The sequence below is a fragment of the Bos indicus genome, chromosome 5 (genome assembly GCF_029378745.1).
Source record: "Bos indicus isolate NIAB-ARS_2022 breed Sahiwal x Tharparkar chromosome 5, NIAB-ARS_B.indTharparkar_mat_pri_1.0, whole genome shotgun sequence".
NCBI lineage: Eukaryota > Metazoa > Chordata > Mammalia > Artiodactyla > Bovidae > Bos > Bos indicus.
In genome coordinates, this window is record NC_091764.1 from 67,214,838 (window position 1) to 68,368,270 (window position 1,153,433).

Consider the following 1,153,433-nt stretch of genomic DNA (forward strand, 5'->3'; position numbering starts at 1 on the left):
TGCCTTCCTGCCAAGAAACATTAAAGATCCCAAGGAAGCTAAGGAATGACAGGGGGTCCATGCTCAGTCACTTCAGTTGTGTCCAACTTTCTGCCACGCTATGCGCTGTAGTCCGCCAAGCTCCTCTGTCCATGGGATTCTCCAGGCAAGAATACTGGAGTGGGTTGCCATGCCGTCCTCCAGGGGATCTTCCCAACCCAGAGACCAAACCCATGTCTCTTAAGTCTCCTACATTGAAAGGCGGGTTCTTTACCACTATTGCCACTTGGGAAGCCCAACAGGGGGCCTAGGGCCTCTTAAGTGTCTGTCCCTAAGCCTATCATCTTGATTTGGCCTCCTCAATAACAGCTCAGAAAAAACATGTTGAAACAGATTTCTTGACTCACACCCTTATTCAAGCCCATCTCCCATCTTTGTTCTCTCCCCTATTCCCACACTATGATCACAGTCTCCAAGTTCTCCAGCCCTACATCCTCTCCTCTTGGTTCCTCCCTTTCTCTCATCACCTCCCTTGCATGCTCCCATCCATCAAGTCCCATCATTGTTTCTCTAAAGTAGATCCCAAATCCATCCATTCTCTTCATTTCCATTAATGCCATCTTCATCCAGACACCATTATTTCTTATCTGGATTATTACAACAGCCTCCTAACAGTTTCCTAACCAGTCACCTCACTCCCTATTCCTTCCATTCTTCTCGCTGTACTCCACAGAGCAGCAGTAATGACCTTCTAAACACATAAATTCAATCAAAGAGCTCCCTCACTTAAACTCCTTCAATAGCTCCCTATTTTTTCTAGGACAAAATACAGTCTTCTCCTATGCCTGACACAGCTCTCCATGATCTGGCTAAACTTTCTATGTCATCTCACATATGCTTCTCCCACTTAGAGTACTCCAACCACAACACTTTCTTTCAGAGACTCAGGACCCTTCAAGCTCTTCTCTGCCTTAGGATCTCTGCACACATGCTTCTTTTTGCTTGACCTTCCGTCTGCTCCTTCACTTGCTTTACAGGTTAGATCTTCTCCGAGTATCTTCACTTGGCCACCCTATCCAAAGAATATTTCTCCCATTATAATTTTTTATTTTATTGCCTTATGTTTTCATTTTTTTAAAGCTATCTCCCTAAATTATTGGAAAAGAAACTACAAAGAGAAGAGCAGAAGAAAAGAAAAAGCCAAAAAGAGAAGCAAAAACAACAATTTAAAAAACCTTCAAAAAGAAAAATGAAGGAAAAGCAAGAAATTGGAAGGAAATAAGAATAAAATTTTTAACCTTCCTGGAGAAAAAAAAAAGCTCATAAAATTTTTAAATAAATGCAAAGGTTGTATGTGCCGCAAGTGAACATTGTAACCACTTTTTCCCCTAAGTCTTAGGTAATGGTTTCTAACTTTTCTGCCTTCAAAATCCTATAAGTCGATTTTCCTTGAATTCTGGTGACTACAAAATTCTCTAATTTGGAAACTTATCAAAATGAAGCCTAAGCATTTGAAAAAGTCATTATGAGCCACTAGAAGAGTCTAATGCTTCTTTTGTCATTGTAAGTTTGCACAGCGAGCATCCAAGACAAATTTTAAAATAAAACGACCCTCTCTTAGGACCACGGGTACATGAGGCATCATTTCCTCACAATAGCCTGGCCCTCTCGCCTCCTTTTCTCCTCTGCAATGCCTCTTTGTAAATCCCAGGTGTTTGTGGGCATAAAGCCCATCTGAAGGGAGTTTATTGTGAAGAGTTCTTTCTTTGCCACTTGTTCTAAACCTGTTAAGAGAGTGCTACATGCCTTAGACCAAATCTCCATAAAAATCAAGAAACAAGAAGTTTTCTGTACTCCTGCCCGACAGCCACACTATGACATTGTTTCGACAGCTCTGTGACCCTGTATTGTCCCAACTTTATTCACTAGTCTCTTTTTCTTTTTCTCCCTCCCTCCCTTTTTTTAAGCCTTTATTGGCATTTTTTTATCTACTGTAAAATGAAAAGGAGGAGGTTGGTTTTTTGTTGTTGTTTTCTTTCAGCACCCTATGTGGCAGCTAGAAAAAGCTATCTGCAGTTACTGTAGTAATGGTTTCAAGAAACACCTGCAAATCAAAGAAAGACACCAGAACAGGGTCTTCAGATTTTTTTCTTCTTCTTCCCTCAGAGTTCCTTCTTGGCCATTATAGAGTAGGCTCGGGAATGAATTTATGTGACAGCTATGAAGTTAGTATTAAAATTGTGAATAGTGCCTAGCAGTTTTCATGCACTTACTATGAGATCGCCTCAATTTGCCACACAGCGGTGAATAGGGTGAGGAGGGCGGGGTGTCAAATGAATGGGAGGAGGAGGGACTGTGAATGGGGAAGGTTTCCCTGGAGGGAGCAGCACGGTAGTTACAAGAGAAGAGTGATTTATTTTTGAAATTTCAGATAGAAAAGCCAAGAGAATCTGCCTAAACATCCTGAAGCACGAGGGTGAAGGATGTGAGATAAATGATAGGTTTGTACACATTTAGAAAGTGTCGACGCCAACTCTAGAATCAGGGACCGGGCGCGGGGTGGGGATAGGGGGTGCGATGCTAAATCCATTCCTCTGGTCTTCCAAAATTGAATATTAAATGCCAGCAGGGAGCAGATGTGGGTAGGGGCTGCAGAATGGGGGTAAGGGCCACGGAAGGAGGGGGTTAAGCGTTTAGTTCAATGGAAATTAACCACTTGGGGAGAATTAGAAGAGAGCTGGAGCGGACTGGGCGGGGGAGCGTGTCTATTCTGGCTAAGGGATTTGGGGAGGGCATTCAGAAAAATGAGGTGAGCCAGCCTGCAAAAGCAGGGTGGGGCGTGCCCTCCGCCGGCCTCATGGCCCCGCCCCCGCAGCACCCGCAGCTCCCCCACCCCCCGCATTAGCATGCGGGCCGCAGCGGGCCGGCCGGGCGGGGGAGGGCAGCAGTGGGATCGCCGCGCGGGGCTCATTGTGGGCCGCGCTCGCCTCCGCGGGGGACCATCTGCTCGCTGTCAATGCATCACCTGCTCGTCTGGGCCGTCGCCGGGGCAACGGGGGGCGGGGGATTAAGGAGCGTGTGCTTCTCGTCCCCGCCGCGGCGGCGGCGGCGGCGGAGGGGGCGAGAGCTGGGCGCTCCTCTGCTTCCCGCAGCCCTGGGACAGGTCTGCCCGGCGGAGGGGCCCGGCGATCACCGTGGCGAGCGCGGGCGCTCGCCGCTGCCCCTCGGGCTTTGCAAAGGCACCCGAGCCGCCTCCACTCGAGGAGGTGGCGGGAATCTCGAGGTGGGGCAGAGAGCAGACTCACCCAGAGGGCGAGAACTGCGACTCTCGCGTCTACCTGGAGCTGCGTGGGCCAGGTCCGGGGGCGGGAAATGGGGGACGGTGGGTGCCGCCCTCCGCCTCTTCCAGGGAGCTGGCCCGCTCAGCCCGTCCCTGCGGGCGCAGCGCAGTTCAGAGCCCTGCAATCTCTGGGCAGCCACAATGGGGTCAGTGTCACGGGTAGAACTTCCTGGGCTCCGGCCTACCATCCAAGTCACAGATAACTTCCCCACCTCTCCTCTGACATTCTAGTCTGCGGATCATCGCCAAGACTGGAGGAGCCTTGGAGATCAGAATATGAGTGATACCTGCTCCTTGGGCTTACCTGAATGGGCTGCTTTTCCATGGAGGGGATAATTCTAGAGATAAAAACCCCAAGAAGTCCTGAAATCCCTCTTCCACCCACTCCTATTCCTTGCACTCAGCATAATTTTTGAAGACAGGAGAAGCTTAGTGAGTGATGCAGCCGACAGCAGGGGGCAGAGCTAGGCTGCAGATGAGAACAGGGCCACTGGGATTATATTTGATCCAAGTCATGCTCTCTGGTTTAGAAACTACCACGAAAATCTATGCTGTGTCCTTGCCCATCTCCACACCACCCCGCAACTGGTCAAGGACACCAGCTGCACCAACAGAGGTCAGTGATCAACAAGGAACAGTTAACTGCCCCACCTAAACCTAATACGGCCCACAAAGAGCCAAGGAGTTGTTCAGCTTTAATCACAACTCATATCTGTTTTTCGTTTTTCTTTCTGTGCTGGCCAACTGCTTTCATTCCTTTGCAGAATAACAGAAGCAGTAGAAAGTTGAGATTCACTGAGCCCCAAGCTGGATGCCCCCATTCCCTCCCAGATCACCATCTAAAACAATTTCAGCCAGGTAAAATCCCAGCATGTTTCTAAAGCTTTCTGAGTCAAGAATACCCCAAATCTTTCTAGAATAGATCTCATTCCAGAAGCTGGCAACCCTTGAGGGACCAACAGTCTTTGTTGGACTAACTTAGTAACTCAAACCCACTTTCTGCAGTTCTGCTTTCTGAAGAAACAGAATTTGTCTTCTTTTCAAGTCAACCCTTTGTATTGAAGAAATCGTTACATTGTCTACTAATCTTCTCAAATTTTCCCCAGTCTTTTGCTACATTTTTCTTTTCTTTAATAAAATCAATATTTTAAGTTATGCTAAATCAGATTTGTGATATTGACCTTCTATAACTTCTCCAACTAAAATCTCATATTCATCAAATAAATTTCTCCCACACTCTTATGATTTCCAGATATAAACACCATGAATTAGGTTGATTTTGTGATTAAAATTTCAAAATTTACTGTTACATTTATTTGTTGTTCCTATCATTTAATGTAAGAGAAAAAAGTCAACCATAAAAATATCTATGTGCTTTTCATGAGATGAAGGAAAAAGAAAAACAAGTGTGTAATGTAGAAACTTGCTTAAAAGATTTTTAAAAATCTACCCATCCAAAATTGCTTTTTTAACTTTCCAGAATTAAAGGTAAGAGTTCTTAGAAGGCATGCTCTTTGATTCAAAAGGTACTTCTGAATAGACAAAATCATGGCATCATTCCCACTATAGAAAAAATAATTGAAACCAAAAGATAAGTACCCCAAGATTGTTACAGACTGTGGCTGGGGATGTTCAGGGCACCTTCAACCCCACCAACCACCCAGCAGAGCAGCTTTCCCCCTCCAAAAGCACCTCAAAATGCTCTTAATCTGCTCTATTCCCACTTCAACAGCTGCTGGCTTCAAGACAGAGATGAGAACCCTTCACCAGTTCAACAAATAATCATTGAACACCTGCCATGTGTAAGGCAAACTAGACAAAGACCCCTCGCTCATGGTACTCACTATTCAACAGGGGTACGTAGATATTTTTTAATATTTATTTATTTTTGGCTGCATCAGGTCTTAGTTGCAGTATGTGGGACCTTTCACTGTGTTGCTCAGGCTTTTTTCTAGTTGCGGCTCGTGGGCTCTAGAGTACAGGCCCAGTAGCTGTGGCACACGGGGTCAGTTGCCCCACAACATGTGGAAGCTTCCTGGAGCAGGGATCAAACCTGTGTTGCCCACTGGACCACCAGGGAAGTCCTAAATTGATTTTTTTAACTCTTTATTCTTTTACCCAACAAATATTTCTTGAGCACCTAATTGACAATTTAGATAGAGGAAAATATACCCACAGGTAAGATATCTCTCTCAAAAGAAAAACACACACACAAAAAAACAGAGCATAATGTAATTAATCAGAAAATATTATCAGTAGAACAAAGTGTCATGGAAGTATAGAGACAGCATCAGATGATTTTTGTCTAGATACAGCCGCACAGATGTCATAAACTAGACCATGAAGAGTTAGTAGGCATTCCCCAGCACCCAGATCAGGACCTGGCACATAGCAAATGCTCTAAAATAGTTGTTAAATGAACGATATATTCTCTAAGTAAGGAATAAATTCCAGAGGAAGAAATCACAGCCTGAGCAAAGGCTTCAAGACATATTGTTTAAGGAATGAATGAACAATTCACTGTGAGCAAAACAAGGGAGAAGAAAGAGAAAGATGGACCAGTGGTGTGGAGGCATGTGGAGAAGAGACATGAATATCCTGCCAAGAATGTGGACTTTGTCTCGAAGACCAATAGTTTTTCGAGAGCAGAACACTTGTTTTAAGCAGAATCTTGCAAGAAACTCAAATACAATGAAATTGACCAAAATACAGCTGCCCTAGCTCAAAGAGGAATAGGATCTAACATCCTGCTTCCTGTCCACAACCTTGCCCACTAGGCACTGCTGGGGAACCCTACTATTTCCCCTTGAAATACTTTAAAAAAAAAAAAAAAAAAGTGCCCTGGGGAGTGGGCTATCACTGAACAGCATTAAGCATGAGAGTGTGAGTCTGGATGAAAAGGAGTCTAGGAAAGCATTTAGGTTGCTATTGAAATTGTCAAAGCACAAAATAATGAGGACATGTTAGATAGGTGCCACTGGTAGTGAAATGGATGACAAAGAGATTTCAAAGATGAAATCCTTAATATGAATGGTCTTTCTGCTTCAGGGAAAATAATTTCGCCTCTGGTACATTCTGAATTTTGGATATTTTTCAATAGTAATATGTAACAAACTGTGCATCATAACTATTACTATGCCCAACACATTCCCACACTTGCAGAAGTTTTGGAAAAAATATAAATTCCTTAGTACTAGCTGCTTCAGATGTGGCCCATATGTCAGAATATAGATTTTTGAGTCTTAAGATAAGCAAATGGAAGATTTATAAATATAACCAAAAGGAGGGTAGAGATGAGAGATATCTAATGCTCCTTTAACTTATTAATCAGGAGAAGCAATTATTGAGCAACAATCAAAGTTATGGTGCATAGTGACACTTCCCTGCACCCCCACAAATGTAAGCATTCAAGTGGTTTTCTTAAAAGTCACATGAAATTCGTCACTGATTACTTAAATTTAGCTACAACTGCACATTAAAAATTCCTCATGGGTAGAAAGCTTGCAATTTAAAGAATCCACAGCACTCTTGAACTGGGTAGGAACAAAGATATATACTCACACAAATAAGCTAAAGGAAAAGACACAGCAAAGGGGAGCTGAGAAGCTGAGGAAATTCACATGATGAAGATAGCTGGCATTTAGCCAAAACTGAAAACTATAAATATTAATCAGATGAGAATCAGTGTCACTTTACTGCAAGAATGTTCTGTAATTAAAAGGGTGGATATTGTGTTGTGCATGTTAGCACAATTGCCACCCATAACATTGGATGCCAGCAGCTCCTGAGTGCTAGAACACAGATCTCTAAGGATGTCACCTAGCAGAGGATTTACTACATAAGCATCAGACATTTACGTCAAATTCAAATAACACTCTAAAATAAAGGGAGAAGAAATACCAGAGTTTCAAAATTATGCTTCTGTCTTGAAAAGGCAAGAAAAGTAATACTCACTGGATGCCTGTTAAATGCCAGGCATCTTCTAGATGCTTTCCATACATCATGTCACTTAATCCTTTTAATTCAAGCTTGTAGACAAGGTGTCATCATAACCACATTTCAAAGATACAACAGTTCCTAAGTTGGCTTTGCAATCCAGGATATGGCTGCAGGTGAGTGTCTGAAGTGGAGCTAAAGTGAAGTATCCCTGACACTGACAAGTTTACAATCATAAGATTAGAATGCTGGATCATCCACATGAGCACTGAGTCTCCCAGGAAACTGATGACCTTAGAGTCGATGAGAAGGGTGGGAAGGAGGCACCAAAGCTCTCATTTGGGAAAATGAACAGTAACTCTACTAAGTTTCAGTGGTCAGGCAAAGGATGTTTGGGCAACCTACCAGGTATGTCAAAGGAGAGGGGATTGTTAATGGTTGAAAGAGCCAGTAGGGGCACAAAAGAATATTGTTCCCTTCTTTCTTCTGTGTCTGATCAAAGATAAGTGAGGATGAACAGCTTCTGCCCCAGGGGGGTGCAAAGGAAGTCATCCTGTCAAAGGAAAACAAGTTTTAGTTAGGTCAGAAGTGGAGGGACCTTTGAATGAAGAGGCCAGGAATGCAAAGGGGTTCCGATTAGGTCACTGTGTTGTCTCTTCCTTGCCTACAATCTAAATCCACATCCTTCAGGGTTATCTCAACCCTCCATGATATGATCTTGTCCCATTGTGCCCTTACTAGTGTTTAACAACCAGCTCTCTGGGAGGATAAAGTCCTGATTTGTTGCCAATTTCCATGATGTAAATACTCCAACCAAACATGACTGACTTCCAGCTTCCAACGTGCCATTAGTGAGAGCAGAGTTGGGGGAAGATATGCACAAGCAGCTTTTGAGGAGTCAGTGCAAGTTGACTCACAAACACCACTGCCCTTACTCTTTCATGTTTTCCTGTCTCTTTTTCCCACCCTGTATTCTTGTTCAAAGATGAGGCTGCTCACTTGTGCAAGCTCTACATTGCACACCGTGGTAGTGCCATGTTCATCACAGTCCTCACTGGTATGTCTGTGTAATATGACAGTTACCCTTCAGATGGTGAGAAATATAGAGAAAGATGCCTTCCTTAATTTGCACAAAGGGCATCATTTGGTTTTCATGCTACTCAAAGACCACATACTGCAAGTCATAAGCCAAATCCAGCCCACAGACATGCTGGGTTTAAAAATGCTTGCTTCTTTTATTTTTTAACTACCTTGCTAACATTTAAAAATAGAGAAACAAACCCCCAAATGTCTAAGTTCTCTTGAAAAAATCAGAGCAGGCTGTATTATTAACATATGGAAAGTTCTGACATCTAAAGCAAGATTGTCATTCAAAAGATATCAATATCCTTCAGTCATCCTGAATACTTACCATTTTTACCTCAATAGTCCATTGGAATCTATGTCATCTGGACTCTCCCCTGCAGCTCCTCTTTTACCTTCACTCAGTTTCTAGAATAGTCTTTCCACCTTGGCACCTTGCACCTGCCATTCTTTCTGAAACTCTCCACTCTCCACCCTCTTCACTTGCCCGATTCCTACTCATCCTTCCATTCCAATTTAGACATAATTCCTACCATCAGCTCTCACCAAGACTTCCTAACAGCTTCCAACCTCCTTGTATCCAGGCCATGGGCCACAGAGCACTTGGAGTGACCTTTTTAAAATGTAAATCATAGCACAGTGCAATTACAATGAAACACAGACTCCTTAAAATGACCTTTAAATAACTGTGAGATTCGGACCTCTCTCCATTCTTTGTCACACTGTCTCCCTTTCTCCTTCACAAGCACACTGCACTTGTGCTCTGGCTGCCCGCTCTGCCTGGAATTCTCTTTCCTAAGTCTTCACAGACCCCATATCTTCATATCATTCAGGTCTCAGAGCCAATCACCTGCATGTTCTCAGAGAGGCTTCTCAGTCATCTATATAAATGAGCAGCCCTCTTCCCTACCAGCCTCCCTCCCTTCCTACCATCGCATCCCTTTGTTGCATTTTTCAGATATCCCCCAGCACCTCCAGATCACAGCTCCTGGTGGTGGATTTGTTGATCTGCACTTCTATTAAGCTGCTGTGAATGGTTCTGATTCACCAACTTGGGATGCCCGGGCTATAGTGGAGGTGATGGAATTCCAGTTGAGCTATTTCAAATCCTGAAAGATGATGCTCTGAAAGTGCTGCACTCAATATGCCAGCAAATTGGGAAAACTCAGCAGTGGCCACAGGACTGGAAAAAGTCAGTTTTCATTCCAATCCCAAAGAAAGGCAGTGCCAAAGAATGCTCAAACTACTGCACAATTGCACTCATCTCACATGCTAGTAAAGTAATGCTCAAAATTCTCCAAGCCAGGCTTCAGCAATACGTGAACTGCGAACTTCCAGATGTTCAAGCTGGTTTTAGAAAAGGCAGAGGAACCAGAGATCAAATTGAAAACATCCGCTGGATCATGGAAAAAGCACGAGAGTTCCAGAAAAGCATCTATTTCTGCTTTATTGACTATGCCAAAGCCTTTGACTGTGTGGATCACAATAAACTGTGGAAAATTCTGAGAGATGGGAATACCAGACCACCTGACCTGCCTCTTGAGAAACCTATATGCAGGTCAGGAAGCAACAGTTACAACGGACATGGCACAACACACTGGTTCCAAATAGGAAAAGGAGTACATCAAGGCTGTATATTGTCACCCTGCTTATTTAACTTATATGCAGAGTACATCATGAGAAACTCTGGGCTGGAAGAAGCACAGGCTGGAATCAAGATTGCCAGGAGAAATATCAATAACCTCAGATATGCAGATGACACCACCCTTATGGCAGAAAGTGAAGAGGAACTAAAAAGCCTCTTAATGAAAGTGAAAGTGGAGAGTGAAAAAGTTGGCTTGAAGCTCAACATTCAGAAAACGAAGATCATGGCATTTGGTCCCATCACTTCATGGGAAATAGATAGGGAAACAGTAGAAACAGTGTCAGACTTTATTTTTTTGGGCTCCCAAATCACTGCAGATGGTGATTGCAGCCATGAAATTCAAAGAGGCTTACTCCTTGGAAGGAAAGTTATAACCAACCTAGATAGCATATTCAAAAGCAGAGATATTACTTTGCCAACAAAGGTCTGTCTAGTCAAGGCTATGGTTTTTCCAGTAGTCATGTATGGATGTGAGAGTTGGATCGTGAAGAAAGCTGAGGGCCAAAGAATTGATGCTTTTGAACTGTGGTGTTGGAGAAGACTGTTGAGAGTCCCTTGGACTGCAAGGAGATCCAAACAGTCCATTCTAAAGGAGATCAGTCCTGGGTATTCTTTGGAAGGAATGATGCTAAAGCTGAAACTCCAGTACTTTGGCCACCTCATGTGAAGAGTTGACTCATTGGAAAAGACTCTAATGCTGGGAGGGATTGAGGGCAGGAGGAGAAGGGGACGACAGAGGATGAGATGGCTGGATGGCATCACTGATTCGATGGACATGAATTTGAGTGAACTCTGGGAGTTGGTGATGGACAGGGAGGCCTGGCGTGCTGCAATTCATGGGGTTGCAAAGAGATGGACACAACTGAGCTACTGAACTGAACTGGCCAAAAAGTTATGGAAAAACCTGAACTAACTTTTTGACCAACTCAATATAATAGGTGAGAAAAAAAAAAAGTAGCAAGCATGTTGAGGATTGCTGTGGCTCATTGTTAGTGATTTGTTCCTTCTGAGTTTTTGTAGTTCAGTACCACAGTGATGGTATGATACCACAAACCCAGCATGCTTTTATTATCATCAGTTCCCTGTCGTTTATTAGTGATTTCTAATGCTTCCATCATCAAAATTCTACAGAACTGCTAGAAACAAAACCACAAATTCCTCCAGTCCCCATGAAGAACAGTTATGATCATACTAGTGAATGGATGGAGTGTAGGATGGACACCCAGAGGTGAACTCAGCAAGTTAATAGGATGAAACAAGCACAGACACATGTTCAGAAGAAAGCCACAGAATCTACGGGTGCTCAAGAATTGATGGGAAAGTGTCTAATGTCACGAAGAATTGTTAGATTAAAATCTTACTTAATGGTGATGAAAATACAAAGCCTAAAGGTAAAGAAAGAAATGGAAAGTGCCCATGTGATTAGCACATGTGAATACATCTTGTGAGTAGAGGGACTGTTTTGCTGCCAGGGTGAACATGAGAGTCACAGAAAAATTATTTCCCAGCAGCTTTGCAAGCTTTTGAGTTTCTCTTAGCAAAATTGATGCCATTTGGTATGTCATTTCCATGACAAGCTTCCATATTAAATACTTAAATAGGAAAAAAAAGTCCCAAGTCAAATCTGAAAGCCTACATCCAATCACCGGAAATGCAATTCAGTCAGTATAAGACTGACAGTATTGAAGTTGTCCACCCTCCTGCTAAGAAGAAATATCACTCTTCTCTGAAATTTCCCTCATTTCCCAATTTGATAGAATCTCTCCTAGGACTATACATATATATATATATATATATATATATATATATATATATATATATATACACACACACACATACACATACATATATATTTATATGCAATATTTTAGTTAATCCTCACAAGAACCCTTTGAGGTAGCTACAATATTTTCCCCATTTTATAGATGAAGTCAACTGAGACTTAAGGATGTTAAGTAATTTACTCAAGTCCATACAGCCAAAAGGTGATTAGGATGCTATTTACATTCAGCCCATCTGATGCCAGAATGAAATAATTTGTAAAGCACTCAGTTCAGCAATCGAATGCTTAGAGTGATCTTTTCAACACTAGGGTTTCCTCATGCCCCTCCCCATCTGCACCATTTGGTAGGTATTAATCCTACACTCCCTTATGCTCCAAATTATGCAATGTTTATTGCTGAAGAATTGGGAAGGATACAAGAGTAAGTCTATAAAGTATCTCACTCCTTCTGAAGTTAATCACCACCCAACTAAGAAGCTCAAGGAAGAACCATTTTGCCAGAACATTTCCAAATCTGCCATTTTCAAAGGAAAAAAAAATAAATAAATCTCAGCCCCTGAGCCAAGACTGAACACCTGTAGACAGACTTGAACATGCAGTTTAAACAATAACCAAAAAAGCATCCTTGTACAAAATACAGATGAGACTGTCAAAGGAAAGAAAATGGTAAATCACAGTGAGTTTCCAAGCCTGAACCAACTTAGCATCACTTATGAGCAGAGCAGGTACTGGATATTATACCCGGGGACCCTGACTCTAACCAACGTTCATTTTTATTCTGAATTCCTGTTTTGAGCAGTACAACCCGGCAAGCTTTCAGAGGTCACACCCACAGGTGGTATATAATAAATCCTAACAGACACTTTCTCTTTTCTTCCCTAAACACATAATAACAATTTCCACATCCTGTTTCAGCTTAGACCTTTAGACTTTCTGAACCCAGGGAGTTCTGACATGGAGATATAATTTTCTTTAAATCCCTCTGAAGCAATCCTTTCATCTGTGATAAAATTACAGTATCACACTCCCTCCCTCCTTTGTGAGATAGACTCAAAAGAAGCTGGGTCATAAGTATTCGAGGACAGAAAACTTTGATGTGAAATCAATAATCATATATTTGCCTCTTTTCTAATGACTGCAATTTGGGTTTTGGCCCATCTTTAATCCTTGTTGCACTTCTGCATACTGCACTTCTCCTCTGTATCCTAGACCTGCACATCAGGGCCAGCCCCCTCTTCTCCCAACACTTCCCAAGCAGCTAGGAAGTGACAGACATCACCTGGCCACTTTGGAGAGATGTCAAGGTACCCTTCCATGAGGCTGGGTGACAAAATTTTCCATCCTGACTCTCAAGAGGCTCCCAGGTGAGAGTTCCAATTTTTAAAGCCCCCAAAGAAGAAATGGCAGAGAGGCAGAGAGGCCTTTGAAAAGAGAATTTCATTCACCAAAGATGTGAGTCTCATTATGACCTTCAGTTGGAGCCCAGTGATGTTTAGAAAGTTGAAGAAGTAAAAGATAACCAAAACAAATATTTTATATGTTTAGTATATATTTAGTAGAATTATATTTTATATAATTTATATCAATAATAGTATGCGTGCATGCTAAGTCACTTCAGTCATGTCTGACTCTGTGACTCTATGGACCATAGCCCGCCAGGCTCCTCTGTTCTTGGAATTCTTCAGGCAAGAATACTAGAGTGAGTTGCCATGACCTCCTCCAGGGGATTTTCCCCACCCAGGGATCACACCCATGTATCTTATGTCACCTGCATTGGCAGGCAGGTTCTTTACCACTAGCACCACCTGGGAAGCCCTAATAGTATACATTTATATAACCACATTATATAATGTGTATAATAAAATTATAGAATACATGTATGTATATATAGCATATGTATATATACATACATATATATATATATTTTTTTTAAGTTGCTCAGTCACGTCTGACTCTTTGTGACCCTATAGACTATACAATCCATGGAATTCTCCAGGCCAAAATACTCGAGTGGGTAGCCTTTCCCTTCTCCAGGGGATCTTCCCAACCCAGGGATCAAACCGAGGTCTCCTGCACTGCAGACAGGTTCTTTACCAGCTGAGCCACCAGGGAAGCCCAAGAATACTGGAGTGGGTAGCCTATCCCTTCTCCAGCAGATCTTCCCAACCTAAGAATCGAACCAGGGTCTCCTGTATTGCCTGCAGACTTTTTACCGGCTAAGCCACCAGGGAAGCACACATGCATTATAGACATGCATGTATATACACACATATACATACATTCATATATGAGATGTAACAAAGATTATCACTATAAAAACACCCTTTAATCCTCACTTGGGGGTGTAAGGCATTTCAAGCTGGTTCACTCCATCACTCAACTCTCCTTTCTCTTATTCCTCCTAACTTTGCTCTCACACTTTCTAGAGACATACATATACTCACTTACTCAAAAGAGCCACTGACGTGTTCGTGCATCTTCAAAAAGTTTGTACAGCTAAAACCAGGGCAAGTAGACATGTGTCCCTTGGTCATTAAGTTGGCCAATAATGTAACATCCTTGATGAAGTCAGTAATGGATTGATGCCTTTCTAACAGCTATTCCTTAAATATTCAAATTTTTACATTTCTTTACAGTAGTATAAGTCTTGAAATATAAAAGTATACTTTTAAAATTTACATATTTAAAGCCCTAGCTTCACTGTTAGGAAATGGAAGCTAGCTATATACTCTTGCCTTAAATGTGCTTTAATCTACTCTGCAAACCAGAAGTCCAGGAGGCAAACTGACCAGTCTCCTGAGAGCAGTTTGAGAAGTGAGTGCAAAGATTTGCACCTGCTCCTTGGGAATCTTGGTCCTTTCCCAAGAAGATGAGCCATATTTTCTTTCCCATCATGATGGTTCTGAACTGGAAGTACATATTTTCTCCCTCACATCACATTTTCAGTAATATTTTGGTTCCTTTCATGGAATTTATAGCAAAGAGCCCAAGTGGCCTGCCCTCCAGTGAGACTTTGGGAAACTTTCGGGACTGTTGCTGGGGATGGGGAGGACGCTGGCCTTGACTGTGGACACACACCTAAAACACCTACTGCTTTCTGCCCAGCATCCGTTCCAGTTTCTTCAGGCAAGAGTCTGCTAACAGTCCTTTAGGAAAATGCTCACCCCCAACTTTCAATTCATCTGTCCAATGGGGCATGTGTCCCAAAAATGGCATAGTAACCAATTCGGAGGTCAGGATGTTTGCATGAACCCTCAGGAAAGGGGAACTTTTTCTAGGAGGTTTGGCAAACTGGTAGAAGGGAAACCTGGAGTTCCATTTGGCCATTTCCTGCCACCATGTGAAAAGAAAGATGAGACCACAGGGAGGGAGCAGAGATTCCAGAAAGAAAAGGATTTCTGAGGCCATGACTTCATAACTGATCTAGCCATGCGTAAGGCCAGTTATGACCCAGAATATCAATTACACAAACAAATACCTTCCCTTCTTTGCTTAAACCCATCTGAGTTAGGTGTTTTTGGTCCCTTGCAACTAAAGACGTCCTGAATAAAAGCAGGCTGTATAATCAGACTTTTCCTCCATAACCAAAAAAAAAAATTATTTTAAGATTTTATCCTCAGATTAGGAGGTGAGGTCTTTCTCTGAGGATGGATAACAGTCCATCTCTGGATCTGGATCTCTAAATTTGCAAGAAAATTAAAACAGAACCAAAACCCACTTGAACTAAATGCATCAACAGAAAGAGCTTTCAGTCCTTTAACAAGCATTTATTAAGCACTAAATGCTTGCTGGATAAGTCACTGTGCCCAACATTGGGACAGCCTCTGAAAGAGAGGTAGCATTGCTCTCCTGTTGCTCACAGTCCCCAGAGGAAGCCAGAATATGAGTAAGTACTATGCCACGTGACGACAGGTGTTTTGGAGAAAAATAAAGCTGGATGGGGATTGTGGGGGGGATAGGGAATGGTAGGGAATGGGGGATGGGTTGATAGGAGAGGCCTCTCATCTGAGCAGAAACCTGGAGACGTTGTGGGAGGGACACACACAGCTCTCCGTGGTGGTGGGCAGAGTGGGGTGGGGGGCAGGAGGTGGGGGGGTGGGGAGGGGGGAAGGGAAAATGGTTCAGGTCAGAGGGTGGAGTACCAGGGAAAACTCAAAGGTGGGAATGTGCTGGGCTGTACCCATGATCAGCCAGGAGACTGATGTGGTTGAGACAGGTAAGGAGGGATCCAAAGGAAGTAAAGTCAGAGTTAGGAGAGAGGCCAGATCCTGGGATCCCCCAAGGCATTGGAAAGACTATACTTTGACTCTGACTCAGATGGGAACCACTAGAGGGTTTTGAGAAGAGAAGAGATATGACCTGACATCACAAAAAGAATCAAATAGTTTCGCTTTAGAAAGTGAGTAAGGGGATGGGCAGGGCGGGGTAAGACAGGGGCTGAGAGAGAAGTCTCTAGGTAATCCCACTAAAGCTTTTAGACAGAAATAGTATAAAAACCTCCAAATCCAAGTAGTTTGTTGGTATGATACTGTAAAGGGAAGAAATGAAGACTACTGAAAATGATTCACAATTATACCGGCCGGTGAAAGAGTTCAAAACCATAGTGCAGAAATAATTATTTCAGTCTCTCACAGTTCCAGACCAGTGGCTCTCAATCAGGGGAACATTTGACAATATCTGAAGACCTCTGGGGTTGTCATGATTTGCAGCAGGCAAGGCGGAGAGAGAGTGCTCCTGGAAGCTTGCGGATAGAAGCCAGGGAGGCTGCTGAACATCTATAAGGCCCAGCACAGGCCCCCACTGACAAAGAACTATCCAGCCCCAGATGTCAATAGAGCTGAGGATGAAAAACCCGAGTCTGGAGGATGTAAAGACTCATTGTTCTTAGTTTTTGTGTTAGTGATTCTTAAACTGGCAATAAATATGAAATCAGAGAAGCACAAAATGGATTTGATTATTTTCCTCCTTGGGTAAATCATTTGAAAGGCAAAGATTATAGCTGCTATTTTACATTTAAGAACAACTTATTAAAAAAAAAATGAACAGTGGCCTATGTTCTCAAATAGACCATTGGGGGTAAAAGTGACATAAGAGTATTCCTAGATTTGCAATGGAAGAAAACTTAATTTTTTTAATATGAAAATGTCATTCCAGAGAAACAAAAGTACCTGGCACAGATTTTGCTTTGGGGAGGAAAATGCCTTTGAAAACCCAACTAGTTGCATAATTAAGTGATAATGAATGCAGAGCTGTACTTTGTATTCCATTCCAGCACATTGGAGTTGAATCTGAGCTTGAAAAGCTAAATCCCTCAGTGTTCTGGCCCCTCATCAGTGAAGTGCAAATCAAGGCCTTTAACTGCTACAGAAGGGGTGGCTCCAAAAAAAAGTGTGAACTACAAATATGATGTTTTCAAACTGCCTGCTTTCTAATGATATGCTAACTGTATGTAATAAAAAGAGATGCTTCATTGGAACAAGAAAGCGAACTATCATATGTGATGTTTTATGTACAATGGAGCAATAATCTACTTAAAATAAAAGAAAGGCTCTTAAATTCCATTTTATATGGTGAGCAGAAACACTTTCTGGATTTTTAACTCACTGATGGTTGTACCTAGAGAAAGACTAAATAATATTTTATATTTGTGCTCTAGCCAGCATTATGTATCAGAAAGATGTGTGAGAGTACATATGCGTGTTGGAAGGAGCTTTCTCCTAGGTTATAGAAATGCAACATTGTACAGTTAGTCCTTGGAAACTAGTTTTAAACTAAACTGGAGAAACATTAACCTTAATAGAGGCTCTGCAAACAAGAAATTCATGACTTGATGAACTAGTTAATATGTTCTCATCATAATTAAAGAACATAATATAGCAACCTGTGGCTAGGCAATCATTCAAAGGAGCCCATATCATTTGATTTTTTTTTTTTTTTTAAAGAACTAACCATTTAAATTTCCTTATTTTTGGCTGTGCTTCGAGGCATGCGGGATCTTCCCCAAACAGAGACAGAACCCATGCTCCCTTCAGTGGAAGCGGAGTCTTAACCACCAGACTGCCAGGGAGGTCCTGATACTGAGGTTTAAAAATGAACAAGCATAAAGTTAGGACTTCCCTGGCAGTCCAATGATTAAGAATTTGCCTACCAATACAGGGGACATCGGTTCAGTCCCTGGTTGGGGACTATCCCACATACCTTGGAGCAATTAAGCCTGTGCACCACAGCTATTGAGCCATGCTCTAGAGCCTATGAGCCGCAACTAGTGAGCCAGCAGGCTGCAAATCCTGAAACCCTCACACCTGGAGCCCAGGCTCCACAAGAGAAAGCCTGCACAGCAATGAAGACCCAGTACAGCCAAAAATAAATAAATTTTTTTTTTTAATATGATACAGGTGGAAGAGATGGAAATTTGTTTTTGCTTCTATTCAAATTACTATTTTCTCAAATAAGGGATAAAACAAAAATTCCACATACAAAGAATTTAGGAGGTAAGCCTGCTGCTGCTGCTAAGTCACTTCAGTCGTGTCCAACTCTGTGTGACCCCATAGACGGCAGCCCACCAGGCTCCCCTGTCCTGGGATTCTCCAGGCAAGAACACTAGAGTGGGTTACCATTTCCTTCTCCAATGCATAAAAGTGAGAAGTGAAAGGGAAGTCACTCAGTCATGTCTGACTCTTCACGACCCCATGGACTGCAGCCCACCAGGCTCCCCCATCCCTGGGATTCTCCAGGCAGGAACACTGGAGCAGGTTGCCATTTCCTTCTCTGGTGCATGAAAGTGAAAAGTGAAAGGGAAGTCGCTCAGTCGTGTCCGACTCTTTATGACCCCATGGACTGCAGCCCAGGCTCCTCTGTCCGTGGGATTTTCCAGGCAAGAGTACTGCAGTAGGGTGCCATTGCCTTCTCCGGGAGGTAAGCCTAATAGGGAGCAAAACACATAATCTAATGTATGTTCAAGTTCGAGTACCATTTTTATAAATAGGTAGAGTTAAACATCTGACAAAAAAACAAGGCTCTACAATAAAGGAGTAAACAAATGACAGAAGCTGTGAGAAAACACACATCCATTTAATACAACTAGTATCTACTAGATTTAACAGAGAGCACAGATTCTTGCTTAGCTTTGACCCCAGGCACATGCCGTGGTGCAACAGCCCCGGAAGGAACCGACCAGTTACAGATCTGCTAAAGGGACTGCCAGGAAAGACCAGGACAGTGATCATACCAGGCTGTCCGATCAGCCTGTTCCCTATACAGTGGTAACACAATAATGGAAGGAAGAAGTTTGGGCAAACCAGATTGGTGACACAGTAAGACAGACCCTATATATATGTGTGTGTGTCCCTTTTATAAATATACATCCATCCAACTCTTTTTTGCTTAAGAACTCTCTGGGTGAGACAAGGAAGTAGCTGCTTCTGCTGGATCCGGTCAAACCAGTATAATTAATTAATCATGCATATCCATATTGCCCTGCCTTTACTGCAAGCTGACATTCCTGTACCAACACAACTGTGGACTGGGAAGCTTGCAATCTGCAGCAAGAGATTTGGATAGAAGTAGTCAAGGTCATGGGCTTCCCTGGTAGCTCAGATGGTAAAGAATACGCCTGCAATGCTGGAGACCTGGGTTTGGTCACTGGGTTGGTAAGATCCCCTGGAGGAGGGCATGTCAACCCACTCCAGTATTCATGCCTGGAGAATCCCCATAGACAGAGGTGCCTGGCAGGCTATAGCCCATGGGGTCACAAAGAGTCAGACAGGACTGAGCAATCTAAGCACAACACAGTCAAGGTCATAGCACAGAGAGTGGGATGTGAAGGAGGCCTTTGGGATGTCTTTGCTGATGCCAAACAGGAAATGGCATCAGCCTGCTTGAAGTTCAAGAGTGATGTGATCTACTTGATGGATGACCCACAAATTAAACAGACCATTTCAGATAAGTGGTTAGAGGGTTCAATGAGCTAAAACTTCTTTTCTGGTATTTTTAGATTTGAAGATACCCCTAAGATAGGCCAGTGTCACAAGAGAGGCTGGACTCTGGGAACTGTATTACTTGAGCTGTGCTTTGAACTATCAAATTTTTAATGGTAATGTCTTTTCTCACAAAGTGGATCTCTGTTACCCCTAGAATTTAGCTTTTAAAGACAGTCTTTAGCACGATCCTGCTCAGGAGGAAGAACTAAGAGCCACAGAGGACATAGTTGGGATTTGAAAGAAAATTCATTGAAGCATCATTTTAAATAGTTTCTTCTGAAAGAAGGTGTAAAATAATGGTATGGCTATGGATTTTACCTCCATTTTTTTTTTCCTTCTTTGTCACCATAAATCAGAAAAAAAAATTAAGCAATATTGCAAAGGCAATAGAAATATTTTAATGCCTCTGAAGGCCCAGCAGAAATGAAAACACTTCTGTCTAGATAGAAAGGTTAAAGAAATTTTGACTTTTGAGAGAGATGCACAGATGTTTTTTTGAACTCTAAGCAATAAATTGGCTCACAGGCTTGCTTCAGTGTGACATACTTGTCAGAGTCCCTGATGACAAATAACAGAATCTACCTTGGCTGGTTTAAGCAGAGAGGGATTTATTAAAAGTTATGTAAAGTAGCCACCCCACAGGATTCTCTAGAGAAATATTACTGCCAACTCTGCTCAGCATCCTCTCTTGGGACCCAGTACCACAAGCTCCCACTGTTGCCCCAGATGAAGAGTGTATCATTGCTCCACCACACCCAAAAGCCTGACTCACCCCCACGTGTGGCCAGCTCCTCTCACTCCCGTCTTCTAAATCAGATCTCATGTGGGTGGTCCCATCTGACAGAACCTGTCCACACACAGGCACCCCAGGTGTCAGAGAGTCCAGGGACCCGGGCTTGCAAGGTGAGAAATCATCAAAAAGTAGAGAGAATATTCAAAGTCATTCATTCAACAAATGACAGCCACAAGTGAAAAAAGTCCAATATGAATCCCAATCTACCTTTTTCATTCATATTTCTTCTCCCTAAACCCCACATTCTGGGCAGCCTGATCTCGTTATTATTTCCCATACGTCCTACTTCCCAGTTCTGGAATATGAGGCTTATTTAAGAAAACACAATGATGAGGCAAAAAAATCTGGATTTGAACCCAAGTCTATTCTCACAACCCAGGTTTTCCTCTCAGTCATGTGCCAAGAGTAAATTTAAAGTCTACTTTTCACATTGTTCCCAAATACCAAGTTCTCTGTATTAGCTACTTAGTACCAGATACAAAGCTGACAGCAATTTCATTCATTTCAACTGTTACGTTTTTAATGCTTGCAATTGAGTCTTAGATCAGCCACCTAGAAATTATGTAATGTTTGGGCAAATTACTTAACCCTCTGAATCTGTCTCCTCATCCACAAAGTGGAAATAATGAGAGTTTCTCACACAGTTGATGCAACGACATCTTTGGAAACAGGGCACAAGCTTAGACTAGAATAGAGACAATGAATATCAGGGCCACACATCAAGGAAACAAAAACCAGCCTTATGCTTTAAGGGAGTAAGTAGGTGCATGTCTGTATGATTACAAAGGTCCCAGGAAGCCCTTCCAGCCCTCATCCAGGCCCCCTATACACACACACACACACACACACATACACGCACGCGCGTGCTACCTGCTCATTGATGACTATAAAGTCAGGGAGCTGCCAGGGTACAACTATAAGAAATGGGGTTGACAAGATCATGGATTTGAATAACCTACTTTGAGACAGAAGTGAGGGTTATGAGGTCCCATTCTGAGAGCAGTGGTACAGGAAGAGAAGGGCAGAAGGCACAGGACACTGCACAGGCTTCTGGTGGCAGGAGATGGGCACCACAGAGGGCCACCTGGCAGTGGAAAGGCGTGATGTGGCCACTGAAGTGACCCGGACAGCCTTCAAAGGGGCAAATGACAAGCTCTGCTTGACTAACCTGGGGAGTGAGTGGTGCGTATAAACAACCCACAAGACCCAGGGTAGGGATCACAAAAGACCGGAAAACCATGATGTCCAGTTCACCTGACGACGGAAACAAACTACCCACAACTCCTGGGCAAGGCAGCTTGGAAACAAGCCTCATTGTCAAGAGGATGAAGGCAGGAACTGGCATCTAGCAGGCTCTTGTGGCTGGATAAGCACACCCCTCTCACTCCCAGAGAGGAAAATAACCCCAGCTCTGAAATATGTTAGTCTGAAGAACTATCTGTGTTTAGCAAGATTATTTCCTACATCTATCTTGGCTCAGTATCAATGTTGCTATTGTTGTTCAGTCACTGAGTCACGTCCAACTCTTTTGTGACCCCATGGACTGCAGCATGCTAGGCTTCCCTGTCCTTTACTGTCTCCCAGAGTTTGCTCAAACTCATGTCCATTGAGTCACCGAGGCTATCTAACCATCTCATTCTCTTCCACCCCATTCTCCTTTTGCTTTCAATCCTTCCCAGCATCGGGGTCTTTTCCAGTGAGTCGGCTCTTTGCATCAAGTGGCCAAAGTATTGGAGCTTCACCTTCAGCATCAATCCTTCCAATGAATATTCAAGGTTGATTTCTTTTAGGATTGACTGGTTTGAGCACCTTGCTGCCCAAGGCACTCTCAAGAGTCTTCTCTAGCACCACAGTTTGAAGGCATCAATTCTTCAGTGCTCAGCCTTCTTTATGGTCCAGTTCTCACGTCTGTACATGACTATTGGAAAAACCATAGCTTTGACTATATGGACCTTTGTCAGCAAAGTGATGTCTCAGCTTTTTAATATGCTGTCTAGATTTGTCAAAATGTGTATAGGACTTGCCTAAGGCCACAGAGATAATAACTGCTGAATCTAAGATAAAAATCCAGGTCTATAAGACCTTATTGTTACCGTCACTCACTCATTCATCCACTCAAGGGACAGGCATGTTTGGGTCCATGGCATGTGCTATAAACTTTGGGTAAACATAGTTGTTATTCAACTCCTGTGTGCATGCGTGCTAAGTTGCTTCAGTCATGTCCAACTCTTTGTGACCCTCTGGACCATAACCTGCCAGGCTCCTCTGTCCATGGGATTCTCCAGGCCAAGAATATTGGAGTGGCTTACCATGCCCTCCTCCAGGGGATCTTCCTGACCCAGGGATCGAACCTGAGTCTCTTAAACAGCTCCTGCATTGGCAGGCTGGTTCTTTATCACAAGCTCCACCTGGGAAGCCTATTCAACCCCTGCTCCTCCAAAAATGTTCCTTCTGCCAATTTAATTCAATTATTATTTTTACTCAGCTTAAGTAAGACTGAAAGGATAACAGAATCTGATCTTCCCTTTAGCCTTATTTTCACAAACCCTAAGACCCACTCTGCCCCTCCTTTTTCAAGGATTTCTTGTTCTTGTATTATCTGTTTGTTCTCTGGCCTTTAGCTCACTTACAAAGGAAGATGAAAGAGGAAATAAGCCCAGTGATTTGAGTCTCTCCCACCACCCCCACTCCTTCCTTCTGTCTAGGAGGAGAGCTTGGGACTATAGGGAGGAACCAAAAAGTGGTCTAGAACACTCTCCCTCGGGTCCAGCCATGCTTCCTTGGGGCACAGAGTGGGGGCAAGAGAGATATGCCCAGTCACATTTCCCAATGTGCCCAAATGAGGGAGACACGCTTCCCTTGCCCCTCCCCCAGGCATGCTCCCTCATTCACACCAAGAGACAGCTAACCCTGGACACATGCTCCCTTTAAAACGCTACCCATTAACAAACCTAGCACACCCAGACGGTCATCAACTTTGCCACTTATCAGAATGACTGTCAGCCCAGTTACACAGTGAGGCCAGACCAAATCAACTTTGATTTATTTGAACCATATAACTCGCTAAGTACATTTATTTGTCACAATGGCTCTGATCACTCCCTGACAGGGTGTCTCATGGCTGCTCAGGGGCAAAACGAACAGAACAGGCCAGATCCATCAATAGACAGGACATGGGTGAGCTAAGTGCCAAGAGACCCACAACACACCTCCAGGAAATGTTCTCAGAGACACCTATGTTGTCACTGTGACTGGAGAAGCTCAGCATTGCAGTACCTGCATCTGGTTTTGATCAGCGTTGCCTCCTCCGGTGTCCAAGAAAGGCTAAAGACAAAGCACACCTAGCCCAGCTGCCAAATTTACTACTGGACCTATTAGATGGGGCTATTGTCACCCTGTTTATTTAACTTATATGCAGAGTACATCATGAGAAACGCTGGACTGGAGGAAGCACAAGCTGGAATCAAGATTGCCGGGAGAAATATCAATAAGTTCAGATATGCAAATGACACCACCCTTATGGCAGAAAGTGAAGAACTAAAGAGCCTCTTGATGAAAATGAAAGAGGACAGTGGAAAAGTTGGCTTAAAGCTCAACATTCAGAAAACTAAGATCATGGCATCTGGTCCCATCACTTCATGGCAAATAAATGGGGAAACAGTGGAAACAGTGTCAGACTTTATTTTTCTGGGCTCCAAAATCACTGCAGATGGTGATTGCAGCCATGAAATTAAAAGACGCTTACTCCTTGGATGGAAAGTTATGACCAACCTAGATAACATATTGAAAAGCAGAGACATTACTTTGTCAACAAAGGTCTGTCTAGTCAAGGCTATGGTTTTTCCAGTGGTCATGTATGAATGTGAGAGTTGGACTGTGAAGAAAGCTGAGCACCGAAGAATTGATGCTTTTGAACTGTGGTGTTGGACTCTTGAGAGTCCCTTGGACTGCACAGAGATCCAACCAGTCCATCCTAAAGGAGATCAGTCCTGGGTGTTCATTGGAAGGACTGATGTTGAAGCTGAAACTCCAATATTTTGGCCACCTGATGAGAAGAGCTGACTCATTTGAAAAGACCCTGATGCTGGGAAAGATTGAGGGCAAGAGGAGAAGGGGACGACAGAGGATGAGATGGTTGGATGGCATCACCAACTCAATGGACATGGGTTTGGGTGGACTCTGGGAGTTGGTGGTGGACAGGGAGGCTTGGCATGCTGCAGTTCATGGGGTTGCAAAGAGTCGGACATGACTGAGCAACTGAACTGAACTGAACTTGAGTCTTAAAGGAGCCATGTGGGAAATGTTCTTTGACTCAGCAATTCAGCTCCTCTAGGAATTTACCTTAGGGCTTTCCTAGTGGCTCAGACAATAAAGAATCCGCAGGAATTTGTCTTAATGCACGCAAACATTTCACTACAAAATGTGACCATGATGATGATGATGATGATGGAGAAAACAGGAGATCAGTCTTGGCACTGGTCTATACATTTCTTGTATATTAACTCAGTTTATCTTCATAACAGCCCCACCAGGTAAGTGCTGTTATTGTTACCACTTTACAAATGAGGAAACTGAAACATCAGTTAATTAATTTCTCAATATTAAACAGCCAGTAACAAGCAGAGCTGAACATGGGGCCCTGGCAGTCTAACTTCAGAGACTGCTCTCTTAACTAGCTATGCTATTTGCAAGAAGCCTAGTGTGTTTTATTTTTCAATCATGCAGAACTTTCCAATTTACATCTTTTAGTCCTCAAAAAAGAATGATAAAGAATCCATAATAGTATTCTTAGCTAAAGCTTCAATACTCTGGCCATCTGATGCAAAGAGCCAATTCATTGGAAAAGACCCCAGTGCTGGGAAAGACTGAAGGCAAAAGGAGAAAAGGGTGGCAGAGGTTGAGATGGTCAGACAGCATCATTGACTCAATAGACACGAATTTGAGCAAACTCTGGAAGATGAAGGACAGGAGAGTCCGGTGTGCTGCAGTCCATGGGGTTGCAAAGAGTCAGGCACAACTTAGTGACTGAACGACAACAGAACAACAATAAAATAGAATTACCAAGATACCTTTGCATATCTGAGGTTATTGATATTTCTCCCAGCAATCTTGATTCCAACAGATGACACCACCCTTATGGCAGAAAGTGAAGAGGAACTAAAAAGCCTCTTGATGAAAGTGAAAGAGGAGACTGAAAAAGTTGGCTTGAAGCTCAACATTCAGAAAACGAAGATCATGGCATCTGGTCCCATCACTTCATGGCAAATAAATGGGGAAACAGTGGAAACAGTGTCAGACTTTATTTTTGGGGGCTCCAAAATCACTGCAGATGGTGATTGCAGCCATGAAATTAAAAGACACTTACTCCTTGGAAGGAAAGTTATGACCAACCTAGATAGCATATTGAAAAGCAGAGACATTACTTTGCCAACAAAGGTCCATCTAGTCAAGGCTATGGTTTTCCCAGTGGTTATGTATGGATATGAGAGTCGGACTGAGCGCTGAAGAATTGATGCTTTTGAACTGTGGTGTTGGAGAAGACTGTTGAGAGTCCCTTGGACTGCAAGGAGATCCAACCGGTCCATTCTAAAGGAGATCAGCCCTGGGATTTCTTTGGAAGGACTGATGCTAAAGCTGAAACTCCAGTACTTTGGCCACCTCAAGTGAAGGGTTGACTCATTGGAAAAGACTCTGATGCTGGGAGGAATTGAGGGCAGGAGGAGAAGGGGATGACAGAGGATGAGATGGCTGGATGGCATCATCAACTTGGTGGATGTGAGTTTGAGTGAACTCCAGGAGTTGGTGATGGACAGGGAGGCCTGGCGTGCTGCAATTCATGGGGTCGCAAATAATAGGACACGACTGAGCGACTGAACTGAACTGAAGATACCTTTGAAAAGAAATAATACAACCCTCAGGCAAAATAAGACACAGTTTACTTTTTTAGGTATATTTAAGCTACCTGGCTTCCTGGCTTGAAACAGTCACCTTGCTGTATTCTCACATGGTGGAAGGTGAGGTCATCTCTGTCATGTCTCTTCTTCTAAGGGCACTAATTCCATTCTTAAGGCCTCCGCCTTCATGACATTACCTCCTAAAGGCCCCATCTCCAATTTCTATTGCATAGGGTTTAGGTCTTCAATTAAATGAATGTTAGGGGGACACAATATTTAGTCCGTAGCAGCACCAAGATTCACTGAAGTTAACAAATGTGTTCAAAATCACACAACCAATGACTAGCAGAGACAAAATTCAAATGTTGTGAACCCAAAACTAAATGTTCTTTCAACCATTTATGTTTCTAAAGGATTATGAGAGCTTGCACCTTAAAAAAAAAAAACACCACTGCAAGCTAAATTTAATATTTCATCCTATGGTTTTATGAAAATCAAAAAATGCCCAACCTCCAAGTACCTGAGAGCTTCCATGAAGGATAGGACTTAAAAAATAGAGATGATTGATGTCCTTAACCTTTATTTCATCTCAAACATTCCCAATAAAATGTAGCTCAAGGTCCCAACCTTTGCATCCTCTTATTTCCCTCTTCTCTTTACCATGACGGGTGGCCACAAATATTATGTTTTAGTGAATCCTCTATGATTTCTTTTGATAAACAAAGGTTTATCAAAACCTTTGTTTCTGAGGTGGATTTCCTCAGAATGTGATATATGCAATGCTAGATTTTGTTGACCTATTTGTGGAAATGTTGTGATGGCTTTCCTGGTTAATGAACTATTTCAACTGTGCCTGAGCAAACCCTCCGTTCTCAGGAAAGTCATTGCCAGGTGAACACCCAATTCTGAACAATGCCACCTCATAAACGAGCTACACTGAGTTAGCACAAAACCCCACAGGTCTGGGCTGGCAGCAGGAGATAGTCAGGGATGGGGAGTTTGAGGACATGAGCTCTACAGACTGTTCTCTGGAGTGTACTGGAGGGTAGGAGTCCCGCTCTTCAGAACACTGGCAGCTGGAATAAATGCATTGTCACTGATTAGCTCAACCTGCAATTTGCAGAAATCTGATTCCTTTTACTACATTTGGCTATTTCAGTGTTGCGGCATTACCAGCCCTCCACCTGGGCATGGAACTCCCATTGATTTTAAACTTCTGCTTCCCCCCACTTTCCGCTGCCCTGAAAAGCTACTTCCAAAAATTTCCTTCACAAAAGGATCACCTTCTGTCCTCATTCTTCTTTAGCTAGCATTACAGCTCTGACATCATCAAAACTCTCCCCAGAGACCCAGAGAACGGGTCTTAGAAACACATTTGTACAATCACCCTGTCTTGGTTTTGCTTCAGTCAATTAGCTCCGGGCACAGGTTATTAAAAAGTGTATTAGCAGAGTGTTCAGGGTAGTATGAGTACAGAGATAATGTAGAAGCTAAAAAGAAATAATGCGCATGAAATTACAAAACAGAAATAGACTCACAGACTTAGAGAACCGAACTTACAGTTGAGGGGTGAGGATGGCGGAAGGAAGGGATAGTTAGGGAGTTTGGGGTGGGCATGTACACACTACTGAACTTAAAACAGATAACCAACAGCGTCCTACGGTATAGCACAGGGACTTGGACCGGAAGGGGAGTTGAGAGGAGAATGGATACATATATATGTATGGCTGAGTCCCTTTGAGTCCCCTGAAACTATCATAATATTGTTAACTGTCTGTATTCCAATACAAGATATAAAGGTTTTAAAAAATACAAATATACGGCGAAAAGAAAAAGTGTATTAACGACCTGACTCTAGGCTTGCAAAGTACAAAGGAGGTTGCCTCTGACACAGCTAGTGGAGGAGACACTGAACATTATAAAGCCCGGGGTGGGAACCTTTCCATGTCCTCCTTTTCAGGGCTTCGGAAGGTAAACCGTGCCAGGCAATCCAAGTCACCAGGAACTGTGTGTGGAGTTTTCCTGGAGGCCCTTCTCTTCTGGAATCCAAGCTGTCAGCAGCACATGGGGCCGGCTGACTTATGGAGAGCGGGGGGCCTGGGCTTTGGTATTCTGCGGAGGCGGCGGCGCGTGCTGGGGGCCCCCGGGCGGGCGCGCTGGCGACGCCGGGCTCTGCCAGGCTTTGCGCTCCCTGCAGCCTGGCCCTGCCTCCCAGCAGGGGCGACCCGGGCTCCGAAAAAGGTTAACTAGCACAAACAGCCATCATTTGTGCCGAGTGGGAAAGCCCCATGTGTTGCCTCGGCTTCTCTTTATGCGGCGTGAGGGGTGGCTTTTCTCTGTCGTTCAGTCGGTTGGCACGAGGTGGGTGCCCAGCAGGCTTCCGCTTGGGGACGGGAAGGGCCGGGCTCCAGGCGAGTGCGCGGGAGGCAGAGAAAGGCGGCCATCGGCGGCCCTCCCGGCTTCAAACCAGGGGAGGCGAGGGCTGGGGGGAGAAGGGGGGTCGGCAGGGAAGTCGGGGTTGGGGGGGGGCGGTGGGGTCCGGCGCCGAATAGCGCTCCAGTGTGCGCTGAATAAAGGCGGTCACCTCGACCTAATCGGTTCAAACGCTCTGTTTTCAGACCCCATCTGCTTATCTCCAGCGAAGTTTGGGGGACAGCGCCGTCCTATTGTGGGCCCATCATTTTGCAAATCTATTCCCGTCAGGGTTCTCATTATCGCAGATGTCAGCGGAGGAATCCGAGCTGTCGGGGGACCGCCGACCATGAAAAGGAGGGGCCCCGCGGCCGGCAAGGCAAACAAAACAGCCGCCCCCCACCCCCCCCCGCAAACGTAAACAGGCCTGAGTGTCACAATATTTTCCCACATCGCCCGACCATTCCAGGGAACTTATTTCGAAAAGGAAAAGAAAAGGGGGGAGAAAACAGTATCAATAAAGAGGCGCAGTCCGCCGAGTTCATTTCCTCCAAATGGAAGGATGTGTATAACCTCTTCCTAAAACCATCCCTCTCTCGGCAACACAAGTTGATCAGATGTTTATTTCCCATCAGAGAGTTTCTCCTTGACATGAAAAACGGTGCAGTGGCCAACGTTTAGTCTGGGCAGCAATTAATGAAGTTGAATTCTTTTGGTTTTCCTTTTTTAAAAAAATAAACCCTGCCTCACCCCACCTCATGCAGTGGTCAACATGAGACCTAACATTTTGCACACTGTAGGAGTGAGTGAGTGAGCGATAGTTGCTCAGTCTCCTTGCCACCCCATGGATTGTAGCCCTCCAGGCTCCTCTGTTCGTGGAATTCTCCAGGCAAGGCTACTGGAGTGGGTTGCCATTTCCTTCTCTGCACATTGTAGGAAGGAGAGCGCAACTGCTTGCCATGCCCTCCCTCATAGCAGCAGGACATGAACAGTCTAGGGCTACTCATCTTGGGAGGAGTTGGTCTAAACAGGGTTTTCTGCTGTCAAAGGGAAGCAGAATTGGGTTTTGGAACCAGAAATATGGAAGGATCTGGATTTCAGTGGGCTTCCCAGGTGGCACTGGTGACAAAGAACCCACCTTCCCATGCAGGAGACGTAAAAGATGCGAGTTCCATCTCTGGGTCAGGAAGATCCCCTGGAGGAGGGCATGGCAACTCTGGAGAATCCCATGGACGCAGGAACCTGGTGGGCTACAGCACATAGGGTCACAAAGAGCCCAACACAACTGAAGCAACTGAGCACGCACACACACATGATTTCAGTGGTTTGAGTGGCAAGTTCTTATCACTATATTTTAAGTAAAAGAGTATTAACCAGGGAACTACTAAAAATTAGCATTCATCAAAACATATTAATTCCTGGACCCTGAGAGGCTCCCCTGAATTCCCACCCAGTATCAAAGTCCATGGCTTCCCTGGTAGCTCAGTTGGTAAAGAATCTGCCTGCAATGCAGGAGACCCCAAACGATTCCTGAGTTGGGAAGATCTGCTGGAGAAGGGATAGGCTACCCAGTCCAGTATTCTTGGGCTTCCCTGGTGGCTCAGATGGTAAAGAATCCGCCTGCAATGTGGGAGACCTGGGTTTGATCCCTGGGTTGGGAAGATCCCCTGGAGAAGGGAAAGGCTACCCACTCCAGTATTCTGGCCTGGAGAATTCCATGGACTGCATAGTCCATGGGGTTGCAAAGAGCCAGACAGGACTGAGCAACTTTCACTTCACATTAAAGCCCATCAGTGATTCTGTTTGAAGGCTAAAGCCCTCGCAGGACCTTCAAAGGAAAGTCAGTCACACCAGTTCTTTGTTGGAAAGAAGACAACTTCATAAAAGTGTGTGGTGGTTCCTTAAAAGTTTTATTTTACCCAAAACTTTAAAATCTGCATTAGGAAGGATTGAGGGATTATAGTTTTGACATAACTTGGGTTCTGATGTTTGGTGGGTTAAGACCAAATGATGAAGACAGACTCCAGTGTTATGGTCTAACTCTGAAATGCTACTCAAATGTTCCATAAGCATATCTATAAACAAGAATTCTTTATGAGCTTAGCATGTTCTAGGCTTCACAGAAACTAATTTAAACTGTCATGACAACTCTCCAAGGCTGCCAGGCAAATATTCGTACTCCCATTTTACAGCTGAGGAAACTGAGGCCCTCACAGAGCTATGGTTTAAACCTGTGTCTGTCCTCCACACCATCTGCATCACAGAATATCAAACAGCCACAAAAAAAGAAACAAATAAGTAAGAGATGATTATTTACCAAAAATAATAAGGACCTACTGTGCGGCACAGGGAACTCTACTCAGTACTGTGTAGAGGTCACATCAAACCACGCTTGCCCCACAGGCAAGGTGAAGCGTGGATCACAGGGACAACGGGGAATTGTGTGTCTGCTGGCAGGACTGGAACCGATGCCAATCACACAAAGACCCAGCCTTCAGTTCAGCCCTTGACAGGATGCGATTCCTTTCAGGCTGACTCGGCCAACAGAGCAGGCTCCTGAATATTTTCTGGCTGCGTTTCCTAACACTAACGATGTAAATGAATATTTAGCCTCGGATATTAACTCGGAGTAACAATGCTGGTTATGTCCTCTAAGTCAGTAATCACTGAGCTTGTTGAATACTGTGGTGATTTGTCATGGCTGAAAGCAGCAAATTCGTTTTGGGGAACTTGAATTTTCTCAAATTGTCCCTTCAGATTCCAGCCAGGAGTTCACTCTGACAGTGTAAAGTTTTAATATTTGGCAGAGCCCAGCTAATCTCAAGTTCGCTAGCTCAATGATTTCAGTGGCTGCTGTCTTTATTGTTCCACTGTGCTTTTTTGGTCCTCACAGGTCTTAGGTGAGAAATATCCTCTTCCTGGTCCCCATTTTCTATGAAAATGTCCTCTGGATGACCTCAGGGTCTAGGTAAAACTATGATGCCAGGCATGTCTGGGGACCCAAGGCATGTCCTGTACTCAGAATATTAATGTTTCTGAAGCTACTTTTTGAAAACCACATTTTCTGAGATGTTTACAGCACACAGTTGAGATGAAAATATGTGAAAGTATTAAATAACATTTTTATAGGGCAAAAAGTTTCACAGATAAGCAATTTGATCTTATTCAAGTACACAACACTTGTCAAGCTACAATTTTCAAGTCATAGGATCAGAAAACGATCCAGTGAAAAACATGGTATGTGTTAACTTTCTACCACCCTCCTCCATAAATGAAAACTCTCCCACCTTGGCACTTTGTGGGCAAAGATGTTTTGTGTGGATTCATGCCAAGGTCTGAACACTAGCCTAGCACTTGCAAATAACGTGGTCAGGGTGAGTCTTAATTTCTCTAAGCCTCAGTTTCCTTGTCAGCTAAATGGGGCTAATATAGGACCTACTTCATAGTGTCACTGTGCCAATGAAATATATTAAATGCTTAGCTCCATGCCTGGTCGCATGTTTGGGCATATAGTGAGCACTCAATAAATTTACTTCTTTAATGCAATCAACAAAATATATTAAGGATCTATTATCTCCAAAAATACCCCCATGGAGCTTACATTTCAGTAGATGTTACTGTTTTATAAAATTCCTTGAGGATTGTTTAAAGATTCTTCTTGTACCAGAAATACCTGCTAGTTACCAGCCTAGAGGGTTTTCCTTGTGGCAAGGCTGGTAAAGAATCTGCCTGCAATGTGGAAGACCTGGGTTCAATCCTTGGGTTGGAAAGATCCCCTGGAGAAAGGAAAGGCTACCCACTCCAGTATTCTGGCCTGGAGAATTCCATGGAATTCCATAGTCCATGAGGTCGCACAGAGTCGGACATGACTGAGCGACTTTCACTTCACTCACCAGCCTAGAAATAGCATTAGATTTCAAATAAATATCACAGCAATTTTCCTGAGGCTCTGTACACTCAAGTTACATGCTCTGGAAGAGGGGAAAGGAGAAGAATGTAGGGGCACCTCATAATCATATCCTCCTGTTCCTGCAATTACATTCCCAAATAGTTGACCAAGCATGATCCAGAGAAGCTATGACCCTTTCAGAGAATCCCAGCACTGCTTCCCAGATACTGCTCTAGCCTTAGATAAGAAGAGCTAGACATAGAGCACCATTCCCAACCCTGTGTTACACATAGAACTGAGGGCATTCATTCATTCCACAAATATTTACTCCATTTACCATGCACTAGTCACTGTCCTGGGCTTCCCAGGTGGCTTATTGGTAAAGAACCTACCTGCCAACGCAGGAGACGCAAGAGACTCCTGTTAGATCCCTAGGTCAGGAAGATCCCCTGAAGTGGGAAATGGCAACCTGCCCCAGTATTTGTGCCTGAAATATTCCATGGACAGAGGAGCTTGGTGGACTATAGTCCATAGGATTGTCAAGAGTTGGACATGACAGAGCAACTACATACACACACTCAGTCACTATCCTAGGGATAAAGCAATGAAAAGAGATTGTACCCTGCCCTCAAGCAACTTACAGTACAGTTAGAGAAAATATCAAATGAACAAGCACTTACAATAAACTGTAATAAGTGGTATGAGACAAATTTTCCATGGTCTCTCAAATTTCTGCCTGACTTGTGAGCAGAAACATTTACTGCATTTTTGGTGAGATGAAATTTGCATGGATATTTGCAGAGCAAACAGTATTGGAAAACAGAAATAGTATTTTCCTTCAGAGAAAGAGCAAGTATTTTTACTGTCCAGTAAAATAAAAATAAAGCCTCTCCCTGGGATGAATTTTGGGCAGGTTTTCTTGCAACCCATTAGAAAAGTTTCAGGCTCTCTAAATCCAGGATCCCGCCCCTGTAACACAACCCACTGAGGGCAAGTGTCACCCAGCCCCCATTACCTCACCCTGTAGAAACCCAACTCAGAGAGCCAGTACAAGAAAATGATGCTACTCTGGCAACCGCTCCTGCTGTGAGTAATAAGCCTTCCTTTGTCTTTGACTCAGGAGTCTGTGTCCTCTGCCAAAAGCTAGGAGACTGGGGGAAGCTAACATTTATTAACATTTTCAAGTCGCCTTCCCAAAGGAAGGGATTGAGGAGCCAAGTCCTGAAGGCTGGATAGAGTTCACTTATCGAAGGGGAAGGAAAGTTGCTTCAGGTGGAAAGAATGGCATATTCCATTTTCCTGAAAGCTAGAAATGACTTTCCTGATCTTTGCTCACCCCACACTCAGCTCTTCCAACAGCTTTGAGAGTCTCCAAGTCCTTATAATATACCCTTCACTGTTTGAGATACCTAGAGTGGTTTCTGTTTTCCTGGTCCAAACCTTACTGATACAAAGAGCTTGGAGAAGCAAGAAAGGACAGGATCATTTGTGGGAAGAGGACAGGGAGGCAGGGGAGATAAGGATAGCATTCAGAGTGTGAGTAAAGGAGTGGGCCTTAAAGAGATCGGAATTATCTTAATTATCTCAGAAGAGAAAGTAACAAGGATGAGTATGAATAAACCCGAGAAAAAAGAAGGGTGGGACATCCAAAGAGTCATTTCTCTCTCAGGAGCAATAGTATTAATTGCTACCATGTATTGCTCCCCTAATCTACATGAAATAATGATCTAAGGACTTTAAATCTATTTGCTCATTTAGTGTTCACCATGATGCAATAAGTATAATTATTATACTTCCATATTACACAGAAGGGAACTAAGATACAGAGATTGACTGCAGAGCCAGAATTTTAACTTGGAAAGTCCATCTCCAGATATACATATATAGACACAGATATAGATACAGACATAGGTATTCAGCTGCACTGAATTTGGTTTAATATTTACTTATTTATTTGACTGTGCTGGGTCTTAGCTGCAGCATGTGGGAACTTCCATCTTAATTGTGGCATGTGAGATCTGGTTTCCTGACCAAGGATCAAACCTGGGCCCCTTGCATCAGGAACACAGAGTCTTGGCCACTGGACCATCAGGGAAATTCCCTAAATTTTACTTAAATGATCTTTCCTTTTTGTTTATTACTTTAATAAGGAAAAATCACCTATCTACCCAGAATCCAAGACATGAACTTGAATACTAGCAAGTTACATTTACCTGAGTGCATCCTCAATGCTGTTCCCATACCTCTCCCCATCTGAAATGGTTGTATTGAATCTTGTCTTCACAAAAGCTTTACTTTTTAAAATACAGTCTTAAGATATATGTGTGTATTCCTAAAATTGTAGGATTAAATTTTCTTAATTTTAATTAAAAGTTGACATGCTAAACATGTCTGAAACAGTATTTCACCTTATATTTTATTGAACATGAGACAATATACATTCTTTTCACTTTTCAACTCTTTCATAGTTTTGTCCCCTTGATCTATCCATCACTGAGAAAGATGTACTAAAATCTCCCTAGAGATTTGTCAGTTTTTCCTTGTAGCTAGTTTTGGTTTCATGTATTTTAAGGGTGTGGTTGCTAGGCAAATTAGAATTTTTGTATTCTTCTCATAAATTGAACCTTTTCTCATTGCATAGCAACCTTCATTATTTCTCATGTTGTTCTTTACTGTAAAGTCTAAAGTCATTAATATTGCTACACCAGCTTTATTGTGACTAACATTTGCCAGCTATATCATTTTCTATACCTTTCAAATTTTTGTATGTAATGTTTTAAATTTCTCACTTTTTAAATGGCACATGGCTATATATATATTTTTAAACCCAGTCTGACAATCTTTGTCTTTTAATTGGAATAGTTACAATTTAATTTTTTGCAATAACAAATACATCTGGAATTACTTCTACCTACTTATTTCTTATTATATATTATATATAATAAAAAATTATGTATATTATATACATATGAAAAAGTGAAAGTCCCTCAGTCATATCTGACTCTTTGCGACCCCAGGCTCCTCTGTCCATGGGATTTACCAGGCAAGAATACTGGAATGGGTTGCCATTTCCTTCTCCAGGGGATCTTCCTGAGCCAGGGAATGACCCCTGGTCTCCTACATTGCAGGCAGATTCTGAATTAGGGAAGCCCATTAGGTACATATACATATACATATGTATTTGTGTGTGTGTGTGTGTGTGTGTGTGTGTGTGTGTGTGTGTGTGTGGCTGCACTGGGTCTTAGTTGCATCTCTCAGGATCTTAGATCTTTGTTGCAGCATTCGGCATCTTTAGTTGCAGCATGTGAAATCTTTAGCTGTGATATGCAAATTCTTAGTTGTGGCATGCGGGATCTAGTTCCCTGACCAGGGATCAAACCCAGAACCCCTGCAATGGGGGCAGAGAGTCTTAGCCACTGGACCACCAGGGAAGTCCCTCTACCAATTTATTTTGTACTTTATACTTGTCTCATGTGTTTTTCTTTTTTGTGATCTTCTTTCAGGGGCTTACCAGGTGGCTCAGCAGTAAAGAATCCACCTGCAAAGCAGGAGCCACAGGAGATGCAGGTTTGATCACTGGGTCAGGAAAATCCCCTGGAAAAAGGAATGGCAACCCACTCCAGTACTCTTGCCTGGAAAATTCCAAAGATAGGAGCCTACGGGGCTACAGTCCATGGGGTTGGGAAGAGTCAGACAGGACTGAAGTGACTTAGCATGCACACACCTTCTTTTGGATTGATTTTTCCCCCATTCCACTGTCTCTTCTAATGATTTAGAATTTATAATCACTAATTCTATTGTTCTAGATTTCCACATAAATCATAAAGTCCAAAATTAATTATATCTTTATCATCTTCCCATGAAATACAAGCCTTAAAACACTTCAATCCAATCAGTCACTTCCAATTTGCACACTATTGTTATTCTGTGTATTTAATTGTCTTGGCTTATCACCATCAATATTTTATAAAATCGATCTTTGTTTTAGACTTATATATAGATTCACAGCTTTTTAAGTAGTCATTCCTCCTTGCATCTAAGAACCTTCTATATGAGAAACCTTTGTTATTCTTCAAGTGCATCTTTTCAGAGTTCTCAGTAGTTACAAAGAAGCTGTTAATATCAAACATTCTCAGTTTTTATTCTTTCTGAAAATGTCTTTATTTCACTTTCACTGTTAGATATTTCGCTAGGTAATACTAGGTTGACAGGTATTTTCTCTGTACATTCACAAAAGTCTAATTTTTTTCTGGCTTTCATAGTTGCTGTTCAGAAGTCAGTTCTATTCAATTGCCATTCTTTTATAGATAGTCTATTTTTCTCATAGACAATAGCTTTGAAATTATTATCTTTCTTTGGAGATTTTAAAGTTTGATTGTAAAGTTTCCGAGTGTGTATTTCTTATTATTTGTCCTGATTGGGATGGATTCGTTTCTTAAATATGAAGATTGATGCTTTTCATTGGTTCTGAAAAATCCTTTGCTATTATCTCTTCAAATACCCTCTCTCCTTTACGTACCTCTTCTCTTCTTCTGAGACCCCAAATATTAGACCATCTCACACTATCCTTATGTCTCCTCTTTTAAGTATCTTTCATCTTTTTATTTCTTTGTGCTTTGTACTGGATACTTCCTTCAGGTCTAGCTTCCAGTTCATCAATCCTTTTTCTCACTCTGTCTAATCTACTATTAAAATCCATCCACTGATTATTTTTCTTCTAGTACCAGGTTTCAAGGCCGACCATTTTCCTTGCTGTTCTCTACTTGGGGGCTGGCAGCTGTATTTTTAGCTTACCCTTCATACTCAGCCTGTATGGACTTGTGGGATTCCAGCTATACTGGGGACCTCCCTTATGCTTCCCATTACTTTCTCCCATCTGTAAGAGACCATTACAATCAAAACCCAGCTTCACTGGGGTTTCTTCAAACGTCCTCAAAATGAAAGTATCTTTAGTACTTTGTTTATCTCTTGAGATTCATTTCCTCCTAACAGCTCACTGATGCATTTTAGGTTTTTTAAAATTTTATTCGGCATTTGAGGATTTCACTGGGAGGATAAGTAGAGTATCTTTTCTACTATTCTTCCAGAAATAGAAGATTGGTTTGTTTTCAAGTGGGAATCAGAACAGACACCAAATCTAACACACATTCCACTTTTATTACGAACAATTCAAACAGATGTTGGATACACACGCTATATGAAGAACAAGTTGTAAGCAAGTGTATACAGCATAACACAATTTTTGTAAAGACAAATATTTTTAAAATATTTAAATATATATGTATTTGTATATGTGTATGAGCATAGAGAAAGATTTAAAGAGCTACATACAAACTGTTTTGATTACTTCAGAATGGCTAACACTTGGTGTGAGAAAATAAGGGCAAAATATTATAAAAAGAGGGAAAATATACAAGTTGTTAAAACGTATATATTCTTCCAAATATGTCTAAATCTATAGACAAGGACTGAAAGGTAACATGGACAAAAGCATCGATGGTTAAGTGCTATCTTGCCCAACTATAAAGGGGTTGACCAGATGGTCTTGCACATATCCTTTAAATTGCCACTGAGATAAGGGGTAGTCTTGAATTACAATGGACCCACAGCAATCAGGGGCTTCCCTGGTAGCTCAGTTGGTAAAGAATCCACCTGCAATGCAGGAGACCTCAGTTCTATTCCTGGGTCAGGAAGATCCACGGAGAAGGGATAGGCTACCCACTCCAGTATTATTGGACTTCTCTGGTGGCTCAGCTGGTACAGAATCTGCCTGGAGTGTGGGGGGATGTGGGTTGGGAAGATCCCTTGGAGAAGGGAAAGGTTACCCACTCCAGTATTCTGGTCTGGAGAATTCCATGGTCTGTATAGTCCATGGGGTCACAAAGAGTTGGACATGACTGAGCAACTTTCACTTTGACAGCAATCAAACCAGTCAGTACTAAGAGAAATCAACCCTGAATATTCACTGGAAGGACTGATGCTGAAGCGGAAGCTATAATACCTTGGCCACCTGATGTGAAAGGGGCCAACTCACTGGAAAAGACCCTGATGCTGGGAAAGATTGAGGGCAGGAGAAGGGGGTAACAGAGGATGAGATCGTTGGATGGCATCACCGACTCAATGGACATGAGTGTGAGCAAACTTCAGGAGATAGTGAAGGACAGGGAAGCCTGGCATGCTGCAGTCCATGGGGTTGCAAAGGGTTAGACATTACTTAGCAACTGAACAACAACACGGTAATCTTTTCTCTTTCCCAGTTCCATTTCTGAAACACTTCCTCTGCCTTATCTATACTTGCATTTCAAACCATCACCTCAACCTGCATGTGACCTCAGAATTATTTTGTCTGTTTACAATTTTTCCTTCATTCTTAACCCAAAGCTCAATATTGTTGAATTTCATTAAGACTTCTCCATCTGGATAGGGTGACTCTATAAAAATAGGAACAACTAGTATTTCTTGAGCACTTACTGTCTATCAGGCACTAAATAGGTGCTTGCTCTGCATTACTTTATATTTGTCTTTAAAACAACCCTGTGAGGAGAGGTGCAAAGGCTGAGAGAAAGCATCTGAGGGAAATCTGATTAGAAAGTCAGATCAGAAAGTCATTCTGATGGAACTTCCCTGGTGATCCAGTGGTTAAGAATCTGCCTGCCAATGCAGAGAACACGTGTTGGATCCCTGGTCCAGGAAGATCCCACATACTGCCTGGAAACTAAAGCCCATGCACCACAATTACTGAGCCTGTGGTCTAGAGCCCATGCTCCACAACAAGAGCATGGCCCCTGCTCACAACTGGAGAAAGCAACAGGCAGCAATGAAGACCCAGCACAGCCAAAAGTAAAAAGAAAGAAGGAAGAAAGAAAGTCACCCTGAGGAGAAGATGATGATGCCAAGCCCTAAAGAATGGGTAGGGGCTAAACTGGTGATTCAATCCAAGAAATTGGATCTAGGAAACTCAGCATATAATGACTCAGTATTAACCTTCTAATTGACTGGCAAAGGAAACTATTTAGATTTTTTTAAGACCCAATTACAATTTTGCCCCTAAAGAGGAACCAGTGTTTGGAGTCCCAGTGAGCTTGAGGCTTTAACAGAAAGGTCCTGTCATGACTCCCTAAGAGAATGATAAGATGAATTCTATTTTTTAATTATCACTATTTTCCTCATTACTTTTAGGGTTTTTTGTGATTTTGTTGTTTAGATGATGAGTTGAAGAAAATAAACACTTAGGAGAAACAGTATTTCCTGGGGATCTTAAGGGATGTGAGATAATACGAGAAAAAAGAAACTGATGGTGAGGTGGTACAAATGTGAGGTGTTTTGGAGGATGTCATTATAAGATAAATGAAGACTGTTTAAGTGTGACGCTACTATGCTTAATAACTTGTCATCTTTCTGTGCTGTCCAATATGAGGTCAAAAGATACATAGAGCTATTTAAACTAAATAAAATGAAAAATTAAATTCCTCAATCTCACTAGCCATGTTTCAAGTGCTCAGTAGATATTTGTGGCTAGCAGATAATGATTGGAGAGCTCAGATATAGAATATTTCCATTGTTGTAGAAAGTTCTGTTTGAACTGAGAGCAACATCTTGAAAGGGAATAGCCCTCCCTAGTGTCCTACTGAACATTTACAGATACAATTTTTAGTGAAGTTTGCGATGATCTAAAGTTAAATGTCTTACATGGAAATTCTATCAACTTTAGTCAACAGTTATTTATTCTACCAACCCCAGTCTTCTAGATGCAAGACACTGAACCATCCATGGGAGGGGGAAGAGGGAGTTGGATAAAAAAACAAATTAGACATGACCACTGCCTTCAAGAAGTTTATTACCTAGAAAGGAATAAAGATATGCGACCTGCTTCAGGGGCTAGAAGAACCCAGGAAACTTTTCCTTAGGCACAATTTCTTCCAAGACTGAAGCTGTCCAAAGTACCCCAATCCAAATTCTCCAATGTTAGTTTCAGGAATGTTTTTGGGACTCTGGGGACAATGGAATGAGATGTGCACACTGTGACAACAGAGGTCTCCAACAGAGAGTCCTAGACAGGGCTCCTTTTAAAGCTGTCTCCCTCACCCATTTTCAAGATAAAAAGGAGCATGTTCAGACAGCATCACATGGCCCAGTGTGGTTCACTGTTGTGTGATATTAAATGTTCAGATTCCTCCAAAGAGAGAATGTAGATCAGTTCAGTTCAGTCGCTCAGTCGTGTCTGACTCTTTGCGACCCCACGGAGTGCAGCACACCAGGCCTCCCTGTCCATCACCAACTCCTGGAGCCTACTCAAACTCATGTCCATCGAGTCAGTGATGCCATCTACCATCTCATCCTCTGTTGTCCCCTTCTCCTCCTGTCATCAATCTTTCCCAGCATCAGAGTCTTTTCCAATGAGTTGGTTCTTCGAAATCGGCTTGTCTTATTTCCTCATTTGTAAAATGAACAAGTTGAGACTATAAGACCATCCCCTGCAGCTTCCCAAAGATTATGTTCAAATAACTTATATTTACTTTTATCTGAAAACATGAGGAAGCCAGTTTCACTTACCTGGATTGACCAAGGCGCCTACCTGCGGGCTGCATCAGAGAGTCTGTGGTCACATAAGGTATGTGAGGAATCGTTAGGGAGCAGCAAGATCTCCACAGCGTGGAGGCTCTGCCACTCTGCCTTGAACTCATGGTGACACATGATAGCTGGAGACGCAGTGAGTAGATGGTATGTTATACTAATTAAATCATCAGTTTTTCCAAGATAACGGTTAAAAAAATTCTACAAAAGAATAAATGCAGACTAAAGATAATGCAAATAGCACAGCTATAGATGGGTTAGACTGCATGAAATTGCCAATGTTTGCTCAGCTTTTATATAAGAAAAATAACAATTTGACGTGGTTCAAGCTAATGCTTGCAAACAACAAGGAAATGACACTGTCCCTGGGGCAGCCGATCAGCCACGTCACCAGGCAAGACAATGACCATCTCATGAGACTTTACAGAAAGTGAGCTCAAAGAAGGTGAAATTATCAAGATCATTAGAAATATGGACAGTATACCCACTAGCCTTAACTATCAACTTCCCTATAAATATATACTCTGCCTTACAATATTAGCTAACAATAGAATGAAGATATTAAAGTGGCTTATTGACTTCATCTTTGCGTTATTTTTAAGTCCTCTTCAGTGGTTTATTTTCTAATGTACATAATATGTTACTACCGCAATGCTGATTGGACTATACAATCAAAACCTGTGTAGCTGACTCCTTGACGGCCAACCATGGGGCCTCAGCAGGACCTCTGAGGACGATGGTTTATGTTCTGCTGCCATCTTGTGGTGAGTAAACTGGGAGCACACTATTGGGAAGAGTGGGGAGGACTGGTTTGGACCAGTGAACTCCAAACTTCTAGGGATCCTAGTGCCCAAAGGAAAGAATCTGAGTTCTCCTGCATGTCACTGTCACAACATCTGGAAAATTTCACAGCTCAAACCAGTCTCTTTTGGGGGTCTACAACCTTAGCAGGTAACCTTACCTCTTTAGACCCCTCTTTCCTTACCTGTAAAATGTTGACTATTTTCTAACTCTAGATGAACCGCACAGACACCTCCAGTTCTAAAATGGCTATATTAATAGTGTCATTTTTTTATTTTACTAGCTTCCAAATTCTTTATTATTTTCTTATTCCTTATGCCATAAAGAGCTATGAAATCTCAGAGTTGGTGCCCCCTTCTCTGCTTCTGTCATACTGTGCACACATCTGTATCTTACAGCACTTATTGGGGGTTTGGAGGGTTTTGGTGGTGGTGGTTGGGTTTGGTTCAATTTTACTTCTTATTCTGGTGTAACTTTTAGATTCACAGGAAGTGGGGGCAGTGTACAAGGAGTTCCTGTGCATCCTTCTCAACCTGCATCAATGGTAACATCTTACACACCTATAGTACACAACTACTGTACAGAAGCAAAACCAGGAAACTGACTTGAGTGCAATCCAGAGGCTATTCAGATTTCACCAGTTTTATGTGCACTGAAGTTTGTGTCTGTGTATGAGCTGTTCGTGTGTGTGTGTGTGTGTGTGTGTCTGCTCAATTGTGTCCAACTCTTTGTGACCCCATGGACTGTAGCCTGCCAGGCTCCTCTGTCCATGGGATTTCCCAGGCAAGAATACTGGAGTGGGTTGCGATTTCCTCCTCCGAGGGATCTTCCCAACCCAGGGAATGAACTCGAGTCTCCAGCACTGCAGGCGGATTCTTTACCACTGAGCCACCAGGGACGTTCAGAGCCCAGGGTAGCAGCTGTTGAAGTATGCAGATTTATTCAGTCCTGTGGGGTCATGATTATAATCCCTGATGGCCTCTGGACCAGGAGATCTGGGGAGTTCTCTTGGAGGACAATTGCAAAAATCAAAGCTCCTGATGAGGGTATCAGCTGCTTTCTGAGGAGTCTTTTTGAGCTGTAGCAAGGCAAAGGGGGGTACACAAAGATGGCACTTCCCTATTTATATTCTCTAGGAGCACCTCCTTAGCCCTAGTTCAGTTCAGTTCAGTCACTCAGTCGTGTCCAACTCTTTGCAACCCCATGAACCGCAGCACACCAGGCCTCCCTGTCCATCACCAACTCCTGGAGTTTACCCAAACTCATGTCCATTGAGTCAGTTATGCCATCCAACCATTTCATCCTCCGTTGTCCCCTTCTCTTCCTGCCTTCAATCTTTCCCAACATCAGGGTCTTTTCAAATGAGTCAGCTCTTCGCATGAGGTGGCCAAAATATTAGAGTTTCAGCTTCAACATCAGTCCTTCCAATGAACACCCAGGACTTATTTCCTCTAGGATGGACTGGTTGGATCTCTTTGAAGTCCAAGGGACTCTCAAGAGTCTTCTCCAACACCACAGTTCAAAAGCATCAATTCTTCAGCACTCAGCTTTCTTTATAGTCCAACTCTCACATCCATACATGACTACTGGAAAAACCATAGCCTGGACTAGCCGGACCTTTGTTGGCAAAGTAATGTCTCTGCTTTTGAATATGCTGTCTAGGTTGGTCATAACTTTCCTTCCAAGGAGTAAGCGTCTTTTAATTTCATGGCTGCAGTCACCATCTGGAGTGATTTTGGAGCCCAGAAAAATAAAGTCAGCCACTGTTTCCACTGTTTCCCCATCTATTTGGCATGAAGTGATGGAACCGGAAGTCATGATCTTAGTTTTCTGAATGTTGAGCTTTAAGCCAACTTTTTCACTCTCCTCGTTCACTTTCATCAAAAGGCTCTTTAGTTCTTCTTCACTTTCTGTCATAAAGGTGGTATCATCTGCATATCTGAGGTTATTGATATTTATCCTGGCAATCTTGATTCCAGCTTGTGCTTCTTCCAGCCCAGTGTTTCTCAAGATGTACTCTGCATATAAGTGTGTGGAAAACATGAAGCCTGTCCCTCAAGGTGACCTTCCATGCTAAGTAAACAGGCCTTTTTCATAAAAAGACTGTGAAGCTCTCTTGCTTCACAAAGACATCAGGAAATAACTGCATGCACCCAGGAGTTTCAGCAATGCAGCAGAAGAGTGCCTTGTATGTACATGCATCGGTTTTAACACCAGCCCCAGCCAGGGAGTGGGCGAATGCTACAACCGACAGAACTTTCTGCTTTAGCAAGGCAGCGATAATTCTGTGACTGCTCACTCCTTTTGGAGCTTTCCCACCTGAGCTAGGACATTAGATGGGACTCACATCGATGTCCACCAATGCCTTTATCTCCAGGGACCAGTTCTTCTATCCCCTGCCCATCAAGCCAATGCTTTTAGCTTTGGAAATAACTCTCCTTTGCATACAATCTCTGCACTTTTCAAACTTCTGCTGTCTTATGGCATCTCAGGGTGACTGAGACTGCAGGCAACCCTTGTAAGAGGGCACTTTGGGGTGTTTGGATATCAGCCCCACTGGTTTCCTATGCCAGATGCTTTGGGGGCTCATCCTTCTGGTATAGATTCTAGGGGACATGGGTGCCTGATGTGGGATGCCAACTCTTCAGTCATCCAGGAGAAGCACCCATCTGGTGAGATCCCTCCCTACTGTGTGAATCACACCAAGGGTGGGGTTTTGGCAAGAGCGTCTTTCTGCCTCTCCTACCCCTCTCAGGGTGGTCCTTTTAGCCTTCGTCGTGAAGGAGATGTTCACTAGTTCTCAGGTTCTTTTCGGAGGGAACTGATTGACAGGTAGCTGTATATTTGTTGTGCTTATAGGAGTAGGTTAAGTTCGGACTCTTCCTATGCCACCATCTGCATTCAACTGCCCTCCCTCTAACTTTTGGTCTTTATCTGTAAATTAGGGTATTTAAACCTTCCCTTTATTCTTTGCTGTCATGAACATTACAAGCCCAAACCTGTGAATGTAACCATGAATATGACCTTGTTTGGACCAAGAGTCTTTGCAGATATTAAAGGTCTTAGGACAAAATCATCTTTGACTATCCAAATGGGCCCTCAATCCAATGCCAAGTGTTGTTCTAAGAGGAACATGGAGGAGAGACGGAGGGATAAGAGGAGATAGCCAGCTGAAGATGGGGCAGAGAGTGGAGTTATGCAGCCACAAGCAGAGGAATGCCTGGAAATAAGGAAGAAATCTGCCCTCTAGCCTTCTTAGGGAACATGGCCTCCAGAGCTACAAGGAGATAAGTCTGTTCAGTGTTAAGTCACCCAGCTGGTGATCACCTCTTATGACAGTCCTAGGAGACAAATACAGCAGCCAAGAGCAAAATAAACAATATTCAGTTCCCAGAAAACACTTGAGTTCATCCAGAGTCATGCAAGAAGGAATAGAAAATGATAGGAAGAAAGACTGAGCATAGTGAAAGACACAAAGTTTAGAAATCAAAGAAAATATGTCGAAATTTTTTAACTCAAAAAAGTTCGTTTAAGTTTTTTAACTGAAAACAAAACAAAACCAAAAGTGTCTATGCTTGCACCTTCAATTGTTTATAAAATATTTCAGTTGTTGTTGTTGTTGTTTAGTCACTCTGACGTGTCCACCTCTTTGTAACCCCATGGACTGCAGCATGCCAGGCTTCCCTGTCCTTCACCATCTCCCGGAGCTTGCTCAAACTCATGTCCATTGAGTTGGTGATGCCATCCAATCATCTCATCTTCTGTTGCCCCCTTCTCCTCCTGTCTTCAATCTTTCCCAGCATCAGGGTCTTTTCCAGTGATTTGCCTCTACATATCAGGTGGCCAAAGTATTGGAGCTTCAGCTTCAGTAACAGTCCTACCAATGAATATTCAGGGTTGGTTTCCTTTAGGATAGATTGGTTTGATCTCCCTGCAGTCCAAGGGATTCTCAAGAGTCTTCTCCAGCACCACAGTTTGAAAGCATCAGTCTTTCATTCAGCCTTTCATTCAGCCTTCTTTGTTTTCACTGTGTGTTAAAAGTTGTAGGCCCCACCACATGGGCCTTCCATTACAATTTGGCCCAACTGCCAACATCTGCACCATTTTGCCTAAGAGTTTCCTCTGGTCACCAGAGCCTGCTCTGCCTGGGACACATGGCAAGGTGGAGTCCTGAAGGTCCCAGGAAAAACCCTCAAGCAGTGTATAACTAGAGCGGAGGTATACACATCCCCGTGCCCCACATCTCTGCTGGGACTCTCTGACCACTGAGTTGCCAGGAGGACTAAGCCCCAAATGCCTAGAGGACTACCCTGCTCCCCTTCCTGTCTTATTTCCCTACTCCCCTACCAGTGTCTCCTGGGATCCCCTCCCAAATAAACCACTTCCCCTTGGATCCTTTTCTGTGGGTCTATTCTTGAGGAGCCCAAACTAAGGCAGATTGCAAACACACTGAGCTGGAAGCAGTTCAGAACCGAACGCATAACATGAAAACTTTGTCTTCTTCAAGAATTTATTTGAACTGCCTACCTGTTTTATTTTAATGTTAGAAAAGTATCCAAATGTTAAACTGGCCTTGCTTGACATCAACATCTACCAAGGAGATACACAGAGCTGTAGAACTCCTCTTTTTCTCAACCTTATATCCACCTTCCATCGAGAGGTGAGTTCTAAACCCCAAATACATCTCATGTCAGTCCATGACATGAGATGTCATGAGATGAACATGACTCTGTTCCCACTGGACATCTAAATGCTTGTGTAACATAAGTCATTACCTTCAAGGAAAAAGAGGTTGGAGGAGATGAAAGGAGACAAGGCCTTGGTAAGGTGAGGTTCTGATGCCCAAGAGCTGAGTGACATTGGACACATGCAAAGCAGACTTCATGTTTAAGCCTGTGCACATAATTACTGGTGCAAGGATATATACTTAGCTTTCATTAGATTCTTAGAGCAATGTGTGACCCCAAAATGGTGAAGAACAGCCAGTATCTGTGTGCATGGTCAGTTACAGTACAAGGAATGGTTACGTACAGGTTCTGGAGTGTGACTGGTTTGGAATCCAGTTCAGCTGTTCCTAGTTCTTTCCTGAAGTCTGTGGCTCAGTCTTTTCATCTTTAAAATGAGGGTGAAAGAATACAGACCTCATGGAGTCACTGTGAGGACACAAGAAGATAATGCCTATAAAGCAGAGAGTATATGGTGCTTCTCAATGAATGTTAGCCACTGTAACTGTTCCACAAGTCATCCAACAGGGAGATCCATGGGGTCAGTCAGAGGTTCCCAACCTTTTTGGCACCAGGAACTGGTTTTGTGGAAGATTATTTTTCCATAGACAGGATGGTTTCAGGATGATTCAAGAGCATTACATTTATATAATGAAATAATGACACAACTCACCATAATGGAGAATCGGTGGGAGCCCTGAGCTTGTTTTCCTGCAACTAGATGGTCCCATCTGGGGGGTGATAGGAGACAGTGACCCTCAAAGTGTGTTTCACTCCTGCGAGAATTTAATGCTGCCGCTGACCTGACGGGAGGCAGAGCTCAGGTGGTAATGCGAGCAATGGAGAACAGCTATAAATACAGATCAAGCTTCGCTGGCTTGCCCATTGCTCACCTCCTGCTGTGTGGCCCAGTTCCTAACAGGGGTTGGAGACCCTTGATGTGAGTCATCCTTCTCCCTCACCCACAGCATTCAATTAATAACTATGACGATTTTCAACCCGAAGCTTTTCAACTCATTCAGCTCATTTTCACTCAAATTTCATTTCTCTAATCAAGGTGCTAGCTTGTCTTCCAGAAGATCCCCATGCTTAATCATCCTTGAATCCTCCCTCCACTGGAGTGATCAGTAGGCACTAAAATCCTAACATGACTTAAAACTCTAAGACCTTGGCCTCGACAGGGCTCTTCACACCATGCTCCAAGGGGCCTCTGGAGTGCCTGGGAGGAGATGAGGACCCTGCTGCTCTTGTTTGAGCCAAAGCCAGCCAAGTGGGTAGATTCTGTGCACTGGGCCTCCTCCTAGTGTGAAGAAGGGGCTGTGCTTCTTCAAACAAAACACACAAGCATGCACACACACAAACTAGACAAGTAACCACACCCACTCTCTTTTGAAAAATGAATACAAATGGTAAAGAATCTGCCAGCCAACACAGGAGACACAAGAAATGCAAGTTTGATTCCTGGGGTCAGGAAGATCCCCTGGAAGAGGAAACGGCATTCCACTTAGGTATTCTTGCCAGAAAATTCCACGGGCAGAGGAGCCTGGCAGACTACAGTCCATGAAGTCACAAAGAGCCGGACACAACCGAGTACACACACACAAGGTCCTGGATGCTATTGTAACACGGCCTCTGGCTGCATCTTTGCCTTCTCTGTTTCCATGTCACTCACCTCTGCCTATATCATTGAGCTACATGATCCAGGAGAGTATTTTTCAAATTTTCTGGTCCACTCTCATAGTTTTTTAAAGTATTGAGCCTCAGTACTTGTTTTCTTACTGAAACAAACAACCACAAATTTAGTGCCTTAAAAACAACACAAATGCCTTTTTTCTCCAGTAAGAGGCCTGAAGTGACCTCTAAAAATAGTTCACTATTCACTTGACTCAGAAAACCCCACAAAATCATGTAAATCAAGAGGTTCAAATCTTTGTGTACACTTTAAGAACACTCGTGAAACTGCCCAGGCCATTGAGGGTATGCACATCTGAAATGCCACCAAGTATCTGAAGGATGTCAGTTTTAAGAAGCAATGCATGTCTTTCTGTCATTACAATGCTGGAGCTGGTAGCCCCAAACAGTGGGGCTGGACTCAGGGCCAGTGGCCCCAAGAGTGCTGAATTTTTACTGCTTCTGCTCAAAAATACAGACAGTAATGCTGAACTTAAGGGCTTAGATGTAGATTCTCTGGTCATTGAGCCCATCCTGGTGAACGGGGCCCCAAACATGTGACACTGGATTACAGAGCTCATGATCAGATCAACCTGTTCATGAGTTCTCTCTGCCCCACTGAGATGATCCCTACTGAAAAAGAACAGATTGTGCCTAAACCAGAAGAGGAGGTTGCACAGAACAAAAAGATATCCAAAAAAAAAAAAAAAAAAGGATATTCCAGAAGAAAGTGAAGAAACAAAAGCTTATGGCCAGGGAGTAAATGCCACAAAAAATAAATGCAAATAAAAGTTAAAAAAAAAAATCACAAATGTATTATCGTACAATTCTGGCAGCCAGAAGTCCAAATGGATCAGCAGGGCTGCATTCCTACTGGAGACTCTAAAGCAAGTAATTTTGATACGTTCTAATGCACAACATCCTCAAGTCAGGCTCTGCAGAAACAATTTATTATACTTTTGTAAAAGTCCCGTTTCGTGGAGCTAGAAGTACTTAATTTCCATCTTCACCTTTTCAACTTATCCAGGTGTCTCTTGGCCATTAATACCCAACTGCTGGTGCCAGAGTGTCTGTTTTAAGAAGGGCTGCTGTCTTTTCTCCCCTTTTTCACTCTAGCTGTCAGATTCACCAAAACCTCAGAACTGTCGCTAATGTCACTTGGTTTTCTGGCAGTTGGAATCTGGAAATGGCCCCTATTTGTCAAGAATTTCCTGTGTCAAACCTGGCATTTGTCAGCTTGTCCCATGCCTTATCAGCTTCAGTCTTCACAATAACACTTTGCCAGAGGAACAGCCATTATCCTCATTGGACTCGTGAAAGGGGACATTCAGAGAAGCCACGTGACTTCCCAGCTCACATGGTGAGAACACAGGGTTCGCTGATCTAGAGATCACCCCCCACCACCCAGCTGACTGTCTCCACCAGCGTGATAGTCTCTCCCTATGGGGCTCCAACATGACTTCACGATTTCAGAAAGTTCTTGTCCAGGAAGATGAAGATCTTAATAACTCTGATCCAGGAACTTTCTGTGGCCAAATTACAGACTACTCAGCTAGCCCACCTTGTGGTAAAAGGGACCTTTCTCAGTACTCTCAGCCAGGGTCATCAAACCACTGCTTACTCTCCAAGGCTCACTTCTAAACCCCACTCTCCATGTGCAGCAATTCCACACTTTTGTATCTCTGAGTGTACCTTTAGAGATACCCTAAGGTATCTGACCCCTTTGCCATCAGTCCCTTGCTTTGAAAGATCCATGTTAACCAGAACCCTAAAACAGTCAATCTCCTGCCTGTGACACACCACTCCCCCTTCTATGATGGTCCTAAGACTGGCAATGCAGCCGTCCCCCTACGGCAGCAAGCAATGCATTTGGATCTGCTTAATCAATGGGTTACTCTGACTGACTCTTCTAAGACTCAGCCGTCAGTCCCTGGTTTCTCATATAGCTTGTGTGTGTTCCCAGTGTGTATCCACATTCTCTTCAGGTCCCTCAAGCAAGTAAACCTTCACAGGTACCCTTGCCCAACAAAGCAGTGAATCACTGACAGCATATCTCTGGGAACACTGCTTCATGGTCAGCCTGGTTCTCCTCCAGCCTCCAGAATGTATATATATCCTGGACTCCTCCCAGATATTCTCTGGTCCCCTTGTCAGTTTCCATTGTATGCTACAACCAATCAGAGTCCATGCAACAAAAGATCTAGAATTGCCCTGCAGGTCACAGTTGCACTAAGAATACATCTAGCATTTAAAGGCTAGGACAGAAATGAAATTCCCTGGGTCCACATATCAGTATGTTTTCAAGGCATAACTAATAACCACCTCATTGTTATAAGTGTGTGTGCTCAGCCACTCAGTCATGTCCAACTCTTTGCAACCCCATGGACTGTAACCTTCCAGGCTCCTCCAACCATGGAATTTCCCAGGCAAGAATACTGGAATGGGTTGCCATTTCCTTCTGCAGGGGATCTTCCCAACCCAAGGACTGAACTCAAGTCTCTTGCCTCTCTGGCATTGGGAGGCTGATTCCTTACCACTGTGCCATTTGGGAAGCCCCCATTGTCATATGACAGTAGGCATTTACTTTTCACCCTTTTGAGCTCAGCTGGGGTTTGGCCTGGGAGCTCTCCTATCTTGTTTCAGTTCAATCACACATCCAGGGGTTGTCTGACTGTCAGATGATCTAGATTCGTTTCTGCTAAGGTTACCAGGGTGACTGAGCTCTGTGCCCCCTGACTCTCATCTTCTAGCAGGCTAGCCCTTGAATGTTCTTGTGGTGATGCCAGAGGATCAGGAGATCACATCCTAGTGCTCAAGGCAGTTTCAGGCCTCTGCTTACATCGCATCTGCTAACATCCCATTGGCCAAAGCCTGTGCTCAGGTCAGGCAGCAGGTGCACTACAGAGCTCCATGGCAACAGGCACTGATGTAAGGAGAGGCAAAGAGCAGGGACCAGATGAAGGGTTCTCCTTCAGACCACGAAGGAGACTGTACACAACACATGCTGTGTACAGCTCCCCATAAAATAAGTCTGTCTCCTACACAGTGATTTGATATTTGCATCTGGGCTTCTCAGATGGTGCTACTGGTAAAGAACCTGCCTGCTAATGCAGGAGACATAAGAGACGTGGGTTCAGTCCCTGGGTTGGGAAGATCCCCTGCAGAAGGGCATGGCAACCTACTCCAGTATTCTTGCCTGGAGAATCTCATGGACTGAGGAGCCTGGCAGGCTACAATCCACAGGGTCACAAATAGTCAAGACATGACTGAAGCAACTTAGCATGCACGCATACACTGTGAAGCGATCACCATGGTAAGTCTAGTAACCATCTGTTCACATGCAAAGTTATTACAATAGTACTGACCATGTTCCTTATGCTGTAAGTTAGATCCCTGTGGTTTATTTATTTTACAACTGGAGATTTGTGCCTCTTAATCCTCTTCACCTATTTTACCCAACTGCCTACCCACCTCCCCCTGGCAACCACCCACTGGTTCTCTGTGTCTGAGTCTATTTTTGTTTTGTTTTTTTAGATCCCATGTATAAGTAAGATCATATGGTATCTGTCTTTCTCTGTCTGACATATTTCACTTAGCATGATGTGAAAGGATGAAACTTTCCCAAACCATATACAAAAATAAACTCAAAATGGATTAAAAATATAAATGTACAACCTAAAACCATAAAACTCTTAGAAGAAATAGGCAGTATGCTCTTTGATATCAGTTTAAGTAATATTTTTAATCTGTCTCCTCAGGCAAAGCAAACAAAAGCAAAAATAAACATATAGGACTACATCAAACTAAAAGCCTTTTGCACAGTGAAGGAAAGCAGCCACAAATTGAAAAGGCCACCTACTGAATAGGAGACAATATTTGCAAACAGCATATCTTACAGGGAGTTAATATCCAAAATATAAAAAGAATTCATATAACTCAACATCAAAAAAAATCCAACTGAAAAGTGGGCAGGGGACCTGAATAGACATTTTTCCAAAGAAGACATACTGATAGCCAGCAAACACAGGAAAAGATGCTCAACATCACTAATCACTGTTGCTATTCAGTTGCTAAATTATGTCCGATTCTTTGCAACCCCATGGACTGTAGCCCACTAGTTTCCTCTGTTCATGGGCATTTTTCAGACAGGAATATTGGAGTGAGTGGCCATTTCCTTCTCCAGGGAACCTTCCCAGATCAGAGATCGAACCTATGTCTCCTGCATTGCATCCTCTTAGTAAGGATGTGGAGAAAGGGGAACCTTTGTGCAATGGTGGTGGGAACGTAAATCGAAGCAGCCACTAAAGGAAACAGAATGGAGGTTCCTCAAAAAGCTAAAGCTAGAAGTACCATATGATCCAGCAGTCCTGCTCTTTTGGGTTTTACCAGAAGGAAAAGAATACTAATTTGAAAAGATATTTGTACCCTAATGTTTATTGCAGCACTGTTTACAATAGCCAAAATATAGAGGCAACCTAAGTATTCACCCACACATGATTGGATAAAGAAGTTGTGGTACACATATAATGGAATATTATTCAGCTATTGAAAAGAATGAAATCTTGCCATTTGCAACAATATGTATGAACCTAGAGGGCGTTATGCTTAATGAAATGTCAGACAGAGAAACACAAATACCACGTGATCTCACTTACATGTAGAATTTTAAATTTAGGTGTCCTGTATTTTTTTAATTTAATTTTTATTTTACACTATAATCAATTTACAGTATTGTACTAGCTCAGTTCAGTAGCTCAGTCATGTCTGACTCTTTGCAACCCCATGGACTGTAGCACGCCGGGCTTCCCTGTCCATCACCAACTCCTGGAGCTTGTTCAAACTCACATCCATCGAGTTGGTGATGCATGCAACCATCTCATCCTCTGTCATCCCCTTCTCCTCCTGCCTTCAATCTTTCCCAGCATCAGGGTCTTTTCCAATGAGTCAGTTCTTTGCATCAGGTAGCCAAAGTATTGGAGCTTCAGCTTCAGCATCAGTCCTTCCAGGGAATACTCAGAACTGATTTCCTTTAGGATTGACTTGTTTAGGCAGCCTGTATTTTTATTTGCTAAATCTGACTACTGTATCCAGAGGAAAAATGAAAATACTCTTAATAAGAGGAGAATGCACACTGGTCATATGTGAGGTCACACATGGACAACGCCTAGACTGTCACCTGGTATTTTGTAAGATCTCAACCAATATTTAAATAAATTACATAAACATATGTATATAATTTGGGGCTTCCCAGGTGGTACTAGTGGTAAAGAATCCACCTGCCTATGCGAGAGATGTAAGAGACGTTGAGTTCAATCTCTGGGTCAGGAAGATCCCCTGGAGGGAAGCATGGCAACCCACTCCAGTATTCTTGCCTGGAGAATCACATGGACAGAGGAGCCTGGTAGGCTGCAGACCATGGGGTCGCTAAGAGTTGGACACGACTCAGTGACTTCACTTTCACTTTTCACTTTCATGCACTAGAGAAGGAAATGGCAACCTACTCCAGTGTTCTTGCCTGGACAATCCCAGGGACAGGGGAGCCTGGTGGGCTGCAGTCTCTGGGGTCGCACAGAGTCGTACACAACTGAAGTGACTTGGCAGCAGCAGCAGCAACAGCACGCTGGGCCAGCCACACACATACACACACAAGAAACAGATCCATTTCCAAGAAAAACTGGTTTTAGTTCTGCCTCACATTCTTACTTCAGTCCTGAGACTTAAGGCCATTATCAATCCACAGATCTTGCTAGGGATAGGAAGATACACTTTTTTTCCCTCTCTCATTATGATTACTCTATAACAATACCTAAAACAACAAAGAATTTTTCCCAGATTATCTCCATGCAGCCATACTATTTTCGAACCAGAAGGGAACTTCAAGTCATTCCTGTCAACCCCATCATTTAACAGATAAATATATCAGGACCCAAACAGGTGAAGAGACTAATCAAAGGTTATTTACATAGTTATTTGGAACAGAACTGAATCTAAAACTCAGACTTTCTCAACCCTGGTCATTGTAATTCCCACTATTTCTGTGGTCACCTTTGCCACTGCATCCAGCAAGGTCTTCTGGGGCCAACACTGTAGCACTTTAAACTGAGTTGAGAGAGAAATTCTCATCCCACATAACACCAACTGTGTGCTCTGCCAGAAAGAGGCCAGATATTCCCAAAGCTATGTGCCCCTTAGAAGCCAGGGAGTACCTCCAAACACATGCATGACCCAGTGCGGCCTTAACTTGCAAAACCCAGGAGAATGTGAGCTCTCAAATTCTCACTCAGCATCCATTGCTTACTTCGGCAGGCCTCCTGGGGCTGGCCTGCCCGGCTCCTGTTCAAATACAGCTTCCTTTTGTTGACAGCAATTGCGCCAGCTGAGCGACTCTTTTGAGTCACAAAACAAAAAGACACCCAAAGAGGCAGCTTTCAAGATCTAATCTATGGCTAAGACCACCCCTCCCTGGGCTAGCGGAGTGGCTGTCAGCTGTCGGCACAGGCCCGCATTCCAGGGTGGAGCGGCAGCCTGTGCCCTCTGCCCAGAGCCACCCCGCTCGGCCTGATAAAGGCCTGGCTCCGTCCCCCAGGCGACATTCCACCACAGAGCAGCTGCACTTAGGTTTTAATGCGTCCTATTGTCCTCTTGATTTAATGAGGCCTCTTGGGCACTGGGTTTGTAAATGACAGTCATCGTAATGCCAAGGCCACGGAGACACAAACCATCTTGTGTTTGCCATCTCGGAAGCTCGCACCGCAAAAGGAAAATGTTTTTCATTTACAAACAAAATGCAATCATAAAAAAATCCACCAGTCTGGAATTTATTACTCCTCTGGAATTTATTATTATTAATTCTCCTCTGGTCCAGCAAGTCATTATAGCAAAGTGGAGAAGAGCATAAGTTTTGGAGACACAAGTCCCACTCCACACCTGCTAGATGGCACACGTTGTCCCACTACTTGGAACTCTAATTTTCTTGGCTATGCATATGTGGGTGCTCAGTCATGTCCAACTCTTTTGTGACTCCATGGACTGTAGCCCGCCAGGCTCCTCTGTCCATGAGATTTCCTGGGCAAGAATACTGGAGTGGGCTGCCATTTCCTTCTCTAGAGAATCTTCCCAACCCAGGGATCAAACCTAGGTCTCCTGCATCTCCTGCATTCAGGCAGATTCTTTACCACTGAGCCATCGAGGAATCTCACCTCCTCAACTGGTTGCTGGGCGACTGAGTGAGGTCACACATGGACAACGCTTAGACTGCCACCTGGTATTTTGTAAGATCTCAATCAATATTTAAATAAATTGCATAAACATATGTATATAATTTGGGGCTTGCCAGGTGGTGCTAGTGGTAAAGAATCCACCTGCTGATGTGGGAGATGTAAGAGACATTGAGTTCAATCCCTGGGTCAGGAAGATCCCCTGGAGGGAAGCACGGCAACCCACTCCAGTATTCTTACCTGGAGAATCACATGGACAGAGGAGCCTGGCGGGCTACAGTCCATGGGGTCTTCAAGAGTTGGAGATGACTGAAGCAACTTAGCAAGCATGGCATATATATACAATTTATCTTACTAAAATACATGTGATACTACAAAATAATGGCTGAAAATAAGTGTGTGTGTGTGAATATATCATTATTAAGTAACCTCTTTACCAGGTCTTAATCCCTTTCTCTTAGGGCTTCCCAGGTACTGCAGTGGTAAAGAATGTGCCTGCCAATGCAGAAGACACAGGTTTGATCCCTGGGTCAGAAAGATCCCCTGGAGAAGGAAATAGCAACCCACTCCAATATTCTTGCCTGGAAAATTCCATGGACAGGGGAGCCTGGCAGGCTACAGTCCATAGGGTTACAAAAAGTCAGGCATGACTGAGCATGTATGCAGGGGTCAAAAAAACTAGGACCACGAGGCAAACTCTGGCCACTGCCTGTTTTGGTAAAGTTTTACTGAAACACAACCCTACTCATTAGTTTATATATTGTCTATGGCTACTTTTGCAGAACAATGACAGAGATGACTAGCTGCCAAAGAGAGCTTATGACCAACAAAGCCTGAAATACTCTCTGGTCCCTTACAGAGAAAATTTGCTGTCCCATGGGCTAGAAATAAACAGGCCTAGAACAGCCTTCGGCACATAGTAGGCCATAAGTAAATACTTGTCGAAAAAAAATGAATGAACTGAATAAATGAAAGCAGGAAGTGGCTGATTTACTGCTGGTCCTGACCTATTGAGGGCTTCATGAAGTCACGACCACTTCATACTGATGTGTCAGCTCTCTTATTGTCCTGGGGAATTGTTGGAGCCATTGTTGGACATGAATAGGGCATAAATATCACTTGTAAATCAGACACAACGGCACTGGGTCCCTGCCAGTAGGCTCCAAGTGTTCCATCCTCTATTCAAGCAGAAGGAGAGAGGGAGCTGGAAATAGCGGAAAATACACTGAACTTTAGATAATATAGATAAGAGAGAGCAAAGGGGGCAGACTCTAAAATGTGCATTTTGTCTCTAGTTGTAGCAAAGGAAAAGGATGTAGCCCAATCCTAAGTCTGCAAAATTCTGCAGAGAGCAGTAAGAAAAGGAGACCTCCACATCAGAGGTCGATGAACACTGCAATTCTGAAAACAAAAACAAGATAAACACTTGTGTTTAGATTTGGCTAAGGCTTGGGTTGGACTAAATTATTTGGATACAATTGTCTGCTAAAACTTGTATCAAAATGCCTAGCTGAGGGACCTAATCAAACTTACAAGCTTTTGTACAGCAAACTATAAACAAAATAAAAAGACAACCTACAGACTGGGAGAAAATATTTGCAGGTGATTTGCCTGTTCAGTTTAGTTCAGTCACTCGGTCGTGTCTGACTCTTTTAAACCCTATGGACTGCAGCACACCAGGCTTCCTTGTCCATCTCTAACTCCTGGAGCTTGCTCAAACTCATGTCCATTGAGTCGGTGATGCCATCCAACCATCTCATCTTCTGCCATCCCCTTCTCCTCCTGCTTTCAATCTTTCCCAGCACCAGGGACTTTTCAAATGAGTCAGTTCTTTGCATCAGGTGGCCAAACTATTGGGAGTTTCAGCTTCAGCATCAGTCCTTCCAATGAATATTCAGGACTGATTTCCTTTAGGATGGACTGGTTGGATCTCCCTGCAGTCCAAGGGACTCTCAAGAGTCTTCTCCAACACCACAGTTCAAAAGCATCAATTCTTCGGCACTCAACTTTCTTTATGGTCCAACTCTGTACATGACTGGTGGAAAAACCATAGCTTTTGACTAGATGGCCCTTGGTTGGTAAAGTAATGTCTCTGTATTTTAATATGCTATCTAGATTGCTCATGGCTTTTCTTCCAAGGAGCAAGTGTCTTTTAATTTCATGGCTGCAGTCACCATCTGTAGTGATTTTGGAGCCCAAGAAAATAAAGTCTGTCATTGTTTCCATTATTTCCCCATCTATTTGCCATGAAGTGATGGAACTGGATGCCATGATCTTTGTTTTTTTGAATGCTGAGTTTTATGCCAGCTTTTTCACTCTCCTCTTTCACTTTCATCAAGAGGCTCTTTAGTTCCTCTTCACTTTTTGCCATAAGGGTGGGGTCATCTGCATATCTGAGGTTACTGATATTTCTCCCAGCAATCTTGATTCCCACTTGCTCACCCTATCTTTTAAAAAATATTTATTTATTTATTTACTTTTGGCTGCACTGGGTCCTTGTTGCTACTCCAGGGCTTTCTCTAGCTGAGGCTATTCTCTGGTTGCAGTGTGTGGGCGTCTCACTGCGGTAGCGTCTCTTGCTGGGCACAGGCTCTAGGCATGCAAGCTCAATATAGTTGTGACACATGGACTTAGTTTCTCTGTGGCATGTGAAATCTTCCAGGACCAGGGATCAAACACATGTCCCCTGCATTGGCAGATGGATTCTTAACCACTGGACCACCAGGGAAGTCCCCTCTCCTACTATCTCATTTGGCATGGGTTGTGGGGAAAAATTCTTTTACTACCCAAACAGGTCCACTAGCTCACCCTGTATGCAATGGATTTCTTGAACCCTCCAGGTGTCATATATTAGCAACTAGTGATAAGCACAAGCCAAAATTATCAAAGACGCAAAGCTATATATTTCCCTTCTATTGTGACTGAAAACCCTCCTTTGGAAGGTGGCAGGAGGGGACCCAAGTACAAAATCTAAGATGTCACTTTCACTTTATTAAAGTGAGTTGCTCAGTGAACCAGAGGCAACTTGTTTACTCAACCCGTCAAGGCCCCATGAACCTTATCTTACATGAAATCTAGCATCTCTTTATGGAAGATTCCACCCTACTCGGTACCGCCAATCCACAAAGCCCAGGGAACTGCACAGTCAGAAAGCAGGGTTCACATGCCTCCCACACCCAGGCTGGGAGAAAATTGAAATCTCAGGGCCTGTCATTGCTCCTTTTCACCACACGGGGTCACTGTTAAAGATAGATGCTGCAGGTCCTCGTGGCCTTGGCGCGCAGGTCCTGGTCCCTGTGCCAGTTGTCCTGAACTGACTCTGGAGGGACGGCCATCCTGAGTCCCATGTCAAGTGCAACAAGGGGGCCTGTGGAGCCCCCAAGGTGACTACTTTTAGGGATCAGCTCTTTCAGTTCACAGGCCATGCTGCCTTCCAGAGCATTAGCCAACCCCAGGCTCCCAGAATCAGGATTCCTTCTAGCACCCTCCTCAAGGACAGAGCCTTCTGCCACCTTTCCCTCTACAACTATACCATTTTTTTCAAATGGGTCACATCATGCCTCCCTTCTGAGGAGACCATCCTCAGTGGCTCCCAGACATCATGTGTTTAGAAGGGAAACTGCCCACAGTGATTCCAGGGGCACTTCTCTCATGACAGAAAAGAGCACACAACACATTTGAAACCAGGCGGCGCATCCCACACTAGGACCAAGTCGGTCTCATGCTAGTTCCTCTTGGGAGGAAGGGAAGCAAGAAGCAAAGGAACTTGAGACCAGTGTCGTTCACCTCTGCCCGGCACCCCACCGGGATTCTGTGGTCTCTCACTTCAAGAGAGGGAGAAGGCAGTGGCAGCCCACTCCAGTACTCTTGCCTGGAAAATCCTATGGACGGAGGAGCCTGGTAGGCTGCAGTCCATGGGGTCTCGAAGAGTCGGACACGACTGAGCGCCTTCACTTTCACTTTTCACTTTCCTGCATTGGAGAAGGAAATGGTAACCCACTCCAGTGTTCTTGCCTGGAGAATCCCAGGGACGGGGGAGCCTGGTGGGCTGCCGTCTATGGGGTCGGACAGAGTCGGACACGACTGAAGTGACTTAGCAGCAGCAGCACTTCAAGAGATTGCTCACCCTGCATCTGCTGATACAACTCCTTCCATTATTTTTATTAAATCCACAGGACACAGAAAATATAACATGGTGTCTATTTTTGCTGAAATCCCACTGACTGTCCTTTTGGGACTATTTGGATCATTTATGAACCATCAAGGGGTGGCTCATATGCCTTTAGAGCAGGACCATAAAGGACCACAAAAGGGGCCATGGCTCAAGGACACGAGAGTTTTTCTTTTTATGGCCAAGCATTAAGGCTTCTAGGATCTTAGTTCCCTGAACAGGGATGAGCCCACATCCCTTGCAGTGGAAGCCTGGAGTCCTAACCATTGGACCACCAGGGAATTCCTGACGTGAGACATTTTTTTAAGGTTTTGTTTTTCACCTAATGTGCATCCCAGGGCAGGTAGTAATTTTTTATTATAATTTTTTTCAATAACTTCAATGCATACAAAATTTAGGTAACCAACAAAATATACACTTTATTATAACAAATGCTGGCAGGAGGTATATTTTCAAAGAATAGGAATAATAAAACAGATCTTTGTTTCTTCAACTATCTGAGGTTTCTTTTCTGTTTTCCTTTCTCCACCTTCTTCTGCTGCTCTGTCTTCCTCCCTCACTGTCTCACACATTTTATCCTCTTTACCCTTTTCTTTTTTTGTTCCCTGGATTATTGGTCATATTTAAATGAAGTGTTTTAATCAATTATTTATTGAATAAAATATTATATTCCTGTTCTTTAAGAAACAGCCTTAGTGAAATTTTTTACATCCGAGACACAAACATACCAAATTACGAAAATGTAAGAGCCAAAACTATAAAAAGCTTTCTAAAAAACATCATAGAGGAAAAGTTTCATGACACTGATTTAGCAATGATTTGTTGACCATGACACAAAAACAGAGCCAACAAAAGAGAAAAAAATGGACAAATGGGACTTCATCAAAATTAAAAATGGCTTGTGCATCAAGGGATCCTACCAACAAAGTGAAAAGGCTGCTCATGGAATTGGGCGAAAATATTTATAAATTACATATATGATAAGGGATTAATATCCAGAATATATAAAAAGCTACAACTCAACGACAAGAAACAAACAACCTGATTTAAGAGGACTTGGATAGACATTTCTCTAAAGAAGATACACAAATATCCCATAAACATATGAAGAGATGTTCAACATCATGCTTCATTAGGGATATGCAAGTCAAAACCTCAGTGGGATATCACTTCATTAGGATAGTTTCTAAGGAAAAAATTCAAAATAACAAGTGTTGGCAAGGATGTAGAGAAATTGAAACACTTGTGCACTGCTCATGGGAATATAAAATGGTACAGCCGCTGTGGGAAGCAATATAGTAGCTCCTTGAAAAATTAAAGAGAACTACCACATGGTCAGCTGCTGGAAGGGGTCATGGAGAGAATATTGACCACCGATTGTCCCCGGAACTGGATGCTGGCATCAGAAGCTCCTCACCCCTGCCCCTGTCCACTTGCTTTCCCCAACATTCCACCTGCTTTCCCCAACCTAGAAGCTGCCCCAAGGACACAGCCTTGAGATAGCAACGTGTTGCTGAGAACTTCTGCATGTGCAAGTGAATGAACGTTAAGGCATCTGTATAAATTTTTAAGACTCCAGGCATGGAGATGTGCTCATCTTCCCGCCCCCGGGACAAGCAACATAAGAAAACTCCTTTGGTTATTAAAACTGCCACTTATCAATCTGGCACCATCCACCTCTTTCTTGGGTCTCTCCTTGCTTTCTGTGGGACCAGTTTTAGATTTTACCCCAAAAGGTCCTGAGGTTATGAACCGACACCAGCAATTCCACTCTTGGGAACATGGGAGGATTTCTGGACCTGGAGGACAGGAAGTGGAAACTCTCAGGCGTGCACCCTGGGAAGAATGAAACCTACCAACTGAAACCTACTGAGACTGATTTCCTATAAATGCCTGATTACAGAAGACAGAGACTTATCTCCTGACCAATAAATACCTGCCAAAAATCTTTCCCCTTCCTCAAGTCAGTGAACTCGCTGCTTGGATTCTGTTGGACACCCTGCTGTTTGTATTCCTTGCCCATGGATACAACCCACCCCAGACCCTCAATGACTTACCTGTGACTTGTACAGCGTGCATTTGGGGAGTTGCAATTACTCTGCTATTCCTGAAAAAAAAACTTAATTTCTGCTCTTTTGAGCTTGCCTCAGTAGACTTCTTTATCTGAGTTCACAGATACAGATCCAAAGGAATTGAAAGCAGGGACTCATTGGAGATTTGTACAACCGTGTTTGTAGTGACATTATTCACAGTAGCCAACAGGCAGAATCAACCCAAGCAAGGGCCCATCAAAAGATGAATGGGTAAACAGAACGTGGCTGTATACACAATGTAATATCATTCAACCTTGAAGGAAATTCTGACACATGCTTAGACATGGATGAACCTTGAAGACATTCTGCCAAGTGAAATAAGCCAGACATGAAAGGACAAATACTGTTATTTCCACTTGTATTCAGCACCTAGAATAGTCAATTCATAGACAGATAACAGAATGGTAGTTGCCTGGGGCTGGGGTGAGGGGGGAAGTGGGGAGTTAGTATTTAATTGGTATAGAATTTTCGTTTGGGATGATGAAAAAGTTCTGGAGATAAATAATGGTTATGTCTATACAACAATGTGAACACTTAATGCCATTGAACTGTACACTGAAGAATAGCTAACATGGTAAATTATATGCTGTGTATTAATATATTAACTGCAATAAGGAAATGAACTTCCTTTTAACAAATTATGAACCCTCAAGTTGTATTTTTCTTAGGTTACTTAGGTCCTCAACTAGAGAAAGCGAGAGAAAGGGAAAATGAAAAAAGAAAAACTTTCTGATGCAGATCTCCAAAAAGACTCAGCAAAGCTAGAACAAAAAAAAAAGTCAAAACCAGAACAGACTCAACTTGAGGAGCCCAAGAATCCTAATAGTTATGTGGCTTGTCCAAGATTGAAAGAAAGTGAAAGTCACTCAGTCATGTCCGACTCTTTGTGACCCCAAGGACTATATAGTCCATGGAATTCTCCAGGCCAGAATACTGAAGTGGGTAGTCTTTCCCTTCTCCAGGGGATCTTCCCAACCCAGGGATCAAACCCAGGTCTCCCATGTTGCAGGCAGATTCTTTATCAGCTGAGCCACAGAGAAACCCTTTATACAGCTCGTAAATGGAGAGCTAAAATGTAAAAGCTGGAGAATGTACAACCATTTGGTGATTTTTCACAGCTTAGAGTAAGAAGTTGGGAAAATTTTTATCTTAAATGGTTTGGGGGTCTTGTCTGAGAGTCTGTGATGGCGCCACATCGTGTTTGATCTCCGACAAAGGTATTGACTGCAGCAAAGTGCCACGGGGCAAGACGCCCTGGAGAATTGCACAGGCCACCCAAGCCCTCTGTAGACTCCTCCTCTCAAGGGCCAACACTGGGCTGGGGCTCCTGTAGGGAATGCGGGGGGTGGGAATGTGAAAGATGGGTGGAGTTAGGGCATAAGTCATGGGTTTATAGGTGTCACATTGTTACTTAGGATAGACAATGTGGAGTTGTTTTTATGTATGTATACTAGACTCTTTTCAGAGCCTAGATAAAACTTATCTCCCTTCCATCTGGATTACAAACATTTAAAAAACAAACATTTAACATTTCAAAGCTTCCTGCAGACGTCTCAAGGCCAGAAGTAATTGTCACTTCAGTATCTATACATCCCAGCAGTACCAGGTAGTGAATTAATTAGGATGATATAAATAGCAATGGTTTTTCAAAATTGAAAGTAATTATGAACATCATCCAACTTTCCCTCTTTGTTGGAACATTCCCATGAGCATATAAAAATGCAGTTATTTCTCTCATCTTCCAAAAATCCTTCCTTGACTCATTTCCACGCTTACCAGTTACTACATTATTTTTTGCTCCTCATTTGGTGGAGAATCCAGTTTTTTTAAAAAATTAATCTTCTCCATTGCTAATTCCTCTCATCTCATTCTTTCTTAAACCTACTCCATTCAGCCATTCTTCCCTACCTCTCCACTGAAATTGTTCTGGTCTAGTTCACCAAAAACCTCCGTATTGCTAAGTCCAGAAGCATAGCCTCAGTCCTTTCCATCTCACATTGTCACGGACACAAGGTGAGCATTCGCTCCTGCCTCACCTGCTTCTCCTGCACCCGTTAACGTCCGTGTGCCTGGGGCTCAGTGATCTACTGCTTACCTGCTCTCACTCCTTTACTGATATACCCTAACCCAAGGCTTTAAATACAATCTACAGTGCTGGTGATTCTCAAATATCTATGTAACTCCACCCTCATTTACTCAACTATCCCTTTCTCCATTTGCATATCAAATAGCCATCTCAAATGTATCATGTCCAAAACTAAATTTTTAAATGCCTGCATGCCTCCTAAGTCCCTTCAGTCATGTCCAACTCTTTGCAGTGCTATGGACCATAGCCTGCCAGGCTTCTCTGTTCATGGGATTCTCCAGACAAGAATACTGGAGTGGGTTGCCATTCCCTCCTCCAGGGGATCTTCCCAACCCAGGGATCGAACCCACATCTCTCAAATATCCTGCTGGCAGGCAGGTTCTTTACCACTAGTACCAACTGGGAAGCCTGAATTCCTCAATATCCCCTACAAAATCCTGCTTTACTCATATCTTCCTATTCCAATGGGTAGCAATCTTATTCTTTCAATTACTCAGGTCAAAAGCATCGAAGTCATCCTAGACTCTTCTCTTGCTTACCTTCCTCCCACACAAACTATTAATAAATTCTGTTCATCCTCCTTGTGAAATAGGTCAAGAGTCTGACTCCTTCTCACCACTTCCATACTCCACTATGGTTAAAGCCACCATCATCTCTTGCCTGGTTTGTTGCAATACCTGTTGAACGCCTTCCCACTTGCTTCTCCAAAATCTATTCTCAGCACAGCAGCTGGAACAATAGTTTCCTGACAAAGCCACATCTTTCCTCTACTCAGAACCCTCCAACACTTTCCAGAATCTTCACTGAGACTTTTACCTTCCATCTCCCATCACCATGTCCACCTATGGACCATTTCTCCTGCTGTTCCCTGTATCTGCAATGCTACTCTTGACTATCCACTCAGCAAATCCCCTCAGCAACCCTGAGTCTTTCTCATATTTCACCTTTTCAGTGAGGATTACCCTGAAAGGCATTACTCAAGATGTCTTTTCCAGCTCTCTAAAAACTCCTTACTCTGCCCAGCTGTCTCTATCTTTAAAATTCTTAGTAATTTTTAAGAAAGTGTCCTGCATTTCCATTTTGCACTAGACCCTACAAGTTATGTATCCAGCCTTCCTTAAAGAGCTCTACTTGCCTCTGTCCTTTTGATTTGTAAAACACAGAAAATAATAGTACTTTTCTAAAAGAGATTTTGAGAGGACTAGGTTAAGAACCAGGCACATTAATACTTATAAATTCATTCAACAACAATTTAATTTACTATTTGTCTACTATGTATCAGGCACTGTTCTAGGCACTGGGGAAATGCCTAGGGTAAACTGCTTTCAGGGAGCTTTCATTCCAGTGAGGGAAAGAGAACCAGTAACAAATAAGATACTATCACATGGGATAAGTACTAGGGGAGAACCAAAGTGGACTGGTGTAACACAGTGTCTAGATGACCATCCTGCTTAGGTGATCAGGGGCAGCTTCCCTCTGAAGTGACATTCCAATGAGAACTGATGCACAGGGCGGGAAGGGGAGGGTGGGACAAACTGAGAGAATAGCACTGACATATACACACTCAGTTCATTTCAGTTCAGTTCAGTCGCTTAGTCGTGTCCGACTCTTTGCAACTCCATGAATCACAGCATGCCAGGCCTCCCTGTCCATCACCAACTCCCGGAGTTCACTCACGTCCATCAAGTCAGTGATGCCATCCAGCCATCTCATCCTCTGTCGTCCCCTTCTCCTCCTGCCACCAATCACACTACCAGATGTAAAATAGAGATCTAGTGGGAACATGTCATGTAGCCCAGTAGTTTCAGCTTAGGGCTCCGTGATAACCTTGAGGGGTGATGACAAGAAAAAGTCAACTGTGCAAAAATCAGAGAGAAGCAAGTCCAGGCAGAGGAACAGCATTTGAAAATGCCAAAGATGGGAACAAACTTAAGGTGTGGACGACACAGAATAAAGCAGGAGGGGTGCAGCAGAGTGCATTAGAGAGTGCTTCAGGACGAGGCCACAGAGAAGTGGAGGTGGTTGTTTACTTGCTAAGTCATGTCCAACTCTTGTGACCCCATGGACTGCAGCCTGCCAGGCTCCTCCGCCCATAGGATTCTCTAGGCAGGAACACTGGAGTGGGGTGCCATTTCCTTCTCCAGGGGATCTTCCTGACCTAGGAATTGAACCCAGGTCTCCTGCATTGCAGGCATATTCTTTACCAACTGAGCTACAAGGGAAGCCACAGAGAAGATCAGAGACCAAAAGCCACAGCAATAAGTTGGGGCTTGGTTGAAAATGTGATGGCAAGTCATTCAAGAGTTTTAAGCTGGGAAAACTTGGTCTTACATGCTTAAAAGGTCATTCTGACTGCTGTTTGAAAAGTGAATTAGGGGGCAAAGGGGATGGAGAAAGGTCAAGTAGGGTGTTACAATGGTACTATGATAATGTAGGCAAAAGATGATTGCAGCATGAATCAAGGTGAGAGAGGTGAGGATGAAAAGAAGTGTTCAGATTTATGCTAGAAGTCTACTTATTGAAAAGGAATGAAAAGTGACAGTCACTCAGTCGTGTCTGACTCTTTGCAACCCCATGGACTGTAGCCTCCCAGGCTCTTCTGTCCATGGAATTCTCCAAGCAAGAATACTGGAGTGAGTTGACATTTCCTTCTCCAGGGGATCTTCCTGACCCAGGGATCGAATCCAGATCTTCTGTATTGCAGGCAGATTCTTTACCATCTGAGCCACTAGGGAAGATAGGATCAATAGGAATGGCTGGTGCTACCAGTAGAGAGGAAAAGAAGAGAAAGAAAAATAACTGTTGAACAATTAGGAGGATAAATGCTCATGATGATCAAGTAAATATCAAAAATTATTATGTAAATACCAAACAATTAACACCAGCTACTAACTAACGAATGCAAAATTCCAAAGAATAGCAAGGAGAGAAAAGAAAACCTTCTTCAGTGATCAATGCAAAGAAATACAGGAAAAAAATAGAATGGGAAAGACTAGAGATCTCTTCAAGAAAATTAGAGATACCAAGGGAACATTTCATGCAAAGATGGGCTCGATAAAGGAAAGAAATGGCATGGACCTAACAGAAGCAGAAGATATTAAGAAGAGGTGGCAAGAATACACAGAAGAACTATACAGAAAAGATCTTCATGACCCATATAACCATGATGGTATGATCACTCACCTAGAGCCAGACACCCTGGAATGCAAAGTCAAGTGAGCCTTAGGAAGTATCACTATGAACGAAGCTAGTGGAGGTGATGGAATTCCAGTTGAGCTATTTCAAATCCTAAAAGATGATGCTATGAAAGTGCTGCACTCACTATACCAGCAAATTTGGAAAACACAGCAGTGGCCACAAGACTGGAAAATGTCAGTTTTCACTCCAATCCCAAAGAAAGGCAATGCCAAAGAATGCTCAAACTACTGCACTATTGCACTCATCTGGAAACTCCCATGGATGGAGGAGCCTGGTAGGCTGCAGTCCATGGGGTCGCTAAGGGTCCAACATGACTGAGCGACTTCACTTTCACTTTCACTTTCCTGCATTGGAGAAGGAAGTGGCAACCCACTCCAGTGTTCTTGCCTGGAGAATCCCAGGGACGGGGGAGCCTGGTGGGCTGCCGTCTATGGGGTCGCACAGAGTTGGACACGACTGAAGCGACTTAGCAGCAGCAGCAGCACACGCTAGTAAAGTAATACTCAAAATTCTCCAAGTCAGGCTTCAATAGTACGTGAACCGTGACATTCCAGATGTTCAAGCTGGATTTAGAAAAGACAGAGGAACCAGAGGGCACATTGCCAACATCCATTGGATCATAGAAAAAACAGAGAGTTCCAGAAAAACATCTACTTCTGCTTTATTGATTATGCCAAAGCCTTTGACTGTGTGGATCACAATAAACTGTGGAAAATTCTGAAACAGATGGGAATACCAGGCCACCTGACCTGCCTCCTGAGAAATCTGTATGCAGGTCAAGAAGCGATAGTTAGAACTGGACATGGAACAGACTGGTTCCAAATAGGAAAAGGAGTATGTCAAGGCTGTATATTGTACTCTGCTTATTTAACTTATATGCAGAGTATGTCATGAGAAACGCTGGGCTGAATGAAGCACAAGCTGCAACCAGGATTGCCGAGGGAAATATCAATAACCTCAGATATGCAGATGACACCACTCTTATGGCAGAAAGCGAAGAAGAACTAAAGAGCCTCTTGATGAAAGTGAAAGAGGAGAGTGAAAAAGTTGGCTTAAAGCTCAACATTCAGAAAACTAAGATCACGGCATCCAGTCCCATTACTTCATGGCAAATAGATGGGGAAACTATGGAAACAGTGAGAAACTTTATTTTTGGGGGGTCTAAAATCACTGCAGATGGTGACTGCAGCCATGAAATTAAAAGATGCTTGTTCTTTGGAAGAAAAGCTATGACCAACTTAGCATATTAAAAAGCAGAGACATTACTTTGCCAACAAAGGTCCATCTAGTCAAGGCTATGGTTTTTCCAGTGGTCATGTATGGATGTGAGAGTTGGACTGTAAAGAAAGCTGAGGGCTGAAGAAGTGATGCTTTTGAACTGTGGTGTTGGAGAAGACTCTTGAGAGTCCCTTGGACTACAAGGAGATACAACCAGTTAATCCTAAAGGAAATCAGTCCTGAATATTCATTGGAAGGACTGATGCTTAAACTGAAACTCTAATACTTTGGCTACCTGATGTGAAGAACTGACTCACTGGAAAAGACCCTGATGCTGGGAAAGACTGAAGGCAGGAGGAGAAGGGGACGACAGAGGATGAGATGGTTGGATGGCATCACTGACTCGGTGGGCATGAGTTTGAGTGAACTTCAGGAGTTGGTGATGGACAGGGAGGCCTGGCGTGCTGCAGTCCATGGGGTCACAAAGAGTTGGACTTGACTGAGTGACTGCACTGACTGACTGACTAATTGATTAATAATGAATGCTAGGGATTGCCCTGGCAGTCCAGGGGTTAGCATTTCACCTTCCAATACAAGGGGTGGTTTGATCCTTGGTCGGGGAACTAAAATCCTCCATAAAAAAAAACATAAAAATCATAACATAAAACAGAAGAAATGTTGCAGCAAATTCAATAAAGGTTTAAATTGTCCACATCAAAAAAATCTTTTTAAAAAATAATGAATTCTAACTAAGAATTAGGATATTATCTTGAAATAACATCCCAATCAGAAACATGCCCTGAGGATGGAGAACAACATCCAGTTAAGATTGGTTGATGGAATGAATGAAGTGGGGGGAGTGAGATGGTGACAGGGAGGGAAGGGGGAAGCCAAAGAGAAACTCTGCCTACTTTACAATTTTGCCTAAAGCAGGACCTGCTGACTGGCCTCCACAGAAAGGAAAAACAAAATCACAAAAAAAGAAAGTTTGCTGCCTGGAAAGATTTGCCCTAACAAAGGAAAAGGAAAGGGCCAAGAGGACAGGGAGACACGTGTTTGGACACATCCCCTGCTTGGGAAAGCTGACTCCTGCAAGGGCCAGGATCTGATGAGTGTGCAGGAAACCCTTTTGCCCTGTCAGTTCCTCATAACAACTGCATGCATTTATTTACTCTCTTAAAGCACAACGCAGAGGAACCGGGAGGGGTGTTCAGGGCCAGGTGAAGGCATGGACATTTATCCATCTGTACATTCAGCACTTCCCTTCTGTTAGGAAGCATAAAGGAGAGGCGATGCCATGACCCCAGTGGACGTGCTACCTGGAGACACAGCACTTCAACTCAAACTGACAGTCACTTGAGCCCTTGTATCTTATACTCCCAATAACCTTCCTGTAAATTCAGCCCCTGAGAAATGACAATGGACTCGGAGGGTGCCTCTCTGTGAAGATTAAGTTTTACTGTTTTTGCATCATGAATAGTGCTACATGGGTACATGTGGGGTGCACCCTGTGAAGTTTATTTTTGACCTAAAAGTATTTTGTATGGTTCAGCCTGATATTTTCCTCTGCAGGCTGATGAAATCGCTTAGGCAAAATACCACCATGACAATAAATCCTAGGTTAACTATATCCCCACCACCCTCTTCTCAAAATCCTGGAATGTTTGTTTCCTTTGAGACAGTCATTTTGAGGGATTTAAGCCAATTCAGACTACTTGGGAGGGAAAGTAATTTACCTATAGTCCTCTAGGATGCACCCAGAATTCAAGTCAATCACCAAACGTGTTCAGGCTTAAAGAAATTTGGAGGGAGAGAAATCTTAGGGTGAGAAATGTGAAAAGAAATTTTTACTTTATTATTACATTAAATTATTATCAAATTATTATATTACACAAAGAAGTTTTATTTATTTATTACAATATGCTGTAAATGTGGAGAAGCAGATTATATATCACCTCATTCAACCCTCTTCTTTTATTATCAAAGTTGAAGGGCTTGCTCAAGGTCAGGGTCAGTAGTTTGGGGCATCACTGGAGCCAGACCCTTGTATGTATTGAACTAACTCTCTTTTCTGAACCTATATTCATCATAGATGGAAAAAGCCTAGGACTTGTGGATGAAAACCACTTTGTAAGAAATAGAAAAAATGTTTAACAAAAGTTACAAGAATTTCATTTCCCAGGAATCAGAATAATAATCCAACAGGAAAACATGTGGAAAAAACTCAACAAGCAACAGGGAAATTTTAGAGTGATTAATTTAGACGTATGCTATGGCAGAACTGAGTGGTGTCAAGTGCAGAAAGAACTGATTTGAGGCTCAGAGAATTAAAAGGAAAAAGAAAAGTATGTTTCAATAATGTTTTTGGGGTGATGGTGGTGTTTTTATTGAATTATCTAACCAGTTTCTGTAGCTGAGAAATGTTCACTTCTGAGAGTTCTGTCAGTCATGTATTGAGTGCTTACTGTCTATCAAACACCCTTCCAGATATTTGAGATCTACCAGTTAAATAAACAGACAAAAATCTCTGCCCTAAATGAGCATATATTCTAATTGGGGGGAGCAAGGAAAAAAATATCAGGATAAGAAGCAGCAGGAATACTGGGGTGGGAGCTTTCAGTAGAATAGTCTGCACAGGTCTCTTGGAGAAGGTAGATTTGAACAAAAGCTAGAAGGAAATGAATCAAATGACTCTTAGGAGAAGGTTGTTTCCAGGCTAGACAAGTCATGAAGGGAGAGGTATGCTTGGCAAGTGTCTGCTCCACCATATGCTGTGTAGAGCTGGTGTGGTACATGGCCCTGGAACATGGCTAAGTCTTTTTATATAAAACAGGAAGCCTCAGTCCATCCAATTTGCCATGCCATGTTATGCCATGGACAACAAGACCAGTAGATCACGCAGTGGACCACTGGGAATTGGTATACTTCAGTTCTGGGGCAAGTATGTCTATGGTTGTATGAATCTCAATCATATTCCTTATATTTGTTCTTCAGGACTTCTGGTGGTCATGACCTTGTCTCATATGACAACAGACAGACAAGTTTAGCATTTGAATGAGTGAATTAGATGAACCATGATAATCCATTCATTAGCTGGTTTATCATAACAGGTAAATGCCTCCGTTTTCACATCTACCAAATCAAGATATTACCTTTTTCCCAGTCTATTTCCCAATAAAATTTAAGCAAGATAATATGTGCAAAAATATGGTTAAAGTTATAATGCGCAATGCAAGGTGACTTACCCACTTCTGTGTCCTGAGAGCCCAGAATGGTGTCTGGCATTCCACAAATGTCTGTGGTACAAAAGCAAGACTAAGTAAAATTTACAGTGTGGTGGCAACAGAAAAAGCATCCTGTTAGACTCAACATATGTCTATACAATCAAAGTTATTTGGAATTATTTGGAACAATGACATATATAAACCAGGCCAAATAAAATATTATTTAGGCTTTTACTTGAAGACCCTTTAAAGAGGTTATTCAAAACATGATATGATAAATTGGAAGGTAATCCAAAACAGAGGGTATATATGTATATGTGTAGCTGATTCACTTTGCTGTACTGTAGAATAGACTCTAAGCTAGCACTAAGTCACTTCAGTTGTGTCTGACTCTTTGAGACCCTACAGACTGTTGCCCTCCAGGCTCCTCTGTCCATGGGATTCTCCAGGCAAGAAAACTGGAGTGGGTTGCCATTTCCTTTTCCAAAGGATAGTCCCAATCCAGAGATTGAACTCTCATCTCTTGTTTCCTGCATTAGCTGACAGGTTCTTTACCACTAGTGCCACCTGGGAAGCCCAGAATAGACTCCAATAAAAATTAATTTAAAAAACAAAATCAAAAAAAAGAAATTTCCGTTGCTTATATAAAAAATATGATATGAAATTCAGTTCAGTTCAGTTTAGTCGCTCAGTCGTGTCTGACTCTTTGCAATTCCATGAATCACAGCACGCCAGGCCTCCCTGTCCATCACCAACTCCTGGAGTTCACTCAGACTCACGTCCATTGAGTCAGTGATGCCATCCAGCCATTTCATCTTCTGTCGTCCCCTTCTCCTCCTGCCCCCAATCCCTCCCAGCATCAGAGTCTTTTCCAATGAGTCAACTCTTCGAATGAAGTGGCCAAAGTACTGGATATGAAATTATAGGATACTTTAAGTTTAGCTTGTTAAGTCCTTTGATTTAGAAAAGTATAAGATATTTTTTACCCAAAGCAGGGAAGAGAGAAGGGCAAAGAAAAAAGAATTCAATATTGCTCTGCAGATGGATATAAGAAAAAACTTTTAAAAACAGAAAGAAAGTGGGTTTCTTTTTAGTAATTTCTATATCTGGAATATAAATAGCTGTTGAATTGTTTCAATGTTACCATAAGATAAAGCTGAAACATTACTTTGACAACAAAGTTCCCTCTAGTCAAAGCTATGGTTTTTCCAGTAGTCATGTATGGATGTGAGAGTTGGACTATAAAGAAAGCTGAGCACTGAATTCAATGCTTTTGAACTGTGGTGTTGGAGAAGATTCTTGAGAGTCCTTGGACAGCAAGGAGATCCAGCCAGTCCATCCTAAAGGAAATCAGTCTTGAATATTCATTGGAAGGACTGATGCTGAAGCTGAAACTCCAATACTTTGGCCACCTGATGCAAAGAACTGACTCATTTGCAAAGACCCTGATGCTGGGAAAGATTGAAGGTAGGAGTAGAAGGGAACAACAGAGGATAAGATGGTTGGATGGCATCACTGACTCAATGGACATGAATTTGAGTAAACTCCAGGAGTTAGTGATGAACAGGGAGGCCTAGCGTGTAGCAGTCCATGGGGTTGCAGAGTTGGACACAACTGAGCGACTGAAATGAACTGAATAAGATGTGAAGGAGAGAAGAAAAGATTTTATGCTCCGGCCAAGATATTTCAGATGCCAAGAATTCTACCCAATGAGTACACAGGAAGAATATCCAGGATAATCATCAGCAAGCTATTTCTATTTTAAAAAATGAATTCCACTGAAAATGCCTGCTCGGCATAAAATCCTCAAGCTATGGCACAAGCTAGTTCTTTCTTCTCCTGGGAGACTACATTTAATACTGCTTAAAATTACAAACTGCGATTTTGAAAGTCTGTTTTGTTCGTTCTGTTTGTTCCACCTTGGCCAAAATTTAAATTCATCAGTGTTCATGTTAGGCTTGGAAGGGTCTGAGTAGGGATGAGCGGCGTTTCCGGAGAGTTCTCCCTGATTTTGAAATCGTGGGTTAAACCCATTTCACCTGTCATCTGCCTTCACTAATCAAGATCGTTTTCATTGTTGTTACAAAACTCACAAGTCCTCCAAGGAGCTTATGTCTAGAGAGTAAGATATCTGCCAGATTGTTTTCCAGCAACTTGAAGTCATGGGCAGCTGCTGCTGCTGCTAAGTCGCTTCAGTCGTGTCCAACTCTGTGCGACCCCATAGACAGCAGCCCACCAGGCTTCCCCGTCCCTGGCATTCTCCAGGCAAGAACACTGGAGTGGGTTGCCATTTCCTTCTCCAATGCATGAAAGTGAAAAGTGAAAGTGAAGACGCTCAGTCGTATCCAACTCTTAGCCACCCCATGGACTGCAGCCTACCAGGCTCCTCTGTCCATGGGATCCTCCAGGCAAGAGTACTGGAGCATCCAGTTCTAATTGAGCTGGTTAAGACCAGTTTGGAGAAGGCAATGGCACCCCACTCCAGTACTTTTGCCTGAAGAATCCCATGGACGGAGGAGCCTGGTGGGCTGCAGTCCATGGGGTCGCTAGAGTTGGACACGACTGAGCAACTTCACTTTCACTTTTCACTTTCATGCATTGGAGAAGGAAATGGCAACCCACTCCAGTGTTCTTGCCTGGAGAATCCCAGAGACGGGAAGCCTGGTGGGCTGACGTCTATGGGTCGCACAGAGTTGGACACGACTGAAGCGACTTAGCAGCAGCAGCAGCAAGACCAGTTTGGACCACCCATCAGCCAACTGGGCATGCGCGGGTCTGCCTATGACCTTTTGAACTTGCAGATAGCAGTAACCTAGGAGCCTGGTGGGCTGCAGTCCATGGGGTCGCTAAGAGTCGGACACGACTGAGCGATTTCACTTTCACTTTTCACTTTCATGCATTGGAGAAGGAAATGGCAACCCACTCCAGTGTTCTTGCCTGGAGAATCCCAGGGACGGGGGAGCCTTATGGGCTGCCGTCTATGGGGTCGCCCAGAGTCGGACACAACTGAAGCGATTTAGCAGCAGCAGCAGCAGTTACACCTGACCTGAATGTCGATTACCACACCTTCCAATCACCTCTCCCCGTGCTCTCTATGCCTTGGACCGCCCTACTTCGTTATTCATTATCCCATAAATAACCCTGGCCTGTTGCCTTTGGGAATGCAGATTTGGGATTTCTTCTCCAGTTTCCTCCTTCGCCACCCTTTTGAATAAACCCTCCTGTTTGCTGAAAAACCTCAGCACCAGCGTTTTGGCTAACAAACATGATTCAGTACCAGTTTCTCATGCTGAAAGGTTTCAGGGATGTAGTCTTGTTTCCCGTTTCTACATTTTTATTTCCCAAAGCACCATTTTCATTTGGAAAAATTCTAGGAGTTCTTGGAGATATTGAAGCTAAGTAAAGCAACTTTTTCCGTTTTCTAGATAGCTGCTCAAGAGAGACCAACAGGTAGCCACCGTTCTGAGTTCTTTTTCTTCCTCAGTCTAGCAAAAACTGCAGAGAGAATGAAAAATAAATCTTGACCAGAAAACTCACCTTACATCTCAATTTCTGGCCTTTTTTATTCCCCTGCAAAGCAAAAGATACAGTTGATTTCCCAATAAATGATTAGGTTTTTTCTGCTTCGAAAGCATCAGCTCTAACTCTGTTGGCCGCTTCACGAAAGTCCAGAAGCACCTTGTTCAAGATTCAAGATCCAAAGCAGGACCTGTGGATGATGGCTCAGCATCTACCTGGGGCTTCGCACTGCCTTCATTCGTCTCCCTCTCCATCAGTCATAGTCTTGTGACCTTGGACAAGTGAGTTAACCTCTGTCTGCCTCAGTCTCATCTGCAAAAGGGGGATGTGCATGTGTGTTAAGTCACTTCCATTGTGTCCGACTCTTTGTGACCCCATGAACTGTAGCCCACCAGGCTCCTCTGGCCATGGGAGTCTCCAGGCAAGAATATTGGAATGGGTTGCCATGCCCTTGTCCAGGGGGTTTTCCTGATCGAGGGATCAAACCTGCATTGACAGGGGGATTCTTTACCACTAGCACCACCTGGGAAGCCCAAGTGAGTTAAAAATTGAGTGCCTGGCATGTGTAAAAGTTTTTGTGTGTGTTTGTGATGGTCATGGTGAGGATGATGATTCTCCCTTCTTGGAAGGCTGCTCAAAGCACATGTGAAACATTTTATTAGTTGAAGTGGTGGTGGTTTAGTCACTAGTGTTAGCCACCAGGGAAGTTAGTTCTTAGACAGTAGGGAGTCTGCCTGCAATGTGGGAGACCCAGGTTCTATCCCTGGGTGGGGAAGATCCCCTGGAGAAGGAAATGGCAACCCACTCCAGTATTCTTGCCTGAAAGTCCCATGGACAGAGGAGCCTGGCAGGCTACAGTCCATGGGGTCGCAAAGAGTCGGACATGACTGAGCGACTTCACTCACTCATTCACAAGACTCCTACTGCCTTGACCCGTAGTCACTCAGTCATGTCCAACTCTTTCCAGCCCCATGGACTGGAGCCCACCAGGCTCCTCTGTCCATGGAATTCTCCAGACAAGAATACTGGAGTGGGCTGCCATGCCCTTCTCCAGGGGATCATCCCGACTCAGGAATCGAATCCAGGTCTCCCTCATTGCAGGCAGATTTTTTTATCATTTGAACTACCCAGGAAGCCATTAGCCACTAAGTCACGTCCAACTCTTTGTGACCCCATCGACTATAGTCTGCCAGGCTCCTCTGTCCATGGGAGTCTTCAGGCAAGAAAACTGGAGTGGGTTGCCATTCCCTTCTCCTGGGGATCTTCCCCACCCAGGGATTGAACCCAAGACTGTTGCAGTGCAGGCAGATTCTTTATCTCTGAGCTACCAGAGAAACCTGGTCAAAGTGACCAGGGACTAAAATCTCAATAACTGGCGTGATGTAGAGAAAGGAGCACTAACAATTCAGAATCCTACAGCCATAGGGGATACTTCACAGTGTAACCCAGGAAGTGTCCCCGCCCCTCTGTTGCCTTTTCCAATATGGAACAGTCTCCAGATTCCAATCAGGAAATTAACCCTCTCTCTCACAAGGAAATGATCACCCCTCATGTTGTCACCATTGAGGGCAGATCACAGGGAGCGGGGTAGGGGTGGGGGTGCTGGTAAGGAGGTGAGTGCCAGTCGAGGCGGACATGAGGAGGAAGCAGGAGAGAACAGAAGAAAGCCATTCCCAGGCCTTAAAGAGCTGCCAACATCACAGTAGCGGATACTGGAGGGAACAAACTGCCTGTGAAGTACTGTTGATTAAAAATCCTTGTCTGAAAACAACTGTGATGGCTAGAGACAATTTATAACAATCAGCAAAAAGGAACAGGGTCCACTATAATGAAAATGACATCCCACCCCATGAGGCACACAGAGGTCAGCAGAACTGGGTCAACTCAAGACAGAGGAAATTCAGAGCCGCCTCGCAGCTCTGCTGGGCTAAGGGTAGAGACGTGTGTAGAAGACATCTATGACATCAGCTGATTTTAATAATACAGTAATATTAAAAATGGCTGAGCACCTCACCTAAGGGTAGAGATTTGTGTAGCAGTCATCTATGACATCAGCAGATTTTAATAATACAATAATACTAAGAATGGTTGAACACGGCACCATTTTAACCACTTGTTCATTGCATGTGTATTGCAGAAGCAGTGGTAGAGATTTGAAATAACTTGAAGAACCTTTTTTCACAGCAATCAAATGAACCTAACAGAAATAAAATTAATAAACCTATTCAACTGCTAAACAAAGCCAGGTATTTAGAAATGTTTCTGATGCAATTAATAAAGTATGTGAACAGGTCCTGGACTGCGGAATCCCCATGGCCACTGGCAAGCTAATTTCTAAACCCTAATGTTGAAGTATTTAAAGATAGCATATTCAACCTGCTAAAGTCTAGGATAGTATCTCCCTTAAAAAAAAAATGTAATAGAATGTAGACCTGGAGGTGTGAAGGTTAGTGTGCAAAGAGAGAAAACTCTCTTGATCTAAAACTTTTAGAAAATACTGCTTTCAGCAAAGTGAAACTCTTTGGTTTTATTACTTTATGTTTTACTGAAAGATTTCTCAGAAACTTGAAGGAGCTAATGAGCATGTTCAATCCATAAGAAAGGTACAGCAGAGGCAGGGTGTTCCAAATTATCTAATAGAATTCTTCTCCATTACCCCCTGAAGCATCTTCCACAACCATTTGCTGCTGCTGCTGCTGTCGCTTCAGTAGTGTCTGACTCTGTGTGACCCCATGGACGGCAGCCTAGCAGGCTCCCCCATCCCTGGGATTCTCCAGGCAAGAACACTGGAGTGGGTTGCCATTTCCTTCCCCAGTGCATGAAAGTGAAAAGTGAAAGGGAAGTTGCTCAGTCATGTCCGACTCTTTGCGACGCCATGGGCTGCAGCCTACCAGGCTCCTCCATCCATGGGATTTTCCAGACGAGAGTACTGGAGTGGGGTGACATCGCCTTCTTCATCCACAACCATTCAGGAAATGCAAATATGGGTTCATTCCCCCTCCCCCACACACACACACAGAAATCCAACCCATTCCTAGGCACAGACACTAATCCATGTTCTTCAGAGAGAAAAGAATCAGAAAAAAATACTTTCAACTTCTTCCCCTCAAGGATTAGTTAAGGTAACATAGCTCTGTTAACAGGTTAGTCTCAATTTCATTGACTTTACACAATAAGAGTCGATTGTTAAGCAGCTGTCGCCCATGCAAGTGGAATCATCTACAAAGCTTTGTAGATTCTAAGTGAGGTTGAAATACACTGAACCAAAGGATTGTGAGGACTTCCTCATCTGGTGTCTTCTCATTCAGACCTCTGGGTTAGCCTCTGAAGGGCTTATCTGTACCAGAAGTTTCTTGGATTACTGATCAATATAATGTAATGTTGTTTCAAACATCCAGAGGGAAAGATTTTGTACAGTTAGGATTATTTAACCAAAACTAGTCTTTAACTGTGAGTCTCCCAATTAACTCAGTGTCATGAGATATACCCTAAGCCTGTTTTGGTAATTGTTGTTTTTCAGTCACTCAGTCATGTCCAGCTCTTAACGACCCCATGGACTGCAGCATTCCAGGCTTCCCTGTCCTTCATTAACACCCAGAGTTTGCTCAAACTCATATCCACTGAGTCAGTGATACTATCCAGCCATCTCATTCACTGTCGCCCCTTTCTCCTCCTGCCCTCAATCCCTCCCAGGATTAAGGTCTTTCCCAATGAGTCAACTTTCCTGTCAGGTGGCCAAAGTATTGGGGCTTCAGCTTCAGTCCTTCCAATGAATATTCAGGGTTGATTTCCTTTAGGATTGACTAGTTTGATCTCCTTGCTGTCCAGGGGACTCTCAAGAGTTGATTAGCCCAGACTTTATCCTTTGTGGTGCTAGGTCTGACATTTTTCCATCATGTCAATGAGACTGGAGCACCACCTGCTATTTATGTGTTAAGTATATTTTTAGGAAATAGAGGATAGTGGTTAATAGTACTAGCTCTGGAGTCACCCAGTTTGAAAACTAGATCCTCACCTATTTGCTGTGTGACCTTGGAAAAGTTGTTGCCTAACCTCTCTGCCTCAGTTACCTCATCTGTAAAATGGGGAGAACAATTCTATTTCACCAAGAATTGTGAGGATTAAATGGGTTAATCCATGGAGAAGTCTAGCAGAGTGAGTAGTACATAGTAAGTCTTCAACAAATGTTGGCTATAGTTGTTTTTCTTATTTTCAAATACAGATCTCTGCTCTATGCTGCTGGAGTTACAAAAGTTAAAGGCTAGGCCTGCTCCTCAAGAAATTAATAATTGGTCATCAGAGACAGACATACAGTGAATTGTGGATGGAGGTGACTGGGCTTTCGTAGAATGATGTGCAAAATGCTGGGAGGGCCTCCAAGATGAATATTAGAGGAGCAGGACAGAAGCCTTCCTGGAAGAGGTGACATTAGACTTGGGCCTTGAAGCATAAGATGAGACCTGTAGACTCAGTTATTTGCTGCTAAAGTGACTTGGAAGAGGACAAAGGATGAGTCAAAAACTCAACCAATGGCATCTTAAAAGAGACATTTCTTTGTGATAGAGTTTTCCACCACCATCACCTAAGTCAAGGACTAGCCTTCTGCCACATCCCCTCCACACCTGGAACTGTGCCCATTTATGGGTACCCCCATATATACTGCCTGATGACAAGCTCGGAACTTTGCATTCAGAGACAGAGGCTTGCAGTTTTCCATGGTGTGGTTGTGTTCATGTTGGCAGGGCCTGAGGTCAGCAGGAGGCAGGACCAGAGGAGGATGGGCAGAGCAGTGGGAGGCAGGAGCTTTTTCTTGGGAGTTTCACAAGGCACAAAAATTCCGGATCATGTCTCTGCCTCGGCCCCTTCAGGATATCCTGTCATTGAGCCAGGACATGTATACAGTTGAGAGTGGCCGATTTCACCACGACCCCTAGATTGGCCATTTTTCCTGTCTAGAGGCAGCTCTCGCATATCATCTGTTACAATCCAGGAAAAAAAGGAGAGGAAAAGATTTAAAAGCAAACACTGAAATGAGAAAGAATTCTCTGGGCGTTCATCAAGCTAAATTTAAGTAGCTACACAGTCCTGACAGGTGCCTGACGCGGAGAAGCAGCGAATATTTCCTCACCATGCTACAAAATGTAATACTTTTCTTTCTTGGATTGGTGGTACAAAATCTCTGCTTCCTGTCTGAAACTGCAGAACAGGTAAGATGAAACTTATGTTTTTTAAAAGTTTGTTTACCTTCACAGTTGTGTTTGAAACCTTTTCCTTTCCTATGTGGTCATGAGTAAAGCGTACTCTCTGGGCTTCACAAAATAAAAAGCTTATGGTGAATAGGATGCTAACAAGGATCCATCTGTCTGAAGGGGTACTAACCCAGTTGGTTCTATTCTGTGCTAAAATGCGATCACTGGGATCTCTGATTTTAGTCCTAACATTCCTCTCTCCATTGTGGATTTTGCTGTCTTTTCTGTTTGTTTTAATGAATCCCTCCCATTACATCATTCTGAATGTTGAAAATAACAATGACTGTAGAGAGATGAGTAGAGAGGAGCTCTGGGGAATTCCAGGTCAGGTCATAACTGATTGAGAAACACAAGGTCACCAAAATGCCGGGAATCCATCCATCTACCTACCATGAGTTGTAGTCAAAGGACCCAGGGTAGTGGAATCAATGGCCTGATGAAGGACACCAGCACGCCTGCCTGTCCAGCAGATTCACGTGAGTTGTCATCATACAGCAGGTTCAGAACCAGCTCTGCCGCAAGTCTAGGCTAGAGGAGGGTATGTGAGGGACCTCCCTGGCAGTCCAGAAGTTAGCACTCAGGGGCCATTGGTTTGATCTCTGGTCAGGAAACTTAAGATAACATAAGCTGTGCAGCCAAAAAAAATAGGAGTGTATATGAGAGATGATCTAAGTGACATTTAAAATGCATTTCACAAGTTAGGATTTCTGCTTTATGACTAATAAAACTTATAAGCATGACTCTGCATCTGTGCCAGGCAATTTCTTTACATATATATATATATATATATAGATAAAGATATAGATATACACATACATACAGTCTTTTTTCATATTCTTTTCCATGATGGTTTATCACAGGATATTGAGCATATCCTGTGCCATGCAATAAGACATTGTAGTTTATCCATTCTCTGTATACTAGTTTACATCTGCTGATCCAAAATTCCCAATACACCCCTCCCATATCCCCCCCACCCCCTTATCAACTACAATTCTGTTCTCTATGTCTGTGAGTCTGTTTTGTGACAGGCAATTTTTTATTTTATTTTATTGAAGTATAACTGATTTACCATGATGTGTTAATTTCTTCTGTACAGCAAAATGACTCAGCTATACATATCTATTTTTTTCATATTTTTTCATTATGGTTTGTCATGGGATGTTGTATAGTTCACTGTGTTATACAGTGGGGCCTTGTTGTGTACCATCCCACAGATAATAGTTTGCCCCTGCTAATCCCAACATCCCCATTGTTCCTCCCCGTGCCAGGCAAACTTTATCAATACCAATTTTACTCCAGTTGACTATACTCTGATAACGTTTTTCACTAAAATGTTGGAAGACAGCATATGGGTTAAGTGCTCCAGCTCTGAGATTAGATAGGGGCAAGATTGAACAGGGGCTTTCTTGTTGAATCAAGATTGAACTAACAGCTATTTGAGGACCAGTGACTGGACTTCTGTAGTGATTCAGACGGTAAAGAATCTGCTTGCAATGCAGGAGACCTGGGTTCAATCCCTGAGTCAGGAAGATCCCCTGGAGAAGGGCATGGCAACCAACTCCAGTTTTCTTTCCTGGAGAATTTCATGGACAGAGGAACCTGGTGGACTACAGTCCATGAGGTCACAAAGAGTGACTGAGTGACTCACACTTTCACTCCTTTTTCACTCTCTATGCTCCATGGCTTACTAACTGTTGAACTCTGAGTGTGTTACTTAGTCCCTCTAAGCTTCAGTTTCTCCCATGACATTGCTCCACAAACAATAGTAGCTGAGTTTACTCTTCAGATGGGACCATGTGAGAGAAATAATGAGCCTTTCCACATGAAAAGAATCATTTGAAGGTCAAGGGATTTCTTGAAAAGACAGTATTAATTCTGGCTTGCTAAGATAGAAAAGACAAAGTAATGTCACCTCATATACTTATCTAAATGGTAAACCCTAATGTAAAGAAAATCCTGTTTAAAAAATGTAGATGCGCCCTAACCATTAAAGGGAAAGAATTCAAGCCATATCTAAAAGTGGCTTTTATTTGTCCACAAAGAACATTCCAGTGCTATTTTGGTTCATAATGATCACCAAATGAAACCTTCCAGTAAAAACAGATGTTTGTTTTCCATATGACACTATAGTGTGTAGGGAAGAGCAATGGCTGATCAAGGAATCAAAATCACTGACAGTGACCTTGGCTGAGTCACTGAACCTCCCCTACCTCAGTTTTCCCCCTGCTAAAGTGAGGATAATGATACTTCCTCTACTTACCTCTACAGTGGTCGAGATCAAATAAGATGATGTCTTTGGAAGCTTGCATGACCATAAATTTCCCTGTAAATGTAAGCTTTCTTCTTATGCAGCCCTTACATATTTCAGTGAATTTAGAAATAGCTAGGATGTTCCCACCACCCCTAACCTAGTGCCAGACCCAAGGGATGACAAAGAAATAGGAGAAAGTGGTCCTCTCCTGCAAGGGTCTTTCTAATGGAGAGACCACAAAACATTCTTCACTGACCAGCCATAGGGAGAGGAGGAGTTGAGAGAAGAAAGATGAGTGTGGTTTTGTGGACATGGTGACACAGGGTATTAAAGGAGACAAAGTTTGGGTCACCAAGGGAAGAGGAAAGAACACTCTGATCAGTACAGGCAACAGGCCAAACACAGAGGTAAGAAAAGAGAGCAGCAGGACTCCCCTGGTGGTCCAGTGGTTAAGACTGCGTTTGTGTGCAGGTGTGCCTGCTCAGTCATGCCTAACTTTCTGCGACCCCATGGACTGTAGCCTGCCAGGCTTCTCTGTCCATGGAATTTTCCAGGCAAGATCACTAGAGTGGGTTGCCATGCCCTCCTCCAGGGGATCTTCCTGATCTAGGGACTGAACGCATGTCTCCTGTATTGTCAGGTGTATTCTTTACCACTGAACTGTGCTACCTGGGAAGCCTCCAGTGCAGGAGGCATGGGTTCAGACCCTGATCAGAGAACTAATATCATTGAATGCTGTATGATGTGGCCAAAAAAAAACAGAGAAGCATCACAGGAACTGACGTTTATGGTCTGTGACATTCCAGATACTGGGCCAGGTGATTTGCACGTGTTATACCACTCAGTCTCAATAACCTGTAGAGTGGTTATCAATATCCCCCCTTTACAGATGATGGCAAAGAATAAGGAATTCCTTTGAGACTATATACTTAGCAAGATACAGAGCTTGATTCCAATCTTAGGTCTTTTGAGTCCCAAGTTCAGTCTTTTTTCATTGTACAAAACTGCTGCTTAAGTTTGATGGGAAGATGAAGGAAACTTGAGAAAGAGGGGGAAATCCATGGAAGATCAGTACCAGAATCATGGATGAGGGACCCTGAAGACAAGGCCAAAGTGTGTCTGCATCATTCACTTTAGCAGTGAATTCTCTGCCACCTGCTGTTGCCAAATTTTTCCACAGTCATTCATTCAATCAACAAATCATTACTAAACTCTACTGTGTACTAGACACTGGTCCACGTGTTCAGAGTACAGCAGAGGACAGTATAGAAAATCATCACCACGCTCGTGGAGCCCACTTCCTAGCTGGATCGTAATGAGATTGTAAACGTCTTTGGAGCAGGAACTGTATGCTTCATTTAGCACCTGTACCACATTATGCCTATGGAATCGATGCTGAAAGAATATTCTTGAGACCTGTTGATCAATGAACAATTAACCTTGAAGAACCCGTTTACAATTTCCCATTTGAAAAGTGTACCCTGTGGTATACTTTCAGTTTCCCGTTTGAATATATGTTAACAGTGACATTGCCCTATTTTGCCAGACTCCAGACTTGGGATCCGTGATGGCAAAGGCATGGTACCAGCAGCAGCTTCCCATGGCAGACACTGATCCCTGTTGATCCCAACACTCCTTTCAGATGGAAAGACTGGCCAGTCATCACCTGTCAACCTCATTGCCATTCCTGTCACTTCGTTTACATGAAGCTAATGGAGGAGATTGGCCAATCCAGGCTCTGCTAGTGGGATTTGATTTTTTTTTCTTTTTTGTTTTCACAGGGAAAAAGATGTGATAAGAAGTCTCTCCTTACAATTAGAACTGAGTGCCAGTCCTGCTCAGTCAACTTTGGAATGAAGTGCCCAGATGGTTACACCAAGATTACCAATGGCACTCCGGGGATCCGAGATTGCAGGTACTCATCATGAGATACTGTATACGTGTGCTGGAGTCTTGGAAATTAAGGGATTGTGAATCCAAATGGAAACTTCCCGACTTAAAACTACAAAGCATTTCCATGATTTTTTCTTGTTCTAAGGTTGCATTGAGCCCAAACTTCAGCAACTTTGAGTTGTGAGTTGTGAGTCTAAAAATTATATTACGATTCACATTTTCATACAAAATTGACTACATTGTGTTGCACAGAAATATTCTCTCATCTTGCCCTTCTTTATTTTGAACATCTGGGGTTTGTTTCCTCTGGAAAGAGTTCTAGTCAGAGCATGTTAAAAGCCTTGGGTCTTCCTTTGAAACTAATACAACATTGTAAAGCAACTATACTCCAGTAAAAATTAATTTTTAAAAATACAATTTTAAAAGGCTTTGGGTCTGATAGTCATCTTACTAACCAGCTTTGCACCCTGATACTATAGAACCCAGAGAAGGGAGACAGATTTGTTGCATTTTAGGTGAGTGTTGCATTCTTGAAGACCTCTTTTTGACCTTAAAACTCTCATAATTCAAATTTAATCCTTACAAAGGATGACAAGCATTTCTGCCCACCAGCTCATGAATGCAGCCAGGCAGCTCAAATGCAAACACAAGTTTTAATTTACTCAGTCTCCTAATTTAAAAATTAAACTATTCAATGAGTTTGCTTTTAATTCAGGGGTGAGGGACTGGAAAATTTTTGTATAAAATGAAACAATTAACTCTGTTATATTACACTATTTTAAATTCACGTTTGCTTAATGCAGCTGTGCATCATTACATGCTAAGTCACTTTAGTCATGTCCGACTCTCTGTGAGCCCATGGACTGTAGCCCACCAGGCTCCTCTGTCCATGCAATTCTCCAGGCAAGAATACTGGAGTGGGTTGTCATGCCCTCCTTTGGGGATCTTCCCAACTCAGCGATCAAACCCAAATCTCTAAAGTCTTTTGCATTGGCAGGCGGGCTCCTTACCACTAGTGCCACCTGGGAAGCCCTAATGCAGTTAACGGTACTATATTCTAAAACCCCAAGTCATCATTTTTAATAGAAGTTTCCCAGCATTAACTGGCCTGGTATTAGCAAGGATGTGCAGCAGTTGACCACTCAGTTACTAAAGTGGGCACACATTTGCAACCAGATTCTCTGAGAAAGTACATCAGAAAGATTTGGGGCTCAAAGTTAAAATTATAGGGGGACTTAGAATATTCTTTATACTGTACTCTTCACGACCAAAGTGGGCACTGGGTTATGTGTCCCCGCCCCCACTTCTTCCCCTTCCCACAAACACAAAGAATATGATTATTGCACTCACGCTGTCTATTTTAGAACTGGGGACTTTGACATGTCACTCATTTATGCTGAAACAAATCCAAGGCTGGTTTTTTTAATATAAAATTTTAATTGAAATATAGCTGATCTACAGTGTTAATTTCATGTAGACAGCAAAGTGATTCAGTTATATACATGTATTCTTTTTCTTTATAGTTTATGACAAGATACCGAATATAGTTCCCTGTGCTATACAGTAGGTCCTTATTGTTGATCTCTTGTATATATAATAGTGCATATCTGTTAATCCCTCCTAATTTACTCCCCCCCCCCCACTTTTCCCTTTGGTAACCATTAGTTTGTTTTCTATGCCATGCCTGGTTCTTGAGGGGACATTTCATTTTCTTTTGTGCTCTCCATTTCCCCTTCTTTGTGAAGAAATGTCCATGCCAGTATGTTCAGCCTTTCAAAGAAATAATCAACTCTATCTCCAACTTGAGTGCCCACAAAGCCAGTAGCTCTGCAGTTAGTCAGCAATGTTCCAGGAACTGGTTTAGGGATACAACCTTGAACTCAGCATCACACTATTCTTAATGGCCCAATGAAAAGAAATGACAGGAAGAATGCTCTAGATACACTGCAGTCATGTCCTGGAATAAGCCATCCATGCAAAGATCTCTGTAAATAGACAAATTTAACCTCTGTAGTATATCTGTTCCTCAGCTGGTACAAAAACTGTTCTAAGGAACTCATGATTCTCTCTCAAGGAAACCATGGCAAATATTGCTCCCTACCACAATGGCACCCCACTCCAGTACTCTTGCCTGGAAAATCCCATGGACGGAGGAGCCTGGTAGGCTGCAGTCCATGGGGTTGCTGAGGGTCGGGCACGACTGAGCGACTTTCCTTTCACTTTCACTTTTCACCTTAGAATACCTCTCACAGAAATTTTCCATCTATAGCATCTACAAAAAATTTACAAGTCCTAAATGATCAGTTTATTTTGAAACCACAGATACTGTGCATCACATAACGCTTGAACTTTCCCTTCTTTTACTGGCTGCCAGCACAGTCGGAGACAAGTCTGACTAGTCTACATCTAACATATGCCTAGAACCTAATATTATTTCTTTCATCAATTAACTTTATTTCTAACAGTTTAGATATTTCACCCTTATTTCATCCTTCCCTGATTTTTTTCATCCAGCTCTTACATTAAAGATGAATCACGATTAAGCTTTATTTTACCTAGGAAGCAAAATGTGTTCAATCTACATATTTTAAAATATAGGCAAGTGTAAAGACCTGAATAAAAACCTATGGCAATCTCACTGCCCAGAGTTCACTGAGTTGCTGTAATCATGGGTGAACACTCACTGTTTCCCTTCAAGGTACACCTTTGAGGTCAGAGCATACTCCCTCTCTCTCCCCGGATGCCGCCATATCTGTAGGAAGGACTATCTCCAGCCTCAGTGCTGCCCAGGCCATTGGGGCCCAGACTGCATGGGTAAGTGGCCTGCCATGTTTCTTTGATATTTGCTTCTCAATGTCTCATTGTACAGGATATCAAGAGGAAGGAAGCCTGATAAAAGAGACTGTTAGCATCTTTTTCTAGAAGTTCCTTTTCCATCCATATGTGGAAAACCTTTTCAGCCCTGTCAGCTTTTATATTGATATCTGCTTTTCTCTCTTTAGGGATCTCTCTTTAAGACAATTCCTTTACAAGCCAGAAAAGGGGGCAACTGAAAGGATATTCATTTTTATAAAAGACTTTACTAGCCATAGAAATGGAGAAGGAAATGGCAACCCACTCCAGTACTCTTGCCTGGAGAATCCCAGGGATGGAGGAGCCTGGTGGGCTGCCGTCTACAGGGTCGCACAGAGTCGGACACAACTGAAGCGACTTAGTGGCAGCAGCCATAGAAAGGGAGTAAGAATGCCGGACTAGTATGATCTCAATACAATTTTCTTTAAGAAGACATTTGATTACAGTATCTCAAAGACTGTAGTTATTGTTTAGCAACCAAAATAATAATTAACTCTTCTGAAAAACTTGTCTTAGGATGCAATAGCAAACTCTGTAATGACCAGGTTCCACTGTAAGAAAAATCACTGGCCAAACCTGAGTCAGTGGTATGGTTTGAACTCCTGTGGTCCAACATAACATTTCTCAGCTGAAACTGAACTTCTTTTATAGTACGATTTTTTTTATTTATTTAATTTTTTTTAACTTTTTTTAATTTTATTTTATTTTTAAACTTTACATAATTGTATTAGTTTTGCCAAATATCAAAATGAATCCATCACAGGTATACATGTGTTCCCCATCCTGAACCCTCCTCCCTCCTCCCTCCTCATACCCTCCCTCTGGGTCGTCCCAGTGCACTAGCCCCAAGCATCCAGTATCGTGCATCGAACCTGGACTGGCATCTCGTGAAACTGAACTTCTATCTTGATTAAAGATGTTGACCCTCAAGCAGTGACTAAGTCCCTGATAACAACATGCTAATTACATGAGATCCCTTTTGGAGAGGGAAGGATAGTAAAAATCAGGCATTTTTATTCATGAATTTACCATTCATTTTCCATCTTCTAAAATGTAATGAAAACATCATAAGGATCTACTTAAAGGGAGAGATTAGTTCTCTTTTGCTTTGTGTTTTCTCATTAAAATAACATGAGCAAATTGTACATAGCTTGTAAAATTTAGAAAGATATAAAGAAAGAGGAAAAAGTAGTGACTTGTATTCTATCACACATAGAAAACTATAAATACTTTGGCTTATTTCCTTGTTCCTTTTTCTCCCCATATTGCTTGTAAATAGTTGAGCCCATATTATATGCATAACATTGCCTGTTTTTTTTAACTAGTGATTAAATGAACAATAATTTCAATTTACTCAATACTGCTGACATTAGGTACTAGAGAAGTACTCGGCCTATATAATCTGATTTAATTCTTAAAACAAATCTTTAAGTTATACTTTCTTATCCCCATCCTTCCTATGAGAAATACAATTTAAAGATTGTCTCTTGCCTCTCTCTTTGGAGTCAGTAAATAAAGCACATTCAAGTTCAGGGCTGCCTGTCACCAAAGTCTGCTCTCTTTCTACTCTGTCCCACTGCCTGGAGCAGAATTTGTCTTAAAAGAATAAAAAAGGACTTCCCAGTATATTTCTAATTTCTCTTTTTTTCTACAAGTATTTTTTATTTGTTCCCATGGTTTTATTAATTGTAATTGTTGTACAATATTATATAAGTTACAGGTATACAATACAGTGATTCACAATTTTTTAAGTTTACACTCCACTTATAAAATACTGTCTATATTCCCTGTGTTGTACAGCATATTCTTGTAGCTTATTTCGCACCAAATGGTTTGTACCTCTTCATCTCCTACCTCAATATTTGCCCTTTTTCCTTCCTTCTCTCCCACAGGTAACTACTACTTCATTCTCTATATCTGTGAGGTTGCTTATACTGACTAGTTTGTTATAATTTTAGACCCCGAATATAAGAAACATACGGTATTTGTCTTTCTCTGACTTATTTCACTTAGCATAATACCCTCCAAGTTCATCCGTGTTGTTGCTAATGGCAAAATTTAATTCTTTTTTTATGACTGAGTCATATTCCATTATATATACCATACCTTCTTTATCCATTCATCGGTTGATGGAATCTTGGGTTGCTTTAATATATTATCTTGGCAATTGTAAATAATGCTGATATGAATATTGGGGTGCGTATCTCTTTCAAATATATACCCAGGAATGGAATTGTTGGATCATATGGTAGTTCCCCGGTGGCTCAGGCAGTAAAGAATCTACTTTCAATGTGGGAGACCCGAGTTTGATCCCTGGGTCGGGAAGATCCCCTGGAGAAGGAAATGACAACCCACTCCAGTATTCTTGCCTGGAGAATCCCATGGACGGAGGAGCCTGGCAGGTTACAGTCCATGGAGTTGCAAAGAGTCAGACACTACCGAGCTACTTCACTATGGTAGTTTTGATTTTAGTTTTTTGAGGAACCTCCAAAATGTTTTCCACAGTGGCTATACCAATTTACATTCCCACCAATAGTGTACAAAGGTTGCCTTTTCTCCACATCCTTCCAACATTTGTTGGCTGTGTTCTTTTTGATGATAACCATAGTGCCAGGTGTGAGGTGACATGTCATTGTGGTTTTGATGTGCATTTTCCTGATAATTAGTGGTGTTGAGCATTCTAATTTTTCTTCTGTTTGGTAGGTCCCTTCAGCCCTCCCAGTCAATTTCTGGATCATGCTCCTTACCCTGGGAAGCTCATGGTTTGGGGTTTAGGGTACCCTGGCCCTTCTCTGTTAACCATTCTGCTCTGTTTCACCTTAACATGTTGGCACTTTGTGTTCTAAGAGTTGGTCACATCAGAATGAAGCAATTAACCCAGACATCCAGATGTCGTGAACTTTCTTTTAAGCACCAGATAGGGTCATGGTCACATCCGGTTCACAGAATCATCCTCATAAAATTGAATTTTGTATTTGCTTTTCTGTTTCTAATCCACAGAAACTAATGTGATCTTAAGTTAATTAGACACACAGTAGACAAGAAAAGGCTTTGTCTCAGATGCAGTAGTGAAAGTGAGCATATCCAGTCTAGTGAATAACAGACCACAGCCCAGAGAGCAAAAGAACCCAGGGCCCGCTACCAGAAGTTTGAGGTTTGAACCTATTCCCCTCATCACTAATTTGGGCAAATGATTTGCTGCTTCTCCAACAGTCTCCTTAGCTATCAAATGAGGGTAGAGAGTCCTACCTTACAAAACTCTAGGAGGGATTTTAAAACATCAATATAGACAAAACTACTTAATAGAGTTCCCTGGTGGCTTAGACGGTAAAGTGTCTGCCTACAATGCAGGAGACCTGGGTTCAATCCCTGGGTTGGGAAGATCTCCTGGAGAAGGAAACGGCAACCCACTCCAGTACTCTTGCCTGGAAAAGCCTACGGACAGAGGAGCCTGGTAGGCTACAGTCCATGGGGTCACAAAGAGTCGGACACGACTGAGTGACTTCACTTTTCTTTCATGACACAAAGAAAGCTTTGTGTAAACATTTTATGTATGAATAAATGAGAGAATCAGAGTCAAACAGACCTCTGATCATGAAAGGCAGATAAAATGACTCCCTTTCTCTGAGCTCCTTTGAAACAATGAGGCATTCATAAAACAGTCAACAGGATTCAAAATCTCTGGTGGGTTTCATGCATCACACTGGCTATACCGAAATTGTGGCAATACTTGCACCTACAATAGAAGGAGTCACAGATTTCCTTGAATGTTCAGGCCTTTCCTTGTGATAGGTCTCAAGGCCGGAGAAGCAAAATGTGGAAACCAAGGTCAGGACATTTTTCTGCTGTTGTCTCGTTGGGGCAGAAGGGCACTCCCGTTTATCTTCATCTTCCAAACATACCAAACATCTCAAAAGGCTTCCTTCCTTTGACTCAGGAAAGAGATAAATGCTCTACTTGGCTGTGTATTTCACCTCTCCCATTTTGCAGTGATGACAAGTGAGATCTTGATTATTGCTTTACATTGCTGAAAGGATAAGGCCATTTCAGAGCCACTGACATATGTCCATCCTTCTTTTTGAGGAAGTGCAAGCCCTGGAACAGGCTTCTTTCCAAGGCAAGGGAGGAATCCACTTCCTTCTCAATGCGTCTGACAAAGACATTCACAGTCAACACCTCTGGGTTACTTTTAAAATTATTTTCATAGTGCCTTATTCAAAATTAGATAATTCGATAATAAACTCTGAAAACTTAGAAAACACAGAAAAGCACAAAGAAAAAACTGGCTCATTTTCTAAAATTAGGAATAAGGCAGGAATTCTCCCCTGGGGGAAAAAAATATGTCATCCTGATGTCAGGAAGATGTTTCTACTCAGGTTTACCTTGCTTTTCCCTCATTAAAACTTGTACAGCCTTATCAAAACTGTGTATGGGAGTTTCTTCCCATAAGCACAAAAACATTTTTAACCTTGAAACTTAATCACATTTGAACAACCAATATTCTATTTCAGAGGAAATGGATGTTTCAATTTGAACATCCCAGTTCTTTTTTATCCTACTATGAACTTTAGCAGATTTGTTCAAAATCTCAAGAGCGTCAGAAAAACAATGTGGGTGCAGGGTTACACAGAAACTCAATTGTTTCAATCTGATTATTTCATCTAGAAATGGCCTTGATGCTTTGTGAAGTCAATGTCATCAAATTAGGCACATTTATTTTTTTGCCTCGTGTCACTGCATCTTCAGACTTCTTATCCTTTCCTCTTGTATGTTTCCTGCCATTCACTGCCTGGGTTGCAAATAATGGACTACGTGGATTAGAAAGCACTCTGTGAGGCATGTCCTTCTTGGCTGTGAGTGACAAATTCACACTGAGTTCACACAAGGAAGCTAGTTTCATATCAGTTTCCCAGGCAGACAAATCCAGCTAGAGCTGTCAGTGGAATATTCACCATTTTTACGAAGCAGGACATAGCCTCTGTCTAGCACTGTGCAGCAGGCTTTGAAACAAAGACAGTGACACAAGTGGCCACCTCTGGAGTTCCTTGAGAGATAAAGGGAGGTCCCTGGTCTCTTGCTGGCCAGGAAGTTCATTATCTGCCTTTGAAAGAACAGAACGTCTGATGATTTGCTGACACCTTGTCGGGGTAAGCCTCCTGCATGAGCAAAGTCACGATGTGAGACCCTCAGAGCAGTGCTGACCAAAGGGAAATGTGATAATGACCGAAAATAGCTTTATCAGCTGCCTGAGCTCTCCCGCAGGTTTCAGAAACATGCCTTGAGAACAAATTCTAGAAGAGCTTTTTCAAGGGTGGTTGCTGAGAATGTCAAGTCTCACCAACTTTTTTTCCCTAATGAGGGCCTGTTGTTGTTGGTTCAGTTGCTCAGTCGTGTCCCTCTTTGCAACCCCGTGGATTGCAGCACGCCAGGCTGCCCTGTCCTTCACCATCTCTGGAGCTTGCTGAAACTCACGTCCATTAAGTTGGTGATGCCATCCAACCATCTCGTCCTTTGTCATCCCCTTCTCCTTCTGCCCTCAATCCCTCCCAGCATCAGAGTCTTTTCCAATGAGTCAACTCTTTACATGAAGTGGCCAAAGTATTGGAGTTTCAGCTTTAGCATCAGTCCTTCCAATGAACACCCAGGACTGATCTCTTTTAGAATGGACTGGTTGGATCTCCTTGCAGTCCAAGGGACTCTCAAGAGTCTTCTCCAACACCACAGAAGGGGCCTGAGGTGATAGAAAATGACTTGATAAGCAGAAAAGAAATGTACACTTTTAAAATTTTGATTTTTAAAACCAAACAAGTTGTTTTCACAAATTGTTAAAACATTCGACATAGGACAACAGATGAGGATTCTCCATACTCTCACACTCCTGCTAGCTTTTTTCCAGAGTTCCTTCCAGGGTTGGCCAACTTATAAAATTCAAGCATTTCTTGAGCCCTTGCTGTATGCTGCTCATAGTCTTCTACATGATAAACCCAGTCTCTACCCACAAGGAGCTCACAGATTGAGAGACAGGGATGCAAAAATAGATGAGGGAAAACAGACACACCTGAGAGTCCAGGTGAGAACCCTGGTCCTTTGGGGCTTTTGAGGCCTTTTGCAGCTTGCCCAAGGAGAGCCAGCTAGTAACTGCAGAACAGAACAGGAAACAAGGGCCATCTTCTGCAGAGCCCCAGCCACAACCCATTCCTGTCTCCTTACCCAAATACCTGGTTGTGTTGCCAAGTCAACCACTGGGAAAGCAGCCTGTCCCCCATGAGCCTCCTCCTGGAAAACTTGCTTCCACTGTTAGCTGGGAGCCTGTCACCTGCCTGGAGCTGATTCCTTGATACCAGAGTCCCCCCTAGTTCCAACCTGGCACTAAGAGGCAGTGTGGCTTTACAAATGTTATAATCACTGAAGTTAAATTGCCTTTACCACATTCTCCTTCTGGGACTTTGCTAGTTACTTACCCTCCCTGCCCAGTTGCCAGATTTCTCAAATAACACTAGAGGATACCCAGTTAAGTCAGTTGCAGATAAACAGCAAATAGGCATACAGTATTTGGGACATGCTTATTCTAAAAAATTATTCATTGTTTATCTGCAATTGAAATTTAACTGGCATCCTATATTTTATCTGGTAAATGAATCCTTTGGTCTCAGTTTTCTCATCTGTAAAATGGAGATGGTAGTGGTAATATGCATGGGTGCTAAGTTGCTTCAGTCGTGTCCGACTTTTTGCGACCCTATGGACTATAGCCCGCCAGGCTTCTCTGTCCATGAGATTATCCAGGCAAGATTACTGGAATGGGTTGCCATTCCCTTCTCCAGGGGATCTTTCAGACTCAGGGATTGAACTCTCACGTCTCCTGCATTGGTAGGCTGGTTCTTTACCACTAGTGCCACCTAGGAAGCCCTGGTGGTATTATGCCTACCTCCAAGGCGGTGCTGAGGACTAAGGGAACTGGTACACATAAAGAACCTAGGATGTGCCTGGCGGATAGTAAGCATTCAGAATATGCTACTTACCAATTCTGTTTCTGTGGTTCTCAGATCACTGGCTGGCCTCTTTAGTTCAGGAGGTGTGTCTTGGTTTAGTTTTATATTCTAAGCTACTGATCTTGTATACTCCGGCTTGGTGTTAAGGACTCAAAATCTTGAGTTGGGCCTGATTGCAATGGCAACTCCAACACTTACCAGACCTGTGATCTTGGGCAAGTTACTTACCTCTCTGAGCCTCAGTTTTGTTATCTGTAACCTGGAAAGGAAGATAAGGATGAGAGTTTCCTGTACAGTTGTTTTGAGAATGAAACCACACATGCAAACTGCTTAGCAATAATATGTATTCAACAAGTTCTCTCCATCTATTGTTGAGCTGATAACTACCTCCCCACTTAGGACATTTCTGTGCATCTCATTTTTTATACGGCTTGTGATCCCTTGGGTTTATTATTTTCCTTCCCACCAGTGTCTGCCTTTCTGTGGACCCCCTGGGTCACCCTGATGCCTCAGGTCAAAGCAAAGGCCTGCCCTTCAGAAATGTGGGGACAGTAGTGGGTTGGCCTGCTGAAGTTGCTTTAACAGAATACCATAACAACAGACATTTATTTCTCATAGTTCTAGGGGCTGGGAAGTCCAAGTTCATCATGCCAGCAGTTTTTGGTTCCCAGGGAGGGTCTTCTTGCTGGCTTGCAGATAGCTGCCTTCTCTCTGTGGCCTCACATGGCAGAGAGAAAGCTCTGGTCCCTCTTTCTCTTATAAGGGCTCTAGACTCATCATGGGGTTCCCACCCTCATGATCTCATTTAAACTTGATGTCCCAAAGCCTCCCCTCCTAGCGTCATCAGGTTGGAGGTCAGGGTATTAGCATATGAACTGGGGAGCACAGATATCCAGTCCATAACAGTAAGCAATCACTTTGCCCTTTAGCCTGGTGGGTCACAAGCCCCCAGCTGAGATGGCTGGCCAGAATGAGGAACATGCTACAGAGAAAGCCTCATGTCCCCTGAAGAACATGTGATGCTTAGGCTCAGGAAGACTCCTGGAGACAGCCAATTCCAGCCAGCAGGCGACCCACCCTTAGCCCTGCCATAGGCAGACACTCAGTGGACACCGCATGGATCAGGCTGCTCATTTCAGAGAAGGAGTCATCAGGGCACCTCTTGAGAAATCAGCCTGAAGCACCGAGGTTGCCTTATCAGCCCCTCCCTGCACACAGGCCCTTTTCTGTCCTCACTAAATCTTCACTTTCTGGTGAGGACATGGAGGAAACGTTACCAGCTTTGAAGATAATTGAGGGCACTTAGTGAAGGTTTAACTGATTCATTAAATGAATGACTTATAAAATATTTAAGCCATTTAAAGTAATTATAAGCAATTCATTCAGAGAAGCACAATCACCTCCTGAACATGGATAGTTTTACAACTACACTGGAGTATTCAAATGAAAAAATTTAAAGGTTGAAGGTAGGAAATTGTTTACCATGTGTTTAAAAACAGCCGTTTCTGACTCTAGTGTCTTAATTTGTTTTCCTTTCCAGTGAGTATAAACTATGGAAGTAGACACCCCTGAGGTCTACATGGAAGTAAAGTGTGTTTATGGGGACATTGACTACTTTTTCCAAACCTGTCATTGAAGAACATGATCTGCTAATGGATTTTTCATTTATGCTTAAGTCATAATTTACATACAGTAAAATTCTCCTTTTTTGATGTAAAGTTATACACACTTTGATGAACCTAAACAGTTATGTAACAAGGACCACAATCATGATAGAGAACAGCTAGGTCACTCCCCAAAATACTCTTTGTAGTCAAGTTCTCCCTCAACCCCCAACCCCTGGCAAATACTGATCTGTTTTCTGTGCCCGTCACGGTGCCTTTGCGATTCCTATGACTGGAATCATACAGTATGTACCTTTGTGAGTCTGGTTTCTCTCACTTAGCACATGCATTTGAGATTCATCCATGTTACAAGATCAGCAGTTCATTCTTTCCTAATGTTTCATAGTCCACCATCATCTACCCAGTTCATCTATTCACCAGCTGAAAGACATTTGGGTTTCCAATTTGGTGCAACTAAGGATAAAGCTGCTATGAACATTCACATACAGGTTTTAATGTAAATATTAGTTTTCATTTCACTTGAGAGTAAATACTTAGAAGTGGGAGTCCTGGATTGTATATTGAATGTATTTTAACTTTATAAGAACTGCCGAACTCTTCCAAAGTGCCTGCATCATTTTTTCATTCCCACCGACCACATGTGAAAGTTCAAATTGTTTGGTATCCTTGATAGCACTTGGTATAATCAGATTTTTTTTCTTAATCTCAGCCAGTCTGATCAGAGGCATTTTATTGCAGCTTGTTTTAATTTCTGTGGTTCATGTGCTTATTTGTTATTAATGTATCATTCAGGTTGTTTTCTTACTACTGAGTTCTTAGGGTCCTTTAACTATTTGAGATAATGTCTTTTATTTGGTATATGACTTATAAATGTTTTCTCAAAGTCTGTGGGTTGTCTTTTCATTCTCCAAACAGTACCTTTTGAGGAGCAAAAGTTCTTAATTTTGGTGATGTCAAATATTTCAATTTTTCTTTCATAAAAATTGCTTTTTGTATCACATCTAGAAATCTTTGCCTAACCTAATATCACAGAGATTTTCTTCTATATTTCCTCCTAGAAGCTTTGTAGTTTTAGGCATTACTTTTAGGTCTATCATCCATTACAAGTTAACTCTAGCATGTGACTCGTGGTCTGAATCAAAGTTCATTTATTTTTATACAAATATCTGATAATTCCAGCATCATTGCCTTTGGGCCCTTGTATAAAATAAATTAATCATCAATATGTGGATCTATTTCTGGACTCTATTCTGCTCCATTGATCTATGTGTTTATGCCTTTACCTTACCACACTATCATGATTACTGTAGCTTTATAGTAAGTCTTAAAATTAAGTAGTGTAAATCTTCAAAATTTGGTCATTTTCAAAATTAACCTGGTTACTCTAGTTCTTTTACTTTTCCATATAAAGAATCAGTTTATCAATTTCTACCCAAAAAATCCTTCTAGGATTTTAAATAAAATTGCAGTGACTCTATAAATCAGTATCAGTTCAGTTCAGTTCAGTCGCTCAGTCGTGTCCGACTCTTTGCGACCCCATGAATCGCAGCATGCCAGGCCTCCCTGTCCATCACTAACTCCCGGAGTTCACCCAGACTCACGTCCAGTGAGTCAGTGATGCCATCCAGCCATCTCATCCTCTGTCGTCCCCTTCTCCTCCTGCCCCCAATCCCGCCCAGCATCAGAGTCTTTTCCAATGAGTCAACTCTTCGCATGAGGTGGCCAAAGTACTGGAGTTTCAGCTTTAGCATCATTCCTTCCAAAGAAATCCCAGGGCTGATCTCCTTCAGAATGGACTGGTTGGATCTCCTTGCAGTCCAAGGGACTCTCAGGAGTCTTCTCAAACACCACAGTTCAAAAGCATCAATTCTTCAGCGCTCAGCCTTCTTCACAGTCCAACTCTCACATCCATACATGACCACAGGAAAAACCATAACCTTGACTAGACAAACCTTTATTGGCAAAGTAATGTCTCTGCTTTTGAATATGCTATCTAGGTTGGTCATAACTTTCCTTCCAAGGAGTAAGCATCTTTTAATTTCATGGCTGCAGTCACCATCTGCAGTGATTTTGGAGTCCAAAAATATAAAATCTGACACTGTTTCCACTGTTTCCCCATCTATTTCCCATGAAGTGATGGGACCAGATGCCATGATCTTCATTTTCTGAATGTTGAGCTTTAAGCCAACTTTTTCACTCTCCACTTTCACTTTCATCAGGAGGCTTTTGAGTTCCTCTTCACTTTCTGCCATAAGGGTGGTGTCATCTGCATATCTGAGGTTATTGATATTTCTCCCAGCAATCTTGATTCCAGTTTGTGTTTCTTCCAGTCCAGCATTTCTCATGATGTACTCTGCATATAAGTTAAATAAGCAGGGTGACAATATACAGCCTTGACGTACTCCTTTTCCTATTTGGAACCAGTCTGTTGTTCCATGTCCAGTTCTAACTGTTGCTTCTTGACCTGCATACAAATTTCTCAAGAGGCAGGTCAAGTGGTCTGGTATTCCCATCTCTTTCAGAATTTTCCACAGTTTATTGTGATCCACACAGTCAAAGGCTTTGGCATAGTCAATAAAGCAGAAATAGATGTTTTTAGGGACAACCTAAAATATTGACTCTTTTAATCCATAACCACAGTGTATCTGGGATTTTTAAATTATTTTTGTCAGTGTTTTATAGATTTCATCTTACAGATTTTGCACAATTCTTGTTGTATTCACACCTGAGTTTTGCCTTTGGTGTTAAGTTTACTTATATACTTTTATTTCAGTTATCAGCAGTTTCATGTTAGTTTATAGAAATGTAATTGATTTTTGTTTATGTGTCCTGTGTCCTGAGAACTTATAAATTCATGTATTAGTTCTAATGAATTTTTGGAGATTGTTTTGAATTTTCTATGTGGAAAATCTTATTGTCTGAGAATCAAGAAAATTTTCATTTCTTTTCCAATCTGTATCCATTTTGAGTCTTTTTTTCTTACCTTACTGCACTGACCATGTTATGTTCTTTATACCATTGGATTCAGTGGGCATAATATTGTTTAGAATTTTTTAATGTTCAATATTTGTTCTAGATTTTAAAGAATTTACATCTATGGGGGGCTTCCCTGGTGGCTCAGACGGTAAAAGCATCTGCCTACAATGCGGGAGACCTGGGTTCGATCCCTGGGTTGGGAAGATCCCTCAGAGAAGGAAATGGCAACCCACTCCAGTATTCTTGCCTGGAAAATCCCACGGACGGAGGAGCCTGGCAGGCTACAATCCATGGGGTCGCAAAGAGTTGGACATGACTGAGTGACTTCACTTCACTTCATTAGGGACGTTGGTCTGTAGTTTTCTTGTGATGTATTTGTCAGGTTTGGGAATCAGAGTAATGATGCTCTTTGTATAGAATGAACTGGGAAGTGTTCTTTCTTCTTCAACTTTTTAGAAGAGTTTTTTTATAATTGATAAGATTTCTTCCTTAAGTGTGAGGTAATATTCACCTAGAATCCATCAGCTTGGAGTTTTCCTTGTGGGGAGGATTTTAACTTCCAATTAAACTTCTTAAATAGATACAAGGATATTCAGTTTATCTATTTTCACTTAAATGATCTCTGGTGTGTGTGTGTGTGTGTGTGTGTGTGTGTGTGTGTGTTAGTCACTCAGTCGTGTCCGACTCTTTGCAACCCCATGGACTGTAGCCCGCCAGGCTCCTCTGTGCACAGGACTTCCCAAGCAAGAATATTGGAGTGGGTGGCCATTTCCTTCTCCAGGGATTGAACTCAGGTCTCCCAAATTGTAGGAAGATTCTTTACCACCTGAGCCCCCAGGGAAGATCTTTGGTAGTTTGGAACAATGAATTTATTCACCTCATCTACATTGTCAAGTTTTTTGGCATAAAGTCATTCCTAGTATCTGCTTCAGATCAGATCAGATCAAATCAGTCGCTCAATTGTGTCTGACTCTTTGCGACCCCATGAATCGCAGCACACCAGGCCTCCCTATCCATCACCAACTCCTGGAGTTCACTCAGACTCACACCTATTGAGTCAGTGATGCCATCCAGCCATCTCATCCTCTGTCATCCCCTTCTCCTCCTGCCCCCAATCCCGCCCAGCATCAGAGTCTTTTCCAATGAGTCAACTCTTCGCATGAGGTGGCCAAAGTACTGGAGTTTCAGCTTCAGCATCATTCCTTCCAAAGAAATCCCAGGGCTGATCTCCTTCAGAATGGACTGGTTGGATCTCCTTGCAGTCCAAGGGACTCTCAAGAGTCTTCTCCAACACCACAGTTCAAAAGCATCAATTCTTCAGCGCTCAGCCTTCTTCACAGTCCAACTCTCACATCCATACATGACCACAGGAAAAACCATAGCCTTGACTAGACGAACCTTTGTTGGCAAAGTAATGTCTCTGCTTTTGAATATGCTATCTAGGTTGGTCATAACTTTCCTTCCAAGGAGTAAGCTCTGCTTATTATCCTTTTAATGTCTCTAAGATTTGTGGCAATGTCTCCTCTCTCATTCCTGCTATAATCTGATGAAAAATAATTTCTAAATGAAGGCATTAGACTGAGATCATCCTAAAGTTACAGAGTATACCTTTTGATCTTGTGTCCCCAGTGTTAATTGAAATCTAGAATATAGGCTCCATGTGGGCAGGACGCCTGGCCTTCCACCAGCTGCCCAGGGCTGCACTTTCCTCTGAAGCAAGTCTTGGTCCACTTAAATGTCCAGACACTCACTCCTCGCTAAGCTTGTTCACAGCAGACCCTGGCTGAAGCACTATGGACCCTGCCTGGTGCCCTGCCCATACACAACATAACCATCCCCATGCAAAGACCCACTGACTCATCACCTCCCAGCAGCCTAAGAAGCATAAAACCCCTGGGGTTGTAACAGGGATGAGTTAATTAGTTGATTGTAAAGTCAACAGCAAATGTTCAAGAAAGGGCAGAAGGTCTGACAGGTCCTAGTACAGTCCCTGACTACATTGTGATTCCTTCCTCTCCCCTAAGTAACCTTAGATGATGCCTGCACGGTCTTCAATTATTTCTTATCCCTGGCACCTAGCAGATGCTTCATGCATCTTTGCAGAATGCTTGCGTGCAGTTTCAAATGAATATATCTGCTCTTTGATTCCCCAGAGTGCCCGGGAGGAGCAAGGTCCCCCTGCAGTGGCCGGGGCCGTTGTGCTGAAGGCATGGAAGGAAATGGAAGCTGCTTATGCCAGGTAAGTTCAAAACAGTATTCTCCTCCTTCCTGACTCTGCTGTCTCCTTACCTGTTGTCCCTCTGTAAACACACACTGGGTGAAGACTCTAAGAAGCAGCGATGTTAGTGGGGGTGAGTGGGGGAAGTGTATGCATGTTACAGGCTGGGGGACCTTAGAGCAAGTCAGTTAACTGCTCAGCCTTAAGTGAATCCATCTGTAAAATGAATTTAATAATAATACTGAAGCAATTATACTTGTTGAAAAACTGAGATGAGAACAATGCAGGGCTCTAGAAATTGTGTCATTGTTACCCTTCAAAGTCACCACTATTGGCAGACTAGTCTTTGAAGCTGTACTCAGACCCATGGTGAGCGCTTGGTCTGCCAATTGAGGAATTTCTTTGCTATCCCATGAAAGGGACTTTTTGCAAGCTTCAAGCCTTACACTATGGGAATACAAAGAAACCCTCTGAAAAGAATTGAGCTCAACTGTCTTTAGAATTGCAAAACTGAGAATGTATTCATTTCACCCTTGGGTGGATTTAGGATGTGGCCATCAGTGCTGATTCTCTAGTTATACCTTTGAAGCAACTTTCTTCAGAAGAGCTCCAGATTCTTAGCTCCAGACTGATTCAAGGAATGAATGTACAAATTATAACACAAAAAAAGAGCAAAGAAGAAAGAGAGTTTCAGGACAGGCACAGAGGGAAGATCCATTTGAGAAATGAATGCTGACCGGAGAGTCAGAAATCTATGGTCTTCGTGGGTAACACAGATTGCTTGGGTCTAACACCCTCCCCCCTGGTGTCCTGCAGGAAGAATTCAGTGGAACAGCCTGTGAAATCTGCGCTGCTGACAACGTATTTGGGCCCAACTGTTCAGCAGGTATGTCTCACTTTGGTGTCATCAAATGCATTTGTGAAGGTCCAAAGTCGGACATGGTTTATACACCTCAACACCCCGGAAATAAAGTTCCTTGTGGGGGAATGCAGAACAATTCTCCAAACCAAGGCTGCACAGACAAGACAACAAGTTGACAACAAATCTTTTAAAAGGCAGTCTGAAAGGACAGACACTATGTCTGTGGTCGGCACTTGCAGGCAGCCACTCACCAAGAATGCTTCCTGACAAACTTGGGGGTATAGGATTACCTCGCTCTAGGCTCCAGGATCCAACATCCACCAGTTGTTTTCCTGCCCAGCTACTCCCTGAGGTCTTTCTAGACTGTGGTCTCAGCACTGACCTTCTCCCCAGGGGCCTCTATATCCACCACAGGTCCCAACACATTCTAACCTATCCCTTCCTTTCGGGAGTTCACAAACACCTGAGGTCATCAGAGGTTGTTGGTCCCATTTTGCAGATTATGGATTTGTCCCCAACATGGGTTTATCCACTCTCTCATTGTTGGTTCTCCCCAAAGCTGACCCATTCTGCAAACGTTCTCATGTAAGTAGCATATTTGAGAGGGGACCCAGGGAAACACTAAGAAAGTGACATAGAGGAAATAAAGGGTGTGCTGTCAAGCCAGAGACCAGCGTGGATGACTAGAGCTTAATCCCCTGGGGAACTCTGGAGTCTGCAAAGAACACTCACCTTGGAGTTACCTCACATGAGAGGAGAGGGAGCCTTGGGGTAGTGGGCAGAATAATGGAACCCCACTTCCTCGCCACCAAAATGTCCACATTCTAATACCATGGACCTGGGAATCTGTTGCCTTCCATGGCAAGGGGAAATTAAGGTAGCAGATGACAGAGGATGAGATGGATGGATGGCATCACCGACTCGATGAACATGAGTATAAGCAAGCTCCAGGAGTTGGTGATGGACAGGGAAGCCTGGCATGCTGCAGTCCATGGGGTTGCAAAGAGTCAGACACGACTGAGCGACTGAACTGAACTGGAATTACAGTTGCTAATCATCTGACTTTACCATGAAGAGATTATCCAGGATTATCCTGGTGGACTCAATGTTATCACAAAGGTCCTTAAATGTGGAGGAGGGAGACAGAGACAGAAGATATAGATATGTACCTTCTGATGTGTGAAAGACTCCAGATGTGATGAGATATAAGAGTGGCAAGATGGGAGAAAGGCTCCATCTTGCTGGCTTTGAAGGTGGAGGGGGCCACGAGCCAGGCAGTGTGGGCAGCATCTCAAAGCTGAAAAAGGCAGGGAAAGAATACTCCCCTCCAGAAAGGAGTGGAACCAGCAACACCTTGATCGATCTTAGTACAACTGCTTTGGGTTTCTGACCTCCCAAACTGTAAGACAGTAAATGTGTGTGGTTTAAGACACTAGGTTTGTGGCAATTTGTTACAACAGCAACAGGAAGCTAACACATGTAGTCATTAGGGCAGAGTCATTCATTTCCCGGCACTTCCAGCCCCCGGTGAAGCAGCCGGTGGAAGAGCCATCCCAGAAAGTGTCCACAGGCTACTGCTGCTGGAGGGGAGCTGAACACATGGACTTTGTGAGGTCTGAGATTGGGAGGCATTGTAGGCATGGTAGGGACAGTGTCTGCCAGAGCCTTAGTCTCCCTTAAAAGGATAGGTCAGGTCACCTTTCTCCAACACCACTTTGGTTTGGCTTTTATGGAAAAATCATATTTGCTAGGTACTGCATTGATTTAAATATTTTTGGCAAAAAAAATACAGACATCCCACCCCTGTAAGTTTGTGCACTCTATAGCAAGTTTCCTTTGTAATAATGAAGCTATTATCTCCCTCTAATCCATGGGGTCCATGGAGGCCGATGCTGTCTTTATCTGCTTCTGTCCTGACCCAGAAGCATGGGTGTTGGGAGGCATGGTGTCGAGGTGATTAGCTTTAGACTCAGACTGGGTTTCAGTCCCAGGGCTGCTGCAAATTGTGGAAACCTTAAGTTTACTGAGCATGCTTTCTGCATCTTCTTCTGTAAAAATAGAAACAACATTGCCTCCTTTAGAATTATCATGAGGATCTAACGAGATAATCGGTGCACAAGTGTTAGCAATTATTATGACTATGATTAATACCTACTCTTTCCTAGTGTTCCCTCCCAATCTTATGTTTTTCTTAACCCATTACTTTATAAAATAGTATTTCATAAGAGTGTTAGCAAAACCAAATTTAAACCAGATGTTAGCATTCTGAGTGTTTCTTTAACATTATATTGGATTGGCCAAAATTCCTGAATGACCTTTTTGGCCAAACTAATACATTAAAAGACAGTAAAATGTAATCAACCAATTGTTTACCAAGAACATGATAAACAAATTGTCCCTTCTTTGCCACAATACAGTTTAAATCACATATTTTAAATAAATACTGAAATGGGAAGAAAGAAGCCCACACTGCTTACTTAGCAAGAAAGCCAAGTAATTGTTTGTGGATAAAAATTTAGAAAGATGAGCTCATGTCACTTCCAGGAAACTGGTGTTGGTTGCTAATGAGCATAGACATACATGGAAATTCCAAACATTTTTTAATTAAAAAAGTGGCCTCTCTTTACACCTCTTTGTGCCATGGGGAAAGGGCAAGTGAAAGGGAGCAAGGTGGTTTGTTGAAAATCCAAATTTTTGAGCCAGAAAATTGGAAACCTAAACTGAGATTCGGGAGATAAGACTCCCAGTTCTTAGTTCCAACAGAACTTTGTAAGATGATGGAATGTCCTGATCTTCATTATCCAACATGGTAGCTGCAAGGCATGTATGCATGCTAAGTTGCTTCAGTTGTGTCCAACTCTTTGCAACCCCTTGGACTGTAACCCAACAGGCTCCTCTGTCCATGGGATTCTCCAGGCAAGAATACTTGAGTGGGTTGCTGTGCCCTCCTCCAAGGGATCTTCCTGACCCAGGGATTGAACCTGACTCTCTTATATATCCTGCACTGGCAGGCAGGTTCCTTACCTCTAGCCCCACTTGGGAAGCCCCTTAGCTCATGTTACTCAATTTAAACTTAAATAGCTTCAAGTGGAGGAGAAGGCAATGGCACCCCACTCCAGTACTCTTGCCTGGAAAATCCCATGGACAGAGGAGCCTGGTAGGCTGCAGTCCATGGGGTCGCTAAGAGTCGGACACGAGTGAGCGACTTCAGTTTCATTAGAGAAGGAAATGGCAACCCACTCCAGTGTTCTTGCCTGGAGAATCTCAGAGACAGGAGAGCCAGGTGGGCTGCCGTCTATGGGGTCACACAGAGTCGGACACAACTGAAGCAACTTAGCAGTAGCAGCAGCCTCAAGGGGCTAGTGGCTCCCATATTGGATAGTGTAGCTCTAGACCATAATGGCCAAGGGAGCAGGCTTCAAGTCACGCAGGCCTGAGTTTGAAACTAAGCCCAGTTGCTATGGGATTTGAGGCAAGCTATTGAACCTCTCTATGCCCTCCTCATCTATAAAACAGGAATAATAATACCTGCCTCATGGGATTAACTTGTAGAAAAGCTCTTAGCAGCATGTCATGAGCACTTGGTGAAAGCAAGTATTGGTATTAAGTGAGGACAAGAGCAGTTCTACAGTAAGGAGAGCATTCATTCACCTGTGACTGCAGGATGGCTCAGTGATGCTGACCATTTCCCATTGGCAAGAACTGGGGGAACCTGCGAACCTTTTTAGCCAAGCATCCACTGGGTGCCAGTGTTGTTCCACCCACTGAGGCACTGGCCATTGGCGGTGGCGATTCTGCCTGTAAGTAGGACAGCTATGAGTTGCAGTTTTATTTTTAACACTGACTTTAACCTGCTGCCGGAGCATTCTCATACCTGATTCTTGATGTGCTCAGAGGTAATTTCAAGCTGCATTTATCAAGGGTATTCATCTCAACCACCAAGGCCCTCACCTGCTCAGTGCCTCACCCCAGGTTAAGGCAGAATACAAAGCCCCCTCTCTCTCACATGATCCCAGATCTGTCCCACAGTCATGCCTTGTTAATAATAGCTGAATGCCTGCTGGGCACCAGGCAGTGCACAAAACTTGACACACAGAATCTCTTTGGAACAGCTCTGCAAGCTGGGTTCCTTGAGTTATGAATGAAGAAGCAGCGAGGTTGCTCAAGGTCCTGCAGCTACTTTAGGAATAGAGGCAGGGTTTGACCCCAGGTGTCTTACTCCAGAACCTGGGCACCCAACCACTGCACCATTCAGCCCCTGGCACACATCCACCTTGCGTTAGACCCCTTACAGGCGATGGGCATCCAAAGAGGGGGAAGAATAGCTCCCCACCCCCAAGGATCTGGAAATGTGGGTGATGCTTCTGAGCCAGTGCGCACCACACATGCAGGATGCTACAGGAACACAAGAGGGCAGCCTACTCTGCCGAGGGGCGTGGCACAGGGGGCTTTGTGCCCTGTCCCTCTGACCCCAATGGTCACGGCTTTGGCTGTTTAGGGTCCCATACCCCAAGGTTCACATGTCTCTACAGATTTACTGTAGCTGGTTTCACAAATGCCCAGGGCTCTTTCAGTGACATTTGGGAATCCCTCTGCCACTCATATCTCCTTCCCAAGGACACTTTCTGGGCAGTGACTGGCAGCAATGGGTGTCAGAAGCTCCTGAAAGCTACTGTGCCAGGTCAGTTAATCCAGTATAGAGATCGTGCCAGAGGCCAGGACACGGGGTGCCTGAAAGGGAAGCTTAGGGAGGAGGACAGGCCTTTGTAGCTAGCACTGAGGTTGAGAGCAGGGGCTGAGTCACATTCGACTCCCCTCTCCTGCCCTTGCACCCCATCCACTGGGTACATGACAACGTTTAGCACGTGCGGCATCACTGTATCTTTTAGAGTCTGGTCGTGCCACTGCACTGTGAGCAGCTTGAATCCAGATGTTGTGAATGACTTATTTGCATACCCAGTGCCTAACCCAGTGCCTGCCACTCAGTTGGAACTGGGTAGATATTTTTTTAATTGAACTAATTTACATCTTTGCTACCAAGTCCATAGAACACTCCCACGTCAACCCAGTTATCTCCACGACCAATTCGACTTCCCTCTGGAACTCTGTTCAGAAGGCTACAGCCAGAGGTTGACATCAAAGTGCTTTGCTAATATGGAAACCATGATAAATTGATTTTTGAAGGGAAGATGATAATTGCAAATCCATTTAATTCTTCAATCATTTGAATAAGTTCTGGAGCTAATTGTCTCCCATTTTGTATATGTAGCATGGGGTTAATTGTCATGTTTCCCTGGGTGCTGTGAGCGTCAGATGAGATCATGCCTGTAAAGCATGTGACAAAGTGCCTGAAGGAGAGGGAGGGCTTGATAAAGGGTCAGGCAGGGCCAGTGCTAGGCCAAGGTGAAGAGGAACATGTCTTAGGTGCAAAATTTAAGGAGGCATCAAAAACTCAGTAATTGAGAGAAATCGTTTTTTAAGATTAGGGTGGCTGTGACAAACTGTGGCACACCGGGTGATTTAAAGACATGAATGTATTGTCTCAGTTCTGGAAGCGAAAAGCTCACAATCTGCATGTAAGCAGGGCCAGGCTCCTTTGGAAGCCTCTAGGAGAGAGTCCTTCCTGTCTCTTCCAGCTTCTGGAAGCCCCAGGCACTTCTGGGTTTGTGGGCACATCACTGCAGTCAGCGCCGCGGTCTTCACTCGATCATCTTCTTGCTGTCTGTGTTCTTGCCTCCTCTTATAAATCATATTGGACTGAAGCCACTCCACTCCAGCAGGACCTCATCTTAGCTACTTATATCTACAGTAATAACTCTACTTCTAAATAAGGTCTCGTTCTGAGGTCCTCGGAGTTAGGACTTTGGAGGGGATGAAATTCAACCCATGACAATGATATTTTTAAATTATCAAGCAAAGCATCAAAATGTTAAAAAAAGAGAGAGAGAGAGAGAGAGAAGCAGGATTCCACTCTGCATTTGAAATCCCCTGCTTCGCTGTCCTCACCCTAACCCAGCAGGATGCTGTCTTTATTCAAACTGAGCTGTGCAGTTGTCAGTATTGTTATAAGGTGCTCTAAAAGATGTTGTAGGGAAGCAGAAGGCAAGGGAAAGCCTTCCGTGGGATTCTAATGGAATAGAAGAGAAAAATAGACAAAGAGAAACAGAGCCCCCGACAGCTGTAGGCCAGTTGCTAGCCTAGTTGTTCCCAGCCAGGCCGTGGTGTGGCTCTGCTGAGCATATGCAGTGTCACAGAGTGTCACCATCCATGATGCCTCTGTCTGTGCTGGAACAAGACAAAAACTAGGCCACCAACTTGTCATGCCTGAATAGAGAAATAAACAGCGACAGAGGGCAACCCAACCGCCATCCCTCCTGGTTAACACAAGTGGCTACTGCTACTTCTCCAGGACCGCCGCACCCCACCCCCACCCCAGCACTGCCGATTTGAACCACTGCTGTGTTCCTGGTGATATTTGGCGGGCACCACAAAATGAATAGTTGCAGCAGAATGTGATAGTGAACAAGGTACAAAGAAAGTATTGCTGGAGCCCAGAGAGACACAGGTTCTGTCCTGACACCTCTGAGATGGCACCACAGAGGAGAGGGGCTCTAGCTGGCCTGGAAGATGAGGATTTCAACTGCATGCAGAAGGGAGCACAGTGGAGGCCAAAGCATGGAGTTGTGAAGTACAGCGTGCGTGTCCTGCCACCTCCGCTGGGCACGATCTTTCCCAGGACAGCTCCACCCCCATCTCTCCCTGGACAGCCTTCCCATTTCTTCCTGGCCAGCCGTCATAGCCATTGACTCATTGCTTGTTGTGTTCAGTCAGTAAGTCTTGTCTGACTCTTTGGAACCCCATAGACTATAGCATGCCAGGCTCCTCTGTCCTCCACTGTCTCTAGGAATTTACTCAAATTCGTGTCCATTGAGTCAGTGATGCTTTCTAACCATCTCATCCTCAGTCTCCCCCTTCTCCTCCTGCCCTCAATCTTTCCCAGCAACAGGGTCTTTTCCAATGAATCGGCTCTTCACATCAGGTGGCCAAAGTACTGGAGCCTCAATATCAGTCCTTCCAATGAATATTCAGTGTTGATTTCCTTTAGGATTGACTAGTTTGATCTCCTTGCAGTCCAAGGGACTCTCAAGAGTCTTCTTGAGTACCACAGTTCGAAAGGATCAATTCTTTGACACTCAGTCTTCTTTATGGATCAATTTTCACACCTGTACTTGACTATTGTTATGTCGTATGACTTGTATGTCATATCTTATGTCATAGCATTGATCACGCCATGTTGTGATGGGCTGCTTTCTCCTGCCTTCCAATTGTGAGCTCTTTGTGGGCAGGGACTTCGGGTCCTCAGTCCCGAGCACAGCACCCTATGCATCCATGTTCAATACCTGTTTTGAAGAAGGTGAGCTAGTGAGTCTTCCCATGCACTTAAATACTAGGATGTATAAAATGAAATGGTGAAAGATGAACATGAAAATTGTTAAAGATTGGAGTCGGCTTGGAGAGGACCTTGTTTTCCAAACAGGAATTTAGATTTCATTAGGTTAGCAACTGGGAGTCATTGAGATATTTGGGGGAAGATCACCTTGATGCCATTACTGATCAAATGAAATGGAAAACATGCAGAGGTGAGAAGTCAGACAAGAAGTCCAGGTAAAATGCTACTGCAATAGTCTGGGCAAAATAGGATAGAACCTGCAAGAGGCTGGTTCCCATGGAGATTGAAGCTCAGAGGATTAAGGGGGATATGTAACAAAGAATGCAAAGAATGTGAAGGTTTATTAGATATTTGGAATACTTAAAGCTTAATTCATCTGGCTTTTCTGGCATGATTAGGATTTAAGCTGGTGTGTTCTTAATAATGTTTCACTTGAGCTAATGTTAAATTGACTTATGTGTACTAAACACATGCATTGTAGTCAGGATAGTGGTCCCCTCAGAGATACCCGTGTTCTAAGTCCTGAAACTTGAGAATATGGTAGGCTACAGGCAGAGGGAAATTGAGATCGCTAAATAGGTGATTTAAAATGGGAGAAGTTGCCTGGATTATCCAGGTGGGCCCAATGTGGTCACAAAGGTCCTTGTAAGTGGAAGAGGAAGGCAGAAGAGAGAGGACCAGTAGAGACGGCAATTTGAGAAGGATTTGGCCTCATGTCACTAACTTTGAAGATGGAGAAAGGGGCCAGGAGCCCAGGAATGCTGGCAACCTCTAGAGGCTGGAAAGGCAAGGGAGCAGATTGTCCTCTAGAGTCTCTAGAAGAAATACAGCCCAATGAATAACTTGATTTTAGTCCAGGGAGACATAGTTCAGACTTCTGACCTTTGTTGTTCAGTCGCTAAGTCATGTCCAACTCTTTGCAACCCCATGGACAATAGCATGCCAGGCCCCTCTGTCCTCCACGATCTCCTGGAGTTTGCTCAGATTCATGTCCATTGAGTCAGAGATGCTATCTAACCATCTCTTCCTCTGCCTCCCCTGTCTCCTTTTGCCTTCGATCTTTCCCAGTGTCAGGGTCTTTTCCAATGAGTTACCTCTTTGCACCAGGTGACCAAAGTATTGGAGCTTCAGCATCAGTCCTTCCAGTAAATATTCAGGGTTGATTTTCTTTAAGATTAACTGGTTTGATCTTGTAGTCCAAGGGACTCTCCAGAGTCTTCTCTGGCACCGCAATTTGAAAGCATTAGCCCAAGGAGACATACTTCAGACTTAAAACATACAGAACTATAAAATAACAAATGTGTGTTGTTTTAAGCCACTGACTTTGTGGAAATTTGTTACAGCAGCAAAAGGAAACCCATACAATACACTTCACAGGGGGCTGGGCAGAGGATGCTGGTGACTCAGTCAGACAGTAAATCTTTCTACAAATGAACCACAAGCTGAGTGCTAAAGAGATGAATATTTATTTCAAATGTGCTTCATTTCTCATTCCTTTAAAAAAAAAAAAAAAAACTTTATTTGGCTCCGTCAGGTCTTTGTTGCAGCATGCAGCTTCTTCATTGCTGAGCATGGGCTTCTCTCTAGTTGTGCCGGGGCTCAGTAGTTGCAGCACGTGGACTTAGATACCCAGCAGCACATGGGATCTTAGTTCCCTGACCAGGGATTGAACCTACATCCCCTGCATTGGAAGGCAGATTCTTAACCACTGGACAACTGGGAAGTCCCTCATTTCTCATTCCTGAAGGGATCTGTCGCAGGGCTGAAAAGTCATCTGTTTCAAGCTAGTCAATGTGGCTTAGTTTTTCTCTAGCCTTTCAAATTTCTTCTTTATATTTGCATTGCCCTCATCATTTGGGGAGTAGATTTCCTGTAGATTCCTCCTGCCAACAGCAATTGAGTCAGTAGCAATTCTCTTTTAAATGTGACAGGTGTGTATATAAGACATTATATTGAGGTATCGGGAGATGAAGTAACTAACTTGAAAGCAAGGAATAGCACTCCAGTACCTGTGATATGCCACCTGTGCTTTATATACATGTCCTCATTAAACTCTATAGAAATCCCATGAAGTGGGCATCATTTTCTACATGTTATAGAGGCTCGGCAGTAAAGAATCCTCCTGTCAATGCAGAAGACTTGCAGGAGATGCGGGTTCAATCCCTGGGTTGGAAAGATCCCCTGGAGCAGGAAATGGCAACCCACTCCAATATTCTTGCTTGGGAAATCCCAAGAACAGAGGAGCCAGGCAGACTGCAGTCCATGGACTTGCAAAAAGAGTCAGACACGACTGAGCAGTCACACACACATAGACAAATATAGTAAGTCCCCTTCAGGCAAGTTGTGAACTTTCAAAGATGTGAACATGCATCTGGTTCCAGTAAGAAACCAGAAACCGTGCCATGAAATTGCAGCTTGCCCTCCATCTCCTATTGCTGACAATCCTTCAGCTCTACTATTTCCCACCTACTCTCCCTCCTCCAGTCAGTAATTCTTCTTCCCTCTTCACTCAAAGCCAGCCCTTGTATGCCATCTGCTGTACTATACTATTGTACTTTTCAAGGTAGTGTACTGTAAGATTTTAAAAGCTTTCTTTATTTTTGTTTTGTATTTATTATTAGTGTGAAAATTATGATAAACCTATTATAGTACAGTATTATATAGCCTATTGTGTTAGTTGGGTACCTAGACTAACTTGGTTGGACTTACGAACAAATTGGACTAACGAACGTGTGCTCAGAAAGGAACTCATTTGTATGTAGGGGACTTACTGTAAACTGAAGCTAATAAAAAGAAGCCAAGAGTCAAGCCCAGGTCTCTAGGGCTTCACACCCATGGTTTTCCCCACTTCATCAAGCAGAATCTCAGTCTACACCATCTGAAAACAGTACCCTTCCAGAATCTCTGGAGGAAGTCTATATCAGGTAACGAGAAGTCCCCATTTTCTGTCCACAGTGTGCAGCTGTGTGCATGGAGTATGCAACAGTGGAATACACGGTGATGGGACCTGTGAGTGCTACTCTGGGTACACTGGCCGCAACTGTGATGAGCGTAAGTATCACTAGTTTCCTTTATTCCACTGGGCTTCCCTGGTGGCTCAGATGATAAAGAATCTACCCTCAATGCAGGAGACCTGGGTTTGATCCCTGGGTCAGGAAGATCCCCAGGAGAAGAGAATGGCTACCAATTCCAGTATTCTTGCCTAGAGAATCCCATGGAGAGAGGAGCCTGGTGGGCTATAATCCATGGGGTCGCAAAGAGTAGGACATCACTGAGTGACTAACAGTTAATATATCACACAAATCAAATACACAGATGTATGCATTTTACTTGTGTGTTCATGTACTGGGGCCCTAGGTGGGTGATGTGCATCAAATGTTTTGCTGGAATATCGTCAAAAATTTTAAAAGAAAGGACAAAAAGAGAGGAAGGGAGAGGGGGAGAGGTGGGGGAGGAAGAAGAGGGGAGAGATAGTATGGAAGATGGGAAGTCCCAGAAGGTTTGGGAACAACACAGTGACATGGCTGCAGCCATGTTTTAGGAAGGCCCAAGCTGGTGGCAGTGTGAAGATGGGATGGAGAGGAAGACGCTGGGGCCATTTCAGCCAGTTAGGTCCCTTGTAAGGGAGATGAGGCGTGTTCTCACTTATAGGTCTCAAAGACAGAGCGCATCAGCAGGAAATGGAGGCTCACCAAGGTTAAATGATTCACCAAAGTTCACAAAATAATGAAGGGCTGGGTGGTACTCAAGTCACTGAAATTCTCTACACAATTGATCCCCTTGGGCTCAAGCAAGAGATAGAGGTCACAGGGTGATTGCAACAAGGGAAGTTTAATGTAAAGAATTAGTAATAGGAGAGTGGCTATAAATACACAGATTAAACCACAGGGCTGATGGGGCATAACAGAGAAGGTGACAGCCATCCCCAAGACTGGGTTCAAATCCTGTTGGAGAAGGTATGGTGGCAGCCCGCTTGGTAGGGGAGAAGTTTGCTGGTTTGCTAAACCAGCATGGGAGTGCAGTCACCCGGCAGGCAGGCGACAGCTGCCAGGGCACCGACGGGCTAAGGCTGAAGGGCACGGAAACATCATGGACACTGTGACCTGAGAATTTGGGGATGCTCTGGCTTAACACGGCAGAGATTTATTTCTTACTCAGGTAGCAGTCCGATGTGTGTGTTCCTGGCTGATACCAGCTCCCACCACATGGTGTTTAGGGATCCAGAGCTTTCCACTGTGTGTGTCTGTCAGTCTATAGAACCTCAGAATGCTCTGCACTGAGCCACAGAAGGAGGGATAGAGTGTAGAGAAAAAGCTGCTTATAAAGTCTAGAATGGTACATAGGATGGCCAATATTCCATCAATGTAAGCAAGTCGTATAATCCCACATGGATGCAAAGGAGGAGGGGATTGAAATGTGACTCTGAAAAGGCAGCCCCTTCCCAGCAACAATTTGACTTTATGGAAGAGGTGAGGGGATATTCTGTATGAATTTTTTAAATTTTAATCTTAATTGAAGGATAATTGCTTTACAATATTGTGTTGGTTTCTGCTGCACATCAGCATGCATCAGCCATAGGTATACATATTTTCCGTCCCTCCTGAGCCTCCCTCCCACCTCCCACCCCATCCCACCCCTCTAGGTTGTCACAGAGCACAGGTTTGAGCTCCCTGCATCATACAGCAAATTCCCAATGGCTATCTATCTATTTTACATATGGTAATATGTCTGTTTCCATGCTGCTTTCTCCATGAGTTCCACCATCTCCTTCCCCACATGTCCACAGGTCAGTTCTCTATGACTGCGTCCCCATTGCTGCCCTGCAAATAGGTTCATCAGCACCATCTTTCTAGATTCCATATATATGCATTAATATATCATATTTGTTTTCCTCTTTCTTACTTCACTCTGTATAATAGGCTCTAGATTCATCCATCTCATTAGAACTGACTCAGATGCATTCCTTTTGATGGCTGAGTAATATCCCATTATACATATGTACCACAGCTTCTTTATCCATTCATCTGTTGATGGATATCTAGGTTGCTTCCATGTCCTAGCTATTATAAATTAGAATACTTCCTAACACCATACACAAAGATAAACTCAAAATGGAAAAGACCTAAATGTAAGATACTCTCTCTGAATTTTTGATTCAGCCAGCCAGTATTGGGAGACAAATGTGTACCTCACATTTGTGCACATCTTGAGAGTCATTACTTTGCCAACAAAGGTCCAGGATGTGAGAGTTGGACTATAAAGTTGAGCGCCAAAGAATTGATGCTTTTGAACCGTGGTATTGGAGAAGATTCTCTTGAGAGTCTCTTGGACTGCAAGGAGATCCAACCAGTCCGTCCTAAAGGAAATCAGTCCTGAATATTCATTGGAAAGACTGATGCTGCCGCTGAAGCGCCAATACTTTGGCCACTTGATGCAAAGAAGTGACTCATTGGAAAAGACCCTGATGCTGGGAAAGATTGAAGGCGGGGGGAGAAGGGGACAACAGAGGATGAGATGGTTGTTTGGCATCACTGGCTCAATGGACATGAGTTTGAATAAACTCTGGGAGCTGGTGATGGACAGGGAGGCCTGGCATGCTGCAGTCCATGGGGTTGCAAAGAGTCAGACATGACTGAGCAACTGAACTGAGAGTCATACACTGACTACCCTTTGTTCCAACATCTTTCTGAGGATGTCTGCATAGCGACCAGCCTTGGAAGATATAAGACCTCCCTTGGGAGCAAATACACGCACACTTACTGCCTGTTAATGGATTGCCTCTCAGCTCCAAATTCACCCTTCTTGCCTGCTCTGTGAATATAAAGTAGGCTTTGAAATATTTCTCATTTGCCTGCCAGCAAGATGTGAAACCTCACCAATAGAGGGCGCTAAAGGGACACCAAAGGAGGAAGGGTTTTCTTGTCTTGTTTCTGGCTTAGCACGCTCACCAGGTTCCTGAAGAACACAATTTTGCTCCACTGCTCAGCCCTGCACAGTTTCTCCAGCACTAGCTTCCTGCGGGGATTAGGATGCTCCAGTATTTGATATCTGCATGCCTTGTCTGGTGATTGACTCAGGCAGCAGCAGCATCAACCAGGAGTCCTGGACAGTGAGGCTGGTGCCCCAGTTCAGGAGTAGGCGTGCTGTTCTGCACACCCTCCCCTCAGCCGCATCCACACCAGGGGCCCCGCAGGACTGGCCACCTGGAGAACTGACCACCCACCTTCATGCCACACAGCTGGCTCCTGAAGCCACCCCGCCCCACTCACACACAGGAGTGCACCATGCTTCTGAGAGCATGGGCTTCTCAGCTCCTACTTCCAGTAACGTCCTGAGGTGAGCAGCCTGCCCAGGCGCCAGGGGAGCCCTAAGGCTTAGCACCTCCCCGTGGATGATCTTCCCTGGAGCCCCAGAGGGATGGAGTCCAATAAGTCTCACCATCGGACACCTCAGCAACCTCTCCACCATAGAAGTGACCAAGATCCTTTCCTTTCCAGTGACATCTGTGTCTCAGCTCTGGAGGGAGGAGGACTTGCTCTGATCTTAACCCAAGAGGAGTGATGGCTCTTTTTCTCCCTTCTTTCCAATTCTTTTTAACTCTCAGGGGCCATTTTAATCTGTTCATGAATCTTTATACTAAAACTTTCCCTGTTTAAATAATTGTGTGATTTCTATCTCTTACCCAGGCCCTAACTAAAACATTGCCTATTATTTAAGATAAACGAACAAAACTGCATTTCACTTCCCTAAGTCAGGGCATGTCTTCTGTAATGACACCTGTTCAGGTCTCAGTCTGGCCCTCTTTGCATTGCCTGGTGGGAACTGGGGCTTGGAAGAACTGGTTCAAAAATGCTGACCCTCTGGCTACTGTGGGTGATGTGAGTGATAAACTGTCCTTTATCTCTGACCCCGGCATGTCATATCTTCTAGCAGCATCCGTGTTACTGTGTCAGTCCCAATTGTTTGCTTTGCAAGCTGGCTCCTTATGTCAGATTCTTTATCATTTTTAAAAAGCCATCTAAGCACCATCTGTTGATATATTATAAAATACTATGCAGTCATTAGAGATCAAAGTACATCCTTAAATACGTCCATGCTGCTGCTGCTGCTAAGTTGCTTCAGTCGTGTCCAACTCTGTGCGACCCCACAGAGGGCAGCCCACCAGGCTCCTCCATCCCTGGGATTCTCCAGGCAAGAACACTGGAGTGGGTTGCCATTTCCTTCTCCAATGCATGAAAGTGAAAACTGAAAGTGAAGTTGCTCAGTTGTGTCCGACTCTTAGCGACCCCATGGACTGTAGCCCACCAGGCTCCTCTGTCCATGGGATTTTCCAGGCAAGAGTACTGGAGTGGGGTACCATTGCCTTCTCCAAAATACCTCCATAATGTTAAATTAAAAATTAAGTTCTTAAATATTTTAACAGGATTCCATTTTGTTTAAAAAATGTCTTATATGTAAATGTATTATGTTGGGTTTTGCCATTGATTATTTTGAGAGTGGGATAGGAGAATGAAACTAAAAAGACAGCTAATTTTTGCCTTACAAATCCTGTATTTTTTTAATTATTACAAGGAATCTGTGGTCACTTTTGTAATAATAGGAAATATTGTATTTGTTGAGTTGTTTTTTTAAGAACTGGTTGTACTACTAATGCAATTACCTCAACAATCTTCCTTTCCAGCCATCCCGGAATGTGCAGCCTTGCTCTGCCCAGAAAATTCCAGATGCTCACCTTCCAGCAAAGATGAAATCAAACTAGAATGCAAATGCCTTCCCAATTACAAAGGCGATGGCAAACACTGCGAGCGTGAGTAGAACCTCCATCCTGCAGGTTTATTCATTAAGATGGTTAGATTCCTCATCAGAAAAATGCCTCACAGCCTTCTTAATATTAACACAATGAACACTTCTATTTTTCTCGGTGCAGTTGAATGATATATATTAAAAATTCTAGGCAAAATGCTCATCATGTGGTAGCTCTTCAATAAATGATCATTTCTCCTGTTATCAAAGTGTATCTATAGATTTTTAGGGCTTCCCTAGTGGCTCAGACAGTAAATAATCTGCCTGCAATGCAGGATACCCAGGTTTGATCCCTTAAATATATATGTTTTTGCTTTATATTACCTGAATCAGTGTTAGGATAGGATGTACTTTGTTTGCTTCTTCCTTTCTCCCTTCTTTCCATGCTCTTTCACTTCATGAGAGGTTATAATCAGTTCTGAACATGCTATTGGAACCAGGCCATCTGTGTATACATCCCAGATCTGCCTGTTAACTGACAACATGACCTTGGACGAATTCTTGAATCTGCCTGTGCCTCCATTTTCCTGTCTATGAAATGGGCATAATAGTGGTAACTACCCTAGAGGATTGTAAGGCTTAATTGAGTTCATATATGTCAAATGCTTAGAAAAGGGCCAGTACATATTACAAATTCTATAAATGTTAGTGCTTTCTTTCATGCCACTTTATATTTAAATCCACACATAGCATGGCATAATAATACATCATCACAGTACTGGTAGTTATCTGAGGTCACTCAGTCGTGTCCAGCTCTTTGCGACCCCGTGGACTATAGCCTACCAGGAGGCTCTGAGGAGCCTCTCAGTCCATGGAATTTTCCAGGCAAGAGTACTGGAGTGGGTTGCCATTTCCTTCTCCATCATTCCTGCAAGGCATATATAAATCAATTTGGTAGGTGGAGGTGATCCAGAAGGTAAGATGAAATGTTTTTTACTCTCTCTTGAAACTGTTAGGTTGCCTGTGCAGCTTCCCTGGTGGCTCAGACGGTAGAGAGTCCACCTGCAATGCGGGAGACCTGGATTCGATCCCTGGGTTGGGAAGATACCCTGGAGAAGGGAATGGCTACACACTCCTGTATTCTTGCCTGGAGAATATAATGGACAGAGGAGCCTGGTGGGCTACAGAGTCCATGGTGTCGCAAAGAATCGGACACAACTGAGCGCCTTTCACTTTTCACTTGGTTGATTTCCCCTCTCCCTCCCTCACAGTTGATTTCCCCTCTCCCTCCCTGCATGTGGTAACCACCTTATTTGGTCATTGCTTCTCCAGCCATCAATCCGTGTTCACAAAATATCTGCCACCCTCATGCTCGGTGCACCTACCTGGGACCAAATCAGCACAGGTGCACGTGTCAAGAAGGCTACCGTGGGGATGGCCAGGTGTGCCTCCCGGTGGACCCCTGCCAGGTTAACTTCGGAAACTGCCCAACAGAGTCCACGGTATGCAGATACAGCGGGCCTGGACAGGTGAGCTAAGGGTGTCTGGAACTGACGCGAACAGGAGGAGGACCACCCACCAAAGGCCAAACTGTGCAGGGGTGTAATTTGTCATCTATGCTCTCCCACTTCTCCCTTTCCATGCTCAGGTTGGGCTTCCTCCCCAGCCAGACCCCCACATGCTTGGGGTCAACCTCAGTGAGCCCTAATCTACCCTCTGAACTTGCCTTTGCGCAGCTATCTAGTCGAAACTTCACTGTCTCTTCTATCCCCGTCCCGTTTGATGACTGACAAAATACATACATATGACTCAAATTTGACTAAGAAATTCATTGTTAACTGTTAAGTGAATATGTAATTGACTTTCGCCCACAATCCTCCATTCTCTCTAATGTCTTTTCAAAGTGATAGAGGACTCTAAGGACCAAAAAACTGTCCCCCCAAAAAAGATAAACGCTGATAAAATGTTAGGCAGCATGGACAGATTTGTAGGGAGCAATGAAGATGCCCTGCAGTAAGCCATATGTGTTTCTCTAAATCACATCATGACCTTGCCACGTAAAATTCAGCCTGGTCAGGAGACCTTTGCTGCAGAATCCTGATAAGAGATACCTTTCCCCAATATCTCATTTACCCACCAAATAGTGGGTGCCTACTGCAGCCATGTGATCTTCCCTGGTGGCTCAGTGGGTAAAGCGTCTGCCTGCAATGCGGGAGACCTGGGTTCGATCCCTGAGTCAGAAAGATCCCCTGGAGAAGGAAATGGCAACCCACTCCAGTACTCTTGCCTGGAAAATCCCATGGACAGCGGAGCCTGGCAGGCTACAGTCCATGGGGTCGCAAAGAGTCGGACACAACTGAGCGACTTCACTTCACTTACTGCAGCCATAATTGCACGTGAAGTGCCCAGTGGAGGAAATCCATCCATACAGGAGACTACAGCTGCCTGAGGGAAAGGAAAGGCTTCAGTGCCTGACCAAAACCAGCCACAGGTCCCCAGCAGTCTCATCTGCATGCCCTGGGGATGCTCCTAGAGTGCCCTGCAAAGAATCCACCGGATCTCATCTCTAAGAAGAAGAATACATCTCACAACATTTCTGCTATCGATTTCTGAGGCGGGTTGGCAAGAAATTCAAAGGGCTGAATTCCCATCTTCTAAATGAGATCCCTCGTGGGAAAAGTCATGTTACATTGTGAATCAAGGCCCCGTACCTAGGGAGTGAGATTAAAAATATATCTCGTCCCTTAAAAAAAAAAAAGTCCCCAGGCTTATTTTCAAGTCTTAGAAACATCGTTCACACAGAAACATTGTTCACATTCATTTTTCCAGAGCAAGTCATTCCTCAACCTGGGCATGATTAACACTTTGAACCTGAGACCTCTTTGTTGTAAGGAGTGTCCTGTACATTGCAGGATGGTTAGCGGCATCCCTGGCCTCTCATGACACTGGCCCCTTCTCCTGTTGTTACAATCGAAAATGTCTCCAAGCATTACCAAGGTCCCTTGGGTTGAGACTCCCAGTTGAAAACCACTATTTTAGAGAAATAATACATCTGAATGTCGATCTCCACCATCTAAATCTAAAAGCAGGAAATATGGCACCAGGGAGGCCCAGGGTTAGCAAACCAGGAAACTGAAAGGTGAATTACAAAGTGTATGAATTCCCAAATGGATGAGAAAACATGATTTCCAATTTTAGATACAATGATGAATTTTAATTTCAGCCCATGCTCTAGACCTACCCCAAGTCAGCTTGCATGCCAGGATAAAGACAGGAATTTAAGAATGTCAGCCTAAGTGACTAATGAAAACCATTCTGTTCTCTTCCCATCTGCTGAAGGCTTACTGCGAGTGTAAGCAACATTACCGCAACTTTGTCCCTGGAGTGGGATGCAGTATGACCGATGTGTGTGAATCTAACAACCCCTGCCACACGCATGCAGACTGCACCACCATCGCACCAGGCCAAACCAAGTAAGTCTTTTCAGTTCCACCACGGTGTTTCCAAGACGGGGAGGTGGTGGCCAGTCAATGCCAAAATGTCCTTGAAGGGCAGGAAGTGTGTCTTATTCGGCCTTGCATCCACCCCCACCCCCACATAGCACAATGCAAGGAGCATAGTAGAGGCTCAGTACGTCTTTGTATAATCAATGAATTGTTCAATAATGATTTCCTTGATAGTGATCTTGACACCCTGAAATATTGACCTGATCTTAAAACATGGTGTAAAGTGGTCAGAGCATGGGAGAATGAAGCCATTGCCACTGGGAAAATGAATGTCCATTGCAATGACAGGAGTGTGACCTCTAATGCACATGTCATCTATGAAACAGTGCTTGGCAGTGGTGCAAAACAAGGGGAAAGTGAAAACTGGGGAATGTGAACATATAAAAGTGGTGCTTTCTGGACTCCAGGTTTCAAAAGAAGGGGTTTACCTTGAGTAAAAAATATTTGCATGAAAATTCCTGAGACAGGCACAGTTTCCCTGGTGGGAAGATGGTACTTGGAATTTAAAGACCTGGGTTGAAGTCTCCACATTGGTATCTGTCAGATTCATGACCTTGGGAACATGATGTAGTCTTTCTAGCTTCAGTTCTTCCATCTATAAAATGAACGGTGATGTCTGCTTCATACAGTTGTCGTGAAGATTCATGACAGAATGTTCTGGAAACTCCTCTTCAGCTGTGTTATGTTTTATCAGTGGGTGAACTAAGGCTAGAACCCAAGTCTTTTTGTCTCCGAGGCAGAGGCTTGCATCTCAAGGCTACTCTTGGTTCTCATTGTCACCACCATCTGCAAAAAGCCCATTCTGCTGTAGTGAGCTCAGAGCCACGGTAGACATAGAACAGTTTCTGTGCTTCCTCTAACATACCTTTTATATATGGGTCTTGAATGGGTGGATTTTTCCCAGGTTTGATGGTCACTGTGTTCTTTCTGGGCAAGTAAATGGATCTGTACACTCTGTGCAAAGAGAAAGAGCGTGGGTATCAGAACCCCTGGGTTCAAACCCAGCTCTGCCACCTCCCTTAACCTTTCTGACTTGTTTCTTCTGTCACAAAAGGGGAAAACTTTAGCCTCCAAGCAGGGCTGGGATGAGGATTAAATAAGATTGCATTCATCCATCTGTGAGAGGAACCTGGCACACAGAAAGCACTCCATACACACCACGCACACACAAACCCCTCCCAGACGTACACACAGGCACACACACATCCGCAGAGCACGTCCTGTGCTGAAACCCAGGTTCTGACAGTGATCACAGCACTGGCCAGCTTACATATTTTGTACTATCTTCTGAGAAAACTTGAGAACACTTTAAACATTTTATTTCTTCTGCATTTGAGAAGATAAAATAGAAAAATGAAACTGGAACATCAGAATAATAGAAGTTGCATTAAAACTTGTGTCTAGAATGTCAGTGGAACTAATCATCAATGTTAGGGGTCTGTGTGTCACTAAAAAGTCTCCTTGACTACCACCCTCAAAAGAAAACTATCCTCAGCTGGGAAGTTGTTTTTGTCATTGTTTAGTCACTGAGTCATGTCTGACCCTTTTGCAACCCCATGGACAGTAACTTACCAGGCTCCTCCGTCTGTGGGATTTCCCAGGCAAGAATACTGGAGTGGGTTGCCATTTTCTTCTCCAGGGGATCTTCCCAACCCAGGGATTGAACCCACATCTCCTGCATGGCAGGTGGATTCTTTAGCCACCAGGGAGCCTCAACAGGGACGAAGCCTAGGTTAAAGGCTGGCTGAGTGACATTGATAAAATATGGGGCCATCAGTAATTTAGTTCACCCAGAAGAGGGATTTATTTGGTCTATGCCTTCTCGATGTGGTAATCAGTCTATGCAGAATATTCTGAATCATGCTGCATTGGTCATAGAAGATGAGCCATGCATTGTCTCTTCTGTCAATAGCCCTAATGTTGTTAGTAAACCCATTTCACAGATGAGCAAACTGGGGCCCAAAGATGTTAAGTAATCTTTCTCATGTCGTCATCAATTATTTGTTTTCAGGCTTATTTCCAGCAACATGATGCTAAAAGAGCAAGATATCTGTTGTTATTGTCTTTATAGCCTTCTCGCCTAGCACAGTTTCTAGATTTCAGTAGGTACTTCAGAAATAACTGGCTCATCAATGAGGCACTGTCCCAGATGCTGGAATACAAGGAGAAGAAATAAGGTGGGATCCAGATTCTAGGAGCACTGCCAGCTAGCAAAGGGGGAAACACCTGACGGGTCCATTCTAGTAGGAACAGTTGTGGTAGGGGTACCAACAGGATGCTTCTGTGGGGAAAGTGCTGAGAGGTCAGGTAAGGCTGCCCTGAGCAGGTCACACCTGGGCTATGAGAATGGTCCTGGCAGGACACCCACCTGAGAAGAACAGAACAGTCTAGAAAAAAAGGCAAATTGTTGCTAGAATTTTGCATGAACAGCAGGAAGGAGACATAAGCAAGATTCCCCTCTTTGAAGTCTTCCATGCCTGCTAAGCACTTAAACTATATCCCATAGATCAGAAGTCTCCAACCTGTCTGGCACCAGGGACCAGTTTCATGGAAGACAACTTCTCCATGCACAGGGGTGGTTTCAGGATGATTCAAGCACACTGCATTTATTGTGCACTTTATTTCTATTATTATGACATCAACTCCACCTCAGATCATCAGGCATTTAGATTCTGGAGGTTGGGGACCCCTGCTGTAGACAAAAGGAGCCCCTGAGAGAATTAAGCACAGAGATGCCAGATTGCCATCTAGGACAGACCACCCAGGGCTTGTGTGGAAGACTGACTTAATGGGAGGGAAACTCAGGTCAGAAAGACCAATTAGGGAGTCATTGCAGCAATCCAAGCAAGGGATTTGTTCAGAAACATTTTTTCAGCAAACATTGAAGATATATATCTTTGTGCCATGGGACTGATTTAGAAACATAACTGGATTAGCAAGAACAATTTCTTTGAAATTGTTCTACATATGAGTCATACCTGTGGTATGCTTGCTCACCCTTGCATCTCTCCTCTCTGAATTGTTCTTCCCCATCTCCTGTTTCTCACTTATCGCCAAGATCCTGGTGAATGTCACCTTCCTAAGCACCTTGCCAATTTCAGCCAGCCGCCAGCCAGTCTTTGCTAGGGAGCAGTGGTTTGCTAAAGCTAGGGCTTATTGAGTCCTGAGAGCCGATGATTAAATTCTCAGGAACTTGCTGGCTGGTTAGTGTCATGGTAGTTTGAGATTGGCCGAGGCGGGAGTGTGAACCATGGAAATTGTCAAAGGCTGCAAATCAGAGCTATTTTTTCCCCTGGAGATTTGGGTGTTTAACATCTACCAGGACACCACTGCTAGTACATCTTTAATTCCATTTCTCTTTTGCGAACCTAAACTATTATATAAAATTCTGTGACTTTCCTTGTTTATGTATTTCTGTTTATTTTACAATTATTCATTAAATACCTACTATGGACCAAGGCTTGCACTGGATCTTGGGTTTATAAGAATGAATGAATACACACATTGCCCTTGTCCTCACTTTTTTCTCAAATCAGAAGGGGAAGTAGATCTTAATCAAATAACCACTCAGATGAGGATAAAATTACAACTGGAACTGGTGCTGCAGAAAAGAGCCACTTGGTGCCACGAGCTACATGGCACACTAAGGGGGATATGGCACACCAAGTGTGGGGGGGATGGAAAATCAAGGAAGGTTCCCCTAGGAAGGGATGGTTGAGCAGAGATCTCAGAAAGGAAGAGGAGGGGAAGAAGCTTTCAAATAGGTCCACACCTCTGACTCTGTACTTGAGGCCAGCTTCAGCTTATTCTAATTCTGTGCTTCTGCAGTAGGGACTGAGACCCTACATTTGTAGCAAGTCCTAATGGTTCTGATGTACATGGGCTTTTGGTCATGTTGTTATTCAGTTGCTAAGTCATGTCTGACTCTTTGCAACCCCCTGGGACTGCAGCATGCCAGGCCTCTCTGGTCCCCACTATCTCCCTGAGTTTGCTCTTGCTCATGCTTAGAAAAAATATTGAAAACAAAGAGTATACAAAGAAATCTAGTGTAGCCGGCCAGGCTCCTCTGTCCATGGAATTCTCCAGGCAAGACTATTAGAGGGGGTTGCCATTCCCTTCTCCAGGGGATCTCCCCAACCCAGAGATCAAACCCAAGTCTCCTGCATTGCAGGCAGATTCTTTACCATCTGAGCCACCAGGGAAGCAATGTTTACATATACGCACATAATGTATTAAGTATCCATTTCTTGTGGGCTGCTGTGTGTTAACCAGAACATTAGGAAGGCTCAACTGTGTTCATCCCACTCTTCTGGCCTTGTCTCTATCCCACTCTGAGCATCATCTTCCCCTTCTGCACAGTGAGAGGTTTGAACTGTATGATCTCAACATCCAATGACTTTGGGACCCTGAAAATATGTTTTCACGCTCTCTGTAGATGCACTTGTCGGAAAGGTTACATAGGCGATGGCTCAACCTGTTACGGAAACATCATGGAGCGACTCAGAGAATTAAACACCGAACCCAGAGGAAAATGGCAAGGAAGGCTGACCTCTTTCATCTCGCTCCTGGGTATGCACGCATGGGTGCACATTTCCACAGAAAAGGCAGCCTTCTGGTGGGCAAGGATATCTGAGACACACAATCACTCAGAAAGGGGTGTGCAGGATAGGCAAGCCTCTTATCTAGCAGGATCAGCCCTTTCTAGGAAGGGCAAGTGGAAGGAAATGGACAGACAGATGTCCCAAGGAGACAGGAGTTAGTGCCAAGAGATCCAGTAGTGCAGCAGCTGAGGCAAAGGTCCTGGGGTCACCACTGGGTAATAGGTCTGCAACAGCAGTGAGACAGGCAGCTACAGACGTCAGGATGGATACCATCCTCTTTCCCTTGACCTTATGGGTCCTCCAGATGGGAAACAACGTTGACAGGTAATACTGGCAGGCGGTATTCATGCTCTTTAGTGGAGGTGCTGTTTGAATGTGGGGCATAGTCTTGATGGCACGTGACCGACCGTCTCACTCATCGCTGGGTGTTTAGCATCCTTTCCCACCCGAACCACTAACAATCTAGAGTGACGCATTTTCCAACAGCCCCTGGACAAGGTGAAAGCCAAAAACACCCTCCTGCATGTCCAAAGGCCCCCAAGAGGTCATTACCCCTCCCTCACATATGAAATAGAGCCGATTACAGCATTAGACAAGATTTTCAACAAGACACAAATTTTGCTGATCAACAGAAAATGGGCTTGAGCAATCAAACAAATCTTTAACATATCAGTCTCTAGAACTGACCAGTCAGCAAGCACGATTTCCCAGAAAGAGCACAGACAGGGAAGAAAGTGTTCTGCATGGATCGGTGCTGTGTTCTCAAGGCAGATAACATGCATCCTACACAAACAGCTTGCTCTTTGCAAGACACCCCATGGGCAGTCTGGCATCACTGGTGGGCCTCTGGGATCTCTCTCCTTCCTCTCTGTGCTTTTAGAATATCAGTGAGAGCAGACAAAGGGGGCAGTGTCCTTTGCAGGCTGTATAGACCCTCAGGCATTTTTCTGGACAAAGCCCAGTCACCCTTCACCTGCCTGGCCTACAAGGTGCTAGGACACGTGGTCTCGTGTGTGAGAGCACAGAGCCCAGCCTGCTGTCCCAGCTCCCCAGGAACATGGAAACAAGACCAGCTATGAAACTGGTAGAGCCCAGTACAAATGAAAAGACAGGGGTTCTTTGTTCAAAAAGTATTGAGCATGTCACAATGGCAGCCGCAAAGCGTTAAACCAAGCATGAGGCTCTTCTGAGCTCTTCCATCTCCTGGATGAAACAAGAGCTACATCTTTACTCACTAAGATGGTAACAGCTTGAAAAGTCAGGCATAGGGGCAGAAGGTGGCCAATGATTTTTGTCACATGACCCTCACAGAGCTTCTCATCCCAGGGTATCTTTGAGCCAAGACTGTGGTTGCAGGGAAAATCACACAGTTGTGAGGAACATTTCACATTCTTAGCATCTCACTTCCTCTAGGGCCTGCATAATACCAGTTAGAACAGAGAAACTCAGGAGTCAGAAGGTCTAAGTGGACCACAAGGGTCATTGCCTGATTTTACTCCTCATGTGCCACTGACCCATTTGCTGTTTTCTTTCTTTGTGTATTTCGACTCCTAAGATAAAGCCTATGCCTGGCCACTGAGTAACCTGGGACCATTTACTGTGCTGTTGCCGACAGACAAGGGATTAAAAGGATTCAGTGTAAGTATTTAAAATAACTTTATTTTATAAATAGGAGCTAAGGCAAAAAAAAAAAAAAAAACCTTAGTAGACAGTATCCTCTTTATCTAAAGTGGGAAACCTCCATTAAAATTAAATCTACTGATGACAAGGATGGCAATTTCTTTTGTAAACTTTTTGTAAAATATGACACCTTTAGGGATTGTATACCGATTAGGAGTGCACAGCTCAATGAACCGTCACATGTATCTAGCAAGACCATTTGCAGCTCCCTACAAGACCCCCCAGTGCCCTCTTCCAATCATTACCCCTCAAGGGTAATCCCTAAGGGTTCTCAGCTGCTGTCACATGCTAAATAAGATTTGCTTTATGCAAAACTGCTCACTCACCACAGGAGGAATTAAACTTACGTACCAGCTAGGTATTTGTTTCTTTAAAATCACCATAAATGGCAACAAGGATAGAGGAAACTAGAAGAGAAGTGTAGTCTTCAATGGGAGCAGCCGCTATCTCAGATAATGCCCACCAGTGGGAATGAAACCCACAGTACCCGGTGGAGGTGCCCCATTGTGGTAGTATCAGCGCCATAGTTAGATACGGTTTAGTGTAGATAGTGAACATACTGATTCATATGGAATTGGTTTACCTTAATCCAAGATATTTTGTGATTGTAATGTGTGCTGAATTAAATCAACACCCAGAGAGTTTCAGACTCTCTCCTCCTAATATGCCACCGCCATTCATCTGCCCAAGATGAATATGTCATTAATCTCTGAAGATGCACTCACATCTCCCCTGTGGGGTAGGAGAGCTAGTGGATGTTGAAGGTGCCTGCGCTAGACACTTTGCATGTGATCGCCTGTTTAATATAGAGATTGAATTTACACAGGATTAAGAAAGGTCTCTGTTGAATGATTGTTGATTATATAATATTGACAAAGTGTCCATTTGGTCCAGTGGATTTAAAAATTCTTAATTTTTCTATTCAAAATCTGTATTTGTCCACTCTACCTGTTTTTTTACACAACTTCATATTTCATTCCCAACTGATTCCTGGGCTCAAGATGACTGATTCCTTGACTCTTGCCACCCACCTTGGTCCTTCTGGCCCCAACGCTCCCCACTGGTTCCCTGCTAGAGCAGGTCCCAGAGTTTGAGAGCGTACCATGTATCAGCTCCCACTCTCCAAATTTCTGCCCCCTTTACGACCTGGCCCAGGGGAGTTTAACTCTGGGACAGTCGTCTGTACCTGAAAGAGCCCAGACTCAAGTTGTACACTCACTTTGATGTTCTTGATGATGAACGAGTCATAGCCTGAGTCCCAAACCTCATTTTTCTCCTCCAAACCTCCATAGAGATGGAAGAAATAGGCTTTCTTTTCTCAGGTAAATGAATTTTTGCTGGATAACAAAGCTGCTCAGTACTTTGTGAAACTCCATATAATTGCTGGGCAGATGAGCACTGAGCAAATGAACAACACAGACACCTTCTATACTTTGACGGGGAAGTCGGGAGAGATCTTCAGTGAAGATAAGGTAAGGGGCTCTCTGATCTTCACTCTCCGAACCAAAGCGTCCACTGAGTCGATGGCCACAGCGGGCGCTCTCTTGGTGTCCAGGGTCATGAAAGGTTATGAAGAACTTCTTTCCTTGTTCCTCATTTGTCACAGTACTTCCCTACCTAGGACAAAAACAAAGAGCCAACACTGGAAAGGGTCAGGTGCAGGCGATGCACTGTTAACAGAAATGGGATTGTAAAGTGATTTTGCCCTGGTCTGAATTAGTTTTCAAGGCAACCATCATTCAACTGCCAGCAGGAAGGAGAAAACTGACAGTAAACCCATTTCCTAGAAGCATCAGCACAAAGCCAGATCAGCACTCATCTTAGAAAAGGAAATGGATTGTTTGTTTTAGGTGGCCAAGTATCCACCCTCTCCAACTCAACACTCCATCTCTCCTAATGCCGTTAATTCTCTTTTGTTTGTTTTAAAATAATTTTTTGTGACTTTACTGAGCTGAAGGGCACATGGTCAATCAACAGACAGTGGTGGCAGGGGATGGGGTTGGGGGGTGGTTATGACCTATCTGGTTGCATTTCACCAAATATCAATAGTTGATAGATCAGTGAGCACTTAGTACATGCAAGATACTGGGGTAAATCTCTATTTGTGATATTTAAGGCTCACAACAATCCCATGAACATTTTTCCAGTGGGAAAACTGAAAGGTCACACAATAAGGGCCAAAGGCACGATTCAAACTCAGGTCTGCCTGATCCCAAAACGTGAATCATTGTAACTTTTTTTTTTTGGCTGCCCTGGGTTTTTGTTGCAGTGTGTGGGATCTTTGTCACTATACACAGAGTTTCTGTCATTGTGATGTGCCGGTTTAGTTGCCCTGCAACGTATGGGATCTTAGTTCCCCAACCAGAGATCAAACTTGCACCCTTTGCATTAGACGGCTGATTCTTAACCACTGGATCCCCAGGGAAGTCCCCCAAAGCCTGAACCCTTAACCAGTATGTTGTACTGTGTGTATAAGGATGCATGGATGGGTGGGTGGGTGGATGGGTGGGTGGGTGGATGGATGGATAGATGAGTGGATGTATGGATGCAGATGTGGTTTCCTTTCTCACAAGGACATGTATTCATTCATTTACCTATTCATTCAGCACATATTTTTTATTGTGTGCCTCTTCTGTCTGAAACACTAAAGTAGGTAAGTAATGAGTTTACAATAAATTGAAGAGTTTGGGGTCCCTTTGTAGCTTGCCGTCTTTTGGGGGGAGACTATACAGTAATTCCTTATTCCCATTTAGCAATCATTGATAGTCAGAAGTGACTTCATATGTTATCTCATTTGAGCTCAAGGAAAGACCTGTGAATTCAATGGGGCAGAAACCATCATCCACGTTTTAGGTTAGGGAACTTATCCAAGATCATACAGCCAATAAATGACAGAACCCAAGGATTTAAGACTTCTTCTAATCCAGTGCTCGATTTTCAAGGACACACATTAATTTAGTTTTATTTTTCCTTGGTGTTTTAGGACAATCAGCTAAAGCTTAAACTCTATGGAGGCAAAAAGATGGTAAAAATTATACAAGGGAATATACTTGCTTCCAACGGGCTCTTGCATATCCTCGACAGAGCCATGGACAAGGTGGTGCCCACATTTGAGAGCAATACTGAGGTGAGAACTTCAGGTAAAAGTAATGTCAAGTCAAATCCATCTTCCCTTGTTCCTCAGAGAGTCATGTTCATGAAGAAATGCAAGCCAGCACCATGGGCTTGTATTTCTGTTTTTAGTAGAATTCTGACACCTCTGTGGAGAAAGAGAAAGGCATCGCCTGAAGTGACTTAGCAGCAGCAGGTGTAGGAAAGAGGTTGATTTTGTGATCTTTTTCATAGACACACCTGATAACTCAGACCAATTGTCACATAAATTTATCCCTTGTGCATTATGGAGGAAGGCATATCCTCCCTGTGATAAAATTCATTCCCTCTAATCTATTTGATGATGGCCAAAGACTATCTTGGGGCTTCCCAGGTGGCTCTAGTGGCAAAGAACCCGCCTGCCAAACGCAGGAGACATAAGAGATGCAGGTTTGATCCCTGAGTTGGGAAGGTCCTCTGGAGGAGGGCGTGGCAACCCACTCCAGTATTCTTGCCTGGAGAATCCCATGGACAGAGGAGCCTGGCGGGCTACAGTCCACAGCGCTGCAAAGAGTCAGACATGACTGAAGTGACTTAGCATGCAAAGACTTTCAGAACATGCAGATCTGAACTACTGTTGAAATAAACACAGGAAGCACATGTATAATGTGTTGTGGTTAGCCAGATCCTTTTATAGATGTCCACTTTCCTCTTTATTTACCCTTAGCTTTCCATCAGAAAAGTGAAAGTGTTAGTCACTCAGTCGTGTCCAACTCTTTTACCTCATGGACTGTGGTCCACCAAGCTCCTCTGTCCATGCAATTCTCCAGGCAAGAATACTGGACTGGATTGCCATTACCTTCTCTAGGGGATCTTCCTGACCCAGGGATCAAACCCAGGTCTCCTGCATTGCAGGCAGATTCAGATGATTCTGAGCCACTGGGGAAGCCCATAGATGTCCACACTTCCATGAAATCCTGTCATCAGTCTTTTCATGTTAAAGCAGCTGTTTCCTAAACCACCTCCCTTTTTTGTACTGAACTTTAAGCAAAATGTCTCTTTTTAGCAAACCATAATGACCATGCTACAACCAAGATACAGCAAGTTCAGATCTTTGTTAGAGGTATGTACTTTTCATGAACTCCTAGAAAGTTTTTTATGTCTAGTCCTTGGTACAATAAAATTAGCAGGGGGTATCAATTATAAATACTTTCTGGGGAATTCATGTATCTATCTGAGATAGGTTACAGATACAAATTTTCATTTCTTAAACACAGAAAACCAGTGTGGGACATGCCTTAAATGAAGATGGGGTTGGTGGACCATACACTGTCTTTGTTCCAAGTGATGAAGCATTGAATAACATGAAGGATGGCACTCTTGATTATCTCCTTTCTTCAGAGGTATTGTATCCTGTGTACTCTAATGGTGTCATGACAGCATCACTGCTTCAGTCTGTACCTATACAGGCTTTTTCTAAATTAAGGACAACAAATAAGTAGCACATGTACCACTTACATTTCTGCAACCAAGGCAGACATCATTAATCAATCACAGTGCTCTGGAACTAAGCCTAGATGTGGCTACAATCTCCCCAGTGGAGTTCCATGTCACTATAAGACATGTGTCTTTTCTCTTCTAAGACTTCTCAATAGCAAAATCATAAATTTTAAGTTCCCTACAACTCTAAAACCATCTAAAAATGAAGCCTGGCAGGGCATTCTGTGTCAAGTCTAGGTTAAATGTAAAAATAATGTTATTTTTAGGGGCTCCCAACTCTTTCTATGGCTTTCAGTTCTCTCCACAATAACCCTCTCCTTATACATCATAAACCTTCAACTCTCGCATGTCCTCCTCAAGAAAGGAGATTTGTTTTACTCTTTCAGTCTAAGGTAAAAATAATGGACACCATTTAAAGTGTTTCCTCTTTCAGGAATAACAGCCTTAAATGGAAAAGAAAAGTGAAAGTTGCTCAGTCGTGTCCGACTCTTTGCAACCCCATGGACTGTACAGTCCATGGAATTCTCCAGGCCAGAATACTGGAGTGGGTAGCCTTCTCCAGGGGATCTTCCCAACCCAGGGATCAAATCCAGGTGTCCCACATTGCAGGCAGATTCTTTACCAGCTGAGCCACAAGGGAAGCCCAAGAATCCTGGAGTGGGTATCCTATCCCTTCTCCAGTGGATCTTCCTGACCCAGGAATTGAACCGGGATCTGCTGCATTGCAAGCGAATTCTTAACAACTGAGCTATCAGGGAAGCCCAACTGAAAAGAAGGTTAGCTAATTATGGAATTTTTTATTAGAATGACAATTAGTGAAATTATAAGAAAGGCCACAAGCTTTTCCCCAGTGCCCTGAGGTCCTGCCACCATCTTGGAAATGGGGCAAAACTACTTGTGACCTCGCATAGATCGGTGTTGATTACACAGAGGGTCTGAGTCTCTTAGAGTAGTGATCCTCAAACTTCAGTGTGCTTAAGAATTACCCAGGGAGGGCTTCTCTGGTGGCTTAGTGATAAATAATCCTGCCAGTGAGGGAGACAAAGTTCAACCCTGATCCAGGAAGATCCCACATGCCACAGAGCAACTAAGCCCCTGTGTCACAACTGTTAAGCCTGTGCTCTAGAGCCAGGGAGCCACAACAAGAGAAGCTACTGCAGCGAGAAGCCTGCACACCACAACTAGGGAGTAGCCCCCACTTGCCCCAAGAAATGCCTGTGCAGCGACAAAGATCCAGCACAGCTAAAAATAAGTAAATAGTTTTTTTTTTAATAAGAGAATTACCCAGGGAACGTGTTAAATAGGTAGATTACAGAAAATTCTGATTTCATGGCATTGGAAATAGACATTTTGGTAAGCACCAGCTTTCTAACTCCGATATCAAGTCACACTGCTTTTGGCACTTGAAGCTTGTTGCCTGAATGATGCAGAGGGTCACATGGACACATCCCTTTCTGGAATACTTTCAGGTGTCTACGAGGATATCCCGATCCAGAATGCCTGCATGCTTAGTCACTTCAGTCATATCTGACTCTTTGCAACCCTATGGACTGTAGTCTCCCAGACCCCCCTGTCCATTGGATTCTCCAGGCAAGAATACTGGAGTGGATTACCATTTCTTCCTCCAGGGATCTTTCCAACCCAGGGATAGAACCCGTGTCTCTGCCTCCTGCATTGGCAGGCCAGTTCTTGACCACTAGTGCCACCTGAGAAGCCCTGCATCCAGAATACTTAGCATTAAAAAAAAAAAAAATAGGTATCAAGGAAATAAGTCAGAAGGTAATCTCTTATGTTACAAGCAGATGTTAAACATATTTAGAGATTTGTTACAGGTTTTCATTGAAAAAGTCATATTTCCCAGTGCCTTTAAAATAGGATGCTATTTTAAAAATATGATTCACACTCAGGTTTCCTGAAACCTAGCTATTATAGGAAAGCTCTTAGTCTTCTCTTTAGAACTCATACTCATATTTAATTTTAAAAGCCAAAGAAGTAATAATTTCTCCCCTGGGAATCTATTAAAATTCTGAGATTATATGGTTTTTCTTTGATACAGATACTTTTTAATAAGAATAAAGGAGTTCTCAGAAACCAAATCAGGTGAACTTAAAATTAAAACCTTTTAGCTAGAATAGAAAAAGTCACCCTTGCTGCTTTTCTGTCAAGCACTTTTGTTCGAGAAGCTTCTCTCTTTCTGTAACTCCTTCCAGCAGTGACTGGGGCTGCCTCACTCAGGCTCTTGAGAATAGAATGTAACTCTTCCCATCTCCTAGACAAACCTAGACAACATATTAAAAAGCAAAGACATCACTTTGCCGACAAAGGTCTGTGTAGTCAAAGCTTTGGTTTTCCAGTAGTCATGTACCAGTCTGAGAGTTGGACCATAAAGAAGGTTGAGCATCAAAGAATTGATGCTCTCGAACTGTGGTACTGGAGAAGACTCTTCAGAGCCCCTTGGACAGCATGGAGATCAAACCAGTCCATCCTAAAGGAAATCAGTCCTGAATATTCATTGGAAGGACTGATGCTGAAGCTGAAGCTCCACTACTTTGGCCACCTGAGTCAGAGGGCTGACTCATTGGAAAAGACCCTGATGCTGGGCAAGATTGAGGGCAGTAGGAGAAGGGGGTGACAGGGTGAGATGACTGGATGGTATCACTGACTCAATGGACATGAGTTTGAGCAAGCTCCGGGAGATGGTGAAGGACAGGGTGGCCTGGTGTGCTGCAGTCAGACACGACTTAGCGACTGAGCAACAACAACAACTTCCCAGCTCCACTCAGTGAAATCACATCAGTAGCTTGAACTCAGTCCCTGGTAGGAATATTGACACCATGGAAACTGGCCAGTACTATAAATCAGGGCTTATTTTTTCCTTATAGAATGGATTTAACAGCACAGCACTGCTCCTGGCTCTCAATCTCATTTCTCTCAAAGGCAATATCTTACTTCTCACAAAGAACATATAACTTCAAGTCTCTCAATCCTGAGTCTCAAATTGTTTTTCCACTTCCAGTTTCTAGGTGAGGAATAGAATCATCTTTTCTACCGCTTTCTCTGGTCCAGAGCCAATGTGGGTCAAGATTCCTCAACCTATAGGAAGCTCCCTCTTTCTCCACGAATCTTAATGACATCCTTCAGTTTTAACTTCAGAGAGGAGCCTCAGCTAGAGACAATAAGCTCCCCATCAGTTAGGCCAATGAAATGAAAGGTAGACTGGTTTCATTAGAAGGATGTTTTCCAGTTCTCCTTTGGAAATGCCTTGTTTCCTTCCCAGTTATCTTTCTGCTTCTCCTTGAAGCAAAATTTCAGTCCTGAACTATCTGATCCCTGCAGAGACCATAGCTACTGATCACAAGCCCCAGCGTATGACTTCATCACTGAACTAGATAGAAATAAAAGCAAAGGGAGCAAGAGACCAGCCCCTGCCAATTCACAAAGACCTTGTGAGCAAAATGGGACAAAAAGAGGTGAATTTACAGAGTTCAAAGTCGTAGTCACTATTTGGTAGAAAAACTCTCCCTTTCTGTCTCTGGCACCAAACAACTCAGTTTTGTGGTTTGTTTGTTTTCACCTAAAACAGCAAGTAGGAAGTGAATGTCCACATAAAGGAAAGAATGCATTGCACCAACAAGCTCTCCAACAGCATCACCTGTAAGCGAATCCTGTGGATCTAAGCCATCTGGACTAAACTCTGGCTGGATAATGGCCCCCAGCCAGATAAGTGGCAGGTTCAGACAATAGTGGAGTGATGCTGATCAACTCTTTGTCCCTTTCATTCTCCAGTTGCCTATAGAATGGGTCCAATGCTAATTAAGTCTTGAGGCTTTAGAAGTGGATAATCCAGCTGATAAAGTCTTTCCTATAAAATAGAGGGCTGGAAGGGGTCCAAACCAACCCTGTTATTTTGCAGTCTAGAGGTGTGAGATGCTTGCTCAGGGTCACACAGAAGAAGAACCAGGACTAAACTCAGATTCCCAAGGCCCAGCTCAGTGACCTTCTCAGGACCTCTTCCCTCCTCCCTTTAATAACTTGCTGGCACAGATGTTTATGCAGGTCCTGCTGTGCTGACTGGGGACGCAGTGATTAATAAGCCAGACAGACCCAGTTCCTGCCCTCTGGGAGTTTGAAGTCTACTTTGGTCTGGTATTTTCAAGGGTCCCCACTTTTCCCCATCCTTTCTGCCACTGAGCATTCAAGCTTGTATTGGCATTGCTTCTGCCTGCAAGTCCTCACTGCTAGGTTCCATAAAGTAGTTGTCAGGGAAAGTTAAGATGCAGAAGCTAAGTGATTTGCTCAAGGTCTTATGGTAACAGAACCAGGGTTACAGAAACCGTCACTTCCAGGGCTGGCCAGCTGGTGGTCAATTTCAACATTCTTACCAGTCACCCTGCCCTGTGCTTAATGCTGTTGACCTATAGATATGGTGGCCTTCCAAGTGTTCACACCAGGACAATTTTGAGAGTGAATGGGGCTGCCAGGATGATTGCTGTAAACCAGGGTTGTTCTAGACAAACGAGGATATGTGGTCCCTCTGCTTACAGGTAATTCCCCTGACATAGGGGCCAAGGGGAAGTGCAGAGAAGAATCTGGGTGAATGGAACTTGGGTTCAGCAGGGCTTTCTTTCTGCCTGGGACCTCACACTGTTGAAACATGTCCCTAGCAGGTCAGCCTCTTGGAGGTTATTATGATCTCAATTTGTGATCCTTTACCTTTCTAAGACACAGTAGCTATGTCTGTGCCACTGAAGTAGCAGAATTCAGGGCTTCGAAGCTTGTAACCCCTGGGTCTGACTCAGCTGGGAGATTACAGTCATGCTGTAGTCGACTGCCACTGCCTTCTTCCCCCAGAGAGTGGCCCCTGTGTGCCTTAATTCTGTCCACTGTCTCCAGGGCACCCCTCTAGGGACTGCTCATCCTGCTTAGAGTCCCAAGACTCTTTCTATTTCCTGAAGCATGAGAAACCTTGGAAAGGGCCTTGAAGGTGAGATGAACATGTTCCATAAGAACACAGAAGAAAGAGTCCTGGTCACACATTCCTAACAGGACTGTATGTTCCTAAATAAACAGTACATGGCCTGATGAGCCCACAGTTATTTATGGAGTGAGTGAAACAGAATCACAAACTGAGGCTGTCTTAGAAAATCTAGAAGGTAGCCTTAGACATTGAGAGAGGTGATGGAGCAGAGTAACTGGGACCTTGAGTTACTTCTCAGGCTTATAGTCTAAGTTATAAATAGCTTTGCAACCTTGGACGTGGCTTTAAAACTCAGTCTTATCACACATAAAATGAGTCAGTAGCATCCCCACCTCACAAGGCTGTTGGGAGGACTAAATGAGAGGTGCACATAATATTATGGGAACAGCCCCTGCCTGTCACAAAGTAAAAATGTTAGTTATTTGGGGAATGGGTTTTTCTCACCCTGGATTTCCCAAGAAAGATTATGGGTCATTTATTTTTATTAACCAAGTGACCAGAGTCACTTGAGAAATTTTACACAAGAGAGGGAAATCTGTGTTTTCCTCAATGACTTAAAGAAGTATTTTGATTCCTTTGCAGGGATCTCGGAAGCTTCTGGAACTCATCAGATACCACATTGTCCCATTTACTCAGGTTGGCCCTCCTTTCCTGCCCTATTTTTCCCCCCGTTTTCAAGATATCTGGTCTTAAATTTCAATATTTTAGTGCTAGAGAATGTGGGACAATTATTTATTATCTTAGCTCTGAGTGCATGCTTATGTGAATAATGAACCTGTCATCTAAGAACTCTTCCAAACCCATTGCAGAAAGCTCCCATTACTTATTTCATAAACTTTCAAGTTATTTTTTCCAGTGAAGACTCTGGGTACTGCTCTCAGTATCTCTATTGTTTTCTTGTTCTTGCAGCTGGAAGTGGCCACACTCATTTCAACCCCTCACATCAGGAGCATGGCCAACCAGATCATAAGATTTAACACGACCAACAACGTAAGTGAAAACTCTGTCTCTGGTGTCATTGCTCACATGTGTTTTTTCCTCTGCTTATGGCTGTCCATCGGGTTATCCTACCTCAACACTAATTCACAGGCTTCGGCTCTTTGTGATTGCTTCATTCATTCATTATGGCTTTCCGCAAATATCTGCTGAGCAACTCCAAGTGTGTGAGTCTAAACTAGAAACCAAGGATAAAGATGTGGAAAAGATAGGCCTACATTCCAGCAAGGAAAACAACCCTTAAGCAACTAATTAGTGACCAGTTAGTTATTTAGCTACAATTATAACAGGGCTCCCATGAGGAAGTTAAGAGGGCTCTGGAGCAGCAGAAGCAGCAACAGGAGTAGACAGCAGATCCGGGGTTCTAGAAGTCCTCAGTCAGGAGATGATGCTTCAAAGGATGAGTAGGAGCAAGTTCCAGGCAGAAGGCAAAGCAGGTGCAAAGGTCCTGAGGTGGGAGGGAACATGACTTATGTAAGAACCTCAAAGAAGGCAGTGTTATTCAGCTAACTTCTCAGGGTTGTAATATTAGCAGAAATCTGGCAGCAGAGAGATTATGTCTCCTGTTGGTTCACTATGGATGGTGATGGTGATGCCCCTTCAACCTTTCAACAAGTTTCTGTTGGGTGCCAAGAATGTGCCATGCCCTCAAGTTTGGAACAAACAGATAAAAGTCCCTGGTTGCATGGGACTTTCATTCTAGTAAATAAGATGATAGATCATAAGCAAATTAAATATATCGTATATCAGAGTAGTAAGTGTTAAGGTAAAAAAAAAAAAAAACAGCAAAGCAAAGATGGGAAATAGAAAGTGGGAATGGGGCTGACATTTTAGATACAGTGTCTAAGAAATCCTCATGGACAAGAAAACATGTGAGGAAAGACCTGATGGAAATGAAGGAATAGGCACTGTGAGTACCTGGGGGAAGAGTATTCCAGAGAGAGGAAACAGAGAATGCAAAAGTGCAAAGCAAGGAGCGTGCCGGCCTGATCAAGGAACAGCAAGGTCCTCGGGGCCAGAACAGAGGGACAGGAGGAGTGAGGTCGGAGGAGGTCCAGGCGGTAAGAGGGAGAAGAAGAGGTGGTCAGGTCACACGTGGCCTAAAAACTCAGGGCAAGGATGAAGGCTCTTAGTTTAAAAGAGATAAAAAGCCACTAGAGGATTTTGAGCTGTGGAATGATGTGATCGGACATACATCCGGGGAGACTATTTAGGAGGGAATGTAATAACTCAGAGAAGAGGGGCAGTGACGAGCGGGGAGACAGGGAAAGGGGCAAAATTAGAGGTACACATTACTGGGCAAAAGACAGGCTTAAGGATGTATTACACAACCTGGGGAGCGGAGTCATTATTTTCTAATAACTGTAAGTAGAAAATAACCTGTAGAATTTGTGTCAAAGTGTTTTAGTTAAATAGAAGGAATAATGGTAACTGAGAGCAGAGTGGTAGCTGAGACCTGCTAAGGAGTGGTTGAATTCCGAAGGTGTTTTGAAGGAGACCAGCAGAATTTGCTGAGGGATCCAATGAGGGATGAGGAAAGAGGAAGCCAGAGATGTTTCCTGAGCTTCTGACTGGAGCCACCAGAAGGATGGTGTTGCCATTAGTATCACCCAGTGAGATTTGGAAGGAAAGTAGAGATCAGAATTCTTTGCCAATTTGTTCATTTTCTGCTCCCTCGCCTACAACATAAGCAGGAACTTGTCTGAGTTTGTTCACTGATATCTCCTGAGACCCCAAAGTAGAGTCGCTCCAATGTATCTGAACAAATGGATCTCCATTTCACCATGGGGGTAAAACAGTTTGCCCAAGGTCTCATAGCAAATATATCATAGAACTCAAACAGTTATACCTCCTCCCCAGTCCAAGGACCATTTCTGCAAGGACATCCTTGCTTAGAATCAGTTGAGAATTCATTCAACAGATTCATCTCTCCCTGTCAGCCAAGCCCTTCTAACCACAGTCCTCCCCTCAGCAGAAAGTTAAGTGAAGTTGAAGGCTCTTTCAGGAAGCTGCCACCATTCAGATCTGCCTGGGGGCTACCAGCGCTCCTCAGGCAGAAAGATGAAAGATGGTGTTGTTTCTCTCCAGGGACAGATTCTGGCAAATGGTGTGGCACTGGAAGAAATGGAGGTCGCTGCCAAAAACGGCCGGATTTACACGCTGACTGGAGTCCTCATACCTCCCTCCATCATCCCAATCCTGCCCCATCGATGTGATGAAACAAAGAGGGAGATGAGACTGGTAAGGAAACTAGGGAACTCAATAAGGGAACCCTAAGGAGCCCTCACAGAGCAGACCATTCCGTCCTCCTGATTCTGAGGGAACTGACAGGGAGAGTCTCACACAGGAGCCTTGTTCTAAAGGATTTTCTGTCTTCATGAAGAGGCAGCGGGACCTGAGGTCCTATTTCATTGAACACAAACCAAAATTCCTGGGGGAATTTCCACACTAACCGTTGCTACCCTGGTATATTCATTTTCTAAAGCTGCCACAACAAGTTACCACAAAACAAGTGACTCAAAGTAACCAAAATTTATTCTCTAAACAGTTCTGGAAGCCCGAAGTCCAAAATCAGGGTTTCCTATTTCCATTGCAACTTTTTGGCTCAGCTGGTTTTAATCAGAACAACTAAATTTCAACAAGCTTTTGAACAACCTGGACCAGAGCCACCCCACAACAAGGCGGGGAGTCACAGCTGCCCTTGTCTTCCACAGACTTCCTTCCCTGAACTTGAACAACAGCTGCTCAGGGTGGGAGAGCTCTAAACAAGTCTAACTGTTGACTCCCATCAAGTCTTTCCTGCAAATTGTTCAAGAGCTTATTCTCCATTTCCCCCCAAAAAAGAATCAAGATGTGGGCTTGAGCCACAACCCAAAGAATTTTAGTTAAATAAGAAGAGCTTCCCCATAGCTGCCTTAGAATGAAGTCTTCTTTTACTGTTTTATCTGGATTTAAATCAAACCAATGTGCTCTGGTTTAGGGTTGTTCTGATTAGATCTATTAAAAGTAGCAGTGAATTCTCTAGAAAGTATTGAGGGCTAGTAAACAGTAGGCATAGCTAGTCCCTTCTAGAAATCTGTTTTCAGAACCCATAGCTGCCTTTGGGCATGTATACTTAGATTTAGAGGTTTAATTAATAACTCTCTATACCAGTTAAGATCCCTGCCAGATACAGAATTTATCCCAGTGGTTCAAATGAAGAGACTTTAATTAAGAATCTGTGACAGAGGGGTGGGCAGGGCTGAGGAAACAAGCAAGTGATGCTGGGCCATCCAAGGAGAAGCAGTGGCAGGAAACCAATACAACAGAGGATCAAGGGTGGGTAGGAGCGGGAATCACCTGCGGCCACTGGGAGCAGGGCAAAGGGAAGAAGAGGTGTCCACCAGGAGCTGGAGGGATGGCACTCGAGCAGAGAGGGAGCAAGAAAGAGATACCTTGACCCTGTCTTCCTCCTACCCACCGATATCCTGCTGGCCCCTCACCCAGACCAACTGGAAACTGGTGAGGAAGCCCAAGGTTGACCTGCTGAAGCAAAGAACCCAGTAGCGAAAGTCAGAGGGACTTGAGTGTGTAGTCAATGCTAATGCTTTGTCCTTGGGACAGGTGGGCAACTGCAGTGTCCCCTCAGGGACAGGGGCCTCCCTACATGGCTGAGGGTTGACCAGAAGCCTGAGGCCTGCAGACAGTCTGAACCTGAAAGAGGATGAGGAAGGGGCTCGTCTAAGCAGACCTAGTTACTTCTCCCAAACCTCTCTGGAGTTGACATCACTCGTTCTCTCTAGGGAGGAGGCAGTAGGGGCAAGGAGAGGGGCCAAGAGTGGGATGCTAGTGGGACCACCTTTCTAAGGGGCATAAGGAGACATAAGGCCAGATGCAGTGGCCTGCTGCTGCTTCTTATAGGGACCCCTGCACTGACCCCTGTCCTTCCTTCCAGGGCACATGTGTGAGCTGTTCCCTGGTTTACCGGAGCAAATGTCCGGCCGACTCCGAGCCCACAGTGAGTGTGACAGCTTCAGAGAAGCACACATCACCCCAGCAACCCCACGGGTGTGATTTCTCATCCTTCCCACCTTCCCTCTTAAAAGATAATCATTCCAACTAGGATTGGTTCTTAGCCTGCTCTGTCTGGGGGTACGGTAGAAAGATAGCTCACAGATCTGTGTTTGAGTTCTTGCTCACTTATCCAAGGTAAGTTGCTTCACATTTTTACTCTAATTTTCTTATCTTTGAGTAGTAATAATAGCAACATCCACAGCAGAAGCAGGATTAGCATAGATAAAAACCCAAGTGCAATGCCTGGATCAAATAGCCACTCAGTAAACATTCCCTCTCTAATCTTCCTCTTAAATAAAATCCATTGTTTGTTTAAGAGAGACAAAACTTTACCTCCACCCTCTTGAGGTCTGCAAGACCCTGGCTGGGCCTGCAAATTAAGTTGACATAAGATAAATTAACAGGAGAAAAGCACAATTTTTTTTTTACACATACATCAGTTGAGTGACTCAGTTGTGTCCAACTCTTTGTGACCCCATGGACTGCAGCACGCCAGGCCTCCCTGTCCAACACCAACTCCTAGAGCTTGCTCAAACTTATGTCCATTGAGTCCGTAGTGCCATCCAACCATCTCATCCTCTGTCATCCCCTTCTCCTCCTGCCCTCAATCTTTCCCAGCATCAGGGTCTTTTCAAATGAGTCAGTTCTTCACATTAGGTGGCCAAAGTATTGGAGTTTCAGCTTCAGCATCAGTCCTTCCAATGAATATTCCAGACTAATCTCCTTTAGGATGGACTGGTTGGATCTCCTTGCAGTCCAAGGGACTCTTGAGTCTTCTCCAACACCACAGTTCAAAAGCATCAATTCCTCAGCACTCAGCTTTCTTTATAGTCCAACTCTCACATCCATACATGACCACTGGAAAAACCATAGCTTTGACTAAATGGTCCTTTGTCGGCAAAGTAATGTCTCTGCTTTTTAACATGCTGTCTATGTTGGTCATAACTTTTCTTCCAAGGAGCAAATGTCTTTTAATATCATGGCTGCAGTCACCATCTACAGTGATTTTGGAGCCCAAAAAATAAAATCTGTCACTGTTTCCACTGTTTCCCTGTCTATTTGCCATGAAGTGATAGGACCAGGTGCCATATCTTCGTTTTCTGAATGTTGAGTTTTAAGCCAACTTTTTCACTCTTCTCTTTCAGTTTCATTAAGAGGCTCTTTAGTTCTTCTTCGCTTTCTGCCATACGGGTAGTGTCATCTGTGTATCTGAGGTTATTGATATTTCTCCTGGCAATCTTGATTCCAGCTTGTGCTCCATCTAGCCCAGCATTTCGCATGTACATAGGAGTTTCCATTGGAGAAGGAAATGACAACCCACTCCAGTATTCTTGCCTAGGAAATGCCATGGACAGAGTCTGAGCCTGGTGGGCTACAGTCCATGGAGTCGCAAAGAGTTGGACATGACTTAGCAACTGAACACAGGAGCTTCCATAGGAGAATGAAGACCCAGAGAAATAGCAAAACCCAAGTGTTTATAGAGTAGGTTGAACAAAGATAGGTAACTGTGGAAAAGTAACTAAAATGTGAAATATATTTCACAATATATACCTATATCAAGTCATTATCACTATGTTATATGTCTTAAACTTGTGTACAAGTTTTTTGTATCTGCTATTTTCAAGTGCCTTTAGCTCAAAATAATCCATATGGCACATTTGGAGGGGGCATGTTCTGCTACACTTCATTGGTGTCTGCTCTTCCCAGGCATCTTTCTGGAGAGAAATAAATGAAATATCAAGAAAATGACACTAGAACCATCAAAACCTTGTGATGCTTCATTGAATTCCACACCTTGTCTACTGAGGAATATAGAGTGGGTTAAGGAGCATAAGGGCTTACCTGGCAGCTAAGTGGTAAAGAATCTGCGTGCAATGCAGGAGTCCCAGGTTTGATTCCTGTCAGGAGGATCTCCTGGAGAAGGAAATGGCAACCCAGTCCAGTATTCTTGCTTGGGAAATCCCATGGATGGGGAGACTGGTGAACTACAGCCCACGGGGTTCTAAAGACACAACCTAGCAACTAAAACAACAACTATAGCTACACCAGGGGGCATAATGATGAATAAGATATTATTTCGTTTTTGTCCTGAGAAGTTCTAATCTAAAAAGGAAAACAGACCATGGTACAACGATCCATAATTCATAGGCCAGGTAAGTACTCTACTGGTTGTTAAAGCAACAAATTTGAAGATAAAATTGATGACAGAAATTCCTGCCTCTAAGTTTGTCCTAAGAAAGACCTTCCCAACTAGAGAGTTCATCCCACACTAGAATAGATGGCTAAAGAGAGTGATGAGTTTACACAATCCTACTGTGGAGCACTTCATAAAGAAACAAACACACACACACTAAAATAGGCGTAAGTGTTCAGATATTTGCTCCGTGAAGCCGGCGCCCCTGCGTCCTGCAGGATGCTGTCAACCAGTGGTTGTGGAGAGGGAGGGGGGAAGAGGAGACTGTGGTGACTGGCATCCCAGTGATTGCTATGTGCCAGACACTGTTCTAAATGCTCTGTGCAGCAAGCCTGCAAGAGAGGCACCTTATCATACCAGTGTATAACCTGAGAACTAAGGCGAGGAGACTTAACAGCCCTCGCACAAGGTCACACAGCTGATGGGCACAGACCATGAGTCTACATTGCCTCTGCCCAAGGAAAGAGAAGCAGGAGAGGAAAGGAAGAAATGAAATGCATGGGTCAGAGCCCAGAGAGCCCCAAACTGCCCCTCCCAGGCTCCTGTGGTCTGTATTTGGCTAAGTATCCTGACAGCCAAAGAGAGAGTTGAGTACTTCTTCCTCAGTGACCTCAGAATTCCTCCAGACATCTAAGATTTTAGGATTTTACTGACTGTGGAAGTTTTCATTGCTCTCTTCCTGTGTAAGAGACTAAGATGAGGAGTACCTCGATACTAGTTTTTATCTAACATAAAATTTGAGCCACGGATTAAATGCTCAGGATTAAAGTTGAGATCAGCACTTTTGCCCCATTTCACAGATTAGGCAGCTTGAGGCCCAGGAGGCAGTATGACTTGCCTCTGAGATCCTAAAGTTAGTAGGTGGTAAGACCCATTCTCTCGACTTACCACTTACCAGTAGTGTTTCCTAGAAAGAAGATTTAACCAGTCCAGACCTCAGTTGCCTCATCTATTAAGAAAAGGGATGAGAAATAGCCACACAGTTAAATAATGATGATCTCCTATGGGCAGTGTGTCTGGCCCTAGGAGGTTCTCAATAAATGGTAGTTCTCAGTCATTCTGAGTGGGTATCAGAGGTTAGAGAATGGTAGGAAATCTGCCCCTATAATCCACAGACTGCACTGTTTTGTTTGGTAGATCTTTGTACAAACTAGGATGGAAATCTCTAATAGCTCCAGAATTTCTGAATAGGAGGTTTTGTGTGTGTGCGCTAAGCTGCTTCAGTCATGTCTGACTCTTTGCAACCCTGTGGATGGTAGCCCTTCAGGCTCCTTTGTCCAGGAGGAGGTTAGAGCTGGTTATTAATTGGAAGGAGGGCTAAACCACACCCACGATGCACAGGAACATGTTCCCAGATCGATCAGCAATGTCTGCCAGGACACAAGAGGGGACAAAAGGTACCTATGCCCCAGGTCACCATGCAAACCCTGGCCTGTATTCTCCCAACAAGGAAACAGAGGCCTAACAGGTGACTGAGTTCTGCCTGGACCCGTGTGAGCTGTGTACTTTAGTGCTCTATGCTGGCATCGATGGTAAACTGGAGGAAATACATCATCTAGTCTATAGAGAAGCCAAGTGATGTCCAGATGACCTCAAAATGCAGACTGCAATGCTTTTTCTTCTTGACTTTCTTCCAGACACTCTTTGTTCACAAGTGTATCTACACCGGCCGAATCAGGAGCCCGAAGAATGGATGTGCCAGATACTGTAATGCCACCGTGAAGGTGAGGCGTGTGTGTGTGGCCGAGGACCTCATCCAGGCCACCAAGGCCCATACAGAAGCCAGCAGGCTGGGCAGTTCTTAGGCCCCAGGGTCTGTGAATCAGAGGTTGCCAGTGGGAGCTTGACCACATTTTCCTGCAAAGGAAGCTTTGAGCAGAGTTCCCTGCATCTTTGCATCCATCCCATGGTTCCTATGGCTCTTAATACAGAGCCCACACCCCTGACACTCCCCTGCCTGGTGCACACTCAGCAGTGCCCCTGGCGTGGCTCTCACCTCATTCCCACCTCAGCACGTGTGCCTTTGCTAGTTCCTCCCTCAGAATGCTTCTCCAGGTTTTCTCGGGGCTGACTCATCTCTCAAGTCTCCATTCCGCCATTGCTTCCTCTGTCACCGCCCAATCCACATGGCCCCCCAGTGTCCCCATACCTCTGTCCCCAGCCACCACTTGATAACAGCACTTCATTTTCCCAGCACATACCACTCTCTCAAATCTTTTTTTTAATTTATTATTTGTGTCTTCCCTGACTAGCTGGAACACAGGCTCCATGAGCACAAGCCCGTGTCTCTCTTGCTCGTACGGTGCCAGAGCCGGGCAGGCAGCCAGGGGCAGCCCTCAGGAGGTTCACGGTGAACTGATGGCTGAGCACAAGCCACGCTGTCATCCACCCGAGAAAAAGGCATTCTCCTGGGGAGGGGAGGAGGCCGATACTGTTTGTGATTGTAATCGAAATGAAAATGAATAAAATGAATTTCCTTTGAGAAACTGGCACTCTGCTTTGGATTCAAAAAGGCAACATGCATTTTGTTTTTCAGATTCCAAAATGCTGCAAAGGCTTCTACGGGCCAGACTGCAACCAGTGCCCAGGAGGCTTCTCGAATCCGTGCTCCGGGAACGGGCAGGTGATGAGGGCTGAGGCTTACTTTTTCACAAAGGCTGAGGTTGACCTGTGTTGTTGTTGTTCAGTTGTTCATCGGACTCTTTTCAACGCCATGGACTGAAGCACGCCAGGCTTCCCTGTCCTTCGCTATCTCCCAGAGTTTGCTCAAACTCATGTCCATTGAGTCTGTGATGCCAACCAACCATCACATCCTCTGTCGTCCCCTTCTGCTCCTGCCCTCAATCTTTGCCAGCATCAGGGTCTTTTCTAATGAGTCAGCTCTTTGCATCAGGTGGCCAAAGTATTGGAGCTTCAGCTTCACTATCAATCCTTCCAGTAAATATTCAGGATTGATTTCCTTTAGGATTAACAGGTTTCACCTCCCTGCAGTCCAAGGGACTCTCAAGAGTCTTCTCCAAAACCACAGTCCAAAAACATCAATTCTTTGGCACTCAGCTTTCTTTATGGTCCAACTCTCACATCCATACATGACTACTGGAAACACCATAGCTTTGACTAGACAGACCTTTGCCAGCAAAGTAATGTTTCTGACCTGTGTTAAGTCAAAAAAAAGAATTCTTAAAACCATTAAACCAAGAAATGATTCAATGCCAGTCACGGTTCCCAGGGAACAAAAGAAACAGATGAGTTGCTAAAAGAACAGAAGATGTCTGCAGGAGAAGGAATCTTTCCTGGGGGAGTGGCAGGGGGCAGGGTGTCCGGCAAGGTCCCTTCTGGCCCGCTTTCCTTCTGCTGAGGGCATGACCTTGAACAACTCAGCAAGGCTTTATGGACCCCACTTTCCTCCTGTGGGAGATAGAATTGTTGGCCTGTATTGATGTTCCAAGATTTTTTAGGATCAAAATTTTGTTATTCTTTAAAAAAAAAAAGAAAAACTGCTCAGTGAATGCTTTTTTAGCCCATCTAAAAACCTGGCTTAATGAAGTGTAAGAGCCAGAACCTGACTCATCTAGCATGGAGGCCAGGGCTGAACAAACAAAGGTAAAGAGGCTGTGGTTCGTTTGGGGAAATTATGAATCTGCACATATAAGAAATCCATGTCAAAAATATGCCTCTTTCAAGGGGAAGGAAAAACTGCCTGAACACCAAGGGGGACACCACACAGGCGAGGGTAATAGGGCGAAGCTGCTACAAATTAACCTCTGTAGCTGGGAGATCTGTTTGGGGCCACAAGCCCTATTGTGATGCATGTCAATCAATACAAATCTAACCTTGAAATTGCTGGAGAGCTAGGGGGCAAAACTCGCACACTGAAGGGACAAACTGCCATTTGGAGTCACATAGCTGAGCACGTGAGAATCTGCAGAGAAAGGCTGGCCTTCATTCTGAAGGTTGGAGGTTTATCAGTCTGACCCTTAAGCATTGTGTAGAGGTTCCAGCTGTGACTGGCCCCCCTCAAATGACTTCCTGTAAAGTTCTGAATCCTGGCTTGGGATTCCTATATGTCACTGTCTTAGCTTTGTACCTAATACCCACGGCTCCACTTTCCACAAGGGTTCCCAGAGAGTCATTTCAAGCAGAACTGAATCTGAGTCAAAGAAGCAGGTCAGGAAACAAGCATCCGGGACTCCTGGCCAGGGGCAGGGGGTGGGAGGTGTGTTGTCCTGACGGCCAGGGGCCCTGTCTTTGTTCCCAGTGCACCGACGGCCTTGATGGCAACGGGACGTGTGTTTGCCAGGATGGCTTCCGAGGCACCCAGTGCCAGTTCTGTTCAGACCCCAGTAAATACGGACCTCGGTGTGACACAAGTAAGTGTCGTTTCCAGAGCTGCCTTCTGCTCCTTAGCCAGGGTCCCCATGGCTCTGTGGTGCAATCCTGGTGTTGGGTGCCCCTTGGCTTGGTGGGTGCCCCTATCACAGGGCAGTTCTTAAGCCCTTGGGTCCCAAATGCTAGCATGTGCCAGGTTGCTGAGCCCCCTCACAGAGCTCTGAGATAGAAGGCCTGAGTGGTACCCTGGGGATTTGCATCTCTTAACAAGTGCCCTGGGATGTCAGCACCACTGACCCAAGAGCACCTTTAAAAACCAGTCATGTAGGGTTTCCCATGTACCTGAACTGATCATGGACTTCGTAGCAGCACACAGCCTCCCCACCTTTCAAGCAGTCGTCTTCCGTCAGCTCCTCCCTTTGCTAAATGTGTGGCCTTGGGTTAGTTAGGCCTCCGTTTCCTCATCTATAAAATGAAAGTCATATCGGTAACTACCTCATAAGGCTAGTACAAGTTATAAATGGAAAACACTTGCCCGAGAACAATGCCTGGCACCTAGTATGCACTACCAATATTATTATCTGTTATTGTTATTCTTATCTATTATTGTTATTCTTATCTATTATTGTTATTCTTATCATCTATTATTGTTGGCACTGTTGCCGTTATGCTAAGTTCAGTGACATAAATGTCAGGAAACTCAGAGAACATGTAGAAAGTTCTACAGTACTAGGTATTGAAAAATATACAGCTATATAATCTTAGAAAATACATTGTTCTTAAAAATAATACAATGTGAATATATAAGTATATAAATAAAAATATACATCTCTGTGTATCTAAGCTAAGATTAGAACTCGCTGGGGAGAAAAAAATGGCTTCCTTGGTGGCTCAGTCGGTAAAGAATCTGCCAGCAATGCAGGAGACCTGGGTTTGATCCCTGAGTCAGGAAGATCCCCTGGAGAAGGAAATGGCAACCCACTCCAGTAACCTTGCCTGGAAAACCCCATGGACAGAGAAGCCTGGCAGGCTATAGTCCATGGTTCAGAAGAGTCGGACACAACTTAGTGACTACACCACCACCACCACCAAGCTGAGATCAGAACTTGATGGGGAAAAAAAATGAATAGTTCAGAGCTTGCTGTGGAATCAGACCAACATGAAGTTAAAGCTCCATTCTGAAACTTACTGGCTCTGTGACCTTAAAGGAATTCCCTGGTAGTCCAGTGCTTAGGACTCCGTGCTTTCACTGCTAAGGGCATAGGTTCTATCCCTGGTCAGAGAATTAAGTTCCCATCAGCCACGTGGCACAGTAAAAAAAAAAAATCTGAGACCTTAGAAAGAGTCTCTCACTGAAGCTCAGTTTCCCCATTTATAAAACGGAGACAATACTGTACCCACTTCGTAGGTGGCTGATTAAGTTGGATCATAATTGAGGACTATAGCCCAGAGCACGTACCTAGCAAGTAATCAGTGAATGAAGCCGTTCTTACTACTATCACTGCTAACTCCACTCATCTGTTACAGAACACACAGCCCCTCTCCTCTCTTACTGTATCTGATTTTCACAGCTACCTCTCAAGAGGGATGGGACACCAGAGCCCAGCAGAGTCAGGGCTGCCGATCCTAGTCCAATGCTCTTTTTGCCAAATAAGGTTTCTGAGGGGAAAGAAAATAGGGGCTTATTCCAAAGCCTGTTGATAGAGGCATTTTTATGAGGCTAGCAGGCAGGATGCTAAGGCTGGGAAAAGACTGGTAGGCTTCCTGCTCCAAAGCCTCTCGTCCAGGTTTGTGACTGTCCACCACCTCACACTGGGGAGCTTCCTCTTCTTTCTGGGGTCTTGTTCCTTGCTAACTAAGCCCTGACTTTCATAAAAGTTTATGGAAAGTCTTTTTTGTTTTAAATCTCTTCCAGCCCCCACTCACTATGTTTCTTTTTCCTGGATGCTGGCTCCAAGCCCCCACACTAATTCCTCTCCCCGCAGTCCCTTCTGGGGCAAAACCACAGATTCCTTCATTTCTGATCATATTCAAACCCCCAAATCCTTGCCACCTGCCTTTGAGAATCTCTAGAGTGTGAGCCTGACTCTGATAATTGCTGCTTTTGCAGCAATTTTTAAATATTTGTAATCAAAAGCAAAATCAGCAGCTAAGATGATAACAGGCAGGCGGAAATGCCAGTCGATTTACTGATCTACTGTTAGTGACTCATGGTCACTAACTGGAATGGAAGTTGAAGGTCTGAGTTCAAGTCCCTGTATGGGAAAGTACCAGCAAGTTAGGCAAATTAGACCATCACCTCTCTGGGCTCAGTTTCCTCATTTTGAACATGGGAATGGTAAGAGTACCTACCTCTTGAAGCTGGTGACTATGAATGAGAGTGGTTTGGTTGCTAAGTCATGTCTTTGTGACCTCATGAACTGTAGCCCGCCAGGCTTCTCTGTCCATGGGATTTCCCAGGCAAGAATACTGGAGTAGGTTGCCATTTCCTTCTCCAGGAGATCTTCCTGACCCAGGGATCAAACCCAGGTCTCCTGCATTGCAGGCAGATTCTTTTACTGCCTGAGCCACCAGGGAAACACCGTAATTGAGAGGGTACAGGTTAAAGACTGGCCCAATGCCTAGAACAAGGTCAGTGAAATACTGGCCATGAGTGGCACTGGTCTGCTATGATAGAGAGTGGAGAACAATACATAAGCCGCACATCAGAGGCTGTGCTGGCAGGAGATATCACTTCTGTTTACTCCAGAACATCTTCAAGAGAAGGCAGAAAATGTCAGACTAAACTCTCCAACAGGAAGTAGGTGAAAATTGAGTTCCTTGGCCTCTTTCGTTCATCACACTCCCCCTCCCACTGCACCGCACACGCAGACATACACAGCAGTACCGAGGTCGAGCTCTTCTCTCTGAAAGCTGTCCTGGCACAGGGACAAAGATGCTCCCAGAGTCTTCCCAGGCTCAGCCACCAGTTCTGTCCTGACAGGAGTGAGGAGATGGGGGTTGAAGATGGGGGACTTCCTCTGTGGCCCATGTGCCCACTGCTAAGCTTGTCCCCATGCCCTGAATGGCCCTTTTCCTTCTCCCTCAGCATGTCCGTGCATTTTCGGAACGTGTGATAACAGGATTGACAGCGACGGCGCCTGCCTTCCTGGGAGCTGCAGGAACGGCTCTGCAGGGAGATTCTGCCACAAGCAGACCTCAGCCTGTGGGCCCTACGTGCAGTTCTGTCACATCCATGCCACCTGTGAATACAGTGATGGAACGGCAAGGTAGGCGCAAGGCAGGCGTGCCACCCTGTTACCTGCAGACAGACCCAACCCATGTCTAACTTCTCCATAAACAAAGGCCTATTCTCTCCAGCTGCCAGCATGGCTTTAGTGGAGAAAAGCTCAGACTGAGATGGGTTCAAACTGTAGCACTTCCTACTTTCGAAACTTAACCAGCTGTGTGACCTTGGGCAGTTACTTAACCTCTCTGAGCCTCACTTTCCTCATCAGTACAATAAGGGTGATGTTGCATACCTGGCAGGGCAGTTGTGGAGGTTAGATCAACTGAATGCCCAAGCACCCAGCACCAGGGCTAGTACATCATAGGTCTTCAGTCATGGAAACTGCAATAATTACCATCACTCAAGTAAAAGAAATGAAGATTTACCCACCAACTTTCCAACCCTTTAAAATCTCTTTTACTTCCTAAGATCATTAATAATAACTCCCATATTAAAGACATCTTACAGGAAAACTGGGTCTTTGGATCACCAGTTGATGTCTTAATGTTGTCTAAACTATCGCACAATTGCACTCATCTCACATGCTAGTAAAGTAATCCTCAAAATTCTCCAGGCCAGGCTTCAACAATACGGGAACCGTGAACTTCCTGATGTTCAAGCTGGTTTTAGAAAAGGCAGAGGAACCAGAGATCAAATTGCCAACATCCGCTGAATCATCAAAAAAGCAAGAGAGTTCCAGAAAAACATCTATTTCTGCTTTATGGACTATGCCAAAGCCTTTGACTGTGTGGATCACAATAAACTGTGGAAAATTCTTCAAGAGATGGGAATACCAGACCACCTGACCTGCCTCTTGAGAAACCTGTATGCAGGTCAGGAAGCAACAGTCAGAACTGGACATGGAACAACAGACTGGTTCCAAATAGGAAAAGGAGTACGTCAAGGCTGTATATTATCACCCTGCTTATTTAACTTATATGCAGAGTACATCATGAGAAATGCTGGACTGGAAGAAACAAGCTGGAATCAAGATTGCCAGAAGAAATATCAATAACCTCAGATATGCAGATGACACCACCCTTATGGCAGAAAGTGAAGAGGGACTAAAAAGCCTCTTGATGAAAGTGAAAGTGGAGAGTGAAAAAGTTGGCTTAAAGCTCAACATTCAGAAAATGAAGATCATGGCATCCGGTCCCATCACTTCATGGCAAATAGATGGGGAAACAGTGGAAACAGTGTCAGACTTTATTTTTTGGGGCTCCAAAATCACTACAGATGGTGACTGCAGCCATGAAATTAAAAGACACTTCCTCCTTGGAAGGAAAGTTATGACCAACCTAGATAGCATATTGAAAAGAAGAGACATTACTTTGCCAACAAAGGTCCATCTAGTCAAGGTTATGGTTTTTCCTGTGGTCATGTATGGATGTGAGAGTTGGACTGTGAAGAAGGCTGAGCACCGAAGAATTGATGCTTTTGAACTGTGGTGTTGGAGAAGACTCTTGAGAGTCCCTTGGACTGCAAGGAGATCCAACCAGTCCATTCTGAAGGAGATCAGCCCTGGGATTTCTTTGGAGGGAGTGATGCTGAAACAAACTCCAGTACTTTGGCCACCTCATGCGAAGAGTTGACTCATTGGAAAAGACTCTGATGCTGGGAGGGATTGGGGGCAGGAGGAGAAGGGGACGACGGAGGATGAGATGGCTGGATGGCATCACCGACTTGATGGACATGAGTCTGAGTGAACTCCAGGAGTTGGTGATGGACAGGGAGGCCTGGCGTGCTGCGATTCATGGGGTCGCGAAGAGTCAGACACGACTGAGCAACTGAACTGAACTGAACTGAACATATGCAATGGGCTGGGGGGAGGAAAGTCAGAGAAAATTTTCCTCTCTGGGAATATATGGTTCAAAAGCAGCACCTACACAAAAAAATTTCCTGGAAAATGCAGACCTGAGGAATTCTTGGCCTCATTTTTGCAGCACTTTTCTTAATTTGGGCTTCCCCTGTGGCTCAGCTGGTAAAGAATCTGCCTGCAGTGCAGGAGACATGGGTTCAGTCCCTGGGTTGGGAAGATCCCCTGGAGAAGGAAAAGGCTACCCACTCCAGTATTCTGGCCTGGAGAATTCCATGGACTGTATAGTCCATCACGTCACAGAATCAGACACTGAGCGACTTTCACTTTTCTTAATTTGGAGTTGCCTAGTTAAGTGCATCCATCCCTGTTTATGGCCAACCTCCCCCACCAGTCTGCAGGCGGCATGGGGAGAGACTGGCTTTGCTCCTCCATGGTGGTACAACAGAAATGCATCTCCCTAAGGGCTTATATGGACTTCCCTGTGGCTCAGACAGTAAAGCATCTGCCTGCAATTCGGAACACCTGGGTTCAATCTCTGGTTGGAAAGATCCCCTGGAGAAGAGAATGGCCACCCACTCCAGTATTCTTGCCTGGAGAATCCCATGGACAGAGGAGCCTGGCAGGCTATGGTCCATAGGGTCGCAAAGAGTCGGACACTACGGAGCAACTAACATTTTCACGTTCACACATAGCTTTATAAAGATGTTAAACTCATTTTCCAGATAAGGAAACAGGCTCCCAAAGGTTAAGGGACTCACCCAGGGTCCCACAACCACTGAAAGGTGGGGCCTGGATTCCCGGCCAGCCGTGTCTGACTACAGAGCCAGGAGTGGCCATGACCACTATGCCATTTGCTCCCCTCATAAGGGCAAAGCGTCAGAGTGCTGAGCCATGAACCCGTCCACCTCTAGCTAGCTGGTCTTTTGGGGAGTGGGGTGGGGATAGTTGCTACTTATATTTCTGGGGCTGACTGTGTGCTCACTCTTCTTTGCAGCTGTGTTTGCAAACCAGGATACGAAGGAGATGGAAGCTTCTGTGTGGAGATGGACCCTTGTTCAGGATCAATCCCAGGGGGCTGCAGCCGCTATGTGAGTGTTGCCCTTTATCTCCAGGCTGCCGGGTGTTTTAGGAAATCCTGAAGGAAGGCCTTCCAAAGGCAGTGTTGAATGACTTCCTGGCATGAGGCATATTTGCTTGAACCCTGCATTTTAAAGATGGTGCCAGGTGCTTTCTGTGACCCTCCACTTCTGAAATCCATGTGTGCTTGGGGTCCAGGACTCTCGGGCTCCTAAAAATACAAACAGAATCAGATAGTTTAGATCATTAGTCATAAACTTGTGATTCAGACGTTACAACTTACAAGTGACTTTCATGTAACATGATCTCATTTGCTTCTCTCACCAACCCAATGAAACAGATGTTGTTTATTGCCATTTTACTGATCAGGAAACTGAGGCTCAGGGACATCAAGTGACTTGCCTTAAGACCTATTGGTGTCAGCGGTGTACCCCAAACTGACCATCACTTTCATTAATAACTCTGGAATATCACCACCACCACCTAGCCAAGGTCACCTCCATTCCTTCCCTACAGTTTAATAACTGCTGTCCCTGCTGCTTCTCTATAGCCACAGCCAGAGTGGATCAGATCCTGTTTCCCCTGCATGCTGAAACCCCTTCGGGAACTTGCCCTGGCTCTGATGGTGAAATCAGGTGCAAGTGCCTTGCCCAACTCCAGACTCCCTTTGGACAAGCCTCACCCACTCAGCCTCATCTGCACAGCTCTCCTTGCACTTCTCACTCTGTCCTTCAGCCTCCTGGTGTGGTCATCCTGAAAGGCCTGGAACTCGTACAGATAGGAGCTTGGGTTAAAACATCCTATATACCTGGGTTTATGCCCCTTTATGGCTGTGTGACCTTGGGCAAGTCACTTAGCTCCTCTGAGCCTCAGTTCCCTTATCTGTAAATAGAGATAATCACAGTACCTTTCTCAAGATGAAGGCTTACACCTGCAAAACATTCAGAACCATCCCTGACTCAATAAATGGCAGTGATGTTAGCAACGCTGGCCATTAGCTGGCCAACAACAAGGCAATTTGTTCTTTAAATCATCTTAGCTTTTCCGTCGATCTCAATGCAAGTGTGTATTTTAATCATTTCCTTTGTACTCCATGCAAATATATACCTCTTCAGGGGACCTCTGAAAATCTTTCTTTTGCACTTAACGATCATGTGGCTGGCCTGGGGTTTCAAAGGCTTTGTTGCTGCTTTTCCTCTTGTAGGCAGAATGCATCAGAACTGGCAGGGGGACCCACACCTGCGTATGCCGTGAGGGATGGACCGGGGATGGAAGAGATTGCTCAGAGATCAACCCTTGCTTGCTGCCCAGTGCTGGCGGCTGCCACCACAATGCGACCTGCTTGTATGTAGGCCCCGGGCAGGTAGGCGTGATTAGGTGGAGGGCAAAGCGGAAACACGATTCCTGCAGTGGATTTTCTTTTTTTCTCTAAACACAGAAGTACTCTGGCTAGAACTTACTGCAGCTCTTTAATCATTTGTAACAGTGGGAAGGAGTTAATTGTCACAGCAAACCTATGACTAGGCAGTTATTTTCTTTTACCTTTTGATCCCATTCACCCACACCCCACCTCTGGCAGCCACCAATCTGTTCTCCATATCTGTGAGCTTGGTTTTGTTTGATTTTTAGATTCCACATATACGTGAGATCATATGTTGTTTGTCTTTTTCTCACCTGTTTCACTTAGCATAGTGTCCTCAAGGTCCATCCATGATGTTACAAATGGCAAGATTTCACTCTTTCTTTGGCCGAATAGTATTCTAATGTATACATACACCACATATTCTTTATCCATTCATCTGTTGATGGTCAGTTTGGTTGCTTCCATGTCTTGGCTATTGTAAATAAAGCTGCAATGAACATGGGGGTGCATATATCCTATCAAGTTAGTGTTTTTGTATTTTTCAGATAAATATCCAGAAGTGGAATTGCTGGAACATATGGTAGTTCTGTTTTTAACTTTTTTGAAGAAACTCCATACTATTTTCCACAGTGACTGCACCAATTTGCATTCATACCAATAGTGCACAAGAATTCCTTTTCTTCACATCCTCGCCAACACTTTATTATTTCTTGTCTTTTTGATGATAGCCTTTCTTGCAGATATGAGATGAGATACCTCACTGTGGTTTGATTTGCATTCCTCTGATTATCAGTGATGTCGAGCATCTTTTCACATACTTATTGGTTATCTGTATGTCATGTTTGGCAAAATGTCCATTCAGATCATTTACCCATTTTTTTAAATTTGGTTGGTTTTTCAGGGGTTTTTTTTTTTTTTTTTTTTTTTTTGGCTGTTGAGTTATATGAGTTCTTCATATATTTTAGATATTAACCCCTTTAACAGATTATGATTTGTAACTATTTTCTCCCATCCCATAAGTTTCCTTTTCATTTTATTGTTGCTTTTCTTTGCTATACAGAAGCTTTTTCATTTGATGTAATCCCACTTACTTTTTTTCGCTTTTGCTACCATACAGGTACTATTACATAAAAAAGAAGACTGAGGCATGGAGAAGTTACATACTTTGCTCATGTTACACAGAAACCAAATTGTGGTGTGAAATTCACACCCAGACAGTCTGACTCCGGAACTTCCCTCTTGGTCTTCCCTTGATCTCACTCTGTATTTCTCCATAACACTCTACAGTTTGTTGATCACTTTCACTTAGCCTCATTTAAGGGACACTGAGGCAGAATGAGCTACTTCTTAGAAATTAATTTCGCTCCAAGTGAGGTGATGACAGTGTATCATGACTGTAGCCATGAAGAAGTCCTAATCATAAAAGAACTCACTGCATTCTTATCTCTTGCCAACCATTTGGCCAACAATTCCATTCATTTTGGACTCACCAGAGTTGCCACATTGCACTTGAGGAAGAAAAACAATTTCTTGGTATCAGTATTAGTTTGCTAAGACTGCCGTCACAAAATATCACTAACTGGACGTCATAGAGCAACAACACTGTATTGTCTGACAGTGTGGGAGGCTCGAGGTCCAAGATCGTGGTGTCAGCAGGTTTGGTTCCCTTTAAGGGCCGTGATGATGAATCTGTTCCATGCCTCTTGGTGTCCTTGGCTTACACATGCATCACCCTGATCTCTGCCTTCATGTTCACATGACCTTCTCCCTCTGTGCCTGCCTATGTACAAATCTCCCCTTTCTGTAATGACACCAATCATGCTGGATTAGGGACCCACCTTACTCCAGTGTGACCTCATCTTAACTAATTCATATTAACAATCCTTTTTCCAATAAGGTTACATTCTGAGTTGCTGGGAGTCAGAACTTCTACATAAGAGTGAGGAGGTCTGGAGAGGGACACAATCCAACCTGTATAGTATCTGTTCCCTTCTGTCTATCATCCTTTCTACAAACAAATATGAAAAACTTCTAATGGGGGTGATGGAGGAAGAGAAAGGACTTTTTAGGGTGTTACGTAAGAAATAAAATAGGCTGATTCTAGGATTGCCCTCAGTAATGTTACTAGTTGCCTTGAAATCTTGTAGATATTCCAACTAGGCAAAAGTCCTAATTACCATGAATGTTCATTTTAAAAGACAGACCATGTTGGGGTCAATATATTAGTCTTGGGGGTGCAGGAAGGTGCTACCCCAAGAAGATTAAACACTCTTGTTGATAAGGTCTTGCCCTAACTTGTAAAGTTGTATAGATGAGCATATATTTACATATATAAATGAGCATATATTTACATATAAGATACCCAATTTACCTTATAAAGCATATACAGCAAATAATACTTAAACCCTTAAAGATGAAAATTCATAAATAGAGGTTCTGTTCATTTCTTCTCACAACTTAGTGGGTCATCTTGTATCACCTCTAAATGTAACCACTCTCTAGACCAGCCCCTCAGTAAACCTCCTCCAATCAAAAGCTCCTGCTTTCCCACCTCCGTTCTTTTTTCTCTAACATGTGACCTCAGTTTGCATGGACTCCCCACTCCTCCCACCCTCTCTTAAGGTCCATCCACACCACACTTCCCAGAAGAATCTTCCCAGCTCATCCCCCCTCCTCTGAACAGCTCTGGTCTTCATCACAGAAGCATCTCATGTGCCACTTCATCCATAAAACTTACAGCATCTCTTGTTTTCCAGTGTTTGTTAAAGATCGGATTCTTCTTACTTACTTGGTATGCTTTGTCCTCCTCGCTTCAGAGAAAGCAGCTTCAAGGTTCATTGCTGGTTCCATAATGGTCACTCAGTACCTCTGTTGAAATGATTACTTCTTTTTAAGTTGAGTTTTTTAACTTCAAAATAATGTTGGAAGACATTTGGGAATAAAAGTGAAGAGAAAAATTAACACCATTCACAGTGTACCCGCAGTCACCATTTGTGTGCTGATGTATTTTTTCCTTCTGGTCTTTTTAATGCAGAGGTTTTTACTTTCCTCTCCATTGTTGCAATCCATTACATTTTTGTTTGGTTCCTGTTCTGTACTTAGCACACACATTTCCCCATTTTGTCATACAAGCCATCACTATCATATTTAATAACTGCGTGATCGGGGCCGCTGCTTCCTTGTAGTTTGTATGCTACACAAAGTATCCAGCCTATGGGGCAAGCCGGGGCTGAAACCCAGCCTGCACCCTGCTCGCCAAGGTGTGGACCCTGGTGTGGACCCAAACCTTCCCAGAAGAAGGGGGGCATTTTTTTTTTTGCATGATGAAACTGCCTGCCTGCTGAGCCACTTGCCATGTGTTGTTCACGTAGAGATGGTACCTTCCTTACTCAGATCTGCCTGCTCAGAGGGGATGACTGTTCAAAATTACACAGTGTGCCTTATAGACCAGCAGTGGCCTTGTGTGTGGATTTCCACTAAGTGGATGCCTCATAACTTACTTCATCTTTCCCTCTTAGCTGAAGGGGCCAATTTTTTCAGTGGAATGTTCTTTAGGGTCTCTCTGAGATAAATCTCCATATGGTCCCTCTAGGGTAAGGAATTCAAAAAAGAAGTAACAACCAGCAAGAACCTACTGTATAGCACAGGGAGCACTGCTCAATGTTATGTGGCAGCCTGGATGGGAAGGGAGCTTGGGGAAGAATGGATACATTTGTCCCTATGGCTGAGTCCCTTTGTTGTCTACCTGAAACTATCACAGCATTGTTAATCAGCTCTGCTGCTGCTGCAGCGGCACTTCAGTCGTGTCCGACTCTGTGCGACCCCATAGACAGCAGCCCACCAGGCTCCGCCGTCCCTTGGATTCTCCAGACAAGAACACTGGAGTGGGTTTCCATTTCCTTCTCCAATGCATGAAAGTGAAAAGTGAAAGTGAAGTCGCTCAGTCGTGTCCTACTCTTAGCGACCCCATGGACTGCAGCCTACCAGGTTTCTCCATCCATGGGATTTTCCAGGCAAGAGTACTGGAGTGGGTTGCCATTGCCTACTCCAATACAAAATTAAAAGTTTTAAAACCTTTTTAAAGGTCTTTTAAAAAGGAAAGTAACAAGGAGCTTTAGACTGGGAAATGTAACATAGAATGCGGAGACCAATAGCTCTGGAGTCAGAGAGTAACAAAGACATTACTGGTGTTCTCTAAAAGGGCCAAACAGCTATGGTTTCCATACTTCATTTCTTGGTGCTGTGAGAGGGCAAGGTATGAAAGTCTGTTGTTTTCAATAGTCTCTTTTACTTTGCTCTTTGAATTACAGAATGAGTGTGAGTGCAAAAAAGGATTTCAAGGCAATGGGATTGACTGTGAACCAATAACATCATGCTTAGAACAAACTGAGAAATGTCATCCACTGGTGAGTTACTTGATTTTTCTCATTAGTACTTTAAAACAATTACTTGAGAAAGAAAGAAGTTTGGATTATTTTTTACCTGGGCCCAGTAATGAACAAAATCTCTCTTACTCCCAAAGGGAGTCCCTAAGTAGAATGTGAGTAATTATTGCAAATTTCTCTCCATTCCAAAGCATGGAAGAATCAACACACAATTGCCAGAAAAGATTCCCAGATAAATCTGAATTTCAAATAAATGACAATCCTTCAGGACAAGCATGACCCAAATATTATATCAGTTCAGTTCAGTTCAGTTGCTCAGTCGTGTCCAACTCTTTGCAACCCCATGAATCGCAGCACGCCAGGCCTCCCTGTCCATCACCATCTCCCGGAGTTCACTCAAACTCACGTCCATCGAGTCAGTGATGCCATCCAGCCATCTCATCCTCTGTTGTCCCCATTTCCTCCTGCCCCTAATCCCTCCCAGCATCAGAGTCTTTTCCAATGAGTCAACTCTTCACATGAGGTGGCCAAAGTATTGGAGTTTCAGCTTTAGCATCATTCCTTCCAAAGAAATCCCAGGGCTGATCTCCTTTAGAATGGACTGGTTGGATCTCCTTGCAGTCCAAGGGACTCTCAACAGTCTTCTCCGACACCACAGTTCAAAAGCATCAATTCTTCGGTGCTCAGCTTTCTTCACAGTCCAACTCTCACATCCATACATGACCACTAGAAAAACTATAGCTTTGACTAAACGGACCTTTGTTGGCAAAGTAATGTCTCTACTTTTCAATATGCTATCTAGGTTGGTCATAACTTTTCTTCCAAGGAGTAAGCGTCTTTTAATTTCATGGCTGCAATCACCATCTGCAGTGATTTTGGAGCCCAAAAAGATAAAGTCTGACACTGTTTCCACTGTTTGCTCATCTAAACAAAAAATTATTCATGACTTATCTAAAATTCATTCTTGGTATTTTTATTTGCTAAATCTGGCAATTCTAAATCAACAGAATAGTTGAAAGGGTAACTAGATTCTCATTTTGAATGTCATAACAGAGTTTAACCCAAATTACTGGTGAAAATGCCCATTCAAGGGTAGGTTGAGCCTTGTGTCTAAATTAGGGAAAAGCAGGCACAGATGTTAGAGCTGGTCATGGTCATGTTTTTAAGAGAACATCACTAAGCACCCAGCATCAAAACCGATGAAAACACTTAATCACAATGCTTTGGGTTGCAAATAACAGAATCCACAAAAATCAACTTAAGTGAAAAAGGAATTTGTTGGACACATGCCCCAAGGGTAGCTCCATAGGCAGGAATTACAAAACTTCCCAAGGGCTTAGAATCAGGATCAAGGCAGCTTTTTCCATCAATCCTCTGAGACCATACAATTTCTCATTTTGCTATTCTCTGTGCCTTTACTTTCTCTGTATCTGTCTCTGTCTCGTTCTCTCAAATTTAAGTGCAGTTTTTTGCATCTTGGAATATCTGACTCCCCATTCTTAGAGGGACATCTACCAGTGATGCCCACTAACTCAACAGCATCCCATGTCCTAATTCTTACTCATAGGAGAAAGGATCTGACCAGGGTCTGGACCAGAAAGGTTCCAGCCCAGCTGGGTCCAGGTGTCCACATATGAGCCAGTCAGTGCTTGCCAGGGAGTAGGATGACATGAGCAGGACTACCAGACCCAGCCCTAGTATATGTGGGGAGGTGGGTGATTTTCAAAGACGAAAAAATGGGAGATGTCCCTACAGTATCTGTTACCCAAGAGTCAAAAGAGCACTTCACAAAGCTGAAGAAACTCCAACAGTCTTAATTTAAGGCTGACTAAGCCCTGATATTCCAAACATGATAGGTTATTGGAACTTCCACTTCATTCCAAGCTGTGGAAGAATGAGCATAGGGTTGCCCGATAAAGTGCAGGACACCTAGTTAAATTTGAATTTCAGATACACAGTGAATTCTTTTCCAGCACAAGCATGCCCCCAAATCGTATATGGGACATACGTATACAAAAGCCTCTTTGTTTGTCTGAAATTCACATTAACCATGTGTCCTGATTTCTGCTCACTAAATCTTGACAGGGATGAAAAGAATCTAATTGTGATTCCATAAGAGCTATACCAAACCTGCAGGAAGGGCTGAGGGCCTGTGGGTTACTTCTAGTAATCTTTCAGTCCTGAATTTCACTGTAGACAGAGCCCAAGTATTCACAGGTACATCTCAGATCCAATGCTTTACTTAGGAAAGCAGACCACTTCTCTCATCTCCTTTGTATCAGGCAACCTGTCAGCTTACTTCCTCCGGCATCTGGAGTTGTGTTTGCCAAGAGGGCTATGAAGGAGACGGCCTTCTGTGCTATGGAAATGCTGCAGTGGTAAGTCCTCTGAGAGCAACTTCAGGACAGAATCATAAAGACAAAAATCTTCCAGTTTAAAAGAAAAAGACAAACACTCTTGGCTAGGATGCCTTTAAAGTTCTCTACCAATCACGTGCTCCAGGAGATTCTGTCTGAAACAAGCAACTTCTCACAAATGGCATATGTGCTCTATGGGTCACAAATTTTCTACAAATTGGAGGGAGGGAACTTTTATTTGGCACCTTCTGTGTACCAAAGCAGTCTTGTCTTCTCTTTCTTGCCATTCTGCCTCTTTCCAGTCCCAGACTTCCCAAACGAGCAAATAACTGGCACCTGCTGAGTTCCTGGGCAATCCTGTCCAGGTTGTAGGCCTTCTATAGGTATCCAGAGCACGCTGTGCTTACCCTTATCTAGGGTATGTGTGTGTGCACCTGTATGCACCTTCTGTGTACCAGCATCTTACTAAATCCTTAACAGGCAGCCACACTTCATTTAAACCTCATCACAACCCTCTGGGCTTACGCTGTTATTATGCCCATTTTATTGATGAGGAAACTGAGAGCCTAAGCAAACTTTCCTCAGCTCACTCAGCTGTCTATGTGCAGAGCCCAGCTCTTAACCATCAGCACAATCTGTCAATATAGGACACACCCCACTGGACTATCACCTCTGGAGGGCAGGTCTTTGTCATGTTTCCTACTTCATTCCTACTGTTCATAAAGATCTTTTGCAATGAGAAAGTAAGTTGGTGAATTTTCTCCTCACTCACTTTTTGCTCAGCTCACTGGCGTTTAGTTCCTGCGCCTCCTCTCAATAGGAACCACTGGTCTCACAGTGCCAGGGCTGCGCCTACCCTAACATGCTCTTTGATGGCTGCAGCATCTGACCATGGCCGCCCTGCTGTCAGGGTCCTTCCCACCCTTCACTGCACCTGTTTCTCCTCTTCATCCCATTAGGCCCATCTCCCAACACCCATACCATGGAGCTTAAACCCAACATTTTCTCTGCACTGTCCATGGCCACATTTTCTAAAATTTTAGAACCCTAAAATTCTGCTCTCACAATGCTTTTCTCCTCCCTGGGAAAACAAGATCAAGTCCAAGTCCTCCGCCTGGCACTGCGAGGACCTCACAGGGCCTCAACTCAGTTTCCTTCCAACCATTTTACCTGAGCTGTCACCTTCCCAGCTCAACACCAGCTCTGTTCCCCTCCCCCACAGACCCTGCCTTGGGTCTTTCTCCCCTGTGTTCAGTTCCAGCTCGCACCCTCCTCTCCCTGAAGGGATTACTCGAGCACCTCAGTTCTTGTATCACTTACTAAACTGGTTTACTTTTTAACCAGGGTTTACCAACTTACTCAATAACCTCAACTACTTTCAAAAAGTAGTTAAGACATCTCTGAGATATATTGTCTTTTGGTAAATTTGCACATGCTGCTGCTGCTGCTGCTAAGTCACTTCAGTCATGCCTGACTCTGTGTGACCCCATAGACGGCAGCCCACCAGGCTCCCCCATCCCTGGGATTCTCCAGGCAAGAACACTGGAGTGGGTTGCCATTTCCTTCTCCAGTGGGTGAAAGTGAAAAGTGAAAGTGAAGTCGCTCAGTCGTGTCTGACTCTTTGCGACCCCATGGACTGCAGCCTACCAGGCTCCTCAGTCCATGGGATTTTCCAGGCAAGAGTACTGGAGTGGGTTACCAAATTGTTATTGCCATTTTCATGGTGTTCAATAGTTTTTAAAATGTTTTCACATACATTAATGCATGTAATGTTCATAATCCCAGGAGCAAGCTGTCATTATAATCATTATTCAGGTGATGCTCTTGCATTCTCAGAGAGGTTAAGCCCAAGATCATACAGCTGGTAAATGGCAGACCCGGGAACTGAACCCAGCCTTTTTAAACTCTAAGTCCAGAGCTTTCCTTACTCTATCACACCTTCAAATGTCACTAATCTACTAGCCTTCTGGGTTATCTTTTCAAATCTTAAAATCCCCAAAACAGCTATAAGTTGCATAAGGTCAGGGGCCAGCTTTTCTCTTTCATATCTTACGGCCTCCCTCACTCCAACCTGGTGCCAATTGTGATGGTTCAGTATATATGTTCATTAACAAACCCCATGGTGGATAAGGAGAAGGCAATGGCACCCCACTCCAGTACTCTTGCCTGGCAAATCCCATGGATGGAGGAGCCTGGTAGGCTGCAGTCCATGGGGTCTCGAAGAGTCAGACAAGACTGAGCGACTTCACTTTCCCTTTTCACTTTCATGCATTGGAGAAGGAAATGGCAACCCACTCCAGCATTCTTGCCTGGAGAATCCCAGGGACGACGGAGCCTGGTGGGCTGCCATCTATGGGGTCGCACAGAGTCAGACACAACTGAAGCGACTTAGCAGCAGCAGCAGCATGGTGGATTAGTTAGAAATAACAGTGGCTAAAACTTACTGTGTCCTACATGCCAGCCTCTATTCTAAGCACTTTAAAAACATTAACCTTTCCAACTGCCACATCAACCCTAACAGTCAGAGCTTTTATCATCCCTATTTTACAGCTGGGAACATTGAGGCCCAGAGAGATGAAGTAGCTTGCCTAAGGCAGCAGCCCCCAGCCTTTTTGGCTCCAGGGACCAGTTTCGTGGAAGACAGGTTTTCCACAAATTGGGGATGGAGGGATGGTTTCAGGATGATTCAAGCATGTTACACTTATTGTGCACTTTATTTCTATTATTATTATTCAGCTCCACCTCAGAGAATCGGGCATTAGATCTCAGAGGTTAGGGACCCCTGACCTAAGGAACTATGAAAGGGCCAAACCAGAAAGAAAACCCAGGTGGTTTGGTTCCATGTCCCAAGGCCCTGCTCAATGCTGGCTCTGAAAGCGGGCAGTTTACTGAGCCCTGTGACCCTTCTGAGGGACTGGGTGGCCATGTCCTTACAACCAAAATAGATTTGGACAAACTTGAGGTTGTTGTCTCATTTGAATTTTCTGGAAATACTCCTTTACCTTGAATATAGAAGATAATTTGAGCCAATAAGCATGAAAGAAACTGCATGGCTCTGGCAACATGGGGATTCATCCAGCCTGGGCATCATTCATGTCGACATGGGCAAGGCTGGCAAGGATGATGCCCAGAGCTGCCCAGATGTGCCTCTCACTGATCCTCCTCTGTGTTCTCTCTCCTCTCTCCTCCCTCTCTTGCACGAAATGAATAAGGAATTGTCCTTTCTCTCCGCTGCAGCTGTATTTAACCAGTGGATAAATGTGAGTACCTTTGTTGAAAATAGGATTGGAAATATATATAATTTTAGAGATACGGACCGCATGTAATAGAAGACTGAAAATGGTGGGGGAGGGAAGGCAGTCATCTAGAGCAGTGGTTCTCAGCCCTGAGTCCACTTTAGAACCATGTGGAACACACGTCTTTCAATAGCCATGCCTAGGCTCCCACCCCCAGATGCTCTGATCTGATTGGCAGAGGTTTGACCTGGGCATCCGTGTATACCAGGAACCTCACAGGTGATTCTAGCATGCAACCAGGGCTCAGTACTTCTAGTCTAGGATAAGCTGGGGTGATCGACTTTTCAACCAACCTGAATATATATGTATGGCTTCATTCTTCATTGAAAAAAAAGGTCTTTTTATAAACTCAATATACTTCATCATTAGTAATTTGCCAAGTTAGATTTGGCATTTATAGCTACAATCCTAGCACACTTCATGTGGGTTTTGCCCTCAGCCCAACATGTCCTGAGGAACTGTCCCCTCTCCCTTGGAAAGTTCTAAAACCAAGAATCTGATCTCCAGCATCCCCAATTGTCTGAATCTCTGTCATCTTTGCCCAAGTGGCCCAAGATGGCAGGCTCAGCAGCCATTGTGACAAGTGTTTAGTCCCGTTTAAGAAGACAGGTGCCAAGACACGCAGTGTGTGGTCAGCGGCCACTGAAGGACAGCTTCCTGTTGCTTCCACGTGGGGTCTCTCCTACTCCCATCACGTGGGAGAGGAGGGCCCTACAGCAGGTGCTGATTTCCATAGGACCCACCCACATGCGTGAGTTTGCCCATGGTGTGCTGTATCCCGCTCATCCCAGCTTGCAAGAGCACAGCTTTCCCAGCCCCTCTTTCAATGCTGTCGTGATGGCAGCTGGAAATCAGCCGTGATGGGAGAAGTTACACCACAGAAATCAGCAAGCATTGCAAACCAGGGCTTTTGTTTGTTTTTTCTGGAGAGCCAGTTGTTAAACATAAGCCCGTCAAAGCTTCTACCCAGAACTTTTAATACTTCTAGGCAAATAGATAAAGTTTGATTTCAGGCCTCCAGTCTCTCTCTCTTGCTGAAACTGTTTCTGGAGTCTTCCTACCATCCTTATTCCAAAGGCATCCAAGGATTCTCAGGGTCTCTGCACACATGTGTGCACATACACACACACACATGATCCTGTCAAGACTGTTCTCTGCCTCTTCGTTTAAACTAAAGGGTAAATGACAGATAATGATTTGAAGTGTGACCTGATTAGGAAGATATACCTTTTGTCAAGGCTCACACATTTAAATAAAAGTAATGAGTCTCAGAAGGAATGTGGAGGCATCAGTCAGTAGGTGGGATGGATTTGGGAATGGAATCCCTAGGACCTTCCCAGTATCTCTGAAATGATATCACATGGGATATTGGATTTCTGCCAAGGATTAAGTCAGCCCCGTTTGTCCTCTGACATGAGTCAGGCCACTTTCTTTTCCTTCTGGGATTCAGAATGCTTCCCTACAACACCTGTTGTCGACCACCTCAAATCTTACTGTCCTTGTGCCCTCCCGACAAGCCATTGCGGACATGGACCAAGAAGAGAAAGCCTTTTGGTTGACCAAGAGCAACATCCCTGTCCTCATAAAGTACGTATTATGTATTTTGTTCTTCACGATGTCTTACTAGCATCAGTGTGAATGAAGTGCAGTGGAGGTGGGCCCCATGGGCCTTGAGGTCCATGCAACTGAACATGTTCTAGGGCTGCCGCTGCCCCGCTCTTTCCCCCAGGATGGAAGTAGTCAACATGACTGACAGCCAACTCTGCTAACTGCTTTTACATACAACCTAGTTAATCCTATCTGTGAAATAGACATTATAATTATTCCCATTTTACAGATGTGGAAACCAAGGCACAGAGTGATTAAATAACTGACCCCAGAGGCCATGGCCAATAGTTTCAAGAGGAGATTTTGAATCTGGTAGTCTGGCTCCAGAACCTACCCTCTTAACTACTCCCGACACCACTGTCTCAAGCATCAATATCTCATTACAGCCCTTATGGACTATTGTTATAGGTACCATACACTACTGGGCACATACGGAGTGGCCGATCTGCAGGCCCTGTCACCTTCTGACATGCTGGCAACATCTTTGCAGGGCAACTTCCTTCAGCTGGTGAAGGCAGATGGGGTAAGAGAGCACCGTATTGGGTCTGTTCAATGGAAACTTGTGACATATGTTCATATCATACTTTGAAGTTTTTATGTTATGGAAATTTCCAAACATGAGCAAAAATAGATGGAGAATAAACCTCCATGGTTGGCATCACCCAGCTTCAACAACTATCAACATATATTGATACACACACTCACAGAGTTACTGTATAGCAGGGCTCCTATAAGATGAGGCTCTCTCCCCACTGGTTGGCCACAGGTCTTCTATTAGACCACAGACTGATCCAGAAAGACAAATATTTCACTTCTTCTGGGTGAAGGCAGTGGAGTTTCACAACTTGGATTTTTATGTGTGGCTAAGAACTTGTTATTGGTAACCTACTTATTGAGTCATTAGAGATCACTACAATATTATACTAAGTTAGGGTCAGTCAGTCAGTCTGCAGATGTTTACTGAACACCTACTGTATGTCAGGAACTGATCAGAGGGCTGGAGACAGGATAGTGCACAGGAAGAGGGGAGCCCTATAGATGCTCACCTTCTGGCATTTTCTATAGCATTTCAAGGACTTGGATTCGGTTTTCTGTAAGGAGGTCTGGCTGCCCTGCTGAATGCAGCCGTGATTTAAAGCTCTTTCTATGAACTGCACAAAATGAGGATAGATGGTCTACTGGGAAGTGAGAACTACCCCATCAGTGGATTGTGGGCCACGGTCAGAATGCTCTAGAATTGCAGCTCTAAAGCATTTCTGCCTTCCTACCCATCAGCAGTGGTGCTGTGAAAAGGTTCTATCTATTTAGGTATTACATAAACGTATGTGCTTCATCAGAATAGTCCTTTTAGAAAGCAGGAAAGAGTTACATAGGGCCGCATGGTCTCTACATTTTGTTACAATAATTCTAGAACCTTACTTGCATATATCAGTCAATGGGTGGTTTTCCACTAGTGTTTTAAATCATTGACTCTCTGAGCAAGCATTAACTGAACACTCACCTTGGGAAGGTTCGTCCCAGGGTTGTAGCTTCAGAAGTAAATCAATTAAGACCTGTGAATTAGAGGCGGTAACTATCAAAGACACAATCATAATGAATTCTTTCTTATGTCTGATATAAATGTCCCCCTGTAACCAAGAGAGAGGTGCAAGGTGGCCAGTGTTATTTGCTTCAGGACCTCTGCTGATGTGCCTAGGATGAGACAAGTCCCCTCAGGATCCAGGGTTCCCAGGAAGAATTTCAAAGTGCAGTGGTGGGAGAAGAGGAGAGGAACCCCAAGACAGCAGAGGCCAGTTGTGTCATACTTGGTTGGTGGCTGCATGAGCCTGCATTTAGGCTTGCTCACCTCCATTCCCCATGCATTTCATATTCCTGTAAAGTTGGTAACTGTCTGCATTATTTTGCTAAGGCTGCTGTAACCAAGAACCACAGACTAGGTGGCTTAGACAACAGAAATTGTTGTCTCAAAGTTCTGCAGGCTGGAAGTCCAAGGTCAAGGTGTGGACAGGGTTGGTTCTGTCTGAGGACTGGGAGGTCAGGCTCTCTCCTTGGCTTGCAGATGGCAGTCCTCGTGTTCACATGGTGTTCTGCCTACATAGTTCCTATGTCCAAATTTCCTCTTCTTATAAGGACACTGGTCATATTGGATTAGGGTCCACCCTATGACCTCAATGGATATGAATTTGAGCAAACTCCGGGAGATAGTGAGGGCCAGGGGAGCCTGGCATGCTACAGTCCGTGGGGTCGCAAAGAGTCAGACATGACTAAGTGACCGAGCAATGACAACGACCTCATGTTAACTCAGTTACCTGGTATAAAGACTTTGTCTCCAAATAAGGTCACATTCTGAGGCACTGGGGGTTAGGACTCCAATATGTGAATTTGGGGGACACAATTCAACCCACCATGCTATCTACAGTGCTTTTCCAACTGCAGGGTCTGTTTAGTGAGCCTCAGCCAGCACTTTTTTAATGAAATAGAATGGAGTAGAATCAATCAGATGCCTCCCACATGGTAGAGGAAATTATTATTTCATTTCAGTTGTGTGTGTGAGAGAGAGAGATCAAATGGCTCACAGTTTTAAGATATTTCTAACTGTACGTCATGGTCCAAAAGTGAGAAGGTCACTACTGTTCAAAATGTGGAAACCCTAGAAATCACTCAGTCCCCGGGTGTACTCTATAGGGACTCACCTTCTCACTGTGGTGCATTTACAGAACATCACAATCGAAGGAGCATCCGTCATTGACGGCGACAATGCAGCCACAAATGGAGTGATACACATCATCAACAAGGTACAGAATCGCTCCCTCCTGCACATCTGGCCTCTCCTCCTTGTGTTATTTATCCTCCTACACAGTATCGTTTGTGGGGTGGGGGGGGAGTACTTAGCCTTAATATAAAAGTAACCTGCTTCATTATTTTTATTTTAAAACCGTTTAGAGGCTCTACTCATTCAGTAAGACTCAGTTATTCTTTACTTATGCCTGTATCCTGCAGTGGGTTCATATAAAGTGTAGTCGTGTATATCTCTTATTTATGAGACCATCTTACAAGGCGCCCAAGAACCTTAGTATTAGGAAGTCCATAACCCACACGGGACTTAATCAAGAACTGGAAGAAAGGCAGCTATGTATGTGTCACTGGTCCTCTCCTGTCTGCGTTATTGTGCCCAAGAAAAAAAAAAGGAAAATGGTAGAAAAGATATTGTGGAATTTTTATTTTCTCTTCAAATGCAATTCAACAGTATTCAAGGCATGACATAGAAAAAAATTAAATGGAAAATGAGTTTTTAGACTATCCTATAATTTTTAGTTACTATGTTAAGAACTTCATTTAAATTTAAAGTTAGAATTTAGGGTATATTGGAAAATTTTGAAAAGTAGAAGATTAGAAAAGACAATTAACTAATTGCATTTTAACTAAAATTACTCTCATTTGACACTTATATACTCCCTTTTTTTATTTCAAGTTACAGAATATGTTAACAGTTTCTGTTCAGGAAAGGGAGACTTCTTATAAGACTTCTGAGTGCAATATTTTGCAAAGACCTTGCAAGTCTCTTGTATTAACAAGAGGCATAAAGAAATACATTTTATGAGCAAGTGGTAGGTCACTTGCAGAGAACCATGCTGAGTTTATGGCTTCATTTATCAGAAAGCAACATTACCAAGAGTGCTTTTTTTCTCCAATCCTGGCTTTTCAAAGTACACTTTTTTTAAAAAAATCATGAAATTACCTCTTCTTATCATTTATATTTTTATTTCTGATGAACACAACCCCATCAGTAAAATGGCACCCCAACCCATCTCCTATACTGAGTGTTATTATCATGGGACCAATTCAAAGTCCCACCTCCTCCATGAAAGCCTTCCCTGATCTCTACAACCCACATCACCGAGATTAACATAGTGGCAAGCACGTAAGTCCTAGAATCATACAGGATCTGGGTTCAGGCATTCAGCTAACTCTATAACCTTGGGCAAGTTACCCAACCTCTCTGAGCTTCATTTTCCCTCCCTTTGAGGATTGAGCGACACCGTCTCTCTCAATGTGTGCTGCCTAGTGAGGCCACAGTAAATCTCAGTTTTATTCCCTTTTCCTTCCCCTGAAATCCTGTGGGATTTCTGATATGGAACCCATCTGACATAAGTGCACCCCTGTCTGATGGCCTTTATGAACTAGGTCACGCGCACCGTTCTTGTGTGACGGCTCGTCCTGAGGGGCGGAGCTGCGTCTTCTCTCTGTCCTGCATCAGCATTACCACCTCACCTGACATGCAGTAAAATCGGAATGATTGACAGCCCGTTAGGTGCCAGGCATCATGCCAAGTATCATGCATCCCGTTTGGTTTTTACAACAACCCTAAGAAAGTATGTACCATTCTCCTCACTTGCCAAATGGGACACATGAGGCTCCTATGGCTAAGCAACTGGGTTGAAGAAGAAATTTGTGTGAACACAAAGGTTCATGGATGTGTGTCAACTGATTCAAGTTTGCTACTTAGCCTCTGGGTTGCACTGGCTCCTCGAGGAGCGCCTTTTCTATCTATCCATTGGATTCTGTGGTCCCTCTTGTCAGGGCCACCACAAACAGCTATGCAGGCTGTTCCCTGCCTAGAGGGGCCTGGTCTACAGGTGGAATGGGGCTGAAATCCAACCCACTTCATGCCCCAAGCTATACACTCCTGTTTAGTCTTGCAAACTATCAGAGAATGCCTTGTTTCAACTTGAAGTGGCCTCAGGATCACATGGGGTTCCCTGGCGGTTCAGTGGTAAAGAATCCACCTGCCAATGCAGGAGATGTGAATTTAATCCCTGGGTCAGGAGGTCCTCTGAAGGAGGAAATGGCAACTCACTTCAGTACTCTTGCCTGGGAAATCCCATGGACAGAGGAGCCTGGTGGGCTATAGTCCTTGGTGTCACAAGAACAGACACTACTTAACAACTAAACAACAACATTATAATTACATACTGTTGTGACATGAACCAGTATATTGGAGAGCAGGAAGCCCTACCAACACAAGTTAACAGAATTTTGGGACTTTCTTTCCCAGGTTCTGATTCCCCAGAGAGGTCTAACTGGCTCCTTACCAAACCTGCTCACCCGACTGGACCAGATGCCTGACTATTCCAGCTTCCGGGGCTACATCATTGCAAGTACCACATCCTCTGCATGACCCTCTGCTCAGGTTACCTGGGAACAGAAGTCCCTCACGTGCTCCTGTCTCTCTCCATCACAGCAATATAACCTGGCGACTGCGATCGAGGCTGCTGATGCTTACACGGTGTTTGCTCCAAACAATGATGCCATCGAGAGTTACATCCGAGAGAAGAAGGTCACAACTCTGGTAGGTATTAGCAGTAATAACCCAGGAAATTATTTTCCAGAAATTCAAGCACTTAAAGTTTTCAGTCGATCTATCATGTACCATGTCACTCTTTCATCAAAACTGCCTTGTGAGTATCCACTTATTTAACAGAAACTCAAGCAGAGACTCTGGAGAAGGAAATGGTAACCCACTCCAGTATTCTTGCCTGGAGAATCCCATGGATGGAGAAGCCTGGTAGGCTACAGTCCACGGGGTCACAAAGAGTCGGACACGACTGAGTGACTTCACTTTCACTTTCACTTTCAAGCAGAGACTCTCATACCCAAACCTCCCCCAGGCCAGAGCTGCTCATGTATTTCATCCGTACCCCTGGAAGCACACACTCAGGCTCATAGACACAAAGATGCAGTCTCCCCAGGAATCTGGAAGCATCTTCATTGCCACCCCTCCTCCCCTCCCTGGCTTCTCCCCTGTCCCGCACAGTGAGCTGTCAGCACAAGGGACCTAGAGGGAATGGACTGTCTCCATCTTCCTCCTAGTCGCCCCATCTCTGTCTGCCCTGATTCCTAACATCTGGAGATAAACAGTCAAAACTTTTTCAAAGGACTTTGTGAAATAATACTGGGTTGGCCAAAAGGTTCATTTGTGTTTTTCTGTGACATCTTATGGAAAAACTCAAACGAACTTTTGGGCCAACCCAATGAAAAGCTCCAATCCCTTCACTCTCTGGCTCAAAACCCTTAGGTGGCTCTCCATTTCCTCAGTGACTAAGTCCAGACTGTCTCCCCAGGTACTTACAGCCTCCACAAACTGGTCACAATTACCTTCTATTCAGTGCTGGTAGCAGACTTTCCATTTAGAAGGATCCCAGGGGTGTCCCACCCCCAGCCCCATAGCAAGGGAACAAGTTTAAAGTTGTAATTGCACAGCAAGTGTGCTGTTTTCACTTCTAACTTAATATGGGGTAAGGGATGCTAAGGAGACAGGGCTGGTACTTGAAGTCCCGCTAAGCCGCTGTTGGTCCACTGCTCTCTCCCTACCCATTCTCTGCAGACACCATGTGGTCTAACCAGAGTGATGTCATATAGACCTAAAGATGGAAAACGTGTGTTTGCTCCTGTCTACACACACACACACACACACACACACACAGGAACCCTCCAGGCTCTTCTGTCCATGGGATTTTCCAGGCAAGAATACTGGAGTGGGTTGCCATTTCCTCCTCCAGGGGATTGTCCCCACCCAAGGATTGAACTGGGTCTTCTACACTGCAGGCAGATTCTTTACCAACTGAGCCACCAGGGAAGCCCCCACCACACACACACACCACCACCTCATTCAGGAGGGCTGCCCTTCCTCCTTCCTTGCCTCCTGAATCCTCTCCATCCATCAAGTCCAGTCTCACCTTCCTCGGGAAAGCTGGTTCTAGCCCCTTCAGTTCAGTTCAGTCGCTCAGTCATGTCTGACTCTTTGCAACCCTGTGGACTGCAGCATGCCAGGCTTCCCTGTCCATCACCAACTCCTGGAGCTTGCTCAAACTCATGTCCATCGAGTTGGTAATGCCATCCAACCATCTCATCCTCTGTCGTCCCCTTCTCCTCCCACCTTCAATCGTTCCCAGTATCAGAGGCTTTTCAAATGAGTCAATTCTTTGCATCAGGTGGCCAAAGTATTGGAGTTTCAGCTTTAGCATCAGTCCTTCCAATGAATATTCAGGACTGATTTCCTTTAGGATTGACTGGTTGGATCTCCTTGCTGTCCAAGGGACTCTCAAGAGTCTTCTCCAACACCACAGTTCAAGAGCATCAATTCTTCAGTGCTCAGCTTTCCTTATAATTCAACTCTCATATCCATCCGTGCTGCTGCTGCTGCTGCTGCTGCTGCGTCACTTCAGTTGTATCCGACTCTGTGCGACCCCATAGACAGCAGCCAACCAGGCTTCCTGTCCCTGGGATTCTCCAGGCAAGAACACTGGAGTGGGTTGCCATTTCCTTCTCCAATGCATGAAAGTGAAAAGTGAAAGTGAAGTCGCTTAGTCGTGTCCAACTCCAGCGACCCCATGAACTGCAGCCTACCAGGCTCCTCCGTCCATGGGATTTTCCAGGCAAAAGTACTGGAGTGGGGTGCCATTGCCTTCTCCGATCCATACATGACTACTGTAAAAACCATAGCTTTGACTAGATGGACCTTTGTTGGCAAAGTAATGTCTCTGCTTTTTAATATGTTGTCTAGGTTGGCCACAACTTTTCTTCCAAGGAGCAAGTGTCTTTTAATTTCATGGCTGCAGTCACCATCTGCAGTGATTTTAGAGCCCCCCAAAATAAATTCTGTCACTGTTTCCATTGTTTCCCCACCTATTTGCCATAAAATGATGGGACCAGATGCCAAGATCTTCATTTTTTGAATGTTGGGTTTTAAGCCAGCTTTTCCACTCTCCTCTTTCATTTTCATCAAGAGGCTCTTCAGTTCCTCTTCACTTTCTACCATAAGGGTGGTATTATCTGCATGTCTGAGATTATTGACATTTCTCCCGGCTATCTTGATTCCAGCTTGTGCTTCATTCAGCCTGGTATATAAGTTAACTAAGCAGGGTGACAATATACAGCCTTGACGTACTCCTTTCCCAATTTAGAACCAGTCTGCTGTTCCATGTCCAGTTCTAACTGTTGCTTCTTGACCTGCATACAGATTTCTCAGGAGGCAGGTCAGGTAGTCTGGTATTCCCTTCTCTTGAAGAGTTTTCCATAGTTTGTTGTGATATACACAAAAGCTTTGGCATAATCAATAAAGCAAAAATAGATGTTTTTCTGGAACTCTCTTGCTTTTTTGATGATCCAATGGATGTTGGCAATTTGATTTCTGGTTCCTCTGCCTTTTCTAAATCCAGCTTGAACATCTGGAAGTTCATGGTTTACATACTGTTGAAGCCTGACTTGGAGAATTCTGAGCATTACTTTTGCTAGCATGTGAGATGAGTGCAATTGTGCGGTAGTTTGAACATTCTTTGGCATTGCCTTTCTTTAGGATTGGAATAAAAACTGACCTTTTCCAGTCCTGTGGCCATTGCTGAGTTTTCCAAATTTGCTGGCATATTGAGTGCAGCACTTCAACAGCATCATCTTTTAGGATTTGAAATAGCTTAAGTGGAATTCCATCACCTCCACTAGCTTTGTTCTTAGTGATGCTTCCTAAGGCCCACTTGACTTTGCATTCCAGGATGTCTGGCTCTAGTTGAGTGATCACACCATCATGATTATCTGGGTCATGAAGATCTTTTCGGTATAGTTCTTCTGTGTATTCTTGCCACCTCTTCTTAGTATCTTCTGCTTCTGTTAGGTCTATACGATTTGTGTCCTTTATTGAGCCCATCTTTGCATGAAATGTTCCCTTGGTATCTCTAATTATCTTGAAGAGATCTCTAGTCTTTCCTATTCTATTGTTTTCCTCTGTTTCTTTGCATTAATCACTGAGGAAGGCTTTCTTATCCTCTTTGCTATTCTTTGGAGCTCTGCATTCAAATGGGTATATCTTTCCTTTTCTCCTATGCCTTTCACTTCTTTTCTCAGCTATTTGTAAGGCCTTCTTAGACAGCCATTTTGCCTTTTTGCATTTCTTTTTCTTGGGGATGGTCTTGATCACTGCCTCCTGTACAATGTCATGAACCTCTGTCCATAGTTCTTCAGGCACTCTATCAGATCTAATCCCTTGAATCTATTTGTCACTTCCACTGTATAATTTTAAGGGATTTGGTTTAGGTCATACCTGAATGGTCTAGTGGTTTTCCCTACTTTCTTCAATTTAAGTCTGAATTTGGCAATAAAGAGTTCATGATCTAAGCCATAGTCAGTTCCCAGTCTTGTTTTTGCTGACTGTATAGAGCTTCTCCATCTTTGGCTGCAAAGAATATAGTCAATCTGATTTTGGTATTGACTCTCTGGTGATGTCCATGTGTAGAGTCTTCTCTTGTGTTGTTGGAAGAGGGTATTTGCTATGATCACTTCGTTCTCTTAGCAAAACTCTATTAGCCTTTTCCCTGCTTCATTCTGTACTCCAAGGCCAAATTTGCCTGTTACTCCAGGTATCTCTTGACTTTCTACTTTTGCATTCCAGTCCCCTATGATGAAAAGGACATCTTTTTTGGGTGTTAGTTCTAGAAGGTCTTGTAGATCTTCATAGAACCATTCAACTTCAGCTTCTTCAGCATTACTGGTTGGGGCATAGTCTTGAATTACTGTGATATTGAATTGTTTGCCTTTGAAACAAACAGAGATCACTCTGTCATTTTTGAGATTGCACCCAAGTACTGTATTTCGGACTCTTTTGTTGACTATGAGGCCCTTAACTGGCCCCTTAGCTGCAGATAATCTCTTCTGCCTCTGAGTTCAGACCATCTGTACACCCCATAGCACTTCTACACCTCATATAAGGAAATGTCTTTGCAGGTGAGTAGGTCTTAGTTCTCCAATTAGATGAAAACTCTGGGCATTAGATTTTTGTAACTGGAATGTTGAGCGAGCAGCACTCCTGGAACAGAAGTGGAAATCATCTTTTCTTTGTCTCCCCACTCCTCCCCCATCCCTTTGAACATGTGTAGCAGAGAACATTCATTAACTGCCCTGGGATAAAACCTCAGGCAATCTCGCAGAAAGGCTTATCACTTTCAGCCACAAACACAATCTCAATTAAGTAAAAATTAAAAAAAAATTTTTTTTTAACCAGCCCCTTGTAGTTATCAACATTTTGAATTGGATTTAAAATTAAATCTTCTTTCCTCGCTTGTCCCATGCTGGTACTTTGTCCCAATAGGACATTAGAGGAGGGGGCTTGGTCCTTGCACCAATCAGAGTCTATCAGAGTGTGGGGAGGGGGATAGATTGGGAGTTTGAGATTGACATGTATTCACAAGTCTATTTAAAGTGCCCTTCCATGAAAAAGATATTAGTATAGAAAGGTAAAAATTATTACTAAAAAAAAAAAAAAATTAGGGTCCATCAGGAGACAGAAACCATACCAGAAAAAATTTAATATTATGAATTGTTTATTGGGTATAAAGCTATATAAATATAATTGAAAGGTAAAATAGAGATAGCATAGAAGCATCTATAACCCCAAAGGCTGGGAGAAGAAAAGAAAGAGGTCAGGACAACTAAAACTTAGAAACATGGAGGGGCCCAGAGAAGCAGTGACTCAGACCTGTGAGGGGCAGGGCCCATTCGTCTAGTGGCTCTGATGTTGGAGGAGGGTCCCTGGGGGCCCTTGGAGAAGGCATTGCCAGGCTGGTGCTGGCGTCTTGAAGAAGAGGGGAACATGATAAAACCACTCTGGGAGTCACAGGTCTCTGCCATTCAGATTCAGCTGCCACTGCAAGCGTGATGAGATGCAGCTGGGATGATGCCCAGTGAGTAGCCCAGTGAGTGCCCAGGGACTGGTGGACCTGTGGGCTGACTTTCCCTTCTGTGTGTCATCCAGGAGGAAGACATACTCAGGTATCACGTGGTCTTAGAGGAGAAGCTGCTGAAGAATGACCTGCACAATGGCATGCACCGGGAGACCATGCTGGGCTTCTCCTACCTCCTCGGCTTCTTCCTCCATGATGACCAGGTGCGATCCTTCCTCTGAAAACACAATGGGCGTCCTAGCTCTGCCATCCGCCATCACTTTCGCATTGGATAATCTTCATGACCACTTCCTCAGCCTTATCCACAGCAGACAGCTGTCTGTGTTCCACCACAAAGTAATGACTGGGCCAGACTGGGAAGCTCCTCCTTGTCCACCCCATCACCAGCCCTCAGACCATCAGTGTGGTCTGACTGGTCTGGGGATTGAATCCCAACAGTCACAGGGCCCTTCAGTTCTGCTTCCTAATAACAGACAGTCCCCAAGCCACCTCCAAGATGGCAGGGAACCTGGCAGCCAAACGTAACCCCCCAAAGTGGCATGGCCCCAGGGTGTAAGGAGCCACCTGACATGTGAAGGAAGGATCCAGCAGCCACATGAATGAACAATATTACCATTGCTTGTTCATACAGACTGCAGACCTAGGGCCAACTGCCCCCACCCCAGTATCCCAGTATTAATCTCACACAACCTCTAAGCACTTAAAGTGTTTAGAATTTGTAAAAAGAATTGAGACTAAATACATATTTTAAACATTTCAGTATGCAATTCTATGTACCTATGTCAAATAACCAGTGAAACAATCAATTGGAAAATTCAATAAGAAATTCACTATGTGACTCTGGTATAAATTCTCACAAGAAAAGGTAATAAAAACTAATGATTATTTAGGAGAAACTAAGCATTATATTAAAATGATGAAAATTTAATCCCAAATTTTTAAGCGGTAATATTGTTCCCTGTAAAAAAGTGAATTTTTTTTAAAAAGCACAATTTTAGAATCAATATTCTCAGTGTTATCATCACTGAAGCCCAAGTGAATTTTGTGTACAGTTGCTTTTTTTCTTAACATGCTCAGGTTTTGGGTTGTTTTTTTTTTAAGTCTTTCTGGTTTTTCATTACTTAGAGAATAATCGAACGCCAAATATTTCCCTCTGACTCCTATAAATAATCTTACCTATTGTGTAATAATTTTGAGGAGATCCTTTTAAATACATTTCCTTTTTTTTTTTCCAGGTAAGGCAATTTTTGTTGATAAGGACCTTATATGTTTGTTTTTATCTTTGTTATCGTTTATTTCTTCATGTAGAAATGAATATTCTGGTTAGTTGAATCAGTTTTGATTCTGTCATGTTTATTTTCCATGTGTTTGAAAAGTCTTTGATCTAGAGCTTTTTTTTTTTGTCTTTTACAATAGAGACTTTATCTTAAATAGTTCTATCTTACAATAGAGGTTTTGCTTTTATTGATAACTCATTCACTCTCAGGACAACAGAGATGTGGGAAAATGCTGTCTAAATGAAGAGATTTGTGTTCAGATCAAAATTCTAATGTAGCTTGTAATTCTTCAAGTATATCTCATAATAAAAATGGTTCAGATTTTTTTATGCCAAATCAACAGTATTACAACATCAGAAGTTCTGACATTTTGATATTTTAAATCAGCTCAGCCTCTTGGAATTCTGCAGATTTGTTTTGTGATCACCCTTTGACTCCACAAGTGAGGCCCCTGCTGCTTCTCCAAACCTCCACAGGCCCTGGACCACTTCTGTGCACCTCAGTCATGATTCTGCCCAACATCCCACGGAAATTCACTTGAGTCCAAGTAAATCATCAGGGACTTTAACAGTCGGTGGAAGTTCAAGTTTAAACACTTAATAGCGTCACTTCACTCTTGATGCATTGGGGAGTTTGGGAGATGGTAATCATTTTTAAATGCTCATTAGATATGAAGTTGACATCTGTTTAGTACAACAAAGAATTCCCTCTTCTCCCAACCTCAGCCCTGCTACAGCTATACACACACACAAGTATGACCCCTCAGGTTTTCAAACAGCCATTTGTTTTCAGTTATATTAATTATACTCAGGAATGAATTAATGGCTTTACTTATTTTGCACTAAACAATCATTAAGATATCCTCCGATTTAAAAAAATCAAAACCAAACAAGTTATAACTCAAAGTTGAATTTAAGTTAGAAATTTAGTTCCCATGTCTTACACACTTACTGACACACTAGGCAAAGACGGTACAAACAAAGACAGTACAAACGTCCTGCGGACACCAGAGAAGCCCCAAGGAAAACATGATACGGTTAATGCAGACCTCTGAGCAGTCGCCACACCCTAGAAAGTGGTCTATCTGGTAGAACACATTTTTGCAAACTCTAAAACACTCAAATACTATTTTTATTCTCGTGTAACGGTAATTTAGTCTTACTGAGGGGTGCTTGCAAGGTAACCAGGAAGCAGAGATATGCTAAAAGGGTGCTAAGTTTCATTCTCTATGTCTTGGCTGTGGAAGGCATCTACACCTCTGAGGCCACCAATAACTAGCACAGCTGAGCACATCCTTGGAGACATATTATCAATGGCACTAACATAGTGATCGTGATTCAGAATTTTTTGAACAGTGAAAACCGACCATTTGGATGATGGAGAGAAAACTTAGAGATTATCAGGAACAACCTCTTCTTTTTACAAAGGAGGAAATTGAGGTTCAAAGAGGAAAAGCAACTGGCCCAAGGTCACACAGATAGAAGGCACCAGGTGCAGAACTGTCACTCAGACTCCCCTCTCCTAGGGCAGAGCTGTCTCCTGTACAATGTGCTGTACCTGCCAGGTGAATATTGCAGAATCTCCTAGGCTAGCGTCGTGTTGACATCCTCCAATCCCTATCGTCCTTATTTCCCTTAAAACCACTGTAGTAAAAATTGATAGTTAACCTTCCTGTTCACAGCTCTATGTAAATGAGGCTCCGATAAACTACACCAATGTAGCCACTGACAAGGGAGTGATCCATGGCTTGGGGAAAGTGCTGGAAATTCAGAAGAATAGATGTGACATTAACGACACTACTATCGTACGAGTAAGTTCTATCCAAGACCAATGATGTAACTAAAGAGTGTTGGCTTATTTTTTATAATTTTGAAAGCCTGGGACTCATCTATCAGAGTATCTCAATTCAGTTCAAAAAACCACTAAAGGAACATCTCTAAGAGCATACTTGGTTGTGGGTCTACAGAAATAAATAAGACATGACCCTTGCCCTCAATGGGCTCACAGTCTAGTGCCTTGTGTGCCTTGGAAAGGCTGCCTGAAGGGTTGTGTTGAGCAGGATTTCAAAGCCATGGTCTTCCTCAAGAGGAAAATGTGTCATGCCCAGCATAGGCATAGGGAAGGAGCCCTGTACACCCATGGGCAGGGTTGGGCCCACCATCATCTACCAGGAGAGAAAATATGGAAATGGATCATTTCAGTATAATATAGGACAAGTAACTGAGACTTTTTACTCCATGAGATGGTATAGGTTCTCTCAGTAATAATGATAACTGTTAACATCTGTTGGGCACTTTTTATGTGCTAGGCACTGCTCCAAACATTTTACATGTATTAACTCATGGAATCCTCACAACACCCTACAGAGTAAGCACTATCACTCTGCCCATTTTGCAGATGGGGAAAATGAGCCATAGAGAGATTAAGTGACACCCCCAGGTTCACAGAGCTACCAAGTGGCAAAGAAGGAGTTCAAGTCCAGGCAGTCTGGCCCCAGAGCGAGAGCTGTGAATGACCAAGCTATACCATCCATAGGTGCCAAGTTAAGAACTAGTCACATTGGCCTCCTCCTGTTTTGCAACAGGCTGATACTTTTAAAATGTCTGTTATTCTTCACCTGCGAATCTTTGTCTCATGACAGTGGGTATTATCTCCATGCTGACCTCTCAGTTGGACAGTGTGCCCCTAGGGCTGGGGGCACTGTGGGTGATGCATTCTTTAATCTCACAGTCTGGCCCAATTCACTCAATAGCGGGTTTTCAATAAATGAGAGTTGGTGTTAAAGGAATTAGGATTTAATTGAGTTAAGACTCGCACATGTTACAAAATTACATGCATCTGAAATGTATAGTGGAGAAAGTGATGCTCCAGTGTCCATGACCCGAAGTAGCTGAAGCCAGATGAGCTTCTGATTTGCATTTCTATAGCCTGAAATCTTCAGCCTCAAGTCTGGAAAATATTTGCAGCCTTGTTTTGATTAAAAGTAATAACCATGAAATACTCACTTTGCCTCTGTGTTTTACCAAGGGAAAGTGTGGCAAGTGTCCCCAGCCGCCCATCTGCCCATTTGGAACTAAACCGCTAGTAAGTATTTCTTTGATATCTTCTTTGATAAAACTGTTTCTGGATCACAGGAAGGTCTGAATTAGAAAGTGAGTCTCCAGCACACCTCATTTCACTGCCCTCCTTCCTTCACTGGGTTTTAATTTAATCTCACCTTCTTAATCTTGTATGCATCTTTCTAAAGTCTTGAATCCACTGTTTGGAACCAAAGCAAATTTGAACCAAATTTTTATTAATAAATAAATAGAAACAGGAGCTCATCTCAATCAGCGCCCAATGGAAGAAGGGATTTTTCAGTTTCTACATCTTTCATATCCCAGTAGCTGGTTGAGGACAGGAGCAGGAAATCTTATCAGAGGAAGTGGACTTCACAGAAACACTGTTTCAAGCCTTGAGGAGTCCCACCTTCCTGATTCCCTTTATGGTTGAAGTTATAACTAACTTTCGCAAAGAAACACATGACAGACTTGGGGGGCGATACACATATCTCTGAATGAATGACCTATGTTTCTTATACCTGTTTACAGGAAAAAAGTGCTTCAGAGGATCCAACAATTACAAAGGATCAACACACACGCACCTTCCATGGCACAATAGCAATTTATGACAATAACAATGCTGACTCTTTTACTTGAGTTTGCATTTACTCTTGTATAAGTCTTTGTAAACAGCTTTAATCCTGCCTCAGACCAGGCAACCATCAACCAATAAATAAAAAGAAACTAAGTCTCAGTTCAATGTGGAGGGTTGGGAAGATGCTTTTATCTGAGATACTCTATGATTCTTCCTAACTTTAACTAATCTTCTAAAGAAAAGTTCTCTTTATGGAGTATCACTTTAAGGGATAATTATCTGCATTTTGCCACCTAGTATTCTGGCAGCCAACATTTCAATGTTGCATTTTCTTTTTTATGAAGCAGCTCCAAGAAGCCAACCCCCTCCCTTTCCAGAACATTTCAATTAGAGAGACAGCAATGTATCACCCACCCCCTTGCTTTCAGAGATTGGAAAGCTTTGTCCTAACTGAAAAGCTAATATTAATATAATTGCTGTTATTTCATAGGGCCAAGAGATGAGGAGATGTCTCTATACCATTTATTTCATGGGCAGGCGATCCCCGTTCTTAGGGTGCCAGCCAAAGTGTGTGAAAACCGTCATTGTGAGTATAACAATTTAATAAACCTTCTAACAATGGCAGTAATATTGAGAAACATGATCATATGCTATACTTTTCAAAGTGCTTTTGCATGGATTCCTTCTGCCATCTTGCCTTCCTTCTCATTATTTTTAAATATTTATTTATTTAGCTGCATCAGGTCTTAGTTGCAGCATATGAGACCTTCACTGCATCATGTAGGATCTTTCGTTGTGGCACATGGGCTCTCTAGTTCTGGTGCATGAGCTGAGTTGCCCCATGATATGTGGGATCTTAGTTCCCTGACCAGGGCTGAAACCCACATGCCCTGCATTACAAGGCGGATTCTTAACCAGTGGACCTCCAGGGAAGTCCCCTCATTATCTCCATTACAGTGGTCACTCAAAATAGCCAGAGTAGCACTAAAACTCAGGATAGCCCTACAAGTCAGTACATTGGTGACAGCTGCAATTTTCAGTCTCATGATGAAGAAACAGAGGGACCAGGAGGCTAAGAGGATCTTCCTGTTCTCACAAGAAAGGGAAAGAGACAGGAAATGGGCAACTCCCTAAAGCAAGAACAGGGGCGCCTGGTCATTTAGAAAAGTGGAACCCCAGGGCTAGGGACCTCTCGGCTGTGGCTTTGGAATCTGCAGGAAAATTCTCTATAACATCCTGTCCCGCTCCTTTCACAGAAGACACAGCCTCTGCCAATCCTAGAGGCAAGTGATTCAGCTGTTAAGTTGTGGAGCATGCAGCTGCAGGAGATGTTGTGTTTTAGTGCACTCAAGAATAAAAGCAGGCCCAAGCAAGCAGATAATCCTGCAGGGCTTCCCGGAAATAAGAGTCATTATAGAACATCAGAGGTCTCACCTGCCTCCCAACCTTCAGTACCAGATGAAATAACACAACACACAGAGGCCAGGTTTGGGGATGGCCAGGGCCCCTCCCAGGTGGCTCAGTGGTAAAGAATCCGCCTGCAATGCAGGAGACATGGGTTCCATCCCTGGGTCGGGAAGATCCCCTGCAGAAGGAAATGGCAACCCGCTCCAGTATTCTTGCCTGGGAAATCCCATGGACAGAGGAGTCTGGCAGACTACAGTCTATGGAGTCGCAAAGAGTCGGAGACCACTTAGCGACTAAACAACAACAGGGCCCATTTGGCATCACCTACATGACTCTTTCTTCCTGCTGCCCCTCCTCCCTTCTCACTTTTCTTCACCCTCTCTTCCTGCTTGCCTTTTTCCTTCAGGTCCTTCCTAGCTCTTCAGCAGAAGCTTCCATGCTGGTGCTGGCACCCGTGGAAATTGCATGCCCCCTGCCCCGTTCTTGGGGGATGCTGTCCCCGTCCCTTATAACCATTCCACATGTTTAAGGCTACGGGCACGCATCCAGTCCCGCCTGCAAGATGTCCACACTGTGGCTGGACACGTCCAAAGGACAGCGGTATGGCCCTGTCCCCACCCAGCCTGGCCCTTCTGTTTCAGACAAGAGAATGCTGCGCGGGCTACTTTGGCCCCCAGTGCCAGCCTTGCCCAGGGAAACCTGAGAACGTCTGCTTCGGAAATGGGATCTGCTTGGACGGAGTCAATGGCACAGGCGTGTGTGAGTGTGGGCGGGGCTTCAGCGGGACGGCCTGTGAGACCTGCGCTGAGGGCAAGTACGGCATCCACTGCGACCAAGGTGCGTACCCCACCACCCCCAGCGGGCTCCCCAAACCAACCGGAAGTGCAGGAGGAAAGAGTCTAAATACGTGCTCCCTAACCAGCTGGTGTCCAGGGCAGGCTGGAATCCACACCCCACCACCTCGCCCCCGCCGCCATTATCATGTAAATTACAAGAACTTCCGTGTTGTGTAATTTGCACTGGCAGCAACTCCAAACATTTTCTGTACTGACTAACCTGCATCTACCAGCCCACTCCAGTCTGCTCATTGACATTGTCCAACCCACCCATGTTTCTGTATTAGTCTGTGGGCCCTGGTCTCTGTGGTTACACTCAGTTTTGGACATTGTGTGATTGTTTGAAAATCAACTCTGTGCACATTATCTCATTTAATCCACACGGAAACCATATATACTGGAGTGTTCATGCCCCCTTTTTACAAATGAAGACTTAAGGCAAAGAGGTTGAATGACTTCCCCCAACGTCACACCTGGTGAGATTTGAATGCACACCCTGCTGCCCTCCAAAGCCTTGTTCTTGAATCAGGCCCTTTATGTGATGGTCACTCTATTGATCCACACAGCCAGCCACATGCTTTATGTTGTTTTTACGAAAATTGTGATCTGTTTTAGCTAAGTCACCTGCAGTCTCTCACCCTGACTTTCTTGTGGCCAGGGGCACACACTTATGAGGGGGCTGACAGGAAAGAAGGGATTTTCTAATCCATGATGGGAAAACAAAGCATTTTTTCTACCTTCTATTGAGAGTCATGCGTGTGACCTGGCTATCACTGTTTTCTCATCAGCCAGCCCAAGCCAGACAAAATCAATATATAATTGAATCATTATAATTGGGCTGTATAATATGTAATTGGCATTACTGTGCTGATTTTTTCTGTGTTATATGGGAGAATTATATACTTGCATTTATGCAGGATTTCCTAACCTAGGATCCACAGATGATCCTCACAGGGCCCAGCAAACCCCCAAGGCTGAATGCTTTTTTCTGAGAAAGGCATCCTTAGCTTTCTTCCAGTTCCTAAAGACACTCACCACACTGCTGCATAACAAAGGAATCTGCATTTCTGTGTAGTCAATGAAGGCAGTGCCTCACCAGGTTTATAGGATCCTAGCAGACTTCTCTCTGAAACCTACTCCTAGGGAATAAACATGGTTCCATCCCAAGGGATCCCACATAACCTTGGCTCCTCTGATAACCTGAGCCAAGGAAGCTCTCACACTGCTTGGGTCACTGCCCCGCAGTGCTACACAGTCCCCAAAGGGTGGTCTTTGTTGAAGCACAACCTGTTTCACCATTTAGCACACTCCTATGCCCCCTGCCCTTCCTGGGAATCCAATCCCTTCCCGCACCCACCCATTAGTGACACTAATTATCTGGAAGTGGACTGGAGAATTCAAATGCAGAAGTGAACCTTTGTAGTAAATCAAAAGTGAGTTATTGAACACAGGTCAAAAACCTGACAATGCATGGCTGTGTTTCCACTTAGTGTGTATTTGTGTCCATGGGAGATGCAATCAAGGACTCTTGGGTGATGGTTCCTGCGACTGTGACGTGGGCTGGCGAGGAGTGAAATGTGACAGTGGTAAGAGCCAACCTTCTGGTACTTGTGATCTGTTCTCTATTTTTTCCTCCTAAAACGGAAATGGCATCTTCATTTCTTTCTTTGGCAATAATTCCTACTGGCAGCAAAAATAGTTTGTAAAATAAAAGCATTAAAAAGAAAATAAAAATTATTCATACTCCCAAGGCAGGGAGAAAACTATCATTAGTATTTCATATTGGCCTTCCAGCCTTTTTCTAGGTATAGACATGTGTATGGGGCCATGCTCTGCACACAGTTTTGTGAGTCTCTCACTTCACATAATATATATGATCAATATCTTTTCATGTGAATAAATACATAGAGAAATATCATTTTTTCTTAATTTCTACATAATATCCGATCATCAGACTGTGTTAGTGGCTCAGTCGTGTCTGACTCTTTGCAACACCATGGACTGTACCCCACCAGGTTCCTCTGTCCATGGAATCTTCCAGGCAGGAATACTGGAGTGGGTAGCCATTCTGTTTACCATGTTCTTAAAATTAGTTTTCTGCTATCATAAACAATGCTGCAAAGACTATTTCATTCATATATATATATATATATATTCATGCATATGTGTGTATATATTCATATATATTTGCATTTATCTTATTAATCCATTTGGTTAGATTCCTTGAGATGGAATTTCTGAGTTAGCAGTTGGTACTTTGGGGGAAAAGTTTGCTACTTATTGCCAAGAGATTATATCAATTTATTTCCCACTCTCAGTAGGGTCTGAGCCAGTCCATTTTCCTGAACCCTCCCCCTTCCTACTGCACTGATGATTCCTTATGTGTCCCTGTGAGAGTGATGAGGAGAGAAAATTTCACACAGAAAGAAGCTTATGGAAAAGCCCAAAGATGTGGGGGAGTTCTGCACATCTACAGAACCACAGGATTGCAGGATGAGAGGAATATAGGGGCAAAGAGGAACGTGGAATGAGAACAGGCTAGAAATGTGGGCAGGAGTCAGGTCATGGAAGCCTAAGGGTGATGGACCTTCTGCTGAAGCTTCCTGTTGGGAAGCCTTTTAAGGGTTTTGAGCAAGTCAGCAGTATGGTGTGATTTGTGTTTTAGAAAGGTCATTCTGACACTGGACTGGAGAAATTACCCCTGGAAGCAGGTATCAGAGAGTCCCCCTCTTCTGGGGCGGGAGCTAGAGAGGAGTCACAGGTGCCTGACAGCCCAATGAAAGCTCCAGGGATATGGAGTTATCAGAAAGAGTGCCTTTGCCCAAAACTTCAGGTGATGCTAAAAATCAGGGTAACACAGATTTCATTGAAAAGCTAAAGTTGGAAGTGTAAATGGTCTCAAGCCAAGGAGATACCCTAGAACAGATGTAAAATGCTGGTGTTCCAAGCAAGGGTTTAGAGGGTCTGGGAGAGGGAAGTAGGGAGCAATGGGGTCACATAAACAGGAAGACAGCCTGGGGGAATCCCTGAAATAGAGCAAGACAAAAGTGACAGCCAAGGATAATCAGGAGGTCATCTGTTGTATCATAAACTATCCTCGTGTGCACAGGAGGACCAACAACGTTTAAAGGACAGGGAACAACCTGGAGGCTGCACAGGTTTTCAGGAGGCAGTTAACAAAAATCTGAACCAAGGTGGTGGCCTGACTGTGGCAGGGAAAATGAAGACACTTAATTGCCAAATGAGTTAAAATCAAGAGCACGAGGTGACTAGAGATACAGAAGAAAGGAAGAGGGAGGGAGGGGTCCACTGTGTAGATGATGGGCAAGTTGTGGAAGAGTCCAGCTTAGGGGCAGGAGGGTGAGATTGAGGGGCGGGAGAACACCCAGGTGGAGATTCCCAGGAGGTATTAGCTCACTCATTCATTCATCAGACACATGGAGCTCCTGCTGGAGGACACGGCAATGAGTAGTGTGTGGTCCCTGCCCCAGCAGCCGGCAGTCTGGGGAAAATGCGGGTTTCCAGACAGTCACTGTAGAGCAGATGTGAGTGTGTGGGTGGAAGTCTCAAGAGTGAGGCCAAGGCTGGAGACATAGGTGTCATTAAGCAGGTGGAGGTGTATTTGTGCCATGAGGGGAAGAAAGCAGGGCCAACGATGAACCACCAGACTCATCTTCTTCCTGCTTTCTCTACTGTGGAGAAAGACCCCAGTCCACCCCCGCCTGCTCACCCAGTCTTGGAGCCACCCTCTCAGCCTCCCCCTGCTCTGTCCCTAGTACCATAGGTGAACTATTTCAGCTCCTTCCTCCTGCTGCTCCTCTCACCAGTACCCTTGTGATCCATCTCTTTGCCTTCTGTCACATTTTCCTCCATTCCATTCTTCACGCTGCTGCCACACAGAACCATCTAAAGCATAGATGTCTTGGTCTGTTCAGGCTATAACAAAGTACCATAGACTGAGTGGCTTATAAACAACAGAAAGTTATTTTGTTCTGGAGGCTAGCATTCAGAATCAGGGTGCCAGCATGGCTGGGTTCTGGTGACGGCCCTCTTCTGGGTTGTAGAGGGCTGTCTTCCCACGTGATGGCAGAAGGGGCAAGGGAACTCTCCAGGGTCTCACTTATAAGGACATTAGTTTCATTCATGAAGATTCCACACTCATGACCTAATCACCTAAGTCCCCACCTTCAAGTACAAACATATTACAGATTACATTTCAAAGTATGAACTGGGGACAGGGGACATAAACATCTTGACTAGTATTATTTCCCACCCACGCCCCAGGACTTAGTGACCTGCTGTGATTCTCCATTGCTTCCAGGAGGAGAAATTTCATTGCCTATAGGAAAAACACCTTAGGAGGGTGTTCAGTTCAGTCACTCAGTCATGTCAGACTCTTTGCAACCGCATGGACTGCAGCACCCCAGACCTTCCTGTCCATCACCAACTCCCAGAGTTTACTCAAACTCATGTCCATTGAGTCAGTTATGTCATCCAACCATCTCATCCTTTGTTGTCCCCTTCTCCTCCCACCTTCCATCTTTCCCAGCATCAGGGTCTTTTCCAATGAGTCAGTTCCTTGGATCAGGTGGCCAAAGTATTGGAGTTTCAGCTTCAGCATCAGTACTTCCAATGGATATTCAGGGCTGATTTCCTTTAGGATGGACTGGTTGGATCTCCTTGCAGTCCAAGGGACTCTTAACAGTCTTCTTCAACACCACAGTTCAAAAGCATCAATTCTTCGGCTCTCAGCTTTCTTTATAGTCCAACTCTCATATCCATACATGACTACTGGAAAAACCATAGCTTTGACTAGATGGAACTTTGTCAGCAAAGTAATATCTCTGCTTTTTAATATGCTGTCTAGGTTGGTCATAACTTTTCTTCCAAGGAGCAAGCATCTTAATTTCATGGCTGCAGTCACCATCTGCAGTGATTTTGGAGCCCCCAAAAATATAAAGTCTCTCACTGTTTCTACTGTTTCCCCATCTATTTGTCATGAAGTGATGGGACCAGATGCCATGATCTTAGTTTTCTGAATGTTGAGTTTTAAGCCAACTTTTTCACTCTCCTCTTTCACTTTCATCAAGAGGTTCTTTAGTTCTTCTTCACTTTCTGCCATAAGGGTGGTATCATCTGCATATCTGAGGTTATTGATATTTCTCCCAGGAATCTTGATTCCAGCTTGTGCTTCATCCAGCCCAGCATTTCTCATGATGTACTCTGCATATAAGTTAACTAAGCAGGGTGACAGTATACAGCCTCGATGTACTCCTTTCCCAATTTGGAACCAGTCTGTTGTTCCATGTCCGGTTCTAACTGTTGCTTCTTGACCTGCATACAGATTTCTCAGGAGACAGGTCAGGTGGCCTGGTATTCCCATCTCTTGAAGAATTTTCCAGTTTGTTGTGATCCACACAGTCAAAGGCTTTGGTGTAGTCAATAAAACAGAAGTAGATGTTTTTCTGGAACTCTCTTGCTTTTTCAGTGATCCAGCGGATGTCGGCAATTTGATCTCTGGTTCCTCTGCTTTGTCTAAATCCAGCTTGAACATCTGGAAGTTCATGGTTCACATACTGTTGAAGCCTGGCTTGGAGAATTTTGCATCACTTTACTAGCGTGTGAGATGAGTGCAATTGTGCGGTAGTTTGAGCATTCTTTGGCATTGCCTTTTTTTGGGATTGGAATGAAAACTGACCTTTTCCAGTCCTATAGCCACTGCTGAGTCTTCCAAATTTGCTGACATATTCAATGTAGCACTTTCACAACATCTTTTTAGGATTTGACATAGCTTAAGTGGAATTCCATCACCTCCACTAGCTTTGTTCTTAGTGATGCTTCCTAAAGCCCACTTGACTTTGCATTCCAGGATGTCTGGCTCTAGGTGAGTGATCACACTATCATAGTTATCTGGGTCATAAAGATCTTTTTTGTATAGTTCTTCTGTATATTCTTACCACTTCTTCTTAATATCTTCTGTTTCTGTTAGGAGAGGGTAGTACAAAGCTATTTGCCAGTTGGCACTTGCCCAGTTTTCCAGCCTGATCTCCAGTGCACAGTCTGTACAAGGAGCACAATCTGTACAAGGAGCTTCAGCCTAGTAATGGAAATAAATGTTCAGTCATATTCAAAAAATTGCAATATAAGAGTGCAGAGTAAAGCACCTCTCCACCAGACTAGATTATCCTTTGTTCGAATGCAAACTCCCCACTCCCGAGTCATGTCAGACATCGTTAATTGGTTAATTGATCATTGCACTCTTCCCTCTGAGGTCAGATAGGGGCGCCACATCCTTCTCAAAAGAGCACACCACGTGGTCTCTATCAATTAACTGAATCAAAGGTCTAGAGCAGATTCCAGCAAGGGGGTCCTAAAAGGTGGCTGGGATTTCAGAAACAGAACAGAGAGAAAGAGATTTCCGGACTCAGGGACTAGCGCACATAAAGGCACAGAATGGCACTGCATCCACCTAGCTCATCGGAGTCTGTAAATGTTCCCTCTCACAGAAGCACGACCACTCTCACAGCCAGGCCTCTGTTTCAGGACCTTCTATATAATTTGGCCAGGCCTAACAGGATTTCTTTCCCAAAAGCTCTTAGCCTGAGCAACCAGCCCAGTGGGTACTTTTCCATCATCTCTAACAATTTCTTGCCTGATCCTCCCCTGCCAGGAAGTATGTTAGCTGGACATCCAAGAATAAGAATGTAATATTGTTCCAGGAAACTTAGGAATTCATTCAGCAAATAGGTAGTGAGTACCTGCTGCATGCCAGGCTCTGGGCTATTTTTGCACATGCAAAACAACAACAACTTAATTATAATTAGGTATTTGCTTATTTGGGCTTCCCTGGTGGCTCAGCAGTAAAGAATACACTTGCCAGTGGTGATGGGGGTTGTGGGTTTGATCCCTGGATTGGGAAGATCCCCTAGAGAAGGAAATGGCAACCCACCCCAGTATTCTTGCCTGAGAAATCCCATAGATTGAGGAGCCTGGGGAGCTACAGTCCATGGGGTCACAAAAGAGTAGGACATATCTTAGTGACCAAACAAGAAATTTGCTTGTTTATATCACTCTATAGCAAAATGATGAAAAAAAAGAATAAGGAACATAGAAGGTATAAACATTGGGTTGGCCAAAAAATTCATTTGGGGCCTTCCTAAGCTCTTACAAAAACCCACATGAACTTTGTGGCCAACCCAATAAAATAGGAAATTAAACCCCGGGGAGCAGTGTGCAGCCTCACCACCTAGCACACAGGAGACACTCCATCGGTGTATTTGACCTTCAGATTTGTCTCTGAGCTTCCTAGAAACCAAGGTAAAAGAGAACTTACATGGTCACATAGTTCCCATGATGTGTACCAGTTAACTTGTGAGGAACTAAATCATTTCCTATCACCAAGTACTAAAAGAATATTCTTGAGTGAGATTTATTTTAAAAAGTCTGACAGCATTTGGTTCTCTTTTTGCAGCGATCACAAAAGACAACTGCAACGGGACCTGCCACACCAGTGCCAAGTAGGTGCCCTCTGGCCACCTTTGGGAGTGATGCAAAGGAGATTTTTCCTAATAGTATGTGTCCACCAGACCCCATCTTTAGGGAAGAAGCTTCCTGAGACCATTTCTGAGGATTTATGATCAGATCAGATCAGATCAGTCACTCAGTTGTGTCCAACTCTTTGCGACCCCATGAATCGCAGCACGCCAGGCCTCCCTGTCCATCACCAACTCCCGGAGTTCACTGAGACTCACGTCCATCGAGTCAGTGATGCCATTCAGCCATCTCATCCTCTGTCGTCCCCTTCTCCTCCTGCCCCCAATCCCTCCAAGCATCAGAGTCTTTTCCAATGAGTCAACTCTTCGCATGAGGTGGCCAAAGTACTGGAGTTTCAGCTTTAGCATCATTCCTTCCAAAGAAATCCCAGGGCTGATTTAAGTAAAAACTAAAAATGAGGCCACCGTCAGTTTGCCAGATCCAGCCTTTTGAACAAGCTGCCCCCTGTGCTACCTGACACGTTGGCAGAGTGCCAGTTGTTACCCCCATTCAAGCCACAGGGACCCTTTCACAGAAGCAGAGGGAGCCTGGTGGGCCTCCATTTCATCAAACCTTACTTGCAATTCATAGCCAAGCCTTCTGTCTTCATAAGTGAACTTCATATTCATAACACTCAGAGGAGCTAATGGGTTAATTCATTAAGAATCCAGAAGCTGGAGTTAGACTTGAATCAGCCTCTGTCGTTTCCATTGATTGTATAACCTTGATCCACTTATTTAAGGCCTCTAAGCCTTGGTCTCCTCATCTGTAAAATGGGAAGAATGATAGACCTACCGGTTAGGGCTACTGGATATTGTGTAGGTTACGTCAAATAGTGTGTGAAGTATAGGTTTGAGCACATAGGATGCTCTCTGAAGATGGGCAGCTGCCCTCCGTATCCTTGGACCAATGCCTCCATGTACACACTCTGTTGTTTGCCTGACAAGTGACTGCAGTTTTAGCTGCCCATGGCAGGGCTGTGCTAGGGATCAACTCTCCTCCCAGGCCTTAGGGAGGACCTCTGAGTGCCTCATGGGGCAGGAGCTGGGATCCTAGGGGGAAGGGTATTGTGAGTCCCATCCAGGCAGGAGGCGGGATGTTGTGCATTTTTCTGTAAACACCACTTGCCCTTTCTCTTGGCAGCTGTCTTCTCAATCTGGATGGCACAGCCTTGTGCAAATGTGCAGCAGGGTTCCAGGGGAATGGGACCATCTGCACAGGTAAGTAAGGAATTTGCTAGGTGGAGGGTAACCCAAGCTATTGAGAGATCTGTGTTTCTGCAGACTAACTGGGCAGCTGCAGGACTTCCCTGGTGGTCCTGTGGTTAAGACTTCATGCTGCCAATGCAAGGGGTGTGGATTCGATCCCTAGTCAGGGAACTAAGATCCCACTTGCCATGTGATGAGGCCAAAAATAAATAAATGGACAGTTGCTAACGAGCAGTGATGGGGAACTGGATGTGGTAGGGTGGCTGACCTCATTCAGGGGCAGGACACCTACTATTCACGGATTAGATGTGTTGGTTTTGAAACGTCCGGGGCCACTGCCCTGGTTCTCTTCTCTAAGTCTTGGCCACAATTGGAATCACCTGGAGAGCTTTAAAAATCATGGATTTGGCTGACCAAGGGTGTGGCATGGGCATGGGGACTCTGAAATGGGACACGAAGAGGCTTGAGCCCTGGTTCTTTTTCCCACTCCCCACATGGCCTTGGGTGGTCTCTAAACTACCCTTAAAGTAAACATAAAACTATGTCCCTTGCAGAGCAATTTGGGATGAAATGACCTCTTCACGTACAACAACAGAATGAGACAGCTGTCAAAAACAGCCCCGATGTTAGACTCCTTGGGTTCAAATCCATGTTCTTACACTTTGTGTTACCTGGGGACAGTTGCTTGACTGCTCTTTGCATCATTTTGTCATCTGTAAGTTGTAGGTCATAAGAGAATCTTGCTCAGTGGATTGTTGGATGGCAGCATGACTTAATTAATACCTGTGAACATTCCTGGCACAGAGCACTCAATAAATATGAGCTAACGCTCTTATGGTGACCAATACATATTCAGTACTAGAAAAAAATGGAAACAGCATCATTTTCTCTTGACACTGTGTCCACGAGGGCTTCAGTCCAGACTGTGGTGGAGCTAGACAATGATTGCACCAGTTTGCTTTCTTTTTTTTATTAATTAATTAAATTTGGGCTTGCGTTAGCTTTTTCTGGTTGTGGTGAGTGGGAGGCTACTCTCTAGCTGTGGTGCACAGGTTTCTTATTATGGTGGCTTCTCTTGCAGAGCACAGGCTCTAGCACATGCGGGCTTCAGTACTTGTGGCACACGGGCTTAGTTGCCCTGCAGCACATGGAATCTTCCCAGAGCAGGGATTGGACCCATGTCCCTTGCTTTATAAAGCAGGTGGACGCTTAACCACTGGATCACCAGGGAAGTCCTCACCAATTTGCATTCTAGACCATCTGACCCTGGGGATTGTCTCAGGTGTTCCCTGAAGTAGGATGTGTTCAACATACCAGTGAAAACAATGGAAAGACAAGTAACTGTGATTTCTCTTGCCCCCTGTTTTGCGGGGAGATAGCAAAACGGCAGCTGTTATAAACAGTCCTGTCGTCAGACTCCCTGGGTTTAAGTCTATGTTCTTATAGTGTATGTTACCTGGGGACAGCTGCTTGACTTCTCTTTGCATCATTTTGTCATCTGTAAGTTAATATAATGCTCAATATTTCTATAAAACTTTCATATACATTATCCAAACCTGTGCATAAGCTTGTATGGGTGTACCCCAAAATTCATACTAATTAAGTCATTTGTCTAAAGTCACATGGTGAATGAAGGGCAAGCCAGGACTCATACACACACCTTGGGACTCCAGATCTTAGATCCACTTGGAACTGATTTTTGTATACATGCCTGCGTACTCAGTCTCTTCAGTCTGTCCGACTCTTTGCAACCCTATGGACTGTAGCCCGCCAGGCTCCTCAGTCCATGGGATTCTCCAGACAAGAATACTGGAGTAGGTTGTCATGCCCTCCTCCAGGAATCGTCTCCACCCGGGGATCGAACCCATGTCTCATGCTTTACAGGTGGATTCTTTACCACTGAGCCATCAGAGAAGCTCTTTTGTGTATATAGTGAGGTCCAAATTCATTCTTTCACATGTGGATATCTAATTGTCTCAGTATCAATTTTTGAAAAGATCATTCTTCCTGTGATGGAAATAACATATTGGCACCTTTGTGGCAAATCAGTTGACCACAGATGTTTGAGTTTATTTCTGGACTCTTAATTCCATATGGATCCTTCTGCCAGTTCCACTCTGTCTTTATTACTGAAGCTTTGTAGTAAGTTTTGGAATTAGGGAATGTGAGTCCTCCAACTCTGCTCTTTTTTTTAAAGATTGTTTTGACTGTTCTGGGCCCTTTGAATTTATATACAAGTTTTAGAATAATCTTGTCAGTTTTTGCAAAGAAATCAACTGGGATTTTGACAGATTGTGTTTAATCTGTAGATCAGATATAGGGAGTAATGTCACGTTAACAATATTAATTCTCTCCATCAATGAACATGGAACGTCTTTCTATTATTTAGGTCATCTTTTATTTCTTTCCACAATGTTTGCAGATTTCAGAGTGTTTTACAATTTGTTAATGGAGTCCATCTTTTGATGCTATTGTAAGTGGACTTGTTTTCTTAATTTCATTTTCAGTTTGCTCATTGCTATGGTCTAGAAGTACAATTGATTTTTGACTGTTGATCCTGTGGCCTACAACCTTGTTGAATTCAATGATTCACTCTAATTCTTTTTAGTGGATTCTTCAGGATTTTCCATAGCACATCATGTTATCTGCAAATAGAAATGCCTTTACATATTTTCTAATCTGAATGCCTTTTATTTCTTTCTTGCCTAATTGCCCTGACCAGAACCTTCATTCAACACAGTGTTGAACAGAAGTGGTAAAAGCAGACCTACTTGCCTTATTCCTAATCATGGGAGAAAGCATTTGGTCTGCCATCATTAAGCACAATCTTAGTTGTGGGTTTTTCATAAGTGAAAAATGTCCTCTATCAGGTTAAGGAAGTTGCCTTCTATTCCTAGTCTATTCAGTGTTTTTATCATTAACGATATTGAATTTGGACAAAAGGCTTCACTCCTTATACTAGGATGATTGTGTTTTTGTCTTTCATTCTGTTGCTGTGCTCTATTACATTAATTGACTTGGGGGTTATTAAACAATCTTGTATTCCTATATTAGTACCTCTTTCTTATAGTATGTAATCACGTTTATATATTTCTAAATTTGACCTGCAAGTATTTTCTTGAGGATATTGAATCTATATTCATGAAGGATATTAGTCTATAGTTGTTTTGTGATAGCTTTTCCTGGTTTTGGTATCAGAGTAATACTGGTCTCATAGAATGAGTTGAGAGTCTTCCCTCCTCTTTCAGTTTTTAGGAGAGCATGTGAAATTTTGGTATTTATTAAATGTTTGGTAGAATTCACCAGTGACATCTAGTGCTTTGCATTCTTTTGAATTATCTATATTTAATCCAATGCCTGCCATTTTGAAGTAACTTCTATTTCTCAATCACTCAAGTAAAAACACATCAATTTTCCCCCTCCTCCTCTACTGCTCTGTGTCATCTTTCTCTTCTATAGCAATCAATGCCTGTGAGATCAGCAATGGAGGTTGCTCTGCCAAGGCTATCTGTAAAAGAACCACCCCAGGAAGCCGGGTGTGTGTGTGCAAGGCAGGCTATACTGGCGATGGCATCGTGTGCATAGGTAGGTACCACCTCTCACCTGTGATTTCCAACTGCCTTTAGTTTTGACCCCTCGGTCAAGGTGCTGTCTGATCCTTCCACTTGCTTTCCATTTACTTGTTTTCCCTTGGCTGCTTATAAGCAATCGGATAGGAAATGCTTTCACACCAAGCAAACATCCTGCTTCCCATCAAAATGTCCTCCTAAATTGAGCATCTACTGATGATTCTTCTCTGAGCAAATTGCACTGTGATGGTTATAAATGTGTTTTTTTTTTTTTTAATTCCTACGTCTCTTCATTCATAACATGCTTAATTAGACTCCAAAATTCTATTATTTCAAGTTCTTGGCTGCAAACACTCATATTCATTCAATAGAGGGACAGAGTCAAGCCTGCAGATACGCCTCTGCTGGCACAGTCCCGTCCCAGAGGAGTCAGTTTTGAGAAACCACAGCCAGCACCCTCCCTGTTGGGTTATTTCAGCCACAGAGTTGCCAAGAAAACCGACTCATGCTTTGACACCTGCTCTGCTTGGTTGGATCCATCGAGATGCCTTTACTTAAAAATAAGGCTCGATTCTCATGCCAGGTGTGGGATTTTTGTTTTAAAGAGATCAACCCCTGCTTGGAGAACCATGGTGGCTGCCACAGGCATGCAGAGTGCACACAGACGGGACCCAACCAGGTGAGCTCTGCCTCTCTGGGGGGTTACATTTTCCTAGGAGCCAATTCCTGCAGATACAGACCCAGGACTGAGGGAGAGGGGCTGAGAACAGACCTCTAGGGAGCAACAGGATGAAATAAATACATTAGAGGGAATTCTGAAACAATTCCCCTAGAGATGGTTGTTTTGGAAAGAGGAGGAAGGTAGGAGGAGCAGGGAACAAAGGGTTCATGGGAGAAAGGCCTTTCCTAAAGTGGGGCTTCCCTGGTAGCTCAGCTGGTAAAAAATCCACCTGCAATGCAGGAGACCCCGGTTCAATTCCTGGGTCAGGAAGATCCCCTGGAGAAGGGTTAGACTACCCACTCCAGTATTCTTGGGCTTCCCTGGTAGCTCAGATGGTAAAGAATCTGCCTGCAATGTGGGAGACCTGAGTTCAGTCCCTGGGTTGGGAAGATCCCCTGAAGGAGGGCTTGGCAACCCACTCCAGTATTCTTGCCTAGAGAATCCCCATGGACAGAGGAGCCTGTTGGGCTATAGTCCATGGGGTCACAAAGAGTCGGACATGACTGAGCGACTAACACAGCACAGCACAGTGGGAAGAAGTGGGCATGTGTGAACACCACATGGCTCCAGAAACATGAAGGTCTCCAGCCACGCTCTCCTTTCTTTCAGCTTTCTGATGCCCAGAATCTTACCATTTTTCTTGGGCTTGAGCCTCTGAAATACATGTACAACAGCAGAAGATAACGGTTTTAAGCCCTCTCTCGGTCACATACTCCCCAGTGCTGTGGCCGAGGCATTGCCTCCCTAGGGAGAAGGTTAGGTGGGGTGGGAGCATGTGAGGACTCCACATAAAGGAGGGGAGGGGTTGAGGGGCGAAAAGACTGGGTAGGGAAGCTGGAGGCTCAGGAACCCGGACTCTGCCTCCCTCGGTCCCTGTCAAACTGTGAGCAAGCGGGAAACTGTGCATCAGAAACTGGACAGATGATGATGGAGTGAGAGCCAGCAGGACCTGACTGTGAAATGCCCCATTCTGCCTTCTTCCTGGACAGGCCGTCTGTAACTGTTTGCCGAAGTACACTGGAGATGGGAAAGTCTGCACCCTCATCAACGTCTGCTTGACCGTGAGTACGGCCCCCTCCCTGCATCTAGGGTGTGGTGTTGAGGTGGCCTCCATCAGAGCTGCTTCTGGGCCATTTCTTCCTCGTGTCCCAGTTGCAGAGTTGGAGACACTGCAGTCTCTGCCTCCGTCTTCATGTGACCTCACCTCTGTGTCTGGATCTCCTCTTCCAGTGAGGACACTAGCAGACTTAAGACTCCCTGATTAATCTAAGACATCGCATCTCCGAGATCCTTCATTGCATCTGCAAAGACTCTTTTTCTAAATAAGGTCCCATTCACAGAGATCAGGGCTTAGGATGTAGACATAGCTTTGGGGAGGACATAATTCAACCCACCCCAGAGCAGGAGGAGAAGGGGTCTCTGGCCCTGGTCACAGAACAAGCACATGGCAGAGTCAGAACTTGAACCCCTGTCTGTCTGACTCACAGGTCACACCCTTGGCCACTTCTCATGCTTGTTCCTCCACGAGGCTCTGATCCCCAGCAGAGGCCCAGTTCATACACCTTCCCTCCTCATCCATATCTCTGCCCACCTTAGAGTCTCCTGCAAGCATGAAAGCAGCACAGATACTCCATAATTAAAGCCCTTTCTCTCCAGACGAGGTCCCTACTGTCCCCCATGACGGTCTGTCTATTTTACACCAACTACCTTCTGGCTGGTGACTATTACTTTGCTATGATGGATTAGAGTTTAGCCTTTAGCTGAGAAGTGTCAAACAAGATTGATGCCTTCCTAGTTAACTGCCGGGTGCTGATAAACTTCCCATTTGGCAACTCTGGACTGATCTCTTCAGGGCTGGAGATCTGCTGGGATGGACTTGCCATCTTGAGATATGGGCACACCTCAGAGACATTGTGGCTTCGGTTCCACCACCAAAATACAGTGGCTATTACAATAAAGCAAGTCACAAGAATTTTTGGTGTCCCAATACATAAAAAGTTATATTTATACTATATTGAGATCTGTTAAGTATGCAATAACATTATGTCTAAAAAAATACAATGTATGTAAGCCAACCATACTTCAATTTTAAAAAGAAGACAGTAAGAGTTAAATAAATAAATAATGTATTGGGTTGCCCAGAAAGTTCATTAGGATTCACTTGTGACATCTTATGGAAAAGCCCAAACGAACTTTTTGGCAAACCCAATACATACCTTAATTAAAAAAATACTTCATTACTAAACATTGCTAACCATCATCCAACAACACAAAGTCATCACAAACTTCCAATCTGTAAAAATCACAGTACCTGCAAAGTTCAGTAAAATGAGGTATGCCTGTGTAAGGCTGGGTGAGTAGGATGACTCTTACAACTTTAGGGAGATGGAACACAAATTCAGGAAAAGAGCAAATAATGCAAACCAGTCAGTTCAGTTCAGTCACTCAGTTGTGTTCAACTCTTTGCGACTCCATGGACTGCAGCACGCCAGGCTTCCCTGTCCATCACCAACTCCCAGCGCTTACTCAGACTCATGTCTGTCGAGTTGGTGATGCCATCCAACCGTCTCATCCTCTGTTGTCCCCTTCTCCTGCCTTCACTCTTTCCCAGCATCAGGGTCTCTTTTCCAATGAGTCAGTTCTTCGCATCAGGTGGCCAAACTATTAGAGCTTCAGCATCAGTCCTCCCAATGAATATTCAGGACTGATTTCCCTTAGGATTGATTGGTGTGATCTCCTTGCTGTCCAAGGGACTCTCAAGAGTCTTCTCCAATACCACAGTTCAAAAGAAACCAGTCAGAGAGTAAGACAAAAAGTGAATGTCAATACAGAATTGCTTTGTGAGCATTGGCAGGGCTGGCAAGCTAACTGGTCTGATTCCTATCCCCCACTCCTTGGAAATTTTACCAGAATAATGGCGGCTGTAGTGAATTTGCTATCTGCAACCACACTGGACAAGACGAAAGGACTTGTACTTGCAAACCAGACTACGTTGGGGATGGGTTTACCTGCCGTGGCAACATCCATCAGGTAACGCAAGGCATGTTTCTGTAAAGTGAACTCTACTTTCCTCCTTGTGTGAAGAATCTAAGGCACTGAGAAGGGTGCAAGAGTTTTGTTCCATATAAAACTAAAATGTGAGGGAGGTCCCTGGAGGGACCTGGAGGTCTAGTGGTTAAGACTTTGCACTTCCATCAAAGGGTTTGATCCCTGGTCTGGGAACTAAGATCACACATGCCACACAGTTCAGTTCAGTCATTCAGTCATGTCTGACTCTTTGCATCCCCATGGGCTGCAGCACACCAGGCCTTCCTGTCCATCACCAACTCCTGGAGTTTATTCAAACTTGTCCATTGAGACAGTGATGCCATCCAACCATCTCATCCTCTGTCTCCTCCTGCCTTCAATCTTTCCCAGCATCAGGGTCTTTCCCAATGAGTCAGTTCTTTGCATCAGGTGGCCAAAGTATTGGAGTTTGAGCATCAGTCCTTCCAATGAATATTCAGGACTGATTTCCTTTAGAATGGACTGGCTGGATCTCCTTGCAGTCCAAGGGACTCTCAACAGTCTTCTTCAACACCACAGTTCAAAAGCATCAATTCTTCGGTGCTCAGCTTTCCTTATAGTCCAACTCTCATATCCATATATGACTACTGGAAAAACCATAGCTTTGACTAGGCGGACCTTTGTTGGCAAAGTAATGTCTCTGCTTTTTAATACGCTGTCTAGATTGATCATAACTTTTCTTCCAAGGAGCAAGCGTTTTTTAATTTCATGGCTGCAATCACCATCTGCAGTGATTTTGGAGCCCAAAAAATAAAGTCTGTCACTGTTTTCATTGTTTCCCCATCTATTTGCCATGAAGTAATGTGACCAGATGCCATGATCTTAGTTTTCTGAATGTTGAGCTTGAAGCCAACTTTTTCACTCTCCTCTTTCACTTTCATCAAGAGGTTTTTAGTTCCTCTCCACTTTCTGCCATAAGAGTGGTGTCATCTGCGTATCTGAGGTTATTGATATTTCTCCCGGCAATCTTGATTCCAACTTGTTCTTCATCCAGCCCACCATTTCTCATGATGTACTCTGCATAAAAGTTAAATAAGCAGGGTGACAATATATAGGCTTGATGTACTCCTTTCCCAATTTGGAACCAGTCTGTTGTTCCATGTCCAGTTCTACATGTTCCATGTCCAGTTCTACATTTTCCATGTCCACACAGCATGGCCAAAATGTAAAACAAACAAACAAAACTATAAAACATGGAAATTTTATCTTCCCATGAGAATTCACTTGATCTGGCATGCAGTGATTCAGATTAACAGTTCTCAAGTCAGAAAATGCCTGGGTATGAATTCAGCTCAGCCAGTTATTATGGTAATGTGACTTTAGGCAGATTATATCATCTCTTTGTGATATATCTGTTTTCTAGCCTTTAAAAGAAAATAATGGTAGCATTCCAAGCAAGTTGTTATACGATTTCAACGAGACAACATGTGTAGCAGGCACAGAGTACATAGTAACTCAAAGACATGGCCATGATGTAGGCTGTTGTTGGTGTGTGTGTGCATGTGAACACACCTGAACATCTGTACTTGGTAGAGAGATGCTTGGATGTGATACCTGTAGATTTCTACCTATTATAAAGTGAACATCCTATTATTTGGTTTAAAGAGGGACCAGAGCATTCTGGCTGATTGAAATATTCTTGTTAGTAGAGAAAATAAATCTTCCATAAACCTATGAAAGATTTTTAAAATACTTGAACTTGCAAAAATGCTCTTAAAGCTCAGGTACTTGTATAAATGGCTGAACCTTTCCAAGGTAAATCAGATGGTGACTCCAGGAAGCTTTTAGAACTCACAGTATATCCGCATCGTCATTCTGAACATCAGTCGTGAGCCTACAGATGAGACTTGTTTAAGAGGCCTGCCATGGCAGTGTATTCATGCGTGCTCAGTCACTCAGTTATGTCAGACTCTTTGCGACCCCATGGACTGTAACCCATAAGCAGGCTCCTCTGTTCATGGGATTTCCCAGGCAAGAATACTGAAGTAGGTTGCCATTTCCTACTCCAAGGTATCTTCCCAACCCAGGGATCGAACTCACATCTCCTGTATTGGCAGGCAAAGTCTTTACCACTGAGCCACCTGTTAAGCTCTAAAAAGATAGTAGATTCTCTCAATCTTGGAGAAATTGCCCTGTGATAACCCTATATTGTTCTTGTGTTTAATTCAGAGCCATTAAGTGGACCTTTTTGTCTTTGTTTCCAGGAGCTTCCCAAGAATCCAAAAACATCTCAGTTTTACTTCCAGTTGCTGGTAAGAATGCATATGTATGTCTAACTAGAAGAATTGGGTCTCAAACCCCTGATATGGGTTAAAGATATGAGTTAAATCTGTAACCTCTGGAGTAGGTAAAGATAGAAGACAGTCCTGGAACCTACATTTCTGCAGTACTCTCTGTGTTGGTCGTCTGTGAACTTCTCAGGCCCCAGGTGGGCAGCATACAAGTGGAGTAATGGTTGCCCTTGCCCGTTGCACATGTGAGAATGTATTTTATGAAAAAACTGCCATCCAACCCGTTTAGACAAGAAGCATTACTGGGGCAATCAGCTAACTCTTTGGGTGAAAATATTAAGTTAAATCTTACATCAGAATACAGTCCAGAGATACTGAAGAAAAAGAATAAAAATCTAGAAGAGTAAAATCTAATTACTTTACAATATTGTATTGGTTTCACTAGCCTCCAATTAAAATAAATCAAATTATTTTTTAAAAAATCTAGAAGATTAAAATCTAGAAGAAAATATAAGTAACCATAGGTCCTTAACCTTGGCAAGAACATAGAACAGTTGAGTAAATTGTCCTATTACTTAACATTTGCATTCTTATCTCAACCATAGAAAACATTTAGTGTGTGAAAGAGACACACTGGCAAAAAGTTATCTGGAAATAACAGAGATCTTTCTAGGTGATGGGATTATGGGTAGTTATTTTCTTTTTTATACTATATTTTCAAATCTTTCATACCAGTCAACATATGTCATTCTACAACCAGATAAAAATAAACATTATTTCCATGTCTAAGGAAGTGGGTGATTCTGAATCTAAGGCTAAATGAAACACGAGTCTCCCCTTTTGGTTTTTCTCTCCCCTCTGCCATCATGTACTCTCTCTCCGTTATTTGTCTGAGCCCCTGCCTTTACTTACGTTACGTATTGGGTTGGCCAAAAAGTTCATTTGGGTTTTCCCATACGACGGTACAAAAAAGTTTGAACGAACTTTTTGGCCAACCCAATACATGGCATGTGGCCCCCACCTGCCTTCCCCACAGGAACATTCTGTGCGAGACCTGGTTGGCCCTGGCCCCTTCACCGTCCTGGCACCTTTATCTGCAGCCTTTGATGAGGAACCCCAGGTAAGCACGAAGCTAGAGGCAGGTAGGTAGAAGAGCTTTGGGACTGGAACACAGTCTTTGGGCATCACCCTAGAACCAACACGAAAGACATTTCTAAACAGGAGATTTAGAATCAGCTGGAGGTGACCACCAATGAAAGGGGTTGCCTGTCAGTGTGGGAAGCCCCATCTTTAAGTGGATTTGGGGTCACCACTAGCATAGACTTCTAGAGGACATCCCTAAGTAGGGTAGGAGGTTGGGAAAGACCAACCATTCTTAAATAATTTAAACCCTGATAGACACCCCTCAAAAAAAAAAAAAAAAAAAAAGGGAATGCTAGATTAATGGGATATAAATAGGTTCTTTTCTTGCAGAATTTATAAGAGCCTTTACTATCTAACATTCACTTGGACTCTTCATGCTGGATTATCCATTAATATGTAATAACGTAGCAAGCATTTATTGAATGTTTCCAACCAGAGGGCTGCTAGCTCTGGCTGGAACCCTCGGATCTATTGCAGATTAAGGACTGGGACAAAGGGGGCCTGATGCCCCAGATTCTTCGGTATCACGTGATCGCCTGCCACCAGCTTCTTCTGGAAAACCTGAAATTGACCCCAAATGCTACTTCTCTCCAAGGGGAGTCACTTGTCATCTCCGTGTCTCAGGTAGGAGAAGCCACTTCAGGAAGGTGCTCATTTTCCTTGGGCCCTCTCTCTTTCCTCTTCCTTAGAGCAGTAAGAGTAATAATAATAATAACAACTAACACACGCGGGAATGACTGCTCTATCCCGGCTACTATCCTAAGTGTCTGATGTGTGTGTGCTAAGTCACTTCAGTCATGTCCAACTCTTTGAGACACATGGACTGTAACCTGCCAAACTCCTGTCCATGCGATTTTCCAGGCAACAATACTGGAGTGGGTTGCCATGCCCTCCTCCAGGGGATCTTCCCACCCAAAAATCAAACCTATGTCTCCTATGACTCCTGCATTGCAGGCAGATTCTTTATCCCTGAGCCACCAGGGATATGTACTAACTGATTTAATCCCCATAATGTAGATATTATTATTTTCCTCAATTTAAAAATTAGGAAACTGAACTCAGGTTAAGTAGCTTTTCCAAGATCACACAGCAAGTAAATATTAATATTAATATTAGAGCTGGAATTGAAACTCAGAGGCAAGGCAGCTTCAGGTGGTCAAGAGAACTGCTTTCAGCAATAGCTGGGGAGGGATGAAAGCTTTTGTTCAAAGCCTTGACCAAGCTGATGCCTTCCCTCACCACAAAAAGAAACACATGGTGACTGTGGAATTCATGACAAAGGGGGAAAGTGTCTGGTGGGGTCAGAAGGGGGGTTGCTAGAGAAGACATATGAAAGAGAAGGAAGGCAATTTTGATCAGCTTATTATTTCATATTAGAGAATCGCAGTGAAATAACTGTTCTGGTTAATTGTTCAATCACTGAGTTGTGTCTGACTCTTTGCAACCCCATGGACTGTAGCATGCCAGGCTTCCCTGTCCTTCACTGTCTCCCAGAGTTTGCTCAGACTCATGTCCATTGAGTTGGTGATGCCATCCAACCATCTCATCCCCTGTCGCCCACTTCTCTTCCTGCCCTCCATCTTTCCCAGCATCAGGGTCTTTTCCAATGAGTTGGCTCTTCACATCAGGCAGCCAAAGTATTGGAGATGATTTGCTATTAACTTCTCCAGGTGAAAATTATATTCTTGACATATGCTTAAGTAATTTGGATCTTCAGATTTTGCTCACAGCTCTACTTGAACATTCACTTTCATGATGATTTAATATGTTCACAGAATATTTTGGAAGAAGTGATTTTGTGTCTATTTCTCTATGTGCTCATTTCCTCTTTTTTCTTTTTTGGTTGATTTCAGGACATGGTATTGATAAATAATAAAGCCAGGATCATATCCAGTGATATCATCTGTACAAATGGAATCATCCACGTCATAGACAAACTGCTGTCTCCCCAAAACTTGCTTATCACCCCTAAAGATGCCTCTGGAATGATTCTGGTGGGTGAACTCATTGTCAGACTCTTAGCATGGAGTGACTCACAAGATGTAATTTATTATCTCAATTCTGCTTTTGAGGCATTGTTCAAGACAGTTAAATTTTGCTGCTTCAATCTCAAGTTACTATTAAAAACCTCACTGGGGCTTCCCTGGCAGTTTAGTGGTTGAGACTCTGCACGGGAGATGCTGGTTTCGATCCCTAGTCAGAAATAAGATCCCACAAGCCACATGTCATGCTACCCCCCAAAAAACAAAACCTCATTAATACTGTTCTTGCGTGCACACTAAGTCGCTTCAGTCATATCCGACTCTTTGCGACGCTATGGACTGTAGCCCGCCAGGCTCCTCTGTCCATGGGATTCTCCAGGCAAGAATTCTGGAGTGGGTTGCCATGCCCTCCTCCGGGGGATCTTCTCATACCAGGAATCGAGCCTGAGTCTCTTATGTCTCCTGCATTGTCAAGCAGGTTCTTTACCAGTAGAGTCACCTGAGAAGCCCATAAGAAATACTATTCCTAGTAAGAAGTAAATAGGTGAAAGTAAATAGTTGAATGGATTTTGTAAATTATTCTTTAGTTTCCACAAGGGCAGGTTGTGCATAGATTTGGAAGATGGAGAAATTACATAGATGGATGATAACGATGATGAGAGAAATGATAGATGATCCACAGGTAGGTAAGCACGTAGGTAGATAAACAGATAGACGGACAGATACCATTAAAACTAAACCAGGAGTAAAACATCTTCTCAATGGACAGAAAAGACACTTTCAACTTTTTTGTTACTTATTAGTGTTGGGTTCTTCATTGCAGACAGCTGAATCCACTGTATCTCATTTAAATAAAAAGGAGTTTCTAAAGATGTTAAGTATATCACCAAATCTCTTGGAAAGCAATAGAGCCTAATTCAGACACTACACAGTTCAGTTCAGTTCAGTTCAGTTGCTCAGTCATGTCCGACTCTTTGCGACCCCATGAATCACAGCACGCCAGGCCTCCCTGTCCATCACCAACTCCCGAGTTCACCCAGACTCACATCCATCGAGTCAGTGATGCCATCCAGCCATCTCACCCTCTGTCGTCCCCTTCTCCTCCTGCCCCCAATCCCTCCCAGCATCAGAATCTTTTCCAATGAGTCAACTCTTCCCATGAGGTGGCCAAAGTACTGGAGTTTCAGCTGTAGCATCATTCCTTCCAAAGAAATGCCAGAGCTGATCTCCTTCAGAATGGACTGGTTGGATCTCCTTGTAGTCCAAGGGACTCTCAAGAGTCTTCTCCAACACCACAGTTCAAAAGCATTAATTCTTCAGCGCTCAGCCTTCTTTACAGTCCAACTCTCACATCCATACATGACCACAGGAAAAACCATAGCCTTGACTAGATGGACCTTTGTTGGCAAAGTAATGTCTCTGCTTTTGAATATTCTATCTAGGTTAGTCATAACTTTCCTTCCAAGGAGTAAGTGTCTTTTAATTTCATGGCTACAGTCACCATCTGCATTTTCACCATCATCTGCAGAATCACCATCTGTGATTTTGGAGCCCCAAAAAATAAAGTATGACACTGTTTCCACTGTTTCCCCATCTATTTCCCATGAAGTGATGGGACCAGATGCCATGATCTTCGTTTTCTGAATGTTGAGCTTTAAGCCAACTTTTTCACTTTCCACTTTCACTTTCATCAAGAGGCTTTTTAGTTCCTCTTCACTTTCTGCCATAAGGATGGTGTCATCTGCATATCTGAGGTTATTGATATTTCTCCCGGCAATCTTGATTCCAGCTTGTGCTTCTTCCAGCCCAGTATTTCTCATGATGTACTCTGCATAGAAGTTAAATAAGCAGGGTGACAATATACAGCTTTGACATACTCCTTTTCCTATTTGGAACCAGTCTGTTGTTCCATGTCCAGTTCTAACTGTTGCTTCTTGACCTGCATACAAATTTCTCAAGAGGCAGATCAGGTGGTATTCCCATCTCTTTCAGAATTTTCCACAGTTTATTGTGATCCACACAGTCAAAGGCTTTGGCATAGTCAATAAAGCAGAAATAGATGTTTTTCTGGAACTCTCTTGCTTTTTCCATGATCCAGAGGATGTTGGCAATTTGATCTCTGGTTCCTCTGCCTTTTCTAAAACCAGCTTGAACATCAGGAAGTTCACAGTTCACATATTGCTGAAGCCTGGCTTGGAGAATTTTGAGCATTACTTTACTAGCATGTGAGATGAGTGCAATTGTATGGTAGTTTGAGCATTCTTTGGCATTGCCTTTCTTTGGGATTGGAATGAAAACTGACCTTTCCCAGTCCTGTGGGCACTGCTGAGTTTTCCAGATTTGCTGGCATATTGAGTGTAGCACTTTCACAGCATCATCTTTCAGGATTTGAAATAGCTCAAGTGGAATTCTATCACCTCCACTAGCTTTGTTCGTAGTGATGCTTTCTAAGGCCCACTTGACTTCACATTCCAGGATGTCTGGCTCTAGGTCAGTGATCACACCTTCGTGATTATCTGGGTCATGAAGATCTTCTTTGTACAGTTCTTCTTTGTATTCTTGCCATCTCTTCTTAATATCTTCTGCTTCTGTTCGGTCCATACCATTTCTGTCCTTTATCGAGCCTATCTTTGCATGAAATATTCCCTTAGACACTACACAGCTGGGGACAAAGCTGGGGACAAAGCAGCCGGGGACACTTGTGAAGGGAGGACACCTGACTTCCCCACAGGGCTGCCCAGAACCAGCTCTGCCTGTGCCCTCTGTCTCCAGCCCCATCTCTAGGAAACAAGAGTCTGCACACCAGATGCCTCCAGCCCTGTGACCATCAGAAGATCTAATATCCCTGCTAGCAGCCACCACTTCCTCGTGTCATGTCTTTCTACCTATAAGTTTTGTACAAGCACTTCTGCTTGGGGGATGCCATATCACATGTGGGACTCTAGCTGCAGGGCAGTCTGAAAAATGCAGTGCTTAGCCATCCAGCCCCTGTGTTACAGAAAGGCAGGCGTACAACCTAGAGTCTCCTATGTTATCTTCCCCTCATTTTATTCAGTTGAGCGTTTGTTAAAGTGCTTTGTGAACTGTACGAATAAAAGTTTCATTCCCATTCTTACTATCTTTGCAGCAAAATCTTACGACAGTGGCCATGAACCACGGCTACGGCAAATTTAGCAACTTGATTCAGGTAAAAGCCTAGGAGAAAAGTTGCCTCGGGGGATGTAAGCTACCGTAGTTTTGTTTGCGGCACTAGCCAGCTGTTGTGGGGTTTTAAGGAAGTCTAATGTTCTGGAGAACAAAGTCATACTCTGCCCCTCCATCCCCCAAATGTTTCCTAGCTGAGTTAGAAGTTGAAGTATTTGAGGCTAGAGTGAGGGAAAGGAATTAGGATGTGCCCATTCCTAAAACAGGGGCTTCATGTCTGGAATGATCACCCCCTTTACTGAGATGGGGAAAGCTGAAAGGCAAAGATGGGAAATCTCTGCCCGTTAGACAGGCAGAAATTACATTTCAAACCACGTTTTTCTGACTTCAGAGACAAGTCCCACGAATTGTGTAGAGAAACTTCTTGTTCAAAGATTTCAGAGAATAATCAGGAAGGAGCAGGTTCTTCCACGACTTCCTCCACCACCTACCCCAGCAGTCTCAGGAGGTCTCTAAGAACCCTGGGGTCCCCATAGCACAGACTGCAAAACCTCTGTGCAGACCAGCAATTTCCAAAGGGGTCTCGGGCTCAGACTGTCTGGGGAGCTGTTTAGAAAAGGAGATTGGAAGGTGCTCATAATAAGACTCTCCAGTGATCTTTGCCCACCCACCCACTCCCTAAACCTTCTAATGCCCCCACCCCTGGGCATCAGGTCTGCTTGAACACAAGCTTTTGTAGCAAGTTAAAAGTCTCTCTGGGTCTCAAAAAGAGGGAATAATAAAGCTTACTTCATAGGGTCGTTGGGAAAACTACAAGAAAAAATGTATATGATGTACAAGAAAAAATGTAGAAGATTCTCAAAATGATTCTTTGCCAGTCACCTGGCAATTTCTTTTTTGAGTCTATGTGATCTAGAAATCCTCTAAATATATACAAGTATCTCAATATTGTATAGGTTTCACATTTTTAAAGGAAATGTGGGGAAAGTGCTAAGTGGGTCTTCCAGAAATTAAAACGTTTGGACAAGAGTAGTGGCAAAAAAGAGTCTTGCTAAAGTGTGTTTCCCTATTAACAAAGTCCAGAATTGGCCTTTCTGTTTTACTTTCTAAGAAAATGAGAGTCAAAATGACGGGAGTGTGAAGAAAGCCTTCAGTTTCAGGCTGAATCTCGTTTAAACTAGCCAAAGGCCTGAGAAGCCCCATGGCGGGCACAGAGAGGGCCCCAGGCTGGCTTTTGCTCTGGCCCTTGGGTTCCAGAGCTAGTGCTTCTTGGCTGGGCTTTGGGGCGCACCTGACCAACTCCTTGTGTTTCAGGACTCCGGCTTGCTGAGCGTCATCACAGACCCCATCCACACCCCAGTCACACTTTTCTGGCCCAGCGACCAAGCCCTCCAAGCCCTGCCCCGTGAACAACAGGATTTCCTGTTCAACCAAGACAACAAGGACAAGCTGAAGGAGTACTTAAAGTTCCACGTGATCCGAGATGCCAAGGTATTCTGTTTTCACACAGACGGGAATGGCAAGGTTGCCCTCGAGGTGATCAAATCCAGGAATTATCTTTACCTCTCAGTCTCCATGGTGTTGGGAGGTCTGAGCATCCCCTGCCCCCACTGTGTCCTCCTCTGACTGGCTGTGGGGAACTGACCACAAGAGTATAGCTCATCTGGTTCTGTTTCTCCCCTGCCATTGTTTTATTTCCCCTAACTTTAACCAATACTCAAAAGCATCCTTCCCCTCTTCTACTGCAGACCAGCTCCCTCCCTTCCCTAGTTCACAAGGCAAAGTGTCTCAACAATTCCCAAGTTTCTCCCAGATGGACTCTTTCTCCCCCATTTCCAGAGTTTCTAGGCAAAGGATGGATTCATCCAGCTGTGACCAGTTGTTGGCTCGTGTACCAATCTACTGTGATTAGGGAAGCAGGATCTTGCAGAAACATGGCAGCTCTTGCTAAAACCCTGTCCCTCTGAATCCTCCTCCAGGACCCTGTTTCCTCCCAGGAGTGAAACATCTAATCCAAGAGGGCCTATTATCCTCACTTTGGTTAATTTGTAGGTCCTGTGTTAGTTTCCTAGGCTGCCATAACCAATGACCACAAACTGGGTGACCTAAAACAGTAGAAATAAATCCCCTCAGAGTTCTGGGGACTGGAAGTCTGAGATCAAGGTGTTGACAAGGTTGTTTCTGCTGGAACTCCTGAGGGAGAGGCTGTTCCCTGCTTTCTTCCTGGCTTCTGGTGGTGTCCAGACATTCTCGGCATCCCAGGCTTGTAGCTACATCCCTCCAGTCTCTGCTTCTGTTGTCACATGGCTGGCTGTCCTCTCCCTGTGTGTTTCTATGTCTTCACATGGCACTCTCCTCTTCTCTCTTCTTCTTAAGATGACACCAATATCTTTGGATTAAGGGCCCACTCACTTCCCTGGTGGCTCAGACATTAAAGAATCTGCCTGTAATGCAGGATATCCGGGTTCGATCTCTGGATCAGGAAGATGCCCTGGAGAAGGGAATGGCTACCCACTCCAGTATTCTTGCCTGGAGAATTCCAGGGGACATAGAAGCCCAGCAGTCCATGGGGCCACAGAGAGTCGGACATGACTGAGTGACTAACACTCTCACTACTCTCATGTGGCTTCATCTCAACCAATTACATCTGCAATGATCTCATTTCCAAGGAAGATGACATTTTGAGGTAATGGGGACCTAGACTTCAGTGAAACTTTTGAGGGGTCACAATTCAACCCATCGCAGTGCCCTAATGCAATTTCCCTAACCCTGGTCTGCCGCAGGCTTCATGCAGCAACACAGCACCTTCCATGGACTCCTGAACACAGAAGGGGAAGGAAGGGTGACTGAAACAGGCCAGAGGAGACTTTCCTACAGAAAAAAAGTCCAACTTCCTAGAGAATCCATACTTATTCTTCCTTTTGATTCTATCTGCTGTCATTTTGAAGCTGGAATTTAGAACTCAGAAAAAAAACTTGTATCTAAATTTGGTTTGTTAGCAAAGCTCCTTCTTCAACCCAGATTCAGGGTATTAATGTGATCCCATCACCCCTACAGGTCTTGGCAGTGGATCTCCCCAAATTTGCTCCCTGGAAGACCCTGCAGGGTTCTGAGCTGAGTGTGAAGTGTGGAGCTGGCAGTGACATCGTGAGTATTATCACCCACAGCAGGGGCGGGGGCAGAGAATGCATGCCCCAACCGTTGCCACTTCCAGGAGATGTTTCATTTTTTCCCACATTGGCAGCAAGTTCTTTTTCTCACTGCTTTTATGACTGTATCCCCTGAATAAGTGAATATGCAAACCCTGATAAATCCTGGCCAGCCCAAGCCCTCACCAGGTGTCAGGGAGCCCCCCTTACACTTGTAGAAAGTAGCTTCTGATTGATTTTTCAGAAGATTTATTTTCTGGTGTGAGACACTTCCCTGAAACAAGAAAGAACACTGTCATTCCTTTCCCTTCCTTCCTGGCCCCTCTGCAGCCTCCCCTCCAGCCCTCTCTTGGCGGTCAGAGCCAGCTCTGGGCTATATCTAACTAGATCAGCAAACAGAGAGAAAATTTGCAATTTTCACCTTCTTTGGCTAGTTCCTGACAATATTACCTTCCTGTAATTCCACATGATAAGTAGATTTGGTGGGATAATAGTAGCTACATCCTGTATCTTATATTTAGTGGAAAATGACAATGGCTTAAATATATAAAGGTTTCAGTTCAGTTCAGTTCAGTCGCTCAGTAGTGTCCGACTCTTTGCGACCCCATGAATTGCAGCACGCCAGGCCTCCCTGTCCATCACCAACTCCCGGAGTTCACTCAGACTCACGTCCATCAAGTCAGTGATGCCATCCAGCCATCTCACCCTCTGTCGTCCCCTTCTCCTCCTGCCCCCAATCCCTCCCAGCATCAGAGTCTTTTCCAATGAGTCAACTCTTTGCATGAGGTGGCCAAAGTACTGGAGTTTCAGCTTTAGCATCATTCCTTCCAAAGAAATCCCAGGGCTGATCTCCTTCAGAATGGACTGGTTGGATCTCCTTGCAGTCCAAGGGACTCTCAAGAGTCTTCTCCAACACCACAGTTCAAAAGCATTAATTCTTCAGCACTCAGCTTTAGCTGTCTTTAAAAAAAAAAAAAACTACAGTAGCCAATCCAGCTAGTATGATAGCTCACTGAGGGAACTCCTTCTGTCTTTCTGCTCTGTAGCATGTATTTCTAGCCTCACAGTCACCTCAAGGTCCAACATGACTGCTGGAGGTCCAGCCATCACATTTACTGTCTAGGCAGGAGAAAGTGAAAAAGCGATTTACCTCCAAACTGAGTTGGTTACCTTCAAGGAGCCTTCAGAGAAGTCTGAAACAACATTTTGTTTACATCTTCTGACAAGCAAGAATCCCTCTTGATGATTGGATTGGAATGGCATTAAATTTGTTTCTGAATCCAAAGAGTGTTAACATCTTTACATCCCAACTTCTGGAAAGTTATCCCAATGTAGTTATACTCTTGAGATCAGCTACACTACCTCCATAGAAACTGGACACTTATCAAAAGAATATCAACTGTTCATCCTGAGTGCTCAGAGAAGGCAATGGCACCCCACTCCAGTACTCTTGCCTGGAAAATCCCATGGATGGAGGAGCCTGGTAGGCTGCTGTCCATGGGGTCGCTACAAGTTGGACATGACTGAGCGACTTCACTTTCACTTTTCACTTTCATGCATTGGAGAAGGAAATGGCAAACCCACTCCAGTATTCTTGCCTGGAGAATCCCAGGGACGGGGGAGCCTGGTTGGGCGCACAGAGTTGGACACAACTGAAGTGACTTAGCAGCAGCATCCTGAGTGCTAATAAGGCTTTCAGAGCACTTTGTATTCAGAGTACCATTTAGTTAAACTTTATATGCAATGTAATCATTAATCCTATCCACCTGGTGAAAACAATTAAACCTCAGTGAAGTTTAGGGACTGGCTCATATAGTGCAAGAGTGAAAGTGCAGGGATTCACAGTTTTCTAGTGTTCTTTCCACTGAATCACACTGTGTGCATCCTATCAAACACTACTGAGCTGTCTTTTTCTTTTCATAGAACTTTCTAAAAGCATTTTGCTTCCTGTTTGTTGGGGGGTGGGGTGGGGAATATACCCATCAATTTACTAGCTGTGTAGACTTTAGGAAGAGATGCTCAAGGATTGTTGCAAGAATTAAACAAAACAATGTGTCTAGAACATGATTTAGACAATGTCTTGTTGTTCAGTCAATAAGTTGTGTGACTCTTTGAGATCCCATGGACTGCAGCATGCTAGGCTCCTCTATCCTTCACTATTTCCCAGAATTTGCTCAAACTCATATTCATTGTGTCAATGATGCCATCCAACCATCTCATCCTCTGTTGCCCGCTTCTCATGCCCTCAATCTTTCCCAGCATCAGGGTATTTCCAATGAGTTGACTCTTTGCATCAGGTGGCCAAAATATTAGAGCTTCAGCTTCAGTATCAGTCCTTCTAATGAATGTTCAGGGTTGATTTCCTTTAGGATTGACTGGTTTGATCCCCTTGCAGCCCAAGGGACTCTCAAGAATCCTCTCCAGCACTACAATTCAAAAGCATCAATGCCTAGTGCATGTGAAAAAGAAGTTGCTATCAATATAAGGTTAAAGCCCGTCACTGTATATTTTGGAAGGGAAGTGGTACTGGAGCTTTGCTAGGTGCTGGCACTAAATAAGAAAACTGGGTAACTGCCCGTGAAGTGGCCGTGTCAACCAAGTTTGTCCTGAGCCAGGGTCAGGCCACATCTGCTCCACCTTGTCACCCCCACCACTACCATCTACACTTTGATGGAGCAGTATTGCCGAGTGGCCAGGAGTAGGGGGCTGAGGCTGCCAGCCTGGGCGTGAATACCCACACCAGCATTTTACTGATCGTGTGACCTTGGTGAGTTACCTAACCACTCACTGCCTCAGTTTCCTCATCTGTAAATGGGAATACCGGCAATAGTAGCCACATCATAGGGTGGCTGTGAGGATTGAAGGAACTTGCATAGGTAAAGCACAAAGAACAGTACTTGGATATAATACATTCTAAGCATTTGTGATGTAGACGTTTATATCAATACATATCAGTTCTTTCTGACTCTGGTAGGTTCTGGCCACATTTCATGGCTTGAGAAGAGGAGAAGTCTGAGGATCACAGACTGTTCACCCTCTCTCTCTCCCTGTCTTGCAGGGCGACCTCTTCCTGAACAGCCAAACGTGCAGAATTGTGCAGCGGGAGCTCTTATTTGACTTGGGTGTGGCCTACGGTATCGACTGTCTACTGATTGACCCCACCTTGGGGGGCCGTTGTGACACATTTACCACTTTCGATGTCTCGGTCAGTCCTGAAAACACTACTGTAGAAAGAGACCCTTGGGCCAACAAACAGCCCTTGTGACCTAGCGTGGACCCCGCTCTGAAGACTCAGAGGGCTGGTCCCCAGTGAACATGGGAACCAGGGGATCAGGAGGCCACAGGACAGGGCTTTTCAGATTCACCATCAACAAGCATCTACTCAGTCCCGTACAGACCTTGCCCATTCTCATTTATCCACCCACCCGTTCATCCCCTCACCATTAAGCGAGCAGCTGTTGGGGACCAACAGTATGCCCTGTTCTGCCAATCATTTTCTAACCCACCCATCCACTCAGTCATTCACTTATCCATTCAACAAGCAGTTTTTGAGCCTCTGCCAGAATAAACCAGGTGAAACTGCCATGTTTGACAGAGTATGGCTACAAAAATGACCGTGTCATATGGTTCTAATATCTAATATATGTGGCCCATACTTCCATTCACTTGCTCAGGCAGTAACACTGGTTGGACCTCTGTCCTGGGCCCTGCACTGTGCGAGGCACATGTGCATTTCACACTTGTTCATCCATCCAGTACCATTTATTGAGTGTGACCTTTGAGCCTACTATTTGGCCCAATGCCCATCTTACCCCTATCCAACAATAGAAGTAGTGATCATCAACTCCGTTATGTCAATTTGGAAATTGAGTCTCAAAGAGATGAAGTGACTTAAATGGCAAAGTCTGTGACCAGTTGATTTCTATACCAGGTGACTTATAGGCATTCAATAAATACCCAAATTACTAGAATACCAATCAGCCAAAGTAAGGGATGAAAAAACAGTTGTTAACTTCTTAACTTCCAAAGTACATATACGCACATTTTTTTTTTCAGTTAATCATTTTTCCTCACAAATCCCCTGAAAATCAATAGCAAGAATTAGTATCCCTATTTTATAGATTAGAAGACTAAGGATCAAAGAATGTGATTCGCAAAAATTTCACAGCTGATCTCTAAGGGCACTGACACTTGTATCCACATTTCTCATGGCTGCTGTGCCATGTGCCATGTGCGCCTGCCCTGTTGCCCCTTCATCTAATAGGGAACTTATCACCTCAAAGAGCTAACCAAGGAGCTGAGGTCCAAGACAGACCTTAAGAATTCTCTATGGCAAAATTGCAGTGCATTTTTTTTTATATTCTTAATCATAGCTTGAGTCTTAATCAAGATTAAGTTCTTAGTCAAATAATCTTTGCTTTGTTTCCTGATATTCTGGATTTTTAAGTGTTTCTTTTCTTGCATACTAGGGGAATTGTGGAAACTGTATCTTTACTCCCAGTTGCCCCAAGTGGACTAAACCAAAGGTAACTATGAACACGGTGATAATGTTTGGAGAGTGATAGGTTTGTTTCTTTATTAGACCCCAGTTTCCTTATAGGTATGGGTGTGTGTGCATCTGTGTGCATCTGTGAGTGTGTTATAACTGCATGTAACTAATTCATGTCTTTCTTTCAACAATCAGGCCACTGGGATGAGAGGTGAACATTCTTAGCCCAGGGAAACTATCAGCCCACATTTAAAATCTAGAAGAGTCATGAGATTAAAGACCTAGAAGGGGTTACAAAAACAATGCTAATTATAAAAAATAATAGCTGCCTTTAGTTGGTTGCTGCTTATGTCCCTGGCTCCGTGTTGAATTCTTTATTTTGACATTATCCCCTATTCCCATTATAATACTGAAAAATATATTACTACAATTTATGACAAATGAGTCTCAGAGAGGGTAAGCAATCAGCCCAAGACCACACAGCTATAAGGAACAAAGCTAGGATTAGAGCCTAAAATACAATGTAAGAGTAATGGTTAAGACAATTAAATTCGGAGTCCACAGTTATGGGGACAAATTGCAGTGGGTGATCTTTGACAAGTCACTTAATCTATACGCCTTTGCCCCTGCACATGGAGCTAATAATAGTTCTGTGTGTGATTATTAGGAAAGTAAGTTTTCAAATGTGGGTACAGAGCCTGGCACATAGTAAGTACTAAATATTGGTTTAAGCACTTACTCCAAAGTCAAGCTCTTTCTACCCTACTAGTAACACGTCTAACAGAAACACCCCTACAAAAATGAACTGTAACCCCATACCCTCTCTACTGATGATCTTGGGGGCTTGCCAGACCTCTCTCCTGATAGAAATCTACCTCTTCCCCACTTCCTCCCCAGGTAAACTCATCTTTTGCAAACAGCTCTAAAGGCCCCCAAGTCCTTCTTAAAATGGGGCAAAATCTTTTTTCCGTGGACTCCACCTCTGTCCCCTCCCCCATTCATTTGCCTCTCTATGCCCCTGAGAAACGAATTCCCTGCACAGGGCTCATGGCCATTTGAGGCCTATTTTCTACTTGGGCAGTACCTAGGATCCTCCACTGGGGGAAGACTAGAGCCAAGAGCCCAAGTACAGGGATGGAAGGTGGAGGGATGGTTGGATCTCTTCCTTTAGGGCCAGAAGCAGAAGTGTCTGTACGACTTGCCCTTCAAGAGGAACCTGGAAGGCTGCAGACAGCTTTGCACTCTGGTGATACAGCTCCCCAAGTGCTGCAAGGGCTACTTCTGGCCAGACTGTCAGGGTAAGAGTGCTCTTATTATCTTGTGATTCTGAAGTGATTGCACAATCACTATGGAGCATTTGAAAGTACCAGAAGTATAAAGTGGAAGGTGAGGATGGGGGAGCAAGGGAGTATATTGTTCTTAATGATTCTACTAAGAAAAGATCCAAAAGCAATTATTCTAAAGAGTTGTGTAGCTTTCCTTCTCCATTTTTTTTTTTCTTATCATATTTGGTTTTTACAGAGTTGAGATTCTGCTGTACAAAGGTTGTAAATCATGTGTTTTCTGCTTAATGTTATAGAATAAGACATTTCCCATGATGCTAGAAACCCTATATTTTATTTTTGAAATGATACTGATTCCAGTCTATGATACTGATAAGCACACTAGTTTAAATGCATCTAAGGACATCCAGCTCAGCAGGGTGCTATATCAATGTGGTATATGTGGGCCACTATTTCCTAAAAACTCCCCTGATAAAAGATGTATAACATCACCCTTCCTCCCTAAGCTCGCCCTTTCAGGAAAGGGCTCCTGAAACCCCTGGGTCTAGATACAACTTCTACCCAATAATGCAGCAGCAACAGCATAACAAATGCCGTAGAACTTCCTGTCCACCATGCACTGTTTTAAATGAACACATTTATTGAGTGCTACTTCCCATACAGGGCTTCCCTGGTGGCTCAGTGGTAAAGAATCCTCCTGCCAGTGGAGGAGACGCAGGTTCGATCCCTGGGTCAGGACGATCCCCTGGAGAAGGAAATGGCAATCTACTCCAGTATTCTTGCCTGTGAAATCCCATGGATAGAGAAGCCTGGCAGGCTATAGTCTAGTCAGTCGACTTGAAGACCAAAGAACAAAACAATTTCCCATATATGGCAATACATCTGAACCTCTCAACAAACCCTAAGAAGCAGCTTCCATTGTCACCCCCATTTTACAGATGAGAAAGTGGAGGTACACATTGAATAAGAAGCAAGTCCAAGTTCCCCCATTGTGTCTCCAGGAGCCATGATTTTAGGTATAATGGGCTTTCCTGGTGTCTCAGTGGTAAATAATCCATCTGTTATACAGGAGACATAAGAGTTCAGTTCAGTTCAGTCACTCAGTCATGTCTGACTCTTTGCGACTCCATGGACTGCAGCATGCCAGGCCTGCCTGTCCATCACCAACTCCCAGAGTTTATTCAAATTCATGTCCATTAAGTCCGTGATCCCATCCAGCCATCTCATCCTCTGTCGTCCCCTTCTCCTCCTGCTTTCAGTCTTTCCCAGCATCAGGGTCTTTCCCAATGAGTCAGTTCTTCACATCAGGTGGCCAGAGTATTGGAGTTTACACTTCAACATCAGTCCTTCCAATGAATATTCAGGACTGATTTCCTTTAGGATGGACTGGTTGGATCTCCTTGCTGTCCAAGGGACTCTCAAGAGTCTTCTCCAACACCACAGTTCAAAAACATACATTCTTCAGCACTCAGCTTTCTTTATAGTCCAACTCTTACATCCATACATAACTATTGGAAAAACCATAGCTTTGACTAGATGGAACTTTGTTGGTAAAGTAATGTCTCTGCTTTTAATATGCTATCTAGGTTGGTCATAACTTTTCTTCCAAGTAGCAAGTGTCTTTTAATTTCATGGCTGCAGTCACTATCTGCACTGGTTTTGGAGCCCAAAAAAATAAAGTCTCTCACTGTTTCCACTGTTTCCCCATCTGTTTGCCATGAAGTGATGGGACCAGATGCCATGATCTTCATTTTCTGAATGTTGAGTTTTAAGCCAACTTTTTAACTCTCATCTTTCACTTTCATCAAGAGGCTTTTTAGTTCCTCTTCACTTTCTGCCATAAGGGTGGTGTCATCTGCATATCTGAGGTTATTGATATTTCTCCCGGCAATCTTGATTCTAGCTTGTGCTTCATCCAGCCCAGGTTTCTCATGATGTACTCTGCATATAAGTTAAATAAGCAGGGTGACAATATACAGCTTTGACATGCTCTTTCCCTGTTTGGAACCAGTCTGTTGTTCCATGTCCAGTTCTAACTGTTGCTTCCTGACCTGAATACAGACATAAAAGATGTGGGCTCAATCCCTGGATGGGGGAAGATCCCTGGGAGAAGGAGATGGCAATCCACTCCAGTATTTTTGCCTGGGAAATCCCATGAACAGAGGAGCCTGGCAGGCTACAGTACATGGGGTTGCAAAGAGTTGAACTCGACTTAGTAAATCACCACCATACTTTATTTACCATGATCCAGTTGAGAAAATTCCAGGCTGAGAGTCTACACAATTACTCAACCTTCAGTCCATTCTCCATCACTAAAGCATAGACCATTCACCAAAGTCGGTGCCATCCCATACGTTTGTCCAGTGCTTTATATTTTCAAATGCTGCTGGTTACAGTATTTCATTTGATCCTCATAGTCACAACATGGAATAGGGCAAGTGGACATCATCATCACCATCTTAACATCATCCTCATCTTAACTCTAGAGTTAAGAAAACTCTGAAGCTCAGAGCAAGTTCATTATTCAGCCCAGACCAGCAAACCCAGGTCCACGTGTGTGCTCAGTCACTTCAAATGTGTCCGACTCTTTGCAACCCCATGGACTGTGTAGCACACCAGGCTCCCCTGTCCTGGAGACTCTCCAGGCAAGAATACTGGAATGCATTGCCATTTCCTCCTCCAGGGGATTCTCCTGACCCAGGGATCAAACCCACGTCTCTGATGTCTCCTGCATTGGCAGGTTTCTTTGCCAAATCCAGGTCTCCTGACCCCCAAATACAGCACACAGTTCAATACATCACCCTTCCAGTCCTATCAGATATATTTAAACTATCAGCCAGTGGCTTACCCTAAACATCCAGTGACACTATATGGATGTGTCCCCAGTAAAACAGACCCCCTAGACTAATAGAGGACAGAACCCACAGCTGAGGTCAGGTTAGCAGCACATTTACAAAGGCACTGAGCTGCTCTGGGCCTAGGGAGACTGTTCAGTCACTGCTGTTTCATCTCTTCCAGCCTGCCCTGGAGGCCCAGATACCCCGTGTAATAACCGGGGTATCTGCCTGGATCCGTACTCACCCAGCAGACAGTGTCAATGCAACAGCGGCTTCAACGGGACAGCATGTGAGCTGTGCTGGCCAGGGAGATTCGGGCCTGACTGCCAGCGTACGTGGCATCCCCTCCACTGAGTTTTCGCCTGTCATCAGCTGGGCGTGCATCCTTGCCTGATGCGTACCATCCACCTGGGCTAGAAGCATCCCTCCTCTTTTTCCCAGCCTCCCATTTGCCTGCTCTTTTTTCCTCCTCGGATATTTTCCCAATTTCCATCCACTGAAAGAGACTCATCCATAAAATTGAAATTCACATCCCCAGCAGCCACCCAGGCAAGCTGTAGCCAACCAATGCTCATTCAGTCATTTGACTACCATGTATATGCTGAGTCTTTACTAATATCAATAGCTCACGTGTATGGAGTGCCTGCCATGTGCCAGGCAGGTATGTAGTAGCATCTTATCCTCACAACAAGCCTTCAAAGTGGGAGCTATTATTATCTCTCCTTAGCAGATGGAGAAGCTGAGGCACAAAGAGCCTAAGTGACTTGATCAAAAGCCAGGAATAGTTCTAAATTGTAGGGGTACAGGGTATGAGAAGGGGATAGAATCTCAGCTTTCAAGGAGTTACACTCAAAGGGAAGAAATAAAAATAACAGAAACAAAAATAGACATAAAGGTACAAAGAGAAAAAAGCAGGTGAAGGAGATCAAGAAAGAAAGGAAATACAACTCCAGAAAACATGTCACAAAATATTTGAGTAGAGACCTAGCAGAGATGAGGACTTCGGTGGCTCAGACGGTAAAGTGTCTGTCTACAATGCGGGAGACCTGGGTTCAATCCCTGGGTCGGGAAGATCCGCTGGAGAAGGAAATGGCAATCCACTCCAGTACTATTACCTGGAAAATCCCATGGACAGAGGAGCCTGGTAGGCTACAGTCCGTGGGGTCACAAAGAGTCGGACACGACTGAGCGACTTCAATTTCACTTTCGCTTTCTAGCAGAGATGAAGGGGCCAGGTGTGGGGATATCCATAATAGCTCTGTCCAGTCAAATTTCAGTGATGCTGGAAATGCCGCCTAACTCTGCCATGAGGAAGCCACTAGCCATGTGTGGATATGGAACACACAGAATCTGTGACTGAGGGACTGATTTTTGTTAATTTTAATTAGTTTATATTTAAATAGCCACGTATGATGACTGGCTGCTCTGTGGGACAGTGCAGACTAAAGGAATGACTTTGTGGGAAGAGAGGCAAGTGCAAAGGCCCTGAGGCAGGACAAGGTTCTGCATGCAAGGCCCAGCCAAGCGGCCAAGGTAGCTGAGCAGAGTGGGCAAAGAAGAGAGAGAGAACACAGAGATGGGCTCAGAAGGTCGCCAGGGGCCAGATAATATGGGGGCTGCTTGGCCAGAGACAGATCTTCAGCATCTCATCTAAGTGCGGTGGCGGCCAGTGAAGGATTGTGAAAGGGCCACCCCAGCTGCCCTGTGCAGAGAGTACCATGGGAAAGCAGGAGCAAAAGAAGGGCTGGCTTTGGGGACGCTAATGCCCCAATCCAGGTGAGAGATGGCAGTGCCTTGGGCTAAGGTGTTGGTGCTGGAGGTGGTCAGAAGCAGAAGGAATGTTTCTTGAAGCTTTGACTTTTAAATGGATTTCTGTTAGGAGGCCCAGATAAGGTTCCCTTCCCTTTCTGTTCTATTTCATACCCCATGACACCCTCTACTTCTGTAATTTACAACACTCAGCATATTTATCATTACATGTTCAATAGCCCATTACCCCTAGACTGTAAGCTCCCTGAGAATAGGGACCTTATGTCTTATGTTTTCCACTGTAACCTCATTGCCTGGTAGCCTGTGCCTCATGGTAGCCACTGAGTAAGTTTATTTTTTGTAAGTTTGAATGAATGAATGTGAATAAGCACGGGGCCTCCCACACTGACCACACAGCCAGCACATGGCCAGTGAGCTGGCAGATTGGACTTCAATCCCAGATCCCTGCTGACTGACCACATTCCAACTTGCTCTACAGCTTGTGGCTGCTCAGACCATGGACAGTGCGATGACGGGATCACAGGCTCTGGAGAGTGCATCTGCGAGACAGGGTGGACGGGCCGCTTCTGTGACACCCAGACAGGTCTGTTGTGAGGGTGATCGGCTGCCAGCAGCCCCTCGCTGCAGCAGACCTTGCCAAGAGCAGCCGACTGAGGGTGGGGGTCTGAGTGACATCTGAAAAAAACAGCTGAGCAGGGGTTCACTTATCCACGAGGAAAGATGGCTATGCGGCCCTGGGGTCAGGAGGTCTGGGGACCCGGAGGAAACGAGATGAAAAGATTGAACTCAAACCCAGGAAACCAGCCTGCAGTCCTGTCTGTCATGGAAGGACCCACCTCAAGCAAAGGACTATTGGGCAGGAATGGTCCCTCAGGATCACTGCCCAGGTCTGGTTGTGTGTGGACACAGAGTTGGAGGGTTTCATGGAAAATACAGTATTCCGTGGAGGCCAGGATCTGACCCTGAACTCTGCTACTTACTAGACAAATGGCCTCAGCAAAGCCACCCTCTCGGAATCTTGATATACTCGTCCGTAAACAGAGAGCCTCTTGCACGGCTTGTTGGGAAGGATTGTTGTGAGGGTCAGGGTCATGGGTTTGGAGCGCCAGTGCATGTGGGCACTCAGGAACAGTAGCTGCCAGTATCATCATCAGTTACTGTCATCTTTGTCATGACCTCAATCCTTACTGAGCTGTCAGTTTTCTGAGATCTCCCTTGCACCCTGAGCCCTATGTTCCAGTCAAAAGGTCTAAGGTGTGAAGGTTGATGATCCAGTTGTCACTTCATCGTCCCTGGGGGCAGAAGGGCGTGACTGAGCTCTTCTTTTGAGTAACAGCAACCCAAAGTGCCAGAATCCTGGCAGTCCTCATAACTTCAGTCCTTCCCCCTCCTCCTCCCCCTTCTTCCCTCCCTGCTTCTCCCCCTCCCCCTTCTTCCTCCGCTGTCCTCCCCCTCCTGCTCTCCTAACCATCCCATGGCTTCGTGTTGCCTCTGGATACTGCAGCCCCTTTCAATCACCAAAGCCCCAGATTAGTGGTACCTAAGAAGGCCCTTGAAATTCCAGATGTTCAAGTTGGATTTAGGAGGCAGAGGAACCAGAGTTAGAATTGCCAACATCCATTGGAGCATAGAAAAATAAGAGAATTCCAGAAAAATATCTACTTCTGCTTCATTGACTACACTAATGCCTTTGACTGTGTGGATCACAACAAACTGGAAGTTTCTTAAAGAGATGGGAATACCAGACCACCTTACCTGCCTCCTGAGAAATCTGTATGCAGGTCAGGAAGCAACAGTTAGAATCAGACATGGAACAATGGACTGGTTCCAAATCGGGAAAGGAGTAAATCAAGGCTGTATACTGTCACCCTGCTTATTTAACTTCTATGCAGAGTACATCAGGCAAAATGCTGGGCTGAATGAAGCACAAGCAGGAATCAAGATTGCTGGGAGAAATATCAATAACCTCAGATACACAGATGATACACCCTTATGGCAGAAAGCAAAGAAGAACTAAAGAGCCTCTTGATGGAAGTGAAAGAGGAGAGTGATAAAGTTGGCTTAAAACTCAACATTCAAAAGATGAAGATCATGGTATCCAGTCCCATCACTTCATGGCAAAGAGATGGGGAAACAATGGAAACAGTGAGAGACTTTATTTTCTTGGGCTCCAAATCACTGCAGATGGTGACTGCAGCCATGAAATTAAAAGACGCTTGCTTCTTGGAAGAAAAGCTATGACCAACTTAGCATGTTAAAAAGCAGAGACATTACTTTGCCGACAAAGGTCTGTATTGTCAAAGCTGTGGTTTTTCCAGTAGTCTTGTATGGATGTGAGAATTGGGCCATAAAGAAGGCTGAATGCCGAAGAATTGATGCTTTTGAACTGTGGTGTTGGAGAAGACTCTCGAGAGCCCCTTGGACTGCAAGGAGACGAAACCAGTCAGTCTTAAAGGAAATCAGTCCTGAATATTCATTGGAAGGACTGATGCTGGAGCTGAAGCTCTAATACTTTGGCCACCTGATGTGAAGAGCTGACTCACTGGAAAAGACACTGATGCTGGGAAATACTGAAGGCAGGAGGAAAAGGCGGTGACAGAGGATGAGATGGTTAAATAGCATCACCCACTCAATAGATATGTGTTTAAGGAAACTCCGGGAGATAGTGAAGGACACGGAAGCCTGGCGTGCTGCAGTCCATGACATCACAAAGAGTTGGAGACAAGAACAAAGAAGACCCTGGAATTTCTGCTCCAATTTAACCATCTCTTCTGGAATCCCATGCTCTCAGGGCCAAAGAGCTAGTCTGCAAAATTCATCCTTGATGGCAGACTTTGAGGTATAAAGTTTTCACTGGTTGCCCCTAAGGTTAACATCTTTGCATTTTGATCTGGATAACATGGCAGAAATAAAGTCTTAATACAAAAGAATAATTCTGGAATCTCAGAATCCCAGGCTGGGAGGGACCTTAGTAAATCACCCCATTACGACCCATCTTGCAGCTGTAAGGGGGCACTTTAGAAACACAGGGGCAGCCAGATGGCGTCTTGGAAGATGCCTTAGCTGGATCCCAACGCCTCACATCACGGTGGGAGATGAATTATGACTTCTTTCTTTTCAGCTTTGGCTCCCGTGTGCACGCCTCCTTGTTCTGCTCATGCTACCTGTAAGAACAACAACACATGCGAATGTAACCTGAACTATGAAGGAGACGGAATAATGTGCACAGGTAAGTCCCGTCTGTGCACGGGTGGACCAGCAGCGGGGTGCAGGGGTGGAGTGGAACTCAGTCAGGGGACCTGGGCTCCGTCCCAGCCCTTCTGCTTCCTGCTTGGGCCGCTTCAGCAACACCTACCCTCTCTGTGATGAGTTTGCTCATGCCTAACCTGCCCACTTCCCAGGCCATGACTTTGAACTTGCTTTGCAAACTGCAATGCACTTTGTTTTACGGTGTTTTTGTAACTTTACAAATAATCCAGTCTTATTTTATTGAGAAAATATTCTATAGTATCTTAAGACAGTGCTTCCCTCAGATACAACTTAGCAACTAAACAGCAGTTGTATTTTTTTTTTCAAGTAGGTCACGCATTTTATTTCTTTTTTTTTTTTTGATTCATTCTTTTTTTTTTAATTTTATTTTATTTTTAAACTTTACATAATTGTTTTAGTTTTGCCAAATATCAAAATGAATCAAAACAACAGTGAAACCTACACTTACTCTCACCACTCAGTGAGAATCACTCTGCACACAGCTATGTCTGTCTCTAGTAGTTAGGATATGGGTTCAGCCACACAGAGATCCAAATAAACAGTGGCATAAACAAAGCCAGTGTTTAGATATTTATTTTTATCTTGTTTAGTACTTTGGATGGAGGTATCCAGAGCTAACATAGGGTTTCTCTGTGAAAGTCTGGGGCCCAGACTCCTTCTGTCTTGTTGCTCTGCCATTGTTCACTCACCTGGCCTGAGATGGCCACGACCAAAAGCACATCCCAGGAAGCAGAAAGAAAGAAAGTCAGGGTGGGGGGAAGCAAACCTCATTCCCTTTAAGGACATACCTAGAGCTTCCCATGTGGCATGGCGCTAGTGGTAAAGAACCCACCTGCCAATGCAGAAGACACGGTTCAGTCCCTGGGTCAGGAAGATCCCCTGGAGGAGGAAATGGCAACCCACTCCAGTATTCTTGCCTGGAGAATCTCATGGACAGGGGAGCCTGGTGGGCTATAGTCCATGGGGTCACAAAGAGTCAGACACGGCTGAGGCAACTTAGCACACACAGAAGTTGCTAAACTCCTGTCTGCTCCATCACATTGTCTAGAACCTCATTCTCTGTCACACCTGGGACAAAGGAACCTGAGAAATAGAGTCTTCAGTTGGCCAACCATGAGCTAAGCTATAAATCTCAGATAGAAAAAGGAGACAGGAGATATTAGGGGAAAACTAGCAGTCTCAGACACATGTACCTTCTGTTTTCATGAACATTAATGAAAACATGAATGTCCCTATTCATATAGGGACAGATACTTTCTTTACAGAACTGAGATCTTGCTATTCCTGCTACTTTATAATCTGCCACAAGGCAGTCCAGAATTGGCTTAGCATCCTCAGTGGCAGCAAAGACCTAGGTTCTGTCTGTCCGCTCTGCCAGCCTTGGGCCTTCTGTCCTCATGTTCATGCTCTCAGCCAGAGAGGCAGAGGAGAGAAGCCAAAGGGCTTTCCAGCTACTCCTGGGCCTGGAGCTAATCTATTAGTAAGTTGAAATTTGGGGGCTTGTGAAAACAAAGGTTAAGAGGCAACACAAAAGAGTGGGGGAAATGTGGGCTTTGGAATCAAACCACCCTGGGTTTAAAACCAGCCCCTCCACGTTGTAGCTAGTTTGCCTTTGATGGTCAGTTAAGCTCTGAGTTTCAGTTTCTTCATCTGTAGAATGGAGGTAACAGTGTCTGTGTCACAAGATGCTCAGTAGTGCCTTAACCCCACACACACACACACACACACACAATTATGTCCTATGTTAAAAACCCAAACTCATTAGAAAACTACTATCAAAATGGAGCCTAGAAGTTTATGATTAAAAAGGGCAGAGGTGGACAGATATCCCCAGGCCTGGTCTATCAGGGCGGGGTCCCCAGCCTCCAGAATCTAACACCTGATGATCTAAGGTGGAACTGATGTAATGATAATAGAAACAAGGTGCACAGTAAACGTAATGAGCTTGAATCACCCTGAAACCAACCCCCGGCCCCTGGGAAGATTGTCTTCCATGGAACCAGTCCCTGGTGCCAAAAAGGTTGGGGACCACAGTATTAGGGTGTTAGCCGCAGGACACTAGTGTTGGCAGAGGTAGCACAGAGGCCACCAGGCACCGGGAGAGGCGGCACTGACATGTTGGGGCCCATTTCCTTGCCTGGTGCGCCTGGTCCTGGGGTGACCCACACCCTGATCTGAAGCCCCTGTTACACAGAGTCTACCTTTCTCTGCTCTTGCAGTTGTGGATTTCTGCAAACAGAACAACGGCGGGTGTGCAAAGGTCGCCAAGTGCTCCCAGAAGGGCACGAAGGTCTCCTGCAGCTGTCAGAAGGGCTACCAGGGGGATGGCCACAGCTGCACGGCGATTGACCCCTGTGCAGACGGCCTCAATGGCAGGTGTCACGAGCATGCCACCTGCAAGATGACTGGCCCGGTGAGTCTCTGTCCCAGAGAAATGGGGGGTGGGGTACCACCTGTGCCTCCCTCAGCCTGGCTTCTCCACTCAGGTCACCACTGGCCTCTTCCTAAGCCTTCTTCCCACCCAAGTCTATTTCTCTATTTCTTGATAAGTCAACAAGCTAAATACAACATGGAACCCGATGCAGGAAAAGGACCTTCCTGGAAAAACTGGTTAGGTCCACTTAAAGTCTATTGTTTAGTTAATAGTAACACATCAACACTAGTTTTTTAATTTTGACAATGAACTGTGATTAGGTAAGATGTTAACATTAGGAAAGACTGGGTGGAGAGTATAAGGGAACTACTCTCTGCATCTTTTTTTTTTTTTTTTGCATCTTTTCTATAAATCTAAAATTATTCAAAATACAAACCAAAAAAGTAAGAAGTGGCAGGAAAAGTGCACTCACACCTTTTTAGAGTGCAGTCAGTGCCCTGTTGCCCCTTTCTCTGATGGGAAGGGAAGACAGTGGGAGATGATGTCCATTAGGGCTACAAATGTGAACTCAACAGTCAGGCAGCCTCTGAGTCTTGGCTCCTGGCCTGATATGCTGTGCAGTCTGGGGCTGGCTGCTTAACCTCTCTGAGCTTCAGTTTCCTTAGCCACAAATTATGAGCCTCATAATAATGCAGACCTCACAGGATCGTTCATGGGGATTAAAGGACATCATTCATTGGCTCAACAAATGGTCATCAAGCACCTACTGTGTGCTGTTGTAGCTGTCAGGGATGTAGCGATCAAAAGTTTATACGTGATAGAAGGAAGAGGCATGCTCAGTTCTGAAATCAGGCCAGTGTGATAAAAGGGATCAGGAGACAGGGAGGGTCTCTCTGAGGAAGTGACAACTGAGCTGAGATGTAAAGGAAGACACTCCATCCTGAGTCTGGACAAAAGCAAGACAGAGCAGTAACTCAACTCCCACTGGCCAGGAGGGGCATGTTGCTCATCCTTCTGAGCATCTCCTATGCTGGATGGTAGCCCGTGGAGCACATGGGATTCTGGGGGCCCAGAGAAGAAGCTCTTTCATCTTTCCTGTTCTCCCCTTAGGGCAAGCACAAATGTGAATGTAAAAGTCATTATGTGGGAGACGGGCTGGACTGTGAGCCAGAGCAGCTACCCATCGACCGCTGCCTGCAGGACAACGGGCAGTGCCATGCCAATGCCGACTGTGCCGATCTCCACTTCCAAGGTCAGAGTGATCTTGACCCAAAGTACCTGATCTTAAGGGTTGGGGAAGGAAGCTCTGTAAGAGCAAAAGGGAAAAGTCTTAAAAACTGGGACCAAACAGCCCATGCATTGCCCAGGAAGTAGTGGGCTTCTGCAGTCCAGGGGCAGAGTACACTCAGAACTGAACAGTGAATGTTAGAACTAGGAGCTCGCTCGCAGGTCGGCTACTATACTCACTCTTCCCTGGTTGCTTAGCAACCCTTGCCACTGTGGATTGGAAGTGAATCTGAGGAGCATAGTTTAAGATATTAAATAACAAAGAGATAGTGCCTCCCACAAGCAGAGCAGCAGTTTCTTAGTAGTTGTTTTAATAATAGCACATCAATCAGCATATATACTACATTCATTTCCATGGATGATTTGAATGGTTTATCATAAACCCACAGGTAGAATCACACTAAGAATCATAACACACAATAAAAAGCCAGGTAGCACTGCAGAGATGTGGGTGGTGGGCATCTTGACCCCTGATGGAGAAAAGCCATTTGGGACCCATGAGTGGGGTTCTGAGCATGGGGCAAGGAGTGACCGCAGTGGTTCAGAAGGCGATTCAGAGCATCGTGCATTGTGGCCAATCGGGATTTACTGTTTGTTTTATAGACATGGTAATTTTAGTGGCGCAGCTTTCTGACATCTCAGTAATAACTGTTAACTTAACACCTGCTATGTACTGGCTTGGTCTGTTTGGGCTGCTGCAATATAGCCCCGGTGGCATATAAACAACAGAAATTTATTTCTCAGCTCTGGAGGCTGGAAACCTGAGATCAGGGTGCCCGCGTGGTGGGGTTCTGCTGAGGACTGTCTTCCAGGTTGCAGACCACTGACTTCTCCTAGTGTCTGCACAAGCCGAAGGAACAGGGAGCTCTCTGGGGTCCCTTTTATAAGGACTCTGCCCACTCATTGTGGTTCCAACCTCCTTACCTAATAATCTCCCAAAGGCCCCGCCTTCATCATTGGCCATTGTTAGCATCATGATGCTAACAACATCATTGTTAGCAAATCAGGTCTCACTGCTCACCACTTACAAAATCAATATTCACAAACGTTGGTCGAAAGGAAAGGTACCAGCAATCTGGGTACGTGGTGGACTCAGTGTCCCCCTCCCCAAACCAACCTCCAACGAGTCTGCTCGGCCATGAAAGCTTTGAAAGGGAAACAGGGACGTAATCTCAGTTAATCATTGCGATGAGCGGGGACAGAGTTGTCACTATCCCCCACTGTGTGCAGGTCGACTTCTTATGATTTTTCTGTAGATGCTCTCTTGTTCACACAGTCGGTTCATGAAATGACTGAAGGGGAAGCTGGGGAAGGGGAAGCTGGGGAAGAGATCTGGTCATCTGTTAATTATTTATTCTTCATTTCTACTTCTTCGATCTACAGAAGAAACCAGCACATTAGGGGAAGGTATTATGTGATCAAAAGATTTGAAAGCTGGTCTAGGGTTGGAGATGGGTAGAACTTGGGGATGCCTGGTTTAAGGTTAGTGACAAGACAAGGGGGCCTCCTGCAGAGAGCTCTGCCTGCCAAAAGCTGCTTGCTTACATGAGATAAATTGCTATCGTCTGTCTTACTACTTTTCTTCCCCCAGTTTTATTAATCTTAAAAAGGCTTCAACTACACTGGGAATCTCCTTTAAAAAAGAGACTGTCACATATTGTCATATATCCTATGTATTTCTCCTGCTTATATACCCTCTATTTCATCCCCCAAATGAGTTGGAGGTATCTTAGGACTTAATACATATTATGGACTAAATGTTTGTGTTCCTCACAAATTCATGTGTTAAAATTCTAACCCTCAAAGTAATGATATAAGCAGTCTTGGGCAGGAAACAGCTCCCTGGGGGCTACAGTGGAGGCTTAAAAGATGCTTGAGCTGATTAAGCAGAGAGGAGCTGGCAAGGCATTTCTGCTGGGAGGACTCGTGGACAGCAGAGAATTATCAAGGGTAGTTGGGAAGGATGAGGCAACGAGGGGGTATGGTGTATTATCAAGGCTATGACCCCAAGGTAGCAGGGTCTCTACTGGGAAGAGGAATGATACCAGGAGAGAAGGGCACTCTGTAGACATGGAGAGTGAAGAAAAGGAAAGGATCCACCATAATGTAAGGTTTCCATCTCGAGAGGTCAATTCAATGGTGGTATTAAAGCAATCTGGGAGAGGGGGACCCAAGAACTTTGAAAGCTTGGTTGGGGACATTCTATGTTCAAAGTGATTGTGGATCTTCCAAGTTCTATCACAAGGTGATGGTAGGACTTCAAAGCAGAGATTCTGTAGGCAGTTGCTATGTAGGATGGGGTCAAGAATGATCAGCTGGATAAGAGATGTTGACTCATGAGTCATTTGCCAGGAGGAATGTGGAATTAAGAGATACTTGGGTTTTTTTTCTTTAGAGCACAGTTCATTTAGCCAGTCCTGCCTGTTTCCACAGCTCACAGAATCTATTCATTGCCTAGAGCATTACCCATCTTCTCCCGGGGGCTTCACTCTTCTACTTTATTATGAATACCAAGAAAATTATGGTAGTGATACTGAGCGACCAGGAGTCACATCTGGATCCACCTTCTGTTGTAGCTGAGTGGTTACCCTTAGCAAGACAAGACAGCATTGGGATAATGGCCCAGCCGTCCTGGTGGGCAGGTCGCAGAGTCATCCCACACTCAGGGGGACATGCCTAGTCTCACATAGTTCAGAGGAGGGCAAACCAGCATAGCCTTTGAGGCAACCAGTTTGGCAATGTGTACGGAAAGCAATACAATAATTCATGCCAAGACTCAGAGCACCATTTCAAGGGACACATCCTATAGGAATAATCTAAGAATTGAATAAAGTTAACCTGGTGGCTCAGACAGTAAAGAATCTGCCTGCAATGCAGGAGACCTGGGTTTGAACCCTGGGTCAGGAAGATCCCCTGGAGAAGGGAATGGCAACCCACTTCAGTATTCTTGCCAGGAGAATTCCATGGATAGAGGAGCCTGGCACGCTATAGTCCATGGGCTCACAAGGAGTCGGACACTACTGAGTAACTAACACTTTCACTTCACACCACCCCAGCATTACCTAACATCACAAAAAAATGAGAAATTACAAATTGGTAAATGATGATTGAATATACTGTTATATCCTCTCAAAGACACAATTAAGAATTGTCATGGCAAGGATACGAGGCTAAACACCTGTCCATTCCTCCCCAAGCTGTTCTGTTGGTGAGTGTTTATGTTCCAGATCTGGCTGACAATATTATATGGCCGTGGAATGAATATACCATTGGCTATGATCAAAGAAGAAAATCTTGTGCATTTCCTGTTGGTAAAGAATCTGCCAGTAATGTAGGAGACCCTGGTTCAATTCCTGGGTTGGGAAGATCTGCTGGAGAAAGGATAGGCTACCCACTCCAGTATTCTTGGGCTTCCCTTATGGCTCAGATGGTAAAGAATCTGCCTGCAATGCGGGAGACCCGGGTTCAATCCCTGGGTTGCGAAGATCCCCTGGAGAAGGGAAAGGCTACCCACTCCAGTGTTCTGGCCTGGAGAATTCCATGGACTGTATAGTCCATGGGGTGACAAAGAATCAGACATGACTAAGCGACTTTCACTTTCACTGGTTTGGTCTCCACACTTCCCCTGCAGGGGGCATAGGTTTGATCCCTAATCAGGAAACTAAGATCCCACAGACAGAGCAGCCAAAAAGAATAAAGAAAACCTTAATCTTAGCTCTTTTTTGGAGGGTAGAATGTACCCTTTTAGTGGCATCTGATAATGAACTTGACAATATAAAAATGTGACTTGGTTCTTGATCTATTTCAGATCTCTGCATTAATTGGTTTAAAAGAGATATCATATATTTTAAAGATGAATATTTTCTAGTATCTAAGGGGTAAATGGCTAGAAAACTTTTTTAAAGGCATAATGGCAATCAGAAAATACATGTGTTCTGTGGCAGAAACTCATTTTAATGTATTTTTTTTTCATGGCTGTGAAGTTCACAAAAAGTGTTCAACTAAAAGTATCAAGGTAAAATCATGTTGTCAGAGAAAATGTATAATATTGGGAAAGAATCCTCAGAAAGAATGTTATAAGAAAGACTTCTAAAAACTATACATGCAGCATACTGCCGTATTTGTGATATACGTGACCCGCAAATGAATAGAAAAAAGACTGAAGGGGTGAAATTACATCAAAATTAAAAGTTACAAAAATGAAAATTCTGGACCAGAAGTACATCAAAATGTTAGCCATGGAGTAATGATTATTTCCAGCGAGCAGGAAGATGGGTGCTTTTTCTTTCTTTTCTTTACTGTCTGGCCCCATTTCCACCTTGAACACTTGCTACTTTCATAGTTAGAAAAGAAATAAGTATTTTAAATGACATCTCAAAGGAAAGTGACATCCCAAGAAACTCTGGGATGTGGCCAGCATTCCACTTTGAAAATCTCTGCTGGGAGAACTGTCAGCTGAGGTGTGGGGCTGAACAATTCCTCTCCTGCCGCTTCTAGATACCACCGTCGGAGTGTTCCATCTACGCTCCCCGCTCGGCCAGTACAAGCTGACCTTTGACAAAGCCAGAGAGGCCTGTGCTCAGGAAGCTGCAACTATGGCAACCTACAACCAGCTCTCCTATGCCCAGAAGGTGGGTTGCCAGTCTGTGGGTGCCATGCAGGCAGGGTCTTCTGGGTGCATATGGTGGGTTTGCCACTTTCTCTTAACACAGGGGAGTCTTTGGCTGTTGCCTTCCTGGATGGGGGAGTTCAGGGAGCTCCCGAGCATGTCCACTGGGGGTCTGTCATGTGTCAGCACAGAGTGGGTGCTTCACTGACATTATCGTCCATTCTTACAACATCCCTGGAGGTAGGTGTTCCTACTGCCATCTTACAGATAGGGCAACTGAGGTTCGGAAAGGTAACATGTCCAATGTCACCCAACCAAGAAGTGGCAGATCCAGGACTCAACATACCCCGACTCCACAAGTCTGCTCCCAATCATGACATTCAACCACCAAGGCAGAGGCACTGACTGGAAGTGTGCACCTCACGGGTGGAAACCAGAAGAAGATCAGTTACCCACAAGCCTAGGGTGTCCCTGAGCCCAAAGGCAGCCAAGTGTCTCTGGAATAGCCCAGGTTCCCTATGCCTGGGGGCATTGCAAAGGGCGTACAGAGAAATTGCCCCAGCTGTCAGCCAGGTAGGAAATGAAGCTCTGTCCAGAGCTCTCTCAGCCTCTAACATCAGAAGCCCAGCCCATTTGGAAAGGTCAGCAACTCAGAGTAGCCTACCAGTGAGTGCTCACAAGATCACTGCCCATCCTCGTGATTTTACTGCCCTTCCTCCAACCTCCATCACGACCAGATCTTCAGACCTGACATTTCTTTACAAGGAACAAAGCCCTTGATGCCAGGACCCAGCATCTTGGAGGGTCAGAATTTCTTGTTTCTCCTTCTTGCTCGAGCTTCCCAGGTGGCTCAGCAGTAAGAATCCTCCTGCCAGTGCAGGAGCTGCAGGAGACTTGGGTTTAGGAATCTCTGAGTTAGGAAGATCCTCTGGAGGAGGAAATGGCAACCTGCTCCAGTATTCTTACTGGGATATTCCCATGGACAGAGGAGCCTGGCGGGCTACCGTCCATGGAGTTGCAAAGAGTCAGACACTACTGAGCAACTGAGCATGCGGACACATGCCTGCTTGTTCATTGTGTGACCTCAATCAAGGCATTGAAACCCCTGTCCCACCTGGCATGTTTATAAAGGACTAAAGATAATAAGCCACACAAGGGCTTCCCTTGTGACTCAGCTGGTAAAGAATCTGCCTACAATGTGGGAGACCTGGGTTCAATCCCTGGGTTAGGAAGATCCCAGGGAGAAGGGAAAGGCTATGAACTCCAGTATTCTGGCCTAGAGAATTCCATGGACTGTATAGTCCACAATGTCGCAAAGAGTCAGACACAACTGAGCGACTTTCACTTCACTTCACTTCAGAGGAAATAAGACAGAATGACTGACACACATGGGAACTCAGGTTTTAAGATTAAGAGCTCTGGAGTAGAGAGCCTGGGTTTGAATCTCAGCCCTGCTACTTGCTGGCTCTGTGACTTGGAGCAAGTTACTTAACCCATTTCGCCTCTATTTTCTCAATTATAGAGACCTTTTTTTTTAAGGTTCTATCTCAAAGGGTTGATGTAGGTGATAAAGGTTTTGACACATGAAAAGTGCTTGCAAAAGGACCTGGCCCAGGATAAGCTCTCAGTAAGTGTTGGGATGATGATGATGGTGATGCTGGCCATGATGGTGGTCATGATGAGGATGATGATGGTGAGGACAGTGATGGCCATCAACTGGAGTTCCATTGACCCATAAGCAGAGGAATTTGCACCTAGGGGTAACTAGCTATTTGTAAATCCTTTCTCAAGAGCAGAGGGAATAAAAATGGGTATGAAGGACTTGAGCACTTACAGGGAAGAGAAGGCACCACTTTCATTCATCCAGTGGCTCAATCAACAAAAATGTAATGAACACCTACTATGTTCCAGGCACAGGGGTACAATAGACAAAATGAGCCATAACTCCTGACTCCATGGAGTTTTCAGTCTGATGGGGGAGTCAGACATTAGCCACAAAACTCCACAATACATATGAAATCACAGCTGACCAGCATCCATCTTTGTCTCTACAGGCCAAGTACCACCTCTGCTCAGCAGGTTGGCTAGACAGTGGGCGAGTAGCCTACCCCACATCCTATGCCTCCCAGAACTGCGGCTCTGGTATCGTCGGGATAGTGGACTACGGACCAAGAAACAACAAGAGCGAGATGTGGGATGTCTTCTGCTACCGGATGAAAGGTAATGGCCCCAACCTCGCTTCAGATTCCAGGCCGTGCAGCTGCTAAGCCTTCCTCAGCTGGGCTGGCCGACCTCCCAGCGTGAGATGGGGTAGCCAAGACACCTGCCGCACCAGTGTGACTCTGTGTGTTTCTGCCTTCCAGATGTGAACTGCACCTGCAAGGTGGGCTACGTGGGAGATGGCTTCTCGTGCAGTGGAAATCTGTTGCAGGTCCTAATGTCCTTCCCCTCGCTCACAAACTTCCTAAAGGTCTGTACCACATCTGTTCGCTTTCACCTTGGGGTGGAGGGGTGAACTCAAAGCAGATATGAGAGAGTCTAGTCCTTGAGAGAAGGCGGAGGCTCACAGTCACGGTTGAGAGTGTGGACACAGCCGCACTGCCCAAATTTGACACTTAGATTTGCCACTTACTTGGTGCATCACCTTAAATGAGTTGCTTTCCCTTCTGGGCCTCAGTTTGCTCATCTGTAAAATGGAGATGACACAATCTCATAGGGTAAGGTGATAAATAAATGACTTGATATTTGTAAAGTGCTTAGCCCTGTGGCCAGCAGATGGAAAATGCTATCCTGGTGTTAGCTGGTAACTCATCTATCTGTTTGCGACTACAGCAGCTTCAGAGTCTGCCCTGTAGGAATAAGTTGCTCTTCTGTCTTCATGGACAGGGTGGGGCACAGTTAAGTCTGCCTGGTGATCACCCAGTGGCCAAATTCTCAATATATAGTCAACTTGCATTCTTCACTGTACTTTTATCTTTAAAAAAAAAAAAATTAGTTTTGGCCATGCTACATGGCTTGCAAGATCTTAGTTCCCCAACTAAGGATCAAACCCACACCCTCAGCAGTGAAAGCACTGAGTCCTAACCATTAGCCCACCAGGGAATTCCTGCACTGCATTTAAAGTCACTTTATTATGCTACAAGTCATGTCCAATGAAGAGAAAGTCCCTGTTAGAGAAAGAATTGGTGTTGACTATGAATATGAGAGTTGGACTATGAAGAAAGCTGAGCACCAAAGAATTGATGCTTTTGAACTGTGGTGTTGGAGAAGACTCTTGAGAGTCCCATGGACTGCAAGGAGATCCAACCAGTTCATTCTAAAGATCAGTCCTGGGTGTTCTTTGGAAGGAATGATGCTGGGGCTGACACTCCAGTACTTTGGCCACCTCATGCAAATAGTTGACTCATGGAAAAGACTCTGATCCTGGGAGGGATTAGGGGCAGGAGGAGAAGGGGATGACAGAGGATGAGATGGCTGGATGGTATCACCAACTCGATGGACGTGGGTTTGGGTGAACTCCGGGAGTTGGTGATGGACAGGGAGGCTTGGCATGCTGCAGTTCATGGGGTCACAAAGAGTTGGACACAACTGAGCAACTGAACTGAACTGAACTGAACTGATGGGAAGACTGCACAGAAGAAATATATTAAAAAGATCTTCATGACCCAGGTAACCATGATGGTGTGATCACTCACCTAGAGCCAGACATCCTGGAATGTGAAGTCAAGTGGGCCTTAGAAAGCATTACTATGAACAAAGCTAGTGGAAGTGATGGAATTCCAGTTGCGCCATACTGTTAAAGTGCTGCACTCAATATACTAGCGAATTTGAAAAACTCAGCAATGGCCACAAGACTGGAAAAGGTCAATTTTCATTCCAATCCCAAAGAAAGTTAATGCCAAAGAATGTTCAAACTATTGCACAATTGCACTCATCTCACAATTGCACTCATCTCATACACTAGCAAAGTAATGCTCAAAATTCTCCAAGCCAGGCTTCAACAGTTCATGAACCATGAACTTCCAGATGTTCAAGCTAGATTTAGAAAAGAGATCAAATTTCCAACATCCATTAGATCATCAAAAAAGCAAGAGAGTTCCAGAAAATTATCTACTTCTGCTACACCAAAGCCTTTGACTGTGTGGATCACAACAAACTGTGGAAAATTCTTCAAGAGATGGGAATACCAGACCACCTGACCTGCCTCCTGAGAAATCTGTATGCAGGTCAAGAAGCAACAGTTAGAACCAGACATGGAATAACAGACTGGTTCCAAATTGGGAAAGGAGTACATCAAGGTTGTATATTGTCACCCTGCTTATTTAACTTATATGAGTACATCATGTGATATGCTGGGCTGGATGAAGCACAAGCTGGAATCAAGATTGCTGGGAAAAATATCAATAACATCAGATATACAGATGACACCACTCTTATGGCAGAAAGCAAATAAGAACTAAAGAGCCTCTTGATGAAAGTGAAAGAGGAGAGTGAAAAAGTTGGCTTGAAACTCAATATTCACCAAACTAAGATCATGGCATCTGGTCCCATCACTTCATGGCAAATAGATGGGGAAACAATGGAAACAGTGAGAGACTTTATTTTCTTGTGCTCTAAAATCATTGCAGATGTTGACTGCAGCCATGAAATTAAAAGAGGCTTGCTCCTTGAAAAAAAAAGTTATGACCAACCTAGACAGCATATTAAAAAGCAGAGACATTACTTTGCCAACAAAGGTCCACCTAGTCAAAGTTATGGTTTTTCTAGTAGTCATGTATGGATGTGAGAGTTGGACTATAAAGAAAGCTGAGCACCAAAGAATTGATGCTTTTGAACTGTGGTGTTGGAGAAGACTCTTGAGAGTCCCTTGGACTGCAAGGAGATCCAACCAGTCCATTCTGAAGGAGATCAGCCCTGGGATTTCTTTGGAAGGAATGATGCTGAAGCTGAAACTGCAGTACTTTGGCCACCTGATGTGAAGAACTGACTCACTGGAAAAGACCCTAATGCTGGGACAGATGGAGAAGGCAATGGCAACCCACTCTAGTGTTCTTGCCTGGAGAATCCCAGGGATGGGGGAGCCTGGTGGGCTGCAGTCCATGAGGTCACACCGAGTCAGACACGACTGAAGCAACTTAGCAGCAGCAGCTGGGACAGACTGAAGGCAGGAGGTGAAGGGGGTGACAGAGGATGAGATGGTTGGATGGCATCACTGACTCGATGCACATGAGTATATGCAAGCTCCAGGAGTTGGTGATGGACAGGAAAGCCTGGTGTGCTGCAGTCCATGGGGTCACAAAGAGTCAAACACAACTGAACAACTGAGCAACTGAACTGAACTTATCAAAGAACTGAGCTTTGATATTAATAACAGCAATAATAACAATAGCTAACATGTCCTGTGCATTTTCTTCACACGAGGCATTCTCTGAGGCCGTTCAGGTTACTTTTCACTTGCTTCACAAAACATAAGCTCCATAAGGGAAATTATTTTCTCCGCCTTGTGGCTAGCATATAGTAGGTGCTCAGTAATACTTGTTACACAGAATAAATCCTTATGCAATCTTATGAAGTCACTTTTGCCATTATTCCCATTTTGCAGATAAAGAAACTGAGGCTTAGCAAGGTCAAGGACACAGCCAAGGAGAGGGGACAGAGCATAAGTACAGGGCTTGTAGGAACAGGGCAGAAGCTAGACCCAGGACCTCAAAATAGTGAGTCTTTGTCCACAGACCACTTAACTAGCCTAAAAACTCAGGGTTACTGTAAATATTCTAAAGATGAACACCCAAACCAATGTTTGTGCTGTGTGGGAGTGTGGCTTGTGACAGCATCTCAGATAAGACTTTGTAGAACAAAACCCACTGGCTGTGTGCCCTTCAGCAAATTCTCAACTTCTCTGGGCAGCAGCAGGGCTCTCTGCATGATGACAGTGCTGAAGTGCATAGTGCGATTTCTTAAAATCTGTTCAGTGAATATTTATTGAGTACTTAACAATGTGCTTGAGATATATCAGTGAACAAAACAGACAAGAAACAGAATAAAGCGAATAGTATTGAATGCTAGAAGGTGATCTAGACTATGGGGGTGGGGAGGGGACCCACAGGGTTCCCATGTTGCCTAGAGTGATGAGAGAAGGCCTTAGTGAGAAGGTAAGATGTAAACAAAGTGTGGACAGAAGAGAGGAAGTTAGCCATGCAGATTTCAAGGAAGAATATTCCAGGCGTAAGGAACAGCCAGGCAAAGGATGAAAGGCAGGACGTTGCTGAGCAAGCCTGAGGAACGTCAAGGAGGCCAGTGTGGCTGGGGCAGGATGAGCAAGAGGACAGCTGGGTGCAGGGTCAGAGGAGCAAGACTCCAGGTGGTTTGGGCCTCGTGGGCACTGTAAGGACTTTGGCTTTTCCTCTGGGTGAAGCGGGCGCCTTGCAAATTTTTGGCAAAAGAAGACTCCGGAATTCACTTAAGATTTCAAAGCCTACACAAGCTGCCTTGTTGAGAATGGCCTGTGATCTGGCTGTGTCTTAGGACCATAAGATTTATCAAGGAAAGGAAAAATCCTCCTAAAATTTTCCCAAGGGGCAGTCAGAAAGATGAGCAGATGAGTGGCAGCCTGAGCTGGGGTGATCATCAGGAATACTCCAAAGGGGTGATGCCGCCCTCTCCAGCCAGTCCCTCCCTAAACACCACGCTGACCCTTCTGACCACCTCCTTCCTATCCCCAGGAAGTGCTGGTGTATTCCAACAGCTCAGCCAGAGGCCGGGCATTCCTGAAACACCTGACTGACCTGTCAATCCGAAGCACCCTCTTTGTGCCCCAGAACGGTGGGCTCGGGGAAAACGAGGTGAGCTGGGTTCCTGGTATCTGCGTTTAGTGCTTCTAGGCAGTATCAGTTATCACCTCAACGATGCAGTGTCACAAATGACCCCACAGTGCAGTAGCTACATTTATGTGGCTCACACAGCTGCAGATCAACTGGCAGTTCTGGGCTTGGCCAGGCATGCTTGCGTGTCTGAGCTGGGCTGGCCATCAGCCGATCTAGCCTGGCCTGTCTGGGACTCTGCTCCACAGGGCTCTCAGGCTTCAGCAGGTTATCTCAGGCATGTTCTTCTGGCAGAAAATGCCAGCACTTTCTAAGACCCTGTCTGGTCTCATTTGCTAACATACCACACACCCAAAAAGTCACGTAGCTGAACCCAAAGCCAGAGTGGGAGGCCCTCAGAGTTATAGGGCAAAGGGCAAGGATACAGGGAGAGGTGAAGAACTGGGGCCAGGGATGCAACTGATCTACCACACCGACCTCCTTCGTGTCATGGCACACAGAGGAGCTGGCAGCGTTTAAGCCTGCCCACAGGCTCCGACAGCCTCGAGCCCTTATCCCACTGAGGGCTGAGAGAAGCAATACCTCTGCTCACTTGTTACCCACTCGAGACCCACTCCTCTCAGGACATCACTGGGAAGCTTTGCTTAGACCATTAAAATGACTTCCAAGTAGAGGCAGAAAAGTCAAGGCCTCGAGAAGTGATTTTTTTTTTCTGTGTCATCCTTATCACGAAAATGAAAAAATATTGCTTGACTTTTAAAGACCATTCTTATGTCTCTCCTCTCCTCTTAGACCCTGTCTGGGCGGGACATAGAGCACCACCTCTCCAACATCAACATCTTTTTTTACAATGACCTTGTCAATGGTACCATCGTGCACACGAGGCTGGGAAGCCAGCTGCTCATCACCTCCAGCCAGGACCAGCGCCAACTGGTATGAAAAGTCTTCTGGGCTTATTGGGAGAAATGGAGATAATAAATGCAAAGTTTCTAGCATAGAGTAGGTGCTTAATAGATGGCAACGCTTATAATGCGAAAGAAAACTCTAAAGCTACAGTAAGATGGTACTGGCTGAACACCAGAACACACCATACTGACTGTCAGGCAGCCCCTACTCCTTGAGCACTAAGCCCCTGGTGACCGCCAGCCCCAGAAGCTGATAATGAGGACCTATAAATGAAACCATTCTAAAGCTGTCTGATTCTCTGCCTTTATTTCTGTCAGATTTTCAGCCTATCCCAGGTATTAACACGTGAGCCTTGAAGTCAAATGACCTTAGTATGTCTGCCGCCCACTAGCTCTAGGACTTTAGGTAACTTGTCTGAACTTCTCTGGGTCCCAGTTTCCTCATCTGAAAGACAGGGGTGTTGGTGATGTGTTGATGATGGCGATAGCAGTGATGATGCTTATGATGGTAACAGTGAAATTATTTTGATAATGGTGGTGTTGATAATTGCAATGACGATGGTGGGGATGATGGTGGTGGTTGTGATATTAGAAGTGGTGATGGTGGTGGTAACATGACCATGATGTTCAAATCACAGGCTTCTAAAGTATTCTTTCAACTGAAGTCTAGTTGATTTACATGTTGTATTAGTTTTAGGAGCACAGCAAGATGATTCAGTTTTTTATAGATATATTCAGGTATATACGTATTTTCAGGTTCTTTTCCTATATAAGTTATTACAAAATATTGACCCTCTGACCAATTGGTGGCTCAGACAATAGCACAGGGAACTATATAGTTCCTTTGAGAAGGAACCTTGGAGAAGGGAATGGCTACCCACTCCAGTATTTTTGCCTGGTGAATTCCATGGACAGAGAAGCCTGGCAGGCTACAGTCTGTGGGGTCACAAAGAGTCAGACACAACTGACACTTTTTTCACATTATGTATGTTAATCCTGTACTCCTAATCTATCCCTCCTCCCACCTTTCCATTTTGTTAACCATTCAGTTCATTTCAGTCGCTCAGTCGCATCCAACTCTTTGCAATCCCATGAACCGCAGCACGCCAGGCTTCCCTGTCCATCACCAACTGCCGGAGTCTACCAATATCCATGTCCATTGAGTCGGTGATGCCATCCAACCATCTCATCCTCTGTCGTCCCCTTCTCCTCCTGCCCTCAATCTTTCCCAACATCAGGGTCTTTCAAATGAGTCAGCTCTTCGCATCAGGTGGCCAAAGTATTGGAGTTTCAGCTTCAACATCAGTCCTTCCAATGAACACCCAGGACGGACCTTTAGGATGGACTGGTTGGATCTCCTTGCAGTCCAAGGGACTCTCAAGAGTCTTCTCCAACACCACAGTTCAAAAGCATCAATTCTTCAGCACTCAGCTTTCTTCACAGTCCAACTCTCACATCCATACATGACCACTGGAAAAACCATAGCCTTGACTAGACAGACCTTTGTTGGCAAAGTAATGTCTCTGCTTTTAAATATGCTGTCAAATTTTAACCATAAGTTTACAGAAATAGTCTATGAGTCTATTTCTGTTTTGGAGACAAGTTCATCTTTTTCTTTTAGATTCCATATATGACACATTCAAAATTTACCTTTCTGACTTACTAAGATAATCTGGGTCCATCCATGTTGCTGCAGATGGCACTATTTCATTCTTTTTATGGCTGAGTAATAGTCCATTGTTTATATGTACCACATCTTCTTTATTCATTCATCTGTTGATGCTCATTTAAGTGGCTTCCAAGTCTTGGCTACTGTAATAGTGCTACCATAAACATTAGGCTGCATGTATCATTTGGAATTATGGTTTTCTCTAGCAATTTGCCCAAGAGTGGGGTTGCAAGATCATGTGGTTGCTCTAATTTTAGTATTTTGAGGAAACTCCATACTGTTCTCCATAGTTGTTGCGCCAATTTATATTCCCACCAGCACTGTAGGAGGGTTCCCTTTTTTGCACACCCTCAACAGCATTAATAATTATTTGTAGACTTTTTGATGATGGCCATTCTCACTGGTGTGAAGTGATACCTCATTGTGGTTTTGTCAGATCATATGCTTTTATGGAGATTCAGTGATTCAGGGATTTTGACATGTGATAATGGTATCTGACATGTAGCAAGGGCTAAATGAATATTTTTTATAAACACTGAGTATTTTTTAAATTTTATTTAGTTATTTTTGGCTGCACTGGGTCTTCGTTGCTGCACATGGGCTTCTCATTGCAGTGGCTTCTCTTGTTGCAGAGCATGGGCTCTGGGGCACACAGGCTTCAGCAATTATGGTGTATGGGCTCAGTATTTGTGGCTTGCAGGCTCTAGGGCACGGGTTCAGTAATTGTGGCACCTGGGTCCAGTTGCTCCAAGGCACGTGGGTTCTTCCTGGGCCAGGGATCGAACCTGCGTCCCCTGCACTGGAAGGTGGACTGACTTCTAATCATTGGACCACCAGGGAAGCCCTAATGAATACTTTTAATACTTACCTAATAAATGATCTTTATTATTGAAGATCAGTACTTTAGACCAGTACTTCTCAAACTTTAACAGGCACTTAAATCACTTATGAGTTTGTTAAAATGCATATTGTAATTCAGCAGGTGGGTTGTGGGGCCCCAGGTTCTGCATTTCTAATCAATTCCCGGGTGTCTGCCCACACCACAAGCCAGTGGCTCACACTTTGATTAGCGAGGAATTAGCTCACTTAACATCCCTTTCTTGTGTGGTGTGCCCACACCACAAGCCAGTGGCTCACACTTTGATTAGCGAGGAATTAGCTCACTTAACATCCCTTTCTTGTGTGGTGTGATGTTCACAGCAGTGGGTCTGGAATTGGGGCATGGGGTTTGCCACCTACTACCTATGTGATCTTGGTATGTGTGATCACGAACTATGTGATCACACCATTTTCCTTCTGACCCCTCATCTGTTAAACAAGAGGGCTGGATAGAATGACCTCCTGGGTTCTCTGCAGCCCAGAACAGTTTGTTGGCACAAGAACTACTAATGTACTGTTCTGGGCTGTCCAGAGGGTGAGCACAAGCCCCATACTGCCCATCAGTGAGGATGGGCCTGAAACCCAGGCTCCCGGACCTCAGGGAAACTGGACAACTTTCTTCCATGGAAGGGCTGCTGCTGCTGCTGCTAAGTCTGCCCACATGGAAAGAAAGAATCAGATAGTCAGAGATATCTGATAGACAGCCCTCTTCTCACCTCCCTAGGAGACCAGGTTCGTGGATGGAAGAGCCATTCTGCAGTGGGACATCTTTGCCTCCAATGGAATTATTCATGTCATTTCCAAGCCTTTAAAAGCTCCCTCTATCCCAGGGGTGAGTATACAGCATTCCTGGTAAGGAGGAGCCTCGATGTCCACTCCCCAAGTAGCGAGCTACTCCTGGGAGCCCTGCCACCCCATCCATGGCAGCTGGCCTCAGGGATGCCCAGCCCGCATCCAGTGTGTCAGTGACATAACACGTGTCAGCACCAATATTTGCTGAATGAAAAGGGCAGGAAGTGCCAGTGGAGAAACCACTGGAAGGGGAGTGAAAATCCTGAGCCCCTCCACCTCGTAACCATGTGAACTCAGACAAGCCCCAGAAACATCATCGAGCCTCATTTTTCTTATCTGCAAAATGGAGGTCAAAATGCCTTCTTCCCTGGATTCTTGGAAAGACAATGAGTTAATGTAAAATAATAAAGACAGTTCCTGGCACTTGCTTTATAAGAGTTGGTCAGCTGGCTGTGGTCAGTTGGTGGTGATGTTAGTTTTCTAACTTTGTTCTAAAGGTATGAAGCTCCAAAACCAGGCTGGCTTCAAAGCCCACCTCTACCACTTACGGGCTGTGTGACACTGGGCAAGTGCTTACCCTCTCTGTGTCTCTGTTCTCCTGTATAAAAATGGAAACAGTAGAAACTGTTCTTATCTCTTTGTGTTATTATACATTTAATTGGATTATTTTATGTAAGGGGGCTTAGAACAGGCCCTGGAAGTAGTAAGAGCTAGATACATATTGACAGCTTTATCATTATTTTTATCCCAGCCGGCACAAGATGCCTCAGGCAAGCCAGAATGGGGTGGGCTCCAGGAAGCATGCCTCTATGGGGAAGTCACTTAGTTCTGGTACCAACCACTGCCCTTTCTGTGTGTAGACGCCAGGCCACACCAGCCTGGGAACAGGGGTGTTCTTTGCCATCATCCTGGTCATCGGAGCCATTGCTTTGGCAGTGTACTCCTACTTTCGACTAAACCGGAGAACGATTGGCTTCCAGCATTTTGAGGTAAGACAGAGAAAAACAGGACCATGGGGATGGGGGTCCATTCTGAAACCCAGCTCCAGCTCTGGGCTACTCCAGCAGACCGGCTGCTTCCTCGATGAGCACTTGGCACACTTTTCCTGTCTCCTGGATGGGGCCTCTGCCCCGAAGAGATCAGCAGTGGCAGCTCCAGGGCCCTCTACCTGGCTGAATCAGAGGATGGAGGAGGGCGAAGGGCAGCCAGTAGCCCTTCATGCCACAGGTGTGGCTTGGAGCCAAATTCACCAGGGGCCCAGGAGGCCACTCACCTTGGAGGAATCACAAGACAAGCTTCAAAGCTGACTCTGAGGGTGGGGACACGTTGGGGGTCTGCACAGCCAGAGGCCTCAGGTCACAGCCAGTGAAACACACTGGCCCTATTTGAACAGCTGAACCCACATCCAGGTCAGTGGGTCTTAGTTCACCATGGGAGACCCTGCGGGCCGGATACAGCTGCAGCCCCCAAGCAGTAGGTCACTTCCTTCTGGCAGATAACCTATACAAGGATTATATACACCACATTTAACAAAAGTGCCATGCTGCACGATTCCTTTTATACTAAGTTCAAGGATAGGTAAAACCATTCCAGGTGATGGGAGTCAGAAAAGCAGTTTACCATGGGTGGGACCAGATATTGGCAGGCAGGGGGCATGAGGGCACCTCCTGGAGGATGGAGATGCCCTGTATGCTGATTTGGGTGGTGGTCACACATGGGTGAACATATTTAAGAAGTCATTGAGCTGAACACTTAAGATTGGTGCATGATATTACATCTAGATCAGATCTCAATAAAAGGACAACAGAAAAGTTCCCGGAGGTGGAGGTGGGGGCGGGGCTTGCCTTAGCTTCCGACTTGGCTGCGACACCCTACCTTGGGGACTTCGTGGTGCTCAGCCCTGTGCTTGTCTGTCCGAGCAGTCGGAAGAGGACATTGACGTTGCAGCTCTTGGCAAGCAGCAGCCCGAGAATATCTCGAACCCCATGTACGAGAGCACAACTTCAGCAACCCCGGAACCTTCCTACGACCCGTTCACAGTGAGTTTGTCTCTTCATCTAAAACAGGTTCAGCTGAGGTTGGTGGGGGGCGGCGGGTAGGGCAATGATGTCTTTCAGCAGACCTGTGTAGAGCACTGCGCCAAGAAATCTCACTTCTAGGACACGTCTCCAGGCTACAAGCCTAGAAGCAAGCTGGGTGAAGCCCTGTGGTCGTTCTGTGTTCTGAGCTCTCCTGGGTGGATTGTGGATTGCAGAGGCGTCCATCGGTTAGATCTAGAAAAGAACTAGGGGTTGCACAACCCCAACCTTGGGACCGGGTGAGAGGTGACAAGGAGAAGAAACCTTGGGCTGAATTCTGCCACAACCACTGACGAGGTAGCAGGCTCAAAGGAAGACCTGAAACTGCTTCAACATTTACACTGTTGTCCGGGATTCTTCTGCCTGTTGTCAGAGCTGCTTCTTACTTTAGGAGCTACGTCTCTTTGACGAGGTTTTTTTTTTTTTATCTAGGGGCATGGGTCCTGCTCTGGTCTTCCAAGAAAGGGCCACTTGTTTCTAGAATTAGTGACCCTTGAGCTTGGATGGAGCCGCCACTGACCGCAGCGCTGTGGCAGGGAACCCATTCACATCAAATGTGCGAGACACACTCTGCCTATGTTACCAGGTCTGGACTGAGAAGCTAAGAGTGAAATAAGAGAAAACATACTGGTCTTTGCCCCAGAGCTCATAAACTCCTCTGATTTCTTAAGTGGTGAGAATACCAGGGGCATCTTTTGTTCTGAGATTCTGGGTTGGCTCCTGTATGCCTTCTGGTCACCAGAAAGACCAAACCATGATTCGAAGGTTGGGATTTTTCAGTTCAACCCTTCACTCTCCAGAGGGAGAGGCCAGAAATGTAGCTGATAGTCGATGTGAGGAAGTCTCCATAAAAATTCCCCCCCCTTTTTTTAAATGTGTGTGTAATCTATTATAGATTTCAGTTTGTAGTTACCGTGATGTTTTGTTATAGCAGTCCATATATAAACAAGATTATCTTAACTTGCTGGTCTTTTAATTTCAAATACATTTCCCATATCCTGCATTTGTGTTCTCCTCATGACTGCTGGTTTTGATATCACTTCTGTGTGATATCCATCCTTTACTGGATGTTTGCCTTTACCAATGAGCTTTTCTAGTCATAATTTTGTTTCTAGTTGTGGCCTTGTCCACTTAAGAGTAGTTCCTTTAGCATTTGTTAGAAAGGTGGTCTGGTGGTGCTGAATTCTTAGCTTTTGCTTGTCTGCAAAGCTTTTGATTTCTCTGTTAAATCTGAATGAAAGCCTTACTTGTAATTTTGGTGTTTTCATAAGAGGTGAGCTCAAATCCTTCTATTCTACCATCATCCATAAATCCCAGTGGTAGGGGGTTCAGACATCTTCCAGGGTGGTGAACATATCCACACTGGGAGGGTGATGCACCTGAAGTCCACGGGGCAGTGGCTATACTGAATTTTTATAAGTTGGCACTGAAACGTTACAGCATTCTATTGTACCATTTTAAGCTTACAGAATGCAACACTTTGTTGTTATTTTTCTAGTAAACCAAATGCAACTCTCCCATGGTTCTCAGTGCCTGTGGTAGTAGATTTAATATATTTGCAATACGGAAAATAATCAGATCATAAATCCTATTGCTTTTTAATCAAACCCATGTAAAAGTTTCTAGTCCAGATTCAAGGGCAAGTTCAGTTAAGCTGCATTTATTAACCGTCTATTTCTATAAGCCTTGTGATATGGAAATCAACCTCATTTTAAAAGCAAGGGGAGTCCAAATGCTTGGGGCTGGTGCACTGGGACGACCCAGAGGGATGGTATGGGGAGGGAGGAGGGAGGAGGGTTCAGGATGGGAAACACATGTATACCTGTGGTGGATTCATTTCGATATATGGCAAAACCAATACAATATTGTAAAGTTTAAAAATAAAATAAAATTTTAAAAAGTAACATAAAAGCAAGGGGAAAAATTTCATATTCTGTTCAGGGCTCTCCATGGCCTCTCAGCTGTCTGGCTTTTCTCGGGGCCCCATGAGCACTGTCGATGGAATACTCACCTGAGGCAGGTGAGAGTACCTAAGAGACAGGACTCGGTTCAACCTTCCTAATCAGACCAGGTGGCAAAAATATTCCAGTTACAGGAATCCTAAGCTGAGGGCACCAGCCCCAAATCTGCTTTATTCTCATGCCTTTTATACTGAAGGAGCAGATGTTGCCTCTAGACGACCTGGAGCCAATCCACACATTGTGAGCATCCATTATGTGAATGGACAGAGCTGCGGTCTGATCAGAGCCACAGACAGCAGGAGGTTCAGGAGGCCGCCTCTGGACTATTGCTTCTGATCAGACCCAGTTCAGGATGAACTGTCAACCGGAAAGGATTTTTTTTGTAACCAGAGTAACAGCCATGTTTTGTGGGGTGGTTTTATTTTCCTTAGAGTAGTATCTAACTTAATTCACACACCTCCCTGTCAGATAAATACTATTAGGCCCCTTAATAGATGAGAAAAATTCTGCAGAGGTGAAATGACTTGTCCACATGTTCAGGCCGAGACCATACCCCATCTTCAGGCCATGAACCAGGACAGCAGCGTGAAGCCACCCTCGCTCCCACCGGATGTGTTCACAAGAGACTGCAGGAAAAATAGTGTTTTTAGGCTGAAAGAGAGGAAAAGTTTTCCTTGACCCTCTGATGATTCATGGCTGGGCCTGAAAAGTAAACTGGTAAAGACAGACTCACAGAAGAACATATATATTTTATTGAACATTTATGTGTACATGGGAGCCTTCATGAGAAAATGAAGACCCAAAGAAGGGACCGGAACAGGAAGCCTTTGCACCTTTTAGACTAAATGTGTGAGGAATTGACAAGAGAGCTTTGGACCTAGAGGTAGTAAATGGTGAAGAAGTCACTAGGAAGATAAGGGTTAGTGAACAAGGTTTGTTTGTACAGGTTTCTTGGCCCCCAGCTCCCCAGAAGTGATGCATCTTCTTTCCTCTAAAAATTTCATGAGAGAATTTTATTACCTGTTTCAGGGGAAAAGGGTAGGGGGCAGAGTTAGTCAGAGTGACCTTTCTGCTTCTGTCATGTAAAAGAATTCCTTCAGTTTGACATTTAACATGCCAAGTTACTGGATTGGGGGTAGCATGTCCTAAGGGCTTTCCCCAGGGCTTCAGTGGTAAAGAATTCACCTGCCAATACAGGAGATACAGGTTCAATCCCTGGGTCGGGAAGATCCCCTGGAGAAGGAAATGGCAACCCACTCCAGTATTCTTGCTTGGAAAATCACATGGACAAAGTAGCCTGGTGGGCTAGTCCACGGGGTCACCAAAGAGTTGGCCATGACTTAGCAACTAAACAACCAGTGTGCCCTAAACCCGCCAAGGCCTCAGACCAGTAGCCAATATTATGTTCAACCTCGAAGGATGCACCTTCTGCCTGGTTCACAGACTTCTCTTTTCCAGGATCCTGCCGACCAGCTGCTGGACAGCAGTGACCCCCTGGGGGCGCTATGAGGGCTGGACCTGCCCCCTCCAGACATCACCGCTGCCACCTGGGTCCCCAGAGCCACCTCAGAAAGGCCATCAACTGTGAATCCTCAGCCCCAGTTGACTGTGGGAAATGTAAGCTCCTTTAACATTTCAAAGTCTGGAGCACTCAAGCCATACCTCATCGCTTCAGTTGATCCAGGGGATATTCTGTTTCTGTGGGTGAGAGACCATATTAAGCCCACCCACCACCCAGGGGACTGCTCCCTCCCTGACCCTCTGCTATCTTCCCTAACCTTCAGTAGCACCTTTTACCTTTTGCCCAGCACTCTAGTGACCTTGTCTTATTTCCCTGTTAAGACTGTAAGCTTCCAAAAAAAAAAAAAGACTGTAAGCTTCCGAAGGCAGAGACCTTCCTCATTCGTCTTTTTATCTTGACACCCAGCACAGTGTGTGGCATGTGAAATGTGCTCAATTATTGGTTACAGAACAGAAATAAAGTCAGTGGAACAAATCCAGTGTCTGGGAAACAAATCGACCATTTGCCATAGGAGGGGTCAAACTCTGAAGGTAAAATCAACTCATTAGGGCTCATTAGGGCTGTTAGTTAGCCAACATCTGCATTATGAGTGCTTCTTTCTTAATTCTGTTTGGTTTGCTTGTTTGTGTGAAGAAGACATAATAACCACAAGGAGATACCACTTCACACCCACGAGGATGGCCATCCTTAAAACACAGACAATAACCAGTATCCTCGAGGGTGTGGAGAAACTGGATCCCTTCTACTTTGTTGGTAGGAATGTAAAATTGTGCCCCTACTGTGGAAAACAGTCCAGCAGTTCCTCAAAAAGTTAAACATAGAATTACCATGTGATCGAGAAATTCCACTCCTAGGTACAGACCCAAGAGAAGTGAACACATGTCCATACTACAACTTATAGAGGTAGCATTATTAGTATTATTCATAATAGCCAAAACATGGAAACAAGCCAAGTGTCTACTGACTTACAAATGAATAACCAAACTGTGTCTTGCCACACAATGAAATAGCATTCCTAAAACAGAACTAAATAGATACATGCAACACCATGGATGAACCTTGAAAATATGATGCTCAGTGAAAGAAGTCATCAGACACAGAAGACCACATACCAGATGATTCCATTTATATGAAACGTCCAGAATCGGGCCAGTTCTTCTCCATGCAGGACTCTGTGCAAGGCTGGATGTCCACCGGACCCTCAAAAGGCCCGAAGTGGCCTCTCCATCACTGTGACAACCAAGTGCCTCCAGCCCACCCGCCACCCTTTTGCAAGCTACCCCGGGGGTAGCACTGGCCAGGCTCGGGAGCCCCCTCTGGGAAATGGAGATGGGAAAGGCTGGGATGAGCAGATCTCAGACCCCCCTCCATCACCCTCACGACCCAAACAACTTTGTTCCAAATCATCAGGGTTTTTGCTGAGCCAAGTCCAAAGTTCATAAGCCCCTGGAGTCTCAGAAGCTTCCTCACAACTCCAGGAAAGGGCATTTATTCAGGCAGAGGAACGATTTACCACCTCCTCTTGGACAACGTGCCGTGATAGGGCAATGCTGGCTCTCCAGGAACTCGCTCCCCAAGGGGACCGTGGGACGGATTCATTAGTGAGTCCACCAACTCCACCATCAAGGGGACAGAAAGGCACATGATTAAGAGGAAAAACAGCAGGCACCCACGAGAGGAGTGAAGGAGATGAAGGTCCTAGCACAATAGAGGTCAAGGATATTAAGTTTAAACACATTCAAACAGTTTAAAAAGGCTCTTCAAAATATAAGTATATCCAAACCCAGCAGTGAACTGACTTCACAACATGCACTCCTCATTCAGTATTAATATTTTCTTCCCTTAAAACACTGCTTCCAATTTTCCATTCTCCCAGTACTTTGCAGACAAACAGGTGGATCGCTGTCTTCTCCTTGTTTTCAAGGAGGGAACTGTCTGTGAGAGATAGAAATTCTAGGTGGGTCACCTGCTGCCACCTAAGGCCAAATTCACACCCGTTTTCCTTCTGTGGCTTCACTACATGGTCTTCAAGCTCTGAGAACAGGCAGGTGTGCTCTCCTGAGGGTGGGGAGACCAGGGTGGTAAGGAAGGAACCATCAACCTTTTGCCCCTTTACTCAGGGATATTCTTTTTTGGGTACATTAGAATGTGATATGACTTTTGCCACTAACTGAAGCACACAAAAGCAGATGACTGGGAGTAAACTGGACAATACAATTCAAACTTTTATTTGGCAGTAAGTTCGACATCATGTTAACATAAAATCAGTATTTAGAATAAATAGCAAATTCACATTCAGGATAAATAGCAAGTCTACCTAATTTGCATTTACCATGCCTGAAATTAAACAGGCACCATCTGTCCTTCTACTAAATAATTAGAAAACAGTGTCCTAAGTCAGAGTTCAAGGCTGCAGTGTAGAAAAGTACAGAGCAGTGTTGTGGGTCAGTTCCAGAGAGCAGGCATGAGGTGGGGAGTCTCACACGGGAAGTTTACAGGGAACTGTCCTTGGGATGCACACCTGGGAAAAAGGAAGGAGGGGTGGGGCAGGAAGGAGCTGATGGGCCTTCAGAGTTGCTCCAGGGAGGGAGTCTGAACACACCCTTCATCCTAGGCAGGACTCTTCAATAGGGGGAAGCTCCCAGAGAGGACCTACAGCTGCAGACAGTGAGCCAGCAGCAACCAACCCCCACAGCAGCTGGGGGATAAAGTCCTTCAGGGTAGCCAAGCCCATCACAACGCTACTAACACAATCACAGATGAGCACAACGAGAGGTATATTCAATGAGTGCCAAGCCTGGCCGCTCAGTCACACAACTGAGAATCATGCCATGTGCCGGAAACACAGTATGTTACCACTGGCCACATAAGTGAATATGTCCAGAGAGAAGCTCCTAGGGGAAGTGCGAGCTTACCTACAGAACTTCTTTCCACTGGCTGCACACAACTGTGTTCTGTGGTTGCTTACCACCCTGCACACTTTCAGCAAAATCATCATCTCATCATGGCCACCCACACAATCTGTTGATGTGGGGGTCAGCAAACCACCGCCCGAGGGCCAAATCCAGCCTGCAGCCTGTCTTCAGAGGCCAGGCTGCCCTGGACCACAGGCAGGCCCAGTCCCAGAGGAGGGGCTGCAGCAAACGGCCTGCAAAGCCAGAAGTCTTTCCTGTCCGGTCCTTGCCAGGGAAAGTGTGCTGAGCCTTACATCAGGGAAACTTCACTCCCTTTTTCTTCCTCCATCCACTAGGGTATTAAAGGTAAGCTAAGCTAAACTTAGGGGCTTCCCTGGTGGCTCAGATGGTAAAGCATCTGCCTACAATGCGGGAGGACCCAGGTTCAATCCCTGGGTTGGGAAGATCCCCTGGAGAAGGAAATGGCAACCCACTCTAGTACTCTTGCCTGGAAAATTCCATGGAGAGAGGAGCCTGGTGGGCTACAGTCCATGGGGTCGCAAAGAGTCGGACACTCTAGTACTCCTGTCTGGAAAATTCCATGGACAGAGGAGCCTGGTGGGCTACAGTCCATGGGATCACAAAGAGTCAGACACGACTGAGCAACTTTACTTTTCACTTAAGCCAGGCTTGGAGCCTAGCTCCCATATGCTAACGGAGAAAAGAAAGGAAATTAGTACAAAAGGAAATCAGTACTAAGCCAGCACAACACAGGCTCCGTGGTAGTTGAATGGAGCAATCAAGGAACCCTCCCTGCCTCTACCCAGACTGAGTCTGAGAGCATATTCCAGACCAGGGCCCCCAAGTGGGTCTTTGGCAACAGATGAGCATTTGGCAGAGCAGATCCAATTCCAACGTTTAGCACACTCTACCGCTTTAGAGGCCTTTGGGGAGGAAAAGGGGCGGGGGAAGCTATTTAGTTCACCCAAAGCTAAATTAGCTAGCAGGAAAGAGGACTTTGCATTTCTCCTTGGCACTAATTAAGAGAACCAATGCCTTCAAAGCAACTAGGAATTCAGTCATAGATGGGCCTGAATCAGTAACAGGTGGTTTATGTTAGCTGGCAGTAGTGGAGCTGAAGGGAATTTTTAAAAGAAAAAAAAATTTTAAAGGCTATGTTAGGAGGAAAGTGGGAGCTCTCCAAACTCCTAAAATATATTAAAAGCCAGGTTTCATCTACTTAAAAAAACGATTCTGGAAAAAACAGTTGTGCAGGTCCCTTCCAGGACAACCGGCTACAGCTATGGTGAGCCTTAGGGGCACAGATAGCCGCCCCTGGACTATGAATTTTTGTTCACATCCTTCCGGGAAAATCAGTCTAACTGATGCTAAAAAGGGAAAATATTTTTCAATGTGCAAGCTAATTTTATTCTGCTCACTTTCCAAACTGATCTTTTAAGTGGTAGAAAATAGACTCCCTTCCCTTGCACCCAAATGCGTTCATCAGCGGGCTCACCAGAGGCTAAACCAGGAGGAACAGAATGCTGTACAGGGTGCTGAATCCCGGCTGAGTCATGACAGTGACAAATTAAAATGAACAAGCACAGACAAAGAGAAGCCCTCAGTCCTTCATACAGAGATGGCCGTCCTGACCCTGACTGTGCGCTGGCCCCAGCGCATGCTCAGTGGGTCCTCCGCAGACAGACTTCAATACCGTCATGTGCCATGGCCTTCAGTTGTTGTTCAGTCGCTCAGTCATGTCTGACTCTGCGACCCCATGGACTGCAGCATGCCAGGCTTCCCTATTCTTCACTATATCCTGGAGCTTGCTCAACCTTAATTGGTGATAAGTCATTAAAATTCCTTATTCACACACCTAGAAAATGTATTTCTCGCCCCAGGCTTGGGTCTCCTAACCCAGACATACATGAAAGCAGTAAGAATAGCTGTACTGAGTTGTTGTTGGGTAACAACTTTCTTGAGTAAACAAAACACCCTATCACTGGCACGTAGGATATATCCAGTGAATACCTGATTAGAAAGAGTTTTAAAATACCTACTTCCTCAACCAGCTTCTCCAAAGCAGAAACTATTAGCCCAAAGCACCAGCATATCCTCTGAGGACCCCAACACTGAGCAGTTCTGGGCGCCTCCTGCACCCCTGAAATGCCAGTCTCCAATGCACTCTGATGCTTAAAACCCTCAGGCACTAACAAACAGCCAACAAAATGCCTCCTGCAGCCTGAAAAGGGAATGGACACCTGTATTTATAATAAAGGGAAAAAAGAAGGCCAACTGGGCCTATTAGGTCTAGAGAGTCACCTTCACTATTTTAGTTAAATATAAGAAAAGATCACAGGTATGCCTGGTGGCTCAGTCAGTAAAGAATCCACCTGCCAATGCAGGAGATGTGCATTCGACCCCTGGGTCAGGAAGATCCCCTGGAGAAGGAAATCACAACCCACTCCAGTATTCCTGGTTGGGAAATCCCATGGACAGAGGAGCCTGGTGGGCTACAGTTCATGGGGTTGCCAAGAGTCGACTAAACAACAACAGTCCCATTAAAACACTTCTATAGCGTTAAAAAACTATAGCGTTAAACATTAAAAAACTTCTATAGCGTGACTTAGCATAGCATAGCATAGAAGTCACCTAATTTCTGCACTCAGGCAGGTAGCCTGTGGCAGGCCAAGCTCACATTTCCTCAACAGCTGGCTCCACACAAATTCATTAAAAACGCTGAATAAGCGAGGAGTCTCTCCTCAAGCCCCTTTCCTCTGCCCCTGCATCCTCCAGGTTTAAGGACAGGTGCCACTTGCCTTGTCCTCAGAAATGGGAACACTCACTCAGTGAGGCTATTTCCAACTCTGTTTCTCTCAACGTCAATGTCCTTGATCTGCTCCCACCTTAAACACAGACACTACAGAAATTCCCAAAACAGACATAAACATGGCAGGAAAGCGATCTACAGGGAGAAGGTGGGAGACAGCTAAGCAGAGAGGGCCACCTCCCTCGCTCTGGCTGGATTCAAGCCCGTCTCCTCAGCTGATGAATCACTGCCCTCCAACGAGGAGGGTTTCTGGTAACACACAGTTTAACAAGATTGCAAAACACCTGGGGGCTGGGGGGTCGCCACACGGCACTAAGTTACGAGGACATTTTTCTTCGTTTCATTTTTCATCCTCCAATGAGCAGGTTCAAGCAACACACGTGTGGTGGTAGTGTCAGGGGTTATAAAGTCCTGGGATACCCACCACAAACGCACTGGTTCCTCTCGCTCGTTGGCATGTAGCAGCCTCATTCTACAGTCTGTTCTGCTGGCAGGACATTAAACCAGAAGCTTTTCTCTCCTTGTCCTCCTTTTCTGAGAGAAAAGAGTGAACCTGCCCACCACTTGGGACACCATGGTCCTTCCCCCGTGTGGGGCAAGACAAAGGAAATGGATACTGAGGACAATCAAGGCCAAGGACTTGCAACTTCTCCTGTTCCTTCTCACATAAGACCTCCAGGGAGGCTGAGTCTGCTGTTAAGGGAGGCACCAGTGTGCCAGAGCCCTAGTACCAGGTGTGTGGGAACCAGCTGCCGACTGGGCTCCATCTCAGTTGCTGACACCACGGTACCCCATCCAAGCGCCCACTAAAGCATCAGCAGTTCACCAGGGATGCACGTCACTGGGTCCGGCACTGTCTGTGCGTGTTCAGCATTTTCCATGCACTTTCCACAGAAGAGTTAAGAAGAGTTTCAAAACATCACCTGCTGGAATACAGAGCAGACATCAAGACGACTCCCCATCCCAGGAAGTCCGATGCTGGATACAGTACCTTGGGAAACAAGAAGGCTGATCACAGGGTGTCGACAGGAGGCCAGCCGCTGTCCCCTCCCCACGTGCATAGGAGGGCGGGCTCTGCGAGCTGTGAGCTCCCTTCTCCACGAGCTTCGGGGTATCCTCCATAATGTACAAAACAGGTATCACTAAGACTATCTGTATCATTTCCAAAAGGGACGCTCACATCCCCGCAGAGTCTGCCCAGCGTGGGGCCATCACCAGTCCTGGCTTTTGGTGCCCAGGGGTTTGGGGGCCGCCAGCTACTTGGCCTGGGCCTCTTGCAGCAGTGGCAGCCGGGCGGCCGGGGGCCGATCAGACCAGGCGGGCAGCTCGTGCTGCAGTGGGGTACGCCGGGGGTAGAAGGTGTGGCTGACGTCGTAGTTCAGCAGGCAGCTCAGGGACGCCATGTAGATGTCGGCGAACCGTGACAGGCGCCGCAGGAAGTACGTGGGGTTCTGGTCTGTGCGGAACAAGCTCCCAAACTGGGCATTGAAGAAACCTTTGGTCATTTCCCTGAAGAGGCGAGAGAAGAGCAAAGCAACAGTGTGACTCCCCGAAGGTCTGCTTTTAGTTACTGACATCAGATGACACCAAAATCACTGTTTCACAGAGAAGAGATACATGTAGGACCTTCCCGGCAATCCAGTGGTTAAGAATCCACCTGCAGATGCAGGGTACGTGCCTGTGATCCCTGGTCTGAGAAGATTCCACATGCCGCTGGGCAACTAAGCCCACGTGCCACAACTACTGAGCCCATGCAATGCAACTCCTGAAGCCAGAGCACCCTAGAGCCTGTGCTCTGCAACAAGAGAAGCCACTGCAATGAGAAGCCCGCACACCACACCTAGAGAAAGCCCGCGCATAGCAACAAAAACCCAGTGCAGCCAAAACCAAATTTATTTAAAGATACATTAAAAGAAGTTATACATATATATCTATATAAATGAATCACTTTACTGTACATCTGAAACTAACACAATGTTAATTACACTCCAATATAAAAGTTAAAAAAAGTTACAAAATCCATAAAAATTTTGAATCACTATGTTGTATACCTGAAACTAATATAATATTGTACATCAACTATACATCAATAAAAAAAATTTTTTAATCACTGTTTCATATGCTTCAGTTCAGTCGCTCAGTCGTGTCCGACTCTTGCAACCCCATGGACTGCAGCACGCCAGGCCTCCCTGTCCATCACCAACTCCCGGAGTTTACTCAAACACATCAATTGAGTCAGTGATGCCATCCAACCACCTTATGCTTGGTGGTCCCCTTCTCCTCCCACCTTCAATCTTTCCCAGCATCAGGGTCTTTTTAAATGAGTCAGTTCTTCACATCAGGTGGCCAAAGTATTGGAGTTTCAGCTTTAATATCAGTCCTATCAATGAATATTCAGGACTGATTTCCTTTAGGATGGACTGGGTGGATTTCCTTGCAGTCCAAGGGACTCTCAAGAGTGTCTTCCAACACCACAGTTCAAAAGCATCAATCTTTGGTGCTCAGCTTTCTTTATAGTCCAACTCTCACATCTATACACGACTACTGGAAAAACCATAGCTTTGACCAGACAGACTTTTGTTGGCAAGTAATGTCTCTGCTTTTTAATATACTAACTAGGTTGGTCATAACTTTTCTTCCAAGGAGTAAGCATCTTTTAATTTCATGGCTGCAGTGATTTTGAAGCCCAAAAAAATAAAGTGTGCCACTGTTTCCACTGTTTCCCCATCTATTTTCCATGAAGTGATGGGACCGGATGCCATGATGTTAGGCATGTTTCTGAATATTAGGCTTTAAGCAAACTTTTTCACTCTCTTTCACTTTTATCAAGAGGCTCTTTAGTTCTTTGCTTTCTGCCATAATGGTGGTATCATCTGCATATCTGAGGTTATTGATATTTCTCCTGAAAATCTTGATTCCAGCTTGTGCTTCATCCAGCCCAGCATTTCTCATGATGTACTCTGCATATAAGTTAAATAAGCAGGGTGACAGTATACAGCCTTGACGTACTCCTTTTCGTTTTTGGAACCAGTCTGTTGTTCCATGTCTAGTTCTAACTATTGTTTCCGGACCTGCATACAGATTTCTCAAGAGGCAGGTCAGGTGGTCTGGTATTCCCTTCTCTTTCAGAATTTTCCACAGTTTGTGGTGATCCACACTGTCAAAGGTTTTGGCATAGTCAATAAAGCAGAAATAGATGTTTTTCTGGAACTCATGTGCTTTTTCGATGATCCAACAGATGGTGGCAATTTGATCTCTGGTTCCTCTGCCTTTTCTAAAACCAGCTTGAACATCAGGAAGTTCACAGTTCACGTATTGCTGAAGTCTGGCTTGGAGAATTTTGAGCATTTCTTTACTAGCATGTGAGATGAGTGCAATTGTGCAGTAGTTTGAGCATTCTTTGGCATTGCCTTTCTTTGGGACTGGAATGAAAACTGACCTTTTCCAGTCCTGTGGCCACTGCTGAGTTTTCCAAATTTGCTGGCATATTGAGTGCAGCACTTTCACAGCATAATCTTTCAGGATTTAAAACAGCTCAACTGGAATTCCATCACCTCCACTAGCTTTGTTTGTAGTGATGCTTCCTAAGGCCCACTTGACTTTGCATTCCAGGATGTCTGGTTCTGGGTGAGTGATCACACCATCATGATTATCTGGGTTGTGAAGATCTTTTTTGTATAGTTCTTCTGTGTATTCTTGCCACCTCTTCTTAATATCTTCTGCTTCTGTTAGGTCCATACCATTTCTGTCCTTTATCGAGCCCATCTTTTCATGAAATGTTCCCTTGGTATCTCTAATTTTCTTGAAGAGATCTCTAGTCTTTCCCATTCTATTGTTTTCCTCTATTTCTTTGCATTGATCACTGAGGAAGGCTTTCTTATCTCTCCTTGCTATTCTTTGAAACTATGCTCAAATGGGTATATCTTTTCTTTTCTCCTTTGCTTTTAGGTTCTTTTCTTTACACAGCTATTTTAAGGCCTCCTCAGACAGCCATTTTGCCTTTTTGCATTTCTTTTTCTTGGGGATGGTGTTGATCCCTGTCTCCTGTACAATGTCACGAACCTCCATCCATAGTTCATCAGGCACTCTGTCTATCAGATCTAGTCCCTTAAATCTATTTCTCATTTCCACTGTATAATCGTAAGGGATTTGATTTAGGTCATACCTGAATGGTCTAGTGATTTTCCCTACTTTCTTCAATTTAAGTCTGAATTTGGCAATAAGGAGTTCACGATCTGAGCCACAGTCAGCTCCCGGTCTTGTTTTTACTGACTGTATAGAGCTTCTCCATCTTTGGCTGCAAAGAATATAATCAATCTGATTTTGGTGTTGACCATCTGGTGATGTCCATGTGTAGAGTCTTCTCTTGTGTTGTCGGAAGAGGGTGTTTGCTATGACCAGTGAGTTCTCTTGGCAAAACTCTATTAGCCTTTGCCCTTCTTCATTCTGTACTCCAAGGCCAAATTTGCCTGTTACTCCAGATGTTTCTTGACTTCCTACTTCATATGCATAGGACTCAAATTAGCCTAGAGCAGCCCTGACTTCTAATTGGGAAAACAGTCTGTTCATCCATCAAAATGGTTCTGACCACATTCCCCACTTAGGCCAGTGGAGAGAACACAGCTGAAGGCTCCAGAGGCAAGGTGAGAGCCCCTAAACATGCACACCGCATTTCCCAAACAAAAATGGAAGGTAAAAGAGCCACTTCTGAAGGTCCACAGAAATGGAGAATATTCTCAGAGTCTCCAAACTTCCCTCATCTACAGAACAAGATCAAGGCCCCCTTCTAGTGAGGTTATAGTGAGAACTCCATAAGGTAAGAGAAATAAGAGTGTATCATAAACTTGAAAGTACTTTATATCTAAGAGATTAAGCATTCTATTACAGCAATGTAAGCACACCTCTGGCATCCAATACAGAGCTTCAAGCACCTCCTTGAAGCCTGAATTATAAGCATATATGCATCATATGCCCATCACCCTCTCACCCAACATTTCAGACCAATAATCACATTATAATAACCAATACACTCCCAATAACCAACACGTTGAGAGGGAGGAGGATCAAATCAGTACAGCCGTGGCTTCTGCAGCCCAGAGGAATGGACTCTCCCTGCTTTCCAGGCACACCAGTCCCACCAGACCGCCCACTGCTCAGAGATCAGAACCAGGCAGTGAGTGCTACCTCCAAACCTTAGAGACAGCTGTGCTGCCTGGGAAGGAGGCGTGGGGGGACCACAAGAGCAGAAATGGCCACATCAACACTGCCCACATACACAGCACCCTCTTCTACAGGGAAGCACAACTGTCCACAAGGCCTCTTGAGAATAATTCTCCTTTAAAATCTTTACCGTCTAGCCTGAATTAAGTGCCAAATGCTCTGAGCCAAGCCATGGCTCAGATGGTAAAGAATCTCCCTGCAATGCAGGAGACGCAGATTCAATCCCTGGGTCAGGAAGATCCCCTGGAGAAGGGAATGGCTACCCTCTCCAGTATTCTTGCCTGGAGAATTCCAAGGACAGAAGAACCTGGCACACTACAGTCCAAGAGGTCGCAAAGAGCTGGACACGACTGAGCGACTAACACCCTCACTTTCACTTTTCATACACATACACACACATATACTAGACTATTCATTTCAGTTCAGTTCAGTCGCTCAGTCGTGTCAGCCATAAAAAAAAAAAAAAAAGAAATAATGTCATCTGCAGCAACATGGGCAGACCTAGACATTATCACACTAAGTGAAGGAAGTCAGACAGAGAAAGACAAATACCACATATCACTTATATGTGGAATCTAAAAAATAATACAAATGAACTTATTTACAAAACAGAAACAGATTCACAGACAGAGAAAACAAATTTATGGGTACCAAAGGGAAAAGAAGAGGGGAAGGGATAAATTAGGAGTGTGAGATGAACAGATACACGCTACTATATAAAATACATACACAAAGAGGATTTACTTACTATATAGAACATGGAACTCTATTTGATATCACTATTCAACATATTCAATCTTTCCTATAATGGAGAAGAATTTGCAGCTGTACACTTGAAACTAACACAACATTGTAAATCAGCTATAGTTTAATAAAAAGAAAAAACAACTCAAGAATAACTATTCCCTTAAGACAAACACCCATCTGACAGCAGACGGCTTTCTTCATCAATCAGCATCATGATTTGAGTGACTGCACATACCTAACACAGCAGTGTTACAAATGAGCACCAGCACTGTAGGAGCCCCAAGGATTCACTGCGGTTCACAGCCACCTCCAACACTGTCCCACTGGCCACGCTGGGCTGCTGGCTGCCCAAAGAGGGAAGTTAAGTGGGACAGAAGGAGGGATGGATGCGGGGAGGGACAGACAGACAACAAACTCAGGGGTGGGCAGAAGGTGGGAGGGAGCTCGCTGCTCCCTCGAGGAAATTGCACTCATCACTAACGGCAGCTGGCTCATTCTGGATCCTGGGGGTCACAGTCACCCCTGGCAACTAAGTAAGGCTGTTTCGAGTCCCACCTCTGGCTGGCCTTGGGAAAAGCGTGTGGGCTGAGTGCACGGGGCCACAGTGAAGGATTCACTCCGTTCACAACAGGCCACTCTTACCTCATATCCTTCCTCTCCTTCTTCCACTCCTGCAAAACCAGCTGTGATTCCGCATCTCTGTGAACCTGCAGGACACAACCCAATTACTGAGAAGGTTCTGGATACGAATAAACTCATTAGGTAGTGAGAATTTTCTAGCAGGTAGTTCTTCTGGGAGGAATTTTATTCAGATCTAAGAGATAGGGACTTGCATGAAATAATACATTTTCAGACTTCCCAGCTGCTGCCCTTCTTTACCAAACGTAGACATAATACAATGACGCAAACAGGGATGCAAGGTCCCTGTTAAACTAGAGATATTAAAGAATTATTAAAGGCTTTGTATGAGCATAATACATATATTATTATGTAGGGCAAAGGCTAATAGAGTTTTTCCAAAAGAACACGCTGGTCATAGCAAATACCCTCTTCCAACAACACAAGAGAAGATTCTACACATGGACATCACCAGATGGTCAACACTGAAATCAGATTGATTATATTCTTTGCAGCCAAAGATGGAGAAGCTCTATACAGTCAGCAAAAACAAGACCGGGAGCTGACTGTGACTCAGATCATGAACACCTTATTGTCAAATTCAGACTTAAATTGAAGAAAGTAGGGAAAACCACTAGACCATTCAGGTATGACTTAAATCCCTTACAATTATACAGTCAAAGTGAGAAATAAATTTAAGGGACTAGATCTGATAGACAGAGTGCCTGATGAACTATGGACAGAGGTTTGTGACATTGTACAGGAGACAGGGATCAAGACCATCCCCAAGAAAAAGAAATGCAAAAAAGCAAAATGGCTGTCTGGGGAGGCCTTACAAATAGCTGTGAAAAGAAGGGAAGTGAAAAGCAAAGGAGAAAAGGAAAGATATAAGCATCTGAATCCAGAGTTCCAAAGAATAGCAAGGAGAGATAAGAAAGCCTTCCTCAGCGATCAATGCAAAGAAATAGAGGAAAACAACAGAATGAGAAGGACTAGAGATCTCGTCAAGAAAATTAGAGATACCAAGGGAACATTTCATGCAAAGACGGGCTTGATAAAGGACAGAAATGGTATAGACCTAACAGAAGCATAAGATATTAAGAAAAGGTGGCAAGAATACACAGAAGAACTATACAAAAAAGATCTTCACGACCCAGATAATCACGATGGTGTGATCACTCACCTAGAGCCAGACATCCTGGAATGTGAAGTCAAGTGGGCCTTAGGAAGCATCACTACGAACAAAGCTAGTGGAGGTGATGGAATTCCAGTGGAGCTATTTCAAATCCTGAAAGATTATACTGTGAAAGTGCTGTACTCAATATGCCAGCAAATTTGGAAAACTCAGCAGTGGCCACAGGACTGGAAAAGGTCAGTTTTCATTCCAATCCCAAAGAAGGGCAATGCCAAAGAATGCTCAAACTACCACACAATTGCACTCATCTCACATGCTAGTAAAGTAACGCTCAAAATTCTCTAAGCCAGGCTTCAGCAATACGTGAACCGTGAACTTCCAGATGTTCAAGCTGGTTTTAGAAAAGGCAGAGGAACCAGAGATCAAATTGCCAACATCCACTGGATCATCAAAAAAGCAAGAGAGTTCCAGAAAAACATCTATTTCTGCTTTCTTGACTATGCCAAAGCCTTTGACTGTGTGGCTCACAATAAACTGTGGAAAATTCTGAAAGAGATGGGAATATCAGACCACCTGACCTGCCTCTTGAGAAATCTATATGCAGGTCAAGAAACAACAGTTAGAACTCGACATGGAACAGACTGGTTCCAAATTGGGAAAGGAGTACGTCAAGGCTGTATATTGTCACCCTGCTTATTTAACTTACATGCAGAGTACATCATGAGAAATGCTGGGCTGGAAGAAGCACAAGCTGGAATCAAGATTGCAGGGAAAAATATCAATAACCTCAGATATGCAGATGACACCACCCTTATGGCAGAAAGTGAAGAGGAACTAAAGAGCCTCTTGATGAAAGTGAAAGAGGAGAGTGAAAAATTTGGCTTAAAGCTCAACATTCAGAAAACTAAGATTATGGCATCTAGTCCCATCATTTCATGGGAAATAGATGGGGAAACAGTGGAAACAGTGTCAGACTTTATTTCTGGGGGCTCCAAAATCACTGCAGATGGTGATTGCAGCCATGAAATTAAAAGATGCTTACTCCTTGGAAGGAAAGTTATGACCAACCTAGTTAGCATATAAAAAGCAGACATTACTTTGCCAACAAAGGTCTGTCTAGTCAAAGCTATGGTTTTTCCAGTGGTCATGTATGGATGTGAGAGTTGGACTGTGAAGAAAGCTGAGTGCTGAAGAATTGATGCTTCTGAACTGTGGTGTTGGAGAAGATTCTTGAGAGTCCCCTGGACTACAAGGAGATCCAACCAGTCCATTCTAAAGGAGATCAGTCCTGGGTGTTCATTGGAAGGACTGTGCTGAAGCTGAAAATCCAATACTTTGGCCACCTCATGTGAAGAGTTGACTCACTGAAAAAGACTCTGATGCTGGGAGGGATTGGGGGCAGGAGGAGAAGGGGACGACAGAGGATGAGATGACTGGATGGCATCACCGACTCGATGGACATGAGTTTGAGTGAACTCCGGGAGTTGGTGATGGACAGGGAGGTCTGGTGTGCTGCCATTCATGGGGTCACAAAGAGTTGGACACGACTGAGTGACTGAACTAGAACTGGAATACATGTATGTCCACATAAAATGTGTGTATTATATGCGTGTCATGTATCCGTTATACATGTGTGTTACACATATAAATATACACCTAATACACACTACCTAACAGACCCATTTATATATATCATAAATATATGTCCTATACACACACACACATCAAACATCAGTGAGTGGAAACAGCAAATGTAACAGTGCATCCACAAATTTCAAGCATGTAAAAACATGTGCATTTGGAAATTAACATGAAATTTTTTCTTTAATTTGTTCAAGGGTAACAGTTATAATTGGCTTAATCTTTTTCCTCAATATTATTTTATTAATACCTTTTAAAGTGTTTAAGAGAAAAAAAACTGTTTTTGTAAAAGGCAAGAAGGCAGAACACCTCAACCAGATGGAAAGTGGAGAATTCTCCAGGTGGACTGAAATGTGAGCAAAAGGCAGAAAGAAAATGACAGCTGTATGCACCCTAACATGGAATCTCACAAGTCTCTCTCCAAGCCTCCTAGGGTTAAACCGAACACACGAACCAGAGCCAGAGGTGCACGTGACTGCAGGGGCCAGGCAGGGTTGGGGCAGCCTCAGGACCCGGAGGAAAATGCCAAATGAGCAAACCATCTGCTTTGACATGGGAGCCAAGGCCCTTCTGTTTATCACGTATGCCCAGATCAAGAGCTTGACCAAGTCACCCGCTACGGGCTGCTGCCACTCAAATCAAAACCCTGAGCTTGTAATCTCGATTTCCTGCCTGCCACTGTTGTCTACACCAGCAGGAAGCAGCCACCTCTGAATGACCACTGGATGTGTGTTACTGGAGCACCAGAAGACTGGTCCCTTCTGGGGGTGTCGAGGCAGGTCCTGTGAGTTTGATTTCAATAAGCTCTCATATTTTAAGTCAACAAATCACTCACCATACAATTGAGGCACTACAAAATGTAAGACTAGATCAAAACTCTGTAGGGTGCCACAGAGAATTTGTTTATACATATATATATAAACATAAATACACATACACACACACGTATGCACACAAACATACCTATACAGATACACATGCATACATATGGATATACATGTATACATATATGCATACATATATACACACAGGTACATATTCAGCACCTCTGTGTGGCAAGCGCTGTGCTAGATACTGAAGATATAAGAGAACGAGATGCGGACCCTGGCAGGGGGCACCCAGGTAAGCAGACCAGGACAAAACAGTGTGACACTGCACAGAACGGGACACCAGTCTTCCTCCCACCTCTGCCCACCTCTCGGCCCACGATCAGGGCCCCTGTGTCCAGTGTGAAGGAGCAGCTTCTCCCTGTGCTTGCAGGAGGAGGATTCTCTGACTAGCGACCAGAAGCAAGATAACCAAAGTGCACTAGTGCTTTCTCCTTTTGGAAGCCAGCGGCCATAGGCCACGTGACTGCGCCTCTCCACTCTCCCCTCAGTAGAGCCCCTACCCGAGGGCGGGCTACACAGACATGAAGAGCCAGGTTGGGTCTCCAAGTCTATGGCACCTTCTCCAGCTCAGCTTTTCCAGAACAGGGCGGAGCCAGGGATGCGGGATCATCTCCAGCAAAGCCCAAGACTGCTGAAGGGACAAGCGAAGGAGGAAGGCCCCAGAGAGCTGAACCAGGGAGCACCCCCTCGAGCAGGGGGCACCTGAGCTCTGGGTGTGTGCACCGCAGCCCAGCCTCCCCTCACACCCTCCCATCCAAGGCCCACCCACGCCCACCCACGGCTCCCTCCCACCTGCCCTTTCTTCATCGTTTATCATCTCTCCCAAGTGATCAACCTCCTCCCCTGGAGTCTACCCATCAGCTTTTAAACATGCTGAAGGCTCTTCCATTAGAAGAAAAAGCAGTTTCTCCTTGAGCCACCCCTTTCTCCAGCTTGGATCCTCCTACAAGGCCAAACTTTGTAAGACAGCAATCTTAGGAGTCTGATACCTACTTTAAAATACTTCAAACACTGGGTTTACTTAGCTATAATTAACCTTTAAGTGATACCATGCACTCAAGGATGGGGACCTGGCACGGGAAAAGACTAACCAGAAGCCCACACCAGAAGCTGATCCTACAGACACCTCAGCCACCTTCAGCCCCTCTCGTTCATTAGCTCACTCAGCCATTTATGGCTACAATCTATGAAAATATACTGTACAGGCTAGCCCACTCCTGCATGGGCAGAATTATTGCCATCTAGCCAGAAGGCTGATAACCTGTACCAATGGAGACCAAATCCAGCCCACTGCCCACCTTTCTATCATCCCAATGAGCTCAAGAATGGATTTTCCTTTTGAAGTTGTTGAAAAAAATTCAAAAGAAAAATAACTTCATGATGCATAAAAATGATATGAAATTAAAATTTTAGTGTCCCCCAATAAAATGTCAGGGATACAGCTACAACTGGTTGCTCACATATTGTCCAAGGCTGCTTTCACGCTACCAGCATGGAGCTGAGACCGTACGACCTGCACGACCTCACACAATGGCTAGCTAGCTTGTTGCAGAAGTCTGTCCAACCCAGGCTAAATATGGCTCTAACATGGTTACCTAAAAGACTTAATACCAGCACATCATCCATCAGCATGACCACCATGAACAGTACCACTCAGGAGGGCACTTCAAGGCTAATGAACAAAAATTCTTCTTTATAGCTACTTCCTTAAATCCAAAAATTAAATACTTCCAGTTAATTCATCAGACCCAGCTCCAGGTAACACTTTTGGCTTCCAAAATGAAAAAGGAAAAAAAAAAAAAAAATCATACCCAAGTTCAAGGACCAATTTCTCTTCTCAGAAAATAGTGTCCAGATAATGTGCTATGTGCCCATTATCAGAAAAAGAGGAGCTATAGAAACGTCTGACACAGAATCACTGGAATAATGTATAGTTTTCTAGGTGAACGCAGGGATCGGGGGAGAGGAGAAAGGGAACAGGAAGCACAGTGAGAAATGCTGCTCATTCGGGTAATTTTTTAATCATCAATCACCTTCCTCTACGTCCTAGAGAATCCACCCAGACAGAAAGCTGGAAAAGGAAACCACAGCTAAACCATCTACCTGCAGGCTGCATCTGTGTATCTGACCAGCTGCCCGCATCACAGAGAGACCGCACCTAAGGGGAGGGCTCTAGCTATACACGAAAGCTCTAAACCGCCAAGTAAAACAGCACTTCCGTGCACTGCCCCAAAGCAGGGACTCGGGCACCACACAGCCCAGGTTCAAGTCCTTGCTCTGTTGTTTTATGACCTTGGACATGTTACCTAACCTCTCAGACACCCAGTTTCCTCATTCTAAAGTGGAAAATTGTACACAGGACAGCTGGGACGAGTGAGGAGTAATGTTGCAGAGCAAGCGCTCAGCACAATGCCTGGCATCTAGAGAGTAACTATTATTACGTGTGACCTATGCACAGACTTGAAGCTGCATTAACCCAGAATCCATGCCTTTTATTTTTAGACAAACACCTCACAGACAAGCACAGGGAGGGAAACAGAACCAGTCCTCGTCAGAGGCGAGCCAAAGAGCAACACAGCCAAGACAAGCTGGAAGCAAGGCCCGGGGGACGTGCGGGGCCCCATGCCCTGGAAGGTGTGTGCCCTGGAGTGAGGGCCTGGCACTCCCTGCATCCCTGCCTGAGCTCGCTGCCAGCTGGGCCAAGCAAGGCAGTTCCCTGGCCCATTTCCAAAGCAGGCTGGCAGGCTGTGGGCACCAGGCCATGGCCAGAGGCTACAGGTGTGTTAGCCAACAAAGCAGGCATCCACGCCCCTTATCCTAAGAGTCAGCATTCACGCTGAGACGCTGAGGGCCAGGCCAGCTAAATCAGGTGAGAAAGCAAGGTGTCTCATGAGACTTGGCGGGGCGGGGTGGGGGGAGAGGTGGGGAGGGGGGCAGTCACAGCTGCAACAGAGGGCATAGTCCATGGGCCAGGAAATTACCAAAATGACTTTCCTCACTATCTGCCTAAAACTGGCTATGTAACTCACAGAAAGAAAAAAAAAAAAAAAAACTACCACTGAACTCCAGTGAGCCAGCAAACTGATTCAAAGTCAGATGGAAGCTGCAGGCAGAGATCTCGATTCTTGCTCTGAGACTCTTCCCAGCAAGCCGTGGTGTCCGGCCTGAAGTGTTCATTCCCTTTCACAGATGGGGAAACTGAGGCCCAGAAAGGAGAAGTCCCACAGCAGGCAAAAGGCAGCAGGAGGACTGGACCCAAACACTAGGCAGAGGTTCTCGAATCCCACTACCCACAGAATATCTCCCAGTGGGGCTTGGGTGGAGAAGTAAGGACTCTGGAATTCCCCACATGGGCCCCACAAAACTTTCTCCAAATGGCTTTGGCAGTCATTTTTAAAATTCTCTTTAGGGAAAGTGGCAAGATTCTTTCAGGGGCAAAATCACCCCAGTGGTTATTCTGCAGGATAGCTTCTGCCTCATACTTTAGGACCTCAATTGAACAGAAAAATATCTGAAATAACTCTGATCAGTGGACTAACCTCAGGCTTAAAGAAAAAGTAGGGGAGGATTTCCCTGGCAGCCCAGTGGTTAAGAATCCACCTGCCACTGCAGGGGACACAGGTTCAATCCCTGATCCAGGAAAATCCCACATGCTGAGGAGGAACTAGGCCCATGTGCCACAATTATACTGAGCTTGTGCATTCTAGAGCCTGTGCTCCACAACAAGAAAAGCCACCGCAATGAGAAGCCTGTGCACCACAACGAGAGAAATTCCGCACGTAGCAATGAAGACGGAGCAGAGCCAAAAACAAATAAATAATTCTTTTACAAAAAAAGAAAGAAAGAAAAAGTAGAAGAGAAAAAGAATTCCAAACCTGCATCTGCTCCAATAACCCGGTCAGGGTCTGTAGCCAGGCCACAGTTTGAATGTACTGCTCCGTGTTCATGGTTTTGAGCTCGGATCTTAATTCAGGGATAATCGCACCCGTTCGCCAGCCATGCTTCAGGGTCAAGTCCTGATTGCAAAGATCACAAAAAGTCAACAGTCATCACAACAGAATTGAAACCATTTTATTACCTTTCCCAGACACAACAGGCATTCACTGAATTAATTTTAATTGTAATGGTTGGTCATTAACCAAGCTGAACTCAATGAATTACACTTAATTAAAGCCAATTTTGCCCCAGGCTTTGGCCATTCCCCACCCCCCTCCAAAGAAAGTTTCTGTTCCAGAAATAATTGCTTGAGTCACAGCCCCCACAGAAACACAGGATCTTGAATCGTTAACCACGGTCTCTAAAACAACAATTAGGTCAGGGGCAGGAGGAGGGTAAATTGAAATGCTTCTGAAGGTTTTTATTCAATCCACCCAAAGAAGGCTGGGGAACATCCATGGCATGCCAAGCCTCCTGGGTTATGAAAAATTTCAGACTTGGAATGATCATTCAGGACCAACCAACATACATGATCGTATCTTCATTCCAAATATTGTACTCCTGTGATATGACAATAAGCCAGAATATCTGATATAAGTTCAGTTCAGTTCAGTAGCTCAGTCGTGTCCAACTCTTCGCAACCTCATGAATTGCAGCACGCCAGGCCTCCCTGTCCATCACCAACTCCCAAAGTTCACCCAAACTCCTGTCCATCGAGTCGGTGATGCCATCCAGCCATCTCATCCTCTGTCGTCCCCTTCTCCTCCTGCTCCCAATCCCTCCCAGCATCAGAGTCTTTTCCAATGAGTCAACTCTTCGCATGAGGTGGCCAAAGTACTGGAGTTTCAGCTTTAGCATAAGTCCTTCCAAAGAAATCCCAGGACTGATCTCCTTTAGAATGGACTGGTTGGATCTCCTTGCAGTCCAAGGGACTCTCAAGAGTCTTCTCCAACACCACAGTTCAAAAGCATCAATTCTTCGGCACTCAGCCTTCTTCACAGTCCAACTCTCACATCCATACATGACTAATGGAAAAACCATAGCCTTGACTAGACAGACCTTTGTTGGCAAAGTAATGTCTCTGCTTTTTAATATGCTGTCTAGGTTGGTCATAACTTTCCTTCCAAGGAGTAAGCGTCTTTTAATTTCATGGCTGCAGTCACCATCTGCAGTGATTTTGGAGCCCAAAAAAATAAAGTCAGCCACTGTTTCCATTGTTTCCCCATCTATTTCCCATGAAGTGATGGGACTGGATACTATGATCTTCGTTTTCTGAATGTTGAGCTTTAAGCCAACTTTTTCACTCTCTTCTTTCACTTCCATCAAGAGGCTCTTTAGTTTCTCTTCACTTTCTGCCATAAGGGTGGTGCCATCTGCATATCTGAGGTTATTGATATTTCTCCTGGCAATCTTGATTCCAGCTTGTGCTTCTTCCAGCCCAGCATTTCTCATGATGTACTCTGCATATAAGTTAAATAAGCAGGGTGACAATATACAGCCTTGATGTACTCCTTTTCCTATTTGGAACCAGTCTGTTATTCCATGTCCAGTTCTAACTGTTGCTTCCTGACCTGCATACAGGTTTCTCAAGAGGCAGGTCAGGTGGTCTGGTATTCCCATCTCCTTCATATAAGTTATGTCCTGGCAAATTTAAGATATACAATCACCATACTGAATGGCTGTTCATTTTCTCATTTGACAAACATTTATTAAATACTACTGTTTGCCAGGCCCTGTGCTAGAAACTGAGAATAAAATAGTGAACAAAAATAACAAACCTCTGCTCTCATGGGAAATACGGACCAAAAAAAAAATAAGCAAGCCAATACACAATGGCAGGTGGTAAGAAACACAATGGACAAAAATCAAGCAAAATAAGGAGTTACCATTTTATAGAGAGTAAGAAGGCCAGGCTAACAAAGGGACATTCAAGCAGTAAAAGTATGTAAATGTATGGGAAGAGAAAAATTCTGGCTGGAAAAAGGTCAAGTGCAAAGATCCCGGGGCAGGAACATGCTGGGAGCAGGGTGTGCTAAGAAACAGCAAGGCAAGCAACCTAGGGCAGAGAAGGAGAGAGGGAAGAGGCAGGAGGTGCCTTCAGAGAGGGAGGAGAGGTTGGGGAGACAGAGCTTGAGCACGACAACTGCAGGAAGCCAGGCGTTTACTCTAAGGGAGAAAGGGATACTTCTAAGGAGAGCGCTTTTAAGGACAGAAGTGGTATATAGTTTACTATTTTGAAAATTCACTCTGGTTACTCCCCTAAAGCTAGAATCCCTGCTCTACAAGTCCTAAGGATGCCTATCTTCTTCCATGGTTGAATTTCTTTAAATCTTTCAATAATTCTCTTTCTCCTAAAATATATGAAACCCTACATACAGCACAGTTTTCTAAATATTCCCAGTGGTGGCAAACTTTTCAAGATGGATCTTATTTCTGACAATAGGTAAAAAGTCAACTGGAACACTCCTAAGACTAAAGTACATGACAATGAATTAATGATAATGAAATTAATTTTCTCCAGTGCCTCAAGCTGGCTCTCAAATATATCCCAAAGGGGGCATCTAAATTTATTTTGAGAAACTGCAGCAACATTGGAAGCATCTACATTCTCAAGGGATTCCTTTGAAGGGTAATATTCATTGCCCACATAATCTCTGACACATTAATCAATTCTGGTCTGATCACTCCAGGATGGATCCAAATATATGCTGTCTACAAGACAATTTATTTTAGATCTAAGAAAACACAGAGTTGAAAGTGAAAAGACTAAAAAAGACATTCCACACAAATAGTAACCAAAACAAAAGTGGCTATCCTAGTATCAGGCAAAACAGACTTTGGGTCAAAAATAGTTACAAGACACAAAGAATGACATTACATCATGATAAAAGGATCAATTCACCAAAAATATATAACAATTAAAAGCACATATGAACCAAACATCAGAGGTCCAAAATATATGATGCAAACATTAACAGAACTGAAGGGAACAAGAGACAGCTTTACAATAATAATAGGAAACATCAGTAGCCCACTTTCTATAATGGATAAAAATAGGAGACAGAAGAACAAGAAATACAGGACCTGAACAACACCACAGATCAATTAGAACACTCTACCCAACAAAAGTAGAATACAATATTTTTCTCCAATGCACATGGAGCATTCTCCAGCAGCAGCTGTATTTTAGGCCACAAAACAAGTCTTGATTAATTTTAGAAGACTGAAATCATATGAAGTATCTTTTCTTATCACTAAGAATGAAACTAGACATCAATAGCAAAAGGAGAAACTGAAAAATTCAGAAATATGTGGAAATTAAAAGACACACTCTTCAACAACCAATGGGTCAAAAGAGAAATCACACGGAAAATTAGAAAACTTGGGACAAGTTAAAATGCAAACACAACATACCCAAGTTTATGGGATACAAAAAAAGCAAGACTAAAATGAAAATTAACACCTCTAGCCATTTAGATTGAAAAACAAAGATCTCAAAACAACAACTTAACTTTAAACCTAAAAGAACTAGAAAAAGAACAAACTAAACTGAAAGCTAGCAGCACAAAAAGAAATGGTAAAGATCGGAGCAGAAATAAATAAAATAGAGAATATAAAAAAAACAGAGAAAAATCAATAAAACTAAGAATTGGTTTTTCAAAAAAAAATTCAACAAAATTGAAAAACCATCAAGTTTGATAAGAAAACAAGAAGACTCAAATTACTAAAATCAGAAATGTAAGTGGTGACATTACCACCAATTCTACAGATTAAAAAAAAAGATTATAAAAGAGGACTGTAAACTACTGTATGCCAACAACTTGAATAATCTAGATGAAATGGACAAATTCCTAGAAACACACAACCTACCAAGACTGAATCATGAAGAATTGGTAAATCTGAACAGACCTCTTTCTAGGAAGAAGACTGAATCAGGAATCAAAAACCTTCCAACAGTGAAAAGTCCAGAACTGGATGGCTTCACTATTAAACATAAAAGAATGAACACCAATCCTTCTCAAACTCTTCCAAAAACTGAGAAGACGAAACAACTCATTCCATGAGGCCAGCAACACTGTGACATCAAGTTTTAGCGTGGAAAGCTGAGAACAACACTGATGGCTGGGCCCCAACCCCAGAGCTTCTTTATAACTCGGTAGGTCTAGGGTGAGGCCAAGAATGTGCAGTTTGAGCAAGTTCCCGGGTGATGCCAATGTCACGGGGACAACACTGGACAAACAACTGCAGTGTGAAGCTTCGCACGGCACTTGGACCTGTCTCTGTGCGGGGGACCTCACGGGGCCAAGCACCCACATGCCTCCAGGGTCACAGTTATCTCCTCAAGGCCCACAGACCACACAGCAAGAGCTATGTCTTGTGACGCCATGGCACTTGGTCGGACATCCTGGGAGTGCCAGCATCCTGACAGGAGCACTTTAGGTTTCTACTTTACTAAGCACTTTTGTATACAGTCACGTATTTCACTCTTCGTATAAATGAATTTTATTTACATATAAATATATATATATACATTCATTCCACAAGGAACCAAGGGTGGTAATAAGTGTGACTCACTCACTCCTGTGCCAATTATAAATTAAGTCATAATTCAAGTCCTGAGACACTCCAGTCATTCCAAAGGGCATGAAAGCCTCATTTTCACCTACTAGCCATTTCCTAGAAATAGCTATTGTACTTTTTACATTTTGTACTCTTTCAAAATGACTATCAGGCAAAAGAAACCCAGACTGATGTTTACAAGCTTTTACAGACCATTTGTATGTTTCTGATGCTTAATAAAGAAAGGAAAAGGAAAAAACACTGTCATTTATTTCTGACCTTTTTAAATGGAAAGACTTTTTTCTGAGTAAAGATTTTTTTCTGATAACCTGAGTAAATTGTTAATTTCCATCATTTTCCCAAAATTCCTCTACTTCATGACTCTGATTCATTTGGTTTGGTAAAATATGAGAAATTAAAGAAAAAGCAGCAAGAAATGTGGCCCAGTCCTCATTTTTATGAAAGCATGAAAATAGTCTTAAATAATAAATAAACTCCTCAATAAGTGGGCCTAACACTGTACCCAACAAAGAAATAGGAAATAAGATTTCTCACCGCCAGGTCACTATATATGTGGTCACCAAAATACAACACTTTGGAGCCCCTCCATCCAGTAAGCTTCAAAAATTCATATAAATTGCCCTGCAATACAGAAAAATACAGGTGTTATATTGCATTATATGACAGATAAAAGGCCTGTACACCCCATGGCCCAAGATATCTACTTTTTTTTTTTAACTTAAAATATTTTTGCTTTTACAGTTTAAGTATCGAAATATTAAGATAAAAAACATTTATGTGAAATCTTTGAGCCCTTTCTTCTAAGTCAAATGCACTTTTCAGGAGGGATTCATATTGTATACCTTCTTAAGGATCTTTTTTTACATTTAACATTCTGTAATTTATTGACCATGTCAACAAGTATTCGCCTGCCATGTAATTTCAGCAGCTGAGACCTACCCATGATTCGTTTAATCAATTATCTGATATTAGACATTTACCTTCCTACCTATTTTGTAAGTAACATCATGATAAACATTCTTTAGCAAAGCTTTAGCTACCTCTTAATAGTTTTCTTCAGCTAGCTACATCTTAATCATTTTCTTCCCCTAGCTTCCTAGATGGGGAATGGCTGTATCCAAGCTAATCTTTCAGGCCTAGAAAATATACTTAGTGCCAAATCCATCAGTCTGTTACATATACAACAGGTATAAGCCAGTTGGACAGTATATAATACAAGGAATGTACTACACAGTTCAAAAAAAACTATATCATGCTCTTCTGTAATTTTATGTTATAAATATTATACAAATATAAAATGTTTAATAAAAATGTATATAAAATATAAAAGGATAAAATTTAAAAAACTAATTTCAGTAACACAAAAATGGACAGCAATTCAATCATTTACTCAACATGGGAGAGCTTTACGTGAAACCATAATATATCAAAACTGTACCTGAAACACAGTTCATCAGGAAATAATTACTAATTGGGGCAAGACGCCATGTGATTAAACACTTCTTAAAGAGAAACTTCCATTTTACTACTGGCATTCTAAATTTTATATCCTACAGAAAAAATGCTTAAAAATATATTTTTTTAAAGCTGCTCAATTCTGAGTTAATTCACACAGAGCACATTGAAAATACATTGACTTAAGCTTAAATTCTGCCACCAAGTTACAAACAGTCGATTCAAGCAGAGCCCCCAGGACTGTGCCTGACTACGTGAGCCTCAGTGAATGCCAGCTGTGACATCCGTATAACTGATCACAAAGCACAGCAACTAAGAGGACAGACGGGTCACGAGATACCTGCTTGTAAATCTGGCCTTTCTGCAGCTTGTAGATCTTATCCCAGAGTAAGACACCTTTCTCATTCACCTTTCGGAAAGGTCTAACAACAGAAACAGGAAACGTTACCATGTGTGGTGGCAGTGCAGGCTGTGTGCTGGATGAAAGACTCCACGGTTACTCCCCGGAGAGAGAAACGAGCCCCACAACCCAAACCAAACCCCACCACCACGTTCCCCAGCCTCGTGCAAAACATCCCGTGCTGCAGACCACGGGACCCAGAAAGGGCTAGTGAAAAACTAACGCCAGAGTCAGATGAATCTGGAAAACACTGTGCCCTAGACATGTCCCTCTTTAAAAGTCATTGGTGGTTCTGAAAAGCCCTCCTACAAAGAAACTTTCTTTAACCCAGATTTTCCAACTTTATTCAACCATGCAGACAACATTTTACCAAAAATAAAGCTTATAGAAATACTGCTTATTACATTCATCCAGCTTTGCATTTGAAATGCAGCCAGTCTAGATACAAGACACATCAGAGAATCGGGCATATTATTTTATGATGGAAAATAGGAAAAACAGAACAAAGGCCTCATTCCTCAACCTGGGTGTGCTACTCCAAAAAAAACACAAGGTTTATTTGTCCTTTTTCTTTATTTAGGTAATACTTATTTGAACTGCTTTTCTGGTGAGAAAAATATAAACTCACTGCAAAAAACATCTGGAAAATGTAGACAAATACAATAAAGAAAAAGAAAATCATCCATAATTCCAGTACCCAGGTAGAAACACATGAGTTCAGTCCATATCTTTTGGTCTTTATGTATCTTTCTCTTTTTTATGAATATAAAATGAGGATCATTTCTGGATACTGCTATGTATCTTCTCTTTTCCAAGGCTGTGAGCAATTTCCCATGTGATTCATACATCATTTTTTACAGTCAGGAGATATGTTCACTGCCTTTAAAAAAAAAAACCTCATTTTTAATGACTGCATGCTATCCTCTCATATGGATGTTCCTTCACCTTCATCATCATAAATAACAGAAGGATGAATACAGGGAGAGGATTTTTAATCCAGACATCTAGAGTGAGAGTGAGTGAGCCGTGCTGGGTTCCTCCAGGGAAAATCTAATAATCTAAGACATCATCCTGCCACTGTGCATAAACATGACACAGGAGGGAGGTCCATGGTGAAAGGGGAGATGAGGTCCTTCCCCTGACCACCTCCCTGAGATCCAAAAAGAAAAGGCCAGAGAGCATTTTATCAGTGACCAAGCAGCCAGGCAGTGATTACAGCTACAGGCACATCTACATCTAACTCTAAAACGTACAGATTGAACATTCTCTTAAATTCTCAGTCTCTGCACATGGTTCCTGGTTTTGCCTTTTCTTCCAGGAGTCACTGTGACACTCAGGAAACTGGAATTTAGCATCACAAGAGGAATTTAATCCACTCAACACTGACTACAGGACACCGAATTATCAAGCTTTAAATCACCTAGCATAGGAACTTCCCTGGCAGTCCAGTGGTTGAGATTTTTGCCTTCCGATGAAGAGGGTACAGGTTCGAGCCCTGCTCAGGAAACTAAGTTCCCACGTGCCTTGCAGCCAAAAACCAAAACATAAAACAGAAGCAATACAAATTCAAAAAAGATCTTCAAAATGGTCCACATCAAAAAGATCTTGAAAATAGAAAAAAGAAAAAAGACACATCCCATCATGGATATAGTGTTACTGTTAAAAAATAAATCACCTAGCAGAGCAGGGAAGACTGCATGGTTACCTATTGCAGGACAGAGAAATGTAGGTAAAAGTGTTTCAAATGTGGGCCATTACTACGCAAATACGAATCATTCTTATAATCCCAGTGCAGTACCTCGCAATGCCACTGACATTTGGGGACGATGACTTCCCTGGTGGCTCAGATGGTGAAGAATCTGCCTGCAATGTGGGAGACCTATGTTTGTTTCTGACTTGGAAGATCCCTAGGCGAAGGGGATGGCTACGCACTCCAGTATTCTTGCCTGGAAAACTCCATGGACAGAGGATCGTGGCAGACTGAGCTACAGTCCATGCGTCACAAAGAGCTGGACACAACTGAGCGACTAATACACTCTTGGTGAACAGGTCAGTCCAGGATGTTAAAAAGACATTTTAGAACACTTGACCCTACCCTCACCCCACCCACCACTAAATGCTAAGAGTGCAACCCAAACTCCCATGCCTCTATTTCCCAAAGCTACCATGGCAGAAAGTCTTTATCTAAGTCTGGGTAGAGATTTACTCCATTTGATGCAAAACCTGTGTTGCAGAGAAGTTTTGCAAAATCTAAGGACACTTAGTGCACCATTTAGAGTTCTATTTAAGGAGCTACTCACCAGGTGGTTTGTTGTTGCTATTTTGTTACACTTCACAATGCATCCACAGAGAGAGATCTAATTTACTATGTGATGTTAAGTTTGGATTCTAACTGCTGTCCATCATTTTCTTAAAGACTGACTCATAGGACTGACTAGCCTGAGTTAAATTGAGAACTGTTTCAATAATAAGCTATCTGCTATGTACATACTCATCCTACCTTTATTCCAATTACTTGTTAGGAGGTTTGTTAAGTATCAAAAGCTATAATGTCAGATGCTTGTGACTTTCCAATTGTATTTCACCAAGACACATTATCACAATATCACCAAGACACAGTTCAGTATTCAGAGCATCAGATGAATAAAATCTGGTCTCTAAAAAGACAGACACTTACCGCCGCTTATCGTTAAAGAAGTTGGGCTTCTCAGCCTGAACAATGACCACATCAAACAGGTCCCTCCAGTCTTTTCCAACAATATACCTCATCCCTTTGTCCCTAGAACAACATGGCAGCCAGGTTAGCCTAACATTGAAGGGATTAACTATTCTTGCGATTTTTTCTTTCAAATTTTCCACTATTTAAATACACAGAGCATCGGAAGTGAGCCAGAAACTAGGCAGGAAACACAGAACTTACACAAAGCTACTGGGGCTGTTGGTGATAAGAAACATCTTCTTGCCATGATCAGCCAGCTTGGCCAACACCGCACGGGTCTGCTCAGCGTAGCAGATGTACTTTTCTAAAGAGCAAGAGGAAAACGCACACAGGGTTTCAGGGTGAAGTCAGCCAATCTGCAAGCACTTCCTAAAGGGGGCAAATGGATCCAGCACTGTCTAGGGCCTTCAAGACGCCTGGTTCAAGTCAGTATACTGGTGCCCAGTGAATCAGAAACCAAGACCTTGCCTCTTCAGTCTAAGTGGGAAAAACGTGAGTGGCTGTCGCTGCCTGCTCCTCTAGAGTCAGGATTATGTCAACTTCTGAGACAAAGGGGAGGGAGACATGTGAGGTGCAAGGAGGCAAGGTCCCTGCACTGCACGCAGAAGAGGTACTGCGGGGGCTTCCCTGGTGGTCCAGTGGTTAGGAATCTGCCGGCCAACGCAGGAGACACCGGTTCGATCCCTGGTCTGGGAGCTAAAATCCCCCATGCCACAGAGCAACTCAGCCCATGTGCTACAACTACCGAGCCTGTGCTCTAGAGCCCGTGAGCCACACTGAATCTTGTGTGCTTTACAGCCCTTGCTCCACAACAAGAAGACACTGCAATGAGAAGCCGTCGAACCCCAACCAGAGTAGCCTCCATTCGCCACAGCTAGAGAAAGACTGAACACAGCAATGAAGACCCAGCATAGCCAAAAATAAATTTTTTTCTTTTTTAAAGAAGAGGTACAGACCCTGCTCAGCACCTGGAGTGATATGCCTACAAAATTATACAACAAAAGGAAATGCTGATCTTTTGTTATGTACATAACATCTGGTACATACCAATATCTGCTTCAATTGCTCTGTACATGATTCCTTTGGTGTGCACGTCCCGAATTGAATCCTGTCAAAAGATAGGTTTTTAATCGGTCTGAGTATAACTGGGATAGTCTGAGCGAGAGGACAAGTGAAAGGTCATGTAGGATAATGTCTGTCTGCAGAGCCTGGCAACCAAGGCACTAAATGAAATCTACATTCTGGTCCATTTATCATGGGCAGGAAGAAACTTAAGTTTCCATGGTGATAGCAGCAGGTTCCAGTGCAATTTTCGAAAGAGTCACTTGGAGGAGGCAATTTATGTGAACAATTCTGAATGAAGTCCCACAGGATAAACACTCATTTATATGCCGAATGAGGACCAGGTAATTTCAGGTCACCCGACAAAGGGAAGGACTGCTGCTTTCCTCTTTGCACCCTTCTCTGGACCCCAACAACAGATTCTGTGCCCTAAAAAAAGAGGCAGAGACCAGTCGGATAGGATCCTCCTCTCTTCAGTGCTACCAAAAGGCAAGGAACTGTCAAGGAGCTCAGAAGGCAGGCAGAGCTTTGATCCAGCAGGCAGACACAAGGAAGAGCCTGGCAGAGCGGCAGCCTGATGCCTGGCACGTGTCAAAGCACAGCCCTGCTCTCAGGGGGGCTCTGAGCAGGTCTACTACATAGGTGGGCATTCCTGGAAGCACATCGAAACTTTCTGGAGCCTGTAGCAGAGGACTGGGCTGCAGGAAAAACTGGGCCATAAGAAATCCCATAGAGAGAGGAGTCTGGCGGGCTACAACTCATGAGGTTGCAAGAGAGTCAGACATGACTTAGTGACTAAACAACAACCACAAAACCTTGGAAAACTGATAGGTGCTTACTGTCAGGAACAAGCACCTCCTGATTGTAAACTCAACCTCAATTACCTTCCGGCAGAGGCCTGTTTCAACGGCACATCGGCAGAAGGCAGTGGTTAAGAGCAAGCCGAAGTGCAGCTTCCTGGCCTGAAATCCAGGCTCTGCTACTTACTAACTGGATGTCCTTGGGCGACTTACTCAGCCTCTCTGTGCCTCAATTTCTCTATCTGTAAAATGAAGGCGATGATATCTCATGACATTCTTGTAAGGATTTGATTAATTAATAGGCATATAGTATTCAGAAAAATAGTGCCTGGAACACAGTACCTGAACACAGAACATAGTGCCTGAATACACAAATGTAGAGGTAGTTAACACTTCATAGTAAAAACTGAACTTTGTAGTAAACAACTTTCCTCATGAATGCTAAGGGTTACATAACTCCAGTAATTCTTAAAACTTCTTAAAGATAAAGTATCTGTGTGAGCCTAAACAGAGAATGGAAATTAAATATTTAAATTTAGTTAAAACAATACCAAACTGGTATTGAGAAACTGTAATTCACCCTGTATTTTCTAAAACCCATGATTTGAGGCAGTCAATATTTAAACCTACCCATGAACACATAATAAAAACACTGTAGTATGTATATACAGATCTTCTAAAAGTCTGCATGCTCAGTCTCTCAGTTACGGCCGACTCTTTGGGACCCATGGACTGTAGCCCGCCAGGCACGTCTGTCCATGGCATTTTCCAGGCAAGAATACCAGAGCAGGTTGCCATTTCATTCTCCAGGGGATTGTCCTGACCCAGGGATTTAACCCTCGAATCTTGAGCCTCCTATATTGGCAGGTGGATTTTTTATCACTCCACCACCTGGGAAGCCCCTTTTAAAAATACAGATATTTAAATTTTATATATATAAAGATGCTTAGAAATATGCATTAAAAATATATATTAAATAAGCAATATATAAACACATTTTTAAGTACTGAAAAAAGCTCAGACAGCTTAAAGAATGCATCTATAAACACAGGTAAATGTGAACATAAATTAAAATACATAAATACAAAATTATTTAAATGATGTGGGTATGTATATGCACACAGAAGTCTAGGTAACAAGTACCCTCTTCTTTTAACAAACAATTTGACTCATTTCTAATTCTCCTAACCCCTTTCTTAGGATTTCCAAGGTTAAATGGCAAATAAAAGAGATTCGAGACGAAGGACGATCTCAAACACCCAGCCGACAATGGAAGCCAGAGGATTTCCAAGGTTAAATAGCAAATAAAAGAGATTCAAGAGGAAGGACGATCTCAAACACCCAGCTGACAATGGAAGCCAGAGATTCTATTACTTCTGAGGAGCTGGAAGAGGTGCAGCATGGTGACCCCCCCATGTCTACACAACCTTGACATCTTTGTACAGGTGCACAGGTTCATAGTCGATGTTGTTCTTCAGAAAGTACTCGTTCACACAGGACAGCAGAGTCATCTCGGGCAGGGAGAAGATGTCCATGAACTGCTTCATGGTGTTTCCAGAACTCTGCAGACAGGGAGGGAGGCTTTAGCAAGGGAGCCAACACCACAGCAGACTTTACATCCACCCGGGGGATCTTGGTCATCAACATCTGGCTCCCTCCCCACAAGGAAAGAAAAACTCTAAGTAAAAAAGTTCACCCTGTTTCTTGTCCTTCATGGCAGAGCTGATGTCTCACTCTAAGTGCAAATGGGCTTTCCAAGGAAATGCCCTGACTTCCCCTCAAAAGTCTAGCCAGCCTTCCCTTTCTGTTCTCCTTTGGGTTCCATCCAATTTTCAGCTCACACTCTTTCATCATACACAGAGGAAAGGCAGTAAATTGATTTTTGCCCATGTGAATGACACAAAAAGCCACTAACTCTCCTGAATTTGAGCACCACCACTCCCACCCCGTCAAAAGCCCACATGGGAGCTTGGAAAAGAGCCTTTCCCTGAACACTTGCGATTTACAAGACTAAGTTTACCAGGTGACTAGGCATCTTCCTTGCATTTTGGTAACATAAATAAGAGACTGCATCTAACAGGACAAGAAGCAAAAATTCTAAGGCAAAGAGGACCACAGAAGTTAGAAAGGCAGAGGCCTCCCTTAGGCACAGAGCAGTGTGCTGCCCTGCTCTTAATCTCAGGGGAGGCAGCAGCTGCTACAGTGACGACCCCAGTGACTCCTCCAGAGAGTGGGGACACGCCTGGGGAGGTGGTGGCAAATGGGGGAGGGCTACAAGGAAGGTGCAAAGAGCCTTCAGCAGGTAGGGAGGAAGGGCCGAGAAAGGAGAACCATGAAAGAACCCAGGAGCGACTCGAACATACTCACCTATCTCAAATCGAGGGTCTCTCAAAACACAACCTCAATTGCCTTCTTGAGTCCTTGTGAGCAAAGAGTCTAGTACTTTAAGATCCTAAAGCTACCAGGCCACATTTTGTAAAGGAAAAAGATAGGTTACTTTAAATAAATAATTTCTCATTACCTTCCCATAGAAGTCGCTCATCTGTTCCAAAGGCACATGGGAACCCTCGTACATCTCAATGACCTCCTCATCGGGGACCACACTGAGGCCTCTGGGAAATCACAGGCAGGGCAGTTAGCATCAATCAGAGACAGACAGCAGCGATATTCAGACCTCCAGTGACTGCTGAAATTTTTCAACTGAGGTGCAAGACGCTGTTGTCACAAGGAAGCAGGAGGAGGTGCCACTGGTAACTGCTACAGATAACAGGCACGGTGCTGCTACTATTACTACTACTATCGTTCTGCTGGAAATGAGAGCAGGAAAGACAGTAGCTGACACCACATGGTACCCACTGAATGCCAGAACTGAATTCCACAGTCATTCACTTCATTCTCAGCAGTCTTAGGAGTGAGGCACTATTATTCTTCCCAATTTCCAGCAGAAGCCACCAAAGCACAGAAAGGTCACAGATCCTGCTCCAGGTCACCAAAGTAGAAAGTGCTGGGTCAGGACTGGCTCCTGGGCTCTGCAACCACCACATCACACTGCCTCCTTTAACAAGGCACACGGTCTCCTAATGACTTGCTTCGGGTGGGTTTTTTTTTAATGTTTTAACTACGTTAGGGGGAGAGGCTGGTCTGTCCCCATCACTCTCCTGCCCTCCGACGCTCTACCCTAAGAAGATCAGTGCTGACGCAGAAAGAGTCAGGCAGCAGGCTCAGGCGGACTAACCCCCACAGTCAGGATGCCGGACACGGAATGATCTACAGCACGGGATGCTCTAGCACGGAATGATCCCAAATGCTGTATCACAGTGAGGGCCAGGTTCCCCATCTGTAAAAAGCAGAGGTAACATGCACCACCGGCCTGCTTCTGCGGGCTGCACCAGAATCTGTAAATGAATCCAGCTCATCCGAACAGAGGGAACAAACACTATGGCGTGAGTGGCCCAGATTCTACCCCTGCCTCTGGCGCCTGTGCTGCGAGCAGGTGCTTTCACCTGCAACTTAATGGTCTCAGACGTCCTCCCCTGGAATCGCCTCTAGAGCACTGTGAAGGGAAACGTCTGCTCCCCGCCCCCTTCTCTAAGGAGAAGGCACCAGAGAAACAGACACCAGTGGTGAGGAAACCACAGAATGAATGATGGCAATACCAGGCCGTGCTACAGTCGGTATAAAAATAACTCAGCTCAAATTTCAGTTACTCATACAGCTTATCACACAAAATCACTGGTCAATATTAAAGTACATATAAAACATAATTTATATTCGACATGTAACTTTAATGAAAACATCATCTCGGCCTCTTTCCTCCATTCTCCACTCTTGTCTTACTTTTTAAAATATCCAAGGAGATTCACTGATGTTTTGCGTCTGATCTTGATTAACTTGAAACAACTATTGGCCTTTGAAAACAAAAAAGCACTGTGCTTCCCTTCCATCTTTGCTCCACAAATCAGATAAGACACCGGGACCACACCAGCTTCTTCTAGACAGTGACCCTGGAAAACCACTCTGGCTAAAGCAGCAGCAGTAAGCAGTAAACACCCTGAAGGATCTAACACCTAGAAAGAGTCTCAACACAGTAAAAAGGAACTCTGCTGGGTGAATTACCTTTCCTTCCCGACACGAGGACACTTCCAGTCCTTCAGCAGCCACTGCCACCTCCAGGACACATGTCCAGGCATGTGGCCACAAAAACCACAGCTTTAAGGTCCACATAACCAAGTATCAGCTCAAAAGATGCACTGAACTCAGTGGGCCACACTCAGCTGAATTCTGCTGTAGGCAGTACCCACAACACACAGACCTGCTGGAGCCAGGCTCAGATGGACAGTCAACTGCACCTGCATGTGGCCTAAACCAGAGCTGAAGTCACAATGAAAACTACTTTACACACCCCATGTGTTTCTGAGAAATACAGGGTAGGAGCACAGATCTGAACGAGTCTGCCCTGGGTTCAAATCTCAGCTCCCTCAACTGCTGAGGGATTACCTGGATGAGGAACAAGTAATTTAACCTCTTTGGGTCTTAGTGTCATTTTTTAAATGAGCAGCAAAACCAGTATCCAATTCCTGGTGCTGCTGAGAAGATTAAATGAGTTGCTATAAAGAGAACGGCACCCAGTGCATGAGAAGCGCCATCCAGGTTCCGCACTATGGCTACGGTGGGAACAACCCTAGCTTTTCACCAGATTCCTAAAGAGACTTAAAATGTGGGTGCTAAACAGGCCTGTGGTGGGAAGTCAGTCTCCCCCTCGGCCCAGCAGTGCTCACGTGCACAGCCCACATGCAACCTGAAAGCCACCCAATGGAGGGGACGCAAGGGCACGGGGCTCAGAGGGGAGCGAGGCTGAGGTGTGAGCGCTCTTCCCCTCCTTCTGCTCACTCATTATCCCTTCAGAGGGCCGAGAGGAGGAAAGGGACATTTTCCCAGGTGCCGCTGGGAAAGAACTCGCCTGCCAATGCAGGAGCTGTAAGAGACACAGGCTCGATTCCTGAGTCGGGAAGATCCCCTGGAGGAGGAAATGGCAACCTACTCCAGTACCCTTGCCTGGAGAATCCCATGGACAGAGGAATCCGGTAGGCTACAGTGCACAGGGTCACAAAGGGTCAGATATCACTGAAGCAACTTAGCGCACATGATGTTCCAAGCCTGCTCTAGTCCAAACAACCAGCCGCCCTGAGGTGGGTGTTGGAATCATGCCCATTTTAGAGAGCAGCAGGGGTAGGGTTCACACTCAGGAAGTGTGACTCCAGAGCCACACGCGCACCCCTGCTGCCTCAGCCGCCACACCCCCTTCTCAGCACTGAGGCCCCAGCGATCTTCCCAGGACCTCAACCTGAGCACTCCTTCCCCTTTAAATGCCTCAGTGGCCCCTCCTACCTAGTCCAATCCATACCTCTAACATAATAGACAATTTATCTGGAGAAGAAGGAACAAGGTAATTAGGAGCCACAGGATGGTGTGGCCCAGAAGAGAGGAAAGAAAGACCATGTCAAGCTGAGAGGGTGAGGAGAAGCCTTGCCACCTGTCAGCCATGCAGAAGGATGAGTGAGATTTCAAGAAGCAGAAAGGACGGAAAACCGCATCCTGGAAGAATGCCAGCCTGCACAGATGCAGAGCAGTGAAAAGGAGAACTCAGAGGAAAGTTATTTATCTGCTATTTGCACAAATCTGGCATCCACTCCCTCTGAGACTGGCTGAAACTGTTAGAAAGAATAACTCCCTTTCTCTGCTTGACCTGGAGCTGAGGGTGGAAGCCTGGTACTGCCAGGGTTCACCACGTGGAGGTGCCTGCTGTGAGCAAACCCAGACAGGAGGAGTGTCAAGAGACAGAAAGAGCACTGACAACAACCATTTGGGCCTCTGGAGCCAGCTACACCTGCAACCAGATCTGTCCCTGGACTACACCATTAGTGAGTCCAGACTGGGTTTTTGTTTATGCCAGCTTGAGTTGTGTCTCAGTCACTTGCAACCAAGAGTTTTAACCAATCAAGGAAGTGAAGGAGCTGTGTATGGAAGAGGAGAAAGCTAAGGGTTTGTTTAGAGAAGGTTGATGGAATATTTAAGAGATCTGGGCCCTATTTCTTAGACAATGGGGAGCCATCCAGGATTCAGAAGAGACAAGGGGGTTATTGAAGGCAATGCTTTAGGTAAATCAGTCTAGCAAAACGTCCAGTCTGTGGGCTGTGCTGCAAAAAACCACAGGAGCCCAGGAGAGAAGGGGTAAGTGTCTGAGTCCAAAAGCAGATGGCAGACAGATTCGAAAGATCCGCTGAAGACTACCAGGTAACCCTCAGACATTCAGAAACGCTGCACATGGCCCAAGAGCACAGTCAGGAGCCAGACTGTCTGGGTCTGAATTCTACTTCCGTGTGGCCTTGGGCAAGTTACTGATTAACATCTCTGGGACCAATAGCAGTACCTATCTTATAAGATTATTTTGAGGATCAAATGAGTTAACTCAAAACCCTTACGGCAGTATCTGTTGCTCTGCAAAACTCAACATTGTTGAGTTGCTATTTATTATTACTACTACTATTATTATTTGCATCATCACCACCACCTCTTCTCCCTCTTGAAACACCATTAAAATGACAGTAAAAGATAAATTGCTCAAAAGGTCAAAGGAAATGAGAGCAAAGACATCAGCACATAAGACATTTCAACATGTTTTTGGAAAACAGTTGGTAAAAGGAGGCCCCTGACTCAACAACATTGAGAACAGAGCCTGCAATGGGACCCCAAAGAGAGGAACTCATGAACCACCACAGATCCCCAGAAAGACTCAGCCATAAGAGGCACCAGGAAGCTACTGTAGGATGTGCTCTAGCAAAATGAGGGAGTAAAGTTAGAAAGAGGAAGAGATGAGAGCCAGGAAACAGAAAAAGTAGCAAACTGAAGTCCCTGGATGAGCAATCAGAGCAGATCAGAGTAGGAGGCAGTAGTCAAAAAAAAAAAAAAGTAACTGAGAGATTATGTAAAACATTTGAGTTGTGGGGAAATAAATGCCTGCTTGATATCTGTGAAGGAACATTTAGGGAAAAAACTAGATAGCTACATAGGAAACTAAGCAAATAAAAACTGAGGTTATTATTAAACCTAGGAAAAACCAAATGCTGCACAAGAAAGAAAACAGTGCACTACTTGCTTAAGAATGAACACGACCTGTGGAATCATAATGCAAACAAGATGGTGAAGCAAGCAGAGAGGGATCGTAATGAGGTTAGGAAAATGAGGCTGGAGACAGGGCTGCATGTGCGGGAGGGCCAAGTCCTCAGTCCTCACAGCAGGGACAATGTCCAGAATTAATAATTTAGGAAACAGAAGTATGAGCACATTATTTAGGAACAGAAAGAAAATACCAAATATTTATACATATGTATAAATGTATAAATATTTATACATATGGTAAAGAACCTGCCTTCAATGTTGGAATCCTGGGTTTGATCCCTGGGTTGGGACGATCCACTGGAGAAGGGAAAGGCTACCCACTCCAGTATTCTAGCCTGGAGAATCCCATGGACAGAGGAGCCTGGTGGGCTACAGTACATGGGGTCACAAACAGCCAGACACGACTGAGTGACTAACACTTTCACTTTCACATACCTATATACACACACACACAAACCACAATCCTCAACAGCATCCCCAAATTTGAGAATTAGAAAAGGCAAAACCCTTTATTTCAAAGTTACAAAGATCTCTCACTGAGCTCAGTACTTCTACTATTCTAATAAACAGGAAGAAAAGAGACAATGTTCAAACTACTCAACTATCACGGTGGGAACAACCTGCCCCCACCATCCTTCCCCACCTCCTCTGCAGGACCCTCACTCAGGGGGCCACCATCGCCTCTGGAGAGCTCGCCCTCCCCAGAGTCCTCGAAAGTGGCCCCCAGTGGCCTGAGCACACAGCCATCGTAGCCTGGGTCACTGTGGACTGCACGCACTGGTTTCCTTGTGTGGATTCCCACCTACATTCCAAGCCCCTTGAGGACATCCTCACAAGCCAAACCATTAGCATCTAACACGGTAGTGGCCCGATCAATGTTCCTGAATGACGGATGGAGCGGGCAAATGAATGAATGCTTTACACACTGCAGGCCCCCAACACTAAACAGTCAGGGAGTCTTGAAAGCCAAAGCACTTTGCTTACTTGAGGGGGAGGGGGTTAAATTTACCTCCTCCTACTCTTACCTGTAGACGGTTCCCAGCTGGATATAATGAAAAGCATCAATCTTCATCAAGACCGCCTTCAAAAACACAAGCACATGCAGGTAAATTAACGCACCACAAATTGCACATTTAATGAAAGTTCCAGGTGTCACTGTGAATCCTATCAACATTGTCATCATACACAAAGAAACACACTGTATGTTTTTGAAAGGTTTGCTTGCTAATTAAAGCACTGTGCAGCCCATTAAGGAAATGACCTGTCTGCAAAAAAAAAAAAATATGACAACCAGCTTCTCCTCAAAACATCGAAATTGACTATTTGGACATAAGTAGTATTGCCCAGAGGCTAAATGCATTCATGCTCTTCCAATATACAGTCTCCTGAAAAAGACTTCATCCAAAAGTGTTTTGGATAATTTAGTTCTGCAGCCCCAGAGAATATAATTTCAAATCAATTCATGCATGCAGCAAAGAAAAGCACCAAGAATACATTTTATTCCCGAACGTGCTAAACTGTAGAAAAACATGAGAATTACACCTACCCGCTGCACGTCATAATGCAGTCCACGAATTGCAAAGTTTGGGTCATACTCATACTTCCTGATTTCCACGGGATACTAAGAAGGAAGAAAGGAACTGGTTTTAGCTAATGATGTACTAAGGTCGAGGTCAAGATAGCATCCACACTTGGCCTTTGTTCGGAGGTTGAGGAGGCTGGTGCACCTGGGTAGGAAGCTGTGGTCAGAAAAGATGGACCGCAGCTGGCCTCCTGCTTCAGGCCAAGTGCCTCCGGGCCACAGAGCCCCCTCCTCTTTATCTGCCCACACACAGGGAAGGCCTCAGCCCCCCAACCTCCCCAGTCTTATATTCTCCCCTCAGCTGCAGGAATCCCTTGGCCATCCATACAGCCTTCCTCCCCCTGGGGCCAGAGACACCCTCTCTCAGCACATGGTTCCCTGTTATGGCTCCAATGCTGGTTCAGAACGCGTGGCCTGGCTCCCCTGCTATTTCCTAGTCATAAACTTGTCCCTCCCACTACACAAAAATCCCAGCCCCTTCTTTTTTTTTTTTTTTTCCAGCCCCTTCTTTATCCACTACTTTCCTCTCTCCCCAGATCTCAGAAGTAGAATACCAGTGACCCCACTGGTAGCAGGCCCCACCATGCCCATTAACAGAAGGGACCTCAGAGACTTCTAATGAGACAACCTGGCCCAGGCCACACAGCAGGGATGTGGAGGGGCATGGGGGTCAGGGTCTCCCCACTGCCCCTGCGCTCAGAACATGGACCTACCAGCCAGAATATCCACTCCTGAGTCCAGGGAGGCTGTGTCCCCACGATCTCCCAATCATGATGGAATCTGCTTATGTAAAGGCCTAGACAACCATCAACCAGCACAGCAGCCCCTCTGCGTGACTGCACTGCCATCTCCTCGTGCACAGCCAAGGTCACGCGTGTGCGAGAACACCTCCTGGAATCACCAGGCTGACCCACACGCAATGAGTAATTCCAGCCAAACTGCAGGGAGCGCTGAGTCAAATGTCACATTTGAGCTCATTTATCTAACACCCTTCACATGTGCCAAGAAATCACTCAATGCTATTTCCACTCCTGGGCGTTTCCAAGAATCCTGCACACAGTGTATGGTCCTTCATTTTTACTAATACACTTCACACACAGACACACATACACGGAAACTCTGGTTGGGAACACTGTTAACAGTAACATCTAGTCGAGGAAGTCAAAGACGCTCCCATCAGCCAGGAAGTGACACATTTCTCCAATGACCTATGGCTAGATTTTCTGGACTCATAGAGCTTAGAAAGTGCCTACCAGCCAGAAAAACATGACTCACCCAACGTGTCATGAAAATGACTGGTGTCCCTGACAGCAGAAGAACTATAAACAATAAAAGACCTTTACTTGGGGTTTTATTAAAAAATCTTCTGATTTGGGCTTTGTCTGGGTTTCCTTCAGTTCCTAGATTTGTTCTCATTCTGAGTGCAGTCTGGACAGGCTAGTGTGTGCAGGCAAAGATCAAAGTTTCCCCTTAAAATGCTACAGAACTGTCCTTTACAGCTTTAAGTAAAGTTAATACTAAAATGCTGCAGAGAAACCCAGCAATTCCCTGTGCATAATTTCTAAAATTCTGTAGCCTGTCCACATGGCCCCCTTCCTGGATAATCAATCACGGAGCTCTGGAAAGAGCTGCGAACCTCCACATTACAACACTGCCTGTGAGTTCCTGAGGTCCCAATGCCTATAAATATGATATATCTGCTTTTCAGAGGTCTCAGTTTGATATTTAAAGTAACCTAAATTATGAGTCTAATTAGAGGAGAGCAAAAGCGTATAGAAACAAAGTTCTCCAAGATCCACACAGAACATGAAGCCAGGACAAAACTACCTGCATCATGATACTCGCTTAAGAGGTGGAATTCAACGAGTATATCAAGTGTTTACTGAGCATGTACTTTGTGCCAAGGCCTAGGAATGCAGTAGTGAACAAAACTAACACCATCAGGACTTCCCTTGCGGTCCAGTGGTTAAGACTCTGAACTTCTGCCACAGGGGGCATGGGTTCGATCCCTGGTCAGGGAACTAACATCCTGTATGCTGTGCGGCATGGCCAAAAAAATTAAAACAATAACAACATATCAAAAAAAAATTTTAAAAACTGACACCATCTCTGCCCCTAAGAAGTTTCCATCCTATGGTGGGCAGGCAAAACAAATCAACACTTGTACAGTGCTTCATAGTGGTAAGTAAAGGGTTTGGAAATCTGGCGGAAAAAAAAAAATAAAGAGCAAGGCTTCAGGCTACCCGGAGCCAGGCAGGACATTCCACCAGAGGAACTGGAAAGCACAGAGGCCCAAAGGTAGGAGCGTGTGTGGCGGTTCAAGGAGTAGCCAGGTGCCTGCTGTGGTTGGAGCGCAGTGAAAGCAGGTGGGAGGAGGCGAGGCGGGTGAGGAAGCCAGGGTCCAGGAGCATTGGAGGCCTTCAGTGTCACTCCAAGCGTGATGGGAAGGCTCGGGGGGATTCTGAGTCCAAAAGTGAAATGACTAGTGTTTAAAGGTTCACTCTTGCTGCCGAATGGAGAACAGACTAAGGGGCATGAATGGAAGCAAGGGGCCTAGTTTAAGGCTACGGCACCATCGGGTGGGAGGTGATGGTGGCGTAGACCAGGGTGGAGGCAGCGCGGGAGGTGAGAAGTGGATGGAGGCAGGACATATTTCCATTGAATATTCTTCTGAATGAGTGAAAAGAGAGCTCACAGCTGCAGAGACTAACTTCCTCTCATACAGTGCAGCACCCGAAGGGAGATTAAGAGTCATCCCTAGTTCGGGAAGATTCCACGTGCCATGAAGCCACAATTACTGAAGCCTGCACCCTAGAGTCCGTGCTCCACAACAAGAGAAGTCACTGCAATGGGAAGCCTGCGTACCACAACGAAGAGTAGCCCTCCCCTGCCCACCCCACCCCACCCCACCCCTACCACCCCATCCGCCCCCCTCACTGCAGGGACAGAGAGCCTGCATGCAGCAGTGAAGACCCACCACAGCCGAAAAAATAAATAAATCTTTAAAAAAAACTCTCACTCTCTTTTAACAAAAGACGAGAGAATGGATAATTATGAAGAGGCTGGAACATTCACATCTGCTTTTAGGGAAGATGCTAAATTGCAAACTTGCTGCTCTATTACTGTGCATCTCAAAAGCAGATGTCTCTCATCTTCTCAAGTACTTTTAGTCTTTAGCAGAAAAAAAAAAATGGAACCACACTCAGTGCTTCCAACAGCATCGTGGAAGAATCATTTCAGATCCAAAACCAGAGAAAAATTTGCATAAGCATAATTGCCTCTATTAATATGTCTGATATAATTAGTGTTAGGACATACTTCTTTTATTAAAGCAACAAACAGACATAATGGGAATGAAATTTCAACTATCTTAAATCAAGAAGCTTTTCCAATCAGAATGAGTATACCTTTCTTTCCTTTATTTCATCCCTCTTTGCCCTCAAAGTTCATAAATTTTTAATCTTCATGAATATTTTATTTTTATCTGAACAATAAACCCATAGGATAGAAAGAAAAGGTGTTACTAATCCCACAAGGGCCAATGTAAACAGAAGACAGCATCTGTGCCTTGCAAACAGACAGATTGAAGTTCAAATTCGAGGACTTCCCTGGTGGCCCAGTGGTTAAGACTCCACCCTTCCAATGCAGGGGGCACAGATTTGACCCCCAGTTGGGGAACTAAGATTCTACAGGCCATGTGGTTTGGCCAAGAAATAAATAAATTAATGAATTTTTTTTTGTAAGTTCAAATTCTGGTTCTGCCTTCTTTCTTGTCTTGTGGCTTTGAACTACTAGCTGGACTCTGTAAGTCTCAGTTTGCTCAACTGTAAAACAGAGACACTATCTGTCTGCAGGGCTGTCACGCAGATTAGCAATAACAGTAGCAACAGCTAATAACAGTAGTAATAGTTAACCTTTAATGAGTGTTTTCTATGTGCCAGGCACTTCACATAAATCAACTCCTTTAATTATGACAATAACATTGTGAGGAAAGTACTACTGCTGTGCCCATTTCACAGAGGACAATACTGAGGCCCAGAAGCATTAAGTCTGTTACTCAAGATTACCTAAAGGATAAGTAGTAAAAGCCAGGATTCAAAATCCAGAAGTCAGGCTCCAGAGCCTGTGCTTTTGGCACCGAGCAGACAATGAACAGACGGGGTGTTGTTAGCATAATGACTTTCATTTTATAAGTAATATCACAGCAATGATATTTTATTTTTTTTAATAAGTTTTATACGTAATGTCACAGCAAACACTGCAGACGACCTAGAATTCAAACACCAGCTACGGTGCAAGACCCCTTCAGCTCGGAGTGCAAGACTCTCCAGCAGGGAGGTGGAGAGATGATGGGGCGAGCTGGCAGACAGGCCAGCAAGGGCAGGACCACCTCACTCTTACTGTGCTGCCATCCTCAAAGTCAAGGGAAAGGTCCGTAGGTTAGATCGAAGAGAAGGGAATCTCTTGAACAAATGGAAACATGCAGCTGGGTGAAGAGTAGCTAGATGAGTTTACCTCTGATCAAGTGGCCATAACTAAAGAGAGCCTGGTGGGTGAGGGAATGTTACTTTGGGCAAGCACCATTTCTGCATTGTGAATAAGGACAGATGAGTTCCTTATTAATCCCACTGACAGCCAAAAGCTGAGGGGAATCAGGAAATACACTGCATCAAATGGCAAGGACCCAGAACTTATGGACCCTTTAACAACAGTACTGAAGGTCTGCTATCCAGAACCAGGAAGCCGATGGTCACCCCCTGTTCCACACTAGTCAGACCCCACCTGCAGGAACAGCTTCAGTTTGGAGCCTCATACTTGAGGGGGATAAACCAGAGGACACACAAAATGATGAAAAAGAAAGGAGGTCAAAAGGGAATGGCTGGGAAAACCAAGAATAATCCAACTGGGAAAAGAGAAGACCGGAGGGCATAACAGTCCATTATAACACCCAGCCCGTGACTCAAATAGTCAGGTAGAAAACATTCGTGTTCAGGATTTAGGTTTCTAGGCTACTCATGTCCACCCTTGCTCACCCCCAGCCCACCTCTGTGGATAAACTCCTTCCAGACTCCACTGAAATGTCACCTTCTTGGCTCTTTCCTCAGGCAGGAGGAATTCCTGCAGAGAAATTCTCTCGGGCAGAGAAAACTGTTCAAACCATCCTCCACACAGGTCTAGCTCTCTGTTCAGATGTCTGTAGGGCTCCACCAGGTGGTTCAGTTCAGTTCAGTCGCTCAGTTGTGTCTGACTCTTTGCGACCACATGAATCGAAGCACACCAGGCCTCCCTGTCCATCACCAACTCCCGGAATTCACTCAGACTCACGTCCATTGAGTCAGTGATGCCATCCAGCCATCTCATCCTCTGTCGTCCCCTTCTCCTTCTGCCCCCAGTCCCTCCCAGCATCAGAGTCTTTTCCAATGAGTCAACTCTTCGCATGAGGTGGCTAAAGTACTGGAGTTTCAGCTTTAGCATCATTCCTTCCAAAGAAATCCCAGGGCTGATCTCCTTCAGAATGGACTGGTTGGATCTCCTTGCAGTCCAAGGGACTCTCAAGAGTCTTCTCCAACACCACAGTTCAAAAGCATCAATTCTTCGGTGCTCAGCCTTCTTCACAGTCCAACTCTCACATCCATACATGACCACTGGAAAAACCATAGCCTTGACTAGATGGACCTTTGTTGGCAAAGTAATGTCTCTGCTTTTGAATATGCTATCTAGGTTGGGCATAACTTTCCTTCCAAGGAGTAAGCGTCTTTTAATTTCATGGCTGAAATCACCACCTGCAGTGATTTTGGAGCCCAAAAAAATAAAGTCTGACACTGTTTCCACTGTTTCCCCATCTATTTGCCATGAAATGATGGGACCAGATGACATGATCTTCGTTTTCTGAATGTTGAGCTTTAAGCCAACTTTTTTACTCCCCTCTTTCACTTTCATCAAGAGGCTTTTGAGCTCCTCTTCACTTTCTGCCATAAGGGTGGTGTCATCTGCATATCTGAGGTTATTGATATTTCTCCCGGCAATCTTGATTCCAGCTTGTGTTTCTTCCAGTCCAGCGTTTCTCATGATGTACTCTGCATATAAGTTAAATAAGCAGGGTGACAACATACAGCCTTGACGTACTCCTTTTCCTATTTGGAACCAGTCTGTTATTCCATGTCCAGTTCTAACTGTTGCTTCCTGACCTGCATACAGATTTCTCAAGAGGCAGGTCAGTAGGTGCCCAGTATGCTACTGGAGATCAGTGGAGAAATAACTCCAGAAAGAATGAAGGGATGGAGCCAAAGCAAAAGCAATACCCAGCTGTGGATGTGACTGGTGACAGAAGCAAGGTCCGATGCTGTAAAGAGCAATATTGCATAGGAACCTGGAATGTCAGGTCCATGAATCAGGCAAATTGGAAGTGGTCAAACAAGAGATGGCAAGAGTGAATGTCGACATTCTAGGAATCAGCAAACTAAAATGGACTGGAATGGGTGAATTTAACTCAGATGACCATTATATCTACTACTGCGGGCAGGAATCCCTCAGAAGAAATGGAGTAGCCATCATGGTCAACAAGAGAGTCCATAATTCAGTACTTGGATGCAATCTCAAAAACGACAGAATGATTTCTGTTCGTTTCCAAGGCAAACCATTCAATATCACAGTAATCCAAGTCTATGCCCCAACCAGTAACGCTGAAGAAGCTGAAGTTGAACAGTTCTATGAAGACCTACAAGACCTTTTAGAACACCCAAAAAAGATGTCCTTTTCATTATAGGGGACTGGAATGCAAAAGTAGGAAGTCAAGAAACACCTGGAGTGACAGGCAAATTTGGCCTTGGAATACGGAATGAAGCAGGGCAAAGACTAATAGAGTTTTGCCAAGAAAATGCACTGGTCATAGCAAACACCCTCTTCTAACAACACAAGAGAAGACTCTACACATGGACATCACCAGATGGTCAACACCGAAATCAGATTGATTATATTCTTTGCAGCCAAAGATGGAGAAGCTCATACAGTCAACAAAAACAAGACCAGGAGCTGACTGTGGCTCAGATCATGAACTCCTTATTACCAAATTCAGACTTAAATTGAAGAAAGTAGGGAAAACCACCAGACGGAGGCTTCATAATTTAGCTGCCCACAGGACAGACACCTCCACTAGACTGCTGGTTCTCCAAGGGCAGCACCTGTGTCCTACTCACCTTCACCCTGCCTGCTCCATGACAGCTCAGCACAGAAGAGACACTGACCAAAGGATGAAGGAATGCGTGAAGGGACAAATGAAGGAAAAAGCAGGTATCAGTGGAAGAACTCCCCAAGTTCAGAACACTTCTGGGAGGGATGCCCTCCAGTCACCTCTCTTGGAATGCTGTGGGGCGTTTTCAAAGGGCCCTGGTCCAGACGACCTCTGAAGATGCTTCTCATCCTGGTTCCTGAAATGTATTCCAACTAGACTAGAGAAAACCACGTTCAGTTTAGAGTGTTCCTTTCTTCCTTCTTTATTATAAGCTCTCAGCAATACTAAGCATCAGAAGACATTCAAATATTCCTTATCTAAGAATGCAATTCAGTTCAGTGATGAGGGCAGAACACTGCCCATGATTTGAAGAATTCCTTCTAACCAGAAATTAACAGGCTGCCCCTTCATCAGACTTTGGGAGGACCTGTGTCACTTGCTCTGTGAGACAGCATAGTGCAAATGACCACGGCTGAATCTCCACTAATGAGTAACTTGGTACAGTCTTCTATCAGAGACATCTAAAGATTTTTTTAAACATACAACTACCTTCCAGGTACAAAGTTTCAGTTAGGCAAGATAAATAAGTTCTGGAGATCTATTATACAGCATAGTACCTAGAGCTAACAATATTGTATTCTATACTTGAAATTTGCTAAATGGGTGTATCTTAGCTAAGCACTGCACCACACACACATGCATACACCCAACAATAACAATAAAGGGAGCAGGAGGAAACTTAGGTAAGTGATGGATAGTTTATGACCTTGATGGTGATTTATACACTTATCCCAAAACTCAATGAGCTTTATATATATATGTGTGTATATACATATGTATGTGTATATATGTGTAAATATATATAGCTTTTTACATGTCAATCATAACTCAAAAAAGCATTTTTTAAAAAAAACTATTTTCCAGATAGTCATTTGGAATGGAACCACATCTACTCGTACATTCAGCAACAATTTACTAAGTAACATCTACTGTGCCGGGCATGAGGCCAGGTCAGCTCAAATCCCCACGGGGGGCGGGCGGGGAGACTGGAAGTCCCTGTGCTCTTACCCGGTGTTCGTTGATGAGAAGGTCCCGAGCAGCATTAAATATCAGTGTGTGGAGGTGTTTTGAATAAAACACCAAGGTGTAGTCATAATCAAAGCCATAGATTTCAATGTCTGACAGGCTCATCTCATTGTTTGAGAAGATGGCATCTGGATTTAACAAGTTGTTCATAATCGAAGGAACCAGTTCTAGAAGTAAAGGGGGAGAAAAGACGTTACACCCTATGATAAATAAAAGTTAGCATGACGTAAACAAAATGAGTAAATTACAGCACAAGAGTAATTAGCTTTACCTTGAAAACATGATGCTAAGTGAAAGAAGCCAGTCACAAAGAGTTGCACACTGTAGGACTCGATTTAAATGAAATGTCTAGAACAGGCAAACCCCTTGAGACAGAAACTAGATTGAGTGGTTGCCTAGAACTGGCAGGATGGAGAGAAACAGAGTGAATGCTAATGGGCATAGAGTTTCTTTGGGGGGTGATGAAATGTTTTAAAGTTGATTGTGGTGATGGCTGAACAGTGGCTTTGATGACACTAAAACCCACTGAATGGGAAACTGAGTGAGTGAATTGTATGGTAGGTACATGACATCCTAATAAGACTGTTATAAAAAATAATTTGCTTCGACATCACAAAAAGATTTGTTTTTGTTTATAAAAGAATATATGCCAGTTACAGATTTTAGAAGATAGAGAACCATGTAGATAATTAAGTATCACCCATCATATATCATCCAGAAAAAAAATTGTATGTATTTGCTACTGATATTGTTCTATGTATACAGTGTACATAGGTGACCTCACACTGTACACACATCTTTGTACTCCACTCTAATATTCTATCATAATGTGTTCTATCATGCAGAGTTTCTGAGAATATAACTTTAAACCATCATATACGACTGGTATATTGCTCCAAATCAGCCTTTTACCCATACACATTTATGACTTTTCCTATTTAAGAAACAAAAGCAAAAAAAAAAAAAAAAAAACCCACAGTAATAAGTACCTCCAGATGTTCACCTTTGCCTTTCTGGTGATTTCCTCCAGATAGATTATTAGAAATGTAATTAACCCCAGGATACCATCAGGGTCCCCTGGATTCAATGTTAGTTTCGAGTTCCTGTTTTAAGCACTTCTATTTGTAAGGATTGCTATTTCATGACTTGTATTCTTTCTTGCAGGTTTTTCAAAAACTCATCTTGCTATACAACTTTCATGAGTTCACCACACCCTTTTAAAAATCTAAGATGCAAGATGGGAGGTCAGTGACTTTATTTTGCAACATCTTGAAACATTTTGCTATTTTACCATCGCAGGAATCATTTCACCACTGTGCGTAAGGAAGGTGCGGGTGGGTGTGTACTCAGTCGCTTAGTCATGTCTGACTTTTTGCAACCTCCTGGACTATACTGCAGGCTTCTTTGTCCATGGGATTTTCCAGGCAAGAATACTGGAGTGGGTTGCCACTTCCTTCTCCAGGGGATCTTCCCAACCCAGAGATTGAACTTGTGTCTCCTGCATTGACAGGAGGATTCCTCACAAGTGAGCCACCTGGAAAGCCTATTTCATCATTATCCCTCAATTATTCCCAACCATGATTTTTAATCTGCTTGCCAATGCAGAAGACATGCGTTCAATCCCTGGGTTGGGAAGATTCCCTGGAGAAAGAAATGGAAACCCACCCCAGTATTCTAGACTGGAAAATTCCATGGACAGAGGAGCCTGAGGGCCTGTCCATGGGGTCACAGTGTCAGACACAACTGAGCAACTGAGCGTACACATACACAAGAAAGCAAGAGAATGACAGGAACTTGGCCAAGATATTGCAAAAGTAAAAGAAATTATCACTACAACATCACCCTTCAGTTTCCTCATCGCCCTGCCTGAAGTATCGCATCATTTTCAGGAAAGTATATCAAAGAAGTCTGAAGATACCATCTTTGCTGTCATTTCCTTAGCTTTCATGAAACACAGTTGAGAATTCACTGTGTGGAATTCTATTTTCCACCCAGAGTGGCAAAAAGCATAAACCTGTCAGAAGAAAGCACTTCACAATTATCAGATGAGTCAAAAGATGAACACAAAGATATAGAAAGCAACTCTCTAGAGTCTAGTAATGATGGAGAAATTAATCACATAAGTGAAACAGACTATGAGTCTTCAATAACCACATCCCAGATGAAATTTAGGATCAGAGGCTGCATACTATATTTTTAAAGACAATGAAATATGATATTGTCATCCAGTCATTTCACAAGTAGTTATTTAACACAAAGAACCTCCTCATGCAACATTCTGTGACAAGCACACAGACCATCCCATTTTGCTAAAAGGATATGGGACAGCATTCTCTCACTTTTTACAATGCTTGTGCACCAAAAATTTACGTGAAGCAGTTCATCAATAGACAAATGCTGAAGACAGGTGACTTCATGGAAATAGGTACAAAACCACCAACACATGCACACAGAAAGTGAACTGGCCACATCTTATGAATGAATTGAACTGTGTGTATTCTACTGCTCTTTACATTAATAAAAACCACTTCTGACTCCATCATAAGAGCTAACACTTATTAAGGTCTTATATTTATTAAGATCTTAACCATGTATTAGGGGCTTCCCTGGTAGCTCAGATGGCAAAGGATCTGCCTGCAGTGCGGGAGACCTGAGTTTGATCCCTGGGTTGGGAAGATTCCTTGGAGAAGGTGATGGCAACCCACTCCAATATTCTTGCCTGGAGGATTCCACAGATAGAGGCACCTGGCGGGCTACAGTCCAAGAGATCACAAAGAGTTGGACATGACTGAGCGACTTAACTTTCTTTCTTTTTCTTTCTTACCATGTATTACATACTCAGAAGCACTTTGTATCACCTCATTTAATCCTTATGACAACCTTAGCAAGCAAAAGCTCTATCATCTCCATCTGATGTAGGAAAACATTAGAGACACACAGAAATTATACAATTCACCAAAGGACACACAGCCACTAAATGGCAGAGGTAGGATTTGAACCTGGGAAGTCTGGCTTCAGAATCTATACTCTTGATGCTCTTCTGCAAGATTAGGGGAGTCAACAAGCATTTGAGAAGCAAGTATTTATTTTCTAAATAAAGTGGAGTCAATCTTTCATCATTTTAATGCTTACCACAGAGTCTACAGTGTTCCGTCCTTCCCTCTGCTCACCTTTTTCTCACATTATCCACTTCTAAAGAGCCACCTGAAATATCCAAAAAGTACTTACTTTCACAGGGTGACAACTCTAATTAGGGGGCCATATGAGCCACAGTGACATATTCTGAGCATTTCAGAAGGCTCCTTAACACCGGCAGGGTTGGATCCCTTTGAGAACCTAACAGAAGCCATAGAATTCTCGCCCCTCAGAAAAACACAAACACAAACCTTGTGGAAAACTTCAGGGAGCTTGACTCCGAAGCCTATTCATGGTCACCAAGAAAGATGCCACATTACACTAACTTTAAAACCAAGCCTTCACATCCCCACACAGCATATCCAGACCAAAGACAGCAAATGAAGGAATGAACGAATGAATGAATTTCTCTCCCATTGACAACCTAGATATGACTGAGTCTACTGAAAATCACAGTCAAGATTCACCAACGATTTCATTTCTTCATTAGTTTCTTTTGTCAAAATCAATGAGATAATAACCCTGGTCTTGTTTTTCTTTTTTACATATAAGATTCATCTGAAGACAGGAAACACATTTTAAGAAACTTGAAGGCAGACAGTTCACAGGAACTAATCCTGAGGAAGGGAGAAACCAGTGGCTCTTCAGCATCCAACATCGAAGAGCATCTGGCCATTATCAACAGGTCACTGCCCAGAATGTCACTTTCCGAATAGGACTGCATGGCACTGTCCGAACGAAGTCAGTGAAACAGGATCACTTACAGAATGACCAAAAGCTCCTCTTTCACAAATGACCTTTCCAAGGGAAGTTCTCACAGCCTGCTGCCATTAGAAGTTTCTATTTAGAACTGGTGCTGGCAGGAAAATCTTTCCCCCTTTCTGCTACCTGAGAAGAGTATGCAAGGCCCTCAAGGAAACACGACTATGCTGGAACACAGTGCTGACAGTCAGCACATCTCCAGGGGCTGCCCAGGAATGAATTCTCCACTGGCGGGAAAGCCCGCGGTGTAGCCATCACATGAACATCACCAGAAAGCGTGCGTGTTTAATTAGTCATCACTTGAAATAAACACCAGGAACATCAGTAGCTTAAAAGGAGCTCAACACCCCATGCAACCACTTCAAGAAAGTGCTAAGAATTAATGCAAGTCATTACAAGGCAAAAGCAAAGAATGCCAACCACTCAGACAGAGAGAAACGGTCTGTCTAAACTGTGGACTCCAAACATAAACAGAAGGGCCCTTGACGAGTCAGTTATGTACTTGCCCAAAGCAGAGACAAGAGTGGGTACGAATTAAGAGAGCGAATTTCTTTTGCACTCAATAGATAATAAGAGCAAGATGCCACAATGAGGACAAAGATGTGGAGAGACAGTTCTGTCACTCTGCCCAAAGCCCCAACCATAGCCAAGTTTCAAGGCAGCCACCCTGAACCGGGAGGTGACTGCCTTTCCTCGGGCAAGGCAGCAAGCTGGGCAACCCCCGCACACTCACAGGTCACCCACTTGCTCATCCCATGGAGCACTGGGACACCCAGTGGACCACCTACAGGAGTCATCTGTCAGCTTTCTGAGACTCTGTTTTTGCTTATTTTTATGGTGGTAAAAAAAGCATAACATAAAATTTACCATTTTAACCATTTCAGTGTACAGCACAGTGGCACTAAGGTGATTCACACTGCTGTGAGACCATCACCACCACCCATCTCCAGAACTCTTTCATCTTGCAAAACTGAAACTCCACACTCGTTCAACACTAACTCCCCGTTCTTCCTCCCCCAGCCCCTGGCAATCACCGTTCTACATTCTGTCTCTAGGAATGTGACTCATATAAGGAGAATCATAGAGCAGCTGTCTTTTGGGGCTGGCTTATTTTATTTAGCATAATATCTTCAAGATGCATTCATGTTGGGGCATGGGTCAGAAGTTTACTCCTTTTTAAGCCTATGTAATATTCCATTTTATGTCTATCCACATTTTGTTTACCCATTCACCCACTGAAGGACATTTAGACTGCTTCCACCCACTGGCTATTGTGAATAACGCTGCTATGCACATGTGTGGACAAATATCTCTTTGAGCCCCTGCTTTCACTTCTTGAGGGTATATATCCAGAAGTGGAATTGCTGGCATATGGTAAACTGGATTGTAATTTTTTGAGGAACCATCATACTGTCTTTCACAGCCACTGCAGCATTTTCTGTTGTTTGGAGTCCTGGTTTTCTTGTTTGTAAGATCACCACAGAAGAATTCCTCCCTTGCCTTAATTTTATCTTTACTACTGACAGAGAAAATGAATGAAATCAGAACTTAGGTATAGAAGTCAGACATTTTCTACCTATTTAAGGAAATATTGTTAAACTGTATAAATATCTAAGTTTGGGAAATACAATCTTTGCCAAGTACTTCATGATGGTACTTTTCTGAATCCTGTGATGTTCAGAAATGCACGATGACTCTTCTTAAAAGGTCTCCAGTCTAACAGAGCAGCGTATGGGGACAGTGCTGAGTAGAAATCTATGGCCTGAGTCACGTCAAGAAATACTCATAATGTCCTCAGAAAGGCAGCATGACTGTCCCTCAGCCCTTGGGGACACAACCCTGGGAAGTTCTGAAGGGATCCATTTCCTGTTCTCAGCACTGTCCCAGGAACAAGTCAGATAAAATCAGGAGGAGGGGCATAAGGGATGAGCTGAACCAACTGAGGTCCTCCAGGGAGCCTGTGGTGGGTGGTGACAGGGTGCCCTGGCCTTCTGTGTCACCCAGTGTTGCTGGGCCACCTCGTGCTCACTCACATTCTCTCCTTCCAGGCACTTGGGGATTACAACCCTCTCTTCACCCCTTATCCTGGCCACCAACTTCTGCTCTGGCCAACGGGCTGTGGGCAGACGTAAGGCACATCACTTCCAGATCACAGCACGCTCCCTCCCCCACTCCATCTATCACAGAGCCATGCACAAGGCTTCCATGACACATGCAGCAGGGGATGGAGGAGACCGACAGGCCTGGTAGGCGAGGTCACCACACGGAGCACAACTGCCCTGGAGAGGAGCCTGAGGCTCCAGAAAACAGCACAGGAGAGAGAAATAAACCGTGGTTACAGCTGCCTATATTAAGCCACTGAGATTTCCGGCATCACTGGTCACTGCAGCACGACTGAGCCTAACCTGGCTGACATACCTTCTATTTCTCCAGTATGCTCAATTTTCCTGAGAAACTACCCCAAGCCCAGCATTCAGACTGTGTGGTCTTGGGGAGGTTCTGTTTCTGACTCTAAGAGGAAATACGTGATCCAGACCTGGTCAAAGAGATCCCCAGAGTTACCAACATGGATTCATCTGGGACAGCCACAGAACACCCTCTAGCCAAACATCTTCGAATGTACCCTAAAGCCACAGGGAACCAACTGAGTCCAATCAAGAAAATTTCTGGATTTATAAGGGAATTTCAAGAAAGAAACATTCATTTTTCCCAAACATGGACCTAAGAGGATATAAATCTGGAGATATGAGGAGGTCACCTCTAGGAACCTAAAAAAGAGGCCAGTGGGAAAGAGAGCAAGGTCAAGAGACAGAGAGAAGCCACCCGACCACATTATCTGAACTTGGAACAAGTCACACTTGAAGCTGAACCAACCCACAAAATATCTTTCCAAGTTTCCCTTGTAATTAAATCAGTTTGACTCAGGCTTTTTTATTTTTTTAATATTGCCTGTAGCTGAAGGACTCCTAACTAAAGGTTCATTTCAAGGATATTCAGGTTCTCAAACTTCTTACTGCCTACAAATTTCAACTTTTGACGTGGCATCAAAGGCAGTCCCCACTTAGACTTTTAACTGTCTTCCCAATCTGAAATCCTCCTTCATATGCCCTATTTTCAACAAGATGGGCCATCTACTAATCTGTGTTTTCCAGAACATACTGTAACTGAATACCAGCTTGAATAATATTCTGTCTCTTTGCCTAACTAAACAAACACTGCTATGCTGTATGGGAAGGATGTTAAGTAAGATTCTCTTTCACACTATGCTGTAAAACTAACACCATGTGAATGAGTTATGGTTTTTTTTAACCATTAAAAAGGTAGGGAAAACATACGGATTACTATTTATTTCATCTAAGAACAGAACATAACTTCCCAATGTAAAAGCAATAGAATAAATCACAAAAGAAAAATATCAACAGATTTACAGTATAAAAATTGTAAACATCTGTGTATCAAAAACAGGGAAGGGTTACATTAGACAAAAAGATAAACAGCAGACGACTAATATCCTTAGGGTAATAAGAAGTCATACAGATCCAAAAAATAAAAAGATAAGAGTCTCTCTCTTACAGGAAGGGAAATTATGGAGATGCAGACATAAAGAACAGACTTATGGACACGGGCCATGGGGAGGAAGGAGAGAGTAAGACAAATGGAGAGAGTCGCACGGAAGCATATACAGTAACACACGAAAAATAGACAGTGGAAATCTGCTGTATGCCTCATGAAACTCAAACCAGGGCTCTGCTACAGTCTACAAGGGTGGCACAGGGTGGGAGGTGGGGAGGAGGTCCAAGAGGGAGGGGACATATGTATACCCCTGGCTAATTCATGTTGGTGCGCGGCAGAAAACAAACCAAACTGCAAAGCAATTATGCATCAATTAAAAATAAATAAATCTTTTAAGAAGGAAATTAAATGGCTTATAAACATAAATGCTCAACCATTTCAATTATTTTTTAAAGAGCAAATTAAAACAATTGGATAGTTATGAGCCGCTCTCTCTGAAAAGGGATTACAAATGGTTTTAGTGTCTTTATTTCAACATTTTTTTCCTATAATAAGCATGTGTTGCTTGGTTAAACAAAACTAGGATGCAACTTTTCTCTGATAAGACTGCTGTTGTTATTTGTATGTGGTTTCTTTTTGTTTTTAATGACAGAACACAGAGTGGGTATTGGTGCTAAGACTAGGCAGCCTCATTCCTTGCTGTTTGAGAATATAAGTTGGTTCAACCTTTCTGGAAAGAAGGCTGGTGATAAGTACCAAGAGCCTTTTAAAAATATTCATACCCTTTGACCTAGTAATTCTCCTTCTAGGAATGCATGCTAAGGACATATTCAGAGATACTGTCAAAGATTTATATGAAAGATTTCACTGCAGTTATATTAAAAAAGCAAAACTTGGAAGAAAACATACTCTACTTGGAGGCCCAAACATACACATCTCAGATACCTGAACTCAGGAACCACACATGGCAACACGAAAATGTTGAAAGAGAAAAGCTGAAATGCATTTGAAAATCCTTGAAGTTCAATTTTTTGGTAATGCAAAATCCAGAATCCTAGAGACATTAAGATGACATTTTTCTATAACTAATTAGTTTTTCTTTTTGGAATATATCCTAGACATCAAGCTGGTCGCCTAAAAAACAATTTAACAAAAAAGAATATAAAGATATGAAGTCTCTTAGGAAGAAAAGGAAGAAGCAAAGTGGGAAAAAGAAACAACTTTTTTCATGGAGAATTTTAGAGCTTCAAAAAACAGAAGGAAAGTCTCCATTTTTCCCCATTTACAGTCAGTCTTCCAAATCCTTAGGTTCCACCTTCACAAATACAACCAAATGCACATAGAAAATATCCCCAAAAGAAAAAATTCCAGCAAGTCCCAAAAAGCAAAACTTGAATTTGCCACATGTCAGAAACTATATGCATAGCCTTCACACTGTACTCACAACTATTTACACAGCATTTACATTGTATTTACAACTATTGACATAGGATTTATATTTATTAAGTATTACGAATAATCCCGGAGAAGGCAATGGCACCCCACTCCAGTACTCTTGCCTGGAAAATCCCATGGACGGAGGAGCCTGGTGCGCTGCAGTCCATGGGGTCATGAAGAGTCGGACACGACTGAACAACTTCACTTTCACTTTTCACTTTCATGCATTGGAGAAGGAAATGGCAACCCACTCCAGTGTTCTTGCCTGGAGAATCCCAGGGACGGGGGAGCCTGGTGGGCTGCTGTCTATGGGGTCGCACAGAGTCGGACACGACTGAAGTGACTTAGCAGCAGCAGCACAAATAATCCAGAGATGATTTAATGCATATGTTACAACGTGCCAGGTACCATATGGACTTCCCTGGTGGCTCAGTGGTAAAGAATCCGCCTGCCAATGCAGAAGACCCAGGTTCAATCCCTGGGTCAGGAAGATGCCCTGGAAGAGGAAATGACAACCCACTCCAGTATTCTTGCCTAGAGAATCCCATGGACAGAGGAGCCTAGCAGGCCAAGTCAATGGGGGTCACAAAACAGTCAGACATGACTTAGCAACAACAGGCACCGTGTGAAGCATATACATGGACCCACTTAACGTGAGACACTAGTTATCCTCACTTTACAGCAGGAAAATGAAGATGAAACAAGATTACCAGCTTGAGGTCATAATTAACTGCTTGCAACATATCTCGATGCTTCTCCATCGACGAAAGTGAGGGCAAATTTTAAATATTTGTTCTCTCAAATCTTAACTTCAGTTTATATTTCATAATACTCCTATATTTCATGAATATTCATAAATATTCAAAATCAATTACAAATTAGTTCGTATTTACTTAACACAGCTTCAAATTCTTTTAACGTTCACAGGTAGATTGAAAACAAGTGTTCAAAATTTCTTTTAAAACTATACATACAGATTGAAAACACATTTTAAAAAGTGAAGGGACTTTTTGTTTCTAACATGAAGCAGTATTTACATCTCCCCCAAATGTTTCCACAAATGAACTCAAGGTTCCATACCCAAATTATAAACACTTAAACTTCTCATCTACAAATGCCAATTAAAAATAACAAGAAAAAGGCAACCCCCACGATAGGTGATTTTCTGTTAGCAAACCACCACATTACAACTTCCTTCTGACAAGTAAGACTTGGGAAAGGCCAATCAGTTCTGCCACTGACAATTTCACATTCTCTGAAAAATGTTAATTTGTTCTGGTGTAACTAATATGTTAGGGAACAATATGACCACAACACAAGTTTCACAAGTACCTTTAGAATATGCTTTCCTGTCAACAAATGTTGCTTGATATGTGTTCACTTAATGTACTTTCTGTTGATACTTTGGCCACCTGATGCGAAGAACTGATTCATTTGAAAAGACCCTGATGCTAGGAAAGACTGAAGGCAGGAGGAGAAGGGGACAACAGAGGATGAGATGGTTGGATGGTATCACCGACTCAATGGACATGAGTTTGAGTAAACTCCAGGAATTGGTGATGGACAGGGAAGCCTGGTGTGCTACAGTCCATAGGGTCGCAAAGAGTCAGACACGACTGAGTAAGTGAACTGAACTGTTGATAATTACAGTCAGAGAAATAAAATTGCATGGCAAGTATGACCTGCAATCAGACAATTCATAAGAGCACAATACTATTAGTCTTTAGAGATTTTAAAACAACCATTTTTATACAGATGGTCAACCCACATGTAAAAAGATGCTCAACATCGCTAATATTGGAGAAATACAAATCAAAACTCCAATGAGGTACCATCTCACACTGGTCAGAATGACCATCATCAAAAAGTCTACAAGTAACAAATGCTGGAGAGGGTGTGGAGAAAAGGGAGCCCTCCTATCCTGTTGGTGGGAATGGAAGTTGGTGCCATAACTATGGAAAACAGTATGGAGGTTCCTTAGAAAACTAAAAAAAGATTTACCTTATGATCCAGCAAACTCACTCATGGGCATACATCCAGAAAAAACAAAAACTATAATTCAAATAGATACACGTACCCCTCTGTTCATAACAGCACTATTCACAACAGCCAAGACATGGAGGCAACCCAAGTGTCCACAGACGGACGAATGGATGAGTAAGATGCGGCGCCTCTATATAAAGAAACACTACTTGGCCATAAAAAAGAACAAAATAATGCCATTTGCAGCAATTTGGATGCAATGAGAGATTCCTAAGTGAAGTAAGTGAGAAAAACAAATACCACATGATATCACTTACACAGAGAATCTAAAATACAACACAAACAAATCTATCCACGGAACAGAAACAGACTCACAGACACAGAAGAGACGGTGGTTGCATAGAGGGGGCATGGGGGGAGGAAGGGATGGAGTGGGAGGTTGTGGTTAGCAGATGGTTACAGTAACAAGGTCCTGCAGTAAGGACAGGGAACTGTATTAAATATCCTATGATTAACAATAATGGAGAAGAATGTTTAGAAAAAGAATGTATATATGTATAACTGAATCATTTTTTTGCACAACAGAAATCAACATACATGACCACTGGAAAAACCATGGCCTTGACTAGACGGACCTTTTTTGGCAAAGTAATGTCTCTGTTTTTCAATATGCTATCTAGGTTGGTCATAACTTTTCTTCCAAGGAATAAGCGTCTTTTAATTTCATGGCTGCAGTCACCATCTGCAGTGATTTTGGAAAAAAATAAAGTCTGACACTGTTTCCACTGTTTCCCCATCTATTTCCCATGAAGTGATGGGACCAGATGCCATGATCTTCGTTTTCTGAATGTTGAGCTTTAAGCCAACTTTTTCATTCTCCTCTAACTTCATCAAGAGGCTTTTGAGTTCCTCTTCACTTTCTGCCATAAGGGTGGTGTCATCTGCATATCTGAAGTTATTGATATTTCTCCCGGCAATCTTGATTCCAGCTTGTGCTTCTTCCAGCCCAGCATTTCTCATGATGTACTCTGCATTTAAGTTAAATAAGCATGGTGACAATATACATCTTTGACATACTCCTTTTCCTATTTGGAACCAGTCTGTTTTTCCATGTCCAGTTCTAACTGTTGCTTCCTGACCTGCATACAAATTTCTCAAGAGCCGAAGAATTGATGCTTTTGAACTGTGGTGTTGGAGAAGACTCTTGAGAGTCCCTTGGACTGCAAGGAGATCCAACCAGTCCATTCTGAAGGAGATCAGCCCTGGGATTTCTTTGGAAGGAATGATGCTAAAGCTGAAACTCCAGTACTTTGGCCACCTCATGTGAAGAGTTGACTCATTGGAAAAGACCCTGATGCTGGGAGGGATTGGGGGCAGGAGGAGAAGGGGACGACAGAGGATGAGATGGCTGGATGGCATCACTGACTCGATGGACATGAGTCTGAGTGAACTCCGGGAGTTGGTGATAGACAGGGAGGCCTGGCGTGCTGCAATTCATGGGGTCACAAAGAGTCGGACACGACTGAGCAACTGAACTGAACTGAATCAACATAACCCTGTAAAACAACTACACTTCAAGTTAACAAATGTCTAATAAAATAAAAAATAAAAACAACTATCTTTTGCCAGAAACTTTCTCCAGTATCTCCACTAACCATTCAGTTGCGCATCACTTTTACTCCTGCGACAGCCCAATAAAAGATGCCAAGACAAGACAAAGTGTCCTGGGCATCCTTTCCACTATGAAGGTGAACATCTATGGGGTTCCCTGCCCAGCAAGCCCTAACCCTTAGCTAAGAAATGTCCCTTCCCCACCTCTAAACACACACATTCTGGGCTCTTCTGGGACTCTGCCGCATCCCACCAGCCGCAGTTATTCAGACTAAACCACTTGACTTGTACTGGGCCACGTCTAGGGTCCCATCTCCAGGAGTAGGGGGTACTTGCCGCAAGCCAGGCTAAACCAGAGTCCTTCCCTTATTTCTCTGTCTTTACTATACAGCTTTTTTTTTTGGCCCTGCGGCTTATGAGATCTTAGTCCCCTGATCAGGGATTGAACCTGGGCCCTCGACGGTGGAGCAGAGAGTACTAACCACTAGACTGCCAGGGAATTCCCTGTCTTTATTATATACTTTTACTGAGTCACAAATGAAATATAATAAATTGCACACAGAGCATACAGTGTGATGAGGCTTGACACACATAAACCACAATGAAGCCATCATCAAAATAAAGATAATAAGTATATATCCAACATCCCCAAACATTTCCCCCCCACCTTTCTGAATCCCACTTCTCCCTTTGTCCCCTGCTATTCTTCTTCTGGTCAGATTCACTTGCATTTTCTAGAACTTCATATAAATGGGATCACCCAGTATGTAACATGTTTGTAAACTGGTTCTCTCACTTACTAAGTACTCAGGAAATTTTTCAATCAGCACTTACTCCACACCCACTATGTGCCAGACACTGTACAGGGTACTGTGTGGGGAATATTAAAAAATAATAATAAAGCACAAGCTCTGTAGTAAGCAACATCCCAGGCAGAGGTGGGAGACCAGGAAATATCACGCTGACAGGTAGAGACAAGAGGAACTTAACATGAGGCTGGGCGGGCCTGCAGAGGGGGGCAATCCAGAAGTCCTTCTACTGCATCGATTCATCACCAAAGAAGCTTTCATTTTTCCATGACTTTAGGTATTCTGCACTATCTCCAGGGAAAAGTAATTCATGACAAATAGAATTAATCATCTGAATAATTAATAATACACATGACATTTATACTACTCCCACCAAAATTTATACCTTATTACTTCGTAAGTAATACCTGTAATTCTGATGGCTCCATAAATATCCATCATGCTTCCTATAGTCCCAAATATAAAATTATATGCAACGGTACTTGAAATAAAATTATATAGAGTAATGGTTTAATGACAACATAATCTTCAAAGTCATTTAATTTAAAAAACTGTTCAAAAGAAAAGTACATGTGTTTCAAGGGAAAATATTAGAAAAAGAATATTAATCATATAAAAAGATCAAATCCTAGGCAAGCTATCATGAAATCTTCATCAAAGCACAGAGGAAATAGAAGAAAGGAGCTATCAGTGCCTTCCATACACCATGCATTGCTTCTCTCCAGTCAAACCACACGCGGCCTCTTGCGGTCAGGACCAAGGATCAACAAGGGATGTCGAGAAATTCGAGTACGTGTGAACAAGCGTCCCAAATAATCAAGTCAAAGGGGAGGGCTAGGGTGATGCACGATCACCATCTTCCCATTTAGGCAGCGATCATATGGAAGGGAAACTGGAGTTACATACTCTCTGTGACTCAGGCCATCCGAAATAAATACTGGCAGCATTGGGATCACATGGCAAACTCAAGCAGATGCCAGGTGGCCACCAGCGAGGGCGATGGAAAAGGGATTTCTTCTCGAAGCAGAGGCCTGGGCTCCATGACCTCCAGAAGGCTCTCTGGCTCTCTTCTATCTTAGGAACTCTTTCCTACCTGAAGATGTGAAAATGATGTGACACGTTTCTCCCTTAAGCCCTTTTGCTACTTTTTCCTGTAGCCAAGGATCATTAATATCACACACCTTAACAAAAGATTTCTTAAGACTGTATCATGCTATTTTTCTAAGATACAAGAAAGGTATAAAAATAAAACAAACCACACCCACGTCCCCCAACCGCCTTGTGCTGCGTGTGCTCAGTCCCTCAGTCATGTCCAGCTCTTTGAGACCCGCCAGGCTCCTCTGTCCATGGGATTCTGCAGGCAAGAATACTGGAGTGGGTGGCCATTCCCTTCTCTAGCGGATCTTCCTGACCCACGGATCAAACCCACGTCAAGACATGATTTACCTTTTTTTGCTCATTCTCTCATTAGAATACAGTTTCCCAGAGGCTTAACAGACCTGTGACATTGCAGCAGACTGAATGCAGAACACACAGATATTCCAGTTGCCTTCTGTTAGGCCCCCATGCAGCTTAGGAAATAAACCCTCTAAGCCCTCACTGCATTCCCCTCCTGCCAAGGAGGTAACCACTACCCTGAATTAGGTGCTTATCATCCTTCTTCCATTTCTTCAGACTTTGACCACGTACATGTGTACCCCTACAAGTATCTCTTAAGTATTTCCAAACCTTTCATAATTAGTACTCATCTGCAACTTGCTTTTTTTCCACTCAGTCTTATTTTGGGGAGACTCATCCATATTGATAAACAAGCACAGCTTTAGTTCAGGAGTCAACATACATTTTCCCTGAAGGCTCAGTCAGTAAACACTGTGGGCCGTGGAGCCTAAAGTCTCTGTTGTATCTGCACAACTCCGATATCGCAGCACAAAAGGAGCCAAAAAGTACATACAGGGAAACAAATGGGTGTGGCTGTGTTCTGATAAAACATAATACACAAACACAGGAGGCGAGATTTGGTCTGTGAACTGTAATTTGCAGTTCTTCCCATAGTTAACATTATTTCCTTTCAATGCCACTTCTGTAGCTGTCTGATAGTCACACTTGCTGGTTTTCTTTGGTTCTCATTTGCCCAAGACGTCTTATCCCATTTCATTAAACTTGAACCTCTTCTACATCTTTCTTCAGGATGGCTCTCTTGCAAACAGCATCTAGATAGATTGTGTTTCTCACATCTGATCTGATGATCTGTTCATCTGAGTTTATCATGATCACTAATATATTTGGAACTACGTCCACTAACATCGTTCATGCTATTTGCTGCTTTTTCCTCAGTTTCTTTCACCTCTTCTCCTGCTCTCTTTTGGACTGATTTCTGTATTGTCAATGTGTTTAAATTTACTTACAGGTCAGTCAATTCCTTTGTTCTTCCTTGGGACCTGGTGTGAAGTTCTATTCATCCAGAAGAGTTTATATTTGCTTCCATCAGGAATCCCAGGAGGCTATCACCCTGGGACCACTTTTAGTTAATTTCTCATCTTGAGGTTACACAAGGAGACCACCCAAGCAGAATAAATTCAAACTCGAACCCATGTGAGGACTAGCCTATGAGTACAAGGTCATGGGGAGACTTTCAGGACACCCTCACCTACACAGGGGCAAGTGTAGAGCAGAAAACAAGACTGACATATTTCCTGGTTGTCTCTGCATGGAAGGCAGCTCCCTGTAGGTCCCAGATTTACTGAACAGTTTCAGACTGTGTGTGTCCTCCCAGCAGGAGAGAATTTACAGGCATCTCAGTGTACACGTGTCTGTATACACACTCTCTCTCAGCAGGCACAGCCAATAAAACCCAACAAGTGCTCCCAAAACCATAACACCTTCAGGACTGCTCATCAATCTTCATCTTTAGTCCCTGTGATTTCTCTTCAGTTTCTCAGAGCTCAGCTGTACATGCAAATAATGTTCTTTGTATTTTTCATTGCATGTCAGTGTCCCGAACCATGGGCTTCCCTGGCAGCTCAGTGGTAAAGAACCCACCTGCCAAAGCAGGAGATACAGGTTCGATCCCTGGGTTGGGAAGATCCCCTGGAGAAGGAAATGGCAACCCACTCCAGTATTCCTGCCTGGGATATCTCGACAGAGGAGCCTGGCAGACTATAGTCCACGGGGTCGCAAAAGAGTCAGACACAACCGAGCAACTGAACAACAGCAACATCCTGTACCGAAAGGGTTCTGAGACCATCAACAACATCTAGTCTACCAAACTGCTGAAAGCCAGAACCCAAACGAACTTTAAAATGCAGAGCATGTCTGTGTTTGCGCTTGTCTTCAAGAGCTCAGCTAAGGATTGGTTTCCAAATCCAGTTTGTAAAAATACAGATTCCCTGGCTCCACACCTACTGAATCAGAATACCTGGGGCTAGGGCCTCGAAATCTCCATTTTTAACCGAGCTCCCACATGATTCTGGTATGCCCATCAAGTCTGAGAACTACCGAAACAATAAATACGTTTAATTCTACTGACCTTCGAAGACTGGCAATAAAGTTATTTTTATCTCCATTTTGTATTTTATCTCCTTTCACCCCCTAAAGTAGTCTTTAGAACTTCTATTTTGGACCATTACCTCCAGAAAGGGAGTACTATGGTAAGATTCACTTGGGAAGTACTAAACCTTCATCCTCCTTCTTGGAGCGTCATGAATTTTAAAGGCTCTGATTCACTAGTTCTGATAAGCCTATCTGTAAAGAAGCTCCTTTAACACACATTTTGCACATTTCTTTAATCACATCTCTCAGGAGACGGTGGAACCCACTCTGAGAATCACTGGCCTAATGTTTCAATTATCTTACAGGTATCTCTTTAACCCACTGAAGTTCCTCCAGGGAAGGATTGGCATTTTGTGCTTATTCTATACACACTAAGCTTACACCATTGAGCTACACACAGTCCTCACTAAACATCAACCAAGAACTCTGAATAAATCCTTTCATACCCTTTAAGAGCTCAGAAATAAAGGAAAACAACAGAATGGAAAAAACTAGAGATCTCTTCAAGAAATTAGAGATACCAAGGGAATATTTCATGCAAAGATGTGCTCGATAAAAGACAGAAATGGTACGGACCTAACAGAAGCAGAAGATATTAAGAAGAGATGGCAAGAATACACAGAACTGTACAAAAAAGATCTTCACGACCCAGATAATCACGATGGTGTGATCACTCACCTAGAGCCAGACATCCTGGAATGTGAAGTCAAGTGGGCCTTAGAAAGCATCACTACGAACAAAGCTAGTGGAGGTGATGGAATTCCAGTTGAGCTATTTCAAATCCTGGAAGATGATGCTGTGAAAGTGCTGCACTCAATATGCCAGCAAATTTGGAAAACTCAGCAGTGGCCACAGGACTGGGAAAGGTCCATTTTCATTCCAATCCCAAAGAAAGGCAATGCCAAAGAATGCTCAAACTATCGCACAATTGGACTCATCTCACATGCTAGTAAAGTAATGCTCAAAATTCTCCAAGCCAGGCTTCAGCAATACATGAACCATGAACTTCCAGATGTTCAAGCTGGTTTTAGAAAAGGCAGAGGAACCGGAGATCAAATTGCCAACATCCACTGGATCATCGAACAAGCAAGAGAGTTCCAGAAAAACATCTATTTATGCTTTATTGACTATGCCAAAGCCTTTGACTGTGTGAATCACAATAAACTGTGGAAAATTCTTCAAGAGATGGGAATACCAGACACCTGACCTGCCTCTTGAGAAACCTATATGCAGGTCAGGAAGCAACAGTTAGAACTAGACATGGAACAACAGATTGGTTCCAAATAGGAAAAGGAGTACGTCAAGGCTGTATATTGTCACCCTGCTTATTTAACTTATATGCAGAGTACATCATGAGAAACTCTGGGCTGGAAGAAGCACAAGCTGGAATCAAGATTGCCAGGAGAAATATCAATAACCTCAGATATGCAGATGACACCACCCTTATGGCAGAAAGTGAAGAACTAAAGAGCCTTTTGATGAAAGTGAAAGAGGAGAGTGAAAAAGTTGGCTTAAAGCTCAACATTCAGAAAACTATGATCATGGCATCTGGTCCCATCACTTCATGGGAAATAGATGGGGAAACAGTGGAAACAGTGGCTGACTTTATTTTTGGGGGCTCCAAAATCACTACAGACGGTGATTGCAGCCATGAAATTCAAAGACGCTTACTCCTTGGAAGGAAAGTTATGACCAACCTAGATAGCATATTAAAAAGCAGAGACATTACTGTGCCAACAAAGGTCCATCTAGTCAAGGCTATGGTTTTTCCATTAGTCATGTATAGATGTGAGAGTTGGACTGTGAAGAAAGCTGAGCACCGAAGAATTGATGCTTTTGAACTGTGGTGTTGGAGAAGACTCTTGAGGGTCCCCTGGAGTGCAAAGAGATCCAACCAGTCCATCCTAAAGGAGACCAGTCCTGAGTGTTCACTGGAAGGACTGATGCTGAAGCTGAAACTCCAATACTTTGGCCACTTCATGAGAAGAGTTGACTCATTGGAAAAGACCCTGATGCTGGGAAGGATTGGGGGCAGGAGAAGGGGATGACAGAGGATGAGATGGCTGGATGGCATTACCGACTCAATGAACGTGAGTTTGGGTAAACTCCAGGAGTTGGTGATGGACAGGGAGGCCTGGCATGCTGCAATTCATGGGGTCGCAAAGAGTCGGACAGGACTGAGCTACTGAACTGAACTGAAGAGCTTCTTCTAACACTTTGTACTAATCCCCACACTTCTTTCCACAACTTAATATCCTTAGTAGCCCTGGCCAAGTAGCCAAACATTCTAAATAAACCAAGCTCTGAGATGACCTCTGCAGGGGGAAAATCCACCAGGCTACCCAACTGTACAGCTGGAGTAACTTCTCTTGAAGGCACAGGAACGTTCCATCCTGTACCTAACAGGACAGGATAATTATCTGATCAGCACACAGGGACACCCAGGCTTAAGTTCAAAGAAGTCACACACAACATATAAATAACTGAAAATAACAGACCACACACAGGTATATTCATATCTTTAAATTACAGTCACACAGTGATTTCTCAGACTTTCACCATTTTAGGACAAGGTTTCTCAGTCTTGGCACTATTGAAACCTGGAGCTTGATGGTTCCTGGGGGAGGGTGTACTATACTTTGTAGGATGTTTAGCAGCATCTCTGGCCTCCCCACTCCCCCTCCCCGACCCCGGCCGGAGGCCAACATCACCCTCTTTCTCCCAGTTTCGACAATTAAAAATGTTTTCTGATACTGCCAAACATCCACTGGGAGTCAAAATCCCCCCTCCCTTGCTCCAGGTGAGAGCCATAATTCTATAGGAAATTTTTGCTAGAGGTAACCAAAAAGGAAATGAACTAGCATTTCTTTTCCTAACGATACAAAGAACCTTTTCTTCAGGCTGAGTTTGACTTCAGATACATAACTATTACATGTCCAGAAATCTCAAGTTTAAAAAAAAAAAAAAGAACAAATTCCAAGTGAGGGACATCCTACAAGGTATGTGACCAGTATTCCTCAAAACTGTCAAGGTGATGGTAAACAGGGAAACTGAGCCACTGTCACAGCCAAGAGGGGCCCAAGGAGACATGGTAAGTAAATGCAGTGTGCTATTCTGGATGGGATCCTGGTGGAGAAAAGGAAACTAGCTTAAACATTAAGGAATTCTCAACTAAACCGGGACTTTGCTTAACACTGATACATACTGACCATGGATCAGTATTGGTTAACTGTGACAAATGTACTCATTTTATACCCAACTCAGGTGTGAGTTTTTTCCCCAGGCCACTAATGCGTGGACACAACAGGGTGTCCTACAAGACAACTCACTTCTGACACCTCCTGCAGAGAGCGTCAGACCCTATAGGTTAAAGGCTCATTCCTACAAGACCACCCCAGCCCAACTTCAATCACCAGTGCTGGTGGTCACCTGCGCCTCTGACAGGCCGGCGATAGATGGGAGGGTCCACTGGCTACTCCTCAGGTTCAAGTAATTGACTAGAGTGGCTCACAGACCTCAGGGAAACATTTTACTTTCTAGATCGCTGGTTTACTGTAAAGGGATACAACCCAGGCAGAGCCCGATGGAAGAGATGCACAGGGCAAAGTTTGTAGACAGCACAAGGAATTTCCATGTCCTCAATGGATGTACCACTCTCCCCACATGAATCTCCATGGCAGTCCTGTAGGACTGAACCCTTGGAGGATCCGACGCTTTCCCCAGCAGGTGTCAGGAGTGATCTGTGTGGAAGGACACTCAGATGTGTCCAAGAATTGGTGGCCTGGGGAAAAACGCATATCTGAATTGGGTGCAGAATCTTTTAGATACATTTGTCACCCAGAAGCCCTCAGAACCTGTCCTTCTGGGTTTTTATGGAGACATTTTTGGAGTCGTCTTCATTACGCAGGCATTTATGGAGTCTTCATTACAAGGGCAATGATTGAATCATTGGCCACTGGTGATCCATTCATTCTCCAGCCCCTCTCCCTCCCTGAGGAGTAGGGGGACTAGAAGACATAAGTGCTAAGTCTCCAATCACAGGGCTAGGTCCCCCTGGCAACCAGGCCCCCCTCCTTGGTTGCCTAGGAGTACTCCAAAAGTCACCTAATTAATATAACAAAGGATACCTTTATCCATCTGTGTACTTAGGAAATTCCAAGGGTTTAGAAGCTCTGCGCCATATTTCTGATTTTAAAAAATCGCAATATCACCATCCCATAGTCATGAGGTTTACAGAAACATGCAATTTTCCTGTAAATCTAAAACCGATCTAAACAATAGTCTTTTTTAATTTGGGGGGGAAAAGGAGGGTGGGAGAGAAAGAGTAAAACTAAGGGTAAAAATCATCTCCTCCCCAAGCAGGCTTCATTCTGGGAGTCTCTTCAAAGAGAAGACACCTGAAAGGATTTTCCAATTAAGGCAAGAGATCAAACACCAGAAAGCAATAATCAGGAAGGGAGAAAATAAAATTTTGTCCTCTAGTAAACTAGGGGGATGGGGGGATCAGGGGGTAGGTTTTTGTATGAACATCAGTATCTCCTCTGAGTCTTTACTTCTATACACACACAGTGTCAAGCATTTCCTGCATATCCCCTGGGGCCGGTTATTTATTAATATCTTCCCCAAGCTGGACCGACACTTATCCGTTTACCAACTTCCCCATCCGTACAAATTGGGTCCTCCTCCCTTGGCCCCAGCAGATGCTCAGCCCCTAAGGGCCCCTCCCACTCAGTCCTGTCCATCTATGAAATCAATAGCTTTTAAGCCCACTGAAAGTAAAAAGTAAAAGTGAAGTCGCTCAGACGTGTCCGACTCTTTGCAACCCCATGGATTGTAGCCAACGGAATTTTCCAGGAAAGAGTACTGGAGTGGGTTGCCATTTCCTTCTCCAGGGGATCTTCCTGACCCAGGGATCAAACCCAGGTTTCCCTGCAGGTAGAGGCTTTACCTCTGAGCCACCAGGGAAGCCCTAAGCCCACTGCTACCTGCGTAATAAATGTCTGGTGAATACAAATGCTTGGTGAATGAATGCAAGTTGGGCACATGTACAGACTTCAGCTAAAGTGGTGGTGCAGACCCAGACAGGGTGAAGGAAGAAAGTCCCTGTGTCCTCTGTGGTGAGACAGGGACCACGTGGGCACATGCTGGGAGGTGAAGACAGGACCCTGAATATTATTCACAGACCTGTAACACTGAAAAAGCTCACATATTATTTACTCCAGCGGCCTCATTCTATAGAAAGACGACTAAAGAGATTAGGTGACTTGTTCAACGCCACATATGGTGCTCCGCTAAACAAAAGGAGACATAGACCCTAGTGCTAACTAGCCCATCTCCACAGTTTACTAAGCATGACTAAGACTGAGTTATTTACTAACTAGCCACAAGAGCTACTATCCCCTGAGTGTCTGCCAAGCCTACTCTAAAAATCCTCGCTTTATCCCCACTCCAGTATTCCTGGGCTTCTCAGCTGGTAAAGAATCTGCCTGCTTTGCAGGAGACCTGGGTTCAATCCCTGGGTTGAGATCCCCTGGAGAAGGCAACAGCTACCCCCTCTAGTATTCTGGCTTGGAGAATTCCATGGACTGTATAGTCCATGGGGTCACAAAGAGTCAGACACGACTGAGCAACTTTCACTGGCAAATGAGAGCTGGAGGATTGAGTGATAAAGATCAGATTCAGGCCAGAGTTGGGCTTTGGTGTGGGATAATCCCAGGGGATCTGGAGTAGGTCAACTTGAGGAGATTTTGAGATTTGTTAGCTCTGGTGTTAAGTTCCTTTTCTCTGACCTCAGTTTCCCCAAGCAGATTCTTTACCAGATGAGCCACCAGGGAAGCCCAAGATACTGGAGTGGGTAGGCTATCCCTTCTCTAGAGGATCTTCCCAACCCAGGAATCAACCCAGGGTCTCCTGCATTGCAGGTGGATTCTTTACCAGCTAAGCTGCCAGGGAATTTCATTCACCAGGCACTGTTCTAAATACCTTTCATGATGGACCCACTCATTCCTCACCACAGCCCTCTGGTGTGGGCACAACCAGCATCCATCCCCATTTTACAGATAAGGAAACTGGAGCTTTGTGATGTCCCCAGAGTCACAATCTACAGCAGCAAACCTTGTCTGTAAAATCGGAATGGCAAAAATTTTGCCTGTAGTGTCACATAACAGAGAAGGCAATGGCACCCCACTCCAGTACTCTTGCCTGGAAAATCCCATGGACAGAGGAGCCTGGTAGGCTGCAGTCCATGGGGTTGCAAAGAGCCAGACATGACTGGGCAACTTCACTTTCACTTTTCCTTTCATGCACTGGAGAAGGAAATGGCAACCCACTCCACTGTTCTTGCCTGGAGAATCCCAGGGACAGCGGAGCCTGGTGGGCTGCCATCTATGGGGTCGTACAGAGTCGGACACGACTGAAGCGACTTAGCAGCGGCAGTGTCATATAAAACACACAACTGCCATTCAACCAAACAATGGCATTTAGAGAAATGAAAACGTGTTCACACAAAAACCTGTACACAAAGGTTTACAGGTGCTTTATTTATCTGTCATGATCAAAAACTAGGAGCAACCTTGTAGCGAACTGTTCCGTATCTTGACCCATGCTGAATACACGAACCTGCATGTGATAAAACTGTGTAGAACGAAATACACACTCATAAGTAGAGTAAAACTAGGAGATTCTGAATAAGATCTGTGGGTTGTATCAATGTTGATACACTGGTTGTGATACTGTGCTGTTATTTTGCAAAATGTTGCCAGTGGGAGAAACAGGTTAAAGGTTATGCTAGATCTCCCTGTATTAATTCTTACAACTGCACAGGATACAATTATCACAACTGAAAACTTCAATTAAAAAGTCTTGCCTACCCATCAGGCTTGATGATCTTTTATATTCCTTTCACTTAAGATCTGCAATTCTCAATGTCTCAAAAGCCAATCTTCTTGCCACCCACACCACCTCAAAAATCCATGCAAAATTAAACTCTGAGCAAAGGAAAACTAAGACAACAAACCCTATTTCACAGAATTTTGCACTGCTGGTCACTTTGAGTTCCCTCAGAAAATTATCTTGTGTTCTTTCATGACTTCTGGACAAAAGATGGAAAATGTGATTCTACAAAATGTTCTCTCCACTAAATATTTTCTCCCTCTCTCTGCCATCTCCACTAGCACACATCCCCCCGCCCCAACACACACACACACAAAATATGAGTACAAAAATTTCTATTCTAAATCCTCCCTGAAAAAGCAGCACGCATGGATTATCATTGGCCCTTTACACCAGTTCCCAAATGATGAGCTGCTACTGCAAGGCAGGCGGGAAACAGGACAATGGCTGTGGGCCTGAGACAGACTCAAGATGAAGACTGCACCTTGGCCAGGTTTCTTAAACTTGAGTCTGGCCTCTCTCATCTATAGGATGAGGATGTGGCACCTCCTTCCTAGGTATGGGGAAGAATTCCGGGACACAATTTATGTGTCTGATATTAGTATTTACTGGGTCTTCTTTCTATTATCCGTGTTTCCCTTACCAACAATCAAATCAAGCTCATTTTCTGTTCATTTTCTGACCACAAAGAGGTCACGCCCTGGAACACCTCCTCGCTGAAGTTAGTAGATAACTCGGGACACTCCCAACCTGGATCCCTCTTATTACAAGTACGGCAAATCTTACCCTATCCTCTAAAACAAAGAAGGAAGATAAACCAGCCTCCGGACCCTGGGCACCTGCCCAGCAGCCGGAATCCAGGGTAACTCGCCGCCTGCTGGACTCCGGCGGTTACTATTATTGCTGTTTATTAATAACAATACCTAACGATGCGTGGCGGTGACCGTCTCCCAAAAGATGTGCGTGGAACCCCCCAGGAGGGTCCAAAGCGCTTTCGATGTGGATTTCTGGCTAAAAAAATCTCAGGAATTTTTAAAGAGGCTTTCCCGACAGGAGAAAGGCAAGAGTTGTAAAGTTTCTCTGCAGGCGCGTTTTTCCGCGTTTCCCGGAATCGCACTGCAGAGGCGTTGTCGCCCGCGGTTTTGGTTGGGGACGACCGAGGGTGAGGATGGGGAGGTGGGGTCTGGCGGTCAGCAGCGGACCTCGCGGCTCCGAGGGTGCCGGCTTCCCGGATGGCCGCGTGGGACGGTACCTGGCGCCCCAGCCCGGCGGAGAGGGACCCCACACGTCCAGAGGGCTCGGGGGCCGCAACCCCACTCACCTTCCGTGCTCCTCTTCGCCTCCCGGTAGCGCTCCCATAGGTAGCGCTTCATGTCCGGGGCGGTCCCAGGTGCTGTGCACAAGGGCCGTGTGGGGCCCGTGCGCGACCGCCCCCGGGCCGCAGTCCGGCAACCATCCCGCAGGGCGGTCACTGCCCTTGCACCGGCTCCACGAGCCGCCGCTGTTACCGCCGCCGTGGCCATGCCTGCCGCCGCCCGGCCGCGAGTGGTGCCCCAAGGCCGGTGCTCCGCCGGCGCTCTGCCCAGCGGGCGGGCGGTCCCTGCGTCTGAGCACGTGGCGGCGCGGCCCGCCCCTCCGGCCGCCGCGGGGGCGGGGCCTCAGTTGGGGCGGAGTCCTGAAGGGGCGGGCCGGAGTCCTGGAGGGCCGGGCCGGGCCGGGCCGGGACCTGGGTGGGGCGGAGTCCTGGAGGGGCGGGCTGGGGCGGGGCCTGGGTGGGGTGTCCTGGGGCAGGACGTATTTCGCCAGGCAGGGCAGCAGCTTCCAGACACCCGAGACCACTAGCGAAACATGCTACAGTCACTTCTTGATCGTGTGACGCACAGAGGTGGCTGTGCGGTAGCGTGAACGTCCCATCAGCCGAGGTCACATGAAATGGAGTGACTCTTTGCTGGCCCTGGACCACGAGTCGGGATCCCGGCGCCTCATGCCGACCCCGCAGCACCTTCCTGTGACTGTCCCCCGACCCTGGCTGTACGGACAGCACGCCTCTGGCCCTGACTCCAGGAGGCGACCTCTCTGCATTTATGACCTCCACGGCCTGGACCTCCCCTGGATCGTGGGGACGGGTCTGGGAGGTCCCGCGTCCCTGGCTTGGATCCTTCCGGTGCCACCGAGGAGCCAGCATCTGGGCCCAGGTCCCACACGTAGGCCGATGCGCCTGACGGACACCCCCCCCCCCCCCCCCCCCCCCCGCTGCATAGCCTGGCAGGCCAGTGCCCCCCGCCCCCCAACACACAAGATTTCTGGCTCGCGAGGGAAGCCCTCGGGACATCAGTCCCCCTGCTCCAGCAAACGCTCGCACGGCGCGGTGGATGGGTCTTCTCTCAGACCTACAAGTCTGCACCTGTTGTGTGCGTTACGGTTCCACCAAAGCCAAATAAACAGTAAACCTCACGACACGACGTTTCAGTGTCAACTGAATCAGACTTGGCCCCTGCGGGAAAGTCTGATGCGGCCCACCCAGAACCCAACTGAGAATCCCTGGACTGCGAGGGCTCGCCGAGCTACCCGGGGTTTCAGTGCAGTGCAAAGCAGACCACACTACCACCTGTGACATAGGTGGGGCACGATTTAAGACAAATAACCCAAAGCATTCCTGTATGCTTAAGTTGTGGGCTGAGGGGATCAATTGTTTTCATGGGAAAAGGTGGGCTCTGGGCTAGATCGTGACAGACAGTAATTACTATTCACTGAAGGCTTGCAATGTGCATTTTCTCATGCAGTCCTCTCAGAAATCCTAAAAAGTTGGCACTATAATTTCTCCCATCTTCTAAGTGATGAAACTGAGGTTAAGTGCAATAGTGCTGTTAAAGTCGCACAGCTAAGCCCATTCTTTCACTTGGATTCCTAATGTAATAGGATTTCGCTGGGTGATAAGCAAGAAGGAAGTCAATAATTAATCCTCAGCAGTTAACAGGTAATATCTTACAAATCACCGATAAAATGAGAGGCAATTAAAATGTTTAAGATAGATAAGGTATCAAATCTGTGGACTCTAGTACTTTAAACTAACTTTATGGTTTTAGTTTATTCCAATTTATGTCTTTCCTTATGTTACTTAAGAGATGCAGTGACAGCAATTATAAATTTTGTGTACATGAAACATTAATTCATAAATTCATAGACAAATGATAGTAAAAGTAACACAATTAGAACTTTAGAAACATTATCTCCACATATTTTTAGATATGGAACCCTGTGATATCAACAGTTTTCTACTTACCACAGAAATATGAATGACTTAAAAAGTGTTCTTTTTAGCTACAGTCAGTTACAATATTTCAAGGGGCTAAAAAATAAAAATAAAATCCCCCGACCTTGATTATCACCAGAAAATATCTCATGGAAGAATTCTAAATAATGACAAGTAGAAAAAAGTTACACAGAAGAGCCCATGAAAATCTTTATTAGTATCATTTGAGGTCTTCCATCAACTTTGTTTCAAACTGAGATCTTCTCTGCAAAAAACACTTGTGAGAAACTGAACTGTAATCTGGGCTATGAAAAAGCCACTTCTCTGAGATGAGCTCAGATACAGATTTCCAGGGATTATTTGCGCTAAGAGACTCTACCAGGGGATGCTGGTAATTTGCATTAATTAGGCCTTTTTCACTCTCACTTTTAGCTGACAAAATCCGTTGCCATGAAAGCTTTACTACACCATCCATTTTACCCAAAGGTAAAGTTTTAGAGGAATAATCTTTCTTTTTCTTCACTGCTGCTTTTTCCGGGCCATTCCATATTTCAACATTACTCTGTGTCTTCCATCGAGTCTTTTCCACAGCCGAAATGGAAACAATGGGTCTCAAGAGCTTTTTTCCTTGTCCTGAAGCATGTTTTGATTTATCTGAAATTGTCTCAGCCACCAAGTCCAAGCTTTTAGCCCCCTGTAGCTTATCTGCTTTGGTGCACATTGCTGAGCTCACCGTGTCTGAACTCTGAGCACTGTGATAGTTTAATTTAAGCAAGTGCTCCAAAAATGAGGCACCATGCCTAGGACCTTCAGAAGACTGCTGGCTCAAACCTTGAGGCCAATATCTCCTACCCCGAGTCCGCTCAATTTCCCTTAGAAGGCTGCAAAGGAATGAAAGTTGTCAAGAGGTCATTTACAGGACAAGAATAACCTGAAGTATACTTCTTGTTGAGACACAGAACAGAAACTCACTGTAGGATCCCAGGGATCGATGAATGAGAATATCCGAGGTAGGTGGCCCTTAAATCAAGTGATTTGTACAAATAGCCCACAGCCTCCATCATGACTTGATGACAGGAGTCACTTACCAGTAACTGACCTGCTAGATATTTGAAAATGAGAATATTAGAAATTTTTAAAAGACTCCTGGCTTCAAACATTTAAAAGAGAATAAAAAGTATTCTTAAAAGTGGCACTGGAACATTACCTATTGTAGTATTTTTGCCAAAAACGTTTAACCTGAGTCTAATATCAGAAAACAATCAGATACAAATTCAAGACATATGGGACAGGGAGGGGAGGGTAAAAACTGACCTAGGCTCTTCAAAGATATCAATGTCAGTGAAAGGCAAAACAAGTCCTACTAAAATGTTCTTAACTAAAGAAGGCAACCAAATGCAATGGAAGATCCTCAACAGAATTCTGGATCAAAAAGTAAACAGCTATAAGGAACATTTAATGGGACACTCTGGAATATTTGCATATGAACTGTACGTAAGATAACAGTCTTGTGTAATGGTTAAATTTCCTGTGTTTGATAATTCCCAGTGGCTCAGCAGGTAAAGAATCTGCCTGCAATACAGGAGACACAGGAGATGCAGGTTCAATCCCTGGGTCAGGAAGATCCCCTGGAGAAAGAAATGGCACCCCACACCAGTATCCTTGCCTTAAAAGTCCTATGGACAGAAGAGTCTGGCGGGCTACAGTCCAAAGGGTCTTGGAAGAGTAGGACAGGACTGAGCCACTAAGCAAGCAAGAACTTCCCCTGGTGGCTCAGACAGTAAAGGATCCACCAGCATGCGGGAGACCTGGGTTTGATCCCTGGGCTGGGAAGATCCCCTGGAAAAGGGAAAGGCAACCCACTGCAGTATTCTGGCCTGGAGAATTCCATGGACAGAGCCTAGTGGGCTACAGTCCATGGGATCACAGAGTCAGACACAACTGAGTGACTTTTACTTATGTACGGGAATGTCCTATTCTCAGAAGACACATGCTGAAGTATTTAGAAATAAAAATGTCACATCTGTAACTAACTTTCAAATAATCCAGAAAATACATATATATTTGTGTGTGTGTGAAAGGAAAAATACAAATGTGACCAGAATGTTAACAATTAGTGATCACAGATGAAGAGTATGTAGGTGTTCATTACACAGTGCCCTCTGCCATTGTCAACAATTAATATAATTCTCTAAAATATGTGAAAAGTAAAAAAAAAAAATTAGTCAATTTGCAAGTGGTGCTCATTTATTCATTTTACCCATTTACAAGACTGCTTTTAAGGGGCTAAATTGATATTGTTGATTACAAACATAATGTAAGGCCAGTGCCTGTAGGGCACATTTTTATTCTAAATACTTCAGCATTTTTATTTCTAAATACTTCAGCATGTGTCTTCTGAGAATAGGACATTTCCCTACATAAGTGAAAGTCACTCAGTTGTGTCTGACTCTTTGTCATCCCATGGACTGTAGCCCACTAGGCTCTGTCCATGGAATTCTCCAGGCCAGAATACTGCAGTGGGTTGCCTTATCTGGATACTTGATAAGAGACTGAAAGTGAAAAAGTGTTAGTCACTTAGTCATGTCTGACTCTTTGAGACCCCATGCACTGTAGCCTGCCAGGCTCTTCTATCCAAATAATTCTCCAAGCAAGGATACTGGAATGGATAGCCATTCCCTTCTCCAGGGGATCTCCCTGACCCAGCGATCAAACCCAGGTCTCCTGCATTGCAGGCAGATTCTTTACTGTCTGAGTCACCAGGGAAACCCAATACAAGACTATTGAGTATTTAAGGGTAAAAAATACTGACAGATGGCCTAGCCAGCATCCCTGTATTAATACTAATAACAATAAACACTGCAATTTATGTAATTACCATCTATCCAGTGTGTGTAATCCTATAAGGTACAAACTATCATCACTTGTCTGTTTTTTGTCATTATTAATGTAGCTCAGTCGGTAAAGAATCTGCCTGCAGTGCAGGAGACCCAGGTTCAATCCCTGGGGTGGGAAGATCCCCCAGAGAAGGAAATGGCAATCCACTCCAGTATCCTTGCCTGGAAAATCTCATGGACAGAGGAGCCTGGTGGGCTGCAGTCCATGGGGTCGCAAAGTGTCAGGCACGACTGAGCAGCTAACACTAACATTAACACTCTCTTTAACAGGACACACATCCACAGGATTCAAAGATGAAAACGTATAAAGATGTGAAATAAAAAGCATCTCTCCCATCTTGGTCCCCATCTGTGCAGTCTTCTCCAAAAACAGGTGTTCTTTCAAAGAATATTTTGTGCATGTCACTGGCTTTTAAAGATGAGAAAACTGAAACAGGTCTAGTCATTCACTCCGGTTTGTGGTCAAATGGACAGACATTGGGGCAGCCTCATCCACCAGCCCATGCCCCTGACTCTATGTGAGGCCCCCTCTTCCCCACTCCTGGACTGACCTTCTGCATATCTGCACTGTGACTGTCTGCAGAGAGGTTCTCTCTGTAGCTCTGCTGCAGGGGTCATAGCACAGATCTCACAGTGCTTCTGCTGCTAATAGGGAGTTTCAGCTGTTGGCTCCACTTAGCAATCAATGGCTATTTTTCTTCTTTGGGAATTATTTTCATGACCCTCTATGAGGTTCTCAGTTGCCCCAACAAAGCTCAGCAGAAAGCACTTGCAAATTTCCCTGCTCAGGATGACCACGTTGTATTGGCCATGCGTGCGTGAGTGCTAAATCGCTTCAATCCTGTCCGACTCTTTGCAACCCTACTGACTATAGCCTGCCAGGTTCCTCTGTTCATGGGTTTCTCTAGGCAAGAATACTGGAGTGAGGTGCCATGCCCTTCTCCAGGTGGTCTTCCCAACCCAGGGATCAAACCTGCATCTCTTCCGTCTCCTGCATTGGCAGGCAGGTTCTTTACCACTAGCACCACCTGGGCCTGAACACGCCTTAAAAGGTCAAGTAGAAAAGCACAGAGCCAGAATGTCTCAGGTGCTGGCAGCTGAGCAAGAACTCATTCCTAGAGTTCCTGCGGATGCTGATAACCAGCACGCAGACTGTTCCTTCTGCCCGAAGGCCCTTTAAGAGGTTCTGACTTGCTGGGAGGTTGAAACTGTCCCCCAGACCAGCTGCTGATGCCCCTGACACACTCTTTCATGCCTGTGCTCCCCACACTCCCTTTTGGCCACACACTTCGGCTCCTCAGGCCCCTTTACCCTTATGACCCATCTGGACCTGAATCGACAGCTTTGACCTCAGAACATTTTTAAATGCAACCTATCTCTTTCTGGCAGCAAGCAGAGTAGTTGCCAGGAGTGGACATTCTTAGCTCAGGCCCAACCACAGTTCACCCCATCTTCCCCCAGGGGTGGTACCAACTGGACAGCACTATCCAGCTCGGTCAGTCCTTTCAATCCAAGTAAGAAGAAAGACCGGGATGAGTTCATTTGCATACAAAAGAGGTCACTGAACCTCCTGCCTACTTCAAATTTCCATTCTGGGGATCTCCCTGGTGGTCCAGCGGCTAAGACTCCAGGTCCTCAATGTAAGGGGTCCAGATTCGATCTCTGGTCAGGGAACTAGATTCCACATGCCACAACTAAGAGTTTGCATTGCCACTGCAAAGATGGAAGACCCCAACTGCTGCAACTAAGACTCAGGACAGCCGAATTAACTAATTTATTAATTTAAAAAATTTTTCATTCTGGATGGGGAGGGAACCTAACTTTCATTGCAGACTCTGTTGGTCGTTTTACATACAGCATCTCATTAAGTCTTCAGAATAACCCTGTGGGCAGAGATGATCATCCTCTTTCTGCCATTAGACAATTGAGACTCAGAGAGCTCGTGTCCACAAGCTCAGAAAATAGCAGAACTGGGATTTAAACCCAGGTCCCGAGATCCAAGGACCATAACTTCTAGAAAAGGGAAAAGAGAACATTCTTCTCCCTCTCACATTGGTTCCTTAGGAGATTTTCTGTAAAACCACAACCAGGAAGGAAGCATCCGTTACCTTTTCCACTGCGTACCTCCCAGCCACATCTGCCCTGTTTCCAAGGGAGAGTGAATTGGGGATGGGAGTGACGGAAGGTCCTAGGACCTAGCTTCCTTGAGAATCTGTTCTTGTATTTTAAACAATAAATTTTCCTAGTTCCCCCACCTTTTTTTCAGTGCTTAATAGTAAAAAATAAAGTGGCATCATTATTATTTTAGTATTTCCTCTGGAAATACATCTTTAGTATTTCCTCTGGAAAAAGAAAGTAAGATACCTTCTCCAAAGGCAGTCCTCTGTCTTTTTAAGTAATCTTCTAAGGTACAACTTCTTCTAACCTTTAGTCTACTGAAATTTAAGCCTGTTCCTCTTGCTTCATATGGCTGGATGGCATCACTGACTAGATGGACGTGAGTCTGAGTGAACTCCGGGAGTTGGTGATGGACAGGGAGGCCTGGCATTGCTGCGATTCATGGGGTCGCAAAGAGTCTGACACGACTGAGCGACTGAACTAAACTGAACTAACTGAATAGGTAGATTTTTATACTGCCAGTCCTGTGTTCATTTCCTCCCCAGGGCACACAACTATAATTTAGGTTGCTGTCACCAGGTAACAAGCGAAATTGCAGGGGTTTGTGGAGAGCCTCAGGAAGTTTTCCCTGAATGAGTACAGCCTATGGACCCTGCCCACCAACGAGCTTCCCCACTGTGCTTGGAGCAAATAGTTAAGAAGTGGAAACAATCACAGCCTATATTCTCTATCCAGAAGACAGGCTGCCGACATATAATGAGAAAGGAGAATTATGCAGGATTTCAAGGTTCTCTGTTTACACGTTCCTTTTGTTTCATAAGTATGACTAGGCACAGTTGGGCCCATGTAAGTATGACTAAAGTTTGTTAGAAGTCTTTCCATTTAAGAAATGAAGCTTGTTGACTCCTCCTTTCAATAAATGTGTGTCTATAAACAGACTAGGGAGGGGAAAAGTTGTCGATCATTGTCCCAAATGAAGTAATAAAAGCTTGCAATGGGATGTTTCCTTGCACTGTATTTCCACCCTATGCTGCTGCTGCTGCTAAGTCGCTTCCAGGCAAGAGTACTGGAGTGGGGTGCCATTGCCTTCTCCGTTTCCACCCTCTAGAAAACAATAAAAAGTTATGGGGATGTGGGGGTGGGGGAGGGGAGTGGATCTTTCCCTTTACCCTCCCCACTAAGGCCACTGGCTAGTCTGCTCAGAGGGACCTGGAAGCAGATGGCGGGCAGCGCCCTCTATCTTCTGCCCCAAGTACAGAGGGAACTCACTCTTCCAATTCAAGGGGCTGGGCCTCTGCAGACCCTATCTCTGGGGAGAAGGAACAGATGCATTGTTCTCTTTTACACAGCTTTTGTTCCTATCACTCTACCAAAATTTATGGTTCCCTATGACCATTCTTGGAGAAGGCAATGGCACCCCACTCCAGTACTCTTGCCTGGAAAATCCCATGGATGGAGGAGCCTGGAAGGCTGCAGTCCATGGGGTCACTGAGGGTCGGACACGACTGAGCAACTTCACTTTCACTTTTCACTTTCATGCATTGGAGAAGGAAATGGCAACCCACTCCAGTATTCTTGCCTGGAGAATCCCAGGGACAGGGGAGCCTGGTGAGCTGCCGTCTATGGGGTTGCACATAGTCGGACACGACTGAAGCAACTTAGTAGCAGTAGCAGCAGCAGCATGACCATTCTGCTGCTAAATGCAATGGTGTGTCTTAGATCTGGTGGTCAGTTCTCAGCCCCCTCCTTTCTTGGCATCCATGATTTTACTGATTCTCTGCTACCTCTAGAGCCATTCCTCACTTCTCGCTACAACACTTTCCTCAGCCCCTTTCTTTTTTTTCCACTTTATTTTTTTAATTGAAAGATAATTGCTTTACAGAATTTTGTGGTTTTCTCATCCCAGGGAGCCTAGCTTGCCCCCCTGAAGGCCTGGGGTCTTCTGCTGTCACCTAAAGGTTGTTTTGTAGAAGTTATTCCATATCTTGAGTTTTTGATGTGTCTGTGGGGAGGCTGGTGATCTCTCTGTCTTACTCCTCCACCATTTTCTTCCGTCTCTTTGGCCCATCTCCTAAGTTCTGTCTCCTGCCATCTTCTTGTCTTATATTCTTCTTGGCTCTTTCAACTCTTCTACAGGGTTTGCCCATCACCTGCGTACTAAGGACTTCTAAAGGTTTTTCTCCATTTCAGTCTGCTAGCTTCTAAGCACCATATTCTGCCTACTGAACATCTCCACTCAGATAAGAGATTCAAGTTCAACAGGCCCCAAATTAGCTCATCGTGGCTCCCATTCCACCTCTCAACTTTGTGCTTCCTGCCTTGGAATGCCCACAGCTCCAGCCACCCAGTTGCACTGGCCATGGATATAGCCATAAACTGGAGAAGGCCTCTGACTAGTCCCTTTCCCTCACCTGCTATATACCACATCAGGCACTGAGCCCTGTAGGATTTACCTACTAAATCACAAATACACGCTTTTCTATTTATCTTGGCCCTCTCTTAGTGAACACAGGAGAGTTTCCATTCTCCTCTTGATCAATTCCATCCTCTATTCAGCCTTGAGAGTGCTGGATCTAAAATGCAAAATCTAGGGACTTCTGTGGTGGTTCAGTGACTAAGACTCCAGGCTCCCAATGCAAGGGGGTGGGGTTCAATCTATGGTCAGGGAAATAGATCCCACATGCCACAACTAAGACCCAGCACAGCCAAATAAATAAAAATAAATAAATACTTTTTAAAAATAGGTAAGATTCTTCCCCATAAGACCACAAACTCCCAGACCCCAAAAACAGTAGAAAGAGTTCAGAATTTCAGGTCAGGTGCCTGGGTTCCAAGTAATAAGTCTACTGCTTACTAGCTGCAAAGTTCTGGAATGTCACTTGGTCTTTCTGAGCCTCGAGGATTCTACAATAATATCTAACTGATAAGATGCTCTGATAAGCTGTATTGGGATAAGTCATATGAAATATCTTCTATTTCCTCAGCTTTAAAATTGCTGAGTCATATCTAGAGTCCGTTTCAGGTTTAAAAGTTTAAGCTTATAAGGGATATTTGACATTCTCTTGCAACCAAGAGCATTTACAAATATACAACCATTGTATTGTATAGTATATAATATGTTATTGTACTGTATAACAATAATGTTAAAAATCATTCAACATATATAACATGTAAAAAAGAAGCTCTGCTAACAGACATAAACTGGATTGCTGGATTAACCAAGGGCCCTCTATTTCCTCTGCAGGACTTTCCACTCGATGCCGAGGACACATTAAAAGCCTGCATCTACAGGGCTCATCTCCACTGTGCTAGCATGCTTCTGCTCCTAACTGTGCAATTCTAACATAAACAGGACTCAACTGCATTTGTTAAGTCAGTTCACTTCAGTTGCTCAGTCATGTCCAACTCTTTGCAACCCCATGGACTGCAGCACACCAGGCTTCTCTGTCCATCAGAAACTCCCAGAGCTTGCTGAAACTCATTTCCATTGAGTCATTGACGCCATCCAACCATCTCATCCTCTGTCCTCCCCTTCTCCTCCTGCATTTATTCTTTCCCAGCATCACATCTTTTCCAATGAGTCAGTTCTTCGCATCACGTGGCCAAAGTATTGGAGTTTCAGCTTCAGCATCAGTCCTTCCAATGAACACCCAGGACTGATCTCCTTTAGGATGGACTGGTTGGATCTCCTTGCTGTCCAAGGGACTCTCAAGAGTCTTCTCCAACACCACAGTTCAAAACCATCAGTTCTTCGGCACTCAGTTTTCTTTATGGCCCAACTCTCACATCCATACATGACCACTGGAAAAACCATACCTTTGACTAGACGGACCTTTGCCGGCAAAGTAATGTCTCTGCTTTTTTTTTTTTTTTTTTATTGAAGGATAATTGCTTTACAGAATTTTGCTGTTTTGTCAAACCTCAATATGAATCAGCCATAGGTATACATATATCCCCTCCCTTTTGAACCTCCCTCCCATCTCCCTCCCCATCCCACCCCTCTAGGTTGATACAGAGCACCTGTTTGAGTTTCCTGAGCCATATAGCAAATTCTCATTGGCTATCTATTTTACATATGGTAATGTAAGTTTCCATGTTACTCTTCCCATACATCTCACCCTCTCCTTACCTCTCTCCATGTCCATAAATCTATTCTCTATGTCTGTTTCTCCACTGCTGCCCTGTAAATAAATTCTTCAGTACCATTTTTCTAGATTCCATATATGTGTGTTAGAATACGGTATTTATTGTTCTCTTTCTGACTCACCTCACTCTGTATAATAGGTTCTAGGTTCATCTACCTCATTAGAACTGACTCAAATATGTTCCTTTTTATGGCTGAGTAATATTGCATTGTGTCTATATACCACAACTTCTTTATCCATTCATCTGTTGATGGATATCTAGGTTGCTTCCATGTTCTAGCTATTGTAAATAGTGCTGCAATGAATAATGGGATACATATGTCTCATTCAATTTTGGTTTCCTCAGGGTACATGCCTAGGAGTGGGATTGCTGGGTCATATGGTGGTTTTATTCCTAGTTTTTTAAGGAATCTCTATACTGTCTTTCATAGTGGCTGTATCAGTTTACATTCCCACCAACAGTGCAAGAATGTTCCCTTTTCTCCACACCCTCTCCAGCATTTATTGTCTGTAGACTTTATGATGAGGGCCATTCTGACTGGTGTGAGGTGATATCTCATTGTACTTTTGATTTGCCTTTCTCTAATAAAGAACGATGTTGAGCATCTTTTCATGTGTTAGCCTTCTGTATGTCTTCTTTGGAGAAATGTCTGTTTAGGTCTTTTTCCCACTTTTTGATTGGGTTGTTTGTTTTTCTGGTATTGAGTTGTATGAGCTGCTTGTATATTTTGGAAATTAATCCTTTGTCAGTTGTTTCACTTGCTATTATTTTCTCCCATTCTGAGAGTTGTCTTTTCACCTTGTTTATAGTTTCCTTTGCTATGCAAAAGCTTTTAAGTTTAATCAGGTCCCACTTGTTTATTTTTGTTTTTATTTCCATTACTCTAGGAGGTGGGTGGTAGAGGATCTTGCTTTGATTTATGTCATTGAGTGTTCTGCCTATGTTTTCCTCTAAGAGTTTTATAGTTTCTGGTCTTACATTTAGGTCTTTAATCCATTTTGGGTTTATCTGTGTGTATTGTGTTAGGAAGTGTTCTAATTTCATTCTTTTACATGTAGCTGTCCAGTTTTCCCAGCACCATTTATTGAAGAGGCTGTCTTTGCCTCATTGTATATTCTTGCCTCCTTTGTCAAAAATAGCCCATAAATGCATGGGCTTATTTCTGGGCTTTCTATCTTGTTCCATTGGCCTATATTTCTGTTTTTGTGCCAGTACCACACTGTCTTGATGACTGTAACTTTGTAGTATAATCTGAAGTCAGGAAGCTTGATTCCCCCAGCTCCATTCTTCCTTATCAAGACTGCTTTGGCTATTTGGAGTCTTTTGTGTTTCTATATGAGTTGTGAAATTTTTTGTTCTAGTTCTGTGAAAAATGCCATTGGTAATTTGATAGGGATCACATTGAATCTGTAGATTGCATTTGGTAGTATAGTCATTTTCACAATATTGATTCTTCCTACCCAGGAACATGGACTATCTCTCCATCTGTTTATGTCATCTTTGATTTCTTTCATTAGTATCTTATAATTTTCTGTGTATAGTTCTTTTGTCTCTTTAGGTAAGTTTATTCCTAGATATTTAATTGTTTTTGTTACAATGGTGAATGGGATTGATTCCTTAATTGCTCTTTCTGATTTTTCATTGTTTATAGAAATGCAAGTGATTTCTGTGTATTGATTTTGTATCCTGCAACTTTGCTAATTCACTGATTAGCTCTAGCAATTTTCTGATACTATCTTTAAGGTCTTCTATATACAGTATCGTGTCATCTGCAAACAGTGAGAGCTTTACTTCTTTTCCAATCTGGATTCCTTTTATTCCTTTTTCTTCTCTGATTGCTGTAGCTAGGACTTCCAGAACTACGTTGAATAACAGTGGCAAAAGTGGACACTCTTCTTCTGTTCCTGATCTTAGTGGGAATGCTTTAAGTTTCTCACCATTGAGAATAATGTTTGCTGTAGGCTTATCAAATATGGCCTTTACTCAGTTGAGATAGGTTCCTTCTATGCCCATTTTTTGAAGAGTTTTAAACATAAATGGGTGCTGAATTTTGTCAAAGGCTTTTTCTGCATCTATTGAGATGATCATATGGTTTTTATCTTTCAATTTGTTAATATGGTATATCACATTGATTTATTTTCATATATTGAAGAATCCTTGCATCCCTGAATAAACCCAAATTGATCATGGGTTTTTTGATGTGTTGCTGAATTCTATTTGCTAGAATTTTGTTGCGTCTATGTTCATCAGTGATACTGGGCTGTAGTTTTCTTTTTCTGTGTTGTGTTTGTCTGGTTTTGGTATCAGGGTGATGGTGGCCTCATAGTTTGGAAGTGTTCCTTCTTCTGCAATTTTTTGAAAGAGTTTTAGAAGGATAGGCATTAGCTCTTCTCTAAATGTTTAATAGAATTCTCCTGTGAAGCCATCTGGTCCTGTACTTTTGTGTTGGAGATTTTTGATCAGAGCTTCAATTTCAGAGTTGTTCATAATTTATATTTCTTCCTGGTTCAGTCTTGAAAGATTGAACTTTTCTAAGAATCTATCCATTTCTTCCAGGTTATCTATTTTATTGCCATATAGTTGTTCATAATAGTCTCTTATAATCCTTTGTATTTCTGCACTGTCTGTTGTAACCTCTCTTTTTTCATTTCTAATTTTGTTGATTTGATTCTTCTCTCTTTTTTTCTTGATGAGTCTGGCTAAGGATTTGTCAATTTTGTTTATCTTCTCAAAGAACCAGCTTTTAGAGTTTTATTCATCTTTACTATTGTTTCTTTCATTTCTTTTTCATTTATTTCTGCTCGGATCTTTATGATTTCTTTCCTTCTACTAATTCTGCTTTTTAATATGCTGTCTAGGTTGGTCATAGCTTTTCTTCCAAGGAGCAAGCATCTTTTTGTTTCATGGCTGCAGTCACCATCCACAGTGATTTTGGAGCCCCAGAAAAGAAAGTTTGTCACCTTTTCCATTGTTTCCCACCTATTTGCCATGAAGTGATGGGACCGGAAACCATGATCTTAGTTTTCTGAACGTTGAGCCAGCCTTTTCACTCTCCTGTTTCACCTTCATCAAGAGGGTCTTTAGTTCCTCTTCACTTTCTGCCGTAAAGGTGGTATCACCCTTATTTGTTAGTCTAATTTTGGTAATTGACCTAAATATGGTACACACTAGTAACATAAGACTGTGAAGTGAAAGAGAGCTGTTTTCTATGAAAAATAGTCTGAATGTTTTGGAATTATGAACAAGAAAACCGTAAAAGATTGAAGGCAGAAAAAGTCAACCGTTGAAAGGATCCTGCCCAGAAGTATCATAACTGCCTGAAGTTCTCATCCTCCAGAAACCAAAACTAAAAACTGTGGATGAGGCATTTTGAGAGATATGACATTCAATTCCAATCAGAGGACCCATTAAAAACAAAGATCTAACTTCGAATTTTAAAGTTGAGGCAAAGAATTACATGTATATGTTTAAGTTAAAATGAAAATGTAAAGTTTGTCTGATTCAGGGACCTCCTGCTAGCAAGAAGGGGACTCTGGCTGAGCCAAGCATTTTAAAATCAAATGAGGAAAAGAGGACTGACTCACCCCATTGAAAGTCACCCACTAGCGCCTTTGTTTAAGCTCTTCCAAGTATGACTGAGATACTTGGCATTTCTTCTGTAAAAGATTCCCAGAGAGAGGGGAATAACAGAATGTTCATCTACCATACTTCATCCAAAATACACAATTCCATATACAACACTCACTAGGACAGAATGGAACATGAAAGCCACAGTTGTTTTTTCCTCCCACTGAAATGATTTCTCAATATGTGGATGTAAACATTTGTAAGAGAAGAAGAATTAAAGAAAAAAAGATTGTTCTGTGTCAAAGGTGGCAGAAAACAATCACAAAAACCCTCTCTCCATGTCCGGGTTTGTCTTAAGTGTCTAGGACTAGCAGTTTTAGGAGATTAAGGTTTGTTCTTGAAACTGGATCAAAGTGGAGAGGAGAAGAGCTATAATAGAAATATTGAACATAAAGAGATTTCATTTTTGAATAAGTGCCTCATGAAAATGTGATCAGAAGAAGAAATAAACCTGAGGATTATCACCCTCTCAGGAACCCACCGTTTTACTATGTCATTTGCATGCTTAGTCACAGTCTTGTCCAACTTTCTGCGACCCTATGGACTGTAGCCCGCCAGGTTCCCCTGTCCATGGGATTTCCCAGACAAGAATACTGGAGTGGGTTACCATTTCCTCCTCCAGGGAATCTTCCCAACCCAGGAACTGAATCTGTGTCTCTTATGTCTCCTACATTGGCATGTGGGTTCCTTACCACTACTGCCACCCGGGAAGCCAATTTCTTTTCCAATATGTGCTCAGTATAATCTCATGTATAAAATTGTCATGAGCATAATTAAAACATGAATGATCATTGCTGGATGCCCACTATTTTTATACCCCTTGGAAGATTATACTGTAGCCTATACATTGATTAAATGTAATAAAAGACTAAGGAAGATGCAGGTGCCAAGACTTTCAAGCTAGTAATTATCATCATTAATCTATAATCCAAACTGATATCTAAAATGTCCCCTAAAGATTATTGTTCTCAATAGGCTAAAATATAATTACAGTCACTTCTTTTAATGTTGTTATCCTGGAGCAGAGCCATCACTTCTATAGGAAAGCCAGGCAAATTGTGTAACCCCCCAGAAAGAAGCTGTCTATCCACTTCCCTCACACTTCCTGTACTGATAAGAGCACAGTGATAGACCCACACAGCTAGTACTCTTTCTGATGCTTTGAAGATACAAGGAATAAATGACAAGACTCTTGCCCCTGGCAGTTCACAGTCTGTTTGAAAGGTCAAAATACTCACAGAAATAGAAATGGGGTCAAAAATGGGTTCTTTGAGCTCCTTCATGACACTGGACATATAAGACGATTTGAGCATCTTGTGTGAGAAATCTCTGGTGATGACGATGCTGGAGGAATGCAGGACTCTAGGTTCCTAATACTCCCTGGCTTTGCAAAAACCCTGCAGCTCTTAAGGCAACATCCCAAGTCACTGACCCAGCCCTCAGGGCCTGTGACACCTCTCTGGTATCCCCCTAGTGCACCCTCTCCCCTCTACATTAGTTTCTGCATCCCAGCCCCATTGGTCCTTTTTGTTCCTTCCCAATTTGCAAATTCTGTCCTCACTATCTAGATGACTCCTTTCCCTTCCCACCACTTACCAAGCAAGTCCTCCTCCTCCAGATTCAGTTTCAGCATCACTTCCTAAGAAGCACCCTCCACCCATGCCCCTCCATCTAACAGATCAAGGTCCCCCGTTAGTACTTGTACTTTGCCATGATAGCACTTTGCCAAATTGTAGCCCAACCATTGTGTGTTTAGCTATCCAACCGCCATCTCTATTGTGGCATTTTCCACAATTGCAGCTAAACAGTCTTGTATTTATTAATGGTTGTGTGACAGCTTGTTGGCCTCAATGTGAGCTCAGTGAAGATAGTGTGGGTCTACCTGTCCTTCTCACTGCTCTGTCTCCAGGAATTAAAACAGAGATTGTCATCTAACAATCTCACTGGCCAAACTCTACTCAGGCTCTCTGAGCTTTTTCAAGTAGGCTTGACTTTGGGGCTTCTATGTTCATCTCTATAGAGTCCAATTCTTCCAATCAGGAAGAATCCTGCTAAGTAAGTTTAGCCCTCCTCCAACCTGATCACCCTTGGTATCTAGGCAGATTTCTCACCTTCCACCACTTGCCAGGTGATGTCTGAAGCCAAGCCTGGCTTCATGCTTGGATAGAGGAGCCTAGTGGGCTACAGTCCATGGGGGTCTCAAAGAGTCGGACACAACTGAAGCGACTTGGCATACAAGAAAGCATCATATACCATAGTTCTCTTTTTTCCTCAATGAAACAACTCTTAAAGAGGATTGCTTTGATGACTAATGTTCAGTAACACTTTTACTACAGAGGCCTCTTGACTTCTTTAAAAATGACTAGTGATGAATCCCAGCCACATGTGGCTCTGGCTTCCTTCTTATTTTATGGAGTCCCTTGGGCACACTCCCTGTAGATAGGCTTTTTTCATTAAAGGTAGATCAAGGGGATCACTGGGGCTTCCCTGATGGCTCCAGATGGTAAAGTATCTGCCTGCAATGCAGGAGATCCAGGTTTGATCCCTGGGTTGGGAAGAACTCATGGAGAAGGGAACAGCTACCCACTCCAGTATTGTTGCCTACAGAATTTCATGGATAGAGGAGCCTGGTGGACTATGGTTCAAAGGGTCACAGAGTCAGACACAACTGAGCGACTCACACTTTCACTTTCTCAAGGGGATCACACTATGCCACCCCAAAGTAGGCCATGCTGACATGGGACATATTATGAGCCGAGTTATTTGAGTTCCTAGGATCCCTTCTGTGCCTGAAACCAGAGCCTGTCACAAGGACTCAAGTGTTGTAAGTCCCCTCCCTGGGGCAACAGGAAGCCAGCACCACACCCAGCCAGACATTGTCACAAACTGCCATATCATCTATTCTTCTAAGGATCTATTTATGCTTCCAAAGAGTCATCTGCCCTCCCATGAGTGCCCTTTCCCCGCCTCCCTCTCCCCTAAGTTAGTACACAGATCGCAAGTTCAAGCCACCTCTTGGAGTTGTCATTCCTGAGTGTGTGTGCAAGTGAAATAAACTTCTGTTTGATTTTTCTCTTGTTAATCAGTCTTTTAGCTTCCCTGGTGGCTCAGCTGGTAAAGAATCTTCCTGCAATGCAGGAGACCGGGGTCCAATCCCTGGGTTGGGAAGATCCACTGAAGAAGGGAATGGCTACCCACGCCAGTATTCTGGCCTGGAGAATTCCATGGACTGTACAGTCCATGGGGTCGCAAAGAGTCAGACACAACTGAACAACTTTCAGTTCACTTCACCTCAATCAATCTTTGCTGAGGCTAATTTTACAGGGCCCCAGCAGGAGAACCTAGGAGGGTAAAGGAAAAAAAATTTTTCTCCTTTAGAGTTTTGGTGACAAACGTGGAATTCTATCATCCAGGGCTCCTTACTAGGTCCAAAAGCTGCAATTTAGAGATCCTGGGCCTCTGACAAAAGCCTGTTGAAGACAATATTTCTTAACAAAATAGGCTCTCAAATTTCTGCCCACAGAGTCAGGTGGAATTAGGGTGGCGAAAGTCAGTCTTTTCAATTTAATTTTCAAGCTCAGCCAGGGACCCTGAGAGGATGGAGGAAAAGTTTTTCTACCTCCACGTAGGAAAACCAAAAATATGTCAAAGAACAAATGATTCCAAGGTCTCTATAAACAGTCTATTTCCCTCCCAAGGTCCTCCTCCTCTTGTACTGAAGATACACATCAGCTCTCACCACGAGGGACTGCAACAAAAGCACAAGAATCCTGCCTTGACAGCTGACCTAACCACCCACAGTGTTCCTGTAAGCCTGGAGCAGGCCTTCTGCAAAAGGAATCAACTTCAATCACCAGTGGGAGAGAAAAATAATAAAATGATGGCGAGAAAGTGCTCCTTACAGAAAAATACTTCCTCAGAACCACACTGAACCACACTGAAAATGGACTGCAGAACTGAAACATACCATGAAGACTTATTTAAGACATCACCAAATATGACAACTGCCATTACAGAGGCCCTGTTGCTGCTGCCGCTAAGTTGCTTCAGTCATGCCCAACTCTGTGCAACCCCATAGACAGCAGCCCACCAGGCTCTCCCGTCCCTGGGATTCTCCAGGCAAGAACACTGGAGTGGGTTGCCATTTCCTTCTCCAATGCACGAAAGTGAAAAGTGAGAGTGAAGTCTCTCAGTCGTGTCCGACTCTTAGCGACCCCATGGACTGCAGCCTACCAGGCTCCTCCATCCATGGGATTTTCCAGGCAAGAGTACTGGAGTGGGTTGCCATTGCCTTCTCCACAGAGGCCCTGTTATCAGAAAGCAAATGAATACATTATATTTTCATCATAGACAAGTCACCAAAACTGAGAACAAAACATAGGCAACCAGATCAGGTAAACTAGTTCCTTTCCCACTAACATTCTCTAGATTTGCATCTGCATTTTCTCTTTACAAACATAAATCTTTCTTTCATGTACTCAGCATGGAAACCCTTACCTGAAAAAAAAAAAAGTATACACACACACATGGGCACACTCATTCCTAAATCTACAGAGTGAAAACAGAAAATATTCTTTCCCTGCAGATATCAAGAATTTTAAGCCTTTTTTGTCAGTAAATGACTAGGCTGAAAGCAATCCTGTTTTATTGTAATATGGATGCCAATCGTACCTGCTGGGGAAAGTGGCTGGTTTAGATCAGGGTTTCTTTGTCTCAGCACTATTCACACCTTGGACTGGATAATTTTCACTGTGGGGGCACTTTCCTGGGCACGCATGATGTTTAGCAACCACTCCGGCCTCCACTGACTAAATGACTAACACTCTCCACCCCCAGCCATGACATCAAACATTTCTCCAGCTTTTTTGTCCTGAGGGTCAAAATCAGCCTGTGTTGAAAACAACTGTTTAAAGCTGAAGTAGACTGTCCTGTGGCGATGAGATTTCAGAGCTCTGAGAGTGTTTCACAATTTTTCTAGTTGTGGCATTTACAGAAACTGCAATTTCTAGTGCAGCCTGCTAGAAGAAATCAACAAAGCTGCCCAAGGGCAAAGAGATATCTATTTGACCATCATTGAACCCTCTCTCTAAGTGAACCTACTCCTTGGAGGCACAAAGGTTGGCAAGTGCTGTCTATGGGAATCACATCCCTGATTCCCCCCAGCCCACCCTCCTGCGCTGGCCTGTCTCCAGCTGACTACCAACCAGCATTTGCAGCCTCCAATTCAACTCTCATTCTCCTCCATTCCCAGGTTTGGTGGTGATGCTGTAGGAAGATGACAGAATTCAACATGTGACTATTTCCAAAACATGGGAATGGGCTACTGAATGCAATAAGTACTGAGGCAGTAAAAGATGTGGTCCTGTTACCCTTGTCTCTGGCAACAGCAGAGCCTGGAAAACAGGCCCTTTGTCTCAGAGGCTCTCAGTTCTTCAACAGTGGCCCTTAAAATGTAAGTAAATTCCACCTAACTGAGCTAGTAGGGCTTCCCACAGGGTGCTAGCAGTTAAGAAACCACCTGCCAGTGCAGGAGACAAAAGAGACAGAGGTTCAATCCCTGGGTCAGGAAGATCCCCTGGAGGAGAACATGGCAACCCACTCCAGTATTCTTGCCTGGAAAATCCCATAGACGGAGGAGCCTGGTGGGGTACAGTTCATGGGGTCATTTGTTGATGTTGGCAATTTGATCTCTGGTTCCTCTGCCTTTTCTAAATCCAGCTTGAACACCTGGAGGTTCACAGTTCATATACTGTTGAAGCCTGGCTTGGAAAATTTTGAGCATTACTTTACTAGCGTGTGAGATGAGTGCAATTGTGTGGTAGTTTGAACATTTTTTGGCATTGCCTTTCTTAAGGATTAAAATGAAAACTGACCTCTTTCAGTCCTGTGGCCACTTCTGAGTTTTCCAAATTTGCTGGCATATTGAGTGCAGCACTTTCACAGCATCATCTTTTAGGATTTGAAATAGCTCAACTGGAATTCCATCACCTCCACTAGCTTTGTTTGTAGTGATGCTGCCTAAGGCCCCCTTGACTTCACATTCCAGGATGTCTGGCTCTCACTAGGTGAGTGATCACACCATTGTGACTATCTGGGTTATGAAGATCTTTTTTGTATAGGTCTATGTATTCTTGCCACCTCTTCTTAATATGTTCTGCTTCTGTTAGGTCATACCATTTCTGTCCCTTATTGTGCACATCTTTGCATGAATGGGATTAGTGCCGTTATAAAAGAGACCTCCAGAGAGCTCTCGGGCTCTTTCTTCCACTACGTGAGGGCCTGCCAAGAAAACAGCTGTCTCTGAACCAGTAGATAGGCCTTGAGCTCAGTTGCTCAATCCTGTCCAACTGTTTGCAACCCCATGGAAAGCAGCCCACCAGGCTCCTCTGTCCACAGAATTTTCCAGGCAAGAATAGTGAAGTGGGTTGCCATTTCCTACTCCAGAGATTCTTCCCCACCCAGGGATCAAACCCACATCACCTACATTGGCAGACAGATTCTTTACCACTGTGCCACCTGAGAAGCCCAAGATAGGCACTCACCAGACATTTAATCTGCTGACACCTTGATCTTGGACTTCCAAGGCTCCAGAACTATGAGAAATAAAATTCTGTTGTTTAACCCACCCAGTCTATTCTGTTATAGCAACAGACTAAGACACTTATCTAATGAGGGAAAGTAAATAAGCAGCAAAAAAAAAAAAAAAGAGAGAGACAGAGAGACAGAGAGAGAAAGTTGAAAATAATATGGAACAGGAGTTGCTGACTTCAGAGATGAAGACTGTTTAAAAATAAGCAAAGTATGCAAGTGAGATGGAGGGAAAAGTCATCTGCTTCTAATAGAAATATGTCAAAGCAATTACCTAATTTACACAAGGTATCACTTAGGCTAATGCTCAGTTGATTCCTTACGAGTGAGGAGTTGGCCAGAGTGCCCGCATTTTCCTTTATTTTTATCACTTGTTTATAATATTCAATTGCTTGCTTCCTTTGGAATCTAGAAAAGAGAAATTTAATCAAAGTTTTGCATCGAAGAAGCATGGCGTTCATCCATGTATCCAACAAACATTCATGGAATGCTGGTGCTGGGGCCCAGGTGCAAAGATAAGGAAGACTAACCTCTGCCCTCAGAGAGTGTCCCCAGGCAGAAGGAGAGATTGGAGAGTGAAACATAGGACCAACCACTTGTTAAGAGTATTGAGTGTGAACCTAGGAGTTTGGGACTTCAATATTGAAGCATTTTCATTAAGACTGACGTGGTTCAGGGACTTCCCTGGTGGTCCAGTGGCTAAGTCTCTGTGCTCCTAATGCAGAAGCCCAGGTTCGACCTCTGGTCAGAGAACTAGATCCCACATGCTGCAACTAAAGATCCTGCATGCTGCAAATAAGACCCAGCACAGCTTAATAAATAATAAATAATTTTTTTTTTAAAAGAGTGATATGATTAAATTTGCTTGTTAGAAACTTCACCTGGGTGCAAGTGAAGTAGCAGATGACAATTTATGCAGTGAGACCAGTTGGTCCAGACAAAGAATGATGAGGGTCTGAGCTAATGCAGTGGCCACAGATGTGACAGGAGACCTGCTAAGTCTTGGCATCACATGGAAGGTAGTGGGCCTGGTGCCAGGAGCCCTGACATCCTCTTGGGCAGTAGGATGACGAGGTTAGGAGCTAGAGCTCTGAAGTCAGGCGGGCTTGGCAGTGACACAGTGGTTAGGCATCAAGGCTCCTAAACCTTGGTTTTCTCATGTTCTCAATGAGGATAACAGACCTGTGGTGAGGATTAAGTGAGAAAATGTATGGAGTGTGTTTAGCATGGTGACTGATTATAATAAATATCACCCAGATGAATCATTAAGATGCTGCCCTGGGGTCTGCACTGGGTGACATGGGAGAAGATGCATTTTCTCATGGAGAGGGTGTGGATGTGTTCACTGTTGATAATGTTCACTCTGAACTGCCCTAATATGCTGGCTACCCGAAGGGAGAGGGCCAATGGATGCACATGTGTGCAGCTGATGATGGAGGTCTGAAGAGACAGAGACAAGAAGCCATCGCCTTACTGAATGCTGGCTGCAGCCCGAGGCACAGGCAAGGCTGGGGCACTGTGACTGAGACATGCAGAGTTCAAGAACTGAACCCAAGAGAACACTGCCATCTGGTCGAGAGTTGGGAAAGAAAGAGAAAACCCACAAGAGAACCCGAGAAGGTGTCATCAGAGAAGATGGCCATGATGGAGGGTAGCTCAGAAACCAGGAGAGCACAGTTTCAGGAATGACTGATGCTGTCAAACGCTCCCAGAGCAGAGGACCCTCAAGATCAAAGTGCAAAGACACAGAACTAGGATGTTCCTGATGACATTCATAAGGATGGACAAAACAGAGCTGGGTGGAGGGAGAAGGTGAATGACATCAACAGGAAGTGAGGCAGTGGAGACACTTGTCTGTGGAGGGCACACAATGAAAAGCGGCTGCTGCTGAATGGATTCAAAGTTGAGAGACAGCAATGACATTGACTTCACTGAGAATACATCCCTGTTTCTCTTATGACCCTTTGTTCATCTTTCTCCTTCCTGGGGTACAGGGGGTTACTTCTAACTCTGTGATTTGACCTCATGTATCCATCCCTACCTATCCCCACTCCCCAGGGCCCTCAGGACCCTCGGATTATTTCTGTAGGGCATGAGAGCTGTTTCAAGAGCCCCTGGCCACCAGGAGACAGGATCTCCATATGTCTGAGAGGTGAGCTGAGTCCCACTGCAAAATATTTCCTGGTCTTAATCAATGTGGAAAATGAGGTCACCTGAGGACAACCTTCAGCAAGGAAAAAGGCTTCTCAGTCGTTTCAGAAGGTTGACCATTGACAGTGACGTCTGGAAAGAAGGATACCAAGTATGGTCAGCTCCTCCAACGCAGAGGCTACGCGCGTGGAACAGCAGCAGGGTTCAGGGTCCCGTGAGTCACGAGCCGCCAGCCCTGGATTTGAGATGGGGCAGCCCAGGCCTAGCGATGACTCAGTCAGTATGCTACATGTTTAGATTTCTCTTTTACGAGGCAATGGTTCTACTGTCAAGCCTTTTGCTTCTCTAAAGAAAGGCCTGTTCTCTACTCGCAGTCCTGGTCTTAAGAGGAACAAAAGGAGGTTTATGTGGTGTCAAGTGCCTCAAAAATTCCCTGCTGGGGAGCAAAATAATAATACTAAGAACTCAATTTATCAACTCTTTCAGTGTGCCAGGCATTCTGCTCAGCACTTCACACAGAGGATCTCTCAGTTCTCAGCATCGTTCTGCGAGGAAGAAACTGTCACTGCTCTCATTTAACCAACAAGGAGATGAATGAGACACCAACACGTTAAGTATGTGCCCAGGTTCTCACTGTTACCAGGCGGTAGAAACAAAATTTGAACCCAGGCAATTGAACCCCAGAGCCCAACATTTCAGCACTGCTATAGAGCACTGGTAACGACTCTTAGAAGCACCTTTACTGGAGCTAGTCTTTTTTTGTTGTTTATTGGAGTATAATTGCTTTACAATGTTGTGTTAGTTTCTGCTGACAAGAAAGTGAATCAGTTATGTGTATACATCTCTCCCCTCCCCCATGAGCCTCCCCCCCCCCCACCCCAATTCTCTCCCTTTAGGTCATCACAGAGCACTGAGCCAGCTTGCTGTGCTGTCCAGCATTTTCCCATTAGGGACTACTCTTTGAAAGGTAAATACTCTTGGAAAGGGCTTCCCAGGTGGCTCAGTGGTAAAGAATCCACCTGCCAATGCAGGAGATGTAGGAGACACAAAATCCCTGGGTCAGGAAGATCCCCTGGAGAAGGGAATGGCTACTCACTCTAGTATTCTTGCCTGGGAAATCCCATGGACAAAGGAACCTGGCAGGCTGCAGTCCATAGGGTCGCAGAGAGTCAGACACTATTGAGCATGCACACCACTCTTGGAAAGGGTTAATAGTGATCTGCAGTTCAATGCCAGAGATGACTCATGTCATATTCTTCTTGGGAGCAAAAGCCAGAAGAGGTCCTCTCCCTGGTGTAAGTAACATGCTCTCCAGGATGGCAGACAGCAGAAAGTGAAAGGCAAGGCAGGGAATAGGGAGGAGAGGGAGAGGCTGCAAAAGCAAAACCTCAAAACTTTATAATTTCACTTAGAGCATCCCTGACCCTTCAGTCAGCTCACCTGTGTGTGAAACAGTGCAGGCCAGGCCGAAGGAAGGGTGTGATGGACTCTCTGTGGACTCACAGAGAACCTTCGCTCACACCAGCCTGTCAAAGGAAGACGTGGTCTTGCCTGGCAGATCCTAACAGGAATTAGACCCTGAGGGTGATAGCTACAACCTGCTTTAAAACACAGGTGCTGACAGAGTCTCCTGACCAAACTCTACGCAGGCTCTCCTGAGCAGTTCCCAACTGGACCTCAACTTCTGGGCTTCTGTGTTCATCTCTGCCTTGTCCAGCTTCAGCGAGGATCCTGCTCAGTCAGTTCAGCCCTGCTTGATATCTGATTACCGTCCTTCTCCGATTCCTCACCCTCACTGTCCCACAGTGACCTCTGCTCCCCCCGACCTGCCTTAGCAAGAATCCTGTTAGATCAGTTTACCCAGAGTCTACCCCCACCCCGCCCTTCATGTCTCCTCTTAGTAACTGTCCATCCACTATGGATCACCCCCCTCCTCCACCCAATCCTTCTTGATTCAGAGCTGAGTCCTGTCTGTCTCAACTGCAGAACCCCACTGCGGGGGTCCATATGCCTCTCATGAAAGGTCTGAATAAAGGCTGCCTTACCTTTCTTTAACAAGTTCTATGAATACAGCTTTAGCAGTGCCTTGTGTGGGGAGCTGAGGAAAGCCCCACACATGGCAAGAGAGCAAGAGGTCTTCCCCAGCGAGGAGGGGTATCAGGACAGCGCAGCCTGAGACAGCAGCAGGCTCTTGCACAAAACAGACCAGCAGGCATGATGCTACAGACCCACACTCCACAGAGGCCTCAAGCACAACCCCTTTCCTCACAAGACCCAGGAGTGATGCTGGGAGTGTGACCCCGTACTCCTTTTTACTTTTCCTCCTGCCAAAACCTCTACATGGTTTGTGAGCTAAGAGTGCCTTTCAAATTCATGATGCTCAGTGTCCTGACAAATAGATCAGGGTGAAATCTCAGGCCTGGTGAGTCTCTCATTTTCTGGACAAGGCTGGAGCCAAAGAAGTGAGATACCCCTATGAGTGAGTACAGATCTCCCTGCCAAACGTGGGCTTTTTTTTAGGGGGGCGGGGGGAAGGAAACACACGACTTGAAACATTTCATAAAAACTTACCTTTCACTGTGTCTCAGTGGGAAAAACAGTAAATCTGCTAAAAATTCCATAATTTCTCCGACTAGGATGCTTTTCTCACCAAACAAATTTCTCCTGATATTTAAGCATTCCTGAAGTTTCATTTTTGCAAGACAAGTGTTTCCAGCAGCAAATCTGAAAACAAAATGCACACGTGTGTGACTTACCGGGCACGATACATGTTGGCTACCTTTGTTGTGCTTCCAAAACCAAATCTCATAAACGTCCTTTGTATTCAAGACACAAAACAGCACAACAGTTTGTATCAGCAGAGATTTGAGGCTTTCAAAGTGATTGATAAGATGTGCATACATCATGAGAAACTGGGACACTATTTTCCTCCTTCCTCTCAAGCCTCCCTTCCACCACCACCCCAATCCCATCAGTCTAGGTCATCACAGAGCACTGAGCTGAGCTCCCTGTGCAAAACTGCAGGTTCCCACTAGCTATCTATTTCACACCTGGTAGTATATACATATATGAATGCACTCTCTCGACTCATCCCACCCTCTCCTTCCCGAACTGTGTCCACAAGTCCATTCTCCACATCTGCATCTCCACTGCTGCCCTGCAAACAGGTTCCTCTCTACCATCTTCCAGATCCCATATATGTGCATTAACATTCAATATTTGGTTTTTCTCTTTCTGACTTACTCCACTTTGTATGACAGACTCTAGGTTCATCCACATCTCTACTATTGACCTTTAGGGTTGGACAGTTTGTTGTGGAGGGTCCTGTGCCGTGTATAATGTTTAGTAGCATTCCTGGCCTGTACCCGCTAGCTGCCAGGAGCAATGCCCCAAGTCATGACAAGCTAACATGTCTCCAGACCTTTGCCAAAGGTTCCAGGGGGAATAAAATTGCCCATGGTTGAGAATACTGAACCAGAGGATAGAAATGCTAAAATTCAGCCTTTCTTAACCCAGTCAGTCAGGTGGGACATGGATGGGCAAGTATGGATTAAGTAGATTAATTGTAACAATAACAGCTAGTACAGAAAACTAAGACATTTTTCAAGAAAAACACATGCTTACGTTAGAACACCTTCAGTGTATTTCATGGTGGCCTGGTCGCAGGGATTGCTGTCCAGTAAGCTGGAAATTTCGGTAGCACATTGCAAAATATGGTTTTCTTTTAAGTACTCCTCAGATGCTGACTTTGCCAGGTTGTTCAGCACTCTGCCTGCAGGGAATAAATTTTGGCAAAGAAGATGATGCTCCAGGCTTTTTCCTACAGAAGAGTTAAGAAGTCACTAGGCAGAGCATTTGGTAGCATTTCTTTATCGCTGCCAATAGTTGGGTTTTTTTCTTAATAAATCAATTACTGATCTACATTGCACAGGACTTGGTTTTCAAGTAACAAATTTTGTATGTGGGCAGCAGTTATGGGGCCAAGGAACAAAGACAATAGATTGAAACCGAATTTGAGTCTCTTTTACAAATGAACAGGTCAGAAATAGAGAATATGGATGTGGTAAGACCAACTATCATCGTGGTAACTGAGTTCTACAAAAGGCAGCTGGTACAGGCTTGAATAAGGAACAACAAAACATTACAGCCTTATGACAGAAACACATGAATAAGCCCCATAAACCTAATTAATAAATAACGTGCTGTACCTAGATACACATCAAATGTACCCTTTGCAAAGGCCTAAGATTTTGCTAGTTATTTTGAGTTAGATATGCTAACAATAAGAGACTTCTAAAAAGTAGAAGGTTTTATGGTTTTCCAAAGTGGAAATGAAAGTCACTCAGTCATGTCCAACTCTTTGTGACCCCATGAACTATACAGTCCATGGAATTCTCCAGGCTAGAATACTGGAGTGGGCCGCCATTCACTTCTCCAGGCAATCTTCCCAACCCAGAGATCAAATCCAGGTGTCCCACATTGCATGCAGATTCTTTACCAGCTGAGCCACCAGGGAAGTCCACGGTTTTCCAAGCCACACTCTGTAATACTGAAGTGAAGTCGCTCAATCATGTCCGACTCTGCGACCCCATGGACTGTAGCCTACCAGGCTCCTCCATCCATGGAATTTTCCAGGCAAGAGTACTGGAGTGGGTTGCCATTTCCCTCTCCAGGCCACCTTCCCGACCCAGGGATCGAACCCGGGTCTCCCACACTGCAGATAGATGCTTTACCGCTTAACCGTCTGAGCCACCAGGGAAGCCCACACTCTATTATGCAAAGAGATAAAACTATAATTATGCTTCCAGAAGGTCTTATTAGAGCATTGCTAGCAGTAAACAAGGCAGATTTAACTCCCTATACTATGGAATTTAGCTTTAACTATAAAAGATTACCATTAAATTATCAAAAAAGCATCCCATCATCAATAGCACCCCATTCGTTGCCCAACTGGCTCTAAGAGGCCAGTCCCGGAACCCACAGAAGTATCCCTGGTGAAAGGTTGTTGTTGAATCACGCAAATACACCGGGGTTCTTGGCCCCTGGAGGAGAAGAATTCAATCCGGGGCCAGAGACGAGGCCTGATCACTCAGAGCTTTTGTGTAATAAAGTTTTATTAAAGTATAAAGGAGATAGAAAAAGCTTCTGACATAGGCATCAGAAAGGGGCAGAAAGAGTACCCGCTTGCTAGTGTTAACAATGAAGTTATATAATCCAAAGAATATCTGGAGGTTGTAAAGACCTCATCAGACCTACTCCCATAATTTACATTTTAAGATAACACAGTCCTCAGGCAAGATACATCCTTGTAAAGACCAGGTCTACTCCCATAATTAACATTTTAAGATAACAGAAGGTTGAATCCAAAGACTGTCCTTAGGCAGGATACCTTATTGTTATATTATCCTAAGGAATGTGGAGAAAGAAAAAAAGTTTGTCCTTTCTTCCTCCTTGAGAATTCCAGACCCCTCTCTCCTTGGGGACCCCTAGATTTCCTATCAACCTACCTAGGAAATGACTCTCTCACTAGTTTCCACATGGCTTTCCTCCGCTCACCAAGGTCCCAGCATGCCTGAAACCAGGCCTGCCTGCATTAGGATGATGACTTAGAAGCCAGCCTCTACATGTGGAGCGTTAGAGCTTTATAAAGGCCAACACTAGAAGAGATTCTGCGCAGCAATGAGTTGTGCAGACAGGTCTTAGGGCCAGATAGGCCCAGATAAGTAGTCAGATAGGCCTCTCAGACTCCTGGCACCAGAGGTGCCAGTGCTGGGAGCTGACGTACTTGATTTCATCTCTCTGACCTTCAGTTTCCTCATCTGTGAAATGGGAGTAACTGTATATATATATATATATATATATCACAGGACGTATACCAGAAGACAAAAGAGATCATCAACATGAAGTGCTTTGTACGTGGTAAGCACAAAGTACATAACGAAACGAATGTTAACTATTACTGTCAAGGTGGATTTACAGGTGAAATGCAGAGAGGGTAAGTAACTTTCCCAAGGTGACCTTAAATCTTATATCAGACTGTGAAGACATCTGTAATTCTCCACGCCAACCTGTACCCAACTCCCCCCTTGGCAATGCCACCCTGCACCTCCTCCCATGCAGAGGTCAGAGTCTCTTTCTTGGCCCCAGACTGAAGCCTGGCGACTTGCTGTGACCAACCACATGCAGAGTAAGAGGGTGCTGTGCCAGTTCTCAGTTGAGGCGTAAACATGTGCTCTCACTCTTGGAATTCTGCGGGCCCCCAGGGGAGCAGGACTGGGCTATTTCCTGAATGATGAGCAGCTCGTGCCCAGAACCCTGTTGCCACCAGACATCAGGGTGAGGTGTTCTGAGAGTTGGAGCCCACTGGCCCTGCCAGCTGGGTTGCAGAAGCTTGCATGAGCCCAGCCCGGACGAAGGGGATCCGCTTGGTGGCCCATACACACGGGCAACAACAAGCGGTTGTTGGTTTTTGACCTGTTGAGTTTCAGGGTGGTTTGCTATACAACAGAAGCTAATTGACATAGCTATTTAAATACGACATAAGTCTAGAGTCCTTATTCCTTGTCTGATTGTAAACCTTTCCCAGCATCAGAGTCTTTTCAAATGAGTCAGCTCTTCGCATCAGGTGGCCAAAGTATTGGAGTTTCAGCTTCAACATCAGTCCTTCCAATGAACACTCAGGACTGATCTCCTTTAAGATGGACTGGTTGGATCTCCTTGCAGTCCAAGGGACTCTTAAGACTCTTCTCCAACACCACAGTTCAAAAGCATCAATTCTTGCCTCCTTTGTCAAAGATAAGGTGTCCATATGTGCGTGGATTTATCTCTGGGCTTTCTATTTTGTTCCATTGATCAATATTTCTGTCTTTTTGCCAGTACCATACTGTCTTGATAACTGTGGCTTTGTAATAGAGCCTGAATATACAATGGATTAAAGACAATCTCTTTAACAAGTGGTGCTGGGAAAACTGGTCAACCACTTGTAAAAAAATGAAACTACAACACTTTCTAACACCATACACAAATGGATTAAAGATCTCAACGTAAGACCAGAAACTATAAAACTCCTAGAGGAGAACATAGGCAAAACACTCTTCGACATACATCACAGCAGGATCCTCTATGACCCACCTCCCAGAATATTGGAAATAAAAACAAAAATAAACAAATGGGACCTAATTAAAATTAAAAGCTTCTGCACAACAAAGGAAACTATTAGCAAGGTGAAAAGGCAGCCTTCAGAATGGGAGAAAATAATAGCAAATGAAGCAACTGACAAACAACTAATCTCAAAAATATACAAGCAACTCCTACAGCTCAACTCCAGAAAAATAAATGACCCAATCAAAAAATGGGCCAAAGAACTAAATAGACATTTCTCCAAAGAAGACATACAGATGGCTAATAAACACATGAAAAGATGCTCAACATCACTCATTATCAGAGAAATGCAAATCAAAACCACTATGAGGTACCATTTCACGCCAGTCAGAATGGCTGCAATCCAAAAGTCTACAAGCAATAAATGCTGGAGAGGGTGTGGAGAAAAGGGAACTCTCTTACACTGTTGGTGGGAATGCAAATTAGTACAGCCACTATGAAGAACAGTGTGGAGATTCCTTAAAAAACTGGAAATAGAACTGCCTTATGATCCAGCAATCCCACTGCTGGGCATACACACTGAGGAAACCAGAAGGGAAAGAGACACGTGTACCCCAATGTTCATCGCAGCACTGTTTATAATAGCCAGGACATGGAAGCAACCTAGATGCCCATCAGCAGACGAATGGATAAGAAAGCTGTGGTACATATACACAATGGAGTATTACTCAGCCATTAAAAAGAATACATTTGAATCAGTTCTAATGAGGTGGATGAAACTGGAACCTATTATACAGAGTGAAGTAAGCCAGAAAGAAAAACACCAATACAGTATACTAACACATATATATGGAATTTAGAAAGATGGTAACAATAACCCTGTGTACGAGACAGCAAAAGAGACACTGATGTATAGATCAGTCTTATGGACTCTGTTGGAGAGGGAGAGGGTGGGAAGATTTGGGAGAATGGCATTGAAACATGTAGAATATCATATATGAAATGAGTCGCCAGTCCAGGTTCGATGCACGATACTGGATGCTTGGGGCTGGTGCACTGGGATGACCCAGAGGGAGGGTATGGGGAGGGAGGAGGGAGGAGGGTTCAGGATGGGGAACACAGGTATACCTGTGGTAGATTCATTTCGATATTTGGCAAAACTAATACAATATTGTAAAGTTTAAAAATAAAATAAAATTAAAAAAAAAAAAGCATCAATTCTTTGGCACTCAGCTTTCTTTATAGTCCAACTCTCACATACATACATGACTATTGGAAAAACCATAGCTTTGACTAGATGGACCTTTGTTGGCAAAGTAATATCTCTACTTTTTAATATGCTGTCTACGTTGGTCATAACTTTCCTTCCAAGGAGTAAGCATCTTTTAATGTCATGGCTGCAGTCACCATCTGCAGTGATTTTGGAGCCCAAATAAATAAAGTCTGACACTGTTTCCCCATCTATTTTCCATGAAGTGATGGGACCGGGTCCCATGATCTTAGTTTTCTGAATATTGAAATTTAAGCAAACTTTTTCACTCTCCTCCTTCACTTTCATCATGACGCTCTTTGGTTCTTCTTCACTTTCTGCCATAAGGGTGGTGTCATCTGCATATCTGATGTTATTGATATTTTTCCCAGCAATCTTGATTCCAGCTTGTGCTTCTTCCAGTCCAACATTTCTCATGATGTACTCTGCAATAAAGTTAAATAAGCAGGGTGACAATATACAGCCTTGACGTACTCCTTTTCCTATTTGGAACCAGTCTGCTGTTCCATGTCCAGTTCTAACTGTTGCTTCCTGACCTGCATATAGGTTTCTCAAGAGGCAGGTCAAGTGGTCTGGTATTCCCATCTCTTTCAGAATTTTCCACAGTTCGTTGTGACCCACACAGTCAAAGGCTTTGGCATAGTCAATAAAGCATAAATAGATGTTTTTCTGGAACTCTCTTGCTTTTTCCATGATCCAGCGGATGTTGGCAATTTGATCTCTGGTTCCTCTGCCTTTTCTAAATCCAGCTGGAACATCTTGAAGTTCATGGTTCACGTATTGCTGAAGCCTGGCTTGGAGACTTTTGAGCATTACTTTGCTAGCGTGTGCGATGAGTACAATTGTGCGGTAGTTTGAGCATTCTTTGGCATTGCCTTTCTTTGGGATTGGAATGAAAATGGACCTTTCCCAGTCCTGTGGCCACTGCTGAGTTTTCCAAATTTGCTGCCATATTGAGTGCAGCACTTTCACAGCATTATCTTTTAGGATTTGAAATAGCTCAACTGGAATTCCATCACCTCCACTAGCTTTGTTCGTAGTGATACTTCCTAAGGCTCACTTGACATCGCATTCCAGGATGTCTGGCTCTAGGTGAGTGATCACAGCATCGTGATTATCTGGGTCGTGAAAATCTTTTTTGTACAGTTCTATGTATTCTCACCTCCTCTTTTTAATATCTTCTGCTTCTGTTGGGCCCATACCGTTTCTGTCCTTTATGGAGCCCATCTTTGCATGAAATGTTCCCTTGGTATCTCTAATTTTCTTGAAGAGATCTCTAGTCTTTCCCATTCTATTTTCCTCTATTTCTTTGCACTGATCATTGAGGAAGACTTCTTATCTCTCCTTGCTATTCTTTGGAACTCTGCATTCAAATGGGTATATCTTTTCTTTTCTCCTTTGTTTTTCACTTTTCTTTTCACAGCTATTTGTAAGGCCTCCTCAGACAGCCATTTTGCTTTTTTGCATTTCTTTTTCTTGGGGATGGTCTTGATCCCTGTCTCCTGTACAATGTCACGAACCTCCGTCCATAGTTCATCAGGCACTCTGTCTATCAGATCTAGTCCCTTAAATCTATTTCCCACTTCCACTGCATAATCATAAGGGATTTGATTTAGGTCATACCTGAATGGTGTAGTGGTTTTCCCTACTTTCTTCAATTTAAGTCTGAGAGTCAAAAAATAAAAACAAACTTAACAAGTAAATAAAAGCATAGAGCCTAAAAATAAAAATAATAGATAAATTAAATAAGAGCAAAAGGACAGTAAGTGGAGAGGTGGGATTTGAACACAGAAAGGCTGGCTTCACAGCCAGTGGTCCCCTTAGTGCTCAAAGCAGTATGAGGTGTGTCACAACAGCCTCCCACATGCCAAAAGGATGGTCTGTCAAAGGAGGAGTGCTCAGGGTCAACCCTCACATGCCCACCAAAAAAATCAAGCAAACACAGCTCGCATGCCCGGTTTCCTGTCTTCATGGTTTGTAAGAGCCCAGGAGTCTGACTCTGAACCAGAAGAAGTGATGCCCTCTCCATGTGCCCACCCTACCTTTTTGCTTCACCAAGTCCTGGTTGTCTTTTAAATTTCTGGATGAAAATTCCAGCAGGTTGAACCACGCTTTCTGGAAATACTGGAAGCCTTCCTGAGTCATCCCTACTTCCAGACAGAGCTCCCCAATAGCATTCTGTACTCTGGGAAGCATTTTGGTCATGGACTGACTCTACACACAAGGAAAGAGAACACACTCGTGAGGGGACACAGCATTAGACCAGGCACAGCCACCAGATACCTGCCGGAGAAAGCTCATTGCATAGTGAATTCGCAAAAGATGGCACACTTCACAGCAGGTCTCGGGGAATTGTAAATACTTACGGAGTGATTATTACAGTGACACATTTATGGGGAGACACTGCAAACCAAAACTAAGCTTTGGAACATGTTTTCACAAGTTGTTAGTTAATGGTAATTTTTTTTGAAGGTGAGAATAACATGGTGATGTCTCACATCTATTAAAGCTCACGGAGGAGGTGTTATCTAAAATTCAATCGAACACCTAAAATCACCATCTGCATGACTCTTGAATTCAATTGTGACCAGAGATCTGCTAACTTTATAGGGTTTTGTTTGGTTTGGGTTTTTTTGATTATGTTTTTGGGGGTTTTTTTGTTTGTTTTTTTTGTTTTTTTGCTGAATTGGCTCTTAGTTGCAGCATGTAGAGTCTTGCGTTGCAGCACACGGACTCTCTAGTTGTGGTGCATGGTCTTAGTTGCTCTGGGCAAGTGGAATCTTACTTTCTTGACCAGGGATCAAACCCACGTACCCTGCATTGCAAGGCTGATTCTTAACCACTGGACCACTAGGGAAGTCCCTGCTAACTTCATGTTTGATACATTTTTGCTTAAAGACATGAACTTCAATTCTCCTTCCTGGTTTAGCATGTTTATTTCAGGGATACTTAAACTTCATTACCGTAAATCAAACCTCTATCAAAACCTTATCAATACATAAGAATACACTGCTGCTGCTGCTGCTAAGTCACTTCAGTCCTGTCCGACTCTGTGCGACCCCATAGACAGCAGCCCACCAGGCTCCCCCGTCCCTGGGATTCTCCAGGCAAGAACACTGGAGTGGGTTGCCATTTCCTTCTCCGATGCATGAAAGTGAAAAGTGAAAGTGAAGTCGCTCAGTCGTGTCCAACCCTTAGCATGGACTGCAGCCCACCAGGCTCCTCTGTCCATAGGATTTTCCAGGCAAGAGTACTGGAGCGGGGTGCCATTGCCTTCTCCTAAGAATACACTAGTTGGTTATAATCTTTTTTAGAGCTAGTGATGAGTTATCTTATTATTAATATCTCATTTCAGAAGACTTTATATTAACAAGAGTATCTGTGAATATGTTTGGCAATTAATAGGTCCTATTCAAATAGACAGCAGTAGCATTATCAATGGTTATGTAATACTTCATGCTGTACTGAAATGTACTCACTGACTGAGCCTGTCTCCATCATGGGAATTCTTTCTGCTCTCCTGTACCAATTGAAAGTTACCTTCTGCGGCTTAACCCAGAGCTTTCCAGTAAGTGTCCTTCAAACAGGTTACACCTACTCTGAAATACTGACCTCAGTCCTGAAGGCAGCTATGAGTGGTGTGGAGTCCCTGGGCACATAGACCTGTAGTCTTTTACATTCCCTCATGGGTATCTTTCAAAGAGCCCCCCTTCTCAGCAGCCATCCTAGATCTCAGCCCTAATGTTCACACTGTCCATCCTCCACTTTAAGATGGCCTGCATGCTGACTTTACTGAGATCAAGACTACTCTGAAAGATTGCCCTCAGATATTGATTAAGATTATGACTGGGTACAAGTAACAGAAAACCCATATTAACAGTGGCTTGATTTCTCTCTAATGCAACCATCAGGAAGTGGATGACACACCATAATGTCAGAGACATGGTTTCTCTTATCTCACTGTTTGACCTTGCCTGACCTCCATTCCCAAGGATGCCTCTTGGTCTAAAATGGCTGCTCCATCTCCAGCCATCACATCCACAATCCAAACAGCAGCAAGGAGAAAAGAGGAAAGGAAAGCCACACCCTTCACTTCATGGAAACTTCTCAGAAGTTATCCTCAGCACCTCGATTTAAATCCCATGAGCCAAAACTTAGGCAGGTACTCATATCTTGCTTCAACAGATGATAGAAAATGTAGTCTTCTTTCCCGTCATTTGATGAGGAGGGTGGGGACATAACTTACTATGAAAGGGGGACCAGATATTGGGAAATTACAGTCTCTGGTATACCTCACTTCCCTTTTCTTTTCAATTTAAAATTAGCAGTGCTTTCACCCATTTTCTTCCTTCCTGTCTATTCCAGAGGAAGAGATACCCAACCTCCTTACCAAGGGCCTGCTCCTTCCCTAGCTCTTGGGAGTCAAGTCCTCCTCACCACGTCCCCACCAGCATCTCCAATCCACCCCTCTCTCTGGGTCATTTCCTGCTCCACACAAATACATATCAAACCTAACCTGATCAAACCTAACCTGAACCTGGTAATATCCTGATTGTTCATCTTTTACCTTTTGCTGACACTTCTCAAATGGGTATCTGTTGGGGGCCAGAGTGAGGTACTCCGCCCGTGACAAAGGTCATGAGGAAGGAGGCTCAACATACGCAAAGGCGGGATCGAGCCTCAGGAGTCCCCCTGGAACTCCTCGAGCATCTACCCCCATAACCAGAGCCTGCCTACTTTACTACTTTGTGCTCTCACCTACATCTCTGACTTTACGGGGGGCTGTCCCCCACCACCTCTTTCGGAGAAGGAGTTAACCTAGAGCTCCAGTCAATAAAAACTCTTGGGTGTGACAAGAGTGTTTTAACCTACAAACTCCTCTGAAGGTTCTCTAGCCTGCCTGACAGGCTCGTCCGGCCACATGTGATTGCTCACAGCCTCCCAACCGTGAGAGGCACGAGATGCTTTAAACCCTCTAAAAACAGGTTCCTTAGAAAAGTTAGAAAACTATAAGTATAGTGGGCTAATTAGAAATTGTGTTGGTGAAGGGTTTTTCATTTGTTGAGCCAATGTTTGTTGCTAAGTCTCCACATCCCCTGCCCTTACACATGTTAATGAGTATATAGAAGAAATAAGTATTAACCTTTGATATTAATCACGTTAGACCTTAGGCTAAGTAAATTCTTTCCTTAACTAAAACCCACTACACCCTCACCCTATAGGAACGTAACTTTATTTGGGTGGTGTCTGTTTTGAGAATAATCAGCCCTGGAGAAATAAGTGTCCTGGTTGACTGACTGCTGTCACAAGGAGAGGGTCATAAATTGTCAGCAGGCCCCCCTGGCCAGAAGATGATGTAACACCCCTAAGACCTCTGTATACATTTGTATGAAGCACCTGACTTTGATAAAAGTCAGGACTGCTGACCCCATGTGACTTTTGCATAACATCTCAGCGTATAAAAGTAGACCATGGAAAATAAAGAATTGGGATCAGTTACTCGAAATACTGGTCTCCCCATGTCGCTCTCTCTCTCACTCTGGTTGAGTCTCCATCTGGAGCGCGGAACCCGCCATGCTTACTAATTATGCCTGGGCTTCTAAGATCCGACCGGGGAGGCCTCAGTGTCTCCTCTCCTTCGGGAGAACGGAAGGATGCCTGCGGCCTACGTAAGTGGTGCAAACTTCTTGTCTTGAAGTTTTATTGGTCTCCCGCGTAAACCAAGCTACTCAGCCTCTTTTCTCCACTGAATTTTCCTACTGAGCTATCCTCATTCTATTACTCTTTATATCCTTAATTAACATTTAATTAAGCAATTGTTTCCTGATCTTCGCCTACGCCGTCTCTCCTTCGAATACCCTGGATCAGCCGGGGCTGGACCCCGGCAGGTATCAATACATGCACATTCCCATTTCATTACCACACATTCACCTCTTAAGCTCTGCAGAATGGTTCTTCCCACCACACCCCCCTTCTATCTCAGGGGTTACCACTGACCTTCAATCACCAGGCCCAGGGTCCTTCTTTCAGTCCTCATTTATCCAGACCTCTAAGCAGCAACTGATGCTATCAGCCACTCCCTCTTTGATTTGGGGGAACAAGGCTGTCCTGATTCTCTTCCAATATCTCACTCCTGTACAGGTTCTTTCCCTTTCCTCCTTTTAAGGGTAAGTAATTTCCCAGTAACCAATTCCTACTGTCAATCAGAGATCCTGTTTCCTCCTGTGGTTTCAGCATCCACGTGTATGCAGACATCTCTCCAGTCTCTTTCCAGATTTCCAATCCTGCATTTCCCAGCTGGCTTGACACTCCACCTGGTTATCTTTCCTGAACTGCAGACTCAGCAGTGTAAATTTTAAAAATTCATCATCGTCCCTCCAAAACCAGCTTCCTCTTTGAATTCCTCCAAGTCCATCAACCAGACACAAATCCTCAGGGTTTCCTTGGTTTCTCCCCATGTCATGGCCATGTTTTCAATCAGTCTGAGTGGGGCAGAACCCCCTATCCCAGGGAGAATGACAGCTCCCAACACACCACCAGGCCATGGTGGTCCTTTCTCCCCAACCACATTGCCAGAAATACTAATTGATCAAATGCAACTATATACCGTCAGCATCTTCTTTACGAAGACATGCCTTTTATTTCCCTCTTGCTCCAGACCATCTGCTTCTTGAGGGCAGAGACCCCATGCGCAAGAATTGAGCCTTGTGGTTTGTGGGTATTCAGTAAACATTTGTTGATCTGCACAGTGATTGTGAAGCATTCTTGGGCCATGGTCTGTACTGGCTACCACCTATGGATCCCCGACCAAGCAAAACTCTCACCATACATGACTTCAGTGGATATTTACAGAAACCCTAGGAAATGGGGATTATTACTTCTCTCTTACAGGCAGGGAAGCTGAGGCTCAGTGAGGTTACATCAATCACCCGAGTTCACATGGCTAGCAAATAGGAGAACAAGGGTGTCCAACACAGACTAGCCTGTCTCCAAAGTTCTGCTCTGCACTTTTTCTTAACAAGTGAGCCTCTGATGCACAAACAGAGGCCCCTTCACACAAACATCCTTTAGTTTTCCTGTGGCCCAGTGCACCTACTGGTAAGTACTAAAGAGAGGGTCATGAGACTTAGTTTCTTAGTAAGCATACTTACTACTTTAAATCAGGGTTTCTCAGCTTCAGCACTATTGACTTCTGTGCCATATAATACTTTGCTCTGGGTGGGTGTGGGCTGAGGGGCAGGCTGGTCTGGGCAGTGTGAAACGTGTAGAGCATCCCTGGCCTCTACTCACTGGGTGCCATTAGCAACCACCCCTCGCAGGTTGTGACCACCAAAAATGTCTTTAACATCGCCAATCTTCCTTCAGAAACAAAGCTGTCTCCCAGTGGAGACGCTTGCATCAGATTTTAAAATAACCTAATCGAAAGAAATTACAAAAGTGGTGTGGTACAGAATGTATATAGCACAAATAACAAGCTCATTCCCCTCAAAAATATTCAGCACATGTTTCAAAGAAGTTGTTATTGCTAAAAATAGTTTTAGAACTTCTCTTTTGGAAATGCCTTCAGAGCCTAAAAATAATTCTTTTCGTCTCCGTGGTAGTTAGTCCTAAAGCACTGTTGCAAAAATATTTTGAGAATAAAATCATAAGATTGATGCCTCCGAAAGGAGTGCTCTGAAGTGGGAAATCCTCTCTGAATGTCTCAGCTTTGTCACACTTCCTGAGCAGCCACCACCTCCCTTCACCCCACCTACTCCACAGGTTACGCTTCATCACTGATGGAAATGCTGGCAGTGACTTCTAGCTAGACTAGGAGCTCTATGAGGGTAGAAACTGTGTCTGCCTCACCTGCTGCTATCATCCCAACCCCCAGCACAGAGCTCAGGCTGGGCAAGACCCTCAGTGAAGGTTTGCTGAGTGAATGTCTGAGTGACCAGGTGAATGAATAAATGAATGGCCAAATGAGAGAATGAGTGAGTAAATAAGTGACTGGCTAAGTGGATAGATGACTGAATGAATGAGGGAACGAGTGAGTGAGTGGATGAATTAGCAAATGGCTCAGTGAATAAATAAGGCAATGACTGGATGAATGAGTAAATGGAGGACTGAGTGAGAAAATGAGTGAGTGGGTGAGTGAGCGACTGACTGAGTGAATGAATACGTGACTGACTGAGAGAAAGGCTGAAATCAGGCCCTCAGTGATGACCTAATAACATAATTGGTGCTTTCCAAGAAGACACGTCAGTGATGAAAACTTAGACCTCATGACGAAAAAAATTTGCTGCAGGGGGAATTCCATAATCATAAGATATCAGAGAATCACTGGACTCTACTCTGTCAAAATGCAAGAGAGGTCGAGATAGCTCAAATCAAACGCATTATCTGTAGCCTAGGCCTCGGTTACTTTTTAACCCATGGAAGGTAATAAAAAGAGCTTAAGACCTCATTATGTGCACACATTGTGAGAAGTGCTTTGTGCACCTGCTTATTTCACCCTGTTAACAGCTCAGGAGACAGATCTCAGAACCCTCAACAATGAAGAACTCTGAGTCAGAGGTTCACATTCTTGCCAAAGTTGCACAGCATTAAGTGCCAAAGCACTTTAAATTTGGGTCAGTCTGTAAATAGCCCAGGCTCCTGCACTACTCCAATGCTACCTTCTAAGGACACAAAGTATTGCAAATTCAAGTTAGCTCATTGATTCATTTGTCACATTTACTAAGCACTGAAGAGGTTGTAATACAGCATGGAAGATAAATAAGCACAGCCTCTGCAATAAAGGGGCTTGCAGATCTAGAGTCTTACGCATCTCTTTAGATGAAATTCCTTTTAGAAAGATGTGTGTTGATGGGACACAGATAGACCTTTATGAGAAGGTGAAGGCCTTTGTTTTCAAGCAAAAATAGCTTTGTCTTGGGTTATACTACCCTTGGTCCAAAAACTACTACAATTGGTAAATAGTTTTTAAAGGGCCATTAAATGTCATCCTAAGAACAGTTATAGTTTTATGTTATGAGTGAAAGTTTCATTGTATTCAACAAGCCCAAAAGTTTCTATTTTGGGAAATGTAAATCAATAATAGGAACAAGATAATCAACCTTCCCCAACATCTTTCTGAAAAGTATAACCAACTCTTTAACCAGTATTTTATTAGTTTATTTCAATCACTACTCACTTCACCCCTTGTTTTTTACATTCCTCTTCTCCAAAATGACACCTATGGGTATTCATTCATTCAGTCGTACCTCCCATCTATTTATTGCTTGTCATCACTAATACACAGTTTGGGGCACAGATTAAAATCAAAGATTCTTCACTGATCAACATAAGTAATGATTATTTATTATTCATTACTTCATCTCTTTGTGGATGAAATTGCAAGTGAACAAAGGTAAATGATACCTGAAAATATCTAACATAAATTGAATACAGTAGAGGATTTTAAAAATTATTTCCCAATTTACCTGCAGTAACATGTTCTCAATGCTCAAGAATAACTCTTCCGCTTCACTGGTCTTGCCCAGAAGCTTCAGAAATCTTGCAATAAAAAATATTAATCGGCATTTGTCAGCAGCAGTAACCTTAAAAAGCCTGCATTCCAACACTAGAATAGAAAGAAAAGTCAATAATCCTAAAGCATATTTGGAGAGGAACAAAGAATGCCTATCATTTAATCTTGATAAAAGAGTTAAACATTAAATACTTATCTCTATTTCACTGTTTTTCTCTCAAAGGATCAGCACACCTGCTTTTATTAATATTAAAGTTTACATATATTACTGAGTATCTTAAACTACCGCATGAAAAATAAGTCAAGGCCTTTGACTAACTTCCATAAGTAAATTTTGAAAACCAAGGAGTCAAAAAAGAGTATTTCTATAGCTCAATCCATATGTTGTTGCCATTTGTATTCGGGAGTGATTTTCGGGCAATAAATAAAAGGCATTTAAATTTCTTACACAATTCTGCCCTCTGTTGCAAATGTCTTGAATTACTGGCTTTAGCAGAAAGAACAAAATGCTAGAAGAACAAAATAGGGAGCATACGTGTGTGCGCGCGCGCGCGCGCGCACGTGCACGCGTGTGTGCTCACACACAGTTACACCTTATCATGTGCTTAGTCATTCAGTCGTGTCTAACCCTTTTGTGACCTCATGGACTGTAGGCCACCAGGCTCCTCTGTCCATGGAACTTTCCAGGCAAGAATACTGGTGGGTTGCCATTTCCTATTCCACACCTTATCATATACAAATGAAAAAAATACAGAATTTTTGAATTTGAAGACTCACATACATGGTAGCACAGAGTCATCATTTTCAGAAATTCTCTTTCCAAACATTCCAGGATCTAAATGCTACATTTGTCCACTTGTTACATTTCAAACTGTTGTGCCTAATGTGTCTGGAACAAATAAATTCTTTTTTGCAAACAGACAGATCTTTTATTAAACAGTCAATGGATAGTACACTCCATGGATAGACCTCAGATGGGCCAACCCCAAAGGCTAAAATAAATATATTCTTATTCCTCATCTGTTTCTGTGGACAAACTGTTGGCCACCCAGACCTCGGGTATCCTTTGGCTTGCTTTCTGCCAACTTTTTGGTGGATCCTCATTCATGCACAGAATAAATGTTCTGTGAGCATCAACATGTCAGGCAGCATTCCAGGCTCTGAACACCAAGCAAAGCAAACAAGGGTGTAGGCCTCAGCATTGGGCGGCCTCCAGGAGCCTCTGAACCACAGCTCTGGTACCTCAGGCTGGGGAGCAAAACTAAACAGAGCCAGGGGAGAAAGAGCGCTGAGGGCCGGAGTCCAAGACGCCTGTCTGCGGTGGTTATCTGAGCAAAGTGGCCTGAGGTGCGTAGAGAACTGAGGGGTTCAGCTAAGTGATGGGGGAACCCTAAGAACCAGAAGTAGCTGCTCAGAGCAGACAGAAAAGGGCAGTGTGGGGGCTTCCCTGGTGATTTGCTGCTGCTGATGCTGCTGCCGCTGCTGCTGCCGCTGCTGCTGCCGCTAAGTCGCTTCAGTCTTAGCAGACTCTTAGCAGACAAGTCTATGGGGACTCGTGCTGTCCCCATAGATGGCAGACAACTAGGCTCCCCTGTCCCTGAGATTCTCCAGGCAAGAACACTGGAGTGGGTTGCCATTTCCTTCTCCAGTGCATGAAAGTGAAAAGTGAAAGTGAAGTCGCTCAGTCGTGTCCGACTCTTAGCGACCCCATGGACTGCAGACTTCCAGGCTCCTCCGTCCATGGGATTTTCCAGGCAAGAGTACTGGAGTGGGGTGCCACTGCCTTTTCCGTCCCTGGTGATTTACTCAGTGGTAAAGAATCCGCCTGCCAATGCAGCAGACATAGGTCTGATCTCTGATCCGGGAAAATCCCTCATGTCATGGAGCAACTAAGCCTGGGTGCCACAACTACCAAGCCTGTGCTCTAGAACCCACTCCAGTGTTCTTGCCTGGAGAATCTCAGGGACAGGGGAGCCTGGTGGTCTGCCGTCTATGGGGACGGCACGAGTCCCCATAGACGTGTCTGCTAAGACTGAAGCGACTTAGCAGCAGCAGCAACAAGAGAAGCCGCCTCAAGGAGGAGCCATGCACTGCAACTAGAGCGTAGCCCCTGCTCACCAAAACTAGAGCAAAGCTGTGCAGCAAGGACCCAGCACAGTCAATAAAAAAAGAAAATTATAAATCACCTGCCTCCATCCACTAAAATAAGACCATGTTTTTTAAAAGGGGAAAAAAAAGAAAAGAGTAGTGTGGACACAACTAAGGGATGAGATCCTGCCCACAAGTGGGCCTCTTACACACTCCAGGGGGCTACTGAGTCCAGGTTCCCGTCAAGAGCTCGGGTTGGGAAGGATGCTGTCCATCAATAAGGTACTATTCAGCATCTCCATCGTGCTTGGTGCTATTCCAGGCACTGGAGATACAGCAGTGAACAGGAGAAAGGAGAGCCCTACTCTCCAGGAGCTTCTACTGCAGCAGCTGAAAGAGTGAGAGTCAGGGTAGAGGGGAACAGAGATCCAGGATTAAAAGAGGAAACAAGGCAAACTCTGGCAGCTGTGATAGTTATGCCAAGAATTCAAACACGCTAACACAACAGAGAATGACCACGTACAACGTTCAACTCCAAGGCCACCCTGAGACAGTGACGCTGCGGCTGAGATCTAAAGAACCAGAAAGAACCGGCACTACAATGAGTGGGAGGAACATTCCAGGCAGAGGGAAGAACATTCCTGGCAGAGGGAACAGCTGATGCCAAGGCCCAAAGGCAGAATGTACTTGAAGGACAGAAAGGCCAAGGAGGCTGGCATCCTGAGGCCAAGGGGAAGAATCATACGAAAGGATGCTACCCAGGCACGCAGGGGCCAGGCTGTACCAGGCAGTGTAGGCTAAAGTGAGGTGTTTAGATTTTAGTATAAGTTCAACAGCAGGCCAGTGGAATTTTCTTAATCTGCAACGTGACATGATCTGGTTTATGTTCCTAAAAACTCATCTTGACGACTATGCAGACAATTGATTTTGTAGGAACAACAGTGAAAGTAGGGAGGGGGGTTGGGAGGTCGAAGGGGAGGGGATGTAGGTATATAAATAGCTGATTCTCATCACTGCAGAGACTGACAACATTATAAAGCAATTATACTCCAATAAAAAACAAAAAATGGAAGTAGGAAGACCAGTTAGGAGGCTGTTACAACAGGCCAAGGGAGAGGTGATAGTGACCAAGGCTCACTAGAGTGATCCCATTGTAGACCTGAGGTTAACATGACCCCTCTAACTTCAACAGCATCCTGAGAGTCCCAGCTAGTGCAATAAGATAGGAAAAGGAAATAAAAGATATACACATTCAGTTCAGTTCAGTCGCTCAGTCGTGTCAGACTCTGCGACCCCATGAATTGCAGCACGCCAGGCCTCCCTGTCCATCACCAACTCCCAGAGTTCACTCAAACTCGTGTCCGTCGAGTCGGTGATGCCATCCAGCCATCTCATCCTCTGTCGTCCCCTTCTCCTGCCCCCAATCCCTCCCAGCATTAGAGTCTTTTCCAATGAGTCAACTCTTTACATGAGGTGGCCAAAGTATTGGAGTTTCAGCTTTAGCATCAGTCCTTCCAAAGAACACCCAGGACTGATCTCCTTTAGAATGGACTGGTTGGATCTCCTTGCAGTCCAAGGGACTCTCAAGAGTCTTCTCCAACACCACAGTTCAAAAGCATCAATTCTTCAGTGCTCAGCTTTCTTCACAGTCCAAATCTCACATCCATACTTAGTTGTTATTTAAAAAAAACTTCTGGAACTAGAAAGCAATTATAGCAAGGTTATAGGATACAAGATTAATATTCAAAAGTCATTGCTCTCTTATGAAACAGCAATGAACAACGGGAATTAGACATTTAAAACATACTAGCACACCAAAAATGAAGTACTTAGGTATAAATCTAACAAAATATGTATATAATCTATATGCATAATACTACTAAATTCTGATCAAAGATATTAAATAAAATCTAAATAAATAGATGCAGCTTCCCTAATAGCTCAGTTGGTAAAGAATCTGCCTGCAATGCAGGAGACTCCAGTTTGATTCCTGGGTTGGGACGATCCCCTGGAGAAGGGAAAAAGCTACTCACTCCAGTATTCTGGCCTGGAGAACTCCCTGGATGGTATAATCCATGGAGTCATAAAGAGTTGGACAGGACTAAGCAACTTTCACTTTCATTTGGGCTTCCCTGGTGGCTCAGACAGTAAAGCGTCTGCCTGCAATGCAGGAGACCCAGGTTCGATCCCTGGGTTGGGAAGATCCCCTGGAGAAGGAAATAGCAATCCACTCCAGTACTCTTGCCTGGAAAATCCCATGGACAGAGGAGCCTGGTAGGCTACAGTCCATGGGGTTGCAAAGAGTCAGACATGACTGGGCGAAAAATAGATATACCATGTTGATGGATTGGAATACTCAACACTGTTAAGATATTTGACCAATAGATTCAATGCAATCCCATTAAAAATCTTCTATAGATGTCCAACCAACTTTTGACAAAGTAGCAGAAACAATTCAATAGAGGTAATCAACAAACGGTGCTGGAAAAATTGAACATCCATGTGTAAAAAGAAATTAATCTAGACACAGACATTACACTTTTCACAAAAAATTACTCAAAATGGATAACAGACCTAAATATAAAATGAAATATTAGAAAACATTTAGAAGGAAATGCTGAAGAAAGGCCATGTAACCTCGGATTTGGTGATGACTTTAAACACAACATCAAAAGCACAATTCATGAAAAAACATTGTTAGACTTTATTAAAATTTAAAACTTCTTCTCTGTGAAAAGTACTATTAAGAGACTGAAAAAACAAGCCACATATTTGTGGATAAAATATATGTTTTAATAAAATATATATCTGATAAAAGATTTCTATCCAAAATATACAAAAAACTCAAACTCAACAATAAGACATGTAAAGATGTTCAACATTGTCATTAGGTAATTGCAAATTAAAACAACAATGGAAGGTATCACCACATACTTATTAGAATGTCTAAAATTTAAAAATTGACATACCAAATACTAGCAAGGATACAGAAAAACAGAAACTCATTCATTGCTAGTGAGTCTGGCAGTTTCTTACAAAGGTAAACACGGTCTTATCATGAATCCAGCAATCATGTTTCTAGGTATTTACTCAACTGATTTAAAAACTTGCATGCAAATGTGTATAGCAAATGTTTGTCCTTCAGTAAGTGAACAGGTAAACCGTGGTACATTTGTACCCTGGAATATTCAGCATTAAAAAGAAATGAAGTGTCAAGCCATGAAAGGAAACTTAAATGCATATTCGAATCACAATTGTGAATAGGATTCCTGACAGCTTAGAGAAAGGCAGTAGTGGTAGAGGTGGACATGTTTGAGAAACATTTAAGAAGTAAAAATTGCCAGGACTCAATAATAAAATGCATTTGGGGAGAGGAAAAGGAGAGATAAGTGTCAGGATTACTCCCACGTGGTAAATTGAGAGACAGCCCCTGAAACAGATCCTGTTTTGGAGAGACGTTCATGAGTTCAGTTTTAGATGTGTTGGGTTTGAGGAGCTTTGAAGGCATCAGCCAAGTGGAATTAAGTAGGTAGCTGGATAGACGGATTTGGGACTCAGAGGATAAGTGTAGCTGGGCAAGTAAATCTGTGAGTCACGTGCATATGAACAATCACGAAAGCCATGAACACAGATAATATTCCTACGGTGAAAATAACAATGAGAGGAAAAGAGCTTTAAGGAATTCTAACAGTTGGGAGCCAGGAAGAAGAGGAGGAACTAACAAAAGAAACAGAAAAGCTGCAGCCAGAGAGATGGAAGATGAACCAGGGGATGTATTACCAATAAAACCAAGACCAGAATGTTTACTAGAGGAGGGCCAGGTCAAAAGTATCCACGGATGCTAACAAGTAAGTCAGACAAGGACTGAAAACATTCTTTGGATGATCTGTTCATGATTTTCCGTATTTTTATTGAAGTGTTCATCATTTTCTTATTGATTTTAAAAGCATTTTTACATATTAGAAATATTAATCCTTTGCCTGTTGTATATGTTACAAATATTTTTCCCAGTTAGCACTTGTAGTTGTGTTTCTGCTCTCCTCAGGGTTGATTTGTGTTATTTTACACATAGAAACTTCATGTGTTTATGTTGGCAGATTTATCAATTATCTTCTCTTTCATGAGTTACCCTTTTGCTTTCTTGCTTAGACTCATCTACATTTTCTTATAGTGTATAGTTTTCTTAATATAAAACCTCACTTTCTTATATTTAATTCTAATCCTCCTGGAGTTTATTTTGGTGCAATATTTCAGATAACAACTTTTTACCAAATAGTGTATCATTATCACAACACTATTTATTCCATAATCCATCTAATTTGAAAAGCATCTATCATTTACTATATTTTTTACATCTGCAACTGAATCTGAGCTTTCTATTTTGTTCCACTGAGCTATTTTTGCTCCCAGTAGTATTTTAAAAACTATTATTGCTTCATAATATGTTTAAATAACTTGACATTCAAATTGCCCTCATTATTTTAAGCTCTTATTCTTGTATATTTTTTCTCCAAAAACTGTGGAATCATTTTGAAAATTCAAAAATGACTTCATCCCATTGGGATTTTAGATAAAATCATCTTATGTCTATATGCCTGAGTCAGGAAGATCCCCTGGAGGAGGAAATAGCCATTCCAGTATTCTTGCCTGGAAAATCCCAAGGATAGAGGAGCGTGGTGGGCTACAGTCCATGGGGTCGCAAAGAGTCGGACATGACTGAGCGTGCACACACTCACACATCTTATGTCTATAAATCAATTGGGGAAGAATTAATAGCTTTATAACACTGAGTTGTCCTATCCTAGAATATGGTATATCTCCCTACAAACTGAAATCTTATTTTCTGTAATTCTGAAGTTGTTTATAAAAATAAAGATTTGCAGATTTCTTATTAAATTTATTCTTAGATATTTCATATTTTCTATGGCCATAGCAAACTGTATCTTTTATACTTTAAATTTTTCTGTAGAGCTATTTTGGCCCACAAAATATTTAGAGATTCTGAAGGTATCAAGGTCAAAGCTTCACACATTTGTCATGACAAGCTGATGTTCTCCCATTTACTACAAACTTCTGACAAGATCCAGTAATGTAATACATTTACCCTTTGCCCTAAAACCCGCCCCTTAAATTTAAAAACATATGACTCTCCTCAACCCCACCACAGCCACCACCTGGAGGGCATCCAGCCATCTAGTGGTCAAGATGGAGCCAGGCTGGGACTCTTCCTTCTGCCGTGTCTTCCTGCCTTTGGCACTGTCCTAAAAATGTGACGGCAGCCAGAAATGGGTTTTCTTTACTTTGATGTGACTTAGGACTCCAGCCAAAACCCAAAGTATCATGTCAAAGGGAACCTATAAAAACTGACCTGACTATAAAAGTTGTCTTTTTGAGTCAAAGACCTCTCTTCCAGCCCATCAATCAGAGATGCAGCTTTCCCAGCCAGCGCCGCTGGGTACCGTAGCGCGACCAGGAAGCATCAGCCAAGAAGTGAGTCCCAAACTCAGGACTGCACATCGTTCCAACCCAAGAAATCAGGTGTCTTGTTCTCATCGGAGCCACCAGGGGGAGCCAAACCACACGAGAGGGAGGGATAACGAAGAAGCCGGGCCGGCGCTCCTTAATGGACAGACAGCCTGGTGGAGGCAGGAGAGATGTCTTCGGCTCTCAAACTAAAGCCACTGGGCACTCTTAGAAAACTCTCACTTTTTAAGGAACCTACCAGAAGCAGGTCGGGGTCAAAAGTATAAGTAGCCTATTTACCTTCCACATGGAAGATGAGTGGATCAGACAAATTTCAAAATTATATAAATCATACACGGTCATAAGAACAAAATCTAGATGTCTAAGGACAAAAGAAGATAGAGTATTGCCCCAATCCTGGTGGCTCAGGGGTAAGGATTCCACCTGCAATGCAGGAGCCGCAGGTTTGATCCTTGGGTTGGGAAGATTCCCTAGAGGAGGGCATGGCAACCCACTCCAGTATTCTTGCCTGGAGAATCCCATCCACTGAGGAGCCTGGCAGGCTACAGTCCATGGGGTCACACAGAGTCAGACATGGCCAAAGCGATTTAGCAGGCACGCACGCAACTCCCCAATCCATTCCTAGCTATCCGAGACTTACCTCACCCTGTCTAAGGCTCGGTTCCCTTAACTTCAAGAAAAATATTAATAGTATTATAAAGGTCTTATGAGAATTAAAATAATACATACAGTATATTAAACTTATAGCCTGGCCTATGAGAAATGCTCAAAATTTGTTCTTATGATCACTAGATGATAAACCCCACGGGGTTTTTTTAGAGCAGGGATTCGTTCTTTTGAACTCGTTCTGAACTCATTTGCCTTGTTCGCTGCTATGTCAGCAGTGCCCTGTGAGTCCATGTCCCAGGGAAGGCACACAGTTACTATTTGCTGAAAGCATGGATGAAGGTTATTACTGTTTAATAAGCCAGGAAATAAAGGATGAGAGAGTGAGAGAGAGAGAGAGACAAGAGGGGCCTACTGTGGATAGCAAAATAAAAAAAGAAGAAAATTAACCAAAGTGTTGTCTAAACCCAAGTCAATAGACAGAAAGTCAAAGAAGAACTGTCCCAGTGTGGACTGAGGCCACACTTGACAGCAATTGCATGTTTCCAGCACTGAGTGATGGGTAGATTAGTGGTAACATCAGTAGACAGAGGAACTATAGAGGGCAAGCTTGAAGCAGGTCAATCTGAAACAGTTTAGGCTTTGCATCTCTTTAATTTGCACTGGTCATTCAGGAAAGCCATTGGTCAAGCAACAAAATTATTAGCAGCTCTCGGGAAAGGGCGCATGGACCCTGATACTACAAAAGGTCACAACTCCAAACACAGATAAAAAAGGAAGGTGTCAGGGGTGTGGCTAAAGCCATGAGAAAGTAGAGAGAAAGAACACGACTAACGCTTGGAGAAATAGCCACCACAAGACAACAAAGAGGAGCCATTTCCAATTTCATACGAACTCTGCCTATCTCCAGAACTGTGGGTTTAAGTGGTGGGGAGAAGGGCTCTGAGGTCTGGTGAGTTGATCAGAATGATGTGTGAATACAGAACAGTAACCCTGGGCCACACTACAGCCCAGCAGAATGGACCATGGAGACATTGGTACTCACTGTACCTGAGAGCGTACATCTCTTCTTCATTTTCTGGCACTGATCTGCTTTGATCTTGGCCGCTGTGAGCAAATAGGCTTCAGTAGCATCATATCCCATTTCTGATAATACATTCCAGTAGTGGATGAGGTGCAGCCTTGTCCAGAAGCTCGGGCTTTGGGTCTTTGTTATAAAGTCGGTGATGCTTGTAACACAACGTATTAGTGGAGGTTGTTTTAGTATTTCATGCCTTCAAGGCAGCTGTTCTGTTTACCACATCCCATTAGCCTCTCTGTAAACTTCTTCGCTAATGTGACTTTAGTAGGTCACCAGATAAACCAGCTGAAGCCAATGCCAGTCCTCTGGCCCCTCCTCAGGCCAGGCTCCCTGAATCTGCCAGCAGAGCCAGCCCCTCCCTCTTCTGAGCTCACCTAGGTCTGTGTGAAGCATTTCCCACCATGGATAGCAATTCTCTGGCTCCACACCTTCCCTTCTAGAAGGAGAGCCATAGCTCCTTCACTCCTGAATTCCCAGGACCTGGAACAGCCTGGGAGACAGCAGGGGTCAGTGAGAGATGTCTGCTGAATGAATGTGCAAAGGGGACAAGGAGAAAGGGGAGGGACGGAAGGAAGTGGGGTGGAGGGGAAGAGAAGGAAAGAAACAAGGGAAGGAGGCAGGAGGGCACAGCAGGAGAGCACAGTCTAGGCTTCATCCTTGCTCAACTCCAGGTCCTCCTCTCCTCGGAAGCCTCTTAACTTTGAGGGGAATCCAGGGAAGTTGAGAGAGGAAAAGAACCCTCTGCAGAGCCAGATGGGGCAACCCCAGGGATCCACAGGCCATAGAAGTAGATCAAATGATGGTCCCATCTGAATGAATGAACTGGTGTTGAATGAATATATATGAATGGGTGTGTCTTGCTCAAGGGCATTATGGTACCTTAGTGCTGCTACTGCTGCTAAGTCATTTCAGTTGTGTCTGACTCTGTTCGACCCCATAGACAGCAGCCCACCAGGCTCCCCTATCCCTGGGATTCTCCAGGCAAGAACACTGGAGTGGGTTGCCATTTCCTTCTCCAATGCATGAAAGTGAAAAGTGAAAGTGAAGTCGCTCAGTCATGTCCGACTCTTCGAGACCCCATGGACTGCAGCCCACCAGGCTCCTCTGCCCAGGGGTTTTCCAGGCAAGAGTACTGGAGTGGGTTGCCATTGCCTTCTCCGTACCTCAGTGCAGGGCTTAGCAAAAGGAAGAGAGAAATCTGCCAAATGTAACATCAAAACGAGACTCACCTGGGACTTGAGAGGAAGCTGCTCAGATCCTCCCAGCAGCCGCTCATCTTCAAGTGCCAGGGAAGCTCCTGATACACTCTCCAGAAATCAGTTTGCCTTTGGAAGTATTTGACCAAAATTCGGTGGAAATGTGTTTTCTTGTGATTCGTTGGGTCCTGGAAGCTATATGGACTGCTCTCTCTGACGGGAGTGATGACACCTATTCACAAATCAGTTACAGAGTCACTCTGCTGTACAGCAGAAATTAACAATTATTTATGAAGTAAATCAACTATACTTCAATTTTTTTAACAAAATATAAATCAGTTACAGTAGAATGCATCTGACTTTTTAAGACTGTGAAAACACTATAGCAAACAGATAACAGTTCGGTGGCCATATTCAGACAAAAAAAGTCAAAGTATCTGGGGGAAAAAAAACTGAAACGTCACAAATGTATCCTCTTATAAGGCATTAAGAGTTTACCAAAGAATTAGTTACAGCTATGATCACTGACCTAGCTTTTGAGAAACTCTGTGAGCATGTTGACTTTTCATGTTGAGTCTTCCCCCTCCCCCAAGGAAATATTTGTAACCTACTTTGCAGTTTTAAATGTATACCATGGTTACTGCTTAAATAAGCACTTTGAAATATTAGAGGGCATGCATTTTTGGAGAAGTTAATCTCCTGCCTGCAGCTCACATAGGGCAAGGGGTAGCCAAGCAAATTAATTGCAAATTGGATGTTTGAGTCAAGATTATGATACTGAGTTTCCAAATAGAAAGGGTTCCAATAGATCATACCCCCCATAAACAAGCTTCTTAAAAACAAAACGGTTTTGTTTAGTTCAGTCTTGGTGATATATAGCCTTTAAAACTGAAGCAGAAGTATTTTTAATTTTCTGCTTGACACTTTTTCTTGCAAGATAAATGAGACACACAGCTGGACGACACACCAAGCCCAGCTCTTCAGAAGAAATGTAACCAAAAAAAGAAGCTCATTGTTCAAGTTATCATCCTGCATTTCTTGTGAAATGAATTCTAGGTCTTCTACCCACTTGGAGAGATGCCATGCTAGCTGGTCTAAAATGTGCTGATGTGCCTAGATGGCATGTGTGGTGCTTAAAAGACCCCTGGAAGACAACTCCCCTCCCACACAGGGTGTGGAGAAGGCATTTTTGTGGGTAGGAAATTGGGAAAGTGGCATGGAGAATGAGAGAAAATGAAAACTAGGACAAATGCCACCCTGAGTCCAAGATTTGGAGTGTTAAACACAATGTGTAAAGTGCACAAAATGTTTTCCTATCAAACATTGCATTTAATTTTACTCTTTTACAGAATAATCTCTTGAGGAGGATGTGGAAACCCCTGTGCTGGTGAATTTTACATGTTCACTGACAGGGCGAAGGGGAGTCCAGATAGCTGGTGAAACTTTATCTCTGGGTTTGTACTGTGAGGGTGTTTCTGGAAGAGATTAGCGTTTGAATCAGTAGACTGAATAAAAAAGATGGCCAGTCTTCACACCAAAGCAACTGGGATGCGGGCCTGCACAATTTGCTCTCTCTAGAATATCTCCTGCCCTCAGATCTCAGCAGTCCTGGTTCTCAGACCTTCATTCTCTGACTGGGATTTATACCACTGACTCCCCTGGTTCTCAGGCCTTTGAACTTGGACTCTAACTGTATGTACCAGGGGCTTTCCTGGGCCTCTAGCTTGTAGATGGCAGATAACAGGACTTCTCAGCCTCCATGATAGCATGAGCCAAGCCTTCCTAACAAATCTCTTTCTATAACTCTATCTGTCTACTGTTGGTGCTGTTTCTCTGGAGAGCCCTGGCTAGGGACTTCCCTCATGGTTCAGTGGTTAAGACTCTGTGCTTCCACTCCAGGGCACACAGATTCGGTCCATGGTCAGGGAATGAAGATCCCGCATGCTGTGAAGCATGGCAAAATAAAAGAGAGAGAGACAACCCTTGCTAATACAGTTCCCATATAATAAACAAAACCTGTTTGAAATCAGAGAGACCAAGTGGCTTGTCCCTGGTCAGCACATGATCTGGGTGAAATAAAATTCATATTTTATGGCAAGACAAGGAAAATTTAAACACAAAAGTTCTCTACCCTCAGGCCTCCTCTCTCCCTGCTCTGTGCATAGTGTGTCTGCATTATGTACCAACCAGACCTCCCCCATCGGCAGGAAAACCTGCTCAACATTCTCCTGGCATCAACAAGACAGCTCCTTAAAAGATAACATTCCTTCCTGATCTTGTAAAGGGGTCACATGGCCCACCACAATGGTGCTTAGATCTGGATTATGTAAACTGTCAGTAATATGTCTTTTGATACCACTCCAATATTCTTGCCTGGAGAATCCCACGGACAGAGGAGCCTGATGGGCTATAGTCCATAGGGTTGCAAAGAGTTGGACACGGCTGAAGCAACTTAGCACAGCACCCATTTACGCATATATGCAGAATCTATAAAAATGGTACGGATGAACCTGTTTGCAGGGCAGGAAGAGAGATACAGATGTATAGAGCAGACATGTAGACACAGAGCAGGAAGTGGATGGTGGGACGAATTGGGAGAGTAGCACTGACATGTTAATATTACAGTCATGCTTGTGCTCAGTCGCTCAGTTGTGCCCGATTCTTTGTGACCCTATCAACTGAAGCCCGCCAGGTTCCTCTGTCCATGAGACTTTACAGACAAGAATACTAGAGTAGATTGGCATTTACTCCTCCAGAGGATCTGCCTGACCCAAGGATTGAACCCGCATCTCCTGAGTCTCCAGCATTGGCAGGTGGATTTTTCTACAACTGAGCCACTTGGGAAGCCCATCCTGGGAAGCCCATATACCCATTACCATGTGTAAAATAGATAGCTAGTGGGAAGCTGCTATACAGCACAGGGAGCTCAGCTCAGTGCTCTGTGATGACCGAGAGAGGTGGGATGGGGGTGGGTGGGAGGGAAGTTCAAGAGGGAGGGGATATATGTATATGTATAGCTGATTCATTTTGTTATACAGCAGTTCAGTCATGTCCGACTCTTTATGGCCCCATGGACTGCAGCACACCAGGCTTCCCTCTCCTTCACCATCTCCTTGAGCTTGCTCAAACTCATGTCCAATAAGTTGGTGATGCCATCCAACCATCTCATCCTCTGACATCCCCTTCTCCTCTTGCCTTCAACCTTTTCCAGCATCAGGGTCTTTTCCAATGAGTCACTTTCTCCCATCAAGTGGCCAAAATATTGGAGCTTCAGATTGTAAAGAAATTATACTCTAATAAAAAAATACATTTTTTATGTATTTTTATGTATTTGATGCTATACATCAAAATCACATTTGATGTATAGCACTTTGTTTCAAAAAACTTATATAACTGTGCCTGGTGACGGACTGGGAAGTCTGGTGTGCTGCAGTCCATGGGGTCACAGAGTCGGATACGACTGAGTGACTGAACTGAACTGAACAGGTGGAACAGTTCTCAGAGTCTTCTGAGATGCTTTTTCCGGGTTTTAATCCTCAAATTTGACTTGAATAAAATTTTTCAATTCTTTCTTAGATCGACTGATTAATTTTTCATTGACACTTCTAAATATAGAAGGATTCAAACCTTCTGACTTAATGTCAGTGCTCTTCCAATTACATGTGGGATGTGAGGAATGGCTTGACCACGGGATCATCTGTGTTACAAAGTTCAGTGTAGTTCTCATAGACAGACTAACTGGCTGACACTTACATTGTCTCTTACGGGCCCCCCAGGTGGCACAGTGGTAAAGAATCCGCCTGCCAGTTCAGGAGACCCAAGAGACACAGGTTCGACTGCTGGGTCCAGAAGATCCCCTGGAGAAGGAAATGGCAACCCGTTCCAGTATTCTTGCCCAGAAAATCCCATGGACAGAGGAGCCTGGTGGTCTGTATAGTTCATGCGTTCACAAAGAGTCCGACACAGCTAAGGCTAGATTTCACTGTGTGGATGAACATCCCCCCAATTCTCAGTGGTTTAAAAGAGCAAAGGTTAATCATGTCCACCGCATGTTGGCTGGAACCCCAAATCCAGGTGGATCTCCTCAACCCAGGATGGATGGAGCAGTCGCCATCTTGAACATGGCCAGGCAGCACTCACAACTCATGGGCAGAATTAGCCACAAGCACCACTCAATAAGAGGCAGAGTATTAATTTCAAACAAAAGCAGCCTGCAGGTATATGTGTCTAAGAGACCAGTTTGCCTCAAAATGACTGACATGACATCTGGACAAAAGACGTAAAAACGTAGCCCTTCACCAAAATATCACAGCAGACAAATGCTGTAACTCCAGGCTTTGGGATATTTTTCATCCTTTAGGAATGGGCTTGCTTCTTATGCCAAGGCTGCATGGAAGTGAATTATCAAAACTACAATTCCTGGTGCTTCTAACAAAAACTAGTATTCACAGCCTGATTCTGAAGCAAGCAAACTTGCAGTTCTAACCACAGTGAACAGTGCCAGCAGTGCTTTATTTGGGGCTCATGTTACAGAGGAGTACAGCATGAACCCACAATTTTACCAGTAACACCATGCCCCTTCAATCCCTAGGCCTCCAAGAATGTTACTGTTCTTGGTCAGATGGAGAGATTGAGAGCCTTGTAAACCATCATAAAATGGAGTGAATAGAAAAGCTGACACTACATCCGAGAACATCCTCATTCCTCACCCTGCTCTTCTCTGCCTTATGTAACTTAAGAGATGGTGGGAATGATGTCAATGTGGGAGGGGAAAAATAAAAAGGATTCATGTGGGCTTTTTGAAAAAAAAAAAAAAAGTAAGAGAGAACACAGTAAACTGGAAAGGAAATTTAAGCTTAGAATCTTGCCAGAGGCTGTCATTTAAAGGGTTTTAAAGTCCTGAGACGTGAGGTCCCCTGTGTGAGCGATGCTCAGAGAGTGCTCTGACTCCAGGTAAGGTTCTGTGACTGCTGTTTCTCTGATTCAGATCTGCAGTTCTTTTCAGGAGGGGATAAGAATTTTATTTCAGAACAAAGGCAGAGACTGCTAATTCCACCCTAAATCCATTTCCCTCATCTTTCTTAGTGACAGAGTCCCACTTTGGTTGAGGGGAGCAATACACCCAGTTGAAACCTCTGTCCCCAAATTCCCTTGTAACTGTGTGCTGTGCTTAGTCGCTCAGTTGTGTCCGACTCTTTGCGACTCCATGTAACTAGCTATGGCCAAATGACGAAGTCCCAGGTCAAAGAGACTTAAGTGAAAATGTTGGTGGAAAACTTCTAGGAAAACTCCTTAAAAGGAAACGCAAGCCCTTCTCCCACACCAGCCCCTGTCCTTCCTATTGTTTGAAATATGATGGCTGGAGCTCCAGCAGCCATACTATTTCCAGTAGTCATGAACATGAGGTAACCTTGAGAATGTAAACCAGTGTAACAGATCAGGGACAGGGAAGGAGCTGGGCTCCAGATGACTCTGAAGAGCAACAGCATAGGCTTGGACTGCTGACCTCCAGAAGTCTTTTAAATGAAAGAATAAACCCTGGTATATTAAGCCGTTGAAATCATGTCTCTGTTACAGCCACATACAAATCTTAATTTATACAACCATTTTAATGCATATTTATAGACTCATTTCTACTCAAGAAATCCCAGCTATAACTTTCCCTTGGATGCGACTCTCACCTCCCCTTAGCCAGCAGGTGTCTGCACAGATTCGAGCCTTACCCAGCAGCTTGTGTTCCACGGCACTTCGCAGGGACTGGTGCCGGAAGTACAGGAGGCCATTGGGCTTCTCCTGGAGCCAGTGTCTGGTGGCATTGCGGAAGGCAGCCCAGTGCAACGTGGTCACTTTGTAATGCCCCTTGTAGCCCAGCATGTCCAAGAGCTGGTATATCTCATCTTCAGCCAGCCCACAATGCGAGATGCTCAGCAGACACAGGGTGTCAGACACCCAGCCGTCCAACCCTGTGCAGACAACACACTGATGATGGTGACAAAGGAGGGCTCACACATGCCAGGCATCATTCTACATGTTGTGTGATCAACCAACTCATTTCCTTCCATCATCCTTTAGGTAGATACTATAACCGCCCCATCTTACAAATAAGAAAAATGAAGCCCAGAGAGGTTAAGTAACTTAGCCCATGTCACACAGAAACCAGTGCAGAACTGGGATTTGAATGCAGACGGTGTGGCTACAGAATCCACGTTCTTGACCATTGAATTATTACCTACATTGTCACAATGAATCCATCCGTGTCAGCTATGGTTACCAAGTGGCAAGCTTGCCAGTTCTGACACTTAGCATTTCCCCTGAGCTGTCTTTAAAGATTTCCAACATCAAAAAAAAAAAAAAAAAAAAAATAAAGATTTCCAACATCAGATTTGCATGTACAGGTATGAGAGGCTTTTCTGTCTGGCTGCTGCCTACTGCAAATTCATACACACCACCCAAGCCAGCCACCTGTTACTCACCTGACCCCCTAGATGTTTCCACCGTAGTAGGATCTCCCACTGGATCAACCAACTCTAAAGAGATCCTTAAGACCACGGAGAGAAATGAGAGCAAGGTCTACCATTCGAAATGGATTTCTTATGCTAGGACTGGGGAATGAGGCCCCAGATGCCTGCATCCTTTCAGCAGAGGCAGTTGTTCAGACTGATGTGCACAAGCTTCCTCTGAGGTTTGCCCCAGTTCAACTAAGCTCTCCCGGACCTGTGGTTGAACTTGGCGGGCCTGAGTCGGGTTAGCAGACAGCACTGGGAGGAGGAAAATTGCCTATAAAAGGAACAGTCCCTATGGGGTGCAGGGTGGGGAGGACCCGGGCTTTCCTGCACAATCCTGGAGACATGGGTCTAGCCAAGGGCACAGCTGTGGGCAGTTTTGTCTGATTCTTCCTGTGGGACAGAGACCTTGTTTTCACCTCTGTGCGGGTCAGGGAGGGCACACTAAACTTGAAGTTAACTTTCTCTGCAGAAATGCAAGCTCTAGAGCAAAAAAAAGGGTGGGGGGGAGGTACGGGATAATATGCTGGAGCAACAAACAATGTGCCTTTCATTCCCAGTATCTTCTGCTTCTCTCTCAGAGCTCCACCTCCCCATCCCTGCTCCGTTCTAATTCACTTAAAAGACAGCTGTCACAGCAGAAATGAAGAGAGAAAAACTCAAGTTTCAAGAGACTTTTGAGGCTCATAGTAGAGCCCATGGCTTGTGAGAATAAACTTGGGTTTTTGAAAGCCTGATTGTTGAATATTGAACCACAGATTCCTGGCCAACTCTTGGAATAATTTTTTTTTAACCACAAAGAGCCTCAGACAATTACAGGAAGATGCAAAGAGGACATTTTTTTCCCACCCAGGAAGAAAAGAGATTTTGCTGAATTCAAAAAAGTGTTAAAAAAGAGACAGATCACCTATTCCATTTTTCTAGATGATCTCTCTGCCTCTCTTTTAACACCTTCCTAAGTTCAGCAAAATTTGCAAAACAGACACACAGTCATAGAGAACAAATGTGTGGATGCCAACAGGGAAAGGGAGGTAGGTGGGAGGAAGTGGGAGTTTGGGATTGACATAAATTATTGATACTATGTATATATAGATGACTAATGAGAACCTACTGTTTGGCACAGGGAACTCAGTGCTCTGTGGTGACCTGAATGGGAAGAAAGTCCAAAAGGGCGAGAATATATGTATGGCTGATTCATTTTGTTGTACAGTAGAAACTATCACAACATTGTAAAGCAACTATACTCCAATAAAAATTGATTTAAAAAAGAAAGAGAGAAAAGAAAGCAATAAAGTTGCTCAAGTGGGTTTCTGAACAGGGGCCAGAGCCCTCCCTGTGAAGAAAATCAGCTTGGAGCAGAGACAGACCGGCCTCTGGATGCATCTGAGACTGGATGAGAGAGAGGACCTGAGCTTCCAGAAGCTCTACAGATTTCCCAGTGCCACAGGAAGAAGTGGGGAGGAGAAATGGCTGTGGGGACACCGGGGGAGACCTATAGGCCCTGGACCTCTGAGTGGCGCCATGCACAACCACGTTCTCTGTCGGGCACGTAGATACCCACAAGACTGGAGGCTCAAGCAGAGGGAAGGAATGAGCCGACAATGCCCGTGAGGATGAGGGCACGTGGCAGCAGATGGTGGCATAGATGGAACCACCCCAGAGCAGATGGGAACACAGGCATGCCCGAGGATGCCAAAAACAGGGCACGTCAGTGTCCATGGACCATCTGGAGCCACTACCACCTCAGTGGAAGACAGCGGGGACGGGTGACAACCAAGGTGACCCAGCACCAAGGCCTTCAGATCTGAGCTCACCCCAGCGGGGTCACGGCGAGGACACAAACCCTCACACGGCTGAAAAAATCCTGAATCGGCTGAAAATACACTAAACGGATGAGCTTAACCAGAATTAACCTAGATTCTGCCATCAGTGGGACTGTAGACTCAAAAGAGAGATTACATTGAATCTTAGAAATCATAAAGGCTCATTTCTTAGACCTCTGAGAAATGTGACTAAAATCTATGCTTAATGTATTTCTCCTTATGATCAACACACAGAGCTCCCTGGGTGGGGCTGCCAGATTTAGCAAATAAAAATATAGAGCCTCTAGCTACATCTGAATTCAGGTAAACAATAAATCCATTTTTGGCATAAGTATATTCCAAGCAATATTTGGGATATACTTATATACAAGATTATCTGTTACTTATCTGTAGTTTAAATAATTTTTAGTATATTTCCCATGCAATATCTGGGATATACTAAAAGATTATTTGTTGTTTACCTGAAATTCAAATTAAACTGGGTGAACTGTACTTTCTCTGACAATCCTCTCCCTCAACCTTCCTCCCTGGAGACGAAGGCAGGTGTGGGGGTGTGGGGGTGGGGGGGGATCTTCCTCCCTGTGGACTCAGACCAGGTGGTTAATACTGCTTTATGCCTACCTTCTCCTGAAGCCACAGTGTCAGAATTTGCCTTTTTTTGTTTCAAAGTCCAACTATAGTCTTCAACCCAGCGTTTCAGAATCAATGCCCAGAGCTCCTGAATCGAGGCCACCCCCAAGTACTCCTTCAGGCACTGGAACTCGTTTCGGTAGATTCTGCACTCTTGGTATTCATTTGCCAGGATTGTGAGCTTTAAAGGACTCAGGTTTGTCTTTTTCCTCAAGCTGTGTCTGCTCTGTCGGAAGGGGTCTCTACTGGTAAAAGAGAGATACTCCCTAAAGATGTGTAGCTGGGCTTCTTTGTCCACTGCGCTGACGAGCTCCACCGTCCTCACGTCAGGGCGGGCACACAGCGACTTGTAGGACAGGCTGGAGGAGACGGTGCTCACGATCAACTTGCAGTGAGGAGACAGTGAGCCTGGCAGCCAGGAGATATCTTTCACCTGATGAAAACAGTCAAAGACGGTTGAAAACTTCATAACTTTAAAACTACTTTGCTGGTGTAGGTGGTGGAGAAAAAGGAACCCTCCTATGCTGGAGGAACCCCTCTCCACTATGGAGAACAGTATGGAGGTTCTTTAAAAATCGAAAAATAGAGCTACCACATGATCCTGCCCCCCCCCACTACTGAGTATATATCTAGAGAAAAACATAATTCAAAAAGATACACGCCCCCCAGTGTTCACAGCAGCACTGTTTACAATAGCCAAGACATGGAAGCAACCTAAAGTCCATCAACAAATACAAGGATAAAGAAGATGTGGTACATATGTACAATGGGATATTAGTCACTCATAGAAAGAGTGAAAAAAAGTCATTTGCAGCAACCTGGATGGACCTAGAGACTGTCATACTAAGTGAAGTAAATCAGAGAGAAAAAGAAACAAAATATGATATCACTAGTAACTGGAATTTTAAAAAAGAAACAAACTGATTTATAAAACAGAAACAGACAAGATATAGAAAATAAACTTACAGTTACCAAGGAGGAAGGAGGGAGGGATAAATTAGGAGTTTGGGATTAAAATATACACACTACTACATATAAAATGGATAACTAACAAGGACCTACTGTATAGCACAGGGAACTATATTCAATATCTTGTAATAACCTAAAATGGAAGAGGATGCAAAAAAGAATATACATATATATGTATAACTGAATCACTTTGTTGTACACCTGAAACTAACACATTGTAAATCAACTATATTTCAATTTTTTAAATTTTTAATAGATTCAGTGGAATATAGTAAGAAAGTATAGGGTAACGATTGAGGTTCCAGTTATTAACAGTAACTTGGATAGCAAGCAATATGGTGCTAAGACAATACCAATTCACACTCCATATTGACAGATTCACCTCTCCATTAGGGATTTGACAGTACAAATGCAGACTCTGAAGAGGTTCCTACAAGTACTTTAACAAAATCATAGACTTCTGAAGAATGACCTACAGTGATGGCCAGAGTACAAATTGAAACATTCAACTGAAAAAGAAGATACTATCCTGTGCTGAAGAACTGTCACTTTGGGTAGCAATACTATCATAAATTAAATGGTTTCATTTGGAATAAAAGGAACACCTAATAAAATCTTTCTTGATTCCTTTAACAAACAGCCTTTCCCATCCCTCTTTGCCTAATAATAGCAACTCTCATGGAGAAGGCAATGGCACCCCACTCCAGTACTCTTGCCTGGAAAATCCCACGGACGGAGGAGCCTGGTGGGCTGCAGTCCATGGGGTCGTTAAGAGTCGGACACGACTGAGCAACTTCACTTTCACTTTTCACTTTCATGCATTGGAGAAGGAAATGGCAACCCACTCCAGTGTTCTTGCCTGGAGAATCCCAGGGTCGGGGGAGCCTGGTGGGCTGCTGTCTATGGGGTCGCACAGAGTCAGACACGACTGAAGTGACTTAGCAGCAGCAGCAGCTCTCATATCCTGACTGCTTACTCTGAGCCGGGCACTGTGTTGAGTGTGGACCAACTGCACTGGTTACTTACATTTTTAAAATCTTCTGTATCTTACGTTGTTTCCACATCTCTCGGGGGAATTTACAGATCCAGGGAAATTGCTCCTCCCAAGGCCAGCCAATTCCTGGGAGCGGTGGGCAGATTGCATGAAACATACCTTCTGTGTGCAGACAAGCCAACCCATGACCAACCACACCCCGACTCACCTTCTTATTCAACTTGCTCACCAAGCCAGTACTTCCTCTGCCCTAAGTCATCCAAGGGTCAGGTGCCAGACAGTGAGGGAAAGCCCCTATGCCCCAAAGTCCACTAGAATGATTCAAACTAGCAATCCGAGACTGTGTCCTCTGCCCTGCCTTGCCTTTCCCATGAAAACCCCCAAAGTAATTTTGTTGTATATTCTGATCTGCCTTATCTATACTGATTTTTCCATATATCAAATCCCATTGATTGGTTGCTATCTTTAGTTTTTCTTCTGTTTAAAGGGATACTGGATCAATGGCACCTCTAATGCTTTTTAGTGTCAGTCATTGCTTTGGCCCCGGGCTCCTGTCTTCTGCCTTCTGACACCCTAATATTTCCCCCCAGAGCCCTGCGTGACAAGGCATGTCTTCTCTCCAAAACTGTAAATCATAAATAATTCTTTCAATGCCATTGGTTTCTCCATGACATCAACTCAGTTATCCCCCTATAAATTAAATCCTAGGTATAATTTTATTTCATTAACTCATTCAGTCCCCCTAACAACCCTCCAGAAAGGCCGAGGAGGAAACTGAAGCACAGAGGGCCTAAACATTTTATCAAATTCATTACAAGGGTAAGCAGCAGAGCTGGGATTCAAACTAAGGGTCTGGCTGCAGGGGCTGGCTCCTCACCACTGCATTGATGCCTTAGAGAATTGCCTGACAGTCCCTCCTCCTGAAGAGCTCTCCCTGTTCCCCTCTTCCAGGAAGCCTTTTCCAAAGGTCAAATGCTTTCGTTAGAGGCCTTCACAATACTACATACTGATCCCTGCCAGCACTTAGCACAGATGTAATTTTATATTTATTTATGTGATGATATTACTAATATCTGCCATTCCCTGCTAGAATGAAAGCTCTATTTCTTAGACTATGTCTGTCTGCTTACAGTGCTTTTCCCATGGTAAGCGGTCAATAATTATTTGTTGGATGTATGGTGGTCACCATGTACTGAATTAAAAAGCAGATTACAAAATAATATGGTATATAACTTCACTTATATAAGCGTATGTATGTGTATACAGCTATCCATAGAAAAAAGAAGGTTTAACAATGGTGAGGCTGTGAGGATATTTAATTTTCTATTTTCTTCTTCTTTTTTATATGTTCTATGAGAAATATACGTGAATTACACAATTTATAATTATGCATGTATAAGTTTTATAGAAAATGCTTCACAAAGTAATGACTAATACTAAAAAGCATTGGAGGTGCCATTGATCCAATATCATGTCAAACAGAAGAAAAACTAAAGATAGCAAACAATTGATAGAATTTGATATATGAAAAATTAAGTATAGATAAGGCAAATCAAAATATACAAGCTAAAGAATATAATAGGGGCCCGATAAATGTTTGATTGAAGTATAAAATAGCAGGGCAGAACTGTGCAGCAGTAATGGCCAGTTTCTAGAACCAGGCTTCCCATGCTTGAATTTCAAGTCCACCATCACCTTAGGACCTTCAGCAAGTTGTCTAATATCTCCAAGTCCAATCCCATTTATATAAATAGGGATGATGATCCCAGTCTATCAAGGATTGCTGTGAGAATTCAATGTAAATATCTCTAAAGTTTCTAGAATAATGCCTGGCTAGTTGTGTTACGTAAGTATTTGTTTCGTAAAATATTCAGAAGTAACTAGAAGCAGCATTGCCTATAACTATAGATATGCAATGCAAGGGAATGGTATTGTGTACATTCTAAATCAAGCCGTTTTCCAACAAGGACCTACTGTATAGCACATAGAACTCCACTCAATATTATGTGGCAGCCTGGAGGAGAGGGGGGTTTAGAGGAGAATGGCTCCATGTATATGTATGGCTGAGTCCCTTCTCTGTTCACCTGAAATTATTACAACATTGTTAATTGGCTATATCCCAATACAAAATAAAAAGTTCAAAAAAATTAATTAAGGGGTTTTCTTTTTATTAAATAATAATAAAATGGATATTATTTTGAAAAGAGATTACCTTCTCTCCTGAAATCCCATATATGCCAGCCAATTCTTCAATTCCGTCCAGTACAAGTATACATGGCTTTACATTGATGGAAGCAATGAATACGTCTACAAGAAGTGAAAAGGCCAAGATATTTGCATCTTCATTGAGAATATCAGTTTCAAGCTGGGTACCTACAGCATAGAAATGTGCTCAAATTAGGTATATGTTAATGGGTTGGGGAAGCAGAAGGGGTTGGGAACAAGAAGTGCTACCCACAGCTGTATGACACATACAGATGGTGTAGGATGGTGTGTGCATGCTCAGCCACTCAGTCTTGTCTGACTCTTTGTGACTCCATGGACTATAACCCGCCAAGGTCCTCTGTCCACAGGATTTTCCAGGCAAGAATGCTGGAGTGGGTTGCCATTCCCTTCTCCAGGGGATCTTCTCGACCCAGGGATCGAACTCGAGTATCCTGTGTCTCTTGAATTGGCAGGCGGGCGCTTTACCACTGAGCCACCTGGGAAGGCCATATGTGTGATGAGCAGTCTCAAAATATTCAACCCTAAAGAGGTAATGATATTTACCACCACGTGTCTCCTACATATTTTCAGGATTTTATATAAAAAATATTATGTATGATCCAAAGCACTACTCTCACTTTCCAAAATGCAAAAATTGATCATGTTACAAAGAACTGGATGGGAAGAAAGAGAAGTCAGGCTATGTGATCTGTGAAGCTTCTGCACCACCTTAAGATCAGTTCCTGTTTAGGGGTCACAGCCACCACTCTGGGGGTCCAGCTGTGTGAGTGCATGCACACACACACACACACACAATATCTCCTACCCACCACCTAGTTTCTTTGGTCCTGGCTCATTTTAAACCTAATACAACTGATCCTAAATAACTCTACCCTTAGTAATGGACTCCAGACCTTGGATTCTGGAAATTACTAGGAAGAATTAAGTTATGAATCAGCAAAGACTAAAGGAAGTAATTTGAGAGGACCAACTTGCAGGATGTGATTAAGTGACACACTAGCAGCAACCCAAAATGGTAATCACCTACCTAATATTCTTTTTTTTTTAATTTAATTTTATTTTTAAACTTTACATAATTGTATTAGTTTTGCCAAATATCGAAATGAATCCGCCACAGGTATATCCGCGTTCCCCATCCTGAACCCTCCACCCTCCTCCCTCCCCTCCCCTCCCTCTGGGTCGTCCCAGTGCACCAGCCCCAAGCATCCAGTACCGTGCATCGAACCTGGACTGGTGACTCATTTCATACATGATATTATACATGTTTCAATGCTATTTTCCCAAATCTTCCCACCCTCTCCCTCTCCCACAGAGTCCATAAGACTGATCTATACATCGGTGTCTCTTTTGCTGTCTCGTACACAGGGTTATTGTTTCCATCTTTATAAATTCCATATATATGCGTTAGTATACTGTATTGGTGTTTTTCTTTCTGGCTTACTTCACTCTGTATAATAGGTTCCAGTTTCATCCATCTCATTAGAACTGATTCAAATGTATTCTTTTTAATGGCTGAGTAATACTCCATTGTGTATATGTACCACAGCTTTCTTATCCATTCATCTGCTGATGGGCATCTAGGTTGCTTCCATGTCCTGGCTATTATAAACAGTGCTGCGATGAACATTGGGGTACACGTGTCTCTTTCCCTTCTGGTTTCCTCAGTGTGTATGCCCAGAAGTGGGATTGCTGGATCATAAGGCAGTTCTATTTCCAGTTTTTTGAGGAATCTCCACACTGTTCTCCATAGTGGCTGTACTAGTTTGCATTCCCACCAACAGTGCAAGAGAGTTCCCTTCTCTCCACACCCTCTCCAGCATTTATTGCTTGTAGACTTATGGATTGCAGCCATTCTGACTGGCGTGAAATGGTACCTCATAGTGGTTTTGATTTGCATTTCTCTGATAATGAGTGATGTTGAGCATCTTTTCATGTGTTTGTTAGCCATCTGTATGTCTTCTTTGGAGAAATGTCTATTTAGTTCTTTGGCCCATTTTTTGATTGGGCATTTATTTTTCTGGAGTTGAGCTGTAGGAGTTGCTTGTATATTTTTGAGATTAGTTGTTTGTCAGTTGCTTCATTTGCTATTATTTTCTCCCATTCTGAAGGCTGCCTTTTCACCTTGCTAATAGTTTCCTTTGTTGTGCAGAAGCTTTTAAGTTTAATTAGGTCCCATTTGTTTATTTTTGCTTTTATTTCCAATATTCTGGGAGGTGGGTCATAGAGGATCCTGCTGTGATGTATGTCGGAGAGTGTTTTGCCTATGTTCTCCTCTAGGAGTTTTATAGTTTCTGGTCTTACATTGAGATCTTTAATCCATTTTGAGTTTATTTTTGTGTATGGTGTTAGAAAGTGTTGTAGTTTCATTCTTTTACAAGTGGTTGACCAGTTTTCCCAGCACCACTTGTTAAAGAGATTGTCTTTAATCCATTGTATATTCTTGCCTCCTTTGTCAAAGATAAGGTGTCCATATGTGCGTGGATTTATCTCTGGGCTTTCTATTTTGTTCCATTGATCAATATTTCTGTCTTTGTGCCAGTACCATACTGTCTTGATGACTGTGGCTTTGTAGTAGAGCCTGAAGTCAGGCAGGTTGATTCCTCCAGTTCCATTCTTCTTTCTCAAGATAGCTTTGGCTATTCGAGGTTTTTTGTATTTCCATACAAATTGTGAAATTATTTGTTCTAGCTCTGTGAAGAATACTGTTGGTAGCTTGATAGGGATTGCATTGAATCTATAAATTGCTTTGGGTAGTATACTCATTTTCACTATATTGATTCTTCCAATCCATGAACATGGTATATTTCTCCATCTATTAGTGTCCTCTTTGATTTCTTCCACCAGTGTTTTATAGTTTTCTATATATAGGTCTTTGGTTTCTTTAGGTAGATATATTCCTAAGTATTTTATTTTTTCCGTTGCAATGGTGAATGGAATTGTTTCCTTAATTTCTCTTTCAGTTTTCTCGTTATTAGTGTATAGGAATGCAAGGGATTTCTGTGTGTTGATTTTATATCCTGCAACTTTACTATAATCATTGATTACTTCTAGTAATTTTCTGGTGGAGTCTTTAGGGTTTTCTATGTAAAGGATCATGTCATCTGCAAACAGTGAGAGTTTTACTTCTTCTTTTCCAATTTGGATTCCTTTTATTTATTTTTCTGCTCTGATTGCTGTGGCCAAAACTTCCAAAACTATGTTGAATAGTAGTGCTGAAAGTGGGCACCCTTGTCTTGTTCCTGACTTTAGAGGAAATGCTTTCAATTTTTCACCATTGAGGATAATGTTTGCTGTGGGTTTGTCATATATAGCTTTTATTATGTTGAGGTATGTTCCTTCTATTCCTGCTTTCTGGAGAGTTCTTATCATAAATGGATGTTGAATTTTGTCAAAGGCTTTCTCTGCATCTATTGAGATAATCATATGGTTTTTGTTTTTCAATTTGTTAATGTGGTGTATAACATTGATTGATTTGCGGATATTGAAGAATCCTTGCATCCCTGGGATAAAGCCCACTTGGTCATGGTGTATGATCTTTTTAATGTGTTGTTGGATTCTGATTGCTAGAATTTTGTTAAGGATTTTTGCATCTATGTTCATCAGTGATATTGGCCTGTAGTTTTCTTTTTTTGTGGGATCTTTGTCAGGTTTTGGTATTAGGGTGATGGTGGCCTCATAGAATGAGTTTGGAAGTTTACCTTCCTCTGCAATTTTCTGGAAGAGTTTGAGCAGGATAGGTGTTAGCTCTTCTCTAAATTTTTGGTAGAATTCAGCTGTGAAGCCATCTGGACCTGGGCTTTTGTTTGCTGGAAGATTTTTGATTACAGTTTCAATTTCTGTGCTTGTGATGGGTCTGTTAAGATTTTCTATTTCTTCCTGGTCCAGTTTTGGAAAGTTGTACTTTTCTAAGAATTTGTCCATTTCTTCCACGTTGTCCATTTTATTGGCATATAATTGTTGATAGTAGTCTCTTATGATCCTTTGTATTTCTGTGTTGTCTGTTGTGATCTCTCCATTTTCATTTCTAATTTTATTGATTTGATTTTTCTCCCTTTGTTTCTTGATGAGTCTGGCTAATGGTTTGTCAATTTTATTCATCCTTTCAAAGAACCAGCTTTTGGCTTTGTTGATTTTTGCTGTGGTCTCTTTTGTTTCTTTTGCATTTATTTCTGCCCTAATTTTTAAGATTTCTTTCCTTCTACTAACCCTGGGGTTCTTCATTTCTTCCTTTTCTAGTTGCTTTAGGTGTAGGGTTAGGTTATTTATTTGAGTTTTTTCTTGTTTCTTTAGGTATGCCTGTATTGCTATGAACTTTCCCCTTAGGACTGCTTTTAAAGTGTCCCACAGGTTTTGAGTTGTTGTGTTTTCATTTTCATTAGTTTCTATGTAAATTTTGATTTCTTTTTTGATTTCTTCTGTGATTTGTTGGTTATTCAGCAGGGTGTTGTTCATCCTCCATATGTTGGAATTTTTAATAGTTTTTCTCCTGTAATTGAGATCTAATCTTACTGCATTGTGGTCAGAAAAGATGCTTGGAATGATTTCTATTTTTTTGAATTTACCAAGGCTAGATTTATGGCCCAGGATGTGATCTATCCTGGAGAAGGTTCCATGTGCGCTTGAGAAAAAGGTGAAATTCACTGTTTTGGGATGAAATGTCCTATAGATATCAATTAGGTCTAACTGGTCTATTGTATCGTTTAACGTTTGTGTTTCCTTGTTAATTTTCTGTTTAGTTGATCTATCCATAGATGTGAGTGGGGTATTAAAGTCTCCCACTATTATTGTGTTATTGTTAATTTCTCCTTTCACACTTGTTAGCATTTGTCTTACATATTGCGGTGCTCCCGTGTTGGGTGCATATATATTTATAATTGTTATATCTTCTTCTTGGATTGATCCTTTGATCATTATGTAGTGACCATCTTTGTCTCTTTTCACAGCCTTTGTTTTAAAGTCTATTTTATCTGATATAAATATTGCTACTCCTGCTTTCTTTTGGTCCCTATTTGCATGAAAAATCTTTTTCCAGCCCTTCACTTTCAGTCTGTATGTGTCCCCTGTTTTGAGGTGGGTCTCTTGTAGACAACATATGTAGGGGTCTTGTTTTTGTATCCATTCAGCCAGTCTTTGTCTTTTGGTTGGGGCATTCAACCCATTTACATTTAAGGTAATTACTGATAAGTATGATCCCATTGCCATTTACTTTATTGTTTTGGGTTCGAGTTTATACACTGTTTTTGTGTTTTCTGTCTAGAGAAAATCCTTTAGTATTTGTTGGAGAGCTGGTTTGGTGGTGCTGAATTCTCTCAGCTTTTGCTTGTCTGAGAAGCTTTTGATTTCTCCTTCATATTTGAATGAGATCCTTGCTGGGTACAATAATCTGGGCTGTAGGTTATTTTCTTTCATCACTTTAAGTATGTCTTGCCATTCCCTCCTGGCTTGAAGAGTTTCTATTGAAAGATCAGCTGTTAGCCTAATGGGAATTCCCTTGTGTGTTATTTGTTGTTTTTCCCTTGCTGCTTTTAATATTTGTTCTTTGTGTTTGATCTTTGTTAATTTGATTAATATGTGTCTTGGGGTGTTTCGCTTTGGGTTTATCCTGTTTGGGACTCTCTGGGTTTCTTGGACTTGGGTGATTATTTCCTTCCCCATTTTAGGGAAGTTTTCAACTATTATCTCCTCAAGTATTTTCTCATGGTCTTTCTTTTTGTCTTCTTCTTCTGGGACCCCTATGATTCGAATGTTGTAGTGTTTAATATTGTCCTGGAGGTCTCTGAGATTGTCCTCATTTCTTTTAATTCGTTTTTCTTTTATCCTCTCTGATTCATTTATTTCTACCATTCTATCTTCTAATTCACTAATCCTATCTTCTGCCTCTGTTATTCTACTATTTGTTGCCTCCAGAGTGTTTTTAATTTCATTTATTGCATTATTCATTTTATATTGACTCTTTTTTATTTCTTCTAGGTCCTTGTTAAACCTTTCTTGCATCTTCTCAATCTTTGTCTCCAAGCTATTTATCTGTGATTCCATTTTGATTTCAAGATTTTGGATCAATTTCACTATCATTATTCGGAATTCTTTATCAGGTAGATTCCCTATCTCTTCCTCTTTTGTTTGGTTTGGTGGGCATTTATCCTGTTCCTTTATCTGCTGGGTATTCCTCTGTCTCTTCATCTTGTTTAAATTGCTGAGTTTGGGGTGTCCTTTCTGTATTCTAGCAGTTTGTGGAGTTCTTTTTATTGTGGTGTTTCCTCGCTCTGTGTGGATTTGTACAGGTGGCTTGTCAAGGTTTCTTGGTTAGGGAAGCTTGTGTCGGTGTTCTGGTGAGTGGAGCTGTATTTCTTCTCTCTCCTTTCGAAGACTTGGGTTGCTTTTCTGGGTGCCTGATGTCCTCTGCCGGCATTCAGAAGTTGTTTTGTGGAATTTATTCGGCGTTTAAATGTTCTTTTGATGAATTTGGGGGGGAGAAAGTGTTCTCCCCATCCTACTCCTCCGCCATCTTAGCTCCTCCCCCTAATATTCTAAAAGCACTTTGGGACATACAATTTCTGCCTTGCTTTTAATTTTCAAAACTAATATTTTTCAAATAAATTAAGACCTGTTAGGATCTAGAAATCAAGTTATGCAAAGAAACTGGACTGGATTAAGTTTCTTAAGTATATGAAGATTTAATCTATTTAAGAATCCACCTGCCAATGCAGGGGACAAAGGTTCAATCCCTGATCCGGGAAGATCCCACATGCCTTGGAGCAACTAAGCCCATGCGCCCCAACTACTGAGGCTGTGCTCTAGAGCCTTTGAGCCGCAATACTGAGCCCACATGCTACAACCACTAAAGCCCACGTGCCTAGAGCCTGTGCTCTGCAACAAGAGAAGCCACCACAATTAGAAGCCCATACGTTGCAACTAGAGAATAGCTCCTGCTCCCCACAACTAGAGAAATCCCTGGGGCAGCAACGAAGACTCAGCACAGCCAAAAATTCATTAATTTTTAAAAAATTTACTCTATTTTGTCCAAGCAGGGAGAGTAACTGTATTACACAGAAGCATCATCAAGACAGACCTCTTGGGGAAAAACAATGAGATGTTGATGAAGCCCTCAGCACAGCATCTGGCCCCCAGAAAGCCTTTGATAAAAGGAGCTCCTTGTTAGTTAGGGCTGCTGCTAGGGTCTGGAATAATACAGCGAGGAAACATGAAAAGAGGAAAGGCGGAGGCTCTTCTATGACCTTCTATGAAGCCTGTCATGAGGGGGACGTCAGCTGCAGCTGCCTAGCAGGCAAGGGCACTTGGGTCAGAGACTTGGCCACGGGTGGGCAGTTCTCCTCTGCTAGATCGCTATATCCTGGCCAGCAGGGGTGGGGACGGAAGAGCAGAAATGTCAGCTTCACCCAGGGGAGTTTTAGCATCCCCATGATGGGGAGGGAGGGCAGGGCTCACAGCCCACACAGGCGCTGCAGCTGTGGACAGCTGAGTTGGGTACAAGAAAATGCTCTCTGCCTGCATCTTCATATGACCTCTCAGGCCTGGCTGTGCTCTCAGCAGTGGCTCCTCCTCTTCCCACGTTCACCTCCCTCAGGTGAAAGCCAGCTTCCAAGCCAAGGCAGTGATGCTAAACGATGCTGGAGCCAGCCAACCCTGCTCATCCTGGCTTCCCCTGAGTTTCCGCGTAGCATGCATGCGTGCTCAGTCGTGTTTGACTCTCTGTGACCCCACGGACTGTAGCCTGCCAGGCTCCCCTGTCTGTGGGATTTTCCAGGCAAGAATACTAGAGTGGGTTGCCATTTCCTTCTCCAGGGGATCTTCCTGACCCAGGAATTGAACCCACATCTCCTGCGCTGCAGGTGGATTCTTTACCATGGAGACACTGGAGAACAGCTACCAACTCTCTTGCTTTCCATCCTTGCACCCCTTAGTCTAGATAATGAATAGGACTTTCTTGTTTCCCTCAGCTGTCCCCCACTCCCTGCTTCTTTCTCCAGCTCAGCTCAGAGGAATAATAACAAAAGCAATAACAGCAAACTATGCCAAGGACCCATTTAAGTTCTTTACATGTATCATCTGTTAACCCTGACACAGCTTTCTGTAGGTACTATTATTCCCATCCCCATTTTAGAGATGAGAAACTGAGGCACAGATTGCTTAAGTGAACTGCCTAAGATCACACAGCTAGTAAATAGTGGAGCCAGAACTGAAAATCCGGGCGGGCCAAGTCCAGAACCACTGCCTTCCCATTAACAAGCAGAGGTGGTGCCTGACTGTCAAGTGTTCACAGGCTGTTAATGAATTTATTCTGCTTTGTCAGCTTAAAGATTTGTTTGTTTGAAAGACAGCAGCTGTTTTTATTAGGCGCTTTCCATACCTAAAAAGACACTCAAGAAAACAGCAATTTATTGGGAGAATAAAATCATAATTGCATGTGTACAGTTGAGCATCTAATCATCAGCCTTGCCAGAATGAACACCTTTGGGATGAGCCTGAGTGGTACTAGTCGCTTTCACTTAGAATCAGACACACCTGCTGCTACTGATTTTGACTTTACACTTAGCACACTCTGAGAAATGCAGCCACTAAAAACTCACGCCCACGTGATCACTTTATTTACTCACAGACACACCTACACACACACACGCAGAAGGGAACACATATTTGTCCCTTCATCCAGAGATGATCTACACCCATCAAAACTCCCCCAGGGCCCCGACACTCGCTCAGTACCCAGAGGCTCATGTGGGTACAAGCCCTGGGTGAGAAAGGATGAAGTCTCCAAAGCAGGAAGGGTCAGACACATACAAACATGCAAATACACAGAAGGCACCTAATGATGATAATAATAATATCTAATATCTGTTGGTGCTGCGGTTTCCCTGGTAGCTCAGCCAGTAAAGAATCTGCCTGCAAAGCAGGAGACCCCGGTTCAATTTCTGGGTTGGGAAGATCCCCTGGAGAAGGGATAGGCTACCCACTCCAGTATTCTTGAGCTTCCCTGGTGACTCAAATGGTAAAGAATCCACCTGCAGTACAGGAGACCTTGGTTCGATCCCTGCAATCGGAAGAGCCCCTGGAGGAGGGCATGGCAACCCAGTCCAGTATTCTTGCCTGAAGAATCCCCATAGACAGAGGAGCCTGACGGGCTACAGTCCATGGGGTCACAAAGAGTCAGACATGATTGAGAAACCAAGCACAGCACAGCACTATATGCCAAGCATTGTGTTAAGTGTCTTTGTTTCTCAGACTTTATCTTAGTTCATCCTCTCAACTACCTACAAGACATCTTTTTCCTTCCTATCCATATTTCACAAATGGGAAAACTGAGCCAGAGAGAGTTAAATAACTCGCCCAGGTCTCACAGCTAATAGAAGCCATCGGGCTCCCCAGCTTCTCCTAGAACAGAGGTGGATCCCATAGGATTGTTCTCTCTGTCCACGTAAGCCTTGCATCTTCAATCTCTCCTGACCAAAGCAGAATTCTTGATTACCCTCGAAACCTGCTGCCCCATCAACGTTGTCCCATTTCAGTGAACCACCCTGACTGTCCACCTAGTTTCCTTAAGCCGAAAACTAGGAGAATCCGTAATCTCTCCCTGTCCTTCAGTTCTCACATTCAATTCCTCAGTGTGCTCCCATCCATCCCCTTGCTCCTCCGCTCCCCCAAGCTATCACCTCTTCCCACTTGGACCACTGTGATAGCCTCTAACAAGTGTCACTGCCACCATGCTGACTCCCCCACACCTATTTCTACACAGGAGACGATTTTGAGCTTTGACAAATACCAACCAAATCATGCCAGTTCCCTGCTCAAAATCCTCCACTGGCCTCCCACTGCACACAATAGAATCTAACCCAAGATCCTGTTCTACAAAACTCAGATACAAAGTGGCCCATCCTCTATCTTATCCTGCTTCATCTGGTAGCACTCCCCTCTTCCCCCACCAGAGTCTGGACACACTGCCTCTTTCCCTTTCTGACTCACTCCACTTTGTTTCCAGCTTAGGGACCTTAGTTGTCCCTTCTGTCTGGAATGTTCTGATCTCCTCATGGCCGGCTCCTTCTTGTCTGTGAGATCTCCCAAGAGTGTAGCAGAGATGGCCGCCTGTCCTGTGAAAGTTTATGCTCCCTCTTAAAGACGGTGAGGGTAGCTTTCTATTCCTACCTGACTCCTTCCCAGTGTGGCCATGGGAGCCTAGGGTGGCTGACTTCTTGCCAAAAGAATGAGGGTGGAAGTGACTCGTGTCACAACCTGGCTGAGACTTTTAAGGAAAGGTGTGCCTTTTCCACTCGATTTCCTCTTCCTCTAGCCAAAAGCAGATGACTCTGAGGCCCTAGAAGATGACACAGCCTCAAGATGGAAAGAGCCTGCGGCCCCAAATCACCACGTGGGAAAAAGCCACTCGTTCTCTAACTAGGAACCCTGAACTGAACTGTTGCATGAGCTAGAAATGGCTCAGATGGTAAAGAATCTGCCTGCAGTGCAGGAGACCTGGGTTCGATCCCTGGGTTGGGAAGATTCCTTGGAGAAGGGACTAGCAACCCACTCCAGTATTCTTGCCTAGAGAATCCCATGGACAGAGGAGCCTGGCAGACTACAGTCCATGGGAGTCTCAAAGAATCAGACACGACTGAGTGACTAACACAAACACGAGCTAGAAATAAACTTCGAGAAGCCACTGAAATGGGATGTATAAACAGCAGCCAAAGTTATTCCAACTAATACAGAGATACAGTTCATGACCACTCAACCTCAACAGCCAGCCCATCGTCTCAGCACATCACTCTGTGTGGCATTCATCATTATTTGAAACATCTCTTGATTATTGGCTATCTGCCTTTCTCAACAGAACATTAGACCTATGGGAGTCATGATCTTGTTTGCCAGACTAGTGTTATGTCCCCAGAACCCAAACCAATGACAGGCACAGAACAGGCAACCAATAAATACTTTGTAATGAATGAGTGAGTAAACATGCTTAGTAGAGAGCTACTGAACTGACCGGGAGGAGCAATAGCTGAAAACGAAGAACTATGGCAGCCTCTTGATGAAAGTAAAAGAGGAGAGTGAAAAGTTGGCTTAAAGCTCAACATTCAAAAAACTAAGATCATGGCATCTGGTCCCATCACTTCAAGGCAAATAGACGGGGAAACAGTGGAAACAGTCGCAGACTCTTTTGGGGGGGCTCCAAAACCACTGCAGATGGTGACTGCAGCCATGATATTAAAAGCTGCTTACTCCTTGGAAGGAAAATTATGACCAACCTAGACAGCATATTAAGAAGCAGAGACATTACTTTGCCAACAAAGGTCCGTCTAGTCAAGGCTATGGTTTTTCCAGTGGTCATGTATGGATGTGAGAGTTGGACTATAAAGAAAGCTGAGCGCTGAAGAATTGATGCTTTTGAACTGTGGTGTTGGAGAAGACTCCTGAGAGCCCCTTGGACTGCAAGGAGATCCAACCAGTCCATCCTAAAGGAAATCAGTCCTGGGTGTTCATTGGAAGGACTGATGTTGAAGCTGAAACTCTAATATTTTGGCCACCTGATGTGAAGAACTGACTCATTTGAAAAAACTCTGATGCTTGGAAAGATTGAAGGTGGGAGGAGAAGGGGGCAACAGAGGATGAGATGGTTGGATGGCATCACTGACTCAATGGACATGAGTTTGAGTGAACTCTGGGAGTTGGTGATGGACAGGGAGGCCTGGCCTGCTGCAGTCCACAGGGTCGCAAAGAGTCAGACACGACTGAGTGACTGAACTGAACTGAACTGAACCTGAGCAATAGCTGAGAGGCATATCCTGCCTTGGAGCCCTTGCAACTGTTCCCATTGACTGGAATGTTCTCCCTGAGATAATCTGCCTGGCTCCCTCTTTCAAGTATTTATTCAAATGTCCCTTCCTCAGTGAAGCTTGCCCAGACGATACCTTTAAAGTCCTAAAATCCTTACACATACACACTGCCTACTTTCTTTCTCTGATTTATTTTTCTCCATAGAACTTAACCTCTTCCAAACATTCTATATTTTTTAGTCATTAACTCTTTGTCCCCTTCGCTCTCCAATAACAGGAAAACCCCATGAGGCTAACGTATTCTGTCCACTTTTTTCACGGTTGTATCCCCACTGGCATATAAGGCACTCAGTTCACATTTGGGGAAGGAAAGAAGAAAGAAAGGAAGAAAAGAAACAATTCTGAGAGCAGAAGAGGTGGGCAGATACATAGGCAAGACTATATAAGGGTTTAGATTGGAACAAGAGAAAAATAGCCTCGTGGGCAGAAGACAGAATGATCACTTTTAAACAAAATTTTTCTGAATGAATTTCAAAGTCTAATTCCATTACCATAGTGTTTGTACTGCAATTCTGTGATGAAGTAATGGATCACGGACATGATGTCACTGCTTTCACAGGTGCTGCCCACAAAATGAGGGATCAGCACCATGTTCGGGTATTTCGTCTTGAAATAGTTCACCCAGTTGGCAAGTAGAGTGGACTTGCCACAACCACGTTCTCCAGACAACAGCAAAATAGACTTGTAAGCTGGAAGAGGATTTATTCTGAAAAACAAACGGGGGAAATGTAGTCAAGAATAACTACCCAAAAAGAGGGAGGGAGGGAAATTTTTCCTGCATACATCTGTCTCTAAGAGAGATGAAATTCTAGTCTCTCTGGGAGGGAGCTTCATGAGGGAGGGAATACATGTATATATATTGCATGTGTGTTCAGTCATGTCCAGCTCTTTGCAACTCCATGAACTATAGCCCGCCAGGCTCCTCTGTCCATGGGATTTCCCAGGTAAGAATACTGGAGCAGGTTGCCATTTCTTTCTCCAGGGATGTACACATATAGCTGATTCATTTCATTGTACAACAGAAACTAACACAACATTATAAAGCAATTATATTCCAATCTTTTAAAAGTTAAAAGAAATTCCAGTCTCTCCACTGTGAACTCACTTGCTTCCAAACAAGACATTCTCTCTCTGGGTTCGGCTCTGTCCTGTATAAAATTAGGAGAGTGGAAAGATGGTAACCTTGGAAGGCTCCTCCAACTACCATAGACTCTAGGGTTGTCCAACATGAACCTGGGGTTATGTCAAGGGCCCAACCTGCCCAAAGATCCTGGAAGGATCTTGTTGCACAGTCTTAGCCACTGGACCACCAGGGAAGTCCCCCGAGCACCATGTTGTTTTAACCAAATAAACTGTCTTCCTCTTGGCATGGGTTCCCGGAACCATAAGAATGTTAGTAGCTCTGCAGTCATAGTGGGTGGTGAGACTGGGGCAGAGACGGTGGAGCATAGCCCTGAGCCACCATGGGTTTATCTCAAATCCTGAAACCCTCACAGAATAAATGATACCTGTGGTAAGAACTTGAGGATGAGAATAGAAGAAATAAAACAGTCCAAGGAACCTCCCTATTTCTAGGGTTGAAACTGGGAAGGACATCACAGACAACCCAGCTTTCTTCATGCCCCAGCCTTTTCATGCCTGTGGGTGGTGAAGAGAATACGTCACCACCCAGAAAAGGAAAAGATATGGGGGTCTGAATGAAGAGGATACTGAGAAAAAGTGAAGGAGTGCAAACTTTGGGTGAAGTGAAGTGAAAGTCACTCAGTCGTGTCCGACTCTTTGTGACCCCATGGACTATACAGTCCATGGAATTCTCCAGGCCAGAATACTGAAGTGGGTAGCCTTTCCCTTCTCCAGGGGATCTTCCCTTCCAAGGAATCAAACCAGGGTCTCCTGCATTGCAGGTGGCTTCTTTGTCTGAATGAAGAGAACACTGAAAAAAGTGAAGGAGTGCAAACTTTGGGTAAGGTAACTCAATTCCTTGCTATGGCCCATAGTCAGCCATTAACAAGTGTTGGCTGAATATCTTAATAACGAGCTGATGATGTATGTGGAAGTTCTTTGTAAATTATGCAATACTGTACAGATGCATTAGTCATGTTTCCTAATCCAACTTTTTCTCCTTAAAATCATTTCATCATTGTCAGGAATAACTTAGACAAACTTCGGACTATGGGATTAAAACAGAAGGCGAGCTCTCTGTCCTCCAGGGTTTATAATCTTCTTGAGGAGACTGGAAGAAAGAACTGAAACAGTCAGGAAAATTTAGCAGTTGCAGAGTGAGTTCTGATGAGGAGATTCTAACCCGGGGGTGGCTTTTTTAGGAAGCCTGTCTTACAGGCAGGGGCAGAAAGGGGGAGGGAAGGAAGATATTCCAAATTGGAGGAGTCTATTCACTAAAGTCAGACTGCTTTGCTTGGGATTTCTTGACGTCGTACCTGAGAACAGAGTCTAAGCTGGAGCCTGCTGCAGGACTGTTAAAATCAGATTCCATATCCTTTAAGGCAAATCTTTCCAAGATTTCAAAGATCCTGCTAGACTCCTTGGAAATAACAAACACTTCCTTGCACTTCTCAGTGAACTCTTCATGATAGAAACGTTCAAAGTTGTGCTTAAAGTCTTTAGAGACAAAAAGATATATTTTAATGTCTTAGATTTGTAGTTTAGCATTTTCCATTTCACATGGTTATTATGAATGCCCAGGGAAGTGTTCTGTGTCCCTACCACCATCTTTCTATGTTAGCACAGTATTTCATAACCCACTCTACGTTGTAATGCAAGGAAGCTACAGGCAAGCAATGCTACTTGTATCTGAAATCCTACTTAGGATTCCAAGTTATTTCATGATCTCACAATGAACAGGGCAAAAGAAAAAAAAAAAAACTGGATTTGCTACATATATCCTCTTGTATTTTTAGATTGTTAGCTAAGTATAAGTTACCTAATTCAATCTCATGGCATATGTGTTTCTATCCAGGGCAATGGTTGGGGGAGGGAGTGGGGTGTATTTTTAGGATAAGATGCCCTAATACAATGATAACCATGAGTACAGTTTCAACTCTGCCATTGGGCAAGTCCCTTAAACTCTCAGGTAAAATAAGTGGCAGCCAGACAACTGGATCTCTGAGATTCCTTCTAGCTTCAATTTAATGTGTTTCTAAACTCATTGTTAAAGCCAAGGCATTCTGGACTGCCAAAATGTACCCCCATCTCTAGAGATACCTACATCTTCCAGAGTTTGGGAATGGGTTGTTTTTTAAATGAGGCAGGAGAATGAACATCTCTGGTTTAACCTGGTAAGGTCTCAAGACATCTTACACTTCCATAGTTAACTGGGCTGCCCTCTGGTTCAGGTAAGGGCCGGAACAGACCTAGAGGACCAACAGTTTGGCCAAGGTCAGCTGCAAATTTCAAGATCTTAGAGAGAATTGGAGACGATCCCACAACCTAATGGGTCTCTTTAGCTCACCATGAACCTCACTCACCAGTCTCAGTTAACTCTAAGGACCTCAGAAGTGCTTCTAAAAGTCAAGAGTGTGACTGCCTTATGATAACCATCAGCTACCCATATGGCCTATTTTTACCCCAGCTATGAGATTTTGGAACTATGTGGGCAATTAAAGGGTACTGAAGATCCAAAAGAAAAATAATTTATCCTTCTATTCTAAAGATTTTTTAATAGTTCACCCATTCTGTACCTTCTACTGCAGACATGTAGTCCGTATATTACATATTTAAAACTAAAGTCTAAAACAAACTAACCTTTCAATAGTAACCAACATCAAAGACTAAGGAGAAAACTATAGAGAAACAATTTGTCTCTCACCCAAATACACAGAAAGGTTTAATTCTTGAACATGTTAGTAAACATTAACTGACAGATGCAGTTCACACTGAGACTAGTCAAAAAATATCATTATTAACTATACTTCAGGCTTTAGTAAAATATATACTATATTCTCCCAGGACTCATTTTTTTCATGATTCACCCATTAGCATAATATATGTCAGGCACTGTTTTCGGGTGCTTGCTGCTGCTGCTGCTAAGTCGCTTCAGTCGTGTCCGACTCTGTGTGACCCCACAGATGGCAGCCCACCAGGCTCTCCTGTCCCTGGGATTCTCCAGGCAAGAACACTGGGGTGGGTTGCCATTTCCTTCTCCAATGCATGAAAGTGAAAAGTCAAAGTGAAGTCGCTCAGTTGTGTCCGACTCTTAGCGACTCCATGGACTGCAGCCTACCAGGCTCCTCTGTCCATGGGATTTTCCAGGCAAGAGTACTGGAGTGGGTTGCCACTGCCTTCTCCATTTCGGTGCTTAATATACGTTATTACTCACAAGGTGATTAATGCTAACCAGAAATCAGAAGAAATCTAGGCTTACCAATATTATGTCATTTTCCCAAGGTCACACAGCTAGAAACTGAAAAATCTTGGATCTGAGAACATGTCTGTCTTTGGACATTCTAAAACTCCAAGGCTGTAGTGAATACTGAAGATATTTTGGCACTGCTCAACACCCTATTGAGCTACAGACTATCATTTCAGGTCCCACCTTGTCTCAACTCTCAATTCATGTTAATGTAGTGGGTCTGACTCCCTGCACCTCCAGAGGTGGCACAGGACCCAGGATTAGCCAAATCAGAGAATCATATCACATCAATCACAATACCAGTGATTGAGTCAGATACAAGCATATAGTCCAAGTCCCGTTAATCAGGAACAGAAAGACTTAATGGTAGGACTTTGAGTCATTTACTGCTGGACTCGAACCTGGAGCTACTACAGCCATCTTCCCTCCATAATGGAGAAGCCAAAGAACTGAGGCAGCACGAGGACAGCAGAGCCATCAGAGAAACAGTGAGAAACAAGGGCCTGGAATCCTCCTTTGAGCAAGTGGATGCAGCTTGAGCTGAACAAGACCTATCCCTAGGCTTTCAAGTTATATAAACTAATAAATTCTTTCTCTTGAAGCCATTGTAAGTCATTTGCAACCCAGAGTAATGATCGATACAATATTCTTTTCTAGGACCCCAAAATGATTTGGTTTGTAGGTGGAGTCTAGTTTGACCAGCACAGGTGGGATTTCACATCTCACCCCCAACAATGAATGTGAATGACTTTAGGTAGGTCAACTCCCTCCTATTCAGCTGACCACAGATCCGCTCCCTATCATATTACAAGGACTCTGCCTGCCTGGTCCCTAAAGCATGTGAGAATGCACCATCCTCATTCCGCATTCCCACACTACTTGGGCCCTTACAATGGTAATTCATAATCTTTTTTGTGTCATTAAACCTTTTTGATCAAAGACAGTGTCTTCCTTTGATCGATGTCTTCCTACGTCCACCAAACACACATATGCATTAAAACATTCTATTTTTCATATAATTTCATGGCATCGCAGATCCCTCCCAAAGTCTATTCTAGGTGAAGAATCTATTCTAGATTCTAGGTGAAGAATCTCCACCCTATTCTGATGGTGTTCTTCCGTTTTTAATCTGTACGTGTCTACAAGACACTGCTTTCAAAATAACTATAATCATTTCAATATGATGTCAGGTAGTGCTTTTCAAACTTTGATGCATATGCAACTCACCTGTCATCTTTATTAAAATGCAAATTCTAATTCAATAGACCCAGAATGCATTTCTAGCAAGTTCCTAGGTGATGCTGAGACTACCAGTCCATGGATTACTGACTCCATGAGTAGTAAGGGTGAAAGCAAATGAGCATTGTTTTGAAGTCAGAAGGACCTGGGTTCAAATTCTAGAATGATCCCTCACTGGTGAAGTGACATTAGGTAAGTCACTTAACTGCTACACAGCTTTCATTGGTTCATCTGTAAAACAGCAATTATAGCATCTACCTTGCAGGTCTAAATCTTAAAGATTAAAAGTGATAACATGCAAAAATCACCTGACAATAAAAGTTCTCTTCCCTTTAGATTAGGGTTTCTCAACCTTGGCATTATTGACATTTGCAATTGAAAAATTCTTTATTATGAGGGGCAGTTCTGTGCACTGGAGGATGTAACAGTGACCCTGACCTCGACCTGGTAGATACCAGTAGCACACCCCCAACTGTGACACCAAAAATGTCTTCAGATGTAGCCAGAAGTCCCCTGGGGGTAAAATCAGCCTTGGTCTAGAACCTCTCCTCTGTATCTACACATTAACTGCCAAACATTTTAGGTCTTCCCCAAGCTCCTTGACTTCCTAAATCGTCTTCCATGACCTACTATTTACTCTTATTCTCAGTTTCAAAAATCTTCATATGAAGTGAATGTTACGGGAATATGCTAACAATTTTAAATGCATAAATAACATTTCAACCATTTTAAAATTCCGTTCACAAGGAAGACACACAAAACACATGACCCTATGACAGTAGACTTAGCTATCTCCATATTTACTAACCTGTATTTTCCGTCATTACAGTGGCTGGGCAAAGTTTCTCTATCACGACCAACCAGTCCTTGAGAATCAGCTCACCCAACTCATGGAGATCTTTATACAACCTGACAGGGAGCCCTTTGCTAATAATCTTGGCCTTCAGCATTCCGATCTTTAATCTCTCCTCATCGTCGGTCGGACAACCCGAAGACAGCATCTCCTCTTTTTCCTCATCCCAAGTCTTCAGCGGCATGGTTCCCCTCCTAAAGTAAAAATACTGAAATTGAGACTCATTCAGAAATGCTGCTTGGATGACCTCTAACTCCATCAGACTGCAGGTGGGATACTCTAGGACCCAAGGATAACCGTTTTTTGCAGCAACATAGAGATTCTGTTCCACTCTGGATAAACTTGACAAGTCAGTTGCCTTGGAGAACATGACAGGTGAGTAGTTACGGAGAAAGTCCCCGTATGTCTGACCCAGCAAGCAGATGAAAAAAGGAAAGCAGCTGTTCACGTAGTCAAGACAGAGCTTCAGGTGTTGTGACTGGAGACAAAAATGCTGTCTAAACAGATTGGAGAGTGAGGGTACTTGGGCCTCCAACCCTGACCACCTCAGGTCCACAGCTTTGAAATACGTGCCCCGGGAATTGCAGAGTTCATTCAGCTGAGGGAAGATATAGCTTGCCAAAAAGTCTCTCTCTTCTTCAAAATCACCCAGAGTCGAGCAGATGTAAGGCTGAATGGGTTTCTGCGGCTTTAAAAGGAATTGGGCAGACCTGTCTTCACTCTCATTTGCCTTCATTTCACTTTGCTCAGAGATGATATAACCCTTAAAACGGAACAATTTTTGTTCTGGTGCAGCCACCAACCTCCTCTGCTTCTACAACTTTCTCCTAATTATGTTTGCTATAAACATATTGAAATCTTTCCCCAGAATGTCTTCTTCTTATAGATACTATAATGTGATTGATGCCAAACAATGCACAGATCAGACTTGAAAAACAATCGAGTCTAAGTCAGGACTGAAAAAGAAAAAAGAAATTCTTTTTAGGATTCCAGGAAGTTCATTGAACCTCTGTTTCCCCAAAGCTTTTGCTGAAGAGCTGAGATCCACAGGTGGTAAGTGGGCACTGAATACAGTTCTCCCTGTTTGCCTCAGCATCCCCCATCCTACTTTTCCAGTGTTCCTTCTGCCCCTCCCTGTTAATTTGGAATCTATGCAAGGGAACTTGCTAAAGTGTGAAAAGGAAGGCAAATGCAGAAAAGGAGCCTAGCATACCTAGCAACAGAATAAGCCAAGACCCATGACCAGAAGCAAGAATGAAAATTGTTATGAAGTTGAGGTCAGGAAAGAGGAATAAATTAAAATAGCAATATAATAAGGCCCAAGACCAATAATGCACCTGGCATCTGAGAGGCAAGGAAGTCTGGATCTAAGAACTTCATGGAGTACTGTGATTATTTCTATCTCAAGTTGTGCGGGCTCTTACAACATTCCATTCACCTACATGCATTGGTAATTCAATTCCACTGAGCTAATGGAAAAACACACACCCTCCAACAATGAGGTAGATATGCTTGCATCTTGCTCAGAAGCAAAAGATTCAATGAAAAGTACCTAGTTTTATGAGCTTTTTCTTGATGCAACTCATTTTCTTACCAAATGCTGCTTCACTGTTTGTTGCTTTCACCTATAGAGAAACATACCGTGTTATCATGAATAGGGCAATTTTCCATCAAGATCACCTGACAAGAATATAATAATGCATTATCTTTGGAAAAAGTGTTAACCCTTTTGCATTTAATTGTAACAATAATCATACAATAGATAATATTACCACTCCGCTTCACTGATGAAGAAACAAAAGTTCAGACAGGATAAGCAACATGTCCAAAGTCACTTGGCTAGTAAGTGAAGAGCCAGGATCTAAACACAAGTCAGCCTGACTCCAGGACACATACATTATACTCCCTCCATATTATATGGATAAGACTCTAGGTCTTGAAGATACCATAGATCAATGCATAGAAAACACCTATACAATAAATGATACTGTAATAAGTAGGTGACAATTAGAAACAATTAATCTCACACAAACAAAATCTAAAAGATAACTGAAGAGGCATCATGAGCACTTTATTAAAAGACTTTTTGCCTGCCATTTAGGAGGCTAGAATTAGATTATCATTACTTGAAAATATCCATCTTTTCCTATTTCCAAGTGATCAGAGGTAATTTATATCTTGGTCTCTACCAGGCCCCAAACAGCCAGCATAAGGACTGGCTCAGAGTAGGTGACAGGTGAATATTTGTTGAACAAAAGAATTTAGTATAATTTTTAAATGAAAACATAATTAAATATTAATCAAACTGGGAAAAGATTTCCAAAACTTTTAAGCTATAGAAGAAATCACAAAAGATGTACAAATAATAACCACATTTTTAAAAGATGTAAAGGCAAACAATGGACTGTAAAAAATATTTGCCACAAATAAATTTATCTTTAGTCTAAGAAAAATACTGACATCCTAGTAGATATACAAGCAAAAGATACAAATAAGTTAAAAAAAATACAAGAATATATATAAAAGCATATTTAACCCTTCTACAATTCAAAGAAATCTAAAATGATACAGATATTTGATACAGATATCAAATAGCTGTATATTATTATACAGATAATCAATGATACAGATATTTGAAAGTATAGCTATCAAAACCATGGAGTCCCAAAGAGTTGGACACAGCTTAGTGACTGAACAACAGTAACAATCTAAATATTGGTGAAATTTATACCTTATGTATACTTATGGAATTGTAAACTGGTAATTCTGGAAAGCTATTAGAAAGTATGTTTGGAAAGTAAATAGCAATATACTTCAAAATATATTACTACTTTCTGGGAATCACTCCAAGGAACTAATCAAAATAGTGAAAAACTACAACTGTTAGGTATTCATTGCATTGTTTATGATAGAAAAAAATAGAAAAAGAAAGAAAGCAAACTAAATGGTCTTCACAAATGATATAACTAAGAGGATAAAAGTACAGTCACTGATGGCAAGCTATATATATATATATATATATATATATATATATATATATATTAAAAAAGAAAGTTGTGGGCTTCTGCTTCCAGCCATGATAAATAACAGGGACAAGACTTACCTACCCCCTTCAAAAAATTAGAAAACTGGACAAAACATATTAATTAGCTATTTTCAGATATTATACATCAGGCAGTAGAAAGTGTGTGATCCTAGAGAGAAGTAAACTAAGGGAGTTATCATCAGAAAAAGTAGACTTCAGAACAAGCGTCACTGGTAATAGAAAGTGACATTACATAATGACAAAGTAGTCCATGAAGAAAGTACAATAATCCTAAGTATGCATGCACCTAACAACAGAGTTTTAAAACACACAAAGCAAAACTGGTAGAAATGACAGGAGAACTAGACAAACCCATAACACAAGTTACAGATTTTAAAACTTGTCTCTGAAGTAATCGATAGTTTAAGTAGTCAGATAATCAGCAAAGATGTAGAAGATCTGAAAAACACTATCAAGCAAATTGATTTTGAACATTTCACCCAAAAGCAGCAGAATACAGATTTTTCTCGCGTGCACACAGAACAATCACCAAAATGAACCAGCTTCCAGGCCAAAGTTCAGCAAAATGCAGCCTAAAGGCCAAGGCCTACCTGTTCCCTGTTTTTATAAAGAACATTTTACTGGAACTCAGCCACTTTCACTTATAGTGAGTATTTAATATTACAACAGCAGAGCTGAGTAGTCATGATAGAGATTATTTGGCCCACAAAGCCTGAAATATTTTCTATCTGGCCTTTTAAGCAATAAGTGTGCTGAAGTCCATCCTAGGTCATAAACCAATACTCTAACAAATCTGAAAGAACTAAAATCATATAAATTCTGTTCTCTAACCCCAATGGAATTAAATTTGAAACTGATGACAGAAAGATACCTGAAAAACTGACAAGTTTTGGAAATTAAATAATACATTTCTGAATAACTCATGAGTCAAAGAGAAAAGCAAAAAAAAAAAACAACCCACAAAACACAGCGAATGGTGAGAGAAAATAGACCATTAGTTGCCTGGTAGAGGATGGGGAGAAAATAACTGGGAAGAGAACTCTTTACAGCACTGGGAATGTTTTCTATCATAATCATAGTGGTAATTAGGTGTAGGCATTCATCAAAATTTACCAACTGACCACTTAAAATGGGTGCATTTTATATAAATTAGGCCAAAAATAGAGCTGATTCTTTAAAAATCTGAGGACTAGGACTTCCCTGGTGGTCCAGTAGCTAAGACTTCATTTTTCCAGTGCAGATGGCCCAAGTTCGATTCCTGGTCAGGGAACTAAGATCCCTGTGGTATGGCCAAGTAATAATGTTAATAACTCCACAACTGCTAATAAAGAACCTTCCCAGTGTTTGTAGAAATAGAGGATTAATGGGGACAGGAGTGGGGAGGTGGACAGAAGTAGAAGAAGAAGTTATCTTGGAGTGGAAAGATAAAAGTAGGATATGATTTTTTTATTTTACTTTAAAACAATGTAAGCAAAAAAAAACATTAACTACAAACTTTTCATGATTACTATAAAGTGCAAAACCCTTATCACTTGTCAAAAATAGATAGTAGCCATAAAAATAGTGCATTAAGAACCAAACAGTGCTGCTATATTTTAAATGGATAACCAATAAGGACCTACTGTACAGCACAGGGAACTCTGCTCAATGTTACCTGGCAGCCTGTGTGGGTGGGGAGTTTGGGGGAGAATGGACACATGTATATGTATGACTGAATCCCTCCGCTGTCCATTTGAAACTATCACATCATTGTTAGTTGGTTATACCCCAATACAAAATTTAAAAAGTTAAAAAAAATTTTAAATAGCAAACAGCATTGAATAAATTCTATTAGATATATTCCTCTTGTTATGGAAAAGGTAGACTAATATGTGCTTATCAGAGAGCTATTTAAGACAAACTGACTTTCTCTTGGCATAATCAGGAAGACTAAAACAGAATGGAAAGAGCCCGACAACTGCGCCAGAGAACCAAAGCTATTTAATATCTGTCCCTGGCCTACTTGATAGCAGCAAGTGGCATTAGAGTGGCACCTTCCACATTGTTGGGGATACAGAGGTTGAGTGTGGGCTCTGGAGTGACATAAACCCCCCCAAGATCTCACTCTGACGGTAGCTCTTGCAGCTGTGAGTTTGAAAACAATGACCACATCCGATACAGCAGGATTAAATGAGACTCTGCATAATAGCCAACTAATAAACATTTTTTTTAAATTTTGTTTTCTTTAACATCGCAAAGATGAACTTCTTAAGAAAGCACATGCCCTAGTTAAGGGATGAGGACTCCTGTTCCAGTGCCCTAGATGAACATTACTGCCCTGGGTATCCTGTGGATCCTGAGGCCTGGTGTCTAGCTTTTCCTTCCACTCTATGAACTGCTTCACCATCTCTTCAATAAATTCGCTGTTCTTATTTCCAAAAAGAAATGAAGAGACAAAGAGGGAGGGAGAGAGGGAATGGAGGAAGGAACAGCCTTCCCAACAGATTTGTTAAGCAAATCATCACTGCTTAGTTTACATTTTAGAATCTGCAAGGTATATATAAAGTCCTCAATCAATGTTTGCTATTCCTACTGCTGTTGTCAGTGTTAACATTACGTCTACAGCAAATGTTTGACTTCAAATTTTGTGATAAAGTAGCCTCAAAGTAGTATCACTCTATTTATCACTGCAATTTAGAACTAGAAGTTATGAGACTATTTACAAACTGGTGAAAATTTCCTCTGCTTTTTATTTTTTCCAGAAATTTCTCTTAATATGCTTAGGCTTAGAAATTTTTTTTTTTTTTAGAAATTTCTATATATAAATAACATGCCCCCACCCCCACCCTTCATGATCACAGCATCTAACTTTAGTAATTTTAGTTTGACAGCCCCAAGCTGCACTTTTTCTTTTTTAAAGCTTTTTATTCTTAAAACATAATTTGGTGGGAATGTAAACTGGTACAGCTTTCCTAGAGTGATATTTATCAGTATTAAAACCCTTTAAACACAACTCATTTATTTTTATCAAGCATTTCAATGTTAAGAATTTATTCTATTTGTCTATAAGGATTCAATTTCAATTTAATTTTTCTAAGTCGTGGTAGACTCTTTGCGACCCCTTTAAAAATGGATGCTCAATCTTAGTTAAGGAGGTCTCCCCCATTCCTACTATGTACTCACAGCCTTTCTTATTTTCTCCTAAGTTGGATTTCTATTTTATATGGTATAAGATAGGAGTCAACTTTATTTTTCTTTACATGGATAACCAGTCAAGGCCAGCATCGTTTATAAAACAAACCATCCTTTCTCCTCTAAACTGAAACATCTATTTTATCATGTATTAAATTGAAACAATTTATCTCTGGATTCTCTCTTTACCTACACTGTTCTGTTTGTCTATTCAAACATGTAGTGGATATGTATCATCCTTTTTCATTGTGCAGCATTTGAATCCCCTTCCTATTTGGGGGGAAATCCCCACTTCTGGCTCTTGCCCTTGCCCCCGCCCCCTCCCCCTTTCATGAGCCCATTACTCACAAAAGAAGCTGAAGATGCCAGCTAGAACCTTTCTCAGCTTCTCTTGCAGCTAGGGTATGGTAACAGCCAGCTTCTAACAGCTTCTAACACTGGCCCCAGTGATTTCTGACTCCTGGTATTCACCTCTTTATATAATTGCCTCTTTCACTAAGTAGAGTTAATTGTAGAAATGACAGTGTGTAATTTCTGGGGTTAGTTATGAGTTATCACAGCTTCTGCCTTGTTTCTGATGTGGATCACTCACTCTGGGGAAAGCCAGCTACCATACTGTGAGCACACTCAAGCAGCCTAAGAGAGAGGGCCAAGCAGTGAGGAACTGAAAACTCTGGTAAATACCTATGTGAGTGAGTCATCACGGAGCAGGTTCTCCAGTCCCAGCCAAGCCTTTGATGTCAGCAGCAGATGCTGACATCCTGATTGCAGCTTCATGAGAGACCCAGAACCAGGACTACCCAACTAAGCACTCCTACATTCCCCACAATAGATACTGTGAAGATAATCCATGCTTATTTCTTTAAACTACAGTTTGGGGGTAATTTGTTACACAGCAATAATACCCTATAGGTTATGGCACCAGACGCAACTTCTCCATTCGTTTTATATTCTTCAATAAGATTTTACAGTTTTCTTTATGTTGGAACTATGTCTTTGAAGCTTATTCCTAAGTATTTTAAGGTTTTGGTCTCTAATATGAATGAAGGTGTTAGAATTTCCATTTCTGTGTTTTCTGCAAGATTCAGTTCAGTTCAGTTCAGTCGCTCAGTTGTGTCCGACTTTTTGTGACCCCATGAATCGCAGCACGCCAGGCCTCCCTGTCCATCACCAACTCCCAGAGTTCACTGAGACTCATGTCCATCGAGTCAGTGATGCCATCCAGCCATCTCATCCTCTGTCGTCCCCTTCTCCTCCTGCCCCCAACCCCTCCCAGCATCAGAGTCTTTTCCAATGAGTCAACTCTTTGTATGAGGTGGCCAAAGTACTGGAGTTTCAGCTTTAGCATCATTCCTTCCAAAGAAATCCCAGGGCTGATCTTCAGAATGGACTGGTTGGATATCCTTGCAGTCCAAGGGACTTTGCAAGATTAGGGTAAGTCTATTGACGCTTATTTTCCCCCTAGCTAGAGCCTCTTGAATTTTCGGATAGGCAATTATTTCACAAGTGAGAAGGAATTTTAAAGTGAAAGCCCACAACTGTTCTAAAATTAATGCTATGAATTGCAGCCCACCAGGCTCCTCTGTCCATGGGATTCTCCAGGCAAGAAAGAATACTGGAGTGGGTTGCCATCCCGACCCAGGAATTGAACCCAGGTCTCCTGGATTGCAGGCAGATGTTTTACCAACTGAGCTACGCAGGAAGCCCCACTTCATTTTTTTGTCTCAGACACTTTTACACAGTGTGGGACAATACTGACAACTGGGGGCATCTTTGTCTGGTTCCTGCTTCCTACTGAAATGGGTTTTAGTGTTCTTTGTTTTGGGTTTTTCTTTGTTGTTGTTCTTCAAATTAATAGTTGCTATTAGCGTTTTTGGATTGAGGTATAATTAACATATGACAAAATTCACTCTTTTCAAAGTTTACAGTTTGATGAGTTCCAATCACCACGAAAATCAAGATCAAGAGCATTTCCATCACCACGCCTCAAAATTCCCTCACATTCTTTTGCATTCTTTTATATCTTTGCTTCAGTTTAAATAAGATGCATGCACTGATGACGGTAATATTTCTTCAAGTTCTGCACAGAGACCATATCTATATTGCTCTCCCTTATACTGCCAGCACTTTGCATAATCCTAGGGACATACCAGATCTCCAACACTGATGAATTAATAAATGAAAGAGTGAACCAAAAAATGAACCGAGAAATTCACCCTGGAGCTCAGCTCCACACATCAGTGCTCTCAGATGCCAACTGCTATCCTGTCTTCATCTCCCCAGTCTGCATCCTCCCTGACTCAGCAGTAGATGACCCCTGTCAACCAGGTGAGCTATCCATTGTTCCTAATGACACCCCAGTGTGTGTCTGGTTTTTCTCTCCCAAGTTCAACCGCAAAGGAAGGTGCTATCTAGTGGAGTTAACTGTGCTCAAGAAAAAGCTTAACAACAGCAACAGTAACAATAACACAAACAACAATGGTAGCCTTTCCAGTAGTATTCGTGGACACTGTCAAAAGGGAAAAACTAAAATTAGGAAGGAAAGGACTCAGATCCAAAGGTCAGGAGCTTAATAAGAACCTGAAGTGTAAGTTCTGGAGAAGCTAGGCCAAGACAAGACCTGAGGATCAATCATGGGTCAAGTGGCAGGAGAGGTGGAGACCACAGGGGAGAAACAGAGAGGCTGGAAACAGGGTAAGCTGCCCATCCCTTGGACAGGGTGCACAGCCATGAATCATGTCTTAAAGGGACAGAGTTGAGCCTGACAACAGCCAACCATCTTTTTCCGCCAGTCTGTCTTGTGTTCTGACTGTCTTGTGCATTCATTGTTTGCAGAAACATGTGCCCACAAGCAATGGATCTATTTTGGAGGGCCCATCTCACTCTCAGTTTCCTCCAGGTGCAGCACAAGTGACCCACCACTGACCAGTTAAGATGGAGTTTGCAATTTCAGAATTGGTTGCTTACTTGTTCAGAACTAGAGAAAAAGGTGAAGCAAAGTTATGAAATGCAGAAAAGTCAAGGCAGTCATCTTTTTCTAAAAGCAAAAAATAAACAAGAGTTGAAACACACAAAACACAAATACTGAGATTTATGAATGTAATTCATACCCTAGTATACTCTTAAAAAAAAAAAAAAGATGCAAGCACAGAAGCACGACAAAAGCTTTGTAAGCTAAACTTTTCTTACTAACGACAAAGACAGGTAATTGAGGCAGATGTAAATGAAGCACCACCACAATGGGTAAGTGCTGACCACAGATTTAAGACTGGCAAACCTAAATAGGGGAAGTTATAAATAAATATGATAACCTGTCATTGAAACCTTGCCTTCAGGAATTCGGATGATGATCTGAAAACAAATTCGAAGTTCAATTACCCTGTAGGAAGCAGTAAGGAAGGCAGTGTTTTTATCAGAAACTGGGGTGCGAGTCAGGGCGGGGGGTTATGTAAAGATTAGGTTAAAGAGACAGAGAAAATATTTTCCAAGGCGCAAGCTTAGGGTGAGGGACTTCCCTCACACGAAAGACACCTGGTCTTTCTGTACTTCTACGAAGTTACAAAGCTGTACTCCCTCTCTCATTTGCAGCCCCACAGGTTTTGCTTTCAAAGATCTGCAGGTGTATCCTCCTGCACGTCAAACTGAAAGTGTTTCTTCTTTTTTGTGCTAGACTGGACTTTACTACCATGCTCTCCACCTGACTCACAGCAGGGACTCTGGGACCACCGGGTCACCGCCTTTGAACTTCATGAGGGTGTCGGGGCATTAAAGTGGCTCGCAATTTCCCTCAAGGGAAGGTGGAGGGAGCCCCGCTACTCTCTTCTGGAAATCGAATCTGGAGGCCTGGGATTCCGGTCGTGAAAGGAGCAGACGTAACAGGGATTCCGGCTGCCCAAGTGACGCACGGGAAGGCAGATTCGGAAAAGGCTCGCGAACGAGCACGAGGCTGGGGCCAGACTCAGAGAGGTCGCCCCCCAGAACACGGAGGGGTCTCGGCCAAGGCCTTGGGGGCTTTCTAGGCCCGCTTCTAAAAGATGTACACTGGAGAGTCTGGAATACGTACAGACCTCTACGGCAATGGGAACGACGGGTAAATTCCACAACACCCGGCGCAAGCTCCCGCAAAGACACGGGGATAGAACTGCAGAAGGAAGAGCCAAACTACGCAGCTGACCAAAGACTACGATTCCCAGCATGCGCTACGGAGTTTCCTCTCTAGTACGTTGCATGCTGGGAACTGTAGTTCTTCGTCACTCGCATGGAAAAGCGCTTCGGGGTATTTTCAACCTCTCACGTGTGTCTCTTTACTGAGAAGCACTGTCAAATAGAAAGCTGACTGCGAAAAGTCGCTCTGGAATCATTCCCAACGTGACCCCACGCGTGGACACGGAAAAGGTGGAGAACTCGTTGCCATGGCTACCGCTTCCCCTGGGCACGGAATAAACGCGCTCTAGGATCCGGAAGTGGTTCCGCGCGACCTCTCCACAAGTGGGGATGAGTTCTGTGCTGACGTTCATTGGACGGTTTCCCTTAGAGGCCAGAAGAACCCAAGTAAAGGGGCGGTTCCGAGTGAGAGGGGCCCGCGGAACCATTTGATTGGAGAAAAGGGGCCAGGACTGGCCAATCGGGAGGAGCCACGCTTCGGGCATCGGGCACCGCACCTGGACAGCTCCGATTGGTGAACTGCGGTCCCCCCCACGAGTCCCCATTGGGTACAGCGGGTGCGTGGTGCGGTACGATTGGTGGGTTCGTGTTTCCCGTCCCCCGCCCGCGAGAAGTGGGGGTGAAAAGCGGCCGGACCCTCTCGGGGGGTAGTGGGCGGATCGCGCGGCTTGAGGTGTAAGCCTCGGAACTCCGGCGTAGGAGGGGGCGGAGGCGGCTCCTGAGCTCAAAGAGGACTTGAGACTCACCGGCCGTGCGCCATGAGGGCCCTGTGGGTGCTGGGCCTCTGCTGCGTCCTGCTGACCTTCGGTGAGTGGTCCTGGAGGAGAGGGCACCCCGGGACGCCCCCCTCTCCTCAAGCGCGGCCTCTTCTCGAAGGTTCTGGGGGCGTTGAGCCTGGGAGGAGGGGATAACAGGGTTAGGGTTTGGGCCAATGGGGGTGTCCATCGCTCTTCCTCGAAAGAGGTTGGGGGGATTTCCTTTTCTGTCACCTTCTGGAAGCATAAAAGGGGACTGGAGTCGTTTAAATCCCGTAAGATCTGGTGTCCGCTCCTAGCAGTCTCAGCCTCCTCGGGGTGGGGCCTCCCTCGGGCTCGCGCCCCCCCAAGAGCATCACTTGTGCCTTTTCCGGAGGACTTTTGTCAGACGCCGCAACCTTTGATCATCAGAGTTTGAGGGCACCCCCACCCCCCCCCCCCGCCCCTAGTCTCCTCGCCAACGCGAGTTTCCTTTCTTAGCTGTTGGGCTGTGGAGCGTGGGGCCCTGGGGCAGCAGACCGGCAGTGTCAGCGGTTTGATTCACTTTTACTCTAGCTCCTTAAGGTCCTAAAATTTATTATCTCTTCCCTTTCTCAGGCCCCTGGGGCCAATTTCAGTTCTCCTGGGTAGAGGTTGCACAAACACTTTGTGCTTTCTGACCTGTGATATTGAAGGCCTAAGTTTTGGCATGGTCAGTTTGGAGGCCTTGTCTCGGCCTGCGCGCAACACGTGTGAATGTAGAAAGGACCTGGTATCAAGTCGGCTAAACAGTATTTATAAAGGATCCCGGGGCTACCCTTTTAGAGGTGATGGACACCTCCGTATTTAAAAATCTCCTGAGGGACCTCACTGTCTGAATTGAAATAAGAAATATGCCGACTTGGGTTTACATCGGTTATTTAAACCAGTGGATCCATTCTTCCATCGCCGGCTCCAATATTTACCAAGTGAATTTTGCAACCCCTACCCTGGCCCTGTTCCATCTTGGTACTTCATGAGAAGTCCATGAAGCAACGATGTGTGAGAGTTTTCTGATGTTAAATCTTCCTTTAGGGTCAGTGCGGGCTGACGACGAAGTGGATGTGGATGGGACAGTGGAAGAAGATCTGGGTAAAAGTAGAGAAGGCTCAAGGACAGATGATGAAGTAGTACAGAGGTTTGTGTTCTTCTGAACCTATACATATAACCCCTTGGGAACCTGGAAGGCTGTAGCTTCTTTGTATCTCTTCTCCAAAGGCCCAGAAGTACTCTGAATTTAAATAGGTGAAAAATAAAGACATTAGAGGTAGCAACTGTGTGCATGCATAGTATCTCCTGACTTTGCCCCTAAGAATGACTGGTCAGAATAAGATGAATTAATTCCCTTGGAAACTATTTTGGTAACTATTTCAGAATACTAGCACTATAGCCTTGCTAAGATCTTAGAAAAGACTTTGGTTGTATGCTCAGTAAGTGTGTACACTTTGTAATTAAAAAGATTTACGTCTGTTGAGCAATGTTTTCATTCAGCCTTTTAGGACTTAAAACTTTGTAGAGCCTTAGAAGCCAGAATTTCCCTGGCATGTGTCCCATGTGAGGGAACAGAAATGTGTGTGACTTTGCTTTATAATAGAGGAAAGTTGGGTTCACTTTTCTGACAATTTTAAGCATAGAGTGTTTCCAGCTTGGTATTAAAAGTAACCTATCATTGTGGAAAAATAATAGTGAGATGGTAGACTGGTAATATAAAGGTTTCCTTTTTACCCTTTCAACCTTTAAGACCATTGTGCTTTCATCACAGATGCTGTATTTTTGGAGGGAAGTAAGTAATGCAATATTAGTTGATCAAATTTTTTTCCTCAGAGAGGAAGAAGCTATTCAGTTGGATGGATTAAATGCATCCCAAATAAGAGAACTTAGAGAGAAATCAGAAAAGTTTGCCTTCCAAGCTGAAGTTAACAGAATGATGAAACTCATCATCAATTCATTGTATAAAAATAAAGAGGTAAGCAGCCTGTGGTTATGATGTTATTTTGTTTCTGTATGGTAGCTAACTTGATGACTTTCACAGTTAATGTGCTTTGTTGCTGTTTAGTTGTGTAGTCCCTAAGCCATGTGTGACTCTTTGTGACCCCATGGACTGTAGCCTACCAGGCTCCTCTGTCCATGGGATTTCCCAAGCAAAAATACTGGAGTGGGTTGCCATTTCCTTCTCCAGGGAATCTTCCTGACCCAGGAATCACACCTGTAACTCCTGCCTTGGAGGCAGATTTCTTTACCACTGAACCACCAGGGAAGCCAATAGTTAATATGCTTACACAAACAGTTGTCAAAGTTTAAAGACCCAGCATGTGCACGAATGGCTACTAGATACCTATTTGTATTTGTGGGAAGGGGGAGAGACATTTTCTCTTCTTTCTCCCTTTCCCCTCCACTTGTGTTCATGGCTTGCTGCATAGTTGTGAGTCTTAAGGACATTCATACAAACTGAGTCTAAGTATTGAATACATTAAGGTCACTAAGAAGGGAAATAGAGTAGTAACTACTCTGATCAGTTCAAGTGTTCTATATAGTTGTTCCAGTCCTTTGTGTAAAGAACTGTATCTCCTTTTAGCAAGAGAGTAAAGCCACCCTTATACCATAATACTCTCTAGTCCTTAAAGAGAGTTTTTTCAGAGTACAGAGGAGAAATGAATTTGACGTTAAGTTTGATGTCATGTATTTTGAGGCTAATTGAAGTGTGTATTAAATCTGGCTTCCATTTAGATTTTCCTGCGAGAACTGATTTCAAATGCTTCTGATGCTTTAGATAAGATAAGACTAATATCACTGACTGATGAAAATGCTCTTGCTGGAAATGAGGAGTTGACGGTTAAAATTAAGGTAAGCTTAGAACAATTTTAAAGTGGAAAGAACTCTTAGAGATAGGGAATCCATTGTCAGTCAAGGTAGACTAGGTTAGGGGCAGTAACAGTTAATTACCAACTGTCAGGGACTTAAATCAGGGGTCAGTCAAATATGGCCTGTGGGCCAAATCCAACCTGCTGCCTGTTTTTATAGATAAAGTTTTATTGGAACGTAGCCATGCCCATTTGTGAATTATCTGTGACTGCTTTTGACAGAGGCCGTACGGCCTATAAAGCCTAAGATACTCTCTGGTCCTTTTCCAGAAAAAGTTTGCCAACCCCTGGCTTTAAGTCATTAATCACAGGCTGCCTTGGGGCCTCTGCTTTGCATCATCCTCACCCTAGGACACAGGCTGATGGAGCAGCTGCCATCTGGCGTATAGCTGGTTGTCATGGTGCAAAGAAAGCTTGGAGGGTCTCATACCAGTTAAAGGCTCCACCCTGAAAGCCATGCTTTTGACTCCCACTTGTAACTCATTAGCCAGAACTTGTCACATGGCCTTAACCAACTATCAGTGAGGGAAATATATTCCGGTAATATTTCCGGAAGGCAGAGAGCCGGGAATATTTAGTGAAGAACATTGATCCCCACAGATTACAAAGACAGAAAAGACGTAAGTCATTTAAGTTTCAGATCCTTTTATCTTCTATCAATGAAATAGAGAAAACATAAAATTTTATTTTTCTTGATTTTTTTGTTTTTCCCCTTAAATAACTTGTTCTGTTTAGGTCTATCTCTGCCCATTGACATTTAGACTGGTCCTTGCCTTCTTACATTGATCGATATTTTATCAAATACACTAAACTTAAAATTCTTTTCTATAAAGAAAGATGTTTGTACTTAAGATGTGTGCTTTTTGAAAAGACCATAAAATACTATCTGGAGGAGGGAAGGAGTTCAGTTTTTTTCCTGCATTGGATTGATGTGCTTCAAAACTGATAGCTTCTCAGTATATAGCTGAGTATTTCCTTTCCATATTGTGAGTATTAAGCAAGTGTAATTGTCTTGTTCTTGGTTTTAGTGTGACAAGGAGAAGAACCTGCTGCATGTCACGGACACTGGTGTAGGAATGACCCGGGAGGAGTTGGTGAAAAACCTTGGCACCATAGCCAAGTCTGGAACAAGCGAGTTTTTAAACAAAATGACTGAGGCACAAGAAGATGGCCAGTCAACATCGGAACTGATCGGTCAGTTTGGTGTTGGTTTCTATTCTGCCTTCCTTGTGGCAGATAAAGTTATTGTCACGTCGAAACACAACAATGACACCCAACACATCTGGGAGTCCGACTCCAATGAATTTTCTGTAATCGCTGACCCCAGAGGAAACACTCTCGGACGGGGAACAACCATTACGTGAGTATTACTCACTTGTAATGAGAATTAATAGCCATAGCCAGGCTCTTGACTCTCCAATTCTAGCTCTCTGAGCCAATGGCCTATTCTGGACCTTAATTTCTTTGCCTGTAAAAATGAGGAATGTGAGACCAGTTCTCATCATGTTAAGTATTTTGAGACCTTGCTAAGGACCAGACCCAGAGTTATGGTGGCTGCTGTCGATGGAGGGCATCAAGTAGGAAGGGTTAGCTCTTCCAGCTGAAGGCGCGTCAGAGGACTCACAGACAGGTGGCTTGTCCAGGTTTTCCAGGGAAGCAGGACTCAGAAAAGTGGTGGCAGTCTGTGGAGCATCGTGGATAAGGGCTTGGCAATACAATGTGTTCACAAGATTCAAGGAATGCATTTCAGGCAGTGGCAGTTACTCATTGAAATTGTAATGAAGTTTTTAAAGTTTTCTGAAGGTGGTATGGAGGGTGGCAGGGGCGGTTGAGAAGAGACTCTCAGTAACCTGGGTAACCGTTGAAAATATTCAAGATTGTAACTAGGGTTGGGGGCAGGTTAGAGAGAACAGGTACAGATAAAGGACCTGAAAGAGAGTTATGAAAGTTCTCTGGAAGAAAATGTCTCACTGGAGGATAGTTAGATCTTGTCTGGTGGCTCAGATGGTAAAGAATCTGCCTGCAATGCTGAGACCCTTGTTCAATCCCTGGGTTGGGAATATCCCCTGGAGAGGGAATGGCTACCCACTCCAGTATTCTTGCCTGGAGAATCCCATGGACTGAGGAGCCGGGCAGGCTACAGTCCATGGGGTTGCAAAGGGTCAGACATGACTGAGGATAGTTACAAGTCATCGAATTTGAAGTGGAATTTTAAGTCACCACCTTTGTGGGGCCGGGAGGGGCTGCATTGAGTTACAAGGGCTTCTCTTATTGTGGAGCACCGGCTCTCAAGCACATGGGCTCAGTGGTTGCCATGAATGGGCTTCTCTTGTTGCAGTGCATGGGCTCTCTAGTTACTTAGTTGCCCTAAGACGTGTGGGATCTGATCTGAGTTCCCCAGTTCAGTTCAGTTCGGTCTCAGTCGTGTCCGACTCCTTGCAACCCCATGAATCGCAGCACGCCAGGCCTTCCTGTCCATCACCAACTCCTGGGGTTCACTCAGACTTAAATCCACTGAGTCAGTGATGCCATCCAGCCATCATCCTCTGTCGTCCCCTTTTCCTCCTGCCCCCAACCAGGGTTCAAACCTGCATCCCCTTCAGTAGAAGCTTGGAGTCTTAATCACTGGGCCTCCAGGGAAATCCCAAGCCAGTAACTATTGTTGGTGTAAACAAGGCAGATCTTAGGCCGAGTTATCTCCTGGTGCTTACAGCACTGTGAAGTGTGAAGCAGACAGGAGACAGGACAGCTTTCTTGCTTTTTTTTTTATCTCCATCATAGAGATAAAGAAATTCCAATTTAGAAGTCAGTTGACTTACCCAGTTCTGCCAAGTGAAAATGTGCCCACAGCCCTGCTTTTTCCTTTTTTTCTTAATTCAGTTTAAAATTGTCTCAGTATAACTGATTTTTAAATATGCAAGTAGGAAACAAACATATGTCTTATCATTTCAACATTTTCTTCATCCCAGAAGACATTTTTTGCCTTCACTGTCACAAATTTTCCTTTAATAAAAACTAGACAACTGCATTTTAGTATTTTTACTAATTTTTCATTGTAAACTTACCTTTCCCTCCCTTTGTTATTAACATTCACATATCCTGATCTCTTTAGGAGGCATCACTGATAGTTATACCCAAGTGCCCTCTCTGTTAGGTGGTAGGAGAATACAGGTAAATCACATCTCTTAACTAGAAAGAAAATGATGTCCCAAGAGGTGTTTGTGTCTTGTGTTGCTAAGAGACAGGTGAGATGTCTAGATAGAAGTTCCACATGAGCAAACATTTTGTTGATACTCCATTCCCAGTGGCTAATGTGTGACTGGCAGATATTTGTATGAATGGATAAGGGTCATCAGGACAGTTTTCATGAAGTAGTATGGATGGTTGGTCAGTAAACGAAACTTTACAACAGGTTCTCCTTTCCTTGGGCAAAATTGCCTTTTTTCTTCAAGGCCTACCCCACCAATTCACTCAGTGGATACTTGCTTGAATGTCTATTAACTGCTAGAGTTTAGGGCTACAGTGGAGAATAAGACAGTGGCTGTTCCTCCTTTCACATGGCTCATTCAACTAAGAAAGAAAACACAAGAAATAATTTCAGAATGGCAAATGCCAGAAACGAAGCTAAGGGACAACCCCCTTATCAGAAGGTCTTTCTGAAATGGTTTTGAGTTAGGTTCAGATGTTCTAGGCAGCAAGCACTGCACGTTGGACAGTTTCAGAGGCACATTTGAGGAACTGAAAGTCTAGAATGGCCAAAGGGAAAAGAGCAAAGGCAAGGAAGTAGCAAGTTCAAGATCTTGCCCTACCTACATGTTACTTCATCTTAATACTGGGCCAGTAAAGTAGAGGCTGTTAGATGAGTGTTTCCTCCCTACTCCTGTTCTTAGCCCTAGTGAGCCACCACTTATGAGAGATTTAGTGAAGAATAAATGAGATCATGAAATCAGCATCTTGTAAATGCTAACATAAAATGGCTTCTGCCCCTCCTGCTTATTCTATCTTCTGCATTTCTCCCTAAAGCTAGTCACTGCTTCTCATCTGTTGTCTCTCATGCCATCTCCTCAGAGATGAGAGAATTAAGTACTACTGCATCTTTTAAAGTCAGCCTTTCCTGAACACCTTCCTCTTTGCCATCAAAGTGTAAACGTATTGAAGTCTCTCTGGGAGGAGGGGCAGGCAGGTGATGCACCTTTCTGCTGTCAGGCACGTGCTCTCTCGTTTTCTTTCCTATCTACTGTTGGGTGTTTCGAAAAAGCAGACTTGCCTTTGCTGCTATTTCACCTTCTGTTCCCCCCTCAGCCCACGGTATTTTGACTTTATCCACCACTTTTCCATGGAAATAAATTACCAGTATTCCTTGTTGCTAAATCCAGTGGATTCGGTCTTATTTTAGTTGCTGTGATCCCCAGCAATAGTGTCTCTCTTTCTTTTTTTTTTTTTTTTTTTTTTTTGAGTTTTTCTTTTGTGTTTTCTACAGAATTTGCATTTTACTGCTCACTCCTTAAAACAATCCACTCAGTACCTAGCATCTTTTTTTTAAATTTCCTTTGCCTGTTTCTTAAATGTTGATAGTCTCTTTTCTTCAGAAGTTCAGTTTTAGCCCTCTGTGTCCTGTGTCCATCATGCAGTCTTAACCACTGTTGTGGATTCAGGCTCCAGTTCCTTCTCGGGCTTCTCTAATCTATATTCTTAGCCAAGATCAGGAGTCAGCAGACTTTTAGTTAAAGGGTCAGCTAGTAAATATTTTAAGCTCATGAACTATAGGATCGTGAGATTTCTCATGTCAGAACTCTCCTATCCATAGTTTGAAAGCGGCCATAGACAGTATATGATGAGGTTGTGTCCTGATGAAATTTCTTGTGAGTGGCAACCCGAGTTTGCCAACCCCTGGTCTAGATCTTGCTACTGGGTTCTAAGCTTATATATCTAATTGCCTCTTGAATACCTGACTAAGATGTCTAATCATCAGCTTCAATTTGCATCCAAAACTGATGCAACTTGGTACCAACCTAGGATCACTAGTATGTATACTCCGAGACCAGAGTTTAGTCCCCTCACTAGGCTGGGTCATCATGTACTGTGTGCTTGCTGGAAACTCCTCCTAAACTATACGCTTTTTGAGGCAAGGAGGGGACCATGGATACAACATTATCCATTTCTATTGGGAGCACAGACATCAAGATATGGGCTACCCACTGTGTTTGAGAGTATGATGTGGCTGTTATTTTTGGTGGGTGGAGGAGAAGTTTGCAGCAAGGGTGGTAAGGAAGAAGCAGCAGCAGTGCTTCAGTTTTTGGTACTGTAGTTATTATCTCAGCCAGTGCTGTTCCTGATAGAACTTTCTGTGGTAGACATGGTCTTTCACTACTCTGTCCAGTATGGCAGCCACTTGCCACATGTGACTGTTGACTTGGAATGTGGCGATTTAACTAAAGAACTGACTTTAACTGTTACGACTATAACTATTTATAACTGACTATAACTGACTTTTAACTATTAACAAATAGTCACATGTAACAGGTGGGTGGCTCCTTTTTGTTTAGTGCAAATAAACAGTAGTTCAGATTAATGTTCTAGCTATTATTTTAAATAAATTCATTTATTTATTTTTGACTGTGCTGGCTCTTTGTTGCTGCGCAGGCTTTTCTGTAGTTGCAGTGAACAGGGTCTACTCTAGTCATGGTGCGTGGGCTTCTCACTGCAGTGGCTTCTCTTGTAGAATATGGGCTCTAGGGCACGTGGGCTCAGTAGTTGCAGCGCCCAGGCTCTAGAGCGCAGGATCAATAGTTGTGATGTACAGGCTTAGTTGTTCCATGGCATGTGGGATCTTCCTGGATCAGGGATCAAAACCATGACTATTGCATTGGCATGTGAATTCTTTACTGCTGAGCCATCAGAGATGCCCTCTAGCTTTTTCTTAAGGAACGTGTTTTTATTAGGGGTTAACTGTCTATAGTATGTAATCAGTTGATTTCTAGGGAAGCTAGCAGAGTGCGTATGATTCAACTTTTCTCCAGAATATTGCAGACTTCCCACCTTCGGCTAGCTTAAGATTTCTGTTCTTCAAATGAAAAAAAATCCAGCACATTGAGGAGATTGGAAACCTGTTCATTTTTTGCTTATAATGAAGACTGTTTTCCACTTGAGGGAGTGCAAGAAAGATTCTTCCTTTTACTATACCCATATTTGGTACATTTAGCTCACAAACCTTTATTGGTGATAAGAGTTCTTAACATGAATAATGGGGGCTTTGTGGGTTATGCACAGTTGGCTATTATAATCAAATGAATATTTACACAAATTTATATATCAGAACTTTTAAATAATGACGTGTCTCTAAATGTCTTATTTTCCTTGCAGCCTTGTTTTAAAAGAAGAAGCATCTGATTACCTTGAATTGGATACAATTAAAAACCTCGTGAAAAAATATTCACAGTTCATAAACTTTCCTATTTATGTATGGAGCAGCAAGGTAAATTTATATGAATAAAATTTATATATGTATATTACCTTGGACATATTTAAATATTTAACACATAAAGAATGAAGGTTAAATCTGGTTCTTCTAATGCAGGATACTCAGTATTTTCTTACTGAAGACTATTTTTTTGAGCTGTAATTTTTTTTCATATCTTATAGATAAAATCAAGAATTATGAAACATTAGCTTAACCATCATTCTATTTTCTACATAAACAGACTGAAACGGTTGAGGAACCTGCCGAAGAAGAAGAAGCAGCAAAAGAAGATAAAGAAGAATCTGATGATGAAGCTGCAGTAGAAGAAGAGGAAGACGAAAAGAAACCAAAAACTAAAAAAGTAAGCCCGGTTCATCCTCCTACTTAAAATATTGTTTAGGTTATAAGGTACCAGATTCCTAGAAAAAGGGGTAAGATTTCTTGTTGCAGGAGAGGGGTTTGGGTTGGAGGAAGGTGGTCAAAGGATACAGCCTTCCAGTTATAAACGAGCACCAGGGACACAAGAGACAGTGTGGTGGGGCCAGCACTGCTCTGGAATGTATGGAAAAGCTGTAAGAGTCTTATTAATTCCTGAGAGTTCTCATTATAAGGAGATTTTTTCTTTTGGTCCATTTCTTAAAATTGTTTATTCTTTTATTCTCATCTGTCTGAGATGATGGAGGTTAGCTTACTGTGGTCATCATTTTCACAATATGTGTAAACCTTTATGTGGTACACCTGCAACTCGTATAGTAATGATCTCAATTGTATCTCGGTAAAACCAAGGCAGGGGAGATGGGAGAACAAAGGTGGAAAATATTTTTTAGATTATATTAGAAAAAACACAGAAACCTGGATATGCACAGACTGATTTAAGCTTCAGTTCTTCATGATCTTTTCTCAAGGCCTTGTCTGCAGGCGCAGCTTTTAAAATCCAAGCTGTTTGTGTGCGTTTTCTCTCCTTAGAAAGTTTTAAGTAGCAAACGCAGATCATTTTTATGAATTATTCTCTGACTTTTATATATTGCCCAGGACTGGTGGCTTATGATAAGTCTTGAATTTTAAAATCTTGAAATCTTTTTGCATCTTCTTTTGTCACATAGATATGAACTATAATTAAATTAATTAAATTAATTCTCTGGTCTGCTCAGGTAGCAGAGTAGGTAGAAGTAATGGTGAATTGTGAGAAATATATAAGATGTTGGATTTCTGTAAGTCATGAAATAGAAATACATAATATGTATATCCTTCTAACCTCAAAACATATATTCAAGAAATAACATTTTAGCTAGTTCAAAATAACTGAAAAAAATCTTAATTGGATTGTTACCAATTATTACAACCATTTGCCTTTCTTGTATTAAATATCAGTCTTAAATATTTAGAGAGATACTTAAAAAAATTTTTTTTTTAATTTTGAATATTTATTTATTTATTTGGCTGTTATGGGTCTCAGTTGTGGAGCCCAGGCTTAGTTGCTTCATGGTGTGTGGGATCTTCCCAGACCAGGATCAAACCAGTGTCCCTTGAATTGCAAGGCAGATTCTTAACCACTGGACCACCAGAGAAGCCCTTTAAAAAAAATTTTGATCCATTTGGCAGGAACCATATTACAATAGAGATACCCTATATTATTTTGAAATGTTCTAAAGCTGTAGTTACTGTACTATAACTATTGATACCATTGGTGTAACTTAGGAGAAACTAATCAAATACTGTAACTTCAGGTTGAAAAAACTGTCTGGGATTGGGAACTGATGAACGATATCAAACCCATATGGCAGAGACCATCGAAAGAAGTAGAGGAGGATGAATACAAAGCTTTCTACAAATCATTTTCAAAGGTAAATGTTATTTTAAAATAATGTGATAAGAAAACATCCCTATATCAAAAATAGGTTTAAACACAGGTTTATAACTATTTCAGCACAACCAGTTTCCTTTTTAATCCTGTGTGTTTTATATTATGCATTAAAAACTTTACTCTGAGATGGAATCTATAGGCTTCTAGACTAGATCACCAAGGCTCTATGCTACAAAAAAAATTAAGAACCACCTACGTCAATAGATGCTTGATTTTTGCTACAGAACCTGTAAGGCATAAAATCATGCTATTGAATGTCCTTTACCATAATCTTAAAGGCTTGTTTACAACATCAAACATTTATTTTGAGGCCATGCCTAGAAATGATGACTAAATCTGTTGTCTTGCCTTTTTTTTTTTTTTTTACTGATCATTTCTTATAACTCTTAGAATCCAAAACTAGCTTTGACTAAGATGGTTTCAAGTTAATGTTTTCTCAAACAGCATTTTGTACAAATAGAACAATTTAATGAACTTAGCATGGCTAGAGAAAACTGTGTCCATCATGCAGTCTTAACCGCTGTTGTGGATTCAGGCTCCAGCTCCTTCTCGGGGTTCTCTAATCTGTATTTTTAGCCTAGATCAGGAATCAGCAGACCTTTAATTAAAGGGTCAGCTAGTAAATATTTTAAGCTCATAAACTATAGGATCTGTGACATGTCAGAACTCTCCTATCCGTAGTTTGAAAGCAGCCATAGACAGTATATGATGAGGTTGTGTCCTGATGAAATTTCTTGTGAGTGGCACCCAGAGTTTGCCAACCCCTGGTCTAGATCTTGCTACTGGACTCTGATTGTTCTGTATTCTTTATTCTATCTGCTGATTTGTTACTTAACCTTTGTTTCCCTTACGTTAACATCCAACTACCTTTAAGCTTTACCTCTAAAAACTTTCCCTTGGTTCTGCCTCCTTTTTCATTCTCATGTAACCTAAAATCCTAGCATATATAGAGGTACTTACATCTTAACAGCTATATTAGAAATACGTGAGCAGTGTGTGATTTTAAGTCTTTTAGAGGCTACATTAAAAAAAAAATTGAAACAGGCCAAGTTAACTTTTAATAGTCTATGTTTTTTTAACCCAGTATTCCAATAGTATTTCAACAGGTAATCAATACAAAAAATTGGTCCTTTTTGGTTTTTTTGTTTGATTGGGGTTTTTTGTGGGATATTTGTTGGTGCTACATTATCAAAGTCTGGTGTATGTCTTACACTGACCAACACATCTCACTGTGGACTAGCTACATTTCAGGTGCTCAGTATGGATAATATAGGAATTTTCTGTTCTTGTATACCTCTTGGATCCACTGCTGCAGTCCAAGTTTCTTGGAAGAAATCTGTTGCTGAATGCTTTTTTAGCTGAACAGTACACTCACAAAATTTCTTATGTCATTTTGTCATTTAGACAGGATGGTGGTTTTCCTGTCCTATCCTCTCACGTGTGTAGAACCTAGACTCAGCCATCCTTCCCAGGGGTAGGCAATAGAGAACTGTTGACAGCCACATCAGAATAGCCATGTCCAGCCGGTTAGAAGTGCAGTCTTAACTGTTTCTTCTTCCCTCTTTGCCTTCCTCTCCCCTTCACTTATTTGGTAAAGGAACTTTTTTGTTAGTTGACTGTTAAACTGCATGTGTACCACACCCTATGTTGCTTAGCCTTTGCACTGCCTTTTCCATGTGCCTTTTGAATGACCCAAGATACCAACTTTCTAGGAAAGCGATGACCCCATGGCATATATCCACTTTACTGCTGAAGGGGAAGTTACCTTCAAGTCAATTTTATTCGTACCCACATCTGCCCCGCGTGGTCTGTTTGATGAATATGGATCCAAGAAGAGTGATTACATTAAGGTGAGTTTTTAAATAGTATAAACTGAGTTTAAAATTTGGAAGCATGATTTCCAGAAAGTGACCTTTGTTTTTTTGGTCTCCACTTTAGCTGTATGTGCGCCGAGTATTCATCACAGACGACTTCCATGATATGATGCCCAAGTACCTGAATTTTGTCAAGGGTGTTGTAAGTATCTGGAGGTTATTGGGGGAAGAGGGGAGTAGAGTGGGGGTCTTAAAGTGGGTTTTTTTTGGTCGGTTTTGTTTTTCTCTGATGTTTGTATTGCTTGTTGAACTTTTGCTGTCTGCAGGTGGACTCGGATGATCTCCCCTTGAATGTTTCCCGTGAGACACTTCAGCAACATAAACTGCTTAAGGTAAGTAAAGTGAAGTCGCTTCAGTCGTGTCCGACCCTTAGCAACCCCATAGACTGCAGCCTACCAGGCTCCTGCATCCATGGGATTCTCCAGGCAAGAACACTGGAGTGGATTGCCATTTCCTTCTCCAATCCACATGTTCAAACATAGAAGTTGAAAGAGCTGTCCAGTGAGCACCCATATATATGTACTATCTGGTCTAAAGTTAGAATATAAACATGAAAGCAATCTTGTAACTGTTGCCAGTGACAACTTAAGTTTCCATTCAGTCTGACACAGGAATACTTGGCCATTCCCTGCCCCCCTTGGTAAATACCAGTGTCTTTGTATCTTTCTCCACTACTCCCCTGCTACCTTACATAGTGTAGGTTCTCAAAAGTTTGTGAGGAAGTTCTCTAATGAGTTATTCTGTCATTTTGTTTAGGTGATTAGAAAGAAGCTTGTCCGTAAAACTCTGGACATGATCAAGAAGATTGCTGATGAGAAATACAATGATACTTTTTGGAAAGAATTTGGTACCAACATCAAGCTTGGTGTGATAGAAGATCACTCAAATCGAACACGTCTTGCCAAACTTCTTAGATTCCAGTCTTCTCACCATCCAAGTGACATGACTAGTCTAGACCAGTATGTGGAAAGAATGAAGGAGAAGCAGGACAAAATCTACTTCATGGCTGGGGCCAGCAGGAAAGAGGTGAGAGAACTTCGACTGGTCTGCTGTGTAGCTAGGGACTGATTTATAGCCAACTCTTGAGAGAGAAAAAAAGGAAAATTTGTAAACTGAAATAGTTCTGAGACCTGGTCAGTTACTGACAGGAAGAAAAGTCATTTGTATTCTCTGCATCTCTTAATTCCCTACCCATAAAACGGGATTGTTGGTACTCTATAAATGTACCTACTTGGATGAAGAAAACATACTAAGGCCAAACTGGAAATTTGTGTTATTTCTTTTAATTTTGTAGGCCGAATCTTCTCCCTTTGTTGAGCGACTTCTGAAAAAGGGCTATGAAGTGATTTATCTCACAGAACCTGTGGACGAATACTGCATTCAGGCTCTTCCCGAGTTCGACGGGAAGAGGTTCCAGAATGTTGCCAAAGAAGGAGTGAAGTTTGATGAAAGTGAGAAAAGTAAGGAGAGTCGTGAAGCAGTTGAGAAAGAATTTGAGCCTCTGCTAAACTGGATGAAAGATAAAGCCCTCAAGGACAAGGTATTCTAGAAATTAGAAACACTGAAAATTTTAGCATCTGTGTTTTAAAAAATTGTTTTGTTAGCAAATTAAACTTTGTAACTGGTTACTTTTGTAGTCATTAAAAGTTATACAGAACACTTAATATTGTTACATTATTGGGAGGACAAGCTTAAAATTGATGAACTGAAGAATTACAGGGATATGTAATTATTCTGTATGTAGGTACTTTTTTTTTCTTTGTAACTGAAAGTTTTTCATAATTTAATATTGTCTTTACAATAGCTTAAATTTTTACAGGTTAAACTTAAGTTGTATATGTTTTTGAAAGTTTAAGTATTTCTGACTAAGAAATTCAGTTATGAAATGACAGTTTTCCTAAGAATCTGAATAAGAGGTACTTTTCTGAACTGCCTGTTTGTGATCTTAAGTGATGAGTCCTTAAGGAGTTGAAATGCAATTACTTGACGACCTTTATTGTTGATATTTAGAGATAACTAACTTTCGCTTTCTCCTCCAAAGATCGAGAAGGCTGTGGTGTCTCAGCGCCTGACAGAGTCTCCGTGTGCTCTGGTAGCCAGCCAGTACGGGTGGTCTGGCAACATGGAGAGGATCATGAAAGCCCAGGCATACCAGACAGGCAAGGACATCTCAACCAAGTAAGCATCCTCAGGGAAGGCCCTGCCAGGATGTAAGCTCTCGCCCAGCCTCCCATTAGAAGATAACACAGCTTCTACACAAAGAACTAATGGGTTTTAAGTGTCTACCACTCTCCATTATAGAGAAGTTGACAAAATGATTAGATTTACTAAAGAAAAGGTCTTGCACTTGTGATTTATATTTAGTATTTTATATACAGATGGAAATTTTCTTGATCTGTTACATATAATGTCTTTCAGCATTAGGTTTTCTGCTTGTATCTGGACTGCCTTTATATTTTCAGATAATAGTTGAAGTTAAGGACAGTTACATTTCTTAAATGAGTTAAATCCTTTTTAATTACCCCTTCTACCCCAAGTGGTATTCTCCACTAAATACAGGGTAGAAGATGCACAACCAGCAGTTGAACTCAAGGACCAAGTACTGGAGGTCCACTAGGTCTTTGGTACCCTTTATTTTTAAGAAATGTGTATTTCAGGTTTATATTTTAATGTAACAACCATAGTTTTGAAAATGACTTCTTCCTTGCTTTTATTCTCTCTTCTATCTGGACTGTCTTCTAACTAGCTACCTATTGTCACACTTTTTTTCCCCAACCGTAGCTTAAGGATTCTTCTATCCGAAGTGTAGTTTACATTGTCTCAATCCCTAAACTCCATTTAAAATATACCTATATTTCATAATTAGCATGGCTCAAGTGTATAATATTTATAAAATCAGATGCCAAAGTGCTGTTTTATTTGTCTTGTACCTTGGCTAGATTGTAAATGTCAGGTGGAAAATGGGTTTCTGCTTATATTCCATTGCAACAGTACAGTAGCCATTTAAGTCCATCTTTTCAGTCATTTATTAACAGGATGGTACCTTCTATCCAACAAACATTTGAGCACCTACTGTGTCTATATACTGATGCTCCACAGTAGACATCACTACTCTTTTGCAATGTTCAGACTAGTCAGGATTGAGAAATCAAGGCATAATTCTGTAAGCCCTGTGTGTATGATAGGTATGCCAAGATGTAGGGAGAAAGGTTCCTTCCTGTCCTCAGCCTGCAACTGCAGGAAGGAGAGCAGTCATGGAGGACAGGTAGGATGCTAACAATGAATGATGGTATACCCATAATGCATTGCAGCCGAGCTTAGTGAAAAGTGCCATTTTTCTTGGAACCATATTGGTTGAAGCATCATGAAGAAGGTGTTACTTAAGCAGCACCCAGAGCCTGTTCTGTTCCAGAACTCTGGGGAGACACAGCTGCAATTATGATAGTGATTACATGAAGAGGGGATGAACAGGACATTAAATCAGTTCATCCACTCAACAAAAGGCACTTGGGATTCATTAGTAAATAAAGTAGTTCTTTATTGTACTATTTGATCTAACCATGCACATTGCCCTTTAAAAGGGAAAGCGTGATTTAACAATATATAAGCATGTCTTGATTTTTTAAAAGTTATCTGTAATTATGTAAGTTATACTAGAATGTGGGAAATGTATGGACCCTCAAATTTGATCTATTTGTTAACGTTCATTTCTACTCTGTAACAGTTATTATGCCAGCCAGAAGAAAACATTTGAAATTAACCCCAGACACCCACTAATCAGAGACATGCTTCGAAGAGTTAAGGTGAGCAGTATCACGGCCTTACTCCTCTTTTTAATTTGACTTCTTTGGACCCTTTAGTATTAATAAAGTGTGTGACTCCTTCCATTTCAGGAAGATGAAGATGACAAAACTGTTTCAGATCTTGCTGTGGTTTTGTTTGAAACAGCAACACTGCGGTCAGGATATCTTTTGCCAGACACTAAAGCATATGGAGACAGAATAGAAAGAATGCTTCGCCTCAGCTTAAACATCGACCCTGATGCAAAGGTTTGATGTAACTTACTGAATGTTTGAGTCCCGGTATCAGGCTCTGTGCTAAAAATGAATGAGAAATTTCCCCTTTCGCATCCATTTTCTTTTTTTGCCTGTCTCCCTTTGTTAGCTTGACTGTTAACTCTAATTACAGGGTTTCCTCTATAGTTTTGTAGTTAACAGAATTAACTGAATTGAAGTTAATTATGATCTTACACATTTAAATGAACACAGAGCCAAGGTGTTTGATGCATTATGGGCTCATAAATGTTGCCCTTAGGTTGAAGAAGAACCCGAAGAAGAACCCGAGGAAACAACAGAGGACACTGCAGAAGACACAGAGCAAGATGAAGAGGAAGAGATGGACGCAGGAACAGACGAGGAAGAACAAGAAACAGCAGAGGTAGAGCAAACCAAGAGGGGGACTTGCATTTTTAGTTCTTGAAAGTCAGAACTATTGCCAAAGTCAAGAAATAGGCATCTAATATCAAATTCAAAAGCTGGAACAAATCAATTTAAATGTGTATTTTGATCCTCCCCACTGCCTTTACTTCCTTAGTTTAGCCATCCATTCTATTTTTAAATAGGCAAGGAGCCTAGGGAGGCAGGGACTGGCGGCTGCAACTTTATTTTAATCTTTTTGTTGGCTGTGCTGGGTTTTGCTGCTGTGCGGACTTTCTCTGGCTTTGGAGAGCAGGCGCTTACTCTCCTCATCGTGGTGGCTCCTCTTGTTGCAGAGCAGGGGCTTCAGTAGTTGCAGCACATGCCCTCAGTAGCTAGGGCTGCCGGGCTCCAAAGCACAGACTCGACAGTTGTGGCTCAGCTGCTCTGTGGCACGTGGGATACTCCCAGCTCAGGAATCAAACCCGTGTCTCCTGCCTTGGCAAATGGATTCTTTATTCCTGAACCACCAGGGAAGCCCTCGCCACCCATTCTTGAGGTGTTTTTAAGCAGATTACTCCTTAGTCTACTGTGCTTCCATGTTCTCTGCCACTTGCTTCTGCCTTACAGTAACATTAACCGATTCTAAATTTTTGATTGTTCAGGGACTATTGATCTTATGGGTTCTAGGTTATTTTGCAGATTAGCAAGCTAAGATTCTAGCCTATAGATCCGATAATGGAAATAGGCTGGATCTATTTCCATTTTTACCATACATGAACCTTTGGTGAGCAAAGGTTTGTTGTGCTGATTTTTAATGTATTCTGATTTTTCTGTTTTCACAGAAATCTACAGCTGAAAAAGATGAACTGTAAATTATACTCTTCCCATTTGGATGCTGTGTGGAGAGGGAATGTGAAGTTTATTTCTTTTGGGAGAGACTTGTTTTGGATGTGTCCCCCACCCCCATGCCCTCAGCCCCCTTCTCCTCTGCACTGTAAAATGTTGGGATTGTGGTCACAGGAAGAAGTGGGGTTTTTAGTTGAATTTTTTTTAACATTCCTCATGAATGTAAATTTGTACTATTTAACTGACTATTCTTGGTGTAAAATCTTGTCATGTGTATAAAAATAAAAAAGGTCCCAAATATCCAATGTCTTGCTTGTCTTTTTATAATTCATTGTATAGAGCTCCCTGATACTTGATTTTTCTTGCAGTTTTTTGGTGATATACAGCATAATGTCTTGACTTACATACATCAGGAAATGGTACAAGTAGTGAACGTCCATCATCTCATAGATACAAAATAAAGTAGTTCTTAGATCCTGTGTCCTGAGTTTTCTTCTTAGAAAAGTAATGCATACTTAAGAAAAGTGGCTTTTAAAATTCTTAAAAATCACTCATAGAAAGAAGGGACATACTCTTCTTTACAGAATTCCAAATAGTACATGTAGATAATCCCCCTTCCAGGAAGTGGAGCTGAATCCTCCTTTCCTTTTTGAACGTGGGCTGGATTTAATGACTGTCTTCTAGAGTGTGGAAAGCAGGAAACAGTAACTCTAGAGCAGAGAACCTTGGCAGATGCTACCCTAATAACCAAGTGATCGAGGTTTGTATCAGCCAGTGATGTCATGTACCCCCTGACATGTGAAGGAGGGCACTTCACCTCTGGTGGTATTCAAAAACTCAGCCTAACCTAGAATATGTGAACAAAACCAAGGAAAGAAGCCTCATAGGAGGAGACTAAGGAGACATGGCAACTAAATGTCATAGTAGCCTGGATAGATGAAAGCTGGGGAAATCCAGAATCAGACCTAGTTCTGGCATGTGTGATCTGTACCACGGTCATGTTACATGAGGGCATTCATGGAAATGCAGAGGGATTTGGGAACTGTGCTGTCTTGGCAGTTTTTCTGTAAATCTAAACTTACTCCAAAAGAATCCAAACCCTAGAAATACCTCTCACTAAGCACATATGGTCAATGTCACTTTTATTATAGTTAATTTACAATCCACATTTGCCATTACAGTCAAGCTTATTCAGAGAAATAAGCCAAAATTATAAGGGCAAGAGACTGTAACTACACTCTGGGTATCTATCAAACTACAGAAGCTGATGATATAAACTGGCAGTTTTCAAGATTACCTGGTCAAGCCATAACTAAATCAGTTAAATCTACTGAGCACTTCCTCTTGCAGTTTGTATTAGGTGCTTAAACACAAACAATTTCATTCATTAAATTCTAAAAATACATATTTAATTCTCATTCACAGAGTTCTTGGCACAGTTGAATTTTGATGTTCCTGTTGTCTTTCTTTCAGTCCCAAAAGCTCTGTTTTAAGTTCTCCAGGTTTGGGTGGAATTTCAGGTATTCTCTATAAAATACAAAAACAAAATATACAGATAACCGTGCTTTTTTACACTGTGAATGTGACCTGAAAAACATCAAAGAAAGCAAAAAGTAAAAAAGAACAAAAGCCCCCTGCCACTCAATGATAAATTTTATGAGGACCTGCTGTTGATCTAAGTTACTTTCTAGCCCTCTGTTTACAGCTATCAGCATGGCTACAGCTTAAGTACTAAAGGACTCACAGAAAGTTTGCATCAATATTAATTGACAGGCCACAAATTTGAACAAGGTTTCCCACACTGGGAAATTCTTTCCTGCACTATTTACTGACCTCTCTAACACGCCTAGCCAGAAAACAGGTATCAGGAATCAATTCCTTTGTTAAGAAACAGTGCCTACTATGTGCAAAGCATAAAGCAGTAGGCAAAAAAAATTACAACACTGCCTTCAAGAAAAGTGACTTCTCAAATTGGTAACAGCTTTAATAAGACAATTCACAAACCATGGTATGGTTTAAATATTGGTATTGTATCGTTAAGTGAAAGTGAAGTTGCTCAGTTGTGTCCAACTCTTTGCGACCCCGTGGACTGTAGCCCACCGGGCTCCTCCATCCATGGGATTCTCCAGGCAAGAATACTGGAGTGGGTTGCCATTTCCTTCTCCAGGGGATCTTCCCGACCCAGGGATCGAACTTAGGTCTCCTGCATTGCAGGCAGACGCTTTAACCTCTGAGCCACCAGGGAAGCCCATAGTATCGTTTAAATACCACCTATTTAAATATTCAATACCTTTGGTATAGCCACAAAGTTGCACATCCACCACTATAATAAATTTAGAGAACATTTCATCACCCCAAAAAGAAACCCCAAACCCATTAGCAGCTGTCCGCATTTCCACACAACCCTCGCACCACCACCACCATCATCAAGCCACTGCCCTGTCTATAGGCATGCCTCTTCTGAACATTTCATATAAATGTATCACACAACATGCAGTCTTTCATGACTAGTTTTTTTCACTTAGCATGTTTCCAAGATTCATCCATATTGTCACCTATATCAATACTTCCTTTTAGGACCAAAAAATAACTCCATTGTATTTATTTATTTATCCACTCACCATGTATCCATTTATTTACATGGATACAAATAAATGTATCCATTTATTTATCCATGCACCAATTAATGGATATTTATTTGGATTGTTTCCACTGTTTGGCTAAAGTGACAATTCAACTTTGATTAAAATAAAGCACTTATTTACATAGAAATACATAACCAATTTTAATATGATTTTGGCATCAAAAGTTAGGAATGTTGGCACAGGTCCTAAATAGCAGTCTTTGTATATATGGCTATTTCTGGAGACAGCCAAAAATAAATGCTTTAACAAGGAACTCTGCTCAATAGTATATGGCAGCCCGGACGGGAGAGGGGTTTGGGGGAGAATGGATACATGTAGATGTATGGCTGAGTCCCTCTGCTGTCCACCTGAAACTATCACATTGTTAACTGGCTACACTCCAAAATTAATTAAGATGTCAAAAAAAGAAAATATCATAGTAAGTGGTGTAGAGAAAGGCTTTCAATATTTTAATTCAGAAATGTAAAATTCAAAATGTCTAAAGTGCACTTTACTTAAAATGACTCAGGATGAAAAAAAATTATGATCAACAACAAAAAAAAACAGTGCTTTAAAATGAGTCCAGAGACTGTCTTTTGACCTCCTATGCCTCCAATAGTAAACACATGACAAGTTAAGAAAAACAGAACAAGTAAAGTAATGCCGGGGAGAAGGAAATGCAAAAGGGAAGCCTGAGGAGAAAACACTCAATTCCAGGACAGAACACTGCCTTGAGTCTTTGAATCTGCTCCTGGACTGGATGATTAGGAAAAGGTCCCCTTAAAGCAGCAGTCCCAAACCTTTCTGGCACCAGGGACTGATTGTGTAGAAGACAATTTTTCCACAGCTCAGGGGTGGGGGGTGGGGGAGATGATTTCGGGATGATTTCAGCACATTATATTTATTGTGCACTTAATTTCTTAATCGAATGCTGCTGCTGATCTGACAGGAGGTACCGGTCCAAAGCCTGGAGCTCAGGGACAACTGCCTTAGAGCTTCTGCCCTAAGACAGCACTGAGCACAAGCCCCAGGCAGCCCTCCTGGTCTCCTCTGCTCTGAAATGCACCCCGACTTCTAGCTGTAAAGGCTGAAAGCCTACTGCAAAGGCTGGTGATAGTTACAACAGTGACAATAACTGCTGGAACAATGCCAACAGACACAGATAAAAGAACATAAATCCCTTAAGTGTCAGCAAAGCCAACAGCCTCCTATACACAGCCTGCCAGCCCTGGCCATCAAGTCCCTACAGAGGTCCCCCACTGCCGATGTCACCACCCAGTCAGGATGAGGTGGCCTGGGACATGTCAATATGCCCCTTCTAGAGATTTCTGTCCCATGCCACCTCCTCCCAAGGTCCAGGCAGCTGCTGGTAACAACCCTTGAACGTTCTCGCTGACAAGATGGGAGAATGAGGGGTTAATTCCCAGGCATTCCTCTCTTTGTGAAACCTGTTTGATGTCTATTCCTGCACAAGCTAAAGATCAAACAAACTGCATTTCTGTGGAAGGTTCTTACCCCTTTACTAACTATCCTTGATGATTCCCTAAAATTCAAGAGAAGCCGTCTAAAGTGGTAAGAAAGAGTACTGCTGCATTGTTTGCACAAAACCTAGATACCAACTAAATGTCCACAGAGAATTGAGTAAATAATATATGGAATATCTATATTATGAAATACTATTCAATGACCAGAAAGAAAAAAAGCTATCAATATAAACAAATCTATCCATACAGTCGTTAACCAAAACAAGGAATCCACAGAGAAACACGTATATGAGTTTATCTTTATATGAGGAAAAAGCACCCCACAAACTCTGTGTGTGTGTGTAAATCTGGAAGAATATGCCAACCAACAAATGGCAGTTAACTGGGGAGTAGACTGGAGACAGGGAGTCGTCAGTGGGGGAGGTTTTCCCTTTTAGTCTGTGTGCTATACTAAGTTGCTTTCAGTCGTGTCCAACAATTTGTAACCTTATGGACTGTAACCCACCAGGCTCCTTGGTCCATGGAACTCTCCAGGTAAGAATACTGGAGTAGGTTGCCATGCCCTCCTCTAGGGAATCCTCCCAACCCAGGTCTCCTGTGTCTCCTGCACGGCAGGTGGATTCTTTACCACTGAGCCACCAGGGAAGCCCATTCACATCCATAGCATAAAACACCAAGCACATTCCTGTAGTTATTTGCACTGTACTTCCTTGCCTCCATCTGCCCAGGACCGTAACTCCTCAGAAGTATCTCTAGTTGTCAGTTCTAATCCAAAGAATGCTTATTAAATTCCTCCCTCCTTTGAAGGCCTACATTCATTCCTTCACTCAACAAATATTCACTGGGCATCTACTACACTCTAAGATCTTTTCTAGATGATTGAGATAGGAGAGCAAACCAGACAGGCACAGTCTCCCCGCCCTGGAAATTATACTCTAGTGGAAGAAACAAAGAACAAGTAAAGAGACAAATGAATAAGATTACTGCAAATTGTGACAAGTGCTCTATCCGAAACGAAGGACTAAGATGGAATTCTTTGGGGAATTCTTTGGGGGCCATACAAAGAACACTCATTGCTGGAGGAGATCAGATCTGAGCAGAGACTTTAAAGTTCTGAAGAAGTAAACCAAAACAAAATCTGGAAAAAAAAAAAAAAAGGCATTCCAAGAAGAAAAAAAGCAGGACCCTGAGGTGAGGACAGGCTTGATGAATTGGAGAAACAGCAAGGAAGTGTGTGTGGCTGCAACAGAGGGAACAAAGAAAGAGGAGAAGATAAGGTCAGCGGCAGGCAAGTGACAGACCCAGTAAAACCTCAAAACTGCGTAGACTGTTTTAAGAGCACGCCATGTATTGCTCTAATGGCCACGAGATGCCACTGTAAGGTTTTAGGCCCCAGGCAGATGCAATCCTAATTTCAACATCACTTTTGCAGAGTTCCAAAGAATAGCAAGGAGAGATAAGAAAGCCTTCCTAAGTGATCAACACAAAAAAAGAGAGAAAAACAATAGAATGGGAAAGACTACAGATCTCTTCAAGAAAGTTAAGAGCTACCAAGGGAACATTTCATGCAAAGATGGGCTCAATAAAGGACAGAAATGGTACGGACCTAACAGAAGCAGAAGATATTAAGAAGAGGTGGCAAGAATACACAAAAGAACTATACAAAAAATATCTTAATGACTCAGATAACCACAGTGGTGTGATCACTCACCTAGAGCCACACATCCTGGAGTCCGAAGTCAAGTGGGCCTTAGGAAACATCACTACGAACAAAGCTAGTGGAGGTGATGGAATTCCAGCTGAGCTATTTCAAATCCTAAAAGATGACGCTGTGAAAGTGCTGCACTCAATATGTCAGCAAATTTGGAAAACTTAGCAGGGGCCACAGGATTGGAAAAGGTCAGTTTTCATTCCAATCCCAAAGAAAGGCAATGCCAAAGAGTGTTTAAACTACCGCACAATTGCACTCATCTCACATGCTAGAAAATTAATGCTCAAAATTCTCCAAGCCAGGCTTCAACAGTACATGAACCGAGAACTTCCAGATATTCAAGCTGGATTTAGAAAAGGCAGAGGAACCAGACATCAAATTGCCAACATCCATTGGATCATAGAAAAAGCAAATGAGTTCCAGAAAAACATTGACTTCTGCTTTATTGACTATGCCAAAACCTTTGACTGTGTGGATCACAACAAACTGTGGAAAATTCTTCAAGAGATGGGAATACCAGACCACCTGACCTGCCTCCTAAGAAATCTGTATGCAGGTCAAGAAGCAACAGTTAGAACCAGGCATGGAACAATGGACTGGTTCCAAATTGGGAAAGGAATATGTCAAGGCTGGATATTGTCACCCCGCTTACTTAACTCATACGCAGAGTACAACATGTGAAATGCAGGGCTGAAGCACAAACTGGAATCAAGACTGCCGGGAGAAACATCAATAACCTCAGATACGCAGAGGACACCACCCTTACAGCAGAAAGCAAAGAGGAGAGCGAAAGTGAGGAGAGATGAAAGTGAAAGAGGAGAGCGAAAAAGTTGGCTTAAAGCTCAACATTCAAACAACTCAGATTATGGTATCCAGTCCCATTACTTCATGGCAAACAGATGGGGAAACAATGGAAACAGTGACAGACTTTATTTTCTTGGGCTCCAAAATCACTGCAGATAGTGACTGCAGCCATGAAATTAAGACACTTGCTCCTTGGAAGAAAAGCTATGACCAACCTAGCCAGAATATTAAAAAGCAGAGACATAACTTTGCTGACAAAGGTCTGTCTGGTCAAAGCTATGGTTTTTCCAATAGTCACGTATGGATGTGAGAGTTGGACTATAAAGAAAGCTGAGCACCAAAGAATTGATGCTTTTGAACTGTGGTGCTGGAGAAGACTCTTGAGAGTCCCTTGGACTGCAAGGAGATCAGTCAATCCTAAAGGAAATCAGTCCTGAATATTTATTAGGAAGGACTGATGCTGAAGCTGAAACTCCAATACACTGGCCACCTGATGCAAAGAACTCACTCACCGGAAAAGACCCTAATGCTGGGAAAGATTGAAGGTAGGAGGAGAAGGGGATGACAGAGGATGAGATGGTTGGATGGCATCACCACTTGATGGACATGAGTTTGAGCAAGCTCCTGGAGTTAGTGATGGGCATTCGGGAAGACTGAATGCAGCAGTCCATGGGGTCGCAAAGAGTTGGACATGACTGAGCCACTGAACTGAACTTTGCCGCTGTGAAAATGAAGTGGTCCAGGAGCGAGGCGCAAGGACTCTCCGGCACTCACCAGGTCTGGTCGGTAGTACCTATGCACCACCTCGGCGCCGGCGCACATGGCCAGGAGGCTGGCAGCGAACATTTTCAGGTAAGACGACCAAGACACACCCGCGGGCATCTTCGGAGAGCTGGACGGGAAGGGAAAGCAGCCGGTGTTAGAAGGTCCTGAATAAGCCGTGAGAGGAAACGAGCCCGACTGCAGCGCAGCTGCGGAGTCAAAACACCTGGGACTTCAATTATGAAGAGGGCGCTGGGCGCACGAACGCCCCCTAGAGGCGGAAGACCAGCCCTCCACAGGTTCGGAGTGTGGGGACCCGTCCTTCGGCGTTCAAAGGCGGCCCTAGCCGAGCGAGCGGAAGGCCGCAGGGGGTGGTTCCGCACCAGATGGTTTGCCGCGCCCCTGGAACTCCAGGGAGGAGAGGGACTACAGACCGCACTGCCCAGCCTACACGTGTGCCCCGGGGGAGACTATACCGCCTGCTGCACGGGCGCTCGGCAGCGGGTCAGAGGACGGCGGAAGGGCGCTGGGGAGCCGGACGGGTGGCCGCGGGCCGGACCGAAAGTGCGGGGGATAAGAGCTGCGCCGGACCGGAAAGCGGTGTCACTGCCGGCGCGGGAACGTAACCCGGACGGAAGTGGGGCTTTCGGCCTGAGCATGCGCCTTCTCTCCCCACCCCCCGCCCCCTCCCCCACCCCCCGGGACCCCAGGATCTGGGCGCTCTCATCATTTTCTTTACAAATGAATTTTCCTTGCAGATGTCGAGTCTTGAGCCGAGCTCTGGCTGGATTGTTGCATCGTGTGTGTTTTCCCACGCACAAAGGAGGTTGCTCCCGTTTCTGCCTTTCACCAGCGGGTGGAGAATCGCATACTGAGCCATGCGTGCTTAGGTGAGGCCACTCTGGAGCAAATGAAGTTAAAAAGCATTCTCTCTTGTTCCCTGTGAAGGAAAGTTACACGCTCAAAATAGCCTGGAGTTAAAACTCCCCTCCGGGTCCTCCCCACCATTCTATGCAAAACAGAACTCTCTCACCGGAAGGGAAAAAAATGGACTTTAAGGTTGATTACACCCAGCTCCCAGCCGGTCCCAGTCTCTGGCTGATCTCCAGAATTCCTTGCCCCAGCCGGTTAAGAGATAACTAGCCCGAACAACCTTGGAGAAGAACAGGCCCCCTTAAGACAGTAAATGTCCACATATATGCCTATGTATACTTACTCATTTCTTGGGTTAGCGCAGCAGCTCACTAATCTCACCTCATTAAAGGTGATCTGTTCTTGTACAGTGCCCCTCTCGTTCTTTTTCCGAACCTTACCTCCTCTAACTCCCTTACCCTGCACATCGTTTGTTACCTGAAACAGAGCCACACCCAGACAGCTATGACATTGTGCTGTGCTGCCACTGGAAAAATGGAAGAATGAAATCAACATTTAGCCTATGTGTTTTTAAGATTGTGTTTTGCAGACAAAGTAAACAAACTTATGGTTACCAAAAGAGGAAAGGGGTGGGAAGGACGGATAAATTGGGAGTTTGGGATTAACAGACACTACTATACATAAAATAGATAAACAGCAGGGACCTACTGTCCTACTGTATACCCCAGGGAACTATATTCAATATCTTGTAATAACCTATAATGGGAAAGATTCTGAAAAAGAATATATATTCTATATATTTGAGTTTATCTGAATCAGTTTGCTATACACCTGAAACTAACACAACACTATAAATCAAGTAAATTTCAAGTAAAACAAAAGATTGTGTTTTGTTTCATTAAGCAAAAGGTTAATGAAAGACAATCCAAACCTATGTATAATATATATCATGATACAGTCACATTTTTAAAAACAAGTTTATGGTGGTATATTTGACATTCCATAAACTGCACGTATTTAAAGTATACAATTTCGATGAGATCTGACATACTTGTACACCTGTGAAACCATTACGAGGATCAAGATTATGAACACATCCGCCACCTTTAAAAGTTTCTTTGCACTTCTAATTCTGCCCACACAGCCTCATTTCTTAGGAAACGGTTGATCTTATTTTCTGTCACTACAGACTTGTTTGCACTTTCCAGAATGTTAAAGAAATGGAGTCATACAGAATGTACTATTTTTGGCCTGGCTTATTTCATGCAGCACAATTATTTTGAGATTCATCCACACTGTTGCATGTATCAGTTGACTCTTTTGTATTGCTGAGCATGTTTATACGACGATTGGCTTATCCATTCACCTTTGGTGGGCATGTGGGTTGTTTCCAGTTTGGGGCTAAAATGAATAAAAACTGCTCTGAACAGTGAAGAGTGCCAGAAAAACGTGTACAGATCTATGAATATATGCTTCCACTTTTTGCATACATTCCTAGGTGTAGAATGGCTGCAGCCAAGGTGGGTATGTTGTTGTTGTTGCTAAGTCACTTCAGTCGTGTCCGACTCTGTGCGACCCCGTAGACGGCAGCCCACCAGGCTCCCCCGTCCCTGGGATTCTCCAGGCAAGAACACTGGAGTGGGTTGCCATTTCCTTCTCCAATGCAGGAAAGTAAAAAGTGAAAGTGAAGTCGCACAGTCGTGTCTGACCCTCAGCGACCCCATGGACTGCAGCCTTCTTGGCTCCTCCATCCATGGGATTTTCCAGGCAAGAGTACTGGAGTGGGATGCCATTGCCTTCTCCTGGGTATGTAGCTTAACTTTTTAAGAAATTGCCAAACTGTTTTCCAAAGTAGTTATATGATTGTACATTCCCATCAACAGTGTATGAGAGTTCTAGTTTCTCCACATACTCTTCAACACAGTGTAGCACTCTTTTCAAATTTTAGATATTCTAATAGGTGGGTAATGGTATCTCATGAATAATCATGCTGAGAACCATTTGGGGAAGTGTAAGTTCAAGTCTTTTGCACATTTTAAAATTGGGTTTTTTAAATTATGAGTTTTGAATCTTCTTTATACATTATGGATCACTTCACTTCAGTTGCTCAGTCCTGTCCAACTCTGCAACCCCATGGTCTGCAGCACGCCAGGCTTCCCTGTCCAACACCAACTCCCGGAGCTTGCTCAAACTCATGTGCATCAAGTCAGTGATGCCATCCAACCATCTTATTCTCTGTCGTCCCGTTCTCCTCCTGCCTTCAATCTTTCCCAACATCAGGTCTTTTCCATTGAGTCAGTTCTTTGCATCAAGTGGCCAAAATATTGTAATATTATAAACTAATAGTGTACTTATAGTATTGGAGCTATAAGATGGATCTGATCTACAAATACTTTTTCCCAGTCTATACTTTGACTTTTCTTAATAACCTTTTGAAAAGCAGAAGTTTTAAATTTTAATGAAGTCCCATTTCCAGTTTTCTCTTTAATGGGTCATGCTTTGCTGTTATATCTAAGAAATTCAACCCAAGGTCATAGATTTTCTCTTGTATTTTCTCCTAGAAGTTTTATAGATTTAGGATTTACAGTAGGTCTATGATCCATTTTGAGCAAAACATTTTGTATGGTGCGAGGTGTGGGCCCAAGTTTTGTTCTGTTTGCATGTGTGTGCTTAGTCACTCCAGTCCTGTCCAACTCTTTGCGACCCCATGGACTGTAGCCCACCAGGCTCCTCTGTCTATGAGATTTTCTAGGCAAGAATACTGGAGTGGGTGGCAGTGCCCTCCTCCAGGGGATCTTCCCGACCCAGGGTTCAAACCAGAGTCTTTTGCACTGCAGGCAGATTACCACTGAGCCACCTGGGAAGCCTGTATGCATATGGCTATCCAATTGTTCTAGCACCATTTCTTGAAAAGATGCTAATGCTTTCTCCACGGAATTGCCTTTGTACCTTTGTGGAAAATCTGATTAATTCTCTATGTATGTGTCTTTCTGGACTCTATCTTTTTCCATTGTGATACCACACTATCTTGATTACTGTTGCCTTATAATAAAAACCAGGTAGTGTAGTCCTCCAGTTTTTTCTTTTTGCTATATTCACTATTTTGTTCTATTTTTTTAGATTACACGTATAAGTGATATTATACAGTTCTTTCTTTATAAAGAATGTTTTGGTTATTCTAGATCTTTGAGTTTCTGTATGACTTAGAATCATCTCAATTTCTACAATAAAGGCTGTAATGATTTTGATTGTCATAATATTCAATCTGTAATCATCTTGACAATATTGTCTTCTGATCTATGAATACAACGTATCTCTCCACTTATTTAGGTCTTACTTAATTTATCTCAGCAATATTTTTTTAATTTTGGGGAAATGTTTTTTACCAGATTTATCCCTAAGTATTTCATATTTTTGGTATTATTGTGAATGGTGTTTTTCTGATGATTTGTTGGTAGTATATGGAGTACAACTGATTGTCCTATATTGATCTTTTATCCTACAACTTTAACAAAGCAGATTTCTTTCCATAATGTGAGTGGGCCTTATTCAATCAGTTGATGGCTTGAACAGAACAAGAAGGAATTCTCAAGAAGATGGCCTTCAGATTTGAACTGGAGCCTTGGCTCTTCCTGTTCTTCAGCCTGATAGCCTTCAAATTTGACCTGTGACATCTGTTCAAGAGTTTCCTCCTGAGAATTTTAAGGATTAATACACAGAAAGCACTTAAAGCAGTGCACAGTACAGTCAGTAAACGTATGCTGCTGTAAGTTCTACCATCATCATTACCACTGTTATCAATATAACTGCTGTCTTTAGTACCCATTCACCCTGCAAGACCCCCCCTATTCCACAGCGACACTGCACATTTAATCTTCCTCTTTAACACCTGTCAACAGGGTCAAGTAATAATTTGTAAACCGCAGTTCAAAGTAAAAATGCAGGCCCCTGTTAAATGAATAATTTCGAGATGTCAGTAGCAGAACAGTTAAGTCAATTATGGGGCCCTATTCAACTATTCGGGCCTCCCTAGTGGCTCAGTGGTAAAGAATCCACCTGCTAATGCTAATGGGTTCAATCCCTGGCTCAGGAAGATCTCCTGAAGAAGGAAATGGCAACCCACTCTAGTGTTCTTGCCTGGAAAATCTCGTGGATAGAGGAGCCTGGCCGGCTACAGTCCATGGGGTCATAAAAGAGCTGGTCACAACTTAGCAGCTAGACAACAATAAATTCAACCACACAGATCACACACCCATAAAGCTAGCCCTGCCTGCCAGCATCAGAGACGATTCCTATCCAAGATGATAGCTTCCTACTTCTTGAGCTTCCCATTAAAAACCTGCACTTCTACTTAATTTCCACAATATTCTCACCTAATTCAGGCATTTAAAAATATATTCAGGATGGGAAACTTCCTGGTGGTTTACAAGTTAGGACTCGCATTCCCACTGCAGGGGGTATAGGTTCCATCCCCATGGGGGAGATAAGATCCCACATGCTGTGGCAGCCAAAAAAAAAAATACAAGAATACCTTAAGAGATGTTGCTTTAAACCTTCTCCAGAACAGTTAGCAAACCCAGAGAGAAAAAGAGGATGGGCTGTTGCTAAAAAGTCACTAAAAAGTCACTCAACAGATAGTCACTGAATACCGCCCATAACTCAGATTCTGAGTGATTATCTACCAATAAGAAGAATATTCATGTAAGTTCTGAAGAGTTTAAAAATGTTCGAAGTTTCACTTAAGCAATTCATAATACAAATCAAAATTTCTGTATTTACTCATGAAAGCCCTTTTCTGAACCCTAGAATGAAGAAGACAGAAACAGCAGAGCTTCCACCATTTCCCAGCTCGTATATTAATCAATGAGTGACAAAAACCCTGCTGTAAACCACTGAGATTTTGGACTCATCTAGTACGACAGCATAACCTATGGAAAGCTAATACAGCAGCCAAGTCTCCCATCATGCAAACTAGAGAAACAGCAAAGCCTATTTTCATGCAGAGTTAATGAAGTCCTTATACAAAAACCAGTGATAACTTGAGAACTAATGAAACAAACACGAGGGGCAAAGTCATCAAGAAATGAAGGGTTAGCCCAGAAGGTTGAAAGGAGGAAGTCATACTTGAATGCCATCTACTCTCATAGACTTCGAACTTTTATATTTCTATACAATGGAAGTAAAGCAGAGAACAGCTCAGGTAAAGTTTCATTTTACAAAACCCTTTTACAATCACCGTCATTTCACATATTGAGACCCAATATGGTACAGTGCCCAGGAGTCCCAAGTTTTCTGACTGTAAAGTCTCTTCTTTTTCTTACATCACAGTAATTACTTGGTAATTAATGCAAAGCACTTTTTTAATCATAATAAAATGATGGATGGAAAAGCCCGGATAGTTCTAACAAGCATAAAATCCGCACCTACACAGCGCCGAGGACTTCAACTCGCAAGCACCCCCCTACCCGGGCATCACCGAACAGTCAGGCAGGACAAAAGCTTACGTCAGCAGAGTGCTTCCCCTCCCAGACTTTTTATCCTCCACCCTTCCCGAAAGGCCAACTGGCAACCAGAAGAACCAACGAGAGGAGCGCGAACGTAACTGGACGGCTGGGCATCATGTGATAACAACAGGGCGTGGGATTTGGCTCTGAGCAGACGGAAGGGCAGCGCTGAGGGTGGGGCTGGCCTAGTGGGGGAGGGGGAATTGGAAGCTTGGGGGAGGAGCCTATGCACCAGCCACTGTCCGAGTTCTGCCAGCAATCGAGTCCGAGTGTCTGGTTACTACCGTACCGCCATTCGTGCGCCGCGGTACTACAGAGTCGCTGGGTTGCGGGCCTGAGTAGCTGCGCGCGCGAGCGGCAGCAGGGAATGGAAACAGAGAACGCGGGCAGGTAAGGCCGGGGCGGAACACCGCCCCTCCCCCCGCGCCCCTCGCCGCGGGGCAGGCCGCGGGCGCGCGCGCGCACACACGCGCACACACGCGCACGCACGCCGGGGTTCCTTAAGGCCGCGTGGTCCCTGTAGCAAGGTCCGGGCCGCGCATGCGCACTGACGGCCTGCTTAGGCCACTTTTTACCTAAGTCCTTCCAGACACCTAGCTGACATTAAAATGCGGTCGTAAGCAACCTGCAGTCTCCAATTAATGTTTCTTCCCGGATACCTTTTTCCGCTACATTTCCTTCACCCTCCATTATCATGCACAGCTGTAAGGATGAAGTGTCACGTGTGTGTGTGTGTGTGTGTGTGTGTGTGTGTGTGTGTGTGTGTGATACCTTTTTCCGCTACATTTCCTTCACCCTCCATTATCATGCACAGCTGTAAGGATGAAGTGTCACGTGTGTGTGTGTGTGTGTGTGTGTGTGTGTGTGTGTGTGTGTGTGTGTGTCGCTCAGTCGTGTCCGACTCTTTGCGATTGCCATTCCCTTCTCCAGAGGAACTTCCCAATCCAGGGATCGAACTCTGGTTTCCTGCATGGCAGGCAGGTTCTTTACCGTTTGTGCTACAGGGAAGTCTCTCTGTAGACTTTATGTATCACTCTAGGAGTTTTCATCTCAGAGTTGTAGGTTTACTGTGGCTTTCTTCCTCAACGGTGTACCTAAGGGGCACGAGGTGGATAACGTTGCCATTCTAGAGCTCTTGAATTCTTAAACTAGGAATAACAGTTCCAATAAGTTGTCTAAAATTGTGTTCTAGTGGTCTTGGGGACGATCTTAAGTATTTACTTGTCATGTGCCCTTTGGGGAGTGTGAGGTGCGTAGGGACTTTTGCAAAAGCAGAGATTTCGAAATTGGAACCTCTGATGGAAAGCCAAATGAAAAACTAAGAATAAAGGAAAAAAAAGTTTACATCAGAATACAATACTGTTAGACCTCATTAAGAATTATCCTGATTTGGGGCTCTAAACTTGGGGAAGACACTGAAGTTCTCTGGGCCTGTTGATGTCTGTAAAATAGGGCGTCTGTGGAATCTGGTTCTGACATGCTGTGAGTCAGTGTTAGGTGGAAGGGAAGTGCTTTAGTAACCAACAGAGATTGTCTTAGAGTTTAGGGAAGGAGATAAAGTGCAGACTTCATCCTGACATGAATCAAATCCTGAAATAAAGAACTCCATTTCTTTCCCTAAAGAACTTTACAAATAAAACTTGTGGAAATCTCTCCTGTCTTTATAATCTTCATTCAGATCAGAATTGAAACCTGGGTAAACGCCTACCATCAAATAGATTGCAGTCATCTCTCTTATATCCATAGATTTGTTCCAGGCCATTCGGAGACACCAAAATCTGTATGCTCAAGTACCTTAAAAAAAATGGCAGAGTCCAGTTGGCCATTGTGTAGGTTCTAGAATGCACACGGGGAGTGTCTTACAGCAAAGTAATAGGTTTCTCTGGTACAATGTTTAACTCAAAACTGTCTGACTTCTATTTGGTCTTAACTGAATCCATTGGGTTATAGACCATTTTTTATTCTGACTTAATATTTTCACTTTGGGAAGTATGGGTAACTCTGTGTTAATACTCTAAGGAGTATTTTGTTGGGGATTCTGAAATGACTCAGGCCCCTGGTAATCCTGAGAAAGTAGTGCTTTGTCATCCTTGACTTTGTGCTCATCATGGAATGTTTGGTATAGTTAATTTCCTTTTTATTTTGGAAGAAATTAATTTCAAAAAACTACATCTTACAGATGTAGACCCTTTTTTTTTTAAGAATGAGAAGAGAGTTCAAGAGTCTTAGAAAGTACTAACAAGAGAGAAGAAAAGGAAGAAGAGGACCCGTGTATGTTTCTAATGAGCTCAGGCATGAAAAAGAGATTTACCAGAGATGGGAAGTAGGATGCTGAATCAATAACTGGAAAGGTGTGAAACAGACCACTGAGAATACAGACAGGAACGATTAACCTTCAAATGAGATTGGAACTTTCTAGAAATGCTAAAGAGACTAAGACTCTTCATTAGTGTAGAGGTTTGGGTTTTCTTCCTAGTTCACTGACATGTTATTAGATGACAGAAAACATAAGCACTTAGTTCTGATTTTGATTTTTCTTTTCATGTTAAGAAAATTGAATGTAGATGGAAAATGGCAAATGGATGTCTGTAAGAGAGATGTAAACCTCAAGATCAATGAGGGCATTTAAGAGAAGTTTCAGCTGCTCTAGCAGAAATCATGTTTCCTGGCCCAAATCAGTTGTATTTCAAGTGAGAGACAAGATTACAACATTCTTTAAGAATCTGCAGAAAACAGCGGAGGGGCCTTAAGCCCAAATATAAACACATGGGTCCCTTTTATTTTCCAAAAGTAGACTCTACCATGGAATTTATTGACTTTGAACCTTAGTAAAATTTTTATTTCTCAGTGGTTATTGAGCATATTTAAAAGGATACTGATCATTAGGCAAAAATGTGAGTTGAATAAAGCAAGACCTACCCAGCTAGGTTCTTTCCCCTTTTGATAATGATACTAGGTTAGATAGCATCAGAAGGAGATGACAGGAGTACCTAAAATATTTCATCATCTCCTGTTTCCTCCGTTTTTGTTATGACAAATGTATTATATACCAGGCACTGTTTGGGGATTTTGTTTGCTTTTTTGTTTTGGGTCACATGGCTTATGGGATCTTAGTTCCCCAGCCTTTGCCATCGGCAGTTGAAGCTGAGTTCAAACCACTGGACCACCAGGGAATTCCCTACCAGTCTCTGTTTTAAGTGTTCTATATGTGTTAACTAATTTAATCCTCAAAATCAATAAATTAGGTGCTTTTCTTCCTATTTTACAGATGTGGAAGCAAGAACGTGAAAAGATTAAGGAACCTGCCTACAGGGTTAGTTAGTGGCAGACCTGAAGTTTGAATCCAGGCAGTGTAACTTCAAAGTCTAATTCCACTGCCTCTTGTGGGAAGATGAGGATGGGATGGTGGTGGTCATATTCAGTTCAGTTCAGTCACTCAGTCGTGTCCAACCCTTTGCAACCCCATGAACCGCAGCATACCAGGCCTCCCTGTCCATTACCAATTCCCAGAGTTCACCCAAACCCATGTCCATTGAGTCGGTGATGCCATCCAACCATCTCATTCTCTGTCATCTTCTCCTCCTGCCCTCCACCTTTCCCAGCATCAGGATCTTTTCAGATGAGTCAGCTCTTCGCATCAGGTGGCCAAAATATTGGAGTTTCAGCTTCAACATCAGTCCTTCCAATGAACACCCAGGACTGATCTCCTTTAGGATGAACTGGTTGGATCTCCTTGCAGTCCAAGGGACTCTCAAGAGTCTTCTCCAACACTACAGTCCAAAAGCACCAATTCTTCGGTGCTCAGCTTTCTTTATAGTCCAACTCTCACATCCATACATGACTATTGGAAAAACCATAGCCTTGACTAGATGGACCTTTGTTGACAAAGTAATGTCTCTCTGCTTTTTAATATGCTGTCTAGGTTGGTCATAACTTTCCTTCCAAGGAGTTAGCATCTTTTAATTTCATGGCTGCAATCACAATCTGCAGTGATTTTGGAGCCCCAAAAAATAAAGTCAGCCACTGTTTCCACTGTTTCCCCATCTATTTCCCATGAAGTGATGGGACCAGATGCCATGATCTTCATTTTCTGAATGTTGAGCTTTAAGCCAACTTTTTCACTCTCCTCTTTCACTTTCATCAAGAGGCTTTTTAGTTCCTCTTCCCTTTCTGCCATAAGGGTGGTGTCATCTGCATATCTGAGGTTATTGATATTTCTCCCAGCAATCTTGACTCCAACTTGTGCTTCTTCCAGCCCAGCGTTTCTCATGATGTACTCTGCATAGAAGTTAAATAAGCAGGGTGACAATATACAGCCTTGACGTACTCCTTTTCCTATTTGGAACCAGTCTGTTGTTCCATGTCCAGTTCCAACTGTTGCTTCCTGACCTGCATACAGGTTTCTCAAGAGGCAGGTCAGGTGGTCTGATATGCCTGTCTCTTTCAAAATTTTCTACAGTTTATTGTGATCCACACAGTCAAAGGCTTTGGCATAGTCAATAAAGCATAAATAGATGTTTTTCTGGAACTCTCTTGCTTTTTCGATGATCCAGCACATGTTGGCAATAGTGGTCATATGGGGTGAAATCAAAACTGCTTTACTACCGAGAATCAAAGGCAGACGGAAGAGAGGTCTATACTGATGTGCCATGTAGTCCTCCTACCCCAGCTTTTCACAGTTTAACAGCTTTGAGGTGGTAATGGCATGCTGATAAAATATTTGAGTGACCCAACTCTGGGAGGGGTTTCTGGAATTGATAGACTGAGTCAGAATCCAGGTTAGTCCCAGCTGACTAGAATGTGAAGCATCTTTTAGTGTGAGATGAGGGAGCAGCAGTGAAGGGCAGTTTTCACTGATGGTAAACTCAGTACGAATCAACAGTATAATGTGGGTGCCAGGAAAGCTAATGTAATGGATTTTGTTATGTGTCTCCAGAATGAAGAATTTGATCACTCTGCCCAGTTTCAGGTCAATGAGGCTATGGAGCATTTTTATTTTATCTTAAGCTCCAGAAAAATGATCATATAGTGAGGAAACTTGAAATTATGCTGTATGCATAAGAGTTCAATAAATTGGGGGTTCTGGCTTGTTCTGTTTTTAAGTCCACAGTATCTAAATAGACTCTGCACAGCAAGTACCCCGTAATGCATGGTGAATGCACACATTCCCACTTAGCAATATTGAATGTAGACTTTAGATATTTTAGTTCAGTTCAGTCGCTCAGTCATGTCTGACTCTTTGCAACCCCATGGGCTGCAGCGCACCAGGCTTCCCTGTCCATCACCAAGTCCCAGAGTTTACTCAAACTCATTGAGTCAGTGATGCCATCCAACCATCTCATCCTCTGTCGTCCCCTTCTCCTCCCCCCTTCAATCTTTCTCAGCATCAGGGTCTTTTCCAGGGAGTCAGTTCTTTGCATCAGGTGGCCAAAGTATTGGATTTTCAGCTTCAGCATCAGTCCTTCCAGTGAATATTCTGGGCTGATTTCCTTTAGGATGGACTGGTTGGATCTCCTTGCAGTCCAAGGGACTCTCAAGAGTCTTCTCCAACACCACAGTTCAAAAGCATCAATTCTTTGGCTCTCAGCTTTGTAGTCTTTTAGATAGCTAGGATAGTATTTCATCATAATTTATGTAATAGTCCCTTTTGGTTGAGCAGTTAGTTTATTCAACATTGATATTTTGTAAGTGTTCAGTGTTTATATGCTTGTTTAAATGAAGGTAATAAAATGTTGCTGTGTTGTTTGTGTCTATCCAGAATTCTTATGTTGAAACCTCTAAGCCCCAGTGTGAACATTGGGAGATGGGGTCTTTTGGAGGTGATGAGGCCATGAGGCCCAAGCCCACCTAAACGGGAGTAGTGAAAGAGGTCCCAGAGAGACCCCTCACCCCTTCTGCCATGTGAGGACACAGCAAGAAGGCAACCTAAAATGAGCCAGAAAGCAGGTACTCTCCAGACACTGAGTCTGCCAGCACTTTGGACTTGAACTTTCCAACCCCCAGAACTGTGAGACACAGATATTTGTTGTTTATAAGCCACTCAATCTGTGGTGTTTTGTATAGCAACCTGAAGGGACTAAGACAAATATATTTAGGGAAAAAGCAACTTACATCTTTTTTTTTAATTTCATTATACATTAAAAATAAATTTTATTATTTTAACCAGCTTTAAATGTTCAATTTAATGACTTTTATTATTTTTTTAAAATATAAACTTATTTTGATTGGAGGTTAATTACTTTACAATATTGTGTTGGTTTTGCCATACATCAACATAAATCTGCCACGGGTATACACGTATTCCCCATCCTGAACCCCCCTCCCACCTCCCTTCCCATTGAACTTACATCTTCAACTTACATCTTTAGAACAGTGGAAAATGACTGAGGATTAAAGAAGTTACTCATCTTAGAGAAACCTCCAAGTGTTAAGTTTTTGAAATACAGCAAAATCCAAATTAACTGGACTCCTTACTTAATCGACTGTGTGTGTTTGTATGTGTGTTTGTGTGTATTTTGAGAAAGACAGTTCAAAAATGCACAGTTCATCAAATTTCAGACAGTGGTAGAAAACCAGTCCTTTGAGCACTGTTCAAGTGAAGAGGGTGTTCTGTGGAGGCTAGGAGAGAGTAGAGGGTTAACTGCAGGCAAAGGGGAGAGGTGCAAAACCATCATCCTGAGGACAGACATAGATGATAAGGGGACAAAAGTCAACAGGGAAGTAAAATCATTTGTCATGCTCTTGAGTTGGATATCAGGGAATTACAGAAAATTACAATGTTTCAGGGCCTCTTCTGAGTCTGGACAGATTTGGTCCTATTTCCTGCACTTTCTCCTTATATGTGGAAATCACAGAAATCTCCCCCTCATTTTCATGGGGAGGGAAGGGAGGTCCTGAGAGGGTGAATGGCTTAACTAACTGCGCCTCTTCTGCTGTCTCTCACACAGAGAAAAGTATTGTTATAAACACTGCAGAATTCTGATACGAAGGGGCAGTTATCCTATGTTTATATACACAGCAAATGTATTTAGGAATTATATCCACATTAAGTTTGAAATAGGTTCATGCTGCTTCCAAACTTAACCTTTATCAGATAATAGGAATGAAATTATCCAGAATTGCAGTTTCATGAAGGTTTTCGTACACGTGGAATGCCGTCTTCTGCCAAGTAGTAAGAATGTTGTAGGCCACCCTCTTTCCTTTTGTTCCAGCTATTGTTAGGAAGCTGTGAAGATGATCAAGCTAAATCAAATGCTCAGAAAGAGTCTATTTCCTCAGAACTTACACATTCTATTATCCATAGTCTTCTCTATTTCCTTTCTAATTCATCTTATGATAAAGTGCCAGGGATAATTTTAGAACAATTGAGGGACACATCTATATTATAGACAAGTTTCTGAATTTTTTTTTCTAAATTGATACACATCTCTAAAATAAGACTGCATTTTCTCTTATTTTTTTACTTTTTTGTCAGCCAGTTGACATCTAAAACTTCGATTTTCAGTTTTTGAACCTCAGAATTTAATGATCTGATAGTATGCTAACGGAGCCACATTTTGGACATTTTTTAAGTTCACAACCCTTTTGTAATGTGAACGTTGTTTCCCTGATTTATATATTTTGCTGCTGCTGCTGCTGCTGCTGCTGCGTCGCTTCAGTCATGTCCGACTCCGTGCAACCCCATAGATGGCAGCCCACCAGGCTCCCCAGTCCCTGGGATTCTCCAGGCAAGAACACTGGAGTGGGTTGCCATTTCCTTCTCCAATGCATGAAATTGAAAAGTGAAAGTGAAGTCGCTCAGTCGTGTCCGACTCTTAGCGACCCCATGGACTGCCGCCTACCAGGCTCCTCCGTCCATGGGATTTTCCAGGCAAGAGTACTGGAGTGGATTGCCATTGCCTTCTCTGTTATATATTTTAGTAGTGGATTTTTGTGAAGTACTCAAAATGGGACAGATGGGTGAAACTCAGAGCCGTAACAGTAAACATGGGGGAGAGTGAGACGCCGTCCTGATGACGCTGTGACAAGCTAAGAACAGACCTTCCCACATGCTTTTGGCCACTCACTCACCATGACCACAGGAGTGTTCTTTTATATATTCAAGCTGAATGGGGCTCTTGGCGTCTCAGGACCCTGTTACTGGCCACAATCAAAAATCACGTTATATCTTACTAGAATTTCCAGAGGGCAGCCACACGAGATCGCTCGACTAACTCAGCTATATCTAGCTCCTCATTAGAATATCTGAGTCTTTAACATGGAACAACTGGTTCATCCAAAAGTGCTGTGAGTGTTACTAAAGAAAAGTGTGAACAAAAAGGACATTTGACTTCTTGCCAGGCAAGGTTTAAGCCCTTCGCTTCTTTTTAATTTTACATCTTAATTTCTAGTCCTTTCCTACATGCTTTCTCTACATGCAGCCTTGGCTCACAATGCCGTTTTATATTCTTTTCCACTTTATATTAAACATTCTCTGTGCTTTTAAATATTAATAAACTTAATTTTTGTAACTGCATAGTATTCTCATGTTGATGTTCTGTAGTGTACTAAATCACCGTATTGTCTTTATTTTTGTATAAATCGAAAACTATATTTAAGGAAATAAAACTCTTTTAAGATAGTTTAATATCGTTCTCACTAATTCTTCACCTTTTCTTTACCATCTTACCCCTTAGAGATAGCTTGAAGCTAAAATGCTTCTCCAGTGGTTTGTCCCTTGAGTTTGGGCCCCAGTCTTTCTTTCAGTATCCAGTGCTCTAGCCTAGCTACTCCGCCAACATTCTGTGACCCTGTGTCTGCATGGGCCATTTAAGTTCCTTCTGGAAATGTTTTGGTTTGCCTTTTTAAAAAAACAAAAAGCATTTTATTAAGATATGATTTACATGTTGTGAAGCTCACCCGTTTACAATGTACTAGTTTGCCTTTTTTTTTTTAAGTTCGCCTTTTTAACCTCTGCTTTCTGAGCACCCTGTTTTCTTTCTCCATACGTTACAGGAAGAGAACGCCATTAAGTAGAGTAGCTTGTCAGAGAAAACATGGCTTTTCTCTGCAAATGGTAAACGTCGTTACTCATTTTATTTCCTAGTGCTTTTCTTCCTTCTGCATGTTTAATGGCATTTTTTGGCATCAGCTGTCACTCGAGTTTCATAAAACGTGTGTTTTCTTCCCTAGCTCTGTGCTGATAGCAACAGCTTGCAGTAGTAATTTATAGCCCCCAGAAATACTTTTTGGCAGTATTGTGAAGGCCTGTGTTCCTTACACTGAACAAAACACTTTAAACAGCATTTAAATTGTGTTCAGAAGAGAAGTTTAGAGTGGTCTTTCCCATAAATTCACAGATATTTATAGAAAGATATATTTCTAACCCTCATTTAATGGCAAAAAATCCAGCGACCATTAAAAAACAGATGGGGGGGTAGGATGGGGAGATGGTGGTCAAAGGGCACAAAGCTCAAGTTATAAGATTGACAGGTTCTGGGGATCTAGAATGTACAGCGTGGTGATTCTAGCCGATGATCCTGAGGGATGCACTTGAAAGCTGCTGAGAGGGCAGATTTGAAACGTTCTCACCACAAAAAAGAAATGGTAATTAGGTGCCCTGGTGGAAGTGTTGGCTAAGGCTTTGGTGGTGATCATTTTGTAGTATATGTGTGTCAGGTCAGCACTGTTGTACACATTAAACCTAAACAATGTTGCAACGTATCAAGTATATCTCAATAAAGCTGAACATAAAAAGGTTACATTGCAGAGGATTTCTGTGACAAGAGAATTAGATACTGAAGGTAGGAATACAAATTATTTTTGTGGATATTTCAACTCTGTATGGGTTCGTGGCCTTTCAGCTCTGCCGGAAAATTCCCATGATCTCATTTCAGGGAAAGTATAGGCTTGCCTAACAGGCCTGGTAAGTTTTACTGATGACACATCAGTGTGTAAGAGTTCATTACAGTTGGTTGGTAGGCACCAGGTGAAGACTGGGTAAACGTATATAGGGGGATAGATCTTCCGCCTCTCTTTGCTCCTCTTGTCAACTCTAAATAAATTCTATAATCTGGTTAGAAATGATTGAATCCTGGGGGTTTTTAAGAGCAGATCATTTAAACTTACATTTGGGTAATTTTGTCTTCCTGTCTTATCCTTAATTGTTCTTTCAGCTATTCTCTTCAGCAAGCTCAAGCTTTTTATACATTTCCATTCCAACAAATGATGACTGAAGCTCCTGACATGGCAGTTATAAACGCACAAGAAATGCCAGCCGAAGTTCCCGCCCCAGCACCTGCTCAGGAACCCACACGAGGTAGTTTTCGCCAGGATAGTTTGGAAAATTGCCATGGCATCAGCCAACTTATTTAAGAAAGGGTTTAATGATGAATTTTAACTCTGTTTTTGTGTTAAAAAATTTAATCTACATTTTAAGTACTTACTAGGTTTCAGGCACTCTGATAGGTTTGGGGGGATAAAAGAACATCGCTTCTGCCCTCAAATCATCTCATAGGAGAAAATAAAAGTGAATGTGAAACTCCTCAGCACACCAAGTGGTGAAGAGGAATACAGGATGCTGTGGGGCTGGCACCTAACTCGGACTGAGGCTCAGAGGCAGCTTCATGGAGCTCTGAAGTTCAAGGGTGAGGGAGCAGTACAGGAAGAATGGGAGGAGGAAAGTTCCATGCTGAGGGAGTGGAATGCATCAAACTATAGACGTGAGGAAGCATGACATGGTTGAAAAACCTAATTCTCTGTCATTGGAGACTGGAGTGGAGCAAAGAAGTAGTGAGAGAAGAGTCTAGATAGGGGGCAAGCAAGGCTTGTTTAACCTAAAGAATGTGTGTTCTATTCTGAAGGCAATAGGAAGCTATAGACAGAATGGAAACAGAGAGTGACTTAATAAATAGACTGACATTTGAATATTCTAGAGAATAGACTGTAACAGAGAGATGTAAAATATATATCTAAAAATGTAAATAAAATAAGATGGTAGAGAGCAGGGCAGAACTTGGAGGTATGGCCATGTTAATGGATTTCATGCAGGGGGATGAGGAAGATAGAGGAGTCTGGAAGTCACTCCCAGGCAGTTGGAAGAAGGAGGTACCATTCACCAAGACAGAGAGTTAGAAGAGAAGGACAGATGAAGCAGTGGATGGTGGGGAGAGGGTAATGATTTCCCCCGTGCATCAGTGTGGTGTGAGGAGAGTGCTGGGTTTCCGTTTATGGTTGCAGAGCACGTGTAAGTCCACTGCGTTGAAGGTCCCCCTGCCTTCAACTCCTCTGTTTTTCTGGGCAGGAAGCACTAGGACAGCTACAAGCTGATGGAGGTGGATCCCTTGGCACAGGCAGTGGCTGAAGCAATGTGAACAGAAAAGAGGATGGATGGAAGGCTCAGATGAGAAAACACCAAATAATAGTGGAATAGGGTGGGGGCCTGAGAGATGAAGAGCCGTATTAGGGGAGTTGTGAGTAAAATGGCAAGGCTTCTTGTTGGATAATTTTATGTCACTGGTTCTTGTCCACGGGTAATTTTCCCCTGAGGGGCTTATGGCATTGTCTGGAGACACTTGGTCATCATGACTGGCAGGATGCTGCTGGCATCTAGTGAGTAGAGGCTACTGTTGCTAAATTATTCCACCTAAGATGTCAGCAGGGCCAAGGTTGACAAACTGTTTAAGGTCCTGAGATCAGAGTCCTAGTCTTACCTTTAGACAAACACTGCCAGCCCAGAGAGTTCATCCCTGGCATCTCTCAATTCACCTCCTCAACTGTGTGAAGAACAGAGTATACACTCAGTTCAGGGGAAAGAAGCCCGCAAACCATTTGAAGTTTTCTTCTGCTGGAAATTATGGGGAAACTGAGTTAAAATGTTTCCTTTCCTCCCTGTTTTTCTATTTGTTCATTTATTTATTTACATATTTACATTTAGAATTCTTATAAATGGTATGTAGCTACTTTGTGTCCCTGGAGAAGCCATGATGCCAGGTAAGAGTGTATGGAAAATCAATCTGTGATTGTTAAGGATCTCTCATCCCAAGAACTGCCAGCAGAGGAAGGAAGGTGGGGTTGGGACCACAGAGACCCAGTTCTCCGGTGACGGAAGGGGGAGACGTTAGAGAGGAGAGTGATGTCATGAAATAGAAGAGAAAGCTAAGGATATTAGAAAAGGGTGACTTTTCTGGGAAAGCTGCATAAAGTTTGTAAGTTAAGGTTTTCTGCAGCTATATCCTGGAAATCATTGTGTTTCAGAGACTCCTCCAAAAGGAAGGAAAAGAAAACCCAGAACAACAGAACCAAAAACACCAGTGGAGCCCCCAGAACCTGCTGAGGCCAAAAAATCTGGCAAGTCCACAAAGTCAAAAGAAAAGCAAGAAAAAATTACAGACACATTTAAAGTGAAAAGAAAAGTGGACCGTTTCAATGGTGTTTCAGAAGCTGAACTTCTGACCAAGACTCTACCAGACATTTTGACCTTCAATCTGGACATTGTAATTGTAAGGATTTTGTCCTCCTTTGGGTTTATAAGTAGCATTGGTGGATTAATGTGACTTAACCATATCCTTGCAAAGAGCATTTTGCTGAAAAGAACCGTTTCTGAGAATCCTTATGGTGGTAAATGGTGTCACCTTCTTCAGGTTGTATCATATGGGTGTGTTTAAGATGGTGGGCTCTAGGGCAAGGCTGTCTGGTTTCAGATGTTGCTATGTGGGTGTATGACCATGGACAAGCTTTAGCCTTCCTGAACACTTAATTTGCTCGTTGATGAAGCAGGTGTGATGATAGGATGGAGTGGGTCCTCTGGCAATTACACGAAATGATCCACATGAATCACTTAGGTTGCATGACACTGTGGTTTCTCCATGAATGATAACACTGATTTTGAACTTTGATTTTTGTCAGTAACTGTAGAAAACATCAGCATGTAGACAACTATGTAGGTGATGTAGAGTCAGCTGCTTTTGGGGAGCTGAGAAACAGACTTAAGCTGGACATGAGCTCTGGTTGATTGATTGTTCCAGGACAGTTGGGAGTGAGGGTGCTGGGGATATAAGGGACTCAAACTGATTTTTGAAAGCAACAGCAAGGAGTTCCCCACTGGTCTCGTGGTTAGGATTCCAGGCCTTCACTATCAGGGCCCAGGGTTAGTCTCTGGTCAGGGAACATTCCCCAAGCCACACAACGCAGCCACAAAGGAAAAAAAAAAGCAAAACTTTAATATAAAGGAAATCTCTTTCCTCAAAATGGAATGCTTTGTTCAGGTCAAGAGTAGATGATAAAGCTTATGATGCTGGATTAAATTTTTATTTTAATCAATTCACCACTCCTCCACAGAAGCCCTAAGACATAAGCCTACTTTTCAAGACTAAAATATATAAACATTTTGTTTTGTAGATTGGCATAAATCCAGGACTGATGGCTGCTTACAAAGGGCATCACTACCCTGGACCTGGAAACCATTTTTGTAAGTGCTTAACCTTCTTTTACTATTTTACTTTTAAACTAGATGTCCTTGTTAATAGTTTGGGTTTGTCTGTTTGTTTTTTTTAAACCAAAATATGTTTTTAAAAAGAAACTGGTTGAGTAAGTATACATATATCTTTTCAATGTGTGTGTACAAAAAAATGAAAGGTGTGAAATCCTCTGACACTTAACATTTTGGTTTATAAGAGTGGAGGGATATGGAAAGGAATACTTTCTCTTTTGTTTGTTTTCAGTGAGTTTTACTATCTTTTTTTAAAACAATTTTTTCTTTTCTTGGTTGTTATCTACAGAATATTAACAGTAATCATGCCAATGCAGACACAAAACTTAATACCTTTCCAGAGTTCTACTCATCTTATTAATTAGGAGAAATGAAATACATTGGCCATCAAGTTGTAGTAGTTAAAAAATGCTCTGATTGTAGACATTCTCTATGGATAATTTCCATCAAGCAGAAATTAATATTTAAGACCCTCATACTTGTAGAGTGAGCTTTAAAACCACGTATAACTCCTGTTGTATTATCTTATATATAAATCATCTTATGCGATTTATGGGGTCACAAAGAGTCGGACACGACTGAGCGACTGATCTGATCTGATCTGATCTGAACAGACAATCAGGAGTGCAACAGATTATCAGGAAACACTAGCTGATTATCTTAGTGCAGCATTTAAAAACTTCTAGGACAGGGGACTTCCCTGGCAGTCCAGTGACTCAGCACTTACACTGCAGGGGCCATAGGTTCAGTCCATGGTCAGGGAACTAAGATCCTACATGTATGCAGTGCAGCCAAGAAAAAAGAAAAGAAAAACACTTTTAGGACAAATGGTAGTAATATATTTTTAGAACTAATAACATGTTGTCTCCATTATTTGAAAAAAAAAATTTCTAGAGATATTTCACTTTTTATTTTCTCCTCTGTCAGTATGTCTGAAGCCCTGAGTCACTGGTGTATATTTTATCTGTTTGGGGTTTTCCAGGGGCAGGTGGTGTTACTTCCAGTTGTTAAAAAGCTAAACAATTTCAGAGTTTACTACGCTGCCTGGCTGTATACTCAACAAGCGTTTCCTTCGACCCCCTATTAAAAAGAGATAAATAATAGTGATATCTCATAAGATAGCTATGATGATTAAATGAAATAATCCATATGAAGGACTTAGCATAGTACCCAGCACATAAAACTGCTTGGTATGGTATTTGACCTGTGTTATAATTTTTTAAATATACTAAATCTTTTTTCTTTTTTTTTAATTTCGAGAATAGACCCACATAATTCATGAGGCAGAAAAACCTTTGACTTACAGAAATAAACTGAACTTTTTCTAAATTAAACTCTCTTGTTCACAGGGAAGTGCCTATTTATGTCAGGGCTGAGTGAGGTCCAACTGAGTCACATGGATGATCACACTCTACCAGGGAAATATGGTATTGGATTTACCAATATGGTGGAAAGGACAACACCAGGCAGCAAGGATCTTTCCAGGTGATTATGGAACATTCGGTTTGATAGGTTGGTACCTTGGCCATACTTGTGCTGTACACACTCCAGGAGCATGCTAGGTATCTAACTAGTTCAAGCTGAGGATAGCAGTTTTATGATTTGCTCTTTTATTGAAAGCTGTCTGAATTTAGCACATTATAAATACTGCCATATTTATATTTTGACTACTTTTTAATTCAATTTTAGTAAAGAATTTCGTGAAGGAGGACGTATTCTAGTGCAGAAATTACAGAAATATCAGCCACGAATAGCAGTGTTTAATGGAAAATGTAAGATTTACTTTTAAATTTTATCTTTTTTCTTTGATTAACATTATGGGCAATGTAAATATATTTGTATTTCATTTTAGGTATTTACGAAATTTTTAGTAAGGAAGTTTTTGGCGTAAAGGTTAAGAACTTAGAGTTTGGACTTCAACCCCATAAGATCCCAGATACAGAAACTGTAAGTCCTTAAAACTGCATTTGTAAATCAGATAAATACAAATTTTTCTAGCTGGTTTTCCCTTTTTATTTGTTCTGTCCAATTGTAATTTTTGCCATTAAAAAAAAAAAAGCACTGTATTTTGTGGAATAATATCTGCATAGTAACTTGAACTAATAGTTGCAGATTAATTCAGATACTTTTACAGTTACATTAGAAAAAGAAACATTTGTCAGATAAATGCCTTTATAACATTACATTAGTTACATTATTTGGCCAAAATACTGAGAGGAGGTTGCTCACATGCTGCATTCAAAATACATTTAACAGGATGTTCTTGCCAAATGCCAGTAGGTTAGCCCTTATTCAGTTGTGAAACAAACATGTAAATATAGACACAGTCCTGATCAGTGAAGCTGCTTATCACCCTTTGTTGGTGTATCTTGGCCCAGTCTCACATTAGAGCCGTAAAAACAGAACAGTCCAGTCGCAGACAGGCATCCTGCCAACCTGACTGGCATTTGGTGCTGTTGGCCTTATACGTAAGGGCATCATACAATAACACATTGGTTCTAAAACTCTATATAAATTTCTGTGGACTTTCTGCAGACATTTGGTTCAAATTTTGCTTCTTAAATATAGTTTTAAGTTTTGTTTACAACTTCTGAAATAAAAATACACACACACAGACTTCTGTGCTGTAGATGATTTTTTAAATGATAAGCCAATGTGCCAACAAGTTTCTGTGGAGACCTCGGAATACAGTTTCTGCCGCCAGTATATATTTTAACTTCGCTTGTAATTTCTTCTGTTTTTAACTAGTAAATGTGTAATTGATAAAGTAGGTTGTAGCACTGATCACTCTTTAAATAAAGGCGTACCCTTGTCTCCTTGGGTAAAATTTCAGAGATGATTCACTCCTTCCTGTAGAAAGAGCATTATTGTCCCTGAAATGCCAGAGGAGCCTTGGTATATCTCTTGGGACGTGTGATCACAGTAGTGCAATAATAAGTGAATTGGAATCATATCGAGATAGGTAGCTTTGGCTCCTACAATGAATGATCTATGAGTGCATTTGTCTTATAAAATTTACTCTTTATCATGAAATATTCATAGGTATTGATGATGTTAGTGATCCAGCTTTGAAAAACATCTGCTTTTTCAAGTTTCTGGATCACTTTAATTGAAGGCTGTCTTGAGATGGGAAAAATGTGCTATTACAAAAACCTGGTAGCATTTGTACCTCTGAATCAGGCTTTTCTAAATACTGCATAAGCAAAACAAAATAAGTCAATAATGGTTTGGGGTTTTTTTCTATAATACATGGTATAGAGGCCAATTTAAAAAGTACAAAAAATTGCAACCGGAAAGTCCATGGTTGAGCAGTCTCACTCTTTTATATATAAGATATATATTTTGATATACTCTATGAAGGACAATTTGTCACCATCATCCAAAATGATAAATATCCTGCTTTCTGGCTATTCCATTTCTAGAAATTTATCCAACAGTTACAGTCACATATATTCAAATTTAAATATGTACAAGGTTTTTCACTACAGTTGATAATATTAAAAGATTGGAAACAGCCTAAATGCCCATAGGTAGATGCTGGTTAAATAAATTATGAAACTACTACACAGCTATAAAAAAGGGAACTTATTCTGATGTAGAGACCTGATACAGAGTTACCTCTGAGAGACATTGTTGAGTGAAAAAGCAGGGTGCAGGACAGGGAGTACAGCATGTTACCATTTGTGTGTTTTTTTCTTTTTTTAATTTGATTCTAAATTAATGGACTATCTCTGGAACTAGCAGTGTAGATTGCCTTTGGGAAGAACTAGGTGGATAGAAACATAATTAGGAGGAAAGACTTTTCATTGTATAATTATATGCCCTTTTGTACAAACACTGAGGGGGAAAAGACTCATTGGTTTTGATTTATTGACTTTGTAATAAGTAAATATTAGAAATTTGAACTCAAACACAACTGCTGTTACTGATTTTGCATATATTGATATGTGGTAAGTATCAAGTTATTGATCCAAAGAAAAAGAAGGTTTCTAATCTCAATACAGAGAAGGCGATGGCACCCCACTCCAGTACTCTTGCCTGGAAGATCCCATGGATGGAGGAGCCTGGAAGGCTGCAGTCCATGGGGTCGCTGAGGGTCGGACACGACTGAGCGACTTCACTTTCACTGTTCACTTTCATGCATTGGAGAAGCAAATGGCAACCCACCCCAGTGTTCTTGCCTGGAGAATCCCAGGGACGGGGGAGTCTGGTGGGCTGCTGTCTCTGGGGTCGCACAGAGTCGGACACGACTGAAGTGACTTAGCAGCTAATCTCAATATGAGTGGATTCAGTAGCATTATAAGATTTCTGTAACTGTAAAATGTTATGATTCTAGCTCTGCTATGTGATGCCATCATCCAGTGCAAGATGTGCGCAGTTTCCTCGCGCCCAGGACAAAGTACATTACTACATTAAGCTGAAGGACTTAAGAGACCAGTTGAAAGGCATTGAACGAAACACAGACGTTCAAGAAGTGCAATATACATTTGACCTACAGCTCGCCCAAGGTGCGTTACCGTTAATCAGTCCTGTTGTTCGCGTCATGTATATCTACCTTATAGAAAGTATGTTGTGAGTTTAAAAGCAATAGAAAAGAAAATGATTTATTGGCAGCCAGAGTGTTCTGATAACAAGTGTTAGTCACTTATAAAATCTCCTTTTATCAAGGGCTTCCAGTCTAATATGAGTGTTCCTACACATGCTGAGAAGCCAAGCAGGAGTGTAGGTCACCTAAAATTAAACCTCATAGGCTTTTACAGTTCTTAGGAGTTTATTTTGTTAATGTTAAAAAGAGTTTAATGTGAAAGTTGTTTCCGTGGATGTGAAATTCAAGAAAAAGATTTATTCTTGATAATTGCTGAATAAGGCTATCTTCAAAATTGTTACATAAAGTCAGTTTTAAATCCCTCTTACCCTCCTCACAGAGGATGCAAAGAAGATGGCTGTGAAGGAAGAAAAATACGACCCAGGTTATGAAGCAGCGTATGGTGGTGCTTACAATGAAAACCCCTGCCTTGGTGAACCTTGCGGATTCTCTTCAAATGGGCTGGGTATGTCCCCTCCCCCTTGTTTGTTCCTTTCAAAGACTTGGTTTTGCCAGGATTCAGGGAAAGAGGGTTTTTTGTTTGTTTGTTTTAAGAGAGAGTTAATTACTGAAGAATGGGAATAGAAATACAAAAATCTATTTAGTGACTGGGGGACTTCCCTGGTAGTCCCGTGGTTAGGATATCCCCTTACAGTACAGAGGGCCTGAGTTCGAGCCCTGGTTGGGGAGCTAAGATCCCACATGCCTTGCAGCTAGGAAACCAAAATAGAAGCAATATTGTAACAAATTTAATAAAGACTTTAAAAATGGTCCACATCAAAAAAAAAATCTTTAATAAGTCTATTTAGTGATTTAGAGTGAAAATTCGATGGTTATTTGATGTTCAACTACACAGGCTTTTACAGCTCATTTACTTGAAGTTACGGACTCTAAGTCCTCCTTGGTGCATTTCCCTCCTTGAATAACAAGAATTTATCAGTCCTGTATCTTAGAATAGAAATTTAAGTTGTATTCAAGAAGCTTGCTTAGCTATTTTAGTAGCATCTCTCCTATAATAGACTGTTAAAATCTCCTAATTATATCACTTAAAGCTTTTAAATAGAGTAATGTTCTTCTCCTCCCTCCCACACCCCCATCCCAGCTGCTGACAATGGAGAATCAACTTTCAGTGACATTCCGAATGGACAGTGGATGACCCAGTCGTTTACAGACCAGATCCCTTCATTTAGTAATCACTGTGGGACGCAAGAACAAGAAGGAAACCACGTTTAAGGATGGTGTTTTTCAGCCCTGCTTAAATGCTGCAGTTTTAATGCAGTTGTCAAGTGGCCCTCGGTTTGCTAGCTGAAGCATTTTATTCGTATTTTATTCGGGTGTTGTGATCAAGGTACAGTGGAGTCAACTGTACGGACCTAAGTAGTTTGGAAGGAAAAGGGGTTTTTCTGTATATGAGTTTTTATATTTGAATTAACCATCATTCCAGCTTTTTTATAAAACTGTATTTCATTTATGAAGAAATTAATTTTCTTTTGGGAGTCACTTTTAACCTGTAATTTAAAAATGCCAGAGTCTGCATCTTGACACTTGACTATGAACTGTGCGTAAACTTAGATGCACCATTCTCCCTTTTCATGCCTAAGAAGGGCATGCTGCTAATAAGATTCCTGCTGGTCAAGAGGCAAGTGTGCTGATTTTCATCTGTGAGGTTAACCCTTGGTGGAGTCTCATCTGGTAGTTTTTCACAGTGTTTAATGGGCTTCCTGAGTTGTGTTCACACTCAGGCCTCCTTGCTTTACCACTGGTGAGCATTTGTGAGGTTGTTTGCAGTAGAAATACAGAGTGTGGCCTTGCAGCAGCAAGGTTAACCCAGCCTTACCTGCCAGGGCGTGAGCCCCGCCTTTGGTCCTCTCACCCCCATCTGCTGATCCTCTTGTAGGAAGAAACTATTCTGCTGAGATGGTAAGTTCCAGAGAATGCAGAAAACCTTTTAAACTTCACTACTTCATCTGTGTTTTACTTGAGAGACATAACATTTGATAGGAAGGAGACTGAACTTCTCTCTCAGTATCTACCACCATTCTAATTTTATCCTCCTTGACTTTTAGCATGTAACATAGAAATGATGAGAAATGAACTTCCAGGTTGAGTAACAAGAGGCTGGAGGTTGTTTGATAATCTTATTTAAACTGGTGCTTTATGTACATGAGATGTACTAAAATAAATAATACAGAATTTTTCTTGCTAGATAAATCAAGTAAGCCAGTAATTTTAAAACAATTATCTGCATCATTGCTGTTTGTTACTGTGGACTAAGTGAACCTCATGTCAAGGTTAGTTTGAAGTAATGTACTTTTGTGATTTTCTAATGCATATTCCATGGTGCTACAAATAGTCCTGACTACTAGGCCTGGTGGATATCAAAGCTGGGTATTCAGAAATGCCGCTTGCATTTACTCCTGATCACATCTGAATATTCTGATTTTATTCTTACCCAGGGAGCATGTTGTTTCTCAATATGAAAATATTTATGAAGTTTTTTTTTTTCTAAAAGATTATATAGCCTGTTCTTTTTATAATAAGAGATACAAATTCTTGTGAATTTTAACATGGTTTTTAGCTGTAGCCATGATGGATTTTATTTTTCCTTTAGGTCAAGCCATGTAAAAGTCATTCATGTTATTTAAATCATGTACTGTATTGCTGTTTACATGGATGTTTTGTGCGGGTGCTTTTACGTGCCTTGCATCAGGGATTAGGAACAATTTAATTATTTTTTCATGGGATATGTAAAGCATGTAACTAGGTATTGCTTTGGTTTTTAATGATTGTAATCTTTACATAGATTTTTGTTTGTTTGTTTTTTGAGTGGAGAAAATATTCTTTAAATTATGATGGACACTCACTAGAGAATGGGTTTAAGGATTTTTCCAAGTATACAATAATGGTGTTTTTCATTAAATATGACAGACGAATAGTACATGTTGATATACACTATACATGAGAATATGAGACTCTTTCATTAAATAATATTGAAAAAGTTTTAAAATTCATTTGAAAGTCTGATTGTTTTTTACAATAAAAAATATTGAGAATGATTATCCTTAAGTTGCAGTGTTTTCTGTAGCAAGACTCTGATTTTCTTTCCCTTGTTAATCTGAGATCAGTTTACCTGCTATTATATTTAGCATGTAGAATAATAGATTATGAAAATCATTAAAAGTCTATGAATATTTTATTTTTTTAGACATTCCTGTTTTAAATAGAATATATTGTTCTACAGAAGACAATATTGGCAACTCATTAAAAAAATACCTACATGTAAAAAATACATTTAGAAATTTTTTAAATTTACGGCTGTAATTTTCATTCAGAGTTAATAAGCAAATTGCTGAAACCTAGCTGGGTTTCGGAGAAGGCAATGGCACCCCACTCCAGTACTCTTGCCTGGAAAATCCCATGGACGGAGGAGCCTGGTAGGCTGCAGTCCATGGGGTTGCTGAGGGTCAGACACAACTGAGCGACTTCACTTTCACTTTTCACTTTCCTGCATTGGAGAAGGAAATGGCAACCCACTCCAGTGTTCTTGCCTGGAGAGTTCCAGGGCGGGGGGAGCCTGGTGGGCTGCCATCTCTGGGGTCGCACAGAGTCGGACACGACTGAAGTGACTTAGCAGCAGCAGCAGCTGGGTTTATTTCTTTGCAATAATATATTTCACTCACATAATCTTCTATAATTGTCACTTATATTTAAAGAACTAAATCAATACCTATAGGGTTCAAGGTACTATTTGTACACAGTAGGGTTTTTTGTTTTTGTGGATCATTTGTATCAGGTTCTGTTCACAAAGAACAATGGTATAATAGGCTACAAATGGACAGTTCCACATATTTGTACAGGAAATATTTTAAATGTCAAGTTATATCAGCTGTTGGGGTGGTGGAGTTTAAATATCCCTGCCGGGTCAGGAACAAACCAGCTCTCCCATAAGTCATTGTGGACACTCGGGAAGTCCCACGGTTTATGTCTTCCATTCCAGTGGAGTAGTTTTGCCTCCTGCAGAAAATGCTCTGAATATCTGGTATCTGGATTCCAGCCTTGATTAGGGGACAATAATAGATTCGTTAGAAAAGTAAAATTTTATATTAAAAATTGAAGACAAGTTCATTGTTAAAAAAAAAAAAAAGGGATAAATTGATGGGTATACAATGAAGAATTTACCCCAACCCTGATTTTCAAAGAAACAACTGTTAAAAAAGAGTTTCTCGTGAAATTCTTCCAGTAATGTTCTACCTGTATACCTGTGTGTGTATTTTTGTACCTTGCCTTTTTTTTCAAAGATGAATATTTTTATGATAAAAGGTACAATTCACAAAGAAAATAGACTTCATAAACCATTAGACACCTAACAACAAAGATACATAAAGCAAAAATCAGAAGAAATATAAGGGAAAAGAAAAAAATACATCATAGTGAGACATATTAACATTTCTCTGAGAATATTTTATCAAGTACAGAAAAAATAGCATCTTGAATGATGTCATTAATAATTTAATAGATTTCTATGTGTATATATCCTATACAAATATATTTAAAATTTTCTATCTCATACATTGTTATTAGATTTCCATAGGACTGTACCTTGCGTTTTGAAAATTACTATCTTGGAAAACTTTCCACAGCAGCACATGTGAAGTCACTGAATCATTTTTAATAATTGCATAGAATGGATATGATTATTTACTGAGTTCCTTATTGAGGACATTTAGGCTGTGTCCCTTCACAGGCAAAAGTTGTTACAAAGATTGCTAAGTTGTTACAAAGATTGCTACAGTAAACAGCCTTCTATGCATGTCTATACAGATGTATCTGTAGGATAAAATCTTGTAGATGGAATTGTTAGATTGAAGGGTCTGTGTCTTTTAAATTTTGATGAGGGATTGTCAAATTATCCCCCGAAGAATTTACATCATTTCCCTCCTGCCCAGAGTTCACAGGAGTTCTTTCTCTGCATTTCTGTCATTAATATGGCAGCATTTTCTTTTAAGCAGTCTCATTTTTATCCTATAAAATGTGCCTGAGAATAAGATCTGCTTTTATCAAACAACTGTCTCTATTTGAATATTTTTCCCTTCATAAGTAACTGCTTAGAAACTATGCATAACCCTGATATTGTTATTGTGGCAGGATATTTTTAGAGTGTATCTTCCAGAAGTATAGTAAGATCTTGTGCATGTAAATTTTTAAAAAATATCCTCTGTTGTGTTACATTTTCTTTCTATGAAAGGGAATGTGATATTTTCAAACAACTAAAAGTCCATTGAGGCAAGAGAGGATGAATAGCTAGAATATTATAGCTTTAACGTATGATGTAAGGGGGGAAAAACCCTAAACCTTTCTTCTGTTATTCATAAACATAGTTGTGTAGGAAGTTGCAGAAGAGGAGCTAGGTGTTCGGGCTATAGTAGCATCATTGGAATAATTATCATGTAGCAGAATCTACACAGGAAATGCTCATTTGGAGAGTGGAGACTTCACATGGGGTCATCTCCAGGAAGCAGAAGACCAAGTCTCAGCCCCACAACTGAAGGACTCTGTAGGGACTTGCAGCTTTGCTTTTCACTAAGTTTCATAAATTTGTAAAACCTTAAGCCTTAACTGTTTAGACCCAAACTTAATAGCCATTAATGTTAATACTGCTTACTGCTCTAAAACATTCTAAAATGAAATCATTTTTCAAATGATTTCTGTGTAGCTTTACTTTGCAGACCACCCCCAATTCCAAAACCTTCAGCACAGATGCAGGCTCTGTTCTATAAGAAAAGATGACTCCTCTCCCTTAGAAGGTTCTGTCCCTTCCTGCTTGTCAGTAAATTAGGTAGTTTGTAAAATGTAATTCTGAGTCTCTTTTCCAAGGTCATTAACTTCTCTAACCCAGTCTAAGCTCCACATCACTGTTCCTACACATATTTTATAGCTATTCTACTTTGATGGGATTTTCTCCACACTCATCACCACTTGACCTAACAGTGAGCCCAGCATTATAAAGCAAATCAAATGAAATATTAGTGTCCTCAATGTCCCCATATCACTCTTCTGTGCATACAGATGTTCAGGAAAATCAGGGGTGATACTAGTGAGGAGACAGGAACTATTTATGCAGCATCATAAAGAGGAGACAGTCATGCAGTTTCCACAGTTCTGTGTGACCTCCCTTTTACAAGGAACAGTAGGAGACACGCCATCTTGCAGGATTGTTCTGAGAGAAGTGATGTTCACATCAACCCCCAGAGCCTAGCCCAGGGCTTGGCAGTGTGTGCCCACAATCCATTGTCTCCAATTCTAAACTAATCAATCCCCTAATGTTTGAAAGCGAAAGGCTTTTTAATAACTTTTTTGGCAGCAACATCTAGAACCCCTTCAGTGTATTGCATAATGTAAGTATATGCACATTACCTTTTAAAATTTCAGAACCTTTCTTAATTTCTAAACAGGTCTGGCCCAGTGGGTTTGGCAAATGGGTGCGGCCATACATTTGAAAGAATGTGAATGTCTTCTGTGTCAGGCTCTGTTCTAAGCAGTTTACACATATTAGGTAATTTAATCCTTGTAAAAACTTAATAAGGTTACATTAGCTTCCATTTACACATGAAGAAACTAAGGCACAGAGGGCTTGAGTAACTTGCCTAAGGTCTTACATAATAGCAAAGTTGGGATTCCAGTCCATACCCCAGAGCCTGTGCTCCTGTAGTGAAGAGTGAATAAAAGACTTGAGGGACTCACATAGTATACAGTCAGCAAGCAGTTTTTTCCTAAAAGATAAATTACAGAACTTGCCTTGTGGTCCAGTGGTTAAGAATCTGCCTGGCAATGCAAGGGTCACAGGTTTGATCCCTGGTCAGGAAACTACGATTCCACATGCCTCATGGTAATAACTAAACCCACTAACTGCAATTACTGAGCCCGTGCTCTAGAGTTCATGCTCTGCAACAAGGTAAGCCATGCAAATGAGAGGCCCACACGCCACAACTAGAGAACGCCCGTGCCCTGCAACAAACACCCAGCACAGCCAAAAAAAAGATAAATTGCCAGCTATCTAAATTCATCAACTATTATGCTAATTCATTTGGTTCTGTCCACTATAGGTTACTGCAAGAGAGCAATAAAGGTATGTGGAAAAGTTCTGCCAGTGAACATTGTATCTCAACAAAAGTTCGTGTTTATTGAGCACATACTATATGCTAAGCATGATTCCAGTTGCTTTTCCTGAAGCGCTTTTCCTAGAAACATCTCTCAGGTCATTTTTTATCAGCTGCAGTTGCAGAATCTGAGCAGTGAAGGTTAAATAATGTGTCCCAGGTGAGATCTCAGGTCACCTGGAGGATTTGAATTGAGGAAGCTGGTATAATATCACACTCGCCTCACCTTGATCCTCACCGCATCTATAAAATGTACCTGGTATTCTAAAATACTTACCCAGGTGCCTTATGTGCCATAGGGGGTTGATGGTGGAGTATTTCCCATGAAACACAATCAGCATTGGGGAGGTGGCTACCCCTCCTCCCAGCGAGCTGCTGTAGAGATTTTCCCTAAGAAACAGAATAGAAAAGCAACAGTTGGCCTGGAGTCCCACAGACTCAGATGAAGTAGAATCTAATTAGTTTAAAAGGTTTGGCACAGTGGTAAAGAATCCGCCTGCCAAAAAGGAGACATGAGTTCAACCCCTGGGTCAGGAAGATCCCTTGGAGAAGGAAAGGACAACCCACTCCAGTATTCTTCCCTGGGAAATCTCATGGACAGAGCAACCTGGTGGGCTACAGATCACTGGGGTTGCAAAGAGTCAGACATGACTTAACAACTCAGCATGCACAAGACAATCCCTCACTGTATAATAAGCCTATGGGCTTTGATTTTTCTCCAACTTTTTATTTTGAAAGTTGTTAAACCTACCCAAAATTGTAAGAATACCATGAACTCCTATATGCTTTACCTTGATTCACAGAATGTCAGTATTTTGCCATTTTACTTCTCAGGCTTTTTTATAGCAAACATTGAAGATCCCAACTTCTGATCCTACATTATTTAGAATGACTTTACTCACAAATTCAAGGTTATGATAATATTAAAAGTATCCAGATTTAAAAGATGGACAGGATATACACTGCCATGATAACAGTGGTTGTGTTATTTTTATTATCTCTTAAAATTTCGATAATGAAAAATGATTTAATAAATTCAACCTTTAAAAAGTCGACTTTATAAAATAATTCTTAAATCTGTGTAAGGAGAAGCTCTACTAAGATAAATGATTTGTGGTTGAAAAGGTTCACTGGCATTCTGGGAGAAGATTTAAAATCACATTATTTAACAACATTAGAAAATGTTTATATTAATAAGGGATTGCACAGGATCTCACTGCCTCTGACATATCACTTGAGAATAGCTTTTTCATCCACTGATCCCTTTTTTTCTCAACAGTGCCTCTGTAAGAGAACCTAACCTCAGATTTCTAACCCCTGAGCTATGCATAGAAAATTAATGGAATAATGTTGTTCCTAAGCATGGAAAAAATAATAGAGGCCCACACATACTCCACATTTTTTTGCATCCATTTCTCCAACTGTTTGGTGATCCGCTGGTGCTTCCATTCTGTCATGTTGGCAACAATCACACCAGGATTGAAAGAGCAAGTGCTGGGGCTGATGCCAAGGTCTTTTATCGTCTTCTTCCGGTAGTCCAGATAGCCCATATATGTGTTCTATAAAGGAAAAGGATACACCTGCTTTTGACCAAGGAATCTTTTGTTTCTGGAAAATAACCACTTTCTTGAAACCATTAGGCAGTACCTGGGCTTCCTCCTGGGCACTGGCCACTTCCTCCAGTGCTTTCCCAGTTTTCTCTTGTTTCCCCAACCGCTAAAAGCTGGGTGCCCCTACTGGCATCTGCTCATCTCTCCAGCACAAACTCCCTCAACAGCGTCATCTGGCTCTAAATCTCTCCAGGCAGACATCCGGGACCTCTCTGGGTTTCCAGCTCCACTATATCTGCCAATTCAATTCGTCTGTCTGGTTGCTTAGTAAGGCAGGTCTCCTTAGAGCCCCAAACTGATCCCAGTCCTATCCCAAACCTGCTCTGCTACAACCTGCCCTACCTTGGTGGCCGCTCCATCCTTCCAGTTAGAAAACTTAGGGTCACAAGGTCATCCTAGACTCCTCCTCCTCACTCACTTTCCATATAGATGTCAGCAACCCTGTGGTCCCATCTTCCAAAATATATTCAGAAGCCAACAACTTTTTTCTTTTTTTTGGCCGCACCATATGGCTTGTGGGATATTGCCATGTGGCTTGTGGGATCTTAGTTCCCTCACCAGGGATCAAAGCCGGGCCCTTAGCAGTGAGAGCAAGGAGTCCTAACCACTGCACTGCCAGGGGATTCCCCAGAAGCCAACCACTTCTTACCGTCTCTACTACCTTCCTGGTCCAGACCATCATTACCACTCACTGGATTTCTGCCAGATCCTCCCAACCTGTGTCCTGCTTCCACCTTTCTCAACCTGCTCTGTCTCAGTGTTACTCCTCTGCTCAAAGCCCATCCAGTGGCTTCCCCTCTCATTCAGAGTAGATCCCAAACTCCCTAAAATGCCTGCCATGCCTTCCACCATCTGCCCTTGTCCCCATTACCTCTCCATCTTCTATTACCCTCCCATGTGACCCCTCTGCCACCCTGACCTCCTTGTTCCTTTAATATACCAAATACTCCCCTGCTTGCACATTTGCTGTTACCTCTCCTGGAATGGCTTCCCCTAAATATCTGTGAAGATAGTTGCCTCAAGTCTTTCAGGTGTAGGCTCAGAAACACCGTCTCCACAAAGACTTCCCTGATCACCCAGCTTAAATTTCAACCCCACCTCCTCTTACTTATTCTCTGTTCAATATTTTACTTGTTTGCTGACCATCTCTTCCCACTAGAATGGAAGCTACACAAAGGCACAAATTTTAGTTTTGTTACTGTGTTGCTGCTAAGTCACTTCAGTCGTGTCCGACTCTGTGCGACCCCATAGACGGCAGCCCACCAGGCTCCCCCGTCCCTGGGATTCTCCAGGCAAGAACACTGGAGTGGGTTGCCATTTCCTTCTCCAATGCATGAAAATGAAAAGTGAAAGTGAAGTCTCTCAGTCGTGTCTGACTCTTCGCGACCCCATGGACTGCAGCCTACCAGGCTCCTCCGTCCATGGGATTTTCCAGGCAAGAGTACTGGAGTGGGGTGCCATTGCCTTCTCCGTGTTACTAGCACCTAAATCAGTGTCAGGCACATAGCAAGCACTCCATAACTGGTTGTTGAGTGAAAGTAACATGAGGCAAAACACACTATTTCACCCACAGAGGCTGCCATAATCTGCCTCACAGGATGCTCAAAAGACCTGGACATAATGGAACTATCTGAGCACTTTCCTACGTGCAGACACCGTTCTAAGAACTTCACACACTAGCTCATTAGGTGCATGCAATAACTTACATGTATTAACTAAGTTAACTCTCCCAATAACCCTACCAGCAAGTTCTATTATTACCACTTTTGACAAATGAGGGAGAAAACGACTGGTTAAGTAACTTGCCCAAGGTCACAAAACTACTGAGTGATGGAGCCAAGATTTTGACAGGCAGGTCTGGGCCCAGGGTCTAGCCCTTAAAATGTGTCACACTTTAATGTCACACATATGTCATTATTTCCTGGATTTTTTTTTTTTTTTTGAAGAACAGCATTCAATTTGTAATAGCATCTTGTATTTTAAAGCCATTCTTTTGATTTCAGTGTTACGTCTTGGTTTGACTTCCTTCATTTCTACAAGGGTAAGGAACTCTTTACCTTGGAACAAAGTCAATATTTTTCCTCTACTGAAAGGGGATGGGGGGAGAGACAGTCAAAACTCTGAAAACAGAACCAAAGTTCCAGTGAGTATCTTTTAGAGAAAACACCAGTCTCTGCCACAGAGTGTGGTTACAAGTGACTTAAGTAACAACCATCATTTCTGGAGCATTTAGTGGACACTTTGACATCATGTTATTTCATCACAACCCACAAACACGACCAAGTAGGTGCTATGGTTGCCATGTTCCAGATAAGGAAAAGACTTGCAGAAGTTAAGTAACTTGACCCAGAGTCACTGGGAGCAGAACTGGAATGTGAATGGGCAACCCAGACCCCTGGCTGTGTGCTGCCCATCAGTCCTGCCCGACTGGCCGGCTTCTCGAAGGTAACAATGACACTTGCTCTGAGATGCTAGGAGGAGAAGGAGTGAAAGTAGGATTCCCAAGACGGGTGCCCACCTGTAGCCCCACGAGTCTGTGTATGTCCTGGGAGGAGGGCAGATCGCAGTCGTCGGAGAAAGCCGCTGCGTGGCCCAGGGCCAAGGTGGTATCATACAGCTCTTGTATGTCCCCTGAATTAACAAACACCAGGAGTTACAATAGTATAGCACTCATTCCAGGACTAGATAGAGCTTAGAGCATAAACAATCCCCGATTTTACTGTGGAGGAAAAGTATGTAATCTGTGGTTTCAAGTGGTTTGGCATTTTGCTTGAAAAGAATAGCTCATATCATATGAAAAGCCACTTGATAATGAGCTCCGATCTGCATTGGTCAGATTTCTTTATTTCTGTGGCTTTGTAGGCACTTGACCGATGCTCATCTTATTTCGCATGTGGGAAAGAGAGAAGACAGCATTTAACACTACAGTTTAGCTTGTTTCTAATAACATCATCAGTGAGGCTTTATCCCTCTGTGTTTCAGGGTTGCAGGGTACCTATTACAGACTTTGACAGGGAGTGGCTCTCAGAAAGTCGATTGTCCCAGAAAGTGAATATCAACCTTTGTTTTCAAAATATTCTCTGATTTTTTATAATACCACCAAATTTAATGAGCCATGAAAATCACTGAGCCACTAGATATTTCAAAATTGAACAGAGATGGGCATTCTACTTATCAGCTGCTCCTTTTCTGAGTATTCTTGGCATCGGTGAGTATACCTTGGACGATTACATCATCATCCAAATAGATGACTTTCTCGTGTTGGTGGATAAGCAGAGGGAGATAAAATCGAACAAAGTTCAGCTGTTAAAACAAGAAAAGAAGTAATGGTGAGGAAGAGACAGAAGTTCCAGTGTATAATAGGGATGCTCATGGGTCAGCTTTGACCGTGACCATGGCTCAGCTCTAGGTTTGGAGCAGAATAAAACAGAGACTGCAGAGAGGCCTGCCTGAGCTTCCTAGTGCCCAGTTTACTTGGGGCCCTGGGACTGAAATCAGCACCCATCAGAGGTTCTTCTAGATCCAACCTCCACCCCCACTGCTGAGACTGTCACTATTTTCATCGCTGTGAACTGCTACAGTGGAAGTCACAGAGTATATTAATCTTTCTGGCCACAAATTGCCGGCCTTTCTCTATACTCAGTAATTTGACACTGGTCAACTGAAACAGCCTTAAACACACACACACACACATGCATCATCCCTCACATCATCACATCACACACACAGGCTCAATGTCTTAGCTCCTTGAACCAGAGAAAAGCCAGAGATGCATGGGCTGAGGACGGGTGTCTTAATATTTTAATGTACTGTGCTCAGTTGCTTAGTTGTGTCCAACTCTTTGTAACTCTGTGGACCATAGCCTGCCAGGCTCCTCTGTCCATAGGATTCTCCAGTCAAGAATACTGGAGTGGGTTGCCATTTCTTCCTCCAGGGGATCTTCCTGACCCAGGGATCGAACTCAGGACTCTTGCATCTCCTGCACTGGCAAGCAGATTCTTTACCACTAGCATCATGTGGGAAGCTATAATAATGTATAATGCAAAATGCGAACTCAGTGAGCACTCTTGATAATAAATATCTGGAATTTGGAAAAGATCGTATCATTAGAAGGCTTAGAATTTAGTAAATTTTCAAGTATGTATTTAAATAATAATCATACATAGAAGGAAGCTGAATTTTCTGTAAACCTGCCATCAAAACACCACTTTTTATTCAGGAAAGTGTCCTTCTTGTAAGAACTCTTGCAGTGAAACACTTTAAGATTGCTAGTGCCAGGGGAAAAGTTGGTGTTGCCTGAAAATATTAGTCAATACTGTGAAGTAAATACCCAATCTTGTTACAGTTTTCCCTTAGTTGCTAGGATACTCTGAGCTAAATGTAATGTCCAGTCACAGTACACACCACTGCCAATGGGTGGGGAATATATTTTTCTCACTACTTGGCACCCCAACCACCCCTTAGGTATATTTACACATATAAAAGGATGCTACATTTTCTTATGCTTCATTTCTTGTTTCATAGCTTCATTATGTAAACTTCATAATGTAGCTTCATTATGTAAACCATCTTACATCCTTTCTGCAACAGATGCTTTATAAATGGTCAAAGCAGAGTTTGGTGGAGATCTAACACTGCGAGGCTTCAGAAACATTTCATGTGCACCCCAGTGGCTGGCCCTCTACCCTGAATAAGCATCTCACCAAGAACCATCCCCTACGTGTGTAATCCCTACTCACAGGCTGGAGCAGCTCAGGCCTTGAGGAGTCCGGTCTGATCTTTCCTTTAAGGACCACAGGGTTGAATTCCACAATTTTAAAGTTTATTTCTCTCAGTTTGGAATGTTCGATCCATTTCCTAAAGAGATAACAAAAACAAAGAACAACATCTAACGCACACCTCCGACCTTGCCTCAACACACCTATTGCCTTGGAGTCAATGTCTTGCCTCCTTAGAAAATTAAAAATGCAGCGTGTGTAGCCTTAGCCAATTCTAGTCTATAAATCCTTCTGATTTTTTCCCCCATCTGGTTCAGTTTTGAATCTTTTTTTTTTTCATTCACATAACTCCTTTTGCAAAGGAAATGAAGCAAAATAGTAATAACCAAATATCTCCCCAGAGCCTTATAATATCTCCGCAGGAAACTGGAAGAACAATAAGCGTTCCTTCTTTTAAAAAACAAAACAAAAAACTATTTATTTATTTAGACTGCCTTGGGTCTTGGTTGCAGCACACAGGTTTGGTTGCTCAACAGCATGTGGGATTTTAGTTCCCCAGCCAGGGATCAAACCCACGTCCTCTGCATTGGAAGGCCAATTCTTAGCCACTGGACCACCAGGGAAGTCCCAGTGTTCCTCCTTTCTTATAAAGCAGCATCTGTAGTTGTTGGTGTTCTCTTTGCCATGGGGTAAGAGCCCTGTAAGGAGGCAGGGCGTCCTTTGACTGGATCGTGTTTACTCTGCTGTTTGGACTCCAAGGATGACCTAAATTTACCTTTATCTTTCACTCATCTGTCTTTCCTCTCCACCTTCATCTCCTCTTCTCCACCCTCTCCGCTTATGTGTGCTCCGTCTTACAGAAATTCTGCCTAGCGTTTATCCAATTTGTAACACGATTCTTCATAGAAATGATTTCAAAATTAAATTTCCAATTTTATTTTTCATGTGGGCCACACATTTTAAAACCACACATGGTAACATTTTTGCTGATTAAAAATCAACAAGAGGGGTTTCCCTAGTGGCTCGGTGGTAAAAGAATCCACCTGCCAAGGCAGGAGACACAGGTTCGATCCCTGGTCCAGGAAGATCCCACATGCCGAAGAGCATCTAAGCCCGTGTGCCACAACTACAGAGCCAGTGCTCTAGAGCCAGGGAACTGCAACTACTGAGCCCATGTGCCGCAGCTACTGAAGCCTGTGCGAGCCGAGCCCATGTTCCACAATAAGAGAAGACACTGCAATGAGAAGCCCATGCACCGCAACAAAGAGTCGTTTCCACTCCCTGCAACTAGAGAAAAGTCCACACAAAGCAATGAAGGCCACAACTAAATAAATAAATAAAATTCTTTTTAAAAATCGACAGAAGGATTCACTCTTCCAAACAAAATTTAGACCTGAAAATTTTGAAACATAAAAAGCAGTCATTTATACAATGTTAAATATCAAATATATCTCAATAAAGCTAGGGAGGAAAAAATCATATAAACAAGAAAAAAAGAGACAACCAACAGAAAAATAGGCCAGACACTTGAACATGTACATCGAAATGGTAAGGAAACATGTGGGAAAAAAGGGCTCAACCTTATTAGAAATCAAGGAACCTCAAATTAAAACCACAATTCAATATCCCTGAACACCATCAGAATGGCCATGCCAAGCATTGGTGTTATAGGGGCGTGTTTACCAAAGGATCCCACAAAGATGATCATTAAGCTGTACGTGGGGTTTATACAATTCTATGTTTGTGTGTTATATGGCAAAAAAAAGAATTTTCCAAACATTTTAAAATGGGGTGGTGGAGATGACAACCAAGAGCTGAGAAAAAGCCCCTGCTTAAACGTCATGAAGCCCTGCAGTTCGCGCCTCCCTCTGGTTCAAATACAAACCCTCACTCCTATTACACATGCCATCCTTCTGGTTTGGTTATCTGGTATTCATACCCACAGATAATTAAAGAGCTGTTAACCACAGGCTAAGTGAACAATCTGCAATACTAAGTGATAAGAAGAATTTGGTGATCCTGGTTTGGGGTTTGGTTATCTGGTTTTCACGTGTGCATGCTTGTGCTCAGTCACTTCAGTTGTGTCCAACTCTTAATGACCCCATGGATTGTAGCCTGCCCGGCTCCTCCATCCATGGGATTCTCCAAGCAAGAATACTGGAATGGGTTGCCATGTCCTCCTCCAGGGGATCTTCCTGACTCAGGGATCAAACCTACTGCATTGCAGCATTTCAGTCGAATCTCTCCTGCATTGCAAGTGATTCTATACCCCCTGAGCCACCTGGGAAGCCTGGTTTTCATACCCACAGATAATTAAAGAGCTGTTAACAATGTGCCATCACTTCATGGGAAATAGATGGGAAAACAGTGGAAACAGTGGCTGACTTTATTTTTTGGGGGGGCTCCAAAATCACTGCAGATGGTGACTGCAGCCATGAAATTAAAAGACTCTTACTCCTTGGAGGAAAAGTTATGACCAACCTAGATAGCATATTGAAAAGCAGAGACATTACTTTGCCAACAAAGGTCCATCTAGTCAAGGCTATGGTTTTTCCAGTGGTCATGTAGGGATGTGAGAGTTGGACTGTGAAGAACGCTGAGTGCCGAAGAATTGACGCTTTTGAACTGTGGTGTTGGAGAAGACTCTTGAGAGTCCCTTGGACTGCAAGGAGATCCAACCAGCCCATTCTGAAGGAGATCAGCCCTGGGATTTCTTTGGAAGGAAGGATGCTAAAGCTGAAACTCCAGTACTTTGGCCACCTCATGTGAAGAGTTGACTCATTGGAAAAGACTCTGATGCTGGGAGGGATTGGGGGCAGGAGGAGAAGGGGACAACAGAGAATGAGATGGCTGGATGGCTTCACCGACTTGATGGACATGAGTCTGAGTGAACTCTGGGAGTTGGTGATGGACAGGGAGGCCTGGTGTGCTGCAATTCATGGGGTCGCAAAGAGTTGGACATGACTGAGCGATTGAACTGAACTGAACTGAAGTGAACAATCTAAAATAATAAATGATAAGAATCAGAAATGAGACAGAAAAACCCACAGCAACCAAGGACCGTTTAGATAAAGAGCAATTGTGTTTTATATCTTAGTACCTCCTGTGGTGCTGTTAAAAAAAAATCTGATCATAAAAATCAAACATGAATACATTCTCCTTATAAATGATGGAAACAACACTTAAAATACCTTGAACTTCTCTTCATCACTGTTCTCTCTATTTCTTTCATCCTCCTTAAAAATAATTACTTTTTACAGCTGGGGGGGTATTTCTGGGTCTTTTTTTTTTCTTACAGAAATACATACATGTACATGTACACATTTATAGTTTGGGGCTTTTCATTTCATTGCTTCAGATTGAATGCTGTGTCCTCCACATATTTGTATGCTGAAACCTAATCCCAAGTGTGGTGGTATTTGGAGGTGTGGCTTTAGGAGGTGATTAGGTCTTGAGGGTGGAGCCCCCATGAATGGGGTTAGTACTCCTATAAAAGAGACCCTGGTGAACCTCTCTTATCCCTTCTCCATGTGAGAACACAGCAAGAAGGCAGCCTGCTATGAGCCAGGAGGTGAGCCCTAACCAGACATGAATCTGCTGGCCCCTAGATCTTGGGCTTCTCGGTCTCCAGAACTTGAGAAGTAAAGTTCTCCTGTTTTTAAGCCAAACCATCCAGACTGTGGCATTTGGTTACAGCAATTCAAATGAATTAAGACATTCATAAAGTAGGTCAGTATATGAGGAGTACTGCAACTTGTATTTTCCACTTAATAATATGCCTTGGGGATCTTCTATGCCTTCTTTCTTTGTTAATAGCTGGATCACATTCCATAGTTCATTTAAATATTCCATTGATGGACATTTAAGCACTTAGCAATTTTTTTTATTATTTCATGTAATGCTGAAATTAACATTGTTGTATGTATATTTTGGTAGTATGTACTAGAATTTCTGTAGTACATATTCCCAGCTGTTGAAATGGAATGGTGAATCAAAATACATATACAATGCCATTCTATTAGATATTTCCATACTGTCCTCTCAAAATGCTTTAGTAATTAATGAAATGTGCATTGTGCAAACAAGGAATAAGCATGTCTATTTTCCTGCACAGGATGGTGCTGTCCTATTTAGATTTACCATCCTGATGAGTGGACAACTATATGTCATCGTTTTAATTTGTTTTTCCCTACTAGTAACATGGAACATCTTTTCGTGTTTGCTGGCCATTTATAGCTTTTTGTTCTGTGAATTGTCTGCATTCTGCGCTCATTTTTCTACTATATGCTTGTCTTTTAAAGTTTTTTTGGTAAGAATTCTTTATACATTTTGGATAGTAATCCTTTTTCTACAATACATGTTGAAGACAGTTTTCCTAATAAGTTGTGTGATCAGTTTCACTCAGTGTTTTTCACCAGTTAACATTTTTTTAATATTAGCAGTCAAATCTGTCCATTTTTCCCCCTGAGGTCTGGGAGTCACTCTCCATACCAAAATTATACAACTATCCTGCAATTTAGTAATACATTTAGAATTTTATCTCCTGTTTATTTCTTATAAATCCAACTCCAATTTATGGTTTAGTATGGTGTGTGATAGGAAAGAAGTCACTTTGCAGTTTATGAATTATAATTAATGATGGTTCTGAGCCATATTAGATGATTACATTAATAGCCTCTCAGGTTAAGAAAAGCAGAGAAAAGAGAAACTTTGAGAAAAAAGACTCTTGTAAATGGCTTAAGGATTGGGTTTCCTTCGTGCATTAAATAATTCGCTTCTGTAGAACAGTGCACTGCCCTACCAGATTAATGAGGCTTTGCTGAAATTTCCTTAGCCAGGCAACACATTTGTCAGGCCATCAGGTAAACCTCAGGTTATCCTCTCATTAATTTGAAGGACATTTATCAAACCCAAGAAAGAAGAGAATCCATATAAGGAAAGATAAGAACAATTAAAAGGAAGTAGAGGGACTTCCCTGGTGGTGCAGTGGATAAGAATCCAGCTGCCAATGCAGGGGACACAGTTTTGATCTCTGATCTGGGAAGATTCCACATGTCTCAGAGCAACTAACTCTGTGTGCCACAACCACTGAGCCTACGTGCTGTGACTACTGAGCCTGCACAGCTGGAGCCCGTGCTCAGCCACAAGAGAAGCCACCACAACAAAAAGTAGCCTCTGCTCGCAGCAACTACAGAAAGCCCATGAGCAACCTGGGCTCAAAATAACTACAAAAATAGTTATTATATTATTGCTACAAAAATAGCAACAAAAATAACTACATTAAAAAAAAAAAAAAAAAACCAAGTTGATTAAAAAAAAAAAAAGGAAGTAGAAAACTCCAGAGTCTACAGTACACATATTACCGTATTCGGGACAGAGTGTTCCGGAGCCCAACTACATAAAATAAGATGTTGGCATCAGTGTTGCTGTAGATGCTGTTGATGGCGGCCATGGCAGCGCCCATCCTGCCTGCTGCTGCACAGATCACCACCGGAATTTCATCCTCCATCTCCTCCGGGGTCTCAGAGTCATCATCTGGAAACATCAGAAGCAGAGTCTTGGAACATGAAGGAATTTCACAGTCCGGCTTGTCTTTCCCACTCCAGGGGGAAGACACACAGTGGGGAAGGGACTGTCCATCATTCTCCAATATCCAACTTTCCTTCTCTCAGAACATTGGAAATTTAGCTGGCACATAGCCAACCACTATTTTTCTAGACTCCCTTGCAGCTTTAAGTGACTAAGTGTTGACCAGTGAGATGTTGGTGTCAGTATATGTGCAACGATTGTGTTTGCCTTTAAAAAGAATGTGGGGATTTCCCTGGTGGTCCACTGGTTAAGTGGTTGAGTGAAACTATTCTATATTCTATGATAGTAGATAAATGTCATTATCAATTTCTCAAAACCTGTAGAATGAATAACACCAGGGGTAAACCCTAATGTGAACACTGGTGGGGATTCCCCAAAAGTTCGGTGCTTAGGACTCAGAGCTTCCACTGCAAGGGGTTTGATGCCTGGTCAGGGAACAAAGATCCTGCATGACTCGTAGTATGACCAAAAAAAAAAAAAAAAGAAGAAGAAATAAAGAAAGAAATTATCTATGGACACTGGTGATAATGATGTGTTAATGTAAGTCCATGGAATGTAATACATGTACCACTCTGGTGCAAGATGTTAATAGTGGGGGAGGCAGTGCGTATGTGTGTGTGTATGTATGTGTTTTTCTGTGTGTGTATGTGTGGTGGAAGGAGGAATGGGAGAAGTCTCTGTACCTTCTGCTCAGTTTTGCTGTGAACCTAAAACTGCCCTAAAAAGTAAAGTCTATTAAAAAATCAACACACACTTCTTGAAAAACTCCAGCCCAAACAGAAGAGAATCCAGTAAATGGTGACCATTTTCTGCAGCCCTCTCAGCCTCCATTTCAAAGGCAGACCTTCTGCCAGGTGGGTGTGTGTCTCTCAAACCCTTCTTAATGTACACCCAAAGCATGTAAACTACACACTGTATAAATATTACATGAAATTTGACGAATTATTTTAAAACCAAAATGAAATCATACTTTCATAGTCTCTGTAACTTGCTTTTTTCATATAACATACCACAGATATCCATCTTTCAATGCCAACATTGTGTTCTTTTGGGCAGTATTTCATAGCACCGATTGCTTTTTAAAATTTTTAACACTGAATGGGATAAAAATGTGCTACTGGATAAATTTATGTGGTCCAAACACTTTATCACATATAAATGTATGGCCAATTAAATAGTCAGGATATGTGCTTTCTAACAGTTCTTTTCAGTTCAGTTCAGTCGCTCAGTCGTGTCCAACTCTTTGCGACCCCATGAATCGCAGCATGCCAGGCCTCCCTGTCCATCACCAACTCCTGGAGTTCACTCAGGCTCACGTCCATCGAGTCAGTGATGCCATCCAGCCATCTCATCCTCTGTCGTCTCCTTCTCCTCCCGCCCCCAATCCCTCCAAGCATCAGAGTCTTTTCCAATGAGTCAACTCTTCACATGAGGTGGCCAAAGTACTGGAGTTTCAGCTTTAGCATCCTTCCTTCCAAAGAAATCCCAGGGCTGATCTCCTTCAGAATGGACTGGTTGGATCTCCTTGCAGTCCAAGGGACTCTCAAGAGTCTTCTCCAACACCACAGTTCAAAAGCATCAATTCTTCAGCGCTCAGCCTTCTTCACAGTCCAACTCTCACATTCATACATGACCACAGGAAAAACCATAGCCTTGACTAGATGGACCTTTGTTGGCAAAGTAATGTCTCTGCTTTTCAATATGCTATCTAGGTTGGTCATAACTTTCCTTCCAAGGAGTAAGCGTCTTTTAATTTCATGGCTGCAGTCACCATCTGCAGTGATTTTGGAGCCCAAAAAAATAAAATCAGCCACTGTTTCCACTGTTTCCCCATCTATTTCCCATGAAGTGATGGGACCAGATGCCATGATCTTCGTTTTCTGAATGTTGAGCTTTAAGCCAACTTTTTCACTCTCCACCTTCACCTTCATCAAGAGGCTTTTTAGTTCCTCTTCACTTTCTGCCATAAGGGTGGTGTCATCTGCATATCTGAGGTGATTGATATTTCTCCCGGCAATCTTGATTCCAGCTTGTGTTTCTTCCAGTCCAGCGTTTCTCGTGATGTACTCTGCATATAAGTTAAGCAGGGTGACAATATACAGCCTTGACGTACTCCTTTTCCTATTTGGAACCAGTCTGTTGTTCCATGTCCAGTTCTAACTGTTGCTTCCTGACCTACATACAGGTTTCTCAAGAGGCAGGTCAGGTGGTCTGGTATTCCCATCTCTTTCAGAATTTTCCACTGTTCATTGTGATCCACACAGTCAAAGGCTTTGGCATAGTCAATAAAGCAGAAATAGATGCTTTTCTGGAACTCTCTTGCTTTTTCCATGATCCAGCGGATGTTGGCAATTTGATCTCTGGTTCCTCTGCCTTTTCTAAAACCAGCTTGAACATCAGGAAATTCACGGTTCACATATTGCTGAAACCTGGCTTGGAGAATTTTAAGCACTACTTTACTAGCGTGTGAGATGAGTGCAATTGTGTGGTAATTTGAGCATTCTTTGGCATTGCCTTTCTTTGGGATTGGAATGAAAACTGACCTTTTCCAGTGCTGTGGCCACTGCTGAGTTTTCCAAATTTGCTGGCATATTGAGTGCAGCACTTTCACAGCATCATCTTTTAGGATTTGAAATAGCTCCACTGGAATTCCATCACCTCCCCTAACTTTGTTCATAGTGATGCTTTCTAAGGCCCACTTGACATCGCATTCCAGGATGTCTGGCTCTAGGTGAGTGATCACACCATCGTGATTATCTTGGTCATGAAGATCTTTTTTGTACAGTTCTTCTGTGTATTCTTGCCACCCCTTCTTAATATCTTCTGCTTCTGTTAGGTCCATACCATTTCTGTCCTTTATCAAGCTCATCTTTGCACGAAATGTTCCTTTGGTATCTCTGATTTTCTTGAAGAGATCCCTAGTCTTTCCCATTCTGTTGTTTTCCTCTATTTCTTTGCATTGATCGCTGAAGAAGGCTTTCTTATCTCTTCTTGCTATTCTTTGGAACTCTGCATTCAGATGCTTATATCTTTCCTTTTCTCCTTTGCTTTTCGCTTCTCTTCTTTTCACAGCTATTTGTAAGGCCTCGCCAGACAGCCATTTTGCTTTTTTGCATTTCTTTTCCATGGGTATGGTCTTGATCCCTGTCTCCTGTACAATGTCATGAACTTCATTCCATAGTTCATCAGGTACTCTATCTAGGCCCTTAAATCTATTTCTCACTTCCACTGTATAATCATAAGGGATTTGATTTATGTCATACCTGAATGGTCTAGTGGTTTTCCCTACTTTCTTCAATTTCAGTCTGAATTTGGCAATAAGGAGTTCATGATCTGAGCCACAGTCAGCTCCTGGTCTTGTTTTTGCTGACTGTATAGAGCTTCTCTATCTTTGGCTGCAAAGAATATAATCAATCTGATTTCAGTGTTGACCATCTGGTGATGTCCATGTGTAGAGTCTTCTCTTGTGTTGTTGGAAGAGGGTGTTTGTTATGACCAGTGCATTTTCTTGGCAAAACTCTATTAGTCTTTGCCCTGCTTCATTCCGTATTCCAAGGCCAAATTTGCCTGTTACTCCAGGTATTTCTTGACTTCCTACTTTTGCATTCCAGTCCCCTATAATGAAAAGGACATCTTTTTTGGGTGTTAGTTCTAAAAGGTCTTGTAGGTCTTCATAGAACTGTTCAACTTCAGCCTCTTCAGCGTTACTGGTTTGGGGCATAGACTTGGATTACTGTGATATTGAATGGTTTGCCTTGAAAACGAACACAGATCATTCTGTCGTTTTTGAGATTGCATCCAAGTACTGCATTTTGGACTCTTTTGTTGACCATGATGGCTACTCCATTTCTTCTGAGGGATTCCTGCCCGCAGTAGTAGATATAATGGTCATCTGAGTTAAATTCACCCATTCCAGTCTATTTTAGTTCGCTGATTCCTAGAATGTCGACATTCACTCTTTCCATCTCTTATTTGACCACTTCCAATTTGCCTTGATTCATGGACCTGACATTCCAGGTTCCTATGCAATACTGCTCTTTACAGCATCGGACCTTGCTTCTATCACCAGTCACATCCACAGCTGGGTATTATTTTTGCTTTGGCTCCATCCCTTCATTCTTTCTGGAGTTATATCTCCACTGATCTCCAGTAGCATATTGGGCACCTACTGACCTGGGGAGTTCCTCTTTCAGTATCCTATCATTTTGCTTTTTCATACTGTTCATGGGGTTCTCAAGGCAAGAATACTGAAGTGGTTTGCCATTCCCTTCTCCAGTGGACCACAATTCTTTTAACAGCTATTATAAAAGCAACTCATTTCTTTCCATGGAGAAAGGAGTTTGCAGTGGGATCAGCCAGCTGAATGTGTTGGCCTGTGGGCAGGAAATGAAATGTGAGGAGTAAAGAGCTTGAAGTTCGAAAAACATTTGGCCTTATATGACCTTCTCTCTTTCTCAAAGCAATTTACTGAGTCATTCTTTCCATACTATTGTGGACTGAATTGTATATCCCTAAAATGCATGATGCTGAAGCCCTAACCCCCTAGTATTAAGTTAAATGAGGCCATTTGCGTGTTCAGTCACTCATGTCCAACTTTTTGCAACCCCAAGGACTGTAGTCTGCCAGGCTCCTCTGCCCACGGAATTTTCCAGGCAAGAATACAGGAGTAGGGTGCCATTTCCTTCTGCAGGGGATCTTCCTGACCCAGCGATTTCTTGCATCTCCTGTATTGGCAGGCAGATTCTTTACCACTAGCATCACCTGGAAAGCCCTAAATGAGGCTATTTTTGCTGATTAAAAAGTGACAAATGGTGTTTCCCTGGTGGGTGGGTGATAAAGAACCCACCTGCCAATGCAGGAGACGTAGGTTTGATCCCTGGTCCAGGAAGATCCCACAGGCCATGGTACATCTAAGCCTATGCGCCACAGCTATTGAGCCTGTGCTCTAGAGCCCTCAAACCGCAACTACTGACGCCAGCACAGAGCCCTCACTCTGCAACAAGAGAAGCCACCGCACTTAACGAAAAGCAGCCCCTGCTCTCTGCAACTAGAGAAAAGCCTGCACAGCAGCGAAGACCCAGCACAGCCAAAAATAAATTAATTAATTTTAAAAAGATAGATTGGGAAAAAAAAAACAAACAAACAAACTTGGGGCCAGGAGTGTGTTTTAACACACCCTCTGGTGGTTCTTATAAGTGTTAAAGTTTGAGTAGAAGTAATAACTCTAGAACACAACTAAAATGTTAGTCTTGGTGGGTTTTCTACAAACAAGTCCTGGGAAACTGACCAATCTCTGAACCCACCTATTGAAAAGACTAAAATTGTGTCCTTAAGTATTTCGTCTCATTCATTCCTTTATTTAGCTGTCCTGGGTCTTAGTTGTGGCATGCAGAGTCTAAATTTTATTATTATTATTTATTGGAGTATAACTGTTTTTCAGTGTTAGCTTCTGCTGTACCATAAAGCAAATCAGCTATATGTATACATGTATACATGTATCCCCTCTTGGACCTCCCTTCCACTGCCTCCCCCATCCCTTCCACTGCCTCCCCCTCCCTCCACTCATTTAGCTCATCATCAGTTATGGCATGCAAACTCTTAGTTGTGGCATGTGGGATCTAGTTCCCTGACCAGGGATTGAACCCAGGCCCCCTGCATTTGGAAGCTCAGAGTCTTGGCCACTGGGCCAGGGAAGTCCCAATTAGGTATGTCTTCTTGGTAGACTACGTGCCTGCTTACCTGCTTCATTCTTTTCTATATTCATTTTTACTGTGGTAAAATATGCAACATGAAATTTACCATCTTGGACTTCCCTGATGGTCCAGTGGCTAAGACTCTGTTCGCCCAATGCAGGGGGCTGGGGGTTTGATCCCTGGTCAGGGAACTTGATCCCACATTCCTCAACTAAAAATTCACATGTTGCAATTAAGATCTGGTGTAGCCAAATAAATATATTACAAAAAAATCTTACCATCTTAACCATTTTCAAGTGTACAGTTCAATGGTATTAAATACATTCACAACTGTTGTACAACCATCAGTATCATCCATCCCCATAACACTTTTCATCTTGTAAAACAGAAACTCTATACCCAGTAAACACTAATTCCCTCCCCCACCCACTCAGCTCCTGGCAGTCATCACTGTGTTTTCTGTCATCATGAATTTGACTATTCTGTCTCATATTAGTGGAATCACACAGTATTCATCTTTTTGTGATTGGCTTGCATCACTTATCATACCTGCTTCATTCCTGAGCATGGTCCCCTTATGAACTTTCTTATACAGAATCCCACAGAGGGTCACAATCAGAAGGAACAGCAACACCTGGTTAACTGAAATAAAGATAGAAACATGTTCAAGTCTAACCTGTCAAACTGAAATTGTGGATTAAGTTTAGAATAGCCAGTGTGAACACATGTGCTCCCTGACATTTCTGACATACACAGAAGTACAGATCTAGAACCTTTCTCTAAGCAGACAGCATTTGGAGTAAAGGGTTAATCTACGATACTGATGATACTCAAGGATGTCAGGTGTAGTTTAAGAAGAGACAGGGCTCTTCCCAGGCAGTCTGATGTACAGATTACTTAACCTCCCTGAGCCTCAGTTTGCTCATCTGCTAAATGGGGATTGTAATAATAATCATTACCTTTCAGAGGTGTTTTGAGAGTTAACAAAGCCCATGAAGGCCCAATAAAGACTTTGAAACTCTTATGTATTATCATTTACTATTTTTGTGCATCAAGATATTCATTTATTGGCTTCATACTGATCTATTTTCTGGCCTCTAGGCATTTGTCTTCACATTTGGAAAAGGAAGGAGTTGGACAGTCTTCATGGATGCCTTTCAGAGCTACATCCTAAAGCTCAGTTGTTCTGCCTTACTGACACCCACCATCTCCTCTCTGCCTTTCTGGGTTATCAGATTCAGACAGAGACAAGCAGGTACTATACTCAGTTTAAAACAGAAATACAGAGAAGCAGAAGACAAGAGACAAAATTTAGAGTTTGTCAATACAACTGATTAACATTCCCATCCCACAGCCAGTTTGGGGAAGCAGCCCAATGCCTCTACCATCTGACCCTTTTTTAGTATAAGTATATCCCATTCAGTATTGGGGATATACTTACACTAAAAAATTATTCATAGTTTATTAGAAATTCAAGTCTAACTGGATATTTCATCTTTTTATCTGCTACATTGGGCAGCTCTACTCTGAGGGTAACAGTAACACAATTAGGTTATTATTTTCCCACTAGATTCACAAACAAATGGATATAAAATCAGAGGCAAATCCAGGTTTTAATGGTGTCATAAGATTAAATAATTTGAGATGACTCTTTAAGAATAAGAAGACAAATTACAAATTAGACACAAACATGAATATTTATTTAAAATGAGAAAATAAACCATATTTGCAACTTTTATAGAACCATCAGACCACTCTCATGAAAAATCTACCCCTGAGCAAAACACTTAACTTTCTACAGAAATCATCCTCCTATGATAATGCTAAGAATTGCCTTTGGAAAACTATCCATGAAAATCAAAGAAAATTTCAAAAATAAATAAATAAAAGAAGACACAGAAGAAGACCCAGCATCAAAACAGTCCTCCAAAATATCTATTTTAAATCATAACTTTCCAAAGTTTGTAATCTTACTTTTTCGTAACAAAGCCATGTGGGTTCACGTGGATAAAAACTGTGACCTGTGGATTAAAGAATAAAATTTTGTTTAAGAGATAATCAACCCGAAAGTCATAATACAATTATTAAGGACTATGTCTTTGACTGTTTGATATATGGCAAATTTTATAATCATTCTTAACTGTTCTGAATTTAGAATTTTGGAAACTATTTCATGAATGTAGATCTCACCTCTTCAGATTGATTTCTCTGGTTGTACAAAATGTGCAAAAAGCCCCCAATGGGAATCTTTTACCTTCTTCAAGAAGCTGTGGTACATATACACAATGTATTACTCAGCTATTAAAAAGAATGCATTTGAACTAGTTCTAATGAGGTGGATCGGAGAAGGCAATGGCACCCCACTCCAGTACTCTTGCCTGGAAAATCCCATGAATGGAGGAGCCTGGTAGGCTGCAGTCCATGGGGTCGTGAAGAGTTGGACAAGACTGAGCGACTTCACTTTCACTGTTCACTTTCCTGCATTGGAGAAGGAAATGGCAACCCACTCCAGTGTTCTTGCCTGGAGAATCCCAGGGACGGGGGAGTCTGGTGGGCTGCTGTCTCTGGGGTCGCACAGAGTCGGACACGACTGAAGCGACTTAGCAGCAGCAGCAGCAGCAATGAGATGAGTGAAACTGGAGCCTATTATACAGAGTGAAATAAGTCAGAAAGAAAAACAGCAATAAGTATCTTAATGCATATAGTGGAATTTAGAAAGATGGTAACAATAACCCTATATGTGAGACAGCAAAAGAGACACAGAGGTAAAGAACAGACTTTTGGGCTTTGTGGGAGAAGGCAAGGGTGGGATGATTTGAGAGAATAGCATTGAAACATGTATATTACCATATGTGAAATAGATTGCCAGTCCAGGTTCGATGCATGAGACAGGGCGCTCGGGCCAGTTTACTGGGATGACCCTGAGGGATGGGATGGGGAGGGAGGTGGGAGGAGGGTTCAGGATGGGGGACACATGTACACCCATGGCTGATTCATGTCAATGTATGGCAAAAACCACCACAATATTGTAAAGCAATTAGCCTCCAAATAAATAACTAAATAAAGAAAGAAAGAAAGAACAGCCATGTGAGTTCCCTAGGTTAGCAGGTCAGATGGCACTAACTAAAAGAAATGTCACATAAGAAAGTTTCCTTGATATAAACTATCAATTCCATGCCTTTTCCTCTGCTATCATAACTTCCTTCCTTTGATAAGGATGCTCCTACATCTTTAGGAAACAGTAAGAAAACAGAACCATCCTTAGAGGAGTACACTTTACACCCCATTCAATCATTCATTCAGTAAACATTTACTGAGATCCTACTAAAAGTCCAGCACTGTGCTATGTCCTGGGGATGCAATAATGAACAAACTAGTCCTGGTCCCTAACATCATGAAGCTATATTCAGTGGGAAAAACAGATATTAAAATGTAACAAACAAAATACTTATCAGTAGATTATGACTGAAATAATTAGACATAAAGGAAACAACAGAGCTGCTGGAATAAAGATGAATAGAGGTAGGGAAGCATCTTGAAGACAAATCAGGAAAAGCCTTGAGGAGATGACATTTGATCAGGAGAAAGAGCAGGAGCCAGTGGAGAGAATGCAGAAGAGCATACCAGGCAAAGGGAACAGCAAGTGCAAAGGCCCTGGGGCTGAGGATCCTAAGTATCACAAGAGGCTCAGTGTAGCTGGAACATAGTGGACTAAGGGAAAGACTGACCAGAAGAGGCTGAAGACAAACTGTGGGGGTCAGTAAAGGAGTATGGATTTTATTTTAAGTGCATGTAGCCCCCTTCATCCACCTTTGTCTTCCTTAAATCCCTAAAGTAATGTTTTTCAAACATTCCCACAGAGATTCTTATGATAAAGGAAAGCAGACACTCAAAGTCATCCACAGTGAGTTGAAAATATCTAACAAGTTTCTTGCTTTACCTTTAAATTCATGTCAACTGTTACAAAAATATCTGAAAAAATAGTTCCTTTCATTGTCAGAAGAGCTCTTTTTGGGAAGAAAACTTTTCATTGTGAAATCCAGGTTTTCTATGCATGGATGAATGGATAGAGGTAAGAGAAGAAGAAAGCTAAGAGTAAATGATGAGCTGGAATCTGGTGGTTTGGCCACAGCCCCAGAAGAACAGCATATAAGGTGGAGAAAGGTCCTGGGACAGGAGCTGTCAACCACCCATTAGAACTTACTAAACAACACATTTCTAAATAACCAACAGGTTACTGAAGAAATCAAAAGGGAAATCAAAAAATTTCTAGAAACAAATGACAATGAAAACACAACTCAAAACCTATGGGATGCAGCAAAAGCAGTTCTAAGAGGGAAGTGTATAGCAATACAATCCTACCTCAAGAAACAAGAAAAACATCAAATAGACAACCTAACTTTATACCTAAAACAACTGGAAAAAGAAGAAAAAAAAAACCCCCAAAATTAATGGAAGGAAAATCATAAAGATCCAAGCAGAAATAAATGAAAAAGAAATGAAAGAAATAATAGAAAAGATTAATAAAACTAAAAGCTATTTCTTTGAGAAGATAAACAAAATTGACAAACCCTTAGCCAGACTCATCAAGAACAAAAGAGAGAGGAATGAAATCAACAAAATTAGAAATGAAAAAGAAGAGGTTACAACAGACAATGCAGAAATTTAAAGGATTATGAGACTATTATGAACAACTATATGACAATAAAATGGAAAACCTGGAAGAAATGGACAGATTCTTATATAAGTTCAATCTTCCAAGACTGAACCAGGAAGAAATAAAAATTATGAACAACCCAAGTACAAGCACTGAAATTGAAGCTGTGATCAAAAATCTCCCAAAAAGCAAAAGCACAGGACCAGATGGTTTCACAGGAGAATTTTATCAAACATTTAGAGAAGGGCTAATGCCTATCCTTCTAAGTCTCTTTCAAAAAATTGCAGAGGAACACTTCCAAACTCATTCTATGAGGCCACCATCACCCTGATACTAAAACCAGACAAAGACAACACAAAATAAGAAAACTACAGGCCAATATCACTGATGAACATAGATGCAAAAATCCTCAACAAAATTTTAGCAAACAGAATTCAGCAACACATCAAAAAGCTCATACACCATGATCAAGTTGGGTTTATTCCAGGGATGCAAGGATTCTTCAATATACACAAATCAATCAATGTGTTACATCATATTAACAAATTGAAAGATAAAAACCATATGATCATCTCAAGAGATGCAGAAAAAGCCTTTGACAAAATTCAGCACCTATTTATGATTCAGTTCACTTCAGTCGCTCAGTCGTGTCCGACTCTTTGCGACCCCGTAAATCGCAGCACGCCAGGCCTCCCTGTCCATCACCAACTCCTGAAGTTCACTCAGACTCACGTCCATCGAGTCAGTGATGCCATCCAGCCATCTCATCCTCTGTCGTCCCCTTTTCCTCCTGCCCCCGATCCCTCCCAGCATCAGAGTCTTTTCCAATGAGTCAACTCTTCACATGAGGTGGCCAAAGTACTGGAGTTTCAGCTTTAGCATCCTTCCTTCCAAAGAAATCCCAGGGCTGATCTCCTTCAGAATGGACTGGTTGGATCTCCTTGTAGTCCAAGGGACTCTCAAGAGTCTTCTCCAACACCACAGTTCAAAAGCATCAATTCTTCAGCACTCAGCCTTCTTCACAGTCCAACTCTCACATCCCTACATGACCACAGGAAAAACCATAGCCTTGACTAGATGGACCTTTGTTGGCAAAGTAATGTCTCTGCTTTTCAATATGCTATCTAGGTTGCTCATAACTTTCCTTCCAAGGAGTAAACGTCTTTTAATTTCATGGCTGTAATCACCATCTGCAGTGATTTTGGAGCCCAAAAAAATAAAGTCTGACACTGTTTCCACTGTTTCCCCATCTATTTCCCATGAAGTGATGGGACCGGATGCCATGATCTTCATTTTCTGAATGTTGAGCTTTAAGCCAACTTTTTCACTCTCCACTTTCACTTTCATCAAGAGGCTTTTTAGTTCCTCTTCACTTTCTGCCATAAGGGTGGTGTCATCTGCATATCTGAGGTTGTTGATATTTCTCCCAGCAATCTTGATTCCAGCTTGTGTTTCTTCCAGTCCAGCATTTCTCATGATGTACTCTGCATAGAAGTTAAATAAGCAGGGTGACAATATACAGCCTTGACGTACTCCTTTTCCTATTTGGAACCAGTCTGTTGTTCCATGTCCAGTTCTAACTGTTGCTTGCTGACCTGCATACAGATTTCTCAAGAAAACTCTGCAAAAAATGGGCATAGAAGGAACCTACCTCAACATAGTAAAGGCCATATATGATAAGCCTACAGCAAACATTATTCTCAATGGTGAAAAACTGAAAGCATTCCCCCTAAGATCAGGAACAAGATAAGGGTATCCACTTCCACCACTATTATTCAACATAGTTCTAGAAATCCTAGCTACAGCAATCAGAGAAGAAAAAGAAATAAAAGGAATCTGGATCAGAAAAGAAGAAGTAAAGCTCTCACTGTTTGCAGATGATATGATACTGTACATAGAAAACCCTAAAGATAGTATCAGAAAATTGCTAGAGCTACTCAGTGAATTCAGCAAAGTTGCAGAATACAAAAGCAATACACATAAATCACTTGCATTTCTATACACTAACAATGAAAAATCAGAAAGAGAAATGAAGGAATCAATTACATTCACCACGCAACAAAAAGAATTAAATATCTAGGAATAAACTTACCTAAGGAGACAAAAGAACTTTATACAGAAAATGATAAGACACTGATGAAAGAAATGAAAGATGACATAAACAGAGAGATAGTCAATCTTCCTGGGTAGGAAGAGTCAATATTGTGAAAATGACTATACTATCAAATGCAATCTACAGATTCAATGTGATCAAATTACCAATGGCATTTTTCACAGAACTAGAACAAAAAATTTTACAATTCATATGGAAACACAAAAGACCCCAAATAGCCAAAGCAGTTTTGAGAAAGAAGAATGGAGCTGGAGGAATCAACCTTCCTGACTTCAGATTATACTACAAAGCTACAGTCATCAAAACAGTATGATACTGGCACAAAAACAACAATATAGACCAATGGAACAAGATAGAAAGCCCAGAAATAAATCCATGCACCTATGGGTACCTTATTTTTGACAAGGGAGGCAAGAATACACAATGGAGCAAAGACAGCCTCTTCAATAAATGGTGATGGGAAAACTGGACAGCTACATGTAAAAGAATGAAATTAGAACACTTCCTAACACCATACACAAAGATAAACTCAAAATGGACTAAAGACCTAAATGTAAGACCAGAAACTATAAAACTCTTAGAGGAAAACGTAGGCAAAACACTCGATGACATAAATCAAAGCAAGATCCTCTATTACCCACCTCCTAGAGTGATGGAAATAAAAACAAAAGTAAACAAGTGGGACCTGATTAAACTTAAAAGCTTCTGCACAGCAAATGACACTATAAGCAAGGTGAAAAGACAACCCTCAGAATGGGAAGAAATAATAGCAAATGAAACAACTGACAAAGGATTAATTTCCAAAATATACAAGCAGCTCATACAACTCAATACCAGGAAAACAAACAACCCAATCAAAAAGTGGGGAAAAGACCTAAACAGACATTTCTCTAAAGAAGACACAGAGATGGCTAACAAACACATGAAAAGATGCTCAACATTGCTCATTATTAGAGAAATGCAAATCAAAACCGCAATGAGATGTCACCTCACACCAGTCAGAATGGCCATCACCAAAAAATCTACAAACAATAAGTGCTGGAGAGGGTGTGGAGAAAAGGGAACGCTCTTGCACTGTTGGTGGGAGTGTAAACTGATACAGCCACTATGGAAGACGGTATGGAGATTTTTTAAAAACCAGGAATAAAACCACCATATGACCCAGCAATCCCACTCTTAGGCATATACCCTGAGGAAACTAAAATTGAAAAAGACATATGTATCCCATTGTTCATTGCAGCACTATTTACAATAGCCAGAACATGGAAGCAACCTAGATGTCCACTGACGGATGAATGGATGAAGAAGTTGTGGTACATATACACAATGGAATATTCAGTTCAGTTCAGTTCAGTAGCTCAGTGGTGTCTGACTCTTTGCAACCCTATGAATCACAGCACGCCAGGCCTCAGGAATGCATTTGAGTTAGTTCTGATGAGGTGGATGAATGAATCTAGAACCTGTTATACAGAGTGAAGTGAATCAGAAAAAGAAAGATAAATATTGTATTCTAACACACATATACATATATATATATATGGAATCTAGAAAAATGGTACTGAAAAATTTATTTACAGGGCAGCAATGAAGAAACAGACATAGAGAATAGACTTATGGACATGGGGAGAGGGGAGGAGAGGGTGAGAAGTATGGGAAGAGTAACACGGAAAAGTTACATTACCATATGTAAAATAGATAGCCAATGGGAATTTGCTGTATGACTCAGGAAACTCAAACAGGGGCTCTGTATCAACCTAGAGGGGTGGGGTGGGGAGGGAGATGGGAGTGAGGTTCAAAAGGGAGGGGATATATGTATACCTATGGCTGATTCATGTTGAGGTTTGACAGAAAACAAAAAATTCTGTAAAGCAATTATCCTTCAATTAAAAAACAAATTAACAGCAACAAAAAGAACTTCTTTCCCTGTACAGATGGGCTCTCAGGACTTTAAAAGAACTGGAATTTTCAATACTCGGTCTGCAGCCTCTGCCATGCTCTGCACCTTCTAATCCCCACCCTGCCTCCACACTGCTTTTCTCATGAATCTAAAGACACACGTTGCTGTATTTGAGAGGAATCAAGGGAAGAGGGCATGTTCTTTATTTTGAACATGGAGGGTGGGAGAGAGAAGCAACTGATCTATAAAGCTCTGTGGGTATTGGACAGGAGAATGGAAGCCGTCAAGGACTGGTATAAAGTTTGGAGGGAATATTGCATCGGGGAAAGGAGAGTTAATTTCCTCTGAATCGCCAAATCAATGGTAGATGGCTAGAATCTTAACCTTTTTTGACACAAATATCTCAGAAGTTTGGTGAATCCTACAGATCTCTTCCCAGAATATCTTTAAAAGCTTAAAAGGTACATTTTGTTACAAAGAAAATCAATGATAAAATTTTAAAGCAAGCCCTCAGAATATTGGGGGAAAAAACATATTTGTGATCTACCAACAAACACACTTCTTTATTAAATAACAAGGAATATTAGCAGGTAGAATACTTACTGTAACTTGAGGTAGTGACGAACTTTTAAAAATGTGAGATATTTGTAACAAGTGTAATGTAATATGAAAACATCTGATTTATACTGATAATGAAGTCACAGGTACCACAATTTTTGTGGTTTGTTGCCTATATTCACAAGGGAAGGAAATGCTCAATTTTAAGGAGAGGTTAGTGAAATTAAAGATTCATTTTTTCTCATCTAAGTGCCTGAGAAAATGAAATGTATCTATGGACACTTTAAGCATCTGCACATTTTAGGTTAAAGATTACAGAATTTCTGGGGCTGATTCAATGGACAGCTAGGTTAAGATGTCAGAGAAAACTGACGTTTTTAATGTTTCACTTCATCTAGTAAAATTGCTTCTTTGGGAAGATTTGCCAGGTTTGTGCTGTAGCTTTTTGTAGCCCCAGACTCACAGAGTGTGTGTGTGTGTGTGTGTGTGTGTGTTTGTGTGTGTGTGGCAGGGAATGGGGGTGGGCTGGGGAGGAACTCGGGGGTGGGCTGTTGTGCACTGCAGAATGAGAAAGTGTCCCAGGCAAACAGTAGGAGAGGAGCAGGTTGATTCTCAAGGTGACTGCCAGGGGTGAGGAGCACAAATGAAAAAGAAAGCCCTCAAAGGAAGGCTGAAGGCATGCCAGAGACTGATCTGGGATAGGATTTGCCTGTTTTTCATAGCTGTACACTGCCGGGAGTAATTACAATATCTGTCTTTTCACAACTTCATATAGACCAGTGTTGAAACACCTGCCTCTCCACTGAACATTATAGAAAATAAAAAAGGGCCCAGGACACAAACAGAAGGAGACTTTTCACTTGGTAATCTTATAGGACTTACTAAATAACCAATATGGCTCTCAACACCAATCAATTAAAATGGGCAACACTGATGTCCCACTGGTCTGTTCTGACTGATAAACAGAAGCCTTGGCACCCATAGAATGTTGAATGACATAAACGCATTATCTACTCAGTCAAATAAATAGTTAAGTACAAGAGAAGCTAAACACACATGCACACACGCGCGCACGCACACACACACACACATACACACACAACAAAGAGTGGCTGTCACATCATCAACCATCCTTATCTTCTCCCAGAATAACTTCTTACTTCTTTTGCTTGAGACAAATGCATAGCAAATTCCAAGCCATCTATCAACTAGATATACTACAGGAACAATTTCTTTTAACAGGAGAGGCAACTACCTCTTCAAAAAATAAAGAATTGGCCTTATAAGAACTATTCTGCCAAGATACTTGAAATATGTTGACAAGGTCATTTCTTTGTAGTGTCCTAGATTTCCATAAATTTCCTATTGTCAACTTCCGTAATTAGAAAGAGCGTTTCACTCAGGGAAACACAACCAGTGACATATAATAAAATTCAGTATACTTGCTTTTTAAAAAAAAAAAAAGACTTCCTTCTTGTGACATGTCAGTGATTAAAGGCATATCAGATCAGCTTCAAAATTTGATTTGTTGATTTTTTTTCATGTTTAAATTTTTACTTATAGTAAAATTCACTTTTCTAGTTGTACCATTCTGTGATTCTTAACACATGCAGAAATTCTTGTGATAATCCCAGCAAATGCAATAAAGAACAATTCCAGCACCTCCAAGGAATTCCCCTGCATTGCCCTCTCGAAGATGAACTCAACCTGACACCTAGCCCCTGGTAACCCCTGATCTAGTCTCTGTCCCTATAGTTTTGCCATGTCCAGAACATCATATGAATGGAATCACACACTTTACAGTCTTTTGAGACTCTTCTTTAGTTAGTTATTTTTGGCTGTGCTGGGTCTTTGCTGCTGAGTGGGCTTTTTTCTAGTTGTGGCAATCGGGGGCTACTCTCTAGTGGCAGTGTGTGGGCTTCTCAATGCAGTGGCTTCTCTGGTTGCGGAACAAAGGCTTTAGGGCACAAGGGCTCAGTAGTTGCCACTCTCAGGCTCTAGAACACAGGTTCAGTAATTGTGGTGTACTGGCTTAGTTGCTCCACGGCATGCGGAATCTTCCCAGACCAGGGATCAAACCTGTGTCCCCTGCATTGACAGATGGATTCCCATCCACTGTACCACCAGGGAAGTCCCTGAAACTCTTCTTTTGCTTAGCAAGAGACATTTGGGATTCATACTTGCTGTTGTATGTATCCATAATTTGTTCCTTTTGATTTTTTTGGCCACACTCTGTGGCATGAGGGATCTTAGTTCCCTGACCAGGGATTGAACTCACACCCCCCTGCATTGAAAGTACAGGGTCCTAACCACTGGACCACCAAGAAAGTCCCTTTCTTATTTTTGAGTTTTGAGAGTTCTTTACATATTCTGGATACAAGTCTTTTCTTAGATATGTGATTTGCAAATACTTTCCTCCAGCAGATGGCTCTTCTTTTCAATCTTCTAATAACAAATTTTGCAAAGCAAAAGTTTTCAATATTGATGATGTCCATTTCATCAGTTTTTTTCTTTTTCATATCATGCTTTCAATGTCATATCTGAGAACTTCTAGTCTAACTCAAGGTCATGATGAGTTTCCCCTGCGTTTCCTTCTGAGAGTTTTATAGTTTTATATTTCCATTTTGAGTCTTTTTTTTTTATATGGCATGAGGTATAGGTGAAAGTTCATTTTTAATCATATAAATGTCCAGTTGCTCTGGGACCATTTGTTGAGAAGACTATCCTTTCCCTCGAATTGATTTTTTTTCTTTAATGTTTAATTTGTCAAGGAGTTTGAATCTAAAGGATGACATGTGTTCTAAAGAAGATTTCTTATTCTCTCCTATGCGTTTTACAAGAATTGTAGATCTGGATAGCAATCAATGGCTAAAAAGTAACTTATATCATCAAATAAAGATTCAACATTTTCCAAGTACCACCAGACTTAAGGAGACAGGAAAAGGGCTGATATATCATTAAAAAGTTTCAACCAAACATTTCCCCAAATCCATTCTATCTTTGCACAATATTCTGGAGTATTTTATCTGTGCTCTGAAAATTCAAGAGAGCTAACAAACTCTCTGCTCTCAAAATATACCTCTTATAACTCTGCTTCCCGGTTGTCCCAGTTCCCCATTTATCTATATGATTATCATAATATCTTATATGTTCATTAGAAGAAGCAGTGGGCATTAAGAGAAGCAGAAGATAGCAGGGTAAGTTAGATGAAAAAACATGAAGTATAATCATTAGAATTTTAGATTTTAAAATTCATTTTAGCTTGGAAACCTAAAATTAAAATTTGTCACATATTCAATCATTTCTTTGCGGCATTTTCCAAGAGCTGAAAACTGATTTCATTTATCTTAAAAAAAAAAAAGAAGAAGAAGAAGAGAAAGAAAAATAGCTAATTTGCCATAAATAACAATTTGTCTTGAAAACTCAAAGTTTATTTTAAAATTAAATTGATGCTTCTTAATTTTTCTCCTTCTAAGGAACTTCTGAACTTGATATTTGACCAGAGGTAACAGTTGGCAAACAAAGATTATTAACCTTTAGGAATTAGCAACATGACAGAGACACCCCAAGGGATGAAATCAGGAAAGGCAAGGTATCATAGTACTCCAGGGATTCCTTATGAACCAAAGTGTTTTGAGAACTTGTTGGCAGTGATCTGGGGAAATGCTTCAACGGGGATTTGATTCAAGCCTTTAATTCACTGTAAACAACTGGCTACAATGCCTCTTTCATTTTCCCGGGGTTCAGACTGCACACCCAGGAGCTCTGAGTGCATTGGCAATGGCCCTTTTCCTTTTCTCCTCATGAACTTGGGGAAGAATTGAGTCAAAAAGCACATTATTTATGGTTGTTCTGAGACTGGTTTCAGGTACTTTTTATCCACCTACTATTCTAGATGATATGTGTTAAGCTAACTTTTTAAGGCGTTGTCAACCTAACATGGTCTTTGACCACATGTCTGTTCCATTCCAAAGACCATCTAGTACCACGGGAGAGAATGAGAGGGAGGCCAGAAGGCTCTGGGCTCTGAATTCCTGAGGCCAGCTCCTCCCTGGATATCCCAGTCAGCCAACCCAATAAATTCCTGTCTTTTCCTTAAACAGCTTTGAAATGACGTTCCATTTCTTGCAAACAAGGATCCTTACAAATGCATTCCTTGTAACCAAAACAGTACGCACATTTAGAGAGAAGCTTGCAGGGGCCAGATGATAATAATAGGTACCATTTACAGAGCTTAATTTGCACCCAGATCTATGTTGACCATTTAGGTACATTATTATCTTTTTTAATTCTTATGAATAAACTTAGATGAATATATTACTAATTCCATTTTTCAAACGAGGAAACTGTGACTTAGAGAGAGTGACTTGCTCAAAATCACACAGCTAGTATATAAATGGTGTGACAGGGATTTGAAATTAGGGCTTTCTGACTTCAAAGCTGATGCTCTTTAACCACAGGACTCTAGAAGAGCTATTTTGGCTACCCCAAAGGCAGGGGAGGTGGGCTCCAGGTAACAGATGTCAATGTGTGTTGATGAAATTCACAGCTCCCAGGGAAGTTGGTCCACTTTCCCCTGAGTGCTCGGTTACTCTAACTACTGAGGTCATACATCTGAAAAGGGTGGTATCTTCTCCTGTCCAGCATGTTGTCAACTCTAAACTCTGTTTGAGATAAAATAAGAGGCTTCAGAAACCTGATATGGCACATCTAACTGCAAGGCACAGCAGTGGTGAGCCAAGGAAGGGAATTCCTGAAACAAATTCTTATAGGAAAACTTCTAAGGTGATTTTGAAATGCAAGGCTGAGAGGAGTTCTTGAGAAGGTTTCCAAGAAAAAACTTCTTTTGTTTACTTTTTAAAAAGAATATGAGATTGTTATAGAGATTCAGTACGCCTGATTGGCATCTTTCTCCCTCTCTTTACAATTTCATCTCATCTCTGACGGTGGCACATTCCATTTAAGCTGCTGTAAAGTGGTGTTTCCAATACTTGCAGGCCAAAGCGTTCTAATTAAGTAGGTGCCCAAGAGATGTTTGCATCTTTTAGAGAGGAGCTGATGGTGTGGATTTGGCAGAGGGAGCAGAAGTGTAAAGGGGTAGAAGAACAATGGGAGAGATCAGGGACGAGAGCTAGAGGGAACGGCTGCAGGATACCTTAAGAAGACACAGAGTAAGAAGCAGAGATCTGGGGCCAAGAGAAACTGGGGCAGAGGCTGAGAGAGCTCTTCTGAGCTAATATGGCCCCTGCCAGCAAGGCAATGCATCACAAGACTCATTCCTACATGGAAGAGGACCCGGTGCACGGCCGTGCAGACCACCTGCCAGCTCTCTCCCACTCTACACACATCCTGTGTGTAGCCTATGGAACCCCACACTTGCCTGCTTTCCCACCCACTGTGTGATCACTCATTCTCAGATTCTTCGGCTATTCCCTCATCTCCAGAACTTCTAAATGGTGGAACAACTCAAGACTCAATTTTTTATTTCTTCTCTCTCTAAACTCTTGCCTTAGGCAGTCTCACCCTGTTTCCTGGATTGAATGCATGCATGCTCAGTAGCTCAGTTTTGTCCGAGTCTTTGCAACCCTGTGGACTGTAAGCTCACCAGGCTCCTCTGTCCAAGGGATTCCCCAGGCAAGAATACTGGAGTGGGTTGCCATTTCCTTCTCCAGAGGATCTTCCCAACCCAGGAATTGAAACTGCGTCTCCTACGTCTCCTGCATTGGCAGGTGGATTCCTTACCACCTCACACCTGGGAAGCCCCTCCTGGCTTGAGATACCATTTACATGCTAATTACTCCCAAATTACTGCCTGCAGCCCATTTCTCTCATGTGGACTCCAGACTCCTAAAGCCAAGTGTCTCTGGGCATCTCCACTTGGAGGCATCCTCATGTCGAAATCTTAGCTCCTGATGTTTCCCCACCATCATCTTTCCCAACTCCATTCTTATAATTGCTCATGAAAATAAGCTTGGTTTTGTCCCTGACTCCTCTGTTTCTCCTTCCCTACAGATGGATTGACAACAAAGCCTGTCAGTTCCACCTTCAAAATACATCCAGAATCTTCACCACCTGTACTGCCTTCACCCTGGCCTGATCAGCATCATCACCTGTACTGTCTTCGCCCTGGCCTGATCAACATTATCCTTTGACAAGATGATACGGTCTTTGTCCCCCTTCAATTGATTATTTTTTATATTAGATTTCTGTTCAGAATTCTCCGAGGCCTCTCTATTTCTCTTAGAGTAGAAGCTGAAGTCCATACAGTGTCCTATAAGATTTCACCCGATCACACTGCCCTCCTTGCCAGACACTCTTCTGCCTCAGAGCCCCTTACACTCCTGGCACCTGGAATGATGTTCCCTTCACCCAGAACACTCCTCCCAGATATCCACATGGCCCACTTCTTCACTTTGCTCAGACTCAGGCAAAAACCCCCTAACCCCAGCAATACATGTATTACTTCGTATTTCCCCAATCAGGGATTGAATGCCCCCTGCATTGGGAGCACAGAGTCTTAACCACTGGCCTGCCAGGGAAGTCTATATTCTTCTCAGCAATGACCACCATCCAACATGCTGCTCATTTTTCACTGGCTTATTGTCTGTCTGCTGCCAACAGCAGGGGATTCCCTCGTAGCTCAATTGATAAAGAATCTGCCTGCAATGCAGGAGATCTGAGTTTGATTCCTGGGTCAGAAAGATCCCCTGGAGAAGGAAATGGCAACCCACTCCAGTATTCTTGCCTGTAGAATCGTGTGGACAGAGGAGCCTGGCAGGCTATAGTCCATGGGGTCACAAAAGTTGGACACCAACTTAGCAACTAAACCACCAACATCCAACGATAGGCTACAAGTTCCATAGATGTAGGGTATTTTGTCTGTTTTTGTTCATTGCCATATGCCCAGTACAAGTGACCAGAGATATAAACTCTCAAAAATATTTCTTCCTAGAAGGAGGGATAAGCAAGTGGCCCTCTCCTCCAGGAAGCTGCACAAGAACATCAAACATCATCTGTTCTCACCTGAAATCAGCAGCTGCCCCACAGAACCTCCTTTGGTGTTCTCTGGGCATCCTCCTCTGCTTCCTCCCAATCCCTTATCCAACCAACCTCTGATTCTGACAGCTTCACCTCGTGTTTCTTAACCCCTCTCCTTTCTCTCCTGCCTCATCTCACTCATTAACTCTGCAGGAACTTCCCGCCTAGACTTTCTACATCTGGAATCTCTGCTCCCTCCCCTTCCCCAATCTATCACTGGTACAGCTGTCACAGTGACTATCTTTATTGTTTAATAATTATATCAAATTAATTGGAAACATACACTCAGCTTTAGTATCCTTATTTTTTGTTTGATTTTCCTTTTCTTTATCACTTGAAACATTTCAAGTCTACAAAAAGCTGAAAGAATGAATTTTCATATACCCTACACCAAATTCACCAATTGGTAACATGTTGCCATCTTTCCTTTCTCTCTTTCTCCCCACTTCCCGCCTCCCTCCTTACACACACATACACACACACACACGCACACACACACACACACACATCTTCAGCCCTAAATACTTCATCATGCATCTCTTAAGGACAAGGACATCCTCCTGTATAATCACAACACCATTATCACACCTAAGAAAAATAAGAGAAAGGCCAGGAAGAAGACCCAAGCCCTCTGCTTTTATTCTTGGCCTTTCTCTTACCTTCACAACAAGGATGCCCAGAACTGTATCCTCTGCACCTCTGTAAGCTCTCCTAGGCTGAGTGACTTCTGTGTTGTGGTTTCTCTATAGTAACAGTCAAGCCTTGAACATTCAGAGCCCATAGGCCTGACTACAGGATGGCAAGAAAGAGGCAGCTGGGGTGTCACCTCACAGTCAGTGTTGGAAAGAGGGAATCCTTAGGAAAGGCCCTGAATGGTGGCAAGGAGGATCTTGCATGGGGAGTTGTTTACCAGATGCCAGACTTTGGGGCTGCGGCCAAATCTGGAAAGAATGTTTTGAGACCTGGCAGTTGCTAAGGGGATTAGCTCTGCCTTGGAAGAAAAGGCAAAACTGGGAAGGACTCCAGAAAAGTATTCCAAAAATCAGAGCCCATAAGTTTTATTTTACATGCCAACTCTAATCAGTTGGTAGGAGCTTTCAGAATTGATAAATGGAGATGGCGTCTAAAGCCATCACCAGACTCAGTAAAAGAAAGAAAGAGAGAGAGAGAAAAGAAGGAAGAAAGAAAGAGAAAGAGAGCACTGTGATTGATTAATAATGTCTGCCATGGGTTCAGGTAAAGAGTAATGGGAAAGGATCTGGGAATCAAAAGGAAGATAAAAGTGAGGGCTCCTAAAATGTACTTTTGAATGACTTAAATCCAGCAGAGCATATACCTGAGTGGAAACAACACAGGCTTTGTGACTTTGAATTCTGGTTCTGCCTCATTTCTTACTGTGTAATCTTGGGCAATTTACAAAACCCGATCTGTGAAATGGGACTGTTTTGCAGATTAGATGAAATAATGCATTACAAAGATAATTATTTACATAGTAATTTCCATGAACCAAACATTGTTCTAAGACCTTTGCATGTAAATTAATTTGATTCCCACAACAACCCTATAAGGTTATTCTTCCTAGTTTATCCCAGGAAACTGAATCTCAGAGAGGTTAAGAGAACTGCCAAGAAGATCTGTGATTTTACAGAATTCTATAAGACTCGACTCTGGAGTTCATAGGTGCATAAAACACAGTCAGTAGGGCACTTCAGCTTAAACCAGGCAGGCTACAGAATCATCAACAGGACAGGAGCATGGGTTCACTTGAAGAGAAGAAAAAGGACAAAACCAGGACTCAGGAATTTGACCTTCAACAAAACACCTCTGGCCCTTTTATGTTTTGCCGGAGCATGAAGGTCTTACTCCAGATCCACCAAAATACACAGGATAGGGAAGTCTTCATTTTGCAGAGGACCCATCCTGCTTTCTCCTGCATTGGATTCAAGCATTCCTTTACAACATGGCCTTAGATCAGGTGTCGACAAACTACAGCCAGATCCTGGCCATCACTGTTTGTTTTTTTCTAAATAATGTTTTGTGGGAACATAGCCAGGCTTTTTCTTTGATGTTGATGTTTGAAGTTTTTTCCATGGCCAATTCCACACTACTTCCGCAGAACAGAGCCATCATGATGGAGACCACCTGGCCTGCAAAGCCCCTTATATGGCCCTTTGCAACGAACGTTTGCTGATTCCTGCTGCCCACCTTAGGCCAGACTTTGTACATATGAATATGTTACGTATGACCAATCATCTTGGGTGTTCGCCAGGAGAGGTAGCAAGTAGGACATCCATAAGAGGAACCAAGATAAAAACAGGTGTGGGCAGAAGAAGATATTGCAAAGCTTCCCTGGAAGTCCAGGGGTTAACGCTCCAAGTGTCCATTGCAGGGGGCACAAGTTCAATACCTGGTCAAGGAACTAAGATCCCACATGCCATGTGGCATGGCCCAAAAATAAAAATTAAATTTAAAAAATAGTATATTGCAGAGTAATAACATGTTAAGCTATGTGATGTGATAAAATGGCTCGGCATCAACTGGGACCTGCAGTGTTAAACAAAGAAGCAGATTTCTGTGGAACTTCTTAGGACTTTTAGAATGCCATCACGACTTGAGCGTGCTGAGAGGAGGATATGGCTCACAGAACATATTTTCCTCATGGGACTATCTTCTTTGGAACATTCTTTGGCAGATGCTGAAATAAAAGAAGTCTTTAGAATCAAGCTCCCTGGGAACTAGGAATGAAATGGTGAAGGCTGTGGCTTGGTGAGCACATCTTTCTCTCATCAAGGGAAGAGGCAGGAGAACTAAAGAGAGGCAGAGTGGAAAAAAGAAGGAGAGGTGTTTGAAGAGAAGGAAGAACGTCGGGCCCTGGAGAGACAACTTGGGTGGATGTGAGGAACGTCTGGTGACTGGGCTATTAGGGGGAACCGTGTATCCAAAGTGGGGCTATGGCCCAGTGCAGGATGTGTGGTCACTTTCCCCGCCCCCAGCATCATCATCACTAGAGATGCACCACTAGAGAAGCTTCCCTCCCTCCCTGAGGGCTCAGTACTCTGCTGATCCTGCATTATGCCCTTCCAGACACAGTAAAGTAAAAGTGGTAGTCACTTGTCACTTGGCAAAGCCTTGGTGCTTCCCTGATGGCTCAGCTGGTAAAGAATCTGCCTGCAATGCAGGAGACCTGGATTTGATGCCTGGGTTGGGAAGATCCCCTAGAGAAGGGAATGACTACCAACTGCAGTATTCTTGCCTGGAGAATCCCATGGACAGAGTAGCCTGGCGGGCTATAGTCCATGAAGTCGCAAAGAGTCAGACATGACTGAGCGACTGCCAGTGCAGGAGACTCTGGAGACATGGGTTCAATCCCTGGGTCAGGGAATCCCTGGAATATATTCTTGCCTGGAAAATTCTACAAACAGAGGAACATGGACAGTGTGTGGGACCACAAAGAGTCGGACACAACTGAGAGACTGAGCACACAACACATTCACACATATGATGTCCCTTAATTCCTATTTTACAAATAAGAAGAGTCACCCAGAGTCAAAGCTTCTAAGTGGCAGTGCAAAGACTCATCTCTGTGAGTCAGACCCCAGAGCCCATGTTCTCACCACTGCCCTGCACAGCTCTGAGTTAGATAGAGACCCAGAATTCCATCATGCAGCATGCAAAAGCATTCCGTGTATGGATGCAACACCAAAACATTCGGAGGACAAGACAAACAAACCAATGTCGCTTGGGAAATTTGGCTGCACAGGGCCAAACAGCTAGGGACTGCCTTTTCCACAGCACATTCAGATGTTTGGATATCATATTTTCTTCTTTTCCTTTTCCTCTTATATTAAGTATCCCTTCTTAAGTTATGTCATAAGTTACTTATCAGTTTTTATCAGGCTTAGCCAATGTATTATTCTTGCTCATAAAGTGAACATAAGAGGACATTTTTTGAACATTAAAAAGCATTTTTCAGCCTGAACACTATGACTACTGTATTTACAATAAGCCTTATTTAGATTTCATATGATTGCTAGTTCTTTGCGGGGGAAGTGGGGCGGTGCTTGGAGCCCTCAGAACAGCTTCCTAGGACAGATTCCGAAAACAAGATTCATAACTCAGTTAAATCTTTTGTGGCTCAGAAACATACCTGTCTTAAATGCTAGCATTTATCAAGTCCTAGCTAACCGATGATTTCCACACTGAAAATATGAGGAAAACAGTAAATCAACACTCTTTGGCGGGTAGGGAGATGGAGATAAATCCAGGTCTGGAAAAGCAATGCAGGATGTGAAAAACTTGCACACTATTTTGGATTTGCAGCAATGGCAAAAAAATGAAGCAGATTCCGCTGGCATGCTACAAACATCAGCTGGGGGCGCCTGAAGGTGGTTTGCATGGGACAGTCCACCTCAGATCTACTTTCTTGCGTCTACAGCAAAATGAAGGACAGCTGCCAGCAGGCCAGAGTGAAATAGACAGGCTGTCACCCTGTTGTAAATTTCTGTTTACCTGGTGAGCGGTGAGATCAGGATTCTGGGTTCCTCCGTCCAAAGAGCTGCAGGGCAGAGCGTTCAAATCGTAGCTGGCCCCAGGGTACTGCCCTTCATGGTGCTTCAGCTGCTTCTAAAATCCCATTGGAAATCTCAAAAGGCTGGAGAGCCTCGAGGCCAATATTCCGTTTCCAAGAGAGTCCTGCTCCCCCACTGTACCTCCCTTGCTTGCGTCGACTTTGGAGCGGGTCGGGTTTCTTCCACCCCTGCTCCAAGCAGCTGGGAATCCAGGCGCTGTGCTGGCCGAGTGAGGAGGCCTCTGAAACCACTTCCAGATGTGCTTGGCTGGCTGGCTCCGACGGGCCAGACTTCCTTTTGCAGCCTCCTCCGGCAGCCCGCAAATCATTTTGAAAACAAGGCTGCTCTGGAGGTAAAGATTCAAAACCGGAAAAAAGCAAATGCTTGGAGGGTGAATTTCCACCACACATTGGGGCTCAGGTACATGTTGAGAGGGCGAAAGTGAAGAAGTTAAGTGCATACCAATTTTAAGACTGTCTTCATGGCCACTAGCTTCACCTGAAATGCCCTTGTCATTAGAATGCATTCGTGTCCAAGTCAACACCCAGATAACAACTGTGGTATCCTCTGCCAAGGCAATGATAGTGACAGAAAGTTTCTAGATGGTGTGTTTTGTGCCTGAACATGGAAAGGAATCAGGCAGTGCATCAGCCCCACCCAGTTATGTGCTGTTCTGTGTTCCTGCCATTTATTCTCAGAAACCCAGGAAACCGTGCCAGCACTTTGCCTGGGATCATGGAATGTATTCAGCAGTGGCTTCTCTCCCTAGTTCCTACAAGGAAATGAGTCTGCCTCTGCTCACTGCCTCCATCTAAAATGATATTGCCCAACAGAAATATAATGCAAGCCACATTGCCATTTAAAATTTTCCAATAGTCGCTTTAAGAAAAATATTGTGTCCACAAGTCTCTTCTCTGTGTTGGCGTCTCCACTGCTGTCCTGCAAATAGGTTCATCAGTGCTGTCTTTCTAGATTCCATATATGTGCGTTAATACAGTGGGGGAAGGTGGAGGAGGGACAAACCGAAAGAGTAAGAACGAAAAATACACATTACCATATGTACAAAAGATGGCCAAAGGGAATTGCTGTATTAAACAGGGAGCTCAAACCTGGTACTCTGACAACCTAGAGGGGTGGGATAGGATGGGAGGTGGGAAGGAGGTTCAGGAGGGAGGGGACATATGTATACCTATGGCTGATTCATGTTGATGTGTAGCAGAAACTAACACAATATTGTAAAGCCGTGATCTTCCAATAATTAAAAAATAAAATCTCTTAGTTTAAAAAAGGATAGTGAAGTAAGTCAGAGAAAAACAAATATTGTATAATAACGCATATATGTGGAGTCTAGAAAAATAGTACTGATGGACCTATTTGCAGTGCAGGAACAGAGATGCCGATGCAGAGAATGGACTTGTGGACATAATGGGCGAAGGGAAAGGTGGGACGAATTGAGAGAACAGCACTGATGCATATACACTACCATATGTAAGATAGCTAGCTGGAGGGAAGCTGCTGTGTGCACAGCACAGGGAGCTCAGCCTGGTGCTCTATGATGACCCAGAGGGGTGGCACGTGATGGGGGAGTGGAAGGGAGGTCTAAGAGGGAGGGGATCTATGTGTACATACAGCTGATTCACACTGTTGCAAAGCAGAAACTAACATAACATTGTAATGCAGTTATCCTCCAATTTAAAAATAAAGCATCTAAAAAATCCTTCACAAAAAAGAAAAACACAAAGAGGTCAAATTAATTTTAATGATAAATTTTATTTAACTCAATATATTAAAAATACTATTTCAACATTTCATTGGCAGAAAACTTATTAACAAGACATTTCACACTTTTTGTTTTGTATGAAGCCTTTAAAATCTGGTGTGTCTTTTACATTTGCAGCATGTCTCAATTCCAACACTAAATTTCATCAGAAACAACTGATATGTATTTAGATTTTATAAAATTTATGATTTAAAAAACAGATTTGCAGGCTCAGGTTGCTCCAAACACACTTCAAACTTTTCCAGTCACTGGATCATGAATCAGTTTTTCAACTGAAATTGATTAAGACTAGGTACAATTTAAAATTCAGTTCCTCAGTGGCACTAGTCACATTTTAAGTTCTCATAGCCAGTGTTGCTAGTGGCTACTGTAATGAACACTGTGGCTCTGAAGGATTTAGTGCGGGCTGGTTTCAGACTTGAACTTGCAGAGTCAGAGTATCTAGACCAGATCTATTTGTATAGAACTTTGAACATTAACAAAGCATTTTGATATCTTCTATTTTGTTTTATCTGTATAACATTCTTGTTAGGTAAGTTGAACAGATGTTTTTTGCCCCAGTCTGCAAATGAGCAAGCTGAGCCTTTGAGCAAGTTAAAGTCCAAGTTCCCACAGCAATATAGTAATGAAGCAGGAACTGGAATTTCTGTTCAGCGCCTTGCAACTGTTTCTTACTTGAGAAGTGTTTCAAATACTAGGATTTGGGGCAGCAACTCTGGGGTTAAATTGTATGCATAATTATTTCCTCACTTGGTCATCCTTCAAGTGAATTACCAGGCAGTCCAGAGGTTGGGACTCAGCATCTTCACCACCAAAGGCCCAGGGAACTAAGATCCTGAAGGCAGCATGGCATGGCCAAAAAAAAAAAAAAAAAAAGCCAACAAGGTCATCCTTCAGAAGCACTGTAGAGAATGACTGGCAGCCCTGTGTCATTCTCTTGTCTACCCTATCCTAGGGCCTCCCTGGTGGCTCAGCAGTAAGAATCTGCCTGCCAATGCAGGAAACACAGGACCCGGGTTCGATCCCTGGGTTGGGAAGATCCCCTGGAGTAGAAAATGGCAATCTGCTCTAGTATTCTTGCCTGGAAAATTCCATGGACTGAGGAGCCTGGTGGGCTACAGTCCATGAGGCTGCAAAGGAGTCAGACAGGAGTTAGTAAGTAAACAACAAAGAGCCTTTACATCACCAGCAAGCGTGCCACCTTTCTTTGGAGCAGACTCGACTTCATGCTATTCCTCTTCTCTCTTTACTTCCAGGAACCTGTTTTAAACCACAACTCTCCTCAATGTTTCAGCTAACAGCTGTGATTGTAAGATATTTATCTTAGGTTGCAGCAAAGATACATTTTATATATTGATCACCTGCAGGAAGCCAGAAGGTTCTGGGTGATAGCTTGGGGTACTGTGTGCTAAGTACTCTTGCTCCAACCCTCACTGCAACTACATGAACAAAATACCAACATTTCCTGGCTCAGGGCTGGCCACTGCCATTTCAGAAGCTCCAAGCTCCACACCTGCCCAGTCCAGTTTTCTCCAAAGGCTGGGTTTTTCTCTCCTTCCTATCTCTCATCCACTTAGCAAAATACCTGACCCAGTGGAAGAGGTGGTGAATAAGGAGGTTCAGAGAGTATGAGAACAAAGCACCCAAGAAGGGGACTCAGAAACAAAATAATGATCATGTTGGTTCATAGACCCTGCTTGTTGATCATACTAACTTCCATATGGAGCCAAATCTCTCTATCATTGTTCTTGGTACACTTTCTCCCTGATCCCTTACTGCCTCCAACTGCAGATTCTCCTTTATTTCTGCTGGGCCATGTTCTGAGGATGCAAGAGGCTTATTATCTATGACCTGGATTTCCACACTGGATGCATAGATTCTCCTCTGTGGAAGAAATAAGAATAGAAAGAGATGCAGGATATAGGAGCACCCTGAGAAGTGCAGTGGTTACCAGCCTGGGCTCTGGAGACTGACAGAAATCTAGGTGTCAACTCAGGCGTTATATTTACACATTCCTGAAAAGCCCACTTTCAGTTTCCTCATCTCTAAGATGAAGAAGCTTCTTGTGAGGGTTAAAAAACATCTCGCATGTAAAGCACTAAGGGCTAGGGTTAGGATATAAGCTATTATTAGTGTTGTTGCAGGAAGACACTTCAAAGTATGAACAAAAGAAAGACATTGTAACAGTGAGTTAGTGGTGACTTTGTTTTAAAGTCCACATTTGTTATACGCTGTTGCCAACATTGATAGCCTGGTATTACTTAGTAACCTCTCGGCTTCTTCCTTTCAAATATAAAAAGTTTTGGGAAGATAGAATTATGAACTTGCCTAAAAATGGCAGAAGGGAGTGGAACAAACCTACACAGAATATGTTGTTCAATAAAGTTCTTGGGGAAAATGAAAAATGTGTCTTTCATTTTTACTTAAAAACTGAAGGAACTTTTTGGCCAACTGATAGAAACACTCATTTGAAGTGGCGATTGTCCAGTGAAAAGTACTCATACCTCCTCCAAGGTCCTGCGGCCAGAGCAGCATGTGAGCTGAAGTCGGCTGTCTGGGACTTCCTGGAAAGCTACTGTTTTCCTGGCAAAGAGCCGTTTGGTGCCTTTTGCCCTTTCCTCCTGTCTGAAATCCAACCTTGGAGCCTGGAGGTGGAGTAGCCATCTCAACACCCTGTGGCTGAAAGGACCACCCTGTGCTGCTGCCTATGGCCCTGCTGGGTATGTGCAGAGACCACCACGTTGAATCAGTCAGGGTCCCAACAGGACACACACGGCTCACTCCAATGGGCTGATGGTGGAGACTTGGAAAACAGGCACTATTTGAAAAGGTGTAGTCGGTGTTAGGAAACATAGTTAAGAGTCAAGGCTGTAGCCTGGGGTTAGCGATGCAGGGAGCATTTCCAGTTCTGTGGGCACGAGAAGGGAGTGGTTACCAGGACCAAGAGAAAACAGCTGCGGGGAAGGGCTGCCTGAGAGGAGCAGCCTCTGTTCACCCCAAGAAAGGGATGAGGAGGTTCATTACCCCAACCTTACAATTTTCTGTGGGTAGTGACTTCCATTGGCCAAACCCAACTGGACACCAGAGACCTGGAGAGTTGAGGTGATGCAATACATTTAGGTCAATCTCAGGGCACTGAGCAAGTTAAAGAGGAGTATAGATCCAAACAAGCAAATGGAAAATATCTGTGACCTGCCATTGCGTGATTCAGTGGTCCTGAACATGATAATTAAGAAGGACAGAGCAAGAGTATACGGATGTGAGAGTTGGACCATAAAGAAGGCTGAGCACTGAAGAATTGATGCTTTTGAACTGTGGTGCTGGAGAAGGCTCTTGAGAGTCCCTTGGACTGCAAGGAGATCCAACCAGTCCATCCTAAAGGAGATCAGTCCTAAATACCTACTGGAAGGACTGATGCTGAAGCTGAAGCTCCAATACTTTGGCCACCTAATACAAAGAACTGACTCATTGGAAAAGACCCTGATGCTGGGAAAGATTGAAGGCAGAAGGAGAAGCGGTCGAGAGAGAATGAGATGGTTGGATGGCATCACTGACTCAATGGACATGAGCTTGAGCAAGATCTGGGAGTTGGTGATGGACAGGGAGGCCTGGTGTGCTGCAGTCCATGGGGTCGCAAAGAGTCAGACAGGACTGAGGAACTAAACAGAACTGGACTGAGCAAGAATGGGGCTTCCCTGGTGGTTCAGCAGTAAAGAATCCACCTGCCAATGCAGGAGACTTGGGAGACACAGGATTGATTTCTGGGTTGGAAAGATCCCTGGAGAAGGAAAGGGTAATCCACTCCAGTATTCTTGCCTGGGAAATCCCATGGACTGAGAAGCCAGGCAGGCTACAGTCCACAGGTTCTGCAGAGGGTTGGACATGACTTAGCGACCAAACAAGAACAACAGGAAAGAACACAGGAGGAGCCTCAGTCCTGATGGCTCTGGGAGTCACCATAGCAGCCTGAGCTATTTATGGAGCATATAACCATGTGAGGAAGATAAACCTGGATCCAGTTAAGTTGCTCTGGTCAGGTTTCAGTTACTTGCTTGAATGCCAGCCCTATGTGATCTATATGCATTTTCCATTTGTGCTGTCATTAGTCGACACAACTCCAATTATCTGAGTTATTATTATTCCATGTTTATTTCTTATTGGTTGAAAGCCAAATGTTTATCATTTTTTACCCAATGGGCCTGCCTTAGCTGAATGTTTTACTTTGTATATAAGTTGGTAAGATAAAGTCTATAAAAGCTGATAAACATGACTGGAAGGAAAGGGAGCAGCAGCATTGGCAGTAGCACTGACTTACTGCCCTGGGACAGGCTGCTGCTGCTGCTGCTAAGTCGCTTCAGTCGTGTCCGACTCTTAGCGACCCCATGGACTACAGCCTACTAGGCTCCTCCATCCATGGGATTTTCCAGGCAAGAATACTGGAGTGGGGTGCCATTGCCTTCTCCAGGGACCGGCTAATGAGCTCTATTTACTGCCTTGGTCTCCTGGGGCTGGGCTCCAAGATCAGCTGCATGGGGGCAGGAAATACGACTCTGAGGGTTTCAATTCCCTCTCCCTGGCTGATGGGGGCTCAGTCATGGGTCATCTCCTTGTCTGGAGCTCAGACTTGCTGTCTCTTCTCTGCCACTCCCTTAGCTGCGTCAATCGCTCCTATGCTTGACTCTTAGCACGCTGGGGTCCCCTTCTCCCCCAAGAGATGACTGCTTTTCCTCCTTGGCTTCTGTGCCAGTTCCCTGCTCTAGTCATTGGTGTAGCCTCTCTCTAGCCTGGAGTCCTGTGTTGATCCTGCCAGTGCCCTCCCTCTCCATGCCTTGGCTGCTGCTCTAGCCATTGTTGGAGCCCTGTGATCTGGGAGCAGACCTCTCAAACACCATCTGCCTCCTTCATGGTGGGAACAGTGCCTGCCCACGCTCTCTGCTGTTGAGCTCTGCCCACCTGCTGGTGCTCCTCAAACCCCAGGTTCAGACTGCTGCCAATAAGCCCTTGGCCTGAGTCCTTGATTGAGATTAAGGTGTCCCTTGGACATGGCAGTTTTACAGTCTTAACTGAAAATACTGCACTGTCTGCTGCCTCTCAGCACCAGCCCCACCCTCTGTCCTATAGCTCAGGATGAGTAGAAACAGTAGTAATGTAATGAAAATGATAGAAATGAAACAATCTATTATGTACCATGTGCTGACCACATGCCAGGCACTGCTTAAGCACAGAACTTTCCTTGTTGTGCACGGTGTCAGCATACATTTCAGGCACCATGTACAAAAACTACACATTTCAGTATAGTTTAATAACATCAGTCCCCCTACAACACAGTTCAAAACTGTTACCACAGTATACCAACTGTGAGTAACTGGATAAGTATAAACTTTGCTGCTAGCTTTTCAGTCCACAAAATTATTATGCTGTTAACAGCATGATTTTGTGACCAATCATGTCACTTCTCTTATAATCTATAAGTATTGGTCACTGGGCTGTTGTTATTCAATTTATGTACAGATAGCAAAGCATGTAGTTGTATTGCTTCCTTAATTCCCAGTGATAAACTTACGTGACATCTATAAAAACAGATAATAGAATTGGCCAACAAAAAAAAGCTAGCAAAAGAGATAAAAATGGGGACTTCCCTGACAGCCCAGGGGTTAAGAATCCATCTGCCAATGCAAGGGATGCAGGTTCGATCCCTGGTCCGGGAACTAATATTCTGCAGGCTTCGGGGCAACCAAGCCCCCTGTGCCACACTGTGCAACACAACTACTGAATCAGCACTCCAGAGCCTGCAAGCTGCAACTACTGAGCCCACCCACCTACAGCCTGTGCTCCACCACAAGAGAAGACACTGCAATGAGAAGCCCACGCACCCCAACTAGAGAGTAGCCCCAACTCATCACAACTGGAGAAAGCCTGCAAGCAGCAACGAAGACCCAACAAAGCCAAAGCAAACAACAAACAAATGATAACGGTGGGAGTGAAACTCACATCAAAGGTAAACAGAGGCAGAGAAGAAATAGCTGCTGTGGGATGATACTGTCACTATTCAACGCTAGCTATGCAGCCAGAAAAATTGAGTAAAGGTGATTTTAAAAACATAAATAAGGAAAGTTGTTGTGATGAGGGTGGAGATGTTCCAGAGGGATTGACACAGGCAAAAAAAATTCACATTAAAGAAACTCTCTAAGGTATTTCATGATGCTGAAAGTGTTAAGGATAGAATATGGGAAACTGATCCAAACTTAGAAAGGAATATGATCATTCTCTAAGGCACAGAATAGATGCTTACTCCTTACAGTATGTTATATTACAAGAACGCAAGCACTGCTCAGTTTCATACCAACAACAACAACAACAAAAAACTTTGGTAAGTTTTATACCAAAAAACTTCAACTCTTCGTTAAGTTTTGTACCAAAAAAAATGCCACAAAACCAACCCAAAACATTTAATTTTCATCTTCAATGGGTCCACTGTTTTAAATTACAGTAGAACAAATAAATATGAAGTCTACTATTCTTTCATTTCTTTAGACAGTTAAAACCAACAGCAAGAGAACTTTAAATATTTTGACAAACATTTTTAAAGATCAAGAACAGAACAACTGTAGTTTTTCCCACCGAGAATTAAGACTTCTTTGATAGAAGTGATAATGATAGTCACTCAGCCATATCCGACTCTTTGCTACTCATGGACTGTAGCCCACCAGGTTCCTCTGTCTATGGAATTCTACAGACAAGAATACTGGAGTGGGTAGCACTTCCCTGCTCCAGAGGATCTTCCTGACCCACAGATCCAACCTGGGTCTCCTGGTTGGAGATTGGCCTCCTGGTTGCAGGCAGATTCTTTACTGTCTGAGCCACCAGGATGGCCTAAGATCTCTTTGCAGGGTTTCAACTTCTGTGGTCATTTTCACGGAACTACACTCTCTTACAATGCAAGCACAGCCTGTACTTTACATGTATTATCTCATTTGATCTTCAAAATAACCTTAAGAAATAGATGCTGTCATCATTCCCATTTTACAGACAGAGAATTTGAAGCCCAAAGAAAATACTTCGACTGAGACCACATAACTATTATTATTGTTCTTTCAATCTTCAAGTCTTTTTAGAATTCCAAATTTATAGATTTCTTTTTGCACTTTGAAGATGTTGTGCTGGGTCTTCATTGTTGCACTCGGGCCTTCTCTGGCTGTGGTGATCAGGAGCTAGTCTCCACTGCAGTGCTTGGGCTTCCCTTGCTGCAGAACACAGACTCTACTGCAGCACTAGGACCAGTAGTTGTGGCGAACCAGCGTAGTTGTGGCATGTGGAGTCTTCCCAGACCAGGACTGAACCTGTGTCCCCCGCACTGGTAGGCGCATTCTTAACCACTGGACCACTAGGGAAGTCCCCATCTAATGTAATGTTAATATACCAAATGCCCCAGTTCTGGCCAATGAAACCTAATGGCAGGTATGCTGGGTGGTTTCTGAGTAAGATGCTTTTCCTCCTTGTAAAATGAGAGTTCTATTCCTTGCCCTGGATGTCTTCCTATGTCATGCCTTTGGGCATTGGTTGTATGCGGACACAATGTCCAAAGCTACAACAACCTTCTTTTAACCACAAAGGAAAGGTTGAGAGAAATTCAGAGCTGCCACCTGGAACTGTAACACTGTTAAACTGCTAAGCTAACCTTAGACTTACCTACCCCAGATTTCTTGTGCAAGATAATTGTCATATCATTTAGCTACACTGTGTTGGATATTATGCTACTTGTAAGAGAGAGCATTTCCAAATGACATACTCTTTTGCTATGATTTAAACGCTTGTGTTTAAAAGGCTCCAAATTCACTGCAGATGGTGACTGTAGCCATGATATTAAAAGATGCTTGCTTCTTGGAAGAAAAGCTATTACAAACCTAGACAGCATATTACAAAGCAGAGACATTACTTTGCCAACAAACGTCCATGTAGTCAAAACTATCATTTTTCCAAGGAACATTTCATGTAAAGATGGGCTCAATAAAGGACAGAAATGGTATGGACCTAACAGAAGCAGAAGATATTAAGAAGAGGTGGCAAGAATATACAGAAAAACTATACAAAAAAGATCTTCAAGACCCAGATAATCACGATGGTACTATCACTCACCCAGAGCCAGACATCCTGGAATATGAAGTCAAGTGGGCCTTAGGAAGCATCACTACAAACAAAGCTAGTGGAGGTGATGGAATTCCAGCTGAGCTATTTCAAATCCTAACAGATGATGCTGTCAAAGTGCTGCACTCAATATACGAGCAAGTTTGGAAAACTCAGGAGTGGCCATAGGACTGGAAAAGATCAGTTTTAATTCCAATCCCAAAGAAAGGCAATGCCAAAAAATGCTCAAACTACCATGCAATTGCATTCATCTCACACGTTAGTAAAGTAATGCTCAAAATTCTCTAAGCCAGGCTTCAACAGTACGTGAACCGTGAACTTCCAGATATTCAAGCTGGTTTTAGAAAAGGCAGAGGAACCAGAGATCAAATTGCCAACATCTGGTGGATCATGGAAAAAGCAAGAGAGTTCCAGAAAAACATCTATTTCTGCTTTATTGACTATGCCAAAACCTTTGAGTGTGGTGGATCACCACAAACTGGAAAATTCTTCAAGTAATGGAAATACCAGACCACCTGACCTACCTCCTGAGAAATCTGTATGCAGGTCAGGAAGCAAAGTTAGGACTGGACATGGAACAACAGACTCGTTCCAAATAAGGAAAGGAGTACGTCAAGGCTGTAAGGCTGGGCTGGATGAAGCACAAGCTGGAATCAAGATTGCCAGGAGAAATATCAATAACCTCAGATAGGCAGATGACACCACCCTTATGGCACAAAGTGAAGAAGAACTAAAGAGCCTCATGATGAAAGTGAAAGAGGAGAGTGAAAAAGTTGGCTTAAAGCTCAACATTCAGAAAACGAAGATCATGGCATCTGGTCCCATCAGTTCAGTTCAGTTAAGTTCAGTTCATTTGCTCACCGACACTTTGCAACCCCATGAATTGCAGCACTCCAGGCCTCCCTGTCCATCACCAACTCCTGGAGTTCACTCAAACACACGTCCATAGTCGGTGATGCCATCCAGCCATCTCATCCTCTGTCGTCCCCTTCTCCTTCTGCCTTCAATCTTTCCCAGCATCAAGGTATTTTCAAATGAGTCAGTTCTTCACATCAGGTGGAGAAAATATTGACATTTCAGCTTTAACATCAGTCCTTCCAATGAATATTCATGACCGATTTCCTTTAGGATGGACTGGTTGGATCTCCTTGCAGTCCAAGGGACTCTCAAGAGTCTTCTCCAACACCACAGTTCAAAAGCATCAATTGTTCAGCGCACAGCTTTCTTCATAGTCACTTCATGGCAAATAGATGGGGAGACAGTGGAAACAGTGATAGACTACTTTTTTGGACTCCAAATCACTGCAGATGGTGACTGCAGCCATGAAATTAAAAGATGCTTATACCTTGGAAGAAAAGTTACAACCGACCTAGACAGCAGAGACATTACTCTGCCAACAAAGGTCTGTCTAGTCAAGGCTATGGTTTTTCCAGTAGTCATGTATGGATGTGAGAGTTGGACTATAAAGAAAGCTGAGCACCGAAGAATTGATGCTTTTGAACTGTGGTGTTGGAGAAGACTCTTGAGAGTCCCTTGGACTGCAAGGAGATCCAACCAGTCCATCCTAAAGGAAATCGGTCATGAATATTCATTAGAAGGATGGGTGTTGAAGCTGAAGCTCCAATACTTTGGCCACCTGATACAAAGAACTGACTCACTGGAAAAGACCCTGATGCTGGGAAAGATTGAAGGCAGAAGGAGAAGCGGGAAATAAAGGATGAGATGGTTGGACGACATTACCAACTCGATGGACATGAGTTTAAGCAAGCTCTGGGAGTCAGTGATGGACAGGGAAGCCTGGCATGCTGCAGTCCATACAGTCGCAAAGAGTCGGATACAACTGAGGGACTGAACTGAACTGAAATGTTTGTATCCCTGTCCAAATTCAAATGTTGAAATCCTCACACCCCAAAGTGATGGTGTTAGGATGTAGAACTTCTGCTCTTGATCTAAGGTCATGAAAGTGGGGCCCTCATGAATGGAATTAATGCCCTTATAAGAGATCCCAGAGAGCTCCCTCTGGGAGCAGTGAGAGGTCAGCAGTGTGAAACTTGCAAGAGAAGTCTTCATCAGAATCTGACCATGCTGGCACCCAGACCTTCCAGCCTCAAGAACTGTGAGAAATAAATGTGGGTTGTTTAGAAACCATCCAGCCTATAGTGCTACAGTAGCCTGAACCGACTAAGACATCTCTAACCTTTTCATCTGAATTCTTCCTCAGGACCACAATCATGTTCAAGTTTCATCCCTGGAAAAGAATAAGAATAGCTTGCTCTGTACCCAGCCATTCCTCCCCTCCAGCCACTGTTTTTTCTTTCCTTTCAGGGGCAAGTCTGTGTAAGAAGTAAAGTATACATGTTATCTGTGCAGCCTCACTTGTTATTCATTCTTCGATCTTCTGTGGCTTCCCTCCTCCCACTCCACTAAGTATTTTAATCTAGGCCATTAATAACCTCTTAGTCTGCAAATTCAGCAGATGCTGCTTCTTGGTCTTTTTCTTATCTGACCTTTCTATGGCTCTTGGCTTTGATAACCACTTCCGCTCTGTGAAAGCCCCTTTGCCTGCGGCTTCTTTGACATCGCCCTCACCCAGTTCCCTTTTGACTTCTCTGGCTATTTATTCCCCATTTTGTTCATGAGAGCCTCCTCTGTCTTTATCACTTAGAAGTTGGTTTCTTTAGGGTGCTATTCTGCCTCACTCTTCCCTTTCTACACTCTTCTCCTAGATGGCAACTTGCATTCTTAAAGTTTCAAAGATTGAAGGTAGCTTTCTTGAGAACTGGGGACCTATTCTAGACTTCTCACTTAAGCAGAGCTGAGCTGAGTCATAGGTACTCTGTTAAAATATCCTTCATAGTGGATTAAGCATCTTGTCATATATTGAAATGTGTCCCCCAAAAAGATATGCGGAAGTTCTAACGCCCAATAGCTGTGATTGTGACATTTGAACACAAGGTCTTTGCAGCTGTAAACAGGTTAAGATGAGGTCAGCAGGTGGGCCTTAATGTGATATGACTGATGAACTTCTAAGAAAAGGAAAAGAGACACAGACACAGGGAGGACACCATATGAGGATGGAGGCAGAAGTTGGAGTGATGTGGCTACAAACCAAGGAAGGTCTGTGGTTGAGAGTGACTACCAGAGGTTAGAAAGAGGCAAGGAAGAATCCTTCCCTACAGGTTTCAGAGGGATTATGTCCCTGCTGATACCTTAGATTTCTAGACCCCAGAAGTGTGAGACAGCACCTTTCTGTGGTTTTAATCCACATGGTTTGTGGTACTTCATTACAGCAGTCTTAGGAAACTAATACAGACGTGTCCCACCATCCTGAAGCTCCTTATCTAAGCAAGCAGTTATCACTTGTAATCTCTTTTGTCTTAACATTTTGCCTTCATCTTTCTCTTAGTTCAGAGGTTTTCAGACTTTCAAATATCATACACCAGTTTGGGTTTTTTAAAATCTGAGTATCAACATTGGGTTTGCAACTTTTAATTTTACCCTTAGTCATTTGCTATAAGGACATTAAAACAAAACAAAAACGAACTACCATTTACTTAAAAGCATCATTTATAAAAGCTAGGACATTTTAACACTAAACTCTCAGAATAAAGTACAGTTCTTTAAACTAAATATTTAATGTTTTATGAAAAACTCATTGCTCTATCCCAACTTTTCCAGTATTGTTTCAGATAAAAAATATATAACCAAAACAGTTAAAAGCACATGGTATGTATGTAACAACAACAACAAAAAAATCAGTACATAAATATTCATAGCTTTCTTTTCTTTGTTTCCAGCCATCTTCCTATTCCAAGTTCTCTTTGAACATATCATGAAGTTCAGGCATTAATCAGCGAGAGTAAAAACTTGAGAAACAGGAGCTGTAAAGAATAATAAGAATTCCTTCTTAAAAGGAAGAGAAGGACCTCTCAAAAGGAAGTTTAGATGAATGAGAAGGTGGGAGAGGCATGGTTAGGTTTCAGAGAGTTGGGGACAGGAGATGAGCTAGGCATATGAAAGAAACTGAAAATAAGATGAGGAAAACGAAATTTTAGGAAATTTGGTCTACACTATGTGTATTCCCTCTTTGATACCTTAAGAGTGTGAGGTAGGGATCTATATTGCTTTAAAATTTCTTTGGAAGGAATGATGCTAAAGCTTAAACTCCAATACTTTGGCCACCTCATGCGAAGAGTTGACTCATTGGAAAAGACTCTTGATGCTGGGAAGGATTGGGGGCAGGAGGAGAAGGGGACGACAGAGGATGAGATGGCTGGATGGCATCACTGACTCGATGGACGTGAGTCTGAGTGAACTCTGGGAGTTGGTGATGGACAGGGAGGCCTGGCGTGCTGCGATTCATGGGGTCGCAAAGAGTCGGACAAGACTGAGCGACTGAACTGAACTGAACTGAATTGCCCCCCACCTCCCACCACCCCAGCCTCCCCCTCTCCCCAGCCCCCCCGCCTCCCCGGCCCAAGACTTTGAGTGTGATTCTTTATAGGACCAGATCACAAGGCAGCCCGGACTTAAAAGGGTTACTTATGACTGCATTCAGAGGAAGTATGGTATAGTGGTTAGGGGTTGGTGCTCTGGAATCAGAAGTTGTGCCTTTGAATCCTGGCCCTACTTCTTCTCTGCTGTGGGCCCACGAGAAAATTACTTTTCTGTACCTCATTTCTCCATTCACTAAAAGGAGAAAACAGTACCCACTTCACTGGATTGTTGGGAGAATCATGAGTTAACACATAAGGCAAGGAGGACAGTGCTTGTCAATTAAACACCCTCAAACGTCTGACAACAATAAAACAGAAATCTATTCATAACCTCCCATCTGCTTAAACAAAACAACTTTCGCGGCTCACCGTTCCTAAACTTCTTGGCATGGCACCCTCCAAATCTGATCTGCCCTATTTGTCTTAGCAAGCTTAGCTCCGGTCTTCCTCCAGAGTCAGCTACAGCGGGCACGCGGCGCTCGCAGACGCTCGGTCGTGGTCCAGATTCCCTCCTGCCCTCAGACCGGCTCCCCCTACCCCCCACGCCCGATCACCCCCGCCCGCCTCCCCTACCCCTCATTACCCCGCCCGGGTCGCCCCATGCCCCCGCCTTCGTGGGCATTCTCGCCGCCCTCGCGGCGCCTGGGCACGCATGTCACGCCCTCTGCGGAGACCAACTCTCCTCTCCTCTCGCCCCGCTCCCGGCACTTCAAAACCTCTAAGCGAGCTTTTCTCTTGCTGTGCTGTCATTGTTTAAAGGGTCCGACTCGCTTGCACATCCTAGATGCTCAGTTAAAGTGACCGTAAAGGGAAACGGTCTATCTTCTCCTGCAAACATAAAACTGCAGGTACTGGGTGGGGAGGGGAGACTGGTCAGCAGTAAATTTCCTTCCATCCTAAAATCCGTTGCCCCTGGTGCCCAGACCAGACACGTCGCCCGGGGATAGGGGCGGTAGTGCCTTCCAGTACTTCGCCCCCCACCCTGCCCCGCCCCGCCCCGCCCCGCTCCGCTCCGCTCCTTCCAGCCTTGCCCTGGACCCCCGCGGTCACGTGACCATCATCCCCCACCTTGGGGTACCGTCCCCCGCCCCAAGCGCACAGCTGGAGGCCGGTCCCCGCCCTCCCCCGGGAGCAGCGGCGCCGGAGCGGGCGCAGTGCATTGTGGGCAGAGGGGCGGGGGTTGGGAAGATGGCGGCTCCCAGCCTCCTCAACTGGAGGCGGGTTTCTTCCTTCACGGGGCCGGTCCCCCGCGCCCGGCACGGACACCGAGCGGTGGCCATCCGGGAGCTGATGATCATCTTTGGAGGAGGCAACGAGGGCATCGCGGATGAGCTGCACGTCTACAACACCGGTAGGCGCGGCGACGGTTCTTCGGCCCCTCCTGCGGGAGCCGCGGAGGGGGAGGGGAGACGAGGCGGCGGCCGCGGCCCTGACAGCTGTCACCGCCGGGTCACTGCCTTCTCCGACCGGCGGCAAGGAGTGCGGCTCGGCCGGGTGGCCCAGCTCCCGCAGCGTCCCGGGCCGTAGCTCCGTTTCCCCGGGTTTCCCTCGGGCGAAACCGGCCCCGGAGCGGGGCGCGCCGGCCCTCTGGCAGACGGTCGTGGACACCCCCCTCCCGGCCCGCGCCAACGCTGCTGGCGGACTTAGGCGAGAGAGACAGTTTCCACCCGCCTGGGCCTCTTGCCGAAGTCTCGCCCACTCCGGTGCCCCGAGATCCCTCCCTGTCAAAACCCAACTCCAAACCAGCGCTCCTCGGGGCCTTCCCTGTCTTTGCTTTCCTTCCTTCGTAGGAAGAGAATATAGGGGAAATGAGGAGGGAAAAGGAAAGGCCATTTGGTACTTTCACCCCCCAGTTGAGCCCCGTATCTGGCAGGTGGCAGTCAAGATATTTACCCCGTTCTCAGCGCTCTTAACTGGCGGGGAAGTGGTTCGTGGGTGAGACCGGCGCCTGGGTCTGCGCAGTTTGGTGTGTGTGCCCAAGCTCAGCCGTTTGGCGCTCGGCGATCTGGGAGGGCCGTCGGCTTCAGCACCGCTGCGGATGAGAAATGCCTCGGGCCGCGGAGGCCCTTGCCCTTGAGTACCTCTGTGGAATATACGGGAGGTTGGAATTTCATTTTTTTCCCACTTGTAAATGCGCCAACTGTCATAAGAAAGCTGTTTTCTTGGTGTAACGTTAATTGATGAGTTTCAGATCAACGTCGCGGTCCGTAACTTTTCTCTGGCCGAATAGCTTAACTGTAGCGGTCATTTAGAAATGAATAAAATGGTGGAGTAGGAGAAATTTTTTATTTTCTCACCTTCTCCTCCTTCTGGCACCCCAGCCTAAAAAGTTAGAAAGTTAATCGGTACTTCCGTAGAATGTGAAAATCTTGGCTTTGAAGTTAAGTTAGACCCAGTTTGAATTTTGCTCTGCCAGTTGCTTAGGATCCGCGCTAAAGTTAACCTAAGTGTCAGATTTTTCACTTGTAAAATGGAGAGGATGATACTCCCCAGGTAGGGTTTTTGTTGAGAAATTAAATGATATATAGATCAAGGTTTTTCAGCAGCATGTCTATTGACATTTGAACTGGGTAATTTTTGGTTTTAGGGGGCTTTACTGTGCATTGGGCTTCCCTGGTGGCTCAGAAGGTAAAGAATTGGCCTGCAATGCGGAGACCTGGGTTCAGTCACTGGGTTGAGAAGGTCCCCTGGAGGAGGGCATGGCAACCCACTCCAATATTCTTGCCTGGAGAATCCCCATGCACAGAGGAGCCTGGCGGGCTACAGTCCATGGCGTCGCAGAGTCAGACACGACTGAGCGACTAAGCACACGGGTACTGTGCACTGTAAGATGTTTGGCAGTCCCAGTCCTACCCACTAGCTGCTAGTAGGACTCCCGCCGTCCACTTATGACAGCTAAACATTTTTTATTTGTCTCTGACCGGGCAAAATCATTTCCAATTAAGAACCACTGATATAAACGATCCTTATAAAAGTACATACTCGTAGTTTATTATAACTTTATTATAATTGGTTTTCATTTTATTTTGGCTACTAGTTACAAATCAGTGGTTCCTACCAGCTGTTAGAGGAGACATCCCTCCAGGTTGCGCTGCCCATGGATTTGTCTGTGATGGTACCAGAATATTAGTATTTGGGGGAATGGTTGAATATGGAAGATACAGCAATGAGTTATATGAGTTACAAGTAAGTGTATTTCAAATTTATTATCTCAGACTGAAATGTTAATAATGATATTGCTCTTAATTCTTTGAAAGATTGCAAAATATTTCATTAACATGCTGAAGGTAAGTGTGAGCTCCACATTTTATAGCTTCGAGGAAAACGTTTCCACTTCACTAAAAAGCCAAAGTTTCTAATGTAATTCTTTTTCCAATACCCAGTGCAACATTTGTAACATTAAGATATCTGTTACTTAGCATCAGTTGTACAAGTTATATTTGGGCTTTTGTATCTTAGTGCAGTCCTTCTTAAGCTTTAACCTGCAACAGAAGCAGGAGGCGGGTTTGTGAAAACAGATTGCTGAGCCCCGCCCTCAGAATTTCTAAATCAGTATTGTCTACAGAGAATTTGCATTCCTACTAAATTCACACCTGCTGCTGCTGATCCCCAGACCACACCTTTTGGAAAACTTCTGCCTTAGTTATAAAAATTGTTCCTCTAACACTAATAATCCCCGCACCTCCCCCCCGCCCCACCCCCCCACCCCCCGCCCCAGCAATGCATACAAAAGAGTAACAGTTTCAGATAGCCTTCCAAATTTGACTCTCCAATGAACCCGACTCAGAGCCCACTGTGACAGCCCTGACTAATTTTTATTCCTAAACTGTGCTTGTATTCCCAAGGCTGTGATCATGAGGGTGTTTGGTAGTTGGCAGATGTAGATGGATTATGCCTGTTTATAAGCAGTTCATTTCAAAAAATGTAAATCCATGACTAGAGAGTAAGTTTTGGAGTTTGGCTTGTTAAATGATCTTTACATTGGACTTCCCTAGCAGGCCAGTGGTTAAGACTGCATTTCCACTGCAGGGAGCACAGGTTCTATCCCTGGTTGGGGAACTAAGATCCCACATGCCCTGTGGTGTGACCAAGAAAAAAAAGTTGTTTTATATGATCTTTATGTTTATTTAAAGATTAAAATATATACCATTCATGGATTAACTAATTTCAAAAGGTGAGAGTACATAAATTGCATGTAATCTTAAAGTTGTAAATAATTTTGAATACCTCATTTGGAAAATATTGGGTTGGCCAAAAGTTTGTTTGAGTTTCCCCATGATGTGTTGCTGAAAAACTCTAACAAACTTTTGGCTAACCCAATTTTTATGATTACTAGTGTTAATGATTATTAGCTTAGTTTGCCATGTGGAAAGCTGTGAATATGGAAGACTAGACTGATTTTCTGTTGGAACACTCATTTTAATTTCAGAATTTATTTGGTTATTTGTCATTTGTCCCCGAAGTAGTTTATTGAAGCCTTCTGATTGGATTCAGATTAAAATGTATTGGTATGATATTTTAGTATTTTAACAGGAATGTTTCGTGATTTTGTCTGAGTGTATCTGTGCTCTTTTTTTAGGCAAGTCGTTGGTTATGGAAAAAAGTGAAACCCCATCCCCCTTCTTCTGGTTTACCTCCTTGTCCTCGACTGGGACATAGCTTCTCTTTATATGGTAACAAATGCTATTTGTTTGGTGGCCTGGCAAATGAAAGTGAAGATTCAAACAATAATGTTCCCAGGTATGCCAACACTTTTTCAGATCAAATGTTTATTTTATGATTTAGATTAAGAACATGTGATTTCTTCCATCTTTAATTATTAAAAGCAATGAAGCTTATCCCTTTGCATTTGAACCTAACAGTGAACAAATTTGTGTCCATTTGTGATTTTTCCTTAGTCCCTGGAGTATATCACTTTTCAAAACTGTGCCTTTTTTAATCAAATCATCTTACTAAATTGGTATTAATATAACTGCTTGTGGCAGTTATATTGTATATGTTGAGCCATAATGTGTTTTAGTTGTTGTAAGTGATAATGAAAAGTAACAAATGGTTGTTTACAAATTATATTTCTCTGGGAATTTGGTGACAAAAATCTGAATATCAAATGAAGGCCATCATTTCCACTTTTCACATAGGGAGCTGTTAAGAGTGGTTCACACAAGCAAATACCTTTAGAACCAATCCTCTTCTTTTTTCGAACAGAATTAATCACTGCCTCTTTTCTTTTTGCATAATGTTTTGATCACATGGTCATTATAGCATTCAGGATTTGGAGGTTTAGAGTCCACAAGGCTGTTTTCTGATTCACTGCTTACCATGTATGTGTCCTTTAGTGGAAGTAATCTAAGCCTGTTTTCCTTCACTGTGAATGGGAGTGATTAAATCCAGTGTCATTGTGGTTGCTAAATAAGATCATTGGCATAATTTTCAAAGCACTTTCAAGTTGCCATCAGCAATATCAGTAGTTGTCATCACCATTATTAATGTGTCTTTTTATCTACATTAGATTGATTTTAGAGCCTTACCTTTTTTCCCTACAAACTTAAAAAAAATAACATATGCTAAAACTACGTAGAAAATTTGGAAACTAGAGAAAAAGAGGAAGAAAAAATGTATCCCCCACACTAATCCAGATACTTTTAGTACATGTCTTTTTTCATTTCTCCATTAAGCAGATTTATTTTGAGATACTGACTTGTGAAATTCAAGGAATCAGACAATGTAGAAAGTTCTTTTTCGCAGGATCCCTATTCCCCAACATAGGAAGAAACACATAATTCAATTTGATGTGTATGTTTTGGGACCTTTTTCATATAACACATTGTATTAGTCAGTTTTTGACGTGTTAAGGGTAAGCTTCTCAAGTTTATGCTGCTTGAGAGAATAACTAGATACATGTGATGCTTTTTAAAGCCTTGATTAAAGCCAGCACATTCATTTCTGTTGACATTCCATTGTTCAAAGCAAGCTCTAAGGCCAAGACCTGAGTGGGTGATGCAAGGATACATGTTTTGCTTTCTGGGAGAAGGGACTTGGGAGTATTACTCTGATTCTACTCTTTTTTTTTTTTTAATAAAGTGAGAGCTTTCCTTTTGCTTTATGACTTTGAGTGTTTACTTGTTTGGGTTTTTTTTTTTTTTTTTTTTTACCTTTAATAATGTATGTTTGGGTGAACTCCGGGAGTTGGTGATGGACAGGGAGGCCTGACGTGCTGTGATTCATGGGGTCGCAAAGAGTCGGACACGACTGAGCCACTGAACTGAACTGAACGGAATATATGTTTACATGGCAGTAGATATGGATTGGCCTCTTATTAACAGTGGAAAAGTAGTCTGAGTTATGCAAATTATCTAACCATTCCCCTACAGATGGACACTTAAATATTTCCATTTTGCTATTATAGTTTTTGCATAATGTGAAATTTTTTGTAGGATTGATATTTATGAATGGAATTGGGAAGGAGATGGTGGTGATCAAAGGATACATTTTAACTTTGTTCAGTTCAGTTCAGTTCAGTTGCCGAGTCCTGTCTGACTCTCTGTGACCCCATGAACCACAGCACGCCAGGCCTCCTTGTCCATCACCAACTCCCGGAGTTTACCCAAACTCATGTCCATCGAGTTGGTGATGCCATCCAACCATCTCATCTTCTGTTGTCCGCTTCTCCTCCTGCCTTCAATCTTTTCCAACATCGGGTCTTTTCAAATGAGTCAGCTCTTTGTATCAGGTGGCCAAAATATTGGAGTTTCAGCTTCAACATCATTCCTTCCAATGAACATGCAGGACTGATTTCCTTTAGGAAGGACTGGTTGGATCCCCTTGCAGTCCAAGGGACTCTCAAGAGTCTTCTCCAACACCACAGTTCAACAGCATCAGTTCTCTGCACTCAGCTTTCTTTATAGTCCAACTCTCACATCCATACATGACCACTGGAAAAACCATAGCCTTGACTAGACAGTCCTTTGTTGACAAAGTAATGTCTCTGCTTTTGAATATGCTGTCCAAGTTGGTCATAACTTTCCTTCTAAGGAGTAAGCGTCTTTTAATTTCATGGCTGCAGTCACCATCTGCAGTGATTTTGGAGCCCCCCAAAATAAAGTCAGCCAATGTTTCCCCATCTATTTGCCATGAAGTGATGGGACCAGATGCCATGATCTTCGTTTTCTGAATGTTGAGCTTTAAGCCAACTTTTTCACTCTCCTCTTTCACTTTCATCAAGAGGCTCTTTAGTTCTTCTTCACTTTCTGCCACAAGGGTGGTGTCATCTGCATATCTGAGTTTTTGATATTTCTCCCGGCAATCTTGATTCCAGCTTGTGCTTCATCCAGCCCAGCGTTTCTCATGATGTACTCTGCATAGAAGTTAAATAAGTAGGGTGACAATATACAGCCTTGACGTACTCCTTTTCCTATTTGGAACCAGTCTGTTGTTCCATGTCCAGTTCCAACTGTTGCTTCCTGACCTGTGTACAGATTTCTCAAGAGGCAGGTCAGGTGGCCTGGTATGTCCATCGCTTGAAGAATTTTCCACAGTTTGTTGTGATCCACAGTCAAAGGCTTTGGCATAGTCAATAAAGCATAAATAGATGCTTTTCTGGAACTCTGTTGCTTTTTCAATGATCCAGCGGATGTTGGCAATTTGATCTCTGGTTCCTCTGCCTTTTCTAAAACCAGCTTGAACATCTGAAAGTTCACAGTTCATGTATTGTTGAAGCCTGGCTTGGAGAATTTTGAGCATTAATTTACTAGCATATGATATGAATGCAATTGTGCAGTAGTTTGAGCATTCTTTGGCATTGCCTTTCTTTGGAATTGGAATGAAAACTGATCTTTTTCAGTCCTGTGGCCACTGCTGAGTTTTCCAAATTTGCTGACATATTGAGTGCAGCACTTTCACAGCATCATCTTTTAGGCTTTGAAATAGCTCAACTGGAATTCCATCACCTCCACTAGCTTTGTTCGTAGTGATGCTTCCTAAGGCCCACTTGACCTCACATTCCAGGATGTCTGGCTCTAGGTGAGTGATCACACCTTCGTGATTATCTGGGTCATGAAGATCTTTTTTGTATAGTTCTTTTGTGTATTTTTGCCTCCTCTTCTTAATATCTTCTGCTTCTGTTAGGTCCATATGATTTCTGTTCTTTATTGAGCCCATCTTTGCATGAAATGTTCCCTTGGTATCTCTAATTTTCTTGAAGAGATCTCTCAGTTCAGTTCAGTTCAGTCGCTCAATTGTGTCTGACTCTTTGCGACCCCATGAATCGCAGCACGCCAGGCCTCCCTGTCCATCACCAACTCCCAGAGTTCACTCAGACTCACGTCCATCGAGTCAGTCATGCCATCCAGCCATCTCATCATCTGTTGTCCCCTTTTCCTCCTGCCCCCAATCCCTCCCAGCATCAGAGTCTTTTCCAATGAGTCAACTCTTCGCATGAGGTGGCCAAAGTACTGGAGTTTCAGCTTTAGCATCATTCCTTCCAAAAAAATCCCAGGGCTGATCTCCTTCAGAATGGACTGGTTGGATCTCCTTGCAGTCCAAGGGACTCTCAAGAGTCTTCTCCAACACCACAGTTCAAAAGCATCAATTCTTCAGCGCTCAGCCTTCTTCACAGTCCAACTCTCACATCCGTACATGACCACAGGAAAAACCATAGCCTTGACTAGACGAAACTTTGTTGGCAAAGTAATGTCTCTGCTTTTGAATATGCTATCTAGGTTGGTCATAACTTTCCTTCCAAGGAGTTAGCGTCTTTTAATTTCATGGCTGCAGTCGCCATCTCCAGTGATTTAGCATGTATCAAATGTTTTTTCCTTTTTATTGTTGAATAATACTCCATTGTACTGATACGTCAGATTTTATTTATCTGTCATCAGTTGATAGACATTTGGATTGTTTCCAATTCGGGGCTCATATAATAATGCTGTTATCATTTGCCTACAAGTCTTTCTATGGATATGTACTCATTGCTCTTGATTAGATACCTAGTAATAGAACTGATGAGGCATGTGGGAAATTTATATTTAACTTTTAAGCACTACTGGACTGTTTTCCAGTGACTACCATTTTACCTTCCCACCAGCAGTGTATAAGGGTTTCAAATTTTCCACATCCTTGTTAACATTTGTTATTGTCTGTCTTTTTGACTGTAGCCAACCTAGTGGGTATAAGGTCATGTCTTACGGTTTTGGTTTGCATTTCCCTATTGACCAATGATGTTGAGTTTCTTTTCATGAGCTTTTTAGCCATTTATATATCTTCTTTGGAGAAATTTCTGTTCAAATCTTTGTTCATTTTAAAATTAAATTGTTTGATATAGATGGCCAATAGGCACAAGAAAAGGTGCTGAACCTTGCTAATTATTAGAGAAGTGCAAATCAGAATAACAATCAGGTACCCCCTCACACTGGTCAGAATGGCCATCATTAAAAAGTCTACAAATAACAAATGCTCGAGAGGGTATGGAGAAAAGGAAACTCTCCTACACTGTTGATGGGAATATGAATTGGTATAGCCACTATGGAAAACAGTATGGAAGTTTCTAAAAAAACTAAAAATTGTCATATGATCCAACAATCCCACTCCTGGGCATTTTTCCAGAAAAAACTATAATTCAAAAAGATACATTGCACACCTATGTTCATAGCAGCACAGTTCACAATACCTAAGGCATGGAAACAACCTAAATGTCCACAGACAGATGGATGGATAAAGAAGATGTGGTACATATATACAATGGAATACTGCTCGGCCATAAAAAAGAAGGCAATACTGCTATTTGCAATAACATGGATAGACCTAGAGATGATCATACTCAGTGAAGTAAGTCAAAAAGAGAAAGACAAATACCATATAATATGACTTATATGTGGAATCTAATATATGATACAAATAAACTTATTTATGAAACAGAAGTCGACTCACAGACATAGAGAACAGGCTTGTGGTTGCCATGGGGGAGGGATGGATTGAGAGTTTCAGGTTAGCAGGTGCAAACTGTCATATAGAGCTGGGTAAACAACAAGGTTCTGCTGTGTAGCACAGGGAACTATATTCAGTATCCTGTGATAAACCATCATAGAAAGGAATATAAAAAAATGTATATAGATATGTGTAACTGAGTCACTTTGCTGTACAACAGAAATTAATGTAACATTGTAAATCAACTATACTTCAATAAAATAAATTTAAAAAATAAAATTTAGTTGCTTGTATTCTTATTATTGAGTTGTAAGACTTCTTTATATATTCTAGATACAAGTATTTTTTTACAAAATCAAATATATGATTTGCAAATATGGATTATGCTTTTAGCATCCTTTTTAAGAACTGTTTGTCTGTCTTCAAGGTCATAAAGATTTGTTCCTCTATTTTGTTCTAAAAGTTCTATAGTTTTATCCTTTACATTTATATCTGTGATTCTTTTTGAGGTAATTTTTATGCCTGAAGTTACTGAGTAAATTCATCCTTTTACATACGGCTATTCAATTTTCCCTTGTAAAGATCATTGTAAAGATTACCCTTTTCTCATTATATTGTTTTGGCATCTTTGTTGACTATCAATTGACCATAAATGTAAGGGTTTATTTGTAGACTTCTAATTCTGTTCCACTGATCTATATTTCTGGTCTTATGCCAGTACCACACTGTCTTAGTTACTGGAGCTTTGTAGTAAGTTTTGAAATAGGAAGATCTAAGTTCTCAAATTTTATTTGTTTTTCAAGAATGTTTTCGCTATTCTGAATCCTTTGCATTTCTGTGTAAATTTTAGGATCATCTTGCCAGTTTGCGCAAAAAGTTCTCCTAAGATTTTGATAGGGAATATGTCAATATTTGGAGAGTTTCTATCTTATTAGTATTGAGTCTTCTAGTCTATAAACATAGAATGTCTCTACATTTATTTAGATCTTCTTTAGGTTGTTGGTCAGCAATGTTTTCAGATTTTCAGTGTAGTAATCTTGCTCTTATTTTGTTAAATTTATTTTTCATCTTTTATTCTTTTTGACATTGTGACTAGATTTGGCTTCTTAATTTCATTTTTGGATTGTTTATTGCTCCTGCTGCTGCTGCTAAGTCGCTTCAGTCGTGTCTGACTCTGTGCGACCCCATAGACGGCAGCCCACCAGGCTCCCCTGTCCCTGGGATTCTCCAGGCAAGAACAAGGGAGTGGGTTGCCATTTCCTTCTCCAGTGTATGAAAGTGAAAAGTGAAAGTGAAGTCATTCAGTCGTGTCTGACCCCCATGGACTGCAGCCTACCAGGGCTCCTCCGTCCATGGGATTTGCCAGGCAAGAGTACTGGAGTGGGGTGCCATTGCCTTCATTGCTAGATTACAGTTTTTCTTTTTATTACTGTTTTTTATATGTTCTACATATCTATATGTTCTAAATAATACTTTCCAAGTCTTTTGTTTACTCCCCCCCTTTTAAGAGTTTTCCTTTTTCCTTTATCAAGTATGATGATACATATATTTTAATGGCTTTCTGGCTCTGTGTCTTGCTTATTAAGAAGACTTTCCTATCCCAAAACTATAAAAATAATTTTTCTATCATTTTTTCTAGTACATTCACAGTTTTGCTTTTTATGTTTAAAATGTTAATGCACTTGCAATATATTTTTGTAGCTTTTTACTTTTTCTTCTGAATGAATTTTCAGTTCTCCCACAACCATTTGTTAAATAAGCCAATCTTCTTCCACCTCCCCACTGTTTTGAAGTCCCATCTCTGTCATATCTTAATTCTCATAGAAATGGGTCTTTTTCTAGTCTCTCCACCCCAGGGGTTACGAACTACTCTTTGTATGTAAAACTTGGCTTACTGCCTGTTTTTGCTAATAAGTTTCATTGGAACACAGCCATTCCTGTTTATATACATGTTGTCTCTGGCTGCTTTCTTATTAAAAGAACAGAATAGAATTGAACTTATTATATATAAAGTCTAAAATATTTACTATCTAAAAAATAAAATAAAATAAAATAAATAAAATATTTACTATCTAGCTCTTTATAGAAAAATATTATCAGCTTTTATTCTAAACTCTATATTCTGTTTCATTAATATACTTAATATTTACCTATCATTAAGTGATGTTTGCTATAAGCTTCCATTATATGCGTTTGGTCAGATTAAGGAAGCTTTTTTAAAAAAAAAATTATATATACATATATATATATGAAGTATGTTGTTGTTCAGTCACTGAATCGTGTCCAATTCTTTACTTGTTTATGAAATATCATGTCATGTGCCTTGTGCTCAGTTGTGTCCAACTCTTTGACCCCACAGACTGTAACCTGCCAGGCTCCTTTGTGGATGGGATTATGAAGGATAGTTGGATAATATTATATAAGTTTTAAGTGTACAATATAGTGATTCACAATTTTTTGAGGTTATACTCCATTTATAGTTGTTACAAAATATTGGCTATATTCTCTGTGTTGTACAATATATTCTTGTAGCTTATTTTATACCTAATAGTTTGTACCTCTTCATCCCCTCCCTCTATGCCTCCTCCCTTCCCTCTTGCCACTGGTAACCATTACTTTGTCCTTTATATCTGTGAGTCTGTTTCTTTCTTGTTATACTTAGTAGTTTGTTGTATTTTTTTAAGTTCCTGTATATAAGGAAGTTTTCTTAAATCTGTAGTTTGATAATTCATTTTTTTCTCTTTTTAACCAAAAGTGTATGTTGAGCATAATTTAAAAATTTTTTCAAATGGAAAATTTTGTTATTATCACTAATATCTAGTTTTATTACACTCAATTAAAAAAATATGGTCTGTGGAGTTTCTTCTTTTTAGTGATTATTTTTGTGGTCTATTTCACAGTCATTTTTTGTAACCATTCCATAGTTGTTCATAGGATCATGAGTTCTTGACTGTTCTTAAAAGGTTCTTTATTAAATCAGTGTCTTAAATTATTATTCAAAACTGTTTTATGCTGTAGATCTTGGTCATATCAGCTTCTGAATGAGATGTTAAAATCTCCCAGTATGATTGTGAATTTGTGTTTTGTTCCTTATATATATAATTTCAACCTGTGTATATTATTTTGTTACAAACTTACCTTTCGTAAATAGAACTAACAGTTAATTAGTATGAACTGTTTACAGCATACTGGCTGGCATTCATTCTGACCTGTTTAAATCTATGCCATATCAGTTGTTAAATAGTTTTATTATCATCCTTGCTATGCTTCCCTGGTGGCTCAGCTGGTAAAGAATCCACCTGCAATGTGGCAGACCTGGGTTTGATCCCTGGGTTGGGAATATCCCTAGGAGAAGGGAAAGGCTACCCACTTCAGTATTCTGGCCTGGAGAATTTCATGGACTGTATAGTCCTTGGAGTCGCAGAGTCGGATATATCTGAACGGCTTTCACTTTCACTTGTTGTTAATAACTTATAGTTGGATTGGGGTTCTTTTGATTCCCCTACACATTCCCTACCTTGAAGAGACTTTGTCTTATAATCAGGAAGTTTTTTCCTGCCCATGTAATTTTATGTCTTCTATAAACTCTGCTTGTTGTTGCTTCTCCATACCCCTTTGTCTACCTTTGCAGATTTGTAAAAGCTGTGATGAGGGTGAATATTTGTGTAAGTGTCTTTATATAATTTTTATTTCCTGTTCTGTGAACTGCCTATTTATACCTTTTACCTATGTCTATTGTGTGATTGGTTATTATCTTGATTTCTTGATTTTATGGGTCTTTATATTAAGAAAATTTAATCTCTTTTCTGTGATGTATACTAAATTGTTTTCAGGTTTTTTTTCTCTTGACACTGTTTATAGTTGTTTTTTCCCTATCCTATCTCTATAGATTATGCTTTTTTTCCCATCTTCCTTTTTCTTGATTTATTGGTTTTTTTTCTGATTCATTCTTTCCTTCTAATGATTTGAAAATTACACATGCTATTTCTGTGCTTCCTTTTGTTGCTTGGAAATTATCACACACATTTAAACCAAAGATACGTTTTCATCTTTGGAAATAGATTATCTGTAGCCTTTTTTTGCTTACTCCCTTTTTTCTGTTTTGTAGCATTGTGAATCTTATTCCAAATGACAATAATGTTAAGAAATTAATTTTTTGATTAGTCTTCCTCAGTGATTATTTAGACCTCACAACCACAGTTATCAACATCAATTTAAATTTAATTATAAATTACTAGTTTATTTGTACAACCATTTCTTTTATTCAGTGTATTCTTTCTTGTATTTCTTTTTATTTTTCATGAATGATCTAGAATCATTTTTTCGCAAAACAAATTATGTGGCTAAACTTTGAAGTTTTATATGTTCTGAAATGTTTAATTTTGCCTTCATACTTGAGTAATAATTTGATTACTCAATTTATTGAGAAATAGATTCCTATGAAAATCATTTTGCAGAAAACATAGGAAACATCCATGTCACAGATGAGAAGTCTGATGCCAATTTCTAGGATAAAAAAGCTATGTAGGACATTGCTATGACATTATAGAGTGAAAATTTATAAAGAAAAAAAAGTTGCAAAGCAACATTTGTAGCATACCTTGCTTGTACGTATGTAGCTATCCATAGAGAGAGAGATCTTAAAGGGTATTTACTAATTATTGTCAGTAGTGATTGTTCTGGTTATCTAGTACCATATAATAAATTGCCCCAAAAGTTAGTGATGGAAAATAGCAACCATTGTATTGTGTCCATGGATTCTGTCCTTTGAAAATTCATACGGGAGACATCAGTGATGGCTAGGCCCTCAGATGGGAAGGCTTGAATGGTCACTCCCATGTCTGATGCCTCAGCTGGGATGGCTGAAGGATGGACTCAACTAGGACTGTCATCCTGTGTGCCTGCGTATGTCCTGTTCAGATGGTGGTTTTCTGACAGTTGAACTTTCATGGAGGTTCAGGATTCCGAATGCAAGTGTTCAGTGGTGAAGCTGCATTGGCCTTCTGTGACTCAGCCCCAGAAGTCACATAGTGTCATTTCACTATACTCTATTAATTAAAGCAGTTGCAACCTACCCAGCACCAAGGGGAGTGGACATAAACCCTGCTTGCTGTAGGGAAGAAGGTCAGGGAATTTGAGGCTATGTTTTAAAACCATCATGGTATTGTCATGGACACGAGTGTTGGCTGTATGGTGACAGGTTTTTTTAATCTCTTCTGTTCACTGTTGATCCCCACAAGAGTGCCTGGTACACAGTAATGTTTGATAAATAGCATTGAATGAATGAGTTATGGGGTTTCTGCTCTCCTAATATTTTTCTGTACTGTATGACTTTTTCACAGTAAGCATATATTATTTTTATAAATAGAAATAAAAAGCAAATAAAAGATATATATTATATTAATGTTTTAATTTCTTTCATTATATCCTAGATATTTAAATGACTTCTATGAGTTGGAGCTACAGCATGGTTCTGGTGTTGTGGGTTGGAGCATTCCAGTGACTAAAGGGATTGTGCCTTCTCCAAGAGAATCCCACACAGCTGTTATATATTGCAAAAGAGATTCTGGAAGTCCTAAAATGTATGTTTTTGGTGGAATGTGTGGTGCTCGCCTGGATGATCTATGGCAACTTGACTTAGGTGAGCTTAAGTTGATTCAGGCTTAGAAATTCATTATGATTGATAAAGGCAAATATAAAAATTGCCTTGGAAAATATTTTTATTACAGTATTGAGTTGTACTTAGATTTAATATGAATGATTGCTGATGAGTCAAGTTGAACAAATGAATGTTTGATTTATGATAGTGACACTCCTGGGCTCCCTATAAGTAGAATCACCATATGTTCTGGTTTGCCTTTAATGGTCCTGTTTTATGCTTATTGTCCCATGTAATTATCAGTAGTACCTCCTTTCACTCTGTAAAGTGTCCCAGTTGAGGATGATTGAATTTCTGTGGTTACCCTGTCTATAGTAAACTTGGCATTAGTAATGGTACAGCTGGTCGATAAAAAAAAACCCTTGCATAGCTATTTTAAGGTACCGTAGGAATGAATATTTGGAAGATGCATGTGCTGTCACTTCTGAGTGTCTTCTGCACAATGTGCTCTTACTTAAAATGTTAAAAACTTTAATCTAGTCTTAATTCAAAATTGTTTGCACCCTAAATACACCTCTCCATTGCAAATACTAACATTCAAGTATAAATAGATTGCTGTGATTGACAATTTGTGTCAGTTGGAAATGTTTAAGATGAAATTCAAATAATGGTTTTGAAACATTTTAGCTTCATTTTGGTAGGTCCCTTTCTTAAAAAATTTCTGGAAGTTGAGGTAATTCTCTATTATTAGATTAAGTTGCTAATATACTTGTTTTTATTTTTAGAAACTATGTCATGGTCAAAACCAGAAACTAAAGGGACAGTGCCACTTCCACGAAGCCTTCATACAGCCAGTGTTATAGGAAATAAGTATGGTGTTATTTTGTATTTTGGTCTTTTTTTCTTTTTAACAAACTTAAGAAAGATATGTACAAAGAAGAGTGATGCTGCTAGTTTCTTGAAGATGATTTGATAATGCTTGCTTGCACTAACTGAAACCAAAATAATATGTGCACAGGAGCTAAAGTAGCATGCATTTTCTTGTCACACTCTTTCTTCTGCTTCTTTGTATTCCTTACCTCATGCACAGAGTAGGTATTACATAAGGGTAAGGCAGGGTGATGTCAAACTTATCCGTCCTCCATCAATAGATTTGACACATGTAACTCATTGTTTCTTCTTACACATTTTTGGTAGTGCTTGATTCATACTCAGGTGTATATTTAGCTTCTGTGTTTAATGATTATACTTTGGATGGCATTATGGATAGAAGGTGTACTCTGTAACCAGATTACCTGAATTCAGGTCTCAGCTTGGATACTTGTACTGTCTGTTCAGGGGCAAAGAAACTTAATCTGTCTGTACTTCAGATTACTCGAGTATCAGTCAGTTCAGTTCAGTCTCTCAGTCATGTCTGACTCTTTGTGACCCCATGGACTGCAGCACACCAGGCCTCCCTGTCCATCACCAACTCCCAGAGTTTACTCAAACTCATGTCCATTGAGTCAGTAATGCCATCCAACCATCTCATCCTCTGTCATCCCCTTCTCATCCCGCCTTCAATCTTACCCAGCATCAGGGTCTTTTCAAATAAGTCAGCTCTTCACATCAGGTGGCCAAAGTATTGGAATTTAAGCTTCAGCATCAGTCCTTCCAATGAATATTCAAGACCAATTTCTTTTAGGATGGACTGGTTGGATCTCCTTGCAGTCCAAGGGACTCTCAAGAGTCTTCTCCAACACCACAGTTCAAAGCATCAATTCTTTGGTGCTCAGCTTTCTTTATAGTCCAACTCTCACATCCATACATGACCACTGGAAAAATCATAGCCTTGACTAGACAGACCTTTGTTGGCAAAGTAATGTCTCTGCTTTTGAATATGCTAAGTTGGTCATAACTTTCCTTCCAAGGAGTGAGCATCTTCTAATTTCATGGCTGCAGTCACCATCTGCAGTGATTTTGGAGCCCCAAAAAATAAAGTCAGCCACTGTTTCCACTGTTTCCCCATCTATTTGCCATGAAGTGATGGGACCAGATGCCATGATCTTTGTTTTATGAATGTTGAGCTTTAAACCAACTCAAGTATAAAATGGGGATAACAGTAAAACCTCCTTCACAAGGCTCCCATGAGGACTGAATGAATCAGTACATGCAAAATGCTTCCAACAGTGCCAGGTACATAAAGAGCACTCCTTCAAGGTTAACTGTCATCAACAAGTTCCCTTTTTTATGCAACACTGAGCCAGGATTAGGAATATTGTTTCAAGTAGAATTTAAGTAAGTACTTATCTCTGTAGAGACTTTATCTTAAAGGTAATCTTTTAGGAGACAACAGTTATAATTTAGAACCTCATTAGTTCTTCTCAAAAATAACCATAAGCAAAATCTAATAAGATATTCATTTTTTTAAACAGCAGAACTCTTTTATAAAATGTGGTTTTCTACTGGAACTATAATATAGAAAACAGATTTTAAAAAACAGAGCTTCTCTGGTTGGCGTGAGGCTACATGGCCTAATCTCTGCCTGATGAGCCTTACCTTTTCAGTAACCACTGGGTATGTCTCAAGAACCTTTAGGGCTCTGAGGAACATAGTTTAATGTTTTTTGTTTGATGATATCAGTGACCAAAGTTATATGAAACTGAATTCTCTTTGGTTACTATACACATCAATTCTAAATTTGACTTTCAATGTCCTGCTTCTGGCTGAGGTACCCCTTAGTATATTGCATACAATATTGATTTTTAAATGTATTATAATTGAAATATTTCCTACTTTAAATAACTGGCCAGAGAGCAATTATTTTGATTCTGTATGGCTTCATAAAATTATAAACTCTAGAATGAAGACCACTTTATTCATTATCGTATTTGCATTTCCTTGACAGTGATAAGTGATAAGTGATTTTAAAAAGAAAACCAGCTCCTTTATGTTTTCCTTTTGTTGTTCAGGATGTACATCTTTGGTGGATGGGTTCCACATAAGGGGGAGAATATTGAGACTTCACCTCATGATTGTGAATGGAGGTGTACCAGTTCATTTTCTTACCTGAATCTTGGTGAGTCTTTTAAGAATTATTTACTAAAATAAAATTTATTAATAAAATAATTTTTATTATTTTGTCATTTAAGAGAAGTTGATCAGTCATGGATATTTCTATGTTTAGATACAGCAGAATGGACAACCCTAGTATCAGATTCTCAGGAAGATAAAAAAAATTCAAGACCAAGACCAAGAGCTGGACACTGTGCTGTTGCAATTGGCACTCGATTATATTTTTGGAGTGGAAGAGACGGCTACAAAAAAGCACTGAATAGTCAAGTTTGCTGCAAGGATCTTTGGTATCTTGATACTGGTAGGTAAGAGTATTTAACAAACAAAGTTTTTCCTTAGATAAATAATCAAGTAATGTCTGTCTTTTGAGCTCGCTATCATGTCACTACCTCTCTTTTTCATAATTAAAAATGAATGGAAGAAATGATATATATAGATATTTTCCATTCTAGAGGAGTTTCTTAATTTCCCTTTCCTTGAGTTTAGAGTGAATTTAGTGACTCCCATCTGAAGAGTAGAGTATGGAAAGAGAAAACTAGTAGCTTTGCAGTGTAGAAACCTGGTAAGCATCACCTTAAGTAATCAAGGTCAGTATCACCAGTGATAAGTTGTGTTGGTATCAGTTAGTCCCTGCCTCCCATATCATGTGATAAGAAGATACTTCACCTCTGTGGTACTTTTCCCCAAAATGCATAATACCGTTCTAAATATGAGGACATATCAGACAAATCCAAACTGAGGGACATTCTAGATGTTTTACAGGATATGTGAACAATATTGTTCAGAAGTTTAAAGTGATAAAAAACAAGGAAAGACTAAGAAATAGTCACAGATTAGAGGAGACTAAGGAGATATGATGATTAAATATAAGGTGATATCCTGGAACAAAAACCATTTATTGAAAAAGTGGTAAAACCTGAATAGTCTGTAGTTTGGTTAATAAATAGTGTTGTTTAGTTGTTCAGTTGTGTCCAGCTCTTTTGCAACCGCATGGACTGTGTAGCCTGCCAGGTTCCTCTGTCCATGGGATTTCCCAGGCAAGAATACTGGAGTGGGATGCCATTTCCTTCTCCAGGGGATCTTCCTGACCCAGGGATTGAACCTGTGTCTTCTGCATTGGCATGTAGATTCACCACTGAACCACAAGGGAAGCCTTGATAAATACTGTTATTCCAGAGTTCATTTCTTAGTTTTAACAAGTGTATTAGCATTAGGAAATAATGAGTAAAAGGTATATGGGAACTCTGCAATTCTATAAATCTAAAATTGTTCCAAAATAAAAAGTTTTTTTAAGAAGTATTATAATAAAAAACAATTTTTAGTATAGAACTCACATCCATTTTTCCATAAATGTTTATTGATTTATTGGTTGACAGCTGTGAATAGGAACTGTTCTAAATGCTGAGAATAAATCAGTGAATAAGACTGATAACATCTGTCCTCTCAAAGAACTTATATTCTATAAGAGAGTGTGAGGATAGAAGGTTGATGGGCAGTTATCAGACAAATAAACAAAATAAATTTAGTTTTGGGTAAGTATCTGAAGACAGTAAAATAGAACAATAAGATAGTATTGGGAGGTACTAGGAATGGGGTGAAGTGGGGTGGCTACTGGAGAATGGGTAGTCAGGAAAGGGTGAACTGGCATTTGAGATGTAATCCAAATGAAGAGGGCATGACAGCCCATTCCAGTATTCTTGCCTGGAGAATCCCATGGACAGAGGAGCCTGGCGGTCTACAGTCTATAGGGTTGCAAAGAGTCGGACATGACTGAAGCGATTTAGCACAGCACAGCACCAAATGATGAGAGAGTGCTATCCATGTAAAAAATGGGGAGGGGACACTACAGGAAGTATGAAAAGCAAGTATGAGGGCCCTGAGATGGGAATACCTGGCATGTTTGGCACTAGATCTGAGCTGAGTAAAAGAGTGTAGGCATGGAGATTAGAGTGATGACCACAGGGCAGATCATGTAGGACCTGGAACATCATGGTCAAGATTGCATTGTTTTTAAAATACAATGGTAGAGGGATTTATTAGTTTGGAGGAGAGATGTGTCATAATCTGATGTGTATTTTGGAATTGTCAATGAACTTGTGTGGAAAATAAATTGTAGGGGGCAAAAGTAGACACAGAGAGACAAAAAGAGGCTTTTGCAGTCGTCAAAGAAATCTTCGACTCTAGAGGTGGAGAGAGTGGAGAAGTTTGAAATGTATTTTACACTTCTTGTTAACAGAACTGACTGATGAGTTGGTGTGGCAGTTGACAGAAAGAGAAAAAAACGATGACGTTTTTACCTTGAATAATGTGGCATTATTTCCATTTACTGAGATGGGAAAGATTGTGGAGAAAACAGGCTTGTGGAGAAAATGAAAAGTTCCATTTAAACCTTGCTAAGTTTGAAATAAGGAGATCAGTTAAGCAGTTGAGGGAATAAAGAAATCTGGAAGGCAGTAGAGAAATCAGATCTGGAGACATAATATGTGTTGTTTTATGAGAAAAGCAGTTATAAAACATACCTATGATTCCAGTTTTTCTTTTAAGTGTATAAACAGGAAAATCTGTAAGGGTATACTGTGTACCAAAGTGATAATAGCTAAGAGGTGAGAGTATACATTTTTTAAAAAGGTTTTCTCTCTTATCTGTATTTTCTGCAGTAGCATGTGTTGCTTTTATAATGTAGAAAGTTTAATTTTAAAATTAAGATTTAAAATTTTTTCAAGATACTTGAAAAAGTAATAAATGGAACAATTAAGTTAGAGGCTAAATGCTTTCTATGCAAAAAGTAGAAAAATGAACATATTAGGCTAGGAGTTAGGAAAAAAATACACAAAATTGAACTTATGATTCATCTTTGAAGTTGGGAATTATGAGCTGATGTCTAAGAATAAGATTCTAATCAGTCTCTGAGATTAAAAGAAAAATGTGCACATATAAATTTTTTCCAGTAGCAACTATGTTACTCTAACAAGATTATCTAAGAGATCTGAGACTTTTAAAAGATTAAAAATCACTGTCTCTGAATGGCCAGTTTTTCATAAACCTTTCCATAAAAGGTTATAGACAGGAATATCTGTCTAAAAGTAATCATGGCCACTATCATGAAGATAAAATTTAGATTTTGCTTTTTCTCTTGCTAACTTGGCATCAGTTTGGGTAGGGGAGGGATATAAAGATTCTTCATCTTGCCTTTTTTTTAAACTTTTAGTTAAGTTTTGTGCACTTGAGAACATATAAAGATTAGTATACTTCCATAAGGTGTTTTAAAAAATGAAAAACAGCAGTCTTTTGCTCCCACTTTCCTCCCATCTTACTTGTTTCACAAGCATGTGCTTTCAGGTTTGTTAAACAGTTCCTATGGTATTTACCTTCATAGCTCCATATGACATGAATATATTACTCTTTTTTCAGTTTAGTCATAATATGCTCATTTTTCAAACTGTGGAAGTCATGGAAGTCAAGGATTTCTCACTTCTTCCCACCACTCCTTACCTCTCTCCTATGCACCTTTTCTAACCCCCACTCTCTCAGTCTGACTGATTATGATCACACCATCATTTTGTTAGATGAGAGTTCAGTGTTTTACATTCAGTTCAGTTCAGTTGCTCAGTCATGTCTGACTCTTTGAGACCCCATGAACTGCAGCATGCCAGGCCTCCCTGTCCATCACCAACTCCCAGAGTCCACCCAAACGCATGTCCATTGAGTTGATGATGCCATCCAACCATCTCATCCTCTGTTGTCCCCTTTTCCTCCTGCCCTCAATCTTTCCCAGCATCAGGGTCTTTTCAAATGAGTCAGCTCTTCCCATCAGGTGGCCAAGGTATTGGAGTTTCAGCTTCAACATCAGTCCTTCCAATGAACACCCAGGACTGATCTCCTTTAGGATGGACTGGTTGGACCTCCTTGCAGTCCATGGGATTCTCAATAACCTTCTCCCAACACCACAGTTCAAAAGCATCAATTCTTGGGTGCTCAGCTCTCTTTATAGTCCAACTCTCACATACATACATGACCACTGGAAAAACCATAGCCTTGACTAGATGGACCTTTAACCATATAAACATATTAACAGGTAAGCTATGTAGAATACCTAGAGAGGTGATTATCTCTCTTGTACAACTTCTTCATTTGCTTTGGATTAGTAATGGTCACCTTGTTTTAGATTTGTATATATTTACCACTAATTCAGTCTATGCTCTCTTGTTTAAATCTTCTCTCATTATGGTTAGATGCATCAGATATTCTATCAGGTTTCCTCACCTTGAAGAAATTTCTCCTCCTCCAATCTGGGATGTAAAGGGTATATTGGAACTCTGCCTTCTACAGATTAAACACACCTATCCTCTTAGAGTTTCCCTTCATCATCTTCCTGAGGATGTCTTTGGCTTATCACCTGTGCTGGATTCCCTGCTTCCTGGATCTCTTATTTTCCCCTTTCTTAGTTTACTTCCTCATTTTTTGTAGAACACATCCCAGGAAAAGGGTGCATAGGTGATATATTTATTTTGAGCTTTTGCATTGTTTGAAAATACATTCAGTATTCCTTCCCACCACATTGGCAGTTTGAGTGGAAATAGAGTTGTATATTGGAAGTCATTATCCTTCAGAATTTTGGAAGCTGGGGAAAATATTTTTCGAAAGGTGTTATATTGTATTCAAACTTCTGGTGTTTTTGTTGAGAAGTCTAAACCACTTCTGATTTTTGGCCCTTTTAAATGTGAACTTCCCCCTCATGCTTAATAGCTTTTAGGATTTTTTCCTTGTCACTACTGTTCTTAAATTTTATGATATGTGTTGTGTGTCTTGTTGTGTGTCTTTTTTTAATTCCTTGTGTTGAGTACTCAGTGAGTCCATTCAGTCTGGAAGCTCATGTTCTTCAGTTGTAGAAATTTTCTTGATTTATTTCACTGATTTACACCCTGCTGTTTTCTCTATTTTTCTTCATGTAACTTCTGTTATGTGGGTGGTGTATCTTCTGGACTTGTCTATTTGTCTGCTTTTTCTTAGGTATGGGTTGCCTTACTTTGAGACACATAAATAAACTGAGTTGTGAATAGGATCATGGAGGAATTTACATGGGAGTAGTTGAAGGAACTTGGCTTAATTATCCTGTAAAATAGGGTCATAAGATTTTTTTTGGTAAAGACCCAGAGGGTAGATATTTTAAGTTTTGTGTGCCATATGATCTCTGTTATCGAAGTCACTCAGTCATGTCCGACTCTTTGCGACCCCGTGGACTGTAGCCCACCAAGCTCCTCCGTCCATGGGATTCTCCAGGCAAGAATACTGGAGTGGGTTGCCATTTCCTTCTCGAAGGGATCCTCCATCCATGGGATTCTCCAGGCAAGAATACTGGAGTGGGTTGCCATTTCCTTCTCCAGGGCATCCTCCCGACCCAGGGATTGAACCCAGGTCTCCCACATTGCAGGCAGATGCTTTAACCTCTGAGCCACCAGGGAAGCCCCCATGATCTCTATTACAACTACTCAACTCTACTGGTGTAGCATAAAAGGAGTCATGTTGTTGTTTAGTTGTTTAATCCTGTCTGACTCTTTTGCAACCCTGTGGACTGTAGCCCTCCAGTCTCCTTTGTCCGTGGGATTTCCCAGGCAAGAATACTGGAGTGGACTGTCATTTCCTTCTCCAGGGGATCTTCCCTACCCAGGGATAGAGATCTTCCCTACTCTTGCCCTTCCCTTCCCTTCAAACCCACAGGGAAGCCCAAAAACTGGACTCATAGACAACGCATAAACAAATGAACATAGGTGTATTTCAGTAAAACTTTATTTACAAAAGTAGGCATAAACTGGATCTGGCCCATGAGCCATAGTTTGTTTTTGCTGACCCCTATTCTAAAAGATACAAAGAGATAGATATTAGACTTGTTATATAAAGATTATAACTTACAGATTTCGGCTCAGTGAACTGAAACTGTTAGGCGTTCAGTCGTGTCCAACTCTCTTTGTGACTGCATGAACTGTGACCCACCAGGCTTCTCTGTCCATGGAATTCTCCAGGCAAGAATACTGGAGTGGGTTGCCATTTCCTTCCCCAGGGGATCTTCCCAACCCAGGAATCAAACCTGAGTCTTCCGCTGCAGGCAGATTCTTTGCCCTCTGAGCCACCAAGGAATTTCAACTGACTAGAAGAATAGATTTTCCTTATGTAACTGTCTAGAGATGGAATATACTGCTCTGGGATTTGTGAGTTCCCTAATTTGGTAGGTAAGCAAAAAGAAAACTGGGTTATTGTAGAAGTAATTTTAGGTACTTTTTTCCAGTTCTAAGAGTCCATGATTGTAACTTGTTTTAGAAATGTTGGTAATATTTTATGCCAAAATAATTACCTGTTTTGAGTAGTACAAGTTTTGATAAGAAGGTATTAACTTCAAAGAAGTTATGTTTTTCCAAAATATCAGCTCTAAATCATATTTGCTAACATTAACAGTATTTCTAACATGTATTCTCTTGGCTTAAAATTGGCTCATAAAATTAAAAGCTCCTGAAGAAGGTAAAATATTTATAGCTGTAACTGTCAAGTACTTGGTTTTCCCCCCTCTTCTAGGATTAATTTTTTTTTTTAATTTGGTGACTCAGCTTAGACCTGGATTATTTTGTTTGTAGTTTTATTTGCATAAGTAATTAGATAAATACATTGAATCAGAACTCTAAATTATTTTCATTTGACCTGCTATAGCTTTTCTTATCTGAGTAAATTTTTTCCCTCTTAGTGAACAGATGAAATATTCATTGCTTTTATTGTTTTCAGAATTCCAGGTCTGTACAAACTATATAGAGAAACTGTTGATACATTTGAAACTTAAATACTTAATCCAGTTTTGTTCTTTAGAGAAACCACCGGCACCATCACAAGTACAACTGATCAAAGCCACTACCAATTCTTTTCATGTCAAATGGGATGAAGTGCCTACAGTCGAGGGCTATCTTTTGCAGTTGAATACAGACTTGCCATACCAAGCTGTATCATCAGATCCTTCAGCATCACCAAATATGCAAGGTAGTATAATTTTCACACTTAGAGCATGTATGCTCATATGCTTTATGAAAAAAAGATAACTATAGAAAAGCTTGTGATTAGATCTGGTTTAAGAAATGTTATGCTATGATGTTTCCTACCTGGTAAATCAACTATGTTTCAACTCTGAAACTTGGCTGTATTACCATCATGATATAGTAGAACACATACATATGTAGGGTAGAATGTTTTTTTTGTAGTTCATTTCGATGTGCTTTCTTAATTTGACATGATACTTGTTTAATTAGTTTTTGTAAATATTTCAGCTTTCAAAAATATTTTTAACTAACAGGCATTTGGAAAGTAAAAGCAAATTTAATTTTACATGTTCTTCCAAAAAGGATTTAAATCAACTATTAAGCAGACTATTAAGAAAACAGATAAACTTTGATAGTTACTACTTTTTAAACCTTTAATATGTAACTTTTAAAAATATTTGATTGTAACATATTTTCTTGGAAGTTTATTTATAGCATATCAGTCTGAACTTTCCTATTCCTACAGGAGTCAGGATGGACCCTCACAGACAAGGCAGTAATAGCATCATTCCTAACAGTGTAAGTTGAAAAAATGTATAATGGTAAATGAATGTTTATGGTTATAGTGCCAGTTTTTATTAATATTTTATATTACCTTAGGATAGGGAGTCTCAACCATGGCTATACATCACATTCACCTCTGAGATGAAAAACAAATAAACACAGGTTCCCATGCCTTTCCCCAGATCCAGTGAAACAGAGTCTTTAAGATGATGAACAGGTAACTGTTTTTAAGGAAAGCTCTGCATATCATTGTGACAGTAGCCTGAATTAAGAACCCTTGGCTGGGAGATTGAAGTCTCATTGCACATAGTATCAGAGGCTAATATACACATAAGCATACACACCATATATATTAAAAAAAATAAATTTAGGTGGTACTACAAGGTTTATAATAAAAAGCAACAGTCCCCTACTCTGTTCCTATTTGCTCTTGATCCTGCCTCTCTAGAAACTACTACTTTCAAATATTTTATCTTTCTTCTGTATCTACCTTTATGCGTATAAATAAAATCCTTGTGCTGCCACTTCCTGACTTTCTAGTTTTAGATCAATTGTCTTCAATAATGGAAGATGAAGATTTTTTTTGTCTCTTAAAATATTGCTGTTTCCTCCCCTTTCTCTTCACATGCACTTATAATATTTTTAGTTGAATCATTATGTGATATTTACATTGTGATGATGACATACTCAGAGCTGAGCCCTGTAATGTGCTATGAACATTGTTCCTTTTTCATGTAATTTTTTGTTTTTCTTGGCATTGTTAACTGCCTTACTCTTTCATTTGCTTGATTTTCTTCTTGCCTATCATTAATTCATACTCTGATTTTCCAATAAAATAATAAAACTCAAAATATTTGAACATATAGTTTCTTTTTTCTTTCTTTACCACCCCTTTGCCCCCATAACCATCCCTACAGAAACCTCTGTCTTGATGCTCTAGTTTGTACTAATTCTTCTCTAAGTCTGCTACTCAGCTGTAATCTTAAAACTTCCATTTGTTTCTTTTTTAAAAAACAAATTTTATTTATTTTTAAATTTTTGGCTGTGCTAGGTCTTCTTTGCTGCATGTAGCCTTTCTCTAGTTGTGGCTAGTAAGGGCTGCTCTCCAGTTGTGGTGCATGGGCTCTTTTTCCTCTCCCCTTTTTTCTTATTTTTTAATTGGAGGAAAATTTCTTTACAATGTGTTGGTTTCTGCTGTACAACAGTGTGAATTAGTCATAAAGAATTTGCCTGCCAATATAGGGGACATGGGTTCAATCCCTGGTCTGGGAAGATTCCACACGCTGCAGGGCAATTAAGCCTGTGCACCACAGCTACCAAAGCCTGCGCTCCCCAGAGCCAGTGCTCCTCAACAAGAGAAGCCACAGCAGTAGCTGTGGCACACAGGCTTAGTTACTCCACAGCATGTGGAATCTGCCCAGACCAGAGACTGAATCCATGTCCCCTGCAGACAACTTCTTAACCACTGGGCCACCAGGGAAGTCCCCGTTTGTTTTTTATTGTAAGCTTCTTTTATCTCTTTTCTGTGTTGGAGCCTATGTTTCTTGATCTCACGTCATTCTCTTTTTTTGATATTCTCCAATAGTTTCCTGAGAAAGGGAGTATGAAAGGTAAACTTTTTAAGGTCTTCCATATCTGAAAATGCCTCTTCTCTGTTTACATTTGGTTGGTAGTTTGGCTGTGTTATAGAATTCTATATTGGAAATGTTTTCCTGAGAAACTGAAAGGCATTTTTCTACTGTCTTGTAGCATTCAGTGATGCTGTTAAGAAGTCGGATGCCACTTGGATTCCTGATCATTTACATGAGACCTAATTGTTTCATTTTAATCCCCAGTTCTCAGAAATTTCAACAAGGATGTACCTTACAGTGTATGTCTTTGCATTATTCACTGTGCTGTCCCTTCAATGGCCTGTGTCATTCTGGGAACTTAGGGCTTTCATTACTGATTATTTCTTCTTTCCACATTCTCTTTTTTTTGTTACTCCTGTTATTGAATGATGGTACTCCTGAACTAATCCTCTGATTTAACTTTTTATTTTCTATCTTTTCTTCTGTCTGGTCTGCTTTCTGAAAAGTTTCTTCATTTGTATTATAAATCTCTTATTCAATTTTTAAATATATTCAGCCACATAGTTACTCTCTAAAAGCCTGATCCTACTCTTTCTTTCTTTTCTGGCATTTTATTTTTGCTTCAAAAATATAATATCTCTCTTATCTCTTCAAGAATTATGCTTCTTTAAAAAAAGGTTGAGTTATATTCTGCTCTCAGCATTATTTCTTTTTTTCAAGCTCCCTTTAAAAAAAGTTGGTCTTGGACTTCCATATTAGAGCCTGTCAACAAATGTCTGGTGATGCTTAGTATCCTTTCATGTTTAAAGTGAGGCATTAAAAAGGAGCTTGGAGGCTGTCTTAGTCCATTTGGTCTGCTCTAGCAAAATACCATAGCCTAGATGGCTTATAAACAAGAAAAATTTATTTCCTGCATTTCTGGAGTCTGGAAGTCCAAGATCAGGGCACCTGTATGGTCGAGTTCTGGTAAGGAACCTCTGCAGGGTTGCACACTGCTAACTTATCATTGTATCCTCACATGGTGGAAGGAACAACTGATCTTTCTTGGCCACTTTTATAAGGGCACTAGTCACAGCCCAAAGGTGCTGCTTTCTGATACCATTACCTTGGGGGTTAGATTCAACATATAATTGCAGGGGACACAAATATTCAGACCATAGTGGCTCTATGCATATGGGCATGTTTGGTTAGTAGACCTTAAGGAGGGTTTCTGAGTGAGAATCCACAAATACTAGTATCTTTTCTCTTGGACCATTGGGTTTCCTCTGAGACTTCTCCAGCCTCTTGCTTACGGGTTTTAAGCCTGGAGCTTAATGCAGGGTAAGCGGTATGTCTCTGTTCAGTGTACAGACTTAATCCCCATTTTCAGTAGGTTGCCTGTTCTCCAGCCTCACCAGAGATACTGTACCACAGTCCAGAGCCTCCCATTTCAATCTTTGTGCCTACCTTCCTTCTTCAGTTAGAATGGAGGTGTGGAATTTGTTTGCCTTTGTATACTGGAAGAGCAGAGCTGGGGCTACAACTACTTTTTTTTTAAGTTTTAAATTTAATTTTTAATTGAAGGATAATTGCTTTATAGAATTGTGTTGGTTTCTCCCAAACGTCAGCGTGAATCAGCCATAGTTATACATATGTCACCTCCCTCTTGAATCTCCCTCCCACCTCCCTCCCCATACAACCACTGTTTATATAGTCTTCCATACAATGGTCCTCTGGTGTTTATTTCCACTCTGTACTTCAGCCTCCAAAGAACCTGATGCCTCCAATTTCCAAGCCTTTCTGGGCTCTTTAGCAAAAATGGTTCACCTGTCCATGACTTTCCATCTACAGGCTCTTAGCTTCAGCCTTTTCTGCTTTATAAAGGCATGCCTCATTTTTTGCACTTCACTCTCAGATAGTATGACATGGGGAGTTCATAGTGAAATAAACTTGAGGTCAAATTCTTGCTTTGCTGCTTGCTGGCTACTTGATCATGGGTATGTTATCTAACATCTCTGAGTCTCATTATTTTCCATTTATAAGCTAGGGTGATATTATCCAATTTATAGAATTCTTGTGAAAATTAAGTGAGATTCAGACTTTATAATATGTATTATGGAGCCTATCAAGTAGTATAATGGTCCCTAATGGTTGTGCATATCATCATCATCATTTATTAACACTAGCATAATCACCATCAATTAGAATGGAGGTAGAGTGTGTATTGGGCTTCCCTGGTAGCTCAGCTGATAAAGAATCTGCCTGCAAAGCAGGAGATCCTGGTTCAATATGTGAGTTGGGAAGATCCCCTGGAGAAAGGAATGGCTACTCACTCCAGTATTCTGCCTGGAGAAGCCCCATGGCCAGAGGGGCCTGGCGGGCTACAGTCCATGCGGTTGCAAAGAGTCACACATGACTGAACGACTGAGCCCAGCACAGAGGGCATATTATGAACAAGTATCCTTTGAGCCATGAGAAATTATAATTGACTATAGTTCTAATTGACATTAAAGATGGAGACAGAAAAGTAACAAAAAACAGATAACTAAGAAGAGGCAGGAAATATTGGGGTATTTGAATGAAGCCAGATCACTTTTATGGTTCAGCAGACCTAAAGTTATTGCTATATAATAACTGATATTTACATTGGTGATTTGAATTACCAAAAGGTTTAAATGTGTTTATTATAGTATCTTTAAGAAAATAAACAGGTGATTAGGAAGATTGCTATCTAAAATGTTTAATGGTGAAGAATATTGATATATGTATGTATTAAATCTTGATGCCTGTATGGAAAACTCAGTCATACAAAATAATTCGTATGCTTGAAGGTTTCATGTAACAGATTTTTCTTTTAGGATTCAAAAGATCTTTAGTAAGGGCTTCCCAGGTGGTGGTGCTGCTGCTGCTGCTAAGTCACTTCAGTCGTGTCCGACTCTGTGTGACCCCATAGACGGCAGCCCACCAGGCTCCCCTGTCCCTGGGATTCTCCAGGCAAGAACACTGGAGTGGGTTGCCATTTCCTTATCCACTCAGGTGGTGCTATAGTTGTGAAGAATCTTCTTGCCAGTGCAGGAGACATAAGAGACACTGATCCCCAGGTGGGGAAGATCCCCTGGAGGAGGGCATGGCAACCCACTCCAGTATTCTTGCCTGGAGAATCCCATGGACAGGGGAGCCTGGCAGGCTACAGTCCATGGGGTTGCAAAGAGTTGGCAATGACTGGAGTGACTTAGCACACACACAAAATCTTTAGTATACATGTCTAATCTTGTTAAGAAAATTTGACCAGAATGTTAAACTCAGTACCTTGGGAGTTGTCACCTATTCAGTTCAGTTCAGTCGCTTAGTCATGTCCAACTCTTTGAGACCCCATGGACTGTAGCACACCAGGCCTCCCTGTCCATCACCAACTCCTGGAGCTTACTCAAACTCATGTCCATCGAGTTGGTAATGCCATCCAACCATCTCATCCTCTGTCGTCCCCTTCTCCTCCTAGTTTCAGTCTTTCCCAGCATCAGTGTCTTTTCCAAGCAGTCAGTGCTTTGCATCAGGTGGCCAAAGTATTAGAGTTTCAGCTTCACCATCAGTCCTTCCAATGAATATTCAGCACTGATCTCCTTTAGGATTGACTGGTTTGATCTCCTTGCAGTCTAAGGGACTCTCAAGAGTCTTCTCCAACACAAAAGTTCAAAAGCATCAATTCTTTGGCGCTCAGCCTTCTTTATGGCCCAACTCTTATATCCATACATGACTACTGGAAAAAACATAGCTTTGACTAGAGGGACCTTTGTTGGGAAAGTAATGTCTCTGCTTTTTAATATGCTGTCTAGGTTGGTCTAGCTTGTCCGTATTTACTTGAATACTAGCTACCACTTGTAAAATATAAATTTTATTCCCTGGAAATTTACTGTTCCTTTTCCCTTCAGAACTGATCTTTTGAGAATGGATATTAAGTGAAAAGAAATTGTTTTCTTAAGCTATTATAAAATTTAAAGAATAATATAAGGCTATGATTTAAGCTATTTTATATTTTGGAGAATTTATTTTCAAAAGCATTTAAGTTGTAAATTGTTTTGCTTGTTTTTACATATATTTCTATTTAATTGAACATTACTTACTGCAATAAATTATTTTCTTTCTTGTAGATCAGTGATATAGTGAACAGTGTGAAATCTGAACATACAGCCGTGAAAGGAACTTCAGTGAAAAACAAACCAGATATCAAAGCATCAACTGATTCTAATGCCTCTTTGCATTCATCTTTGGCAGCTAATGCTTCTAATCATAATAGTTGTGTGGTGGATATGCTAAGGAAAAATGAAGGTATAAAGATGGCATTTTAAATAAAGCTAAAGCTTTTTATAATAATGATAGAGAATTTTAGAGTCTTTGAAAAAGTAGATGTTACATAGTTTGGATCCAGTTTCAAAAGATGATATATATTACTATATTAACCCTAATTAAAATGATGTCATGATACCAAGCAAGAACTTACCTAAGTAGTGATGATTAGTTATTAACTACAGAATTTAAATGAGGCAAGCTCTTGTATGCCATTTGAGGTTGGCCAGCGTGTTCAGTGTCACTGTTCCATTATTCTATTGTCCTAGTGCTTATAACTATCTGTAATTATTTATTTTGGGTCAGGATTTTGTCTGTCTTGTTCACATATATTTCCCAAGCACCCAGATCCATGCTTGACAAATCGTAGTCACTTAATAAATAAATAAATAAATATTTGTTTAGCAAATAACTGTATTATCCTCAGAAGGATAGTTCATGTATGAGAATTGTTGATTAGCTTGTTGAATGCATGGAACAGCTTATAATTTGATGGCTCTTATATTTAAAAGATTTTAATTTGAATATTCTGATATCATTTGTGATACATTAAATGTTACCTCTGATTTCAGTATCTAAAATTACTTTATAAATCTTATTCTGATATATCCCTGGCATAGTAATATGTGGCTTCATTTTTAATTTGAAAAAATTGTGACAGTTAATAAAAAGCTAATCCCTCTTCAGTAAATAACAAGACAAATATTCTTTTTATTTCCATTTTTCCTTAAGAATCCATGGTAGATAAAAATATTCAAGAAAAATAGTTTCCTATAGTTTTTCTGATTTCATTACTTGTGGAAGAGGAGAGACTTTGTTTTGTTGATTTGCTGATGTAAGCGACTCATTTGGTCAGAATTATAAAAGCTTGGTACTAGACATCAATTTAAATTTTTATAGTGATTTTCTATGTCCATCATGTAAAGAAGTTTACATTCTTGAAAACAAATATGAGCTTTGAGATTTTAGGATCCTAATGTACTCTAAATCATGTACTCTAAATCGTACTTATAAGGCAGTTTGGATAAAATTAATATTAGGCAAATGGGGAAACGAGTGGTTATACAATGACAGCATCTGGCACATCGTAGATATTCAAATATGTAAATGAATGGCTAGCTAGTCTCAGGTTAACAAGAGCAGATTGGGCTTTTCCTCCGTAGGTTGGAGTAACTGGTATTTTTCAAAAGTGAAAGAGTGGCACGATTAGTTTTTGTTTTTTTATTTTGGAAAGGACATTCTAGCCTCACCATCAGGAAGAGCTATTATAGGAGATGATTGGGAGACTTGTTAGAAAGAGATGCATAGAGACTAAAGCAGTGGGTGAGATGGAGAGGAGAGAATACATTAGTTCAGAGACTTTTAGAAAGTAGCACCTATTAGACTAGGAAACTGGTTGTATATGATAAATGAAAACAAGTCGAACATGACTCCCAGTTTTCTGGGTTGGATATTCAGTGGATGATGATACTCTTCATCAGGATAAGAAATACAGAAGCAAGAACAGCTTTGGGAATAAGATAGGCTCAACCTTGAACTTGCTGTTTTTGAGGCACTTGAGGAACATGTTGGTAAAGATTTCTAATGGACAGTTGGATACTTAGGTCTGGAGTCTAGAAGGCAGTTCTTGGCTGGAAATACTAATTTCAAAGTTAAGAATATCTGATATCCACAAGAACAAGGACCTTCTCTGACTTGTTCACTGCTGGATTCTCAGGACCTGACACTGTACCTAGGACATACATAGTTGAGAGATGTATGATTTGTAAATGGTAGCTAAAGCACCAGGGAAATATGCAAGGGGAGACAAGATAGGGCTTGGAAAATACCTGCATTTAAAGAGTCATTTGAACAAGAGAAGTCAGCTAAAGAGATTAAAAAGGCTTCCCAAGAAGGTTAGGCAAAGAACCAAAAAAAATGGTATCATATTTTTTACCTCTGTAGTGGGTATTACCATTTATAACTATACATTTATAATGGTATCATATTTTTTTACCTCTGTAGTGGGTATTACAATTTATAACTATACATTTATGATGCATACATGAGTGAATACAAGTCATAGACAGAAACAACTTCAAAAAAAAGTATGTGGTCAGCATTGTTTATATTACAGAGAGGTCAAGTAAATGAAAATTGATCAGTATCCCTTAAAGCTAAGTATCCCTGGACATTTGTCAGAGCCACTTCCTTAGAGTGGTGTGCTCAATCAGACTGGGGTGGTCAAGAAAGTAGACTGCTCTGAAGGAAAGTAGCAAGGGAGGATGGTGACTGGAGAAGACTTGATGATGTGTATAGACTGAGGGCCAAAACTTCCACAGAAGAGTTTGAAAACCCTGAAGAGAAAGGAATGATTGATAAAAGAGGATCCCAAAATATAGGGGAAGGAATGGGACCAAGAGCACAAGAGAATAGATTAAACTTACCTTAGGGGAGAAGTCATCTTCTGAAATGGAAGAGAAGACAGAGAGGCTGGGCACAGTCATAAATACATTTCTAGTTTAGGACAAGAGAAGGCAGAAAATGGGTGGCATTCATGCCTGATGACTTCTATTTCTTTTTTTTTTTTTAATTTTTTTTAAAATTTTATTTTATTTTTAAACTTTACATAATTGTATTAGTTTTGCCAAATATCAAAATGAATCCGCCACAGGTATACATGTGTTCCCCATCCTGAACCCTCCTCCCTCCTCCCTCCCCATACCATCCCTCTGGGTCGTCCCAGTGCACTAGCATTCTTTCCCTAAAATGGAAGGCAAGGCCATTTGATCTGTCGTTGAGAAGAGTTTAAGAACAGTGATTCAGGGTTTAGAATGGAGGAAGGAGCTGAGAAGTTAGACATCCATGGATACGATGCATTTTATTTTTCTAAACGTTGACATTTTATGCCTAATGGTTAAGTCATATGGCTGATATTTGTGGTGTTCACGTTTAATGATTTTAAAATTGAAAATGCTTAGAATTGGGTGACAAGAACTCTAAGATACAACAGTTATTTGCAGATATTCATTTGTTAACAGTTAATCTTTTCCGTTTAATTTTAGGTCCTCACACTTCAGCAAATATAGGTGTTCTAAGTAGTTGCCTGGACTTAAGAACAGTAATCCCTGAAACTTCTGTATCCAGTACTGTTTCCAGCGCACAAACTATGGTAACCCAGCAGACCATTAAAACTGAATCATCCAGTACAAATGGGGCAGTTGTTAAAGATGAAACTTCACTAACAACATTCAGTACCAAAGCTGAAGGTTTGAAATGTGTTTCACATACTGTATTTTGAGCCATTTTTGTATAGAAATTCAGCAAACTTATTTGTTTCAGATGGGAATTGCATTTCATCTTGGATTGAATTGAATATAAAAAGATAAAGGCATTTCATTTAAAATCATTATATAATATATTCTCTGCTGCACTGTAATACAATCAGACTTTATCTTTCCTACCATGAGTTTATTCAGCAAAACTTTTTTTTCTTAGAAAAGATTAGTTCTCTGCTATGGAGTAACAGTTCTTATAGCTTGATCAATTTCTGATTTTGTAAATTCTTATTTTATGATTTTGCAATAGGAATTGTATTTCATGTTTGGCAAACATTCTCTGAAGTTCCAGCTAGTCATCAAATCCTTGAAAAATGAGCTTTGTGAATTAGTTCAAGTTAGAGGGTCCATATTTCTAATTGTTGTGATTTTTTTCTCCCTCTGGCTATTTTTGCATATTTATAAGTTATATTTTACTGTGTCTGTTTGCTCAGTGCTTATATAAGTCTTATCTGATGAATTGTTTAATTTTTAGTTGATGAAACATGTGCACTACCTGCAACCAAGATAAGCCGTGTGGAGGCACACGCTGCCACGATGCCGTTTTCTGTAAGTATATGCCCTGGAGATGAGACGTGCGCACAGGTGGCTAAAGACGCTTTAAATGCTGAGCAACTTCAACCTAAATTCAGGAAAAGGCTCTTGGGTATCCTCTTAGTAATTACTTGACACAGATTGAAAAATGGAGGCTTAAAGAGAAAAATGTTCACAGTAGAATCTTAAGTGGAAAAAGTTGGATAAAAAAATAATATATATAGTGCATTCCCAATTTTATTAAAAACACACAGTACATACATTCACATTCTCACATGAGTCCACACAAATCTACACTACAGTGCTAGATGATTTTCTTCAGGTCGTGGGGCCAAAGATAGTTTTTACTTTATGTTTTCAGTCTTTTTCTATAATGTTAACTTTCATAATCAGAAATGTGTGTATATACATAGATATATGTATATATGTAAATTACTTAACAATTTAAAGAATAAAAGGACATGTTATAGAACATAAAACTTGAATGGTTTTATTGCTAGCTGCTTAATAGGAGAACAACAAAATATTGCAATCTGGAGTCAGACATACCTGTAGGATATCCTAATAATCTCTAACATTGGATTTTTTGGTGGAAGGCCAGAATTAGTCTGCCTGGTACCAAACTTAAATGCCAGGAATGTGCCTCACAAATATTATACTAAGATTGTCTCAAGTGGATGAATAGGAGGATAATACATATATGTGGTTTTGCATGTTTTTAAATTATCAGTCATTTCAACTTTATTGCTATGAACAAGAGTTTTTATTTAACCTAACATTTACCATTTAGAACCTTCAAGAATAGTCTGTAGTTTTAGTTTTCTTTCTGTCATGATTCTGTGGATTTTGATCATGTCTTTACCTTCATCAGCTTTCACCTTTCCAGAATGTTAAGTGCTAGTAGTGTTCTAAAAACTCTTCTCAAAGAAGAATTATTAAAATGGTTTTTTTCTCTTAAATCTGTTTTACAGTGCATCAGTTGGAATGGTATCTATAGTTGCAATTGGAGCCAGTTGTTTTATAAAAGTTGTTGAAGAGCGTTTTAACAAGTTTAAAGCTATTTCTCTTTTAAAAACCTTTAAGACTCTTCTGGTTAGCTCACTTTGTCATGTGTGATAGCCTCAATAAGAAGTACTGTGAATTATAAGCATGTACCTCTGCTGTTATATATTTAAGACAGAAGTAAATAACTGAAGTACATATTTGTTTTGAGCTTCTGGAAACAGTGTCTCATTTATAAAGAAGATGGGCTTAAAAAGGATAAGTATAATTCACTTATCACTAAAAGTAATTTAAGGTACAGGAAGTTTATTTGTTAAAGCAAGATAAAAATGTCAAACTGTTTAATCTGCTCCTCTTTAGTGTATGCTAAATTATATTCAAATTGCATTTTAGTTTTGAACATTTTTTCTCCTTTTAGGTTTGGAGAATCACAGGTATTTCAAGTGCAAAGATCACTGAATTTCTGCTAGTTGTTTTTGAATCTAGAAATAAGCCAGCTTGCAGTGAATTTTTCCTTATTCGCTCCTTTTGGAGTGAGTTGTAATGTCACACTAAAGGGATTATTACATTTTCTGAGAGAGTCTCTGAAATGACAATGTTCTATAAAACAGCTGGCATTTTAACGTGTCACTGATTGGAAAGCATGCTAACTCCAGCTAGGTTGATAGCACAGAGCTACTGACTTGGAGAATGCCTGTCACTCCCTGTGTTTGAATTGGCATCCCTGTCTCACTGTCAGTTGACCTAATCTGTTAAGAGTTTATTTACTTATGAGCTATTAATGTTGTGGCGTTTACCCATATATGTACTTGTAGATCACTGCATGGAGTTATTAAATCTTGGCATTTCTTGTATGTTCAGTAAGAGTCTTCATAAATTTTTCTTTCTCTGAAATTAGAAAGAGACTCCTTCAAATCCGGTGGCCATGGTGAAAGCAGGAGAACGACAGTGGTGTGACGTAGGAATTTTTAAAAATAATACAGCTTTGGTGAGCCAGTTTTATTTGCTGCCAAAAGGGAAGCAAAGCATTTCAAAGGTAGCTATTGATGTGTTTTCTACACTGTTAGTTATAAGCCTCAAACGTGGAACTTTAAGAAGTAAGCCTGATTCAGGACATTTGAATGAGTGAAATTGCGATCTGTTTAGTACCTATAATTAAGAGTTTATATTAGTTATTGTATTCTTTTTTAAGGCTCTGTTTATAGAATATATCACAAGCAGGTTATTTTTAAAAGTCTTATACACTCATTGGGCTGGATTTTGAGTCATAAATGATACAGTCTGGCCAGTACAGATAAAGATTTCTTGAAGTATCTCTAATGTTGTTACCTGGAGAGTTTAGAATGGAACTTTTTTTTAACTTAGAACTTTTGTTAGTCCCAATTTCATAATTTAAGAATGTTAAGCCCTTAACACTATTGAATACAGCGAGGACCTTATATAGATAGAGACATTAATCTTCTAAGAATTATGAAACAGATAATAGCTCCAAAGCATACTGAACTAATTTTTTTCTGGAATGGGAATTGCAGAGAGGGAATTGCCAACAAAATGGATATTCAGGTTTGAATCTCCCAAAGATCTTACAAATGGAGAATATAACATTTATCATTATATTTTAGTTTCTCTAATACTACTTTCTGGTGTCCCACTTTTACATATTGAATCTTCCAATTCTTAGCAAAAATAGACATCCTGATTAATATTATGTTAGTATTATGCCTAACAAAATTTCTGGCTATAGTTTGATTTCATATATATGGAAATACCTGTATCTAAGGGCCTGGTAGCTATCTGTCTTTCCCAAAAGAAGGAAACATATAGTAAACTTGAGTTTGAGTTATCAGTTTCAGCACTTGACAGTGTGACCTTGGACAAATCACTTGTTTAACCTCACTGAGACTCAGTTTCCTCATCTGTGAAATGAAGTAACTCCCTTAAAAATGGGATGAAACGTTGGCACTGTTTCACAGTGATGTAGTGATGTAAAAACTGTTTGAAAGTTGTAGGTGTTATGAGCTTCCTACCTAGAGTATGCAATCTGGTTATTTAATATTTATTCAGTATCTGCTGAATATTAATTTTTAAAATGCTCTGTGCTGGCATGCTAGTTGTTCCTTTTCTATCAAGCTTGCTTGCTGATGTCCAAAAGGTATCATTCCTGGCTAGACTGACAGTAAATCTTCTGAGACTGACAGTAAATCTTCTGAGACTTTTATTCCAAGTTAAATTTACATGGAGATAGTTGTTACTTTGTTAATAGTGGTTAGTTTTTTTCTCTTTTCTCTGTATTCTTGATGTGCAAAATACCTTTATATTTCTTTTTATAACCAGTGACTCTCAACTGGAAAGGCACTTTTCCTCTGGATGAGAATCACCAATTTATGGGCTTATTTACTTTTGTTTTGAGGGGGTTCATTCCATATATGAAAGAGGAAAATAAATAATGTGCACTACAACCCTAAAACTTAATTCATTCTTTAAAAGTTTTGTTATTCAATGAAAAATAATTAATTGCATCTTTTCTTTGACTTTTGCATATATTACATTTTAGATAGGAAATGCAGACGTACCTGACTACAGTTTACTTAAGAAACAAGATCTTGTTCCAGGCACAGGATACAGATTCAGGGTTGCTGCCATCAATGGTTGTGGAATAGGCCCTTTCAGCAAAATCAGTGAATTTAAAACCTGTATTCCCGGTTTTCCTGGAGCTCCTTCTGCGGTCAGAATTTCAAAGGTGAGACATCAGGTCAAGACTTAATGATTTAAATTACTGAAATGTTGTACATGAAGTAAAACTATCAGTTTAAAGATTCCTTTTAGTGTCTGATGAAATGAGAGATATCTAAAAGGGGTGGATTAAATTTTTTAAAAATATTTTTTGCTAATCACTCATGATATATATTTATTTAAAATATTTTAATTTATTTGGCTGTGCTGAGTCTTTTTTTTAATTATTTATTTATTTTTGGCTGTGCTAGGTCTTTGTTGCTGCATGGGCTTTTCTCTAGTTATGGTGAGTGGGGGCTACTCTCCCATTACGGTGAGCAGGCTTCTCATCATGATCGCGTCTCTTTTTGTGGAGCACAGGCTCTAGGGCCCAGGGTCTTCAGTTGTGGCACATGGGCTCAGTAGTTGCAGCTCGTGGGCTCTAGAGTGCTCAGTAGTTGTGTGTACTGAGTCTTAGTTGCAACAGGTAGGATCTCGTTCCCTGACCAGGGATCAACCTGGGCCCCCTGCATTGGGAGTACAGAGTCTTAGCCACTGGACTACCAGAGAAATCCTCATTCGTGATATTTTAAAAATTTATCTATTTTTAATTGGAGGATAATTGCTTTACAATGTTGTGTTGGTATCTTTTATACATCATCATGAATCAGCCATAGGTATACACATGTCCCCTCCCTCCTGAACCTCTCTCCACTGCCCACCCCCACTTCCCACCCCTCTAGATTATCACAGAGCTCCAGGCTGATTTCCCTGTAACCTCCCATTAGCTATTGGTTTTACACATGGTAATGCATATATTTCAGTGCTGCTTTCTCAATTAGTCCCATACTCTCCTTCCCCTGCTCTATCCATAAGTCTGTTTTCGATGTCTGAGTCTCTCCTCCTGCCCTACAAATAGGTTCATCAATACAATTTTTCTAGATTCCATCAGTTCAGTTCAGTTCCTCAGTTGTGTCTGACTCTTTGTGACCCCATAGATTGTGGCACACCAGGCCTTCCTGTCATCGCCAACTCCTGGAGCCTACTCAAACTCATGTCCATAGAGTTGGTGATGCCATCCAACCATCTTATCCTCTGTTGTCCCCTTCTCCTCCCACCTTCAATCTTTCCTAGCATCAGGGTCTTTTCAAATGAGTCAGTTCTTCACATCTGGTGGCCAAAGTATTGGAGTTTCAGCTTCAGCATCAGTCCTTCCAATGAATATTCAGGACTGATTTCTTTTAGATATGTGTTAATATATGATATTTGTTTTTCTGTTTCTGACTTACTTCACTCTGTATAACAGGCTCTAGGTTTATCCACCTTACTAGAACTGACTCAAATTCATTCATTTTTATGGCTTAATAATATTCCACTGTACATATATGCCATAACTTCTTTTATCCATTCTGAACAACATCTAGGGTGCTTCTATGTCCTGGCTATTGTCAGTAGTGCTCCAGTGAACATTAGGGTACATGTGTCTTTTTCAATTATGATTTTCTCAGGGTATTGTCCAGTAGTGGGATTAAAAAATGCTCAACATTGCATATTATTCAGTTCAATTCAGTCACTCAGTCATGTCCGACTGTTTGCAACCCCATGAATCACAGCACACCAGGCCTCCCTGTGCATCACCAACTCCCGGTGTTCACTCAAACTCACGTCCATTGAGTCAGTGATGCCATCCAGCCATCTCATCCTCTGTCGTCCCCTTCTCCTCCTGTCCCCAATCCCTCCCAGCATCAGAGTCTTTTCCAATGAGTCAACTCTTCGCATGAGGTGGCCAAAGTACTGGAGTTTCAGCTTTAGCATCATTCCTTCCAAAGAAATCCCAGGGCTGATCTCCTTCAGAATGGACTGGTTGGATCTCCTTGCAGTCCAAGGGACTCTCAAAGAGTCTTCTCCAACACCACAGTTCAAAAGCATCAATTATTCGGTGCTCAGCTTTCTTTACAGTCCAACTCTTCACATCCATACATGACCACTGGAAAAATCATAGCCTTGACTAGACGGACCTTTGTTGGCAAAGTAATGTCTCTGCTTTTGAATATGCTATCTAGGTTAGTCATAAATTTCCTTCCAAGGAAGAAGCGTCTTTTAATTTCATGGCTGTAGTCACCATCTGCAGTGATTTTGGAGCCCCGAAAAATAAAGTCTGACACTGTTTCCACTTTCCCCATCTATTTCCCATGAAGTGATGGGACTGGATGCCATGATCTTCGTTTTCTGAATGTTGAGCTTTAAGCCAACTTTTTCACTCTCCTCTTTCACTTTCATCAAGAGGCTCTTTAGTTCCTCTTCACCTTCTGCCATAAGGGTGGTGTCATCTGCATATCTGAGGTTATTGATATTTCTCCTGGCAATCTTGATTCCAGCTTGTGCTTCTTCTAGCCCAGCGTTTCTCATGATGTACTCTGCATAGAAGTTAAATAAGTAGGGTGACAATATACAGCCTTGATGTACTCCTTTTCTATTTGCTTATTATTAGAGAAATGCAAATCAAAACTACAACGATGTATCACCTCACACTGGTCAGAATGGCCATCATCAAAAAATCTACAAATAATAAATGCTGGAGAGGATGTGCAGAAAAGGGAACCCTCTTGCACTCTTGGTCGGAATGTAAATTTATACAGCCACTTGGAGAACAAAATGGAGATTTCTTAAAAAACAAGGAATAAAACTACTGTATGATCCAGCAATTCCACTACTGGGCATGATATTTTTAAGGACACAAATTTCAAGCAGAATTATAGCATCCAGATTTGGAAAGTCAGGGAGATCTGTGTATGCTTCTTATATTAATTTTGTTCTTGTTATAGAAACGAAAAGTATTATGCTAGAGAATTTTAATGTGTGTGTTCAGTCGCTCATTCATGTCTGACTCTTTGCCACCCCATGGACTGTAGCCTGCCAGGCTCCCCTGTCCATGAACTTTCCCAGGCATGAATACTGGATTGGGTTGCCATTTCCTACCCTTCCTAGTTGGGAAGGGGATCTTCCCAGCTTAAGGATCAATCTTGTGTCTCTTGCGTCTCTGCTATTGGCAGGCAAATTTTCACCACTGTGCCCTCTGGCTTTTAATTGGATTATATTTTATCCTAAGGTCATACCTCTGTTTAGAGAAGAAGAGGTCTGCTTTCAGATAAGAAAGATCTTGTTCTTTGGGTGTACAGGCAGACATTTAAGCCTAGTTATGTTTTTTAAAAGGGCATAAATTAAACATTATAGATCCAGGTAAGGTAAATTTTTAAAAATCAGCAACAAAAGTTGTAACATCTGATACAGTTACTTTAGTGAAAAGCATCTTGTGTTCTAAAGATAACATAATAAATGCTATTAAAGAAAACTTCAGAACCTTTATCTGTTTTTGTTTTTCTGCTCTCTTTAAGAATGTCGAGGGCATCCATCTTTCCTGGGAACCTCCAACTTCACCTTCTGGAAATATTTTGGAATATTCAGCCTACTTGGCTATCCGCACAGCACAAATACAAGATAATCCAAGTCAACTTGTGTTTATGAGGATTTATTGTGGTCTTAAGACATCATGTATAGTAACTGCTGGGCAGCTTGCAAATGCACATATTGATTATACATCCAGGCCTGCCATTGTGTTCAGGATATCAGCAAAGAATGAAAAGGGATATGGACCAGCTACACAAGTTCGATGGCTTCAAGGTAACAATAAAAAAGCACCTTTAAATTGATTTTCTTTTTTTTTTTTTTTACTGAAGCTATTGTGATGATTATTTATTAGTAACTGGTTTTGGAGATTTGTCATTTAAAAGAATATTCTCTGACTGTATTTCTAGCAGTTATGAATTTGAGTTTGTAAGTTGTTCTTAAAATGTATTTGCTCAATTCTAGATCCAAATAAAAATAGAAAAGAAGCAAAGCCTCTCTGAAAATCAGTATATGAATTCTTCCCCATAGTTATAGCTCTATTATAAAGAAAAATAGTAAAATTAAGATAAAAGTTAAAGGCTTTATTACCCCAATATCTTTTATAAAGGCCATGTAACTCAGTCATCCTAGAGTTATTGAGATGATTCTAGTAACTGGCTGTTGTACACTGTGCTGTCTTATATGGTAAATGTTACCTACACTGAAAAGGTCCAGTCTTTGAGTACTCCCTCTCACTTTATTCTATATGAGCAGTGGTCCTCTAGCAACTTCTTCTACTGGATAATATTTGTAATACTGATTTTAGGAGCCATTTGATTCATTTCTTTGTTTATCTACAGTTAGCACAGAGCTTAAGAAATTAAAAAAAAGAAAGAAGCAAGTTCAGAAACTCTGCTTTGGAATTTTTATCATTTTCCAAGAATCATGGCAACATACAAAAAGATTAATGGGTTTTCTCGATTCATACCAGGTTGATATATTGAAATATATTTTTGGCCAAAGCACTTACCTGGCCCTCAGTTTCCTGATTAATAGATGAGGGAGTTAAAAAAAAAAAGTTTACCTTTAAGGTACCTTTCAGCACTTAAATTCAGTATGTTCATTAGAAGTGAAGTTTATCCCTAAATATTTTAACATCTGTCTTAATGGATCTAATTTTGCTTTTGCTGAAATTAAAATGTTCATAATTAAAAATTCAGAGTTTTTTGTCCTCCTTATCACAGAAAGAAAGAAGCACCTTAACAGGACATGAGTTTTGAAAGTGTTTTAAACATTTGTAAGATTTTTGTAAATGCTCTAAATGTTTTATTTTTGCATTGTTTTTACCTTGAAATTGTATAAACTTTTTTACAACTGAAATATAAGCATTAGACAGCTTACTCAGGTTCCACTACAACCTTAAAGATACATATAGGCATTATGGAAAGTCTGCTACAGGTGACTTGTTTTAAACCTTTTAGGAATTTCATGGTTCCACTGCCTATTTGAATCCAGAATAAATATATAGAGCAATAATTGCAGAAAAGACATTTCAGACTAAGCTGCAGTAACTGCAGGAGCACAGGTCTGTCCTTTTTATATCATGTAACCTTTTGCCGGTTGAGGTTGACTGAGTAGCTATGTCCTCAAACTTCATGTATAATACTCCCAGCAAAGATGGATTTAATTGTGCAGAACTGATATGTATGTATGTTCCAGTTACTAATTTAAAGTGTATAGAATATTTTAATATATAATTTTTGTAAAGAACTGGGATTTTTATACTACAGTATTTGTAATTAATGTGTCTTCACTAATTAAGTTTCTCTTGAAGAAAATATGCAAACTGTTAGACACGTATTGAGAGATTTCCAAACTCTAAAGGTAAAATAAATGCACTACTGTGGTGTTGTTAGAATACCTTTTTTGTGGCTATATGAATCCTTGATCTCTAAATGTGTACTTTACAAACAGTGTTTACAAGGAGCTTCTCTGGTTTGTTAGCCCAGCACCTGCCCTGGTGAGAGCTTCATTCTGCATTTGTTTAACTCATATGCATTGCTTTTGGCATATGCTTGCTTTTTGCACTAGTAGAATTTTAACTTACCTCATTATTATGTTTGTAATCATTTGTATAGCTTCCATAATATGTCTGATATAGGCTAAAGAAGTACTTAACCAAAGTTAAAATAAATGGTAAGCAATTTTGCACATATGTGTGTATGTTTAGTTATAAAAAGAGTAAGAATGCAAAGTTACAGTAAGTATATATTTCAAGCCCAGTCATTTTATAATCTACTTGCTTTATTAGGAAAAGGTCTGGCTTTTACCCCTTATTCTCATTAAGGATTAACAGTTTGTTAATCAAACTGCATTAACAGTTCGCATCTTGAAGCACTTCTCTTAATGACAAGGAATAAGTTGACTTTAAGCAAAGAATAGAATATTTGAGTGTGTACATTTCTAACTATTTAGTATTTTGTTTTTTAGTTTACTTTGCTTAAATGCCTCTTCTGTTCCAGACTAGCAGGTGAATACGAACCTGTGGTTCTAAAGTATGTCTTATTTTCTAGAGTGAAAGGCAGTCTTTGTATACCAAGGGATTTACTTTGAGAATTAGCCCAAATTCTTAACATTTTTTTTATAATTGTACATTAACTTCTAGTCATATTTATCCCTTTGATAAATGGTTGGTGACTGAAAGATGCCATAGAGAAATCTCTGTGGCTTTGACATTAATAATAAAAGATCGTTGAGCTATATGTTTATGAACAGAATGGATGGAGATAAATAATAGGAGAAGTGCATTTAGCTTCTTATGATTTGCACATTTTCTAAGTGAAGATCCTCTGGTGTTGCAGTGGGTTATAACATGCAGATATCTTTCGTAAGAGGATTTACACTGAGTTAAATTACTTTCTTTACTCCCCCTAGCTGAATAAGCAATTCAGATGTACAAGTCTTTGTGCCACAATCCTCCTGGACTCTGCAGCTTTGGTTCACATAGTAGTAAAAAGATTTTTCTGTAGCACGCTCTTAGAATTATGTTTTCTAAAATATTGTACTGACTTCATTTTAGTTTAGTAAACTTTTTGGCAACTCAACTAGAAGTAGGGTATTATAAACTCACTTTTATCCGCATTAAAAAAAAACAAAACAAATAATCTGATTGCATGTATGAGCCCCTGCTCCCTCTAACCCAATCGCATAAATATAATCATCTGTAAGAACGTTAAACTGTTGACCCATTATTTCAAAGACTTGCAGACTAGCAGAGTTTTGTTGCAGAGATATGGTCTATATAACTGGAGATATTTTTTAAAATTGCAGCATTTGTAGCATAAAAATAACTTGTAACATTGGATATGAAGAGATTATTCGTATTTAAAAGTATTGTAGTCGTCTGATCTTAAATGAAGTAGGTTACAAAAGAGACTTGGTCCTTGACCATTGAAGGTATAAGTAACTGACAGTTACGTTTTCCAAGACTAACTTTAGGCAGTTTTATGTACTGTGTACCAGTGACATGTAAAATAAAGCACCTTCTCTACTGTAACCAGTTACAGGTGTTATTTATTTTGAATTACGTGGAAGAAAAATTAGTGATGGTATAGTAAATCTGTAGAAATGTTGATTTTGTATAAATCACCTAAAATGATATAGACAATCTTGTAAATAATGTTGCTGTTAGTTGTTTAGTCGCTAAGTCATGTCCAACTCTTTGCGACCCCATGGACCGCAGCACACCTTTTCCTGCACTATCTCCCAGAGTTTGCTCCAACTCATGTCCATTCTGTTGATGATGCCATCCAACTATGTTATCCTCTGTTGCCCCCTTCTCCTTCTGCCCTCAATCTTTCCCAGAATCAGGGTCTTTTCCATTGAGGCAGCTTTTTGCATCAGGTGGTCAAAGTATTGGAACTTCAGCATCAGCATCCTTCCAGTGAATATTCAGGGTTGATTTCCTTTAGGATTGACTGGTTTGGTCTTGCTGTCCAAGGGACTCTCAAGAGTCTTCTCCAGCACCACAATTCAAAAGCATCAGTTTTTTGGCACATAAAGAATAAAATGTGTCTAAAAACTTGTTTATGAGTTAGTGGATTGTGTTTGGGAGTCATTTTCTGATACAAATATAAAGCTTCTCTAAACTTTATTGTAGCTAAACTAGTATGCTTGAAAGTAAAAAAGCAAATGGCTGCAAGAAACAGATTAACCTAGTTGTCCCGTTCCTTTTTTTTTTTTGGTCTTGTTTACTTTTAATATTTTTTCTTTGTGCTTTTCATTTTAATTCATAGCAGCCTGTCTTCTGTCCTAGCTGCTCCATCAAAATGGCTGTAGCAAAGGTCAGGGATAACATCTCATTTCCCAAATCCGGTGAATTGTTTCATTGTACTTAATCTTATCATTTGAAACTTTAACCACTTTAAACTTGACACTTGCACTTTTAGCTTCTGTCAAACTGTGCCCTCTGTCTTCTTATGTACCTCCTCTGTCTGCAGTCCTCTTTTCCACTCCCACCTGTCTCCAGAGATTCACGTAAATGTTGCCAATATGATGAAGCCTTTCCTGACATAATTTATTTCTAGGGAGATTTGACTCCTTTTTCCTGTGCCCCCACTGCCCTTTGTTCAGTCTTGTCATAGCAGCCTAAAAGCTGTTGTGCTTTTGTCAGCATTGTTCCTCTCCCTCTGCCAGGTGGTAGGTCTCTAGGGCAGAGACTGGGTCTTTATCTCTCTTCCATATCAGCCATTTAGCTGGTACTTAAATATTTTAACAAATGATTAAAGAAAATTGTCTCTTTCCATACTCCCCCTCCTCTTCTCAAATGGCATCAAAGTGCAAGGGAGGCTTTCAAACGGAAAGAGATTTTAGCAGATGTAATAAGCTTCTGGAGGAAATACAAGCTCCACCTTTGTCTTACTCTACCCTGCTGTTTCTTAAGTTCCTAAGAGAAGTTCTGAGATAAGTAAGAGATATGTTACTATGTATTTATTAGGCTAAAAAGGATTTAATAGGGGTGTGTATAGATAGCAAGAGGGATTCTTTGATCTAAAAAGATATGAGCATTTAGTGAAATCGGTTGGCATTACTAGATAATGATTTTTTAATGATCAGGATTTCTAATGATTTTGGATGATAAGGAAAATGAGCTAAAAATATTTCCAAAGTCAGTCTCTGATTTCCACACAGGAAAGCCATGGACAGTTGTCTAGAAGAAGCTACCTACCTATTTAATACGTAAGCACAGGGAGCTGCTGAAGGACACAGAGCCCCAGCATTAGTACTGCACTGGAGTCTGTCAGGCCACAATGGTCACCTCTAAGCTTACAGGACAGAGGATTTTTACTTGAAAATAAAATGACAGTGGCACACCTTCCTTCCAGGTTTCCCAGTTATACTTGGGAGTTCTTATATAGTTATGCATTTCTATAACTCAGAAAAGACTTTTTAAAAATCAAGCCTGGAAAAACATGAACTACAGCATTCTGGGGAGGAACAATTAATTCTAAAAACTGAATGATGAAAGAAAAAGCTATACCAGCCTCCTTATCCAAAATAGATTTCTGTATCTTCTATTTCTGTATCTGTATATGTTAAAAAATAAATGTTTATTTTTGAACAAAGAGTTCAATTCAATTACTCTTTGAAGAAAGAGTAATCTGTCCACTAGCAATTCATGGTCCAGCAAATGTCCAGCTCTGACCAAGGGAATTATCCATTCCTCCTCCTCTCTGAAAAGACAGAGTGGAAGTTCCTTAAGAGCTTGAGGAAAGTCCCCTCCCTATTTCTCTTTTTCTTAGTGAAGGAGGGCAAAGTTACAGGTATAATAATTATATCTGATTTAACAAAGGTGTGGGTGTGCCACTTAAGGCAGCATAGCATATAAGAGAGTGGGTGAGACCCTGTAGGTTTTGTCAACTGCTTGGTCCAAAATCATCCTGCAGCCAGTTGCTGTTTAGCACTTCCTGGTGGCAGTGTCCATTCCAGTTCACATATGGATAAGATTTTGGGTCTTGCAGCCAGCAGCCTAGGATTTTAGTAATAGCATAGTGATGTCTGGAACTTTCTGAATGACTGGAACCCAGTTGGGGAGATAGGACCTAAAGGATACTCTGTCTGCTCTCCATTTCCTGGGAATGTGTTGCCAGCCATTTGCTTCCAGGCCTAGCCCACCTCTTGTACCAACTCCCTAACCCAAGATAATAACTTTGGCCTGTGTTGTTGGGTACAAGGCATAGATCCAGTGTTTCAAGATTTTTTTTCTTTCAGATTTCTAGATTGAATACCAAAATGTATAGTTAATCCCCTCAATCAGATTAAATTGCACTTTAACTGTGCCTTGTTCAATCTGCAAAATGTCACTGCTGGTGATGACTCTGGCAGAGACATGATTGCAAAATTGTTATGACACTTGTGACCAACTTGGGCACCTGTTATTGACCAGTGTGGAGAAACTAGCTACCATGCACTTTATTTTTCAATTGCTTAATACATAAATGCACTATTAGGAGAATGTGCCAAAGGGAATTTGTACTTTTGAAAGTCAACAGAATTCAGTAGAATCAATGTCTTCTCAGTTTATTTTGGGATTTGCATCACTTATCATTTTATTCTCCACTTATACAAATAATTATACCCAGTGAACAAAGTAACCAGTTAACCAGAATCATGCCAGTGGCTGAACCAACTTGGCAGAGCAGCACTGTAATACTGCCATCTCATTAGATCCCAGCTTTCTGGGAACGTAATTAACTTCTGTGAAGAATAGCTCGTATTTATTCCTTTCTTACTATGTACTTCTTCCCCACCAGTTACAGTAATTGGCTGATTTGCAATGCAGAACAGTGGCTGAAATATCAGATATTCCCTCTCTTTGTTGGTGAAATTGTATCACATAACCTTTTATTTTTTTCTTTTAAAATGTTTGTTGAGAATAAAATGATCACACATGTCTTCAGCTTAAGAATTAGAATACCCTCAGATGTATACAGCTCCCCCACTTTGCCTTCCTTCCACACATACCACATGAGGTAAACATTATTCTGGATTATTTGGTAACAACTCTCATGTTTTTATTTATGGCTTTGCATTCTATGTTATGTATCCCTAATATATTATTTAGATTTACTTGTTTCTGAACTTATATGTAAATGGTATCATGTTTTATATATTCTTCTGTGACTTTTTCTGACATTGTTTTTGAGATTCCTATCAATGTTTATGCATGTAAGTGTATTTCATTTGTTTTCACTACTGTATAGTATTCCATTGTATGACTGTACCACAATTTATTTATCTGTTCCCCTGTTCATGGAGGTTTGGATTGTTTTCAGTTTTGGCTATTCTGAATGACACTGCTATGAGCATTCTACCAATTACAGTGTAAGCTCCGTGTGGGCAGGGGGTTTTGTCTTGCTTCATCTGATTTTGTCTAACACATTCACAATGTCTGGAACAAGGCTGGTACGTGGTGGATGCTTAATAAATATCTGAGGAATGAGTGAATCCTTGTACATGTCACCTGGTGCACATGTACAAGAGTTCTCTAGGGCAGTTGTTTTCAAATATGGTCCAGGGACTCTTGAGGACCCTGACATCCCTTCAGAGGGGAGTCTGTGAGGGCAAAACAATTTTCCTAAGAGTGCTAAAACATTATTTGTCCACCTCACTCTCATTTTTCACATTTAAATGTTTTTCAGATATATGACGACATCACTCTGACAGCTTACCAAGGGTGTACCTGTATATTTTTGTTTTGAAAATGTGTTTTAACTTCTACTATGGTAAATTTTGATAAGTATAAGCCACATGAACAAGAAGCTCTTTGAGGTCCTCAATTTTTAAGGCTGTATAGAGGTTCTGGAGTAAAATTTTGAGAACTGATGCTCCAAAAAGCAGGTTTCACTTAGTCATGCTGAACTGTTTTCTTCAGCATTTGTACCAGTATGCTCCCACTGGTAGTGGTTGAGTGTCATTGCAAATGTTTAGGTCTTAGCAAACACTTAATCTTGACTATCTTTCATATTTGCCAGTTGGGTGGCGATTATATAGTATCTTACTGTGCGTTTAATTTGCGTTTCCCTGATTACTAATGAAATTGAATGTTTTTTCATATATAAACGTGTTTCCTCTTTGTGAAATACCTGTTCATGTCTTTTACCCATTTTTCTGTTGATGTCTTTTATTTCATTGATTTATATAAATTTCTTTATATATTCTGAATCCCAGTCCTTTGTCACTTAAATATGTTGTATGTATTTCTCCCAGTTTATGTATTATCTTTTGTAATTGTATTGAAACTTATTGATTAGCTTGGAGAAAATTGGTATCTTTTCAATAATGAGTCTTCCCATCCAAAAACATTGTATATTTCTCCATTTATTTAATATCTCTCAATAAACTTTTAACTATTTTTCTCCATAAAGGCCTTCATGTCTTATATTAGTTTTCTTTTTTTATATATATTTTTTAATGCTGTGGTAAATTTCTTAAAATTACACTTTCTAATCTAAGTGGTTCTTACTGATTATAGATATATTGTAGCTATGTGTTGATTTTGCATCTAGCAACCATGCTAAATTTTTATTAGTTCTTATAATATATTTAGATGTCTTTTGAGTTTTTTATATAATTGCATCATGTGAAATGGTGGCAGTTTTCTTCCTTTTCTTGAACTTTCTCCCTTTAAAAAAATTTATTACATTCTGTACTTGCTAGGACTTGTAGTACAATGTTGAAAACTGATGATGAACATCCTTGTCTCAGTCCCAGTTTAAAGGGAATGCTTTTAACATTTCAGTTGACTATGTTTTATTTTTTTTTCCACAAATGGCCTGTCCTCAGATTAAGGAGATTCTATTTTTGGTTTGCTAATTGTTTTATTTATTTTTTTAATATTTATTTATTTACCTTCATCGAGTCTTTGTTGCAGCTTGCAGGATCTTTCTTGCCTCATGCAAGATCTTTTGCAGCACAGACTGTATTTGTGGTGTGTGGGCTTAATTGCCCTGTGGCATGTGGGGTCTTAGTTCCCCAACCAGGGATCAAATTTGCATCCCCTGCATTGCAAGGTGGATTCTTAAACCAGGGAGGTCCCTGCTAATAGTTTAATATGAATGAATGTTGAATCTTATTGAATGCTTTTTTCTCATTTATTTAAAGGGATGAGTTGTTTTAATGTTACCGCATTGAATTGATAGTTGACTTTTTAACATTGAACCCATCTTTAGTTCCTAGGATAAACCCAATTTGGTCCTGGTGTGTATGTGTGTTAATACATTGTTGGACTCAACTTGCAAATATTTTCTTTAGGATATTTGCCTCTACATTCATGAGTGAAATCAGCTTATAATTCTTTTATGTCCTTCATTGTCTGTTTTGGTGTCAAGGTTATACTAATCTTACTAGATGAGTTTTTCAAGAGTGTTTAAGATTAGAACTAGTCTTAAAGCCAGTGGTCACTAAGAGCATGTAAACTGTTGATCCATTTCTTTGAGGATTATAGCATCATTAAGCTATATTATTTTTGAGTCAGTTTTATTAAATTTAATAAATTCTTCTAGTGATTTCTCCATTTCATCTTAGTTTAAAACTTCTTGATATTGTTATCCATATTATCTTTATATCATTTTAGTTTCCACAGCATATGTAGTTATGACTGTTTCTCATTCCTGTTTACTTATGCCTTCTCATTTTTTCTTCATCATTAATCCTTCCAGAGGTTTGACTGGTTAACTCACTAGTCATTTAAAAAATGTGTTTCCAAATGCTTGGGAGGGTTATAGTTGTCTTAATTTTTCTATCTAATGTCATTTTGCCAGAGAATATGAGCTATAAGATCTGAAATTTGAGACTAGCTTTATGATTTATCTTGTGACCAATTTTTATACATGTCCCATGTGTACATTGGTGAGTGTATATTCCTCAGTTGAATAGTGTCCATTAGATCAAATTTGTTAGTTGTGCTGTGCAGATCTTCTTTACTTTATTTATCTTATACTTGGTTCTTATTTACTGAAGAGCCTCGAGATTTCATTATTAGCAGATTTCTCAGTTTCTCTTGAAGCTGTTTTTGCTTTCTCTTTGGGCTTTATTTTTAGATGAATGCATGAGTGCTTAGTCACTCAGTCGTATCTGACTCTTTGCAACCCCATGGACTATACCTCACCAGGCTCCTCTGTCCATGGGGTTCCCCAGGCAAGAATACTGGAGTGGGTTGCCATTCCCTTATCCAGGGGATCTTCCTAACCCAGGGATTGAACCCACGTCTCTTGTCTCCTTCATTGGCAAGCAGTTTCTTTACCACTAGCGCCACCTGGGAAGCCCAACTTAGACCTTTTCCATCTCCCTGGTGAATTGAATTTTTTATAATTATGTAGTGACTCTGTGAATGCTGTTTGCTTTTATCTTTTTGTTGTTACCTTTATTTACTATAGCTATATTTTGGTTAGTGTTTATCTGAGTATCTTAGATATTTCTTTAGCCTCACATTTTGATACACAAGACCACAGAAAACTTCGAATAGTTTGATAACATTTACATCTACTGTGATTACAAATATAATTTGGACTTATTCCTATGATTTCTATTTTTATGCTCTCATATCATCTTTTTAAAATTTTTGTCTATTTCTTATCTTTCATTTTTTCCCTCTTTTTTTTATTTTTTATGAGTTCTATTTGTTTTACAAATGTACTTGTTCTTTTTCTGTATAATCTTTTGCTCCTTATTCATATTTTCCATGCGTCTATTAGTTTATATCAATACATCATTAATTTTTCTTGTGTTGATACCAATATTCATTGTGGGTGAGTGTACTGTCTGTTGTATAAATTTGTTGTTTTTCATTTATGGTGCCATTTCCCCTTGTTTTGTGATATCCGAAACTTGTTTTCCTTGGAAAAAATGCAAATTACATGAAATAAGGACTGAAATTGAGATCTCCAGGAGAATTTGTCTGTTCTGCCAAACACCTAGGAGCCAGTGAGACCAATTTTAATTATGATCTTGAAGGTTCTCTGATTTCAGATCATGAACCTTGAGGGCTCACCAGTGACGATGAATTGGAGGGTGGTAGTGATTTAGCCCCCTGCCACCCAGCACCAAATAGCCAGGCTCCTCGTGCCCACTTCTCAAGTGGTAGCTCAGCTAGATTCTGGCCTGAGTGAGCCTCAGGCTTTCCGTCTCATCCCCTAGCTACTGGCAGCTTCCAAGTTTGACAGAACTCTCGTGGCAAAGGCGGGCTTTTGTGCTAGCTTCCCTTATAGGTTTCCTGTTTGCACTTCAGTTTTGGCATTTTGTAGATGCCTTCTACTTTCATGTCAAATCAGTGATAAACATTTTAAAAATATATATTATTTAATACTACTTTAGATTGTTTCTTACATTTTTTCAGCATTTGTTTTTTTAAAGCAGGAGTTACTGAAGGTATCTAGACTGCCTTACTCTCGGAAAGGAAGTAGAAATTAAAATTTGCTTTACTTTGCCCTAATATAAGTAGGAAATATAATAGGTTGTAGTCTATTCAGAATTACAGGATGCCTTGTTCTCTCCATTGTACTGTCCTGCAAGACAGCACTTTTATAGTATGGAATTGTATAGAAAACTACTTTTTTAGTCACACTCTTCCTCCACAGTAAAGAATGGCTCTGCCATTTCCTTAAATGGCTATTAGCCCCAATATTACTTGTGTTGATTAGTGACTGCTTTGGTCTGGAAAAAAGGATTTGGTTTCCTATAAACCTAATATTGGGCATTATATATGCATGAATGGGCCCTTTGACATACCTGTCCTGGCTGAAAGGCACTATCTGTTATGACTTGTCTGTTCCTAGCAACTTGTTTTCAACCAATTTATTGTTTAGTACTAAGTTGTATCCAATTCTTTTTGCGACCCTCTGGACTATAGCCCATGAGGCTTCTCTATACATGGGATTTCCTAGGCAAGAATTCTGGAATGGATTTCCATTTCCTTCTCCAGGGGATCTTCCTGACCCAGGGATCAAATCCGCACTTCCTGCTTGGCATGCAGATTCTTTACCACTGAGCCACCGATTACCCAATGCTTAAAGGTTCAGGACTGTCTTTTCAGATGTGCTTTGAAATTAAGCCCTGGAAAAGAGGTGTAAAAGTAAGACACAAAATTGTTACCGTTTGCACTTAAGAGTACACTCAAGGAAGACCTAAATTATGCCTTTTTAAAAGAGGCAAAAACTTATGCTGTAGTGTGAGAGTTTTTTAATCTTTTATTTTTTTGGAAGATGGAGCATTACCTATCAACTTGTAATTTCTGCCCCTAAAACCAATACATAGCCATTAGGTCTCTACAGACACAGCCAGCACTTACTTTACTGACTTTATGTGGCATGCTTGGTGGCATTAAACTTGGCAAAGGAGTTCTTCTAGTACATCACCTTGCACAGGTGTCTATTTGATATGCAGTGCCAAAGGAAATTGTCTTTGGAGTAAGGTCAGGGAAAGCTGTAACTGTATTAATAGGCAAGCTTATATCTCAAAATGTGACGCCCAGAAGCCAGCGATATGAATCTATCCCATTGCCGTCTATGGTCCATGATTTGAAAGGATTCTGCCTTCTGGTTTTAAAATTCTTAAAATCAGGTATATAAAGCAGCACAGTCTTGAAAGAAACATCCAGGAGTCTATAGCAGCCAGCATATCGGCTATTACAATACAGTCTTGGGTGGCGCTATTTTCTGTGATGATTAGTACAGTTTTTACACAAGTTTTAAAGGCTTTCCTAATGAAGTTTAAACTAAGATCTGAAGGATGAGTAGGCCTTAGCCAGGCAGAGGAAGAGAAAGAATGTTCTAGACAGAGGGAAGTTTATGTGTTTAAAGCCATGGCAGGGTGGTGGGAAGAATCAAGGAACAGGGCACAAGGAGTCAGTGGGCCAGGATGGCAGCACAGAATGAAGCAAGAGGAAGCTCAGCTTGGTGAAATTAAGCAAAGTAACATTTCCAGCTCTAAAAGAAAGCATAAATTAAAACTGAGTATTTTTTAGACAGTGTAGTACAGCTCTTTGAAAGACAAAGTAGAGTTCTGTTTTTCACTCAAGAGCACATTGTATGCTTTATAAGTTTAATGCTATATATGTATATGTAAATTATTACATAAACTAATCTATAAATAGTCAAATTCAGGGAGACCAAAAATATACATTTAAAATTGACTGGCTTTGGGAATTCCTTGGCAGTGTTTAGGACTTGGTGCTTTCACTGCCAGGGGCCTGGGCCTTATCTCTGGTTGGGAAACTAAGATCCTGCAAGTCGTGTATGTGGCCAAAAATATAATAAATTAAAAAAAAATTTTTTTTCAGTAAAATAGACTAGGCTTTTGGTAGAAATCTCATCCAGTAACATTTAAGTGACTCAGAAGCATAATTTACTACATAAATCAACAAATAATTGTCTTGTTTTAGACTGCTGATAACAAGTTTCCCTAAAAGAAAATATATTTTCCAAGAAAATTTTACACTGCAAGATTTCATTCTTGGTGAATGGTAGAAACTATTTAAAAACACTTTCTTTAAATTTTTCATGCCTAATCGATACTGCTGTGAAATCCTTTTAGTTGGGCCTTCATAATATCTGTGTTCAGTTAGCATTATTAAAGGTTAAGTGGTATACCTGTGACCCAGTAAGGCAATCCAGAAAACTTGAAGAAAGGAAAATACTGCATAGGTAATATACACTAAGAGGAAAAGAAATACAAATAGCTTAAAACATCATTATAACCAAGCATATGACGCTAGGAAGGTAGCATTAAAAAAAAACTCTAGAGCATCTCCATTACAATGAGGTAGTGAGGGTATATAGAAGCTACTTAAGTCCTTTCTTCTATGACTTAGTCACTGATACCCATGTCTCTCTTAGATTCTCATAAAGCAGTATGTACACAATTATTTTAAAAACTCATTAACTTGCAGGTTAATGTAAGAGCTTATGTGGGCTTCCTGGTGGCTCAGACGGTAAAGAATCTGCCTGCAGTGCAGGAGGCCCAGGTTCAATCACTGGGTTGGGAAAATCCCCTGGAGAAGGAGCTTATTAACATAAGAAGTTCCAGGGAGGGAGAAAACACGACATTCAATTACATGCGACATAGCCAGGTGAGAAGGCAGCACTGTCTCTCACATGCATCAGAGGGGACTATGGACCTGACACCTGTAGGTGGCCAATGTTCTTTCAGAGTCTGAAGCCCATATAACCCAAAGTTGACCAATTTTACCTTTTCAAGTTTCGGTACTAATAGCAAATTATTAAATTTAGAATTTCGCTCTGGTATATATTGATGTAAATTTTAAAGTTGTTCAATTCCTTTTTTATCTTGATTCTTAAACAGCCCAATCTTTAAACTTTAGAGAAAGAAGCTGATAACCAAAGATCAAGTGCTTTTATCAGTTATATAATGATATACTGCCTGGATCAAATAGAAGATATTTCAAAAATACAATTATATATGCATCAAAAGCCTTAATTTTGCATATCTATTAAACCAACAATTCTGCTAATAGAATTAACTTGAAGAAAACAGTCATGTATGTACACAAGATTCAGTGAAGTGTTGTTTATAACTGAAAAGATGTATATAGTCAAAATGTCCAACAGAGGATTAAATAAATTATGTTTCAGCTATACAACAAAATAATAAAGAAATTAAAGTAGAACTTACGTAATGACCTGGGAAAGATGTTCACAATATATTGTTAAGTGAAAAAAGCATGTTACAAAACAGTATGCAAGTATGAGCCCATTTTATAAAAAATATACATATTTAGCAAAGTAAAAGGACAAATATTTACCAAAATATTAACACTGGTTACCTTTAACATTGTAGGATGATGGCTGATTTTGCTTAACCACCCTTTTTTGCCTATTTGAATTTTCTGTAATGAAGATTATTCTTTAAATGGGAAGGTAAAGCGGGAGTTATTAACTTCAGATTATCCCAGTTGTGCCCTCAAAACCTCCTTCTGGCAAAGAAAATGTTTCTGTCCAGCCCATATCTGGGAAATTGCTTCTCCATTGTAAATTTGAGTGTTCTTTCAAGATGACAGTCACTCAAAGTGTCTTTTAGGCAAACTATACAAGAGCAATTGTTGATTAAAAAATTATCACCAAAAAGAACAGGTGAGAAAATACAAATCTCCTCACTTTAAAAAAGCAACAACCCAAGTGCAGTGCTATTAAATTATACAAAGTTACATTATCTAAATTTAGTTTATTGCAAAGATCAAGACAGCACACTAGAAGTTGGCAGCTTCTCTTTCATACCATTCAAAGCACTCACTCTGCTCTTCATTTCATTCACTCACCCATGCAAAAAAGGTCTGTACACACACAATGATGTCTGACATTTCCTGGTTCCCATAGTATATTAGGAAACTTGACATTTCAATTAAAAAGGTAAAATGAGGACATTTACCATCAGACTAAAATTCCTCTTCTGGAAGAGGGTATTATGTAGTATTTGAAGATATGCTTTGGAAAAATCATACACAAAATGAAAGGGGCACCATTTCTAGAGCACTAGGACTACAATAAACTTATGAATTCCAACACTCATAATAATATAACTCGAAAACAAATCTTGTCTTAACAAAAGCTCCAATAAACTAAAACTATCTTAACAGGCACAAGGAACAGTGTAAACACTGTTAACGGGCACCAAGTTGAATAGGGCAGACAATAGTTGCTTCTGCATTCACACTTAATCTCTCACTTACATTAAAAAAAAAATGGTACTGTTTAAGCTATGAATGTTTTACAAAAAAAGTTAATTTTTAATAAATATGGCAAATGCTAAAAAGCTAGCTAGGTTATCATGCAAGATATTATATAACCAAGACAAACTCAAATTTATAATAAAGGCAACTTGCATTCAAAATGAACTCTACCCTTATATTTTATTAAAAGGGCAAACATCATGAATTAACCCAGCTGCTTACTTGAATTACAAAAGTAACATGATTCAATATGAAAATAAGAAACTGTCTACAAATCTCTGACAGTAATAAATTGCAATATACAATGCATACAGGAGTCATACAGAGCAACAAACTCTCGTACAAAACAAAAATATTTTAATACCTTTAAAATCCAAATTTTTCTTTAAAATCATTCATGAAAAAGATTCTCAAGTCAGAATTAACACCTCAATTAGTCAAGCATTGGGAAGCTACATTACAGCTATTTAATATACAAAGAGACATCTTTTCACCAGTCAGTTCCTTCTAATGTCTCTGTTCCAGAATCTGTATACAGACTTGTTTTTCCATACTCTCCGTTCCATCATTTCTTCAGATCATGAAAACTGAATTTGCTGAACACCAGAAATCTAAGATTTGAAAATTTAAATTGAGCATAATTAAAGAAAATAGTTTAAAAGTAGCATGTATACTATAACATTCAAAGAATAAAAACAGAAGGCAATGAAACATAAGACTAGTTCCCATCTCAAATCTCCATTCTTTCTACCTAAGGGAGCTACTTCAATAATCTCTTGTATATCTTTATAGAAATCTGTGTGAATACACTCATTCCCTCAATATCCACGGCAGACTGGTTCCAGAATGTCCTGTGGATGCCAAAATGCACAGATGCTCAAGTCCTTTAGTCAGCTTTCAGTATCCATGGGTTCTGCACCTGCAAATTCCATCTGCGGATTCAACCAACGACAGATTGGAGACGGCATATGATCCACAGCTGGTTGAATCCATGGTGTGGAACCCGTGGATATGAAGGACAGACTAAATGAACATCTGTGTACATATCTGTAACCGTAAAAGAATACTATACACAGTTATATATTTTGAGAAAATGGTTTTTAACAACCCTCTTTATCCAGTTCTTAATAATTATGTTGATGTTAACTGTGATTAAAAAAAAAAATGAATATAATTTAAGTAATTTAAAATACAAAAAAAGTACAGTACCTGTTGATATGATGTTGTGTAAACCATAACATTTTGTTGCTGACCATCTGCAGTTATTAAGCCAGCTGGTAACTGGTTAGCTAAAAGACAAACAAACAAATGCTAAAGTAGGCAAAGAAGTGCATCTGCTTTCTTGACCTGAATCTTAAGGCTGGGTGATTTTCCATTTAAAAAAAGTTTCCCCAAAAGCACATTTTTTCCTATAGCATTTTTTCAGTTTTCTGAAGTGTACTAACTGCTCATGTGCATAAAAGATGGATTAAGTTTCTGATTCATAAATACACCTAAACTCTAGGCTTAGGCTTGGCTGAGAACAACACTTATATAACTAAGCAGTATGTATTTTAAATATGAGAAATATATAATATATACATATAAATTTTACATGAGAAATATAGTCACCATAGACCTTTTATTTCACCAATGCCTAATGTCTCAATTTTTAAGAAACCTTCAGTTCAAATTTATTTAAATTGCAAGATTTAATATTGTAAACAATTCTCAATATTCCTATCTCATGAATCTTAAATAAAAAATTAGGGACTATGGAAATCAGAACTATTGGTAAAAGATTATAATCTCTGCATAATTAAAATGTACACACTTATCCCTCACAGACTTCAAATATAAGGGCATGACCTAGTAAGAACTGTTCAAAATAGTGCTATGTCAAAACACACAGTGCTAATATTCCAAAAGTTCCACTAAAGACATATCCTGTTAATCACTGCCAACAATTTAGTTGCATAAATGTATCATAACACTGCTTACTAAATGCCTCATCTGTAAGCTCTTCGCTTAGTCCGTCTGTAGCTGTGACTGCTCCACCAATTCCTTTCTCTCCTTTCATAGCCTGGGGAAGGAAATGAAACAGTAATCACTTGTACTCAAAACAACAGCAGCAACAAAAACCTACTTCCTAAATAAGAATGCTTACTTAGTTCCTAGAATTAGAAGCTTCTATTATTATAAAACTATTAACACTTCTGGTTAATAACATATGGAGAGGTCCTTCAAAATGCTAACTGCTATATATGCAGTAGTCATCACAAGACAGTGTTAGTAATGACCTAGAAAATCTAAAATATTTATGAGTAAAAAGAAGTTATTCTAATTCGACACTACGTCAAAAGGAAAAGTCCAATTACAGATGAAGTAGTCTGCAAAATATACTCAGCTTGCAAATCTACTACAAGTGATCCCAATATCATTTAACTATATACACATCTCTTGGCCAACTGGGCAGCACTGAGGCAGACAGCTGGGAGTTTAAAATTCCTAAATCAGAATTACAGTTTGGATCAAAGACCACTTAAGTGTCTGTCCACTCTCAGGTTCTAATGATCTAATGATGCTGAAGATCTGGAAAAGTTCTGTAAAAAATTAACATATTCTCTTCCTACTCCAGTCATTTTGTACAGATATCACAAAGTTAATGGGATTCTAACACTAAAGACATTAAGAAAATATTTTGAGAGTAGTATGAATCTGACACCCAAGTTGGAGTGTAGAATTTAAAAATATGCTGATCTCAATTCATTTTCACAAATTCATACCATAGGCAAAGTAAAACCAAACATGAGATATAGAAAAATTTAATTAATATAAGAAAATGATATAGTTGTAGTTCCCTATCTTTTTATCTAAACGGCCCCAAGCTCTGAGATACTACCTCTTTAAAATTAGTAACACTAACAGCATGTGGTATTAATGACATTATTGACCATTCAGTATGTGCCAGGCCAAGGGTTGTACATGGATTGTTTTACTTTGTCTTAAGTCCTATTATTAGCCTCACTTTACAGACCAGGAAACCAAGGCCTAAAGTACTTAGTCTGCCCAGGGTCATGGAGTTCAGCATCCAGGTGGTGTAAATCCAGAGTCCATGCTCTTTTAGTCATTACATAACTATGCTGCCATTAGTAATAAACAAAGGGAAGAAGAAAGGACTTACTATGTAAGTTCAATAATATAAGTGATTACATACTTCTGAGAAATGATTCACATGTTTAAAAAGTTAAAGGGAATAGTGTACCTTAATTTTCTTAAAAGCATAATGGGAGACACTTTACTTACCTCTCTGAACTTTTGAAGGTATAATTTCAGAGGTTCTACATAACTGTCGAAGCCTAAGGTGGACATGGCAAAAAGAATATCTTCTCCATTGATTGTCTTCCGTTTCTCTTGATGGCATCTTTCACTTGCTTCAGATGTTATAAAGCTGATGAACTCGCTTACACATTCTTGAACACATTCTTTGGCATCTTTTGCAATCTGAGGAGAAAAATCAAAGGTAAATCTGCAGGGCATATAACCACCACTTTCCTAACAACCTGCAAAAATAAAAGGCTATTCAGAAGAATATAAATTTCAGTTAATGACTGTTAACCTTTAATCTTTAAAAATATCTGCTAGTAACACTGAATAATGCATGCTATCAAAATTCAAACCCCCAGAGTGAGACTGAAAACTCAAATACAAGGAGAGAGGCTTTGACAGCTATTCACAGAAAACAGAATTTAGGTACAAAAGCAACCACTAGATGACTCTATTACCCAATAAAGATGAAAATTCTTACTAACCAAATGCTCAAGAAAATCAATCCTGTTATGTCTGGAGTGTACTGTGGGCTAGACTCAAGTCCTGCTTCTCTGCCGTGGCATTTCCACCAGTGAGGACACCAGAAAGTTTTTAAAAACAAAATAAGTTTGTGTAAGGCTTACAAGGGAGTGAAATAATGACATCTAGTGACATTTTTATTAATAAAGACACGAAGTGTCAGGAATAGGTTTTGAGTTTATGAAAAAGCCTACCAAAAGAAGCACACACCTGTCATCTCATTATAAAAACAATTCTTCACTAGGCGATCTAGGGTTTCAAAGTGAAACTGTAATAGAGTAAACCATGCAATTCCAAAGTCACGTCTAACAGCAATAACCAAATCCTTCCTGAAACACACTTTCACCTCCATGCCTATTTTACATCCTGGAGAAAAATAACAAAGAGTTACTGCATAAATGCAGTCAAGCAAGATAATATAATGTGAGCTGTATACAGGACTTTAGATTTTCTAGCAGCTACGCTAAAAAAAAAAAAAAAAGATGAAATTAATTTTAATATATTTTGTTTAACCAAATAAACCCAAAATATTATCATTTAAACATAGAATCCTTTTAAAAGTTGAAGTATACGTCAATAAAAAACATTTTAAAAATTGAGGTATCTTTATTCTTTTTTTCATACTATGCCTTCAAAATCTGGGGTATGTTTTATATTTACATCACATCTCAAGTCAGACCAGCCAACATTTCAAGTGCTCAGTAACCACAGGTGGCTGTGGCCACAGTACCTGTGGCGCAGGCCTGCTTAGGTAGCAGTCAGTAGCAGCTGTGCTTCTTTCCCCTTAACACAGGAGGACCACTCAGATTGCAACATCTAACAATATAATTTAATAATATACTTCCTTGTAAGCCTTATTACTTTCCTAAGTATTTTCTAAGCTACAATAAAATGAGAGAAAGCTTATTATGCAATGTAAAACAATATAAAAAGTGTGGACTTCAGTTCAGACCAAGTGATAAGCAGAATGACAATAAGTTTTTAAAGCTGTTATAGGTTAACTATTTATATGGTTGTTTCTCTATGAGACAAAACAACTTAGAAATATCATGCCAAGGACTTCCCTGGTGGTCCAGTGGTTCAGACTCTAGGCTTCTATCATAGGGGATACAGGTTCAAACCCTGGTGGGGAACTAAGATCTCACATGCCATGCATGGGGCATGGCCAAAAATAAATAAAAATTTTTAAAAATCATGCCAGCTGAAATTTAAATGTATATTAACATTTACAATTATAGACAGAGTTTCCAGATATATAGACTTGGGCGGAATATCCATTAGTCCAACATGATCCAATTTTGATGCAACATTTTAGAAGTTACAACTTCACAGACCCCAAACCTGATAGTTCTAACAATGTACCTATTTTTAAAATGATTCTTAATTCTGTTTTATCTGCTTCCAGCAAGTGGGGGAGGGGGAGCTTTGGGGGATATAAGAGAACTGAAATTGGAACACTGCTCAGTAACCAAGTGTGTACCACTGAACTAAGTATTCTGCTGAAAGGCTGAATGACTGAAATCAATAGCTAACTACATTCATGAACTGTGTTCATGTAGTTTGACTTTCCCCCTCTTCACCCCTGAAAAATAAAACCTAGTTAAATTTCTCCTCTGCATTACCTTTCCCGTTTGAGGTATGGCGTTTTTCATTATCCTTGCAACATTTGCAATTGGAAGGTATATATCTTGTTCTCTAAAACTTTCTTTTGAACCGTTTGTGTCTTCATGATCATTCATGCTGTCCTCAGTATCTAAAGGAAAATAACAGGTTTATAGGTTCTCATAATTTTTACTTCAAGACAGAGAAGACTACCCTGAAACAACCTAGGATACATTCTGATTCATCTCCTAATTATTTTTCAGGATTAAAATGGCAGGTCTTTACACAAGTTTCCCACAGCCATACTGAATAAATATCCTCATTAATTTCAAACCCACTGCCTAGAATACTTTTATCCTCAACTCTGCCTATTAACTCTCCAAAAAGCTCAAATACGTCTCTACTGCACCTTCAGAAGCGATCTCTCTCACAAAATATCACATGTGCTTCTTTGTCTCTTCTCTAACACATTCTGTAATTCTTATTTCTCATTCTCCTCTTAGCTTTTGGCTGAGGCCCAGTATCAGCTTTATGTTCTTCCATTTGGTAAAGCAGCTTCAACAGAGGAGGTTGTTGAACAAATAAATATTTGTTACATAACTTAGCTATAAAACATAAGAGACTGATCTATGGCTCCATGCATATAGCTAAGAGGATGTATTAAGAGGATGTATGTTTATCCAAAGCCAAGTTTATATAGGACAGAAAAACTGGACGTGAATATTACTGACCCAATTGGATTATTACTAAGGTAGTAACAGTTTCTGAACAAAGCTATAGCGGTAATATAATCTGCTTACAAAAAGTAAATTTTCAAATTATACAGATGTAGATATAACTGAAGTGTTCACAGTACAAGTATCCTTTTATGATTAAATGCAGTATCCTGAAAGTAAACTTCCCATTCTTTTATATATGTTACATAAGAAAGGTACTTGATTCAATTTTAAAATGTTATCAAAATTAACTTGTTTGAATTGTTTAAAAATGAAGTAAATAATCAATCACCCACCGTCAACTACCTTCATCTTAGTATTTTTTAATTCTACTCATCAGAATGCCACAAAAGCAAATTATTTCTAACAGGCCAACATAATGCTGCCATTCTAATACACAGTTAATACTTAATATTGAATAAAAAATAAAACTACATATGCTCATAAGTACTGGAAATATTATTAATAGCTAGCACCCACCCACTAAAGAACTAGTTTACTCTATCAATTGAATAAGAATTTTTCATATACAATCATTCAGAAAACGAAGATCATGGCATCTGGTCCCATCACTTCATGGGAAATAGATGGGGAAACAGTGGAAACAGTGTCAGACTGTATTATTTTGGGCTCCAAAATCCCCGCAGATGGTGATTGCAGCCATGAAATTAAAAGACGCTTCCTCCTTGGAAGGAAAGTTATGACCAACCTAGATAGCATATTCAAAAGCAGAGACATTACTTTGCCAACAAAGGTTCGTCTAGTCAAGGCTATGGTTTTTCCAGTGGTCATGTATGGATGTGAGAGTTGGACTGTGAAGAAAGCTGAGCGCAGAAGAATTGATGCTTTTGAACTGTGGTGTTGGAGAAGACTCTTTGAGAGTCCCTTGGACTGCAAGCAGATCCAACCAGTCCATTCTAAAGGAGATCGGTCCTGGGTATTCCTTGGAAGGACTGATGCTAAAGCTGAAACTCCAGTACTTTGGCCACCTCATGCGAAGAGTTGACTCATTGGAAAAGACTCTGATGCTGGGAGGGATTAGGGACAGGAGGAGAAGGGGATGACAGAGGATGAGATGGCTGGATGGCATTGCTGACTCGATGGACGTGAGTCTGGGTGAACTCCAGGAGTTGGTGATGGACAGGGAGGCCTGGCGTGCTGCGGTTCATGGGGTCGCAAAGAGTTGGACACCACTGAGCGACTGAACTGAAGTAGGGAACCAGTAACAAATTAAAGAAACTGTACTAGCTTTAAAAAAGCATACTATTACAGAATTCTTTTCTAAAACCCATCATTCTTTTGAAAACTATTTCTAATAAAAATAAGCAAGTACACCTTTTAGACGAACACTGAACTGTGACAAAAGATTTCAAATTTTCCTGTAAAGACTAAAGTAATCACATCAATAAAATTTCCACTTTCTCATTTTTCCTACTTGTGAATGTGTTTCTAATTGTGGCTTTCTTACCATCATGAGGCTGTATAACATAATGACTCCCTCCAATATAGTCTGCAGAAATCCCTAGTTGAGAAGCATCTGTGGTAGAACTGTCACCATCCATCTACAAGAAAAAAAAGCTTTTCAATAATCTTCAATAAAATTTATCTAAAAAACTACATAATAGATTCAGTGCTCATAAACTGTTATAGGATGAGTCAATTTTACATAGCTTTAAGCTATGGAATGTTTACTAAAAGAAACATTTACTAAAGTGTTTACTAAAGGAAAACATTTCCACTTCTTGTTTTGGAAACCTTTTAATCATATGCCAACGATTCAAGATTCTCCTACCTACACTCCATTAAGTGATAAGCCTACAGGGAAATAAATCTAAAACACACGTCTTTCTTTTCAATTGCATAATCCTCAAATACCGTATAGGCAAGCGTGACTTACAACCTAATTTATCCCTGGAATAACAAGAAGAGCCAAAATCAGCTTGTCAGTGAGTCACCTGGAAGTCACCTATATCCAGCATGTGCAGATCTCCTGCTAAAGCCGGGTGTATTCCTACACGAGCATTTTTGCTCTTGCTGCAGACTTTCTTTGCTATCTCAGAAGTTCTACAGAGACAATGTCCTGGTTCAAACTATTGTTTGGTATAAGAAACATGGATTTCTTGCACAGTTCTGTACCCAAGCAGCCCAAAAGTATACCCACATTTTGAACAAGCTCATCCCCTGGAACTGAAAGGTTCATTTTCACTCCTCCCTACCCCCTACTCCCAGACTTTTGACTTATACAGAAAAAAAGAAAAGGAGGGGTCAGGGAGATTGGAGATCTGCATATTAAAATATGAAAGTGTTATGCTGCTACTACTGCTGCCAAGTCGTTTCAGTCGTGTCCGACTCTGTGTGACCCCCTAGACGGCAGCCCACCAGGCCCCGCCGTCCCTGGGATTCTCCAGGCAAGAATACTGGAGTGGGTTGCCATTTCCTTCTCCAGTGCATGAAAGTGAAAAGTGAAAGTGAAGTCGCTCAGTCGTGTCCGACTCTTAGTGACCCCATGGACTGCAGCCTACCAGGCTCCTCCATCCATGGGATTTTCCAGGCAAGAGTACTGGAGTGGGGTGCCTGTATAACCACAGACAAAAATGAGTGTTAAAATGAGTATTTTAAAAGAACCCTGGGAGTCCCTTGGTGGTCTAGTGGTTAGGATTTGGCACTTTCACTGCTATGGCCCTGGTTCAATCCCTGGTCAGGGAACTGAGATTCCTCAAGCCATGCAGTGTGGCAAAATAAAAATAAAAGAACCCTGCTTATTTATATGTATGGCTTAGTCCCTTTGCTGTTCACCTGAAACTATCACAACATTGTTGACTGGCCACATCCCAGTACAAAATAAAAAGTTCAAACAAAACAAAATAAGAACCCTGCTTAATTTTGCTCAGAAGTAAAAGAAGGAGAATCTGGAAGGAAGAAAAACTAAAACCATAAGTCCTGAACTGTCTCCATTCCAACATGGCAAATCCTAGAAGTCTTTCTGCTTTGCAAATACTATTGAAAACAATAAGGGATTGGCTATTTGTGGGTAGAAATTTTTTGAATGTGTTATCTGAATAAAAAATATAGCAAAATTAAATCTAATTTATATATGTTTTTCAAGGAGACACCTAATCCAAAATGTTTATCAAGGTTCATGACCTAGCACAAACTTGAGGTTATTAACTGCAATATTTGAGTCCTTATGCAATACCTCTTTTCCATCTCTGTTGGATTTTTATCTATTAAATAATACTAAAATACCAAGCTAGTTTCCAAGTATTCAACAACATGGCATTTGATGCATCTGTTGAGGGGCAGAGCAAAGAATTCACCTACTTTTAATAATTTGTAGAAGTACAGGGTACCTATTTATGATGCTTCTTAGTGCCCTCTAAGAGGTGGTAAACGATAGTCAGTGAGCTTGGATTTAGACTCTCACTGATCCCTAAAAACAAGCATCCTTACCAGTTAAATGTATTTCTATACAAAATGGAAATAATAATTTCACCTTCCCCACCTTAAACAGCTAATATATGCATGAAATATTACCCAATTATAAAACGCTATTTTGATCCTAAAATGCTAAAAAGATACTAGGAGAATAGCCTTTAATAGATATGATGATGGATTTACTACCCATGAAAAAGTTCAATTAGGATAGCTGTGAATTTACTGGTTTTTACAATGCCCTAGGGAAGATTAAGGTACCAGAGACAGGATCAAAGTGGTTGTTTAAGTGTGTACAACTGGAAACAAATCCAGTTTGTTTTTTTAGGAAGGTGGGGGGGGATGAAGCAGTAACAAATCTTTTGCTAAATCAATGTCTACAAGATAGCCTGGGTTTTTAATTAGCTTTTGAGCAAGACTGTTGAAATAACCATGGTCTAAGGCAATGGCACCCCACTCCAGTACTCTTGCCTGGAAAATCCCATGGACGGAGGAGCCTGGTGGTCTGCAGTCCATGGGGTCTCGAAGAGTCGGACACAACTGAGCGACTTCACTTTCACTTTTCACTTGCATGCATTGGAGAAGGAAATGGCAACCCACTCCAGTGTTCTTGCCCGGAGAATCCCAGGGACGGGGGAGCCTGGTAGGCTGCTGTCTATGGGGTCGCACAGAGCCAGACACGACTGAAGCAACTTAGCAAGAGATTAATTAATTTATAAATACAATGTAAAAAAGTATTAAAGGCAAAAAGTTTAAGTCACATTATCTTGTCCTGAACTGGAATTAGCAGCAAGATCATCACCAGAATTAACAGCATTAGCTTCTAAACCTCAGTCTTCCAAAAAATATTTCTACAAGTATTTCATAGAGTTGTTGGAATTAAAAAAAGAACAGAAACCTACTAAGGACGGACTTTGGCACACAGTGTACTTAGGAGACATCACGTCTCGCCATCCCTCCTTTGAAGATGAGCCACACATCATCCGCTTAGTTGTGTGTGTCTTTGGTTCTGCAAGCCTTAGCTTTTCTGTCATTTCACCACTCCTGTCTTCCTCTCCTCTATTTTTCTACCATTAAAATCCTGCCTGATACTTTAATCCCAGTGTTCATCCATCTTTCTGAATCTGATTTACCCTATTCTGTAAGCCAGAAATTAGTGTTCCCGTCTTTGAATCCCCAAGGCTCTTACCATTCCACATATTAGCCTCATCTTTGATGCCTATAATATGCTAGCTATTCTCTTATTTATATGTATAAAAAATGAGGGGGGTAACTTGCTAGATACATCCCAAAGGTTTTTTCTAGTTCTAAAACTTCCTACTAAAATTTCAAAATAGTTTGTAGAGCATAAGTAAGCCAGTGAACAAATATTTACCAAGTAAGCACCTAGTATTTATCAGGTCTGTACCATGTGCTGATGACCTAACAGGTCAACAACAAAGACAAGGTCTCTGTCCTGTCTTGTAGAGAAGACAAATATTACGTAAACTGGGGGCAAGGAGAAGGGGTGGGGAGCGCAGCCCATTAACATTTCCAAGGCACAGGCTCTGGAATCAGATCATCTGATTTGAATTCCCTGCTAATAACTGGCAAGTGGGATGAGCATAGTACAATAAGAGTACTCAGTAAATGTTATATATAGCTATTAAATAATTATAAATCATTAACTAATTGCTAGTGCCCAATGCTGAGGAAAACAAAGATGTTTTATGATACACTTTTGGAGCTGACTCCATAAGGAACCTCAATCAAGGAAGGGCATCTTAAGAAGATGACATTTACACTGAGACTGAAAGGTGAACAGCAATCAGGCAAACAAAGATAGGACAAGAATGTTCCAGGCAAAGGAAACTGAGACACAGTACTGGTGGCCTGGAATGAGCTAAGTAGAGGCTAGGTCAAGCAGTGCCTTGTGGACAAGAGTAAATCAAATTAGAGTTTTAACAGAAGAATGCCAGCCCGATTTCTTTTTAAAAAGATCACTCTGGTTACAGTCCCGTGTAGACAATGAACTGGAAGGAAAGCAAGAATGGGGTCAGAAGACCAGTAAGAACCATATGCTGTGTTTAGGGCAAGAGTTCAGGCCAGATGACGAACTTTCCCAGTATTGACAGGAAACAGCACTGGAGAGCAGAAGCAGAGACTACAAAGCTTTTTCATTGGTAAACTCAGCAGACTTGGTGGCTGACTAAGAGCTGGAGCAAAAACCAAGGATAACGCTGGGATTCTTACAGCTGGGGAGACAGATGGCTTTCCCTGGAGAATGCAAAAGCAAGGGGAGTGGAGTGCTGGGTGATGAAGGGAGCCCAGCTGAAGCTGGTGACCAGGCATGTCTAGTGGAACCAATAGGTCCAGCTGTGATACTTACAAGCTTGATAAGAACAGAGAAGCTAAAGTGGTGGATTCCATCCAGACAGCAAACAGGAAAGAACACAAGGGATACTGATAAGAATGATCAATCATTAGATCCAAGGGAAATGAGAAATCCCAACAAGGAGTTAAATCCCATTAAATTAACTATCCTAAAATCACTAGATCCAAGGGAAATGAGAAATCCCAACAAGGAGTTAAATCCCATTAAATTAACTATCCTAAGTATTTAGTTGAACTGATAATATTGTTCTCTAAAATATTAAGTGCAATAAATGGTCAGCTGATTAAGTAGTAAATTTTATTCTGTAATTTTTTGATGGGGCAGTATTTTAACTACACTAATAATCTGTTGATCAAATTGCCAACATCCGCTGGATCATGGAAAAAGGAAAAGAGTTCCAGAAAAAACATCTATTTCTGCTTTAATGACTATGCCAAAGCCTTTGACTGTGTGGATCACAATAAACTGTGGAAAATTCTGAAAGAGATGGGAATACCAGACCACCTGACCTGAAACCTATATGCAGCTCAGGAAGCAACAGTTAGAACTGGACATGGAACAGCAGACTGGTTCCAAAAAGGAAAAGGAGTACATCAAGGCTGTATATTGTCACCCTGCTTATTTAACTTCTACGCAGAGAAACACTGCATTATGAGAAACGCTGGGCTGGAAGAAGCACAAGCTGGAATCAAGATTGCCAGGAGAAATATCAATAACCTCAGATACGCAGATGACACCACCCTTAGGCAGAAAGTGAAGAGGAACTCAAAAGCCTCTTGATGAAAGTGAAAGAGGAGAGTGAAAAAGTTGGCTTAAAGCTCAACATTCAGAAAACGAAGATCATGGCATCTGGTCCCATCACTTCATGGGAAATAGATGGGGAAACAGTGGAAACAGTGTCAGACTGTATTATTTTGGGCTCCAAAATCACTGCAGATGGTGATTGCAGCTATGAAATTAAAAGACGCTTACTCCTTGGAAGGAAAGTTATGACCAACCTAGATAGCATATTGAAAAGCAGAGACATTACTTTGCCAACAAAGGTTCATCTAGTCAAGGCTATGGTTTTTCCTGTGGTCATGTATGGATGTGAGAGTTGGACTGTGAAGAAAGCTGAGTGCAGAAGAATTGATACTTTTGAATTGTGGTGTTGGAGAAGACTCCTGAGAGTCCCTTGGACTGCAAGGAGATCCAACCAGTCCATTCTAAAGATCGGTCCTGGGTGTTCTTTGGAAGGACTGATGCTAAAGCTGAAACTCCAGTACTTTGGCCACCTCATGTGAAGAGTTGACTCATTGGAAAAGACTGATGCTGGGAGAGATTGGGGGCAGGAGGAGAAGGGGACGACAGAGGATGAGATGGCTGGATGGCATCACTGACTCAATGGACATGAGTTTGGGTGAACTCGAGGAGTTGGTGATGGACAAGGAGGCCTGGCGTGCTGCAATTCATGGGGTCGCAAAGAGTCAGACATGACTGAGCGACTGAACTGAATAATTTGTTGCACAAAAGTGTAAATAGTGCTCTTTTTAATGTTTAACACTTACTGAACACTTTCTAAATATCTTATGCAATGTTCATGACCCAATGAAACACGTGAGAAAACAGAAGTTATATGAGGCTAATGACTTGCCAAAGGTGGCACCCTAAATGGGAGTAAGTCTGGAGTCTCATATGCCAAGTACTGTACAGTATTTGTTCTTGATGGGTTTTCAAATAGTCCTTAAGCCTATATCTTTAATTTGCCCCCTCTAAATTCTGAGTCTACTGACTGTATACTGAAAACATTCAAAGATGTTCCTCAAGCAAGGACAATATTAACTTTCCCATTTTCAAAATGAAGTTACTATGAAGCGAAGTACTGTATAAAAAGCACTTAGCAAAATGCATGATACAAAGTAAGAACTCAACAAATGTAACCTAGTATCATTACTGGCTCTTCAAATACAGTTCTCATCTTCTTCCCAGGCATAAGTGTTTTCTCTTTCACACAACCCCTTTCACTTGATCTCTGGATCAGTTCCTTATCTCTGTAGATAAGGAGTAACACAATGATTCCTCATCTCTGATACCAGCTTCTTCATTCTTCCTTAAACATTCTTAATCTCCCTCATTAAACACATTGAAGGACACAGACACCTACAACCTTAATTCTGTTACACATTCTGGTTCATTCTCACCCTGACAGTCCTTACACACCCTCTTCATTCCAACTGAAACTCCGTAACATGTGCGTTTCCATCCCAACAAGATAGTGAAACTGCTCACAAAAGTTGCCAGAGATTTTGCCTTCAACCTACTTGACCATTCTACTATTCTTTGTAGTGCTGGCTTCTGCTAATCCCACATTTATGCTTGGAATTCTCCTTCATTTCCAAAGCAGTATTCTTCCCCGCGCCCTCCCATCCCACTTAACTGTTAATTTTAACCAACAATCATTTTTTCTTTCTTCCCTTACTTTCTTAATAAACTCATTACATATCACTTCTATGCTCATAAATCCTGCATCTACAACCATATCGTGACTGCCACTCACGCAAGCCAGGCCTGTAAGATATGTTTGATTATCCTGCCACTGGAAACTTAAGATACTGGAAAATGAAATTCAACTTCCCCATCCCTTGCAGGGAGGCAGTGGAGGGGAGCTCCTTTTGAACTGTTCCATTAAGAACAATGCCATCTCTCTATTCCTCCAGGCTAATTATCCAGTGTCATCTTAGGCTCTTCCATCTCCTCCAAGCTCTACCTAATCTGTGACCTCTTTTTAAATGTTTTCTGGATATGCCCTTCCTTTTCTCTTTCCACTGGACTACAATCCAAGCTACTTGGGTACATAATGTTTTAAGACTAATGTCACTGAAACATTGCTTTTATAGCTCTTGAACCTATGATGGTTCTAAAAGTCTTCCATGTCAAATCCAAACCTAGTTTTCATGGCTTTACATGAGTGATTCCCTTCTTAAACCTAACTAAACTAAACCAGTTGAAAACTGATTTTCAACTCTCTTCAGGGCTAAAAAACCTTATTTATGGATCACCAGGTACAGTTCTTTTGTTTAATGAGTGAGGTAATCCTGTCTCAAGGAAGTTGTGACATGCCTCATGTCACAGACATAGTATCCCATTCAAAAGTAAGTATTCAGACAGGCCAAGTGGTATCTCTTCACTAGATTACCCTGTGAGATCCCCACCTGCACCATGCAGATCCACTTCCCTGCCACCAACAAAAGTCACTCAGCCCTGCCTTCAGGGTTCAACTTCTGGCGACAACGTCTACCTATCCAGCCCTACTCATCCTTCAAGGCTCAGTTCCAGCCCTACTAGTTCCTTCTGTGACATTCCCAGCTACCCAGCCCACCACACCTCTCTTTTCACTTGTGCTACCCTTAGAACCAGCATTTTCTGTTCCACACATAACTTGCCTCTAAATATTCAATTTGACTAAAGCCCTGCCAGCTAAACAGCCAGCCACCTGAGATGGGACAACTTTTAACCCTGCGGCCCAGAGGAAATACTTAAGACATGCAGGTCACTGAGAAGAAGGAAGCAACAGGAATGGGGAGAGGTACTATCTGGGGAAAGGCACTCATTCTAGCAGGAATCTCCAGTATAAACCAGTTATAATTTTGTTTTCAGTTAATTACAGTTCAAATCTAATTAACAACCAGAATGATAAAACATACTTACTGTCATGAAATACGCGAGAACCGTGTTGTCAGTGGTACTCAAGAACACCTGCCTAAAAAAGGTGTCTAATCTCTGCCCAATTTCACCCTAGAAGATAAACATCTATTAGTAGTTAAAAAAAAAAAAAAGGTATAGCCCATAGGCTTTCTTCCTAGTAAAAGTTTTAAAGGCATGTATAATTTTACCTACTATTATTTAATGTAATATATGGCAATAAAATGATGCAAAATGCAAGCACCCAATAAATGTTTGTTAAATTGGAAGATATATTTTGGAAAACTTACAAAAAAGTTAATGCCATTGGGGAGAGATATTGCTTTTCCAACATATATTTAGTCATGTTCATCATAAATATTCATCACAACACACCAAATTATATAATATGCAAGAGACCAAAAAAAAAAAAAAAAATCACATCATGTATCTAAACTATTTAAAACACCAACACCCAGACTTATCAACTTAATTTTTTGCTGAGGGTTTTCTTTGTTAGGGTCCAAAAGCTCAAGGGGGAGACAAATTTATCTCAGAATATATGCTTTTAAACATCCCATATTATAGTGAGAAGACGAATGTTGCCCAGAGAACAACAAAATCAATTAAAACCTTTATTTATCATTTTAAGGCACCACCATTTTGGACTAAAATTGCATTTGGAAAGCACTTCATTCTCACTGTAAGGCATAAATAGCTGAATTAACTGGCATCAACTACAACGTTACAATCTTTCTCATTTGCTTTTCCTTTTCTCAAGTAAAACAAGTAAATGGAGAATGAGGGGGACAAAAACACACCCTTTCAGTGTTAATTTTTAAAGGAATAAAAAATATGGATATGCATTCAAGCATGAAATCTAGTAAATAGCAGAAAAAATCGTAACCACTGAATTGAATTTTAAAATGCCATTACAAGGGTCTAGGCAGCAAGATTGGCTGGCACTGTCTACTCTGCTATAATCTTAAGAGCAATTTCTAATTTCTTTTCAGATAACGTCCTCTTTCTAACCTATAGTTGCCCGGAAAATTCCTTCCTTGTAGCTTTAAGTGTTATTTTTCAAAGGGAGTCTGGAGGAGGGTAGGGGGAGAATCTTCAGAACACTTAAAATGTAGGAGCTGTATATATTTATGTATTTTGCTCGGGGAGGGGGTGCACACCTCACTACAATCGCTCACCCAAATAGTTGAGTCAGTATATATTTAGACTTGGTATATTAAAAACACAATCACCGCATATGGTATATATTTTCTTAAAGGCAGGTTATGATATATGTGAAAGCTCAAGGGAATGCATACATCTGTTTAATGTTTAAAGAAATGCAAATTTGTATCCAAGAAAAGCAGCAGACTCTTCCTCCACCCTCCAGTCTCTGGCATCAAGACCCGAGTTTTGCATCAATGCAATCCCTAAATTAAACTACAGGAGCAGTGTGAGGAAGGAATAATTGCCTTTTGAGGTATTGGGATTAAACTTTTTATTTTACAAGTAAAATTCCTATTTGTTAGTACCACTTACATTGATCAGGTTACCTCATCACTTCACATTGTTGATTAGTTTCCATATCAGAGAGCGGAAACCATCCCGGCAATTCGTGGCACGAACCGTTGAGTCCACGCAGGTTAAGAGGGATGCTATTCTTTTTTTTTTTTTTTTCAAGTCTTACATTACCTAACCTTGCTTAAATCATCTCATTAAAGTACTCTAGGCAAGATTACGACTTGTGGGTGCCCCGTAATTCTTTGTTCTCGGAGACTACTACTCCTAAGGCCCGGCACATCCTCCCCGCCTCCCACCAAAGATTAAAACCTTAGCCCAATCCGGAAAGCTTCCTTCCCACCTTCGGGGCAAGTCCAGGGACCGCAAGCCGCCAGATGGCTGCATTCTTTACGCGTAAACCAGACTGCGGGGAAACGAAATCCACTCCTTCCTCCCGGGGACCTGGCTTCCTCCCCTACGAAGGTAAGCGGGCTGGCCCCGGCCCCCCGGCCCGCTCGGCCGACCTGTCAGTCCCGCCCGCGCCGCGCGGGCTTCCCTGGCGCGCATCCCCCCGACTCGCCCGGCCCAGGCCCGGGCCCGGGCCCGCGCCCAACGCCCGCCGCCTGCCCGCCGCGCGGCGCCCGGGGTGCCGGGGCAGCAGACAAAGCGGCCCGGCCCCGCCGTGCCCCCGCGGGCGGGCGGACAGGCGCAAATGGGGGCGTCCCCGGGAACCCCCGCGAGGGGGCCAGGCCCGGGGGTGGGGGCAGGATGCGGGCCGGGGGTCCCGGCCGCGTCCCCCGCCCCCACGGCCGGCACTCCGCACAAAATGGAGCCGGTCGGGACGCAGCCGAGAGCGGGCCCGACGGTGCCCCGGTGCTCCCTCCTCGGCTTCGGGCCCTGAGCTCGGCAGCGGCGAGCAAGAGGCGGCCTGGCCCGCGTCCCGCCGCTCCTCGGCCCGGCGCACAAAGAGCCGAGGAGCGGCCCCGCGCCCGCTCCCCGGCCGGGCCCGCAGCGGGACAGGCCTCGCAGGCGCCCGCCCGGCCCCGGCCCCGGCCCAGGCGGGAGGGCGGGTGGGCAGGAGGGAGGCGAGTGCCCCCGGCCGCGGCGGCGTTGGCGGCGGGGACGGCGCCGGGAGGAGACGGACATTTCATTCGAGCTAAAGTGGAGTCGGTTTAGGAGCGATCATTGGCCGAAGCGAGACACAAACCTCCAATGCAGCCCTGGTTGGCTCCCGTCTCCAATCGGCTGTTTGGTTGGACAGAAAATGGCTGCGAAGGAACCAGTCCCAGCGCGGAGCTCCGCTTCCAGGACTCGGCCTCCCCTCCCTCCGCCGCGGGCCGCTTCCCTCGGCACGACACCCTCCCTCCGCGCCTCCCGCGCGCCCTCCCGGCGCGGCCACGCCCCGGCCCCGGCCCCGCCTCCGACCCCGCCCCACGCGCCCGGTGGCCGAGGCTGTGCCAGCCTGCAGAACCGGCTGCAGGCTGCGGCGGGCCGGTCCTGCGGGGCTATCCTAGCCGTCCAGTGGCCTCCTAGTTCGGCTGGGGCTTCCAGGGACTAGGGCCGAGTGAGCTGCTGCTGAGGTGTGTGCGGAGTTGCTTCCCGCGGTGTTTTCCCCAGGCTTTGGGAAGGGTGATTTCTTAGCCCGCCCTCTTTTTTCAATCCCCTCCCTCCCCCCACGTGGAAGCGTCTCACCAGCCTGAGTGCAGCTGCCTGCGCCTCGATTTTTAAGAAGGGTAAACCAAGGTTAGAAGCCTCGGGCCAGGGCGACATCCGAGCTACAGGGTGGATCTGTGCGGCGATTGCCTCCTGGTGCTGAAAGTACCTCGTGTTCGCCTTGTGTCGCTGTAAATGTTGCCACAAGCACAGCGGTCCTTCTCAGTCGACCACCGAGCTCCGGTGTTAGTTTTTCAGATTCCATCTAAAGATACAGTCCTCTCCTTCAGGTTTAACAAGTTGTCAGACTAGTGAGCCTTCACCCCAGCTTCAAATATTGCATATCCCTTAAAATATTGCGCATCCCTTAAAATATTGCAACACCAACGTGTGGCTTTTCCCAACCAGATGACATTTGGACTGCAAGACTCCATGGCCCGTTCTTGCTTCGGTGCAAGCTCCCTCGCTGTCTTTCCCTGAGTGCAGTCTGGATCGGTCTTCCCTGGACCGTCAACATCACAGATGGGCTGCGAGCCAGACACCACTCGCTGCAAAGCGCGCAGGGTTTTTGCAACCAGAGCCGGGAATCGCGTTCCCTTTACTTCCACTAAACAAGTGGCTCCGTGCCACATTAAACTTTCCAGCTTTAATCATTTAAAAATATATAGCTATGTTTTATTTATAAAGCTCCTACTGTTGAGCTGCATATTTTCACATTTCTGGAGCAAATAAGAAAGCAAAAACAAATGAAAGACTCCAAATTATTCCAAGAGGAGTAAGTAAGCAATACCACCCTGGGATCAGACAATTTGGCTTGAATTCCAACTCCCCCTCTTACTGGCATGTGACCCTAGCCAAATTTCTTTACCTCTGGGTAAGTACCGTAACTACCTCTGCAATAAGAGTAATAGTAGCCACTTCTTAGGATTGCTTGGAATTTACTTAAAGTAAATGCACATAGAAAGCCCTTAAAAAAAAAAAAAAAACTTGGCCCATTAACTTAAGATATTTGTATTACATGAATTTCAATCTCCATCAAACTTTTTATTTATTTTTAAAATTTTTATTTTTAATGTGGATGATTTTTAAAGTCTTTATTGAATTTGTTACAATATTGTTTCTGTTTTATGTTTGGGTTTTTGGCCCTGAGGCATGTGGGATCTTAGCTCCCCTACCAGGGATCAAAACCACACCATTTGCATTGAAAGGCGAAGTCCCAACCAATAGACCACAATGGAAGTCCCCTCCATCAAACTGTTTTTAAACTGTTATTTGCTAAAAAGGAGTAAAGTTGGCCTATATTTTAACTCCTCCCTTTCTTTATGATTATCAATAGTTTTAGGAGTGAAATCATGTACTCAAAGGTAGAAAATATAAAAAAGGAAGAATAGAACTGGAAGTATGATGAATCCACACACTGGATGATGACTCAAAAGATGCAAAGATGACTGACTACTTTCCCTGAATTCCTATGGTATTATTTCAGTACCACTGATCTAATCTACATACTTAATTCAGAGTCAACAGATTATCCAGCTCCTACTGTCCACAAGCACAATGCTAGGAGTGTGGGGGCTACAAAGGTGAATAAAGCACTGTCTTTCCCCTGGGAGCTACCACGAGGAGACAGGAGACCCAGGCCACACCCCCTCTGCAGTTGAATGCCAGTTACCCAGCCTTGACAACCTGTGTTCTCTGTGCCTCTAAAACCTGTGTTCCAGAAGCCTCCAATCAACATCCACCATGTTTCATGATCACACGGTGAAAGAGAGGGATGTGGATCACAATTTAATGCTTAGGAAAAGACCTTCTCTGGACTAATCTTGACTTTGTATTACAGGCCAAAGGACAGGTAATTTGACTTCGTTCCTTTTCTAGTCCATGAGCTTCCCTGGTGGCTCAGATGGTAAAGAATCTGCCTGCTATGAGGGAGACCTGGGTTCGATCCCTGGCTTGGGAAGATCCCCTGGAGGAGGGCATGGCAATCCACTCCAGTATTCTTGCCTGGAGAATCCACCTGAACAGAGAAGCCTGGTGGGCTACAGTCCATGGGGTCGAAAAGAGTCAGACATGACTGATCGACTAAGGGTGCACATACTTTCCTAGTCTGTATACCACTGCTGCTGCTGCTGCTGCTAAGTCGCTTCAGTCGTGTTCGACTCTGTGCGACCCCATAGACGGCAGCCCATCAGGCTCCCCCATCCCTGGGATTCTCCAGGCAAGAACACTGGAGTGGGTTGCCATTTTCTTCTCCAATGCATGAAAGTGAAAAGTGAAAGTGAAGTCGCTTCAGTCGTATCCGACTCTTAGCGACCCCACAGACAGCAGCCCACCAGGCTCCTCCGTCCATGGGATTTTCCAGGCAAGAGTACTGGAGTGGGGTGCCATTGCCTTCTCCGGATTTCCTCTCTACTCCCCCTCTAACTTTTATATCCTATTTTCCCCTTTGCTCACTCCACTTCCTTTTATCTTTATGGCAGGAACACTCCTGCCTCAGGACCTTTGCATTTGCTATTCCATCTGCCTAGCACATGCTGCCCTCTGATAACCACACAGCTCACTCTCTTACCTCCTGCCATTTCTTTGTGACACCAGCCTGTTCTCTTATCTAAAAACTGTAATACCAGGGGCCTTCCCTGGAGGTCCATTGTTTAAGACTCTGCACTTCCAATGCAAGAGGCATGCGTTTGATCCCAGGTCAGGGAACCAAGATCCCACATGCCCTGGGGATGCAGCTAAAATAAATAAATATTAAAAATGCAATTTCAGTTCCCTTCCCCCACTCTCTCTTAACTGCTTTATTGTTTTTTTTTCAGTAACACTTTATCACCTCCGACATGCTATTTATCGGTCAGTTGAGTTCAGTTCAGTCGTTCAGTCGTGTCCAACTCTTTGCGACCCCATGAATCGAAGCACGACAGGCCTCCCTGTCCACCACCAACTCCCGGAGTTCACACAGACTCACATCCATCAAGTCAGTGATGCCATCCAGCCATCTCATCCTCTGTCATCCCCTTCTCCTCTTGCCCCCAATCCCTCCCAGCATCAGAGTCTTTTCCAATGAGTCAACTCTTGCATGAGGTGGCCAAAGCACTGGAGTTTCAGCTTTAGCATCATTCTTTCCAAAAAAATCCCAGGGCTGATCTCCTTCAGAATGGACTGGTTGGATCTCCTTGCAGTCCAAGGGACTCTCAAAGAGTCTTCTCCAACACCACAGTTCAAGAGCATCAATTCTTCCGTGCTCAGCTTTCTTCACAGTTCAACTCTCACATCCATACATGACCACAGGAAAAACCATAGCCTTGACCAGACGGACCTTTGTTGGCAAAGTAATGTCTCTGCTTTTCAATATGCTATCTAGGTTGGTCATAACTTTTCTTCCAAGGAGTAATTGTCTTTTAATTTCATGGCTGAAATCACCATCTGCAGTGATTTTGGAGCCCCCAAAATAAAGTCTGACACTGTTTCCACTGTTTCCCCATCTATTTCCCATGAAGTGATGGGACTAGATGCCATGATCTTCATTTTCTGGATGTTGAGTTTTAAGCCAACTTTTCCACTCTCCTCTTTCACCTTCATCAAGAGGCTTTTTAGTTCCTCTTCACTTTCTGCCGTAAGGGTGGTGTCATCTGCATATCTGAGGTTATTGATATTTCTCCCGGCAATCTTGATACCAGCTTGTGCTTCTTCCAGCCCAGCGTTTCTCATAATGTACTCTGCATAGAAGTTAAATAAGCAGGGTGACAATAGAGCTTCCTTATTTATTTTGTTTGTGTTTTGTCTGTCTTTTCCTGCTAGAATGTGAGCTCTATGAGGACAAGGAGTTTTGCTTATTTTGTGCATCCCAAGCACATAGTAGGTGTTCAAAAATACTTATTGAGTGAATGGATTTTTAACATTTCACTGTATTACAATATAGACTCCTTGAGTGCAAAGACCTTGTGTTTACTGCTGTATAGTCAGGGTCTGGAAGAGTGTCTGCACATAGTAGATGCTCCAGAGATACGTATGGGATGAGTGAATGAGCAGACGTTGGATAACACCACATGGATGGCCCCCAACCTAAAATGGTTCAATTTTTGGTTTTTCAGCTTTGCAATGGTGCAAAAGCAATATACAGTCAGTAAAAATTGTTCTTCAAATTTTGAGACTTCTGTTTTGTTTTGGCTGTGCAGCTTACAGGATCTTTAGTTTCCTGACCAGGGATCAAACCTATGCCCCCTGCAATGGAAGCATGGATCTCAAACCACTAGACTACCAGGGAATCCACCAAATGTTGAGTTTTGATCATTTTTCAGACTGATGGTATTCATCTTCTCAGGATGCTGGGCAGTGGCAGTGAGCCACAGCTTCCAGTCAACCACAAGATCATGAGGGTAAAAACTGGTACGTTCACAACCCTTCTGTCCCCACACAGCCATTCTGCTTTTCACTTTCAGTACAGTATTCAATAAATTACATGAGATATTTAACACTTTATCGTAACATAGGCTCTGTGTTAGATAACTTTTCCCAACTATAGGCTGATTTAAGGGCTTCCTGGGTGCTCTTCACCAGGTGAGCTGGTGGTAAGAACCCACCTGCCAAAGCAGGAGCCGTAGAAGACACGGGTTCAATCCCTGGGTCAAGAATATCCCCTGGAGGAGGGCATGGCAACCCACTCCAGTATTCTTGTCTGGAGAATCCCATGGACAGAGGAGCCTGATGGGCTACACAGTTCATAGGGTCACACAGAGTCGGACACGACTGATGCAACTTACCATGCACGCACGAAGGTTGATGTAGTGTTCTGGGCGTGTTTAAGGTAGGTTAGGTTAAGCTGTGATGTTCAGTAGGTGAAGTGTATTAAATGCATTTCAACTTACAATATTTTCAGCTTCCTATGGGTTTATCTGGATGTAATGATGTAACCCCATATAAATCAAGGGAGATCTGCATTTTAATTGATAATATAAATGACCCTGAAATTACCAAAGCCATATGTATCATTTCTCTCCAGAGAAACAGAGCTAATAATCATATTTTAGATTCCTCAAGTTACTATGAAGTGTTCATCAAATATTCAAAACGTATTCATCACTAGTTCTGCATGGATTAGATGAATTAATATATGAAGATGATTAAAACATCCTTGATCCATCTGAAAAGGATCTTTCTCTGTTCTAGGGCTGCCCAGGCCAAGGACCGGTGGAAAAATTGATAGAAATGAAAGCCAGAGAACAACTTTTTCTCATTTTATTTGCTTTCGCTTCAATTGTTGTCTTCTCTGAACGAGTGACCCTGTCTGCAGTCTCTTTTGGATCTATTTACTATGACAGGTTCAGATTAATCTTCCTGAAACCCAAGTATTACCATGTTGCTGCTGCTGCTGCTAAGTCGCTTCAGTCGTGTGCAACTCTTCGCGACCCCATAGACGGCAGCCCACCAGGCTTCTCTGTCCATGGGATTCTCCAGGCAAGAACACTGGAGTGGGTTGCCATTTCCTCCTCCAATGCATGAAAGTGAAATGTCAAAGTGAAGTCACTCAGTCATGTCCGACTCCTAGCGACCCCATGGACTGCAGCCTACCAGGCTCCTCTGCCCATGGGATTTTCCAGGCAAGAGTACTGGAGTGGGGTGCCATTGCCTTCTCCAATTACCATGTTACTACCTTTTAAAAATCATGACAATAGTTCCCACTCACAGCATGTTTACTGCATACTGGGTACTCTGGTCATTCACACGTGTTTTCTCATTTTAGTCACACAATGACCTTGTGAAGTAGGTATTATTATTCCCATTTAAAAGAATTGACAGCAGGCTCAGAATTTAAGAAACCCAGACATGACACAGCTAGTAAGTGGGGGAGCCAAGGCTAACACCTCCTCTGAGTCTCACCCCATTGCAAGTTCATTCTGACCCCAATCTCTCTTATAGAAATCCTGTTTATAAGATCTGAATAGACGATCCTCTATGAAGATGTTTAGATGGCCAATAAGCACGTGAGAAGACGTGCAGCACCCTTAATTATAAAGGAAATGCAAGTGAAAACCACAGTGTGATTCTACTTCACAACCATTAGTTTGGCTATCATAAAAAACAGCCAGTGACAAATGTTGAGGATGTGGGGAAATCCTCATACACAGAGCTCTCATACACTGCTGGTGGGCATGTAAAAGGTGCAGCTGTGGTGGAACTGTTTGGACAGTTCCTCAAACAGTTAAACATAGAGTTAACATTTGACCCAACAATCAACCCCACTCCTAAGTATATACCTAAGAACAATAGAAAGAAAAAAAAAATCTGCACAAAAACTTGTACCTGAAGCTTCATAGCAGTATTATAGCCAAAATGTGGAGATAACTCAAATGTCCATCAACTGATAAATGGATAAACAGATGAGGTGTATGAATATTATTCAGCCATAAAAATCAAGTTCTGACACATGCTACAACATGGATGAGCCTTGGAAACATCTATGCAGAAGAAGGCAGACCCCAAAGACCGTAGAGTATGTGATTTCATTTATAGTAAATGTACAGAAGAGGCAAATCCATAAAGACAGAAAGTCAGCTGGTTGTTTAGAACTCCAGGAGGGGATGGGAGAATAAGGGGTGACAGTGACAGGGCACGAGGTTTCTTTTGGGGTGATGAAAATGTTCTAAAATTGATTGCGGTGATAGTTGCACAAATCTGTCAATGTACTAAAAACCATTGAATTGTACACTTTAAATGGTTAAATAGTATGGTAGGTAAACAGTATCCCAATAAAGCTGTTATTTAAAAAAATCCTACCCACTGTTAATATCTTTATGTGTGAAGTGCATACAGATTGATAAGAAAAACGCATATCTCCAACAGAAAAACAAGCAAAGGACATAAAATAGAAAACTCACAAAAGAGAAATACAAATGGCTAATAAACATGTAGTGCTTGGGGGAGGGGAGTTTCCCCTCAAATCAAAAGAAGAAGTGAAAAAGCTGGCTTAAAACTCCACATTTCAAAAACTAAGATCATGGCATCCGGTCCCATCACTTCATGGCAAATAGATGGGAAAACAATGGAAACAGTGACAGACCTTATTTTCTCGGGCATCCATCACTGCAGATGGTGATGGTACCATGAAATTAAAAGATGCTTGCTCCTTGGAAGAAAAGCTATGATAAACCTAGACAGCATATTAAAAAGCAGAGACTTTACTTTGCCAACAAAGGTTCATCTAGTCAAAGCTATGGTTTTTCCAGTAGTCATGTATGGATGTGAGGGTTGAACCATAAAGAAGGCTGAGCACCAAAGAATTCATGCTTTTTAATTGTGGTGTTGGAGAAGACTCTTGAGAGTCCCAGGGGCTGCAAGGAGATCAAACCAGTCAATCCTAAAGGAAGTCAATCCTGAATATTCATTGGAAGGACTGATGCTGAAGCTGAAGCTCCAATACTTTGGCCACCTGATGCGAAGAGCCAACTCATTAGAAAGCACCCTGATGCTGGGAAAGATATAAGGCAGGAGGAGAAGGGGACGACAGAGGATGAGATGACTGGATGGCATCACCAACTCAATGGACATGAGTTTGAGCAAGCTCCAGGAGTTGGTAAAGGCCAGGGAAAACCTGGTGTGCTGCAGTCCGTGGGGTCTCAAAGAGTCAGACACGACTGAGTGACTGAACAACAATCAAATAAGCTAAGAATTGTATAACAAAGATGAAGATGTGGTGAGATAAGTGTTCCCGTACACTGATGATAGGAAACGTTCTAGAAAGCAATTAGTGAGTGCGCATTAGCAGACTTTAAGATGCTCTTACCCTTCTAGTCAATAAATGAATCATAAGGAAATAATTTGTAATGCAAGTAATAGTATATTACCTAATAAAATAATTTTGTAATGCAGGTTATATTATATTATCTAATATAATAATTAGGTAATAAGAGATTCAGAAGAGCTCTGTCAGTAGTAGAAAAAAATTGGGGAAAAGCTATGTGGTAGGCAGACTCTAAAGTGGCCCCCATCCTACTGTATAGCATAGGGAACTAGATTCAATATCTTGTGATAAATTATAGTACAAAAGAATAAAACATAAAATGGCCTGCAGTGATCCCTACTTCCTGGTATTCATACCTTTGTGCAAATTCACTCCCCTGTTTGCTTCCCTGGTGGTCCGGTGATTAAGACCCCAAGCTTCCAGTGCAGGGGATAAATATTGATCCCTGGTCGGGGGCCTAGGATTCCACATGCAGCCTGGTGCAGCCAAAAAATTTATAAATTCACCTCCCCTAGATTGTAGGCTGGATTTATTGATTCGCTTCCAGTGAATAGAGTATAACAGGTAAAATTAGATTACAAAAAGACTGAATTCCATCCTTTCTCTCTCTCTAATAGATACAGAGATACGTAGATAGACATAAATAGTAAATATAGAGAGGTTTGTATATAGATGAAAAGTAAAAGTGGAAGTATTAGTCACTTGGTCATGTCTGACTCTTTGTGACCCCATGGACTGTATAGCCTACCAGGCTCCTCCATCCATGGAATTTTCCAGGCAAGAGTACTGGAGTAGGTTGCCATTTCCTTCTCCAGCCACCTTGAGAAGCCTGAGCCAAAGCCACTGCCAGATTCCCACCCCATAGAAACTGTGAGATAGAAAATGTTTACTGTTTTATGCCTTTGAGTTGTAGGGTATTAATTTGTCACACAGTAATATAGCTAATACAGCCTCATTGTCTAACAGACTGAAAATGCTTAAAGTAGGTGAATAGTATGTTACACTGCTGTTAAACATCTGTTAAAGAATTTTTAGTAAGACAGGAAGATGTTCAGATTACAATGTTGAGAAATAAACTCCGAAAAGATATACAATATGATTCCAAATTGGAAAGTCTATATTTGCATGAATACTTACAGGGAAAACCTGCAAGTGAATATGTTAACAGTCAACAGTTTTTTCTGAGACACAAAATAGTTTTTCCTCACATGCGTGTGGATTTCAGTTAGGGAATCATTCATTCAGTTCATTTCTACTGAATATCTACAGTGTGCCCGCCAGCCCTGAGAACATCTTATTCTCGTAGGGAACAAGACCAAGTCACTGCTCTCCTGAAACATGCTTGATGAGATAGCTCATGGAGGTTTCTTCTATGCTAGAGGTAGAGAAATGGAGAGTAGTGGATAGATTGTCAGATATTTTAGAAATAAAACATTTTGGTGCCAAAAATGTATATGAAGAAATAGAATTTTCTCTTGGGTGGTTGGCCTGAGTAGCAGGGGAGGATTCTAGAGCTGGACTGCTTGGTATGCAATCGTGGTGTAATAACCACCAGTCTGAGTAAACTCTGGGAGTTGGTGATGGACAGGGAGGCCTGGTGTGCTGCGATTCATGGGGTCGCAAAGAGTCAGACACGACTGAGCGACTGATCTGATCTGAAGTGACCTTGGAGGCACAAGCTACATAATCTCTGTATGCCCCAGTCTTCTTATCTGCAGAGTGATGGCTTTCTCATCCATTTTAGAGATAGCCATATAACTCTTAGATTGAGTTGGGGGGCATGAGTTAGTATAAAGAACTTAAAAGAGAGCCTGACACGTTGAATATTGGTCAAAATCATTAGCCATTATTATTTTATTTATTTATTTTTGGCTGTGCTGGGTCTTCGATGCTGCAAGTGCTTTTCTCTAGTTGCAGTGATCGGGGGCTACTCTTCACTGAAGGGCACGGGCTTCTCATTGCGGTGGCTTCTCCTGTTGCAGAACACAGGCTCTAGGACCCCCGAGTTTCAGTAGTCGTGGCATGTGGGCTCAGTAGTGACGGTTCCCAGGCTCTAGAGCACAGGCTCAATAGTTGTGGCACACTGGTTTAGCTGCTCCGAGTCATGTGGGATCCTCCTGGGCCAGGGATCAAACTCATGTCTCCTGCATTGGCAGGCAGATTCTTTACCCCTGAGACACCAGGGAAGCCCAGTCATTGTTATTGTTATAATTATTGAGATGGGGATGACTGAGAAAGAAATCAAGAATAACTATGAGTACGTAGTATAATTGAGAGTTATTAATGTCCTTTTTTACAGTGGAATCAGGCTATCTTTAAAGGTTATCTAGTTTGCTCAGTTATGGGAGTAATTTATATGCTGTGTGATCATTAACACCCATGTCTCTTAGATTCGAGGTGCTTGGGCGAAGGAATAAAAGGGCAGTGAATTTTAATAGGCACGTTAGGGAGTGGGCCTACAAGAGAGGTGTGATGAGGCAGGCTGAGCCCTGGAGGGGAAGGACCTGCTGGGGGAAGTAACCTGAGGGGGAGGAAATGGGGAACCAAAGACCTCCCTCCCACCTCTTGGTGCAGGACAGCTCCTGAGGATTTTCAGTGGCCCTAGGCATCGGAAAGATTATGATGCCATGTCGCTCACATCGAATTCAAAATTAAAAGGAAGCTTTATTGCAAAATACATGGATAGAAGTCCCACAGAGTTTTAGCTTTCTCCCAAATGGGCACTCTGGGATGTTTTTCAATATTAAGCTCTTTCCAAAAAATATTTCCCCTCATTTTCTGATGTCCTTGTTTCGCTGGTCCTTAAGCACATTCTTGGTATGCATCAGGTTCATTCCACGTGGGGAGTTTGGGCTACTGACCTCCCCTGCGTGCATGCTCAGTCGGGTCTGACTCTCTGTAACCCCATGGATTCTAGCCTGCCAGGCTCCTCTGTCCATGGGATTCTCCAGGCAGGAATACTAGTGTGGGTTCTTATTTTCTCCTCCAGAGGATTTTCCCTACCGAGGGATCAAACCTTGGTTCCTGCATTGGCAAGCAGATTCTTTACCGCTGAGCCACCAGGGTAGCCCATTGACCTCTCACCCATTGACATTTGCCTGGCTACTGCTTACATATCCTCCAGAATTTAGTGGGGATATCACCCCCTCTAGGAAGCCTTCCTGATCCTCCAAGTCCAAGGCTTAGAATTATATTCATCTAAATATGCCCTTCTGTGAGTGTAGATTCTGCGAGAGCCCAGCCACATCCACCGTGTTCATCATGCACCCTATGACAGTGCCTGGCTCAGAGCTGAATGGAAGTTTACTAAATGAACAGATTATCTAATGAGTGACCTCACCCCCCAACTCCTCACTGCCTACAAGCCCCTGGACAAAGCTAATAGGCCAGCTCTGTGCAGGTTACTCTGATGGGACTCTAGGACCCTTGAAGTTCTCCTGCCTCAGAGCCAGAGACCCTTCTACCACCATGCCTTTGACTTGACTCTGACCCAGTCCAGGGAGAACCCAACTCAATCAAAGGATACACAATTATGAGCTAAGACTGAATCAATATAACTGAATTTTCTGAACCTGGAGTGATAAGGTTTTCTTTTCTTTTTTTTTTTTTTTAGGCATTTGTGACTACACTCTGGGAAATCAACGAGTTTTATAAAATGTAAAGGGAAGGATGCTTAGCGGCTCCTCCCAACTTGGCACCTCCCTCATCTTCATTATCCTTCTGGGAAATAGGGTTTTCCTGGCTGCAAAGACTCCTCCCAGTTGTGTTTGCTGATAATCAAACTTACAGATTCATTTGCACAATTGTGAAGACATTCTAGGCCTTCTAGCTCCAAGATTGCAAACTCCTACCCAGCCAATGTGGTCTCTGGAGGCAGCACACATACTTTTATGTCACTTAAGCACCTGATTCAAAGAACTGACTCACTTGAAAAGAACCTGATGCTGGGAAAGATTGAAGGCGGGAGAAGGGGACAACAGAGGATGAGATGGTTGGATGGCATCACCAACTCAATGGACATGAGTTTGAGTAAACTCCGGGAGTTGGTCATGGACAGGGAGGCCTGGTGTGCTGCAGTGCATGGGGTCTCATAGAGCTGGACATGACTGAGCGACTGAACTGAACTGACTGGTACACAATTTGGAGCTTGGAGCTGGGAGGGAGGAATTTAAGTCATTTGGGAACAATGGCCTCTTTCACTTGCTCCAGGCCCCACCAATCCCTGGCTTCTACCAGACTGTTCCTTACCTTTTGTGACCTGCCTGACCTCTGAAGACAGGTCTTGGTGTTGGCAACTGATGCTAGTTCAGCCTTCAACCTATCCTGAGTAAGAATGCTTGACATTAAGGAGAGCCAACGTCTGCATCTGTCTGGTGTCGAAGCTGGGAGGAACTGGCCTGGCAACTGCCTGGCCCCCAGCCCCTTGAGACAGCCAACACACACACACACACACACACACACACACACACACACACACACAGAAGCCAAGAAAGGTCTCAGCTGGGTTCTAGTTTCTGGTTCACCACTTTGTCTAACTTTTTGCCAACTTAGTACTGGTCATCAACTTAGTACTAGCTGGTTCTTTTTTTCTTTCTTATTTTTTCTCTTTATTTCCTTTTTTTTTCCTTGAAGTATAGTTGATTTACAACATTGTGTTTCAGGTATACAGAAAAGTGATTCGATTATATACACGTGTATATATGTACATTCATTTTTTTCTGATTCTTTCCATTATAGTTTATTACAAGATATTGAATGTAGTTCTGTGCTATACAGTAAATCCTTGTTGTTTGTCTATTTTGTGTATGATAGTGTGTATCTGTTAATTTCATACTCCCAACTTATCCCTCCGCCTCTCCTTCCCCTATGGTAATCATAAGTTTGTTTTCTATGTCTGTGAGTCTTTCTGTTTTGCACATAAGTTCATTTATACAATTTTTTAGATTCCTCATATGTGTGTGTGTTCAGTCGTATTGAGTCCTTGTGACCCCATGGATGGTAGCCCACCAGGCTCTCCGTGGAATCTTCCAGGCAAGAATACTGGAGTGTGTTGCCATTCCCTACTCCAGGGGATCTTCCCAACCCAGGGATCGAACCTGTGTCTCTTGTGTCTCCTGCACTGGTAGGCAAATTCTTTATCACTGGGAAGCCCAGACACCTGGGAAGCCCAGATTCCTCATATACATGATATCGTATAATATTTGTCTCTCTCTGTTTGACTTACTTCACTTAGTACTAGCTGCTTTTTGTCCCTTGAAGTTAAGTCCTGAGTAGCACACCCTGTGTCTAATATGGTTTCAGAGGTAATAACCACAGAGGGGATGTTGATTTTGTTCTTTGTGATACTGCCTGCCAGCTCCTTTCATCTGAGTTAATATATACAGTCACCTCTCTACCACCCCAGGTGATATGTAATGCAAACGAAATCATCACAAAGCTTATAATTAGGGAGATACCATATCCAGGAGAGAGCCGTGGGAGAGGGCAAGTACAGAGAAAGAAACAGCCAGAGGAATCAAAAAAGAGAAACACTGGGAACTGGACTTTGATTTTTCAAGTTTGCAACTGAAAAAAAATTTTATGGCACTAGAATCGAACTTTAATGGATCTAGTGTGATCATTTGGAAAACTATTCAGCACAATCTCTCACCTTATATCTTACACTAAATTGATCCCAGATGTCTTATTCACAGCTCTCTCAACTGACAACTACCCCCACCACTCCACCAACAACGGAGCAGAAATCATGTGCTCACCTTTGTCCTGTTGATTATTCTAAGGATCTTAGCGCTGTAATCGTGGCAGGCACTTGGGAAAATCGCTGTGTCGATGTGCTGAATAGAGCAGATTTGGCCTGTGCATATAGCACGCATCTCTCTGTCGAGCACGCCTTTCCATCCTTCTTCAGGTAACATCACTCTCCTTTAGTGACAAGTGCTTGTCCCCCACTCCAGCCGTGTGGTCTGAGCGGGTGTGGCCAATCAGGTGCTGTGTGTGCTGGACACAAGCTCAGCAGGTCACGGTGCCTCAGGTCCATAGCCACAGCAAGTAGCTCGGGGAGTGGGTGCCAACCCAAGTCAGGACAGACAGGACCCTTTCGTGGGGTTTTGAAATACAGCTGTAGGGGAAGAAGAGGCAAAGAACTTTCCTTTCCTCACAGGTGGTGAAGCTGTGACATGACTGAGGGTTCTCAGCAGACACCTCTCTTGAAGTATAGAAAATACTCGTCCACATAAGAAATGCAGAGAAAATAGAGAGAATATGAGTTCAGTTCCTGAAATCCATGCTTTCCTGAGGCTGAATAGTTATGTTTCAATTTGGAGAACCACTCCAGGATCCAATAAATTACTCCGTCTTTCTTTTTTTTTTCTTCTTACATTAGTTTGAATTCAGTTTCTATTGCTATAAGCAAAGAATCTTCAACAGACTCACAGACTTAGACAACAAATTTATGGTTGCAGGGACGGGGTGAACAGATAAATTGGGAGTTTGGGACTGACTTGTACACCCCGCTATATTGAAAATAAAATGCCTTTCCATGAAAGAATAAGATAAAAAATAAAAAAACAAAGGATCTCCATCAGTTTATACACTGTCTGCAACCTATTTTTGATTTGCCCAAGGAGCATCAGAGAACCTAAGGGGAAAGCCTGTAGATTGGGAACAAACTTTTAGAACCAATAGTCTTCAAGAGGGGAAAAGAAAAGAGTAAGGAGAGAAAAAAGCTCTAAACAGGAATATATTTGTTGGCCAAAAAGTTTGTTCAGATTTTTCCATCAGATGATATGGAAAATCCAAAAGGAAATTTTTGGCCAACCCAATATTTGGTGACTCCTTATAATAATAACAGCTATTGCTCCCTATAAGGTAAGGATTATCTTCGTTCAACAGATGAGAAAGCTGGCTCAGCAAGGTCAAACAACCTGTAAGTGACTGGCTTTAAACTCAGGTCTGTGTGATTTCCAAGCTTCATCTTCATTTCTCCAGACTAGAGAATGTTCCTGGCATGAAAAGCAAACCTTCCTTTTGTTCAGTCGCTAAGTCACATCCAACTCTTTGTGACCCCATGAACTGCAGTACAGCCAGGCTTCACTGTCCTTCACTGTCTCCTGGAGTTCCTTCCTTTAGTCTCACCTATTTTTAGGAAAATATTTGAGATGAAGACATTGGAGACTGGACACTGGAAATTTCTGCCGCATGTCACTTACTAGTGGTTAGTCAGACACTCATGCTTCCTTTCTTAGACATCTGTAGGAATTAAGGCAGAATCTACTGACTCATTCATTCCTGGTACACTGAAAGAAGTCCAGATTGTTTATCTGTCAGAAGCCAGAACTGGGAAAGGTCATTTGAATAGATACATCACAAGTCTACCTAAAGGCAAAATGATAAAAAAATTCTTAAGAGTTTATAGCTTTCAGGCTTGCTGTGTTTATAAATAAACACAGTGGAGTGTCAGTGGCTCAGTCCAACTCTTTGTGTTCCCCTGGACTGTAGACCACCAGGCTCCTCTGTCCTTGGGATTCTCCCTGGAGTGGGTTGCCATTCCCTTCTGCAGGGGATCTTCCTGACCTGGGGATCAAACCCAGGTCTCCTACATTGCAGGCGGATTCTTAAGTGTCTGAGCTAAAAGGAAGCCCTGCAGATTGTAAAGCTCTGTAATTTATAAAGTTATTTTGAAACACAACCAAACAATTCATTTATGTATTGTCTGAGGCTACTTTCTCATTACAATGGCAGTTGAGTAACTGTGACGAAAAAAGCAAAATAGTTACCATCTGGCCCTTTGAGAAAGATCACCTCTGGCCCAGGACAATGCTCCAAACAGAAGTGAGGAAACAGCAGAATAGTTTTTAGGTGACTTCTGCTCCAAGCCCAACTGCCCCTGGGTTCTACCCCTCAGAGAACATCCTGACACTCCACAGGCAGCCACAGTATATACTGTTCCCACCCCACCTTCCTTGTTCCTGCCCTGATCCTCACCGTGGTTTTTCTTTCATTTTGACTTTCCATCCCATGCATAAATTTTCCCTCTGTCTCCTATTTTACATGCACAGCTCTATTTCCTATTCCTATTCTATACTCACCCTAATTCCACTGGGGTTCCAACTGGGGGATGCAAGCTCTACTCCTGAGTTTGACCAATGGGGAAGGAAATCAAAGGCAGAAAGAGAGTGGGTTTGGGGTGTGTATTTTCCTGATTACTTTCTCGCTGGAAGCAGTGGATTTGCTGTGTCTCTCTACCAAAGGCCACAGTCCTGTCTGGGCAGCCCTCACCCTTCAACTCCTCTCCATAGATTCTTTTTTTTAATTTATTCACTTATTTTTGGCTGCGCTGGGACTTCGTTGCTGTGCTCAGGCTTCAGTAGTTGTTACAGGACCTAGAGGACAGGCTCAGTAGCTGTGGCACACGGGTTTAGTTCCTCCCCAGCATGTGGGATCTTCTCGGATCAGGGATCGAATTCGTTTCCCCTGCATTGTCAGTCTGATTCTTAACCACTACACCACCAGAGAAGTCTCTCTCCATAGATTCTGAAATTATTCCCTCCCATTGCTCCTTCATTGCTCATGATTTCCTGGTCTTGCTAACCCTGGGGGACCCACAATGTCTCCTATTGATTTACAAATCCTGCTCACATCTTTGGCCATTATATATCTTCTTTGAAAAAATGTCTATTGAGACCCTTTGCCCATTTTTCAGTTGGGTTATTTATCTTGTTTATCATTGCGTTGCAATAGTTCTTTGTCTACTCTGGTTATAAACCTCTTACTAGATGTGTATGTTTTGTAAATATTCTCTCCCATTCTGTGAGTTATCTTTTCATTTTCCTGATGGTGTCCTTTGAAGCACAGAAGTTTTGTTTTATATTATTAAAATTATTCTCTATTTTTTCTTTTTCTCTAGTGCTTTTGGTGTTATATCCTTTAAGAAGGCTTTGCCTAAGCCAAGATTCCAAAAGTTTGCTCTTATGTTTTCTTATAATAGGTTTTACCTTTAGGTCTGCGATTTTGAGTTCATTTTTGTGCACCGTATAAGGAAGGAATCCAGTTCCATTCTTTTAAATATCCATATGGATATTTAGTTTTTTCAGCACCATTTGTTGAAAAGAGAAGCCTACTATTTCCCCATTAAATTAATTGATTTTCAGCAAAAGTCTTGGCACCTTTGTTAAAAATCCAGTAACCATAAATCTAAGGGTTTGTTTCTCAACTGTTGATCTATATGTCTTTCTTAATGCCAGTATTACACTACATTAGTAGTACATTTTTAATGTATTTTGCAAAGGTATCAAATCACAATGGACTGAAAAAGAAAAACTTTGTTGTTGGGTTTTTTTTCCCATCACCAAAAAGAAATGTGCCAACACCAGCTGTTTTTGTTCAGTTGCTCAGTCGTTTCCGACTCTCTGCGACCCCATGGACTGCAGCATACACAGGCTTCCATGTCCTTCACTGTCTCCTGGAGCTTGCTCAAACTCATGTCCATTGAGTCGGTGATGCCATCCAACCATCTCATCCTCTGTCATCCCCTTCTCCTTTTGCCTTCAATCTTTCCCAGCACCAGCTGAGTGTCCTATAATTCAATTCAATTCTGACAATATCTACCTGGAAATAGTGTCAGGTCCCACAGGAGAAGGGCTCACACCTACAGGATACACTCCCTGCATCCCACTTCAAGACACCAGTCACAAGTCCAGCTGTCACCTGTGCTTCCAACCACTGGCTAAAGATTAGAGGGTCCTACAACACCCTCCTCAGGTTCAATTAATTTGCTGGAGTGACTTACAGAACTCAGAAAAGAACTCAGAAATATTTACTTATGTTTGCCAATTTATCATAAGGGGTATCATAAAGGAAATAGATGAACAGCCAAGTGAAGAGATGCATAGGGTAAGGTACCTGGAAAGGAACTTGGAGCTCCCATGCCCTTTCCTGTGTATCAGTCTCCCCAAATTTCAAAGTGCTCATCCACTGGAAACTCTTTGAACCCCATCCTTTCAGGTTTTAATGGACGCTTCATTCAGTTCAGTTCAGTCGCTCAGTCGTGTCTGACTCTATGCAACCCCATGAATCGCAGCATGCCAGGCCTCCCTGTCCATCACCAACTCCCGGAGTTCACTCAGACTCACGTCCATTGAGTCAGTGATACCATCCAGCCATCTCATCCTCTGTCGTCCCCTTCTCCTCCTGCCCCCAATCCCTTCCAGCATCAGAGTCTTTGATGCTTCATTACATAGGCACAATTGTTTGAATCATTGGCCATTGGTGATTGAACTCAATCTCTAGTCCCTCTGCTGTCTTGGCAGGTCGGGGGGAGGAGCAGGGAGGACCGAGAGTTCCAACTCTCTAAACACCTGGTTGGTTCCCTTGGCAACCATCCCCCATCCTTAGGAGCTTTTAAAAAGTTGCTTCACTGACATAAACTCAGGTGTAGTTGAAAAGAGTTTATATAAATATGAAGATACCTTTATCCCCTTAATAGGAAATTCTAAGAACTTTCAGAAGACCAAATGTCTTTCTTACTATAAATCACAATATCAAAAAACCAACTCGTCCTTCACCCCAAAGAGCTTGAAACACCCTGGCAGGTGAATTCACCCTACCTCCTCCCAGTTGATCTAAACTTCAAGGTGAATAACAGCCCAGTGTGGTGTGACCAGGGGCTATTTCTTTCAGACAAACATTGAGTTGTATGTATTGCAACAGTCTGTTTAGCTGTCTTCTTGTCTTGACTATGAATTTTCGGAGGGCTAAGACATCTTTTGGGAGAAGGCAATGGCACCCCACTCCAGTACTCTTGCCTGGAAAATCCCATGGACGGAGGAGCCTGGTAGGCTGCAGTCCATGGGGTCGCTAAGGATCAGACACGACTGAGCGACTTCACTTTCACTTTTCACTTTCATGCATTGGAGAAGGAAATGGCAACCCACTCCAGTGTTCTTGCCTGGAGAATCCCAGGGATGGGGGAGCCTGGTGGGCTGCCATCTATGGGGTCGCACAGAGTCGGACATGACTGAAGCGACTTAGCAGCAGCAGCAGCAAGACGTCTTTTGTTATCCTTGTCATATGAGCCATAAACACTCCATATATGTTAGTTTAAGTGAATACACAAATGAATAAATAAGTGAAATGAGTTTTTTTTTCCCACGGGCAAACTAAAAAGGCAGGCTGGATTTGCGAATTGTGAATACAACTTGGTTTATGGACATCAAAATACTCTAGAAGTGTTTCTTAAGGGTCCGTAGAAATGCTATGCTACCACAGAGGAGGGGAAATGATCCCATGCTCAAATGAGTTTGGAAATTTTGCATTCAAAATGAAGTTAAAATGTGTTGTTTTTTTTTTAATTGCAGGACCTCGTAAAGCTTGTACTGTGTAATATGCACTGTGATTTTCATGAGGAGACAGTTTGGTTGCCATGTTCACCCTCTTTGGAAAAGCTTTTTTCTAGGACTTCTGTGCTGGGGTCCACACTTCAAGAAAGGCTTGTTGGGTCTCTATATTAGAATTGAAGAGATGAGGAAACCATCCTTTGCTTTTGGCATAGTTCAATAAACATTTGTTGAGTGCCTACTACGTACCAGGCATTAGGATTACAAACATGAACAAAACAGACAACGTTTCCTGTCTTCAAAAAATGATCCAGCAAGGGAGATGGCACCTAATTCTTATGATTTCAGGGTGGAATGTGAAGAAATTGTGTTTGGGGGAGAGATGGAATATAGAAGACGATGCTGTTAACTCTCTCAGGGCAGGATGCAGTATTAGGAAACCCTTGGAGAGGATGCAGACAATGAAGCAGATTCTGAAAAGTAAAGAAGCCATTACTCACTGGTTAGACAAATGGGAAATGACTATCAGCCTGTTTGCCAAGGCATCACTCAGCTGGACTAGTGAGGTAATGGCTCCCCTACTCTCCTAGATCCCCAGGGCACACTGACCGATGCCAGAGACACTGTTGACTTGGTCTTTAACAAGCTGCGTCCTCTGTAGTTCTACAACATGGTGACTCACTCCATACACCTATCATACCTTGTTCTCCGTTTCAACTCATCCTCACCATCCCACACCACCACCCTACTTAGAAAACTCTTGCCTAGCACAGCTGTGGACTAGTTCACATCACAACTGTAGAAAACTTCACTTGTGTACAGCTACAGTAAAGAATCTGTCTGCAAAATAGGAAACTGGGATTCGATCCCTGGGTTGGGCAGAGTCCTTGGAGAAGGGAATGTCTGTTCACACCAGTATTTTTGCCTGGAGAATCCCATGAACAAAGGAGCCTGGCAGGCCACATACAGTCCATGGGGTTGCAAAGAGTCAGACTGGGGCTTCCCTGGTGGTTCAGATGGTAAAGAATCAGCCTGCAATATAGGAGACCAGGGTTTGCCCCTGGGTTGGGAAGATCCCTTGGAGAAGGGAATGGCTATCCATTCCTTTAATTGGAATGATGCAAATAGCAGCACAAACATTAACAAGATTAAATACATTGTATTTATCTCATCCTCTTCTTGTTATCTTGTCACTGATAGCAGGCTGTGTTTCTGGCTCTGAGTCTTATTTGCTTGGGCCATTTTCAAATTTCCTAAATTACATAGGATCAAACAGATCAACTCTTGAATTTCAGACACCTCCAAATATATATAGGCAGTGCAGGACCAACAGAGGCAATTCAATAAGTGGCACTTTATTTATTCACTAAGGAATGAGGAAACTAATGCTGGTAAAACAGCCTTTGGAGCTGGCTGTGTGCTTATCAACAAAGGTCCATCTAGTCAAGACTATGGTTTTTCCAGTGGTCATGTATGGATGTGAGAGTTGGACTATAAAGAAACCTGAGCCCAAAGAATTAATGCTTTTGAACTGTGGTGTTGGAGAAGACTCTTGAGAGTCCCTTGGACTGCAAGGAGATCCAACCAGTCCATCCTTAAGGAAGTCAATCCTGAATGTTCATCAGAAGGACTGATATTGAAGCTGAAACTCCAATACTTTGGCCACCTGATGTGAAGAGCTGACTCATGTGAAAAGACCCTGATGCTGGGAAAGACTGAAGGCGGAAGAAGGGGATGACAGAGGATAAGATGGTTGGACGGTATCACTGACTCAATGGGCATGAGTTTGAGTAGGCTCCGGGAATTGGTGATGGACAGGGAGGCCTGGTGTGCTGCAGTCCATGGGGTCGCAAAAAGTCGGACACAACTGAGTGACTGAACTGAACTGAACTGAACTGATCTGCTTACCTATGAGACCACAAAACCGAAATCTTTCCGGTTTGCTGCCAATAAATGTTTTTAAACATATACTTTGAAGGAAAAATTGATTTAGAAGTTCAAAGTTCTACTGCTCTTTTGATCTTTGAGTCAGTCTATGCTTATCCTTTTATTTTTTGATACATTGCAGACTTCTTATTAAATCATGCTTGGAATGCATACTTATCCTGTGTTCAAAGTTATCTTTAGGGAGGGTTCATAGCTAGTAATTCTCTAGCAGGTGAGGGCCCAGGGAAAATTACACTCTGTTCCTTCTTCCCAGCACCAAACATTTATGGCAGATTAAGTGATATTAAAATAAATGCAAAGAACAGACGCAAGTGGAAAAATAAGATGCACAACAAGATGACTGAGAGCATGAGGGATCCCAAGGTCCCATAAACAGTGTCAGAGGATCCAGTATTGGAGAACTTCATAGGCTGCTGTTGTTCAATCACTAAGTCATGTCTAACTCTCTGCTACCCCAGGCTTCCCTGTCCTTCACTATCTCCTGGAGTTTGCTCATGTCCATTGAGTTAGTGATGTCATCCAACCATCTCATCCTCTGCTGCCCCCTTCTCCTGCCCTCAATCTTTCCCGGCAACAGTGTCTTTTCCCATGAGTTGGCCCTTCACATCAGACAGCCAAAGTATTGGAACTTCAGCTTCAGCATCAGTCCTTCCAATGAACAGTCAGGGTTGATTTCCCTTAGGATTGAGTGGTTTGACCTCCTTGTTGTCTAAGCAATTCTCAAGAGTCTTCTCCAGCACCACAGTTTGAAGCTGACTATGTGCAGATCTTTTTATGTTTTCTATTGCCTAGACTATTCTTACACCCAGTTAGTTGGTCACTACACAGAAACGAAATGCAGGAATCTCATTGGCTAGACTTTGTAAAGTCCTCTAGCATACAGTATGGATGGAGGTTTGTGACATTGTACAGGAGACAGGGATCAAGACCATCCCCAAGAAAAAGAAATGCAAAAAAGCAAAATGGCTGTCTGGGGAGGCCGTACAAATAGCTGTGAAAAGAAGGGAAGCCAAAAACAAAGGAGAAAGGAAAGATATACCCATTTGAATGCAGAGTTCCAAAGAATAACAAGCTGAGATAAGAAAGCCTTCCTCAGTGATCAATGCAAAGAAATAGAGGAAAACAATAGAATGGGAAAGACTAGAGATCTCTTCAAGAAAATTAAAGATACCAGGGGAACATTTCATGCAAAGATGGGCTCAATAAAGGACAGAAATGGTGCGGACCTAACAGAAGCAGAAGATATTAAGAAGAGGTGGCAAGAATACACAGAAGAACTGTACAAAAAAGATCTTCATGACCCAGATAATCACGAGGGTGTGATCACTCACCTAGAGCCAGACATCCTGGAATGTGAGGTCAAGTGGGCCTTAGGAAGCATCACTACAAACAAAGCTAGTGGAGGTGATGGAATTCCAGTTGAGCTATTTCAAATCCTAAAAGATGATGCTGTGAAAGTGTTGCACTCAATATGCCAGCAAATTTGGAAAACTCAGCAGTGGCCACAGGACTGGAAAAGGTCAGTTTTCATTCCAATCCCAAAGAAAGGCAATGCCAAAGAATGCTCAAATTACCACACAATTGCACTCATCTCACATGATAGTGAAGTGATGCTTAAAATTATCCAAGCCAGGCTTCAGCAAACGTGAACTGTGAACTTCCAGATGTTCAAGCTGGATTTAGAAAAGGCAGAGGAACCAGAGATCAAATTGCCAACATTCGCTGGATCATGGAAAAAGCAAGAGAGTTCCAGAAAAACGTCTATTTCTGCTTTATTGACTATGCCAAAGCCTTTGACTGTGTGGATCACAATAAATTATGGAAAATTCTTTAAGAGATGGAAATACCAGACTACCTGACCTGCCTCTTGAGAAATTTGTATGCAGGTCAGGAAGCAACAGTTAGAACTGGACATGGAACAACAGAATGGTTCCAAATAGGAAAAGGAATACGTCAAGGTTGTATATTGTCACCCTGCTTATTTAATTTATATGCAGGGTACATCGTGAGAAATGCCAGGCTGGATGAAGCACAAGCTGGAATCAAGATTTTCGGGAGAAATATCAATAACCTCAGATATGCAGATGACATCACCCTTATGGCAGAAAGTGAAGAAGAACTAAAGAGCCTCATGATGAAAGTGAAAGAGGAGTGAAAAAGTTGGCTTAAAGCTCAACATTCAGAAAACGAAGATCATGACATCCGGTCCCATCACTTCATGGCAAATAGATGAGGCAACAGTGGAAACAGTAGCTGACTTTATTTTTCTGGGCTCCAAAATCACTGCAGATAGTGACTACAGCCGTGAAATTAAAAGACGCTTACTCCTTGGAGGGAAAGTTATGACCAACCTAGATAGCATATTGAAAAGCAGAGACATTACTTTGCCAACAGGTCCGTCTAGTCAAGGCTATGGTTTTTCCAGTGATCATGTATGGATGTGAGAGTTGGACTGTGAAGAAAGCTGAGCGCAGAAGAATTGATGCTTTTGAACTGTGGTGTTGGAGAAGACTCTTGAGAGTCCCTTGGACTGCAAGGAGATCCAACCAGTCCATCCTAAAGGAGATCAGTCCTGGGTGTTCATTGGAAGGATTGATATTGGAGCTGAAACGCCAATACTTTGGCCACCTGATGCAAAGAGCTGACTCATTTGAAAAGACCCTGATGCTGGGAAAGATCAAGGGCAGGAGGAGAAGGGGACGACAGAGGATGAGATGGTTGGATGGTATCACCGACTCAATGGACATGGGTTTGGGTCTGGGAGTTGGTGATGGACAGGGAGGCCTGGTGTGCTGTGGTTCATCGGGTCACAAAGAGTCGGACACGACTAAGCAACTGAACTGAACTGGCATACACTAAGCTTTCTCAGTGGGGATTGGGGAAAAAATTTGAGTTGATTGCCATGCCCAACTGAATGCATTTCTTAGGCTCAGAGTCTGAATTCTGACTCTACAGTGGCCAACAAACCCTGTGAGGTACGGAGAAGTGGGAAAACCAAAATGCCTTCTTTGGGAGCAAACTGAAACTCGTCTCTCAAGGAAGAATACACTGGGATCTTCATTCTGCAACTAAAGATCCCCCATGCTGCAAGTAAGACCTAGTGCAGCCTAATAAATAAATATTTTAAAAAAACTACACTGGGATCCACTCCAGAAGGTGAGTTGCAGATATACCAAAGAGGCAGATAGAGACAATGGGGAGGGATGTTGAAAGGTGACAAGACCAGGACAGGAGGATCAGGTTGATACAAACACCTAAGAACTTCTGCCCCAGACCTCAGGTGTTTTATACACTGAGCAGGAGAGGCCCAGGGCACAGGGCCTGTGAGATATTTGGAACTTTTGAAAATATTTGGGATCTTGCAAAAAATACTGCTCTAAAATACAAAGAGAAAAAGCTCAGAATGTAAGTTAATGAAGGTTGCTCTGCTGTGCTTAGTCACTCAGTCGTGTCCGACTCTGTGACACTATGGAACTGTAGCGTGCCAGGCTCTTCTGTCCATCGGATTCTCCAGGCAAGAATACTGGAGTGGGTCGCCACGCTTCACTCCAGGGGCTCTTCCTGACCCAGGGACTGAACCAGCATTTCGTTTGTCTCCTGCATTGGGCGGCAGGTTCTTTACCACTAGTGCCACTTGGGAAGCCCCTTGTATTAAAACCATGAACTGTGAAGCCACATTGCCTGTGGTCAGATCTTGGCTCCTCATTTACTTTGTGACTTCTGGCCAACAACACCTGAGTTGTTGTTTATAGTCTCCCCGAGCTTCTATTTCCTCATGTTCTGTAATCCCATATATAAGATGGGGATAGTTATACTACTAATTTCAAAGACTGTTGAAAAGGTTAAATGAGCAAAACACTTAGACGCGTGCTTGGCATACTCTAAGGATGTGTACTGACTGTTATTATCATTGCTTTCTTAGTTGGAAAGAATTCCAAAACGTGAAATTGTAGCCAAATTAAATGAATTTCTCATGAATTTCTCAAATTAAATGAAATTAAAGTAATTTCAGGGCTTCCCTGATAGCTCAGTTGGTAAAGAATCCACCTGCAATGCAGGAGACCTGGGTTCAATCCCTGGGTTGGGAAGATCCCCTGGAGAAGGAAAAGGCTACTCACTCCAGTATTCTTGGGCTTACCTTGTGGCTCAGATGGTAAAGAATCCGCCTGCAATGCAGGAAACCTGGGTTCCATCCCTGGGTTGGGAATATCCCCTGGAGAAGGGAAAGGCTACCCACTCCAATATTCTGGCCTGGAAAATTCCATGGACTATATATAGTCCATGAGGTTGCAAAGAGTCGGACACTAGTGAGTGTCCGACTGACTTTCACAGGAAAGTAATTTCAGAAGCAAAATTATAAGAACTCTTTCCAAAAGATTTCTTAAAACACTGTATCAAGCAAATACAAATGTAAAGAAAATAGTGTCAACCATGATCAACTCATGGCCCATCTTGTTTATCTACATCCCTACCCACTGCCCTGCCCCCAAGCCAGGATTATTTTCAAAAACATTCTAGACATCCATCCTATCATTTTGTTTGTAAATATTTCAACATTTACTTTGAAAAGACAAGGGCTCTTAAAAAAATATAACCACAAAAACACAAAATATAACCCCCCAAACCCAGTAAATATAAATAAACAATAAAATTGTAATACCATCAAATATCTACCCAGAAGTTCAAATATGTGTGTTTGTTTATAGAGCTGGTTTTTTAAAAGAGTTGTTTGAATTAAGGTCCAAATAAAGTCCAGTCATTGTAAATGAATGATGTCTCTTAAATGCCTTTTGATCTTACTGACAATTTTTCTTGTTGAATAAACCAGGTGTTTGTCCCATGGAATTTGTCAGAGTCTGGATTATGCTACTTTGTACCTTTCAGAGTCACTTCATACTCCTCCTTTTCCTGGTATTTCCTCTGAGTTCTTTGGTAGTCAGACCAAGTTACCTGACTAGATTCTTATGTAATCAGAATTCTTTAGAAACCTCAGTCAGAGGACCTCTATCAGGAAGCACACAGTATCTGGCTGTATTTCTTTTTGAGACATTTGCAACCATTGATGATCATTGCCTAGATCCATTAATTCATTCAATGTTGTAGAATGGTGATATTCTAATTTTATCATTCCTTCTTTTAATAATTGGAATACTATAAAAAAGAAATGTTCCTTCATCAATTAATTGGTTACCCCAAAGCATAGTTTGTATAAAAGAGGCAAGGTAAATGTTTGATTCTTTCTCTTTATTAATAGTTTTCAGAATAATGACTTAGTTCTCTAGCATCTTCCAGTACAGGGTTGTTTGCTATTTTGGTCACAGTTATTTCTTCATAGTATGGTTATATTACAATTGAATATACAGTTAACTTCTTTTTTTTTTTTTTAACTTGCTTTCACTGTTAAATATTGTTTTTTATTTAACATTATTTTTCTAATTATATAAAATATCAAAAGATCCCTTGAATCTGCAAAACAAGGTACATTCAACGACTAACTTGTATTTCTATTCTTTCCAATCAGTTTCTTTTTCTCCCTATAGATAACTGTTCATTTTAATGGTATATTTTCCCATTGTCCTTTTCTCTGCCAAATAAGTAAATATACATACATATACATAAAGATTTGTATCTCCCTCTTTTTAGATAAACATTGGCATATTAAACCCTCTTTTGCAAATAACATAGCAAAAATTTTAAAAGTATATTTAATATATGATGTGGTGTTCTTTGGAGGGAATGATGCTAAAGCTGAAGCTCCAGTACTTTGGCCACCTCATGCGAAGAGTTGACTCATTGGAAAAGACTCTGATGCTGGGAGGGATTGGGGGCAGGAGAAAGAGGGGACGACAGAGGATGAAATAGCTGGATGGCATCACCGACTCGATAGACGTGAGTTTGAGTGAACTCCGGGAGTTGGTGATGGACAGGGAGGCCTGGCATGCTGCGATTCATGGGGTCGCAAAAATCAGACATGACTGAGCGACTGAACTGAACTGAACTGAACTGTGGTGCTATTTTGATGTTTGCTATAATAAGCAAGCAGGCCTACGCAAGCTTAAAAAAAAAAAAAAAGCCCGCTGCTTTTATCTTTCCAGCCAGATAAGATCCATCTCTAAACCAGGCCAGTTTGAGGTGCATAGAGTGATTGAAACCAGCCGGCTGAACGTGGGAAGCTTCGTGGAAAGGATCCCGGCGCAGAGTTCTACCCTCAACACCTTTGTGTAGGGCTTGGGCTTTCAGAAGGTAAGATGAATGATCTCATTAGGTGGACCGCATTAGCTGTTTGACTCTTTAACAAATACAGCACCTTAGAATGAGACTTACAAAAACAGCACCTTAGCATGAACACTTTCTGTGCTGTTTTGGTTTGTAGTTTTGAGTTTTTGAGTTTGCGGCTCAAAACATCCCCTTGTATCAGGAGAGGAGGACTCTAGACCCAGAAGCCCATCGGCCAGCAGGGGGCGGGGCGGGGGCGGGGCCGCAGGTGGGTTGTGGGTGGGGCTGGGGTGGGTCTGACTGTTTAGGGGACGTGGCCGGACTCCCGCCGGGCGAGGGAGGTGGAAAGCTGGCTAGGCTGGGTGGCGTGGAGTGGGTGTCTGCTAGCCCACCGAGCTCAACGTGAGCAGCTGAGGCTCTTCCTGCAGGATGATTCTTCCGTCTAAGCCCAGTCACGCCTCCTCTCTCGCGGCCCCCAGAACCTGGTGTACCAGGCAGCCGAGAAGGAGGAGAGGCCGGTGTAGTGAAGGAGCGAAAAGTATCTAGAATAATCTGGAATACTCGTCCTCTCTTCGGCACAGTCTCAGGCTGCATCTCTGTGACCAGGTCTCGCTAGGAGGTCTGTCTTCTATTACACTCAACGTCTGCTCTCTCTGGTTCCTACGTCTGACTTGTTTGCTCAGACTAACTTTGGTTTTCATTAGAAAGTGTATTTCCCCCTGCATTGACAGCGGCTTCGTTGCTGGGTTGGAAAGAGGAGGAACATAGTAATCTAACCTCTAAAGAAGGCTCCTCCGGGGATTCTCAAGTTTCTTGACTCAGAAAAAGGGCAGGCGTGAATGATCGTAGGTAGAAGCACATTGATGAGGGCATATACCCAAGTAGAATTCTGTGTGGCTGTGAAAAAGAAAGACGGGTAGATCTATAGGTACCTATATGGAGGAATGTGTATAACATATTGATGACTACAAAATAAATCAAGTTGCAAAATTATGTGCATGTTTGTAAATGTATTGGAAAAGTGCATAGTAATGTTATCAGAGATTTCTTCTAGGAAGTGAGGTTGGAGAATAATTCTATCCCCGACAATGCTTTCTGCTGCAAGTAAAGAACACCTCAACTCAGTGGCTCACACAATAAGAAAATGTATTGCCTTCAAAACAAGAAGTCCACGGGGAGGGGGACCCTGGGGTTGATCAGTTCAATAGGTCAGAACACCATTGGAGACCTAGGTTCTTTCCATCTCTCTGCTTTGCCATTCTCTGGGAGCAGGCCTTGTTTTCGGGCAGCTCCCTTCAAGGGGCTTAAGTGCAGCAGTCTCAGGAGAAGCATCCATACTTAGAATTCTCAGCAGAGAAGGCCAAAAGCACCGAGTGAAAGTCACCTTTGATCAAACTTCACCTGTCAGGGGAGTCTCATGTCTCCCAGGAACAAGTCTGTCTTAGCATCCCAACCGCACTTCATCACTGGCTGGAAGCCACCCTGGAAAGCAGAGCCTTAGGTGCTCAGAGACTGTCAAGTTAGTTAGGGTCCCTGTAGCTGGAGAGCTGAAAAAGAATTCTCTCTTTTTAGGAATAAATGCCCCAACAGACTTTTCCTATGTGTTACAAGGATCACATGTCCATGTGTAAGCCAGCTGAGACCACTATGATTGATAAAGGTAGACCAATAAGAACCATGCCTTCAAGATGGTCAAGTGCCCATCTCCCCAGAAGCATGTGTCTATTGGGTGGAAGATGGGAAACTGCAAAAATATTTTGTTAGGAAGAAGAAAGTGAGCACGTATTACTTATATAATGATAGAATAGGAAAGTTAAGAGAATGGGGTTTAGCATCAAAAAGAAAAATACTTGATTCCATTTTTGTGACTTATAATCTGTAGTCTTGGGCAAGTAACTTAACATCTTCAGGTCATTATTATTAAAAAGTTGAAAGTGATTTTCACATTTTAAAAAACATAGAATACATTAAAGAGATATAGGTTTCTCTTTTGTCCTAGGGAACAAATTATTCCATATCTAAAGATTCAGAAACATATGTGTTATATTATTTACTGCTTTAGGTTTAGTTATTGTTGTAATATTTCAAAGAACTGGAAAAATACATTTCTTCTATAAGCACAAAGGAAAAAAGTCACAATGATTTATTTTTAACAAGCTGAGTAAAAGGTCCTTCTATTTCCTTTCAATTTGTTTGCTGTTTAGAATGATAGAATAATATATTTCCCAGAAGGTTGTAAGTTATGGAGTTCTGTGGCTGTTTTGAAAATGATCAGTTTAGTTCTGTTTAGTCATATAGTTAAATATAATCTTGGCTCTTAATAATTTAAAATTATATGAAAGCCCAGTATCTTAATATCACTTTAAGATATGCTAAGAAAACTAGGAAGCTGGGGAATCTTGATTTATTAGTAGGTTTAGGTTTAGATATTTTCCAAAAGATACTAGGTCTTGCAGAAATGAAGTGGTCTTTAGGATGTAAAGTAAGAATTCAGATACACCCCGAACTCTGATGAGATCTTAGTAGGATCATTTATCTTTGCTGCTTTTTAGTTTTCTTGTTTAAAAAATAATAACTAAGCTGTTTAAAGACTACCATATCAGTTATCTATTGCTGCATAAAAAGCCCCTGAAATTTAATGACTTAAAACAAGAATCCTTTAATTTCCTCAACATTTCTTTGGGTTATTCATTTAGACTGAGCTCAACTAGATGGATTTCCTGCTGGTTGTCTAGGCTCACTCCTGTGGTGACAGTCGTCTGGTTGAGAGCTGACTGATCTCTGAGGCCTCAGCTGGGATACTCGTCCTCCAGGAGGCTAGCTCAGGCTTCCTCACATGTCATTCTCAGGGAGCAAGAAAGGGCAAGCCCAGTGTTCAAGCACTTTTAATTCTCTGCTTGTATCATGTGCTGAGTTGTGCCTGCATGCTCAGTCGTGTCCGACTCTTTTCGACCCCATGAACTGCAGCCCGCCAGGCTCCTCTATCCATGGGATTCTCCAGGCAAGAATACTGGAGTGGGTTGCCATTTCCTTCTCCTGGGGATCTTCCCGACTCAGGGGTTGAACTCACGTCTCCTGTGTCTCTTGCATTGATAGGTGCATTTTTTACCACTGAGCCACCTGGGAAGCCCCTGCTTGTACCATGTCTCCTAAAGACATGATACCAATGTCTTCCATTGGTCAAAGCAAGTCCCATGGCCATACCACATGTCAGTGTGGGAGGGGTCTACCTAAGAGACTGGATCTGGGAAACAGTGATAGAGTGGGAGCCATTATTGTAACAATCTGCCCAAGGAACAGCACATAAATCAGTCAGCAAATACAGAGAATTACTGCAGATTCTAAATTCTAAATGAGTTATAGTCATAAAACTTGAGGGTAAGTAAAGCAAATTACTCAAAGTACATTTAAAACTGCACAACACCTGGAGAAAAGAGTGGTTTTGAATTCAAAATGAAATTTATTAATATAGCAAAATTGTCATTAGTTTGACATCTGCTTGTCTAGAAACACCCTCCCCAGATGAAAGGTGATGTGGACAGTCCCACTCAGAATCTAGTCTCATCTTGACCACCGATCTTAGGAGCTTCTCTGCTCCCTTCATTTCTTTTCCTTGCACCTGAAATCAATTGTCTTTATACATTTAAAAGAGTTTGTATGTTTTAACTATACATACATTTGTTTATCTTCCTTTCCTCCAGTACAGTGTATAGAAAGCTCCATGATGACAAGAGCAATGTCTGTTTCACTCCTAATTTGTATTAAGCATCTAGCATGGGACTTGGCATATAACAGGACCTAATAAATGTTTCTTGAGAAGTGAATGAAATGATGGACTTCTCTGGTGGTACAGTGAATAGGAATCTACCTGCCAGTGCAGATGACAAGGGTTTGATCCAGGGTCTAGGAAGATTCCACAAGCCGTGAAGCAACTTAGCCCATGCATTACAATGACTGAGCTGCTTTCCAGAACTTGTGAGCTGCAACTACTGAGCCCATGAGTGAGCCCATGCATCCTAAAGCCTATGCTCTGCAGCAAGAGAAGCCACTTCAGTGAGAAACCCATGCACTGCGATGAAGAGTAGCCCCTGCTCATCACAACTAGAGAAAGCCTGTGCAAAGCAACTGAGATGCAGCATGGTCAAAAATAAAAATAAATACATTTAAAAGTTTGGGAGACTTCTCCGGTAGTACAGTGGGTAAGAATCTGCCTGCCAATGCAAGGAGACACAAGTTTGATCCCTTGTTCAGGAAGATCCGACACGCACAGGAGCAACGAATCATGCACTGCAACTACTGAACCCACATGCCACAAGTACTGAAGCCTGTTCTCCACAGTGAAGGGCAGCCCCACTCTCCAAAACTAGACAAAGTCCATGTGCAGCAATGAAGACCCAGCACAGCCAAAAATAAATACATAAATATATTTTAAAAATGTTGAAAAGCGAATGAAATGAAAATCCACACAAATGCAACACATACCTCCTGATGTGTCCCAGAAACAAGCATCTTCTGTTCTGAAACTACAGTCACCTTTCCCATCTCTTAATGGATGATTCATCCTGTCAATAATTTGTCAGGGGAGGGCAGTAGTTCCTTACTTTAAACTCTGGTCTCCCTATACCTCTTCTGTGAACCAATTCTTCTCTGAACTGTGGCAGAATCAAGTCCCATGGATTCTACCTAAGCTCAACCTGAGCTCTGCCTCCCACCCTCCCTTCTGCCATTGCCTTTGGGGGCTTTGTCACTTCTCATCAGGATTCCAAACTTAGCCTCCAAACTGGGCTCCTTGCCAGCCATCTTGCCCGATCCCACCTCACCTTCTTGTCAGCTGCCAGAGACATCATCATAAAAATACTTGAAAAATTAATTCTCAGGTGAAAAACCTCCCCCAAACCTAGAGATAAGATCAAGTCCGGACGCTTTGGCGTGAGGTTCAAGGCGCTTCACAGTCTGCCCTGAGGTCCCTCTCCTGGCTCCTCTCTCATCACCGGCCCTCCTTCCTCCCATCCAGCCCCTGCCCCAGCTGTGGGGAATGTTCCAGTGTTGAATAAATGTGCCTACCCTGCCAGAATGGCCATAACTTGATGCCAGCTGTCTCCTTGACCTGGCATTTCTTCACCTCTCCTCCCCCACCTCATGATCTCCTTTATCACTGCTCAGACCTGACTCAGAATTAAATTCTCAGGAAGTCTGTCCAGCCTCCACTGTTCATGTCTCTATTAAAACCCTCGAATGTGATGTTGTAAGTCTGAAATCCCAGTTCCTACTGTTGCCAGCAAGCAAGGAGATTTGTTGAATAAAATGATTGAAGGAAGGAGGAAAACAAGAAATTAGACATGGAAAAAAAAAAAAAAAAGTGTGTTCCACAGTTGGCACCCCATCCTTCACCTCTTTCTTCCTTCTGCCTCTCTATTAGGCTGGATAAGTTACTCTGCAAAGTCTTTTGTGGAGAATATCTGTTGTAATTGTCTGCCTGACTGACATCCCTTCCCTCTTCTGCAAACAGCATCCTTCTTCCTTGTAGAAAAACCTTCCCATTTAGTATGAGTGTGTGTGTGTGTGTGTGAATGGCTTAGTTGTGTCCAACTTTTGTGACCCCCATAGACTGTAGCCCACTAGGCTCCTCTCTCCATAGAATTCTCCAGGCAAGAATACTGGAGTGGGTAGCCATTCTCTTCCTCAGGGCATCTTCTCAACCCAGGGGTTGAACCCGGGTCACCTGCATTGCAGGCAGATTTTTTTTACCATCTGCGCCACCATGGTTCTGCTCATATCCAGCTCCCAAGGGACTCTATGTCCTCAGACATAATGAATGGCTCCGGATTGGGCACATGACCCAAATGAGACCATTCAAAATCCTACTTAAAAAAAAGTCTTCCTTGAGATTTTTCTGCCAATGGGATTTGGGGAAATGCTCTCCTGCCTCTGAGGAGACTAAGCTGGTAGGAGGTAAGTTGGAGCTGCCAGTGATCATTATATTCTCCAGTAGAGAAGACCTGTTTAACAGAAAGGGAGTCCTGATAACATCATTTGAGCTCCTGGATCAAGATGTGCCTGAAGCCAACAGCCTTTCCTTCCCATGCGTCAATGAGTTGTCTTTTCATTTAATCTAGTTACTTCGGTGTTTGTGTCAATTGCACCTGAAAGAGTCCCCAATGACTTTATTTTTTTAATAAAAATGCTTCATTATTATCTCACCTTTACTCTGAGAAAGTGTGGATTAGACATGAAAAGTAAGGCACTGCTCTCACAATATCGGGTAGGAGGCAGAATCTTTGGGTGAGGAAACTATGGGTCTCTAGCCTCTCTTGGTTCGGTTTCTGTGAGTCAGAGCAGAGTCTTGGGTCACTGCAGCTTCATTCTTGTCTGGTTGTGCAAGAAATCAGGCAAACCCATTTCCAAATGTAAATACCAAAATTCATTCCTTTGGCTAAGTTTAGCTTTTTTTTGGCTTAGTTCTCTTTTGGATTGTAAACATTCTTGCTGTTGCAGATACTATCCGTATGGCCACTTTAAGATGTCTGGGTTAAGAAGCCTGGTGCTTGGTACTTCCCTAATGGACCAGTGGCTAGGATTCTGAGTTCCCAGTGAAGGGGACTAAGGTTGGATTCCTGGTCAGGGGACTAGATCCCACATGCTGCAACTAAGAGTTCACATGCGACAACTAAAGATCCTGAAACAGCACTGCCAAATAATTAAAAGAAGAATAAGAAACCTGATGTTCCTTCTCCAAGTACTAAAGCCATGGGCCTTTCCACCTCGTTCCCCCTGCTCCCAGTGATTTTCACAAACCATAAAGTTTATTCTTACTAATGTTCAGAAAAATCTAAAATGAGCACTTACTCCTAGATCCTTCTGTCAAAGTCTGTCTCAAGCACAGAAGATGTAACATGGCTGCTGAATAGAAATACTAGGAAACTTGAGAAAGGCCTCACACATTTTTGGGGAACCAGTTGGTGCCTGTGGGTGCATACTCAGTGGCTCAGTTGTGTCAGACTCTGGAATCCCATGGCCTGCAGCCTGCCAGGCTCCTCTGTCCATGGAATTTTCCAGGCAAGAATACTGGAGTGGGTTGCCATTTCCTACTTTAAGATCTCTCCATACACAGGGCTTCAAAGGGTTTTTTGTGTTTTTTTTTTCCAAACGGAGAATCCTTCTTTAGAAGTTCTCAGTAAAATTATGGGCCATTTTTGGAAAGAGAAACTGTAAAAGAGGCAGGAGTGACAAGACTCAACTAGTACAAAAATCTGCTTTTAAACCATTGTTGGCAGCTCAAAAGAGGCCTCTGAACCCCTGGGATGATGCTGAGAAAGGAGCACAGGTGACATGCCTGCCAAATACAATCAGCTGGACTCTTTCACTTGAGGATAGCTTGTCTAAAAGGGTCCATGAAAAGCTAGCATTAGAAAGGAGTGTCCAGGAGGCCGGGAACACGAGCTATATGTGGCTTGCTCATTGACTTTCTTTTCTTTTGCTCTGTAGCAACCTTGAGATCACTGCCGAGTGAGCCCCTTCAAGGAGTTCTCGTTGAGATCAGGTGCAAATCTTCCATCTCATAGTTATCGATAAATGTGCTAGGGGACTTCCTTGGCGGTCCAGTGGTTAAGACTCCTCGCTTCCAATGCAGGGTGCATGGGTTCAATCTGGTGGGGGAACTAAGATCCCGCATGCTGCACAGTGCAGCCAAAATAAAAAAATAAACAAGGCTGGCACTAATCTCCCTGAAACTTATCTTGGGTCCATGCTTATGAAGCAATACACAAACTTGGCAGCTTACAACCACGTGCCATATACCACCTCACAGACTGGTAGCCAGGGATCTAGCCAGGGTGAGTTCTTATCTGAAGGATCAATAGAAAAACCTGCTTCCAAGCTCATTTTTCTTTTTTTAAGTTAATATATTTTTTAAAAAGTATGTGTTTATTTTGCTGCATCGGATCTTATTCTCTTCATGTGGGATCCTTCGTTGTGCTGCATGGTGGTGCATGGACTCTAGTTGTGTCCCAAGGGCTCAGTTGTTGCAGCACACAGACTTTACTGCTCTGCAGCATGTGGGATCTTATTTCCCGAACCAGGGATTGAACCCACAGTCCCTGTATTGGAAGGCAGATTCTTAGCCACTGGACCACCAGGGAAGTCCCCTTAAGTTTTTAAAAGGAGTTTCTTTTTAAATATGGTTTGCATTCATGATTCAAAATTCAAGAGATACCAAAAGATATGCAGCTGAAGTCACACCCACCTCTGTCTCCACGTCCCTAGTCCCTCACTGGAAACAACTATTGTTCAGTTCAGTTCAATTCAGTTCAGTTGCTCAGTCATGTCCGACTCTTTGCGACCCCATGAATCGCAGCACGCCAGGCCTCCCTGTCCATCACCAAGTCCCGGAGTTCACTCAGACTCACGTCCATCGAGTAAGTGATGCCATCCAGCCATCTCATCCTCTGTCATCCCCTTCTCCTCCTGCCCCTAATCCCTCCCAGCATCAGAATCTTTTCCAATGAGTCAACTCTTCGCATGAGGTGGCCAAAGTACTGGAGTTTCAGCTTTAGCATCATTCCTTCCAAAGAAATCCCAGGGCTGATCTCCTTCAGAATGGACTGGTTGGATCTCCTTGCAGTCCAAGGGACTCTCAAGAGTCTTCTCCAACACCACAGTTCAAAAGTATCAATTCTTCTGCGCTCAGCTTTCTTCACAGTCCAACAATCACATCCATACATGGCCACAGGAAAAACCATAGCCTTGACTAGATGGACCTTTGTTGGCAAAGTAATGTCTCTGCTTTTCAATATGCTGTCTAGGTTGGTCATAACTTTCCTTCCAAGGAGTGTCTTAATTTCATGGCTGCAGTCATCATCTGCAGTGATTTTGGAGCCCCAAAAAATAAAGTCAGCCACTGTTTCCCCATCTATTTCCCATGAAGTGATGGGACCAGATGCCATGATCTTCGTTTTCTGAATGTTGAGCTTTAAGCCAACTTTTTCACTCTCCACCTTCACCTTCATCAAGAGGCTTTTGAGTTCCTCTTCACTTTCTGCCATAAGGGTGGTGTCATCTGCATATCTGAGGTTATTGATATTTCTCCCGGCAATCTTGATTCCAGCTTGTGTTTCTTCCAGTCCAGCGTTTCTCGCGATGTACTCTGCATGTAAGTTAAATAAGCAGGGTGACAATATACAGCCTTGACGTACTCCTTTTCCTATTTGGAACCAGTCTGTTGTTCCATGTCCAGTTCTAACTGTTGCTTCCTGACCTTCATACAAATTTCTCAAGAGGAAGGTCAGGTGGTCTGGTATTTCCCATCTCTTTCAGAATTATTGTTACTACTTTGTAAATCCTTACACAGATAGAATCTGTACTTATAAGCAAGTACATATATAGATTCTTTTTCTCTTTTCTCTTTTTAAAAACAAAAAACAGAATGGTAGTATGCTGTTCATGTGGCTATATACCTTGCTCTGGCTTATTATACTTAAAAATGATTTTGGAGACTGTGCATATTAGCACATTAAAGCTTTCTCATTCTTTTTATGGAGGCCAAGCATTTCCTTTTATGGATATGTCATCATTTATTTGGACTTCCCCTGTGGCTCAGCAGTAAAGAATCTGTTTGCAATGCAGGAGACATTAGGTTCAATCCCTGGGTTGGGAAGATCCCTAGGAGAAGGAAACGGCAGCCCATCGCAGTATTCTTGCCTGGGAAATCCCATGGACAGAGGAGCCTGGTGGGCTACAGCCTAGAGGGAGTTGCAAAAGAGTGAGACATTACTAAGCAACTAAACAACAACATAATTTATTTAAATGGTCCTCTCTTGCTGGATGCTATACACTGAATGTCTGTATTTCTCCCAAATTCACGTTACATCCTAATGCCCAGTGTGATGGTATTAGGAACCAGGCCTCTGAGTGGTAATTAGGTCATGATAATGGAGCCCTCCTGAATGGGATCAATGTGTTTATAAAGATTAAGATGTGTTTACAAGACTCCACCAAGATCCCTGTCCCCTTCTACCAGGTGAGGACACTGCAAGAAGATGGCCCTCTATGAACAAGGAAGTGTGCTCACACAAGACAGATTTGTTGGTGCCTTGATCTTGGAGTTCCAGCCTCCAGAAATGTGAGGAATAAATTCATGTTTTTAAAACAACTCTCTATCCGTTTTTCCCTACTATCTTTTGTTTCCTGTCCCAGGACACAGCCAATGTTATCAGTTTCATTTGTGAATTGCCAGAGAAGGTTCATGAATATGCAACCATGGACATATATGAATAGATAGATAAACAGATGTTAGATCAGTTGATTGATCTATCGGTATCTTTTTTTACACATTATTACACAAAAGGAAATGCTAACCCACTCCAGTATTCATGCCTGGGAAATGCCATGGACAGAGAAGCCTGGCAGGCTACAGTCCATGGGGCTGCAGAGGGTCAGATACAGTTTAATTAGCAACTAAAAAACAACCACATACCATATTCATATGTACACCCTGCAGTACAATGGCTTTTTAGAAAACTGAACAATATAGAGCAATCTAGAAGAAATTGAATGCTTTTAAAAATGTATTCAGTAAGCTGATTATGTGAACATTTAAGATGCACATGGGGACATGTCAAGAATTTTGAGTTTCGGTTCTTTCTTCTTTACAGCTGTGAGGAAATGAAGTTACAGTCATGCTGCCATTCCAGCCAATCATGGAGAGGCTTCCCTGGTGGCTCAGATGGTAAAAATCTGCCTGTAATGTGGGAGACCTGCGTTCGATCCCTGGGTCAGGAAGATCCCCTGGAGAAGGAAATGGCAACCCACTCCAGCATTCTTGCTTGGAGAATTCCATGGACAGAGGAGCTTGGCAAGCTACAGTCCATGGAGTCGCAGAGTCAGACATGCCTGAGGGACTAACGCTTGATAGAGAGGTGTCACAAAAGCACAAAGGACTGGGAGGAATTTGCCTACAGGATTCTTAAATGGGGTGACATGTGAGGCTGCAGACCAAGTGTTTCTAAGACTACAGGCTCTTCCAGGCTGGTTTTGAATGCACATTCACATACAATGTTGTGTTAGTCAGGGTTCTCCAGAGAGACAGAACCAACAGAATGTGTATGTTTACATACAGAAAAGATTTTAAGAAATTTATAAGGAGCTGGCTCACATTGTTATGGAGGCTGGTAAGTCCAAAATCAGCTGTGTGGATGAGCAGTCTTAATACCCAGAATTGCTGACAATGCAGGTGAAGTCTGAAGTTTTTGCAAAAAGGAAAATGTTCTGAAGCTAGATGGTAGCACAACAATATGCATGTACTTGACACCACCAAACTATACACCTAAAAAATGGTAAATGTTATGTGGGTTTTACTGCGATTAAAAAATAAATTTCATCACTTTAAAAATAACCTTTTATTGTCTCACTATTTCTGTGAGTCAAATTTAGGAACATGAGACTTCCTGATGGTCAGTGGTTAAGACTCTGTGTTTCCACTACAGGGGGCACAGGTTCGATCCCTGGTTGGCAAATTAAGATCCCAAATGCTGCAGTGTGGCCCTCCAAAAAAAGAGATTTAGGAGCAGCTTAGCTGGGTGATTCTGGTACAAGGTCTCATAAAGTTACAGTCAGATGTTGGCTGGGGCTGCAGTCATTGAAGTCATCTGAAGGCTTAACTGGGGTTGGAGGATCTGCTTCCAAGAGCCTTCCATGTGACTTACATGGCTGCTGGCTGAAGGCCTTGGGTCCACAACGCTTATTGGCAGAAAGCCTTAACTTCTCACTGCATGAACCTCTCCCTAGGGCTGCTTGAGCATCGTCATAACATGGCAGCCAGTGTCCCCCAGAACCAGCCGTCCCATTCTCGTGAGAAGCACATGTCATTTATGATTTAGCCACAGATGACTCATATTTACGCAGCATCCTCTTTGTTAGAAGTGAGTCACTGAGTCCTGTTATGCTCAGGGATATTAGTCTCCAACTTTTGAAGGAACTAGCTTTAAATAATTTGTAAACATGCTATAAATCACTCTGGCATTCAAACTGAAGTAGGAAGACATTCTAATAAAAACCACTTAATTTCTCTAAGCGTTTGTTTGCTCAAATGACATAAAGTTTCTTTTTGTTTGCTCAAATGTCAGTGACCAAAGTGATGAAGTATGTGACTGGTCTGGTCTGGGTCTCCTTGAACTTCATGGTATGTGTTGCTGCTGCTAAGTCGCTTCAGTCGTGTCTGACTCTGTGCGACCCCATAGATGGCAGCCCACTAGGCTCCCCCATCCCTGGGATTCTCCAGGCAAGAACACTGGAGTGGCTTGCCATTTCCTTCTCCAACGCATAAAAGTGTAAGGTGAAAGTGAAGTCGCTCAGTCGTGTCCGACTCGTAGCGACCCCATGGACTGCAGCCTACCAGGCTCCTCCGTCCATGGGATGTATGTATTACTCTACCAAAAAAAAGATGGATTCTGTTTCCCAGGGAAAGGGGGATGGGGTGCTAGGTAGTCCAGTGTGGCCAGATATCCATAGTACATACCACATTAACTCAGAAAGTGTCCACATGAGCATACTCCAACAAAGGCATTGCCCTCTGACCTGAGTTAATACTAATTTACCTTGTATTCATGAAGTCAGTTAAAGGAGTCAGCATTTTCCTTCTTTTTAATTTTTAAAAATTGTGATCTAGGAATTCCCTGGTAGGCCAGTGGTTCAGACTCCTCACTTCCATTGTAGGGGGCACAGGTTCAGTCCTTAGATCAGGAATTAGAATCCCACCTGCCTCTTGGTGCAGCCAAGAAAAAACAAAGTAAAAGACACAGAACAGAAAATTCACCATTTTAACCATTTTCAAGTGTCCATCTGAGTGGAATTAGGTACATTCACATTGTTGTGCAACCACCACCATCACGCATCCACAGAACTCTCTTCATTTCCTCAAACTGAAATTCTGGGCCCACTGAACACTAATTCCCTGTTTCTCCCTCCCCACAGTCTCTGGTAACCACCATTCTGCTCTGTGTCTCCACGAATTTGCCTGCTTTAAATATCTCATATAATGGAATCATGCATACTTGTTCTTTCGTGTCTGACTTATTTCACTTAGCATGATGTCCTCTCAGTTCATCTATGTGATAGTGTGTGTCAGAATTTCCTTCCTTCTTAGGCTGAATAATGTCCCATTGCAGGCCTCCCAGGTGGCACTGGTGGTAAAGAACCTGCCTGCTAATGCAGGAGACATCTAGTGTTCTTGCCTGAAGAATCCCATGGACAGAGAAGCTCGGCAGGCTACAACCCATAGGGTCGCAAAGATCTGGACACGACTGAGCCACTTAGCAAGCAGGCAATGCCCCGGTGCAGGTACAGACCACATTTTGTTTCTCCATTTACCCATCAGTGAACCCGTGGATTGGCTCCATCTTTTGGCTCTTGTGAATAATGCTTCTATGAACACAGATGTGGAGTCCCAGCATTTGATCAGTCTTCAGCAATCGAAGACTTTATTCAAGGATTTAGGTCCTAGTCTCTAGCCCTTGCAGGTGTGTCAGAGGGAAAGGGCACCGGATGTGCAAGCAGAAGATGGAGGTTGACGTCTCCAACCCGCCTAACATCAGCTACATGCTCTTGAGTGAGTCACCTTACCTCTCTGAACCTCATTGGGTTTCCTGGAGACTCAAAGGAAATAATAAAAATTGAATGATTGTGCAGCCACTATGGAAAACAGTATGAAGTTTCCTCAAAAAATTAAAAATAGAACTACCATAAGTTCCAGCAATTTCACTCCTGAATTTTATCCAAAGAAAACACTAATTAGAAAAGATATGTGCACTCCTATGTTATTGCAGCATTCTTTACAATAGCCAAGATATGGAAGTGACTTAAATGTCCATTGATAGGTGAACAGATAAAGAAGAATATCGTTGCTGTTGTTCAGTCACTAAGTCGTGTCTGACTCTTTTGCAACCCCATATACTACAGCCCTCTAGACTCTTCTGTCCATGGGATTTTCCAGACAAGAATGCTGGAGTGGGTTGCCATTTCCTTCTCCAGAGATCTTCCCGACCCAGGTATCAAACCCGCGTCTCCTGCAATGGCAGATGAAATCTTTATCACTGAGCCATCAGAGAAGCCCAAAGAAGAATAATACTCAGCCATAAATAGGAATGAAATCTTATTATTTGTGATCAACCTAGAGGATATTATGCTAAGTGAGGTAAGTCAGACAGGAAAAGACAAATACTGTATGATTTTACTTAAATATATAATCTACAAAATAACAAGCGTGCAAACAACAAAGTAGAAATAGCATCATAGATGTGGAGAACAAACAGGTAATTGCCAGAGGGGAGGGGCCTGAGGGAGAAGGAAAATAGGTAAGGCAGACTGAGGCACAAACTTCTAGCTGCAAAATAAATGAGTCATACATATGAAATGCACAGTGTGGGGAATATAGCCAATAATAATGTAATATCTCTGAGTGGTAACATAACATAGTCAGACTTATCTTGGTGATCATTTTGAAATGTATAGAAATATTGAATAACTATGGGCTTCCCCGGTGGCTTAGCAGTAAAGAATCTGCTTGCAAGGCAGGAGTCACAGGAGATGCAGGTTCAATCCCTGGGTCAGGAAGATCTCCTGGAGGAGGGTATGGAAACCCACTTCAGTATTCTTGCCTGGAGAACCCCATGGACAGAGGAGCCAGGCAGGCTACAGTCCATGAGGTTGCAAAAGAGTCTGGGTCTGGATCACGGACACAACTGAAGCGACTTATCATGCATGCACATGCGTAACAGGAACTAACAGAATGCTTTAGATCAATTATACTTCAAAACCAAACTCACCGAAAAAGAGATCAGGGTACTTCCCTGGTGTTCCAATGGTTAAGACTCCATATGTCCAATGCAGGGGGTGTGGGTGTGATCCCTGGTCAGAGAACTAAGATCCCACATGATATGTGGAGTGGCTGTGAGGAAAAAAAAAGATCAGATTTGTCAGATTTGTATTTACCAGAGACAGAGGGCTGGGGGTTTGACAGAAAGGGGAATTGATAAAGACAATCAAAAAGTACAAACTTCCAGATTTCCAGTTATAACAGAAATAAGTACTAGAGATGTAATGTGTGTGTGTGTGTGTGTGTGCTTAATTAGTCAGTTCTGGCCGACTCTTTGCGACCCCATGGACTGTAGCCCACCAGGCTCCTCTGTCCATGGGATTCTCCAGGCAAGAATACTGGAGTGGGTTGCCATTTCCTTCTCCAGGGGATCTTCCTGACCCAGGGACTGAACTCCGGTCTCCTGCATTGCAGGCAGATTCTTTACCATCTGAGCCACCAGGAAAGTCCAGGGATGAGATGTATAACATAAATATAGTTAACACTGCTGGGTGTTTTATATGAAAGTTGTTAAGAGATTAGTAAATCCTGAGTTCTCATCACAGGGAAAATTTTTTTCTAGTACTTGAATTTTGGTTCTGTATGAGATGACAGATGTTCACTAAACATATTGTGATCATTTCATGATCTATGTATGTAAATTGTTAGGCTGTACATCTTGAACTTATACAGTTCTGTATGTCAGCTATATCTCAATAAAACTGGAAGAAGGCTATAAAACAAAACAGGCAGGGACCAGATGCTAACTCATATGCCCAAAACTCCCTCTGCCACCAGCTCCACTGGGAGAATTTCTTGAGATAGGCTTGGAGTTTTTGTAACGTGTGCCAATGCAGCCTTTTCTACATAGCAACACTGACTCAGGCAGGCTGAAATAAATATATCTATGATGATTAATTCACTTTTTAGGAACCGTGAATTTGTGCATTACTATAAATAGAGGAATATTTTAGTGCATAAGAAAACTGAGGGGACATTTTATAAGTCATCATAATAAGAATGGGCTTCCCTGGTAGCTCAGCTGGTAAAGAATCCTGCAATGCAGGAGACCCAGGTTCGATCCCTGGGTCAGGAAGATCCCCTGGAGAAGGGAATGGCATCCCACTCCACTATTCTTGCCTGGAGAATTCCATGGACAAAGGAGCCTGGCAGGCTACAGTCCATGGGGTTGCAAAGAATCAGACACAACCAAGCAACTTTCACTCACTAATGAGCATGACATTCCAGTGAAATATATAAACACCACCTGGAATATGAATAAAAATTGTCAATAACCATTGGGATAAAATTAAAGATTTAAAAACATTATTAGCTTCACTTCGATGAAATGTTGATTCATGTTACTCTGAAGAGTTTTATTCACAGAAAGTTAAAAATGAAGGAAGGACTTTCCTGGTGGTCCAGACGTTGGGACTCTGCACTTTCCCTGTAGGGGGGTTTTGGTCCCTAGTCAGGGCAGTTCTGCATGTGGATGGGGAGGACAAACTCCAAACATTTCCCGGGGAAGAGTCCTTTTCATACAGAGGGCTCAGTGGATTGCACTATCACAATGATTAGAGAGACTAGTGGGTACGAGCAGAGGCCTGGGAGCTAGGAGAACCAGATCGGCCTTAGGATTCCCATCTGTAGAATAGGAAGAATAATAGTCCCTATCATGTGAGGCTCTCATGCAGATAACATTAAGGTGAAAAGGACTAAACTGGATGTCCAAGAAATGATTGATACATGATAGGGTGACTCAAGCATAAGACTGTCGGCTACTTCTGCTAGCTTTTATTTATTTATCTATTATTATTTTTTTTAATGGGAAAGCCAAGGAAAAGACCCTGGTGCTGGGAAAGATTGAGAGCAGGAGAAGAGGGTGACAGAATGAGATGGTGAGATGGCATCATTGACTCAATGGACAGGAATTTGAGCAAACTTAAGAAGATAGAGAAGGACAGGGAAGCCTGGTGTGCTGCAGTCCGTGGGGTCACAAAGAGCCGGACAAAACTGAGTGACTAAACAACTCATTTTAGTTAAGTGTGTGGTTTAAACACAGAAAAGACAACCACAATTGGAATTTTGCTGACAATATAGTAGTCTTAGCATAAGTTGAACAAGCATAATTTTTTTAAAAAATCTCTGAAACAATCACTCCATCTGAACAAAGGAAATAGACTTGGTTCACAAAGGGAGGGAGCTTTCCTTCACCTTTACAAGGTTGTGGGCTTAGTTATATTTAGTTATTATTATGATGGACAGCAAACATGAGGCTGGGGCAGTGCCTGTTTTTAACACCCAGTGTTTTCCAAGAGCATTTTGATTCTGGGTTGCTCCCCCAAAAAAGCAAGTAACAAGCTTGCCCACAAACCCAGATAAAAAGCAAGAGCCTGCAGCATTATCACACATCTGGTGACCAGACAAGTTCCCTGAATCTAGCTGGGATGGAAGTTCCTCAAGAGCAGAAACTTGTATTAGACACTCTGTAACCCTAGAACAGGGTCGGATATGGGTTGGATGCTTCACATATGGTAATTAACCAGAGAAAGAAACATGAAGCACTGCACTGATTGAGAACAGTGACCCCCGCTCCAGCCCCCAGCTTGATGTGGCACAGTGTGGTTTTGGTGTTTAAAAAATCACTCTCAGGGAGTGGTGGAACTTTCATTCGTTACTCCTAGGAGTATAAACAAGGACTGCTTTTCTGGAAAAGCAATTTGGCTGTGTGTAAGGAGAGCCTTAAGGCTGTAAACACAAAGATACTCATGGCAACATTATTCATATTTTAAAATAAGCAAGAAACTAAATGTCTAATGAAGAGAACCAGGAGGCCTAGTACTTTAGCTCCACTGGAAGCACTATTGTGCTGCTGATTATTAAAGATATGTTTCCTCTCTTACACCTCTTGATATTGAATTTCTGTAACGTCCTGGGCACTGTTCTGGACTATTGGGATATAACAAAGGGGAAAAAACATGCAAAGAAGTTATTCTGCTGGGTTATACATTTTGGGGGCTTCCCTAGTGGCTCAGTGGTAAAGACTTCACCTGTCAATGCAGGAGACATGGGTTTGACCCCTGGGTTGGGAAGATGGGAATGACAACCTACTCCAGTAATTTTGCCTGGAGAAACCCATGGACAGAGGAGCCTGGCTGGCTACAGTTCATGGGGTCACAAAGAGTGGAACAAGACCAAGGGACTATGCAACAACAACAGTACATTTTAGGAGGAGAGAGGAGACAGCCTGAGACGGAGAAAATAGGGCAAGTTATAAGGCTGTCAGGGCTATACAAACAAAAGAATAAGGTAAGGGGTAGGGGTGTCTGAACAGGCTTCTGTGTAAAATACAATGGCAGTATAAGTCTCATTCTTTGGCAAACTCTGAAGTGTCGATGGAAGCCAGGCAGTTATCTGGCGGACTACATAATAAGACGGAAAATGCTAGTATTAAGCGAAAAGCTGGGTGCAAAACTATGCATTGTGTGTGGGGGGGAGGGGAAAGCTGAAAAGAAGTAATCAGTTCAGTTCAGTCCCTCAGTCCTGTCTGACTCTTTGTGACCCCATGAACCGCAGCACTCCAGGCCTCCCTGTCCATCACCAACTTCTGGAGTTTACTCAAACTCATGTCCATTGAGTCGGTGATGCCATCCAACCATCTCATCCTCTGTCGTCCCCTTCTCCTCCCGCCTTCAATCTTTCCAAGCATCAGGGTCTTTTCAAATCAGTCAGTTCTTCGCATCAGGTGGCCAAAGTATTGGAGTTTCAGCTTCAGCATCAGTCCTTCCAATGAATATTCAGGACTGATTTCCTTTAGGATGGACTGGTTGGATCTTCTTGCAGTCCAAGGGACTCTCAAGAGTCTTCAGAAGAAGTAATAAACGCAGCAAAAGCAGTTTGAAGGGGAAGATTTTGGATGATGCTTTTTCTTCTTCCCATTTTGCATTTTCTTAATCATCTTTGGCTAGCGTATTTTAATGTTATAACAAAAAACTACGTCTTGAAAGAGGTCTCTCCGGCGGCGGCCGGCAGGGGGCGCGCGGCCCCCGCTCGGCGTCGCTCGGCCTCGAGTTCCCACAGGGCCCCGGGCGCCATGGGCTGCGCCAAGAGCAAGGAGGGGCGGGCGGCCGAGCGGAAGGCCAAACGCAAGAGTGACCGGGGCGGTCGCACGGCAGGTACGACCGAGGGCGGAGGCGCGGCCCCGGGACCCCCCAGACGGCTGGCGCTGGCCCGCTGTGGTTGGGGCCCCACGCTCCAGGCTCCTCAACCGGGCCGCCTTTGGCCGTCGTCGCGGGCCTGACGGGTGCCAAGCTGGAGAATCCAAAAACGGGCGAGGCCTGTCCGGCTGCGGGCGCCGGCGATGCCCCGCGGCGGAGAGAGGCCACCCCACCCCCCGACTCCACACACCCGTTCACCGAGAGACTCAGAGGTGGCGGCTGGCGGAGGGCCGCCCGGCTTGTAGCTTTCAAGGGGGTTGGAGGCAGGTGCCGGCAGACCGGACCTGCGAAGAGCGTTCAGAGTCCACCTTATGGAGAATTACTGGCCTTTTTTTTTTTTTTTGGCTCGCGGGGTGTGGAAGGTGCACCCTTGTTACAAGCACCGCGTTCCCAAAGAAGGAGAAGGGAAGGAACCAAGCCACTTACTGCTGCTGCTGCTAAGTCGCCTCAGTCGTGTCCGACTCTGTGCGACCCCATAGACGGCAGCCCACCAGGCTCCCCCGTCCCTGGGATTCTCCAGGCAAGAACACTGGAGTGGGTTGCCATTTCCTTCTCCAGTGCATGAAAATGAAAATTGAAAGTGAAGTCGCTCAGTCCTGTCCGACTCCTAGCGACTACCCCGGGGTAATTACCCTCCCCTCGCAGGCTTTCCCTTGTAGCTCAGTCGGTAAAGAATCTACCTGCAGTGCAGGAGCCCTGGTTTCGATCCCTGGGTTGGGAAGATCCCCTGGAGAAGGAAATGGCAACCCACTCCAGTGTCCTTTCCTGGAAAATCTCATGGACAGAGGAGCCTGGTGGGCTGCAGTCCATGGGGTCACAAAGAGTCGGGCACTACTGAGCGACTAACACTTCCTTACTTACTCAGGAATCCAGGACCCTGGGCTGAGAGTGACAGACTCAAAGCGCCAGAGGCGGTTTTACACCAGTTTTATCTGGAGATTCTGATTGGGTAGGTCTTGGGTGAGGCGCCGCCATGTACCCTCAGGCCCCCACACCCTCTTGCCGTCTATCCCCAATCTTATCAGACAGATCTTGCCCCTACTCCCGTGAATCTTCACGTTTCTGACGCATTTTATCCTTCAGCACGTTTCTGACGCACCCCACTGTATCCTTTCAATTACTCTTTGAGGTGAGAAAGATTCTTGTATTTCCTCGGCTTTGCAGGTAATGGCCATAGTGGCTAACAGTTACTAAGCACTGTTCAAACACTTGACGTGGACAATCTTATTTTACAGATACAGAAACTGAGGCACCTAGAGGTTACAAAACCCGCCCAAAGATCCGCAGCTGATAAGTGGTAGAATATGGGCGGGGTGGAACATGGCTGAGGCAATTTGATTCCAAAGCCCAGGTCTTCACCATTGTACTCCACCTCTCACCTCTGATTTTCGCAAGTGTAAAAAGTGAGACCCACAAAAGTAACTTGCCCGATTTAAAAAAAAAAAAGAAGTGTGTTGTGTTGTTTTTTTTTTTTTTAAACCAAGGTGTAGTTGATTTACAATGTTGTGTGAATTGTAACCTGCCCAGCTGATGGAGTTGGTAAATGCTGTAGGGTCTGCCTCTTTCAGAGACTTAAAATTTAGTTAGGGCAGCATATGGTGAAGGCCTAAGAGGAATGTTAGAAACAGCCAAGTGGGGAAGGCAACTCCCTTGGAAATAAGGATTTTGCAGGGGTATCTCAAAGATGTCTTGCTCTGGGAGTAGCTGATAAGACCAGCCTGGAGGTGGTAAAGACTTGAAATGGGGGAAGGGAAGAATGAGAGAAAGTGGGGTGGGGGAGTTGCTGCTCAAGGTCACACAGGTCAGGGTTAGGGTTAGTGTTAGGTTTAGGTGAAGGAGTTTGAGTCTGTGTGTCCCAAATTTGCCTTCCGTGTACCAGTTTCAGAATTTTTTCCCATATTCATGTACTATGATCTATTTTTCTTTAATTATGTCACCTTCTGAAATGCTTTATAATTGAAATATACTGTATGTACAGAAAAGTGCAATTATTTTTGCAAACTGAACGACCCTATCCAGCCAGCACCCAGCTAAAGAAACAAGCTTTCCAATACCTCAGAAACCCCCTCATGCCTCTTACTGTCACACCACCACACCAAGGGCAACCACTTTGCTGATTTTTTCTTTTTTTTTTTTTTGCCCCACCTCAAGGCTTGAGGGATCTTAGTTCTGCCACCAGAGATTAAAGCCAGACTGTGAGCAGTGGAAGCATGGAGTCCTAACCACTGGACTGCCAGAGAATTCCCTTTGCTTATTTCTAATAGCATAAAAATGTCACCTTTGCATTTACTTTTCAAAATAAGTTTAGCATTTTTTAAGCATTAATCTATAGAAGCACTGCTTTGTTCTACACATTTTTCTATCAGGGAAGCCCACATTTTTCTATACACATACATATATGCATCCTGTTGAACTTTAATAAAAATGTTCTTCCATGTATCACCTGTAAACATTCTAGAAGTTACCTTTCTCTTTTTTTTTGAAGTTACCTTTCTTGAGTCTCACCAGTGATCTGCAAATTTAGTGAAATGTTAGATCATATGTTCTTGAAGTTCCCTCCCACTATAAAATTATATGGCTAGGTTTCAAGAAACTAATTTCTTAAATGAGCAGCCAGAATCTAAAGTGAAGCGTCTCACAGTCATGAGTTGCCCAAGTTGTAATGATGAAGAATATCTGGGTTGGATGACTCTTCAAGCAGACATCTATTTCTTATCAGGCACTAGGGACACCAGAGTAAATAAGGCATGATCTCAGCCCTTGAACCTGCAGTCTAGTGCAGAGGAGTAATGTAGAAAAATGCTGTATCATCATGTGTAATCATAAAAGTGGACGGGTACAAGATACTTCAGAAGGATGGTGGAAAGACTTAACTTCTGGGAGCTTAAATTTTAATCTGTATTTCTGCCATGACACATAGTCCATTCTGTTTTAGTTAACTTGTAAACGTTTCTTTTCCCTGCTGGATATTTGAGGATCGGAAAGATATCTTGTTCATTATTCCATTTCCCACAGTCCTTGGCATTGCAACTTAAAGATAGCTGGGAGTCAGTAAATGTGTCCATACGGCAAAGGGCAATTTTTTAAAGGATTTATTTATTTATTTTTGATGGGGTGGGGGTGAGGGGCCATGCTGGGTCTTCACTGTTGCGTGGACTTTTTTTTAGTTGCGGTGAGCCCTGGTTACTCTCTAGTTCGGATGTGCAGGCTTCTCATTGCCGTGGCTTCTCTTATTGCGCAGCATGGGCTCTAGGGTGCTGCAGACTTCAGCAGTTGCAGCTCGTGGGCCCTGGAGCACAGCCTCTATAGTTGTGGCACATGGATTTATTTGCTCCTCGGCATTTGGTATCTTCCAGGATCAGGGATCAATACCGTGTCTCCTGCATTGGCAGGCAGGTTCTTTACCACATGGCCACCAAGGAAGCCCAAAGGAAATTTTTTTTTTTTAGTGAGGAATTTTTCATAAGCCGGTGTTACTAATGCTGACCAGCTTCTTCAGAGAGGTATGGAGACAGAGTTTCTGTGGTCCTAAGACCACCTGCGAGAGAATTAAGCATGTAAGAATTAGTTACTTGAGGCAGTGTTTCTCCAAGTGTTATCCTATCACCACCTGTGAGAGAATTAATACACTAAGGGATGTGGAGATTAAAAGCTCCTTTTCCTGGTCTCCACCCTGGGCCTGCTAAATCAGTCTCAGGGTATTGGGCCAGGAATCGTCACTTTTGGAGGCTTGATTCTGTTAGAACCAAGGTCTGAGAATGCAGCAGTGAGGTGTCTGGGCCAGAGTCAGACTGTCTTTTCCTGAAATAGGCTCTTGTCCTCGGCAGTGGGGCTAGATGTGGGTGAAGGCAGCCTCTGCAGATCACTGAGGCTGATAGAATGAGTCAGAAGGAGGAAGAGAAAACTGAAAGCTGTGAGCCAAAGATCATCTTGGCTGACATGCTAGGAATCTGCAATTAGAGGCTAATGTTGCCTTGTTTACTAGATAATTGAAGAGAAAACTTGTTTTTCACCTACATTAGCCAGATAATTTTTTTAAATTTATTTATTTTTTGGCCGTGCCTCGAAGCATGTGTGGTTCTAGTTCCTGAACCGGAGGTTGAACCTGTGCCCCCTAATAGGAAGCACAGAGTCTTAACCACTGGACCACCTGAAAAGTCCCAGCCAGATAATTTAAATAAAATCTTTGCCCATTATTTGGATCTTGCTACACGGTGGCTTTCTCTAGTTGTGGTGAGCAGGGACTACTCTTGGTTGCAGTGTGGGGCTTCTCATAGCGGTGGCTTCTCTTGATGCAGAGGACAGACTCTAGGTGCACAGGCTTCGGAAGTTGTGGCTCCTGGGCTCTAGAGCACAGGCTCAGTAATTGTGGTGCAGGGGCTTAGTGGGTCCGAGACATGTGACATGTTCCCAAACCAGGGATTGAACCCGTGTCCCCTACATTGACAGATGGATTCTTAACCACTGTACCACCAGGGAAGTCATGGATTAAGTTCTTGAAAGAAAGCCTTAATCTGTATGTCCCCACCTTGTTAACCTTCATAGAACATCTCTGAGTATTTCATGGATGTTCCTTATATCTTGGTTTTCAGTTCTATAGCTTGGAGAAACTAGACCACATGTGTACAGCTGTAAATCACCATCAAAATCACCCTTTGTTTTTAGAAATGAACACTTTGTTACCTATTGGATCAAGTGATAGTTCAGTGGATTACAGCTTTCCAGTGTGTTGAAGCTTCCATATGGGTGTGCTACCAACTGTTGATCAATATGTAACAATTATTTTTTGCTACAGTTCAGTGTGTGTGTGTGCCCATGTGTGTGTGCACCCATGTGTGTGTAGGGTGTATACAGACCAATACACTTCAGATGTCAAGTGTCTGTTAGATGAAAAGCTGAACTGAGCAGGTGGTGGGAAGTGGTATAGATGGAGAAATAACTTATTATGAGAAGAATTAAAAGGCCAGGTTGAGAGGTTTAAGACCCAAATATCTATAGGGACAGCAAGTAATACAAATGAATGAAGCAGGCAGGTGGTAAACAATAAGGAGCGGTGGGGACTGCAGCGGACTGAGGGGAGAATGCTCTAAGGGGGGCAGCATCTACTCAGGTCCCCTTCCATTGGGTGCAAAGATGAGAATAGTGTTGCCAGAACTTCTGACTTCTCAAAAGAAACTAGAAATCCATATTTATTATTTTTGTGACTTCCAGTTTGTAAATGTCAGCAATAATTCAGTTAAATAAACAGTTATTTAAATAAAACAAAAACAGTTAAATAAGGGCCAAACAAGATATGGTTGTATGATTGCAGGTAATTATGGCCCGTGAATGTGTAAAATAATGTCAAGTTGGCACACATTGAAAGAAAAATGTGCCTTTTGAATACATGAAAAGGCATGGCCAGGGCAGAAAATAACTTCTTAGAATACAATGCAGAGAAATGACTGAGCCATGTAATGACTGTTATCAAAATATGATCTTCAACAAGTTAAAAACACAAATAAGATATAAAAATATATTGAACGCATCAATTAATGAGGGAATCAATAAGGTAGCAAAGCTGATTTAAAGGCGAATTCAAGGAATAGAGACCTACATAATCAAAGAATTGCTGAATGGATTTTGCTAATGATTACAAAACTGATTCATGTCCTACAGTTCAATAAACTGGTCAATAAAACTGTAACCTTTGGTATTATTGGACAGAAATGTACAAGTTAATATGAAACGTCTATGTCTGGACTCTAATAAACAGTAAATTGTACAGGTCCATTCTCTTAGACTGTTAAATGAGCCTTGAGTAGGTTTTTTAAACAATGCCTCCGGATGACATTGAAAAAACACTGTCATCCCTTCATTTATCTCCAAGTTTTGGATACTTTTTCTGAAGATCTTGATATTATACCTTATTTATGACTACCTTGAAATTATTGTTCACTTATTTAGTAGTATTTTAAGCCGGTTTCAGTTCAGTTGCTCAGTCGTGTCTGACTCCTTGTAACCCCATGGTGTGCAGCACGCCAGGGCTCCCTGTTATCACCAACTCCCAGACTCTACCCAAACTCATGTCCGCTGAGTCGGTGATGCCATACAACCATCTCATCCTCTGTTGTCCCCTTCTCCTCGCACATTCAATCTTTCCCAGCATCAGGGTCTTTTCAAATGAGTCAGTTCTTCACATCAGGTGGGCAAAGTATTGGAGTTTCAGTTTCAACATCAGTCCTTCCAATGAACACCCAGGACTGATTTCCTTTAGGATGGACTGGCTGGATCTCCTTGCAGTCCAAGGGACTCTCAAGAGTCTTCTCCAACATCACAGTTCAAAAGCATCAATTCTTCGATGTTCAGCTTTCTTTATAGTCCAACTCTCACATCCATAAATGACTACTGGAAAAACCATAGCCTTGACTAGATGGACCTTTGTTGGCAGAGTAATGTCTCTGCCTTTTAATATGCTGTCTAGGTTGGTCATAACTTTCCTTCCAAGGAGTAAGCGTCTTTTAATTTCATGGCTGCAGTCACCATCTGCAGTGATTTTGGAACCCAAAAAAACAAAGTCAGCCACTGTTTCCACTGTTGCCCCATCTATTTGCCATGAAGTGATGGTACCAGACGCCATGATCTTAGTTTTCTGAATGTTGAGCTTTAAGCCAACTTTTTCACTCTCCACTTTCATCATGAGGCTCTTTAGTTCTTCACTTTCTGCCATAAGGGTGGTGTCATCTGCATATCTGAGGTTATTGATATTTCTCCCGGAAATCTTGATTCCAGCTTGTGCTTCTTCCAGCCCAGAGCTTCTCATGATGTACTCTGCATATGTTAAATAAGCAGGGTGACAATATACAGCCTTGACATACTCCTTTTCCTATTTGGAACCAGTCTGTTCTAAATAGGAACAGTCCAATTCTAACTGTTGCTTCCTGACCTGCATACAGGTTTCTCAAGAGGCAGGTCAGGTGGTCTGGTATTCCCATCTCTTTCAGAATTTTCCACAATTTATTGTGATCCACACAGTCAAAGGCTTTGGCATAGTCAATAAAGCAGAAATAGACGTTTTTCTGGAACTCTCTTGCTTTTTCAGTGATCCAGTGAATGTTGGCAATTTGATCTCTGGTTCCTCTGCCTTTTCTAAAAACAGCTGGAACATCAGTAAGTTCACGGTTCACGTATTGTTGAAGCCTGGCTTGGAGAATTTTGAGCATCACTTTACTAGTGTGTGAGATGAGTGCAATTGTGCAGTAGTTTGAACATTCTTTGGCATTGCCTTTCTTTGGGATTGGAATGAAAACTGACCTTTTCCAGTCCTGTGGCTGCTGCTGAGTTTTCCAAATTTGCTGGCATATCACAGCATCATCTTTTAGGATTTGAAATAGCTCAACTGGAATTCCATCACCTCCACTAGCTTTGTTTGTAGTGATGCTTCCTAAGGCCCACTTGACCTCACATTCCAGGATGTCTGGCTCTAGGTGAGTGATCACACCATCGTGATCATGTGGTCGTGAAGACCTTTTTTGTACAGTTCTTCTGTGTATTCTTGCCACTTCTTAATATCTTCTGCTTCTGTCAGGTCCATACCATTTCTGTCCTTTATTGAGCCCATCTTTGCATGAAATGTTCCCTTGGTAGCTCTAATTTTCTTGAAGAGATCTCTAGTCTTTCCCATTCTATTGTTTTCATCTATTTCTTTGCACTTCTTATCAAATTGTGCTGCCCTAATTCCACTACTTTTTCAAGTGTGTCCAGCACCCTGAAGAGGTGTAGCCACTGTAAGCATATTGAAGGCTTCACCGCCGCCCCCCCCCCCCATCCAGTTAATAATTGTTTCATTAAGTGCTTTATCACAAAGATCTGTTTTGAGGTGGGCACAGCACTGTTGGTCATCACGTTTGTTCATCATGTTTGTTTTAGGTTTACAGAAGTAATCTTACCTAACTAAGCAAGAGCTAGATTTTTTTTTTTTTTGGCCTTTTATGTATGCAGTGAGATCAAGGAAGAAGGTGGGGGTAGAAGGAACTGAAACTCAACAAGCAGCTCTCCACCCCTGAGGCAGGCTTGTCAGAAATATAATACTGGGCTAAACAGTCATGGTGTTGGCGGAGCAGGAAGCATGGTTTGTTTCCTTGTACCCATCTGCAGCAAGCAGGGCTCTGTGGTATCTTCCAGGGTGTGGTTTTTATCTGCTGGACTGGTAATTCTCAGGATTTGGCTAGGCTGATCTGGCTGGGAGAGAGGGAATTCCAGGTCAAAGCAGAATGTAAGGGAAACTGAACTGGGATTTGGCCTTCAGTCAAGCACAGGGACTAAGCTAAGAGGCAGCTGAACGTAGGGACAAGCAGGAGGGAAGCATGAGCAGGTGTGTGTCTGGCGGCTTGTTTTAGGGTACAGCTGTTGGGACAGGCTTGCTAAGTAGTGTTAATCGTATTTATTCAAACAACAGCAGCAAAACAAAACCCAGTCAACTTCTCTGGCTATCGGTGTGAGCAGAGGAGTATGGGAGGGGGAGGTGGTAGATTTTAAAGGAATTTGCGTGTGAGATCTTTTCATTCTTTGGCTGCTCTGGGTCTTCATTGCTATTGTGTGGGCTTTTGTTAGTTGCAGCGCAAGGGCTCTCTTAGTTCCCCTGACTGGGGATCGAACCCACATCCCCTGCACTGAAAGGCAGATTCTTAACCACTTGACCACCAGGGAAGTCTTTTTCTTTTTGCATGGGCACTGATTAATGGTCATTCATACTGGATAAGGTCAATGCTGAAACTCCAGGTGAATATTTTTTTTAAGAGCTAAGAAGTTTTGACAGGTTTAGGACTCTTTTAAAGCCCTCCTGTCTTGCATTTGACCGAGTTTTGTTTTTCTGTTCCGTGACCTTGACAGTCACCTTCACTTATTTTATTCTTGAATGTTTGATTTCTTCTGCCTTCGTTCTTCTCTTTTTTGGGCAAACTCTCCTTACCCATCAAGACCAAGTCTCCTTACCCATCAAGACCAAACTCTCCTTACCCATCAAGACCAAGTGACAGTTTTGTGATTCCCCAAATAGAGTTAGTATTGCCTTTTGTGAACACCCGGCCCCTTCGCATTTCTGTCATAGGATATATAGTGTATTGTGTACTATATTCTACTAGACTGAGTTCTCAGGGCAAGGCTGTCTGGTTCAGAGTTAAATTTCCTGTTTGGGATAGTGCATGGCACATAGAGTCGGTGCTCAGTAAGTGTTTGAATAAAGTGAGCCAAGTTTTCTTCTCCTATCTAATTCCCTCCCCCCCCGCCCCCCGACCTTTGATCAATTCAAGAATCACTTTCCCCCCGTGGAAACCTCCTTTATCTAGTTCTCTTGCTTCTGACTCTTTGAAATCTTAGACAAATGAGACAGCTCAGACAGGTATAACTGCCCTTGTCATGAGGGAGGAGTGGTGTTTCCAGCATTCCATATGGGATATTGTAGTTCCAAATAGTATAGTTTTTTGAAAGAGAGGGTAACTCCTAAGGTGGGCTTCCCTGGTGGCTCAGATGGTAAAGAATCTGCCTGTAATGTGGGAGACCTGGGTTCGATCTCTGGATTGGGAAGATACCCTGGGGAAGGGAATGGCAGCGAACTCCAGTATTCTTGCCTGGAGAATTCCAAGGACAGAGGAGCCTGGTGGGCTGTAGTCCATCAGGGTCACAAAGAGTTGGAAATGAGTGAGCAACTCATACACACAGCTCCTAAGGTAATCTTGTAAATTGGGTTGTATCTACTCACTCAACACCTACTAACCATCTTCTAGATATTAGGCATTATTGTCAGGGCTGGGAATATGAGCCAATGTGCACTTCTGAGGTTGTTTTCTGAAGTGATGTATAATGTCTGAGACTTTTTATGAAAAGTAGTGATATTTGTGAATGCTCATTTTGAACCAGGCACTGTGCTGAGTGCTTTACATGTACTAACTCATTCAGTTATTGCACCAACCAAATGAAGAAAATGGGCACAGAGAGGTACACAGGGCATATGACCAGTAGGCAGTGGAGCCAGGGAGGAAGCTGGTGCTCTCTCGCCTCACTCAACAGATTGATGAGCCAGATTTAACCTAATAAGAATCTCCATCGCTCACCCCCTCATAAGAGTTGAAAGTAAAATATTTTGTTCCCATGAAAACAAGCAGTTGAATTAAAATAAAACTTTCTGGAGGATTGCCAGTACCTGGAAGGGGAAGAGGAGCATATTCAGGACAGTTTAACCTTATGTTTAAGGACAGGTAGACTAAAAATGAGTCATAGAAATCTTGAATACGATAAAAAATGTCCTGCTTAGGTGGTGAATGCTGAATGCTTGTGAGCTCACTGATCCTGCCTACAAAGCAGAGTAGAATCCCTTCGTCACTTCACGTCCATAAGATCAGTCGGGTCCCTGGAATGTATACTTGAATTGGAAGATCCTGGTAAATAACACTTAGCTTCTAAGGTTGATCTCAGTATAGAACCATCATTACAGAGAGCTCTTGTTATATTTGATGGGTATTTATTTAGACTGTGGCTCCACAAATCACTTGATGGAGAGTGGAAAGAGAATCAGAGCTGAGAGGAGTTCTAGTTCTGTTTTACCATCAATGATCTGTGTGATTTGAGACAAGTTCCATGGCACTTCTGGGCCTTGATTTCCTCATTTGCAAAATAAAGTGAATGGATAAACCTTAAATCCTTTCCAGCTCTCAAAATTCTGAGGATCTGTCTCCTAGAAAAAAAGGTAGGGACGTCCTTGGTGGTCCAGTTGTTAGGACTCCATACTTCTACTGCGGAGGGCCCAGGTCCAGTACCTGGTGGGGGAACTAAGATCCCACAAGCCTTGCAGCGTGGCCAAAAAAAAAGTAATGCATAGAACATGTAATAATTTCATACAAAAATACCTAGCATTTTATAGGATTCCACAATATACAAGGTAATTTCACATCTATTATCTCAGACATGTCTGTTTTCCTGTCTTGGCTCCGGGAATGCATGCCTGAATAACTACTAAGATTTTAACCCGTTCACTTCATTTTATGTGAACAAGTCAGCAACTCCTGAGATAGCAGGAAAGAACTTGCTTTAAAGTAATAACTGTATTAAAATCCAACTGTATAAAATCCAACATAATGTCTTAATTGCATTTGGAAAAGATTTGAGTAGAGGGATTTGCATAAGTTCAAGTACATTTCTGGAAGCAGTTCTCTGAAAGGAATGATCCTTTAATTCATGTCCCTGTTCTGTGCATATGATCTCTCTTGCAGTCTTGTTTTCTTTTTTTGTAATGACAACTACTTAGTAAATGAATATATCTTTTGGGATATCTTTTAAAATTTTATTAAAAAATTAATCTATAAGTAAAATTGACATTTTGCTTGTCAGTTTTATAGGTTTTTAAAATATATATATTTATTTATTTATTTGGCTTCTTTGATCTTCCTTGTAGCATGCCAGATCTTTAGTTCTGGTAGCAAACTCTTAGTTGTGGCATGTGGGATCTAATTTGCTGTCATATCCAAGAAACTATCCAAGGTCACAAATATTTACTTCTATTTTTTTTCTAAGAATTTTATAGTTTTTATTCTTTCATTTAGTTCCATGATGTATTTTGAGTTAATTGTTCACAGATAGCACAATACTATATGTAGAAAATCCTTAGGAATACAGATACATACATACACCTCTATTAGAATGAATGAGAAAATTCAGCAAATTATAAGGTTAATATACAAAAATCAATTATATTTCTGTACACTAGCAATGAACAATCTGCAAATTAAATTAGGCAAGCATTTTCATTAACAGTAGCATAAAAAAGAACAAAATACTTTGCATATGGTATGAGGAAGGGGTCCAAATTCATTCTTTTGTAGGTAGATATACAATTGTCAACCGTTTGTTGAAAAGACTATTTTTGCCCTTTGAGTTGTCTTGACACCCTTGTCAAAAATCAACATACTGGTTTGTTTCTGGAGTCTCAATTCTGTCTGTTGTCTGTGCATATGCTGGTACTGCACTGTCTTGATTACTGTTGATTTGTAGTGAGTTGGAAAATTAAGAAGTGTGAGTCCTATTTTGTTCCTGTTTTTCCAGGTTTTGGCAATTCTGAGTCCTTTGCATTTCCATGTGAATTTTAGGATCAGCTTATCAATTTATGCAAAAAGACAGCCTAGGATTTTGAAAGGGATTGTATTGAATCTGTAGATTAATTTGGAAAATACTACCATCTTAACAATATTATGTCTTCCAGTCAATGAATTTGAGATGTCTTTCCATTTATTTAGTTCTTTCTTTGAATAATGTTCTGTAGTTTTCAATGTATAGGTCTTGCACTGCTTCCGTTAAACCTTTTCCTAAGTATTTTGTTCTTTTTTTATGCTAGTGTTAATGAAAATGCTTGCCTAATTTAATTTGCAGATTGCTCATTGCTAATGTACAGAAATATAATTGATTTTTGTATATTAACCTTATAATTTGCTGAATTTTCTCATTCATTCTAATAGAGGTGTATGTATGTATCTGTATTCCTAAGGATTTTCTACATATAGTATTGTGCTATCTGTGAACACTTAGTCTTATTACTTCCTTTCAAATTTGGATAACTTTACTTTTATTTACTGCCTAATTGTCCTAGCTAAAACCTCCAGTTCAATGTTGAATAGAAGTGGCAAGAGCAGACATCTTTAACTTGTTCCTGATCTTAGGGGGAAAGCATTCAGTCTTTCACCATTAAGTATGAAGGTAGCTGTGAATTTTTCATAGTGGACTTTATCAGGTTAGTAGTGCTAAGTCGCTTCAGTCATGTCCGACTCTTTTCGACCCTATGGACTGTGGCCCACCAGGCTCCTCTGTCCAAGGAATTCTCCAGGCAAGAATACTAGAGTGGGTTGCCATTTCCTTCTCCAATCAGGTTAGTAGCTGCTAAGTCACTTCAGTCGTGTCTGACTCTGTGGACCCTATAGACGGCAGCCCACCAGGCTCCCCAGTCCCTGGGATTCTCCAGGCAAGAGCACTGGAGTGGGTTGCCATTTCCTTCTCCAATGCATGAAAGGGAAAAGGGAAAGTGAAGTCGCTCAGTCGTGCCTGACTCTTCGCGACCCCATGGACTGCAGCCTACCAGGCTCCTCTGTCCATGGGATTTTCCAGGCAAGAATACTGGAGTGGGGTGCCATTGCCTTCTCCTCAGGTTAGTAGAGTTCCCTTCTATTTCTAGTTTGTTAAGTGTTTTTATCATTAAAGGGTATTGGATTTTTGGGTGGATGTTTTTTCTGCATTTATTGAGATTATCATGTAGTTTTTGTCTCTTATTCTGTTAACATGAGATATTACATTGATTGGTTTTTCATATATTAAATCAACCTGTGTAAAAGTTTATCCCAGGATAAATTCATTCACTTCATTGTGGTATATAATCTTTTGTATATGTTGCTGGATTTGGTTTTCTCATATTTTATAGAGGATTTTTGGATTTTCTATCTATAGGAGATATTAGCCTGTGGTTTTTCTTTTTTTCTTTCTTGGCCACACTGTGCAGCTTGTGGGATCTTATTTCTCCATCCAGGGATTGAACTTGGGCCTCGGCAGTGAAAGCCTGAGGTCCTAACCACTGGACCACTAGGGAATTCCCTAGTCTGTGGTTTTCTTTTCTTGTGATGTCCTTGTCTGGTTTTGGTATCAGGGCAGTCATGGTTTCATAAAATGAGTTGGGAACTATTCTCTCTTCTGAATTTTTTGAAGAGTTTGTGAAGAATTGATATTAATTCTGCTGTAGATGTTTGGTAGAATTCACTAGTGAGGGCACCTGAGCCTGAGGTTTTCTTTGTAGGAGATTTGACTACTCATTCTATTTGTTAAAGGTCTGTTCAGATTTCCATTTGTTCAAAAGTCAGTTTGGGTAGTCATGTCTTTCTCAGAATTTTTCAGTTTCATGTTGGGTATCTATCTAATTGGTTGGCATATGATTGATCATGTGGTTTTTGTTTTTAACTGTTAATATGGCAGATTACATCAATTGATTTCTTTAATGTTGAACCAACCTCGCATTCTCAAGATAAACCCCACTACCTCATGGTATATTATTATTTATCGTTGGATTTAATTTGCCATTATTTTGTTTAGGAATTTTTTGTCTTTATGAGGCATATTGGTCCACGGTTTTCTTGTGCTGGCTTTGTCTAGTTTGACTATCAGGATAATACTGATTTCACAAAACGGGTTGGAAAATGGTTCTTCCTCTTGTATTTTCTGAACAAGATTGTGTAAATTGGTATCTTTATTAATTTTTTTCTCCTGATATTCTACACATGTGAAAATGTTGCTGAATCAGAGGAACTTCTAAATACTCCTGCTTTCTACAGTTTTTTCTTAAGCCCTTGAAAGAAAGTCTGTTCAAACACAATGCAAACTTATCTCTTATTTCTAAACCTTTTATGAGAGAACTGGAAAGATTGAGACTTTCTTTAAAAGTCTAATGTTGGTTATATTGGCTAAACATTTTAGTGTACTATTATTTTTCCATTTTTTGGCTAGTTTAAATACTCATTAGGTAACATAAAGGATATGAGAAATGTGAAATATTTTCTGTATGTATTGTATATATACATACATTTGAAGCATGTTTAGTGAAATCCTGTGAATGAATGGTCTAGTGTAGGACAGAGAACTTCTTTTAGTTAGGTTATAAGTGGTATTTAGTAGGTGTGTATGAGGGATCAGTTTAGTCATTTCCATAGATCCCTTTTGTATCTTCAGTTCACTTCAGTTCAGTCAGTCAGTCGTGTCTGACTCTTTGCGACCCCATGAACCACAGCACGCCAGGCCTCCTTGTCCATCACCAACTTCTGGAGTCCACCCAAACCCATGTCCATTGTGTCAGTGATGCCATCCAACCATCTCATCCTCTGTCGTCCCCTTCTTCTCCTGCCCTCAATCTTTCCCAGCATCAGCGTCTTTTCAAATGAGTCAGCTCTTCACATCTGGAGGCCAAAATATTGGAGTTTCAGCTTCAACATCAGTCCCTCCAATGAACACCCAGGACTGATCTCCTTTAGGATGGACTGGTTGGATCTCCTTGCAGTCCAAGGGACCAATACCACAGTTCAAAAGCATCAATTTTTTGGCACTCAGCTTTCTTTATAGTCCAACTCTCATATCCATACATGACTACTGGAAAAACCATAGCCTTGACTAGACGGACCTTTGTTGGCAAAGTAATGTCTCTGCTTTTTAATATGCTGTCTAGGTTGGTCATAACTTTCCTTCCAAGGAGTAAGTGTCTTTTAATTTCATGGCCGCAGTCACCATCTGCAGTGATTTTGGAGCCCAGAAAAATAAAGTCAGCCACTGTTTCCACTGTTTCCCCATCTATTTGCCATGAAATGATGGGACTGGATGCCATGATCTTAGTTTCCTGAATGTTGAGCTTTAAGCCAACTTTTTCACTCTCCTCTTTCACTTTCATCAAGAGGCTTTTTAGTTCCTCTTCACTTTCTGCCATAAGGGTGGTGTCATCTGCGTATCTGAGGTTATTGATATTTCTTCCGGCAATCTTGATTCCAGCTTGTGCTTCCTCCAGCCCAGAGTTTCTCATGATGTACTCTGAATATAAGTTAAATAAGCCGGGTGACAGTATACAGCCTTGACGTACTCCTTTTCCTATTTGGAACCAGTCTGTTGTTCCATGTCCAGTTCTAACTTGCTTTCTGACCTGCATACAGGTTTCTCAAGAGGCAGGTCAGGGGTCTGGTATTCCCATCTCTTTCAGAATTTTCCACAGTTTATTGTGATCCACACAGTCAAAGGCTTTCACATAGTCAATAAAGCAGAAGTAGATGTTTTTCTGGAACTCTTTTGCTTTTTCTATGACCCAGCAGATGTTGGCAATTTGATCTCCGGTTCCTCTGCCTTTTCTAAAACCAGCTTGAACATCTGGAAGTTCACGGTTCACATATTGCTGAAGCCTGGCTTGGAGAATTTTGAGCATTACTTTACTAGCTTGTGAGATGAGTGCAATTCTGCAGTTTTGGTCATTCTTTGGCATTGCCTTTCTTAGGGATTGCAATGAAAACTGACCTTTTCCAGTCCTGTGGCTGCTGCTGAGTTTTCCAAATTTGCTGGCATATTGAGGCAGCACTTTCACAGCATCATGTTTCAGAATTTGAAATAGCTCAACTGGAATTCCATCACCTCCACTAGCTTTGTTCGTAGTGATGCTTCCTAAGGCCCACTTGACCTCACATTCCAGGATTTCTGGCTCTAGGTGAGTGATCACACCATTGTGATTACCTGGGTCGTGAAGATCTTTTTTGTATAGTTCTTCTGTGTATTCTTGCCACTTCTTCTTAATATCTTTTGCTTCTGTTAGATCCATACCATTTCTGTCCTTTACTGAGCCCATCTTTGCATGATATGTTCCCTTGGTATCTCTAATTTTCTTGAAGAGATCTCTAGTCTTTCCCATTCTATTGTTTTCCTCTATTTCTTTGCATTGATCGCTGAGGAAGGCTTTCTTATCTCTCCTTGTTATTCTTTGGAACTCTGCTTTCAAATGGGTATATCTTTCCTTTTCTCCTTTGCTTTTGGCTTCCCTTCTTTTCACAGCTATTTGTAAGGCCTCCTCAGACAGCCATTTTGCTTTTTTGCATTTCTTTTTCTTGGGGATGATCTTGATTGCTGTCTCCTGTACAATGTCACGAATCTCTATCCATAGTTCATCAGGCACTCTATCAGATCTAGTCCCTTAAATCTATTTCTCACTTCCACTGTATAGTCATAAGGGATTTGATTTAGGTCATACCTGAATGGTCTAGTGGTTTTCCCCACTTTCTTCAATTTAAGTCTGAATTTGGCAATAAGGAGTTCATGATCTTAATGAGTGTAATTCAGATTTTGTAGTGGGTGTGTTGTACAGTCAAAGGCAGCACCTACACTTTCTTCCATGTATATGCTTTATGTCCAGAAAAGACATATTTGCAGAAATTTTGCACATATCTAGACCAACTGTTATCTCACAGGTGAAGAAATTAAAGTCTAGAAGGCATTATTAAGTCTAGGATATATCCATCGTAGATGAGAAAAATCTGATTTCTTAAATCATTTAAAAAAGATAATATACTAGGAAACACTTTAAAATTTTATTCTTTCACATAATATTTTTAAGTGTTTATATTTCTTTTTTTTTTCCTCAATGTTACAGCTCCATTTTATAAGTGTTTATATTTCTGATTCATAAGAAGTTCTATAGTATTGCCCTCAAAGTGATTTTCTTCTCTTGTTAACAGTATCAATATGAAATTTCCCAGCTAGGAGAAAGTTGGATTTTTTTTTCCTTTTGCCAGTTGGTTCTTAAATAACCCTTCCAAGTTCCCTGTGGTAAATCCTGACCCTGACAGATAACCTTTGGGCTGAGTGATTGGGTAAACCAAGACCAGCCTTCCTCCCGCCCCACCCAGTCTGCTGCAGCAACAACATTCTCGATCTTCTGGCATTGTTTTTCCCATCATAAACCAGTCCTTTGGGGAAGAGATATTTCTTTTCAAAATGTATATTCTCAGGTTCATATAGCCATTGAATCCTGGACATGCATATTATTCGAATGCAGTTGTGGAGTGAGGCAAGTGGGAAATTCCTTCTAGGCAAGGATCCACACCACAACCCAGGTTTAATTTTAACCTCCTAATAAGACTCCTTTGAAGGACACACAAGAAGAGCTATGGCCAGGATGTCATCTGCCTTTTTGTAACAGCTTGCTTCTAACATAATTAGTATTTCATATGACAAATTCTTTGTAAGAACTAAAATCTCCCTTTAAAGCTGAAAATCATCCAAGTGTTTCCCCCCACCCCCGGCCCTAAGTTGGTAAATAACTAGTACTAAAAACTAAGCTGTATTGGGTTAGCCAAAAAGATCATTTGGGTTTTTCTGATGATGTTATGGAAAACTCGAATGAACTCTTTGGCTGACTCAGTATTATGTTTAGCATCAGAGAGTCATCAGCATGTTCCATTAAAGAGTTTCTAGTCTTCCTTGTGTTTCCACAAATACTTGTGTTTTATTTTTCTAGCATGTCTCATACCCTGCAGTCTTTTAAAAACACATATAATTATCTTGTCTTCTTCACTTTGTAGATCATATATGCTTCCCCTTTAAGCTTCCTTACTGTTACCCAAGTGTAATGATATTCCATGTTTCTTTGAATAAAAGTGGTTTGAATAAAATACTATTAAAATTATTAATTCATTTATTTTTAGAAAGCTGATAGTGGTGGTATATTTGTGGTCTTTGCACATGAACTGAATAAAAAGCTTTGTCAAGCTATGGGATCTGCAGAAATCCTTGACTTCTTGAGAGCTCTTGCATCCAGATGCTTTTAACCACAGGCAACAGGTTAAAAACACACATGTCAGAAACCCACAAACCAGAAAGTGATGACAGCAGGCAAAGTGGAGAGCTGTAAAATTTTTATCATCACATTTGAAGTGATCATGTTGCTAATTAATGGCAAAAATTCAAGTTCTAACAAGTGGCAGTTCCAGTCTGTGTTTAGCCTTGCCATTTTGCTTTCTTTGTTGGGCTCTTCTTTCCCCTCCCCCATGTTTCCCTGCTTTGAAGTTCTTAGGTTACTTCTCTTATTCTCTGATTGGTGTAAACCTCTTAACCTTGATCTGGTCCCTTCAAAATTCTGATCAGTCAACTCTCCTGATGAGCAGCTGGTTTTATGTTAGTTGCTATAAACATGAGGTAGAAACACAGGCCTTTGCACCTTCATGCAATGATTAAGGATCCAGAAAGGCGGAGTTGTTGATGGACCTCTTCCCTTACAGTCCGGCTGTTTCTGCTGTTGCTGTTTCTGCTGCTTCTGCTGCTGCTTCTTCTCTTGCTCCTCCTTCTCCCCTCCCTTCTTCACCCCTGCCTCCTCTTCTCTTCCTTCCCCTTCTCCTTATTCTTCTCCTCCTTCTTCATTTTAAGTTTCCTGGAATTAGAGCTCATAACAAAAGAACAACACCAACAACAATTTTCTAAAAAGAGGCCTAGAGGACTGCCCTATTCCAATTAATTTTAGGGGCTTTGAAAGAGAAACCAACCTGTGTTCTCTTAGGTTTAAGAGAAGAACTTGTTTGTTTTACAATCCTAGATTAAAATTTGGGGTCCTAATGAAACTCCACTTTTCACATATTCTCTTTCAAACTTTTCAAAATGTCAAGGTTGGTAGTTTTCAAAAATTTGGTCTCAGGTCTTTACTCTTAAACATTATTAAGGACCCCAACAGTGAAAAATACAAATGTATCTTATTATGAAAATAGTTTCACCTCTAAAAAGGTGAAGAGACCTCTAAAAGTATGCCTACCACATTTTGAGGGCCACTGTTTAGAGATGTTTATTTTGCACCAGAGAAGTCGTTGGGATTCTGTCTGAACAAAGGAAATCAAGAAATCAGTCTCAGGGATTGCTTCTCAGCTTCTTAATGTCTCTAGGGTTAGCTGACTTGAAATTTCCTGAGTTTTTCAAATGCAAACCACCCTCAGTGCAGGGACAAGATTGAAGGTGATGGGATGAAGATGAATAAGCCAGACTTTCCTCACAAATCCAAACAGAAATATACTATTGTGTACTCTATACAAAAATTTTAAAAACTACTAACCCAGCAATCTAACAATTCACCCAGGTCAACAGTGAAGTGAAAGAATAATATAACTACCCATATTTCATTCACAAGATTCATATTTCACTTCATTTGTTTTCTTTTCCTTCCTTATACACACGCAGACACACACACACACACACACACACACACTTTTTTCCTGAACCATTTGGGATGTTGCAGGTCTTATGACTTTTCACTCTATATCAGGATGTGTCTCTAAAGAAGAAGTACTCTTCTACAAAAACCTGTTGGATTTAATGTTGATATAATATCATCCAGCACAAGTCCATTGTAAAATTTCCTCAGTGTCTTTGACTCCAGGCTCTGTTTAAGGATTATATGTAGCAATTTGTGGCCAGTTATTATGCTTTGCAAAAAAATATTTAAATTTGAGAAATACAAGAGAGAAAAAGCCATGCCTAATCCTATCATGCCAGAACAACTTACATGACCATTTTACAGATTCATTTTCAGGATTTATATAGGCACTTGTTGTTCAGTTGCTTAGTTGTGTCCAATCCACTGTGACCCCATGGACTGCAGCATGCCAGGCTTCCCTGTCCTTCACCATCTCCCATAGTTTGCTCAAACTCATGTCCATTGAGTCGATGATGCCTCGATCTCATCCTCTGTTGACCCCATCTCCTCCTGCCTTCAGTCTTCCCCAGAATCAGGGTCTTTTCCAAGGAATTTGCTCTTCAAATCAGGTGGCCAAAGTACTGGAGCTTCAGCATCAGTCCTTCCAATCAGTATTTAGGGCTTCCCTGGTGGCTCAGACTACAAAAAATCTATAGGCAGAGTGTTATATAATTGCAAAACTACAGTACATAGGATTTGGCATTCTGTTTCTTTTTAAATATCATTATGTCAAACCATTTCCATATTGTTTTGAGTCTTAAATAGTATGCAGCCATTAAAATTATTGAAGAACAAGAGAGCTGCTGTAATTTAGCCATTGTCCTAGTGTGACAAGACATCTGTTATTTCTACTTTTTAAAAACTTAACTGTATAGTATATTGTTTATACTGTGATTAAACTATTGGGAATAGTTAGATAAAAAGAGAGTAATTGAGACGGGGAGTAGAAAGAAGTGAAGTAGGCTAGAGAGAAGGGAGAAAATCTTTGTAATATAGCCTTTGAAGGGAGAAAGGCAGCTGAAATGAGATATAACTTTGTCTCTAGAAAGGTGATGTAAACATTCAGGAGGTAGGGAGTGAAAGAGAGTTAGTTAGGTCAATGGCCTGTTTTGTTCCCGTTGGATTTTACAGGAAGTTATCATGATTACTTTTCATACTGTTCATGGGGTTCTCAAGGCAATAATACTGAAGTGGTTTGCCATTCACTTCTCCAGTGGACCACGTTTTGTCAAAATTCTCCACTGACCCATCCCTCTTGAGTCACTGATTCCTGAAATGTCAATGTTGACTCTTGCCATCTCCTGTTTGACCACTTCCAATTTACCCTGATTCATAGACCTAATATTCCAGGTTCCTATGCAATATTGTTCTTTATAGCAAAGGGCTTTACTTCTATCATCAGTCACATCCACAAGGGCATTGTTTTCACTTTGGCTCCATCTCTTCATTCTGTTGACTAAAAAAGACGTACAACTTGAGAGTTGTATGAGTTAAGTTTTATTTGGGGCAAAATGGGGACTGTAGCTCGGGAGGCAGCATCTCAGATAGCTCTGAGAGACTGCTCCAAAGTGGCGGTTCAGTTTAGTTCAGTTGCTCAGTCGTATCAGACTCTTTGTGACCCCATGGACTGCAGCATGCCAGGCCTCCCTGTCCATCACCAACTCCCAGAGTTTACACAAACTCATGTCCATTGAGTCAGTCATACCATCCAATCATCTCATCCTCTGTTGTCCCATTCTCCTCCTGCCTTCAATCTTTCCCAGCATCAGGATCTTTTCAAATGAGTCAGTTCTTCGCATCAGGTGGCCATAGTATTGGAGTTTCAGCTTCATCATCAGTCCTTCCAATGCACACTCAGGACTCGACTCTCAAGAGTCTTCTCCAACATCACAGTTCAAAAGCTTTAATTCTTTGGCACTCAGCTTTCTTTATAGTCCAACTCTCACATCTGTGCATGACTACTGGAAAACCCATAGCTTTGACTAGATGGACCTTTGTTGGCAAAGTGATGTCTCTGCTTTTGAATATGCTATCTAGGTTGGTCATAACTTTCCTTCCAAGGAGCAAGCATCTTTTAATTTCATGGCTGCAGTCACCATCTGCAGTGATTTTGGAGCCCCAAAATTAAAGTCTGTCACTGTTTCCACTGTTTCCCCATCTATTTGCCATGAAGTGATTGGACTGGATGCCATGTTCTTAGTTTCCTGAATGATGAGCTTTAAGCCAACTTTTTCACTCTCCTCTTTCACTTTCATCATGAGGCTCTTTAGTTCTTCTTCTCTTTCTGCCATAAGAATGGTGTCATCTGAATATCTGAGGTTATTGATATTTCTCCCGGCAATCTTGATTCCAGCTTGTGCTTCATCCAGCCTGGCATACCCTGGGCCAGAGGTCAGGGGCGGCGGCCGAGAGGAGCTACCTGGTGCCCGAGGTCAGGGGCGGCTGCTGAGAGAAGCTACCCCGCGCACGAGGTCAGGGGCGGCAGCTGAGAGGAGCAACGGTGCACCCGAAGTCAGGGGCAGCAGCCTACAGGAGCTACCCTGTGCCCGAGGTCAGGGGCCGTGGCCTAGAGGAGCTACCCGGCACCCGAGGTCAGGAGCGGAGGCCGAGAGGAGCTACCCCATGTCCGAGGTAAGGAGCAGGGGTTGCGCTTTGCTGGAGCAGCCATGAAGAGAGACCCCACGTCCAAGGTAAGTGAAACCCAAGTAAGAGGGTAGACACTGAGAGAGGGGATCAGAGGGCAGACAGACTGAAACTACAGTCACAGACAACGAGCCAATCTGATCACACGGACCACAGCCTTGTCTGACTCAATGAAACTAAGCCATGCAGTATGGGGCCACCCAACATGGAGGGGTCATGTTGGAGAGGTCTGATGGAATGTGGTCCACTGGAGAAGGGAATGGCAAACCACTTCAGTATTCTTGCCTTGAGAACCCCATGAACAGTATGAAAAGGCAAAAAGATAGGACACTGAAAGATAAAATCCCCAGGTCGGTAGGTGCCCAATATGCTACTGGAGATCAGTGGAGAAATAACTCCAGAAAGAATGAAGGGTTGGAGCCAAAGCAAAAACAACACCCAGTTGTGAATGGGAGTGGTGATAGGAGCAAGATTTGATGCTGTAAAGAGCAATATTGCATAGGAACCTGGAATGTTAGGTCCATGAATCAAGGCAAATTGGAAGTGGTCAAACAGGAAATGGCAAGAGAGAACGTCGACATTCTAGGAATCAGTGAACCAAGATGGACTAGAAAGGGTGAATTTAACTCAGATGACCATTATATCTACTACTGTGGGCAAGAATCCCTTAGAAGAAATGGAGTAGCCATCATAGTCAACAGAAGAGTCCAAAATGCAGTACTTGGATGCAATCTCAAAAACGACAGAATGATCCCTGTTCATTTACAAGGCAAACCATTCAATATCATGGTAATCCAAGTCTATGCCCCGACCAGTAACGCTGAAGAAGCTGAAGTTGAACAGTTCTATGAAGACCTACAAGACCTTTTAGAACTAACACCCAAAAAAGATGTCCTTTTCATTATAGGGGACTGGAATGCAAAAGTAGGAAGTCAAAAAACACCTGGAGTAATAGGCAAATTTGGCCTTGGAGTACAGAATGAAGCAGGGAAAAGACTAATAGAGTTCTGCCAAGAGAACACACTGGTCATAGAAAACACCCTCTTCCAACAACACAAGAGAAGACTCTACACATGGACATCACCAGATGGTCGACACCGAAATCAGACTGATAATATTCTTTGCAGCCAAAGATGGAGAAGCTCTATACAGTCAGCAAAAACAAGACCAGGGGCTGACTGTGGCTCAGATCATGAACTCCTTATTGCCAAATTCAGACTGAAATTGAAGAAAGTGGAGAAAACCACTAGACCATTCAGGTATGACCTAAATCAAATCCCTTATGACTATACAGTGGAAGTGAGAAATAGATTTAAGGGACTAGATCTGATAAACAGCGTGCCTGATGAACTATGGATGGAGGTTTGTGACATTGTACAGGAGACAGGAATCAAGATCATCCCCAAGAAAAAGAAATGCAAAAAAGCAAAATGGCTGTCTGAGGAGGCCTTACAAATAGCTGTGAAAAGAAGGGAAGCCAAAAGCAAAGGAGAAAAGGAAAGATATACCCATTTGAATGCAGAGTTCCAAAGAATAACAAGTAGAGATAAGAAAGCCTTCCTCAGCGATCAATGCAAAGAAATAGAGGGAAAAAATAGAATGGGAAAGACTAGAGTTCTCTTCAAGAAAATTAGAGATACCAAGGGAACATTTCATGCAAAGATGGGCTCAGTAAAGGACAGAAATGGTAGGGACCTAACAGAAGCAGAAGATATTAATAAGAAATGGCAATAATACACCGAAGAACTGTACAAAAAAGACCTTCATGACCCATATAATCATGATGGTGTGATCACTCACCTAGAGCCAGACATCCTGGAATGTGAAGTCAAGTGGGCCTTAGGAAACATCACTACGAACAAAGCTAGTGGAGGTGATGGAATTCCAGGTGAGCTATTTCAAATCTTGGAAGATGATGCTGTGGAAGTGTTTCACTCAATATGCCAGCAAATTTGGAAAACTCAGCAGTGGCCACAGGACTGGGAAAGGTCAGTTTTCATTCCAATCCCAAAGAAAGGCAATGCCAAAGAATGCTCAAACTACCGCACAATTGCACTCATCTCACACGCTAGTAAAGTAATGCTCAAAATTCTCCAAGCCAGGCTTCAGCAATACGTGAACCGTGAACTTCCAGATATTCAAGCTGGTTTTAGAAAAGGCAGAGGAACCAGAGATCAAATTGCCAACATCAATTGGATCATAGAAAAAGCAAGAGAATTCCAGAAAAACATCTACTTCTGCTTTATTGACTATGCCAAAGCCTTTGACTGTGTGGATCACAATAAACTGTGGAAAATTCTGAAAGAGATGGGAATGCCAGACCACCTGACCTGCCTCTTGAGAAACCTGTATGCAGGTCAGGAAGCAAAAGTTAGAACTCGACATGGAACAACAGACTGGTTCCAAATAGGAAAAGGAGTACGTCAAGGCTGTATATTGTCACCCTGCTTATTTAACTTATATTCAGAGTACATCATGAGAAATGCTGGACTGGAAGAAACACAAGCTGGAATTAAGATTGCCAGGAGAAATATCAATAACCTCAGATATGCAGATGATACCACCCTTATGGCAGAAAGTGAAGAGGAACTAAAAAGCCTCTTGATGAAAGTGAAAGAGGAGAGTGAAAAAGTTGGCTTAAAGCTCACATTCAGAAAACTAAGATCATGGCATCCAGTCCCATCACTTCATGGCAAATAGATGAGGAAACAGTGGCTAACTTTATTTTTGTGGGCTCCAACATCACTGCAGATGGTGATTGCAGCCATGAAATTAAAAGACACTTACTCCTTGGAAGGAAAGTTATGACCAACGTAGACAGCATATTAAAAAGCAGAGACATTACTTTGCCAACAAAAGTCCGTCTAGTCAAGGCTATGGTTTTTCCAGTAGTCATTTATGGATGTGAGAGTTGGACTATAAAGAAAGCTGAGTGCTGAAGAACTGATGCTTTTGAACTGTGGTGTTGGAGAAAACTCTTGAGAGTCCCTTGGACTGCAAAGAGATCCAACCAGTCCATCCTAAAGGAGATCAGTCCTGGGTGTTCATTGGAAAGACTGATGTTGAAGCTGGAACTCCAATACTTTGGCCACGTGATGCAAAGAGCTGACTCATTTGAAAAGACCCTGATGCTGGGCAAGATTCAGGGCAGGAGGAGAAGGGGACGACAGAGGATGAGATGTTGGATGGCATCACCAACTCGATGGACATGGGTTTGGGTGGACTCCGGGAGTTGGTGATGGACAGGGAAGCCTGGCATGCTGCAGTTCATGGGGTTGCAAATAGTCGGGCATGACTGAGCGACTAAACTGAACTGAACCCTACATATAAGTTAAATAAGCAGGGTGACAATATAACCCCTTGACGTACTCCTTTCCTAATTTGCCAGTCCATTTTTCCATGTCCAGTTCTAACTGTTGCTTCCTGAACTGCATACAGATTTCTCAAGAGGCAGGTCAGGTGGTCTGGTATTCCCATCTATTTTAGAATTTTCCACAGTTGTGATCCACACAGTCAAAGGTTTTGGCATAATCAATAAAGCAGAAATAGATGTTTTTTTAGAATTCTTTTGCATTTTCTATGATCTAGTAGATGTTGGCAATTTGATCTGTTGTTCCTCTGCCTTTTCTAAAACCATCTTGAACATCTGGAAGTTCACGGTGCACGTATTGTTGAAGCCTGGCTTGGAGAATTTTGAGCATTACTTTACTAGCCTGTGAGATGAGTGCAATTGTGTGGTAGTTTGAGCATTCTTTGGCATTGCCTTTCTCTGGGATTGGAATGAAAACTGACCTTTACCAGTCCTGTGGCCACTGCTGAGTTTTCCAAATTTGCTGGCATATTGAGTGAAGCACTTTCACAGCATCATCTTTCAGGATTTGAAATAGCTCAATTGGAATTCCATCACCTCCCCTAGCTTTGTTCGTAGTGATGCTTCATAAGGGCCACTTGACTTCACACTCTAGGATGTCTGGCTGTAGGTATGATCATACCATCGTGGTTATCTGAATCTTGAAGATATTTTTGTACAGTTCTTCTGTGTATTCTTGCCACCTCTTCTTAATATCTTCTGCTTCTGTTAGGTCCATACCATTTCTGTCCTTTATTGAGCTTATCTTTGCATGAAATGTTCCCTTGGTATCCTTAATTTTCTTGAAGAGATCTCTAATCTTTCCCATTCTATCGTTTTCCTCTATTTCTTTTTACTGATTCCTGAGGAAGGCTTTCTTATCTCTCCTTGTTATTCTTTGGAACTCTGCATTCAGATGGCTATATCTTCTTTTTCTCCTTTGCTTTTCACTTCTCTTCTTTTTACAGCTACTTACAAAACCTCCTCAAAGAGCCATTTTGCTTTTTTGCATTTCTTTTTCTTGGGGATGGTCTTGATCCCTGTCTCCTGTACAGTATCACAGACCTCTGTCCATAGTTCACCAGGCACTCTGTCTATCAGAGCTAGTCCCTTGAATCTATTTCTCACTTCCACTGTGTAGTCAGGGATTTGATTTAGGTTGTACCTCAATGGTCTACTGATTTTCCCCACTTTCTTCAATTTCAGTCTGAATTTGGCAATAAGGATTTCATGATCTGAGCCACAGTCAGCTCCTGGTCTTGTTTTTGCTGACTGTATGGAGCTTCTCCATCTTTGGCTGCAAAGAGTGTAATCAATCTGATTTCAGTGTTGGCCATCTGGTGATGTTCATGTGTAGAGTCTTCTCTTGTGTTGTTGGAAGAGGATGTTTGCTATGACCAGTGCATTTTCTTGGCAAAACTCTATTAGTCTTTGCCCTGCTTCATTCCGTATTCCAAGGCCAAATTTGCCTGTTACTCCAGGTGTTTCTTCACTTCCTACTTTTGCATTCCAGTCCCCTATAATGAAAAGGACATCTTTTTGGGGTGTTAGTTCTAAAAGGTCTTGTAGGTCTTCATACAACCATTCGACTTCAGCTTCTTCATCGTTACTGGTCAGGGCATAGACTTGGATTACCGTGATATTGAATGGTTTGCCTTGGAAACAAACAGAGATCATTCTGTTGGTTTTGAGATTGTATCCAAGGACTGCATTTCGGACTCTTATTGACTATGATGGCTACTCCATTTCTTCTAAGGGATTCTTGCCCACAATAGTAGATATAATGGTCATCTGAGTTAAGTTCACCCATTCCAATCCATTTTAGTTTGCTGATTCCTAAAATGTCGACGTTCACTCTTGCCGTCTCCTGTTTGACCACTTCCAAATTGCCTTGATTCATGGACCTAATATTCCAGGTTCCTATGCAATATTGCTTTTACAACATAGGACCTTGCTTCCATCACCAGTCACATCCACAGCTGGGTGTTGTTTTTGCTTTGACTCTGTCTCTTCATTCTTTCTGTAATTATGTCTCCACTCGTCTCCAGTAGCATATTGGGCACCTACCGACCTGGGGAGTTCATCTTTCAGTGTCCTGTCTTTTTGCCTCTTCATACCGTTGATGGGATTCTCAAGACAAGAATACTGAAGTGGTTTGCCATTCACTGGGGAAGGTCAATATATAAGGTTTTGGTAAAGGGGGAGTTCAGTACCATGAAGCACTCATTTTACAAAAGGTTTTTTGTTAGTCACGAGGATCTGATGTCACCATGAAGGGATTTAGTGCTTCTCTAGATATGTGGAGACGCAAGGATTAAGATCATGAAATCTGCTCCTAAAAATACCAAACTATCTAAAGACCTGTCCCACCAGATTCCCTGGAACACAGAGTGCCTCACTCCACCCTGAACTCCCTCCAGGGTTGTTGAAGATCAACATCTATAGCAGGATGGGGTTCAATCTCCATAGAGGCAGATGGCAAATTCCTTTATTGTTCACTCCTTGGCAATGCCCTTGGTAAGTGCCAATTTGTAGTCGACCGTTCTTTCTGTAATTATGTCTCCACTCGTCTCCAGTAGCATATTGGGCACCTACCAACCTGGGGAGGTCATCTTTCAGTGTCCTGTCTTTTTGCCTTTTCATACTGTTCATGGGGTTCTCAAGGCAAGAATACTGAAGTGGTTTCACATTCCTTTGTCCAGTGGACCATGTTCTGTCAGAACTCTTCACCATGATCTATACATCTTGGACTGTCTTGCACAGCATGGCTCATAGTTTCATTGAGTTCAGGCTGTGGTCCATGTGATCAGTTTGGTTAGTTTTCTATGATTGTGGTTTTCATTCTGTCTGCCCTCTGATGGATAAGGATAAGAGGCTTATGGAAGCTTCCTGATGGGAGAGACTGAGTTTGGGGGAAACTGGGTCTTGTTCTGATGGGTGGGGCCATGCTCAGTAAAACTTTAATCCAATTTTCTGTTGTTGGTTGGGGCTGTGTTCCCTCCCTATTGTTTCACCTGAGGCTAAACTATGATTAAATTTGATAAACAGAGTGCCTGAACTATGGAGATTTCTGACATTGTACAGGAGGCAGCGATTAAGACCATCTCCAAGAAAAATAAGAAAGCCTTCCTCAGTGATCAGTACAAAAAAACAGAGGAAAACAATAGAATGGGAAAGACTAGAGATCTCTTCAAGAAAATTAGAGATACCAAGGGAACATTTCATGCAAAGGTGGGCTCAATAAAGGACAGAAATGGTATGGACCTAACAGAAGCAGAATATATTAATAAGAGATGGCAAGAATACACAGAAGAACTATACAAAAAAAGATCATGATCCAGATAACCACGATGGGGTGATCACTCACCTAGAGCCAGACATCCTGGAATGCAAAGTCAAGTGGGCCTTAGGAAGCGTCACTATGAACAATGCTAGTGGAGGTGAAGGAATTCCAGCTGAGCTATTTCAAATCCTAAAAGATGATGCTTTGAAAGTGCTGCACTCAATATGCCAGCAAATTTGGAAAACTCAGCAGTGGCCACAGGACTGGAAAAGGTCCATTTTCATTCCAATCCCTAAGAAAGGCAATGCCAAGCAGTGTTCAAACTACTGCAGAATTGCACTCATCTCACAAGCTAGTAAAGTAATGCTCAAAATTATCCAAGCCAGGCTTCAACAGTATGTGAACCGTGAATTTCAAGATGTGAAAGCTGGATTTAGAAAAGGAAGAGGAACCAGAGATCAAATTGCCAACATCAATTGGATCATAGAAAAAACAAGAGAATTCCAGAAAAACATCTTCTGCTCTGTTGACTACGCCAAAGCCTTTGACTGTGGGAATTATGGAAAACTATGGAAAATTCTGAAAGAGATGGGAATACCAGGCCACCTTACCTGCCTTCGAAGAAACCTGTATGCAGGTCAAGAAACAACAGTTAGAACTGGACATGGAATAATGGACTGGTTCCAAATTAGGAAAGTAGTACGTCAAGGCTGTATATTGTCACCCGGCTTATTTAACGTCTATGCAGAGTACATAATGTGAAATGCCAGGCTGGATGAAGTACAAGCTGGACTCAAGATTGCCAGGAGAAATACCAATAACCTTAGATACACAGATGACACCATCCTTATGGCAGAAAGTGAAAAGGAGCTAAAGAGCCTCTTGATGAAAGTGAAAGAGAGTGAAAAAGTTGGCTTGAAGCTCAACATTCAGGAAACTAACATCATGGTATCCAGTCCCATCACTTCATGGCAAATAGGTGGGGAAACAATGGAAACAAATGACAGACTTTATTTTTCTGGGCTCCAAAATCACTGCAGATGGTGACTGCAGCCATGAAATTAAAAGATGCTTACTCCTTGAAAGAAAAGTTATGACCAACCTAGATAGCATATTAAAAAGCAGAGACATTACTTTGCCAACAAAGGTCTGTCTAGTCAAAGCTATGGTTTCTCCAGTAGTCATGTATGGATATGAGAGTTGGACTATAAAGAAACCTGAGCGCCAAAGAATTGATGCTTTTGAACTGTGGTGTTGGTCAAGACTCTTGGACTGCAAGGAGATCCAACCAGTCCATCCTAAAGGAAATCAGTCCTGCGTGTTCATTGGAAGGACTGATGCTGAAGCTGAATCTCCAATACTTTGGGCACCTGATGGGAAGAACTGACTCCTTGGAAAAGACTCTGATGCTGGGAAAGATTGAAGGCAGGAGGAGAAGGGGACGACAGAGGATGAGATAGTTGGATGGCATCACCGACTCAAAGGATGTGAGTTTGAGTAGGCGCTGGGAGATGGTGATCGACAGGGAAACCTGGTGTGCATGGGGTTGCAAAGTCCATGGGGTTGCAAAGAGTCGGACGCAACTGAGTGATTGAACTGAACTGATCATGATTACTCCTGAATTTATGGAACTTGTACTGAAAAGGGAAGTTTTCCATTTACTAGGTGATGCTGCTGCTGCTGCTACTCAGTCACTTTAGTAGTGTCCAGCTCCTAATGACTGCATGGACTGCAGCCTACCAGTCTCCTCCGTCCATGGGATTTTCCAGGCAAGAGTACTGGAGTGGGTTGCCATTGCCTTCTCCGTAGGTGATGCTAGTTATATTAATAAAATCTACAGAAAGCTTTTATGAGACTAGGAAGTGGGATCATTTTTGTGAGTACCGTATAATATTTTAATTATTTTAGATTTCTTTTAAGATAATAACCCAGGTGAGAGTGCTAGGTTAAAATATATATATGGCTCTTTCTGTTTATATCCACATTGTCAAATTGATTTCCAAAAGAATAGTAATAGTTTATTTACATACCCCCTCATATCCATGGACTGTCCTCAGTGTACAATTACCCGCCAGTGGGAATTTTCATTTTTAATATGTAAGAAATGATTCTTCATTGTTTTAATTTGCATTTCTGATTATGAAATAAAATCAATAGACCTTTTTTTATTCTAGGTTTGCTCTTTTATTTCTAATAAGTTAAAGAATTTCTGTTCTTTATTCATTTTCTCATTATGGTAGTGCTATTTCTCACCAATTTGCTTGTTGTTTTTTGTTTTGTTTTGTTTTAAATGTAAATATTTTCTCTAAGCCAGTCTTTTGCCTTAATAACCCTACTATTATTATTATTATTTTGCAGTATAATCTGTTGCTCTTTTCCTTTGTATTTACTTCTAAGCTTAGGAAGTTATTGCCTCAGAGTTCCATTTAACGTGCTTTGTCATATAGTAAGAGATAAGGGAAAAAAGTTTTTTCCAAATTATCAAGTCATCATTGCTATACTATTTAAAAAATACATTCTCTCTTTATTGTTTTGCAATATATTTTATTATAAATTATTCCATATTTGTCTGTTTCTGGGCTATCCAATCTCTTTTACTGATGTAAATAATTCTTATAAATGTTTAAGCATGGAGCATTTTCTCTCTTTTATTACGCTTTAGAGTTTTTGTAAGTGGATAGTAGATACGTGATGGATCAAAATATTACGAATTGATCTCAGGCAAAAGAGTTGGGGCAAAATAGAAGAAACATTATTTTATGTGGGTTTTTCTGACCACCTGGTCCTGTGTAGTTCTTGCAACATTTACTTAATATATTTCTTTCAGTGCTGCTTCAAATTTTATTTCAAAATTGAGGGGGAAATTTTGAAAATAAATGATAAAATGAATAAATTATATTTGCCTTTGTTAGAGGTGGAATTTAAGGAAAAGTTCTGATGATTGTGTTTATTTGGGCAATCTCTTGTTATTTATTTATTTACCTATCCATTTGTTTGTTTTATTTTTATTTGTGGTGAATAGTCTTTCCCCAGTAAGACTGCAGCTCTTTTGATTACGGAAGATATTCCTTTCCTTGCTATGGTACTTAGTACTGTGTTCTGTGTATTGACAAATATTTGAGCTTAATAGGAGGGTGGGGACTTTAGCATAGATGTTATGTAAGGAATTGTCACCTTTTAGAATCAGTCATCCCTGTGAAGTCAAGAGAGGCAATAAGGCATAATGGGATAGGAAGCTTGTGTGGTAGCCCTGACTCCAATGCCGATTAATTACCTGTTTGGACCTCAGTTTCTTTATCAGTAGAATGAATTGGTTAGCTTAGTGGCCCCAAATGTCTTTCCTATGCTCATATCCTGTGATTCTCTTTCTATGATGTTTTACCACTAGGAATCCTTGTATCCACTTTGCCTTCTAAAATAAGTAAAATGGAAAAGACAAAATAAAAACCAGAGCTTAATTACAATTTTGCTATAGTTCTAGAAAACTGTGCTTCTATTGTGGCTCAGACGGTAAAGCGTCTGCCTACAATGCGGGGGACCCGGGTTCGATCCCTGGGTCGGGAAGTTCCCCTGGAGAAGGAAATGGCAATCCACTCCCATATTCTTGCCTGGAAAATCCCATGGATGGAGGAGCCCGGTAGGCTATAGGTCATGGGGTCGCAAAGAGTTGGACGTGACTGAGCTACTTCACTTCACTTAGAGAACTATAACCCTGATTTGAATTTTAACTCCATCACTTACTGTAAGCTGTACAACCTTGGGGAGGTTGCTTTACCTCTGAATGTTTCCTTATTTGCAAAATAGGGGTGATGAGATAGCAGAGCCTGCCTAATGGTATCCTTGTAAACACTAAATGAGATGATGCATCTAGATATTCACTCCCTCTCTAGTAAACATGAATATAAACTATGAAAATGATGAAGAGATTGGGGAACATTTAGGTCTCAGACAAGTAGAAATGAGAAGAAATAATTCGCAGAGAAAATATTAATAGTAAGGATAGGATTGAGTTTGGTCTGTGTGTGAGCCCTGAAGAAGACGGCTAGTTTAGACATTTACAAGCTGGAGCTAGCAATCTCTCAGTGGTTTTGGCTGGTGATGCTGCACAGGATGACAGAGCTGTCATGTGGGGATCACATACCATTCCGCTGGATCATGTTGGTTATGGTGCCAGATTGGGCCCCAGCAAAGTCTGGGGAGGAAACAGAGATGCTGAAAAAAAAATTGTTTTTTTTTTTTTTTGAAAATTGGCTGCTTCTGTGTCCTAAAGATCCTGCGTCTGCTTATCCAAGAATTAGCTGGAGGGAAAGGAGGAAGGCTTGGTTTGAGCTGGCTGTGCCTGTGTCCCGGGCAAGTTGTATGAGAAGGGGACGTAATGTCTGATTTGGGGCCTCTGTGTGTCAAACACGAGTGGGAGTGAGGGTCGGGTACATGTGGCCCTCAGTGTCCAGAGCCTCTTACTAACTCTTCTACCTTGCAGGGATGGTTCAGGCTCTTGCTATCATTTGTCAGGATCCCTGAGAACTAACTTTGAGTATGGTGAAATGAGAGGGGAATAGCGAATGAACTGCCGGAAGTCTCCAGTCAGATGACAGAACTAAAGATGTAATCCATGGTAGAGTCCTTCCTCAGAGTCCTTATTTTGACTCCTGGGGCTAAAATTGTAAGGCTTGTAGAGTATACCTAATATTAGAAGCTGCATCATCGTGTTTTTCTTTCTGATAATTAGCATCTTTGCTTCTATTACTTGTAGCTAAGGATCATCTCTCTAGTCAAATTTTGCCAAAAAGCTCAGCTGTTGTGGTGAGTGGCCACCTCAGGGCCCACCTCACGGCTCTCGAGGATCCCAGAGCCCAGGCACGGGCCTGTATCCACAGCCACCCTGTGGTCATCTTCAGCAGGTCCACGTGCAGATGCTATACTGAGGTAAGACTTTAACCTCAGAGGGTGGTGACAAGTTGTTGATTGAGAGAAATTCAACAGACATTTGAGCTCAGCTGTAAAAATTGGATTTCACCTTAGGAAGCAGGTATGTGTAAGTGTAACTTGCTTCAGAGTACTTGGAGATTGTTGATTTGAGAACAAAATATTGCTTCAGTAATCTTTTTCTTAGCTCTTGCAAAATCCTAGATGTTGTCAGGTAGTGAAGGTCAGGGAAGATAAGGTGGGGGAGTTAACCAAACTGGGTAATTTGCTGCCCTTTTAGATATGTCAATGGGGAATATTTCCTATGGAATCGTTATTGAAGGTACTCCTAATTTGGATAAATATCTCTTTATGCTCTGGTTTTTTATGGACAAAGAATGAACTGTGCTTCCTATTTGGTTCATGATCTTAGATTATTAGAAAAGGTCAGTGATCACAGCCGTGGGGAGGATTGGTTTAATCCTCCTCAAATTAACTACAGATTGAAGTTGAGAATTTAAAGACAGACTTGGTCAGGTGCTTAATAGGAAGGTTGAGGGCATTTAAATATCACTGAAGTTTAGCTTTAAATTATACTCAGGGTAGCTCTGAAATTAGATACAGTGGACTCTTAAGTAAAGGTAACTGGCCATCTGTGCAGGTAATTCATTAAGTTCAGTTTTCCCTCAGCTTATGTAGCTCTTGACTTATTTTCCACTTCTCAGAGAGATTGAATTCAGAAGCCTTTTTTTCTGGAAGCCTTACGTAGAGACAGGCTTCTTTGTGTGTGTGTGTGTGTGTGTGTGTGTGTGTGTGTTCTCTTTTTCTAAATATAAACGAAGGGAAGGAGGGCAAGCAGTGGACACATTTAAAGTAGGCAGAACCTTTCATCTTTGTTCTTCACCTTAACATAGTCTGCTTCATTGTCACCTAAGGCCTCATCCCTACTGACGCCATATGACGCCCTTTGTGTGGGACATATATCGGGAGTAGGGTTGCCCAGAGGTAGGAGGCATAGGTCCCATCCCTAGAAGGTTTATTCAAACCGAGAAGGCAGAACATAGGCTTAGAAAGAAAGATGATCTAAGATAACCCATGCTATTAATACATTATAAATGATTAGTATAGGCAGTAAATAGTAGAGAATTTTAAAAATGACTGGGTCTTAGAAATCTGTTGTATGATTCCAGGCTCAGTTATCAAGCTCTGGTGATCTTTTGAATTCTTCTCCCTTGTTTAACCTTTAAAATGAAGAGCTGAGACTAGTTGATGATTGAGATGATTTTAGTTATGAGATGATGGGGTTGTCTAACCTTTTGTGTTACCAAATAATGGTTAAGAGCCTGAACTCTGAAGTCAGAGTTTGGATCTTTGTTCTATATGCTATTAGCCATGTGACCTTGGATAAGTTATTGTGCTTCAGTTTCCTCATCTGTAAAATATGGATAATAATAGTACTATTTGAGAAGTTCATTGTGAGGATTAAATTAATAAATATTTATAAAAGCCATAGAACGTGCCTGACACATAGTAAATGCTATTTAAGTGCTGGTTAAATAAGAGTGTTAGTTGCTCAGTCGCTCACTCTTTTCGACCCCATGGACCGTAGTCCACCAGGCCCCTCTGTCCATGGGATTCTCCAGGCAAGAATACTGAAGGGGGTTGTCATTGCCTTCTTCAGGGGATTGTCCCAACGAGGAATCAAACCCAGGTATCCTGCATTGCAGGCAGATTCTTTACCATCTGAGCCACCAGAGAAACTATTTGCTCTTCCTGTTTTCCTGTCAAGACTTAAGACCTGGGATGGTGATCTTCCTTTGGTCAATTCTGAATCTTAGGAAGATGGCAATTAACAAATATCAGTCTCTCTTCCAAGCACAGTTGACCCTATTAAAAACTGGTTTCTTATTCTAATCTAGCCTCTCCCTTCATAGCTCCATCCTCATGCTGGTACCGCAGAAGGAACAGCTGAATGAAAAATACCTCAGTTCTCTTTCCGTAAATCTCAGTTTCCTCAACAACAGGGTGATGATGGCAGTGCCACCTTATCCACTGCACCTGTAAAATACACAGCTTCATTATGAGGCCTGGATAATTTCAAGTCTATGTAAAAGTACTTGGAAGCCTACCAAGTATGTTTGTATTAGGAAGCCCTAAATAAAATTATACATTTTAATAAGTGTGCAAATACTTATTAGTGTCATTATCTGAATAATTTCTGGGTATACCAGGCCTTCTGGACAAATGTCTTCTGGTTTTACCTTGACAAATACCAGTTCCTTAGCTTTTTAGAATATATATAATATATAAGCTGTTTTCATATTCACACCAATTAATACGGAAATTAATTTTCAACGTCTTTGGCCATGAAGGATGGTTGGGTACCTCTCCTGGTAAAAACAGTGACTTTCTTCTGAGGGAGGTACAACTTATATACTTGGCTGTTCACATTTATTTTTAAAAAGTTTGCCTTGGAATAGTATTTCCCCAGGTTATTTTCTTCAGTTTTTATTTTTATCGTCTCATTTGACAGTTGTGATGTGAGTGAGTCATAGTGGAGAAACTTCATTTTTATATTTGTACTTGGCCTGATTGATTCATATTTCTCTCTAGGATGAGTAATGTAATTTGCATTAATTCAAATGGGGAAATACCCACAAGGAAATTAAATTCTACATAAAGTTACATAGAAGTTCATTCCCTGCTTGTTGCATAACACATCCTTACTGTGATCCCACTGTGAAGTGTGGGTTTTATAGATACACCCCCCCCCACCCCTGCCCGACCTTTTTAGAAAATATGATTTTTGTTTCAGTGGGCAGTCAGAAGTATGCAGTTGGGATTAGCAAATGATGTTTCAGTATAATTTATCCACTGCTTGATATCTAGATCCACTGCCATTTTCCCATGCGGTTATCTTACAGACAAAATTTTATCATTTTCTACTTTTGTTAATAAGAATACCCTAGAAACTGGCACTTCTGATATTCAATACAAATCTTTAATCTTATACTGAGGAACAATGCTTAAGTTTAATCAGAGTTAAAATAACTTACAAAATAGTTTCTTTTTAAAAAAATTTCTTTATTTTTTGCTTGCCCTGAGTCTTCTTTTCTACGCACGGGCTTTCTGTAGTTAAGGCAAGTAGGGGCTACTCTTCATTGCAGTACAAGGGCTTCTCATTATGGTGATTTCTCTTGTTGCAGACCATAGGCTTTAGGTACATGGGCTTCAGTAGTTGGGGCATACAGGCTCAGTACTTATGGCTCATGGGGCCCTAGAGCTTGGGCTCAGTGGTGCACAGGCTTAGTTGCTCTGTAGCATGTGGAATTTTCCTGGATCAGGGATTGAACTTGTGTCCCCTGCATCGGCAGGTGGATTCTTATCCACCGTGCCACCAGGAAAGTCCCCAAATAGTTTCTTGAAGTGGGTTCATGTGTACTCTGAAATTTAGAGAGTATGTATTCTATAATTTGGTATATCATGTTTTGATAGTTTTAGAATTTTGATAATTTACTTTTAGAACTTGCTTTCTAAATCTGGAAAACTTTTTGTTGTTGTTTTTGTAACAAACTGTAAATGGTTTACTTCTAAAACTAAGCAGATAAGGAAGTCTTAAGAGTATATAATTTTATGTGATAAACTTTTTATTTTTAGTCTTAGAACATGAGCATTAGAGTATGAATTGACTTTTGTCCAGGCAGTCTTTCAGTTATAGCTTTCCTTGCCCTTTCCTTTAAGTCCCTCTTTATACACCCCATCATTCTTTGAAAGGATTCTTGTCTTTTTAAATGTATGCTGCCAGAGAAGCTGGATTCAGACTGGGGCACAGGTGCTGTTCAGAGAAGTGTAAGAGAAAGGTCACTGAGGTTGTATGAATGAACTCGTTCTCTCATTTTTATCAAAATGCTATATTTGGTCCTATAGAAATGATAGATATCTTTAAATGTACTTCTGTATGATAGAAAGCCTACTGTTTTAGTAGTTATGTGAGAGTGGGACAAGAAGACATTCTCTCTTTTTTAATAGGTCAGTTTATTTTTTTATTTTGGAAAAAATGGTCAAAAATGGAGACTGACAAATAGTATCTCAAAAAAAAGTCCTCTTGTCCAAACCCTTACATTTCTTTACCTGGACCACAAGAGCCTCTCAACTGCTGTCTTTAACTGCGATCTCATGTGAATGTCCTTGCCTCTTCACCCTTCATCCCCCATCACTTTCAGGAAAGTATTCAGACTCACAGAATCACTCTATGCAACTACCACTAGGACTGTGAGCCTGCCAAGGCAGAGGCAAGATTTTCCTTAGTCATTCTTAGTCTGCCTGAATGTACACGTGCACTGAAGTCATCCTTGGATGGACCATGTGCTGCATGCTCTAGTTGTTCCAACAGCTGGAAATACCTCTAATTTAAGAAGATATTCTCTTCTTTGATGATTTCTATGAACTCCAGGCGAAAGTGCTGGTCTTTTTCATTTTACGCTGGAGGAATGTGGTTCTACACTTTTCTGCAGCATTAATAACAGGCAATTTGTAACTTGTATGTAAATGTAATTTTAAACTCTCTTTTATTCAGTAATTTCAAAGTTATTTAGTAGTAATTTTAAATATCAGTGAAATGTAAGCACCTTGGAAACAACAAGCTCTGAACTTGACTCCAGGCTCTGTTAACATGCCCTGGACAAGCGCTCACATTTTTTACCTGTAAAATTGCAACAGTGACACCAATTTTATAGCACTATTTAAGGAATTAAATAAAATACCTAATAAAATGCCCCCCAAAAAGTTTTTTAGCATTATAAATTTGGCACTTGTAACTCTTATTCTTCATGTAAAATTTTAAGTTTTTGCCATTGTAATTTATATAATCTTGCTCATATGACTTTAGTAACAGATTTGTTGGTTAAAAGTTACTTGACCAAAAAATAAATAATACTTTGACCATAGTAGGATGTGTTTTTTCCTCAGGTTTGCACATAATGTTTTGGAAACATTAAGTATTCCAGTGCCTTTTTAAACGTGGTTAGTACTAAACCCATTTTATTGTGGAGTAGACTGAGTCACTAAATATGTAGACTATATTTTATGAAGGTACACAGGTGAATCACTGAAGACAGAATAGAATCAACAGACTTCAAATACTCTTAAATATCTCACTGTCAACAGGGAGAATCTTGTTCGTTACATAAAAATGACTAAAAAGTGTTCAGAGGAGAAGGCTGCTTGAGGAGGAAAGTAACAAAGTGGGTAAGAGACTCAACTGTTGGTTATAACTTTTTTTTACATTTCCCCCCTTGTTTTTCAGCTTCTTCCAGGTAAAGAAGTTATTTAAATCTATATCTGTTCCTTATTTTTTTGCTTGAACTTGATCAGGTAGGTAAGATTCTGTTTAATATGTAAATTATATCTGCTGACTGTACGTTTTATTTAATCTATTGTGTCTGGTTTTTATTTTTCTTCCTCAAGGTTTTTGTTGTTCAGTAATCTCTTACCAGTTGATTCCTCTTACCTCTTAGTTCCATTTAGACAGGGCTTTCCACTAGGACCGATCCTATTTACCTTTAGTCTTTAGTTTATTATAGCTTAGGTATTACTCTGAGTTTCCTATTGTTGGAATCATTATTTCTACTAACCTTGAATCTAGTTACAAGTACAGTATATGCTAGTTTTATGGTAACTTTATTATTTTTGCAAGTTTACCTCCTTCCTGGAAAGTCATACCAAATAATATTTTTAAACTAAATATAAATTGAGATGTATTCAGAAACTGTGTTAAGGACATATAAAGACCAGTAATGATAAAGATCCATGAAAGGGGCTGTTGGAAAATAGTTGCATATGGCTAGAAATCCCAAGGAAAGAAAAGGTAGAGTAAAGTAGCCTCTTCCCAGGACCATGGTGCTCAGTTTTTTGTTTATGGGTCAGAAAATCCCAAAGACTCAGCAGTCAAGCATTATGAAGAATCTGATCAAGTGCACAGCATCATCATTTCTGTTGTAAAAAGGGGATCCCTCCAGGTCAGGAAGTATAGGCAGGTAACCTTCATTCCTAGTAGCTTGGGGAAGCAGTCCTAGGTATTTATAGTCTCAGCCCAGTCTCCAAAGGAATCAAATGACAGAAGAGACTCAGCTAGAGAGAGACATGGTAATTAGGATAGAGAGCTCATTTCTAGGATCAGGAGGTAGTGGTGGGGCAGAAAACTATTACCTGATGCTTCTAAAGACAAATTCCCTAACACAGAACCAGATAATAGCTGTCACTTACTGAGTGCCTGCTGTCTCACAGAGACTGTGCTGGATTTATACACAAAGTCACTAATACTCACAGGAACTCTGCAAGGAAGTTATTATCTATCATTACATTTTACACATGAGGAAATTGAGTCCCAGAGAGGTCAAATAACTTCCCCCAGATCATAAAAGTAGATCTGTAACTTGGACACTGCTGCTGCTGCTGCTAAGTCGCTTCAGTTGTATCCGACTCTGTGCAACCCCTGAGACGGCAGCCCACCAGGCTCCCCCATCCCTGGGATTCTCCAGGCAAGAATACTGGAGTGGGTTGCCATTTCCTTCTCCAATGCAAACTTGGACACAGGCCTGTGTAATTCCAAAGTCTATGTTCTTTCCATAATACCATGTTGTCTGTCTCTCCTAGCATGACCTTTCTATTCCTCCATCAGGGAAGACTCTTGCCCCTAAACACTCCATAGTATAGGAAAGGAAATCTCAGTAATTAAAATTTCATTTGGGCCAAAAAGTAGCCTTTTTTTGGGTGGGGGGGGGAAGATTTATTTATTTCTATGCCAAGTCTTCAATGATGTATGTGTGCTTCCTCTAGTTGAGGCGAGTGGGGGCTACTCTTGGTTGTGGTGCGCAGGTTTCTCATTGCAGTGGTTTTTCTTGTTGCGGAGCAGGGGCTATAGGCGTGGGGGCTTCTGTAGTTGGGGCATACGGCTCTAATGTACAGGCTCAGTAGTTGTGGCACACAGGCTTAGTGGCTTCATGGTATGTGGGATTTTCCCTGCTCAGAGCTCCAACCCCATGTCCCCTGCGTTAGCAGGTGGATTCTTAACCACTGGACCACCAGGGAAGCCCCCAAAGTAGCCTTTTAAAAATAAAGGTTTTCTGGGAAAGTTAAGTCACGTGCAGCTTGGTGTGAATTAGAAAAAAAGTAATTAAACTAATAAGACAAACCAAATGAACACATTAATTAAGGATGGGAAAATAAGGGAGGTAACATTGAAAGAGGATGGGCAGGCTGGATGTACCAACTGGTTAGGGGGCAGGAGTTGGAAGGCAGGGAGATTGGTGAGCATGCCAAAAGGTGGATGGGGATCAGTTAAGGCAAGCTTCAGCTACTCTGAAATTTTAATTCTGGAGCCACTAATCAGACAGAAGCTCTTTTCTTTTGTTGTATAAGTGGCAATCTGTAGATCCCTGCTGGGAGTTCCCACTCACCCCTTGCTAAAGTCCTGTCTGAGAAAATCTGAAGTATGTGAATTGGGATATGTTGAAACTGTCTGTAGTTTAAGAATGGGAACCTCTTACTGGATGGTCCTCTGTGTTCTCACTTGTTAATTTTTCACACATTAAGAAGCTATTTTCCTTCTCTTTTTCACAGTCTGGGCAGCTTGCAGGGACAAATCAGAATTTGTAAAGTCAGCAATTCTTAAAATGTGGTCTGCAGACCTCTGGTGGTACCTGTGAACTCTGGTGGTCCTCAAGGTCAAAACTTTTTGCATAGTAATGTTGAGATGTTATTTACCATTTCATAGTAATGTTGAGATGTTTTGACATTTTCATTGATAGTGCAAAGCAATGGTGGGTAAAACTGCTGATGGCTTAGCATGAATCAGACTAGGGGTATCAAACTATACTAGTTTATATCACATTCTTCACCACCACCACACACACAGTGAAATAAATGTCAATTTTACTTAAGACTAGCCTTGATGAAGTCATAAACATTATTAACTTTATTAAATCTCAACCCTTTGAGAATAGATCTTTTTAATATTCTGTGTGATGGGGAAAGTATGCGTAAAGTATTCTGCTACATGAAGTATGATGATTTTCTCAAGGAGAAGCACTTACGCAATTAATAGTTTGACTTGCAAACTGAACTAGCACCTTTTTTCATGGAACACAATATATACTTGAAAAAATAACTGACAGTCAAACTATGGTTATTAGAACTTGAGTACTTGGCAGACATTGGCCCCAAAAGGAATAAAATGAGTCTGTCTCTTCAAGGATAACAATTGACAGTGTTTGTTGCCAATGGTAAAACTGAGCTTTCACATGAATATTAGAATTTGGGAAGTTGTATCTGCCATATGAACTCAGTAGTTTTTTAATACTTAAAGACTTTTCTGGGACTTACTGGTGGTCCAGTGGTTAAGACTGTGCACTTCTACTTCAGGGACTCTATCCCTGGTCAGGGAACTAAGATACTGCATGCAGCGTGGCCAAACAACAACAAAAAAAAGTGCAACAGGGAACTCTGCTCAATGTTATGTGACAGCCTGGATGAGAGGGGAGGCTGGGGGAGAATGGATACATGTGTATGTGTGGCTGAAACTTTGATGTTCACCGGAAACTATCACATCATTGATTGTTAATGGGCTATACCCCAACACAAAAGAAAAAGTTTTAAAAATGACTTGCCTGATGAGGTTAGTGGTACTATTTATGAATATAATTATTAAAAAATATTCTGTGTTAAAATATGCCAACATCTGGAAGATTTAACTTAGTGAATGAATATTTTCTTAATGATCAATATATGACCTTACAAAGTCACTCATGGGTAACAGAGCCTTTCAAAGTGTAAGACCAATGGGTTTAAATGTGATAGAGTATAAAGATGTCATCCACATAGTTTCTGATTCCCCCTTGCACCTAACCTTTAATCAGTCACCACTCGTTGAGTTTTGGTGTAGTATCAAAAAAGAATATCCACAATTATCTAAAAAAAAAAAATCTATTAAATATTTCTCATTTTTCCAACTACTTGTCTTTTTGAGATTGGATTTTCTTCATACACTTCTACCAAAACAACATATATCACAATATAGTGAATGAAGAAGCAGATATGAGAATCATCTTTTTTTAAACCAGACACTTAAAAAAATAGCAGAAAATGTAAAATAATGCCAACCTTCTCATTATATTTAAGAAAATATAGTTAATTTAAATTAAAATGTTAAGATGTAATGGGTTTATTATTAATTTTAAGACAATATTTTTAAAATGTTTTAATTTCTAAATCGAGTAGATACTAATAAATGTAACCCATATAAACAAAAATTCTTTGGGATCCTCAACAATTATTTAAGAAAGTAAAGGTGTATTGATGCCCAGAGTTTGAGGTCGTGTGTTCCAAGGCAAGGAGGAAGTGTGAGCATTAATCCAGTCAGTCATTCTGGATTCTGTGAGACTTAACTTGTCTGCAGCATAGGAGGAGCACAGTCCAACACGTTGGGAAGGGGTGGGCTCAGAACCAGTCCCACGGGAGAGTTATGTGCTCTTGTCCATGTCTTCAAGAAGCTTGTGATTATGGAGCTGAAATTGCTGATGTGATCTCTTAAGTGCTGGTTTCAAAAGATACAGCTTCTTATCTGTTTGTGCTTGACCCCACGAAGAACCATAGGGATGCCTTTCACACCTGTCTTGGCTCCCTAACCCTTCCAGTGCCTGAATTAAGAGTAGATTCTCAAATAATTAGAGGGCCAGTTGGTAGTCAGGGGTATTTGGTATAGAATCAGATGGGTGCATTTATTCATCTAGCATGTTTCCTGAATGCTTGCCATGCTAGACTCTATACTAAGCACTGGGAATACAGTAGGGAACCAGGCAGGTGTGTTACCTGTTCTTATGAAACTTACGTATTTTTATTTTCCCCAGAAAATGCCCTTAATCTTCCTTTAGAATTGAGGGCCTGTGGCAGCTAGTGCTGTGTACTGTCTAACTGGATTGGTAATAGAGTGAGTTCTGGTGTTTGCAGTACTATCGGCTCTCAAAGAAAATCAAGAAGGGAGGCTGTGCTGGCAGGGAGGATTCTCTGGAGAAGGGAATGGCAACCCTCTCCAGTATTCTTGCCTGGCAAATCCCATGGACAGAGGAGCCTGGTGGGCTACAGTCTATGGTGGCGAAAAGAAACCGCCATGAGACTAACACTTTCACTTTTTTTAGATGAATTAAGGGTATTACTTAGGACTTCCCTGGTGGCTCAGACGGTAAAGCGTCTGCCTGCAGTGCGGGAGACCCGGGTTCGATCCCTGGGTTGGGAAGATCCCCTGGAGAAGGAAATGGCAATCCACTCCAGGACTATTGCCTGGAAAATCCCATGGATAGAGGAGCCTGGTAGGCTACAGCCCATGGGGTCGCAAAGAGTTGGACTCAACTGAGCGACTTCACTTCACTTAAAGGGTATTACTTGAGAACAACTGTCAAGGTGAACTCAGATCTCTCAGGATTGGTATTGGAGGGAGGCACTCAGCATGGGCAGGCACGGCATTAGCATCTGTGTGTGGGCAGTGGGAATGGTCACAAATACCATCCTCCCTGTGCCAGCAGCTCATGCATGCTCTCCTGTTTACTCCTCAGAATACTATCTGTGAGGTGCGCAGTGGTGCCACCTTCATATGAAGAGGAAGCAAAGCATAGAAAAGCATTGATAGAGAGGATAGTTGACTTGCTAGTAAACACATTGGTAATTCTTGGCCGCTCCCATCTACTTCCTCCACCTCCCTCCTCAGAACCTTTCGTGACTCACCCTTCCTGCCTTGTGTGTGGTGTTCATAGTACGGATATCATGATAGGTATTCCTAGACGTGAAGATGGCTGTTGTAACCAGAGGTTGTGCAACCTGCTAGCGTGACAGCTGTACCTTGGCTCTTCCTGTGTGGAAGCTCCCACTCACAGGGCTCACTGATATATGAAGTCTTGTATCTTGGTCTCGAGGGTCTGCCCTGTGACTTTGATATGTGTAGCAGACAACATCAAAGTAATCCTCTTAATTTGGTCTGGCAGCTGCTGCCATTCTTCAGCTATCGATGTAGAAAGCAGATATTAAGTCTTAGAGGACATGAGTGACAGTTTGCCACAAGTATGGATCTGGATGCTGTATGTTACTAGCCCAGGGGTTCTGAGATGCGTCACCCTTGTCCCCCCAGGCTGCTTACAGAAAGCATGGCTTTAATGCCTTCAGCAGAAGGGAGAGGAACTAACATTTGAGTTGTACTGATGAATTAACATTCCCTTTTCATGCCAGTGTTTCACATCTCTCTCACTTAATCCTCACAATGACCTTGTGGGGCTGCTGGGTGTAATTCTGTTTTGCAAGTGAGGAAGCAGATGCTCAGCATTTTAGTAGCTTGTTCACCATTGCTGTGTCAAGCCTAGACCTGTCTGGTTCCTCGTTCACTTCTTCAGAGATGGCTTTCCTTAAACAAATAAAAGCCCCTTACAGGGACTTTCCTGGCGGTCCAGTGGTTAAGACTCAACGCTTCCAATGCAGATGGTGTGGGTTTGACCCCTGGTTGAGGAAGTAACATCCTACATGCTGCCAAAAACAAACAAAAATAAAGCCAGCCCCTTACAGGCAGAGGTGCCCAGGCTAGTTCAGATCTCACCACTTTGGTAACTGATACTTATTTGTTCAGCAGATGTGTTTTAGGCACCTGTTTACATGCCAAGCACTGGCAGGAGAGGAGATGAATAAGGCACAGAATTGTTCTTTTTTTAAAAAAATAAATAACATCCTTATTGTCTCATGTAATATATTTTTTAAAACATTTATTTATTTATATTTATTCTTGGCTGTGCTGGGTCTTCATTGCTGCATGCAGGCTTTCTCTAGTTGCAGTGAGTGGGGCATACTCTGTTGTGGTTCACAGGCTTATAATTGGGGCGGCTTGTCTTGTTGGGGAGGATAGGTTCTAGGCGCTGGGCTCAGTAGTTGCAGCTCCTGGGCCCTAGAGCACACGGGCTTCAGCAGTTGCGGCCCACTGGCAAAGTTGCTCTTTGGCACATGGGATCTTCCTAGATCAGGGCTCCAACCCCTGTTGCCTGCATTGGCAGACAGATTCTTAACCAGTGGTCCACCCAGGGGGGACCACCCCTGGGGAAGTCCCACAGTGCCGTTCTTTAAGGTCATTTTTCTCATTTGTTTCTGTCTCCTTTCTGAAGGCCATGGAATCACAGAGTAGCTGTGATAGGATGTTGGATAGGTGTTCTCCTGGTAGAAAAAAATAGGAAGGAATTCAAGGCCATAAACAAAAACAAGTTAGAAAACATCATGACCTGTTCGTTTAGAGTGACCATACTAAAGAGGGTCTGATGGAGAGAATGATGAGAGATTAAAGCATAAAAGTAAAGAGACTTTATCAATAGGAAGTGGGGATCTCTGGGAAGTTGTTCTGTTTTTTATGAATGAGACTTAAATTTTATCTGTAGAAATGTTCATTTTAGAAAATATAAGAGACTGCAGTATAATAAAATACAAAAGTTACATATAGTTATATCCAGAGATAACCACTATTAACATTTTTTGTGTATCTCTTATGTATCCTGTGTACTGTTTTGTTATTAAAGTATTTTGCATGTTATTACAAGTTCTTAATAATTTCTCCATTGTTATATTCCATGTAATATTTTTATTTAGCCATTCCATTGTGGTTGGACAGTTTCTGTTGCCAATTTTTTGCTATTATGGAATAACAGGTTACAAAATATTTTTCTTCGGGCATAAAATTTTTGTTGAATACTTAGAATTATTTTCTTAGGATAGATTATTGTAATTAATTTCTGGGTCAGAGTATGAACATTTCTAAAGTTCTAGAGCCTTTTAAATAATGTGTATTATTTAGTAACTCCACAAGTTTAAGTGGGCCTTAGGAAGCATCACTACAAACAAAGCTAGTGAAGGTGATGGAATTCCAGTTGAGCTATTTCAAATCCTGAAAGATGATGCTGTGAAAGTTCTTCACTCAGTATGCCAGCAAATTTGGAAAACTCAGCAGTGGCCACAGGACTGGAAAAGGTCAGTTTTCATTCCAATCCCAGAGAAAGGCAATGCCAAAGAATGTTCAAACTACCGCACAATTGCACTCATCTCACACACTAGTAAAGTAATGCTCAAAATTCTCCAAGCCAGGCTTCAGCAATATGTGAACCATGAACTTCCAGATATTGAAGCTGGTTTTAGAAAAGGCAGAGGAACCAGAGATCATATTGCCAACATCCGCTGGATCATGAAAAAAGCAAGAGAGTTCCAAAAAAACATCTATTTCTGCTTTATTGACTATGTGAAAGCCTTTGACTGTGTGGATCACAATAAACTGTGGAAAATTCTTCAAGAGATGGGAATACCAGACCCCTGACCTGCCTCTTGAGAAACCTGTATGCAGGTCAGGAAGCAACAGTTAGAACTGGACATGGAACAACAGACTGGTTCCAAATCAGGAAAGGAATATGTCAAGGCTGTATATTGTCACCCTGCTTATTTAACTTATATGCAGGGTACATCGTGAGAAATGCCAGGCTGGAAGAAGCACAAGCTGGAATCAAGATTGCCGGGAGAAATATCAATAACCTCAGATATGCAGATGACACCACCCTTATGGCAGAAAGTGAAGAGGAACTAAAGAGCCTTGTGATGAAAATGAAAGAGGAGAATAAAAAAGTTGGCTTGAGGCTCAACATTCAGAAAAGTAAGATTATGGCATCTGGTCCCATCACTTCATGGCAAATAGATGGGGAAACAGTGGAAACAGTGACAGACTTTATTTTTTCGGGCTCAAAAATCACTATGGATGGTGACTGCAGCCATGAAATTAAAAGATGCTTGTCCCTTGGAAGAAAAGTTATGACCAACCTAGATAGCATATTAAAAAGCAGAGACGTTACTATGCCAACAAAGGTCCATCTAGTCAAGGCTATGGGTTTTTCCAGTAGTCACGTATGGATGTGAGAGTTGGACTATAAAGAAAGCTGAGCACCAAAGAATTGGTGCTTTTGGACTGTAGTGTTGGAGAAGACTCTTGAGGGTCATTTGGACTACAGGGAAATCCAACCAGTCCATCCTAAAGGAAATCAGTCCTGAATATTCATTGGAAGGACTGATGCTGAAGCTGAAACTCCAATACTTTGGCCACCTGATGCAAAGAGCTGAGTCATTTGTAAAGACCTTGGTGCTGGGAAAGATTGAGGGCAGGAGGAGAAGGGGACGACAGAGGATGAGATCATTGGATGGCATCACCGACTCAATGGACATGGGTTTGGGTGGACTCTGGGAGTTGGTGATGGACAGGGAGTCCTGGTGTGCTGCGGTTCATGGGGTTGCAAGGAGTCGGACACAACTGAGCGACTGAACTGAATTGAACTGAACTGAACTGAACCACAGGTTCAATGAGTTTTCCCTGTAATTGGTATTAAGAAATAATAATAATAGTTTCTTTAAAGTTATTTTTTTGTTATACTAACATAGTGATGATATTGTATTGAATATCTCTCATATGTGTGAGGTATCTTGTAGTTCTTTTTGTGTAAGTCTTTCATGTTCTTTGCCATTTTTATTTAATTGAATTATTGGCCTTTTCCTATTGACTTGTAACTGTAGTATATGTGTAAAGAAAATTGGCCTTGTATCTCTGATATGTTGAAATTGTAATACTGGTTTTGATTTAAAATTGAATCAAAAGCTAGGCTGAAAAGTGTTATGCTTACAGATAAGTTGTTACAGACAGGTAGTGAGGGAGCAGTGGTATTCACTGTAATAAATACATCACTTTACCTTCAAAAAATTAGTTTTTGCCAATTTGAGGGGTAGAAATATGTCTTTATTTCAATCTATTTCTGATTATTAATGTGGCAAAAATTTTCCATGTGTTTTATTATATTATCTGAATTGTCTGTTCATGTTTCTCTGGAAACCCTTATGTAGCAATTTCTATGAGCCACTGCTGTTAGCACTTCAAGTGTTAACTAATTTAGTTATGTTGTTCTGTGAGATAAATATTACTGTTATGTTCATTTCACAGCTTAGGAGATAAGACACAAAGACGTTAGAGAACTTGCTCAGCGTCATACAAACAGTAAGTGATAGAGCTGGAGCTTGATACTAGGGAATGTCTCCAAAGGCCAGGCCTTGCTGAGCTGCTCTCTGATCTAACCTGTGCTTATGCTCTTATTGGTCATGGTTCTCCCACTAACTTCTATACACACGCATGCATGCACACCCACACACATACACACGCACATATGCACATCTCACACACCATTAGCACTATTTTTGGAAATAACCACTGCATTGATTGGGCTGTTCATGTGTGCTCTGCTTTTATATAAATGGATCAAGAGGGTGGAGACTGATGGTTGTATAGAACTCACATCAAAATCCATACGTATATAACTTCTATTCAAGTAAATTTCTGTCTTGGAATGAATGCAAGTAGAGAAGCTGATTATCCATTTAAGAAAACAATACACAGTTTATAAAAAAGAATTTCTCTAAAGTAGGAAGTAGAAAATATATCTTTGTATTGTGCAAAGATAATGGCTGGCTTCCTATCATGGCGGGTGGCACAGCGTTACTCCTCTTTTTGAGTTGTTAGAATTAAATAGGATGTTTGTAATGTATCTAACATGGTGTTTAATTAATGTCCTCTTCTCAATGTGCTGAGATATGAAAAGGATAGATTAAGCTTTTATAAGGCAAGTAAATCTCTTTTTAATTGCCACATATACATTCTTGTAAATAGTTGATTCTTTTAATTCTTTCAACAAATGTTGGAGGGGCTGCTTTTGTACATAAAAGATGTAAGTTCTGCCTTTCATGGGCTCGTAGTCTATTGTGGCTCATTAGTCATCACAAGCAGAGGACTCTGCTTCTCTGAGCTTTTGTTTCTTCATCTATGAAGTGAGGATGTAGTGAGGTTGTATGTAAAATGCCCATACTGTTCCTGACACACAGTCAGTGCTTAGTAGTAGCTGCTAGTTCATGTTAATATTATGCAGCCATTAAAAATGATTCACATAGAATTTTTAATAATAGTAAGGGGAAATTTTCTGTACTATAATGATTAATGAAAAAATAGAATTTAAAGTAGTGTTTATATAATAGTCACATCTTGCTTCGAAAAGTATAGGAAAAAACTGGAAAGAAATGCACAAAATGGGAATAATCACTCAAATATTTGTGCATCTATCTTGCCATGCTATAGGTACTGAGGAAACACAGGTGAATAAGAGCTGATTCTTCCTTAGGGGAACATTTTACTTATTCTGGGGGAACCTTTTTAGTAGGGGAGACAGATGATCACAATCCAGTATTGGCTGAAGTATAGGGAGAAGTCAGGCAAGCTGCCTTGACCTCTGCCGTGAAGAGGGGATGGTGGTATTAGTCACTGAGAAAGGGGACGGAGTTTAGACTAGGGAACATGATGACTTTTGTTTTGGACACATTGTGATTGTACAGTGTGGATATATATATAGGCTCGTGGGTGTGTAAGTCTAGATGAGCAGGAGATAGAGATTTGGGAAGGCTTAATCGCCAGGTGAGGTTTGAGGCTGTGAGAATAGACGGAGACACTCAGGGAAAGTTTGCAAAGTAAAGTGACAGTTAGGTCTTGATTACATACAGACGGTGAAATTTTGAATAATTTTGTTTTCTTCCTTTGCTTTATTCATTTAAAAAATTCCTACCATGTAAATGTGTTTCCTATAATGCGCATGTGTTTTGATTAGAACAAGGTGTGGCTACGTGTGACAGCAGACCTACAACAACAGTGGCTTAAAGTAGATCTAGGCTTACTTCTCTGTCGCCTAAGAGAAGTTTAGACAGAAGTAATGCGTCCAGGGCTTAGACGGTACTCTACCATGTTGGAGATGATACCGAGTCCTCCTGTCTTTATGTTCCACAGTCCTGAGTGTTTGTCTTCTATCTCACATCCCGAGATGAGTGCCCCAACTCCAGTCATCAGTTGGAAGAAGAGTTGAAGGACGACATGTCCTTTCCATTTGAGAACAATTTCTGAATCTTGCTCCTGACAGTTCGTTTACTTCCTATAGGCCATAATATTGTCACTTAGCCATATATTTGTTGAAAGAAGATGGGGCAATGAAATCGTTATTTTGGGGAGCTAAAAATCAAGAATCTAGTTAGTGATACTAGTAACATCTAGGTTTTGCCTGTGGAAAAGCTGAGGTTGGTTTGTCTGAAGGAATTAGTACAATAATTTCCATATAAAACATACATTCATATCCTACTTCAATCTTAAGAAGAGGCACGATACTAAGGTCAAGATGTAGTAAGTTGGAAAATACTTCGTCTTCTTAGAAAGGCCAATGACCAAACATTGAACCAGAGGCCTAGTAAACTCACTTAATGGTTAACATTGAACCCTGTCAAGATAAGTAGGTCATCTAGCTTCCTTTATTGCAACACAGCCTCAAGAGAGTTCCTGAAATTATTGAAAGATTAGGTGACAATTGTAAACCTGTAGATAAAGGAGTTCAGAAATACTTTGGTCTGTCCTTAGAATGGAAAAGTTGGTCTTAATACATCTGAGGTTATAAATGAGATGTAGGTCACTTTTAATTCAGATCAGGCTCTGGAGTATTATTTGCCAATCCGGAAGATTCAAGGCTGATTTATGGGTGACCACACACCTCCACCAATGACTGGTCATCAACTGTCTTGGGATTAATAATGATAATAAACTGTATAGTACTTATTCCATCTGTAAGATCTAAAAGCTGTTTACAACTATTAATTAATACATGACTCCTTGACTGGTGGTGAGCGTGGCTGATCTCTAGTCTTACAAGATGAAATGTATGAGGGACTTCCCTGATGGTGCACTGACTAAGACTCTGTGCTGCCAGTACAGAGGGGGATGGGTTCACACCCTGATTGGGAAACTAAGATCCCACATGCTATGCAGCCAAAAAAAAAAAAAAAGAGAGAGACATCTGAGACTTGACTTCAGTAAAGCCTGTTCCTCCTGAGGTTCTGCTGGCCAGTTGTTTTCTAGGTTAAAAATGTTTTCTTTCCTCTAGAATTGAAATGGGACACCATGAGACCTAAAACAAATGGGGTGTAGGAAGGGAATGTTTATGCTTGTTCCAGTGTCTGTACATATAATACAAAATGCATGTACTATTTTTTTTTAAGTTCCTCATGTCTTTTCATTTCTTTTACCAATTTGGTTGAGAAAATTATGTTTTTCTTTTACCAGGGAAAGAACAAGCTCTGAGCCATGAGAATGGATGACTATGAAAAATGACATGCTTAAATATATACTGCTAATTAAAAGAAAGATGAATAGGTTACCCCCTTGAATTAAGTTTTTTTTTTTTTTTTTTGAATTAAGTTTTATACAGAGTCTAGTGTAACACATTTTAAACAGTTATTGTGGGAAAATCCTAATACTGAGGCCTTCCTTAGATTTGTGCCATGCCTAAAGGACATAACGATGATAAGAACAACTCAAATATTGAATACCTATACCACATTCTGAGCCGTTTACATCTACTTACTCATCTAATTTCCACAACTGCCACATAAACTGCAGGTACTGTTTCTTTTTTTAAAAAAAATCACCATTTACTTATCAGTAAACTGAGGCACACAAAGGTACTGGAAACTTCCTAAGGACGTGCCACTTGTCAGCAGAAATGCCAGGTTATGTGACGTCAGAGGAGGCTCCCGTAACTATTGCTCTGTACTGCTTGTCAGTAGAAAGCTGTCTGAGGCTACGGGACCAGCTCAGATATTCACAGAAGAGAAGACCCAGGCACATTTGGAGGCAGAAGTGCTTAAATATTAAATAGTCCTGGATACAAGAGAAGGAGGTGATGTTTAAGGGATGTTGTGTTCCCAGGACCATTTGGAATTAGAATAGGTCATGGGGCTGTGGTAAAGGTGAGCTTTACTGTTAAGTCCCTACCCTTCTGAGATTGCAAAGAAGTCTGGATATAGAGAGCTGCTGTGCAGAGGAGCTATAGGAGGGAAAGTAGTTTGTACCTGAGGACCTTGAACATTCAGGTGTGTGCTGGAACTGGTTCTTACTAGGTCAAGAGAGCCATGGTTAAACATCCAGGGATTTTGCAATCAGGTTGGTAGCTTGAAATCAGCCTAAATGGGGGTTTTTATACCATGGAAATTGGCAAATGCTCCAAATGAGGGCTTCCCCCCACTACAGTCCAAAGCTGGTTTCCCAGAACACCTTAGACTCTTTTCTCTACTTCACTAACATTTGAAAGCCTGCCATCCTACCAGTTGAATTCCAATCTCGAGTGAGTGCCTGCCTGCTATGGGGAAGGCACTGTGCCAGGTACTAGGGGTGCAAAAACCAGCCCCTGAATGAAAAAGACTATGGTGGAGAGAGAACATGGGGCCTGTGTCCTGGACTAGCTATTAGACCTTTGGCCACTCACTTGTCCTTGGTTTACTATCTGCAAATGGAGGTGATGATACATCTCCCAGAAGGTTATTAAGATGATTAATGAGAACATGACATGTAAAGCTCCCGCCAGAGAGGTGCTTAGTAAGCGACAGTTCTGAGAGTGGCAGCCATGTAAACAGAAAGCTTTAATGTAGCTTGACGTAAAAAATAAAGATGGAGTGACTAATGCTGTGTTTGATCAGAGAAGGCTTCACAGAGATTATGGTACCCCAAGCAGGATTTCAGAGTTTTCAAGGTAGATCTTTCATGGATGAATTCTGACCTGATTCTTGTCAGAAAATTCATCCTTTCTTTTGTCCCTAGAGCATGTTCCTTTTGCCTCTTTTTCGGCCCATACCTCACTATACATTACTGAATAGTAAGACAAACAGTAGATTTAGAAATAGGCACACCTAGATTTATATCCTGACTTCAGCACACCTGCTTTGTGACCTTTGGCAAGATTCTTAACTTCCTGGAATTTCTGTTTCTTATTTTATAATATGGTGTAATACTTGGGTTATTGTGAGGATTAACTGAAAATGTAGGGGACAGAGCCATACACTGAACTGCCTTGGGAACCCCAGACTGACCCTAGCATTTATTTACTGTTTCATCTCCCCTTACATTTTGGCATCTCATGCAAAAACACGCCATTTCTTTTCTACTACGGTGTCTTTATACATGATTCCCTCTGCCAAGAAAAATTCAGTTCATGAGGTAGAAGAGCATCGTGGTAAGAGCCAAGGGCTGGGTATCAGCCTCAGCTCTGCCATTCATTAGCGAGGTGACCATGGGAAGATGATTTTTGACTCTATACCTCAGTTTTTTCAGTTGTCTGTAAAATGGGGAAAATAATGGTATCTCACTCATCAGATTATTGCGAGGATTAAATTAGCCATATAAAAACCCAAGTCTATGCCTGGTACATGGTAAGCACTGAAAACCTCTCAGGACTTCATCCCACTCCCATTCCTACCACGTTTATTATTCCTCCAGATATAATTCAAATATCACCTGCTTTGTGAAGTCTTCTTCAATCTCCCTACACCTTCATTCACTTGCCCTCTGTGAAGCTGATGGACCACCACGTGTTCCAGGTACACTTCCTAAGCATATTGCAGGGTGTTATTTTATCCAGATCACCCCATATGTTCTTATTTACTATCCCAGCTGCCCTCTGCGTGTGATCAAATTTTTGAAGGTCAAATTCACCTTTATAGGAGGACTGAGAATCTTTGATAGCTGACCCTGTCATGTAGAGACTCTCCCCTCCCCTTTTCCTCTTAGAAAAAGATTGAATCTACAAGTTAACTAGTCATATCCCTATTGTACAAATTGAGGCTTTCAACAAATAATTATTTTAAAATATTAATGTATGTATTTGGCTGCACTGGGTCTTAGTTGGGCACATGGGATCTTCAGTTGCAGCATGTGGGATCTAGTTCCCTGGGCCCCCTGCATTGAGAGACCTGAGTTTTGGCCACTGGACCACCAGGGAAATCATTCAACAAATATTTATTGAGCAGTTACTAAGTGTGGGCCCTGAATTAAGTGCTGGGAAGACTGTGGGGGACATAAATAATCTTTGCCACATGTGGCTATTTACATTTAAATTAATTAAACATAAATGAAACTTAAAACTCACATCTGTACTTCTCGTATTTTCTGAGCATTAAACAGGGAGAAATCAAATGGAGATGCTGGGAATTGAACCCAGGACCTCATACATGCAAAGCATGTGCTCTACCACTGAGCTACATCCCCAAGTGCTCTAGTTGTGCTTTATTTGTTCAATAACTACATGTGGTTAGAGGCTATTGAGTTGGACAGTGCTGATACAGAATATTTGCATCATCACAGAAAGTTCTATTGAACTAAGCTATTCCGGAGGGGAGGCTGACATTGATCAAATATCCATACATGAAAATATAACTGCAACTGTGGTAAATACTAATCAGAAAGAATGCATGGTGACACAGCATTTCAGAGGGCAATTTGGCAAGACGTGTTTGAACGAAGATTTGTTAAGTGAGTTAGCAAAGCCTATAGTTAGATTAATTAAAGAGATTGAACTTTCTTTGCTACATCTACTGTGGGAATGAACCATTCTCAGCAATCAGACTATTACAGAAAATGCCAGTGTTACTTTGAAGGGATGCACAGTTATTGTGAAGAGTCCTAAAGGCACCCTGTGGAGGGGCTTCAATCACATCAATGTAGAGCTCAGTCTCCCTGGAAAGAAAAAGAAGGGGCTCCAGGTTAATAGATGGTGGGGAAATAGAAAAGAATTGACGACTCTTTGCACTGTTTGTAATCATGCACGGAACATGATCAAGGGTGTAACACTGGACTTCTGTTACATGATGAGGTCTGTGTGTGCTCGCTTCTCCATCTATGTCAAGAATGTTTCTCTTCTTGAAATCCAAATTTGGGGAGGTGAAAAATACATCCCCTTGGGGTTCAGATGAAGCAAGATGTTGCTTGTTCAGTGTCTCAAGCCCAGAAAGATGAGTTGATTCTTGAAGGAAACAACACTAAGCTTGTTTCAAATTCAGCTGCTTTGATGCAGCAAATGATAACAGGTAAAAACAAGGATATTAGGGACTTCCCTGGTGCTGTAGTGGCTAGGAATCCCCGCTCCCAATACAGGGGGCCTGGGTTTGATCTCTGGTCACGGAATTAGATACCCCCATGTCTAACTAAGACCCAGCACAGTAAAAAAAAAAAAAAAAGAAAGAAAGATTATTATTTTTTTAAACAAACAAGAATATCAGAAAATTTTTGAATGGGATCTGTCTTTCTGAAAGGGAACAGTTCAGCAAGCTGATGAATAAGATCTGAGTGGTCTGGCTACAGAAACAGCAAGATGCCAGATGGTTTTTTGGACTCATTTGTGATATTTAAAGATGCAATAAAAGCTCTTTTGATTTGAGGGGTGAAAAAGAGATTGAAAAAAAAGGCTAATGGCTAGGGCATAGAGATGGAGAGATTTGGGTGACTCTCAAAAGAGGTAGAAGGACCACAGAAGACCTTGTAGAAAAAGGGTGAGAAAGCTGAGAGGCTTAGTAACTTGACTCTCTAATCAGTGATAGAAACCCAGATTTGACTTAAGTCTGTGCTGCATAATGGATGTATATTCAAAGGACTTTACCTCTGTAATTTACAGATCTCATCTTGCTACTTTCCTCTTTGGAAATCACCAAATTTCCCTAGATTATTTCTTCAGCAAAAAATATGCTATAATAATTTCCTTCTTAGACAAAACAAACCCCAAAAAACCTTCCTACATCCCTCTTCAGCTACTTTCCCGTTTTGTTTTTTTCCTTCTTCTGTTTTTACAACAAAACTCCTTGAAAGAGTTGGCTATACTTATTACCTCCAGGTAGCTCAAGTGGTAAAGAACGTGCCTGCCTATGTAGGAGATGCAGGTGACTCAGGTTCAATTCCTGGGTCAGGAAGATCTCCTGGAGGAGAAAATGGCAATCCACTTCAGTATTCTTGCCTGGGAAATCCCATAGACAAAGGAGCCTGGTGTGGGCTACAGTCCATGGGGTTTCAAAACATGACTGAGTACACATGCGTTACCTCCATGTCCTTTTTGCTTTTTTTCTGTTTCTTGTTGAACCTCCTCTACTTAGGCTTACCTCCTCCCTCACACATCCTTATCATTTTCAATGAAGTCAGCAATGACTTTGCTGACTCAATCCTTATCTTGTAGGATTTCTTAGCAACCCCTGATATAACCGATCTTCCTTTTTGGATCACGTTTTCCTCGGCTTTTGATTTACCACATTCTCTTGTTTTCCTTCATTGCCCTCCAGCGCCTTCTCAGCCTCCTTTGCTGGACATGTCTCCTTTGCACTTTGCCAGGGCTCAGTCCTGGATTGTCTTCATTTCTCCAAATACATTAACTTACTAGGTCATTTCATATAGTCCCATGATGGCTGATTTTATGGTACCCAGTTGTTTGATCAGACTGATACCAGTCTAGATGTTGCTGTGAAGGTGTTTTGTTTGTTTTTTGACATGATTAATAGCAAAATCAATAGACTTTGAGTAAAACAGATTACTCTCCATAAAGTAAGAAAGCTTCCTATAATCAGTTGAAGGCCTTACGAGAAAAGATTGAGATTTTTTTTCCTCTCCTTTTTCAGAGGAAAAAAAATTGGGCCTTCATGCTCAAGACTGCAACATTAAGACTGCTGGAGTTTCCAGCCTGCTGGCCTGTTCTATAGGTTTCAGACTTGCCAGCCCCGACATCCTGTGAACCAAATACATCTCTCTCTGTCTGTGTTGCTTTTGTTTCTCTGAAGAACCCAACATTATATACAATTCTATATCCATGGCATTAAGTATCTTTTATGTTTGACTTCCAGTTTTTATTTCTAATGCTGACTTCTCCCTTGAATTCCAGATTTGCATACCAACTGCCTACTCAAAAATCCCCATTTGAATAGCAGTAGGTCTCTCAAACCACACCATGGATTTGTCCGGAACTGTTGCTTTCCATCTCTCCCGGCAACCCACTCCAGTGTTCTTGCCTGGAGAATCCCAGGGACAGGGGAGCCTGGTGGGCTGCTGTCTATGGGGTCACACAGAGTCAGACACGACTGAAGCGACTTAGCATCAGCAGTAGCAGCAGGTCTCTCAAACCACACCATGGATTTGTCCAGAACTATTGCTTTCTATCTCTCCCATCTTTTCTCCTCTTCCCTGAGCATCCCCGCTTTTAATTAAGGAGTACCCACATCTATCAGCCAAGGTCAAAACACTGGAGTCATCATTGATTTTTTTCTTTCTTTTATTCCATCCATTTGTAAAACTAATTAGCATTATCTTCAGATAATATAGTCTCACCTCACTAATCCAAACCTTCATCATCTCAGCTTGTACCACCCACAGTAATTTCCCGACTGGTCTGCGTTCCTCCACTTTTGAGTTTCGATCTTAGTCTGTTCTCCACACAGCAGAGCAATCCTGTAAGGGTGCAAATTAGATCATTTCTCTCTCCTCTCTTGTGACACTTTGGCTTCTTATCACATTAAGAATGAAATCCAAAGTCCTGACTATGGCCTTTGGGATCTGACCCCTGGCTACTTCTCTGACCTCCCTCCCTACCACTTTGTGCCTCACTCATTGAATTATAGACACCCTGGTTCCTTTGCAGATCCGCAGGCAAATCAGGCAGTCTCCCCGTTTAGGAGTTTAGTATACCCTGTTTCCTCTGCTTAGAAATATTTCCCCCTTAAGTCTTGCTCCTTCATTTCACTCTGGTCTCTGCTGGAGGCCGAATATTTAGATCTGTCCTGACCTCTCTTCCCTACTTTATTCTCAGGGTACGAAGAATTCTTCCCAAAAAGCTTTTTTTTTTTTTTTTCTCTCCTGTGAGGGGAGCAGTGAAGTTAGGCTGGTAACTACAGGGATTGGGCGTCTGGGATCAGGGGAGATTTTACAAAATGGGAACACTACACTGTGTTTGTGTGATGATAGGAATGATCAGGTGGGAACAAAAAGCTGATAATGCCAGAGAAGAAGGCTAATTTGAGGAGTGAAATTATTGAAGATTGAGAAGTCAAGAAAACATGAAAATCCGAACACAAGTGGAGAGGTTGGCCTTCATTAAAACAAGGATGAAGGTAGGGAGTATGCCAGCTTGGTGGTTGTGTTGGATATAGGTGGAGGTTCTTTCTGGTTATACTATTTTCTTAAAGTAAAAAGCAGGTCATGGAACTATGGCAAAGTGTAGGTGTTGTTGACTTAAAGAAAAACACAAGAGTTGGAGTTTATTCAGGCTCTTATTGAGAACTATATCCCGGAGACAGTGCTCATGATGTTTTTTTTTTCTTTTGGCTAGAAAGTCAAGCATGTGTGTGTGTGCTTAGTCGCTCAGTCATGTTCGACTCTTTGCAACCCCATGGACTGTAGCCTGCCAAGTTCCTCTGTCCATGGGATTCTCCAGGCAAGAAGACAGGAGTGGGTTGCCATGCCCTTTTCCAGGGAATCTTCCCAATCCAGGAACTGAACCCAGGTCTCCTGCATTGCAGGCAGGAGCCACCAGGGAAGCCCAGGAAGTCAAGCATAGATCTTAATAAAAGATTACTGCTAATCACAAAGGACAGGTAGCTCAACTTAATGAGTTTAGTGATTATTTAAGTGTGGGAAGATGCAAAAACCTGGGGTCATTGAATTTCTTCCTGGGACCTGCCTCTAAAAACCACGGCAGTAAGAAGCCCGCGCACCACAACTAGAGTTGTTTAAGGACCTGTTTATCCAAAGCATAGAATGCTTCATCCTGCTTCCATCCTGAATTCCTCTCACGTTTGTGGGCAGTTGAATTGGGTTGCAACTTAATCCTTACAGAACTGGGTGTTGAGTGTTGAGGAGGGGGAACATCTGACTCTCTTGAGTCCTTGTGGCTGGACTAATAATAAAATTGACACAAGACAGATTAACAAGAGAAAAAGAAACAAATTTTAATTCATGCCCATGGAGCTCCCATAGAAATGGGATCCATGAAGTGGCCAAAGGAGGCAGCTTTTATATTTTTTAGACAAAGAAACAGTACATTTGTGAGGAACCGACAGGACAAAGAAACTGAGGTTCTCTGTGCCCAATTAGTGGCAAATACGAACATAGTGTGGGCTTGGGATATATTAAGTTCAGTTCAGTTGCTCAGTTGTCCGAGTCTGCAACCCCATGGACCGCAGCACACCAGGCCTCCCTGTCCATCACCAACTCTTGGAGCTTGCTCAAACTCATGTCCATGAGTCAGTGACATCCAAACAGGTTTGCTTCTATAGGCATCCTGGCCCCACATTCCCTATCTTTGGTGATAAGTGTGTCCTTCTGCCTCCAGGTGCAGGAGTGCACTTTCACATGAATGACTTCTTTCTTTCTCTCAGAGAGACAGAAAGGAGAGTCAGAGTGTCCTTCTTGCACTGGGGCCATTTCTTTATTTTTGCTGTGCTGTGTCTTCTTTGCTCTGCATGGGCTTTCTCTAGTTGCAGTGAGCAGGGGCTACTCTAGCTGTGGTGCGCGGGCTTCTTACTGCAGTGGTTTCTCTTGTTGCAGAGCATAGGCTCAAGGGTGCATGGGCTTCAATAGTTGTAGCTCATGGGCTTAGTTGCCCCAGAGCATGTGGGATTTTCCCAGATCAAGGATTGAACCTGTGTCCCTTGCATTGACAGGCAAATTCTTAACCATTGGACCACCAGAGAAATCCTGGGGCCATTTCTTAAGTAATTAGTTAAAAAAAAAATCAGCATTGAGGCACATTTTGGGGTGGCATAACCTGGGCCCCAACTTGAGCAATGCTCTTTATTTTCCTTTGTTCACAGTGTGTTAGAGGTTTGGTGTGAAAGAGTCACTCTGGAAATTGGGAAAACAAATATATCAGTGATACAAAGGACTGCTGGGCAGCTTTGGAGACACATTGAGATTAGTGGCCTTGACTTTAAAGTGAAATTACTTTTAATTTCTTTGTTTTCTCCAGCTATGTTTTCTGGTTAAGTAGGGTTCAGAATATGTGGATATCTAGATTTAACAAGGGTGGCCCTTGCCAAGTCAGTACAATTGAGGACTTTGGACCTTAATTGGAGGTTCCTAGAGAGCCACTGAAGGTGTGAACAGAGAAGATTTGAGTGTCAGAAAGGTGACTCTAGCTCAGTGTGTGTTTAAGTGTGTGTGTGTGTGTATGTGTATGTGAGAAAGGCTTATTGAGGAACAGTAGTTTAGTGCAATAGTACCCTTGATCAAACACTTATGTAGACCCATTAATAGTGTGCTTAGACAACAGCTCAGGAACAGAGGGTCTTTTCCAGCATTTTCTGCACACTTACTATATATAACAGGTTCCAGGAGGGCATAATAAATCAAGCAAGATTTTGTCTTCTCAAAACTCTGTTGGATTTAGATGGTTTGTGTAATAAGGCTGTGGTTTTTCCTGTGGTCATGAATGGATGTGAGAGTTGGACTGTGAAGAAGGCTGAGCGCCGAAGAATTGATGCTTTGGAACAGTGGTGTTGGAGAAGACACTTCAGAGTCTCTTGGACTGCAAGGAGATCCAACCAGTGCATTCTGAAGGAGATCAGCCCTGGGATTTCTTTGGAAGGAATGATGCTAAAGCTGAAACTCCAGTGCTTTGGCCACCTCATGCGAAGAGTTGACTCATTGGAAAAGACTGATGCTGGGAGGAATTGGGGGCAGGAGGAGAAGGGGACGACAGAGGACGAGATGGCTGGATGGCATCACTGACCCGATGGACGTGAGTCTGAGTGAACTCCAGGAGTTGGTGATGATCAGGGAGGCCTGGCGTGCTGCGATTCATGGGGTCGCAAAGAGTCGGACACGACTGAGCGACTGAACTGAAGAGGGAAGGAGTGATAAACACTCAGGTAGAAATCAGGTAAGTCCTCCCAGAGGAGGTGACTTTTCAAATGAGCTTTGAGGGAGGAGGCCCTTAGGCAGGGAAGATAATTTTAGGCAGGAGGAATAACAGGAACCCAGTCAACAGAGGCAAGATGTACCACTGGAACAAATGCTGCCTCATGAGAGATGGGGGGCGATGAGGCTCTTTTCCCATTAACCAGCAACTAAATAGAACTAAGGCATTCTCTGTATTTCCTGACAAGGATAAGATATCTGGGCCTGGAACTGCAGCAAGAATCGTTTGAAAGGAAAGTGAAGCTTTTTTTAATGGTAATTTTTTTTTTTTAAACATAGAAAGTAACTACATGGGGCTACTCTTGGGATGTGTGTTGTTAATATAATCTGCTCACTTAAGAACAGTGTGAAGGGGACTTCCCTGGTGGTGTAGTGGTTGAAACCCTGTGCTTCCAGTACAGAGGGGCATGGGTTTGATCCCTGGTCAGGGAACTAAGATCTGCCTGCCATATGGCCAAACAAAAAACAGTATCAAGTTAAAAATGCCTTATCTAGCCTTTTCTGGTAACTCTGCCTGTCTGTCACAGAAGGCTGTTAGAAGTCAACCTTTATCACTTGCTTTTAGCACATTAAGTTAAATGATTTTAAAGTCCTTCTGTATCCTAAGACATGCTTTTAAAATAAACTGTAGTTTCTAAAGATTTTTAAGAATGCAGAGTTATGACCCTGGTTCGTGAATTGTTTTGTGTAGCTTGAATGAAATAAGGCATATATGTGGTTAATACAGAGCTCAGCATCGCAGCCAGGAGTAAATGTTGTTTTCTCCCTTAATCCCAGCTTTATTTCCTTCACATTTACCATTCTTTGCTCTCTTAAGTCATCTTGTTTCCTGAACACTTATGTTCTAGACCCATCCTCTCTTCTCAGGACTCCAGATTGTCGTGGTCCATGCGCGGGTTGGAAAAAAATTTCCAGACATTAGAATGAGAGGGAAATAAAGTTTATTAGAGTGGGAGATGCTGTTAGAACAGTGGGCCAGCTCAAGCGAGAACTGACGTAGAACAGGGGTCCTTAGTCCACTTTTATACCCAGGGTACAAGGAGTGGGATAGGGGTCTTGCAGGTCATTTGCTGATTGGATGAGGCACATATACTGGGTGGGGGAAAGAGTCAGGCAAATACCTTCTCCCTGTGGGGTAGGAGGGGAGGCAGGTTGTACGGCTCAGGAGGATCTGAAATCCATTAACAGTTACAACATGGGGGAGAAAGGACAATAAGGGTCTGGTTTTTCCATACCTGCATTCCAAGACCCTCCTTGGTTTTATCTGCTCTTTCGTCTTTGGGTCACCGCAAGAAGCAGGTGAGACATGCGCATAAATAACCACCACACAGGGAGAGTGTCAGTTTAGCGTCTGGTGTGCTGCGATTCATGGGGTCGTAGAGAGTCGGACATGACTGAGCAACTGAACTGAACTGAACTGAGGGGAACAAAACTTTTCACCCCAAAATGTGTCTCTTTGGTTTGAGGATTCTTTGGGGTCGATTATTTTTAAGAAACAAATCCTCAGGAAGAACTTTTTACCTTGTCCCCTTACCTGCCAACAGGGCCTATTCCAGGAAAAACAATTATCATCATAGAAAAGTATAACGTGAACTGGGTGTGGTAGACTCGGGGAACTCAGCAAGGCCTGTTTGATTGAGGTTCTCTCTGGGTCCCGCTGTGCCTGTGTGCCTGTGTGCTCAGTTGGTCTGACTCTTTGCAACGCTATGGACTGTTAGCCCACCAGATTCCTCTGTCCATCAGATTCTTCAGGCAAGAATACTGGAGTGGGTTGCCATGCCCTCCTCACGGGGATCTTCCTGACCTAGGGATCAAACCCGAGGATCATACCCGCATTTTTTTTGTCTCCTGCATTGGCAGGTGGCTTCTTTACCACTAAGCCACCTGGGAAATCTGCATGACTGAACAAATGTTTATCAGACATTTGCTCATTTTCTTCTTCCTGTAAATTTCCTTTCTTGCCTTTGAAGTCCCAAACCCTTTACCTCCTTCTTCTCTGGGACAGTATACAAGCTTCATCCTGCCTAACTTTTCCTTGGACCTCATATTCTCATGTTAATTTTGTACGTATGTAATTAAATTTTATGTTCTCCTGTAATTTGTCTCATGACAATTCAATTCCTAGACCTCTAGAAGAACCGAGGAGACTGGAGAAAAGGTTTTTTCCCCTCCCCCAAATGTATAGTGTATGTGTGTGTGCATATGCGTGCGTGTGCATACATTCAGACTCCGAGGGGCTTCACTAAACCTCTGCCTTGCACTGGGAAAGGGACTCAAAGGAGCAAATTGTGGCTTCATGGATTCTTTAGAGACCAGCAACCCTTTCACCTGAGCGTGCTTCAGTCAGGCAGTAACCATCACAGTGGAAAAGGCATTCAGTTATTTATTTATTCAGCAAATATTCATAGCCACCTACCAGTACCAAGTGCTGAGTAAGAATATGAGTAAGAGCAAGGAAGTATGAGAGAGTGTGGCTCAACTGGGCAGCTGGCTGCAGGTGGCTGGCATGACTGGAGTTAAATACACTCTCAGTTTTCCTTAAGACAAACATGACAAACCGAAATCTGAGTGGGATAAGGAAGAAGTACTACAAAGCGAAGTTATGCTTGGTAAGAATTTGTCACTTTTAAGAATTAGTCAGGATGGACTGGAAGTTTCTTTTAAAAGACACATCACTTCCTTTACAGAATCACCACACTGACTAATCCATTACCATAGGGTAATGGATCCCAAACTGCTGTTCACTAGAATCATTCAGGGAGTTTTAAAAAACCTCAGTCACCCAGGTCGCACCAATACCAATTATTAATACATCAGAATGTTTGGGAGTGTGTACCAGGTGTCAGTATTTTTAAAGTTCCTTGCCTGATCACAATGGTAACAAAGTTCCAGAGTCACTGCCTGAGGGCATAGTCCAGTTCAGTTAAGGCACACTCTTTTGGTTCCGGTTCCACATAGTTCCTTAAATTGCGTTTGCACCTTTCTTGGGTTGGGGGCGCTGTAAGCAGGAAGAGGATGTGCTGTCACCCAATTAGGAGATCCCACTTTGCTAAGCCCATCCGCGCGGTCGACAGGGCTGCACGAGGAGTGGATTTTTGCTTTGTCATTCTGACTCTGGCGGTTTGCCCGCCCATTTAAGGGGAGGGCGTGGCTTCTCGGAGCCACTGGGAACCCGCGGACCTTTCGCTCAGTTCGCTCCAGTCCCGCATTGCATCCGGAGCTGAAGGTGCTGGCACGTCCGGAGGATCGCCGGGTGTCCAAGGGCTCGCGTTCGTGTAAGCTTCGGGTTCACTGGAAACGGAGGAAGCCTGGAGCCCCCGGGCTGTGAGGTCGCCGGGCCCAGAGCATCCTCCTGCCGGATGCCTTGGGATGCAGGGGGAAGGGAGACGTTTGAAGGCGTGTCTGAGCAGGGGTGAGGCTTCTCCAGGCGAGGGAGCTTTTTGGCGTCGGTCGTTGTTTCGCCCGGGTCGGTGAAAGCTTAGCGCGTCGGTAGGTGAGACCGGCCCTCTGTCGACTGGTAGTTTCCTGTCTAGCTTTTCTTTATAGGGACGGTTTGCAGAATATTGGAGAAAAATGGGGTTTTGTATCATTTCGTAGAGCACGAGTAGGTGCAAATACGATGAATAGATAGACAGAGCCTTGTCGGCCTTAAGCGAGTGTAGCAATTTAAGGATGCCTTTCGAGTAATCTTCACACCACTGAATCTTAAGAAATTGCGAGAGGTTGGCAAGTCATATGTGTCTCCGTGTGTGCAAGCGGAGAGACCACGCTCAGACTGCTGTGACTCCCCAGGCTGTTACAGGAGACAACCAAGAGGAACTGGTGCTCATCTCACTGTATCAGGCAGGGTAGGCGTGTAAAGGCTGCACTGCACTGCCGGGTTTGAATCCTGGCTCTGCTGTTGGGTAGCTTGCTTGAATTTGGGCAGGAAAGTGTTTCTGTGCCTCCTCCCTATCTGTGAAATGGACCTGATAAAACATATTATGAAACGGTAGTGGTGAAGATCCAGGATTAATACATGCAAAACACTGCAGAATCGGACCTGCTGTTATTGTTATTATCAGACTATACTTTTGGGTGCTTGGGTGGTTTTTGTCTGATGAATGGACCTGATGTCAGGATAACTGGAGTCTATTTTTAATTCTCACTGACTCATTCTCTACCTGAGTTCACCCGTTTGTAAAATTGGACCAGTTGCACCCAGGCTGTCATGTAGGGTGTTGCTTTATTATTTCAAGGCTCTTAAATAAAAGCACCCTCAGTGGGCAGAGTGTCCTTAATCTTGCCCCGTGGTTTCAGATTTCAAAGAAACTTTGGAAGTTGGTTTTCTGCATGCTTTAGCGATGCAGAGTTCAAAGAAAGATTAAGTTGGGAGGTGTTTTTAATAAAAACTGAGATAATTGTGCCTTAGCCTTCTTTATGAGGCTTTTCTGAATTCTGGACTTACCGGGAAAGTAGGACGTGTATTTTAGCGAGACTTGTTTATCTTAGAGTCCGGCCGGAACCCTGGGGTTTGTCGCTGGTCGCGATGCCACGTTTCCAGGCCGCGTGCAGGTGCGTGGGTCCGAGACCCGAGCCGGCGCGCGGCCGTGGTCAAGGTCAGGGCCGGGGCTGGGGCCGGGCAGTCGCCGGGGGGAGTGCAGTTGAGGACGCGGAAGCCCCGCCCTCGCCGCGCACTTCCCGCCGCGGCCCCGGGGCGGAAAGACTGACCCGCTCAGTTCTGCTTTTGTGCCACAGAGGACGGGCTGGGCCTCGAGGGAGCGCTGTCCGAACGGACCTCCAAAACCCTTGTGAAACGGAGAAAGATAGGCCACCATGGTCCGACCCTGAAGGTAGGTGGGAGACCTTAACGTCTGTTTTACCCGCCTGAACTGGGAACAAGCTCACCGAGCCGGTCGTGGTGTCAGACCCAGGGTGATTGTGAGCGAACCTCCAGAAGGAGCACATCCTTAGACAAACGACGAAGAAACGCCGGCGCCTGCTCACTTGTGAATCAACGTGGATGAGACACATTTCAGAACTGGGAAGCTTGGCAGGGCAAAGGGACCTATTTTCATCTCTTTTCCTTCCTATTTCCCTCCCTCTCTTTTCCAGTAAATCTAAATAACTTACTTTTTTTTTTTTTTTTTTAGCAGCAGTGTAAACTGCTGAAAGTGAGTTGTTTAGAAAAGTACCGAGAAAAGTGGATGGTTATCTTTGTCCGACCCTATCATCTTCCTTTTTAATTCTCGGGGAGGGAAACCCAGAAACCCCAGGCTCAGGGGAGAGCAAACTCAAGCTCCTGGAGTGAGTTCATTTCCCTGCAGTGGTCTCTTTTCTAGCTCAGAGTTAGCCGGGTAGAACCAAAGGAAAGAAAGAAATCTTTCCTTTGGGTGGTGGTGAGCTGATGGCAGTCCTCCCTTAGGACCATCTACTGAGGGCTGGATGGGTCATGGCCTACCTCACTGGCCCAATGCTGGCGGGCAGGATGCACCTTTGGAGGGATGTGCGCCATGGATGATGTTCTATTAATACGTCAGGTGTGGGGGTACTCAGAATCTGATCACCTTGATATATCTGCTTTAATTTTTGCTGATTTTTTTTTTTTTTTTGGTCATCCTTGTTTAATTGTATCTGTAATTTTTAAGAGATGGAACTCATACTTGACCATTGCCGTCTTAAGTAAGCTTGAGTTCTCAGTTAAGTCTAACAGTGTATTTAGATATGTTTGCCTTCAGGATGACGGTAACAATTACTTTGCATTTTTATTTACTTTTTTTCTAAAAGAATCATTACCTTTTTGAAGAATGGGTATAGAAAATGGCGATAGACTTCAAAGACACAGTAAATAATGGAAAATAATTGAAATAAAAAGGCTTTTGTTATTTGTTGTTTAGTCACTCAGTCATGTCCTGCTCTTTTTGCTTCACCATGGACTGAAGCCTGCCAGGCTCCTCTGTCAATGGGATTTCCCAGGCAAGAATACTGGAGTGGGTTGCATTGCCATTTTCTCCTCCAGGGAATCTTCCTGACCCAGGGATCAAACCCACATCCCCCCAATCTGCATGGGCAGGCAGATTCTTTACCACTGAGCCACCCCTAAAAAGGCTTTTAGCTTTATATAAATTATATTTTGTTACTCAAACCTTTAGTTTGCAAGTAAAATGAAACAAAGTCCTATTAATATTCCTTTCTGTCTGATCTCTCTACTTGTGTCATAAATTTGCACTTAAAAAGGTGTATAGGCATTTGATCTTTATATCAATTCTATAGATGATCTTGGCTTTAATACCAATGGGAGTAAAAAGAATGTTTATGAATTTTTTAATAAGCTTTGCACCCACTTAATTGATAAGATCTGATGTTCTCAATTCTATATGATCATAGTTAATTTTAGCCATTTAACGAAGTGCAGTGCCATGAATGAAAAGCCTACTGCCAAATTATAATTAAAATTTTAAAAATTATTTAGCACATCTCTTCCAAGTAAACTTATCACTCTCCTTTGTATCATTTATTTTTGTTTTTTAATGAGTACTAAAAAATGGAAGAAGACAGCTAGGTAAGGACTACTGCTTTGAAATGTTTATGAATTTGCAGCAAATTGACCACATTTGGGGCTAAATGGTAGGTCCTGAAATTCTTAGGGAAAATTGGGTTTGAGTGGAGAAAGGCATTTATTTAGTGGAGAATTGAGTGCTTATAGGATTAGTGCTAAATCCTAAAGTCCACACCTTAAAGGTTAAGATTTCCTGCTTTAATTGCAACCTAAATAATGAAGTGGGAGTTCATAAAAATGTCTGCTTTTCTTTTCTCCTCTTATACTGTTTCTTCATTTGCCTTCCTTTCCCCTCAATAAATGGCAGCAGCACCAAAATCCACCTTGTATTTACAGTGAACTAACTGTAGGAGACCAGGGAGTAGGGTCCTACTGGAAGGAACTGATACGTTTAGATGATAAAGGCTTTAAAGAAGTGCCTTTCAAAAAAACTGAAGTCTACCTGGAATGCGTGGCACCCCACTCCAGTACTCTTACCTGGAGAATCCCATGGACAGAGGAGCCTGGTAGGCTGCAGTCCATGGGGTCGCTAAGAGTCAGACACAGCTGAGCGACTTCACTTTCACTTTTCACTTTCATGCATTGGAGAAGGAAATGGCAACTCACTCCAGTGTTCTTGCCTGGAGAGTCCCAAGGACGTTGGAGCCTGGTGGGCTGCTGTCTATGGGGTCGCACAGAGTTGGACACGACTAAAGCGACTTAGCAGGGCTATATCTGAGGTCTTATTCATTGAACTCTCTGGAAGGGGCTAGGTTCTGCCTTTTAATTTATTTTAAACAAGCCCCCTTAGGTAATTCTTTTGATATATATCCCATTTTGAGATTTACTTTAATGTGTGAGGTAGTTTGGTCAAGATTAGTTGCTAAATAATTAGAATTGAGGAAAACCAAACAAAAGATTATGGCTTAACACCCAAAAGGTATTTTAGTTAAATATTTTAGTATAAAGGTAAATATTTTAGTTCTTAAGAGCAAGTTTGCAAATTTTCTTACAGGAAATCTTAATGTAAATTAGCATCTCCTGGATTCCAGAGTTTTGAAACCCTTGTACAAAATGAATGTCTGTTGGTGGTATTGAGAGGAAAAGCAAAGTGAGTGAAAAAGCACTTGCTGGAATAGGAAGGGCCAAACATAGTTAAGACTTAAGTAGTTTGAGAGAATAACTTGGGGAGATAAGACTAAAACTTGCAACATGGGACTTAATTTATTCCAGGCAGTAACAGGAGAGGTGACAGACACAGAGCAGTGCGTTTTGATGAAGACCCAAGTGAATTATGGAGCCAGTGTCGGGGAAGCTCAGGGCTGATAGTGTGGTGGTCAGGCTGCGGGGCCTGGGGTGGGCACTGAAATAGGCAGGTCTCCTTTCAAGCTGAACTTCTAAAGTTACCAGAAACCAGAAACTCCTGACTGAATGGATATCAGGAAATGGAGCGGTAATTTAATAACTCTGCAAGTCCACTTTCTTTCTTAATACTCTACCAAAATGAGTAGAAAACTCGATTCTGTCCTCTGAGACAGTCCCTTCTGGGGAGATTAGTAATGTCTGTGCTTTTCAGCCTAATTAAAGTTAAGGCCTAAAGAGCGTTGAAGGACTGCTTTGACCCTGGTTTCTTAAAAAGGTAAGAGGTAAGGACTAACAATGTTTAAAAGGGGCATAGATTGTTCATACTGCAAATATATTTATCTGGTGCTGATTCTACAGTACAATTTTTAGTAGCTGTGAATCTGCGGTGAGACCCAATGCCTTCTCTCACTTTAACCAAGAGATGACTCAAACCTCTTCGCTGTCCTTGTACATTGGTGTCACTGTTCTGGTCCAGGCTTCAGATTTCTTTTCGCCTTTATGTTTTGTGTTCATTTGCCAGGCCTGACTGTTTCCCGTGTAGGTGCCTTCTGCCTCTGTTACCTTTTGCCCAGGATGCTTCAGGTACTCATGCCTTCTGCCTCTACAGTCTCTTAACTGGCTGCCCTCTTCTCTCTTCCTGCCCCTCCTGTCCCTCCTGTCCATCTGCTGCATAGTCATCTTCCTGACTGCCTGTTTGCTGCCCCTGGATCTGCATCCAGGATAAAGTGTACATTTCTTAATTTGGTTTTCTGTGTTCCCCAGGGTTTGGGCTCAACCTGCTTTTCTGGTTGTCTCTTGCTCTGCTCCCTTGCCTATACTGGAAGCTCGTGGGAATACTGTTGCAGCTATAGTCCCTAACATTTCCCTCCTTTGGTCTGTTCTTTGTTTCATTTCAAAAGTCATTTTCTGACTTTTCTTCCTGCTCAGACCCATTTTTCCACCTGCCTACCTGGGTCAGAGTACAAGGCCAGATTTGCCTCTTTCCCCTCCTCTGTGCCCCCTCAGTACTCCCACAAATGAAAAGAGGAGTTCTGCCAATATCAAGAGTGAACAGCTAGACTTATTCTTAGTGCCTCTGTTTCCCAATCTGTCTTAGGATCTCATCAGATATTTAAATGAGCGTGCCTGTCATTGAAAGTAGCTACCATGTATTGAATGTGTCTTCTGTGCTAGCTTCTAAATGCTGTGATCACTAGTTGATTTAATCGTCAGAAGAGTGCTATCAAGGAGGTGGTATGATCCAGTTTTCCAGTTGACAGAGTGGAGGCCCTCAGAACTTAAGGAGTACGCCCAGATGACACAGTGGCAGAGCCAGGATGGAGCGCAGGGCTGTCTGTAAAGCTCACTGTGCTGTTCTCACACTTCTGGCACTTGGCTTTGTGTTATCTCTTTTGGGATGCATGCCTGATCTCTCGGGTGTGATTGTATGTTCATGACTCATGGCTGAGCCCATGCAAATCTTGGTATTCCTAGCATAGTTCTGGCAAATTGGCGTTGGTGTGCAGCATACCTGCAGACTGGAATTGCGTTCCTCTGTGCCTACTACGTTGTACCTTCCTTTAGGACAAAAATGGTTTATTTTGTGTCTTCCATGTGTTGTGTTAATACCTGGTAGGCACTCAGTAAATACTCGTGGAATGAATGGTTGATGGCAGAGCCAGAGGACTGACTTTAGTGAGGGATTTAGCTATGAGGTGTCTGATTTTGTGAAAGTGGACTGTCTCTATCAGTGATTATGCCCAAAGTGGTTCAGGAGAGGTTCTAGGCAGCATATAATGCAGTTCAGACTTTTAAGGAGCTGTGTGATTGGAGCATTGTCCACTTAAACAAGTTATGTAGCTGTGTCCAGATCAACTGAGAAGAAAGTCACATTATGTCTATTTAGCTAATGCTTATTGAGCCCCTGTATTCTCGCTGTTGAGCTAGGCCCTGTCTTTGTCATCTGTAACATCTGTAACATCTGTTGTGAAGTCGCTCAGTAGTGTCTGACTCTTTGAAACCCCATGGACTGTAGCCTACCAGGCTCCTCCCTCCATGGGATTCTCCAGGCAAGAGTACTAGAGTGGGTTGCCATTTCCTTCTCCAGGGAATCTTTCCAACGCAGGGATTGAACCCTGGTCTCCTGCATTCCAGGCAGACACTTTAACCTCTGAGCCATAGGGCAATGTATATATTTAAAAATACATTTGTCACCTGCTGTTTGTAATACGGTTTTTTACAAAGAGTTAAGGCCACTCTGTGTGACAGAGAAGTCATCTGATGGGTGACATTTACAAATGAGGAAAGTCAAACTCTGAAGAAAGCACTACTTTTAACTCTGGCCTCAAGGGCTGAGTTTTTCCAAGGCTGCCTCCTTTAGAAGCCACACACCCAGTGCTTCCCTACCCCTAGTCTATCAAAATGATGTTCCTGGTCATTACTGGCTTCTGAGATGTCCCAGGAGAGTTGATAATGGCTCTTACAATGGGAAATGTTCTCTTTTCATCTCACACCCTTGTTTATGTTAGTTGTGGGTGCTTGGCAAGTCAGCCAGTACTTGGTTTTCTGAAGTGTCAGTTAAATGTATGACTTTAAACCACAGAGCAAGGGCGGAGGTTTTATGTACTCTAAAGTATCTCAATGGGTGGGTCCAAGTTATTTTGTGGGACATGACTGTCATTTTATCTTTTACTTCAGCTAACAGTAAAGCCATATTTGAATAGAACAGTTATTCAAAGCCTCTTTTAGATACAGAGTATTTTCAAAGAAACTGCTGAAATCCATTTATAGAAAAATACACATAAAGAATTTTGCATATAATTTCAGACTCACTTTGTGGCCCAGATTTAGAGTATCTAGTAGAGTGGTTGGAGAAGGCGATGGCACCCCACTCGAGCACTCTTGCCTGGAAAATCCCATGGACGGAGGAGCCCGGTGGGCTACAGTCCATGGTGTCGTGAAGAGTCGGACACGACTGAGCGACTTCCCTTTGACTTTTCACTTTCCTGCATTGGAGAAGGAAGTGGCAACCCACTCCAGTGTTCTTGCCTGGAGAATCCCAGGGATGGTGGAGCCTGGTGGGCTGCCGTCTATGGGGTCGCACAGAGTCAGACACAACTGAAGCGACTTAGCAGCAGCAGCAGCAGTAGAGTGGCTTACCTTTCAAAGTGCTATACACAACTGTCACCTCAGTTGTGCCCAACTCTTTGCGACCCTATGGACTATAGCCCATCAGGCTCCTCTCTCCATGGGATTCTCCAAGCAACAATACTGAAGGGGGTTGCCATGCCCTCCTCCAGGGGTTTTTCCCAGCCCAGGGATTGAACCTGCATTTTTTATGTCTCCTGAATTGACAGACGGGTTCTTTACCACTGGCGATACCTGGGAAGCTTAACTGAAGCCTTAGTAGGTTTTAAAATTTTATTTCACTGGTATTATTATAGTGAGATATATTTCTGTTTTCCTCCTATGGATTTAGCCTTTAAAACATTTTTCTGTTCCTAAAACAATATCCAGGAGTGAAGCTACTGGTTTGTTACATATTTTTCTGTTTAGTGTTTTAATGTTTATTAAACATTTGCTACCTTTGGGATAACTGAAGATTTAAGTAACTACTCAGTAGTTGTAAATATTGTCAAATCTATTATGTAATTCTGATTCATTCAATACAGTAGCTTTATGACAGAGTAGTAGTATTCATATTTTACAGATGAGGAGACCAGAGGCTGACAGGTTAAGCAGCCTAAGGAAATGCTAATAGGTCATGATTGGACTTCCCCCATGGCTCTAGTGGTGAAGAATCCACATGCAATGCAGGAGATACAGGAAATGTGGGTTCAATCCCTGGGTAGGGAAGATCCCCTGGAGAAGGAGATGGCAACCCACTCCAGTATTCTTGCCTGGAGAATCCCATGAACAGAGGAGATTGGTGGGCTGCAGTCCATAGGGTCGAAAAGAGTAGGATATGACTGAGCACGCATGCATTACACATGATTGGAACCTTGCCTCCTTCCACTGTCCATGGAGTTTTCAGAAGCTCATTTTAAAAACAGATACTCTGCCTTGATCATTGCAAAGTTTACCTTTAATATGAAAAGGCAAACAAAGCAAAAACATACACCTAAAAACATAGCCTTAAAGGAGATGAAAATGAAAAAGAACGTGTACATAACACCCTGCTACTCCGGCAAATCAAACTAGGCCTTCACCATATCTCTTCACAGCTTACCCTGGCAGGATGAAGGGAGAAAAACTGCGAGAAGGAACAGGAAAGTGTCAGGAGGTAGCTAATAAGCAGGATATCTTTTAGCATGCAGGCAGGACTAACCCAACTGGTTCCTGGCTTGGCTCAGAGGTCTCTTAAATATCTCTTTGTTATAGATTAATCGAGCAATAAAAACCCACTGGAAAAGACAGTGAATCCTGTATGACTTAAAATTTGACCATAGAGAGACTTGTAACACATTGTAACATTCATCTATCCCGTTATGTTTCTGTTGAACACTGAGGGTTGTGGAAGAGCTTAAGAACGCTTGGAACGAATGAATGTGAACTCCTAGCAAAGGGACTGAACAGTAACATTGGAGAAAAATATTGAAGAAAAGAAGAAAGGAAATAGAGGCCTTATGGAGCCTTTAGCAGCAACTCCATTCTTCACATGATCAGGGTAAATCATTAGATTTGAGATTTTTACTTTGTAGCCACATCTAAACCTTGTGCTCTCAAGGCAGATACAAAAAGGTAGAGCATAATACAAGTGTGACTTTCTGAGGATGCTATATGTTACCCAGGTTCTTAGGAGCGGGATTTAGCAGAGAACAAATTTAGCACTGGAAATCACAACTTAATAACATAATGCTTGTCTTGATGTGTGCTGTTGCTCTGAGCAAGTTGTGTGGGCTGTTATCTCCTGAGAAATCCCTGTAAATGGTATTAGTAATACTTTATAAGTAGGTTGGGAAAATTCATTTACTTTTCTAAAGCATTTAAAAATTCTTTGATGAAAGGCTTTGTGTGGAGCAAATTGGTGCTAGCCTGTTTTCCATGCTCTGAGCTAGGGGAGAATAGACACCTTAGGGTGGGAAGGTTGGCTTGTCTTTTGGAGTTCATCTATAAATTGCTTTTATTGAATTTGAAATGGACATCAGAAAGTCCCCAAAATATCAGATCAGATCAGATCAGTTGTTCAGTCGTGTCCGACTCTGCGACCCCATGAATCGCAGCACACCAGGCCTCCCTGTCCATCACCAACTTCCGGACTTCACTGAGACTCATGTCCATCGAGTCAGTGATGCCATCCAGCCATCTCATCCTCTGTCGTCCCCTTCTCCTCCTGCCCCCAAAATATGGTTAACTCTAAAACCAAACTTTTGGGGATTTGGAACTTGGGACTATGAGTTTTCACCAAAGATACAAAACAGGTTAAGTATTAGTTTGTACTTGGCCAGGCTTGGGGGTAAAATATAGCCCTTAGATGATTCTGGGCCCCAGCTTTGTTTTCCTGTTGCTTTTTCTTCATTTCAGAGAAGAAATAAGGCTGTATTATGAAAAGCAGTTAACTTGTATTATCTATGTGTGAGATTTATTTCTTTTCACTAGAAGAAGTTCATCTTTTGCTGCCAAATAAATTGCAATAGGTGCTGGAACAAGGTTTTCATCTACGCTTACACATTGAAATGTGTCTACTCGAATATATCCATGTGAAAACAGGTTAGCTTGGAAGATATACAAACAAGTTCTTGCTTTAGGGGAGCTAACAGTCTAATTTGTTGCTATTTAGTCACTAAGTCACGTTTAACTCTTTGCAACCCCATGGACTGAATGAAGCATGCCTGCCTTCCCTGTCCTTCACTGTCTCCTGGAGTTTGCTCAAACTCATGTCATTGAGTCACTGATGCCATCCAACCATCTCATCCTCTGTTGCCCCCTTTTCCTCCTGCCCTCAATCCTTCCCAACATCAGAGTCTTTTCCAATGAGTCAGCTCTTTCTTTGCATCAGGTGGCCAAAGTACTGGAGCTTCAGCTTCAGAGTCAGTCCTTCCAATGAATATTCAGGGTTGATTTCCTTTAGGATTGACTGGTTTGATCTCCTTGTGTCCAAGGGACTCTCAAGAGTCTTCTCCAGCATCAGTTCGAAACCATCAATTCTAAGGCACTCACCCTTGTTTATGGTCAAACTCTCACATCCATACGTGACTGCTGGAAAAACCATAGGTTTGACTATGCTTACCTTTGTTGGCAAAGTGATGTCTCTGCTTAATACACTGCCTAGGTTTGTCATAGATTTTCTTCCAAGGAGCAAGCATCTTTTAAAAAATTTTTATGGCTGCAGTCACTGTCTACAGTGATTTTGGAGCCCAAGAAAATAAAATCTGTCACTGTTTCCATTTTTCCCCCATTTCCCATGAAGTAATGGGACTGGATGTCATGGTCTTAGTTTTTTGAATGGTGGGTTTTAAGCCAGCTTTTTCCCTCTCTGCTTTCACCTTCAAGAGGCTCTTTAGTTCCTCTTCACTTTCTGCCCTTTGGGTGGTATCATCTGCATATCTGAGGTTGTTGATATTTCTCTCTGCAATCTGATTCCTTCTTGTGAGTCATCCAGCCCGGCATTTTGAATGGTGTACTCTGCATAAAAGTTGAATAAGCTTGGTGACAATATACAGCCTTGACCTACTCTTTCCCAATTTTGAACCAGTCCCATTGTTTGAACGGTCTAATACAGCAGGATGATTTATATGTACAAGTAACAATAATGCATACTGTTTTTGAGAAACGGATGTTTCTTTCTGAATTTTAACCCTACTTTAAAAAAATAATCTTGAACAAAAATAGTAATATAACTATTTTTGAGTAACTTAATACTAGCCTTGCTGGCATATCGAGTGCAGTGCTTTCACAGCATCATCTTTTAGGATTTGAAATAGTTCAACTGGAAGTCCATCACCTCCACTAGCTTTGTTCATTGTAATGCTTCCTAAGGCCCACTCGATGCTTGCTCCTTGGAAGAAAAGTTATGACCAACCTAGACATCATGTTAAAAAGCAGAGACATTACTTTGCCAACAAAGGTCCATCTAGTCAAGCTATCGTTTTTCCAGTAGTCATGTATGGATGTGAGAGCTGGACAATAAAGAAAGCTGAGCGCCAAATAATTCATGCTTTTGAACTGTGATGTTGGAGAAGACTCTTGAGAGTCCCTTGGACTGCAAGAGGATCCAGCCAGTCCATCCTAAAGGAGATGAATCCTGAGTGTTCATTGGAAGGATTGATGCTGAAGCTGAAACTCCAATACTTTGGCCACCTGATGCGAAATCATTTGCAAAGACCCTGATGCTGGGAAAGACTGAAGGTGGGAGAAGGGGACAACAGAGGATGAGATGGTTGGATGGCATCACCAACTCAATGGACATGCGTTTGAGTAAACTCTCAGAGTTGGTGATGGACAGGGAGGCCTGGCTTGCTGCGGTTCATGTGGTCGCAGAGTCGGACACGACTGAGCGACTGAACTGAACTGAATACTAGTGCTGTTCATGCATTTACAAGAAACTGTGCTGTCAGTCGTTTCAGCCGTGTCCGACTCTTTGCGACCCCATGGACTGTAGCCCACCAGGCTCCTCTATGGGATTCTCCAGACAAGAATACTGGAGTGGGTTGCCATTTCCTATTCCAAAACTGTGTGCTATTATCAAAGAAAAATGAACCAGTAAAGATGTATTGGAGGGAAGGTAGGACAGATACTTGCGGATGAGGGAAACCCGAACTTGAGATGCAGTGAGGTGTTCTCCCTCTCCTCTCTCCCTCCCCTCTTGTGACTCATGAGCTGAGTCCTTTCTCCAAGTTTACGTGATTTCCCCGTGAACTAGTGGCAGAATTTTCCTACATAAATTTGTCACGGGACTCAACAGCGTTCATGTTCATATCCTCGTAACAGATTGTGTTTAAAGTCTTCACAGGTTTCTCACCTTTTAGGGTTCAGATTTACTATCCACTCGGGGTGTGTGACCTGTACTTTTGCAATCTTCCAAATAGTTCTTTGGCGGAGACCCTGTCTACTTTATTCTTGTACTCTTGGATGCTGGAGAATCAGAGATCAGTTGCCTAACACTGGGGGACGGGGTAGGGGTTGGGGTACGGCAGCGCATCTTTGCGCATGCGCCAGCCCGGACCCTTGCTTACCCAGTCACCCGCTCCCCCTCCCCCATTGGAGTAGATTGGCGAGGATTTGGCTTTTGAAGGCCTTCAAAACACAATTTACATTTGTATAGTGAAGACCGAGTTCCTAGCAACCACTTTGCAAGTGAACCTTGGGAGTTCAGTCTTTCTGCAATGGAGACAGTTTTTAAAACAAAACCCCCCCCCCCCCCCCCCCCCCCCCCCGCCCCCGGCCCCATCTTTTAATGACAGTATGCTGCAGTATGTGACAGCCAGTGTTTTAACGTACGGGCCCTTTAGTCTCCCATAGTTTTGTCGTTAGATTTTGCAAGCGTTTCTTTGAAAGCTAGATGACACTCTCAGTAAACGCCAAAATAACGGCTGTCGCTTGAACCAACCGGTGTTACTCCAGTGTGACCCCAGGACCGGTTCTTGCCGGCGTTCTACGCGGGCGGGGGGTGCTTATTGGTTAACTGAGAGGGGCGGGGCCGCTAGGCTGCCGCTAGTGCGCATGGGTAGCGTCTTCCTCCGCCCTGGGTGACCCCTGCAGTTTCCGTTATTGTCGGAAACGTCGCGAAGACCGTTACCTGAGTGCTGCTCGCCGCCGACATGGCCGATGAAAATGGTTCCCTGAGGGAAGCCGGCGCAGGCGGGAAGACGAGAGCGCAGGCGGTGGTGACCATCCCCAGCAGTGCGTACTTTCTGAAGCAGGTGGAGGAGGAGGAGGAGGTGGAAGCTTTGAAGGTGGAAGTGGCAGCGGCGTCTGACACGGAATCTGATACCTCCTCTGACGACCTGAGCTGCGGGAAGGCCGACATCGACCCCAGCCTGCTGGAGCGTGTGGATGAAGAGAAATGTCGGAGTATCCGCAAGCAGTACCGGCAGCTCATCTATACCGTCCAGCAGAACCGTGACGACATAGTGAACACGGCGAGCGACTCCTTAACCGAGGCTCTCGAGGAAGCCAATGTCCTGTTTGATGCAGTGAGTCGAACAAGAGAAGCGGCTCTCGACTCTCAGTTTCTTGTTTTGGCTTCTGATTTGGGTAAAGAAAAAGCAAAGCACCTGAACTCTGACATGAACTTTTTTAATCAGGTGGCATTCTGTGACTTTCTGTTTATATTTGTGGGTCTAAATTGGATGGAAGATGACGAACGTGATCCGTTGAATAACTGTGACGATAACATAGCTCTTTCCTTCTGGGAGACAGTACAGAAGGAAGCGACATCGTGTATATCACAAGCTGAAACATTCCACTTTCTTTTTGGTTCGTTCAAACCAGAGTCTGCTGCGCGAAAGCCGCGACGTAATCACCGGAGAAAAGTTCAGAAAATGGAAGAGAATGGGGTTATGCCTACAAAGCTGAGGAAGCTGGATCTGAGTGGTAATCAAGAAGCCACAGAAAAAGAAGTAGAAAGAATTTTGGGATTGTTGCAAACGTACTTTCGAAAGTATCCTGATACTCCTGTGTCTTATTTTGAGTTTGTGATTGATCCAAACTCTTTCTCTCGTACTGTGGAGAATATATTTTATGTTTCTTTCATTATAAGGGATGGTTTTGCAAGAATAAGGCTTGACCAAGACAGGCTGCCAATATTAGAGCCAATTAATATTAACCTAGCCGGTGAGGGAAATGATCCCAGTTTCCACAGCAGGAAACAGGGAGTTATATCTTTGAGTTTACAAGACTGGAAAAATATTGTGGCAGCTTTCGAAATTTCAGAGGCTATGATCACAAATTCGTACTAAAGATTTTTGTTCTTAGCATAGAATGCAGTTTTGTTTATTTTCTAAAGCATAACATAGTGAAGAGTAAAATCCAAACAGAAGCACATACTGTATTTCTTGTGAAAAATATTTTCAAGAAAATAAGTTGTTTTACTGTGCCTTGTATTTTTCTTGGTAGTTTTATAAAGTTGTCATGATATTCTGTTGCTTAAGAAATTCACTGGCGTGTTCATGCAAAAATTTTTTGACTGCTCCTTAAGGCTTTATTAATAAAAACTGAATTCCATAAAATAAAAGGTGTTTAATAGTTTAAAAAAAATGAGTTATGATGCTCTGTGATACTGCCTTGCTTTCTCTGCTACAGGGAACCAAGGGAATCCCATATGGGGCTCTTGACCAGGTTGGGGGAAAGAATGGGTAAAAAAAAAAAATGGTCAAGAAAGACTGTAGGGCAGTGTGTAAGTCATGTTAATACTGTAAAAAAACAATTCAGATGCCATGCTTCATTTCAAAGACGACTCATTAATGAGTGGGTGTCCTTGTTCTAAATAATTTCTACTGTGATGTGGGCTTAACAAAAGTAGACTGTCTACTGTTAGGTGAGCCATCAACTAAGTACTGAAAGGTGGGTAGGAATTGATAAAAGATCGGGAGGGGAAATATGGAGGGTCAAATATGTGGAATTGTGAGAAGTTATGGCTCCAGAGAAATCTATGTGTTTTTTTGGAAAACTATTCTATCTGAATGTTATACTAGGCAAAAATAGATTTACCTCATCTGTTAGTGCCCTCTCTTTCTTAGATTATTTCAAACACAAAATCTTCTAACATCCAATTAGAATTTTTATCTACTTGTTTCTTCTCTGGCCCCTAGTTTACCTTTGTAATTTCTGCTAGTACACAGAGTGTTCCTCAGAATTGGTGATGTTTCCTTATTTACTGGCCTTGAATATTTGTTCCCAACTCAATTTTGATTTCTTAATAGGACTTTGAATGCCTGGAAACTCCCTGTGTAAATTGAAATATCAGTATATGATTAATTTATCCAAATTTCCTTCATTTCATATAAAGCTGTAAAGGCTTTTGTTGTTGTTGCTTGTATTGTTTTAAGAATATAAATTACAACCTTATTTGGACGCTCCTGCTGAAAATTTTGGTTTTTAAGGAAACAGTTTTTGAAGGTGTAGTGACCATCCTTGCAAGCTGTTTTTCTTGATCTCTGTAGAAACAGTCTTTGGTAGTAGTGGGTCTTGCCATTAAACCTTATTTGGCAAGTGGATAAGGATCTGCTTTGTGTAACAGGAATAATAAAAATTTCCTGTTAAGTCTGAATGTAGTACAGGGAAGGGAAATCCAGAAACTCAATGAATGTCATCTAGATGGAGAGGAGATTGAGAAGTTCTTCAGTAATAGTGCAGGTGTCTCTTTTGTTTGTTTGTTTTATGAGAAGGGAAGTTTCTCATGAAACTGGGCCAGTTATTTTCTAAAGTAGTCATTTCTTCCCCTTTTCATATGAAGGGATGCTAATTTTTCCCAGTGCCTACAACCTTTTGATCTAGTAGTTGTGAAGTCTCTCTGATCCTCCCTTTAACATGCCTCTACCATCCGGGTTCCTTAGGTTTTCCAGACCTTTGCTTTTTGGGGAAAAGATAATCTTAGAGATAGCAAAAAGATCTTGCCTCAGGTCTGCTTACCACCAGATTGCTCTTAACACACCAGATGTCTTTACTGGGAGTATTTGAAGATGTAAGTGTTAACTAAAAGAATGAATGGAGAAAGTGGAGGTTTAGGAGGAAGGTAATCTTTTGGGTATTCTCTAAAATTATAGCTGTTAAAATATAAATCTGACCACTCGTTTCAATTTAAATTGGTTGTCATGACGTATGGATTGGAAATTAAAGCCAATTATTTTCTAAAGTAGTCGTTTCTTCCCCTTTTTACCCTGAAGAAAAAAGGGAAATTGGCTAATAGATAATTCATTTATAGAGATTAGATGTGACCCAAACTGCAAGTCTGCTGGTTTCTCAACAATATATTTAGAGTGGCTTTAATTTCATAGGTTCAGTAAAGTCAGCTGATAGGAAAATATCATGGAAATTTTTTAAACTAGGATTTTGTTGTTTAACAGAACCTCTTCTGATCAAAGGACCTGGGATCAGATCCTGCCTTTTAAAATTCTAGTTAGAGACTGAACAAATTATTAAACCTACAAGCCTTTGTTTTTTTATTTGCTTAGTGGGAATAATGACCTATTAAATGGACAGTATGTAACAAGTACTTTGATTTACTGGGTATGATACAGTGAGAAAAGCAAGAGATTTGTAATTGTTTAGACCTGGGTTTAATTCTTTACTCATGGACAAGTTTCTTAATCTCAAAAGGTTTCTTTATTGTTTCTGAAATGAGAATGACATGTGCTTAGAAGACTATTGTGAGGATTAAATGGGATGATATGTACAAAACATCCAGCACAGTGTTGGGCTCATTGTGAGCACTCACGGTAGTGCCTCACTTTGTAGATCAGCATCAGAATGCAGCTGCCGCCTCCTTCCATGGTGACTTCTCCATCTTGGTTCATTCAGTTTAAGTCTAGACCTGGCTTTCTCAAATTCTTGCCCTTGTTTTGTGGAAACCATTATCAAGTGATTAGAATTAGCACTTGGTTAATTCACTCAGCAACTGTGCCAGACACTGCACTAGCACTGAGGGGAAAGGATAGATTGAAAATTGCCCTACTCTCAAGGAATTTATATTTTAATATGTGTGTTACTTCCCTATTGCTGCTGTAATGAATTACTATTTGATGGCTTAAAACAACACACATTATCTTAATTCTGGAGGTTGGAAGTCCAAAATCAGTTTCTCAGGGTGTGCAAGGTGTAAAATCAAGGTGTCAGCATGGCCAGGTCCTGTTTTGGAGGCTGCCTGCATTCCTTGATTCACAGTCTGTTCCTCCATTTTCAAAACTGCCAGTGCAACCTCTGTCTTCATTGATTTCTGTGGTGTCTCCGTGTGCCTCCCTCTTATAAGGATACTTGTAAATAAATTGGGCCTTGTGGGGGTAATCCTGGAAAATCTCACCAGATTGTTAACTCACCAGATTCTTAATTCACATCTCAAGAATCTCTTTTACAGGTAATGTATTTGCAGCTTCTGGGGATTCAGACTTTGATGTTGGGGGGACTATTGTTGAGCCTAACAGAGTGGTAGACCACAGTAATTCTGTCAGTGATGACTGCTCTGAAGAAAAACCACCTGGAGAGAATGGTTGAGATGCTATGTTGGGGATGTGTGTGTTGAGGGGGGCGGGGTTGGGGTGTAAGGCAAAGCCCCTGGCAGGGGGCATTGAGATGGAGTCTGTTTTTTGTAAGTAATTTGCCTAGATACTTGATTTAGAGTCCTTTAAATGTTACTGATTATATGAAAGTGAAAGTCACTCAGTTGTGTCCAACTCTTTGCGAGTCCATGGAATTCTCTAGGCCAGAATACTGGAGTGTGTGTAGCGTTTCCCTTCTCTTGGGGATCTTGCCAACCCACAGATGAAACCCAGGTCTCTCTCATTGCAGGCAAATTCTTTACCAGCTGAGCCACAAGTGTTACTGTGGCCCTTAAGTATTTTAGGCACATGTTAGCTGAAGGTCTAGATAGTTAACTGGTAATGGAGAATCAGTGTCCCCGGTTCTTCTGGAAGAAAGGTAGTATAGCCAGCATCTCAACTTCCAGAGCAGGAAGACAGTTCTTTGATTTGTGCTTACCCCTTAGTATTACTGTAGGGTACTTTTCATCCAGTACCACTTATCAGCATTAATTAAAATTTGCTTTAGGCCAGAAGTTGGCAATTTTTGTCCTGCAGAAAGCCACATAGTAAATATTTTAAGCTTTGTGGGCCATATGGCCTTGGTTGAAACTAATCAATTGCGCTCATGTTGCAGAAACAGCAGCCATAGACAATGTTGCAACAAATGGGCCTGGCCTTTTTCCAATAAGATGTTACTTAATGGACACTGAAATTCAAGTTTCATATAATTTTCATGTATTATGAAGTTTTAATCTTGATTTTTTTTTTCTTGCTTTCAACTTTAAAATATTAAGAAGAACAATTCTTAGCTCAGGGACTGTTTAAAAAGAAAAATAGAACTGCAGGCCTGCTAAATTTGCCCCTCAGACTGTAGTTTGCCAATTGGCTGTCATAGGCCTTGGGGCCCACTGGGCTCTTCTAGAAAGTTTGTAGCGTTTAAACCATCACTTAGTGTTATTTCTCTCCTGGCCCATGGTCCTCCAAAGCACAGAGGCTTGACTATATCCCCTAGGGGATGCTGCAGCTTGTTGGCAGCAGCAGCTAATACAATTTATATAACCATGCAGACAAGGAGCTCAGGCAGGAAAATTAAGCAGTTTGCTCAGGATCACGTAAATTGCAGAGTCAGATCCAGATGTGGACTAAATTTGAGCTCCTAACCAGTATGCTACACACCTGGTACCTTTTCTAGTGTTTTCCCAGAGTTTTGTTTTCATGATGAGAAAACTGAACTGAAGCCCAGCCTCTCAGTACATGTAACACAGCAGGAATGAGCACTCAGGTCTTTTATTCTAAGAATGTTTTTGAACATCACATCACAGGCATGTGGAGTTGGCACTGGTGATGCCAGGATGAAAGAAAAGAACTATCCTTGTGGAGTTGATGGGATTGTGTGAAGATACCAGCAGGGGCCTCAGGAGAGGAGCCAGTCTGCTATCAGCTAAAGGCTTCCAGCTAAATCTTGAAGGACAGGAAGTGGCTCTGAGAACCTGTATTAATGCAGTTGTGAGAAAAAAAAGATAATGTTGTTTGGGAACCTTAGGGAAACAATGGAAGGAATAGCCTTATGTTGGGATCTTTAGATATTGGTAAAAGAACCTAAAGGAATGCTTTAGAAAGGGTCATGTTTTGTTTACATTGAATAGAAATAATATAACCTGCCGTCAATGTACTGGATCAGAATTTGGTGGGAAGAGGGCATTTCAGGTGAGCGGTGATGCAGGGAAGTGTAGGGGATAACGTCTGCAAAACACCAGAGCTTTTTGACTCAGCCCCTTGGGCAGGCAGGTTCCCTTTTGTAGGAAGGGGAGAATTAGTGAATGTAGGGATTTTTCCTTCCAGCCACTGTGCTATAATATGCATTATCTCAAACTCAGTAGTTGAGAGGGCATGCTCATTTTACAGAATGTAAAATCAGACTCCCAAGGATTAGGTGATAGCCAAGATCACCTAGCCTTGAGAATGGTAGAGCAGGTATTTTAACCCAGGTCAATTTGACACCAGAGCACATATATAATGGGTTAAAAACCAAAGACCAGTACACATCTGCCCAAAGGGTAGAGTCATGTTTAGGGGGAGAATCAGTCAGTGTCAGTTAAATTCAGTTGCTCAGTTGTGTCCAACTCGTTTGCAACCCCACGGACTGCAGCATGCCAGGCTTCCCTGTCCATCACCAACTCATGGAGCTTGCTCAGACTGGTGTGCATTGAGTCGGTGATGCCATCCAACCATCTCATCCCGTCATTCCCTTCTCCTCCTGCCTTCAATCTTTCCCAACATCAGGGTCTTTTCCAGTGAGTCAGTTCTTTGCATCAGGTGGCCAGAGTATTAGAGTTTCAGCTTCAGCATCAGTCCTTCCAGTGAATGTTCAGGGTTGATTTCCTTTATGATGGACTGGTTGGATCTCCTTGCAGTCCAAGGGACTCTCAAGAGTCTTTTCCAACACCACAGTTCAAAAGCATCAGTTCTTCAGCCATCAGCGTTCTTTATAGTCCCAACTCGCACATCCATATGTGACTCCTGGAAAAGCTATAGCTTTGACTAGAAGGACCTTTGTTGGCAAAGTAATGTCTCTGCTTTTTAATATGCTGTCTAGGTTGGTCAAAGCTTTTCTTCCAAGGAGCAAACATCTTTTAATTTCATGGCTGCAGTCACCATCTTCAGTGATTTTGGAGCCTGATTTTGGAGGGGGAGAATAAAGATGACTTATTCTAATTTTAAAGAAATGTTAATTGCTTTCTGAATTGTGCCTTTCTGGGGAGTCTGGAGCAGTGTTTACTAGGGGTGGGTTAGAGGAAAGGCACTGAGAAGCAGATGGAAGAATGTACATTCTGTAAGCCTCACTAACAGCTGCTGGGGAGAGGAGGGTATATGTTTACATCTCTGTGGGTAGTTCTCAAAATGTGGTCCAGATCCCCACCCCAACTCCTACCCCTTCAAGAAGTCCTTTAGGTCAAAATGATCTTAATAGTAATTTGCTCTTTGTCTTTTTCACTCTGATTCTCTTACAAGTCTGCCATGGAATTTTCCAGAGGTTACATAGCAGGCGATGTGGTGCAGCAGACTGAACACAAAAGAGATGTGCACTGTCTGTTATCAACAAACATCAGAGAATTATGAAGATATAAAATAATGCCACTTTTCTCACAAATTAAAAATGTTTTTAATCAGTTGTTTATGTTTAGCAGTAATGTTTTTATTTAAATTTTAAAGATATTTTAATAGTTTACATATTTTTATATTTAAGATATTAAAATTTTTTTCTTAGTTTTAGTTTCTAACATTCAAAGCCCCATCCACATTATTCAAAGCTCTTTGTGGGAAATCCTAAATAATTTAAGGTTCTAAAGGCATCTTGAGACTGAAAGTTTGAGAACTCCTGTTCTTTATCAGCTGCTCTGGTCAGTGGCCACTGTTTCTAGCAATTTAACTGGAGAACGGGGGACATTTTTCTCCCGTCTCTCCTTACGCCGTCTGTGTGCTTCTTCCTTATGCTGTAGAGGACAAGGAGGTGTATGTCTGTGTGTCTTACATCTCTGGTGGGCAACCTCTTCCTTAGAATTGAATGACAGCAACTTCAGTTTTAAATTGGATTATAATTTTAAAACATCATGTTTAGTTCTGGGGTCAGCTGAATACCTCAATTCCCTGTCCTTCTGATTTTACTTTACAGAATTAAAAATATTCAGGTTCACCCAGAGCTTTCTTTGTAAAATTGGTGCACTGGTTGATACAATTTTTCTTAAACTTGAACCATAAGAACCCAGGTCTGATACAGAATTTCAGTAGAGAGCAGATTATGATGGTTGGTGGAGGAAGCATGCTCTTCAGCATGACAGTTTCCTTCTTTGTTTTATTCAATACTAGAGGAAGTGGTTATAGGAACTGGGTGGTTTTTATATAGGCAGCCAGTGATTGTGTTCTGGCACCATCTGTGTTGAGGCTTAGATTAACAATGGTTATTTTCCTAGAAGAACATCTAGCTTCATTTATTTGTTAATTCTTCTAAAGCAGCGAGTCAGCCCTTATGCTGTGAGATCAGCTAGAGAGAGTAACGCTTACGACCTGAAGCTCATATTGATCCTTTGATCTGAAGGGATGTTTTTCTCCCCACAGTGCCTTGCATTGGAGGAGGAACCTCACCATAATGCCAGTTGATGAATACTGGCTATGTTTACCAGCCTTTCATGTTAGACCTTTTGTGCAGACGGTCAGGATGATGCAGTCATGCCCCTGCTGTTGCTGGTTTCCAGGCGTCCTCCCTTTAGTCCCTGAACCGTCATGCATACCTGCTGCACTGCCTGCAGGCAGCCGTGCCGCCCCTCCTCCACCTTTGCACACCGCACCCTCTTCCTCATCCCAAGCATCCTTTTCTACTGACCCTAAGCTCTGCCTTTTGCCCCCCACATCTGATGGTAGGCAGGAGGAAAATGTGCAGTCTGGGCTGGTAAGTCTGGGGGCTTTTTTGATTACGAAGGTTAAAACTTGATTTAAAAAATTTTGTGTGTGTGTTTGGTAACAGCTGTTCCAATCATTCTCTTATGATAGCAGATTTTTGTTTTAATAAGAAGAAATTTTAAATGCATCACCAAAACAATGTTCCACCCAAATATGTAACTAGTGTGTTTTAAAATTAGTAGAATCAAAGGATTTTGTAAAATTAAAAATTTATATTATAAATGCCAAGTATATGGAAAGTAAATATAGGTAACTTCATGCATAGGCAGATTAAAGAAATGAGCTTTATCTGCCTAAGGGTCACTTATTTATTTAACTCCGCCCCCCCGCCGCCATCCCTGTTTATTTAAAACATCTTATGAAAGCAGGGACTTTTAACTTTTCCTGCAGGTAAATGGCAGTTAATGATTTTCTACTGAATTTTTGGATTTTATGCTTTACCTAAACAATGTAGAAAAATACTTGGCTAACTTGTTTCAGTTGCCGTTTGCAGGGTCCTATCTTACTCTATAACCTTCGTATACTCATTATTCTACCTTTGACTAGAAAGTATAAATGTTTGCCAAATTGTATTGAGTCTACTAAAAACATACAGTACAGGTGTTTTTAAAATATAATTTAAAGCATAGTTTAAAAATCCTAGGAAAAAGCTGATCAAACTGAACTCAGGTGTAAGTTAATTCTTTCGGGCCATCAGGACCTTAGTTTCGTGTACTCTGCAGACCCGTTACAGTAGCTGTCTGCCACGTGGAGGGGGCATGAGGACAGTCCTACCACCAAGCAGGTGACTGATCACCACTTGAGGGAAGGGTGAACATTTCCCATTGTGTGCTGTGATGTAACAAACTGTGTTTCTCCTTTGGAAGTGCCTTCTGTTTTTCTTCAAAGGGTCCTTTCACAGAACTTTTCAGACATTGCTGCTTTTGAGTTAAATTGTTTTCTCTTCCATTGTTTTTCTTCTTTAGGCTTCTCAGGAAAACAGACTTCAAAATCCAGTGAAAATGAATGGCTCCAAGGATCTCCCGGAGCCCTATGACTACGACCTCATCATCATTGGAGGGGGTTCTGGAGGACTGGCAGCCGCCAAGGCAAGGCTCCTTGTGTGTCCTGGGATATGGGGAAAGTAGTCAGATCCTGACAACTGTAATCTGCATGTTGTTAGAACTACCCTTGTTTAATTTTTACGTTGGAGTTGCACTAGTCATCTTAGTATATGAAATTCTCAGGTATTAATAATTGGTTATGCTTTAGACATTATAACTGTGTTAAAATAACATTGATTTTTAATAGTTCATTTCCAGTCCATCATGTCAACCATTCCAACTCATTTTAATAATTTATTTTCTAGGAGGCAGCCAAATATGACAAGAAGGTGATGGTTCTGGATTTTGTCACTCCAACCCCTCTTGGAACTAGATGGGGTAAGCTTTTAAAATACCTTAGAAGTGAATTTGTAGGAGCAGATTTTCCCCTGGCTTTGGTTTGAATGACTTCTAAAATCCAATTTTGAAATTAAATAAATTAAAAAAAACAAACAAAACACCTACCTCCTTCACTTGTGCTAGGTCAGAATGGACTCCAGTTAAATGTTGAATACTTAGGTTCCTTGGCACAGAGTCAAGATAATACAAAACCGTATCCACAGCTGTTCTGATGATTTAAAGATAAATATTTGAGTAACTTAGTATATTTAGGGGCTTAATAAGTGAAAGTTTAAACTCTTCCTGGATTTCTGTTTCAAATCTGTCTCCTGTGTCCAACAAGAACTGGAATTAGATCCCTTAATGGATAGCCCTTGCTTCTTCTTAGTCTTGGTGAATTCTGTGTTCATTATTTATTCAATAAATATTTATTGAACACTTACTATGAACGAGGGCTGTGGAGATATAGCAGTGAATGTGTAGACCTGATGTGAAGTTCCTGCTTCTGTGGAGTTTACATTCTCATGGAAGACAAAAGATGAACAAGAACTTTACCAATTGTGATACATGGTACTGAAAAAGTTACTTGGTGGAATAGAGAGGAACTGGGTAAAGAAAGGAGTTTAAACTTTGAGGCTATTATCAGTGGCGATCTCTGAAGAGGTGGCTTTTAGATGAAACCCAAAGAGTAAGAATGAGCCAGCCCTGCCAAAAGCTGAGGAAGAGTCTTCCAGGCAACTTTTCTCTTTCTCACAAAAAGGTACATACAAAGGCCCTGGGGTAGGTTTGGTGGTTGTGGCATGGGTAGTAGAAGCTGGAGCTAAGACTGGAGAGGAAGGCAAGTGTCAGACTGTACAGGTCCTTGTGGACCAAGATGAGGGATTTGGTCCTGATAATCCAAGCATCATGGGAAACCTTTGGGAAGGGGAGCAATGTGATAGGTAAATTTCATCAAGATGACTTGGCTGTGGAAATTAGAAGGAGGCAGGAAGTCTGGGTAAGCCAGTGTCACAATTTCTGATTCATTCATTCATCGGGTACTTGTTAAGGTGTCACCTCTTGTCAGGCATGTTCTTGTGCTGGATGTAGTCCTGCTGGCCTGTGGAGCTCACACACTGTGGTGCCACTCAACCAGCATTCTCCTTGGAGGGCTGCTGGTTTCCCAAGCTGTGCAGTCCTCTGCCGTCTTGCACTCTTGGCATTTTGGGTGCCTCTCCATTTTGGCTGCTTACATTATGTTCTAATGGAGACAGGTTATCACCATGTTCTTTAAGTTCAGGGACACTAACTCTTTTTAGGGACAGGCAAAGTGTTATGAATCCTTTGGTGAGAATCAGTGAAGGCTGTGGACCACCGCTGTGAAAATTTGGTCATGTACACTAGACTTTTTTATTACTTTTTGGCTGCATCGTGTGGCTGTGGGATCTTAGTTCCCTTAGTTCGACCAGGGATCAAACCCATGCCCTCAGCAGTTAAGTGTGGAGTCCTAACCACTGGACTGTCAGGAAATCCCCTTTACCAAACTTTGCATGTGGTTTCAGACCCACTGCAGTCCAGCCATGCCCTTTAGTGGCAAGTATAAGGTTGTACACAAAGTAAAGTCTCAATATCTGGCTTTTTTATCAGCAGTCAATTAATTATGAATTTTTGAAGTACATGGAAGTTGTGGAAGTCTGCTCCTTTTCGTTTTAGGGCAGTTTTGCCATGTTTAGTCTGTAAGGCCCTCTGATCTTAGAAATGTCGTGACTTAAGGATAAACTCGTATAAACAGTGTTGACTACATTAATGAATTGCGATGTTTCATAGAATAGCATTGGGGCTTGGAGTGGGCCACCCAAAATATGCACTATGGCACGTTGATTATTTTGAATTAAAGTTACTTAATAAATGACCAGTGGGACACTGGCCCTCCTTTCTGTTGCCTGAAAGCAGGAAGTACGTCGCATGAAAGGTGCACTCCCTACATCTAAGGAAGTAGAAAGACACCCTTTTCACAAAAGATAGGGAATTCGGGGCTGAGAAGCCTAATGTAAAGAAAACTGTTACTTCTTTACCTGTTATCCCAAACCCATACTCTGTTTTGATTCTTAACTAATTGAGCACCCAAAATGTCAGTTTCTTTGTCCTGTCAGTTCCTCACAAATGTATTCTTTTTTTGTCTAAAAAATAGAAAAGCTGTTTCATTTGGCTACTTCTTAGGTCCCATTTCTATGAAAGCCTCATGTGCACAAATTAAAATGTATTTCTTTTTCTCCTGTTGATCTGTCTCATGTCAGATTTGTTTGTCTAACCACAAGAACTGAAGAGGGGTAGATGGGGAAGTTCCCCTCTCCCTTATAATGATAATAACCATTGGCCCTTTTCTTTGGAGGATTGTACATCAGGCTACAAACTGATTTTGCAATGCTTTTGTAGGTCTTGGAGGAACGTGTGTGAATGTGGGTTGCATACCTAAAAAATTGATGCACCAAGCAGCGTTGTTAGGTCAAGCCCTACGAGACTCTCGAAACTATGGGTGGAACGTCGAGGAGACAGGTACGTGGGGGAAGCTGCTCTTCCATTTGTGCTGTTGAGGGGCTTGAGCTGGGATCTTGCAGTGCACCATCCATTCTTACGAGACTAGCATATAACCTGGAAGTTGTTTCTATTTGTTTTTTTTAATGGATAAAATCAGTGTGGTTAAAAAAAAAAACAGTGTGGTTATCCTGTGTCTTGTTGGCTGTGTAGTAACTATTCCAAGTAACTATTGTACTTGGAATATCTTTTTATAACAGAAACCCAGAATTCTTTCAAAGAAATTCTCATAATTCTAGAGTTTCCTATGGAAATGCAAATTACATTTGCTTTCCCTTGAAGCTGTTATTTTTCTCTCATCCAAGAAGTCTTGTTTAATGAGCTGATATTTGGGAGGGTTATTTGTTGAGAAGGGGGTTTTGTTGGATTAAAAATATTTACAGTACCATGGAAACCACATCCTTTTCTCTTGCCCAACAAAAAAGGCAGTGAGGAGCCTCAACCTAATGGAGCATACATGTATCACGTAATCTGCTGATGGTCTACCTCTCTTCTCGCCTCTACCCCGCCTACCCTGCAAGTTACTTACTCCCGTGTCTGAGTACCTGAGACTGCCATTGGTCCACTCGTTCCTTCCTGGGAGCCTGCTGTCAGTGTACCCAGTTCACAACAGAATCTCCTTTCAGTTAATGAGTTAGATTTTTTCAGTAGACTTTTCAGAAATCCTCCTAGTGAAGTTATATAATATTACTATTGCTTACCCACTATTTGCACTTAGTTCTGTGCTGGGGAAGTATATAAATAATACAAATCTGTAGATTCACAGGTTCTGTTTTCATCGATGTGCTAATATCGTTGATACACCAGCTAAGTACCCTGGGTGCCCAGAGGTGGGGTCAGTAAATGATTTAAGAGGTGACTGGAGATGACTTTTTAGATGTTGTGTCCTTGACAATAAGCAGAGGAGAGGATAGTCCGTTCTTTAGACAGAAGAAAAGGAACAAGGTTCGTACTTGGAGAATAGTAAATACGTTGGCATCTCTAGAGCAGGGAGCATGTGGGAACAAAAAGCAGATAGTTGCTGTGGGCTGAATGCCCTGGGTGGTTTGGGATAAGGGTAGGAGGAGGAATGTGGACCAGCTTAGTGAGCTGCAGTTGTGCTGAGAGCAAGTTGGAACAGATGTTTCATGGTTCTTGGGATAGCAGGAAGAAGAGGGGAGAGGAGGTAAAGACCATAGCTATAGCAGAGAGGAAGCTCCTGTCTTTCCTCAGTACCCGCCTCATGGCTTCACTGGGGTCCTGCAGGTCAGGAGTCATGTTAAAGTTAGATCATTTTCCATATTCTCCATTCCATCTTATTGCAGTACATGTATGAGCCTGCTGTCCCTGAAGGGGGATCCCGTTGTTCCATTTGGCAGACAAGCAGACCGAAGCTCGAGCGGGGGTGTGAAGTGGTGCCCCCATATCATAGCTAAGAAATTGGCAGCACTAGGGCTTCCCTGGTAGCTCAGCTGGTAAAGAATCTGCCTGCAATGCAGGAAACCCTGGTTTGATTGCAGGGTCAGGAAGATCCCCTGGAGAAGGGATAAGCTACCCACTCCAGTATTCTTGGGCTTCCCTGGTGACACAGACGGTAAAGAATCTGCCTGCAATGCAGGAGACCTAGATTGGATCCCTGGGTTGGGAAGATTTCCCTGGAGGAGAGCATGGCAACCCACTCTGGTATTCTTGCCTGGAAAAATCTCGATGGACAGAGGAGCCTTGCAAGTCTCTCTGACCTCAAAACACATGGGGTTTACACAAGTGGTCTTCTTTCAGCTCTCATGGCTTCAGTGGCAACTCCTCTAGAGGACCAGGGTTTTGGGAGCTGTTGTAGAAGCAAGTACTCAGAGCTTTTGACCTTGGTCTGTGTGTACCTCTCCTCACCATTCTCTCCCCAAAAGGGGCAAGTTCTATGTGCAGTCTGCAGGCCACACTCGAATTTCCCTTCTGGGTCTTTGGGAGGAAAACCCAAGAACCACTCATTTTATTTGCTAACCACTCTCATAAGATCTGTAATCCACCCCTGTCCTTCCACACACACTCTTTACGAGTATTCTCAGGGAGACTTCATTCCCTGGGGCCCCCAGGGATAAGATCCTTTCTTCACCTCATTGAAGTATAGGTTATTAGAGTAGACAGATGGGGGTGGTAATTCTGACTTTGCTGTTTACTGCCTGTATGGTGAGGATTAAATACAATTCAGTTCAGTTGCTCAGTTGTGTCCTACTCTTTGTGACCCCGCAGCACACCAGGCCTCCCTGTCCATCACCAGCTCCTGGAGTTTACTCAAATTCATGTCCATTGAGTCAGTGATGCCATCCAACCATGTTATCCTCTGTCATCCCCTTCTCCTCCTGCCTTCAGTCTTTCCCAGCATCAGGGTCTTTTCCAGTGAGTTGGTTCTTTGCATCAGGTGGCCAAAGTATTGGCATTTCAGCTTCAGCATCAGTCCTTCCAATGAATATTCAGGACTGATTTCCTTTAGGATGGAATAGTTTGACCTCCTTGCAGTCCAAGGGACTCTCAAGAGTTTTCTCCAACACCACAGTTCAAAAGCATCAATTCTTTGGTGCTCAGCTTTCTTTATAGTCCAATTCTCACATCTATACATGACTACTGGGAAAACCATAGCTTTGACTAGACAGACCTTTGTTGGCAAAGTAATGTCTCTGCTTTTTAATATGCTGTCTAGGTTTGTCATAGCTTTTCTTCCAAGAATCAAGTGTCTTTTAATTTCATGGCTGCAGTCACCATCTGCTATGATTTTGGACCCCCCAAAAATAAAGTCTGTCACTGTTTCCATCCATTGTTTCCCCATCTATTTGCTATGAAGTGATGGGGCCAGATGCCATGATCTTAGTTTTCTGAATGTTGAGCTTTAAGCCAACTTTTTCACTCTCCTGTTTCACTTTCATTAAGAGGCTCTTTAGTTCTTCTTTGCTTTCTGCCATAAGAGGGGTGTCATCTGCATATCTGAGGTTATTGATATTTCTCCCAGCAATCTTGATTCCAGCTTGTGCTTCTTCCAGCCCAGTGTTTCTCATGATGTACTCTGCATATAAGTTAAATAACCAGGGTGACAATATACAGCCTTGACGTACTCCTTTTCGTATTTGGAACCAGTCTGTTGTTCCATGTCCAGTTCTAACTGTTGCTTCCTGGCCTGCATACAGATTTCTCAAGAGGCAGGTCAGATGGTCTGATGTTCCCATCTCTCTAAGAATTTTCCAGAGTTGTGGTCCACAAAGTCAAAGCCTTTTTCTTTTTTTGTAAAAGGCTTTTTAGATACAGTAAAAGTAAAGCAAAGCAAAGTTGCTCAGTCATGTCCGACTCTTTGCGACCCCATGGACTGTAGCCCCCCAGGCTTCTCCGTCCGTGAGATTTTCCAGGCAGGAATACTGGAGTGGGTTGCCATTGCCTTCTCCAGGAGATCTTCCTGACCCAGGGATTGAACCCGGGTCTCCCTCATTGTAGGCAGACGCTTTACCGTCTAAGCATGGGAAACGGGGAATAAATGCAGAAAATATCTGAGTCACTCCTAGGTAACAGGCCCCAAGAAGCAGACGTGAGCACTTTCAGCTCCCTTGCATGGCCACCAGGTTAGAATAAGGTTCTTGGCCTAACGTCACAGAGCTAGGAGGATGTGTCTAGCTTCTAGCCCATACTCCTCTAACTAATTGTACTGCCTCCAAGGTAGCTGTGGTTTCCAGGAATTTCCAGTCTGTTCCATAAAAAGAGCAACATGAGGCTAGTGCTGTCCTATTTCCTCAACAGTTTCTAGCTAGAAACCACACAACATGCTTGTCCATATTTTCCTGAGAATGTGATTAAAATACCTGCCAGCACCTGCCAGCCTTAGTTTCAGTCCCTTCCTCCTGGACCTTCTTCTTCTAATTTTTCCCTTCAGAGTGTCAGCCAATTGGAGTAGACTCTGCCCGGCACTTTTCTTGGTTCTTTGTTTAATGGGTTGTAGAGAAACATCTGTGGATCTTTAGAAATTTGTATGTTTGAACCAATTTATTTCCCTCAAAGAGAAGGACATGTAACAAGAATACTAATTTGAAAAAGTCTAGAGTTTGATGGAAAATGCATGGTCGTTCCAAGCAAATTTTGATTTATGCGGTAATATAATTTCTATATAGTGTCTTCTTCTTCATAGTGAATGTCAGTGGCCCTTAAATTTCAATAATAGTTCTGGGGAGGTACAACTCATGATCATTAAAATATTGTTCATTCATGGGAGGTCTCATACTTAAATTGGTATGTAGTTGATGTTAGCTTTAAACTGTCAACTCAAGAAAAATGAAGTAGGTGGAACAGAATAGCTTAGTTTGGTAAGAAAAGTAGGAAAATACATGTAACAGGTCTTTAGAATCTTTAAGAGATAAGTATAGGCCTCTGCAGAATAAATTTTAATAACAGGGTCAGCAAAGTATAATTCTAATAAGTTCAGTAATCAAATGAGTGATGAAATATAACTTGGTGAATTGACAGATCTTCTTTCCAGCAAAAGAAAAGTTTATAGTTGTCATGTAACAATAATAAGAACTGGCTTTACTTATTTACATTGACTTTATTTCTAAAGTACATAAGAAACTAATAAATGTACAGAGATGAGGTGATAAAGCAGCCACTACCAGTGTACTGCAGCTCTGCACAGTAAAATCAGCAGGAGCTTTCTGAATTTTAAAACATAAACCAACTCAAAAGTTATCTTACTTGTGTATCTCTACAGAAGTTATTTTATTCAACTAATTTAACAGTTTTAGCTCTTTCGTGTTTCTTCCCCTTTTCCAGATTTTAAGATAGAAATATACTTTGTATTTTTATACCATCCACCTCTTGTAGATCTATGTCAGGGACAGTAATCCCAAAGTCTCTGATGGGAGATGTGCCCTCTATTTAAATCCCTTCCTTCTTCCTAAGTGGAAGCGTGGTGGCTTCTTTATTGTTGTCTTTCTCATTACTCCTTGTGCCTTCTGAAGCAAACTTTGGCTTCTCTGTGGGGACCAGAGCTGGGTGCTGTGGGAGTGGCTGGCCCGGCCTGCCGGGATCCACCACCCACGGAGCAGTCATCGCCACCCTTCTTTTTGTGCTAAAATGTTGGTGGTGAAGGATACAGTGGACTTAGACAAACACTTTATCATTAGATCTTTGAGGAAGAAAGAAACTGGAGGTATATGTTTCAAATGAGAAGCTGCTAGAGGCTGTTGCTCCGTGTTCCCAGGAGATGAGGCGTGAATGCTTATTTTGCATTTTCAAATAGAAACACATCTAATCTCATGCCCTTGACCAAAGAACAGTGCTTCTATTTTCTTGGAAGACTGTCTTCTCTGACACTGCAAATAGCTCTGAGCCTGGTGAGGGAGGAAAGGCCCTTTGGACCTGAACCAGGCAGCACAGCTGAATCTGCCTGTAATGGGGTGGGAGGCAGGGAGAGGGGGGTGACTTGTCCAGGACTCAGCCTGTGCTCTACTCTTCTCCTGAAAGCTCTGAGATGAGACTGTGATAAGAGAAAAATTACATGAGCTCAGTTATGTAAACTGGAGGAATCGGTCCTTTCTGGAAGATTTACTGGCTTCGTATTTTCTTCAGATATATCTGTTCGATTTCCCTTGTGCTCAAGAATTAAATGTACCTTTTAAAAAATTGAGCATTTGTGAAGTTTTAGGATCCCATTGTCCTTAGAGAGAAAGCACAATTATTGGTTTGCAGTTGGGGGCTTGCAGAGTTTCTGGATGCATGTATTCTCTTACCATGCTCAGCTGACGGTTCACGTACAGTGTGTCTGTGCTGCTGTGAGTTACCGTGTAGCCCTGGGCAGGTCATCCATCCATCCTTCATTTCCCTGTGTATATACTGGAAGGAATTTGTGCCCCTTCAGGGTATTTGAGGCGTAAGTGAGCAGGTGCAATGAAGATGAAAGGATGCTAGTAGCTCTGTTAGTCTGAATACTGTTGTCGAACCTAGGGGTGTATAGTAGTGAGGGGCGGTTCAGGAGCATGAGAGAATTGGCTTAAGACCCAGTTGCCAGGATGGGCATAAGGGCGCACCCAGGTGAAGTACAGTCCTTGCCTAGGTAGCTGGAATCAGCATTGCAGAGGGTCAGTATTAGGTTACCGCTGGTTGACCAGGCCAGTGGAATCGGGAGGCCTGGGGAAGGTGCTGGGCTGTGCCAGTGCGAGGGCTATTTAGGAATGGGGAGTTTCCACGTGGTATATGGGAATGCAGGAAGGTGGGGGATTTGGGGAATTACTGGAAAGCAGGGCAGCCCTAGAGAACTGGGGTTCTGCTCATGTAACCACCCACAGTCCAACAGGAATCCGGTTACCACCAGCAGTATGTAAAGTAGGAGTTTGGATTTTGTGAGACTGAAACTCAGTTCTCAGAATGAAATGCAAGACCAGGACCATAGGAGCAGCTAGAGTATCTTGATGCTAAATCCCAAAGTAGTGGGCTGCAGCTTTTTTCGTTTCTTCTGCCTGAGCATAACCACACTAGAGATTGGTGCCTGCCTACTGTACCCGAGGATGAAGGGACTTAGGTAGAGAAAAGGGGTTTGAGGAGTTTGGATATCACATGGGGCCTAACAGTTACAAAGTTTGTCCCTAACAATAGAATTAGTGTTGAATTAGGTCTAATCATGGAATTTCTGTCATTGAAGTAATTTTTTTGTACAGGTACTTAATCCCAACTGTGTCTTCTTTTCGAATATGGTATCTCTTGTAAGATTGGCAGAGCAGAATCCACTTAGTACTTCTACCACTGTAAAATTTCAGAGTGAATTCTGCCTTTGATCTTGTTCCTCCCTGGGCGTGTTATTAGCATGCTGTGCTGGACAGCTCCTACTTGTAAGGAACCAAGGTAGAAGATAGCGTCACAGGACATCCCTGTGTCAGTCAGTTCAGTCTCTCAGACATGTCCGACTATTTGAGACCCCATGGATTGCAGCACGTCAGGCTTCTCTGTCCATCACCAACTCCCGGAGCTTGCTCAGACTCATGGCCATCGAGTTGGTGAGGCCATCCAACCATCTCATCCTCTGTCATCCCCTTCTCCTCCTGCCTTCAGTCTTTCCCAGCATCAGGGTCTTTTCCAAGGAGTTAGTTCTTTGCATCAGGTGGCCAAAGTATTGGAGTTTCAGCTTCAGCATCAGTCCTTCCAATGAATATTCAGGATTGATTTCCTTTAGGATTGACTGGTTGGATCTCCTTGCAGTTCAAGGGACACTCAAGAGTCTTCTCCAACACCACAGTTCAAAAGCATCAATTCTTTGGTGCTCAGCTTTCTTTATAGTCCAACTCTCACATCCATACATGACTCCTGGAAAAACCACAGCTTTGACTAGACGGACCTTTGTTGGCAAAGTAATGTCTCTGCTTTTTAATATGCTATCTAGGGTGGGCATGGCTTTTCTTCCAAGGAGCAAGCGTCTTTTAATTTCATGGCTGCAGTCACCATCTGCAGTGATTTAGGAGCCCAAAAAAATAAAGTCTGACACTGTTTCCACTGTTTCCCCATCTATTTGCCATGAAGTGATGGGACCAGATGCCATGATCTTAGTTTTCTGAATGTCGAGCTTTAAGCCAACTTTTTCACTCTCCTCTTTCACTTTCATTAAGAGGCTCTTTAGTTCTTCTTTGCTTTCTGCCATAAGCGTTGTATCATCTGCATATCTGAGGTTATTGATATTTCTCCTGGCAATCTTGATTCCTAGTTGCATCAGAGTGACAACCAAAACCACTACCAATAAAACCACCACTGATAAAACCACATCTGGGATTTGCTTAAAATATTTTAGTTAAAAAGAAGACGTGTTATGTAATGAGATTGGTTAAATGTTGGTAATTGTTAAATATGGATGATTGGCACATGGGAGTGAGTTAATACTATTCTCTTCCATTCCTGTGGGGAAACAGTGAGTCCTGTCTCATATTTCCATGGTGGTGGATGGACATCAGACAGACAGGCTGGTCGAGGCTCTCTGTAACATCTGCTGGGCCCTAGCACCTGGTCCCCCTGGCCTCATGACCACAGTGGCCTCCAGAGTTCCCCCACCTCAGCTGAACTCACATCTGAAGGTTTGCTCCAGTTTTTCCAGACATTTTTTGGTTCTATGAATTGAATCCCTATAATCTGTTCTCTGGGAGGCCACAAACCAGTTTTTGTGCTGTCGTTCCCACTTCCAGAGGCCGGCTGCTGGTACCCATAGAATTGATTCTAGTACTTCTTGCCTGAACCAAGCTACTTAACCCTGACTCTAGGACTCAGACTGCTCATTTCTGTGTTAGAGGCTTTCAATTTGTGTTGATTCTCTTCTTCCTCCTTCCAAACCACAGCTTGCCCAGAACCTGCCTTCTTCTACCACCAGAGTAGATTTTACCTGTGTCCTATTTTTTCAGTCATTGTTGAAATTGTTAATGAATGAATGACAGGATTTGTTTTTGTCCATTGAAATTCAGTATTAGTGCCTTTGCTCAAAGAATTAATTTTATGATAGAATTTAAGAATCTTCCTCTTTGATGAGACAGGAGGTTTGGGAGATAATGAAGCAGACTGTTAAACTTCTGTCTGGACCAGGGATCGGCACACCTCTGTAAAGGGCCACATAGTAAATATTTTAGGTTTTGTGGGCCTTGTGGCCTGTGTCAGAGCTGCTCAGCTATGGAAGTAAATAATCGTGGCTGGATTTTAGTAAAGCTTCATGTATAGAGGGGGTGGTGGCTGAATTTCACTGCTGGGGCCTTAATTTGCCAGCCTCTGGTCCAGACACTGTTTCCAGCTTATTAGTACTCCAAACCTGGCTACATCAGAGTCCCTTGGAGATGGATATACATTCCAAATCCTAGGTCTTTTACTTACGCACCCCACTGACTCAGCAGTCAGTGTTCATAGTCCAAGGTAAAATTCCTGTTTGTTTCTAGATAAAGAAGAAAAAAGAAAAAAAAAAAAGAAGAAGAAGAAGAAAGTTTGGGTATAGTTATTTTAGTCTTAAAAATTTCCAGGATTTTTATACTAATTAATTGTTTGGTAGTTTTCTAAAGGGAGAAGATACTTGAAAAGGTTGTTTATGTGCTTGAAATGAAGGTCTTGCTGTTTCAAACCAGTTCCTGGGAACTGGTACTTGTCAGGCGGTTGAGAAGCTGAGCATGGTGTCTGTCTTTCTCGTGCAGTTAAACATGACTGGGAGCGAATGACAGAGGCGGTCCAGAACCACATTGGTTCTCTCAACTGGGGCTACCGCGTAGCTCTGCGGGAGAAAAAGGTCACCTATGAGAACGCATACGGAGAGTTTGTGGGGCCTCACAGGATTAAGGTAAGCGTGTGACTGCCTAAGAAGGGTTTTTTTGGTTTTGTATCTTTAAGCTTTTGTTGGGGGAGAAAAAGTGAAGGTGATTATCCTAATAAAGACATTAGTCACCCAGACCATCCAGTTGGGTGATTTTGTGGTCACTTCTTAGGGGCTTTCTCTTGTGGTGTAGTGAAGAATAAGAGGACTGGGTTTGGGGCCAGATTAGCAGGATTTGAATCTTGGCTCTATGTCTGCTTCCTAGCATTGTGCCCTTGAGCAACCTCTCACTGCATTAGCAAATTGTTGGGAAGATCAAATTGGTCACTGTAGTTAACAGCCTTTTGAATTACAATGTTGACAATTCTAAAGGATAATAAATTATTAAAAATTGATATATTGGTTCCTTTGTAGGCAACAAATAACAAAGGCAAAGAGAAGATTTACTCAGCAGAGAGATTTCTCATTGCCACTGGTGAAAGGCCGCGTTATTTGGGTATCCCCGGTGACAAAGAATACTGTATCAGCAGGTAAGGACAAATTGGGGGAGAAAAGAGGATTTCTGCTTTTTCTGTTTTCTTCAAATTCTTTTAATCCTTTTCCTAGAACTTAAGTTTTTCACGACATTTTTGCCCAAAGGAACAGGGAATTAGGGAAAAGAGGAAAAAACTTTAAACCAGAGAACATTAAAAAAATTCAGGATTATAAACATTGGTCATTTTATCACCCAGAGTTAATATCTCTACTCATATGTAGGTTATGCTTGCAATATTTATATTTGAAATTTATATGTATGTGAGTATGTCTTATAAATGTATACTATGTAAAACCCAGATGAATATTTACAGATACTTTGGAAAATAATTGATACATATGTCTGTACTTTTTTTTTTTTCCTTGCAAAATTAGGATTACATTTCCTTGCAAAATGTAGATACTATACAACTTAGAGGATAACAGGCCATTTAGGTTTCTCAACCCTAGTTTTTCCTTACTCTTTGCCATTTGAGTGGGTGCAGCGTCAATGCAGAGGGACCCTCTGAAATCAGTGAGTCAGGCAAGGTTTTGCTGTGCGGCTTATTTTTGCCCATCAAGTGGAAATACTGGTGACATTATTGTTCAGTAGTTTTGAATTATGATGTTATTAAGGTAGATTGTTGATAAATATGTCTCCTTGGATGCTCTTTTCCCAGGAGTTTCTTATTTTCTGATCATGTTATTACTATTTATTTTTAGGCTTTTTTCCTTTGTAATATGAGTTTATCCTGTGAACCTTTGCCCGGGATAGCTCAGTTGGCATCTCTCGTTTTCACTGTCTTAGATGAACTCCCTTGTCATATTTTTAAAAATTCGTCTACCAATAATACTTTTAGGATCTCTTATGTCTGGTGTCCTCCTCACTCTGCTAGAAGATTTTGTCAGGCTTTACTTTGAATGGTTTTTATATTACAAAACCCACACGTTGACAGCTTTTCTCCACCTCTCTCCCCACCGTTGGTGATTGGTGTGGTGGTTGAGGAAAAGTAACACAGGTTTTCCACCTCAGAGAGAGCTGGAGTGGTGGGTCGAGGGTGGGGTTTGGGTTTGCACATGTGCGATTTTAAACACATAAGTGGAGAATTACTCCAAATAGTACAAAATAAGCTTGTTTGGGAGTTGGACTGGTGTCAGAGTTGCTATGGTTTGCTGTGCTCACCCATGGAAGCTCGAGCTGCTCCCACAGCAGTTGAGTGGTGAGAAAGGAGAGTGTCTGAGACCTTGTAAAAATTCCTCAAATATTATGTGTGTAGCTAATCAGGATGGTTTTAGTCCTAAAAATGTCTTGTTCTTAAGAAAGTAAAAATACCTACTTTAATTTGGGTCATTATACACATATGGACATTTTTCTGTTCTTTTCTTCCTTTAAAAAAAAACTTTTTTTTTTCCAGTGATGATCTTTTCTCTCTACCTTATTGCCCGGGTAAGACCCTGGTGGTTGGAGCATCCTATGTTGCTTTGGAATGTGCTGGATTTCTTGCTGGTATTGGTTTAGACGTCACTGTTATGGTACGATCCATTCTCCTAAGAGGATTTGACCAGGACATGGCCAACAAAATTGGTGAACATATGCAAGAACATGGTATCAAGTTCATAAGACAGTTTGTACCAATAAAAGTAAGTGGGGTTGCCTGGAGGTTTGTTGATTCTATACTCAGATTAAAAGGTGAGAGAGTTGGGGTGGGTGAGGGAAGAAGCCTCCTTTCAGCATTATGAACCATTGGGGATATTGTCATTCCTCAATTGTGTGATTTAGGTATATATACTATTTCTACCTAAATAGGTCCTACCACCTAAATAGCTTTGTTCTTATTTGCAGATTAATGATTTCCTTCCCCTTTCAACTTTACCATCTTTTATTCTCTTCTGTTGAAATGCTTTGCTTTATGTGTTCCATTATTTTATTATCTTTGACCTGTTATATTAATACTTGCTCTTTTCCTACACATCAGTGATTTAAATAAGAGTTTAAGACTAGACTGATTTTTTTTCTTTCTTTCAAAGACGTTTCTCCTTAGTATACAGTATAGTCCACAGATGTACTGTATTATTCTTGCTTCCCTGGAAATGATTATCGAATTTTGTTATGTCAGCTGGCCTTGTTTTGCTTATTTAATCTTCTTTTCAGTTCTTTTGAAAGTGCTGAATAATATGCCAAATTCGGTACTTGTTAACCACAAATGTTCTGATACACAAGAGTGACAGAATCGATCACTTGACATATCTCTAACAGATTCCTGTAGGGCAAGTAAGGATGAGCTGATATTGTTTAAATTAAGGAGTTTTATTGTAATATTGTTTAAGGAATTTTAGCTGTTATTTTTAAAATTGCTTAATGGGCTAGTAATTTGGGGTTTTTTTGTGGGAGCATGAATCTCTTGATGCTGGTAAATAACAGTATAAGTGTGGGGATTAGAAAGACCCGAGTTCAAATCCTGTTCTGCCAGTTTCTTGCCATGTGACTCTGGGAGAATGACTGCTCCAAGCCTCACTTTCTTTTGTGAAATGATAATTGATAACATCCATCTCACGGTTCTCATGAGAATTCTACTAGCATTAGGACTGTGATTAGAAGAAACAGCTGTGTATATATGCTGTACTGATAAAAAGTAGCATCTTCCTTTCTAATCTCTGAACATTTTGGATGTCGTGCGCCCTTTGGGAACATGGTGGACTGTCCCTACTGAAATAAGCCTGTGTCTGTGTACATAACATTCTGCTCAGTTTACCAGGGTGATTTAAAGATTGTGGGCTTTCCTGGTGGCTCAGACAGTAAAGAATCTTCCTGCAAGGCAAGAGACCCAGGTTCAATCCCTGGGTCAGGAAGATCCCCTGGAGAAGAGAATGTCTTTCCACTCCAGTATTCTTGCCTGGAGAATTCCATGGACAGGGAAGCCTAGTAGCTATAGTCCATGGGGTCGCAGAGAGTTGGACACGACTAAGCAACCAACTTTTTAAATTTTTTTCTCAGAGATTGTAGTGTGCTTTCTCTGGCTTTTTTCTTTGCTGATTTGTCTCTGAATTTTATTCTATTTGAGAATTATTTGAAGGAAAGCCCCTCTAACAAACAGTAAGCAATGAGAAAGAAGGGAATAAATAAAAGAATCTCATGTCGTCCTAAAGATGTTGATGTGAGGGAGATGGGACATAAAAGACCTTACAAGCCAGATGTTGTATTTTAACTTTGGGTTAACCAGATAGGAGAGGACATAATTATCCACCTTGATATTGACATGTGTCTTTATTGTGGAGTAAAACCTTGTATCGCTTTCATAGGTTGAACAAATTGAAGCAGGGACACCAGGCCGACTGAGAGTGATAGCTAAGTCCACCGACACTGACCAAACCATCGAAGGAGAGTATAATACGGTAAGGAATGGACCTTGGTCATACTTCATTAGAAAGCAAATCACATGCTTATGCTGTATTTGCTGGGTTGCTGTTTCTAAACTGCTGGTTCTGTTCCTATTCTAAGACACCTTTATTACTTACGATATTATAATTTGTTTTGGTACAGGGATGGATTTAAATTTTTTCTACTGTAACTTAAATATTATTTATCAAATGGTTATTGAAAAGTATTAGCGTGTTAAAATGAGCTAGAATTTCTCTGTCTCATGTTCTTGTATTTCCCCAGCCCACCACTTTAAAAAAAACAAACTTCAGTGGTAGGCTATGCTTTGTCTCTATACTTGGCTAAATTTACTAAGGAATTGTTAATTCCCTTTTTCTTAAGAAATGTGTACAGCTTCTTACTATATCATGTTTAGAAGATTTAATTTAAATGATTTTGATTTGTTTAAACTCTTGGCATTGTTTTCTTAATAGAATATTTCTTTCCAGGTCTGGAACATGAATCAGATTGGCTTAATGGAAAAAAATCTGATGAAATAACTCATGCACAGCCTTTTTATTAACAGTCACTATATATTAATGATTTTTCAGGTATTGCTGGCAATAGGAAGAGATGCTTGCACGAGAAAAATTGGCTTAGAAAACGTGGGGGTAAAGATAAATGAAAAGTAAGAAAAGAATTTTTATTATGTTTTATTAAATACTATTTCAGTGATTTATAAGGTTCCTTAGTAGTGAAGTTTTAGGTGTTTGCTTGGTTTCTCTTTCGTTTGGCCATGCAACACGTGGGATCTTAATTCCCTGACCAGGGATGGAACCCTGGCTCCCTGAAGCGGAAGCATGGCGTCTTAACCACCGGACCGCCAGAGAAGTCCTTGGAGTTTTAGATTTTTAAAGTTAGTTTTTACCACAGTTGGAGCATTCCCTTTTTAAGCTTAGAGGACTCTTCATTCAGTGCTTATCACTGTCTTTCCTGTTTGTCTCCCCCCCCCACCCTTTTTCGAAATCTAAATGAAAGATGCACTGGCTTTAATTTTGTTTCTTTAATGTGTATATGTACAGTAAAAGATCCAACTCCTCACTGAATTGCAGTTACATGCTTTAAAAGCTTCATTGAATATGCAGATTTGAACCAGGTTTAAAGCTACCAAGTCTTAGAATCACTAGAGTGGTCACTACGTTTCTAGTGACAGCTGCAAATACGAAAACTTTGCTGTTTTATTAGCTAAAATCCTTTGCACTGTACCACTGCTCTGGATAATTGAGACTCTGTTTTCTGCTTCTGGAAGGGGCATGGGATATTTTCCCAGTATCACCTTTCCTACATCCATTTGAAAACAAGTGCTGTGAAAGGCTAGGTGCCTTGGAAATTGAAAATAGAGAGTCCCCACTACCGCCCCCTACCTCCCTTCCTTCTTACAGGAGGAACATTTATTCAGAAGAGATTTCTTAATCTTAATATGAGGATTTTTGTTTTATTCTTTTCCCCCTTGGGTTGGAGAGACAAGGGAGTTAAGGAGGTCTGATAAGATTTAGCGGACCAAGTGTTCCACCGTCTTGAAAACCTACTTGCCTGTGTGCACCGGGACCAAGGTTTAGATTTTATTTAATATTAATAGCTCACACTTATTCTGTACTTACCAGGGTCCATGGACTGCTGTGTAAATGTTTTGTACACATTTCTCATTCAGTTCTCACAACCCCTTTAGGTAGATGATGATATTTTTTTCTTCTGTTATTCCCATTATCATCATCCCCATTTATAGGTGGGAAAATGAGGTTTAGAGATGTTAAATAGCCTCCCAAGATCACAGAGGTAATAACTAACAGACCTAGTTACTGCAGTTCAGAATCCTCCTTTGTTCTTAACCACTGTGTTCTACTTTTCCCATTCCACGGTTTCTTAATAATTTTCTTATTCCTTTGATTTTCAAAATAGCTAGAATGTCTAAGCTTTTGGCTCCTCTGAGCTTTGTTGTTGTTGTTTTGGTAATACATTAGAACATCACCCTCAGCCAGACTCCCGATTTTGGGTTTCTTTGGGAGAAAGGGGATTTTGTTGGACTTATTAATTAACAGTGGTAATGGATAGTGCTTTTAACTGAATGAATTTGCAGGACTGGAAAAATACCTGTCACAGAGGAAGAGCAAACCAACGTGCCTTACATCTATGCCATCGGTGATATATTGGAAGGGAAGCTGGAGCTCACCCCCGTGGCCATCCAGGCAGGAAGGCTGCTGGCTCAGAGGCTGTATGGTGGCTCCACTGTTAAGGTGAGTGCTGGGGCTGTCAACACTGAGATGCTATTCGCAGTGGTCCTCCTGGTGCTCTGGGTAAGCTGCTGGTGAAGTTTTCCAGGTCTTGAATAATTTAGTTATTTTGATGATGGCATTCCCATATGTGCTTTAGTAACTATTCTAGGCAAGACATTGTTACGACCTCTCTACCTTTGTGATTTATTATGGACATTGTCACTCTCAGAATCAAACGAGGAGTAAAATGAGCTTGAGTAAATCACGTTTCAGCCCTGTTAGGTTCTGTAAATTCCTAATAATTGCATCTTACATCCATTCATTATTACCAATTGGTGTATAATGTTCTAAATCTGTTTATGGCACCTGACTAGGCTATAAAAGGATTTGAGAATGTAAGTAAATAATATCAGTCTTCAGAGCTGTTTGAAGTGATATTCAGGCTTTATTCCCCCATCCTTTATAAAAATAGATCTCCTGCTCTTGGAATGTTGAATGTGTTATATGAATGTTCTAAAGTGATTTTAAAAGTCAGTGGAGGAAATTAAAACTCTTATTTGTATCTTATGAGACTAGATGTCAAGAAAAGAATAAATATGCTCAATTAATTTTTTAAGACATTCTTCAAAGAACAGTTTTAACTTCACAGCAAAATCGAGAGGAAGTTTGGTGGCTCAGCGGTAAAGAATCTTTCTGCAATATAGGAGACGTGGGCTCAGTTCCTGGGTTGAGAAGGTCTTCTGGAGAAGGAAATGGCAACCCAACTCCAGTATTCTTGCCTGGAGAATCCCATGCACAGAGGAGCCTGGTGGGCTGCAGTCTATGGGGTGGGAAGAGTTGGACACAACTGAGTAACTCAACCACCACCACCATATAGATTTTCTATATATCCCCGGCCCCTAATTATTATCAATGTTCCCTTCCTAATTATTTTTTTAAAAGGATTCTGGAAATTATTTTTTAAAAAAGGATGGTAAAGAATTTAGTCACTCTCCATTTTCCTTGTGCATAAATCATCATAGGTTGATTTAGTTAGGTTATAGCAATGGAGCCTCAAAAATACTGCTAATAAAATTTGTGACAAGCATTTTGAATGTGTATGGGGTTAGTTTGGATTGTAGTATAATAAATCTTAATATTTTGAGATTAACAGGATTGAAAAGAGTTTTTAATACAAGGTTGTCTGATCATGTAGGGAATAGTAGTTGGTTCATAGTCCATGAGGTCGCAAAGAGTCGGACACAACCGAGCGACTTCACTTTCACTTTTCACTTTCATGCATTGGAGAAGGAAATGGCAACCCACTCCAGTGTTCTTGTCTGGAGAATCCCAGGGACGGGGGAGCCTGGTGGGCTGCCGTCTATGGGGTCGCACAGAGTCGGACATGACTGGAGCAACTTAGCAGCAGCAGCATATTACTATTTGGAATAAACTTAACTGCCTCTTTAAATGAATTATGTCTTTTATACTTTTGGAGTTTTTGAGTTTATGGTAAATCAAGAAAAGGTAATTCAGAAATATAATGAGGTGCATTTAATTTCTTTTTTTGGACCTTTTTATCTTTTTGATTTCCTAAAGTGAAAAGGAAAAAAATTTTATACCAATAATAATCAGAGGGAAAATATGCAAAAAATTGCTAGTAAATAAATGTGGAATTACTGTAGCACCAATTTTCTTAAAAATCCAGTGAATCCACCTACTTTGGACATAAACTTCTTTGTGTGAGCAGAGTACTATATTCTAGCATCTCCCAGGTAGAGCAGATTCTTTCTTAAAGTGCTTTCAGCTTTTATCAGCATCTCTTTTTTTCTTGTCCCTTTTTCATGCCCTGTTTTTTAGTCTAACTAATAGGACAAGTACTTTACTGAACAGGAAAATAAACAAGTGTTGCTAAGTCCCTGAGTTTGAAATCTTGTCAGTCTGTCAAGGATAGTAAACAAAACTGCAATACTAATAGATACCTAGGTTAATTGTATTTGGGGAAATTACACATTGTTTTAAGAACTGTGTAATCCTTTTAATTTTGTCCCATGTGCATTAATATATCATTCCCATATATCTGAGAACATTAATGGATCCACATCCACCTGCCTTCCTTCTGCAGGAGCAGCTAGCTGTCTGTTGAAAACTTCAGCTTAACATAAACACCTGCCTAAATTAAATCTGTTGTGGGATTTTAAGAGAACCCAAACTGAATAATGGGTGTTTGTGTCTTCCTCCAAAATTGATAACATGTATTCATTGCCCTATAAGAGTGTTTGGAGAAAAGAGGACAGAGAGCAGCTGTGTTTGTCCATGCCTGGCACTGTGCTCAATGCCGTGTACGCACGCACCTCATTCCACTACAGAGCAGCTATAGAGACTGATGACACGTTACAGGGAATTAGGTAACTGTCCAAGGTCACAATGCTTGGAGGCAGCCAAGGCAAAAATCTAGTCCATATCTGATTTGTAGGTACTGCTGTGTTAACCGTGAAAATGCATCTCGTAAAGACACCTGAAATGGTAAAGAATCTACCTGCAGTACGGGAAACCAGGGTTCGATCCCTGGGTTGGGAAGATTCCCTGAAGAAGGGAATGGCAACCCACTGTTGTATTCTTGCCTGGAGAAGTCTATAGACAGAGGATCCTGGCAGGCTACAGTCCATGGGGTCGTAAAGAGTTGGACACGACTAAGCAACTAATGGAGAAGGCAATGGCACCCCACTCCAGTACTTTTGCCTGGAAGGTCCCATGGACAGAGGAGCCTGGTAGGCTGCATGCAGTCCATGGGGTCGCTAGAGTCGAACACGACTGAGCGACTTCACTTTCACTTTTCACTTTCATGCATTGGAGAAAGAAATGGCAACCCACTCCAGTGTCCTTGCCTGGAGAATCCCAGGGACGTGGAAGCCTGGCGGGCTGCCGTCTATGTGGTCACACAGAGTTGGACATGACTGAAGCGACTTAGCAGCAGCAGCAAGCAACTAACACAAAGACATGAGGAAGATTTGGGAAGTATCAATTATAAAAGGTGATGAGGGTAGAAAAGATGTCTCAAGACTCTAAAGACTACCACTTGTAGTAGTTTAGTACAAGAGGTGCTTGTACTAAATGAAGTGGAAAGTATATTGAAAAAATTTAAATGAATCTTTTTAACAGTAGATTAAAGTCATTTTCAAAGCTGCTAAACATATTTGCCCTTAAATATTCTGTTATTTTTGGGAACGTGAGGAAGGAGAAAAATATTTTTATCATTTCAAAAACAGAGAACAGATCATAAAGGTGAGTCAACCTGTAGGTGATGGACATTCTAGTAAGCTCTTTAAAAAGCCAGATGATAAGACACATGTACCAGCTTTAAAAGATTGTAATGGGAACTTATTTGAAAAGACCCTGATGCTGGGAAAGATTGGAGGTGGGAGGAGAAGGGGACGACAGAGGATGAGATGGTTGGATGGCATCACCGACTCAATGGACATGGGTTTGGGTAGACTCCAGGAGTTGGTTATGGACAGGGAGGCCCAAAGAATTGGACACGACTGAGCAACTGAACTGAACTGAATGGGCACTCCAGCTGTTTTCTCCAAGGAGCAATAGATTTCTTGGATTTTAGAATTGCTCAAACACTTGAAATAATTTTATTATTACTTAAAATGTTGCTTTGTAAGCTCAGTTTTACAGTAAATATAAAAATATTTTTTGTCAGAACTGTAGAGAAACCACAGTACACATCTCTGCAATTTGAGGATGGAGTGTGTTCTGAAAGTTTATTAGCTTGATTAGTCAAATAGAAGTATTGAGAAAAAGGACTACATTTCTCAGGTTAGGCCACAATAGTCAGTTAAGCCAATTGGAAACAGTTTTGGGACCAGGGAGAAAAAATATCTTTAATTTGGATCCAGGTTTCCATCTGATACATTATTTTCTGCCATCATTTAATTTAATGCACATCTGCTTAAGGTGAATTCCTTGTGGGGTTTTTGGTTCGTGTTTTAGTTTATTATGTCTTCACTTTATACTTTTTGGAAGATATTTTTGCTGAATAGAGAATTCCAGACTTACAGTGTTTATTTAAGTATTTTAATAATTTACCCATTGTCTTCTGGTTGCATAGGAGAATATGCTATCATTTTTATCTTTGCTCCTCTTAAGATTTTCCCTTTCACTGTTTCTTAGCAATTTGATTATTGCATGCTTTGCCATGCTTTTCTTTATAATTCTGCTTATGGTATATCAAGATTTGGAGATTTATCTGTTCATAGTTTTTATCAAATTTGGAATTTTTTTTAGCTATTCAGTTAAGTTTTTGCTTTCCTCCTCTTTTGTCCCCTCTCCAAGCCTCAAATTAATGACTGGTGATTCACTTGCTATTATCCCATGGGTCTCTGATGCTCTGTTTATGTTTTTCCCCCTGTTTCTGTGCTTTTCTCAGAGAGCCTATTGCAATGTCTTCAAGTCCACTGATCTTTTCTTTTGTAGTCTTGGGATGTAAATCCCATTCTGTGTAATTTGCACTTCAAATAGTTTCATCTCTACAAGTTACATTTTCCTTTTCTGTCCTCAGCAGACTGCATTTTTATCTACCTTCTTGAGCCTACAGAACACGTTTTTAATAGCTCTTTTAATGTCCTCTGCTAATCGCATCATCTCTTTCGCAGTGTCTATTTCTATTGATTAGTTTTATTCTTGATATTAGTTTGGAAGGATAAAGACTTTGTGCCGTTTACACTGTTGGGTGCTGGGTTTTGTTGCATTCCTTTATATAGTGTTGGAGTTTGTTTTGGTGGCCCGTTAAGTTACACAGGAGTCAGTTTATCCTTGTGTAACCTGCTTTTCAGCTTTTTTTGGGTGTGTCAACAGTAATGTTTCATTTAGGCCTAATTTAGTTCTACTCAATGGAGGCCCTTCCAAGGAGTCTGTCCCATTCCTCCTACTGTGAACTCTTTCCCTACTCGGGCTTGTAAGAGTAGGTCATTTTGGGGCTCACTGCTTGCCAGTGGCTCCTTCCTCACCCTGATTGCTTTCCTCTGGCATTGATTTACAGATCAGTGCTCAGCCCAAATCTCAGGAGGCCCTCTCTGCCGATCTCACTTTCTCTTTAAGCAGCCTCACCCACTTTGCTGTTCTTCCCTGCAGCTTCCGGCCATGTTGGCATCTCTGAACCGGGATCTCTGTCACTGTAACTCAGAAAGACCACTCTGCAGTCTGTTCCCTCTCCTTACCAAGCCCTAGAAAGTGCTCTGGGCAGGAAACTCGCCTCATTTGTTGCCCTTCTTGTTTCCTATCTCAACAGCAGCCGTGGTGCTGCGCTGCCCATGGTCCAGTGTCTAAGAAGTGTTTCATATTTGTCTGTTTTTTTTTTTTTTTTTTAAGTTGTTTAAAGCAGGAAGTAAACCTGGTCCATTATGGGTGTAAGCAGAAGTCTGTCTTTACTTTTGAATCAGAATTCCAAGGATTTGTATTAGAGGGAAAAAAGACTATATATTGCTAATTCTAGAGGGAGGCACATTTTAAAGATTCCACCCTACTGTGTTAGAGAGTGAGAATTGTATTGTTCATATTTTAAGTTCAGAATGACTTAACCTCTTTGTCCAGATGTGACTGGGTAGGTTTTTACCAACTGGCGTTTGCAAATGTATTTGGCATCTCCGTAATTGTGTTTTTCATAATTCACATCAGCATATTAAAGCCTCTGAGAAATCTGATGGTTGAGAAACCTATTTGCTTAATACAGCATTTTACAAACTTGTTCGACTTCAGAACCCTTTTGTCATCTATGACTATTAAAGTATGCTTTGGAAATACTGTCATAGTCATGAACTTTTTTTTTTTTTGAATAATTTTGTTTATTTATTTATTTTTGACTGTGCTGGGTTTTTGTTACTCCACAGGCTTTTCTCTAGGTGTAGCCAGTGGGGGCTACTCTCTAGTTGGCTATGTGCAGGCTTCTCATTGTGGTGGCTTCTCTTGGGCAGCACCACTCTAGGGCATAAGGGCTCTGGTAGTCACGGCTCCCAGGCTCTAGAGCACAGGCTCAGTAGATGCGATGCATAGGCTTAGTTGCTCTGTGGCACGTGCAGTCTTCCCGGATCAGGGGTCAAACCTGTGTCTCTTGCATTGGTAGGCAGATTCTTTACCACTGAGCCACCAGGGAAAAGCCCATCATGAACTTCTTTTGTTCCTTGGTCTTCGTTACCATGTTAATGGCTGCATAAGAGTGCATTGAGAATATGTACTACAGAACCACTTTCTTACTTGAATTTTAAAGCCACTCTGATATTTCCACTATTGATGAGAACTGCAACATTGCTCAGTTAATTTACATAGCTTTTTCTGTATATTAAATTATTATCATAGATTTCTAAAAGTGAGGTTATTGGGCCAAAAACTGTAAAATGTTTTTATGGCTCTTGATTTGTATTACCTAATTGATTTTCCAGTAAAGTCTGTTAACTTCTGCATTAGTAATAGACTTACAACATTGGGTGCACGAGGATTGTTTTTGTGTTATTTAACGGAGAGAAAGCATGTGCTTATCAACATGAGTTGATAGCTGGATGAGAAGCCGCATGAGCCTCTTATTCATGACTAGTCTTGACAGAATGTAAACCTCTGCTGAAATATTATCACATCAGTTAATGGTTCTCAGTACAGTAGGCTTTTATTAGTCTACTTTTCTCTTCCTCATTTTGAAGTTTTTTGAAGTATATGTTCTTTTGAGTTATAATCTCTCCCATCATAACTCCCTTCCTCTGTTTTGAAACAGTGTGATTATGAAAACGTTCCAACGACTGTTTTCACTCCTTTGGAATATGGGTCTTGTGGTCTTTCTGAGGAGAAAGCTGTGGAGAAATTTGGGGAAGAAAATGTTGAGGTAAGTTTTACTCTTCACTACTTAGTACTCTTTTTTCCAAAATTTAAAATAATTTCTACCATAAAGAGAAGCTGAAAAATAGTACAAAGAACTTTTGTATACCCATTTTCCAGATTCATGTATTAGTAACATTTTGCCCATTTGTTTTATCCTCTTCATAGTCTCTTTATCTCCGTGCATCTGTGTGTATTTCTTTTTCCTGAACCATTTAAGAGTAAGTTGAATGCCCCTTTACCCCTAAATGCTTTAATACTATGAACAAGGACATTTTCCTATCTAAACACATGGTGGTTACTACTTTTTAGACAGTTTACTGTTGATATAATATTGTTATCTGACCTACCTTCCATTCATCAGTTGATCCAGTAATTCTTGGTTCTGTTTTTCAAAACCACTTTTACTGGTTTCTTTTTATTATTGATATAGTTAAAAAATACAGGGAAAAACTAAAAAGTACCTACATTTCTACTGTTCTATTAGCTTTTTTTTTTCTACCATTACCCTTTAATTTATAGCTAATGTTGCCAGTCACTTTTTATCCTATATATAGTCAAGGAAGGGATTCCCTCGTAGCTCAGTTGGTAAAGAATCTGCCTGCAGTACAGAAGACCCAGGTTCAATTCCTAGGCCAGGAAGATCCCCTGGAGAAGGAAATGGCAACCCACTCCAGTATTCTTGCCTGGGAAATCCCATGGATGAGGAGCCTGGTGGGCTAGTTTATGGGGTCACTAGAGTCAGGCACGACTTAGCTACTAAACCACCACCAATGTCAAGGAAACTGCACCTGAAGTAAACTACTTTTATATACACAAATAATGCCACACAAAGGGTCTGCTGTTTAAATCATTTGGGAAAAAAAGTTTGCAGTAAAACCTTAAAGACCAGATTTGTGAATCAGAGTACATTTTGTAATATGAAAGTCTATTTTAAATTTCTCAACAACTTCTTTTATTCTATATTTTAGTAATAGCATGTAATATTGATCTATCAGGAACACATTATTAGCATTTTTTTCTGGTTATAAGAATAGTATACCCTCATAGGAAATTTTCAAAATATTAAAAAAGGAAATTTTAATTCATGAAAAGATAACTGCTATTAATATTTTTGCATATTCTAGTCTAAGTATCTATTTTATATATGTATAATTTTGTGTTGGTATACATAGCTTAATTTTTAAAGTGTGATTAAGTTACATGCAATTTTCTGTTGTACTTGACAATTAGTGTTAGATCACAAGCATTTCCCTCTAAAAGCACCATTTTAAAAAATTGCTTTGGCAATATTTCCTTTCAAGGGTGCTACTTATAGTAATTTTTTAAGCCATTTTATTAGATTAATTTCTCACTATTATGAATAGAATGATGAACATCTTTGTTACTCATTGTCTCTATCGCTGATTATTTTCTGAGTATATATTGCTATCAAAATATAACTTAAATTTTAAGATTCTTAATAGTCTATTTTTTCAGATAATTTTTTGTATTTGTTTGATTAGAATTTGCATTTTTCATTATAAAGGCAAGGCGTTTGAGTTGAAGAAATCTTGAAAAATACAAAGGAAATAGGAAACAATCCCTCATAGACTTATGTTGATAACACAGCTGTTGTTAGTAGTTTTTAAAATCATTTTTTCCCCTGTGTAATTGTCGTGATACTATGATACTATACATTCAGTTTTGTAACCCACATTTATCAAAAAATTTATATCATATTACAAGGTAAAAGAATGTTATATAATGTTTAGATAATCAGTGTGTTTTTAAAATATCCTACCAACATTGTATGTTTTGAAACGAGGCTAGCAGTTGAAGGAGAAAAAATCCCATTAGTCATCCAAGACTTAAATTTATGAAATGTCAGTAAGGATGTCTGTGTCCTTTCATCTGCCATCTCTCCCTCCTTCCTTCCCTCCTTCGATACTTTTGGTGGATAATTTCAGAGAAGGAGATGTCTTTGGAAATATTAAGTAAGAGAACTAGATAATTGCTATAATTGTTCCTGGCACCATACTTGTTTCTTGCCCAAAGTTGTCATTCTTTTGAGGTAACAAGATAGCATTGGTTTCTTTTTTTTTAATGCAAGACGGAAAGTAATTACATGGCTTCTATCTCTCATTTGCTTGAACTTTGTTGTTGTTACATAAGGTTGATTCATTGGAGGCTGAAGTATAATTAAGGGATGAGATTCTGGCAAAAGAGTTGTCAACTATGAGTTTAAAGTTATTTACCTTCTGACCAGGTTCTTATATGTTCCATGAATTTTTTTGTTTAATAAAAGTCTAATTATTAAATATTAAAGAACATCCACTGTCTTCACACCACAACTAGTGTTTGACAGACATACTTCTTGATCAGATCAGATCAGATCAGATCAGTCGCTCAGTCATGTCTGACTCTTTGCAACCCCATGAATCACAGCACGCCAGGCCTCCCTGTCTGTCACTAACTCCTGGAGTTCACTCAGACTCACGTCCATCGAGTCAGTGATGCCATCCAGCCATCTCATCCTCTGTCATCCCCTTCTCCTCTTGCCCCCAATCCCTCTCAGCATCAGAGTCTTTTCCAATGAGTCAACGCTTTGCATGAGGTGGCCAGAGTACTGGAGTTTCAGCTTTAGCATCATTCTTTCCAAAGAAATCCCAGGGCTGATCTCCTTCAGAATGGACTGGTTGGATCTCCTTGCAGTCCAAGGGACTCTCAAGAGTCTTCTCCAACACCACAGTTCAAAAGCATCAATTCTTCAGCACTCAGCCTTCTTCACAGTCCAACTCTCACATCCATACATGACCACAGGAAAAACCATAGCCTTGACTAGACGAACCTTTGTTGGCAAAGTAATGTCTCTGCTTTTGAATATGCTATCTAGGTTGGTCATAACTTTCCTTCCAAGGAATAAGCGTCTTTTAATTTCATGGCTGCAGTCACCATCTGTAGTGATTTTGGAGCCCAGAAAAATAAAGTCTGACACTGTTTCCACTGTTTCCCCATCTATTTCCCATGAAGTGATGGGACCGGATGCCATGATCTTCGTTTTCTGAATGTTGAGCTTTAAGCCAACTTTTTCACTCTCCACTTTCACTTTCATCAAGAGGCTTTTTAGTTCCTCTTCCCTTTCTGCCATAAGGGTGGTGTCATCTGCATATCTGAGGTTACACCTTGATACGATGGGTCTAAATTGTGCTTCTGTCTTCCTAGGTTTACCATAGTTACTTTTGGCCATTGGAATGGACGATTCCATCAAGGGATAACAACAAATGTTACGCAAAAGTAGTCTGCAATATCAAAGACAGTGTAAGTGCTATTCATATTTACTCCTTTCTACTGATTGCATTTTATTTTTACTATGCAGCTCTGTTTTGACCACATGATACACATATTGCATTCTTTTCGTATTTCACCTGTGAGTCTCCCCAGGTGTGTGGACGTTACTAGGGTGAGGCCCATGATGACACGGCCTGACTCCCCTCTGCTTGAATGTGTTGTGGGCAGGCAGTCAGAACCAATGAAGCCATTGACTATCTAAAAATAATGACAGAACAAGAAAGGAGTAACCCAAGTTCATATGCTAAGCAGCCAGCACTAGTGAGAAAGCTGGAATGGGGGAACTCTTAATTGGGTTCTGATTTAAGATTTCATTGCTTGCTGCTTTGTGTAACAACTAGTAACAAAGACCTAAGGATAAACCCCCTGACCTCACAGGCTTTGTTTCCATACCTACAAAGTGATGAAGTCATTGGTTTTCAGACTTTCTGACTACTGCCCCCGTTTTCTGTATCGTCACCCGGGACAAGTGTGTGTCTGTGCACATGCTCTGTACGTGTTCCGTGTGTGTGATGAGAACTCAGGATTTACTCTCTTAACAACTTTCGTATCAAACTAGCAGCAGTGTTAGTTACATTTATCCTGCTATACATTACACCGCTGGGGCTTCCCAGGTGGCTCAGTGGTAAAGAATCTGTCTGCCATTGCAGATGTGAGTTTGATCCCTGGGTCAGGAAGATCCCCTGGAGAAAGAAATGGTAACCCACTCCAGTATTCTTGCCTGGGAAATCCCATGGATGGAGGAGCCTGGTGGGCTGTACAGTCCACGGAGTGGCAAGAGTTGGACACGACTGAGCACACATGCACACACATTATACCCGGAGTGCTTATTTAGTCTTATAATTGGAATTTTGTACCTTTCGACTAGCTTGATCCATTTCTCCCTTCCCGCATCCCCTACCTCCGGTAACCAGAAATCTGATCTCTTTTTCAAAGTATTAATGACTCTCACAGCACTGTGTTAGTTCCTGGTATAGAACATAAAGGTTTGGTTATTTGATATTTTATACATTTCAAATGATCATCACGATAACTCTAGTCTGACTGTATTCCCCACACTGTACATGACTGTCTGGTGACTTACTTATTTTGTAACTGGAAGTCTGTACCTCTTGGTCTCTCTTACCTTTGTGGGTTGAATCTTAACGAGAATTAGTATATTTTTAACTTAGTTGAGATCTTAGTTTTCAAAAAGTATCCCCAATAAAAATATAAACAGCTAAAAGAATCCATATGTTAATAGCCTAATGAATTCATTTTTTTCATTTTGGGATTTGAGTATAATTAAGTGGTGTGTTTGGAGAAGGCAATGGCACCCCACTCCAGTCAGTACTCTTGCCTGGAAAATCCCATGGACGGAGGAGCCTGGAAAGCTGCAGTCCATGGGGTCGCTGAGGGTCGGACATGACTGAACGACTTCACTTTCACTTTTCACTTTCATGCATTGGAGAAGGAAATGGCAACCCACTCCAGTGTTCTTGCCTAGAGAATCCCAGGGACGGGGGAGCCTGGTGGGCTGCTGTCTACGGGGTCGCACAGAGTCGGACAGGAAATGATGTATTGGTTCAGTAACTACTGCTTTACACAGTAGCACAGTTGCAGATTGCTTTTTTGCAGAGCGCAGGGTTCTAGGAAAACCTGGATTCACTACAAAAAAGGTCATCAATAGATGCATTTAATAAACAGACATACTAGGATTACCTCTAGCAAGCTATACAGAATTGACATAGAGAACAGTTTTATGTAGACTTTTGTCTGTTTAGATGTAATTTTAATAAAGTTATTTGTATGAGAATGCATTAGATACCGTGCTGCTACAGACAAAAGAGAATGTCACGTGTTCCTGCTGGCAGTCTGGTGTCTAGTAGGGGATACTTGATTTGCATACAGCAGTCAGTGAAACCTCAAAAGTTTCCTTTATATCAAGCAAATCTATTTTAACTGTACCCAGTTCTTTTTTTTTTCTTTTACTGCTGTGTCATTTGTTCAAATGGCATTTTTTTATATAATATGAAAAATAACTTAAACTACCAGTGAAAACTCATTTTAATTAAAATAACTGAGGATGGTATTGTTGGATGGTATTGCTGTCAATTATTTTCATAAAAAAGACAGTATTACAAGAGATGAATACTTGTCATTGCTCTTTTGTCATAAGCCATCCTATATAAAAGCTTGCTTCTGGTTTTTGACCATCCCTGGGGCAGGCTGTATTCATTTTGAGTTTGGTTACTTCACAGTGACTGAATGTGCTTGGTTTTAAATAGTACTTGCTTGCTAGGCTTTTATTCTTTTTGTATGCTATACTTTTTATACACAGTGTATTTGAAATTTGCAGAAAGGAATAGGGCAAGTACCTACTGCACACTCTGACTATTAACATGTTGGTGTATTTGCCCAGAGCTTCTCTTACGAGAGACAGACATTTGTGTCATAGAGGCAGTTTATAACACATAGGTGCCCAGTCATGTCCTACTCTTTGTGACCCCATGGACTATAGCCCACCAGGCTCCTCTGTCCATGGAATTTTTCAGGCAAGAATATTGGAATGGGTTGCCATTTCCTCCTCCAGGGGAGCTTCCCCACTCAGGGATCAAACTCTGATCTCCTGCCTTGGCAGGCAGATTCTTTACCCATGAGCCACCGGGGAAGCTCACAGTTTATAATAGGCTATATTTACTTATTGAACATGTAAAATGTGTCTGCCATTACTTAATGGTCTACATGTACTAACTTATTTAAGCCTTGTATAATCCTGTGAAGTACTGTGCTATTGTTATCCCCATTTTATAGACAAGGAAGCTGAAGTGTGGAAGTTAATTGTGCTAGGAGCTGGAATTCAGTCCAAGGCAACTAGAATCCATGCTGTTAACTTCTAGCCCAGTAGTCTTTCACATTCCTTCTTGGTCCTCCACCCCCATTCCTTCCCTGCCCCAGAGACCACACTCTCCTCACGTTGGGCTGTCTCACTGTTCATACTTTTGTATATTTGCTGCCTATTATGTCCTGTAAACATCATACATCGTGGTTTAAAGAAAGGTGGTATCCTCAGCTAAATAGAAGCCTGTACCTTTTCCTTTTTAATCTCACCTTTTGAGATCTATCCATATTATTGCATTTAAGTCTTGTGCTTTGTTTACCAATTGCACAATCCCTGATTGCCAAAATGAATAAAGGAAGAGTCTAACATGAAGTGGATTACATACAGAAGGCCCTTCCTGACTGTTTTCAGGGAGCCATTGAACATCAGATAAGGCTCTGTGCCTCACTGCCTGAGCTGCCTCGTCTGTTACAAGAGGGTTGGATTGGGTGGGCCAGCCCAGAGCTCGGAAAGTCTGCACAGTAGAATGCAACAGGTTTCCCTGCTCTTGGCAGGGGTAGCCTGAGTTAGGATTTAGCATTTATCCAAAATTATTCCCACACAGGTATTTCAGAATTGCCAAATATTTTTCTCTTGCTTTCAAAAATGTTTTCACATTGGAAGGCTCTCAGATTCTTCTGTCTACTCCCAAAACTTCAGTTTAAATGGTTTTTTAATTTGAATGGCTGCTATTAAATGTTTCAGCTCCCACAGTTTACCTGGAGCTTTGAGACAACCGGATAGAGATGAGGGCACCACTGAACAGCCCTTTGAGAACACTTTCCAGAACATTTTGGTGCTTACGGGGTTGCACACATTTTTGCTTTTCCAAAGTGTTTTTTCTCATCACCAGTGGCTGGTTCTTTCTCTTCCTTCTTGCTTAATGTGACCACAGTTCTGTATTAGCCCGTGTTGCAGTACCTTCAACCTACACAGCTTTCAGCAGCAAGCATCAGTATTTCTGAATGTTTTTTTTTTTTTTTTAGATTAGACTGGAAAAAATATTCCAGGCTGTTAAGGAGGGAAAATTCTACATAATTGTATCACTTTTTTGTATCTTAGGAACGTGTTGTGGGCTTCCACGTACTGGGTCCAAATGCTGGAGAAGTGACCCAGGGCTTCGCAGCGGCGCTCAAATGTGGGCTGACCAAAGACCAGCTGGACAGCACCATCGGAATCCACCCCGTTTGCGCAGAGGTGCGTCTCCACACTTTCTTTTTTATTATTATTTTTTCTCCACACTTTCAATTAAGGCTAGATGGTGCCTGTCCATGTGTGTCGGTCATGTCTGACTCTTTGTGACCCCCATGGGCTGTAGCCCACCAGGCTTCTCTGACAATGGGATCCTCCAGGCAAGAATACTGGAGTGGGTTACCATTTCCTACTCTAGGGGATCTTCCCGATCCAGGGATCGAACCCGAGCCTCTTGTGTCTCCTACATTGGCAGGTGGATTCTTTACCACTGCACCACCTGGAAAGCCCACTAGATAGTACTGTCGTGGCGGATATGCTTTAAATCGTTTATCATGTGTCATAAATTATTTTCATGGCAGTCAGCTGATGATGACATTCAAAAAGAGCATCAATCCTTGTTATCCCTGAGCTACCTGGAGGCTAATGATGTTGTCTCCCTCGTTAGCTTTCGGTGTCAAAGGATGAGAAAGTGAAGCTTGTGAAAGAAAGAGCAAGCCAATGACAGGAGAACTGATTTCCCAGTGGGGCCTCTGGGTGTCGTGTTTCTCCACACCTGTCAGTGCTCATCCGCGAGCCACTTACTTACCGTGCTACCACTAGGTAGGGCTTGTAGACCAGGCATGCGTCTACGCTGGAGAGCCCGGAGGCCGGGGGAGTTACGTGTCGAGAGGCTCAGGAACGGAGCTGAGCAGCGCAGCCTGGAAGGGTGTTCTCGTTTCCTTTGGCTCTGTCTTTTCCCTGAGTGTCTTCCTCTGTACTGTGCACCTGTTTAGTGACCAGGTCATTACTCACAGAAACCTTTGTATATGTTGTTTGGTTGTGGGTTTTATTTGTTGTTGTTTTGTTTTTGAAAACTTGTTTTTGTGAAGTAAAACTGAATTTCAAAAATGATACATAAAAATTGAAAAGAGAATAGATTTTTAAAAGCTCTTGAAGATTGTGCAGTGTATCTTTTATTCAGTGTCATGACTAAGACTGTCTAGGGAAGGAGAGGAGCCAGTCAGTGTCATTCTTTTTCAAAAATAGTATGTTAGTTTCTTGGGGCTGACATAACACACTACTGCAACTTAGGCGTTGAGAAACAACAGGAATGTCTGCTCTAAGAATGCTGGAGGCCAGAGTCAGAAAGCAGGGCCATGCTCCGTCCAGGGCCTCTGGAGACGAGGCCTTCCTTGCCTTTACAGCCTCTGCCTCTGGCTTCATGTGGCCTCACCTGCTGCGTGTCTGGGTCCACATTTCCCTCCTACTGTAAGGTCATTGATTAGGGCCCCGCTGATCCAGCATGGTTTTGTTTTCACTCGGTTACATCTGCAAAGACCCTGTTTCCAACCAGAGTCACAATGTTCACGGGCACTGGGCCTAGGACTTGAGCTTCTCTTTCTGGAGGACTTTATTCAACCCACGACGGTGGGTATGGTTAAAAGTCTAGGATACTTTAAAACAACAGTCATCCTCAACCGGGATAAAGACATCCCTTCCCAACTTGGTTATGCGAGTGTCTAGTTTTTTAATCTGAATTTGATTCTCAACAGACTGGTTAAAAGGCTGACATGAGCGTGGCTCCTGCTGCCTCCCTTGGTCGTGTCGTGTCGTGTTGTGACATGACCCAGTGGCAGCACACGGCACTGTCTGCGGGCTTTCTGCCAGCTGGGCAGAGAGGTGCAGTGGAGAAGACAGGCGTCCCCATGAAGTCCAGGCCCGCAGAGAGGTCAGCCAGAGGCCTGTCCCCGCGGTGCACCTGGCATGCTGGAAACCCTCCTGAAGCATTTGCCGCTGTGCATCTCCATCGTTGTTTCTTTTATAACTTTGAAGCTCAGAGGTGAACATTCACTCTGTTCATAGGGCTTTTCTCTTTGTCTTGTTTCCACGGTGGCAACTGAATAATGAGATTAAAAAACTGGCTGCCGTTGTCTCCCTCTGAGTGCATTTGTTGTGCAGCTGTGTGCCTAGCTCCGTGCTGGGTGCTGGGGAGCAGCAGGGGTTTGAGTCAGAGCAGCGAGGCGGGTGAGGGAAGGGCCGGGCACACATCTGGGTGGTGGGTCCCAGGCTCAGGACAAGTGCACAGTGGCGTTTGGGGCAGGAGGGTTGGGGGGCAGTTCTCACACAAGAGGAGAAGAATGCATTTGTGTCAGCCAGTCCAAGGGAGCACCAAGTACGAGAACCCTGTGTGGCAGAGATCATGGTTTATTCCAGGACCTGAAGGCCCTCAGGACTGCTGTCGCAGTGCCACACCAGCTGTGGGTGGTTTGTACCATTTCTATAAAAGAATCTGGGTGATTGCACAACCTTTGGCTCCGAAGTAGTTGCCTACAGGAGTTGATGCATTCCTCGGTGGAGGCTTTGCTTTTTTGGAGGAAAATAGTTTGCACAGGGTTTCCTTCCGGAGTCGCTGTGGGAGGAGGAGAGACTACTGGTGTTTTGACTGAAAGCCCCTTGTTGTCGGTGAGAGAGGGACTCTCAAGGCCTGAGGAGTCAGTGACGCATGAGCATTATTCAGTTTGAGGCTGGTGTGTTGGTTATTTATCCTGGACCTCTGAGCAGTAATAATTGAAGAGGAAACTGATCACATGTGATTTTGAGTAGCAATTTCAACTAATTAAGTTTATCTATAGAGAAAAAATAATGGCTTAAGAAGAAGGAGCATCAGAGACAAGACCTGTGAAATATCTTAAATGAACTTTAGTGCCAAACATCAAAAGTTTTGTTTCATTAATAGTCAACATAATCACAGTCTGCAGTGAGTGGGGTGGGGGGATCTTGTGAGGCTCGGAGGGCTTGGCTGGGTAAGAGACGTACGTGCCTCCCGTAGTGTTGATTTACCCTTTTGTGAGCGTGTTCTTTGTCCTGGGATCAAGAAGCTGCCTCTGCCATTTTTTTCAAGTATATTTTTAGGACAATTCTAAATCAGGTCTGTGCGTATAAGATCCGTGTAGGAATTGACCCTGTTTGTTTTTTTTCCGTATAGACTAACCAACAATGGCGGTTTGGCTTCCCCATGTCTTTAACATGTTTGCAGTAGAAGAGAAGTAGATGAGAGCTCTTTCTTTCCCCCTTCATTTCTTTCCATTTTTGATGGGTTTAGTTTTTTATCCACACATCCTACAAGTTCTATTTCTAAATTAATTCCTGAGAAATAAAACATAAGCTTGCAAATTCACAAGCATGAAATTGGCTTTAATGTATTCCCTTGCTCATTATTTTTCTTCCTTTAAAAAATTGGAAAGAGAGCATGTTTGATGGTATTTTAAATTGCCTGTAATACCAGCATCCGAACACAGCTATTTTCATTAATGCATATTATCTTGCTGTTCTCACCCATAGTCACACATTTTTTTTTAAACAAGGAGTTATATTGCTCTTCAAAGAAGAGTTGTACTAGTTTATAGTGTCATCAGCTTTGAATTTGAGTGCTCGTGAAAATGTTGCAAAATTCAGTGTAACTTTTTCTGTAATAAGTTTAAAAGAAAGGACTATTTCAAGCCTTTTCACATATCTTTGTTAATAAGGATGAACTTCTTATAATTATTATTTTGGGGAATGTGAATTGTTCTCACATTTTCTTCTGGGTTCATACTTTAAATGTTTTACTAGCCATTATTACTTGGGTCTGACTTTTTTTGCAGTGCTGCTGGTAAATTGGCATAGAGGGGAAAAAAAGGCTTTGTCACTGCTTTAAGGCTAAATAGACAAGGATTTTTCTCAGTATTGTTCCTCCTTTACACAAAAGTGTTTTCCCCTCTTATTCACGAGTGTTTTTGATGCCAATTCCTATTGCTTTGACCTGTAGAAGTCAAAACAGCCGCAATTTCTTGTGCTTTCCTCTTTGTATTAAAAATCAGGAAACTAGATATTTCTTGAGAATCAAAGATGCAGCTGACCAAAGAGGGTGCTGGCAATAAGTCTTGCTTCCACTGGGGACTCTTCCCAAATCAGCCATGGCTTCTTGTCTCAGTGAGACACTCACTGGCTCGCTGAAGTGAAGTGAAAGTCGCTCAGTCGTGTCCAACTCTTTGTGACTCTGTGGACTATACAGTCCATGGAATTCTCCAGGCCAGAATACTGGAGTGGGTAGCCTTTCCCTTCTCCAGGGGATCTTCCCAACCCAGGGATCGAACCCAGGTCTCCCACATTGCTAAACACAAAATTACTTTATGTTTTCATGCCTGAGCAGCATGGATAGTCAGTTTGGGTGTGGTTTTGTTTTTGCCTGTATGCCTTGTGGGGCTTTGAGATCATCACGGATCAGCTGCAGCCCAGCTCCCATGCTCTCGTCACTCCAGGACCCAGCTGACGGGGCAGCTTCTTCTGGGGCCACTGTGGCTTAATGGCAGAGAGACAGGAGGTGCAGGAAAAGCACCTTGGTGCTCAGGGCTTGTGTTCCCAAGTGATGCTTTCCACTTCCCCACCTTGGCCAGAGCAAGCCCCTGTCCCCGACATCCCTGTCCAGTAGGGCAGGAATGTATAACATATGTCCATACAGGGTCATCACAGGGAGGTGAAGGCACCATTTGTTTTGGAAACAGAAATATCACAGTAGGGTTAACACGAAGAAGGATCAGATTTGACAGAAAAGAAGCAAGATACCTAAGACTTACTAATTTATGACATATCAACAGTAGTGGAAATAGAGGAATTAAGAATCAATTTCAAGCGCATGGCCTGAGCAGCCAAGTAGTGGTGATGCCGATCACCGGGAGGAGCTGGGTTAAGGGAAGACAGAGGGTCAGTGCTGGACAGAGTTAAGTCTGAAGAGGTGTGGGTCAGGTCTTACTGTCATGGAGCTCAGGAGAGACAGTGGCTGGAGAGGCCCAGCCTCAACGGATCTCTCCAGCCAACTCAGTCTGCCTGAAAGGGAGTAGTCGACTGAAGGAGATCATGATAAGAGTGTCTAAAGGGAGAGACCTGAGGATCAGCTCAGGAAGGGGGACACACACAGGGTTCTAACCACATTATGAAGCTGTCTGAGCTGGATGGGCACAAGGGTATTTGAAATGGTACACTTTATTCCTTTCTGTGTATCCAGAATATTTCATGACGTGTTTCTTTTAGAGAATTAATAAGCAACCAGAGAGATTGTTTTAATCACTTCATAAATCACATGCTAATAATAAGTGCTTTATTAGGTAGAGCCTACATTTTCTCTGCTTTACCTTGGTGAAATGCTTACCTTGGTCGTATTACCCCTCTGTTGTGTACATTTTAAGTACTCGGCCAAGTCATCCTTTGTACATATGGTGTTATCTCAACTCCTCTGCTAACTTTCGCCCCGGTGTCTGAAACTCTCATGTTGTCTCCGCCCCTGCAGGTGTTCACGACTCTGTCGGTGACCAAGCGCTCCGGGGGAAACATCCTCCAGACCGGTTGCTGAGGTTAAGCCCCAATGTAGATGCTGCTGCCTAGACTCCAAACCACTGATGTGTTTCTTGCCCAAGTCCAAGGCGAAGTGCTACGAAAGGCTCTCGGGTTTGGCACCTGCGTGTCCCGTGCTTACACTCCTCGAGGCCCCCTTGGATCTCACGGGTGGGAGGTGATTCGTGGAAGGCAGGCAGCATTGCATTGGGGTTACCGTGATGGACTGAAAACTGGCTCTTGGCAGAGCATCAGAGCGATGCGTCCATGAAGTCACCAGCCCCAAGCCCCTCGTGGTGGGTGGTGATGGAACCGTCAAAGCAGTTTTCTCTTGGCCTTTCCTTTGTGGGTTTTCTTACGCTCACCGTCAAGCTTTCTAATGTTGATTCTTTTTTCACTTTTTCTTCTCGGTGTTAGTGATACTAGAGATGATAGCAAACAATTTTGGTCCAAAAGCAAGTCATGGCTACCATGTGCACATACAAGCGACTCATCACCGGGAAAGCATGGGGAAGCTCCCAGGCTCGTCCCGGGAGAGACCGCCTTGTGGCCCACGTCTCCTCCCAGAACAAGGGGAGCACGGTTGGCCAGTTTGCTCACATGCCACACCACTGGTGATTGTTTCTAGTTCTGTTTAGAAGAGGCAGTGGCTACCCGGCCAGCCTATCTGAAGGAGTCTTCACCGCAGAGGACTCAGTAGTGCCGTGTGGTTTCCACATTCTTCATCATGGAGGCAGATGTACACCTGAAATGGGGAAAAACAAAAGATGTCTTTATTTAGCCTGTTGTGTGCTGGTCTAAGTGAGCTGAGATCTATTGCAATGGAAAACATTTAGCGCTTGTTTAAAACTGTTTTGGGGAGTAGCTTTTGCTTTAAGCTGAAATCACAAGATACCACAGCTTTATTTTTCATGTGCGCTAGGTATCTATCCCTTCGAGAACTACATTCATAGGAAAAAAGCCTCTCTACACTTGAAAATTTAACTTTTGTGGTAATTGCTTTGCTTTTAAAAGGAAGCTGTTAATATCATAATTTATTATTTTTGAACACAGGTGGATGTGAAGGATTTTCATTTAAAAACCAAGTGGGTTTGACTTTTTCTTTTGACCGTACTTGGTGGAATTTGGGCAGAAGTGTTCATGCTCTGCCAGCATTCCAACTCGGATTATCACAAAGAGGTATTAACCCTGCAGTTAGAGATTTCCGGCTACAGCTACTGACCGTGCGTTATATCTAGGCCGTGTCCCCTCTGCAGAAGTAGAATGTTAAACATGCTGTGGCCGGCAGGCCTCCCACCAGCAGTTCTTGCAGCCCCCCAGCCCTCTTTTGGGGTCTTCCCTCTGTGTGTGTTTCTCAGCCACAACACTGAGCGGTTGATTCAAAGTCCGTTTCTCGATCACCTCAGGGAACTCGGTGTCTGCCCAGCATTCGGTCAGCAGGGCCCCTGACCTCCCACGGCCCTGCCTCACCCCACCCCATCTGGTTGTGTGGAGAGAAGGGAAAAAGGAAAAAGAGAGGGGAATTGAGGCAGCTGACTGTGTTTGGTTTTATTTATTATTTTTTAAAATTTTTTATTTTCCCCTCCAAGTCTGCCAATTTCTGAAACTAGAGCACAGGCAGTACAGGGTGATCAAGCCTAATCATGTTGTGATTCTGTCTTCTTCGTGGAATGGAATATTCTGCCCCCACAAGAAGAATCCCACCTTATAGACTTGTCTCTGTAATCGCCTGGTGTATTGAAACTCATTAAATTCCATGTATTTTTGTTATAAATATTCTGGAAGAAAAAAAAAAGCAATGTGAAACATTAAAAGGTATTAATATCCACCGTGTTGTGCCTTCTTACTGAATGGTAGTCCCGGGATCGTTTGCCTGAGAACTGAATGGACTTTAGGACTCATGTTGGTGATGCTGAGAATTCGGTGCTCAGTTTCATTGATGCTGCACTGTCGGGCCTGGTCCATGTGCTGAGGTTCATATTTTAGTCTTGTTGACCCCTTGCAGATGGTAGGTAGCGTGTGAGACTTCTCAGCCTCCATATTTGGGGCTTCCCCAGTGGCTCAGTGGTAAAGAATCTACCTGCAGTGTGGAAGACCCAGATTCGATCCCTGGATCAGGAATATCCCCTGGAAAACGGCATGGCAACCTACTCCAGTATTGTTGCCTGGAGAATCCCATGGACAGAGGAGGCTGCTGCTGCTGCTAAGTCACTTCAGTCGTGTCCGACTCTGTGCGACCCCATAGACGGCGGCCCACCAGGCTCCCCTGTCCCTGGGATTCTCCAGGCAAGAACACTAGAGTGAGTTGCCATTTCCTCCTCCAATGCATGAAAGTGAAAAGTGAAAGTGAAGTCGCTCAGTCGTGTCCGACTCTTTGCGACCCCATGGACTGCAGCCTACCAGGCTCCTCCATCCATGGGATTTTCCAGGCAAGAGTACTGGAGTGGGGTGCCATTGCCTTCTCCGCACTGTGGTTTAGAACACCTTAAAAGGTCTAAGAAACAACATCCAGGGTGTGGTTTTCAGTGGGTCACAAAGGGACATGGCTGAAGCAACTTGGCACTTAGCACGCACGTATTTGTACCAGCCAATTCTTTATAATGAATCTATTACCTGAATCTATCTGCCTACTCATCCTCTACTGGTCCACTTTATCTAGAGAACTTGGACCAAAACAAACATCTCACCTCTGAAAGTGTGTGTGGTCAGGTAGGGTGGGTGAATGTACATCTCCTCCACAGATACTAGGTACCAGGTACTGTTCTCAGCAGGAGAGTTCAGCAGTCAACAAGAAACATCAGTAATCCTTGTCAAAAATTATATAGAAGGAAACAAGCAAAAATAACTAAATAGATCAACTGTATTGAATGTCAGATAGTGTTAAGTATCCTGGAGAAAAACCTAAACAGGGAAGGGGAGAGGTCTGTAGGGCGTGGGGAGTGGAGTTTTAATGAAGGTGGTGGAGGTAGACCCCGTGGAGAAGGTGACCTTTGAAGACAGGTGAAAGCAATCCTGGGAGAAAGCATTCCAGGCAGAGGTCACCAAAGGTAAAGGCCCTGAGGCAGAGAAGGACTGGGTGGGGGAAATGTCAAAGTGTAGAATGGTGGGTGAAGCCGAGAAAGAATGAGTGAAGGTCAGGGATAACAAGAAGGGGCAAATCAGGTAGGATCCAGAGTGTGAGCCAGTGGAGGGCTCTGAGCAGAGGAGGGTGTGACCGCTCTCCCAGGTGGCCAGGAGCACTGGCGGGGGGCTGGGCTGAGGGCGGCCGAGGCTTTGCACCAGGTGGAGGGCGCTGCAGTGGTCGCGGGGAGAGGGATGGTGTTTCAGCTGAAGGTGGGAGTAGAACCAACAGGACATAGTGTTGGGTTGAATGTTGCGGAGCAGGGGTTGGGGGGCTGGAGAAAGAATGATGATTCCCCTGTCTGGAGCTTCAACACTGGAATGATTGAGGCTAGAGGTGCCATTTCACTGAGATGGGAAAACTGGAGGAGGGGCAGGTTGGAGGGGGATATCAGAAGCTCGAGTTGAGGGTGGTGGGTCTCAGGTGCAGGAGGCAGAGGTGGTGCTGGATTGGAGTCAGTGTCTACACAGCAGGTGTAACGGCAGCCATGAGATGAGTTGGTGGTGGTGAAGGAGGGAAGGGTGTAGGGGCAGGTTTGGGCCCTGTACAACTCGGAACTAGACTCTACACCCTCGGTTCCTCACTTTTATCCACTAAGTACTAAGAAAAAAAGACCTAGTGTTTACAAAGACATTTGAGACCTTTTACAAAATGCTTTAAAATATGAAGGGGAAAAAAATGCAGCAAAATTATAATGGACAAATCTTGAAATGCCTCCTATAATATTTTAGCCAATGAAATACCATTGGATCCATTGCCCCTATATTTGTTTTTTGTTGTTTTGGGTTTGGTTTAATTTTGTTTTTTTTTGCTGCACTGGGTTGTTATTGCGGTGCGAGAGCTCCAGAGCGTGCAGGCTCAGGAGTTGTGGCCGTGGGCTTAGCTGCTCCCTGGTGTATGGGATCTTAGTTCCCTGACCAGGGATTGAACCCGCATCCCCTGCATTGGAAAGCGGATTCTTAACCACTGGACCACCAGAGAAGCCCCCACTGCTTGTGTATTTGTAAATGTTAGATTGAACACAGGAAGGGCTGCCTTCATTATATTTGGAATGATGTGGGAGTAACTCAAGCCAGCACAAGGGCATGGGGATAACAAAGGCCTTAAATTGGCCCTGAGAAGAGCTATAAAGAGATGAAACATTATTAATGAGAACTGTGGTCAGGAAGTAGAACTGTACCTTCAGGTCACTTGATGTGCAGTGACTTGTTCTGTTAATCTTTGTAAGAACCCTCAGAACTGTGGTACCCGTTTTTCAGGTGAGCAAAGTAAGGCTGGGACTCACTTGGCTTTTATGCCAGCTCACATGGCTTGTAAAGCGCAGAAAGGGAAGGTGCGCCGCCTAGTGTCTACCTCTGAGAAGAGCAGGCTGCTGCTTTGCAGCCTTGTTACTTGGCTTTAAACACAAACTACTCTCCTGAAGAAACAAAGCCACAGAACTAAAAAGTTGCAGAAAATCAAAAGAAAAAGAAAAATACCTTAGCAGATAATGCCAGAGAAACTCAATTACTGTATGTATAACTATAAAACAGCATCAAAACTAGGCATAAAACAGAGTAAAGACCTAAATATATATCGTACAACCATAGAGTTTATGTGGTAAATACTGAAAATATCTCTGTAATGTAGAGGTGGAGAAAAACTTCATATACCATGGCTTCAAGGTATAAACCACAGGGAATGTCCTGGTGGTCCGGTGGTTAAGACTCCATCTCTTACTGATATGGGCCTGGGTTCAATCCCTGGTTGGGGAATTAAGATCCCACAAGCTGCATATTGTGCCCCCCCTTCCCACAAAAAAAGTCCACAAAGCATAAGGCAAAATGACTGCATCAAAAGGTCTGACCACAAAGACCACCCTGGACAAGTTATTAGAGAGACGTCATCAGGCGAAGACAATTTCAGTGTCGAAAACTGACAAGAGATTTAGACCCAGGTGACAGTGAGAAATTCCGGGTCATCAATAAGAAGACAGGAGCCCCAAAAGAAGGAGGCAAAGGACACTGACTTGGTTATTCCTCGCAGAGGAAACCCCAGTCTTTACAAGAGGGGTGTGTGTGTGCTCAGTTGCTCAGTCATGTCCAACTCTTTGTGACCCCATGGACTGTAGCCCACCAGGTTCCTCTGTCCGTGGAATTTTCCAGGCAAGAATACTGAAGTGGGTAACCATTTCCTAGGGGATCTTCCTGACCCAGAGATCAAACCCGCGTCTCCTATGTCTCCTGCATCAACAGGTGGATTCTTTACCACTATGACACCTGGGAAGCCCAAGAGATGAGAGATGTGCAAACTCATGAGTGATTAAGAGGTGAATGGAAATAACGGGAGGCCACTTCATACTCGACAGACCTGAGACAGTAAGCTGTTTAAGGCCGAGTGAAGGGACTCCCAGGCTCTCCTGGGGCGAGAGTAGACCACTGGCTTCCCGGTGTTTAGGCAGATCAAGCATTGCACACTGTGATCTAGCAGTCCTGCTCCTGGGCATCAGCCCCGGCGAAGTTGATGGATCTCTCATGTGTCCGTAAGGGAATGTGCATACAAATGTCCTGTGGCATCATTTGTGGTGTTGGGAGGTTGGACTCAATCCTGACATCTCTCGTGAGGGATGGACTGGTGGGCCAGGAGGAGGCAGGATGATGAAATAGTATTATGAGATGTACCATGATATGTGTGGGAAAAAACAATAGGGAAGAGAATGAACCCGACAGCCACTTGTGTACATTGTCAAGATGCTCGAACACCCACCAAGGACCCCTGCACACTTTCAGCAGATCAGAGCAGCTGAGTGCAGAGCACAGAGTAGGAAACCATGGCAGTAAAGGGAAGTTGAAGAAAGAGGACATCGCCCTGATGCTGGTAGGCGGGAGTCCCTGGCAGGTGAGTCTTAGCTTCTCAGTGGCCTTCTTTTCTTCCCCTTTAAACAGGGGTAATAACAGTGCTCATCTCCCAGAGTTGCCAGAGGATTAAGTTGTTTATGCACATGGTCAAACGCTTAGAATAGCAGTGGGCACAAAGAGGGTGCTGGGTGAGTGGCTGCTGTTATTATTATTTGAATGTGAATAATGCATTTCTCAGCATATGAGATCTGAAAATGTGAACGGGCAACATTGTCAAGTTCAAGACAGTTCCCTGTCTCTACTCCAGTCTGGCTCCCTCCTGCCTACAACAGCCTCCAAATGTCATTCCAGGGCCCCAAGCCAGGGAGTCCTTTGGGAATTGGGGAGCACACTCCACATTTTAAAATACCTCCCAGGGGATCCTGAGCCCAGCTGGTGAGGAGTGTGTCTCAGAGCCTCAGCTGATGCTCCAGGATGTGAGGGTGACCCCGGGGAGAATGCAGGGTCAGCCGGAAGGAGAGGCAGAAGGAAAGGCCCACCTCTGCCTCAGGGCCAAGTGCGGAGAACAGGAAGAAAGGCCCCTCCATGCGCTGGGCCCATCATCACCAGGAACCCTCACCGGCCTCATCTGAGTGTGTGTGGGCTGTGTGTTCAGTCGTGTCCAACTCTTCGCAATCCCAGACTGTAGCCCACCAGGCTCCCCTGTCCATGGAATTCTGCAGGCAAGAATACTGGAGGGGGTTGCCATTTCCTTCTCCACCTCATTTGAGAGTAGTTACAAAATTAAACAAAGGAAAACACAGCCTTGCATTGTGTCTTCCCCTTTAGGAGCCCTATAAAGTGACGGGGTGTTGTCAGGAGCTAATACTCCCCACTCTCCCCCAAAACCCTAGTGTGGGAAGGGGATTTTGTGCGGGTGCTCTAGGGCGTGTGTATGTGGCGGGGTGGTTGGTTCTGTCACAGGCACCTCCCTTCCTGGCTCCTTTCTTGCTATAGTGAATTTGAGCCTAATTGTTGGTGAAATGAATTTCTCATGGTGAAAATGAGGAGACAGGAACATGATTTGGAATGCAATTACCTTGCCTCCTGTGTGGCTCACACAGCTCAACAACTGCCTTCTAAATTTCTTTTTATGATTCTTGTGGCATTCTGCCGGAGTCCACACTGAGGGCCATTAAGTAAAGGAAGGGAAGAAAAGATCAGGGCTGGGCCTGCCCAGGGTCACTTCTGGTGTGTGTAGGGTGCCCCCCGCCACCCCATGCGAATTTCAAGAGCCGTGCTTCACAAGGGCTTAGCTCACTGTCACTGTTATAAACTCTGCTCCTTCCCTGAGCCTCTGAAATAAGGATATTCTAATAAAAACACCGCCTCTGCCTCACGCGATGAGGTGCTTACATGCACTGTTTCATTTGGCTCCGAGATGGACAAAAGAGCTGGGCATTATTGTCCCATTTTCCAGAAGAACCTCTGGGTGGTAACATGCACAGAAAGGGGACAATCTGGTTTTAGCCAGATTAAAACAAAAAGGAAGGACCCAGGCAGGGTCCCTGGGTGGCCAGCCCCAGAGAGCCCTGCCCACCTCCATCTGCTGAATGAGAGAGAAAGACACGTGTGTCTTATCTGGACCACTCTTTGAAGATACAGCACTTTGGGGCCTCTGATACAGCAGCTTAGCTGTCTGTACTTTAACTAATAGAGATATTCATTTTTTGTTTTCCAGAAAAGATTTAATGATATGAGAAAAAGCTTATAGGTTATAGCTCAGGGGGGGGAAGTCAGTATATGAAAAGAGGATTCTTAAGAAAAAAAAAGATTCTTAGGGCAAGAATATGAAACCATATGATACTGTTATGGGGGATACATGTCGTTTTACATTTGTCTAATTAAACCCTAGAATGTACAAAACCAAGAGTGAACCCTGAGGGAATCCACGGGCTTTCCGTGATAATGTGTCAGGGTGGACTGTAATGCACGTGCCATTTTGGTGGAGGTGCTGATGGTGGGTTGGCTGTGTGTGTGTGTGTTTGTGTGTGTGTGTAGGGGCAGGGAATATGTGGGAAATTTCTGTAAGTTTTGTTCAGTTTTGCTGTGAACCTAAGACTGCTTTAGGCTTCCCTTGTAGCTCAGCTGGTAAAGAATCTGCCTGCAATGCAGGAGACCTGGGTTCGATGCCTGGGTTGGGAAGATCCCCTGGAGAAGGGAAAGATCCCACTGCAGTATTCTGGCCCGGAGAATCCCATGGACTGTGCAAAAAGAGTCGGACAAGACTGAGTGACTTTCACGTCACTAAAACTGCTATAAAAAATAAAATCTTTTTTTTTTTTTTTAAACCCCAGCTATATAGGTATACACCAAATGTGGGAGACCCACATGTTTTTCTGGGGTGTGACCTCGGCCTTCTCACAGCTCACTGAGACACACGCGTTTATCGAACGCAACGCTGGACTTGGGGCTTTGTGTCCCAGGGAATAACTCTCTCTGTAAGATGCTCAGTAGGTTCCCCAAGGTTCAGCTGGCCCTGAGGACCAGCATCCCTCCCGCCAATGAGAGAGCAAGAATCCAGGGATCACAAGAAAATCAAGCCTGTTACTATGTAAGCGAGCATCACATGACACGTGGTATATCACAGAGTGACAGTTTATGACAGCGGTAGGCATTTCTGTGCATGTTTTTGATATTAAGCTTAGCATCCTGTGCAATGGTAAGCATGCCCCCCCACCCCCCGTTTTTTCATTCAACACGGCTCCTAAAGCTATTTATAAGAAATACACGCTTCAAGTTATAAGGGCTGATTTTTAGGGTCTGTGGATATCTCCTAGAATCTTGAGTTTAGTTATGGATAATGACAGGATGTGACTCTCTTGAAACTTTGTTCATTAGATTCACGAGGTGTTGTGTCTGAGACGAGTAAGAGAGTTAATTGTATTTATAATGAAATTCATTAGAGCATAAATAAAATACATTAATATTTTATTCGTTATGATGAAGGGCTGCAGGGCAGGCCAGTGCCATGCTGGGAACAGGGAGTTTGAGCTATTGCTCCATTTTGGCACCTTCCCTACTCCTTTGTTCAGATACACTGGGGCCCAGGGGCACTCACACAGGCACGCTTGTGCTGCACGTCTACACCGAGGCCCCTCGTGCAGCAGGAGGAAGAATAGTGTCCACGTGACACATCCTTTCTGGAAGCAAACACATGTCAGGGGTGATCTAATGGAACCTCCATTCCTTGGGTATAACAATAGAAACAGAGAGACCCCAAGTGGTCTGACGTTCTGTGGGAAACAGGAGGCCCAGGTCCTACTGAGAGATGCCCTGTGTAGCTGGGAACCTTCTCGGTAGGTTCTGTGCCCTCTGCCTGGGCTCCCCTTCCTTCAGGAGAGAAGGGGTCCTGGGAAGGGGCTGCTCTTGAAGCTCAACGAAGCACCTTCCAGCCTTCCTCATGGGGGAAGGAGGAGGAGCAGGTGAAGACCCTGCCCCCACCCCCCGTCCTGCAGAGATCCCTGTGGACTTCTGTGTGTGTCATCCCAACCCTGATGCACCTTTTGGTCACCTCTGTGTATTTGCTTAGGCTCCTCTCGTGGCTCAGTCAGTAAAGAATCTGCCTGCAGTGTGGGAGACCTGGGTTCGATCCCTGGGTTGGGAAGATCTCCTGGAGGAAGGCATGGCAACCCACTCCAGTATTCTTGCCTGGAGAATCCCCATGGACTTTACCCTGCCAGGCTCCTCTGTCCATGGGGTTGCAAAGAATTGGACATGACTGAGCGACTAAGCACAGCGCAGCATACCTTAGAGTGGGCTTCCCTGGTGGCTTCCTGGTAAACACATTTATTTGAAAACAAAAACACATATGTCAAAATCATAAACGGGAACCCACCTCATTTGCCATAAATAGACAGCAACTTTTTAAATAAATACTTCACTTGAATATCCGAGCTCCCAGGAGGACAAGTGAAACTAGCCATCCTAATGCAGTCTCCTTTCCCTCTTTTCCTTGCTGGAAGGCTTGGATACTAGTTAAACCATCATTAGGCAGTCTCAGCATCTGCTTGAAAACCTCTTCTCTTGGGATCCTCCTTGTTATGTTCTTTTTTTTTGTTCTCATTGCATCCGAGACCAGTCAGTTCTCTCTGTGAATAAAACCAGCGAGAACACTTCTGTGTACATTTCAAAGCATACAGGGCACAGAGAATGCTGGCTGGGCTGAGGTGTGTTAATTCATCAACGGGTGGGGGGGAAACCTCTTGTCAATATTTGCAGAGAAGAGAAGTCTCCACAAAGTAGAAAGGCCACATTATGGAAATGGAATGTTTTGTGCAGAGAGAAGTTTTAGAATCAGAGAAGGTCAGTGCAGAGGCTCAGAGGGCGAAGTACTTGTACATAAGAATACGGCAAAGGCCAGTCTACTGACTGAGAAATAAAATGAGACTTTGTAACCTAGCCCTCCCCGTGGCCCCAGAGTCCCATGTGAGGAAACAACAGGCATTTCCCAGGGATGGTTTTGTGGAAAAATCTAGATGTTTATGCCAGAAGGAGCTTGGGGAGAACCACCGCCATGAATCACCACAGTGTCCTGTGTTCTGAAATGGATGGGCTGCTTTGTTCCTCTTCAGTCAAAAAGGATTTAAGGGAGGGTGGCTGAACCAGTAGCTTCTATTTTTTAAAATGAAGTTTAAAAATATTTATTTGTTTGCTTGTTTGGCTGTGCTGGGTCTTAGTGTTACACACGGGATTTTTAGTTGAGGCGTGCAAACTCTTAGTGGCAGCTTGTGGAACCTAGTTCCCTGACCAGGGATCAAACCTGGGCCCCCTGCTTTGGGAGTGTGGAGTCTGAGCCACTGGGACCACCAGGGAAGTCCCAATAGCTTCTTAAATTTTGGACAAGCTGTGTTCAAATCCTAGCTTACCGTTTGCTGTGTGACTTTGGGCTTGTCGTTTAACCTCTCTGGGCCTCAATCACCTCAGCTGTGAAACGAGGTGGAAACATCAGTACCTCCCTCATGTGGCTGTTTCGAGGACTAGATCAGTTAACCTGTCGGTAGGGTACCAACAGGGCTTCCCTGGTGGCTCAGACAGTAAAGCATCTGTCTGCAGTGTGGGAGGCCTGGGTTCAATCCCTGGGTTGGGAAGATCCCCTGGAGAAGGAAATGGCAACCCACTCAGGTATTCTTGCCTGGAAAATCCCATGGACGGAGGAGCCTGGTAGGCTATTGTCCATGGAGTCACAAAGAGTTGGACACGACTGAGCGACTTTAATTTTCTTTCAGGGTACTGACAGGGGCTTCCCAGATAGCTCTAGTGGTAAAGAATCTACCTGCCAATGCAGGAGATACAAGAGATGTGGGTTCAATCCTTGGGTCAGGAAGATCCCTTGAAGAAGGAAATGGCACCCCATTCTGGTATCCTTGCCTGGAATAAATTGCATAGACAGAGGAGCCTGGTGGGCTATGGTCCACAGGGTCTCATAGAGTTGCACGCGACTGACTGCACACAGAGAGGGTACTGGCAACAGAGCTGGCCTTAGAAAGTACTCCATTGATGATGTTGTTCAGTCTGTCAGTCATGACTGACTCTGCAGCCCCATGAACCCCATGAACTGCAGGACGCCAGGCTTCCCTGTCCTTCACCATCTCTAGGAGTTTGCTCAAACTCATGTCCATTTTCAATGATGCCATCTGACTAGCTCATCCTCTGTCTCCCCCTTCTTCTGTACTCAATCTTTCCCAGCATCAGGGGCTTTTCTGATGAGTCGGGTCTTCACATCAGGTGGCCGTTGGCGTTAGTGATCATTATTGTTCATGAACCATCGGCAGGCTCAGATCTGGCTGTCAGGAGACACTGGCCTTTTCCCAGCCATGCTCGAGAATGTCTTGTGTGATCAGTCAAATGAAACATTTTCTCTTTGGTAACCGGAGCAGTGATTTTGCAAGCAATTGTGCATCCTCAAGAAGGAGGGCATGAGAGACGGGGGTGACCATGTGCTGATACATGGCATAGCACAGGGGCTAGGAATTCGCACTTTGCCATCAGACACGTTGTGGTTTGAACTTGGTCACTGCTACTCACCAGGGCAATCCTGGAGAAGTTATCTACACTCAAGTGTAAAGGAAAGTTGGTAAATGCTCCTGGCTCAGAGGGCTGCTCAGAGACTCAACAGGACAATGATGAAGAAAAGTTCTTGGTACACGGTAAAGCTTGAGTTAAGTGAATTTGCTGCTGCTGCTGCTGCTAAGTCGCTTCAGTTGTGTCTGACTCTGTGCGACCCCATAGACGGCAGCCCACCAGTCTTCCCCATCCCTGGGATTCTCCAAGCAAGAACACCGGAGTGAATTTAGTGATGATAATTCAGTCAAAAGCAGCCCATGGCTGAGGGATTTGCCTCCTGATTATTGGCCCTGTAATCCGTCATCCCACCAAACAGCAGACTCAGACCAACTGCAGGGTCAGTATTTTACTCCGATCCTGACTTTGGGTGACATCCTGCCATTTTCCCACCCTAACCACTTCCAGTCACCCCTCAGCCTGCTGACAGGGTCCCAGAGCCTTGGAGAGCCAGTCCCAGTGGCCAGGCTTTGAGAGGAGCTGGGTGTCAGGAGCGGGTCTTGGGTGGAGATGGGGGCTGTAAGCAGGAGACTGGACCACCTCCCCGCTGCCGCTGGAGCCCTGATTCCTGTTTCCATGCTGCATGGGGGTGGGCAAGGGCCCCAGCTGCAGCTGCAGCCTTCCCTCTGTTAGGAGAGGAGTGAGTTGCCCGACCCCGGGGCTGGAGAGAGGCGCTGAGCACGCTCAGCACGTCCTTTCCCCTTTGAGAGCAGCCTGTCCCAGGAAGAATACTTCCCGCCCACACTGTAGCCCACTCCCAGCGGTTTAGAGAGGTGGGCCCCTGGTGGGAGTGGTGGCGGGGAGAGGCCTGCAGAGGCCCAGACCCACCCTGTGACGGGCTGCAAGTTCATGCCCCAGTGGCCTCTCAGGCGCCTTGCACGTGGTCCCTGATCTCCTACCCCATGGCTCCTGTAGGGATGAGCCGCTGTGCATGGAATATTACTCAGACAGAAAAAGGAACACAAATCAGAAAATTATTACAGAATAGACTGTTCGGCCTTTGGGACAGAGACTGTATCTGTTTTGTTCACTTACCCCCTGGGCCTAATGTAATAGGTATCCAATAAACCTATATTGAATAAATAACAGAAAAGTATGTAGTTGGTCTGTGAATATACCACCTGTACAAAGATGTTTGTTGCAGCATTATTTATCAATGTAATAGTGAAAAATGATTTTTTATAGTCTGGTGAGAAGTTTGTGGTATTGAATATGATGCTGCTGCTAAGTCGCTTCAGTCGTGTCCGACTGTGTGACCCCATAGACGGCAGCCCACCAGCCTCTGCCATCCCTGGGATTCTCCAGGCAAGAACACTGGAGTGGGTTGCCATTTCCTTCTCCAATGCATGAAAGTGAAAAATGAAAGTGAAGTCGCTCAGTCGTGTCCTACTCTTAGCGACCCCATGGACTGCAGCCCACCAGGCTCCTCCATCCATGGGATTTTCCAGGCAAGAGTACTGGAGTGGGGTGCCATTGCCTTCTCCAGAATATGATGAAATGGATGCTATTATTAGAATCAAGGTGAGGACTATAAAAAACCATTAGAAACTTATGGAATATAAAGGAAAATGGTATAAATGAAATCTAATAATACTGTGATTAAAACAATATAAACATGGAAATTTGTATGGATTAAGACTGGAAGGCATGCTTAGAAATAAAGCTATTATTGTGTAAACTCAGTGGGCTTATGAGCAATGAAGAAACACATTTGATAAAGTTTTATAGTGGATTCTAGAATATTTTCTGAAAATCTTTTAAAGAAATCCTGGCAGTACTTTCTAAACAGATGAGCCAGTTGTTTGCTGTTTTCCAGGGTCTGTTTGGTGAGCTGTGAAAGGTCCCTTTGGACGGGGGGGCTTCTGAAAATTTCCATCTCTGCACGTCCTGGTGCAGAACAGTTAGGACCTGACAAAGTTATTCTTGGCAAATGTGATCTGTCTGAGTTCTCAGCACAAAGAGCCTCCAGCAGCTGAGGTGCTAGAATCTGTGCTGGTAAAACCTGGTCCAGAGTGGGGATCTAACAGAGGGCTTTTCAGGCTTTCATTTCCAAGTCTGTTCCTTCTCCTCTTCCTCTTCTCTCTTTTCGATTTTGGTAAACAACCCAGGGGTGTATCCTGCACTCTTCCAGGTCCATGTGGTTGGAACACGGGGAAGGATGGCTTCTCCCGATTCCTCCCCTACCCTGCTCTGTCCCAGCCCAGCCCAGACCTGTGCCCTGCCCCCACCCCAGCCACGGGGCTGCCCTCATCCGCCCCTCCCACCCTGGCACCCGCCTGTGGTCTCCCAGAGGACCCCAGCCCTCTGCGCCTGCTCTCACACCTCCTCCCGGTGGGCCACCCGTGTCCTTAATGCCACAGCTCGGTTCTGTGGGACCTGCTGGTGTCTTGCCCGAGCACTTGGGGAAACTTACTTCTGTAACTGCAGCTTCGCACTATCCTGGGCTTCGTTTGCAGCAACCGCACCCTGGGACACCAAAATAGGTCTCTGAGGAGGTCCAGGTGGGGCTGGCCTGGGCACTGCCCCACACAGCCAGGGCGCCAGGGCACAGAGGGCCCCAGCGTCACCAGGTCGGGCAGAAGCCAAGTGGGGCCACTGGGAGCAATTCTACCATGGCTCCTGGTGGGCCCTTCCTTCTCCCCAAATTTCTGGGCCTTCCACTTAGGTAAGTTAGAGTAGACTCCTGCAGGTCAGCTTTGGGGGCTGACAGACGAGAAGGAACTTAGTCTTTATCTGACCCCCTTTTATTTCCCAGTGCCGCGGTTTACTTGGGCAAGTTTGTATGTGTGATTTTTTTTTTTTTTTTTTTTTTTGGCTGCGTGGCATGTGGAACTTTCCCAACCAACCAGGTATCAAACCCACAACCCCTGCATCAGAAGCATGGAGTTTTGACCACTGGACCACCCGAGAAGTCTACCTGGGCAACTTTAATAACTGCTCTCACCTATTCAGTGCCAGCTGGGTATATGCTGAGAGTTTTGTATGCTCCATTCTCTGCAGTCTTCTCCACAGCTCTGTACTCTTCAGAGATGAGGCCCAGAAAGGGCAAGCTACTGGCCCAGGGACACCCAGCTTGCAGTTGGTGAAGCCAGGATCCAAACACAGATGGATTTTCCTCCCAAGCTGCTGACTTCATCCTTACCCTGCCTTCCCTCCTTTTGTCCCACTAAGCCAGTTTCCCTCACAAAGCAGCAAAAAGACTACAGACCATGGTTCTTTCTCGAAAAATCTGAGCTACAAAAATTCTGGCCTCTGAAAGTTGTTTTTTTCTTTTTTAAACATACTTCTAGCTCCAAAATGTATCTAGTGGCAAAACCTGACCTGAGCTGCCACGAGGCTGTTTGTGGTCTTGAATTGTCTCACTTACTGTCAATCTTCATGTGTTTTACTGAGGAAATCGTAATGAGTTGGATTGTGGGTCTGCCCTGGAATCTTCTGGAGGTACAAGATGGTGCATAGAATATACACTGTGGTGTTTCTCTAGAATCCAGAAAATTCTGAATTCTGAAGTACATCTGGTCCCAAGGGATTCAGATAAGCGCCATGAATCTGTATTAAACTGCCCACTAACCTTACAGGGGCCCGGTGCTCACCCACCCCCTGCAGGAACTCGTCAGATGTAGGCAATTTGGTCATAAAGGTCAAAAGTTGATGCTCTTTGACTCAGCAATTCCTCTTCTAGGAATTTCTTCTGAGGATTTAGGAATAAGGATATTCATCCCAGCAAAAATCTAGGGACAGCCTACACATCCCAAACTAGAGAAACAGTTAAAATAAGAGCTGGTACACTCATACAGGGGAACGTGATGTAACCATTAAAACTACTTCTTGCCTTATAAATTTAGTACTGTGGAAAAATACTAAGTGGCCAGGGTGTGGGGAACCCAAATTACAAAATGGTCCGTACTATATGGTCCCATTTTTGTGAAAGGGGGAGAGAAAACGACAAGAAAGACCAGTGTCAGTGCATTTCCACTCCTGGTAGAACCGTTGCCTGCTTTGCATCTCTCTCCTAGACAAAGGGCGGCCCCATGCTGTCAGAGCGCTGAGCTGGCTGAACTGGCTTTTGATCTGTGATAATGAAGGACACCGTCTGTCCATCCTTATGTCACTAGGACCCTTCCTGTCCTCATCCCTGCTCTCCCAGAGTGAGGGGCCTGGGCTCAGGTGGCCAAAGCCCCCAAACAGATTTTAGTTGGGCAGTTTCCACAACCTGATGTGGGGTCATTCAGGGATTCTTTTCACCCATTCCTTCAACAAAGGTCTTTTATTTGCGGAGCACCGCGCTTGATGCCAAGGGTGTGGAAATGAACAAGACGAGAGGCTGTGGCTGTGTCTATTCATCTCTGTCTGCCATGTTTAGCACGGGACCTGGCACCTCCTAGGTGGGGCTGGCCAGACGAGTGATGGATGAACAGGGTCCCTGTCATGGTCTAAGGAGGGAAAGAGATGAAGAAATAAGCTTGAGAAAGTGTTGTTGGTGGTATGTCCCAGGGCGGGGGGGGGCTCGGAGCACGGGAGGGAAAATTATTCTCGGGGGAGGGGGATGGGATGTCTGGTGCTAACTCAGCCTTTATTGGTTTCACAAGCACACTCTCTGGAAGGATGATCTCATCACACCGAACTGCACGGTTAAGTCCAGCTCAAAGAACAAGCTTATTCAGTGCCTCAGAGCAAATAGGGTGAATGAATGCCTGTGAGGAGCTGGGACAAAGGGGCCCTCCTGTACATCCCTAGTAAAGGCTGGTGACAAAAAAAAAGACAATTTAGTCTCTTGCCTACTCAACCCAGCTGGGTCTCTTCTCCTTTGCTCTATCAAGTCAAGAGGACAGTGGGAAGGGGCGGAATCCTGGGGAATTCACAGGTGGAACCAATTTACTTTTCAGAATCCTTTCCCTGCCCTAAAAATTCCTTGCAATCTGTTTATCCCTCCCTCCCCAAAACCCCTGACAACCAGTGATCTTTGTGCCATCTCCATAGTTTTGCCTTTTCCAGAATATCATCCAATTGGAGGGGCATCCCTGGTGGTCCAGTGGCTAGGACTCACTCTCCCAATCCAGGGAGTTCGATTCCTGGTCAGGAAACTAGATCCCACATGTCGCAACTAGGAGTTCAAATACTGCAACTGCAAAAAGATATCCTGCATGCCACAACAAAGACTGAAGATCCCAGTATAGGATCTTTTCACATGGGCTTCCTTCACTTAGTAATATTATGTGTTTAATGTCCCTGTGTGTCTTTTCATGGCTTGACGGTTTGTGCCTTTTTAGTACCGAATAGTATCCCATTCAAAGAAGGCAATGGCACCCCACTCCAGTGTTCTTGCCTGGAGAATCCCATGGACGGAGGAGCCTGGTGGGCTACCGTCTATGGGGTCGCACAGAGTCGGACACGACTGAAGCGACTTAGCAGCAGCAGCAGCAGCATTCCATTGTCTGAATGTACCACAGTTTATGAGTTCCTCCACCTGCTGAAGGACATCTTGATTGCTTTCAGGTTTTGGCGATTATGAACAAAGCCTCCATAGACACCAGCATGCACATTTTTGTGTGGACATAAGTTTCCAACTCCTTTGGGTAAATCCTGATGGAATAACTTGGTTCGTGGCCATTCTGCTTCCTGGTTCATGACCCAGCAGGAAGGACCTGGAGAGGAGACGCACAGTCAAGGGCAGGACCAGAGGTGATGTGGATCTGGGCACCAACAGACAACTGGGATTTTAAAAGGTTTGTAAATCAAAGATAATATCTTCATTGCCTGCTTCATAGAACTGTGGGGGGTGGGTGTGTCAAGTGAGATAAGGGATGCAAGAATGCCCAGTTAAATGTAAAGTGTGAACCTGTGAGGTTTGAGGTTTTATATTTGTGTGGTACCCATTTTGCCACTGTATGGAGGCACTTGATAAATATTATCTGCTTAACTTTATTTTCATTTCAACCAGTTTTTAAACTTTGTTGAATTTTTAAAATTTTATTTTTTATTGAAGTGTGGTAAATTTACAGTGTTGTGCCAATCCCTGCTGTATAGCAAAGTGACTCAGTTATACACATATACGTAATTAAAAAAAATATTTATGCTTATTAAAATTAGTCTTTTAACAAGTAGTCCAGAGTGCCTGCTCTGTGCTGGAAACCAGGTTCTGGGGTTTCAGTGATAAACTGAAGGATTCACTCACCTAGATCTGACTTTCCATCGAGAGCCCCTTGCCCACTTCAAATGACAATACACGTGGAGCTGCAGATGTAAGCTAGACGCTCTGAGGACACCAGAGGCACTGGGGTATCTGGCCTTCATGGCGCAATGAGTAGCGGACCCATGCAAGGGGACGTGGGCAAGGGAAGCCCCATGTCAGCCTGGAGCCTTCCTGCATCGCCCTCCCAAACCTGAAGAGTTTCCTCTTGACCTTTTGGAGGTAGTCAGAGAGACGGCTGTCTATCCACCAACCAGAAAATACAGCCACCTGTAGATTCCTGATCACCATGAGGTCACTTCAGTTCTTTAAATGGGGTTTGTGGGTTCCCTTCGCTTAATAACAATTCTAACTATGCACTGAATGCTCTAGATATTATTCCAGACACCATTCTAAACTGTTTACATGCAGTAACGCATGTAAAATTCTCACAACTCCATGAGGGTAGGTCCTGTATTATTCTTTTCATATTCAGTTTTTCAGATGAGGATGCTGAGGTAGAGAAAGGTGAAACAGCTTGTCAAAGGTCCCAGCTGATAATCCGCAGGGTTAGGATATGAACCCAGGCAGACTGAACTCAACATTCATTCTCCTAACCTCTAGACTTTGGCATCTTTGATGATACCACAGTGTATAGAATACAGGCCACGTACAGGAGGGGTTCAGGCCTAATAGAGGGAGGCAGGCCTATAAATAAGTAGCTATACTGTGATGTAGTCAGAACTGCGATCATGGTGTGTGTCTGATGGTGGAGGAATGTTGAGGGGGAGACTGCCCAGCAAGTGTCTGTCTGCCTTCCTCTCTCCCTTTCCTTCCCTCTTTGGCTCTGTTCCTGCCTTTCTGTCTTCCATCTCCAAATATTGATTGAGCATTTATGATATACAAAGATACGGACCAGGCTATAAGATACACAGGGTCCTGCCCCAGTGGATCTCTGTCAAACGGGGAAAGCAGAGAGTAAGCAGTAATTATACGGATCCCATGAGGCTTGTGTAGATTTATCAAATTGTCTTGGCGTAGTACGTAAAGTCCTCGGTTCTGGGAATGCCCTTAGTCCTGGGTAAATGGGATGATTGGTTATCCTACCTGTGTGAAGGGGAAGCATGAATTATTAACTTCTGTTTGATTTACTTGTAAATTTGGTCATTTGACTTTTTTTTTTTTTTTTTTTTGGCTGTGCCACGTGGTACTCGAGATCTCAGCTCCCTGACCAGGGATTGAACCCAGGCCACGGCAGTGAAAGCCCAGAATCCTAACCACTAGGGCCCCAGGGAACTCCTTTAATTACTGTTTTTACGTGGACTTTCTTTTGATCATTTGAGAGGTTAAATGATGCTTTTGATAGTTTTTAACCAGATGTATCTACTTGTTTGTGAGTCAGTGGCTTCTGTCTATTGGCAGAATTTGTCTACTGAGGCAGAAGAGTGGACATTAGAATTACCTGGAGGGAGGAGGGCTCTTAAATTAGCCTAAAAATCCCAAAGATTTTCTCCTGTCTTTTCCTGAAAGTTTTATGTTTTGTATTTAAGTCCATGACCCATTTTAGAGTTAATTTTTGTATTAAGTGTACAGTTTAGGTTGAGAGGGAGCTTTTTATTTTCAATTTCCTTAACAGTTGTGAAAGTGAAAGTCTCTCAGTTGTGTCTGACTCTTTGTGACTCCATGGACTATACAGTCCATGGAATTCTCTAGGCCAGAATACTGGAGTGGGCGTTCCCTTCTCCAAGGGATCTTCCCAACCCATGGATCAAACCCCGGTCTTCCACACTGCAGGCAGATTCTTTACCAGCTGAGCCACAAGGGAAGCCCTAACAGTTGTAGGCATATTCAAATTACCTAGTTCATATTGAGTGAGTTGTAGTTATTTGTGTTTTTCAAGGAATTGGCCCATTTTTATCTAAGTTGTCAGGTAATCTGTATTCTCAGTAGCTTTTTAAAATTCACTTTCCTCTATTAGTTCTTTTCACACTGAAAAGAGATGCCAATTCCTACCCCAACAGATTCCTTCCCCACCCTCTTTCAGGCCATGGAGCTGAGAAATGACAAAAAGCATTATTCTGTATCTCAACCCAGAGCCAGCATCTGGGCCTCCAGGCAGAGCCCGGGATGCAGCAGTCCCAATGTGAGCTGACAGGTTTTCAGGGAAGCAGCTGGCTTTGGGGGCTTCCCAGGTGGCACAGTGGTAAGAATCCCCCTGCTAATGCAGGAGATGCAAGAGACATGGGTTCAACCCCTGGGTCAGGAAGATCCCCTGGAAGAGGGCATGGCAATCCACTCCAGTATTCTTGCCTAGAAGATTCTATGGATAGAGGAGACTGGCAGGCTACAGTCCAGGGGGTCCCAAAGAATCAGACATGACTGAGCACACGCACTACAACACACAGCAGGCTTTGAGCTTCTCTAAAGTGTCCTGGAATCCGAGAGGGATGAAGACCCTCTAAGTCTGGGGTCCCCAACCTCTGGGATCTAATGCCTGATGATCTTAGGTGGAGCTGATCTAATAATAATAGAAACAAAGTGCACAGTAAATATAATGAACTTGCATTACTCTGAAACCACCCCGCCCCCGTTTCATGGAAAAACTGACTTCCAAATTTTTGGCTCGTGCCAAAAAGTTTTTGGGGACCACTACTCTAAGTCACCCAAGCCTCCCTGGAATGACCTCAGAGGAAGGGAGATACTCCAGGCCCCTTCCTCTCGACCACGTTTGAGAAGAAATGCTGGGGACCCTGGACACCACTAGGTGGCGCCCTAAACACACAGTTGCTTGCAGTGGCCAATGGTGGCTCCAGGCAGCTCAGCTCAGTGAGAGGAACTCTAGAGTTCAGAGCCTGCAGAGACCCCCCCACCAAGAGCACTGGGCTGGTGGAGTTTGCAGCATTTCTCAGACTTCCCCTGCAGACAAAGGTGCTAAAAGCTTGAGAGGGTGGAGCTGGCTTAGAGATGTCAGAATCACCAAAGAGGAGCTGCGGAGACAGGGCGTCCACCGGGAACCTCTGTCTGATTAGGAAAGAGTGACGCCCAGCAAGTCCTGGAGCAGAATCTGGAAGAATCTACCTGTCTTCATCCAGGTCTGGGTCCCCCACACCACCCTCTTGCCCCGATACCATCTGGCCAATCTAGCCCCCTTATTCAGTAAAGAGTCCTCTGGAGTCCATGGGGAGGCTGAGATTGGTTGTTTTAGCATTTGTCTGTAACCGAGCATCTTGGCCAAGTGTTAGGCGTGCATCATCTTTGCTAGATTCTGGACTAAGTCTCAATCCTGACTCCACCGCTCGCAGGCTCTGCAACCTTGTAAAGTTCCTTAACCTCTGTGAGCCTCAGGTTCATGTCTGTCGCATGGGGATGACGGCACCCATCTCATAGTGTCGTGACACTCTAGGTGGATGTGCAGGACAAGTTAGTAAGTAAGCAGAGTAAGTGAGCCCTCGACGGATGACGGCACTTTTATTATCGCTCTTGTTACTAGTTTCTGTGCCTGTCCGGCTCCAGCCCCAACAGTACATGTATCTGTTTCCTCCTGCTGCTATAACAAATGTAGTGGCTTAAAACAGTGCAGATCTATTCTCTTAAAAGTTCTAGTGACCAGAAGTCTATGATAAAGGTGTTGGCAGACTGAGTTCTTTCTGGATCTTTCCCAGAAGCATTTGTTTCCCCAGCTTCCACAAGTCACCCACATTCCTCAGCTCAGGACCCTGTTCTCACATCCCTCCAACCTCTTGCTTCTATTGTCACATCTCCTCCACCTAACTCCCATCCTGTATCCTCCCTTTAAAAATAAAAGTCTTCACTGAATTTGTTACAATATTGCCACTGTTTCATGTTCTGGTTTTTGGCCACATGTGAGATTTTAGCTCCTTGGCAGGGATTAAACTGGCACCTCCTGCATTGGGAGCCGAAGTCTTAGCCACCAGACTGCAGGTGAAATCACCTTCCCTCCCTCTTTTAAGGATGTTTTTTTACCTCAGACCCATTCAGATAATCCAGGATAATGTTGCCATCTCAAGCTCTGTACCTTAATGATGTTACCCAGTGAGCAAGGGAGCAGTTTGTGAGAGGCTCCAGGGAAAGTTCTCTCTTCCACAGGGCAGAAATGAAAATGACAATCACTCAAGCAGTAGGTGTGTAGAATATGACATATGCAAAAGATTTTCATCACAACTTTGCCTGTAACTGTGAGCAACTCAAAGAAACTGTAGAATTTGGTTAAGTACCTGTTGACCTATCGATAAAAGATGACCTACTGTTACTTGAAATTATATGGTGTCTATAAGACATGAAGAAAAGTTTAGAGAATAATATTAAGAGCAAAAAAGATGCTCAAAACTGTGTGTGTGTGTGCACACGTGCTGTGATTATGACAATGTAAACATTATGTGGGTTTATCAGAATTAAATGAGAAGGCCTTTATTAATAAATGGAAATAATTGCTTTGTAAGGCTGCTGGGATTTTGAGTAGTTAAAAATACACTTTAAACTATTCTACAGTGGACTCTATATTTTATTTTCCTTAAAGACATTCCCCCCCACCATCATTTATTAAAAAATGGAAATAATTACTTTGTAAGGCTGCTGGGATTTTCAGTAGTTAAAAATACACTTTAAACTACTCTACAGTGGACTCTATATTTTCCTTAAAGACATCGCCCCCCACCACCGTTACTGCAGTAATTTCTGAACAGGCGGACCAATTGGTTGCCATTTTCCAGGCCATGCTTGGTGGTCACATTATCCTGATTTCCCTGGCAGTCACACTCCACTCTCATGGATTCCAGGCTTCAGAGGGACGCTGTGTGTGGCAGAGTGGAGGGACAGAAAGGGACCAGGTGTCCCAGATCTCAGTGAGCTGCTGGCCCGCGCTCCTGCCCTCCTCCCGGGTGGGCCCGTGTACTTCCCAATTGTTCAACACAGCTGGGATTGGACCTTGGGTGGAGGCAGAAAGCACCTAAAGCTCAACCCTTTCCATGATTTCTCCTCGGCTTTCATCTCATTTTAACAGCACTATAAAGTCAACATATTACCTTTAAAAGGTGTTGAAAAGAGCCACTTTTGGAAACTGTGCTCTGTAGAAACAACTTTTTCTTATGCTCCCCTCCCTTGGCCTTTTCCCCATCTCTTGCCCATTTTTTCCTACCATGATTTTTTCTAGAGGTGTGACCCTCAAATTTAGGCTGTATTGGATTCATGGGGAGGGACCAGTTTTTTCTTTTTTTTTTTAATGCAGGTTCTTGAGTCTCACTTCCAGAGGCTGCTTTAGTCCAATTCCTGAGTGGGTCTTTGTATCTACATTTTTACCAAGCTCTCCAGGTGACTGTATAGCCACTGGATTTGAGAACCACTGCTTGCATTTTAGGGGTGCTCTGGGCAAACTCAGAGAAGATACAGAGATGAGACCATCTGAAGAGAATCAACACTGCTTGTTTCCTTTTCTTTCAAATGCATAATCAAACACCTGAACAACATGAAAACAGTATTTGCAAATTATGTATCCAATGCAGGGTTAATCTCTAAAATATATAAAGAACCCAAACAACTCAATAACAAAAAAGCAAACAATCTGATTAAAAAACTGGCAGAGGATTTGAATAAACACTTCTCCAAAGAAGACATACAAATGGCCAAGAGCTATATGAAGAGGTATTCGACATCACTAGTCATCAGGGAAATGAAGTAAAATCCACAATCAGGGACTTTGCTGGTGGTCCGGGGCCCAGATTCAATCCTTGATCAGGGAGCTAGATCCCATATGCTGCAACTAAGACCCGAAATAGCCAAATAAATAAAAACCATGTATGGAGTATGGAGGTCCTTCAAGAAATTAAAACTAGAACTACCATATGATCTAACAATTCCACTTTTGAGTATTTATCTGAAAGAATTAAAAATACTAATTCAAAAAGATATATGCATTATAGCATATATCACATTCATTATAGCACTGTTTCCAATAGCTAAGACATAGAAGCAGCCTAAGTGATGGATGAATGGATAAATACTTTTGTTGTATATTTATACAATGGAATATTATTCAGCCATAAAAAAGAATGAAATCTTTCCCATTTGCAATAACATAGATGGATCTTGAGATCATTATGCCAAGTCAAATAAGTTAGAGAAAGAGACAAATACAAATAAGGATGATATCACTTATATGTGAAATCTAAAAAAACAACAATAACAAAAAGCAGCTCAGAAGCAGAGGAAGTGGAGGAATCAATGGGTAAAGTGGATCAAAAGATTCAAATTCCAGTTACAAAGTAAGTCATGGGGATATAATGTACTGTATATTTGAAAGCTGCTGTGAGAGTAATTTTTAAAGTTCTCATCATAAGAAAAAATTTATATATTAACTAGACTTATTGTGATTATTTCATAATATATACACAGTATTGTGAAATACAATGTATTTAACAAATATTGAATCATATTGTACACCTGAAACTGATATGTTACATGTCACTTACATCTCAATTTAAACAATGACTTGTGACTTGCCCATTCAAAGGAACTTTGGTAAAGGTTTATATGCATCTGATTTGGGTCAAAATTAAGTAGCCAAGCTGAAGACTGTGCCCTCGTGGAATGACAAATTGCTTGTGCTCAAAAGATGCTTTTACACAAGTGCTTGAGATCTTGACCAAGGTTCACAGTTCTTTACAATTAGATGAAGGCATGAAGACTTTGATGATTCAATCATTTTTAGAATGTTTTGTTTTTTTTTATAATGAGAATGTAAAACTATTTACATGTTTTCACTGATTCTAAGATGCTGCACCTGCCCCCTCTACACACACTTGTAGCAGCTGTGTGATTGGAATGCCTTATGATCAATGTCTTATTGACACAAAGTCAGAACTTGGTTGTCATTGTCATTACCTCTGATCACAGTCAGAGAGTGGCACCCTTGAAAGAAACTCTCTCTCACTGATGCCATTGATCACCTGCAGGGCAACTTCAGGTTGAAAATATGAACCCTGACAGCACTGAGTTGAAAATCACTAAGATTTGGATTCTGTGAAGAATTTTTGAGAATAACTTAACCAATTTCTTTCAGTTATACTTTCCTCTTTAGGTGTGCCCAAGGGCCACATGTGATATGTCTGAATAAGCACTTTTGATAAGGCTAAAATAAAAATGTTAAGAGCTAAAGCACTGGGTCATATGTTAGTTGGCAGCATTTTTTTTCTTTCTTAGTTGTACGTGAAACAGTGGTGCTTCTTATAACTGATGGCGTCTTAGATACAATGAAATGAAGGAACAGCTCACACGTAGCACTCCTTGCTTGCCAGGCATGAGCATTCTGTATGCACAAACTTATTCAAATCCTCATGATTGTTAGCCCATTTTACAGATAAGGAAACTGAGGCACAGAGCTAAGGTCACACAGCCAGAGACTGGTAGAGCTGGGTGGGATTCCCACTCAGGCAGTCAACTCCAGGGTTCAGACTCAGAAGCTTCACTGCAGGACCTGATGTAGAAGGGTGTAAATTTACAATGTGTCAGGTAGTAACTAGTGAAGCATTTTCAATCCAACTGGTATTTTAGCATTTGAGCCAGCATAGAATTAATTAGGGGGAAAAGTGCAAATGTGTTGCAAAGACAAGGTCAAATCTGTGAGGAGCAAAAAAGATAGTAGCCTGCCTCCAGGTTATTTCTCACCCTGAACTCCCCAGCAAGTCCTGCCTCATTCTCTATGAGCATCTCACATTAGGAAGTTTCTCTCGGTTTCTCTTTGCATTCAGTGGAATACTGAAAAGAGCAGAAACAAAAACTGTTTGGCTACTCATCTTTTTCCATCTGACATGGAAATGGGGAGTGACTTTAATTAAGACTTTTGCACAGAGGTTTGCTGCCTTTGTCAGGGGAACAGACAGTCCCAGTCTTCAGGGACAGGATTGGGGGTTGACTTATTCTTCTTTGTGAAAGATTAAGTTGACATGAAGGCAAAGGGTAAAAATGTCTATTCAGTGTTGGACCCAAGGTAAAGGCTACTGCCCCTCCCAAGTTTCCTTTACTTAGCAGATATTTTTAAAAGCCTGAATTAGTGCAGATTTTATATTATCTTACTGCTCTTACCAGCCATGATAAGATTGATCCCATGACAATGAAATTTGAGATATGGGTGACTGCAGTTGATCAGGAAGACTGAATCTTTGAAGGGGAAGACTGAATCATTTACAGGTGACAAAAGTTATAGTCTCTGTGATAAAACAGGAACCAAAGAATCAGTCTTTGTTCATGGAAAATTTCTTTTGAAAACTGTCTTTCTGCCAAGGTAAAAACGGCCATCAAAAACAGAGACTGGGATCAGAGACCTTAGAGCTATCGTTTGACCCAAGCTTCCGGCCCTCTCAGCAAGAGGATGTTCACAGACTGCCTTGGGACAGGAGCCCCAGAGTGGTGCAGGAGGCCTCACCCCCCATCCCCACCCTGCTACAGCAGCACTGTCCCTGCGACTTCCCTGCCACCATCTGCCATCTAACTTCTGCAACCCACATCTTTATGTGCATCTGAATTCTCAAAAGCCATGCAAAGATATTGCCTGGGTTCCGAATCTGCTATGCAGCATATACTCCGTCAATTCAGCCCCAATTTTTCGGAACTTTAGCCTTGGTACTTTAGCACTGACTGAAAAAAAAAGGCAGAAATTTTTAGGAAACAAATAATTTAAGGCATTAGTTTTGTATTAAGAATCAGATGCAGATGTATTATTGAGGAAAATGTGAAATGTAGGTGACTTTTAAAGAGAAAATTAAAAGTAGCAGATTGGTTTTCATCTTCCTGGTAAGCTTCAGATGAGATACCCCCCAAAAAAACACCCCCCCCCCACCGTGCCCCTCCCTTCCCGAAGCCCCCAAGATTGAGTATTCATTTTTAGTTGCCCTGAGGGATACTGTTGTGGAAAAGTTTGAGAAGTTCTGCTTTACAAAGACTCCCTTGAGCCTCATAGCCATTGGTCATTAGGCAAGAAAACACAGCCAGTTCCTTCTGTCCTGGGATGCCTTCCATTGCTGTCCACCCATGACCATGGTCTGTGCGTTGATGGGCAGGGTCTTCGGAGTTGAGGTCTCCCTTGGCAGAATGTCCCCTGTAGTTTTAGCCCAGGAGCCCATGTTGTGTGGTTTTTCAAGGCTAAATTAGAGACCACCCTAGAATTTGGGGGCTGAAATGAGGCCTTTTCCTCTCTCTGTCTCATCTGCTTTGGGGGTAGTGGGGAGTCAGACCTCTGACAGGCTCAGTTTGGGAGCCCAATGAAGCAACCAACAGAATCCACACCTCTATGCATAGGCAGAATGGAATCTTTGCAAATCTTTGAATAAAATTTTTCTTATTGTACTGGATTTTTAAAAGGAGAGAACACATTTCCATTGTCCCTCCCCTGTCTTTCACTGTCTCCCAGAGTTTGCTCAAACTCATGTCTATTGAGTCTGTGATGCCATCCAACCATCTTATCCTCTGCTGCCCACTTCTCCTCCTGCCCTCAGTCTTTCCCAGCATCAGGGTCTTTTCCAGTGAGTCAGCTCACTGCATCAGGTAGCCTAAGTATTGGAGCTTCAGCTTCAGCATCAGTCCTTCCAGTGAGTATTCAGGGTTGATTTCCTTTAGGATTGACTGGTTTGATCTCCTTGCAGTCCAAGGGACTCTCAGGAGTCTTCTCCAGCAAGGGTGTGAGAGAAGGAGAGAAACTGGGGAGAATTCCAAGGGGAGACAGCCAGCTTCTGACGTGGCTCCTAAAGACCCCCGTCTCCTGGCTGTCACATCTCTATAACTCCACTCCTCTTGAGTCGAGGCTGGACCAGGTGACTTGCTTCTGATGACTAGGATATGGCAAAGTTGATGGAATGGCACTTCTGTGATTAGGTTACAAAAGACTGTGACTTCCTCTTGCAGATTCTCACTACTGCCCTCTCAGCTTGCACCCTTCAATGAAGCAAGATGCCTTACTTGTGAGGTCCACATGTCAAGGATCCAAGGGTAGCCCCTGGCCAACAACCAGTGAGGAACTGAAGCCCTCAGTCCAACAGCCCATGGAGAACTAGATCCTGTCAACAACCACGTGAGCTCAGGGTGGGTCCTTCCCCAGCTGAGGTTTGACTTAAGATTGCAGCGCCTGCTGATACTGTGATTACAACCTGTGAGAGACCCTGAAGCTGAGGGCCCAGCTCAGCCATGTCCAGATTCCTCACCCACAGAAATGGAGAGATAATACATATATGTTTCAAACTGTCATGTTTGGGGATAATTGGTTATGCCATGATGTATAACTAATACACAAGGGTTTTTGGTAGGGCAAACTGGAAGAAATAGTGATCATTAATCATATCATAATGTTAGTGTAGATAAAAGCACTTTCTGATTGGAAAATAGTCAACTTGGTTTTGGATATGTACAATACACACATATTTCTGTTTCTGTGATTGTGTTTTAAATGGTAGTTAGCTATGATCTAAATGCTCTCCCATGAGCCACTTGAAAAAATGTTAATTAATGCATCTTCAGAAATCAGAGTCTATAATGATTTTAGTCACAATTATTTCTAGAAACAGAGAACATCAAATCCAGTACCAACCTATTAATTCTGGTGTCTCATTTTCGGAGTTTTTTTTTTTTTTTTAAACTTATGCAAAAACTGGGATAATTCATCTTTTTTATCTCTTTAAGGAAAAGATTTGCTGGAACAAATTGACAGTACAAACCATTTAACAGAAAGAATCTTTAATTTTTAGCATTTAAGAAGTGTTTATTTATACGTTAACAGAATTATTCACTGTTAGTAGAAATTGCCAGAGGCTCTGAATTATGATAGCCTAGATGGAGACCAGAAGTCAGGCACGGAACCAAGAGAAATGAAGGAGGTAAAATTGGCAGGCTGGTGGTAATCAGCTGGGTGTTGGGGTAAGGAAGAAGGAACTGTGCAGACATTGTATGCTGCTTAGCCACTGCCTCATCTTTCTTGCCCAAAGAGCACCATCTTGGTTCTGGTATTAGGTGGCCACTGTGACGAGAGAGAGGGTCTCTATAGGACCCCAGAAGGTGAGTCATTGTTAATCTCAGCTGTTGTGATGATTCCATTCCCTTTGCCCATGACTGGCTTAGGGATGGATATATGACAAAATCCTGGCCAGTGGGATGTGAAGGAGATCACATCCTTCACAGGTGTGGGGCACCTCTGTGGAGGGTTTCTTTGCTCTTTGGAAGAGAATGGTGAGGGGAAGCTTTGCTTTCCCGCTTCCAGACATTGCTCTCTGCTTGTGTGACTTGGAACCAGGGAAAGCATCTTGGGAGAATGAGGGGAGTTGGGCTAAGAGACTGAGGATGGCCCAGTGGAAAGACAGAGGAACCTGGGCTCTCAGCACTGTGTTTGCTCCACCACATTAACCAGTCCTAGAGCTGCTGCATGTGTAGGCCTTGTTTTTATATGAAATGGAACATTTCCTAGTGGTTTAATGTATTTGGAGTTAGGTTTTCTGTTACTTGCAGCTGAAAGCATTCTGCGGTGGGAGAATTCTAGGCTAGATGTAGTTTTCTGGCTTGATTGATGGACTCATTTACTGACATGGGGAATTCAGGAAGAGAAGGTGCCAGGGTTGGGGGTGGAGAGGAATGACGGCCTGGGTTCAGAACCCATTTGTTAGAGGTGTCTGTGGGACAGCCAGGTGAGGACATATGTGGAAGTTCTGCTGTGCAGTCCTGCAGCTCAGGACTGAATTCTGAGCAGAGAGAGAGCTGTGAGAATCCTCATTCAGCACACAGGAGATGGCTTTATCACAGCCTTGACTTGGGCTGGAGTCCAAGCTTTACCACTTGATACCTATATAAGCTAAGGCAGTTAACTTAGAGTGTAAAGTGGAAATGTGTATCTTAGTGCTTCCCAAGGAGGAATTTTACTGCAGTATAGCAGTGTGTTGTGTGGGTTTGTGTGTGTGTGTGTGTGTGTGTGCGCACACGCACGCGCTGTGCTCAGTTCAATCATGTCTGACTCTTTACAGCTCCAGGGACTGTAACCCACCAGGATTCTCTGTCCATGGAATTTTCCAGACAAGAATACTAGAGTGGATTGCCATTTCCTCCTCCAGGGGATCTTCCCAACCCAGGGATTGAACCTGTGTCTGTGGCGTCTCCTGCATTGCCAGGCAGATTCTTTACCACTGTGCCACCTGTGTAGCAGAGACTATGCTAGATCTTCACTATACCTGTTTTCCTTCACCTCCTGGATCCATGGGTAAGCCTCCCATCCCAGTGTCCCATGCTGTTAGGTGGGGTCGTGTGGGTGAATTCTGATCAGTGAGATACGATGCTCTCCCTTCCCTTATCTGCCAGCTGGATGCAAAGAATCCAAGGGAGGCCCTGAGGCTCCAGGAAATGATGGAACCTTTCCATGGAAAAAGCCTGTGTCCTGGAGTGACTTTGTGGAGAATCCCCACCTGCCCATCACCTACATAAAATTGTGACATGACAATGAATAAACCTAGACCATGTTGTTTCTGCAGTAATTAGCATTCCCTGCCTTGACTCACCTACCCAGCATTCCCTGCTTTGACTCACCTACCCAGCATTCCATGGCACCCCAACTCCAGTACTCTTGCCTGGAAAATCCCATGGATGGAGGAGCCTGAAAGGCTGCAGTCCATGGGGTCGCTGAGGGTCTGGCATGACTGAGCAACTTCCCTTTCACTTTTCACTTTCATGCATTGGAGAAGGAAATGGCAACCCACTCCAGTGTTCTTGCCTGGAGAATCCCAGGGATGGGGGAGCCTGGTGGGCTGCCGTCTATGGGGTTGCACAGAGCTGGACACAACTGAAGTGACTTAGCAGCAGCAGCATTCCTTGCCCTGACCTGCATACCCAATATTTCCCAACATCTGATAACCAAGATGATTTAGATGGTATCCAATTACAAACTTTAAATTGTAACACACTTATTTTATAGGTATTAGAAAAAATATAGACGTACACAGAAAACTAGATCACCAGTCTTATGATTTCAGAGATGTCATTACTCGGGACAAGGGCTGATTTAATGAATTGAGTCAGTTAAAAATGCTGAGTAAACACAGAACAGGTGTTAAGTGAAAATGGTAACAGTGCACACACATGCTGGCTTACTTTGTGAAGTGGTCGTGAGACTAAAAGGACATGATGCAAGCAAAGTAACTCTCCTAGGCCTGACGCATAGGAAGTGAATGATAAATGGTAGCTCTTATCATGTAGCTCACGAACCTGTAACATAGGATTTACACACTGCATCGTGTGGCCGGCTTATTGTTTACTTGTTCATCACCCCTGCTCACACTGAATGCCTTAGGAGTAGGGATCTATCTTATCTCTCACAGAATCTCTAGTACTATCTCAGTGACGGGCACCTAATGGGAAGCCAATAAATGGAGATTGAATGTTGATAATCTGGGAGTGTAACATCCTTTCTAGGGCTGCAGATTTGAATACACTGGACTATGAACCTCACACAGACAAGACCCATGTCTGGCTTAGTGCTGGGTCCAAGCACACAACCCAGTAGCTGATATATTGTTGGTGCTCAAGAAAGACTTGTTGTGAATAAACATGTTTATTTTCATCATTATCGCAGAGTATACCATCCACACGGTCCTGGACCACGAGAACAATACTTCTCAGCTCTAGATGAGGGAAGTGAGATCTGGAGAAGCCAAGTCAAGAGATCACATAGACACAGGAATATACAGTGGGGCCTTTGAAAGTTCCACAGGATGTGGAATAATTCTTCATTGTAAAAGACTGTTCTGAGCATGGCAGGACATCTAGTATGCTTGCCAATGCCTGCTCCTACCGATGGTGTCCCCAGTTATTGCGCTCATCAAATATGCTCTCACAGATCTTGAAATGCTCCATAGGAAGCAGTACCCTATCTGGGAACTACTGAAATAGATGAAATAGATGAAGAAACTAAGACCTAGACAGGGAGAGAGACTTGCCCAAATGACAGAGCCAGGATTTAGACCCAAGTCTCGATATTACACCAATAATCTTTCTCCAATCATTGATAGTATGAAAGTTTAGATTAAAAAACTGAGTTTTGGGAGGGAGCAGGGGTTTGGGGTTGGTCATGACTTAGCACCCCAAGATGGTCTCAGGGCTTCTCCCACCAGCTGATGAAGTGTGGAGTCCGTGGGATTCCCCTCCCTTCGTCCCTTCTCTTGTCTCCCAGCAGCTCAGTCTGCCTTGGGGGAGGAGGCAGCATGCAGGAAGGGGCAGAGAGTGGCTGATGAATCTCCCTCCCAGGTAAGAGCTGGCTCTGCCTCCTAATAGAACTGAGATGAGTGTGTGTATTTTAAAACAAATAAATGTTTCAGGCCCCGAAAGGGAGATGTTAATGGCTCCATTCGAATCCAGTGGAATTTATTTTCCATCAGGTCCAGACTTTCTGAGAAGCGTGGTTCAATCGAGGTTAGACATGAAGGAAGCACTTGTGGGCTGAATGGACACAAAGTCAACCCCAAAACATTCACCCACTGCACATTTCTTAATTAAATCTCCAAAGCTGCAGCTGCCTCTGGCTGGTACACAGAGACATACTAGCTTTTGCTTGCTCTTTTTGGCTTTTTCCATGGTGGAAAAGGTAATCTTTTCAAACTTGTTTTCACAATCAGCTTTGAGACAACCAGCTAACTAACTACCCAGGCTAATCCATGTGTCTCCATCCGAGAGGGTGCTTGTCAGCCAGTAATGAGAAGTTTGGCCAGCCCTTTCAAAATGATTATTTTAAACAATGAATGGTGTTTACAGAAGTGAGACTGGGAATAGAGATTCATAATGAATAGCTCGAGCAATAATTACTTATTTTCTATATTTATCGAAAATGACTACATACAGTATTGCTGTTTTCTCCTAAGAGAAAAATGCGGTAATTATCACAACTATTTATCTACTTTCCTATTTTAATGAATCGCAATTGGTATTTTTTAATTACTAGGGCAAAAAAGGAAAATGGCAACCCTTAGGTGAGATGGCTGTAGTGTCGTTAAGAATGTGTTTGTTCATTAATACCAGTAATGGTGTGCAGAGAAAAAAATATATATGTCAGGCTTTGGGGCTTTGCAACATAGCACCCAGCTGTTAGGCCTATGACAGAAAAGCAATTTGGAATTGAAACTGTCCCTTGGATTCCTCAAATGAATTGTTTTCCTTGGAATTGTATGGAAATGACCTCTTTTAACCAAGGAGACATATTCTGATAGCACATGTTCATTTTTGTTTAATGATATCCTGGCAAATGTTCAACAACCAGCTTTCCAAGGAGAAGAAGTCCTGATATAGTGTTGGCCAATTTCTGTGGTGTAAATGGTCCCTTCATAGCAGATTTTAAGATACCCTCATGATATCATTGAACATGCATTTGGGTCACGATGTGTGTAATTGACTCTCACAAGCCATTGTGAGCTGCCTCCAGCACATCACTGGATATAAGTTACATCTGATACATATTTATTGAGACCCTACTGTGTGTGAGTCACTGCCCTAGGTGCTGAAGTCACCACAGTGAACCAAACGGGCAAAGCTCCTGCCCTAAAAAAGTGTAGAGTAGGAGAGACAGATGATAAACAAACAAGCTGGTCAGTAAACATGTAACATACCTTCAAAAAGCTATGAGTGGAAAATGAGGCAGAGTAAGAGGGTGAGTTGTGACAAGGTGGGGGCAGGAGTGTTTTTCTGTACAGCAGACAGAGAGGCCCACTCTGAGAGGACAGGTTCAGTGAAGGAATGAGTCCAAAGGAGAAAACAAGCATAGAGTTGGTGAGGCGGGAGTGAGAAGGTTTCGTGGGGGTTTTATTTGGTCTATTTCCAAAGGGCCAAGATGTGGGAAGCCTTGGGTTATCATCTAAGACCCAGACATATTTCTGGTGATTCATGCTCCAATGAAGCATTCTGGCCCTAAATTTAGGCAAGGGTCAAGCCTGGGTGGGTGACCCACAACTCTCTCTCTCATCCAAGTACAAAGGCTCTCTTTTGAGATGTGTGATATCCTAGTTTTTAATTCTTGTGTGTCTACCATGCCTCCAGCTCCCTGTTTCTTCATGGAGATCAGCTCCTGATTGCCACATCCCTCTTACATTCAGACTTATGCCCCCTGCCTGGGATGGCACTCTATGGGGAAGGATTTGCTCATTGCTGATTTCCCATCTCCCAGGAAACTGCCTGGTCCCCTGCCCCCCGGTCAACATTCAGTAAATATTGAATTAATTAACACAAGAAGATGCAAGCATCTAATTAGTTCATTAAGACTTCCAGTAAGGTCTGGCCTAAGCTGTTACCTAACACCCTAAACATTTCAATGGAGAAGGAAATGGCAACCCACTCTAGTATTCTTGCCTGGAGAATTCCATGGACAGAGGAGCCAGGCAGGCTATAGTCCATGGTGTCACAAAGAGTCTGACACTACTGAGAGACTAACACACTACCTACATTTAAAAACCCTCTTCCTGCCAGTCTTGCTCACTGTTCGGCACCTACAGAATTGCCTGGGAACAGGTTCTCATAAACCATTCAGCCATTTATTAAATGCTTGAAAGCATGGATCTTGTTTTATTTTTATTGACTTTAATTTTTATTCTGAATTACTTTTCTTTTATTCCTCCTTCTTTCATTATAGATAGGGCATTCTATTGATTTTGTTCTTCAATTTTGTGTGCAGGGAGGTAAAATTATCTATGAGTTTTATTTCAACACAGTGAAAGAGGCATTACAATCTGTTGTTCTATGAAGGGGTTGCTGGATCTGACAAGTGTGAGAATTCCTGGGCTGGACAGAATGAGTCTTGGCTACTTTCCAGTTACTAACAGGCCTTGAGGGGTCACCTTGAGCATCTCTGAGGCTGTAAGAGAACATGGGCAGCCTGAGGGCAGCTTGCAGGACCTTAGGAAATGCCACTGAGTCTTCAATGAGACCCACGTCTGGAACAAAGGCAGGCATTCCTTTTTGGGTGTCCCCAATGAGCATGAGTTGAAATCAAGAGCAAGAACTGTTTCATTTCTGGTGCTTATAGAACCTGTGCAGTGATTCAGAGTGTGGGGGTTTAAAGTGTGTTTCTCACTTGACGCCACATTTGATGTTCAGCACACAAAGAAAGTACAAAGTCAGAGAGGTGATCCGAGAAGTGAGGGTCGCTTCCTGGTGGGAGAAAGTCTTGCTGGGTTTAAACACAAATCAGTGTGCTCTATGCTAATAATGAGATTGGGAAATGTATTGACAGTGGAGGTGTTTTAAGTGTGAAGATAAAACAGACAGTTCTTTTCATCTATTTATTGGTGACAAGTCTCCCAGCTCAAGATTTTGTTGTTCTATTTTTTTTTTTTTCCACACTGGTTTCTAAGGTAAAGAATTTCACAGCAGGACTTAATCTTCAAAAATAGGTAACTGGCAGCTTAGGTTTGAGAAAATGATACAAGGACTGTCACCACAGTAATCATTGGTTCTATCCCTCACACCCTGCCATCGAGACTAGAATGGTCATTTTTGTGTGAACTAGGAAACCAGGTTCATGGAGGTCAATGGATTTGCCTGAGACCAGCCTTCTGGTAAGGGCAGCCCAGGGCTCAAACATATGCTTTCTGGCTCTAAGATTTTTGACAGGGATTTAATAATGGAAGGCAAGAACCATACTGTACAAATCAGAGTTCTATGGAGAAACAAAACCGATATATGTTTATCAAGAGAGAACATATTCTAAGGATTTAGCTCACATGATTATGGAGGTTTGGCAAATCCCAAACCTGTAGGTTAGGCTGACACGCTCGAAACTCAAGGAAGGGTTGCAGTTTGAGTCCAGAGGTTGTGTACTGGCAGAACTTTGTCTCACTCAGGGGAGGCCAGTCTTTGTTCCAGTCAGGCCTTCAGCTGATATTAGGCAAATCCACATTATGGAATTTAATCTGCTTTAATCGAAGTCCACCGATTTCAGTGTTGACCTCATTCAACCACCTTCACAGAAACATCCAGAATAATGTTTGACCAAATATCTGGGCACCGAGGCCCAGCCAAGTTGACACTCTAAATCAACCATCATAGATACATTCATTTAAAAATATATTTCTTAATGATGGCAAGTGCAGTCTATATCCAATACATAAATATGAAAATTGCAAAAAATATATAAAAAAGAAAGAAATGTTAATCCTACCAGGGCCTACTGGGATGGATCCTCCTTATTATCTTCATTCTAGGCATACAAACAGTATAAAAATGTATTTTCATACCCACAAATGATATCATTTCACAATAATGTTTGGCAGTGGACTGTTGTTTTTTTTTTTTTTAAATTTAGCAAGACTCTATGACTTTTTCCCCAGGTTAATAAATATTTTTCTCCATCCTGATTTTTAAAGACAGCACAGCAGTTCTGTCTCACGATGGCTGTAGTGAATGGCTTCTCCTTCTGCTCAGCATCTTTTCTCCTTTTTGTCTGATGACAGTATTTGGTTCAGGTGGTTCTAAGTCTTACCTCTTGACCCAAAGGATAGACAAGAGTTGTAAATATCAAGAAAGAGCATTTTCTTCTCTTTAGGTTTATAGGCTGGCACAAGATGGGTCCAGGACTGCTGGTGGTCATTTTTATCAATACTTGGACTTGATCCTAAGAGCAAAGCTAGTCTAGAGGAAAGCAGAGAAATGAAGAGGAACAAAGAGTACATTGTTTGAACACCTGGATCCAACCGTGCCTGAAGCTACTCTCCTTTATTTTTCAGCTCTGGGAGCTCATAAATTCCCCCTTTTTTTGCTTAAGTCAGTAGTTAGATTCTATTACTTTCCCAGAAAGAGTTCAGAGGCCTGTCTGATGTGGTATCACTCAACTTACGTGCACCAGTAGATGACTGTGTGATGTTTTTTCTGATAATTTACCCATGATGGGCAAGATGTTACAGAGAGGTTTGGGGATTGCAAGATGATTCAGATATAATCTCTCATCTCAAGGAGCCTGCGATCCAGTAATTGAGCCCAAGTGCATTTTTGTCATCTACAGGGATATAATCCCAGTGGCTTGTGGAAATGAGGACAACTTCCCAAAGGGATAAACATTTGATATTGATCTTGAGAGAGAGGGAGAAAGGGTTTAAGATTCCTTTTCAGGATCTGAAAGGTCCTACATGGCCTAGTTTTGAACCACATATTCATGTACATATGGATGGCCTGGGATCTTATTAAAATGCAAATTATAATTCAGTAGGTCTGGACAAGTTCCTGCATTTATAATGAGTTAGAAGGTGAGGTCCACAGGCTGCCCTCTGAGGAGGGAAGGTATGTCTCTCACCCATTCCTCCAGCTCATCTCACACTAGCCCGTACATGACCCCTCTGCCCAGCTCCTTTGTGCCCTGGGAGTACACCCAGCTCTGACCAGCCTCAAGGCCTGCCACCCACTGGGCCCTTTGCCTGGATTGCTCTTTCCTTCAGTGTAGGGCTCCTTTCCGATCTCTGCTCACATGTCCGATCTCCACTCACATGGCCACACAGTGCTTCCCCAGCACTCCTTATTTTTGAGCTTGTCTCCCATCATGGTGAAGGCAGAAAATGATACTCACCAGACTAAAGGATGAGGGAAACATCAAGGAGCTCTGTATCTCTCACATCTGTGATCTGTTCTTGGCACATGGCCTGGAAGCTTTCTTAGCAGCTACCAGAATGTGCAATTATCAAGTTGATTTGTTCACTATCTGCCTTTTCCAATAGAAGGAAAGCCCTGGAAGGCAGAACCTCATTCATCTCGATCACTGCTCCTTCCTCATGGTGCTGGACATGTGGCAGGTGCTCAGCGAATATTCCCCGAATGAATTGAATGCAAGTGCAGAGTGAAACAGGAAGCAGGAAGGACATTTCTGGCAAAAGAAAGATCATGAGCAAAGATGGGGGATAAAATGAGTAGCTCAGTTTAGCTGGAGCCTGAGCAGAGTCTGTACAAGAGGCAAGAGTGGTAAGGAGGGCTGAGAAAGGGCCCGGTGAGGAGCCAGTAGGTGGTGGGCACCAGAATCAGATCTGATCCCAGTTCTGCTTTAGGAGCATCCCTCTGGCTGGTAGGGAGGAAGAGAGAGAGAAGAGGGGCTGGGAATGGGACACAGAAAATTGCCAGAAAGCTCTAAGGCAATTCAGGTGAAAGTGGAGGTGGTGGGGGGAAGGGAGGAATGAAGTAGACAGATGTGAAGGCAGCTGAGGACTGGGCACGGGAGGCTGATGAGAAACCCAGCACTTGGTGATCGAGTGGGGGCAAGGGACCAGGGGTGCGCAACTGGCAAGGGTCATCAGAAATGGAGAGGTTAAAGTGAGCGAAATTAGAGTCATTCCTTGGTTCGCTGATTCTAGTTTGGAGGACAGATGGAGTTATATAACCTGAAGTTCCACACTTAATGAAGGTGTCAGCCTGCGGTACTGACAGCAATAGCAGGAGATGCGTCACTGCCTTGTTCTGAACGTCAGTGTCTATGATCTAGAATGGGGGTGATGTGCACACCTTGTAGAGAAGTTGCGAGGTTTGGAGACAGCACATGTGGGTGAGTGTTCATGGGAGGATGCAGGGGAGTGAGAGTCATGCTGTGCCGGCCAGAACCCCTCCAGGACAGAAGCATTTATTTCCCCAGTTACTGGGCACCTTGGAGGCTTATGGGTGACAGAGAGCCCTGACTCACCCAAGGTCAGCCACATCCAGGGATGGGTTGATGTCGGGGTACAAAGGCCCAGCTCCCCGCCAAGTGGGGACAAGTCTGAAGCACCAGCCTAGCACCAGAGCTCTCAGTGGGGTGAGCTAAGGCTATGTTGTGATGGCACTGAAGCCCTACCTCTCCTTCCATCTGATCCTGCATCCTTGCATGCACCAACAGAACAGGTTTTTTTCCCGAAGACACTCCCCAGTAAATTTCCTGTACGTAAATCTCCATCTCTGAGTCTGCTTCCTGGGGAACCCAGCATGTGACAGAGGGTATTATCTCGGCACAATGATCTTAAGCCACCTGAGTATCAGGTGTTACTAGCTAGCCAGAATCTTAGGCACTATTCTGTGAAGTTGCAGACACTGAGCGGGAAAGCGATGTTCTGAAGGCCTGACCTGTCAAGCTGCTTCTCAGGCAGGTCAGAAATTCTTTACTGTGCTGTGGACCTTTTCTTAATGTTTAGAAATGCATAAAACAAATGCATCATATTGCAAAGTAAACTGATTTTATGGAAACACGTTTATCAAATTGTTATCAAAATAGACTATGACTATCAATATATGGCATAGCAGTATAGAAGGCATTGTGATAGAGTAATATAGTTAACAAAAAACCTATCAGTGGGTTTAATAGTCTAAAAAAACAGGGAGTGTTGATATCTCAAGATGTATATAGCATCTTGACCAGTTCTGACCAATCAGAACAAAGTGGGTGGAGCTTTGAGTTAATTACCCACATTGCAGCTGCCATGTGATATGGAAAGATCTGACTTCTGTTGGTGAGACTTTACAGGGCTTGCAAATACCGAGGTCAACAAAAATCAAGGTGTCATTCCCCCCACCCACAACCATGGGCCTCCTGAATTCTATTCATGGAAGCCCAGGGTGTTTATGGATCTCAGGTTTAAAAAAAAGCCTTGGTATTGTGTAATCTACTTAAAGATGCTTAGTTCTAGATGGTGCAGGCAGGTAGGGATTCATACTCCTAGGGAGACATAACATTTGATCAGCAGGGTCACACCTCAAGACACTTGCTACCATCTCTTCTGTTTTCAGTATCTCTGGTCAAGCTCAGGTGTCTTACTAATCAGCACAGAGAATAGCAAAAGAGGGGTTTTACTAGTGAAATTTGTGGCCAACAACCTAACAGATGTTAGACTGGGCTTTCGTTAGTAAAATTAGTGGTATTCAAGATGAGGGGATTGGCTGAAGTGACACTCTCCCTGCTTGGATGGTTGAGGTAGAGGAGTCAAACAAGGCTCACCCTACACCTTCAGAGATGGTGCCTGTGCCCAGCCATGGGGTTGCAGGTTATGTGGTTGCTAACCATAGGAATAGCAGGATCCTGCCTCTGAAACCTTGTCATCTAATTCTTAAGAAAATGTACCCTGTAACATGCGAGCAGATCAGTTAAAAGGTTGGAGAGCTGGAACTCTACCAAGTTTATAATTACATGGTATAAGCCATTTGTTCACTGCATGCCTGTTAAAGGTAAAGTCTGTGAAGTATGATAGGATTTGATCTGAAGTTCACTTTCAATGTAACTGTAGTAAGGTTGTAAGAGAAGAAGTTAACCCTTGCCCACTTCAAACATTCTGGAAATTCTTACAGCTATCAAAAAGAACCCAAAAGATTGTGCATAATTATATGGGCTTGGGTAGGTTTCCAACAATGACACTTAAATTTTCAGGAGTTCTGTCTATCTAAAATCAGGGTAAAATACCCACCTGCCAAGGCAGGTAAATGTAAGAGATGTGGGTTCGATCCCTGGATTGGGAAGATCCCTTGGAGGAGGGCACGGCAACTCATTCCAGTATTCTTGCCTGGAGAATCCCATGGACAGAGAAGCCTGGCAGACTACTGTCCATAGAGTCACAAAGAGTTGGACACAACTGAAGCGACTTTGCTTGCATGCGAAATGTACACCGCCACCAGTACTTTACAAGAGACAGGTTTAGGATGCAGATGGAAGACCAATCAGAACAAAGTGGGTGGAGCTTTGAGTTAATTACCCAATGGATGTTTAGATAATTAGCCTGGAGGGGATAAGAGTAGGTCAGAGCTTTACCTAATGGCCCCAGAGAGAGGGTCTATTTGACTTGGCTGCTTCCCTATGCAGCTAATGTGAACAATTCTTGCTTTGTTGGGATGATTCCAGTCTTAGCAAACAGCCAGCAGGGCTCCCCTAAATGCTCCTCCAGAGAGAAATGAATCCTGAAAAGGGAGGGTCGGGGAGAGCTGAATGAGAGAGTGCTGTGTCTGCTCTCCTTGCTGTGTCGGGCTTCACTGGGGATGAAGAAAAATCTCTTTGAGTCTCTTATTTGAAAAGGACTCAAGGTTTTATCAGGAATGGTTTGTAATCCAAACTAACCCTTTCTTTTTACCAATAATACTTTTGTATATAATCAAGTAGCAATCACAAGACCTAGTGAAAGACAGCAATATGCTAAAGCACCTGTAAGTTATAAGGAAAGGGAAACAGGAGGGAGATGAGTAGGACTTCAGCCCACATCACCTCAATAAACACTCTGCTCATCCTCAAACATAAACTGTAGACCAACAAACTCACTCATTCAATGCGTGATTTTTACCACCTACAGCGCCCCGGTTCCTGTGCTAGGTGCTGGGGGCATATAAAGAGCAGGAGAATCAAGGTCTCATAGATCTTAGACTGGGGGGAGAGACGAACAACAGACACATATTAGCAAGCGTGCGTGCATGCATTTGTGCTCAGTTGTGTTTGACTCTTTGCAACCCCATTGACTGTAGCGCTAGAATGCAGTTATACATCACAGGCTAATACAGAAATTAGCCTGTAATTCTAATCATAATAAATGTTAAGGAGGAAAATGGAGGATAACATGAGAATATAAAATAAGAGGAGAGGTGGCATCTAACTAAGCTTGGAAGATCAGAAAAGACCTCCCTGAGGAGGTGACATTTAAGCTGAGGCCTGAAAATTGAATCAAACATCAGGATTGGCTCCTAGCAGGTGAAGAGGGTGTGTGTGTGTGTGTGTGTGTGTGTGTTGAGCATTCTTTGTAGAACTCATGCAAAAGCCTTAAAATGGGTGGTAGCCTGGCCAAGCTGAAGAAGTAGAGAGTAGGCAGAGTGACTGAAGTGGGACATAAGGCAGAATGGTAGGGGAAGAGGCAGGGAATGTGCTGGGATACAGATTAGAATTAGATACAGCTGTCCTTGGGGCTCACCATCAAGTGGGAAGGGTGTGTGTGATTGGGTGAGTCATAGCAAAGTAGAGATATCTACCAGGGGACTGAAAGACTTCAGAAAATAGGAAGACTGGTACTGCCTAGAGGAGTCAGGGAAGGCTGCCCAGAGGAGGTGATATTTGACTTGGGTCTCAATGGTTGCATAGGAGTTTGTTAAGCCAAGAGAAAGGCAGAGAGGAAAGCATGTTAAAAGGCCAGGTGAGCAGTCAGAGTGACCAGAGTGTGGACTGTGGTACAGGAAATAAAAGGAAATAACCTAAGACTTACAATAAAAGCTGAGGGCCAAGGATATTTACTATTTTTATTTTAATTTCAGTTCAAATGTGAATTTATTCTGCCTTGTAGACACATTCAGCTACGTTTTTCTAATTTTAAACACTGAACATATTGCCATAATTTTTGTTTTCTGAGCTCATAAGTGGATTCAATTCTTGTTCTTGGTTGGGAGGAATCTTTTCAATGACCTCAAGCTAAGGCCGTTGCAAATATCTTTAAAGTAGTTATATTCTTGCAAATTTATTCTACACTACCCAGCCCTGGAGTTGGTGATATTTACATAACTCAGATGTCTGAGCTGGGGGCCATGACACTTATTAAGCTTTGAGGAATTTACATTTTTCTATTTGGAAACTTCCTGAAGCACAGAGCTGACTCTTCTGTATTCTTAGAATTCTCTCATTACACATATACACTTCATTGCCTAGATCTATCTGGGGGCTTCTTATTTCTGGAATAGTCACTAATCCTACCCATTTTCCAGTCCATCAACAACATACCTGGTCTACCATTTCTCATCAAAATAATCATGTATTTGTTTTGGTTGACTATTAATAGTGAAACTATACCCATAATTCAATGGACATGAGTTTGAGCAAACTCTGGGAGATAGTGAAGGACAGGGAAGCCTGGCATCCTGCAGTCCACCGGATCTCAAAGAGTTGGACACAACTGAACAAAAACAAACACCCATAATTAACTAGTAGTGTACTAGTTAATGAGGAGGAGGATTTGTAGTGTTCCAAATTCTGTGGTGTTAATATTCCCATCATACTAGTTCCAAGCTACCTATTTTTAACGACTGCCTCACAAAATTCCTGAAAATTTAACAATTGGCACACCACTGGAACTGTGCAACCTTTGTTAGTTTACTTAAGGTCTTCAGATCTGTTTTCTAGTCTACAGAGTGAAATAATGTCGATAATAGTAACTATGGCCTTGGGTGGGTATGAATATTAAATAAGTTGATGCATTGAGAGCATTGGCCAAAGTACTGTATATGTAATAGAATGTGAATTCAACAAATATTGTTGTGACTATTGTTTTAGTTTACAAGTACTTGATTATTATTTAATGAGTTAAGCCCAAATAAACAAAGTGCGCTCTCCAGAGCTTCTCTTAAGTTGAGGATTTCTACAGATTGCCAGAGAGGTGGGTCATGTATTGCTGTTTTGCTGCATGTGAGTCTTTTGTTAATAGGTCAAGTTTTATTCACTTCTGTTTAGCAAAATATAGTTCTGCAATTGCTTCAACAATGTCTTGCTAGTGTATTGTTGGACTTTCATGACTCTGTCTCTTAAAAAACAAAGCTTTTGGCTCTTCATGATTCAAAAAAATGTCCTTTATGATTTTCTCTTTAATACCCACAAAGGACTGAATTATACCCTATTCCTTCGTGTATTTCAGAGGGAACGGAAATTAACTTGCCTGCTTTGTGCCACTAATAATATAGTACACAGCACTGTCAAAACAGCTTTATAGATTAGCAACACTACCTGTGAATGCCCTGCCGACTTCCAGAAGTTATATTAATGGGCAGCTGCAGAAAATCTGGCAGAAGGAGCATCTGAGATAATGGTTTTGGTGAGAGCTTCTGGAAAGGCTTTTGTGATCCTTAAAGAAAAACAGACTAGAGGGTGTAATAATCTTTCATTTTATAATAAAGTGTCAGGATGTGTCTGGCTACACATTACAGAATACCTAACGATGGCTGTAGCAATAAAGACATTTAATTATCTCATAACAAGATGTCTAGCAATAGGCAGTTCCAGGTTTGTGCAATAGCTCTGGATGACTTCCTCACTCCCCTCTGTCACCCTCAGTATGCTGTCTTTGTTCTTAGGCTTGGTGCCTCATGGTTGCAAGATGGCTGCTGCAGCTCCAAGCATCTTGTCCTTAACACCAGCATGTTCAAGGCAAGAAGAGGGGAGTGGCTGGTGTTAAAGAACTTTCCTCTCAGCTTTTCTCAGAAGCCCCCAAGCTGACTTCTCTTTGAAGCTCATTGGCCAGAACTCAGGTATGTGGCCATGCCTAACAGTACAGAAGAATGGAAAGGCAATATCTGGCAAAGTGCAATGGGTCACCGTATTGGTTTAGCCCAATCGTGGTTAATTGCTTGGGGCTTGGGGAGGAGTCCTCAGTCCCTGAATTCAACAGCTCTTTACCATCTACCAGAGCAAAATTTAAGTTCCAGGTTCTGTTAGCAAGAGATGGGGGTGGTGAGGGAGTAGAGCAGTATATGCCACCCATAATAAATAAATGTCACCTGTGTGACCCTCATATGTTACATGTGACTGTGAGGAAGTTGAGGTTGAGCAGTGGTCACCTGATTCTGTCTGCCTGATGTTGCTTCCTGTTTCTTCTGATGACCAAGCCTTGATTTGCATTTGGTGAACTGCCTCTTTCCAGCTCCTGGAATATTTTTTTCTAATTAAAGTTGATGTACAATATTGTGTTAATTTCTGCTGTGCAGCAAAGTGATTTAGTTATATATATATATGCACATTCTTTTTTAAGACATTCTTTTCTATTATGGTTTACCATTGGATATTGAATATAGGGGCTTCCCAGGTGGCACTAGTAATAAAGAACCTGCCTGCCGATGCAGGAAACGTAAGAGATGTGGGTTCAGTCCCTGGGTTGGGAAGATCCCCTGGTGGAGGGCATGGCAACCCACTCCAGTATTCTTGCCTGGAGAATCCTATGGGCAGAGGAGCCTTTCTGGCTACAGTCCATGGGGTCACAAAGAGTCAGACACAACTGAAGTGATTTAGCACACACACACATTGAATATAGATCTCTGTGCTACAGTAGGGCTTTGTTGTTTATCCATTCTGTACGTATGAAAGCTTATATCTGTTACCCCCACTCCACCCCACCCTCCCCCGACTCCCCACCCCCTTGGCAATCAGCAGTCTGCTGTCTGTGTCCCTGATCCTGTTCCTGTTTCATATATAGGTTCATCTGTGTCATATTTTAGAATCCACATGAAAGTGATACCATGTGGTACTTGTCTTTCTCCTTCTGACTTACTTCATTCAGTATGATCGTCTGTAGTTGCATCCATGGTGCTACCAATGGCATTATTATGTTCATAAGACAGCATGGGCATTCCCAGGTGGTCCAGTGCTTAGAATTCTGTGCTTTCCCTGCCCTGGCCTGGGTTCAGTCTCTGGTCTGGGAACAAAAGATCCTATAAACCCTACACTTCTGTAGGTTAGAAGTCGGACGTGAGACCCGCCTCCCACTGAGCAGAATCAAGATGTGGGCAGGGCTGTGTTCCTTCTGGAACCTCTAAAGAAGAGTCAGTTCCCTTGCCTTTTCCAGCTGCTAGAGGCAGGCCACATTCCTTGGTTTGTGATTTCCGTCTTCCAAGGGAGCAATGGTGGGTCAAGCTCTTCTCATGTCTCATCTCTCTGATCTTGATTCCATCGTCAGTCTCCTTCTCTGACACCAACTCTTTGGCCTTCCTCCTCCCAATGTAAATGAATGTTCCATTCAGCCTCTCTGAATAATCCTCCTATTTCAAGCTCAGCCAATTAACCTTAATTTCATCAGCAACTTCAACTTTAATGCCCCTTGTCATGTAACATAACGTAGTCACAAGTGATGGAACATATGCACAGGTTCTGGGCACCTTTGGGAATCTATTATTCCATGCCATGTCATCAAGGCTTTTTTTGTTTTAATGTTTAAATGAGATAGTACATGTATATGGTATCCTGTAAGTGCTCAATAAATGTTGGTTATCATTTCTGTTTCTCCAGTGCCTAGCACATAGCAGATTTTTTAAAAATTTTAATTGCTTTACAATGTTGTGTTGGTTTCTGCCACACAACAGTGTGAATCAGCCATACGCAGACATATGTCCCCTCGCTCTTGAACCTCCCTCCCACCCCCCACCTAATCCCACCCCACTAGGTTGTCACAGAGCACTGAGTCATGGCGGGTTCTTGTCAGAGCCTGAACTCCTCTTACTGAGACATGGGATCTATGTCCCCTCTCTGGAATCTGGGCTGCAAGATTGTTCAACCAGTAGAATATGGTGGAAGCAACCCTGTGCCAGTTTGGAGGCCTAGGTCTTTAGAAACTAGCAGCTTCTGCTTCTTGTCTCTCGGGGCTGTGCTGTGCTTAGTCGCTCAGTCATGTCTGACTCTTTGAGACCCCATGGATTGTAGCCTGCCAGGTTCCTCTGTCTGTGGGATTCTGCAGGCAAGAATACTGGAGTGGGTTGCCATGCCCTCCTCTAGGGGATCTTCCGTGCCTGGGATCGAACCCAGGTCTCCTGCATTGCAGGCGGAGACTTTACTGTCTGAGCCACCAGGGAAGCCTATCTCTCGGGACACCGGTTCTCAAACCCCAGCCACCGGTCCGTGAGGACGCACAGGGAGAGGACCTGACAGCCAGCACCAAGCCAACAACCATGGGAGGCAGCCGGCTTAGAAGTGGACAGTCCAGCCCTAGTGGAGCCACCCCGGTGACCCTGAGTGGATGCTGTGATGTGCTGCCCAGCAGAGTCCCGCTCAGATTGCATCTTTGTGAACAAATGAAAGGATCATTGCTGTTTAAGCCACTAAGTTGGAGGTGATTGGTTATGTAGCAGCAGATAAAAATATAAGGCTCAAAAATGATTCAGGGAATAACTCAGTAAATAAGCCATCAGGATTCAAGGAGAAGAAGAAATCTGCTCTCTTTAGAATTCTTACACGTTTCACCCACAGATCACTTTAAAGCTTACGAAGCATCTTCACAAAGGGGTGAGGGATGACGTCTTGACAAATGACTAACGCCCTGGCTGCATTTGTACCTTGTAACAATCAATCGAAAAGTAAAAACATTCAAGAAAGGCCACTTCATTCTGAATGGTTGAACCGGATGGAGGTATTGATACAGACTTTGTGAGATGAAGCTATTCAAAAAGGAATATCTCTGAGTTCGCTCTGCTGTAGTATCTATCCCCACCCCCGCCTCCACCCCGAGGCCAAATCTTGAACTGGGACCTGGAATTGGGTTCCCAGGATGGGAGGATCATTTCCCACCCAGTTCGGGCATCACACAGGGTGACATTCTCATTCAGGTGCAAGCCAAGGTTCGATTACATCCCTGACAACTCGACTGAGGGGAGAGCACAGAAGCGCTTTCAGAGGAAAAAGGCATTAAGAATGCAACATTAAGATCTTGATTTATAACATTCGCAGCTACCTGTCAGTCTCCTTGGATACGCCTCTCAATTACTGGGTACGGTTTCAGTTAGGAATTCTGCTCACATACTGGGGTTGGTATGGCTGCATAATTAAACGAGAAACAGCCACCCGAGGAAGCTGGAGAAAGATGATTGCCTTCAGATGGATGGCCAGGGAGGAAGCCTAGGACCTCCAAGCACACTGCGGCTCTTTGCCACTTCATTCCACCAGAGTGGAAGCTGTTTTGCTGCCTGCAGAAGGCAGGGGTTTATCAGAGCTTCCTCTGACCTTTATTTATTTTAAACTTTTTCGTTTGTGTTGGGGTATAGCCGATTAATAAACAATACTGTGATAGTTTCAGGTGAACAGCGAAGGGACTCAGTCATACACATGCATGTATCCGTTCTCCCCCAAACTCCCCTCCCATCCAGGCTGCCTCATAACATTGAGCAGAGTTCCCTGTGCTACACAGTAGGTCCTTGTTGATTATGTGTGTGCCCAGTCACTTTAGTTGTGTCCAACTCTTTGTGACCCTATGGACTGTAGCCTGCCAGGCTCCTTCTGTCCATGGGATTCTCCAGGCAAGAATGCTGGAGTGGGTTGCTGTGCCCTCCTCCAGGGACTCTTCCCAACCCAGGGACTGAACCCACGTCTCCTGTGTCTCCTGTCTAGCAGGCAGATTCTTTATTACTGAGCCACCAGAGAAGCCCGTCCTTGTTGGTTATCCATTTTAAATACAGTAGTGTGTACATGTCCATCCCAGACTCCCTAACTATTAATATCCTTCCCACTCATCCTTCCCCTCGGCAACCATAAGTTCATTCTCTAAGTTTGTGAGTCTCTTTCTGTTTTGTAAGTTCATTGGTATCATTTCTTTTTAGATTCCACATATAAGGGAGGTCATATGACATTTTTCTTTCTCTGTCTTACTTACTGATTGCATGTCCTAGGTCCGATGCAATAGCTTACTGATCCATACATGCCCACCCTCAGTCTGCATTGAAGTCGTTCAGTCGTGTGGCTGACTCAACTGCTCACACCTGCCAAATGCAGGGTTTGATCACTGTAGTAGGTTGAATAGTGTCCCCCAAAATTCAAGTTCACCCGGGACCTCAAATTGTGTTCTTCTTAGACATAGGATCTTTGCAGATATAACTGGAGAAGATGAGATCTTACTGGATCAGGGTGGGCTCCAAATCCAATGACTGGCATCCTAATAAGAGGAGAGGATACAGAGAGAAGACCCTGTGAAGACAGAGGCTGCGATTAGAGGGGTGCAGCTGCAAGTCAAGGACACTCAGGACTGCTGGCAGCCACCTGAAGTTAAGAGAGAGGCTGGGAACAGCCTCCCCCCTGGAGCCTCCGGAAGGGACCAGCCCTGACCACACCTGGATTTCAGACTTCCAGCCTCGTGAACTGTGAGAGAATGAACTTCTGTTCTTTTAAGCCACCCAATTTGTGGCACTTTACTGCAGCAGCCCTAGCAAATTAACACAACAGTCAAGGACAGTAATGTACTCGGCAGGATCCAGGGCAAGAGATGCGTGAGAGACAGAGCCAGGAATGCCTTGGTCCTTTCCCTACTCGCCAGAAAAACGAGTCACTTTTGGGATTGGAGGAGGAACCAGGAACACGACCCCAGTGGAGCTCATTTACTCAGAGATAAGAAGCAAGATGAGACAAGTCCCCCCCCAACACTACCACCAATGGCCATCACCCCAGTAGAGCGAAGCCTTAATGCAGTCTTTCGCTCTGACTCAACTAGAGTCCTTACCTAGTGAACTCTCATTGTTTGCTCTCTTTACTCCTCAGAAAAATAAGCAAGCTTATCTCAAGTACTTAATCAAAACATAACCATGGCCTGGGGGCGGGGTGGTGATCATAACCACACACGGATGTTTTTATTCACAGATTCACATGTACACTGCTGGTCTCAAGAACAGTGACCACAGCTGTTCAAAATGGCATGGGTTCCAGGGGCTCAAATTACTCGGGCAGGAAAAACCACTAATAAATGCTGTATTTTCAACTTCTGGTCTGGGTATGACTTTGCAAATAAGAACATGCAATCAAGCAGAACATATATACATTTGCCTTGAAAATTGTAGTTAATCAAATTTCACTTCTGACCAAGCCAGTCTGGGGATGGAACCCAGCCCAGATGACACAAAGCAGAGAGGAGGATCCTGGTAACATTGCCTGAGGCCTGGATCAAGCTATGCCTGAATCTGTCACTACCTAATGCCAAAAAAAAAAAAAAAAAATGGGACAGCAGTAAAGAAGACTGAGTTAATCACAATCCTCTGATCATGGCACTTGATGCAAAATCTCCTAATATTTCTTTATTTCCAGTAACTTACTGTGTATTCCTTTTCCCCATCCCTTCCCATGGGCAACCATTATGATGTATCTAACATGTAACTTTGTGTTTGTATGCTTTATTGCATGTATTTAAAAAAATATTTGTTTCGGCTGTTGTGGGTCTTTGTTGCTGCAAAGGTTTTTCTCCAGTTGTGGCAAGTGGGGACCACTCTCCAGTTGTGGTTCCTGGGCTTCTCACTGTGGTGGCTGCTCTCGTTGTAGAGCACAGGCTCTAGGGGCTTCAGTACTTACGGCTCCCAGGCTCTAGAGTACAGGCCCCGTAGTTGTGGTGCACAAACTTAATTGCTCCTTGGCAATGTGGAATTTTCCTGGATCAGGGATCAAACTTGGGTCTCCTCCCCTGGCAGGCAGATTGTCTACCACTGAGCCACCAGGGCATATTACTATATTTCATATACCCATTCCCCTGCCACAATACATTGCATGAACATGCAGTATGTTTCCCTTGATAGAGCCAAATAAGGATTTCCATGGGTCATAACACTTGCATTGGGATTGCTGGTTGTGGGAGCACTTCACATGACTAAATTGCTGGTTTCTCTGGGTAATATCCCAGTCTATACTCCCCACAACAATGCCTAAGGGTTCCTCCAGATGTTTGACTCTTTGTGACACCTGGACTGTAGCCCACCAGGCTCCTCTGTCCATGGGATTTCCCAGGCAAGAATACTGGAGTGTTGCCATTTTCTTCTCCAGGGGATCTTCCTGACCCAGGGATTGAATCTGAGTCTCCTACACTGGCAGGCGTGTTCTTTACCACTGAGTTCTGCCAGCACTTGGCATTTTCCAGTGTTCTAGTTTCTGCCAGTCCAGTAATTATAAGATAATGGTAAATGTTATTAAAATCAGCATTTCTCTGATTACTAGTGATTTTGAACATCTCTTCATATAGCTGTAAGTATTTTGAGTCATCCCTTCTACAAACTACCTTCCATAAACTCGTTCAACTGCCTGTTCGAGTTCTTGCTCAGTTCCTCTTGTTGATTTGCAAGGATTTCTTCTATCTTATAATGAGCAACACTTGGTGATTTTAGAAATTGGAATATTTCCCTCTGCCTTTCATCTGTCCATGAATTTCGCCCATAGTGTCCTTTGTGGACCAGAAATCCTTCATTTGAAGGTCATTGTGGTAGGCAGACATCTAAAGATGTCCCCGGAAGATGTCCAATCCCTGATTATCCAATCAAACACTAACTGAGATACTGCAGTGCAGGGAATTTGCAGATGTAATTAAGGTTTTGGGCTGCCATAGTCCATTCTGGCTGCTCCAACAAAAACCAGAGACTGGATGGCTTATAAAGTTCTGCTTTGTTTTAAACAAAAATGTATTTCTCACAGTTCTGAAGATCAAGGTGTGGGCAGATTCAGTGTCTGATTCACAGATGGCACCTTCTAGCTGTAACCTCACGTGGAAGAAGAAGCAAGGGAGCTCTGTGGGGCCTCTTCCTTAAGGACACTCATCCCATCCAGGAGGCTCTGACCTCATGGCCGAGTCATCCTGTGATAGCCCTGCCTCCTAACACCTTCACCTTGGGGCTTAGGTTTCCGCATATGAATTTTAAAGGACACAAACATTCAGAACTCAAAATAGGGAGATTATCCTAGATTATATGGATGTGCGCAAGCTAAATACCTGAGTCCTTAAAAGCAGACAATTCTCTGGCTGACATCAGTGAGATGCAGGTGGAGAAATCAAGGAAAAAGGAAGTCAGAAAGATTGGAATTGGAGAAGACCTTGATTGCATCCTACTGGCTTGAGAAACAGAAGGAAGCCAGGAACCCAGGAATGGGTGTGGCCTCAGGAAGCTGAGCAGGCCCCCTGGGCTGATGGCTAGCAGGCAAACGGGGTTGAGGTAGGGGGGAGCTCAGACCCATAGTTGCATGGGACTCAGCTCTGCCCACATCCTGAATGAGCCAACACGTGGCTTCTCTTCCAGAGCTTCTGGGAAAGAGTCCAGGCCGGCCTGTGGGCCAAGTTCCCAGCTGAGCCCACTGCACCGGGGACCTAGAGAACCGTGAGATAATAAGTGAATGTTGTTTGAAGTAAAAAAAAGATTGTAGTAATTCATTATGGTGGCAATAGAAAACTAGTATAGTAATCTTAGGGCTTCCCCTATGATCAGTTGGTAAACAATCCACCAGCAATGCAGGAGACCCCGGTTCGATTTCTGAGTCGGGAAGATCCCCTGGGAGGGCATGGCAACCCAGTACAGTAGTCTTACCTGGAGAATTCCCATGGACAGAGGAGCCTGGCGGGCTACAGTCCACGGGATCGCAAAGCGTCCGACATAACTGAACGACTAACCCAGCACTGCATAGTAGTCATATATATGTCTTCTGCTTTAAGATATGTGCCTGCTTTTATTTTTTTTTAAATGTCAATTTATTTTTACTTATGTATTTGGCTCTGCCAGGTCTTAGTTTCGGCATGTGAACTCTTGGTTACCACATGTGGGATCTATTTCCCCGACTAGAGATAGAATCTGGGCCCCCTGCATTGAGCGTGCAGGGTCTTAGCCACTGGACCGCCATGGATGTCTCCTGTGCCTGTTTTTCAATGCATGAAACAGGGCACTCAAAGCTGGGGTATTAGGACAACCCAGAGGGATGGGATGAGGAGGGAGATGGGAAGGGGATTCGGGATGGGGGACACATGTACACCTGTGGCTGATTCATGTCAATGTATGGCAAAAAATACCACAATATTGTAAAATAATTAGCCTACAATGAAAATAAATAAATTAATTTAAAAAAAGTTTATTCTAAACTATATGTGTGCAGCATTTCCAGTGGGTGGGGTGAAGTGCAGGTTGATCACCTCCAAAAGGGTGAAAGCTAGTTTTCGGGGTGGGGAAGGATGAAAGGAATTTAAACTCCTTTTATATATAAGGTGACTAAACTACCACCACCATATATATATAGCACAGAGATACGTACAATATATAAACAGAAAATCAGTATAATTTTGGTATTAAAATTTCCCTGGGGTGAGGGTGTGTGGTTCCATTTAGGGGCAGGATTGTCTAAAAAGACTCCTTGAGAGGTGAAAGTAGGAAAAGGTTGAAAAACATTGACCCATGTCACAATGATATTCTATAGTTTAAAACATTAACTTTGCAGTTCTATCTTATATATCGAAGTCTTTATGTAAAATCTTCCCGAGTTCCTCTACGAAAAATCCATATGGGATTTTTATTGGGATTGCATTGAATTGATAGGTTAATTTGGGCAGAATTGACAATTTTATACTATTAAATCATCTCACCAAGAACATATTAAATACAAAGTCACTTCACTTATTTAGATCATCTTCTGTATTCTTTACCAGAGTTTGAAAGTTTTCTCCAGAGAGGCCTTGTGTATTCCTTGGTAAATTGTTCTGAAGACACTTTAAAATATCTGTGACTATTATGAATAGTGTTATATTTTCACTTCTGTATTTATTCAAATATAAAATGCCATAAGTGTAAGATGCATTCCAATTTCAAATGCATTAAAATGTGGAAAAAATATGTCTTAAACTTACTTTCTCCTACTGATGTATTGCTGGTGTAGAGAACTGCTATTGATTTTTATGAGCTAATCTTGTACCTGGCAATACTGCTTATAAATTCTAATATTTTGTCTGTTGATCCTGTTGGTGTTTCTCGGTAAATGATGACACTTTTAGCTCTTACCTTCCAATTTCTACACCATTTCCTTCTTTCTTTATTGACTTGGCTGTGACCTGTAGTACTGTGTAATCATTAGTGGCAATAGTCAACTGAGAATTTTCAGTTTATGGGCTGGTCAGTTATTTTTCTTAAGTCAGTACACCTGGGTTTTCTGAAATTTACAATCCAGTAATCCTAACTAATATGAACTAACTTCTTCAAGGATATCGAGTGTGGAACTATAGCCACACTATAGCCAGTTCTTCAAGGAATCCACATTTTTTAGTCATCTATCTTCTCTACTGCACCTGGGAGAAATGTAGTGGCTTAATCCCACCTTGGTTTGTGGATAAAGGCAACTTCTCTTAGAAAGGGATGTGGGCAGGAAGAGAATAATTGGTGGGCTTAGTAGAGTGATAATAATAATTAGGATAATTACAAAGATGACTTTCAGTTTTCAAAGTAATCCTTTATCATATTTGATGCTCATAATGGTCCTATGAAGTTGGGTAGGAAAAGTATCATTATCTTTATTTTCCATGAAGAAAGGAGAGCTTTCTTTTCTGTCTTTTTTTGGCTGCGTTGGGTCTTTGTTGCAGCACACAGCAGCTGGTGTGGTGCGCTGGCTTAGTTGCCCTGCGACATATGGGATCTTAATTCCCCTACTAGGGATCGAACCCATGTCCTCTACATTGGAAGGCAGATTTTTATTTTCTGCTTGGGTCCATGGGTAGCTTCTTGGGAACTGGCTTACAAGAAGTGGGGGAGTGGGGGGTGGAGGGCAATGAGGTAGAAGGGTCCCTGGATCAAGTAGAGCTGGGGTGCTGGAGCTGCTTATCTAAGACAGCCTGCAAAGCATGGCTCAGGTAAAGAACTAGAAGAAAATTCACAGTGTCAGAAAGAGTATTGATGTGAATGGAAAAGGCAGTCTAGTGTGGTCATTCAGAACTAAGACTTTGAACCCAGGTTGGTGAGAGACCATGACTGGAAAAAAGCCCACATCATATTTAAAATTTTGTGTCTGCATTGTGCTAGCATTTGCAATAAAGGAGTTGGAGGGGGTAACCTTATTTGAAAAATTTTAAAGGTGTTTCAGCCCTTCTGTCACCACCAGAGAAGCTGAATCAGTAAAATTCATTTATATATATATATATATATATATATAAATACACACATATATAGATGATAGATGATATATTAACATTATACTATGTAATACATATTATATGTGAATTACATATGACATATCTTTGTATATGTCTAAAATCTTTTCTACTGATTATAAATAAATGGAGAGATTGATTGCAAGTAATTGGTCTAGGCAATTGTGGGAACTGTCTAGGTGAGTCTGAAATCCATGTGGAAGGCCACAATGAAGGGCAGGCAGAATTCTTGGCCATGAGCTAAAGCTGCTGTTCACAGGCAAAATTCTGAGGCTCAGAAAAGCCTCAGTTCTGCTCTGAAAGCTTTTCAACTGATTGAATCTGGCTCATTCAGCTTATCTAGGATAATCTTCCTCTCTTAAAGTGAACAGATTATAGACTTTAATCACATTTATAAAATACTTTCACAGCAACACCAAGATGAGTGTAGGATTGAATAACTGGGAACAGGAACCTAACCAAGTCGGCCCGTGAAGCTCACCACCTGAGCCCTATGGAAATACACAACAGAGCCATGTTCATCCACTGAGTCCATTCTCACTGGAATCCATTGGTTCCAGATAGGGAAGGTTATAGAAAGCTAGAGTTCTGCCTTGCATGAAAGGGAGGTAGTAGCAGCTTGATGGCATCAGTTTCTTCCTCCCAAACGACCTCTCCCAATTTTCCTTACATGCTGCTGACTAGCTGACAGGAGCAAACAAGCTGTGCAGGCAGAAGAGTAATCTGAGAGAAATATTAAAACTAAAAAGAGTATCTGATTCATTTGGCTGTGTTCCAGAAACTAACACAACATTGTGAAGCAACTATATGCCAATAAGAAATAAATAAAAAATTTCAAATGATAACAAAATAGATCACCGCCACCAACAACAAAAGAAAAAATATATTTGCTTAAAAGTAAAGGAGTGTCCACCCCCTGGCCTCAGCTCCCCACTCTGTCTCTTTGGTGTCCTTGTCAACCCTGGAAAACAGATTGTGTAGATCAGAAGAGAAGTGTATTGTGAAGTTCTTGCACTTGTTCACTCTTCTTGCTTAGGTATTTATGATGCCCTTGTATTTTCTTTTTTAAAAAAATGTATCATTTACTTCTGGCTGTGCTGGGTCTTCGTTGCACTTTTCTCTAGTTGTGCTGAGCAGAGGCTACTCTCTAGCTGCAATGCACAGGCTTCTCATTGCGGTGACTTCGTTTGTTGTGGAGCACAAGCTCCAGGGCATGTGGGCTTCAGTAGTTGCGGCGCTCGGGCTGAGTAGATGCGGCGCTCAGGCTGAGTAGATGCGGCGCTCGGGCTGAGTAGATGCGGCGCTCGGGCTGAGTAGATGCGACGCTCGGGCTGAGTAGCCGCGGTGCTCGGGCTGGGTAGATGCGGCACTCGGGCTGGGTAGCCGCGGCGCTCCGGCTGGGTAGATGCGGCGCTCGGGCTGAGTAGATGCGGCGCTCGGGCTGAGTAGATGCGGCGCTCGGGCTGAGTAGATGCGGCGCTCGGGCTGAGTAAATGCGGCGCTTGGGCTGAGTAGATGCGGCCCTCAGGCTGAGTAGTTGTGGCTCCCGGACTCTAGAGCACAGGCTCAGTAGCTGTGGCACAGGCTTAGTTGCTCCATGGCATCTGGGATCTTCCCGAATCAGGGGTCAAAGCTGTGTTTCCCGCATCGGCAGGCGTATTCTGTACCGCTGAGCCACCAGGGGACCTCTGCCCTTCTGTTTTTTTTTTTTGTTTGTGTTTTGCAAACTCTTCTGACGGTTATATGGTGAGTTTCAAAAGGTAAGGTATGAAGCAGAAGAGGAGAGTGCTAGGGCCAGGTTGATGGGCAGTCCTGATGCAGTTAATGATGGGGGATGACAGGTGGGCCCTGACACCGGAAGTCAGTGATGAGAAATTACAATCTTCTGAGACATCGCGCAGTGCTGTTCAATTAAGGGACACAAGTGATGCTATTCTTCACAATGAAAATCAGTCATGAATTGGTTTCCACAAGCTGGTGACTCCCGAGGTCATGTTCCACCATGTCAATGTGATAGACAACTCGCAAGAGCAGGAATGGCCTGGCCCACTGAAAAGACGCTGAACTACAGGCCACGCCGTTGGATAAGGAAAGAACTGGTCATTTTTAATGGCAATTGGAATCTCAAACAGTGTAAAGTTTTGGAGAAGGAGTCACGTTCAGGCACAGAAAGCAAATTATCTAGTAGCAAAACTTAGTGCCCAGAAAAGGAAAGGCCACACAGTTGGTGAAAACCTAATAATAACAGTAAAGTTTTAGTGAGTAAAATGCCAGGACGAGACACAGGATGAGGAATTAGAATGGTTCTTATCTCAAAGAGCGTGATAAATCAACACACTGATGTCATGTCACAGGATGCTGAAGAAGTTTACGTAATAAGCTGAAAAATAATAGCTTCTCTATCCAGAGAAAATGACAATAGATTTCACCAATACATGTCATGGTGTAGCATTGGTAAAATTTATAAATGAGGACATGTAAGAATACTTTTTATGGTGGAAGCTGCTACTGCTAAGTTGCTTCAGTCGTGTCCGACTCTGTGCGACCCCATAGACGGCAGCCCACCAGGCTCCGCCGTCCCTGGGATTCTCCAGGCACGAACACTGGAGTGGGTTGCCATTTCCTTCTCCAATGCATGAAAGTGAAAAGTGAAAGTGAAGGCGCTCAGTTGTGTCCGACTCTTAGCGACCCCATGGACTGCAGCCTACCAGGCTCCTCCGTCCGTGGGATTTTCCAGGCAAGAATACTGGAGTGGGGTGCCATTGCCTTCTCCGTATGGTGGAAGGAGTTGCTCCCAATAAGTAAAGGCCAATATGTACTTTTTTATTAAGGTTTTTTTTTTTTTTCATTACTTTAATGTTTCATTATTATTGTGCAATTGTCATACACTAAATTGCATAATTTGATGAGTTTTGACATATTTGTTCATCTGTGAAACCATTACCACAATCAAGATAATGAATATACTCATCAACCCCAAAGTTTCCTCATGCCTCTGTGTAATCCATTTCTCTCTACTCCTGCGTCCAGGTAAAAATATTGGTCTTACCGCTACTGTAGTTTGTATTTTCAGAATTTAATATAATGCGATCAATGCAGTATGTATTTTCGGTGTCTGGCTTCTTTCACTTGACAGAATTATTTTAAGATACCACAGAATCGTCCTGTTGTGTGTATCTGTAATTTGTTTCTTTTTATTGTTGAGTTGTGTTTCATGGTGTGGATATGCCATAGTTTATCCATTCACCTGTTGATAGACATTTGATTTTGTTTCTTTTGACAAGCTGCTAACATTCATGTAATTGTTTATGTGAACATAGACTTGCATTTCTTCTGAGTAAACACTTAGAAGTGGAGTGACTGGGTCGTATGATTGGTATATGTCTAATTTTATAAGAAACTACCAAACCATTTTATGAAGTGGTTGTACCATAGTATATGTATCACCTGTAGACTGTAGGAGTTCCAGTTGCTCTGTATCTTCATCAATATTTGATATGGCCATTCTTTTTTTGTTGCTGTTGTTAATTAATTTTAATTAAAAGATAATTACTTTACAATATTGTGATGGTTTTTTGCCATACATTGACATGAATCAGCCATGGGTGCACATGTGTCCCCCCATCCTGAACCCCATTTTTACATCATTTTTACATCAATTCCTGGATCCCAATTCCCAGCAGGTGATATGAAGAGAACCAGATGACACTGGCACATGCAGCAATGTGTTACAAAAGGACTCGGGGCTTAAAGATCTGAGTCTTGTATCCTTTTATATATATATAAATTTATTTATTTTAATTGGAGGCTGATTAGTTTACAATATTGTATTGGTTTTGCCATACACTGACATGAATCCGCTGAGTCTTTTATCTTTACTAGCAAATCTTCCCTTTGCTCATGAGGGAGATACTGTATCTTCCAACGGTGTTTGCTGTACAACCTTGAAAAGACAGTTCAGAACAATGGACAGTAAATGCTTTGCTCAGAATTTGTGCAGGCACATGATGAAGCCATAGAGGATTACTTCCCAGCAGAGTGCCTCTTGAGAACGATTTATTGCACTAGCCTCAATCAGATGACCAATTAATGATTTCTGACACTGACCCTGGAGAAAGGAGTTGCAGCATTTACGCCACATATTGTGTATTACATAATTAGTTACCAAAAAGATATAAAACTATAAGAACTATAAAAGAATTCAGTAGAAATATACAAAATAAGTATATATGAAAGCATAATGTAGACATCTGCTAATCCTAAATTTTATCCTGCTTGAGATTTGAATGGCTTCTTGAATCTGTAGCTTGACATTTTGGAAAGTTTCAGAAAATTGTCAACCATTATTTCTTCAGATATTGCTTTTGCCTCATTCATTCTTTCTTCTCTTCCTGAATTTTAAGTACACATGTGTTGCATCTTCTTTCTGTCTTCTCTGTCTTTTAATCACTCTTAATTTTTTCACTCTTTCGTGACTCTGGCATTTTTAAAAATCAATTAATTTTTAAAATTGAAGGATAATTGCTTTATAGAATTTTATTGTTTTCTGTCAAATGTCAGCATGAATCAGCCATAGGTATACATATATCCCCTCCCTTTTGAACCTCTCTCCCATCTCCCTCCCCATCCTACCCCTCTAGGTTAATACAGAGCCCCTGTTTGAGTTTCCTGAGCCATACAGCAAATTCCCAAATTCCCATTGGCTATCTATTTTACATATGGTAATGTAAGTTTCCATGTTACTCTTTCCATACATCTCACCCTTTTCTCCCCTCTCCCCATGTCCATAATTCATTTCTCTATTGCTGTGATATGGCCAGTCTTTTTAATTTTAGCCACTCTGGTAGGAGATATTATTATCTCATTGTGGTTTTAATTTTTAGTTCTTTAATTAGCAACATGTTGAGCATCTTTTCCTGTGTCTATCTGCCACCTGTATCACTTCTTTGGTGAAGTGTTTGTTCAAATGTTTTGTCTATTTTTTTTATTAGGTTGTTTATCTTCTTATTGAATTGTTAGTACTATTTATATTAAAAGGATATGTGTCCTTTGTCAACTCTATGTTTTGCAAATATTTTCCTTCCAGCTGGGTTTGCATTTTAATTTTCAAAGCTGTCTTCTGAAGAACAAAAGTTTTAAGTTTGGATGAAGTCCAATTCATTGATTTTTTTTTCTTTCACAGTTCATGATATTTTATGTTCTATTTAAGAAATCACTGCTAAACCCAAGGTCATTAAGATTTTTTCTAATGCTTTTGTTTAGAAATGTAATATATTTAACATTTTTTCACGTCTGAAAACAAATAGTCTGTCTTGAAGGAATTATTTGGCCTCTGTGAGGATGGTACTCCATTCATGGTTGACTCTAGGAAAGGTTTTTTTCTCTTATAAAACAGAAAATCTGGATGTTGTCAAAACATTCTGCTTTCTTCCTTGACACCTAATGGTATGAAAAACTAGTGTAGATTAATTGAAAACTAGTTGATGCTATAATGGTTAACTTTATTAAGTGAAGACAGGGCTTCCCAGGTGGCACTAGTGGTAAAGAAACCTGCATGCCAATACAGGCGAATTAAGAGACACAGGTTTGATCCCCGGAATGGGAAGATCCTCTGAAGGAGGGCACGGCAACCCACTCCAGTATTCTTGCCTGGAGAATCCCCATGCACAGAGAAGCCTGCTGGGCTACAGTTCATAGGGTCACAAAGTGTTAGCCCTAAAGTTAAGTTACGACTGAAGTGACTTAACATAACACGCACAGCACAAGCAAAGACACATTCATTCACAATTGTTTCAAGATGGTGTGAAAACCGGGGAGAGGAAGGACTTCTTTTCTCCTAGAATGCTCACTCTTGCAATCCAGCTGCCGTGTGAAGAAGCCCAAGCTAGCTATGTGACCATGGGAGAGAAAAGAGAGAGAGGTCCAGCCTTCCACTGCTATGATTCCAAATGAGCAAAGCCATTTGGAAAGTTCTAGCCCCAGCTGCCATCTTACTGAAGCCACAGAAGAGACCCCAAGGGAGGCCAGCAGACATTGTTACGGTGCAAAGGGCTCAATGCCCAACACACACGGAAGCCAATGTTACAGTACTGGTTTTAGGGAAAAGAAAGAGGTGTATTGTGAGGTGGACAGCAAGGAGACAGGAGGCAAGGCTCAAATCTACCTCCCCAGTCTGGGGTTCAGTCAAACTTCTATGAGTTAGAGGAGGAAGGCTGGGGTGTGGTGGTGCTGGTGGGCAGGCTTGACTGGAGGGCCCTGGGGCTTGGCCTTTTACGGTAAGGTGTGCTAGAGGGGCTTCAGCATCAGGTTTTCCTGGACAACAGACCCAGTGCTTCTAAAAGGGCTCCAGCCTTCAGGTTCTGGTTATGCCCCTGTTCTTGGGTTCCAGACGTGATCTGAGGTCAAAATCTCCTCTGCGCATGGTAGCTGCCTGACTTGGAGTTTTGTTTTTGTCTCTGGAAAACAACTCAGTATCTTGTTCAAAACAGGATAGGGCCAGTTTGGGGTTAGTTCTGCGGTTACAAAAATGAACCAGCTGGTCAACCCACAGAATTTTTGTGAGATAATAAAATGGTTGTTGTTTTAGCCATTAAAAGCTAGGATAGTATATTACCTGTCAATTGATAGTCAAGCAACCTAGTATAAAAGTCCCCATCCAAAGCTTCCAGGGTTGAGAAAATAACCCTGCTGTAGAGTGTGACATCTGCTCTCTTCCAGCCTTTGGAATATGCTTCCATTACTGCTAAAGCGCAAAAACCCAACCTCTGCCTCCCTCTTGTCCCGTGGTGGGTCCCAGCCTCCTCTGAGTTCAACCAGACCCAGAGCAGCAGGTCTGGGGTCAGAGGTGTGGACTCGCATTGCCCTGTGCGTGCCTGTCTCAGAAGTGTTTTCCTTTGTGCCCAAGCATCCCTCTGTCTTTCTAGAAAGATCTCTGGCTCTCAGGTTTGCAGTAAGAAAAAACACACCTGTGTGACTTGTTAAAATGCAACCCCCTTGGGCCAGGATGCTGTAGTTTTGCCTTCAGGATGCATGTTTTTACACAGCAGGTGATTGTGTGGAGGGATTTACGGGGACCATAGTTTGAGAAACTGTGCCCAGGGTTTGGGTTCTCCTAGTGGACAAACGGCGTTCTTTGTCCTGAGTCGTTCTTGATGTGAGATGGCATGAATGCGCATGTGTAAGTGTGTGTGAGCACGTGACTGTCAGCACACGAGCCTGTATGAGTGAGAATGTACGTGTGATACATGTGTGTCAACTCAGCCCCATGAGCGTGCATGGGGCGCACTAGACCCAGGGTAGCGTGCAGGCTTGGGCAGCCGCGGGAGCAAGGTGCAAGGTGGGGAAGAGGTGTAGGTAGCCTTGGAGAAGAGAAGACCTTTGGGGTGGGACACAGTTAACTAGGTGGCAGTAGCAGCTGGCCCTGGTGGCCGCCCGTGTCCAGCATCTGCTTTGCTTTTCCTACAAGTACATGCGCCTGTGCTCAGGCTGAGTCCAGAAACTCACGTTATAAAAAGGTGTCCTGTGCCGGTAATGGAAAAAGGGCAAAGAAAACCATATGGACCCAGGAGGGGATCTCGAGGTTGGCAGACAGCCTGGGCCCTCCAGGATCCCCACCGCCCCCTGCCAGCCCTCCATGGCCTGTGGCCATGCTCGTAAAGGTCCTAGATGGCGGGAGGATTATACCTTGGTACCACCCCTTGGCCCCCTTTAAGCGAACTCCTGGCAGTCAAGCTGGGAATTAGTCGTGGTGTACTTTTCAAAAGTTCTCCACTGCCGTTTGGAAAGTCAAAGACATAATAAGAGTAATAATAACACTTGCTAGAATTTATATGGTGTAGCTCTCCATTCCAGATGCTCTGTTGAGTGCTTTTGGGGCCTTAGCGCATTTAATTTCAACTTGGAAGATCACAGACATCTTCTGGAATAGCAATCCTGAAATTAACATTTGAAACAAAGTATAAATATCTCTGCTTTAAAGAAAAGTTTTAAGTAAAAATATATAGGAAAATTCACAGTCCATCAGTGTGATCCTCAATGAGTTAGCACAGGTGAGCACAGCTGTGTGACCACTCTCCAGGTAAAGAGATAAAGAAATAGAGCTTTGCCTCCTTCCCAGACACCCGCCCTGCCCCGCAGGCTTCTCTACCCCTTATCTCTGCCTCATCCCCAAAGGAATTTCGGTCCTTTCCTCTAGATGGGTTCATAAACGTTCTATGAGTTGAACCACGCAGTAGGTAGTTTCTCGTGTCCAACTTCTTTCCCTTGACGTGTGCCTGTGAGATGCATCCATGTTGGGACAGGTGACAGCGTCCCCTTCATTTTCTTCTTTGTATTCCATTGTGTGACTCCACTTTGCTGTCGAGTATTCCATTTATCCACTCTGTTGTTGACAGATTTCTTTTTTCTGGATTGGGCTATTACAAGTACTGCTTAGATAGCTCCACTTTTCCTCATTTGGTTTAAGGAAATATTATGATGTATTCATATTCAACTCACAATCAAAAGTGCTCAGAATTTCCCTGGTTGTCCAGTGGTTAAGACTTCACCTTCCAATTCAGGGGGTGAGGGGTCAATCCTTAACTGGGGAGCTCAGATCAGATGTGCTTTGGGGCCAAAAAAAAGCAAAATGTAAAAGAGTGGCAATATTGTAACAAATTCAATAAAGACTTAAAAAGTTGTCCACATCAAATTAAAAAATCTTTTTTTAAAAAAAGTGCTAGATTCACATTCTCAATCCACTACTGACTAGCTCTGTGAGCTTCTGGCAAAATCTTTAACTTCTCTGAGTCTCAATTTTTCCCCTCTAGAATGAATAATAATGCCTGCCGACTTCAGTCTCCTCATCTTTCAAGTTCTTGTTCAGTTGCTCAGTCATGTCCGACTCTTTGTGACCCCATGGACTGTAGAAAACCAGGCTTTCCTATCCTTCACCATCTCCCAGAGCTTGCTCAAACTCATGTCCATCGGGTCAGTGATGCCCTGCAACCATCTCATTCTCTGTCATCCCCTTCTCCTCCTGTCTTCAATCTTACCAGCATCAGGGTCTTTTCTAATGAGGTCTTTTCACTGCATCAGGCGGCCAAAGTGTTGGAGTTTCAGCTTCAGTATCAGTCCTTCCAATGAATATTCAGGGTTGATTTCCATTAGGATTGACTGGTTTGATCTCTTCTCAGTCCAAGGAACTCTCAAGAGCCTTCTCCAACACCACAGTTCAAAAGCATCAATTCTTTGGCGCTCAGCCTTCTTTATGGTCCGACTCTCACATCCATACATGACTACTGGAAAAAACCATAGCTTTGACTATACAAACCTTTTGTCAGCAAAGTAATGTCTCTGCTTTTTAATATGCTGTCTAGGTTGGTCATAGCTTTTCTTCCAAGGAGCAAGTGTCTTTTAATTTCATGGCTGCAGTCACCATCTGCAGTGATTTTGGAGCCAAAGAAAATAAAGTCTAGTCAGTGTTTCCATTGTTTCCCCATCTATTTGCCATGCAGTGATGGGACTGGATGCCTTGATCTTAGTTTTTTGAATGTTGAGTTTTAAGCCAGTTTTTTCACTCTCCTCTTTCACTTTCATCAAGAGGCTCTTCAGTTCCTCTTTGCTTTCTGCCATAAGGGTGGTGTTATCTGCATATCTGAGGTTATTGATATTGCTACATCTTTCAAGTAGCAATGAATAAAATCTACTTCCAAGGACCTCAGGGAAGGATGGCTAAGATAAGTCTTCCTGGGACTGTTGTGGAATTAAATAAGGTCATTCTGTTGACATGCTTGATGACATCCTCAGAACTGAGTGAACACACGTCTCTGTCCTTGTGTTAATACTGGGAAAAGAAAAAAATATTTATTCCTGGAATATATTAAAGAGAAAAGCCATAGACCCCAAATGGTGTCACTTCTGCTAAAGCCCATGATACCAAACCTAGATTTAAGACCTAACCTAATTGTAGTTTCAGTGTTCACCAGAAATGTAACCTTAATCAACCAGCCTGAAAATTTCTGGTCAGCACAAATGAGGTGATTTTCAAGGGGACTATATCTATTCCTGCCTGTCCTGACCTCCAGAAGAAGAGGAAGCAATGTGTATGTAAAACCTTTGTAGTTCCCTCTGCCACAAAAGATGTCCTGGCCTAAAAATAATCCTTTTGTGTCTTTTGCTAATAGCTCCCTTGCCCCATCCTTCATCTACATAAACCTTCCAGTTTGTTCAACCCCCTCAGAGCACTGTGGATGCTGCCCCATTCGTAAATTTCCTAATAAAGCCAATTAACCTTCAAATTTACCTACTTGAATTTTGTCTTAACAAATATAAGAATGTAAGCCAACTCAAATAGTTTGCTTGTCAAGACTAATAGCTTTGTAATGAAGAATCCCACCCCTTGACTGATACCAGATCAAAAGCTATTTTTATCATTGTCTATGCCCCAAATTGCAACAATCCCCAGCTATGCAAGACACACTTTGAAACCAACTATCTCTAGCCCTAAACCCTTTAACTGTTCTCTGAGACATCCTTCTTCTGAGACATCCTTCAAATGTCATGGTGACATTCTCTCTTAACTGCAATCAGTCCGATGAACTTAGCTTTGCTTATCTATGGGTTTTTCTGTCTTTTGAGAGGTCGGTGGGCAACAGTCCCCTTTCTGCCCTCTTCCTCCTTTCATAGGCATCATCTCATTTGACCTTTCTAAAAGCCCCAGAAAGTGGGTTTTATTTATTCCGATTTTGCAGATGAGAAAACTGAGGGTCAAAAAGAAGTAGCTTGCTCAAGGCTGTACAGCTGGCGGGTAGAGGGTTTGAACTCTGGTTCCCTCTAAGCCTTTGCTTGTCTTTTGCTTTGTCCTAAGCACATGGGAGGCATTGTTTACATTATTATTACCTAGTCAAACTGAGCCACAGGGAGTGTAGACTTGGCCCATCAGGATTCCTGCAGGCTTGGAGGCTAGGGTGATCTGCCCACTACCTCCTGCAATGAGCCATCTGCTCTAGACCCTATTTGGTAGGAGAGAAGGGGCTTCTTCCCTTCTAGGTTCTACTCTCTGAAAAGGTGGAAGTCCTCACTTTAAATACCATCTTCTGAACTTCCCTGGTGGTCCAGTGGTAAAGAATCTGTTGCCAATGCAGGGGACATGGGTTTGATCCCTGCTGAGCCTGCGCTCCAGAGCCCTCAAGCCACTCCTGATCCTGTGTGCCACAACTGCTGAAGCCCGAGCACCTGGAGCCTGTGCTCCGTAACAAGAGAAGCCACCGCAATGAGAAGCCCGCGCACCGCAACTGGAGAGTAGCCCCTGCTCCCCACAGCTAGAGAAAGCCCACATGCAGCAACAAAGACCCACCACAGCCAGAAATATAAATAAATAAAAAAGTCAATCTTTAAAAAAAGAAGCCTGAATGAAGAAAACAGAAATGTTTTTTAAAAAATAAATACCATCTTCAGCGAAAGACAAAATAAGATGTTTGGGATGGGGAGTTAGTGATGGGAGGTTCACCAGGAAAAGGGGCAGTGGGCAGGGGTGAGGTTGTGCTACAGATTAAGACCTTGTCATCCACCAGTAAGAGTTTCTAGAAACTGAGCCATCTCCCTCTTCTTGGTACAGCAGGGAGACACCCTTACAAATGGAGATTTCCATATACACGGAAACATCTCTTATGAAGGGTAACTTCTACTGTATTTTCAGAGCCTCTCCCACGTCTGCTGTGTTTTTTTAAAAATAACCATGCTTATGCCGAAAAGACACACTTCAGGATGGGGAATTCGGCTCCCCTACATTTTATATTCTAAACTAAAATAGTCTGCTCATCAACACTAACAGATGAGTAGTGAAGACTCCCACCCTTTGGCTCATCTCAGACCAAAAGCTATTGTATCACATTCTATTCACCCAATCCCATACACATGTTACTATTCTGTACTCGGCTCATAGTGGAAAGTGCTGGATTCAGGTCCTAGATACAGGGCTTCCTAGCTCTGTGAAGCTTGGGAAAATTGCTCAACCTCTCTGGGCCTCATCATTCTCCTCTAGAAGGAGTAATGCTTAATTTGCCTCAGTTTCCTATTCAATCAACACGTATTTATTGAGCATTTACCGCATGCCAGGCACTGTTCTAGGAGATCGAGGCGCCAGTGGCACAAAGATCCCAGGCTGTTTGTGCCTTTGTCCTTCTGTTCCCCATTTTTCCTTCTAGTTCTATTGAGACATAATTGACATGCATTCAGCACTGTATAAGCCTAAGGTATACAACATAATGGTTAGATAGCATCACCGACTCAATGGACATGAACTTGAGCAAATTCTGGGAGATAGTGAAGGAACAGGGAAGCCTGGCATGAGGCCGTCCATGGGGTCACAAAGACTTGGATGTGACTAAAAGACTGAACAAGAACTTGAAAGAGTCAGGCAGGACTTGGTGACTAAACAGCAGCAGCGTGTATGGGAAGATGCAAGAATTTAGGCTCATTCAAATTATTCTTTATTGCGTGCGTCTTAGCTATCTAGGGCCAGTATCCTGTTTTGATCCACCCTGAATTCCCCTCAGGACACACTGCAGGGGCAGCTGCAGTGGCTGTTAGCTTGATGGCAGGCAACATTCATTGTTTACTGGTTTGGCAGACAACACTTTTTGGTCCACACTAGCTTGAAAAGTGCTTTATATAATCTTTTCTGGTGGTCCAGAGGCGAAGACTGTTTGCTCCCAATGCAGGGGACCTGGATTTGATCCCTGATCAGGGAACTAGATCCCACATGCTGCAACTGGAAAAAAAAAAAAAAAATCCCGCATGCCACATCTAACACCTGGCACAGCCAAATAAATAAATATATATGTATAAAGTACTTTATGTATTTTAACTCATTTAATCATCTCAACACCCTTCAGGGAGGAGCTGTCATTATCGTCAATTCATAGATGTGGAAACCAGGGCACCAAGAATTTGGGGAATTTGCCTAAGGCTACCCTGACCCAGCCCAGAAATAGCGACCTGGAAAGGAGGCTGTGATCTTGACCACCATAGACTTCATGCCACCCTTGAGACTCATTCTAGAAACTTCCATAGAGCATGGTCGCACAAGCTCTTCACCTGTTTACTTAGGGCCAGTCCCTGGCAAGTCAGAGGGGCCAAACACATCTTCCTTTAAAAGTACAGACTCCCTTTGCCTGTCTTGTTGAGGCCTCAGAAAGGCTGAATTGTTGCCTCTGTGCCTCCATAGCAAAAGGAAAAAAAAAAAAAACTGCCTTAAGAGAGCAGCGACTTTATATATGGGAAGTACAGGGAATTCTAATGATAGTGTATAGATAAATTCAACTCCAGATGTATTGATGATAAAATGAATTGATAAATTCATTCATTTAACAAATACTTATTGAGCACTGACTTCGGGCCAGTGTGAAGAACTGATTCTAAACAAGGTAGTTAAGGCCCTGGCCTAGACGGAATTTACATTTTTGAGATGGGAAGCACACAGAAAAAACAGTTTCCCCCCTGCCACTTTTCTTTCTTTTACTTGCTTAATTTATCCAAATTTTGGTATTTTGGCTTTCCTTCAAGCATTTCAGTCTTGCATTTTCCCCTAAAATATGAAAGAAGAATTTGAAAGCATTTAAATTTAAAAGCGTATATATATGAAAGTAAAAACGAGAGTGTTAAAGAGGGATTTATACAATCTAAGAAACATGAATTTATAGTGTTGGAAAGGCACTTTCTGATCCAGACACCTGTCTTGAGTGAATTCCATATGAAAAATCACAGCCCATTAGAGCTGGCAAGGACTTCTGAAGTCTACTAGGCCAGTATTCCTCAGGCACTGATTTATGGAATGGCCTTGGATTTTGGGAAATTTTCCTATTTACAAAACTTTAAAATCTGAAGGTGTTTACTTTTGACTCACCTGGACACAGATAGACAAAAACAAACCCGACTCTCGATGGTCAAGCCAAAACGGTGATTTTTTTAATGGATCTATCTGTAAGTATAATTTCTCTATAAGGATCTGTGGGATTTTATTAAGGATAATGAATAAAAAAGGAAAGTTTAATAAGAAATTCCTACCTCTACTGAGGAATGTAGTATATGTACTGTGGGCTGCATGACTGTGTCTCTTCACAATTCATTGGCTGAAACCCTAATACCCAATATGACAGTATTTGGAGGCAGGGCCTTGGGAGATAATCAAGTCTTGAGGGTAAAGCCCTCATGATGGGTTCACAGTCCTCTCTCTCCTCTTTGTCAGGACAAGGCAAGAAGGGATCTCTCTATATTGCGAGGTGGGCTCTCCTCCCCTCACTGTCAGCCTCCAGAACTGAGAAACGCTTGTGGTTTAAGCCACCCAGTGGATGGTAATTTTGTCATAGCAACCTGAACTCAGACAATATGCTCAGACACACACACACTTATATATAACCATGCAATTTTAATGAGCAATGGTCAAGAATTTAGATATTGTAGCATTCTAACTCTCACTGAAAGATAAGGAGGGACTTCCCTAGTAGTCCAGTGGCTAAGACTCCATGCTCCCAATGCAGGGACCAGGGTTCGATCCCTGGTCAGGGAACTAGATCCCACGTGCCACAACTAAGAGTTTGCATGCCTCAACAAAGATTGAAGATCCTGCATGCTGCAACTAGGATCCAGCACAGCCAAATAAAATAAAAATAAATATTAAAAAAAGAAAGATATAAGAAACTGAGGCCACCAAACAGCTACATTCTCTCAGCACATCTAGTCTTCTGATCTGGGTGTGAGGAGGAGGACTCAAGCGACACCGAGAGGCATGGGGGAAAGGGCCTGGGTCAGGGGTCCCTAAGACCACCGCAACCTTGAAGACTCACTAGGAGGGCTTACAGGAGTCATCATGTATTATATTCATGGCTGTGACTTATTACAGTGAATGGGTACAAAGCAAAGTCAGCAAAGGGCACAGGCATAAAAGAGCAAAGTCAGCAAAGGAGGCTGGAGGAAACCAGGTGCAAGAGTCCAGAGCCTCCTCCCCGTGGAGTCACGCAGGATGCTCTCAATCACTTTAGCAGGGAGTGTGGCAACACGTGTGAATCAGTGTCTATCAAGGAAGTTCCCTGAGCCTAGGAGTTCTGGGACCTTACTGAGGCCAGTCATGTAGGGATCCTTTGTAGCAAAACTCCAGACTTCCAGAAGGAAGGCAGGGATTCTGCGTAAACTGCATTGTGAATACAAAGAGTTTCAGAGAACCACTGTTGTCCATTCTGGAGATGTTGAGAGCCCTCTGCGGATCCAAGTTCCCAGATGCCAGCCAAGGGCTACCCTTGCAAACAGTCTCAGGTCAGCTACTTTAACTCTTTTTTGCACAGGGCCTCCGATCCATGTGTCTTCTCTGGATCAGTGACCACTGCATCATTATAGATTCTAGGTTCTGCTGGAGCTAACTATCTTTCTTTCTTTTTAAATTTTTGGCTGCACCTTAAGGCATGTGGAACCTTAGCTCTTTGACCAGGGATTGAACCTGCACCTCCTGCATTGAAAGGTGGAGTCTTAACTACTGGACTGCCTGGGAAGTCTGTGAATTGCTTGCTGAAGCCATGCATATCCCATGCAGGCCACCTTGCCAGCCAGACATGTCCTTCCACCAGTGCCACGACCCTGTGCTGAATGTGGCTGCAGGGAAACTTCTTGCTGCCCTCCCCTCCAAGTTACTTATGGAAAGAATGGCATGACCCCCTCCCTCTGCTCAGAGTCTGATATGCCCCTTGGGTCTGATATGCCCCTTGGGTCTGATCATTCATCTCTGGCTGGGTCCCAACGTGGAGGTGGGAACGGGTGGCTCCTCTTGTCTTCAAGGTCACAACATCCTATGAGGAGTAAACTCTAGATTCTGGGCGGCCAGGCCCGGTGGTTGTTAATGGTTAATGGGAACTAAAGAAATACAGTCTTTTTCTCTCTTGGAAATCCTGGCTCCCAATACTGCTTCATGCCTCAGAGCTGACAAGTGATCTTTTTGCTTTAGATGAGATCTTTCCTTCTGTGAGGAGACCCTGTGGCATTGAACTATTGTTCAATTGAACTGAACTATTGAACTGAACTATTGTTCAGTCGCTAAGTCATGTCCAATTCGTTGTGATCCCATGGGCTATAGTCTGCCAGGCTCCCCTGCCAGTGCTCCCCTGGGGCACTATCTCCCAGAGTTTGCTCAAATTCACGTCCATTGAGTCAGTGATGCTATCTAACCATCTCATCCTATGCCACCCTTCTCTTCCTGCCCTCAAACTTTCCTAGCATCAGGATCTTTTCCAGTGAGTTGGCTCTTCACATTAGGTGGTCAAAGTATTGGGAGCTTCAGCTTCAGCATCAGTCCTTCCAATGAATATTCAGGACTGCTTTCCTTTAGGATAGACTAGTTTGATCTCCTTGCTGTCTCAAGAGTCTTCTCTAGCACCCCAATTAGAAAGCATTAATTCTTCAATGCTCAGCCTTCATTATGGACCAACTCTCACATCCGTACATGACTATAGCTTTGACTATACGGACTTTTGTCGGCAAAGTGATGTCCCTGCTTTTCAATATGCTGTCTAGGTTTGTCATAGCTTTCCTTCCAAGGAGCAAGCGTCTTTTAATTTCATGGCTGCAGCTACTGTCCAAGTTATTTTGGAGCCCAAGAAAATAAGATCTGTCTCTGCTTCCACATTTTCCTCTATATCCTCACATTTCATTGCTGAAAGGATCATCTGCATTTGTATGATGTTCACAATGTAAATATGCTTTTATGAATATTGTGTCACAACAACTCAGCCACTGAAGTAAGCCTATTCATTGCACAGGTAAACTGAGACTGAAAGAAGGCTGGTTCGTGGGTAGAGCTTGGATTTGAACTTATGTCTTTAGACTTGATGTCCAGTAAGTGAAGAGGAACTAAAAAGCCTCTTGATGAAAGTGAAAGAGGAGAGTGAAAAAGTTGGCTTAAAGCTCAACATTCAGAAAATGAAGATCATGGCATCCAGTCCCACCACTTCATGGGAAATAGATGGGGAAAGTGGAAACAGTGTCAGACTTTATTTTTCTGGGCTCCAAAATCACTGCAGATGGTGACTGCAGCCATGAAATTAAAAGATGCTTACTCCTTGGAAGGAAAGTTATGACCAACCTAGATAGCATATTCAAAAGCAGAGACATTACTTTGCCAACAAAGGTTCGTCTAATCAAGGCTATGGTTTTTCCTGTGGTCATGTATGGAGGTGAGAGTTGGACTATAAAGAAAGCTGAATGCGAAGAATTGATGCTTTTGAACTGTGGTGTTGGAGAAGACTCTTGAGAGTTCCTTGGACTGCAAGGAGATCCAACCAGTCCATTCTGAAGGAGATCAGCCCTGGGATTTCTTTGAATGATGCTAAAGCTGAAACTCCAGTACTTTGGCCACCTCATGCAAAGAGTTGACTCATTGGAAAAGACTCTGATGCTGGGAGGGACTGGGGGCAAGAGGAGAAGGGGACGACAGAGGATGAGATGGCTGGATGGCATCACTGACTCGATGGACATGAATCTGAGTGAACTCCGGGAGTTGGTGATGGACAGGGAGACCTGGTGTGCTGCGATTCACGGGGTCGCAAAGAGTCAGACGCGACTGAATGACTGATCTGATCTGATCTGATCTGAAACTTCCTTTTTAAAAAATTTTTATTATTTATTTGGCTGCACTGGGACTTAATTGTGACATGCAGGATCTTTAGTGCAGCATGCAGACTCTTTGTTATGGCATGTGGGATCTAGTTCCCAAAAAGAAATTGAACCTGGACTCTCTGCATTGGGAGCTCGGAATCTTCTCCATTGGACCACCAGTGAAGTCCCTAGAAAACTTCTGACCTTCCTTGCTGGCCAGAGACAACTTTACTGACGTTTGTACGCTGTGGACAGGTACAGATGTAGTTAAAAAAAAAAAAGTAATCTTTTCTTTCCTGTCCACAATGATAGTCTGAGTAATGGTCCACAAAGATGTCCAATCCTAATCTCTGGAACCCATAAATATGTGACCTTATATAGCAACAGAACTTTGCAAATGTGACTAAGTTAATGATTTTGAGATGGGAAGATCATTCTGATTATCTGGATGGACTCAGATAATAAGGCCTTATTAAGAAGGAGATAAAGCGTCAGAGTCAGAGAGAGAGAGATTGGAAAATGTCATGCAGTGGCTTTGAAGGTGGAGGACAAGGCTACAAGCTAAGGAATGCAAGTGGCTTCCAAAAGTTAGAGAAGGCAAAGAAACACATTCTTCCTAGAGCTTCCAGAACCGACACAGCCCTGATGACACTTTGATTTTAGCCCACTGAGACTGACTTCCCACTTCTGACCTCCAGAGCTGTACGATGATAAATCTATGTTATTTTAAGCCACTAAATTTTTGGAAATTTATTACAGAAGCAGAGGGAAATGAACACATCTGGCATCCTGTCTTATAGCTGAATCCATCTTGGCCTCTTGGGGTGGTGGCCTCTTGGGGTGGTGGCCTCTTGGGGTGGTGGCCTCTTGGGGTGGTGGCCTCTGGGGAGCCCCCTGCCGCCACTCTTGCTTCTTGTGGTGTGGTAGGACTGATCTCATATCTGGCTCCAGGATGAACATACTGTCCAGGGCTGGCTGAGGAGAACACCATGATCTCTGTCCCAGTGACAGGTGACCATAGCCAGGCCCAGCCAAATGAAGCACTGGACGCTTGCTGGAGCTGTTCAGAAGGAGGCAGGCAGTTCTCACAGGGGGATGCAGTGCTAAAGAAGGTAAGCCTGGAGCTTACCTGGTGGCCACCTGGAAATGAGAACGACACACAGGTGAGCAGGCGGAATGCTGCAAAGAGACACTGTCCTTAAGACGTGCCTTCAAACCTTGGATCCACTCATGCCTAAAGCTGGCCTTGCCCCTGGAAGTTCCCTTTGGTCCCCTGGTTGGAACTGGATTTCTGACTCCCAGTGTCTCTAATACAGTTGCTTGGTCAGGAGTCACTTTAACGGTATCACTGGATGATTGATTTTGGTGAGGATCAACTCTATTGAGCGTAATCTAGTACTACTCAAGAGGAGGCGTGTTCTTATCTAAATGGTATTGACGTTCTGTTAAAACCAGGGAGAAGAGATGGCTCCTTCCCCACCCGCCAGAGATTGTTACCAGTGAGAGTTACTACCTGAGTCCTTTTACTGGTGTGTGTGTTAGTCGTTCAGTCATGTTGGACTCTTTTTGCGACCTCACAGACTGTAGCCCACCAGGCTCCTCTGCCCATGAGATTCTCCAGGCAAGAATACTGGAGTGAGTAGCCATTCCCTTCTCTGGGGGATCTTCCCAACCCAGGGATTGAACCTGGGTCTCCTACACTGGCAGGCAGATTCTTTACCATCTCAGCCACCAGGGAAGCCCTTTTACTCAACATATCCTAACAAACACTTAGGTATCTGGATATTGAATTTCTGTGGCTTTATCTCAGGTGCCTATTGAGTCCCAGGGAAGGAGAATGACTTAAGCCACACGATCAGTTGGTGGCTGATCTCGGATATCAGAACTCCTGCCTCTGAGACACAGTAGGTACTGCACTCTCTCTGAGGCATAATCCTTCTGTTCCCTTGGCTCTGAAAACCCACACCCTGCTGTGCGCAATTAGTCCTTGCTGCTCTCCCTTGCTGATCAGCATTCTTAGTTTCATTTTCAGAGCCCTGGGTTTATCATTATTATAATGAGATTATTTAACATCTTGAATATTAAAAATTTGACTCCACAGAATAAGATTTGTGTTCCAAGATGCTTGTTGTTTGCCAGCGCCCAACATTCAACCTGCTCTTTTTTGAGAAACATCATTTTGAGGGCGATACACCCCGCTCCAACTCCTGATAGAGGTCATGTATAAAAGGATCTCTGTTTGAGTTCCAATTATTAATGGCACTGACCTGATCCAACTACAGGAATCTGGAAATACCAGGTTTCAATTCAACCTGCCCCAGAATCTTAAAGGTTGCTTAGTCCCATCTTTAAATTCTTTAAATCATAAATTTTTCCTATAATTTAAAGATGTCTTTTTAGGGAGTTCCCTGGTAGCCTAGTGGTTAGGATTCTGGGCTTTCATGCGTGTGGCCTGAGTTCAATTCCTGGTCAGGGAACTGAGATCCTGCAAGCTGAGGTGTGGCCAAGAAATAAACTAATTAATTAAAAAAATACTTGACGATGTCCTTTTAAAATTAAGACAATTTCGTAGAGCAATTCAAGGTTCACAGCAAAAGTGAGGGAAAGTAGAGATTTCTCATATGCCTGCCCAACTCATGCACAACCTGCCTGATGGAATATTTATCACAACTGAAGTTGTATTGACACATTATAATCACCCAAAGTCCATAGTTTCCATGAGGGTTTGCTCACCATTAAGGTATTATACAGAGTGTGTTTCACTGCCCTAAAAATCCTCTATGCTCCAACTCTTCATTCCCCCTTCCCCCTAATCCCTGGCAACCACTGATCATTTTTTTCTTCCCATAGTTTTGCCTTTTCCAGAATGTCATATAGTTAGACTCATACAGTAATTTGGTTTTTTTTTTCACTTAGAAATACACATCATTCCTTGCATTTTCCCATGGAGAAAGTGAGCTTTGAAAAGTCAAGTGTGTGTCAATCAGAGTTCTTGGTTAAAGGCAACTACTCTGCTAGCTAAGAAGATCATGAATATTTTAAAGACTGTTCAGTAGCTCACAGGGATCAGGGAGGTCAGAGAAGCGGAGAGCTGTCTCTTTAACTAGAACCAAGTCCTTAGGGGCCGCTCCAGTAAAGTCATCGCTATCACTGTCTGTAGTGGGTTGTAGCAGGGCTGGTGGCTGTCATACTTTGTGTGTTATACGTAACCGCACTTGGTATCTCAGCCCCTCTGCTAGGATAAGGGAAACCTGTGCTCCCGAGGGGCTTGTTCAAAGGGAAACATATCATTTCATACAAATCTTTGCTACTCTGATACACGAATATGGCATCTTTTTGTTTTGGTTGCTTCTCTTAAATTTTTGAGTTTGTATCTTTCCTAGTTCTATTATCAAGTTATATTTCCTTTCTGTATGTGTGAAGAATCCTGTCCGTGGTGTTTGTCCATATGTCTGCTGAGACTTGATGGCATTATTAGTTTTTATATGAGCTCATTATATATCATAGTTTCACCCTTCATTTTTCTCTTTTTCTCTCTTTCCCTGTCTCTCCCTCCCTCCTTTATTCAACTTCCTTCCTCTCTCCCTCCCCCTTTCTTCCTCCTTCCTCTCTGTCTCCCTCAATGAAAGTTTCCATCATGATTTTGCTTGCTATTTAACTTTGCTCCTTTTCTTTTGATATACTGGAGTTTAGTATTTTGAAGACAAGTATGTAACAAATATTTCTCAGGCTGCCCACATAATGCAAGAGATGGTTTTCAGAAAAAACATCTTTCACCCTAAATATGTTGATAATTCCTCTTTTTGTGTGTCCTGACACCTCACACTACTTTTGAGTCAGTAGGTTTATAGAGAGTCCTTTCATTTCCACCGAGGGTCATAAACAACTCTGAGAGGCACGGCTTTTCACTACACCCCAGGGCAAAAAGGAAAAAACGAAGGTGAATATTGATTGAACCAATCTTTTATGCAGACTCAACTTATCCTCCCATCTAAATGACTGTTGTAGGGTGAGAGAAGGGATATTAAACCATGATTTAAAAGTCACTGAGATTTGACCTGCACTAGGAAAGGCTGTGAAAGTGAGCATGTCTGTGAGTGCAAAGGCCAGAATCTAGATGACTAGTGGAAAATCTCTCCATTAACTCCTGATTGGTGGACCCCTAATTCCCCTGCATTTATATGACCTCTGCCCCCAAGCTCCTTGAAGGGTTGATCTTGATTAGATTGATCTTGATGAGAAGTCTAGGTGAGGTGCTGTTCAATGTTTGTAGTATGGATAGAGACATGGTTGATTCACTCTGAAGTGTGGGTCTTGGTGCCACGTAATTGTGGTTCAGATCCACGTCCTACAAGCATATGACAGCAGTGCCAATGTAAGCAAGTCTCTTAATCTTTCTGAGGCTCAGTTTTGTCATCTGCATAATGGGATGTGGGGATTTCCAGGTGGTTCGGTGGTCAAGAATCCGCCTGCCAGTGCAGGAGATGGGCAGATGCAGTTTGATCCCTGGGTTGGAAAGATCCCCTGGAGGAGGGCATGGCAACCCACTCCAGTATTCTTGCCTAGAAAATTCCTTGGACAGAGGAGCCTGGTGGGCTACAGTCCATGGGGGTCGCAAAGGTCTGGACACGACTGAGTGGCTGAGCATGCGCACACAACACACGTTAACGGGATGCTCATGCTGTCTTTGTGTGATTGAGATGAGGATTAGTGGTGGTGTGTGTCACGTGTTAGCAGTGTCTGGCCCGGGGTAGGTAGCAACAGGAGACCATTGTAACATATCAGGAAATTAACTGGCAAGTCCTCATGGGTCATCTGCTGCGTATTTAGCAGATGTCTGTGGCAACACGTCCCAGTGTCGCTCTTCCTCAGCTTATGCAGTGTGGCCCAGGAGATGGGGTACAGCTCACCAAATGACTCTCAAATATATGGCAGTGCTGAATTATACTGTACTCGTGAGTGCTCAGTCGTGTCTGACTCTTTGTGACATGGGCTGTAGCCCTCCAGGCTTCTCTGTCCATGGAATACTCCAGGCAAGAATGTGGGTTGCCCAGAGGATCCGCCCAACCCAAGGATCAAACCCATGTCTCCTGTGTCTCCTGCATTGGCAGGCAGATTCTTGACCACTGAGCCACCTGGGAAGCCTGCTGAATTATAGAGGAGGGGTCTAACACAAGCAGGAAGAGATCTCCATAGGCTGAAGTAAGTAAAGAAAACATCATGGAGGAAGTAGGGGTTTAATTGGGGCTTGGTGATTGAAGAAATATATTCTCCTTTTATTAGATTAGTTTTCCCTCTGAAAATGAAAATAGTTGTAGTTTTCCTTTTTAAAAAATAATATGTACTCTTTAAAAAACACTCAGAGAATACAGTAAATCAATTTAAAACAACTCAATACCCAGGAATACCTACTATTAATACTTTCTTGTATAATATATACCTTTGTAGTTGTTGTTTAGTTGCTAACGTGTGTCCACTCTTTGAGACTCCCATGGACTGCAGGCTGCTCCTCTGTCCATGGGCTTTGCAGGCTATAGTCCATGGGATTTCCTAGGCAAGAGTACTGGAGTGGGCTGCTATTTCCTTTTCCAATAATATATATATATGCCGCTGCTGCTGCTAAGTCGCTTCAGTCGTGTCTGACTCTGTGCGACCCCACAGACGGCACCCCACCAGGCTCCCCCGTCCTTGGGATTCTCCAGGCAAGAACACTGGAGTGGGTTGCCATTTCCTTCTCCAATGCATGAAAGTGAAAAGTGAAAGTGAAGTCGCTCAGTTGTGTCTGACTCCTAGCGACCCCATGGACTGGAGCCTACCAGGCTCCTCTGTCTATGGGATTTGCCAGGCAAGAATACTGGAGTGGGTTGCCATATGTATATAAATTTATTTATATCTGTTTATCCAAAAACAGGAGCAAATATACACACTGTGTTTTAACATTGTTAACTGATTTAGTCACTTTACTTTTTAGTAACTGTAGAGTATTCCATCAGATGGAGGTTTTACAGTTTGTTTAGCCAAACCCTAATTATTAGGCACTTTGGTGGTTTTAGCACAAAGTACATGAATGCTCTGACTCTCTCAATAATTATTTGGTGATATCAGACAAGTTATTGCTGGATGACTTTTCAGAAATGTTATAAAATTTGTATCAATTTATAATCACTTCCACCATCAGTATGTATGGCTTCTCTTTTCTCCATACCCTTCCCAGCACTGGGTTTCATCAACTTTTTATAATCTTCGCAGGCTGCTAGGTAAAAATCATATCATTCATTTCATATGTATTTCTAGACTGTCTCGTGTCTACACTGTCATATTAGGTGTGATACGGACATGGTCACAGTGGTTCCCAGAGGTTAGAGACCACTGGAAAAAGACACATTAAATAAGCGCCCCTTGAGATTTTTCAGTAATGTAACCTCATGTTTATCTGAGGACCGAGGAAGTGGCTATTCTTTTAGCCTCTGTTAACTCATGGAAGGATACAGTGATGGGGTGATTCAGGAAAGAAAGATGAACTCAGTCATGCTCTTCCGACCTCATTTCTACAGCATCCTTGGAATCCTGTTATTAATGTCTCGAGGACTGCACCATGCCTATGGGGATTTATATCCTGGTGTGGCATCCTTTGAGTGTACAACATTGCTTGGGGTCGTGTCCAAGGGTCTGAGGGGCTGACAGGCCTCTTAGTAAGGGAGGGAGAGGAGTCTCGGGCTTAAACTCGGAGGAAGGGCAAAGGCAGGATCAGAAAGCAAAACAGTAATAGTGCCTCTCTCTCCTCTTCTTCCTCTACTCCCTCCCTTCTGTCTTCCCTCCTTCTCTATTTCCTCTTCTGTCCTTTCTCTCTTCCCCACCTTGTTCTGAAAGGCCAGGGAAGAAGAGCCTTGCTCAGAGCCATGTCATGAGTGACCCACTTGCGTCCTCGCGGTTTACCTACCTGGAGCAGGGCTGCACCCTCAGACCTCCACATGCTGTGGGCACACGGTTTCTTATTCAACTCCACAAATATTTACTGTGCTCTGGTTAACTGAGCGTGCTTTGTGCTGGAGGTGCCAGAGAGATGCAAAAAGGCAAAGCCCCTCCTGGGAGGGGCTAGTCTGGGGCCCCTGCCTGAGGTTGGCCTAAGACATGCCCCTCTTCCTCAAGGATGCAAAAGAACTCTCTGTCTTCCAGTGCCCTGGGCCCAGGTCTCTCCCCAGAAACTGGCAGCCAGTTCTGCCAGATCTGAACAAGACGGTACATTGAAGGTGTCACCTACAGGAACGGGATAGAATTCAGCCTACAGGTACTGGTGGGCTTGGCAAGTGTCTGTGTTCACTGTGGATGGCACACACGAGTCAGAATTCTGATTTTGTATCCATTCCTTCCTCGCCTCTGAATTTCCCAAGATCATCCACACACAGAGACCTTTCTCCTCAACAGTTTCTAGGGGCCATGCCAGGTTTTGAAATAGACAGACCCCAATTTCATTTGTATGTTGTTTTACCTGGAGAGTGGGCTTCCCTGGTGGCTCAGATGGTAAAGCATCTGCCCGCAATGCGGGGAGACCCAGGTTCGATCCCTGGGTTGGGAAGATCCCCTGGAGAAGGAAATGGCAGCCCACTCCAGTACTTTAGCCTGGAAAATTCCATGGATAGAGGAGCCTGGTAGGCTACAGCCCATGGGGTCACAAAGAGTTGGATACAACTGAATGACTTCTCTTTCCCTTTCACCTGGAGAGTAAGAATCATGCCTTACAATCAACTGAGGCTTAGCCAGGCCTCACCCTGAGGCAGTGCCGATGGGCGGAAGCTCTTGGGGTGAAAGGGAATTTAGAAAAATGATTAAATGAGGTCTGAAGAGGGATGGGAGGATTGCAGCTAGGAGGACTATTTCCCAAATGCTTTGGGCTCTCTGACTTCCTAATCTGGGTGGGATGGGGAGCAGTGTGTGAGTAGTTCTGGCTGATAAATGGTGAGTAGAAGCGACATGTGCCTCTTCTGGGTGGGAATCACTGAATTGTGGGGGCCGGAACTTCAAGAGATCCTCTTTTCTTGGGCATTGCCAGGTTCTAGGTAGGGCTACTTTGGCTTCATCCTGTATGTGGTATTCCATGAGTTCAGCCCCTTTCACCTGATTTCAGGTGAGAAATCAGGAAAGGCTTCTTGGAAGAGGTGGTAGTTTCACCTGTCAGAACCTTATTCTTCACTGTATGTTTGGGCCTGTGTGCCTGTGTGCTCAGCTGTGTCCGACTCTTTGCGATCCCTTTACCTCTGCGCCACCTGGGAAGCCCATGTTTGGGTCTGTGACCCACAGTAGACACGTGGTGGAGTTAAGACCTAAGCCCTAGATGTTCCGAGCCAGTGAAGTTAGGGCTCATTTGTTACTGTAGCATAACCTTGCCTGTTCTGAAGGCTACACTGGGAAAACAAAAAGCTTGATTTCAGAGGCAGCCTTCCACTGACCTCTCTGCAAAATTCAAAATATCAGGACTTCCCTGGTGGTATAGTAGATTGGAATCTGCCTGCCAATGCAGGGAACATGGGTTTGACCCCTGGTCTGGGAAGATTCCACATGCCATGGAGCAACTAAGCCTGTGTGCCACAATTCCTGAAGCCCACGGGCCCTAGAGCCTGTGCTCCTCAACAAGAGAAGCCAAGGCAATGAGAAGCCTGTGCACCGCAACTACAGAGTAGCCCCTGCTTGTCACAACTAGAGAAAAGTCTGAGCAGCAACAAAGACCCACCACAGACAAAAACAAAATAAGTAAATAAGTAATTAAGACAAACAGAGTATCAAATCTCTTTTCTCCTCTGTTTTATCAGTCAGCATTTTCCTTTATCTGGTCAATATTTATCATGTAGCATGCATAAAAGATACAACAAAGCTTTGTAAGGAGAGGAATGGAAAGAAAGCAATGACTGTAGTTATGGTTGGGAAGTTTATTGCAGTGTGATGAAGAGACAAGAAATTAGAACTTTTCTCTCACCTCTAACGTGCATAGAACAACAGAATTGCAGACCATTACCACTGACCATGACCACAGACTTTAGAGGGGATCTAATTTAACTTCCTAGTCCAAGAAAGTATCACTTCTCCATCTCAGACTTATTTGTACCTGATTATCAGGCGCCAGTTGCTCTGCTGAGTATTGCAGAGAAACAGAGATGAATAAAACTCAGCTTAGTAGGTACAGCGACCCAAGAGGGGTTTGAACCTACTGCTCAGAACATAGAGGGGGAAAGAGGCTATTCCAGGTGAGAAATCAGGAGAGGCTTCTTGGAAGAGGTGGTAGTTTCACCTGTCAGAACCTTATTCTTCACTGTTATGTTTGGGCCTGTGTGCCCGTATGCTCAGTTGTGTCCGACTCTTTGCGATCCCATGGACTGTAGCCCACCAGGCTCCTCTGTCCATGAGATTATCCAGGCAAGAATACTGGAGTGGGTTGCCATTTTCTCCTCTAGGGGATCTTTTCTACCTAGGGATCGAAACTTCGTCTCCTGCATCTCCTCTGTCTCCACAGGCAGATTCTTTACCGCTGCGCCACCTGGGAAGCCAATGTTTGGGTCTGTGAGAATGCAGAAATGGATTCAGGGCATGGTTCCTCATTCTTCCTCACCACATGGGCTAACTCAACCCCTCCTGACCCATCAGGGATTCCGCTTCTGACCTCCCTGTGACTTCCCAGACAGTCTTATGCGTGTCCAGGCTTTTGTATTGGTACAGTGTGGTCTCTACCCTGGGAGATGAGGGACCAATTGGGTAACCTGGAAGCAAAGCCCAGCCTGCTCTGTAAAAGTAGGAGTTAAAATGAGAGCCTGCTATTCCAGGCCAAGCACTGCAAATGCCCATCTAGTCATGCTAACTGCAGGGATTCTCTGCCCTGATCAAGGATGGGCGGGTGGATGGGTAAGTCAGTTCCCATCCCTGGGCTCCTGGGGTGGAAATCACTGGGGAATGTACTGGATCTTGTTCAGCTCGACTGCCTTTATTATGCAGCTCATTTACAAGTGAGCACAAATTAATACAGTACAAACTGGCTACATAAATATTGTGCTGTAATTGATTGTCTTCTTGTAATCAAAGGCAAGGCTGCTGACTTTGTTAGTTTCTCTGCTTTACAACTGCTGGAGGAAGACTTTGTGGGGAAGGGAACCCAGGTTGTTGAGGTGGTTTTCGCTGCATATATCTGTTTGCATGTTGTGTCTCTGATGTATTGAGAGAAGGATAAGGCCCATTACATTCAGATTCAGTAAGTATCAAATGCTTGCTACATGAGAGGCAGGCAAAGACCCATTATCTTATTATTAATTGTGTTCATAGTAGTAAAACTTTGATGAAAAAAGTGAAAGCGTTAGTTGTGTCTGACTCTTTGCCACCCCATAGACTGTAGCCTGCCAGGCTCCTCTGTCTATGGGATTCTCCAGGCAAAAATATCAGAGTGCGTAGCCATTCCCTTTTCCAGGGGATCTTCCAGAGCCAGAAATCAAAGGCAGATTCTTTACCTACTGAGCCACCAGGGAAGCCTAAAGATTTGATAATGTGTGCAAAACTTAGTCTTTACAGTAACTTTTTTCCTGGTATATGTTATTGTTAGAGTTTAAATAATCCTTTAACTTTTAAAAACATGCTGTAAATTTATAAGGAAAATAAAAGGCTATAACAGTCTTTTCTCTTTGCTTAGGGAATTCCCAAAGGGCAGAACAACAAGATCATCCATTCTAGGTAGTTAGATGAGCCGACTACAGTAATCGATTTTCTCCAGCTAGTACTAGGTGATCTCTGCACTGTTACCTGCAGCCACCTTGACTGCTAAACAACCTAAACGCACGGAATTGGAATTTTTAAATCACTTCACACAACACAAGAAAGCAACGCCATCTTTCCATTTACCTGCCAGTGCTAAGGCGGGCTGGTTTTTTTCCAGCAGTCAGTTGTCCTGGGAGGAGTGACTCCGTGGGGGCTTCCTCTCCCATCCACCCTTCTAAGACTCGCACTTTGAGGATGTGGAGGGAACTCTGTTTTTTGGAAAATCAGACTTCGAAAATCCACAAAACCTCCTTTGCCCTGATTGGGGATATGCGTGTGTATGTGTGTCACACACAGAGAGACAGAGAGAGAGAGAGACTGCATAAACCCCCAGGAAAGCTCAGCTGTCGCCTGACCCCTGCGAGTTATGCAGTTTTCCTAACCTTGACCTGAAGCCAGACGTCTTTAACCCCTTTCCAAAACGTCGCTTGCTCTGGGCTGCCATTGGAAAGGGGAAAAAAAGGAAAAACAAAAACGAAACCTCCCTATTCCGAGACTCTGGTAAAGAGCACTCGCTCCCAGGGGGCTTGGGACAACTTGCCGGCTACCCTGCCCAGGGCTTTGAAATCAGCACAAACCGCCGGACCCCTTCGCGCTACGCTTGCCCGACCCGCATCCCGCCACTTCCCTCTTCACACGCCGGCAGGAGGGGGTGGCGGCACCGAGGCGATTTTATTCGTGTGTTTTTCCTCCGGGTTTTGTCATGGAAACGCTGACACACAAGCTCCAGACGGCGGCCGGCCGGACCCGGGACTGAGGGCCTTTGGGACCCTGCGGAGCGCGGCGCTCACTCCCCGGGAAACAGCTGGACGCGACCAAATCCCGGGTAGGGGCGGGGGGAGCGAGACGCTCCGCCCCCGCGCTCCGGTCCCGCCCTCCGCCCGGCTCTCTGCAGGCGCCCTCCCCTCGCCGGGGGCTGCGAGTTGCATTTGGTAAAACCCAGCCCCGGAATATATAGATCATTGGAGCGCTATGAAGTAGCCTTTGGAGAGGAGGGAGGGGGCCGGTCCGATAGCCACAGCGGCCAGCGCAGCGGCAGCGGCGGCAGTACCACCACCAGCATCACCGCTCGCACTCCAGTCTCCCGGCCCGCGAGGAGGCAGCGGCGGCCGCCGGCGGGAGCGGAGGCGGCGGCGGCGGCGGCGGCGGCGGAGAGGCGAGGAGGAGCCGCGGGAGGAGCAAGAGCGCGCAGCCGGCGGGTCCACGCATCTCCGCACTTCCAGAGCAACTCCGGCGCCTTCCGCACCCCTGCCCGGGGCTGGGGGCTCCGAGAGCAGCCGCGAAGCCAACCCCTATCCTCCCAGCGATCCTTGCCCAGCCCTGTCCTGCGCCTCCCGGGCTCCGCTCCGCGCCGCGGGGTCCGCTCCTGCGCTCCGGGAGCGCCTCCCGGACACCCGGGTTCCCGTAGCCAGGACAAAGCCATGAAGCCGGCGCTATTGGAAGTGATGAGGATGAACAGAATTTGCCGGATGGTGCTGGCCACTTGCTTGGGATCCTTTATCCTGGTCATCTTCTATTTCCAAAGTATGTTGCACCCAGGTAGGGGGCGCGTTAGCGTGGTTTTGTTGGATATTTTCTTCTTTCTCGTGCTCTCGCTCCCTCGCTCACCGTGGCTGGTTTCTGACTCTTCCAACCTTACCTCTTCTCTCTGGGCCACCTCGGGGTTCCTTGCTGCCCGGATCTGCCCGGATCCCCGAGTCGGGCTGGGGAGAAAAGATATACTCCTTTCTCTTCTTCCTCCCAACTCCAGGCTGGAGGATGGGACCAGAGGGGCGGTAGATTTTTTTTTTTCTTTGTGTCTCTTGTCTGTCTGCGAGGTAGCAGAACAAGGTAGAGGTTGTGGGAAGCTCCTGGGGGTGGAGGATCAGTTTGAAGAGAACGAAACTCCCTCCCCGCTTCTGCCGAGGTCCAAGGATGAAAGAGGCGCCGAGAGCCAGTCACCCCGCTCCCCAGAGAGCTGCCTCTTCCTGGTGGGGGGCCGGGGACGAAGGGTGAGCGCCGGGCGAGGTTGCCCGTCTGGCCGCTAGCTTGGGAGCCTGAGGCTAGGCTCCCACGTGTGCGGGTTTCGGCGCCGCGCCGAGCAGGTGGAGGGAGAGATTGGGGGTGCCCGATACTGCCCCCCGCATCAGCTGGGGTTGGGTCCCGGCGCCGGCTGCTTGCCCCCGGGGTTTGGCTCCGCGTTGACCTTGCGGCTGGTGCCACGGGGCCTGCTCCCTCCCTCACAGAGCGGCTCGCAACCCTGTGCTCGGGGGTACTCAGAGCCCCGGCATTGCGCCGCTTTAGTTTGGGAGGAAACTTTGGTGGGTTCTGGGCTGACCGTCAGTTGCCCGCCCCCCGCCCCCTCACACCCCGCCCCCCACTCGTGGGTTCTGAGCATCCGGAATCCCCCGGCGCTCGCCGGGCCGTGTGGGAAGGAAACCCGCCCCCATCCCCACCACGCGCCTCCCCGCAGTCCCGGGTGGCTTAGACAAGTTCCACACCTGAAATCTGGACTCGGAGAGGGATGAGGCTGCCCCTTCCGAGGGGCGGGAAGGAAAGTTTGGGAGGGACGGGCGGCCTCGAGCGTGGTGGCCCCCGGGTCGCAGCTCCACTCCGAAGCCCAACAGGTAAAACCTTCCCGAGAAGCTTCCGGGGAAACGGGCATCTCTCGGTGGAGTCGTGATCCTCCATGCCCTGGCCCCCAGCAGGCCCCCTCTGGACCACATGGGCTCCCAAATCTACCAATCACGTCTCCCAGTTGCTTTTCTCAGTATAGTCATGGCAATAATTTGCTTTTATAATTGCAAGGAGGGAGCTGGAAGCCCATTTCCTTCCAGGGCTATAGGGTTATGTAGGTTATACACACTGAAAGCAGTGTGTATCTGACCCAGAGGCAGCACCGAATTCATCTAACTTGCTTTGGGTGGTGGCACAGGACCAAAGCTGTTCTTTCTATCAAACTTTGGGATATCTTGACAGCTCCGACAGAACGGCCCCTCTGCCTGGCTGGGCCTGGAGGAGTTGTTAAGGCGGCCCCTTGGCCAAGAATAAGGTCTCTGTCTGGTGTGGCCTGACACTACCACATGTAACCTCAGGACGTCGGAGCCAGCCTGGTAAAGGGTGGCTTTTGTTTGCAGCTGGGTATTTTTAGTTTCATGTCAGCAAACTGCAGCGGTGTTTGTCTCCTCACCCAAACCAGTGGTTGTGAAACTTGTTAGGGAATTAAAAATGGACCTGGCTTGCCTGCCGGCAGCCAGGCAGTGGTTGCAATGGGCAGGACCAGACAGACTGCTGTGTCCTGGGCCAGGCTCCGCCCAGAGGGCTGGGGGACTGGGTGGTGTGCAAATACACTGGGGGCCCAACCGCACAAACAAAGAGCTGAAAGATTTGGTCTAGACACTACAGATGTGTTTAGGCCACTTCAGTTTTGCCTGGACCGAACGTGCCGGGTAGTTCTCTGCAGAAATGCCTGGAACAGTGAGGTGTGTTAGTCTCCAGCAGGAATGTGCCATCACTTCTCTGTACCTGTTAGTTGTCCAGGGAGATACTAAGTAGTAAGACTACTGCTGCCCATGATTTTCAAGCATCCTATGTTTCTCTTACCCTGTGTGAGATTTAGGAAATAACTTTCCAGCCAGGGATACCAGGAAGAAATTTCCAACTTGTAACTGACAGTTTGTGAAAATTTCCAGCCCTAGTTGGAGTATTAAGTTGGCTTGAAAGTGGTGTTAGCTGCCCTCAGTCTGGCTTTTCGGTACCAGGGACAGAAGCTTTGCCGAGGCTTTCCAGATAAGGGTTTGCCATCCTTGACCCTCTGCTCTCAAACTTGGCTTCCCTTCCTGGTCCCACTTCCAACCCCCAAATGGCATTTGTGGATTATTTGCTTATATGAGTATGCTCATCTGTTATTTTCCACCAGTCTATATAGCAAAGACTACTTTCAATACGTTCTATTGAATGTAGAACTGTATTGGTCTACATTCAACTGAAAGGTCTTCCTTATTTTTAATTATATATAATTGTTTCACTGTTCCATGAAAACTCCATGCCAATAGTTTATTATGATATGGGACATAAAAATATACTTTGAAATTAATATTAAACATTTACACCCCCCCACACACGCATTTTATTAAACTATGCTCTTGATGACAACTGATGCTATCTCTTTTTCCTACTGCTTGGAATTTCCTTAAAAGTTAGTTGCTCTTTGCTTCTCTGAAGGATTTTGGGTTGTAACAGCTGATCTTTTAGCCTGGCACTGCAGTTTCCATTTCTCCAGATCACCCTGGGAGAGGCAGAAGGGACCACAGCATGGCACAGATTGTGTTGCTAAAAATTAGGAGCCCTCTGGCAGAGAGGCTATTTCTATTCCTATCTGAAATAGAAATGTAGTATTCCAAAAAGAAATGGATCCCTGGCTTCATTGATGGCTAGAGAATACCTGGAGTGTGTGAGGAGGAAGGGAAAGAATAAACAGAGACAAGCTGGCGAAGGGCTGGCTGGCTGTTCCTCTGATTCTAATCTGGGGTTCATTGTCTTTTGTACTTTTCTAATACAGCAACTTGAGTAACTGATCTTTAATTTGGTTGTTGGGTTCAGCAGAAGTGGGCTTCTTGTCAGTACAGGCAGTTTTCTTTAGGTCTTTGACACTCTAAGTTAATAGTCTTAGGGCAGGGTCTGGGTTTTAGGCCCTATTCTAATCCCAGTGTCCGGCACAATGCCCAGCCCATAGAATTTTCTCAATAAAGTATTTGCTGGATGAGTGAATGAAGTGACTAGATTCTAGGAGACCTGCTTCTCCAGTTTTTGGGAAGTTGTATCAAACCTTGCCAAGAATGCCTCGCCAGTAAGTCTGGCTCTCTTGAGGGGGGTGTGGGACACTGGAGACAAGATCTGGACACTTCTCTATCCTCCTGGTCTCTGAGATCCCTCAAGTCATGGGTCAGGTTTAAGCTCATCACACCCCAGACAGAACACTCTTCTTGGCCTAGAGTTGCTGCCCCAAAGTGTGAGACAGTGAGGCTGGGTGTCTTGGGTAGGGGGAAGCTTGGTCTCTTTTAGCCACTGACCTGTAGAAACCCATCTGCAGGAGAGACACCCTCTGTGGGCGTGAACTGCTCCTGATCTCAGTGAGAATGGAGCTCCATGCGTGTGCTTTCTGCACAGGTTTGTGCCCATCAGCGATCGCCTCCTGAACATTGACTTGTCTCAGGTACCTGCCCCAGACAGGCGGCCTTTGATGGAGCTGTGTCTTGGGGCAGGCTAGGCAGAGCTGAAAGGCCTCCAGGCTACATTTGTCCTGAGTGTGTGAAGGTGGCTCCCCTGAACCTTCCTTTTGTGTTACTCTGTAGGGTTGTGATTTTGTTTGAAAGCTCCTGTTCATAGGAGAGAAGCCTGGGGAGAAAGCCTTTCTTCTCTCTTTCTCTTCCTCTGTTTTTTTTTTTTTTTTAAATGTTTACTTTCACTGTCGCCTGGGATTTCTTTGCCTTGGTCAAATGTATTGGAAGATTATACCCTTTATTTAAAGGCTTCTTCGGTTACCCCTTTGTAGTTCACTTGATTAGATTGAATGTAAAACACTTGCATTATAATTTTAACCTAATTATAAAAGTAATATGTGCTCATTTTAGAAAATTTAGGAGGTACAGAAGACAAGCAATCATCCATTAATCTACCACCAGAGGCAAGGGTTCCTTTTTTCCTGTCTATTGTAGAATATAAATATTAAAAAAATAATTGAGATCCTATCCTGGGTTTTGTACCTTGTTTGATAGATAATATGTATTTTAGACAAATACATCATTATGGTCATTATGGTGACCAGTAATTAAGTTGAAAAACAGAAAACTTAGCCACAAACTTTTAAATTTATGGGGTTGCCTGTACCTCTAACCTCCCATTCCCACTATTTTGCAGAGTGCCAGTCTGGTATCGTGTTTTTTTTTCTTTCTGCACGTATTTAATTTTAAAGAATCTTTTTGCTGATACATGAAATGAATTTGGAGTTAGAGCAGGTTGTAGGGGCTGTTCTCTTATATATCTGAAACTTCTTTTGAAAAGAAGTCAGGAGGTTCTCAAATACGACAGTGTTATAAATCCTGGCAACTGCATCAAATAGCTGAAAGATAAGCTGTTTCCAGCATCTGGTCTCCCCTTGGCGTTTTAAATGTTTGCACCTCCATGGGGAGTTTCATAGCTGCTCAAAGATGAGACAGATACACTTAGGCAATTTACTTCGACAGTTAGATCTGCTGTCCAGGAGTCCTCATTTTGTTGCCTCTGAAATAAAAGTAGTGACCGGGCACCAGAGGACGAGTGGTTGGGGGTTTTCTGATGGACGAGGGGTGGGAGAATCAACTCGCCAGCAGAAGGGGCTGCTGTTTATGTTTATCTGGATGAAAAGCCATTTTGCTTATGAACTGTATCGGCCACAACCATTTAAAAACATTTAAAAACAGGAAATCAAAGGCTTACAAGTGAGCACTGCCCTTTCCCTTCTTAAATCTACCAAGAGGACAAAGCTCTTCTTAATCTGGGGACAGTGAATGGAAAGACTTTCATGAAAGTCACAGCCCACTGGGAAGGGCAGATTCTGAAAAAAACCAAAAGTAGTTTTACGTATTCATTTTCTCTTTTTTATTTTTCTTCTCTTGAATTTTGAGACCCCCATCTTTATCACAAATGAAGAGTGAGGCAGCCCCTCCCCTGAGATCATTGAATAGTCTGATCTGTCCATTAAACTTGTAATTTGTAATTGGATGCATCTTACATCAGATGTGATTCATCATAATTTGAGATCAGAGCTGCTCCTTCTTTCTCTGTCTCTTTCTCTCCTCTCCTCTGTGCCGGGTGTTGTTCTGGGCACTGGGGATACCATAAAACATGTCTGCCCTCATGGAACTTACCTTCTAGTGAGGTATAGGCAGACTTTAAGGAAGTGCAGAAGCCACATACATAGGTGATGTGTCAGATGGTGTGAAGAGAGAAGAACAAAGCAAGAGATATGGATGAGGGATGTGAGAGGCCAGGGTTGCAGTTTAATACAGAGGTCATTACAGGATGTCGCTGACAAGTTGATGTTGGAGAGCAGAGATGGGAAGAAGTGAAGGAGCTGGCCACATGTCAACCCAGTCCCAGATAGGATATTCCAGGTCTGTTCCCCGAGGCACGACCTCGCATGGCAGGCAGCTCTGAGTGTCTGGAGCAGAGGGAGGAAGCAGCTAAGACCAGAAGGTGCAGAGAGATTGTGTGGATCTTGGCCTTGACTGGCGACAGGATGGGAAGCTCTGGAAGAGTTTGGGCTGAGGACTCTTGGGGGAGGGGTTGCGGAATGGGTGGACAAGCCCAAAGCCTCTTCCTTGCACTTCTGTGTGCATCTTCAAGCAGCACCACAGTGCAGTTGGGTGAAGTGTTTAGCGTGTAAATCCCACTTCTCTCCATCAACCTCTGCCTCCCCCTCACCTCCAAACTAGACCACTCCCTTTTTGCAGTTTTTTAAAGCAGTAATGTATAACTCAGAACAAAATAAAACAAAACCAATTTGACAGGAATTTTAACTGAGTTTGTGTTGGGAAATTCTTGAAATGTCTAAGGCGTGATCCACAGCATTCATAGATGGAAACCAACAGCCCCTGCCTTCTGGAGGCACTCAAGAAAAATAGAGAAGGAATGGATCAATGATTTGGGAGTGAAAGACCCAGGTCCTAGTTGGACATACCCCCTCTGCCTGCTCCTGTGAATTACTATATTTTATCAATTGTAAACACTCATTCTTTTCACCTTTCTGACATTTGACTTGTAACTGATGGTATCTTAGTGCTGTGCTGACCTTTAGTGCATAGCCTTTATGTTCTTAGTGGAACATAAAGTAACAGTGATTCTTATAGTTGATGCCCTTGGACCCACCTCTGTAAATTGTGAAAGAACTTTCTGTACACCATGGCGGACCTCAGAATCTCAGTAAGGTGATCAAAATGGCACTCAGGCTCCAGCTGAGGGCCCAGGGGGTACCTGATTAATCCTGATCGCCTGCTTCATAAAGGCTTTGCTGGTTGGCGGGCCTTTCAGTCTTTTCTGCTGTCCCTGGGAAATTTGCACTTATTTTCAGAGCCACAGGGCTTGTATCTCTTTCTGATTAACTGATGAGGTTGGTAAGAGTCAGAATAGAAATGTGGGGAAGTGAGTTATTTAATATGGGGCTCAACTCTGGAACATCACAGAGAAATAGACTTCGTGACGTTGTTTGGGGAAAATGTCACCAGTGTGGATTTTGCTTTCTTTCAAGGCTGCTGAACTCCCATGGCCTTGGTCATTTCCCTTTTCTGTTGTTGTTTAGTCGCTAAGTCATATCTGACTCTTTGTGACCCCATGGACTGCAGCACACCAGGCTTCCCTGTCCATCACCAACTCCCGGGGTGTACTCAAACTCATGTCCATTGAGTCTGTGATGCCATCCAACCATCTTATCCTCTGTCATCCCCTTCTCCTCCTGCCCTCAATCTTTCCCAGCATCAGGGTCTTCTTCAATGAGTTGGCTCTTTGCATCAGGTGGCCAAAGTATTGGAGCTTCAGCTTCAATATCAGTCCTTCCGGTGAATATTCAGGGTTGATTTCCTTTAGGGTTGACTAGTTTGACTTCCTTGCTGTCCAGGGGACTCTCAAGAATCTTCTTCAGAAATGCGTGGTAATTGTTTGTTTACTTGTATTCAGTACGTGTTCCTCTTTTGAGGAACCTCTGCCAAGTTCCTCTTTATAGCCTCTAAGCTTGGCCCAGAGGTACTTGGGAAACATTTAAAGAGTAAATAAGTGACTGGCAAAGATGCCTCTTCCGCCCCTGTGCCCACCTCACCAATATGCATAAGCCCAGGGGGAAGAGCAGGGTGGCTTGCTGTAACCAAATAGCTTCTGGTATGGTGTGCTTTGTTTCTCAGACCTCTTTGCTTCTGGCTTGCTGGGATTCAGCCAGGCTTCAGGGTGTGAACTGGGAAGGGGTCTAGGTATTTAAGCAGAAAGGTATTTAATGGAGGGAATCTGGTCCTTAAAAAGGTTGGGAATGCTGGTGGTCAAGAATCCACCTGCCAATGCAGGAGACGCAGGACATGCAGGTTTGATCACTGGGTTGGGAAGATCCCCTGGAGGAGGAAATGGCAACCCAATCCAGTAGTCTCGACTGAAAAATCCCGTGGACAGAGGAGCCTGGTGGGCTACAGTCCATGGGATTGCTCAGTCATATCTGAGCATGCACACACATAGACGCATAGGGCTCTCAGCTGGGCCTCAGGAATTAGCCTCGGGTAATAGCAGTAGCATATGTAACACCAGAGAAGCAAACGCATACAGGCCTGGCTACTCAAAAACACTGGCCCACTCAGTGTGCTGCTTCCTCTGAGACCATCTTTGAAACTACCAAATCCAAGAACAAACTAATGACACTGGGACCCTGGGATCAGAAATCCTGGTTCCAGAATCGGGATGCTCTTACAGCCACCTCTCAACACCCAGCAAGCCAGAGAGTGGTCCCAGAGAGTGTTGTCGAAACCCCGAATCGTTCTCACATCATCAGGAGCCTAAAGAAAACCTGGAAGGCGGGGAGGTGGCCTCTCACCTATGGCCTCTTTCTAAATCTGAAGTCAGTGTTTCTGTCTAGGGGAGCCAAACTCACATTCAGAACCTTAGCTTCAGAACCAGGATGGCTCAGAAACATAGCTTTTAAATCAACAGCCCTTACTGTATAGAAAGGCTTTCTAAAAGGGAGTAGAATGGGTGATGAGCAGACATCCAGAGTGCTCACCACTCCCTATTGGTAAAACATATGTGAGCAGCCATCTCCCATCTATTTTGCTTATAGTAAGTGTATTCATATTATTCCCATTATCTAAATATGTAGGATAAGGATGTTTCTGTTTCTAACAATAGTCATTATAAACCCACATGTTCATTACCATCTGGGAAATTCTGTTAGCGAACTCCCAGTCAGCTCTGATTCTCTTACCCTTTTTACCTTGTAATGTGGCATACAAGGGGCTTCCCAGGTGGCACTAGTGATGCCCAGGTTCCCACTTGCTAATGCAGGAGACGTAAGAGACACAGGTTCGATCCCCAGGTCAGGAAGATGCCCTGGAGGAGGGCATGCCACCCCACTCCAGTCCTCCTACTTAGAGGATCTCATGGATAGAGGAGCCTGGAGGGTTGCAGTCCACAGGGTCACAAAGCGTTGGACACGACTGAGGTGACTTAGCATGCAGCACATGGCATACAAGACTCAGGGAGATAGAGGAATTTTCTTCTGTGCACTTTTTTGTGCACATAATATGTGCATGCATTATGAGTTATCTCCAAGCTGCAGTGTGTTTTTATTTTTAATTTTTGCAGCTTGCGGGGTCTTAGTTCCTCTGTGGGTGTGTGCTTAGTCGCTCAGTCATGTCCGACTCTTTGCGACCCTATGGACTGTAGCCTGCCAGACTCCTCTGTCCATGGGGATTCTCCAGGCAAGAATACTGGAGTGGGTTGCCATGCCCTCCTCCAGGGGATCTTCCCAATCCAGGGATATAACCCAGGTCTCCCACATTGCAGACAGATTTCTTTACCGACTGAACCACCAGGGAAGCCCAACCAAGGCAGCCCAACCAAGGCTTCAGCAGTGAAAGGGCTGAGACCTATCCATTGGACCACCTGGGAATTCCCTCCAAGCTGTAGTTTCTTGACTGGAATCTCTTTAAGCCTCTATTCCACTTTGTGAGGACTAGTTTAGGTAAAAGTAGATGATGTAATCTGTAAATCTACTTGGGATTCAGTTGTAAATGGTGATCTGAGAGCAGTGGGTTGACTGATTTCCTTGATCCCTCTCTGTCTCCCTCCTCAGGATGCCTGAATTTCATAAATGCATGTAACTTGGTACAATGGGTTAGATGAGGGTGTTTGTTCCAATTCGTATTTTACATTAATTCATGTTTTTAACATTAAATTTCTTTTTTCTAAATTCAGTGAAAATGGAAGGCCTGATGTTTCCTTTCCAGGCCCCTTTGTGATAGTTGGAGTGTGTCGGCTAGACTTTGGAACCTGAGGTGGAGACTGGTCTTGAATGTAGTTGGTGATTGTCAGACCCACCACAGTCAAGTTTGCCACCCAGGTGGCTCAGTGTTAAAGAATCTACCTGTCCATGCAGGAGACGCAGGAGACATGGGTTTGATTCTTGGGTCGGGAAGATCCCCTGGAGTAGGAAATGATAACCTGCTCCGGTATCCTTGCCTGGAGAATCCCATGAACAGAGGAGCCTGGCTGACTACAGTCCATGGGGTCACAAAGAATCAAACATAACTGAGTGACTAAGCACATACACACAGTTAGTGCTGCTTAGTTCTAAAGATAGTTCTGACAGTGGTGAGTCAGAGTTTGGCATTAGACATGTGGTGTGGCTAGGACTGATATTTCCAGTATCACTGGAGTTCAGGTCTCACTCAGATAGGTATGGATAGAAATAAAGACAGCTTTCCTGGTAGCTCAGATGGTAAAGAATCCACCTGCAGTGCAGGAGACCCAGGTTCAATCCCTGAGTCAGGAAGATCCCTGGAGGAGGAAATGGCAACCCACTCCAGTATTCTTGCCTGGAGAATTCTATGGACAGGGGATCCTGGTGGGCTATAGTCCATGAGGTTGCAAAGAGCTGGAAATGACTGAGCGAGTTTCAAGCCCAGCAATGTAAATGTTGAAATCCATATCAGTCTTCGGCTTAAGTGGTTATCTTAAAGGCCTTGTGAAAAAGACCCACAAAGGCAACGCCAATTCAACAGGCTGGTAGTTGGGTTTCTGTTAGAAACTGCTCATTTCAAAGAATCCCAGAAGCGGGAAAACACAAAGGCTCTTCTAAGGTAGTGTTGTAACACTACATTTCTTAATGGTTGACATATCTTACCTTCAGGGCCATTGTTCATGGTCATTCACTATGGTGAAAAAAAAAAGCACAGAATTTGCAGCCCAGGATCAGCTTTCAGGCTCTGACTGTCTACTTACTGTGTCCATTCGACATCACTCAGGATGGTTTGGTTGAATGCTGTTGAGAGTTAGACTCTGTGCTGGGTGCTGGAGATATAGCAGGGACCCAAGTGGACAAGACTTGAGGGGGGAGATATAATATAAACAAATGCATGTTTGAACCATTGAGTCTGTTGGATGGTGACAAGTGCTGCAGAGAAAAATAAAAAATAAAGCCAGGAAGGAAGATGTGAAATGGAAGCAGTGAGTGATCACTTCTAAATAGAGTGATCAGGAAAGATTCCCTGAGAAGAGGGCTTTAGGATCAAAGGAGGTGAGGGTTCAAGGGGGTGCATTGACAAATGCACATTTGTGCATACAGCTATTTATTGGGTATTATTTCCTGGAGGCTGACATAGGTCAGGTGTTTAATATGTATTACATATTCCTTATAGGGATCTTACAGGATTCATCTCTTGTAATCACCATTTTACGAGGAGGGTAGGAGACTAGGGTGGACTTGCCAGGTGGTGTTAGTAGGTAAAGAACCCACCTGCCAGGGGCAGAGGAGCCTGGTGGGCTGACGTCTATGGGGTTGCACAGAGTCAGACACGACTGAAGTGACTTAGCAGCAGCAGCAGCCTATGCGGGAGACACAAGAGATGTGGGTTTGATCCCTGGGTCGGGAAGATCCCCTGGAGGGGAGGAGGGCATGGCAATCCAGTCCATTATTCTTGCCTGGAGAATCTCATAGATAGAGGAACCTGGCCGGATACAGTCCATAGGCTTGCAGAGAGTCAGGCATGACTGAAGTGACGTAACACAGCGGCACACAGGAGACTAGGGCACAGAGAATGTGACTTGTCTGAGGTCACACAAGGACTGATGACTCTAGAATTAAACCACTGCTGTCTGACTCTTTCTCTAAATGTCTAGTTGGGGCTCTCAGTTTGGGGACTCTCTCTGGCCTCTGTATTTGGAAATGTGTCATGATGTGCTTGTTTGTCCCAAAGATTGAGGACATCAGTTTATCAGGCAGAGCCAAGGATGCTAGACATCTCGCATGGGGTGGGACTTTCCTCCCATCAGATCATCATCCTAGCCATCGGCCAACGACTCTTCTTTTGGAGAAATCCCTTAAGACTCTCCACGCTTCACTGGTGTCTGGCATAGGACCTGGCCACACTCAATGACTTGGGAAAGTGCCTGGCACATTGTAGGGGCTTAATAATTGATTGATTACAAGTCACCAACTCAGAGATTTGGTCTCCTCATTTGCCAAGGGAAGGTAGTAGTATTACTTCTTTCCCTTGGTAGTGGGGAAGATTAAATGAGAAATGAGATGTGAAAATACATTGAAGATGGGTGCAAAAACAGTACGCATATATTTTTAAAATAGGTACACTGTGGTTCCTCGTTCTAAGCTTTTATTCTTCGTGTTGATGACAGTGCTCTTGTATTGCATCTCTCTGGAATCTTGAGCAAATGTTTATCTGTTTCGTAGGTGTGACCTACCTGTAAGGTTTGCCGAAAGGGCCCTGCTTTTCGGCCCCAGTGATACCATCTTTCTGGATGTCCTGACCCTCCATCTGCTGTGCTGTCACACCTCCCCTGCCAAGGCCAACACGTAGCACGGCCTCCGTGGAGCTTGGAGTGTTTTGCAAAAGCTGAGTTTATCTGGTAAAAAATCAGCTTTGAGGTTTCACACCAAATGCAGAGACCATAGCGCTCCCCCCCCCCCCCCATTATGCACAGTTACCTCTCAGGTTCCCACAAACTTTAAAAAAGAGCACTTGAAAAATACAGCACAGGCCACCCGTCAGTGCCGTTTCTGCAGCTGAACTCTGAGGAGGATGGAAGTCATTTCAGAAGAGGAGACTCTGGTTGTGGAATGTCAGGGTGCATTACACAGGACAGAACTGATTATCCTTGGTCTCCACATTTGAGCCCAAGGTGTGCACCCGGAGAACTTTCTGGGTTCTTCTCACACAGGGGCCAGTCCTCCCAACTCTTATCTGCAGGGGTGGAGCCTCCTTGGCAGGCTGGCTCTCAGAGCACGGGCAGAGACCCATTTCTGCCCACTGTCACCAGAGCAGGTGCTGAGATGCAGTCGAAAGACTGTGATTCTGAGTTGGGCGAGGCGCTGGGTTCTTTAGGATTCCTAGGTGGCTCAGTGGTAAAGAATGCACCTGCCAGTGTAGGAGACTTGGATTTGATCCCTGGATCAGGAAGAACCCCTAGAGAAGGAAGTGGCAACCTATTCCAGTATTCTTGCCTGGAAAATCCCATGGACCAGAGGGGCCTGTCAGGATATGGTCCATAGGGTTGCAAAGAGTCGATGCATGCACACACACGGGGTTCTTTGGCCTGAGACCAAGGACCTAGCTGATGCTCTTCTGCTCCACCTCTGGCCCCTCAGACAGTCCCTGCTGGGCTTGATACTTAACAGAGGATGGAAGAGTCTGTCAGTGCTTGGAGTTCTTTTTCTTCAGGCAGGGCTTTATTGGTGCCCCTGTTGCAGCAGGTGGAAACCAGGAACAAACAAGTCCCCTTGCTTGCCTACTCCCCAAGGTTGGGGCAAGCTTGTTCCTTATATGGGGTGAGGGTTGGGGTCCAAGTTGAAAAAGTATCTTTAAGCATGTGGTCCTCTGGATGAACTTTCTGCCTCATCTAATTGATTTAGAGCTGGGGTTCTCAACGGGTGACAGTTTTGCTCCCTTCTCTTCCACATGGCAGGGGACCTATGTCAATGTCTGGAGACAATTTGGTTGGCACAGCTGGGCAGGTGGGTCCTACTGGCCTCTAATGAACAGAGGTCAGGGATGCTGGTAAACATCCTGCAATACACGGGACAGCCTCCAACAATGAAGAATACTCCAGCCCAGAACATCAGTAGCTAGGAAATCCTTACTTAGATTCCCTGTTTTTCTGGTGCTTTACTGAAAATAGCAGTAGTGAGATGATCAGTTAGTGATACTATGTATCAGACAGCATGCCAGCTGCTGTACTTAGATAATCACATTGACTCTTTACCACAGCCTGGTGAGGTGGGCATTTACCAATCCCATTGTACAGATGAGGAAACTGAGGCTTTGGGAGGCTGAGGAGCTTGCCTGAGGTCACAGAGGTGAAAAGTTGGAACAGGATTCCTGCTCAGATCTGACACCAGAGACTGTACTCTTCATCTCACCGGTGTATCCCACCTACATGTGCTTGGTTTTAGCTAATTAGGTCAAGAGGTAATTATTCTATAAGGGCCTTCAGCGCAGCTGTGGGCTTTGTGTGGGACAGGAGTGCAGTGCCTCTCTTCCTCCGCGCACTCCAGCCTGGGCGAGCTCATCCCCTCTTGGGGCCCGTGCTGTCACCTGTGTTTGGATGACACTCACCGCTCTTCAGCTTGGATTTGTCTTAAGGTAAAAGTCCAGTTGATATGTTACCTCCTGTGCAAAACCAAGATCCATCTCCTTTCGGTCAGAGGAAGGGGGCATGTCCCGTGGCACTCGGCACGTGCACAGCTCTGCTATTACATGTTGGTGCGCTGGCTCGTCAGGAGCAGGCCGGTTCTGGGGATAGTAGTGGCTTACCTTGTTCGAGCTGCTGCAACAAAACCCCACTGACTGGGTAGGTTATAAAGGACAGATGTTTGACTTCTCATTGTATCTCCACAGGGTAGAAAGGCTGAGGGACCTCTCTGGGGCCTCTTTTTCAAGGGCAGTCGTCCCATTCATGAGAGCTCTGCCCTCACGCCCTAACTGCCTCCTGATGGCCCTGCCTCCTGATGTTACCACTTTGGGCATTAGGTTTTCAGCATATGAATTTTAGGGGGGACAGAAATGTATAGACCATGGCAGCAGGCAGGAAATATTGAGTGAAAGAATGAGTACATTGGGACTTCCCTGGTGGTCCAGTGGCTAAGACTCTGACCTCCCAGTGCAGGGGGCTTGGGTTCGATCCCTGGTCAGGGAAATAGATCCCACATGCCACAGCTAAGAGTTAGTATGCTGCAACTAAGGATCCTGCAAGCCGAAACGAAGCTCGAAGATCCCACATGCCGCAACTGAGACTTGGTGCAGCCAAATAAATAAAGAATACATTTGGTTTTTTTTTTAAAGGAAAGAACGAGTACATTCTTCCCTGGGCTTCCTTGGTGCCTCAGATGGTAAAGAATGATTCTGCGGTGAGCTGCATGTAAGAGAGCAAAGAGCAATTCATTTAACACCATGGCTAGATGCAGACGCAACAAAAAAAAGTGAGCATCTCTCAAAGATAGCGCTGTATAGCGCTGTAACCAGTGTGTGTCAGGAGAGGGTCTGCAGATCCAGCTCTGGGTGCCCTGCTGGGGCAGTGCCACCCAAGAGAAGATGCTGTCAGCAGTGTGTGTGTGCTAAGTCGCTTCAGTCGTGTCTGACTCTTTGCGACCCCATGGACTGTAGCCCGCCAGGCTTCTCTGTCCATGGGATTCTCCTGGCATGAATACTGGAGTGGGTTGCCAGGGGATCTTCCTGGCCTAGGGATCAAACCTTCGTTTCCTGTGACTCCAGGCAGATTCTTTACCACTGAACCACCAGGGAAGCCCCAGCTGCACATGGCACTCTGAACTTTCTAGTAGCCACATTAAAAAGGTATAAACCAACAGGTGAAATTAATATCTACAGTAGTATCATTTTAAGAGGCAATACTTTTTTTTTTGGACGTGTCACAGGGCATGTGGGATCTTAGTTTTCCCTGCCGCTGCTGCTGCTAAGTTCTTTCAGTCGTGTCTGACTCTGTGCAACTCCAGAAACAGCAGCCCACCAGGCTCCCCTGTCCCTGGGATCCTCCAGGCAAGAACACTGAAGTGGGTTGCCATTTCCTTCTCCAATGTAGGAAAGTGAAAAGTGAAAGTGAAGTTGCTCAGTCGTGTCCAACTCTTAGCGACCCCATGGACTGCAGCCTACCAGGCTCCTCCGCCGGTGGGATTTTCCAGGCAAGAATACTGGAGTGGGGTGCCATCGCCTTCTCCATAGTTTCCCCTACCAGGGATCAAACCCTCACTCCCTGCATTGGAAGTGCAGAATCTTAACCATTGGATTGCCAGACCCAAGAGGCAATAGATATGAACAATTATTGAGATATTTTGAATTTATTTTTTTAATACTAAATCTTCAGAAATTCAATGTATAGTTTACATTTAAGCACATCTTAATTCAGACTTCATTTCAAGTGCCCCATAACTGCATGTGGCTCAGGGCTACCTTGCTGGAGAATACAGCTCAGAAGTGTTGGAGAACTTTCTGTGCAATGGATTATAGTTTTTTTGTTTACTTTTCAATCTCTCTCTCTCTTTTTTTTCCCCTTCTCCTTTTTTCAGTTCAGTTCAGTCGCTCAGTCGTGTCCGACTCTTTGCGACCCCATGGACTGCAGCATGCCAGACTTCCCTGTCCATCACCAACTCTCAGAGCTTGGTCAAATTCATGTCTGTCGAGTCGGTGAAGCCATCCAACCATCTCATCGTTTGTCGTCCCCTTCTCCTTTTTAAGGGGACGTTTTCCTTCCTGGCTTTAAGCAATACCCTTTGGGAAGAATGTTGACTCTCTAGGACTCTAGGTATTAAGTAACAGTTATTGGTAGTGGAGTCACATATGTATAGCTAAAGTAATGTCAGTCCTCTGAGGCATCTTCACAGTCTTCTGGCGAATGGAGGCCATCTGAAACTTAACCCTTTTTGTTGCTGTTCAGTCACTCAGTCGTGTCTGACTCTGCGACCTCATGGACTGGAAGCTGCACGCAAGGCTTCCCTATCTTTCACTGTCTCCCAGAGTTTGCTTAAACTCATGTCCACTGAGTCAGTGAGATCCAACCATCTCGTCCTCTGTCACCCCTTCTCCCCCTGCCCTCAGTCTTTCCCAGCATCAGGTGACCCTCCTAATTCTCATGCAGCCTAACAAACTGTAATGTAGAGAGAGACTTACCAACTTCATTCTACAGACAAGGCAGTGGAAACTCAAAGAGGCTTGGGGAGCTGCTTAAATTTGGTTTAAAGTGAGTTCCAGGGACTTCCCTGGTGGTTCAGTGGTGGTTCTTACTCTCAATTTATGGGACCTGGGTGCAGCTAAGAGCTGGCATGGCCAAATTAAAAAAAGGGGTTCTAAAGTAAACGTTTACATGCAAAGACTGGTCCAAGAAAGATTCGTTCTATCAAGGTGGACAGAAGCACACATGACTGAACTGTCTGTGGGGCCAAGTGTGACTGGGGTTACATAGGGAGATAAAGAACTCAGGAAGGGGGCTGATTGATTCAGAGAGGGGTGTTGAGGAAGACTTCACAGGAGAGGTGGTGTTTGCACTGGGCCCTGAAGGGTGAGTAGAGATTTGCTGGGGGGGTTTAGAAGGAGAGGGCAGGCATTCCAGGTGAGGGTATCTGCCAGGACCAGGGTGAGGCAGGAAGGAGAGTGATGTCTGCGAGCAGAAGTTCCAGGGCGAAGAGGTGGATCAGCCACCAACTTGGAGAGCTCGGAAGGCTTTGAAGTTTGAATTTTATTCTGGGGGCCCAGGAGCCATAAAAGGTTTAGGGTAGTGTCTTCTGTTTTTCAGATGATGAAATGTAAGTTCAGTTGAATGAAACACTCATGTTTCTTTAGAAGGGTAAAGGTTTTCAACTCACTTTCTTCAAAGTGAACTTGGAGTCATTTTGAAATAGTTTCTATTATGATCATTTAATGGTGGGGGAAGAAGGTTATTCACGAATGTCTAAAGTGCAAACTAAGAAACAGCTTGAAAGCACTCTGGGATGGGATTGAAAACTCCGCTGTTTGCATTGCTCCTGCCAACATCTGAGGCCATGGAGGTCGCCTTTCAGGCTCTCAGTTGCTAATGGTGCCCTCTCTTCACCCTGGGAGGGCCCTGGGAGAAGTGGCAGGAGAAAGGGAAAGTATGCAAATAGTTGCTCGGTGGAGAATTTCTTGTTTCAGTGTAAACTCTTGGGTCTGTCTGGGGTCAGGTTGAGGCTGTTGACTGCCCTGGAGATGAGCAGTGCAGGCTGGATGAAAAGTCAGCCTCTTCCTCCTGGGAACTGAGACCCCAGGCTTTCATTCCACTCCCCTCGCCCCCCAACTCACCCCACTCATCCTGTGTACTGTGTGTGGGGTCTGATCTCATTGTCCCCCTGAAAGATGCTGCCCTGTGTAATCTTCATATCAAAAGGCTGCCTCTTTTGAGTCCCCACTCCTGGGCTGTGGGAGAGAGGATGGGTTAATTGTAGAGCTCTTATGCTATAGAGAAAGCCATCTCTGGCTTTCAGAATCACTTCTGGGAGGCATTGGGCTTGATTCATAACTGAGGGCCCCCTTCCTTTTCTCTGGTGGCCTGTGGCGCTTGACATTCATTGATAAATGAATGTCATCTGGAGCTGGTTTCCTCATGGGATATCTCACCACCCTTGATCTCTGGGGTTTTTTTTCCTCATTAAAATAACAATACACAAGGAGAACTCTCTCAAAGTCTTAACTTTAAAAAAAAAAAGAAAAGAAAAAGTAATGTCTTCACATGTGCAGCATTTTTTCAGGGGACGTGTGGCTGTGTAGGCTACAGTGGTTTTGGGATTTACACTTGCCAACTTGTATGGATCTAGGGATTAGAGATTGGAAGGCCTAATTAAGACAATGCTTGTTATTGGGAGTCTGTGCCAAAATATTGGAATGGAGATTGTTCTGAAAATGCAAAAGTTAGGTCATGAATCCTTTAGAAGCCAGTTTTTTATGGTACGTAGGGCTCTCTGTATAATTTTGCTATTCAAAAATGGAAGTACAGAAACTGAACGGGTAATTTTTTAGTCACTTGTAATAAAACTCAAAATGGATTAAAGATCTCAACGTAAGACCAGAAACTATAAAACTCCTAGAGGAGAACATAGGCAAAACACTCTCCGACATACATCACAGCAGGATCCTCTATGATCCGCCTCCCAGAATATTGGAAATAAAAGCAAAAATAAACAAATGGGACCTAATTAAACTTAAAAGCTTCTGCACAACAAAGGAAACTATAAGCAAGGTGAAAAGGCAGCCTTCAGAATGGGAGAAAATAATAGCAAATGAAGCAACGGACAAACAACTAATCTCAAAAATATACAGGCAACTCCTACAGCTCAACTCCAGAAAAATAAATGACCCAATCAAAAAATGGGCCAAAGAACTAAATAGACATTTCTCCAAAGAAGACATACAGATGGCTAACAAACACATGAAAAGATGCTCAACATCACTCATTATCAAAGAAATGCAAATCAAAACCACTATGAGGTACCATTTCACGCCAGTCAGAATGGCTGCAATCCATAAGTCTACAAGCAATAAATGCTGGAGAGGGTGTGGAGAAAAGGGAACTCTCTTACACTGTTGGTGGGAATGCAAACTAGTACAGCCACTATGGAGAACAGTGTGGAGATTCCTTAAAAAACTGGAAATAGAACTGCCTTATGATCCAGCAATCCCACTGCTGGGCATACACACTGAGGAAACCAGAAGGGAAAGAGACACGTGTACCCCAATGTTCATCGCAGCACTGTTTATAATAGCCAGGACATGGAAGCAACCTAGATGCCCATCAGCAGATGAATGGATAAGAAAGCAGTGGTACATATACACAATGGAGTATTACTCAGCCATTAAAAAGAATACATTTGAATCAGTTCTAATGAGATGGATGAAACTGGAACCTATTATACAGAGTGAAGTAAGCCAGAAAGAAAAACACCAATACAGTATACTAACGCATATATATGGAATTTAGAAAGATGGTAACAATAACCCTGTGTACGAGACAGCAAAAGAGACACCGATGTATAGATCAGTCTTATGGACTCTGTAGGAGAGGGAGAGGGTGGGGAGATTTGGGAAAATAGCATTGAAACATGTATAATATCATGTATGAAACGAGTTGCCAGTCCAGGTTCGATGCACGGTACTGGATGCTTGGGGCTGGTGCACTGGGACGACCCAGAGGGAGGGTAGGGGAGGGAGGAGGGAGGAGGGTTCAGGATGGGGAACGCGGGTATACCTGTGGCGGATTCATTTCGATATTTGGCAAAACTAATACAATATTGTAAAGTTTAAAAATAAAATCAAATTAAAAAAAAAACAACAACTTTTATTGGGAGAGTGCGAGCCATTCTGTGAAAGACAATTATGTGCTTAAAAACATTAACAGTAGCTTTGCTCCTTTTAGGATAATCTGTTTAATTCAGGAGGGGAGTGGCTCAGGGCTTTTTCCTGTAGGATTCCGCAGAGAATTCTTTTGAGACTTGGGCAGACTTTGTTTCCTGTGTCTGTAAAAGCAAATTGAGAATTTAAAAATAAATATAGGTCTGATAGCAAGTACCTTCCTGCAAATGAGATTCGAGCCATGTGAACGATGTTGTCATTGGAAAGTCACAGTGACATTCCTCCTTTATTTTCATAGGAAATAAAAGAGCCATGGATTCAGAGCAATGAGTTCTCAGCCTTGTAAACCTTGGCTGCCAGAACTGAGTGTTTGGTTTGTTCTAAAACATGGGTAGCCCCTACCGGAAGAGGAGGTACAGTTAAGTAGAAAGGGCATTGGGTGGGGAGGTCAGGAAATGAGCGTTCTGGTCCTGGTTCTTTTGCTGCCTTTTGGAAACCCTCTCACATGGCTCAGATGGTAAAGAATCCACCCGCAGTGCAGGAGACCCAGGTTAGATCCCCAAGTCGGGAAGATCCCCCGGAGAAGGGAATGGCAACCCACTCTAGTATTCTTGCCTGGAGAATTCCATGGACAGAGGAGCCTGGTGGACTACAGTCCATGGGGTCCCAAAAAGCTGGACACAACTGAGCGACTAACACTTTCACTTTTCACTTCACCTGTTACTAACGAATGTCAGTGTTTGTTCGCAGTTTTCAAACTGTTCCTCCAATCCCGAAGGGTCCAGAGCAGATAACTTAATGTCAAGGAGAGTTCTGGCACCCCACCCTCCTCAGAGTGGCTCTGTGCCTATTTTATATTTTGGGGTTCTGAGTAAAATTTTGTTAGGAGAAAGTGTCTCGGGGCTAAAACCATGAACAACTTTGTAGTTAGTTGACTGCTGAGACTATTTCTAAAACTTGTACCCAACTCAGGTCTTATTCTGTTAGCAGCTCGCAAAATTGATGCACATTTACAGTTAGAGTTAAATCTCGGTTGAAGTGAATAATTACTGTGAATCCAGTGTGAACAGGCTGACATCTCTCCACCTCTCCATCCATCACTCAAACATTTATTGACCAAACATTCATCTGACTACAGAGACAAATCTAAATAAGACTTAGTTCCTGCATTCAAATAACTTGCAATTTAGCGAGTGGCAGCAGACCCATAATTGTGAGCTGTAAAGCTTTGTAATAACAGCTCTGGGTCTCTAGAAAAAGAAGAGTAATTAGTTTAGGGGAGGTCAAGGAACTTCACAGAGAGGAAGAACGTTTGAGCTGGACTGCAGTCATTTATTCAGTTACTCAACATGCATTTACTGAATACCTTCTGTGTGTGCCAGGACCCTTCCGAGAGCTAAGGAAACAGCAGGGGACAAAATAGACAAGATCTTTGTCTCAATGGAGCTGACATTTCTTAGCATATGATTTATCAAATGGCATGGGTGGTGACACCCCTGGCTTGTTCCACCAATGCCCCATCACCTGCCCTTCAGTATCAAAGTAAAGCAATGTTTGTGTATATATGTATATTTTTTCCTTTTTTTAAAGATTATAAACGTAATTCAGGCATGTTACAGAGAATTTGGAAAGAATGAAACCCACTTCCAAAAATGTGACCCCTCATCCCACCATCCAGGAGGAATCTCTATTAACCTCTAGTCTGTTTTTCTATGCATCTATGGGCTTCCCAGGTGGCTTGGTGGTAAAGAGTCCACCTGCCAATGCAGGAGACTTGGGTTCCATCCCTGGGTTGAGAAGATCCCCTGGAGAAGGAAATGGCTACCCACTCCAGTATTCTTGTCTGGAAAATCCCATGGACAGAGGAGCCTTGCTGGCTATAGTCTGTGGGGTCACAAAAGAGTTGGACATGACTTAGTGACTAAAAATCAAAATCCCATATATATATAAAATTTCTTTTTTTACAAAGGTGAAATTATTGTTCATATTATTATAGTGTGTCCTGCTTTCTTTGCTTTATACTGAACCACAGGCATTTTTCTCATGTCATCCAATTTTCTTTGAAAACACTGTAATATTCAGTCATATGGATGTCATAATATTCCATCATATGGATATGTCATCATATGAATGTAATTTACTCATGCTGTTTTGTAGAACATCTTTGAAGGTGATTTTCCCTTAAAAAAATGACACAATACACCTTTCTGTACATAAACCATTGCGTTTTAATGTCTCTCTGAAACAAATTTTCAGAAGGGGAATGCACAGGTCATAAACTGTTGAAGGCTCTTGATCGGTGTGGCCAGAGCGTTTTCTAGAATGTTGCATCTATTTATGCTCCAGCTGCAGCCTATGAGAGTGTTGGTTGTACCGAAAGCAGCCAGTTTGATTTGGCTGCTGTCCAGATTCCTAACGGAGCCTTTCTCAGACTCAGCGTGGATGCTCTTGTTTAGTTTCCAGGCCACACTAGATAACAGGCTTCCGGAGAGCACAGAGTAAGTCCCCAATGCCTGTCCTGTCGCACACTTGCAATAACATGCAGGTTTGTTGAATACACGCTTGTGTGTCTGAATACATGAGCCACAAAGGGTAGGAGGGAAGTCTCCCTTGACAACTGGGAAGAGAGTAGACCTGTCAGTGTCCCAGAGCACCTTATCACTGTACTTTCAGGAAGAGGGAAACCCAACAGTACACAAGTGCTTGTCTGAAAGCCAGCTCCAGTCTCCATGTGAGCCTGAGAGCTTGTAGATCATCCACAGGGTTGAAATTCACTTAAAAGATAAGTCTTAGCTACTCCCTGGCTACCTTTATCTGTGTCTCAGCAGCCTGGCGAAGGAGGCATTCATCTTTAGGTGGGACTCAGAGAAGTTCTATAATTAATTTTTTTTTTAATTTATTTTTTGGCTGTGCTGGGTCTTCATTGCTGTGCGGGCTTTTTCTCTAGCTATGGCAAGCAGGGGACTTACCATTGCTGTGACTTTTCTTGTTTCAGAGCATGGACTTAAGGGTTTGCTGGCTTCAGTAACTGGGGCTCCTGGGCTCTGGAGCACAGGCTCAGTAGTTGTGGCACATGGGTTTAGTTGCCCTGTGGCATGTGGGATCTTCCTGGACCAGGGGTTGAACCTGTGACTCCTGCATTGGCAAGTGGGTTCTTTACCACTGAGCCACCAGGGAAGTCCTGTAACTAACCTAAGGTAACAGAGCACTGTGGTCTAAATACTTGTGTCCTCTCAAAATTCGTGTGTTGAAATCCTAACTTCCAAAGATGGTGGTATCAGGAGGAGAGAATTTGGGAGGGGCTTTGGGCTTGAGGATGTAGCCCTCATGAATGGGATTAGTGCCCTAATAAATGAGAGTCCAGGAGCTCCCAGCCCCTTCCACCATGTGAGGGCATAGAGTGAAGGTGCCAGCTGTGAGGCAGGGAAGACCATGCTGGCACCCTGATCTTGGATTCTCAGGCTTCAGACCTGGGAGACACCGATTTCTGCCATTTATAAGCCACCGACCCTGTGGGGTTTTGTTGTAGGAGCCTGAAGACACACAGCTGGCTAGTGGTAGAGCTGGGATTCCTACTAAGAAGCTAACTTCTGGGTGCAAAGCAGGGGTTAGTGTCTGTATGAAAACCTCCTTTCTGTGACTGAGGAGAAGAAATGGACAGCAGGGTGATTCCTGAACTGGAAGGAAGATGGCCAGCTGCTGAACATTGATAAGACATAATATATAGCCTGGGAGGCACTGTGCACTCAGGGGTCCTAACCAATGTGAGGAGGGAATTCAGATATGAGGATGTTTGGGTAGTGACCAGGCCTGAGATACTGTGGCACAGTGGAGTGATTCTCTACACATTCTCTACATATTCCCTGCACCATTCCTGGGAGGGAGATGGTTTGCAGTACCTAGAAAGGGAAGCCTTTTCCTGGGAATCTGTGCCTTGATCATGCTCTCAGTATTATGGGAACAGGCCCCCTTCTAAACAGGAAGCAGGAGTGGAGGGGGTGGGGAGAGAAAACCAAAACCAAACCCGACTCATGACTATATCTTTCCTTTTGCAAAAGTGAAAGACCTTGCTGTTGGACACATACACACACCCACACATACCCCTCACCCCACCCTCTGCCCCCCCAGATGGGGGTTTCCTGTGCGTTCTCTGCTTTGCCTCTGCCTTCAAAGGGGAGGCCTGGATGTGTTTAATCCCTCTTTTCTTGGATATTTAATGATGAGATTTTCCATTTTAAGAAAAACCACGGTAAGCATTTTTATACATGTATCTTTGAGCTTTATATTCTTCCTTTGAAACAAGAATGGAAAGTAACTTATTCTTGATATTAGAGTGAAACTGGATATAAGCCACTCTACTGGCAGCACTAACAGGTGTCTTGGGGCAAACGTAGCCCCATCATAATTTCCACTAGTCTGCACTGGATCACCCCAAAATACACGTGAAGGAAAAATGCAACATCTGCTATGCAGATGCGGTGCTTAGCACCTCGCTTCTTCCAGATAGTCTCCTCAAAGCCTTTTCATCTCTGAACTCTGGAGTTGTCACTGTCCCCCTCCCCATATTTTTGTAATACACACTCTGACTTTCCATCAGCCTAGTGTTGTGGTAGAAGTGGATGAGGGGGAAGTGAGATGAATCTAAAATAGCTGGCTATTGGGTTTCCTGTTAAGTAGGATGTGGTCAATTAATTTCGGTTGTCTGTGGGCCTAGTTCAGGCCCTCTTGCAACAGTGGGTGTGCAGAGGACCCCAGAGCATGGTGGTCTCTGCCTGGGCTGAAAGCGATTTAAGAAGCACAGGGACCCAGCAGCCACCTTGAGAAAAGCCAGTGTGACTTAGCTCTTTAGGAAATAAAGGTGATGTTCCCTGTAGCCCTCAGTGGTGGCAGGCAATCTCAAGAGCTCCAGGTCCAGGCAGTGGCTGGAATCATCTAGTCTCTGGTTGTTTGTGGGCTAATGCACAGTGGTTTGGTTCCTAATGCACAGTGGGAACAGCTGTGACCCGGTCCCTCCTTTCCGAGGTTTTATTAGAGGGAGGTTCTTTTCAAACTAGAAATGACAACATGGTAGGTGGAGGGTGAGTGCCTGGGGGGGTGAGGAAATGTTCAAGGGCCGGTTTCAGAAAAGTTACCTGTCTTTGCAGCATTTCCAGGTGTGCCTTGGATGTCTGAGGAAGTCTTAACATATTGGTCAATTTTTTTTTTTTTTTGGACCATGTTGCATTGCTTGCAGGATCTTAGTTCCCTGATCAGAGATTGAACCTGTCCCCAAGTGAAAACACTGAGTCTTAACCATTGGACTGCCAGGGAATTCTCAGGAGTCTTTTTTTTTTTTTTTTTTTAATTATATTGAAATGTAATTAATTTGCAGTGTTGTGTTAGTTTCAAGTATATAGCAAAGTGATTCAGTTATATATGTGCTCAGTTGCTCAGTCATGTTCTACTCTTTGTGGCTGCATGGACTATAGCCCGCCAGGCTCCTCTGTCCATGGAATTTTCCAGCCAAGAATACTGGAGTGGGTTGTCACTTCCTCTTCCAGGGGATCTTCCCCACTCAGGGATTAAACCCACGTCTTTTGCATCTCCTACATTGGCAGGTGGATGCTTTGCCACTGTGCCACCTGGGAAGCCCCATATATGTATGTGTATATATATATATATATATATATATATATATATATATATATATATATATTCTTTTTAGATTCTTTTCTTGTTTTAGGTTATTGTGAGATAATTGCAAGGAAGGCTGGGCAAAGTAGTCTTTATTCTGTGTGGTCATGTGCTCAGCTAAAATGTTGACCTTTTAGCTTTAAAGAGTAGAGAGAGAGAGGGAGAGAGAGGGAGGGAGGGAGAGAGAGGGAGGGAGGGAGGGAGACAGACAGAAAGTATATTGAGGGATAACCAGTAGATCTACTGCATTAAGGTTCTATACTTCAGACTGTTAAGTGCTCAACCTTTGTTAAAGGCAAGTATATTTCATAACCTTCTGCCTGGTCAGTGTGCTACGCTGGATGGTGCCCCTCCAAAATTCATGTCCTTCCTTGAACCCCAGATTGTGACCTGATTTGGAAATAGAGTTGTTGCGGATGTTGTTAGTTAAGAGGTCATACTGGAATAAGTGTGATGGGGGGGTGGTCCCTAATTCAATGTGACTGGTGAACTTAGAAGAGATGCAGAGACACAGGAGTACTCACGGGAGGAAAGTCATGTGACAACAGAGGTAAAGATTGGAGTGATGCTGCCACAGGCCAAGGAATGCCAAGAGCCACCAGAAGCTGGAAGGACAAGGAAGGATCCTCCCTTAGAGGCTTTGGAGGGTGCATAGCCCTGCCAGCACCCTGATTTTGGACGTCTGACCTCCAAAACTGTGAGGGGATAAATTTCAGTTGTTTTGAACTGTGGAGCTTGAGTACTTTGTTACAGTAGCCTGAAGAATTGAATACAGTCAGGAAGAATGTATTTCTGGCCTTGACCCAGTGGGAATTGTTTCCAACTGGAGTCAGTGGTGGCTTCTCAGCTTTGCGCTGTGTCCAGGTGTGACTCAACTGAGGTCACAGTCCAGGGACATTGTAGGTTGTCAATGACATATAGCTATGATAATCGTCAGTCTGATGGAAGATCAGACATTAAACAGATAAATGAAAAGGTGAAGGTGTTAGTCACTTTGCAACCCTATGGACTGTAGCCCGCCAGGTTCCTCTGTCCACGGAATTCTCCTGGCAAGAATACTGGAGTTGGTAGCCATTTCCACCTCCAGGGGTTCTTCCTGCCCCAGGGATGGAACCCAGGTCTCCTGCATTGCAGGCAAGATCCTTTACTGTCTGAGCCACCAGGGGTATATTTAATAGCAATTAATTTTCATACAAAAGAAAAGGATATCTCTTTTGTCATACAGAAGGAAAGGGTATCAAGAAAGGCCATAGCAAGGAAACCTAGTCTTATGTTGGCTGATGGGGTTGGGGGCAGTGGTGGTGGTCACTGAAGGTTTTCTCTCCTAAGAAAGCTGCACTGGAGCTAAGACATGGATGAGTGAGAGTTAGGGCAAAGATGGGAAGGGAATGGGGACCGCTTTCTTTGGGAAACATGGCTTGGATGTCAGGAGCTCACAAACATGGGTGCCCTTTGGAGAGTTACATTTCCAGGCCCCACCCCAGACCTCTGTCAGGCTTTGGGGAGGGCGCTCTCTGAGACTGTGGGGTCCAAAAGTGTGTGTTTCTTTTAACTTGCCCTTGGACATCCTGGGGGCAGGGACTGTTGCACTGGGGCAGTCGGTCTCAAACATTCATGTGCTTGTGCATCAGCTGCAGAGCTTGCTCAAAATGCAGACTTGGGGTTGGATTCAGTAGATTTGAGGTGGAATTTAGGAATCTGGGCTTCCCTGGTGGCTTAGAGGGTAAAGAATCCGCTTGCAATGGAGGAGACCCGGGTTCAATCCCTGGGTCAGGAAGATCCCCTGGAGAAGGGAATGGCAACCCACTCCAGAATTCTTGCCTGGAGAATTCAAAGGACAGAGGAGCCTGGCGAGCTACAGTCCTTGGGGTCGCAGAGAGTCGGCTATGACTGAGTAACTAACACTTTCACTTTCAGTTAGAAATCTATTTACCAAACAAACCCTACCACCCCGCCTCCCCTCGTGGTTCTGATATAGGAGTTCCCTGACCTCATTTTGAGAAACACATCCCTGGAAGGTTGGGTGACTCTGAAAAATCTGCAGTTGATCTTTGCAACAGCAAATGATTCCAGTGGAGAATAAAAGGGGTCACTGCAGGAACGCCTGTGTTTGATGTTAGAAAGTTGGGAGGGGGCGGGTCAGACATGCAGCAGCAAGGGGGAGCCTGGGATGGCAGGTCGCAAGAAGGGTCCATGGACACTGGGGACTGTTCCAGGCCTTCACCTCACCCCAGAGGGCGAATGCAGCACCTCTGACATCCAGTCCTGACTCGGGGCCGATTGGTTCCTGTCCAGTTGTGTTGCAGTAAAATACTGTCCATTGTCAGACTTGGGAGCCGGGTAGTGAGGAGCCTTAAATTCAGATTCAGAGCTTGGTCTTGTTCACAGCGCTTTTCTGATCAGTGGGGCTCATCGTAGCACTTGAGCTGGAAATGGAAGCAGTGGGAAAATCAAAAGGCCTCTGACCATAGACTTCCTGCTGGCCCGCCTTCCTCCTCCACTCGGGGTACACCTCTGGTTGTAATTACCTACACGCCATTTTTAGGTGGCAGGGCGATCTAAGGTGAATTGGGGCTTTGCACAGCTTGGCTTGGTTTGAAGCTGGAGCATAAATCATCACGCAGCTCCGTGTGTGTGTGTATCCATGTGTGTGTGTATCCATGTGTGTGTGTGTGTCTCTGTGTGTGTCCCTGTGTGTCTGTGCCTCCCCCTGCCCCTCACCTCCTTCTCTTCTCTGCTGGGGATTCAGTGCTTCCTGCCCCGTGAGCCTCACTTTGCTGGATGGCTTCCATCCTGTGAGACTGCAGCTAGTCATTCCTGCTTGACCTTTAGATTTTTCTCTTTAGGGAAAACATGATTGTTAGTCTGTATTCTTGAGCAGATATATTTGACTCACAGGCCACCTTCCTACCTCACTTCACATCCATGGAAGAAAAGGGTTTTTAAAATCCATGTACATATCTTCCTAGTTTTTATTTTATACTGGAATATTGTTGATGAATAATGTTGTGTTAGTTACAGGTGTACAGCAAAGGGATTGAGTTATACAGATACATGTATCTATTCTTTTTCAAATTCTTTTCCCATTTAGGTTATTACAGAATACTGGGCAGAGTTACAGAAGTGAGTATTAGGCCAGAGGACCTGCGGTATGGCCCTTGGCTGTTCAGGTGGGCGTCTTTGCTTTTAGAAATGATGACTTCAGCTTCTGGGGGTCTGATTTTTTGGCCTGGGGGCCATATGTTGTGGCTGGACAGTGGGGTGGATTAGCCAGAGTCTGATCCTGGGCCTTGCAGACGTGTATGCTGGGGAATGGGAGAGAGCCAGGCCGAGTTCTTGGGCTGCCTGTTCTGCTTCATTCCTCTGGATGGTGAGATTGTCTTGAGGGTGTGTTCCTGGAACTTTGCAGTCAGGCTTCACCGTAGTGTGTATTTAATGACCACACACGAAAGGCTTGACTGCCAGGGTCGCTCCCTAGGAAAACCCTAATCATGGAATCTCAGAGCTGGAAAGAGCCCCCTGGGCAAATCTGAGGGGAGAGACCTTCCCTGGGATGAGGGAGACCCCCAACTTGGGGTTCCAGTTCCAAAACCAGGACTTCTGATGGAGAAGCCTGTTTAAAAGCACTGGAGGACTTGCCAGCTTTCTACTTTTGTTACACAAATTAATAATGGTCCAATGTAGCAGTCTGGGAGAGCTAGGTTTTTATAAAGAGACAGACCCAGGTAAGAGTTAAGACTAAACAGCCAACCACATTTCCGGTCTGAGCTATTTTTAAGTCTCACCTTGTTTTTGGTGCATCCATTGGTGGATGCTGGGTAAGCGAAGAACCCAGCCTCGGGTGATTTTCATTTCTCTTTGCCTAAAAATAGCCTTCTTCCCCTCCCATGACTGTCAGAAATTCTTGCGTGTAATGACCCATTGTTCCCAAGAATTGCTATAGGCTTCTCTCAGTGGCACCTCTTCTTGCGCTGCCCGGTGTACTTCAGAAGCAAGGCCGTGTTTTATATTAATTCAACTTTAGAGGGGTTCTCATTGTCCTTATTTTATAGATGAGGAAGTTGGGCTTGGAGAGGCAGGGAAATTTCTTTCAGGATCACTAATGGAACTTAATTCACTGATTCCTTTTGCCTTGAGAAACCTGTTAAAAAGGCACTTGGAACAGTATGTATCTGTTTTTGTTTACAAAGAAAAAAAGTGAATCTTCCTGGGTGGGAGGTAGAGTTATAGGCCATTTTATTGTTGCTGTTTCCTTGTGTGTATTCTTTGCACACTGGTAAACTTTTCAGAGGGGTATTATCTGAAAGCTAAACTTTTGATGTGGATGGGGACTTTTTTCTTTGGTTAGATAGCTGGTGAGGGCCACGTCTGGGACTCAGGCTATGCTCATGGGACTAGTGTTTGAGAGGAGGAGGAAGAAGAGGCTCCTGTGCTCCAAGAGGGAAGTTCAGGCCAAGGCCCAGGGAGACTGAGGATTTGCTCCATCAGCTAGAGCAGCCTCAGAGTGGGGCGGTGTGTGTGTGTGTGTGAGAGTGTGTGTGTGTGTGTGTGTATACACTTAAGCCTGCTTGGTTTTCACTGTTGTATCTGCTTGGGCTTTCACTAAAGTAAACAACCTCAGACCAGGTGGCTTTAACAACAGAAGTTTTCTCACCATCCTGGCGGCTGGAAGCCCAAGATCAAGCTGTGGGCAGGTTTGATTTCCTCTGAGGCCTCTCTTCCTTGGCGTGTGTAGGTGGCTGTCTTTCCCTGTATTTTTACATCGTCTTTCCTTTTTGTGCATGCATCCCTGGAACCTCTTTTTGTGTCCAGGTTTCCTCTTCTCATAGTGATACCAGTCAGATTGGATTAGTACCTACCCTGAGTATATGCTTAGTCATTCAGTCATGTCCAACTCTTTGCGACCCCATGGACTGTATGTAGCTCACCAGGCTCCTCTGTCCATGGAATTCTCTAGGCAAGGTAATTGGAGTGGGTTGCCATGCCCTCCTCCAGGGGATCTTCCTGACCCAGGGATCGAACCGGGTCTCCTGCATTGCAGGTGGATTCTTTACTGTCTGAATCATCAGGGAAGCCCAGTACCCACCCTAATGACCTTCCTAAAACTTCAGTTACCTCTTGAAAGACCCAGTCTCTAAATACAGTCACATTCTGAGGTCCTGGGGTTAGGACTTCAGCATCGAAATTTTGGAGAGATGCAGTTCAGCCCTTCACAACCATCATTAGCTTATCTGGGCAGAGACCTGTGCCTCCAGCATTCCAAGGGAGCCAAGGCCATTGGGCCTCCCACGTAGTCTATTTCAGGAGTGTGAGGGTGAAAGCAAGTCTTCGACCAGGTTCTGCCTCATGTGCATTTCCAGAAGGCAGCCACATAAATGTTCCTGTGCGGCTCGTCCTTGAAATCTGGCCAAGTGCGGTTGTCTATACTTTCAGGCTCTCTGACTGCATCGTGCGTGGAGGTTTCCCTCCCAGTAGAAGAGAAAAGTTCTGGAGTCCATTCAGCTCACTTTTTAACTGAAAGAGGCATCAGCATCCTCTGCAGACTTCGGCTTACAGAGCAAGCAGTGCTCCGGGTCAGAGTGTGCTCTGAAAGATGAGGGTCTTGGCCTACAGTTTGTTGAGGAAAAGTGAAGTTTAGCCTAGCCATCTTGAACACCACTCACTTCACGGATGCAAGATTATTTCTAACATTTGCTAAGCTGAATTTCCCACCTTCTGGTCCCTGTGGGAGATAAAGATTGTGAATGTGCTATTAGATGGCCAACGGGGAGTGGGCTTCTGATGGTCATCTCTCACAAACTGACCACCCCCAGCAGTGTGTGTTTCCTGTTTAGGGACCTTCGAGGTTACCTGACTGCCCCTAACTTAGGACAGATGTACACTGTATCACGCAGCTGGTGCCAACGTGTAAATTGCAGACAACGTAAGAGTTTGTCAGAAAACTTCACCATATCAACATTGTGTCTTGAGCCTGTACTGTTCCCAGATGAAGATAGAAGCACACTGATTTATTTTTTTTTTTGAAAAGTTCAACAAAATCAAGAGGGAGATTGGATTTGAAGCTGCATTTTGATTATATGTTAGGTCTTGAAAATGTTTTTGCTTAACATTGGTTAGGGGAATTGACAAGTAGAAAGGGGCCTTCTTTCAGCCTTTGAAAAGAGAGAATGATTCATCTCAAGAACTGACATCTCAAAAAAAAAAAAAAAAAAAAAAAAGCTTTAATGTGTGTGATGTGTCTGAGGAGATAACAGTTACATCTCAGGAGTGCCTATTTTTGAACTGTTTCCAAAATTCTAGAACCAGATTTGAGAAATAATAAAATATTGACCATCGTTCAAAGAGAAACATACAGGGTGATCTTTGGCAAATCTTGTCATTTTGCTTACATTTTACTCAGTTCTCTGACTTGTTGGGAGTCCCCGCTGTGGACCAGGTCCTCTGCTGCATGCCAGGGGTAGTCTCTGACTTCTTTGATCTCTGTCTTCACATCAAGTTTAGTGGAGACGGTATATTGAATCATTTATCCAGCAAGCATTTCTGAGAGCCTGGTGCGTTCAGACATGGTTCCAAGCTTTCACGTATTCTCTCATTGGGTACATAGCAAACGCACATCCTGTTGGATTGTCTCCGGATGTCTCCTTTCGTGACCATTGGAGAGAACCCTGTCATTGCCAGTCTCGTCGACTATGCCCACTTCATTTGATCCAGACTTTTCTGAGAGTGATCTGGGGTAGGACGGACAGGAGAGTTTAGCCACAGCATGTAAGTAAAATCCACAAGGATTTCCCTGGTAGTCCAGTGGTTAAGACTTTGCCTTCCAATGCAGGGGTCATGGGTTTGATCCCTGGTTGGGGAGTTAAGATTCCCACCTGCCTTGTGGCCAAAAAACCAAAACGTAAAACAGAAGAAATATTGTTAATGAATTCAATAAAGACTAAACATGCTCCACATCAAAAAAATCTTTAAAATAGATAAAAAAAAAAACCATACACGAAAAAACCCCAACTAAAACACTACATCCATGTACCCACCATCCAACTAGAGAAATATAACATTACAGATGTAACTGAAGCCCAGTACATACTACCTGTGTCTCCCAGAAAGATATGCCCAAGTCCACGTCCCTCTCCCCTGTAAACGTGACCTTATTTGGAAATAGGGTCTTCATCATTGCAGTTACCTTAGGGTCTAATTTAATGGAATCACCCGGGGTTTGGGAGGGCCCTAAATGGACTGAGAGCTGTCCTTATCAGAGAAAGAGGAGTGAGGTTTGAGACACAGACACAGGGAAGAAGGTTGTGTGAAAACAGAGGCAGAGACTGGAATCGTGCCACAAGCCAAGGAGGGCCAGGGACCACTGGAAGCTGGAGGTGGCAAGGAGAGTTCTCCCATAGAGCGTCTTGCTTTCAGACTTCTGGCCCCTAGACCTGTGACAGAATAACTTTTATGTTATTTTTTTTAAACAACAAGACATAAACAATTTTATGCTGTATTAGTCCAAATAAATAACCAGGTGAATAGAATCCACATTATGAAGAGTTGCTGCTCATCCCCATGATCTGTGCTTTATGCAGTAGTTTGAAAGAGATTTTTAAAGACAAAAATCCAGAGATTCCCACTGTGCTTAGGGTGGACTTCTGACCATTACTTCCTAGGGTCTATAAGATGCTTCAAGACCAGGCCCTTGCTCACCTTTCTGTTTCTTCCCGCCCTTGGCCTCACTGGCCGTGCTTCAGTCACATGGATCTTCTTTCTGTCTCAAAAATGGCCCCAGGGACTTCGCACTTGCTAGTCTCTCTACGGAAAATGCTGCTGTTCCTAAAGACTGCCTGATGTCCATGAATTAGTCTCTGCTTACATGTTACCCCCACTTGGAGACACCATCCATGACCATCTGTTCTAAAGAATTCCCTCTTATTACATCACCCTCTTTTATTTTCTTCAAAGCACATATCACTCTTTGAAATTCATTTTTTCTTTTTCCTTTTTACCTCCCCCCCACCCCCCAATCAACACAGAGGCTGCCTGTGGGCAGAACCTTTGTTTGTTCATCCCTCCCTGGGTATCCCTGGCATGTACCTGACTGCCAGCTCCAAAGAAGGAACTCAATAAATATTATTGGTGACTCACTGAATGAATAAATTCCTGTTAATGCACTTTGGAAGTTATGAATAAAGAATGAAATTCCTGTTTGAAATTATACTTTTGGCTGTTGAACGGTCCTTCTGGAACAAGATTCAGCTTGGAGATACCACCATGGGGTATGACATCAGTTGTGCTCATGAAGGTTTTATTAACGAGCATCCAGGATGTAGCTGAGGAAAATTGTGGTGTCGAAATCCCGTGCCACGCTTCCCCATCACTCTCTTTCCTGCTTTCAGCCCAGGTGGGTTTTCTTGAGCCGAAAGCAGCAGCTCAGAAAGTGAAACAAGACAGTAATCGAATGGTGTGTTACAGCTCAGCAGTTTGCTGGCAGCAGGGTAGCCTCACCTGGGGAACCTCATCAGGGGAACCTCTGATCTGTGTGCACTTGGGAACCGGTGTCTGTCGACAGCACAAGGTCTTTACTGCGTTCTCATTAAATGATGGATGTGGAAAAGAACATTTTTACCTGGAACCAGGTAGGCTTCCTTAGGACATTTAGTTGACTTTATTTTAATAGACACAGATGTTTTCAGAGGGACCCGGGTATTCCCTCAACAGATACTGAGTATCTCCTTTCAAGTGTGAGGGGCTGTGTGTACACTGCTACGTAATCTAGACATGCTGGTTTGTAAAGCTAGTGCATTGGACCTGTCCTGGGTGTGTGCTAGTTGCTCAGTTGTGTCCAGCTCTTTGCAACTCCAAGGACTGTAGCCGCCAGGCTCCTCTGTCCATGGGATACTCCAGGCAAGAATACTGGAGTGGGTTGCCATTTCCTTCTCCAGGGGATCTTCCCAACTCACGGATCGAACCCAGGTCTCCTGCATTGCAGGCAGGTTCCTTACCTTCTGAGCCACCAGGGAAGCCCCTGACCTGTGTGAGAGAGATGGAAATAATACACGCAAATATGTCAAATGCTTCATAAATGGCAATTGCATTTCTTATGTATGTGGGAGGTGTGCTGTGGAAGTGAACTTCAGGTTGGCAGTGGAGGGACCGTTTGAAAGCCTGAGGATGAGAGCAGCCAGCAAAATTCCCTCCCTCCATCCTTTTCCCTACCCCAACTCTGGCTCAGACTCATGCTGGCAGTGACTCACCCTGAGAGCAAGGGAAGGAGGAGAGGAACTTGTATATAAGAACACAGGTTTAAGGTCTGTGGAGGGCAGTCCCTTCTGAAGCATCTCATCACTTGGTGTGATGCTCCTTGGGGTCTGACATGCACAGAAATATGCTTTTCGTTATCTGTGACCCAGTCGCTCCGTAAGGACTGGAGTCCAGGGGCTGATGGATAGAATTGGGTTCATGGAGTCCAGGGGCTGATGGATAGAATTGGGCTCATTCCCCCAACACTCCGCAGGATCCTCTCTAAAGGGATGCCCTGGAGGTGAAAGATAGAGCCTGCACCTCTCAGCAGAGCCTGGGACTTGGCAGCTTGCTGGTGGGCCCCTCCGGCCTCACTGGTATCTCTAAGCCCTCACTGCCTTGGAGCCATCGCATCACATGTTAAATGTTCCTCATCAAGGCTCTTATTTGAAAAGCTCGGTGATAACTTCTCTGAAATGAAAAGTAGGGTCTCCACTTCTGAAGATGTGATGAGTGAGTTGGAGGCAGTTTCCCAGGGGAAGGATTTTGTCTCCAAGCTCTGAAGTAGAATCCATTTTCAGTCAGAAGGTTTCTTTTAATTTCCTCAAAACCCCTCCAATCCTGATCCTCTCCCTAAGGGGAGGACTTCAGGCAGTGAGCTCCACAACTTCTCAAGCAATCTTTAGGTAACACAGTGTGTGTGTTAGTCGCTTTAGTCGTGTCTGGCCCTTTGCAACCCCATGGTATAGCCCACCAGGCTCCTCTGTCCAAAGATTTCTCCAGGCAAGAATACTAGAGTGGGTGGCTATTTGCTTCTCCAGGGGACAAAAAATCCCCAAATTTACCATTTTAAACATTTTCAAGTGTACAGTTCAATAATGTTAGGTATATTCCCATCATTGTGCAACACATCTTCAGGACTCTTTGCTTGCTTGCAAAACTGTATCCATTAAACAGTTCCCCATTGCTCCCTACTCCCAGCCTCTGGCAAGCACCATTCTACTTCTTGTTTCTTTGAATTTTGACTCTTGGTATGTGTCTTGTGACTGACTTATTTCACTTAGCACAGTGTCCTCAAGGTTCATCCATGCGGTAGCATGTGTCAGGATTTCCTTCCCTTTTAAAGGCTGAATAATATTCCCCTGCGTGTATGGACCACATTTGTTTTATCCATTATCCATCAGTGGGTGTGTGGATTGCTTCCGCCTCATGGCTGTTGTGAACAGTGGTGTTGTGAACATGGGTTTGCAAATATCTGTTTGAGATCCTGCTTTCACTTCTTTCAGACATATGTCCAGAAGTGGGATTGCTGACATATAATAATTGTTTTTAATTTTTTGAGGAATCTTTGTACTGTTTTCTGTTGCAGCTACACCATTTAATAGTCTTACAGTGAATGAGGGGTTCGATTTCATTACATCCTCACTGGCACCTGTTATTTTCTGTTTTCTTGATAGTAGCCATCCTTGTGGGTATGAAGCAGTATCTCATTATGGTTAAACAATGCAGTTTTAGTACTTTATATTGTAATCAATATATAGATTGGTACCAATCCAAACTAATGGGCTTCCCAGGTGGCTCTGTGGTAAAGGACCCGCCTGTCAATGCAGGAGATACAAGAGATGCAGGTTGGATCCCTGGGTCGGGAAGATCCCCTGCAGCAGGATGCAACCCACTCCAGTATTCTTGCTTGGAGAATCCCCATGGACAGAGGAGCCTCGTGGGCTACCGTCCATGGTGTTGCAAAGAGTCAGACATGACTGAGCGACTGAGCACGCAGTCCATACTAATAGCAGCTCTGTATTGAGTGTTCACTAAATCTTCCAAATACCTTGTGTGACTTAACTCTCATTGTGACTCTATGAGGAAGGTTCCAATTTTTACTCCATTTTACAGATGAGGAAATTGAGGCTCAGAGACTTTGAGTAACTTACCCAAGATCATGCAGCTAGCAAAGGGTTATGTCTGGATTTGAACCTGGCTGTCTGGCTTCCAGAGAATTCTCTGCCTCCTTCTTCCTAACTAACTAAGCTGTTTAAAATTCATATCCCGAGCTGACCCATATCACAGAAGGTTTAATGGACAATGAGATCCTTTCTCAAGAACAGACTTCCTTCGTGGGCTCAGGAGTGGAAGATTCCAGAATAAGGCCCATACCACAGTCGTCATGGAAGCATCCTGTAGCACGTGGACTTCACAAATAGTGGCCAAGTCGCTTAAGCCCTTGGCTTATAAAAGACTGTTTTTTTTGGCCTGAGTTCCCCTAAATCTTGAATAAATAATAGAAAAAAGTGAGGAAAGAGACACATAATTTTGAATATTTTTTTCTTGGCACTATTCAGCTCCTGAATTTGGTTTGTATTCTGTATGTGTATGTGTCGAGGGGTGGGGGATGTTGCATTAATGAGTTATTATTGCATTAGAAGGTTTATTTCTTAGAGTCCCTGGATTTTCTAGAAAGCTGTGGGAGCACTGAAATGCCTGCCAGTTTAAAAATAGCTGTCAAATACAGCTTTCCGTTGATATTGTCAGGGGCTTGATTCTAGAATCTCCTGAAGATACCAGAATCCTCGGGTGCTCAAATTCCTTATATAAAATGGTGTAGTCTTTGCATATAATCTATGCCTATCCTCCTCTGCACTTTAAAATCACCTCTAGATTACTTGTGATACCTAATACAATGTAAATCATGTGTAAATAGTAAATACAGTGTGAATGCTGTGCCCATGCATGTTAAATTCAAGTTTTGGTTATGGAACTTTCTGGACATGTTTTTTTAAGTGGAAGCAAGTTTATTCTTTAGAAAGAATGTTGTCCCTCTCAGAAGGTGAAAGCCTAGAAAATTAAAAAAGTATATTTTTGTTCCTTGTTTGGTTGAATCCATGGATGTGGAACCTGCAGATACGGCTGACTATATTTGGTTTATTTTTTGTTAATCTTTATATTATCTGATTGTGTGTGTGTGTGTGTTTAAATAACACTTTAAAATATTGTGTGTGCTTCACTGCACGTCATGTGGAATCTTAGTTCCCAGACCAGGGATTGAACCCGTGCATGCTACAGTGGAAGTGGGGAGTTTTAACCAATGGACCACCAGGGAAGTGCCCTAATTTTTGATTAGGCCTAATATTAGTCACGTTTTCTTTAGGCTGTTACCGAAGTGACTGCTGGCCGCAATTCCCCGTATCACTTCTAAAGTTTGCATTGGCTTATTATATTAACAGACTCTTCAAATTACATTAGGAAAAATACATTGCATTATTTCAAGCCAGGGGAGCAATTCCACACTCACGTCTGCTAATCCTATTAGTAAATAATGGCCCAGAGCCCATGAAATCTACAGGCCCCTCCTCACTCCTGGAAATGCCCTGTTTACAGTTGTCTTATTTTGACACTGTAAAATTAAACCTCTGTTAAGAACTCAACTCACAGATTAATCCCCTGAAACTTTTTTTTTTTTTAAAACAAGATCAGAAAACCCCTATGATGTGTCATTTCCTGTCACAACATCCTGGACAGAGTTTGAAGGATGAGTGTTTCTGGTGTTCTGAGGATCATTGAACTGAGGAGTCTGAAAGAATTTGCCATCTAGAAACAGTCTTTCCACTGGAGCTGGGGAAGGGAGGCCTTGCTCTTCTGCATCCTGGGCTCAGACCTGCCTCTGTTCTTAAGCTTGTGGGTTATTTAGCCACCTTCTAACTGGGTGACTTGTAAAGGAGAATATCTGCCTCATGGGAACTCTGCAAAGATTTAACAAACCAAGGTGCATCAAGGACCTGGCATAATCTGATTATCAGATGCCTTAAGTGCAGTGATTCCCAACCTTTTTGGTACCTGGAACCGGTTTTGCAGAAGACAGTTTTTCCACAGACCAGGGGATGGTGGGGATGGTTTCAGGGTGATTCAAGGACATTATATTTGTTGTGCCTTTTGTTTCTATTATTATTACATCAGCTCCACCTCAGATCATCAGGTATTAGATCCCGGAGGTTGGAGAACCCTGCTTTAAAGGACAGTAACTGTCATTGTCATTTGTTTTGGGCTGAATTGCTTCCCCTCCTACATTCATACATCGCAGTCTTAACCCCTGTGACCTCAGAAAGTGACTGGAGACAGGGTCATTAAAGAGGTGACTGAGTTAAAATGAAGTCACATGGGTGGACCCTAATCCAGTCTGATGAGTGTCTTTGTAAGAGGAAATTCGGACATACAAAGGGTCAGCAGAGATCCACGCTCACAGAGGAAAGACCATGTGGACATGGGGAGAAGGTGGCCATCTGCAAGCTGAAGAGGAAGCCCGCAGAAGAAATCAGCCCTTCCCTGCCTCCTTGGTCTTGGACTTCTAGCCTCCGGAACGTGAGACAGTAAATGACTATTTCTTCAGCCCCCCCAGTCGGTGGTATTTTTTATGGCAGCCCTAGCAAACTCATACATGATTTCATTCCTTTGATGCTGTCACAACTTCTCGAGTACCTTGTGAATGAAAAAAAAAAAAGTAACATTCTGTTTTCTCTAAAAATAGTTTCCTTGGAGTTTTCTTCTTTAGCTGTTTTCTAGGAGGGGCCGAAATTCTTGACCTGCACTGACCTCTCTCCTGTATGTTGATTTCTATATGTCTGCTTTGTCCCATCGTTTCTGAGGTCCTGGGCCAGTGACGGGGGTGAGAGAGTGGATGGAGAGGAGGAGGGCCATGTGACAGCAAGCCTGCTGAAGGCACCTGTTCCTTGACAAGGCCACTCTGCCCTGCAGGAGCTGCTGGTGGGCATTTCCTAAGTACTTCTTTCTGCCCCCTACTTTGTTCCATCCTGTGGCTTCAGGGATGTTGGACATCACGTTTCACCTTAATAATGTCACCATCTTTGAGGGAGCTGTTCTCTCCCTCCTGGGCTGTGTGTGAGTCAGATGTAAGATGCTTCCCTAAGCAAATGGGTCCATTTTATTTCAAAGGCTTTATTGCCAGCCATTACTGGGAGTTGGGCAGATAGAATAAGGAGTGACTAGATTTTAGGGGAATCTTCAGCTGCCAGGATAAGCTTCACTTCAACCCACTAAAAAGCTGGAAGAACAAAGGGATGTGCACACGAAGAAAAGGGATAGTGTTAATGTCTCGTGACCGCAGTAATCCACCGTGCAGTTCACAGGAGGGTCAGGCCTTCAAAGATGCTTTTGTTGGAAACTGCCCTTAGAGATTCTTTTCATTGAAGATTTCAGCAAGTTTCACTTCTGGGTTATCTGACTTGTCGGGAAGGGGTCTTGGTTATTTGTGCAGCTCTTAATGATTTCCGAGAGCCCATTCAAGTGGAAGTGGGGAGGATTCAGTTCAAAGAGCTGGGATGCTTGAGTTAGCTATTGATTTTAATAGTCTTTTGCAGCTGATAACATTGTGCATGCAAGGTTTCTTTGAGAAAACTTCGAATAGTTTTTAGGTGGCCGGAGGAAGGAATTATTTCTGTTAGTGTTCTTTTCCAGCAGTAAGAAGGGAGAAAGAAGTGATTTGGTTGTGGATTTCTTTTCATTGTGTCTTTATCTTTTTAACTCTTTTTCAGCAGGGCCACCACCCTAGTGCTTCACAGCGTTCAATGACTCACTATGGCCAGTCCTCATCCTCTTTTTCTCCCCAGGATTAGTTTCATTTAGGTCTCTCTGTCCGGTCCATGGTTTTTGTTTTTCAGTTCACATGGATTCCGAAAAATAGAGCAGTCACTTAGCAAATATTTATTGGTGAATCTTTTTTTGGGGGTAGGAAGTGTTTGGTTTTTCATCCTTTTCTTAAAGCCTGTTAGAGAAGCAAGTTTTTTCCTCATTTTTTTTTTAATTGAAGTGCAGTTGATTTACTATTTTGTGTTAGTTTCATATGTACAGTGAAGTGGTTCTGTTATATATATTTTTTCAGATTATTTTTCATTATGGGTTTTTGCAAGATGTTTAATATAATTCCCTGTGCTGCAGTAAGTCCTTCTTGCTTATCTGTTCTTTGTGTGTGGATGAAACCATAAAGTATTTGCTTATCTATTTCATGTACAGTAGTCTTTACCAATTTTTCCCAAACTTAGAATTTTAATCCTTCCCCCCTCCTTTCCTCTTTTGGTGACCATAAGTTTGTTTCCTATGGAGAATCAGACAGTTTTCATTTACTTCTCTGTCCCTGGGCTTTCTGTAGAGGCCATTGCGGGTGGGAATGAGAGTGATGGGTAGGGTGGGTATCTTTGAGCCTGGATTGAAATTGGGGTGAAGTCTGTAACCAGCCATTGGAGCTGCAACAGCTGAGGTAGAAATGCCTGTAGCCTCCTTCTGGTTTCTCACCTGGCTGTGGGGGGAAGGGAGGACTTGGGGGACTCCTGTGTCCAGGTTGGCTAGACTGTCCTTTGACCTTCCCACCCAAGCCTGGAACAGCAGTTGGTTACTGGATCATCGATTTTATGCTCTTCTGGGGCCAGACTCTGCATTCTTTAACCTTGGCTTCAGCAAGAAAACATCAAGAGCGAAGACTTGGAGAAAATGTGCCCCGAGCCATGCTAGTGGGTCATGAGAGCTTTGTGAGTAAAAAGTAGTCATTATTATATAAATCAAATAGATACTTAAGTCTGGACAGCAGGTAGCTCAAGACTGAGCAGTTCAGGAACCGCCCCCCACGCCCACCCCCCTCCCTCCCCGCCACCCCGAAAACAAAAGACAGAAAGAGGAATCATCAAAAGTAGGTGTTGGTTCTTTGGGGCCTCAGACTGCCTCCTGCAGTGGTCTGGTTCCTCAGCAGCCCCTCTCATTGTGACCCACCTTTCCCTTGCTGCCCTCCTCTAGGCGTCCCGGCTGCCCACGAGACTGCCACAGTAGAGTCTAGGGCACTCTCTGAGCCCCATGTGTCTGGTACAGGCAGCCCGTGCTCCATCAACATTTTTTGGAACTTTTTTTTCTTTTAGATTTTTTTTTTTTTAATGTGGACCATTCTAAAGTCTTTATTAGATATTTTTATGTTTTGGTGTTTTGGCTGCAAGGCATGTGGGAGCTTAGCTCCCTGATCAGGGATTGAACTGCACCCCTGTGTTGGAAGGTGACTTTTTTTTTTTTAATGTAATTTTATTTATTTATATTTGGGATCTTTCTCAGACCAGGGATTGAACCCATGTCTCCTGCATTGGCAGGAAGATTCTTTACCACTGAGGCACCAGGGAAGCCCTGGAAGGTGAAGTCTTAACCATTGGACTGCCAGGGAAGCCTCATCATCAGTCTCTTTGGATAGAACTAAATAAGATTCGTATGGCATTGTAGGATTTGATTGTGGACTTTTAATCCAGCCCCCCTGGTGATCCTTAAGCTCTGTCTGTTTTTCCCTGGAGCTGTCTTCTGAGATACAGTTGCCAGGCCTTGTTAATAGTTCGTTTTTTCCGCTTTGATTTATTAGATTAGAAGCTCTGTTCTTGACCTCCCCTGCCCTTGGGAGAAGTTCTTGCTTTGTCTCCATAAAACGTTGCTATTGGGCCTTTCCCTGGTTTATTACTTTGCATTAATACCTGGCAGTTTATATTTCAGCTCTCCTCTTATTTCCTTCACATATAATATTGCCTCTCTTTCAGAGGGCCTGGTGCTTGCTAAGAGTTTGTCGGCCTCTCATTTTTTATGTTGGTAGGTAAGGATTTGCCTTGATCAGTCCCAGCTTAGTGATAAGCAGCACAGAGAATTTGAAATGTTGGTTTTAAGCCACATGATTAGCAGAGGCAAAATGAAACGAGGGTCCAGAAATGGATGGAAAAGGGAGAAGGCGAATGGCCTTCTGGTGTCTTCTGCCCTTTGGTGTCTTACAGATATAAAACTGATTTGTGTTTGACTCAGTGTTTCTCGGATTATGTGAGCTGAGAGAGGAGCATTCAACAGGAAAGGGGTAGAGGAATAAAATGCCATGATGATTATGGTGCTGGATCTATTGAAGTTAGAGATACACTTTCTTCCACAAAACATATTTTGGTAGAAGAATTATAGATCCTTTGCATTGCCAGGTTTCAGTTGGGTGACAAAGCTGAATAGTCATTTTTTGGTGCTGGGCTTGGTGGGAGACTCATTCATCCAAAGGGTTTTAGCTTTCAGTGCCTCTGATTCCCTGTGGTAAGGAAGGAGAGGAACTGAACTGTTGCAGCAGGCTGGCCAGTTAGTCTAGGATGTTAGAAAATGAAATGGGGGGAGAGTGAATTCCCTGGTGGTTCAGTGGCTAAGACTCCGAGCTTCCAATGCAGGGAGCCTGGATTTGATCCCTGGTCTAATGGCACCCCACTCCAGTACTCTTGCCTGGAAAATCCCAAGGGTGGAGGAGCCTGATAGGCTGCAGTCCATGGGGTTGCGAAGAGTCGGACACGACTGAGTGACTTCACTCTCAGTTTTCACTTCCATGCATTGGAGAGGGAAATGGCAACCCACTCCAGTATTCTTGCCTGGAGAATCCCAGGGACAGGGGAGCCTAGTGGGCTGCCGTCTATGGGGTCACACAGAGACGGACACAACTGAAGCGACTTAGCAGCAGCAGCAGCAGCAGCAGGGAACTAGATCCTGTATGCTGCAACTAAGTGTCTGCATGCTGCAACTAAAGATTCTGCATGCTGCAACCTGGCACAGCCAAATAAGTAAATATAAAAGTTAAAAAATGCGGGGAGGGTCCCAGGTGGGAAGGTAGGTTTGACTGAGGGGTTGAATAGAGTCCTTTGATTCTATCCCTAACGCAGGGCTGACATTCAGTGTAAACAGGGCCTGTTGATCAGGATGCTTCATTCCTCTCTGAGTCCTTGAGGATCGGAAAGGCTCTGAGCTTCTCAGACTTAGGGAGAGAGGGGCAGAAAAGTGGAGCAGCTTTTCAGAGCATTCTGGAAGAAGAGATGAGACCACGGTCTGAAGATGGAGTAGAAAGATGCTTGAGATAGTACTCTCCCTTCTTGCCTTCATAGCTGGACCATGAGTCCGTCTGTCTTCTGCAGGTTTCCTGGCCTTGATTGTAAAGCCAGCACCTAGGAGTTACCAGGGAAGGACAGGTGTTAGCCTGCACCTTGGGTGGATACATAGTGGGGCCTGGGACCCAGGAAGTAGCAGGAGGGCACTTGCAAGTCCCTGGAGGCAGTAACTTTGCTGGGTGGTCTTGTGGAGGCACGGAGCGGAAGGTACTGGACTCCAGTGCTCTTCTCCTTCTTGGGGAATGTGGTCGAGCGTTGGGTGGTCACATCCTCAGTTCCAGTCTTCGCCTGACCACAACTAGATTCTTGACATTGAGTGAGTCACTTAAGCGTGTAGGTACTCAGCTGACCTGTGAAATGAGCTCAGGTTGGGACAGCAAGTGCCCTCCTGGGTATTTTTGAGAATTCAAATCATCTCAGACGGAAAAAGTGCTCAGTCCCAGGACTGGCCAGTCACGTTGGCCTGGAGGGAGTGAACTTGTAGTTACAGTCTGCACTTGTTGAGGTCCTTTGGTGCCCCTAGATGCGGGAGGAAGGAGCCAGCCTCCCCCTTGGAACACAGGCCGAGTCTTAAGTCCCTTTTACCAAACCCTGGGTCGGGAAGATCCCCTGGAGAAGGAAATGGCAATCCACTCCAGTTTTCTTGGACAGTTTCTGTCCAGAAACCCCATGGACAGAGGAACCTGGTGGGCTACAGTCCATGGAGTCGCAGAGAGTCAGACACGACTTAGAGACTGAAGAACAACAAACCAAACTTTGGTGTCAGTCACTGGGGAAGGTGTTACTCAGATGCTCAGCTCCTGCCAAACTCCTGCCCTTCCCCTCTTCCCCTGACGGCACTTCTAGGACCTCAGCTGCTCTTTCCTCTTTCTTCTAAGTGCATGGTTTTTACAATATACTGGAATGACCAGGTCACTCAATTGATGGAGATACACTTGTCAGAGTACCTGTCGGTTGCTATGGGGCAAAAATACCCCCCAAAGAGAACTCACGTCTTCTCCCCAGATTGCTGTGTCATTCAATTGGATGGAGATCATTTGATTAGTGAGTGATAATTTCCATCTGCCCTGCAATCAGTCTTTGAACTTTTGAGCTCCACCCTCTGCACGTGCGAGACAATTAACATGGGAGCTCCCTGGAAGGCAGCATGGTGCTAAATCAGGCAGCTGGCAGACTGTACAGTTCAGACTCTCACGTGCCTGTGAGATGAGGTGGAGAAAGGAGAGAGCAAGGATGCTCATTAGGAAAGAGTTCATGAAGGGAGTACAACAATGGAAATGGAAAAATCTTGTGTTAGACTCCCCAACCTCCTGAGGCCCAGAGCCCAGGAAGGGGGAAGTGGGAGGCAACTCCTTATATTGAATCAGGAAAGTAAGGATCTTATCAGCACTTCTCAAACTAGGTGCAAGAGATTGGGGCAGGACTGAGGATTCTGCATTTCTGACAAGCTCCCTGGTGATGCTCCTGGTCTGAGGACCATCTTTGGTGTAGTCAGGTCTTAGATCAGGGGTCCCCAACCTCCAGGATCTGATGCCTGATGATCCGAGGTGGAGCTGATGTAATAATAATAGAAATAGAGTGTACAGTTAATGTAATGGGCTTGAATCATCCCGACATCATCTCCCCCAATCCTGGCCCGTGGAAAAACTCTCTTCCACAACCGGTCCCTGGTGCCAAAAAGGTTGGGGACCACTGTCTTAGATGGTAGATTAGGCATTACCTGCAGGTCTGTATCATGTGATTAGAGGTATAGGTACACAAAGGAAAAGGAACCATTGGCACATGAGATCAATACAAATGTTTGCCAAACACACCCCGAGGTGGTGAGTAGCATTGCACGGCCTCTGTTCAGACTCCACCTCTGTCACTTCCTAGGTGTGGAACTTTGGTGTCTTAGTCTGTTCCTGCTGTTCTCACAATACACTGCAAACTGGGTAGCTTATATACAACCAGTGATCTCTCCCAGTTCTGGAGTCTGGAAGTCTGAGATCAGGGTATCAGCATGGTCAGGTGAGGGTCGTCTCCTTGGTTCATAGCTGGTGCCTCCTACCTGTGTCTTCCTCTGGCAGAAGGGACTGGGGATCTTTCTGGAGCCTCTTTTATGAGGGCACTAATCTTATTCCTAAGAATTCCACCGTTATGATCTAAGCATCTCTTCAAGGCCCTGGCTCCTAATGCCATTATCTGTAGGAGTTACAATTTCAGCCTATGAATTTTGGAGGGACACAGACCTTCAGACCGTACAACCTGGACAAATCTTTAACCATCTCAGAACATGATTGTTGTTGTTCAGTCGCTAAGTCGTGTCCGACTCTCTTGCAACCTCACAGACTGTAGCCCGCCAGGCTCCTCTGTCCATGGGATTCTTCAGGCAAGAATACTGGAATAGGTTGTCATTTCCTTCTCCAGGGGATCTTCTCAACCTAGGGATTGAACCTGTGTCTCCTGCATTGGCAGGCAGATTCTTTACCGCTAAGCCACCAGGAAAGCCCTCAGAGTCTCAGTCATTGCCCACCTGCAAATTGGGGGTATTAATTAATACCTACCTTTAGAAGTGTGTATGGGATTAGAAGTACAAAGACAAATCTGGGTAAATGCTTACAACAGCTCCTGGTCCACATGAAGCAGCCAACTAGGTTCTTCCATCGTCTTGTCTGGGAGCGCCTCTGCTTAATCGGACTTGACCAGGGAGACTCTCGTCCTGTGGCCCTCTGTCCCCAGCACGAACTCCAGAACTTCGAAGCTGGTCTCCTCTCACCTGGTTCATGGCAGGGCTACCTTGATCCTCCCCCGGAATTCTGGCACCTGGGACCCACTTAGATCTCTAACCCCTTTCTCTGTTTCAGAAACTGGTAGGAAAAGTCAAAAGGAAGGGCAGTGACTGAATGGATGAGGATTTATGGGAAGAAAAAGAAAATCTTTGTAAAGAAAGAAAACACAGTTGGGTAGATTCATGAATTAAAAGTGGTAAAACACTTTTGGGCTCAGCCTACTGTTTTTGAGCCCAGAAAGCCCACGAGTTGCTTTTCTGTAGGACAGAGTCTGTGTCCAGTAACTTGGTGTTTAACTCTAGGAAATAGCAGGTCTGTTTCTGGGACCAGGGGGCATGGCGGTCCTGGCTTCTGTTTACACCCTTGGGGGTGTTGACTGAATATTAAAGTTGGTTTACGAAGGTTCCCTTCAGAGGGCTGTTGTTATTTAGTTGCTAAGTCGTGTCCAATTATTTGCCACCCAGTGGACTATACCCCACCAGACTCCTCTGTCCATGGGATTTTCCAGGTAAGAATACTGGAGTGGGTTGACATTTCCTTCTCCAGGGGATCTTCCTGACCCAGGGATTGAACTCAAGTCTCCTTCATTGGCAGGTGGATTCTTTACTGCCAAGACACCTGGGAAGGCCTCCCTTCAGATCCAGGAAATAAAAAAGCAACAAGATGGGGCCTCTAGGTTTTTTAGAAATGAACCCAGTTCCCTTTCCTCTGTAAGTGCTAAGTGTCCAGGGCTCTGAACCCCAGTTCCCTCACCTGTAAGACAGAGGTGCTCAGGCTGCCTTGGAGCCTGGCTGAGCTGGGGTGAAGGAGACAGTGCATGTAAATGCGCGTGTGTGCATTTACAGTGTCCTCCGTAAATGTTAGCTGTGTCTTTTTGACTCTGCTGAGAATCTTTGACTGAACCTGCTCTTGCTTAGGATGTGTTTCTGGCTCCCTGGCATCTTCCCCGGGCTGCCCCGTATACCCAGGGGCATCCTCTGCAATCAGCGTCTCCCTGCCTGGATAATCTTTGCTGTCCTGTGCAGTGTAAGATGTCAGCACCTAGGAAGAGTTAGTAGAGAGAAGTTACTAGGGAGAGTCAGTAACTAGGCAGGACCCGCTCCTCCGGGCCTGCGTTAGCACCGAGTGCAGCTCTGGGAAACAGTCTCACATGTGTGTCTCCTTTCCCAAGATTGCCCGTGGCTGGAGCAGCCCCGCCTCACCTGACTCCCTCTGACTGTGTTAATGAAATTAGCGGCAGGTTCCACTGCGCTCAGGATAGTCCAGCCCCTCAGGCTGCCTTCAGTCCTGCCAAGCGCCATGCTGGAGGTGGGAGGCCACCGAGGTGTGCCCACAGTGCATTCTGGGGCCCGGAGTGTGGTTCCTGCTGCTCGGATCTCAGTTGGGGCAACCTGAGGATTCCCGGACTCCCGGTAGGTAACATGGGTGGGTGGGAAGGAGGCCTGAGTCATTGACCATGAAGGTAAAATCTTAGAATTCAGGGCCTCTTGAAATGTTCTGGTCTAGTGCTTCCTAAAAACCAGTTCAGGGATGGGGTGCCTTAGAGCATCTTGAGGAACTTGTTCGAAAAGCAAATCCCATGGGGTGGGGTGGGGAGGGCACCCCTTAATCTGTATTTTAAAAAATATTTATTTGGCTCTGCCAGGTGTTAGTTGTAGCATGTTGGATCTTTAATTACAGCATGTGAGATCCAGTTCCCTGACCAGGGATTGAACCCAGGCCCCCTCCACTGGAAGCTCGAGGTCTTAGCCACTGGACCACTTGGGAAGTCCTGTAATCTGTATTTTTAATACACGACTCCTGGGTGATTCTGGTATGCAACGAGGTTTGGAGGAACCCTGCCCTAGGAACCCTGCTTTATTGGTGGTGAGGCTGGATTCAGGGGCACAGACCTGATTCTGTCACTCCCAGCTCCACCGGCCAAGCAGTGACAGACCTGGAACCCAGTCCCCAGAACTTAGAAGTTCTTTTTCGGCTAATACATCCCTGAGACACAGGCCTCCACTTTGTGCGCACAAACCTCTGCTCTAGGCCAGAAATTTAGCCCAGCAGAAAAGCACTCTCATCTAGCCAGTGGGTCTCAGCTGGGGGCTATTTTACTCTCGGAGGGAGCATTGGATACGGCTGTAGATCATTTCAGTCATCATGACTTGGGTGGGGAAAGAGGAGTTACTACTGGCATCTAGTAGGTATACTGGGGTGGGAGGTGCTGCTGAACACCTTATACTGCACAGGACTGCAAAGAATTATCCAGCCCCAAATGTCAGCAGTGCTTGGGCTGAGAAACCCTGGTTTAGATGAATGCTTCTCAGACTTAACTGTGCATTTGGATCTGATTTCATAGATCTTGGGTGTGGCCTGAGAGTCTGCATTTCTGACACGCTCCTGGTGGATGTTGCTGCTGCCCTTCTGGGGACCACTCTGTATAACAAGTGTTTTTATTGCAGTTGATTTCAGGGTGACTCCAATGTGGGTTGGAATCACAGCTCTGCTACTTAATTAGCTGTGTGACCTTGGGCAAGTTAACCTCTCTACATATAAGTTTTTTTTTAATCTGTAAATTGCTTCCTAGGTAGCTCAGTGGTAAAGAATCTGCCTACAAGTGTGGGAGATGCAGGTTCGATCCCTGGGTTGGAAAGATCTTCTGGAGGAGGAAATGACAACCCACTCCAGGGTTCTTACTTGGAGAATCCCTTGGACAGAGGAGCCTGGCAGGCTACAGTCCACAGGGTCACAAAGATCTGGACATGACTTAGTGTCTGAGCACAACACACACAGTCTGTAAATTGGGGATAATATTACTTAGGCTCAAATGAGATAATATCTGTAAAGAGCTTGGCTGTGGCAAGCAGTCAATAAATGTAGCTGTTATTTTCATTATTACCATTATTATTATTTGCTTAGCAATTCAGCTCTGTTTCTATAGTGTCTGATTATTTACCTACTTTATGCTTCATGCTTTGCTAAAATAGGATTAGTTGGAAGGAGATACAAAAGATTGTGACAGTGAACCATAAAGACAACTAATGCCAATTTTCCTTGTAAGTCGCCCTACCTCTGGCACTGGTGAGAACTGAGGCTAGAATAGACGTAAAGTCAACAGTGTTCTTCACGTCCATGGATCACAGTTATACTACACTTACTCATCAAAAATAAGTATGCTGAGAACTTCCTAAAAATAAGGTGCCTGTTTTCTGAGTTTTCATTCTAACAGTGGCTTTATGGGTAATAGAAAAACATGACAAGTGAACATAGGTACCCAGTTTTATCAGCTTTTGAAAATACTGAAGTTCATCCTGCTTATGAGAATTTCAGAGCAGGTTTAGAGCTTGGGGTTGATCTTTGTTCAAAGCCCCACATTGCCAGGTATTGGCCATGTGACCTGGGAATTATTTAAGATCTCAAAGGCTCAGTTGCCTCACCTCTAAAATGGGAGAAAAATTGTACCCACGTGTAGAGTTGAAATGAGGCTGATGTGAGATGATGCATACATTGCCTGCTGACCGTGGACCAGGTTGTTCTAGGCCTGCCTAGGAAGGTCGTCTCTTGGAAGACTGTTTTCAAGAGTGCGTGCGTTAGAACCATGTGGGAACCTTACTGTGATGAACTTAAAACTAACCTTCTAAGGCTTCCTTGGGTAGTCTGATTCATTAGGGCCAGGCTCAGGAACCTGCCTGGGAAAGCAGCAGCCCAGGGGATTCTGTACTGTGTGCCACTTTGAGAAACGCAGTCCTAGTGCTGACGTTAGAGTGGTCACATTGAGTACCCTGGTGCCCAGCAGAGATGGAAAACGCACAGGACACCTGGCCAGGCAGAGGGGTAAGAGGACACAGTAACTCTGGAGAGCTGTTCTGACAGACCTTTTGTTTTGGCAGAGGCTTCTGCTTTCTTTGCCAAGCCATAATTCATTACTTGGAAAGAGGAGGGAGAATGGGGAGGGGAGAGGGGACAAATACAGCTGGCTGTCAGAACAGTTGACCTCCAAATGGGATAACCTCGAAGTCAGGCTCGAGCAATCTGGAAGCAAGAAGTGGAGGTGAGGGAGGTGAGAGCAGAGGCACGTGCTGGAGGCATTTCTGCAGATTGCCTGGTAATTGTGGGAAGATGATGGAAAGCTTGGCAGTGGGTGAGCCTGGGGAGGGGGGTGGGTGGACAGGAAGCCGCTCTCGGCTCCAGCTGCAGTTGTTACCAAACCAAACTCGAGTCTCCTTGCCTGACACACAGCAAAGCCAATCTACTGATGCCCGTGGTGGAGAAGGAATGCACCATGTTTATGGCAGGGCTGGTGCCAAGCAAGGAGAACGGGCAGCTCGTGCTCTGAAGACTCGAATTCCCCGATGGCTTTCAGGGAAGGGTTTTTAAAGGCAAAATTTAAGCTGAGGATTGTGGCTCCTGGATTTTCTTTTGATTGATTGGTGGTGAGGTAACAGGATGGTGTGTTTTGAAATCTCCATCATCAACCTTCTGGTTCCAGCCTATTTGGGGTCTCGTGCTTGTGGTCAGCATGTAGTCATCATCTTCCACTGGGTTGTGGGGGAGGTCTTAGTTTATACAGAACTCAAAGATATGCATCAAATTATTATCTGTAGCCCTTCAGGTGAAACTAGGACTCCTGGGACTCTCTTAACTGCTTGTCTGCTTTTTGGAACTCAGGCCAAAACAAAGAGGAGGGGACATGGAGGGACTTTTGTACCCAGGAAGGCCCAGCAGGGTCTTGCTTGGTTTCATCTCCACCTTTTCTCTAATCCTCCTTAATCCAGAGGGTAACAGGGACAGAAAGGAAAGGGAATAAAGTTTTGGATAGAGGGGTTAATCATAAACTCAGCAGGGGAATTCGGTTTTAGGGGGACCTGGTTTCACTGGCTCCAAGGAGGCCTCTTTGGAGGACCAGGATGTGAGTTGTGACAGGGCAGTGCAGGGGGAGGCAGGGAGAGCTCAGGTGGAGAGCAGATGGTCCCCATCACTGCCAGCACTAAATCATGACTAGAGGAAGGTGAATGGTGGCAGTTAGCAGGATACCCAGGGTCCCTTCTCCCAGCCTGGAGGCCCCACCTGGAGCCCAGGCAGAACACTTTGCCTCTTTAGATAGAGAGTCAACTCCTACTGCTTTATAGCAAGAAGTTATGGTGAACGGAATGGATAGGAGCAGAGATTATAGAGTCACTGCCTGCTTTCAAATTCCAGCTTTGCCACGTATAAGCTGTGAAATCTTTTTTTTTTTTTTTAATTTATTTTTGGCTGCACTGGGTCTTCGTTGCTGTGCACAGAGCTTTAGTTTTGGGCTTCAGTGGTTGTGGCACATACTAAGAGTCGCATTCACAGCTGACACAGGACAATGGGCTCCAGGGATGGGCACATTTGAGGAAGCCCCACAGCCAGTAGGGGCTCTTAGAGGCTTATAAATGAATTCGTCATGACTTACTGTATCACATAAGGTAACCCTAGCTTCTGTAACAAATCTCCAGGTCACAGTAAATGAAAGCAAGAAGAGCTTCTTACTTACGCACCAGTCTAGAAGAGGAGTTCCTGCTGGGGCAGCCCTCTTCCATTTGGTGTTTCAGGGACCCAGGCTCCTTCCGTCTTGTTGATTGGCCATTTTTCAACACGAGGTACCCAAGGTCACTCTGAAGGTCATCTCCTTTTTTTTTTTTTTTTAAGACAGCCAGCTAGAGATTAAGGACATTGAGTTAACTGCACCAGGCCTGGAATTGGCTCCCATCACTTCTGCTCTCATTCTGCTGGCCAGAGCTTAGTCTCCATGGGGGCAGAGAAATGTAGTTAGCTCTATGTTCATTGTCTATTTAGCAAGACCTCCCATGATAGTTTTTATGCAGCATCTTTTTTTTTTTTTAATACCTTTATCTGATTTTCTGCTGTGAAGCCAATCTTAACCAAATCCTCCTTCATTTCATGCAACACTGGGTCTTGATCTGCAAGCTCTGTGACAAAATGAGCATCTTGGACCGGGAAGGAGGGATTGGAAAATGTGAGCTGCTGTTTGTGATTTATGCTTTTCACTCTACTCTTTCCTAGAACACAGTGAATTTTTAGGGTACATGTTTGCATATGTGGTGTTGCTGGCTGGCAGCTACAGGGACCCAGTGCTCATTTTGCTTGGTTTAAAGCCTTTGAGATCAAGGATGGTGAAGTGTGCTTTTGGGAGCAGGTTTTAACCTGCAACCTGCAAGGGAGCTGGTGACTACTGAATTTAGTGACTGCAGCAAAACTTTGTTTCTTTCTCCTCATCCTGGAAACATTGTACAGTGTGTCTTCCATAATCAATATAAATGAGGCGTTAATGAAGAGACTCTTGTTCAGCAAACAAAACTTGCTCTTTGTTGGGATTGAGACGCTCAGCCTATTTCCTGGGAGTGTTTATGAGAAGGCAGTTTGTGATTCCTGCAAGTGTGTATGTAAGGTTCCTGAATTTTTTTTTTTTTTTTTAATGGAGAAGTCAACAACCCATTGAGTTGGTGGAAAGTATTTTGGAAGCTTGTCATTTGAGGAATGTACCCATGAGAGTCCCTGGTTTTATGGTTTTGGGAAATTTGTACATTAAAATAGGTGGGGTGGAGGCTGGACATTAAACACAAGCGTCTCACTTTAAAGAAAACCTCTTGTGTTAGTTGTACTGCTGCCATCAATCAAAGCATTATGGGATATGGATTTTCCAGGCTTTCTGTGTGGAATTTCACGGCCAAGAAGTTGGACAGGAACTTCCCTGGTGGTCCAGTGGTTAAGAAAGCTGCCTGCAATGCAGGGGATGTGGGTTCAGTCCTTGGTCAGAGAGCTAAGTTCCCACATGTCACGGAAGAGTTAAACCTAGGTGCCGCAGCTACTGAGTCCTGGCGCTCTTGCTCATGCGTGCCACAACTAGAGTCTGTGCGAGGAAAGATCCTGCGTGCTTCAACTAAGACCTGATGTAGCCAAATAAATACATGAATAAATATTTGAAATTAAAAAAAAAAAAAGTTGGACCAAGTGCCAGAGAACCCTTGATTCAGTCATTCTCTACTCTCATGGAGTTTGCAGCTTAAATTCCCTTCTCGCCAAAAAACCAATTTTCGCCGGTTCTATTTAGGAATAGAATCTCTTTCCCCTCCTCCCACTGTTTCCCTCATCTCCCTTCAGAAAAGCAGGTGCTCACTTCTTTTCATTGATTAAAAAATTCTGTTTGTGAGTTCCATCTGGTCAGGAAAGCTTATTTGGTACTTAGACATCAAGATGCCAGTTTCTGCTTCAGGTTTTTTTTTTCTACCAGTTTTTGCTTTTTCTCAGAGAGGGGCTGTGCTGTATGTTATCACAGTTTTGCCAATGTTCTTCCAGGTCTCCTCTTTTTCAGTGAGTCTGAATCCACATCATGTCAGAATAAGTATCAGTACAGTAGACAGTGGTATAGTTGGACCATGCATTGTCAATTTCATGACTTTGTATAGTTCGCGGAATGTTATGCCACCTTGTCTCAATGGTAACATGGTTTCAAAAAATTAACACTGTGGAACCCAGATATTAAGGTTGGTAAGTTTCCTAGTCAATGGAAGGGAATGAGCTTGGCCAGAGTCTGTGATCTTATGGGGATTATTTATCCTTGCTGAGCTTCTGTTTCTTCACTTAGAGACTTAAGTCTACACATACATTCCTTGTCCGGGTTGTTGGGAGAATGTATCTGAGGTTCTTCAACTGTGATTCGGAGAAGGCACTGGCGACCCACTCCAGTACTCTTGCCTGGAAAATCCCATGAACAGAGGAGCCTGGTAGGCTGCAGTCCATGGGGTCACTAAGAGTCGGACACGACTGAGCAACTTCACTTTCACTTTTTACTTTCGTGCATTGGAAAAGGAAATGGCAACTACTCCAGTGTTCTTGCCTGGAGAATCCCAGGGATGGGGGAGCCTGATGGGCTGCCGTCTATGGGGTCTCACAGAGTCAGACACTATTGACGCGGCTTAGCAGCAACAGCAACTGTGATTAATATTCAAGGATTCAGTAAGTGATAACTATTTATTATTATTAATATAAAATCACAATCAGTGAGAGATTAAAAAATAGCCATGGTGGAAATAAGATGAAATAGAATATCAGAAGCAGGGATTTTTCTGGTATGATTGTATTTTATAATGATCTACAGCATCCTTTATGGAGACAGATCTGTAGTAACTGGTACTTGTGGTATCATTTTAAAGTGCCTATTGTTTCAATTCCACAAAAGTTTACTTAGCACCTATGGTGTTTCAGTGCTCTGTGGGACTGTTTGGTTGAAAAAGTGGGACGGAGTCAAGGTAAGACAAGTGCTCTCCCTCTAAGACCTTATCGGAGTGACCTGTGCCCCAATTTGGGACAGTCCTGGTTTATTGTGGTTGTTCAGGCATAATGTTCTATAGTGCCCCTTTCATTTCAAAAGTTTCCTGTTTGGGGAAACCAATTATATGGTCACTAATGACAAACCAAGACAACATATTAAAAAGCAGATACATTACTTTGTTGACAGAGGTCTGTCTAGTCAAAGCTATGGTTTTTCCAGTAGTCATGTATGGATGTGAGAGTTGGACCATTAAGAAAGCTGAGCACCGAAGAATTGATGCCTCTGAACCGTGGTGTTGGAGAAGACTCTTGAGAGTCCCTTGGACTGCAAGGAGATCCAGCCAGTCCATCCTAAAGGAAATCAGTCCTGAATATTCATTGGAAGGACTGATGCTGAAACTCCAATACTTTGGCCACCTAATGCGAAGAAGTGACTCATTTGAAAAGACCTTAATGTTGTGAAAGACTGAAGGTAGGAAGAGAAGGGGATGACAGAAGATGAGATGGTAGGATGGCATCACTGACTCGATGGACATGAGTTTGAGCAAGCCCTGTGGTTGGTGATCAACAGGGAGACCTGGCGTGCTGCAGTCCATGGGGTTGGAAGGAGTTGGACATGACTGAGCAACTGAACTAACTGATAATCTGTTATTGAGACAGAGGGAGTTCATAGAGAGGAGGACTGCTGAAGCACTAACTGAACCGGAAGGAGCAAGATGAATGCTCTTCTTCAGGGAGTTGAGTCCAGGCTAGAGTTAGGACCACAGGGAGGAGGTAGAGGGGAAGGCATTTTGGAGCCCGAATAAGTGCTTCCATGGGATCGATAGAAACCCAATCTGAAATGCCATGTTGAATTCCAGAGTATGAGGAACCAGACTCAGGTGCCCAGGCTTTTTTTGTTTAGGTTTCATCCATCAGCTGGTCTCTGCATTTTTGTGGAGGCCCTAACTATTAGGGTTAGCTTTTGCCTAAAGAATTCCCAAGCAAGATGAGGAAAGGATGCCTTCTGCCTGCGTGCCGAATTATTGCCCTGGTTTTTATGGCCATTTCCCTTTTCCTTCCTTTTTCTTTTTAAATTCTGGGTGCTCAGGTCCTCAGGGGTCAAGCTAAGGGTTACTTTTGCATTTCCACCAAATGACCTGATTCCTGAGTGGGGGTGGGGCAGGGTAGTAGTTAACTCTTCCTTGACAGAGTGTTTGAAATTGGAGGGCTTTTTTTGTGTGTGTCTGCCACGTCTCACATGCATCAAGAGAACACTGGTTACAGTAGATTTGAGAAGTATTATAAAATGATATGTCCATGTGTCCAGAGGTAATAACCTTAGAAATAATGCAGAATGCAGTTCAGACTTTTTAGATGTGAATTTTTTTCCCCTGAGTATTTGCCTTTGGTTTGAATGTCTTAATTACCATTCAGGGAACCTTTAGGAAATTAAGGTGGAAAAAGTCACGCCTGGCTTAGGTATTAAAATATAATACTAAGTGTTTATTGTGGAGGCTTCACCTTTAGAATTCCTATTTGCAGTCCTGGGCAGCACAGCCAATTTTCTGTGTCGTTAACTTTTTCCTGTAACGCCAAAGGGCAGGCAGGAGGCTGCTGGTATCCACATTTTCTTTCTCCGAGGCAAGTTGAACAACCATCTGTGCTGTGAAATGGATGATGTACAGTTGCCCTCTTGATTTGGCATTTGTGTGTGGGGTGTTTTGTTTTGTTTTTTTTTTTTTTTGGCTGCACTACAGGGCATGGGGGATCTTAGTTTCCTGATCAGGGAACCTGTGCCCCCTGCGGTGGAATCATGGAGTCTTAACTGCTGGACAGCCGGGGAAGTCCCTGGTATTTGTGTTTTAATACACAAATCTTTGCTGATGTTCACTTCACCAGAATGTTACCTGCTAATTCTCTGAAACCAAAAATGGCAGCCAGTATGGAAAATAGTATGGAGATTGCTTAAAAACTAAAAATAGAGTGACCATATGAGCCAGCAATCCCATTACTAGGTATATACCTGGAAAAGATGAAAACTATAATTCAAAAAGATATATGCACACCAATGTTCATAGCAATACAACTTACAAGAGTCAAAACATGGAAGCAACCTAAATGTCCCATCGACAGATGAATGGACAAAGATGTGGTATATGTATGTACTTTGGAATATTGCTCAGGCATAAAGGAGAAGGAAATAATGCCAGAAACAGACTTACAGACATGGAACCAACTTACGGTTACCAAAGGGGAAAGGGTGGGGAGGGAGGGATAAATGGGGAGTTTGGAATTAACAGATACTATATATAAAATAAGCAAACAGCAAGGACCTACTGTATAGCACAGGGAACTATATTCACTACCTTTAATAACCTGTAATGGAAAAGAATCTCTTATCTCTCTCTATAGTGTATAATGGAATCACTTGGCTGTGTACCTGAAACTAACACAACATTGCAAATCAACCTATACTTCAGTTTTAAAAAAACTGAAAACCAATAATGGATTAATCGAGGTCTTTGTATCCATACTGGCGAAGATTTGTGATAGTCTGTTAGGTGCAGAAAGAATTCTGGCAGTGGAGTGAAAAGGCCAAGCTCAGTGACTTCAGATACGTCCTGCCAGGCCTCAGTGTGCTCAGAGGTAACCTGAGATGGAGAAAGAGTGAAGAACCCTGCTTCCAGCGTTCTCCTGAGGACGAATAAGGTGAGATCATGAAAGGACTCCCGGCCACCCCCAGGGTGCAGTGTTTTTTTTTTTTTTTTTTAATGAATCACCCAAATTCACAAAGACCTAGAGCAAGGAAGAGCAGACAATGGCCACGTGCCACATCTAGCCCATCTCCTCTTTTCTCTTGGCCTCTCGAGCCAAGAATCATTTCACATTTTAAAAAATAGTTGGGGGAAAAATCATAGAACAATAATATTTCCTGACACATGAAAATTCCATGCAATTCCAATTACCAGTGTTCTTAAAGTATCGTTGGAACCTAGCCCTGCGCGTTCGTGTATGGATCTTCTACGGCTGCTTTTGTGTGACTGTGGCTGAGTCAAATCGTTGATCTAGAGACAGCAGGGCTGAAAATGTTAGCCTGACCCTTTACAGGAAGAGGTGCGCCAACCCCAGTCTAGAGCAGTGATTGTTGTAGCAAGATGAAGCAGGTTCTGCACAGAGGTCCTTGGCCTGATGCGGCTACAGCCTGGGGAAAGCTGAAACCCTCAGCTTCCTCAGGAAGAACCCTAAGCTAGTTTATTTGTTTGTTCATTCATTCTTTCACCAAATATCTTGAGTTCCGGCCATGTACCAGACACACTGATGGATGGTGCAGAGAAAACAGCTAAGGGGCACAGAAAAAAGATCCCTGCCCTCAGGGAGCTTCCAATCTGGTGGGAGAAATTAGATAAATACTACACAGGTCAAGGTACTTGTCATGTCAGGGCGGGAGCAGTGCTCTGAGGAGAGGTGGGGGTGGTTAGGAAATGAGGAGGTGATCTGTGAGCCCTGAGCACACGCAATGGGATGGACGCAATGAGGCAGAACTGCCCAGCAGAGGGAAAAGCAAGTTGCAAGACCTTGGGAGGGAAGCACTGGAGAAAGTGGAACTACTCAAGATGTGCACAGTGGGGTTATTTATTTTCAGCACTGATCGCAGAGCTTGGTCATCTGATCTACGGTTATGTTCAAATAGTATCTATTGTCCTCTTCGGGCACATTAGAAAACAAGGAGGGGGCTGATGTAGTGCATGGATAAAAGAGGAAGTTCCAGAGTGGGACTTTTCAGCGTCTGTGCTATTGACATTGCGGTCTGAACAATTCTTTGCTGTCCTGTGCAGTGTGGGATGGTTGGGTGGTATTCCAGGCCTCTCCCCACTGGATACCGGTAGTAATCCCCCAGTTGTGGCAACCAAAAGTGTCTCACAACGTTACACATCCACTGGGGGCAAAATCCCCCCCGCTGAGAACCACTGCTTTGGGGTTAGGTTGCTTGCTGGCTGTGTGACTTTCAACAAGTTACTTACCTTCTCTGGGCCTCCGTTGTCTTATCTGTAGAGTGAAAGCATGACCTCCACTTGGCATCCCAGGGCTGTTGAGAAGTTTAAAGGGGGAGTGCACCCGGTGGAGCTTGGTGCTTGGTGTGGCCCAGGCCCTTGCCAGGCGTTAGCTGGGGGAGCAGAGACCTCAGCTCTCGTTTTCCTCTCATTTACCTTATTCTGCAGCTGAGAGCACAGTGTCTGTTCTTGTCTTGGTGAGGGAATTGTGCTTATGAGATTGGCTCAGATCCTTTTGTTAAAGTACAAGCCACCAAAATGTCATTTTTTGGTTTTATTTTCCCATTTAATGATCACCATCCTTCATGTGTGGCTGCTGTTTGACAGCTTCCAAATTGACCTGCGATGCGCAGAGGTGGACATCATTTCTTCCACTTTCAGGGGTGGTGGGAAATGCAGGGCCTCTGAGCTAAGGAACATGCCTGAGGTCTCCCTGAGTTGAAGGGTGGAGGCTCTAGCTCCTGGTGGTTGGCTCTGGGCAGCCCCGCTGATGGGGTGTGAAAGGGGAGGAGGGCTGTACTGTTAGGAAGAGGAAGAAGTCTTTGTACCTTTCTCTGTGGCTCTGCTGGTAACACATTTGTTTAAAACTGGCTTCTTTAGTGATACGAGTGAACTTATTTACAAAACAAAAACGGACTCACTGACTTAGATAATGAATTTGTGGTTGGGTTGGGGAAAGAATGAGGCAAGGGATAGTTAGGGAGTTTGGGATGGACATGTACACACTGCTATATTTAAAATGGGTAACCAGCAAGGTGCTACTGTGTAGCACATGCAACTCTGCTCAATGCTGTGTGGCAGCTCAGAAGGGAGAGGAGTTTGGGGGAGAATGGATACAGGCGTATGTATGGCTGAGTCTCTCTGCTGTCCACCTGAAACAGTCACTACATTGTTAATCAGCTGTACTCCAATATAAAATAAAAGATTTTAAAAAAATAAATAAAAATGAAAGGAGTTCTTTGCCCCAGGGAGCCCCCAGGACACCCTGGCTGACTGATGTCACCCCTGGCCCTGTAGAATGAAAGGGATGCCTGCTGTAAAGAGGAATGGCCACTGGAAGGAATTGCCGACACTTGGCAAACTAGCGTTTTCATCTCCCAGTCCGCTCAGGGCACTTGGAAGGCGTGCATGGGGAGAGCCTGGAGGAAGTACCTCTGTAGTTCTGTGTCATGGTGGACTCATCTGGACTCATTTCCTCCCCAGTACCCCTCAACCGTGCCTGAACTGGTTGCGGGACAGAGTTCCTATTGGCGCTTCTTTCTAGACTGTTGGATGGCCATGTTTCGAGCCCTTAGGGTGTCCTGGAAAGCACTCTCTTGTGTCATCTTCTTTCACCCTCTTCCTTCTCCAACGTCAGGGCTGTTACCTCCACTCAAAGACTGAAAAGAGAGTTCCAGAAGGTTAAGTAACTTTCCTAGGCTCAGCAGTTAAGTAATTTGGAGAAAGTGGAATTTCCTTACAGTTTTTTTTTCTTTCATAAAATCTTGGATGCAGCAGAAAAGGAGGCTGATGACTCTCCAAAAAAGTTAAAATTGTACCCCAAAGCTCAGTGCCTGGGGGGACTCCTGGGCTCGACCCTCAAGGCCTTTCACCTGTCACTGAATGTGGATGAGTCCCTAGAAGTCTGTCTCAGTAATGGACCACAATGGATTGACATCTTTCTGGGGGATTATTTTTAATAGTCTTATAGTGTCTTCTTCCTTCTGCCCATCCTCTTCTGAAGCTTGTCAGAGTTAGGGTTATTTTGGAGAACCGGGGTGTATGAGGGAGCCCTCCTGACCGCCCCCCCAGTCCCTGCAGTCATCCTTTATAGAGCATACCCTGTAATGGGGAACCCCCCACAATGAGTGTGCTTATGCGTGCTCAGTTATATCTGGCTCTTTGTGAACCCATGGACTGTAGCCCACCAGGCTCTTCTGTCCATGGGATTTCCTAGGCAAGAATACTGGAGTGGGCTGCCATTTCCTTCTCCAGTGCATGAAAGTGAAAAGTGAAATTGAAGTCGCTCAGTCGTGTCTGACTCCCAGCGACCCCATGGATTGCAGCCTAACAGGCTCCTCCGTCCATGGGATTTTCCAAGCAAGAGTACTGGAGTGGGGTGCCATTGCCTTATCCGAGAGGATCTTCCTTACCAAGGGATCAAACCTTTGGTTCCTGCATTGGCAGGTGGATTCTTTACCACTGAGCCACTGGGAAGCAGCCCCTCCACCCCCAACCCCACAAGCCCCTAGATCTGGTTAAAAAGCAGATTGTGATTCCTCTGTAGATCTTGGCCTGGGCCTTGACTCTGCATTTCAGAAAAGCTCCAGGGTGATGCTGAGGCTGCTGTCCACTGATCACACTGGGTAGCCAGATATATCAATAGCTGATGATTCTCTTGCCCTCACTTCAGGTTAGGTTAAGTCACTTCAGTCGTGTCTGACTCTGTGCGACCCCACAGACGGCAGCCTATCAGGCTCCCCCGTCCCTGGGATTCTCCAGGCAAGAACACTGAAGTGGGTTGCCATTTCCTACTCCCTCACTCCCTCACTTCAGAGACTGAACCAAATATTAGGTTCCAGCAAGAATTCTATCTTTTAGCAGCACATGGAGTCACTCACAGTGAAGTGGTGTTACCTAAACTGACTGCTGATGAGCCTGGTGAACTTAAGCCAGGTATTTTATGATTGGTTGCTTCTCTTAAGAGTAGCTAGCATTTTCTACATACCTACCGTGTGGATTTACATTTTCCCACTGGGTAGTAGCACACTGGATCACTTTGGATCTAAGGTCACTCTGGCAGTGAGAAATGCAATTCATTTCTAATAAGCTCCAGTTTTGAGTCATCAAGCCTGACGTCAATTTGCATGCCAGGAGCCCGTGGGTAAGAGGTGAGATTCAGATTTTACACACGTTGTCATGCTGTATTTCCTTTATTAGTTAGACGGGTTCCGAGGCAGCTGGCTTTTTGGAGGCCTGGTGAGGGATGTTAGGGAGTTTTGTAGACTGCCTCTGTGCCAGGCTCACTTAGACTCTTGTAAATCCCCTGGAAAGGCCTTCACTCTCAGACCCCGTAACGTCTGTGCCTGGTGACCTGGACGGCACTCCGCAGAACCCGGGCAGATACACTGTCACAGTCGCCGAGCCCCGGGCTTCCCCCTCGCTCTGCGCACGGTGGCTTACGTGAAGGACAGGTTGACGAGAAAATCACTCGCGTCACTTGCAGGAAAACACCTCGGTAATGAGACAGAATTTGAGGACTTGAGGATCTGAGTGGGCAGGTGATTATAACCAACCCTTCATTCCTTCTCTCCAAAACAGTCAACATGCCATCTCCTGAGCTGCGTCATGAATGTAACATACAGCTAGGGATGTTGGGAGGTTTATAATTTTTTGTAATCCATGACCTGTTATTAATTTGCCTTAAACAAAAGAAGTAATTTTTAGGCGTACTTCTTAGGCTTATGGTGTTATTTGAAGTCCTTTTATCTTGCAAAAGGTGGTGTTATGCATTTTAATAGAAACTATTGTTTTCTTAAAGAGAAAACAATAGCTTTCTTTTAAAAAATGCTTTCTTCTCTCTTCAATCAAATCATAGAGCTAATCCTGTAGAGCAGCAGTCCCCAGGCTTTTTGGCACCAGGGGATGGTTTCATGGAAGACAGTTTTTCCATGGACTGGGGGAGGAGGGTGATTTCAGGATGATTTAAGCACGTTACATTACTGTGCACTTTATTTCTATTATTATTGCATCAGCTCTGCCTCAGAGAATCAGGCATTAGATCCGAGGGGCTGGGGACCCCTACTGTATAGAGAGCTTTGAGACTCATAACTGCAAATCTGTTCTTCCTAACAGTACCAGCCGTACGTAGAAGTCTGGTATACTTTTGTGGACAAAAGTGCTGTTTCTCCATCAGGGGATCTGAGCCTTCACAGTTGTACTCAGCGTGGATTGTCGTGCCTGTGTATGACGTTTCGCCAGTCTGTCAATTACAGACTTCCTTTAAGGAGTTTTCAGGAAACCCTCTTAGCATGAAGTTACAAATTGATGTTTTTCTAGTTTAATTACAGCAGTTTAGAAAGGAAGCACCTTTCTCACAATTATCTAAAGCCAGCTTCCTCTAAAATTAGAGGAGGGCACAGCATAATATAGATGGAAATCTGCCCTGGCATGCTCAAAAGCACGTGTGCCTTGGGGCACTCATGTGATGTATTTTTGACCTTGGAGGAGAGGTTTGTTTTTTGGAGATCTGGCTGGAGATTATCTGTGGAACAGTGAGTGGACTGCCTTACTCTTAAGGCTGTCATCATACTTGTCCAATTCCTACTCTATCTTTAGTGACCATCCCCCTGCCCTCCAGTGAGGTGACCCCAAGGAGCCCGTTATTACAGTCCTGACTTGATGGATAATTGCTGGTTATGAGGTCTGAATTGACACCAGCGCTTTGTGTGATAGTGTTGGACTTGCCTGGCTCAAGTTGGTATTTCCATTCATGTGGGGCTGCAGCGTGGAAGCATGCTTGCAATGGGATTTGCCAAAACGTGAAGATTTTCTGTGTGGTAGCTGGACCAGGAGAGCTGTCCTGAGAACTGTTTCAGCAAAACTTTCCCGGTTGGTTCCGTGAAGGTTCTTCTAAGGGTGTGGGGTTGAACTCTGGAGGATGATAGCCTGGCTTTCCTGGGAGACTGCTGGCAGCATGTGTACACATGTGTATATGCGTGTGTGCACGTACGTGTGTGTGTGTACACATGTGTGTGTCTAGTGTAAGAGGCCCAGCTGTAGAAGAGAAGGAGACTCTGTTGGAGCATAGGAGCCCCTTCTGCTGGCCTTCCTACCTGCTGGCATCAGCACAGGACAAGGATACAGAGCTGTCATCTGAGTCGCTTGTCTTTCTTCACAGCCGTGCTGCAGGCAGTGAGTGGGATGCAGTAGGTAAAATAACAACAACAAAAACTTACTGCTTTATCAGCTGTAAGCCCTTAAAGGAGTTTCTGAAACTGCTTAGCATCAATTTTTAAAATCTGTTAAATGGGTCTAATAATATGTGCTCTGCATATCTCACATGGTCTCAAATATGCTGTAAGATGGGCTTCGCTGATGGCTTAGCAGGTAAAGAATATGCCTGCAATGCAGGAGGCACAGGAGATGCCGGTTTGATCCCTGAGTTGGGAGGAGCCCCTGGAGAAGGGAGGTGGCAACCCACTCTGGTATTCTTGCCTGAAAAATCTCATAGATGGAGGAGCCTGGCGGGCTACAATCCAAAGAGCTGGACGTGACTGAGTGACTAAGCACACACACGCATGCTGTAAGATCCCCACAAGTAAATGCTTTATAAACCAAGAAGGAATAGACGTGGGTCTGTTCAGTGAGAGTCAGTATAGCCTCATAGTTAGTAGGGATACGCCAGCTGAGTGGTTATAGCCGTCGTTAGTAGTAAGAAGATCTAGTTAGATCATGGGTAGTGGTTAGGAGGAGTACAACCACTGCTACTGCTGAGCCAGTTGTTGGGGTTGCTTTTTTAATTTGCTTGGCTTTTTCTTTTTCCAAAGCACTTGTTGAAGGGATTTTTAGGGTGCACTAGTTTTGTTCTGAGATAGGATCTCTTACCTGGGGCATGGCCCTGGCAGTGGAGAGGACAGACTCTGAAGTGAACCAGTGAAATGTCTTCTGTGGCTTAAACTGAGTCTGTTCTGAGCATCGGAGGGGGGAGCTTTTGAATTCCCTTGAGAGCCCGTGACCTTGGCATGACTCTGCTCAGGAAGTCAGACAATCTACCGCCCTGATGCCTGCATCTCCCCATGTGTTTTGTGGCCTTGGAGGCTGTGGGCCTTTTGTTCTGAAGTCAACTGTCTGCTATTCCTTTGGAATATATGAGTCAGGGGGGAAAGAATTGGACGTGTTCCCAGTCTTACTCATGAACTTTTTTCATCTATTAAAGGAATCTCAGTATCACATAATTAGATGTCTTTTTTTCCTTCAGTTGATTTGATTAAATATTAGTAATCATAATAATTAATAATAATCATCATAATTGATCTCAGTGTCCCCCCCACCCTCAGTGCAGTTGCGTGTATGTGTTAGTCACTCAGTGGTGTCTGACTCTTTGCGACCCTATGGACTGTAGCCTGCCAGGCTCCTCTGTCCATAGGATGTCCCAAACAAGAATACTGGAGCGGGTTGTCATTCCTTCTCCAGGAGATCTTCCCAACTCAGGGATCAAACCCAGGTCTCCTACGCTGTAGGTGAATTCTTTACCGTCTGAGCCACCAGGGCAGCCCTCCAGTGCAACTAGTTGCTCTTGTATATTTACTCAGTGAGTAGTTGGATTTGGAGGGCTACAGAGGAAGATTTAGAGATTTATTATTAACTTCAGGTCTAGGGACTATTAAGGCAAACGCTTCTTTTTTAATTGAAGTATCGTTGATTTATAATGGTATGTTAATTTCTGCTGTACAGCGAAGTGATTCAGTTATACATATGGGTACATTCTTTTTTAAAATTCTTTTCCATTATGGTTTATTACAGGATATTGAATATAGTTCCCTGTGCTATACAGCAGGACTTTGTTGTTCATCCATCCTAAACATAATAGTTTGCATCTGCGAATCCGAAACTCCCAATCCATCCTTCCCCCACCCTCCTCCCCGCTTGGCAACCACAGGTGTGTTCTCTCTATCCGTGAGTCTGTTTCTGTTTTGTAGGATAGGTTCATTTGTGTCCTATTCTAGATTTCCCATGAAAGTGAGTACCATATGGTATTTGTCTTTTTCTGACTTCACTTAGTCCGATAATCTCTAGGTCTGTTCACGTTGATGCAACTGGCATTATGTCCTTCTTTTTTACGGCCAAGTAATATTCCGCTGTGTATTTTATATATATACACCACATCTTCTTTATTCATTCGTCTGTCGATGGAAGTCTAGATCGTTTCCCTGTCTTGGCTGTTGTGAATAGTGCAGCTATGAACACAGAAGTGTATGTATCTTTTTGAATTTTAGCTTTGCTGGATATATGCTTCAGAGTGGGATTACTGGATCATATGGTAGTTCTATTTTTAGTTTTTTGAGGAACCTCCATACTGTTTTCCACAGTGACTGTACCAACTTACATTCCCACCAGCAGCGTAGGAGGGTTCCCTTTCTCCCCATCCTTTGCAGCTGTTATTTGTAGACTTTTTAATGATGGCCATTCTGAGCAGTGTCAGGTGGTACTTTATTGTAGTTTAGATTTCAGTGTTTTTTCATGTTTTGGCCATCTGTAAGACAAATTTGAGGGTAGGAGAAGGGGGCAACAGAGGATGAGATGGTTGGATGGTGTCACCAACTCAATGGACATGAGTTTGAGCAAACTCCAGAAGATGGTGAAGGACAGGGAAGCCTGGCATGCTGCAGTCCATGGGGTCACAAAGAGTCGGACATGACTGAGCAACTGAATAACCACAACTCGTAGTCTTTTTCTCTGGGTCCCTACCCTTTGCTTATCTTATGTAACCACTTTCTTATCTGCCTACATATGGCAGTGTGTGTGTCCCATAGATGAATCTCCATTACAATTACAGGCAGGGTGGTTTTCTCCCTCCTACAGCTTCTCCCCCACACCCTGCCACTGCATAGACTATCCTGCCAGCCCAGTGGCTACTGTAGTCTGGGTTTCATGTGTTGTCAGAGCTGGTGGGAAATTCAAAGAGGATCTTGTACTACCTTTGCATTCTGGAAATGCAGGCCCAAGGGGAACTGACTTGGCCAAGAACACACTGAGTTAGTGAGGTGGCCAGATATGAACCTTGTGCTCCTGGCTCCTCCTAGCCCTGACCCAATTCCCAGAGAGCAGACCATACTTCAGCCTGAAGAGTCCAGCATAGATGGTATCCTGGAGGAAGGTGTCCTGCATGGGGGTGTTCAGGGTACCCCACTCTGCCCGTGGGTGACTGATTCTTTAGACACTAAGGAGAGATGGGCTTGGGTCTTCTCTACTGTCTGAAGATGGGACTGTGCCTCCCCCAGCCTGGGAAATGGTATCCTCTTTCCCTGCCAGTGGGAGTTTTCTGCCTTTATCCCTTTCCTGGCTGCTGAGTGCAGTGCCCAGGCTGTGGCCGTCAGAACTGCCCTGCAGATGAATGGATTTGGACTTGTTAGGTCCAGTTCTGCTTGCTGGTGAAATCCCAACAGGATCCTCACACCCTACCCACACCCAGGAAATTCTGGAGTCTGCTGGAGCTGATAAAATCGGGATGTCTGTCTCCTCTGGTATTGCTTTCTCAGTTTTATTAATCAATAATAGGAAATGAAGTCAAGACATTCTTGAATCCGTGCCGGCCTTTTCAGTACTTTTATGGTCTCTGTGTCCTAACACTCGCTCTCTTTTTCTTAGAAGACTTTTCTCAGCATTGTAGGAGCAGAGGACTGGCTTTCTTGGGGAAGCCTGGGAATTCATACATGCTGTGCAAATCAGTATATATTGATGGATTCAGGATTGAGTCTGCAAGTGGGTGAATTCGCAGCCCTGTGGATAAATAGGGCTGACTCTAAGGCTGTCGAACACTGGGGACTTTGATATCTACGGGTGTGGGAGAGGTGCTCTGGAACCAATTTCCCATGGAAACTGAGGGATGACTGTATCACACTGAGGCCCAGTTTTCCTCTCTGTTGTTGTTTTAGTTGCTAAGTTGTGTCCGACTCTTTAGCTACCCCATGAACTGCAGCCCACCAGGACTCTCTGTCTATGGGATTTTCCAGGCAAGAATACTGGAGTGGGTTCCCATTTCCTACTCCAGGGGATCTTCCCCTAAATGGGTGTAATTGTGCCAGTCTTGAAGATGTTGTAAAGATGGCTTGACGTTATACTTTGTGTGGAATGGGTCTCCCTCATTACTTGGTGGATCTGTACATTAAGGTGTGTGCTGTCCAGACAGCCTTCCTCCAGAGTGATCTGTGTAGGTGCATTTTTGCAGGGGTCATCAGAATTGTCTGGGTGCTTTCCAACACTAGCACCCCCTGCACTAGACGTCTGGGCCCTTCTAGACCACCCACTCATTCAAATCTCCAGAGGTGGACCCAGCATTCCATCACATAAAAAGTCTCCCTAGGGAATTCCCTGGCGGTCCAGTGGTTAGGACTCCACTTCTGTTGGCCGAGGGCCCCTGTTTGATCCTTGGTCAGGAAACTAAGATCTCACAAGCCGAGTGGTGCTTCCAAAATAATGATGATAGTAATAATAATAAAATGAAGAGGTTTCCTGGTGCTTCTTTTGATCCGCAGCCATGTTTGGGAACCTCTACAGGGTAGGTTTTATTCTAACTCTCTTTGATCAAGGCAATATGGCAGTGTGGTATAAATGATTTGAGAGTTTAAATATTCTGGCTATGTAGTGGTGTTAGATTTGGCCTTTGTTTTTCATAGCACATTATTTTCATGTATTGGGATGGGTTGGGTGAGAAATAAGAAAATTATAAGAAATTACCTAGTAAGAGAAGGTGTGATGCTTGACTAATTAGAAATGGATAATTTGCTCCTTAAAAGGCCTTTTTCATAGCATGAAAGTCCAGTTGGATTGTCTCTATTTGGGTGCACCTGTGTTCATTTCCTAGACAGAGGTTTGTCTGTGAGGTGAAAGCTTTGAGATGGAGTCAGTCACCTGCAGTTTCCTCTCTGTGTTCAGATGTGTGGGTTGAGTTTCTTCTGTCTCCCCAACCCCGACTCTGTTCTTCACTCCTCCTCTGGCTGGCTTGGTGCTGGGAGAACTCCTATCACCTCATGCATGACTCGGTGCTTGTGGAGTCAGGGAAGCCAGTTTAAATTTTGGCTCAACTGTTAGATGTCTGGAAACCTCATAAAGATGGGAACTGTTCCCAGCTTGGAACTTACCTGAGTATGGCCTGGCACTCATCATGAAGCCTTGAAGTGTTTCTGTTGAGCAAATAGAAATATATCAGAGTGGGATGTAAAACGTGCTACTTTCCCTTTCCTGGTTCTATGACCTGAGACAAGAAATTGATCTCATCAAGTGAGCTGTGTTTCCCTTCCTGGTTAAATGGAGTGTTCACATCCCTCTCCTTAGCTTTCCCAAATGAAATATTAAGATGCTTTGTAATACCAGAGAGCAGTGTCAGGTTCTTATATGAGGAATGTTGCATTGCTTGTTAGAACACTGGCATTTGATCAGAATTCTTTCTGATTTGTTTGCCTGTTATTTCTGCATTATGGGGCTTCCCAGGTGGCGCAGTGGTAAAGAATCTGCCTACCAGTGCAGAAGATACAGGAGACACAGGTTCGATCCCTGGGTTGGAAAGATCCCCTGGAGTAGGAAATGGCAACCCACTTCAACATTCTTGCCTGGAAAATTCCATGGACAGAGGAGCTTGGTGAGCTACAGTCCATGGGGTTGTAAAGAGTCAGACACGACTGAGCATGCAAGCACAGCACACTACAACAGGGCAAATGATTCATAAGTTTCTTTTTTGCTTTCTAATGCCTTGGGTGCTGAAGAATTGATGCTTTTGAACTGTGGTGTTGGAGAAGACTCTTGAGAGTCCCTTGGACTGCAAGGAGATCCAACCAGTCCATCTTATCAGGCCTGAATATTCATCGGAAGGATTGATGCTGAAGCTGAAACTCCAGTACTTTGGCCACCTGATGGGAAGAATTGACTCCTTGGAAAAGACCCTGATGCTGGGAAAGATTGAAGGAGGGAGGAGAAGGGGACAACAGAGGATGAGATGGTTGGATAGCATCACTGATGCAATGAAGATGAGTTTGAGTAGGCTCCGGGAATTGGTGATAGACAGGGAAGCTTGGCATGCTGCAGTCCATGGGGTCTCAAAGAGTCAGACACAACTGAATAACTGAACTGAATGCCTTGGGAACCCTGCTGCACACAGGCATTTTGAAGAAGGGTGCTCTGGGAATCTCACGTGGGTTTCCCACACCCCACCTCTGAGTTTATCTTGAAAAATCCATCTCATGTGCTATGTTGCTGGGGAAGGGAGATAGATGCATGTGAGTTGTGGCTCTGACCGGCGGCCTTGGAGCTGCAGTGCTCACAGAAGCCAGAGAACTGTTTTTTTCTCTTTGCTTCTCATTGGAATCGAGTGGCACTGCAGGACTTGTTTTCTAGAGTGGTTACTAACTCAAAGTGACTGATTATTGCTTCCCACTGTGGTGACGGACGAATGGGAAGGACGCAGGGAGAAGATGACAAACGTGCTTTGGTGCCGACAAATGGGGCTGCCTTTTGGAAGAGTTACTTGCATTCAGTATGTGTTTAGTAAATGGGCAGTTACAGAGTATACTTGCTGGCATCCACCTGCCTGTCCTTGGGGGAAGGTCATGGATCAGAAGCAGCTAACATTTGGCCCTACTGTCATTGAGTTAGTGGGCTTTGAAGCTGGGTCATTTGTTTATCTGAGTCCAGGATGGACTGTTGAAAATTACATATCTGGTCAGAAAACAATTTTAAACATAGAAATAGAGCAAGAAAAAGTTCCTTAGAGATAACTTTAGTATTTAAGCATTGGTTTAAGCATCCCTTCACCCATCCATCTATGTCACCATCCATCTACCTTCCATTTTGGGAAACAGTTATTAAGCATCTTTGGTTCAGTCGCTCAGTTGTGTCTGACTCTCTGTGACCCCGTGGATTGCAGCATGCTGGGATTCCTTGTCCTTCACTATCTCCGCTAGTTTGCTCAAACTCATGTCTATTAAGCATCTACTATGTGCCAGTTGACTCATTGGAAAAGACTCTGATGCTGGGAGGGATTGGGGGCAGGAGGAGAAGGGGACAACAGAGGATGAGATGGCTGGATGGCATCACTGACTCGATGGACGTGAGTCTGAGTGAACTCTGGGAGTTGGTGATGGGCAGGGAGGCCTGGTGTGCTGCGATTCATGGGGTCACAAAGAGTCGGACACGACTGAGTGACTGAACTGACTGACTGATGTGCCAGTTCGTGCTAGGCTCTGGGGATAAAAAAATAACATAAGACATGATTGCTGTCCTCAAGGAAATGGCAGTCTAGGGTGGAAGACGTTTCCCTAAATTTCAAGTCAAATTCTTACTTGACACATACCTATTTTTGTTTTGGGTCTCATCTCTTTTTGTACAAAGTACAGCATGTAACCGTTGTGACAGTCTCACTTGTTTTTATAAACCCAAGTTGTGGAGTTGGATTTCATGTTTTGTATAACTCTAAGCACAGTGTAAGTGCTTGTATTATTAAACAGAAGAAGAGGGAAGAAATTGTAATCCAGAAAAAAAGACCAAATCTTAGAACAGCAAAAAAGTCTTAAGGTACCCAATGGAATTCTTAAAAGGTTTTTAAAAAGCCTTATCGTGTATAATATTCAAAATTGCTTTTTGAGCCATGGGTAAATTTAAGTGCAAAACGTCTTCTAAATGTATTAAACTAGAAGGCCAGTTGGAAGGCATAGAGTTCCGTCTTAGCACAGGGACATGCCATTAAAATGACTGATTCAGAGCATAGGTTTGAGACTGGACCAACTGAAATTTGGTCTTCTGTTTTACTGCCCTTTACCTGTGTGACCTTGGGCAAATTTCTTAACCTCTCTGAACTTCAGTTTCCTTTCTTGTAAAATGGGAGTAGTGACGGTATTATTTACCTGAAAGAATTATTATGAGGCTGAAGTGAGGGCAAAGATTTGCCAAGTGCTTAACACAGACCTGGTTTGTAGTACATGCTCTGGAAAATCTAGCTATTTTGATGATTATTAGAAGAAAAGGGATCGGGGTTATTCCAAATATGTGTATATGTAAATCTGGGTGACTAGAGGTTTTTAGTGGTGGAAATGAGACACATGATGCCTTTTGGTTTTACACAACTAACAATCCCTTGAGAAATATTCATGCAATGTTTCTCTTCCCTGGTGGCTCAGACAGCAAAGAATCTGCCTGCAATGCAGGAGACCTGGGTTTGATCCGTGAATTGGGAAGATCCCCTGGAGGAGGGCATGGCAACCCATTCCAGTATATTTGCCTGGAATATCCCAATGGACAGAGGGGCCTGGCAAGCTACAGCCCACGGGCTCTTGAAGCATCGGACACGACTGAGCAAGTAAGCACACAGTGCTTCTCCTGTAGCCCTTTTCTGCATCTTTGCTGTGCTGGGCATGAATGATGAACTAGCTCTTTCTGCAACTAAAGGATTGGTGTTTGTGTGTGTGTAGAGAGCGGGGAGAAGAAAAACTGCTGTAAGCCTCTGAGCAGTGTCATAGATTTTCAGCTAACAGGCCTGAGCTGTTAGCGTATCATTCAGGGAGGTGACCTACTCAGGAGAAAATCCAATTCTGAAATTAATTTCAACAGATCAAAAGGCAATTGGTAATTGTAGCTGAAATTATATTTTTTTAAAGGGCCGACTAGCAAGTTGGACTTTCAGTAACACTTGAAGCAATGGGTTTGGTGCAGTGGAAATTTCACAAAAGGATCGTTTTCTTAAAAAGAGAGAGGGGAGGGGGGTTTCTCTTGATGTTTTTTTTCCATGGAAGGTAGTTCTATATACTGTTTATAGAAGCCTTGATCCTTTTTAAACTTTAAGGAGCACAGTTGGCCTCTGTGGTAATAAATCGAGAGGCATATGGGGGCTCAGGGACCCTTAATTTATGTGCTCGACTCCTTCCCCCAATTCAGCCGGCTACTTCCTGGGATGGTGTACTTGATTGATGAGTTTCTGGTGTTCTGTGCTGCTGGGATGTCTTTTGAAGTTTCTCCTACAAGGCTTGAGGTTTGCCCCTGTGAGGTGTTAATGGGCTTCCTGCTGGGGCGTTATTTGTAAGGGGCGCTTGTTAGAGGGGCCTCAAAGGGCAGCTGGGGACACCAGAGTTCTTGTTCTCCTGAAGGGTTGACTCTCCGGCCTTGGGTCCCCAGGCTCCCAACTTATGTTTGGAAGACACTGCAGCGTTGTTTTTATTCCTGTTCCCCAGGCCGCTATTTGTTTAGCTTTAGGGGGCCCCTAGACCATGGCAGGTATTGGTGGTAAGGGATCAGACCAGCCTGGGAACAGGCAGGAACAGTGAGTCCGAGAAGAGACTCAAATCCACATGGACGGGAAGACTCCTATCTGAGGACCCTGGGTAACAAGAGATTGTGTCTTGAGCCAAACAATCAAGTTCCAACTAAACCCACGCCCAAGACTGGCCCCTGTGTTGTCTTCTCTGTGGCCTGCCTGCCTCTAGGTTCTCCTTTGCCCAATTCCGTTCTCCTCATCACCACCAGAGCACTCTTCATAAAGTGAAAACCTGTTTATGTCACTCTCCTCTTGCAGCTGTGTTCATGGTGTGTGTGCATGCTCAGTCCCTCGGTCATGTCCGACTCTTTGCTACCCTGTGGGCTGCAGCCTGCCAGGCTCCTCTGCCCATGGAATTCTCCAGATAAGACTATCAGAGTGGGTAGCCATTCCCTTTTCCAGGGGATCTTCCTGACCCAGGGATCAAACCCAGGTTTCCTGCATTGTAGGCAGATTTTTTACCATCTGAGCCACCATTTGGATGGCCCCCCGAGGCCCTCCTTGCCCACCCCTCCTTGTCCCCACAGGCTTGGGTCTTCTCACTGATACGCCTATAGCACCAGCACTGACCTCAGCCACAGCTTTGTCAGTCGTTCTGTACTGTGTGTTCTTTTGTCTCTTTCCTACATTAGATTCTGAGAATGTTGAGGCTAAGGATTTTGTTTATCTTTTCTCCCTAACACACAGCTCTGAGTCTGATAATTAATCAACATTTACTGAATCAGTGAAAGCACCGTTTACTGTTCTGTTGCCTTAGGATGCCCTTGTTCCCCCATTTTGTACTGTATTAGAAGAGTACAGAATCTACCTCGGTTCTCTGTGGGGTGTTCCTAGCTCCCCACAGGTGTGTCCCCAGGTGACCATGATACAACCAGTAGTTTTAGCTAGTGTTGCTTGAGCACACTCTATATGTCGAGTGAGCATATACTCATCTAACCATTACGATACCCTTTCATGGAAGGTTATCTTTGGATAAGCTTGAGCCAACTTTCCCTAGAGGGTGGTATGTCCTTAGGTGTGAGCAAGAAGATCTGAATGTTAAAGGCTTCCACATCCTTTCTGGCAGGTCTTGATACCCAAAGCAGAATCTTCTGAAAATACTCATTAGCATAGCAAAATTTCAGTGAAACTGGCGAAATGAAACCTCCTTTAACTCTCTTCCTTTGAAAACATAGAGGGGAGCTGCTTATGACAGCTCTATTCACTACAACTGCTGGGGATTCCCTGGGCGCCCTGCTGGTAGAGAGCTGGGTCACTAGTGGCTCTTCTTTCCGCTGCTTTGGGAAATTTCTGAGACTTTGTCAGGTCCTAAGATAAGTTAGTTAGTGAACCAGCCTCTATGCTGTTTTTTCTTTGGTGTCCAGACAGAGAGAATTTTAAATTCACTCCTTACTCTTGGTGGTCTTGGGACTTTTTAGTTGTACTTGACTTTGAAAACTTGTGAAAGAGGAATGACGACTTGGCTGTTTTTTGAGTCAATGCACTTGACAGCATTTCCGTGTGCTGCTATGTCCCCAGGACTGACTTTGCAATTCTTTCTGAATTGTACCATGAAGAGGGGGCTGTACTTTTCGGAAGGGAAGTGAGAAGATTAAAAAAGTGTAGAAATGCAATAATCCCCTTGCTGGACTTAGAAGATCTCAGTCTAGTGTTGAGAGACCCAACTGATGTCAAGAAAATCTCAGTCTAGTGTTGAGAGACCCAACTGATGTCAAGAAACAGCTGTGTCTGCAGGCTTCAGCAGCATGCATGTTTCACCACAGTGCTCAGATCTACCCTGCGGAGGACATGAGATTTAGCTGGAGAAGTGACAGAGTCTCTAGCTGAGCTTCCCCAAATCTGAGAGAAAGAAGAGGAAGGGCAAGCTAATCCTCCAGAGACTGCAATGGCCAAGAAGGGCAAGCTAATCCTTCAGAGACTGCAATGGCCAAGGGCAGCCAAGTGATTCAGCCCACTCACCTTTGGCTAGGGAGGTTGTTAAGCCTAGCCTCAATCTTTGGAAATCGGTCAGATTCCTTCCTTGGTTCAGATTGACTGTGTGGTGGGGAGGTGCTATATATATACATATATATAAATACATGGTATATATAGTGTATATATAAAATGAGTGTGTGTGTGTGTGTGTGTATATATATATATATATATGATTTACAATGTTGTGTTAGTTTCAGGTGTATAGCAAAGTGATTCAGTTATATATATATTCTTTTTCAAATTCTTTTCCTTTATAGGTTATTTTAGCAATATGCTATTGAATATAGTTGTATGGACATCTCATAGTCTAACTCCCAGAATCTGGCTCTGGGGTCCTCAACCAGGCCCCAGTTTGCTTAACAAGTGACTTGCCTTGCTGGGCCCCAGTATCCTCCATGGTAAAATGAAGATAACCATGGTAGCTATTTTGGATACCATAGGTAGAGGGCCCAGGAAGCTTGGAAGTCCCACAGTGATTAGGGACTCAGCTTCTTCTTCCTTGTATCATTACTACCCTTAATATGTGCCTTCTGTCTCATGGTCCAAGATGGCTTCTTTAGTTCCTGCCATCATTTCTACATTCCAGCCAGGAAGGGGAAAAGGGAAATGGAGGGTGTGGCCTGAAAGTTGCTCACTGCCTCATCCCATTGGTGAGAAGTTAGCCATATGACCATGTTATTCAAAAGTAAGTTAGGGAAATTTTAGTCTTTAACTGACACCCAACTAAAAAATCTGTTATTATGTAAAAACAGAGAGATTGGCTATTAGGGAACAAACTGGTGGTTTCTGTTCAAGTGTTAAGTGTTCAATAAATGTTATTACCACCACTACCACCGTCATTACCATAATCAACGATCATCATCATTTCTGATCTTAGCCTATATGATCATCCTCCGTGAACTTGCTTCCTAACTTGCCCTTTTTTTTCCATTTTAGAGCATCTTAGCTTGCACTTTGTTCCGTTGCACAATTTGTTCAATATCCACGTACCTCTGACACCTTTTTGTAGCTTTGAGTTGTCAACATAACCATACCCCTTAATGTCCCATGTGACAGAAATGGATATTAAAGCTGGTGGGATATTGACAACTTAGAAATAGGGGAGATTTGAGCATGAAGTCTTAATAACCCATTTAGCAGCTTAATTAAAATATTGCAGGAAAGGTTGATGAAAAGAAGAAAAAAGCCTAACTACCTTTAAATGTAGGTTAAGACTTTATTTTTAACCCCTTCCACTTGCATGTTTGTGGGCCTGTGTTGAAGACGCCTGAATCTCCATGGAATTCTTCTCAAGGCTTTAGTCTGGTTGTCCAGACTCCTGACAGTCCTTTGAGGTTTTCAAAATCCTTGTCCCTGGAAGGATGTGAAGACCAAGTTTCTTCTAATTCTGAAGCAGTTGAAATAAATGAAGGGATCTGTTCTCTGGATCTTTATTCATGATTTAAATGCTCTGCAGGAGTCTTTTCTGGTAGAGATGGTTCATTGAGAAATCACATGGACTTTGGACTCATTAAAACCTTGAGGAAGACAAATGCCACTTTTCTGCTACAAATCCCACTGAAGCTAATTTAATGGAGTTCTGGCTAGCCTTTATGGTTTCCATCAGCCACATCTCACCTCCATCATTTGTCTCCTCCTTTCTCCTTTGAAAAATACTGTGTCAGAAAGTGACATTTTTCTCCTAGAAGAATTGTAACATGTTTATAACCTTGCTTCTTTCTACCAAGTCACTTATCTTTAAGGATGAGGCCATGGAGACAGAGAACTGGGAAATCCCTGGACAGAAGCATTGAAGTCATCATTTTTCCCCCTCTGTTTCATCCTTTTCTCCTCCCTGTTGATGCTCTCTGAGAAATTTCTTGGCAGTTCCTCTTCCTTCTGTTCCTTTTGTTATTGTTCTAGCCAGGCCTTCAGCATTCCTTGCTAGGACTGTTGCAGTAGTCTCCTTGTTGTCCTGCCTTTTGTGTCTCCCCAGTCCAATGCACGTTCTCTCAGCACAGGTCTGGCCGGGACACATTTTTGGTTACAGATAGTCACTTCTTTCTGTTGCAGTCAGTGGTATGGAGTCAGCTTTCCTTGACATGAGGTCTGAGGCCACACCATTACTATGGTTGCCTGCTAACACATCAGTAAAAGGCAGAATGGATAGCATGGTGGTAGGTATCATTTACAATCTGCTTTTACGGCTGAAGAAATGGAGGCTGGGAGATTAAGTAAGCTACCTCATGACACCTGCTAAAAGTAGTGAGATCAGAATTGATCTTTGAACTGTCACTCAAGTGTCACATCATATGTTAGGCTCATTTCTTGCCTTTCTCTGGCCACCTTCCCTTGTGCCCTGGCTTCTAGCCCCACTGATTGCATTTCATGCCTTATTGTCTGGAACGTCAAGACCTGGACACTGCCCATGTCACTGAGTGTGCCTTTGCAGTTCCTTCTGCCAAGAGTGCCCTCCTTTGCCTTTTTGACTGGCAGAGCATTCCTTCGATGTCTAGTTCCCAGCCTCCTCTATGAGGATCGCCCCTGTCCCTGTGTTATGTAAATGAGCCAAAGATGGCCACTGTGTCTTGGCTGCAAGGTATGTATTTCTGCACTGCAGCCTGAGTGAGACCCACAAGCTCAAAGACCCAATGGCACCAAATGCAAATTTTTACACATGCAATTGCTTTAAAAATAGCCCAAACAAGTAGATTTTTAGCCATTTAGGATCTGTCTGCTTTGCATACCCTGTGAAATAGCACCCAGCATCTGCTGGTCATTGATAAGATGGAGCCTTGTGGTTCTAAACCCCAAGCTGCTACTGTCCTTGGAGCTCTGTGACTCAAAGCCCCCACCACCCTCCCCGCCGCTGAGTGACAGCACTTAGACAAGTAAGTCTCCTCTCCAGTTCCCCTCCCCCAGGAATTCTCTGATCCTTCTTCCCTTCTGAATGGTGAACCTTGAGCCAAGCCTCTGGGTGGTCTCTTGCCACAAAGGACGTCCCTTCCCAATAAAGCTTTCCTTGGGTCTCTCTTGCTCATATCTTTTCCCTTGACCAGCCCCCAAGTCACTTGAACCCCTACACGCCCAACGGATTGGATCACTGTTTTATGAATTTCCATCATGTTTCTTGAACCTGCTTCCTTTACTGTACTCATTGCATCATTGCATTACCCCAGTTGGCCGTGCATCACAGAACATGAATCGAGGAAGCCGAGGAGCCCTGGGTTCAGCACTGGAAGAAGTTTCACCCTTGAGCATGATCGCGTTTTCCTATTGTTATGAATCGATTTATTGTTTTGCACTTAATTGCACTTTATCTTGGCATCCAGTATAAAACTGTCGGTATTTTGTGAAATACTCAGGGTTGATCTCCCAAAGTTTAATTTCCCCTGATTTAGGGGAAAAAAAACCATCAGAAATACACTGGGTAGGAGGATGGCTAAAATTTAGAGCACTTTTCCTCAAGCCTTATTTTGATAGTTGTGCCTGTCCCGGCCCCTCCTTTATCTGGTTTGCCAACAAAAACAGAATAAATAGAATAAGTAAATGAGGGGAGGCTTATTGGCATTATGAAAGGATTCTGCTCAACATGGTTCTTTCCCAGCTGTGCTCCCCTAAGACAGTGGTGGTTTGTGGATCGGTAAGGCTTGGTGGGGAGAATGGAAATGCAGGAGCTGGCAGCAAATGCCGATCAATACTCTGTGAAAAGGAAGTGCTCTGAAATGGCCTGTGAGTCATGTGCAGCTTTTCTAGAATAAGTCTTTTTAGGGTCTTGCTTGCACCCTATATAAGGTTTATATAAGCCTCCTAGATTGCCCTAAGGCTAGCAATATGAAGACATTTCTTTTTACTTTCTTTCTTTTTTTTTTTTTTTTATTTTTAAAATTTTAATTATGCAGCAATTTTTCCCCTGGTTTTATTGAGAGATCACTGATATCCATTACTGATGTATGTTTAAACAGTCCAGCAGGATGGTTTGATTTACAAATATTGTGAGATGATTACCACAACAGGTTTAGTTCATATCCATTATCTCATAGAGATACAGGAAAAGAAAAAAAAAATTCTCCTTGTGATGAGAACTCTCTTATTCTCTTAACACCTTTCCTATATATCCTACAGCAGTGTTAACTATAGATATCGTATCAGCCTCTGGTACTTAAAACTGCAAGTTTGTAACTTTTGACCACCTTCCTCTAATCTTCCTCCAAGACATTTATTTAGAATGAAACTAAGACGTTCGCTCCCCCCAATTCTTTAAATGAGGTTAAAGTTACCCCATACTAAAAGGAATGTCCTGGGTTAATAGAGATGCTTTTTAAAAAAACAAAACAAATATACCCCCCCAACCCTAAAATATGGGTTTCTTGGCATTTGGCAGGGTTCAGCTTGAAGTAACTGAGTTCTTTTTTTCCTTCAAAATTATTGTCAGAATGATGTAATATTTTAAGGACAAATAAACTTATTGAGCCAACCGACTGACTTAAAATGTCTGTGACCCGTTTGGTTTTTCAGTTGAGAATATGAAGGAGGCAGAGCGGCAGAACGCGTGTCAGGGCTGTTCCTTTCGTTCCTGTGTTCTTTGGTGGTGTAACAGACACCACACACGAAGGCATTGGCCCTGAAACAGTCTGTGGTTTCCCTAGCGAGTCTCAAGATTGAGCTTCTTAACTCTTCTCCCCTCAGAGCCAGCGAAATCGAGCAGGAACACAATTTCTGACAATATTTTTCCAAGCTGCAGTTAGCCACTTGCTGCTCACGGCTCCTCTTCAGCAATTTCCACTTCACTGAACTTTTTGCTGAGCGTGGAGTGACTTTTAAATTTGTTTTGATCCCATTAGAAACACATGTCTGAGGGTTGCCGGGTGGATGGATTTCAGCTGATCGTGTGGAGGACAGGAGAGAAACTTGTCATTTTTGTGTCTTCTTTCAGGAAGGAAGGAAGCTCGGAGGGAGGAGGTAAATCCCGTATTGGCTCTGGGTGATTATGCCGAGCTCATCTCCAATCTGCCAGATTAAAGAACAGAATGAATATGTCGATTGATTTCATGGGAGCTTTCATTTTGATTATTTGCATACTAGTTTATTAAGCGGCAGCATAGAAGGGCTAAGAATTTTTAAAAATTTTTATTATATCAGGAACTCAATTATTCTTTGTTCACGGAAGCCAAGTTTGTGATGAAGCTGTACCACCCCATCTTCATTAGGCAATTTAAGATGTGAATTATACATGTTTTAGAAAGTAGCTAATTAGGGTACAACCTGACACATTTGCATTTCCGTGAAACATCTTTCTGCAGCAAAGATTCTGGCGAGAAGACTACACCATACTGAGTTGTAAAATCTCTCCTGGTGGGAGCAATTTCTTCTTGTAAGGAAACTGGTAAATGTGGAAAGACAGCATGTTATGCCTTCTGAGCCTCTTTTCAGAGGCTTCACCGCCCGTTGGAGTCTGTGGGCTGTTACAGTCCAGGGGCTCTGTCCTTGACATCCCTGTGGAGATGCCCTCATCCTCCTGGGCTTCAGGGTGGTGGGGGTGGGATGACAGAGGAGTCCAGAGATGGCAGAGTCTGACACTGTCTCCTGTTGAGTGTCAGCTTGTCTTTGGGTGTGTCTGTCCTTGGTGCTCCGCAGGGCACCATGCACCACCAGGTCTGAACTGCACGCTGTCTCAGCACCATGGGGTCTCCGTGTCTGGGTGTTCTGATCTGCCCATCCCAGAGAGGTTTGTGTGTCCTTAAACCTCAGGGCCAGATTTCACACTGCCTCTGTCTGCTGCATTCCAGAAGCTGTGTGGAATGTTGCTTACCTCGAGGAACATAAACCTTACATTGTGGGGCGAAGGCATTTGAAAATATCTTCTCCTCTCCTATTGCCAAGGTGGCTCAATGTGCACTAAAATTAAATCCATATGTGTGCACTGAGCAGATGGGGAGCTTTGGCGGGGGTTGGAAAGTACACTGCCTTATGTGACTGTGATGACACTTACCCGGAGGGAACCTCAGAGTTATAAACCAGGGCAGTATTGCGTAAACAGGATCATGTCCTCATTTATGGTGCTCTAGAAAATTTCATGTATTCCTATGAAAAAGATCTTAGCTCTGGACTCACTGTTAATAATCAGATTCATCCTTGGATTCCACATACAGTTAGATGGTGAAGGACAATTCTTTTTATTTTATTACATTAACTTTACTTTATGACATCTAATAGTTCAGCTATTTTCAGTGGCAGGTCAGCAATATTTAGAGGGGATGTGCATTAGAAATGGGAGAGACTATAATTTGATAAAGCATATCAGTTCAATTATTTACGTGTGTGTGTGTGCGTATGTGTGTATACACACACACATGGGTTTCCCTGGTGGCTCAGACAGGAAAGAATCTGCCTACAATGAAGGAGATCTGGGTTTGATCCCCAGGTGGGGAAGATACCCTGGAGAAGGAAATGGTTACCCAGTCCAGTATTCTTGCTTGGAGAATCCCATGGACAGAGGAGCCTGGTGGGCTACAGCCCATAGGGTTGCATAGAGTCGAACACGACTCGGCAACTAACACTTTCACTTCACTTTACAGACACACACACAGTAGAGCTGCACAGTCTTCTGGTCTAGTAAGGGCCAGATGGACTGAGAAGGCATCTTAGGGACATAGGTTCCAAAGGCTGAGAAACGATTCCTTGGGGCTCATGAGAAACGATACTGGGTACTTTCTCAACATCCTTTTGGGCCAGGTAAGACCATTTACTTTAAGTCTGGTGTTGGTGTCCATAAAGCCAAGCTGTAAACCTAACGAGGCCAGTCTCCTTCATATAGAACGGTCCGTGAGTTCGTGGCCTTTGTTGCTTGGTGAGGGCTTGTACTCGGATGTGTGGTCTGAGGACCCTCAGCACCAGCATCACTCTTGTCAGATGTTAGGACCTCCAGCCTTGCCTGCCCGTGTGTGTCCTTGTATAAACTGCCTGTTATCCATGATAGCCTATATCACCTTCTTCCTTGGATGGCAAGGAGTCCAGATTTTGGATTGTGCCAACAGCTCTTATCTTGGTTTTGCTGCTCAAAAGTTGTCTGTGCCTCTGCCTCATTTTCCTCATCTATGAGGTTGTTGCTGCTGCTAAGTTGCTTCAGTCGTGTCCGACTCTGTGTGACCGCACAGACGGCAGCCCACCAGGCTCCCCCATCCCTGGGATTCTCCAGGCAAGAGCAGCAATACCCTCATAGGGATTTTTCAAGCATGAAGAAGAGAATATTTGTAAAATACTCATCCAGGAGCCAGATGATAGTACGCGGTGATTATTAGTGCAGTAATGGTGATACTCATGTCATGTTTCCCTTTCTGATAGGACCTGCCTTTGAAAAAGGGTTCCCGCCTGCTTCATCTCTGTTATCTTCCAGGCCCCTTCTCTGTGTCTGGAGCTTGTTTGATGGGTGATGGGGTTGTTGCTTAGCACTAGCACTAGAATCCTTGGTCTTTGGAAAACTTGATTTGAGTCAGAGATAGCAGTCCTGATAACTTTAGCTCCATGGGGAGCATTCTAGAAGCCTGTTACTGGACAGCTTCTTTGCTAGCAGGTTCGGGCAAGTCTACAACTGCTGTTTGGGGTGTACCACATTGCACACAGGTATATGGAACGAGAAGGCGTAGTTGCTGAGCAAAGGTCAGCTCACAGTTTCCATCATCATGTCACTTTGGAATGAGATGGAAAATGAAGAGCCTGAAAAAATTTTCAGTTGTCTTAAATTGCCCATCAGCTTGGGCAGATGTCATCTTGGATGGGGGCGTGGTGCGAGACACAGAAGCTCGAAAACAACAAATCCTAGGGCAGTGGGCTGGGGTTGACCGTGGACACAGCCAGTTAGGTGGGACTTGTAATCACAGGCTTCCTGAACGGCCAGCATTGAATTAGCATTGGTCTTGCAATAGTCATAAGGGCTTTCCATCATATTAGGGGGTAATGAGGTCACGTATTAACTAGGTTAGCCCTGAGGTCTGATGACCCAGGTTAAAATCTTAGACCTGTTTTCTAGCAGCCAGATCACTTTCTATATCCTGTGTGTGCTAAGTCGCTTCAGTCATGTCTGACTGTTTGCAAACCTATGGACCGTAGCCCTCCAGCTCCTCTGTCCATGGAATTCTCCAGACAAGAATACTGGGGTGGGTTACCATTTCCTTCTCCAGGGGATCTTCTTGACTCAGGGATTGAACCCTCATCTCCTGTGTTGCAGGCGAATTCTTTAAAATCCATCCTGTTTCTTTCCACCACTAGATCGTAATTTCTTTTATGGAAAGAACCGTGGCTTATTTGTATAAACATTATACATCATTTGGTCAAATTACTTGACATTTGGGATCAGCTACCGGATTTCCAGTCCATACCCCAGTTCAGTATTATAGTGTCCATCATTGGGAAACATTACTGTCTGTATTTTGGGATGTGCTGATTTTTGAGTAGTTGAGGCCTACAAAGTTCACACTATTAACAGTGGAAGTTCACACCCACAGACTCTTCTTGTGTGCTGGACACAGTGTTAGCCTTAAACACTTGTTAACTTTTTTAACACTGTAAGGCAGCTACTGTCATTATCATTTTACAGGTGAAGAAACTGAGGCACGGAGAATTGTAGTGCTCAGAGAAATATTGCCCAAGGTTGCACAGCTTGTAAACTGCAGAGCTGGGCAGTGGGATTTGGGAAGCAAAAAAGGTTATCTGTGTGTTTGCTCACTCTTTTCCCCTGCTACCCAAACTAGCTGATAACTCCAGTATCCTCTTCCTCCTGTGAGAGCAGAGTCCAGGCTTTGGAGCAGGATGGCCCTGCATTGATTCCGAGCTCCAGCACCTACCTGCGTGTCACCTTGGGCAGTGTGTGACCTCGGACAAGTTACTTCCCTTCTCTGTCTTTGTATCTGTAAAATGCAGATAATAATATAGGTACTTTCCTGAGACGCTTTGATAAGATAATGCAAGTAAAGCACCAGACCTAGCGTAGATTACAAATACAATGGCCATGTTTTCTGAATTAAAAGTAGGGAGACAGAGATGAAAAACTCAGTTTAGGGATAATAAAATGGACTATCTATTTATTTATTTAGGATCAGACAGTTCAGTCGCTCAGTTGTGTCCGACTCTTTGCGACCCCATGGACTGCAGCACTCCAGGCTTCCCTGTCTGTCATCAACTCCTGGAGCTTACTCAAACTCATGTCCATCGAGTCGGTGATGCCATCCAACCATCTCATCCTCTGTTGTCCCCTTCTCCTCCCACCTTCAATCTTTTCCATCATCAGGATCTTTTCAAATGAGTCAGTTCTTGGCATCAGGTGGTAAAAATATTGGAGTTTCAGCTTCAGCATCAGTCCTTCCAATGAATATTCAGGACTGATCTCCTTTAGGATGAACTGGTTGGATCTCCTTGCAGTCCAAGGGACTCTCAAGAGTCTTCTCCAACACCACAGTTCAAAAGCATCAGTTCTTCGGTGCTCAGCTTTCTTTATAGTCCAACTCTCACATCCATACATGACTACTGGAAAAACCATAGCCTTGCCTAGACGGACCTTTGTTGGCAAAGTAATGTCTCTGCTTTTTAATATGCTGTCTAGCTTTTCTTTCAAGGAGCAAGCATCTTTTAATTTCATGGCTGCAGTCACCATCTGCAGTGGTTTTGGAGCTCCCCAAAATAAAGTCTGTCACTGTTTCCATTTTTCCCTATCTATTTGCCATGAAGTGATAGGTCTGTATGCCATGATCTTAGTTTTCTGAATGTTGAATTTTAAACCAACTTTTTCGTTCTCCTCTTTCACTTTCATCAAGAGGCTTTTTAGTTCTTCACTTTCTGCCATAAAGGTGATGTCATCTGCATATCTGAGGTTATTGAGATTTCTGCTGACAATCTTGATTCCAGCTTGTGCTTCATCCAGTTATTTGGGATAACTTCTTTTTATTTTATCTGTGCCATTTGGCATGTGAGATCTTAGTTCCCTGACCAGGGATTGTACAGGTGCCCCCTGCATTGGAAGTATGGAAGTCTAACCATTGGATCTCCAGGGAAGTCCCAGATGATCTATTTTAACTAGGGATCATCTCCTAAAAGTAGGACAGCTGCCCAGAAGAATTATAAGATGCTTACAAAGAAGGTGGAGGAGCTCAATGGTTGAAGAGACTGAGAGGCCAGGGCCAGTCAGGACCCGTGTTGTTTGGGAGGGGCGTATCTCAGGACATTCTCATATACCCTCACATTGTCAGCCATAATAGCATAATACCTAATAAAATATAAACTGAAAAATTTCAGTTATCTTTTCAGACTGTTAATAGTTATCTTAATATAGGAGTAAAGGTTAAATATTAATAAGTAAAGCTTGCTATTAAAGCCACCTCTGTCTTAAAATTGTTACTGCAATTTAAAATCCATGAGAGGAATACAGGTAGCATGTCAGATTTAGGGGAAGTTACCATCTTTAAGACCCTGATGCTGGGAAAGATTGAGGGCATGAAGAGAAGGGAATGACAGGATGAGATGATTGGATGGCATTGTTGGCTAAATGGACATGAGTTTGAGCAAGCTCTGGGAGATAGAGAAGGACAGGGGAGCCTGGTGGACTGCAGTCCATGGGGTTGTAAAGAGTAGGACACAACTGAGTGACTGAATAACAACAACCATATTTCAGTTCAGTTCAGTTCAGTCGCTCAGTCGTGTCCGACTCTTTGCGACCCCATGAATCCATATTTATGAACCATCAGTTCCTAGACTTTTAATTTCAACTTTGCCTCTATGGGTAGGTCTGGCAGACAGCTTTTTGGGGAGAGCTATACTTTTGCAAAGAAAGAAGGAAAGGGAAAGAGAGTATGTAAGAGATGAGAAACCCCATGCCACTGGGCCATAAGGGCGGGTCTCTGATGACCCAAGGCCAGGCTCCTGGCCTTTTCCACCATCACCTGGATGCTCTTGACTCAGATTTATGCCTCAGCAAAATTGGAAACAATTGACCACACATCAGCATGTCAGGTTGGGGAAAGTTGCAGATGGGTAAAACAACACTGTTTGGTCTGGGAATGCCAAGGCGCCATCCTCTCTGATTACAAAGCTAATGAGGATGGGAGGCAGGGCTGCAGATGGCCTCTATAAGCCAGGAAGAATTTTGATGCCCTAGAATGGCACATATTTTTATCCTGGAAACATGCTGTTATCTAATCTTGAGCATGTTGGATTGAAGCAGTGGAATGGCAATTGAACTTTGCTTCAAAGATTCTGCTTCCTGAGTTAAGGTTGAAGTCAGGTCAGAAAAATAGTTTCATCTGCCGTGTTTTGAGAGCAAAAGCAAAGAGCCAGTGGCAGAGCTTCTGAACGATTTTTAGAAGATGACCTAGCATCCCTGAAGTATCCAACACACCAGCTTGTAAGATCAAGGATCAAAATGAGATTTTTGTTCCCCAGAATGTTTTCAAAGTAAGAAAAGTCTCTGGGATTACACTCAGCAGCCCTGTTTGGTTTGGTTTTGTTTTAAACACACACACACACACACAGAGTTAAAAAAGTTTTCATCTGCCCTGGTCATGCTGTCCTTTTTTGATGATTAATTGGCAGTCTTGGCTTAGCCCTATAGATGCCAGAGCCCTTGAAGGTGACCTCCATGGAGTGGTGTCTGCCTACAGAGTGACTTATCACAAGGTTGAAAAGTTAACATCTTAAATGACAGTCTGCCTCAGCATCCCTTTTGGGGGTTTCTTCTCAGTGTCCACAAGACCCTTTCCATTCAGAGTGTTGCTTTTTTTCAGCTTGCATGTGAACTCTATGCAGTCACTTCTTTTCACTGAAGCAAAAATAATGGTATTGTTCTCTTTTTGATTTCTTAAACCTCCTTGCCTGATGTTTATGAAGCGATTCTCTTTAACATTTTTTTTTTTTTTTAATTTGGCTGTTCTGGGTCTTTGTTGTAGCATGTGGGCTTCCCTCTAGTTGCCCCGCAGCACGTGGGGGCATGACTAGTTCCCCAACCAGGGATTGAACCCACGCTGCCTGCATTGGAAGGCGAATTCTTAACCACTGGATCACTAGGGAAGTCTCTCTTTAACATTTTGAAAATTTCCATGGTGGTCCAGTGGATGTTTTTGAGATAGAATTTTGGCCATTGCCTCTTCCTTTCCACTCTCTCTGTTGAGGGTGGGATATTTACTCACAATGCATGTGCTCAACATTTTAGAGACAACCTTGCTCTTTGCTCCTTTTCCTGGGGAACTGGGAAAACAGCTGAGGAAAGGGCAGTGAAATTTCTTTCAGGACAGCTAATCTGGAGGGACTATCTTAGGAGTAAAGACCATTAGACAACTTGTTGTTAGACCACAAGTAATCATTGGATTTTCATTTCTAACAATTCTCATGCCTGTTATTTGAGATCTTGTATGTAAAGGATCAAGTAGTGATTAATAAGTAATTTCATTTTTCCTTAACTGGGAAAAGTGAGGAATGCATTTTAAAATGTAGTATAGAACGTTATGGAGAATATGTTAGCATTTGTCTTAGAAATAATACACAGGCAGCCATAAAAGGGAAATGAAAAAGGGTCAGCTGTAGAGATATGGATGGACCTAGAGTCTGTCCTACAGAGTGAAGTAAGTCAGAAAGAGAAAAACAAATATTGTGTATTAATGTATATATGTGGAATCTAGAAAAATCATACAGATGAACCTATTTGTAGGGCAGGAATAGAGGTGCAGACGCAGAGAAGGGACATGTGGACACAGGGTAGGGGAAAAGGGGGGATGGGACAAATTGAGAGAGTAGCATTGACGTATACACACTGCGAAGTGTAAAGCAGATAGCCAGTGCGAACTTGCTGTGCAACATAGGGAGCTCAGCTTGGTGTGCTCTGACGACTAGATGGGGGGGGGGTGGTGGGGGGATGGGAGAGGGGCCCAAGAGATAGGGGATATGTGTGTGCATATAGCTTATTCACTTTGTTGCACAGCAGAGACTAACACAACATTGTAATTATTATATCCCAATTTTAAAAAAAGCAATCTGCATGTGGTTGTGAAGAAAAATAGTGTGGCGGAGCCTGAAACCTTTGATGTAGAATTATCAGTGGAATTCACTTCTGGGTGCATACTCAAAAGAATTGAAAGCAGGGACTCAAACAGATATTTGTACACCAACATTTATAGCAGCATTATATATAACAGCCAAATCTTGAAGACAACCCAACTGTCCATTGACAAATGAATGGATAAGCAAAATGTGGTGTATCTGTGTGTAATGGAATAGTATTTACCCTTTAAGAGGGAGGAAGTTCTGGCACGTGCTAAGCATGGATGAATCTTGAAGGCATTACGATAAACGAAATGTCAGTTACAAAAGGATAGACACTGTTTAATTCCCCTGCTATGAAGTACTTGGAGTAGTCAGATTCGTACAGACAGTACATAGAGTGTTGGTTGCCAGGGGCTGGTGAGGGGAGGAGGAGGAAATCGGGAGTTAGTGTCTAATAGACTTCCCAAGTTTCAGCTTGGGAAGGTGAGAAAATTCTGCAGATGGATCATGGTGAAGGTTGCACAACAATGTGGGCGTGCTTAGATGCCCTGGACTGTGTTCTTAAAAATGATTAAAATGGTAAATTTTATATTGGGTCTCCTTTACCAGAATAGGAGGAAATGACAACCCTCTCCAGTATTCTTGCCTGGAAAATCCCATGGACAGAGGAGCCTGGCAGGCTACAGTCCATGGGGGAGGCAAAAGAGGTATGACTTGGCGACTAAACACAGCAACTTCACCAGAATATTAAAAAAAAAGAAAAACCCACACATACTAGCACGTGGACCCACCTGCCAATGTAAGCATAGACCTTTTGGAGGAAGATGCACAGAAAACTGGTACCAGTAATTATATAAAATTATATACAGCAGCCCAGGGCCCGGAAGCACGGTGTTCCAGCACGCAGTGTATGTTCTCTGAATACTTTTGAATAGCCGAGGGTGGGTGGAGGGGAGGAGGGAGGGCGTACTTTCATCCTCGGTATCTTTTCACGCCTTTTGGGATTTTCAGGTACTGTGTGGCTTCGTTATTCATTCAAAAAATAAATTCACTCCTCAGATCCAGTGGCAATGAAAATGGTCCGGGGCGATGTAAGCTCCCCTGAGAAAGTTTTAGGGTTGCAGAAGGGTCGTTGCCTTATAGAACAGTTGAGCAGAGCCCCCAACCTCTGAGGGAGCCCCTCAGGGACAAAGATGGGGGCGGGGGGTGAGCTGGGCAGGGGATGGTGACTCTAGGAGTGTCTCCAGTTTTTACCTGAGCCAGACAGGTGTTCTTGTCAATACGTCATAGCTTATATATTGTCCTTTGTTCCTGGATGGGGGCAGGGGCATGGTGCTCTCTTCTCACCTTCAAGGGCTTTAAAATTTTTCTGTAGCAGAATGTGGTCTTTTCCCCCCACCAGCCTCCTCCCTACCTTGGAATTGGTCTAGTCTTGCAGGAGTCCCAAAGTGTAAATTGAGGGAAATTTAATGCATCTGGTTGAATCCTGCCTGATGTCCTTTCTGTCTGTGGCCTCATGAAATGCACAGTGACCGTCAGTGAAGTCACCTGATAACTTTCCTCACTGCCGCACCCCCTGCCCCCCCAGCCAGTGACCATCATATTCCACTCACCTGGGCTGTAATTGATCTTCTTCTCACTTAACTGTGGGTGCCAGTTGAGAGGTATGATAAGAACCTATTCATGTCCATATGTAGGATTTCTGAAGAGAACACTCCTGACTCTGAAGAAGGTGCTGGCCAGTTAGCCTCCCTGGGCTAGTTTCTCAGATGGTAATGAGCAGAGTTAAAGATATTGGAGAGAAGTGTAAACTGTTGGGCATGTGCCCTGTGTCAGCATAGAGAAATGGACAGTTCGGGGTGGTGGTGGGGAGAGGAGAAAATATGTTCTGCTGTTGTAGAAATCAGGAGTCTGAGCTGAAGTGATGGACTGCGGTGGTCAGAGCCCTTCCCTGGAGATAACAAATGAGGTACTTCCTTTTGGTTTCTCAAAATAATAACACAGGCCTTTGCAACCCTCTCTGAATCATCACAGTAAGTTCATACGGGGTAGATGCTGGGCTTTTCACAGCAGCCAGGCCGTATAGAAGTGTGCCATCATTTTGCCCTGTGGCCGGAGGCTGGGGAAGTGCTGGTTTTTAGACCCGGACGAAGAGCCCTTGTTTTGAGAAGTGGGAGGGGGTGGCAGTGGTACACAGTCCTTCTTGTGTGGATGGTCTCTGGGGAAGTTGGGACTCCCTGGCGCAGGACACAAATCCTGGCTGAGCATCCTTGCTCTTACCCTGCAGGGTGAAAGCGGAAAAGGACCGAGGTGAGTTTTGTTACAGACTGGACAGAGAAATCAGCTTATTGCCACCTTAACTTCTCTGTCGTGTTGTGCGTGAGAGGTTTATGGACTGTGAGCCGCTGACCCCTTGAGGGAAGGGGGCCGTCTCCCGACTCTGCAGAGCTCTGGTGTTGTGACCTTTGGAACAGATCCATCATCTCAGCGTTCCTTTGCGGAGCTGGTCCAGGTTTCCTTCGCTGAATGAATGTGGACTGTTGTTCTGATGAAGGCTGGAGGAAGAAAAACCACCTTGAGTCAGGGTTTGGAGAATAGCAGTCCTTGTCTCTCTGCTGGGCACATGCTTGGTTGATTGATTGAAAATCTAGAAACCTGTGCTTAAATATAGAACAAATAGATATTAATATACTCTTTTTTGGGGAGAAGAGGGAAACTACTGTTTATTGAATGGAAACTCTGTGTTCTATGTAGAATTTTTTTCATAGTTCTTCCAAGAATCTAGGGAGGCAGATAATAATGAGTAACCTTAATTACAAACAAAACTATGTGTCAGGTCTCTTGTGAGTATTTGGCGTGTAAAATTTAGATTTACTCCTTTCAAGAGTGTTCTGAGGGTAGATGCAAGAACTCAAGATGGGGAAACCCAGTTAAGTAACTAGTTCAAGAGTATATTTGGTAAGTGACAGAGCCAGGATTCGAACCCAGATATTCTGGCTCCAGAGCTCAAGCCTGCACTTACCCATTTTCTTCATGAGAAGAAGCCACATGTGATTTGCCCAAGGTCATGGGACTGTATGTGCTCAGTTTTAGTTTCTTATTCGTTCCGATCGATCAAGGGTAGTGAAAAGTTTAGCCTTGCTTCCCAAGGCCTTCTTGGCTGGAATAGTGGAGGTGCTCTGAGCCACCCAGGGTGCCCATTTAGAAAGCTTGGGTTTTGCGTCAGTGCATAGTGAAAAAAGCAATTGAAAGGCCATCACAGAAAGAGGTGGGTGCAGCACATGGAGACCTTTCCTTCCAGGATGGGGAGCAGTTCCATCGTGTGAAGTCCTTGCAGCTGCTTCGGTCTAACCGCTTCTTTTCTCTCCTGAAAAAACCCCAAACAAAGCAAAACAAAAAGTCCAGAGAGGAGTGGTGGTCAGATCAGCTATGTTCCCTTGGGGTAGCTGGCACTTGCTCTGGCATTGAGGCCAAATTTGCCATGACAAACACAGCCCCAGGTGGTAACTTTACTAAAAGCATCATCCTTTAAAGCGCTAGGTACCTGGTGCTTTGATTTCCAAACCAGATAGAGGCCGTTCTCTGCAGACCAGGATTTCCGAAGCTGGCATATGTCATAAAGACACCAGAGCAACCAAGTAGAGAACTTACTTTTTCTACTGAAAACTTTGTTACTAATGAAGGACTGAAGTCTTCTGTCCACTGTAGCACAAATACTGATTTTGTTTTTTCTCCTGCTGCGTCTAAGGAGGATAGTTTGTGGTGGGGATACTATTGGAGTTGGGATTTTCTGTGATGGGGAATAAATTGAAACAGTACAAACTGTAAAATCTTCCCAAGCGGCGGTTACGGTGAAAAAAATGCGGCCCCAGCAAAGGGGGTGTGCAGTTACAGGCAGATGGGCCAGGGAGATGGTCTGATTGCCAAGTGGATGGAAGCCCGAGTCTTCAGGTTTTCAAGTAGGTAATTAGCACAGGAAGGAGCCAAACGCAGGCCTGCTGGCGCCTGGAACAGCAAGTTTTTCCGTTCAGGTTGGATAGTGTTAGAGCTGAGATGGGTGCATATCAGTTAACAAATGGAAGCACCTGATATTATGCCTATGATTAGAGGTGGGGGTCATAGAAGAATGAGCAAACAGGATTTCCATTCCTGAGCAACAGAAAATCATTGGATTGAAAGAGAAATGCAGGCAGCAGTGAACCTTCGAAAGCAGATAGTTAAGCAGTAGATCGTGTGCTTTTGCTCCCAACTGCTGGCTTCTCTAGTTAGTGGTATATGTGAATGCACACCAGGAGTCAGAATGTTTGGGTTTGTGTTCTGGCTGCTCAGTCTGTGTGGCTTTGAGCGAGTTAATTCATCTTTAGGGGCTTCAGTTTGCCTATCTGTAAAATGAGATTAATCTAGTAACCACCTCATGAAGTTGTTTTGATGATTAAATGATTATGTTCCTGGATAAAAAGAACAAAGCCATTTGCCCCCGTTTCTTGCTTTTGAACACAGGCTTGATACCTGGAACTGCAGCAGCTCTCCTGTACACATGAGACAATGAACAGGAGGGGGAAAGTTGATAATGTTGGGATCATTAATGACCCTGCTGGTCAGCTAGACGTGTGTCCCTGCAGACTCTAGAATCCCTCCATTTAAGAATGAACCATTGCCGGTTGAGATTTCTGCTGTGTGTAGCCAAATGTATCTTAATTCATACAATTTATTGTATAATTTTAAATTCATTGAAAGCAGGGCAATAATGTAATTACCTTCGAGAGTTCTCAAGGAGAACCTAACATAATGCCCCACATACAGCAGGTACCAGTGGTTTATGAGGAAGTACATTGTTGGAAAGAGGAGGAAAAGGAGGTTGGTTTAAGTGGTATGCTGGTAAATGTTTAATTGTTAGCTCTCTGGGGGAAAAAGGTCCTGATTTGTAGCTTGTGTCAATTTCCACAGTGCAAGTATTCCCAAAGTGGCCGATTTCAAGCTACAAACACAGTGATGGGTAGAGACACACATGATCAGCTCTTGTGATCTGGTACAGACCAGCCCCAGCTCACTGCTGGAGGGACAGAGGGTAAAGGAGGGAGAGAGAAAAGGGAGGGAGAGGTTTTTATTAAAATTAATAATAGTAATAATGATGAAAATAATAACCCCTAAAATTGATTGACGATTTATGGTACCAGGTTCTGCTCTGAGTGCCTCCCAGGGGTCTTCTCTCTCCTCCTTGTCCTGAATAGGGTCACATGATCTTTTCTAGCTACAGGAGAGGCAGACAAGAGAGAACATGGGGGTATGGGCATACTGTAAATGACCATTTTTGTGTCATTCGCTAGAGCCGAGTTCCGTGCCTCTCTGAACACAGGTAGCCATCTGTCAGTGATAAGGGATAGCTCTCGGATGGGCAGCCAGGAATATCCAGAAGGGCAAGACTTTTTAAGCAGAATGAGTTATTTCTCAAACTTCAGAGCTGCCTTTTCAGCAAAATGAACTAGTCCCTTTATCATCAAATTATAAAGTTCTCCCCTGCCTTCTTCCATCTCTGGATACCACTCCAGACATCATAAACTGACCTTGTCCTTCATAGGAGAACAGTTGGTTTTCTCGACCAAACAGATCTCAACCCGAGTGATAAATGAGGTGGGAAGAAGGGAGATATGTGCAGATCGTCAAAACACAACTGTAATAAAACACATCCAGAAGAAAAAACAAGTGCTTCTACTGCACTTGATTTGCACTGAAGTCCTACGTGGGTTTGGGGTGGGAACCAGCTATGGCTGGAGTGAAGTGGAGAGAATGAGATGATGGGGTGCCTGTTGGCAAATTCCTTCCGTAGGGGACCAGCTTCCTCCTTTACACATTCTCCCAGCAGATTGCTCCCATCAGAGTCCAGAGTCGTCACTGTCCTCTGGCAGGTAGAAAATATAAAGGAAAATGCCAACACTGGAGTTACTCTTGCGGGGGCGGCGAGTGGTGGCGGAGAAAGGCAGGAACTAAGGGATGTTCCTGTATCATCTTCAGGATTTTTGCAGATTTTATATCCAGGTGTCAGTTCCTTTAAAAAACAAAAGATTACAAGTGATTTATTGGTTCTAACTCGTTAGAAGCCCCAAGAGAGTAAGCAAAGTCAGAGAGGGAAGAGACAGGAGAAGATGAGTCTGCTCAAGAGGACTGCGCATGGGCCTGAGCTCTGCTGTGTATCCACTGAATGTGAGAATGCTGAAGGGCTGGGAGACCAGGCCGTGCTCTGCAGTGAAGACTCATTTTAACTGGAGGAAACGTCTAGAAGAACGGAGGTTCATAGAAGCTGTGATTTCTCAGCAGATTGCAAAGTTGATCTGGAGTCAAGAGTTGATCCCTACGTTACCTCTTTGTTCCAGGCCAACATTGGTGGAGCTGTCAGCCTTTTGGGGCTTTTCCAGAGTAGAACCTATAACCATAGTCAAGGAGCAGTATTGATTCTTTGTTATTTATGGTGCTTTTCCTGGGTTGGCTGGCATCCTCTCAGTAGGTCCATCCTGTTGTTATAAAGGCAGAATTGCTTTAAGTTAGGGATCAGCACCCGGGGAATCTGTCATCAGCCAACTATTTTGACCTTTCTTTAAGGAGAATGGAAAATACCTTGTCCTTTCACTCTGCTATGAGCATTGCCTAATTCTTCTAAAGCAGGATCTGGCACACTTCTTAAAGGGTCAGGTAGTAAACACCTTAGGCTTTGTAAGCCATATGTTGTCTGACACAGCTTCTCAGCTGTGCAGTTGTAGAGTGAAATCATCGATGGGTGATAAGTCAATGAATGGGCATGGCTGTCTTCCAATAAAACTACATATTTACCAAAGTAGGCAGCAGGAAGGGTTTGGTCTGTGGGCCATTATTTGCTGATCCTTGCTGTATGGGACGGAGAAGGCACTGGTGACCCACTCCAGTACTCTTGCCTGGAAAATCCCATGGGCAGAGGAGCCTGGTAGGCTGCAGTCCATGGGGTCCCTAAGAGTCAGGCACGACTGAGAGACTTCACTTTCACTTTTCACTTTCATGCATTGGAGAAGGAAATGGCAACCCACTCCAATGTTCTTGCCTGGAGAATCCCAGGGACGGGAGCCTCGTAGGCTGCTGTCTGTGGGGTCGCACAGAGTCGGACACAACAGAAGTGACTTAGCAGCAGCAGCAGCAGCAGCTCTATGGGAGTCTTGGATGGAATGGCCTCTCTCTTGCCAGTGTGGATGATAGTACATTGCAGACATCGATGCGTTGCTGTGGTCAAAGACTCTTCCCCACTTGAGTTCAGAGTGGGGAACAAAAATGGGCTAGCAGACCCCTTCTTGTCCTGGTGATGGTGATATGGCTAGTCACAGGGTGGGGCTGGCAGAGAGCTTCAGGCTACTTAAATAATGTCACTGCCCTCGTCTGGATGATGAGCCACTGCAATTCCCATGAGATGGTGTTAGTGTGTTTCATGTTGGCTGGCCGGCCACCATTTAACTTTCTGCCTAGGACTTTTCTAAGGCCTTCTCTTACTTCCTTCATCCTTCTAATAGTCAGGATAAAGAGGAAAATAAGGTGAGTGCTGACAATTCCCATCTGACGCACATGGTAGGTTATACCTCAGCGATTTTCAGGCTCTTAACTTATTTCAAAGGTGACTTACTCTACCATCTTAAAGTGAGGATTGGGATTCACTAGCTTCTCCTTCCAGATGGAGGATGACTCTATGAAGTGAGGAAAGCAGTTTCCAGTTTTACGAACATGATTTCCCTAATAGGCTTTCAACAGGAAAAAGTAACACACAGTTGCATGCTGCACAAATCTATTTTCACTTGAAGACCCAGAGGAGGTGTGCTGGGATTAGGCTGACACCGCATAGACCCACACATTCGGTATTAAAATGTTCAGATGCTGACAGCACAATTCCATAGGGTGGGATGCAAGGAGGTTGGCTGGTCTTATATGTTGTATCTACTTGCTTTTGTACACCTACACTGGTTATAGATTGTTAGGAATAGTTCAGCTTCTTCACTTGACGAAAGCCTGGCTCATGTTGCTGGAACCATCCAATTTCAATCACTTTGAGGTCTTGCAAGAAGAAATGACACAACCTCACCCCCTCTTTTCTGGCTTGCACTGTGCCATCTTAACTTAGATGGGCACCCTCTCTGTGAAAAGGCTGGGTTTACGTATTTTGCTCATTATAGCTGTCAAATTCCTTCAGGTGATTTAATGGTGGGGAGGCTTACCAAATGTGAAGAGTATTTTTAACCCTGCCGTGTGGGTTTGATAGCCATTTGCAGACTAGTAATAGAGTCTATAGCTTCATGTGAGGCTGTGGGAAAGAAAGGGGGAGGTGGCGGGGGACTGAAGCTGTTGAAGATTTGGGTGTGGACAGCACTTGGGTGTTTTGATTCTCAAGTGGGCTGGTGGTCTCTTTCCATGCTCTGCTGACAGTTGTCAGTCGGTGGCTTGCTTTATAATGTATGAAACTGACACTCTCCCGGCTTTCCGGGGTAGGGAGGCTGTCTGGGTGCTGTGAGGGGTACAGGGGGAGCTGGAAACTTGATCAGCTGGGCGTTCATTCATTCATTCAACAGTCATTTTTGAATGCCTTGCAGATGTAGCACCCAGACAGCCTCCCCATCCTAGACACCAGGGAGGGACCGTGTCTGTTGAGGAAGTGCCTGTCTTGGTGGACGTGGCTGCCCAGTGGTAGGTGGAGTGACTGGAGATGAGAATGGACTGTGAGCAAGGATGCGTGGACTCTGGTGCTGGCACCACTGCTTCCGGCAATGACTGAGGGTGTGTCCCTTGCCCTAGCCTTCCATTGCGTCTGCAGCATGAGACGAGATGAGACATTTCCATGTGGGTGTCAGGGAAGTTGGACTCCACAGAGGCATCTCAGGGGCTGGGAAGGATGGAGGAGGGGGAGGTGAGCAGTTTCTCCTCATCACAACAGCTTGGCTTTAATATGTGTTTGACACTGGCTCTTCTGGCCAAGGTTTTCTTTGCAGAGAGACTGCCATGACTTACAGTCCAGTGGAACCAGCTGCCATTGGAGGACCCTCCTCTGCTGGCCCCACAGAGCGCTCTCTTTGAGTTCACAGGGGCTTGAGCCGAGACCCGACTGGTAGACCCTGAGCCGGTTAATTATACTGGCGTTGTTTTCTCATCCAGAATTGGGAGAAAGAGGGACCTGAGACTGCACAGGTTGGATGGGGAGGTGGGTTACTGAGCTATTGGAAAACCAGTTTCTAAGCTTGTGATCAGAACTGTTTACTTCATTCATTGGCCCCTCTCAGGCATCAGTTCCTTTGTTCATTCAACCCTGTGTCAGGCGTATGTGTTCAGCGTCGCCGTGGGGCCTTCTCAGGTTCACCCCCAGTGAATTTTGTTAATGCCAACCACATGGCGTAGGAGACTCCAGTCCCAGCCATGACAGGGAGGTGGGTAACAACGGAGGTTCTGCTCACCTTGTGGTTTGCTCCATGGGGGAGGCCAGGAGACCCTGTTCCTTTGATCTCATTATGTCAGGATTATCCCCCTCCCTTTTCTTTGGACCCTATGAAAGGAGTAAGTGTGGAAAGAATGGGCAGTGCAGATTAGTGGGGTAAGATGGACTTGACCCCTAGGAGTGGGAAATATATTTTGATAATAGGGTTTTCACTGTTTAGACTCATGGGTTAAATTCCATGGAGTCTAGAATAACCCAGGGAAAAGTCGCACTGATTTTCTAGACTAAAGGCACACACACCTTTCCCCTTTCCTCTTTCCCCCTCACTTCCTGTCTTCCTTTGCATATTTTTAACTTTTATAAAAGACCCTGCTCAGAGACTCAGGACTGAGAGCCATAGCGGGTGCTGGTTTAGGGACTTACTGCTACTAACAAGCCATGGGACCTGAGACCAGTCTCCCAGCCGCCCCGTGCTCAGGTGACGAGGTGGGGGTTGGGCCACAAGATTCTGAAGCCCCTACTGGCCTTGCCTGGAAGGCAGGCTTCTGTCTGATTGCTGTGTCCGGAAGCATTAAAATTCATTGTCTTCCCTGGAGCCAACTCTCGCTCCATTAAACAGCTTGTCCCCAAGGCAGACGGAGTTGGCAAGGGGCCTGTCCTTAAAAGCAACAGGTTGGGTGCTGGCAGGCTCACAAAGGAAGTCTCCTGGGAGGTCCAGCCTCCCTGCTGCTCTTGGGGGAATGGAGGGGGCTCTGGACCCTCCTCCAGCCCATGGTGTGGGAGAGAAGCCCTGTCCTCTGGGGGAAGGGATTACTGAGTCTGGGAATGAGGGAAGCGCTCCCAGAGGCAGACCCTGAAACACTTGATAGGGGTGGAGGACAATCCTGCAGTGAGCTCTGGACAGACAGGAACGAACTCTCAGAAACAGAAATTGTAGTAGTATCAGCCCATTGCTTTTCTGTATCTTCTGTCTGCGCAAGTGAGTTATGTATGTTATCAGTAGTACCCAGGAGGACACGGTGCCCCATTTTACAGAAGGGAAATAGAGGCTCCGAGAGATCAAGGGACCTGGCCCAGGTGACTCAGCTGGGAAGCGACAGAGCTGAGGTTGGAAGCCAGGTCTGGCCTCAAAGCCCCCATCTTTCTGTTGCCCCCAGTGAAGAGACTATAAGAGGAATGGAAGACAGGGCTCTGAGTGGTCCTGGAGTTCAGATGGCCTGGTTTCCAAGACCTGCTATAACAAATTACTACAAACAAGGTGGCTTAATGTGAACTTGCTGTAGGACTCAGAGAACTCAGATTGGGGTTCTGTAACAAAATCAGTCCTGGGTGTTCTTTGGAAGGACTGATGCTAAAGCTGAAACTCCAGTACTTTGGTCACCTCATGCGAAGAGTTGACTCATTGGAAAAGACTCTGATGCTGGGAGGGATTGGGGGCAGGAGGAGAAGGGGACAACAGAGGATGAGATGGCTGGATGGCATCACTGACTCGATGGACGTGAGTCTGAGTGAACTCCGGGAGTTGGTGATGGACAGGGAGGCCTGGTGTGCTGCGATTCATGGGGTCGCAAAGAGTCGGACACGACTGAGTGACTGAACTGAACAACCTAGAGGGGTGGCATGGGGAGGGAGATTCAAGAGGGAGGAGACACAGGTATACCTATGGCTGATCCATGTTGATTTTGGCAGAAACCAACACGATACTGTAAAGCAATTATCCTTCAATTAAAAATAAATAAATTTGCAGATTAAAAAAACAAAAACAAAACAAGGTGGCTCAACATAACTGCAGTTTATTCCCCCACAGTTCTGGAGGCTGGAAGTCTGAAATTCTGGAGGTTCTAAAGGAGAATCTTCTGGCCTCTTTCCTGGCTTCTGCTGGGCGCTGCAGTCATTGGTGTCCTCGGCTTGTAGACACATCTCCTCGTCTGCCTCTTTCGTCACATGAGCTCACCCTATGTGTTCTATCTTCCCATCATCTCCCTCTTCATGTCCCTGTGTCCAGATTTCCCTTTTCTTTTAAGGACACCAGCCATCTGAGTAGGAGGGACCTGGGCTATAATCTCCAAGCTTCCTTTCACCTCTAACATTCCTGGGTGTCTGTGATTCTGAATCTGTGCAGGCTGTGGCAATCAGAGGAGGCTTTCTGGGGGAGACGGTCATGACGGGGCCCAGAGCTGAGCTGAGTGCTTTGATGCTCCCGGAGAACCTTTCCCGGCAGCAGCAGGGCCTGTCCTCCTGTCACAGGACATGCAATTACTGTCCCTTATTAATATTTCAGTCTCCAACTTCAAAGGCGCCTCCCTCTGCTTCTCGCCTTTGTCAGCATTGATGCAGAGGATGATCTTGGGGGTTTCCTGGAAGTCTTCCATGTTGTCTACATGGAATAGAATCCATTGGTAGAAACGGTTTTGTGGGTTGGCTCCTTGGGTGCAGTATGTTCTCAGAACAGTTATTTGAGGTCCTACTATGTGGAGACACTGAGGCGGCATCAGGGTCAAGACTGATTCAGAGGAAGGAGTCTCTGCCTTCCAGAAACTCTCTCCAACAAGACTCAGGCTCCCTCCAGCCTCCCCTCGTCCCTACAGCTCCAATGACTGGCACACACCAAGGTGGACTGAGGCCTAGGTTTCCCCTGGTAGGTCTCCTGCGTGAGTCTGCATGGTTCAGCATCACAGGGCTCCCTTTTGCGGACTGAGGTTTTACATCTAGCATTCAGATGCTGAAACTCGCATCCCAGCCCAACCACTCCGTGGCTCCCAGTTTGGTGCAGTGCGTGGAGCCATGTGTGAAACACATCTATGCCGAAGGAATGACTAACCAGCGTGTTGCCTTGGGCAAGTCACTGAATCTCTGGGTGTCTCAGTTTCTTACCTACAAAGCAAGGATGACGGAGGATTAAATGAGAGAGTGCTTCTGATAGTAGTCCAAGTGGCTGTGCCCAGTGTGTGGCAGGTGCGCAGAGAACATAACTGCTGTTTTTATGACGTTGTTCTGGTTGCACCTGACTGCTCAAGGCTTTTAAAGCCTAGTTTCCTTTCCACATTCACTCCCCATCAAGTCTCTTCCTTTCCCCCCAGGTCTGTCCAGAATGGGAACCAGTGATCGTTTGGCAATGTACTATTTTTCTCCCAGTAAGACATTTGTCTTTTACTTCCAGGGGCCCCCGATGGTGCCACTTGAGGCACTTGTTTGCACATGGTGGTGAGAGTCAGAACCAGCTGCAAGTGCCTCTCAACTGCCAAGCTGGAATAGTCTCTGGAGACCACCATGTGCAGCCCTCGTTTTTTTTTTAGGACATCAGTAATTGCTTCCTGTATATTGGCCGGTGGCTCAGAATGCCCCCAGGCCGCAAGACTCTGCCATGGGTATTCCAGGCGTCTGCAGGCAGTGGGCTGGGGGTGGGGAGCTGTTAATGCATGAGGATTCCAGTGCCTGGGGGAGGAGCTGTGCGGTCCTGATGTCACCTGCCCACCTGGGGGTTAGAAGCCTGGCTAATGAGGGCATCCTGCGCTTGGTGATTTCTTGTTCTTCTCGGCGGTCTCTTGAGATTATGCTGGTCCCCAGTAGTGTTCTTTCTTCAGCAGGTGTAGCATCTCCCCTCGGCTGGGCAGGCTGGAGGGAAGTGGAAATGGAGACCGAGACGTTGGGATGGAAACACTCAGACGGTGTGTGCTGAGTTTCTCTGAGCCATGGGACGGGCCGTGTTTAAACTGTGTTCTCCTTCCTTTGCACATCCTCTTCTGTCTCCACTTTGTAGGGCCTGTCGATGTTCCATGCCCTCCAGCCCTGCCCCACTGCAGCCCCAGAGGTGTGTCTAGTTGGTGTTCCTTTATAGAGGAAAGGACAAGGCTTAGAAGCCAGTCACTGACTATGTGATCTTCCCATGGAGTTAACATCATGACCCTGGACCTCGGTGTCACCACTGTATGGGAATCTAGAATGTCAGGTCATGAGGCTTCAGAGTCCTCATGAATCAGTGGTCCCCAACCTTTTTGGGACAGATTTCATGGAAGACGGTTTTTCCATGGATGGGGGTGGGAGTGTGGGTGGAGGGAATGATTTCAGGGTTATTCAAGCACATTACATTTATCATGTACTTTATTTCCATTATTATGACATCAGCTCCACCTCAGGTCATCAGGCATTAGATCCCAGAGGTTGGGGACCCCTTCACTCCATAGAAATTCCCCTTTCTCTTTTTTCCTTAGTTGCATTGGGGGAAGTGGGGGCTGCTGTTGCTGCTGCTGCTGCTAAGTCGCTTTAGTCCTGTCCAACTCTGTGCGACCCCATAGATGGCAGCCCAACAGGCTCCTCTGTCCCTGGGATTCTCCAGGCAAGAATACTGGAGTGGGTTGCCATTTCCTTCTCCAATGCATGAAAGTGAAAAGTGAAAGTGAAGTTGCTCAGTTGTGTCCGACTCTAGCGACCCCATGGACTGTAGCCTACCAGGCTCCCCCGTCCATGGGATTTTCCAGGCAAGAGTACTGGAGTGGGGTGCCATTGCCTTCTCCATATATAAAGTGAAAGCTGCTCATAATGGAAAAATCACTTTGGACCCTTATGGAAGGGTTCTTAATGGACAAAAGTAACCTTATTGTTATTGTGACTCAACCACTGTGCAGAAATGCTAGCAAACCATTCCCTTGTCCCACCAGTTCCCAGAGGAGGAGGAGAGACTCGACTGTACCTTGGGGGCCTCTGCTCACAGGGAGCTTGTAGGAGTGGGTCTAGGAGGGATCGTCCCAACACAAACAGCATTTTTTTTCTCTGCAGTGCAATGTTAGCTTTGAACCCATTAATGTGGCTTTTATCATTCAATGCTCAGTGTTTCAACTAATCAGCCTTAAGAGAGTGTTCTAGAATCTCTTCAGGATTCAGATGATTATTCAGAATCCTAGGTCTATCTGGAGGATTCTTTGAGCTGATTCAGGTACCAGCAAACACACCTTCCTTCTCTCCTCAGTGTGACCGGGGCAGACATCACTAGTGGATTGCAGTACCTTTCTCCATGCAGAACCAGAGTGGAGCCCTGGGATCCTTGCCCCACAGTGTCCAAGCCTGAGAAACTTGGTGTGTGTGTGTGTGTGTGCGCGTGTGCGCTCAGTCGCTCAGTCATGTCTGACTCTTTGTGGTCCCATGGACTGCAGCCTGCCAGGCTCCTCTGTCAATGGGATTCTCCAGGCAGGAATACTGGAGTGGATTGCCATGCCCTCCTCCAGGGATCTTCCCAACCCAGGGATCAAACCCGTGTCTCTTATGACTCCTGCATTGGCAGGTGGGTTCTTTACCACTAGCTCCACCTGGGAACCCCCTCTTGTGCCTTTGCAGTTATAGAAGTTGAGCCTGGGAGCCTTATGTGTCCAGCTGAAGGCAGATCTTCTTGTTAGGTTGGCTAAAGCACAGACACATTCATACATACATAAAGTTCATACACATATACAGTTTATATGAGCAGCTTTCATAATGTATAAATACACTTGTGTGCATATATGATAATATATATAAAAATTTCTCCCCCTATTTCTTTAAATCTGAGATTCTCCATCAGGACCAATCCACCAAAGGCAAAATTTGCTGATGTCTCTAAAGAATGAAGTGTACTGTCATTCCAATAAAATATCATAGCCACTTAAGCCAGCCACATTAGAGCTGCAAGTATCTTTTGGAAATTGAACCTCGTGGGTCAGATGGACCACATCTTGTGGAACAGGCAAGATGCATCTGACATGAGGATGGCTGATAAGTTTGGACATCTTTAGATGGGCAGGGGAGTGCAGCTACAAAATATCTTTGAGTTGCAATCAGATCTGGCAGAAAATTGAGTCCTTCCTTAGAAGGCAGAAGAAGGTTTGTTTTAAATGGTGAGTTTCTCTTCGGATAGACGGTGTCCCTGGGTGCGTAGGGCTGTTTCCCTGCCCTTCTTTCCCCGCCTCCTCTTCCCTTTCCTCGTGTCTCTTAGGATCCAGCTTCCTCCTCAGGAAAGCTTCCCCTCTCCTGAGAGCCTGAGCCCTTCTTGTTAAGCTCCTGTTGAAACACACTTGTGTCTTGTGTCATTGCCATGTCTCCCCAGTGAGACATTCTCAAGCTCCAGTTGGGCCCGTGCTGTCCTGTGGATCTCCTGCCTCCCTCTCTAGGCACAGAGAGGGGCTCCAGGCCCACCTCGAGCTTTGTGGAAGGTATAGAGGCGAAGCTGGTCCATGCACCTGTGGCTTCCCAGGTAACTGGTGGGGAAGGACCAGTGTGTCTGTTCCTTTCCACACCAGGATTCAGGGGCTTGGGCTGCACCCTGTCACCAGGGCTGCTGTTTAGGCCCTCCTGGCCTTTCAGCCTCATGGATGCTCTGATTCTTATTGCGTGGAGAAGCCAGGTTCTCGTCTCTTGTTGCAGTCTGTTGCTGCTCTGCTGTCTTGGCAGCTCTCGTTGCCATGCAACAGTCAAAGGTACCACGCCAGTGGGCCCCTTCCACTGTTTGTGCATCAACCCTGCTGTCCGTCTTCCTTACCTTTTAGCCCTGCTGTAGGATGGGGACCGAAGGGACTGGAGCTGCAGGCTGGGCCAGTTTTAATTGAATTCTGCCTGCTATACCTTCACTGAGGATCTGTATGTTAGCAACTTTGACCAGAAGCTAAGATGGGACGAGAGTGACTCATGACTGGTTTGCCTAGTTGCTTCCTGGGTCTTTGAATGTCATCTTGAGATTTTACAAATGTGATCCTATTTATTGCTGGTGGGACCTCCCCTGGAAATACAGGGACAACGGCAAACTGTCTTGCTTTGATACTCTTTACCATGTCCTTGTGGACTTGCCTAAGCATCTGCCTGCAGTGCAGGAGATGTGGATTTGATCAATGTGGGAGACGCAGGTTTGATCCCTGGGTTGGGAAGATCCCCTGGAGGAGGAAATGGCAACCCACTCCAGCATTCTTGACTGGAAAATCCCATGTTCAGAGGAGCCTGGCGGACTACAGTCCATGGAGTTGCGAAGAGTCCTGCGTGACTTAGGGACTAAACACACACACACACTGTACTCACACAATTGGGAAGGCAGTGTTATTTCCATTTTACAGAAACTAAATCTCAGAGAGGTTCAGTAAGTTGGCCAAGTAAAAGTAACACAACAAGTAAGACAGAACTGGGATTCAGTGCTGGGCAATGCGGTTTTATAGTTTGTGTTCTTAGCCAGTATTATATACTTCCTTTCTGCTTATAAAAGTTGAAACTTACCCTGCTGCTGCTGCGAAGTTGCTTCAGTTGTGTCTGTCTTTGCGACCTTATGGACCAGGGTCATCTGTCTATGGAGATTTTCCAGGCAAGAATACTGGAGTGAGTTGCAATGCCCTCCTCCAGGGGATCTTCCTGACCCAGGGATTGAACCTGCATCTCTTACTTCTCCTGCACTGGCAGGCAGGTTCTTTACCACTAGTGCCACCTGGGAAGCCTGAAACTTACTCTCAGTTCATTTCAGTCGCTCAATCGGGTCTGACTCTTTGCGACCCCATGAATCGCAGCACGCCAGGCCTCCCTGTCCATCACCAACTCCCGGAGTTTACCCAAACTCAATGTCCATCGAGTTGGTGATGCCATCCAGCCATCTCATCCTCTGTTGTCCCCTTCTCCTCCTGCCCCCAATCCCTCCCAGCATCAGGTCTTTTCCAGTGTGTCAACTCTTCGCATGAGGTGGCCAAAGTATTGGAGTTTCAGCTTCAGCATCAGTCCTTCCAATGAACATCCAGGACTGATCTCCTTTAGGATGGACTGGTTGGATCTCCTTGCAGTCCAAGGGACTCTCAAGAGTCTTCTCCAACACCACAGTTCAAAAGCATCAATTCTTCGGTGCTCAGCCTTCTTCACAGTCCAACTCTCACATCCATACATGACCACTGGAAAAACCAGAGCCTTGACTAGACGGACCTTTGTTGGCAAAGTAATGTCTCTGCTTTTGAATATGCTATCTAGGTTGGTCATAACTTTTCTTCCAAGGAGTAAGCGTCTTTGAATTTCATGGCTGCAATCACCATCTGCAGTGATTTGAGAGCCCCCCCCAAAATAAAGTCTGACACTGTTTCCACTGTTTCCCCATTTATTTCCCATGAAGTGATGGGACCAGATGCCATGATCTTCGTTTTCTGAATGTTGACCTTTAAGCCAACATTTTCACTCTCCTGTTTCACTTTCATCAAGAGGCTTTTTAGTTCCTCTTCACTTTCTGCCATAAGGGTGGTGTCATCTGCATATCTGAGGTTATTGATATTTCTCCCGGCAACTTACTCTAAGAGAGTTTAAAAAGCTGATGACCTTTTCAAGGCACTGCTGCCTTAGGTATATAGCTACATTTATTAAGTACTTACTTAATAAAGGAAATACTTAAAAGTGTGCTAGTCACTCTTAAGTGCTTTTATAATAGTGCATTAATCCCCACAGCAGTCCTGAGAACTGTTCTGACTTTCCCATTTTAGAGATGAGAAAACTGAGGCAGGTAGAGATTCAGTAACCAGTCCAAGGTCATAGAGCCAGGAAGTGACAGAGCTGAAACTGGAACCCAGTGGTTTGATTCCATATTCCACATGCATAAGTAAAACTACTAGTTTATGAAACAGAACAAGACATACTTCTCAGTTTGGTTCTGAAGGAAGAAATTCCAGGAACAGAAAACCTGGAGTTACCATAGTAGTTACCAGAGCTCAGCCTATGAGACGCCTCATTTTTCAGAATGTTTTATATGCTGAGTAAAAAAAAGTACATGACAAATGCAACCTGTCAGATTTACTTAAAAAACAATCATTAGGGTTTGTGGGCAGTTTACCTAAGAACTAGTTTCCCTTATGTTCTTAATACTCTGTTTTGAGCATTTGCCCTTAAAATCTAGAGAAGAGCTCTGAAGATATCTGATTGCATTTTGGAATCTTCCTAACATGTAGCTTCATAGCTCAGGACATCATAGGCACTTGGGAGCAGAGTATGAACATGTTACCTTGATTGAAAATTGAAGTGTTATATGTGGGATAAGAAGACACTGAAGTGGGGAGAGTCCAGGGTAGGTATTTAGGGACCACATTTTTTGGGGGTACCTCCAAGATACATATTTTCCATCTCTTCCCCCACTCGTGGATCCCTGGAGACAAACCACAGCCTTGTTGGCAATGGTGGTACAGGTAGGGTGGTCCATTGACTACGTGGTGCCAAGAGCCCCTAGTGCCTGGCTTTCTCTCCTGAAGGCCGACACTCCATGTGGCCCTCTAGATTCTGCTTCATAATCTTAGTTTACGGTTGGCAGAAGAGGACAGGATTGCGAAAGAAACTCTTTGCAGTCACAATGCGTGGCCCTCTGAACAGCTCTGGTCCACCTTCTGCCAAATTGCTAAACTCGAACAGTTAACGGTCGGTCTTGATGTATCTGACCACCTACAAAACCGACACGCCCTGCCTTTGATATTTCCATTTGTGTCAGAGGAGCATGAAATGAGTATGTGAGCCAGCCTGTGACACAGCTCCTAGGGGAGGATCTAAATGAGATCAGGGGCTCCCCTGTCCTCCCCCACTCAACTGATTTCCAGTCTCCTGTGCCCCCCACGTGCCTCTTCCTCCCAAAGGGTTAAGTTGCATAAAAGCTGGGCCCAGGTGCCTGTGTCTCTCCTCCTCCTGATGTGTTTGTGTGTTTCCCTCCCCATCACCCTCTTCCTGGTTGATCTTGTTGTCTAAGAGAAAGTTGACTCATTTGTAACATTTAACCAGCCTCCCCCTCCCAGTAGTAGGTGTGTAAGCAGCTGGGGACTTGACCATCTGTGAACCCTCCACACTTCCAGCAAATTCTCTTCCTATCTTTGTGGCAACCTCCACCAGCTCCGTGCCTTCTCTGTGCCCCATCTGCCCCCTCTCTCATATCAGGAATCAAGCTGAGGGCGGGGATGGTCATGGGATGACTTAGAAAATACCCACTCATTTCCTTCCTGATAGAAAGTGTGCCAGGCATTTAGTGTTAGGGATAGAGAAGTAAGTGCACAGGATTCCTGCCCTGAAGGAGCTCATGCTTTTAGGAGGAAAGGCAACATCATAGTATAACTAGTTGCTACAGGTTAGTGAGTACTCAGGGTGTAAGAGGCACCGTGCTTTACCCAGATGATCTCATCTGAGCTTCACAACAACCTCCTGAGCTCAGGAAGTCTTCTCATTTTAGAGATGAGAAGCGGCAAGGATGGTAGGTCAGTTGGCCAAGGTCACGTGGCTAGTAGGTGGAGGGCTCTTGGTCATCTGTCTTCAGAGGAGAAATGATGTTATTATTATACATAATAACATTTATTGAAGGTCTACCATGTGCTGTATATCAAGTGCCTACATGGATGCTGACTTTCAGTCTCTCTGAAATACTCTGAGGATGGTTTTGTCAAGACAGTTGTGATTTGCTGAGGACCACACAGTAGGACGGAGAAGGCAATGGCACCCCACTCCAGTACTCTTGCCTGGAAAATCCCATGGATGGAGGAGCCTGGTGGGCTGCAGTCCATGGGGTTGCGAAGAGTCGGACACAACTGAGTGACTTCACTTTCACTTTTCACTTTCATGCATTGGAGAAGGAAATGGCAACCCACTCCAGTGTTCTTGCCTGGAGAATCCCAGGGACGGGGGAGCCTGGTGGGCTTCCGTCTATGGGGTTGCACAGAGTCGGACACGACTGAATCGACTTAGCAGCAGCAGCAGCAGCAGCAGCACACAGTAGGAAGTGGCAGCTTGGGATGACACCAAAGTTGGTCTGGTTCTAGAACCTCCAGGCTCCTAACCCCTGGGCTGTATCACCTCTTGTTAGAGCTGTTTAAGATTCACCATTGAACCAGCCACTTGTTAGAGTGAAAGGAAGAGCTGTTAAATGTGATTCCCGGACCACAGTTACAAATGGGACCCATCTCAGGGTATCTGGGTTCCATGTTCACCCTGGAATTTTCTGATGTGCCAAGCACTGTTGTCACGGTGAGCAGGGCAGGGGGGCCTCTTAGAGCTAGACGTTCAAGGGGGAGGGGGCGGTAATGAGGTTCCTTCAGGTGGGAGGGGAGGTCAGTGCTTTAAAGAAGACACACAGGATAATGAGATAAAAAAGGGTGCGGGATAAGCCCTCTCTTCGGTGGGGCAACTGAGCTGCAGCCTGAGGGACTCTCTGGGTGAAGAGGGCCTTGGGTGAGCATAGAAAGTTTTGGAAGCAGGAATAGCTTGACCATAGGAGGGAACAGAAATTCCTGGGTGTGTTCGGAGACCTGTGAGTGATTCTATGTGTCTGGAAGTAGACATCAGTGGGTGAGGTGAAATCCGGCTGCAGACTGTTGTGCCTGAGACACGGAGCTCCCATGTGGCCCCCTTCTGAGGGAGGTGGTTCTGGGAGCAGTAGGGTTGGGGGCCTTCCTGATAAAGGAGGCCTCTCGCCTGGAGAGAGGAGAAACTCTCGTTTGAGATAGGAGGGTTGGCTTCTCAAAGTCATGCTTGTCACCTCTAAGCCCAAGGGCCATGATTTGTAATCACAGGGTGGATGGCTCACACAAGCTTTGGTCTTTTCTTAAATAATAGAAGTGTGAACACTGTCATCACATTTGTTCCCTACCAAGCACCTCCACGTGTAGTGTATGAATAAACATGATAACAGTTAACATTCCTGGTGTGCTCTTGTCTGTGTCCCAGTGGGTTGAGAGCTTTTCTTGCATTGGTCCTTGTGAGAGCTCTGTGAGCTTAAAACTCTTGTTATAACCATTTTAATGATGCAAAAGCTTAGGTCTAGAGAGGTGAAATGTAAAGAGCCCAAGGCCACACAGTTGGGAGAACAGGCCTGGAGTTCCTGATGCAACAGGCCGAGGAGGCAGCCAGGGCAGGTGCTGTCAGGCCCATTTGACAGAGGGAGAAGACTGAGGCATGATTATGAAAAGGGTATGGAAGAGAGTTGGGCCTGGCTGCGGTTTTTCCAGCCCTGCCTGTAACTCAGCGATAAGTTTATTCTGGGGAGCGGTGTAAGCGAGCCTAATTGCCCTCACCCCTAAGCCATATCAGTAATAAAGCTGAGCATTGGATCTCCAAAAGAAAAAAAATGCATTGGACCTGGAATCCAGGTGTTCTGGTTCTGGTGGCCGGTCCTCTAGCCATAGGGAGGGTGGCGGAACCGCACACTCTGTGCTTTGCTCTGACTTGTTCAAAGCCGAGGGCCTCCTTAAAATTGGGAGAACGCCCTGGGCGGCCTTTGCCAGGAGTCAGAGTTGGCGGCAGTCCCACGGCCACACCCCTTTGGCTGACTCTAGAGCCCATGTAAGGGCTGCATCTGGTCCATCTACCCCCCTGCTTGACTCTTTAATACACTCCAAGTTTCCCCACATCACCTGGGACACGAAGCCCAGAGAGAGGCCTGCTGAATCAGGACCTTGATCATGGGGTGCTGGAATCTGCATTGACCTCCCCCCAGGCGGGGTGGTGAGGGGTGTTCAGGTTGGAGAACCCACTGGTCTAGGTCTCGGCACTGAGCACCCTGGGAGGGGTGGAAATGGCCGTGGATTTCCTCTAAGGCCCGAGGCGTGATGTTTAAACAAATTGCGTGGTTGCTTTGGCCAGGGCAGAGGCTGTTATCATCGGCCCTAGACGTTTTGGGACGTGCTGGAAATAGCTCACTGGCAGGGTGCTTCTATTTTGCATCAGTATGATTAGGTGTGTCTGCAGCCTGTCTCTTTCTTTTTTTTTTTTGGTATCTTTGAAAAAACTATGGTAAAATATACATATAAAAGCAGCCATTTGAACCATTTTAGGTGTACAGTTCAGTGGCGTGAAGGATATTCACATTGTCAGGCACACAGCCCAGTCCAGGGGGCTCCTTTTGGAACTGTCTAGGAGGGAAGGGCTGTGGACACTTTTGGTGCTTAATAATTGCTTTCAGATGACAGTGGACTATAGCCTGCCAGTCTCCTCTATCCGTGGGATTCTCCGGGCAAGAATACTGGAGTGGGTTGCCATGTCCTCCTCTAGGGGATCTTCCCAACCCAGGGATCAAACCCGTGTCTCCTGAATCTCCTGCATTGCAGGCAGATTCTTACCACTGAACCACCTACTGGAGGATGACGGTGGAGCAACAGGTGTTATTGGGGTGCTGGGGTAAATTCTTACGCATTAAGTAAGCATCCCCACTTCGGACTTTCTTATGAGCAACTTAACTTCAGTCTGAGAGGCTGGTGAGCTGTGTTTAATGCTCAATTTCTATTTCTGGGCCAGGAAGAAGGATGAGTTCATTGTCTGGTTAATGCCAAAGGCTGGTCAATGCCAAAGGCAACTTCCCCTGCCTCCCCCAGCTCCCCAGCAGAATAGAGGCTATCTCTGTAAAGAACCCGTTTCCCCCCTGTATATGTGTGCCGGTAAGAGACAACCCACGGTCATGACTGAGGCTAGGGTTTCAAACGCTGCCGACGCAAGACCGATCAAATTGAGAACTGAACAAATGGGTCTTTTTATATGTAAGAGGAGATTATTTTACCCCGTGTCAACAAAAGATCTGTAGACAGTCTTGTTCTACATTTCACACTGCTGACTTCATACGTGTGAGAGGGCTCACGACCCATTTACATTTTTTGGTGCATTTGGGTTCATTTCTGTGGTTACCACTCGGAGGATGCCTACAAAAGCTGGCCTGTTCCGTGCTGGAGTGTGTTGCCAGTGGAATTCGGTGAGCCTCACAGCAGTGCAGGGGAGGGAGGGCCTTGAATCAGCGAGTGGACTGAGTTACAGCAGGATTGAATATTGCAGCTGAAAGGGATCTCAAATAGAGTAACCCCCCTTATTTAAAGATGAGGAAATTGAGACCAAGAAAAGAGGGTGTGGGTCCTTACCCAAGGTCACCCTGATAGCTAGGAACCCAGCCCAACATTGGCTTCTTGGTCTCTAGCCCACTGACGTTCCACTGCATCAGACCTTCCTAGTCCTTGAACTCCGGCTCCCATTGACCAGATTGCTTGCAATAGAAAAAAATCTGAAGATGAGTTTTCCTGAATCGAGAAAGTGCATCGTTAGTTGCTCAGTTGTGTCTGACTCTTTGGGACCCCGTGGACCAGGCTCCTCGGTCCGTGGGATTCTGTAGGCAAGAATACTGGAGTGAGGAGACATTCCCTTCTCCAGGGGATCTTCCTGATGCAGGGATTGAACCTGGGTCTCCTGCATTGCAGGCAGATTCTTTACCATCTGAGCCACCAGGGACAGCCCAAATCATTTATATATTTTGTGCCGTCTCCATTTGCCAAATTCTGCTGCTCGGCTCACAAAATGCAAGGTAGTTTGAGTAATTTTTGAGGCCAGATATATCTGGAGATACGAGCTAAATGTCCAAGGAGCCTGTTTAGCAGTCCCAGCTGACCAGAAGGGATATTTTAGCTGCTTGTGAGAAGCCATTCACACCCTTTACCAGCATTGATAATTGAGAGACACATGGAATGCTATTTGTAATTGAAGACCACAGATAATGGTCGCATAAGGTCATCCCTAAGTTATCAGTCCCTTTTATTTCTGATAGACATTTGAAGAAAAGGGCCTGAACTTTGAAGAACACTATTCTCCTTTTTGCTTTCACGGCCCTTCAGTTATTTCATTAGGAGACTGAAGCCAGAAATCATTTGTGACTTATCTCCCATACGTTATAAATTTGGGGGATAAAATATCTTTGGGGATTTATTTAAACGAGAAGGAAGAGTCTAGGCTTAAGCAAGAGTATAAAAGAAAATTGAAACTAAAAATTGGTTTCTCGATTTGGCTAAAGTTTTCAGTACAGTTCAGCCACAGAGAAGCCAGCTTTGACTACTACATGCATGGGCTAGTAAAGGTCAGGATGTTAAAACAAAAAGGTTTAATTATGTCAATTAGGTTTGATGTTAGGCTGCAGGTTTCCAGATACCCTCAGGCTCAATTATGCTCACCGTGAAAAGCAAGCGTTGACATTTATTGCTATCAGAAGGAAGTGAAAGGCCAAAGTGCTTTTCCTCTGTCTCTGTGGCCCTGCTCCTTCTGTCCTGATTTCTTTCTCGGTGAAGTCATTCACCCTTGACCTTGGACAACCAGGAGCTTGCTTCTCTCTTCAGAACCTCTTAGAAGCAGGTGCATCCTGCTTGTGGACTGACTTACGAGCCTCACTCTTATGGTCTTGGGTCCTGCTTCCAGGATTCCAACCTCCTTGACCTCCTGCTGGTCAGATGGAGAATTACCGGGAAGTCACAATGATCTAGTAATGTTTTTGCGGTATTAGTATTCTATCCATATATGTATGTATCTGTTCACATATATATCAAGCATAATGATGTCAACTGTTTAACAAAGTTTATGGGAGAAAGGCTTGATAATTGAGAAAATTCAACCCCTGTTTGCTGGTTGTTTGTTTTTTAAGTTGGAGTATAGTTACTTTACCGTGTTGTGGTAGTTTCTGCTGTACAACAAAGTGAATCAGCTGTATGTAGACATATATCCTCTCCCTCCCTCATGAGCCTCCCTCCCACCCTGCTATTTGTTTGCTTTTGATGTTGAAGTTTTTCAAACTTATAGAAAGCTGGTTATTTGATTTAGTGGCGAAACATTGGCGACGCTGTCTGGGATTTCTGGCCTTAGGCATTCTGTCACCCGTAGGATGAATATCTTTAGCCACTTTGTTCTACCCGCCGGTACTGAAGTCTGGGCAGTTATTTGGAGGATGGCTGGGTCTTATATTAATAACAGAGGATCTTTCTTGATAATGCTGAAGACCCACTTCCCCGTTCTGCCTTGACATTCACAGGGTGTGGTGGCTTCCAGTAGTGTTCAAGACACGGAGGGCGGGGCCTTGGCATGGTGATGAATGGCTTGGGCACTGGGCTGTCTCAGGGGGCTGGTTATCCTGAAGCTTCCTGCCTGTACCTGAGCGAACCCTCTCTTTGGGATCACCCTCAGAGGGTACAGGACATTCTGATGCTGTGGCACTGTGTCATTTGGACTTGAGGATATTTGTCTTGGGTTGGAAAAGAAAGCATTAAGTTTGCAGCCAAAGGAGAGAGAGGAGAAGGGAGAAAGGGCAGAGGACACGTTCTTTTCAGGGGTTTGGACTTAAATTGAGGCATGGAGATGGAGATAGGGATGTGGGGAGGCCCGCAGATCTGTAGAGGGAGTCAGGGATCACCACCACCACCACCACCACCATCATCATCATCTTATCCTTTCCTGTTTTATTCAATCTAAAAAGACACCAATTGTAAGATGCACCTCAATTTCAGAGATGTTTAAAAAAAAAATGGAAATGCCACAAATCATGACCAGCAATGTATTCGATGCTTTCATCTCATGTAATCCTCTTAATAACCTTGAAAGGCAAGTTCTCTCATTCCCATCTTCTTGGGAGGAAAACTAGGACACAGAGGGGTCAAGAACTTGCAGATCACTGAGCTGGCTAGTGGAGGAGCTGGGATTGAAGCAGGAATTCTACCATCGTTGGGGCTAATATCTTTAGCCACTTTGCTCTGTCCTTTGGCAATGAAATCCGTGATGTTTGAACACTTTGATGTCAGCATTTTGACCCAGCTGTGTCACACAGATATGTTAACTCCACGCCGGTACTTTGAGCAAGCGGTTTAAATATCATTGACATATTTTCACAGTATTATTCTTGACAAAGGCAGGACCCAGGGTTGTAAAATGCTGCTTTGGTGTGTTTCATGTCTTTCACATCGGTAGATCTCTACTGATAACACTTAGGGATACTAAACACTTAACCTGCTCTATTAGTAGAGAATGTTAGTTACTGGCTGTGTGTGTGCACGTGTGTGCATGTGCACACGTGTGTGCACTCATTTGTGACCGACGCTTTGCAACCCCACGGACTGTAGCCCACCAGGCTCCTCTGTCCATGGGATTTTCCAGGCAAGAATACTGGAGTGGGTTGCCATTTTTTTCTTCAGGAAATCTTCCACACCCGGGGATCGAACCTGCATCTCTTATGTCTCCTGCATTGGCAGGCAGATTCTTGAGCTCTAGTGCCATCTGGGAAGCCCTATTAGTAGGGAATCTGTTCGTTATTGGCCGTGTGACTTTGCAGATACCTCTTTGCCCTTGTTTCCTCGTCTGTAAATTGGGAATGATAACACGTTTCAGAATGGTGTCGAAGAAAGGAAGGTTAAATAACATTTACTAAAGTGCCTGGCATTTGGCATGGTTTATGATAGGAACTCAAAATATGTCCTGCTTGTTCCTGTCCCCCTTGTCCCTGGGTCACCAGGTAGCAGGTGGCCGCAAGTCCTGAATCAGAACTGCTTCTAACACACCTGGCTGCGTCTCATATAGAAAGCATGTGGCTCTCATATCTTCTTGCAGCTGGGACCATTTGCAAACAGTGTCTTATTGTTTTACAGCTTTTTAATTTGCCTGCACAAATAGAGCCTGCCTGGCTGACTTTGAAGGAATTTTAATAGCTAAACCCAGTCTGGACATGCGTGCTGCACCAAAAGACCATGCCTTCCTGCTGATCATGGCAGTGAGGATATTGTGCACAGCTTCCTTCCTTTTCGGAGAAAGATGGAACTCTGTCCCTTTGTATTGTCACAAAGGCTTGCCTTTTTTTTTTTTTTTTTTTGAAGAAAAGCCTAAAAATGGGAAACATTTTTCTGAGGAAGATCACTAAAGTAGCTCAAGTCCTTTCTTGCGCCTCCTGGGTTCATTCCCATCCCACTGCATGTCTTCAGAGGAACTGTGGTGTGAGGTTCAGCCCTCATCTTGGATATTCCCTAAGAGGGAGGGAGGGAGAGGCGAGAGCATGGGCACTGGTAACAGGAGGCAGCTACAGTGGTCTTTCCCCTCTGACCATATTTCAAGAAAAATAACATTCGAAGTGCAGCCTAGCTTCCCCCCAAACCCCCGTGTGCCTTCTCTGTGCCCATCCTGAGCCTCGCCCTCACTCATTTTTTGGATCGTCTCCAGCACCTGCCTCATCCCTATACCATTTGATGGTGGCAACGTAAGTTACACTTCAGTGAATTAGGATCCTGAGACAGGCAAAAACAAAGTGATCTCATTTTTCAAAGATCTGTTGGATTTATTGAAGAATATCCACATCAGGGGTTGCAGAAAATTTTGGTGTCTTCCTCGGGAAAATTCCAGCTTTTTGTTTAGAACTTCTCGGGGCTTTCCAGTAGCACCTTTAACACCGACAGTTGATTTGTATCTAGTATTATGTTGAAGTACTACGTTGAAGCCATCATTTTTGAAATGGGAAAAATGATATATAGAAGAAGGCGAGAGGCACTCTGACAATTGGTTTCATTTTTATGTCTGTGTACTTACCTAGCCAAGATCCTGATCCTCATGATATTATGAATTCTGCTGCTTTTACTTAAATCCCTTTTCCATGTCTCCACATTATTTTAATAACAGTATCATTTTTTTAAGTTATGAATGTACCGCAGTTTGTTCACGACATACCTAAGTGAACTGTGATTTACGAAATTATTTTTCTCATCTTGGACATCTTAGAGTGTTTACAGTGTTTGGCCATGGGACAGGAAATATTATAGTAAACATCTTTGTGCATAAATCTTTTGACTTCTTTTGAATTATTCCCTTGGTGTAATTTCCCAAGGGTGACTGTTGGCGTTGAAGGCAGTAAACACCTACACGGTTCTAGTGGTGTAGTGCATATGGGGGTTTATTTTTTTTTTTAAATCAGCATTCTCTCTGCTAATGTCTTATGCCAGAAACATGTCAGGAGAAAATAATACAAATGAACAATTTTTAAAAAGACAATTTCCATCTTTAACTCATCTGCTGCTGCTACTAAGTCGCTTCAGTCATGTCTGACTCTGTGCGACCCCATAGATGGCAGCACACCAGGCTCCCCCATCCCTGGGATTCTCCAGGCAAGAACACTGGAGTGGGTTGCCATTTCCTTCTCCAATGCATCAAAGTGAAAAGTGAAAGTGAAGTCTCTCAGTCGTGTCTGACTCTTAGCGACCCCATGGACTGCAGCCTATCAGGCTCCTCCGTCCATGGGATTTTCCAAGCAAGAGTACTGGAGTGGGTTGCCATTGCCTTCTCCCGTAACTTATCCAGACATATGGAAATGAAAATGTGGGTTTGTGTAGATGGGTGACTGACTGCCTTGGACGCCTCCAGCTCTTTATTACTGGGAGTAAGTGTTTCATTGTGGGAGACAGTCTCTAGCTCTTGCTTTTGGGGAAAAGGTATGTACAATGTCTGATCATCTCTGCTTTAGCATCAAGCTTCTGCCTCATGCTCATTTTGAGCAGAATGGTTAGACCTCCATCGTACACCACCTGCTGTGACGAGACTTCCTCTCTCATTCATGAAATAATGTAGTGTCCACAGATGGTGTGTATAGCGTGTGCGCAGCCTTGATATTTGGGGTTGGACTAGAAGAGGATTTTGAGGTGCTCTTTGGGAAGATCGAGGAAAGAATGCAGTGGATATCAGGAATTATAGTGTGCTATGCATTTACCTTGGACAGGTGCTGTTCTAAACACTTGACATAGATGAATTTATTTAGTCCTCACAACATCCCTAACTTAGTAGGCATATCATTATCCCCATTTTACAGATGGGGTCACTGAGGCTGAGAGACTGACTCTCTTGTCAGGGTCACGTAGGACGTGAACCCGTGTGTATTCATTTCCTAGAGCTGCCATAACAAAGTACCCATGTGTGTGCGGGTGTGTATGTGTATATGTGTCTGTCCTCTCCTCTTCTCATAAGGACACCAGTCATTGAATTTAGAACCTGCTCTAATCCTGGACTACATCTCTTAATAACATCTGCCAAGACCCGGTCTTCAAATAAGGTTCCATTCTGAGGTTCTGAGAGGACATGAATTGAGGGTGGAGAAATGGGAAAGAAACCAGCAGCAGAGGCAAGAGCAAGTTTTAACCTGATGGTGTTTAGAGAGGATGGGTCCTTAGAAGAGGATGTGTGGTAGGGAGTGAGTGGAGGAACCCGGTGCAAGAGATAGGGGTACCCAGTGCAGCTTGACTGTGTCGGCAGGAAATGACCCGGCCCGGAGCCAACTAGCTTTGTGTACTCGACGGGAGAGACCTATTCTCCTGTCTGGGGTTAATGCTCTGCCGTGCTTGAGTAGCTTAAGGAAAGGTACTTAGAATATTTCCTTTCTCAAGCCGCCCCGTTATTTCTTATACCGTGAGTCTGAAGCTGTGGGGGAACCCCAGAGGCAGACATAAACGTCTCCAGGTCGTAAAATCAAACTTGGAGCACCAGCCACAGGGAAGAAAGTATTTTGGCATATTATCTGCATCACTGCAAAATAGATTTATAAAACATGCCAAGGAAACTGCAGGGGAGAGTGTAGAAATTCTCCAGCAGGCAAGGAAAGGTAAATGAAAATTAACTGTACCGTGCCCATAATTACTCCTTCAAGGTGTGGAGAATGTAATTAGTATGATCTGGACTGCCATGCTGTCTCTCGTTTTATTTAAGTGAACATAAAAGGTAATTTATAAGGGTTTTCCTAGGTTAACTGCCAATTTAATTCCTTGAACTGTGTTTTTCCACAGGCTCTTAGGTTTCTCAACAATAAAAGGCATCCACCGCTTAGGGGCTTTCAGGAATTTGTGCTGAGGTCTCGGGATGGGGGCCGCTTTGCCTTCATCTGAGATGCTCAACCTCTCCACCCTTGGCCTAACCCAAAGGTGTCAATGCCTGTTAATTTTCTGTTAATGTGAGTGTTTTCATGTCACTGAGTGTGACAGTTGTGTACAACTGACAGAAGCTTTTAAAAAAACTTTTAAGTTGCAAATCTAGCAAGATATCCTTTAAGTTAAGAATTTTACTCTTCAACTCATAAATCTAGTAAATTTTTAACAGTTACATTTAAGGTAGTCTTTGATTAATAATTGACCCTTGAAGGAACTTCACCTACCTTTAATATTTTAAATTGCTCTTTAAAATTTCATATATTTAAGTCAGACTTCAGATGTCTGATTAACAAACATACTTAAATAATGTAAATCCAATACCTCAATGACACACGTTAAGTTTCTTAAATGTTCTAATATTATATGTAAACTTAGAAGGTTTCAATTTAAAATCTCAAGTCGAATAAATTGTTCAATTAAATCCTTCATATGGGTGAAAGTGTTAGTTGCTCAGTTGTGTCTGACTCTTTGCAACCCCATGGACTGTAGCCCGCATGGCAAGGTAAATCCTCCTACTCGAGTAGGTCAACATCTTAAAAATACGAATCTTAGTGGGTTTTCTTCTTAAACATGTCTGTCCGTATTTTAAAAAATAGCCTTATTGAGATATCATTTACATAAAAATTCACTTATTTTAAGTGTAAAAGTCAATGAATTTTAGTGTATTTGCAGAGTACACAACCATCACCACAATCTGATTTTAGTACATTTCCATCACCATAAAAAGAACTTTTGTGTCTGTTTACTATCCCTCTTCTCTGTCCCCATCCTTGGCCTTAGGCAACCACTAGCTGACTTTCTCTGTCTTTGTACTTGCCAATTTTGGACTTTTTTGGGTACTTACCTTGAGATCATGCTGGGTTTTTAAGGAAGCAATTTTGACATCTCAAACAATTTTGGGGTCACCTTCTCCAGCAGTTTTTGGGGTTACTGCCTCTGTGGCTGGAAGTGTCTTTGTGAGCTGACCTCTGGCTGAGGAGCTGAGCTCTGCCTCTAAATGGGGGCTCTTATAGTCCATGACCCAGATTCAAGACACTAAGTATTGAATTCAAATGGCTTCCCATGGAAGACCAAACCCCACCTGGTGGCTTCATTCCATTCTGATTGCCTGTCCCCCTGCTGGGCTCACTGCTCTGAAGTGTTAGTCGCTCAGTGTGTCTTGACTCTCTGTGACTCCATGGACTGTAGCCTGCCAGGCTTCTCTGTCCATGGGATTTCCCAGGCAAGAATACTGGAATGGGTTGCCATTTCCTCCTCCAGGGGATCTTCACCACCTCGAGACTGAACCTACATCTCCTGCTTGGCAGGCAGATTCTTTACCACTGAGCAACAAGGCCAAGCTGGCAGCAGAGGCCAAAAAAGAGGATTTGGTCCTAGCCCCAGAGGAGGTGATGGTGGCTCGGGCCAGGTGTGAGGGGCCAAGATGAGCTGATGGAGAAGGGGGGTGATGGTGAGTGAGAGCGGGGAATGAAGAATGACTCCTGGCTGTTATGTCCACCCAGACAGGTGCATAGTGGTGGTGTTGACTACAGTGGGGGACACCAGGGAGGGACACTTCAGGGGTGGAAGTCCTGAGTTCCCCTCATCAGTAGTTACTGTGTTCAGCAAGCTCAGGTTGAACCTCAGTGAGCCCTCTTGTCCCTGACCTGACTCTTCTAAGATATCTAAGTCGGGGAGTTTTGAACAATATGTCATGACCCATCAGTTGGTTGTAAAATCAATTCAATAAGTTGGACTAGTATTAAATAAAACAGAGCAGGGAAACAGTGCATCACATGTAGTGAAAGTGAAAGTCGCTCAGTCACGTCCAACTCTTTGCAACCCCGTAGATTATAGAGTCCATGGAATTCTCCAGGCCAGAATTGGAGTGGGTAGCCTTTCCCTTCTCCAGGGGATCTTCCCAAACCAGGAATCAAACCCAGGTCTCCCGCATTACAGGTGGATTCTTTACCAGCTGAGCCACAAGGGAAGCCCAAGAAAACATGTAAACTGGGTACAAAAGGAGAAAGGGATGAGAGCAGGAGTCAGGAGCCCCCTTTTCTAGTCACAGCTGTGCTTCTGACAATCCGTGGGCCTCAAGCGAGTCCCTTATGCTCCTGTGTCCAGGGCCCACTCTGTAAAATGGGGCAGGGGGCAAGGAAGGCTCCACTGGGTTCTCCCTATCCTCCCCCTTTTCTCGCCTTCACCTCTTCCACACTGCCTCTGTGGGCAGAGAGCAAACATTAGCAGTCAGGAAGGTCATTACTAAGCTTTGCATCCTGCCATTTCTCTTGTTCAATCAAAACCAATTCAGAGGGCACTTTTCCCCAGCTGTGCATACCCAGTCCCTTTGCTGGTCTCCAAAGGCTCTTCTTGTGGCCAGTGTGCCTCTGCCAGCACTAACCTATCTGACTAACAGCTGGTTTGCACTTGGACAGGGATCTTGGGCTTCTTGAAAGTCAGCACAACCCTCTGCTTGGGACACATTTTCACAGATGTCCCAGGATCACCTAAAAGACGGAATGCCATTGATTGCCATTGGTTTTGGTGAGCATATTTGATAGCCAAGGTCTTCTCACAACAGGGAAATGTACTCTATACAAGTATATTCTTCAAAGCTGAGAATCAGAGTCCTTTGGTGGAAGGTTTCTATGCAGTAAATCTCCTGGCTCTTAGATGAAGCTGTGTTCTTTCTCTTTTTGAGTTACACCGAACGCATCTACCTAATTCTTAGATTTATACCCTTGACCTTCATCTGCCAAAAGTTTAATTCATTTTAGTTCTGCAGCCACAGGCTAGGCATCAGGAGCTTTGAGAGCTTACAGTAGGAGAGGAGATTGACATGAGAACTAGCTACAGTAAGGGTTCAGATTAGCCCCAAATAAGAACCCCAGGTGCCTCAATATTCTGGCTGGTTGTAGGGTCTCCACTAAGGAGAAGTGGATCTAGGGATCGTTTTGAATGGCTCTGGGCTATTCCTGTTGAAGGGACTGTGAGAAGGAAGGAATAGAAAGTTGGAAAATTGAAGTTTGTTAATTAAATATTAGCGACAACCTAGGCTGAACCCAGCTCCTACCTCAGTGTTTGGGGTTCCTGAAAAGTCCCCTGTGAACACAAGTGTGCTGAGTGTCTGTAACACACCTGAAGGCTCTGGTTGGCTGGAGAACACTGCCTCAGTATTCAGGACTGCTTTTTTTTTTTTTTTTTCCTTTGCCTGGCCTTATCCAGTTGTGCATGTCCATGACCTGTAATGTCAGGGACCTGTAATATGTCTCGTTTCAGAGGAGTAGGGGGAGCATGCAGGGTTTGGACTCCAGCTCTGCCACTCACTAGCTATGTCAGCGGGTAAATTCCTCAACCTCTCTGAGCCTCAGTGTCCTGGTCTTTAAAATGGATGTGAGTCCACCTGCCTCCAGGGTGCTCATGAGGAGTAGAGGAGAGACAGTATGGCAGACTAATATTTATGGAGTGCTTGTCAGACTCATTGAAGGTGCCTCCAAGATCCATGAGAGCACACCATTACTTTTGCTTTTTGTTTGTTTAATTCCTATGACTAAGAAAGCCAATAAAAGAATTTTGAGGAAGTTTGCTAGGAAAGAACATGTTAACTTCTCTTCTTTGCTGTTAGGAAATGGTTTGGCCTGATACCTTTTAGCTGAAAAAATATCTTTGAAACTCTCAGATGACCGGTTGTTTTACTTTCATTCATTTGACACACATGTGTGAGTATCTACTATGCACAAAGCACTCCCTTAGAGGGCAGGAGACCAGGCAGATGAGGCCTGCATGGGGCTTGGCTGCCAGGGCCTGGGGTTGGGGAGGACCAGTTAGCCTGGAGAGGTGGGGTAGGCCTGGTCCTGCTCTCCCAGCCCTGCCATGGGGCTTTTGGCCATTCCATGCCCTCCTGGGGCCCGTTTTCTTCTCTGAAAATGGGCTGGGATGGTTTTTCCAGTAGTCATGGACAGATGTGAGAGTTGGACCATGAAGAAGACTGAGTGACAAAGAATTGATGCTTTTGAACTGTGGTGCTGTAGAAGACTCTTGAGAGTCCCTTGGACAGTAAGGAGATCAATCAATCCAAAAAGAAATCAACCCTGAATATTCATTGGAAGGACTGATGCTAAAGGTGAAATTCCAATACTTTGTCCACCTGATGTGAAGAGCTGACTTATTTGAAAAGACCCTGATGCTGGAAAAGACTAAAGGCAAAAGAAAAGGGTGGCAGAGGATAAGATGGTTAGATAGCATCACTGACTCAATGAACATGAGTTTGAACAAACTCCAGGAGATAGTGGGAGTCAGGGGAGCCTGGCATGCTGCAGTCCATGGGGCCGCAAGGAGTCAGATACAACTTAGGAACTGAACAACAGCAACCATATTCAACAAATTACATGAGATATTCAACACTTGATTATAAAATAGGCTTTGTGTTAGATAACTTTGCCCAACCGTGGATAATTGAAATGTTCTGAGCATGTTTTAGGTAGGCTAAGCCATGATGTTTGGGAGGTTAGGTGTATTAAATGCATTTTTAAACTTATATTTTCAACTTAGGATGAGATTATGTCCTGATAAACCCATCATGCTGCTGCTGCTAAGTTGCTTCAGTCGTGTCCGACTCTGTGCAACCCCATAGACGGCAGCCCACCAGGCTCCCCTGTCCCTGGGATTCTCCAGGCAAGAACACTGGAGTGGGTTGCCATTTCCTTCTCCAGTGCATGAAAGTGAAAAGTGAAAGTGAAGTCGCTCAGTCATGTCCGACTCCTAGCGACCCCATGGACTGCAGCCTACCAGGCTCCTCCGTCCATGGGATTCGCCAGGCAAGAGTACTGGAGTGGGTTGCCATTGCCCTCTCTGTAAACCCATCATAAGTCAAGGCATATCTGTAAACACAACTGTTTTCTGGGTCCAAGAAATCATACTGTGAATTGAACCAGTTAGATTCTTACAAAATGGTCTTGCATTTCGTTCATGTTTAGAAAGGAGAAAACAAGTCCTGTAGCTAAAGAAAACTCGTGGTGGGTGGGCAGCAGAAGGCCACTGTTAAATGTCCTTAGGGATTCCTTTCTTAGGGCTTTTGATCATCAGACCTTTCATTTTCAAAGGAAAAAAATAACAGCAGCCTGTTGCCAATGGCAGTTTCCTTTCTACCTAGCAGGAAACAATGTCTGCTGGGTGTAAAGGAAGCCTTGAATCCTACATCATTCATGAACCTCTTTGAGTGCCTACTGGGTGCCAAGCACCAGAGAAACAGCATGAATACAATGGAGGGGGTCTCTGCCCCCTATACCTGATGTCTGGCATATCCAAGGTGTTTAATAAAAATTTGTTGAGTAAGAAAATGAATACAGATAATAACTGTTAATAGTTTTTCTGTCCTGTCACATCATTTTGATGGCTCCTGTAACACTGGGTTACATTCTAAATCACCTGTCCTAGAGGTGGCCAGCCATCCTGGTCTGGGGCCAGCAGGAACTGTTGAGATGCGCGGTGGACTTGACACTTGATGTTGGTCCGGCATGGCAGTTGAGGGCATGGGCTGCATGTGTTGGAATCCTTTCTTCGCCTCTTCCCAGTCATGAGACCTGGGCGGGTTCCCTGACCTTGCTGTGCCTCAGTGTTCCCATCTGTGAAGTGGGGACAGTAGTGTTGCCCACCCCCTAGGGTCGTGGTGTGGCCTACATGTGTGCGCTGCTTGGCGCACTTTCACGGCCCTCTAAATGTTAGCTGCTACCCTCTGCGTGTGCTGTTCCCTTGACCTCCTCTGAGGTATTAGACACACAGAATAAATACACCCACGTGCTATCATTTGGGTATGAAGGAGCCCAGTAATGAGGTTTGAGTCTCAGCTTGGCAGCTCTCTCCCCACATGGCCTCCGCCTTGGTCAAATTCCTGAGGTTAAGGGCGGCTCAGAGAGGTTAAGGTCCTTCCTTCACTGTGTGAAGGATTATATGGAACCCAAGTGCCCAACACATGAGGCACCCTCCATAAATGGCAGGATTGTTGTCAACCCCATAAAAAGCACACCAGGCCCCTTGGCTTTTGTGGCCTGGAGTGCCATAGCTGGTTCACGGGGCGCCCAGGGAAGTCGTGGGCAGGCCTGGAGGAGGCCCTGAGGGCGGCCGGCCTTGGGAAAGGGCCCACGTCGCAGGCCCCACACGGTCAAAGCATTTTAAAGGCCTTGTATTAGAAAAATAAACCAATTAAATAATACTGCCCCCCATAAAAGCTGACTTTTAATGGGTTCCACGGTGGGGTTTTGCTCTGTGGCGGTCTCGTAGCCATTGGTCTTGGGGCGACTGTCTGCCGCCACGGGGAGAGTTTAATCTTGCATGGGGTGGGCAGAATTTTACAAGTTTTACAGCTGTTTTTCCTCCTCCGAAGTGTTGCTATGTCATTGTGCGCTGAGGGCAACCTGCATGCATTTAACAGTTTACCTCGTTTGGGGTGGAAATGAAAAATGAAGTAATAAATTAAAGAAAAACACAACGTGGATTTTTCCCCGCTTCTCGAGGCAACCGTGGAAGAACAAAGAACCAGTGTTTCCCCGGACCGACTGCTTAATCAAATTCTAATGGCTTTTATGTATGGACCCTTGCCCACGGGACCTGCCTCCTCCCCAGCAAGGGCTCCAGGGCGCAGAGGGTGTGTTTGGGGCTTGTCCCACCAACACCAGGGTAGGGGGTCAACAAATGGCGGCCCGGGGGCCGCAGCCGACCCACTGCCTGTTTTTGTGAAATGATTGGGGGAAAAAAATCAAAAGAAGATTTCCTGACACGTGAGAATTACATGGTGTGGACACGCCTGCAAGCTGGGGGAGACCCAGGGGGCCCCGTGGCACCGGGCAAAGGACTAGCTCAGCCAGAAGCTGGTTCTCTCTCTTCCTTTCCCACCTGTTTCTTCTTCCCTCTGTGCCTTTTTCTTCGTCAGACAGCAAATGTTTGTTGCCTATTTCTGATGAGCCTTCGCTTTCTCTCCTCAGTCATGCGGAGGAACCCCTTTGGTGTGGACATCTGTTGCCGGAAGGGGTCCCGAAGCCCCCTGCAGGAGCTCTACAACCCTACCCAGGTAAGCCCTGGAAACTTCTTTGCTTCTCCACTCAGAGTCCATGTGTCAGTTTTTGGGGAAGGCAGGGGGATTGAAAAACTCCAAAATTCTGGTCTTTGGGGATTTGAAATTTCTTTCCACTGCCTGGGTTTTTACCTTCAGCTGGTTGCTTCTTGGTCACCCTTTCTCTATAGAGTGGCTCTGCGATTCTAGCAAGAGGTATTTCGAATGAGAGGAACGGCTTGGTGGAGTGCTGGACTGAGCTTTGAACCTGCTCAGGTTTGGGGTCCCTGAGAACCACATAGCTGCAGGTGCCAGCAAGGGGCTCTGAAATTGCAGAGCCCGCCAGGCTGTGCAGTCTCCCTGTGGATGTCCCCAAAGAAGGCCCACGTGGGGGATGAACTCACCACCCAGATCTCACGTCCGATTATTAGAGCCCAATGATGCACCCAAGAGGTGCATCTCACTGCGCTAGTCTGACAAGACCCTTGTGTGGGGAGACTTTTTGCCAAGTGACTGTCATGGTAAGTTGAACTTGATTATGAAGAGTTCCTCTCTGAGCAAAATAAGCTCCAACCAAGACACAGTGCCCTCCATGGAAAGCTAGGAGCAAAGGGAGGAGGCCTCGTTGCCATGGTGATGGCAGCGTTGGTGTGTGTGGGTCTTGATGAGAAGACTCCAAGGCTGGCCCTTTTGGGAGAACATTAGTTAGCTTGTGATGCCAAGAACTGATGCATGAACAACTAGTGACCCATTAGCTGACCTTTGATATCTGGTGGGAAAGAGGGGGAAATGTACTGCTTTGGCTATAATCTCTGAGAATGATTTTGTATCAAATTCTTAAGTTAGCATTTCTGTGGACCAAGGTGCTTGCAGAGGAAGAAACTCTTTGCTTCCCTAGAAGTGCTGAATTCCTGGAAGTCTTGCCAAGGGATGAGCCTGAGAACTTTCTGATTCCACATCTCTTTCTTGTCTTTCACCCTTTGGAAAAGTGGACTCTTGAGTTTGAGCAAAATGAGTGGCCTAACCATGTTAATTCACACCCCTCTTTCAGCCCCATCACTTTGGAACTCAGTGTGGTGGGGCCAGATTAACCAGGTCATTGCAAACTCAGATTGCCTGATGTCTCCTTTACTGGGCTTTCTGGTAACTCAGCAGGGAATTGGCCTTTTTAAAAAATGGTTATTGAAGTACAGTTGATTTACAATGTTGTGTTAGTTTCAGGTGTGCAGCAAAGTGAATCAGTTATATATATGTGTATATATATGAATACTTTTTTAAAAAAAATGCTCTCTTCCACTATAGGTTATTACAAGATACTGAGTATAGTTCCTTATGCTATACGGTAGGTCCTTGTTGGTTATCTTGATTTGGGTTTTGTTTGGTGTCCCGATAATCTGATTACTATAGGCCAGTCTCCCACCTGTTCACATATTGGTCCTAGGAAGGGACTTCGATAAAAAGGATTTCTGGTTGGTGAAAGGCTAAGTGTTAGTCGCTCAGTCATGCCCAACTCTCTGTGATCCCAAGGACCATAGCCCACCAGGCTCCTCTGTCCATGGACTTCTCCAGGCAAGAATACTGGAGTGCATTACCATTCCCTTCTCCAAGGGATCTTTCTGACCCAGGGATCGAACCTGGGTCTCCTGCATTGCAGGCAGATTCTTTACCTTCTGAGCCACCAAGCTCAGCACCCCTCTTGCAGTAAGCCATGTTGAAAACATGTGTTATCAAGACGCAAACCATACCTGTCTCTTTCAGTTGACCTCCTCTGTTCTCAGATTATTTTCTCTTTTGAAACAAGACTGCTGAAGGGCTCCTGCTTTCCTGAGCAAATTTTATGAGCAGCAGATGGTGTCATGGGAAAAGCTATTTCTGAAGTAGATATTTCTCTGGACAGGTAGTCTATGGACTGTGTCTGCACCAGTCATCATTGCGTCCCCAACCCTGGCCTGTAGTGGGTGCCCCCTGAGTGTCTGATTGAAAGAGTGAAAGTCCAGGTTTAAATTCTTCCTTCACTCACAGCTGGTTGTGCAACCTTGAATACTTGATGAGTTCTCTTTAGGGTCAGCTTTCCCATCTCTCTGGAGTGTTGGGAGGATAAAATAATTCTGATGTGTCAGGGGCAGGGTAAGCAAGGTTCATCATTATCATGATTGTGAGAATGGCTTCACTATTGGAAGCCTTGACTCAAGGGTCAGACCTGGGTTCAAAGTTTGTTTTCTTCATGTACCAGCTATGTGAGTGTGGGCAAGACACTTAACCCATCTGAGATTGCCTCCCTCCTTTATAACATGGTGTTAACAATTCCTGCCTTGCAGGCTTCCATGAGAAGATGTGCCTTGCTCAATGCCTCCTATGGAGTTTGCTCCTTCCCAGAGTCATTCATTCATTTACTCTTTCATTTCTTCATCCGCTGTTGTGAATGCCCACTATATGTAGCACAGTGCCAGGCACTGGGCACAAAAGGCTGAGCAGGGCTCGTGTGGTTAGCCTTCTGTGTCTGCTTCTCCTTGTTATTCCAAGGTTGACTTGAGTGGGTTACCTGGTGAGGGAGACCCTGCTTGTTCTATTTGTTAACCAATCAAAGAAGAGAGAACGTTCCATCTCTTCCATCTGGCAGCGTTGGATGAGATGCTCACTTAGAAGCCTAGGACCTGGGAGGGAAGATAGGGCTGGGGAGGCGTCTCTGGGAGCTGTTTGGGGGGGAGTAGGTGGGTGAGTCACCAGCCTCCATCAAGAATGTTGTGGGCAAGCTGTCTGTCCCCTTTTGCTGGTAACCAGGAAAATGTCCCTGCAGGAAGATCTCCGCATTTCCTCGGGATGTTGTCCCGGAATGTTTTTTCTTAGGCTGGTTTCCTTTACAAGCTGCAATTATGTTCTCTTCCCACACACGTTCTGTTGGTGGCGCTTCTCCGAGAAACTGTCTTCGTGATCTTTGGGATGGCTGTGGGCTGGAGAGTTCAGAGAAGAGAAGGGAGCAGGAGCTCCTGTGGAGCCAAGTCTGGCTTTGTGTCCATAAGACATTCACAAACGCTGCACCCAGTGGGGCTTGGTTTTGGTTTCTCGTGTTCCCCAACCAGCCGAGCTCTGGAAGCTGCTAAGTCTGGACCGATGTTATCACAGAGGCAGATGACAAACACTGTAATTGCTAGAAACCAAACTGCTCCCTGAGATGCCATTTCCCCTTTTTATGCTGACTGGTTGTTTGGGTTTGATATATGATGGTGAAAACAGGAACTGTATATTTTAGACAGTAAGGAAACCAACATTATGGCAAGTAGAGCCATCCTAGTTACCAGGTACTGGGAATGTAGGCCAAATGCTCTCTGCGTGCATGCATGCTAAGTTGCCTTAGTCCTGTCTGACTCTCTGAGACCCTGTGGACTGCAGCCCATCAGGCTCTTCTGTGTGTGGGATTCTCCAGGCAAGAGTACTGGAGTGGGTTGCTGTGGCCTCCTGCAGGGGATCTTCCGGACCCAAGGATGCTCATAAACTTCTCATGGAATGTTTGTGTCAAGCCCTAAAGTAGATGGTACACCCCCATTTTACGTACGGGACAGCTGAGGCCAAGGAAGTTGTCACACAGCTTGTAAGAAGCAGAGTAAAAATTCAAATCCAGGACAAGCAACAAATCCATTTATCTCTGTGCTGTATTCACTGCTGCCAGCAAAGTTCTCTTGGCAAGAATTACCCCATCCAAAAAAGAAAAAAAAAAAAAAAAAAAATCACATCCAGATTTTTACTGGACAAAAATCTTAAAAGCTCCCTTAGGAAAATTGGCTATAATCTGCTTTTAGTGTCCAAGGTTTTCTTATTTTAGTGCCTCGCACACCCCTGACCATTAAAACAACAGTGGGTGGAAAAAAAGTTTGTAGGTGATATTCTTAGAAAAACTGTACTCTGATGTCTTATAATTTTCCTGGTTCTCCGCTGTCTTCCTGGCCCCAAAATAAAGCGTAATTGCTGATCATATCAGCTGGCGTCAAGTCACCGAAAGTTCAAGAGTTGCCAACTGCATATTTGCGGGCCGAGCACATGTGCGGGCCACCCCGCTCAACCCAGACAGCAGGGCAGAGCTCTGCTGTCAGCCATTAATAGGGCATAATTGCCCCAAAAATGCCAGCAAGGGGTGGGACAGCCTGTCTTGCCTCACCCACCTCCCGGTCCTCTCGTGGGTTCCCTGAAGTCTTCCCGGCATCACTCATGTGGTTCAGCCCTGCCCTGCCTGCTTCTTTCTTTAGCGTTTGCACTTGCTCTGTGATTACTATGTTCCGAGAAGACAGATGCTCAGTCCAGGGGCTGACCAGGAACTTCTAAGTCCAGGAGGCCTCCATGCATGCGCCAGTAGCCTGCAGACCTTCCTAGGGGCCCCTGGGGACCAGAAAATACAATATTTTGACCAGTCAATATTTTATTGTAATAATAATAATGTAAACAATTGGACCTTTATTGGTGCAGTCTTCTATGTGTTAAAATATATTTACTTCTCCATAAGATGGGGTCCAAGAAGAAGGATAGAGAGAGGGAGAGAAGGGAAGGAGGAAGGGAAAGGAGGAAGAAAGTTACTGTTCAGTGACGGTCAGTAACTTTCCACACGTATCTCATGGAATCTTCACAACAGTCCTAGAAGGAAGGTTATCTATAACTCCATCCTTCAGATAAGTTAGCTGAGGCTCAGAACTGCTAAGCAATTTGCCAAGATCCCATAGCTCCTTAATGGTTGTGCTGGGTCCACCTGACCTGGAGAGAAAATGGGAGGAAGAACTTCTATCCCATTATCTTTCCCGGGTGGAAAAATGCTTTCTTGAGGTTCTGTTTCATGGTGACTGAAGCTGAGCTCAGGGTAGTTGCAGAATTCCTGAAGGCAGGGGCCAAGGTTCATGGAATGCACGGTAGATGTCCAATAAACAATTGCAGATTTGTTTTTTCTCATGGAACATGATATTTGGAGCAGTCTTTCTTTCCTGGCTGGAGCCAGGCTAAGTGGGAGTCCCTTCCTTCTGCTTCCCCAAGAACTCTGCTATAGGATAGTACAGCTTGGTGACATTTGGAAGTCGGGGTCTTTGATTAAGTTTTAGATTGAAAAAAGCTTGAGTCGTCCAAGGGAAGGTGGGAAACTCTACCAGCTCCAACCTAAATAGTTTTCTGAGCAAGGCTTGCCAAGGTTTATTTCGTTTACAGATGTTTATCAGATAAACAGAGGGAAAAGACATGGGGAAGAGAGGCATGTAGGTAACAGAACATGAGAAGTGCTGTGCGATGAAACTGGAAGTGTCTTGAAAGTTTATGGGAGGATCAGGAGTGAGCAGTTAACCCTTTGAGGGGCAGGGCACAATGGGAAGCTTTCTAGAGGAAGCAGCTTTTGAGCCAGGCTTCTGAAGATGTACCAGTCTTCATTGGACAGAGCAGAGGGACTGACATTACAGAGAGATGAAACAGCAGGAGTGGGGCATACAGGTGGGACAGTTCATGGCACGTTCAGAGAATGGTGAGGGGTTTGTAGCAGGCGTGAAAGAGCATGTTGGAAGCTGACTGGAGAGGATACGGAAGAGGGGCAGGTTGGTACCAGCTTCATAAGGCTTGTTCACCCTCCAGAGGGGTTAGTGGTCCCTAGAGACCCCCAGAGATGGTCTGCAACTTACAAAGCAGCTTCTGCTTCTGGCTCAGCTGCTTGTTAACTTCTTTTAGGAGGTCTGGCCCCTCCTGACTGCAGTCTCCTCCTCTGTAGCACGAAGGGGTTGAATTGTACCCATGCTTCCCCACACCTCCTGCATTCGTGAGCTTTGAAAAATCACCAGTGCCCAGATCCCCAGGGATTCTGATTTTTTTTTTTTTTTGGTTTGGTTGGTCCGGAACAGGGCTGGGGTGGAACCATTGTTCCCTAGTTGGTTCTGATGGGCAGCCTGAGTTCCGAAGCACTGGGTTGGAGATTCTGGAAGGACCCCTCCAGTTTTCAAACCTTCAAGGGGATGTCACTGGAAGTCTAAGGCAGGGGTGTAGGTTTGATTCCTGGTTGGGGAACTAAGATCCCACATGCTGTGCAGCATGGATAAAAAATAAAACTAAAAAATAAAATCTTTGATTCTTTGGCTCTTACATCACCTGTTACATGAAAAGGAGCTCAGAGCATGTGCACTAAAGTGAAGTAGGGTGAAATTAGCACAGTTGTGTCTGACTCTTTGCGACGCCGTACAGTCCATGGAATTCTCCAGGCCAGAATACTGGAATGGGTAGCATTTCCTTTCTACAGGGGATCTTCCTGACCCAGGAATCAAACCCAGGTTTCCCCCCTTGCAGGCGGATTCCTTATCAGCTGAGCCACAAGGGAAGCCCATGTGTACTGAGGTTGCTCCCTGTCTTTTCTATGGTCTTTCTATATGAAGGACCATGTTACCTATTTGCACTCAGCCTCATTCACCAATACGAGGTGACCACATTCCTTCCTGTGCTCCATGGGAGGTTGGTTGATGCCCTGAGCTTTGGAGACTCATTATGTGAACAAACCTAAGAAGTTGAGCCCTTGGGCAGTGAATTGGGCAGGTCCCCATGTAAAGGACACTTGAGCTACTTGGCTCTTGATCCCATAAAAAGGAGAACCCCAGAGTGGTTCCAAGCCAGACATCAGGTGGGCGCTTCTGAAGGATCAGCTTCAGTCTCACAAATGAGCATGAAAGGGCTGTCTTCCTTGAAAATCATTCTTCGGGAAGAAAGATACTGAATGGCCGTATCCACTGGGGAAGGCAAGAGAGCAGATATTGGACAGTCCCCAACTCTGGTCAATTAATCCTTTCATTACCAACCACCTGGTAAATGACAAGTCCATCTAATTATCTTGCTTTGACCCAACAGCTGTCTACTTAATTGATTTAGTTGTGGATCGTCTCCTTATTCAAAGATATTACTTACTGTCAGCCCAGCAGAATGGCAGCTGGCCGGCAAAGATGAAATATTACATCAACTTGATCTTACACACAGCACTTGGGAGCATGCTTCATTATTCATTGCAAATCACAATGGATGAGCAGAGCCCGCTGCAGAAACCAGGGGCAGCAGGTTGCCTTTTTCACTATGACCAGCGGCTTCTTTATTCTTGAACCAGAGAAGCTGTCCCTGGTCAGATTTCCAATCCAGCCGGAACAGCTGGGGGATCTGGTGTCAGACACAATTTGGGTTGGCGGAGATGACTGGATGCTGGAAGAAAGGGGAGGATCCCAGCCCAGGTGTATGACCTGGGGCAGTTACTTAACCTCTTCGAGCCCTTGATTTCCTTATCTGTAAAATAGCAGTGTGATACCAGAGTTGCAGGTTTTTGAGGTTTATCAATAGCATCGTGTATAAAAAGCACCTAGGACATGCCCAGAGCAGAGTGGGTGATCTTCGCTAGTCATTAGTGATCTGGGTTAGTTAGGTAACCTGGGACTTTTCTTAGGGGGTCTGGGATCATGCTTGGTCCCTGTCCTGTAGGCTCAGATGTTTGGCAGATGCATACTTGGACTTGTGTTGAATAATAATAAGATAGATGATTTCCTCTTGCCTGAAAGCTACTAGCTATTCATCATGAGCACTACCTAAAAATTTTGATTGATATTATGTGTCTGGTAGACTCAGTTGTTGGGAAGCTTGCTGTGCTGATTTTTAAGGCCATGAGTACCTCTGGATGGAGTGTGTGTGTGCATGTGTACATTCAACCCACATCCTGGAAAATGGGCAAATTCAGCTGTTAAGTTTTAAAGGTCTCCTGTGGTTGCTTGTGTCTGTTTTACCTCCAGCATGTAGGTAAGTGTGTCAGTGATAGTCGTTATAAAGTAAGACCGTCTCTGGCCCATGTTAATGCGAGGCCATTGATTTCATGATTGGTTCACATTTCACTCAGGCTGTTTTTATAGGCAGTTGTTCTGTTTCTGGAAGCCTAATTTGACCCAGTATATTCAAATCTTGGTAGCTGAGCTCTCTAATGGGGTCCTTCTGTATCAGGCTATGTGGATATAGTCTGGTAGATTTCAACGAGAGGAAGGCTTTCAAGTGACAGAACGACCTCAGCACTTTCCAAATGGTAACACAGCTGTAAAAGCTGTCATTTTTGGAAAGTTATTTCCTAAATTGCCCTCAATTATAAGAGGCCTCTACATAATTTGATTTTTCTGTAAACTATACAATTCAAGGAGCTTCACAGTCAACTGGATTTTAACCTTGTTGAGATGGATAGAACTGAGACAAAGCCCTGGCTTGTTCTTAAATTCTCTGTAAGAAAGACATGGGAGTGGGATGGGGGTGGGGTGGGCGTCAGCCTCCTCCGCATCCTGCTTCCCTCTTGCTGGCCAAGTTGGCCTGTGGGTCTTGTGGGGAGCAGAGTTTACACCCTGCCTCCAGCACTAATTACTGTGAATTCTGGGGCAAATAGCTAAACTTTTTCAAGCCCTGGAGACCTTGTTTATAAAGTAGGAGTAAAATACCAACTATTCAGTTATTAAGAATTAAATTAGAATTTATACTGCAAATTCTGGGCACATGGCAAGCTGCTCAATCAGTGCTGTTTTTTAAACATTTATATTAGATGAAATCTTCTCCAGGAAGAAGATTCCCTGATTTTTCTCCCTTCAAACTCAGGTTAAATGTCCTAGAACGGTACTGCCTGCTTACAACATAATATGATTTGTATATGTTATTTGAAATTTTCTAGCAGTCACATTTTGAAAAGTAGAATGAAAACCAGGCTAAATTCATTTTAATAACATTTTATTTAATCCAGTATAACCAATATATGATCATTGTTACCTTCAATCAATAAAAATATTAAGATATTTTACACTCTTGTTTTTGTATGGACTTTTTGAAGTCTCATGTGTATTTGACACAGCACATCTCACTTTGGGTTGGTTATGCATCACATGCTTAGTGGCCATATCTGGCTGGTGACTGCCATACTGGACAATGCAGGTCTATGAAATGCTGCACTCTCCTCACTCTCCCTGTATCATTCGTGACACTTACCTCATGTGTTTAAAATGATCTCACTAGACTTTGAGCCTCTTGAGAGCAGGGGCTGATCATTCATCTTGGTACCTGGAGGCTACTCCAGCCAGCCACAGAAAAGGAACTCAGTAGGTGCTTGGCACTGAGTGAATTGCTTGTCCTGGGCTGTGAGCAAGCCCGGTGTGTAGAGATCACGCTGAGGAGGTGACCAGGGCTTTGTGCCTCTGGAGGCACTGACGCAGCTGACCATTAAGCCCAAAGATTTGCTGGGACCCGGTAGGTCCCGTGGTCTGAAGAGGGGATCTGCACTCCAGGCTGATGCCTGTTGTTGTTCGTCACTCAGTCATGTCCAACGCTTCGCGACCCCATGGACTTCGCAGCATGCCAGGTTTCCCTGCCCTTCACTACCTCCTGGAGTTTGCTCAAACTCGTGTCCATTGAGTTGATGATGCCATCCAACCATCTCATCCTCTGTTGCCCCCTTCTCCTCTTGCCCTCAATCTTTCCCAGCATCAGGCTCTTTTCCAGTAAGTTGGCTCTTTGCATCAGGTGGCCAAAGTATTGGAGCTTCAGCTTCAGCATCAGTCCTTTCAGTGAATATTCAGGGTTGACTTCTTTTCGAATTGACTGGTTGGATCTCCTTGGTGTCCAAGGGACTCTCAAAAGTCTTCTCCAGCACCACTGTTCAAAAGCATCAACTCTTTGGCACTCAGCCTTCTTCATGGTCCAGCTCTCACATTCGTACATGACTACTGGAACAACGATAGCTTTAACTTTGCGGACCTTTGTCGGCATGGAAATTTATTTCCTCCCAGTTCTGGAGGTTGCAAGTCCAAGATTGAGGTGTTGGCTGAGTTGGTTTCTCTGAGAGCCTAGGGAGGAATCTGGTCCCTGCTCCTTACCTGACTTCTAGCAGGTTCTTGCCGATCCCTGGCTTTTCTTTATAGAAGCATCACCCCAGTCTCTGCCTTCATTTTCACACAATGTTCTCCCTGTGTGTGTGCCTGTGTCCAAACCTCTCTTTTTTAATAAGGACTCCAAATGTATTGGATGCGGACCCACCTACTCTACTAGGACTTTGTCCTAGCTAATTACATCTACAGCAACCTGCTTTCCAAATAAGGTCGCATTCTGAGGTATCCGTGTTAGGATCTCAATACATGGATGGGGGTAGGGGTGTGTGCAGTGCAATCCATGACACGTGCTGTGTGCATAGCCCTGTGCTAGATGCTCGGGCATTTAAGAAAAGGAAGCCCTTGTCCTCTCTTAGTTTATAATCTAATGGGTGAGTCAGGCCAGTAAACTGACCATCACAAAAAGAAGTTCTATTTGAATTCAGTGTATAAAGCTGGAGGAGCTTAGAGAGGGACCAGAAAGTTAGAGGAGGCCCATGTACGTGTGAGTGTGTGCAGTCCTGTGTGCATGTGTATATGCGTGGCCTTTGTCACCCCGATTGAGCACAGGCACAGAAGTGGTGGCACACAGAGGGTGTGTGGTTTCAGCCTCCCCTGAACAAACACCAGCCACGGAGAGAGGATGCCCTGACACGCGAGCCACTGGAGCTCTGTCTTTCCTGGGGTGCACCGCATCGACACCCCTCTGGTGAGGACCGGCAGCCCAGGGATGTGAGAAAACCAATATCACTGTCGTTCCTGACTAGAGAAGTCTGCAGCTCCAGTGTCTCCAGCTGATACTCTGCTGTTCGGTATCTGCATGACCAGTCCGGGGGACGCTGCCAGGTTGGCCCTGCCTCAGTCTTGGCAGGTGCAGAGCCGCTCTGGAAGGAAGCTGGTCTTTCTGGAACATGCCCCAGGGGTGGGACGCCCAGGCAGACTCTCCTGCTGCCTGAAACGGCCTGGTGCAATGTTTCCTTCCCTTTGTCTTCCATCAGGGGTTTAAAGCCACAAAATGGCCAGCATAGAGCTCTGGCTGTCGTTTGGACTGTTGGAGAAACCACCTGCCCATGTGTTCCTCTCCAGCCTGTGCCCTACGGGGTACCCGCAGATAGGTCCACAGCTGTAGCGGCGTCTTGCCAGGGCAGGGCTTGGCTGTGGAGGGCCTGCCAGCTCACTGCTTGCTTGGATCCAGGTCTCACATCCTGTCCCAGTGTTTGGGGGAAAGTTCTGAGAGAAAAAGGGGGAATGTCTGAGGCTTTAGCAGTGGTTAAGAGCACATGCCTGAGGACCAGCTGGGACTCCCGTGCCAGCTGTGTGGCTTGGGGCAGCTTCTTACGTCTCTGTCCTCAGTTTCCTCACCTGTAAAATGAAGATAATCATACTAGCCCTGACCTCATGGGGTTCTTCTGAGGATTGTGTGAACCCACAGAATGAGGCCGGCAGAGGTGTTTGCTATTTGCTATGACTATCATTCAGGAACAAAAGCCAGGAAGGAGGAAATGATCCTGGGGACAGGTGAGAAAGTTGAAGTCTAGATCACTGGGAAGGCAGGGCTCCATGTAGCCAGCTCATCTTCCACTTGTTTAAAGGGAACTCCATCTTCTAGAGCTGTTTTGGCTGCCCTTCAGAATCAAAAAAGGAAATTTAAAACACCCTCACTTTCAACCCCTAAATCAGAATTTTGGGGAAGCTGCTACTTTTTTCAAAGCTCCCAGTTGATCCCAGGGTGCAGCTACAGTTTGAGCACCACTTGCTCTGGGTTTTTCCTAACTCAGAGACAGTTCTGGAGACCAGCAGCCTGGGAATCACCTGGGAGCTTGTTAGAAATGCAGAACTTGGCCTCGACCCCAGTCTGCAGGATGGAAACCTGCATCCTTCCAGGGTCCCAGGTGGTCTACACCGGTGATAACTGGAGAGGGCTCCTGAGACAACAGCTTGCTCTCTGCGGGCTCCCAGAAGGAGCAGCTGTCCCTGCATTTGACAACCAAGGACGGGTGGCACAGAGTTTGCATGGGTTTTGGTGATGGAGACCAAGAAAGTATCCTTACCTTTCCTGGAGCCTGGCTTGCTCTGCCTTTCTGAAAACTTAGAAAGTGGATGTTGCATGGGGTTCTTGTCAGAGGCAGGGAACTGGCATTCTGTGGCAGGTTAGATGGATGGGCAGCCTTTTGGATTCTTTGGATATATTAAATGTTTATTAATTGTTTGAACTCAGGGAAAAGAGGGCTTCCTTGGTGGCTCAGATGGTGAAGAATCCGCCTGCAATGCAGGAGACCTGGGTTCGATCCCTGGGTTGGGAAGATCCCTTGGAGGAGGGTATGGCAACCCATTCCAGTATTCTTGCCTGGAGAATCCCCATGAACAGAGGAGCCTGGCAGGCTTAGTCTATGGGGTCGCAAAGAGTCAGACACGACTGAGTGACTAAGCACAGGGAGAAAGAAGTGTGGCTTTGAATAGGGACCAGGGAACCAAAGGCCTTGTGATGCCTTTGAAAGATAGCTTCATCCTTCATGGGTGCTGTGCCCCTGGGATAAAGGGGATTATCAGGGTGAGGAACTGAGTTGGGCTTCCTTGGGTGGCCGCAGTTTGAGTTTATTCTCTTCATGGTTTGGGCTGTTCCTGACCTCACTTTGTCAGGAAATAGGAAGGAGGTACCCAAGAATTGGAAGATTGCTTGCTTTGAGTCTGCCCTGGTTAGGCACGGTAACCGCCTGTAATTGTCCCCTCAGTTCATTCTTCTGTTGAATGAAAACAGGAGGGGCCTGTTTTCATTAGTCCCCCTGGGTCTGTGTTACGAACTTACTGGAGACACCACTTGTTCGTCATCTTTTCTCCTCTTGCCAGAACCCCAACCAAAAATCTGTGTTCAAACAGTAATCAGGATGATTCCAGGTCTCTTTCCTAATTAGCAGGAAGCACAGAGCCTTCCTGGTGAAGGCAACCAGGCAGCTTGGTAAGGCCAGGGTAGGGGCTGCCCATGTTGGGGAAGGGTTTACCATACCAAGTGGTAAATCCACTGGGCTTCTGTTGGGTCAGTGTTGGTTCCACAGTCTGGCATGGACCACAGCAGTAGCTGGCAGAGGAGATTATAGGAAAGGGTTCACTCACCCCCAAACCCCCTGATCACTAAGAGTAAAGAATTAAATATGCCCTTGGTTTTCACAACCCAGACGATACATTCTGAGTTCCACTTTTTTTCAAGGACAACCTGGAAACCCATTATCAGTGGGGTACTTATCATCTTTCAGAGGGACACATTTGAATCAGAACAAGCCAGTCCCTTAGCTCATCCTCAGCTCGTCCAACTGTCCCCTCAGCACAGCTGCTGTGTAATTCTGTAACTGTTATTCCTGAAGACCCTTCATTCTAGAACTGCTGGAGCCTCTTGTAAATTTCATCTCATTTTATGGGGAAGTTTTGCATGCTAGCTTGACCTTCAGAAATGAGGAGGCTGTCTTGGGACCTGTTACTCCATGGTACTTTGTCACCACATAGACTGGCTCACAAATGGTACCCCCACTTCTTCCCATGTGCTGCCCTGGGTCACTCTCATTCACGATCGTTAATCTCAGCTGAGGGCCTTGGCTCTCAGTAGGTTTTCTTCATTTTACAGGATAGATGAGCTGGTGCCTGAAAAGAAATGTAACTTTTGAAAGGAATTGGCAGACACCAGGGGAGTTCAGAGGCAGCTGATAATCCAGTTATTCATGGTTATGAGGGAAAGGGTTGAATGAGAAATAGAAATGCACATGTAATCTCCAGGCCTCATGTTAATCAATCGCTCATGTTAATCAATCGTCTTCTCTTCCAAGATGGCTTTAACCAAGGTCAACAAACAGGCTGATTCATCACTTTCTTCAGAACTGACCTGAGTGTTTGGTACAAAAGAGATAATTTGCCAAGCCCTTTTTTAAATGAGTATCTAGAAGAACTGCAGTTTTTTTAAACTGTATTATTATTGCTGTTTTTGTTATTCATGCAGAGTAGTGTCATTTTCCTTGAGAAAGTGACAAAATGAGCTGCTTCTGCGGGTTGGTTTGTTCACTGTTGTCCTATCAGAGAACAACATATAGGATGGTGATTTTCTTTTTTTTTTTTATTGGGAAAATGAAAAAAAAACTATTGAGATTCAGACTTAGATCATGTTGAAATAAGGATCAGGAGCCAGGAGAATAAGGCTCAACTATAATTTGGGGGTGTAACTCAATCAGAGGGGAAGGAGTGATTAGCATCTTGAAGAGGGAAAGCCTGGTTAAAAGCAGCCCATGGCAAATTGCTGCCTTTGGCTATCTGATTAATGTCCGAGGTACAGTCTTTCTTGAGCCTAAGAACCCCCTGCTTATCTTATTAGTTGCTCAAATTGAACTTGATAAATAGCAATGCCTAAATCCAGTGCAAACTTTGGGAGATGGTGGTGCTTCTGACCTCAAGTTTTATACAGTGGGGTCCTGGGGAGCCCTGCAGACCGCTGCCACCAGTTGAGGGGCATCTTAAGCAAGCAAACGAGCAAGCAAGCTCAGTTGCTTCAGTCGTGTCCAGCTCTTTGAGACCCTATGGACGGTGGCCCGCCAGGCTCCTCTGTCCATGGGATTCTCCAGGGAAAGGATCTGATTGGGAAATAAAAGCCAAGCTGGACTAAGAGGTGAAGTGTGTGGCTCTCTAACTCTGTGTGAGTGCTCATTTGTGTCCAACTCTTTGTGAACCCATGGATGGTAGCCCACCTGGCTCCTCTGTCCTTGGAATTTTCCAGGCAAGAATACTGGAGCGGGTTGGCATTTCCTTCTCTAGGGGATTTTCCAGACCTGGGGATTGAACTGTGGCTCCTGTGTATCCTACACTGGCAGGTAGATTCTTTACCACTGAGCCACGAGTGAAGCCCACCGATGCCTTAAGTTGGTGCCTTAAGCTCTAGACCAGAGGTTCACAAGCATTTTCTAAGACAGAACTTTAGATATCTGTTATAATGACTCAGAGGAGGGCATGGCAACCCACTCCAGTATTCTTGCCTGGAGAATCCCATAGACAGAGGAGCCTGGTGGGCTACAGTCCATGGGATTGCAAAGAGTCTGCCACGACTGAAGTGACTTAGCACAGCACAGCACAATGACTCAACTCTGCTGCTGTAGTCTGAAAGCAGCTGTCAACAGTATATATCAATGAGTGGACATGGCTAGATTTGGTCAAGAGGCAACCTCTGCTTTAGACAGTGCTGAGAGCCAGAAGCCTCAGGTTCAAGTCCCAGCCTCTCCACCCTACAAGGGCATTCTTGGGTAAGACATGCAGACTCCCAGGACTCAGGTCCTTTACTTCTAAAAATAGGAATCACAGTGCTCCTCTCAAGAGATGGTGAGATGGTGAGAGCGTTTGTAAACTGTAGAGAACTGAACCTAATTTGGTTATTAGCATTTTGTTGCTGATGTGCAGTCATGGTCCAGGTCGCCAATGGTGGATGAAGCACGCATGTATATTTGGTAGAAAACGTTAGGTGCTGGCCAACCAGCTCTCCTGTCTGTAATTGCATGATGAAATTAGGAAAGTGCTATTTAATTTCAATTACGTTCATTTTCTTTGGGGATATGAGAGGAGTACCAGCCTCTCAAAGCTTCCCTTTCCCGCTATGAGAAATTTCTCAAGCAGCAATGCTTTCAGTCTAACCTGAATTGATCTCCATTCTGGAAATTGCAAATGAGCAAAATGACCGTGATGAATGGGGGGCTCTGGAGAAACACAATGCTTGGGCTCAATGTCTCAGACTGGAGAAGGGAAACCTGGGGCCTTTATCGGGGAAGATGGGTGGTAAATGAATTGCCAAGTGGGAACTGGAGGATGGTTAGTGAATAAACCCATTGTGCTGAGCAATTATGCATCTCATTCAGATGCACTCGATTTTGGCCTTGATACTATGAGAATTGTCAGAGCAAATATGTGCAGACCTCAATTCTGAGGTTTGAAAAGGGGTCAGTGCATAATTGGCGGGAGAAGTAAAAGAAGGGAGATGGTTCAAACAATAGGTATTAAATGGCTATTGCAGCAAAGAAGACAGAGATGTAAAGAGTCAGACACTCTGATCACTCAAGACACAGTGCGTGTGGTCTTAGAGTCACATTCGGGCCACGTGGACAGTGCCTTTGGTGCTCTTAATAAGCCTTCTTGGGATCAAAGCAGTTTGCTCTATAGAAAGTTTGAAGAATGCTTGGGATGTGTTTGTTGAATGAATGAATGACTGGTGCTGGCCCCATGATTGTCAAATAAGTGAATGAAGGCGGGAGGGAATGAATGAGCAAATTAATAAACCAACAATTTGTGTAAAATGAAGATGATAATAGTACCTGCCCATATTGTAGGGTGGGAGGATTAAATGGGAGAATGTGTCTAAACCCCCAGCACAGTGCCTGACAGCAGCAGGCGCTCAATTCTAGCTGGTTCTGTTCCTACTTTCACCAGGTGTGTTGGTCTGCTTGGACAGCCATAACAAGACACCTCAGACTGGGAGACTTAAACAACAGATACTCATTTCTCAGTTCTGGAGGCTAGAAGTCCAGCGTTAAGGTGCAGGCAAGTTTGGTGTCTGGTGAGGTCCCTCTTCCTGCCATGCAGATAGCCACCTACTTGCCATACGGTCTTTTCAAATCTCTGGTGTGTCTTCTTCTAAGGTCATCAGTCCTGTTAGATTAGGGCCTCACCCTTACCTGATTTAAACTAATTATGTCCTTAAAATGGGAATAGGAAATGGCAACCCACTCCAGTATTGCCTGGAGAATCCTGTGAACAGAGGAGCCTGGCGGGCTACAGTCCATGGGGACACAGAGAGTTGGATCCGACAGAGCCACTGAGCACATTTCCTTGAAAGCCCTGTCTCCAATTACAGTCACACTGGGGAGCTGGATGGTTAGGCCCTCAATATATGAATTTGGGGAGGACACGATTCCGTATATTACATTCAGTAAAGAATCAAACCTTGCTTTTGCATTTAGAAGGCCTAACCTTGTCATTGAGCAGCTACACTGGAATAATCTTTTCCTGGGAAGAGAAGTTGGAGGTGCCCCAGTGTTCCAGAAAATGGGGTGAATTTCCGACAGCATACATCCTTCCCCATGGGGGTGTCTGTCTTGCGTTCTTTGAAGACCTTAGCAGTCAGCTTTTTACTTTCCATTGTTAGACAAATGGGCAACTCACTCAAGCTTTTTTTCTTAAAAAAAAAAAGAAAAAGAAAAAAAAGGCAAAATAACTGAACTCTGTCTCTAAGGCTTCCGTAAAACAGATGCCCTAGGAGAGGAGGTCAGCCTCATTGAAGCTGCTATTCTGTGTTAGCATGAGCACTAATAGGATCTCATTTCTTTCTCTATTTTCATTTTCATCTCCAAATCTGCCTGGAAGACAGTGCGAGCTCATTAATTTGAACTTGCTCGTTTGAAATGTGTAACGTTTCCTGCAAGTTCCCCGTGAAGTGGGATTCATGAAGCACATTAATTGTGTGAACATAATTAGCAAAGATGAGTGGTGCAGAGCAGGGAGGTACCTGGAGGTGATCCAGTCCTTTCCCTTGGTGATTTTTTCTTTTCAAATGTAGGAATGGAGACCCAGTGCATGGACCTGGCCCCTCCAGGCTCACCCAATGGTACCCTTCCCCCTTTCTTCAGGACCCCAGCCTATTCAAGGAGTCTTGTTTGTTTGTGAAAGACACAGGCACTTTACTATTGTGGGTTCCTTTTACTATGTGGACTTCATGTATTAAAAGTACATTTAAAAAAAAAATATTCTGCATTTCAGGCTTTTCCACTAATTATGACTGGCCTTCTCCCAAGCTAGTTCGAGCTATTTTGGTGAGGTTTTATAGTTATTTAATAAGAAAAAATTTTTTTCAAAACCTCATAAAACCTTCTGTACAATTCATTCTAACCAACACTCCCTCTTACAATTATGTCACTAACAGCTTCTCTTTAAAAGGCCAGAACTTTTGTCTATTCATGTTAACCTTAAAAGCGGCATTCACCGAACCCCTGAGAAACAAGAAGTGTAATACTTTATAGGATTGGGGCAGAGCGAATTAAATAATGCACGTGAAGGGGTTCTGTACATTAGGGAAGCACAGTCAGATGCTTTATGTTTTTCTTAATTGCCATTTCTGCACTGGGCAGCCCCCCAAAGAGTGGTCAAAATGTGTCGGTGGATGTAAAGGCAGCGTTTCTGTGGGGATTCCCCAAGGAATGGGCTGTTTTTTCATGGGATTTGAAAAAAATAAATGAGACGCCTATTTATTCATCCACATCAAACTATGACTGCCACAAGGCCTGGAATGTTCTAGCCAGAACATCACCCTGTCCTCTCTCTGGAGTCAGACCTATTAAGGCACCAGACAGATTATTACGTGAATCCAGTTCAGAGCACTGGTGAGGTGGACACAAATGTGTTCCTTAGCCTTGGGACTTGAGGAAATCTTTGCACGGCCATGGCCAACCAGAGTGGAACACTCCCAGTATTTGGGTGGGGGGGACTTCTAAATCTCTCCTTCTTGGGTATTTAAGGTTTCTTTAACTCCATTTTGGGATTGTGGAAGATGAAGGGTTGTTTTCTTATTCATAACACCAGCTCTATACTTGGTAGGGCTAAGGATGATGTGGTGGTGCTGATGGTGTAGCACTGGCAGTGGTAACAGCAGTGTTCAGTGCAGTGCAGTGCAGTTCAGTTCAGTTCAGTCGCTCAGGCGTGTCCGACTCTTTGCGACCCCGTGAATCGCAGCACGCCAGGCCTCCCTGTCCATCACCAACTCCCGGAGTTCACTGAGACTCATGTCCATCGAGTCGGTGATGCCATCCAGCCATCTCATCCTCTGTCGTCCCCTTCTCCTCCTGCCCCCAATCCCTCCCAGCATCAGGGTCTTTTCCAATGAGTCAACTCTTCGCATGAGGTGGCCAAAGTACTGGAGTTTCAGCTTCAGCATCAGTCCTTCCAATGAACACCCAGGACTGATCTCCCTTAGGATGGACAGGTTGGATCTCCTTGCAGTCCAAGGGACTCTCAAGAGTCTCCTCCAACACCACAGTTCAAAAGCATCAATTCTTCAGTGCTCAGCTTTCTTCACAGTCCAACTCTCACATCCATACATGACCACTGGAAAAACCATAGCCTTGATTAGACGGACCTTTGTTGGCAAGGTAATATCTCTGCTTTTGAATATGCTATCTAGGTTGGTCATAACTTTCCTTCCAAGGAGTAAGCGTCTTTTAATTTCATGGCTGCAGTCACCATCTGCAGTGATTTTGGAGCCCCCAAAAATAAAGTCTGACACTGTTTCCACTGTTTCCCCATCTATTTCCCATGAAGTGATGGGACCAGATGCCATGATCTTCGTTTTCTGAATGTTGAGCTTTAAGCCAACTTTTTCACTCTCCACTTTCACTTTCATCAAGAGGCTTTTTAGTTCCTCTTCAGTTTCTGCCATAAGGGTGGTGTCATCTGCATATCTGAGGTTATTGATATTTCTCCCGGCAGCTTGTGCTTCTTCCAGTCCAGCGTTTCTCATGATGTACTCTGCATATAATTTAAATAAGCAGGGTGACAATATACAGCCTTGACGTACTCCATTTCCTATTTGGAACCAGTCTGTTGTTCCACGTCCAGTTCTAACAGTTGCTTCCTGACCTGCATACACGTTTCTCAAGAGGCAGGTCAGGTGGTCTGGTATTCCCATCTCTTTCAGAATTTTCCACAGTTTATTGTGATCCACACAGTCAAAGGCTTTGGCGTAGTCAATAAAGCAGATTACTAATGTTCCTTGCACATTCACTGTGTACTAGGCACTCTTCTGGCACTTCACACACGTTATTTGAATCATCTCAACCCTATAGTGTAGAAACTCCATTTGACAGATGATGATGCCAAGGCTCAAAGAGGTTAACAAATTCACCTTAGGTCACACAGGTGGCAAGTGACAGCCATGAGAAGTTAACTGGTGCCCTTTCACTGCTGCCTGGCACAGTGCTCTGTCTCCATCTGCCAAGGCTCTTACAAGTCCCAGGACACATGCCACTCCCATTATGATGACTCAGAGGACTGGAAGCAGTGTGTATCAGGGCCCCAGCATTAAGCCTGAAGTCAGGAGAGAGGAGACGGTCTTTATCTTGCTTAATCCCAAATGTCCCATTTCTCTTGCATTTCCTTTGGGGGCCTTACCTTCAGTTGACAAGTGCTGACAGGTGGCCCCTCACCTCACAGAGCCCACTGACCACATGTGCCCAGACTATCTCTTTAGAGTTCGGTTTTTTGCATTCAAGAAAAGACAAAGGGCAAAAGATTTGTTTCCAGCTGCCAGGGTCACAATGTGAGCCTCTCCAAGCTTGCTGAGTTTGGAAGCATTTCCGTTTTCCTTCTCAGAAAGCAGTAATTTGACTTTGGGCTACTGGTGCTCAGTGAAGTGAGTTTCTGTTACCGAGGGTAACGTGGTGTTGAATTCCTCTGATGGAAGAGAATCAGCACCAGCTGTTGTGAGTAGCATCATTTCAGTTGAGTTGGCCCCTCTCTCCCTCTTCAGTCTCGTGCCTGGCCCTTCTTTCCCTTCCTGCCCTATAGGACCTGGTTCAGTTCCTCGGCTGTATGTGCTTTTTTTCCTGCCACTGGGCCTTTGCACATGCTGTCCCCATTGCCTAGAAAGCTTTCTGCTCTCCTCACCTCTACTTGGTTGATTCCTGCTCAGCCCTGCTACTGCTGCTGCTAAGTCGCTTCAGTCGTGTCTGACTCTGTGCGACCCCATAGATGGCAGCCCACCAGGCTCTGCCATCCCTGGGATTCTCCAGGCAAGAACATTGGAGTGGGTTGCCATTTCCCTCTCCAATGCATTGCCTTCTAGGACCTGTTATATGTGCCCTTAGCTTCTTTACTTCTCTTTTAAGCCCTTTATCTATTGTGTGTATGTTAATCACTCAGTTGTGTCTGACTCTTTGGAACCCCATGGACTGTAGCCCACCAGGCTCCTCTGTCCATGGAATTCTCCAGGCAAGAATACTGGAGTGGGTTGCCATTTCCTTCTCCAGGGGATCTTCCTCAACCAGGGATTGAACCCAGGTCTCCTACATTGCAGGCAGATTCTTTACCATCCTAGCCACCTTTGTGATTAGTTTATTTTACTTTTGTTTTTTATGTGCCATCTTCCCTGTTGGATGCTAAGGTCCCTGCTGGCTGCCTCTGTGCCTGCTTTCTGGCTAGTGTAGTTCCTGAAACATGGTGGGTACTGGGTAGATGTGGTGAGGATGGGGCTCCTCAAGCTTAATAAGACTTGGGTCTTCCAATCAGTCTACCCAGTAACCCTTTTTCTATCCACCTCAAATCCCAGATCTGGAGTGGCACAAGGATAAGTGGCTAAGGTGAGAACCCTAGACTTGGGCTGTCCCGTTTTGTATCCGAGCCTTGCCTCTTGCTAGCTGTATTTTTCTGTTGCTGTGTGACAGATTACCACAAAGGTAGTGGTTTACAGCCCATACATTTATTATCCCAGTTTCCATGGTTCAGGAGTCTGGGCAGCGTTGGCTGGGTCCTCTGTGCTCAGGGTCTTACCAGGTTGCAGCCTAGTGTGGGCCAGGGCAATGGGCCATGGGAGGCTTGGATCCATGTCCAAACTCTCGTGGTTATTGGCAGAATCCAGTTTCTCTTAGCTGTAGAAATCACAGCAGCTTGGGTTTTCCAGACCAGCAGGAGAGTCTTGCTGAGTTTAGACAGAAATCTAAGCCCTCTTTAGAATGCTTCCCTGATGAGATCAGGCCCATCCAGGATCATTTCCATTTAGATTTGCACACCTGAACATCTGCAAAATCCCTTTGCCTTATAATGTAACATAATCGCAGAATTGATATCATATTCCCAGGTCCTTTCTACAGTCAAGGGGAGAGGATTATACAGGGCAGGTATACACATTAGAATTCTGACTCCTGCTCTAGCTGTGTGGCCTTGAGTAAGTTGCTTAACCTCTCTGTGCCACTGTTGCCTTATCTATAAGAATAATAGCAGTACCCAATTCACAGGGTTTGTTGTGAAGGTTAAATGAGCTAATTTATATTAAATGCTTAAAACAGTTCCTGGCAGGTGGTGAGTATTCAGTCAATGTTAGTTGTTGCAACCATAAAGATGCTGCTAATCCTCAACCAAGCCAGTGGGATCTAAGTTTAGAAACACAACCCACCAACTGGCTGGAAAATGAAACCTGAGAAGCCAGGCTTGGGGGAAGGAAGGAAGAGTCTGGAGACTGTCAACAAGCTTGGTCAGTTGGCCATGTTGAAAGGGTTGACAGCTTCCACCCCACAGGGCAGACATGGGTGAAGGAGATGGAAAGCTTTATCAAGTTACTGAAGCAAATTAGATATACGTGGGTACATGCATCCCCGATTTTAGTTCCTTTTATTAAAACATCTCCTCTCAAGGCAAAAAGGAATTCTATCTCTCCAGAAAGATTAAAATCCCTCACATCAGGAGTTTTAGTTAAGACAGACATCCCAAATATGAAGAAATGAACATCACTGGATGTTTGGGCAACTTTTGTAAGCAGCTGCACTCCCAAATTTAGGTCTGACCTAAAGGAAGGCTTTCTCCTAAAACAAGATCCCACTTGGTTCAGTTTAAACATCAGGGTCCCCCGTCACCCTGGTGAGACTCTCCGTTACATGAAGCGGTATTGTGCGATGTGGCTGGCAGGAGGCCGATGTGGAAACCTGCTCTGTGATGCATGCATTTTGCTGGGTCGTGTTAAGCATTGATTTGTTGCTCCGTCTGGGATGCTGTTAACCAAATGTGGGCAGACGCAGCGAGGTGAGTCAATGAAGCAAGTTCACGGTGGCATATTTATGCATAGCGGCTGGCAGGGGGAGAAAGATGATGCAGCTCCTGTCTTCGGAAGGAAGTGGCTTCATTGAAATCCCTTTCAGTCGGGTCACCCAGGGCAAGTCATTCACTCTTCTTTAGATCGTGTGCTTTACATCTGATAATACAACTCAAGTTCTATTGATGGTGGTGGACACTGTTGGCTCTCTGCCCAGGCCCCCTTGCATCCCCTTATGGTTTCCGGGCACCCATCCCCCAGCTTCTACGTGCTTTGTTTCCAATGGCTGCACCTGCGACTTGCTTCTGAGGCTGCATGTGGGTTCCTGGAGTTGCTTCCTCCCATACACAGAGATGGAGAACAGTCCAGAATCAGCCTCTTCCTGGGCAGCCCTTAGCCCGGCTCCATCACCTCATGTTGGGACAAAATCAGAAAAGTGAAGTTACACTCTCAAGCTTTCCATGGGATCCAGGTTAAGACTGGCATTAAGCCTGAAAGTACATCCTTGCTGGGCTTCTTCGACAAAGGATGAGATGGTTGGATAGCATCACCGATTCAACGGGCATGAACTTGGGCAAACGCCAGGAGATGGTGAGGGACAGAGAGGCCTTTTATGCTGCAGCCCATGGGGTTGTAAAGAGTCAGACACAACTTAGCAACTGAACAGCAATGAACATCCTACTCCCAAGACCAGTGATGTAATTTGCAAGTCCCCTTGTTAAAATATTATTAAAAATTTAGGATCTCAAGGTGGTGATAGCAGAGTGGTACATCCAGCATGAGACCCTTGTGATTGGCAGGTCTTGTGTGACTTCACAGGTAACATACCTGCAAAGCTGGCCCCTCCAGTTCCCTCTACTTTCCTAGGAGCATCCCTTATTAAGTCACTTGCATGTGAATTCTTGTCTTATGCTCTGCTCAGGATGGATTTTAAGATGAATCCAGCACCAAGCTTTCACTTGAGGAGCCTAGGGAAGACAGATCATTGTATCATGCATCAGACCATGAGGCAAAGCCTGATCCTGGAGGTACCCACAGTGAGCAGTGTGGGGAAGAAAATGCTGTCTGTGAGCTAATGAGGACTCCTGGGCCCAGGCCAGGATTCTTTTATCTGTCCCAGGAACATACTGTGTGCCTGAAATGCTGGACAGACAGATCTGGGGTTGATGGTCTGAGAGAGGGAGGGCAGATGACTTTAGAAAGGAAGGCACAGCATGAGCAAAGGCCCAGAAGTGGGCCCTCTGTTTATTTAGCAGGTGCCCACTGTGTCTGTGTGCTCAGTGTAGAAGGTTTGAATTTTAAACAACCCAGTCCCTACCCCCAAGTTGCTTCTGAGAACTGCTTACAGCCAGCTCAGATTGAATTCTGTACAAGGGAAATGCTAAGCTGAAGTGAGGGAGAAGTACTAGATTTGAGAAGGAGTCTGGTGTAAGAAATTACCATTGGGCAATTCGAGTCCTAGAGATTCACATCAAAGAAAATATTCTCTAACTGTGGAACTTCAGAAATTGACAAGCTGTCAGGATTCCTTTCAGGGCAGGAAAGGGGAAACTTCTGGATACCACTCCAGGTGATTGGTTCTCTAGTCTGTTAATCTGGTTCCCTAGGTCTGACTTATCAGTTGGGTCAGGTGTCAGTGTTAAATCCTTTTCAAGTTTGTTGGATTCTTATTTGAAACGACTCTAGGTCCTCAGTTGCTTTCACCTGCATCCCAACCTGGGCTGGTGATGGTGCTCTGCAGACAACACCCAGGGAGCCTACAAATACCTGCTGGTTTCCCAGAACACTGAAGCCACTTGTGGACATTAAGGAGATTCCCACCCCCGCCACCTCCGGTCCCTCAAAGCCAGGAAATGCAGGCCCTGGCTGTGGTCCTCCCAGGGAGGGCGGGAAGGGGAGGTGGTGTTGCAATGCATGCGGTTCTGGGGGGCCCTGGGAAACTCTTCTTTATCATCGACTTTGTCAGGCGGAGGCCATCCCTCATTTTTCACCGCATGCCAATGAGCAGGCAGATGATAGCTCTTCCACTGGGAAAAAGGGCATAAATGCCATAGAAGCTGCTGGGCTTTGCCAGAAAGCAGAAGGAGGGAACCGTCTTCTGCTTTATGTTGTGCTGTCTTTCTGATGCTTGAAATATCTAGCTGTTCCAATGTGAACACCCAATGATCAAGGCTCATAATTCTTCCTTGGCAGCTGTCCCATTTGGGACAGTAACTCACAATTTCTTCACTGCCTTCTCTTAAGCAATTAAAAGAAGGCAGACATTATTCTTATGGATATATATAATCAAATGATTTTTAATTACTTAGTGTGTTGGAAGAGGGAGAGAACAGTGAGGGGAAGAACCTTATGGTTTCTTCTCTTCCTCTGCTGTCTTAGATTTTTTTCTCCCCCCTGAGTCTTCAAGAGCATCCTTGAACAGGGCTCTGCACGACAGGGCCCCTGCCAGTTTCAGGCCATATCTAGCGTCCTATTTCTCAGGAGGTTTCTTCTAGCCCTTTGACACTCCAGCTGCCCCACACACCTGACTGTTCCTGCTGCCTGTAGCATCCTCCACAGTCTCAGATCCGTCATTAACACGACTTCCTCAGAAAAGCCTTCTCTGGTTCCCTTATCATAAGCTCTCTCTGTGCCTTTTGCTTTTCTTTTTAGCACTTCATTCATTCAACAGATTTTTACTGAACACCTACTGTGTGGCAGGCTGTGTTCTAGGCACTAGTGACAGGTCATGAACAAAACAGACACAAACCCCTGTCCTCATGGAGCTTGTATATTCTAAACTCACTGAGGTTGTGATGACAAAGAGTTATTCAGCAATTGGTTTGGTGACGTGTCTTCCCCATTTGCCTGGAAATTCCATGAGGACAGAGCTACAGCTGTCTTGACCAAAGTCTCTGTTCCACCCAGTGCCATGGATCTCATGGAATGCGGGGCAGCTTGTGATCGGAGGCTGCCATTCAGTCATCTCGGCTCCCCAAGGTGGTGATGTCTTCCTTTGGACTCCAGGCATCTTGGTGTGAAATTAGCTTCTCAGGACCATGAGAGGCAATGGTGAGGGAGGAGGAGTTGGCTGAGTCACAGTCTTCCAGGACCCTGGGGGCCCTCCTCTGTCCATTCTCTGTGATGTGCCCCACAAATCTTGCACCATTTCAAAATCTCTCTTCTATCCAGCTTCTGTGTAGTTTTACAACTTCATGGGGTCATTTTTTTTTTTCATTTTGTTTTATTTTAAGTGTTATTTATGTATGTATTTTTGGCTTCTTTGGGCCTTTGTTGCAGCGCGGGCTTTTCTCTACTTGCGGAGAGCGGGGTCTAGTCTTTGTTGCAGTGCGCAGGCTTCTCATTGCCGTGGCTCCTCTGATTGTGGAGCACAGGCTCTCGGGTACATGGGCTCTCAGGCTCTGAACACTTGTGGCTCATGGATTAGTAGCTCTGTGGAATGTGGGATTTTTCCAGGCTTGAATCTGTGTCTCCTGCACTGGCCGGTGGATTCTTTCCCACTGAGCCACTAGGGAAGCCCCAGGTAATTTTATTTTATGGTAGATCTTTATTTGCTGGGTGATTGTGGTGGTGGTGGTGGTTTAGTCACTAAGTCGTGTCCTACTCTTTGGCACCCCATGGACTGTAGCCTGCCAGGTTCCTCTGTCCATGGGATTCTCCAGGCAAGAATACTGGAGTGGGTTGCCATTTCCTTTTCCAGGGGATCTTCCTAACTTAGGAATCGAACCCAGGTCTCCTGCATTGCAGGCAGATTCTTTACTGACTAAGCTATGAAGGAAGCCCTGAGTGACTGTGAGAGACCCTTTACTTGCCTCGAGGCTACCTCATTCAGGTGTCACAAGGGTTCTCCTTGTTTTTTAGAGTTGGTCAGAAATGACTATTTTAGCACCTTAATTTGGAAATGCCTGTCCGCTTCCTTCTAATCTGTCTTCAGTTCAGGCATTAACCTCTTAAAAGCCCTCTTGGAAATTTCAGTTGAAAAAATGGATCATTGCCTTCCTCAACAAGATGTATTTGCTCCATTTATCTCACGGGGTGATTCATTTGACCACTTGTCCATTATGCAGTCATTCATAAAGTGAGGGAAGAATGGAGGAAGGGAGGGAGCAGGGCCAGGACTGGCGGGAGACAGGCAAGGCTCTCAGATTGTGAAGGGAAGGCAGCACTGACTGTCAGGGCTGGGTAAGGGTAGAGCAAGTGCCAGTGGGCAGATCTGGTCCTGGGAGAGAGGGAGGGGGAAAGGAGGGTATGTAGGTGTATGTGAGTAAAGGCATGAAGGCCCTTCTCCAGGGAGCAACTGCTGCTGCTGCTGCTGCTAAGTTGCTTCAGTCATGTCCGACTCTGTGCGACCCCATAGACAGCAGCCCACCAGGCTCCCCCGTCCCTGGGATTCTCCAGGCAAGAACACTGGAGTGGGTCTAGGGAGCAGCAGTAGATGTGAAATCCTGCCCTGTCTCTATCGCCAGCTCCACCCCCTTGTAAATTTCATTGATCACAAAAGCCTTTCATTAGGTGATCCGCACGCCAGATGTGAGCCCAGGGTAACACGCTGAGGGGCCTTAACATAGCTTTCCCTGATCCCCTCACTATGTCTGTACTTTGTATGTAGCCAAAGCCTGCGAAAGACAAGGTGGAGAGGGGAGAGGGCCAGAATCTCCTCTTTTTCAGAAATAAAAAGTATAATATATACTTCCATTTAAATTATCATTTCCAGATGGCAAATGCTACCTGGTCATCTAGTGGCACACGTGCAAGGCTTCTAATCTTTTAATTTATGCCCAGGCTCTTAGAAGGACCGTAATTGCCAGTTGTCTTACAAGCAATCATCTCATCATAGAGGGAACTGGGAAGAGAGTTCAGGAGCCAAACATCAGCATGAACACCTGGCAAATCCAATTCAGCTGGATAATGTCTTCGAACCAGACCAAAAATGACCTTGTGGACAGCTCCGCGTTTCCAGACATTTGGTGGGTTGATAGTCGTAGGACCGTCTGTGGCCACATCTGCTGTCACAGCCCTCATCTGAGTGTTGTGAATCCCCATTTCTCACTTCTAATCGGGGAAGACTGCATCAGCACTGCTTCATCTGAAGAAGTGAATTAGGGAGCCCAGTGGTTGCAGATGTGGGGCATGGCCCAGGAGTCACTAGTGGAGAAGCAGCTGCTGCTGATCAAGTCCTCTGTGTTCATCAGCTCCCTGGGCAACACATGACACAGCCTGGGTGACCATCATTCCCATTTGGCCCTGTGGTGGCTTTCTTTCCAGGCAGGATGGTCTGGACCAAGCACAGTTTCATAACAGTAATAATAATACAGCTGACACTTACTGTGGATTATGTGCTAAGAGCCTTATATCAAGTTCTAGTACGGGTTGTAACCACGATCACTCCCATTTTATAGATGTAGTCACTGAGGTCAAGGGAGCTTTGTGACTGATCCGGGGTTGTAGCATAGATTTGTCAGCATCCAAATCCAGGTCGTTGGCCCTCCTATATCCTCATTTTTGTGTTCAATGTTCTCAATGTTGACTTCTCCACCCAGTCCTGCCACCTTGTACTTTGACCAGACTGAGTTAATCTCTGGCTCCCAGAAACATCACGGGGCACCTGTTCCTTTCCGGAGGACAGTGGAGGTCTGGAGAGGAGAGGCTGAACCAGCGGAACATCCTGGGTCTCAGCCCTTTGCACAGTTCTGTACTTTTGTTCTCTGTGTTTTCTCTGCCACCTTAAGGTGCTTCTCTAAAAGTCCTTGGCCCCTTGAGCATGCTCCAGAATTCTTTATCTCTGTGTTATCTTTTATGGCCAATTCAGTTAAAGAGATAAGAAGGAACATCCTGTTTCCTTCCCTAACACTTGTTCTTTATGTGCTATCTATTCATTAGTGGCATGGTATAGTGCAGAAGAATCTTATGAATATGAATCTTGGCTCTGCTATTTACCAACTGTGTGACCTTGAGCAAGTCACTTAACCTCTCTGTGCTTCAGTTTCTTCATCTGTAAAATGATGGTGATGTTAGCAACAGATGTGGAATGAGGATCAACTACATGCCTAGATGTGAACTACCATGCTCCCTAATATGGAGAAGGCAATGGCACCCCACTCCAGTACTCTTGCCTGGAAAATCCCATGGATGGAGGAGTCTGGTGGGCTGCAGTCCATGGGGTTGCTAAGAGTCGGACACGACTGAGAGACTTCACTTTCACTTTTCACTTTCCTGCATTGGAGAAGGAAATGGCAACCCACTCCAGTATTCTTGCCTGGAGAATCCCAGGGACGGGGGAGCCTGGTGGGCTGCCATCTATGGGGTCGCACAGAGTTGGACACGACTGAAGCGACTTAGCAGCAGCAGCATCTCCGTAATAAAGGTGGGATGGGAAAGGATGATCAGCACCCAATTGCTGCTCAAATTACCAGCACCTACCATGCTCACAATAAAGGGAACTCTCTGGGCACAGGGTGGTTGAAATGGGGTGGAGCGTGGTGCAAAGGTAGGGTTGTGGTAACACAGAAAACCAGCTGACATGTCTGCCTGGAATCACCTTCTATCAACCTGGTCAGGGAAAGAACGGTGGGAATTTCTCTCCAGTGCCTCTTTCTGTATCGCTTTGGTGAAAATCTCCAGTGAATATGTGAGAGAAGAGTTTCTTTATCTGCACAGGTCCAGGTCCTACAAGTCTTCTTGTTTGTAACATTATTTTCTTTAGGTTTCATCTTTTTTCCTCCCTTTCTTCTAAAACCAGAAAGATATCAGCAGCAGTCTTCAAAGAGTGGTGACTTTGAGTTTAGCAAATCCCAAATATCAACGGTAGGCACAGATCCAAAGAGCTGTGCACAAGCCTTTTCTCCTGGCACTCAAGCTGAGCATGTCTTTTCTAGAAATGTCAGTCTAGGAGTGGAAAGCTTGAAAATGTCAGCATAAAGTGCATTTCCTGGTCTTGTTACTCTAGATTCACCTTGCTTTGTGACTTTTAGGGACTGGGGTTTGCAGAGTTACATTTGGCTTCCCATGACCTTTGTTAGAATTTTATGCCATCCTGGGACCACTGGGATGTGTGGCAATAACTTCTGATTAATGCACGTTGAGATATAGGTTTGGAGTCTCATATCCCATATTGCCATTTTTGGTATCAGTTGACATGGTTTGAAGTATAATCAGACATACTTGTATATTACAGATTGAAAATTAATATGACAATATTTTAAAGCAGTTGGTCATAGCATAGAGATTGTCCATGAATGTTCATAGCATTATTGATAAAGTCTGTAGACTGGACACAACACAAATGTCCACAGACTTGTGAATGGATATATAAAATATGGTATATCCATGCAATGGAGTACTGCTCTGCAATGTAAAAGCAGCAACTACTGATATGTGCAATAAGAAGGATGAATCTCAATAACATGCCAAGTGAAGGAAGCCAGACTCAAAAGATTGTGAACTAATTCCATTTCTATGAAATTCTAGAAGAAGGAAAGCAATGGTGATAACAGATCAGTTATTGCCTAGAGCTGAGGTGGGGCAATGATTGACTGCAAAGGGGCAGGAGGGAAACTTCTGGGGATTGATGGGGTGATTTTAAAATTTGGATATGCAGTTTAAAATTTGTAGTTGCAGTTATTAATGTACTTTGCATTCACTGAAACATCAATCTGTATACTTTAAATGAGCAAAATTTATTGTGTGTAAATTATAGCTCAATAAATTGGTCAAGATTTTTAAATGGCAAGACAGTATAGTTGGAATAAGCAGCATAACCTAAAAATTAACAGAGGACACACAGTACACAAAAAGTGAGCCCTAATGTGCACTAGACATTAGTTAATAATAATGTATCAATACTAGCTTCTTAATCATAACACAGGTACCACACCCGTGAAAGATACTGATAGTAGGAGAAACTAGGGGTATAGAGAGAAGGGGTAATTGAGAACTTTCTGTACTTTGTATTCCACTTTTTTCTACAAATCCACAATGGCTCAAAACCTCCCCATCTATTAATTTAATAAAAACCAAAACAAAACAGTGGGTTGACTCTACTCGCCTTCACACTGGCAAAAATGAAAAGATGGATGCATTCTCTTTGGTGCTGGCCAGGGCACTCAACTGCTGGAGGGCATGTTAGCAATAGGTGACAAAAAAGTTTGTAATCCCCTAAGCTGGCTTATGCTACTTCTAGAAGTTTGTCTTAAAGCAGTGGTTCTCAGCAGCCTAGTGTCTGGACACATTTTCAGTTGTCACTGGGGAGATGCCACTGGCATCTAACAAGTAGAGGCACCTAAAAGGTACAGGTGGATGCTGCTAAACATCCTGCCCTGTACAGAACAACCCCCCACAACAGAGGGTTATCTCGTCCCAGATACCATTAGTGCTGCTGCTGAGAAACTCAGTTGGGAAAGTGGACAGGACATAGGTACTCATCTCAGTAGTGTTCATAGTAGTGAAAAATCAGAAATAACCAAAACATCACTTGGGAGAGGTTAGTTAAATAAAAGATAATGTATTCATACTGTGGAAATCTGTGCAGCCTTAAGAACAACAGTGTAGACCTATGATTTTAATATCACACAAGTGTTCATGAGACATTGTAAATGAGAAAAGATTTCAAAGCAACATACAGAGAATAATTCTGTTATTGTTAAGATGGAGAACGTATCTGTGCTTTTCTTAAGACATCTGGGAAGATACCTACCAAAATGTCAAACCTGTGTCTGGGTGGTTGGAATATAGGTGCTTTTGACCTTTGGAAATTATTTTTGATATTTAGAATTTAGAAAAAATGAACAGTAGATTATTTTTGTAATTAAAACAATAAAAACAAAAGTACATTTTTTAATTAAAAAATTGTGCAGCTGGAAATGTAGTCAAGTAAATTTTCAGTGTTGTTGGAGCAAATGTCATTGCTCCTCAGCCCTGTTGCAGAAATAAGGAAGCAAGAGGGTTACCTGAGTCAGTAGTGGAGATGAGGTTATGCCCTATGGTTTCTAAATCCAAGTCCTTCTCCTGCTCGACCATAGTAGGGTCTCAGCCATAGTGCATGGTAAGGTAGGATTGTCAGTAATACATTAGATTTTCTTCATTATGTCTTTTAAAGAACCCTAACACATGCAGGTGATTTCCATTTTGAGAATTTAGAGAACATTCCAAGAATTTCTACTGATACACACAAAAAAGTTTTCAGTATTTGCTAATGACACGTGGAGAGTTTTTTCTTATTTGGAAAATTCTGTTGTCTGGAATAGCCCATTCTAGGTCAGGGATGGCATTGTGAGTTGTGCTGAAGAGTCGGGTTTGAGTCTCTTAAATGTGTTTACTGGCTTCCAAGAAGCCAAGGCTTTGCTGTTCCAACCTGGGACGAGCAAGGAGCACATCACAACATTTCCTGGCTGTCATCTTACAATCTGATAGTCATACCTTGTTCCTCTGGTACCAAGGAGAAGCAGTTTGGGTTTCCTTATTTCCCCTGGAGTTTGTGAATGCAGTTAGCAAGGAAGGGGACCCCTTAGGTGTCCTCAACTTTGCCACCTGCTAGTGGACGAGTAGAATCTGGTGTTTTTGAAGGGTTTCTGCATGGGGACTGTCTGGTGTAATTTGGAATGACCCACAGAGTGGAGAACTGCTTTGTCTGAAGGAGAAGGCTTCCTCTCCCTGATCACAGCCCATACAATGCTGGGAGGCTGGTGGGAAATGAGTCCTGCAGCTTCCACCTGACACTCACCAGAACAAATACTTCTGAGTATCTGTTCAGAGAAGTTTCCAGACATCCCCAGCATGGTACACACACACACACACACACACACACCCCCTCTAACACACCTGGGCGCGCGCGCGCGCACACACACACACACACACCCTCTAACACACCTGGGCACTTCCTGCATCCTCCTGCTGCATTTTTTCTCAGACTGACTTTTGACTCTCCACCTCTTAAAATTACATGCTACAGCGTCCCCAAATATCACCCTACCCAAATATCACCCTCCCACCGAATCTTTCCTCCATTACCTTTTAAATGCTTTTTTCTTGGTTCCATCCTTCATCAAGGGCAGATTCTATTCCCGCCTCCAGTGTCTAACGGGTAGCCAGTCATCTCCCTTCAAAGGCAGAGCGACTTCACGTACCTGCCAAAAAGGCACACCTGTATCCCAGCCAGCATCCGGGCATCTGGCAAGTCAGTCTGCCTTCCTTCTGGAGGAGTGTTCCTGCTTCCTATTTTAAAGACCCCCGGGGCAGCTTTGGGGAACAGAGGAAAGGGCCCCAGGCTTGGGGTCTGGGTTCAAGTCCTGGTTCAAGTCTGGCAGCAAACAACTTAACCTTGCTCTTGTCACTGTGGTACCCCAACAGTGATTCTGTCTCCAGGGGAGGCTGTAGGACTGGCCAGTTTGGGTAGGGGAAAAACATCGAGGATCCCTAACTCAGGACCTTGCCTTGAAAGTGGGATTCAGGCTAGACCCCCTGGGCACCTGAGTCAGGGAGACAGTCAGGAGTCAGAGCTGGGAGGAGTTTATGGCAGAGGCTGGGCTGGGTACTGGAGTAGCCCTTGGCTTATCTGCGTGATGGCAGGTTTATCATATTCGATACTTCGCAGTGAATAACAGTAGTTAACTGCAGTTTGAGTGCACTCACAGTGTGTCTGGCATTTCCCACAATCCTCTGAGACAGCTGCTCTGATTATCGTCCCCATCATACAGGTGGGGAAACTGAGGCTCAGAGAAGTGAAAGAACTTGCCTAGCACAGAGCCAGGGGCCAGGCCAGGACTCGAGCTCAGGGCCTCCCGGGCTTCTGCTTTGGGAGAGGTGTTAGTGTTGGAAACTCAGCCCGAGTTGGCAGAGGAGTGACCACAGGTGGGGGTGGGCATCATGCGTGTCTTTGCTTTGGCCTCTCCCAAGTTTGCTGTCTGTCTGCCTGACTTCTGGAGGGCACCCCAAACCCTGCTTTCCCCCAACTGGGCCTGACCACCAAGGTCCCCCAGCCCTTCACTCTCTCCTCCTCCAGGCTTTGCTGAAGACTAGTCCTTCATCCCATTAGACGAGCCAAGACAAGATTAGGGCTTTATTAAAAGGAAATCAAACTAGGAAATGAAAGGATAAACAAATCCTCAAGCAGAAAGAGCAGCAGCAGAGCAGATGAGTCTCCAGGCCCGGCTCTTTATCCTCGGGGGTGGACACCTACACACACACAGGTGTGGCTTCCATCAGGCGTTGTTCCCCTCCTGTCTCCCCGGCCCTTGCCAACTCTGCAGGTCGGCCGTGGTCAAGCTGGTTGTGGCGCTTGCAGCAGACGTGATTCTCCATGGACCTCAGCGTGGGGCCATGGTCTCCAGTACCTTGCTCACAGTGATGTCTCTTTTCGGCCTGTTCCTGACTCTCATGTAGAGAGCTGCCAGGTCAGCCAGCTGCTCCTTGGGGAATGGTCCCAACTGATGGCTTCTGTATGTCTTATGGCCTCTGTGGGGAGAAGCTGCATTTCATACTCCTTTATCCCGCTTCCCAGGGCCTTCGGTGGCCCACTCTGCCCATCTCTTTAGCATCACTGCCCTTCCTCTCTTCTGCCCCGCTGTAGTTTCTCTGTTGGCCCAACTTCTAAAGGCCCCCACCTGTGCTCTCCTCTGCCGGCCTCTTCCTCCTTGCCCGCTCTTTTTTTGGCTGGTTTGTGAGGGCTCAGTTGTGTCTGACTCTTTGGGACCCCACGGACTGCAGCCTGCCAGGCTCCTCTGTCCATGGGATTTTTCAGGCAAGATGCCTAGAGTGGGTTGTCACTACTTTTTCTTTAGACCTGGTCTTAAATGTCTGTCTATCAAGAAGGCTTTCTTCCCTGACCTCCCTGAGCTAGTTTCCCCTTGAGATCCTTCATTACATTCATCGTAGTGCCAATTAGGGATTTCTTTAATGCTTGTCTCTTCTCCAGAGCTCCTTGAAGGACCCATCCAGCCTTGGCCCACTCCCATCCACTGATTCCCTGAGTCTTAAGTTCCTGGCGAATGCTATTTAGCCATTCATCTATTTACCACCGCTAGAATATATTTCTTGAGTATCTACTGTGTGGTGGTTACCGTGCTAGGGGCAAGAATATAGCAATGAACATGACAGAGTGCCCACTGTCGCATGGAGTGCTGCTTATGTTTAGAAACCTCTGTTTATTCTCACTGAGGCATTTTGAACAAGGAGAGTTCAACTAGTGGACCAGATATCTCGGGTAGAGGTGAGCTCCCCCTCACAGGAAGCATTCAAGGAGAACCTGAGTGACCCTTTGTCATGCTGCTGCAAGTAGAGCTTCTTGAAGATCCCTTTCACCTCCAAACTTCTTTGAAGGACACCACAGGCTGGGTGCTGTTGGGTAGATGTCAAACCACAGCTAGGCTAGACCTACAGGGAGGAGAAAAATGGAAGGGATCAGGAAAAGTGCCCAGGCAGCCTGTAAGGTGCACATTGTCTTCGTGTTTTCCTGGTGGCAGTAAACAGACTCCTCTTGAAAGCTGGAGCCGTGCATTTTCAGTTTATGTAAAATAAATTTCCATTAAAAAATACACTGGGAAAGCTATATTTTGAAAGTACACTTTTTAAAAAGCAGAGTATCAAAAGCGAGCATTTCAGAAAACACAAAAAGACTTGAAGAAAATTGAAAGGACTCTAATTCATCTACCCAAAGATAGTAGACATTTACATTATCTTCTTCCAGTCTTTTTTTGATGAATATATAAACAAACATGGGATGACAACTTATATCTTGTCGTTTTCATTTAGTAGATTGTGAACATTTTTTGAAGTGAAGTCGCTCAGTCATGTCCGACTCTTTGCGACCCTGTGGACTGTAGCCCACCAGGCTCCCCCATCCATGGGATTCTCCAGGCAAGAACACTGGAGTGGGTTTCCATTTCCTTCTCCAGGGGATCTTTCCGACCCAGGGATCGAACCCAGGTCTCCCACATTGCAGGCAGACGCGTTAACCTCTGAGCCTCCAGGGAAGCCCACTAAATATTGTTCCAAAATAAGATTTTTACGTAATATGTGATGTTTCCATTGATCTGTTATCTACTGAAATCACCTCCAAAGTTTAGCAGCTTAAAAAGCAATAATGACCATTATCTCTTACAGTTTCTGTGGGTCAGAAACTTGAGAGTGGCTTGGCTGGGGAGTTCTGGCTTGGGGTCTCTGGTGTGGTTGTAGTCAGGCATTGGCTGGGCCTGCAGTCATCTGAGGGCTGGACTGGAGTACCTGCTGCCGAGGTGGTTCACTCTCATGCTGGCAGGTGTGGTTTTCTCACGGCCTTTCCACTGGACTGCTTGTTGCCGTTGTTCAGTCACTCAGTCATGTCTTACTCTCTCTGACCGTATGGACTTCAGCACGCCAGGCTTCCCTGTCCTTCACTATCTCCTGGAGTTTACTCCAACTCGTGGCCGTTGAGTCGGTGATGCCATCCAACCATCTCATCCTCTGTCGTCCCCTTCTCCTCCTGCCTTCAGTCTTTCCTAGCATCAGGGTCCTCTCCAAAGAGTCGGCTCTTCTTATCAGGTGGCCAAAGTATTGGAGCTTCAGCTTCAGGATTAGTCCTTCCAATGAATATTCAGGGTTGATTTCCTTTAGGATTGGCTGGTTGGATCTCCTTTCAGTCCAAGGGACCTTCACGGGTCTTCTCCAGGATCACAGTTCGAAAGCATCAATTCTTCAGTGCTCAGACTTCTTTATGGTTCAACTCTCCCATCTGTACATGGGTACTGGAAAAAGCACAGCTTTAAATATACGGATTTTTGTCGGCAAAGTGACGTCTCTGCTTTTTAATATGCTGTCTAGGTTTGTCATAGCTTTTCTTCCAAGGAACAAGCATCTTTTAATTTCATGGCTACAGACACTGTCTGCAGTGATTTTGGAGCCCAAGAAAATAAAGTCTGTCAGTGTTTCCATTTTCCCCCATCTGTTTGCCATGAAGTGGTTGGGTGTCCTCAAAGCATGGCCCCTGCCTTTCCCCAGAGTGAGAATGAGCCAGGCAGAAGCTGTGTCTTGTCTGTGACCCCCCTTGGAGGTCACACAGTGTCATTTGGGCAGTATTCCCTTTGTCCTACAGATCAGCCCTGTTGTGTTGGCGAATCTTTGGGGACGCCAGCAGGCTAACTACCGCACATCCTCTTTCTCTAACCTCCACTTACTTGACCAGTCCCCTGTTGCCGGACATCTACATGGCTTCCACTCTTGTTATTGTATGGAACAAGCTTCAGGCGCCTGCTGTTACACAAGTGTCCCGTCTGTATTTGGTTTCACGTTGTCAGGATCTCAAAGTCATTTGAAACCGTACTCAAAGTTGGGCCCCCTTTGGACCACTCCCTTTAAGCACTGACAAGATGATGGTCTTCTGAGGGGACTGCCAAGGTAATTCAGTGAATTATCAGGGTCTGGCAGGAAACCGAATTCAGCTCAGACTCTAAAAAAGAAAGTACTTCTAGAGATGTGAGTTGGGGAGGAAGCTAATAAGATTTGAGGCACCCTGAGACAGGCCACTAGAGATAAGCCACTGTCAGCCTGAGCCCTGAAGGGATGGGGCCACACAACTGCTGGAACTGCAGGGCAAGCTGGGAGAATGTACCCTAATCTCTCCTCTCTGTCCCTTCTCCAGACTTGGTCTCTCTCTCTTTGTGTCTCTCTTTCTCCTTCTGCTGGTTCCTCCTATTGGCCAAATGGAAACAGAGGTCAACCAATAGCCAGTATGGGGCCCGGTTGATGCGGTCCACAGGGTCAGCCTCTGGTGAGGAGAGAAGCGTGGGGAATGGATGGGAGGGTGGAGAGAACAGGGAACAAAGAATAACCAACACCGTTAGTATTTTTGAAACATCGATGAGTACAGAACCATGTATCAGAACAGAGGTAACTAACCCTGCCATAGTGTAGATGTGGGGCAATTTTATTATTATTCATAATCATAACAGCAGTTTAGCCATAATGTGTTAAGTATTTTCCATGTCCAGGGCAGTGTGTTACATTACAGGGCATTTTACACATACTATTTCTAATCTTTATAGCCAATCTGTTGGGCACATGTTATTATGAGCCTTTTTCAGGCAAGGAAAAATGGGCTTGGAAAGGCTCAAGATCCTGCCTGAGGTTGCAAAATTAGTAACAGAGCTAGGATTGGGCTCCAGTCTGTTTTATTCTAAACTCCAAATGCCTTCTTCTAAGGCAGCCTACACCAGCCTCATGGGGTGGACCGATGTGGTTTCTGCAAAAAGCCTTCAGTGGCTTCTTCTAAAACAGAGTGATGCTTTTTTTTTTTTTTAAGAGTAAATCTTTTAACACACCATCTCATCTGGACAGCTGCCCAGGAGTTAGAGAGTATCGTGTGTTTGTCAAATTATGAGTTTTGTGCCAGCGCATATAAAGTAGTCAGGAAGGAAAAAAGGAAAGATCCCCCTTGGAATAATGGAATGAGGAACACAGTGCTCAGTGTGGGGAGCTGACATTCTAGAGGTCATCTTCCAGATCTTAGTAAATTATTGTACCGAGTCTGCTGCTCATGGGCCAGGCATGCCAGCATCCCCTGAAAACAGCGTCCTGGCAGCCCTGGGCACCCACGAGGCACTTGGTCATTTACTTGATTCTAGAAGGAAATTTCCCCAATGCTTCAGATGGATGGGTGTGAAGAGGGTTGGAAGGAAGAGGAGTTGAGGTAAGGGGAGAGAGATACAATGTCAAGACATTAATTTTGCACTCAGCATTTTGCAATGAAAAGTCAAAATGTTTTGTGGATATGTGATCTGTTTTCTGGATATGTGATCAAAAAAAATTCTGTACTGGACATATGATGCAAAAAATTCAGGAACTTCCTTGGTGTGTTTTCATCTATGTCCTTTGGATTCTTCCTACGAGGGGAGGATGGCTGTGGTGACGTGGTGATTGGGAGGTCACCTAAGTGAAAGTGCTATCCAGCATCACATCATCAGATTCATTTCTAAATTAACTTAAAGCTCTGTGCTTGTTGCTAATTTGCATAAAAAAATAATACTGAATGTAAGAGCCCTGGTTTACAACTTGGTGTCTATTCATGGGAAAATGATCTGTGAGTTCATGCTGAAAAAGTTCAACATCAGCCAAGAATGTGACACCCTGGGTAGTTTGGTTTGAACTGGAGGATGTGTTCGGGTACATATAATTTAATTAACACTGATTGAACATTTCCTCTGTTCAAGGCCCTGTGCTTTTCATCATCTCCGCTCAACAGTGCCGCCTCCCACCCCCACCAGTATTTTTGAGAAGGGAAACACTTTCAACAAAAATTTGAACTTGGAATCTCAGATAAAGAGAATGGATGGTTCCAGTTTGGGGTGGAATGGGAGAAGCCTGGGCCCCTCACCCTCACCCAGACTTTTTGCTGTGAACCGGTCCTGTGCAGGCTTCCCTGGCCTCGCCCCACTCCCTGGTCCCTGCTTTGTGTAGGTGGGAGAACTGACCAGAAGTCCCCAACCCAAAGCCCTTCTGGGGGGTTTTAAAGATAAATCCAGAGGCCATGACTGCCAGCCCAGTGGCCTTAGGTCTTTTATTGTTCTCTGCTCCGTATTTAAAAAACAAAAACAAACACAACTTGTTCTCTCTATTGCCTTTGACTCCTCCCAATTCCAGTTGTTACTAACTTGACCTAGTTTCTTAGGCATTGGTTTCTTGCTTCCAGAATAGTTGTTTTGGGGGTTGGGGTGGGGGTGGTATTTCCACTCTTCCTTTATCTAATACAAAACTGATCTCTGTCTTTCTCTTTCTCTCTGTCTCCCCACCCTGCATCCTTCATCCCTCTATCTCTTACAACCCCTGTTTTCTGGATTTAATGATTAGATGACCTTAGACAAGGGTGCTAATTTCCCTAAGCCTCCATTTCTTCTTAGAATTTTTATTGGAGTTTAGTCGCTTTACAATGTTATGTTAGTTTCTGCTGTACAGCAAAGTGAATCAGTGTAGGGATAAGCGTGCCTGCTTAGCTGGGCTGTGAAGCATAAAGGAAGTGTGGCTGAGCCCAGCACAATGCCGGGTCTCCTCCTTCCTACCTGTCCAACTCTGAGAGATTCACGAAAAACACAGGGGTTGCTGTGTTTTGGGATTTGTGTGTGTTTTTAAAACAGTTGTTTACGTTTTTGGTGCAATCAAACTTGCAGTTTGATTGACAGGAGAAGAATAACCTAAATCAACTCAAACCGGCACTGGGCAATGACAGTAATTGTCGACAGCAGGATAATTGATCTAATTAGATAAACGAAACAGCCTGCTGGGGAGCCATGCCTGTCCGCCCCTGCAGGCAGCAGTTGACGCCGGGTCCCATGTCCCGGGTGACTGCAAGAGGACTAGAATGCTCAGACAGGTGAGGGGGCTGCACGGAGGGTAGCATGCCTGACCACAGTAGGAAACAGTGCCAGCAGCCAGCAGGCCATCACTTCTGTGCATCCTGCTGCGTTGTCTCTGGAGAACAGAGCAACCATTCAGAATAATTTACAAAACACTTTACGACTGCCCGTTCACTGTTGACTCGCTCAGTCCTGGTGAGGAAACTGTTAAACTCCTGAGACCTGAGACAGAGGCATCATTTACAAACCCAGTCTGGGAAGACCCACCCTCTCTATCTTGGGAGCCTTGATATGGCTCCCAGGTGAAAGTGAGGCTGCGAGTTGGTGAGTCTTGTTTGTTTTGATCCCGAACTGTATTCCTCTCCAGAAGCAGGTACAGAGGGCCAGAGCGTGCTCATGTGTACTGGGGGATGCAAAGGTGAGCTAGAAGACAAAGTTTCTGGCTTCGTGCAGGGAGTTTTTTAAAGACCATGGCCAGAAATGTAAAGGGAGAATGCTCTGGCTGCCCGCAGCACCGGACAAATTATTGGACAAATAACCACACTCAGAATCCTCCAGGCTTATCCTAACACTTGGTGGGACCCAAAGACTTTTCCTCTAGCTCCTCCCTGAAGAGAGGAATGTTGAGAGAAGCTGCTTGGTTGTCAGAACAGGGTGTGAGACTAACAGCAAGGTGCCCGTAGGCTCAGTGGGAAATGGCCCAGGACACGTTGCTGAAGCTGAGTGAGTGGCACAGGGTCCCTTCTAGAATACTGGTGAACTTGATAACCATACAGACCCCCATCCTTGCTTTCTATTCATCTCCAGTGCCAACTACCCCCAGATATGGACCTCCTCATCAGATCACCAGGCCCTCCTTCCCAATCATAGCACGTTCCTCTACCCCATCCCCGCCCCGCTATGAGGACTGAGTGAAATCAATGTGAAATATTTGGCACGATGGCAAATAAGGAACATGCCATTAGCTGTCATTTCTCTTTTGGCGTTTGCCTACTAACATGTGTGTTTTGGGTGTTTCTCTCTTAGTCCTTCATGAAATTCTGGGAAGTGCTCAGAAACTGAGGCGAGAGGCCTGCATTCATGCCCAGTAACAATTGATGGACATGGCAGGGGGCTTTGTGGAGTCAACAGGGAAGGTTTCTGCCTACAACTGTGGGTGATGGAGGGGTGAGTGTCTTTGTATAGCTCAGAGCAGACTTCCAGCTGCTCAACACAAATCCCCCCAACCTTGGAACAGAGAGCAAGCAGGTATTGCCAATTGGTAGCAAGTTAGTACAAAAATTTCAGTGTTTCTGATACATGAGAATTCTTTGCAAAAAGACTACATACTGGGAAAGACCCATGGGTATTGCCTGATTGAACTTTATCTTTTTTTTTCTTAATTGATGAAGAAAGGAAGCAAGTATGGTTCAGGAAAATTAAATGAGTTTACGTAGGGCCGCAAAGCTTATAAAGCAGCGATCCCCTGGCCCCTTTTTGGCACCAGGGACCGCTTTCATGGAATATAGTTTTTCCATGGACTGGCATTGGGTGGGGGGATTTACTTTCAGAATTATTCAAGCACATCACATTTATTATACATTTTATTTCAATTATTATTAGATCAGCTCCACCTCAGATCATCAGGCATTAGATCCCAGAGGTTGGGGACCCCTGTTGTAATGCTTATGGAGCCCAGTCTCAGCCTTGGGTCTCTGCTCAGTCACTCAGGCCCTGAGCTACCTCGCTGATTTGTTTTGCCAGTTACATAACTGTCTAGTGGGATCACATTCCCTGTGCTAGGAAGCATCCATAATTCACAATGTGCAAGTCTTTCTCATCTCTGGGAGAAAAAACAAAAAGAATAAACTTTGAAAGTTTCACATCCTTCACCTTACATGACCGTTTGCATTTTATGCTATATGTTCAGTTATCTGCATTTTCTAACAAGGCTCACTACGTTTAGCTAAGTCTCGTGGGTGAAAGGCGTGATTGATTAGGACCTAAGAGGCTGTTCAGAGGCTGTACACACAGAGAGGAACGTGAGGTCTTTCAGGAACATGCCTCTGAAGCAGCAGTTTTCAGGGTGCAGGATTGATCTGGGAGTCATGGAACTTTCTTTCCTCCGTAGTAGATGAGAAAACCCCCTCGAAATCATCTACAGTCCATTCCTGCCCTCCCCCATGTTCTGTCTGCAAGCAGCATGTGAGAAATAATGCATGTCACATTTCACAGTTTGGAAAATTAGCAATAATTGTCTCAAGTGGCTGGGCTTGGGGAAGGAAAAGAAGATAAAATTCCAAATGTCCCGTGTCTGAATGAACAGGGCATCGTGGCGCTAGCCGCCTGAGCAGCTTCTGCCACCTTCCGCCTCGGTCACTGCAGCCTCAGGTCTTAGAAGAACGTCTGTGCATTTTTGAGGGTCCAAGGGCCCCGGTGGCGTGTGCTGGGAACACGCGGAGGGAGAACCTCACTCAATGGGCCACTGTGTCTGCCTTGGCTCAGGCTGGAGCGTGGTGTCCAAGGGAGCCTGGGCCCGAATAAAGACACGCTTTATTTCCTTCTCCGTTGACAGAGGGGGATTTTGAAGGTAGCAGGGGAAACAGAGTGAGCAGTGTTCAGGGATGCAGCCCACCTTCCTGGGTAGTTTTCCGCTGCGACAGCCCCACTGAAGTGAGCTGGCCAAGGAGACGGAGGTTTTACAAGCGAGCTGTGTGGACTGGGGCCGCGTGCCGACCTGGAGGCCTTCTGGCAGGTCCCCATGGGCAGTGTTACTTGGTCAAGGGGGATGTGGAAGGTGCATGTCCGTGTGTGTGTGTGTGTGTGTGTTTCCTACAGCTGTCGTGACAAAATTCCAGAGCAGGGTACTGGAACTCCCAGTGCTGGGGGACACTAAAGTGAAGTGAAAGCCTCTCAGTTGTGTCTGACTCTTTGCGACCCCGTGGACTGTACAATCCATGTAATTCTCCAGGCCAGAATAATGGAGTGGGCAGCTGTTCCCTTCTCCAGGGGATCTTCCCAACCAAGGGATCGAACCCAGGTCTCCTACATTGCAGGCAGATGCTTTACTGTCTGAGCCACCAGGGAAGCCTGAAAATACTGGAGTGGGTAGCCTATCCCTTCTCCAATGGATCTTCCCAATCCAGGAATCAAACCCAGGTCTCCTGCATTGCAGGTGGATTTTTTACCAGCTGAGCTAGCATGGAAGCCTGGTAGGACACTGTCATCTCCCAGTTCCAGAGGCCAAAAGTCCAAGTCCAAGATGTGAGTAGGGCTGGTTCCTTGTCAGGGCTGTAAGAGCAGGCACTGTCCCAGGCTGTCTCCTTGGCTGGTAAAGGGCCGTCTTCATGTTCATATGGCCTTCTCCCTATGCAGATGTCTGTGTGCAGATTTCCTCTTCTCCTGCAGACACCCACCATATTGGATTAGGGCCCTTCCTAATGACCTCAGTCTAACTTAATTGCCTCTATAGAGACCCTATCTCCAAATAAGATTACTTTCCAAGATTACTGGAGGTTAGGACTCCAAACTGTGAATTTTGGAAATATACACACAGTTGAACCCATAGGAGCATGTGCTTTATATTCCATCTTGTTTATCTGGAGATTGACAAAGCAGCTGTGGAGCCCATAACTCTGCCACTTCCTAGTTGATTGATGATTGGCCCTTTTTCTCTGCCTTCTTCTTCCATCTTCCCCCTTCCAGGCATACCTTTCACAAATCCCCAGCATCTGAACTCTGTTTATACTGTAATAGTTAGAGCTACTCCTTACTGATTGCTTCTTAAAGTACCAAGCAAGGTGCTGGGTACTTTATTTGTATTAATTCATGTAATCTTCATGATGGCCCCTGAGGTAGGCTCTATTATTCCCATTATACATATAAGGGAACTGAAGTGTAGGAAGGCCAAGTAACTTGCCCCAGGTCACACAGCTAACTCAGTGGTAGAGCCAAGATTTCAACCCAGGCCATTTGGTCAAAGCAGGTACATTATAAACTACATTCACTTTACTTAATAGACAATATTTAACAGGAGCCCTCTATAGCTTCCATGGGCAAAAATTGGAGTGGTACGATGGGTCAGAGCACAGGTTCTGGGTTCTGCATCTGTTTGTCATCGTTTACCAGCAATGTGACTCTTGCAAGTGATGGACTCTCTCTGTACCTTACTTTTGTCATCTGTAAAGTGAGGATGACATTCTCTTAGGTCTTCCCTGTAGCTCAAATGGTAAAGAGTTTGCCTGCAATGCAAGAGACCCAGGTTCGACCCCTGGGTCAGGAAGATCCTCTGGGGAAGAAAATGGGAATCCGCTCCAGTATTCTTGCCTGGAGAATCCCATGGACAGAGGATCCTGGTGGGCTACAAAGGGGTTGCAAAGAGTCAGACACGACTGAGCTACTAACACTACTAACGTGGGGATAACATTCTCTTAGAGGCGTTTGGGGATGATCATGTGAATGACTGGCACGTGGTAGCTGATTAATAAATATTATTAAGGATAACATTTTCCCACCTCATTCTCTATTTTTACTGTGTCCAGTGTGGTAGCTGCAAGCCCCAGGTGGTTTTTGAGCCCTTGAAATATGGCTAATGGGAATCAAGATGTGCTGTAAGCATTAAATACACCACATAATTTGAAGGTTTAGTATCTCCCCCACCAAATGTAAGCTATCTCATCAATAATTCTATATTGATTATACATTGAAGTTGTGTTTTAGATATATTGGGTTAACTAAAATAAATTATTAAAAATAATTTGTTTTATTTTACTTTTAAAAAAATATGACTACTAGAAATTCTAAAATGCCATATGTCCCTCACATGATACTTCTGTTGGACAGTACTGGCCTAGACTTGGGTCAGATGCTTAGTCACATCTGACTCTTTGCGACCCCATGGACTGTAGCCTGCCAGGCTACAGAATCTCTGTCCATGAGATTCTTCAGGCAAGAATGCTGGAGTGGGTTGCCATTACCACCTCCAGGGGATTTTCCCAACCCAGGGATTGAACCCATATCTATTACATCTCCTGCATTGGTAGGTCGATTCTTTACCATTAGCGCTGCCTGGGACGCCTCATTGGTCTAGACTGTAGACTCTAATCTCTAGAGGCCACATTTGTTGTATTTACTCTTGTATCCTGGCATTTTGCTCAGGTCCTAGCCTTATAGGAGATGCTCAAAAATATGGTTGTTGGGACTTCCCTGATGGTCCAATGGTTGAGACTTTGCACTCCCACTGCAGGGTTGCAAGTTCGATCCCTGGTCAAGGAACTAAGATCCTGCATGCTGTGCAGCATGACCCAAAAAAAAAAAAAAAAATGCAGTTCTGATTATACAAATGCTCTGTTCTTAGCCCAAGATAAATCTCTAGGGTACAGACTCAAGAAGGGGGAAGCCCTCAGTTCCCAAAACTTGGGGAAGCCCCACAGACTGGAGTTTTCCAGCTCACCCTTGAACCTGGCCCAGGCTGGCCTCCCACTGAATGGCTGGGTTTGATGGCCAGGCCTCCACCTCTCTCGAGGTAGCCTTGCTGTTCAGCCCTAGGGAAAACACGGCTGTGGAAGTATCTTCTATTTTCAGAGAAAGCAGTTTTGCACAGGGGACGTGAAAGCTCACTTCATCAGCCAAAGGAGGCCTGTGAAAGAGGTCCCTATGTGCAGCGAATGGGAGGGAAGGGCCTGGAGGAAATTTCCACCAGGTTTGAGGTCCTTGTCCATACTTGGTGTCTCAGATTGAGCTTTATAAAGATAGAAGATTGACTCTTTCTGCCTCTGTCCCTCCACCACATCTCCTTCTTCCCAAAGAGAACCCCAAAGCCAGCCCTTGTCAGGGGACATGTATATGACATTCCCATCAGACCTCACATCTCTGGAAACCGGGCCAGCTCCACCCACAGTCCTGACAGATCTCAAGATTTGTGATCACTGATTGGAATGAGGGATTTCAAAAGAATGCTGGAGCTGGATGGGAGGTCTGAGGAACTGGTCTGGTCTCTTCTGTGGTTGGATTTCTGTGTTTCTTGTCCTTCCAGTGACATCTCTGCTGCTGGGGAGGGCTTGGCATGCAGGAGACATGAACCCAGATGACCTTGTCTAGAGTTTAAACAGGTCTACTTTCTCCTTGTGCCCTGAGCCTGGGCTTTTCTCAGTCGCTCTTCTGAAGGCGATGTCACAGAGTGTCTATGTCCCCAAATCCTGATTTAGTTTTGCTTGAGTCATGTGTCTTAGAGCGTCTGCCAGCTTCTCTGAGACTCAGTTTCTTCTATTCACATGGAAATAGTAGCACCTGCCCAGCTTGTCATTGGGGTTAAATGAGATAATAACATCAACAGCGGTAGGCAGTGCCCTGCATGTTCTCCCATGCAGAACATGGTAGACACTTGAGATGCATGAGCGACCCTCCTCTACTGATTCTTAAGGATTTTCTTCTCCATCTCACCCTGCTCTGCCTCCCCGTTCATGACAGCTTCCTCTAACTAAGGCAGGGGAGAGAGGTGAGGGCTGGTTTCTGTTGCATGCTGCATTTTCAGCCCAATTTAATGGCCCCCAGTTTAGAGTTCTCTTCCATGGCACAGAGGAAATTTGTAGAAAGTATCCTGGACATTGAAGATCACTAGTATTCCTACCTCCTTGCTTCTCAGAGGCCACCTGTTCTTTCTATTTGTGTCAGGATTAGGACAAGGAATCTTGGCAAAGAGGAGATGTTACTTTTGATTAAACATCTTGAGCCTCATTTCCCACTTTGGGGATGACTCAGTTCCATCTGGGTGAAGGAGAAGGGGAGCAGGAAGTCATTTTTACATGAAACATAAACTCAGATGGTCCTAGAGGTTATTACCTAAAGTGAAGTCTTCACATTGCCTGGATGGCACCTGGCACCTGGTAGAATCTCAGTGTGTGTGTTGCTTTCTTGTCTTTGGTGTGGCACCTGAAGAAAGTCATCAGGAAAGGAGAAAGATTGGAGTCCTTGACCTCAGCTCAGGTGGCAGCACAGACTCTCGTTAGCTGTGTACCCTCAAGTAAGCCGCTTTTCATATCGTGAGCCCCAGAGAATTTTCACCTTCAAAACTGGAGGTGAAAATAACTCGGCCTTCCTCATGCAGTGGCTATGGAGATTGAATAACTAAGTGAAAGTATCCTGTAATGGCAAAACAGGCAGTATTAGTTTCCCATCCTTAATTATCATGGGTAATGATAATACCCACGATAATACCCACTCAAAGAGGTACAGTATCTCTTTGATTTGTAAAGTCCCAGTCGTGACTCAGATTTTTTTTCTGAATAATGTGGTTTTTAGACCATTTTCCAACCAATTATCAATCATGTTTGCTTTGGGGAGGCAGAAACTTAGGTGTCTTTCATCTTTTATTCTTCACTCCCTTATCCATAAGCAATCCTCCACTCACCAAGGTACCAAATGGGAGATTAGGAGCACTTTTAAAAGAAAGAAAAAGCTCTTGGAAAAAATTGCTGATATAGGATGTTTAACTTCAGATAAGGAGGTGGCTGTTTTTGTTTTTTAGGTGCGATGCAAGTAGAGTTTATTGCTACTTGAGCTTTTAATTGGCTTACTAATATTTTTTATAGCTTCTTATTTTAATGTTTGCAGGTCCCCAGATGCTGAGGTTTACTGACATCCATGAAGGGATTGATAAATGATTTAGTTGAAATAGCAAAACTGGAGGCATTGTATGAATTAGAAATTGTGCCACAGAACCCACTCCGGAGTCACTAATTTGTTTAACGTGATCTGTGTTCTGCATCTGTTCCTCACCAAGTCACAGGAAAAACAAATATCCACTGTTTCCCAAGCCAAGCTGGGGTCGGAGGGCACCCAAGGGATTGGGGCAAGGCCTCTCAAGAGTGTCAGATGGGGGCTGGCAGGTTTGACTGGCTCAGGTCAGCAGGACTGGGCTTCCCTCTCTGGGTCCGCTCTGCCATCACTTCTCTGTGAGTCTGATGAGGTTTGTCCACATAGATGGAGGGGAGGACGGATACGTGATTCGTACATCACTTCAGAGCAGCTCTGAGGTTTCTATAAGCAGAGTGACCCTCCTCCATCAGCTGGGCTAGAACCCTTCTCATTTCTTCCTACCTCACAATTCTCTGTGGAATCTGTGATTTTGTTGAAGCTGATTTCTGTGGCTTTGCTTTACTGCTACTTCTTCTATGGCACAATTATAGATTTCTTGTAATTTTAAGTGATTTTTTAATGATACGAAAGAAATATTTATAACAGAAAATTTAGAAAATACATACAAGTTAGAATGAATAAACTAAAATTTGCCAGCAAATGCATCATCTGGAGATAATCATTGTTTTCTCCCCTTCCAGTTATACATGAACATGTATCCATTCTTTCTACAATTCTTTTCCCAGTTAGGTTGTTACATAATATTGATCAGAATTCACTGTGCCATACAGTAGGTCCTTATTGGTTATCCATTTTAAATATAGCAGTGTGTACATGTAAATTCCAAACTCCCTAATTATCCCTTCCCTCCCATTCTCCTCAGTAACCATCAGTTTGTTAGAAATAATCATTGTTTGTCAATAAATAACTATCCTTCCACACTTTTCTCTGACATACATCTTTGTGTTTGTTTTTTTTTTTAAATAGACACATGTAGACTATATTGCTTGGTAACCTGTTTTATTCACTGGTCTTTTTTGAGCAGTTTTTTGTCCATAATAGTGAACAGCCTCTCTTAGACTGCTGTTCAAAGGGGCTTATTCAGACTGACCCTAATAAACAAATACCTTCCTGGGACTGGTTTGCCCCAGTGATTTGTGCCCTTGCAGAAATATGAGATTGGCTACAGCTATGTATTTCTGTTTGGGTTGCTTCAGCGTCATATGGGCTTCTGACATATAATACAGAAGCCCATTCCCCTTTCTTTAGCCTATTTAAGGTACCATTCTTAACAAGTTCATAAGGGTGACTTATTTTGTTCCTTTTCTTTCTTCCTTCTATCCATCCACCCATCCTGCTGGCCATCTGTCTGTCCTTCTTTCCCTTCCATCCATCCACGCATGCATCCATCCAATGTATTGAGCACCTAGACTGTGCCAGGCATCGTGTTTGGTACTAAAGAAGCAGAGATGTATGATGTCGGCCTCGACCCACCAGGAGGTACCAGTATCCACCTGGAACTAATGTCTGCCCTGTACATGAGATGGCAATCCCCATCTGATGTCTCCATTGTGAAACTGATCAATTCTAGTAGCTATCAGGCAGATGACTAGGGATAAAATGGGTAATTCCTGCCTTACAATGGAAGCATCTTGAAGCTAGAACCTCTGTATTGCTTCTTTTCTGTAAACCCCTAGATGCCAACTAGGCCTCTAGCCCCATACACTGTGAGACCACAAGATGAATTGAATACTAGAGCAGACTAAAGTGGCAGCAACATTTTTAGAAAGCTGTTTCTCAGCACATCTAGTATGTATCTCATAAATCAAAGAAGAAAGGATTTTGATTCTTCTTTTAAAAAAAAAAAAAAAAAAAAGTGTCCTTCTTAAGTCTTGGAGAGACAGCGAGTCTATTCTATTTAGCTTTAAACGATATTCCCCTCCCTCACGGTGTGTTCCAGAGAAGCATGGCTTTGTGTAAAAAGGTAAGATTTATTTTTGCCAGTAAAATATAACACAGAGCACAGCCCAGCAACGGCATACAGCAGGAGGAAGTACCTCACTGGATGCCAGCGGCAGTTACAGTAAAATGTTACAAGTGTGAACAGCCCCCACCCCCCCGCCCCCCGTCAGACAGAGTAGGCTGCGTTTTTTTCCCCAGAGAAGTGGGTTTTTTTTGTTTTTTTTTTATGGTGCCATTTTGACTTCCTAAGACTGCCATAGATTTATAAGGAAATAATTCTTCCAATGGGCCTTAGTGACATCTTAAAGTTTTACATGTGCTATTTATGAAATTGCTAAAACTGTTCCATGCAAACATTTCCATGTCACCAACTTAGGCCCATTTATTACATTTATGCAACTATGCTATATGTGGTTTTTTTAAAGATACCAAAATATTTTTAATAACCCCAACCCTGAGGCAAACCTCAGAGGTTAATTGTAATAACGAATGTAGTCCTTACCCTTGCCGTCCAGAAAGAAACAGACAGTGGCTCCCGGCTGTGTCAGAATGCTACAGACACCTCTTCCATGAGCATAGAACAGGGGGTTCCTCCACGAGCCCCCTCGTCTTCATCTTCCCTCCCTGCTGTCGCATCTCTCGCTGCGGCCTGGCCACTCTCTGTTGATTACAGATGTATGGGAACAAGCTGAATCTGGGGTCTGGCTTTGTCTACCCAATTTATTGTTAGCTCCATGACTTTGACTAAGTTTTTCTCCTCCTCTGGGCTTATTTTTACACCTGTGAAAGGCTGTAATAACAACACTCATCTCAGGATTTGGGGAAAATAGAGCTTTGGAAGGGGAGCAAGAGGCAACATAGGAAGAAAAGTAGAAGTGTTAGTCGCTCAGTCGTGTCCAGTTCTTTGTGACCCAATGGACTGTAGCGCACGCCAGGCTCCTTTCTCCATAGGCTTCTCCAGGCAAGAATACTGGAGTGGGTAGCTATTCCCTTCTCCAGGGGAATCTTCCTGACCTAGCGATAATTCTGTACCCTCTGAGCCACCAGGGTCTTTCACTTTTACTTTCATTGTCTGGGGGGGTCGAGGGGGAAAGTCCCATTTCAAACTGTGCTGTCTATGTGGAGGTAGTTGCATGTAGAGGTTACAAGTGCAGGTTCTGAGGTCACATTGCCTGGGTGTTGGGCAAGTGTATTAGTGTGTGCTTTGGGCAAGCTGTGCATCTTCTCTGTGCCTCCATCTCCTGTCTGTAAATTTGGGATAATAATAGTAACTCCTTGTAGGCTTGTTCTGACCATTGGCTTAGGTGATCAGTCTGCAGTGCTGTGCATAGTGTTTGGCACATGTATGTTCAATAGATGTTAGTGGTAGCACTCCTAATGTTTAAGTTTTTTTCTGTCTATTGAAAACTCCATATGTAAATCTGATACAAATGTATAATTTTTCCCTGGATACAGAGCTAATACCCACTTTATGTGTTTTTCCCCATCTTTCTTTCCTTCCATCCTTCCTTCTTCCCTTCTCTTTTAGCATATTTGTTGTTGTTTAGTTGCTCAGTCATGTCTGACTCTTTCTGTGACCCCATGGACTCTAGGCCACCAAACTCCTCTGTCCATGGGATTTTCCAGTCAAGAATATTGGAGGGGGTTGCCATTTCTTTCTCCAGGGCATCTTCTCAACCCAGGGATTGAACCCACATCTCCTGAATTGGCAGGCAGATTCTTTACCATGGAGCTACCAGGGAAGAAGCCCTAGCATATTTAGACCAACATAGATAGAATTGACATTGGGTTACTTTATTTAAATAACTACCAGTTTCAAGTTCTGTTTAAGTTAGAAATTTACTTTGCATTATGAAATTGTGGCAAGTGTACCTTCTGTCTCACTGAAAAACACCTGAACTGTTTTCCTCAAACTTCCCAAAACAAAGAACCTGGAGGCAAGAATAGAGAGATTTAATAAAGGAAGTTTCTTTTTCCAAATGCAATACAGAAGACCAGGGGCTATTGTGAAACATGGGCAGCCTCCTGCAGCCCCCTCTGCCTTGAATTCCGCCTTACCGAAGCATGATTTTATTAAGATGAGGCCATCCAATTTCCTTCCGTTGTTCTTGGGACTCTGCATTTTTGGTAGCCCATTTGCATCTGTCTGCATGTTGAATTCTAGAGGGTGTGATTACTGACAAATAAAATGGGATGAAGTAATCTGGGTATTCTTCCTACATTGATATTCAAATTCAGTATTCAAGGCTCAACATGCCTGAAATACAGATTTTGCTCTGAAATACAATGGATGGCCAACAAATGTTTCTTGATTAAACAAAGAAGGAGAGAAAGGAAAAGGAGGAGGGAGAGGGGAGAGAGAGGAGAGGCAGATACGGGCATCCAATGTGGAGAGGTAGGTTGGGGTCAGAGAAGTGGGGAGCAGTGTGAAAACTCCATGTCCACGGTTCAACAGCACTGTGTGTGTGGGTCTGATGAGAGCCAGAATGACAAAGTCGCTGTTCCATTCTGTTTTTCAGAACTTTGCCAAGGGTAGCTGACAAGGGCTCTTGGTTATATTCCTCTTGCTTGGCAAATAGTAGATGCCCTGAAAATACTTGCTGAATGAAACATTCCATTAACCTCACCTCCATTAACCTGACTTAATGAATATAGCCATTTCCATCTACAGTGAGTGAAGTGAAACGCTCAGTCGTGTCCGACTCTCTGCGACCCCATGGACTATACAGTTCATGGAATTCTCCAGGCCGGAATACTGGAGGGGGTAGCCATTCCCTTCTCCAGGGATTTGCCCAACCTCTGGGATTGAACCCAGGTCTCCTACATTGCAGGTAGATTCTTGACCAGCTCAGCCACCAGGGAAGCTGAATGATGTAACTGTAAATGCACTAAATGATATAACTGTTTTGAGATGTAAGTGGCCCTGACTCATCGGGAGGAAAAAGTTTGGTGAATTTGGTTCAGTGGAGACTCTGGTTCTTAATAGCCATTTGACTAACTGTTGGCTGCAAACAGTAAGTTTCTTTTAGCCTCTCTCATACATGTGGATAGCATCTTGGTGCCATGGAGGTCTGCAGGTGTCCCCCTCCCTGGCCGCTGTTTTTGAAATAAGATGTGAAAGTCATACAGTCTCCACTCCTGCGACTGGGTGCTCTGTCTCCCATGGGTCCTCCAGCTCTCAGATTGCACAGAAAGGCTGTGTCTTCCATGGGGTTTGCAAGAACGTGGGCTGTAGATAAATGCTTTATGGAAATAAAACATATGCTCTCAAAAACTCTGGCCCTTGGAGTTTCCTGCCAGTCCTTTGCTTGCATCTCAGTCAGTGACAGAATTTTTCCCTTTGGGAAGGGGCCTAGTGGAAACAGAGGGGCCCTTACCTCTCCATCCAGGATGTTAAAGCTGGAAGGGTCTCCAGCATTCATCCAGGCTCTGCTTCCTACTCATTTATGACCTTGGGTGTCCATGAACTCCCCTGGCTTCAGTTTCCTCATCTGTAAAGCAGGCATAGCAGTGGTCATATCCTTAAAGGCTGTGCGGATTGAAGGAGGTTAGTTTCTCAGCACTGCCTGATGGCCCAGGTGATATTGGTTATTGTTGTCACACATCACATCACCTGGAGGGTCTTTCCATGGCCTGAGATGCCCAGACCTACTGAATCGGAATCTCTAGAGGTGAGGGCCCAGTAGTTCATGTTTTTTAAAATTCCCAGAGATAATTTTCATGTTTAGCCGGGAGTGAAAGTACTGATTCTAAAAGAGCTGGATTCATGGGGTCTTCTCTTTGGAGTCAGTATAGCCATTATTTGTTGTTGTTGTTCAGTCTCGAAGCCATGTCCGACTGTTCGTGACCTCATGGACTGTAGCATGCCAGGCTCCCCCGCCCTCCACTATCTCCCGGGGTTTGCTCAAGTTCATGTCCATTGAGTCAGTGGACCTATCTAACCATCTCATTCTCTGCCACCCCCTTTTCCTTTTGCCTTCAGTGTTTCCCAGTATCCGGGTCTTCTCCAATGAATTGGCTCTTGGCATCAGGTGGCCAAAGTATTGGAGCTTCAGCATCAGCCCTTCCAATGAATATTCAGGGTTGCTTTCCTTTCAGATTTACTGGTTTGATCTCCTAGCTACTATAGAAGCCAGAGTCAGAATATTTGTGTTGCAACCCTAGCACACCTCCTTCTGTCCCCACCCCAAGCCATTTGCCCTTGACCTTGAGCCACGGACTTAACATCACTGAAAGTCAGTTGATGCAACAAGAAAATGAGGACGATATTAGTATCCCTCATAGGGTCATATAGGGATTAAATGAGATAATATATATCAGTCTTATAAGTACCCCATTAAATAATAAGCACTTTATACATATTAGCTCATTTAATCTTCATAACAATGCTATGTGGGTAGGTACTATTAAATACCCACATTTTACATATGTGGAAACAAAGATATGTGCTTGTGTGCATGCGTGCTCAGTCATTCACTCATGTCCAACTCTTTGTGATTATGGACTATAGCCCACCAGGCTCCTCTTTCCATGGCGTTTTCCAGGCAAGAATACTGGAGCGGGTTGCCATTCCATGGGGTTATTTATGTAACTGCTCTAATGTCACAGGTGTTGGAACCTGCTTCTGAAATGCTGTGCTCATGACAGCACAGAACAAGCCATGATGAGCTGTTAAGCAAGCCAGTGGGTTCTACTACGTGGCCTGTGATTGCCTGGTCCAGGAGCAGTTGCTGACCACAAAAGTAGGCACAGAAAATATTCTCCATAATGATGTTTATCTCCTCTGGAGCTTGAGATCAGCTGCGTGGTGCAGAAGGAAAGAGGTTTTCCAAGTCTTTCCAGCTGTCTTGCCTGCGAACATTTACTGTGTGCTGGGGTGGACAGCAGTAATTCATACCAGTCTGATGGCAGCAGCCCCCGGAAATGTTGGGGTCCCAGCAGAGGAGGGAGATTCATGCCTCAAACCTGTGCTTTTCAGAGGGAGTCGGATTCTGGGAGTTTCTAGCCCTCCATAAACTGTCCTCCTTTTTGGAATCAATACAGTTGTCTTCCTGTAAGAACAGAAGGGCCCCAGGCAATGCTGGGTACCAGCAATGAAGGTGTCCTCAAGCAGCCATGGCAGCCCTACTGTTCCCTCTCCCATTTTCATAAGCAGGGAAGACTGCCTCCAGGAACCAGGGGGTCCCCAGCGTGCCTTAGGTACACAGCCCTCTGAGAGCAACAAACCCGCACAATTGCCGGCTGTCTCCTGCCAGCCAGCTGGGCTGAGTGTTCCTGGGCACCCGAGCCTTTACTCCCCTCTCACCCCTCCCCACTCCTCCTGCCCCCTGGCTCCACACCCTCCTGAATGTTCCTTTCTAAACAGCTACAATCAGGAGCCTGTTCCTGTGCTGGGAAAAAAGAGCAGCATGAAGGCTTTTAAACTTGCTGGGTAATTTAAGGTATTTATCGCTATTTGGAGAGCTTTGCTTGTTTTGAATCCTTTCACCCTCCAGCTTTCAAAAATGGTGCAAGTGATTTTTTTTTTCCTGTAAAGGATGCTTCTGGGTCCTTCCGCTGCCCCCCGAGGCTAGAGTCTGAATGCAACCTCCAGACCTGGGTCCATTAGCTGAGGTTTTGTTCATTCTTCAAACAGGCTGGCCATAAACATTCATTAGGCGCCTCCCTGGTCCAGGCCAGGCTCCTGTTTGTAGACTGCTCCCTGCTTCCATGCAGGATGGTGACTGTTTACAATACAGCAGCAGCAGCCTTGGAGGTCAGGAGCCCATCATGGTCTTTATGTCCAGGTTGACCCTGAGGTCAAGCCATGTTTTGCCAAAGGGCTATGTGACCCTGGGCACAGTTCTCAGCTTCTCAGGAACTTTGATTTTCATATGAAAAATGAGTGTGATAACAGCTCCTACCTTATTGCTTTAGAAGTCGGATGACCTGGGTTCAAATCCCAACTCTGCTGCCACCTCATGATGTGGTCTTAGCTTCTCTATTATCTGATTTAACTTACCTTTAAGTTCATAATAACAGGAAGTCCTTAAAAGGGAGTGAGAACTGAGCTAATGCACATGAAGATCTAGTACCTGACACTTAGAAAGGGCTTGATGAAACCATGGGTGGTTGAGAGAAAACATACACACACACACCCTGCCATGGCGAGAGGCACTTGATAAATCTAACTTACTCCCCCTCCCTCCTTACCTCGAACCTGAGCAAGCCAATAGCTGGACAGCAGCAGAAGCTTGCCAAGAAAGTGGAAGAGTATGGACTTTCCACTTGGCTTCCTGGAGGTCTTACTGACCTGATAAAAAACAGAAGGAGAAGGGTGTCCTTCCCCCAGTGTACTCTGGTCAGAACAGTCCACCGAAGGTCCTATGGTCTGCTGACTGCCTTCTGTCTTTGAGATCTCTAGGGGATCCACAGGGTCCTTCCTCCTTCCTCCCTTTTCCAGTCATGTCCCTCTACAAACTGTTTCTACCCGCCTGGTGTCCCCAAGTCAGCCCTCTTCATCACACTCTCGCTTGCTCACTCTCGTTCTCTTCCCCACCCCCCCAGCCCCGGCTTAATGTTTCTGCTTCTGCCTTGCCAGTTACTTTGATTTTCCATGTGTGGGTTACCTGAAAAACAAAACTGGTTTTCCTGCCCTGCCTTTTGAAAATGATGGGCTAATCAGAAGGCCCTAAGACCATGTATGGAGATGAAAAGATGATTACCAGGTTGGAAGATTTGAATTAAAACAGGCAAATGGCAAGTCTTTTTTCCCTAACATGGGATGAGGTAGGTGATCTTTCCCCTTTAGCTTCATGACATCCAGTCTATTGGTCCATGTCCCCTCCTCCTGGAAGCCTCCTGTGATCTCCACTCCTATTGGATTACTAGTTTTGTGCTGCCTGGACCCAAATCAAGGGATGGGGATGTGGGACGACCAGTCAGAGCCGGGCTGCTTGATTGAAAATCTTGACCCTGCAAATGATTTACTGTGCCTTGGTTTCCTCCTTTGCAGAATGGAGCCCTTATTTAACCCCTGTTTCATAGGCTGTTTGGAATATTTAGTGAGATGATCCATATAAAGTACTTAGAATGTCTGGCCACCTCTCATTACTATTACTAGTATCTTCACGATGTTCATCACAGAAGCACTTATTGGAGTGTAATCAATGATTCACTTGTCTCCTTCCTTCCCTCAAGGGTCTAGAAGCAAATTAAGAGCCAGAACAGTATCCTATTTAACTCCAGGGAACAATGATGATGCAGAAAAGGCCACTGTTACAAGCAAGGTGATAATTTGTTTCCAGAAGACTCCTTTACTTCCAGAAAGGCTGCCTTTAACTTATGACTTGATACTTTGATATTTCACATAGTTTTTTTTTTTTTTTTTTTTCTTCTCACTTTCTTCCATATTACATAAAGTAAGCAGAGTCATTTTGACAGCACAGAGGAAACCCCTGTGCCCTTTATAGGAGTGTGGCAGCAGGAACACTGAAGCTGGCCAACCGGGCAGTGACTCAGCAATTTTTCTCCCCGTAACTGGGATCACTGCCAGCATCTCTTCTGCCTGGGGGACCATGTCATACAATAGTATTTTAATTATCAACAATGGAGGAAATATGCTCTGATTTGAGATATTTTGATATTCAGGGTTTTTGAGCCTTGATGATGAGAATGCCTGAGAATGCCACGGGCGGTACAAGGGCAGTTGTTTCCAGAAGCATGATGAACAAGGGGCATGCATGGTGCCTATGGGTTCACCAAGGTCCATTTGGTCTACATAGTGGAATAGAAGCTGCAGGAATAAGGGGGCCATGGGACAGTTTCCGAGGTTGGCTCTAGCACACGAATGACAGCTTGTAGGAGTGACATGTTCCACTCTGCCCCGAGTTGTCCGGCTATCTTATTGCAGGTGTGCATGTGGAGAAAGGCAGGAGGAGCAGCCAGCTCCACAAATGGAGAGTGAAGAAGCCGATGCTTTCTGCTTCCTGGCACATTCTACTGAAGTACCATAATGAATGAGAGACTTGAAAGGAAAATCGCTTTTATGAGATATCATGCGACTTGTGTCCATGATGGATTTTGTGAACAAGTGTTTCTTTCTGGTCCTGGCTTCCTTCAGCAGGAGAAGTTGGCTTCAGATCCTAGTCCCACCTCCAAAAAGACCTGGGAAGGAATAACCTCCCAGTCGAGCAAGACATCCCCTGGGATAGGCAGCTCCATACATGACAGGGAGTGCACACATTGCTGGCAGCTCTTCTGGCTGGAAAAATGGTTCTTCCTATTGATTTTGAGTCTTCCTCCCACAGCGGCCAGACAGTGAGCCTCCCCCGGGGCTGCCATACCACTCAGGCGGCACCCTGTCCTCCCACTCTGTCCACCCAGATACACAGACCTGAATATGAGTCTCAACTGCTGGTGCCGGCTCTTATCTTTCCTGTTGCTTGCCTCAGTCTGCCTTGACAAACCACCACAGACCAGCTAGTTTAAAACAACAGAGATGTATTCTTTCCCGGTTCTAGGGGCCAGAAAGCCATTCCTTCAGGAGGCTCTCGGGGAGAATTAGTTCTTGGCCTCTCCCAACTGCTGGTGGTTCCTGGCTTCCAGGGCCTAGGGCTTCATCTCTGTTCAGCCTCCTCTTCTTCCTCTTACAAAGACACTTATTGGATTTACGGTCCACCCTGATGATCACCTAATTCCCAGGTGGCTCAGACAGTAAAGAATCCACCTACAATGCAAGAGACCTGGTTTCGATCCCGGGGTTGGGAAGATCCCCTGGAGAAGGGCATGGCAACCCACTCCAGTATTCTTGCCTGGAGAATTCCATGGATAGAGACTGGTGGGCTACAGTCCATGGGATCACAGAATCAGACACGACTGAGTGACCTAGTAGAACATAGAACTGGTGATCATGGATGGTCTGATTTCAAGAGCCTTAACTTAATTTCATCACAAAGACCCTTTTTCCAAATAAAGTATCACTCAGAGGTTCCAGGGATTCAAATGAGGATATATTAGGGAGGGGAGCACATTCAACCCAGGTCACCTCTTAATGGAAAGTTACTTATATGAATTAACACTGACTTGAGGTTTTCTGTGGTGAGCCTAAAGCATTTTCCCAAGAGCAAACATCTGGTGATGCCTCTTTCCAGCTGTTTGTTTGACAGATTACTTAACCTCTTTGGACCTGTATCTTCACCTGTATTATGGGAATAGTAATCATGTGTTGTTGTTCAGTCACTAAGTCATGTCTGACTTTTTGCAGCCCCATGGATTGCAGCATGCCAGGCTTCCTTGTCCTTCACCATCTCCTGGAGTTTGATCAAACTCATGTTCACTGAGTCAGTGATGCCGCTCAACCATCCCATACTCTGTCGTCCCCTTCTCCTCCTGCCTTCAATCTTTCCCAGCATCAGGGTCTTTTCTAAGGAGTTGGCTCTTCACATCAGGTGGCCAAAGTACTGGAGCTTCAGCATCAGTCCTTCCAATGAATATTCAGGGTTTATTTCCTTTAGGATTGACTGGTTTGATCCCCTTGCTGTCCAAGGGACTCTGAAGAGCCTTCTCAAGCACAGTTCGAAAGCATCATAGTCCCTACCCATAGGCTTGTTGTGAGGATTAAACGAATTCACACAAGTACAAGGCCTCAAGCGCCACGTGGCACATAGCAAGCACTGTCTAAATATTAGCCGTTTGTATGGTGATTATCGTCCTGGCATTGTAATCACCCTCGGAACTTCCCTCACATACTGAGACTTTCCTAGATCACTCATTTTACTTTGAGTGTATTCTTCTAATGTGCTGGCCCCTTATGTCTCAACTTCTTGGAACTTGCTGTGTGACTTTGGACAAGTTCCTTAATCCCTCTGAGTCTGGTAGAACTTTCCCCTTGGCAAAGCTGCTAAGGGATTAAAAGCGGGTCAGTCATGTGACACGTGGTTTACATCAGTCCACGTTGGCTAGACAGCAAGAAGACAGCTTGTGCACAGTTTGTGGCCACGCTGTAAACATGGGTGGCATCTCCCCCGCCTGTGTCTTCACTGCCCTTTGGAAGTGAGACTCTGCAGTCAGGTCTCCCCAGCCTGTAGTAACGACTTGCAGTTAGGTTTAGTGAGTTTCCTTCTCTGAGCCTAATTTTTCTGCAGTCCAGCACAGGTGAGGCCCTGGGATTGAACCAGGGCCCCCTGCTTTGGGAGCATGGAGTCTTAGCCACTGGACCACCAGACAAGGCCCAGGAGCGAATGTTTCTGGAATATTACTCTTCCTTCACCCTGACTCTGCCAGGCACTGTCCTGATCACTCTACATTTCGTCTTCCCATCCTAGTGGGGAAGGTCCTGTTACAATCCCCATTTTACAAATGAGGAAAGAAATGAGGCCCAGAGTTTCAGTAACTTCAGTAAATTCTGGACTTCAGACCCAGGCACTTGAGCAACTGGATTTGATCCCCTCATTTAATGTCTGCAACAATTTCTAGGAGGCCCAGAGTTCCATAAGTGTTTTATAGAATTGAATATTGAACGGCTTTTCCTATTAACTGAGGAACCTTGGTCTTTGCTAGCAAACTAGAACATTTTCTTTGCCCCCCAGGCTTGAGAGTAGTGCAAATTTTTCTCTTATTGGTTTTCCAATTGGTTGGAAATTTGTTCCCTTGTGACCTTGGATAAATTCCTTAACCTCTCTGAGTCTAGTAGAACTTTACCCTCCCCTCCCCCAGGAAAGCTGCTAAAAGATTAAAAGCAATCTGTCGTGTGACACATGGTTTACATCAATTCATATGAGCTGAACAGTAAGAATGTATGGTTCTTGAATCCCAAATGTTGTGTGACCTGCACAAGCCACATTACCTCTCTGAGCCTTTGTTTTCTGAGGTTAATAGCATTTAACACATTAAATATGCTAATATATAGAAAGTACCAGGCACAATAACAAGTCTCAATATACAGTAACTTGAAAAGGAAAATAAAAAATACTTTGCAGTTTTCTCAAGAAAAGTGTATTTTTAACTATATTTTGCTTAGGTAAATTTCATACAGATATCTCTTATAATAGCATGTGTTTTTAGTAGAGATCATGCTAATGTTATGTATATCGAGCTATTCTGGCCAAATGAAAAGTTTGCAAAGAAATACTTTTAAAATTGAATGAGAAATGAATGGCGATAATCATCATTATGTATGAAACAGAATCATTTACCATTGAAAAGGATCTAATTAAGAAACGATAATAGACATTAATTACTTCAGCTTCTTGATGAGAGTTGTGAACATTCCCAGGCTTCTTCCGTTACCATGAAGCGTGGTCTAAAATTGCCCTGCATGGATCCTGGCCCTTTTCCATCTGGATGATAAGAGGTTTTGGTTCTCCAATCTTTGTTTTTCTTCTCTTTTTCTCTTAGCTATGTAGTGTCAGTAGGATGCATTACCACCTTCAGGATCCAAAAAGTTGACTGGGACTGGGAGTTATAATAGCAGTAATAATAATAAATAATATTATTAATAAAAATAATAAATAAGTTATTTCAGGTTTTTCTGTAACATCTCACCGAAAAACCCAAACTTTTTAACTGCCCGCTACAAATAATAACTGCCATTCTGAGCTGAGCACACACTCAGTGTCAGACATCCATGTTAGCCATTGAAAACCCATCAGCTCTGACATCAGATTCCTGGTCCTCAGCCCCATAGTTGACTGAGCAAGCTACTGCTCTGTGCTTCGGCTTCCTTTCCTGTGGAAATGGCATTCATACAGTACTCTTCTTATAGGGTTGTCTTGAGGTTTAAATGAAATGGAATGTGTTTAGTAGGTAGCACACTCTCTGGCAAGCCATAAGCACTTGGTCATATTAATTGCTGTTAATATCTTGAAGAACTTTCTGGTGCAGATGAATGAGGAACTCAGGCTCAGTGAGGCTTGGGGGCTGGCTCAGGGTCACATGTGCTTTAGTCAGTGTGGTTGGGGGACATGGGCTCAAGCCTAGCTCTGACTCCAGAGGTGGGGCTCACACCCTAACCCTATGTCAACCTTGTCGTCATGGGTAGTGTTGTCTGCACGAGAGGGAAACTGCTCATTGATGGCCTTTTTCATATCAGTTTGAGTTTTGAGCCATTATCTAGAGCCTGGCTTTCACTTTATGGATGATGTGTTAGTTTCCTGTTGTTGCTGTACCAAATTATTGCAAGTTAGGAACTTAATAAAAATATATTATTGTATTAGCTAAAAAGTTCATTCAAGGTGGTCTGTAACTCGAACAAACTTTTTGGCCAACTCAACATTTTAACTTTCTAAAGGCAGACATCTGAAATGGGTGTTATGAAGCTAAAATCAAGTTGTCAGCAAGTCTGAGTTCCTCCTGAAGAATTTGGAGGAGCATCTGTCTCTTGCCTTTTCCAGCTTCTCAAGACTGCCTGCATCCCTTGGCTGGTGGCCCCATCATTCCAGCCTCTGCTTCCACTGTCACATCTCCTCTGATGTTGACCTTTCTGTCTGTCTCGTATAAGGACCAGTGTGATTATCCCCTGAATAATTCAGGATATCTTTTTATCTCCAGATCATTAATCACACTGGCAGTCTCTTTTGGCCACATGAGGTCACGCATTCACAGGTCCCAAGATGAAGACATGACCTCTCTGGGGGCCATCGTGTTGCCTACCACGAATGGTCCTCATCTTGCTTAGAAGCGGACCCTGTTCTCCTTTCTTGATCTGCTGTGTGGTGCTGGCTTCAGGGCATTGCAGATTTAGTCCTAATCCCCAGCCCCTCTCTTCACTGACATGCGAGCCCAGGTAAGAGTTTCATTTCTTTGTGCCCCATTTTCTCCCTTCTTCATCTGAAAAAATAGACTTCACCCATTTTGCGAGGCTAGTAAGAGCACAAAATGAAGTAATGTGTATAAAATGCCTGGTCCTAATTGGTTCTCAAAAATGGGAGCCTTTATTCTCACGATGATTACTTTCAAATCATTTTTAATGCTCCTCTAACAACAAACAGAGCCCAGTGTCTTGGTTTAAAAAATGAACAAGGGTTTTAGCATGTAGGTCAAGGGGTCCCTGATCATGGCCTGCAGAAAAGCAGGAAAAGAAAACCCCAGGATGGTTCCAACTTACCAGAACTGTATTCGGTTGGGAACAAAAGGGTTATTCAGGTGACCAGATGATGGGTGTCAACCAGAAGGGGACAGGGGACAGGGAGTGGGATTAGCTTGGCCAACAGTATTTGACTGTGAAGACTGGGCAGTCTTCTGTAACCATGTTTATACTAAAAGAGGCACAAGATATTTTACGACTCCTATCGAGGTCCAAAGACTAAATAGCAACCCTGTTTGATCAGCCTTTCATGGGTTATATTATGTTTCCAGGAGGAATTGGGTATAAATCTCTCAAGGTGTCTATTTGAAAGTGGGAAGAACCACTGGGAATTTGAGGGGAGCAGAACAGAGAAGGTGAAATGTAAGTCTAGCCTCTCTGAGCTGTCACAGATTTTCAGACACAGGACGAAGCTGCCTTGGGCACCATGTTGCCAAGATGGGTAATTGGAGCCTGCGCAGCAAGGGAAAAGTGAATCTTTGTCTTCTAAGGAACCTTCTCGCTCTGCCAACCTCATCTCATATTACTCTGCCTGCTAACCACATCCTTCAAACTTATTCCCACTGTGAGACTTGGGTGGTGGTCATTCCTCCCTGGGAGCCCACATCCCTGTACATGTCCACATGGTTGGCTCCTTCTTGTCAAGTCTCAGATGAAATACCACCTCTTCCAAGAGGTCTTCCATGCTGCAGTCACTCCTGGTTGCATCGCCATGTTGTATTGTCTTCACCATCAGCAGTGATTTGCTCATTTGTTTGTTTGTCTGGTGCCTCTCTCACCACCTCTGAAATATAATCTCTGCGGGAACAGGGACCTTGACTGTTACCTACCATTGTCACCCAGTGCTGGAACATTGCCTCCCACACAGAGGGTGTTTGTGACAGTAATCGCTAACACTTATTTTGTGCTGCATCCTCTCTTTCTTTTTTTTTTTGTTAATTTTTATTTTATTTTTAAACTTTACATGATTGTATTAGTTTTGCCAAATATCAAAATGAATCCGCCACAGGTATACATATGTTCCCCATCCTGAACCCTCCTCCCTCCTCCCTCCCCATACCATCCCTCTGGGTCGTCCCAGTGCACTAGCCCCAAGCATCCAGTATTGTGCATCGAACCTGGACTGGCAACTCGTTTCTTACATTGATATTTTACATGTTTCAATGTCATTCTCCCAAATCTTCCTGCCCTCTCCCTCTCCCACAGAGTCCATAAGACTGTTCTGTACATCAGTATCTCTTTTGCTGTCTCGTACACCGGGTTATTGTTACCATCTTTCTAAATTCCATATATATGCGTTAGTATACTGTATTTATGTTTTTCCTTCTGGCTTACTTCACTCTGTATAATAGGCTCCAGTTTCATCCACCTCATTAGAACTGATTCAAATGTATTCTTTTTAATGGCTGAGTAATACTCCATTGTGTATATGTACCATAGCTTTCTTATCCATTCATCCTCTCTTTCTAAACTAATTCCTTTAATTGCTCTCATCTGTTTCACAGGTGAGGAAACTTGAGATACAGTTTGATAAATTTTGTTGTTCATTGTTAAGTCGCTCAGTTGTGTCCGACTCTTTGCAACCGCATGGACTGCAGCACACCAGGCTTCCCTGTCCTTCACCATCTCCCAAAGCTTGCTCAACCTCATGTGCATTGAGTCAGTTGATGCTATCCAACCATCTTGTCTGTCGGCTGTTGTCCCCTTCTCCTGCCTTCAATCTTTGCCAGCATCAGGGTCTTTTCTAATGAGTCTGCTCTTTGCATCAGGTGGCCAAAGAACTGGAGCTTCAGCTTCAGCATCAGTCATTCCAAAGAATATTCAGGATTGATCTCCTTTAGGATGGACTGTTTGGATCTCCTTGCAGTCCAACCACAGTTGAAAAGCATCAACTCTTCAGTGCTCAGCCTTCTTTATGGTCCAACTCTCACCTCCAAACATGACTACTGGAAAAACCATAGCTTTGACTAGAGGGACCTTTGTTGGCAAAGTAATCTCTCCGCTTTTTAATATGCTGTCTAAGTGTGTCATAGCTTTTCTTCCAAGGATCGAACATCTTTTAATTTCATGGCTGCAGTCACCATCTGCAGTGATTTTGGAGCCCAAGAAAATAAAGTCTGTCACTGTTTCCATTGTTTCCCCATCTATTTGCCATGAAGTGATGGGACCGGATGTCATGATCCTAGTTTTTTGAATGTTGAGTTTTAAGCCAGCTTCTTCACTTGCCTCTTTCCTCTTCATCAAGAGGCTCTTTAGTTCCTCTTCGCTTTCTACCTTAATAGTGGTGGCATCTGCATATCTGAGGTTATTGATATTTCTCCTAGTAATCTTGATTCCGGCTTGTGTTTCATCCAGCCTGGCATTTTAAGTGATGTACTCGGCATATAAGTTAAATAAGCAGGGTGACAATACACAACCTTGACTTACTTCTTTTCCAATTTTGAACCAGTTCATTGTTCCCTGTCCAGTTTTAACTGTTGCTTCTTGACCCTCATAGAATTTCACAGGAGGCTGGTGAGATGGTCTAGTATTCCCATCTCTTTAAGACTTTTCCACAGTTCGTTGTGGTGCACACAGTCTAAGGCTTTAGTGTAGTCAGTGAAGCAGAAGTAGATGTTCTTCTGGAATTCTTTTGCTTTTTCTATGATCCAACAGATTTTGGCAATTTAATCTCTGGTTCCTCTGCCTTTCCATAAGTCAAATTAATAGACTACTAAGCCATATTCCACATATGACTGAATTAACTTATATCAGTTATTGCTATCATCATTCCTTGTAACAAAACACCCCCTTTCTTCATGATAATTGTCAAGGGCTTCAAGGCACAGAAAGAACAAGGTTCCTTTTGTTTTTCTACTGAGTGGGAAGTAGATTGCATTTTATATTTTCAGAGAATTGCTGCACAGATTAATTGAGCATCTACCTGGTGTCAGGCATTCTGCTGAATTTTATTTTATTTATTCACTGATTCAGTCTCCATTGTTGGGTGCACTTTATTTTTAAATACATGAAGCAGCCCTGAGAAGTACAGCATTGCCCTGTTTTGTCCAGTTTGGAAAACAGAGACCAAGAGCGGTAGAAAACCTCCCGCCCACATAGTAGTTTCTATTCTACCTTTATTTCTCCCGAGATTCTCCAGATACATGCTCTGCCCCAGACCAGAGCTCCTCAGTCATGGTAGATACTCTGTAAATGTTGGCTGAGTGAGTGGAGGGTGGACAGGATGTCAGCCAACCTGTGAGGGCATGTTTATTATCTTCTTCTTCCAGAGAGAAACATTCAGGTCAAGGTCACCCAGCTAGTCTATGAGTCAAGAATCCATCCCAGGTATTTCCAACTCCTCCAACCAGTAGAGTTCAGGACCCACAACATCTCCTCTGCAGTTTAGAGGCAAGGGGGATGAGGGTATACACGAAGCTTGTGACCCCTGGGCAGCTGCCTATTCAGGACCAGAATTACCCATAAGCACTGCAGGGTCCCTTTGAGTAGAACTGTGTTCTACATTGGCCTCTGCCTGGGATGTGGCTCAAGGAGGAGGGATTGGGAATAGAGAGAGCCCTCAAAACAAAACCATTCTGCCTGGAGGTGTTCCATCATTGGTGAGGCCAGGCCTGTGTGGACTATGAGTAGGATTCGGGGCTTGGCCAGAGTGTGGCAGACAACCAGCATGGATACCTGCTGAGGTGGGAGTGGGCGGCTTTCATCTCTCTGGAGGCCGCCCTTGCATCATTCACCACAGAACGAGGGAAAAGGTGAAACAGAGCTCTGCCCTGTGGAAAATCTTAGCTTCTAGAAGTGCTGCCAGTAAAGTGGCTTTAAAAAAGGTGTAGTTTTATGACTTTCAGGCATAGCGCATAGCCTAAAAATAAGACCTGTTAAGTGTTAATACAAAAATTATCTGAGAAGATTACCATTTATGGTTTGCCTCTGTTAGGTTGTTAGTAGAAGCTCATAGGTTCCCGCCTCATAGATTGTTAGTAGAAGCTTGGTAGCTATTGTCTGGATGAATGAATGAAGTAGTGAGGGAATGCATGAATGTGTGAGTGAATACATGCATTGACATCTGTGGGACAATTCATTCCTATACGATATTCACCCCTGGATTCAGTTCCATCATGCTGGTGTTTCTTAGCCATAGAACCCAAGCTGGAGAGGCAGCCTGGAGAGGCCTGGAGTCTTACCAACCTGGTGGATGAGCAGAAGGGCAGAGAAGAGAAAGAATGTTCCCATAATTGTTGGCACTTGACTGTAAATGCACACGGCTGGCAGAAGACCAGTCAGCAGTGGAAATGAAGGAGAAGCCAGGAGACACAGCAGAAATAGGGGGAGGGCAGGGCTGCAGATCCCTAAGCTGATGGCAGTGTTGGCAAGAAAAGAGTCTTTCTGCAAAACTGTGTCCAGACACATGGGTGTGCCTCCCTTCCAAAGGAGCCCTTTTCTTTCTTTCTTTCTTGAAGGATTACAGGGTAAATAAGAATTGATAGGAAATACAAATGGACAGGTGGAAGGATGGGTGGATAGATGGATTGGTGGGGATCAACATGGGCTTTATAAAGAGCGTTGGTCTTAAGCAGCAAAGCTAACAGCCTGATTCTGTCATCTGTAAAAAGAGAACAATCAGCCCTGGTCCTCCCTCGCTCCAAGGGCCATCAGAAAGCTCAAAATAAAAGCCAGACACCTTTGTTCAGTCCTGGTGCTCAGCAGCTGTAAGGAATTATCATCTGGGTCACCTCTTCCCCTCCAGAGACTATCTATCGTCCCCTGCATTGCAAGCATACTATGATTAAAATGCAAAACATAAGTCAGAATCTTAGTAAACTCTGTGATCACATTGGAATTCCTCCAATGGACTCTACATGGATTTTTCTTTCCTCCTCTCAGCTCCCAAGCTATTTTTCTTACGTTGGAGGTTGCCAAGATTTTATGGCTATTTGGTTATCTTATCCATGCATATGGTTAGCATTAATTTATGCTGAAATAAATCTGTAAACCTTCATCTGTCTTATTGCTCTAGAAGCATTAGTTGTAAGGCCTAAAAAAAACAAATCTTAATATATGATCTCTGAAAGAGCTGAGGTGCGATCTGCCTGCTTGTTATTCCAGTTAGCTTGAAATTCTTCTTTTCTACCCTTTGATATTTTTATATAAGCAAATTAGGCTGTTTGGTATTAAAAAAAAAGAAACCAACTTATGCCCCTTAATACATATGCTTGTCTCAAGTTACTTAGAGTTGCTTTGTAATGAGAAAAATTAAGCTGTGATTTATCATCCAGTGATAAATTCTGAGTGTCCCCTTTTCCATTGTTAAACATTTCTCGTTAAGGCATGATACACTGAATCAGTGACCAGGGATTCAAACGCTAATTAACTGTGTGATCTCAGACAAGTCTCTTAGCCTAGCTGAGCTCCATTTCACCTGTAGATAACCAGCTTGGAGGACTGCTGTGAAGATTAAATATAAAAATGTATGTGGTGTGCTTGGCATATAATAATACTTAGTATCAATAGATGCTGTGAGGTCATACTACCGTTGCGGTTGTGCTGATGAAGGATTTGGGGTGAGAGGTTGGACTCGGACTTTGCTTTAGAGCAAGTTAGATAGAAGTAACAGCTCCTGGCACTGCCGGCGTTCAGCCCCTGCTCTCTGTCTGTGTGTTCATCCCCTGATACCCGAGTTGATTTGCACCCTTACTCTCATGTTGGGAATTTCTCAGGCTTATGCTCTGATGTTTTCTGATGGCTGCAGAAACTCATTCAGAGCATTTCTATATATGATGCTGTGATTGTGTGACTCTTCCTAAGAAAAGTCCATTGAACACCAGTTCAACCTGTTTCACCATGCTCCAGGGTTAGGCTGGCTTGTCTCCCCCTACCAGGTGCTAACCTGGGAGGACAGCCATTCTGTGAGAGACCATCCCCTGCATTTCCCAGCTCAACCAGGTGCAGAAGCCCTGATGACCAGGTAACTGGCAGATGATTGTGGTCATAAGTAATAGGTTACTTGATTCTGGTGCATACTGCTGCTGCTGCTAAGTCACTTCACTTGTGTCCGACTGTGTGTGACCCCATAGACGGCAGCCCACCGGGCTCCCCCGTCCCTGGGATTCTCCAGGCAAGAACACTGGAGTGGGTTGCCATTTCCTTCTCCAATGCATGAAAGTGAAAAGTGAAAGGGAAGTCGCTGGTGCATACTAGGCCCCCACAAATTCAGTTCCTATGTGCTACTCTCTGTGGGCTCCTCTTTAAAAATTTATTTTTATTGGAGTATAGTTGATATTCAGTGTTGTGTTAGTTTCTGCTGTACAGCAAAATGAATCAACTGTACATATAGCCACTCTTTTCCCATAAAGGTCATTACAGAGTATTGAGTAGCGTTTCCTGTGCTATGCAGTAGATGCTTATTGACTATTCTATATTTAGTAGTAGGTATATGTCAATCCCAATCTCTCAATTATGAGTTTGCTTTCTATATCTGTGTAACCATGTTTGTCTTCTATATCTGTGTCTCTGTTTCTGTTTTATAAATAATTTCATTTGTACCTTTTTTGTTTTTTTTAGATTCCACATATAAGCAGCAGCATATATTTGTCTTTGTCTGCCTGACTCTATGGGCTCTTGATTTAGAATTTTAGGTTCTGGACAAGTCTTGAAGTTGTGGAGACCTTTTTAAGACTTTCTGTTGTGAATTGGTTTCCCTGTGTTTGTCTGTAGGGGTTGGGTTGAGACTTGTTTGTGTGGGTCCCAACTTACAAGACACAGGGTCCTTCTCGTGTACAGATGCCACAAATCCACAGTTCACGCAGCTCTCTCTGAACGTTGCCAGGTACCAGGAGGGGCTGTGATGGAGCCCAGGGTTGCCTGCACTGGGAAGCCAGCAGGGCCCAGGCCAGTCGTCATCACTTCTGGGTCATTATTTTCGTACCGAGTGCTTTATGACTTGTTATCTTCTCACTTGAGTGTTCATTCCGATGGTTGTTGACTGAATTCTCAAAAGCACCTTGCACATTAGAGGTACTAAGTAAAAGTGTATAAATCCTGGCCAGCACAGCAGTAATCATGACTTACAATAATGACTCGTATTTCCTGGGCACTTACTGTATACCAGGTGCTTTACTTGGATTATGTCATTTCACCCTCCCACCACCCTATTAAGTAGATGCTCTGAGATCTCCATTTTACAGATGAAGCCGAGGCCAAAGAGCTTACAGACTCACCCACAGTCACAGCTGGAAAGCAGGGGCAAGGACTGGATCCTAGGGTGGTCTTTAGAAACTTCTAGAAGTAGACAGATGTTATGAGGTAAGATGGGAGAATGGAGGCCAAAATCAATTTCACTCAAATTTTTTTTTTCCAAGGAGATGAACTTTTCTACCCAGAACTGTCATATTCCAGATAGCACCCAGGAAAATTTTCTTTCGTAACTTTAGGTTTTAGATTGAGAAATGACCTAGATTCAGTCTTCTGGTCCACAAGCCACGAATCATCACATGACAATCACATTTCCTCTTGTTTAATGCGGGAGGGTGGGGGGTTATCGTTCTGTATTTCCTGCCTGCAGCCAGTGTGTGGAGGGGTAGGAGTTCACACATAAATTTGGCAACAGTGTGGTCATGTTTTCTGTGCATCACTTCCCAGCACAGCATCTGATGGGCCTTAAATTCTCAGAAAACACAAAGGCATGCGGTTATCTCTGTGTCTGTAAACTGGGGACCCCGTGTGTGCTCTAAGGCTGTCACAGCAGAGAAGGACCTTAGAGACCAGTGCCTCCCATCCTTCCATTTTGCAAATGAGATGCAAGCCTTCAGGTGACTCATCCTGCTGGGTTTTAACTGTGGATGAAACATGTGCTGTTAGAAAAGTGGTTCAGAGAAATTCCTGGAGCTCTCGTCCTGGTCCATGATTTGGCCTCAGCCAGACTTCCTTCCTTCCCAACCTGCTGCCTTGGGACCATCAATCAGCGGTTGCTTCCTACAGCAAACACGCTTCCTTCTGCTCAAACCACATTGGAAGCTTCGTCCGCTTCCAAGGGTGGGGCCAGTGAGTGCCTTAAAGAGCCTCATTTGTCTGTTGTGTTCTGGTTAAGATTGGGGCAGGACTCACCCCCCACCATCCAGGAAGCTAAGTGCGCCCAGTCCGTTCATGAGTCATTTAACAACCTTTTCTAGAGCACTTGCTATAATTATATGATGAATAATAGTAACTATATTTATATAATGCTTCTCTGTACTTGGCTCTGTGATAAGTGCTGTCTTACATCAGCACCCAAGACTTGATCCCAAGGCTGGAGTGGGCAGGAGAGGCACCTGGCCTTTAACATGAGGGAGAGGTTGGGGCCGCCCTGCAGGGAGGGAAAGCCCCAGGAAGACCATCACAGGGAAGACACAGGCCAGAACAGGCACCATCTGTGTCCGCTTGTGTCCCTGCCCCCAGCTCTGCCGCCTGCACAGGCTTTGCTGGCCCCATCTCACAAGAAGATCCCTTTCCACCTCTCTTTACTACCCCCACCCACCCCTCATCCATACCACTTGCGTAAAATTCTACCATATATTGGTTTTTTTGTTGTTGTTTCTAAATTTTTTAATTGAAGCATAATTGCTTTACAGAATTGTGTTGTTTTCTGCCAAACATCAACATGGTTCATCCATCCCCATCCCACCCCTCCAGGTTGTTACAGAGCCCTGGTTTGAGTTCCCTGAGTCATACAGCAAATTCCCATTGGTTATCTATTTTATATTGGGTAATATCTATTTACCATAGATTTTTTATTTAATACCAATGTGTAGAAATCACAAATTAGGTCACAGCTAGGTTGATTCCATGTAGGAAGCTAATGAGACTGCTGGAAGTTCTCAAGAGTCTTTTTATCTAAGAGCGATTATCTCCCTTCAGGTGGGCTCATACTCTTGGGACTCTGGGTGAAGATTTAAATATAAATGATTCCCATGTAGTCATAGGAACTCGACTGAGCAGAGAAAGGTTTGGAAAGAAAGAGCAAGAACGAGCAAGATTTAGTTTTCATTAAAATAACATGGTGCCTATAAATAAGGTGAGACTCAGTTAATAGCTTTCTATTCAAGGGGACTTGGCACTCTGGAGACTATGTATGGGGGTCCTTGAAAATTGAGACATTCCTTTCTAGTCACAGCTTTTGTTCACTCTGAGGGTTGAATTAACTCATTTGTAGTTTTCAACTAGCTAAAACTATTGTTACTTTTAAAAAAAGTTATCTTCACTATTGTTTCCTCTTGGGTAAGAATAAAAGTTGACTTCTGACTTGTGAAAAATGGAAGCATTAAAACCAACATCCGAGGTCGTCTTCTGGCCAGTCATGGAGCAAACAGTGTGAAACAGCCTGCTTTCAAAGAGAGAGGAATATCTTAGAAAATTTCCCCGAGCATAGAGAGCTCCCACAAAGATATTCATTGTGGCACTGTTTATAATAGGGGATTGTTCAGAGAGTCAAATAAACTGTGTTCATCAAACTATGAACTACGATGTTCTAGTTAGGAAGAACAAAGGTAGATCTAAGTCTAATAAAATAAAGTCATAGTCAATCTAATACCATATATCCTAAGACAATTGCCATATATTTTCTGTGGATGCATTTATAATAGAGGCATATGAATGTACAGAAAATAGTCTGGGAGGATTTTAATCAAACCAAAAGCAATACCTATATCTAAAAAGGAAAGAGGGGACCAGGAATGACCCAGGGAGTTCCACCCTCCTTGGTCCTTAGAGTGGGAAGCCAGAGGATGAAGCTGTTGGCCTGAATGCTCCCTAACCAGCTGTGTGAAGCTGGACTTTGGAATTGGCTCTGCCCACCCCTGAGGTCAGGCATCATTCATCCAGGCAGTGTGTGTGCCAATCTAACAGAGCACGACATTGTAATAAGCGTCAGGGATCCAGCATCTTACGTAGCCCCTTCAGTTTGTCGAGTAGCGTTCTAAGTGTTTATGTATGTTAACTCTTTGAATCCTCACAACCATCCTATGATATTAACACTATTATTATTTACATTTTACAGAGGAGGAAATTGAGACACAGAAATCAAGTCATTTATCTATTGTCACACTGCTAGAAAATGGAAGGACTAAGTCAGAGCTGTGCACTTAAGCTGCTGTTCAGACATAGGATGGTAATATGTACTGAATAGCATCTTACATGTCCGGGGATGCTTTTGAGAATGAAGTTGTTGTTGTTTAGTCACTAAGTCATTTCTGCCTCTTTCCGACCCCTTGGACTTTAGCCTGCCAAGCTCCTTCTGTCCATGGGATTTTCCAGGCAAGTATACTGGAATGGGTTGCCATGTCCTTCTCTAAGGGATCTTCCCAACCCAGGGATCAAACCCTCATCTCCTGTTTGGCAGGAGGATTTTTTTTTTTTTTTTTAACCACTGAGCCACCAGGGAAGTCCTTTTGAGAACGAAGGGGGCCATCGTTAATACTTTCTCAGATCACTAGGCCTGAGCTGAAGCATCCTGGTCACACCAGGATGTCTGGTCACTAAATTGTTTCTCGCCCCTGACAGAATGGCACCTGCCTTTGTAGAGCTGGCTGCTCAGGGGATGGGAGATGAGTAAGTGACAGCACTAACACAGTGTTTCATGTACCAGCATGTGGAGGCCACAGTGGCTGGGAGAGAAACAGCAGCACAGAGAAGGGCCCCTGATTTGGTCTCTGGGAATCAGGGAGGGCTTCCTGGAGGAAGGGACAGCTAAGTTGACACTCTTGGATGAGTAGGAGTTAGGCAGGCAGAGCCGAGTGTGTTGTGGCGAGAGCTGACCTTGGAGGGACACCAAGGCTTGGGTCTAGAGGGGACATCTCTGGCCTCAGGCACATCCTTCCCCTCTGGAACCTCAAGTCAAATAAGGTATGGTTTATATCAGGGGTCTGCAAACATTTTCTTAGGGCTAGATAGTAAGTGTTGTAGGTTTTGTGGACCAAGAGGCAAAATTGAGGCTGTTGTGTGGAAACCTGTATAACTGTGTCAATGTAATCATTTAAAGTATAAGAATCACTCTTAGCCCTAGGACCGAAAACAGGGCAACTGATTGGATTTGTCCCTGGGTGGTTATGCCACATTTACCGTCTTGCCCAGGTTTAACTGGCGTATCTATTCGTCAAGAAGCTTTGCCAAGTATTACATAGACGATGGTGTAGAGTCAGATACATGACACGGTTCAAAACCCAGAGACCCGGCAGCCCTGAGTTCAAAATCATCTCTGCCGCCCACCAGCCAGAGGGCTCCCACACGCCTTGAAACCTCCCGGAATCTTGGCTTCCTCAACTTGTAAGATGCAGATGACACCCCCCACCCCCCTGCCACTTCCTGGGGCTGCTGGATGACCCAGTGAGCATCCACTGGTTATGTCCCCTTTTGTTCAACATCCACCACACACTTATTCTGTGCCAGGCACTGCACCAGGCTCTGAGAGGTCAGAGCTATACCTGGCAGCCAGGACAGCCTTCACAGTTTCTTTACCACGTATTTTTGGTGGTCATTTCTGTGCAAAACCCAGACCCGTGGTCAGGCACACAAGCCCTTGTTCCACCACCACCCTGGTGGAAAGAATGAGTGTGACGTAGGATGTGCCTTCCCCTGGGTCTCCAGCCAGGATTCTACCTGGGATCGTGTTTACTTCAGTAAAATGAAGCCTGAATGTGACGGAATGGGTGTGAGGTTCTTTGAACTCCCGGGATAAGAAAAAAACCAAGATGTCACCAAAGCCTTCATCTCTGGCATGAGTCCTGGGGGTGAGTGGAGAGTGATTAAAGCCCATTGGTAGCTTCCTTTTGCCTCAGAACTTTCTGCCCTCCCTGTGTGCTTAGTCAGAGTGACTTTCAGTTCTCAGCTTTGATGTGGGAATGAGAGTTCCTCAAACCTAAGTCAGATTCCCGGCCCCGACACTGCAGAAGTTGGGAGTTTCCACTGGTGTAGAGAGCTCCCTCCAGACCCTTTGCTGGTCAGAGAAGAGTCTGGAAGTTATTGGTCCGTGAATCAGCTCTTGGGATGTTGCAGCAGCTAGGGGCCTGGGGAGTTCTTTAGAGATAGATGAATTGCCCTCAAATCCTGGCATTGTCATTTACCAGTAAATTGTGTGACTTGAGCACGTCACAGGACCTCTGTGAACCTCATCTTTGCCCATCTGTAAATGGACATAGTATAGCCCATTTACTTGGTTTGCCATGAGGACCAACTAGTGACCATTCTTAGCGGTTAATGAGTACTTCCTGTGTGCCAGCTTCTGTGCTGAGAGCTTGGCTCTTGAAGATGCTATGAGGTGAAGGTACTGATCATAGAAAGGTTTCATGTCTGTTCCAAGAACTTAGGCAGTTTGGTTCCAGAATCAAACATCCTTAATCATTAGTTGACATTGCCCCATTTAGAGAGAGAAAACTTGCAAACAGAAACATAGTCCTCAAAAACGTGTGTGTGGGGGGCAGAGGGGAGGTCATGCAGTTCTACTTCATGAGCAAGCATTTCTTCAACACCCACTCTGCAAAGCCCTGGACACATAAAGACACGGAGGCACTGTTCTGGCAACAAGGAGGGAGATCCATGCAGATACTTCTATCTTGTCTTGTAACTAGTGATAAGAATGCTTCCTTGCACTCAGTTCTACCCTCCCTGTGCTTTAACTTACTGTTAAATCATTTTGAAAATTCTGCGTCCCAGAGTGTTTGGCCAGAAGTGCGGGAGGCATCCTTGTGTAGAAGCAGCCCTCATGTGCCCTGTCACACTTCTTTCTTGGGCATGTCCGGTCCTTGCCACCTACAGGCGTGACGTGGATGTGAGATGGCTGTGCAGTCATGTTCTAGAGTGCCGGGAACAGCGGGAGAGCCTGGGAGGAGTAACGCTGGTGGAGGTGAACATGGATAGAGGACCTTGTGTAAATGAACGATGTGACCCCCACCCCCATTTGGCGGCACTGCTGGGCTGAGAAGCGGATGCACAGGGAAGGAGTTTATTTTGCCCTCACCAGAGCAGTCATCCTGAGTGTACTGAATATGGTGTTAGACCCCAGGGGGACCTCTAGGTATGTTAAGTCACCATCTGCACCCCCTTTGCTGTGTGAAGCCCTCAGTTGGTAGGGGGCTTGGTGAACAGTTTCTAAGCCTTCTGCTTTGTTCCCACCCACTCCATTTCTTTTTCTTTCTCCTCCCACCTCCTTCCCCTCCCCTCCTTACCCCTCCCTTCCTCCCCACCTCCCCCCCTCCCTCCCTCCCCACTTCCTCCCTTCCTTTCTCAATTTCGGAAATTTTTGGAGATAAAGGGAAGTCTGCATGTGCATACTAGGTTGCTAAGTCATGTCTGACTCTTTGTGACCCCCCCTGGACTGTCTGTCATCTGCCAGGCTCCTCTGTCCATGGGATTCTCCAGGCAAGAATATTGGAGTGTGTTACCATTTCATTCTCCAGGGGATCTTCCCAACCCAGGGATCAAACCAGTGTCTCTTGCCTCTCCTGCATTGGCAGGCAGATTCTTCACCACTAAGCCACCTGGGGAGCCCAAAGGGAAACATGGCAAATGATACATTGATAATAAACACTCTTTCATTCACCATCCCACATTAACGAATATAACATCTTGGCATCTTTGCTTCAGTTCTTTTATAGGTCTGCCATATAATCGAAATAAATTGTCACCAACATAGAAATCCCTTTTGAATCTCTTCTTTGTCCCTCTCCTCTCAACCTTGTATTATGAATTTACTACAAATCTCAGTCTATGTTTTTACACTTTAACTTCCACTGTGTGTAGTCATATATATTATATAGTTCAGGTGTGTGTGTCCACAATTCACATTAGATGCCATCATCCTGAATATGTTTTTCTTCAATTTGCCTGTTCCACTCCACCTTGTGTTTTGAGGGTCAGCCCCATGGATCTCTTGGTTTAATTGCTATATTGTCTTCCTTCATATGACCATACAACATTTTATTTATCCATCTCTCTATAGATGGAAACATAGGTTGCTTCCAACTTTGCGTCATTAGAAACAGCGCTGATTTGAACATTCTGGTGCATATCCACCTCCAGATACAAGAGTTTCTCTACAATCTGTGTGTCAAGACACCCACCAGCAGTGGGAGAGGGCTTCTATTTCCCTGTATCCTCCCAGCCACTTGATTTGGCAGATGTTTTGTACTTCTTATGACCTCTCTATTGAAAAAATTGTAAACTAAGGGGAAAATGAGGAGCTGGTACAGAAATGTCATCAGCCCACAAAAAGGAATGCCTTGTAAATCCCAAGATTCGGCATCCTCCTTCCACAGGCTCTTAAGAGATCCTGGCTTCATGAGCCTCTTCCCTTTTTCCTGGAACTTTTCAGCCTTTAGCACAACATTGTTTACTGGCCTTAGCCAAGTGAAGGGTGACTCCCTACAGCAATTTCACCAAGTCTTGACTTTCTTCCTCTGGGTCGTTTGAAAACCATCTGTGCTTCATCTCCCATCTGCTGTCAGCACTTGGGCCAAGTCTCATTACCTGCCTCTCACCAGCTGACCCTCAACCTTACTGGCTTCCTGGCTTCAGTTTCCCCTCCCCCACTTTAAGACTTCCATTCATTTCATATAACCATTTATCAACCAGTTTATCCATCCATCATTGACCAAAGCTGTGCTACGTGCATTTGTGTAACTACAGCTGTGGCCCCTGTGACCTGCTGGACTGAATCCACATGCCCCTTAAGCAAGCTCTCTGCCTTCTCCACCCCAGCCATCCAAACTCCTTGCCCACAGTTCTCCAAACATTCAAAACACAGTCCTCACTCTCTCTGCCAAAGTTCCCGGTCTCTACCTGTTAAACACTTAGTAGAGGCTGGAGGGTCAGCTCGGTTCCTATCAGAGGGGCTTCTCCCATGCTCCAAGGCAGACCTGAGTTTTCCCTTCCTGTGTTCCCACAGAGCTTTGCACATTGTTACCCATCTTGCAGCAACTGTGCAAACTCTTCAAGAGCATGACCCACCCTCATTCACCTCTGTAACCTCAGGGCGGAGGGGTGTGTCTGGCACCCCTTTAATTAATTAATTTAATTAAGGTGCTTAATTAAAGCTTTTAATGAATATCTCCCAATGCCTTCATCGCTGAATTTACCAGTTCAGCATAGGTATCACCGCCACCCAACTGTCCATTGTTTGTTAAGGAAGTTTTCTGTTGAGCAAATTAGTGCTGGAGGCATGTCAGGAGGTTTGTTTGTTTAATCTTAAGATAATTGATTAGTTCTTAAAGAGTTTAACCGTAAAGTGTGCCAATGACTCTCTTTTTAATGAGGAAATCTTATCTAAAGCAAGCACTCTCTACTTGAAAACTCTTTTTCAAAGTAATTCAACTGAATGTTATCAGATGTTGTCTTTAATGCAGATTGTGACCCCATGGACTGTAGCCTACCAGACTCCTCTGTCCATGGGATTTTCCAGGCAACAGTACTGGAGTGGATTGCCATTTCCTTCTCCAGGGGAATCTTCCCAAACCAGGGACTGAATTCGGGTCTCCCGCATTGTAGACAGACACTTTACTGTCTGAGCCACCAGGGAAAATCTAAAACTTTTCTTAGTCCATAGGAATTTGAGAAAGGGCCTTACTGGCTATCTGGTTGATATTTATTAGGCTGCATTTTAGGAGCTCAGTGGTTCCATAATGATGAGCTACATCAGAATCCCTGGAATACTGGTTAAACTAGAGTCCCAGGCCTCACTCCAGATCTACTGAACTGAATCTCTGAGTAGGACCTGGAAATCAGTATTTTTAACAAATTCTGCACATGATTCCAATACACAGTGAGATGGAAAACCGTGGTTCCAGATCTATGCTCTCCAATGTGGTAGCCACTGGTCACATGTGGCCATTGAGCCCTTGAAATGTAGTCATTCAACGTGAGATGTGCTATTAGTGTTAAATACACACTGAATTTCAAAGACTTCGGTCAGTTCAGTTCAGTTGCTCAGTTGTGTCCGAGTCTTTGTGACCCCATGAATTGCAGCACGCCAGGCCTCCCTGTCCATCACCAACTCCCGGCGTTCACTCAAACTCATGTCCATCGAGTCGGTGATGCCATCCAGCCATCTCATCGTCTGTCGTCCCCGTCTCCTCCTGCCCCCAATCCCTCCCAGCATCAGAGTTTTTTCCAATGAGTCAACTCTTCCCATGAGGTGGCCAAAGTACTGGAGTTTCAACTTTAGCATCATTCCTTCCAAAGAACACCCAGGACTGATCTCCTTTAGAATGGACTGGTTGGATCTCCTTGCAGTCCATGGAACTCTCAAGAGTCTTCTCCAACACCACAGTTCAAAAGCATCAATTCTTCCACACTCAGGTTTCTTCACAGTCCAACTCTCACATCCATACATGACCATTGGGAAAACCATAGCCTTGACTAGACGGACCTTTGTTGGCAAAGTAATGTCTCTGCTTTTGAATATGTTGTCTAGGTTGGTCATAACTTTCCTTCCAAGGAGTAAGCGTCTTTTAATTTCATGGCTGCAGTCACCATCTGCAGTGATTTTGGAGCCCCCCAAAATAAAGTCTGACACTGTTTCCACTGTTTCCCCATCTATTTCCCATGAAGTGATGGTACCCTCACAAAAGAGACTACATCATTAATATTTGTTAAATATTGATGACATATTAAAACAGTAATATTTTGGATCTTTTGAGATAAGTTATTGATATCACCTGTTTCTTTTTACTCTCTTCATGTGGCTGCTAGAACACTCTATAAAGTACCAGTGTGGCCTGCATTGCGTCTTTATGGGATGGCTCTGGTCTGGATTGTCACTAGGAATATGGCCTTTGCTGCTGCTGCTGCTAAGTCACTTCAGTTGTGTCCGACTCTGTGCGACCCCATAGATGGCAGCCCACCAGGCTCTCCCATCCCTGAGATTCTCCAGGCAAGAACAGTGGAGTGGGTTGCCATTTCCTTCTCCAATACACGAAAGTGAAAAGTGAAAGTGAAGTCGCTCACTCGTGTCCGACTCTGTGCGACCCCATGGTCCTTACCTCCTGGTAAATTTCAGACAGTAAATTTCATCACGTGTCTGTTAGATGAATGAATGAATGAATGAAGGTGATCGGTAACACATGGGTTCCTCTTACCTAGGACCTCAGACAAGCTGTTTCACTTCCCTGGGCCTCCATTTCTCATCTGTAAAATAAGCAGAGTAACCAGAGCCCCCATTTTCTGCCTTCAGATAGATCTCTTAAGTGATTTGGAGAAGGAATTTTAGTCTTCTGCTTCCAGGAACTGCAAAGTATTGCTCACTGGGGGCAGGGGATAATGGTGTCCCCAGCTTACCGAGTGGTAAGGTCAGAGCCTCACTGGAACCCTCGATGATTTCATATTCCGTTGCAGCCCTTCCCAGATCACCTCTGGGTTTCGCTTAGAACCAAGACTAGTCTTGCTGCAGTGCCCATCTTTCTTACAGCTGTCCCCACATAACTTCTGGAATTTATTATTCATTTTTATCCCCTCACTCATAATTTATGACTCAACTCTAGAAATATCAGGTTACACATCAGTGTTTTTTTCTGCCTCCTACATTTTCTTTGAAAATTATGTATTTGTGAGGCTCTGTGGTGGTCAAATGAACCATTTCCAAAATCAGATCATCTGGGTTCAAGTTCCACCCCCCCCACATCTTACTATTAGAGTTATATGACTTTGGGCAAGTTACCTCAGTGCCTCATTTTCCTCATCTGTAAAGTGGGGGAAAAATGCTAATAATTAATTCATGTAAGATAGGGTTACAAGAACGTAATGTATGCAAAGCAATTAGCATGGTTTCTGGGACCTGGTAATATATTATTGTTTATAATTATATCATAATTCATATATATGTGCTGTGCTAAGTTGCTTCAGTCGTGTCCGACTCTTTGCCACCCTGTGGAACTATAGCCCGCCAGGCTCCTCTGTCCATGGGACTTTTTAGGCAAGAATACTGGAGTGGTTTGCCATGCCCTCCTCCGGGGGATCTTCCTAACCTAATGATCGAATCCACATCTCTTAGGTCTCCTGCATTGGCAGGTGAGTTCTTTACCACTAGTGCCACCTGAGAAGCCCAATTCATATGTATATTTTATATATATATATATATATGATTATGCTGTGCTTAGTCGCTCAGTCGTGTCTGCCTCTTTGTGACCCCAGGCTCCTCTGTCCGTGGCAATTCTCTAGGCAAGAATACTAGAGTGGGTTCCCATGCCCTCCTCTAGGGGATCTTCCCAACCCAGAGATCAAAGCCAGGTCTCCCGCATTGTGAGTGGATTTTTTACCATCTGAGCCACCAGGGAAGCCCATGTATGATTATGGTATTGATTATATTTTCAAAACATATATTCCCTACCCACTCTACACCAGATATTATTGGGATATTGCCCAGTATTTGAGAGAAAGTTTTACCCCCATTACAGTAGCTTTTGGGGAAAATAGCATAGCAAAAAGATCAAGGGTGTGAGTACCCATAAGATTCACAAAGAAAAAGTCAGAGGAGCTGGCCAGGCAAAAAATGTAACAACAACAAAAATAATAATAATAATGCTAAATGCCTGCCATAGTCTAGTCTGATTATACTTTGGCTACATACATGCTCTCGTTTCATCTTTATAATTGTTCCATTTGACACATGAGAAAGCTGAGTTTCAAAGGCTGAGCCCAAGGTTGACTTACTACCAAGTGGCAGAGCTGAATCTAAACTCAAGGCTCCGCCCACAAGCCCACTGTTCTTTCTCCCACCTCTAGGTCTCTCCATTCAAGTGATGGGGTCATTTCTTCTGATGCGTCTGAAAATTTTCTTTTCCTATAATAAGACACTTTCCTTCCCAACATTATTGAAGACCAGGTAAAAACAAATCACTGAGGTTAAAACCAGTAGGCCCCCCTTTCTGTGAAGTGTACCCCTCAGGCACATTGTGGGTAGGCTGTTCTTTTAGTATCAGGGGTCTGGTGGGGGTTAAAGCTGGGCTGCCAGGGTAGGTGGAGCGCCTTGTCATGCATGAGGCTAGGAGAGGCTAAAGGTGCAGCATCAGAAACAGTCCCCATTTTGAGAGACTGGTGAGGTCCCTCCAGGTGAGACTTTAGGAAAAAGTCAGAGATGGAGCCGGAAATCAGACAGGAAGCTGAAACCTAGTCTGCTCAAAGTCCTGTTAGCGTGTTTGGTTCTGCTTGGACTGGGCAGGGAAGATGGATTATGGTGTCCTCGTCAGGGCTGGGGCATGGCAGGGACACAGAGTGGCCCTGGCCACAGACCATCCTGTGTTTCCCTCCCCAAGTCCTGGGCTCCACTGTTTCTCTGAGCCAACCTCTCTTGGGGTTGGGGTCAGGGTGGGCTCAGCAGGCAGTTGCTCCTGATCGCCAGGCTGGACTAGAGCAGGCAGGACTCACAGATCCACGTGCTGTTCCAAGCACGTGGTCATCACACTCACCTTGGATTCTGAAAGTCCATCTTTTATTCATTCAACAAGCAGCCTGAGAAATTCTTCTCTCTTCCATTTTCAGAGATCCTTGGAGAGAGTTTCTCCACCTTGGGTAAGTCACAATAGCGTCTCCTTCTCCTTGCTGTTTACAGGTTACCTATGGCCCACTTCAAAGACAATCTAATGCCAACATATTCCAGGCGCTTGGTAAACAATAAATGCTAACAATTAGGGAGTGCTTACTGCATGACAGATAGCATTTTAGGTCATGCTCTACTATTTAATTGAATCCTCTCAGCAATTCTGTAAGAGTTCACAGAAGCCCTAATATAGAGATAATGGAAATGACACAGAGAGGTTGAGTCCTTTGCCCAGAGTACCACAGCCAGTGAGGTCAGAAACCCTGGTGGCCCCAAACCTGAGCTCTGAACGTGGCCACAAAGATGCAGACCTCTGGGATGGATGTTGGAGGACTGAGCCCAGGTGATGCCTCAGGGTCTGTCAGGAAGCTTCAGAAGGGCTGAGGCAGCCTTTCTTCCCAGGATGAATGACCTCTAGCCTGCTGCAGTGGATCCTCTCTCTCCCCTGCTCCCTCAGCTCCTGTCCAGATCCCTCCCTGCCCCCAGCAGTGTCTGAAAGCACGGTGGAGACATTAACTGGTCCCCTGTTATTCGTCTTAGCTGGTGTTGGCTCAGGCAATGCAGTTTAGACATGTTTCCAGGAGCAGACAGCGGGTCAGCAAGAGTCGATAATGGATTCCAGCAGATTGGACTCCGTTCAGGTTGGATGCGAGCCTGGCGTCCAGGTCCTCCTCATGCACTAGCACTGCTGGGTGCTGCCCCCAGGGAGGGGCCTGGGCCCCGGGGCGCCTGGGGGCTCAGCAGGCAGGTGGTCAGGGCTGATCCCGGGTCTCTGATCTCCAGGTTCTCCCAGGTCTTCCCTTGTCATCATGCCCTCCCATGCCTGCTGGCTTTCACAGAGCCGAGACTTTTTGTTTCTGGCTACATTTGCTGCAGCTGTGTCAGCTCATAGTAGGCACACAATCGGGTATTTGTTGAATGAAGCACCGGCAGTTCCTGTTCAGAGTATTATTTGGCTGACACAGGGGCCCCCTGGACTTCAGTCTTCTCTTCCATCTGCTTCTTGGATGTCTTCATTGGACACTGCATGTTTAACATGCCAGAAACTGCAGAAAGCTGTTCAGCGCACATCTCCCACCTCAGGTCGTGGCAGCCCCCTCCTTCCAGCTGCTCCAGGCAGAATCCTCAGAGCCCACCTGGACACTTCCATTTTCATGCCACATGTTCAACCCGTATGCAGTTCCCCTCAGCTCTGTCTTCAGTATAGTCCAGGAATGCATTGGCTTCTTCCCCCACCCCACCCGACCGCCGTCTCTTTCCTCCAGTCTCGCCTGGACTCTCGTAGCTTCCATCCTTTTCCACCAGAGAACATTCAACTGCTTCAGCCAGAGCTGTTCTAGAGTATAAGTGGGATCCTGCCATCCTTGCACTCACGTCTCCACCTCCCTGTGGAGGCCTGGGTCCTCCCCAAAGCCTGGGGTACCTGGCGTTCCCTACCCCACTGCAGGCTCACTGTGGTTCTTTGAACATGCCAGGCACACATCTGATCGGCCTTGCTTCCGCAGATATACTCCTGGTCAGCTTCCTCACTTTCTTCAGGCCTCTGCTGAGGAATCACTTGTGATGCTGTGAGGATTAATGAGCTAACATGGGGAAAGCATTCAGGACAGTGCCTGGCTCATTAGCTGTTAGTTACTGCTCCATTCTTATAATGGATCCTTAGGGCCTCATTCATAGCAGACACTCAGGTTGGTCACTGGGCTACACGTCCAGGGCCTGGCCCAATTGGCCTGTCACCAAATGGGAACTCAAACGTTTGTTGAACTGAAAATATAGAGATGACCAGAGTAAAGCAGTGTACACCCTGCCCGGCAGAGACTATGAGAACTTAACAGTTTGGGGAAAAGTTGGAAACCCATCGTTTCTGTGTCTTCTGGAGGCAAAATTTTGTGCCTGTCCGCACTGCCCCAACAGCCTGGGGAGCTACCTTGGCTTGGGTCTTCCCCAGGGCCTCACCCTTACTTCCTGGCTCCAGCTCAAAGACATTAGGGAAGTCTTTGATGTCTCAAAGACTCCCATCAAAGCTAAGGAGTGCTGGCAGGGACTGAACCCCTGAGCAGGCTTGTGGGGTGGCCGAGGCTATGGGGAGAGGGAGCAGGTGACAGAATGGAGACAGCTCTCCCTGCAGAGGTGACCCCTTGTGCTGGGCCTGACCCCCCTCATCTCGCACACTTCCGGTTCTGGGAATTGTTGCTGGTCAGGTAGGGTTCGAGAGCTGGGACCTTTTGCCTCAGCTGTCGGCCCTTCTGGCCTTTCTTTTCTTGGCCCCTCCCCTAGAAGCTTTTGCCCTAAAGAGTCCAAAGATCAAGACTGTGGCTCGAGTCCCTTGGTCTCTTTCCAGGGCAGAAAAGCCTCGTGAATCTGCTCTCTGTTCAGAGTAGCTTCTAATTTGAAGCAGCTGTTGTCCCCAAGCAAAACCACTCTGTAGGTGTCCCAGAACCCCAGCCCTCAGAGGTCTGCCCTGGTTAATTTGACCTCGGCTGTTTGTCCCTGAGGTACAGAGGGAAATGGGAGGTTGTTGTGTCCCCTCCCTGGGCCCCCTTGACCCCTCGGACCGCCCCTAGGGGCAGCTTTGCACACCCAGCTTTCACTGCAGGGCACCCAGTAGGGGGTACTCAGTGCATGGTTTCTGCCTGTTTGTGTTCCATGGGCCCCAGTGTGTTGGAAAACAAAATGCATGGAAACTGCTTATGAATAAAACTACACTGTGAAACTGCCCTCCTGCTCAGAGGGGGTGATCTGGTTGTTTGTCGTAGAAGCATCTTTGGTGCTGTTAGCAACACCCCCTTTTTAGGCAAAACGAAGAGCAGCGCTCTGTGCCCACGGAGCTTGCTCTTGGATGGATCTTGGTTTGGGGCATCTGCTTTATGCAACAATTAATTTTTTTAAAAATTCTATTGAAGTGTAGTTGATTTGCAGTGTTGTATTAATTTCTGCTGTACAGCAAGGTATTCAGTTATATGTATATATATTATTTTTCGTTACGGTTTATCACAAGATATTGACTAGCGTTCCCTGTGCCATGCAGTAGGACCTCGGTGTCTGTCCATCCTGTAGATGAGAGTTTGCCTCTGTTAATCCCAAACTCCCAGTCCTTCCCTCCTCCAGCTACTTCCCCCTTGGCAACCACACATCTGTTCTCTACATCTGTAAGTCTGTCTTTGTTTCACAGATATCTTCATTTTTACAGTATTTCAGATTCCATGTGTAAGTGATATCATATGGTGTTTTCTGTTTCTGACTTACTACACTTAGTGTGCAGCATTCCTGTTTTGTGGGTAGAAGCGTCAGGCCTTGTGGGTTTGGAGTCAGGGAGACCCAGATTTCAGCCCCCAATCCATCGCTTATTCACTGTGTTTGTTTCGCTTCTCTGAGCCTTTATCTTACCATCTCTAAAGTGGGAATCATAGTACGCACCTGGCAGGATTTCTGTGAGCACTGGAGACCATGTTGGTACAGAGCCCAGCACCTACTAGGTGCTCAGGAAATAGCAACGTTATTCACTGACTCATGCAACAGCCATGTATTGAGCACCAGCTGGGGAATGACAGTGACAAAAACCCCTGTCCTTGTGGAGTTACTGTTCTAGATGGGGAGTTGGATAACCAGATAAAGAGGTCTAATAGGTAAGTCAGGAAAGTCAGGAGGAAGGGCTGGGGTTTAACTAGTGTGGGCAGGGGAGACTTGCTGAATAGATGATATGTAAGCAAGAACCTAAGGCAGAGAGGGAGCTGGCCACGCAGATGCCCTGGAGAAGCAGTGCTGGCCTTGAGAGGGGGGAGCTTGCCCACCATCTCTGGCACTTTTGACCTGAGCTTTCCTACATGTGGTCTCTGAGCCCCATTGTCTGGTCTCTGCCCCTTCATTTCTGAGCCTTATTTACCAGTTGAATTACCCTCCACGAGATTGACTATGTCTTCCAGGAGTTTGTCCTAATAACAGAGTTAATCAGACCAAATGTTATTTTCAAATGTTCCAGGGAAAGAATGAATATGTGCCCATGTAGGGCTGTCAAATTTTGATGTGAAGTATTTGGGCAACATGTATCTGAAAGGAGAGAAGGGAGCGAGGCCAGAGAAAGATGGATAGAATCATGGCCAGTATCTGAGTCAAGGTTCATTTCTAAACTTTGATAGCAGAGACTGCAGAGAAAATACTGGCCAGCCCTTCTCCCCTGCCTCTTGCCATGGCCAGCTCCTTCTCATCATTTGGGTCACCTCCTCCAGGAAGTCCTCCCTGACCAAGCACTGAATTACCTTCAGAGATTTTGTCACCACATAAAATTGTCTTCAGTGTTTTGGGGTTTGTGGTTTATTTTCTCCTTTAGAATGAAAGTGCCAGGAGCACAGGAAACTTGTTTCCCAAGAACCTAGACTAGTAGTTGGCACATAGTAACTGCTTTATGTGTACTTGGTAAATGGATGGATGAAGTCACTTTATACAGAGCTGGGGGAAGAGTTGCTATAGACCAGTGTTTTTCACGGAGAAGGCAATGGCACCCCACTCCAGTACTCTTGCCTGGAAAATCCCACGGGCAGAGGAGCCTGGTAGACTGCAGTCCATGGGGTCACTAAGAGTCGGACATGACTGAGCGACTTCACTTTCTCTTTTCACTTTCATGATTGGAGAAGGAAATGGCAACCCACTCCAGTGTTCTTGCCTGGAGAATCCCAGGGACAGGGAAGCCTGGTGGGCTGCCATCTATGGGGCCACACAGTCGGACACGACTGAAGTGACTTAGCATAGCATAGCATAGTGTTTTTCAAACTGCAAGTTATATCCCATTAGTGAATTGTGACATCAGTTTAGTTGGCATTGAAAAAATGAAATAGAAAAGAATTTAACATCAGAGTGTATCACACATGGTAAGGATAAGTATTGTTTTAAGAAAAATATATACATGTCCATACATATATGCTGTACGTATATACGCAACGACATACTTTATTTTCCACTGTGGAGTAGTCAGAGAAGTTTGAAACAGCAGTGAATTCTTAGTTTTCTCAGACTTGATCTTCAAAAGGCACTTTCTTCCCTCAGAGACTGTAAACCTAGTCACATAAAGTTTACATTCTGGGGCCCCAAAGTAGAACTTTAAGAAAAGATTCCTTTGTTTCATATTAGCTGAAAGAAATGAATAACTTTCTACCGCAGAAGCGACGTAGTCTTCTAAGTCTGCTGACATGCGAGGGCTTGTTTACACACTCGCTGATACACACCCACCATCATACAAGCACACACCAACACATACACGTGGGTACCCAGACACATCCACACTCCGTACACGCACAAACACACACGTATGTACCCACAGACAGGAACACACAGACACACAGTAATACAAACATATCTATAAATACAAGCACACATGCATACAATGGCTCGTTGGCAGATACAGATACAAACATTCGTGTATACACAGACACAGAAACAACACACAGTTATGGACAGGCTTGTGCATGCACATACACACTTACATCCACACAGGAACGTTCTTACTCCTTCCACTTTGTGCTTGTCCCACCCCCTCCACCTTGGAGACTCCCAGGCCATTTTCAGAGGGGCACCCAGGCAAGGGTGCCTGCAGAGCCCAGGCTGCCCCTGACCAGCACTCGGTCCAGGAGAGTCCACAGCCTTTGCAGATGGGCAGACTTGCATTTGAACTCCCCCTGACTGGCTGAGTGACCTGGGTCAGGTTACTCCATCGCACGGAGCCTGATCCCTCACCTGGGAACTGGGGTGGGTAACGCCTGCTTCCCAGGGCTCATGAGGCAGTGGGACAGGCTGAGAAGGGGCACGGCCGCCTCACAGGCTGCCCCCGCAGGAGCATCAGGACCCACTGTGCCACTCTCTCTAGGTGATGTTGGACCAGCGCCATGGCCCTCCACGCTTCTGTTGTAACAAGAGGATCCTCTGGCAGGATCCTGAGAGGAGAACTAAGATCTGCAGGGGGATGTGGGCACAGTGGCTGGTGACGCTTGTCACACACTCCATATCCCAAGGCCGCAGTTCCCCCATGTGGCCCCGCCCAGCCCACACGACCCCATGCTGTCCTTTGGGGCCGTTTCTCTCAATTTATGGAGTAATGCCAGTCTGAATTCTTGAGGAGCTAGCCAGGCTCTCCCTAGAAAACCACCCTCTCTGCCATTGAAAGATCTCCCTTTGAAATGACACCTGTGAGTTCTCGGATGGATCCACTCTCCCTCAGGCTTTAGAAGCAGCTTCACCGTGTCCAGAAGGCTCTGGTGTGGGGAATCCCATGTTACCTGCATTGGGGTCCCCTGAGGTCTCCCTGGGATTCACTGATGCACATCAGTTGCAAAGATTGTGTCAGTTTCACCTTCGGTGAGGAGATAACAAGAGTCATGAACGTAGGGAAAGAGAAGGGGTCACCAGGATGGAGTGGGGGTGGCGGTCCTGAGCCAAAGACATGGCACATCCAAACAGAGCAGCCAAGATGGGGAGAAACCGTGTACCCCCCGAGTATTTTCTGTTTTACATTTTGCCTCCAGAACAACACAGAGCAGCAGATGTCAGTGACAAAGAAACTGAAAAACAAAGAAACACATAAAACGTAACCAGAGAGCAGCAGAGTTGGTCTGCCATCTGGCGCTGCCTCCTGGCCATCCCGAGCCTGCATCCATCCACATGTGGAGAACCTGTGAGCTGCCCACAAACCTGCCGGAGGCCCTCCGTGGGCACGGCCCCCCTCTCCTCTCTGCTTCCTGTCTGTCATCAGCCAGCAATGAATGCTTATCGACCCTCTGATATGTGCCTGGCTCATGCCAGGTGCCCTTGGGGACAAGCAAGTGGAGGAGACCGACACAGAGGTTTTCATCAGAGGGATGGACAGACATTACTCGAATCCTGACAGCCCTGCCGCTGGGCATGCTGGGAGATTTGTTTCTCTTCCAGTTCAGGGCAGAGCCACGAAGAGGTTAACTGGGGACATCTCCTTTTGTCCTGACTACTTCCCTTTGAGGGAAGGACTCTAGTGGCCCACCGAAAGAGCGCAGAAAGTTGCAGGCCCAGGGGATCAGGTCAGCACATATACTTCTTTCACTTAGAAGCCAGTCACAGAGAACCACATTCTATATGATTCCATAGGCAAATCCATAGACACAGACTATAGATTAATGATTGCTCGGGGCTGAGGGGACCAGGGGCTGGAAGGTGATAGCTACGGAGAGCCTGAGAGGAACGGGGTTTCTTTTCAAGTAATGAAAATGTCTTGAAATGAATTGTGATGATGGATGTCCAACTCTGTGACTATTGAAACCCATTGAACAGGACCCTTTAAATGGGCGAATTGTAAGGCATGTGGATTTTATCTCAGAAAAGAGGTTTTCGATTTCACATTTAAAGTCGAGCCCTCTTCCATACACAATCCTCCCGCCCCATTCAGCAGGCCTCTCCTACAGCTGGAGCAGGTTCTTCTTGTGCTTTTAAGTGGTGGTGGGGGGTGGAGGAGGGGCAGGAGAAGTGGAAAAGATGCAGGAAGGTTCTTGCATGAGTGACACAGTCTTGAGTCGGCCTTGGCTCCCTCTAGACCAGGCAGGCTCTCTCTTTCGTGGGTTGTTTGGAGACTTCTCAGTCCCCAAGGATTTCTCACCTTCATTTTCCATAATAAGGCTCTTTTTCTGCTTGTTGCTGCCACTTTGTTCCTCAGGACTGAGAATTCCATAGTTACCCTGTGGGCAGCCCAGGGATGAGCCTTGCTGGAGATCTCCTTGAGCTGGTGGGGGTGGGTATCTGGTCCTGAGGAAGACACATTCAACCCTTCCCTAATGAAGCTGAGCGGGCTGGCTGATCTCCAGTTCAGCACATGTTCTTACTTGTTGTCAAAGCTGCTTGGAAGTCACAGATTTGAGCCTCTGACGCCGGATAGATGTGGCCTCTCACATGGTGTGGTCGGGGGCACATATATTAAATTCTTCAGTGATTTTAAAGGCCCCCTCCCTCAATTTAAGACAAAGGGCAAAGCCTCCAGCCTCTCAACTGAGGTGTGTTTGCAGGTGGGATTTTGGCTCTTCAATACCTCTGTCTAATAAACTACTGTAAAACCTCTTTGCCATCTCCTAAAACTCAAGCTTTTCTTGTGGATGTGGGCCAGGCTGGGGGGGATTGTGGGTCCGGGTTAAGCGTTAGGCCACTCAGCTCTTGGTGTCTCCTTTGTACAGTCTGCCTATAGTCCAGTACCTGCGTTGTAGTGAGCTGTTTCATGTATAATGTAGCTTCGTGCTTCATTGGAAACTTCCATTTCAATACCCTGACACAATTATAAAATATTTGCAGCAGACGGAGATCGTGTTCTCACATCTTCCCTGGAGCAGCCGTGTCGTGTTCAGTAAAATCATATTCATGCCAAGATGGGCTTGTCCACTGCATACATTTCCTGAGATGCCCCACAAATGCTTTCTAAACGTTTCCCTTGTCAAACGGTGCCTGAACTTTCCAGAGGATTTGATTTTTTTCACTCGCTTATGGATGAGCTTGCTTTCGTAGGAGGTCACGGTATTTTCTTGCCCGGCTGAAACACCATTTGAATCCAAATAAATAACAAACACTTTAAAAAAAAAAAAAAAAAAAAACTAAGAAAGTTGACATTGCAGAATTACCCTGGCGTTTTGATCTGTTTGCTGGCACATTTATCCTGAAGCCTCTGACGAAGATGTCACAAGAAGAGGCTAGAAAATAGTATTAGAAACTATCCCCCTTTCCTTCCTCCGTGAATAAACAGCCAGGCTCATTCTTTTTAATGCCCTTGGTGTTGACTTTGCAATATTCTTAGGAAGGACCAAAGGACAACATCAGCCAGTTTATAATTGAATCCAAATTTGTGGGGGAGGGGTGGAGGCCGAAGTAGGAGGGGAGAAGTTTAGTCTCTTCTCAGCCATGTGCAGTGTCATTTTTTAAGCAGTGCCTTCAAGGGTGAATGTAAAAGGGACTTCAAAGGGCAAAGTCGAGTTGCCAACCAGACTCTTTGAAGATGAAGGATGCTTTTGGAAAGAGCTTTGAAAGGAAACAACTAAGACACAGAACCTTGATGAAAACCTCACATCGCTTGGTTCTGAGTTCACCTTTGGCTCAGGTTCTGACCCGTTTACCCTGTCTCTCTCCAACAAGGAAAAATGAGAAGCCAGCATGGACGGGAAAATCTTCCTTGACACTTCAGTGTAGTACATCTGATGCTTTCTCTGACCCCAAAGAGTTAACTTTATGAGAGGGACAGAATGATGGACATCAGACATAGTTTAGGAAAGCGGAGTCATGTTAGAAATGTGTTGATTGGTGCATGCGTGCTAAGTCGCTTCAGTCATGTCCGACTCTGCGACCCTATGGACTATAGCCTTCCAGGCTCTTCTGTCCATGGGATTCTCCAGGCAAGAATATTGGTGTGGATTGCCATGCCCTCTACCAGGGAATCTTTTGGGTGTGAGGGTAAATGAAGATTGGGCTGAGTGGGGTCAGGAATGAATTGTTAGGATGAAAAGTCACACTGAGAGCTCCCATTTTTTTAAGTGCTTGTTCTGTACAAGGCACTGCGTGAGCATTATTTATTTATTTTTTTACTGTTTTGAATATTTAGTTATTTATTTGACTGCGTCAGGTCTTAGTCGCGGGCTCTCTAATGGTGGAGGTCGGTCTTAGTTGCCCTGTGGCATGTGGGATCTCAGTTTCCCGACCAGGGATCAAACCTACATTCCCTGCATTGGAAGACAGATTCTTAACCACTGGACTGCCAGGGAGTCCCCAGGCATTTTATACAGATGGTGTCCTTTGATTTCTGTGAAGTCGGTGCTGTTATCATGACTCTCATTTTACACCTGAGGGACCTGAGACACAGGAGCCCAGCTTTCCCCAAGGTCCACACCAGCTGAGAGACAAAACCAGGATTGGGGTCTGCCTTCAGAGCCCCTCTTTTAGTTACTCATCTTCCCTGGTGAGGGAAGGGGCAAAAGGAACAGATGATACCTTTTGGTTGTACATTGATTGTGTGCCCAGTACAAAGCTCACAGCTGACTGACTGAGTATGATCATCTCTGGGTTCTCTGGAGAGTCCAGTTGGAGCTGGATAGTAGACACATTGCATGCATTCTTGCCAGCCCACCCTGAGCGGGCCCTTTGTGGCCCTTCCAGCAGCAGGATCTCCTTGAGAGTCAGGACGCTGTGCTTTTTAAGGAAACTGGGCAGAAAGAGCTGCTTCCAAGTCTCCCTGACCTGACGTGTGCCATCAGGATGCCTAATGGGCAGCACCATGGCCCCTGCCTCCCCCAAGGATGTCTTGGAGCTTTGCAGTGTGGTCGTCTCAAGCGCGGTACCCAGGGCTGTGCACGTGCACTGATGTTCATGTTACAGTCTGAAAGGCCAGACCAAGCGCATGGTGAAGGAGCACCCAGAGGGACTCCTCAGGACTCCGTGTGAGCAAATGGACTGAAGTCCCCATCAGGAGGCAGTCCCCTGTGTAGAGGGGCTTCCTCTTGCCTCTCCCACAAATGCCAGAGGATGAGTGGTTTGAGGTGCCAGGAAAAAGGCCCCGGCGTGGGAGGTGACAGAGCTGAGTGCAAAGCCGTGTCTGCTCCCTGATGACTCAGGGCTTGGCCGGTTTTACCTTCTGCACACTGTGTGCCTTCTCTCTCTGTCCGGGTGGGCTGAGGTCTGAGGGGCCGAGGGATGCATGGGAAAGAGCATGAAAATATAAAAAGGTGCTCAGTAAACGTTAGGAATCGAATTTGCCTTGATGCTGCTGCTGCTAATGCTGCTCATGGCGACAACAGTCCTGAGCTCTGCCAGACACAGCGCTGTTTGACATTTGACTTGGCTCAGCCTCTGAAAGCTTCTCTTCAGAGTGAGCTTCGATGGTGGTGAGGAGCCCTCCCTAGTACATGGTCTGTGTGATAGGGGAGCATACAGTTTACATACAGCTTCATAGGTGACAAGGAGACTGCGGGATTCCACATCTGACTCCACTGCCACCCAGCTCGTCACTCAGATTCTTTGTGCCTGAGTTTCTTTATCTGTAAAATGGGTGTGATAGCAGTGCCTCCCTTATAGTTTTTTGTTTCAAAGACCTTGAGCTAAAACCGGAGAACACCATGGTCTGGTGTTCAAATCTAGACCATGTATAAACAGTGCATCTGAGCTAGAGGCAGAGCTATGGGAGGAACCCAGTCTTGAGTCCTGGGTGCGAATCCTGCCCAGGCTCTTGACTTGCTAGGAGTCCACAGGTAAGTTCTAGCCCGTCTGGGCACCTTAGGGTCCTCATCTGTAAAATAGAGACAGTACCGGTGTTCTCTTCTCTCTGAGCCATGATGAGGGATTAAATAAGACTCTGCGTGACATAAACATAGCTCATGCTGTCTGTGGTCATTAGGTGCCAGCCGCCCAGCAGAACACTTCACATTGTCTTACTTAAGCCTCCCTGACCCCTTCAGGCAGGTAAGATGTTTTTTTGAATCCACAAAACATGTTCTTATTTTTATTTCATATTTTTATTGTAGTATATTTGATTTACAGTGTGTTATTTTCTGCTGTACAGCAGAGTAAATCAGTTACACATATACATGTATCCACTCCTTTTTTAGATTCTTTTCCCCTATAGGTCATTACAGAGTATTGAGTAGAATTCCCTGCGCTACACAATAGGTCCTTTTTAGTTATCTATTTTCTACATAGTGGTGTGTGTCAATCCCAGTCTCCCAATTTATCCCCCACCACTCCTGTGGCAGGCGCTATTATTGTTCCTTACTTTATGGATAGGGGAGCTCAGGTCCCAAGAGGTAGAGGGGCAGCGTGTTGGGGGAGCAAATTGAAGGCTGCTGGCGCTCCGCGAGGCTCCCAGGGCAGCCTCCACATGCTGCAGCCCCCTCCTCCCTGCTCTCACACATCAGCTGCTGTGGCTCCCCCTCCCCCAGTGGGAAGCCTTTCTATCTCCCTGCCCCCACCCTCCTCGGGGAATATTGCTCTGGGATGAATGGGTCTGGGATTGCAGGCTGTGGCTGGGATAAATGAGCTCATGTGTGTCGTGCCTGTCTCTTGTTGAGTGAGCATCAGCCTAGGAATTCTCGATGAGCTTACCCAACGGACAGCCGTATTGGATCAGCGTTTAAATGGACAGCCTTGTGCTTGCAGAAAATGAACAGTCAATAGAGGCCTGTTGACTGCCGGCTGGCTTGCCCTGCTCGGGCTCAGGCGTGGGGTCTCTGCCAAGACGGGAGAAAGGTGCAGCCCCCAGCTCCTGGGGATCTGGTGGTGCTTATTTTTGCATGGGGAGTGCCAAGGGCTCTGGGAACCTATTTAGCATTCACTTTCACACCCACGTGCTCCAAATCACAGACACTTGCTCTAAATGGGGGCTTGTCATTCTCTAGGCCAGAGGGACATCTTGGGGGCCACAGTCATGCCTGTGTCTTCTCTGGGATGATCCCCGTTCCCTGTCATTTTAGATGCAACTCAGCAGAGTGTACAAAAGTGCCTGGATTCCGAATCTGGTCCACCACCATCCAGCTCTGTGCCTCAGTTCCCCCATCTGTAAAATGGGGGTGGTAACCTGTGCCTCGGTACTTTCCTCATGAGGGCTTGTGAGGATCAGACGAGTTAATATGTGGCATAGTGCCATGCATGTAGTAGGCTCCATAAAAGGGTTCCTAAGATCGTCTCCTGTAAATATCGGTTCAAGGTCAGTGTCCACTCTTGTCTCTGAGCTCCACAAGAGCAGGGGGCCTGTCTGTCCTGTTCACTGCTGGATCCCGAGGACCTAGTGCCGGGTCTGACATGTGGCAGGTTCTCAGAAAGTATCTGCCAAAAGGATGAGTGAGTACGTGTAAATAATACTGCTCCAAATGTGGGGTGGAAGAGCAGTCTCTGTGTGCTCCTCAGCTCCTTAGGGGTTCACAGGCCAGGAAGGAAACATTGGGGACCGTATTAATTTCCTATGGCTGCTATAACAAATTACTCCTAATTTAGTGGTTTCAAACAACACAGATATACATCTTACAGTTCAGGAGGTCAGAAGTCTGATGTGGGTCTCACTTGGCTAAAATGAGGGGCTTTTAGTTTGTAAGGGCCCTGAATTCCTTGGCTTATGGTCCCCTGCCATCTTGAGAGCCAGCAATAGTCTTTCTCATATCGCATAACTCTGATATCGACTCTTAACTCTTCCCCATTTAAAGAACCCTTGTGATTATATTGGGCCGATTTATATAATCCAGGATACTCTCCTTGAAATCAGATGATTAACAACTTGAATTCTATCAGTTACCCTAATTCCTTCCCCCTTTGCCAGGTAACAAAACATATTCACAGGATCCAGGGATTATGGAGTGGACGTTTAGGGGACAACTCTTCTACCTACCATAGCAACTTTCACTTATTCAGGAAGATGGGAAAGCTACGGCAGAGACTCTCTAACTTCCCCAAACCATATTTGGAAGATTAAGGTCTTCAATCAGCACCTCTTCTACAGTAGCTCTTCCTGAAATGCTCAACCCCAGCCTGTGCTATGGTGATTCTCTGCAGCTGGTGGCAGGTGCCAGGAAAACCAGCCTTAATAAAGGATAATAGCCCAGAATCACAATCAGGAAATGTTTAGGGAGCCCCTCCCATGTGCCCAGCGTTAGCTGCACTCAGCAGCATTCCTGCTGCTCCAGGTCAGTCTTTTTGAGCACTCACTGTGGGAAGGGCACTCACTGAATTCTCGTGTTGGCCCCTTAAGGTAGGTACAGTTGTCACCCCTCTAGGCAGATGAGGAAACCGTGGCATAGAGAGGTTTAGTGACTTACCCAAGGTCACACAGCCCATCAGTGGCAGAACTAGGATTTGAACCAGGGAGTTGGACTCTAGACAACTACTTGCCCCTGGTTTGTTCTCCTGCTTCTCTGCTGTTCATGCACTTTACCTCATTTCCGGTGCACATCTACCTGTGAGAGTAGCGTTTCTTTTTAATACCCATTGCTCAGATTAGGAAACTGAGGCCAGGAATGTTACCATGGCAAGCCCAGACTTACCTGGCTGCTTAGTGCCCTGCTTAGGCTATTTCTCTGTATCAAACTGCCTCACTATGTGTTACTGGTGAAGAATTAATTTAGAAAAATGAATGTTTTCACAACATACCTGGCCCCCCAGTCCCTTTCAGGAGTGTTGGCTGTTTTCAGTCCCACGCCTCCTCCTTACAGGTTACGTAATCACTGCTATTTAGAAGGAGAACTGGATGGCATTTTCCCGCCTGCCACCAAGACTCATTTAGGGCCAGCCTGAAGACTGCAAGAGGCAGGCAGGTGTGACGCTTGAAAGAGTATACACGGCTGGTCTCCCAGGATCTCCTTAATGAGAAATTTCAGTCTTATGGATGAGAGTGGAGCAGACACGGCCCTCATTACTACCTGTATCTAAATTAAATAAGACAAGGGAGGCTCTTGAGAAAAAAGGCAGAAGTTACTACAAGCTGAAAGGACAAGGTGCAGGAGAAGTGCTCCTGTCAGCAAAGGTTCTCTGACTTTCTGGGGTGTATGGAACCCCAACATATTTCTCCTTTGGCGCATCAACAGCCACTGAGGTCGAGGGTATAGAACAGATACAGCTATGACTCTGTCCTCCTCCTCTACTGTCCTCTGGCTCAGCCAGGCCTGGGCTGCAGGCCTGGCCCCAGGACTCTTGACCTGACTGCCATGGTTCCAGAATGGGGGGGACCCCAGTGCCAAAATACCTCCCTGATGCCCTGTCTTCTAGATGACAGCCCCGGACGGCCCTCCAGATGACAGCCTGAGATACAAAGTGGTCCAGTGTGTTTGTTCTAGGAGTCACCATGCCTGCTTCGATTTTATTCATTCATCTAATCCACCGTCCCCTTGCCATTCATTCATTCTCTTTCTATCTCTCTCTCTCTCACACAGACACACACACACACACACACAGACACACACACACACACACACACAGACACACACACACAGACACACACACAGACATACACACACACACAGACACACACACACACACACAGACACACACACACAGACACACACACACACACTGCTAGCTGCGGTCCAGCAGGAATATAGGCTTCCTGCCATTAACTGGAAGCTCCTGACTGCAGACACAGCATAACAGTCTATTCATAGTCCTTTTTAATTCCAAGAAATGCTGCTGTAGCTAATACCTACTTCAGGGCAAATGACTGGTTGGCGTATCAGCACTTTTCAAGTTATAAGCACCCCCTTTTAGCTGGGACTCCTCGTTTCTTTTAAGTGTTCTTCAGAATGAAGCATTACTGAGTGGCCAGCAGGCCTTCGGAGGTGGTACAGAAGATGAGCTGCCCAGAGAAGTGGCCCACAATGCTCAGGGAGGTGGGTGACCAAGTGACCCATGGGTTCCACTCCCTTCAGAAGTTGCAGGAACCACGGGGCCCAAGCCACTTCCTACACGGCAATCCTGGTCACAGCTTTCTTTGCCGGGCACCCATTTCTGGAGGAAAAGTACAAATACTTTAGAAATTGATCCCTGCCCCATAGCCTCTCAAAAGTAGTCCCTCTCTCCAGACCTTCTCTGCCTTCCAGGCTCTTCTACACTTTGGGGTCTGAAGCTGTTGTGGTTTTTTTGTATAAACATGTTGCTTTTTGTAAATTGAGTGAGTGGACTTTTCCGTTAACCTGGGCTGGAGGCATCCAGGGCCCCAGGAAACATGCTTCCCCCTGAAACATACCTCCAGAGCAGGCAGATGGCGCTCAGAATATCATACCCATTCTCATTTCTTGAGGACCTACTGTGTGCCAAGCATTTTACCCATACAATGTTTCTCTCCTACGTAACGGATAACCTGACTATTCTTTTCATGGCCAAGAAAGATGAAACCAAGGAAGAGGCGATAAACTCATTCACAGCTTCAGGATCGTGAGAGGCAGGGCCAGGACTGATGATGTCAGAGTAGGGCAAGCACGTGACCTGAGTTTCTGAGGACTTGGGCACTCATCACTGCCCTGTTTTTGAGATGTTTGTCTTTGGTTCTGTGCCCATCGCCCCTTGAGGGCTGTGACTCAGCCTACCCATCCAGACTCTGGTCCTCTTGCCAGACATGCCTGCCATTTATGTCCCCCCATTCAGCAAGATGCGGATACCCTGGGACTGAGCTGCAGCCACTGTAACCCCATTAGCTGGGTGAGTCTGCCCTTGGTCTCCCCAGGACCCATTTCCTCTGAAGATGAATTGTTGCAGCTCCTAATTTTGAACAGTAAGAAACACCGAGGTCAGTGCCAGGACTGAACAAAGCCAACAGATTCTTGGCCTTTGAGGGAGGAGAACTGCGAGCTCTCCTTCGCCTTCCTTTTGATTTGCTATTCAATTAAGAAATAAAAAACATTGGAGAGGATCAGTGAGTAGAAATCTAATTGGAAAAAAAACAGAACCAGTTCACACAAACAGGAAGTGTAGTGTGCTGTGAGCTGGTCGGGTGCTGCTTCGTGGCTTTTTAAAACGGCAGTACATGTTCTAGACCCCAGTGTGCATCTCCTCTTGCCTCCGTTCTTCAGCCTGGGTTCTTAGGCTTAGCTTCCCGGGGGTCAGAAGAACAGGGCTGAGCACAAAGGATGCAGGGATAACATCTGCATTCTTTGCTTTTATGACCTCTTTCATATCATGTCTTCCTTGGGACACGTTTGCTTGCAAAGGATAAAAATCCACCCGGAGGTGCTAAAACAAAAGGGAAATTTATTACAGCAGCAAATTCTGGGGCAGGAAGGGCATTTAAGTTTGTGCCTGGCCCCCACCCCATCAGCACCACGGGATCAAGGACTCAGTTGTGACTCTTCAGCACTCTCTCTGGCCCTTGAGTCTCTGCCACTTATGATTTCTTCTGGTCTCTCTCCGCCACTCCCTCTCTCCTTCTGTGTCTCACATACAGAACGCATAGCCACCTGGAAACAGTACCTTCAGCCTAGAGCCTTTATTTCCATATGGTCTACTGCCCACCACCAGCTCATCCTGCCTCTCAGATCTTCAGTGCCATATTCGTGGGAACGAGCAGAGGATTGGTCTAGTCTCTCCCTCCATTTCTGTAAAGATAGTGACACTAATAGTACCCTTGTCTAGAATTTCTGTGAAGACTGAAATCAGTTAGTGTTGCTTAACTCAAACAACTAATTACATAATTAGTACATAATTAGTGCTCAAAACTTGTGGTTATTACCACTGTCCTTTTTATTATTCAGTGGTCCTTGTGCAAAGAGTAGTGTGATCAGATGTTTTCCAGACTACCTCAAAGTGAAAGCAACAGGCATAGAAAAAACTTTTTTTTTTCCTTCTCTTGAAGAACTAATATGAGTACTTGATAAGTAAGATCTTTGTAAGATATTTTGTAATGTTCAAAGTGTTGCCACACACACATTTCATTTGATTCCCCTAATATCCTGCGGTATTGTTAAGACTGTTTAATAAGGGTTCAAAACTGAGGTATTGAGAGGTTAAATATTGCCTATGAGTACATGGTCTGCGAGTGATGGAGCCTAAATTCACATCTGGTCTCAAGCCTAATTCCTGTGTGTTTTCAACTTCATCAGAGGTGGAAGGTTTCATAATTTATTATGTTTCCCTTTATACCTTGGCTGCTAGGAAGCTCAAGCTAAGTATGATGCCCACATTCAGCACTCTCCTAACCATGGTTATTAGTATGTTTCTTATATCCCATGGATGGAGGAGCCTGGTAGGCTACAGTCCATAGGGTCGCAAAGAGTCAGACATGACTGAGCGACTTCACTTCACTTATATCATCATTAAATGAGGTTCTTAGATATGGTAGATTTACTTTTGCATACATGCCTCTATTCCAGGTAGGTGAATCATGCCCTCCCAATGTAGAAGTGATGAGGATGAATTTGGCTTGTAGAGTATAGTGGTTTCTGTTTGTAGGAGACGGCAGGCTCTGGTGGATGCAACCTGGATTGTCTGCCTTTCTGAAATCTGGGTCTCCTTTCCAGATTCCATGTCAGGGGTCTCTGCCCATCTCTTTCCAAAGAGAAGAGGTTCCCCTCTTCCTCCCTAGGCTCTCTCTGCTTCCGTCTGATAGCCTGTGGTGAGGGGGGAGGCTTTTCTCAAAGACCCTGGCAGTGACACATGATCAAAGAAAAGTTAGTTGAGACCTTTCTGAGGCTGAGATGGGGGGATGGCGTCTTTCCAGAACTCTTATTCAGGCTCAACCCTTTGAGGGTTTTAAACTTGCCACCAACAAACCGAAGCATATTACGGGAAGGGCTGATATGTGTCTGGGTGGAGTCTGATGATTTTCTTGGTTTTTGTCTCCCAGTTCTCAGCAGGGGTGTTGCTCAGGGTACCCAGTCAAACATCTCACATAAGATTCTAGATTCTTCCAGAGTTCCCCTTTCCATACACAAGAGGCAGACTTACCTGGCCTGAGTCCTGACTCCAGCCCTCTGCATGGCGCCCCCTCCGAGCCTCTGTTTGCTGATCTGTGACCTAAGGGTAGTGTCACCTCCCACAAGAACTGTGATTAACAGTTGGCAGTACTAATAATACTGATAACAAGGGCAGTGACACTTGGAGAAGACTCTTCTTGGGGTGTGAGAATACAAGCTAATGCTTCTTGACTGCTCGCCATATCTCAGATGCAGTGGTTAGCACTTGGTGTGTTGTATTTAACTCACAAATGTCTCACAACAGCAGATGAGAAAACAGAGAGGTTAACAACTTGCCCAGAGTCACATTGCAAGTACGTGGCAGAGGCAGGACCCAAAGATGAGTGGAAAGCACTAGCTCAGACCATGGCGTGCGGTGGGTCTCTCTGCCCTTCCCCAGGGACCTTGCAGCCAGCAGCCTGTCTTCTTTGTGGGCTAACGCTTGTCAGCAGGGCGGCCAGTGCCTCCCCTTGTTCCTCTTTCTCTGACCCTCTTCCACTCGTTGCTCTTTTTTTTTCCTTCAGTAAAAACCCAGCCTTGACCTTCACAGGCTGCGTGAGGGGCTGGTTTTCCATTAGAGGTGAGCTGGTGATCACTTCCCCTCCCTCCAGACCAGACCAGGGGGCTGAGGGAGCCAGTTTACAGTTGGTTGAGACATAAACGGTCTGTTTACAAAACCCAAAGTTGTTAGCAGATGAAGTGTTCACCGCCACCCCTCCTCCAGACAAGGTGGCGTTCAGACCCTTTGAGCCTGGGGGCAGTTTCCGCCTTAGAGCACCTGCTCTGGCCCCAGTCCCCCTCCCCCCAGGGACGGGGACACCCCACTGGTTCAGCAGGTGGCCTGAGGGCATCTGACCAGAGAAAGCAAAGGCGCTTGTCTGGCTCTCGATTTCCATCTCCTTTGGTTTTGCCAGATCAGTCCTGTTTGTAATCTAGATGAATCCTATCCCCCACGCCCCACTGACAGACTTCCAACACACCCATCCAGTGGGGCTGTCTCCTGAGCGCTGCCTATGGAAAGCAACTGCCCCTCCTGAGTGCCGGCCTATACCAGGCCCTGCAGCACGGTTGACCGAGCCTCACCCCCAACCCGGGGAACCACCCCGTCAGCCCCATTACGGACAGTGCGGCCTGTGACCTCTGCCAAGGGGCCTGTGGGTCCCCTCTGGGATTCTGTCTGTGAGCCCCACTGATGCCAAGAGGCTCGCTCAGCCCGTGGCCTGCAGCCAAATGGGAATTGACTCTTCTCCCTCCCCTGATCCTCACCCTTGATAAATCACTCCCTGTTTTAGTGGTATTGTTAGAGCCAAAATAAAGCCTCCTTGGAGGGCTCCATATATCTGCCTTTGGCTTCTTGCTGGGACCTCTGGTATGGAGAGAAGTGCCCCCAGGAGGTGATGAATCCTATAAAATCGTCAGGGGTCCAAATTGGGCTCTGGGGAGAGGGTTGTCTCAGCTTCTCTGCCCCCCGACCAGTGTCCCCAGCTGCAGTGACCTCAGCCAGCCCTCCTTGGACAGGGGCTCCCTCCTGTCCCATTAGAGCCCAGAATACTGAGTGAGTGTATCTGGGTGGTTTTCTGCATCTCTTTCTAGAGAGAAAATGTTATATGAAGTGAACTCTGTTCAGCCTTAGAAAGAAAGGAAGTTCTACATGCTCCATGCTCCATGCTACGACGTGGATGAACCTCAGTGTGCTACATGCAATAAGTAGATGCAAATATTGCATGATTCCACCATATGCTGGACCTGGAGGGGTCAGATTCATAGAGACAGATGGCAATGTGGTGGCTGCCAAGGGCTGGAGGAGGGGGTGAGGAGTTAGTGTTTAATGGGGACCGAGTGTCAGTTCGAGATGATGAAAAAATGTCTGGAAATGGGTGGTGGGGATATGACTATCCCTAATGCCACTGACCTGTACACTTAAAAGTGGTTAAAATGGTCAATTTTGTGTATATTGCACCACAGTTTAAAAAAAAAAAAAAAAAAAACCCAGGTGGTTTTCCACCTATGTCACTTCCCAGGGAACTTGTGCCACGTGGAGACATTTGTTCTGCAGAGTGAGGGGTTTAGGAGCCGTCAAGGGACCTCCTCGGGCCTCCTTCCTGCACCTTCAAGGCCTTGTGTCAATCTCCCAGGCTGGTCTTTGCTCAGAACCATTGCTGGAGAGCTCGCCCGGTCGTTCTCTCCTCCAGTGGAGCTGAGGTACAGAGCCTTAGAGTGAGCAGCTGTGCTCAGTCTTGTCATTTTCACAGATTTCTGGAGACCCAGAGAAGCTTGCCTGGATCAACCAGCACGTTAGGGAGGAGCTGACAATGAAATCCAGAATGCCCAGTTAGCGTTGAATTTCATAAACAATGAATAATGTCTTAGTATAAGTATGTGTCCCATGCAGTATTGAGGACATGCACTAATTATCTGAAATTCCAGCTTCACCAACTCTATGAATTTTCTTTGCTAAATCTGGCAAACTGACCTGAGAGGCAACCCGGATCTCATTCTCCCCAAGTCAGAGCTTCATAGCTGGCAGCTGGGGCTCGCAGAGGGGGAGGGCATGGGGAACACAGGCTTGTGTCAGACTCCCCCGATAACCTGTGTGACCTTGGGCAAGATACTCGGCTCCTGAGCCTCAGTTCCATGTCTTAAAACGTGGATAATAACAGCAGCCTCCTTATGAAGCGGTAAAGGATTAAATGATCATACCTATGAAGCCCTTAGCACAGTCAGCATTCAATTAATGGTAATGCTTCAGTTATTCTTGATATTTTCCTTCCTTCGTGAATGAAAGATAACCATTTACTCGATGAGCGTTCGTCTGTGGAGCCGAAACTGGAAAACACTGGTGTGAAGATCCGGCTCCTGTCCCAGCCTTGCTGTCATATGCTGTGTGACCTTGGGGAAATCAGGGAACCTCTCTGGGTCTCAGTTTCCTCAGCTCTAGATTGGATTAGATCGTTCTAAGGTGCCTTTCAAATTTAGAAGTGTAAATTCTACCTCAGCAAAGCTGTTAATCTTCTAAAATTCCTAAGTGGTCCTCCTTGTGTCTGCACAAGGCACACATCGGGTTTTCTCACATAATGCTTGAAACCAGGTGCAATGGGCGGGCAGTGGGGTGGGGGGGTCTTTTCCCTACATAGCTAATGAGTCTCAGGACTCAGAAAAGCTAAGTAACTTGCTCAGGGTCACACAGCTATTATGTGACAGAGCCTGGCTTCCAACCCTGGCCTCCTCGTCCTCCCATTCTTACCATCCTGATCCCTTACCCTCAGGGATCAACTTCTTTGGAGGTGGTGGAGAGCAGGCAGGGCCCCAGAGCTGCAGTTTCGGGTCATGTCTCCCTGGATGGATTATTCTTGGGCAGGTTAACCACTCACCAGACTGCAGCAGATTTGGTTGGGTAAGTCTGTATGGTGCCCATGGGACCATAGAAGTGGTGTATGGATTATCTTCCCTATTGCTTTGCTGCTGCCATCTTGAATAATTAGAATGGAACTGGAAAACAGAGATCTCTTAGCCTTTAAGTCACGGATGCCTTTTTTGCTGCTGCTGCTGCTGCTGCTTCTGCTAAGTCGCTTCAGTCGTGTCCGACTCTGTGCAACCCCATAGACGGCAGCCCACCAGGCTCCCCTGTCCCTGGGATTCTCCAGGCAAGAACACTGGAGTGGGTTGCCATGTCCTTCTCCAATGCATGAAAGTGAAAAGTGAAAGTGAAGTCGCTCAGTCGTGTCCGACCCTCAGCGACCCCATGGACTGCAGCCTTCCAGGCTCCTCCATCCATGGGATTTTCCAGGCAAGAGTACTGGAGTGGGGTGCCATTGCCTTCTCTGGATGCCTTTTTTATCTATCCCTTAAGCCAGTGAAGTAGGATTGGCAGAAACAGTGCCTACAATAAAGGCATTGCTCACGAGGCCTCTGTCAACCAGAGGACAGGACAGAAAACAAATATGCCCCTTTCCCGCATGGCATTGCAAGTAATTGCATACTTCATAAGGGGTTCTTAGTGTCTCATCTAGAATCCTTAGCAAAATATGTAACCAGACACTGTTTAATCCTTTGCTTTAGGTCCAGCTGCAAAGTTCAAAGGAGTTTTTGTCCTTTTCATTATCTAGACAGACCATTCAGAAGTTGGGTTTTGGGTGGTCTCTGCTGACCCACAACGACCATACAGTACATCCCTTTGGGTGCAGAGTCCAAGGTTAAAGTAGACGCGGGACCTGCCCCTCTGAGTGTTCTAAGAGAAAACCAGGGCAGCTGGATTAAAATGGAAACCTAAGGGGTTTTTAATTAAAAGTCTGTGGTACAGACCAGAGGCCAGGGAGGTACCTGCTATGAAACTAAAAATGGACCCCTTTCCACAAAGCAAAAGGGAGAATCCCAGAGATGATGGACCACTGGGGGCTGGAAAACAAGAGAGACCACACTAGTCTGCCTTCCATCTCCACATGCCACACCCGGCCCTCCAAACAAAGGAGTTCAGCAGCCCTGCTCCAGAAGGGGTTTTTCTGGAAAGGGCAGTCCAGGTGTACTGGTGCCATAGGCTAGGACGGGTGGGGTGTGCTAAGGTTTGAGAGGCCTCAAAGTTTACTTGTAAACCTGCCGTAGGGCTGAGACATTAGAGTGTAATTTCTCAAGATGTTTCCAGATACATGTGTTTTAACTGGATTTAGATACGCATGATCTGAATCCACTGCCTAATGAACCCCTGAGCCAGGTTTAAGATTACTGAATCTGAGCCTTGACGTAAGCCGCTGCTGGCAGTCCTGTCATTTTTCACAGGAGATTTCTGGAGACCCACAGACGAACCGGGTCTAGCAGAACGGAGGGCCCTGAAAGACTAGGATGTAGGGACAGATAAATTTGGATAATGGATTAAGGAAGATACTAGGGACAAGTCTAGAACATGTCAAATAGTGTAATTCGGAAGGATGGTTTTGTCCACTTGGCAGTTTTGTCTGGTTCACCAAGCTGCCTTAGGTCACCAGTGTTATTTTGAACTGGTAGGTCTCTAGGGATCTAGAAGGAAACAGGTATGTATTTTGCCTCCCCCAAGGGATGATGTAGTCATGGAAATAAATTACATTATTAGTACCTTCTAGAAGGGGTGGTACCTACTCCCTATCACTGGGGGTTCCTAAGATCTTGATGGATGAAATTTTGTATTATAGTCCTCAGGATCTGACATTCCAGACCCTTTAAGGTCAATCTTGTTCCTGGCTCATCCCATTCAACCTTTTGAGGAGCAATAGATGGGTTAATCTAACTGGGAGCTGACATCAAGGCTGGGGAAGTGGTCTTTCTGCCCAGGTGACTGAAACTTGTTCCTCCAAGCCCAACAAAGCAGGGCTGTGGAGCCCACAAGAGGGTCAGTGGGAGTGTGTGGGGCTCAGAACCTCAGAGTTCTCAGGAAGCCCGTTGCCCACTCCTTGGTGTGGTGTCTTGGATGGTGGTGGAGAGGAGGTGATGAGACTGGACCAGTCAGCCCACGTCTCAACATGCTGCTGATGTTCCTCGATGCTCGTTTTTCTTTTTTTCAAATTTTTATTTATTTATTTTTGGCGGTGCTGAGTCTTTGTTGCTGCACGGACTCTTCTCTAGTTGCAGAGAGTGGGGCTACTCTCCAGTTGCAGCGTATGGGCTTCTCATCGTGTGGCTTCTCTTGCTGTAGAGCATGGGCTCTAGGGTGCTCAGGCTTCAGTAGTTGTAGTGAGTGGCTGCAGTTCCCAGGCTCTAGAGCACAGGCTTCGTAGCTGTGGCACATGGGTCTAGTTGCTCCTCGGCATGTGGACCAGGGAGCAAATCTGTGTCTTCTGCATCAGCAGGCAGATTCTTTACCACTGAGCCACCAGGAAAACCCCTCAGTGCTTGTTGAATGAATGAAGAAGTCAATGTGCTTTCATAATCATGTTTAGACAGAAATCTACACTCAGGACCCAAGGAGGAAATCTTTTGTCCTCCAGTCTTCTTCTTTCGGTCTCATTCAGTAGGCATTTATTGAGCATCTGTTACGTGCCAGGCAGGGTTATAGGTATAGCAGTGAACACGCAAACAAGCTCTTGGACCGCACAGAGCTTGTGGAGGACGAGCAGATGGCCACAGGATCATGAGAAGTGCTGGGATGGAGGAGGAGCACAGGGGGCCCTAACCTGCTCAGGAAAGCTGTCCCAGGAAGCAACATCTTAGCCTCTGCCTGACAGGTGAGTTAGGGGTGGGCAGGCAAAGAGGGGAGGGAGGAGTAGATCCAGGCAGAAAGCCAAGCCTTCTGGCAGGTGTTGGGGGAAAATCTAGTATTAAAGGAGCTGATGGCCTGTAGACATAGCATGATTTTAGAAAACCATGACAACAACAATAATGGCTGCAGTTTCTCACTGCTCTCTGTCAAGAGCATCTCCACCACCCTTTCACGGGCTGTGGGTTTAATTAGTAGGGTGTTTCCTTTAGAAACAGAGATTGTCATCAGTCACTGTTCTGAAGGAGGTCTTCGCAGGAACTCATTTGCAAGTCTCTTCAGACTTGGCCTTAAAACTTCCCCAGAGCTGTGAGGACGTGTCTGTCAAAGCCCCGAGGAACTGTGCTGGATTTCAGACTGAACGATAAGAGGAAGTCAGACGTGCCTGCAGTCAGCAGACACGCCAGCTCATAGCACTTCTCAGTCTGTGTTCAGAATCTGAAATAATCAAACGGTCTTCAACTCCAAACTCCTTAAAAAAAAAAAAAAAAAAAAGAAGCAAAGAAAAGGAAGAGTCCTGAGGTTAGTTTGCATCAGCTCTGAGTTTGTTGTCTTTTAAAAGCAAGGAATTGGAGTAGGAATCTCAGATACAAGCTACCCATCCCTCTGAGGTTAGCGTGATTTCAGCGTCCCTGGACTTGTGTCTTAAAACTGGTGTCCTTCATAGTCCTTCTAACGCATAGTCCTTCTGCGTTTTGCGGTGTCCCTGTGGAAAGTGCTAGCTACAGTGTGCTATTTTCGCCCTGGTTCAATTCAACATTGGTGGTGGTGATTTAGTCACTTAAGTGCTGTCTGACTCTTTGAGACCCCATGAACTACAGCTCGTCAGGCTCTTCTGTCCGTGGGATTTTCCAGGAGAAATACTGGTTTGGGTTACCATTTCCTTCTCCAAGGAATCTTTCCAAGCCAGGGATTCCAAGCCTGGATCTTCTGCTTGGCAGGCAGATTCTTTACCACTGAGCCACTCTCAGCTCTACATTAGAGACCCCTGAAGTCCTGTCCCCATTGACTTGAACATCCAGAGGTCCCATCCCTGCCCAGGAAAGCTTGCTCCCCTCTCTCTCCTGGGGAGGGGGCGATCACTCTTACACTTGCTGGAGGGGATGAGGAAGAGGATGAAGGGACGATGGCCATTGAGGAAGGCAGTGGACAGAAAAGGACAAGGTAGACAGCCAGCATCTTTCTCCCTCCTCAAGGTCCAGTTAAAGCAACACTGTCCTTGCTTTTGGGTAACTGTTGGAAGAGACAATGTGGCTTAAAAAACAGTGGAATCACAAGTAAAACATAAGAATAAAGCTGGAAAAATACACCAAATGTGAATAATACACCAAAACATGAATAATTATCATTTCTGGTAAATGGAAGTTTGGGGGATTTTTGTTTTTCTCTTATTGTTGACCTCTAATTCTTTTAGTTTTTAGGATTGTTTTAAATATTATAGCAGGAAATAAAAAAAGACTAAAACAGAGTCATAGAGGCCGGGATAAGGTGGCAGAGGCACCAGACACATGGCTGGTCTAAACTTTCCTTCTTTTCAACTTGCTGTCACCTTGAGTAACGACTCTTTGAGCTTCAGCTTTCTCTTCTGTGCAGTCATGCTTGTGACTTCTGTCTGGACTATCGTATCAGTTGTGATGCCCAAGGGTTAGTAGGGGGACCTGGTAAATTATGAGAAAGTGTATATATGAAAAGATCATTTTGATCCAGTAATAGGTACTGTTTCTTCAGTGATTTCCTAGAATCATTTGTTAAGAATGCAGCTTCCTGGGCACAGAGTGGATCTCCGGCACAGATTGAATCTCTGGGAGAATGACCCTGGCATGTGCATTTTTAACAGTCACGTACATGCCCCCTTTGCCTGCCCTGTGGATTCTTGTGTTCATTAAAGTTTTAGATTTTAAGGAATTCTGGCCTTTTAAAGAAAACAGTGTCATAGCAGGAACATGAGACATGGAGATTCAAAACCATACGGTCTGCACGATAACACGTGCATTTGTTTGTCCAGAGGATGCTCATAAAACTGGGGAAGGGAAATCTACAAAGAGTAGATCGGATGTAGAAGGACTGAGAAGACAGGAGCTGTGGGGCATCTGGCTGGGGGCCATCTGGCTGGGGGGTTCCTGGGGGAAGCAGAGGCCCAGAGGTGGGGGATGTCCTCCCCTCTCCTGGCCTTCCTCTCCGGCTCTGTGTGTCAGGCTGCTGGGGTGAATTTTCACTCTCTGGTGCCTGATTTCCACCTCCCCCATGGCTGGGTGCTCTAGGTAGCACTAGGCTGGCAGTACAAAGTGGCACCTGGGTCCCTAACCTGCTGGGCTGGCTGTTGTCAGGTGACAGCAGAGCCACTCCAGAAACAAAGGCAACGCCACGGCCTGCCCTGAGGGCCTTGGACGCACTGGTCTGCTCCCAGTAGACTCTGAAAGCTCCTCTGCTTCCCCACTTTCTTCACTCATTTGAGAGGCAGCACGGCACCATGGGCAGCGCACTCAGGAGCCACCTGCCTGGGTTGGGGTCCTGTCTCTGCTACTCGCTTACTCATTTTGTGACCTGAGACCAGCTCCTTAACCTCTCTGTCCATGTGGCCTCTTGTCACAGAGGGTTGTCATGAGGATTTTCACTGAGATAACCTCACAGAAGTCTTGTCACAGGGCTTGGCACATGGGGAGGGCTCCAGGACTGTTGTTGTTTAGTCACTCAGTCGTGTCCAACTCTTTGCGACCCCATGGACTGCAGCATGCCTGGCTTCACTGTCTTTCACTGTCTCCCAGAGTTTGCTCAAACTCATGTCTGTTGAGTTGGTGCCATCCAACTGTTTCATCCTGTTAGCTGCTGGTAACAGTTATCAGCTGTTCGTCCAATAACCATTTATGGAATAGCTACCACACTAGGTATGGCTGCTGCTGCTGCTAAATCACTTCAGTCATGTCCGACTCTGTGCAACCCCAGAGATGGCAGCCCACAAGGCTCCCCCGTCCCTGGGATTCTCCAGGCAAGAACACTGGAGTGGGTTGCCATTTCCTTCTCCAGTGCATGAAAGTGAGAAGTGAAAGTGAAGTCGCTTAGTCATGTCTAACTATTATCGACCCCATGGACCGCAGCCTACCAGGCTCCTCCATCCACGGGGTTTTCTAGGCAAGAGTACTGGAGTGGTGTGCCATTGCCTTCTCCGTCACTAGGTATGGAGGAGGGGCTAGAAGCATGACATGATTGAGCACATACACACACTAGAAGCATGAGGAGCTCATGGTCTGGGGCCTGAACAGGTGTGAGACAACTTCCTGTGACGTGGTGTGATGTAGTGTGTCAGGACACAGGTAGCACAAAGCGTGGAGCAGCTGCCTCATCAATTGGTCCAAAGGAGGACACCCTTTGGTTGGGCCTTGAAACAGGTCAGGGCAGAATGGTGTGTGTTGAAGGGGGCATGTATCCCAAGCAGAGGGAAGAGCTGTGAAAAACCCACCTCGGGTGTGACATCCTCACTCATTGTCTGCTCTGCTTGCAAAGAAATGGGATAGGAGGGCCTCTTTTCAGGGGGAGGCTGCACTGGATTTTAATTGCAGCATGCAGGATCTTTGTTGCATTGTGCAGATCTGTTGTGACACACAGGTTCCAGAGTGTGAGGGCTCAGTAGTTGGGGCACTTGGGCTTAGTTGCTCCAAAGCATGTGGGATCTTAGTGCCCTGACCAGGGATCGAACCAGCGTCGCCTGCATAGCAAAGTGAATTCTCAACTGCTGGACCACCAGGGAAGTCCCAGGACAGGAGAGCCTCTTGATTGCTTGTTTTCTGTCTCACTGGAGGCCACCAGTTGAATCCAAGGCCACCTTGGATCAGACAGAGGGTGCAACAGTTCCCTGGAAAGACTCTCCTGGCTCCGGGGTTACAGCTTCCAGCAGAGGCCCAGCCTGCAGGCACCCTGTCCCAGGTGTGGGATGGTCAGCCTTGCAGAAGCACCTTGGCAGCCCCAATGTCAGTGCTGGTGCAGGGTTGAGCATCTTCTCTCTGACCCACAGCAGCTGTTCAGCATCCTTCTGTGTATGGCCCTCTGCTCTCCGTTTACAAGCTGTTCCTGGGGCCAGTCTTTGCTGCCTCTCTCCCCAACCCCTTCATTCCTGTTTGTACTGTGACTCTGACTGTCTCCTCTAGCATTCCAAGCCAAAGAGCACAAACTAACCAGAACCTTCTTTGGAGCGTTGGTTTGCTGCTTGCATGGGCTTTGGAGAAGTGGAGGGTGGACATACCTATCACTCAGACTCGGCCGACCTTGGCCTTAAAGACAAGTACAGCCCAAACAGTTACTCCCCACTGCCAGCAAACCAAACAGGAAGTCCAATCTATAAGCAAACCAAAGCCAAAAGGAGTGTGCCAAGAGATTTCATTATTTTCCCAGGGTGTGTGGGCCAGTGGCGCTCTTTTACACTTCGACTTTAGAGGGGGAGCCCTGCTTGGGTTGGAAGTGTTGAAAAGACAGACCTTAAAGAGAGGCTTTTCCAAGTTTTGTTTGGGGGGAATGCGGAGAAGGGAGGAATCTGGTACCTCCTGTCCAGTACATGGGGGTTCAAATTATCACTCAGAAGGCCCATTTTATTATAGAAGAGTGAGCAAGCTGCTGTGAACCCCTGCACCCCCTCCCTGCCAGCCCCGAGACTTGGGCCAGAACTGGACTCTCTCAGTGTTCTTGTCTGTCAATCAGAGATGAGCTTACCCTCCTCTCAGGGTTGAAGAAGGGACAGGGGAAATACACCAGGTTTCTAGCCCTAAGAAAAGGTTCCCAAACATTGATTCACTCCCTACCTTTCCCCACGGTGATGTCTGCGCCCAGTAATGATTCCAGAATGTGGTTTTAAATGAAACAGTGGCTTTCCCCCATGAGTGTTCATTCACCAAATAGTTTAGAGTGAAGCCTGCCCATGGAGGGTTCTGTTGTGGAGACGGCCGTGGAGCCTGCCCCCGGGGTCTGGCAGCCAGGCCATGACTCCAGCCTTTGCTGGACTGTTTGGTGATGGCAGATCTGTCCCCATTTGACTCTGGCCTAGGGCAGGAGAGAACAGAGCCAGCTCCCCAGCTCTGCTCCTTTCCTCCAAGGAGATAATGGAACCGCTGGTGGCCAGAAGTTCTGTTCTGGTGGCACCTCCTGTATCGGATCAGGGAGTGTTGGGTCATGTCCATGCTATGTAAGGCCTCCCGGGGTCAGTGACTTCCTGGCACGATCCAGGCTGTGCTCATAACATGCTCTGTATTGGCCCACATGCTGGAAGCCAGCAGGGCTTTTCCTGCACACTTGCAAACCGTGGAAAGATGAACCTTAAAGACCTTCCACCCTTGGACTGGGTCCTAGCAGGAGATCTAGACTACAGCATGCTTTCACAGCTGTTTTAACCCCAGGGGCATCTGTATGTGGCCTGATAACCAAATCACTGGACTTTTGCTTACTTTTTCATCTTTCTCATTTGAAATCAACCTTCTTCCCCTCATCTCTTTTCCCTTCTCCAAATCCACCCTCCAAGGGGTCAGGGATGGGAGAGACACCAGGATGGGGGCTGGGCAAGAATATCTGTCACCCGAGTTACCAGATAATAAAACACCTCTTGCTGTTTCACCGGCTGAAATCACCTGGCTCCACTGCCCCTCAAGTCAAAGCGTTGGGATCAATCCTGACCCCTTCGTTATCAGTGTTGCGGCGTCCCTGGGGCATTTGCTGAATCCGGGCAGTTGACGTCATCTATCAATAAATACCCTCTGTCTCTAGCGTCTCTTTGGCTTCCTCCATCCCCACTTGCTACTCACTTACAAGACCAGATGGCAAAACAAATGGTGATTTATTTTGCAGGGACATGAAGAATTGGAAGCTGATTTTCTTTCTAGAATTAAGTATTTGTTAAGCATTTTTAAAGCCCTTATTTCCAGACACATTAGAAAAGGTATTAGCCCTGTACTCTGAACTTGACATGTACCATCTTGTTTAATCCTCTCTGTGTACTCTTGTGTGGCAGATGTTACCAGCCCCATGAGAGGTGGGGAAACTGAGGAGGCCCAGACTGGGATTTCCCCCACCCCCTGCCAACCCGCCCCTCGACTCTAAAGTGTGTGCCCCTTCCACAATGCTGTGCTGACCTCAGGCTCTTTAACTAGGTGATGTAGGTGAGAAGTATCTTGCACATAAGTATAGAGGGCACAAGGCCAGACTTTGATTTTTGCTTGATGTAAGCTGTCCAGATCACACAGGGAAACAATCTCCAAATCGATTCAAGATTGCCGAGTGGAACAGAAGAAAGAGAAAAAGGGGGATGTCCATAAGGCCTCTGTGGGAGGGAGTAACACGGACTGTGGATGTCAAGAAACGGCCCTGCCTGCTGTGGGGGCACCTTCAAATTCAAAAGGTGCCCCTCCTGCACCCTGAGCCTGGGTCACGTGGCAGTAACAGCAGCTAATGCTTTAGCACATGCTGGGCTTCAGGCATTCTTCTGAGTGCTTTACCTATTCTGTGAGGTTGGTTCAATCGACTGCTATTCCCACATAACAGATGAGGAAATTAGGCTGAGAGAGGTAAAGTAACTTGCCCACAGTCACACAGCTAGCCAAGTGACAAAGTTGTGACTCAAACCCTGAGAGATTGGCTCTTATCTCCACTGGCTCTGAGAGGAGGAATTCTGCATTTGAGACTTGAAGTTAGGAAAGGTGGGCTTGGTGGTGGAATGGGGACAGGATTTCTTTGAAAAGCCAGCTGGAGGTGATCTGAGCTGGAGATGCTGCGATGTCTGCTCTCCAGGGCCACCCCTAGTGAGGTGAAGGCCTCGGTAAGTGTTCGTGGGGCTGCCCGGGATGCAGGCTCAGGCCCATCCCCACCTCTCCAGCTGTTTCTGCAGCCCTGGCTGGGCCCAGCTCCTCCAAAAAACGCAGCAGGGCTTCCAGGGCACGCACCAGCAGCTCGCAAGACAAAGGGAGTGGAGGGCTGGGAGGGCCTGATTGCACAGTGGCACCTGACTAGTGCTGCTGCCAGGAGGAGCCTAGGGCATGCTTGTTCAGACCCAGCTTGGAGAGGGACCAATGACTTCACACCTGTTTATAGAAGTGGACCTGCCTTTTCTGTTATTTTTATTAACTTTTTTAGTTTCAAAGCAGTTGGAAATACTTAACCGCTGGAGGAAAACCCAATCCCCCAAACTAGAACCAGGTCAGCTGATCTCAGGATCTGGTGTCAGGTCCGCTCTGCCCAGGAGACAGGTCCCTCCTGAGGAGCCAGTAATTCCAGGCCCTGTGTAGGTAGGGAATGGATGGTGTCCATTTACCTCTCAAACCCAGGCCCATTTTACAGAAATGGAAACTAGGCTGGGCTGTGGGCAGTGGATGTCCTGGAGTCTGGCAGACCCTGGGCACACCGCAGTGCTGTTCCCAGAGGCGAAGACATGGAAGAGGCGGGTGACAACTCACCTTCAGATATTTGGAGGTGGAGGTTCCTGCAGGACGTTCCAGGGGCAATGACCAATGGGCAGGTGAGAACATGCTTCTTGCTTCCCATGAATCCCACCCTCTCCAAAGGCCTCCCTACAACATGGCCACCCAGGTGGCCCTGAAAGCCTGCATGGAAGGAGCTTTCCATGTGGAAGGAACAGGAAGTTCAGCCACCCTGAGATGAGATCAGAGGAAGGAGGAAGTTAGAGGGGTGAATGATGGAGGACAGGCAAGAGGAAGCGAGGCAGGCAGGAGGGAAGCCATCTTGCAAAGGAGGATGCTGGGAAAGAGGCCGGAGACTCGCAAGTTTGCTCAGTGAAGGCCGGGCCTGGCAGAGCCGGAGCTGCGCCCTGAAGGCGTCCAGCTTAGCCCCTTGTATTTCCAGATGTTTCTGGTTAGACGTTCCTATAAAACTTGGAGAAAATGCCCCACCCTTCTGGATTCTGGCCTGTTCGAAGAGAACCCAGACTGACTGTTCTGTAGCAGAAACCGGAGCCGCAGCGGGGTTGGCAGGGGGCTGGGCCCCCACATCGAGGGCGTCCCTGGAAGCCGCATGGACGGCTGTGCGCCTGCGCGAGACCCCGGCGCCATGGCCGTGACCCCTCGCCCCGAGCTGGCCGCAGGGGCACGCTTTGTAGAGACTGGCTCTGCTCTGATCCGCTCCTCACGTGACTGCTCGTGGAAGCCGGGGTCTCCCTTAGCTCCCCGAACAGAGCTGTAGATATGCTAGAAGTCGTGTGTAAACCACCCTGAAAATCTCGTTTACGAACTCCAAGGAGAAAGGCGGCCGTCCCTCTGCTGTGCGAGACTTCCGGATTGCCCCACTTGATTGAAACAAAATGTGGCTTCAGGGAACAAGGCACAAACCACACCCTGTGGCCTCCAGAACTGAAACTGGTATTGTCCTTGGGAAGAAAATCTGATTTCTCACACCAGTTATAGAGGGTCTTTATTGAACATGCTGACTAGAGGATAAATTATGAGAATGGTTGAAACTGCTTAGTAACTTCAGGAAGAGAATTTCATCAGTGCTTCCTTCCTTAGAGCTTGGTTCATTAATTATTGCCCTGGTGTTTTCCATGCACCCAGAAGTCTTGCCTGCCCCTCCAAGGTAGATCTGGGCTGTGGATTAGCCTGTGTGCTTCAGGCTCTTCCTGATGGGAATGGCTTAGGGTCATAAATAAAGTGAACCAGCCACAGGTCAGCGTGGGGGTGACTAGCTCAAGGCTGAAGACCCTGCTCCAGAACTGGGCCACCAGGGTTGAATCACAAAGTGTGGGCCTTGAGATAAGTGTTGGAGCACCCCGAGCCTAAGTGTACTAGTCAGGAAAGTGGGGATGACACTTCTAGGTTGTCCTGGGGACTCAGTGAGATGGTGGCTGTCCAGTGCTTAGCAGGATACCTGGCACATGGCAGGTGCCTAGCCTTCCCATCCCATTACTGGTTAGGGACTGCCACTCTATCCCTGTGGCACCTGGGCACATTTTCCACAGAGCAGACCATGCTCCAGACACAAAGGTCCAGGTCACAGTGGAGAGGGCTTTTTTGTGTCAAAAAAGCAAAGACAGACAACCTTGGAAAATTGCTTAACTTTCTGAGCCTCAGTTTCCTTATCTATCAAACAGAGGTGTTAGTTTGCATCTCACAGGGTTATCAGAATCAGAGGTAAAATTAGGTAGAGCCCCAGCATAGTGGGTCTCAGTCTGCCTTTGTTATCAGTGGTGACTCCATATTTGACAAACGGGCCTCCTGCTGTCAGTCTGGTTCTGGTAATCCATGACCTCGTTAATGGATGCAGAGGTTCCCATGGTCGTAAAGAGGCAGGAATCCCCACATTTCCATTTATGTCTCAGTACTCTGGGTCCCAGGCAAGGGTCCATCACCACACAGAGCCTGGATCCCTATCCATGGTGTTCCTGGTCTGCCCCTGTCCACATATCTGATCCCCCGACTGGACCCAGCTCCTCTCCTACCCCATGACAAGTACGCACTAAATGTTGACCTCAGTAAATGCAACATCTGGTTTTCTTCCTTTTCCACCTGAGCCTGCAGGTGAATTTGTAGCTTTCTGTTTGGGGTCATGGACTTGTTAACAAATGGTCAGTTGACCTAGAATTGTCTAGCTCATTCTGTTTCACTCCAGACCTCATCCGGAACCTTTGCCCAGCGCCTTCCTCGGGGCAGTCCAGGAGACACAGAGTGGAGGTATTCCTGTCTCTCTTAAGTCACTGTAGTTTTTATGGTTTTTCAAAAGAAAACAGAAATAGGGGAGGAAGAATCCTCCTCGCAGGTGGTTTTGCACCCTGGGCCCGGCCTGGAGAGTGCGCAGGGTAGGGGGAAGTGAAAGCTGAGGCCTGGGGGAGGGCAGTACCAAGGCCCTGTCCCCTGGGGAGGCTGTGGTGGCCAGTCCCTGGCTGTCATCAGGTTTTTGGTCCCTGGTGCTCAAGGGCCTCCCCTGGAGGCTTCAGTCACCACAGGAAGGAGATTCATTCATGAAAATCAGTCCCCCCAGGCCCTGATCCCACTTGCTTTTCTGAACCTCTGTTGCTTTGGCCCAGAGAATGCCACTTAGTGTATAAAAAAAGATTCCCAGAAGGCTGCCTCTCTCCACCAGTGTAATTATGTCTGTGAAGCTTCCTTTCTGGAAGGCCGGGGGGCGGGGTGCCTAGCCTCCCCTGGGCTCCGTAGGCTCATTTAGCCTGGGCAGATCACCCTGGCCCTGTCACTGGGGGCTCACGGCCTGTGCAGGGACAGCCCTGCTCCCTGCTCCTGCTGAGTCTCTGTGCTTCCAGTTCCCACCCCTGTTCCGGTTCACGTGTCCTTTTAGCCCAGCTCACAACTTCTCTCTCCAGCTTCCCAGGAACACTCCTTTCTCGGGGAAATCATTTCCTCCCAAAGAAAGGGCATTGCCTGTGCTGTCCTGTCCTCCTCCATCCTCACGCTGACCTTGTGAGGCAGTGAGCTCTCAAGCATTGAGTCATATGTCAGGGCATATGTCATTCTTCTCAGCTGCTCTTTTCCATTACCTTTGAGAGAGGGGCTATTGCTTTGCCCATTTTATAGTTGGGAAAATAAAGGCTCAGAGAGGTTAAGAGAGCCCCATGCTTCTAAGCTAGTAGGTGCTAGGTCTGGGAATCTAACCCCTGGGTGAGCGCTTTTCAGCTGCCACATTGCATTACCATGTTTTCCTTTGCTCTTCTGTGTCCATCATTAGACTGCGAGATTTCTCCCTGAAGACAAACCTTATCTGGCTCTGAAGTGGCCACCTGCCAGTGCCTGAGCCTTGGTTGCTTAGCCTGTGCCAGCTGAGGGATTGAGGTGGAGTATGAAGCATCAGCCAGGTGTTAGGTGTCCCTCGTGGGCTTGGAGAACACGGCCGGGAGGTCAGTGACCTGCCGGGCAGTGGGGGAGAGGCGAGCTGACCGATCTGAAGCCCTCTGAGGGATAAAGTGGGACCTCCAGGTGATGGGCTAGGTCAGCTGAGAGGCTCCGGTACCACGGTGTGCTGTGCCTGCCAGAGGTCAGGAATCAGCGCCTCCCCCACCCACTCAGGAGTGCAGGCGTATGCAGCTCAAGCTTTCTCTCCCACTTCTCTCTGGACTCACCACTGTTTGGCCTCCACCCGAGAGACAGGGGAAGTGAAAGGACAAATGACATCAGCCACTCTCCCTCCTTGTCAGCACTTTATGGCAGAGGTTTAGGGGGAAAGTAATGTGGGGAACTTCCTCATCTTTTCATTATCCCACTGGTCTTAACAGAAGACAAGTGATGCTTCCAGGACAGTCCGCTGTGCACCCCTAGTGTTTTGGGCATACAGCGAGCTATTATCACCACTACGTCAAACCTTAGATGGTCAGTGGTGTTCTCAGCCCCATTTTACAGGTGAAAATATTGAGCCACATGTCAAGTAACTTGCCCAGTCTCCATAGCCAGTAAGTTGCTGCTGCTAAGTCGCTTCAGTCGTGTCCGACTCTGTGTGACCCCATAGATGGCAGCCCACCAGGCTCCCCCGTCCCTGGGATTCTCCAGGCAAGAACACTGGAGTGGGTTGCCATTTCCTTCTCCAATGCATGAAAGTGAAAAGGGAAAGTGAAGTCGCTCAGTCATGTCCAACTCTTAGCGACCCCATGGACTGCAGCTACCAGGCTCTTCCATCCATGCGATTTTCCAGGCAAGAGTACCGGAGTGGGGTGCCATTGCCTTCTCTGAGCCAGTAAGTGGTGGAGCCAAATTTTAACCCCCGGCTGTCTAGCTGCAGTGTCTGTGTTCTGCTTCTTGATGGAAACAGCTAGAAAATAAGGCCTCTTTTCCCCCCCACTCCATGGGAAAGAATTTTTAACTCTGGATAATACTTGCATGTACATTAAGAGCAGCTATGGGCCAGGTGATATGCTTAGTTCTTTGCAGATTTTACCCCAACAAACCTCATGACAGCCTGTAAAGTATGTGTTGATATCAGCTTCCACTTTACAGATACAGAAACCGAGGCTGGGAGGGTGGAAATGACAATCCTGGATCACGTGGTTCTTCAGGGGCATTGCCTGGATTCAGGTCCAGATGTGTCTGCCTGACTTCAGAGTCTGACCTCCGACCTCTGTGTCAGGCTGGCTGAGCAGCATCCTAGGCGTCCTAGGCAGGGTAAGAAACCAAATACTCTCAATATTTGTTGAGTATTCATTTTATGGGATCAGGGAGACACTGATTTTCTGTAAAAATTCTATCCTGAAATTGAGTTACTTATTTTCTTATTCCACTGGCCCAGTCACTGTTCTTTTTGTTCTTTTTTTTTAGTTTTATGCATTCTTAATTTTTTTTAATTTTTATTTGATATTAGGGTATGGTTGATTTACAAGGTTGTATTTTCAGGTATACAGCAAAGTGATTCAATTATATGTATACATATATATACATTCTTACTCAGATTCTTTCCCCATATTTTTAATTACAGAATATTGAATACTGTGCTATGCAGTAGGTCCTTGTTGATTATCTATTTTACATATAGCAATGTGTATCTGTTAAGTGCAAACTCCTAATTTATCTCCACCCCCCACCTTTCCCCTTTGGTAACCATAAATTTGTTTACAAAGTCTGTGAGTCTTTTTCTGTTTTGTAAATAAGTTCATTTGTATCTTTTTAGATTCCACATATAATTGATATGTGATTTTTGTCTTTGACTTACTTCACTTAGTATGATCATCTCTAGTTTCACCCATGTTGCTGCAAACAACTTCCATTGTATATATGTACCACATTCTTCTTTATCCATCCATCCGTCAATGGATATTTAGGTTGCATTATAAACTGTGCTGTAGTTAACTTTAGGGTGCGTATATCTGTTCAGATTATGGTTTTCTCCTGATACATGCCCAGCAGTGGGATTGCTAGATCATATGGTATTTCTACTTTTAGTTTTTAAGGAACCTCCATACAGTCCTCCACAGTGGCTGTACCACCTCACATTCCCACTAACAGGGTAGGAGGGTTCCCTTTTCTCCACACCCTCTCCAGCACTTGTTAGTTGTCAACTTTTTGATGAGGACCATTCTGACGGGTGTGAGGTGATACCTCATTGTAGTTTTGATTTGCCTTTCTCTAATACTTAGTGATGATCAGCATCTTTTCATGTGCTTTTTGGACATCTGTATGTCTTGGAGAAATGTCTACTTAGGTCTTCTCATTTTTTGATTGGGCGTTTTTTGTTTTTTTTTTTTTTTATTGAGCTATATGAGCTGTTTATATAGAGATTAATCCCTCATCTGTGATATAGACTGCAAATATTTTCTCTCATTCTGTAGGTTGTCTTTATATTTTGTTTATAGTTTGCAGTGCAAAAGCTTTTAAGTTTAATTAGGTCCCATTTGTTTATTTTTGTATTTATTTTCATTACTCTAGGAGGTGAATTCAAAAAGATATTACTGCCTATGTTTTCCTTGAAGAGTTTTATAGTATCCGGTCTTACATTTAGGTCTTTAATCCATTTCAAGTTTACTTTTGTGTATGATGTTAGAGTCTGTTTTAGTTTCATTCTTTTACATGCAGCTGTCCAGTTTTTCTTCCTCAGAATTTCTTTGGCTATTTGGAGCCTTCTGTGTTTCTATACAAATTGTAAAACTTTTTGTTCTAGTTCTGTGAAAAAAATGCCATTGGTTATTTAACAGGGATTAAGTTGATTGAATCTGTAGGTTGCCTTGGATGGTACAGTCATTTTGATGATAATGATTCTTCCAATCCGAGAACATGGTGTGTATCTTTCCATGTTTGTGTCCTCTTCAGTTTCTTTCATCAGTGTCTTATAGTTTTCAAAATACAAGTCTTTTGCTTCCCGAGGTAGGTTTATTCCTGGGTATTTTCTTTTTGATGTGAGAGTAAATGGGATTGTTTCCTTAATTTCTCTTTCTGATTTTTTTGTTGTTAATGGATAGAAATGCAAGAGATTTCTGTGTGATAATTTTGTATCCTGAAACTTTACTAGAACTCATCAATGAATTTGGTAGTTTTCTAGTTGCATTGTTACGATTTTATTTGTGTAAAATCATGTTATCTGCAAACAGCAGTCACAGTTCTTAAAAAAAAAAAAAAATCATCAGACCTTTCCTAGTTCTTACTTCAGTTTTCTTCAATGGGTTCTTCAATCAAGCCAGCCCAGGGGAATCTATGCCATGGGCCCTATTCATTGTTTAGTCACTCAGTGGTGTCCGGCTCTTTGCGACCCCATGGACTGTAGACTGCCAGGCTCCTCTGTCCATGGGATTTTCCAGACAAGAATACTGGAGTGAGATGCCATTTCCTACTCCACGGAATCTTCCTGACCTAAGAATTGAACACATGTCTCCTGCAAGTATTCTGCATTGTAGGCAGATTCTTTACTGCTGAGCCACTTGGGAAGCCCCATGGTCCCTATAGTGTATAGTAAAATAGGTCACTGGTTCCTGTTCAGCTTTAGGAATTCCACCAACCATGACTCTACATGTGTTACCAAAAGACTTCCTAAGTTGGTGGAAGCAGGATTGTTTTCTCACAGAGATGTTTTAGCGCCATGGAGATGGCACTTGGGCTGGCTGTCCCTTCACTCTGTTCCTGGATCCATCCCTGGGCCGTGCGTGCACTGCTGGGAGGATGGGATGAGAAACTTCCTCTCTTCACTGTACAGTCCAGCCGCACAAAGGGGCAGCAGATTCAGGTTCCAGCCCCAGCTTCCCCACTTCCTGGGAGTGAGTGGAGGGATTAGCATCTTTGGGCCTCCGTTTTTCTATCTGAAAATCAGCATGTGATCTCAGGTGATTACAAATATTCTCTGACTCTGGAGCTGTGTTTCAAGGGCTCTGTTGTTTAGTCCCTCAGTCATATCCGGCTCTTTGTGACGCTATGGACTGTAGCCCACCAGACTCCTCTGTCCGTGGGATTCTCCAGGCAAGAATACGAGAGTGCCATTCCCTTCTCCATCCAAGGTCTAGGGATGGGAAAGTACTCTGAAGATCTACAGAAAGGCGGCCATGCCCACACTTAATGCCATTAACTTGAGGATCTTATTCATCTGTGAGCCCCTGGTTGAAGTCCATGATATCATGTACAGCTGTGTTATGGGTATGTCCCCAGAAAAAGCCCATGTTCTTAAGTTTCTCCATAAGCAACTGGTAAATGGTCTTTCTGTGGCACTTTCATTAGCATCCCAAATGGACCATCCTTGAGGGAGGGGAAAGGCATTCATGTGTTGTTCAGTTCAGTTGCTCAGTCATGTCTGACTCTTTGTGACCCCATGAACCGCAGCACGCCAGGCCTCCCTGTCCATCACCAACTCCCGGAGTCCACCCAAACTCATGTCCATTGAGTCAGTGATGCCATCCAACCATCTCATCCTCTGTCATCCCCTTCTCCTCCTAATTATTCTTTTCTAAGTCCTGCACGTATTGGGTATTGAGCACTTGACAAAAGATACCTAGGTCCTATCCTAAAAGCCTTGGGAAGTCAGTTGAACCTACATCATTCGTGATGCTCTATGATCAGGATGGAGGAGCTTGACACACAAGAGCCTGGGTGAAGACCCTGGGTGAAGGTGGTGGAAATGGCTCCTTTGGGGCCCCCCTCAGAGCTGCCTCTGCCTCTCCTCCTAGTGAAAGACTAGCCTTGCCCTCACCAGGAAACACACAACATGCAGACGTGAAAACCCAAGAATGTACCCTTTGAACAATAAGGAAATGGGATACTGTTGAAACATGCTTGTCTCTCAATCCACAGTTCACTGACTCTGAAATTCCATGCATACTATACAGTCTGTTAATGCATATTAATAGCTAATCTCTCTATAGCTAGAAAATTGCTCTTCAGATCTCCAGTTTGCTTAACAGCTGCCAATCCAAGTTGCCTCCAATTTTTTCCATCCGTCACCAATGTCAGTGAGATATTGAATCGCCCCGAGCCAGGTGAAAAATGTGTTGGATGTTCACTGCAAATCCTGTTCATGTAAAAATAATGTCTGGTCAGCAGTTTTCAAATGGAACACAGGACCACCAACCTTGGAACTGACATGGCAGAAGCACCCTGGGGCAGCCATCCAGAGCAGGCAACCAGACCCACTGAGTCCGAGTTTCTTCTGGAGGTGTCTAGGAATCCACATTGCACCAAAGATGCACTGTGCTTCTGACATACACTGCTGATTGAGAAGCACCATCAGGCTGAGGAGGGCAGGGTGATATGCTCGCAGTACTGCCAGCCACCTCTGTAATATTTAAAATGATAGAGATACTGTTTACTGAGTGCCTGCTGTGTGCACAGTGCTAAGTGCTTTCCTGGTAGGTTCTCACTGAATTCTCTAAACAGTCTCGAGAAGGAGATACTATTGTTGCCCCCATTTTACAGATGGGATAACTCAGACCTGAGGGGCTCAAGTGATCCGGGCAAAATATGCATAGTAGAACATCCTGGTGAGTCTAGAAAGAGAACTGATGAAGCCAGTTCGTCCCAAGGAGGGAGAGACGAGAAGGAGAAGCTGGGGGCAGGAGTTGCTACCCTCTGCCTCAGAAGAGTGTCGCCCTCTGGGAGCCCTTATCTGGATGGGGTGCTGTCAGCCCCCAGAAGTCACTGTTGGCTGGGGGGTGGCGTGAGCCCTTTGAGGCTGCGCAGTGGAGCCCGCCCCTTCCAGCCCACAGTGATTTCCGAGGGTCCCAAAGTGCCAGTAAGCAGGTGCACATTCTTCCTGCCCTCTGACTGTTGCTTTCCCAGGAAACCCAGGGCTGCCCCCCCTGCTCTGAGCAGCGTGGGAGCCACATCCCTTCCCCACCATTGTCCCAGTTCTGGGCCCCCATTCATCGGATGCCCGTCCAGCTTGGCAAGAGCCGCATCCTCAACTCTCTGCCCCTCCCGCACCCTGCCCAGGCCTCCGGAAGCCTGAACAGCTGATGTGAGATGGAAATAAACCCCCTCCAGCCACATCTGGTCAGGCTGAAAGGGGCCCCTTGGCACTGGCACCCTCTTGAGTAATTCTGCCGCACCTCCTGCTTCCTGGCCTCACCATTCAGGTGGAAAGTGCCAGACTCTCTCCCCGCCCCCGCCGCATCAAAGTCCACTGCAGGCACCCTGAGCCCATTTCCACCCAGCGCCAAGCACCCCAGCTGCCGGTCTCTTGGCCTCAGGGCTGATTCTAAGCTCTTCTGTTGCAGCTGCAGGATCTTTGTCAGAAATCCTCCGTGGGAAGATGGGCCGGGCTGCAGGTTGAGGTACCAGGAGGCCCATGCAGCCTCAGCAGCCACTTGTGGCCTTTAAAATTCCTGTCACCCCAAGTCATTCATTCATGCATGCATCTGTTCGCTCCTTCAACAGAACTCTGAGTGTCTACCATGTGCCAGGGACCGAGGATACAAGAAAGAACAAAAAGTGAGAAGTACCTGCCCTCCTGGAGTTTACATTCTAGAAGGGAGAGACACACAAAATGGACAGTGATCAGAACGTTAGAAGGAGGTGTTACAAAGAAGAGTAAGGTGGGGAGCGCTGAGGTTCCAGGGGTGTCTCTTAATAACCACTGATCCTGAGCTTTCCTAATTGCATTCTGGAACTTGTGCAGTCTGGCCCATTCCAGCTGAGGTTTTTTGCCCCCACCCCCACCTGCCTACAGCTCCTGAGCTGAGCAGGGCAGCTGAACGCGAGGCAACTGTGGTGGGCCCAGCTCAGAACAGCCCTTTCAGAGAGGGCTCTTCCTTACGAGCCTCACTGTCCTCAAAAGCCTGGGTGAGGGCGCCGACTGCTGGCCCTCAGGCAAACCCAGCCCAAACAAGTTAAAAAACCTTTTAAACACCATTTAAAAAGTGGGTTTTTTTTTTTTTAAAATAAGTGATAGTTAACATTTGAGAATGCAGATTATGCATAAAATTGGGCTTTCTGATTTTCTCGAGAATTGAAAAGGCTAGGTCCCCATTCCCTCATGACTACATGACCAAGATTTAAGTGGTATCTCCCACACCTTCAGTGGGCCAGGGACTCCCTGCTGGCTTGGAAGGGTATTTGAGTAGGCACTGACCCTAATCCAGGTCACCAAATTTAAACCCAGCATAGAAGAGACGTACCTTAACCACTAGCCTAGGGGGAAAAAAAAAAACCAAACTGCTTGCTTGTTTCTGCCCTCCAAGTGCCCGAGGTTAAAATGCAGCTCAGCACCTTAGCTCACATGTGGCTCAGCTGAGCCCAGCTGGGAGGCTGCATCCAGAGGCCCTCTATCACCCAGGGTCGCCTGCACCCCCGCCTCCCCCTTTCCAGGGCTCAAAAGCCCTCCCATCCATTGCACGTTTTCCTTCTTTTTGCTTTGGAAAGGTCGGGTGAGCTCCTGTAGCGATTCAGTCCTTGTAATTAAACAGGTGACAGGTTGAAATCCTAAGAAACCAATTTCCTGAGGCAAGAGTAGACAATGGGAAAAAGACAGTCTCTTTAGCAAGTGGTGTGGGGAAAGTCAGCCGCATGTAAATCAGAGAAGTTAGAACGCACACTCTTACCATACACAAAAATAAACTCAAACTGACTTAAAGACTTAAACATAAGACATGACACCATAAAACTCCAGAAGAGAACATAGGCAAAACATTCTCTGACATAAATTGTACCAATGTTTTCTTAGGTCAGTCTCCCAAGGCAAAAGAAATAAAGCAAAAATAAACAAATGGGACCTAAACAAACTTACAATCTTTTTTCAAAGCAAAGGAAACCATAAACAAAAAAACAACATACAGAATGGAAGAAAATATTTGCAAATGATACAACTGACAAGTGCTTAATTTCCAAAAATATACAAACAGCTCATACAATTCAACCACAGAAAACCAATCCAAAAATGGGAAGAAGACCTAAATAGAGATTTCTCCAAAGAAAAAATACAGATGGCCAATAGGCACATGAAAAGATGCTCAACACTGCTAATTATAAGAGAAAAGCAAATAAAAACTACAATTAGGTACCACCTCACACCAGTCAGAAAGGCCATCATTAAAAAGTCTACAATTAACAAATGCTGGAGAGGGTGTGAGGAAAAGGGAACCCTCCTACACCGTTGATGGAAATGTAAGTTTGATACAGCCACTGTGGAAAACAGTATGGAGGTTGCTCAGAAAACTAAAAATAGAACTACCATATGATCTTGCAGTCCCACTCCTGGGCATATACCCAGAGAAAACTATAATTCAAAAAGATACATGAACCTTTATGTTCAGAGCAGCACTATTCACAACAGCTAGGACATGGGAACACCCTAAATGTCCATCAACAGCTGAATGGATAAAGTGGTGTACGTAGTGGAATATTCAGCTCAGTTGCTCAGTCGTGTCCGACTCCTTGTGACCCCATGGACTGCAGCATGCCAGGCTTCCCTGCCCCATCACCAACTCCTGGAGGCTCCTGTCCATTGAGTCGGTGATACCATCCTACCATCTCACCCTCTCGTCATCCCCTTCTCCTCCTGCCTTCAATCTTTCCCAGCATCAGGGTCTTTTCCAGTGAGTCAGTTTTTCTCATCCGGTGGCCAGAGTATTGGAGTTTCAGCATCAGCCCTTCCAATGAATATTCAGGACTGATTTCCTTTAGGATTGACTGGTTGGATCTCCTTGCAGTCCAAGGGACTCTCAAGAGTCTTCTCCAACATCACAGTTCAAAAGCATCAATTATTTGGCACTCAGCTTTCTTTATAGTCCAACTCTCACATCCATACATGACTACTGGAAAAACCATAGCTTTGACTAGACAGACCTCTGTTGGCAAAGTAATGTCTCTGCTTTTTAATATGCTGTCTAGTGGAGTACTACTTAGTCATAGAAGAGAACAAAATAATGCCATTTGCAGCACCATGGACACAACTGGAAATTATCATACCAAGTGAAGTCACAAAGAGAAAGACAAATACTATCTGATATCACTTATATGTGGAATCTAAAATATGAAACAAATGAACCTATCTATGAAACAGAAACAATGGACACAGAGAACAGACATGGTTGCCAAGGCGGAGGGGGCTAAAGGAGGGATGGAGTGGGAGATTGGGGTTAACAGATGCAAACTTTTATATACAGAATGAGTAAACAACACGGCCCCCCTGTCTAGCACAGAGAACTATATTCAATATCCTATGATAAATCATAATGGAAAAGAATATTTTAAAAGAATGTATATATGTATAATGAATCACTTTGCCATATGTGCTGTGCTTAGTCGCTCAGTCATGTCCAACTCTTTGTGACCCTATGGACTGTAGCCTGCCTGGCTTCTCTTGCCTGGGGATTCTCCAGGCAAGAATACTGGAGTGGGTTGCCATGCCCTCCTGCAGGGGATCTTCCCAACCCAGGGACGGAACCCAGGTATCCCGCATTGCAGGCAGATTTCTTTACCATCTGAGCCACCAGGGAAGCCTGATTAATACAACATTGTAAATCAGCTATAATTAAACTTCTCAGGCAATGTTAATGTCCATTAATGTGAAATCACTGCTTTCCTAAACCCTTTAAGTTTTGCAACAGGTTCAGACTAGATTCTTTCTTTAAAGGCTCAAAGGCTTTTTCTTCTTTCTTTTCTAAACATAAAGGTTTTTAAGCTTTACAGAACTCCTAGCAGTTCACTAAGCAGTTCGCTAAGGATGTAGCCAAAGACATCGGCATTATGGCTTTCTAGACCTTTGATCTCTGGCCCTACTGGATGGAAAGCCCCCAATTTCAAATCTGAAGACTAGGAAGGTGAAACTTGCCCAAGATCACACACAGATCATCGCTCAAGTCCACTCTGTGCTTTAGTTAACAGCTGCCAACACTGGAGCCTCTAAGACAGTGACCCCCACCTGGGCAGCTTTTGAATCCCCAGGGAACTGGCCACACCCAAAGCAATAGCATCAGATCTCTAGGGTGGGGCCCCCAAGCTTCAGTGGTATTGAAGTCTCCCCTGTGAGCTGCCAGCACAGAGACTCATGGCTCCAGCAGCTTCCCTGGAGATGGTAACTTCCTGGGAGCCTGCACAGTGCAGGGGCTCAGAGCATGGGCTACATGGATTCGAGCCCCAGCTCCTAGCTCCCTGATCTTAAGTAAGTTACCTGTTCTCCCTGTGCCTCAGTTTTCTCATCCATAAGTTGGGAATACTAACAATACCTGTGCCCTAGAGTGCAAGGATTAACGGTGGCTCAAAGAGTGGTAGCCAGTATAAACTCGGGCCTCTTTTCTGCTATGGATGTGGTTTCTTTGCGGATTCCTCCATGACTAGCCTTTTAGGTGAGAGTTTAGGAATTTCTGTAATGAAGGAAAGAGAACAGAATCACAGCAAATCAGATCACTGGATTTTCCTCTCCTTCCCCACAATTCCAAAATTCAACAGAGGAGCTGCCCTGGTGGTCGACTGGCTGAGACTCCGTGCTCTCAATGCAGAGGGACCAGGTTCAATCCCTGTTCAGGGAACTAGATCCCACATGCCGAAACTAAGAGCTCGCATGCTGTAATGAAAAGATCCTACAAACCGCAGTTAAGGATCCCCCATGTTGCCATGAAGATCAAATATCCCACGTGCCCCAGCTAACACCCAGCATAGCCAAATAAATATTTAAAAAAAGAAAATCAACAGGATGATGGCAGTGCCACCAGGACGCTAGTGGGTCCAAGCAGACAGTTGTTAATGACAGGTTCTCCCGGTCCACACACTCTGCTGCCGCTAAGTCGCTCCAGTCGTGTCCGACTCTGTGCGACCCCATAGATGGCAGCCCACCAGGCTCTGCCGTCCCTTGGATTCTCCAGGCAAGAACACTGGAGTGGGTTGCCATTTCCTTCTCCAATGCATGAAAGTGAAAAGTGAAAGAAAAGTCGCTCAGTCGTGTCTGACTCTTAGCGACCCCATGGACTGCAGCCCACCAGGCTCCTCCATCCATGGGATTTTCCAGGCAAGAGTACTGGAGTGGGGTACCATTGCCACACTCTCTGGATGCCTTTAAATTTACCTTTTTCTCTGGGTTTCCACTCCTCTGCATCTCCTCCACTCAGTAAAATAGACCAGCTGTTCCTCCTTCCATTTGGGTTCTTGTGTCTGAAAGAAATTGTAAACACCACAAAAGATGTTTTAATTTAAGGGAAACCAGCCTCCCTTCCTTTTTAAGATGAAACGTAGTAAAGTTTTAAAGACTTTTTTCAAAAAGTCCCTAAATTTGGTACTTCAACTAATTATACTTGCCTTTTTTAACTGTCCAAATTAAAAATAGACAGCTAAATGAGAACGCAAGATACAGCTCAGAGCCTGTAGCCATGGCCATGGTTTCCTAGAATCAGCCTTTCTCTGACCTAATTGATACTTTTGGGAGATCAAAGAGAGGTGAGGGGAGTGGGGGCTGGAGCTGGAGGTAGACCTGGGAGTTGCCTGGCAGCAGATGACGAACTTGATTCAGGCTTCTATAATTAAGACTAGCTCTGGCACAACGTTGTAAAGTAATTTTCCTCCAATTGAAAAAAAAAAGACTAGCTATGAATTGGTGAAAGATGTTAGATTACAGTCCTTTCCTCACAGTATAAAGATGTGGTTCTCAAAGTGTGGTCCTCAGACCATCAGCGTCACCTGGTGGAATGGGCTGAATTGTGCCCACCCCCGATATTTATATGTGGAAGTCCCAACCTCCAGTACCTCAGAATGTACCCCTGTTTGGAGACAGTCTTTAAAGAGGACTGTGTATGTGAGCTCAGTTGGGTCTGACTCTTTGTGACCCCATGGACTGCAGCCCGCCAGGCTCTTCTGTCCATGGGATTTTATAGGCAAGAATACTGGAGTGGTTGCCATTTCCTCCTCCAGGGGATCTTCCCAATCCAGGGATCAAACCCACATCCCCTGCACTGGCAGGCAAACTGTTACCGCTGAGCCACCTGGAAAGCTCTTTAAAGAGATAACTGAATTCAATAGAGGCCATTAGGGTGGGCCCTAACCCAGTAGGACTAGTGTCCTTATAAGAGGTGAAGAGACAGCAAAGGGTAAAGATACACAGAGGGACGGGCAGGTAGAAAGGCAGCAAGAAGGCAGACATACACAAGCCAAAGAGAGAGGCCTCAGAGGAAACCAGCCCTGCCTGTACCTCCAGGACTCAGAAAATCCATTTCTGCTGCTTAAGCAGAAATGGTATTTTGTTACAGCAGCCCCAGCAAACTGACAACCTGGGACCTTTAATGCAAATTCTCAGGCCCAGTCCCAGACCTGCTGACTTGGCAACTCGGGGTGCGAACCAGCAAACTGTGTTTCAACGAGCCTTCTGGCTGACTACCATGCATACTCGGGGTTGAGAACCATTTATGTGAAGTATTGTTAATACCTGGCAGGAGCCAGCCCAGAAAAAGATGATACATGGCTGGAAGCTTGGGCTGGTCTGCTAAATATAAACTTCCTAAAAGGAAGGCTCTGGAAGAGTCCCAATGGGACCTTTACATGGGACGGTGTGTGAACATGCTCTGTGAATGCTGAAACACCCTGTAGACACAGGTGTAGTGAGGCATGATACTAGTGTCTGGTGAAGAAAGTGACCCTCGGAATATGCCAACATGGGCAGACTGAATCCAACAGTCTCCCTCCTCAACTCAAATTTCTGAGTCCCTTAAGGTTGTGTACATTTTCTGGGTCCTCCCTGGTGGTCTGGTGCAGGACTTCACTCTGCCAATGCAAGGGGCCGAGGTTCCATCCCTGGTCAGGGAACTAGTTCCTACATGCTGATTGTGGACTTCCCATTGGAAAAGACTCTGATACTGGGAGGGATTGGGGGGCAGGAGGAGAAGGGGACGACAGAGGATGAGATGGCTAGATGGCATCACTGACTCGATGGACGTGAGTCTGGGTGAACTCCGGGAGTTGGTGATGGACAGGGAGGCCTGGCATGCTGCCATTCATGGGGTCTCAAAGAGTTGGACACGACTGAGCGACTGAACTGAACTGAAGGCTCAGTGGTAAAGCGTCTGCCTGCCAATGCAGGAGGTGCACGTTCAATCCCTGGTCGAGGAAGATCCCACAGGCTGCAGAGAACTAAACCCATGAGCCACAACCATTAAGCTTGTGCTCTAGAGCCCAGGAGCTTCAACTGCTGAGCCCACGTGCTACAACTACTGAAGCCTTTGTGCCCTAGAGCCCATACTCCACAATAAGAGAAGCTGCTGCAGTGAGACGCCCGTGCAGCTAAAGCGTAGTCCCTGCTCCCTGCAACTAGCGAAGAGCCTGAGCAGCAATGAAGACCCAGCATAGCCAAAAACAAATTAATAAAGACTGTGTACATTTTCTGCCCTAAACAGTTGGAATGGTTCTCCTTTCTGAGAATAAAAGCAATGAGATTTAATCACATTTCCAATTTCATCCCTGCTACTAGGAAGCCCACCACCAAAGGAGATCCTTAATCACAGCCCTCTTTTTTTCCTATTTCAATTTTATACCACACATCTGTCTTTTGTACAAATACTTTTGAGAAAAGAAAAAGAGGGGAGATAAAGGGAGTTAGAGAACGAGAGATTGATCTTGCAGCTCAGATAATTATCAGCACAACAAACCCTCTTTGTAAAATTGATAAAACATGGTTGGAGAAGACACATGTTTTCTGTCTGTGACAAGGGCGTGAACTGTTCCCACAAAGAATGCTCTTTACTCCCTCGTTTTCCTGATGTCCCAGAGCTGTAGGTCCCTTGACTAGATCCCAAACTGATACTCAGAGAATGTTATTAGTTGCTGAAGAGTTGGGACCATTACAAAAGCTCTTGTGAAACTGCTTACGATACAAGTGTGGAAATGACATAACCAGATCTGCATTTTCTTTAAGGTTAGAAACAGTGGTTTATCTGATTACAACTTCTAACCTGCTGTTGGTCCTGCTAACAAGTCTGGAGATAACTGCAACAGCCCAGGCCACCATCCGAAATCTCTCCTGCTCCATCCTGACCGTGATGGCAAAGCATTCCTCTACTCCTTCTGACCCGCCCAGGGCTCTCCTTAATCCAGGTTTCTTAAACGAAGGTTCAAGGGGTCCACAGATAGAGCTCCCAGGGATCCAAGTTCTAAGAATTAATTTAAATTTTTATTTTGTACTCTTGTGTTTTTGACAAAGTTAAAGCATTTCTGGATTATCCCTGGGCCAACCCTGCTTACCTAGTCCTACCATGTGAAATTATGGTACATGTGTTCATTGATGGCCTTGGTGGTACTGTGTAGCTCCATTTTTATTGTTTTGGGCTCATTGGAAATGGGCAGAGACAGAAAATATATAAATGATGTATCTGGACCAAGTAAAGGTCAAGTGATATTACAAGGTGCTGGAATTGATAGTAACTAGAAATGAGAAAGTGCTGGGAGAATTGAGTGGCATATAGAGGAGGAATGCCACACTGCAAAGATGCTGTCCCAGCACAGACAGCAAGTACCTTGTATGGGTTTTTTTTATATAAATTTATTTAAATTGGAGGCTAATTACAATATTGTATTGGTTTTGCCATACATCAACATGAGTCTGCCACGGGTGTACATGTGTTCCCCATCCTGAATCCCTTTCCCACCTCCCTCCCCATACCATCCCTCTGGGTCATCCCAGTGCACCAGCCCTGAGCAGACCTTGTATGTTTCAAGCAGGGCCTTGGTTCCAGTAAAACATCATCATCCATCATTTGAACGTTTGGTCTCGTCTACCTACTCTTATATTTGTGCATACTTTAGTACCATTATACTTTTAATAAATTATACATTATACTCAATAAATCTACACTAGCTTGAAATCATTTTCAAATAAGAAGTTAAGAACCTCTTTGGTGGTCTAGTGGGAGAGAATCTGCCACTAATGCAGGGGACACAGGTTTGATCCCTGGTCTGGGAAGATCCCACGTGCCACAGGGCGACTAAGCCTGTGTGCCACAGCTACCGGGCCCGTGCTCTGCAACAGGAGAAACCACTGCAGTGAGACGCCTGCACACCACAGCTACAGAGCAGCCCCCACCACGAGTGAAAACCCGAGCGCAGCAACAACGACCGAGCGCAGACATACATTTTAGAAAGTTTAAATAAAAACAAAATATTTTATTTTAAAAATTCAACACTAAAGGCCTGGGTGAGTTTTTCCCTCTGAGAAGCAATTGCAAATGTGTCTCAGGACTGAGAGTATACTTATTCTCTTGATCTGCGCCCCCAAGTCCTCCTGAGGGGAACTGTGCTGCCTCATTGCAGCAGGTGCGCCATCGGCCACCTAGACTCTGTGAAGGAGGAGGAAATGGAAAAGAAAGAAACCACAAATACCACATTTCAAAGCCCTTCTGAGTTATTTTCTGTCTCTGCAACTGGATATAAAACGACGCCATGGTATAGTTTCCCTTTTTCAAGGCTTTGTGGTCCTGAGTGCAGTATTAACTGACACGCTGCCTCCCTGGGGAGTCAGACAGCCATAGAATTGTCTCCAGCTGAAAACAACAGAGGGGAAAGTAGGAAGTCCCCCCGTTTCTCTGCTCATTTGGCCATTCACGGCCTTTAAACCTGTCCAATAGTGATTTAAATGGACAAAACTGATGCACCCTTTCCCCCTCCTTTTCCTTCTATTTCTTTTAGAACAGTTCTATTTGTTTTTTCAAGTGGCATGAATGCTCTTCTTAAGGTGATGAATACATCTGTTCAGAAGTCAGGATGTGCAAAAGTCAGAGTTTTAGTGTTCAAAATAAATATGAATTGAACTTCATGACCTAGGGTTGACCTGCAACAAAAATCATAGAGCTGGTGAAATGTCTATGTGAAATTTCTGGCCTCGTATTTTTAATTTTTTTCTTCTTTCATAAAGAATGAATTGCCCCTGGGTACCATACCTTGTACCTGAACTAGACCTGATCTTATTTTCTAAATGCTGAACCATACTTTGCTTGATTTAATCAACGTCCCAGCAGGGTAGGTGGCACTGTTCCAATTTCGCAAATAATAGAACTGAGGCTTAAAAAGTTAAGGGTCTTGCATAGGTCTTCTGATTTCAGGTCTCACCTACTTCCTACTTAGTGCTCTAATACTCTCTTCTGATTCTTCTATGTAAAAATATGATCATGTATAACATTACCCACTCTTATACACTTATATTTTATATCAATTTGCTCAAAGTCATAGGCTGAAGGCCTGGCTCCTGTATTAGTTCCCTAAGACTGCCATAACAAAGTAGCACAAATTCACTGGCTTACAGTAACAGGAATTTATTCTGTTACAGCTCTGGAGGCTAGAATTTTAAAATCAAGGTGTCAGCAGGGCCATCCTCTCTGATGGCTCTAGGGTACACTCTTCCTTTCCCTCACCCACTTCTGGTTGTGGCTGCCAATCCTGAGCATCTCTTAGCTAGTAGACACATCACTCCAGCCTCCGCCTCTGCCATTACATGGCCTTCTCTCTGTGTCTGAGTCTCTGCATTCTCTCCTTGTAAGGACACTAGTCATTGGACTAGAAACCACCTTAACTCAGTATGACTTCAGTTGAATTGCATCTAAAAAAAAAAAAGCCTATTTCCAGGAACTCCCCTGGTGATCCAGTGGTTAAGACTACACACTCCCAATGCAGGGGCCTCAGGTTCAATCCCCAGTCAGGGAACTAGATCCCACATGCTGCACCTATGAGTTTTTATGCCACAACTGGGCTTCCCAGGTGGCGCTAGTGGTGAAGAACCCTCCTGCCTATGCAGGAGACATAAGAGATGTGGGTTCAATCCCTGGGTTGGGAATATCTCCTGGAGAAGGGAATGGCAACCCACCCCAGCATTCTTGCCTGAAGAATCCCATGGACAGAGGAGACTGGTGGGCTACAGTCCATAGGGTCGCAAAGAGTCAGACACGACTGAAGTGACTTAGCACACACGCCCGCCACAACTAAAGATCCTGGAAGTGAAGCGATCCCAAGGGCCACAACTAAGACCCGACGCAGCCAAATAAGTATTTTTAAAAAAACTTATTTCCAAATAAGGTCACATTCCGAGGTCCCTAATATAAGCCCTTCCCAATTGCCCCATGCATGTTCCAAAATGAATTGTACAGACTGTGGTTCAGAGTTGGAAATGCAAGGTCAGCTTCCTGTATGCCACTCAGGCCCTTGGCTCTACTGATTCAGTTTAGAGGAGGGAGTTCCCTGATCCCTCTGCATTCCCAACTCTAGACCACCCCCAGTCCAGCCTGGAGGGGGCAGACCTCACAACATACATTTGAGTGGATGGATCCGTGGCTCAGTAGATGAATGTGGCAGAGAGGAAAAGATCAAAGGTAATACATGTAAATACCCACATATTTTGCTTCCAAATGATATAACCCAGACAGACTGCCTTATGCACCAAAGCAAATATACTGATTAATGTAACCCCAAAGCCCAGAATTTGGGGGTCTGGTTTCAACAACATATGGACCTGGGTATTCAGATGATGTCCCTGGAAATACATCCCCCTGTCTTTCTGCTTATCTTTCCTCAGTCCCCTTCATTTCCAGTCTAGTGCTCCCTGCATGGTAGCCCTCCTCTCTGTCCCCAAGCTCCAGGCTGCATTCTCTCAGCTCAGCAGCGTGAGAGGGCAGGGAGCAGAGAATAAAGGCAAGCAGGTTCCCAGAGGAGAATCAACACACTGGCACTGAGAAAGCAAAAAACGATAGGTGTGCACAGTGATAGGTTTGCATAAAAATTGGATCCCCTTGCTTTAAGATAGATCAATCCAATTCCAGAACTCTAGGCTTCTGTCCTGCTTTAGTCAAGAATATGGGAGGACTGGACATCAGATTAGAGTGGAAAGTGGGTAGCTTTGGTTGCCAAGCAGGCCTGAGTTTGAATAGTGACTCTCTTACTGTGTGGTCTCAAGCTAGTAACAATCTCTTTGAACCTCAGTTTCCTTTTCTTTCCAGCTGGACTTTCAGCTCCATAAGGGCAGTTACCTTGTACTTTTTCATTACTGCAACCCTATTTGGTGGCAAGCTATTTGATGTTGTTCAATAAATCAATAATGGTTCAAGCTTTTCAAGAAGAGAAAAACTCTATATATGAAGCTCTGGTACAATGCCTGGGATGTAGAGGGTGATGGACAAGTTATATGTTGATTATTATTATTACTCTCCAGAGGAAGTACAGTGGAACAGAGAACCAGAACAGCCCTGACAGCTGATAGAGAACTGGAAATGGAGACAGGCCATCTAGGCTGGCAGTGCCAACCTTGGTGGCCCAGGTTGGCCATCGTGGTTGTGGACGGTGGTCCCGTATCAACATCCCACACCAAGTACTGATCTCTTATCCCTCTTTTGTCTCCCCTGCAGTTGGAGCTCTCCAACACGGCAGTCCTGCATCAGATGCGGCGGGACCAGGTCACCGACACCTGCCGGGCCAACAGCGCCATGAGCCGCAAGCGGCGGGTGCTGACCCCCAACGACCTGAAGCACCTGGTGGTGGATGAGGACCACGAGCTCATCTACTGCTACGTACCCAAGGTGGCGTGCACCAACTGGAAGCGGCTCATGATGGTCCTGACCGGCCGGGGCAAGTACAGTGACCCCATGGAGATCCCGGCCAATGAGGCGCACGTCTCGGCCAACCTGAAGACCCTCAACCAGTACAGCATCCCGGAGATCAACCACCGCTTGAAAAGCTACATGAAGTTCCTATTCGTGCGGGAGCCCTTTGAGAGGCTGGTGTCCGCCTACCGGAACAAGTTCACACAGAAGTATAACACCTCCTTCCACAAGCGCTACGGTACCAAGATCATCAAGCGGCAGCGCAAGAACGCCACGCAGGAGGCCTTGCGCAAGGGCGACGACGTCAAGTTCGAGGAGTTCGTGGCGTATCTCATCGACCCTCACACGCAGCGCGAGGAGCCCTTCAACGAACACTGGCAGACGGTCTACTCCCTGTGCCACCCGTGCCACATCCACTACGACCTCGTGGGCAAGTACGAGACGCTGGAGGAGGATTCCAATTACGTCCTGCAGCTGGCGGGCGTGGGCAGCTACCTGAAGTTCCCCACCTACGCCAAGTCCACGAGAACTACTGATGAAATGACCACAGAGTTCTTCCAGAACATCAGCTCGGAGCACCAGACGCAGCTGTACGAAGTCTACAAACTCGATTTTTTAATGTTCAATTACTCAGTGCCAAGCTACCTGAAATTGGAATGAAAGTGGGGGGAGGGTGTGGGCGGGGAGAGGGGAGAGAGAATCGTGCTTTTTTTAATTTAAGATTTTTATTTGTCGAAAAGAATTATATGGATATTGGGTTATTTTGTAAATTAATATTTCTTTGGGGATTGATGCTGCGAGCAGCATGGTGAGAATTATTTAAATCCTTACTAGGGAAGGACGGCTGTCTTGGCAGGGGACTAGGATGGGTGTCCTTGTTTTTTTAGACGTGAATCCCATGACACTGTCTCAGAGGTTTCTTTGTGTTCTGGTGAATTCCATGAATTGTGCATTCCATAAATTCTAATTAAGTTATTTATAGTTATTTAAACATGGTCTCTGTATAGATTTCTTTGGGGGGGGCAACAAGATTTTAATGTCTTTTCCGAAGAAATCTATGTTTTCATTCTGTGCTTGCAAACAGCTCCTGCAGGGGCATGAATGTTCTCCTTACTAACCGCTCAGAGTCACTGTGATAACCATCGTGCTGTCTATTGATGCCACCATTCTTAAAATTCTGCTGGAAATAAATAGAGCCACCTTTGCAAGGGACTGATTCCAAAACTGATTTCAGTCATGTCATGCTAAAGAAAAGTGATTTTTTTTTTAATCCCAAGGAGAAAGCTGATTGTGGCTTCCCCCCCACCAGAATTAGCAATCTGGTAAAACAGGCTTTTGTACAGAAGTTTTTAACTGGCAGTGCCAGTTGTGATGAAGGTGAAGTGGCTGTTGCTTTACATGCAACACGTATTTATTGAGCAACTACTATGTGCTAGGCCTAATTCTAGACCCTGTGGGTAGAGCGTTGAACAAAATCAATAGTCTCAGCCCTCAAAGAGCTTTACATAGACATGCTGGACAATTAGCAAACCCCTGGTATCCACAGACTTAACCTGAGGTTTGGACTCTTCATGGACAACCCCAGGAGTATCGGATCCCTACAAATTCACATTTTTTATGGTCCAATTTGAAAACCACATGCTTGAAGCAGGCCACTTGAGTAGTCCAAGCTCTTTGCCTAACACAAGAGGTGACCAATTCCCTGTCATGTGCCCATTCCAGTTTATTGGTAATATTTGCCTTTAAGCCCCAGAAGAGATTTTCCAGGCACGGCATGGAAGAATGCTGTAACTGATTAGTGATGTCTGCCTTGTTGAGGGAAAGGGAGATATTTGCCAACCGCCTCCTCCTGTCATTTCCAGCGGAGCATTCAGGTCTCCGCCTACAAGTGTTGTTTTTCTACTCTTTGCCATGTAAAAAAAAGATTGAAATTTTGTGGCAGGACTCCGACATCGGAAGATTTGCAATGGCCTGGTGTTTCTACTCCTGGTGAGGGTCAGAGGCAGACTGTACACACAGGCACAGGCATACCCTCTCCCATGTCCTCCAGAGGCCAAGAGACCATCAGCGCCTTCGAGACCACCAGCAGTGAGCAGCAAGGACCGCCTTCTGGGATGGTAATCCACGCCCCTTTCCTCTGGAAGGCTGGAAACACTCCATTTCCTGTTCCTGGCTAATTAACGCCTGCACATGCTTCTCATTTCCGAGGCCATGGTTGAAGTTGGAGCCACCTCCCTCTTACAGCCAGTGAATGAGTTGGTAGCAGAGACTGTATATAATAATAATAATGATGATGATAGTGCTAATAACAGGGGGTGGGGTGGGGGTAAGTTTTGCTTTTTTGTTTTTTTGATTCAGTGTATAGCACAGAGGTGAGAATATTCTAAACAAACAAAAAATGAGTAATTTATTCACAGAAACTATTAAAACTGTATCAGCAAGCTCACAGCCAGCTCAGTGAGCAACAGCTGCCATGTCTCACTGAGAAAATTATTTTATTGAATGTGAGTGAGGCATGCACTGGAGAGGGTGGCCGAAGCTATTTATAAAATGTTGTATACCTTCTTCCAAGCTCTCTCTCCCCTTTGCGAAGGGCACAGTGACCATAACCTTGATGGATAGAGATGTATGCAAGTAGAGTGAGACTTCAGCTCTCTCTGGTATTATTCCTGGACCCTATGACCAGGCAGGGGAAACTGTCCTCAGAGACAAAGCTTCTACTAATGAAAGAGGTTTCTGGCATTTCCTGATAACGTGCTTCAGAGAACACAGGTTCTCCCCAGACACGAGTTGGTGTGATGCAAAACAAGGGTTTTGTGGTCAAGTGTCTTTGGGAAACAAAGCTAAGTCCATTTCCTTTCTGCAGGACTTTTCAGAGCCTTGATTGTGTGCTGTGTCTTGTAAATCCCCAGGAGCATCACTGATTGAGTCCGTGGCATTTCCTGACCTTCCACGATCAGGATGCTGTATTTTACAGACTATCTCACAGAGCTAGCATTGCACTGTGTAGGCTTTGGTTAGGTTGTTTTAGCACATCTGAGGTCTTCTAGGATAAAAACTGCTTCCCTCACCCCTCCCCTCCAAAAATATCCAAAACACAGCAACAATAAAGCAACACCACTGTGCCCACCTGATTTATTATAGCAGTGAAGGTACTTTACCAAATGAATTCAATTTTTGCCTAAGTGCAATGGTTCTAATTCTGGATATTACATGGGCCACAGTTCCCTCCCTGCTGCAGGGAGCAGAGAAATCTTGAGTGGTGTGGACAGAAAGGAGGGAGGGGACACAAAGCCTCGGCTAGACCCCCAGCACTCTAGCTTAAGATTGCTCAATGCAAGCTGACTATTCAACCCTTAACGAGTGCTTCTTCAATTCTATAGTTTGGAATTGTTCACTATGTCCTTTTGTTTTTTTAAGTGGAAATTCACACAGATTCCCCAAGCTTTGTGTTTCTGCGTCTCATCCATTTTTTGATCAGCTATGATGCCTTCTTTCGTCTGTCTTCTCCCTCTAGTGAGGAAGAGTGTCCTTCAGGACCATACGGCAGTGTGGTTCACCCACGAAGGGCTCTTTCTCCTCCTGTTTTGTGTTCATAGTTTATTTTCTAATGCCATAAAAAACTTAAAATAGATTCAACCGTTTTTGCAGAATGTAGAAAGAACTCTGCGTCCTTGGTTAAAAAGAATCCATAGGTGAAAACGTGCCTGGAAAATAAAAGTTCTTGGTTCTTTTGTTCCTTTTTTTTTTTTTTTTTTTTTTTAAGAAAACTGAACATGCTTTCTGTTGCATGCTTAGCTGGAGAAAAGTACAGGCAGGTGTCCCATCTCCCAGCGACTTTTCAAAGGTGCTGCCTTGTCTTCAAAACCAGGTACAGAGTAGCATTTACAAGGACTTTCCTGCTTAACCTGTCCCTTTGGTTGGACAGCTCTATTAGCCACAGGGTTTGAATTCCTGCAGCTGCTCCAGACCCTCTCCCATCTCTGCCTCCCCAGCTGGTCTGGGAAAAAGGACAGTCTGCTGACCTGTGGTGTCTCAGAGGGAAGCCTTCCTTCCCACCTGTCCACCAGGTGAGTTTCACTGTCCTGCCTGTTCACGTGGATGGCAGAGGATCGCAGTGGACAATGGAAACTTCATCAGACCAGAGTCCTGGTGGCGAAGGTGTGGAAACACCAGGGTCCAATCCCTGCTGGTAGAAAATTCCCAAAACAAAAGCTTAGCTGGTGGGGTCTGGACCAGTGCTGAGCTAGTGATTGCAAAAGTCCTGATTCTAAGCTAGCCAGATGCTGAGGGACTGTGTCCCTGGTGAGTGGGGCTCAGAGCAGATGTCTCACAGCCCAGCCCTCCCCTCCACATACACACATGTGATCTGAGCTGCCCTGCTCTGTGCGATCCTGGGGACCAGAGTCCCTTTCCCCTTCGTGTCAGCAGGACTGACATCACTCCCACAAAGTCCCCACAGCCAGTATTTCCTCCAGCTTTTTTCCATCACAGCCAACTGGACCCTACGAACAGGCGGCAGGATCTTCTTCAATCAGCTTGACTCTCGGCCGTTAACAGGCGAATTTCAGTCTGCTACACTTTGTCAGGCACAGAAGGGGCAGCCCGTACTGTTTTCTTATGAGCAAGCTCAGTATGGCGTATGGACCTATAATTTAACATCTTTGTGGATGGAGTGTGATTTTTTTTTTACATAGTTGTATGCAGTAGAGGGCTTATAGAAAACTCTCCCTGTATCTTACTGTACTGTTCAAGAAAGCTGAATTCCACATTGCCAACAAAAGCGTGAAAATGTTCATGAACCTTCTTCCAGGAAAAGCCATTCAAGCCTGATTATTTTTCTAAGTAACTTCAATTAAATTGAAGAAAAAAAGAAGCTTCTCTCTGTGTATGGTCTGTTCATGGCTCATCGACATAAGACTATAGGGGTGGGGTGGGCTGTGTTCCTTAGCATGTGGGGGGCCCTGCTCGTGTGTATCAGAGGATAGAAAGGGAGAGACGGAGACGCTGACCCCGCTGGCAGCCTTGGCCATGGTAAGGACCTCCACAGCCCAAACCCTGTCTAGTGGATGAACAGAAGCTTCATTCCTGTAGAGGAATGCACTAGAAGGCCCACCCTGATCGTATAGACTACCATCCCCGTGAAAAACAAGGAAACAGGCCCTGGAGGGCTAAAGGGTGTTGATGGCAGAGCCGATATTCCAACGTGGGTTAACACATGCCTTCAGAGTCGTGGTGCTTGGGACTTCCCTGGTGGTCCAGGGGCTATGACTCTGCACTTTCAATGCAGAGGTCCCGGTTCAGTCCCTAGTTGGGAACTATATCCCACATGCCACTGCTAAAGATCCGCCATGGCCAAATAAATAATAAATCATTTTAAAAGGGTTGTGGCACTCAGTGACATGACTGTCCTCACTTCAGAAGTTGTAGACCTTTCCTTCAAAGCCCTATTTTCCCTTTCCAAATCTGCTGCTTTTCTGACATCCTACACAGCTTCTTTCAGTCCCGTTAATGGCTATTTTTAGCTTTACTGATAAAAATTATTTATATGCCAAAGAAGAAATCATCTCGAAGTTGCAACTTTATTGTACCCTAATTTTAAAAAATGTATCATGTAAACATTTTAACATGAGAATACTGGATTAAAAAATATATCCTATTTTTTCAATCATGCCAGATATGGGGTCTAATATGTCCATTTACCAGCGGGTTGTTAACACCGGTGGCCTGGCTGCCTCCCATTCCTGGTGTCACTGCTATCGTTGCTCTGGTTGAATCTGGTTGGGAAATGTCCCCATGGAGCTTAGTTTTCTTAAACAAATGGGAAACGTGCTTGCTCTTTAACGTGGTGAGTGAATATGACTGTTTTGGCCTGTCCCTGTCTTGTTTGGAACAATGTAAATCTCAGTGGGAAGCAAGACTGAGTAAGGACACCCCCAGTCTTAGCTTACCCGCCTTAGAGTAAGACTAAAATGCCCTCTAATGCTTATTTCTGATGGTGCCACAGGTGTCTTCTGGGTGATGAGGCAGAAACCAAGCAGCCTTTGGCCCAGGACACTGCCAAGGCCCGAGGTTATTGCCAATCCCCCGCCAAGTGAGCAAAAATAACCTCAGGCAGAATCATGAGTGTCTGATGCCAAAGTGTCCTTTCTTGGCAAGAGCTCTCCTTTCTCAAGTGACAACTTCCCTACAATTTTTGGTATTTAAATCACTTTCATAATGGTAGGTGTTAATTGACATTGTTGTGTCCGACTCTTTGTAACCCCATGGACTGTAGCCCACCAGTCTCCTCTGTACATGGGATTCTCCATGCAAGAATACTGGAGTGGGCTGCCATGTCATCCTCCAGGGGATGTAATTAACATTAGAAAATACAGTTTCATTTCAGCACCCAAAGCCATTTCAAATATTTTCTCAGAAAGTCCAAAAAGACGAGGAACCATTAGACAAGAATGCATATGGGGGTGGGGGTAGGTAGAAACCCAAGAGAGTTGGATGGAAAACAGCCCTCTGGGGGAATCCCCTCAAGGGACAATTCTGATCCCTGCTGACACACTGTGGGTCCTTGGGACCCTGGGATGACTTACAAGATGGTAAAGACTGATCTGGTTTACATTTACCATAAGGAGTTTATCACACATCTTGTTTCTGGGCTGATGGACATTTCCAGTATAAAACTTTTTTTTTTTTTTAAAGCGACATTCTAGCAAGACTGACATGAGAAAAAAAAAAAAAAAACAACCTTTCCCCTGGCCCACAATCCTCTCCTAGCAGCAGCCTCATCCTCACATCTTAACAATCCATAGACAGAACAGTCAGAATGGAAGAGCCTGCTGATTCCAAATACCTGGCTGGCGGTGAACGGTTCACAGACACAGGGCCTCAGTCTCTTCCCCTTTGAAACAAGAAAATCAGCAACATCTGAATTATGCCAGAGTTGAGGTTAACAAGAACCCCTCGTGGAAACATACACATTACCATATGTAAAATAGATAACCAATGGGACTTCTGTCTATGACTCAGGGAGCTCAAACTGATTCTCTGAGACAACCTAGAGGGATGGGATGGGGTGGGAGGGAGGGGACATATGTGTACCTATGGCTGATTCATGTTGATGTATGGCAGAAACCAACACAATATTGTAAAGTGATTATCCTCCAATAAAAAATAAATTTAAAAAAAGAAACAAGAACCCCTGAGGTCACTAGCCCCAGTTCATCCACCAAGGAGTTGTTTGCAAGCTAGAGGTAATCGTATTCAGTTTGGACCTGTTTCCTTATCAGTAAAATTACAAAATTGAGCTCTGTGGTTTTTCAGTTTTAGGGGGAAAAAAATGATCCTCAAAAATTTGTTGTGTGCTAACCACTCATGTAAAAATAGATGAAATGGAGATACTGTGAGGCCCAGCTGAGCCTCTTCTGTAAAATGCCTGTGGACCTCCAGGGAACCCTAGGGTTCTAAGAAGCACCCTTTGAGAAGTCAGATGACCTCATTCCTTCCAGCATTGACATTCTCTAATGATCTACCCAAATCCTACTCTGTGACTCTCTGTGGCTTTACACCAAAGAGGTCAATTTGCAATTAGATGGTACCATGAAAGTAAAAACTTTCAAAACCATAGTTAAGGCAACAGCATTAGAATGAGATTAAGATGGAAGACATAAGGAGGGGAAAAAAAGGTAGAAGCAGCTGCAGGAAAGAAATAGCTCACACCCAGATTTAAGGTTGGAGACCAGTTAACCCTTCTCTTTTTCAATGGTCTACCAAGGAAGCACAGGCCCCAAGTTTTCCTACAAATCCCCATTAATTAGAAATACAAGAGACTGGAATGGAAAACAGTCTCTGTATTAATCTGCTTTTTATTTTTCAATGTTTGTTTTTAAAAATAATAGAGCATCTCGTTATGGGAGAATAACAAGGGCTTTGAATTTCACATTGGTTTGGACAAGCCCGCAGCTAGAGAAGACCTTTTGTGGCTGCATCCAGCCTTGGACCTTTACCTGATAGATCAAGCCAGAAACAACTTTGTGCTTGGAAGCAAACTGGCAACAGGATGGAAGAAAAATGCCTAAAGAAGAAATGAAGAAAGAAGGGGCTCTGTCTACAGGAATGATACCTGTATACTGAGCTTCTCTGTACAATGAGCATAGATTCAACTGCAGGTGCCTTGAAATTGTTGGCTTTTCATGTAGTCTTTTCCAAAAATAATTAGCTTCATAAACAAAGTTGACCATAAAAGTGACTAACTTCTATTAATTTACATAGTTTACTATATGACTTGTAACGCATTAAATGTTTTCCATTTAATCCTCACAGCAACCAACAAGGTAGATACTTTAAGATAGGGTTTTTTTCCATTTTTAAAAAGCTGAAGTATGGTTGATTTGCAATGTTGTGTAAGTTTCTGGTGTACATAGATACTTTCCCTCTTTTTACAGATAAGGAAGCAGATGGTTAGAATACTTAGATAACTTGCCCCAAATTACTCATTTTATAAGTGACAGAGACAGGATTCAAATCCAGGTCTGGTTGACTCCCTAGCCTATTGGAATCAGTATCACTGATGGGCCAACAGGGGAGAGGCCCAGAAGTGTGAATTCTGGGAATGATGATGTTAATAAAGAGACTTTAAAACTTTGGCTGAAGTGGCAAAAACTCAATTAAATACAAGCAAAGAGAGGATACAACAAAAGAGCTGGAAGACTAAAAGGGTAAATTTCAGACTTAAAATAGTCACAGAAAGCTAGATGATTCGTCCAAATAAATTAAAATTCTCCCTGTGTTGTCATAGGAACAACTCAGTTCCCCTCCTGTTTCTCCTTCCCTCTCACACCACTAATCACTCTCTGACACCAGATGTGGGGAACTTTTTCCCCACAACAAGCAATTCTCTGTGACACCAGGTGAAAAACTGAAAGTTGCTCAGTCATATCCAACTCTTTGCAACCCCATGGACTATACAGTCCATGGAATTTTCCAGGTCATCATACTGGAGTGGGTAGCCATTCCCTTCTCCAGGGAATCTTCCCAACCCAGGGATCGAACCCAGGTCTCCCACACTGCAGGCAGATTCTTTACCAGCTGGGTCACCTGGGAAGTCCACAGCAGGGAAGACTCCAGATGAGCACCCTACAATTTAACTCAATTCTGACACTATCTGCCTAGAGATAACAGCAGACCCCACAGGTTAAGGGCTCAGTCCTACAAGACAACTCACCCCTCACCGCAAGTGCAGGCTGTCACTTGTGCTCCTGACCAGTTGGCTATAAATCAAAGGTTCCCACCACCCCTTCCTCAGGTTTAATTAATTTGCAAAAGTGGCTCACAGAACTCAAGAAAACAGTTTCTGTATTGTTTATAAATTTCATACGAAAGGATACGATAAAAGACACAGGTGAACATCGAGATGGAAGAGATGCATGGGCAAAGTGTGGAAAGGGGCTCAGAGCCTCCGTGCCCCACTTTGAGTGCCTCCACGGGTTCACCAACCCAGAAGCTCTCTACATCCCACGCTGTGGGAATTTTTAAGGAGGCTTCATCTCATAGGCAATGATCAATCATTAGTTCCATTTCCAGCTCTTTTCCCCTTTCTGGAGAACAAAGGATGGGGCTGAAAATTCCAACCTTCTAATCATGACCTGGTCTTTCTGGTGACCAGAGCCTCCACCAAGAGTTACCCATTAGAACAAAAAAGACATTGCTATTACCCAGGAAATTCCAAGGGATTGAGGAGCTCTGTGTCAGGAACTGGGGTCAAAGACTATTAAAATAAAAGATGCTCTGATTACTTAGAAAATTACAAAGGTTTCAGGACGTCTGCATCAGAAACTGGGGCAGAGACCAATACTTTCATTCTCCATCATCTCACAGTTGTCTATTTCAGTGTCTTACCAAAACAGCTGTGGATAAATTATTCAGAAAGGCTGGGCTTCAACTAAAAGCCAAATGGCAAAATTGAAATTCAAATTGGGATCTCAGAGGAGCCTGCAAGTCTAATGAATGGAACACATAAGCCATAAGTACTCTGATGGTCTGGACAGACAAGTTAACCTGGGTTTCAATGATAAGCCCCAAATCCAGCATCAAGGGTAGCCATTAAGGACAAAGATGTTGTATTCAAACAGCTGTTCACATAGCATCGCTGCATGGTGCACCCTGAGTGAGCAGTAGTAAGATGAATGACCTTTCTGAGCAATGTAGAGACCAGACAAAAACAGGTCAAGACAAAGGCTGAAGGGCAGGTGGGAATGTCTGGGAGCAGAAACAGCTTTGGATGTCTTCAACATCAGGCTCCCAGCAGACATGGCCAGGTGTTACTCTAGCCCTGGGCAGATCTCCTGCAAGCTGAGTTCTGAGCATCCTCACCCTTCTAAGGAGCCTGCAGCTGTCAGGGGATACATTCATTCATTCACTCATTCACTTCTTTAAATATGTTAAGCCTCTATCTGTGTTAGACCTTGAGCAGGATGCTAAGAATATGGAGATTCTTAGAACTTATAACCAAGTGAGAACACAGGAATGTTAGTAGTTACAACATAGTCAAAACACATGTTTGATAATGCAACATCAAACCATCCCCAGGAAAGAAGGGATCCAAGTGCATTGCTGGAGAAAGGAAGGTGAGGGATTGGAACATTGGTAATTTTGCCCTCCAATGGACAGACATCCACAAAAAAGAACTGTCTGGCTAAAGCATGCCAAGGTTGGGAAACCTTGAATAGGAGAAATACTGAGGGGTGGGGAGAGGATACCATCTGTGGTTTTTAGTAGCTAAATGAATGTGTAGTGAGAAAGAGAAAAATGAGGCAAGAAGAGTGGCATGTTACCAGCTTGAGATACAGTCACTGGAGACTGGAGCCATTAATGGAGATCACATGATGAGGAGCAGGTTTCTGGGAAAGCTGAATGTTACATGCGAACTTGCTAGAAACACAGTTTCAGGCCCCAAACCGGCCTTCCTACATTTTAAGAGGCCATGTGATTCATTAGCACATTCACATTTGAGAAGCAATGGTCTAGAGAACGGTCTGAGACAGAGCCATAGCTCTGGGGGAGGGGGTCTTCTTACTTTACTGTGTATTTTTCCAGCAACTCTGAGGCATGAGGATAATCAGAGCCGCCATGTCTGGTTGCACAGGTTGTGTACTGCACAAAGGTGCCTGGTTCAGGATGGGGTTGACATTTGACATTTACCCTTCCCAGGTGGTGCTAGTGGTAAAGAATCCACCTGCCAAAGGAGACATGGGTTCAATTCCTGGGTCAGGAAGATCCTCTGGAGAAGGCAATGGCAACCTGCTCCTGTATTCTTGCTTGGGAAATTCCATGGGCAGAGGAGCCTGGCAGGCTACAGTCCATGGAGCCCCAAAGAACTGGACATGACTGAGCACATATATTCTGAAAAAGAGATGCATTTTATTTTTCACCACAAGTGCCAAGTTATCTGCACAGGGGCTGTGACCACCCAGAAGATGTATTGTTTAATTTGCACAAAAGCCCTATGGCTGAGCAGTGGCCCTAGAATAGTACAGATCCACATCACCTTCTCTGCAGTTTTTAAATCTACAAAATCCTGAAAGTCAAAAGGTTTTTTAGAAGATTTGCAACAAGCTCACTTGGCAGCAAAACCTGACCTTAACTAACATGAAACTAATTATAGTCTCTATTTTTCTCACTCACTGTGAGTTCCTACATTTTCCTGCAGAAATATTAATATAAATGAATTTTATATGTAGTGCAGCTCCACACACAGCCAGCACATGAGGTAATACTCAGAATGCACAGCATTAGTTTTAAAAAATTTGAAAAAATTTGGAATTCTAAAGTACATCTGATGGACAGGGAAGCCTGGTGTGTTGCAGACCACAGGGTTGCAAAGAGTTGGACATGACTGAGTGACTGAACTGAACTGAAGCGTTTTAGACAAGAACTTGTACTAACCCAGTTTTACAGATGGGGAAACTGAGACACAGATAGGTCAAGTACTTGACGGATTCAAGGCTCAAAGCCTATCTCTCTGTGCATCATACTAGTTACAAGAAGTTTACTGAGTAAGATAAGTCTGTGTATAGTCCAGGCCCCTCCCTCACAGGTACTCACGGTATATTTTCAGACACAAAAAATGGGAGGAGGCATCAGAATCTGCCTTTTGTGGGGGTCTCCCGTAACAGAATGTCAGTCCCCATACTTGAGCAGCATGTTTCCAAACCAACCTCCGGATGTTCTGACAACACTTAGCCCAAAGCTAGGCACCCCAGAGTCATCCATCAACCTCAGGCTTGCTAGCAGACACAGAGAACCCCAGGAAGACTGAAAAACGATGAAAGCAAGTGAATTCTCATTTGATCTGTGATTGAGACAATGCAGACCAGAGCAAAACAGCATGGGATGGTCTTCTGTTGTGCTATTCTTATTCCGCAGATGGAGGTCTCCAACAGCTGCAGTGAGATCCAAATGTCTGTTCCTTCTTGAAAAGACATGGGTGTGATGCGGAGAGCAAAGCGCCTGTCATCTCTACAGAACCACGGGTTGCTCTGCTCCTTCAACAAAGAATAGACTCTATTCCAACATAAATCAGCCTGGAGCTATAAGTTATCAGCCAGATAAGAGTCAGTGTACCATCTTCTCTGAAATTCTGCAGATTCTAAAATTATATTCATGTGATGTACCCACAGCTGTATTCTTCACCTTTGAGCTTATATATGACCAACCTAGACAGCTATTAAAAAGCAGAGACATTACTTTGCTGACAAAAGTCCATCTAGTCAAAGCTATGGTTTTTCCAGTAGTCATATGTGGATTTTCTATACAGAAAGCTGAGTGCCGAAGAATTGATGCTTTTGAACAATGGTGTTGGAGAAGACTCTTGAGAGTTCCTTGAACTACAAGGAGATCAAACCAGTCAATCTCGAAGGAAATCAGTCCTGAATATTCATTGGAAGGACTGATGCTGAAACTCCAATACTTTGGCCACCTGATGTGAAGAGCTGACACATTGGAAAAGACCCTGATGCTGGGAAAGACTGAAGGCAGGAGGAGAAGGGGACGACAGGATAGGATGGTTGGATGGCATTATCGGCTAGACAGACATGAGTTTGAGTGAGCTCCAGGAGTTGGTGATGGACAGGGAAGTCTGGCGTGCTGCAGTCTATGGGATCACAGAGAGTCAGACACAACTGAGCGACTGAACTGAACTGAGCTTATGTATTTGGGTGCTGCCACAAGGTAGATGCTTGGAGGACACAAACACCTTGTATGTACCAGGACCCAGGGAAAGGAGCAGTGATGACCAAAAGAGAGAGAGCCAGACCTCCCTGTGAGTGTTTGAGGGTCTCCTGCAGAGGCGTAGGTCAGAAGTGACCTGCCATGGGGACGGGGTCTCTGGAGCAGCAGTCCTAGGAGGTGCAGCATGTGGCATAAGTCCTCGTGGAGGAGGTTGCCATTAGCCACACTATAGGGCTTCCACAGTGGCTCAGATGGTAAAGAACCCGCCTGCAACGTGGGAGACCTGGGGTCAGTCCCCAGGTTGGGAAGATCCCCTGGAGGAGGGCATGACAATCCACTCCACTATTCTTGCCTGGAGAATCCCCATGGACAAGAGGAGCCTGGCAGGCTACAGTCCATGGGACTGCAAAGTCAGACACGACTGAGCAACTAAGCACAGCACGGCACACACAGAGCCACCAGGTGGGCGATCTACAAATTGGAGAACAATTACACCAAAGAAGTTCCTACATTGCTGTGAAAATTCTAGGCCCCACAACAGACTTCCCAACCTAGGGATCCAGCAAAGGGACTGAGAATCCCCAGGGAATCTGACTTTGAAGGTCAGAAGGATTTGATTACAGAACTTCCACAGGACTGGGGAAACAGAGACTCTTGGAGGGCACAAACAAAACCTTATGCAGACCAGGACCGAAGAGAAAGGAGCAGTGACCCCAAAAGAGAATCAGCCAGACTTGGCTGTAAGTGTTTGGGAGTCTCCGGTGGAGGCGTGAGTCAACAGTGGCCTGCCATGGGGTCGGGGCACTGACGACAGCAGTCCTGAGAGCCAGGACTAAGTCCTTCTAGAGTAGGTCACCGTTACCCTACCACGGTTGGCCTCAGGCCAAACTACAGGGAGGGAACACAGCCCCACCCATCAACAGAAAATTGGATTAAAGATCTACTGAGCATGGCCTTGCCCACCAGAGCAAGACCCAGTTTTCCCCACAGCCAGTTCCTTCCAGCAGGAACCTAACACAAGCCTCTTATACTTATTCATCAGAGGGCAGACAGAATGAAAATCACAATCACAAAAAACTAACCAAACTGATCATATGGATTACAGCCTTGTTTAACTCAAGGAAACTTTGACCATGACATGTAGAGCCACCCAAGATAGATGGCTCATGGTGGAGAGTTCTGACAAAACTTGGTCCACTGGAGAAGCAAACGGCAAACCATTTCAGCATTACTGCCTTGAGAAACCCCATGAACAGTATGAAAATGCAAAAAGATATGACACTGAAAGGTGAACCTGCCCCCAACCAGGTCAGTAGGTATCCAATATGCTACTGGAAAAGATCGGAGAAATAGCTCCAGAAGGAATGAAGAGGCTGAGCCAAAGCAGAAATGAGGCCCAGTTGTGCATGTGTCTACTGGTTAAAGTCCAACACTGTAAAGAACAATATTGCATAGGAACCTAGAATGTTAGGTCTATGAATCAAGGTAAATTGGAAGTGGTCAAATAGAAGAGGGCAAGAGTGCACACCAACGATTTAGGAATCAGTTATCTAAAATGGACAAGAATGGGCGAATTTAATTCAGATGACCATTATATCTACTACTGTGGGCAAGAATCCCTTAGAAGAAATAGAGTAGACCTCATAGTCAACAAAAGAGTCTGAAATGCAGTTCAGTTCAGTTGCTCAGTCCTGTACGACTCTTTGTGACCTCATGGACCGCAGCACGTCAGGCCTCCCTGTTCATCACCAACTCACAGAGTTTACTCAAACTCATGTCCATTGAGTCGGTAATGCCATCCAACCATCCTCATCCTCATCTCATGTCGTCCCCTTCTCCTCCAGCCTTCAATCTTTCTCAGCATCAGGGTCTTTTCCAATGAATCAGCTCTTTGCATCAGGTGGCCAAAGTATTGGAGTTTCAGCTTCAGCATCAGTCTTTCCAATGAATATTCAGGACTGATCTCCTTTAGAATGGACTGGTTGGATCTCCTTGCAGTCCAAGGGAATCTCAAGAGGCTTCTCCAATACCACAGTTCAAAAGCATCAATTCTTTGGCACTCAGCTTTCTCTATAGTCCAATTCTCACATCCCTACATGACTACTACAAAAACCATAGCCTTGATCAGATGGACCTTTGTTGGCAAAGTAATGTCTCTGCTTTTTAATATGTTGTCTAGGTTGGTCGAAACTATGCTTCCAATGAGTAAGTGTCTTTTAATTTCATGACTGCAGTCACCACCTGCAGTGACTTTGGAGCCCCAAAAAACAAAGTCTGCCACTGTTTCCACTGTTTCCCCATCTATTTGCCATGACGTAATGGGATGCCATGATCTTAGTTTTCTGAATGTTGAGCTTTAAGCCAACTTTTTCACTCTCCTGTTTCACTTTCATCAAGAGGCTCTTTAGTTCCTCTTCACTTTCTGCCATAAGGGTGATGCCATCTGCACATCCAAGGTTATTAACATTTTTCCCAGCAATCTTGATTCCAGCTTGTGTTTTATCCAGCCCAGCATTTCGCATGATGTACTCTGCATATAAGTTAAATAATCAGGGTGACAATATACAGCCTTGATGTACTCCTTTCCCTATTTGGAACCAGTCCGTTGTTCCATGTCCAGTCAGTTCTAACTATTGCTTCCTGACATGCACACAGATTTCTCAAGAGGCAGGTCAGGTAGCTTGGTATTCCCATCTCTTTCAGAATTTTCCACAGTTTATTGTGATCCACACAGTCAAAGTCTTTGGCATAATCAATAAAGCAGAAATAGATATTTTCTGAAATTTTCTTGCTTTTTTGATGATCCAGCAGAGGTTGGCAATTTGATCTCTGGTTCCTATGCCTTTTCTAAAACCAGCTTGAATATCTGGAAGTTCACAGCTCACATATTGCTGAAGCCTGGCTTGGAGAATTTTGAGCATTACTTTATTAGCGTGTGAGATGAGTTCAGAGTACATTATCAGAAATGCTGGGCTGGATGAAGCACAAGCTGGAGAAATATAAATACCCATAGATATGCAGATGATACCACCCTTATGGCAGACAGTGGAGAAGAACTAAAGAGCCTCTTGATGAAAGTGAAAGAAGAGAGTGAAAAAGTTGGCTTAAAGCTCAACATTCAGAAAACTAAGATCATGGCATCCGGTCCCATCACTTCATGGCAAGCAGATGGGGAAATAGTTGAAAACAGTGACAGACTTTATTTTTCTGGGCTCCAAAATCACTGCAGATGGTGACTGCAGCCATGAAATAAAAGATGCTTACTCCTTGGAAGGAAAGTTATGACCAACCTAGACAGCATATTAAACAGCAGAGACATTACTTTGCCAACAAAGGTCCATCTAGTCAAAGCTATGGTTTTTCCAGTGGTCATGTATGGATGTGAGAGTTGGACTATAAAGAAAGCTGAGTGCTGAAGAATTGATGCTTTTGAATTGTGGTATTGGAGAAGCCTCTTGAGATTCCCTTGGACTGCAAGGAGATCCAACCAGTCCATACTAAAGGAGATCAGTGTTCACTGGAAGGACTGATGTTGAAGCTGAAACTCCAATACTTTGGCCACCTGATGCAAAGAGTTGACTCATTGGAAAAGACCCTGATGCTGAGAAAGATTGAAGGCTGGAGGACAAGGGGATGACAGAGGATGAGATGGTTGGATAGGATCACTGACTCAATGGAGATGAGTCTGAGTAAATTCTGGGAGTTGATGATGGACAGGGAGGCCTGATGTGCTTTGGTCCATGAGGTCGCAAAGAGTCGGACATGACTGAATGACTGAACTGAGATGAATGCAATTGTGCAGTAATTTGAGCCTTCTTTGGCATTGCCTTTTTTTGGATTGGAATGAAAACTGATCTTTTCCACTGCTGAGTTTTCCAAATTTGCTGGCATATTGAGTGCCACACTTTCACAGCATCATCTTTTAGGATTTGAAATAGCTCAACTGGAATTCCATCACCTCCACTAGCCTTTTTCGTAGTGATGCTTCCTACGGCCCACTTGACTTCGCATTCCAGGATGTCTGGCTCTAGGTGAGTGATCACACCATCGTGATTATCTGGATCATGAAGATCTTTTTTGTACGGTTCTTTTGTGTATTCTTGCCACTTCTTTTTAATATCTTCTGCTTCTGTTAGGTCCATACCATTTCTGTCTTTTTTGAGCCCATCTTTGCATGAAATGTTCCCTTGGTATCTCTAATTTTCTTGAAGAGATCTCTAGTCTTTCGTGTTCTATTATTTTCCTCTATTTCTTTAAACTGAATACTGAGGAATGCTTTCTTATCTCTCCTTGCTATTCTTTGGAACTCTGCATTCAGATGCTTATATCTTTCCTTTTCTCCTTTGCTTTTCACTTCTCTTTTCATCGCTATTTGTAAGGCCTCCTCAGACAGCCATTTTGCCTTTTTGCATTTCTTTTTCTTGGGGATGGTCTTGATCCCTGTCTCCTGTCCAGTGTCACGAACCTCCGTCCACAGTTCATCAGCACTGTCTATCAGATCTAGTCCCTTAAAGCTATTTCTCACTTCCACTGTATAATCACAAGGGATTTGATTTAGGTCATACCTGAATGGTCTAGTGGTTTTCCCCACTTTCTTCAATTTAAGTCTGAATTTGGCAATAAGGAGTTCATGATCTGAGCCACAGTCAGCTCCTGGTTTTGTTTTTGCTGACTGTATAAAGCTTCTCCATCTTTGGCTGCAAAGAATATAATGAATCTGATTTTGGTGCTGGCCATCTGGTGATGTCCATGTGTGGAGTCTTCTCTTGTGTTGTTGAAAGTGGGTGTTTGCTATGACCAGTGCATTCTCTTGGCAAAACTCTATTAGCTTTTGCCCTGCTTCAATTTGTACACCAAGACCAAATTTGCCTGTTACTCCAGGTGCTTCTTGACTTCCTACTTTTGCATTCCAGTCCTGTATAATGAAAAGGACATCTGTTTTGGGTGTTAGTTCTAAAAGGTCTTGTACTTGGGTGCAATCTCAAAAATGACAGAATGATCTTGGTTCGTTTCCAAGGTAAAGCATTCAATATTACAGTAATCCGAGTCTATGCCCAAAGCACTAATGCCGAAGATTAAGTTGAACAGTTCTGTGTTCTAAGACCTACAAGACCTTCTAGAACTAACACTAAAAAAAGATGTCCTTTTGGGCTTCCGTAGAGGCTCAGTGGTAAAGAATCCACCAGCCAATGCATGAGACTTGGGTTTGATCCCTGGTTCAGGAAAATCACACATGCCATGGAGCAACTAAGCCCATGTGCCACACTATTTAGCCTGTGCTCTAGAAGCCAGGAACACAACTACTGAAGGCCGCATGCCCTAAAACCTGTGCTCAGCAACAACAACAGAAGCAGCAGCCACACACAATGAGAAGCCCACACGCCGCAACTAGAAAGGAACCCTCCCTTCTCCACAACTAGAGAAAAACCTGCACAGCAGTGAAGACCCAGCACATCCAAAAATAAATAAATAAGTAAATTAACTTTAGGAAAGATGTCCTTTTCATCACAGGGGGTTGGAATGCAAAAGTAGGAATCAAGAGATATCTAGAGTACCAGGCAAGTTTGGCCTTGGAGTGCAAAATGAAGCAGGGCAAGGGCTAAGAGTTTTGTCAAGAGAACACACTGGTCATAGCAAACACCTTCTTCCAACAGCATAAGAGACGACTCTACACATGGACATCACCAGATGTCTGGTCTATAACCAAATCAAATTTATTATATTCTTTGCAGCCAAAGATGGAGAAGCTGTTTATAGTCAGCAAAAATAAGACTGGGAATTGACTGTGTTTCAGATCATCAACTTCTTATTGTCGAATTCAGACTTAAATTGAAGAACATAGGGAAAACCACTAGGGCAGTCATTTACTACTACTACTACTAAGTCACTTCAGTCGTGTCTGACTCTGAGCGACCCCTGAGACAGCAGCCCACCAGGCTCCCCCGTCCCTGGGATTCTCCAGGCAAGAACACTGGAGTGGGTTGCCATTTCTTTCTCCAATGCATGAAAGTGAAAAGTGAAAGTGAAGTTGCTCAGTCGTGTCCGACCCTTAGCAACCCCATGGACTGCAGCCCACCAGGCTCCTCCATCCATGGGATTCTCTAGGCAAAAATACTGGAGTGGGGTTCCCATTGCCTTCTCCAAGGGCAGTCATTTAGTATGACCTAAATAAAATCCCTTATGATTATACAGTGAAAGTGACAAATAGATTCAAGGGATTAGATCTGATAGACAGAATGCCTGAAAAACTATGGATGGAAGTTCATAACAATGTACAGGAGGTGGTGACCAAAATCATCCCAAAGGAAAAGAAATGCAAAAAGGCAAATGGTTGTCTGAGGATGCCTTACAAATAGCAGATAAAAGAAGAGAGGTGAAAGGCAAAGGAGAAAAGGAAAGATATATCCATTTGAATGCAGAGTTCCAAAGAATAGCAAAGGGAGATAAGAAACCCTTCTTAAGTGGACAAAGTAAAGAAACAGAGGGAAACAATAGAATGGGAAGAACTAGAGATCTTTTCAAGAAAATTAGAGATACCAAGGGAAAATTTCATGTAAAGATGGGCACAATAGAGAACAGAAATGGTATGGACATAACAAAAGCAGAAGATATTAAGAAGAGGTGGCAAGAATACACAGAAGAACTGTACGAAAAAGGTCTTAATGACCTGGATAACCACAATGGTATGGTCACACACCTAAAGCCACACATCCTGGAGTGTGAAGTCAAGGGGGCCTTAGGAAGCATTACTATGAGCAAAGCTAGTGGAGGTGATAGAATGCCAGCTAAGCTATTTCAAATCCTAAAAGATGATGCTGTGAAAGTGTGGCACTCAATATGCCAGCAAATTTGGAAAACTCAGCAGTGGCCACAGGACTGGAAAAGGTCAGTTTTCATTACAATCCCAAAGAAGGGCAATGCCAAAGAATGTTCAAGCTACCACACAATTGTACTCATTTCACATGCTATCAAAGTAACGCTCAAAATCCTTCAAACTAGGCTTCAACATTACATGAACCTAGAAATTCCAGATGTACAAGCTGGATTTAGAAAAAGCATAGGAACCAGAGATCAAATTGCCAACATCCACTGGATCATTGAAAAAACAAGAGAATTCCAGAAAAACCTCTGTTTCTGCTTCATTGACTATGCTAAAGCCTTCGACTGTGTGGATCACAGCAAACTGTGGAAAATTCTATGGGAATACCAGACCACCTGACCTGTTGCCTGAGAAACCTGTATGCAGGTCAAGAAACAACAGTTAGAACCGGACACGGAACAACGAACTGGTTCAAAATTGGGAAAGGAGTACGTCAAAGCTGTATATTGTCACCCTGCTATTTAACTTATATGCAGAGTACATCATGAGAAATGCTGGGCTGGATGAAGCACAAGCTGGAATCAAGATTTTGGGAGAAATGTCAATAACCTTGGATATGCAGATGACACCACCCTAATGGAAGAAAGCAAAGAGGAACAAAGGAGCCTCTTGATGAAGGTGAAAGAGGAGAGTGAAAAAGCTGGCTTAAAACTCAACATTCACAAAACAAAGACCATGGCATCCAGTCCCATGACTTCATGGCAAACAGCTGAGTAAAACACGGAAACAGTGACAGACTTTATTTTCTTGGGCTCCAAAATCACTGTGGATGGTGACTGTAGCCATGAAATTAAAAGATGCTTGCTCCTTGGAAGAAAAGCTATGACAAACCTAGACAGTGTATTAAAAAGCAGAGACATCACTTTGCTGACAAAGGTCCATATAGTCAAAGCTATGAATTCCCCAGTAGTCATGTATGCATATGAGACTTGGACCATAAAAAAAGGCTGAGCTGAAGAATTGATGCTTTTGAATTGTGGTGCTGGAGAAGACCCTTGAGAGTCCATTGGAAAGCAAGGAGGTCAAACCAGTCAATCCCAAAAGAAATCAACCCTGAATATACATTGGAAGGACTGTTGCTGAAGCTCCAATTGGGCCTGATGCGAAGAACTGACTCATTGGAAAAGATCCTGATGCTGAGAAGATTGAGAGGAGGAGGAGAAGGGGGCCAAGGGGATGAGATAGTTGGATGGCATTATTGACTCAATGGACAAGAGTTTGAGCAAACTCCAGGAGACAGTGTAGGACAAGGAAGCTTGGCATGCTGCATTCAGTGGGATCACAAAGAGTCAGACATGACTGAGTGAACATAATAACAACAGCAACAAGATGATAATTCGAAATTTGGTATCTCGTTGCCAAAATCAATGATGATCCACTCTTTAAATGAACTTAAACTTTTATAAGAATATTTGTTTTTTAAAAAACCTTTTAAAATATTTCAGTGAACACTGGATTCAAAATTATTTTCTGATTCATTTCTAATTCTTTCGATTGTGTATATATCAATTACATATGAATGTGTATTTATCACTTTATTATTTTATATACATATTTACATCCCTTCTGGGAGATAGTGAAGGACAGGGAAGCCTGGTGTGCCACAGTCCATGGGGTCGCAAAGACTTGGACACGACTGAGTGACTGAACAACAACAGAAATCCCATCTCTGGAAAAGTGCTTATTCAACTCTCTTGGCCATTTAAAAACTGTTTTATTATTGAGTTGTAAAGATTCTTTATAAATTTTACATCAAAGTCAATCAGAAATATATTTTGCAAATATTTTCTCCAAGTCTGTGGCTTGCCTTTTCATTCTTGAAAACGTGTCTTTCAAAGAGAGTTTTAAATTTTGTTGAAGCCCCACTTACCAATTTTTATCTTATGGTAGGTTATAGGTCAAGTAAGACATCTTTGTTCAACCTAAAGTCTCCAAGATTTTCTCCAGTGTTTTCTCATAGAGTTATTATAATTTTAGCTCTTATATTTAAATCTATATTTATTTAGAGGTAATTTTGTACATGATACGAGATAAGGGTCATAGTTAAGATCATACGTATATCCCATTTTTCGAGCTGTTTTTTGAAGGAACTATATTCTTCTCACCTCGGTGCTTTTGTCAAAAACCAAGTGGCCATATATGTATGGGTAACTTTCTGGCCTCTCTCTTCCTTTCCCCCGACCTATATGAACTTCTTCATGCTGATACCACAACATCTTAATTACTGTAGTTTCATAATAAGCCTTGAAATAATGTAAGCATAATTTCCTCCAGTTTTTTTGTTTTTTAATTGCCCTGGCTATGACCTCCAATACAAGGTTTATGGTTAAGTGGAAAGTGGGCTTCCCTGGTGGCTCAGCTGGTAAAGAATCTGCCTGCAATGCAGGAGACCTGGGTTTGATCCCTGGGTTGGGAAGATCCCCTGGAGAAGGGAAAGGCAACCCATTCCAGTATTCTGGCCTGGAGAATTCCATGGACCACAGGATTGCAAAGTGTCGGAAACGACTGAGGGACTTTCACTGTATATATCACTGTAGGAGGAAAGTATTCTGTTTTGACTATAAAGTATGATGTCAGATGTAGGTGTTTTGTAGGTGTCCATGATGAGCAAATTGAGGTAGCCAGTTAGTTGTTTTATTAGAGATTTTGCATTTACAGTCATGGGAAATACTGTTCTGTAGTGGTTTTTTTTTTTTTTTTTCTTCTCATAATCTCTTCATATGCTTTGGTGTCAGGGTAATACTGACCTCATAACATGACTTTTTATTTTCTGGAAGAATCTGTATATAAATTGTATTATTTCTCCCTCGAATGTTAAGTACTCTTCACCCATGAAGCCATCTGAACCTTGATTTTTCATTGCAGGGAAGACCTTTAATTACAAATCCATTTTACTTAATAGATATATGGATGGGCTTCCCAGGTGGCGCTGTTGGTAAAGAATCTGCCTGCCAAAGCAGGAGACACAAGAGACAACGGTTCGTTCCCTGGGTCAGGAAGATCCCCTGGAGAAGGAAATGGCAACTTGCTCCAGTATTCTTATCTAGAGAATTCCATAGACAGAGGAGCCTGGCAGGCTACAGTCCATGGGGCCACAAAGTGTCAGAGACGACTAAGAGCACACACACACAACAGATATGCTGCTGCTGCTAAGTCACTTCAGTCGTGTCTGACTCTCTGCAACCCCACAGACGGCAGCCTACCAGGCTCCCCCGTCCCTGGGTTCTCCAGACAAGAACACTGGAGTGGGTTGCCATTTCCTTCTCCAATGCATGAAAGTGAAAAGTGAAAGTGAAGTCGCTCAGTCGTGTCCGACCCTCAGCGACCCCATGGACTGAGCACCTGGTTATTTCAAATGAGTCCATGAAACTGCAGGACAGCAGACTGTTTACTGCTAACTGGCCCTAATGGTAAAGAAGACATGGACCTCTACTGAAAAACATCTTCCAAATGGAAGGTCAGCAGCAGTAAGGGGGTGTGGATAAAAGGAAAAGGAAAAATCTTTTTGACGGCTTCAGAAGTGGCGGAATAGGTGGTTAATGTAGAAGTCAACCATGTGAACTGTAAATACATTTTACTGGAGATGTTAATTCAAATTATACCCAAAGACAAAACATTCCTACTGTAGATTTTTTTTTTTATCATTCATAGAAAGGTATACTGCTTTAATTCTTATCGGTAATTTCAACTCTCCAAGTGCCATTAATAACATTAAGGTGAACCTAAATTTTATGTTGGAGCCTAGAATGGTGAAAATTTAAAATTATGAACTAAATCTATTATTTCCTTAAAATTTTTTTTTCCTTTAAATGTTAAAATAAATTCTTAAGTAATAAAATGCAGATTCAGTTAAGGGCATGGTTATTCTAATATTCTTTGGAGGTAATTATTTTCAAATTATTTAGCTTTTTTCTATACTAGTTAGTTCTATATTTCTAAAGAGTATGCTTATACTGTAATTTTCCAGGTTTAAATTTTAAACATTTTCTATTTTATTACACATGTATATATTTTTCATACTATGCAAGATTAGATTGTTCCTTCCTGACTCTCCATATCCTCCTTATACTTAACACACCATTTATGCCATCTTCTTAACATAGTTTTATTAAGCACTGATTTCTTTTTAGTTGGCAGGGCCAAGTACAACTGTTATAAGCAGCATTTATTCTAACTGGTCAGTATCACTGCTGTACTAAGTATCCTGAAAAATCAATTTTTGGTCAAATGCATGTTCAGGTCATATTTTGATTATATTTAGTTCTTATTAAAATTTTTTATTTCGGTGTTTATTTATATCATTATGACTATATACTGTTCATTGCATAACCACAGTATGTACTATGATCACTTCCTCTTTTGTCTAACTTTTTGTTTTTTACTATAAGTCAATAATTGTTGTTCGTCAGTTAAGTCATGTCCAACTCTTTGTGACCCCATGAATGGCAGCACACCAGGCTTCCCTGTCCTTCACTATCTCCCAGAGCTTGCTCAAACTCATTTCTATTGAGTTGGTGATGCCATCCTCCGTCATCCGCTTCTCTTCCTGCCCTCAATCTTTCCCAGCATCAGGGTCTTTTCCAATGAGTCAACTCTTTGCATCAAGTGGCCAAAGTACTGGAGCTTCAGCTTTAGCATCAGTCCTTTCAATGAATATTCAGGATTGATTTCCTTTAGGATCGACTGGTTTGATCTCCTTGTGTCCAAGGGACTCTCAAGAATCTTCTCCAACACCACAGTACAAAAGCATCAATTCTTTGGCACTCAGCCTTCTTTGTGGTCCAACTCTCACATCCATACATGACTACTGGAAAAACCATAGCTTTGACTACACAGACCTTTTGTCAGCAAAGTGATGTCTCTGCTTTTTAATACACTGTCTAGGTTTGTTATAGCTTTAGTTTCAAGGAGCAACTGTCTTTTAATTTTGTGGTTGCAGTCACCATCTGCAGTCATTTTGGAGCCTAAGAAAATAAAATCTGTCACTATCAATTACCTTACTCTAAAATGTAATCCATTTGCTTCTTTTTCTAGATATCTATCTCTAAGTTATCCTCACAATCTCCAACAGGGTTATAAAATGCTTCTCAATATTGTCAAAGTTTTTTTCTCCCTCTTCACACATCCCTAATGGAGTCTTCTGTCCCCTTATAGGGTACACAAGAGGAGCTGTTGAACTGGGGACTAACCATCCTTTTCTTTGCCTCTCTTCTGTGTTAGATTCTATTTCTGGAATTCTATGTCTTCCTCTTTCTGGGTTTACTTCATTTTCGATGAAGCATATTTTCAAATATCTTCCTTAGAATGAGTATATGGAATTAAATTTTTGAGATTCCGCATGCATGTCTAAAAATGTTTATTTCATCTTTATACATAATCAATTGAATGGGTACAGAATTCTCCCTACAAAATATCTTTCTCCACAATTTTGATATTTCTCTATTGGTTTCCAGCTTTGAGAGTCTGTGGAGGACTTGGTGACAACAGATATGAATCCTTAAAATACCTAATTTTTCTGGACTGAGTTTTGGTGGTTTATATCCTTTAAGGAGTACATCCATTTCCTCTAAATTGCTGGATTTATTGGCATGAAGTTGATAATATTCCTTTATCACTTTAGTGTTTGTTGTATGTCGTTAAATCCCCTTCTATGTTGGTGGTTGGTATCTTCTCTTTTTGCTTCACCAATCTATTGGTGAAATTTATCTGTCTCACTGATTCTTTCTAAAATAAGCTTTAGTTTCATCAATGTCTCTTTGCTTTTCTTTTGTTTTCAATTTCATTGATTTATGTTTTCATCTTTTTAATTTTCTTCTTGCCTTGGGATTAATTTGTTCTTTTTCTGGTTTACACTGGAACCTAAAAATATTAGTTTGCATCCATTCTTCTTTATTAACATAAGCACTGAAAGCTATAATATTCCTTATAGGCACTATCTCTAGCCACATTCCATACATTTTGGTAAATTGTGTTTCCACTTTTATTCAATTCAAAGTACTTTCTAGTTTTCCTTCTTTGACTCATGGGTTACCTAGGCCTATGATAGGAATCTCTCATATATTTTTCAGTCTTTTATTTCTAGTTAATTCCACTGTGGCCAGAAAACATAATTGTATGATTTCCACTCTTTTAAATTTATTGAAACTTATTTTATGGCCCTAAATAGCATCAATCCTGATGTTTGTTCTCTGTGCAACTGAGAAGAATATGTATCCTGCTGTTACTGGGTGGAACATTCTATAACCAACTAGGTCAGGTTGACTGATAATGTTGTTCAAGTTTTATATATCTTCATTGTTTCATCAATTGAGAAAAATGGTGACATTATCTATTATAACTGTGGGTTTATCTATTTCTCCTTGAGGTTCTATCAATTTTTGTATTGATGTATTTTGAGGCTTTCAAAATTAGGTGCATGCACATTTAGTAATATTATGTTCTCTTGAGGAATTAACCTTTCGCTATTACGCAAAGTCCTATTCGTCCCCGTTAATGTGCCTTGTGCTTAAGTCTACTTTTTCTGATACTAACACAGCTACTCCATTTTTATTTTTTCAGATTTTGTATTGTAATCTTTTCCTGTTCTTTCACTTTTACCTTTGTCTTTATAGTGTTCTTTGTTGATTATGTATAAATGGACACTTTTAATCTAACAATCCTTGCCTTTTAATGCTAATATTTAATGCAATCTAATCTGACAATTCCTGCCTTTTATTTAGACAACTTACATTTAATCTAGATGGGAGGTGGTGGTTGAGGGGAGGATGGGATGAACTGGGGGAGTAGCACTGATATATATACACTGTGTTTAATTGCTTAGTTGTGTCCAACTCTACAACCCCATGGACAACCCAGTGGATTGTAGCCCACCAAGCTCCTCTCTCCATGGGGATTCTCCAGGCAAGAATACTGGAGTGGGTTGCCATGCCCTCCTCCAGAGGATCTTCCCAACCCAGGGATTGAACCCAGGTCTCCTGCATTACAGCCGGATTCTTTACCCTCTGGGCCACCAGGGAAGCCCAAAGAGATCACCCAATGTGGGGCTCAAACTCATGACCCTGAGATTAAGTGTCTCATGCTCTACTGACTAAGCTAGCCTGGCAGTATGTATAAAATAGATAACTAGTGGGAAGCTACGGTATAGCAAGCACAGGGAGCTCGACTCAGTGCTCTGTGATGACCTAGACGGGTGGGAAGGAACCTCAGGAGGGAGGGGATATATGTATACGTATAGCTGATTCACCTGTTGTACAGCAGAAACTAACAACATTGTGAAGAAATTACACTCCAATTAAAAAAAAAAAAAGAGTGGTGGACTGAGTCTGGGATTTTTCTGTGGGCTACAGTAAGGATTACCTCCAGGCAGAAAACCCCAGCAATGGCAGACCTCACCTCATTGTTCTCCTTTCTCAAGGGTCACAATTGGTTTCTGCCTGTTGTCCCCAAATTCCAAAGCTAGTTATTTCCTATATTTTGCCAATTTTACTTTTTTTTTTTTTTTTTTTAATCGTGGGAAGGTAATTCTAGATTTGTTAATCCCTCATGGTCCCATGCAAATGTCTGCTCATTGTTTTAACTGTTGTTCAGTTGCTCAGTCCTGTCCGGCTCTTGCAACCCCATGGACTGCAGCATGCCAGGCTTCCCTGTCCTTCACTGGCTCCCAGAGTTTGCTCAAACTCATGTCCATTGAGTCGGTGATGCCGTCCTACCATCTCATCCTCTGTTGTCCTTTTAATAGCTATAGCAAAATGTACACCCCCTGGCTTAGTTATTCCTTTAACACTGAGAATTTGGATTATATCTTTAATTAAAAAAAAAAAGTGTCAATATGAATGCTGTTGTTTTTAAAAAACTTGGATTTTCTTCAGAATATATTTTCTTTTTTTTTTTTTTTTTTTAAAATGTAATCAATTTGATTTTGGTATTGACCATGTGGCGATGTCCATGTGTAGAGTCGTCTCTTTTGTCATTGAAAAAGGATATTTGCTATGACTAGTGCATTCTCTGGAGAAGGCAATGGCACCCCACTCCAGTACTCTTGCCTGGAAAATCCCAGAATATATTTTCTTGATACTTAAGTTAGCAGAACAAAGGGTGTGAACAATTTTACAGTTCTTGTTGCAATATCCTAAGTGTTCCAAAAAAGATAAAATCTACTTACAGTGCTGCTTGGCACTGTAATATGAATATATATTTCTCCTGATTGCCAACATTGGAGTTTATCACTTTATTTTTGTAAATTGAAACCATGAGTAATGGCACCTAGAAGATGGTTTATTTTTTCTAATATTGCTATGAAAATTGTGCACTTCCCATCAAATAATTAAACGTCTGGGGTCTGTTGTGCAGAAACTGTTTATCAACCTTGACAACATATCAGCAAAAATTAAAGTATTCATTCTGTAAGAACTCATCACGTCTGTATGATAGTAAGCTACACAGTTTAACCTTTTTTACTTTAC

At 43.5% G+C, this 1,153,433-nt stretch overlaps 12 protein-coding genes, 2 long non-coding RNA genes, 3 other non-coding genes and 1 pseudogene across 34 annotated transcripts; 12 read left to right on the forward strand and 6 right to left on the reverse strand.

Moving 5' to 3' along the window:
- Window positions 1-80,051: 80,051 nt before the first annotated feature.
- STAB2 (stabilin 2) lies at window positions 80,052-252,093 on the forward strand. Of its 2 annotated transcripts, XM_070789633.1 has the most exons (69): window positions 80,052-80,436; window positions 84,514-84,647; window positions 87,324-87,439; window positions 101,222-101,307; window positions 102,103-102,172; window positions 112,554-112,649; window positions 117,280-117,405; window positions 118,674-118,870; window positions 120,681-120,814; window positions 125,283-125,416; window positions 127,004-127,086; window positions 128,451-128,600; window positions 130,112-130,255; window positions 131,285-131,341; window positions 131,496-131,621; window positions 137,279-137,332; window positions 137,606-137,686; window positions 139,781-139,933; window positions 141,627-141,689; window positions 145,577-145,663; window positions 146,476-146,562; window positions 148,198-148,309; window positions 151,357-151,537; window positions 154,350-154,443; window positions 155,637-155,795; window positions 160,106-160,201; window positions 162,463-162,558; window positions 165,750-165,797; window positions 167,284-167,420; window positions 167,850-167,964; window positions 170,159-170,236; window positions 172,498-172,596; window positions 172,684-172,791; window positions 178,243-178,374; window positions 181,130-181,258; window positions 182,476-182,532; window positions 183,575-183,670; window positions 185,133-185,328; window positions 186,818-186,913; window positions 192,799-192,844; window positions 194,004-194,080; window positions 197,528-197,653; window positions 198,243-198,316; window positions 199,348-199,419; window positions 201,269-201,388; window positions 203,629-203,676; window positions 204,692-204,775; window positions 205,276-205,422; window positions 206,652-206,792; window positions 209,908-209,967; window positions 211,239-211,415; window positions 212,982-213,071; window positions 216,132-216,278; window positions 217,543-217,599; window positions 218,734-218,860; window positions 221,864-222,013; window positions 223,931-224,035; window positions 226,574-226,681; window positions 228,942-229,135; window positions 230,207-230,348; window positions 234,881-235,014; window positions 237,047-237,212; window positions 237,356-237,462; window positions 241,715-241,834; window positions 242,606-242,746; window positions 245,991-246,098; window positions 246,919-247,047; window positions 247,981-248,097; window positions 251,556-252,093. In XM_070789633.1, exons 1-69 carry the CDS (start codon window positions 80,359-80,361, stop codon window positions 251,604-251,606), a joined length of 7,650 nt encoding a protein of 2,549 aa, XP_070645734.1. In that variant the 5' UTR covers window positions 80,052-80,358; the 3' UTR covers window positions 251,607-252,093. The 2 variants fall into 2 exon arrangements, with proteins under 2 accessions (XP_070645734.1, XP_019815450.2); XM_019959891.2 differs by lacking the exon at window positions 162,463-162,558.
- Window positions 252,094-253,819: 1,726 nt separating this feature from the next.
- On the reverse strand, window positions 253,820-324,917 carry NT5DC3 (5'-nucleotidase domain containing 3). The gene is made up of 14 exons (XM_019961197.2): window positions 324,637-324,917; window positions 299,608-299,792; window positions 291,273-291,347; window positions 290,752-290,807; window positions 285,069-285,159; window positions 283,975-284,109; window positions 281,733-281,793; window positions 280,887-280,989; window positions 280,644-280,745; window positions 277,907-277,988; window positions 276,646-276,732; window positions 271,470-271,610; window positions 263,953-264,017; window positions 253,820-258,852 (listed from the first exon to the last, which is right to left on the reverse strand). The coding sequence occupies exons 1-14, from the start codon at window positions 324,836-324,838 to the stop codon at window positions 258,600-258,602; spliced, it is 1,638 nt and encodes a 545-aa protein (XP_019816756.2). The 5' UTR covers window positions 324,839-324,917; the 3' UTR covers window positions 253,820-258,599.
- TRNAC-ACA (transfer RNA cysteine (anticodon ACA)) lies at window positions 254,905-254,977 on the forward strand. Its single transcript has one exon. It is a non-coding gene; the product is annotated as a tRNA-Cys (tRNA).
- Window positions 324,918-326,600: 1,683 nt separating the features above from the next.
- Window positions 326,601-418,773, reverse strand: LOC109558511 (putative tetratricopeptide repeat protein 41). The gene is given in 17 exon segments (XM_070789634.1): window positions 326,601-326,802; window positions 326,804-327,449; window positions 327,541-327,670; window positions 346,219-346,352; window positions 350,667-350,819; window positions 351,720-351,867; window positions 358,509-358,680; window positions 365,931-366,070; window positions 375,206-375,384; window positions 376,466-376,664; window positions 382,156-382,395; window positions 385,380-385,821; window positions 389,564-389,724; window positions 401,915-402,129; window positions 403,862-404,042; window positions 407,840-408,840; window positions 417,808-418,773. Coding segments are annotated over 16 exon segments (4,008 nt in total). The 5' UTR covers window positions 408,621-408,840; window positions 417,808-418,773; the 3' UTR covers window positions 326,601-326,715.
- A 119-nt stretch (window positions 418,774-418,892) lies between these two features.
- HSP90B1 (heat shock protein 90 beta family member 1) lies at window positions 418,893-437,661 on the forward strand. The gene is made up of 18 exons (XM_019961198.2): window positions 418,893-419,072; window positions 420,074-420,176; window positions 420,863-421,004; window positions 421,766-421,882; window positions 422,928-423,259; window positions 428,263-428,374; window positions 428,601-428,720; window positions 430,087-430,203; window positions 431,936-432,073; window positions 432,162-432,239; window positions 432,364-432,429; window positions 432,854-433,123; window positions 433,392-433,637; window positions 434,139-434,275; window positions 435,822-435,900; window positions 435,991-436,146; window positions 436,412-436,534; window positions 437,358-437,661. The coding sequence occupies exons 1-18, from the start codon at window positions 419,024-419,026 to the stop codon at window positions 437,385-437,387; spliced, it is 2,415 nt and encodes an 804-aa protein (XP_019816757.1). The 5' UTR covers window positions 418,893-419,023; the 3' UTR covers window positions 437,388-437,661.
- Window positions 437,662-438,486: 825 nt separating this feature from the next.
- UQCC6 (ubiquinol-cytochrome c reductase complex assembly factor 6) lies at window positions 438,487-451,154 on the reverse strand. 7 transcript variants are annotated; one of them, XM_070789643.1, is made up of 4 exons: window positions 451,047-451,154; window positions 445,590-445,686; window positions 444,759-444,876; window positions 438,487-438,888 (listed from the first exon to the last, which is right to left on the reverse strand). In XM_070789643.1, the coding sequence occupies exons 3-4, from the start codon at window positions 444,864-444,866 to the stop codon at window positions 438,781-438,783; spliced, it is 216 nt and encodes a 71-aa protein (XP_070645744.1). In that variant the 5' UTR covers window positions 444,867-444,876; window positions 445,590-445,686; window positions 451,047-451,154; the 3' UTR covers window positions 438,487-438,780. The 7 variants fall into 7 exon arrangements, with proteins under 7 accessions (XP_070645744.1, XP_019816759.2, XP_070645743.1 ...); XM_019961200.2 differs by having other exon boundaries at window positions 451,043-451,129; XM_070789642.1 differs by lacking the exon at window positions 451,047-451,154 and adding an exon at window positions 445,963-446,433.
- A 172-nt stretch (window positions 451,155-451,326) lies between these two features.
- Window positions 451,327-472,242, forward strand: TDG (thymine DNA glycosylase). Its single transcript, XM_019961199.2, has 10 exons — window positions 451,327-451,513; window positions 461,278-461,420; window positions 463,358-463,602; window positions 464,501-464,570; window positions 465,941-466,076; window positions 466,281-466,363; window positions 466,444-466,538; window positions 468,928-469,099; window positions 469,517-469,642; window positions 470,279-472,242. The coding sequence occupies exons 1-10, from the start codon at window positions 451,350-451,352 to the stop codon at window positions 470,407-470,409; spliced, it is 1,365 nt and encodes a 454-aa protein (XP_019816758.2). The 5' UTR covers window positions 451,327-451,349; the 3' UTR covers window positions 470,410-472,242.
- Window positions 472,243-472,799: 557 nt separating this feature from the next.
- Window positions 472,800-531,110, reverse strand: GLT8D2 (glycosyltransferase 8 domain containing 2). Of its 3 annotated transcripts, none has more exons than XM_070789638.1 (10): window positions 531,089-531,110; window positions 495,918-495,964; window positions 494,493-494,585; window positions 488,025-488,196; window positions 482,683-482,800; window positions 481,162-481,246; window positions 480,462-480,574; window positions 477,726-477,892; window positions 476,611-476,723; window positions 472,800-473,231 (listed from the first exon to the last, which is right to left on the reverse strand). In XM_070789638.1, exons 2-10 carry the CDS (start codon window positions 495,934-495,936, stop codon window positions 473,059-473,061), a joined length of 1,053 nt encoding a protein of 350 aa, XP_070645739.1. In that variant the 5' UTR covers window positions 495,937-495,964; window positions 531,089-531,110; the 3' UTR covers window positions 472,800-473,058. The 3 variants fall into 3 exon arrangements, with proteins under 3 accessions (XP_070645739.1, XP_019816765.1, XP_070645738.1); XM_019961206.2 differs by lacking the exon at window positions 531,089-531,110 and adding an exon at window positions 514,716-515,054; XM_070789637.1 differs by lacking the exon at window positions 531,089-531,110 and adding an exon at window positions 510,866-510,886.
- On the forward strand, window positions 530,341-645,325 carry HCFC2 (host cell factor C2). Of its 2 annotated transcripts, XR_011566666.1 has the most exons (19): window positions 530,341-530,546; window positions 532,233-532,381; window positions 533,775-533,935; window positions 544,549-544,757; window positions 545,501-545,585; window positions 547,667-547,773; window positions 547,882-548,070; window positions 554,622-554,789; window positions 555,312-555,364; window positions 561,048-561,225; window positions 564,288-564,491; window positions 565,036-565,109; window positions 566,995-567,132; window positions 568,651-568,836; window positions 572,204-572,489; window positions 579,896-605,532; window positions 633,816-633,963; window positions 643,952-644,053; window positions 644,586-645,325. XR_011566666.1 is itself a non-coding variant. In XM_019961207.2 (15 exons), the coding sequence occupies exons 1-15, from the start codon at window positions 530,384-530,386 to the stop codon at window positions 572,516-572,518; spliced, it is 2,379 nt and encodes a 792-aa protein (XP_019816766.1). In that variant the 5' UTR covers window positions 530,341-530,383; the 3' UTR covers window positions 572,519-575,751. The 2 variants fall into 2 exon arrangements, 1 of the variants encoding a protein (XP_019816766.1); XM_019961207.2 differs by lacking the exons at window positions 579,896-605,532; window positions 633,816-633,963; window positions 643,952-644,053; window positions 644,586-645,325 and having other exon boundaries at window positions 572,204-575,751.
- NFYB (nuclear transcription factor Y subunit beta) lies at window positions 588,099-606,387 on the reverse strand. Of its 3 annotated transcripts, none has more exons than XM_070789641.1 (7): window positions 606,257-606,387; window positions 595,552-595,645; window positions 593,388-593,518; window positions 591,223-591,420; window positions 589,918-589,999; window positions 589,147-589,226; window positions 588,099-588,548 (listed from the first exon to the last, which is right to left on the reverse strand). In XM_070789641.1, the coding sequence occupies exons 2-7, from the start codon at window positions 595,643-595,645 to the stop codon at window positions 588,516-588,518; spliced, it is 618 nt and encodes a 205-aa protein (XP_070645742.1). In that variant the 5' UTR covers window positions 606,257-606,387; the 3' UTR covers window positions 588,099-588,515. The 3 variants fall into 3 exon arrangements, with proteins under 3 accessions (XP_070645742.1, XP_070645741.1, XP_070645740.1); XM_070789640.1 differs by lacking the exon at window positions 606,257-606,387 and adding an exon at window positions 603,577-603,663; XM_070789639.1 differs by lacking the exon at window positions 606,257-606,387 and adding an exon at window positions 597,987-598,119.
- On the forward strand, window positions 596,717-596,789 carry TRNAE-UUC (transfer RNA glutamic acid (anticodon UUC)). Its single transcript has one exon. It is a non-coding gene; the product is annotated as a tRNA-Glu (tRNA).
- A 29,941-nt stretch (window positions 645,326-675,266) lies between the features above and the next one.
- Window positions 675,267-704,916, forward strand: LOC139183162 (uncharacterized). The gene is made up of 2 exons (XR_011566667.1): window positions 675,267-675,391; window positions 681,801-704,916. It is a non-coding gene; the product is annotated as an uncharacterized lncRNA (long non-coding RNA).
- Window positions 704,917-708,085: 3,169 nt separating this feature from the next.
- On the reverse strand, window positions 708,086-708,157 carry TRNAA-UGC (transfer RNA alanine (anticodon UGC)). The gene has a single exon. It is a non-coding gene; the product is annotated as a tRNA-Ala (tRNA).
- A 338-nt stretch (window positions 708,158-708,495) lies between these two features.
- On the forward strand, window positions 708,496-717,855 carry LOC139183039 (large ribosomal subunit protein uL6 pseudogene; annotated as a pseudogene).
- A 124-nt stretch (window positions 717,856-717,979) lies between these two features.
- TXNRD1 (thioredoxin reductase 1) lies at window positions 717,980-781,149 on the forward strand. Of its 3 annotated transcripts, XM_019961213.2 has the most exons (15): window positions 719,578-719,667; window positions 727,205-727,362; window positions 741,295-741,417; window positions 741,678-741,750; window positions 744,166-744,285; window positions 753,480-753,622; window positions 754,010-754,125; window positions 755,524-755,749; window positions 757,409-757,501; window positions 758,078-758,154; window positions 759,604-759,760; window positions 766,488-766,595; window positions 769,793-769,888; window positions 773,841-773,975; window positions 779,278-781,149. In XM_019961213.2, the coding sequence occupies exons 2-15, from the start codon at window positions 727,354-727,356 to the stop codon at window positions 779,338-779,340; spliced, it is 1,539 nt and encodes a 512-aa protein (XP_019816772.2). In that variant the 5' UTR covers window positions 719,578-719,667; window positions 727,205-727,353; the 3' UTR covers window positions 779,341-781,149. The 3 variants fall into 3 exon arrangements, with proteins under 3 accessions (XP_019816775.2, XP_019816772.2, XP_070645737.1); XM_019961216.2 differs by lacking the exons at window positions 719,578-719,667; window positions 727,205-727,362 and adding an exon at window positions 717,980-718,110; XM_070789636.1 differs by lacking the exon at window positions 727,205-727,362 and having other exon boundaries at window positions 719,579-719,667.
- EID3 (EP300 interacting inhibitor of differentiation 3) lies at window positions 727,369-735,035 on the forward strand. Its single transcript, XM_019961217.2, has one exon. The coding sequence runs from the start codon at window positions 731,456-731,458 to the stop codon at window positions 732,593-732,595; it is 1,140 nt and encodes a 379-aa protein (XP_019816776.2). The 5' UTR covers window positions 727,369-731,455; the 3' UTR covers window positions 732,596-735,035.
- Window positions 781,150-796,879: 15,730 nt separating the features above from the next.
- Window positions 796,880-824,607, forward strand: LOC139183163 (uncharacterized). Its single transcript, XR_011566668.1, has 4 exons — window positions 796,880-797,107; window positions 807,463-807,639; window positions 809,562-809,794; window positions 823,591-824,607. It is a non-coding gene; the product is annotated as an uncharacterized lncRNA (long non-coding RNA).
- Window positions 824,608-862,295: 37,688 nt separating this feature from the next.
- On the forward strand, window positions 862,296-1,129,746 carry CHST11 (carbohydrate sulfotransferase 11). Of its 4 annotated transcripts, none has more exons than XM_070789646.1 (4): window positions 862,296-864,062; window positions 988,613-988,698; window positions 1,070,803-1,070,832; window positions 1,124,676-1,129,746. In XM_070789646.1, exons 1-4 carry the CDS (start codon window positions 863,960-863,962, stop codon window positions 1,125,528-1,125,530), a joined length of 1,074 nt encoding a protein of 357 aa, XP_070645747.1. In that variant the 5' UTR covers window positions 862,296-863,959; the 3' UTR covers window positions 1,125,531-1,129,746. The 4 variants fall into 4 exon arrangements, with proteins under 4 accessions (XP_070645747.1, XP_070645746.1, XP_019816778.2 ...); XM_070789645.1 differs by having other exon boundaries at window positions 862,298-864,077; XM_019961219.2 differs by lacking the exon at window positions 1,070,803-1,070,832 and having other exon boundaries at window positions 862,634-864,062.
- Window positions 1,129,747-1,153,433: the final 23,687 nt, after the last annotated feature.

Coding starts and splice junctions, on each gene's coding strand:
- STAB2 (XM_070789633.1), top strand. CDS start 80,359: ATGCTACAAAATGTAATACTTTTCTTTCTTGGATTGGTGGTACAAAAT. Junction 87,440..101,221: donor TTGGGGCCCAGACTGCATGG/GTAAGTGGCCTG, acceptor TTGATTCCCCAG/AGTGCCCGGGAGGAGCAAGG. Junction 125,417..127,003: donor CTCTTTCATCTCGCTCCTGG/GTATGCACGCAT, acceptor TCGACTCCTAAG/ATAAAGCCTATGCCTGGCCA.
- NT5DC3 (XM_019961197.2), bottom strand. CDS start 324,838: ATGGCCACGGCGGCGGTAACAGCGGCGGCTCGTGGAGCCGGTGCAAGG. Junction 290,808..291,272: donor TGCATTATGACGTGCAGCGG/GTAGGTGTAATT, acceptor GTGTTTTTGAAG/GCGGTCTTGATGAAGATTGA. Junction 285,160..290,751: donor CAGCTGGGAACCGTCTACAG/GTAAGAGTAGGA, acceptor GTGATTTCCCAG/AGGCCTCAGTGTGGTCCCCG.
- HSP90B1 (XM_019961198.2), top strand. CDS start 419,024: ATGAGGGCCCTGTGGGTGCTGGGCCTCTGCTGCGTCCTGCTGACCTTC. Junction 428,375..428,600: donor TTTATGTATGGAGCAGCAAG/GTAAATTTATAT, acceptor CTACATAAACAG/ACTGAAACGGTTGAGGAACC. Junction 436,535..437,357: donor AAGAACAAGAAACAGCAGAG/GTAGAGCAAACC, acceptor CTGTTTTCACAG/AAATCTACAGCTGAAAAAGA.
- UQCC6 (XM_070789642.1), bottom strand. Junction 444,877..445,589: donor TCTCCACCCGCTGGTGAAAG/GCAGAAACGGGA, acceptor CTTCCCGTCCAG/CTCTCCGAAGATGCCCGCGG. Junction 438,889..444,758: donor GGTACTACCGACCAGACCTG/GTGAGTGCCGGA, acceptor TGTATTTTATAG/AGAATACCTGAAATTCCACC.
- TDG (XM_019961199.2), top strand. CDS start 451,350: ATGCACCAGCCACTGTCCGAGTTCTGCCAGCAATCGAGTCCGAGTGTC. Junction 464,571..465,940: donor TGGACCTGGAAACCATTTTT/GTAAGTGCTTAA, acceptor TCTTGTTCACAG/GGAAGTGCCTATTTATGTCA. Junction 469,100..469,516: donor TGACCTACAGCTCGCCCAAG/GTGCGTTACCGT, acceptor CCCTCCTCACAG/AGGATGCAAAGAAGATGGCT.
- GLT8D2 (XM_070789638.1), bottom strand. Junction 488,197..494,492: donor CATGCTCAGGAATGAAGCAG/GTATGATAAGTG, acceptor TGATGTTTCCAG/ATGATGACTCTGAGACCCCG. Junction 481,247..482,682: donor GGCCTGAGCTGCTCCAGCCT/GTGAGTAGGGAT, acceptor TTGTTTTAACAG/CTGAACTTTGTTCGATTTTA.
- HCFC2 (XM_019961207.2), top strand. CDS start 530,384: ATGGCGGCTCCCAGCCTCCTCAACTGGAGGCGGGTTTCTTCCTTCACG. Junction 530,547..532,232: donor GCTGCACGTCTACAACACCG/GTAGGCGCGGCG, acceptor TTTGGCTACTAG/TTACAAATCAGTGGTTCCTA. Junction 548,071..554,621: donor TCTTTGGTATCTTGATACTG/GTAGGTAAGAGT, acceptor TTTGTTCTTTAG/AGAAACCACCGGCACCATCA.
- NFYB (XM_070789639.1), bottom strand. CDS start 598,088: ATGCAAGTGAAAAGTGAAAGTGAAGTCGCTCAGTTGTGTCCGACTCTT. Junction 590,000..591,222: donor ACCTTCAAAAGTTCAGAGAG/GTAAGTAAAGTG, acceptor TTCCTTCCCCAG/GCTATGAAAGGAGAGAAAGG. Junction 588,549..589,146: donor ACACAACATCATATCAACAG/GTACTGTACTTT, acceptor TTCAAATCTTAG/ATTTCTGGTGTTCAGCAAAT.
- TXNRD1 (XM_019961213.2), top strand. Junction 744,286..753,479: donor GTGGAACGTCGAGGAGACAG/GTACGTGGGGGA, acceptor TTTCTCGTGCAG/TTAAACATGACTGGGAGCGA. Junction 755,750..757,408: donor GACAGTTTGTACCAATAAAA/GTAAGTGGGGTT, acceptor TCGCTTTCATAG/GTTGAACAAATTGAAGCAGG.
- EID3 (XM_019961217.2), top strand. CDS start 731,456: ATGGCCGATGAAAATGGTTCCCTGAGGGAAGCCGGCGCAGGCGGGAAG.
- CHST11 (XM_070789645.1), top strand. CDS start 863,960: ATGAAGCCGGCGCTATTGGAAGTGATGAGGATGAACAGAATTTGCCGG. Junction 864,078..988,612: donor CCAAAGTATGTTGCACCCAG/GTAGGGGGCGCG, acceptor TTCTCTCCTCAG/TCATGCGGAGGAACCCCTTT. Junction 988,699..1,070,802: donor AGCTCTACAACCCTACCCAG/GTAAGCCCTGGA, acceptor TTCCATTTTCAG/AGATCCTTGGAGAGAGTTTC.